Source organism: Pleurodeles waltl, chromosome 2_1 (assembly GCF_031143425.1).
Source record: "Pleurodeles waltl isolate 20211129_DDA chromosome 2_1, aPleWal1.hap1.20221129, whole genome shotgun sequence".
Classification (NCBI taxonomy): Eukaryota; Metazoa; Chordata; class Amphibia; order Caudata; family Salamandridae; genus Pleurodeles; species Pleurodeles waltl.
Window position 1 is genome coordinate 710,164,691 of NC_090438.1, and position 951,415 is coordinate 711,116,105.

The window sequence follows — 951,415 nt, forward strand, 5'->3', positions numbered from 1 at the left end:
CTAAAGGGCCCCAAACTGATTCCCAGGGTAAGGATTCCCAAACCCCCAGTGAAAAGAAGCCATGGTTCTCCAAGGGGAAGCCAGTGGCAGGTGGTCCTCCACGTAAGTGCTATGCATGTGACCAGGTGGGTCATGTAAGGGGGGACCCCAAATGCCCCAAAAGTACACCGGCACCCACTAGTGCACCGTCCCAGGGTTTGGTCAGTGTAGCGCTTGGGGAGGAGTTGGTTTCAGGTGGGTGGGAACCAGCTGAGATGGCCCTTGTCTCACTAGGGGACAGTGAGATGGTCCAGAGAACCCTAGTGCCTGAGAACACGAAGAAGTACAGGCAGTGGGTGACCATCAATGGACAGAGGGTGGAGGCTCTGAGAGACACAGGAGCCAGTGTGACTACAGTGAGGAGTAAGCTGGTGTCTGAAGAGCAGATTGATCCCCGGGTACTTCACCGAGTAGTTTCAGTAGACAACTCAGAGTGCCTTGAAGGTAGCTGTGAGTCCAACCATGCCTGTTGATTGTTTGCTAGGCAATGACCTGGAGGATTCCCCTTGGAAAGAGGTGGAACACAGGTCTCACTTGGAGATGTTGGGTCTGCCTGGGTGGGTATGCGTATCCACCCGGTCAATGGCAGCCCGTAAGGGTAATCAAGAGCCCCTGGAGCCTGAAACAGTGGCCCACGGGACCGCCAAAAAGGGGAAGGGCAGGGGGTGCAGGAAAACGGCCCCTGAAGTTCCCACGGTCTGGGAGGAGGCAGAGCCTGAGGGTGACGCCCCAGAGCCTACAGGGGAACAAGTGGCTGAACTGGGAGAGGTCCCTGGGGTGTCGCAGTGGCAGCAGGAAGGGGGGCCCACCAGGAAAGCATTCTGTGCAGTAAAGAAGACATGCTCTACTTTGGAGGGTTTGCGGCAGCAGGCTGCAGACCAGGCGGCTGGCAAGGAGCCAGGATCACACCTGATCTATTGGGAGGGTGGCCTCCTGTATAGCGAGCCTAAGGTTCCTGAGCCTGGGTCAGCCCATGTGCTGGTGGTACCCCAGTGCTTCAGGGCCTTCCTACTGGGGTTGGCTCATGATTTGCCTTGAGCTGGACATTTGGGGCAGGACAAGACCTTTGAGAGGCTTGTCACCCACTTTTACTGGCCCCTAATGCGCAGGCACTCAGATGCACATTGCAGGTCTTGTCAAACTTGTCAGGCAAGTGGCAAGAGTGGGAGGAAATGTAAGGCTCCCTTCGAGCCTTTGCCTGCTGTCAGTACTCCCTTTGAGAGGGTAGCATTGACATTGTGGGGCCTCTGGATCCCAAGACAGCCATGGGCAACTGGTTTATGCTGGTCTTGGTCGACCATGCCACCCGGTACCCAGATGCCATTCCTTTGAGTTCAATCACTTCCCCTGTGGTGGGTTGTGCTTTGATGGGGGGTTTTACCCACATGGGGTTCCCCAAGGAAGTGGTATCCTTAAAGGAAAACGAGCTGCACTTAAAAAAATAAACGAAACCTTTAGTTTCGGTATTTTTTCAGGGCAGGGAGTGGTCCTGTGGACCACTCCCTGCCCTGAAAAAATGTTTCTGGGTCCAGTCACAAACTGGAAGGGGTCCCATGGGGACCCCTTCCAATTTGCGAGTGGGTTACCATCCACTTGAAGTGGATGGTAACTGCAACACCATTTGCGACCGCATATGCGGTCGCAAATGGTGTTGCATACCACTAGGAATCGCAAATAGGAAGGGAACACCCCTTCCTATTTGCGATTCTGAAATGCATTTTGCGAGTCGGTCCGACTCGCAGAATGCATTTCTGCATAGGAAAATGTGATTTGCAACTCGCAAACGGCAGTTTTTGCCGTTTGCGAGTTGCAATTCCTTTCCTACATCTGGCCCTTTGTTTTTAATAAAATTCTCTCTCTATCCATCTATCAGCTGGCTTCACTGAATGATTGCAACCTGAGCTTTTACAAGGAGCATATTGGCACACAAAGTAGTTTTGTTCAGTGCCAGGAACTACTATAGCAATGTGTGCTTTTTGAGACCCAAAAATATTTTTGCTTTTTGCCAATGTTTGCTACAATAGTGTGGGCTCAGCAACCACCACAACAACAACATTTTTCAATCGCCATGTGAAAACAAGACAAACATTGACAAAAATAAAAGACTGACCACCAATGTCGGACCAATTGGCTTTGCCAAAGCTTGTTTATTTTCATGTTTTCCATAATCTTGTTGAAACTGGTTACAATGAATTTACGTTAAGAATATTTTTGGAACTACTAGCATACATCAACTCCTTGTACTAAATGATGAATCAAAGGAATGGTACCTAAAATGTCTCTAGTAGTTTAGCAAAACGTTTTTTTCCGAGTTGCATTTTTTATGATCATTTTATTTTGAATGCAAAATAAAGTTTGTGCAAATATTTGCTTCTAATCAGAGAGCATTCTGGGAGCATAACACATTGCCTCATATTGTTAAACTTTACAAATGTGTGTACGTTTTTTTTTTTTATTGGAACCACTGCCAGGAGTGCAATCCGAGTTTACAACATTTATTTAGAGCGCTCACCCTAACAATAAAGACTTTGTATTAATGAACCATAAATACAAGTTCAAATAGAATTAGCATATGGATACAAATATTAACCTAACTGCAGACAATTCCCCTTCCCTGCTCTATAATGGGGTACTATAAACTGGCAGGCAAATGATTTTTACTGCCGGGGATTAGGGCCACCTGTCTCAGTGAAAAAATACGCCTGGAAACTTGTTGTCTTTGACTCCTTACAATATGTCCTTGCCATCAAGCTATAGGAAATCCACACCCCTGAAGGGTGGAGTCAAATGTATGTGTTTCCAGTATTGTGTATTAGTGCAGCCATCTATGCTTTCACATATCCCATCTTCAATGTTCTCAGTCACCCAATCATCCATCAACACATACAAATCATTTTTTAATTTCAACCATAGATATGTTTTTTTTTTTAAGTGGCTTCATTTCAGCTTTCTCTCTCCTAGAAAGTCCTCCAAATGTAATGAAAGTAATGTGTGGAAATTATTTCCTTATTTTTCCCTGATTCTACCTCTTCCACAAGGGTGCATTTTTTATGAACCTCGGCAGCTATGATTATTTAAGCTAAAAATGGACTAATTTTGACTGCCTCCTGCCTGAAATTGCCTGTGCTTCAATTGAAGTCAATGGGGGAAATAGTCTCTCGATTTTCTTTTTTTTTAATCTCCCACTTTGCTCTTCAAAGTGTTTTTCAAATCTGGACCTACTAGCACTAAAAATACACAATTCTCTTTCCCACTGCAACAACCAGGATTCAGTTCTGTGGCTGTCTGATTACATACAGACACACATCGGCAACGATAGCATTCACTAATAGAGGTTGCAAAACGTAAAACGGTGCATTTCCCACTTCTTAGTTTAACTTTCAGTTATTTTTCATTGAAGGCGTTATTTGCCATGGTTACCTGAGGGTGAAAGACTAACACAATAGTGACAGAATATTTTGTACTTTGGCTGTGTCACCACTCTCAATGACCCGCCCATGCTGCATTCCGGTCACAGTTTCCATATTTTTAATGCGCTTTACCACTGGATCAAGTATATCATTGGCACGATTATAAGGCGCGGTACTGATTTATGGTTGGTTTATCTGCATTCTATTCTGTTTCCGCAATGCTGTTGTACCAAATGGATATGCTGTCAGCATTAAGGGCCAGATGTAGCAAACCATTTTACCCATTCTGTGTCTATGGGAAAATGTGTTCGTACATATGGCCCTAAGTGTCTTACAACCTTCGGTTGCCTCTGTGTGTTGGAGCGACCATCGTCTCCGTGCGTTGGCGCGGCCATCTTAGAAAGTGACGGGTTGTGCTTAAGAAATATAGCGGATACAATGTATAATTATTTTCTGGGGAATTTATAAAACAATGTAAGAATTTGTCTAAAAAAAAGTAAACACCAAAAATCAGAATATATACCAATAATGTCAATAAACTCGACTAATATTGTTATGATCTTGAAATACATAATTTGAAGGACTTTTATTAACAAACCGTCTTCTTTTTTCGTCGACGTGCTGGTAGGGCGACGTTTCGGCGCCTGCAGAACTTCTTTAACTTAATCTGGGATCGGGGCGTGGGAATTTGATTGACGTGCTGCTGAACCAATTGAGAGAGCCGCACCATTCAGAAAAAAACGAGGGGCGAAGTCCTGAATGACATGCGATTGCGATCGTTACATCCGGGAATATAAATCCTCGCATAACCGCATGCTGAATATCTATGGTACTGCTATATTTATATATATATATATATTTTTTTTATAGTCGTGTGCAGAGCAAAATGCAATTCAGCAGCGGGCCTCAGCATACATGTCCATACATCTGATTCATATCGGAGGCTCCAAGCTGTTTACGTCTCATGCTGCTTTAATTTAGCTCTCGCTAACCTAAATTGCCCCTACTTCAGGTGCGGTCAACACTAAAATCAAATTCCCCCACTTAAAAAAAAAAACAAATCTCACTCTCCTGTTTGCAAATGTTATCGTGTACGTCTCAGTGTTGTTTTGGGTAACTTCAGCTAATTTGCATTTTGGGGGTGCCTACATTAGGAGTGTGGGTTCCACAGACACGTTAAAAGTTTTAAATGTTCCATTTTAATCAAGGCAAACCACATTTCCTGCGTCATCATTGCTTTGTCAGGATTTATTTTAGCAAGTCCACAGGACTGAAGCTCATTTTCTCCAGAAAAGAACATTAGCTGCTCTTAACGGCAGCACGGCAAACAAGTCACGCTGATTGTAGTGAACAATCATTGACAAAGCCAATAGGTCTTCCCTATGCAACAGCTATTGGCTTTGTCAATGTGTTTAAGACCTGGTGAACACCCGCGTGGCTGCTGTTCTGCATGGATAAAAGTTAGCAGTGTAGAGGACCAGGTTAGGGTAGAGTGTTGTAGAGTGGAGTGGCAGAGAGTTTTGTGTAATGGAGTGGCATAGTGTGGAGTCACATAGAGAGGCATACACTAGATTGGTATAGAATAGAGTGCACTGGTGTAGTGTTTTGCAGAGTATAGTGGCGTAGAGTGCAGTGGCACAGTGCAACGGCATTGAATTCTGCAACGTTCAGTGCAGCGTTGTAGAATGCAGTGACGTAGATGAGAGTGGTGCATAGTAGAGCGCAGTGGTGTGGAAGGCAGAGGCGCAGACTGCAGTGCTGCAGAGTAGAGTGGCGCAGAGTACAGTGGCATACAGTGGTACAGAGTTGAGTGGCATGCAGTGCAATGGTTTAGAGTGCAGTGGTGTAGAGTGGAGTAGCGTAGAGTGCAGTCGTGCAGAGTAGAGTGGCATAGAGTTCAGTGCCAGGGAGTGCAGTGTTGCAGAGTAGAGTGTCAGAGTGTAGTGGTGTAGAACAGAGTAGAGTGATGTAGAGAGCAGTGGCACAGAGTACAGTGATGTAGAGTGCAGTGACAGAGTGCAGTTGTGTAGAGTGCACTGGCATAGAGTGCAGTGGTTAACAGAGTGGCCTAGAGTGCATTGGCATAGACTGGAGTGGCACAGAGTGGAGTAGAGTGGCATAGAGTATTTCAGAGTAGAGTGAAGTGGCATAGAGAGCAACGGTGCAGAATTGAGTGCTGTTGCGACGAGTGACATGGAGTGTAATGGCGTGGACTGAAGGGGTGTAGACTGCAGTGGAATAGACTACAGTGGTGCAGAGTAGATTATAGTGGCATACAGTGGATTGGCGTAGAGTGCAGGGGAATGGAGTTGAGTGTGAAACAGTAAAATGCACTGGTGTAGAGTGCATTACCATAGAGTGCAGTGTTGCAGAGTGGTGTAGAGTGTAGTTGTGCAGAGTCGATTGGTGTGGCCTAAACTGGAGTGGTGTAGAGTAGAGTGGCAAAGAGTGCCCTGGCATAGAGTAGAGTGGTACAGGGTACAGTAGAGAGGCATATCATGAAGTGGTTTAGAGTGCAGTGGCGTACAGGGGAGTAGTGTAGAGTGCAGTGACGTGGAGTGGTGCAGAGTAGAGTGCAGTGGTGCAGAGTAAAGTGGATTGGGAGCAGAGTGGAGTATTCATGGTGTGGTAGCACACTGCCATTAAAGACTACACATTTTCAACTGAAATTAGCTTTATATTTGCATAGACATACCGTTTCACTAATAAAACTATACTGTGCATAGACGAAAATGAGTGGAAATTACATCTCCTCGTTTTATAATTTGTCTCATCATAATAAAGTATTTGTTTCCAACACAATTCAGAAATAACAAAAAATGGGCTGCGTTTGTGTTTCTAATTTTGATCTATCCTGAAATACTTACACAGTTCATTTAAATGTTATTGTCTGCTAGAAAACAAACTTCCTACCCCTTTCCAGCAGGATTGTCACGTAAATCCTCTCACTTTGAAGTCAGAGAAAGAAAAGTAAATTGGCACCCTCAGAAAATATTGTCTGACATTTGACCTTGGTCTTTGAATGCACCTCAATTGTGATGAGATAAGAACTCGATTTACAGGCCTGTTTGCAGTAAGGTAAGACTCAGAAGGATATTGTAATTAAGGTTTCGGCTGGGGAAGGTAGAAACTCAAGCAGGACTGCCTAAAACAACGTTACTCAAAGTACGGCCCGCGGGCCGCCAGCGGCCCCACGGACCTAGCTTGGCGGCCCGCGAGACGCACAACAAACGCCATATGATAATGGCCGCAGTATATAAACATAGAAGAGGGCCGCGGGAGCATGCGCAACAGTGGCTTCCTTGCGCATGCTCCCGCGGCCCTCCTCTATGTTTACGTACGGCGGCCATTGTTTATGGCGTTACCCTGACGATCCTGGAAGCCAAAGCCCCATAAAAGTCAGCGCTTGCAGCTAACTTTTACCGGGCTTTGTCGTCTGCTTCCTGTCACCGGCTCCACGTCTGCTGCCCGCCTGCCTGCCTGCTGTTCTACATTTGTGGCGTCTTTACAGTGCTTTGAGTCAGGTAAGGCTCTTTGGTTATTTATTTATTTGTTTTTAATGTAGTGTGTGTTACTGGGGTAGGCGTGAGAGCAGATTGCGCTGTGTGTGTGCGCTGTGTGTGTGTGTTACTGGGGTAGGGGTGAGAGCAGATGGCGCTGTGTGTGTGCGCTGTGTGTGTGTTACTGGGGTAGGGGTGAGAGCAGATGGCGCTGTGTGCAGATGGCGCTGTGTGCAGATGGCGCTGTGTGTGTTACTGGGGTGGGGTGAGAGCAGATGGCGCTGTGTGCAGATGGCGCAGTGTGTGTTACTGGGGTAGGGGTGAGAGCAGATGGCGCTGTGTGCAGATGGCGCTGTGTGTGTTACTGGGGTAGGGGTGAGAGCAGATGGCGCTGTGTGCAGATGGCGCAGTGTGTGCTACTGGGGTAGGGGTGAGAGCAGATGGCGCTGTGTGCAGATGGTGCTGTGTGTGTTACTGGGGGCGGGGTGGTTGTTCCCCCTCTAAGCCCCGCCCCCCGCTGTCACTTCAGTGCGGCCCTCGGCCGCAAACCATACTGCAATTTTGGCCCCCAAGAAAAAGTTTGTGAGTACCCATGGCCTAAAACAAATAAAGCCAGAAAATGGAAAGTAAGAAAATGTGAGTTACAAACCACAAAGCCAATGGCAAGCAACAGGCAGAATGCATCTCTAGGTCAACTTACTGAATGTCCACAAGATGTCGTTAGCAAACCAGACAGCTGCTCTGTCTGTTAGGCTGCATCCTAAAAACTGACCAAGGTAATGATAAAACTTTATTTTCAACAAGTTACTACAACTAATCTCAAAGTGTGACTTACTTTTCAACATGATATGGAAAACTTAGCATTCATGTCAAAAGATAGATATTTAATTGTTCCTTTTTGCCTTACTGGGCTGTGTCACATACTTAACTGTCAGTGCCGCTTAGCAATACTGGCAGATTCACACCTCAATATCCTCCTGTATCCACAGGTTTACAATGTTGTGCCAGGTGGCAATGAGATGGAACATAGTCTGTTTAGTGCCCAGTGGCTGCATCAGGGTTTGGCTGCAGAAGTCTGACATGCAATGGAATCCCTCAAAAGGGCCCTGCAACAAGAACAGCTGCAGGCCGTTGCTGACATCCAGCGTCCTTTCCAAAGCGCCTGCACCATCCTCAGGACAGAGAGGTTTGTGCCACATTCTACCTGTCAGGTGTGCATGTGTGTATGGTGGGTGTGGAGTGAGGTAATACTGTGCATAAGTAGGATTAGATACATCCACATTTTTTACAGGGATTATTCTATAAATCCTTTTTTATCATTTTTATTTACTATCAGTTTTCTATCACCTTTAAAAAAAAGATATGTGTATATGTTTATTAGGTTTTACATAAGGTCACTGATATACACATTGCAGTAGCACTCCTGAAATCCTATTACAGCATGACTATGCAGTAGCAGTCCTGAAATCCTATTACACCATGTCTATAGAGGGGTACATATACACATCAACCTTCAGAACAGAATATCCCCACTTAACAACTCGGTACCGATACAATAGTACAGGGAGGCACCCCTTCCCCCATCTGTCTAGGTGTCAGTACATTAGTGTCCAATGTGCATTGCTGATGAGATATAGAATAGACCTGCAAACATTAACAGTAACAAAACAATTCAAACAATTGGGTCTAGGTTCATCATCATTGGTCCATTTCCGCATGCACGTGTCCTGGAGGCCAGATCATAAAGCCATTGCCCCATCCATCATCAGGTAGGCAGTATCAAGTGCAAAATATCAGGGATAGATCATGCCAAGCTCCCGCCCCCTGCAACTCACTGGGGCCTCACATCTCAACCTGGAGATCCTGATTGTGTTGAAGGTAGTATGATGGGCTCTAGACTACAGCGTTGCTGCCCTCCTCCTCTGACCTGGAGACACTGGCTTAGGATCTGGTACCGTTACAGCACTCCGGACTCTCAAAGACATCTAGAACCTCTGACCAAAGGGATACTATGGGTTGCCTCCTCACCCCCCTGGATTTCTTTTTCTGGAGTGCTAATTCTTCTGCCCTAGCCCATTCCTTAACGGCAGCCTTCCACCTAGATACCGAGGGCCCCCTGCCGACTCGCTTGTCATGGCAAGCTGCCTGTTTGCTAGGATGAGGGCAAATCAATAAACCTGTTGCCACTTTCTTTGATTTCGGCCTGGGAAAGGACCCCAGCAGACACATTTCCAGTGTATAAGGCATGGTATGCTGGAGCATTCCATTTAACCACAGTTCCCCAGAACTCCTGGACAGGCACATAGGACCAAGTCATATGGCAGAAATCTGCTTCATCATTTGCACAATGAGGGCAACGCTTGGCCTCCACCCCCTGTAGATTGCTTTGAGTTTCTTGGGTGTCAGATACATTTGATGAAGGTAATTGAATAAATTTAAGATACGTATTTCGTGAGAACTTCTGCGGGTAGGCTAACATTTTCGCCCATTCTTGATCAGGTATGTCCCTGCACAAGGCCCCTTCCCACTTCGATTGCAGTGCCACTAGGCGTTTCTTAGTCATCCTGTGAGGGGCCAATTAAAAGTACTTCTCTAGATTCCGCCTTGCACCCAAGAACAGTAACAGTTGGAGAATGGCATGTGACTCTGGTCCCCCCCCCCCCCCCCTCTTTATCCCAAAGACCCATTAAAGTCCGAACAAGCATCCCATACTAAAGGAACTGTCCCGGGCGTAGGCCATGGAAGTCTGTCAGGGCTGGATCATACACTGGACAATGCTGAATACAGTGAACCTTTCGCCCCCAGCACCTAAGGGCCATGGACTGTAGCAGGCCATCCTCGTTGCCACGGGACACTCGTCACAGAAGCCACACCAGAAACGCACCCTGATTAGGTGCAGTACCCAGCTTTTCCAGCTCCCCCAGATTCGTACTGCCCAGCCACCTAGTGATCAACTGCAGTTGGGCTGCCGGGAAATAGGCCTCAAAGTCCGGCATTCCCAGACCCCCATCCAGGAGATGCTACTTGAGGGTCTCCACGGCCACCCGCTGGCGACCCCTGTTCCATATAAGCTCCTGAAGCAGTGAGTCCAGCTGTCTGAACCACAGTGAGGGGATCCACACAAGGATATTGATGAAGAAATAAAGCAGCCAGTGTACCATGATCATTTTAGAGAGCTCTATTCACGCCATGAGAGAGAGCTGCAGCATCTGCCAGAAGGTCATCGACTCTGCAAAGAAAGCAGGGCCGGGTCCAAGTTACCCTCCCTCACTTTCTCCAGTTCATGCTAGATTTGGATCCCCAAGCAGCTTAAGGGGCTAGGGGTCTGCCAGATCCCTAGTACCATAGTATTAGGCCTATCCCGCCTGACCGCAGAGGGAAAACACGGACTTGGAGAGGTTCACCCGCAGCCCGAGACCATACCAAATTTCCAGTGCAACTGGATCATGAAGGGAACATCCATCTCCATACTGGACACTTATAATAACAAATCGTCCACTTATAAAGAAATTAGGTGTTCAGTCCTGTCCAGCACCACGCCTCTACCCTGACCTCAGTCCCTACACAGCTCTGTCAGCGACTCAATGACTAGTGCAAAGATAGCTTTTGTGTACCTGGATGAACCTCAGATAAAATGGATATTGTGCGCCCGTCTGCACCTGGCAGAAGGGCTAGTGTACAGCAGCTATACCCATTGCATCCAGACAACAACCAGTCCCATAGTGAGCATGACCCTCCCCAGAAACTACCAACCGACCATTTCAAACACCTTATCCGGGTTGATCGATACTATCCCCGCCTGTCCCTCTCCCTGCAACGATTGAGAATGCAGGAGCAAATACAAATGACACAGATTCAGGGAGGTGTCGTGCTGGGGGATAAATCCACACTGGTCCGGATGCACTAATTCCTGCATGTGCGGGAGTAATCGCACTGCCAGAATTTTGCTTAGGATCTTGAAGTCTATGTACAGCATGGCTGGATCGTCAGTATGCCGTAACAGGTGCCCATTCAGAAGCAGGACCACAATCTTGTCCCCAGTGGAAGCAAGAAGTACCTGTTTTTCCAAGGCTGCAGCATAGATGTCAGTCAACCTCAGAACCAGTAGCCAGGCAAAGGGAGAGTAAAATTCCACTGGCAGGCCATCCGGCCCAGGGGATTTCCCTTGTGCCATGTCCTGTATGGCACTTTTTATGTTTTGCCGTGGAAAAGGACCCCCCCCCGACCCCCAACATCTCTGCTGTTTCTGTGCCCAGTCTGTGTACATGCATGGGCTCTAGAGAGGACACTGTGGTCTCACCAGAGCCCTTAACTATTCTATCCTGTAGAGTTGTATAATGATCCCGGGAAGTGGCATTTATAGCTGCTTGCGATACACCCCGCCCAGCTCCTGCAATTGGTTTATCAAAGATCCCCAGCCACACCAACAGGCACCCTGCACTGCCCTCACTTTTGTGCATCAAGGCTATATATTCTCAGTAATTATGACAGCACAGTTTCTCCAAAAGGACAATGTATTGCTCTTTGGTCTCTGCCAATCTCGCCCCACCCCGTCATCCAGGCCCAGTCAGTGTCCAAGTGACAAATGTCACCCTCCAATTTAGTCAGGTCTCGCTCCAGGTCCCTCCTGATCCCCACTGACACCGCCAAGCAGTATCCCCATACTACTACCTTGAAAGCCTCCCACTCCATAAGGCAGTCTGACACCGAGCCCTGACTGTGCTCAAAATAATGCAAATTTCTCTCCCGGAGGCCATCCCAGAAAGCGGGGTCTTCCAATGCACTGGGGCACACAGGCCACAATAGAGCCTCTGGGCAATCCTCTACCAGATGGAGGCGGATCCACAGTGGGCTATGATCAGAGATGTGCGACCGAGGTATTCGGTATGCTTAACAAATTGACACAGTCTCCCCGAGCAAAGAAATTTATCAAGACTGACCTGCACTGTGTGTGGGCTGGAGTAATAGCAATATTCCCTCTACAATCCAAGTTGTGTCCTCCAGGCATCTTCTAGCCTCCAGCTCCCCACCTAATACCGGAGTCTCCTCACCACCCTGTGTGTAGAGGCTCCCAGCAAAGGTAGTAGAACGATCCAGGTCAGTATCACCATGCAGTTGAAGTCTTTCCCAAGGAACAAATCCCCATCAGCATTCATACTCAGTCGTGCAGACACAATAGACAGGAAAGCCAGCTGGTCCTAGTTTGGAGCATACATGGACGCCGTAGTCAGTGGTGTACCATCTAGCCTTTCTTCTACTAACACATATTTCCCTTCCTTATCAGTTCTGACCTGTACAGACTCCCTGCCCCCCTAGCAAAGGCTGAGTATTCTGTGGCATACACCTGTCCCCTCCAGCATCATTGAAGTTGTTGCACCTCGACCTTAGTGAAGTGCCTTTCCTGAAGAAGAGCAATGTGAACCACTCTGCGCTTTAAGAATTGATGGACCTTGTGGCACTTTGTAGCAGATCTCATACCCCTGATCTTCCACATCAACAGTCAGAATCTTTCAAGTATTGCCATCACACCCATAGTTCCCATCTCGCTTCAGGACAGGCTTCCCAAGGTCCCCCTCTCACCATGCAACATATCTCAATCCAAAAGGAGATCCAGAGCCTAGAGCCAACAAACAGACAAACAGATCCCACCTTCTTGCCCCCAGAGCAGACCAGCAACAGCCAGTTGCCCATACATAGACATGGTGAATCTCAAGTCTACTAAACTACCGCTATCCATGCAGAAGTGGATAAGGGTATGGAGTGTAAAAGACACACAATCAAAGTATGGAGGCACCCAGCCCCAGCCTCATCCCACCTCAGTCAGCTCCCTTCAATCGCCACAGCAGCAGGGGCAATTCAAGCAGTACACAGACGACCTCAGATACACGTCTCATCCATGAAAATCTGCAAAAGTCATTCCTGACCAGCAATCAACAGGCCACTACAGCAAGTCCAGCACGACATAGCAGGCCAATACATGACTGTCCCCCTTCAACAACCAAGCAATGTGAGCTACCTCTCACAGGCCACCCCTGTATACCTCCCAGTGGTGGCCAGCAATGGAGAGCACTGTTCACTGCAAATCACCCCAGTGGAACCAGCTCAACTACTATGGTCCATAATATCAAACCAGGTCGTCTGCCATTTGCAGCATCACACAGGAAAGGCCCACTTGTGGGACACCCCCGCGCCGCACGGCCACCAGCTGCTGTGTGTGCCCCCTCGCCTTGCCCCTGCCTCGCTGCCTGCCTCGCTGCCGGCTGACGCCGCTGGCGTCGGTTTTGCTTGTTTTGTCTAGCATTTGTGCTTGTTTGAACTGCATTTTCCTCCCGTGTTAGCAGCTTTTGCCTGACTTTTGTGCCTGTATTTTTTTCTAATCAGTTTCTTCATTTTCCTCCCGTGTTACCAGCGTTTGTCTGACTTTTGTGCCTGTATTTTTTCTAGTCAGTTTCAGCCCTTTGCGTTCTCCTGCCTGTCTGCCCACCTCCCTCCCCGCTCCCCGCTTCCCGCCACCACCGCTGACCACGCCCCTTTTTCCTTTCTGTTCCCTCCCCGCTCCCGCCTCCCAGCTGCCCCGCCCACCCGCGCACTTGGCCTTATATGGCGACCGTGCAACGCAGGTGAGTGTGACCCACTTGTGGGACACCCCCGCGCCGCACGGCCACCAGCTGCTGTGTGTGCCCCCTCGCCTTCCCCCTGCCTCGCTGCCTGCCTCGCTGCCGGCTGACGCCGCTGGCGTCGGTTTTGCTTGTTTTGTCTAGCATTTGTGCTTGTTTGAACTGCATTTTCCTCCCGTGTTAGCAGCTTTTGCCTGACTTTTGTGCCTGTATTTTTTTCTAATCAGTTTCTTCATTTTCCTCCCGTGTTACCAGCGTTTGTCTGACTTTTGTGCCTGTATTTTTTCTAGTCAGTTTCAGCCCTTTGCGTTCTCCTGCCTGTCTGCCCACCTCCCTCCCCGCTCCCCGCTTCCCGCCACCACCGCTGACCACGCCCCTTTTTCCTTTCTGTTCCCTCCCCGCTCCCGCCTCCCAGCTGCCCCGCCCACCCGCGCACTTCGCCTTATATGGCGACCGTGCGAACGCGCAGCGGTCACGCGCAGCGGGCGCGCCGATGGTGCGCCGAAGGCGCGCCAAAGGTAAGCCCGTCTGCGCCCGTCCGCGACCGGATCGCGTCCAGCGCCAGGACCCCTGGCCAAAGAAGATCCAGACCGACCCGCCTGACGTACTCCGCCGCCACCCTCATCGCTCTCAACACCGGCCGACTCCCAGACTGCCACCAAGCCACACCACGACGCACCCACGGACCCTTCAGCTGCCACGCCTGCAAGTTCTCCCGCACCCAGACCAGACGCACACCAGCACCCGCCAAGTCGAACACCAGCAGCACCCACCTCAAGTGCATCCTGCTCAACACCCGCTCCGTCCACAGACACGCCATCGAACTCTGGAACCTCCTAGACGCCACCGCCCCGGACGTTGCCTTCCTCACGGAGACCTGGATGAACGCCTCTTCAGCTCCCGACATCGCCATCGCTATCCCAGAGGGCTACAAGATCGTCCGGAGGGACCGAAACGCCAACCAGATGGGAGGAGGCATCGCCATCATCCACAGAAACACCATCCGGATCACGACCAGCACCGACATCACCCTGACCAGCGCCGAACACCTGCACTTCCAGATCCACACCAACCCGAACACCACCCTCAGAGGCACCCTGATCTACCGACCCCCTGGTCCACGCACGCAATTCAGCGAGGACATCGCCGACTTCGTCAGCCCGCATGCCCTCCCCTCCGCTGACTACATCCTCTTGGGAGACCTCAACTACCATCTGGAGAACAACAACGACCACAACACCAGCACCCTGCTCGACAACCTCGCCAACCTGGGACTCAAGCAACTGGTGTCCACCCCCACCCACCTCGCCGGACACACACTCAACGCCGTCTTCTCATCCAGCACAGACATCCTCTTCAGCCACGCCACAGAGCTTCAATGGACGGACCACAGCTGCGTCCACTTCACCTTCAAGAGAACGACGACCCACCAACATCAGCAACAAGCCGCCCACAGAAGCTGGAACAAGATCACAGCAGACCAGCTCGCCACCTCCCTGAGCCAGCACCCTCCTGCCAGCTCAGCGAACCCCAGCCAGGCCGCCGACAACCTCACGAAGTGGATCAGCAACTGCGCGGACGAGCTCGCCCCGCTGAGGACCCCGCCTAGCAGACCCGGCAGCAAGAAGGCCCCATGGTTCACCGACGAACTCAAGTGCTCCAAGAAGAACCTCCGAGCCCTCGAGAAAGTCTGGAAAAGGGAACCAACACCGGACAACAGGACCTCCTACAAACTTGCCACCCGGAAACACCACCAGCTGATCCGCGCCGCCAAGAAAACAGCATTCAAGGACCGGTTGGACAACAACGCACACAACAGCAAGGAACTCTTCAACATCGTGAATGAGCTCTCCAACCCCAGCGCAGGAAACAACGAAATCACCCCATCACAAGACCTCTGCAACTCCCTCGCTTCATACTTCCACAACAAGATCGCGGACATACACAACAGCTTCAACAACCAACCAACGCACACCATGACCGAACAACCACCCCCCACCACCACCCTCCACGCCTGGACCCCGATCAGCACCGAAGACACCATCCGCACGATGAACTCCATCCACTCCGGATCACCGACCGACCCCTGCCCTCACCACGTCTTCAACAAGGCCGACGCTGTCATCGCACCCCACCTGCGAGACATCATCAACACATCCTTCGACACCACCATCTTCCCCGAGAGCTGGAAACACGCCGAACTCAGCGCTCTACTCAAGAAACCAACAGCGGACCCCACCGACCTCAAGAATCACCGCCCCATCTCGCTTCTCCCGTTTCCAGCCAAAGTCATCGAGAAGACCGTCAACAAGCAGATGGCCGCCTTCCTCGAGACGAACGGATCCCTCGACCCCTCACAGTCCGGCTTCCGAGCCAACCACAGCACCGAGACCGCCCTCATCGCCGCCACCGATGACATCCGAGCCCTGATGGACAATGGAGAAGCAGCGGCCCTCATCCTCCTAGACCTCTCCGCGGCATTCGACACGGTCTGCCACCGCACCCTAGTACGGCGCCTCAGCAACATCGGAATCAAGGACAAGGCGCTGGAATGGATCATCTCCTTCCTCGACGGAAGAACACAGAGAGTCCGCCTACCACCGTACAAGTCAGAGGCCTCCGAAGTCATCTGCGGCGTCCCACAAGGATCATCTCTGAGCCCCACCCTCTTCAACGTCTACATGAGCCCCCTCGCGGCCATCGTACGCAAACACAACCTCAGCATAATCTCCTACGCCGACGACACCCAGCTGATCCTCTCCCTGACCAACGACCCCGCCGCCGCCAGAGCCAACCTGCACGAAGGGATGAAAGAGGTAGCCGAGTGGATGACGACCAGCCGCCTGAAACTGAACTCGGACAAGACGGAGGTTCTCATCCTGGGCTCTTCACCCTCCGCCTGGGACGACTCCTGGTGGCCTCCCGCCCTGGGCACCGCACCCAAACCGACAGACCATGCACGCAACCTGGGCTTCATCCTGGACTCCTCCCTCTCCATGACCAGGCAGGTCAACAACGTCTCCTCGGCGTGCTTCAACATCCTACGCACACTTCGGAAGATCTTCTGGTGGATCCCCACCGAGACCAGGAGGACCGTCACCCAGGCCCTCGTCACCAGCCGACTGGACTACGGTAACGCCCTCTACGCCGGTACCACCGCCAAGCTCCAGAAGAGACTCCAGCGGATCCAGAACGCCTCAGCCAGACTCATCCTCGACATCCCACGATCCAGCCACATCTCCGGACATCTGAGAGACCTGCACTGGCTCCCCGTCAACAAGAGAATCACCTTCCGCCTCCTCACCCACGCACACAAAGCCCTACACGACCAAGGCCCGAGCTACCTCAACAGCCGAGTCAACTTCTACGCTCCCACGCGCCACCTCCGATCAGCCAACCACGCCCTCGCCGCCGTCCCCCGCATCCGAAGAGCGACTACAGGAGGAAGGTCCTTCTCCTACCTGGCCGCCAAGAACTGGAACTCCCTCCCGACCGACCTGCGCCTGACCCAAGACCACCTCTCCTTCAGGAAGAAGCTGAAGACCTGGCTATTCGAGCAGTAGCGGCACCCCCCCCCAGCGCCTTGAGACCCTACGGGTATGTAGCGCGCTTTATAAGTGTCATTGATTGATTGATTGATTGTTTGTAGTGGAAGTAAAATCCGCGGCAGACCCCTCCGATCGGCCATCAGACCAGGTATTGTCTGCAAATTCTGCGGGGCCCCCTCCATTGAGACCAGTTGCAGCCAACAAAGATGCTGCCCTATTCTCAGCTGCCTGTTCCTTTGTTGACTTCCTGACTTGTGCAGCCTTCATGGGATCTCAGCGCCTTTTCTGCTCTCACTGGCATAGCTTGGGCCTGCGCCTTGCTGTCTTTTCACTCATGCCATCCACCTGGTACCTCTCAAACCATTCACATGCATCGGAAGGAGTCAGGAAGATGTGCAGCAGACCTCCAAAAAGCACCCGCAACTTTGCCAGGAATAAAAGGGAATGTCGCAGCCCTGCTTTGTGGAGTCCCCTCTTTACTTCTGTAAAGGAGTCCCTCTTGGCCTGCACAGCTCCAGTGAAGTCAGGGAACATGGTCACTGCAGCGGTCTTAGTAGAAAAGGGACCCTTCGTACATGTCACCTGAAGTAAAGTGTCACAGTCCCTGTAATGTAGAAATTTGATCACCACTGGTTGCGGTGGTCAACGTGGGGCCGGAGGCTTTGCTGGGACCCTGTGTAACCTTTCAAGTGCAAAAAAGGAGGAAAGTTGTGAATACCCCACAATGGTCTTCATCTACTGCTCTAGGTATGTGACCATGTCATTACCCTCTGCTTCCTCAGGCATACCCACAATCGGGACATTATTGCACCGGTTGCACCCTTCCACATCCTTGGCCTTGTGCTCCAAGATGCACACACACTTAGAGCATACATTTGTTGCTGCGAGGTGCATTTCACCAATCGAAGTTCCCCTATAATCACATCATTGGTTTTAACCTTATCGGCCGGTTTGTGATGGCCTGCCTTAAGAAAGCCCAGTTCTGTGGCCACCACTGCAATCTAATGCTGCAGTGTTTCTTTGGAGTCCTCAATAGCGGCCAGTATTTTATCCAGTGTGAGCTGCAGTGTAGGGGTTGGAAGTTCTAAACCAGGTCCCCAGGGTGAACTCTACTGGGTTGTCCCCTGTCTTTCAGCAGATGGGCCTCCATCCTTTTCCCTGGTACTGCCCATCGTCCTGGCACCACTGGGCCACCCACTGGGCCCCTAGTTGGCAGCTCGCTCAACAGCGACTGTTCTTCCACCCCCAAGGCAAGGGGTCAACACCCCTATCCAAAGAATCAGTCCAGTTGAGTGCCCAGCCACCCGCCTCCAGTCCCAAGTCACCTCCTTCCTAGATGTCGACCCACTCCCTGAGCAACCTCTGATCAGGGCAGGAATGAGATTCCACCACCTAGACAGCACTCCTGGGCCCCCCTCATTGATCATCCATACAATGCCAGTCCACCGGTCACAGTTATTCTCCAGGGCCATCCAGGACAGTATAGTGCCAGTGGATTAAATCAATGTCCCTTCATTCGGGCATCCCTCCCTGTCACTCACCAAAGGGGTGCTCTCAAGCTGTCTCCTCCAAGACACTGCCTCTGTTCAGGCATCTCCTCCAGGTGGCATCCGTCTCACCCCTAGGTCCTGGCCTCCTCATGTGGGAGGGGGACATCACCTCCTCACAAGGCAGTTGCCTCAGTACCCCACCCCCCCATGTGATCTCCAGCCATGCAGGGGGTGGGGTTCTGCCGACGCTACCGAGCTCCGTGGATTCCCAGAGTTTGGCTTGGCCCTAGGCCGTGGTATGCAGCATCTTATAAGGCACATGCGATGTCATGTGCCCCTTCCGTTTTGCACTTAAACTCAGCAACAGGTGCCAAGAGAAACAACCCTGGCTCCCCCGTGTGATTCAGGGTCACGGGAAGCTGGCAGCCATCAAACGAGGCCCAATGGTCCAGGAGGTGCTACTGAGGTCCCAGGCCAAGCCGCCCAGCACGACTGGGCGTGGCTTCACTGGGAATAGCGTACAACTCAGAGCTCTGTCCATAGCAAGGCCTGCCACAGGCCAGCGGCAGCCGCTATGGCACAGCCAGTGCCCGTAGCACACTCCTGTGATCCCCCTGGGATCAGGATCACATTTTAGGCAGCTTCCAGGAGGCTGGAATCCAATATATGACAAAAGGCCACAGCCTCATGCTTCCGCCATCTTCATCAGCCAAGCCACGCCCCCCCATTACCAATCACTTTTAATGGAAGGTGCATTTCAGTGATTCCCGATTCAGTGGTTGACTGTCCTGATGCCAACAAGGTGAGAGTTGTGTTTTTATTTACAATTTTTTATAGCACAGTCCAGGCCTTATGGGGGTTGGAGCACCATACAAAGATTTTGTATATTACTAATTTAGATTTCAGACCCAGAAAACATTTTAGGACAGAGTAACATGATAAACCATGATCAACACCTAGAGCGTGATAGCCACACCTTTATAAACCGTGAGCACAACACCATTGTGTATGAAAGTAACAACTACACTGCCATGTAAGATGGAACAGAATTAAAAATGGAACAGTGAACAAATCTTGAAATAATAAACGAAGAGTTTTTGTGCAGGCTGGAGAGTGAGAAGACAATGAATACAATGTAATGACAGACATATAGGCGGTCATTCTGACCGCCAGGGTCAACGACCGCGGGAGCACCGCCAACAGGCTGGCGGTGCTTCCAAGGGCATTCTGACCGCGGCGGTATGGGCGCGGTCAGAAACGGAAAACCGGCGGTCTCCCGCCGGTTTTCCGCTGCCCTGAGGAATCCTCCATGGCGGCGCAGCTTGCTGCGCCGCCATGGGGATTCCGACCCCCTCACCGCCATCCTGTTCCTGGCGGTTTTGACTGCCAGGAACAGGATGGCGGTGAGGGGTGTCGTGGGGCCCCTGGGGGCCCCTGCAGTGCCCATGCCAGTGGCATGGGCACTGCAGGGGCCCCCGTAAGAGGGCCCTAAAAGATTTTCAGTGTCTGCCATGCAGACACTGAAAATCGCGACGGGTGCTACTGCACCCGTCGCACCCTTCCCACTCCGCCGGCTCCATTCGAAGCCGGCTTCCTCGTGGGAAGGGGTTTCCCGCTGGGCTGGCGGGCGGCCTTCTGGCGGTTGCCCGCCAGCCCAGCGGGAAACACAGAATAACCGCGGCGGTCTTCTGACCGTGTAGCGGTATTCTGTTGGGGGAACTTTGGCGGGCGGCCTCCGCCACCCGCCAAAGTTAGAATCACCCCCATAATCTGTGGTGCAGTGGGTGGATGCCGTTCAGCCCTTTCTCACATCAAAGATGTTCACATTTTTGCCTTTCCCAAATATAGTTCTCTTACCTTTGAGTTCAGCCTTAAGTATGTTTATAGTAGGAGTTTTCCTAATAGAGTGCAGCAATGAGATCCAGAGTTTTGTAGCAGCTCTGGAGAAAGATTGCTTTAGAGTACTTTGTTTCAGAGTTTTTGTGGTTTCCAGACTTAGGGCCAGATGTATCAAGGGATGTTACCCATTCTTTGCCTATGGGAAAAAGCTTTAGTACATATGGCCCCTAGTCTTCTATTGCTTTTAGATCTATGAGCGCCCTCTGAGAGTAGAGTAAAAATTAAAATTCTTGTTAAAGCCACTTTAAAATAGGACGTTGAGCACATTGTAAATGACCAATATATGAATGTAAAGGAAGTTTAAGCATTCACACACAAAACACAGAACATGGATCAAAACAGGTAAGTTATATATAACTATTTGCTTTAATATTCATCCATGCAGATGGTGAGACATGAGCCCTCCAGAAAGATCTTTCACATTATAATAATAGGCTTATCATTTATTGTAATTACTGTTGCTGCCATGTATGCGGGTATATATAACTAGATGTTAAATTGAAATGCATTTGTAATGCTTGCTAACCAGCACACGACTCATCTGTTGCAGTTTGGTACATGTTACACCCCACTAGAGGAACTGATAAAGGTTGTCTGAGACATCCATCTGGTATTTCACCACAGGAACTAAAGTTTCAAGTCATGCACTTCCACAGAGATGGTACCAAAAATAGGAAACATTCGTAGTTAAAGGAGGGTCCATCACTGACTGTGCTTAAACCTGTTAACACATACTATGAAAAATCTGAATGCACTTGGTGAGGGCTATTGTAAGCTCGACACTCATTGTGTGACACAAATGTTGAAATTGTTGCCCACTTTGATATTCAGTGGTTCAAATATGAATAGTGTTTGTCACAGGACTGTATATTTGAGTACTCTCAAGGGTTTAAATTTACTTTTTGTAAATCAGTTATGAAACTGAGTATGCTGGTGATATGGCCTGACTACTCATGTAAAGTTCAGCTGCTGTGTACTTAACTCACCTTTGGCATAAATCATACTAGTATGTAGTGCTGTGCAGTGTGTTTGTGTGATATGCACATTCTGGGTATATCTGTGCCTGTGAATAGTACAATGCATGGAAAATGTAGTATTTTGCAGTGCATGTGGATTACATGCATGTGCCGGGTGCATGTGTGCCTGTAAATTGTACAATACATGGAAGATGCAGTGCATGTGTTTTATATGCATGCCCTGGGTGTATGTGTGCCTGGAAATGGAATCGTACATGGATGATTCTGAGTTGTATTTTGGGAGACCCTGGGCTGACTGGAGAAGCATGAGAAGTTAGAGGAATTCTGCCAGACAAATTTGTGGATTGCTGCTTTCGTGTGATTTGGGTGGGACACACATGGGAGGAAGGAGAGCCAGGCTCTCCTGCACTTCTAAGGGTGCTCTTTGATTCAGAGAGAGGTCACTGGAAAGGGGACTGGGCACATCTCGGGAAGGAGATGGGACTGATAGGAGAATCATAAAGACTAGGACTGGGGGCCTTGGGAAAACATTTTGATGCACATGTCACTGTGGCTGACATCCAGGTGTGACGCTTTGGTCACTTCCAAGGCCTGTGATGTGGGGTTATCAGATTTGGAGTTGCTGCTGCTGTGACAGACTGCTTTCTGGAAGAAGGGCAGGGCATAGTAGAGGGCACTTTAAAAAGAAGCGGAGCCCTAATATAAACTTCAAAGACTCTGACCCTAAATCACATTTGGTGCCTGGAAATTGTCTATACGAAGGGGAGCTCGAGGCCTCCAAAGTTGTCAACTGTGTCCAACAGCTAGTCGGGCTGTGCCAGGAGAAGCTCTGCAAGACTTCTGCCTGTGACCAGGGCTGAACGCTAGGACCTACTAGTTTCCCAGCTGGGTGAGAGGACATCACTCAGACATATGCAAGACCACTTGCCCCTAGAATGTGAAGCACCAATGTCTGCCTACTTGCCAAGACTTGTGAGCCGTTTGAGGAAGAGGAGAGCTGGAGAGGGTGAGGTCTAGTGGGGAATCTTATAGAGTGGATCCCTGTAGCGAGGTGGGAGGAGACAACTGCTGCACCGATCGAGCCGCTGCCTTTGTGCAGAATTAAGTCTGCCACCTCAGTATGCCAGAAACCTGAGCTTGGACCTCTGCTGCACTGATTGATTCAATGCCTAGGTGCCGGCCAACAACCCTTTATGTCAAAGGTGGTCACTGTGAGTAATGCTGTGCCGATTGGGCAGTCACCCTGTGTGCAGTATGAGTCACCATCCCCGTATGTCAGAGGGGGCTACTGTGAAACCCTTCGAGACAATGTGTGGTGACCCTTTATGCCAGGTGGGGTCACTGGCTAAAACATGAGGAGTGTGATGTTGTCAAGACTGTCATTGAGAGTAAGATGGTGCATTCGTATCCAGTGCTGGCCGAGTCCGACTGAGTATCTGCACCAGGAGCATTGAATTCCCCCCTCCGGTGGGGCAGATCCAAAGTGACCTATCAGCAACAGGGTAGCATCAAGGATAGCTGGCTGCTGTTCCTGCAGGACCGTGTCGGAGGAACTTGCAGACACCTGACCGCTTACCCTACAGGTTCGCATATTCGATACTCACCAGAGACAGCTTATGCAGCCTCCATGCCCACGATGGGGGCGCACTTGGAGGCTCCGGTTATGCAGGTCCTGCTGCAGGTAAGACTGACTGATAGTTTGGAAGGTCCGGGGAATTTGCCTGCCGTACAGCGCTTTAGCGCTGGAACACTACACACTAATTGGAGTCAAAGTGGGACTCATGAGACTCGGACTCCTAATAGAACTTAACCTGAATGTCGCTGATAGTGAATGGAAAATAACCACTACCATTAGTGAGAAGAGAGTGGGACTCAGGAACCCTTCTATTGAAACACTAGAGCCCTGACCGCAGGGACTGTGTGTATTGTTTGTGAACACCATATTTTAATTTGCATTGGTATATAAATAGTCCTTTTTCATAAAAGCAAATATTTGACATGATAGTCATTGATTGTTGAGATTGAACACGTTTAGTTGTGAGCCTCTGTTCACTCCCTCTGTATCTACCTACTCTTTCCCCCTTGAGAAGCCCTGCTCTGCTTAACCCGCACTACCAATGCGAGTAAAGTGCAGAGGGAGTACTTGGCCCAGTTGCTCTGGACCCATAGTAGGCTCAGCATCATCAGGAGTGAAATACCTCAACCCCTACTGTTGGGCCCACTAACTCTTGTTTACCCTGTGGCCTTCTGAACAGAGTTCTGATTACCAGTTATTTACAAATGGGTTTCCATTTTAACTAGTTTTTACAGTGAGATACTTATTAAACTTTACGAACTTACCATCTTTAACAAAACTTTTAGACCTTTTCACTGCCTGCAATACCATGGATCACTCCAATAGTTGGGAGAGGGCCAGAACTTATTTTTCAATATCAGACTTTGACCCAGAGTAAAAGTTGGCAGAGCAGACGAGGGAAAAAGAAGGCTGAAGAGATCAGGAAACTTTGAGAAGGGGAGAAAGCTGAAATGAAAAAATAAATGTGCGCAGGCGTATAGGAGAGACACAAAATCTTTGGGCCCCTTCACTTTTTTAAATAAAATCTGAATTGCAATAACTGGAAACTGCTGAATTATCACTAACAATGTTCCAAACATGTTTGCGTTCATTTCTCTCCTGCTGACAAAGTAAAAAAAATAGGTTTCATATTTAATGCTAAACTAATACTTAATAATAATATTAATGTTGTTAGTTATTGTTTTACCATATCCAAACACGTAAACCACTACTCCACCTGTTTTTAGACAATAATCAAGCATTGGTTGTGCATTTAATAGCCAACACTTGCTTCGATTATTGCAATGCCCAGTGTGCTGGACTCCTGGATGATATATTGGGAAGATTACAAAGTACCCAGAATGCCACGACCTGGGACGTATTTGCCATTTGCAAAATAGATCATATCTCAAGGCTCCGCAGGCCTCTCTTTTGCTGCTGGATACTGAGTGTATCAAATTTAAGATTGTTTGGTTGACCTAAGCTTGCCTACGTCACCTTGCTTATCCCTGCTCCAAAGTTCCTGTCTACTTTTCCCCTTGGAACTTAATGTAGCCAGGCCTTCATCTCTTCATTGTTCTGTGCCTCAGCCTAAACTCCAATGACAGCTGTTTGTTCTTGGTTACTAAGGCCACAGGTTCCTCACTTTAGATAAATAGTCTGCAAACTTAAAGCTGCCCACGTGTTTTAAAAAAACACACTGGAGCCTTTCAGAAACACACACATATTTTCCTTAAAGTTTTTCTATATAAAAATGGCATCTATGAACATATTTAACAAGTCAAACACTGAAGCCGTGGTCAGTTATCCCTTTAAAAATACAGTGAGGCATGATCGCCATCATTCTACTGAGATCTGCATCTCCCTAAAAGTGTAGAAATATCCACTGTATGATCTTTTAGCAGAAATGGGTGTTGAACATTTGCGGGTTAATTGGAACACCTTGCCCTCACATTATGACACCTACTTCTAGCCAAGACATGAGTCCTGAAACATGGCCAGTACCATGCCCATGGTCTCTTGGAAATGGTGGAATGCTCCCATGATGTTGGAGAGTGCCTCCCTGGAGAGAGGGTTCCCTGGGCCTGTCCTCCCCCTGTCGCACAGCACTCCTCCCAGCTTCCCTGTTATCCTGTGCCTCTGTCCCCTGAACCGTGTGCCCACTGCCACTGACCCCAGGTCTCTGATTTTCTTGGGTTGGTTGGTTTGCTTGGGTTCCCTGTAGTGGTGGACACACTGCTGATTGACGTGTCCTGGGGATAGAAGGATGGGCCCGCTGGGTGGGTGCTGTGCTGGTGTTTCCTGAGGGGGGAGGGTCTGTGGTGGCTTGTGACAGTGGCAGGGTAACGACTGTCCAGAAGTCCCTGATGGGCCGGGCTGGTCATCTTGATCCAGGCATGCAGAGCTGCTGTCATCACTGTGGGCCTCTTCTGTGGGGGGACTGGATATGTCTGGCACCTCCTGTCCGGTGATGTTGGTATGGGTCCTATTGGGGTGTAAATGCATAGTTTTAGTATCTGTGTGTGCCATCTTGTGCTTTGGGTGAGGTACCCTCTACTCCTGTGCTTCCATCATTGTGTTTGCCCTTGTGTGATTAGTGTTTTGGGGTCTGTGTGGGTATCTGTACTGGACATGCTTTGCCAATGGGTGTCCATGCTTTGGTGTGGCATGCAGGGCTTGGTATTGGGATGTGTGGGTTGTGATAGTGGGGCATATGTGAGGTGTTGGAATGATGGGGGTGAGGGAGTGAGGGGGTGGGTGGGTTATGTGTGGCGTGCAGGTAGGGTGTGGGGGATATAGTAGTAAGGATTTGACTTACCAGAGTCCAGTCCTCCTGCTACTCCTGCGAAGCCCTCAGGATGCAGTATTGCCAAGACTTGCTCCTCCTATGTTGTTAGTTGTGGGGGAGGAGGTGGAGGTCCACCACCAGTCCTCTGTACAGCAATCTGGTGTCTTGATACCACGGAACACACCTTCCCCTGTAGGTCATTCCACCTCTTCCTGATGTCATCCCGTGTTCTTGGATGCTGTCCCACTGCGTTGACCCTGTCGACGATTCTCCGCCATAGCTCCGTCTTCCTTGCAATGGAGGTGTGCTGCATCTGTGATCCGAAAAGCTGTGGCTGTACCCGAATGATTTCCTCCACCATGACCCTGAGCTCCTCCTCTGAAAACCTGAGGTGTTTTGAGGTGCCATGATGTGGTGTGGGTGATGTGTGAGGTGCTGTCTGTTGTGATGTGTGGGGGGATGTGTTGGTGTGTGTTGTTTGAGGTGCGTGGATGTTGTATGAGTGATGGTGCTGTGTGTCTGTGGATGCTGGTGTTGTGTTTGCTAATCTCTCTCTCTGGGCTTCTTCCAAAAAAGTAGTTGTAAGGGTTTGTGGGTAATGTGGGTGTGTTTTTTATAGTGTTGTGGGTGTGTGGGTATGGTGTGTGTATGTGTATCAGGTGTGTGTATTTTGAATTATCCAATGTGGTTGTGTTTTGTAAATGTGTGTATATTTTGAGCGCGGCGGTGTGTACCGCCATAGATTACCGCGGTTGAAAGACCGCCACGTTGATTCGTGGGTTGTGATAGTGTGGGCGTATTCTTGTTGGCGTGACAGTGTAGGCTTTGGTATCACCAGTTTATCACTGACCTTTGGTGTGGCGGACTTGTGTGGGTGGCTATATTGTGGCGGATTCTGAGATGTGGGTCGTAATACCTGTAGCGGAATTCCACCGCTGCAACGGTATGTTGGCAAACTTCAGCATGGCAGAAAGCAGGATTTACCACCAGGGTTGTAATGAGGGCCTATATATTAAAAAGAGTTTCAGGCTGTCTCATCCTATTGCTTAGTACATGAGTAATAACCACAGAGGATATAATTAGAAAAGCACACATGCATGTCACCAACAGTGAGAATAATATAAAAATGTCTAATGTGTCTGGAATGCTCCTGGAGGCCAACACCCTTAAGACTATTTCTATACGCTACGCTATGAGAAGATGAAGTAGCTAATTTGGCTCTAGAGTTTCTTTGGATTCAGCGCACTGCATATGTTCACAGTGGAGAAGTTGTGGTTATACGATTTTGTCTGGTAGAGTGTTCCCTCAGTAGGAAAGTGCACATCAGCTCACCTCAGCTCCTTTTCTCTTTGTATTAGTTCCCAGCATTAGAATGGTTACTATGGTAGTATAGCGGTCTACCAGGACTTTTTGTGATAACCTGAGGGAAAAGACGTCTCTGATTCTTTGGCCAGTTCATGGGTTTTTTATAGGGCTGATCCAATGACTTTCATCCTTCATTGGGGGACTTTCCACTTAGTCCAAGACATGAACCCTTGTGATGAAAATACCTCATCTTAGGCTACATGTTTATTTTACACATTCACTGTCAGACCTTGAAATGTAGATATCAGGAAACTTGTAGCAGACTTGTGTCCTCTTAGATGTTAGCAAAGTCATTGTTTGGAAAAATTCTCACTTTCACAAGTTCTGTGAGAGATAATAATAGGCCGCATATGGGCCAAAGACAGGTAGTCTAACTTAACATGCTTAAAATGGAGTCTGGCTTTGAGATCTTTAGGACATTCCTGGCTTTTACTTCTGAGTATGATATATTTAACTCACATATGAATTACTTCATAGGGTAGGGATTCTGTTTTGTATGAATAACCTGAGTAAAATACATGCTCTCAGAATGGAAACATAAAATTAAATTTTTAAACTCAATTCATTATTTAATAAAATCAGTATAAACTGATTGTATGTAAAATAGCCTTGATATATTTTGTAAAATGGCATAAAAAGATGCAATAGTCTTTGTACCAATACCTCTTTTAAGCTTTGCATGTTCCAATTCATGAACTAAAACTATTTATCAGATAAAAGACATTATCATCGCTTGACATTTTATTAGGAAGAGATGCACTTTGATAATTAAATAGACTAAGGCCCTCATTCTGACCTTGGCGGGCGGCGGAGGCCGCCCGCCAAAGTCCCGCCGTCAGGTTACCGTTCCGCGGTCGAAAGACCGCGGCGGTAATTCTGACTTTCCCGCTGGGCTGGCGGGCGGTCACCTTCAGGCCGCCCGCCAGCCCAGCGGGAAAGAGGCTTCCACGATGAAGCCGGCTCGGAATCGAGCCGGCGGAGTGGAAGCTGTGCGACGGGTGCAGTTGCACCCGTCGCGTATTTCACTGTCTGCGCAGCAGACAGTGAAATACATTTAGGGGCCCTCTTACGGGGGCCCCTGCAATGCCCATGCCAGTGGCATGGGCACTGCAGGGGCCCCCAGGGGCCCCGCGACCCCCCCTACCGCCATCCGGTTCCCGGCGGTCGGACCGCCGGGATCTGGATGGCGGTAGGGGGGGTCGGAATCCCCTCGGCGGCGCAGCAAGCTGCGCCGCCTTGGAGGATTCAATGGGGCGGCGGTACACTGGCGGGAGACCGCCAGTGTTGCCGGTCCGACCGCGGCTTTACCGCCGCGGTCGGAATCCCCATTGGAGCACCGCCGGCCTGTCGTTGGTGCTCCCGCGGTCCTCCCCCCTGGCGGTCTTTGACCGCCAGGGTCAGAATGACCGCCTAAGTATTAAATTGAATACAGCTTAGGAAAAATGGCAATGAAGAAGGAATTATAGTCCAGTGATAGCTCTTCTTCTTCATGACACAGTCTTTGTAGTAATGCAGGATTCTGTGCAAGTTTTTTGTTAAATCTTGGGACAATTGCTCCTCCTCGTCAGTTGAGGATACTTCCAGGATAGCTGGATGATAGGCAGCAAATGAGTGATCGATAAGAATGATTGATAGCGCTGGCATGTTACTGGCTTCTTGTAAGGTGGGAGGACCAGAGAACTGTAGCAGATGTTGTGGTTTCAAAGCACTCAGAGAAGGTGAAACGGCTTTGATTGATGGCTGATATGACTTCAGTAGTGTGAGCTAATTTTCGGGCAGCTGTTCTAAGAAGCTGGTCCATCATAGCAAGCATTTTGCAGCATGAGCAGTTACGCTGCTAGACACTGCTTCTGGTGTGACTGCAGCGGCTACAGGAGCAGTTCCACATCTAGGAAAGCCACTGACAGCTGTTTCAGATGAGGCTCCTACTGTATATGATCTCTGTCGAACAGCTCATACACTGAATGGCAGGTTTCAGTTGTAGAGCATCTTTTTTGCAAAAAGACAAAATCCAGCTCTCATTAAATTCCGAAAGCCCAGATAATGTGCTGCAGTTTTTCTGCCCTTTTGATCAGCTGAATATGTGTACTCCATGTGTTGCTATCCCTGTTGGATCAGGAGGAAGATGTCAACATGACAGCTGATAAGTAGAAGGATGGTGAGGAATCTTCCATAAGGACTTGAGAACAATTAGTGGAAACACAATGTAATTAGTCCAAATACAGCCTTAAATCTAGTCACCAGACCAGATCCGATGTCCTTAAAAAAGTGCACAATACTAGTTGAACTGGATGCATTAAAATTGTCTATACAATATGTTTGTAATTGCCACCATAGTTCAGAAGCAGCTATGGCTGTCTGAAAATATTAGGTCTCTGCCACAGACATCATCTGGAGTTCTATTTATAGCAAAACCGCTAAAAGTTTCTAATTTTGTCAAAGCACGTCTTTCATGTCAATTCTAGGCCAAGGGACATGCTTGATTGCATTTGATGTGGTGGATTCAGGTTTCCTTCATAATACTGTATTGTTCTATAAACCGTAATCACATAAAGTTTGCCAGGTGCCTACGTGCAGAAGCTGATGTTGGCTATCATGAAATAAGAACCATTATTTAAAAGTCAGTGTCGTGTAGGGATGGATGAAATGTGAGTTACTGATAATACTCAATTCAATCCAGGCATCAAAGCGTTAACACATTTCATGCAAAGAAATTCGTTTGCACAGTAGTGAATGACCTAGAGAATTTCTGCAGCTTGAAACATTGATACACATAGGGTAGTCTTCATTTAAATACATGTAGGAGAAAGGAAATGTCCTTGAATGAAACAGATGTGAACTGTGTATTTCCTCGTACTAGCCCAATAATGTATATTTCTGGCAATCATGAAAATTAAAAGTTGTAATTGGAAAGGGAGCAACTTTGCATATCAGCCTTACTGCTGGTGACTTTTCACTAGCAGAAAATGGGGTCCTCTCCATTTGCTTGATGCTTTTTAAAGTGTAGGTAAATTTCTTCTCAGCTATCGTTTTGTTTCTGTTGCACTGTAGGACTAAAAAATGTCTGTTTCATTTAAAAGTTCCCTGGACACATAACGTGAACTAAGAGTTTATAAAGCCCACTGTAGTTGTATTATACCTCCTAATTGATCGTGACCCAACAGTAAAATATCGAAGACACCTTTAAACAGATGTAGTGCTGAAGACCTGATACTATTAATTGAATACACTCTTTAGGAGAGTTTGCGCATGCCATTGTTGCCAATCCTAAAAACTGCTTCATGTTTTCGTTATTTGCCAAGTTCTTTTTGAAGCTTCTCTCTCAGTATTTGTTCCATTGAGTATAAATGGCAAATATTCCTGTCGCTATAAATTGTTTTGCTCTAGCGTGGCATGGACCCACTTGGAAATCTGAAAAATCCATATTTCTTTTAATGATGGGGAAATGCTCCTTCATAGCTGAAGATTGAAATGTGCTAACCAACCTTGGCTCAGCTTACCCACACAATATGTGGTCATGACTACAGGTATATACATCTGTTAAACTGGGGATTAGGGTGATTAGCATGTATTGTATCCAATGCAATGAATGTATTTGAATCATAGGACCATGAAGATAAACCTTCAGGAGGGAATTGTGAGGGATTACAGCCCATTCTGGATCACAGCATTTAGTTCAGAGTCGGAAATGTTTAGCTTGTTATCTGTAATTAGTTCTTCAGGAGTTGTGAAAATTAGAAAGCTGAGGGATGGAACCTAGAAAAAGGGAAAATTTTTAAAGAAATGTGGGTGACTATTACGAGGTGGAGCTTCACTGCTCACACTCTGTGTAATTCTATATTTCTCTGGGATAACTAGTGTGATGTGTATAATAGTGTGCATAATGTTGAAATCAATACAGTTCTTTGTAATTCATTGCATTCAAATAAGGATCTTTATAAATTAACAAGTAGTAGATCAGGCACCATATGTTTTACAGCCTCAGTGTCCCAGGCATCTGAAATAGAACCAGGAATAATTACATTATTCATTGAAACTTTCAAAACATGGCAGTTGCAGTGTCTCAATAAGTCCCATAACCTGATAGGGAACACTTTATCAAACTATGCCCATGAGCACAGGATAAGCTATAATATTGTGATGCATTGTAGCCAAGGATTACAGAGTGGGTGTGCTGTATGTGGAATTCGCCATCAATAACTAGACCCTGAACTGCTGTGCAGGCTGCTGAGTACTTTTATTTACTTTTTATTGTAGGTGGTGCAGAGTCATCTGTATAGAATGCCTCTGGTATGACTCTATGAGTAAGGCTTTTAGAGTCGGAGTGGTATTCTGTTCATATTGGAGGAAAGCTTGTATTCGAAAAGTCAGATCATAGTGAAACATTACATCAACTGCACTTAACGAAGAGGCCCACTGCACCTATCTTGGGTGTACAGTGCGAGTGTTAAGAATGCGTGCCTTAGTGGCCGCTGCTTGTGAGTAACCACAATTATTAGTTTTCCCTGTGCCTGGGTGATATATGCCCATCAATTTATTTATCCAAGTTGTAAACCCTACCATCAATCTGTATGAAATCATCAGTTGTACTCGCCACCAGGAACCTCTGGAGAGTTTGATGCACTATTGTTACTACTGCTGTGCTGTCTAGAAGCGCTCCTGCCCAAGTCCCGTTCTGCAGAAGTATCAGTAGCTGGTATGCAGTGTTTCTTAGAAAGTCCTCCAACTTTCTTCTTTTTAAATTGAGTTTTAGAGTCAGAACCTTTTTTATTCCTTTCTTACACTGCCTTAGTCTTTCGACCTGTTTCTCCTTTTTGCTTACTGTCTTCTTTTCCTTAGTACTCTGCCCAACCCCACTCTCTCTGATCTTTTACTGTCAGCGTCCTGAAAAAAACAGAAAGAGCGGCTATCAGAATACTGATACCATTCTGGCTTTTTAACTTTGTAGAGTTCCCTCAAATTATTACCACCCCAGCTGGATTCTCGAATTACTGGAGATTCAGCCCATCTTTTCTCTCTCCCCTCTATCTACCTTCCGGTACAGGTTTTTCCTTAATGGATTCCTAAATTTTGCTTTTTTGGTTTTGAATGTATTTAATGGCTCATGTACCCAAGGTATCACATCCCGCAGAGGTATAAACTTCTGACATTGTTCTTGGTAATTCCAGTTCGCAATCTTGAACTGGCACTGCTGCAAGACTGACAAATAGCTAGAGCTGACAACTCTCTCTTAATGTTGTTTAGGATGATAGAGGAAACTGTAGAGAAGTTTCCCATTCGCTTCATACCGCTACAAGTCCAGAGCTGGTGCAGTCCTGTGCTCATTTTGTATTAGTTTTAATACTTCACGGAGAACTGCTGTTGAGGATATGCCATGTGTATTAATATAAATTCATGCAGATACACTTCCCCAGATGTAGCACTACTCTTTCTTTGGTTGGAACCATTCAAAGGGGAATGCACATAAGATTCTATGCTGTTCTTTGGGTGTTGTGTGAGGGTAAGCCCCTTCCAACTGGTTGGTCCTGGAGCCACCTAGAAGTGAATTTCATCACTTTTTATTGGCAGCTTTCCCATGATACCGTTTATTATCTGTGGACTGACTGCTTGTATAGCAACCTGCCTCTGTACTAATGGTCTAGCTAAAACTGTTCTAGTGTTTATGGCTGGTAGCTCATAATGAAGGAATTTTCCATTTATTGAGACTCTGTAATTTAAGATTCTTGCAACCTTTTGTCTGTCCCTGATAGCTGCTTCAGAAAGGCTGACCACAGCCAGGTGCAGAGATCTCAACCTCCATTCTCTCCTTGTTTTGAATACTCCTGCTTGGAGCCAGCACCATTGCTATGTGCAGTGAGAGCCATCTCCTTGCACAAAGGCTGTATCTGAGTAGCAGCCAGAAAATGATACGTAAAAGAGCACCAACCTAAACCTGTTTTGAGGCTTTAGATAGTGGATCTGTACATTATCTGTTTTGACTGTTGAGTTTTGAACCCTTGTCCCCCAAACTACCTCACTGAGAAGGCATTCACTGACTTCCCTCACTATTCTGAGAATCAAGTGCAAAAGGGGTGCAATAGGCCCAGCTTAGATAGTCATAGTAGGGAGACCCAAAAAACCAGTGGCAAATTACCTCAGCCACTATTTGGGGCCCTATTAGCCCATGTCTGGCCTGTGCCCCCTGAACTGGGTCTGACCCGCCTTGCCGGCTGCAACGGATCACCAGTTGGCCAACCTTCAAACCATGTCATTGAACTTCAAGAAACTCAAAATGAAGTTATCTCAATGATGTGGTTGAGGAGAAGAGCTCATGTTCCACAAACAAGAAGGTCATTCCACTAACCTCCTGTGAGAAATGGGGTTGTTGTTTGAGGGGGTGAAACCCTACTCAAGCAACAGCCACAATCCTTGTCAGGGTGAAACACAAAAGTCACTAAATTAACCAATGCTTGACCCTCTAGTAAGTTGGCACAAAAGTAGTCAGGCTTACTTTAGAGGCAATGTGTAAAGTATTAATGCATCACTCAAACAGCAATAAAGTGCAAACCCCACACAAGAGAAATTCACACCAATTTAGAAAATTAGAGTAAAATTTAACAAATTATTTGGCACCAAACTTATAAAAATCAAATCAGTAGAACCAGAGCTATGCAATTTCAAATTTTTAAGGTAAATATAGTGCCTAAAAGCACACAGCACCACTTGTGTTTATCTTGTCATACTAGACCAGGGGAAGGTCATAGGTTCAGGCTGACCATGATAGAGTTGGGGAGGATACAGGTACCAAGCTAGTCCTGCTGACAAAGTTTACCATTGAAGAGGGTTTTAAATTACAATTCCTCAGACACCAAACATGACTTTACATAATAGTTCAAATGTATTTTACGATAGCAGGGACGATTTTCCTTCATACAAGGTCATACACTGATCATTTGGAACTCCTTTCCCACAGAACTGAATGTACATGGGTGTGAAATTTAATGAAATATCTACTTGTCCATGAGACAGGTTGCTCCATAAATCTACTTGTCCTGTAACAAAATCCACCTGTCCCGTTGGTGCCATGTAGTTTGGCGACGCATTATGGTAACAATCTCATTATACAGGGGCTCCTATAATAGCCTCTCTGATTATACAAGTGCTTGTACTGTAGTACGGTTGGAATACTAACAAATCCCTTATTATGTCACCTTTCCAGAGATGTACATAATGGTGCTGGTGATTGCAGTAAGCAATAGTTCTAGGGTTGGAATGCCCTTTTGAGTCTGGGCAAACCTACAAACTTGCAAGTTTTAGAGGTTTGCACCAGCTCTTCTCAAATTTTTTCCCATCTTGAGAAAGCTTAGAAATGTATTAGTGACAGTTGGGAAAGAAGTGATTGGAGAGAAAGTGAACTTGTAAATGCTCCACAGGTTTTCACGTGAGCAAATCTACACATACGTATTTGCTCAAGTGAAAATGCGGTTCACAAATATTTTCTAGGAGTAAGAGTACCTTTTCCTGGCCTACTTCTGTAAATTCTGGGTTATTCAAGAACGTCATAAATCTGTCCTAATGTACCATGGGTGAATTTGTTTGTGACTTCCTTTAGGAATTGGGCCCCTAATTAGGTCTGGCGTTAACCAAGACCATTTGTTTTTATTAAAATTCTTTGTCTTTATTGGCTATATGTCTATTGGCTGGCTTCACTATGAGTGACAGTATTGTGCTCTTTCACAAGGAGCATATCGGCGCACAAAGTAGTTTTGTTCAGTCCCAGGAAATACTGTGGCAATGTGTGCTTTTTGCGACCAAAAATATTTTACATTACCATAGACCGATATAGGCAGAACAGCTGACGCCACTATGCTCTCAGATTTTAGACATTAGTGTTTTTGGTAGAAATCATTAGGTCTTCAGGATCCTACCAGAATGGTGGGATTGTTCATTTTCTACTCTTTAATTGTAACAATGGTCACTGTATTAAGTTTCATCTGCCTAATCTTTGGTGCTCACGCTTTTTATAATCAAATGCAATCACTTCAATAAATAAATTGAGACCTATTTTGCATTTCTTCGTTTGCCTTGACATGTGTGGGAGTTTGTGTAGCTGAGAGAAAAGGTATGATCGCTTCACCACGACTTTCTTGAGGAGTCTGATTATCATGTGCTGGGCTGCCACAAATCACCCTTACTTTCTCGGTTTTGGTGAGGTGCTGCTATCTAGCCGAAGACGTCAGGCTGACAACTTACAGATGGTGTGGGACTGACTCAGTCACCCACACTCTGTGATGCTGATGCTCTAAACTGTGCAGTCCTATCCCCAAGGTACGAGTCCTACGACAGCTTCTCCGATCGCATGTGCCTCAAAATTGCCCGTACAACTCCTGCCACCGACAGGACACCCTTTAACCATCTACTCAGTGAGGTTGAAGTTACTTGTGTGAATGGCTTCTGTAAAGCTATTAATAGTTGGTAATAGTTACCATAGTTGGTAATATGTCTTCATATTGCTGAAGACCTAGTACCACACATAACCTTGGATGTGCAAGGAAGATAGGAAACTTCATATAAGTTTAAGCAGTGTTAGTGTGCTTCGTGATATCAAACCGAAACCAACCGGAAGAAAATGACATTGCAGACCTATTCAATACCCTGATGTCTTAATCCCACTTAAACCACACCAAACACAATAAAGTTACCAATTCAGAAGACAATAATTTAAATGATAACAGTTCTCATCATCCTTTGTCTGGAATAATTGCAACATTAAATTAGGCTTTAGGCCTCTGTGCACTTTACCATTGCTAACCAGTAGTAAAGTACTTGTACTCACTTCCTAAAACATGTACAAATTGACTTACACCTGATTAGCATTTTAATTTTATTAGTAAAGTGGAATACCATATACCCAGGGCTGGTAAATTAATGCTACTAGTTGGCATGCCGCACAATTTGTGCCACTCACTTAATTAGCCCTTTAAAACATCTCAGGCTTGTCATTGTAACCTGTGTGCACTTTTAAACTGCCAGTACTATCTGGCAAAATCAACACCTCAGTAGGCCTAAAAGTCCTGGTTTAATGCATATGTCACCTATAAGTTAGGCCCTAACTGGCCCATAGGACAAGGTGCATTGTATTTAAAAAGTTTGACATCTACTTTTAAGCATTAAATGTCTTGTTTGTGAAAAACTCACACATTTGATTTTCACTACCATGAGGCATATCTCTCCCATAGGATAACTCTGGGTTGCCTTATTACATTTAATAAGTGATAACTTTTGTTTGGAGCAGGTAAAGATGTCATGTTTGGGGGGTCTAAGGAAGTGTAATTTAAAACTCTCTTTAACACTTTGAAAGCTGGGCCTTTTCACCCCAAGTGCTGAGACATTTTATGGCTATTTGGGGAAGTTTGCACTTAGGGCTCCATAACATTTTTTCCACATAAGGTATCCACACCAAATTTGCGTCCATTTTTCCAAAATGCAGGGTATTTCTAAAAGCACCCAGAGTTTGTGGATTCCCTTCGAGGGGACCAATAAAATAGGCAAAATATTCATTTTTATGAGAAAAATAGGGAAAAAGTGTTCCAGATAAAAGTGTGTGTTTTTTCCCTGAAAATGGCATCCACAAACGGTTTCTTTGACTAAGGTCACCATCTTCCCAGATTTCTGGAATATTCAAAGCTGAATCAAAAAAAACTAATTTTGTAACCACAGTTTTCTCATTTTTCTAAGAGGTAGCCTATTTTCCCTACTTTTGGGAGCTCTCAACCCCTCTTCCACTTTGTGGTGGAAACCAGTGTGAAACCCATGGGTGATCAGAAAAGATATAGATTTCTGAAAAGTAGATACAATTTGAAATTCAGCAAGAGGGCATATGTGTAGACGTCCCCTAAGGTTTTCCCAAAGAAATAAAGAGGTGATGAAAAGGATTAAAAAACAGGCATTTGTGACAACATTTTCATCTGTCAGTTTCTTTTCATGATGGCTGATTCACAAAAGCAATATACTTTTTCACCCGCTAAACCCTTCTCCAAGAACCCAAAGCATGCCTAATTTGAGCCAGTGGTTTCTGGTGCTGAACACCAGCATTTAATTGTTAATGTCTGCCACATGTTGATGCTATTTGTCTAATTTAGAGACCAGAGCAACAACAGTAGTTTATTAATTCAGTACACTAATGCCGGTCTCCCAAGCCATTCTTATGGCTTTGGGGGCCTGGAATACTATTAAAATGTCACACCTGTAGGTGTATGATAGTAGTTGTATTGGTATTAACATTGCCAGCACTGGTAGAAGCAATGGGTGGTGCATGCTGTAGTGATATCCTTACAAGGGCCTGGCACTTATTTATTTACAAATCCAGCACTGACCCAAGGTACCCAGAGCCAACAACCGAGCTGCACAGTACATTGTTTTTTCATTCAGTAGTGAATATAGACCAATTCTTACAATGATTTAGGCAGATTCGGTAACAAGGAAACATTTGTATTTCTGAAATGAAGATATAGAGTTTAGGAGCAGTAGTTATTTCTACATCTCTGAGTTTGTGGGTACCCATACTAGCGCATGATTTGGAGGGTATTTTTCAAAATGTGATCTCTCCTGTATCCTGGCTTACAAATGCAGCGAAATCCAATTGGTAATAACAACTGTCCTTCTATTCTATACTCCCACAAGTCTTCCAATAAAAATGGTACCTCACTTGTGTGGGTAGGCCTAGTGGCTGAGACACGAAACAGCCCAGAACCCAACAGGAGGGCATCACATTTTTCCACTAAAAACTGACCCTTTTTTTCCCAATGTGGGTAACTCTAGATTTTGGACCATAGCTCAACCGACAGCTAGGGAAATATAGCCAACCTGTACTTTTTTGAAAACTAGACACCTAGGGACATTCAGGATTTTTACCCAGAATCCCTTGCAAACCTCAAACTTTGACTTAAAAACAACATTTCCTCATATTTCCTCTGAATCTGCGGGAAATCACAAACTTCCTTTCACCTGGTATTCCCTCAAGTCTCCTGATGAAAATGGTATCTCACCTGTCTGGGTAGACCTAGTGCCCCCTACAGGAAAAGGCCCAAAAGGCAACATGGACGCATCGCATTTTTCCACTGAAAACTGACCCCTTTTTCCAATGTGATTAGGTCTGGGTTTTGGACCCTAGCTCAGCCAGCACCTAGGAAAAACTAGACAACCTGTACATTTTTTAAAACTAGACACCTAGGAATATCCAGGGTGGGCTTACTTGTGTGGCCCGCACCACATTGTTTTACCCAGAATCCCTTGCAAACCTCAAACTTTGACTAAAAAGACACATTTTGATTACATTTCTGCAATAGAAAGTTCTGGAATATGCAGGGAGCCACAAACTTCATTCCACCCAACATTTCTTCCAGTCTTCAGAGAAAATTGCTACCCCACTTGTGTGGGTCAGCCAAGTGCCCACGAAAGAGCAGGGTTCAAAACCGTTTGTGGAGACATCAAAATGATCTGTCACAAAACGGTCTGGCTTTGAAATGAGGGTACCTACGTTTTTGGTCCCCGGCTCAGCAGACATCTAAGGAAACCTACAAACCCAGACATTTCTGAAAATCAGGCACCAGGGGAGTCAAGGAAGTTGTGGCTTGTGTATATCCCCCAACGCTTTCTTAACCATAATGCCCTGCACATATTAAATTTAGCCAAAAAGTCACAGTTCCAAACATTTCTGTGTGGGAAAACTGTGGAATCACCAGGTCGGCACAAATTTCCTACCATTCAGTGTTCCCTCAGGTCTCCAGATAAAAATGCTAACTTACTTGTGTGGGTGGAACGACTTCCCGCAACAGGGAACGGCCCAAAACCTACTGTGGCGACAATGATAACTATGGTAGGTGTACTAATTAGTTCTGGGTCGGCAACCAAGTGGGGAAACCTATCAAATCCAGACATTTCTGAAAAGTAGACATCAAGGGCAGTCCAGGGAGGTGTCACCTGTGTGGATCCCCCAAAGTTTTCTTACCGAGAATACCCTGTAAATGTGAAATATTGAAAAAACACTATCTTGCATTTCTGTGACAAAAGCTACAAGAATGTGCAGGGATCCCCAATCTTCCTATCATCGAGCGTTCCTGAAAAAATGCTACCTCACTTGTGTGCCTGGGCCAAGTGCCTGCGACAGTAATGACACAAGGGTCAATTGTAATTCTTGCATGGGGTTACCCAAACCGTGCGAGTAGACCAGTACAACTGCAAAGTTGGTTTTTGCACTAACCCCTTTTTGAGCATAAGGCCCAAAAATATCTTCAACTCCTCCCGTGAAGTGGACGTCCATTGGTGTGCCCTACTACGAGGCCTTAAGGTATCCCCATGATCTGTTAGGAATTGTTCGGCCCACAAATTTGTTTGCTGCTCAATTTTCTCAAAAAAGTCAATATCCCCAAAAATATGTACATATCAGTTGGCAAAAAGTTGGCCATATCGACTTTACATCCAGCGTGGCCAGTGAAAGGCGGAATTTGGGGCTGAAATAAATTTGGGGGCTGCCAAGAGAGCACGTCATCTGTGCTTGCAGCTGCATGTGTGTGTTCTCTGGGATGGTCGAACCTGCTACTCTTGTCCCACTGCACAGACTGTGCTTGTGGAGGGACAGCACGACTGTCATCATTGTGTCCCTCATAATCATTGGAAGATGACTTGTCGGATGAGTTACAGTTTCCTTAGGTCACAAGTTATAGTTACTTGAAATAACTCAAACTATAACACATTAATTTCTGTGGTTTTGTACATTTAAAATGTGAGCCTAACTATAACGTCCCTTTAACCTTTGTTTTTTTCAGTGAATTTCTATGTTTTTTTACCGGAATGTAATTTTTATTACTGTACTTTAATCCAGTGGTTCCTAACCTGTGGTCCATGGACCTCTAGGGGTCAACGATACTTCCTTAGTGGGCCCGAGACTGCTTAGAAAATGAACTAATATTAACAGATTCATAAAGTGTATATAAATAAAGTGTCTACATGTACAATTGAAAATTTTAAAACGTACTGTAAATGTCAAGGAATTCGAAAGTGGAGGCTAAAAATTAAATTAGTATCCTCAGATTGATTTGTGGGAGCAGTGCATGTGCATCAAAAAGAATATAGTATGTGTGATGTGTGGCTTCAATAGAATTTAGAACAGCTCCAACCTTCCTATTAATTTTTATTTTTTATTTTATTTGCAAATTAAATAAAATGTGTTTTCATTTGTATATGTGCTTGATGGAATACTTTTTTTTGGTATTTTCTGTGTATTGTTTTGCAGTTCAGATCATCAGCAATGTTTAAGCCTGGCTCCCCAGGTCCAGTAAGGACTCAGTGGGGGTTCCCTGGCTTCCAATAATGAGTTATAATAAAGTGGTGGTCCACAGAAGTCAAACGGTTGGGAACCACTGCGTTAATCCAACCCAGTGCCACAAATGGCCTTTGGCCATGCATGCCGGAGGTGGGCTGCAGGGCATGCGGCCAACACCCGCGCTATGTACAGCCTTTGGCCATGCATGGCGGGGGTTGGCCTGAGGCCAGGACTTTTGTTCAGGCCCTGCGGCCAACCACCTATAACAACCGTACCCTGCACCATGCACGCCCTTTGGCCATGCACGATGAGGTATGGCTGCCGGGCCTTGCCTGTGGCCTGGCCCTGCGACCAACCCCTATAATAACCCAACCCCATGCTACACACGGCCTTCTCTGTGGCAACAAATTAAAAATAGTTGGGGGGGCCATGTGGACCACCCAGGGCGCGAGGGACCACCATCTTTTGGGGGGAGCTACGTGGCACCCCCATGGGCCCTGGGGACCGCCACCTCCCTGGGTCTATGCAATAAAAAAATGGGGGGGCCACAAAGACCCTCCTGGGCCCTGGAGACCACCACCTCTCTGGGTCTACAAAATAGTAAAAACAGGAGGGGGGAGGCCATGCAGATCCCCCTGGTCCCCAGGACTATGACCTCTCGAGGGACAACATTAAATAATTATATGGGGATGGATGGGCGCATGGACCCCCCTGGGCCCCGGGGACCACCACCTTCCCAACACTACATTATAAAATTTGTTAGGGGGTCACAAGGACCCCCAGCACCCCCCACCCCCGGGGACTACCACCTTCCTGAGGCAATACATTAAAAATACTTAAGGGGGTCACGCAGACTCCCCTGAGCCCCAGAGACTACCACATCCCCAGAGCCATTTTTTTTTTTTATAACAGGAGGGGCCACGTGGCCGCCCCTCCCTAGGCCAATTTCAGCCCCAGGCACCACTTCTCATGGGGCCCAGTCACATCCTTGTGGGTGCCCTGGCCCCATCCAGGGCACCCACTACTCCTTGATGGGAATCGTGGGGGAGCCTGAAGGCCTCTGCGGTCCCAGCCAGCTCCCCACCTCGTGAGGGAGCTGGCATTGCTCCCGTATGCAGGGACCTGCTGAAAATGCAACTCCCTGCGTGCAAGATCAATCTTTTCTTCTCTTTCCCTGCCCGCATAACAGTGGACAGGGAAAGAGATGAAAACATCGCTCCTAGCAATGGGGAGAAGTTTTAATCTCCTGCTTGCTGGGAGCAGAGTTATGTTTGCTTTTGCTTGGTTGGAGCTGAATGCTCCTGTCAAGCAAAAGCAAACGGCTACCTACCAAGGATTGGCCCTTTGGGAGGTAGCAGGAGGCGGCCCTGGGGTAAGAGGGGTAGGGGTAGTGGTGGAAGTCCCCACGGCCATATATGGCTCTTTTGATTGGCACGGGCCATCCCTTGGGAGGTGTGGTCTCTGGGGCTGGGGGGTGGTCTGTGTGGCCTGGCCAACAATATATAGTATTTACCCCTGGGAGGTGGTGGTCTCCAGGGCCCAGAGGGTCCTCGTGGCCCCCTCATTTCATTTTTGATAATAGCATTGGGTTGTTGGTGGTCCCCGGGGCTTCTAAAAGCCCTAGGAGGGGGCCCCCATGGGCAATCCTCTATATTTTGAGGCCTAGCCTAAATATATAGATTTTTTTTAGGGGAGGAGGGATGCGCAGACCCCTCCCCAGCCAATCTCGGCCTTCGGCACCCCATCCCCTGGGGCTGGGCCATGTGATCTGGGTGCCCTTCAGAGCTTGAAGGCCCCCACGGTCCCAGCTGGCTCCCCGTCTCCCGCCTCTGTGAGAGCAATTGTTTCCTCTGTCTCCCTGCCTGCATCACCGCGGGTAGGGAGACAGAGGAAACCTCTGCTCGCAGCGAGGGAGAGCTGATTGACAGCTCTCCTTCGCTGCGAGCAGAGTGTTTGCTGTGACTTGGTGACAGCTGTCAAAGCTGCCGCCAAGCCACAGCAAACAGCGATGTCCCAGCAGTGGGCACCCCAGGACATGGCAGGAGCCGGTCGTGGGTGGTGGCGGTCCCCAGGGACCTCAGTGGCTCCTCCAAGGGTGCCGTGTGGTCCCTCTCCAACATCATTAGCCCCAGGGAGGTGGTGGTCCCCGGGACTGCACGGGGGACCAAGCGCCCCCACTGCATACAATTACATGAATGCCCCTGGGAGGTTGTGGTCCCTGGGCCATGGGGCAGGCAACACAGCTCCTCCGCATAAAATTACAGCAATGCCCTCGGGAGGTGGTGGTCCCTAGGGCAGTACAAAGCCCAAGAGGGGGCCCCGTGCGCCACCCCTCCTTATTTATCAGATGGCTGCGGACTTGACCCACCTGGAGGGGTTTAAAAAAACAAGTGCTGGAGCCTGTGCTTGTTTGTTTGTTTTTGCCACATTTTAAAAGGTGTTTTTTTTTGCCCGGGTAGGGTCCCCGCCACCAGAGCTAATATTTCTCAGTGTCTCTACCCTGGCCCCTTTCTTTTTTTTTTTTTTTAGGGACTTGGATGAAGCCAAGTCTCAAGATGGCTGCCAACACTTCCTGGTTGAAATGGTGGCAGCCAATCAGAGATGTACTTTTCCATGCACAAGCTCGCCATTATCCACAAATTCATCACAGCCAGAGTTATAAAAATTTGAATTTCTTTACATTTCTCAAAAACTACTGAACGGATTTACACCAAATAAATAAAAGCTTAATCTGCATACCGAAAGCTAGCTTTCTGTTAAATTTGATGTAGTTCCGCCCAGGGGTTCAAGCTGTAGGTATGTCTCAAAGTCCTATGGTAATAAATATGGGAGACGCAACTTTTTTGACCTCCCCCCCCCTTTTTTTCTCGGCCCCTGCATGACGGATCACCACGAAACGTTTTGTGTGTAACAAGAATCAACGGGGTACTTTTTGGGGGGAAACATCATGAAGATTCATCAAATGGTGCCAAAGATATAGGCCAGAAAAACACTTTTTCTATGGAAACATGGTCCTAACTATAACAACCTAGTCACTACTACCACAAGGTAAAATAAATAAGATATATAGATATGTGTGTGTGTGTGTGAAGAGAAAGTCTTTCTCTCACTCTCTATACATGTATACAGATCATGTTTTTTATTATCGATGTGTGATTCCCCTGGGGGGCAATCGCGGCCCTTAGAGAAACTACACATGTAAAATTAGTCCTCACATGAGGTTGGCCTTTGAGCAGCTGTCAATTTTGCAGCTTTATTTATCTTCCATGGGGGTTAGAAAGAAAAAAAGAATCCTTCAGTACACTGGAGCATTCTTTAAAGCCCTCCATGGTGACGGATAATGACTGTCAGACACACAAGGGAGGGTGTGTGTGTGTTGGCCACTCATAAGGTTAATGGTAAAGTTTAATTGTAAGTTACAATTCGAAAAATTAAATGTTTTGAAAGCTCGCATTTTCTTGTCCTACCCATTTGGTGTCTGCAGCCTCTCTCTTGGGTCACATGACTAGGTGTAGGTGGCAATTGGTCTTTGTGTATTCCTCCCAGACAGTCGCACAATAGAGGGATTGCGAGTTGACAGGATGGGAGAATTGCACAGCCCCACTTTAACTTCTAAGAAGCTGCCGCAGCCCACATGCATATACATTCACACTAGCTTTTTGGGTCCTCAGATATCCTGGGACCAGGACAGGGTGGATGGAAATACAACACCATTTATCAGAGGAAAACTGTAGAAGCTCCTTCCACTTCAAAGTTGACACCAGGAATAAATTAGGACCCTCAGACCAACACTTCTGTTGACTTGTGGACCTGCAGAGGAATCTCAGAGGACTGCCCTGCCGCCAGTGGTCTGCTGTGTACTGCAGAGGACTGCCTTGCTGCACCAAGAAGACTGGCCTGCTGCCCCATGAGAACTGCCTTGCTGCCTGAAGCCTGCCCTGTGCCGTCAGAAGTCTGCCCTGCTGTTTGAGATCTGCTTTTCTACTTGAAGCCCAGGCTTCCAGAGTGACTCCAAGGGCTAGTTGGCTAGCCTCCTGATCAGAGAATGAGGACCAGAAAAGGCTCCAACCATCTCAAACCCACATCACGATCCAGCCTGAGTGAGTCCCAACCTTACAAGTGGTGCCAAAAACGCCAATATAGCCCACATCCAACATTTTGGACTCAAGACATTTTTTGACGAAAAGTGCTCTGAGAATAAAGTGGAGACCGGGACATACCTGCTTGCTGATTCTCCCAAGGTGCCAGTCAGCCTGACTTCACAGTAACTCCTGCTACTTTCTTCTCAGCAGCTGCAGATCCTGTTTAACGGCTCCTTTCAGAAATGGTATCCAGCCTTGTGGAGTCCTCATTGGCTACAGCCTGCAGCTTCTTACTGCTGGAGATTTTCAACTTGTAAAAAGAGACTATGGGCCGGATTTAGAATTTGGTTTGATGATCTCCATGGGCTATAATGGGATCGTGATACGGCGGACGGGATATCCATCACATTTGTGACAGAGTAACCCATCCACCAAACTCTAAATCAGGCCCGGAGTCTGGACGTTGACATTTTCACCACGCTGTCCAGCAGCTCCCTGAGGATGACACCTCATCCTTGGACACTGCCAGATGCCATGCCCTTCCCTGCCGAACTTAACCTTCTCAGACCATTTTCTACCAAAATTCTTTTAAGTCCAAAGTTAAACAGAAACGTTCTGTTAGTATCATTTTATTTTTATCAGGAGCCAGGTTGTGGGAGGCGGGGCTGGAGGAGGAGTGGTATGTGTACCATAAGTGTACATGTCTACTTGGCCGGCTGTGTTGCACTGGCCAAACACACATGCGCACTTAGCATTTCTCCACCTGCTGTATTGCACAGCCAGGAGGAGAAAATACACAGGGTCCCACTCCCTGTGTGAGCGCTGATCGAGGCCTCTCACCCAATCATGATGCTGCTGTCATGCTGGTGAGGGAGTGTAGGAGCCTGTGTGCTTTCCAGAGGACGAGGCTGCTAGGAACGAGGACGGAGGCGACAAAGCCATCTCCTGATGAACCAGGTAAGTGTTTTTTTAAATATTTTTATTCAGTTTTAACTCCAACCCCATTCAGTGGCAGCTGCCACAAGAGCAGAAATGCACCTTCCTCTGAGTCTCCAAGGAGCCTCAAAAACTCCAATCTGTTTGAGGGAAGCAGGTCTGACTTTTCAACATTAGTTATGAATATCAGACTTTGTATCAAGTACACTGCCTCCTGCATCTCATTCACCAACAAGCTTTCTGTTGACCCAGCAATATCATATCATCTAGATATATCACCATTCTCACCTCCTGAGATGTGAGGGCCGCAGCCACTGATTTTAACAGTGTGGTGAACCACTAAAGAGCAGAAGGTAGCTCAAAAGGCAGGGCCCTGAACCTGTAACTCTGATCTTGCCAATAAAACTGAAGAAACCTTCAGTGCTCCTGACATATCTGCACTGTCAGATTTGTTTTTCAAACAAAACTTTATTGAAGTTTTTAGACAAAGGGAATACTATGCATACATTCTATCTCTGGCCGTACTATTTGTTGTAAGTGCCTGAAGTCATTTGCAGTACATTTTTTTATAAACAAAACAGTTGGAGCATTGAAGAACATAAGGAACACAAGCAAGCGATATGAGGGTTTACAAAGGCCTTTTAAAGAAATATCATAAAGAAAAGACACAATTAAATACAATATAGACACCCTAACCCAAATTTGTCATCTGCTGTGTGTGTCATCGAAGGATAATAGTGAGAAGGACACTTGGGGAAAAATGAGAGTAAAATTAAGTAGACAGGGTCGACTTGAGGCATAATACAACTACGAGAATAAAGGACCTGTTACAATATACAATAACATCTATGCTGATGGTCAGGTGACGTTAACAATTCAGTGGGAATGGATCCTTCGTTTCCTTAATAATTCATCCATTTGTCACTTGAAAGTTTCTAATAAGTCATCCCGGATTAAGGCTATAGGCTGTTTCCGGAGACAACATTCCTCCCTCCGAAAGGCACAACCTTTGGCGTTCCCAAGTATCAGACCTCATCTTGCCAGCTGAATATAAGGAGGGGGCGAGAGGATTTCCAGCGTCTAGTAATCTGTTGTTTGTTGACTAGAAGTGACAGGTCCATGAAGCGCATCATGGTTTTGGAGTTTTTCATACGTGGATATTAGTCCAGAAGACAGTGTTCTTCTGTTTTCCAGTGAGAAATCCCAGTAAGCGCAGCCAGAGCGGCATGAACATCAGCCCAATAGCATGTGTAGTAAGTCCACACGGCTCGTCTGGCATCTGAGGCAGTTGGGAGAAGCTGCAGGGAATAATTTAGCTTTAGTGGCATCAGATAGGCCCTCTGCAGAAGTGAGAAATGAATACATTTAAATTGTGAGTTGCGGGAAATCATACTGTGGAATTCAATGAGAAAGCACCATTCTTTATCATGTAGTGCACAACCCAAGTAATTCTCCCAGCAGGCATCAGCACTATCAGATGAGCATTTGTAGATCTAAATGGTCATCCAATCCCTCAGAAGTATGGTGTCCTGAAAACTGATGATGATTTCCATTTTTAAAAGCCTGTGCTGTACAAAGTAATTGATCTTTTAGATTTTCATTCAGCCTGAAAATGTTTTTTTTTTTTTTAACAAGAGAAATATTGCTCACTAAACCTTCTGGATGTCTGCAGCGCCTCTCTGTTGCCCCTTTTACCAGCAAATCCTGAACGTCTATGGACATTAGCTCCACATTCTCCTACGAGAACTTGATTGGAGCTGAAAGTTTGAACTGGACTGTTGCAGCTTTGAAATCTATTCTGAACCCCATAATGTACCCATGGATCGCATGAGATTGATTACTATCCCATCCTTGAGAGGACTATGCCAACCTGCCCCTTACTCTTGCTGAGAGGAAAGGAAGGACTCTTGGGCTCCCCCCTTCCCTTGCTTGTGCTCCATAGAATCTGAAACATTCACCTCGTCTCCTCTGAGGGAAGAACATTGGTTTTGTGAATCTGTACTGACAGTTGAATTAGTAGTAGAACCTAAAGAAGCCTGCACGGTCAGCCAGTGGGCCCCTGGAACTGCTAGCCCTAAGGGAAACCCACCCAAACACTCTCCTCAGTGAGAAGTAGGCCTTTCCACTGTTATAAGTGCCTGAACATATCTGCCAATTTCCCTAAGGAATTTGTCCCCGAACAGGGATCCCCCTTAGTATTCCAGCCAACTTCTGAGCCTGCTAGCTCTCCCAATTAAAGGCCTGTTTTAATAATAATCCTTTCCATCTCATAGGACAACCCCAAATTTGCATAGCCCTGAAATGAAATTGCGCTTTGGGCTCATTGGGTGATCACCTCTGGATCCAATAGTTCATCTAAATTCTTAACCTGTTCTGTGAAGCACAACATTTTATTTAAAGGCCCAAGTGTGTCCAAGAGTTTTCCTGGTTGTAAGTGCAGGCCTTATCAACTCCCCTCCTGGAATCCTTGCCCCACTCGCTCAGAAAGGTTGCAATCTTGGTATCAAGAACAGGGTTCACGACCGCATGAAATGGAAAGTATAGGGTACTCTGCTCTCATGCTGGCCCTGGTTGCCCTATCCACAGGACTACTGTTTCTTGTTTTGACATCATCATCCAGAAACAGAGGCAGTAGCCACTCTGCTGAATACGGGTGCAGATGCAACCTAGGGTTACACATAGGTTGCCCTCAGCATCAGAGACATCTTAAGGATTTTGGGTGCCCTGGGCCAAACGTATTTTCGGGGCCCATGTTGGGAACAGCTTTGAATTTATTTTCTAGTTTCAACTCTTTCACTGCTTCATTGACCAGGTCCAGGATACTGCACAAGCAGTCTGGCCCAAATTCTAAATGTGTTGACATCTAATATTCAAGGATAGTGTCGTAGGTTGGACTCTTGCTCTGAGCAAGACTGCTGGTTTAAAGATAACAGTACTTTTGTTTGTAGGCGACTGAGTCTTTCCTACAACAAGTCGCAACTGTTGTCCCAACCTTACCGGCTCACTAGCAGCACCTCGCCAGAAACACAATAGTAAAAGGTGATTTGTGGCAGTCGCTTACTCATGGACTCAAAGTAAGATATCTCAGGGTTGTCGTGGTTAAATGGAAATTACCCTTTTCTCACAGATATATTATGTCTCATACAAACAAAGGCAATAACACAGATGCAGTGAAGTTATAATAGTTTTTATTTAACATAACTGCAATTTGCTATAAGTTGCATGAACTGCAATGATTAGGATAATGAATATACCAAGCAACAGTATTGTGAAGAAGAGAGTCATGGTTATGAAGACCGCCACCATTTTGCAATATATGAAAGAAATATATATATATGCATGTCTAAGATGGAATATTCCCCAATACCCTAATGGGAATAGGCCTAACCTCCTACCTAAAGGAGAACTGGGTTTGCTAAACCTAATCTGCCAAAGCTGTGTCCATGAGAGGAGCCCCCAACCCTTGTTCCCTTGTAATGAGGTCTCTATCTCAGACTCCGTACGGACACGAAGACTGGGTCAGCGTAAAGATGACTGCAGCATCGGTATCAGCGATAGTGGCGATGCCCTCTGGTCGCAATCCCTCTGATTATCTGTCTAAAAGTGTGATGTATTTATACAGATCTACAAGGTCCCCTGACTTACGTGTATTCCAAAACAATAGATAACAGGCATGCTTGAGACGGCAATTAATATCAACAATCCCTCGAAAGTATAGAGAGGGAAAATCCCTAAGTGTGAACACCTACTGTTTGTTTGTCTTTCGCGCTTGATCTTGACACCTTGGCGCAGTGACACTGATAATAAAACTCATAACAAGTGGCTTAACTATAAACAAGGCAGCCATCTTAGAGGAAATAAATAATTAAATGAGCTAAGACATAGCAAGCTAAGTAGGCAAAATGTCACTAGGTGACGGGGGCACAAGTTTACAAGCCTACGGCTAAGCTAACCCCTGTTATCCCATTAAAACAAACTAGGATTCACTACACCCTCCCCATTGAGGTATGATGAAGGTACAGGAACCCAAAACGCTAAAAAGCTGCTTCTGAACTAAAAAAGCCAAAGGAAAAAAACAAGCTAATAAAAGAAGCTAATAATAAAAATCGTGGGTGTGAAAACACGGTAAAACAAGGCTGTCTAAAAAACACTTACAGAGATGTTAATATCAACTATGACAAGTACAGCAAACGTCTATTATAATTGCACAATTTGGAATCGGGAATGGTAAGCAAATTCATCAAATTATGTGTTACACGCAGGATATTGAAGAATGTGATCGAAGTCACCAGTCAAGGACCTCAAAAATGAGTCAACATCGTCCGAAGTGAAGTCTAGTGCTGGGCGGACAAACGGATCCACAGAGCAGAAGTGAGCCATATTCACCGGTGCATCGATACTTGCTGCAGTGTCCTCATCCATGTTAGATCTTATAACGGAAGGCTCATAGGTGGCCTCGCGGAGCAACCTCAGTCTCAAGGGGCATGACCGTGTATGAACCCTCATCAGGGACATCAGCAGTTCGTGGTCGACAGGAGATGTCGGTGCAACAGCAAGACAGACCATAGGCAGATGCTCAAAGAGACACCATATGCAGCGGAAGACCGGTTGTACACACCAGAGAAGTAGCCGGAATGACAACGACCAGTCAAGCTCCAGTTCCACCAGCAAAGGTGTACCGAAGATACGAACCATGCGCTCACGGCACAGTGGAGTTGGCGGGAGCGGCTCCATTGCTCTGCGTTGCTGGAAAGAAACAACCACCGCGAATCAGAAGAAATAGCAGTAGTAGTCCGCCAATCAAAGCCAAAATAATTGGAAAGACACCAAACACACTTGAAAAGAGAGAATGGATGGCTGATGGGATGACTCCAAAGACGGTCTGGAAGATGGACACGAAACCAGACTCGACAGCCTTAAAGAAATGAACAATCCCAGTGGTGCTTGAGGCATTGAATATTCTGGATACCAGCTCTCCAAAGTGTTTGGGGAAATCGGTATTTAAAAGGGATTGTATCTCGGCTGATGATCTCGCAATCTGGAGAGCATACGTCTCTTTTGCAGATGTCAAGGCGACCTGTTTCTGAAACAATAGCGCCTTTAGTCTACTCAACTTGTCATTGTTCACATTAATAGTATCTATGTGGGGCCACATTTCAGATACTTTTATCTCTTGTGTGGGGGGAAACAAAACATGTCCACAACACGTAACGACCTTCGTGACTGAGATTGCGTAGGCAATTCCAGGTCGCAAGCCGAAACAGCTTTCATCGTTCAGTACCACATAACTGCCATTGGAAAGTACATGAAACACTGGACAAATCAAGGGGATGGGAGTACCCTTCAGAAAACAGGCCACATTTGCGACCCCCGCATTGCAAAGACCGTGAAGAGACACCTGTTTGCATATCATAGAATGACGAACAGCAGTCTCACATTCACTTCCGCTAAGAAAGACCTCCTGTTCACCATTCAGACATCTGTAGTCAAAGGGCAACTCCCACTCTTCCTTAATAAAGCTATCTCCTAGCTGCTCATATCGTCCCACCGCAAGATGTTTCAGGCAGCTCGAGAAACGAAAGGTCGAAATCAGTAAATTAATAATGCCGTGCAAGAGCCAAATAGTTGAAGGACTCTCTGCTACCGTGAAGGGCAACTTATCTGATTTCTCTACTTGAAGCAGGGTGAAACAAGCCTCCCTTTTAGCCATTGTCTCTTGTTCCCTGGAAAAATTAAAAGCAGTGAATAGTTCACTCCCGTTAATGTACCTCCATGGAATGTGGCCACTTTTCAGTGTCTGCAATGTCCAACCCAGCTGCATGATGGAATGTAGCTGTGTTTGCCCATGATATAACCGGGACAAGTCTGTCTGAGTGATATCAATAGCAGACAACACTATATTTGATAGTGAATAAATCCTGTTGGACAGCGTGTTCATGCCATTGTCCACAACAGCTAATATTTTTTCCAAATTTTCCCTATCTAGTTGCCTTAAACGTGCAGCAGCCTCAATCTGAGAAAGTTTCCAAATTTCATTTTACATAGCATATAAAAAACGTTTCGAGCGCTGTTTCCTAGGACCTAACAGGAAATCCTGTAAGTCTATACTGTCAGAAAGAGTGTTCAGGTGTTTTTTAACCGCTGTCAACGTGTTTTTCTGCACCCATTGCTGGCACAGCTTACCCACACTGTATGTTGTAATTATACCTGTATGTTGGCCTGATAGAAAGCGAGAATCAGGCCTGTGATTGGAAAAACCCCCTGAAGAGTTCAAGAAACGCTTTTGAAACTCATCAGTGTTGGTGGGCCATACCAACCTCCCGCCGGGACGGGAAAGTGAAGAATTATAGGCTCCAGCCTTAACCATTGCATCTAGCCTGTCTTCTGAGACATTAAGAAAGTGTTGCCAATCTCAAAATTTTGTCGGGGTAGGGATACTGGGCGTGTTCAGGTCTTTCATTTTTGCTAACCCCAGACAGGATGTCTGCTCCATAGTGTCATTTAAGAAAATCCTTTGCACAGGAATCAGGCATGCTCGAAACAAAGCCTTCCTACCCTGTATCTGCCAATCTTGTGTCCCCCATACACTTTTCAAATCAATAGTATCTTTCCAATATTCGTAACCCTCAAGCGAGAGCCGGGAAACAAAGGGATCTGAATAAATCAGTTTCGTATCTGTTAGCAAAAGTTTTCTAATTTGTGCCGGAGGTATTTTAAAATAATCTCTGCTTTCTTTGTATCATGCCCGGAAAAGTATGTAAATTTATCGATGTAATACTTTGTACTCCCCACCTGTGGTGTTGAACAGTGTTCCCACTGTGTGTAATTCAAGAGAGGCCTATATCTAGTTGCACGGTGTAGGTAGTGAGGCCTCCAGTTGTTATAGCAGAACATTTCCCCATAATTCACTGTATAATGGTATACATCATCACTTCCAAAAGTGGAATAGTCCTTCATTTCAGCTAGCATGGAATCAACTGTTTGGACATCCCAATCATCAGAGACAACATTAGGTGTAATAACATCAGACATTGAAATTTTGAACACGTATGGTATTTGAATAACCTCTGTCTGCCCATATATATAGAATGGAACTTTGTCCCACACAATCCCATCAGTAATTGGTATAGCTGTAATATTCACAGGGGACAAATCTCGTCGGACCTTATGGGAAGAATGATGTGGTGTAAAAATTTCATCAACAGGCTCCACAGAGGAGCGATCAGGAATATAGTGACCATTAATCAGTAAAAAGAAAACAGTCACAAAATCAATCCATAAAAATAATGCAATAAATGTCAAACACAACCATAGATAGTTCCATGGGTAGATCAAATAGTTCTTTTTAAGCCATCGATACAGCTTATTACTTTTTGAAAGTTTGTCAGACACTGTTGAGGAGGAATCCGAAGAAAAATCATCAATGTCAATGAAATAGCCAGAGGAAGTCTCCGCAAACACAGGACCGGCTGAATTCTGATCCACCGCTCGTGGAGGTTCCTGATAAACAACATCATTAGTCGTGGAAGTGTTCGTGTAAAACACAGCCAAATCTTGAAGCAAGGTAGTCACCGAAGATGTGACTGGCACCAACAAAAGTTCATTCTCCACCCTCCCCATGGTCGAGGAAGTGTCTGGAACAGCATTTGACATAGTTGCATAGTCAGTAGCAGTGATGTTCATCCTACTATGTAGATGGATGTCCTGTTGGGTAGTGAGAAGGGATCGGGAACCACCCAAGGGACCTCCTGGTCTACTGTGGAGAATCGGCCACATGGTGTAATTTGATGTCATCAATGGAGATGAATCTATTCGATTTAGAACCAGACAATGGTGGTAGGATGACAGTCCTGGTGCCTTTTATTCCCAAAACTGGTACAGGTGCTCTGTATGATGAACCAAACTCCTTTTTCACAGCGATCTTCTCATGAACCAGATCCCCAACGTTAGTAATCCAGCCAGTCGAAGTTTTTGCCAATTCCCTTATTCCTAAAGTGGTAGCACTTGCAGATGATTTATCATCACGAAATTGTTGAAGCTCCTGTATAACAGTGATACGTTCTTTTATGTCAAATGGTGTTTCTGCTGCCACCATACCAGGGGCATCAAGATCGGGGACATACATAGGTATCCCAAAGAGAACCTCATATGGAGACTTTCCCCCCAAGGACCGTCTTGGCAGATTATTCAGTGCTCTCTGGACCCCATATAGGTGATGCAACCAACTGCGGCCTGAACCTAATACTTGAGCTGTTAAGGACTGCTTTAGATCACTATTCCGCCTCTCCACGACCAAATTTCCCTCAGGATGGTATGGTGAGGAGTAATGGAGTTCAACACCCATCGACCCCATGGTATCCCTAAATGCCTTAGAGGCAAATGCAGGGCCCTGGTCCAAATGGAATGCTGCAACGGCATATGTACCGATAAAGATCAGCAAATCTTTTATAACAGTCCGAGCGTCAGCGGACCGCTGTGGCCATACCCACAGGAATCTAGAACAAGAATCCACAACCACTAAAATGTATTTGTATGCACCATCAGGCTGTAAGGGACCACAATGGTCTAGGTACACACACTGGAGTGGCTTGTCCGACACTAAGAGGTATGTCTGCGGTGGGCGTTTGATATTAGAGCCCTTAATCTGCTGACAAATGACACAACAAACGACATACTGTTTAGTCCGTCTGCATAGACCAGGCCACCAGTATCGTTGCTGTAGAATTGTTATCGTGGCCTGTATACCAGCATGTGCAGAAGCGACACCCTCATGTGCGGCTGTAATCAGCTCTAATCTCTGGTCTTCATTGGGGATCACTCGATCGCCAACCCCAGGAATTGTTGTATAAGCAACATTCTGTGCACTGATATGGTAAGTATAGTTTGTAGGGTATCCTTTCAGAAGGGTCTTGCCTGCAGCCGAAGCTTTAACGGCAATCAGTATTTCATTATCCAACCTCGTCCGAGAACGAGTCACTGCAGCCACAGAAGCCGTAGCTACTGATGCTTTGGCCGCTTCATCAGCCAATGTATTGCCGGCAACGTGTATTCCAACACGTTGGTGTCCTAATGTATGAACTACATGGACACATGGTAGCTTATCCTTAAGATCAGCCACCCTTCCCCACAACATTTTGTGTTTAATGGTGTTCCCTTTAGAATCCCTAAACCCGTTCAGTTTCCAATGATTGAGATATTCATTGTATGACTGGACACAGTAATATGAATCACAGACTATCAAAGTCTGGCTTCCTGCCTCAGTATGTTTGAGCGCTAGAAGAAGAGCCTTAAGCTCGGCCAACTGGGCTGTGCAGTCCCCTAAGGTCTGCGTGTAGGTATTGTGAGGATGGAAAACTCTGTCTTCCATTACCCCGCTCACGGCTGCGCAAGCTGCCGAGTATTGATGTTTAGTACCTACAGCCGGCTGTGCCGATCCGTCAGTATAAATGATAGTATTATAACTGTCTAGTGGCAAGATATTTAGAGGAGCGGGGTACTCCTGTTCATACTGGAGAAATTCTTGTGTCTGAAGTCTTGGGTCAAATACATAATCAACATCAGTGGCGGTCAGAGACGTTGCCCATTGAATCCAGCGTGGATGTAATGCCTTAGAGTTCGGAACGCTCGCTTTAGTGACAGCCTCTAAGGCCGGCACCGGGGAGACAACAATAATGCGTTTCCCTTGGGCCAGTGGCCTCTCCTTTATGACGGCCATCTGAACTGCTGTCAGAATCTTTTCTGTAGGTGCAAACCGTTTTTCAGCATTTGAGTATAAGTGTGATTTATATGCTATCGACACTGTGTCACCCTCATTAAAGGTGACATAAGTAAACCCAAGGGCACCAGCTATTATTCTGATGACCAAATTTGTTTTATTGTCACGTGTGTGTAAGTGTTTAGCTTCTAGCATGTCCTGTTGCATGTCCCTAAGAATGTGCGTGTGTTCAATTGTCCATCTTCTGCTAGAAAAATTGGGCTGAATTAAGTCATAAAGTGGCTTGATTCGTTCTGCATAATCTGGAATGTATGTTCTGCCAAAATTAAAGAAACCCAGTATTGACTGTAATTTCTTAAGTGTGTTCGGAGGCTGTAATGGAGCACACTTTTCTAGGAAGTGCGCGGCCAGGCTCTTCCCCTCGTTTGATAGCTCATATCCCAGGAACAATACACTAAGAAAGGCTATCTTGCTTTTCTTAAAATTAAATTTATAACCGAGGCCTGCAAATCCCAAAATGATCCGATCGACCCTCGCAAGATGAATGTCGAGGGCGTCATCAGTGAGATAGATATCATTTACATAGGACAAATGCATCAGAATCAAGCTTGTGCAAAATTGATGTCACACGGGCTGAAAACAGTCCTGGGCTATTTTTATAGCCTTGAGGTAAATGACAAAAGCGTTTCTGAGAGCCAAATAAAAATGCACTTAGGTCCCTACTTTCATGTGCTAAATTCTGGCAGAAAAACCCATTAGATATATCCAATGTAGTTTTATATTTTTTACGCACTATATTGTTTATCAGTGCTGTGCTGTGTGAATTTTGTATAGCATATGTGCGTGTATGACTAGTTAAGTGTCTATAATCAACCATTATTCTATATGAATGATCTGGCTTTGCAACAGGGAATAGTGGATTATTCATTGCCGATGTACAGGGCTCAATCACTCCCTGGTACTCAAGTTGTGACAGTATTTCCGTCACCGGAGCTTTCGCCTCATGTTTAACAGGGTATTGTGGCTGTGGTTGGGGTGTAGACCTAACGGGAATAACATGACAAGGAGAGTCCTTGTCCCAACCTACATGATTACAGTATAGCGCGGGTGCCTGCGCTAAAGCCCATTCAGCAGCATAGGCTTTTTTGTCTGCTTCTGGAACAAGATCGGAGAAAGAAGACAAAATGACATCTTCCCCATGGGGGAGCTTGCGGACGAGTTCAGGTGGCCAGTCTCTCTCGGCCAACAGGATATCACTAGTAAGTTCATCCCAAAATATTACACTAATAATCCGTTCCACGTCTCCCTCTATCTGAATTGTTAAATCATAAACCGATCGGGTGGGAGAACGCAGCCATCCGCTGTCTCAACTGCGATGTAATCGCTAGTTGCTGTCGCATCCAGATGATCTTTCAGACTCTGGCGACATATCGTGACCTCTGCAGCGCTGTCCAACAGAGTCACGGCCCACTTCTCGTTCCTCAACAGTGTTCTCAATACTACTGGCATTTTTAACTGTCAGTGCTGCCACCTTCTTCTTTTTAAACTGCAGCTTTTGCTGAGGAGTCTTTTCTTCTTTTTTAATGGCAGACTGTGGTGAGTCTTTTTTTTCTTTCACGTATTCCGGACGTCGATCTTGACGGCCCCCTCTCTCGCTACATTTATCCGGTGCGTCCTGAAAGGAACGAGAGGCACGTGAATCCGTATATCTGTCTGGAGTTCTAAAGTTCCCCCTATTTCTGAGATTATACCTCCTTTCAGAGTACTCCGGATGTGGAGAATCAGCTCTCTTATTTCTTCTTTCTTTGAAATCTTTTTGTTTGTCCCAGCGCTATTTAGAGCCCTCTTGTGCCTGCTTTGCACCCTCCTTATGGGCGGTACTTGGTAATTCCAATTTTTTAGGTTTGGCTCCCAAACTATCCCGTCCTATACTAGTATAGGTATCGGAATTTTTTTTCGGTAGCTGTCTCTCTTGTTTCACATTTGGAGTTTCCCGGAGACGCTGGCGTATTGCCAGTTCCACCGCTTCCCCTTTAATATTACTCAGTATTATCGAGGAAACGGCGTCAAAGTTACGCATCAATTTCATCCCCAGATCCAGGGCCAGTGCAGCCCCATGTTCATTTTGTATTTGTTTTAACACCTCCGGTAAATTGGCAAGTGTCGGGGTACCATGTGTGGTAGTATAAACGGCAGCGAAGACTGTACCCCATGTGGTGCAGTCATCCACCGAGGGAACCATCCCAAACGGCAAGCACATAGGGAGCAGTCTAAGTTTTTCCTGTGGTCCCGTATGGGGAAACACAGCTTCCAGCTGATTAGTTTTCTGGGCAATCCAGAACGGTATTTTTTCCCGTTCCGTGGGCACTTTACCCATAATAGTATGCACTGTTTGTGGATTAATCCCAGTAGCCAATTGATATCCACCAGCTACTGGCGGTGAGGACGCGCTGGTGTAGTGTTCAATGTTCGCATTACGAACTGAACCAATCGTCTATATAATGCCACTAATTCATTATATAATACTCGTAAATCTGCAATTGGCATATTCTGTATGCCTGGGTGAGGTGTATATGTGGCAAACATAGGCCACGTAGGGCCCTCATTACTTAAAGGACCTAGCCTCACTCTTCGTAGTACATGTGGTAGGGCGCCTTCAAACCAGTTCTGATGCTCTTGACATGTGAACGATATTTTATGATACTGGTATGCTTCGTACCGTACAGACACGTTTGCAATTTCATATGTGTGAAATGTGTGCGTTCTCTGGTCTGCCTCAGGAAAGGTGACCCAACAGTAAAATGTTTCTGTCTGATATGATTCAGTTGCCTCTATTACCAGCGTAACATCCCCGCCCTCTTCTGTAAGGCCATGCGCTTATAAATGTTGTGTAAGTGCATGTCTAGCATTTGCAGGAATGTCTATGGTATTAGCCATAGTTGTTAAGAGAAACGGAACACCAAAAATAGGGGAAGTTTTTCCTTTTTATGAGTTCGAGCTCGAACAACCTACAGCTTAATTAGGTGTTACCTGTTCAGCTGAGGAGGATTCTCCCAAAAACCACGGACGTCTCTGTATAATGGTACTTAGGGTACCTGTTGTCTGTGAGACAGTGATAATCAGGGTATCCGTAAATTAGTGCTTAAACACCACCGTTGGTGGCGCCATGTCGTAGTTTGGACTCTTGCTCTGAGCAAGACTGCTGGTTTAAAGATAACAGTACTTTTGTTTGTAGGCGACTGAGTCTTTCCTACAACAAGTCGCAACTGTTGTCCCAACCTTACCGGCTCACTAGCAGCACCTCACCAGAAACACAATAGTAAAAGGTGATTTGTGGTAGTCACTTACGCATGGACTCAAAGTAAGATATCTCAGGGTTGTCGTGGTTAAACGGAAATTACCCTTTTCTCACAGATATATTATGTCTCATACATACAAAGGCAATAACACAGATGCAGTGAAGTTATAATAGTTTTCATTTAACATAACTGCAATTTGCTATAAGTTGCATGAACTGCAATGATTAGGATAATGAATATACCAAGCAACAGTATTGTGAAGAAGAGAGTCATGGTTATGAAGACCCCCACCATTTTGAAATATATGAAAGAAATATATATATATGTATGTCTAAGATGGAATATTCCCCAAAACCCTAATGAGAATAGGCCTAACCTCCTACCTAAAGGAGAGCTGGGTTTGCTAAACCTAATATGCCAAAGCCGTGTCCATGAGAGGAGCCCCCAACCCTCGTTACCTTGGAATGAGGTCTCTATCTCAGACTCCGTAGGGACACGAAGACTGGGTCAGCGTCAAGATGACTGCAGCATCTGTATCAGCGATGGTGGCGATGCCCTCTGGTCGGAATCCCTCTGATTATCTGTCTAAAAGTGTGATGTATTTATACAGATCTACAAGGTCCCCTGACGTAGGTGTATTCCAAAACAATAGATAACAGGCATGCTTGGGACGGCAATTAATATCAACAGTCCCTCGAAAGTATAGAGAGGGAAAATCCCTAAGTGTGAACACCTACTGTTTTTTTGTCTTTCGCGCTTGATCTTGACGCCTTGGCGCAGTGACACTGATAATAAAACTCATAACAAGTGGCTTAACTATAAACAAGGCAGCCATCTTAGAGGAAATAAATAATTAAATGAGCTAAGACAGAGGAAGCTAAGTAGGTTAAAAGTCACTAGGTGACGGGGGCACGAGTTTACAAGCCTACGGCTAAGCTAACTACTGTTATCCTGTTAAAACAAACTAGGATTCACTACAATAGTAACATATGTTTTCGATATTGTAACAAAGCAGCAGCTCACTAATATTACTGCAAATAAACTCTGACACCCTTCCATTTCTAATATCTTAGATCCTGTTTTGATCTAGAAGTTACTTTTTTAATGGATGGTGCATGAAACATATACACGATATTTCTCCTCAAAATGTCTGTAAAAGACTCTCATATATCACCCACATTAAATATAAACTAAAGGAAAACGGTATTTAAAACAATCTCTTTAAGAATTATTCAGGGTCATCAGGGCAGGACCCAGCAGATCAGAGCTGGCTCTATAAGGGGGCCTTGGGCAAGAGCCTACTTTGCCCATGCCCTAAAACGTCTCTGCTCAGCATCTAGAATCACAGTTTAAGGCTTCTCAACCTTCAACATTTGAACCATATTAGCATTATCATCTTCATCATAATAACCACTATTGTTATATAAATCATCCCAAACATATCCTCAATATCACAGAATTGTCTTTTATGTTGACCACCAACCTTATTTGAATCCATATCATACCAAATGGTATTCAATCCAAAATATCCATGCGGAATTGAACCACCACCCTGTTTATCATACTCCTGGCCATCATCCAGCGCTGCTATACGCTTATCTTTTATTACATTTTCACCCCATAGGGTGTCAAGGACCTTGTTATAGTAGTTGCAACTGAGTTTCCTACAACTGGGATTACTTTTTTTTTTTTTAAGGAAATTATAGTGCTTTTTTATGGAGTTTGACACAGATGTATCCAGAAACTCACAGAGATTTTTCTTAAAAATCTCTTCCTCTGCTTCACGAACATTCACAGTATTGTCATTGCTATCTTCATTACTCATGGCTGTTACTCCAGTCAGGGAATTGAACCATCGGAATATTGGTGTCTTAAACTATATACTTCTTTGTGGTTTTATGTCCTCTAAGAAGGAAGTGCTCCTCCAAACAGTATTGCTCATCTCCACAAGTCACTTCTTCTGAATCAATAAATCAAACAAATATTTGTTATCTACTATAAAATATTGAACAATTTTTAATTAAAAATAAACTTAGGCAGCTTCTTGTCTCAAACCCCTGAGGGTAATCCCATACCCTAGCAGCTAGCCTGTACACTTTCTCCACCTACTTGAATGTACAGACAATGAAGCTTCTTCAGTGAAATGCAACTGACAGTATACCAGGAGTACAACATTCATTTTAGGGCATCCTCATTCCTCACTCCTCATCCCTACTTCTCATCCATCATCCCTACTTCTCATCCATCATCAGTGCTTCTCTTCCATCATCCCTACTTCTCATCCATCATACCTATTTCTCATCCATCATACATCATCCCTACTTCTCATCTATCATCCCTACTTCTCATCCATCGTACATCATCCCTACTTCTCATACCTGCTTCTCATCCCTACTATTCATCCATCATCCCTACTTCTCATCCATCATACATCATCCTTACTTCACATCTATCATTCCTACTTCTCATCCCTATTTCTCATAGATCATCCCTACTTCTCATCCATCATACATCATCCCTACTTCTCATCCTTCATCCTTACTTCTCATCCCTCATCCATACTTCTTTTCCATCATCCCTACTTCTCTCCATCATTCATACTTCTCATGCCTCAGCCATCATCCCTACGCCTCATCCATCATCCCTACTCCTCATTCCTCATCCCTCAGTCATACTAACACATTTTCCGTTTTGTGACACACACCTTCACATTGATTGGTTAGCAACAGCCAATCAGAGTTATGAAAGAGGCCTGCATTCTATTTCACTGAAAAACAGCTTTCTCATTGCATGTGCTGGGTGAAGAGAGAGGAGGGGACATGCAACTGTGTGTTTGATTCCAGTGAATTCAAGGCTGTTTTTGTGTTTACACAGGCATCTGCAGAAAGCTCTGCTAGTTTGGGAAATACAAGGACCCCACAGCTTGGGCCATAAATCAGCTCTTGGAGAAATGGTTATACAGTTCATCTACAGTTCAACCGACAATCTGTGTAAACAGAAAAACACTTTGTTAAATAAAATCTTTCTTCATTATAAATCACTAAGCCTCAGCAGATGCAGCAGAACTCCACTGCAAAAACCTATCTCCACAGCAAGAAACAAAGGAAGTTGATTGTGGGGACTGCCCTATTTGTAGAGTGATGTGCTATGTTTAGGTGAGTAGGATTGTGGCTATTGTAGTTGCGTTTAAGTGTTATAAATAAAACAGTAAGAAAAGACAGTTCATAATATGAGCCTCCCATCTGTAATGAAACTAGAAAGACAATAACGAGAGCCTATGAAAGAAAACAAAAAAAAATACTGATATAGTTTGAGTGCAAAACTAACAGTTCTTTTTATATCATTGAGGAAAAGTAAAGAAGAGGAGGCACAAAATAGGGGGTTCACTGCCGCACACTGTATCAACAACTAATTTTAGAAAAAAAAAGAAAAAAGTTATTTGAGGAAACAGTATATACATTTTATCGTTAATTGAAAATACAATGCACATCATCAACAATTCACTATTCGTGAAACATTATTCACCGGTCATTAGTTTTGACCAAGACTTTTTTAGTAGAATTTCTTTTATTTAATAGACCTGAATGTCTTGTAGAAAATATACCCAAAATGGCCTATGGAAATTTCTTTTTTTTCTGATGTACAGATGGAAGGAGCAGAAGGAACTGAAGAAGGTATTTCATTCCACTTTTTGATGGTATTTAAAGCAAAATATTAGCTACAAATCATAAGACTGTGGGTTGGAGGAATACAAGAAATACATGGTGAAGAAAGAATAGAAACACGTTGCACCCCTACATTTGATAGTTAGTCCTCCTGCTGGTTTGAAAATATTGTAAGTCACTGCAAATTCTTTGCCTCCCTCACAAGTCAGAGTACAGCCACCTACTCCCCTCACTGCTCCTTTCTCACTTTTCACGACCCCTAAGCAGATCTGTTCAACCATCTACCTGATGACTACACAAGCATAATTAGTTGGAGACTTTAATACCTGGTCTGATAAACCCACCTCTCTCCATCAAAAGTCATCCCCCAAGGCCACTCATCATTTGGTTTCTGACAACTCATATTCCCTGATCTTCTCTTACGACAGGCGTTCTTCCCCTTTGAATCCCTTCTGTATCACTTGATCTGACAGCTTTTCCCTCATCTTAAGTCCATGTTTACATCAAACGTGCACCTGTCTTGTCCTAAAAAGTCCTTTCTCAGACCTTGATTTCCCTTCTAAGACCATAGTCTTACAAAAATGCCACTTGCCTTGCCATCTCATAAGTTCAAGCATCACTAAAAGGTTGTACATAATGGCTGCACTTACATCATGCAAACCCCCAAGGAAATTTATGCCAAAATGTTCACCCACTACTGCTCAAATGCACGTTTTTTTCTTATTTCTTAAGAGTTTTATTTATTTGCATATGTATTTATTGAGATCCAAATACTATTAGATAAGGTGTGCTCCGCTTAGTAACAAGTTGGCACACAAAGGCATTCACAGATTGTGTTGCAATAGTGGATGTAGGTTGAGAAATTGCATTATAGAAATACAAGCTGACCTTTAAAGACGCCATAAACAAGACACTACATGATATTTACATACAATACCAACTTGCACTTTTTTACGTCAGCGCCCGGGGCAGATGCAGTGTGTTTAGACATCTATAAGATGTATGTAGAATTTGATAGAGTAATCACTAGGTGGTGCTTTAAAATTCAACAAAATTAGCTTTTAAGGCCCAGATACATTAAGATAAGGTAGGTTCTTATCTTATTGGTTGAAAGAGCATTCTAGAATAGTGGTCTGAGTAATTCGAAAAGTCTGAAATGCATTGGAAAACAGTGGTTGTAATGGGAGTGGTGAAGACAAATTATTGTGCTTGCTGGTGTAAAATTAAACTCATGCTCTTCTGACAGAATGAGTAGGAGCACAAATATTTGAGTGGTTATAGAGGAAAAGGCAGGAAAGGTATTTTGTCAGCTTCGGGTTGAATAAATGGATGATTGAATGAATTCATGAATTTATTATTCGTAAAGCGCATGCTGTCACTCCCTTGGGAGTATCCTGATGCTATTACGGAAAAAGGATTGAAGAGGCTGCAAATGGATGGATAAGAATGTTGGGAAAAAAGTGTGTGTTGCATTGGCGTACAATTATAAGAACATCACATAAGAACTATCTCAAAGGGTGGTGGTATAAAGGTCAAGCAGGTGAGGCCGAAGAACTGAAGCCTGAGAAACAGCAAGTGCTAGAGTTATCAGCAATGAGGGTGAAGAGCACCAGGGACATTAGGGTTACTAGCATGCTAGGGTGGTCCACAGTGTAGAAGTCTGCAGAAAGATACAGTAAAAACCGGGAAAAATGAACATGATGAGCAGAGGTGAGAGAGTTTGAAATGTGCGAAGTTACTAGAAAGAGAGTTGCAATGAGAGGAGTGGTATGATGAGAGAAAAAAATAACTTGGGAATCATGGTGGTGCAAGGGTGATAAGAAGGGATCTGCTGTCATTTTTTCAGGATGGGCGATACAACCTCAGAACTAAAGCATTTTGGGTTGAAGCTAAAGTGTAGAGAGTTTTGGAAGCAGTTGGAAGCAGTTGAAGAGGCATGGCAGACCACTAGATTAGACAAACATGATTTGATCAGTGAGGGCAGGGGGTGAAATTGTAAGAGTGCCACAGTTTAGCAGATCTGAGTATAGAGATCCTATCTGTGGTTGAGATGGAGAAGGTGCGAGTCAAGTTTGGCTGAACAGTATGTGAGAGGAGTGTTGTGTAAGTGATTGATGGTGGGGCAGTCAGGAGTAACCTTAACATGTTCCCAAGGATGGCTATTTTTAAAGAGTAAAAATAGTGAAATCACATGTGATGAAGTTAGATATAGTGAAGGGAATTTATTGTATGTGATAGTTTTGGATTATGAAAATTAAGAGTGGATTTTTAATAGAAATATGTTGACTGTTTGACTGAGGACTTAGTTAGACAAGAGTGCAAATGGCCACTTCGAAAGTTTTGAAGTTTAGTGGGCTGCATGTTGCCCTTCGTATGCCCAGAAGCAAGTGCATTTGTTGATTTGAGTGCTTGGACGGACAGTGTGCTCAAAGTGGGCTTCATGTGTTATTACTCCTATAGGGTAGTGGGCGCTGAGAGCTGGTGAAATTATATTGTTTTATGCATTGAAGGATATAGTAGTTAAATAGGTTATCATGTGATTGTGTTTTGATGGCCAAAGGGAGGTTGAAGTATTGTTGATTATGAGGATTGTGGAATGGTTGAGCGAGAAATGGTTGGTGTTGGAGGAGAATTTGCCAAGGATGATGAAATTAACTTAAATTTGAATGTTTTTTATTGCTGGTGCTTGGAGAGAGGGGGTATTTTAGAGTAAGACATTGATTAGGAGTTAGTTGAAAATAGTGAGCTGCTGTGATGTTTCAGATGTAAGGTGAAATTACAGAGGACTTAAGAAAGGTCGATTTTTCAGAAGGATCTTGGAGAGAGCCCAGGTCTTCAAAGAAGATAAGAGTAGTGGCAAGTGGGCAGTTAAAAACCCCATGTTATGAAGTTTGAAAGGGGCAGTTTGTGTAACAGCAATATATTCTAATAAATATAGGGAACAGTCAATGACTGGTAATGGTGTTAAAGAAAGCTTTATTTAGTTGCATTCCAGTGCCACTTCCACTGCAACAGAGATTGAAGGTAGGTGAGTGGGTGAAGTTGGTCTAGTATGAGGCGTGAAGTTGGTGTGTGGAGAGCATGTAGGCGGGCCATGTATTGTGAGTCAGTTGAGGCCTTAGGATGGCAATGAAATTGTGTTGGGAGTTGGAGAGTTATGTTAATTGACAATGAATTCGGATTAGTTGCATGCAGATCTTGAATTTCTCTAGATGTAAAGCCCTCCTAGGAAAAATTCCTCTGATGCTGTCTAGGTATCTTGGAAAGCAGGCCTCAAGATTAACTTTTTGTCTTTTGGAGAGAGGTGTAAAGTGGTTGATTCATTCCCCTATGATTACATATCTGTCATTTGTGTATGGTTTCTCTCAAATGTTTCCTGTATTCCTTTGTCACATACCTGTCGACTGTTTTTGGGTAGGTAAGAGAAAAAAGGGCTGGTGTTCCCAAGGTTATTTCTCAAGGAGAAATTGAAATGGAGATTATTTGTGCTACTATTTCTTACCTTCCAAGAGAAATTCCATAGTTACATTTAACAAAGTATTCAATGTAACAAAGGAGCAAAGAGATTTTAGTGGCACATATCAATGCATGGTCACTAGGTGAGTCTGCCTCACTGGAACAAACACTCTGCTCCCCTCTATTTCTGAAAACAAAAACCCTCCACCTGCCTACAGGTTGATAAATGGAGCACAAGCCATTCTGTATTTTGTCTTGGTAGACACCACTCACTCTATGAGATGGGGATATTTTTTTTAATTTGGCTGTATTCATTTTCTTTATTTCTTATTTATTTTATAAGTACAGCTTAGTGTACAGCATTAGCTGTTTTGGAATTTGTATGTCTTTTGGCTTGCTGCTCCTGTGGGAGTGGACTCGAAGACATTGGCAGATTAGGATGGGGCTTACAGTAGTGACTATTTTCGACTTTAGAGCATCTGAAGATGGTCCCTGTCATTGCCCTTAGCATCCTGTGAGGCAAACTCAGTGTGGGAGATGGTTAGCTTCTGTGACAGGTTGAAGATGGTACTACTTGTAAGAGTTGCAGTAGTGTGGAGGTGGGAAAGGCCCTCACTCCCTTGGCATGCCAAATGGCAACTGGAGCACTTCCTAGAGGGCAGAGAGATGGCTTCCCTGCAGATCAAGTAAGTTGTGGGATATTTTCTACTGTTCCATTGTCACACTTAAATAAAAATAGAAGATATTGGCATTTAAGGAAACCTAGACAATAATAAATGGAAAGTATTGGAGGGTAGGCTCTCTTTTATTAGTAAAGTTGGTTCTTGCAACCAGTGCGGAGTTTCATTCTCCAGCCAACACAATTTCACAAAGAGGAGGACATTATTCAAGGTTCTTGTTTGGAGAAATGCTGATGTTTATCAGGATCGAATATAAGAGAACATTTGAGCGCATGCATGTGTGGATGCTTCTTTAGAGGAAGAAGGGCATAGATCTGTTCCTCTCAGTCTGCAGCAGTCACTCTGGACTCTGGTGAAGCGGGTAAAACAGAGCTGCAGCATTTGGTTCTTAAGGCAGTTGCAAAGGCTTCTGCAGCTGATAAGACCAGAAAGAAGATTACAAAAGAAATGAAGGGAAGATTCTTCTTCTTGATAGGTATTGTAATCAAATTTCTTATTAATAATAAAGAAATGACACAATTCTAGTAATAATTGAGTATTTATATAAACGAAATAAAACAGAATACAATGCGACCAGGAGTACAGCACAGTTCTGCAACTGAAGCCACACACAACTCAGCTCTTACACACAGTGATTTTTATACCTTCAGTGGGCGCTTAAAACCCACCTCCTTCACAACACTTACAATTAACAAAAGCAATCATTCTTTAAGCGTTATCTGACTGCTTGTTACAAAAATACAGTTCTACCAGATTTACTACATACATAGTATCTAACATACACAATGTCCTTCGATCCTGCTCTGTGACCTCTACCAATATGTTTCCCCTACACGTCTACAAGACTCCAAATGTTTTACGGCCTGTCACCTCCCTTCTGCCAGCCTTGAAACACAAACATCTAACGCCGTGTCCCTTTCAAGTCTGTCATGATTTACTCTTCTCCTTGTTTGCTATCAGAAAGTAGCTCAAACTCTCCCTTGTGTGTGTGCGTCCTTCTAAGTTATCTGTGGTGTGCTAGGCTGAATCGTACCTGCTTTACCCTGCACCTGGCCTCTCTCCTCATTCTCCTTTCAGTCCATGCGTTCCTTATTGACCATTATGTTCAAACTGAGGCCTGTACTTTTCACGTATTATAGACTTCTGCACGTTTTTTTTCGAAGTCGTGTGTTGACCAGAGTAGGCCCTCTGTAGTTTTCTTAAGGCCTATTACAATATTACCAATAGAAGCAGGCACTTCTAGTGGTAGAAAATGTTTTCAGAGAGGAAGTGGGTCGAATCCTGGCTCATCTTTGTCAAAACCTGAATTTTCCTCATGCAAAACCAGAATTGGATTCAGTCAGTGCCTTGTTCCCAAATAGTGATACTTGCTAAAGACCGAATAGTCTTCTACATGACAATATCAAGGCACCAATACTGCTTCCAACTTAGATCTGGGGAGCTCCTCTGTTCAGACGGAGAAGCGTTGTTCCCCCGCCAGCAGCAGCAGCTGCAGAATCTTTACAAGAAAACTATAATAAACTAAGTTTATTATCGTTTTTCTTGCAAAGGGGCCGGGCCACTGGGGTAACAAGCAGTGAGGGGGAGTGCTATGCACTCCTCCTCAGTGTGCATGTATGTTCGGCCATCGTCTCGGGCCGGCCAAACACACATGCCCAATAGGCTCTCTCCAGCCCAGCAACACAGTTGCTGGGCTGGAGAGAGCATGCACAGGCTCCCAGTCAGCCAATCCTAATGCTGCTCTGAGCAGCATCAGGATTGGCCACTGGGCAGGCTGGGATGCCAGTGCCTGCAACAGAGGAGCAGATGCAGTGTTGCAGCGCTGGCGATCGAGGTGTTTATTTTTTTTATTAGTTACATTTTTATCCCACACGCCACCCCGCTCCTTCTGCTCTCCGCAATCTGCCATGGCCTTCCTCCCTCACCCGTTTAGAAAGTCAAGAATTTAAAAGTGATTATTGATGCTAGTTTCTCATTTCAGACATCAGATTAATAAACACACTTCTGCTTGCTTTTTTCTCCTATGGACTTTGAGAAAATTCCTACCTTTCATTCCCTATGATCTGCAGAAATCAGTGGTGATTGCAATGGTTTTGTCCAGGCTTGAATACTGTAATGCCATTCATCAGGGCATTCAGTAGAGTTTTTAAATAAACTTCAGCCTTTGCAGAGTGCAGCAACTTGTCTCCTCAAAAAAATACCCAAATAACAATCAGTCTTGCAGGCCTTAGTAGAGCTCCATTGGCTCCTTGTCAAGTAACAAATTGCCTTCAAGTCTCTGTATAGCACATAAATCCCTTCTTGGGATAGACCCATTATACTTGAGGAAAACATGTTCCTGGTACACTTTAAGGAGAACTATGCGCAATGGCGAAGGAGCGTCGTCCCACTGGCTAAGAGCCAGCAGCAGAATAAAAAAATGATATTTGAATATCAGTTTATTTTTCTGCTGTTGGCCCAGCTAGCAGGTGCATGGACGGATGGGGCTGGGCCACGGGAGGTGGGATGAGGACTTGTGTGCACTAGGTGTGCATGTGTGTTTGGACAGCCTAAGACGGCCCTCCAAACACACCTGCGCACTTATGTTTCTCCAGCCCGTCTGAGTACACAACCGGACTGGAGAAAGTGCACAGTCATCAAGGTTGTGTCTGAGGTGCAGCTACGTTTAGCATGTAAGCAGCACAAGGATTGCTGTGGAGCTTCTTCTGGTCTCCCAGCGAATGCTGGGACTCCAGAACAGGAAAGGAGAACGAACGAGACGGCAGGAGAGGACGGCGGCTGCAACAAAGCTTTTTTTATTAATTTTTTATTGATTCTCATTGCCTCCCTCGCCCCTCCCCTTGATATATGCAGCAGCCGCAGCTGCTTTTAAAGACCCCTTTTTGTGGGTGAAACGTTTTGGAGACCTACTAGAGCAGTGGCTCCCAACCTTTGGTCCAGGGACACGTGGGGGTCCACGAATGCTCCTCAGGGCATCCGCGACTGCTTAGAAAATTAAATATTATTCGCAAATCAAGTCCCCCAGCTTTCAGTAATGACTCAGTGGGGGGTCCCCATATTCCTATTATGATTCGGTGGGGTGCCCGTGTTCCAGTAATCATAAAGTGGGGGTCCACAGAGGTCAAAAGGTGGGGAACCACTGTTCTAGAGCAAATGGTGACAAAGGGTTTTAAAGTTAGGACACATGGCCTTCTCTACAAGGGTACTGGTGCCTGGGAGGCCGTTAAGTAGGGCATTACTATCATAAATTTAGGACATGCAAGGTATTGTTTCTTCCACAGTTTCTGCTCTCCACTCCCCTAATGGCTATTCTCTCTCATCTGATTTACTAAAAACTAACTGAGAGCTCAGCCCTACAAACAAAAAAAACGAACTAACATAACATACTTTGGCAAGTTAGTATGTCTGTCTTAAAGCACCAGCGCCTGTAAACACGGGCATTTACAAATGCTGTTTACATGTTTTTCATGAACAAATGCTGTTAATCACATTAAAACCTGTCCTACTGACTTTGAAAAATGCTTGGATTAAAGTATCAACAAATATTGTTTTGTATAGAATGCATATACGAATACAGAATTAAATGTAACGAACAATGTGATGATTGAATGCACTTTTCAGATGTAAACTGTACCCTCGTGCATTTCTGTGGCATCGCTCACTAGAAAAAGTAGTGATAAACTAAATAGCAAATATCATGAGATGAGGCATAATGCTTCTCAGGGTGGCGAGAGAGATCATTCTATATGTATTGGTAACAGTACGTATTTATGCAGCTGTGCTGTGGAGCCAGACCTAAAAAAATGAAAGTGTTTACATAAAAAAGTGTTGGACACAGAATGGCCCCGAATAGAAAGTATGTTAGTGCCTTTGGGGTCAAACAACGCAAATCTAAAAGTGAAGGTGTTTATGTATTGCACACAGAATGGACCTGAACAAAAAGCGTGTTAGTTAGTACTTTTGGGATAAAATAAGGCAGACCTGAAAATGAAGGTGTTGCCCAAAGAGTGGGCCTGAATAGAAAGTATGTTAGTGCATGTGGGGTAAACAAAGCAAAGAAATTGCAGTAAAATGCACCCACCCTTTCCAACTTCTGTAAAGTGCTTTAGGCTAGGCCTTTCATATCCTAAAGCTGGTACTAGTTTTATGAGACTAAATTCCGTGATTATTGAATGTGCACATTTTCTGGCCGTTCGTTAGAACAAATAGTCGTCGTCTTAGAAAGAAAATATACGGATTTAGGACAACTTACTTTCCTACATCTTTGGTTTCTACCCGCCATGTACACATAAGGGTCTGGAAAGGCCTCTGAGCCAGTAGGGAAGAGGCCATTTTCACCGACAATATAGTGTACACTCCCTTGCAATTTCCAACCTAGTATTGTGCCTCTGCACAAAGGCAGATAAAGATATCCTCCTATAAATTGAGGATTGGATAATATATAAGAGGTAACCTCACTTCACTTTTAACTGACAGGTGATAATAGCTCCCTTTCTCCAAGCTCCCCTCTGGCAGATGTTTCATATTTTGGTTTCAAAGCTTGAAATGATGAAGTGATTCAGAAATGTGTGTTTTGAAGCAGTATCTTCTTTACAGGTCCTTTAATTACAGCATTGGTTAATGGTGTAAAAAAAACAATTGAGATGGATGTGAAATGCCTCAACCGCCTAACATTTTTCATAACATTTTTCATATCAAGTCACAAGCAGTGCATGTTTAGGTCTGGCCTAGAGAGAACTTTAGAAATCTCCAGATTCATGTTTCATGAAACATTCATAAATAAAAATACACAAGTATATACATACATTAATGAGCTTTGAATCAGTGATCTTGATTCATTTGTCTGTACAGATGTCATTCACATTTTGCTTCTGCCCACCAATACACAAGGCATGGAACTGTGGTTCATCCCACTTTAGCCACTGGTTTGGCCCACTGTGAGTGATGACATTTTTCCTGTGCATGTGTACATATCCCCATGCGAAGTAATTGCTTTTGGATGAGGTCCGATAGCTGCCAACACATTGCCATCAGCTCACTTCCGAGACCTTGCACTCTCATTTGACCCCCACACCAGCCATCAGTGGGGTAACAAAGGTCCCTGCAGTCCCCGCAGGGAAGGTGGGGGGCCAAGCTCCCAGGGGTCCCCACAGCAAAGTACACTGTGCATGGGCGACAGGCCCCTGACTTGGGTCCAGGAAGAGGGGGCCCTTACAGGTACTTTGCAGGGAGGCCCTCAAATGTCGTTACACCACAGCCAGCCATGAGCATTGGAGGGGCTGTTCTGAAGCAAAATCGGCTCAGAATAACTTTTTCGTCTGCTGCTGCATAGCCTACTATTAGAAATGGGGTTTTTGGTTGGCAGTCAGGTTACCCTCTGTCCAAGCAAGAACCCTCACTCTAGTCAGGGTAAGTCACACACAATCCAAATTATCCTGTGCCCACCCTCTGGTAGCTTGGCACGAGCAGTCAGGCTTAACTTAGAAGACAATGTGTAAAGCATTTGTGCAATAAATCATACAATAACACAATATAGCACCACAAAAATACACCACACAGTGTATTTATCTGGGTATTTGCAGGTCAAAACGATCAAAGATGCAACATGAATTTGTAAAGATATCAATGAAAAGTGATATGAAGTGTCCTAGGTCTTTAAAAAGTAAATAAAGTCTCTTTCAAGCCCAAAGTACCTGGTTTGGAGTGGAAAAACTCCTCAGAGGGCCGTAGAAGAGGAGATGCGTGGAAAAATGGTGTGTGCATCGGTTACGCCCCTTCACACACGGACTTGTGCCGTTATTTTTCACGCGGGGAGACGTGCGTCGTTCTACGGAAGGAAAAATGGTGTGTGCGTCGGTTTCGCCCCTTCACACACGGACTTGCGTCGTTATTTCTCACTCAACGAAGACGTGCGTGTTTTTCCGGTACGCGGACCGTCTCCTTCTGCGGATCGTGCGATTACCAGATGTCCCAGGGTCTGTGCGTGGATTCCTCGGCTTGTTATCCGGCTGCGCGTCATTCCGGGGGGCTGTGCGTGGAATTTTCTTCCTCACGCAGGCGTTGCGTCGATTTCCTCTCTGGAAGGCGGCGGTGTTGTCCATGCAAGGCCATGCGTCGAAGTTACGGTCGCACCGCAGGCGTCGCGTCGAGCGCCGTCTTTTCGGATCGGCGTGCAGTGAATTTCTCACTGCGGAACAAGCTGTGCGTCTAATTTTTCGGCACACACGGCGTCCAGTTGAAAGAAAGAAGTCTTTTTGGTCCTGAGACTTCAGGAAACAGGAGGCAAGCTCTATCCAAGCCCTTGGAGAGCACTTTTACAGCCAGACAAGAGTTCAGCAAGGCAGCAGGCCAACAGCAAGGCAGCAGTCCTTTGTAGAAAGCAGACAGGTGAGTCCTTTGAGCAGCCAGGCAATTCTTCTTGGCAGGATGTAGGTTCTGGTTCAGGTTTCTTCTCCAGCAAGTGTCTGATGAGGTAGGGCAGAGGCCCTGTTTTATACTAAATTGTGCCTTTGAAGTGGGAGTGACTTCAAAGAGTGGCTAAGAAGTGCACCAGGTCCCCTTTCAGTTCAATCCTGTCTGCCAGGGTCCCAGTAGGGGCTGTGGCAGTCCTTTGTGTGAGGGCAGGCCCTCCACCCTCCCAGCCCAGGAAGAACCATTCAAAATGCAGATGTATGCAAGTGAGGCTGAGTACCCTGTGTTTGGGGTGTGTCTGAGTGAATGGACAAGGAGCTGTCAACTAAACCTAGCCAGACGTGGATTGTAAGGCACAGAAAGATTTAAGTGCAAAGAAATGCTCACTTTCTAAAAATGACTTCACCAGTCAGCAGGATTTTGTATTACCATTCTGGCCATACTAAATATGACCTTCCTGCTCCTTTCAGATCAGCAGCTGCCACTTCAACAATGTATGAGGGCAGCCCCAATGTTAGCCTATGAAGGGAGCAGGCCTCACAGTAGTGTAAAAACTAATTTAGGAGTTTTACACTACCAGGACATGTAAACTACACAGGTACATGTCCTGCCTTTTACCCACACAGCACCCTGCTCTAGGGGTTACCTAGGGCACACATTAGGGGTGACTTATATGTAGAAAAAGGGGAGTTTTAGGCTTGGCAACTACTTTTAAATGCCAAGTCGAAGTGGCAGTGAAACTGCACACACAGGCCTTGCAGTGGCAGGCCTGAGACAAGGGGAAGTGGCTACTTAAGTGGGTGGCACAACCAGTGCTGCAGGCCCACTAGTAGCATTTAATCTACAGGCCCTAGGCACATATATTGCACTCTACTAGGGTCTTACAAGTAAATCGAATAGCCAATCATGGATAAACCAATCAACAGTACAATTTACACAGAGAGCATATGCACTTTAGCACTGGTTAGCAGTGGTAAAGTGCCCAGAGTTCAAAAGCCAACAACAACAGGTCAGAAAAAATAGGAGGAAGGAGGCAAAAAGTTTGGGGATGACCCTGTCAAAAAGCCAGGTCCAACACCTACCAACGTAAATTCATATTCCAGAAAAAAAGCCACGACCTCGACCATAGTATCAATGAACTCCGTTCTGTCTACAAAACAATCTTAGTGGATCCCTGGAGATCCTTTACAGCAAGCAGTTCCTGCAGGGTAGCTGTTTGATTATGGGGTGCCTGACCACCCATTTTGTCGAGTGGACAAAACCCATGAAGCTCACCCTGAATATTACTAGAATTTTGAAAACTTTTTAGAATTTTGAAAATATTAGTGATGTCACCTTAAATTATGTTTGTTTGGAATTATTTTCTATTTCTCAACTGATTTCTTTGGCTGTGCTTTTACACATAACATCTCATGTAGTGTTTTCAAGGATTTCCTCGTTTTTCTGGCCTCCCTCCCCCCCCCCCCCCCCCGCCCCCAACATAAGTCAAAGCACCTTAATTTTGTCCATCTGGCCAGTTTTTCCAAAATGACAACATAGTTTGCCTTCTCTGTAGTGGTTCCCAGTTTCGGTTATGTTGGAGCCTTGAGCATCTTAAAAAGTCTCCTAGATGGTTTTCTTCAGTATTTTAGTTGTACTCTCATTTTGCCAATGCTGTATGTACTGTTATTTCCCAGTCCCCTGTAACATACATGAGGAGTCAAAAAGAATGACCAGAAAGAACTTACTGAGGTCATTTCAGGATTAGGAATAAGGAATTTGAGAAACATATAGTAAAAACGTCCCGGCGATAATGTGTTTAGGGGGGCCTAGTGATATTTTAAAAACTCAGTAGAAGTTCAAAAGGTCTAACTTGTGTGACAGCCTCGGGTTGACTTGTGATACAAACTGGAAATCATTGTTGAATTACACAGTTGGGCAATAGATAAGTTTGTGGACATTAAATGCATGGGTGACAGACCAGAACTTTTCATTTGAGTTTTAGGGAATGTAAGTTGGTGGACATTTTTGTGACAGTGGTTACTAGTCAGAATGGGACTGGGTTATGTGTCTTCTAAGTGGTATGTAGATGCACATAAATGTCACATTAGAAAATAAATAAAAACAGCAGCAGTAGGAGGCAGATGTAGGAAACATCTATATTGCACAATAAAAACATTTATGTTGGTGACCAGGGTACATTGCAAGTCCTTGTGGTTCTGTGGATTCCATAATAGGTGAGTTGGATTCAGTAGCAGCTCACGGCAAGCAGGAGTGGGCTGGCGTGAGGGGGGCATTAAAATATATATATATATTTTTTAAACACCTTTACGCTCCTCGGTCTCCGTCGCTGCAGGCACAGGCTTCCAGCCTGCCCTGAGGCCAAGGATTGGCTGAGAGCGCCCAGCCCGGGCGCTCCGAGGCAGACTGGGAGCCTGTGCAGGCTCTCTCCAGCCTGGCAACTGTGTTGCTGGGCTGGAGACAGCCTACTGCACATGTGTTTTTGGCTAGCCAAACAAACATGCGCTCTGACTGCTTGTTACCCCCGTGGCCCTGCCCCTTTAAAATAATTTTCTTTCAAATGTTTTGCAGCTGCCGCTGCTGGTGCGGAGTAGGGGGGGCAGGAGGACGCTCCTCCGCCTTAATGGAAGAGCCGCCCCTGGTGAGATAGTGTAGGAGGTTCACAACCGTCTTTGCAATTGCACAAACACAACAAGCACTAAAATGCATATGGTGATCTTTTGGTGTGTTCAGAAAACCTGAAATTACTTGAATGTTTTAGCAGGTTAGTAAGGCCTCCTGTTCTTGCTATTTGTACATCTGTCTCCTATGTGTATCATGGATTTTTCTACAGGTTTTCCAGGGTTTTGCGGCAAATCATCTAGTGAATAAAGGGACAAGGGTGTGGGTAAGGCCTTTCTAACATTGCTTTGAGGAATTTATTAAACATTGTAGTGTGGACAGTACTCAGTGGCAGAAAAAGCCCAGTTGAGTCTCCTTGTACTGCACTGATCAATCCAATAGGTAAAATGTTCATTATAATTTGCCAATGCCAAGTTCTCTTACTTGCAATAATTTGATGAATAGATTATTTTTACATCCTCTTTGATTTTTGCATAAAACTATTGGACAGACAAATTTGAAGACTCCAACTGCAGAAAAGCATACAAATTAAATGTTAGTAAATAGCTTTCATTCAGCACTAGAATCCAGTTTGAGTTCAGTAGCTCAACAACAGAAAACTGATTTAGATGTTGCTGTAGCACCCCAGAGTTGGTGGATGTCCTGCCTACCATAATAAGAGTGCATTGAAGTCAGTGGCACCCTATATCCGAGGAAGGGGACACCCTCCAGTATTCTACAGATGTCCTGCCCTGCCATACTCTAAATAAGACTCTTATATTTTTGGCTTCAGCTGTCTTAGAGCCGTGTCTGAAAGTACTTTTTTCTTCAAGCTGTCTAGCTTTAATGAGAACATCACCTTCCTCAGATATTTCATCCTAGCTCTCCAAAGGCTGACACTAACCTTTTCTAGGTAATAAACTCTCAATGTATCAATAGAAAGGGTACGTATAACAATTCATCCATTTGCCACTGTGTTCCTGAGCGTGCTTAAAAAACAATCCAATGTCAAATAAATTGTTAAAATTATGTGGATTTTCAATGGGTTAGGTTCTGGAACTCCCTTTGAAGGGCAGGTGTTTTTTCATCCAAATAGACAAGTTTATATTTTAACAAAGAGTCTTTGCTTAGATTTCCCAGTTTTAGCAGGTTACAGTTGGGTGGGTGGGTGAGGAAATGCATCTGTAAGTAGATTTAGGCAATTTATAAGTTGATGAGACGTTAAGGAAAGGTAATGTAGCTGAGTCTAAGCTATGACTGATGGAATGTTTGCCTTCCCAGTGCTGGTCCTTGCACTGCAGGGGTGGGCGTATTTAGAAATTGATGCCATAGACCAGGAAGACAGACAGGTTGCCAGCCATAGGTTATGGAAAGCCTTTCCCGATACATCTGACTCCTAATGGTGTAAATCTTCAGAAAACCTCTCTTTCAGCTCTGATACCATTAGCCTTAATCTTGTATTTTCTTGTTAAACACAGAATTTGTAGGTTACCTTCAGCTTTAATCTTGTATTTGCTTGTTAAATACAGAATTGGTAGGCTGTGGCATGTTGATAACTGGGTTATATAGACTTAGGCTCTCATTCTGAGTGTCCTGAAAATCCCATTTCTACCATTTATGCTCAATTCAATTAACAAAAATAAAGCTGGTCTGCATATAGCATTCCCCCTATCATTGTTTCTAGATTCTCCACTTTGTACGGGAAAACTGTGACAAATATGAGTTTCTGCAGCTTGTTACAACACTCACCATTTGTTCAATGTTCAAATTCCAAGCTCTGAAACTAGGCATCATTCAGCAGTTTGAGTTAGTGTATATTACACCGCGCTGTGTTGGTGAATATTTCTGTATGTGAAATTGTGGGCCTCTTTAAATGGCATCCAAGACTCTTGATTCTTAGGACAAACACACAAACAAATTTCATGTCTATATATATCGTTCCTTTGTTTTCTCTTCAACCCCTGTCAGATCTCAGATCATGCAGCAGTCCATCAAATATGCAGACAATGTGGAGTCTGTACTTGGTAATCCTTTATGAATAAAGACAAGTTAGGGGGAGAGAAGCTATTAAACTCTGCATATCCCTATCCCTTAACTCGTTCATGATATGTCTGTGTGGACTTCCATGCAGGCTGTTTCATCTGGTCCCTCTAAACCCAGACGCTCTGAGGACGTAAGTGAGACTGGTTCACTCCTTGCTCATCCCCGCGGCTTGTGGTGATATTCATTCTGCTTGAAGTCACTTACTCTTACACCAGAATACTTTCACATAAATCTGGAACAAAATTAGAAAGAGGGAAACAGAGTGGGTAGGCGAAGATGGGAGAATGATAAATCATTCAGAGTAAATCATTTCAGTTCCTTTACTAGCTCGCATGTGTGCCATTTGCACTGAATACTTTCTCTCGGTTTATGTTGTTATTAATTGTATTTAAGTGTGAAATCTTCTAAAACATGTGGCCCAAAAGGGTCGTCCAGCTCATAGTTAGTTGGATATCAGAAGTGGTGTCCATCTACTTGATATCAGCTGGTACGCCCATCCTTCTGAATGGCACGGCACCTGAAGTATGAAGGACTCTATATCTGTATCTTTGGTCAAGATCAGTGGAACCATGGTGACTCTTGACACTACAGTTTATTGTCATTGTTTAGCCCAGAAAATAGTACTTGTTTGGATTATATAAAGCCAGTTTAGGAAATTTGTTATTGTAATTATATAAAGCCAGTTTAGGAAATTTGTTATTGTAATTGAATATTTGTGGTAGATCAGACCAGGCTCAAGTTAGATATTTCAAACACATCAAATATGTATACTACTACTAATTTGGGCAGGAAGTCACTATCATAAAGATTCCTTCCTTTTGTGGCTCATTTGTAGATTTCAAATCTGCTTTTTCCATGGTAGATAAGCAAACACAATCTAATAAAATGACAGCACAAATTATTGCTATTTGTTTCAGTTCTTTGTTTTTTTTCTCACAGTACATTACGTGCATCACATTCGAAGATGTACTTGACAACAGTGTGTTCAAACCCAATATATAAAATGGTACAACAGGAACAAAGGCTCTTCCATCAGAGAGAGGAGATTGTAGTAGTTATCTAATACAACGGGGAAAAGGGGATAACAGAGAAAAGAAGTAAGAAAGAGACAGAAAGAAACCCCTACCCACCACAGGAGCAATCTCTGCCATTGTTGTGACTGATGTTCCTACAACATGAACAGATCCCAAGCAAGATTATGCCCCAGTGTAGGTACAGAGCGATAGGTGCTCTGTCCTGCATCCTGCTTTTCCTATGGTCACCCACGCCACTGCGGGTGCATCAGTGTGCTGCACATCTCATGAGACCTAGTCTGCTATTATTCCTCAATGTTGCTCTGTAACCCATATAGAAGTGGGTGTGCTAACACTGAGAGCAGTCCTCAAGTAAAGTAAGGCAAATATGTGTTGCAGTTTGTGGGGTTATGGTCATCGGGGCATTATCCAGGTTGTGATGCTCTTGCACATGGCCACAAGGCCCAACTGGTTGTAAATGATTGCAAGTGTGAAAATTAGCCCCCAGACCTCCTAAAATTTCTGCATTTGGTCATTGAATTTGTATATGATTTTTTATGAGCATGCATATTGGACAGCCACATATGACCAGAGAGCGGTGTAAGGGGTTTCCAGTGGTTTAATATCTCCTCTTTTGGCCCTGGCAAAGCTGTGGAGAGCCATTGTTTCGTGTGACGAGGCATATCTGACAAGGGCTGATGTATTATGCTCCTGGTTAGTTGGTCAACCTGCTGCACCAAATCCTGTGGAATTCTCCTGGGCAGCATGCCAAAGATGAAGGTAAATCTCGCATTAGCATATTGTAATAATCTGCACTCTGCCCCAAAGTGACATATGAAGTTTAGACCAGTTTTCAGATTCTGTTTTTACGATATCAATGAGGGGGAGCAGGTTTTCTTTTACTACATTTGTTAGGCTATTCAGGTATACGCTAAGGTATTTTAGACGGGTAAGATGTCATGTGAACTGTGAGGCCACTAGCAACACTTTTGTAGTTGTTGGTGTCATTGACATAGCCACACACTTTGATCAATTTATTTTATATCCTGAAAAGTTGGAGAATGACAGTCACAATCATTAGGGTTGGTGGATAGGGCCACCAGGATGTCATCCTCATCATAGAATGATTTCTGTTCTCCATCGCTGTCTGTATCCCGCAGATGGGTAATGTACTTCGGATGGTGGTTGCCAGCAGTACTAGTGCTATCAAAAATACAGAGGGGAGAGCGGGCAACCCAGTTTTGTTTCTCTTCTAATATCAAAAAAGTGTGAGAAGCCCACGTATGTCACTGAAGCTGTGGGAGAGCTGTAGAGCTAGCAGACTTAGTCAATAAATGAGCTCCCAGAACTAATGTCGCAGATCACTCTAAACAAATACAACCACTTCACATGGTTGGACGCCTTGTATAAAAGCATTCTCAAATGCTTCGCCGAAGAGCAACCAGTCACATACCCCACCTGTGAAGGATGAATGAAAAGGGGGATGTAAATCTTGAGGCTCCTGTCCAAGATCTCCATATCCGTATTTATAGGGATATCAGTCAATAGTTGACACAGCTGAGGAGATCCCTGCCTAGTTTGGGTATCAGAGAAATACAGGCCCTATTTAATTTTGGTAGGGTAGTGTTATTGGTCGAGATTTCTCATACCAGTTTGCCTAGCAACGGTGTTGCCATTCTTGATGGGAGTGGTTCAAATAATATATTCTAATTCTTCGCTATCTACAATAGCCATATAAAAGCGTGAGGCCTACTACCACAATCTGTGTCACTAGCAGATCACACAGGAATGTTTTTGGTGGCAGTAAATAACTTCACCAATATTTGGATTTGCCCCTCTTGCAGTGTTATATTTCCATTCAGTCAACTCCCCTTCCTAGTGATTTATGATATTTCTATTACACGCCCCAAAAAGCACGGAGATTTTGCCTTTGTGGTTTGTGATGGGAAACCATTCACCACATCTTATTTTACCCTTTTGATTACGGCAATTTGACGTTTTCAACCCCTGTTGTCATTAAGTGATATTCATTACGTTCTGAGAAATACGAATATACAATGTATCATGAATGTAGCATGTGCAAAGATCAGAACTGTCCTTTCCAGGTATGGCCTAGAGGCGACAGCTTAAGTTGTTTTCCCTGCCTCATGTAAACGTACAAACGTATAGGCATACATACAGGTGTTTTCATTCAGCCTTCTTCATCTATTGGTCTCTTCAAGTGTCATTCACATTTTGCTTCCACCTACCGTAGCACACAGCACGGGGCAGTGGATCATCCCACTTTATTCTTTGCCTGCCTAGTATTGTGTTTGATGTTGGCACTTTTTCCCGATCACATGTCCATTGCCATCAGAAAAAGAGTGCACGTCTATGTCTGGCTAATATGCACCACCGCTTTTTGGCAAATATTTTGCATGGTCTTAAAATTGCATGCTTGTCAAAGTCAGACCTATTGGCTATGCCAATGCTTGTTAAAAGAATATCCTTATTAGATGTGGATCATGTAAATATGTATTATGTTTTCCTGCTTTTTATGTATGTCTGTTTAAAATGCTTACTTACTGATGTATGTTATCTCATCTTTCGTAGATGTACAGATTCTTCGATTTCCAATAAGCAGAATCAAACTACAATTAGAATAAAAAAATACATTTCCTTTTTGTATTGGGCAGATAAGATGAACGTTATTACTGAAAGGCATGGAACCATCATGACAATTGGGATCAACAGGCCTGAAGTCCGAAATGCAGTGAACGCTCAGACAGCATCCGAGCTGTTGCAGGCATTTCAATCCTTTGAAAAGGACACTTCACTCACTGCAGCAGTACTTCATGGAATAGGTAAGGCATATGTCGGAAGTAGCCAAGTCCTACAATTAATTGCATTTATATCGTCTTATTCCTTTTTAGATGTGTGTCTAAGAAACAGATCTTACTTCTGTGATGCATTAGAAAGATTACTAAAATCACTGTAGCGACAACTAATAATGGACAGACCTTATTTTATAGAGACATCTAGCTACGTATTTCTTACCTTAGAATATTCCTCATATCTCAGACTGGATGCGGAAAAGTACCCTTGAATGTCAGTAGGTGGCATCAAACAGCTCTGCATCGGTGTCCTAGGCAATGATTGGCCAAGATGTGACGTGTGCAGTGCCTAAACTGCCAACACGCCAACGCTCTGACATGAGCTTGGATGCAGAAGAGCTACCTTGATCATCTTTTGATCAATTTGTCCACATTTTTTTCACCTTTTTTTCGGAATTCTGTTTCCAGTGTGCTAGAGATGTCCCCTAAACATCCTAAGGGTTTTAAACACTGTGGAGCTTGTCACAGCCAAATGTCTGTGACAGTCTCCCACCTGGTTTTCCTGTGGTGCCTGGATTCAGGCGATGAAGCCATGAACTGTCCCGACGGCCACACCATGAATTCCAAAGTGATTTGAGTGCCAGAGAGCAAGCTCCTGGTGGTCCTGGTGGTCTGACTTCGGAAGACTCCACTCTGTTCCAGGTCCTGGTCCCGTGGAAAGACCTGGCCCGCTCTAGGAGTCGTTCTTGGCTCCAGGAGTATCAGTTTTCCTCACCTAGCAACCCACCTCTGAGAACCCGTGGTACAAGCTTCTATGCCCAGAGTGAATCCCAGACTATTCTTTCCACTCTACCTGACAGGGAATCAAAGATAATGGGCATCTTCAATAAGATAATTTTTTTCTCCTGCCTTCCTTGCACTGTGGTGAGAGAACACTGCATTTCTCTTGGGTGATATAGCCACACTATATGGCATATGTCATATACTTGGCCGTGCAAGTACTGCCTGTGATCTCAGTGGAAGCTGAACCGTCCTGAACCAGGCTATCGCCAAAGGCAGGAACACAGCAGAGTTTGCCATTAAATGCGGGCTGAGCACAACAGACTTACTAGGAAGGGCCTCATCATTGCTTCATCTGTGGCACACAGCCACCATGCCTTGCTGAGTTCATCTGACTTTTTAGGGGATGGATATGCCCTTCGATGGTATTCGCCTTTTCGGCGACAAGGTTGACTCAGTACTTGAGCACTTCAATGACAGTAGGGTCACCACCCAATCATTGAGGCTTGCCATGGCCCCACACCAGCTTCACTCTTCTTTTCACTCCTTCTGTGGCTATGGTAGGGGCTTCCTGCTGCATCCTTTCCAACATAACCACTAAAGCCAAAAAGTCTTCTTATGCTGTGGACACAACTCCCACAATTCACGTGTGTACCAAGGCACAACCCACCACCAACTTGGCAGCCGCAGCCTCAAAACCCCTTTAGAATGCTCTCACAACAACACAGGCTCCATGTTGGAGGCAGGATTAGGCATCACCTGCCCTACGGGGCAAGCAAGTACTTCAGACCAGTGGATGTTCGAAATTGTCTGGTGGAGTTATGCCCTTCCACTCCTGGAGACCCCGCCACCAATGCCACCGTCCTCCGATCGGCTATTGGAGAACCACCTCATTTGTTGTGCCAGGAAGTTCAGGCTCTTTTCACCAAAGGTGCTATCAGGATGGAGTCAGCATGAGAAGTGCGTTGTAGTTGCTATTCCCGCTACTTTCTGGTGCCAAAGAAGGATGGAGACTCCACCTTATCTGGGATCTGCACCCTCTCAACGCCTGTCAACGCCTTTCTGAAGAAAGCGATAAAGAGAAATTCAAGATGTTAATGTTTGCGCAGGTCATGTCTGAGTTAGACCCTGGAGATGGTATTGTTGGACCTGCAGTATGCCTATTTTCACATCCCCATCCTAAAGGCCCATCAACGTTACTTATGGTTCCTGGTTAACTATGAGTATTTCAGTTCGTTGTGCTGCCCTTTGGTTTCTCCAGTACCCCTCGGGTGTTCACAAAGGTGATGGCAGTACTTGCAGCATATCTGCAGAGATCAGTGATCCTAGTCTTCTCCTACTTCGGCAACTGGCTGATGATGGTGGGCTCACGCGAGTCAGTCATCTCCCATCTCCAGACTATGGCGAGCCTCCTGACTTTGCAGGGGATGTCTCAACAAACCAGAGTCACACATGACTTCTTCTCAGATTCTCTCTTTCATCTGAGCCACTCTAAACAAAGTGCAATTCCTTAAATATCGCCTGGAGCAGAGCGTTCAGGGAATTTGGGCTATGATCACGATGCTCTAACCTCCATGGTGGATTTCGTTGAGACTGACTTGGGACTACTGGTCTGTCTGATGGCCTCCCACATCCTGCTGGTGAAGTATGCATGATGTCAAATGAGAACTCTGCAGTGGTATCTGAAGACACAGTGAGCGGAGCATCAGGGGAATTTTCCAACCTGGTGCAAATTTCGACAGAGGCGGCTTAAAGATCTGCAATTGAGGTTAGAGAACAACTATGGGGTCAACAGCAAATCTCTCTCCCTTCAGCACCTAGAGCTGACAGTGGTGACAAATGCATTATTGCTGGTCTGGAGCGGCTATCTGGTAGAGGTCGAGATCGAAGACCTCTACTCTTTGGCAAAGACTCGGCTCCACATCAGTCTTCCGGAGCGGAGGGTGATTCACTTGGCAGTTGACATTGAAAGCTTTCCTGCCATCCTTGAAAGGGAAGCTGGTACAGGTGTTAACAGACAATACCACTTCCATGTCGTACTACAACAAGCATGGCTGAATATCGTCGTGGATCCTGTGCCAGGAGGCTCTATGCCTCTGAACATGGCTGGAATATCAGGAGGGTTTTGCTGGTTGTACAGCACAAGGTGGGATCTTTAAACTTAAAATGTAGAAACATCTAGGGCTATGCCCAAATAACCCCAATACAATTGGGGGAAGAGTATTGGTTCCCAACCTTTTGACTCCTAAGGACCCCCGCTGAACCACTACTGGACGCCGGTGACCCCCAAGCAATTTGTACAATTTAAATTTCAAACATTAAAACAGTAATTTGCAAAAAATACACAAACAATTACGCACCAAACAAATACTTGAATTAGAAAAGCTATAATTATTTTATATTGAAAAAATATGGAAACAGCAAAAAAATGTAATGGGAAGGTTGGCGTTGCATTTCAATGACTAACTTTTCAGTGTTTAGTTTTATTTAGGAAAGCTGAATCCTCCAGTCAGATTCTACATTTCTCAAGCAATTCCTTTTTATATTTTTTAGGTATATAAGATCTGAGAAAGCTTTATAACATTCATATTTGCTTGGGAAAGGAAGTAAAACAACAAGGGCTCTCATCTCTCCATAGCCTTTCTGTCACATGTAATTCATTTGTTTTTTAGCACCTCTGAAACCACTGTAGGTTGTCGGAGCACTTTACAGGGGACTACAAGGTGTAGGATTCACATGTCATCCACACTGGTAGGCATTTTCTAAGAGTGCTTGGTCTGGAGGAGCACAAATGCAGGATTCAGAACATAACAATGTAGGAAAGTACCATCTTGCCTGGCATGTTACCCCCATTTTTCACTGTATATATGTTGTTTTAGTTGTATGTGTCACTGGGACCCTGCCAGCCAGGGCCCCAGTGCTCATAAGTGTGCCTGAATGTGTTACCTGTGTTATGACTAACGGTCTCACTGAGGCTCTGCTAACCAGAACCTCAGTGGTTATGCTCTCTCATTTCTTTCAAATTGTCACTAACAGGCTAGTGACCAATTTTACCAATTTATATTGGCTTACTGGAACACCCTTATAATTCCCTAGTATATGGTACTGAGGTACCCAGGGTATTGGGGTTCCAGGAGATCCCTATGGGCTGCAGCATTTCTTTAGCCACCCATAGGGAGCTCTCACAATTCTTACACAGGCCTGCCACTGCAGCCTGAGTGAAATAACGTCCACGTTATTTCACAGGCATTTTAAACTGCACTTAAGTAACTTATAAGTCACCTATATGTCTACCCTTTACCTGGTAAAGGTTAGGTGCAAAGTTACTTAGTGTGTGGGCACCCTGGCACTAGCCAAGGTGCCCCCACATTGTTCAGGGCCAATTCCCCGGACTTTGTGAGTGCGGGGACACCATTACACGTGTGCACTACATATAGGTCACTACCTATATGTAGCTTCACAATGGTAACTCTGAATATGGCCATGTAACATGTCTATGATCATGGAATTGCCCCCTCTCTGCCATCCTGGCATAGTTGGCACAATCCCATGATCCCACAGGTCTGTAGCTCAGACCTGGGTACTGCCAAACTGCCTTTCCCGGGGTTTCACTGCAGCTGCTGCTGCTGCCAACCCCTCAGACAGGTTTCTGCCCTCCTGGGGTCCAGCCAGGCTTGGCCCAGGATGGCAGAACAAAGGACTTCCTCTGAGAGAGGGTGTTACACCCTCTCCCTTTGGAAAATGGTGTGAAGGCAGGGGAGGAGTAGCCTCCCCCAGCCTCTGGAAATGCTTTCATGGGCACACATGGTGCCCATTTCTGCATAAGCCAGTCTACACCGGTTCAGGGACCCCTCAGCCCTGCTCTGGCGCGAAACTGGACAAAGGAAAGGGGAGTGACCACTCCCCTGACCTGCACCTCCCCTGGGAGGTGCCCAGAGCTCCTCCAGTGTGCTCCAGACCTCTGCCATCTTGGAAACAGAGGTGCTGCGGCACACTGGACTGCTCTGAGTGGCCAGTGCCAGCAGGTGACGTCAGAGACTCCTTCTGATAGGCTCCTTCAGGTGTTGCTAGCCTATCCTCTCTCCTAAGTAGCCAAACCCTCTTTTCTGGCTATTTAGGGTCTCTGTCTTTTGGGATTCCTTAGATAACGAATGCAAGAGCTCATCCGAGTTCCTCTGCATCTCTCTCTTCACCTTCTGCCAAGGAATCGACTGCTGACCGCGCTGGAAGCCTGCAAAACTGCAACAAAGTAGCAAAGACAACTACTGCAACTCTGTAACGCTGATCCAGCCGCCTTCTCGACTGCTTTCCTGGTGGTGCATGCTGTGGGGGTAGTCTGCCTCCTCTCTGCACTAGAAGCTCCGAAGAAATCTCCCGTGGGTCGACGGAATCGTCCCCCTGCAACCGCAGGCACCAAAGAACTGCATCACCGGTACCCTGGGTCTCCTCTCAGCACGACGAGCGAGGTCCCTTGAATCCAGCAACTCTGTCCAAGTGACTCCCACAGTCCAGTGACTCTTCAGTCCAAGTTTGGTGGAGGTAAGTCCTTGCCTCCCCACGCCAGACTGCATTACTGGGAACCGCGACTTTTGCAGCTACTCCCGCCTCCGTGCACTTCCGGCGGAAATCCTTTGTGCACAGTCCAGCCTGGGTCCACGGCACTCTAACCTGCATTGCACGACCTCCTAAGTTGTCCTCCGGCGACGTGGGACTCCTTTGTGCGACTTCGGGTGAGCACCGTTTCACTCCACTTCGTAGTGCCTGTTCCGGCACTTCTGCGGGTGCTGCCTGCTTCTGAGAGGGCTCCTTGTCTTGCTAGACGCCCCCTCTGTCCCCAGACGCAATTGGCGACATCCTGGTCCCTCCTGGGCCACAGCAGCATCCAAAAACCCTAACCGCATGATTTGCAGCTAGCAAGGCTTGTTGGCGGTCTTTCTTCAGGAAAACACTTCTGCACGACTCTCCACGGCGTGGGGGATCCATCCTCCAAAGGGGAAGTCTCTAGCCCTTGTCGTTCCTGCAGAACCTTCAGCTTCTACTGTCCAGTAGCAGCTTCTTTGCACCCACAGCTGGCATTTCCTGGGCATCTGCCCATCTCCGACTTGCTTGTGACTTTTGGACTTGGTCCCCTTGTTCCACAGGTACCATCGACTGGAAATCCATCGTTGTTGCATTGCTGGTTTGTGTCTTTCCTGCAGAATTCCCCTATCACGACTTCTATGTCGTTTGGGGAACTTTAGTGCACTTTGCACTCACTTTTCAGGGTCTTGGGGTGGGCTATTTTTCTAACCCTTACTATTTTCTAATAGTCCCAGCGACCCTCTACAAGGTCACATAGGTTTGGAGTCCATTCGTGGTTCGCATTCCACTTTTGGAGTATATGGTTTGTGTTGCCCCTATCCCTATGTGTCCCCATTGCATCCTATTGTAACTATACATTGTTTGCACTGTTTTCTAATACTATTACTGCATATTTTGGTATTGTGTACATATATCTTGTGTATATTTGCTATCCTCATACTGAGGGTACTCACTGAGATACTTTTGGCATATTGTCATAAAAATAAAGTACCTTTATTTTTAGTATATCTGTGTATTGTGTTTTCTTATGATATTGTGCATATGACACTAGTGGTACTGTAGGAGCTTCACTCGTCTCCTAGTTCAGCCTGAGCTGCTCTGCTAAGCTACCATTATCTATCAGCCTAAGCTGCTAGACACCCTATACACTAATAAGGGATAACTGGGCCAGGTGCAAGGTGTAAGTACCCCTTGGTACTCACTACAAGCCAGTCCAGCCTCCTACAAACACACAGTAGTTAGCATTTACTTTAATAATAAGAATGTATTTCTAAGCAAGCACACCTTTTTTTAGCAGCATAAGGAAAATGAAAGACTGGAAAAAAAGCATAACTTTCTAATTTGTGCCATGCAGTTTGCATGCAGCTCTTTGGCAGTTCATAGCTCACTGTGCTAGATTAAGTTTGTAAATTATGAACTGCACAGTAACAAAAGAAACTCTGTAACAAAAGCAGTAACCCACTGTGCTATGCACATAAGATACTGTTCTTTCAGTGATATATGTTCTTTGCAGCAGGCAGTTTAACCATGTGCGCTAGCACTGATAAGTCAAAACTGCTGCTAGACAAAACTCCCATCTCTTCCCAGCAGGTGCATTAATCACCAATTATCGTGATGCTTTTATTTTTGTTGGAAAGCTGCTGGATGTACAAGGAACTTTGCAGTGCTTTTAAAACTACTGCACAAAAGAAGTAATACATGTAAAAACACACACATCTTTCTGTCACAAGCCCAGCTAGAGAAGTGCCTTCCTGCCAGCCCTGGTCTGCGGACCCCTGGGAATGTGTCATGGATCACTGGAGAGCTGCGTACCACAAGTTAGGAACCACTGGCATAGAGAAAATTCTCTATTTCAAAACATATGTACCAGGGAAAGATAATAGGAGGTCCTTTGCGGGTGATACTTCAGCTGTTCAGTCCTCAGTCAGGACCTTTTGGTCTAAGCCAGTTCACAGGCCTACTTCCGGGGAGGTATTGCTTTGGCGTCTATTCTAAGGTAAGTAATTTGTGGCTAGAAGTCTCTATCAGATGAACAAGTTTCTTACCTTTGGTGATGCCTTACCTGGTAGGGACTCTATCTAGCTGCATATTCCTTACAATCCTCCATACTCCCCGTTCTGTGAACTGGACTTTTCTGACATAGAATATGCACACTGGTCAGTCAGCCTTCTGACATTTCTCTGTGCTTCTAGCGCTGAAATAGTCACATGTAAGAAACTGATATCAGCTTGCTTGGGTGGTGCCTAAATAGGGAGTGCACACATCAAATCTGGTGAGGACACCTATGACGCTGACGCTTAGCTGTGTGACGTCAGCTACCGGCACACAGGGCTATTGCTCATGATTTTCCAGATCCAGTCTGATGCTTGGGGAATATTTTAAAGTAAGGAATATGCAACTTGGTAGAGGCTCTACCAGATAAGGCGCTACTGAAGGTAAATAACTTTTTCATTTATATAGCACTTCATGATTTAGATTTTTCCCTAATATTGCAACAATATGTCCCAGTTTGATGGTACTTAATATATTGACCTTGCAATAAAGAACCCTAAGTTGGCCATGCTATGATTTAAACCTATGACATGCAGCTCACAACCAATGCTAACTGAGCTGTCATACATATTGTTGATGTAACTGGCTCCCTGTTCCCAGCAAATAGCACAATTGCCATTCACCTCATTAGAACGAAGAGACTTATGTCCCTACTGCATTCTCCTAGTTGGGATCCTCGTCATAAAAAAATATATATACTCTATGGAAACTTTAATGATAAACTAATTTTATAGACACTAAACACATTTTAAAATCAAGATATATTGACTGTCATTATAATAAAGACTGACCTTCGGGCCATGCTAAGCCCATCTATGAGTGGACTCTTAGGGTGAGTGACCTTAGGGTAGGTCGCTCCCCCGCCTCCGCAGCGCCACCAGTGCTTGCCTGCCTCAGTGTTTCCTATTTCTGCCTGTGTGCCCCCGTGACTGCCGCTTCCACTTCTCTCCTTGTTTCCCGAGTGCGTGGCCCCAGAGTGCCCGGTTCCCCTCTTTTATTTATTACCCCCGAGTGCCTGCCTCAGAGACTGCCTGGTTGAATGTAATTCCACCTTTTTTCTGTATCCCCGAGTGCGTGGCCCCCCCCCCCCCCCTGTGCGCCCGGTGCCCCTGCTCGTTGTGCTTGTTTTTCTCCGCCTTTTTTCGTCCTTTTTCCGCCGTTCTCGTCTTCTGCATCGCTCTTCCCCTGTTTTCTCGCCACCCTCCCAAAGCCGTTTTTCCCTCGTTTTTTCCCGCCGCCCGCCTCCCGCTTTTCCCGCCGTTTCTGCGCTCCTCAAGCGCAATCCCATTGGCTCACCTACCCTCCCGCCTCCCAGCTGACCCCTCCTCCCCGGCTACCCCATATATGGCGGCTGCTGCGGCAAGCCCGTCTGCGCCCGTCCGCGCCTGGACCGCGCCCAGCGCCCGAACCCCTGGTCCCCGCAACCCCCACCCCATCCGCCACCCCCGCCTGACCTACGACACCACCACCCTCACCGCCCTCAATCCCGGCCGCACGCCGGGCTGCTACCGCGCTACCCCGAAGCGGACCCACGGATCCTTCACCTGCCGCAACTGCCGCTTTACCTGCCTACGAACACACATCGCACCGACAAGAACGACTCCCCCGGAAACAACCTCGACTGCATCCTGATCAACACCCGATCCGTCCACAGGCATGTCATCGAACTATGGAACCTCATCGACTCAACAACACCGGACATCGCCTTCCTCACCGAGACCTGGATGAACCCCTCCTCGACACCCGACATCGCCATAGCCATCCCCGACGGCTACAAAATCATCCGGAAAGACCGCACCAACCGCACCGGAGGAGGCATCGCCATCGCACACAAAAGCTCCATCCGCATCTCGACCCACGTCGACGACTCACTCCCCGACGCCGAACACCTCCACTTCGCGATCCACAGCGACCCCAAGACCACCCTCAGAGGCACCCTCATGTACAGACCACCAGGACCACGCACTAAGTTCAGCGAAGACATCGCAGACTTCGTCAGCCCACACGCACTCCCGTCCACCGACTACATCCTCCTAGGGGACCTCAACTTCCACCTGGAGAACCACACCGACAACAACACCACCGCCTTACTGGACAACCTCGCCAACCTGGGACTGAAACAGCCAGTCAACACCCCCACCCACCACGCCGGACACACGCTCGACCCCATCTTCTCCTCCAGCAAACACATCTCTTTCAGCCACACCACCGAACTCGCCTGGTCGGACCACAGCTGTGTCCACTTCAGCTTCAAGAAGACCACCGTGCACCACCACACCCAGCAACCACCAAGAAGACAGTGGAATCGAATCACCACGGAACAACTCACATCAACCCTCTCTCAGAACCAACCCACCAGCACCACAGACCCCAACGAAGCCGCCAACAACCTCACGAGCTGGATCTCCGACTGCGCCAACCTCCTGGCCCCCCTGAAGACCCAAGCAAACACCAACAACCACAAGAAAAACTCCTGGTTCACCTCCGACCTCAAGGACTCCAAAAAAGAATGCCGCACCCTCGAAAAGACTTGGCGCCTCAACCAGACCGAGGAGAACATGTCTGCTCTCAAGAACGGCACCCGCCAACACCACCAACGCCTCCGCGCCGCACGAAAATCAGCCTTCCAGAACAGACTAGACAACAACGCTCACAACAGCAAGGAACTATCTGGCATCGTCAAAGAACTCTCCAACCCCGACGCAGAAAACAACTCCATCCCTCCCTCACAGGACCTCTGCGACTCCCTCGCAGCCTTCTTCCACCACAAGATCACCGACATCTACAACAGCTTCACCACAACCAACACGAACCCACCACTGGAACCCGCCACCGACAACACCACCATCCTCACCTGGAACCCAACCACCACCGAGGAAACCACCCGCATTATGAACTCCATCCACTCAGGATCACCATCCGACCCCTGCCCGCACCACATCTTCAACAAAGCCGACAACATCATCGCACCCCACCTCCGAGACATCATCAACGCGTCTTTCACCACCGCCACCTTCCCGGAGAACTGGAAACACGCCGAACTCAACGCCCTCCTAAAGAAACCAACAGCAGACCCCACCGAACTCAAAAACTTCCGGCCCATCTCGCTCCTACCGTTCCCCGCCAAAGTGATTGAGAAAATCGTCAACGCTCAACTCACCACCGCCCTGGAAACCAACGACTCACTCGACCCCTCACAGTTCGGCTTCAGAGCTAACCACAGCACCAAGACCGCCCTCATCGCAGCCACGGACGACATCAGATCCCTGACCGACAAAGGAGAAACCGTGGCCCTCATACTCCTGGACCTCTCTGCAGCCTTCGACACGGTATGCCACCGTACCCTGATACGTCGCCTCAGCAACGCCGGCATCAGAGGCAAGGCCCTGGAATGGATCATCTCCTTCCTCTCCGGAAGAACTGAGAGAGTCCGCCTCCCCCCCTTCAGATCCACAGCCACAGAGATCATCTGCGGAGTCCCCAAAGGATCCTCCCTCAGCCCCACCCTCTTCAACATCTACATGACCCCCCTGGCGAACATCGCACGAAAACACGGACTCGACCTCATATCCTACGCCGACGACACCCAGCTCATCTTATCCCTCACCAACAACCCCACCTCAGCAAGAACCAGACTACACGAAGGCATGAAGGAAGTAGCGAACTGGATGACAGACAGCCGGCTTAAACTGAACACAGAAAAGACGGAGGTCCTCATCCCTTGCCCTACACCCACCGCCTGGGACGACTCCTGGTGGCCTCCCGCCCTGGGTAGTACTCCCCAACCCACCAACCACGCACGCAACCTCGGCTTCATCCTGGACTCATCCCTCTCCATGACCAGACAGGTCAACTCGGTGACCTCGGCATGTTCAACACCCTCCGCATGCTCCGCAAGATCTTCTGCTGGATCCCCACCGACACCAGGAAGACCGTCACCCACGCCCTCGTCACCAGTCGCTTGGACTATGGGAACACTCTGTACGCCGGCATCACCATCAAGCTGCAGAGGAAACTGCAACGAATCCAGAACGCTGCCGCACGACTCATCCTGAACATACCCCGCCACCACCACATCTCCGGACACCTGAAGAAACTTCACTGGCTCCCAGTCAACAAGAGGATCACCTTCAGACTCCTCACCCACGCACACAAAGCCCTGCACAACCTCGGACCAAAACTCATCAACCACCGCGTCTCATTCTACACTCCTCTGCGCACCCTACGCTCGACCGGACAAGCCCTGGCAGCCGTACCCCGCATCCGCAAAGCCACCGCCGGAGGAAGATCCTTCTCTTTTCTGGCAGCGAAGACCTGGAACTCCCTTCCCAGCCACCTTCGCACCATACAGGACCACCTCCCCTTCAGAAGGCAGCTCAAGACCTGGCTCTACGAGCACTGACCCCCCCCCCCCCCCCCCCCAGCGCCTTGAGACCCTTACGGGTGAGTAGCGCGCTTTATAAATGTATCTGATTGATTGATTGATTGATTGACTCTAAATTCCGTTGATGTCACTAACAGTTCTTATATCATCGGTGTTATGTAACTCATGGTGTTTCAACTGAATTTTTTATTTTCACACATTCTAAGGGATCCTTGAGGGTCCACAGGACTTTCCCAATCCAGAGTTACCTATACCTCTGGGCTACTCAGTGCTTAATTTGTAAATAAAAACGTGCCGGTGCCCAAAGCCCTCCCTTTAAACACGTGGTTGCTGCAATAAAATGTGGAAACACGGAATACTGAGGTGGCGTAATCCTTAAGTCCCATCGGGCCTCTTAAATCCATATAAAGCTACTCCCTGCCCCTTCAGCTCACTCTTGCAGCCTTCTGCTTTTTCCCTTTGTGACGCTTTTTCGTTTTCCCTTCCTCCATCTTTCCCATATGTGTCTTTTGCTCGCAGTAAATGATTGAGGCAGAAGAATAAGCCTCGGCCCTCAAAAATAAGTGCCGGTGCTCAGCACCGGAAACAACAAGCACAAATTAAGCACTGGGGCTACTTGTAAAGAGGGCCTAATTCACTTGCATTGCATGAATCGGCTGCTTTCAAGGTGTGAACCCAAACCTAAAAGTTATTTTCAAGAGAGAATTGCCTATACCCTCTCACATCTGATAAAACTGGTAAATCCTGGTGTGTATTCATCAATGTTATGGGACAGTTATAATTTTAACCACCATTTAACAGAAATTTTCCTAAAACAGTCTTTTTACATGTACACCGACTGCACTTGTAAATTAGCACTGATGCCTTAATTAACTTTAAATGTGCCATTTGCTATTACATTTTACAGAGATTCCTTGACTAACAAACAGCAAAACCCCTCCTTTAAATCCCATTCAGGTTGACCATTTTAAATGAGTGTGTGCTCTAAAGTGCATCTATTGTCACAATGTTTCCCAAAGATTACTTGATGATTGAACCCTTATACCAACTTGCCAAAATGTCAGGAATACTACTTTCTAATATTGATTACTGTTTCAGCATACTTTCAATTTGGGTATTTGTCACACGTTATGTGGCAAGAACCCCACAAACCTCCCTTTAACACATGCATTCCTTTGCTAGAAACCTACAACCCCCTTCAATAATCAGTTTTACTCCTGTCTAGTTTGACCAGTATTACTTTCCCAGAACATTTCAAATACGCCATTAGCACAGCATTTGCAATAATGTAATTTGGAGTGAACCCCAAAGTCGACAGATTTTGTGGAAATGCCTCAAGTTTGACCCAAGGATTTCTTTAAAAAAATCCCTGCCTCTGAAACACCCTTTAAATTCTATCCACTGTTGTCTAGTTTTGCTCTACCATTGAACTAAAAAAAAAATTGCATTTAGGGCCAGATGTAGCAAAAGCCTCTTTGCTATTCAGAAATGCATATTGCGAGTCGGGACCGACTCACAATATGCATTTCAGAATCGCAAATAGGAAGGGGTGTTCCCTTCCTATTTGCGATTCGGAGTGGAATGCAATTCCATTTGCGACCGCATATGCGGTCGCAAATGGAGTCGCAGTTACCATCCACTTGAAGTGGATGGTAACCCACTCGCAAATTGGAAGGGGTCCCCATGGTGTAGGAGGCTGGACTGGCTTGTAGTGAGTACCAAGGGGTACTTGCACCAGGCCCAGTTATCCCTTATTAGTGTATAGGGTGTCTAGCAGCTTAGGCTGATAGATAATGGTAGCTTAGCAGAGCAGCTTAGGCTGAACTAGGAGACGTGTGAAGCTACTACAGTACCACTTAGTGTCATATGCACAATATCATAAGAAAACACGATACACAGTTATACTAAAAATAAAGGTACTTTATTTTTATGACAATATGCCAAAGTATCTTAGAGTGTACCCTCAGTGAGAGGATAGGAAATATACACAAGATATATATACACAATAGCAAAAATATGCAGTATAGTCTTAGAAAACAGTGCAAACAATGTATAGTTACAATAGGATGCAATGGGGAAACATAGGGATAGGGGCAACACAAACCATATACTCCAAAAGTGGAATGCGAACCACGAATGGACCCCAAACCTATGTGACCTTGTAGAGGGTCGCTGGGACTATTAGAAAATAGTGAGAGTTAGAAAAATAACCCTCCCCAAGACCCTGAAAAGTGAGTGCAAAGTGCACTAAAGTTCCCCTAAGGACAAAGAAGTCGTGTTAGAGGAATAATGCAGGAAAGACACAAACCAACAATGCAACAACTGTGGAGTTCCAATCTAGGGTACCTGTGGAACAAGGGGACCAAGTCCAAAAGTCACAAGCAAGTCGGAGATGGGCAGATGCCCAGGAAATGCCAGCTGCGGGTGCAAAGAAGCTTCTACTGGACAGAAGAAGCTGAGGTTTCTGCAGGAACGAAAAGAGCTAGAGACTTCCCCTTTGGTGGACCGATCCCTCTCGCCGTGGAGAGTCGTGCAGAAGTGTTTTCCCGCCGAAAGAACGCCAACAAGCCTTGCTAGCTGCAAATCGTGCGGTTAGCGTTTTTGAACGCTGCTGTGGCCCTGGAGGGACCAGGAGGTCGCAAATTGTACCAGGAGAGAGAGGGGACGTCGAGCAAGACAAGGAGCCCTCTCAGCAGCAGGTAGCACCCGGAGAAGTGCCAGAAACAGGCACTACGAGGATGCGTGAAACGGTGCTCACCCGAAGTCGCACAAAGAAGTCCCACGTCGCCGGAGAACAACTTAGGAGGTCGTGCAATGCAGGTTAGAGTGCCGTGGACCCAGGCTGGACTGTGCACAAAGGATTTCCGCCGGAAGTGCACGGAGGCCGGAGTAGCTGCAAAAGTCGCGGTTCCCAGCAATGCAGTCTAGCGAGGTGAGGCAAGGACTTACCTCCACCAAACTTGGACTGAAGAGTCACTGGACTGTGGGGGCCACTTGGACAGAGTTGCTGGATTCGAGGGACCTCGCTCGTCGTGCTGAGAGGAGACCCAAGGGACCGGTAATGCAGCTTTTTGGTGCCTGCGGTTGCAGGGGGAAGATTCCGTCGACCCACGGGAGATTTCTTCGGAGCTTCTAGTGCAGAGAGGAGGCAGACTACCCCCACAGCATGCACAAACAGGAAAACAGTCGAGAAGGCGGCAGGATCAGCGTTACAGAGTTGCAGTAGTCGTCTTAGCTACTTTGTTGCAGTTTTGCAGGCTTCCAGCGCGGTCAGCAGTCGATTCCTTATCAGAAGGTGAAGAGAGAGATGCAGAGGAACTCGGCTGAGCTCTTGCATTCGTTATCTAAAGTTTCCCCAGAGACAGAGACCCTAAATAGCCAGAAAAGAGGGTTTGGCTACCTAGGAGAGAGGATAGGCTAGCAACACCTGAAGGAGCCTATCAGAAGGAGTCTCTGATGTCACCTGGTGGCACTGGCCACTCAGAGCAGTCCAGTGTGCCAGCAGCACCTCTGTTTCCAAGATGGCAGAGGTCTGGAGCACACTGGAGGAGCTCTGGACACCTCCCAGGGGAGGTGCAGGTCAGGGGAGTGGTCACTCCCCTTTCCTTTGTCCAGTTTCGCGCCAGAGCAGGGCTAAGGGGTCCCCTGAACCGGTGTAGACTGGCTTATGCAGAATTGGGCACATCTGTGCCCAACAAAGCATTTCCAGAGGCTGGGGGAGGCTACTCCTCCCCTGCCTTCACACCATTTTCCAAAGGGAGAGGGTGTCACACCCTCTCTCAGAGGAAGTTCTTTGTTCTGCCATCCTGGGCCAGGCCTGGCTGGACCCAAGGAGGGCAGATGCCTGTCTGAGGGGTTGGCAGCAGCAGCAGCTGCAGTGAAACCCCAGGAAGGGCAGTTTGGCAGTACCAGGGTCTGTGCTACAGACCACTGGGATCATGGGATTGTGCCAACTATGCCAGGATGGCATAGAGGGGGCAATTCCATGATCATAGACATGTTACATGGCCATATTCGGAGTTACCATTGTGAAGCTACATATAGGTAGTGACCTATATGTAGTGCACGCGTGTAATGGTGTCCCCGCACTCACAAAGTTCAGGGAATTGGCTCTGAACAATGTGGGGGCACCTTGGCTAGTGCCAGGGTGCCCTCACACTAAGTAACTTTGCACCTAACCTTTACCAGGTAAAGGTTAGACATATAGGTGACTTATAAGTTACTTAAGTGCAGTGTAAAATGGCTGTGAAATAACGTGGACGTTATTTCACTCAGGCTGCAGTGGCAGGCCTGTGTAAGAATTGTCAGAGCTCCCTATGGGTGGCAAAAGAAATGCTGCAGCCCATAGGGATCTCCTGGAACCCCAATACCCTGGGTACCTCAGTACCATATACTAGGGAATTATAAGGGTGTTCCAGTAAGCCAATGTAAATTGGTAAAATTGGTCACTAGCCTGTTAGTGACAATTTGGAAAGAAATGAGAAAGCATAACCACTGAGGTTCTGGTTAGCAGAGCCTCAGTGAGACAGTTAGGCACCACACAGGGAACACACACATATAGGCCACAAACTTATGAGCACTGGGGTCCTGACTAGCAGGGTCCCAGTGACACATAACAAACATACTGAAAACATAGGGTCTTCACTATGAGCACTGGGCCCTGGCTAGCAGGATCCCAGTGAGACAGTGAAAACACCCTGGCATACACTCACAAACAGGCCAAAAGTGGGGGTAACAAGGCTAGAAAGAGGCTACTTTCTCACACATGGGACCCCTTCCACTTTGTGAATGGACCCACAAATATTTTTTCAGGGCAGGGAGTGGTCCAAGGGACCACTCCCTGCCCTGAAAAAATACCGAAACTAAAGGTTTCGTTTTTTTTTTTAAGTGCAGCTCGTTTTCCTTTAAGGAAAACGGGCTACACTTAAAAAAAAAAAAAAAACTGCTTTATTTAAAGCAGTCACGAACATGGAGGTCTGCTGACGACAGCAGGCCTCCATGTTTGCGAGTGCCTAGACTCGCTATGGGGCCGCAATTAGCGACCCACCTCATGAATATTAATGAGGTGGGTCATTGCGACCCCATAGCTAGTCGCAGTCGGTGTCTGAGACACCATACTGCATACCAATTTGCGAGTTGCAAATTGCGAGTCGCAGGGACTCGCAATTTGCAAGTCGCTAATTGGCGTTTTGCTACATCTGGCCCTTAGTTCCTTTGTTGGGAAACCACATACCCCAAACTGTGTCATAAAACATAAGATACATTTACAGACATCGGTTCTGATATACGAAATTCCTATTTTCAAAAAGTGGTCACCAATTGCGTTTTGACTATTTACGAATGGAAAGGAATTTTGCAAACTGACCTATGTACAAATAGGTTTGTTCACAAAATTGCGACTTGTAGTGGATCATAATCCGACTATCCTCATGAATATTACTGAGGTGTAGGTTGCAAAGGGGAGCTCAGTACAATTATATGCATTTATAGGGATGATGGCATGCTGGGATAATGATTGTGATTGTGTCCTTATAGAAAATGAGCCTGCACGTAAGGAAAAAGTATACTTTTTTTTCTTTAAAGTTTGTTGAATACTTTACAGAATGTTGTAATGAGATTCCAAAAGCAAGGTGGAAAAAGGTTTTGTTTATTCTTAGTAAAGTTCCCAGCAACGGAGAGGCTGGTTGACAGGAGCAAGCATAGAAAAGCAACTGACTCGTAAATCAAACAATGCATTCCAAATAGAATACAAAGGAATGATCTCGTGCACAGACGCACGCACGAGGAAATAAAACAAAAGGAAATGAAACAAACGTGGATAAATATAACATTCCTATGAACTGTTTAAAACATGCCTACTTTACAAACTACTACATATCTCCTCTCTTCAATATTATAATAAAAATAATTAATAAATAAATAACTTAGCACAAAACAAAATCAGCATATTTTTTGGGTGGTACAGATACTCTTTTAGGAAGATCTACACTATCATTGTTGACTCTTTCATGGACATAATCTTTGACTTGTACATTATACTGCTGATTGACATTTGACACAATAGGCACAAAAGTGGAATCAATAATCTCAAAGTCCTCATTGCAATCAATAGGAGTCTCCTCATTACCCACAATACCAGGTGTCAACTGAGATCTTTCTGTGTTACTGTCACGTTCAAAATCTGAAAGAGAAAAGTATTGCGATTTATCCATACAAATGTTCTTCATCACCCCTGAGGACAAATCCATATATGAATTAGGATCATGTTTTTCAGTACTATTAGTGACTTTAGCAACTCTGCTTAGACTCCACCATGAATCATTATTCAACTTGACTGAGGTTTTTCCCACACATACAACCTTGAATGCTTTTGAAAACTTTGACTCACCCTTTCTCACTCGATAAGGAAGTTTGATCCTGACAAAATCCCCAATTTTCACCTTAGTATTATCAATATTATTTTTGTCTAATTCTCCCTTATTTTTCTTCTCAACTTTTCTTTTAGCCTCAAAATACATTTTTCTAAGGTCAATAATGGGTAATTCTTTTCTCAACCAAGAAGGGGATAAAGTGGTGCGTGGAACACGCCCTTTGAGCATGGAAAATGGTGAAAACCCAGTTGTCAAATTGGGGGACGAATGATATGCCCAAATCTTTTCTTCAACAAATTCTTTGACATTAAACCTATTGATTATGGCCGATTGTACAGCCTCCACAATAACCCTATTAAATCTTTCCACAAGGCCATTCATATTTGGAGCATAAAGCGAAGTTTTTAAATGCAAAATATTATTGACTTTCATGAATTCCTGAAACTTAAAGGATGTGAACTGTTTACCATTGTCGGTGACAATGCTAGATGGTAACCCCTCCTTAAAAAAACATTCTTTTAAAAATCTTATAACACTGTCAGTGGTGGGTTGGACAATCCATTTGACCTCTGCCCATTTAGAAAAGTAATCAATAAGTACAATGATATACATCTTGCACCTAGCTAGATTATCATATGGTCCCAAAATATCCAATGCTACTTTGTTCCATGGTCTTGATGGAAACTCAGATTTAACAGGTACACATTTACTGGTGACAAGAGTCTTATCAGAATTAGAGCAAATGACACATTGTTTGACAAATCCTGAAATTTGCCTATCCATATAAGGCCACCAAAACATTTCTCTTATTTTATTTTTAGTTAAGGTTTCCCCTAAGTGTCCTGCGTGAGCTAACTTAATAATATTGGGGTGAAGCGCCTTAGGGGGAATCACACAATCATCTTTAAAGATTAAATCCCCTGATACTGAAATTGAATTTCTGACCTTCCAACATATCTGCATAGATGGGGACAACACCCTTTCACGAGGCCATTCTGTGTTACAACATTTTTGAATGTTTTGTAATTCTTCATCCTCACTACAACTCTTACACCAGGCATCCTTGGAAAACACATCCTTACATAGGGGTAAAATATCATCTATAGTAGCAACCACACATTCTTCTAATGTCTCAGGAAACAATTTAACAGAATTGTCAGGTAATCTGGATAGACAGTCAGCCACACAATTGAGAATTCCTTGAATATGTACTGCTCTGAAATTATACTCATATATTTTTGATAAAATCCTGACTAGACGAGAAGATGCTCTACCAGTACCGTTACTGTTTAGCAATGCTAATAAGGGTTTGTGATCTGTTTTAATGGTAAATTCTCTGCCCCACAAATAAGTTTTAAAATGTTCCACTGCCCATGTGCATGCTAAAGCTTCTCTCTCAATAGTTGAATACTTAGATTCAGAAACTGAAAGAGGTCTTGAAGCGAAAGCCACAGTATTTTCTGTGACATGATTTTTCTGAGTAAGTATTGCCCCTAACCCTTCAGAGCTGGCATCAACGTAAACAGCACAACATAAATTTTGATTGAACTGAGACAATGGTGCCGCCTCAATAATGCTTTTTTTAAGTTTATCATACGCCTCCTGATGTTCACTCAACCATGTAAATTTTACTCCTTTCTTAAGTAAATTTCTTAAAGGTAACGCTATTTGGGAAAAATGAAACACAAACCTAGAGTAAAATTCACACAAGCCCAGGTAAGATCTTAATTGATCTTTATCAGAGGGTATGCCCATCTCTTTTATAGCTTGTAACAAACAAGCTTTAGGAGCTATACCCTTCGAAGATATGGTGTGTCCTAAATACTCTACCTCCTGGGTTAAAAATTTACATTTTTCCATTTGTAGTGTCATCCCTTTTTCTTGTAAAACTGACAGTACTTTTGACAATCTCATATTATGAGAATCAATGGTATCAGCAAAAATTAGGATGTCGTCTTGAAAAGCCATAACTCCATCCATGTTTGTAAATAGCCTATGCATAAGCTTTTGGAATACGGATGCAGCAGATGCCAACCCAAACGGCATGCGGGTATATCTAAAAGCCCCTTCTGGAGTTATAAATGTAGTTAAATGTCTGCATTCCTCATCAAGAGTAATCTGATGATATGCTGATTTGAGATCAAGAGATGTAAAGAATTTTGCTCCACCCAAAAGTGCAAAAAGTTCTTGAATCTTTGGTAGAGGATGGCAATCAACAATAATTTGTTTATTTAATGATCTCAAATCTGCACATAATCTCAAAGACCCACTCTTTTTTTTAACTAAAACTATGGGAGAAACCCATTCAGAGGAGTCTACTGGTTCAATGACACCATCCTTAAGTAATTGATCAAGCAAAATACTAAGTTCTTTCCTGACACTAAGTGGAACATCTCTCAACTTGTGTCTGACTGGTAATGCTCCCACTTTCAGTTTAATGTTATGTGTGAATCCTTTAACAGTACCCAATTCTTTTCTAAAGACATTTTTGTACTCTGAAATAATCACTTCAATACCTTGCTGTATGGTCATGCAATACACCGGAACATCAGCAGATGGATCCAAAACCATTCCAAGATTACCTTGATGTCTCCATCCCAAAACATGCTGTCCTTTGTCAACTACATAAATTTTACCTAAAATATTGTGATCATGACAAGAAATAGAAGCTACAAAGTAACCTAAAATATTAATTATTGTCTGACTGTAACCATAAGCCTTAATGTCATTGCTCTCCAACTTCCGTCCAGACCAGTTTTTGTTGAAAAATGCCTCAGATATGATAGAAAAAGGTGATCCAGAATCCACTAGCATTATAGTTGAGAATCCATCAATGATAACTTCGCACTTTGGAGGACGATATATCTGGTTGTCAATATCAGTGTTAAAAATATTATGTTGCTTAGACTTATCTTCTGTAATCATCAAGACTACGCTTTCAACATCTTGGATACAATGTTCAGTCTCTAATTGTTTTCCAACAATCGAATTGACATTCCTTTGAGATCTGCAAACTGTCGAAAAATGTCCCGTTTTACCACATTTGAAACACTCTTTAAATAAGGCAGGACAGGTTGATTTGTTGGTATGCAAATTTGATCCACATCGCATACATTTTAATTTGTTTAGATTATTTTTGTTGTACCCTTTGCTGTACTTATTTTTGTTGACATTGCGTATGGCAGCTACTTCAAGATGATTATCTTTGTCATCATTTAATGTCTTACACGATCGTATTGACCTTTAAATACCTTTAACAACTTCTATTACTTCTTTGAGTGATGGATTTTTGTGTCTCAGAAGTTGTTCTTGAATTTTTTTGTTATAACAGTGCATAATAACTTGATCCCGAATATATTGATCAGTAATGACACCAAAATCACAAGTTGAAGCCAAAATGCGAAGAGCAGCCACATATCCTTCAACAGGTTCTGTGGAAAATTGGTGCCGTGAATAAAAGTTAAAACGTTCTGTAACTACATTTGGTTCAACTGTGAAATGTAATTGTAATCTGTCCAAAGCTTCAGAAAAAACATCATAATCATTTATATCAGTTCCTTCAGGTGGTTTATGTGGAGGTAAATGATCAAATATTTCCTGAGCTTCTGTGCCAATAACGTTTAATAGAAGCCCTTTTTTTCTAGTCGCAGAAAACGAATTTCCATCAATGGCAATCATAAAATTATTAAATAAACCATGCCATTTGCTCCACTTCATGAGTACATCCCCTGGATTTTGTTGTAGTGGCGGAGGTGGATTACAACACTGTTGCATTGTTAAATACAAATAAATGTATATAACTATATATATATATATATATATATATTTAAATAATCAAATCAGAAACAAAACGAAAAAAATAGGAGCTGGTACTCAGTTTTTGACAGATTAATAATGAAATTAGGTTGCTGGCATATGTTGAGCAAAACAAAACTCAAGTCAGGTTATGTGTGACTAATTTGAAGAATACAATGAAAAGAAAACAAAATGGGGTCACATAAGTTAAGTTCCAGCTGAAGACTGGCTGTTAAATAGGTGCTGCCAGGGCTCCGAATTTGAAATGTAAACAGTAGCTTAGAAGGAAAGCTATAAGCGGAGAACAGCCTTAATTGCTGACCCAGGCTGAGCAAGTCAATAAATCAGGGAGATAGCTGAAGATAACAAACATCCATTTCCTACCGACTGACGAAGAGAAGCCAAAGTCCCGTAGTTGTAGTGAAAAAATGATTTCAATCAACTCGTAATTTTTCTCCGATGTGACTGGCACTGCTGGGAACGCTCGTCGCCAAAATGTTGTAATGAGATTCCAAAAGCAAGGTGGAAAAAGGTTTTGTTTATTCTTAGTAAAGTTCCCAGCAACGGAGAGGCTGGTTGACAGGAGCAAGCATAGAGAAGCAACTGACTCGTAAATCAAACAATGCATTCCAAATAGAATACAAAGGAATGATCTCGTGCACAGACGCACGCACGAGGAAATAAAACAAAAGGAAATGAAACAAACGTGGATAAATATAACATTCCTATGAACTGTTTAAAACATGCCTACTTTACAAACTACTACACAGTCCCTCCTGGACCACTCCCAAACAATTATGTTTTACATCATTAAAGGGGAGGGGGCCCCCAGCTTACCCTTTCTCCTTTGTGGATTTATTCCTGACCCAACTCGGGAGTCAGTAACTTTCCTGCTCCAGAATCCTGTCTCTCCAGCCTCCCATTGATGACATCATAGGTTCTTGAACACTGGCCGAACTGCAGAATCTTCTGCACAACTGCATTCACACAGAATTTGTTATGTGTAATAGCACGCAAAGAAACCCTGAGATGCGAACCTTCTGTTTGAAAAACAATACAACGCTTCAGTTAAGGTTGTTCTTTCATATAATACCACTAGAAAAACCTAAGGATGCAAAAATTGGTCCCATTGTGACAGTTACTGCCTTACAATCATTACCTTCTTAAGGTTTGCATGTAGTCAGCATACACAATTTGGCTAGCATCTTCTAACCAGCAGAAGCCTCACCTTTTGAATATTACCCCAGGCATCAGAATGGATCAGTAACATCTCAAGCAGTGGCCCTGCACACCCACAGGTAGCACCATGCAGCTCTTTTCCGATTTTGCTCCGCTCTGGAAGTAATGTTCACGTCCCTATGTAGGTGCAACCCATGCCTGCTGTCATTGGTTCCTTTCTTCCTATGGCAACAGACGGGGATTCAAAGTAACCCTCTTCTCTTCAAGACTGTGATGTTAGATTTTTCCAATATTTTTCTACATTGTGCAAAGAAAATTTCACCACCCAAATCTGCAGAGTTTAACCTTGTGGGGAATGTCTGTAACTGACTGACACACGGTTTGCCTGTGATGACTGTGGTCGGACCCTAACTCCAAGGCCTGTATTGAAAGCAACTTAGTGCACCTTCTCTGTGATTAGGAAGCAAAGGTGTTTGTCATGAAACAGCAAAAGACTCCACGCAATGACTGGTCGAGGTCCCAGGGGACATTACATGACAGATTGTAATGAGGTTCAAATCTTCGGATAAGTCAAACAAAATGCACAAGAAGTTCAACTGGGACTCAACACATTCCTGCCACTCTTGATCTCCCGAGAAGGTCACAAGGGCATCAGCCTGTCTCCCGAACTCGCTCCCGAAGCCTTTTCCCTTCAGGGATAATTCCAATGACTGACCCGCAGCGACCCGAATTTTCAGGGCTGTCAGCGACACCGCCGCAAATCAATGAATTCCATTAACCCTTGCTGCAGCTGTTTGGCACTGTACCCACTCCCTTTGGTGCATCTTTGGGTCCCAAGTTGCTGAGAGGCCTCTTAATTGGGCTTCTACTGGCGAGTCCAGCTTCTTTGCTAGTTGGGCCCTCTAGTTTTGTTCTGGGTTTCGGAAAGGCTTTGGTACCTACTCACTCTCCAGCACCACAGCCGACACCACAACACGATCCACCTATGCCAGTGCCATTGACACAGGACGATGACGGCCAATCCATACTGCTGTTGAACAACAAGACGGCACCACCCCAATCAACTGAGGCCACAGGCTGCCCTGAAGGAGTCGCAGTTTACTAGCCACCCCTTTGATTCTGATACAACCCCATGGGGAAGCTCATGTCCTACACAAATTGTTTGGCATCGATTCGGTAATGGTGTCTATGATGCTGGGGATACGTTTGCCAAGCCCTATCTTCAGGCCAATTGGTATGAAAACCTCCAGAATGCCAGTGATCTGGATACTTCCCTAGACAATAGATTAGTTTCACCTGAGGGCCCTGTCACAGAGGAAAGTCCCTCTTCTGCAGCAGTTCTGCAGATGTTGTCAGAGGATATTGATCCTCAAGTCCCTACTCAGTAAGTCGTAATGGAGGAGCCTCAGCCTTTACAAACAAGTTTACTTGCTTTCAACAAGGGACTTAGAGATACGCTTTTGGAGACCTTGGCTAAACCCTCTTCATCCCCCTCTGTTAATCGGCAGGTTTCTAGGCACCATCACCATGCTCCGGATACACAGGCTTCCCCACCCTGCCCCACTTCCTGAGAGTTTTTGTGGTACAGACTTCGGCCAGCAAGGTCGAATTTGTTCCCTTCTACACAACAAGCACTCCAGTTGGCATATGTGGGCTCTGCAGTGGGATCTGAAGACCCAGTGGTCACAGCACAAGGGCTGATCTCTCTGTAAGTCAGGTCCAGATTTCAGGGAAGCCAGCACAAGATCTGCAGTGGTGGCTGCTGGATTGCAATGGAATCACTGGCAGACCCCTTTCCAAATCCCATCCAAAGCTAAAAGTGGTAACCGGTGCATCCTCGAATCTGAGGTCTCCGATGGAGCTCAACTTCACATCAGTCTTCTGGAGCTTCAAGCCATCGCTTGGCTTTGAAAGATTTCCTGTATTCCATCAAGGGTACTGATCGTAGTAGTCACAAGAATTACTAGATCTTCAGTTGAATTCGCATCATTTTCACCTGCCAGAAAAAGATTCAGTTCTTTGCCATTCATACAGGAACTTTATCAGTTTAGGGAGTTGATCTTTGTAGTGTGTTTGACCCAGACCTAAAAGCAAGCTGATGTTTTCATACGTGAAAACGCTACTAGGATGTTTCACACATATCATACACCAATAAAATGATACTTGTAAACTCCAACATCATAGCATCACAGCTCCACGTTTGACAAAAAGATGGACATTTGTTTACATTATTTTCCCAACCTCTTTTCTTCCCTACTCTCAGCCCTCACTCAAGCTGATGTATCTCTGTAGTAAGTTCTGACTTCTTCATAAAGGATTTATAACATGTCCGTTCTTGCATCTAGCATGATCCCTCTGTACTGGCGCCACCTAGACTATATTTAGTACTGTTTCCGTGGGGCAGCCCAGGCCACATAAAAAGGGATTTCTAGGTTCATGCAGAGGTCCACCCCCCTTCTCCAGCCCTCTAACGATGAATGGTTTGCCCTTTTCCATTCTATAGCTATTTCCCATTTTGGCACCAGCAGCCCTAACCATGGCAGTGCAGCTCGGCATCTGTTACAGCCAGGGTCAACAGTCATGTGGTGGTAGTACCAACTTTGGGTCCCTGGGGAGTCTCCATCCCAGGTCTCTCCCCATGAATGCAAGCACTCCTTCCCAGAAGGGCCCTAGTCCCTTACAAACCAACACTGTACAACCCATCACTGCTCCCCCTCCCATAGTCCTACATCTCGGACAGTTCAGTGTCTCTAACGTTCCAAAATTCCACCGCTTTTCTTGTGTATAGTACACTCTATGTAAGTATTTCCATTGGATGAGCCTCAACTGAAAGCCAATAAAGGCCTCTTAGTGGGTGGAGGGACCTCTTTCCAATCGTCATATGTCAGCAGTCCCAGATCCTTGACCCATGCTTCCTTTAAATGGTCAAATGTGTCTACTGAATAGTATACAAATGAGCTGAATTGTTTACTGGTGAGTGGTATATGTTTGATATCTTGTGTCTGTCCAGGACCTTAGACTCCATTTGGCTAAAATTGGGCAGCTCACTCAGATCCTTTAATCATGGTGTAAGTGTATGTCGGAGCTGCAAGTATCTATAGAAATGGATGCAGTGTAAGACAACATCCTTTTGTAAATTTGTAAAGGAATTCAGTGCCCCCCAGACATGACATCACCCAGCCTAGAGATACCTATGATGTTCCATGGTTTGAAGCCCTGCAGTGCTGTTACCTGTGTCAGTACCATCCCGGACCCCAGGGGGGTCTCTTTGGTCAGCCGTCCCTGCCAACCCTTGGTCTTGTTAGCAGTTCTCTAGACCTAGAACACCACTTTTGTGGCCAGGAGTGGAGACTTCAGGGAAGGGGGGGTCCCATATAGGAGGTGTAAAAGAGTTGTATCTTTCAGTGCCCACTGTTGGGATGCGAATGCTGGATCACCTGAAGTATCAAACTACCATCTGTTAATGGTAGTTAACTGAGAAGCACTGCAATATGACTGGAAATCCGGCGCTGCAATGCCACCCCACATAGGTCAATTTGAAGCAATTGGATAGAACAACTCGTGGAGGTCGATGGTCTCACAGGAATCTCAGCAGCGTTGAGTCCAGTCATTTAAAGAGGGCATGTGGCAGGGGAAAGGTATAGTTTTGTAACTGATATAGAAGGCAGGGTAAGACCGCAGTCTTATAAACTATGATGTACCCGTGATGGACAGTGGGGCTGTGGACCAAAATCCAAGGTCACAAGTGAAGCGCTCTAACTGAGGCTGTATATACCTGTCCCATTCCCTCTGCTGCTTGTCCATCACAGAGGCACCTTGGTATTTAAATCCATCTGTAAAGACCTGTAGGTCAGCAGACCTCTCCAGAACTGTGTCAGAGCAGTGTATGGAACATATTGAGGATATACCCAGTGCCCACTCCAGCCTCAGGATAAAAGCATCAGCCCTCATCCATGCTGCCAAGGGTTTGCAATGGCAAATATTAGGGGTGAAGGGGACAACCCTGCCTCGTGCCAATACGTTTTGGTAGAGAGTGTTGCCCATTTACTTGTTTGCCACAATTTAAGTATACAGTATGCGAACACTCCTGAGGAATTTTGGGCCGAAATGTAATTGTATAAGAAGAGAAATAAATAATTCCAGTTAACCGAATCGAAGGACTTGTGAAAGTCCACTAGCAAGAGTGCCTAGGTCCCAGGCAGCATTTCAGCAAGCCAGCGCATTCTGAATGTGGGTATATTGTGCCTAATGGCGTATTGGGGAATGAAGCAGGATTGATCTGAGTGTGTCAGTGAATGTAATACCCTCAGCAGGCATATGGCTAGTGTTTGGCCCATATTTTCGCCTCACTATTTAGAAGCACGATGGAACGATTGCAACCAGGCTTGGGAAGAACCACAATCTCTGCCACTCTAAACTCTGGAGGGAACTGTCCTATTTTCCGGGCCTTGGCCAAGTCCACAGATAATGAGTCTAAAAGCTGGGTCTTGTATGCTTTAAATAATTCCACCTTACTGGTCTGCAACTGTCCCAGGGCTCCTGTCAGCTTTTCTTCCATCACATTCTCCTCAAACAGCTGTCTGTTCTCCTGCATCAGGGGTCAGCTTGGGAGATCTGTCAGACTCCTCAAGCATGGATACATCTGCAACATCCATCGGAGAGGTTAGATTGGCAATGTAGTGTTAGAGTTGAAATTGAATGTAATAAATTATTTAGAGTTTTTCTGATTTGCTACTGGACCCCAGGCAGTGAACCTTGGCGGTGTAGCATGAGACAGGTAGAGGCTGCAAACAAAACATTTATCAATTTTCAATATGCATTAAGGACATTTCTTTTGAGAATCAGTGATGATAGTTTGAAGTAGGTTAAGTATTTTATTATCAGTTTTCTTAGTTTCTCATCATTGTTGACAATTCAGAAATCATATATCAAATATAACAGACCAATGCATGAAGCATGTTCCATGCAAATGAATTCCCTAGTGTGATCTAAGGATGGTTTTAAGACAAAGAAAATTAGCTAGAAGAACCCACAAAGAGTTCATAAGTCAAAGATTTGAAAGCATTTAGTAACTAAATAAAGTCTTGGAATAGAAACTAAGTGTCAAAAATAAAGCAGCTCAAAGTGAGCCTGAGTAGTATCTCAGAGAACATCCGCGTGAAATCAGAGTATCAGAATAGGGGAAGGGATCACTGCTGAATGAGCCCAAGCCTCTAAAGCTTCTCTGCTAGAGCCTGTCCAAAAGCCTACTCTTAAAGAACCTCACACTAATCTAGGATCATGCATTTTATAATCCAAGCAATTTTGAAACTTGTATCTAGTTTCTTTGTCTCCACCACTCGTTCGGCCAATCAAATGCGATGTCTTCATGGGAACAGGGCAGCTCCCATTGACTAATCTCTTTAACAAAACAACTAAGAAATGTTTTTATTCATTTTGTTCTAGTATTGCAAGTTAATCTACTGGATACCGGTTCTTGGCCATTCCAGGCATAAGAGAGAAAAAGTTAATGGAAAGCATATTTCAAAACTACATTTACTCTCCCATACACTCTTTTCTATCCATTCTATTCACAAGGAAAAGGATTTTGTGATATTGCTAAGATGAACTTATGAACATGTGAAGGTTAGGAGAATTATGGCCCTCGTTATGACATTGGGGGTAAATCCTGCTTACCGCCACGCTGACGGCTGCAAATATACCGCTGCGGTGGCAGATATCCGTTCACCATATTATGACACACACACACACCATTCCGACAGAATACTGCCGCATAGACAAATCCGCCAGACCAAAGGTCAGTGATAAAGTGGCAGAACCAACACCCATACCATTACGTCAACAGAACAACACCCACCACATTATGACCCACAAGTCACCACAGCTGACATTCAACGCCGGTAAACCATTGGCGGTACATACCACCGCGCTCAGAAAGGACTCCCACATACAGAACAGCACCACATTGGCCAATACCAAAAACACACATCTGACACTCATACACACACCACACCCACACCACTATAAAACACACACCCACATTACCCACAACCCCTTATGAACACAAATTGCTACCAGGAGCCCAAGAAGAAGAGCACAGAGACAACTAGACAACTAGACACACACACCACTTACACCCATACACCCCTTGCGCACTCCACATAACACACCCCACCAACATTACCCAACACACCCTCACCAACACACATCACACAACACCCATGGTACCACAAAGGCACCCCCGTTTCACTGAGGAGGAGATAAGGGTCATGGTGGAGGAAATAGTTATAGTAGAGCCACAGCTCTTTGGAGCACAGGTACAGCAGATTTCCATTGCAAGAAAGATTGAGCTATGGGGGAGAATCGTGGACAGGGTCTACGCCGTGGGACAGCACCCAAGAACAAGGAACGACATCAGGAAGAGGTGGAACGACCTACGGGGGGAAAGTACGTTCCATAGCAGCAAGACACCAGCTCAGCATACAGATGACTGGTGGTGGAACACCACCTCCTCCCCCACAGCTCACAGCATGGGAGGAGCAAGTACTGGCATTACTTCATCCTGAGGGACTCACTGGAATTGCTGGAGGACTGGACACTGGTGAGTCAACATTTATTACTTATCCCCCCGCAATACCTGTATGCCATTTCACACTCACTCCCATCACTCCACTCCAAACCACACACTGCACCTACACATCTGACTAACCCCAATGCCAAGCCCTGCATGCCATACCAATGCATGGACACCCCTCCCAGCTCTGCATGGACACCCATCGCACAGCATAGGGAAACTAACATACCCACAATACATCACCATACACAAGCAAAGTCTGGCAGGGCAACACCAACGATAGAGGGGAAGCCAGGGATGTACAATATGTCATACACTTGAAGCATAGTACATCACTTACATCCCCACAGGTACCCCATACAATGTCAGTGGAGAGGAGGTGCCACCACTATCCAGTCCCCCAACAGAAGAGGCCCCCAGTGATGATAGTACCTCTGCACTTCTGGATGTGGAGGACCTACCTGGCCGATCAGGGACCACTGGACAGCCGGTCACCCAAGCACAATCACAGACCACCACAGAGCCTCCCCATCAGGATCCAACACCACAGCACCCACCCAGCGTATCCACACCTCTGTCTCCAGGATACATCAATCAGCAGTGTTCCCACCTGTACAGGGAGCCCAGGCCACACCTCGCCCCCAAGACAATCAGGGACCTCTGGTCAGAGGCAGTGGGCACACCGCTCAGGGAACAGGGGCAAAGGCCAACAGGGAGACTGGGAGGACTGCTGTGCGCCAGGGGGAGGACAGGACCAGGGAATCGACTCTCCAGAAGGCACTCCTCGAGATCCTGGGAGCCTACCAACATTCCCAGGGCATGATGGACCAGATCCTTGACAACGTGCAGGATAACAGGCGGCTGCAGGAGGGACAGTATCAGGGGATCAGGGGGGACTTGAAGGCCATTAACAACACCCTGATCTCCATAGCAGGGGTGCTGGCAGACATGGGCAACATCATGAGGGAGGCAGCAGTACACCAGCGGGCCCATACCACTAGCCAGTCAACTAAACAGCCCTCCACTTCCGCTGCCGCTAGTGGGCAGGAGGCCCCGCCACAGGACCCACAGGCCACTAGCATCCCTCCACCTGCAGAAGGTGAACCACCCCGCAATGTTCCCTGTAAACCAGACAGAAGTCAGAGACACTTGCCAAGACCACCGCCAGGAAATTAGACTCTCCTGATTGTCCCCCTGTTGTCCCACTCAGTTGCCTTGTCCACCTTGAACTGCCATTGCTCCCCTTCCTATGTCCCATTGGACACTGCACTTGTGCTACAAACAGACTGGAACAATACCCTGGACTTTCCTCCACCATCACTCCATTCCATTGCACTTTCCCGTCAATTTCTTAGCACTACAATAAACACCCTTGGACAAAACTCGACCACTAGTATTTCATGTATTGAAACTTTGTATTGATACAAACAGCTACATCCATTGCAAATGAACTGTACATATTGAGAGCATAGAAATGATGACCTGTAGCTGGCTGTAATGATCACATCAGGACATTGTTGTGATATCACCAACATCTGTAAAATGATTATCCATAGGTGACAGTAAGAAGAGGTAAAAAGTGGATAATGCCATCATGCCACAGCCACACAGAATACACCAATAGTCATAGAAATGCAAAGTTGCACTGTCTCACCTGTGTGTCATTGGAAGTACTGACAGATAACTGATGTTCTGTTGTCCACATCCTCATCCTCTGCCTCCTCATCCTCACTGTCCTTAGTATCCACTGCAGCCACAGGGGCATTTCCAGTCTCCTCCTCCTGCAGAAAAGGTACATGGCGTCCGAGGGCCAGGTTGTGCAACATGCAGCATACCACTACTATCTGGCAGACCTTTCCGGGTGAGTAGCACAGGGACCCACCTGTCAGATGGAGGCACCTGAACCTGGCCTTCAGGAGGCGGAAGGTCCTCTCAATTATCCTTCTTGTTCACCCATGTGCCTCATTATAACGTTCATCAGCCCTTGTCCTGGCATTCCTCACAGGAGTCAGCAGCCACGACAGGTTTGGGTAGCCAGAGTCACCTTCAAATAGTGAGGGACAACATTTACCACACACTATCCTATGAGGTTAACATCAGAAGCATCCACTAACATGCACCGGGTGGGGACCAAGGCTCACCTATTAGCCACACCCTGTGCCTCTGTAGTTGGGCCATCACTTTTGGGATGCTGCTATTCCTCAAGACAAAGGCATCATGCACCGACCCAGGATATTTAGAATTGATGTGGGAGATGTACTTGTCCGCCAGGCACACCATCTGCACGTTCATGGAATGGAAACTCTTATGATTCCTGTACACCTGTTCATTCTGGCAGGGGGGGGCAAACGCAATTTGTGTCCCGTCAATCACCCCAATAATATTGGGGATATGTCCCATTGCATAGAATCCAGCCTTCACAATGGACAGATCTTCCACTTGGGGGAAAGCAATGTAGCTGCACATGTGTTTTATCAGGGCAGACAAGACTCTTGCCAGCACGATTGAGAACATTGGCTGTGACATTCCTGCTGCCAAGCCCACTGTCACTTGGAAAGAACCAGTTGCCACGAAATGGAGAACTGATAGCAATTGTACAAAAAGGGGTATTCCAGTCAGATGACGGATAGATGAGATCAGGCCTGGCTCCAATTGGGCACACAGCTCTGTGATTGTGGCCCTGTCCAGTATATAGGTGAGTATAATGTGCCTGTCCTCCAGTGTAGCCAGGGGTCTGTAAACAGGGGTATGTCTCCATCTCCTATTCATCCACAGCGGTAGGTGTCTAAGGGACACAAGAGTGAGTAGTCTGTCACAATTTGAACAACGAAACCACAACAGCAGTCCACATCGTGCACTTATGTTTTGGGACAGTGTAAATTTTGAAGTATGTGCCTATTTATCCTGTGACGGAGAAATTCTCTATAGGCCTGTTCACACCCCCTGAAATGGCAACCGCCTGTCCTGTGTGGAGGTACAGGTGGAAGTGAGGTAATTCTGCCGATGTTGGGCGTCGTGGTGGTAGGCGGTCATGCACTGCCGTGCAATTCCTCATTGGATAATATTGGGCAATATGGAGTACAGTGGCCAATGGGGATGTACGCCGGTGGTGACAGTTTACACCGCGTCTGACGTGACCGCCATTTTCTATCTGATTCCTCACTTGTTTCCTGACCTTGAACAGAAGAAGACCAACACTGCATGTGCTGCTGTGACCTGTATCTGGAAACTACCATGGCCCATGTGACCGGGGAAAGGGCCCCAGCCTTCAATTCAGAGGAATTGGAGCAACTGCTGTATGGGCCTCCAGACCAACAGGTGAGTACACTGTGGTCATGATGCATGTGGCATGGATGCATGGAGATGTGTGTGAAGGCATTGTGTGGTGGAGAATTATCTGTTGGCGGTGTACATGTTCTGAGCTGGGCTATGTATGTGCCAATGGTGATGGAAACGGGTATGGTTGGCCATGTGTGTGACAGGCTGAACTGTTACTGTAATTGTGTTCACCTATCTTTATTGCCTCTGCAGGTCAGCGCCCATCAAAAGAAGGGATTTTGGCGTGCCATCACCAAGGACGTGCGGACCCTGTGGGTCTATGGCAGGCGGAGCACCCACTGTTGGAAACGGTGGAAGGACCTCAGACGCTGGGCATGGAAGACCGCGGACACCCAGCTGGGGATGGCCACACAACGAGGAAGGGGTGCCCGTTGGACCCTGACCCCCCTGATGGCCCACATACTGGCGGTGGCCTACTCTGAGCTGGATGGGCACTTGAGGGCATCATTGCAGCCACAAGGGGGTGAGTACAGTGCGTATCATTACATGTTTGGGCTGGTGGGGTAGTACCCAGGTGGTGGTTGTGTGTTAGTGGGTGCCCCTAAGGCCAGGCCAGACATTGCAGCGTGAGTCACCTCTAGGGTAATGGTTGCATGTCAAATACAGGTATCCTACCTTGTTAGTAATCACTTTCAGGCGGGGCATCGTGGGTCCCAGGTGTGCTGCAGTTGGCGGTGTGTGCTCCTCATCATGCCTTGGTGACTAGCCAGATCACTGGTAGTGCAATGCATATTGCTTAGGCTTGTTCCCTGTGTGTGAGGTTGCTGTGTACGCCAATGGTGGTGTTGATGCAGTAATTGACCCAGTGTTTCCTTTGTCTCTTTCTCCCCTTTTTTGTTCTGTCATCCTGTCCTTGTGTGCATTAGCATCATCTGGCGGAGGAGCAGGGGCACCGGCGACAGAGGGAGCTGCATCCCACAGGACCCTGGAGGCAGAGTCCACCGAAAGGAACACTACGGCGGAGACAGGAGGAGACGACTCAGATACCTCCTCCGATGGGAGTCTCCTGGTGGTGGCGGACACCTCTGTGACCACCCCAGCTGCAGGTACAGCTGCCACCCCCGTAACAGCACCTCCCTCCCAGTGGCCCCTCAGCGAGTTGCCCGTGCCTGCTCACCCAGGAGGGTGGGCATCACCTTCACCCCAGGCACCTCATACCCTTCCCCAGTGAGCCTTGCTGCCCTGAATGAGGAGGCTATTGACATCCTGAGATCTATATCTGTAGGGCAGTCAACCATTGTGAATGCTATCCAGGGGCTGGCATCCCAGTTGCAGCAATTCAATGCATTCTTGGAGGGCATTCACAGTGGATTGGCGGCCCAACAGAGATCGATTCAGGCTCTGGCCTCCTCTCTGGTGGCAGCCATTGTTCCTGTTTCTACCGTCCCCCCCTCCAACTACCACTTCCCAGTCTCACTCCCCTCAACCCCATCCCATCCCAGGCACACATACAGACGAGCATGCACACAAGGCAACACACAAGAGTGGCACAGGCAAACACAAGCACCACACTTCTTCCCACAGGCACTCACACAAACACCATACAGTTGCAGACATGACAACATCCACTGCCTCCACTATCTCCCCCTCCACCACCTCCCTCCCAGTCACGTCCACACTCACACCTGCATGTACTACATCAACATCCACCACCAGCATCACCACACCAAGCAGCACACACACCTCACTAGCAGACAACTCCACAACATCCATGCACGCGTCCCCTGTGTCCTCTCCCACCGTGTCTGTCCCCCTCTCCTACAGAACACAAACACAAGCATTCACACACCCAACAGCCACCCACCTCACATCAGCATACTGCACATGCACCCAAGTCCAGCAGACATACACCTCCAACAACCACTCCCTCATCCCCCTTTCCCATTACTCCTCCTTCCTCCCGCCCCACCGTCCCTAAAAAGCTTTTCCTTTCCCAATTTGACCTCTTCCCTACCCCTCCCCGCATCCTGCACGTACGGGCAGGGTACCAAGGACACAGCCCAGCACCTCAGCCAAACAGTCCATGGGGACAGTGGTAGCACCACCTACTTGTGGTGGTAAGGATACCAGACCTCCATCACAGAAGGGGAAGGAGCTAGCACCACCAGGGAAGAGTGTGAAGGAGCCTGCACCACCAGGGAAGAGTGTGAAGGGGCCTGCACCACCTGTGAAGAAGGGGAAGGGGCCTGCACCACCTGTGAAGAAGGGGAAGGGGCCTGCACCACCTGCAAAGAAGGGGAAGGAGCCTACACAACCAGGCAGAGAGGGGAAGAGCCCATACACCCCTGCCAGGAAGGGTAAGAGATCCACACCCCATGTACAGGAGGAGATGAGGCATTCTACACCAGCGAAAGCTGTCAGGCTGACACGGCCACCACCACCAGCTGTCATGGGGCCCCCACTGCCAGCTGTGGAAGTGCAGTCATAGGTGAGTACAGAGGCTGCCCTGGAGGCTTCTCCAACCACTACATTGCAGCCATCGGACAGTGCAGAGGCTGTCCAGAAGGCTTCTCCAAACACCACCACAGTGCAGCCGTCACCACCAGCGGACGCCATGTAGGCCTCCCTCCAGGGGCTGCTGTGCAGGCTGCCTCCTCCAGGACCAGTGGGCAAGTCACCCACTTCAGAGACTGTGGCCTTGCACTCCCCAGGACAAAGCAATGGGCATGTTGCCCCCTCCAGAACCAGTGGGCAAGTCACCCACTTCAGAAACTGTGGCCTTGCACTCCCCACGACAAAGCAATGGGCATGGAGCCCCCTCCAGAACCAGTGGGCAAGTCACCCACTTCAGAGACTGTGGCCTTGCACTCCGAGGACGAAGCAATGGGCATAGTGCCCCCTCCAGAACCAATGGGGATGTTCCCGTATTCGGCTGAGGTGCCCCCCCCCCCCAGGTGCCTTCCCACTTGTAAAATGATGCTCCTGCAGTGTTCTCTCCGTATGTGTCAGGGTACAGCTTGGGCTTTGGACTGTGCCCTGTAGCCTTGTGTGCCCTCATGACTTTGGACTGGGCGTTAGCCCTTTATCGACATTTGTATATATTTGGTTTGTGTGGTGGGTTTTGCTATGCTAATACATTGTTGTTACTCCAGCATTGTCGTCCGTGTTTTATTATGCCGTGTGTTGTGTGCCATTGGTTTACGTGTGCAGCTGGTTTTATTATGGTGTGTGTGTCTCTGGTGTGTGTTGTGCGTGTGTGTTTCACTGTCGTTTTCCTCCCACCCTCCCTTGTGAGCTAGGCAGCTGTACTCACCGTCGTTGTCTTTGTCGGTGTTGGTGTTCCAGGTGGAGCATGACATAGAAGATCATCAGGAAGACTTGCAGTTCAGGTTCCATGGCGGCGTGATTCTTCCCTGTGTGTCCAATGGTGAGTCCTTTCACTTGTGAGCTCTGTTCCTGCCTGGTTTTTGTTGGCGTTGGTACCGCCCCAGAAAAGGTGGTGGTTTCATGTGTCATGTTATGGTGGGTGTTACTTTGTCTCCCGCATGGCTGTTTTTGACTACCGCCATGGTGACTGTTTCCGCTGTGGCGGTTGGTGTGGTACATTGGAGTTATCACCGCCATGGTCATAATTTGGCAGAACTTATCGATAGGCTGTTGGCGGTATTAACGCCACTTCATCACTCACCGCCAGGGTCATAATGAGGGCCTGTATAGTTTATACCATGTTTCATTGTTGTAGCTACACAATACATTTTAACAGTTATTCATAATGCATTTTAACTTAGGTCAGTAATGGCAAATCATGTAAAATATGTGCTTGATGGTGCATTTTTTAACTAAAGACTGCAACTATTGCTACTTCGTGCTTTCAGCTGGTAGGGTGCACAGAAACGGAGAAAATAAATGCATTTCATTCTTGTTTTCAGGCCTACATATTACTTCTACACATTATATTTGGCATATAATTTTAGTTAATTAGAAAATGCTCTTTCAGTGGGATGCATAGCATTTGGCTCTGAGACTGTCCCCTGTTTCGGGCCTTCAAAGTCACTTATGTATGAAAGGAAGACCAGTCTTTGTGACCGGGCCCTGCATCCCCTGAGTGAGTCAGATCTTTCAGTGATGCAAATCTCAAATCCAAGGTTCACCCCAGGTCCTGTGCCTCTGTTGACCAAGATGAAGCAACAGCTCCGCTGCCAGGCCTTGTGTGGTGCTATTCCATTCACGGTTCCCCCTCCACCCCACCCCCACTATTTACGCTGATCACATAATCCTCCCAGACGATCTCCAGCACATCCCTTATGTGTACCCCCTTCTGCATCCTCCCGCCATCACTGGCCTTTCCGATGTCACTGAACAGAAAAACAGTGAGGTGGAACAAGAGCAGAGGAGTCAAAAGCCTGGCTCTGGCAGACTGCCGCTCAGCTCCCGTGCCAGTCTTGCCCTGCACCAGGCTTGGCCACTTATTCCACAAAGTACTGTGGGTGACGCCAAGAGATGTTGCTGGAAGGGCACTCCAGGGTTGAGAAAACCCCACCATCGCAGCCTCTGCTCCCACGAAGCCCTTGCCAGAGTCTGCAAGGGTCCTGGGTTCAGGGATGTGCAGCCTTGAGTCCGAGCGAGGCAGCACCACTCAGACAGCAGGCAGTCTCAAGCCCCGCAATAGTTCAGCTTAGTCATCCTGCCCCCAGTGTGCCAGGCCGTCATTATCTCCAGTCATCTCCAACATTAGCAGGGCTAAGCTATACCGTCCATCCTCTCTCTCCTCGGCCATGCTGCAGAGTAGCCCACAGGAGAGAGGCCACACTAGTACCCTCCTCCTCCGCAGTGTCCAGGCCTCACTTCCCTCAAGGTCATTTCCATGGCTGCCCTAGCCACAGCCACTTCCAGATTTTTGTCACGCGGTTGCAGTGGTGTCACGGGTCACCCATCATGTATTTTGCAGGTTGGGAGTTCCCCTGGGCTGGAGTAGTGTAGACTTATGGCAGGGTGGTGACAGAGCTCCGTACAGAACCGCCGCCATGCTTGGCTTCATAGCCACGCCCCTAACTAGGATGTTTCTTGACCTGAAGTGTCAATCATACTGTTTCATAGCAATGATTTTCCTCTTTGGATTTTCAAATTTTATGTTTCAATATTCTTTTTCGGTCTGACCTATAGACAGCCTAATCCTTCTTGATCATGTGTGCATATCTGCTTTTAAAGACAAGCACTGCAGTGCCAGGGCTTGTGGGCCAATACTTTACATTGACATTGCTTTTTAGGTCGAGCTTCATAGACCTGTTGTGTATACTTTAGTTTATACTTCATTGTGGGCTTACAGACCACCTATTGCTTTTTGTTTCAGTGCCCTTTAAAAATCCTTGCTTGCTAGTGGTCAATCCTTCCTTTTTGTCCCTCCTATTTGTCTTTCATTTCCTTCACGGAGCAGGAGCCAAATACTATGGGGGTGAGCGGGAACCGCCAGAAGACCGTACCGCGGTCAAAAGACCGCGGCGGTCATTCTGGGTTTCCCACTGGGCTGGCGGGCGACCGCCGAAAGTCCGCTCGCCAGCCCAGCGTGAAACACCCTTCCCACGAGGACGCCGGCTCAGAATGGAGCCGGCGGAGTGGGAAGGTGCGACGGGTGCAGTTGCACCCGTCGCGAATTTCAGTGTCTGCAAAGCAGACACTGAAATTCTTTGTGGGGCCCTCTTACGGGGGCCCCTGCAGTGCCCATGCCATTGGCATGGGCACTGCAGGGGCCCCCAGGGGCCCCACGGCACCCCACGGCACCCCATACCGCCATCCTGTTCCTGGCGGGCGAACCGCCAGGAACAGGATGGCGGTATGCGGTGTCAGAATCCCCATGGCGGCGCAGCAAGCTGCGCCGCCATGGCGGATTCCCATGGGCAGCGGAAAGTCGGCGGTACACCGCCGGCTTTCCGCTTCTGGCCGCGGCTATACCGCCGCGGTCAGAATGCCCGGCGGTGCACCGCCAGCCTGTTGGCGGTGCTACTGCCAACCTCCGCCCTGGCGGTATTTACCGCCAGGGTCAGAATGACCCCCTATATGTTTATGTTTTGGTTGTTTATCTGTTCCTTTGGGGAATTATTATTATTTTTTTTTTCATGCTTGTATGCTTGTGTTACACTGTGGCTGCGTGTTAAGCTTCAGGCCCATAGCTGCTTGCATTTCCTTCCACTTCCTCCCATGTCGCTGACATTCTTTTGTATTCATCCCGAAGGCAGCTCCCAGGCTCTGCTTGGAATGGAAAGCAATTAATTCTTGTGGCTTTAATTCTGCCCCCTTTATTTTCCTTCTTGGTGTCGGCCATAGTCAAAAAATAACCTGTTTTACTTTGATCAAAGCTCCTGCGACGGGTTGCTCTGCTGCTCGGTGAGTGCAAGTGCACTCTCTCATCCATGTTTGTATTAGAATGATCTCATGAGCTGCATAAAACATAAAACGCTGCTGCTTGGGGAAATCAAACAACACAGGTGTGGTTCAAGTGTCTCTTTCAAGCTTATTGCTGTTTATGTCTCCCAAAGTACCTAAGGCTTGCAACAAACGAGCATACAACAACATCTTCCTTGATAGGTCTAAAAATTAATCATAGCCTTACATGCACATCGACAATCTTTTTGCAAAGTGATTTTCCTGCACTGGGTGAGTCGGGGAACCACTGGAAGGCAGTGTTGTTATTTTGCTGCAGCCAGCTATGCGCTCAAATCCCCTGGGAGTACAGCAGAGAAAGCTAGGCTCCCTGAGCTGACTCTGCACACTGTCCAACCATCGAACATGTACATCAAAGTGCAGAAATCACTGCTTATCACTCACCAGCATCATTAGACGCCAGCCCATTTGAACCTGCTTTTGACGGTAGGCTAAACAGCTGCCTCATAAGTGATGAACTGCTTCCGTGAGTTAACTGGGACCGAAACATACCTTGCATGTCGCAATCTCTTTCATCCATAAATTTCTAATCAGATACAACCTTCACGCAGAGAAAGTAGAGGTCACTTGCCGGGCTCATGCTTTTAAGGTAGCTCATTTGAGCGTGTGGAGCTGCAAGATTTCAATAGCTTTATTTTTTTTTATGAATAATGAAGAAACTCAGGTCTTATAAAGGCAAAAAACAGAATAGAAGGGTGCTTCAGTGGCTTAATGAGCTCACCATTAAGAGAGCAAGAGGGTTTTTTTTCTGAATCACTCCGCTAGCATCATCTGCCACACCATGTCAGTTCTACCCATCTTTGTGTTCTTATGAGCTATAAAAGCCAAGCTGTGTGGAGGCATTGGAGGAGGAGTTGAAATCTGCAAGTCGCGCACCTCGGTGTGATACCCAGCATCCCCTGCTGGATACGTTTATGGAGCTTAATGCACAGCGGCATATGGCAAAGTATGCACTCACTGTGGAGAAGAGAGAGCTCTATTCAGGATTCCTCTGTGTCTTAAACATGCACAGCTGCTCTTAGCTGTATCTCTATGTTTATTATGAGAATCTTTCAGTGTATATTATGCATTTTTTATTCCTATGGCTGATGCTTGGCAACATCTACAGAGGCTGAACAATATTTAGACATGCTGCATAGGTTTATCATTATCATAGATTGACTTATATTATGCCCAAAAACACAGGATATCCATGCACTATATTGGTCGAAATAGTAATGTGTGCATAGTGTGTTTATGGGTGAGCGTGAAGCGCTCCGTCCCATTCTGTAATCTCTCTTTGGGCTTCAAACCACGCCCATGTCACGTCAGTCACTTACATTGGTTCGTGGGCTTGCCTTTTAAAATCCGCTTGCTTTCATTTGTGAAAGGCATGCATACATCATGCTTTTTCCAGTGTTTAGCCCACCTACACAGCACCGCTAAACTACTGAAAACATACGAGGCTCGATGTTTTCAGCATGGTGTCCGGACTACTTTATCTTTTTATTTTCCACGCAGCGCGATTGCGCTGCATTTTACATACTGCGATCGCGCTGCATTTTTTATCTTTACAACTCTAATAGCTCTAACTTGTTTTATCTAACAGTTGACATTCTCTCTATATATCACTGACCCTTTTCTCCGCTATCTCGCATAATGTCACTGCCTCTTTAGAACCCATTTGTTGAAGCGGAAAGAGGCGAGCGGTGACATTGGTAGAAAAAAAAAACACCACCATCTGTGCCCCTCAGGGGAGGTACAGCTCCCAGTGAATCACATGCTGCTGTCTCTGTCATGCCCCCCACTCGCTTGGTAATTAAATTCTAATGCAATTTGGAGGCAATGAAAGGGCCACTCCGACTTGTAAGCCACTCGCTGCTGACATGGTGCTGGGTGCACAAACTTAAACGCTCTCCCACTCTCTGTGTATACCTTCCTGTCACTCTCTGCGGGGGCTCCCAGTTCCAAGGTGTGTGTTTGAGTCGCGCTGCTATCCTGGGGACCTGGGAAGGTCACTGAAGTGGAGCATCGGATGGCATCCCCCAGTCACAGAGCAGTCATCCTCGTGCAGCTTGTGTGTCTAAAGCATTCAATGACAATTCTGGAGCCATAATGACAGGGCCACTGAAATTATGCGGCAACAGAGGGATAAAGAACTCAGCAGGGTTGACTACATTATGTTGCAGGAATAGGCAAATTATGCAGCATGGTGCATCACATCTTGTATCAGTATTATCTCGCTATTTTGTCCAAATAGCCAAAAGTTAATCAATCAATCAATCAATTTTGTTGAACGCGCTACTCATCCGGAAGGGTCTCAAGGCGCTAGGGGGCAAGAAGGGGTTGCTACTGCTTGAAGAGCCAGGTCTTGAGGCGCTTCCTGAAGATCAGGAGGTCCTGGGTCTTACGTAGGTTGGCGGGGAACGAGTTCTAGGTTTTGGTGGCGAGGTGGGAGAAGGATCTGTCGCCGGTTTTGGTACGGTGAATGCGAGGGACTGTTGCGAGGGCGAGGTTGGCGGAGCGGAGCTGGCGTGTCGGGTTGTGGAAGTTGAGTCGATCGTTGAGGTAAGCCGGTCCGACGTCGTGGAGAGCTTTGTGAGCGTGGATTAGGATTTTGAAGACGATCCTTTTGTTGAAGGGTAGCCAGTGGAGGTCCCTAAGGTGGGCAGAGATGTGTTTGTGGCGAGGGAGGTTGAGGATGAGACGTGCTGAGGCGTTCTGGATGCGCTGGAGTTTTTTCTGGAGCTTGGCCATTGTTCCCGCGTAGAGGGCATTGCCATAGTCCAGTCTGCTTCTAACGAGGGCGTGAGTAACCGTTCTTCTGGTTTCCACAGGAATCCACCTGAAGGTCTTGCGGAGCATTCGGAGGGTGTTGAAGCATGAGAACGAGATGGCATTGACTTGCTGGGTCATGGAGAGTGAAGAGTCTAGTATGAAGCCGAGCTTGCGTGCCTGGGTGGTGGGCGTTGGGGGCGACCCCAGGGTGGCCGGCCACCAGGAGTCATCCCATGCTGACTTGTTGGGGCCGAAGATGATGATCTCGGTCTTTTCTGAATTCAGCTTGAGGTGGCTTGCTGTCATCCAGTTGGCGATAGCGAGGAGTCCGGTGTGGAGGTTGTTCTTGGCATTGCGGGGTTCCTCGTGAGGGAGAGAATAAGATGAGTGTCGTCTGCGTAGGAGATGATGCGTGGGCCGTGGGATCGGACGATGTTGGCGAGTGGAGCCATGTAGTTATTGAAGAGGGTGGGGCTGAGTGAGGATCCCTGGGGGACTCCGCAGATGGTCTTGGTGGCCTTTGACCGGAACGGGGGAGGCGAACTCTCTGTTCTTTCAGAGAGGAAGGAGGAGAGCCAGTCCAGGGCTCTGTGGTGAATTCCAGCGTCAAAGAGGTGAAGGGTTTGGTGAAATACGGTGTCGAAGGCTGCGGAGAGGTCGAGTAGGATGAGGGCAACGGCGTTGACTAAAAGTTACACCTCATTACTACTAGTTTAACACCTGCATACAACAATCAGCAGCTGAAAGGTGTACAGTGCAAAAGGGTCTGTCACTGCACGGCGCCACGTGTGCCACTTCTTTTTAGTAAGTTTTTGACCTGTGTGAGCTTAAACTGATTTTTGTGGAAACATGCACATTATACAGCAGATGGTGGATTATGCTGCAAGTAAGGTTTGCATGAATAGGCAGCTTAAAGGTAGTTTTATCAATGTGTTTTTTTCAAGAGGTGTTTATTAGGGAAGGTTTTCCCAAAGAACTTGTGACTGACAATGGGACGTAATTGATGTCCAAGGGGATGTGCACATTTTTTAGGGTGAATCGTTTTAAGTTTATTAGAACTGCACTGTATCCTCCCCACAGAAATGGTCTTGTTGAGAGTCAACCTGTGTCATATCATCAAAGATCAGTTGCAACTGGAATTGGTAAATGGTTTGTAACGGGAAAAAGCAATAAAGTGCCACATATTAGTACAGGTATTGCTCCTTTTTAGGGGCGAGCGCAAAGCACTCCGTCCCATGTTGTAATCTCTCTTTGGACTTCAAACCACACTCATGTCGCGTCAGTCTCTTTCATTGGTTCATGGTCTTGCCTTTTAAAATCTACTTGCTTTCATTAGTGAAAGGTATGCATAAGTCATGCCTTTTCTGGTGTTTAGCCCGCCTCGAGCGCAGCAACCAAGTACTGAAAACATACGAGGCTCCACGTTTTCCATCTGGTTTCCGGACAACTTTTCCCCTTTTTTCGCAGCGCGATCTCACTGGGCAGAAGTCGAGCGCTTTGCATGATATCGATCCTGTTACATAGTTAGTTGCACTTTTGCCGGTTACTTAGATAATTGCACTTTTGTGGGTTACATGGATAATTGCACTTTTGCCAATAGGTTTCACTAAGAGTGAACTTTTATTTCCGTTTGTGTGTCTGCTTTGCACTGATAGCGACAGTCAGCTCGTTTATGTGAAACTTTTACTTTTCAGTTTATATGGCAAGAAAAGTCCAGTTAGTTATGTGAAACTGTTTTATTTTCATTTTCAATTTATTTGGCAAGAAACTTAGGAGTTTACAATGCTAATTGCTCTAGCTCAAGCAAACACGAGACCCATTGTATTGCAAATGGTTGTTATTTATTTCGTGTATTACACATGTAGACCATACCTCACGTTTTATGCAGTACGATTATTTATGGATGCAAGTGAAAATTAAAACTAGAAAAACTAGTTTTTCAACCCCTTTTGGTTTATCAGAATGTATAAAGTGATCTGTTTCCTACATTGCTAACCATTGCGAGTCTCAATGAGAAGGCGGCAGTATTAATATTCACAGTTGCTTTAGTTTAGCACCTCTGGTTGCAAAGCATGGAATTCTTACTGACTGACGCATAGGAAGGTGGTAGCCATTCGCAAGTGTACAAGGTCTCCATGGCTCTCATGTCGTTACTGCCATATTGTTTCCAGTATCGTGATTGCCAGCCTCCATGATTATAGTATTACGGTTACCAGTCCCTGTGATATAGTATTGCGATTGTCAGTCCCCATGCTTCTAGTATAGTGACTGCCTGCCTCTCTGTTTCTAGTATCGTGACTGCAGCCTCTGTTGTCAGCCCGACTTGTTTTTGTATTATTGTTTTTTTAATAGGCACAGGGGGAGCCGTGTCCTGTTATCCATCCCCAACAGCCCTTTCATTGACTAACAACTCGCCCTCCCGATCACCACCCCCACCCGCCTTCCTGTTCACCATCCCCACCCGCCTTCCTGTTCACTATCAGCACCCGCCCTCCCGTTCACCATCAGCACCCGCCCTCCCGTTCACCATCCCCACCCGATTTCCAAGGGCAATAGCTTACTCATAAGAAAAACCTATTGGCTTTGCCAATGCTCGTTTCTTTATATTTTTATCTTTTTTAGTTTTGAGTGTTTCAACTGTGCATTCAGGTTACAGTAATTGAGAGCAAATAGCACCTTTCATTTGCACCAATAAGAATAATATTTTCCTGTGATGTAGTCTAAAGCGAAAACAGGATTCGGTACTTGTTCTAAGTACACGTGCCTTCTGGGAAGCTCCCTTGCTATCCTATTCTAATGATATGTGTTCGTTAACTATTTACATTTAAAATAAATTATCACGAGCATATGACTGCTATCATTTCTTATTTATTTTTATTTTTTAAACATATACTGGCAATGAAAACTTTAAACATGTAACCATTGCACCAGCTTGTAAGGCCACAATTACTGGCTTTTCTCTATGTTCGTATTAATTAGATTTTAATCCTTCATTTGAGAAATCTGCTACTCTTCATTCGTCCGCATTCAATCGTTTTTAGGTCTCAACTATGGATAGCTGCATTTGTCTGTTGGCAAGATCTATTGTCTCTCAACATTACATATACTCAGAGCGGGCTTTGGATGGATTTATTTGTCTCATTTAGTGTTCCTGAATTAATTGTTCCCCCCCATTCTTATGTCCGGCCCAGAAGCATTTTTGGTTCAAGTTCTCTAAGCTGGTGCATCTGTTTCCTTGCTGTCTCCCTCTTTCCTTCTCAAGCCCTCTCTCTGTACTTCTCCCTGAATTCCTCTTTTTTAAAGCCTGGTGCCATTTTCCAGCCTGTTCCCCGTGTGTTTTATTTTATTTTATTTATTTTATTTTTTTTTTATTTCCGTTTTTCACGAAGGTCTGGAAGCTGCAAAGAGCTGCTGTGGTGCGCGTTCTTTCATAACGCCATCCCTTGTTCCCCAAAATTCCCCATACCTTAATGAAATTCTTACATTTCTATATTTAATTTCTTTTACCGAGGCACAGCAGCTGAAAGTGCTTTTGGGCGGTCACTTGCTTTGTATGCGCTATGCATTTTTTTAATATTCATTTTTTAATATTAATAATACAAAGCCATTTTCTTGCAAGCCTTTCTATGCTATATTTCTTTTTGTTTGTGTAGCTGCAAAGTTAATAATAAATTCCTGAACAAAAAAAATAAATAAAGAAGCCTCAAGCCACAAATACATTAGCCAAATTATAGCCTCTTCCAACCCTTTTCACTATTTTGCAGCTCCATCCCAGCAGGTTCTTGTGCCCAGGTTATAGCTTACTTTATCATCAAAATCATTTACTCCTCCTTAGAAGAAGAGAAGGCACATTTCCCACTACACAATAATCTGGTCCCACTCTTACTGAAAAAGCCATATTAGATCGCTTAGACTTTCAGATCTGATTCTAAAATTCTTATCTTAAGAAAAATCAGAGAAAAAATAGGCTCGCTACAACTTCTGTCCCACATTTCAAATAGCAACCACGTGATCTATTTCCTGTCCCATTTACACCCCATATCCTTGAGAAACACTGTAAATCTTAGACAACACTGTACGAATATTGACTAACGGTTACAACTGCCTCTTCGTAATTCCTGATTTATCATCAACATTTCGTAGAATTGATTTTGAAACTCAACTCACTATACTTTTCTCTGGTCTGAGGCTTGATGGTCTAGTCCTGAAATGGTTTTCATCCTTCATCACATCATTAACACAAGTTGTAAACCTAGAAATCTCAAACTTGCCATACATCCAGCTGATTTTGGACAGTGGTGCAGTTCCTGGTTTCTCGTATTTAGATGGTGGCAGTGAGATGCTCACAGGTCTCTCCAAACATTCAGTCACTCCTATCCAGACCATTCTCCATACAGCAGCACAACTTAACAAAGGTACAGGGAAATTGCAGAATGCCACCTCCACCCTGAGAGCCCACCACTGACTACCCAGTGAATTCAGAGTTAGTTTCAAAGTAGGACGATGCCAGTATTAGATGTTATTAGATGTGACTGAATCATGTCACAGCTGTTTTCACACAAGCTAGGCAACGTGGGCTTTGTAAATCAGATTTGTAACCCTTACTGCATCTTGTATTCCACTATACAGCCATGAATGGGTGCCTCATTTCTTGTTTCACCTTTTATTCCAAAAACAGTAATGTAACAAACTTTGGGTGGCACAACTAACAAACATATAATACAAGTGAATGAATAAACATATAGATTTTTTTTTTGCATGAATCTTTTTATTTTGTTTGTATTTCAGACATGAAAACAAGTAAAATTTTCTTAAATTAACTACAGTGTGAAAAGTCGGAAGTAAAACTCCTGGTACAGCGTATCTATTTTGAATGCGTTAAGTAACGGACTACTTTACTTCAATTTGCAATTATAATTCACATCCAGTGCCGAAGAAGTAGTTTGCCAGGTCTAGGAACCATTGCATACCTCTGGTTCCAGAGTGTACAACTTGCTGAGGCAGATAATACCCCAGAGTATCGTCTTGATGGGCAGTTGTTTCACACAGCATTATATGGAAATTAAGATCCAGTACTAAAAGTGTGTACAACAGTGTAACACAAAGACAGGAACCATAATTGGTGTCTGTACCCAATGTCCCCCAGGCCCTCACCCCGTGGTTCCACCCGGTCTGCCCATCCAGGTCTCATGAAGCACAGCCGGCAGGGCCCCGTCCAACTCATTCCGCTGTGACCCCCCCCTCTCTAATGAGGGGAGGGGTAAGCAGTATGGGCACGCTGACAGGGGCGTGGCAGCCATTCACTTCACATAAGCAGCTTAACTGGCCACAGCCAGCGCAACTGCCACATCCGCAGCTCCCATACCTGGCTCGTACCCCGGCGCGCACAGCCCAGAAAGCATCTCATCCCAACCGGCAACTAGGGGGTATTTACGCAGTCCCACGTTGTCTTCCCTCCGCAGCGCTACTCCCTCTGTTTCCGCCCATACCCCAAACAACTTTTTCAAGACCTCTATCGATGGGGGTTCTGTAGATTTCTGCCTCCTGGTAATGAGGCGTTTGGCCGTCAGAAGGCCCAGATCCAGGAATCTCTTGGAGGCTTTGTGCTTTTTAGCTCTGGAAAAAGGGCCCAGAATACAGGCCTCCCATGTCGACAACAGTAGGCAAGCCATACACTCAGATAACTGTGCTGACACATCTCGCCAGTAGGTGTTCAACGAGGGACAGGACCATAACATGTGGAGTAAGTCAGCCCCCACCAAAGTACAGCAGGGGCAAGCTACGTCCACGCAGTGGAAGTATTGATTGATTTTAGCTGGGGTGGGATAGGCCCTGTGGAAGATATAGAACTGAATAAGGCAAAATCGAGCATTGTATGGAATGTTAGTGTGACTTTTCAATGCAGCATTCCATTCCCTATCTGTACAGGGCCTGGCTAGGTTGCCCTCCCAGTTGACCTGCAATGCGGCGCAGGCATGAACTGTGTGTGTCCGGAGTGTGTTGGTAAGCCATCGTATGAAGTGTCTGCCCTGCCCCATAACCTGCATATATTGTACCAGTAGATGCATTGGTGGTTCAACACAAATGTCCCCCCGTGCCAGAATAGTGTTGCTATCAGGGAGTTATGCAACAAAAACTGCCCTGGCGACAGGCCTGTCTCTTCAGCCAGTGTAGCAAATGGGATTAGCGTGCCCTTGCTGTATAGATCTCCCAGCATATGCAGCTCAGCTGCATGCCAAGGCTCCAACTCAGTCCTGGTCGTGAGCCGCACACCCTGTGGCATATCCAACAGTGCCAGTGCTGGCACGTAAGGAGTGACCGTACACGTGAGGCGTAAGCACCTGTGATAACAGTGGTGCGCCCTGCCCACTAGGAGCGATTCCGGTACCCTGACCCATGCAATGGGGTGAAATAGATGTGGGTACCTCAGGTATTGTCCAGGGCTGTGTCACTGCAGCTGTGTCGAACAATTAAAGTACAGCTTCGTCAGCGCCACTCCACAACGGCCTTTGTTCCATATGAATTCACTAATTCCAGACTCCAGCTCCCTGAAGAATTTAGCCGGAACATGTTAGGGTTAATTGGAGAAATAATATTGCAATCAAGGCAGAACCACCATCTTCAGGAGACCTACTCTTCCCATTACTGAGAGCAATAATACTTGCCAGAAGTTCATTTGAGCATAGATGTTACTGCTCGTTTGAGGTTTCCATTGTGCAGGTCCTCCTCTCTATGAAATATGTTAATGCCCAGATATCGGAACGTCCTGGAACGTCCTTGAAGCTGCCAGGGAATGAGTACCCCGGAGATGTGAAGACCCGTATCTGACATATCGAGGCTGAAGGGGAACGGCTTCGCCCAATTAACCCGCAACCCCGACAGTGTGGCAAATAGTTGTAGTATGTCCGCAACTTCATTGGAAACATTGGCAGTATTCTTAAAGCACAGGAGAAGGTTGTCTGAATAAAGGGACACAGTATGTCAACCATCACGCCGCAGGGTTCTCCAGGCCTCCCCTTTTCAGCGGAACTCCACTGCCAAGGGTTCCATTGCTAGCGAGAACAGTAGCAGGGAAAGGGGGCAACACCGCCGGGTTCCTCTGCCCACCCCGATTAGTTCAGAAATAGCCGTGCCAGTCCTAACACTAATCTGTGGTTGGGTACATAACAGTTTCACCAACCGCAAGAAGCCGGGCCTAGGCCAAATCGCAGCAGCACTTCAACAAGTAAGGCCATTCTAAGGAGCCAAAGGCCTTTTCCAGGTCTAATACTAGACAGCCCACCCCAGGCCAGCCCTGCATTGAGTACATCATGACCTGGAATAAGCGTCTGATATTCAAGGAAGTGTTGCGTGCCGGCACAAAGCCGTTCTGATCGGGGTGAATCAACTGATATACCAGGGGTGCCAGCCGCTGTGCCAGGATTTTAGCCAGTATTTTATCATCTGTCTTAAGCATCTGCCGGACTTTTGCCAGATTTGGGAGGAGAGATCAGTAGCGCTTCCGGTTGTGACGCAGTCAGAGATGCCTCCTTTAAGGTCTCTTCATATAGCTGCAGCAGATGAAATGCGATCACAGAGGAGAAAGTTTTATAGAACTCCGACGGGAAACCGTCAGGGCCTGGTGTTTTGCCAGTGGCTAAAGCGCGTATACTATCCTGTATCTCCGGTAGTGTCAGTGGCTCATCTAGCTCCACCTGCTGCTCCTCTGTCAAATGGGGCAGAGGGACTAAGAAAAATAATTCTTCATAATCTGCCGGTCTCGCTGTTGTTGTTGATTAATACAGGGCAGTATAGTGGTGTGTAAACTCAGCGTGTATCTAACCTTGGGTGTAGAGCATATCGCCCGTTGCCGAACGCAGCTCCAATATTGGGGTGCAGTCCTGTTCCTGGCGGATCAGCCAAGCCAACAGCCTGCCCGACCTGTCGACCACGACGTGTTTGCGAGCCAAGTGGGCTGTGTAGTTGAGACATGGCAACCTCTCCACCAGAGACGTGCATTGTGCTCGACTGGACGCCAGCCTGCAAGCTCCTAGAGGGTGTTGAATACCGCTCAGTTTATGCTGTAACAAGGATCTCTCCACCCAAATTAAGTCGCTTTCATTGTATTTGTGCATGCTTCATTGTGTACCCGGACAGTGCCCTCTTACAAAGACCTTGAACGCCTCCCACTCAATAAGCCCAGACGATGCAGTGCCACCATTGTGTTCCAAATATTTGGAGATATCTGTGCTCAGTGATGCCTTAAAGGGTGCATCTTCCAACAACTCAGGGTGCAGCTGCCACGGTGGGATGACAGGTGAGGATGTGTCCCTTCCCAGCTGCAAGAACTGGGGGTTATGGTGAGAGTGGGTGCGGCCCAGGTAATCAGTCTGCTACACCGCTGAGCTCAGGTTTGTTGTACATAGTATTCAATCAAGCCACACATGCAGCTGATGTGGATCTGGAAAAAACTAATAGACTCTGGTCACAGGTTTGTGCTGGCACCATAGGTCCAACAACTGCCAGTGCTGGAGCCATTCCCGCAGCGAGTGTGCAGCTGCCACCGTGGGTGCAGCAGATAATGGTGGGAAGGAACTGTCTAGGTCAGGGTCCAGGACACTATTAAAATCCCCCCACCACAAGCGACAGAAGCCCGCTCCAACAAGAAAGGATGCCAGATAGCCTATGAAGAAAGGAGGCCTGGTCCATGTTAGGCGCATAAATGGACCCCAACAACAGTGTCTTTTCTCCCATTCTTCAGCCACAAAAGGGGCACTCGGCTGGATCCAGTCAAGAGCCCCCCTAGCATAGGGAGAGAAATTGGTTGCAAACAACTGCCCACGCCAGCGCTGCTGCAGTCTGGTGGTCTCCGACCACGCTATGTGTGGCTCCTGCAGAAACGCTATTCGGATGGAATGTCTCTAAAGGCATGAGTAGGTGGAATATCGGCGTGCTGGTGTTTGTATGCCCCACCCATTCCATGTGAGGATGTTAGTGGGGTTCATAGGCTGTCATCGGGGTAATAGTCTTTTAGAGCGCCTCTCCTGAGGACACATGACTCTACATCACCTCTAAACGGGTTGCTATGGAGAGGGGAACAGCAGGAACCTGGACTCATCAAAAACAAACACATGTAGCTTAAAAACAACGATTGCCACAAAAGTAATACAGTAGAATACTATCAGAGCAGAGGAACAACCAGTATCTGCCCAAACCGTCTAACTTGCTTGTCCGATGTAACTTGTGTGAGAAAGGAGGTACCCACGAACAGTGGAGGATGGTGTTCTCTTCCAAATAAGCCCAAGGGTGAATGCCCCTGATGTGTCTTATACGTAGGCAGCAACTAGGTACGCAGCATGATGCATTTCGCAGCTGCCCAACAGACCACACACAGAATCAATGCCTGCAGCACGGCCAGAAGGGTGGGGGTCGACACAGTGTGATGACTTAAATTGAAAGCAAGCCAATCAGTCCATGCAGACGCATCGCAAGTGCCCGGGGCAGCCTGGCCTCATGGCCATCTATTACAGCAGTGTCATGCGTCAAAGGTGAATTGAGAATTTACCATGCAACAACCCTATAGGTTCAGATTATATCATCCGCTGTCTGTGGTGTCACAGCAGGGAGAGCCAGGTCCCCAGTGTCTGAGAGCCCTCCAACTATGGAGCCATCCCAGCCGTCAGAATCATTTAGTACTTCTTCCGTACCTGAATTAGCTAGTGGTTCTCTGATAGCCGCAGCGGTCTGCAGTGCACGGCGTTGCTCCTGTATGATCTGCTCCAGGTCAGGAGCGTGTCCTAGTCTAGCAGGGGGTGTGTTGCGACATCTGCGATTCCTGCATCAATGGTGCCTCAAGTCCCATGTTTCCATCCGCTGTCATCTCCCGTTGGCTGACCTGTCCCATCGACTCCAACCACTCCCATGCAACCTCCAGGGTGTCAGAGAAGCGTACCTTTCCATGGGCCACAACTCATAACCTAGCGGGGAAAAGGAGGGAATACGTCAAGTTAAGAGTACGCAGCTTGTGCTTCACGGATAGGAAGGAGCCCCTCTGCTTCTGCACAGCAATAGTGTAGTCCGGAAACATTATAACTTGTCCACCTGTAATGCCAGGAGCAATCACACCGCACATAAAATGGCGTCTCTCTCTGCAAAATGTAGCAATCCGAACAGGAAGGGGTGTGGGCCCGAACCCGGCGGCCGGGCCCTCGTCAGGACCCTGTAGGCACATTCAACAGAGAAGAATGGTGTAAGTGCCCCCTCCGGGACCGCCTGCATTGAGGTCTCCAATTGACCAGTCTTGGGAGCAGGGTTGTTCAATTTTACCTCTAGCGAGCGAGTCTTGTCCACTAGCTTGCTGTGGTCCGCATGGAGCAGTGTGAGGTCACTAGTCAGCTTGTCAATCTTGCTCTCCAGCAAGGTTCGTGTTTGGTCCAGGGATGTGCCAATGCATTCCACCGCTGCCAGCACTGCATCCAGTTTATGGCTGTCTGAGGTCAAGGCCTCAGTTCTCAGCGCCGGCGGCTTGCTTTCTTCCCCCGGAGCGGAGACAGCCCATTTCATCATCTACAGGGTCCTGGCAGCCCATCCTCATGAACCAAGCGTTCCTCGCCGCAGAGCAGTAGTTTCCAGGGCACAGTGTTGCAAGGGCCAGGAACCTGAGGAGGACCCACTTGCTTGTGTGGGTAGAGACTAGGTAAGCGCAGCAGCAAGAGCAGCCCTCCGTCAGCGGTAACGGCCACAAGCCAGTGTGTCAGGCCTCCTCGCTGCCCACCTATGCAGTCGCCAGCCCTGTTTCCACTGCGGTCTCCACCTGGAGGGGCCTCTCTGCGTTTACACACAGCTCAGCTCCTGCAGTACAGTTGCCTGCCTGTTCATTACATGAGGCCCTGGAGCATTGGCGTCCCCCAAGCCCAGGGCTCCCCGTCCGTATATGAGCCAACAGGGGTGAAGGTGGGATGAGGGCCCAACACATGGAGTCTAGCCTGGTACCAGACCCAGCATCGGGTGAGCCGCTGGAGCCCTCCTCTACATATGGGCCCTGGGGGAGAGGCACTGGACTGGTCCAACAGCTGGGGGAGGCTCCGTAGCCCCGGCTAGGCCTCTAGTTGCAGGCCTCCTCCAGGCCGCCTGCCAGATGTTGTTGTCTCCCTTGTGGGCCCAGTCACCATTGTTTGTCTCTCCGCCACCCGCCTCTGTGCTCCAGAGGGGGCCAGCCAATGCCAAACTGCCAGCGCACAGGTCGCCTGAATCAGGTCCTACTTTCCTCTGGCCTAGTCGCGTAGGCCTCTGCGACACCAGCGACACTCCTGGCATTGCCTTCCATCTCCTGCTCCCATCGGCCGATGCCCTCAGATCCACAAAAGCTCTGCCTGTCTGTCCGCCGTGTTGCTGCGACATGTATCATGCCTAATGGCAGATAAATGAGCCTCACTAATCTGCGTCTGCCATCTTGGCTGGTCAAGCCACAGTCCTTGAATAAACATATTGATATCTTCATTTTTTTCAATAAAATCATTTTCCTGTAGAGGAACAAGGTTTAATAGAATATCTAGGGCGGTGGTTCTTAACCTTCTGACTTTTGTGTACCCCCACTGAATCATGACCGGAATCCGGGCCAACCCCCCAAGTCCTTATTGGAAGCTGTGGGCACCCGGCCTGAGCAATTTCTATGATTTCATCTTCAAAACAATATACAAAAATAAGTATACACTAAAAAAATGCTCAAAAATTTACAAATATTTTTCACATTTTCAGTTTTGCTTCTTTATATATACGTTTGTCATTTTAATATATTTAAATTTGTAACTCAGTCACAGAGCTCCTGAGCAGGTCTCAGGGGTCCTCAAACCACAGGTTAGGAACCACTGATCTAACACACAAATATCAACCTACAGAAATGTTGACAGTAAAATATAGACTGCCACTATAATCTCAAAGTATAGATTTACTATTCCTAACCCCACATCTATGTACCTTGAACATATATATGTCAAGATGCAGAGAGCAGATGGATGGAAAACTATCAACATTAACCTCTTTCATAGTGTGTTGCAGAAATGAGTATATGAAGCGAAATTTGCACTTTACATGAAGAATTAATGGTGTATCCCACCTGGCTGGCTTCTTAGTGCATTGTGTCAAAGGCATCCTTTATATCTAAAAAGACTATAAAGGAAGCTCTCTTCCTGCACAGATGTTGATTAATTTCAGTGGCATGTAATTGACGTGGAACGAATAGACGTTGTGGTTCTAATGCTGTACATACATTAAATATGCTGCATATGATTCTCAAAGAAATATTGTTATTCTCCTAACTGGTCTGTGTTTCCTGCTCATTTTGTTCTTTTTATTTGTCTTCATAGGGGGTAATTTCTGTGCCGGCTATGATCTGAAAGAGGTTGCTCAAAACCAAACTTCTTTAAGTATTGGACAAGATGTCACCAAGAATCCTTCCCCCATGGTAAATCTTTGGCAATGTAATTCTGCAAGTTGAATACAATAGAAAAATGCAATAGAATCTTTTTCCAACCTAGCATGTCCCAGTCTGTTTCCTCTGAGAAAGTGGCACTCATAAACAATCTTTGAGATCCTGTCCCCATCATAGTGTTTAGAAGTACAATAGCGAATTTCTCATTGACGTGTGATGCCAGTATGTATTTCTGTGAAACCTGGATAAGGTTAGATGTTCTCAAAGGTAATTTCTGGAACTTTCTCACTACACAAATCAATTAGGAAGGATGGCTTGCAAACATTAAAAGCACCACACACCCTCACTTTTAGCCAGATACCCGCCCCTCAAGTGCTGCCAGTTTTTGGTTGGGTGTAAAAAGAGTGCCAGGTCCAGTTTAATTGGTCATTTACTGTGGATTGTCAAGACGCTGTCTAACTCAGGGACCTTTTCTAAATAGGCTATGGGTGTGCAAAATGGTTAAGGGGGTAGTGCTTCAGATAACTTTGTTGGGTAAGGTTTATTGTATCCTCTTAACGCCATGCTTTTTGTGTCACTCATGTATCCTTGCACACATCCTACTGCTTTCTATCTTATCCTCTTAAGTGAAGTTTAAGTAGTTTGATTATTGTTTATCTCATGATCTGCAGCTGAATCCTCGTCTGCATCTAAGAGTTTTAGGAACTTGGTGCCCTTCTCAGGATAGTCCAAGAGATGCCCGTGATACCTTTGAAATTATAGGTTGCTTTATAACTATTGGTATTTTGCTCTTGGTCCTGGTCACCTGAGATACAATATAGTTCATGGCCTCAGCCCCTTCTGATTCACAACGGAAGTTGTGTCCCTTCAGGAGCCTGTAAATGTTTAAATGTAATTATTTGTATATCCTTCACTGTCATTGGCAACTTTCTTTGTGATGTTCATGAGAATTACTTTACTAATATTTTTTAATACTATCATTAAAAATAAGTAAAATGATATATATGAAAAAGAAGTTCTATACAGAAACGTAGAGCTCTTGAATGAGAACAGTTTATGAAAGTGACAGAAGGTATCATTTCCAATATTAATAAGATGGACACCATCTCTGCAAAATTAGTCTGGATTGTTTTATTTTATCCTGCCATGTTAAGTACTGCCAAGTTGGTAATCTCCAAAATGTGCAGGCATGCACACCTCTCACCCTCCACTCCCTCAACCCAGGCCCCCGCCCCGCCCGCACCCAATCCAGCCCCATGCACAGACATGGCCCCTTCACCTGCCACACCTGTCACTTCTCCTGCTCCACATCCCTCACACCCCACACCAACCCCAGCAACCCAGCCAAACAAAAAATCCCCAGAGCAACAGACACCCGCACTGCCCCAACACCCACCAACCAGCCCCACCACATAACACCTCACAACCAAAACACACCTGCAACAACACCATCGTACAACACAACAACAATACCCACCACAACCACCTCAACTGCCTGCTCCTCAACACCCGCTCCCTACACAAACATGCCATAGAACTTTGGGACCTCATCACAACACACTCACGCCTTAACAAGCCAGAAGGCGGCATCGCCATCCTGCACAAAGACACCATTAAAGTCACCACAAACTCCCAAGACACCATCGACAGGGCAGAACACATGCACTTCATAATCCACATTAACAACTCCACCCTCAGAGGCACACTAATCTGCAGACCCCCAGGACCACGCCCCGCCTTCTGTGACACCATCGCCGACACCATCAGCACGCACGCCCTCCCCTCCACAGACTACATCCTCCTCTGTGATTTCAACTTTCACTTGGAGTACCTTCGAGACCACAACTCCTCCTCCCTCATAGACAACCTCACCAACCTCGGACTCAAACAACTGGTCACAGCACCCACCCACTTAGCAGGACACACGCTTGACGCAATTTTCACCTCAAACCAACACACAACCTACACCCACACCACTGAACTCCATTGGTCTGACCACCACTGCGTCCATTTCTCCTTCACCAAACGCCCCCACACACCACCACCAACACACCACGCCCTACCGCATGTGGGACAAGATCCCCACAGAACACCCGAACCCCCAACTGGTTCATAACCTCCCTCCCACACCGACGACCCCAACACTGCAGCCCACAACCTCTCTAAATGGATCACTGCCTGCGCAGACACACTAGCCCCCCTCAGAAACACATCGCCACCCGCAACATCAAGAACGGCCCTTGGTTCACCACCGAACTCAAGACTCCAAGCGCAAATGCCACCAAGCGGAGAAAGCCTGGCGACAAGAACCCTCTACAACCAACTTCTCCACCCTCAAAGCCTCCATTCGCACCCACCACCAACTCATAAACACCACCAAAAGAGCACGCTACGAGAATCGCCTTGACAACAACTCCCATAACAGCAAAGAACTCTTCACCATCATTAAAGAGCTATCCAAACCCAAAGCCAGCAACATAGACCCCACAAACACACACAGCCCCTCTGTGATGCCCTCTCCAACCACTTCCACCACAAAATCTTGGACATTTACAACAGCTTCATACCACACACACCCTCCACACACACCCCTCACCCACCCAACTCAGACCCCACTCACGACCCCCCCACCATACTTACCACTCGGCCCCAACCACACATGAAGAAACCGAAAAAAACATGAATTCCATCCACTCTGGATCCCCCTCTGACCCCTGCCCTCATCGCATCTACAACAAAGCCAGTCCAACCATCGCCCCCCTACTCCGCAACACAATCAACTCCTCATTCGACACCCCCACCTTCCCAGACCCCTGGAAACATGCAGAAATCACCGCTCTCCTAAAAAAGCCCAAAGCCGCCTAACTACCGCCCCATCTCCCTCCTCCCTTTCCCCGCCAAGGTTGCCGAGAAACTTGTCAACGCCCGCCTATCCCACTTTCTTGAGGAAAACAACACCCTAGACCCCTCCCAATCCGGGTTCTGCAAGAACCACAGCACGGAAACCGCCCTCATCGCATGTACTGACGACATCAGAACCAGAGTGGACAAGGGCGAGACCGTCGCACTCATCCTCCTAGACCTCTCAGCGGCCTTTGACATTGTCTGCCACCACACACTATGCACACGCCTCCACAACACAGGAATTCGACACAAAGCCTTAGACTGGCTCACCTCCTTCCTCACCGACCGGACCCAAAAAGTCTGCCTCTCACCCTTCCCCTCCACTGCCACCAAAATCATCTGCGGAGTCCCCCAAGGGTCCTCCCTCAGCCCCACCCTCTTCAACATTTACATGATCCCCCTCGCCAACATCCTCTGACCACACGGAATCACCATCCTCTCCTACGCAGATGACAACCAACTCATCTTCTCCCTCACTCGCAACCCCACCACCGCCAAAACCAACCTCCACGCTGCACTCCTTCACACCGCCACCTGGATGACAACTAACCACCTCAAGCTTAACTCCAACAAAACCAAAATCATCATATTCAGCCCCAACAAATCCATATGGGACGACTCCTGGTGGCTCACCACCCTAGGCCCCGCACCCACCCCCACAAACCACACATGCAACCTCGGCATCATCCTGGACCCCTCCCTCTCCATGACCCAGCAAATCAATGCAGTCACCTCCTCCTGTTTCCACACACTCCGTACACTGAAAAAAACCTTCAAATGGATTCCCACAGAGACCAGGAAGACAGTCACCCATGCACTCATCAGCAGCAGGCTAGACTACGGTAACGCCCTCTATGCCAGCACCACACTCAAACTCAAACGCAAACTCCAGAGAATCCAGAACACAGCTGTACGCCTCATCCTGGACGTCCCAAGCCACGAACATATCTCACCACACCTCAAATCCCTTCACTGGCTCCCCATAGACAAGAGAATCACTTTCAAGATCCTTATCCACGCACACAAATCCCACCACAACACTGGTCCAACCTACCTCATCGAAAGAGTGAACTTCCACACTCCCACCCGCAACCTCCGATCTACCGACCTCGCACTAGCCACAGTCCCCTGCATCCAACGCACCACCACAGGAGGCAGGTCCTTCTGCTACCTCACCGCCAAAACCTGGAACTCCCCCCCCACCAACCTCCGCAAAACCAAAGACCTCCTGCTCTTCAGAAAAAACCTCAAGACATGGTTGTTCGAACAGTGACCCTCCTTCCCCCTTTAACCTACCCCCCCAAGCGCCTTGAGACCCTCACGGGTGAGTAGCGCGCTCTATATATTTTTTTTGATTGATTGATTGACCTTGTGTTGGTCAGGTTCCATCTTTGAGTCAGTCATTAGTGAAGTACCTCTTTTGATGGTGGGCAGTGCATGAACAAAATGTGTTTTGGGATACATGACTTTTGAGAAGGCAAGATATTCCTTCATTAGAAAGCAGAGTTGTGACTAAGTATTATATACCCAAGATTATTAACTCCAATTTAAATTAAGATGGTGCAAAATGGACATATTTTATAAGGTTGGGAGCACTGCACTCCATATCATAGCATAAAATCCACTTCATTTTACCTAAACTTCTGCACAACGTACATCCACTGCTAGGTTATGCTCAACAGCACACCTTTCTGCCCCTTGCAGAAAAATTGCCTCCCCTACTTTTAAACTATTTGGGTTCTCAAGAGGACCTTAGAAACATGATTGGTAAAGTAAAGAAATTAGTGCAGTATATATGAATACAGAAGAGTGAAAACTATTCAAAATAATGCAGTCTCACTGCTGTTTGTGAAGTGTCAGCTTGATGTTACCAAATAATGAAAATGTATTCTCTCTGCTTTGGCCACCACAGTAAATTTATCTGTTGTAGTGGTCACAATGAAGAGAAAAGGATTGTCAGCACCTCTAGCTCCTATATTCTACTGCCACTGTAGTACAGCTACCTGATTCTGAGGATGGTGGTATTAACAGTGAATCTGAAATAGTCACCCGAGTACTGTAAAGAGAGATTTTGAAAATGTCTCTTTTACTAACAGTTAACGCTCATATTTGAGACTGTGGTTGAAAATGCTTTCTCATGCATTGTCATCTTTAAGACCCGAGAAGAGTGAACTCCGTAGATGTTGCAGACCACAGATGAACTGATGTTCAAGTGATTTACAAAGCTTTTACCGAGTGTAGAAAACTCTCCACCTTAGTCAACTGTCTATGTAGTTGCACACGCAGAGTCTGCAAGGCAGATGGAAGACCTATCACCACCTAGTAGAAACAAACCCAGCCATCTACACAATTATGTTAACTTCTATCATCACTGCACAAATGTTGACAGACACTGCATGTAATATACTCCCAGCACGGGCTGGATACTGGTACCAGGTTAGCCCCACTGAAAAAGTTACTGTCTCAAAGTCCTGCACAGTCCAATGTGTGGTGGTGGAGATCTTGAAATGCCGGTAGGGGTCAACATAGTGGGAAGAGTTGGGTTTCTTAGAGCTTCGTGTGGGCAGTCAGCGGGAACGTGGCATGAATGAGCCCATTCACAGTCATGAAGAGCCCAAAACTCCATATCTTCCAGGAGGAGCTCAACTGATGTGAAACTGAGGGTCCTAGACCTGGGGACACCTTTTGGGTACCAAGAGCTCACTCCTGCTGAGGCCAGCAGGGCTTAGGCAGATCTACTTGAAGGTCCATTCAAGTCCAGTTGCAGCAGGACAGCTGGGCTGTTGGAGTGAGTCCTCTGGAGCTCTTTATGCACCAGTAGCTCAGAACATGAAGTTAGTCAGCTGACCCTTAGATTCGCTTCAGCCTGGGGTGAAGGGAGAAGATCCAGTCTTCCTCCTCAGACAGCAGGGCAGTCCTCCAGTAGGTCCAGTTGCCGGCAGCTCCAGTGTAGCAAGTCAGCTGGGCAGTCCCTCTGTAGTATTCACAGGTTCAGGGGTATAATGAAAAGTAGGCCAGAGGGTCCCAGAATTATCACTGGTGGCAGCTTTGAAGTGGAAGAAGAAACTGGTGTTTTCCCCCCACAGAAGTGTCTGGAATTTTCTACCTCCCTATCTTTGCCCCAGGATGCCTGGTGAGACAGTATGCTAGGGTGAAGTTCTTTATGGGTGAGCTGCGGCAGTTTCTATAAAGTGCAAGTGTGACGGGTGACACCTTCGCCCCTCTCATCAAGACAGGATAGCCTATTGTGCCAACATCCAGGCCCTCTATTGTGTGGCTTTCTCAGAAGTATATGCAAAGGCCAACTCCACTAGCCACAAACCCACAAACTGACTTCAGGCACCAAATCATTAGGACAAGAAAATGCTAACTTTCTTAAAGTGTAATTTTCCTGAAGTTTGACTTAAAATCCGACTTTACTGTTGAAGAGAATTAAAAATTACAATTCCTTGTGCACCAAACATGACATTTCTTCTTACTCCAAAACAAAAGTTATCACTTATTAAATATAAAAATGGTAACCCAATGTTATCCTATGTGACAGGCAGGGTTTTTTTACTACCAGGACGTGTAAAACTTAAAAATGCATGCCCAACTTCTTAAATACAATTCACCCTGCCATATGGACTGTTTAGGGCCTACCCTAGGGGTGACATATATATTAAAAGGAATTTATAGGCTTTTCACATGTTTTATTTTGCCAAGTCAACAGCATACAGGCTGCAGTGGCAGGACTGAGACATGTTTTAAGTGGCTATTTATGTGGGTGGCATAGTATGTGCTGTAGACCAACTAGTAGCATTTAATTTACCAGCCCTGGGTATATGATAGACCACTTTACTAGGGACTTGTAAGTACATTAATTATGCCAATCTAGTGCAAGCCAATTTTACCATGTTGTAAGTAGATTAGCACTGGTTAGCAGGGGTAAAGTGCACAGAATCCTAGCGCCAACAAAAACAAATTAAGCAGAACCAGAGGGGTGAAGGCAAAAATTGTGGAGGACTCCCATTCAAGAGTGTGATGTCTAAGAGTGAAAATTAAAAATTATGCAAACGATTAGAACCAAATTAAAACTCCATATGTTTCAACTTTGTATGCAATTTGTCAGGAGAGTTTCATTGTTGCCTATGCCAACTTGTATTTAGATTGTGTGGTGTGTGTTCAGTTGCATTAGGTGTTTGCAAATATCAATGGTGCAAAGTTTTTTGTTGTAAATTAAACTCCATATTTTTCAGTGCAGTATTTATTATTAGCCCACCATTGTGTAGTCTACGGGCATGCAGACTTATCGTGTGTTCGTGTTGTGTTGTTTCAGTAGGTGATCACGAACATTAAAAATGGGACAAAGTTATTTGTTGCATATAAAAACACCATGTATTTTTCACTTTGGTGCTGTCTGTGTTGGGGTACTCTTATTATTAACCTGATAAGACATGAGCTTTGTCAAAAGTGGCTTGTGAGTGCTTTGAGTGTCTGTTTCCTTTTGTGTTCGCAAACGTTGAAATTGGTGTACAAGTTTTTTACAGCAAACTAAAACTGCATATGTACTAAGGTATTCCTTGTGTTAAAGGGATTTGTGTTTATGCTCTACCAGAGTGTGGCCTTTGTACATGCCAACTTGGGTATATATCTTGTTTGTCTCATGTGTGCGTTAAACAGTTTGTTCGCAAATACTAGCAATTGTTCAGTGTTTTGTGCTAGATGAAACTCCATTTGTGTTCTACTGAAAAGTCATATTTCTCTGGGTACATGTTACTTGATTGTACTAATGCCTGTGTTTCACCCATGCCAACCTGTGCCAACCACTCAACATCTAAACCAATTTACATGTGTTTATAGTGCCCCCCTTAAATCTCATTTTAAAGGCAAGTAAAAACAGAGGTTTGGGATCTCCCTTATAACTTTTAAACCATTTCACCGATGTGCACCAAATTTGGCACGTGTGTTCCAGAGTTATTGAAATTTGGATTTCTGAAAAAATGAGTCAACTACAAAGGTGCCACTGTGCTTTTGTAGTGCAAATGAAACCAAAGTGGTACTTGGTCAAGCCCAGACAAACTGCCCATTTTATCATAATGGAATGTGTGTTGAGACCTAGCTTACATGTAGTGTCTGACTGCTTATCAGACACAGTTCAGTGTGGCTTATTGGGACAAGTCCTGAGCAAATCTGCAATTCAGGGAACTTAGTTGTGGATTTCCAAACTGACATTTGTCCTACACCTTATCAGACAAGCAGGATTAATCAGAGGCAGCTTTGAGAAGGCCATTACAAATACACAAACATTTATTATAGTTTTTGAACATTGAGTTTGTTTTTGAAATGTTTATATATGGTGCTTCAGATTTCATGAATCAAATTTTCCCTGAAACTTCTGCAGTTGAAAGAATCCACAGATTCATGCAACAAATATATTGAAATAGCCATTGTTTGCCACACATTTTTTAATTCATTCAGCTACTATGCCTAAAGCGTAGATAACCTTTCAGTCACTTAAAATGTACATTTACCACCATCACCTTGAACAGTAGATCTGGAGATTTGTATGTGGCCTTGTATTATAATTTGCTGATAAAGACGGCCATAGAAGGTAGGTGTTTTGGCTCACATACACTTAACACAATCTTTGTTGTGGCACTGTATGTGCTTAGATTGCTACACTTTTTCTACATGCTAATTTTGTTGATAATAAGTATAGAGAAGTTATGAACTTCAGAGTCAGCAAGTTTGCATTGTTTTGGGAAATCTTTCTTAGAATGTTACAACAAAATCCACAGTTATCAGTCCATAAATGAGTACTTTGCATTGTCAAGGTTTATGCTTTATACCTTGAAAGCTCAATGAATACAAGTTTTCCTGAGGTGAGTTAAGGTTACCTGCGGAGCCAACAAATGTTTGTATCAAAATCAAAGAAACTCCACAAAAATTATAATGTGCTGGGGTCCTAAATTTGCATTTCAACTCTTTAAAGGCTTTAAATGTCTTAGGAAACTTAATTTCCAAAAAACTGCTTATGGCTTCAAATAAGACCTTGCACATTCAGACCTCAAAAGAACTACTTGCCCACTTGCTAAGGTGAGTCAGATTTTGTCAATTTGAGCAATTTTTATGGCCCACTGACTCATTCTGACCAGAGCTTGAGATGGCAAAGAAAATGTGTTCTGTTAATTCAGAAAGTGAACAAGCAATAAAGAGCCCTTTAAATTTTGCTTTTAAACTTGTTACATCTGCTGTGCGCTGAAAAGCAGAGGTAGAATGTCAGTTTATGTCTTCTTACAAATTGCTGCCTATTTTACCTGGAGATTGGTGTCAATCTTTCTTCCCCTGTCTGCAAAATAAGAGCATTTTGTGAAGTAAACTATATGAAAATCATGCTGGGCACAGGGAGTGTGAAATGAAAGACTGTATGATGTCAGTTTTTTCTAACACATTTAAATTGCTTGTACATGAACAGTACAAACATTTCTAAATATTTCAGCCTTTAGGAAATCACATTTTTTGTGATCCTGAAGTGTGATAGAAATGAAGAGTTTAATATGATCAAAACAAATCAGAACACTTTATTTGGTGATGTACAAAAGATATATATTTGCTGAAACCTTATTTCCAAACATTATTGTTTGTATGTTATATAGTTTTATCTGTAAAGCAGTTTATCAGTGGGAACTTTTGTGGCCATTTCAATGGAAAATGTGGTTTCTGTAAATGAATGTGCTAACACAGCATGCTTTAATAATATGTTTATTACGCTTTACATTTTTTTAAAACATGAACTGAGAAACATTTCTGCTCCCACCAAGATGACATTGAGGTTGGTGTTCCCGAAGGCAAAGTCAGGGGTCGTGTGTGCCCTATATGTGGGCTAGATTCTTATTATACATACAACAAACGTTTAGTCTGTTAAATCAAACAAAAGAGTGTTTGTACAGTAGACATGCTGAACTTGCATATTTGAAGGTACTCTCATATGTAATAATAAAGAAAAATCCTGCTTGTGGAAATAAAAGATTTGCCAAGGATCACACAATTTAAGACGCATTTCTGTGTCAAGAGCATTTCAATTAGGTCAGGTTAGATTATGGAAGTCACTAGACCTGCAGGTCTGATACTATTTATGTAATTTTTTGAAGCCTTACATATCATCATTGATGGCACAAATGCCCAAATCTACTTTATAAAAGAGTTCTGGGAGGTCAGAATACAGTATATATTTTTTTTACTTATTTTGTTTATTTCTAGTATTTATATAGCGGAGGCATCACACTGGGCAACAAATCCTTTGCTGGTAACAATGAACAGTTACAAAATCTGAGAGGAGTTAGCATTGTATCAGTTTGGGCAGTGTAGTTTGAAGGCTGTTGTCTACAATTTAGCCTAGCGAGTTTGCACATGGGACCAGAGCTGGATAGACATCTAAAGGATGAAGAGCAGCCCTCCAGAGTTGAACAGCTGTTGAGATTTCAGTTGTCAGTGAAAGTTATTGCATCTAGTTAGCTAGATTACAGAAAGGTCAGACACTTGAAGGCATAGCTTGGTATTGCCAGCATATTGAGGAATGGAGATATTATTTTCTTGATTGTTTTGTGTTAGAAGCTCCATATATAAAATGAAAAGTGAGGTGGTAAGATTGATCGTTGTGGTATCCATGTTTCACTGAAAGTGACAGTTATTCAAAAGAAGCAAATTTCACCAATTGAGAACTTTTTGTTTTTATTGACACTTCATCAAGGGTTACAGATAATCATGCCATAGTTCAGCAAGGAATAGAGCATTAATTCATAACAGTATAAAATTGCATCAGTAGAAAAGCAGCCAAATAAACACATAGGCCCTCATTATGACATTGGCGGTAAATCCCACTTACTGCCATGCTGACTGCCGCCAACATACTGCTGCGGATATCCGTTCACCATATTATGACACACACACACACCAATCCGTCACTATACAGCCATAGACACAACTCCGCCACACCAAAGGTCAGTGATAAAGTGGCGTTATCAAAACCCACACCATTACACCAACAGAACTATGCCCACCACATTATGACCCACGAATCACCACGGCGGACATTCAATGGCGGTAAACCATTGACAGTACATACCGCCGCGCTCAAAATACACACACTCAAACAAAACACCACCACATTGGACAATTCAAACTACACACACCAGACGCCCATACACACACTACACCCACACCGATATAAAACACACACCAACATTACCCACAACCCTTTACCATACAAACTATTGGCACAAGTAAGACACCACAACCACAGACAAGACCAGAGCCACACACCACCATCACCTATACACCACCCACCCACATACCTCACAACACACACCCCAACACATCACCCTATACACCCTCACCCACACCACTCACACAACACCCATAGCACCACAACGACACCCCAGATTCTCTGAGGAGGAGCTAAGGGTCATGGTGGAGGAAATCATCCGGGTAGAGCCACAGCTATTTGGAGCACAGGTGCAGCAGATATCCATTGCTAGGAAGATGGTGTTATGGCGGAGGATCGTAGACAGGGTCAACGCCGTGGGACAGCACCCCAGAACAAGGGACACATCAGAAAGAGGTGGAACGACCTACAGGGGAAGGTGCGTTCCATTGCAGCAAGACACCAACTAGCTGTACAGAGAACTGGCAGGGACCTCTACCTCCTCCCCCTCAACTAACAACATGGGAGGAGCAAGTCTTGGCAATCATGCATCCTGAGGGCCTGGCAGGAGTAGCAGGAGGACTGGACTCTGGTAAGTCAACTCTTTACTGCTATCACCCCCCCTGCATGCCATCACATACCCCCACCCTCACACCCATCAATCCACTCCATCCCACACACCCCAGCATCACAACACACTCATCCCAATGCCAAGCCCTGCATGCACCACCAATGCATGGACACCACTCACAGCCCTGAATGGACATATCACTAAAGCATGCACACTGGAGAGAATCAGCTAGCCCACCATATACCAACTCACACAAGTTAAAGCTGCCAGGGCAAATATAACCAAAGAGGGCAACCCACCCATGCACAAAATGTCACACACAGGAACAACAACACTGCATTTACATCTCCACAGGTATCCCAGCCAATGTCACCGGAGAAGAGGTGCCAGCACTTGCCAGTCCCCTCACAGAAGAGGCCCACAGTGATGACAGCTCGCCTGGATCTGGATGACCAACCTGGCCCATCAGGGACCTCTGGACAGTAGGTTACCCAGGCGCAGTCACACACCACCACAGAGCCTTCCCCATCTGGAACACCACCACAGCACCCACCCAGCGTACCCATACCTCTGTCCCCAGGACACGTCAGTCTGCAGTGTGTCCACCACTGCAGGGACCCCAGGGCACACCTCGCCCCCAAGACAATCAGGGACCTGGGGTCAGTGGCAGTGGGCACACAGTTCAGGGGGCAGAGGCACAGGACAACAGGGAAGCTGGGAGGACTGCTGTGTGCCAGGGGGAGGACAGGCCCAGGGAACCGACTCTCCAGGAGGCACTCACTGAGATCCTGGGAGCATACCAACATTCCCAGGACACGGTGGGCCAGATCCTGGACAACATACAGGAGAACAGGTGGCTGCAGGAGGGACAGTACCAGGGGATCAGGGAGGACTTAAAGGTCATTAACACCACCCTGGTCTCCATTGCAGGGGTGCTGGCAGACATGGGCAACTTTATGAGGGAAGCAGTCTTACAACAGCGGGCCCTTGCCACTAGCCAAACAACTGAACAACCTTCCACCTCCGCTGCTGCTAGTGGACAGGAGGCCCCGCCACAGGACCAACAGGCCACCTGCAGCACTCCCCCTGCAGAAGGAGAACCACCCCGCAAATGTTTCCTGTGATCCAGGCAGAAGCCAGAGACTATTGCCAAGACCCCCGCCAGGAAATAAGACTCTCCTGATTCTCACCCTTGTGTCCCACTCTGTCACCCTGTCCACCTTGAACTGCCATTGCTCCCCTTCCTATGTCCCCTTGGACAATGCACCTGTGCTACAAATAGACTGGAACAATACCCTGGACTTTCCTCCATCATCACCCCAGCACATTGCACTTCCCCCTTTTCTTCTTAGCACTGCAATAAACACACTTTAAAAAAATACAAGTATGGAGTATGTCAAATGATTTGAGTATGTATTCGTTTAACAAGGTTCAAACATTGCAATTCAACTGTACAGTAATGTGCACATAGGATAGACCTGTAGTTGACTTCAGTGAACACACCAGGAGTGATAGTGGGGCACCGACATCTGCAAAAAGAGTTTCCAAAGGGTACAGTGAGTGGGCATAGAAGTTGGAAATAACAGCCTGCCAGTGACAAAGTTACACAAAAAAATGACAATGAAATGTGAAGTACCACTGTCTTACCTGTGTGTCATTGGAAACATTGTCGAATCACTGCAGTTCTGTTGTTCTCATCCTCTGCCTCCTCATCTTCACTGTCCACAGGGTCCACTGCTGCCACACAGCCATCTCCAGCCTCCTCCTCCTGCAGAAAAGGCACATGGCGTCTCAAGGCAAGGTTATGCGACTTGCAGTATGCCGCGATTATCTGACAGACCTTCTTAGGTGAGTAGCACATGGATCCACATGTTAGATGGAGGCACCGAAACCTAGCCTTCAGGAGGCCAAAGGTACGTTCAGTGATCCTTCTTGTTCGACCATGTGCCTCATTGTAACGTTCCTCTGCCCTTGTCCTGGGTTTCCCCACAGGGGTCAGTAGCCATGATAAGTTGGGGTAACCAGAGTCACCTGCAAATATCGAGGGACAACATTTAGCCACACACCATCCCTTATGACCCACACCATACCCATACACCAACATACACTGGGTGGGAACCAGGACTCACCTATTAGCCACACCTGTGCCTCTGTAGTTGGCCCATCACATTTGGGATGCTGCTATTCCTCAGGATAAAGACATCATGCACAGACCCAGGATACTTCGCATTGACGTGGAAGATGTACTGGTCCGCCAGGCACACCATCTGGACATTCATGGAATGAAAGCTCTTTTGAAGACCTGTTCATTTTGCCGGGGGAGGGTGGGACAAATGCAATATGTGTTCCATCAATCGCACCAATTATGTTGGGGATATGTCCCATTGCAAAGAAGTCAGCCTTCACTGTGGCAAAATCCTCCACCTCGGGAAAACAATGTAGCCGCACATGTGTTTAATCAGGGCAGACAACAATCTGGTCAGCACTATTGAGAATATTGGCTGTGACATTCCTGCTGCCAAGCCCACTGTCACTTGGAAAGAACTGGTTGCCAGGAAATGGAGCACTGATAGAACTTGCACAAGAGGGGGGATCCCAGTGGGGTGATGGATAGCCAATATCAGGTCAGGCTCCAGTTGGGCACACAGCTTCGTGATTGTGGCCCTGTCAAGTCTTTAGGTGAGGATAATGTGCCTGTCCTTCATTGTTGCCAAGTCTACCAGGGGTCTGTACATGGGGGTATGTCTCCATCTCCTATTTATCTGCAGCGGTTGCAATCTAGGGGGCAAAAGAGTGAGGAGCCGGTCATAAACTGTACATTGTAGCCGCAACAGTACAATGCATGATGTTTTGTTGAAATGTATATGTGGCATTTGCCTCGTATGCACAATTGTGAACTGTGACACAGTTATGATCCAGGGCCTACCCCCTTGCCCCCTGAAATGGCGTCCGCCTGTCCTGTGTGGATGGACAGGTGGAAGTGAGGTAATTCCGCTGACGTTGTGCGCAGTTGCAGGAGGCCGTTGGGAACCACCGTGCAACGCCTTATTGGATAATATTGGGCCCAATGGGGTACAGTGGCCAATGGTGATGTACGCCGGTGGTGACGGTATGCACCGCTGTGGACATCACCGCCATTTTCTATCTGTTCACTCACTTGCTACCTGACCTTCAGCAGGAGAGGACCTACACTGCATGTGCTGCTGTGACCTGTGTCTGGAACCTATCATAGCTCATGTGACTGGGGGAAGGGCCCCTGCCTTCACCTCGGGGGAGTTGGAGCGACTGGCGGATGGGGTCCTACCCTAGTACGGACTGCTGTATGGGCTTCCAGACCAACAGGTGAGTACACTGTGAGCATGATGCATGGGGCATGAATGCATGGAGTAGTGTTTATGAAGGCCTCGTGAAGGGGGGGTCGGTGGATGTCCCCTGGCCGACATGCATCTTGTGTGCTAGGCCATGTCTGTGCAAATGGGGATGGGAAGGGGTATGGTGGGCCATGAGTGTAACAGGCAGGCCGGTCTGACTAATACCTTCCCCTGTATGTATTTTCTCTGCAGGTCAGTGCCCATCAAAAGAAGGGTATATGGCGTGCCATCGCCAAGGACGTACGGACCCTGGAGGACCTGAGACGCTGGGCATGGAAGACCGTGGAGGCCCAGCTGGGGTTTCGCATCCCAGTGAGCAAGGGGTGCCTGTCGAACCCTGACCCCCCTGATGGCCCGCATGCTGGCGGTGACCTATCCGGAGCTGGATGGGTGCTTGAGGGCATCACAGCAGCCACAAGGGGGTAAGTACAGTTCCCATCATTACAACATACGCATGGTAGGGTGGTATCTGTGTGGGGGATGTGGGTGCTCCTAGGCCAGGCCTGACATAGCAAAGTAGGTCCCATGTTGAGCAGGGTTCTGATGTGATATTCCTCCTACCTAGCTAGTAGGCATCCACTACTGGGCAGGGCTGTGTGGGTCCCAGGTATGCTGCAGTTGTCGGTATCTGTCCCTCCCCATGCTCTGGTGACTAGCATTGTTACTGGTAGTGCACTGCATAGTGCGTAGGGCTGTTCACTGTGTGTGAGGGTACTGTGTACTCCAAGGGTGGTGTTGGTGCCACCATTGACCATGTGTTTCCTTTGTCTCTCCTCCCCCCCCCTTTTTATGTCATGTCATCCTGTCCTTATGTGCATTAGCATCATCTGGCGGAGGAGCAGAGGCACCGGAAGGAGCTGCATCCCACAGGACCCAGGAGACTTAGTCCACCGACAGTGAGGGCACCAGTGGGACGTAGGGCGAGGGGAGCACCATGGCGGAGACAGGAGGGGACAGCTCGGACACAGATACCTCCTCCGATGGAAGCTTCCTGGTGGTGGCGGACACCTCTGTGACCACCCCAGCTACAGGTCCAGCCACCACCCCGTATCAGCACCGCCCTCCCAGTAGCCCATCAGCAAGCTGCCTGTGTCCGCTCACCCAGGAGGGTGGGCATCTCCTTTGCCCCAGGCACCTCAGGCCCTGCCCCAGTGAGCCCTGCTGCCCTGAGTGAGGAGGCTATTGACCTCCTGAGATCCATCTCTGTTGGGCAGTCAACCATTGTGAATGCCATCCAGGGGCTGGCAGCCCAAATTCAACAAAACAAAGCATTTCTGGAGGGCATTCACACTGGCTTGGCGTCCCAACAGAGATCAACCCGGGCTCTGGCCTCCTCTCTGGTGGCAGCCATTGTCCCTTTTTCCACCCTCCCCCCTCCAACTTCCTCTGCCCAATTCCATTCCCCTCAACCCCAATCTATCCCAAGCACACAGGCAGACCAGCATGCACACAAGACAATGCACAAGAGTGGTTCAGGCAAATACAAGCACTACACTTCATCCCACAGGCACTCACACAAACACCATCCAGATGCAGACATATCAACATCCACTGCCTCCACTGTGTCCCCTCCTCCTCCACCTCCCTCCCAGTTGCATCTGCACTCACACCTGCATGCACCACATCCTCATCCACTACCACCATCACCAGCACACCCATCAGAACACACACCTCACTGGCAGACACCACCCCAACAGCCATGCACACTTCCCCTGTGTCCTCTCTCACTGTGTATGTGCCCCCCTCCCAAGGTACACAAACGCAAGCACTCAAACACCCAACACCCAACAGCCATCCACCTCACAACAGCACCTGCACCCAAACACAGCAGACCCACACCTCCCACAACCACTCCCTCTTCCTCCACTCCCAAACCCTCTCCCTCTTCCCGCCCCAATGTCCCTAAGAAGTTATTCCTCTCCACCATTGACCTCTTCCCTACCCCTACCTCCCGTCCTTCACCTCTGGCCAGGGTGGGTACAATCCAGGCAAGCACCTCAGCCACCCAGTCCACGGGCCTAGTAGTGTCCACAGCAGCACCTGGTGGTAAAGGATCCAGGGCACCAGGCAGCCTCATGGAAAGGGTGCCTGCCCCAAGTGCTGCGAGGAAGGGCAAGGATCCATCCCCAGCTGCTGTGAGGAAGGGCAAGGATCCATCCCCAGCTGCTGCGAGGAAGGGCAAGGAGGCATCCCCAGCTGCTGTGCTGCCAGGAAGGGCAAGGAGCCATCCACAGCTGCTGCCAGGAAGGGCAAGGAGCCATCCCCTGCTGCTGCCAGGAAGGGCAAGGAGCCATCCCCTGCTGCTGCCAGGAAGGGCAAGGGGCCTGCACCAGCTGCTGCCCTGAAGAGCAAGGAGCCATCCCCAGGTGCAGCCAGGAAGGTCAAGGAGCCTGCACCAGCAGGCAGGAAGGACAAGGGGCCTGGTGCAGGGACTCAGTCGGAGCCCCCGCCACCAACTAGGGTTGTGCAGCTGTCCGAGGCAGCAGGGGATGGGCTGGAGCTTCCCCGCAGCACCACCAGTGGGCAGCCATCCGAGGCTGCAGGGGATGGGCTAGAGTTTCCCCCCACCACCAGCAGCAGCACCGCCACCAGCAGTGGGCAGCCGTCCGAGGCTGCAGGAGATGGGCTGGAGCTTCCCCCCACCACCAGCACCAGCTGCAGTAGCACCGCCAACATGGTTGTGCAGCCGTCTGAGGCTGCAGGGGATGGGCTGGAGCTTCCCCCCATCACCAGCAGCAGCAGCATTGCCACCAGCAGTGGGCTGCCATCCGAGGGTGCCGGGAATGGGCTGGAGCTTCCCCCCACCACCACCCGCAGCAGCACCGCCACCAGCAGTGGGCAGCCGTCCGAGGCTGCAGGGGATGTGTTGGAGCTTCCCCCACCAACAGCAGCAGCACCTCCACCAGCAGTGGACAGCCGTCACCGCTGGCGGGCATTCTTTAAGTCCTGCCTCCATAGGCTGTTGTGCGGCCTGCCCCCTTCAAATCCTGTGGGTATAACACCCAGCTGAGAGACTGTGGCCTTGCACTCCCCAGGATCAGAAGCACAGGGCATGTTGGCCCCTCTAGGACCAGGGGTGTTCCATCTGCCGGCTGAGGTGCCCCCCGTTCCTCATCCCCCTGAGGTGCCTGCCTATTTTCGAACTGATGCCCCTGCAGTGTTCTCTCCGTGTTGTTGCAGGAGACAAGTGGGGCCTTGGACCTTGTCATGTGGCCCTGTGGCCCACGAACATTGGGGACTGGGCAGTGTCCCTTGATTTGTACATATGTATATACTTTTAGATTGGATGTACGTATTTTTGATGTATTTATATTATTACACTCCCTTTCATCTATTCGTGCTGTCCTTGCGTTTCCTGAGGGGTGTGGGATAAACATGTTTTATTACTGCATCTGCTTGTGTGTATGGTGTTGGGGGTGGGGGTGGGGTGGGGGTGTTGAGCGTGTGTGTGTTCACTCTCTTTTTCCTCCCCCCACCCCTGTGTGCTAGGCGGCTGTACTCACCATGGTCGTCTTCCCCATCGTGGGTGTTCGTGGTGGAGCAGGACGTAGAAGATCTTTGGAAAAATCTGCAGCTCGGGTTCCATGGCAGCGTGGTTGTTCCCTGTGTCTCAAAAGGTGAGTCGTTTCCCTTTTGTGCAGTGTTTCTGCCAGGCTTTTGATGTCATTGGTACCACCCCAGAAAAGGTGGTGGATTGGATTGTCATAATACGGTGGACGGAACATTGTCTTCTGCCTGGCAGTAGGCAGCTACCGCTGTGGTGGCTGTTGTATCCGCCCTGGTGGTCGGTGTGGTAAAGTGGCTGTCTAGCTGAGCTGTTTCCGCCATGGTCATAATTTGGTGGTATTTACCGCCAGCCTGTTGGCGGTATTACCGCCACTTTATCACCAACCGCCAGGTTAATGAGGGCCATAGTGTTGTACTACTGAACGCCTCCAGCTGAACTTCTTGTAATTGCTCATGTAATCAAGCTAGCATTGAGGCAGGTATATCAAATCTATGAGCATGCTATTGGGCTGCCATAGCATTTGGAGGCAATGCCAGTTCTATATTTAGTGAATTAATGAGTAGAACAAACAGATTAAGAATATCAACCATGTCTAGAACCAGAACAAGCCCTAATAGCTGCAACAGGAAGGTGTTAGTACCTCAAATTATGGCTTAGCTGGATAGAATGTGTTCTTTGGGTGGTTGACAGGTAAACTAATGGATTATAACAAGAGTCTGTTGCAACAGTTGTTCAGGAGGAGCCAATTAAGCATTGAAGTAAAAGGAGAGATATCCTTAGGGACCAACAAAGGAACTGGTTGGAGGTTAATGCATCTATTTCAAAGCGAGTACGGGAACCAATGAAGATCTTGATGAAAGTAAAAATTTATCATCGCATTTCCTCCAGTTCCCATTGTAGTGTTAAGTATCAAAAGCTAGGCTAGTGTATAGAATGCTGCAGAGAAGTTGAAATGAAACATTCAATATATGTCACTGTCATCTAGAATTTGAGTGCACCATTTATTATTTGAATTGTGGGAGTTCTTTACTAAATTTGGAGTGACAACCAGATAAAAGTCAGTTTAGGGAGTTGCAGTTCACAAAAAAATTGAGTTAGAAGTCGGAGTCACACAGTGCTTTATGGTATGGAAGACCAATCTTTTTCGGTATATAGCTTCTTCAAGTTTATTTTTTAATTAGTTTAACTTAGTAGTTAAGATTGAGTGATTTCATGGACTTTTTTCTTCTCCGGATCTTTTCTAGGTTCATTGTTATTTGTTTGATTTTGTTGCGATTTTTTGGGGGTACCAACGTACTAGGTTTTATCCTTGATGGTTTTAGCTTTAAGTTTGTTTGTCCAAGATTTTCATGGCTGACTTGTTATAGAAATTGGTGTGGTCATTTGTAGAAGCATGTAAGCTTAGAAAATGAGCTGTGCTCTAAGCTTTTAAAAAGAGATTCATAGTTATTCCTTTTAGAGGTTTTCCACAGGTTTTACTTGGTTTCCTTGGAGCTGTTCTTACAGTTCTTGTTTGCTGGATGGAATGGAGAATCACAAGGTGGTCTGACCAGTCGATGTCTAGAGAGTAATTTAAGGAGGTGATGTTTGGTTTAGATATAATCAAATTGAGTCTGTTGAACTTCTTATGAGTGGGCTAGGAGACAGCTTGTGTCAGGTCATGGTGAGAAAAAGTGTTGGCTATTTTTTTGTTAGAGGTTTTTATCACAGTCTTCCATGGGATGTTGAAATCTCCCTAAAACGAATAATGTGCTTCCAGCATTGTGATGAGTTCTTTAGATTGGTCAAGGAAGAAGCCATTTTGGCCGCAATATAGGTAAATTATGTGAAAACTAAGGGATGTGATGTGTTTTCGTTGCATTGAGTATTTGTTCAAAAGAAGAAAGGCTGGGGATTCTGTGCTGGAGCATTTCCCGCAGTTTGTTTGTGTTTGACTGCAATGTCTCCCCAATTTGTACTGTGTCTGAAAGATAAAATAGTCTTTAGGCAGTAGTGTGTAGAAGGAAGTTGGTGAAAGGGGGCAAAAAGGTCCAAGTGATGAATAGCAGGTCAAAACTGAGGGAAATTAATGAATCAACTGTTTTATATGCCTGAACTGACCAAGCATTGATAAAAGTGCATTTTAGATTTGTAAATTGCGGGTGTTTGTGTGTTTCAAATTGTCAGCCTTAATTTTGATGAAGTTTTCAAATTCTGCTTCTTGCTAGGCTTTCCTTTGAACAGGCTGGTTCCTGTATATTTGAGTATATGAATGGGCCAGAAAGGTAGCTTGCAATTATACATCTTTGTACATTCATGATCTCACAGTGATAGGAAACAAAATAGCTGTGGAGTACAGAATTATTTTGACTCAGTTGCAAGCAAGGTTTTTGTGAGGTTTAGATCTTGATGGTAACACCACCGTCGTGCTGCGGTGGTGGTCCCAAGTACTCTTTCAGGCTGACAAAGTTCTGTCACGCCAGATGGATCCCGCAGCCAACGTGGTGGACTCCAGTGCTGGCTTATAGCACTCCATTACCGTCAAGACAGCAGGATTGCACCAACCATATTTAGATAACACAGTTGTACTGGCGGTGTACCAGCGGTGGGCCAATGAAGGCGGGAGCCTGTCCCGGGACCCGTTCAGCATTGTACCATGGTTTTGGACATTGGATGGATGCTAACAGCCTGCACCTGGTGCCTGTTGGTTACTTGTGAACACCTGCAAACCACACTATACAACACACTACATTTCAGACCATGATCCTTTGCCATTTCACTGCAGCAGAGCATTTTGATGCAGAATTTGCCACACAGTTTTTCTCAGTTTTTGGCTTCTTTTTGTATTTTTATTTATCCTTTTCTTTGATTTCATAGTTTTTTCACAAATGTTTAGGGCACTAGAGAATTTCTTTTGAACAGTCAATATGGCAGGGAGAAGGAAACCTCATTTCACAGAGGGAGAATTGTCTGTTATGGTGGATCAAATTATTAGAGTTGAGCCACAATTGTTTGGAGCACAAGTACAAAATACAACCCTATTTCAGAAAAGGGAAATGTGGCCCAGAATAGTGAATAAAGTAAGTGCCATAGCCAACAATCTGTGCACAGAGTGGGAAGTTCGGAAGAGGTGTAACGACCTGCAGGGACAGTGTGCTCATTGGCCTCCGAGTATCAGCTGGAGGCTCAGAGGAATGATGGTGGTTCTGCTAGCCCCTTGCAACTCTTTACCTGGGAGGAGGAGGTGGTCTTGCAGATCCTACATTCTGAAGGCTTAACAGAAATCCCTGGTGGTGTGGAGACTGGTAAGTTATACTTTTGAATGTCTCACTAATCACAAATGCAGTTCTTAAGTTAGCTGTTCAATATGTTTCAAGACCCTCATCAAAACATTTGTATCTAAATTTGACTATCCAAAATATCTTGTCTCATCCAAATTACTAGCATCATGGTTGTATATTGCTTTTTAACAACACTCATTATGTTTTGTCCGATTGTGTGTTGTTCTCCATGGATCATTACTTGCATTTGACCAGCCCCTTGCTTTTTCTTAATGTATACTGTACTCAAACAACAGGTTCCAAACTCCATCTATTTCACTTGAAGATATAATACTTGTTGCATTTAACATAATTTCTGATTTTTTGGGTGGCTCCATTTGTGGTTGAAGACACATTTGAGGTATAATACAAACCTTTAATTTCATTATGTGTGTAATTCATATTAGGTCTAACGCCCAGGGTCAGTGGACCATTGTCTGCAACAGAAGACACTCCACTCCAGACCAGGATGAAGCCTTCAGTGAGGACTGCAGTCTGGAGGATGTGGACATCCCTGGTCCATCTGCTCTGTCTACGCAGACAGCTCCAGTATGTCACACTCAGCCCACACCAACACCTCCAATCCAGCTTCTACAAAACCTCAGCCTTAGGATACTTCCACTTCCTGTGCCCAGACACAACACAACACATATGTTTTGCTCTGCAGTCCTGGCCATGTTGACCAACCACCTCTAGTTGTGCCAGGACCCTGGGGGCCAGGCCACACTGCCTCAAGGGCACAGGCTAGTGGGGGTAGGGGTTGTGGGAAGGAATCTGTGGGTTAGCAAAGTGAGGCCACTGACATCACTGTTACCCAGACCACCGTCGACCGAGTCTTACAAGCGCTACAGCAGTCCCAATACATGATGGCGCAGGCCATAACAGAGATCTGGGAGAAGAAGCAAGTGCAGAGGGATCGCAATGTAGAGATGCAGAATCGCCACTCTAATTTGTGCGGCCTGATTAGGGTGCTGTATGACATTCATCACCACATGTGCAGGGTGTTTCCCATACCATTTACCCATGTCTGTGGTTCTTCACCATCAGGACCAAATATGCCTGCCACAGATAAGGAGGCCCTGCCACAATAGGACACTTCCCCAGCCACCTCCGTCCCTGCACTGCGGATCCAAACCCCACTCCCAGGAGGGAACAATCCTCCGGACCACCAGCAATGAATGGCAAGACCTTCACCACCACCTCCAAGAGATGCAGAACCTAAGTTCCTTCAGTGTGTGTCTACCATTCACTCTGTGGACTATTTCATGGGTACGTTTACCCTCGTACATTGTACGTTGGACTCCAAACAATTTTTGCTCTACAAAACTAGTTTCATTCACCATGATAGACTTTATTTTTTGTCTTGTTCTTTTTTATTCCGCTTCAAAAATATTGTACTCATTTTCCTTATAAAAATAAATGTACATAACACAAAGTAAAATACTGGTGTAGTTATTTACTGTGGCGTTTCCTTTTCCATGTCTACCTTCATAATTTTTAAACCTGTCAATCAATAGGATTCAAAAACACATGAGAGATAACAACTTGGCTATATGTTTCCCATTTTTTTTAAAAATGGTAGGAAATGAAACCCAGACATCTCAATGTTTGATGTCATACATTTGTAGGTAACAACTCTTAGACAAAATCATAGCTGGTTTTCACAAACCTTGCATAACCCAAAGAGTTTGTGCCATATAGAAGTTGACAATCCACGACCTTGACACCATGGACCAAAGGGAAAAATCCATACTTCCAAATTTAATAGGCAAACTATTATTGATTTATGACCTCAGCTGGAGCCAGACATCCTGCCTCACAATAGGAATCTTACATCAATAACATCAATAGTTTACATCATGGCAGTAACACAATTTGTGGCCACATGATCATTTCAGTACACAGTGGTAGTATCTGGTGGAATGTCACAACCACCTGTCAGTGGTGTGCTACAAAAAGATCTTTCAACTTTGATGAGACATATCAACAGCTTCATGCACTTAACACGAAATGAAGATTTTGCCATTGTGAAGGGAGAGGAGTATGCTATGTCTTGACTTATACCCGTGATTAGAGCAAGTTAAACAGCACAAATTGCCTTGGTGGCAACATTCAACAAAAACAGGTCTGATGCAATCCCAAGAACTTCCATTCAGTCACTGTGTAAGTTTTCTCTGTACAAGATCTGTACATCCAAAGTGTGTATCTGTCCCAGGATCAACACATGTTCCCTTTGTACTTTCTAGCAGCAACGTTTCCCTGCAAATGTCACAATGTTGAAATGTCCAAATAAAAATGATACGATAAAGGATTCTAAAACAGAATAACAAGGGAAAATTAAAGATTTTACTGAAGAAATTTAACTCCAATGATAGGACACAAGCAAAGATGATCAATGTCAATAAACACATTAGTCAACGAATGGAAATTTTGATCAACAAACATCCTTGCCCTGGATTTTCCTGAACTAACCATTACTACTTAATAACCATTGCAGACTGAGATGTTCACTATGTTAAAGGTATTTTTTACATTTGCTGTTTCAGTATGTAAAGGTGAACTTACACTGAGGTGAAGAAGTGGTCAATAACATCTCGACATTTATCAATTCCTTCCTCTCCTTCACTTTTATCTTCAAGTGCCATGTCAAGATCCTCACCCAGTGGCTCTTCATGGCCTTCATCCTCTGCGATAATTGGGATGTTTCATTGCAGGGTAATGTTGTGCAACATGCAGCAGACACCCATGATTCGACACACCTTATCAAGTTAGTAGAAGAGGGCTCCACTAGTCTAAATCTAAATCTGGCCTTCCGCAACACAAAAAGCCCACTCCACTGGTCTATGTGTTCCTCCAGGGGATTTGAAGCAGATTTCCACTGACATTGTCACAACCATGGTCAGTTAGGATACGCTTAGTCTCCTAAATAAAAGTAAAATATATATTGAGGAAAAAATATCTCAACCCATTGTACATTCTGAAACTATGAATAAAGCAAATGATCCTCATATCATATTGTACTTACCAACAAGCCAGGCCCTATCAGGTCTAAGTTATGACATTTGCAGGGGTATAGTGCTGTTCTGTAGTAAAAAAGAACATGTGTTGACCCAGGGAGATGGGCACACACACTTGAGATGTATAAATCAGGTAGGCAGACAACTTGCACATTGATGTAATTAAAGTTTTTCCAATTGCAGTAGACCTGTTTCCTGGCGTGTGGTGGCACCTAGGCAATACGCGTGCAGTCTGTTGCTCAAACCACATGTTCAATGCCACCCAAAGCATAACAATCTCTCTTCACATTTGCAAAATTATGTGGGAACTGCATGTAGCTGTTGATGTGTCTCAGCATTAAAGAAAAGACTTCTTGTAGCACACCACTGAAAGTTGGTTGTGACATACCTTCAGATACTGCCACAGTGTATTGGAAAGATCCCGTGGCCACAAAATGAAGTATTGCCATGAGTTTCACTAATGGTGTTATTGCTGTTGTATTCTATTGTGAGGCAGGAGATCAGCAGGAGATCAGGCTTCATCCGGTGACATAAATTAAGTATAGTTTGTCTATTTAATATGAATTTCTTTATGCTGTCCCTTTCCTCCATGGTGGCAGAGTCTGGAAACGGTCTGAAAACTTGATGCCATCGTCTCCTACCCATCCCTGGGTTCATAGACCTAAATGTAAGGAAAACAAACTATCATTTAAAATGGTCACACAATACTTTGATAATCAACACACATTTTATGTCTAGGTAAGATTACTAATCTTATTGTGTCATAATTTTTACAAAAATTTCAAACTTCAAATCACAATTTGTTACATCTGAATTTTTTTTTAAACAAATAATGTTCAAATAACGTATTTGAAATGTATTATTTGCACATTATTTTTTATTGCCCAAAAAAATCAACAGATGTATAACATCGCAGCACTATCAATGTTAAACATGGTAATGGTTCACTTTTTAATGTGTCATGTTTTGGCAACTGTGGTGCTGTACATATCTGCATTGGTATACAAACTAGCCACCATGTTGAATGCTGGTGATGCACAAACAATTTACAAATAAACAGCTTCACTTCTGATATGGTGGGTAGCTGACAATGATGTCAGGACATTGGCTGTCTGACAGCCGTCGGCAGAAGATGACCACTCAGTAGGTGTAACACTCCACAACAGACACAGTCATAGACTAACGTGTGTGATAGCTATGCATGAAAGCCACTGGCTGTGTCTGTCTTCATCATGGATCGCGTACACCATGTACTTGTATGCTGCATCTCAAACAAAGCTCACTTGCCTCCTAACACTCCAGCCAACAACACCTCCTTGACTTTTGCTGCTGTTACCGACCTCTGGGAGCTAGGATGCTGGTCAAAGCAGGTAACAAGACCCATACCTTCTCCATTGAGGAGTTGGAACTCCTCACCATGGGGATCCTATCTCTGTACAGCCAGCTGTGCAGGAACCCAGAGAAACAGGTACGTGTTTGAGTGGGAAATGTTTTACTAAGTAACATGTTCCTTCTTCCTAGACAGGCTAATTTGTCGCTTTTTGTGCACGAGTGAAGTGTTGTGATTGAATTGTAGTGACCTGAATAACTTAGCTGGGTACAGAATGTTGTTTGACAATAAAAGAAATGTCTGTGCATTGAAATGAAAAATCTCCTGAAAGAGTAACCTGAATTTCCAGTTCATGTTACTCACAATTCCAGATTTCATTAAACAAACTGCAGGTCACTTTCTTCCATAGGCCAGTAGACATTGTACAACTAATATCAGTAAAAACCTACAGCACCTGATGAATTGAATGAGCCTTTAAGTGCAAGAAGAAACTTCTAAGTTATAGAGTTGGCTGATGTTTTTCTTTCCAGCTAAGCTACAACCCATATTTTGAAAGAAGAGTATCAGCATGTTTTTTACAAGTCATGGTGCCACATATGGGGAAAGATATTGGCTGTGCTGCGAGTCTAAATGATACAGGCTCTCAATCGTCCATACAAGTGTGTCCCATTACTACAAACACACTACTTTTTCATGCATCACCAAAAACCATGCTCGCACCGACACATGGCAGCCCTTACATACTGTCCTTAGTCACTGTGTGTGGTTCAAATCGTAGTATCTGACTCTTATAAGATTAGGCATGATACCAATGCAGCTGTGTGTGTGGGGTTACGTGCAAATAATGTACAGGTTGTTTGGCCTTTGGTAGCTCAAAGTGATTTGGACTAATCAGGAGTGGGTTTCACTACAGGAAAGGTTCCAAAGTCCTGGCCTAGATGATGTTTGTGGTCTGGATTAGTAAAATGAGGAAATAGAAAGTGTTGAGGGTACTCAACAGGTCACTGCAAATAAGTATTTCTTAGGAACTTTTGAATTGTGATAAATAATCAGTACTGACTGTTTTAGTAATGGAAGTGAGAGATGCAGCTAAATTGTGTCACAGCACTACAAACAAACAAAATCACTCAGAACGCATTTTGTTTTCATTTTTTCTCAACCATACAGATCAATGCCCATCTGTAGGCCAGACCACACTCCTGAATGCCATACAGGGCTTAGTAGCGAGGTGCAACACATGTTGACTTACCTGAAAGGTATTCATAGTGCAACACCTGACCTACAGAGGTCATTCCAAGGTCTGGCCTCCTCACTGACAGCAGCTTCCCAACCTTCCCACCTTCGTGCCCCAACTCCAATCCCTACCCCATCCCAATTTCCTTTTCTCAGCCCTGTCCAACGCACACTCATTACTTTGCACGCACCCACTCAAACACACACAAGCAGTACACCCACACATAAACACAGACACAGCAAAAAGCACAGGCACACACACACACAGACACCACACCCACCACCATGACCACCACCAGCACACTTGCACACACACACACACACACACCCACATGCACCACCACCAGCACACCTTCAGACACCACTTCCACCACCACACCCACATGCACCAGTACATCGGCAAGCACCACACCCACAGGACACAAACGCCAACACTCACCCAGACAACCAGCAAAAAACACACACTCAAACATAGACCACTTACTTCAGACCCACAGGCAACTGCACCGTCAACAGACACACACACACACACATTACCCACTGTCACTCCCTCTACCTCCCAAACCCAACTCCCTGCCAACCGTCCTACTCGTTTTCCCTGTGAAGACCTTATATTTACCCTGTCCCTGACCTCTTCCATATCCCAAACCCCCCTCCCAAATGTAAATCCACTCCTCCCAAACATATTACCACTCCTCCCAAACATATTACCACTCCTCCCAAACTTCGACACACCCCTCCCAATTCCAAACTCACCCCTCCCTAATCCAACCCCACTCCTTTCAAACCTACCCCTCCAAAACCAAGCGGATCTCTCCCAAACCACCACCTCCCAAATAAGATCATTGATGTGCCTGCTCTATGCCCAATAGATGCCCCCTCCTGAGGAGGTTGTACTTGGCAGTGCAATTAGGAGGCAAGTTCAGGGCCTGAAGTCCAGTTCTCCAAATCTGGACATTTTGGACATTGCTAATTACAATTTTGAACTGAGAAGTATCTCATGATCTTATTAAATTTTATTTTACTTTGAACACCTTTGTCTTGGCATTAATTTCGTATTAGCGGTAACTGTTGATAATGTTAATGTGGGTGACCTGCACTCATTCTCATTTCTGGCAGTGACAGGCACAGGTATTCTTTTTGACATATTTATATTGTGCATACGTTGGTGTTGTACATTTGTGATAGACGTGTAAATTGTGGTGCAAACACTCATCATGTTAACAGACAGTTACACCAAAATGAAAAAAAAATATTTTTTGACTTGAGAATGCACGTCTTTATTTCAACATGATGTGTTGAAGATATACACATAAGCATTACAGAGAGAATATGACACATTAAAGTTACATAACATCTAATGTGTAACTGAAATTGCACAAACCAAGGGGCATGTGTCCTTCATACATCTTTGACACGTTTGAAGTTTAGAGGTAAAATTTGTTGTACATTCTGTGTAAACCCACTTGTATAATTGTGTAGTGCAAATACTACATTATATTGGCTTTATGTATTTACAGTGAAATATACTGTCTAGGTATATGATATGGTAGTTTGTGTGAAATGATTACACACACCTGTATGGACACATTCCTGTTTAGGGATTTTTGTGTAGGTGTCCATTGGCATGCAGGCAGTTGATACCAGATTGGTGGGTGTTAATGATATGTTGAGGTGTTTTACTTTAATTTGTTTAATTACCACACATATGCAGTGCACATCATTGTACAATTGCTTGCAAGCATTTTTAAACAAGCACATGTCCAATGCTAATGTACGTAGTCAATTCTGATAGTGACATATCCCTCCCAATCCACCAACTCAGATGTGTCGGTTTAGACACCACAGTTACATGGGCAAGAAGGCACATTGTGATTGGCTCGGCGGCAAAAGTGGCTGGACTCCCACTACCAGCCACTTTTGCCTACAGCGCTGTTGATGTGGGTGGAGATTCTTGGCGGTGACGGAGGTTCGTCGGCGGTCTCTCGTTTACGGGACTGTCAACATCTAATAACAGTGGGCGGTCTACCAAGTCGACGGACAGGAAATCTGACGGAAAATTGATGGCAGGACCGTTGCCGCCAAGATCTAAATCAAGCCCTCAGTCTTGAAATTTAGCAGTGTGGATAGATCATCAAGATAAGGAATTTACTTTTTCGCAATAAAATCCACTGAGAATATTGATCTCCAAGTGATGGTACCTCACTACAGTTATTCAGATTTGCCAGCAGATGCAGCCATACTGGGAAGAATTACTTGGAGCGCCAGATGAGAGATAGATTAATGACAAAGGGGAGAAACTTTCTGGTTGACTACCATCTTTAGAAAAAGCTTAGCTCAAATCAAAGAGTAAATATTACTTTAATGTGAACTATTTGGAGGGTGTTGAATTTTCTCCGTATTGCACTTTTTATAACATTGCATCTCTTGAGCTAGGTTTGTGTTTTTTCCTATAAGTGTGTGTTTGTACTTTGTAGGGTCCAGCCCGCATGCAGTTTTCCAAACCTGTGATTGCAGCAGTGAGTGGATATGCAGTAGCTGGAGGCCTTGAACTCAGCCTTCTCGCTGACCTGCGTGTTGCGGAGCAAAGTGCAATTTTTGGAGTATTTTGCAGGCGCTTTGGTATGTGCCCCTTTCATGCTTATTTATGCAAAGTTTCAACATCCATCGGCATTGTGTGCCAAGACGCATTGTATGTGAGCATGAACCACAGTAAAATGTCTTTAAAATTATGTACTGTATTTATGATTAAAAGGAAATGTGTGACCACAAGTTATTTCATGTCTGACAGGCAGTCTGGAAGATCCGTAGTGCTCAAGGAAAATTGTACTTTTGGTCATGTGAGTAGCGACACATGAGGGGAAACAAGACAGAAGCGATCTTTCTGATGATATTCCTTGGTGTTTTTGGAACAGTGTCCCAGCATATTCTCAACATAGACAATAGACATTAAGTTGGGGTGGTTCTGAGAGGAGTAAGTGCATATTCTAGTTTTAGGCTAAATTAGCAATTGACCTGTCTCAGAGATTTAGTCATTTGGGACTTTCATAAAAGTTGGTCCTTGATAGAGTGAAGAACCAATTTTTCCTCTAGGTCAATAGGAATTTAGAGTACATCTTGATATCATTTTAGGAAGTGCTCTGTGGATTATAGATTGTGGTACTGAGCAAACAGGACTGGAATAATAGTTCCTATTGCTGGTTTTGGAGGCCTAACAAAAAGAGCTGTTCTTCCATGTGTCTGAAAGAGCTTTACAAAACACAATACGTTCAAGTATAACACAGAAGATAACATGCCCAGAGGTACCATTTCTTTTGGTGTTCCAACCCCATTAGAGGTCATCATGCTATTCTGCCCCCCACACTGTGAAATAACATGTGGGACCCATTATCACCAGGTCCATTGTCAAAAGCAGTTCCTGATCCTACCCCATTTTTGATGATTGAGCATGTTCCTTAGGCACAAACGTGACTTCCCACACCATCCTGTTCTCACTAGTTTGTACTTTCCATATCAAAATGTACTTGTTAGAAAAACATATGATCAGAAACATTTCTGTGCTACATAACAATAGCAAAAAGTGGTCCCAATGCCATCTGAAATGAAATATAAAATAACCGATGAAATTCGCAAAACAAAAATTTAACAAATAGGCTATTTTCAGAGCCAAAGATAATTCCTTTAAAAAAAGACGTTACTGCGATAAAAATGTACACTAGTGAGCGTGAAAAAGGGCAAAATGATAAGGTCCACTAGCCCAAGCCCCAGTGCAGCTCAGACAGTAGTGTACTGATGTGAACATGGAGTTGCTGGAGACCTTCAGTGATTTCTGCACAGTGAATTAATCATAGCTCTTCAGAGTATTAGCATTTAAGAATGCTCTCTTCTAGGATGATCACAAGAGAGTTGGTGAGCTCCAGTCATTTTTAATTCATTGAAGAGGTGCATTGTTAGACAGTGAGTGTAGGACATAACTAAAAACTCAAACTCCCTGGCAAATATTCAATATGAAATGCATGCTCCTGCAGAAGGATTACTAAAGCACACACAGACATACTCAATATCAAGCATGTAAAACAAATTCAATAAATGTTCCTCTTCGGACATAAGTCAAAATCACTAAACAAATCACTAAACAAAACAAAATGATGGACGGAGTGTTGAAACTTTTGAAACACTCACCCCCAGTCACAGATCTGGGTTTAATCCATTGTTATTTTGCTCACCACGTCACCCCAGTTTAGACCCAGCCATATGCAAATCAGTCTTGAACCTGTTCCCCATGGGAACAGTCCAGCCCGAACTGCCAGGTCAGGTCTTCCCTGGACAGGTAACAAACATCTTGGGACCGGTTTCAGGGTATCACCCTTCATCAGCCAGGCTAGCTTGAATCCAGTGGCGCAGTAAGCAAGGGACCCACATCTGGGCATACTCTAGTCACTGAGGGCGCACAAGGTAACATCACTAAACAAAATAAAATGACGGATGGAGTGTTGAAATTTTTCAAACACTCACTCCCAGTCACAGATCTGGGTTTAGTCCATTGTTATTTTGCTCGCCACGCCACCCAGTTTGGACCCAGCTATATGCAAATCAGTCTCCCAAAATGATTGGGTAATCCCTTCATGAGTCTGCCCTGGGCTGTGGGGTCCTTATGCTCACAGTCCTAAGAAACTAAAGTCAGTTGTCAGGTATTGTCTAACATATAAGTTAATTTAAACAAGTACATTCTGAATATTAAACTCAATTGCAAGTGGTTGTCTCAAGTGATAAGACAATGCACTGGAAATAAGGGTAAGCATTGGCAAAGCCAATGTGGAGTTAAGAGCTTTGCCAATATCTTTGACTTCTATTGGCATAGGAAAGCATGCAGCTTCACACCCCAGCCCCTCCCTTCCGTCCTTTTCACCCATTCGGCTAACTTATCTCTAACCTAGTTACTGCGATGTGACAGTGCCATATCTATGTAAGAGATTGGAAGAGTGGGTGGACAACTTAACTTTTTGAGGTCTACATGCATAACAACATGTCGTGACCTCTTTGAGGCTTAGGTGCACGAAAAGATTAACATTTTGGGAAGCTCGTTTATTTTAGTTATAGAACGCATTGCTGGGAAACGCTGGTAAGAAGCTTAGAAAAACAAAAGTTACTATTTTACTCTGAAAAACTGATTGTTTGCAAGGTGATGACCACTAAAACAAATTGAAAAGGATAGGTTAGATAACTTTATTGATGGTCATAAAAAATAGATACAGAGTTTTGGAGATAAGGTGGGGTTCAAATGCTCAGAGGAGGCGACAGGTGCTGACACGAGAATTTTAAGAATGCTATACGGAGTTATTAAGACACCGAGGAAGGAAGGACAGAGGCAGACTGGCTCGAACTTCCAGTAATACATGCATGGTGATCGTACGTGGTCAGACCCTGCTTTAAGCCAGTTTTAGATAAAATGCGCTTTAATTAATAAAGAAATAAATAAATAGCAAAAATCAGGTTGAAAGCTAGAGGCCGTTTGTTACAACTCTTGCAGGTTTAGAGGTGGAATGGAGTTGGCCTACCGGGGATGCCCTTTTGTGAGTCATGAGAGGTGCACACAGCACTGTGGGAAAGGCAACGAAAAGCAGGGGATGGCAGTAAAACAGAACGTACCGAACAAATGGAAGGCAGAATAAAATGATGGCAAGATCAGTGGTGTAAACAGATTACAGTAGACTCATTAAGTGGTAAATAATTACCCTGAAATGGAAGAGACCTGAGGAGAATTTATGCTTTTCTAGGGAGCAAAAATTATTTTGAACTACAAAATACCAGGCATCTCCTTTTTAAAACCAAATTGACTATTGAAGATCGAATTCTCCACAGCAGGTGTTCATAATCCGGAATTATTTGACCTCTCTAAACACTGGTTTCCACCTATTTTTGTGTTCCCAGTGCTGCACACAACAGTAGTCTGTCTACAACCCAAACTGAGAATGGTAGTACAAATATTCCGCTTAAGTGTGATGAATGCATTTCAGTCATTCTCAACAACGTAAGATGCGTCAGCATTCTTAAAGCAGAAACCCCAATGGAAAGGAGCCTTCAAAAATAGAAGGAAAACGAGGAGATTAAAGTTTTCATTTTCAAGGGTCACATACCCACTAACCACACTAACCTTTTTAGGCTATTTTAGGATTTTCTTTTTTAGACCGCTTTGTTGACCGAAACGTCAAAAATCAGATCACACCCTGTATACCAGGCTGGCAGACCTGACACCACACCCCTCATACACAGTCCTTTTCTAGAGGAGCCCTCAATGTCTGTGGTTATAGCCAGCGTTGGTGTGTGGTTAAAAGTTTGTTGATAGCTCCCCAGAACTAAATATAACTTACAAACATAGCCCACTGTATTCATGATTTCGGCTACATGTTGTTTACAGTTGTGTGTGGTCTGTTTGAAATACGTGCCTAGAGGGCAAGCAGTATGTCTCTGTTATTGTGTATTTTAACAGCTGTGTAGGAGGCATCTTTCTTTAACTGTATACATTATATTAAACCACAGCACGTCACCCATCTCTAGGCCCGTCGTCCTCCATCAGCCTGCCTGCTCTGGGACTCACCGTTCATTTCATATGGAAAAAAGTGTCTTCTTGTATTTGGAAGGCCATTATTTTTTTAATCAAAAGATGGCTTAGCCACTCTTGCTAATTAAAATCACAGATGAGAGGTTGATGCAACACATATCTAAAGGCAGTTGTAAACATCTGGACCGTTTGTAAATCATTCAGTGGAGACCTAATGAAGATTGCAGCAGAACTGCCAGCTATTTTGCAGCAGAGATAAGTTATATACCCCCGCTCAGCCTTTCTATTGTTCCTTAGCCATTCTTGGCAAAAGACCTGGCCACGTGCCTTGGACTGAGTTCCAGTGTTCTGGGAAGATTTCATCACATCCTGTAGAACCCAAGGAACCTTAGCTTCTTTGTCATCCTGTCTACACAGGATGCTTTGGCCTGACACAATATATGCAACATGCAACCTAAAATACTTTAAGATATACACAGGACTAGTCTGTCACGCAGAAATCTGGATTTTGATTAATGATATGTATGTTCTTTAGGTTGACTCTTTAAAAAGACTATTAGTGACATTGTAATGCTTATCCTGCCGTACAGGTTCTCAGATCTTTAAATTATGATTTCTAATGTTCAGATATATAGCTGTAGTGTCAAGTTTTACGTCATCAGTTAAGAAGAAACCCTCCCCTTCTGCTCACCCGGGAGGCTGTGTACCTCTGGAAGTGGATTCCTGCTCAGGACACCACCTTTCAGTGAGATCACCTTGTGAGGCAAAGAATTCAGAGGCTCAAATGTAGATGAACTGGCATTGAAAATGAAGTATACTGCATAGGTAGATGGCTGACTGCCTTTTATGTCTGTAAGAATAACTCCTTTTTTAATTTTAAGTGCTGAAAACTGTTGTGGAAAGTAGTAGCTGAAAAACAATGTATTATTTCTTAGCCCACAAAGGAGAAACAATATGTCTCTGGTGCTGATATTAATACCAAACACAGACAAACCTTAAATGAGACTAAGATGTTTTAGAACAGACAAGCCTCCAATAAGTGTCTGCATTGGTGAGGTAATCAGCAAAATTATAGGAGACAAGATAGGTACAAATCTAATAACTTTATAGTCGTCAAAGTCAAATGAATAGTTGGGAACATCATAACACTACCCACTGGTTTATAATTGTTTTGTCAATTTATGTCTTAAACATAAGAAAACAGAAATGGATATGGGACAGGAATGATCTTAAGTCAACTTTAAAGAACACTGAGGAAGATGTTGATCCTTGTGGGACTTCACATTCTTCTCTGTTTTATGTTAGGGGAATTCGTCTAGTACTTACTACTATTTCTATGAGGTTGTATGTTGTTAGAAATCGGCACAGTAGTGTAGAATATTAAAATGGACCCTATGTATGCAGCTGTGTTTTTTCTATCCTGTAAATCAATCTTCAGGCGACTTGCCCTGGGCATGTCCTCAACCACTACAATATGTTCTTAAGCATATGCACTGTGACCTCAAAGTATAAATATTCATGGTTCTTCACATGCATTGGATAGCACTTGCCTTCGCGCCCTCGCCATGCACAGCTAATTACCCACCCCACATATTACAACACTCATAACATCTTATATGACATTATTGATATTTCACCTTCATGCCACGCATCTTCTTCCTTTTGTTTTCAAATGTTTTTCCTTTGGATTTCCGTTCCCCCCTGTACATTTAGATGCTCTACTTTTTGGGGTAATGCCGGAAGCCCAGTCTCCTCGCCTAGCCTGCTCTAATGTCTTGCTGGCGCAGGAGCTGGCATTTGTATTCTCTCTGCCTTTTCCACACCGGCAGGGTGCTGGAGGTGTGGTGGCCTCCTCCCAGCTCCCCCAGACACAGGGAGCAGGGGCAAGCACACTTCTCCGGGTGTTGGTGTGACCGCCCTCCCCCTTCCTTGCTTTGTCATGTGGAATGGGATCCCAGGCCCCAAACTGAAAGATGCTGGTCTTCGGGTTCCAGGACCCTTCCTTTGCATTCAGATCCTGAGAATGAGGTCCTGGGACACATTTCTTCAGGCACCAGGGCTATAGGGTCCCCTAGCCTTGCTGAACCCAGGGGAGAAGGTCTAACACACGCCCCTTTCCTCAATCATAACTTTTTGATGAAGCTTGCACTGGCCCACCCCAGGGTCATTTAGGAAACTTGTAGTGGAACCCCATGTGCTCCATTGTCAAGCTGGGAGTCAAAGGTCAAATCCTTTCTCTTTGAATACCTTGGGCCCGTTGAGACAATTTGGTTGATTCTGGGTTCATTTTGCACTTGGTGGTGAGCCATAGCCCCCTACAACCTTTTCAGCAGGCCCTCTGGTCTCTAAAGTGGCACACTCGCTAGGAAGCTGGTTTCATTGGATCCCTGTGCGAGCTTTTCTCCTTTGCTTGGTCTCTGCTGCTTCTCTCCTCCTGCTGGGGCAGAGAAGTCCAGATCTTCTGCCAGCTGGTCCTTAAGGGATGTAAGACAACCAGCCTCACTAGTCCTGGAGAGTCACACTGGTCCTGGGGCCAGCTGCAGGCAGAGTCCTTAGTCCCTAGGGATTCAGTGCACTTGTCCTTCAAGTTGTCCATAGTGTTGCTGCTGTACATGTCTAGTGTCCAACTCAGCGCTCTCTCCCTTGTGCAAGAGTTTTTAAGTGGGAATGGAACGTTCTAGATGCTGGCACCACTGGCCAATCCTAGCGTGCCCCTACCCTAACCATCCTGCACAGCATGCTGGGACAATCGAAGATGGTGGTATCAAGTGATGTTTGTGCATATCTCCTCTAGGGGCCTCAGCTCCACTGCTAGCTGACATCACTGCCAGGGTCTATCTGATCAAAACCTTAAAGGGGAGTATTTTCTCCAGATGTCTGGGCTTCCTCCTCTGTTCAGTGGCCCTGGGCGGTCCTAATCCTGATGCAGTGTGACAGCTAATTACCAGATGCAGATTCTCTTCCCCACCCCTTCCTCCTTAGGAGCTGACTCAAACAGTGTTTATTGCTTTTATGTTGGGAGGCATTTGTTCCCTCTGCTGGGGAGTAGAGTAATTAACTTGGCCGAGCAGTGTAAGAAAAGGCCTAAAGGCCTGGAATCTGGAGCTGTCCCAGAGAAACATGACAACTCTGGACGACCCTTGAGGTGTACATGTAGGTTCTTGGGACCTGCTTATTCAACTTTGGCGTACATGTTTCACCCCTGTGTGATACCTCAATGAACTTTGTAGTTCTAAAGGAAGCAAAACTGCAATTTAAGGCAGATTTCCCAATGTGCATGATACAGTGACACTACAGATAAACAAGTAAATCCTACTGGCCTTACCTATGAGTGCCCATGAATATTGTAAGGCTTTCTCCTGGTTAATATCTATCCCTGCAGGGTCCCATCTGCATCAAGCTACCTGTGCATAGTTATCAGGCTGCGCGCAGTGGTAGTCTCACCTGCGCAGCCTGCATGTGTGCACATGCCTATTCATGTGTAACCATCCAAGTGCATGTTACCCTATCTGAATAGTTGTGACCTTATCTTAAGAGGTGGACACTGGTGATAAACACTGGCAGTTCCATTACCATGTTATTACTGTGAGAAAGGCACACTTACTCAGACTCACCCATAAGAAAAAGTCCCAATACAAACACAGGTGATTAAAAACCAAGAAATCCAGCCAGATTACATGAACAGCACTATATACCATAGACTTATAAAACAGTGGTTTAATTAATTGTTTGAAAGCCCTATGATCCTAGCAATAATCTAAAGTACCCACTGTCCCTGTATGAACAATATCCCATGTTATGTTTCGTCTTTTCTGGTTTAATGTTCAGTTTAGTCTGAAAATGCACAGACCTCTAAGTGCTCAATTGATACCTGGCAAAGATATTTCCTTTTGGAAAGTGTAATCTCTCTCACATTTGATTGTATAAGGCATTGTAACCCCATTTATATTTCATCTGGCGGTGTGAACTCATCCATATACAGAGGGAATGAGTCCTAGAAGTTCTAGTCATGATGCTCTTTTTTTTCCTTGTTGTACTGATCTGCTAAAGGGTGGTGTATTTCCGTAATGGCACAGCCAAGCTTGAAATGACGACTGAATGACCGATGTTGAAGTGATCTTTCCACATTACTTAAACACAGACTAGGTGCTCAGTAAGAAAAGCATATGTTCATGCCACTACAGTGGAGGATTTGTGGTGCTGTGGGTCCTGTCCCTTGAAGGCACAGCTATTGTCTTGGCAAACGATACAAACTCCACTAACGGGGACAGTACCACATAGCTTACACCACCATTTACGAATGTCAGATTTCTCTAGCATTTATCACTGCACTGCATCTAAATAGTCATATCTAATTTATTTTTTAACTGAAACTTTGAAAATAAATGTAAAATTAAATTGAATTTTGGAAGCTGATAAAAGGGCGTATTTAGAGTTTGGTGGTGCGGGGACTCCCCTGTCCACTGTTTAGAGTCAGGCAGGCCATCATGTTTCGGTTGGCAAAATCTTCAGACCAATGGCTCCACAGAGTTCAGCCTGTCTGTCTAAGTACCTCAGGCAATCTGCCCTATTTGGAGCAGAAGGGCCTATGTACTTTTGTCCTGTCAGGACCAGTAGGAAAGCCCTGGTGGTCCCAAACAGAGAAAATACAAAATTACCACCCACACCAGGGGAGAAAGCTCAGGAAGTGTCAGAGCTGTTAATTTATTTTATTTTTCTAAAACACAAAACAAAGTCCCTGCTTTGGTGGTTTGTTTTGAAAAAACAAGTTTGCTGAGTTGCTACATGAAACATGTCAGCCACTTGGCAAACTTACCATGCCTTCAAAGGATACACTGTCATGGCAGCTCCTCTGAAAGCACAAAGATCTCTGCCAGACAGTCAGAGAATTCTAAAAATGGAGGTCTGTGGTTCCCATGGCAGTGGAGTACATGTATTTTCTGCCCTCGGGGAACTAAGTACAATCCATGAAACTGAATGTCTTCAAACATTTGAAGCAGTGGTCCTGTTCAGCATCTTCTGTAAAACTGCCTAATAAAAATTAACAATTTGTTCTTGAAACTGATGTATAAAAATAAATGTCATGTATATCTGAATAGAATATATAATTGGATCGTAAGTGTTGTTGGGAGTGATCTCTGACTTGTTCCATTGTATATGTATTGGATATATGAAAAAGTATGTTTAATTAGTTCTGATGGATGTTGAATTATCTTGTTGGAACATTGTAAACAACCCTAGTCTTTCAGTACATACAAATTAAGATCGGATTGCTGGTACGTAGCTATGAAAAAGATTCAAACAGAATACTTTTTTCATATAGTTCTTGTCAGATCAGTTTCTTACATCATGATCATGCTTCACGTTTATACAATATGCATGCATTTTGTGTATGATCTTCAATGAGGTCCAATTATCCTCATTGCATTCTCAGAAGAATGATATCCCAGAACCCATCAGACAATAATCATATCAATCAATCAGTACACATTTGCATAGCACACAGTATCACTCTGCTTGGTATCTGGGTACTGTGCCTAGTCGAAGAGCCAGGTCTTAAGCTTCTTCCTGAAGTCCGTCAGTGAAGGGATGTCCGGAGGCGGGGTGACAGGTTGTTCGAGGCTCTTGCAGCGATGTATGAGATGGCGTGGCCACCACAGCGACTAGGACGTATGAGGGGGGTGCGCGAGGGCGAGAGAGATGGAGCGGAGGTGCCTGGAGGGTTGGTGGAACTTAAGACGTTGGTTGATTTAAGAGGGTCTGAGATCGTGGAGGGCCTTGTATGCGAGGATGAGGCTCTAGAATTTACATCTCTTCTGGAAGGTGAGCCAGTGGAGGTTCCTCAGGTGAGGGATGATGTGAGTGCATCTAGATAGGTCCAGGACGAGTCGGGCTGCTGCGTTATGAATGGACTGCAGTCTTCTGAGTAGCTGGATGGAGATGCCAGCGTAGAGGGCATTGCTATAGTCGAGGCAGCTAGTGGCGAGGGCCTGAGTGACGGTCTTCCTGGTTTTGGTGGGGATCCATTTGAAGATTCTGTGGAGCATGCAGAGGGTGTGGAAGCAGGAGGAGGCAACAGTGTTGACCTGACGTTTCTTGGTCAGTTGACTGTCGAGGATGATCCCTAGGTTGAGGGCGTTATCTGTAGGGGTAGGGCTAGATCCTAGTTGGGTTGGCCACCAGCTGTTGTCCCAGGCGGAGGTGTTGCTCCCAAAGATCAGTATTTAAGTTTTGTCGGAGTTCAAGTTGAGCTAGTGGTCTCTCATCCAGTTGACTATGTCGGTCATGGCTTAATATCTAAAACTACTTTTAACTGACAAGTGTAGGTTATAGTTCCACCGAAAAAGGATCCGTCTACCTAACTTTGATTAGTTGGCCTCAGTTACCCGTGTGGGATTCCTCAAAGTAAATACCTCATAACAACATTGTCAAATCTGCTAATCATTTTATAACCACTTCGCCCTTCTCCCCCTGTCAAACCATGAAGAGTGAACTTCTGTGAAGACACCTAATTGTGCCATCACAGAAATTGTATTCGAACAAAATATGGATTTATAGCCCACTTTACTGGTTGTTTGAGCACCTGTAACGAGGTAGTGGGCCTTTAACATCTGGTATAGCACAAGGCAGGAAGGCTATTGGAACATTCCACCCACTGAGGGTAGAACATTCTAACTTAAAAAGGGAGAAAAAGAAAGACAAACATTGGAATTTTGGAGCAGAAGGCTTACACCAGCCATTATAAGCTCTGAGCTACTTCATTGTCTTCAATGGAGCTCTCAACATTCCATTGTTTATAAGTTAAATTGTCACTTGTGCATGAGGAAAGGACAGATTGGATTAGGCATTGTCGCTGACAGTAGCAAACATTGAAATTCTTCAGCTGTAGTGCTACCAGGCCTCTGCATATCTTACATCACGGCGTGAAACAGCATTCCAAATGACAAGTGCATTAATTGGCTGCAACTTAGCAGTAATGAATCCCTAATTTTACTGTGTCTCTAGGGGCATCAGGGGAACGTTAGGGATGGGGCAGCAGAGCATTATTGAGTAGTCCAGGAACTGGTTGGAGTCGCATGGACAAATGTTGGATGAACATAATGGTACATCTGAATTCATAAATGTCCTTACTAACTTCATACCCTGAAGGTTAACAAGTATTTTCTAGACCATATTTTGTCAATTAACTTCATTGCTTGAGTAAAATGTAATCTCTTCGGCATGCAGTTGATTTTGATAAGTCCCTTTAGGAAACAGTTTTGTGATGTGTTTGGTATAAAGTTGTAAGCGTTTGCTTGAAGTAAAGAAGTATATAAAGAAGTATAAAGTATCAATGTGTTTTTATATGGTTTGTATAAACCAATAGTGAACATAAATTAAATTATTAAAGATGGGGGGAAGAAAATAGTTTCTCGTGACAGGATTTACATTTCCATCACTAGCAGATGGTAAACCTTTAGACAGTTGGGCACAGTACATCTGCCAGGACATAAAATTAAAAAGAACCTTACCATCCTGCCAGAGACAACTTTTGAAAATGAGGGGGGCAATTGGTGAATTTTATGGCACAGTTCCCCAAATGAATTTCCAGAAAAGCTAAAAATCCAAAGGTGCTACAGGCAATTCAGATGGGGCATTTATGAAATATTCCAATGCTGCTGTGAGAGTGTGATGGTCCCCAGGGTTGTTCTTGAGTCTGTATTTTGAAAGAGCAGCTATTCGACAGATTTGCTGTAGACAATATGCATAGAGTTGTGTTATGATGCATCTTTGCATCATAAGTTCTAGAATAGAAGGCGGGCAGGGTTCTGCAACGGTCAGTTGACCTGGAGCCGGCCTGACGCCAGGTTGTGTCAATGAGGATTAAACGTGAGATGCATAGAAACCTTATGTTTGTTCGGTTTCACTTGCAACATTTTGGCGACGAGCTTGTTTGACCTCAGGAATAGACACAACCTGGGTCTTACAGCCGGTGAACGCTGATGGTTGCCTTCGCGTCGGCGCTGACGAGTGGTTGGCGGCTTGGTGGGCGCTGACTCACCTGTGGTTTGGCCGCACCCTGCGCAGCTGATTTTCATCGAGGCGGTGACCCGGGTGAGCCATAGAAGAGTAGGGGCGGCGCTCCCCTTCCATCGGAGAAATTCAAAACTGCTGAACACGCGCATGCGCGTGAAATGGTCTGACGGCCATTTTCATTTCACGACTAGACCGCTCATTATAGGAGAGCGGCGGCCATCGTAGACGAGTGGCGGCCATCTTAAGTTCATTGGAAGAGAAAGAGTGGACTGCTCACCTTAGGGGAGCCGCAGCAGACATCTTACATTTTTTTTTTGTTGTTGTTTTTTTTCGGAAAGGAAAAGATTACACTGCTCATCTCAAGGGAGCGGCGGCCATCTTATATGTAGTTTTTTCACTTTGTTACATCGGAACAGCCATACTTGTAATTTTGTTTGTTTTAAAAAAAAAAAAGAACTAAAACTAGTTTGCTCACCGACAAGTGACTATTTCTGTATTTCAGAGTATTTGGCTGTCATATTGGTGTGAGGGAAAAGGAAAAAAAAAAAGGAAAGTAAACAACATTTATCTTCGCCTTTTCCTAGATAAAATCTGTGTTTCGCTTTAAGTGTAATATTTGTCATGGCTTCCTTGGGTAATATTATTACACCACATTTTTTCCTATCACAAGCAGGTCAACCTGACATCTGTTGGGAAGATTGGATCGAAATCTTAGAAAACTGTATCATAGCACTTGATGGTCAGAATTTTTCTCCAGCCAGGAAAAAAGCAGTTTTATTGAGTGCTCTTGGCAATGAGGGTCAAAGAGTTTTTAAGTATCTGCCAGTAGCATTGGGTCCTAATGGTCAACCTATGGATGATGTCTACAAAGAAGCTATAAAAAGGTTGAAGAACCGATTTGCGAAAGAGGTAAATTTGGTTATGGCCAGGTACAAATTTTACACTCAACCTCAGGCTGAACATGAGTCCATTGATGAGTTTGTGGCTAGACTCATGGAACTTTCCATTAAGTGCCGCTTCGGTAATATGACGGAAGAATTGATTCGAGACCAGTTGATCGTGCAGTGCAAGGAAAAGAAAATACAAGAAAGATTATGGGCAGCAAAGGATCCATCACTCATGGAAGCTATTGGAATGGCTAAAGTAATTGAGGAGTCGCAGAGGTGCATGAAGGAAATGAACAAAAGAGACAAGGCAACTGATGTATCTGTGATCAATCCAGGCCAACAGGACTATGTTGAAAATGAATTATGTGCAATTAGGAGGAAAGAGAAGAAAGAGTATGGCCTATCAGCATCCAGGAATAAAGTGGAACAAAGTTTTCCCGGGGCCAGGAGTAAGAAGGACTGCGCCCGTTGTGGTAGCATCTTCCATGATACAGACTCAATTTTTTTTTTCGCTTAGAACAAAATTTGCAGGAGGTGTGGGCGGAAGGGCCATTATGCAAGAGTGTGTAGAGAATCTTGTAAAGTGAACAAAAGTGGGAATTCTGGTGTGGGGGTGGTTGAAAATACGTCGGAAAGCTTGTGTACTGACAGGGTCCTCGTAGTAAATGAGGGTCATAAATTTAAATGTGCAGTTATATCTCAAGGAAAGGGGAGGATGTCTAGACCTACAGCTATATTCAAAGTATGTGAGAAGGATGTTGAACACATGATTGATTCAGGGTCTATGTACACCATCATACCTGAACGGGTTTTCAAAGTGCATTGGCAGGGTGTTAATCTGATACCCAAAGACATAAATCTGGGGGGGTATCAGGGAGAATCCATTGACATCTTGGGGTACATGGAAGGCAATATACGGTATGGCTCAAGTTGTACCACGGGTAAGGTTTACGTGTCAATGGAAGGACCACCGATTTTAGGGTGGATGCACCAGTTTGATTTAAATATCATGTTACATCCCAGAACCCCTAATCAGGTGTTGGTCGTGGATGAACTCACCTTGGAGAGGGTGTTGACAGGAGCAGAAAATGTATTTTGCAAAAAATTGGGATGTCTCAAAGGTTATGTTCACAAAGTAAAAGTGAAATCCAATGCTATCCCTAGTCAACATAAATTGAGAAGAGTGCCACTGTCTGTTCGTGACGGGTTAAAAAAATTGTTAGGAGAGATGTTAGAGGATGGTGTGATTGAGCCTGTGGAAGCGTCGGAGTGGGTTTCGCCAGTGGTGATTACCAAGAAATCTGATGGTCGTCTGAGGTTCTGTGTAGACTTACGCTCAGTGAACCAGAATATTGTGGTTGATGTCTTTCCTCTTCCTAACATAAATGAATTACTTACCTTTGTGAAGGACAAGAAATACTTCTCAAAGCTTGACTTGAGTAGTGCTTATCACCAAATTAGGTTGCATGAGAGCTCCAAGTCACTCATAACATTTGTCACCCCGGAAGGAACTTTTCAATTCAATCGGTTACCATTTGGATTAGCATCGGCTGCTAGTGTTTTTCAGAGGGCAATGACTAAGATTTTAGAAGGAGTAAATGATGTAATTTACTTCCAAGACGACATTCTGGTCATGGGGAAGACTAAGGGTGAACATAACACCACTTTACATTTAGTGTTAAAGAAATTGGAGGAGTTTGGTCTCACGCTAAATCAGGACAAGTGTGTTCTTTTGGCCGAACAAGTTGAATATTTGGGCTATACCATTGCTATGGGGTCGATTAAGCCTAAACGCTCTTTGTTGGATGCCATAAGCAAAGCACCAGTTCCGAAAGATAGAGATCAACTAAGGTCGTTCTTGGGGCTGGTGGAGTACTATGCCAAGTTTGTGGAGAAATTTGCAGAGAAGACAGAAGGTTTAAAAAAAATCTTACGCAAGGGAAATAAGTTTGAGTGGGAGGAAGAACAGCAACTTTGTTTTGACAACATCAAGAGTGAGATATGCTAAGCAGGCATATTGACAGTGTTTGACAGGAGTCTAAAATCTGCACTCACTGTAGATGCCAGTGCGTCTGGTTTGGGAGTGGTTCTTTCACAATTTCATGGAAAGGATGAGAGGACCGTGGCGTTTGCCTCTCGTACTTTGACATCGGCTGAGAAAAATTATTCGGTCGTAGAGCGAGAAGCTTTGGCGGCAGCCTGGGGTGCTGAGTATTTTCGTGTATGTCTGTGGGGTTTGCCGTTTGTTTTACGGACTGATCATAAGCCACTAATAAGGATCTTAGCTCCAGGTGGTGCAGGAAAAGGCTCAGCCAGGCTAGCTAGACTAGCGGCAAGGCTTCAGGAGTATACCTACACAGTTGAGTTTTTACAAGGCTGGAAGAATGTTCAGGCAGATTGTTTGTCTAGATTACCTTTGGATTGGGAGGAGGTTGATGGAGCTGGTGTGAGAGATGCAGACATGGAAGGCGAGGTCGCCTTTGTACAAGATGTTGTGGATAGTGGCACAGGTTCTTTTTCGGTGTTGCAGTGGAGAGAGGAAATGGAAGAAGATCCAGTCATGAGGGACGTTCTTAAAATGATTAGGTGTGGAGAGGTGAGAGAGAGCACTCTTGCCCCAGCTGTAAGACCCTATTTGAAGGTTCTGGAAGAACTCTTTGTCTGCGGTGATGGGGTGATTATGAAGGGAGACTGTTTTGTTCCTCCTGTGGGGTTGAGGTTCTGAATTTTTCAGCTGGCACATGAGGGTCATCTTGGACAAGGATTGACCATCAGAAGGGTGAGAGCAAACTTTTGGTGGCCAGGCTTGGATAATCAAATCAAGGAATGGGTGCGAAGTTGTAGCTTGTGTAGAGAAAGTGAAAAGAGATTGGTTCTTGAGAAGTGTGAGGGTGGACATCTAGGAGATCCTGGGAAGCCTTGGCACACGATCTGTTTGAATTTTATTGGACCGCTGAGAGAGTTGTCTCTAGACATGAGATTTGCAGTGGTGATAGTGGATGTTCACTCAAAGTGGTTGGTAGTGGAATTTTTGAGGGATGTCACCACAAAGACCACCATTGGTGTCTTAGAAACAATTTTCAAAAAAGAAGGAGCCCCAGTAGTCCTTATTACAGATAATGGCACACAACTCACTTCACATGAGATGGTAAGATTTTTGAGGGCGTGGGGTGTTAGACATTCGTGTACATCTTTATACAATCCAAGGGGAAATGGAGTGGCTGAGAGGGCTGTTAGACTTCTCAAGGGAACTATAAAGTTGGCCTTGGCAAACCGGGGCGATGTCAGAGAAACCATCTCGGACATGGTATGGGCGTTTTGCACCACACCACATGGTGTTACTGAAAGGGTTCCTTTTGTGGATATAAGGGGGCGATGGCCAGGCACCAAACTAGTGCCAGCCTGGTTGAAAGGGGTGTTGTATGATGATATGGGTGCCAATGATCTAGACAAGTCTCCCAAGAGGGGTGCGAGGCAAGCTAGATTACGGGTGGAAGTAGGAGATTGGGTCAATGTGAAGTCTGGAAGGATACAGGGAGGTTTGACCAAGTTCAGGGGTCCTTTCCGTGTTCAGCGCGTTGGTACATACAGGGAGTGCAGAATTATTAGGCAAATGAGTATTTTGACCACATCATCCTCTTTATGCATGTTGTCTTACTCCAAGCTGTATAGGCTCGAAAGCCTACTACCAATTAAGCATATTAGGTGATGTGCATCTCTGTAATGAGAAGGGGTGTGGTCTAATGACATCAACACCCTATATCAGGTGTGCATAATTATTAGGCAACTTCCTTTCCTTTGGCAAAATGGGTCAAAAGAAGGACTTGACAGGCTCAGAAAAGTCAAAAATAGTGAGATATCTTGCAGAGGGATGCAGCACTCTTAAAATTGCAAAGCTTCTGAAGCGTGATCATCGAACAATCAAGCGTTTCATTCAAAATAGTCAACAGGGTCGCAAGAAGCGTGTGGAAAAACCAAGGCGCAAAATAACTGCCCATGAACTGAGAAAAGTCAAGCGTGCAGCTGCCACGATGCCACTTGCCACCAGTTTGGCCATATTTCAAAACTGCAACATCACTGGAGTGCCCAAAAGCACAAGGTGTGCAATACTCAGAGACATGGCCAAGGTAAGAAAGGCTGAAAGACGACCACCACTGAACAAGACACACAAGCTGAAACGTCAAGACTGGGCCAAGAAATATCTCAAGACTGATTTTTCTAAGGTTTTATGGACTGATGAAATGAGAGTGAGTCTTGATGGGCCAGATGGATGGGCCCGTGGCTGGATTGGTAAAGGGCAGAGAGCTCCAGTCCGACTCAGACGCCAGCAAGGTGGAGGTGGAGTACTGGTTTGGGCTGGTATCATCAAAGATGAGCTTGTGGGGCCTTTTCGGGTTGAGGATGGAGTCAAGCTCAACTCCCAGTCCTACTGCCAGTTCCTGGAAGACACCTTCTTCAAGCAGTGGTACAGGAAGAAGTCTGCATCCTTCAAGAAAAACATGATTTTCATGCAGGACAATGCTCCATCACACGCGTCCAGGTACTCCACAGCGTGGCTGGCAAGAAAGGGTATAAAAGAAGGAAATCTAATGACATGGCCTCCTTGTTCACCTGATCTGAACCCCATTGAGAACCTGTGGTCCATCATCAAATGTGAGATTTACAAGGAGGGAAAACAGTACACCTCTCTGAACAGTGTCTGGGAGGCTGTGGTTGCTGCTGCACGCAATGTTGATGGTGAACAGATCAAAACACTGACAGAATCCATGGATGGCAGGCTTTTGAGTGTCCTTGCAAAGAAAGGTGGCTATATTGGTCACTGATTTGTTTTTGTTTTGTTTTTGAATGTCAGAAATGTATATTTGTGAATGTTGAGATGTTATATTGGTTTCACTGGTAATAATAAATAATTGAAATGGGTATATATTTTTTGTTTTTGTTAAGTTGCCTAATAATTATGCACAGTAATAGTCACCTGCACACACAGATATCCCCCTAACATAGCTAAAACTAAAAACAAACTAAAAACTACTTCCAAAAATATTCAGCTTTGATATTAATGAGTTTTTTGGGTTCATTGAGAACATGGTTGTTGTTCAATAATAAAATTAATCCTCAAAAATACAACTTGCCTAATAATTCTGCACTCCCTGTATTTTGTGATTTTGGAGAATGGTGAGAGGTGGAATTTTCGGAATGCGGCCCTATATCAAAAGAGTGGGATGTTTAAGGGGAATAGTGGTGAAGGTTGCTCAGGAATGATGTTCATGGGTGGTGATGATGAGGTTGTTAGTGAAAGGGGTGGTATATCACTGGATGGTTGTGTAGGACGACAGCATGGGGATGTTGGGAGTGAGAGTGGAGATGATCCTGTTTCCGGAGATGTTGGGAATGAGCAGAGTGTTGAGCATGGTGTTGATCCTTTCCTTGGGAAGAGAATCAGGAGACCACCTTCTTACTTGAAGGATTTCGTTAGATAAGAGATAAATTGAGAATGTTTTGTTATTGTAATAATTTGAAATTGCATTTCAAGTGATAAATTGAGTATGATTTTATTATTGTTAACATTTATTATGAAATCTCTTGCTTTCATTTTCTCATTTCTTGTATGTTGATTAATGTGTTTTGTTTTCCTTATTTGTAATTCATTTATGTACGAGAGAGGATGTGTTATGATGCATCTTTACATCATAAGTTCTAGAATGGAAGGCGGGCAGGGTTCTGCAACGGTCAGTTGACCTGGAGCCGGCCTGACGCCAGGTTGTGTCGATGAGGATTAAACGTGAGATGCATAGAAACCTTATGTCTGTTACGTTTCACTCGCAACAAGTGGGCTTTGGGTCCACACCTTTAAGCTATTGGCTTTCTTCTTCCAGCCTCTTTCTGCCAGTGCTTCAGATTTTGTCAAAACACGCCTTGACCCAACCCAGTACAGTATTAATGTATTAATAAATGCTGTTTGGGTGTACCCTTCTGCCTCCACTCGACTACTTGCATTGAACTGCATTGGGACTACTTTACCACTGTAGCCCTCTCTGTCGCCACATGCTGACTTCTTCTCGTGTGTGTCGTAGTAATCTGGTAACCCCACATGCGTTAGCACTTTTAACCCAGATATATTGGCATTGCTGACGCTTGTCTTTGTTTTTGGGGGAGGGGTGGTTCAATCTCAGGGAAACTGAAAAACATGATCCAATCTTCATCTTACAGCACAATGTGTCAAAGACATGTTCAAAAGCTATATTTTTTACAGGCAGTTCATGTTTCAGATTCTGGAAATCACCTTCCTTCAATACAGCTGCAGCTGGGAATATACAGCCCCACCACAGAGCGAGACCTGATACCAGGAATATACAGGCCCCAACACTAGAGAGGCATACAGACCCACAGAACATGCAATTTCACAGTTTCTATGCACTGAGTACTGCTTGAAGGGCCTAGATACTCCCGTGTTAGTTGCATTCATAGCACATAGCATGTAGAGGAGTATTACTGAAGGAATTACATTTATGTCCCAACTAACCTCTTCTTAGGACCCAGAAGATGAGAGCTCATTGTGTAACTGGCTGCCTTAAGCCTTGACTGCTTTTTTAACCTTGGGTATCCACTTCCACCTTCCATAAAATGGAGCCACTCTTCAGGCCTAGTCAGGCACTGGCACAATAAAGTATAAATTGGCCTTCAAAAGTAAATGCAGTAGGTGCAGGAGACTGCCCACCTCGTATCAATTGCCACTGTAGATGCTACATCAGTCCCAGCAACGCCTCATTAGACAACATTGACAGACTTTTGCTAGCTGTTAGGCCTGTACCTCAAGAATGATGTGATGGTCCTCAGACAGTAGAACAGCAGCTAGCCTAGTAAAGTCAGTTCCGCTGGGGAACACACTTACAGAACAGCTTGGCTCCTATCATCAACACAGGAAGTCTTTACTGACTTAATCCCAACCTTTCCTAATTGTCATGGGTGGGTCGGGTGAGTGAGGCATGCAGGCCCCACCCCACCCCACCTTATGACCGGCTTCCCTAAGTGATTGAAGAGCATTCTTGGTAACCAAAGGGCTTGTGCCGACAGCGTTCTGAGGCTATTGTTAACTACGACACTGCTGTTACATCACAGGGAGCCTTCACAGAGTGTCTCTCCATTGAAACTGACCAGGGTTGTAAAATACTAAGTCCCATAAAAGCAGCGATGGATTGCGCATGCACAATAGAATGAGCAATGTACAGTGTCTCTCAGAGTACTTGCATGACCCTCATTTATGTAAGACTCACATGGGCTAACAGTCTGGCATACTGCCTGGCTACCAACAAAACAACTTGGTACCAATAAATGTATTAGAAAAAGGCAAAGAATTGGGTGGCCAGGGTCCCAGTACTCCTAATGACCAGCCACCTCAGAATACTTCACAGCCAAACAGCCTGAAGGTGTTTAGAAGAATGAACCAATGAATCCATGACCTTTGAATATCCAGGATAGAGACAGAACTGGTAGCTTAGTATAGGAAAAATATTTGTTCAAAAGATGCTTTAAAGTGTTATATTCACCAAAAAACAGATTTAAAATTATTGTTTTCTTAACACAATCTAATCTGATAATTTGAAGTACCCTAATTATCTATTGTACAAATTGAAATTGTAAAATGATTTAATTTCACAAATATACAGATTTGCAGTTGTTGGTCTAGGAAGATTGAGTGATTTGCTCAGAAGCTGATGACACACAGCTCATACTCTCTCTCTCAGAAAAGATCCCCAACACAAGAAACAAGCTCACTGCCTGCACATGACCAAAGTCGCTAACTGGATGAAAGCCAATTGTCTCTAACGCAGTACCGACAAGACAGAAGTAGTGATCTTCGACAAGAACACCTCACCATGAGAATCTAACCGGTGGCCTGCCGAACTCAAACCAACACCCAGAAACCACTCCAGGAACCTCAGAATAATTATCAACCGCAAACTGGACATCATTGCAAATGTCAGCCCCATCACTGCATTCTGCTTTCTCACTCTGAAGATGGTTAGGAAGATCTTGAAATGGATCCCAAGCAACACTACAAAAACTGTCTCTGACACCGTAGTCACAGCAAGTTGGACTATGGGAACACCCTGTGTGCCGGGATCACCAAGCAACTAACTAGACTACAACCATCCAGAACTCGGCAGCCAGACTCATCCTCAACATTCCACTCAAAAGCCACATCACACCACCTCAGGGAACTCCACTGGCTCCTGTGACACTAACACTCAGTTCAAACTCCTCACACAAACATTCAATGCACTACACAACTCAGGCCCCACTTATCTGAGCAGTCTTGTCTCCTTCAACCAATCACCCAGACACCTCTGCTCTGCAGGACTCCTACTAGCACACATCCCAGACATGCACAGAACTAGATCAGGAGGACAGGTGTTTGCTTACATCGCTCCTAGAGTGTGGACCAGCCTCCCATTCCACATCAGAGGAGCCTCCTCCCTTCTTAAATTCCCCCGGAAGCTGAAGATGTGACTTTTCAATTAACCAACCTCCCATATGCAGAGCTTATCACACACTCCTGCTCAGCAACACGATACCCTCAGGGGTGATGGTGCGCTTTGCAAATACACATAGCATTACATAACAATCACATGGTGCTTGTAAGTTGCAGCCCGGAAATATAAATTTCCTCCTCAGACTTAAGCAAGTCTATGATGTTTTTTAGACTCTGACATAATCACATCTTCGTCCTGAACAAAGCATTATTGCTAAAGGTCTCATGCAAAATATCAAAAATCATACCTCTTGTAAAAATCTATTATTTTATAGAAATCGTTCTGTATAGTCTCTAATAAGGAGTCTATTTTAGACTGCCCCCTCTATATATTTACCATCTCTTATCCATTCTAATGTTTTTTTTATTTTCCTTCTGTATGTAAACTACAGAGTAAAATGTATGTTGTGGAAAAAGAAAGAAGACTCACCTAATGTGTTTTTTTCATTTTGAGGTGTTCCTTTAATTGATGGTGGAACTGTAAGACTGCCCCAGCTTATTGGACTCTCAAGAGCACTAGATCTCATATTAACGGGACGCTCTGTTGGTGCACAAGAAGCCCTGGAGTTTGGACTAGCTAATCGTGTTGTGCCAGATGGTCAAGGTTAGTATTTGAAAAAAATATCTAATTTCAAGCCTAACTCAAACCAGTATCCATCCAATTTAACTTCTACACCTAGGACCATTTAAATGTTATACGTATTTTTCCATGTATTGTATTCTTTGTCTTTTTATTTATTTACCTAATTGCACTTGTCCCAATCCCAGGGCTGTACAGAACCCTTTACATTTATATATGAAGCCATTTATATCAGGAGACGCCTTAACAGGTATAGGTGAGATAAAAAATATATATGGTGATGATGTTGCAGCAATATGAGGAGGGATGGGAAACAGCATTTACAACGCGGCCCGAACCACGTGCTGCCGTTACAGCTAGGGCATTACAATAAATGCGTCTTTACCACGCATTCCTTTACCACACAAATCGTTACAATGTCGTGCCTTAGGGAAAGCGGTGTTGGACTTTAAAGTCCAACTCTTTCCCTACTTTTGCGCCGACTGGAGTTGGAATAGTAAATTATACCACTCCAAAGTCTGATTTCCCTAAGGCCTGATATTGTACCGATATGCATGGTAAAGAGGAATTTATTATAAACACTATGGAGCAACAGCATTTGTGGTATAGGTATGCGTTGTTCCGACATACTACCTGAAGGGAGAAGTATAACTATGTGTAGAATTAAGTAGATCATGCAGGCAAGAAATGAGGTTGATTGAGAATGGTAGTGGATATACATCCTGGCGGGGGGAGATAACCTCTTCTATACAATTACTTTGTCATCTGACACTCTCCTCTTACCAGCTTGTGGCCTCTTACAAACTTGTAGCCACTAGCACTACGTTTTGATGGGCTCCAAAATTGTTTTTTATTAGGAAAAAAAGGCAAAATGTTTCCAAGCTCCACAGAAACATTTTACCCCAGCAATTATCAAATGCAAAAGGCACCGACCATCCCAGCCCTAGCAAAACTATGAAATCGGAAAAACACAAAATTTTCAGTTCTTGTTTTAACACAGCTGTTGGAACAAAGTCAAAACCATCTGGATGGGAAACGTGTGAGTTAGTAGGCAGATAAAACGAACCCCTAAGCAGCTAGTCTCCTGCTCCGTCTCCTCAAACCATGAATGTAGGACATATATATAGAGAAGTTAATGGTGCATGTGGATCACTAAACTTACATCATATGCCAATTTCTCTACCTCATTTAATTGTGTTAGTCACCAATTCTGTCTTTATGCTTTTTCGATGATAATGAGGTTGGTACTAGTACAAAGTAAAAACAATATCGATCACAGATAGGGACCACTCAGACCGCCTAGTTTTCCACTTTTTTACCTGCTGTAGCCTCATAAACTCTACTTATGGCTTAATTTAGGGTTTAGAGGAGTGGGGAGGATTGTCATAAATCTTTTTGTCCTCTCACCTCGTCAAACCTCTGGTGCCCTTCCACATATAGAGGTGGGAGACCCACTGGGTTATAGTTATTGGCGCCTCAACTCGCTCTGCCGATGGTAATATCTGACCTAGACGTCCGACACAGGACCACTGGGTCATAGTGAACATCATTGATTTTCAGGGCATGGTAGAAAAAAGCAGGGAAAATACTGATTTTCTTCAGTGCGTAGGGAGATGAATTTTCTTTGCTTGGTGCCATATTTTTTTGTTTAAATAAAACAAACTAATGCTGTTGGAATTTGTTGTCACTAAAAACACAGGGCCTGATTTGGATTTTTGCAGACGGAAATATCCTGTCACAAACGCTGTATTACGATCCCATTAACTCCTATGGAGATCATAATGCGATGGACAGGAAATCCATCACTTTTGTGACGGAGTATACTCTCTGCCAAGATCTAAATCAGGCCCACAATCTTTAATGAAGACACGATTGTCCTCTCTGTAATTGGTCAGAGCTGTTTGAGTTTGCAATCTTTTGCCTTAGGACACTCCAAGGAGTAGCTGTGGGCTATAAAGACATCTTAATTTATTCAGGTACTTTAAATAAGGTGTTCACTTGGCAAACCTGCAGTGCCACCTGTGCATCTCCTTTCATCATTCGGAGATCTCCATCAAGCAGATGGGCCTCCAACCTCCGACCCTGATGGACCATTCCTCAAGGACTAAATCAACCCTTAGTCTCCACCTCTGATTTTGTTCACCACTAGCAGCAAAACAGTGTTCCTTAAAGGGCGGGGCTGTATGGATAAAGTTATGGGGTATTAGTTTGAGGGACCCAGAGTTGGAACTCTTCTCCTTTTACTGCTAAAATCCATACTGTGTTCCATTTAATAAAATACGATCTTGCTTACACACAGACATGAAACACCGATAGGTCTATTAGTCTATACCAATGGTAGATGTCAACTATACGCATTTTGGTAAATTAGCATAACATAACACCTCAGAATTAAATGTGTCACTTTATTCTGCCAGTACCATTTGTGTTTTCAACCACGCCCCTAAAAGACCATGGTTGGATATCTTCTCTTTTGACACTGTCTGGCTACTGCTAATTTCTTTCTGATGAGAAATTGCCTCTCATTACCATTCGACATTCAAATTATTATCATGCAAGTTTTTAAAATTGTTCAATAATGAAAAGGCAACAGACCATAAAAGGTACAACATGAGTGGGGTTCTTGAAAGGGAACTGCTGCTTTGATGCCCCATTGGCACCTGAATGATTTGACTTAAAATATATATTTTAAAAATAAGAAATGTAACAGCCTAAAATGTTATGCCTTCACCGAGTCAGCAATGCATATGTTAATCCGCGCAAGTTTTTTCGTCTTTTGTCTTGTTTTCAGATCTTAGTTTTGAAACACTATTAAAACGTATTTAGCTTAGCAATTTCACTGTTCACATCGCTTATAGTCCACTCAGAATTTATGAAATGTGAATCAGTTCAGATTAGGTAATACGAACTACGTGCTCAAATCCTCTATATGAAGTAATTTGAATTAAAGTGCTATGTAAAGAAAAATGTTGATATGACATAACTGAATTACTCTCTCCACCTGGGGGCACAACGGTATTGTGCACCTGCTTTTGGCGCCCCAGGAGAACTTTATAGAAGGGTCTGCAGATGCTTGTGCAGTACCTTCTGTAAAACAGATTGCATTGGTGCAGTGCTTAATTTGTAAATAAAAAGGTGCCGGTGCCCAAAGCCCTCCTCTTAAACGCGCTGCTTGCTGCAATTAAATGTGTGAACACGGAATCCTGAGTCAGCGTAATCCTGAAGCCAACTCGGGGCTCTTTAATCCGTATAAAGCCACTCCCTGCCCTTCAGCTCACTCTTGCAGCTTTCTACTTTCTCCCTTTGTGACGCTTTTTCGTTTTTCCCATCCACCCTCTTTCCCATGTGTGTCTTTGCTCGCAGCAAATGCTTGAGGCAAAAGAATAAGCCCCGGCCCTAAAAAATAAGTGCCGGTGCTCAGCACCGGAAACAACAAGCACAAATTAAGCACTGCATTGGTGCGATCTCAAGGAGGCGTTCCCTTATTTGCATGAGGCGTGGGCAAATGTACAGGAGGGAGCACTCTGCCTCTGCACCCGTTTGGTATTATAGACCCTAGCAAAGAGTAAAGGGGCTGTCAGGGGCTTAACCAAGAGGCGGCGCACAGTCACTACAGAGCCCTTTGAAAAGGGAGGAAGAGGGCTGCATAGATCTTTCAGATGTCCCCTACACGCACGTGCCAGTCACCCACTGCACTTACAAACAAAGCGATCTGTGTCCTTCTCTGAAGTGTAGGCCGGTTGCTGCCTGCACAGTGAAAGGTGGGCTTGCTGCTTTACAGCTGCCTTGAGGGCAGTGCATTCACCGTAGTAGGGCCCTCACCTGGTCTCCGGGTCTCCACACAGTAACAAGCTAAAGGGGCACCATAGTGCAGACTTTTGCAGTGCACCCTACACTTAATACAGGCTCTGGTGTACATGTGTGAGTGATGTTTTCAATTATCAGTAGTATTAAGAGACACAACAAAAAAGCTTCTCCTTAATCCCAGTGATACCATTCGCTCATTCATGCTGCATGCTGCATGCTGCTGTGGCTAGATTTTCATCACCGTAAAGATTGAGAGCTGCAGACAAAAGGTTAATGCACCAACAGTTCTAAATACTACATCCTGGGCTTTGGCCGAGCTAATGTTAATCGTCGAGGGTGTTAAATTACCCCCAAAGCAACCATTGAAATACTATGCAGTAGAATGAAAGGATGCTATCTACAGACAACCTTGATGATGATATCTTCCCCAGGACACTTACCTGCCCCACCCAATTCGCAACCATATCACTCACTCCATGTTTTACCGAAGTGTGTCCTGACATTTTCTTACATAACAAACAAAAAAAATGGCATTGTGAATGCAGACTTGCCACACCTGCAAATGTTAACTCTGATCTTGTGTGGTAGGAGGAGGAGAGGCTTTGATGGGGCAATGCCCTGAACATTGGGTGGGGCTCTTGAGCACTGGTAGCACTTTTGCACACTCCCTAAAGGTATTCCCACCCCTTCCAAAAGCACACACAAAGGCGTTGGAGGCGTGCCATTGTGAGATTGGAAATCCGGCATAAATTGAGTGAAATGAGACTCTCCACCTTCATGATGGTAACCTACCTTGTGTAAGGTTTTTCATTTCAGCCTACCGTTCACTGTGCAATATTGTCTCTTTTTCAAGTGGCTGCTTGAAGTGTGCCGACACTGTGTGACACAAGATGGCATATGCAAGTTGGGAGGTGTAGAAATGCCTCTTTTTCGGGGTGCTCAATGAAGTGCAGGATTTTGACAGCCATGACGTATAATCCTGGATGAGGTGGTGGAGAATTGGGTACTGCTGAAATGATCCCTTACGCCTCTGAAAAATGTTATGCACAGTAGGTGTTGTTTGCTATGTAGAAATGGTTTAAGGTGCACCTCCTTACGGTCCCCAGGGTTCAGTACCTCGATATATCGACATCGTATGATCCTTCACATTGTCTGAATGTTGAAACACCTTGACCTACCTGGGAGGAAGCAACATCTTCTATTTGGACTTCTCACTGTCAATATATACCTCAAGCCTTTGTAGTCATTAATCCAGCGGTGCATTTTGATTGTGCCTTGAACCTCAAATGATTAATTTTGTTTGCAACAATATCTTGCTTGACCTCTTTTACCATCCGGATTTCTAATAGGATATTAACATGCACCAGATGTAAAGGTTTATTTTCGTCTACAAAGTCAAACTTCTTCTAATCCAACACTGTCTATCTCCACATTTTTCCACGCTCTGATCTCTTTCTGTGCAAAACATGTTAGTGACATGTCACTGAAGTTCAACACTGTTTGTGTTATAAACCAGAAGCTCAGTGTGTTCATTTTAATGATGATGTGTTTATGTTAGCCATGGATTTGAAAGCTCTTCTGAGTCGCTCTTTGACGTTTGTAAACAACATATAAACCACAAAAACATTCACTATCTAAATACAGCGTACTGACATAATAATAGAGATTTTTGTGCAATTGGTATGTGGGGCCAAAACCGGTATATCCCAACACTAGACTCTATTTTTGTGGAACATCAGTGATTGAAACACTTCTCCATTGTATATGGTGTGTGTCTATAATCCTGTCTGATGATCAAGCTTTATCCCTTAATAAAATGGAAACTTGCCCTAATCAAGGCCGAACTAGCTATTCCAGGCACCGGGCATTCCCCAGGGAGGCTGGAAGGGTGGTGGGACGGTTTTGTTACTGGGGGGCCATTTTTGTAGCAGTGCAGACGTTTTGAACACACCTGCTGCAGAGCTCCTTCTATATCCAGAAGTGTTCAGGTAACAATAGAAGTGTCAAGATAGCTCTGGTGATTAATGGTCCTACTGGAGAGAGATCTGAGTTTGCCTAGTGGCAGTTTTGCCTTATCTAATTTAGGACAGAGGGCTAATATGCCAGCTGCAAAGGACTTGTACCATGCGTATCACAGAGCTGTATTTGATGTGCAAAGCTCTGTGTTTACTGGTTTTGTCACACAGACCCTTTTGTTACTGTGCATTTCATAAATTACAATCATGATCTAGCACAGTGAGCTACAAAGTGTCATCAAAGATCGGCATGAACACTGCATAGTACAGGTTAGAAAGTTATGTTTTTTCCTCCATTCTTGTTTTTTCTCCAGTCTTTCATTATAATAATGTACCTAACAATAGCTTGTCTGGTTAGAAATAACTTCTTATTAGAAAAGCTAACTCTAAACACTGTGTTATGTTCTGAATCCTGCATGTGTGCTTTTCATGGCCAAGTATTCTTAATAAAATGCCTACCAATATGGGTGACATGGATCCTACACCTCGTAGTCCCCTTTGTCTTATGCAACATTTAAACTACACTGATTTACACATGTATGATTCATTGTGTGTGTGTGAGATATAAAGTGCTCTGACACCCTACATTGGTATGAGAGGCAAATGAAATACATGTGAGAGAGGGGCCGTGGAGAGATGAAGGGCACTATTAGAAGGTGATGGTGAGGGAATCATTGAAGAACCCCATACAAATTGCCATATCCTGGTGCATTGTAAGGTCATCACTTACTGTACTTTAAAAAGGAATACAATTTAATATATAATGGAAAATGTGTTGCAGAATATGCCATTTTTTGCCCAAATTTTATTGTGGGGAGAACCCCCAGCCCTCTCTGTAGTGTTCAGGCTTGCTTGCTGCACTCACTATGCACCATACGGGGGCTGGTCTGACTAAATATGCCAGGTCTGCTTTGGGTTCCCAGTCCTGTTCTGACCCTAATGAACTTGTATCCTCTTTTTTGTCTGGATATTGTTGGCACAATTGTTACACAAGAATCCAATAAAGTTCTCTTCTAGTTTATATCCAGCTTAATTGTATAAGAAATTTCTTTTGGTCTTTGCCCAGTATGCATAGTAATTTTGAATGAAATTTTGGCAGTCAGTGGCATCCGACCTACTTGAAATGTGCAATCATATGACCAGTTATGATTGTGGACGAATATGATCATGGAATATAGACCTGTACGATACAGCTTGACTGAATGAAACCAAAGATGTATTACCAGTACTGTAATGAACCTGACATACCAAATGGCTGCTGTTGGCTAAGCAAAGCATGCGTTATATCTTCTATGAATTGGTCGGATTCTGCTGTCATTCATAAAGCCAGTCACGCTCCAACTGTGATTTTGAAAAATAGATATAATTAATTTTATGTAACAAGTCCACCTTCAAAATTCTTATAACAATATGAAAAAATGTCCGTGTAGAGTGCATGAAATGCTTCTTTTTGCATTATACTGCATTGTAAGTCACTTACGTTTACTGTTTGCAATCCTAATGTTTGTCCGCACCTAAATCGTAGCAGTAGAGGCGCAAAAGAATTGATGAATGACAGTGTACCTGGTAACCGTTAAAGAGAGGTAGTAGTGCCTTGAAGTTCAAAGATTGGCATACTTGCTCCAGGAAGGAATGCACACCTCGTGGTTGCTGGACCACCACAGTGGAAGCTGTAGGGGCTCATATGAACTGCAGCTGCCTGCAGCCTTTGAGTGTGACTCCGCACTCAGTTCAGCGACAGCGTCAGACAGTACGAAGCAGAAGGCTTTATTTTACCAGCTCTGCAAAGATAAGCCTGGTGAACAGAGTTCCTGTTTGAGAGAGGTGGGTGTTTTTCTACTGTCAGTTTTGACTCTCACCATAAAGTAGTGCAGAGGGTCAATATGCCTGCTGCATAGAACGTCCACCAGCATATTACAGAACTGCTTTTTATGTGGATAGCTAAGTGCGCTTCTGTTTTTGTCACAGAGATCCCTTTGTTACTTGTGGTTCAGCCGCACCTGGCGCTGAGGTTGGGGGTGGAGCGTGCCGATTATTTAGAATTAATAGCTTTAAAAGCACTTGACACAGAGTTCGATTTTCTCGTTGCTCAAATGGGTGTAATTTAGATTTATCTGTTTCCATGGACTTCATTGCATGATTTTAGTTGTTGAAAAGTGTCACTCATAGTCATTGTAATGTCACTCAAAATTACACTGACATTAGGAAAATGTAACACATAGCAATTTGAAACCTTGACAGCTATGGAGATGACAGGTGCCATAGCAAGATTCCCTTGCTCACAGAACAGTTGTCATGGTAACATGGTAAGGACATGAGGCCCGTCTCCATTAGCCTACGCCTGGATAAAGAAACTGGTGCTTTGCAACAAAATGGCTGAAATGTTTGCCAGTTTGATGCCTGTAGTAGCTCGTCCTAGAGTGGAATGGAGACCCATCAGAAATTACTTATCACAAATAGGTGAAAACGGTGAAAACATTCAGTAGCATCTACAGAGAAAAGTGCCTAGTACAACTTTTTGGGGCGAGTGCATGAGGCTATGAGGGATCATGGAAGTATTTTGTATACTAGAGCTAATCTCGTAATTGTAGAGATGCAATTAACGTGTCAGGTGGACACTTGCAGTTAAAGGTGGTGAATTAAAAAACAAAAGAACACAGAAATTCACAAGTTACAGTTTACTGAAGTTACTATAACTGGCCCCCTGCCATGCACTACTAATCTCACATAATACATCACTTATGACATATTAAAGGGGCATGGTCATGCTGGTGACCAAGATGGCCATACAGCGGTGAAGCTTCAGCGTTCTGGGTCATGCAAAGCTTGGAGTAGTGCTTGAAACCATCTAATAAAGGCATCAGAGTGCATCCGACAATCCCCCTGATGATTCTGGCTACATACGGTGCCGACTAATAATGGTGATGTCACCCGACAGGGCTCGCCCCTCCTAAACAAAAGGCGACGAGGCCCGCTTCAGAGGCCCCATGGTGACAGGGTCTGTGGGTGAGCCTGAGGTGCAAGGCCACCCGGCCTCACCGAGTCGCTCAGACCAGCGCAGCAACTTCCTATGTAACCGTGCTGAATTCAAACCCTGATTGGGGCGATTCTGCTGGCAACCTGCGATATTGCAGCCACCCAGTCAATCAATCAATCAATCAATCAAACAACATGTGTATATTGCAGCATGGTCATCCCTAGTGTTATCTTGGCGCTCAGGCTGCAGTGTCTGTATTGAAAAGCTATGTCCTGAGTTCTCTGGCTGAAAGACAGGTCTTGAGTTCTTTCCTGAAGTCAGTCATGGAGAGGGTGCTGCTCAGAGGAAGAGGGGTAGGCTGTTCCAGACTTGGCGACGCTGTATGAGAAGGAGCAGTTGCCACTGCGGCTGTGATGGATGCGGGAGTGTGTGCTAGTGCGAGTGAGGCAGAGTGCAGGTATCTTGAGAGCAGGTGAAAATTCAATCGATGGTTGATGTAGAATGGTCCTTGATCGTGGAAGGCTTTGTATGCGAGTGTGAAGAGCTTGAATTGGCATTTCTTTTGGATGGGAAGCCAGTGGAGATCTCTGAGATGGGGGTGACATGGGTCCTTTTCGGGAGGTCCAGGATGAGTCTGGCCGTGTTGTTCTGGATGGTCTAGAGTCTTTGAGGAGCTGGGTGGGGATTCCAGCATATAGGCAGAATTGTCGTAGTCAAGGCGGCTGATGGTGAGGGCCTGGGTGATGATCTTCCTGGTGTTGATTGGGATCCATCTAAAGATTTTGAGGAGCATGCAGAGGATGTCGAAGAAGATGCTGGAGACTGCGTTGACTTGTTGTTTCATTGTCAGCTTCCTGACTAAGATGATACCCAGGTTGCATGCATGGTCTGTCTGTCATTCATTCGGCTATGTTGCTCACAACATTTCAGATGTTGGCTTTGGCAATGGCAGGGTCCTCTGTGAGCGAGAGGATTAGTTGCATGTTGTTTGCATAGGAGGTTAAATTGAGTCTTTGGGATCTGACAGTGTCTGCGAAGGGGGTCATGTATATGGTAAATAGGATGGGGCTGCTTCGGGTACGCCGCAGATGATGTCCTTGGGTACGGAGGTGAAGGGTGGCAGTCGAATGCTTTGAGTGTATTTTGTCGGAAAGGAAATGATCCGTTTGAGGGCTTTTTTCTGTATACCGATGTTGTGGAGTCTGGTGGGAGATGGCTTCAAAATCGACGGAGAGGTCGAGGAGGATCAGGGACAGGGTTTCTCCTCAGTTGATAGTTCTGATGTCAGTTACACCAGTCAGTGTGGTCTCTGTGCTGTGGCTGTTTCGAAATCCTGATTGTGAGGCATTGAGTAGGTGGTTCTGTTCCAAGTATCAAGTGAGCTGTTGTTTATTGGCTTTCTCAACATCTTTGGCAGGGTAGGGGAGCAGGGCGGTAGTTGAGGTCTTCTTTAGGAGTGGGTCTGACCTCTGCATGTTTCCAGTTGGTAGTGATGGTTGCTGTGGAGATGGAGGTGTTAAGGAAGCTAGTAAGTCCTGTGCTGTATGGGTTGGGACTGAGGTTGAAGAGGTGGTGTGGGCAGGGGTCGTGGGTGCCCCAGAGTTGATGAATTACATGATGGCTGTGGTGTTCTGTGTGGTTAGCAGAGACCAAGCGGTGATTGATGGGTTGGTTTTTGCAGGTTGATCGAGGTTGAGAGTCTACGGTTGGAGGTGAAGTTGTTCTTGATGTTGGCAATCTTGCTGTAGAAGTAGTCTGAGAGGGTGTCACAAAGTTCTTGGCAGGGGTGTATGGTATATTCTGTGGCTGTCAGGTTGGAGAACTCCTTGACTATCCTGAAGAGTTCTTTTGTGTGGTTGTCCACTGTATTGATGCAGGTTGTGATGGCTGCTCTCTTGGCTTCCATGATGAGGTGGTGGTAGTTGCTGAGGGCTGCTTTGTGTGCGGCTGCATCGGAGGGGTCTTTTGTGACTCGCCATCACTTCTCGAATCAATAGCAATTGTGCTTGGTAGTTTTGAGCTCTGAGATGTACCAGCTGGCTTGTTTGGTGGTGTGGTTGGCTTTTGCTGATTTCAGCGGGGCAACTCTGTTGGCGCAATTGGTGATCCAGGTGGAGAAGTTCCGGGCGGCCTGGTCAGGGTCTGCTGAAATTTTGAATTGCGTGTCATTGAGGGCCTACGTCCATTGGGTCTTGGTTGACCCTGCCCCAGCTGTGATGGGTGGCTCTGTGCTGCTTGTTGGTACTATGCTGGGTGTTGGAGGTGGTGAAGTGTACCATGGCGTGGTCAGTCTAGGTAAATTCTGTGATGTGAGTGAATTTGATTCTGCCGCTGGAGGTAAAAATCACATGAAGATTTGTGTGTGAGTTTGTGTGCGAGTTTGGTGATCAGCTGAGTGAGGCAGATGTTGTTCAGAATCTGCAGGAGGACGGTGGAGTTGGTGTTGTTCGGATCATCAATGTGGAAGTTGAGATCACTGAGTAGGATGTAAAGATGGGAGTCGATGGCCTGGGGAGCGATGAGGCTGGAGATTGCCTCACAGAAGGCTGGGTAGGGTCCAGGGGAGTCTGTAGTCAAGAGTGCCCCTCGTTATGGTTTTGTCATTGTCCTGGAGTCAGAAGTTGAGGTGGTCCATGTGGAGCATTGGGTCGTCGTTGATCATGGTGCACCTGATGGTTTCTTAGTTTGGCGATGCCCCCTCTATATTTGTTGGTTTAGTCCCGGAGAATCATCTTGTATCCATCAGGGGTGACGGAGGCTGTGTCCGGTTTCAGGTGGGGTTGAGCCATTTTTGGGTGATAAAGGCCACTTCAGGGAAAAGGGTGGAGATGGTGTCTCAGATTTTGGTTGTATGTTTGCAGAGGGACTGTGCATTGAGCAGGATGCATTGGAGCAGTTTCTGGTAGTTTGTGGTTTCTTTGGCGGGAGCGGGGCAGCGTCCGGTGTCAGGACGGTGGCCCAATGTAGCAAAAAAGTGGCAGGTAAAGGTTCCATTGGTTGAGTTTGGAGAGGATGCAAAGCATCTGATGTTGCGGTGTCCGAGTTCCAGGGCCAGGAATTCCTTGGAGGTGTAGCGTCCAATGGTGTGTGGACCAGGGGTCATGGCGTTTGCTGCAGTCCAAGCGTGGATGGGTGCAGACGGGCTTGCCTTTGGCATGCCAGCGGTGTGGCCATGCAGTAGCATCCATAAAATAGTCCTGGGAGGAGGGTAGGGCCAGCTGGAAGGTGGGGTAGGAGGGTGGGAACGACAAGGCGGGAGGAAGCTGCATCGGGGAGACGTGGGGTTAGGGAGCGAGTGGTTGCTAAGGCAACCCTAAACAGTGGCAGCTATGCAGGGAAGCATGAGGTTTATAGGGCAACCTAGACACAAGTGGCAAGCAAGTATAAGCATGAGCAGCACTGTAATCCCGAGCCGCAGTAGAGAACAGCAGCAGTAGAGCGATGTGGCAGGGCGAGCAGTGGCCTAGCCTGAGGGTCAGTGAGTCCTCATAGAGGCCACGCAGCAGGGTCCATAAAATAGTCATGGGAGTTGGGCGGGGCCGGCAGGCATGAGGGCGGGGAAGGAGTGGCAAGGCTGTAGGAATTGATGCGGAGAGACGCCCGGTCGGGAAGCAAGTGGCTGCTAAGGCAACCCTAAACAATGGCTGCTATGTGGCGACGTGCAAGGTTGCTAGATCAACCCAGACACAAGTAGCAAGCAAGTTGAAGCACGAGCAGCGCTGGAATCCTGAGCTGCAGTGGAGAGCGGCTGCAGGTGAGCGATGCAGCAGCGGAAGCCAATCCCTGGTTAGAGGGTCAAGGACTGCTCCAACCACACCAGCACGGTCTAGACAGGCCCTTCACAGACACCTAGACCATGCACTGCAGCTGCCTGCAATTGCCTGTGACACACACTGCTTGTGAAGCCATCCGCAGGAAGTCGCTTCTCCCTGCATGTCTCCGCCTGCACGTTATGTATGGCTATCTTTTGTCTTGAGACTTATGCCGTCTCTAAGGTTCTGATGGGGCAGTGAGGTATCCCTGGCATGACCGCCTGCGCTGCTGAATGCCTTCCCTATGCCAGCCCTGAACTGTTGCTGACACCAGGCCCTTGAAGTCCCTTTGCCAGCTCCAGGGTGTGAGAGCGTGATGCCTGCAACCTCCTGCACCTCTGCTAAGCTTTGGTCCCCTTCTGGCTCCACTCTGGGCCTACCTCCCTCACTCACCACTGGCACTTACCACTAGAACACTGCTCCGCCACTGCCCCCTTCTACAGCCACTGTGCATTGGCCGCCACTGGTCTTCTTAACTCTTGCCATTGGTATCCTCAGTCCTCGTTTTGGGAGAGCATCCCCCCCTTGTAGGCCCTCCCCCCGCTGCAGATATGGGATCACTAGTCTCATCACCCTCCTTTTGTGGCCACTCAGTCATCACACTGAAACTGCTATCCTACCTGATCTATGTTATCTGGAAAACATTCTGTGACTACAGACTCCCAGCCAGCATCGTCTACCTGTTAACCCTGCCCTGCTCCTAGACTGGCACTGCAAGCACATAACGCACCTAGTACTTCCTCTGTCCACTGGCGCCGACTCCGCTACCAGTCCCCTCCAGATCTTTCCGTCATGCACTGACCCCACTTAAGGACCCCAACACCTTTGGTACGCAGGGACCCCAGGCAACACAAGTTGCCCTTTGAGAAACCCAAAATCACAAACACACAAGAGCACATCCCGGCCATGGAGGGGTCTGCGACTGGAGGCCCCACTATCAAGCACTTGAACTCCGAGCGGGTTTCCACGTAATAGATGCCAGATTTGACACCCTGACAGGCCGCCTGAAGCGACTGGGAGAGCGCCTGGATAGACCGACAGCACAGCTGGACTGTGCTGAAGAAAGCATCCCCAGCTTCAAAGATGGGGCCCTGACCACTCCTAAGAGATTTGAAACATTGGAATCCCGACTCCGAACAGTGGCCATCAAAAACAAGGACCTCGAGGCTCGCAGACACTTCAACAATCTCCACCTATTGGGTTTAGCAGAATCCACAACACTGGCCACTTAGGCCTCTTTGTTGAATGCTTGCTTACTGCCTTTTTGGCCGACAGTCCTTCACCTCAACATTTGTTGTGGAAAGACCACATAGCTCCACAGGCCAATGTCCAGCCCTCAGCACAACACCTTAACCGTTAATAGCAAAGCCATTAAACTGCTGCGCTCGAGACACCACTCTGAGACTGGTGTGGGAACAGGAGCCACTTCAATATCAATGAACTGGCATCCCAATCTTTCCAGACTTTAGAAAGGCAGTGCAAGAGGCATGCCACAAATTTGTTGATGCCAAAACATCTCTACGTAAGCTTGATCTGCATTTTGAAATGCTCTACCCCGCCCGCATGCAGGTGGAAGTCAACAGCAAAACACACTTTGTTAACAACCCATGGATACACTCACCTTCTGTAAGCAGTATGCCAAGGACCACCCACCCTCCAGACACAGTACTCCTGAGCGTCGCTCCCCGCACCCCCTCGAGATGACATTCAATGACTCATCTCCATTGAACTGAGCGTCGCTCCCCGCACCCCCTCGAGATTACATTCAATGACTCATCTCCATTGAACTAAACTCCCCTGCTTGGCCTATTTGTACTGATACTTTACTTTAACATTCTGCCAGGCCTGGGCACTTTACAGCTTCTATTGTACTCCTGCTCCATGCTTGTTTGGATTGCGCCCCTCTGGTAAAGTTATCCATACCCTTCTCCAGTTCATTATACTACTATGCTAGACAGGGCCAGCTCACTGCAGCGTTGCTCCCCGTCCCAGGCTTATGCCACGTTGTTTGGTATTTGGGGTTATGCGTTTTTATTTTGAAATTCTTAGTGCGATTCACCAGACTAGTTTTTGCTTGGTGTGAGAGGGGGTTGAGGGTAGGTCAAGGATTGATTGTTGATTAGTTGCTTTGTTCCTCAGATGTAGACGACACTATTTGAATACACCACAGTTACATACAATGACTACACACATATAATAGTGTAGAATTGCAGTCGTATTGTTAGATATGGAGTCCATGTTGGGCTCACTGGCTCTATGATACTCAATGATAAAGTGACGCCTGTTGTGGAACAATTCATAGCCCTCATGAACCATGTTAATTGGTCTTCACTTCGCTGGCTCGGAACGCAGTTATGATACAAGGCTCGCTACATAGACAGCACGATGTTGTACTGATGCATGCTATCTTGAGCAAAATATTGAGACATTTGCCTTCCAGTGCACATGTTTTTGTGAACTGAAAGTCTCCTGATCAGTATGAGGCACGTGTAGCCCGTTATTTTGTAACCACTGTGACTCTTTTAGTTTGTCTGACCTTATGTACCAATATTATGAAACCGTAACTGGAATCATGGTTGTAATGTTCAAGAATTTGACCAGGTGGCGAGTATTGGTTGGACCAGACATGAATTGCCTGGTTACACCTTTGTGGTTTGAGAGAATAAAAGACTGTATGTAAGTTATGCAATTTGGACTGTAGAACTTGGCTTTTTCAGTCAGAGTCTCCATGTCAATTTAAAATAAATGTTCTTTTTTACTTTCCTTGCGTAGCTCCTGTCCTTGATTTTTATAAAATTTTGAAGCTTGTACAACAGTGACAACTGATACAGAGAAGTCTGCAGTAAGTGTTTATCTCCTTTCATGGAATATATGAGGTTTAAACACCCCCCATAAGGGAAAGCAGGTGCTCCAATATCTGGCCCTCCATTGCATACAGACTGCATTTTTACAGGAAACACACCTCCCTCCTGGGTCCACTCACACATTTGCGATCTCCTGGGGCCCGCACCAATTTTTTTTCACGCTACAGCACATACTCCAGAGGAGTCTACACATTAAAACACAGAAATCTCCCTATTTCACCCCACAGCTAACGTCCACGATGAGAATGGCAGGTAAGTCTTGGTGACAGGAACATTAGCAGGGTTGAGAATTCTTCTTGTTAATGTATGCACTTCCAACACCAACAATCCTCACTTTTTCCAGTCACTCCTCTCCCTGATAGGCCACGTAGATGCTGATCACATTATAAGGGGCAGAGACTTTAACATACACCTTGATCCACGACAACTTCACCAACACCTAAAACCTGCTCATTGCGTTTCGTCCACAAACTGTGTGAAACTACACCCTTCATGATTCCTGGCAGTTACTACATTCAGCTGCCTCTACATACACGTTTTATTCCTCTCCTCATGACACATGGACCTGTATTGACTACTGGCTCATTTCCTCCCTCCTCACTCCTTGACTTGTGACTGTCTCACATCTTGCACGGGCACTCTCAGATCACTCCCCGGTCCAGATGATGCTGCACATTCCGTTTGTGGGGTCCTGGAACGACATTGATGCTTCCCAAAAATGGCATTACTTGATGATGTGTTCCAATCTGAGCTTCATTCCACGGATGTTGAATACTTTGACCATAATGTCGGATCGGTTGTAACGCAAGCTACTCTCTGGGAGGCCTTCAAGGTATCTGCATCTCCAAGCATACGGGAGTACTCCGGGATATTCGCCGGAGTCTTAGCCGCCTTGAAGTGGAACTGATAGACTTGGATAAGGCAGATGCCCAGCGTCAACACGAACTGCAATTACACTGGCGCACAACACTGTTGATGGAGTTTTGAGATCTCGCTGACCGAGAGGTTAACTTCTTGGGGAAATACACCAGAGCCCACAGCCATGGAGAGGGCGAGCGACCTGGCAGTACTCTGGCCAGGTTGCTCTGCCCACTTCGAGGCACGTCATACACCTCTGAACTGCACCGAGGAGATGGTACATGGGTAACTAGTAATACTGAAATCCTAACCACACTACTTAGCTATTACACACAACTTTATCCCCCGCATATGGCAGGTGCCACCACAAGGTTAGCCTCGTATATTGATGAAATTGCTATAGTCTGGATTACAAACTCCCAACAACGGTTCCTCATTAACTGATTTCCTACAACAAGATTATACAAGTGATTGACTTGCTCAAGGGTTCCAGAGCCCCTGGCTTGGACAGACTCACTGGGGTTTTTTAAACAGATAAATGCCCCTCACTTACTCGCTATGTATATGGAATCACTCTGGGTGTGGATGCCCCCATTGACATTGTGTGAAGCAGTCATCACTTTACTCCATAAGCCTGGTAAAGATCCGCAGCAGTGCAGCTCAGGGAGGCTCTTATCGCTCCTTAATTTTGATAAAAAATAAAATAATAAAATCCTCACCAAGTGCCATACGCTTCTGCAGGATCAAATCATCCAGTCAGATTTTGTTCCACATTGCTTCACCTCCCTGAACCTATGCGCAGTTTTCTCCATACTCAATAGAATATCTCCAAAGGTCCATGTTGCAGTGGCACTACAGGACGCTGAAAAGGCCTTTGACTCTTTAAAATGGACTTTCTTGCAGGCCACATTAGCTAAGCTGGGTGTCCCTCGTCGTTTTACTTCCCTAGTCACACCTTTATACTCGCAGCCCACGGCTCCGATTCGAGCCAATGCTTCACTCACCTCCTCTGTTGTTGTCACCAGGGGGAGTCGACTGGGTTGTCTGCTTTTCCCGCTGCTCTTCATATTAGCTATGGACCCCTTGGTGTGGCACCTCCAGGAAAAACATTTACATCACGGTCTCCAGTTCACTCCAGGCCCCCTACTACTCTTGCTCTAAGCAGAGGGTATTTTGCTCTTTGTACGCAAGCCCGGCTGTTAATCTTTCACCTATCCCCCAAGAAGTGGTTCACTTTCGCAGCCTATCCAACCTTCATGTTAACTGGACTAAATCCGAACTCTTCCCCCTCACTGATGCAACTACCACTATGAGTTGTTAATTTCCGCTAACCTGGTGCGATGGTCCGGTTAACTATCTAGGCATTTTCATACACCGCAGTGAGCAGGTTGTCTGACTGACTTATGGCCCCACCATAGAAAAACTCACCACCCAGGTGGAATGGTGGCATCGCCACCCACTCTCGATGGCCAGCCAAATTGTGATCATAAAGATGGTAATCCTCCTCTGGTTTTTATACCTCTTCTTGAACATACCTCTCCCCCTAACTAACCCATTCTTCGCTTCTGTATGGAGTATTCCACTCCGCTTGATCTGGGCGGGTTGCCGACCTCACATTAGCTAATACACCCTAGTGCACCCTTATGAATGAGCTGGTTTGGTGTACCTTTCCCTTTTATTATTTGGCTGCACCATGTCAATTCACCCGGCACTGGTATCACCCCGATGCATGCCTCCCATACTCAAAACCTGACAGGACTTTGCTGCACTTGGATCCGTGAATGCGTTGCTTTCTGTAGGACTCCCATAGGACCCAGTGGACATACAACCACTTTCTACTACCTGTTGTGCCTGGAGAAAGCTTCTCCAGCTGCTAGGGGGAGAACTCCTATACCCTCCGGTGCTACCACTAGCAAACAATAACTGGCTCCCTTAGACACTAGAAAAGGTAGTCCAGCACACAATATGATATACATACTTTCGGCGACCTCTTCCCAGGCGGTCACATGTTTTCTCCAACCGAAGACACCTGTTTCACTACTGCTACATACATGGATCACTTTGTCCTCTGGCCCTTTGGCTGTACCCTTCAAGCAGTGGTGCCATCCTACCCATTGGTCCCCATGAGTTCACCCCCTTAACGCTTATGATTGCTGACAGTGATGGGAGGAGGGGATGTTTCCAGACTGTACAGTGCCTGCATTGCTTTTCTGCCCCTGCACAATAGGAAACTCAGCTCCACCTCAGAGACAGAGCTGGAATGACCCTTAACTAACAGAATCTGGTACGTCTGTTGTGCCCAAACACACCTCATCTCGCCTAACCACAAGGAAAAACTCATTCACTACAAATTCCTTTATATCACCCCCAAAATTGTAGCTTGCCTAGACCCCACTATGTCCTCTAGCTGTCCCAAATGTCATGCAGATGGGGCGGATTTCATACATATGACGTGGACATGTAACATCATTGCCAACTTCTGCTGCAACATCTATTCGTGACTAGCCCTGATGATTGACATGCAGATAGTCCCTGACCTACTGATTGCACTGCTGGGATATGTCCCGGACATCCCAAAAAGTGTCCACAGATTCACTGGTCTTGCGTTACTCCTGGCTAAGCACAAGATCGGCCTACACTGTGGAAGTAAACAAAACACGGCCTGGCTGAAAAGTCTGGTACACAACTAACGAAATGTATGCTTTCCTCAAAAACAATGTTAAGTCAAGAGGTTGACAGATATGCATTAGCCACTGATAAAACACCTTCTACAGGCCCTCTGTAGATAGCTAAAAATACACTACACACATTCCTGAGATTCGCACAATGGCATACACCATTAGAGTCATGCTTGACTCCCCAGGATGGTAAACCACCTGTAAGTGGATCACCCCTACATTCTATATTCTTCAACATTCTGCAATTCCTCAACATCTACAGCAAAAATCTGTAAATAAAAATCCACACCTTATAAAAGTCCTTGTTATATAGAAGTTGTCCATAGGCACTATATTACAACTATTTAACATGGACATGTGTCCAGGCATCCACAGGTGGGTAATCTGTTGTCAACTGAAGCGTTGGCTTTTCTCACAGATTGTTTGCAGCAGGCTTAGTCTCTAAGCCAGAACCTACTTTGAAACAAACCTCTGTAACCTAGATCATGCAGGATCTGGATTTAATCTAGTTTAACATGGAGTGGTACTTGTGCCAAAACCTTTACTGGTTTGTAAATGGTGCACCATATAACTTTTGACATGCACAACCACGCTCGTCCCTAGAGCGCATATTGTTTTTATTCTGTGCACCCATATGTTTACATACAGTAATTCAATGCTGTATATGACTATGATGTTTTCAGTGATGCCATCAATTACGTCATTTAAAATGTCACAAGTGAAGTAACATGTAAGGTTACAAGCAATGCTTGACAGCATTGCAAATTCTAGTCAGCTCAGTAAACTATAGCAGGTAAATTTGATTGGTTTCTGTTAGAAATAGGTTTCTAGTTGGCTAGGTTATGCACCTAAGCCAGGCAGGACCCACCCACTCTAGTCAGGACAAGGGAGTCACATGTGCAAGGTAACCCCTGCTCACCCCCTTGGTAGCTTGGCACGCGCAGTCAGGCCTATCCCAGAAGCAATGTGTAAAGCGTTTGCACAACACACATGACACACTATCCTCACCACAAAGGAAACAAAACACCAAGTTATATAAAAATAAACTGTATTGTACACAACATTAGTAGACCAAACACAACATGTCAGTAATACCCTGTTATCCAAGCAGTTGTCAGAACGTTACACAATACTGTTACTCTGCAGAAACCAGCAGTAGTCACACATAACACATAGGTTGCTTATTATTCTGCAACATAAGCAATAGTCAGAAAAACATTACTACAGAAATGCACTTCTCATAAAAATATCATAAATGCCCATACCAGGAACATTAGAAAACATATGGCAAGTCATAAAAACATATTAGCATAGAATTCCCATAAAAGGAACATTAGCAAATACATGGCACATTATAGTAAAAACAGGTTAGCTTAACAGTCTCAGCAAGCCCTTAAAAGGAACACCAGAAAATACAGGCAACGCCTGAGCATCAGCCATATCCCTGTAAATGGCACCAAAAGTACCTGTTATTATGATGAAAAGGCACCTATAGTGCCCTGAAGTAACTGGGGCCCCTGGCGCTCCTCTGCACTACACGGGGGCTGTTCTGGCGATGGGGGAGGGGGCGGCATGCACCCCCTCAGATTTTTTATAGGGGCCCCTCTTGGGACCAGCGCTCCAAAAACCGGGCACCTGTAATGCCTTTGCGTCCCCCCTTCTGCACCCCTGGGCCACGACCAGCTCTCCCAGGGGGAGCAGAGCCCAAACAGGGAAAGGGGGGGCAAAGCGGTGCGAGGGGCCTCCAATGAGGCTTTCTCCCGCTCGCGACCTCCGGCCGATCCTCAGGACACAAGAAAGTAAATGAGGGCCTGATGGGGCGGGAAGCCTCTGTCGAAGGCTTCCTCCCTGTCTGACGTCACACACTCTCTTGGGACCGCGGTGGGGCGGGGGAGCCTCCGATGAGGCCTCTTCCCCACCCGCCCAGCCAACACTGGCTCACCTGCACCCGATCTGGTGCGCGAGTCAGCTGCTGCCCGCCCGGGCCGCAATGGTGATTTTGCCAGAGTTGGTGCCTGATGGTGCCGCGGGGGCGCTCCTCAGAGCGTGCTTCGTCCCGGGGCAACCCTAGCAGGGCGCTCGCTCCAGGTGTCGTTCTTTCATGCCCCGGGGGCACAAAACGCAGCGCGCCATCAACACGCTCAGCAATTTGAAGACGACCAGGTGGGGACGGTGAATCCTTCGCAGCAATCCACTTTCCAGGTGCCACTAAATATAAAAACATGCTTTCCAGGTGCTTCGGCAGCTTAAAATAAAGAGCGCTCCTCATGTGCTCTGGTCATGGGCAAAAGGCGCTCTCAAGGCGCTACAGGCTAGGGACCCAAAGCGCTCCCCAGGCGCTATATGCATTCAAAAGGGGACGCTCCTTCTGTGCTGCAGCAGCTGATTGCAGGGGTGAGGGGCCACAGCACCCAGCCCCTGGGGGACACAGAAAAATGAAGCATAAGGTGGCAGGGCCCAGCAGCAGACCCGCACAAGATGGATGCAGGCAGTTGGCAGGTCCTCCTAGTGACCCAGTCAGAACAGCAGCAGCAGTCCAAGGCGGTTCCTGTTGGGTCCCTCCATCAGCATTCTGTGTCTAGTTACAAGTAAGTTCAGAGGGTCTCCAAAATGTTCCTAAATTGTGGGGAAAAATCCCCTGTACTTATACTCAGTTTAGCAATGGTTTAACAGAGGAGGGGAGGGAAGATTCCAACCAATTACAACTGGTTCTGTGAGTGCCCCATGCCATCTCCAGCACAGGCTTCAAACATCAGTTAGGGGTAAACAACCCTTTTGTGTGAGGCCAGGGCACAACCTTTACAGATGCATGTGTGCCCGCCTCCCCCTTCTCTCAGCCCAGGAAGACCATTCAAAATGCAAGTGCACCTCTGTGACACCTCCACCCTCCCTATGTATAGGCTGTCTCAAAAGTATGCACAAAACCCTACTGTCACTCTGCCCAGACCTGGATTGGTGTCAAGCTGCAAAACACCAGAGTCATAAGTAGAAAAATGCTCACTTTCTAGAAGTGGCATTTCTGTAATGTTAAAACAAAATCCACATACACCAATAAACAGCATTTCTCACTACCATTACAACCATACCAAACATGCCTACGCTACCCCTCATAAATCAGACAATAACCCCTATACATAAGGAAGGGCATTTCCAATGCAATCCTATGAGAAGGCAGCACTCACAGCAGTGAGAAGCCAAATAGGCTGTCGCTACCATGACAGGCCACACTACTAGGCACATTTTCTGCCTTCTACATACATAGCACCCTGCCCATAGGGCTAGCTAGGGCCTCTCTTCGGGTGACTTAAATGTAATAAAATGGGAGTTTTAGGCCTGCGAAACAAATTTAGATGCCAGCTCCCTGTGACACAAAACAGTACATGCAGGCCCTGCGCTAGCAGGCCTGAGACAGGTTTGAAAGGCTATTTCAGTGGGTGGCTCAAGCAGTGCTGCAGGCCCACTAGTAGCATTTAATTTACAGGCCCAGGGTATAGAGATACCACTGTACAAGGGACTTACAGGTAAAAAAAATGTGCCATTTAGGTAAAAGCCAATCATACCAACTTTAGTAGGGAGAGCACCTGCACTTTAGCACTGATCAGCAGTGGTAAAGTGCTCAGAGTCCTAGAGTCAAAAGAAAGAAGTCAGAAAAAACAGGAAGAAGGAGGCAAAAAGTGTGGGCATGAACCCGCAAAAAGGGCCAGGTCCAACAGTTTTTAAACACTGTTTTTTGTCTCTTTTCAACAACTGACTATAAGATTATTTTAGTATGTGTTTGTGTGGGGGTAAAGGGGTGTGTGTATGTGTGTGTGTGTATATCCCACACCCAAGCTGTGAGGACTGGATCGGTCCTCATAGCGTGGGTAAACACTGTCGGGCTCAGACAGACACTGTCCTTATGAGGACCAGTGTATAATGAGGACCCGTCCCTGTAGTGTGTTTAGGTAGTTTCAAGCGAGTGTATCCAAAAACTAAATTGTAGTTATATTTGCTTTGGTCCCCCTTATAACCTTCTCTACTATCAAAGTGTGTGTGGAATTAGAATAGTAAATACACAATTCATTATGGTCAATGACTGGACCTCAAAATTAGAGAGATATTATCTCTTGGCCACTGAAATGTAAATCCCATAGAATATAATGGAATACCTGCGATTCCCATAACGATTCCCAAAAGGAAATATGGGATCCCATAGGATTTATATTTAGATGGATGGGAAATCCCTCACAGTTGTGATGGAGTAACTCGTCCACCAAGATCTAAATCCAACACGAAGTAAGGGGTTTCACTCAGAGACTCGAAGCCACTTCCAAATCTGTCCCAGAGGAATTTTCATGCTGGGATGAGTCTGGATCCTGGGCAGAATGATCCTCATCACAAGAAGGCATTAGTAGAGTGCAGACCTTTTCCTGATCTATACCATGTGTGATGGATTGTTATGTGCAGAGGTGAAAGGAATTTAGATTGATTGTCCTGATTAAACAGTCATTCAAAGTAGGCTTCTGTGATCAGAAGTGTTCAAACCTGCACAACACCCTAATACAAAGACTCTAGGAAGCCGGCATAGCGGGGACTGCTCTCGACTGGATCACATTCTTCCTTCAAAACAGAACAAATGACATCCATACTCCCCCTTTCTCATCCACACCCTACTTCCCAAAAGCAGGGGTCGCTCAAGGTTCAATCATCTCATAGATGCTTTTAAACATCTACATGACGTCATTATCGGCAATGATCCATGAATTTCAACTCACATGCTACAACTATGCAGATGACACACAAATACTCCTTAAACTGGAATCCCCCACAGACATTGCAAACTCACAAATCTTCAATTGCCTCAGAGCCGTTGATGACAAAGAGCCATTGCAAACTTAATGCTTCCAAAACAGAAATACTGACATGTGGCAATTGAAAAAACATTATGACCCACTTTGCGCCTGGCCTGACGATCTGGGACCATCTCCTACAGTGGACAAAGTAGCAAGATCAAGCTTCATCACCATGAAAACTCTGTGACAGATCTTCCCCCACCTTGGATTTCCCCACAAAATGCAGACTACCATCTCTCTTGCACTATCTAAACTGAATTGAACCAGTGGTCTCTTCCATGGATCATCTCTATCTACTATGAAAAAAATACAACATATTCAGAACACGGCTGCCAGACTACTCCTAGCTGTAAAGCCACAAATCTCATCTCCCATGCTTTTAGGGCCCTACATTGGTTGCCGGAAGATCCACCTTCAAGCTGCTTTGTATCATCCACAAAGCAATACATGGAACAGGAGCGCCTTTCATCAGGAATAAAATCACCAAATACATTCAGCAAAGAAAAGTTCGCTTAGGATTGGCACCCGTCTCAAAACACCACCATACAAGAAAAAGACAATGGGTCGTACATTTTTCTCTGTTCAAGTGGTCAAACTATGGAATTCATTACCCCCAAATATAAGATCCACGGATAACTATCTTATCTTCAGAACACTACTCAGGAGTTGGCTTTTCCCTACATAACCACCATGCTCAATGGACTGCATAACCCTGTATTTGTAAACATTTACAATTTCATGATATGTATATATCTAAATTCGTATATTTCTTTGTACAAATATGTATAATAACTATTATCTTCTTAAAATATATACATATTATTTACGCCTGTTTAAATAAACATATGTTTTACTTATGGTTAAATGTATATATGTATCTATGTGTAGATGTATGTATGAGTGTGTATATATATATATATATATGTATATATATATATATATATATATATTAGGTGTATGTATATATATGTGTGTATTATTCTACGCTTAACATGTTCATAGGTCATTACATAATTTCTCTATAAGTTGTTTGATTGGATGCTTAAGAGTCTCTGTTTTTATTTTATCTATCACAATAGGTAAATCTTATCTTAATTATTTATCTACAGGCATTTCACTATTGAAATATTGAGGAAAGATAAAATAATGTTCTGAAAGTACACAAATAAATTAACTTCAAATACTGCAACTCTTAAAAGTCTGTGTTTCTACGATACAACTTGAACTGAAAAGTCTTTATTTTGATTTAAAAAAATTATCATGAAAGTACAAAAATCACAAGAATAACATTCACATAATACAATAAAATCACAGCCTTAAAAATCAATAAGCATCATAAAAAAGGAACACCTCAAAAGAAAAATGTAGATAAATCATTCAGTATACTGGTTTACAAGCCAAAATTAGTTATAATAAAAACCCATAATTCATTGTTTTGTTCCAATAAGGTGTGCTCTTTAAAAAACAGCAAACCACTATTGCAACAATATGTTCATTCAGCATTTTTAGGTAGAGTAAATCTGGACAACATTGATAGAAACCCTTGGCTTTATGGACAGGCAGCAAGAACCTCCTTCTGGGGGGATCATAGTAATTGCAAACCAGAACCAGGTGTTCTAAGGTCCAAAGCGAAACACTATCACAAGTACAAACCTTAATCGAGGACAGCTCTATTTGCCCGGGAGGAAAGCAAAGATTAAACTGGACAGAGCCTAACCTAAGCCTGGTGCAAAGTGATATCTCCCACTGGTTTCTGACGAAAGAGAGATAGGGTTCCAGGCCTGGACCAGTTTTCAGTTTTTAAAAGCAATAAAGCCCTCATATCTTGACTACCCAATGCCAGGTTCTCTCTACTATCTCTCACTTGCTGAAGAAATAACTCCTTCACAAGCTTTCTGTCTCACCGTTTCAGCGACCCCAATTAAAATAATTTAGGGCGCCCAAGAGACAAAGTAGTAGATCTGATGTAATTTAATAACTTTAATAAATTTTATAACTGTGCTCACACCTAAGACAATGCTCGATTATCTCCCTGTTGAACTCCCCACTCCACAACGCAATCCACAGCAACAAACGGGCAACTGTACCTCTCAAGTGAGCAACTTTAGCAACATCTGCAAAATCCAAACCCAATTCGTCATGCATGAAAAGACTAGAACTGGCAAGGCCCACCCCCAGTAATTTTCTGCTGTAGCAATTTTCTTCATGTTGAATTGCCTTACAGTTACAATACCCCCAGATTGCTGTGCCATATAATAGGACTGGTAGGCCATTCATATTTGTATATCCGTATCAGCGGCAGAATGGGTTCGCTACCAACCATTCGAGCAAATCTAAAAAGGGACCCACACGATTAATCAAAACGCACACATCAATTTGCTCGACATGGGGTCCAACTACACTGCTGGTCAATTGTGATCCCTAAATAAGAAAAGGAGGTCACCCTTGTCTCTGCCTGCCCCTTGATTGTAATAAGCTTGAGCTTTGAAGTCCGCTTCACACAAACCATAAAATGTGTTTTTAAAATGGTTACATCCAATTCTAGATCCCCTATGAAATGTACAAACAGATCCACCAAAGCTTTAAGCCCATTCTGCGTAAGTGAGAGTAACACCGCATCATCAGCAATATGTAAAGAGGGCACCAGGGTGGTCTTGACCCTCAAGATGTCTTTGCCGTGAGCGCCCAGTTAAGAATTCAGGCTATTCATTTATAATACAAGACAAAAATTGTTGCCAAGACATACCCCTTCCTAACTCCCCTTGACAGGTTAAATGAGACAGAGCACTCCCCCGCAGAGCCAAACCTTATTGATTCATCTACACCCGTATGCAGAGCCCGAAGGAAAGTAACCAAAGGTTGAAATAACCCAAGACCCTCAAGAATGGTCCAACGTTTTAAACTGTTGACCCTGTTGAATGCACAGCTCAAGTCCATGAAGGCAAGGTAGGCAGCTCCCTTCTTTGCCACCACATATATGCCCACCAGCAGGTTTAGATTGAAACATTGTTCCATTGTCCCCTTACCCCTTTAAATCCATATTGGGCCGGGCAAAGGATATTATTCGCTTGGATCCACTCTTCATTGCGGAGCAGAATGATATGCCCCACAATCTTGACCATAGAGTCAGGTAAGAAAATTGGGTGGTAACAGCCTTGATCTTGCCTACACCCCTTTTCAGAAACTGTAATTATAACAGCAGACTTCCAAGATTTGGGATTGCTGGTTTGTGCAGCAGCATTCAGCACATTTGTCAATAATGGCGCCCACAGACTACCATTATCCTTATACAAGTCTGTAGGGACACCGTCTGGGCCAGGGGCCGTATTTGATGGGCTACCCAATATGGCCTGCCGTACCGCCTCCATATCAAAGTGTAATCCCATGGGGAAAGGAACTGTGTCTTCCCCCTCAGTCGATTGTGCCGCATTATCCAAGGAGTATACCCTCTCAAAGTGAGCAACCCATTTTTGGGCGGGAACATTAGACCCTTCATCCTCAGGGGAGACTAAATATGCAGGTTTACCATTTTCTATTTTTCAAAAGCCTCTCATATGCCCCAGCTTGCACGTGCCTAGTGGCTGATCCCACCTTTCTTCATTAAGACATCGCTTTCTATTTGTGATTGCTTCTTTATAGGTAGCCCTAGCTGATCTAATAAGCTGCTGGTCTCTTGGCTTAACCTTAAGGGCTTCATGCAGTTGCTTGCTAGCCACTCTGCAGTTTTTATCAAACCACCCCACCTTAAGAACACCTTAAGGTCCAGATGAATCTAGCATAATTGATCTATTATTCAATGTCTCGAAATCTGCCAAGATGGTAGCCAGTGAAGCCTCGTATGATAATAGAGAATTTAGGAACAAATTCATGTAAGTCCTCACAAAGATTACCAATAAAATAGTAATCAAAATTCTGCACCCACTAACCCTTCTGCCCTGGTCCCTTAGGGCCAACCCAACCACTCCTGGGGCCACAGTCGGAGGGCCGGTAACTGGGATTACCATCCTAACATCAAGGGCATTGTGGTCGCTCTGAAGTGAATCGTGGACTTGTCCACTAATAAAGAAATCTCCAAATCTCTTGGAAGTGAAAATGTAATCAATGATAGCCCCCTTTCCCCAGGACTGCCCACCAGTTCCATCAAATTATATAGGCCAGCCTGTCCCAGTTCTTTGATCAGCTGCCTTTTCTGAGGTCAGGCAGTTCAACACTCAAAGCCCCATCTCCCAGCACAAAATAATCTAAAGTGGTGGTAGATGTTCCCAATATAGCATTAAAATCCCCCTCAACGAAGACATTAAAGTAGCCCAACTTGGAAACGGCCCTTTTTTCCAAAATTGATAATGCTTGAAATAGGGTCTCAATCTGACATACTGCATCACACACTGAGTTATAAAAATTCACTAAAAAAATTAAAATCTGAAGAAAAAACAACCAACAAAACATGAATCCCCCTGTGTCCAAGAGGGACCCGTACAACTCGTAGCTGTGCGAAAGATGGCCAAGCCTCCCTAGCTCTATTGCCTAGAGAAGGGGTTGCTGGGACAACATAAGTCTCATATTCCTCAGCTCCTGCACCCACCTTTCCTGGAGTAATATGTCGTCAAACTGAGAAATAAATGTCATCCATTGAGGTTCAAGGATCTTATCCCTAAGGCCTGCACAGTTCCAGGAAAGAAAACTTAGGGCCAGATGTACCCGATTGGGCTGTTTGCGACCACATAAATGTATTTTGGTATGTATGAATTCCAATTTGCGATTCGGTAACTTATTAACGATCGCAAATTGGAATTGCGACTCCATACCGATTTGGAATTAGAAAGAGGTGTGTCAAGGGCGTCCCTTGCTAATAATGGATCACAGCGGTATGCAGGAATGTTTTGTGACCAAAATGCAGTTGCAAAACATTTGCATTTTACCACCTACGTCAAGTAGGTGGTAACCCATTTGCAAACGGGAAAGGGGCCCCTTGGTGCAAGGGATGAAGGGCGGGACTCCTGGCCACAACGAAGTCTGGGCCCTGTAGTCAGGCTGCCTCCGAGTCCTTTTCTCAAGCATCCCACGCAGCAGGAGCCCCGCTGGGAATAAAACTTCTGGATTCTTCCTTCCTCATACCTCAATTATTCTATTCAATCCAACTAACAGACTCACATCTTCCGCTAAAATTAATTCATATCTCCCTATAATAATACTGTACTGATATTCCCCTATACTATCCACCACTAATTCTTTTGGTTTCCTGTGTGTGTGCTACTCGCCGAAAAGCACTTTGACGCCTCGCCAGGGATAGTAAGCGCTATATAAATACAATTACAACAATTTGATGTGTTAGAATTTTGCTGTGCAATTCATTGCGTGATGGGCTAGTATAAGTGTTTTCTGCTAACCTTGGAAACATTTTTTTTTAAATAATACCTGAAATATATTTTATAGTAAGCACATTTTTTGCATTTTAATAAAAAACATACTGCTAATGTCTTCAGTTTAAAGTCAGCTTCCTCTATCATGCTCATCGTACCATTCAGATCACACTAACACTGACTGGCATGCACCAATTATCTTAAAGCCTAGGCCTGACATAAAGTTTGGTGAACAGATACTCTGTCACAAATGTGATAGATATTCCTGTCCTCCTCATTATAAATGCATTAGGATATCACAGCTGCCATGTTTGTGATGGAATATCCGTCCGCCAAAGTCTACATCAGCTCCCTAGTTTAATATATTTAATGCAAATTTATTTCAGGGTGGGCCTTCAAATACACAAATTAAAAGCATAATTAATCTACAAATGCCAACATTATATTTAAAAATGTATTCTGCTCTTATAGTCTACAGTGCAAATGAACAGAGAAAATTGTCTGTATAATTGACATCTTAACCTGCTCACTACATGTAATATACTTATGTTCTTACTTACTTATGCTTGTTACCCCCCTGGGGTATGGGCCAGCAACAAGGGCTCTCCAGCAACCTCTGACCTGAGCTTTTCGTTCAATCTGACTCCAGTGTAACCCATCTCTGTAGACAGCTCAAGGCCTCGGCAACAGGTGGTTCTAGGCCTTCCTCTTTTCCTTTTCTCTTGAGGGCTTCAGGTCAGGGCCTGCCTGGTGATGTCTGAGGCTGGCTTGCGGAGGGCGTGACCTATCCCGCTCCAGCATCTTTTCATGATTTCTTCATGAGCAGGGAGTTGGAAAGTCTTCTGCCATAAGTCGTCGTTCCTGATGATGTTTGGCCAGTGGATGTGGAGGATTTTCCTCAGGCAGGTGTTGATGAAGGTCTGGACTTTGTTGGTGGTGGTCATTGTTGTTTTCCAAGTTTCCGATTTTAGGTTGGTGATAAAAAGCCTGATCTTGGTTTGCAGCGTTAGGTCCTTGGTGCTCCAGATCTTCTTTAAGTGAATGAAGGCAGCCCTTGCTTTGCCAATTCTTTCCTTCACGTTGGTGTCTGAGCCGCCCTGCTTGTCCGTGACTCTGCTCAAGTGGGTGAAGGCCTCAACCTCTTGAGTGCATCATCTGCAAGAGTGACTTCAGTTGTACCGGCCGTGTTAGCTTTCAGGATCTTGGTTTTCCCCCTGTGAATGTTGAGGATAACTTGTGCTGCTGTGGTCGACACCTTGTTGGTTTCTCTTGCATCTGCAGATGGGTATGAGAGAGTAAGGCCAGGTTGTCTGCAAAGTCCAGGTCATCGAACTGCATCTAAGGAGTCCACTGGATCCCATTTATTCTTATTTCTGTGGATTTCAACATAATCCAGTCTATTGCCCTTCAGGAAGGGAAAAAGTGAAAACATACAACCCTCACAGACTCTGTTCCTCACTTGAAAGGTGTCTATGAGTTGTCCGCCATGCACAGTCTTGCAGGTCATTCCCTTTTAAACATTGCTGACGATTCTTATGATTTTATCTGACACACCATAGTGGCGGAGGAGTTTCAAAAGGGTCATTCTGTCCACACTGTCAAATGTCTTCTCATAGTCAACTAAGTTGACATCAGGGGAGGGGGTTCCAGTCCATCGAATGCTCAAAGACGGTGCAGAGTGTTGCAGTCTGTTCTGTTCAGGATCTATCTTTGCAGAAGCCAGCTTGCTAATCTCACAACTGAGCATCAACTTGTTCCTCCATTGTGTCCAGGCTCACTCTGTTGAACACGTTGCCTGGGGTGGATAGTAGACTTATCCCTTAGTAGTATGTGCAGTTATTCAGGTCACATTCCTTGGGGATCTTGATGAGATATCTCTCCTTTCAGTCTGATGGCACCTTTTTCTCTTCCCAGATCCTTCCAAATATGGGGTAGATCATGTCAATTGATGTTTCAGTGTCTGCCTTCAGTGCCCCATATGAATGTTGTCAGGTTCTGCTGTCCATTTCTCAGATGTTTGATGGCTTGCCTTTTTTCTTCCTTGGTTTGTCTGCTGAAGTCAATTGCCAAGTCCTTGTCAGCTGGCTTGATGTCTGGTGGAGGCTGCAGCTCAGGCTAGTTCTTTAAAGTGCTGCATCCATCTTCGTTGTTTGCTTTTGTTACCTATGATTGTCTTCCCAGCTTTGTCTTTAACAGGTCTTTCTGGGTTGCTGTATCTGCCAGAGAGTTTCCTTGTGATGGTGTAGCGTTCTTTCAAGTGTTGATGGCTTGCTACTTTCTGGGCTTCTGTGACAAGATCATTGATGAATCTTCACTTGTCTGCTCTTAAGCTTCTCTGTGCTTCCTTGTTTGTTTTGGTATATTTGCCTTGAGCTTTTTGCTTTTTCTGCTCGTGTTCGCTGGTGTTGACTGCACCTTTCTTTTCCTTTCTCTCTTGGATTTTGTGTAGAGTCTCCATGGAGATCGATTCTTTATGCTCGAGGTTCTTAGGGCCCAGTACCTCCTAGCAGGTTTATGTCACTGATTCTTCCCTCTTTGAAAGGAATTCATATTGATTGTTCTGATTAAACAGACATTCAAAGTAAGCTTCTGTGATCGGGAGACTGTAAATCTGCACAAAAACAGTTTGGAGTGTTATCATTTTTGTGTTCGGTTCACTTTGTGATGGACTAATATAAGTGTTTTCTGCTAACCTTGGAAACATTTTTGAAAATAATACCTTAAATATATTTTATACTAAGACGTTTTTTGCACTTTAGTACAAAATATACTGCCAATGTCTGCAATTTAAAGTCAACTTCTTGTGTCATGCTCAACGTACCATTCAGTGCCCACTAACTCTGATTGACATGCACCAATTATCTTAAAACATAGGCCTGATGTAGAATTTGATGAACTATCATCAAATTGACAGCTATTCTTGTCCTTCTTATTGTAAATATATTAGGATATAATAGCTGTCATGTTTGTGATGCAGTAGCCGTCTGCCAAACTATACATCAGACCCCTACTTTAATGTATTTAATACAAATTTAATTCAGGGTACACAACTTCAAAGCATAATTAATCAACAAATATCAACACTGTATTTAACAAATTATTCTACACTTGTGGTCTCACGTGCAAATAAACAGAATAAATTGGCTGTCTAACTGAAATCTTAGCCTCCTCACTACATATTATTATACTCATGTGGACACATTTTATATTCATACTACAAACAGCTAATGTGTGCGCCATATACTTTCCACTTACTTAACTACTTTGTCCTGTCCCATCAACACACACTGGTAAATGGGTTAACTTGGTACAACGCTTTATTGATTCTGCATTTGAAGCAAGATAGTACAGCACCTCAGACAACATGTGCGTTATATTCTTTAATATTTGCCTCATGTATTGCTTCCATAACTCTTTAGACCCGCACTGTATAATAAATAAGATATTTTCGGGTCTAAAAAACAAAGTTGGTAGCTCTTTTATCTGCTAGAGCTATTTTGTCATGTCCTGTCAATGCTCAGATGTTAAGTTGATTGAAAAATAAATCTTCACAAAAATTGTTCTAATAGGGTGAAGTCCAGCCAGCAAATAGCATTGTGTTGTAATTTAATTCTGTACTCATGCACTACCAATTTTTAGCTTCCTTGATTTATGTATATTCTTCCTAGAGCTGGTATACCTCTAATATTAGCAGCTAATTCTGCCACTTTAAATTTATTAAGCAAAGGGTTATTTTGCTGAACATGCAAGTCATGGGAAGTTAATGACTGAACTGTGTGAGCAGTATTGTTATAAATTTTGGTTAGAAAACTCCAACCAAATTAGGTTGGTTGCTGTATTTGTTTTGCTAAGAAGAATTAAGATGAAGTACTGGGTATTTTCTTGGGATGCTACTTTGGATATGGATTGTTTACTTAGCTCTGTAGCAAGCATGCACTGCAGCATACCAGCACTCAAGCTGAAGAATATGGTCAATATTTTACATTTCACTTCAATTGATCATTCACAAGAATTGCTATAAACCTGTTGATCAGTGGTTCCCAACTTGTGGTCTGGTGACCCATAGGGGGGACGAGAAGCCTCCTTAGGGGGTCCGCGACTGCTTAGAAAATTAAATAATATTATCAGATTAATAAAGTGTTTATAAATAACGTGGCTTAATGTACAATTGAAAATGTTAAAATTTACTGTAAATGTCAAGGAATTTGAAATTGGAGGCTAAAAACTAAACTAGTATCCTCAAATGGATGTACTGGGGCAGTGCATGTTCATCAAACAGCATGTAATAAGGATGATGTGTGGCTTCAATTGAATGTAGAAAAGCTCCAACCTTCCTATTAATATATATATATATTTATTATATTTGTTTGCAAATTAAATAAAATGTATTCTCATTTGTGAATGTTTGATGAATGCTTGTTTCTTTATCTTTGTGTATAGTTTTGCAGTTCAAATCGTTGACAATGTTTAGGCCGGGGCCCCTGGCTTCCAATAATGACTTATAGGGGAGTCCCCAGATTCCAATAATCATTCATTGGGGGTCCCCGGATAACAGCAATGATAAAGTGGGGGTCCATAGAAGACAAATGGTTTCGAACAACTGCTGTAGAGGATAGATGACAGAAATGTGCTGTTACTTCTTCTCCACAACAGGCTTCAAGTACACTTATGTGTATCCCTTTAAACTTTTATAAACCTGCACAACCCTGAAGTAATTTAGTTGCAGATTCGTTTGACTGTAAGAGCTCTGCATAAAAGATGTCAGCTAATCAAATTGCAGTCATGTCTCCATCAAACTCAAGCAAACCAGTGTGACTGGTCGATTGCAGTGGTCTTCAAACGTTTTGAACGCCGTACCCCTCATGTAGAAAAATGTAATATGCCCCCCCTCAGAATTAAAACATATTATTTCATCATTATTGTACACAATTAGCAGCTCTAAACATATTTAACAATTGAAACACAACAGTTATGTTTAGCTGTCCCTTTTAAAAATGCAATCAAATACAAGAAGGTCGTCCTCAAGAGTAGAAGTTTCTAGAGCTTGATTCTTTATCATGAATTTGAAGAAGGGCTTTGAGGATTATCTGGAACCCCAACCCCCTTGACACCTAGTCCCATCCAGGACATGACAGGAGTGACAAAGGTCTAGGTTATTGTTAACATGGACAGACAAGGTTACCATCCAGCTACGTAACACTCACCTTCAATGACATTAATCCGACTTTTGTGTCAAAATTTCAGCTGATGGACAAAGTGTTTTTACAGTCTCAAACCCTCAGAAGCAGTAAATCTGAGGGTTTGCGGCCACTAAAAACTTTTTGAAATATACTAAACCCATTTATCAATTTGCTAATTGGGCTTAGGAAATATTATGGAATTACTATTCCATATTTGGCCAGCCATGGCGGTGCTGAGTTCGGCACCGCCGTGCTGATCACAACTTTGCTTTCCGCCAGCCTTTGCGTGGCGGGGTCCATTCCATGGAAAGGCTGGTGGAAAAGCAGCATTGGGGTTCATGAGGGGCCCCTGCACTGCCAACAACAATGTCGGGGTCAGTGCAGGGGCCCATCTGTCAGCACCCTCGCAATGTGCACAATCTGCTATGGCAGACAATGTGCATTCAGAGGGTGCTGTGTGCAAAGGCATTGGCCTCAGCTCCCTGAGAGAGCCGAGGCCAATGGTGCTGCACAAATTTAACTGGGCTGACTAGTGAAAACGTCATTATATAACGGTTTCTGCTGGTCAGCACGGTGGAAACATAGTATGATGGTGGTGAGACCGCCTCCGTGACAGCCGCAGTTTCGGGGCTATGGTGGTTTAACCTCCCAAATCATAATAAGGCCATAGAGTAAACTAGTTTTTGTCAAAATATATTCAGGCTTCCTAGGCCATATTTACATCTGGGCCAATTGGATCGCAAACTTTGGTGTACACAAAATCTGCATTCTGAGTTTCCCTGTAATGATTCTATACTTGAAAACTTGAGCAAGGAAAAGAAAGGCAGCTCGAAAACAAGCAAAACATGAGCAACTGCGATGGCTCATGTTTTGGTTCATTCCCTGTAGGAAAACTTAGAACAGCATGTTAATTGAGGCCCCTCTAAATGAGGTAAAATGTTGTATTCCACGAGCAATTATATCCGGCATTGCACTTATTAGACAGCCATACTGGCAAAGAGCTATCCCAGAAACCTGCATGCCACTTAAACTGGTGTATGTTTGCGTTGGACAAGTGCACCTCTCACATTGACAATTCTAACTTGGCATTTGGACTAAGAAAATATAAAGCCGAATTGTACAAGTAATTATTTTTTAGGAATATTTATATTGTGTATATGTGGTTTAGATTTCAGGGACTGGCGGACATGCAATTCTCTCACAGAACAGCAGTCGTTTTGCTTTTATGGCATTTGTGTTAAATTATCATTAAATTTACCACCTCAACATATTTTTTCAAGAATTCAGAAATCTAATTTAGACGTTTTTCCCGAAATCTATAAATTTTATATGGCATTACTGTGCTATTTTTATTCGGTTGCATTTTTGGTATGTAAAGTCTGCCTCCTTAAATAAACTATTCTGAAATGGAAACCTGTTTGCTTAGGATACTTTGTTAATTTTTTCCAGAAGCAGTAGAGACGTGTTGACAGTTTATGTATACCCCTAACATAACATTTGCAATTATTCCTCCAAGTAAGCATGAGTCGGTCTCTTAATGGCTGTTTTCCAATTTGACCTAAACACTATTAAGGGGTTGAACTCTTCCGACCTTGCGCCTTGATGTTTTTGTCAAGTTAATGTTTATCGTCTTTCTCTTCCCATCCTTTTTCCCCATTGTCCCAGATCCTCGCTCTGTCATCTTCTGAATATTTTTTTATCCCCGGCCACCAGTGGCCATGTCACTGTTGTTTTCTTTTATTTCAAGATGGCCGTTGCATTGTAACGTGATTGGCTTTACTAATGCCACACCAACTATGTAAACAAGCATTTGCAATGCAATGGGTCTCGCGTTTCCTCGATTTAGCGTCGTAAACTCCTAACCGGACTTTTCTTGCTACATAAACTGAAAATGAAAAGGAAAACCTTTCACATAAGCGAGCCGAGGAATCATTTAATTAAAGGTTAAATAAAGGTAAAGGGAGTAATTAAGGTGTCCTGCATCTTACATCTTACAGCACGTGTACAAATATGACAAAGTTTATTTAAATGTAAAAGTGTACTACATTAACATGCAGAACTGTTTCACCGTACTACGTCAGATTATATCAGTGAATAGAGAAGTTTTTTTTTTTATAAAGTGGTAGTTTTCAAATGTGAATTTAGAAACAATCATGCTTCCCCCTCACCCTGACAAAAATGCAATAATGAACTAAGAGGAAAGCCAGTTGTTATGCGCACCCTTTGGGTGGCCTGGGTAGCTATTATACATAAATGGCATTATAGTTTATTAAATCAAGGACAGGTGGTTATGTATCGCACATCCTGTAGTTGTATTTTTCGAGGATCTCCTATGCGATAATGAAGTAAAAGAATGGAATGTGAAATAAATCAATTGCCGAGGATCACAATTTGGTCAAGTGGCGAAACTGGGAGTGTTCCTGGATTTTATGGTTTCACATAGTGTGATTCAGTCACTAGATGTACATGCTACACTTCCCCTACATGCATCTTGCATATAGTAAGCATTCTAAACTATGTAACTAAATATGGATCCCAGCTGCTTGCTGTGTTTCAGGCACCATGCAAGTAATGAACATTACAGTAGATTTCTCGCAGTAGCGAGACATAGTTACATACGCAAAAAGAACAGTTGATGGACGGAATGTAGACCAAATCAAACATTCACCCCCAGTCACAGATCTGGGTTTAATCCATCAGTTTTTTTGCTCATCATGCCGTTTCAGTTTGGACCCAGCCATATGCAAATCAGTCTTGACCCTGTTCCCCAGGGGAACAGTCCAGCCGAACTGCCAGGCGAAGTCCTCCCTGGACCAGAAACAAGCATTCTGGGATCGGTTTCGGGGCATCACCCCTCTTCAGCCAGGCTAGCTTGAATTTGGTGGCATAGTGAGCACGGGACCCACGTCTGGGCATACCCTTGTTGACATGTGCAGCCAACAAGAAGTGACTCCAAGACCGGTGGTAAAGGAAAAGGGAATTAAAACATTGCAGCCTAGAAGATGGATCCTTGTATTGTGCTAGGGAATCCACTTCAAGGGTGCCAAATGACTTATGACATCTTGAGTTGCTACCCATGAATAATTTCAAATGTTCACAGTCTTATGTTACTTTGTTATCGATTTCATGTTCAGTACCAATTTTATCAGTTAGGCGTTTCCTCCATTCACCTTTATGTAGCGAGAACAAAGTTGGAGTTGTTCAAACTACATTTGAATCGAACCTTCATTAGAATTTGAATTAAGTGTTTCCTCTTATCTTCTCCTTTGTAAAAGTGCAACGCTCACTCTGATGGTCCAGTGACACACATTATGGGGACAACAGACCACTCAGAGGTAGCCTATAGGTGCCCTGTTGACCGACAGAATCTCAGGCATGCAGGAGTAGGCTGTTGGGAAAGCAGACCACTTATAGTTCGGGGCATCTTGTTTTTTTTAGTTTGCTGAGACAGGATATTGAAAAGCATATTCCTGAGTGAAAGCTTCATAGTGACCGTGTCTCCCCGGCCTGAGTAGCTGCCATATGTAACGTATCCCACTTCCTGTGAGCAGGTTTCCATCACAGAAAAAAATGCACAGCATTATCCAGCACAATCTGATAGAGACATCTAGATGCAGATCCTTATCTTAGAATTTCCCCAGAGGTCAGCCTGGGTCCAGAGATTTTTCTCGAACAGCGCCCCTGCGGCATTAGGTGGCGTCGATCAGCTCTATGCCTGTCGTCGCATTGGCAAGGCTGTATATGATATTCCTGGTCGTATATAAGTGCCACCCTGGCTCTGATATCAGTTCTTTTCTTTCCGAGGCAGCCAGCACTGATCCGAAGAAAGACCTACTCCTCAGTCATTTTTTGACTGATCTTTTCGACTTTTTGGTGAAGTCTTTTGAGTTGTTTAACTCCATGTGCGTTGTCGCCCCTCTCCAAGTCCTCGGGACGATCGTGTAAGTCAAGGCATATGAAGAAGTCAAAGAAGATGAAACATTCTTTGACTTCAACTCGTCTTTTGGCTGATGAGGGAGCATCGTCGCTCTAGGCCCCCACCTGCATTGCCTGTGTTTGGGCAGACTCTGTGCCTCCCTCAGGGAGCCGGAGCGACCTCTGCCCAACATAAAGAATTCTATAAGGCAGTGTGCCTCATTTTTGGGCAGTCCAACACCACTGGCGTGCCTTTGGGCCCCTCAGAGTCAGAAGGGGCCCCTTTGCATTTTGTGTCAGTGGCTTCGAGGGGCACCCAGGGATCCATGCTTGGATCTGGAATGGTGTCGGCCGTACCACCTCGACCTTCCCTATTGCTGCCCGCCCCCGAGGCGGCATTGTCTCCATCCTTAATGCCGACTCCGACACAAAGCCTGATGGATGTTGTGATATGCTGACTTCGACAGAGGCCTTGCCCTTATTTCAGATCCTGAGCCTTATTCCGATGGGCTAGGTTACGGCTAGTAATAGTAAGGGTTGCCGGACCCTCTGGAATACCAGCACCAAGAATCTGGGGACTGGCGGACGGACTTGAGTGAAGCCAGTGGTCTGGATACCTCCCCGGACACTGGCATGCTTTCTCCCCCCAACACGGCTATGAAGGAGGGAGCATCATACTCTCTGGTTTTGAGAAGAGCAGGTGAGGACCTGGACTTTGATTTGCCTTTGGTGGCAGTCAGGACTAAACTCTTGACAGAGGTGCTTCAACCTGGAGCTTCATCCGCCAAACCCCTGCTCCTCTTCAATGAAGCCCTTACGTATGTCCTGGAGATACCTGGTCCAAACGCAGCACCAGGGCTCCTGTGAACAGAGCAATTGCCTTCGATCATCACCCTGCTCCAGGGGACCCAAGTTTTATTACCTACCACCCCACCCCTGAGAGCTTAATCATCCAGTATTCCAAATAGGCAATCCAAGATGCTGATCACACTTGGGAAGAAGATGTTTTCTTTCAGCAGCCTGTGAACAATGCATGCCTTTTTGATGAGTTATTCCTATACTCTGTGGGATACGGTTGCCCAAGTGCTGCCACAGATCCCGGAGGAGGCTTGGCCTGTACTTTTCCGAGGAGACACTGATGGGAGAGACTCAGCAAAGTTCACGATCCAATGTGGACTGGGCACGACCAACTCACTGGGCAGAGTAGTTGGATCTACAGTGTACCTAAGGCGCGATTCCTGGTTGAGGACGTCTGGCTTTTCGGAGACTGTCCCTTTCATGGCTACGGAAAGGGTGCTCAGCCACTTCCATTCCTGTCCAGCCACCATGCTGCACTTGCTGCCTAGCCTGTGCATGGCCGGGGACGTGGGATCCACTGCCCTCGTGGATCTGGGAGCCAGCGGTCCAGCCAGTCCACAGTCCCCAACCGGAGACCAAGATATTCAGGCTATGATACTGATGTTTCAGTCTCTATCCTGGAATCCAGTGAGAATGACTCTGAGGCTGCTGGACCTCATAGCCTCCTACATCCTGCTAGTGACACATCCCAGATGGCAAATGCGGGCTCTGCAGTGGCACCTGAAATTCCAGTGGGCGCAGCATCAGGGGGATCTCTCTGACATGGTCCAGATCTCGGAGGGAACGCTACGAGATCTGCAGTGGTGATTAAGAGGCAGGTTCCTCTCTCTTCCCTAATCAGATCTGACAGAAGTGGTGGATGCATTTCTTCTGGGCTGGATGGCCATCTGTGAGAGGCAGAGATCAGAGGCACCTGGTCTCCGGCGATGTCCAGACCCCACATCAGCCTGTTGGAGCTCTGTGTGATCAGGCTTGCATTGAAAGGATTTATTCTCTCTCTCAAGGGAAAGGTAGTGCAGGTGTTCACGGACAGCACCACTGCCATGTGGTACTGCAACAAGCAGGAACGGGTGGGGTCCTGGACCCATTGTCAGGAGGCTCTGCACCTCTCGATGTGGCTGGAACATAAGGCCACCTGGTGGTTCAATATCTGACGGGCTTTCTGAATGCCAGAGCTGACAAACTCAGCCAACAATGCTTAGTCGATCATGAACGGCGTCTCCATCCGGAGGTGGCATAAGGTCTCTTTCAGCAGTGGAGAGAGCCTTGGTTGTATCTGTTCACCTCTGCAGGAAAAACACTCAATGTAAGCAGTATTGTGCGTTGGAGTTTCCAAGACGGCAATCGCTCTGCAATGCTTTTTGTCTCGAGTGGGACTCAGGTCTCCTGAACGCCTTTCCACCCATACCATTTCTGTCCAGAGTTCTTAAGAAGATCAAAAATGACGGGACCCAAGTAATCCTTGTGGCTCCGGACTGTGCACAAAGAGTCTGGTATCCCGAGCTACTGAGCATGTCCATAGATCCTATGATCTGACTGCACCTTCGGGAGGATCTTCTGTTGCAGGGGAGGGTCCTCCACCCGAACCTGTCCAGTCTCCGCCTTCTTGCGTGGTGATTGAGTGGTGGCAGTTGCCAGCTTTTGACCTTCCGATTGAAGTCTGTAACGTAATCTTGGCAGCCAGGCGTCCCTCTACCAAGCCCGTATACGCCTGTTAGAAGAAATTTGTGGTATGGTATACAAACAAGTCTGTTGACCCATTTTCTGACCCTTTCTCTGAGGTCCTATTCTGGCCCAGCAGGTCTCTGCTATGGCCACTCTCAAAGGTTATCTCTGCCATTTCTGCTTTTTTGCCGTTGCATGATCAACTTTCCTTGTTTAAGTTTCCTTACGTAAATAGGTTCATTAAAGGGCTTCCTCATATGTTTCCTCCAGCTCCATTCATTATACTCCAATTTAAATTTAGTTTTGACATTTCTTATGTGTGCTCCTCTTGGGCCTCTCCACAGCTATCCTCCCAGGCTTTTCACTTTGAAAACAGCCTTCTTTGTGGCCATTACATCTGTACGCAGGGTGAATAAGCTGTAGGCATTGTCATCTAAGTCACCCTACCTTTCCTTCTATCCTGACAAAGTGGTGCTTCGCACCAGGACCTCATTTTTGCCAAAAGTGGTTACGCCCTTTCATGTAGGGCAATCCATCATCTTGCCTACTTTTTATGCACCCCCACATCCTTCTAAGGAAGAGCAGAGACTCCACCATTTAGACCCAAAACAGTGTTTGCATTCTACATTGATTGCACCAAAGAATTCTGGGTGAATGATCAACTGTGTTGGTTATGTGGGTCTGAAGAAAGGTCGGGCAGTGCAGAAGAGAGCCATCTCCATACTGGTTGTACTCTGCATTAAAATGTGCTACGCACTGGCTAAGAAGCAACACCCCAAGGGTTTGCATGCTCATTCTACCAGAGCTAAAGTTGCGACCACTGTGTTAGCATGCAGAGTTCCAGTCTCTGATATCTGTCAAGTGGCAACGTGGGCATCCCTGCACACGTTTACTAAACGCTACTGCCTGGACAGTGAGATCTGTAAGGACGGGCACTTTGCCTGTTCATTCCTGCAGAACATTCTAGTGTAATCTTGGTTTGACGACCCACCTCAGGAGGATGGTATTGCTTGGGTATCTGTTCTAAGGTAAGGAATCTGCAAGGATCTGCAACTAGATCTCTCTGTTAGATGGACAAGTTACTTACTCTGGGTAACGCCTTATCAATATCTAGTTACAGATGCGTTACACACTCACCCATCCTCCCCGCTCTGCAAACTGATGTCTAGGGACATGGATTCCCTTTCAGAGACCTAGTTTTGATGCACCACTAGTCTGTGTTCTTCATGGCTCTGCGCTTCTGGCTTAGAAAGTCGTGAAAAGAAAGTGATGTCAGTGCACCGTGGTGGCACCTATATAGGACTCACAACATCATATCCAGCCGGACGACACCGATGATGGATTCGGAGCTGATCAGCCCCATATAACTGCGTGCAGGGGTACTGCTCGAGAAAAAACTCTAGATCCAGACTGACGCCTGGGGAAATTCTAAGGTAAGCAATCTGCATATAGATATTGTCTCTACCAGATAAGGTGTTACTGAAGGTAGGTTACTTGTCCTTCAAGAAACCAAATCAAAGAAACAAAAAAGTCTAGGATCACATTATGTTTCAGAAAAAACAAAGATTCCCAATCGTAGACTGTCTAATGAACATCCCCACTTTCGACCACTTATTTGTCCCTGTCTCTATGAATCCTGAGGCTTCTTTGCTTCTTTCCTTACATGTGGTGCTTGTGCATCCACACTTTTTGTCCACTTGCATTATAGTTTAAATGCTTCTGATTCCCTTTGGTTCCCTGAGTCTTAATTGTTCTATTATTTCTCACTTTGTACCTTAAGCTATCACCTTTCTTCATTGTTGTTTTTTTATGTATTTTTTTTTTCTGTCCGATTCCTCGAACCGTAAATTCCCCACCTTTTGAATACTCTCACAGGCATCAGACTAGGTCCAGAAACTTTCAAGCAGTGCCCCCTGCATGCCAACATTTGGAATCATTCAGGTTCATGGCAGCAATGTCCGCTCAAGAAGTGTTGTGCAGAGCTGCATATGAGACCACCCAAGCATGCTGATGTACGTTTCTTTCTTTCAAAGCCAACAGATGTGGATCAAGAGCTACCCCTTGTCTCTTGCGAGGCGAAATTCTACAAATACCTTCAAAAAGAACCTAACATTCCAGTGTGCTAGGATCAATGTCACTCCCTAAAACCACAGAGGTCAAACCTTGAAGGGATTGTTGCAAGCACGTCAGTTACAGACCCCAGCCAGATTTCTCTTTGTTGCGTGAGGTGGGACCACAACTCCAAGGACTGTAGCAACTGCACATGGATGAATGTGAAGCCCTTAGAAGACATCATAGTTTGGGCAATATGTACTAAATCATTTTCCCATAGACACAGAATCGGTAAAATCCTTTGGTACATCTGGCCCTTTGAGTGGTCGAAGTTGAAGGGATGGTCTTGTTCCAAAGTCATTCCCACAGAAGATCTTCACCGTAGTCACAGTTATAGAGTAAGTCCCAAAAGAAGCAATAGAAGGCCACAACAGTTTCAGCTCCTTCTCAAAACTCAAAATCCTGAGAAGGTGCAAGAGTGTAAATGTGCCTCTGGATCTTGAGCTCAATCTTCTTCGGAGCTGATTCCAACTCTTGTCTCAGGGAAATCTGAGTTTCTGGGGCCTTCTGCAGCACTGCATAAAATTCAGGAATTCTGTGAGACCATGCTGCACCTTTTTGGCATGTTGCTTGCTCCCATTGGTATGTCATTGGACCTGAACGAACCGCAAGGGCCTCCACCTGGAAGTCCACTTGCAGGCCTGCCCTCAGCCCCTTTTGAAACCTCTGGGAACGCTTTGTGTCCAACAACTCCTCCAATGCTGATGTCTGTCCTGATTCCGCAATCCACCCTGGATCTCAGACCATCAATGTCCACCCCAGATGACGAAGCACAACCTGAAGTGCTCACCAACTGGAGTGGCTCTGCTTCAACTATGATTAAGGCTGCAGCTTTATCTCTCTGGGCCTAAGGCTTCTGCAACCCATCAGACCTTGATACCTTGCCCTTACATCAGGGAAGGGCCCAGGTTGTTATTCACATTCTTTTCAACACTGCTCTGACACTGATAGATATGATGAAGGGGATTAGTTTGCTAAACCATTCATGGTGAGCAACTGGTATGATGTATTACAAGATGCCAAGGGTCTGGATACTTCCCCAGGCACTGGACTGGTCTCCCCACCTGGACCTGCTACAGAGGAATGTGCCTCCTTCACATTGGCGATTTGAAGGTCAGCTGAGGTCATGACCTCCGATTGCATACAATAGAGGTGAAAACGAATGTACTTATTGAAGTCCTCCAACCCAGACAAACCACTCGATGGCCCCTATTTACTTTTAATGAGGCCCTTATGGACACCCTACTAGGGACTTGTGCAAAGCCATGATCTGGACAGCCTGTAAATAGGTAGATAGTGAAGTGCCATTGCCCTGCTCCAAGATGATCTAGCTTTCTTAACACAGCACCCAGTCCCGAACATTTAGTGATGGAGTGTCCATGAGCAGAGACAACCGGAGCTCCTTTCCCACCACCTCACCAGAAAGGGAATCAAAGAGCTTCAAAACAATTGATAATCTCATGTTCTCTTCTGCCAGTCTGGCATTGAGGTCTGCCATTGCCACTGGGCCAATAAACTCACACTCTTTGGAACACTGTCACTCAGGTCAGATCTGCTCTCCCAGAGGACTTGTGTAATCCTGTTACTCATGCAATTCAAGATGCCTAAATACAGCGACATTTTCTGTTGGCAGCATACCATGGATTGTCGTAGTCAAGCAATACCACCTGTGAGGGCTTCTCCGGGAATGTCCAATCTTTCCTAATTGGCATGCACGTCGATGACTGTCACATATTCGGTGAAAAAGCAGACTCTGCTCTCAATCAATCAACATTTATAAAGCGTGGCTTATCACCCAGGGGATATGAAGGTGCCTAGCTGGGGGATGTGGGTCAGTCGAAGAGCCAGGTCTTGAGGTCCTTCCTGAACTGAGGCAGCGATGGGGACTGCCTGAGGGGTAGCGGCATTGTGTTCCAGGTCTGCATGGTGAGGAAGGAGACAGATCTTCCTCCAGCTGTACTCTTCTGGATCTTGGGGATGGTAGCGAGGGCCAGTTGCGCTGAGCGGAGCTGCCTGGAGGGGGTGTACAAGGAGAGGTATTGGTTGAGGTAGGCAGGTCTGACATGGTGGAGGGCTGCCAGGAATAAGGATGTGCGCGGTCCAGGTTCCGTCCGAAACTCCGCTGCGCGTATTTGCGGCGCTTCATGCATACCACTTGTCATCCCTTCCTGTTCTAAAAGTGGTCATCAGCATCGCCTGCCCTGTGGTAAAGCTCATGTAACTGCAGGGTTAGGACATTGGTGGACAAGATGCACTTATCAGTGCTATTCTATGAAGGGACTACAATTCCCAGGTTTTTAGAGGCAGCGGCCATCTTGGGGTGTGGCAGGCCTATAAAGCCCAGCCACACCCAAGCACCTTGCTCACTATTTTGAAGACTTTGATGCAGTCAGACCTCGTGGGGGTTCCTCTGAAGAAAAGCAGATTTCCTGCATGGCTGATTGACAGTAAATCGGAGTATCCTTGTTTCCATGGTGAATTCAGATATGAGTAGGTCGTACTTGCAGCGGTAAAGCCCAATCTTGAAGGGGGTTGTTACTTCCATGAGTAAAGCGCCCCTTAGCACAACGAACAAAGCGTTTTCAGTTCAAAGAGTAAAGCGGCCTTGGCGCGATGATCCAATCGCTTCGGATCACATGAGTAAAGCGCCCCTTAGCACAACGAGCAAAGCTCTTCAGGCCACACTTGTAAAGCACCCTGGGCACGGCAATCAAGGCGCTTCAGTCCACATGAGTAAAGCATCCTGGGCACGGTAATCAAAGCGCTTCAGTTCACATGAGTAAAGCGCCCTTGGCACGGCAATCAAAGCGCTTCAGTCCACATGAGTAAAGCGCCCTTGGCACAGCAATCAAAGCGCTTCAGTCCACATGAGTAAAGCGCCCTTGGCACAGCAATCAAAGCTCTTCTGGCCACATGAGTAAAGCGTGCCTTAGCATAACGAGCGTAGCGCTTCAGACAAAGCAAGTAAAAGCGCTCTCTGGGATATTGAACAATGCGCTTCATGTATAACAAGCAAGACGTTTCTACCCAACGAACAAAGCGCTTCAAGTTCAATGAGTAAACCTTTCAGGCCTAGGTAGTAAATGTGAAAACGTTTTGGAAATAAGCAAATTAAAGTTTCATTGTTTTTTGGGAAGCATACTATGTGAGATACATATTTAAGTCTTTGAGAATATGTGAGATACATCTTTAAGTCTTTGAGAATTTCTAGGCCGAGATCAAGCGTTTATGTTTATGAATGTATAGTGGTTACATGATTGATATTCAGAGTATGTCCATAGTCCAAGTTCTTGCCATCTATAGGTTCAGAGGATGCAGTTTGTTCTTGTTCCATGATTCAAAGAAGAGGCTACGCCAAATTCACAAAGGGTCTCAATCTGATATCACGGAGACGCCTTTGCCTTTATTCAAGAGTCTATTGGTGAGTTATACTGTTATGAATGAATATATGTGTTAGAAATGGGGTCTTTAGTTGACAGTCAGGTTACCCCCTGTTCAAGCAAGGACCCTCACTGTAGTCAGGGTAAAAGAGAATCACCGTCCGGTAATCCCTCGTTACCCCCTTGGTAGCTTGGCAGAGCAGTAGGCTTAACTTCAGAGTGCTAAGTGTAAAGTATTTGTACCTACACACACAGTAACTTAATGAAAACACTACAAAATGACACAAAACCAGTTTAGAAAAATAGGAAATATTTATCTAAGCAAAACAAGACCAAAATGACAGAAATCCGACATACACAAGTCAAGTTATGAATTTTTAAAGATCAAACTCAAAATTAGTGCTTAAAAACGCAAGCGGAAACCGCCAATTGGCCGCTCCGCGGAGGCCATTCAGACTTTTCCGCTGGGCCGGCGGGCGCCTGCCAAGGGAGCGCCCGCCGGCCCAGCGGGAAATGGCCGGCGGGCGCCTGCCAAGGGAGTGAAGTGACAGTGAAAATCATTCTGGGGCCCTGTTAGGGGGCCCCACGACACCCGTTCCTGCCATCCTGTTCCTGGTGGTAAAAACCGCCAGGAACAGGCTGGCGGGAAGGGGGTCGGAATCCCCAGCGCCGCCATGGAGGATTTGGCCAACCATGGGAAATCCGGCGGGAAACCGCCAGACCCGGTTTTCTGACCGCGGCTTTACCGCCGCGGTCAGAATTGGCCAGGAAGCACCGCCAGCCTGTTGGCGGTGCTTCCGTCATTTTAGCCCTGGCGGTCGCCGACCGCCAGGGTTAGAATGACCCCCAAAATGCTTCGATGAGGTGTTAACATGGCGTTGTGATGGAGTCGTTCCCAACAAGCCGACACCAGCCGCACCGGACACGGAGGCGCGTAGACCCCCAAGTACAGTACCTTTGGCGAAGAGTGAAAACAAGTCGATGCACGAAGTCGGGGATTGCGGCGTCTGTGCAAAACGTTGAATCCGAGCACTTCGAGCGGCGTCAGTCACGGTGTTGCAGACTTCAGCGGGGCTGCAGCGGAATCGGGCCTGCGAAGGTCTTCGCGTTCCAGCAAAGATCACAGAGTCGGTTGCAGGCGGCGTCACCGGATTCAGCAGCGGCGTTGATCCGAAGTCGTCCGAAGTCGATTTCCATGGATTTCCACCAGCTTTTCTTTCAAGGGCCCAGGGACTGGATAGGGCACCACTTGTCAGAGCAGGAGTCTCTCCAGAGACTCCAGGTGCTGGCAGAGCAAAGTCTTTGCTGTCCATGAGACTTCAAACAACAGGAGGCAAGGTCTAAATCAAGCCCTTGGAGATTTCTTCAAAAGATGGAAGGCACACAAAGTCCAGTCTTTGCCCTCTTACTCTGGCAGAAGCTGCAACTGCAGGATAGCTCCACAAAGCACAGTCACAGGCAGAGCAACACTTCTCCTCAGCTCTTCAGCTCTTCTCCAGGCAGAGGTTCCTCTTGATGTCCAGAAGTTATCTAAAGTCTGTGGTTTTGGGCCCTTCTTATACCCAATTCCTCCTTTGAAGTAGGCCTACTTCAAAGAAAAGTCTCTTTTGAATGTGAAATCCTGCTTTGCCCAGGGCAGGCCCCAGATACTCACAAGGGGGTCGAAGCCTGCATTGTGTGAGGACAGGCACGGCCCTTTCAGGTGTAAGTGACCACTCCTCCCCTCCCTCCTAGCACAGGTGGCTCATCAGGAAATGCAGACTACACCCCATCTCCCTTTGTGTCACTGTCTAGTGTGAGATGCAACCAGCCCAACTGTCAAACTGACCCAGACAGGGAATCCACAAACAGGCAGATTCACAGAAATGGTATAAGCAAGAAAATGCTCACTTTCTAAAAGTGGCATTTTCACACACACAATCTTAAAATCAACTTTACTGAAAGATGTATTTTTAAATTGTGAGCTCAGAGACCCCAAACTCCACATGTCCATCCGCTCCCAAAGGGAATCTACACTTTAATCAGATTTAAAGGTAGCCCCCATGTTAACCTATGAGAGGGACAGGCCTTGCAACAGTGAAAAACAAATTTAGCAAAATTTCACTGTCAGGACATATAAAACACATTACTATATGTCCGACCTTAGCGATACACTGCACCCTGCCCTTGGGGCTATCTAGGGCCTACCTTAGGGGTGTCTGGCTTGTACGAAAAGGGAAGGTTTAGGGCTGGCAAGTGGGTACACTTGCCAAGTCGAATTTACAGTTAAAACTGCACACACAGACACTGCAGTGGCAGGTCTGAGACATGATTATAGAGCTACTTATGTGGGTGGCACAACCAGTGCTGCAGGTCCACTAGTGGCATTTGATTTACAGGCCCTGGCACCTCTAGTGCACTTTACTAGGAACTTACTAGTAAACAAAATATGCCATTCATGGATAAGCCAATTACAAACAATTTTACACAGAGAGCATATGCACTTTAGCACTGGTTAGCAGTGGTAAGGTGCTCAGAGTTCAAAAACCAACAGCAACAGGTCAGATAAAATAGGAGGCAGGAGGCAAAAAGATTGGGGATGACCCTGCATAAGCAAAAAAGTCCAACAATATGCATATTTGTTCTAACCTTTTCTTTTCAGATCTCTCTCCCTGCAGTTCCCTACCTTAATTCCCTTCCCCCGCCTAGCTTCATCATAACTCTGTGCTATAATAGCTTTCTGAGTTGGTGACGCCGGGAGGTGGGCCTTTTGTTCAGCAGCGTGTAGATCCCGAGGAAGGGGCACTGTGACAGAATAGTGAGCCCACACGTTTATGCCTTCCTCTTGGTCTGTACATGAGCTGCGCAAAATGGCCACCTTAGACACCTTTATGTAAGCAGTCACTCAAATGCAAAGCGATTTGACAGACTCCAAAAATGGTACAGCTGATTTAGTTAATAAAGTAACCGAGTTACAGAGCAAGGTGGATGGTTCTGAATCTGAGTCTCGTCCTACGCTTTCCACACCTACTAACATAGCTGTGAATGTGCCGACACAGATTCCTCTAGCTGCACCAGAAAGGTTTTCAGGGGACCCCAATAAGGTTCAAATTTTTCTCACACAGGTGGAACTACATTTTACGTGTCATCCCAGTGCCTTTCCGGACGCACAATCTAGAATTGCATTCCTTATATCATATCTGAATGGTGATGCAGCCACTTGGGCAGTGCCATTAGTCCGATTAGACAGTCCCCTTTTGTATAATTGGCGTTGTTTTGTAGAAGAATTTGTAAAGGTATTTGGCAGGCGCGCAATAACTATGTCTGCAGACAAAGAGTTACTAGAATTACGCCAAGGAAACACAGACTTAATAACGTATTTGTCACACTTCAACCGGTTAGTAGCGGAAACCGCTTGCCAGAGGAAAAAAGGTCAGCAGTATTTTATCAAGGGCTAAAAGACCAACTGAAAGACGTATTGGCCCAAGTTGAACCGCAACCGGAAACTTGTACTGATCTAATTAATCTAACCCTGAGGATAGATCATAGACTCTCAGAGAGAAAAGGTGTAAGGAAAAAATGGGAAAAAAACAACTGGCGAATGGAAAGGTCCAGACACCTTCAGTTGTCCTCAGATCCTATTATAGAACCGATGGATATCGGAACTGTTCGCCCATCATTGACCAAAGAGGAGAAAGACATGCAACGAATAAATGGACAGTGTCAGTATTGTGGAAAAAAGGGTCATTTCATGAAAGAATGTCTCAAGAAACCCAAAGGTAAAATTTATCCAACATTTGGGACAAAGAAAAAGATAGCTATTGCTTTGGAAAATTCACAGGAAAACTAAAGTGCCCAAGAAAAAACGAAGGGGACCTCTTGGGCAAATTGACAATCCCTTCAGTGTGTTCTTGCACAAATTGTTATGTCAAACATTTTCAAATTTTAGTACAACTCACTGTACAGGGAAAAAAGACATAATGTACAAGTTCTAATTGATTCAGGGGGCAACAGGAAATTTTGTGGACCAACAAACTGCACTAGACTTGCATATACCCAGTGTCAAGAAAAAGGTTCCTGAAGTTGTTTATGCAGTTGATGGTAGTGAATTGACAGGAGGCCCCGTTACTAAACAAACCTCACAAATACAAATGATTTGCAAAGATGATGAGAATCAGAACCACTGTGAGATAATTTGCTTTGAAATAATCCAAGCACCCCAATATGGTTTTATCTTAGGAATGCTGTGGTTAATGTTACACGATCAATGCATAGACTGGTGCAACCAGGTTGTGCATTTTTCTTCTTCCTCTTGTGTAAAAAAAATGTCTTCAACCAAGACGAGACAAAGAAGGAAATTTTCAACACTCTATTGCTACCGCAGTCGAGAAAGACATTGATCTCCCACCACAGTATTCAGAATATACTGACGTTTTCTGTGAAAAGAAAGCGAGCTCCTTACCACCTCACAGGCCGTACGACTGTCAGATCGACCTTGTACCCAGCGCCAATATACCAAATTGTAGAATCTATGCATTATCAGAGAAAGAAAATCAAGTCCTACGAGAATACCTTGATCAATGCTTAGCCAATGAGCTAATTCAGCCGTCACGATCTCCAGCGGCTTCTCCGCTGTTTTTCGTACCCAAAGCTAATGGCGAATTGAGACCTTGTATTGACTTTAGAGCAATAAACAAGATCACTGTTAAAAATAAATATCCACTACCTCTCATACCAGTCTCGTTTGACTAGTTAAAATCCGCCGTTATTTACACCAAACTTGACTTACGAGGTGCTTATCACCTAGTTCGAATTCGAGAGGGAGATGAGTGGAAAACGGCTTTTAAGACTCGTTATGGTCTCTTTGAGTATCTAGTGATGCCGTTTGGTCTCTGGAATGCCCCAGCAGCTTTCCAAATATTTCCTAAACGATGTTCTGAGAGAATACCTAGACATCTTTGTCATCGTTTATATTAATGATATATTGATTTATTCAAACTCTGAAGAAATACATGAAGAACATGGAAAAAAGGAATTACAAACTTTACAAAACCATAATTTGTTTTGCAAATTAAGTAAATGCGAATTCCATACCAAAGAAGTTGAATTTTTGGGAGTCATTTTAACACCTGACGGCATGCAAATGACTGAAAGAAAAATTCAAGCCACACCAAAATCAGTACGTGACATCCAATGTTTTTTGGGTTTTGCACATTTTTATCCACGCTTCATCCATCACTTCTCCCAAAAGGTAACACCGGTTACTAAATTGCTAAGGAAAAAGGCCGTCTTCAACTGGTCCCAAGAGACAGAGGAAGCATTTCAAGACTTAAAAAAGGCCTTTACTTCAGCACCCATTCTAGCTCATCCCAATGTGGAGGAACCATTCATTGTGGAAGACGATGCATCCGATGTCGCTGTTGGGGCCATCTTATCCCAACATCACCGAGAAACTGGACAGTTGCACCCCATAGCATATGTGTCAAGAAAACTGAATGAAGCAGAACAGAATTACACCATAGTAGAAAAAGAATTATTAGCAATTTGCAATGCTTTCAAATAATGGAGACATTATCTCTTGGGAGCAAAACACACCATAACTGTATACTCTGACCATAGAAACTTACAATTTATGAGCTCTGCCAGACTACTAACTCCCAGGCAACTGAGATGGATGCTATTCTTTGCAGAATTTGATTTCATAGTGACTTTTAGACCAGGAGTAGATCATTGTAAGGCTGACGCATTGTCTAGACAAGATTCTTCGATCACACATACTGAACAAAAACCCATGCCTATTATTACGCCTTCAAAAGTGTTGTGTTTAATAGCAGCTGAGAAGTTCTTTGATATCATTCGTAATCATTTAGACATCACCAAGTGGCAAGAGTGGTTACAACAAGACACAAAAAGGTCCATTCAACAAGGCCTACCTCTACACGAATCTCGAGTATTCCTGCCTACTGAGGAGTTAAGAGAGACAGCTTTTCATTGGTTGCATAGTCATCCTCTGGCAGGTCATCCATGTCCTCAAAAAACACTAGAACTCATGAAAATGTATTTTTGGTGGCCTACATTTTTTCATGACTTAAAGCAAATGATACAATCATATGAAGTATGTGCAAGATGCAAAAGCGAACATAGCAAGCCTAAAGGACTATTGAAACCTCTACTCGTTCCCAATCATCCATGGGAACATATCTCTATGCATTGTATTACTGGTCTTTCTCAAGTAAAGCAATTTACAAGTATTTTAGTGCTGGTGGATAGTCTTACCAAATATGCTCATTCCATTGCATGTAAAGGTCTCCCAACCTCCAACACCTTAGCAACTATCATCTTAGAAAACATTGTTCGCCTTCATGGACTTCCAAGAGTTATCCTCTCTGATAGAGGAACACAATTTTCTGCACGTTTTTGTCAACAATGATGCAAGGCTTTACGAATTGATTCGACTTTATCCACTAGTTATCATCCACAAACAGATGGTCAAACAGAGAGACTAAACCAAACTCTAAAACAATACTTAAGATGTTATGCAACAAAGTCTCCTAAAACCTGGCTGGATCTCTTGTGGCTTGCAGAACTAGCTTATAACAACTTTCACCACTCTTCAATAAACTCAGCTCCTTTCTATGGTTCATATGGGCGTCATCCCCACATTTTGCCAGTTACGCTACCTGCTTCTACTCAAACCACTCCAGCAGTCATGGACATGTTAACACACATGAAAAAGGTACATTCCCAACTGCAAACAAATCTGCACCAAGCAAAGACAAAATATAAAATGCAATATGACAAGAAACACCAGCCTGGTCCTCAGTGTACAGACAAAGATAGAGTTTGGTTATCCACGAAAAACGTATTCAAAAATAAAAATATGTTTCATCCAAAATTCATAGGGCTCTATGAAGTTCTGCGACAAGTGAATCCAGTGACATATAAACTAAAATTGCCATCGTCCTTGAAAATTCATCCGGTGTTTCACACTTCACTTCTTAAACCTGCTTCGCCCTCAAGTGTCAGACAACCTGCTCCTCTATTAGTCCAAGATCAGTGGAAGTATGAGGTGCGATCTATCTAAGACTCCAAATATCATGGGTCTTCACTTTGGTACTTAGTGTCCTGGAAAGGATACGGACCGGTAAAATGACTCCTGGGAACCTGCAAGACATTTCCATGCACCACGTTTGGTGCAACGCTTTCATCTCCTCCACCCTGATAAGCCAGGCCCTGGACCGCACTTGGGATAGGAGTGTGATGTCAGGAATAAGGCTGTGCACGGTCCAGGTCCCGCCCGAAACTCTGCTGCACGTATTTGCGGGGCTTCATGCGCACCACTTGTCATCCCTTCCTGTTCTAAAAGTGGTCATGTAGCTGTAGGGTCAGGACATTGGTAGACAAGATGCACTTATCAGTGCTATTCTATGAAGGGACTAAAATTCCCAGGTTTTTAGAGGAAGCGGCCATCTTGGGGTGTGGCAGGCCTAAAAAGCCCAGCCACACCCAAGCACCTTGCTCACTATTTTGAAGACTTCGATGGAGTCAGACCTCTTGGGGGTTCCTCTGAAGAAAAGCAGATTTCCTGCCTTGTCGATTGACAGTAAATCGGAGTATCCTTGTTTTCATGGTGAATTCAGATACGAGTAGGTCGCACTCGTAGCAGTAAGGTCTTGATGCGCCCAATCATGAAGGGGGTTGTTACTTCCATGAGTAAAGCGCCCCTTAGCACAACGAGCAAAGCGCTTCAGGCCACACTTGTAAAGCACCCTTGGCACGGCAATCAAGGCGCTTCAGTCCACATGCGTGAAGTGCCCTTGGCACGGCAATCAAAGCGCTTCCGTTCACATGAGTAAGGCGCCCTTAGCACGGCAATCAAAGCGCTTCAGTTCACATGAGTAAAGCGACCTTGGCACGGCAATCAAAGTGCTTCAGTCCACATGAGTAAAGCGCCCTTGGCACGGCAATCAAAGCTGACATCACGGAGACACCTTTATTCAAGAGTCTAATGGCGAGTTATACTGTTATGAATGAATATATGCATATTTGTTCTATCCTTTTCTTTTCAGATCTCTCTCCCTGCAGTTCCCTACCCTAATTACCTTCCTCCCACCTGGCTTCATCATAAATCTGTGCTTTCTGAGTTGGTGACGCCGGAAGTGGGCCTTTTGTTTAGCAGCGTGCAGATCCTGAGGAAAGGGCACTGTGACAAGGGCCTTGTATGCTTAGTCAGGAGTTTGAAGGTGATGCATTTGTTGATGGTGAGCGAGTGTAGGTCTCTCAGGTGTGGCGGAGGATGTCCAGGATGAGTCCAGCCGCAGCGTTCTGTATTCTCTGGACTCTTGATTGGAGTTTTTTGTTGATTCCGGCATAGAGTACATTGCTGTAGTCGAGTTTACTGCTGACGAGTGACTGTTCTAGTTGTGTTGATGGGGATCTACTTGAAGATCTTCTAGAGCAGGCGAAGGGTGTGGAAGCGTGATGTGGAGACAACGTTGACTTAGCAGGCAATGGACAGCGATGAGTCGAGAATGATGCTGAAGGTTGCAAGTGTGGTCAGTCGTAGGTGGGGCAGTTCTGAGACTACTGGGCCACCAGGAGTCGTCCTAGGCGGAAGTGGAGGGGCCCAGGCTGAGGATTATCGTCTTGTCCGATGTGAGATTGAGGCAGCTGTCCTCATCCAGTTGGCAACTGTTTTCATTCCGTTGTAAAAGTTATTTTTGGCTGTTGATGGTTTGTCGGTGAGGAAAGAATGAGCTGTGTGTTGTTGGCATATGAGACGATTTTTAGCCTGTCGTGTCGGACAATCTCGGAGCTGAAGACCGCAGGCCCACAGTGCACCCTTTGACCTGTCTGCCCCAGCGCATCAATTCTGCAAGCATTTTCGCCCCCTCCGTGGCTTTGGTAGGAGCTTTCAATACCGCCAACAAATGCCCATGCAGCCAGCCCACCATACCAAACATTCTTTTTGTGGCCATGGCCTTTGCACCCACAGACAGCAGGGATAGCCAGGACAGGGAGGACCCCAGTTCTCAGGCCCTCCAGCTGCTGCAGCCACAAAACCTCTTGAATGAGTCTTTCCAGACATTCACAGCCAGCCTGTTGAGGCCAGGATCCAGCTTTTTCTCTCAGGGTAGTAAGGGATTACTTTGGACAAGTGGGTCCTGCATATTGTCAGGTGGGACTATGCCCTTCCATTTCTTTCCATTCTCTCGTACCTTCCACCACCATCGGGAGAGCTGACTGAGGACTATCGGTCCTTTTTACAGAAAGAAGTGCAGGTCCTTCTGGCCAAAGAGCAATAGATCAGAAGTGGGGTCCCACTAATTTCTGGTAGCAAAAAAGGATGAAGATTTTCATCCTCTTTTAGATCTTTTCTCTCTCAATGCCTTTCTGAGAAATGACAAATTCAAGATGCTCAAACATACCCAGGTCTGCCCTTGACTCTGGAGACTGGATGGCAGTGTTGGACCTGCAGGATGCTTACTTCCACATCATCATGACGTTCCTAAGGTTACCTATTTTCTGCTTGTCTCAACAATTGCAGATCTCTACTGAAATATGCCTTAGATATTTTTAACCTATTTTATGAAGGTAAATGGGGCTCAGAATTCCTCAGGGAAACTTGGCTGAAGGACTTCTCACTAGCAGGTTTTGCATTAGCTATCCTCCAGGGTTTCTAATTCAGCATATCGACCGAGTGGGTAAAAATGGTGGTGGTGTAGCAGTAGTGTATCAGTCTATTTATTGATGTTCAATCTCAAAACTGGCTTATATAGCAAATATTGAAGGATTGTCTTTTTCTATTACTCTTGCATCCTCTAATTCTCTGTCTGGGGCCCTAATGTATAGATAGACTGCTAGATTGCCCATATGATTCAATTTATCTGCTTGTGGACATGATAGGACAATTGTCATTTCTGTACTCTAATTTCATAGTATTGGGGGATTTTAATGTACATGTAAATGATCCAAATAGTAGCGTTGCCAAGCAGTTTGTGGCTGCTTTAGGTGGTTCAGTTTAAAACAATTAATGACTGAACCTACACATAAGGCAGTTCTCACTTAGAATATCACTTTTTGCAGCTCTTCCAATGTACATGTCAAACCTGCTCTTGAGCTAATTTGGTCTGACCATTTGCTGGTACCTTTTATGGTCACTATTCCTCTGATTTATAAGGTGGTAGGATGCAATTCAAAAGGTCTCAAGAGCATGGCGCAAAATCTCAGAACCTTTCTTAGACGAAGCCCTGAAATCCATCACAGTTAGTCTCTCAGGCTCTTTAGATACTGATGTTGAAATCTTTAATGGCTGGCTATCAGATGCATTTAATCCCCTTGTTCCAAAAAGAATATCCATGTCTAGAAAATCTAAGTCTTCTACTTGTGGTTCTTTAAAAAGAGGAAAAATATCAATGCAAACTTCTGAAAAGAAAATAGAGGAAATCATACAACAAAAAGGCCAGAATTGTTTATAAAAATGCTTTTAGAAAGTTTTGCAAATGTATTTGTAAGGCCTACAGGGATTACTTCTGCTCCACAATTGCCTCTGCATCTACTATGCCCCAGGTACCTTTCAAAACTGTTAGCTCATTTCTCTCATCTACTACCTTAGAGAATAATCTTTTTCCTGTGCCAAATGATGGGAAAATCTCTAGGATGTTTTTTGCAATAAAATCAGTACAGTCTTGGCTTATTTCCCAATTCAAAGCTAGATTGCCCATTCCGATTATTCTAATCTGCCTCCTGGCTCTCTTTTATCAGCCTTCAATTGCATATGTCTTGAGGACTCAGCTGCAGAACAATGTCCCCCCAACATTTTAAAGTTAGCTCCCACACTTGTTAATCCTAATTTGAATACTAGCATGAACACTTAATTGGAAGCTGCATTAGTTCCCAAGTGCTGAAACAGGCTATTTTGCTTCCATTATTAAAGAAACCAAATGCTGACCCTATTAATTTAAGTGATTTTGGAATATTTCACTCTTGCCAGCCCTGGTGAAAACACTGGAGAAACTTGTGAATAGACAATTTAACTATTACTTGGAATCTAATCACCTTTTACACAACTTGAAATCCAGATTCCAATCAGGTTTGAATACCAAATCCGTCTTGCTTGAGGTCACAGAGTTTATCAAGGATAATCTTGATCATAATTCCTTGGCAATAGTGGTCCTACTTGATCTATAGTCCGCATTTGACACTGTTTCCCAAGCAATCCTATTGGGAATTTAGAAGCTAGATCGCCATTTCTCCTCTGTGTGAGAAGCATTATTGCGACTGCAATTTTAGGGAGGTTGACGGTGCCGTTTTTTCTTAGCACTCTGGCTATTTCTAGCCCAGATGCAAGCGACGCGCAGCGAACGGTAACCAGTGGGGGGCACTGCTTGTATGCAATCGTTCTTAACCTGATTTTAAAGCACAGTGAACACTATCGAAGTTTTAATTCTTGTAGCCAGTTTATTTGCGGGGAAGCAAAGCTTTTAGGGGACGTTCTTGTGTATAAAATTGCCTATTTTGCACAGATAGCACTCACCTTGGTCTGTGTTCAGTGGCCAGGTGTGGGGGAATTTAGAAGCCAGATCGCCATTTCTCCTCTGTGTGAGAAGCACTATTGCAGCCGCCATTTTGGGGAGGTTGACGGTGCAGTTTCTCTTAGCACTCGGGCTATGTCTAGCCCAGATGCAAGCGACGCGAAGCAAGCGCGTGCATCGGGCGTGCCAAAGGCAAGCCCGTCTGTTCCCGTCCGTGCCAGAACGAGCCAGGATCCTAATCCTTCTACCCAAACATCAATGGAAACTGTGAGGATTAAGTATGACTCAAAAGATTTACACTCGTTAAGGACTGGCACTCATAACAGGTGCCCGAGTACGATAGACCCTAGGAGCTTGGAACATATTTGTCCATTCTGCCAGTGGTCTTCACAACTGACTCTGGATAAATCAAGCAACCAAGATACTAAGAATTGCTTAAATTTTTTACTTAATTGTCGCTCTTTAGTAGCACACAAGTTTGATATACATCTACTAGTAGAACAGACTAGACCTGCGCTGGTTTGCCTAACGGAAACCTGGCTACATGAAGGATCAGCCTTCGATGTAGCATTAGCTCTACCTAAAGAATACCAAATATACAGACTCGATAGAGTCGCAAATAGAGGTGGAGGTATTGCTTTAATTTACAGGGATGATCTAATAGTTAACTCTCTTCCCCTACAAATTACAGGATGTGAGAGTATGTATTTTACCATCTCCCTGAACCCTCAATTCACTTTATCAGGCGCCCTGGTTCACAGTTCCGTCAGGTTCTATGGAAAAGTTTCTGCCATCATTGGCAGAAAACATAGCAGAGCTGGTCTTCACGAAACCCAACTTCACGCTATTAGGGGACTTTAATATCCGTGCTGAGGATACAGATAGCGGGATAACCAAAACTCTGATCACAGATATGAAGGCCCTAGGGCTACTACAATTGATTCAGGGTCCTACTCACAACAAGGGCCATACAATTGATCTGGTCTTCTCTAATACTAAAAAATTAATACCTATTACACCATATCCCCTGGCATGGTCCGATCATTTCCTGATAAGATTGGAACTTACTATACCCAGACTTGAAAAAATAATGCATAATATGAGTTTACCTTCCAGGTGTTGGCATAAGCTTAAGCAGGATGCCTGGATCTACACCTTGGAAAGAAATCAACCAATCAGCCAAAATAATGCCATGGATTCTATAAAATCCTTTGACAATTGGATTGTGGGTAGTATAGAGGCCCTTCTACCTTTGTCCATCAGGAGAAGAGAATGTGGTAGACAGAAGTCTCCATGGTTTACGACACATCTGTCGCATCTCAAAAGAGAATGCAGGAGAAGGGAAAGGAGATGGCGGAAGTCACAGACTGAACCCTCTAAGCATGATTACAAAAAAGCAATTCGGATCTATCACACTGAAATTAAGACCGCCCAAATTAAATACTATACAGCAGAAATTGAACAGGCGGATAACTCACCCAAACAGATCTTTCATGTTCTCAATGAGATTACTCAGTCTCAAGAAAACAAGATGCTTTTAGAGGCATCTCAGGAACATGTTGACAAGCTTGCATAATTTTTTCAACAAAAAGTGCAAGATATTTATTTAACCTTCCTGGATGTTCTAAGCCAAGGACAGAAGGTCCCTAAACAAAAACCAGGGCCTACTATATGTATGTATGTATGTAGGTGGGATTTATAGATCGCATTCCGGCTCAGAATGAGCATCGAATCGCTAGTCAAAAGGTGAAGGAAGGCAGAGGTGCGATGCTAGGAGAGAAAAAATAGAAAAAGAAGTCAGGGTGAAAAAGACATAAATTAACGCGGGAAGAAATGAGTTTTGATCAATTTTCGAAAGCTCAAGTAATTAGATTCCTTTCTGATATGAATAGGGAGAGCATTCCAGTGTCTAGCAGCGGCCGCAGTGAAGGCTTTATCCCCCCACTTGACTTTCTGAGTATGTGGGGCCTGAATCCTAAAAGCTTCACAGGACCTTAAATTTCTCCTGGGGCTGTACCAACAGAGATTAGTGACCAAATGATGGGGGCCAGTACCATGTAGTGATTTGTGAGTCAAGCACAATATTTTAAAAGTCACCCGTTGAGCCACTCGGAGCCAATGTAGATATTTAATGCTACCAGTGGCCGAGACAGAGCGTGGGAGATTTAGGATGGATGTTGCGGCCATATTCTGGATCAGTTGGAGTTTTTTCATCGAGACACTGTCCAGATTAGATAAAAGGGCATTACAGTAATCAAGCCTGGACGTGATCAAAGCCAGAGTGACTGTAACTTTCCACTCTTGTTTCAGATAGGGGAAAATTTGCCTCAGCATTTTTAGTATCCATAAGCATGTTGCATCAGTCTGGTTAACTTGAGCTTTAAAAGATAAATGCTCATCGAGGTTGACCCCTAAGTTTCTGCTGGAGGTAGTGGGAGTAGGGAGAGCTCCACACTCAGCGGGCCACCAGCGTGCATTCCATCACTCTATCCCAGATCCAAAACAGATGATTTCGGTTTTAGCCCCATTTAATTTCAACCAGTTGTTGCCCATCCAGTTATTAATGGCTAACATGCAGTTATTGCAGCGATCAGCCGTCTCCTCCCAATTCTTGTCCACAGGTATAATAAGCTGAGTGTCATCAGCATAGGACGTTGGCAGAAATCCAAAAGATCGTATGAGGTTGGCCAGGGGAGACATATAAACATTAAACAGGGTAGGACTCAAAGAAGAGCCCTGAAGAACCCCGCACGGAAGAAGATAGGCGGCTGATTTAAAATCACCACAACTGACTGTCGTCCCTCTATCCATCAGAAATGATTCCAGCAGAGCTAATGCTTGGTCTCTAATGCCTGTCTAGAATAATCGAGTTAGTAAAATTTGGGGTGAGATGGTGTCAAAGGCTGCTGAGAGATCAAGTAAGATCAAAATGGCCCCTTTTCCACTGTCCACCATCTTGCTTATGATGTCCGAGGATGTGATCAGAGCAGACTCAGGGGGTCATTCCAATATTGGCGGGCGCCGCCCGCCAAGCGGAAACCGCCAATTGGCCGCTCCCCGGTCAAAAGACCGCAGAGGCCATTCAGACTTTCCCGCTGGGCCGGCGGGCGCCCGCCAAGGGAGCGCCCGCCGTCCCAGCGGGAAAGGCCCTGCAACACAGAAGCCGGCTCCGAATGGAGCCGGCGGTGTTGCTGGGGTGCGACGGGTGCAGTTGCACCCGTCGCGCTTTTCACTGTCTGCTAAGCAGACAGTGAAAATCATGCTGGGGCCCTGTTAGGGGGCCCCTGCACTGCCCATGCCAGTGGCATGGGCAGTGCAGGGGCCCCCAGGGGCCCCAGGACTCCCGTTCCCGCCATCCTGTTTCTGGCGGTGAAAACCGCCAGAAACAGGCTGGCGGGAAGGGGTTCGGAATCCCCATAGCGGCGCTGCTTGCAGCGCCGCCATGGAGGATTCCCCCAGCCGGGGCTAATCCGGCGGGAAACCGCCGGGGCTAATCCGGCGGGAAACCGCCGGACCCGGCTGGGCGACCGCGGCTTTACAGCCGCGGTCGGAATTCCACATGAAGCACCGCCAGCCTGTTGGCGGTGCTTCCGTGGACAGCCACCCTGGCGGTCTATGACCGCCAGGGTTGGAATGAGGCCCTCAGTGCTGTGAGATTTTCGGAAGCCATGTTGTGAGGGATCTTATACTCCCTCTGTTGTTAAGAAAGCCATTAGCTCCTTATTCACATGCTTTTCGCATATTTTAGCCAAAAAGGGAAGGAGGACGATCGGGCGCAAGTTACTAAGGTCTGAATGGTCACCATTAGCCTTCTTCTTCAATGGGATCACCATAGTCTCCTTCCAGGCAGTAGGATATATTCCGGACAATAGGACTTCTTGTAGAATGGAGGCTATTGCATGAGAAAAAAAGTCAGGAGCTAATTGCAAAATAGACAGGGGCATGGGTCTAAAGGAGAGCCTGACTTAGTTTCCACAATTAGCTTTTGAATATAATCTTGCAAGGGAATTGAAAAGTGGGGCAGAGTCAAATTGCTGGTGTTAATTACTGCATCGGAATAAGTAATCTGGTCATCGTCAAACAGGGCAGGTTGATTATTAGTATCTCGATAGGAGATAAAGTTGGAGTGGATATTTAAAATTTTGTTGCGGAAATAAGTGGCCGCCTTATTGCAGAAATCTTGAGAGTTTTCCAATTCATATAAAATGGGAGAGCCTTAACTACTTTAAAGAGCTCATGGGCGCATTTGCAGCTTCCTTAATTTTCGTAGAATAGAAATCAGATTTAGCTTTAACGCATGCAATTTTGTAGGTTTTAAGTGCCAACTTCACTTTATCGTTTTCTGCAAGGGAGAGATTGAGCTTCCAATATCGCTCCTGTTGACGGTATCTTCTCTGGAGAAGTTTGAGCTCCTTGGTGAACCAAGGTTGCCTCGGTTTATTGATTTTGTGATTTGTCAGCCGTTTGGGGGGGGCAAGTTGCTTCATAGCCCTTGCGATCCCTGAGTTGAAGCTCTCTAATAGTGACAAGGGCCTCTCGTTGGTCCTGTTCCATTCTTCTTCCAAGATAGGAATCAGTTCCGTTGTCTTGACCTTTTTCCATGATCTGACAGTTCTACTATTGGGGCCCGGGGGTTGGGATACGGGATCATGGGTGACCAGAATATTCAATAGGTTGTGGTCTGTCCAACTCTGCAGGATATTGATAAGCTCCAATTGAGCTTTTGAGCGGGCAAAAACCCCATCCAATAGGTGTCCCGCTATGTGAGGGGCAGTAGTAACATTGATGGTCCAATCGAAAGTCGACATAAGGTCCATGAATTCCTTAACAATGGGATTATTAGTTTTATCAAAATGAATGTTAAAGTCCCCCAATATAATTGCTTTGGGGGACATAACCAGAGGCTCAATCAGTTCAGTCCAGGTTTGAACAAAACTTGAACAAGAGCCAGGGGGGCGATAGATCAAAAGGCCATCCAAAAGTGTTACGTTATTTGCGAGGAATTTAAAATTCATGATTTCACATGATGTGGATAAAATATTCTTCCACGTACATGTGAGTGTGGAACTGCAGATGATCGCCAATCCACTGCCTCTTTTAGAGGATCTATCTGCCCTAAAATAAGAGTAGCCTAGGGGCGTGGCTTCCATGAAATCAGGCTCAGATTTGGGTTTACCCCAGGTTTCTGTTAGAAATAGACAGTCGAGGTTGAAGGTTTCAATCATCTCTCTAATTTCTATTTTATGTTTAGGAAGAGAGCGGGCATTAATTAGAGCAAAGTGGAAGTTGTCGCTAATAGCGCCCTTCGCATTCCTAGTCGATTTCACAGCAATGTGAGCACAATCAGGCTGAGCTCTAGCTTCCTGCAGGGTCAAAAGGGGGTGTAACTCCCAGCTACAAAGTCCAAATGAGCGTCAAGATGTACAATCAGGGGACATGCAATGGCCGCAGCCCTGTCTTCAAAAGTTCTTAAAAACAACAGGGATAGGGGGCCCACTTTAATGGGTTGGACAAAATTCCTGGCCCCTGGCCCCGTATGTACACGGACGGGCGCAGACAGGCTTGCCTTTGGCACGCCCGCTGCGCGGCAGCTTCAGCACAGGGATAAATGGCGCCGGGTCTCCTAGCAACACGGAGACTCCGGACGTCTAGCCCGCTAAAAGTTAAAACAGAAGTGAGGCTACAGAAAAACCCTCACTTCCGAAAAAAATGAAAAATGAAACAAAAACTTTTAAAAATTAAGAATCACAATAAAAATACAGTGGAAAATCCCTCACGTGTCCATCAACCCCCAGCAACTACAGAAATATATACAACTAGAAGCACAGCCTAAAAATTACATTAAAAATAGAGAATTTAAAAATGCTTGTAGCAGCGTGCTCACCTTCGTCAGCGCGGCTGCTTCAGCACAGGCATAAATGGCACCTGGTCTCCTTGCAATACGGAGACTCTGGACGTCTAGCCCGCTAAAAGTTAAAACGGAACTGAGGCTACAGAAAAACCCTCACTTCCAAAAAAAAAGAAAAACAAACACTTTTAAAAACTAAGAATCACAATAAAAATACAGTGGAAAATCCCTCACGTGTCCATCTACCCCCAGCAACTACAGAAATATAAAATATTAGAAGCACAGGCAAAAAATGATAGAGAATTTCAAAATGCTTGTAGCAGCGCGCTCACCTTTGTCGGTGCGGCAGCTTCAGCACAGGCATAAATGGCGCCGGGTCTCCTAGCAACACAGAGACTCCGGACGTCTAGCCCGCTAAAAGTTCAAACAGAAGTGAGGCTACAGAAAAGCCCTCACTTCCAAAAAAGAAAATGAACACTTTTAAAAATTAAGAATCACAATAAATATACAGTGGAAAATCCCTCATGTGTCCATCAACCCCCAGCAACTACAGAAATATAAAAAATTAGAAGCACAGCCTAAAAATTACATTAAAAATAGAGAATTTCAAAAGGCTTGTAGCAGCGCGCTCACCTTCGACATCTTTATCAGTCTCCCCCCCCCCCCGATATTAGAAGCTGATGTAAAAAAAACATCTGCAAGTTATCAAATCAGGATCACCTTTGGATCCTGCGCCTCCCCAGGTATTACTACTAGGTGAACCTGTAATAGGTCCTTACATTACAAAATCTGTTAATCTTTCATTGTCTGAGGGGACAGTGCCTAATCAATGGAAACATGCCATTGTCAAGCCTCTACTGAAGAAACCCAATCTCGACCCTGGACTTCTTAGTAACTACAGGCCTATCTCATTATTGCAGACTATATAAAAAATGGCGGAAAAACATGTCCAAATCCAATTGTCTCTGTTTCTGGAAGCCAATCACACTTTACATGCTACCCAGATGGGCTTTAGACCATTACATGGGACAGAGACCGCACTAATAGCGGTCACTGAAGAAGTGAAAAAGCGACTAGATGAGGGTAGAGAAACAGCTATTGTTCTTCTAGACCTCAGTGCTGCCTTTGATATGGTGGACCTGGATATATTAATGAACAGGACACAAGATACTGGTCTGTCGCGGTTGGCTTTTGAATGGGTCAACTCATTTGTAAAAGTTAGGTCCTTTCAGGTTTTAGATAGGTCCTATTTTTCAGAACATATTAACAGCAGATGTGGAGTTCTTCAGGGTTCCTCCTTGATCCCCACTCTGTTTAATATCTATATGTTACCGCTGGCAGAAATAATTCAGCCTTTTGGGCTGACTCTGGTGTCTTATGTAGATGATACCCAATTAATTATATCCTTCTCACAGGATTCTGGTTCCATAGAGACAGCATTTGGCCCATGTCTTCAAGCGGTGGCAGCATGGATGTCTGAAAGTAAACTCAAACTGAATGATAATAAAACAGAGCTGATGTTCTTTGGACAACAAACCAAGCCTATTATGAATCCGTCATTGGCTGATGGAACCGGTTTCCTACCCCCACCGAAAGATTTCATTAAAAGTCTGGGGGTTTGGCTTGTTCCACAATTGTCTATGGCCCATCAAGCAAATAAAGTAGCTGCGTCCTCCTTTGGACTTCTGAGGCTGTTGAGGAGGGTCTTTACCATCCTACCGCTGACAGCCAAAAGAATAATCGCACAGGCTTTAATAGGTACCCGTATTGACTATGGAAATGCATTGTCTATGGGCTCACCTGGCTACGTTATTAAAAGACTGCAGAGAGTCCAAAACGCTGCGGCACGCCTGGTATTGAATATCTCCAAGCAGGAATCCAACAAAGCTGGAATTGCATCATTACTTTGGCTCCCAGTGGATAAGAGATTCCGTTTAAAACACTATGTCAAATGCATAGAGCTCTGCATAAGCGAGGCCCGGAAATGCTGAGGTCATTAGCTTCTTTCTATATGCCAAGCAGATCACTTAGATCTGCATCAGCATACCTGGTAACTGTTCCCAAAGTAATGAAGGCCAGATGGGGAGGTAGTTCTCTGGCATGTAAAGGAGCAAAGCTATGGAACTCGTTACCGATTGGCATAAGAGCAATGAACCTTGAATTACCCTTTCGTAAGGCCTTAAAGACCTGGCTTTTTAGGATTTAATCTTCAATTAGTGTTCAGGCTGGATGTTTTTGTTTCAGGTTTTTGCAAGCGCTGCGAGGCCTCCGGGTAGTTCAAGCGCTATACAAGTCCAAATAACATAACATAACATGACATAACATATTAAATAGGTTCAGAAAAACAGGAATTAATGGGTGTACCTTGGCTTAAATCTTTTCTTAAAGACAGGATGCAGGTTGGTTTTCTTCTACCATAAGCATCTACCCTAAAACCTCTTGAACTTTGATCCCTACTCTTTTTAATGTACATCTGGAGCCATTGGCAAGCCTTGTTGCATCACGGGCTTGCACTTGATTTCATATGCTGACAATCCTCTACTTCTCCTGTCCTCTCACGAGAATGATGTGAAGGCCTTAAGTTTGTTTAAACAATGCCTTAAGTCTGTAGAAGAGTGGATGAACAGTAATTGTCTCAAGCTAAATTCTGACAAAACAGATTTCATTTCTTGGAACCAAATGTTCCCCCTGATACTTGTAATTAGTGACCATCTGAGCTTGGATCTCCTCCCACATTCACTTCAACAGCTAGAAATGTATTTGTCAAATTTGATACCAATCTTTCTTTGGGACCCCAAATTAAGGCAATTTCCTCCTTCTGTTATACAATCCTCAAATATCTAAAAAGGATTCTGCATATGGATCCAGAATAGACTCAAAAGATCATTGTTCACACTATTGTGACCTCTAAACTTGATTATGCGAACAGTCTGCATTTGGGCCTGCCAGCATATCTGATTCAACTCGTTCAGATTATTCAAAATGCAGCAGCTCGCTTAATTTAGAAAATTATTTTTCGAACATCTGTGACACCTTACTTGCAACAACCTCATTGGCTGCCTGTAACTAAATGCATTCAATTTAAGGATTTAACCTTTGCCTATGGAGCTTTGAGCAGAAATGACTCTTTTATTTAGGGAAGAGATTTAAACCTTACTGCAAGGTCAGAACTTTGAGATAGAATAAGACCAAACTACTTCAAGTTCCTTGGATCCATAAAGCTAGGCGAGGGGGAAGATCATTTGCCTACCTCACATCCAAACTTAAAAATTCTCTCCCGCTTTGTCTTTGTTTCACCCCTTCTGCAGCTATTTTTAAACAAGAAAATCTTTTAGTTTAAAATTTTTTTTGTACGTGTTGATTATCTTTTTTCTTTATACGGGAACTGATTTCTTACTTTACCGGACAGGATGCGTGCCTGCAAGCGCGGGGATGCTTCTTCGGAAGCAGCTGTTCTTGTATTGTATTGTAATCTGTTGTATTGTATCCCAGTCCTGCAGACCCACAAGCAATATGTTCTGTCCATGGTTTGACTAGAGCACTTTGTTTGCTCCACTTCCCTTTGGTTTCACCAGTACTCTGTGGATGTTCAGGAAAGTGATGTTGGTGGTTGCAGCATATCTTCCAAGCTCAGGGTTCTGGTTTTCCTCTAACTCGACGACTTGCTGTTGAAGGCAGACTCACCCTAGGCAGTCGTTACCCAACTCCAGACTACAACAAACCTCTTGAATCTTTTGCAGACACTACATTTCATGTGACCTATTGTGTTAGTGGTGCAGCTTCATGTTTTTACCCCAGAGTGGAGAATCAATGCCATTCAATCTATGATCCTGCTGTTTTAGCCTCCACCCTGGATCTCAGTGATGATGAAGCTGAGGCTAATGGGGCTTATGGGCTCCCATATCCTGCTGTTCAAGCATACCCGGTGGAATATGTGGGCTCTGTAGTGGGATATGAAGTCCCAAGAGGCAAAACATCAGGGGCACCACTCAGTGTATGCCCAGATTTTAAAGACCTACAATGGTGACTGCTGTTTCCAGTTGGGTCAGCAGCAGACCCCTCATCTTTCTTCACCCAGAGCTCACAGTGGTGACTAATGCATCGATTCTGGGTTGGGGTGACCATGTGGCAGAGGTCGAGATCAGAGCCATATGGTCTTTGAAAAGACACGGGCTCCATATCAGTCTCCTGGAGTTGCACGCCATTCGCTTGGCAATTGATCTCACTCGACCTTCCTCCCAAAATAGTGATGTCATTCTGGCAGTCTGGTGACCTCCCACAAAGTCAGTAGATGCCTGCGTTAGGACAAGTTTGTGGCTTGGTGCTGTGTTAGGCAGATTGATTCACTTCAAGCCAAATTATTTAAAGTGTTGCTTTTCTGTTGTATTTAGTCAAACAAGGACTAGCCTTGAGTACAGTTAAAGTTATTTGCTGGCTCGTCTGAATTTCCAGGTTGCTGAACCAGCCCTCTTTATTTCTATCACCTGTTTGAGTTTTTGAAAACGTTGCAGCATATCTTTCATTATGTCTAAGTGGGACCTAAACTTAATCTTCACATTCTTAATGTGTGTCCCCTTTGAGCTGCTGCACAGCTGCTTGTTGCAGCTCCTCACTCTAAAAACAGTTTAACCATCACCATATCATCGAAGCAATAGGTGAGTGAACTACAAGCCCTCTTTCTCAATCCACCATACATGACATTCATTCAAGGCAGCCTGGTGTTGCGCACCAGGGCCTCTTTCCTCCTGAAACTGGTTACTGCTTTTCATGTCGGGCAAAGTATTACCCTACCAGCTTTCCTATCTCCACCTCACCCCTCTAAGGAGATGAGACTATATCAGCTGGATACCAGAAGACGCTCTCCTTCTTTATTGATCATACCAGCGAACAGTGTGTGGACGATCAGCTCTTTGTGCGATTTGCTGGAGTAAAAAATGGCAAAGGAGTGCAAAAAGAATAATTTCTCATTGCATCATTCCCTGCATTAAAATGGGCAATGTACAGGGTAAGAAGCAAACTCTAGAAGGCCTGCTGTCTCATTCCACCAGAACTAAGGCTACTACCACTGCTTTAGGCACATGGCGTGCCTGTTCTGGACATTTGCCAGGGTCCTATGTGGGCGTTTTTCTATACGTTTGTGAACCAGTACTGTTAGGACAGTCAAGTCTGACGAGAAGGGCATTTTGTCTGCTCTGTCCTGCAGGAACCTTTGGCCTGAGAAGTTTACAGACCCATCACCTGGGAGGTACTGCTTTGGTATCTACTCATAAGGTGAAGAATCTGCAGTTAGAAATATCTATCAGAAGAACAAGTTGCTTACTTTCAGTGACGTTCTTCCTGGCAGATGCGCTATCTAACTACGTATCCCTCACATAGCCCTTTCTCCTCCCCATTCTGTGAACTGGACTTCTTTCCTTCTAAAAAGGTCCCTAGTTTAGAGACTTGCAGATTGGTGAACAATAGTTTGCTGTTGTAATGTTGTGGAGTAGAGGAGCAATCTCGGAGGCACAGTATCTTTTCAGGTGTGTTGGAATGGACTCATAGGCTTAGGAGGAGGGGCTTCTAGCATCTGTGGTATGGAGTAAAGATTGTGTGTTCAAGAGGTGAAAACATGAACTCTTGGGCAGTGTTTGATTTTAGGAGGAAGAAGAGAGGAGGCCAGTTCAGGGTTCTTTTTTTTAAGAATTTGATTAATCTTTAGGATTTTGTTCCATAAAAAATGATGATGTTTGACTCATTTTTATCTGTGTTGGGGACCCTGGGGTTTTGCATTGGTTCAGGTAGAGTTTAATGATTTGAAAGAGCTTTTGTAGTGTTGTTTGAAGCTTAATTAATCTGGTTTCTGAAGTAATTGGCTTTAGGTTAGGCTTGCAAGGAATCAGGGTTTCAAGTTTCTCCAAGGTTTCTTTTCCTGTTTTCTGATTAGTTTTTTTTCCTTATGTTTAGCTCTTTGAGATGTATTCACTGTCTGAACAAATCCTGCCTATATATCATGTTGGCTCCTAGAGACAGCAGAGCCACTGCTGGAAAAACCATGGATCGGGTGGCTCGTGTTCAAGCACTCTAGTGACACTGTAAAAAGCAAGTTCAGTTGAGCTGTCAGGGCTGTCTTACTGGAGAGCACTAATGAGAAGGAAAATATATTGCATAATTTAAAAGTCAAGAGGAATAAGAGACCGTCCCTGTGACATATTTCCAGTTTTACATTTGTGATATTCATATTACGTTGTCACCAAATGGACTTAAAGAGAAATATGTAACCTAGTGTGCTTAAGGTCAAAACGTGCCTGCAACTTTAATATTAGCATTTAGGAGAAATCTGTAAAGTAATGGATTGAAAATCCACAGGAAAAACAGCAGTGGTTCACCATTTTAGATTTATCCACTCCTTGTCATCAGGTGGCCTTACAGTTGATCAAAACAATTGGAATATTTTGTTATGCGTAATTTAGCATACTTATTACATCATCTAGTGTTTTCCAGATGTCATTTGATGTAAGATGTAAATGAATTTCAGGATAGATACATTTTCAAGATGAGATTGGTATTGTGAAGGTGAAGTGTCTAATGATTACATTTAAGAAATGTCAAATAAAAGTATGCATTTATTCCATTATTTTCTATTGTGTATGAGCTTATATAATGCATAGTTACTCTAAGGTATCACAGCCCTGTTAGTGCACCACAGAGTAGAAGGGGAAATTATAATGAGTCAGTCTGGAAGATCCACGTTTTTAATGCTTTCTGAAAGGCTAGTTCCTTCTCAAGAGACCGGAGAGAAAGAGGAAGACAGTTCCATAATAATTATATGAAAAAGACTGCCCTCTTTATTTCATTTTCCTTTTGATAGTGGTCTTTGCAAAAAAGACTTAACAAGGGGTGGGAAATCAATGGCCTTTTATCACGTAAAGGCCTAGGGACAATACACAATTACTTAAATGTGATCCTCTCTACTGTGGGGAGCCAGTGTAGACAGTTGTGGCTGGCGACTGGGCAAAGTGGTGGAGCGGTGTGAGCAAAATAAAAAATAAATATATATATATAAAAAAAAATTAAACTTACCTGGTCGCCACTGCATTGCCGCCGCACTCCAGGCACAGGCTTCCAGCCTGCCCTGTGCCAATCGTGACGCAGCTCAGAGCAGCTGTGATTGGCTGGAGCGCCCTGGCTGAGTGCTCCAATGCAGGCTGGAAGCCTAGGTCGGCTCTCTCCAACTTGACAACACAGTGCCTGGTTGGTGATAGCCCTTGTGCGCATGTGCACTCCCCTCACTGCTCATCACCCCTATGACCCTGCCCCTTTTAAAAATAAAACAATAATAAACACCGTTTATTATTGTTTTATTTCTAAAGGTTTGCAGCTCCTGCTGGTCAGTGGGGTTGGGGGGGGTGACGCTCCTCCTCCATTGCGGAGGAGCCGCCCTTGAGTGTAGATGATGTATGGCCTGGCGTGCTGATTGATGTCTTGGAATGTTACACAAAATCAGTGCCACAGAATTTTGGACTACTTCTTCAAACTGGCTTTGGGAGCCCCCAGATACAATGCATTTCGGTAGTCCAGGAATGACAAAATGGGCGCCTGAACCACCAGCCTCCCTGAGGTAGAGGGGAAAAGAGGCAGAATCTTATGTAACATCCTCAGAATCTCATAGCAGATGTCAGATAATTTTACGACCTGGGAGTCAAATGTTATAGATGTGTCCAGCAGCAGTCCAAGACTTTTTATGGCTGTTTTAGGATCCGGAGGAAGACCTGTACTTCTAGGCCAGCTGATGTAAAGTGTGGTATTCATGTTGTTCCTCAGGATTATCAGCTCAGTTTTATCTGTATTCAATTTAAAAAAAGGAGCTTTCCATTCATTTGGCAACCGATTCAAGGCAGGAGCCCATAGTGGGCTTGATTCTGAGTCAGTGAGAGTACCAGTTGTGTGTCATCTGCATATGAAATTATTGGGATCCCAAAGGGAAGAACAATATCAACCAGTGGTTAGACATATAGGTTAAATAAGGTAGGGATCAACGAGGACCCTTGGGGTACACCGCATTTGCTGAGAAAGTTATTGGATGTACACACATGCATTTAGAACACACATTAGTGATAGAATGGTCAGCACTGTCAAAATTTCTTAGGGGAAGCAAAACACTTCCCTCAACTTCTTTCTATACTCCTTACAATCAGGACAAACATAAATTCTTTGAGTAGGGCATTTTATTGCAGTGTATCAATTTACCTACAACAGACCAACACTGGTGCTATTTTGTTGAACTTCAACTTAAAGATGTGGCAGTAGATGGTTAGATACTAAAAGAATAGTCTTGCAAATTGCACAAATTATTGCAGGACATTTGCTGAGTGTTACGGCAGCATTTTTGTTTAAGCTTAATTCAGTACTATATCATGTTAACACAGCTGTGGGGGAAGGACATTGGCAGTGGTCTATGTAGGCAGACAGGGCTTGGTTGTCCTCAACTTTGGTCAAGGTGCAGGAGACCATGGAGGTGGACCATGCGTTCAAAGGCCAGGTTCTCTGTATGGTCTCAACAGATGAGGTTTTAACCTTACGTAAAACTAAGTCTATGGCAGAAATCATGAAAGTGGATTTACAGCTGTCCTGCTTCCGTAGAGCAAAATTTCACCCTGGAATCTACTCGATGGTGATACGGGATAGATGTGGTCTAATGGTCAGAGCTGCTGGCCTTGGAACAGAGGAATAGGGTTCAAGTTGCAGCAAATAAATTAATTTCCCCTCGCCTCACGTAACACACTGAATGCTCTTTGGCCACCTTTGCACTATATAAAACTTTTTTTTTAAATTGAAAGAAAGAATCAGTTGGAAGAGGGCCAGTCTTGTTATGTCTCCAGGTTTGTAGAAAGATCCTTAACCAGTTTTCACTGAACGAATGTTTAAGGTCCAAAAGATCTTGGCACTGATAACCATAGAGCTGTTTCCACAATCCGCATTTTACAAAGCTGGAGAAGTAGCCAGTAAAAAATACTCTTAGCTTAGATTTGATAACTTACAGAGCTACAGAAAGGTGAAATGTGATGGCAAGTACTGTATAAAAATTTATGATTAGCTGTTTTAAGTATTTTACTCCCATTCTTTCAGAGTAGGCAAATGGCTGGTTGTCTGCACACCACCTTACATTTATACCTCTTCAGCCCCTCCCTTAAAAAGAATTTCTTTACTAGAGTTACTGTGCCTCCGATGGCATCTGCCTTTTAGTCGAGGGACAAGTCCAGTGGTATAGAAAGAAAGGGTGCATATGTACGCATGTCGTGTTAAGTGATTTTTAAAGCATGCGTTCACAGTGAGTTGTGGCCTCTTGCCACCAAGTTCACTGGACAGGTTGTTGTGTGTTACGTGTTTCCTTCTCCTGCATGTGTGGAATGGTGTTTAGTAGAGTAAGTGTAGCAGAGAGAATGTGATGATGTGTATATATGTTGATGCTCGTATCTGCATGGGCATGTGCACTAAGGCTAGTATCACAGTATCTTCAAGATTGTCGAAGGATGGAGATCTGACAAAATCTGGTACAGCTCAGGCTGTAACAAGGGCCTAGTCAAAGTAAAGAACTTAATGGCTGATTTTCTAATATTTCATGCAACGAAGCAAGGCAAGCAACTGTGCTACTTTGCGTGAAAGGGAGAGAGCTGAACTGCACCTTATTTAAAAGGATATGGTGCTATTAAGCCCTCTCCCTGGGCTGACACACTTGTGGCTGACTAGCGCCAATACAGACACCCTTGTGTCATGGTGCAGTGGTGCCTATGTTGTTAGTAGGATTGTTTTTGTGCCGGAAGGATTTCCTTCCTGCACAAAAACATTCCTTAGAGTCTTATTCCTCATTGTATGTGTACTTTAGAATGGTGCCACTGGACAAAATTACACTAAATTTGGCAGAAAGGTAGCTCTTGGTCAAGAAAGGGCCCTTTTTGTTATTTGGTGTAAATCCATTCAGTAGTTTTTGAGAAATTAAAGGAAATCCAAATTTGTATATTGAGGGACGCGAAGGATTCACAACCCTTCCCAATCTTTGCTGAGATCTGATTGTCTGTCAATACTTCAACAAGGAAGTGTTGTAGCCATGTTGTGACTCAGCTTGAGCCGAGTCCCAGACAAATATGTAAATTAAAAAAAAGAAAAGGGTCCAGGGCACAGACACCCTGACCTCTGGTGATGAAGCCCCAGAGTGCTAAAAAGCATTTTTTTTAAATTTACTGCGGAAGTCGTGGTAGATCCGCGGATCTGCCATAAATAAAAAATAAAATAAAAAACCTAGTGCAGGCTCCCGCGCTTTATTTATTTTAAGCCCCAGAGTGGGCCAGGTCCCAGGGGCATTTTTATCATAATGCAGGTAGAGGGGGTGCCTGGCCCACAGGGCTTATCACTAATATGCGTGGACGTCCGTGTGTCCACCTCCCCTCTGCCCCAGGGACCAAGAGACCACCACCTCACCAGGGCTTTTATTTTATATGGTGCAGGGGGCTGTGCGGCCGCCCTGGAGCCCCGGAACCATCTACACCTCGGGCTGTATATAAATATTATGCAGGGGTGGCATGCCCACCCCGCAGCCCAGGGGCCACCACCTACCTGGGGCTATATACAACTAATATGCAGGGCGGCAAGCCCACCCGCAGCCCCAGGGACCACCACCTCCCGGGGCTACTCTTATGTTGGCAGTTCCTCAACCAAAATCTCAGGCCTACACCTTCATGTCTGGAAATTGTCTGGAGATTGAGCCGGGACACTTGACTGTATTGACTGCATTCCAGCTGCCTGATCATGTACTGGATGTGATCATACCTGCCCATTGTTCTTCAAACATGTTTGTTTTGAGAGTTGGCAAATGTTTGTTATCTAGTGCAGAGATCACCAAATTGATCCCTTGAAACTGCATCTGGCTGACATTGTCAAGTTCACACTGTCTTTGTCCCAGACGGGATGTCTCTACGGTCCAGTGAAGGGATCAGCTAGGATCCTTGTCTGCTTTCCTTTGCCTCATAGAGCAGCCATTGCGCCAAAAGTTCTCCATTATTTTAAGATTCTTCAAAAGGCCTGGCCAATATAGTTTCTTCCTTCTTTTCAATATGCTGTAGTGGGATTTTAACCTGGTTGTTATTTTTATGATGAGAGCTCTGCTTGAGATCCTTCACAGTTGTTCCTTAAGGCTTTTGAATATTAAGGCCCTCATTACAACCCTGGCGGTCAGTGATAAAGCGCCGGTAATACCGCCAAAAAGCCGGCAGTAAAAAAATTGAATTATGACCACGGCGGAAACCGCCAATACAGACAGCCACTTTAACACACTGACTGCCATAGCAGTAGCAACAAGCACTGCGGCGGGAACCGCCAACAGCCAGGCGGAAGACAAGGTTCGGCCCACTGTATTACAAGAGACCTATCCGCCACCTTTTCCGGGGCGGTACCAACGACAACAAAAGCATGGCGGAAGCAGATCTCAGAAGTCAAAGGACTCACCTTTGGACACTCAGGGAACAACCACACCGCCATGGAGCCCGAACTGCAGATCTTCCCCATGCTGGTCTACCTCCTCCTGCACCAGGAATACCAACGCCGGTGACGACGACCACGGTGAGTACTGCCGCCTAGCACACAGGGGAGGGGGGAGGAAAAAGAGAGTGACACACACACGCCACACGCAACACCCCGCCCCCAACACTATACACACAACCAGATGCAGTAATAAAACATATTGACCCCATAACCCTCAGGAATAATGCAAGGACTACAGGAATTGATGAAAGTGAGTGTAATAAGATAAAAATCCAGAAAAACGTCCTCAAAATTCAAAACAGTATTTACATATATACAAATGGAGGGACACTGCCCAGTCCATAATGTCCGTGGGCCACAGGGCCACATCACATAGGCCAAGGCTCCATCTTACTCCTGCATTAACACTGAGAGAACACTGCTGGGGCATCAGGTCGAAAACACACAGGCACCTCAGGGGGACAGGGAATGTGGGGGCACCTCAACTGGAAGATGGTACAACACCCCTTGTCCTTGAGGGGGCAACATGCCCTGTGCAATGTCCTGGGGAGTGCAAGGCCACAGTCTCTCAAGTGGCTGCTGGGAGTGATGGACTCCTGCTTCCCGCTGGTTAAGGTCAGCCTTCCTATGGATGACAGCCCTTTTTTCAAGTCACTGTTTGTAAAGTACTTTTTGTCATGCCCCAGTGGGACCGTAATCTAGTCCTAATTTGTTTAATTTGCTCTCCAAGTCATTTCAGAGCTGTCCCTTTTGGCTCTTTACTATCAAGACTGTTCCTCATAGCCATCACCTCAGCATGGCGTGTGCGTGAGCTTCAGGCTGTTTGTGTCACTCCACCATACACTTCATTCATCCCATATAAAGTGCTTCAATGGACACGGGCATCCCTCTTGCCAATATTTGTGATGCCGTTCCACTACGGTCAAACCATCACTCTTCCAGTGTTCCATGCTGTTCTCACTCATCTAAAGAGGAGGAGAGACTTCATTGCTTGGATGCCAAGAGAGCACCTAGCTCCTCCATAGATTCTACCTAATAAGACCAGATAGACAAGCAGATCTTAATGGGGGTCTCTGGAGCGAAAAGGGACAAAGCAGTGCAGAAGAGAATCATTCCTCTGGGCTTGCTGTGCACTAAGATCTGCTATGCATTAGTCAAAATGCAGCCTCCGGAAGAACTGCATGGCTCATTCTTCCAGTTCCAAAGCTGATACAACTACTTTGGCATGCAGAGTTCCTGTCCTAGACATGTGCCATGAGGGTGACCCGCTATACGTTCACAAAGCATTATTTTCTGGACAGTCAGATTTGCCTGGAGGGGCATTTTGCCCACTCGGTGCTTTTTGGTGTGAGTCCATTCAAAGACCCGCCTCAAAATAGGTATCGCTTTGGTATCTAATTAAAAGGTGAGGAGTTTTCAGCTAGAAGTCTCTTTCAGGAAAAAAAAGCTACTTACCTTCAGTAACGCTCTTTATGGAAGAGATTCTGTCAAGCCACAGATTCCTCACCAACCCTGCTGTCTTCCTCATTCTTTGATTGGACAGTCTAGGAATCTGCATGCTGTCTACCAATTTGCTTTTGGGAATCTGCCTCTGGGAGCGCAGACAGCCTTAAAAGTAACTGATGTCAGAGTGAGGAACTGGCCCCTATGTAGCCCTGCATGTCACTTCTGGTGCACAACGGCATTCAGTATGGGACCACAAGGTGCACGTACCGGCACACAGGAGTAGTGACGCATAGTTACCAGATCGAGTCTGGCGCCTGTGGAATATTCAAACAGTGAGGATTCTGTGGCTTGATAGAGAGCAGAAAGTGCATTACTGAAGATAAGTAACTTTACTTATATGTTAATTGATGTGAGGCCAATTCGCAAAGGAATGTAGTAGTATGTGTGATGGTGCTACAAGAGTACTACTTCACCTACAGTGGCGTCTACTTCTCAGTGGTGTGGTGGGGAGGGGGTATACAAAAAATAAAATAGAATTAAAAAAATCACTCACCTTTTACAGTGGGACAGACAGTTCCATCTCTCCTTCGTCCTCTTCTCTTCCCCAACTACCAGAAGCACACGGACTTCCAGACATCCCTCCAGTCATGATGCTGCTGTCACTAGCATGACAGCAGGGTCATGATTGGTCTGAGCGGTCTGCTTTGGCACTCATACAGGGAGTTGGACCTTGTGCACTTTCTCCTCCCAGCTGTTCAATACAGCCGGGTAGAGAAATGCTAACTGCGCATGACTGTTTGACCGGCCATTTACAGACTGCCAAATGGTCATGCACACTTGTGGTGCACTCACCACTACTCCTCCATCCCTCCTCCTCCAGCCGAGCCTCGCCCCGCCCTAACCTGGCTCCCCAAGGAAAAATAAAATGATAATGATGTTTTGTAATTATCATTATATTTTTCCTTTTTCTTCACTTCAAAAAGTAGTGGGGTGGCTCTCCTCTGCTTTAGAGGAGGAGCGGCCGCTGCTTTACTCATAAAGACCTTAATAACTAGACCTACAGGCTTTGTCAGTTCTTGCTCAAAAATTCCGTGAAGATGCTGGCACTTCCAGATTTATTTTTGATGCCATTTAAACATTTAGACACAAAGCTGTAGATTATCCTACATGTAAATTTGTTCTGAATTTGTGTTTAATCTTTCCGTGCGAAATACTTCTGCCCTGCACCTCCCTGGTTCCATATTCGTGTGAGGAAGGCAAGAAGCTTGTGGCTGTCCTTGGCGTGAGGCTTTTCATCTGTTGATTTTAACTTAGACCTTTTTTCTATGGAGTTTCCTTTCAATAACAAGGGGGCCACCTCTTAACTAACACATTTCTACAGTTAACCATTAGAAATTGAGAGAAAATTCTCCGCATTCTAAGCGTAAATCAGTTATGTGTAATCTAAATATTTCCTGTTGAAGGAAGTTTGTAAGTGGTAGATTATAACCTTAAGTCGTATGAACACGGAAGTATGCTTCAAAGTGCCACAATAACGTTTCAGCTTCTGTGCCTGCTGTGGTTGTTTGCAGTTTGACTGAGTAGTTAGTATAACTTTTCTTGAAGTTCAGTTGCAAATGCATGACTTTAGGCCCTGAAGTTATCAAGCAGACACAATGGTGACATGTTTTGCTTAATCATGTTTGTAGATTTCTTTGTGTCTAAAACTTGTATTTCGTATTATTGATTTGTTGGGGATTTTGTGTATTGACAGCATACCGGCATTTAGGGGGTTATTACAACTTTGGGGGATGTGTTTGTTGCACTTGGTGTGTCATTGGTTCTTACAGGTTAGAAGACATGCTAAGGCTCTCAATTATGCAAAGCAGGGCACAAACAAGGGCATTAAAACGTTTGGGGTTTTGCACCATTTTTTCCTGTATGAATTTATTCTAACATATATTTCGAAATCTGAGGTTGCAGTGGGTTAGAGGAGATAAGCTGATGCTTGTACCCCTTAGCTTGTAGGTGGTACATAGGATTTTTAACATATATTGCTGATCTACCGGGAACCAGTGGACAGTTTTTAAAACGAGCGTTATGTGTCCAGAATTTTTCAAGAATTTGGCAACTTAAGTTTTCACTCTTTCAAGTTTTAATTTTTCTTTTGTTACGGGTCCATGTAAATATTGCTGCAGTTGTCTAGTCAGAACAGTACTCATGATTTGCTGAATACTATGGGGGTAAAACGTACCCCAATATTTAGGACACCCTAATAATGACACCCAACATTTTACCTCATACAGTTCTCCCATAGAAAGAAATTGGAAAAAAGCACCTTCCCTTCGGTTTGGAAGAGTGGTTAATATATAATAATTGGGTCCACTCAATAATTGAGTTATAGATCAAAGGAAAGTTAGAAGTTTAATTACAAAAATCTCAGAAAAAAGTGGTGCGGATTAAATGCCATGAAGGCCTCAAAATTGCAGAGTTATACAGATTAGTTGAAATCAGAAATATTATAACTCCCAATGAGCAGCACAATCAGAATGAATCGAGCAGCATTCCTGAAAGTATAGAAAATCTCGTACAAATCTGGCTCACCCCAGAATCAAGAGGTTCTGAATTCTTCTTGCATTACAGATCAGTAAAACAACAGAATCACTATGCAATGAAGGAAAATATCAACTCTTAGGCAAACCAGAGTATGACATCTCACTACCTTAATGCATAAGCACTATCATATTTGAAGAAAAACACTCAGCATCTTCCATGCCACTGACATCCGCAGATGCTCGAACAGAATATCTACACAGCAAAACAACAGCTGAAGTACCTTGGAACTGCAACAGTTTAGGAAAACACAACGTTTATCGAAAGCTGAGGAAATAAACCATTACATCAGCTTGTATTCACTCTGCAGGGTTTGTGGGGTAAAAAGATGCGCAGGGGAACTTGATGGGAGTGGCAAGAGTCGGTGTGAATGACAGAAACCGCATCCATTGTATCCAAAATAATTGTTTGCTCATAAATACTGCATCAATACAATATGCTAATAAACACATCCCTATACTCCCCAATACATTTGTTTCAACTGTGAACATGTTAATTCAGCATTTATGTTTTGGGTATGACATAAGTGTTATTATTCATCAATATTTTATTGCACAGAATTATACATCTAGAAAACACTTCAACAATACTTCTGTCAACGTTTTTTTTAGTTGCATAATTTTGGGTAACAATTTATGTTGAGTATTAAGGATTTTGCGATTGATTTTGTACATAAGTGCTGAATTAATAAAATTGCAGTTTAACTTTGATATGCCCTATAGAAGTGTGTTTATAAATGTAATTTAGTTGTGCCACATTTTCACAAAGTCTCTATTTCAGCTCAAATTGATTCAGTTCTGATGTTGTTCATCTCACTCATGCCCCCCCCCATCTTGTCCTCCTGTGGATCATCTCTCCTCACAGCCTCCACAGAGCAATACACACTGTAATGTAACTGTTTATTTTTCTTCGAGTGCTGTACTGTAATGAACTTCTTAGCTTTCTTGATGTTCCAAGTACCCAAGGCACCTTCTGGTGTAGTTTCCGCTGCTGGGGCCTGTCCGAATTTACTGATGTATGGACTGTTGTCTATGATGTTTCATAATGTTGTGCAGATCTCCAGACAGCAACAGCATAGAAGCTGCTTATTGTTTACTTAGACGTGGATTAGTGTTATATACTTTAATTTGACTTGTCACATGTTTGATTTGCTTAAAATGGGTTATCTCTAATCATGTCATGTTGAAACTGTAGTCTTTTTTCAGTGTGTAAGTAAGACTTATGTACCTCAGGTTTGGGGTGAGCAAGGTGACTTTCCTTTTCTACCAGAGACTGTCCAATTTATTATGGATATTTTAGAAGATGTCCCTTTTCTAATGGGGATGATGTCTGGTTCTCTTATGATTTTGGTGTTCATTTGGGATGAGAATATTTCTGATTTCTGACTATGTACTTTGCAGCTAAGCCTTTATGGCATATAACATTTATTATGTACCGCTGTATTTTTAAGATTTTGTAATAAATCCCTTTAACTTTTCCCTGATCTAGAACTCAGTTATTGAGTGGTCCCAGTTACTTATTTGACTACTCTGCTAAACTATTGTTGAGTCAGAAATTGGAGAGGGTGCCCATTTGTCTTAGATCAACTTCAAAGTGGAACCACAAGGGGTAATTTTGGGGTGATCTAAATTTCAGGGTGTCTTGGAATTTGGGGTTCTGCTTCCATACTACTGACTATTTGATTGGTGAAAGGGTAAAGATTTACTGAACGTTCAAGTTGGAAGTTTTTGTTCTTGACAATATAGTTTATCTGAAGAGTGAAAGAAAGATCCAAGTCAAACAGAACCAGTGTATCCTCTGCTCTCAGATTTGAAAGCCATTTTAAAGATACAATGTTTGTGATCATGTTTCCCAGTTAATACGAACCCTCTAATGGGCTCCATAAAGCATGGGAGGTTGTGCTCCTTCACACAGAAGTAAATTCATGCTAAGGTCTTGGCTGTGTCAGTGACGCTTCAAAATCCAGTTTCTTGCCACATGCAGATCTGATTGTCACAGGCAACCATCTGAAATAGAGCTAGTATAGTGCCCTCACTTGTCTAATAGCCAGATCTGAACAGAATCCGCAACAAGAAGCCCATATGATTTTATCGCAAGATTCTCTGTTCTAAACAAAGTGTTGCCAATCTTGATCTGCTAATTCAAGTCAAAAGGTGTTGATAAGATCTTCTCCATTTCTGATCCTGCCGGTGTCATCTAGTTCTCGCAGCAGTAAGCGAAGAATGCATGGTCTGCTGTATAATAGGCTATGATATATTGAGTTTTCTGTGTATTGGGTGTTCTTTATCTTGTGATGCAAGAAGTTCCTTTGATGCCAGCTACATTTCCCTGCCCTGACAATTATAAATGTCAGTTGTTAAAGATGCTTGCGGTGGGCTTCCACAACATTTTTAGACTGTCTTGTAATCTCATCTCCACAAACGTGCTGAATAATGAGAGACTGGTGCCTCATGTTAGTCTACCATATGAGACTTGTTGGCATACGATGCCGTGTGTCATACAGCAGTATATGAACTATCAACCAATATTTATCTCTAGTTCCCTGCTTCAAACAACACGCAGTCTTAATACAATCAAAATACATCTTGTTTCCAAAGTCTCCTGTGATGTGATTATCCATGGTTTGGGTATTGCTCTTTATATCAGGGAAAGCCCTCTTATTTTGGTCACTTGTTGCAGAGTAGTAGTGCTCTTACTTCACCATAAATGATGTGTGAATCAGAAACTGCCATACATTCTGATTATTCATCATGAGTTAAGAGCATGTTGCAAAAGACAAGCAAAATGAAAAAAAAAAAAACTACGAGGAAATTTAGATTAATCTGGATTCTTAATATCTCTGTAAAACCCGGAGGGTGTATCAAACAGAGTATAGGAGGGTAGGAAGGAGAATGGAACAATAGTGAGTTACACCAGCGGAAGGAGAGTTGGGGTTTGGGATTCATTGCAAATCAGTTCAATTCTCCTTATCTGAAGTAAGGCGCTACCTTTTGTATCCACATACTGGCTCGCGCCCGGAGACTTGAACTCACTGTCATGTCTACCCTCTCCTAGCTCTTCAAAAACAAAAGTGTTTGACTTGGCAAGATAAAATACATCTTTGAGTCTAATGGCAATAAAATCTAAGGTTGTTTACAGACTATTCTGTAAACAAATGAGGAAGGCGTGTTGTAGATTTTTCTAAATGGTTACGTTCCCTGACTTATGCGTGCACTGAGCCAATGTCTTTGAGAAGTAAAACAGCATTATTTCTTTGAAAAGATATAGTTAGAGAATATTTGTCATCCTGAATCATTCTGTTACTTAAGGATGATAACGTTCCATGAAAGTGTAATGAAGTTTATTACCTAATCATAAATGTCTAAGGAATAGCATTATTTTTATTGTCTGAGGAATAGCATGTTTTATTTGCATGCATGCTGCGATATGCACAATTTCTGTAGAGAGTATTGTTTGGCTTCTTTAACACCGATGGATGATGTGAGGAGAAGTTGTGACAGTAGTTTTGTAATGAGGACCTAGAAGATTTTTGAGAGTGTATTTAGGGGAGATGGCTGCAATTAAGGATCCTGGTGGGAAGGCAGGCTTCCATTTTTCGGGTTAATAACAGCAAGTTTGTCTAGTTATTGTAATCTTTTTTTAAAGGGAGCTATTGTACTGGTATCAGCTCAGGAAGACTGCCTCAAGCCAGTGCTTAATCTGAGCTGGTGGTTGCTAGTGCCCTGCACCGGCACTTAGGGCCAGATGTAGGAAAGGATTTGCGCCTCGCAAATGGCGAAAAACGCCGTTTGCGAGGCGCAAAAGCCTCTCCGCGATGCAGAAATGCATTTTGCGAGTCGGATCCGACTCGCAAAATGCATTTCCGACTCGCAAATAGGAAGGGGTGTTCCCTTCCTATTTGCGACTCGCAATGCTATGCAATTTCAATGAAATCTCAGTTACCATCCACTTGAAGTGGATGGTAACCCAGTCGCAAACGGGAAGGGGATCCCTTTGTGAATGGAAACAAAAATATTTTTTCAGAGTAGGCAGGGACCACTGCCTGCTCTGAAAAAAAAAACGAAACTAAAGGTTTCGGTATTTTTTTCCAAGTGCAGCTCGTTTTCCTTTAAGGAAAACGGGCTGCAGATGGAAAAAAAACAACTGCTTTATTAAAAAGCAGTCACGGACATGGTGGTCTGCTGTCTCCAGCAGGCCACCATCCCCGTGAGTGCCCAGACTCGTAATGGGGTCTCAAACTGCGACCCACCTCATTAATATTAATGAGGTGGGTCTTTGCGACCCCATTGCGAGTTGCAGAAGGTGTCTGAGACGCACAGACTCGCAAATTGCAAGTCGCAATTTTGAACCTACCTACATCTGGCCCTTAATTCTCACCACCAGCACTTATGACAGTCCCCCACATTGTGGCGCTGTTTGTCTAATTTTGAGATGAGCAAAACAACAAAGCATTTAATAATACAATATATATTAAACATGTATAATAACTGCCACCCAGGCAATTCTTAGAGCTGTGGGTGGGCTGCAGTAGTCTGAACTCTCCCACTTATAGGAGTGTGATGATTAGTACTTGTGTTGGTACTCGCAGTGCCGGCAGGGGTTAATGGTGGTGGAAACTACAGGGGTCTCCTGGGAAGGGGCCTGGAACATACTTTCTGTATTATCAATGAACTTTTATGGATAACAAAGACAAGGGAGTCTTTAAAAGAAGAAATGCGCCTCAGCCCCAAGTCTTCCTGTATATGCGGGTTTGAAGCATGTTTCATTAAATCACAGCATTTGCGACAATACACGTCCTATTTACTTGCACAACCGTAAATTAGAGAACTAGAGTTGGATATCATGTTCAGGTGTTTATTCTGTGTCCCTATAAAACAAAAATAGTTTATTTCACCTAATTTCAGTATAGGAACGTAACCTGTTTCTCAGTCCAATCGATAATATTCGAATCGTTATCGTGCAGTATTTAGCAGGCTTGTTAATGCTGGAGCAAGGCATTTTTTATATTAGAGAGAAGAAGGCTTCACTCTAACAAATATTATCCAAAGCCTGGGTTTGTTAACACAAAAAAAATAAACAAAATAGTTTTTCTGGTGCTTGGCACTGTACTTATATTGTTACCCAGTATGTCTGCTTGATCTAATTTCGGCCAGTCACTTTGTTCTTGCATCGCCATCGAAATGGCCTAACCATCTACAATGACTCCCTCAATTTCGAATCCTGGAAAAAAGATACATTTTTAGGAAACAAAAAACAATAAATTAGTGTACAGATTCTAAAATGAGACGATTAAAAATTACCAGAAAATTATCTATTTATATTAAAAAATAAGAACAAAGTAATCACGTTAGTCTTTATTTGTATGAGTATTTTATGCGACTAAAGACGGAGAGTGTTAATGAGAAGGTGCTGATGAACTACCTGAAAAATTGGTTAACGTACTCAAATTGATTATTGTTGTTAAAAACAGTAATGTTTGATCTAGTGGGGTCGTTGTAGAAAAAGGAGGTTTGGATGGAGGGGGAACAGCTGAAGGTGTCCTATAGTAACTTGAGATGGAGAAGGCTGTAACTCGGGGCCAGGCGTACAAAGCTTTTTTGTGTTCTCAAATGGCCTGATTCGCCGAATCAGGCTGTTTGTGAACGCCCAAAGGCATTTTCGTATACACCAAGCAGGTTACCAAATCACAATTTGGGATTGTGAATCAGTATTTGGAAGGGGTGTGTTTAGGGCACCCCTTGCTAACACCGATTCACATTGATATTTATGAATGACATTCCCATTTTACCACCAACTTCAAATTGGTGGCAACCTATTCGCAAATGAGACGGGGTCCCCAAGGGACCCTTTCCCCTTTGAGAATGGTTGAAAAAATATTTTTTTAGAGCAGGCAATGGTCACTTTTCTTTTAAGATTCATCCCATTTTCTTTTAAGGAAAACGGGATGCATTTAAAAAAATAAAAAAGATTGCTTTATTCAAAAGCAATCACAGACATGGTGGTCTGCTGACAACAGCACACCACCATCCGTTGATTTTTGCAATTACCAATGAGCCGCAAACTGAGACGTACTTCAGTAGGTCTATTTGCAACCCACTAGGGATCTCAAAAAATGTGAAACACACATTAGTACATGAGTATTTGCGATTACCAAATAACATATCATACAGTTTGCTATTTAGTACTCGCAAACACTAATGTTAGTACATCTGGCCCTAGTTTTGGAGGTCTGTTATTCAACACAAAATAAGAATTTGGCTAATTTGGATAAATGTGATAATGAATGAATGGTTGTATGGATGTGTAAGTGACTGCATGGATGCTGAACTTGCAAATAAATTATGTCACAAATCTACAACAACAAAAAGTGAAAAGAGGTGGTTTACTCTACACTGAGCGCTTTAATAGTTATAACACAAATGTTATAAACGTTTTGATAATTTTGATTGGCATGTGTGAAGTGCGGGTAAATGTTATTGTAAGGAAGTAACTCTTTTCACACTAGGAAGAAACAGTTTCTTTGAAAAATGATTACTGACCCTAAAAAATACATTGGAACAAACCTCAGTTCCTTATTTGATGGTCAAGGTTCAGAATTCCCCTCACATTAATGATCAGGATCCCAGTTTCAGCCAAGATGATTATTTTCCCTTCAAAATTTCTCTGAGGGATAACAGCAGATATTTAGAAGATGGCATCCCTGATCCTCAAAACCACTAATAAGCAAGGGCAAACCTGCCAGCTCACATGGTGCCATCGTGTGTCACACAATTTTAGCTTCCTTCATACGCTCTCCCAGATTATTTTCCCTTAATCATTTCTTTGAGGTATAACAGCTGACATTTAGAGCATGGTCTCCCTGAACCTCAAAACTGCTAATAAGCAAGAGCAAACCTGCTAACTCACATGGTGCCACCTTGTGCCACACAATTATGGCGCCCCTCACACGGTCTCCCAGTGAGTAGTCAAAATCACACAGTGGCAGCAAAGATGAGCTGGGAACTACTACAAAGAATTGCTTTCCAGCCTATCTTTAGAGGCTGCGAGCAGCTGCCGCTGTCCATTAAGGATATCATTGATAGCCTCTGCGACCCTTTGGTTTTTTTCAAGGGAGGGAGTGGTGGGCTTAGTGGAAGGCAGAGTGCCTGTTAGCATTTGGCATGAGGCCCTGCCCCTTCCAAGGCCCCACTCCCTCCTCACATGGAGAAATTTGTTTACAAGTTGCTAGGTCTGAGGATGAGAGCAGTGCATTAAATGCGGAACTGTCAGGTACTGAGTACTTTTACTCTTTTATTTTGAGAATGAGAGTACCTGCAGGAGTGCAAAACTTTTAATTGGGAAGTACCAATACTTCTCAAAAGGAAATAGGCAATCTAGTATAGGGTACCTGCACTTCTATTTTTCCATTTCACACACTGGACAAGACAACATCAATCTGTACTTCTTCCATTATTTCAACAGTGTCTCATAATTGGTGTGTGGTGTATATAATGTCTGCAATTCAAGCTTCAAGAACAAACTCCAGAAAATTAGCAGCGTGGCAGATCATACAATTGTGTAAATTAGAACTTAGAACTAAGATGAATAGCTTCACAAATGGTGACAGCTCTTGACAACAAGCTGTTCATATCCCACGATAATGACCACAAATGTGATCATTAATGGTATGTTATTGAGCCTTGTTTATGTACTCAGTTGCAATTTGTTTTGTTTCATTGTATATGGCTTTGAACTTGATGTTTTTATGGCAGATTTTTTGTGATTTCTTAGGAAATTCTTTGTATATCAAACACCATACACAACAATATAATTATTAGATACAGAAATATGTTTTCTCCTGTTAAAGATAGGAATTGGACTGTGAAACATTTTTTCCTGCCCGCTATATATTTTTTTTTTTTTAGCAGTAGCTACTATTGTAGCATTAACAATTTCGAGGCGCTAACCCACTGTTAAATTGTTGTTTTTTTATTGATATTTGACCCAATCTCTAGATTATACCTCTCTCACCGCTGTCCATGTGTATACTGATACGACAAGCCAATTTAGCCCCCACATCCTCTCTCCACCGAGTTAGGGTATAGATATCTGTTCACGTTCATTGTTTATGTCCTGTTCTTTTTCCTCACTGAAATGATTGTAGCCATTAACTTGAAGGCCAGTTGCTCTAGTTGATGAATACCTCTTGCCCCTTAATAGAGGCACTACCTCACCACTTCACCTCCCTCTGCTGAGCTGACAGGAGAGATGGCAAAGATAATTCCCTGTAGACTTTTCAACCGAGGCCAGCTGGGAGGAATGGCCTTCTGAGATCCCACCCTCATCTATATAGTTAGATCCCATTTATTAAGACCATGGATAAGTCATTGGATGGGCTGGAGATCAGAACTAATTGTGGGATCCCATTTTCTTACAAACATACAGGGGGTCATTCTGACCCTGGCGGTAAAAACCGCCAGGGTCAACGACCGCGGGAGCACCGCCAACAGGCTGGCGGTGGGTCAGAAACGGAAAACCGGCGGTGTACCGCCGGTTTTCCGCTGCCCTGGGGAATCCTCCATGGCGGCGCAGCTTGCTGCGCCGCCATGGGGATTCCGACCCCATTACCGCCATCCTGTTCCTGGCGGTCGTGGCCGCCAGGAACAGGATGGCGGTAAGGGGTGTCGTGGGGCCCCTGGGGGCCCCTGCAGTGCCCATGTCAATGCCATGGGCACTGCAGGGGCCCCCGTAACAGGGCCCCACCATGATTTTCAGTGTCTGCCACGCAGACACTGAAAATCGCGACGGGTGCAACTGCACCCGTCGCACCCCTTCCACTCCGCCGGCTCCATTTGGAGCCGGCATCCTCATGGAAGGGTGTTTCCCGCTGGGCTGGCGGGCGGCCTTCTGGCGGTCGCCCGCCAGCCCAGCGGGAAACCCAGAATACCCGCGGCGGTCTTTTGACCGCGCAGCGGTATTCTGGCGGTCCCAGCCAAGCCGGCGGCTTCCGCCGCCGGCCGGGGTCAGAATGACCCCCACAGTTTTGTGGTGCATTAAAGTATTTTGGAAGTTCTGACTCCATTCTGCAACAGATCTGGACACGTATCAAGTCTAATATTACTGTGGTGCAAGAGAACAACTGTCCAAACAAGAACATTTGTGGTCAGCAGACTTCACTATGTTGTGCGACCAGCCATTTGTCCAGCTCACCAAATGCGAACACTTGCAGGAAGCGTGTGATATGGGTTATCTGGGGGTAGGGGAGGGGTTCATACTAAGACACAGACGTCCTCAGGGTGATAACCTATGCTACCCTGCAGTGTATGTCAAGAGAAGGGCCCCCTTGTAGACCTTAGACAGCCTATGGCAGTTATTGTTAAGGGTTGGACAGAACACTATCAGAAGGATCATTTTGCCCACCAGATGCTTACCTGCCGGCGAATATGAACATTGCTGTACTTTTTGAAAGGTCCTACTTCTGCCAATTGAGTTTTACTGTTCTGATGCCCAAGATGTAGCGCTATGGCCTATTTGTAGGCAGCAACATTGGCCCCATATCTTGCAGAGACCTAGCGCAGGATTGAAGCAATGTGACAAAACAGCGGAAACCTCATTGTTTTGCTGTATACTATTAATTACAGATTTCTCACCTTTAGAATATTATCAAGAACTGCGCTAGATCTGGAGGATTTCAGCAGTAATGCTCCTGTGCACTAGGTAAAGGAAACAGAACAGTGGTTAATGCCTAGTATTCACACATCTGTACAAGAAATAATAACTGATTAGTAAGTCCAAAATCCCTAGAGTTCTTGTCGGTGCTGAACCTGGTAGTAATACCCAACCACCAAGGGTATTCAGTGAACTGATCAAAAAGATTTTTGAACTGTGCTGGAAAGTATTTTGGAAAGAGGTACCAGGGCACTCCAGAAAGCAGTCCGAATAATATATTCCAAAGTGAGAAAAGAGTCCAAAGTTCAATCAAAGTTGTTTTCCAAAATGGTTAGGCTTTAATTCCTTGTGTTACTAAAAAATTCCACTAACAGTCGTGAGTGTACATATTCCACAAACAGCCAACACATGTTTTGCCCAAGGGACTTTTTCAAGGCTGCAAAATAGAATTCAAACATTGCATGTAGTGGTGCATAAAAGAACATAGTTATAAAGAGTTGTAGATACACTCAAAGAGAGAAAATAGGCAGTCTGTTGAAGACTATAAGAGAGAGAGTAATAGTGGGAAGAATAATGAAACTAGTAACCAGGGGCAGGTGGAAATATATCATAGGCGATTCCGTCAGAACAAGACAGAGTATCATATATAATGGAAAAAGGAGAGATTATAAAGAAGTGACCTGGATGTATAGATTGGAGAAATGATTAGGGACCCCGTAATTGGTGAGCAAGTAGACAATAAAGAGATGCTCAAGAAGGAGATTGCCTGTATTTACAACCGATCGAAGTAAGAGCACAAACTTTAATAAGAAAACCAAAACAATTGTGTGAGATTATATGAAAAGTTAGTGAGACCAAAAGTTGTGCATAAAGTGTATCAAAAGGAAATGTGAAGAACAACGACGTCTACTGTGATTTATTGAAATAGGAGGTATAACTACCGAAAACGTGCAAGTATAGGAATTCATATGGTAAATGCTGCGAAATCATGTGATCCACGGGTATCCTATAGTAGTCCTAAATAGGTGTTCAAATTTGCTGTAATGCAGTGACCGCAGGAAAGGTTGTATATGGAGTCATATATCTTGATTAAGTTATGCGGAGACAGGCCATGATAAGCCCATCAAACTAAAAGAATTAAAAGATTGAAAAAAATATATATATAAATATATAAATTGTTAGTTGGATATGACCAAGATAAAAAAAAACGAGTATCACGTACAGGAGAGGACGAACACTACGCGACCACCTCTGTCACAGCTTTCTACCACCTATAAACAACGACACGTGGTTACCTAAACCACCACATGGTTCATACAAATGTGGCCAGTGCAACATTTGTTGTTACATTAAGGACAAATTGTTCTGTTTCCAGTATAATACACACGTCACATACAAGATTGACCATTTCATCAACTGTAACACGAACTTTGTTGTATACTGCATTGTTTGCATTTGTGGTCTTATATATGTGGGAAGAATGATTAGGCCTATGAAAGAAAGAATACAAGAACACATCAGAGCCATTCGTTCATTCAACACCAACTACCCTTTTGCCACACACTACAACAATACTCACAGTCAAAGAGAAATCCTTGGCATCACAGTACATGGCATCAACACAATAAGCAGTCAATCTAGGGGTGACGACAGGACCGCGTCCCTTAGACGTCTTGAAAGTAGATGGATCATTTAACTTAGGGCCGTGGAAAAAGGCCTAAACATTCATAAGGACTTACATGTATTTTTATAAACCTTTAACCCAACATTTTCGCTTGTAAATCTGTATGTCTAAAAGTTTTTTTCACTTTAAAATTCTCAAATCATGTTCATTTATTTGTGCGCATATGTGCACCGTTTGTAATCTTACTGATGTCTGTGATTGTTGTTATTGTATTTTTACTTCAGCTCCTCTGGTCCTCTCCAGTTCCCTTTTTTACTTGCAAAAAATATGTTTACTATAAATTACAACCAGCTGATTACATTATGTTTACTTATCCATCTCTGCTTTTTCCCTTTTTTTCATATACATGTATCATTATCCTTTTCTTCTTATTTTCATTTTTTCCATAAATCTCATGCTTTATAACCCATTTTCCTCACATCTTCCTGCATATTATACCTCTATACCCTTACTAATAGCTCTTTCTGCTATATCAATTGACCATTCAAATATGGCCCCCGCTGTCCGATTTGGCACTTGGTAATCTTCCTCTCAGCTTGGTCCTTCTTTTATTTTGATTGGGAGTTACATATTAAGATGTCGGCTATCAATTACACAAACATACTTTGCCGAAACGCCAGAGCACGTCTCATCGTTACTATGATATGGGTAAGCCCCGTCTTTTTGATATTACCTCGTGTCCCTTTCCTCATGTCTACTTTTTAGCCTCCCAAAAAATTCTTTATATACACAATTTTCTTTTTCGTTTTCACGCACCCGACCTTATTGATTTTTCTGTTACCGGTTGTAGTCACAAGCCATCCCTTCGGCTTTCAAGTTTTAATGTCCGAGCGATGACTGCCGGCTTCGTTGTTCCAGGCAGTTTAGTTAAGCGTATGGCTTCTTTTCCCTCTTTTTACACGTCCTTCGTGTATCAGGGAATACAAAACTTTATCTCATTTACATCGTTTTGGTTGCCCGATATTAGAGTAAGACTTATGTATGTCCTCCTCCACCCTTAAACTGGCACGTTTTTTGGATTTCTTAGCTTTTCCTTGTGTCCTTATTTTATAACTACGGCTATCTGCATATATTATTAAGTTAAAATGTTCATAGCTCTAGTACTAAAGCAATTTCTATTGTCCTCGACCCCATAGTGTCACTATGACCCCGCTTTTCCTCAGTCCACTGCTCACTGTTATTTACAAATATTTTTTTCTAGCTTAGTCATATCCAACTAACAATTTATATATTTATATTATTTTTTTTTTCAATCTTTTAATTCTTTTAGTTTGATGGGCTTATCATGGCCTGTCTCCGCATAACTTGATCAAGATATATGACTTCAGATACCACCTTTCCTGGGGTCACTGCATTATAACAAATTTGAACACCTATTTAGGACTACTACAGGATACCCTTGGATCACCTGATTTCGCAGCATTTAACATATGAATTCCTATACTTGCACGTTTTCGGTACGTTATACCTCCTATTTCAATGAATCACAGTAGACGTTGTTGTTCTTCACATTTCCTTTTGATACACTTTATGCACAACTTTTGGTCTCACTAACTTCTCATATAATCTCACACAATTGGTTTGGTTTTCTTATTAAGGTTCGTGCTCTTACTTCGATCGGTTGTAAACACAGGCAATCTCCTTCTTGAGCACCTCTTTATTGTCTACTTGTTCACCAATTATGGGGTCCCTAATCATTTCTCCAATCTATACATCCAGGTCACTTCTTTATAATCTCTCCTTTTTCTATTATACATGATACTCTGTCTTGTTCTGACAGAATCGCCTATGATATATTTCCCCCTGCCCCTGGTTACCAGTTTCATTATTCTTCCCACTATTACTCTCTTTCTTATAGTCTTCAACAGACTGCCTATTTTCTCTCTTTGAGTGTATCTCCAACTCTTTATAACTATGTTCTTTTATGCACCACTACATGCAATGTTTGATTTCTATTTTGCAGCCTTGAAAAAGTCCCTTGGACGAAACACGTGTTGGCTGTTTGTGGAATATGTACACTCACGACTGTTTGTGGAATTTTTAGTAACACAAGGAATTAAAGCCTAACCATTTTGGAAAACAACTTTGATTGAACTTTGGACTCTTTTCTCACTTTGGAATATATTATTTGGACTGCTTTCTGGAGTGCCCTGGTACCTCTTTCCAAAATATGCTCCTGTGCACTGACTGGTGGAATCGTGGGATTTCACGCTAGATACCACCCTGGAAGTAATGGAGAAGAGCTGCATGAAAACGCCAAACCTCTGCATGCTGCTATTTCCTTGCCTTCAAGTGTGGATCTTGAATTCCTTTCCCCACTTCTCTGTTGTACCAATGAGTTCCATAACCTTTCAGGAAGTGTGCTAGGGAATTATATCCCCTCCAAAAGAAACAGTCTTCAAGTTGTGCCAAAACTCCAGGAAGCAGATTTCAGCCACGGATCCACACAAGGTGTATCTTTAGTGCCTGGGCGCTGTTTACTGGCTGTCATCCCAATGTGAACTGAACCTGGGAAAGGAAACTCTATGTGGCCAAAGTTGAGAAGAGGTTGCAGTCGAAGTACAAGATCTTAGTCCCAGTCGCAGGACTACCCTTGAACGATCTTCTTTCTACTCAAAGTATATGAGTAAGTCAAAGTCCAAGCACAAACATAGATACAGGAAATGGGACTAGACACTAGCCTGCCACTCTACCTTGATAGAGAAGATGAGAGGACATTAAGATAAATCTTACACTCCTTTAAAATTCCCAGTGTCAGGGCCAGTTCCTCAGCTGGTCCCAGCATGCCCGAGTTTCCTGGGCTGTTGATAACCCCAAAGGAGATAGCGGCTTTCATGAGGGCCATGTGCATATCTTTTAATGAGACCTCGGCTTCCTCAGATTCACCTTTTTGCCCCATGAAGCTTCAGATGCCTCCAGTCAGATTACTGTGGCAGGTCCTCCCCTATACCGTCTGTCATTTTGGAATCCATTACCAGGCACATAGCGACACCAGTACAGGCTTCCACACAGGGTTCAAATTCCATGCTGGTTCACCTTCACCGGCATCAGTGGAAGACCCAATGCTAAAGCTCATATTTGTCTCTGAATTAAAATCAGATATCAGTCGATGTCACCCTACGATTTCATGAAACCACAACCGGTTATTATGCAGCCTGACTCCAAACAAGTGGGCCTCTACTGCAAAGGCTCCATTCTTTTTGGGTTTGACCTTGATCCTGTTCTTGAATCACATAGGGTTCTCTAGGACACTGATGATGAGGAGGAGATGATCGTTTACCCCCACCTACTATACTGATGATACAATAGCCTTGGATTTTGAAAATGCTAGAAATGCTAGTATGCTAACTACTTCCCCTGAGATGGAGCATGACTCATCATTTGGGCAACCAAAAGGAGATTGTGCTTTGTTTCTGGTGGCAGTCCAGAGGGCAGATGAGGTGCTAGATCTGCATTTACCCTCTAATGAGATAAAAAATCATCAGACCATTGCTGCCATTTAATGATGCCATCACTAATGCCCTAATGGTGATATGGTCTAAGCCTTGTTCTTGTCTGTCTGCCAGTTGGTCAATAGACTGGTGACATAGGCCTTCGTTGAGTAATCCAGAATTCCTACTTAAGAAGCACCCTACACTAGAGAGCCTGATAGTGCAGGATCATCCCAGTTCCTGCACGCCAACTCCTTTAGATAGGGAATCCAGAAGAATGAACACTTTTGGCATGAGAATATTCCCATCCGCAAGTCCAACTTTTGGATCCATAATTGCGGTTTGTCTGCTTGTACACTCATGCTGTTTGGGACATGACCAGTAAGATCTTGCCAGCAGTCATGGAGTATCTTAGAGCTGTTCTGACTAAGGCATTTCATGATGGACAGAATGCAGTAAATTATGTCATTCGTGCAGGCCTGGATACTACAGATTGACTTGGTAGAGCTGTTAGCAGCATTGTGAATCAAAGGCATGCATGGATGAGGTCAACTAAATTTTCAGGCTATGTGCCAGAATGGCTAAATGATATGCCATTTGATTGGTTCATCCTCAATGAGGAAAAAGTGGACTCTGCATTAGAGAGAATCCCTACAGTTCCCTCTTTCTGTAGAATTGGGTGTTAAGGAACTGGATGGTTTTCCTTCTTAAGGGTGTGATGCCCTTTCAGGTTGGCCAGTCGATCACCTTACATACATACTTTGCTCTGCCTCCTCCCTAGAAACAGGAGGAGAGGCTTCATTGCCTTCAACCAAAGAGGGCTTTAGAGTTTTTACAATGACTGGACGAAGGTTCACTGGTTCAATCATTTGCTCTTTGTCAGGTTCTCAGATGTGAAGAAGAGCACAGTGTTGCAAAAGAGGACCCTGTCAAAATGGATAGTCCTCTGCATTAAGATCTTCAACACAATGGCCAAAAAGCAGCTTAAGGGGGCATGAGAATCCATTCCACTGAGGTCCTAACTGCTAGCACAGTAATTGCACGAAGTTTGCCTGTTCTAGACATCTTCCAAACTGTGACATAGGTACCAGTGCTTACGTTCACAAAGCACTGTCCCCTTGACAGCCAGGTCCAGTGAGAAGGTCACTTGGCTTACTCCTGCAGGGCATTAGGGTCTGAGTCCACTCCTCCAACTTTGGGAGGTCCATTTTTTGGCATCTGTTGGAAAGGTGAGTAATCTGCAATTAGAGGTATGCATCAGAAGAACAAGTAATTTACCTTTGTTAATGCTCTTTCTGATGGATACGATATCTAAATGCATATTCCTCACTGCCCTTCCATCTCCCCATTCTGTGCAGTGGTCTTTTTAACATCTAAAAAGATTCCATGTTTAACAGCAGTACAGTGTTGCCAAGAGTTGTTCTACAGTCCACACCTGGGGGTGAAGAAAGAAAAAAAAACAAGAAACTGACATCTGTGCGCATGGGTTCCCCTCGTCACTTCCAGGGCAGTATGGAACCGGTGCGGAGACGCATAACGCCACCTGTTGGTGCATAGGAACATTTGATGTTGAAATTCTCCAGATACCTGTCTGGCTCCAGACGATATTTGTTAGTGCGTCTGGTCCTTAATAAGTAAACTTACAAAGAGACGTGCATAGGTCGATGAACCTTTTAATTCGCATGAAGTATCCTAGCTAGGGAATGGTAGGTACTCTAATGATCAATACACAACTCAATAAACATTATTCATCATCAGCTATGAATCAAAGGAACACAGCACCCCATGGCCCACCAGTCATGAATAACCACAACTTGTTAAACGTTTTAGTGCTTTTATTTCCCTATTTGTTACAATACTAAGTCATAAGATTAATTAGTAAAATTCAATAGGAAGATCAAAGGTAACAAGTTTTCCCTATTCATAGAGTTCAGCAAAACAGTCCGTCAATCAAATTGTCTCTAAGTCAGTTGTCACAGAAGGGAAACCTCATCTAGTCCAGATTAGCATAGCATGTGTGACTTTATGCAAAACAATTTAGAACAAGAATTTTGAAAAACCATCTAGCTAAGAAAACGAATTAGACAGGGCAGTTGGTACCTAGAAAAGGCATAAAGTTATATTCAGTCACATTATCATATCTACCTATCCTCGGTATGGATCAGCAACAGAGTCAGTCTTCGTCTTCAGGTCATCAGTCGGTCCGCATCACATCAGACTCACGAAAGTATGAGCCCAATGATTGAATCGCGAGTTGCCTTAGCAATATCTAACATCTGGCATCTGACATCTCTCTCCATCTGTCTGTCTCCTCCTCTGTCAGGTTGTTATATTGAAGTTACCCAGACTATCCCCCAATTTCCAATTGGTCAATTACTCTCCAGTTATGACTCTACCCAATAGTTATTTTATTCCAAATCTATGAATTCTAATATTGCACAGTTCTCATGTTGTTGATTGGTCCACTTTACGATGTCCGGCTCGTCAGGTATCGAAAATGTTGCATCATCTTCTCCAGTCAGTGCCTTCATTGTTCAAGTCCTGGGAAAGTACACTCAGTGCGCTTTACACTCTAAATGGCTACAATTCTAGTTTTATCATCTCCTGTCCATTATTTCACATAGAGGTTTCAGCTAAGCAAATTTTATTAAACAATGAACAGTTCAGGGTTAGTTCAGCTTGTCAGCATTTTCCATTAAATGCGAAGAAATGCAGATTCTGCATGAGGCATGACAAAACTAGGCCAAGACATTAACTAAGTTAAGGTCTACCATCATTGCAAACATAGGTTATATCTCTCAATATGACACATTACTACATTATTTTATAAGTTTTTCTATATTTCATGTATGCTAGTCATTTTATTAGTACATTCATGAATCTTGGTGGACAATCTCCGAGGTCACAATTTCAAACGTGCACATTCATTTTCTATGTTAACCATTTTCAAATAGATTTATTATTTGATCATATAAACACTCATTAATAATTTTTATTTAAATCATTTTGCGTTAACATATTCTAAAGGTGAGAAATCTGCTGATAGAGCATCCACAGAAAGAGCATCAACATAGGTAAGTAACTTGTTCAACTCATCTACTTTCATCAGATAGCTGGGCCACTCCATACAGAATTACATATTTGATTGGTTGGCATAGTTAAATATTCTATATACATTTGCTTGTGTGTTTAATATTATCCAGTTTTTCAAACATACCATAGCATTGTGGAAAGCCGGCACATATGCTACTTCGTTCTGGGAAAAAACCTGTAAAGATATCGTATTATTACAAGAAATACCTGATAAAACTGGAAGAGCAGTCCATTAAAGTGCACATAAAGAATCTACTGGAATTGTTAACATGACTCTATTTTTATGGGCATTCCTATCGTCTGAGCTCTCACTTTAGTAATCAATAATATTACTATTTAAACACTGTGAATAGCAGTAGCCTCAGCCATTTTAGTGTCAGTACCTGATTATGCTCTTGTATTATCTTTCGTTTCAGCCCTAAAGTGTGCCATTGAATTGGCAGAAGAAATATCTGCGTTTCCTCAGGCATGCATGCGCGCGGATCGGGCTTCAGCCTACCACAGCACATTCGACGCCACCTCCTTCTATGAGGCAATGCAGTTTGAAACGGATAATTCAATGCATGCACTTGTGGAATCAGTCCAGGGAGCCCGGAGGTTCCACTCAGGCGAAGGGAGAGGAGGGGCAAAGTTATAAGATAAACAGTGTTAAAGTGCGTCCATTTTACTGTGGCATGGAGTTATGTTGTATAATGTGGTATGATCTGGGTATTAATAAATGGTGACTAATATTGCACATCTATTAAGGCAATGAATTGAAAGAGTGCTTCCTTATAGTTCTACCTTTATCTTGATACACATTCTGGAGATTTCCTTCAGAACTGCAGTGCTTGGATCTCAAACCCATGCTGCAGGGACTCAGTTCAGTGTACATGCTGAGTTAGAGAAGCCCAATGGACCACAGTCATAAAACTATCCCACCAAGCTATTATTTGTGCTTGCAGTGTTTTCAGGTTACTTATCAGCAGTCCTGTTAAACATGTTCAGGGACACAGTGGTAGGCAAAACAATGTGTTAGTCTTGCAGACAACACACTCAAACATTGTACTAAGATACTGGGACGTCTAGTTCTAAAGGTGTATTTTAAAAGTCTTGATCTTGTGCAAATGAAATGAATGGAACCAACACAGAAAGCTAATACGATTGCAGTTAAAATTGTTATTATTAATGATAAAAATAAAAACATTTCAAGTGTGTATGCAAGTTAGATAACATCCTATACTCTACTGCTAATTCTAAATTGTGCACTAATTTAGTAGGCTAAAACATTAGGTAGCATCCCAGCCTGTCCAGCATTTGGAATCAATCGCACAACATACCTTTTGAAACAGCAAGTCTGCCTGTTTGTTTTCAGAGTTCTGCCACAGAAAGACTGGCATGTGCTTCATTCAAGGACAGAAGTCCCAGCATGGCTGCTCCCAGCTCCTGCAGATGAGTCTCCTGATTTATCTCCCCGATTGAGAGCGGATTCTGGATTTGGAGTCAGAAAATCGACATGGCTTCTGACTGTAATCTCTAGTGTGAAAACCTCTCATAATCAATGGTCGTAAACCGGGCTTTTTATTGCGATTTGACCACTCATTTGCTGTAATATTGTCAAAACAAATCAGAGTTTGAGACATTCCTATCTCTTTAGTCTAAACTATCACAGCCTAGCATATGTAAGCGTGACTCCACATCTATACATTTAAGAACACAGCCATAGTAGCCTTGAGCACTCATGATGACGTGCTTAAGCATGTGCTTAATCAGGTGAGATGCCCACCTACAATGAAGAGTTCCATTGTGAAAATAAAAATAGAAACAAGAAATGTCTGCCCTCACTGGAAGCATGCATGTTTATCAGCAGTTTGCATGGATGAGGAACCTCATACTTTGTAATACAGAAACTATTTTAGTGTTTACAACAGTCTCTTTTATGTAGTTGCTACAGAGGTTTATATGCATGCTAGTGGCAGGCATTGGTGACTAATCATTGTACAGAGACTGAATTGGCAGAAGCTAACGTTGACCCATATGTGTTGGACGAAGAATTTGCTTTCATACGTCCCATTGTACAGGCTACTGCACTTTTATCATCTGCTGTTCTCTTGGATTAGCTATCAGTTTTAACCTAACATTCCATAACTTCAGTTGCACATGTGACATTTTACTAGTAACTTGGCTTTCCTTCTCTTTTGTCAGTATCCCCATGTTCCATTTTTAATCACATTTCTTTAAATTTGCCTTATATAGTGGAGACATATTTATATGTGTAGATAACATTTCCATTCAAGGACAAATGTGGTTCTGTACTAGTAAAAAAAAAACTTTAGTTAGCATCACTTTGCAGGACCAAATATATTCCTTTGTCTTGGATATCGCTACATCTACATTCTAACACAGCTATACTCTTTAGTTGATGTGTTCTAAGCCATTGTGCATTTTACCTTAACAAATCATCTGTTTTGCATCAAAATCAGCTGCTCCAGCCATCTCCCCCCCTTCCCCACCTGCTGTTTATCTACAATGTTTAAAAGCCTGTTCTGGTTGGGATTCCATACAGTTCAAGAGTCCTCGCCCCATTTTCCTCTTCATTGTGGGTTCTCTCTTCTTTCACCATCAACTTCAAGCAGTCTCTATTGCTGCATCATCAGTGCCATACAGCTCGCTATGTCTGTCCTGAGTGAGATATCAGCTATCCATGCCATCATGCTGGGGGAATTTGTAAGGATTGGTAGATAAAGAGAGACCTCTATTGGTTCAAGACTCTATCTGTTGGAGTCTCCATAGTGGTAGGCCCACTTCCCGAATACTGATTTTTTGTGCACATAGCTTTCCAGTAGCTCTTGGAAAGGCAAGGATTGATCTCTAAACATAACAACCATCAGGCCCATTCAGCTTCACCACTCATAACTTGCAGTGATGGAAACCATGTCTAGAACTGAAATCCTTACCGTAATGTTTTTTTGTTATTCAGGATGGGTTGAAGGTAGTTAGAGCGTGGGATCTTATTTTCTGAAGGAAATGTTCAGCCAAAGAATGTTCTGACCAAATGACGGATTCATTCCTCAGGTTTTCTCATTGCATCCATGTATTGCTGTGCCATTTCCTTTTCCGGCCTTCTTAGTATTGATATTAGTCTTATTTAGTATGCGGTGGACAGGAGTTCAAATTTACTAAAGCATTTCCAAATAAGGGTTATGGCCTTTGATGTAACTGATGTGAGGGCCAGAGCCGTCCCTGAAGAGATGAAAGCACTTGAACGTGTACTGCTGTTGTGGCTAGTGTTAACTGCTGTGTCAGCCATGTGTTAATGGTGGTGACACTTCCACTCACACTGCTGAATGTGGAGGCAAAAGAAGGGAATGTAATCTTTTCTGTCTCACACACCACATTTTCATCCGAAATTGTTTCAAGTACTTTCCACCTGCTTCCTCTGAATGGTGCAGACTGCTAGATCTGTTACCTGGTGGTGATAGAGCTGTACTCCTAGAGGCCAATATTTCCTTGTAAATACAGGGGTTTGACTCAAAGTGATCAAGAAGGTGCTTGGTCGGAGCCCAAGCTTCACAATGATTTCTCTGAATTGTCTTCCAATCCGGTCATGTAGCAGGTGAACCAATGGTAACATTCTCCATTCTCACTTCCATTTAGCATATCCATAAGGTGAGGGACTCTTGAAGAGCCTCCTCATTAGACCAAGGGTATCAGTGATGGACTATGTTGTGAATCAGGTAGTCTTAAAGATTTTATTTTGTCCAACTGTTGAGCATATGCAGATCCAGATTCCACAAAGGTTCAACCTCTTGTACAAAGGCATGCATGAAAAGACTGCTAGTTATTTTCAGCATCTTTAACTGCTTATAAGAGAATGTCAGTATCCAGTAATATCTGAAGCTAATAAACAGTCATTTGGCAAACTTGTGTTTACTTTTGAGTACAGTCTCCATTCAGAAATTCCAGCAATATACAGATCAGGGAATGCAAAGAATTCTTGCCATTTACCAGCACATGTACAATATTTCTTCCATTGTTGGATGCGAGAAAAACCACCAGTCGTTTCCCCTGGGGCAAGCCATTCAATATATTTTGCTGTTTAATTTCACCAGGATGTTTCAAGTCATGTATGATTATCCATGCTAATCATAACAATGGTGTTATGGTGACATTATGCCTGTCTTGGAACTAGCCCAGTGTGCAAGGATGCTAAACAGGAAGCCTTCATACATCTCCACTTGTCCATTTTCAGGCAAATAGTTTGTGCAGCTGAATCCACCTATGCATTTTTAACTACTCATAATGTTCTGTATAGGCTGTGCACAGCCACAGTGGAACAGTATTTGGAACTTAATACTTGTAATTTGATCAAATTGCCCACAAGGATTCAAGGAATCTTTTTACTTCCATCAATGAATACAGAAGGCAAGTTAGGTGTCAGGATTGTGGCAAGGTTCCTAAAGCAAAAATGGTCTATAGATCACTTTTAGTAGTACTTAGTGTACTTGATTGAAAGACATCATTGAATTCCTTAAAAACATAGTATCTTTAGATGTGATTATGACCAAACTGGTACAAGATGATGACCATGAGGGCAGGTTTGCTATATTTACACAATTGTGTTTTTACAGACAGGCAATAAATTGATAGGTGTCCTATTATCTGACAAATAAAATGGTGTGTAGATTCTGCACCATTCTCAGCTTCACTTTTTTTTGTAAAGAAGAATCAGCAGCCATCCCACTTTTCAGCCTTTCTTGTTAGTCGCATTAATGGGCTGGTTGGAGTAAGCCACATGGCAATCAAGAGTTATTGTGTAGGAAAAGTGCTCCTTTTTTACATGGTCCCCCTCACTTTTTGCCTGGTACATGATGCAATTGCAGTTTTGGATGAAAGTGCACTGGGTTCCCGCTGTCCAGGTCCCAGTGCCAGATCTCTTTCCCTAAAACTGTACAACTGCTCCCTAATTGGCAATACATTTGGTACCCCTGTAAGTCCCTAGTAAATCTCATCCCAGGTACCTAGGAAGTGGATACCAAATAGGGTCCAGCATGTTTTGTGCACCCTCAGGGACCCCTCACCCTACCCATGTAGACTACCATTGCAGGCTGCGTGTCTCGGTGCAACTAAAAGTGAAAACACAACATGGCATACAGCTTGTGTGCCATGTCCCCTACCACTGCTTGCAATATATGTAAGTCACCACTATATCAGGACTTACAGCCCTAAGGCAGGCAGCATTATATTATGTGTGGACTTATCTGCAAGAGCAGATATGCCCCGGCTATGTCTTTGTCGATTCTTAGACACAGTGAGTGAACAGGGAAGTCATTGTCAGTGCATGTGCCGGACTCTGGTCAATACGAGTTCCCCAGCTACATGATGGCTTCACTAAACCTGGGGATGTTTGGCATCAAAAGTATTGTATTAATAAATCCTCACTGATGGCAGTTATGGATTTCGTAATACATGCACCCTGAGGGCAACTTAGAAGTGCCCTCTGAAAACCCTACCTGCTACCAGTGTGCTGACTGACTAGTTTTAGCCACCCTGCCACCAACAGACATGTTTCTGACCCCCATGGGTGATGGCCTTTGCTCTCGTGTGGTCAGGAACAAAGCCTGCTCTGGGAGAGGTGTTTACACCCCCACACCCTCCATCAACAAGATGACCTCCAAATCTACATTCCAAGGCAGTGGGCTTCAAAACAGCCCGCCACCCTTGGTAATCAGATCTGGCTTACCTCAAAAGGAAGATGCCGACATGTTGCCCATTTGGCCCATTTGGCACCTGGACAGGCAGGAAAATTAGTAGTCAGAGAAGCGTGACTACTCTCAGGCTAGTTCCACTCCTAAGGTAGGCTACCTGATGTGGACTCAAAATTTAGAAACCTGCCCCCTTGGAGATGGCAGAACTAGGAACTTTACCTGATGTAGACACACATTTAGAAATATGCCATCTTGGAAATGGCAGAACTAGGAACTCTGGGACAGGGCTATTTCCACTTCCCACAGGAAGTGGTCATATAGGGGGCATAGTGACCCCAGGGGTAGGTAGCTCATTGGCTACTACCCTACACTCCCTAAACACCCCTAAATTCAGTATTTAGGGTAGTCCCTGGCACCAGGAAATAATATTTCTGCTGACCTATGAAGAAGAAGGTCACTCAAGAGCCGTAAAAGCAAAGCCTGAGGAAGAAGCAACTGACTTGGCACCAGTCCTTCCAGCCTGTCTGCTGTTCCCACCAAATTGTACCAAAGTCATCTTGTCCTGCAAGCTGTTGCCTGGGAGGATTTCCTGTCTTACACAAAGACCCAGGAACTCCCGTGGAGCAGCAGAGCTGCTTCCCTACATTCTGCAGGCACCCGCAAGAGACCAGAGAGGACTCTGGACCTCCAAAGCCAGGCACCAGAAAGCACCAATGCATCTGTGCCATCTACCACGAGCTGAAGTGGGCCAAGGGTGCCAGCATGGTCCCTGGCCTTCCAGAGACAAAGCCCACCTTGGACTTGTCCACTGTGCACTCACCAAGGCCGTCTGCAGCCTCTGTTTACAGGCCCCTTGACCACAAGTGCTCCTGGTGATAACAATTTGATGCCTCAAGACACATCGGTACCCGTTGCCCCTGGCCCCTGGCCCCTGAAGAATAGGACATAAGGTGTTCCCACGTCCCCGAGCATCGTGAGAGCTGAGCCCACTTGCTGCTTCAGCCCGATTAGCCTCCGAGTCCAAACCTGCATCTTCTTTTTAACTGGACCAATCCCCGTTGACTATCATTGGGCACCCAATGCTGCAAAGCATCTCTGCACCCGGCTGCCCACGTGCCGCCTGAGGTGACCTGTTGGTGCTATCTTGGACCTCATTAACAATAGTTGACTTACTTCCACAAAGTCATAGTCCATCAGCACTTTTAGCAGGATCCACAAGTCTGCCCATCACCTGGCAGGGGAGCTAGCAGACAGTCACTCCAGCCCTGGGGCTCAGTTTATAAATCAGGGACGTTGCTGTGGGCCTCCTTTCTTGATCAAACATATTCTTGCACATTAATCAGGGATCTATACCCACGGTTTATCCCTGTTAGTCTGACGCAAATGTGAATTTCAGAGCCCCTCTTGTTTTGATCACATGTTTAACATATGTGGGGAGATTTGTCTGTTTTTCAGGAGCCTGGTTCACTTCATTGAGCCTTCCTTCAATTTAAAACAAGCATTGAAAAAGCGAGAGGTCTCTCCTATGCAAGGACGTTTGACTTTGTCAATGTGTTTTAACCATGTTGTAAAGCTGTGAGTTATGACTGAAAGTAAAGAAAAAATACTCTATGAGGCAGTCAGGACGGGCTGCATCATAGTTCTTTGTTTCTTTATTCTCAGCCATGCTGCACAGAAGCCATGTAGGTGTTCAAGATAGCTAACCAACGCATTGACAAAGGCAATAGTTCTTGTGTAGGTGAGAACCATTGGCTTTGCCACTGTTGTTCTGGCATGCACTCACCGGCTAGGGCTGCAACAGGAAACCACTCCGCAAATTATTCTGATACCAGACCAGAGACGAGGCAAACATTATACTGTTTAGTTTACCAGCTCCGTCAGGAATCTGCTGGCAGTTTCTTAACCAGGAAAAGTAACTATAGAGCTTCTAATCACAAAAAGCCAAACAATTTGTAGAATACAACAGATGAGCTCTCAATGTGCATTTTTTCAGTGTTCATATTGCAATGCGCATGCTCTTCTTGGGATATGGGCTTCCTGACAGTGACAAAATCAGTGGTAGTGAGCACTGCTTGTTTCATTGTGTATAGAACCCTGCAAGCGTAGGCTTGAAAGTATGCTATTCTTTGGTAATATTAATATTTGATATTTAGATTTGAAATTAATATTTGGTATCCTGGATGCTGGACGCCTAGGACTGAGAACTGTTGTCTGGTAAAGCAGAAACACTTGTTGTTGAACTGTGGCTCATTTGTTTTTATTTATTTATTGAAAAAAGGTGATCTTAGGTCATTCAGGCTCTTTGTAAGGTTATTATAGCAGAAAGCTTATGTTCTGCTACAGCAGCTGGCCGTCTTGCACCTTTCTTATTACTTTTCCCTAGCACTCTTCGTTGCGAACAAAGATTTCCTAGTCCAGAGCACTGCCACCAGGAAGAGTTGTTTGTCCCATGGATTAGGTCGAGCACTTCTTCAATGCTAGTGCTTTGTGCTCCTTCCAGACCACATTTTACTTCCTTCTCGACGAATTATGTATACTTTCCCCTGCTCTGAAATCTACCTGTCTTGGTCCATGGTCAACGTGGATTATATACAGAATGAGAAAATATCCAACTTATTATGGCTAACCCTCAGAGGGTAGAGGCTTAGTACGTCATTCTACCCAAATTCCCACTAGCACAGAAATTCCTAGGGGCAAGTATAACACAAGTAGTGTGTCTCCAACTCTGTTTGCACCTCCACTCCCCCACTCACCTACCTAGAGGCTCACTGGCTTGCAGGGAAACAAAATAATATGTGACCACTAAAACACTTCCAAAGTCTCCTGTCTTTAACTCATATCCAGAAATTATTGACACAAGTGCTTTTAGGCCTAATGCACATGCACTACTATAGATGTATACACGCACACTTACACACCCTTACTTTCCCTTCCAGATCTCGGCTTGCATGAATGTTGTCCAAGGGCATCTCAGTTCCTCTTTTCACATCTTCAAAATCAGAAAAAAATAGTACCTGTTGCAATAGTTCATTCACACCACTCTCCCTTCCAGATAATATCAACTGTAGAAAATTCACCAATCAAATATATTGGGGTACTCATTCCTGGAGAGTTTTTACTCCCTCTGTTTCAGTGATCAACTTCAGAACGTGAAACAGCAATTGGAATCAAGTCGTACTTTGCTCCATTCCCCATTTTTCCCACCACACATTTTTTTTAAATGAAAGTGATACAAGGTTGGCTGGGTCTAAATCATGCAAATGTATGATGCTTCAGAATCTATCCTGCCTCCTCCCCAGCCTTAAATTACTAACTGCAAGCAAATGGCCCACAAATTTCAAATAAATAAGGGGTGGACACAGTCTGTTACAGAGCCAATATTTGGACTTGCTGTCACCAAGCCCTGAAAATTACATAAATTGTGAAAAACATCCCCCACCCTCCCAAACCCTCAATCATAGCCCATTCTTAAAGTTATTAACTGTAACAAAATACCTACATCTTAAATGAAAGTAATTGGGTATTCACACTCTTCCACAACATATCCGCCCTGGTTTCCTATCAACTACTGCAGAAATTGACCAACCAATGAAAAAATGTATATTGGGTGCCGCCTATCATATTATATACACTTTCATGCCTTTTCTCATAGTCGTAGAGAAAAAAAGAAGAATTATGTGAGGCTAAGATCAACACTCTCTCAGCTGTCACCCACCCACAACATGGTACACAATATAACTTCCACACCCTAGCAGACCTGCGTGTACATGCAGAAACTCCAGGGCCTGTCTGACGCTCAGCTTTATTTAGGTCTGGCTGACACTACTTTTCCCATACCTGATGAGATCAAAAAGAGCTTTCAAGACTATTACAGAGAAGGATTGTGGTTCCTCCCAGATATAGGTTCAGCTATATATAACTGTTGATTTGGCCAAAGCTACGTGCTTTCACAGAAAGAGTGTCAAGCTACTTGAGCAAGGGCACTTTATCAAGTCAAGCTATTGTGTTACGACAGGTGCTTGACCTAGAACTCTATGGGTCACACACACGCCACTGTTCTTCTCTGGCAGCAGGAAGGAGGGCAGTCACAAGGAATGTGTTTTTGCACTGCAGTCCCAGTCCCTCCCCCTTCTCTTTCCATCATCAACTGAAGAGCTTCTTTAACCTGTCACTCCTTGAGAGAATGGTGTTTTCCTTTTTAATTTAAAGATTTATGGTATATAGAGACATGCATTTATAGGTTTTTTAAGCTGGGTCCGTGCATCAAGGTAAGTACACTGGGTGTACCTTTATATAGCTTTTTACATCTGAAGTGACTTTACTGCGCATGTAAGTTTGCTATTATTATTATATATAGATGTTTATTTCAGTTCCAAAAAGTGAATATATTTTTAATTTATAATACGTTTTTTAAATTTCGATGCTACAGTGATATTTAATGTACTTGAAATGTAATATTGTATGTATTTATTTAATGTAGTGTAATTTTAAATTACACTTCCCGAACCCTAAAAACCTCTTACCACCACTTAAAGCTAATATTCTTCAAACCCTAAAGCCCCTTCCTACTGTTTAACACTACCCATCCTGAACCCTAAAAAACACTAATACCCCTTAGCTCTACACTTCCCTGCACCTTTAACATTTTTTACTACCCCTTAATACTACCCTGTTCTCAACCCTAAAAACTCCTTGCAACACGTTAATGCTACCCTTCTGTAAACCCCAAAATCCCTTACTACACTTTAATCCGTCAATCGTCTTCCTCTTTAACGCTACCCCCCCTTGAAGCCTAAAAGCGCTTTATACCTTTTACAGCTACCCATCCATGAACCCTAAAAACAATTTATTCCCCTTTAACACTACACTTCTCTGAACCCAAAATCAATTGCTACTTCTTAATGATAGACTTCCTTAAACTCTAAAAAACCCTTACTCTATCCCTTTACGTTACCCATTCCTGAACCATAAAAACCTCTTACAACCCCTTAATGCTACCCTTTCCTGAACCCTAAAAACTTCTTGCTATCCCTTAAAGCTATTCTTCCCTGCACCTTGAATTCTTCTCTACCCAGACCACTAAAAATTCCCTGTTATCTGTTAGTGCTACCCGTCCATGAACCCTAAAAAAACCCTTATTACCTGTTAATGATGCTTTTCAAACCTCTGTCAGCAATCTATCATTCCACCTTCCAGGATGTGCTTCCATAAGAATTCATGAGGACCTAATCTAAATCTGATGTATGCTAACAGCATTTGTGAATGCCTGTGTTTACTGTTTTTTTTGCTACCTAACCTATTGGCGTTGACAATACTTATCTCTGGTTGATAGCTACAGAAAAAGAATCAAACACCAATTGCAATTCCTAGATATAGTTTCTTGTTCATTTTATCAATGCAGTGTGGCCTCTAGAAACATAACATATTGACCCACTTGTTGCCAACGATTTTACTGCATAGTAGACATTTGCGTCCAAGTCTACCAATGGAAATGATAAAATTTCAGCAAGCAAACAAGCAATAATTATAATAGCACGTTAATGTCTCCCACTATATGATGGAAGATCAGAGGCCATATGATGATGTTCTCCGCTCGCACAATGGTGAAGAACTGATTTTTGTTGAAATAGAACAAGCTATGCTGAGCACAGCTAAGAAGGTCTACCACTGCTCCGTATTTACAAGCTCATGTTCTAAGTAGGAGTTCTACCATGTTAGTACATGTGCTGCTATCAACGGGTTTCTAGATTGACGGTCGCCAAGCTATGTTCTGCACATGAATGAAGGCACAGATCATGTTCATGATACTCCACTGAAGTGCTTGTAGAGTTCTTGTAGTTGATAGAAATGTGTGGGTCTTGTGCTCACTGTGCCACTAGAACCAAGCTGCACCCCACTGAAGTGACCCAAATTAAGCAAAAAATAGTCACTGGTTTCTTGTGTTCTACTGCAGAGAGAACCTGGCTTGGCAGTTTGGGCTGGGCTGTTTGTATTCAGAGCAGGGTGAAGACTGATTTTAATACGGCTGTGTCTAATTTAAGGTGGCGTGGGGGGCAAAATAATTATGGACTGGGACGCTGCCCGAGTAATTACTAGTGGCTGAGTTTAATGCAAGCATTCGAGTCACTTTTTTGTATTCCTTGCTAGAAATGCTGGCATTTAAGAACCCATCTAATCATTACAGAACTGTGATGCTGTTGAGAAGACAAGATGATGTTACAGCAAGCACAGTCCTACTCATTGTGGCCAATCACCACCTTAGGGTCCCTCGGCATACCAAGATGTTATCATATTGGTGACCTGAGAAGCAGGAAACCATATCTGGTTATTGCAATAGCAGTCCAAATTAACGATGCAATAGGGAGCAGCAATTAAGATATTTGTGAGTCCTAGAAGCTGAATAAGCATAGCATTATTTTATAAATAAAGAAACAAAAGGTCTACACTTCGCATCATTACCACAAATAGTTTTGTAGGCACAGATGTTACCCTGTTGTGCATGTTTCTTGATGGAGGAGACCTAAAGCATTGAGTTGCACTTGTATCAGTTGTCCTAACTTTAAATGAAGTAGAAAAAATCGAATATCATCTATTCTGCTTGAGATCAATACCATTTCCTTTCATTGACAATATAAAGGCAGTTTCCCTGAAGTACTCTTCAATAGTTCCTATGGCATTCGCATCAATGGAATAGACAATGAGCTGGAAGCAAGAAAAACATTTCTTATAGGAGTGAACATAAGAAACGAGGAGTTGGGCAGAATGAAGAGAGTGGGAGAAAATTCCGGTGCTAAAGGGTTACAAGATAAAAAGGATGAGAGTGAGACTGAACAGAAGGAGGGCAGGGAGAACCTAGATAAAGCTGTGACGTGTAAATCAGGTCCAATGTATCGGTCTAGATTGAAGAGTGAAGTAAGGTTTGTGGGAGTGAGTTGATTGATACAGTTAAAGGTAAAGCAGCGTCCAAAAGAAGGATTAAAGGTGAACTACTAAAGGGAAGCATGAGAAGGATAAACATGTACAGGAGGGAAAAGGCAAAGGAGACAAATAGACTGAAAATAGACTTGAGCGGGTCTGGCGAGTAAGGGGAAAGTCTGACAAAAAGGGAACAACAATCTACCTGAGAAAGGATCAGAGTAGGGATTAAAATCTTCATTTGATAAAAGATAACAGGAAAGTTTACTGATGTGGAGATACCACCAACAGAGCAATTGTAAATGTTTACATTTGAAAGCTTATGCCTGCACATGAATGTACATTTGCAGTACAAAGGTATTGACAAAAAATCCGAAACAAACGTACATCTACTTCCAACACATTTATCTGTGCACGTCCTTTGATGGCCACGTGTGCATAAATTCATGAACAGACGTGTTGAGTCTTCGAAATGCACATTTGTAGGAGGATATCTGCTCTGCTGAAGTCCATGGCCCTCATTACAACCCTGGCAGTCGGTGTTAAAGCGGCGGTAATACCGCCAACAGGCCGGCGGTAGCAAAAATGGAATCATGACCACAGCGGAAACTGCCAACACATACAGCCACTTTAACACTCTGACTGCCACGGCGATAGCAACAAACATCACGGCAGTCACTGCCAACAGCCAGGCTGAAGACAATGTACCGCCCACCCCATTACAACCCGCCCATCCGCCAGCTTTTCTGTGGCGGTACCAATGCCATCAAAAGCATGGCGGAAACAGTACTTTGAAGGGAAACCACTCACCTCTCGACGCTCAAGGAAGAACCAGGACACCATGAAGCCCAAACTACAGGTGTTACCCATGCTGGTGTATCTTCTCATCTACTAGGAGTACCAACGCTGGCAACAACGACCACGGTGAGTACTGCATCTAGTACACAGGGGAGGAAAAAGAGAGTGACACACACACGCAACACACAACACCCCCACCCTCACCCCCAACACCATACACACAAACAGTTGCAACAACATTGCACATACACCCCGTAACGCTCAGGAATAACCCAAGGACAAAAGGAATAGAGTCAAATTAGTGTAATATTAGAAATTTCGAGAAAAACGTTCATAAATAAACAGTATGTACAATATATAGACTATATACAGAATGAGGGACAATGTCCACACAAAAATAGCCTGTGGCCCACTGGGCTATAACACATAGACCAAACCCACGCTTGACTCCTGCCTCAAAATGGAGAGAACACTGCAGGGGCATCAGGTCAAAAACACACAGGCACCTCAAGGGGACGGGGAAGGGGGGGCACCTCAGCCGGATGATGGTATTACGCCACTGCTCCGGGAGGGGGCTATATGCCCACTGTTTGTTCCTGGGGAGTGCAAAGCCAGAGTCTCTCAAGTCTCTCAAGTGGGTGGATTGCCCACTGTTTGTTCCTGGGGAGTGCAAAGCCACAGTCTCTCAAGTGGGTGGTTTGCCCACTGCATGGTCCTGGGGAGTGCAAAGCTACAGTCTCTCAAGTGGGTGGCATGTTTCACTGGTTCTGGAGGGGGCTTGGTTCCCAGTGTGCTTCATCCTGCCAAGGATAGGGTAAGTGGATGCCTTACTCCACTGGTTCTGGGGAGGGCTTGGTGCCCAGTGTGATTCATCCTGCCAAGGATAGGGTGAGTGGATGCCTTTCTCCACTGGTTCTGGAGGGGGCTTGGTGCCCGTTGATGCAGCACATGGGGGGGTGCCAGGTCACAGTCCTTCACCTGGGTGTCAGAGCCATGAGATTTGCAGTGGCCAGGATGCATGATAGTCCATGGAGGGAGGGCTACAGTCCATCCGCCGGCAGCTATGGCTGCACAGTGTTGGTAGTGCTGGTGGTGGTGCTGCCAGTGGTGGGGGGAGGCTCCAGCCCTTCTGCAGCCTTGGACGGCTGCCCACTGGGACTGCTGCTGGCAGTGGTGCTACTGTAAGGGGTGCAGGCGGCGGTGCTTGCTGCGGTGCTGGCCCCAGTGCAGGTGCCAGTGCTGCCAGTGGTGGGGGGAGGCTGTTGGGTGGGATTGTGCTTGCGTTTGTGTACTTTGGGAAGAGGGGTCACAGACACAGTGGGAGAGGACATAGGGGATGTGTGCATGGATGTGGGGGTGGTGACTGCCAGTGAGGGGTGTGTAGTGATGGGAGTGCTGGTGATGGAGGTACTGGATGAGGATGTAGTGCATGCAGGTGTGAGTGGAGACGCAACTGGGAGGGAGGTGGACGACGAGGAGGCGGAGGACACAGTGAAGGCAGTGTATGTTGGTGTGTCTGCATGGGGATGGTGCTTGTGTGAGTGCCTGTGAGATGAAGTGTGGTGCTTGTGCTTGCCTGAGCCACTTCTGTGTGTTGATTTGAGTGAATGCTGGTCTGAAGGTGTGCTTGGGATAGGTTGGGGTTGAGGGGATTGGGACTGGGCAGAGGAAGTTGGAGGGGGAGGCTGGATACAGGGACAATGGCTGCCATCAGTGCAGAGGCCAGAGCCTGAAATGCTCTCTGTTGGGCCACCACACCAGAGTGAATGCCCTCCAGGTATGCATTTGTTTGTTGCAAATGCCTCTCAATGGCATTCAGAATGGTTGACTGCCCAACAGTGAGGGATCTCAGGAGGTAAATAGCCTCCTCATTGGAGGTAGCAGGGCTGACTGGGGCAGGGCCTGAGGTGCCTGGGGTGAAGGAGATGCCCACCCTCCAGGGTGAACGGGCACGGGAAACACGCTGAGGGGCTGCTGGGAGGGTGGTGCCGGCTGTACCTGTTGTTGGGGTGGGCACAGAGATGTCCACCACCGCCAGGGAGCTTCCATCAGAGGAGTCGCTGTCTGTAGTGCCCACTCCTGTCTCCGTTGTGGTGCTCCCCTCGCCCTCCGTCCCACTGGTGCCATCACCCTTGGTAGATTCGGCCTCCAGGCCCATGTGGGATGCAGCTCCCTCCATCGCCAGTGCCTCTGCTAATGCACACAAGGACAGGGTGACAAAACAAAAAGGGGGGAAGAGACAGAAGATACACTTGGTCAATGCCAGCAACAACACTACCGTTGGCGTACACAAAACACAGGGAGCAGCCCTATGCAGTAGGCCATGCACTACCAGTTACAAAGATAGTCACCAGCCCATGGGGTACCTAGCATAACGCCATCAGCTGCACACCTAAAACAAACAGGGCTCTGACCAATAGGAGATGCCCACTAACACCATTGGGTTTGGAGTGCTTCAGAGCCTGCCCAAAAAGGGACCTACCCTGCCATGTTCGCCCTGGCCTAGTGGCACCCAAAGTCCGCATCCCCACCCAGGTAAAACCTTAACGCGCGCAAAGTCATGATTCTGAAATTGTACTCACCCCCTTGTGGCTGCTGTGATGCCCTGAAGCGCCCATCCAACTCGGGATAGGGTACCGCCAGGATGCGGAACATCAGGGGGGTCAGGGTACGATGGGCACCCCTTCCTCATTGGGAGGCCAGCCCCAGCTGGGCGCCCACTGTCTTCCTTGCCCAGCGGCGCAGGTCCTCCCACCGTCTGCAGCAGTGGGTGCTCTGCCTGTCAAAGACCCAAAGGGTCCACCCCTCCTTGACGATGGCACGCCAAATACCCTTTTTCTGATGGGCGCTGATCTGCAGGAAAAAGTCAGCATAAAAGGGATTAGTTATGCAGTCCGGACTGTGATACTCATGGCCCACCATATCCCTCCCATCTCCTTACGCGCATACATTGACCACCATACATGCAGCACTCATGCCAGGACACTTCAGCCCCCCATACATGTGGCTTACACACACAGGAATCCATACATTCATGGCCCACTCATCATGCTCACAGTGTACTCACCTGTTTGTCTGGAGGACCATAGAGTAAAGTGTACTGGGGTAGGACCACATCTACCAGTCTCTTCAACTCCTCCAAAGTGAAGGCAGGGTCCCTTTCCCCAGACACATGAGCCATTGTCGCTTCCAGACACAGGTCACAGCAGCACTTGCAGTGTAGGTCCTCTCCTGTTGAAGGTCAGGTATCAGGTGAGTGAACAGATAGAAAATGGCAGTCACGTCTGCAGCGATGCGTACCGTCACCGCTGGCGTACATCGCCCTTGGCTCCTGGAACCCATAGGGCCTAATGTTAACCAATGCGAAGTTGCGCGGCTGTCGTCGACCATTGACCGCAACGGCGCACAATGCCAGCAGAATTACCTAATTTCCACTTGTCCTCGCTTACAGGTCAGGCAGCTGCCATTTCAGGGGGGCACAGGCCATGGCACCTAACTGCGTCACAGCAGACATTGGCACATCAACTGACTCTTGGATTCACATGCTGGTTCTGTAAATGAAGATAAGCATCGTTATTACAATAGATGTGTGAATATGATCCTCTACTCACCGTTTTCCTCCCTAGACTTCAACCGCTGAGGATGAATATGAGATGGAGACATCCTCCAGTGTACAGACCCCTGGTGGACCTGGCGACAATGGAGGACAGACAAATTATCCTAACCTACAGACTTGATCCGGCCACAATCCAAGAACTGTGTGCCCAATTGGAGCCAGACCTGATTTCAGCTATCCGCGACCCCACAGGTATCCCCCTCTGGTGATTGTCCTGTCAGTGCTCCATTTCCTGGCAAGTGGTTCCTTCCAAACAACAGTGGCCATGGCATCAGGGATGTCTCACCAATGTTCTCCAAAGTGTTGACCAGAGTGTTGTCTGCCCTGCTGAAACACATGCACAGCTACATCTTATTCCCCCAGGTGGAGGATTTGGCTACAGTGAAGGCTGACTTTTATACCCTGGGACATATCCCCAACATCATTGGTGCCATTGATGGTACCCATGTAGCATTTGTCCCCCCCCCCCCCCCCCCCGGAGATATGAACAAGTATTCAGGAATAGAAAAAGCTATCACTTTCTGAATGTGCAGATGGTGTGTTTGGCAGACCAGTACATCTCCCATGTGAATGCCAAGTATCCTGGCTCTGTGCATGACGCCTTTATCTTGAGGAATAGCAGCATCCCATATGTGATGGCTTCAACTACAGAGGCACCGGATGTGGCTAATAGGTGAGCCCAAGGTCCCCACCCAGTATATATTGGTGTATAGGTATGGGGTTGTCTCTAACGGTGAGTGTGTGGCTAACAGGTATCCCTCGATACTTGCAGGTGAGTCTGGTTACCCCAACCTCTCATGGCTACTGACCCCAGTAAGGAATGCCAGGACAAGGGCAGAGGAACGATACAATGAGGCACATGGACGAACAAGGTGGATAATTGAAAGAACCTTTGGCCTCCTGAAGGCCAGGTTCAGGTGCCTCCATCTGACAAGTGTGCCTTTTCTGCAGAAGGATGAGCCTGGAGATGGTCTTGTGGCAGCGGTGGAGCCTGTGGACAGTGAGGAAGAGGAGGCAGAGGATGAAGATGTGGACAACAGACATTCTCTCAAACAGCAGCAGCAGTGACACACAGGTAAGACACAGTAACTTCACTTTACATTGCAGTTGTGTGTTGGACATTGGACATGGCTGCATGATTTCCCTATGTCTATGGCCACTTACTGTACCCTTTGGCATCTCTGTTTTCAGATCTCTGTGCCCCACTCTGGCTCCTGGTGTGGTTACTGCTGCCCACTACAGGTCATACCAATGTATATATAACTGTATATATGAATTGCAATGTTTACAGATTGTTGAATCATTTCAATTAATTGACAGACTCCAGACTTGTATTTGTTCCAAGGGTCTTTGTTTAAGTGCTAAGAGGTTGAGGGGGATGTGCAATGGGCTTGAGTGATGGTGGAGGAATTTCCAGTTAGAGTCCAATCTCTTTGTATCACAGGTGCATTGTCCAAGGGGGCATAGGAATTGGAGTATTGACAGTTCAAGGTGGTCAGGGTGACATAGTGGGACACAAGTGTGACAATCAGGAGAGTCTTATTTCTTGGCGGGGTCTTGGCAATGTTCTCTGTCTTCTGTCTGGATCGCAGGGACCGTTTGCAGGGTGGTTCTCCTTCTGCAGGGGATGGGGTGCTGGTGGCCTGTTGGTCCTGTGGCAGGACCTCCTGTCCACTACCGCCGGCGGACGTGGAGGGCTGTTTATCATTCAGGCTAGTGTCAGGGGCCCGTTAGTGTGCCACTGCCTCCCTCATGGTGTTGGCCATGTCAGCCAGCACCCCTGGAATGGTGACCAGGATGGTGTGGATGTGTTTGAGGTCCTCCCTGATCCCCAGGTTCTATCCCTCCTGCAGCCGCTGGGTCTCCTGCAACTTGGCCAGTATCTGGCCCAAGGTCTCCTGGGAATGTTGGTATGCTCCCAGGATCTCTGCAAGTGCCTCGTGGAGAGTGGGTTCCCTGGGCCTGTCTTCCCCTTGTCGCACAGCAGTCCTCCCAGCTTCCCTGTTGTCCTGTGCCTCCGTCCCCCGAACCGTGTGCCCACTGACACTGACCCCAGGTCCCTGATTGTCTTGGGTCTGTGGGGTTGCCTGGGGTCCCCGTAGTGGTGGACACACTGCTGATTGACGTGTCCTGGGGACAGTGGTATGGGCTCACTGGGTGGGTGCTGTGCTGGTGTTTCCTGAGGGGGGCGGGTCTGTGGTGCTATGGGACTGTGCCTGGGTACCTGACTGTCCAGGGGTCCCTGATGGGCCAGGTTGGTCATCGTGATCCAGGCGTGCAGAGCTGCTGTCATCACTGTGGGCCTCTTCTGTGGGGGGGAACTGGATGTCGGTGGCACCTCCTCTATAGTGACGTTGAGTGGGGGTCCTGTGGGGATGTAAATGCAGTGTTATTGTATCTGCGTGTGCCATCTTGTGCATGGGTGTGTTTCCCTGTATGGTTGTGATGACCCTGCCAGCTTTGCCTTGTGTGCATGGTGACTTTGTGGGCTAGGTGATTCTCTCTAATGGGCATGCTTTAGTGATGGCTGTCCATGCAGGTCTGTGATGGGTGTCCATGCATAGGTGTTGCATGCAGGGCTTTATATTGGGATGGGTGGGTTGCAATGGTGGGGTATATTTGGGGGATGGTGGAGTGATGGGGGTGAGGGTAGGGGTAGTACTTTGTAATGGCATGCAGGTAGGGTGGGGTGTGTTGTAGTAAAGATTTGACTTACCAGAGTCCTGCGAGGTCCTCAGGATGCATTATTGTCAAGACTTGCTCCTCCCATGTTGTTAGTTGTGGGGGAGGAGGTGGGGGTCCACCGCCAGTCCTCTGTACTGCTACCTGGTGTCTTGCAACCACAGAACGCACCTTCCCCCGTACGACATTCCACCTCTTCCTGATTTCATCCCTTGTTCTGCACCTGTGATCCGAATAGCTATGGCTCTACCCAGATGATTTCCTCCACCATGACCCTTAGCTCCTCCTTTGTAAACCTGGGGGTCTTTGGGGTGCCATGGATGTGGTGTGAGTGTTATGTGTGAGGATGTGTGGGGTGATGTGTTGTGGTGTGTGCTGTGAGGTGTGTGGATGGTGTATGGGTGATGGTGTTCTGTGACTCAGATTGTGTGGGTGCTCCTAGCTTGTCTCTCTCTCTGTTAGCTATCTTTTTTTTCGTTGAAAGGATTGTGGGTAATGTGGGTGTGTATTTTAGAGTTGTGTGGGTGGGTGGGTGTGGTGGGTGTATGTATATCAGCTGTGTATAGTTTGAATTGTCCAATGTGGTGGAGTTTTGTAAGTGTGTGTGTATTATGAGTGTGGCGGTGTGTACCGCCAATGGTTTACCGTTGTTGAAAGACCGCTGCAATGATTCATGGGTCCTGATACTGTGGGCGTATTCCTGTTGGCGTAACGGTGTGGGTTTTGGTACCTCCAGTTTATCACTGACATCTGGTCTGGCGGACTTGTGTGGGTGTTTGTATAATGCCAGATTTCTCTGTGTGGGTCATAATACCCGTAGCAGTATACTGCCGCAGTCATGGTATGCTGGCGGCAGTCAGCACGGTGGTAGGTGCCATTTATTGCCAATGTTGTAATGAGGGCCTATGTGCCTAAAGATCCCCAGTCAGAAAACCAGTTCTACAAGGATCCTTACGCATGTGTAGTGTGTAACAGTGTTTTAAACTTCTTTTGGAAGACCACGCAGGAAACTCCAGCACAGAGTGTCCCACAGAGTGTCCCATTATAAAACTCTCCAGAATCCCATTAGAACCTCGCCCGCATGGTGCCAGTCTTCCAGGTGTAGGTCCAATCACCAGTTAGTGGTTGTCTTGAAGCCATCTCTTGCTGCAGTCTCCCCTCTACTGGATTAGAAGACGCCAGGGGAGAGTTAAGAAGTTAAGAAGTTAACGAAGAGAAGAAGAAGCATGTGAAGGCGAAAGGTTTACTGATGCCTGTGGTAACCGCATTACTTAAGTGGAGATCGGAGACATGCTTACACCTTACCTCTTGGAAAAGCACATAAAGTGTTTCATCCACCCTGAAATGTGGCATGATCTCCACAATCCAAAGGCCCACGAGCTGCAGCATTGAAGGAACCCAGTCTCCTTGACCACTTTTTGTTATGTCTCCTTTGCTGCCAAGCCACCCACCACCCTTGTCACCAAATAATTTTCAATGTCCTACTTTCCTTTATCCTCATCTCCCCACTGCCGCTAGGACTTCCTTACTTCCATGCACCCCCTGCCTGTTCATCTTCTAACAATTTTGTCCTTGTTGCCATGAATCCTTAACTTTTGCCCCATGCCTTCTTGCCACCATGTCTTCTGTGTTACTATGTATGCCTCTCTTCACTTTGTTCCGCTGCCCACTTGTCTGCGCTCCTTCTGTGGTGCCATCTCTCCTGACCTCTTGTCTGCTACCTCCTTTGTTACCTGGTCTTCCTTGTTGTTGTATACTTGGGCGTTACCCTATTGAAATAAAACATATTTCTTGGGCGATGCTAAATCCACAATCTTCTCCCAAGCAGCACGTGTGTAGGTGCTCTCTTACCCTTGTGCCTCAACTACCAGTGGAAGTGGGGAGAGGTGTCACATGACAGTGCTGGGAAGTTATGTACAGGTGTCTCATGCTTTTCCCAGATACCTGCATTAGAGATCCGAGGACAAGAAGTGCGTGGGAGAGGAAGCACCTGAGGAGAATATCAAGGATGATGAGGCCCAACTGCCACTTTCCCACACCCAGACAGACACCGTAGATATCTTCTCTCTCCGTCATTTGATCTGGTTCTGTTCACACTTTTGCTGACACCGTTGTCGCAGCCGGCCTCCTGATCCCACTGGGGGAAGCCTGTGGCCTATTTAATGGCTCCAACTTCTTGTTTTTGCCTTCGACCTTAGCTGCTGCTTCAAGTGCATCTCCTCCCATTATCAGTCCACCAGGTTGTCCATTCACACTTCTGCACCATCGCACAGAGCACACGTTTACTTGTCGTAAAGAACCGTGGTTGACCGTGGACTCACTCAGTGAAGCTCTCAAAATACAAGTTGCAAAGTAGTAAGTAGTTTGGTCATTTGGTTCCTGCATATATTTTGAATGTCTTAGGGAATGAGTCCACAGTGTTGCTTACAGGCCCATGGATACTTAGCATGGGCAAGGGCAGACTTGGAGCATGGGTACAAGACTTGGTGCAGGAGGAGGCGCTGATGGAGTTGGAGGTCTCGCTGCAGTGGAGCTGGGAGTCAGTGGTGGAACTCTTGGGTACAGCAGCTGTCAATCTACAGCAGGGCACAGAGGTTGCCTGGTCCCTCATGACAGATCAGCATGATCACAACATAGAAATGCTTGTTGATATGAGAAACAGCACCAAGACATGATGCCACTTTTTGGCAATCTTATGGTGTGCAGATAAAAAAGAGAGGCAAAAAGAAACACCGCTTGTCTTATGTGCCTACTCCAACAGAATAACGACAGTGCACCTTCACCCCCTTCTCGAAGCCCCCCTCCCCTGCCACCCTCGTAACAACATTCCCCAGCCAATCTCATCATTCTCAGTGCTCTGGATGAAAACCAGTTGTCCCATCTCATGCAGTACAGCAGCTCATCACTCCATAGCTCCCGTCCTACATATTACCGACCCAACCAGGCGATGCTCAAACAATTAGGACCAGATTTACCCTTGCGACCCTTAGCTTCACATTTGCGGCATTTTTTGTTGCTGCTAAAGTGATGGTATTGTGGACTACCATAGCGCAATGTTTACAAGGTGATGCAAACTAGGTTTGTGCCACCTTGTAAACCCTTTGCGCCACATCATTCATAATATATGCATGATGTATGCAAAGAGGGCGTTCCCTTATTAGAGGATCGATACAAATGGCGCAATGAAATCTATAAGATTCCATTGCAGCATTTCTAGCGTACTTTTTAATGCCTGCTTGAAGCAGGCGTTAAAATGCGGCTCCAATTGATTTTAATGGGCCTCTTAACACTGTACTAGATTAGCGTAATTTTTTTGGTATGTTAATCCAGTATAGCGTTACAATAGGGTAAAAAAAACTGATGCTATTGCCCCTAACATGCGCCATGGTGCGCTGTATTGTAAGTACAGCGCTACCATGGTGGGCTTTGGGGACTCAAGGGGGGCTGCAAGAAAAGTGACGCATCACTAGTGAAGCGCTGTTTTTTTGTAAATATGGCCCTTAGTACATAAACATTTTGATAATGATTTACTCACAACGCTAGTCTTGTCCAAAGACAAGAATAAACTAAAACCCTCCATGGAGACCATGATAAAAAAAAATCAAGGAAAATCATGTTACTTGAATGCTGCTGAGTTTTCTTCCACTGAAGCACCATAATGTGTATTTCCTACCAGGTCCACCAACTTTTGGCCTGTATAATTCCTCTTGTCCCAGTTAGATTTTGGACTGGAATTCACAAGATAATGTCTGGGACCACCACTTCTTCAAACTGAGCCGTTCTCGCTTCACTAGCTCTACCACTAGAGAGTAGTACTTGGACGTCAGTTAATTTTGCATTAGTTTGTCAATTACATATTATTTGAGGGTGAGTGCAAAGTGCTCCATCCCCTGATGTAATCTCTGTTTGGGCTTCTAACCACGCCCATGTCACGTCAGTCCCTTACATTGGTTTGTGGGCTTGCCTTTTAAAATGCGCGTGCTTTCATTAGTGAAAGGCATGCGTACGTCATGCCTTTTCTGGTGTTTAACTCTCTTCGAGCACACCGACCAACTACTGGCATGTTTTCCTATGGTTTCTGGACTACTTTTTCTCTTTATTTCGCACCGCGATTGGGCTGTGTTTTACAGAGCTCAATCGCACTCGCTTTTTTTTCTTCATTTAATGTGGTAAGAAAAGTTGGTTAGGAGTTTACAACACTAATAACTCTAAGTCGACAAAATGAGAGACCGGTTGCATTACAAATACTTGTTTTATCTGCTGCAATATATTGAAATGTTAAATATTATGCTCTGAATTTATGTCTGTTTCTCTGTTCATTTCATACTGAATTGACATAATTGAAGAATTGGACTCCAGCAGACATAAGTATTTAGTGATTCCTGGCTACCCGAACTCTGTGTTGTGGATTACAGAAACCCCAGCGATCTTTGTAATAAAAGCCTTCAGTGAGCCGGGTTTAATGGAAACGGTAATTGTGTAAAAATCATCAAGTTTTACCATTAGTCTTTTAAATCCTTAATCGGCCGAAACCTGTCCGGGGTTCCGTGTGTTACAATTTGGAGCAGACCTGGGCTGGCAGTTCGGGACAGGCTGTTCAAATAGAAGCAGGACCAAGGTTAATTTGCATATGGCTGATCTTTGTCTGGAGTGGGATTGTGGGCAAAAAATGATGGTCTGGAATGCGACCTAAGTGATCTCCAGTGTTGGGATTACTTCACATACTTTGTTGTTTGTCATGCCGCATGCCCTAAATGCACTGGATATGCCGAAACTTTGATTCCTTGCTAGGGGTGGGCCTAATTTGACCTAATTTGTTATAGTGTAATTATGTGGAATTACAACACAATATACAAGACTACCTAGAATTACACAAGGAGTGTAACCACATATTTAGCTCTGTTTTCCTAGCACAAAATGCAACCTTGCCTTCAAAATGGACCTGAGGATGCATTTTGTGTGAAACAAATAGTACTAAATGCAACAACACATCAACAGCAGCAGCCAGCAACCACTCCCACTGGTTAAATCATTGTTCCTGTGCTCATGCTATAGACTTTTTGTGCTAAGTTGCTCATAATTATACAATAGTAATCTCATAATTTTTGGCAAGTTTGTGTCAAAAGAGAAGTGCATAATTACCGATATTACTCCAATTACTCGGATCTAAGGAAAATTTCGCCCATGCATCTTCCGTACTCACTGTGCCATAGGACTCAAACTATGCCTATCAATGCCTAAGTAGGTCTAATCAGCCTGGCGTTTCTTGCTTACCTGCCTGGAATGGACCTGGCCTGGCAGTTTAGGCTAGACTGTTCCTATTACAGCAGGACCAAACATGATTTGAATATGACTAGTATCTGCCTAGATTGGCATATCGAGTGAAAAAATGGATGGTCTGGAAGGCAAGCCAAGTGATCACCAGTTGCTGAAATTAATTCAAACATTCCTTCCATCTCTTGTTTGTTGCAGTAGAAGCCCTTAGTGCAATGGGTATGCCGAGAAGTGGCCAACATGCTCATTGTGCCACTGAACTCACGCTATATGATACTGACAAAGCCTAAGTAGGCCAAAACTGGTCTGGAGTGGCTTATATTCTTGTCTAGTGGGGACATGGCCTGGCAATTTGGGCTTGACTGTTCCTACTCTAGCACAACCATATTGATATGCAAATAGCTTATCTATGCATAGAGTGGCATAGTGAGTAGAAACAATGGTCTTGAATGCATCCCCAAGTGTATCGCCAGTGGCTGAGATTAATTCAAGGGTAAAATCTATCACTTTGTTGATTGCTACAATAGACGCACTAAGTGTGATTCGTGTCCCAAGATATTTTCCTTACTCATTGTGCCACAGGACACAAGCTTTAACCTCTCAAGCAGTGTAAGTAAGCGAAAACCAATCTGGGTGCTTGGTTTCCATCTGCAGGAGACCTGGTAGGTGAAAAACACACAAAAGGTAATGGAAGGAATGCTTGCAATTTGTCCAACCACTAAAGTCGCTCGGGGTAGCATCCCGACCCACTGTTCTTTTGCTTACAGTGCCACCTCAGTTTAGACCAACCCAAATGAAAGTCAGCTTTGACCCTGCTCCTCAAGGGCACCGTCCAGCCCAAACTTCCTGCCAGGTCCTCAATGAACCAGAACACAATCAACCTAGTACCTGTTTTGCCCTGATAAGGGCTCATCAGCCCATCACCTTTTGTGTGTTTGAAGTACCAGCCTAAGTTTGTTTATTTGTTTATTTACAATTTTATATAGCGTGGACATTGCTCAAAGGCATCAGAGTGCTTTACAACACACAGAGTGCTGAGTTACATCAGGTTACATTATTAATCATTGAATTTGGATGTTTAAGTAAATTTAAGTATGCACGAATTACCACAGGAGACAGTAACACAAATAGTGTAGAGGACATGAACAGTTAAGTGAAGTAGGTCAGGACAAACTGGAGTCTGGTCGAGGGTGAATTAACAAAGATGTCTATCAAGTAGGAGGAGGTTGAGGTCCCTTTGGAGGTTGCTAGGCAGGTGGTTAGATGGAGTAATGGAGGCAGAGTTTTCCAGATTCTAGTGGTGCTGCCATAGAAGGGCTGATTCATGTATTATTCTCACCTGAAGGTGGGGGGGAGGTCCATGAGAAGGGATGAGAAGGGATTGGGCATTTCTTGAACCCCTATTTGCTCTGTCTGTTCCTTGCTCACTCTGTCACTGGAACCAAGCTATGCATGGCTGATAATTCTTTGTCATTTTAAAACAGCACAGCTTGATACAACCTAACTATCCCCCATGGTCCCATTCTAGTCACCAGCTCCTGCAATGTGGAGCTGGTTTCAAAGTTTTTGCCAGGGACAATTTTAGTTCCTAGTCTGGTCCTGTGCAGAACACATTCTTAGTGATACCAGAGTTTCTCAGTAGCCAGGTACAAGAGGGAGGCGCACACAGTTGGAGGTATTGGATATAACAGCCTAGTGACATATTGAGATCACCCTGCACAGCTAAATCAGTCCCTGGTTTAAGTAATCGATCATGCAAGCCCTAACCTGGGCAGGCTATGTTTTTTTAAACTGAACTGCACGTTCAGTTGGCAAGGATTTAATGTGTGTCTATTGTGTTAAGTGTACATCTGAACTAAATGTTGGCATGGAGGCTCCTTGCTCTATGAAACCATAAACATGTCCTCAAAGACCTTTCTTATTGCCAATGCTTTGCAATACTTACCTGAAACATAACATTCCCAACATAAGCAACAGCGAAATAAACTTCAACATGTGCACCGATGACATTCAGATCTATGTCAAGATACCTAAGGGTCTGGGAAATGTGCTACTGCAGAGCAAATGGTTGGTTCCTAGCCACCATGCTCCTCCATTGACGTGACATGACTTCTCCCCACTGCTCAGCCAGGAGCTGGGTTACCGAGAGTAGTCCGGTTTCACTGGGCACTCTGCACACCATCCAGGCCCCTCTACCAGAGTTAAGGGCCATGTGCCACCATCTTGTCAACCAGCGGAAGGAGTATTTCCTTCTTACAATGGGGCAAGAAGCTCCTGTATAATCACAGAGATAGCCCTCCAGAGCGCTGCTCCTGCTTATTTGATCATAGACTGATGTTCTCCCACACATGTGCAGATGGCCCCAAAATGGGCTTAGACTCAACATAGCAAAAATATATACTATGAGCTCAATTCACAAAGCTATTTCTGTACCGAAATTCAACTTAGGTGCAAAAATAACTTTGTTGTGAGGTCAAAATACTAATACTGACTCACAGAATCAAGATTTACAGAATTTTCCCTCACAAATGGCATTTGCAAGTACAGAATTTTCATCTGCGTGGTGGATGTTTCACAGTTATGATTATGCTAGCACGCCTGGTCCTTAGTAAGTAAAGTTACAAGGGGATGCAAATAGGTCAATTAACCTTTTTATTCGCATGGAGTATCCTAGCTATGTAATAATCGATGACCGTCAATAATCAATAAGCAATAACATTAATAATCAGTGAATAGCGTCAACATTTCATGAATAACCACAACTCAATTCTTCTGTTTTATTTCCCTATTTGTTACAATACTAAGTCATAAGGTTAAATGAAACTTTATTCAGTTCACTCAAGATTAATTCATTAATGACCACCAATAACATAATCTAATCAATACTTGAGAAAACATGCGTTCTAATGCCACAACATAAGCCAATAAAGAAGAATGCGTTAACATGAATAGCAGAGTTCAGCAAATCAGTCCATCAATCATTTGTCACCGTATATGTCAACGTCTCAGAATAGAAATCCTACCTAACCCAAATTAGAATTGGCATGTGGGACTTCATGCAAAAACAGTTTGGAACATGAATTTTGGAAAACACCTAGCTAGAAGAAAAACTATAGAACAGTGCAGTTGGTACCTAGAAAGAAAAGGCACACAAGTAAATCAGTCACATTGTCATAGCTACCTATCCATGGTATGGATCAGCAACAAGGTCAGTCTTCTTCTTCAGGTTACCAATCGATCAGCAACGCATCAGGCTGTCAAGAGCATTAGCCCAGTAACAGAATCTCAAAAAGGTCTCTCCCCGATCGTCTGCCTCTAATATCTCCCTATCAGTTCTGAAGTTTTTTCTCTTTGTCATGACATTATATTAAAGTTACCCAGCCTATCCCCAAAACCTAATTGGTCAATTAGTCACCATATGTAACGCTAGCCAATGACTTTTATTTTACAAATCTATGAATTCTAAAAATTGCGCCATTCTCAGGGTGTTGATTGGTTCACTGTACGATGTCCTCATCAACCGGCTCATCGGGTACAGAAAATGTTGCATCTTCTTCTCCAGACAGTGTCTCTATTGTTCGAGTCCTGGGAAAGTACAACTCGTCTGCTTTACACCGGGTTTGATACAAATTTGATTCCCTCATCTCCTGTCTGTCGGTTCTTTGTAGAATATTCTAGCTAAGCAAATTTTATTAAGACAAGTGATTCAGGGTCAGTTCAACTCATCAGCTTCTCTACATTGCACGATTATTCAACTTCTGCATGAGGCAAGGCAAAAACTAGACTGCAACTTCGGCTAAGTTAACTTTACAATATAAAGCAAAACATATGTTATATAACTCATTATGACATATTACTACATTATTATTACACATTTTCAATATTTCACACTTTTTTTTATCATTTTAGTATAACTCATGTAAGTTGGTAGCCACTCTTCGTGGGCACATTTTCAAACATACACATTATTTTTCTACATTAATTTTCTCTACATATTATTTTTATTATTCAAAACGCATAAAAACTCATTAATAATTTTAATTAACATATCTGCTTCAACAGTCCCTCATCTGATGACTAAATATGTCATCACACTACTTTTATCATTATTTCACAATTCTATCTCTTCTGTATTTTTTATTCTTCTCAAATCTTCCCTATAAATTCTTTCCCGGTTTCGTTCTTCCCTCCTCTAATTATTTTTAGACCTTTTCAATTTAATCTTCTGACACAATTTGCTTAAACCCCATAATCCTAATATGCAAGCAATCACACTTAATATTCCCTGTATGATTTTTTAAAAATACACCATTCCAAATGTTACTAAGCCAATTTCCCACTGAAGCAAATCCTTTTCCCACCTTTTCCCAAACACCCGGTTCCTTCAATTCTTTCAAATCCTTACTCGAGTTAGTCAGGTTAGTAATTAGTCAGTTACTATTGTTAGGGATATACGAACAGCAATGCCTAGAGTTAATCATTTTACAGACTCCGCCATCCTTTGCTAGAGGGATGTCTAAAGCAAGGCGATTCTGAAGCGTCATAGCTCTATCCGCAGCTAATTCTGTATCTATCAGGAGTATTGCCCCTGAAAAGTTTGTCAGCATGTTATCCACAATAGTAGACAACTTTCGTATCTTGATCGAATTTAGGATGACTCCCAGTCAAGGAATCACTGCACCAAAAATATCTCCCACAACTGCAGAAGAGATTTCCCTCTTCTGTCACTTATGATGTAATTCATTCAATTTCGGAAACTTCTTTAAGTCATCTATCTGATAAATCTTTGGGAAAACTATCCCCAAATAACACATCCCATACCATCTTCTTGGAAGACGGTAATAAGCATTAAGTCCACAAATATAATAGATACCAGGAATCACAGGGTCCTGACCATTCAACATAAAAGTCCACTTTCTCTGAAACAGAAACACATGCCTACATTCACTCGTTCCCACAAATAAAGTGTCAGTGCGTGATTTTGGCCTACATATACAATACTTCCCTACGTGTAATACATCTAGTGCTAATTTCCCTTGCGTTTTAATTGCAGTGTAAGCATAATCATTCTTATACGTCCTTTTCTCTAAGCCTTTTTCTAATTTTTCTTTTAATGCCTTTCTCCCGTCATCAGTATGCCCTATGATGCTCTTTTCTAAAGATGTAAGCAAGCATGTAAGATTATTTCTATGCGCATATGCGGTTCCAAATGTTAGTGTAGGCTCAAAGAATCCTCTAGCTAATACTATATCATGATCCTTAGCTACTCTACTCAGATATCTAATAATAGGAACAAATGAAAACACTACATCGTAATTAGAGTAAAAATACTGTATTTACTCTTGATTAGAGAATTTTTTCAGAGGCAAACAACAGTTTTTTTCCGTAAGTCAGCGGTAAGCTATGGTACGTAACTCCTTACTCTACTGAAGAAGAATTTGTTTACACACAAGACAATTCCTTGCATCCATCATTTCAACATATTCACTCAACAAGCAATAGAAAACGTTAGAAGAAATCTCTCTTTGAGCATTAGTATATTCATGCAAATACTTCTCATCTGACTTAAACCTCTCTAAAGCTGTTAGTGTAGTAATATCAGGAGCAGAAGCATGATTGGCTCCTTTCACATCAAGAACAGACATTCCCACAATCACCACCATAAACAAAATCCCACACATAATTGCCAATCTTTACTCATATATTTACAACGCCTAGCATTCCTAACTTCATTATTTAACTCAGCCATGATCTGTAAAGAATCAGAAAGCAGAAGTAACTCATATATAAAGTGCAGTAAAAATCCTGTGGCGGGACCTCCTGTCCACTACCGCCGGCGGACATGGTGGGCTGTTTAGCATTCAGGCTAGTGTCAGGGACCTGTTGGTGTGCCACTGCCTCCCTCGTGGTGTTGGCCATGTCTGCCCGCACCCCTGCAATGGTGACCATGGTGGTGTTAATGGACTGCAAGTCCTCCCTGATCCCCAGGTACTGTTCCTCCTGCAGCCGCTGGGTCTTCTGAAACTTGGCCAGTACCGTGCCCATGGTCTCCTGGTAATGGTGGTATGCTTCCATGATGTCAGAGAGTGCCTCGTGGAGAGTGGGTTCCCTGGACCCATCCTCCCCCTGTCTGTCGCACAGCAGTCCTACCAGATTCCCTATTGTCCTGTGCCTCTGTCCCCTGAACTGTGTGCCTACTGCCACTGACCCCAGGTCCCTGATTGTCTTGGGTTAGTGGGTTTGCCTGGGGTCCCTGTAGTGGTGGATGCACTGCTGATTGACATGCCCTGGGGACAGGGGCATGGGCCTGCTGGGTGGGTGATGTGGTGGTGTTTCCTGAGGGGGGAGGTTCTGTGGTGGTTTGTGACTGTGGCAGGGGAACTAAGGCCCGTATTTATACTTTTTTAGCGCCGCATTTGCGCCGCTTTTTGACGCAAAAACGGCGCAAACTTACAAAATACAATTGTATTTTGCAAGTTTGCGCCGCTTTTGCGTCAAAAAGTGACGCAAATGCGGCGCTAAAAAAGTATAAATACGGGCCTAACTGTCCAGAGGTCCCTGATGGGCTGGGCTGGTCATCTTGATCCAGGCGTGCAGAGCTGCTGTCGTCACTGTGGGCCTCTTCTGTGGGGGGACTGGATATGGCTGCCACCTCCTGTCCGGTGACATTGGGTAGGGGTCCTGTTGGTGTGTAAATGCATAGTTATTGTATCTGTGTGTGCCATCTTGTGCAATGGGTGAGTTTCCCTCTACTCCTATGCCTGCAGTATTGCCTTGGCCCTTGTGTGAGTGGTGATTTTGTGGCCTGGGTGAGTCTCTCTACTGGACATGCTTTGGTGATGAGTGTCCATGCAGGTCTGCAATGGGTGTCCATGCATTGGGGTTACATGCAGGGCTCGGTATTGGGAGGGGTGAGTTGTGATAGTGGTGTATCTGTGAGGTGTTGGGGTGATGGGTGTGAGGGTAGGGGTAGGAGTTTGTGATAGTATGCAGGTACGGTGGGGGGGATATAGTAGTAAATATTTGCCTTACCAGAGTCCAGTCCTCCAGCTACTCCTGCGAGGCCCTCAGGATGCATGATCGCCAAGACTTGCTCCTCCCATCTTGTTAATTGTGGGGGAGGAGGTGGGGTTCCACCGCCAGTCCTCTGTACAGCAATCTGGTGTCTTGATACCACAGAACACACCTTCCACCTTCCACCACGGAACACACCTTCCACGTTCTACCTCTTCCTGATGTCATCCCGTGTTCTTGGGTGCTGTCCGACTGCGTTGATCCTGTCAACAATTCTCCGCCATAGCTCCATCTTCCTTGCAATGGAGGTCTGCTGCACCTGTGATCCGAATAGCTGTGGCTTTGCCCGGATGATTTCCTCCACCATAACTCTGAGCTCCTCCTCAGAAAACCTGGGGTGTCTTTGAGGTGCCATAATGTGTTCTGGGTGATGTGTGAGGTGATGTTTGTTGTGCTGTGTGAAGTGTTGTGTTGGGATGTGTTCTTTGAGGTGCGTGGATGTTGTATGAGTGATGGTGTTGTGTGCCTGTGGATGCTGGTGTTGTGTTTGCTATTCTCTCTCTCTCTGCTTCTTCCAAATATTTCGTTGTAAGGGGTTGTGGGTAATGTGTGTGTGTTTTATAGTGGTGTGGGTGTGTGGGTGTGGTGTGTGTGTGTATGTGTATCAGGTGTGTGTATTTTGAATTGTCCAATGTGGTTGTGTTTTGTAAATGTGTGTGTATTTTGAGCGCTGTGGTGTGTACCGCCAATGGATTACCACAGTTGAAAGACCGCTGCGTTGATTCGTGGGGTGTGATACTGTGGACTTACTCCTGTTGGCGTGACGGTGTAGGTTTTGCTATCACCAGTTTATCACTGACCTTTGGTGTGGCGGACTTATGTGGGTGTCTGTATTGTGGCGGATTATGAGATGTGGGTCGTAATACCTGTAGCGGATTTCCTCCACGGTATCTTGACGCCCGTCAGCACGGCGGTAAGCGCTATTTACTGCCAGGGTTGTAATGAGGGCCTTAATCATCTGACCTATTTCAGGTCTCAATCCTTCCATGAAACTGAACACAAAGTGCAAGATGTCTTTCAGCTCAATCGCTTCCTTACCACTGTACTCCTTGAACACCTTCAACAATCTCTCATTGTATGTATGTATCGACTCCTTTACTTCCTGCACTGTCCTGTCAATTCTATGCCAATCAATATTTTTAGGTGAGATTCTCTTCTTCAGGAATTCAATCATCTTATAATAATGTTTCATCACTTCAGGTGATGGTGCACCTGTAACTCTGTTGCTTTCTGGTTCACTCGTCTGCCAGTCCACTGCTCTCTTGCACTCAACCCACAAATCAGCTGGCATTACTATCTCCAACAGAATATTCAAGTCTTCCCACAGACATTTCAAAAGCTTCAGAAATGTATCTGTCTGTTGGTACCACTCAACGGATTTCTCTCTCAGATTTGGTTAATCATTTGTGAATGTCAGAATATCACTCCTGTGCCAAGGAACGAGCACAGATTGCCCTCCTGGAACTTTCCTCATTAGTAAACTGGATCTTTTTCTTTCTGAACGCTTTCAGACCCTTCTTGTGAATCTTGTTTCTGTTTATCCTTCTTCTTTGCCCATCTGCCTTCCCACTTCTCTAATGCTCCCCAAATCTGAGCACACTGCAATAATTCTTTGAGCGGCGCTTTCATCCCTGCTGGCCTCATGTGCTTAAAATCCTTTGCCTCCAAATGTAACCTGTAGCTTCGTTTCAAGTGCTTTGTTTTCTCAATTTCTATGTCATGTTTATCTGCCAAGTCTGCCAACTTCTGATGTATCTTGCCCACTTCTCTCGTAATTCTCGGACACAAATATCTCAGCTCTTCTTCTGTATAGGATTCTAACCTATTCACTCCCATTGACCCTTCAACTAGTTTGGTTATTTCGGTAGCCAGCCTTACACGATCAATCTGCTGTTCACCCTTGGATGTATTTTGAGGGGAATTCAGACTATCTAACCACTCATTCAACTGCTGTGCTGATAATCCCTGTAATGAAATATTACTTGCGTTTGGCAATGGCACCTGTTACATCACTGCACCTGGAGTTTGCGGTGTCAAAAGCTTCAAGCTCTGTCTTGCACTCTGGCCATTTACGGCATCTGGAAGCGCAACAAGTGGGCTAAGGTCCATTAATGGCCTGAATCCATCAAAGGTCTGACCCACAGATGAAACCACCTGCACATGTTCTCTCACCCCCCTCCTCACGCGGCTTTGTGACATTTCACCCTGTTCTCCTGCAATTTACTTATTCTGTACAAACAATGGTACCGCTGGACCAACAGTAATCGGCAGGGATATCGCATTGGGTGCAGCTCTGACACCCGCATGTTGTGGAAGGGCTACTCCCATATTTTGATTCATCACTGGTGTCACCTCTGACTGTGTCCCTGTCATTGGTGTGAACTTCGGCAAACCCTGTGGCTGTGCCTGAGGCAACAACATTGGAATCGGCTCAGTCTGTATTAGCATCAGCCTAAGAATCACTTGCTCCGTAGGAACCACTAGGTTTGAGGTTGTCTTGAGAATTGGTACCCCTAGATAAATTCTCTGTCCTGGTGGTGGGTGCATCTGCTCTTGGACTACCGAAGTAGTCACTGCATTAGGAGTACTCTGTACTGCCCCTTGTAACTGTCCATTACCTGGTTGTACTGGCCCCACTGTCCCCGACACTTGAGCTGGGGCAGTTGGAGCAGAACTAGTACTTGGTCCCCCTTCATGTATCGCATATGGTGGAGGTCGGTCCCTCAACACCTGAGTAATAAGGTCCTCAACATCTGAATCTTCTTCTTCTATATGTTTTTTTCTTCTTCTTACCCCCTGACGAACTCTTATCACTCTTGCTATTATCCTCTTTCTCTTCTGACTCATCTTCCTCTGTGATAGCAGGAAACAACTTAACACCTTGCAATGTCACCATTCTCCACTTCTTCTGTTCCCAATCCCATCTTGCCTCTGCTAAAGACTTCTTTACCTTCCTTATTCTCCTCTTGAATTTCATTTCTTGCTGCTGTCTTGCTATGATCTCCCAAACGGCTAATGCCTCAAACTGTGCTGGTCTCTGAAGTGGCTTTGTCTCATATAATGTCATTCGCAATTGATCCAAAATTCTCAAGTTAAACGTTCCATGCTCTGGAAATGCTAAAGCTCCTTGTTTCTCTGTCAATTTGCCCCACTGCTTTAACCAAAGACATTGCGTGACACCTCGCTCCTCCATCACAATAAATGCCAGAGAATTTTCTGATGGGGCTGGCTCCCCCACAGTTGCCTTAATGTATTATCACCCTTCATGGCACTCCTAAACGCTTTGAAAAACGTAATCTTTCTCTTTTGTTTTTATTCGATTCAATAAGGAAATGACTTTTACTTCCAGGATTCCCTTCACCCGCTTTCTCAACCAATTGCCTCTTATGGACGGCTGCCATTCCGCTCGTGACTCTTCTCACTAGCCAACCTGTCCCAGCGCGGCTCACTCTGATGTCACACTCAGGGCTGACAAAGTCTTGCGGCTTGTCCTCCTAATCTTCAACTCACATGAAACTAATGCAAAATTATTGTGAGCACTAACCAAAAAAACAATAACTAAAAACAAATTAGCTGGTTTACTACAGGAAGGTACACAATTGCTTTAGAGACCTTACGGATTTTCACTGATGGCCCTTTCGCTCATGCAGCTATCCCTCTTTCTCAGTCTCCCACATTCGCAAGCAAAATTCGACCCACAAATTTCACTCTGAACTGATCAATGGGTCTGTCCTGGTGCACATAGGACTCGGCAAATCTCAGTTGAAAATGTTCTCTTACTTACTTAACTCATACACCCCGACTTGTTGACCACCCCCGATCAACCTACTAAATCAGACAGATTACAACATAAACCCAAGTGTCTCCTACACTTGTCAATATACTCCAGAGTCTTAGACCACGCGGGGTCCGTACATCACCAACAACCACGTGGACAATTTTTTAGCACAATGCGTCCCACACATATGAAGTTTGACGACTTCCTTACTCTCATACTGCGGAGTACGCACACTCCTTCTAAACCTCAACTGGAGTACGCAGACCCCCTATTTCCCTCACAAACGTCACAATTCACCTGCGATTTGCATAAGCCTTTCCAAGCGCAACCTACCACTTTCACACTATCACTAGAACGCCGAGAACATACCCAACTTTACTAGCGGGATCCAGGATCTGGGAAAGTCATTTATGGGCTAAAGGGGGCATCTTCTTTGCTACAATTACCATTTCAGAAAACAAAAAATTCAAACCTCATAAAATGAATAACTAACCCTAATTTAAACTAACACCATAACCACCGGTCACCACATAACTAGTTCTCCAAGGAAACTAACCATCAAGCTGCTACCAAAAACTGCTAGCTTGCCTGGTCCTTTTTTATGTAAACTTACAAAGAGACGCGTGTAGGTCGATGAACCTTTTGATTCGCGTGGAGTATCCTAGCTATGTAATAATCGATGACCATCAATAAGCAAAAACGTTAATCATCAGTAAATAGCGTCAACATTTCATGAATAACTACAACTCAATTCCTACGTTTATCAATTTTTATTTCCCTATTTGTTACAATACTAAGTCATAAGGATAAATCAAACTTTATTCAATTCACTCAAGATTATTTCATTAATGACCACCAATAACATATTCTAATCAATACTTGAGAAAACATGTGTTCTAATGCCACAACATAAGCTAATAAAGAAGAATGTGTTAACATGAATAGCAGAGTTCAGCAAACCAGTCCATCAATCATTTGTCACCGTATATGTCAATGTCTCAGAATAGGAACCCTACCTCACACAGATTAGAACTGGCATGTGGGACTTCATGCAAAAACAGTTTGGAACGTGAATTTAGAAAAACATCTATCTAGGAGAAAAACTATAAAACAGCGCAGTTGGTACCTAGAAAGAAAAGGCACACAAGTTAATGTCCCATTGCCATAGCTACCTTTCCACAGTATGGATCAGCAACCAAGTCAGTCTTCTTCAGGTCATCAATCGATCAGCAACCCAGATGCAGATGCACACTTGCCTCACAATTCCACATACTAAAAGTTCCGCCTGGTGGAAATTCTACACGTAAATAATTAATAAATAAAAAGAAGTCCTGGTAAACCTGCAACTGCGATAATTTTCCATGATTACGCCTGGAATTGTTTTACAATCTTGTCGAAGTTAGAGATGTATTCCTAGAGCTTTCTTATTACAATGTGCCTGGTGTGTTTTTCATCTCTTATTTTTGTGAATGCCATGATATTTGTGGCTCCTGGTCCTTAAACCGTTTGGCCTGCGACCATGGGGTCACCTTTAACCTTTAACTGTCATTTATCCCACACATGAATAATGTGTACATCCCTTACTTGCTCCAATGTACTACCCTCCTTGCCTTTGTGAAATACTCAGCTGCCACCGCATCCAATTATCCAGGTCGAAGCACATCACATGAAATTCTGCAAAGGAGTATACAGTTGTCACCCAGCACAAAAATAAGAGCAAACTCCACTGGAAGACATTTGTGGTAAGTACTCTGTATGTAATTAGAAATCTCGAGTAGATGTTTTGCTCGAGTTATTGCTACTCAACAGTGATAACTGGAGGTTATGGTTAGTTCTGATTGAAAATGATATTCCCCTAACATAGGTTTGTTGTTGCCTGTCCCATATTCTAGATTACATCCCAGGATTTGTTTAAATAGGTTTCAATAGTCAGTTTTACTTCATTTTTTCCTCCTTCACATTATTCTATGCGCTCCATTAATAAATATCGTAGTTACTCCACTGCGACTGCTGTTACTTCTGTTTATGTGCTCCAGTAAATAACTCAAGATTGATACCAAGCTCATCCATAGGTTAAAAGTCTCTGCTTTCATTCTACCAACACTGATGTCACTCTCCTGGCTGCTTTTAATATGGCATTTTGTATTCGGCTCTTAGGCACCGTTTCTGATTAAATGGGGGAATGGTGAGGTATTTATTGCACCTGATAAACACTGTTAGCCCAGAGTGAGCTATTTACACAAAGGTAAATACCTCCTATTCCACCGTTTCCACATATAAATGAGGGGTAGCATGAAGAAACGGTATTTAATGCATCAAATTCTGCATCTTTAACCTTTATTCTGGGTCATTTCCCCTTGAGAATTTTCCTTAGGTTTGACCTGCCAAAATCTGTCGGTGGAAAAAGATGGTATGATGAATATCATAGAACTCTGCGTTGTGATAGATGAAAACTCCTGATTGCACATGGATCAGCATTCAACCCACAGCTTGCATACAGGGCTTATTGTCTTTTTATATAAAACTGTAAGGTGGGACAGCAGAGTACCTATACAAGCTTTTCTGTGGGCCGGACTGCGGAACCAAAGGAAGCCCTAGGAAAAATGCTCAAACCAGTCCAGCTCTCTTTGTCTCCTCTCCAGCGCTCGCTTTCCATCCATCCATTCTCCCTCCTTCCCCTTCTCTCTCTGATTACATTCTCTCTAACCGCTCTCTCCCTCCCTCTTGAACCCCGCCGGTGCTTGTGGAATTAACCTCCGGGAGCAAGAGAACGTGAGAGAGGCACCAAAAGCGGCCTTGGGCTTTCAAGACCGGCCTCCCAGGGCTCCGACCCATGGCGTAAATGCTGGTTTAACAAAAGGCCTGTCTAGCCGTGACTGTTCTCTTTACCACCCAACCAGATGCCCCAGGTAGGCTCCCTAGAACCACCTTTCTTCGGTACCTACTAGATAGAAATGTTCCTTCACTCGTGTTTTCAAGCCTCCGCCGTGAGGCTGCTTTTTGCAAGTACCATGACCACTGCTTCGTCCAAACATTTGCACTAGACCCTGTCTCCGATCTTGGTCCCCTCTATTTTTGGCTTCCCTGCCCTATGAACTCTCTGAAACTCCTGGGTACTAGTGCAGTATACAAACACAATAATACAATAAAACAAATGTCTGGAAGTTCATGGTCTTCCTGGCCAATTAGGAATCGAATATCCCCGTTAAAAAAAGTAATATTTCAGAATACAAGATGACTCTCATCTTAAAATATGATGTTTGGCAGATAAAAGCTTCTATCTTTGCAAGTGAGAATTGTGTTTCTTAAAGGCTACTTAATCTTGAAACTCATTTTAAAGTTAGCACGGCTAGAAATATCTTGCAGCTAAAAGTTCAAAATTCAAAATGACTACACTCACTCATAAGCCACCATTGATTTAAGGAGGCTGGGTCCTGCAGTAATTAAAAACTAACTCAAAGGGGTGATATCAGGCCCTATATTCATGCCCTCAACTCTGCAGGCAAAATCATTGATCAATTGGTGTTTATGACTGCAAGTTTCTCACAGTGGCTGTCACTAAGCAATAAACGTGTTTAGAGTGCATGCACATCTAATCTTTAACCTTTCTGCGGGGGGCACAGATCAATGTTCACATATATGTAAATTTTAATTATGCAAAAGTGTGTAAAGGAGGCACACAGCTGTTGAAATACGGACACCAGCATAGGAAAAGAAAAGCCATTTGTAACAGGTCTGGAGTGGGTTGTGTTTGTTGGGTGGTGAAGTAGAGGAGATGCAAGGACGTACTTGGTAGGAGAGAATTAAGACAGTGCTGAAGAAGAAAACATTGATGTGGGACATATGCAGATGAAGGATTTCAGAAGGATGAAGGGAGGAAAAGGGTGTGTTTAATAGCAAAAGAATGTAGAGCAGGCTTCTCAAGGAGTAGCTCGTGAGGTACTAGTAGGCATGTCCAGCTACCCCTAAGTAGCTCTTCTGTGTGCAGCACAGCCTGCTAAATTAAAAACATTTGCTTGGCTGAAATATATGTAAATACAAATGTGTATTTGAAATGAAATGTGTGTAATTTTAGAACTCGTAATTTCTCAAACATATTTAAAGCTAATATTTGAGTGATTACTCCTACAGTGTTGGAGATAATTACTAACATTGCAGCTATGCTGTCATGTGTTACTCATGCAGAGAAATTTCAGATGGACAAAGCTCTTGGTGGTGGCAACCCTGCAATGAGTGATCACTGCTGGTAATCTTGCATGGGTGACCCCTAATGTAATCTTGCCTGAGGTGGTTACTATGACAACACTTACTACACGAGTTTCTCAGAATGATTACCACTGAGCATAAGTAGCTCTTATTACTGAAAAGGTCTGGAAACCCCTGATGTGGAGGTAAGTGGTGCGAAGGGGAGAACGGGAGTGATTGATACAATGTGAACACCATTAACTCTTGCACTCATTTTATTAATGTTTGATTTCTAGTCCCATATTTTCGGAATTCCAAACAATTTCAATTCTTATTATTCACAACTAAATCGTTACTCGTTTATTTGATGCTAGAAACAAGCATTGCCGAAGGCAATAGGGCCAATGTATTTAGGCATAGGTCTTTCGTTGAATGATTTGTCCGGATTCATTAACACAAAATTCAGAGAGGCCCCCAAAAGCTGATTTGGTGACACACCGTAATGCACAGCATGTCGATTTGCGTGTTTAAAGCTTAGCCCTTCCGACATGCCTCTCTGGAAGGGTTCCTAGTTATGCTTCTTTGGCCATGCCCCTTTTTAGAATTCCTCACATCTTCTTCAACCCACTTAATTCACTGATAAAGCACACGTATATCACGGAAGGTCGTTCAGCAGGAAAAATAGGTGTGATTCCTCTAATAGGCAGTAGATGGCAGTCAAGAGCTTAGCTAGATTATGCCCCTCTACTACCCAGTGTGAGGGAAAAGAAGCGGGCCAGTGAATGTGGTGGAAAGAGAGGGCGCATACGTCGCTAAAGCCTTCACTTTCCACTAGCTAAAGTTCTATGACCCTAAAAGAAAGAGGAGCTTGCTGTGGGATGTTTTTTTTTCTTAGTGGAGTTGGAAGCGCACGTATTTATTTTGCCTTTTTTAGGGCTGACATTTCTCTGCAGGCTTCACACCGCTCCTGGTTGGGGAGCGCAGACTTTGAAGCGCGCGACTGTGCGGGGAATCCTTTACCTGCAGAGGTGCGCGGGGTCCCGGTATATAATCATCGTGTATCTCACTTCCAGGCTAAGAAGCGGGCAGAGTTCGGATTGGACGAGTGGTGAACTGAGCAGAGCCCTTCAAGATACCCAGCATGAGGAAGCCACAAGCTGTGACCCACTCATGAAAGTGTGTGGGAGCTCCTTGGGGGGAATTCCTTCACTTACAGCAGTAGTATATATCAAGGGAGAGTCGTCCCTCTTCCTTTATCCCACTCCCTCCCCTTGGGGCTGTAAGGGTGGAAAGATGACTTGCGCCCAAAAAAGGAGAAAGGGTGTAAACCCCCTATCTTCCTGATGTCTTTGAGTTAGGAGAAAGTAGAAGGAAAAAAGTAATTCAATAACTCCAAAAATAGTTCATTGGCTCCCGGAAATAAGCGCTTTTCTTCCAGTTTCCTCATAATCTAGCCGTGCTGCGTGTTGATTTCCTCGGGGAGCATGGTTAGCACTGGTCTTCGCTGGTGGGGGCTTTTCTGGTGTTCCTGCTCCTTGGTGCTGTCCTCTCGGGCCGGGGCTGGATTCGGAGCAGTTGTGAACAGCAGCAGCAGCACCAGAAGCGGCTCTAACAAGGAGGGCCAGACCGGTGGCTTCGTGTACCGGCGCCTGAAGAGCCACGAGAAACGGGAGATGCAGCGGGAGATCCTGTCTGTCCTGGGGCTGCCGCACAGGCCCAGGCCGCAAGGCGCACAGCAGCACCCTGCCAGGGGCGAACAGAAGCAGGCGCCAAGGCTCAACTCTGCGCCGCTCTTTATGCTGGACCTCTACCACACCCTGGAGCAGGGCGAGCCGGCGGGCAACCAGGGGGTTCACGCACCCAGAGGCAAGCCCCTGCTCAGCGGCAGCCATCTCAGCAGTGCTCAGGATAGCGCCTACCTCAGCGACGCCGACATGGTGATGAGCTTTGTCAACCTGGGTGAGTCGCTCAAAAGTATTCAAAAGTATTCTATATATATATATATATATATATATATATATATATATATAAAGTAACTAGTTACTGAACACACTCGTATATGTGAAACAGGTGAAATGATTACCGAACTTGTTGATTCTCATATTATCGACCTCTGAAGGATGTAGGACTGAATGACTTTACCGATTCCAAAGCGAGCCCTTCGTATTATTCACAGGCCATCTAATATGAAGCAGTTAGTATCAGCCTTCTTCGCTGTTGTACCTGAGGTACGGAAACAGTGTGGCAGTGTGTTTTCCCGAGAGGTTTTGTCGTCCGCGGGCTCCTCTGGCTCTAAGAGAACGGTACCGTATAGTCCATACCAGCGGCCCCTTTCTCACTGAGTTGGGGGGGGCAAAGGGGGGGAGGCAAGTGATGCGGGGGGTTGTTGGGTCACTTAGCAAGGGTGCCAAAGACCCAAGTTTGATTCAGAAGTTGTGAAGGGCGCACCCAACGCCCCTGTGGGTGTTTGTGATGGGAGGTGTTGGGTGTCCGGGAAGGGGGCTGGTGGGGACAACGCGTTTGCGGGAATTAATTGTCTTGAACACAACCTCTCTATAATCGTATTTACTCCTGAACTGCGCTGCTGCACCACAGAGGTCCTCGATATTTTATTGGAAGATTGTGGCATGTGTAAATTCACCTGCTCGCCGCCCACTCGCATGACACTGCACCATTAATACGTAATCTGTTAAATATTGCCCGAGAAATAAAGCATACATAGTGAGGCTTGTGGTTTTTTTCTGCACATAACTTTGGCTCAAATATGGTAACTGGTCGTTTTTTATTATAACGAATCGCTATGTAAGGCAAAGTGAGTCGCACCCCCTATAAATAGACTTTGAAATGTCGCGTGGTCTTGTGACGAGCTCAGTCCAAAACAATAAGGAGCTGTCAAAGAAAAGGTGTGTTTGTTTTCAACAAATCTTATTGGTTGTGTGTCACCTTAGTTTCATGGTATTTCCAAGGGGTGGAATTTCCAGTTAACCATTTGCAGATGGTTGCCACTGGATCCAGTTGCATTTCGCAACTTCTTCGCAATGGGCTTTGTATAGCTAGCAGAAAAACACGAAGGGGCGGTCTACAAGCTGAAGTAAAACATGAAATAACACCAATAAACGTAAATTCACTCCAATGAATGAAGGCGCAAATGCAATTAACTGTAATTTTCCACGTGACAGTTCAGTAGATGTCCAGACATCCCGCACAGGAGCACAAAGATTCACCGGTAACATTGTCCAGCTTCTCAGCTAGAATTTCCACCTGGGCTTTTGCACATCACCGAAGGACATGAGTAACGATCCCCTCCCGTGTAGTGCTATTCGTAGAAGTAAAACATCCCATGCTTCCCAGCTATGCAGGTGACGGTAGCGTCGGCGGAAGGTGCGTGCGATATTTCCTCCGTTCGCAGCTCGTGCGCACCTGGGCCGAGAGTTGCTCCTCTGGATGTCTGCGCAACAGTGCGGAGGAGGCTGGGCAGCCCCAGCGCGTTGCGCCTGCGCAGATTATCCTCGCACGGGCGTCCCTGGAGACCTCTTCTGGGCGACCTGTTTCTGTAAGAAGGTAGACGACAAGGAAAGTCCTACTGTGCGCACCGTTCAGTCAGCTAGGGCACCTTCTAGCCTTTTCAGCGTTCAACTTGCCGGTCTCCTTCAAATCGCAGTTGGGTATTGGCTCAGTCTCCATTTTGGGTTCTTGTGAATTCTATAGGCGTACTGTTCTGCGTAAGGATATAAGTCCGGTGTCCCTGGCTCTGCCTTTCCTATATCTGGGCTTGGGAGTACCATAACAAAACAGTAAACAGCGGACTCGTCGTTTACATGTGTTTCCACGACTTGCCCTTTAGGTCTAAGCGTGGGGCGCCACTCCTCCACCGCTGGAATTTTTGGGAACCGACTTCCTTGAGTGAACTTGGAACCATACCGCCTCTCAAGTGGCAGGTGGACGTGTTTAGGTAAAACGGACATTCACGCCTCCATCCTTTGAGATATACGCACACCTGTTCATGAGTGGCTGAGATGGGCTGCGTTTGTCCAAGAAGCAAAATGTTCTTCCCTGCCATTCCGTGTACGTCCTTCACCGTGCTGAATGAAGCCTTCATCAGGTGACCCCCACACCCCTCCAAGGCTCTGGAGTAAACCACTTTCCTTCAGCCGAATCAGCCAAAGTGGCTCACTGTCCAGACCTGCACGTAACACAACGTATGGGGCCTGCCTCATGTTATAATAGCGAAAGGGAGTGAGGAAACGAAACACAGCACATCAAGGACACAGGATAGACGGAGTGAGAGTGTTGAAGGAGTACGCGAGCGAGAGAACAGCGATAAAAACAACGTGACAGGCGAGAGAGAGAAGAAAAAAAGGAAAACAGGAAGAAAAGCTGAAATAAAGTGTCAGAAATGAAGATGGAGCATTAGAAAAGAGGAATGTAAGCTATTGGGAGGAAGCCTAAGTGAGAGTAAGATATGAAGGAAAAAGACAATCAGAGACAGATGAAGCAAAAACAATCTGAGAGTCGGAGAAACCCAGAGATAATAAGCCAAGTAAACAATGAAAGACGGACAGAGGAGAAAGAGATAGGGAGAAATAGACAGCCGAGACAAGAAGAAAGACAACATGAAACAGGGGGAGAACCGAGAGAGTCACAAAATAAAGCGCGGAGAGTGAGAGAGTGCTGAGGAGCGAGCAGGGGCGCAAGTAGATCCGAACTAGGAGCTAGTGGCGGGAATATCATGTCACACAATGTGCGTGAACTCATCCTCAGAGCCAGAATGAGAGCACACATGCCAGTATGTCTGGGTTTAACCTCTTAGCTGCTGGGCCTCCCCCCCGTGCTGAGCCCTTTTTTGGCTATTTGGGGTAGTTCGCGCTTAGGCCTTCATAACTTTTTGTCCACATAAGCTATCCACGTCAAATTTGCGTCCTTTTTTTCCAACATCCTAGGGATTCTAAAGGTACCCAGAGTCTCTGGGTCCCCCAGGAGGAGACCAAGAAATTAGACAAAATACACCTAAAATTTAGTTTTTTTCAAAAAAATTGGAAAAAAGGGCTGCAGAAGAAGGCTTGTGGCAACAAAGGGTTTGCAGTGCTAAAATCACAATCTTCCCAGCTTGTAGGAACAGGCAGAGTTGAATCAGAAAACCACATTTTTCAACACAATTTTGGCATTTTACTGGGACATACTTCATTTTTACTTTTTTGGTGCTTTCATCCTCCTTCCAGTTAGTGACAGGAATGGGTGTGAAAACAACACTGAATCCCGGAAAGCTAAGTGTTTCCGAAAAGTAGACAACATTCTGAATTCAGCAAGGGGACTACAAGGGTTTCCTACAGAAAATAACAGCTGAAAAAAAATATTGAAATTGAGCTGAAAAAAACAGCCATTGTTCTTAGCGTTTTACTCTGTAACTTTTTCCTGCAATGTCAGATTTTTTAAAGCAATATACCATTATGTGTGCTGGACTCTTCTGGTTGCAGGGATATACTGTATAGGGCTTGTAGGTTCATGAAGATCCCTAGGTCCCAAGAGCCAATAAATGAGCTGCACCTTGCAATGGGTTTTCATTCTATACCGGGTATACAGCAATTCATTTGCTGAAATATAAAGAGTGAAAAATAGGTATCAAGAAAACCTTTGTTTTCCAAAATGGGCATAAGATAAGGTATTGATCAGCAGTGTTTATTTGCCCATCTCTGAATTCCGGGGTGCCCATACTAGCATGTGAATTACAGGCCATTTCTCAAATAGACGTCTTTTTTACACACTGTCTTACATTTGGAAGGAAAAAATGTAGAGAAAGACAAGGGGCAATAACACTTGTTGTGCTATTCTGTGTTCCCCCAAGTCTCCCGATAAAAATGGTATCTCACTTCTGTGGGTAGGCCTAATGCTCGCGACAGGAAAGGCAATATGGACACATTACAGTTTTACATTGAAATCTGATGTGTTTTTTGCAAAGTGCCTAGCTGTGGATTTTGGCCTCTAGTTCAGCCGGCACCTAGGGAAACCTACCAAACCTGCAAATGTTTTAAAACTAGACACCTAAGGGAATCCAGGATGGGCTGATTTGTGGGGCTCTGATCAGGTCCTGTTACCCAGAATCCTTTGCAAACCTCAAAATGTGACCAAAAAACACTTTTTCCTCACATTTCGGTGACAGAAAGTTCTGGAATCTGAGAGAAGCCACAAATTTCCTTCCACCCAGTGTTCCCCCAAGTCTCCCGATAAAAATTATACCTCACTTGTGGGGGTAGGCCTAGTGCCCGCGACAGGAAATGCCCCAAAACACAACGTGGACATATCACATTTTCACAAAGAAAACATAGCTGTTTTTTGCAAAGTGCCTACCTGTGGATTTTGGCCTCTAGCTCAGCTGGCACTTAGGGAAACCTAGCAAACCTGCACAGTTTTGAAAACTAGACACTTAGGGGATTCCAAGATGGGGTGACTTGTGGGGCTCTGATCAGGTTCTATTACCCAAAATCCTTTGCTAACCTCAATATCTGGAAAAAAAAAACACTTTTTCCACACATTTCGGTGATAGAAAGTTCTGGAATCTGAGTGGAGCCACAAATGTCCTTCCACCCAGCATTCCCCCAAGTCTCCCGATAAAAATGGTACCTCACTTGTGTGGGTAGGCCTAGTGCCCGCGACAGGAATAGATCACACAACAGTCAATGTTGGTACTTACATGAGGCAACTGTTGACCCTGGGGTGATCCATTCCTTACGCAGGCACTAGATATAGGCTCTCAAGTTGGGTAGTGTTTTTATCAGGACAGGTGAGGAATCACTGGGTGGTAGGAATTTTGTGGATCGCAGCATATTCCTGTGGTTTGTGTGACAGAAATGCAAGAAAAATAGAGTTTTTATTCAACATTTCAGCTTTGCAGGGTATTCTGGGTAAGAAAACTTTGGGGAATCCACACAAGTCACACCTCTGTGGACTCCCCCGGATGTCTAGTTTCCAGAAATATTTGGGTTTAGTATGTTTCCCTATATAGCCGCCGAACCCAGGACCAAAAACACAGGTGCCTGCCTTACAAAACCAGTTTGTTTTGTGATAGATAATTTTGATGTCTCCACAATACAATTTGGGCAGTGGAATTCGGGGCTGAACTAAATTGGGGAGCACCCAAAAGAGCACCCTCTCTGTGCTTGCCCCCGCATTAATCTGCTCTCTGGGTTGGGCTAACCCATTATTGCCCCGTTGCACAGACTGTGCTTGCGAAGGGACAACAGGACTGCCCTCATCACCTCCCTCACAATTTACTGGAAGGAGTTATCCAATGGGACTCCTCCAACTGAAAAATCACTCCCAGAGTCTGAGCCATTGTCCTATCCCTCAGATTCTGTCTCAGTATCTGCTGTCTCAGTCTCTGATCCTATGTCAGAGCTGTCCTCTATAACCAGAGTGACGTCAGCAGCAGTCATCCATCAAGATGCCATCTCTGCTATTGGGTAAACTTTTGCTCTAAAACACTAGCCTACATAGACAGTCACAAAATTGCTGGTGTGTGTGTGATATGTGCAACAGTAGAGGCCACCTTACCTGCGCTTCTTCCCTCAATCAGCACGTTCTTTCAAGACACTCAAACACTTTGTCACATACCATTCATGACAGTCTTTAGCACCTCCTGCGCCCAGTCCAGCAATCATTATTGGTGCTCCCACTCCCATGTCCTCCTCCTCAGATTCCCTCATTACCACCCAGCAAACGTGCTCTTCATCTCTCCATAGCCACCCCGCACATACATTTCATTTGTATTATAGCGCTGGTAGTGGTTGACTTTACTAATGTACTCAGCTATTTACATAAAATACAGATTTGCTCTTTGCAGTAGTCATATAAACCTTCTGCTCTTCTTTATGGCACTAAAACTGCCACTAGACAAAAGTCTAATCCTTTTGTAGCAGAAACATAATCACAAGACTTACTTGACATCTTTATTGCTGCCTAAAAGCTACAGTTGAAATGCGTCAGTTGAAGTATGTGCACTGCTTTGAAGACGCATGCTGCAACTGAAAGACAAATGATGGCAAATATATATATATATATATATATATATATATATATATATACTGTACATGGCAGTTCTTGCCATTATGTATGAAAATTAGGGGTGGGTGGTGAGCTCTGCCCCGCTGGCGGAGTTAGGAGTTTTTGGCTCTCTGCCCTCCGCTTAGAGCGCGGAGTTTGGCCCAAAACTCCGCTAGTTCGGCAGCAAAGCGGAGCTCACCGGCATGCACACTGCGCTTGTGCTGTGTGGGCTGCACTTTACACTTGGCCCAAAATGAAGACAACCTTTGCATTATGACAGGCAAGGAGACCCCTAGCTAAGGCTTTGCTTTCTGCCGGTCTGTGGCATGGAGCTGCTGCAAGCTGCTGCTGAGGGGCTGCACCGGTGCCAGCTCTGGATCCAGGCCTCCCTCCTTTCACTGTTCTCAGCAGCTCGGGAGCAGGGGAACAAAGGGAGGCAGAGAGCCATGCCGCTGGCAACACGGACCCTGGACCCAGACAGCATTTAGGTCAGACATCCTTTGTTTCACTTTCTCTTCTATATGTGCGCACGGGGGCTGCCACAGGGCATGGACAGGATTTGCATATGAGGTGGGGTCTGTGCTTGGAAAAAAGGAAACTTGCAGTCAGCACTCCACTTGAAAACAACCTGTCTCCCCAGAATCCCTGGGAAAGGAAGTGGTGTTATGGGGTATGGTGCTGAGGCCAGCAGGGATAGCTGGAGACCGGGGGAGCATCAGCTGCTAAGTGGTAGTCTGGCAGTCCTCACCAGATAGAGATGTGTGTGGCCTGAGAGAGTGCCCTAAAGCCCAGTGGCAAGCAAGGCTAGGCACTTTATGAAAATACCAGGCTGCAGGTGCTGAGCTGGTTTGCTGCTGCTAGTGCTGGGCTCTAAAGAAAGGGCAATCCGAGGCTGTGTGTAAGTGCAGAGGAAGTGAGTGCAAAGCTGATGCAAGACAAGGGGTGTGCTTGGCCCTCCGTAGCAAGTTTGTGAAGGAGGGCAGTTGGTGAAGGGAAGAGTGCAGGGGTGGTGCAGAGCAGCAGGCTCCAGGCCACTGGGCTGTGTCAGCACAACAGGCCTGAAATGGCAACTTTCACTGCCTATGGCATACCACCCTGGCCTGAATTCGTCTGATCTCGGAAGTGCTAAGCAGGGTCGGGCCTGCTACTACTAACCAGGCCCGACCCTACTTAGCGCTTCCGAGATCGGGTGCATTCAGGTCGGGGTGGTAGGGCAGGCGGCATTCCACTACACATGGAACTCCGCAGAATTTCACATAGTTTTAAGCTAACTCTGCCGAATTCCACGGAATAGAACTCCGTGAGCTCTGCCCACCCTTAGTGAAAATTCAAACTTTCATCAGAATCCAGGGAGTGGGCAATAGCCCGTGTGAAAACGGGACCCCTATAAGGTCAGCTGAATTCTAGATTTGGCTCTAATTATTACCCGATGGAGGAGTAGTAGAGAAGTGGTCTGCAGGCGGCTGCAGTTTCGGCGCTACAGAAGCTATATTTTGGCTGCCAATAGGTGCTTCATTAACAACGCCCAGGGGTGATTTAGGAGATGGTCTAGCACCAGGGGGCCAAGATATGGCCAGGTTACGCAGGTCCATCTTCCAAAGGGTGCCAGGGGTATCCAATTTTGTGTTGCTCTGAAATGATTTAGGGTTTGACTTACTGGTTGACCCAAGGGGGCTCCCATGGTATGAAGGAGTGGCTGTGTTCACCTTTTCAAGTACTAAGTAGGAGTCATAGTGGAAATCTCAGGGTACCAAATAACATTTTCTTGGGGGTGGTGCTTGAAGGGCCAGCCTGGTGGGTAATCATGATTTTGAGAATTCCAGGGAGAGCATTTTATATCTAGCCTTGTATTGAAAGGGATGATCAATATACATGATATCAAGAGCAGTGTGTCAGTATCAATAAATGCTTTCTTTGCTTTCTATGTGTCTTTATGAAAACAACTATGGCCTGAGAATGTTTAATTTTCAAAAACAGGTTTCGTGCCCCCAGGCTCCTTCATTACTTTAATGGGGAATGGGGCTAGTTTAGTGTATTTACCCAGATATCATTCCCAGTCAACCTCTGAGAGTCCTTCGCTAGTGTTAATGTGAACTGTTGTCTCTGGCATCAAGCCTGAGCTTCAAAATCACCTCTTCAGACAGACATTTGAACAATGGGAGGTATTTGTACTGTGTCTCATCAGTAAGTGCATTAATGCATATGATTAAAGTTGCCAGATTGAAGTTGGCATAGGGTAGTAGAAAGCAATGTTGGTGGGCACCAGCTGCTGCAGCAGAAAGCTTTGGTGGGTGCAGTGCGAGGTGCTTTGCATGCACAGTGCCATGCAGATGCACTTGTCTGTCTATTACATGTTCAGCTAACAAATACCTGGGGTAAGAGGCACACAACAAGGCAGACATCTCTTTTCAAGTGCAAATGCTGCCTTGTATCATTACAGTGTTAATGGGCAAGCATTGTCTCAGTGAGGAATGCTAAAACACCTTGCCATGCACAGTGACAGCCCCCACTGAGGGGTCTGTGAGCTAGCATTTTATTGCAACTATAATTCTATTTACTAGCCCTGACAAAGCATTACTGGTGACCTCCATCCCTCCTTTGAAGGCACTTTCCAGCAGGAGGGAAAGCTGAACGTCTCTTTTAAAATAATAAAATCTTTTCTCTGATGCTGGCTTTCCAAGCAGTGCCCTGTCTGAGAAAAGCACACACAAAACTGCAGCCCTGGCTAAAGCACACGCCAGGGGCGGGACTGAAGCCCCTTTAGCCCAATGGGTGCTGCGCGTCTGGGAGTGAGTGATTTGAGTTGGTGAGTGTGAAGAGAATGTGGATATAGAAACCACATTTGATCTTTGAGGGATCCTCTCCGAGTACATACGATGCAGACATCGACAGAGATTGTGGTTGGGTTACTGCGTTTCAGAGACAGCATGTGACCCGACACCTGCATGTCTCTGTCTCTCTGCTTCAGTTCAGTGTGTCAGCAGCAGCAGTCAGATCCTCTGTGGAGATCACATACCTTTGGTCATGAGCTAAATTTCAATAAACTACAAAAGGAAGAGTAAAATAGTTCAGTGGGTGAATGTGCCTGCTCAAGTAATCTGGATACATTCTGGGTACAAAATGTAATACAAATCTGCGATGGTGCAGTAAGATTGCCATTAGCCTGGGAACTCGGGCCAGGCTCACCGTTGTGATATTAACGTGGGAACATGATGTTAGGGTAATGCATTTTTGGCTCATCTGGCAGTATAAGGTGCAAAGAGTGGTGTGCAAAATTCACATAATTTTTTTATAGTGCAATTAACAACATTTCGGCCGAATTTAGTGAAATTATTTATAATCTTGAGAAATGCAAATCTGTAATTTCATGCTACATATTTTTTTTTAACTTTATTGTTTTTTTTCAACAAAATACAGCACATCATGACTTGGTAATCATTGGCGAGATACCTTGTGAACAAATACTTACTTCCAGGTGTTCTGTTAGCATGACAGTGCCCAGGGTGAAATCCAGTATATCATAATGGTACACATATTTGCAAGCGGAACCTTCATGACATGAGCCAATGCAGGCAGGATGGTGGCCAGCCCCTTCACGGTTCTCACAATACGTTTGCACATCTGGGCAGCCACAACAGTATTCAGGGTAGCCATGCACTAACCAACATCCAATGAATCTTATAGTCTAAAGGAAGTTATCGCTAATCTTGTGATACTGCATGTGTCCCAGCTTTGCCCTCTCCCGTAGCTGCCGTTACATCACCATGGAGTCTGGAAAGGAACATCTGGTATGGTCCCCAAATATTCTTCGGGTGGTTACAGATCGGGGCATGTAATCACAGTACAATTCAGATTGAGTGTTATAGAATACCATATCCGAATACCTCTCCTGCAGTGTTAGAAGCGGGCCCTTTGCCCAGCCCGTCGCAATCCTGCGCTTCACTAGTAACAAAGCTAAGGCTTCAAGGCATCTGTAGGTCTTAGGTACTTTTCTATCATCACCCAGCAGCGCCAATAAAGGGAATGACATAAAGGTCATTCCTGTGATCTCTCAAAGTGTCCTGAAAACCTCAGTCCAGTGGTGTTGAGGTTGCAAGAGGTGTGGGATCCTTAGCGCCCAGCTGGATCTTCAGTGCAGGGCACAGGGCGGCCGGGTGCAGAGTGAAACGGTGAGCCAGGAGCTGTGAGCAAATGTGCCCTTGGAAGCAGAAGTTAGGTCTCTTTGAGGGTCACTTGCAGGTCAGCAGAGGCACTCTGGTGGGAGGTCTAGGTGGTTCCCGAAGTCCCTCAACTGGGGCTTCCACCTAGTCCTTTTTCAGTCCAGAATGGGCTGTCCTTCTGGGTGTCTGATGTGAGGTGACCAGTACCTAACGCTGTTGCACAGTCTGGCCACTGGAGAGTGCAGTGCCACCAAAACTTAGCACACTGGCAGAGTTTGTTCTCATGGTCCAAAGGACAAAGTTTGGTCTGGTTGTGGCTTCCAGTTCCTTACTCAGCAGCCGGTCAGTCAAGTGGCCTTCACTGAGTCTTTGGCTCCTTGATGGCATGGAGTGATGCCTTCACTCTGGAGGGAGATCTTTGGCGATTTGTGAAGAGGGGAGGTCCCCTGTGGGTTTGTAGAGTCTATCCAACATCCAAGCAACCCCTCAGCAGTGATTGTCATGTCCTCAGTGCAGCAGACAGGGATTGACACCATTTCTTGGTGCAACAAGACGTCAGTTCTTGAGCCTGGGTCTTCTTTGTTGCTGGTCTTCTTTTGTCCTTGGAACCTGGTTTCTTGGTCTAGGGATGCCTACTAAATACTGTACTTAGTGGGCGTTTTAGGGGGTACCTAGTATTGACCAATGGGTCATATACCTTAGGGTCCCTACCCCCACTAAGTGACCACTTCCTGTGGGCAGAGGTCACTTCCCTACACCTCATTAGCTATTTTCATTCCATGCAAGATGGAGGAAATTGCAAGCAGGGGCTGACCACTTCTGTCCTTTTTGTGTGTTCCCGCTGTTGCTCCCTCCAAAAGTGGGGGTTTGCAATGGGAGAGGCCATCTGCTGGGGGTCGAGTTTCAAGGGTGGTAAGCCCTTTGAAGCTTTTAAGCAGGGCTGTGAACATTCCTGGGGAGGTGGGGTAGCACCTCTGCCCAGGAAGGGCCTTGTTGTCTGGTCCCAGAGAGCATTGGATCTCTCCCCAGGGATCTAGAATCCTGTCTGGTGGTGGCAAGTTGGTTTGAACTTGCCAGCAACCATGCCAGGGTAGTTGGCATTTGCAGGAGGCACATCTAAGGTGGCCCCTGGGTACATTTTGTAATAAATCCAATACTGGTACCTGTTTAGATTTATAATTCTGAGTTCTTTGATACCAAACAACCCAGGGATCAGATTAGCCATCATGTAGCTGTGAAACTCTTACAGAACAGTGTCCAGAAGGTGTATTAAAATGGCTGCCCAGTTCATTTACTATGTCAGAGGTTTGGCAAGGACACGGTAGGGGCATATTGCTCACGCATCTCTGCCCACACATTCAATATATTGCACCCTGCCTTAGGGCTGGAAGGCCTACCAGAGGGGTGACCTACCTATAGTTCATGCAGTGTGTAGTGGACATGGCACACAGGCTGTGTGCGAAGTTGAGTTGGTCTTTTAGGATGCATCAGAACACTCAGCCTGCAATGGCAGTGCTAGGTGCTTCTGGATGTATGGCCCTTGAGGGTGGCACTATATGTGCTGCTCTCCTCAGGGGCCTACCCTTAGTATCCCTTATCCTGGGTACCAAAGTACCATTTACTAGGGACTTATAGTGGCAGCTAAAGGTCTTGCCAGTTGTATGAATACCTTTGCATTTATTGGGTAAAGAACACTAGCACTGGGGACATGGTTGGCAGGATCCCAGTGCACTCCCGTCCAAGTTGCATTCAGAAACCAGGCAAAAATGGGGGGGGGAGACTACAACAAGCTGCCAGTTTCCCACATCGAGCACCTGCACTAGCTGTACAAACATGCCACCCACCCCCACACATTGCAATATAGAGAACATAAACTCCACCAGAGTTATCTTGGCACTTTTATTGTCAAACCCTTTTTCGGCATCAAGAAAAACAGAGGTGGCTTGCACATTTGGATTGATGAGCAATAACACCCCAGAAAGGGCCTCAAGATCGTATATCAAAGACCGACCAGGTATTAGCCCTGACTGTTCTGGGCCTACTGCATTCAGGAGCAGGGGCACCAGGCGATTTGCAAAAACCAGCAGAGGATATAACGAGGAAGAGTTTGCTGGTCTGCCCAGTTTTAAGAGCATGAAACACAAGGCCTTACGCTTTGTAGGAGACATGTAGCCATCCTTTACCATCTCTTCAAACACGGTAACCAAGTGGGGGACCAGTTTATCCTGGTAGGCCTTATAAACGGCCACTGTCAACCCATTCGTACCAGGGGCCTTCCCACCCAGCATGTCCTTCAGTGCCAACACTATCTCAGTCGAGCGAAGTGGTCCCATACAGCACTCTCTATGCAGCATTGTTAGCCACATCATGGTAATTTGAGCATGATAGTCTTCTGTGACCTGTTCATCCTGTGGGATGCACAAGGCATATAGGTCCTCATAATAATGATGAAAGTGGTCTAGCACATGATCCACCTCATGAAGAGGTGTGCCCTGCTCGTCATTAATGGACAGCAGCGTGCGTCCAGTCGCACACCATCACCATACACCCTGGCCATTGCTTGCTCAGATGTATAACTTCACTCTGAGCCACATAATTATACTCCTTCAATTTGCCCATGATGTCACCCAACAAACTCTGCTCAGCTGATGCCCGAGGTGCACATTATAGATCCATGGGTTCCTTCTTCAATTGCGACAGATGGCCTCAAATCGAGTGGAGGACACCCACATGTTTGGATTTGGTAATTCGGTGAATATAAGCCTTAAAGACTTCCCAGATAGTAGTGAACTTTCCAATAGAACCTATGTTGGTAGTAATATAGTCATCAGTCACCTGTGCGAGTTCCTCATGAAGTATAGCATCTAGTAGGGAGTATTCTGAAAACCACCAGGCAAAGGCAGTCCAGTTCAAGAACCAGAAGCACTGGGGAGTGATCTGAATATGTACGCGACAGAGGTTCACATCTCCGTACACAAAGCACTAGGCCCTGTGCCAGAAGACAGTAATCTATGCAGGTGTGTATGTCATGCACCGTGGAGTAATGAGTAAAACCCTTGCCCATGGGAAACCTGTGTTGCCAGACATCTACTAGTCCACATTGGTCAGTGATATCCTTAAGTACACGGGCCACAGCCGAGGGTGCCGAGGCGGGCCCCAGGAGTGATCTCTATCTGGGCACAATACATAATTGAAATTGAAATTGAAATTAGCACCCCAGATCCGGGTTATATCCCCACACTGAGTGATTTGAAGGTGCAATGTGCGATAAAACTATGTGTCATCATAATTATGGCCATATACCCCCACAAACAAGGTGCCAAATCGATCTTTGTAGCAGTGCACAATAACAAAGTGACCATCAGGGTCAATTGATACTTCCACCAACTTGATACAAGAGTTACGCCGGACCCAAATTAGAACGCCAGAGGCGTGTGCAGTAAAGCCTGCTGCAACGCGTTCCTTTAAGACGCCTTTGTGTAAGTAGCCCACTACCTGGGACAAGGTGCATCTCCTGGAGTAACTCAACATCAATGCCATATCTCTGTAAGTACAGCACATTTTACACCCTTTCCTGCCATCATTCAGCCCCCCAACATTCCACTTAAGAAATTTCAACAGCTGCGGGCACTGTGCACCCACCCACCTGGCATTCGCAGCGTCAGACATCACTATGCAGCTCAAATTGTACTGACCATGCGCAATGCCGAACTCTCAGCACAGTCAACAGTTACCAATGCAAGATTACCAGTTGTATAAAACCCACCCCTCCCCCACCCCCACTTTGTCTCCCAACAAACTACACAGCAACACTTTACCCACCCCAGTCCCACCCTGAACCCAAAGAACAGTACCCAAAGGAAAACTGTGTGGTGCACACATGGGGACAGATGATGCCCTCCTGAGCTTCCCTGCCATTCAAACTTGCAGGGGGTCGCAAAGGTAAGACAGTGTGTGCTAAAGCAACAAAGATCAACCTTCAGTTGAACACCACAATTTACTATCACTCCTCCACCTCCTCATGGCATAACAGGCAGTCAAGCTCATGTACAATATCAACCATGCATCAGGGTACAGAACCTAGCCATAGCTAGACACAACCATTCTGTCACAAGGGAATGCAGGGTAACACAGCAGCAGCCTTTCTCTGAGTCCATCTCTGTGAGCTACCTGCGTTCCAATCAAAGCAACCGCCTCCAGCCGTGACACATGATGAACCATCAAAACAGTATGAAGACAACACAGCAGAGAGATAAATACAGCAGTACAACAGAGTGAGTCAATAAAGGCACTAGTCATGCTCCTCTAAACTGCTGGGAGTCCCCAGTCCACTTGTGTCAGGGTTTGGTGATCGGCGTTGACCGGCAGACACCGAACACTGCCTGAGGAACTGCTTCAGCATCTTACAGCATACAGGCGACTATCTGAGGACATAATAGCATATACACAGTGTCTATTGAGAAGCCCATAGTACAGAGGGCTTACAAACACCCTCTGTTACTAATCATTGATATTTGCATCATTTTGATCAATCTGACAAAGAACAGTGTGCCTTAGGGAACCACTACATGCAAGTAAAATACATTTCTCCGGATGTGCACTGCTTGTATGTGACTGAAAATGCCCAAAGCCGGCCTGTATCCACCACTGCCATCGAAGGAATCAAAAAGTGTAGATTCCAAAAACCTATGCATTTAATCATCTATGTGTTTTAGATTCAGTCCGTTCAATCATAGGTATCACAAGTGGTGAGCTCGAAATAAAATAGGAAACTGTTTGAAAATGAATGGAAATTTCACATTTTCTATGACATTCAGTAATATTTTTCGGTTTCACAGGCTTAGAATAGACGTTTCAGACAATCATACATTTCTTGGGAATAATCATCTAGCTTTTTTGAGTCAGGGAAAATTGTAATATCTAAAGCTAGGAGTTATTATAGTCATCAGAGATGTAAGACTCTACTGTGAATCTGGCTCTATAAAGCTGTAGCTGTATAGAGTGCCCTATGTATACCTCAAAGATGGGACATTGGTTACAGTTTGCAACATCCGTCACACTATTTAAGCTCTGATGATGGACTGCTTCTCCTTCTCTAGAGAAAGTAATTCAAATTGCATATTAATCAGGGCCCAGTTTGGTAGGGTAAGCTGATTGGAGGTGTAAGGTATTCAGTGGAAGAGCTCACACTGCACAGTTTCTAAGGTTATACTGACTGATAGATTGAAAGTGGCATATACCTCAAACATAGTAATTGAAGTCTATGTACAGATGTTCACACAAAGGATACTTACAAGCAGAATATTTAATTTAAACTGTTAGGAAATATACATAATAAGAATTTTTTTTGCTGTTTCAGTGGTCTCTTTAATGATGTCAATGATGTTTCGAAACGTGAAGTCACAAGTGATGTCATTCCTGATGTCATCTTTGTATATCAGGCTAGATTCTGAAACGTACATGTACATTTCGGTGCTAACTATGTTTATTTATGAGTGCAGATCCACCTTCCCAATTCCATAAACGGATTTTTGCACTAATAAATGGATCTGCACACAAACTGAAAATTACGTCAGTATGGTGGAATTTTTGTGTGAGCAGATCTTCTCACTGGGTCGAAATTTGTAAGGTTCCAGTTCGGGACACTTGCAAAAAGTAATGGATACCTGAATACTCACGTGTTCGTGAGTATTCATAATCTTTGCACGCAGTTTCCCAGTATGAAAATGTTATCAGGTCTACTTTTGTTAAGTGCAGGAGAAAATCCAGTAGAGCGTGGCTTTGGGGAGGGACCTCCTAAAAATTGGTAAATTTCTCACAAGGCAAAATATTTTCTTTTGGAAAAAAACAAAATAAAAAGTTTAAAGTGGCAAATCTGCTTCTGCGTAATATATCCTTGGTCAGAAATGTACACCTCTAAATTTCCATATATAAAAACATTTAGGCATGTGACAACTCCTGTGGATCTGTGACAGTCCAAGTTTCCTAGTGGCGCTTCTGGAATTATTTGAGAATCCCCCAAAAATCAGGGATTTAAACATGAGCATACCCATGATTGATTTTTATTTTAGACTTTGTGAATCAAGGCCACAGAGAATAAATGTTGCTGCAATGGCATACTTTGGGCTCACTATAAACATCAATTGTAGCTGGAAGTCTGCAATACCCATTTCAACATATAGATATCTTCACCTTGGATTAATATAGAAACAAAGCTGCGTATTAACTGTAAGCCTACAAATGTAGAAACAACAAATTGCTTGCAATTTAATTTATGTAATCGATGATATCAGTGCTGATGTGATATGTGATGTAACCAGTGATTTCTTCAATTTTGTCATCTGTGACATCATGAGTGGGGTCAATATCATTATATTGGGGGCAGTTATGATTATAAAACTTAAACTAAGTGGTGAATTTCGGTATTTTTAAAGCTTTGCTTCCTAGCCAGAATGTGCTTTCAACTGAAGTCTTTTAATTGTTTTTGTACCTTTTCTTCTAATACGTGGAAGACTGCAATCTGAATTTAAAAAACTGTCTCTAAGGTCCTTATCACTGTATCAAAGTCAAGTTGTGAAGCCTTTAGTTACCTGTGATATGAAAATTATGTAGCTGCTGAAATTAACAACTTAGTACAGTTATGTTGTGATGTTATAATGCCTTGGTCTAGTAGCCAAGGTGAAGCACATGTCAAGGAGCCTCATCGCAGCTGCAGTTTAAGCACTTCTTTCTTGTGATCTATTATTCTAAAACGAACAGCGATCAGCATAAATGAAAGATTTATGGGAAATGTTTATTTTTTGCAAACTATAATTCTTTACAGGAAAGAAAGAATCTCTCTGCATTTTACTAATCTTTCGGAGCTACAGTATTTTTCTAATTACCTTTGTGTTAGCATGAATCTAATGTGATTTTGGAACAAATTATTAACTCCTTTGTGGTGTGTTTACTTTAGCAGTATAGGTTACTTTTGTTATTCCTCGTGTCTGTAACCACAGTACATCTTACATAGGAAGGAGCAAGACACTAAGAGCCTCATTACGAGGCTGGTAGTGTTAAGACCGCCAGCCTCGCGGTGTCGGTCAGGACCGCTGCTGCCATGGCGTTCCGACCGCCACATTAAGACCCTGGCGTTAAGACGTCCAGCACTGCCAGTATTCTTGATTCCAATGGCCTGGTGGTGGCAGAGATCGCAATCAGCCAGGGCAGTGCTGCATGCAGTGCCGCCCTGCTGATTACGATCTTGTTCTCTGCCAGCCTTTTCATGGAGGTTTGGCTGCCATGAAAAGGCTAGCAGAGAACAGGTGCAGAGGGCCACAGAGGGCCCCCTGCACTGTCCATGCTCCTAGTTCATTGTCTGCTGTTGTCTTTCTTCATGCTGCTGTTACATTTTTGCTGAGCACTGTGTTAGTGCTGAGACCAAACCAGTGCTTAATCGTATCCTGGAAAAGAAGGAGAACTCCTCACAATGATAGTGTAGTTAAGCGTCCGCGCCGCATGATGCACTTGCATCTCCATTCTTGCAGTCACCTGCATGGGGCCCTAGGCAATAAGTGGGGTGATGGGACTGGAATTCAGAACTGGGCAATGGAGGTAAAACTTGGGTTTCATCTTAGTGTGCCAAATGGATGTCAAGGTTTTCAGGAGTGGGGCGTGCGCAAGACTTATAAGCTTTATCTTTCAAAATGAAGTAAAATCTTTTGCTGTGATGTCAGTTCCTGTTCAACTCATATATAAGGAGGCAATAATTAGAGGAAAAGGCTTTGCAATGTGGCGCTTTGCACTAAAACCTAAGTATTAATCTTCGTATTCAATCAAGAGTTACAAGATGGACAAGGAGGATTTTTTACACTTATTAGTTTTTCCTTTTACCTGGGACTGTCGTAAGGAGACACGTAAAACCCTTCACATGTGCTTTTCGGTGCATCATGGCTACTGAAAGGAATTACCTTTCCCTCAGACAAACAGAGGGGGACTCATCAGACCTTGAGGGCATCCAGACTTTGTCAGCAGCTGGGCAAGGCAGATTGTTGTGCTTATGACTGTCCTCCAGGGCTCTTTCCCCTTTATTTGAGATTGTGCCTTCGATCTTCAGGTATTACTAAGGCCGTTTCTCTCTCAATACTGCTGTATCTCTACCTTGCGGGCAGTACTGGAAATAGGCAGCTCTTGGGTGATAATTGAAATATTGGAGTATTTCCAGTGGTGTATGTGAATTTTTTCTTTCATCTTATTTTTCCATTTATGGAATTTGGTTCCTTAAAGCATTTGAGTTGGGCTTTGCAACATTTTCTACCAGATCTATCTAAACGAACAAAGTCACAAACTTCTGTCAGACTGAGGAAAAGGGGAAACCTTTTCCTGGTGTACATGCATAGGTGCCCATGTCTATTGGATAATCCAAAACAAGAATGCTTTTTAGATTTAAAAAGTATACGTTCAGTTAAAAGACAAGCTATTTCATTTGAGACCACTAACTTAAAACGCGTGGTTTTGATGTCATGTTCTACTGCAGGCACATACTTGAGACAAAATGGTTAAAGTGAAGGTAAAGAGAGATCCAGTCTCAACAGTTATTATGTTACCTGAATTACAGAGTGGCAGGAGTGCCACATGCTATACTGAAACTCCCAGTAGAGGTAGGACAGCATGGACTGCCAGATGTTTGGTCCTAATACTGGCATCTCAATTAGTCTGCAGAGGTATGATACTCATGGCTGGGACATGATACTCACTTTCATCAGCATCCACCGGACTTTCAACAGTGATCTTCCAGTACAAGAAAACATAATTCACCATCAGTAATAATATGGAAACAAACTGTGCAGGATTGTGTGCAAGAGGTTTGGAATATACATTTTACAGAGAGATGGTGGTATGGGAAAATCCGAGCTTCCAAGTATTTTTGAATAGACTGATGTTTGAAAATTTGTAGCGCATTTACTTCAGCTTGGATACATTTTGGGCAGGGGCATATATTTCATGCTTTATATCCAGACACCTTGGCTGATGGCAAGTATTACCTGTGAACTGTAAAGAAATGATCCTTCTAACATAGGCCAGCTTTAATAGTACTATAAAGTAGGTTCTTGGATACTTGCCAGATATTCTCATTAACTTCTCCCACGTCTTGGATGAATGTACCATATATATCTGTGTCGCATTACAAAGTATTTACAATTTAGCTGTTTCCTTTGGATACCTAGTAGGCAAAACAGTTAATTCCTCGCAATCATGTTAATCTACTTTGCTTTCCTCCAATGAACAAACCTCTATCGATGCTAATAGTTGAACATATGTAAATGTTGATAGTTTATTGCCTACTTGACTTTTCAGATCTTACCACGTGATCAAGGAACACAGTATCATTAATTCTCTTCAAGTTGTTATTCCTGCCTTCCTAACAGATATACTTAGGAGTCTTTCAAGCATTCTGGTCTACCTAGTAAATCCCAAATTATTTAATGGTTACTGATATAAGGAATGCTTATTCATAAGGCTCTCATTCCCAAACACCAACTCCGCCTATTTGTCTGCCCCAGTACAAACAAAGAAGGGATTGAGGGTGCACTGTGCTTTCTTCCTGGATAGGGAGTTGCCTGAAATTGTACTGACTCACTCATGAAGCCCCAGGTTATTGCATCCTGTTATAAGGAAGGCAGGTTGACTACCAGTAGGCAGGTAGGGATGTCAATCAGGAGTCATTTATCCACAGATCCGTGCCTCTCATGAGGAGGAGAAGGCAAGGTGCACCGGACCGACAGGGTGCATGTGCCTGAGAAGTGAGGAATTACCCTTGTTTGGCTGCGTGTGTGTGTGAGCATATATATGTGTGTTGTATGTGAGTATCTATGCACACAGGTACACATGTGTCTTTGGAATCTGAGCATGAAAATCAGAGTATAAATTAGTATCTAGACAACTGAAAAGTGAATGGCAATAATGGGCCTACCATGTCATTGCTGGCAGATGAATAACAATGGCACTTCATGCAGAAAATGGACACACCGGGGAATGCAGGACTATGGATAGGAGGGAGACACATCATGCCACTGGTTGGCTAAAGGGAAAAAGAAGTATGTCATAACTTTGAACTACCGAAGGGAAGCGGGAATATAATGGTATTGGCAAGTGTGAGTGTTTTTTAGTTTGTTTTTTATTAGCATTTTGATTCTGGGCCCTGTGAGACTGCCATTCAGTCTCACAATGCATCTGCTTTGTCCCTAAAATATGAAATAACATTGACTATATCCAATTAGCCTATTTAACGTTTACGTAAGGCTACCGTAACTTGGCACAGGAAGTGGCACAGAAGTTAAATGTCACGTGGGCTGCGTGTTACATTTAAAACATCCATATTTCTTTCTGGAAAAACATAGCATCAATTCCACCATTGTGTCCTGATTGGCTACTTTCTTAAGCACTGCAGGAACACACGTCAGGATAGTGCTTTGGCATGTAGACTAGTGGTAAATCTGGAATGTGGTATGTATTTAGAAATGAGTACCTCCAATAACCAACTAGAAAGTGCTCTTTCCACTATATAGATTATTTAGCGTTTTCCTAAGGAGAAACCTTGTGATTAAAGTTAATTTTATACAGTTCATGCCAGAAAACAGCTGGACAATGCATTCAGAGTTTGTTTCTAATATTTATCACTAATCTATTGCGACGATGAATGTAAATATTTAATGGGAAACCCCAAAACAACCGAATAAGGCGCTAACACAATCAGGCCTGCAAATCACTTAGAGGTACAGCTCATTGCTTAAAGTGCTTTTCCTTTATTTCTAGTCTTGCTTTGGATTATGGACCCAATAGTTGTGTACCATATAGTAATTCCTAATACATATTTTGTTCTTTTGGTAGCTCCCCAAAAGAATGTAACACTGCTAGTCCCAAAGGAGTTCAGATTCAAATTTCTCACAAAACAGTGTGAGAACCTGTTCAGTAAGAGTCTCTCTGCAAGGCATCCGTTCCACCGGTGCACCGTCACCTTTGCCCTTAGGAAGCCACAATGGAAAGTCCAAAAACAGCTAAATTGCATGTGCACAACATCAGGCCAGCAAATCACTTAAAGATGCAACACATGACTTAAATAGCCCTGTCTTTACTTTTACTGTTGCTCTAAATTATGGACTCTATAGATCTGTATCTTGATTTTCATTTTTCCCCATTTTGTTATATCCAGTATTTTGTCTCCGTAGCCCATATCAGTGCATTGTGGTCATTGTAGTACAGCATATAGATTGAGTGTTATTCCTTTTATATAGTTTACTCTTTTTGGAGTACCTCATAGAAATGTAATAAAGCTGACCTGAAAGCAGTTCAAGTTGAATTGTTTCACACAATAGCATGAGTACCCGGTCAATAGCAGCGTCTCTGAAAGGGGCCATATTTCCCAAGTGTGCCGCCACATTTTCCCCATAGAAAGTCACAATGGAAAACCAAAATCAACAAAATGGGGCTTACACACAGCCAACCTATCAAATCAGTTACAGTTGCAATTCATAGCTTAAATAAACATTTATTTATGGCCTTGCTTTGGATTGGGTACCAAAAATTGAACTGAAAGATTAAAAAATGCTGAATATAAGGAAGTTGGGAAAGTTAAACCGTATGAGACACAACTCCATGGTCCGTATTCAAGCACCTATGAAGTTTGGAGGAGCGCATTGCCTTACCTACCCCTATACAGCTAAGTGTGGGTCGCAGAACATGACATAATATCAGTGAACTTTAAGAAAATGCCATGTTAATATAAGGAAACAAATTAGTTAATGTGTAAGAAATGGAAATCTAGTGTGGGTGTTCTAAGCCAATGCCATGGTGCACTCCTGGATTTCTTTGCCCGTACAATGCTTGTTTTTTGGGTGCAATTCAACTTTGAACCCGTGCCATTTATTTTCAAAATGATATGCAATAGATTAAATGTACATTATCAAATTGATAAATAGTACAATTTCACTTTAGACACAGTTCGCCATTGATGTTAAATCATTTTGCATTACTTTACCCCAGGAGAAAGCCCTTGAGGTGATGGAGAAGTATTGTAGTATTTGTTCGAATCACCACTTCTCCAGCAAAATGACAAATATAGTTCCTCATCATGACTTCGGTGGTCTTTTCTAAAGACCGCCGAAGCCGTCGGCGCTGAAATACTGCCAGTGCTGGCAGTCTTAGGACTGCCCTAATACCACTGATCTTTGACTTCTGCCATAAATCGGGTGGAATTCGGAGAGCAATCGAACTGGCTGTCGGTGGTGCAGAAGCGATACCGCCACTGGTACCGCCACGCCAAAAGGAGACCGCACACCGTATTAAAATGTGTAATACTGTGTGGATGTGTCCAGATGGTGAGGCACTGCCGGGGGTGGAAGCACCAGGACCTGTCCCCTCAAGGACGATCTCCTCGACGGATGAGGTAAGTGGATCGCCGGACACGGGAGGGGTGTGTGTGTGTGTGTGAGTGTTTGAGTGTGTGTGTGAATGCGGGGTGTGTGTTTGTGTTTGTAAATGGGGGAGGGGGTGAGTGAGTGTTTCTGGATGGGGTAAGGAGGGTGTGAGTGTTTGTGGATGGGGAGGGGGTGAGTGAGTGTTTGTGGATGGGGTGGGGGAGTTGTGAGTGTTTGTGGATAGGGAGGGGGTGAGTGAGTGTTTGTGGATGGGGTGAGTGCATGAGTGCGAGTACATGAGTGTGAGCGATTGAGTGCATGAGTGCGACTGAGCGGATGGAAGAGGTGAGTGCGTGTATGCATGTGTATGTAAGTGGACGGGGAGGGGATGTGTGTTTATGTGAGTGAACCGGGGAGGGGGTGCATGTTTGCGGGAGTGAACGGGGAGAGAGGGTGCGTGTGTATGCAGTGCAGGGGAGAGAGGGGCGTGAATGTATGTATGTGCTGGTGAGGAGGAAGGTGTGAATGTATGTATGCGCTGGGAAGGGGTGTGTGAATGTATGTATGCGCTGGGGGAGAGGGGAGAGAGGAGGGGGAGTGAATGCGTGCATGTATGCAGTGTTTGTCAGTGTGAATGGATGTGTATGTCACATTTGCGTAGGTGAGTGTTTGTGTGGTGAAGTGTGTGTGTTCATGTGTGCGGGTATGTGTATGTGTGTGGGAGTGTATCCTGGCGACAGGAATGCTTATTCCTGTCACCAGGGTGCAAGACCACCTGATTTTTTTGGCAGTGCGACCACCAGAAAAATGCTGGTGATTTCCCACCTCGTGATACCACTAGCAGCTTCACGCCATCCACCATGCTGGAGGTGCTCACCGCCAGCCCGGTGAAATGCTGTATTGTGGTGGGAAGGGTGGAGGCTTGGCAGTTTGGCTTCTGCCAAACCACCAAACTCCTAATTTGGTGGTATTCACCGCCGACCCATCGGCGGTGACACCACCACAGCCACCCTGGCGGACTTCAGACCACCAGGGTCGTAATGAGGGCCATAGGTTTGGCTTACCACAGCTATCACTTGCAACAAATTCAGTAGGACAAATACACAACTGTATTTCAAGAAAGTATAACGTTTCTTAAACTGCTCTGCTATAGTACCTTAGCTCTACTTTTTGGTCCAAAACAAATCAGCATCTCTCTAGTGGTCATATACCACCCATATACTTCAGAAGAAGATTACATCATTTTAGCTACTCAATTGATCTGCAACATGACCTGAGTACCATTAGTGTCTGTAAATCACATAAAAAGCTGAGCTTTGAAAAAGTTCATATTAGACGAAACGTGTGTCAGCTGCCTGATGTTACATTCAGTCTTACAATCGAAATCTTCCCAAATATTTGAGCGACAATAAAATCATAAGAACATCTAAAATATTCCTATTACAACAATTTATATTCATATATATGAACTGTTTTGATGTGCGTTCCGGTATCATTTGATGTTTGTACTCTGAATTAAATTTACCTTGTTATTTAACCATGACTACCAAAAACACTTCATGGGATTTTTGAATGGCTCCATAATCTGAATCCCAATCTGGCATTTGCCATTCCCAAGGATGAAAAACAAATCAATTGCCTTGACCTTCATTTACAGCAATAAAATGACATACTTATCACACCCTTCTGCAATAAAACTAAAGATACAAATATGCTGCTGGACTAGAAGGCTGATAACCCACACAACCAACATGATCATTTACCACATAGACAGTGTATAGGACTCAAATGAGAATGAAGTATCACTAAGTATCACTAAAGTATGAGCTGTAAATATAATCTGTACATATGTTTCTCAAATTCTAATCATTCCCAGTAAATACTCACATTTAGTCCTCTATTGCTAGTTTTTTGTTTTTCTCATATACCATCTTGCTATCTTCTGAAAATACATGTGGCCTGATTATGTGTCTGGCGGTCTGAAGACTGCCAGACTCGCAGTGGAGGTGGGACCGCCGCCGCTGTGGCGGCCTGACCACCATATTACAAAATTGATGGTCGGTGCCGCCAAAAGACTGCCATCCCCACCATTATCTCTGATCCCAGTGGTATGATGGTAGTCGTGGTTGTATTCAGCCATGGTGGCAATTACAACCATGTTCTCCTCCAGCCTTTTCATGGCATGAAAAGGAGGCAGAGAACAAGCACAGGGGGCCCCCTTCCCCTGCACTGTCAGATTGCGCACTCTCTGCTGTGCAGAGAGTGCACATTCCAAGAGTGCTACTGGGGCCCCTGTGCGACGGCATTGTACTCGGTTCCATGTGGAGACGAGTACAATGTCGCTGCTTGTTTTCCACTAGGCTGGCTGTCGGAAACCCTGGTTTCCACCTGTCAGCCCAGTGGACAACTTGTAATGGGGTCTGGCGGTCAGGTTTCTCAACCGGCAAACTCATAATCAGGCCCATAGACTCAGATTTTGGGCAAATAAACCTCTGTTGTTGCTGGATAGTAAATACCTTTTTTGTCCTAAATGAAAGAGTTTGCATTTTTAGTATGTGAATTTAATCCCAAAATATTAGTCTTTAACTTTCACCAATCACCACTGCCACACTTAGAAACATTCTACCTAGCATGCCGATGTATGTATGTATCACCATAAAATTACTGGAATAACCACTATACAACAGAGATGACATATGCTCTTCTATTGTGTCAGGTTGTGTTGTGTTATGGAGCAGTATAGTATTGTGCAGTGTTACATTGATTTGTAGTATATCTCTGTGCTACCATTTGTATGGTCCTGTAATTTCAAAGATTCTATCATAGACCGGAATCTGTTTTAAATTGTTTGAGTCGGACCATCAGTAGTGTGATGGTTTAATTTGTATGTTCTGTTGTATATGTTTTGCAATTGTTCATTCTGGATGGTGTGTGTGTTGCAGGAGGTGGTCTTCATTAATATGTGCAAAAGTCAGAAGATGGTATGAGCATTGCTTCGCTTGAATTATGCCTCTGAGGTAATTCAACCCAGAGAATTCTTATAGAGTTGACAGTACTACTTTAAACCAGACTAACTGTGGGTTGTTGAGTAGGTGTTGGTTAGTGTGTTGTGGATTATCATGGGGTGGTGTATTGTTTTTTTTAAGAGGACAGTGCAGCTGGGCCATCTTGAAGTCCAGCTGTGTGGCGAAATGGAATAGTGTTGGAGACGTATAGGTGGTTCTGTCTCTGATGATCCTGTGGAAATTGCAGCTGTTTATTTATTACAATGGTTAGAACTCTGGCGACATTGATTTGGCCAACTATATGATATATCTAAACTGTGTTGAAAGTTTGCTTAGTGTATTGTCTAATTTGCCTAACATAAACCCCACCTGAGCATGGCACATACAAGACAAGGAAAACCAGCATGCAGGACAAAGTAGTTTTCTGATGCTTCATCCCCACAAATGCCCTTCTCTCTTCTCTCTTCCCTTCCCTGGGAAAGAGCTATGGTCGGGTTTGCCACTCTCCTACTTCTAAACTGTTCAAGTTGCTCAGCTCAAATTTCTCAGCCGTGTAAGAGTCATCATTTGCATGGGCCAGATCATTTTCTCTCATAGGACTGTTGGCCAATCTGCCAGGAAGAAGTACAATAGGCATCAGATGTTCCAAATGCCACCCGTACGAGATGAATGCCCATCAGAAACCAAGGGTGGTAGCTATATGGCACCACTGTGCCAGTGCCAACACAATGCCTGGATGAACATTGTTATGCCAATACAGACACCAAGTACAGTCACCTTTTTTGCACAACCACCGTTATGGAGGAATAACCATCACAGTGTCTGGAAAGGCAACCATTATGTTAATGATCTTCCCATTATGATGGGGCCACCATAATGCTTGGAGGGTCATCATTTTATAAGAACAAAAGTCTCCCTTGGCTGGCCTGCATTTGCTGCTGATGGACAGGAAAATGCTAAAACAAATTCCTGTAATAGTCCAAAGTCTCCATTAGCAAACAAAAATGGTACACTGTGGCATAATATATAAATAATTCTACCACTAGAAAGTATAAAAATGTGCATGAGATCAGTTTTAATTAAAAAGGATCCAGAAAAGCAGAAGTAGTGATTTATGCTCAAACATGCTCATATGGGTGATTTGTGTACCACGGACTCTGCAGAGTTGTTTATGGCTGTACTGTACTTCTTGGGTAAGGATAAAAAAAGTGACAAAGATTTTTGATAAAACAAATGACCATACAGTGCAAGGTTAAAAGCAATGTTAAATGACTGTATACATACTACAAGGCAAGAGGGAAACCAGTATGCACAATGTTGTAAAGAAACATATTGGGACTAGATCATCTTGTGTAAATTCTGAAAATTATGACAGTGTTTTGACCCATATCAAACGGGAGTGTCATCATCAGGACGCACACATAGAAAATAATGAAGTAATTGTGATCAAAATAAAATCAAATAAAAAAAACGAATGGATGGCTGAAAAAGCAACTTACAATCCAAAGTACCTGGGACCATGTAGGAAGCTGGTTCTCTATATGGTGCACTAAAAGAAGTACACCATGCAGAGAGTCCAGTGGAACCCCAATTGGTTTGCAGAGGCAAAAGTAGATAGCACTAACACTCTATTTTGTGGTAGTGTGAGTGAGCAGTTAGGTTTATCAGAGGGCAGTGCTAAGCATTTGTTGTATTCACAGAGGCAATAAATGACACACACACTCAAAGAATAAATCGAAGACCAATTTAGAAAAATAACACTTCTTTTTATATATACTTTAAACCCAAGAACTTTGTTATAAGGTAAGTACATTTTGAAGCATAAGTTCCTTTCACTTGCAAAAATCAACACAGTACAATATAAGCGTTCTTCAATGTTAACATATGGAAGGAAAACACATTTAGTATAGAAGCACTTTACAACAATTCACGGGACCGTTTTTTTAGACCTATGGTGAGTACTGGGCAAGGGTCAGGACCACTCCAACAGGTCACTCCCGGCAGCATTGGGGTGGACGGGTGCAGAAGTGTAGTAGAGCGTCAAGTGCCCAATGTATTTTAATTGGGGTTAGTTCCTGTGTGTTTAGGCTGTAGGCTATGGCTGAGGGCCAGTCGGGGACAACCCAAAAGGTAAGTTGCAAACATGGGGTGCTCAGGGACATAGGTGCACCTTTAGTCCTCTTCACCAGGGCCCAGCGGCGACAGATGCAGGGGCATCATTTGGCGTTGAGTTTCCTTGTCCAGGAGCACTCGCAGTTAGGGGGTCCTGTGGTCTGAGGATGCAGGCATAGTCGTGGAGTCCAGGAGGGGTGAAACCACAGTGGATTCGAGCTCAGGAGAGACTTATTTTTGATGGCAAGCAGTCCTCCTAGGTTTCTGGAGGTTCCACTGTAGGCTGAGCTGTCTTTTGGTGCAGAGTTTGTCAAGGAGAGCAGGCAGGTCGGCGGAGTTGGTAGCAGGTCAGCTGCTTCTTTCTCTCCTCTTCTGTGGGAGTGTCTCTTCTTTGTCCTTTTCTTCTTAGGTCATCAAGATCTGAGTTCTGAGGTTCAGGGGTGCCACCTAAATACTAAATTTAGGGGTATTACAGGGAGTGCCAGGTGGCTGCTAATTGGTTGCCTACCTTTAGGGTGACTACACTATTTTTATGACCACTTCTGTTGGGAAGTGGGCATAACCCAGACCCTAGTGGCTTAATTTCTTACAAACCAAGATGGAGGAATTTAAAAAGTGGTGTCCACTTCAGCTCGTCCACCTTAGGGGTGGGTCTAGCATGAAGTGGGCCACCTCCTAATCTGATAAATTTTCCTGCCTATCTTGCTGCCAAAAGTGGGGTCAGGACAGGGGTGTTGGTAATCCCTGCCATCTGGAGACACCTGGGTCACATTACAAATGTGGTTAGGCCTTTGAAGCTTCCCGCCCTGGAATGTCCATCCTGCCTGGAGGAGGTGTCAACACCCCTGCCCAGTGCAGGCTTTTGTCTTTGGACCCCAAGAGCGCTGTCTCTTACCTTAGGGGGGCAGAAATGTGGCTATGGTGGCTGAACTGGTCAGGGCCAGTCAGTTAACACACTAGTAGCTGGTAGGTTTTCAGAGGGAACCTGGCTTCCCTGGTCACTTACTATGTCTGAGAATTGACAAAGACATAGCAGGGGCATATCTGCTCATACATATATGCCCTCACTTGTAATATAATGCACCCTGCCAAGGACTGTAAGGCCTGCTAAAGGGGTGACTTACATATATTACATGCAGTGTTAGGGGACATGGCACACAGGCTGTCGTGTTTTCAATTTTGGGAGCACCCTGCAACACAGCCTCCAATGGCAGTCTGCATAAAGTTGGTGCTGGGTTCCCTCAGGGTGGTACAATTTGTGCTGCAGCTCTAAGAAGCCCTCTTCAGTGCCCATGCCCGAGGTACCAGGGGTACCATTTCAAGGGACTTACAGGGGGCTGAAGGGCCTTGTCACGTGGAGATCAAGTGACCCGGTGCCTAGTTTTATGGAAGGAACACTGGCACTGGGGACCTGGTTAGCAGGAAAGCGAGGCGAAAATTGGGTAAAACTGCAACCAGAACCCACCTCCCTACAGACCATAAATGAAAGAATCCTATGAGTTGAAAAAACCTGGCCAGCATTCCTGAATAATCAAAACTGAAAAAAGCAGTGAGTAATAGAATGAATTCCAAAAATGAAAGATGCAAAGTGATTGCTCCATGCATAACAATTAACCCACATGAAAAGGCATGCACAGTAAGCAATAGGTCTCGCTCCTTACCGCCATCACCAGACCTTCTGGATGCCAGTGCTTTTTTGCCAATACTGTTCACATCACAAAACAAGCATTGGCAAAGCCAATAGGTATTGCCCATACAAGAGCTATTGACTTAGGCAATCTGTTTTGCCATGTTGCACACCAGTGTGGCTGCTGTGCAGCATGACTAAAAATTCATGCCATGTAGTGTCAGAGTGGAGTGGGGAGAGTAAAGCGTCATAGAGTGGATTTGTTGGAGTGTCGTAGAGTGGAGTAAAGGAAGTAGAGGGGAGTAGAGTTCAGTGGCAGAGAGTGTCACAGAGTGGAGTGGGGTGGAATAGGGCAAAGTGGGTTGAAGTGGGGTAGAATAGGGTGGAGTGGGTTGGAGTGCATTGAGGTAGTGGGATGAAGTGGATTGGCATACATTGGGGAGGATCGGACTGGGGTAGAGTGGGGTGGATTGAGTGCAGTGGGACGGATTGGTGTGGGGTGGATTTGAGTGCGGTGGATTAGATTGGATTCGGGTGGGTGGTTTAGATTGGACTAGAGTGGGGTGGGTTGAATTTGCTGGATTGGGGTGGGGTGGATTGAATTTGAATATGGTGGATTGGATTACAGTGGGGTGGATTGGATTGGAGTGGGGTGGGCTGGATGGACTGGAGTGGGGGGGACTGAACCGGGTAGGGGTGCGGTATATTGGATTGGGAAAGTGTGGGGTGGACTGGAGTAAAGTAACGTGGGTTGGAGTGAGTGTGGTGGATTGGATTGGGGTGGATTTAATTAGAATGTGGTGGATTGAAATGAGGTGGATTGGATTGGGGTGTGGTGGGCTGAAGTGGGATGGTTTGGACTACAGTGGGGTGGACTGAACTGGGATTGGGTGGATTGGGGTGGGTTTGTTTAGTGGTGTGGATTGGCAAAGGGTCGATTGGAGCAGGGTGGATTTGAGTGGGCTAGACTGGATGAATTGGGTTCGACTGCAGTGGCCTGAACTGAGATGGATGTGGTGGATTGGATTGGGGTAGAGTGGGGTGGATTGGAGTAAAGTGGGGTGATTTGCAGTGGGTGGATTGAAGTGGGGTAGGTTGGATTGGGGTAGGGTGTTATGGGATGAATTGGATTGGAGTGAGATGGACTGGAGTAGGGTGGACTAGGTTGGGGTTGATCAAATTGGAGTGGATCAGATTAGGGTGGATCGGATTGGGTTGGATTGGATTAAATGGGGTGGATTGGATTGAGTGGGGTGGATTAGGGTGGTGTGAGGTGGGTTAGGGTGGGGTGGATTAGATTGAATGTGGTGGATTGGATTGAGTGTGGCAGATTGGATTGGGGTGGAGTGGATAGGGTGGTGTGGAGTGGAATGGGGTAGGGTAGATTGGATTGGGGTGGGGTGGGGTGGATTGGAGTGGGGCAGGTGAATTGAAGTGGAATGGGGTGGAGTGGAGTGGATTGGATTGGACTGAAGTGGGTTGGATTGGAGTGGAATGGATACGATTGGAGTGGGTTAGATTGTAATTGGTGCTTTGGATTGGTGTGGGGTGGATTTATTGGAGAGGGTGGGCTCAGTAGAATAAGGCAGTTTGAAGTAGGGTGAATTGGACTGGAGTGTGGTGGATTAATGTGGCCTGGAGTGTGGTGGATTAAAGTGGTGTGGGTTGTTTGGAGTAGAGTGGGTTGGACTGGAGTGAGGTGAGATGGATTGGAGTTGGGTGTGTTGGATTGGAGTAGGGTGAGGTGTATTGGATTGGAGTGGGGTTGGGTAGATTGGAGTGGGCTGGATTGGGGTGGATTTGGATTGGTGCGGGGTGGACTGGATTGTAGTGGAGTGGATTGTAGTGGGGTGAATTAGGATTGAGTGGGGTGGGTTGGATTGTGATGGGGTGAATTGAAGTGGGGTAAATTGTTTTGGATAAAACTGGGGCAGATGGAATTAGGGCAGAATGTTTTGGATTAAAGTGGGGCAGATTGGAATGGGGCAGTTGGAGTGGGATGGATTGTTTTGGATTGGAGTGGGGCAGATTATATTAGGGTGGATTGGAGTGGGGTGAATTGGTTTCCATTGTTGGGGATTTGATTGTGTTGGCGTGTGGTGGATTGGATGGGAGTGGTGTATTGGATGGGAGTGAGGTGAATTGGGGTTGTTTGGATTGGGGTAAAGTGGATTGGATTGGAGTGGGGTGTATTGTTTTGGACTGGAGTGGGGCTGATTGGAGCGGGACAGATTGTTTTGGATAGGAGTGGGGCAGGCTGGACTGGGGTGGATTGGAGAGGTGTGGATTGTTTTGGATTGGGGCATATTCGAGTGGGACTGATTGTTGTGGGAGTGGGGTGGGTTGTGGTGGGGTGGATTGTGAGGCATATTGTTTTGAACTGGAGTGGGGCAGATTGGAGTGGGACAGATTGTTTTGGATAGGAGTGGGGCAGGCTGGAGTGGTGTGGATAGGAGTGGTGTGGATTGTTTTGGATAGGAGTGGGGCAGATTTGAATGGGACTGATTGTTTTTGTAGTGAGGCAGATTGGAGTGGGGCAAACTGTTTTGGATTAAAGTGGGGCAGATTGGAGTGAGGCGGATCGGAGTGGGGCAGATTGTTTTGAATTGGAGTGAGGCAGATTGTTTTGGATTGTAGTGGGGCAGATTGTTTTGGATTGGAGTGCAGCAGATTGCAGCGGGCAGATTGTTTTGGATTGGGAAGCTTGGAGTGAAGCAGATTGTTTTTGATTGGAGTGGACCAGATTGATTTGGATTGGAGTGGAGCAAATTGGAGTGGGGTAGATGGGAGTGGGGCATATTGTTTTGGACTGGAGTAGGGCAGATTGTTTTGGATTGGAGTGGGCAGATTGTTTTGGAGTGGTGTAGATTGTTTTGGATTGGAGTGGAGTGAACCGGAGTGGGACAGATTAGATTGGGGTGGGATGGGAGGATGGGAGTGGGGTGGGTTGTGGTGGGATGGATTGGTGTGGGGTGAAGTGAGGTTGATTGTAGTGGGGAGGATGAGAATAGGATGGATTGGGGTGCACTGAACAATTATTTGATAAAGCATCTTTTCAGAAATTACACATAATAAAGAAATATTTAGAACAAGTTAATCGTTATCTTTTGAGAACAGCACCCATGATAAAAAACAAAAGAAAACATGAGTGCACAGTGAGAAAAGACGACTAGGTAAAAAAAAAGGAAGTTAGCTATAAAAAATAATACTTTGCAATTTTGTTTGTCCTGCTGAGCACGTTTTTTGGCAGACACACGCTTTCTGTTTTCAGGGCATTAAAAGTTTTAAAAATGGACAAAATATTACCTCAATCACATGGGGGGTAGCGGACGGACACTAATTAAGTTGAATCAATCACTTCTAGGTCTGTGCTCCACACAGAGGTGGAGAAATGATGCCAAGCCCGCAATGACAAATTGCAAGGCTGTAAAGCAGAGTGCCACACAAGCCAACAAATGGTAAGCGACAGGGGGGCTCCAAGCCCTTTACTATACACAACAGAATCTTGCAAGCGAGATGTGTGCTTTAGTGCATGCACTCATAGACTCGACCCTAAAAAGAAGACAACATTGTTTTTTTTGTTTTCTGATGCAGAACAGCATCTCAAAAACAATTAGCCACATCATGATGACATAGATGAGCACGTGCAGCAACCGTGCTCATCTATGTGTCATTATGATATGTTTTCCCTTTTTTCACTTTTAATTTACCATTTCAGGATGGTGGTCATTGGACGCCCCAAAAAGGAGAAAAAAATAACTTTTTTTTAAAAAGAAAAACGCAGCTGTGAGGGGCCATAAAGCGATAGAGGAGGGGGATGAAATGAAAGAACACTGGACAAGTAGTGGTAGGGAAAGCAACTTGTGAGCTGGTGGGATGAGGGAGTGGGGGATAACATAAACGTTCCTTGGGAGTGATTGAGAAGGAAAGCAGAAGATAAAGGACAGAGCAAGAAATGTGTTGCAGTCTCACAGAGAGCTGAAATAAAAAGAAGAAATTGTAAGGTTAGGAAGGAATCTACTACTTGCCACTCTTGACAACCTTGTTACTAAATGTGATCACGCACACAATACTTTCTGTTAACTTTTTGTTTTAGGATCAAAGGTTTTTCCATGTCTGCTTCTTGGAATATTTCATTAGTTTCCTAGGGTATCCACTCGCCTGAGGTTTTTGAAAGAGAATTGTTGCCTCAATACTTGCAGTACGTTTTGATGTGATGGAACTGACAAGTGGCAGCCTGTCCCTAAGAACCCTCGGGTAGTTGCTGTCGTATTAAAATAGAGTATAGCATTCTGCCAGTTTTCTCTGTATTCTGGTGCTTAACGACCTCCCAAGGGTTGTATTTACGATCCAAAAAATCGACAGAGCTTCTACTGTAAGTGTGAGTGAAAATTCAGTAACGGTATAATATAAGCAGCCTATCAAATAAATCATAAGGACCTGATTTAGAGCTTGGCAGATAAGATACACCTTCACAAACATCGATGAATATCTCATTCGCCGTATTAGAAATGCAATATATCCCAAGGCACTTGTAGTAAGTGGGGGACACATTTGTGACAGAGTATCCTATCTGCCAAACTCTAAATCAGGCTGTACTTGTGCTAAAATCACATCCTATAAGAATGTGATCTATATTCCCTATTGGAGGGTTTAGGGAAGGAAAGGGTTGTTTACACTAGAGATGAATTAGCCTCGAGGCTATTGACATACAATATAGCAAGATTCGGAGCAAAGCAGGCTCTCAGTTAAATGCCTTGGACCTGAAGGTAACCATCCCCGTCAAATGCATAGCAATTCTTGTTTAAGATAGTGCATACTAGTGTAGTAATTAAAATAGGGGAGCTTCTCATATTTTTTCAATCTGAGATTCCTTCCTGCTGGATGTTGGTGTATAGGAAGTGGTTATCCAAACACAACGATGGGTCAGTTTCCTGATTGAATGAGACCTCTTCCGTTTAATCCATGACAATGACCGATACAGTAATGCTAAGGAGCTCGTAACTCTGCCACAGCTGTGACTATGGCAGTTATGGCAACAGTATGTCAGAGGTGGACACCATAGTTCCAAAGAGGGTCTTAATGTTTCAGGAATGCCCGCAATAAAATAGTTCCACAATTATGCCAGAGGTCACAATATGCCAAGGAAGGCCAAAATATTGGAGAGCCAGGGGCAGCCACTGTGTCATCAATAAGATTGAAAACTAGCACCACATGCTGTAGATGCCCTCCACAAACAGATATAAAATCTCACCAGTACAGGCAGGCATGCACCCATATACACATATGCACTCATCCAGGCACAAAAAACAAGAACATACACAGACACACACACACACAAAATGCTTTGCTTCAACTCTTCCCACTTAAACACACAACAGTAGCTACTGTTCTCATCATTACAGCCCTTCTCAGAGGCTTGGGAACACTGCAGTGCATCCAGAGCTGGCTTTAGGACTGTGGCGGCCTGTGTGACAGTTTATTGTGGTGCTCTCCCACACCATGACCTCCTCCTCGGTTTCACTCACTGCCACCCAGCAAATGTGTCCCTCATCTCTCCATCGCTACCCTTTCACATACATTCATGTGTTTTAAATCACTTTTAAAGGCTGGCTTTACTAATCCAGTCAGCTAGCCACATTAAATATAGGGGCATATTCCAGAGCCCCTAGCGCCATTCTAATGCCACATTAGCGTAATTTTTTTACACTAATGTGGCGTTAGAAGGCCAAAAATGCTGTGTCATATTTACAAAGTGGAGCAATGCATTAATTTCTGCACCAGGCATAATGTATGCAAAGGTGGCATTCCCCGTTAGGGAGAGCCAAAAGTTTTTCCGGAACTTTTAACACCTGCTCAGAGCAGGCATTAAAAGGAGGCGTCTGTTGGTTACAGTGGACCTCTGGGTGCTTTGCAGGATTAGCATCCACATTTTTTACGCTAATCCTGCAACGCGCCGGACTAGCGTAAAAGATTCTGACACTAGTCTCCTAATTAATGCCATGTTGTGCCGTATTTTAATTACAGCTCACACATGGTGTTGTTAGGGGAGCGCTAAGGGGCACAAGAAGAGTGGTGCATCACTCTGTGCAGACCCACTTTTTTCAAATATGCCCCATAGAGCATATTTAAGATCCCCTAGTGCCATTCTAACTCCACATTAGTGTACTTTTTTTAAGCTAATGTGACGTAAGAAGGCCAAAAATGCTGCACATATTTACAAAGTGGTGCAATGCAGGCATTGCGCCACTTTGTAATCCTTTGCGCTACATTATGCCTGCACCAGGCATAATGGATGCAAAGGGGGCACCCTCTCGCTATGGGGGCCAAAAAATAATGGCGCAAAGAAATCTGACAGATTTCTTTGCGTTATTTTTTTGCAGCACTTTTAACGCCTGCTCAGAGCAGACCTTAAACAGAGGCTTCCATTGGTTACGGTGGGCCTCTGGGTGCTTTGCAGGATTAGCCTCATATTTTTGTTACGCTAATCCTGCAAAGCCCCGGACTAGCACAAAAAATTCTGACGCTAGTCCCCTAACCACTGCCATGGTGCACCGTATTTTAAATATGACACACACATAGTGGTGTTAGGGGGGTGCTAAGGGGTGTAAGAAAAGTGGATCTGCAGCGCCACTTTTCTTAAATATGCCCCATAGTTCTGTTTTTGCAGCAGTCATATTAACCCTCTATGCCACTTAATGCTGAGTCAAAGCTGCCACTAGGTAAAACTCCCATGTCTCTCTCTCTCTCTCGCAGGAATATTAATCACAAGAGGTATCTTGACATTTTAATTGTTTCTTTAAGGCTAAATGTGCAAGGAACTTTTCAGCAGGTGCTTTTAAATCGCAAGTTTCAGAAGTTATTACTTAACACAGCGCTCCCCCTGAGGTCAGCGCCCGGTGTGGTCGCACCACTCGCACCGCCCAAAAGCCGTCCCTGAGTAAATCATTAGGTCCCGGTAAGAGTTGGAGAGACCGTGTCGAGGGGTAAGGTTTCTCATTACCTCAACAGAGAGCTGCACCTTACATCTTTCTACCTCTTCTGCTCAACGGAGGTCTGAGCACCAGCACCAATGCTGATGGACTGAAATCAAGGACCAGCTGTGGGCTGCTAGGAGTGAGAGGAGATGATGGCCTGGGCAATGGACAGTCTCAGACAGCAATAGCTGGCACATGTTTATTGTCTCATCAAGGCACCTACCACCTCCATGAATTATTTTATCTTCTGTAAGGCTCAGCTAATCTGAGAAGAAAACAGAATCTAGAGGTTAGACTTGGCTTCTTCCAGCACTGGGAGAGACTTTTCCTTCCCATAAGCACTGGCAAAACATCAGGGTTTGACAGATTGTCTCTACCTCCACACCTGCTCTCTCTCTCTCGCTCCATCCTCTTTCCGCTGTCCTTTTCTCTCGCCACACACACACGTGCATCATCATATGTGCAGCCTATATGAGTTTGGGGCAGAACTGAAGGCACTTTAACCTCACATGCACAATGTGTGTGTCCACTTCTGCTGCACCCCTAGGGCCAGATGTATAGTTTTTCACGCAAAACTGTGTTAGTGCAGTTTTGCGTGAAAAAGTATAGCGCTATTCCGAGACGGCGGCCGGGCACCATATTTATGGAATGGCGCTAGCCGGCCCTAATGCCCTGTTAGCGTCCTTGGAAAGGATGCTAACATGTTGGGGGAGGTATATGGGAAACTGGGGCTTGTGTGCCGAATTATGGCACTACACTGTTTAGAGGCAGAAAAATACCTCTAAGCAGTGTAGCGCCATTTTCTGGTGCACAACCCCCATGGACATGGCTCCTGTCTTAGTAAAGACAGAAGCAATGTTCACCACCCCAATGGCCTTGCCTAAGGGACGAATGTCACCGGGGCATGGCCATGGGGACCCAAGTCAGGGCTGCTGAGCGGGGGAAAAAAAATACTTACCGGGGCTTACCTGGTATGGGTCCCCCATCCTGTGGTGTCCCTCTGTTGTGGGTGGGGGTGTCCCTGGGGCCAGGGAATGGCACCTCTGGCGATTTCCATGATCTCTGACCATGGAAATATGCCTACAGGTCCCCCTACGCCTGCCCACACCCAGGCGTTAAATAATGGCGCTAATCAAGCTTAGCACCATTATTTAAGGCCTCCATGCCCCCATGCTGGATTTTAGCACAGGGGCATAAATATGGCGCAAAGGCCATATCGTTCTTTTCTGGACAGGAACGCCTACCTTGCATCTCAATGACGCAAGGTAGGTTTTCACGTACAGAAAACGACATTAACTCCATAACTTTGGCGCAAGATGTGTCTAGCGCCAGAGTTAGGTTTGCGCTGATTTAGCTTAAAAAAAGATAATAATTCAGTGCAAACCGAGTACAAATATGGGCCTTGATGTGACGCTCCGCAGTTGGGGGGGTGTAAGGGCAGCCTCTCAAACTCCTCCTCTTCGCCTGCAGAGGATCAAACACCCACAATATGAAGCAGGTGCCCCTCTTAATGGGTCTAGCTTGCCGTCAGGTGAAAATTGCTGCACTCGTAGTTCGCTGCAACACTGCAAACAAGCATAAATAGAAACATACACACAATGCACCCAAAAACCTCTATAAGATAACCACGTATCTCGGTCCTTCGAGGATGTTTGCATAAAGATGGACCAGACGAGAAATCGCTTCCTAGTGGGCGTTGGTTTATCTCATATCCTCTATATCACGCGTGCCCACCATACTCCAGAGTAATATCAGATATTCATGATAACTAAAGACTGCAGATAATTCGTATTTACATTCAGGGTATGTCACTGTATTCATAAAATGTTTTCTACTCTTGCATACGTTTTCGGGGAACTCCTAGTGTTTCATATATTTCAACTGAGGCATGGGGATAAGGAGTGCTTTAACCAAGATCAGATCTTTAGATCAAGTATGGTTGTCAAGATTAGAGCAAAGATTTCTTGGATACAAAGTCAGGAATTGAGACCTCATATAAAATATCCTGTTGAATGATATCTCTTTGTGGCTTGGACAGCTGCAACACGATACAGAGACCTAGAAAATGTGCCTTATCCTCTAACACACTTGCCTCACTGAGCCCATGCAATGCCACATCACGTGATGCCCAGTATGTATGGACCATGAATCAACCCACTTTAAAAGCGCCTCTCCTGTGTAGGCCTCAACAGACAGCTTCATTGCGCCGCAGTGTGCCGTTAGGGATTGTTTATTGTAAGTTTAATTGGCTTTTATTGGGAGCCCAGCTCCCTGGTGTGCGTCAGATTATCCTGCCAGGCTGCCAGCATTGTTCTCGAGCTCCCAGTAACCAGAGCTGATAAGCATCTTCCGTACACAGGCCTCAAGGTTGTGTGCTTTGCGGTTCCCCTGACTCTGGCTTCGGGAGTGTCGGCCCTTGGTGATTAATGTCAGGATGCTAGAGTCAGACTGCTGGAAAAGGCCAACCCATAGAGTGATTTAAATGTTTGCGGACAAGGTAGGGGGCATTAGGAATATGGAAAAGGGAAGGAAGTCAGATAATAAAAGTATCTCGCTGTGAAAACAAGAATTTCCTTTTCCATGGCACTGACGGTTCATTTGGAGGATACGCTAAATTATGGAAGCACTCCCCCGTTTATTAAGGCTTTCGGTTTTCCTACCGTCCCCTACTTTAAAAACATACAAATGTCCAGTGGAAACTCTAACAAAGAGTCTAATAAAGTACAATTAATGCTACATTTAAAGGTACTGTTAAGGTAACCGATGGTTTATCGCTTCTACAACCAACCATGTTCAGTTAAGCACCTCTCTCTCCATCAGTAACCGACCCAACAATAAACTGCAGCATGTGCACATTAAGGCCCATATTTATACTTTTTGACGCTAAACTGCGCTAACGCAGTTTAGCGTCAAAAAGTTTTGCGCCGGCTAACGCCATTCTGAAGCGCCATGCGGGCGCCGTATTTATTGAATGGCGTTAGCCGGCGCAAGCAGACCGGCGCTGCCTGGTGTGCGCGAGAAAAACCACGTACACCAGGCAGCGCCGGCGTAGGGGGAAAATGGCGCATGGGCGTCTTAAAATGGGGCAAGTCAGGTTACGTCGAAAAAATCGTCGTAACCCGACTTGCGCCATTTATTTTCGACGCCCATCCCCCATCAACATGACTCCTATCATTGTAAAGATAGGAGTCATGCCCCCTTGCCCAATGGCCATGCCCAGGGGACTTCTGTCCCCTGGGCATGGTCATTGGGCATAGTGGCATGTAGGGGGGCACAAATCAGGCCCCCCTATGCCAAAAAAAATTATAAAAAAAAAATAAAAAAATACTTACCTGAATGTCCCTGGGGTGGGTCCCTCCAGCCTTGGGTGTCCTCCTGGGGTGGGCAAGGGTGGCAGGGGGGGTCCCTGGGGGCAGGGGAGGGCACTCTGGGCTCATTTTGAGCCCACTTGTCCCTTAACGCCATGCCTGACCCAGGCGTTAAAAAGCGGCGCAAATGCGCCGTTTTTAGCCACGCCCACTCCCGGGCGTCTCTTTTGCCCGGGAGTATAAATACCACGTAAAGGCCTGGGAGTCATTTTTTAGACGGGAACGCCTCCCTTGCATATCATTAACGCAAGGAAGGGGTTCACGCTAAAAAATGACGCACATTCCGGGAACTTTGGCGCTATTCGCCTCTAACGCCATAGTATAAATATGGCGTTAGTTGGCGTTAGTTTAGCGTCGAATTTGCGTCGAAAAAAACAACGCAAATTCGGCGCAAACGGAGTATAAATACGGCCCTAAGGCCCATATTTATACTTTTTGACGCAAAACTGCGCTAATGCAGTTTTGAGTCAAAAAAATTAGCGCCGGCTAACGCCATTCTGAAGCGCCATGCGGGCGCCGTATTTATTGAATGACGTTATCCGGCGTTAGCCGCCGGCGCCGTCTGGTGTGCGTTAAAAAAAAACGACGTACACCAGACAGCGCCGGCGTAGGGGGATATGGGGCTTGGGCGTCAAGAAATGGGGCAAGTCAGGTTGAGGCAATTTTTTTGCCTCAACCCGATTTGCGCCATTTTTTTTCACTCCCAACCCCCATAGAAATGACTCCTGTCTTAGCAAAGACAGGTGTCATGCCCCCTTGCCCAATGGCCATGCCCAGGGGACTTCTGTCCCCTGGGTATGGTCATTGGGCATAGGTGCATGTAGGGGGGCACAAGTCAGGCCCCCCTATGCCACAAATTTTGTTTTTTTTTTAAACTTACCTGAACTTACCTTAATGTCCCTGGGATGGGTCCCTCCAGCCTTGGGTGTCCTCCTGGGGTGGGCAAGGGTGACAGGGGGTGTCCCTGGGGGCATGGGAGGGCACCTCTGGGCTCCTTCAGAGCCCACAGGTCCCTTAACGCCTGCCTTTTGCAGGCACTAAAAAACGGCGCAAAAGCGGCCGTACGTCATTTTTTTTGACCCTCCCACTCCCGGGCGTGAATTTTGCCCGGGAGTATAAATCCGACGCACATGCCTCGGAGTCGATTTTTTAGATGGGAACGCCTACCTTGTGTCCACGCTAAAAAATGACGCTAACTTCGTGGACTTTGGCGCTAGACGCGTCTAACGCCAAAGTATAAATATGGAGTTAGTTTTGCGTCGAAATTGCGTAAAAAAAACCAACGCAATTCCAGCGCAAACGGAGTATAAATATGCCCCTAAGCTTTTTAGCATCATCACTCTCATGTCACTGTCTTCAAAGATGCCACACTCCAATTTAACTTAATTTCGCATATTTGATTTTTCTCACTCCTCAACCAGTGTTGTGGATTCTATATTAACTCCAAGCTATTCTATACAGATTATCCCCCGTTTTACTAAACGTGACAGTGTGTGAAAATGTGTAGTGCTGCTTTGTGTGAACAGTAAAGAATCATGCAAAGTCATTGTAACAAATCCACCTTTTTATTGTGGTCACTCCAGATTTTTCACCTTTTACTGCACCCTATATTTTTGTTGAGCTTAGAACTTTGTGCACTTTACCCCTGCCAACCAGGAGTAAAGTGCCTGGACTCCCTCTTTTAATAAGACCGTTTGGCATGCTTCTAACTAACACGCATTTTTCTTACCTATTAGTCCCCAGTACACAGTACAAAATGCATCCATAGTCAGTTAAATGCTACTAGTGGATTGCAGCACCTATTATGTCATCTACTATTGCGGCAGTGCAAACAAGGCTTCAGACCTACCGCTGCAGCCTGACTGTAACAGTGCAAAACTTGCACTGCATCCTGTCCAAATAAACCCCGTTGACAGGTGAAAATCTTCCCTTTAAATAAAAATGTCTCCTCTACATAAATTGTGCAGCCTCCAAATCAGGGTCCGTGGTATTTAAAAGCAGGACATGTAGACATTTCATATTAACATGCCCTTACAGTGACCAACCCCTAAAAGCTATTTTCTCTGTCAAACGATTGGTTGGCCCATGCAGAAACATGGGAAATGACATTGTATATTAATACTGTATCTCAGGAATTGAACCAGCTAGAAAAACAGTTAAACAACGTTATTATAGTTATTACAAAACTATTTAAATGGTGAATTTAGGTTTTTAATCAATATTAAGGAAATGTAACATTCAGAAACTTACATTTCATTGCCTGAAGTTCCTGGCAGCTAATTTGCATTGGCTCTCTAATTTCTTCTATCCAGTAACTGGCCTTAAATAGGTGTGATTAGGTGTGAAATGCCTCATACCAACAAACAATAGTATGACCTGAATGGGCAGAAATGACTCTTCTGAACTCCACAGAATATGCAGGGTTGGGACTGTAGGCTACCTGTTTTGCCACTCTGGTATCAACTCATCCTTAAGTGTCAAATCCTACTTGACTGGTCTGCTGGGTTCACAAATAATACTTGGGAAATACTTGAAAGGGGAGGGAACAGGATGCCAAGAAAAATGCTAGTGGGTCCACTGTCTGGTTCCTGAAGGACAATGCTTTTGTCCTACCAGACCTCTGTCTCTTAGTTTACATGTAACACCTGGGGCATACTTGAAAGCGGACCGAGGAGGATGCCTAGACAGATCTTGTAGCTCCACTGTCTGGTTGCTGAAGGACTCTGTGTCTGTCCTGTCAGACCTCTGTCTCTTTGTTGTGTGTAGTGACTGCCTCAAACTATATTTTAGTGTTAGATGTGGGCGGACACTAGGAATACCATAGTACACTCCCCAGACACACACTCAGGCCCTCAGAGCCCAAGTTTAGTGTGACCAAAGACTTTTGCCATATTGAAAATGGCCAATGTGTGTAGGATTGACCCCGGGAACTCATATCCCATTGGTTATGGCATGCCTATGAGTCATTCTCACACAATAACCAGTGCAAGGCATAGATGTGGCACTGCCAGGCACCTATGGAAAACCAGAAGAGGACTACACCTGCTGTCTATGACCTAAGAGGAGCTCTAAAGGACTGTATCTTCTTCCTCTTGTAGCAAAGGCAAGAGGCAGAATCAAAAGGTCATTTAGCTGGCCTCCTGTGTGACTACTTGGAGACAACAAGATATAAGGGGATTTTTCGTGAAAGTACCCAGCTGACTAGTGGCAACTGGACCTAGTCTGTCACTGCTGTTGGCCTCCACCTGACACTGTGTGTCTGTAAGTGCCTCTACTGAGGTCCTGGGGCCCTTTAGAGGTGTCCTCCTGTGGTGAATCGGGACGTAAAGGACTAAGGACGTGATTTATATCCTGGAGGAGGGACATACTCTCTCACAAAGATGACAGATATCCTGTCCACCATATTACCATCCCATTATATCCTATGGAGATCATAATATGGTGGACAAGATATCCATCACAGTTGTGATGGAGCATTCCATTCACCGAGATGTAAATCAGACCCTAAGTCAGAAGGTAAAATCTTTGACCAGGATGAATCTGGTTGGGGCGTCTAACCCGCACTCCATCTTGGTCACCCTTAAATAGCACATATCAACTCAGTCTACTGTTATCAAAGAAAGCTTTTTTTGGAACAATTTCCGCTTAAAATATTATTAATTCATATCTCCGTTTACTCTTGGATTTCTGTCATTATGGTGTCATTTTTTTAACTAATTAAAGTTTACTCTATTTTTCAAATTCAGTTTGCAATGTTTTTATTATTTGGCATTGTGATTGTATTACTGTTTTGGTTTTCACATAAATACTTTACATCCTAAATTAACCCTGTTGCACTGTGCTATAACCTCCAGGGGGTTGAGCTCAGGTTAATTTAGTGCCTATGAGTGTTCATCCTGACAAAGGTGATGATTATTCTTTGAGAAAGGTAGTAATCCACCACAAATTATAGTTCCATTTCAGCACTGATGAAGTCATTGGCTGCATTTGTGCAACAAATTTTGGCTGTTTTAGCTGGACAGTAAGCATTGTGCCACAGCACAAATGTGAGACAGCAGACACTTGCACAACATGAGTGCTTGAGGTACACCTTCCAATACAAGTGCAGGTTGATCACATATTTCTTCATGGAGAAAAATAAGAATATCCAGTCTACCCTGATTCCGTCTTCCCAACATTAAATAGATTTTTCTATTACTCTTCCAAAGCAAGAAATTATGTCTGCATTTTCCCCTTTGAACGACAAGGAAATTGGTTGTAGGTAGCTGAAGTTAAACCTTATTTACCTGGAAACTTAGGCCTTGATTCATACTTTTTTTGCGCCTCCGCCTTTGTTGATGCAAAAGTGGTGCAGACTTAAAAAAATACAATTGTATTTTGTAAGCTTGCACCGCTTTTACGGCAAAAAATGACAGTAATGCGACGCAAAAAAACAGTAGAAATCAGGGCCTTAATTTCAGCTCCCCTGCATAAGGAATATCTCATGCTAAAAGTGAGCGGGGCCAAAGCTATTATCAACTCCCCTTTTGTGAAGGATGGGTCCTGTATATTTTAGAAAAGGCATGAGCAACCCCCATTTGAAGAAGCTCACTTTGAATCCTTAGGAACTGCCTTACTAAAGACCTCTCTCGCAATTGCATTTCCTAAGGATGTTATTGAAGAAAGAGGTTTATCAACAACTTTGAAGCTTTGTGACCAAAACTGACTTTTACATTTCTCCCAGATCGGCTTCTGTGGAGGTTATAGCACTGAACTCACTATTGTTTCAGTGCTTGATAACGTAGGAAATGCTGCAGATGACGGTATCCTCACTACATTGATCCTGGTGGACCTAACAGCAGCCTTCGATAGGATCAGTCATATTGTTTTTCTCATCAGACTCCCCAAAATTGGCATCATTGCATGGGCTTCACTGGTTTGCAATTTTTCTGTCTCAGAGATTTTTCAGGGTGGCACGGTCCCCCTTCAAGTCCTTGGAAAGCTTTTGCCTGAGCAGGGTGCCTCAAAGAGTCATGTTGTCCCACTGCATTTTAATATTTGTTATTCCCTTGTTCAACTCAATTGGGATATTTGAATTTAACTTCTTTTTAGATACAGATAATACCCACCAAAATGACTCCTTGACTGGTGCAGATACATTGAACTATTGCCTCTTCAAAATGTAACACCAGCTATCTGGATTTTCCTTCCTTTGTGATTAATAAATTACAGCAGATTCATAACAAAACGGCTAGGATAGCATGTGGTGTCAACAGCTGGAATCTTATCTCCCCTGTTTTAGCCTCTTTTCATTGGCTGTAATTTATTGCTCTGACAAATTACCACTTCCACATTGTTGGACTTTTTTGCTTATGCAGGGTCATCCCTAATCCTTTTGCCTCCTGCCTCCTATTTATTTCTGACCTGTTGCTGTTGGCTTTTGAACTCTGAGCACTTTACCACTGCTAACCAGTGCTAAAGTGCATATGCTCTCTGTGTAAATTGTATGTAATTGGTTTATCCATGATTGGCATATTTGATTTACTAGTAAGTCCCAAGTAAAGTGCACTAGAGGTGCCAGGGCTTGTAAATCAAATGCTACTATTGGGCCGGCAGCACTGGTTGTGCCACCCACATAAGTAGCTCTGTAATCATGTCTCAGACCTGCTGCTGCAGTGTCTGTGTGTGCAGTTTTAACTGTAAATTCGACTTGTACCCACTTGCCAGGCCTAAACCTTCCCTTTTCTTACATGTCAGACACCCCTAAGGTAGGCCATAGGTAGCCCCAAGTGCAGGGTGCAGTGTATGGTTAAGGTAGGACACATAGTAAAGTGGTTTATATGTCCTGACAGTGAAATATTGTTAAATTCGTTTTTCGCTGTTGCAAGGCCTGTCCCTCTCATAGGTTAACATGAGGGCTACCTTTAAATCTGATTAAAGTGTAGATTCCTTTTGGGAGTGGATGGACATGTGGAGTTTGGGGTCTCTGAGCTCTCAATCTAAAAATACATCTTTTAGTAAAGTTGATTTTGAGATTGTGTGTTTGAAAATGCCACTTTTAGAAAAAAGCATTTTCTTGCTTATACCATTTCTGTGACTCTGCCTGTTTTTGGATTCCCTGTCTGGGTCAGTTTGACAGTTGGGCTGGTTGTACCTCACTCTAGACAGTGACACAAAGGGAGCTGGGGTGTAGCCTGCATATCCTGATGAGCCATCTGTGCTAAGAGGGAGGGGAGGAGTGGTCACTCACACCTGAAAGGGCTGTGCCTGCCCTCACACAATGCAGTCTCCAAGCCCCTGGTGAGTGTCTGGGGCCTGGCCTGGGCAAGGCAGGGTTTCACATTCAAAAGAGACTTTACTTTGAAGTAGGCCTACTTCAAAGGAGAAATTGGGTATAAGAAGGGCACCCAAAACCACAGACTTTAGAAACACTTCTGGAACGAAGAGGAACCTCTGCCTGGAGAAGAGCTGAATAGCTGAGGAAGAAGAGCTGCCCTGCCTGTGACCGTGCTTTGTGGAGCTGTCCTGCAGTTGCTGCTTCTGCCAGAGTAAGAGGGCAAAGACTGGACTTTGTGTGCCTTCCATCTTGTGAAGAAATCTCCAAGGGCTTGATCTAGAGCTTGCCTCCTGTTGTTTGAAGTCTCAGGGACAGCAAAGACTTCTCTCTGCCAGTACCTGGAGTCTCTGGAGAGAGACTCCTACTCTGCCCTTTGGTGCCCATCCAGTTCCTGGGACCCTGAAAGGAGAAGCTGGCAGCCTAAAGACAAGGAAATCGACACACAGAGCGCCGTGCGGGGAAAAGATTGACGCGACTCCGATCTGCGGCTGAATAAACGACGCGCCGCCGGCTCCGTAGCTGAGAAAATGACGCTCGTAGGAAACGCGACCGAAGAATCGATGCACGGAGCAGGAGAAACGACACGCAGCTTCGCTGACGGAGGCTGGGAGATCACACCCTGTGCTGCGGGGATTTCGGATCATCATGTGGCTGGATTTCCGACTCATGTACCGCCGTGTGGAGTTATTTGTGACGCACACCCGCCCGTGCGGGGTTATTTTTAATGCACACCAGGTACATTTTCACGCTAGCAGCGCTAGTGTCTGTTTAAAACTACCTAAAGACTCTTTTTGCATTTTGATTGATAACTTGACTTGCGTATTGTGGATTTTTGTCGTTTGGTCTTGTTTTGTTTAGATAAATATTTCCTATTTTTCTAAACTGGTGTTGTGTCATTTTGTAGTGTTTTCATGAAGTTACTGTGTGTGTTGGTACAAATACTTTACACCTAACACTCTGAAGCTAAGCCTACTGCTCTGCCAAGCTACCAAGGGGGTAAGCAGGGGTTAGCTGAGGGTGATTCTCTTTTACCCTGACTAGAGTGAGGGTCCTTGCTTGAACAGGGGGTAACCTGACTGTCAACCAAAGACCCCATTTCTAACACACATTGTTTTAGGTGGTATTTTCTTTCATGCACAGTAAGATTCGTAAACCTGGATCTTCTTGTGACTTCAAAATCCTGCCTAAAATCTCTGGACAACAGTGCATTTTCTATTGCAGCCTTTGTACCATCTCTCTGATTCAGATTTAGTAAAATTCAGAAAGTTGCAAAAAACTTGGTTAAACGTGGGCAATTCCCCAGGTTTAGCAGCCTTCTGTAGCTTTGCTGTATTTGTGCGTATTCAGGAATCTTTACTTTCCACAAATGATACCCTAGAAGTGGTGATAGGGTACTCTACAAAAACTAAATACTGATTTCTATGTGATGACAACTGTCCCAGGGAAAGCTGTGCAACTGTGGAAGTTTCCAGAAGTTAAACATGTTAAGCATGGGAATATGCAATAGTGCACCTGCTCATTGTTTGCACCTGGTTTCATTTGGTCTTATTTGGCACTAGGATTTTATGCAAAGCCAGGCCATGTTACTTGAGCAGGCCTTGCTTAGTGTGGTATTCCAGAGGTGCCTGTTCTGGTCCCTCCCCATCATGATGCATTTGTATTAATTGTAAACCTGTTCCAAGATGTGAGATACTGAAGTGGAATGCTCAATTCAAACGCACAAGATAGGCTCAGTTGGGCCCTCTTCTGCACCTCTTGGAGCCGCCCCCATTTGAAGTTGGCAGAGTAGAAAGTCATCAAAAGAAAAAATCAGGAAGCACACATTTCAAACTACGTTCAAGGATTCTGGAACAATCTCCCACTAGAATTTAAGATCCATGTTATGTCATTGATATACCAACCTAATCTAGTTTATGAGATTACAGTTCAAAACTCTCATCCATGAAGAATTACCCCATCTTCCAATTGTATGCTATTGTTCGATTTGGATTTATTCCTAATCCCGATTATTGTATCACGACAATATCACCTGCAGTGTAAACTTGACAACTTTATATATGCCCATTGCAGTGCACAGATTCATAATCCCTTTGAGGCTGAATGAAATTAAAAAAACATACAAGTACATTCAATCTTCATGAACTTGATGGGGAATCCCCTAAAGGCGAGCAATCATTCTAGTCTGTTATCCCTGAAATTGTTTATCTCCCTGAAACCCCCAAAGAAATGCATTACAATCAAATAAAACCTTATTGAATTGAAAATAAGGCAACAGCCCACAGCATTCCTAACAAGCCCCAGAGCTTTGTAAAGTTGTTGAGAAAAGTGTATTAGAAAGTCAATGGTCTTTTAAATGGTCTCTCTGCAACCACTTTTCCAAATTTGAGCTGCCACTTAGCAGAAAAAACATCTAATTTCTCAAACCTCTGCATCCTGGCAGAGCTGACGTCCCGGAGGCATACGGACAAAAATATGAGAGGAAGAAATATAAAAATGTAAAATAATTTAACAGAAGACCTAACATACCGTTGTGAACATGTCAGACTGAATCAGAAGAGGAGTGATGCGTAATTGATTGAACATGTGTGAGACGTCTAGACATCAGAGTGTGGGCATTAGAGCAGGCCCACCTGAAGGAGCTAAAGATATAACTTCGGACATCAAGCAGCACGCACACTAGAAGAACAAGCATTTGCAATGCAATCGGTCTCGCATTAGCTTACGTTAGAGCTATTGGGGTTGTAAATTAATAACTGGACTTTTCTTGCCACATAAATTGGTCAACCCTGCCTCATAATTTTGTGTTCTCCAGACACATATTTACAGTGGCCCTGCATATAACTAAAGCACTTCAATTTACCTTCTTTAAATGGCAGTGCACTTTTGAAAGAACGGTGCATTAAACCGGTTAAGATACAGCACTACTTAGTTGCCAATTTAAGCCTCAGAAAATCATGCAAGGCACGAACAAGTGGTTTTTCGTTTACATTTCACTACTTATTTACACGAACATGCACTGGTTGTCCTGCTAGCTCCCAGAAAGCCCAACTTGGAGTTTGAAAGTGAAGGTTGCCCTCAGTCTATTTTATGTTACAATGAAAAACTATTGTTGTCATAAACTGAGGGTGTTTAAAGCATCCAGACAGAGCATCCAGCAGTGAACAGAACATTCATTCCTTTGATACAACCCCCCAACATCGGATTTCTCACAGGCTAACACGGGCTTGATATCACTTGCTAAATGCGTGCTGCCAACTAGCCCCTTACGCATCATGAGGGGCTCGCATCCTGGTACATGGGAGGGCTCAAGAAGAAGCAGCAGAGAAAGGGTTAACAATTCCACGGAATCAAAAGCCAGCGAGCTCCAATATAAACAGAACCATTCTCCAACCGCCAGACCTCATACCACCACAGTGCACGTTATGCAAAGCAACTGGTCACTTTTTTTCTTAAACTCAGTCTTCCACTTCAAACCAAGAGAACTCCTTTCTAGATGCTCAAAGTAGGCAGACGATCAAGTGGTTTACATGGGACTACAAGGTGCACCCGAGGTGAAACCCACACGTCTTGGCTACGGCCTTAAACGAGTACACGCCTTTAATTTTCAAAATGCGTACACTACTTAAAGTGGTGGGACGAGTGATGTGCATCGAAAGAGCATGAAACAATGAAAAAAACACCAAGGACAAGCCGATTCAAAGCGCCATGGCTGCCATGAGCATCAGCGCGAGGGAGAGATATGAAAGAAACGAAAGTTTAAAGGCAGGGAGGCCCCAGAAGCTGGGCACTGAAATCAGAGCAGCCATTCTGTAAGGGTGAAGAAACCTGACAGCACTGCCCCCTTCTGGCAGCACGGCTTACTACTAGCTCCTTTGTGAATGTCACCGTGTCCGTAGAGGCACCAACGGGCAGCAGTGGTGCGCACTACAGTGGAGCATGCTTATCCTCACAAAAGTGGTATATGCTCTATACTTCACCATGCATGTCCCATGTAGAATACGTCTTTTAAAAACTGAGAATGCTCAAAATGAGGTCCATTGCTTGTGTAGGCAACCTACATATGAAAGGTAAAAACATTAACAGGCGATGCACAGAAAAAGGCGTAAGGACAGCAAACTGTTGAAATATATTTTATAACAGGGAAAGTTTTCCAAATAGAAATATTACATTTTGGAGCAAACACTCAACAATCCCTGGTGAGAGCACCCTGCACGCTCCAGCCCCACCTCCTAGAGTGCATAACAGGCACACAATACAGGAGTGACTTCTGTGTCGCCTCAAGTGTCATGGTTCATGTGCAATTTTAGCGGTCCTGCTTTTTCAGTCACTAGCTTCGAGCATACCTGGACAAGTATGCACATACTTCTTGTAGCAGAAAAGGTGAAACTACAAGTCCTAGCATGCTTGGCTGAAGATCAGGATTGCTCTAAAGGAAATTAAAGACGACGGCTAAGTTTCAGCCAATGTTTTTTTTTCACTTGCAAACAAGCTCGGAAAGAGACTTGGCAATTTATTTGCTGTGCTTCTGTGCTTTTCAGATCCCTCAAAGGTTGCCATGAGCACATCTCAGAAAAGTTATGTTAGGATGGACTGATTTATACCAAATTAACAGCCTCCCCTTGTGTAATATGGTTTGTGACCATCATCAGTAGTAGCAGTGTAGCATAGAATCCACCCCTCCTCCTCAAGTTGGGGATTAAGAGTTCAAAAGATTTAGGCAGCAATGTGTCTTTGAGTGTCAAGGCCCTGTGCCACTATATCTGCTACCCTAAGGGTAGGTATTTACCAAATGGGAGCTGCAGCACCTCGACGTGGGTTACTTTCAAATAGCTGTGATTTTTAGCCAACATTATTAAGCCGGCTGGTACTTATATCTTTATGAAATCCAGAAAGGGAACAACCTGCCTCACACTCCAGCATGCAGTCAGCCCCAATGTATCATGGTAAATGCAGTCAAAGTTCGTTTTTTATCAATAAAGTAAACTGTAGTTTTTCACCTTAGTAGGTGCAGCAAGTGCTTTAAATCTCCGGATGCATGTTTCTGGGTTCAGCCCTTCATCAGCAGAGAGCAGCTTCTCAAGCTCTCACAGCACCCAAATGCTGTTTCTCGACTGGTCCAATGAGACAAAGTGGGTTATCAGTTTGCCGTAGTCTTTCAGCCATGTGCATGCTGGGATTTGTAGGCCAATTCCTTTGATGGCTATGTAAAACAACACCCACCCACCCCCGTGGGAGTGCTGTTGACTGAAAACACTGACGTAATCAACATCATGATACGAAGCCAGTGGCATTGCTATAAAAAATATTTGTAAAAAGCAAAGCTGACAAGTAGACCCACAAAATGTGTGATACTTTCAGGTAGTCTTGGGCTTACCTAAAATAACTTTGCATGATGGGATTTTAAGCCCAATTACATAAAGATATGAATGAAACTGCTGGTCCTAGAATTGCACTTCTTCAAGGTAAAAAGCAGTGGCTTGAATAAAGTATCACACGGCAAGGGACCACAATATAGACTGGTCTAGCTAGTACCCGATAGGAAGTCCATGCTCCGACCACAAAAAAGGAGCTTAGGGTGCACTGAAAGGAACCTTTTTCTTCTGTGTACCAGAGGACCTGCACCGAAAGAGACCCTGCTCCCATGCATTCTGAGATTGGCTGACCATCTATTCATATGCGTAGTGCACTTAGCGGCCGGTCAAATGGTGTCCCAATGATTCTGCCACCTTCTTTCTGAGCCATCATTCATCAAACCGTTGCACAAACACACATGTTGGCACACATTCAGGGTTCCTCCATCCTCCCCGAAATGAAAGCTTCACTCGGGTTACGAAAAGAAATAGCGAAGCTTCAGAGGTGTGTGGGGAAACACAGCTGCACGGCAAGCCCCAAATGACAGCTGAAACAGTGGGGCTGGAGGGTTTTTCTGCTGTTGGAGATTAGAGACACATTTTGAGATCACATGACCACTCTGACGAATCCACTACCTTGTTATATCTGAGAGCGTCATTAGCATATTTGTAATGAATAGTACAGACCGGCAAAGGAACTCTAGGAAGTGGGCAAATATCTTCATTGCCTTGTCAATGGAGCACACTCCAGCAAGGGGGGGAGGATGATATGCCATACTCGGTGTATAATATCCCAAGGGTGCTTCAAAGTAACCAGTGTAATTTTCATGCAGATACGTTGCTGTTTGTTGTGATAGATACAATGTTTCTAACTCTACCTTCGAGGTTTGCTCCATATTTGGATTCCATCCTCCAGCTGATTTTTATATAATGTTGACAGCTGAAATGATGGAATCTTTCCACTATCTGGGTAATATCATATCCACACCACTCTCTAGTCACAAAGAAGGGACGAGAGTGCTCCCCCCGGTGTCGCAGTGTGGTGACACCTCCACAGAACGCAGTCTCCCTGAAAGGTGATACGTACAATAGCTGCCCTGGATTTACTGTGGGAAATGAATAGATCAGAAGGCGGTGAATGTGTGTAGGATGCACCAATTAAACATTCAGGAACATGAAAAGATCAGTACCTGTGCATAGCTTATATTATGCAGAAATGCGGTCTCTTAATTTCCTCTATTGAGAAACGGCTGTAAGCCATGGTAAACTGCACACACCTGTCTCTAAAATAGAAACTTTATTTGCGGGTGACAAGAAGAAGTAGGGAGCTCCATTTCTTCCCACTGAGGAATCTACATGCAGGCCGATACTCACCTCTATTTAACAGAATTCTTCAAAAAATCTAGACACTTCACAATTAATTTGGGTTACTTTATTGTTTTGATTAAAACATCTAGCCCAACAGTACAGCATTTACACCAATTTACATCAATGAACAAGCGATCCTTCCTTGCTGTCTGCACCGGATCGCAGGTAGGCACACTCCAAGGAAGGGTGGGAGCCAGGCAGCTGTAAGAGGTTGCAGAGAGCCCACAAAGTCCAGATATGTGCAACATAACAGCCTGATTTACAGCCTTGTTTACAGCTAAGCTAAACTCAAAGCTAGAAAGCTCTGCAAATGAAAAGGACAGCTTCCCCGGACACAAGCAGGAAACAAAGTAAAAAAGACAAGATAAACAGGACAAAGTGTAATTTTACAGTAGTTGGTCCCTGCTCCCACACAGAAGAAGGAGGGACAAAGAGGCATGACGGACCACTATCAAGTAGGGATTTTTATTGACACTTAAACTGATGAAGGATGCTCAACCTAAAAATGACATGATACAATATGAAACACCGTATAACATAAAATAACACAATTTTATTTTATTATGCTATGTTCTATGATTTTATTATTTTATACTGTGTTATTTTAGTAGCATTTTTATATAAAACATTCTGACATTGGAGTGACCTAAGAACTCTTTCCAAAGTGTGGGTGTTTCTTCAGCACTGTCCTAAGGTTTCCATCTCAGACTGGCATCTGACTAAGGTTGTGTCGATATGTTGCTAGATGTTTTTCTGCTCATTGTCTCGGGTACCTGGTTGTTTCTTCTTTGTATAAGTGTCAGTGTTATAGGCTGGTTGTTAGTGAGCTGATACCAAAGGGATTGCCAATTGCTTACTCATCTGATAGGTCGGTAGACAAGCCCATTTCACCGTTCATGGTGATGTGTGCCGTTACATAGTGGCAAGTCATGGTACCATTGTAACCATATATATTAAAATCTTTCTGTGTCGGACATATGTTAGGGGGTTCTTTGTGAAGTCTTCCGTTGGACAAAAAAAAATGCAGAGCACCATTGTGCAAATTGCTGTGTATAAGGCAGGATCGTTTGCGAAAAAAGATGGAATTTTACAAAGGACCCTGTGAAGTGGCAATTAGACACCACAGCTTCTTCTACTTAAGGGTCTGTGAAATCCATGTAATTTGCTTTTGCATAGTTACTGGCAAATTACACAACATTTCAGAAAAATTATGCTTAATTATGCGAAATGCAAATATGTCATATAGAACTATGGGCCAGATGTAGCATGCATTTTTACGATCGCAAACGGCCCGATTGGGTCTTTTGCAACCACAAAAATGCATTTTGGTATGTATGAATCCCAATTTGCGATTCAGTAACTTGTTACTGTATCGCAAATTGGAATTGTGACTACATACCGATTCAGTATTAGGAAGGGGCGTGTCAAGGGCGTCCTTTCCAATACCTAATCGAAAGGTATGTAGGAATGTTGTGTGACTGAAATGCTTAATTCCATGTCATCTAGTAGACTTTCTGCCCCCCCGGGGTGCGGATCGGGTGTAATTGCCCCATCTGCCCACTGGTGGAACAACTTTGGCCCCATTTATTTGGGGTGGGGGGTATGGCCATACCCCCACACTCTTATTTTGAAAAAAAATCTTCCCTGGTCTCTGGTGGACTTTCTGCCCCCCTTGGGGGCAGATGGGCCTTCCAAAAATAGGCCGATCTGCCCCAAGGGGGCAGATATGGCCAACAGTTAATGTGCCCCCACGGGGAGTGACCCTTGTCCAAGCAAAACACACACATACACACACACCAATCCCTGGTGTCTAGTGATTTCTGCCCCCCTTGGGGGCAGATTGGCCTAACAAAAATAGGCTGAAATGGCCTAAATACAATTTGCCCCCCCAGGAGAGCGACCCTTGCCTAGGGGTTCGCTCCCCATACATAAAAACATAAAGTAAATACAAATATATATATATATATCCCTGGTGTCTAGAGGTTTCTGCCCCCCCCTGGAGGCAGATCGGCCTAATTATATTAGGCCGATCTGCCTCCAAGGGGGGGCAGACAAAGGCCTAAAAATATTTTGCCCACCCGGGGAGCGGCCCTTGTCCAAGGGGGCGCTCCCCTTATGCGTAAGAATAACAAAAAAAAAACTCCCTGGTGTCTAGTGGTTTCTGCCTCCCTGGGGGCAGATCTGCCTAATTATATTAGGCCGATCTGCCCCCGGGGGGGCAGAAATGGCCCAAAAACAATTTGCCCCCCCCCCCAGGGATTGACCCTTGCTGAAGGGGTCGCTCCCTACACTTAAAAGAGAAAAAAAACAACAACAAAAAATGATCCCTTGTGTCTAGGGGTTTTCTGTCCCCCCGGGGGCAGATCCATCTAATTATATTAGGCCGATATGCCCCCAGGGGGGGTAGAAATGGCCTAAAAACCATTTGCCCCCCAGGGGAGCGGCCCTTATCCAAGGGGCCACTCCCCTTATACGTAAGTATAAGATAAAAAAAAATTCCCTGGTGTCTAGTGGTTTTCTAATTATAGTAGGCGGATCTGCCCCCGGGGGGGCAGAAATGGCCTAGAAACAATTTGGCCCCCTAGGGAGCGACCCTTGCTGAAGGGGTCGCTCCCTAAACATAAAAGAAAAAAATATATAAAAAAAAAGAAAGAAAGATCCCTGGTGTCTTGGGGTTTTCTGCCCCCCGGGGGGGGGCAGAAATGGCCTAAAAATCATTTGCCCCCCTGGGCAGCGTCCCTTGCCCAAGGGGTGGCTCCCCTTATGTCCATTAAAAAAAAAAAATCCCTGGTGTCTAGTGGGCATTTCTGCTGCCCGATCGCATCGTGATCGGGCACCAGAAATACTTACATAGACATGAAAGGAAAGGAAAGCCTTTCCTTTCCTTTCATGTCTCTGCTGGCCCCCTCCTCCTGAGCGGAAGAGAAATGCTGAGCATTTATCTTCCGCAATCGCGCTGGAAGCATGCTTCCAGCGCGATGGGAGGTGAGGTCAGCACGCTTTCGCCTGCTGACATCATCAGACGTCACTGGGGGGCTCGGGGAGGTCGGGGTGGAAGGGGAAGCGGCCCTCGGGGGAGCGCTAGCGCTTCTCCCGAGGGCCGGTAAATTGACGTATTGGTTACGTCCATGGCGCCTCACAGGCGCAGCCATGGACTTAACCATTACGTCCATGGCTCTCAAGGGGTTAATGAAGTAGGTCGATTTGCAAGCCATTGGGAATTGCTAAATGAAACTCCTGGAGTTTCATACATTCAAATAGCGATTACCTAATTGCGATTCACAGGAAATTGCAATTAGGTAATCGCTATCCAGATAATTGGTACATGTGGCCCTATATTTTAGTGTGGAATGATTCCCCCAGTCAATTTTGAACACAATAATATATTTTGCAGTAAAAAAAAAACAAGAAAGACAAATGTGGTGTGAGAAACAGCTGCTCGCATTCTGGTTGTTCGTGTTACTTGCAAATGGTGCACATTTTTTTGTGGCATAATTTTGTCATGTTTGCATGAAGAGCATAAAGTGAAGTTTCAAAAATTATGCACATTTTATGAGCATAATTTACATTCTTCCCAGACCCACTTCTATACAAAGCAATAGAACATAAATGAAAGACATTGTGCAACATCACTACCAAGCTACTTCTTATTGGTAAGTTCCGAAGGCATGATTTTAAAATGAATCCTCAGGGGTGGCTAATTGGAACAGGAATAGCCATCCTCATATTCACCACTCTGGTTGACTCATTCACTGTGAAGGAAATTACTGATCCAAGTTTTGCTTCCACACCATTTGAATAGGTGTGTTAGTTTGTTTTGCACGCATTGTACACATATTTGTATCTGGGTGACCTAGGGCGAGAGAGTAATAAACAAGTGAACTTTGGAAAAGGTCATAAATTAATTTAGAAGAGTTAAAACAGAGATTAATTTGATGCTAAAGGTGAGCCTTAAAAAGTTTACTGAATTTAGGACCAGATTTAAGAGAAAATGACAAACACTGTTTCAGGACATACGGCAGCACACATATGCCAAGGCCTGAACAACAAGAAAATATACATGTCAAGTCATTAATGCCATTGTGCATTGAATCTGTGTGTAAATGTATGTACCCACCATATAACCCAGATAGAGCATTGTCTCTGACCACCTGATCTCACAGTTATTGAATATGTGCAGTAATGGATGTAAAGACCAAGCATGTGCCTTTCAGGGAAACGCTTCAAAGTAATAAAAATAAATAAGTACACTGTATCCATATAATTTGCTCCATTTTAAAATTAGACATATTATTATTTACGTTTTCTGCCGTTTATGCACCCTATTTCATTAGTGGTCGACATAGAGGACTTGTCTGTATTCCAGAAGTGGATTCATTCTTTCACCCTCCACCAATGACTAAATATTTGAAATAGTTCCTCCTAGCACAACCTTTTTCGTTACAGTTATTACTCATTGGCCAGTCTATTTGTGACGAGCCAGTGATTTAACTGTATCTTCATCCAGACCGAGCAAAGCATGATTTGCCAGGTGAAAGATGCATGACTAATTCATTATAGCCAGAAGAGTGGTCGTGCTGGTCCAGGGCTTGCCATGGACATACAAGAACTGCTTCTTACTCTTGCCCCTTCTTTGAGTCCACCAATCAAGCCCAGCTGAACATTAATGGTAAGACCTTTAGTATTCTCTCTATACCGAGTTTAGCTTAGCTTTCCAGGTGAGATCTGCTGTCCTGTACCTATCCCAGCTTCCAAACCTTGGGCATAGGCTATGTTTTCTTGCCTCTTTGTCCTGTTTTAGGTCGAGCATAGCAGCACACAAGCTCTGCTTTTCTGACTTGTAGTAATCTATCAGTGGGCTTTTAAAATGTCCACCTCATGGCCATTACTTTCATTCGTTCCTAGGCTTGCTTTTCAAAAATCCCTTGATGTCACTGGTAAATTCTTTACGTTTGTCCCGTCCTGGGGCGGTTTTGTCCCCTTGCAGACTGCCCCTGTTACATGGATTATTGAATGATTGCCAATATACTTTAGTGGGGGAACTACATTTTTCTCTTGTCTCGCCCCTTCGAGCTGCATGGCGGCCATGGCATATATTCATACAGCTGGAACTAGATCTGAGGTATTGGAGCACTTTGCATGATTACCAGTTACGTCACATTGTCCACCAAGTCAGAGTCATTTTAATTTTGCTTTTGTCTCTCCCCTTTCGCGCTCCATGGCAGCCATTGCTTTTTGAGGCCGTTTCTTAAGTAAAAAAACTGAGAAATTCTCAATGTAGCCCTCCCAGCACAACGGGATAGTCGATACTACAATATTCACAGTCCTCTGGGAAACTTGCCCCACAATGCTTTGCGGGGCAAACAGACAGAAAGTCAACTAGCTCTGGAACACTGAACCAACATCATTTTCAAGCATGGCGGCCACTTTGGGAGCCTGCGCGCCTTTCTTTTTTGTGTACACGCCCTCATGTTACATTTCGATAATGATCAGCACGGCGGCGATTCACGCCCGCTGCGCTTCATCTTTAAGTATGGTGGCAGCTTCAGGAGGTTGCGCGCCTCTTATTGTTTTCATTGGGTCTTCTAGCTCAAGACAACAAACGTACACACTTTTATTGGAGGAGTAAAAACAGTTCATTTGCAGGTATAGTTTTGCCTGAAATGACATAAGATTGTTTTCTTCCACTGATGTGGGCGCAGAGGGGTAGGTAGAGGCTTTACTCAGAAACAGAGCACACTTTACCACTTTCAAACATTTTACTTGACTATATATTCCAGCATGAACGCAAGTTTCATTTTTTTTTTTCTTAGTTTGAGATGACGTGGTGATTCTGCTTTGGTCGCTCATTAAATCTTTTATCTGGTTCCATTACCTTGTCGCTCTTCTTTATTATAGGTCCTTTCACTAAGGGGGGGGATCTGATCAATAAGACCCCTTCAGCTGCACCTACATGCCCACACATAAATACAAGCATGTGTTCTTCACACACATGCAGGCAGTCCTCATGCATCAAGACCGGACACTATACCAAAAAATGCCACAAAAAAGTGTTTGATGTACACATGCTAGTATGTATGTGTTTGCAGCTCAGCTAAAATGAACTTGCATTCGATGGACATATGTTTGTAAAAATGTTGCCACTGCCGTTAAGTGATGGGTTTTAATGCAGTCAATACTGCGTTTAAAACTCATTGGCACTAAAATATATTACTTACATCATCCAACCCACTTGCAGCCCACCTGATCCAAAGCTGTAGCTGTTGTCAAATAATATCAAATAATATACACCTCTTGCCCTCTGTGTTGCTCTGCCTCACACTGTGCTTCATTGCTCCCCGTGTTGCTTTATCTCATTGTGTTCTTTTCTGCCCCTCCAATATTGTTTCCATCACCCCTGTTTCTTCACCCCTGCCTGCAACCCTGTTTTGCTTCACCGATCGCATCCCACGTTTTGCTTCCTCTACCCAATGTATTTTTCTTTTTTAGTTACCGATCCAACTTGCATCGGTAATGTTATTGCAAATATATTAATTGGAAATTATTAATGAATATGTATGTACATTTGAAATATATGGACAATGATTAACGTAGAAAAAGAATGTGCACATTTGAAATTGTGCCCTCGGAGAGTGGTCACCAAGATTCACAAATAATTTCGAAAGAGCAACTAATATATGTGAAATGCAAAAAATGTATTAAAATAATGTAGTAGTATATCATATTGAGAAATATAACTTATGTTTTGTATTATATTGTAGAGCTTAACTTAGCCAGGGTCGTGGCCTAGTTTTGCCAGGTCTCGTGCAGAAGCTGAATATTAACGTGCAGTGTAAGACACTGATGGGCTTAACTAACCGTGAACTGCTCATTGTTTTATAAAAACTGCTTAGCTGAAAACCTTTGCATGAACATACGGACAAGAGGTAATGGAATAAAAATTGTAGGGAAAACTGTGTAAAGCATTTGGAGTGTACTTTCCCAGGACTCAAACAATAGAGACAATGACTTGAGAAGAAAATGCAACATTTTCGATACCTAACGAGCCGGATGATGAGGACACCGTAAAGTGAATCAATCAACTACACGGGAACTGTGTAATGTTAGAATTCATAGATTTGAAACAGAAAGGTTATTGGTTAAAGGAAAATCGTGTGATCAATTGACCAGTTAGGAATTGGGGGATAATCTGGGTGACTCAATATAACAACGTGACAGAGGGAAAAGACTTCAGACCTTATTCCAAAATTGATGCGATGTTGGGGAGAAGCGATTTGAGATTCTGTCATTGGGCTCATGCTCTTGAGAGCCTGATGTGATGCTGATCGATTGATGACCTGAAGACAAAAACTGACTTTGTTGCTGAGCTATACAGTGGATAGCTAGCTATGACAATGTGACTGAATGTCTTTTGTGCCTTTTCTTTCCAGGTACCAACTGCGCTCTCTAATAGTTTTCTCTTAGCTAGATGTGTTTCCAAATTCATGTTGTAAGCTGTTTTCTCATGACGTCCCACATGCTAATGCTAATCTGAGTTAGATGAGGTTTTCTACCCTATGACATTGACAACCACAGAGACAAATGATTGACGAACTGATTTGCTGAACTCTGCTACTTATGCTGATTTATGCATCTTTGATTAATTTGTTGTCTTATGCTAATGCTTTGGAATGTATCCTGATAGAAATCCGGATTAGATTATGTTTTTGGCATCTTATAATGAAATAACATTAAATTGATTCAAAATAAAGTTTGAACTAATGAATTAGTATTGTAACCAATAGGGAATAAACCTACTAAACGTATATTGAGTTGTGGTTATTCATGGCTGAAAGGTCATGGTATGATGTTATTAACTGCTGATTAATGATTAGCTTAATAGTTATTGATTTTGTGTATTTATTATTGAGAAACATTGGTCACACCGTAGCTAGGATACTCCATGCGAATCAAAAGGTTCATCAACCTGTGCGCGTCCCCTTGTAAGTTTAATTATTAAGGACCAGGCGCGCTAACAGTAACTAAAGATAAAAAATGCATCTGTGCTTTTTTGTTATATTTGCAGTATCTAAACAAAAATAGCTACCTTTGCTAATATGCTTGGTTTATCAGAGTGCAGGCACAGACTCACTGTTCACACACATGATCATCGTGTTTGATAAATTCTAACTACAACTGCTCATGATCAAGGTGTTTGCAATGGGATAAAATATAAATTAGAGTTGTTAGCTCTTCTGCTCATACATTTATTTCATTCGATTCACCACTAGCTTCTTTTAATTACATTGATATGTATATAACTGGTGCGTTTAAAGCAAATAAATTGTATTCTAATCTTACTTTAAGGGGCTTGGGTCAGGCTCATGTAACCATTAGCTTGTTTTGTGCTGGAACCGCCATCTATTGGCGTGAAACATCGTCAGTCACCCTCACGTAGGACAGTCTTGCCATTTTCAAGTGGCTGTTAGGGTGTGTTCTTCTGCCTCCATTATAATGCATGAGGGACTGTTCAAGAGTCTGTAATCAGCCCTATAACACTGAGAGGTGAGCACTGATAAAAGCATCTGTATAGTGCATTGCCTTAATTTTTGTATAATCCATTTTTAGATGAGTTAGCCTGAGGTCATGCCTCAGCACATAAACAAGTAGTACTCAAAAATAACATGCCGTACAAAATGCCAAGCATACAAGCTTTGCCAGTGGTGTTCATTTTGTTTTTGCAACCAAATTCTGAGTGGATAAGGGTCATGACTGCCCTAATTCTGGAGCTGTTGGGTCCTTTATAAATTAGATGCTGGTGAACTATTATGAAAAGGCTTTGTGGCTTTGGATTGTGGTAAGCATTAAGATACAATGAACATTGGTGATAGGTGTTCTATGCGTCCGGTTTGCAAAGTGATTCTTTCAGCTGTGTTGCAGACTGTCTGAAGGTTGGCTGTCTTCCCATGGCCTGTACCTGACTCGTTTGTCTGGGGTGGGCTGACAAAGCACTGCTGCTTTTGTTCTTTTATTACTGGGGGGCAATATGACAGCAGTGCTGCAAAATAAGCCCCCAGTAACAAAACCAACCCCCACCCTTACAGCCTACTGGGAAAACACCCGCTGCCCATTATGGCCAATCTGGCCCTGCCCAGGAGACATGTAAGGGCTTATTTAATTGCCCCTAGTGCTACCTTAGCGCTGTCATAGTGTCATTGTTTTGACGCTAAGGTGGCACTAAAGTGGCTTTTTCCACACACCATATTTACAAAGTGGCACCATGCATGCATTGCGCCACTTTGTAAACCTATGTGCCACATTATACCTGCGCCAGGCATAATGTATGGAAGGGGGGTGTTCCGGTGCTACGAGGCCCGCAAAAATGGCGCAGTAAAATTTAACACATTTCACTGCGTCATTTTTGACATTATTTTTAATGCCTGCTCAGAACAGGCGTTAAAATGACGCAGTCATAGAAACCTATGAGCCTGCTTGCACTTTGCTACACTATCGTCAGCATTTTTGATGCTAGTGTAGCAAGGTGTCAAAATAGCATCAAACATTTTGATGCCATTGTGCTAACGACTACCAAGGTTGCGCCATATTATAAATACGGCGCAACAATGGTGTCATTATGTGCCAAAAGGCGGAGTGCAGAAATAGTGGTGCATCAGCTCTCATGCGCCACTTTTTCCTGAATATTGACCATAGTATTTTAACCAAGCCAAAGCTGGCGAGCCATTATCAGTGGCCAGAGAAGGGAGGGAAGGAGCTGGTCAAAGTCTGTAATCGAAAAGAAGGAACTGAGGTTTATGAGCTTGCTGATAAGTAACGGAGAGATTACTTACTCAGCCTCTTCCTTTTTCCAGTCGATGCTGTATGATTAGAGCAAAGCAAATCACAGAATTGGCATGCCATCCTATAGAAGAAACTCCGCTTTCCAAATAAAATCGACAAAGATGGTGCTTTTCCCTTGTAAAAAACATATTGTGGTAAACAGCAACTAATTCAAAGAAACCACAGAAAGTATTTTTGCACCAAAGTCCATCGACTCTCCACTCTTGCATCATGGTTAATTTTAAACCACAAAAGTGGTTCCTACTGTCCATGTGGCTGTCCTAAAGATGGCCATCAAGGATGTCTTAAGATTTGGCCCAGAGGACTGACATGAGCCTAGTAGAAGTTCTCTGGAGTTCTGCACACAAGGGATGCCCTGACACGTAAGCAACCAAAATGACTGGCCAAAGCCAGTTACTCAAAATGGGTATTGAAGGTTTTTTTTCTCACTTGGATGGACCAGTTTAACAAAGAGGCAAATAAAAAATATCGGAAGTCCATCACTTTTCGAAATCAGCTGTTTCTCACTAGAAAAAGGTGTTCGAAGAGCTCAATTACAAAAGGATTACCCTGGCCTTCACCTCTAGTTGGCCTCTGATATGGCTGTAGCCGATAGCAGTTTGCCACCACCTAGGCTTTTCTCAGTTCTCCCCACAATTGCATTTTCGGTGACTCTAACTTCCTGTAGGAGGTCCATTTTTGCAGGATCTTCACCCATACTGGTAAATTCTAGCTTAGAAGAGAAAATGTGGGGAGAGAGGCCTCCTATCATTTCTGTATGGGCCACTCTTTCATCAACGGAGGCCACTCATAGTGATGTTACTTCTACAGAATTTCACGGAATGGATAAGACTTGAGGAGTTGATATACTCCTTTCATAGAAAACAGGGCTGAGCACCAGATCCACTGATTCACAAGCCTGTATTGCAGAACAAGAATGTTTCTGCACATTTGTTGCGTTGTATTTTGTTGTGGTGGTAATGTGTTCTGTTTTTGTGCTGCATTGTGGCATTCTAGTGTTGTTTTCTTCGACTGCAAGTGTGTTGCATTCTGTTTTGATTGGTTTGTTGCCCCTTGTTATGTCTTATTTCTGTGGTTATGTTGGTTTGTGCATATTTTTATGTTGTGTTCGGTTGCGTTGTGTTATGTTCTGACATTGTTATGCTATTGTGAGGAAATGGGGTGTATCATATGCTGTGGTTGTGCAATACACTACCATCTTTCAAGGCTTTATTTATCAAACTTTAGCTCCACTATGAGTAGATGGGCTTTGACCAATCAGGCTTCAACAAAGGAACACATCCAAAGCATTTGATCAGTACCAAAACAATTGAAGAAAGAATTTTTACACCCAAGATATCTGACACCAATCTATAAAAACAGCTAATATGTTTATGAATCAATCGAGACCAAAATAAAAAATGATCCACCAGAGATATAGATTTTACACGGAACAATAAATCAAGACTTTTAACTTAACCTCGAACAAGCATTGGCAAACCCAACAAAATGGACACAGAAACTTTTTCAAGGACAATTTTGTCAGAGTGGAATGAGGTTATTTAGAGTAACTTTGGGTGAACAACTCTGGCAGGGAGCCAGTCGAGGGGACCAGCAAGGCCTGAAGAAACAGTTACCTCAACAAGAAAAGCAGTATTCAGTCCAGTTCTAGTGTCAGTGGTCATTTGCCCTCCAAAGGCTGCTACCGCTTTTAAGCTTGCCTTGTGGGCCAGCACCCCATCTGGCTTCCTGACAGGATGCGGTAACACCTCCACCAGCACCAGGCCTCTAATGTACATGCCCTGGGAGCCACTGACACATCTCCCTAGGTGGGTAGAATGCTATTCCATGGTCAGCCTCAGCAAATGGCCACTGGAAGATTGGGCAACTGGGTGGCAACTTTCTAAAAGATACATGTGACAAGTTTCATTATTTTATTAGCGACTTGGGCATCAAGTAAAGCTTAATGTAACAAGCATTGAAGTACTAACTTTGGCAGTCCCATTCAAATGTTAGCACAGCTGAGTTGTCAGCATGTAAGTTTGTACTCGCCAATGGGGCTACAAGTCTCCTAGTAAAAACAACAGCATTCTACCTTAAGACTCTATAGGCCTACTGTAGGGGGATACTTATATAAATGAAGAAGGGAATTTGGGCTTTTTATTGATTAAAATGGCAAACTTGAGTTAGCAGTTTTAAACTGCACTACCATTCTGCAGTGGCAGACTGTGAGTCACCTTTTTACCTTGGCCTCCTCAGGGTAGCATAAAGGCACTCTAACTTACATGCCCTTGGTACTCCTGATACCATATACTAGGGGGTTACAATAAAAGTTAGCTTATATCAATGTCAAGGGGGTATAAACAAACATAGATTTTATGTCATGTCAAGTCATGTCACGTCATGTTATGTTAAGTTATTAAATTGAGCCTACAAGACAGTGCATGTGCTGTCTTTTTTGAGGTGTTTTGTTGCTTACCCTAAACACAGAGGGGATTGCAGCCTGCTCATTGCTTACCATTGATTGGATTTCCTTAGCACCCTCATTTGCCTGCTTCTTACTCTTATCCCAGATTGTAAATCTTGTGTTTCACATGGAGTATGTTTGATTGCCGTCTGTGGTCGATTTCCGATAACTTTCTTAACTTTCTTAATGTATAAGCACTCACAGAGACTGCATGTGTTTTTGAGCTGTCTCCCTTGTGTACTGGTCTCCCTCTTGATCTTCTGCCTATCCCTGTATGCTTCTCCTTGCCGTTCTCCCTGTTGTGCTTGCCTGTGTGCTTCTCCATGTTACATCCATCCCTATCTTGCTTCAGATGCTCTCCTGCCCTCCCTCGTGTTGCTTCTGCATTTCTCGTCCTCCCTTTACTCATTCTGTGTCCCCCTGCCCTCCCTGTGTCACTTTTGTGTTCCCCATCATCGCCCGTGTTTCTTTGAACCTCCAGTTGCTTGTCCACTTGTTGTTTCAGCTCCCCAGCCTGCCTCCCTTCCCAATTTGTTTTTTTAAATGCTTTTACGTGATTTGTTTGGTTTTTAGTTATTGATCCAGCTTGGATCAGTAACTTAAAAAAATAATAATCTGCGTCATTGATAGATGTGTCCTTGTGTGGTGCTTTTGCTTACAAAATGATGCAGGCAGCCGCATATTACTGTTTTTTTCTGTTAGTTTAGTCTTACTACACAGCAGCTGGGATGCTGTGCAGCGTGGATAAAAACCATTGTCAAAGTCAATAGGTTACAAAAGTGAGACCTATCGGTTGTGCCAATTTTGTTTACTTTAGAGATACAAACAAGTGCTGCTACATTTTCAGTCAAAAGTAGCACATCTTTAACGTTGTCCTGACAAGCAACCATTTTCCACAGCGTAAGGTGGGAAAATAGATGTGCCCAGCTCTTCAACTATTTAAAACACTAGGCTGTCCAAAACTGTGGCAGACTGTTTAAATTAGCACTGGTAGAGCCCATTTTATATGACACAGCCCAGAATCTTTGTGAATTTCTAGTACTAGAGACTTCTCTCTGGAATGATATTCCAATTAAGTTTTAGCAACAGAGAACTCCTGCTTTTCAAGAAAAATAATATGGGCCTAATTATGAGTTGTAGAGTTGCCCTGGGGATTACGAGCCCCCTTTCCGCCAGCCTTTGCATGGCGGTAGCCCGGCCATTTAAAGGCTGGCGGAAAGGGGGTGCTGGGTGCCCCATGGAGGCCCCTGCACTGCCCATGCACTTGGCATTGACATTGAAGGGGCCCCCAAGGACAGCCCTGTTGCTCTTTCCACTGCCTGAATTACAGGCAGTGGAAAGTGTGATGGGTGTTGTTGCTGTTGCAAACACTGTTTCCGCCCTCCGGCCCTGCGGTGAACTCTTTATAGGGCGGGCGGTGTTCAGACCGCAATGGCTGTCTACCGACGGTTTGGGCTTGGTGGGCGGCCTGCGCCACCCACCAAACTCAGAATGAGGGCCTATATCTGTATCTGAGTTCTTCCTCTCCACTATCAATGTATGCTGATCTCTGCAAAGAAGTTAGAACCGAGAAGCCATGGAAACAGTGACCGCGAGGGTCGCGGTCGGACCGCCGGCAAAGCGGCTCGATTACGAACCACTGTAAATGTTAAGGCCCTGCGGTGAACTCTTTATAGGGTGGGCGGTGTTCGGATGCAATGGCGGTCTACTGTTGGTTTGCCCCCGCCAAACTCAGAATGGGGCCTATGTGCTCTCTAATGTCTAAATAAAATAGGAGGAGTGTTCTGGTACTGATGATCTCTGTAGGCCTGCTGCAGTTCCTGACCAACATGTCCATGTCTCCTTTCTTTAGGTGATCGAGAGTGATGAAATGATCGCTTAAACAGAGCATAGATGTAAAGGCGGGAGAACGTGTGGCTGAAATTAACAGATAGTCGGAAAATGCACTTTAAAAGAGTTTAATCAGATGTTATGTCAGTGTGAGCTTGTAGACTGTAAGTCTGGCATAGACACTGGAAATGTGGCTATTTTGAGGCTGGAGGGACACTTAATAGGAAGTCATGCGAACCAGGAACAAGTATTTGACTAAAAGGCTCTACAATTCGGACATTGTTTCCTTGTGCCTGGGACGGCCTGATGAAGTTCACATTTCAAGCCAGGCGTTTGCTGACTCGGCCATGCCGTCCTGTCGCATGGCGCTGACCTTTATCCATTCGATGTTGGTTGCCAGAGCTCCTTTGACCGCGCCCTTATAGGTCAGTGGACTTTCCGTTCCTTCCACTCTGTTTCTAGTGCTGGCTGACCTCGTGCGTCTATTAGCGCATTTCCTGCTTTTCATTTCGTAACTGAAGTCAAATTCCATTTAGTCGTATCTTCCGTGACACGACTAAAATGCATACTCTGGTAAAATATAAAATTAAAAACAACAACAATTGAATTTATTTTTAAAGTCGTAAATAAAAACGTACATCCCTAACTTTTTATTCTTACCTCGGTTCTGTGCAGTATATGATAATTTGCAAGGCCGTATAACTGCGAAGTCAATGTACAATAATACATCTCTCTTTCTAATCTCAAATCAGCATATCATCATTTGACGCACCCCGAGGGGGGGAGAGGGTTGTAAAAAAATGAAAGTTTAAGATCCCTTCCCTGTACAAAGCTTGAAGTAGATGCTGATGAAGTAGCAATGGAAACAGGGAGCTAGAATGAGAGAGAAAAAGAGTGGCAGAGAGACAGAGCAGAGGATCTGTGTATGATGCGAAACAGACATTAAAGTGGGAGAGGGACCGAGAGACCTTGTGGTGATGGATGATAAGGCAGAGTTTTTGGACGTGATACTAGAAGTGTCTTCACCTTGGATGTAAAATTTGGCAATAGACATGATGAGGTTAGCAAGCATTGGCAAACTGTGGAGAGGTGATTAGGGGAGGAACCACTTACAGCTTCGAAGACAGTAATCAGTACCTTGTTGAGAGCTCTGCAGTCAGGGTCAGACCGGGGCAGAAAATAGGGCCAGGTACCATATTAAAAGTGGCCTCCACTAGCAAATCCGATAGCTAAAAAAGTGTCCTACATTTGCAAATCGGGCAGATTACTACCTGTGAAGACACAATGAATAAGTGTTTAGCATGGTATGGGAGGCCGTATGCATATGTGCTTGCTACAGGCAATGTTTGCGGCAATATAAGAGAAATCAACACTAAACACTGGCCCAAAAGACCATATTATGGCCACGAATCAGCCAAGAAACAGCTATTACACTGATGTGTCAGACTAGCCCGCTGACACTGCTGGAATGCTCCATAGTGTCCCCTGACCCTGCCTCTGCTGGTGCTGGTGACAGTAGTTGGAGGTAGGAGTGTGTTTCGGAAGATTGTGAACATTCTTTCTGTCAGATTTGAGGGGCATATTTATCAACAAATCACACAGCGTAGCAAGTCAATTTGCTGAGCTGCTCTGTGTTATAGGGAATGGGCAGCAATGAGCCATACTTAACACATTGCGGAACATAGCTGTAATATCCCAGCTCTGGCGCACAATGTGCTGCCTAGCTTCAGTGCAGCCACCCTTGCACCATGGTGAAAGGGTGCCTGCGTTGTAAGCAAGGCACACCTTCCTGCGTAAAATCAATTTCCTGAGGGATATTCCTCTTTCTATGTGTGCTGCAAGACTCAGCACACATAGAAAGAGGAAGTAACAAGGAGAAATAAAGATAGTTCTCCTCGTTATGCGTTACCTGGGAAGGCGTAGGTTTTTGACACATTCCCAGGTCTACCAGTGATGGTAGATCTGGGGATGCGGCAAAATCTATGGATGCATCCATGGGAAAACCCATGCTCAACCCATGGAATGGATTCCCAAGGCAGAGTAATGTAACACAGCTATCTGCGCTGCAGTGCGTTAGACTAGATTTATCAAGCCAGGCAAGGCCATGCAAGGTAGCATTGCAGTCTTCATACACCTGCCTTAAGAGTTGCATCTCTCTTTCACCATGTTGCATGGTGCAAGAGCAACACAACTGCCCTGCGTACCTTGTCCATTGGGGTAAAAGCACTCAAGGGGAGACCCCCAAAAAGACTGTTGCAGTAGCCAAGATTGGTAAGGATAAGTAAGGATATCAGTGAACCTAGGACATCCCTGAAACTCTCCATGCCTCAAAGGGCACTCTGTGTGTATCTCAATCCTCTTTGCCTACACATCTGTATCTGTAAAATGGTGCAGGTCCTCAGGTAAAAATATTTCCTCACCAGCATGTGGCCACGACCCCACAAACGAGGGAATGTCACATTCTCATTGCAAGGTATCAGAAGGTGCGTGCATGCAATGCGCACTACAGAAGACTCCCCGTAAGCATCTGTGGTCTCTTCAGTAGGACTCAAATAACTTAGGAGACTGTAATGTAAGTGTCTGGTAAGTTCTCAAGGTACTTTCATAATACAGCATTGGTTACTGTTTCTAATAGTTTATTACTGTTAGTGAAGATGAGGTCAAATTGAACTTTAAGAAGTCATTTAGTTGGATGTGTAAAATCCAATTCTGTGGATGAGTAGATGGTAAAACTACGTTAAAGAACCACATATTGATAATGTGTACTAACTCATCACACTTGTACCAGAAATGTATTGCACATGTATTTCTCTGAGGAGATCCATGAAAATGTGAGAAAAATGCACCAGACCCATGTTTACTTATTTAAATCTGAGTTGCTCTTTGTGCCCTGAGTCTTTTAGAGGAACTTTCAGAAAAAGTGTCAGGACTAAGTGCCTGGATCACCTAGAGGCTACCATGAGGCTGAGATCCTTGAAGGCATAGAAGCCAGCATCAAGGATGTAACAGGATTCCATCGGGCTTTAAATCTTCCACATAATGTCCCCACCAGTGTTGTCTGATGAAAGGAGAGCATCCTGCATGGAGGGCTTTTAAAGTCGAACAATTATACAATGGTCATAATCGATGTGTCGCCATTAATCAGACACTTTGGACCATACTTAGAGTTAGGTGGACTGGCTACCCAATCAAAATATGGTGGATGTCAGACCCCCTGTATTAGGAGTGCCAAAGGCTGTATTGCACACTAGACATCAGCCACATTGTCCAATCACACCCGAAAAACTCTAAATAAGCCCGTTTGTGTAATTTATGGCATTCAATTGTTATTTTCACCATAGATGCATGGACAGACTCATTTCTCTTCACACATTACTGCCAAAAATGCCATAGCATATTGAGTACGAATCTGACCACGTTTCGAAAAGAGATGGTGCAAATGGGTTATTTTAAAAATGCACAAGTAAGCGCTAAGATGTCTTAAACACGGAAAAAACAAAAGTTCCATAGTTTAAAGTGCATTTGATGTTTTTATGCTGCATTTTTTTCAACAGTTTTTTTTTTTTGCGTAGATGATCTTTTAAATATAAGCAACATGCAGACAAGTGCTAAAAATGAGTTTTTTAAATACGTTGCCCTCCTATCCAAATCAAGACTTCTGGAGTTTCATAGAGATGTTAAAGGGTACAAGGATGAAGGCAGGTGCAGAGGTAGGAAATAAGCATCCAGTTATGGTGTCAGTTGGGGGCCAGACTGAGATGTTTGGGAGCAGGCGGCCAGTCAGATCTGAGGAGTGGGAGCAAAGATCATGGGAGGGGAACAGGCAGGGTATTAAGGATAGGGGCCCGGAGCAGTGACCAGGGCAAAGCATGGAGAGGAGTAGAGATGGGGTGAGGAAGATCAAGGAGGAAGACATCAAGCTGTGTGGAATGTCTAGTAGGAGAGGGTAGGTAATGAGGCTAAACATGGCTGATAGAGTTATGTTAGAGAGGCTGGAACCTAGTAGAAAGAGTGCCGAAGGTCTTTAACAGTAACACATGATATAACTTTTGATCAGGAAATTCAAGCAAGAATGCCTTGAACAAATCTAATTTTGGTACATTCACTGAAAGCTGTTTCTTAAATCATACTTTATTAGTTTCCAATTTTGTTTTATAGGATTGTAAATCTTACACTAGGTCCAATGAATATAATACACAATAGGCTTGTTTTACTAAAATCAATGGTTTTATTAAGTGCTTGCTATTCCTAAGAAGCCTTGTGATGCTACTTTGAGCTCCTTTTGTACTGCTGTCATTTTACCAATTTTTAATATTTATCATTTATGAGTAACAGCACATTTATCTTTTGCCTTGTTATATGGAAAGGGTCCTATTTGGATTTTGGCGACGTGGTACTCCATCAAAAACATTGTAGATCCCTGCTCACCACATCACAAGTGCATTATAATAAATGGCCCTATAAGTACAGCAGTTGGGATTTCTACCGTGTTTCGATGGAGTACACTAGGGCACATATTTATACTTTTTTAGCACTGCATTTGTGCCATTTTTTAACGCAAAAGCGGCACAAACTTACAAAATAAGTTTGCGCCGCTTTTGCATCAAAAAATGGCGCAAATGCGGCGCTAAAAAAGTATAAATATGGGCCTAGGTTCAATACATTCAAAATAAGGCCTTACATTTATGACCGGTTATCAAGCCCTTTTTATCAACCTTACTCACATTCGAATTGTCAATAAGTATAGCAGAAAAATCATACAAGGGTCCATCACTGTATTAAAAACCATTCACAGAGAAAATGGCCTCCATTATTTTCCTTGTAGACATGGCAATACTATCTCCCGAGTTCACCTGCTTCTTTCCTGTGGCTTAATGTCAAAGTGCTGACTTTGTGACCTGTGCTCCTGTGGTTTGTCCCTGCTGCATCCATTTCCTGCAGTTCCAGCGGTTAATCTACAGTTTCATTTTAGTGGGTTTGGTCGGTCCTGTGCGTTATTGTGATTTTTTTTCCATTTCCCCTTGCTACATCACCTGTTTTAAATTACTAGTTACAGGCATCCATACTGGTAATTGAAAATTTTAAAGCATTGGTGGAGAAGAATTTTTAATACGATTAAGGACAAGGAGGCAAAGATTATGCATTCTCCTCTTTGCTTTATTTACCAGCAGTCATGTCAATAAAACAACTTGACAACCATTGAGATGAGTAGGAAAGAAGACAAATCCCAGCAATCCGAATAAGCACATGTTGCAAGGTCGAATGTCTCATAACCAATTAACATTCATGTCAGTCTGTAAACAGATTGATCATCATTTACTCAGCCTCTTCTTCCACGAGGAAATTCCTGGTTGGAAAGTGAAAGACCTCGTTCTATTCCTGCTTGTGATCTGAAACTGAGATAAAAAAACAAAACTCTAAACATTTGTATTACATATTGTGAAGGAACAAACTACTTACCAAATCGAATAAATCATGCATGAACAACATTATTATTAAATCAATAGAGTACAATAAATATCAATATATGCAAAAACACTGAGTAGAATGATTTTCGCCTACTTGACCTTAATAATATTGAGAATTGCTGTTTCCAAATGCTATACATTTTTTAATTCTATGTCAGAACCACAGGCTTCAGATTATGCAAGTTTAAAGTTTATCAACCACCAAAGAAAAAGGATCACTTACTTGCTTATGATAAAGTTATTTATAGATGGAATCTGAAGACTAATCTGCCATGTGGATAATTTCCCCCAATCAAGCTCCCACTGCGAAAGACTTGGAAGCCATGGCTTCTCAGACCGAGTCAACTCCAAAAATGGATCTGTCTTTCCCTTCTGAAAGAAGGCATTTATCCCAGCAAGCTAAAGTAGAACAAGACACGGGGACGTGAGGCTGTTAAAAAGAAATTAATAATGGACCTCACAGGGTGATTCGAAGAAAGGGAGTAACCTTTTCATATTCTCATAAACATTGCACAATACAAAGTGTCCTGTCTATTGGAAGGGCCAGAAATACCACCTGCTTGGCGGCTGATTTGGCTTGCTTGGTAATCAAGAAAGCAACACTTTCAAGGGTAAAAGACCTATCTACAAGGTCAAGAGCTCTGATATGAGAGACTCCTTTGCAAGAGACAAGACACAATAAAGTGATAATTTTGCAGGAAGTTGTTTCCTGGAAAGAAGGAAATTGTCAGGCCATGAACACAGAAAATGACTAACTACTGAGGCATCCCATAGAGAAGAATACTTAGATTGGGGCACAAACAACAAAATATACCTCTCTGAGGAGTTTAGAAACCAGTGGCTGCTCCCCCACAGGTTTGTTGGCAACAGGGAGATAGCCAGCTAAAATTGGAAACCTGTAAGAATTTATAGTAGGATAAGATAGACCATGGGTTCTCACAAACTTTTTGCTGGGGGCCAAAATTACAGTCTGGTTTATGGCCGAGGGCCAAACCGATGGGCTTGTGGGGTGGAGGGAGTGGAGGGTGAAGGGGTAGGGCTACTGGTGAAAAAAAACATTACTATACAATGCTGTATTTCGAAGCCATATGTAAGTACAAAGCTAGATATTTTGTCAATACATTTTTATTATCAGCCTCCCGCATACACACACACGCGCCTAACACAAACACACATACAGACACACTATACACACACAGACACATACCCAACAGAACCACAAATGCATACGCGGATGCACACACACAAATACATTATTCACACACAAAGGCAAGCATGCAAACATTCTGTGCATTACACATTCAACTCAATACTGGCTCGGCTCCTTTGATGTATGCCGCCACTAAAGGTTTGTGCTCTAATCAAATGTACATTTTGAGTGCAGTCTGCTGGGCTTACCGCCGAAAGAGCCAAACATAATTTCCATTAAAGTTTTGCTGAGCTGTAAACACTTTCCCACCTCACTCTGTGTTTGCGCAAATGAACACAGCATCCCCCTAATATTATTCTGCCCTGATAACTCAATCATTGTTTAGGAGCCATGACCAGGAGCCGCAGGAGCGGAGGGGCGCTTTACATATAATAATGAGCAGAGGCAGGGAAGGCCCTGCTGATTGCTACCGGTTTCATGGGACTTCAGGTGGAAAATACCATACATAAATATCGTAGGAAAGATGCAGTGCTGGAGAATCCCACAGAAACAGAAGCAGTGGTATACATACCTCTTTCCACTCCACATACACAAAGGCACACATATAAGCGCATCAGGGGCATGCACACTCAAACATAATCACACACACAGAAGTCACGCTTATTGCCATGCAACCTGATGCATGAAACTGGCAGTTTAACCCGTTAGCACGTCAGCAGATGCTGTGGACTTCAACCACCATTACTACCGTTACGCTTCAGTTTCTAAGAATGCAAATAAATAAAAATTAGGCAGACTAGAATTACGATCAGTGCTTAATTTGTGCTTGTTGTTTCTGGTGCAGAGCACCAGCACTTATTTTTGAGGGACAGCGCTTATTTTTCTGCCTCAAGCATTTATTGCGAGCAAAAGACACATATGGGAAAGAAGGAAGAAGAGAAAAACTAAAAAGCGTCACACGAGAGAAAGCAGAAAGCTGCAAAAGTGAGCTGAAGGGGGCAGGGAGTGGCTTTATATGGATTGAAGAGGCCCGAGATGGCTTTAGGATTACCCTGCCTCAGTATTCCGTGTTCGCACATTTAATTGCAGCAACCGCATGTTTAAGAGGAGGGATTTGGGCACCAGCACTTTTTTATTTACAAATTAAACACTGATTAAGATACACCCCCGACCCCACCCCTGAACTCCTGGCCACCATCGAACCCCTGACCACCCATATGGGAGCAGATCATGGGGACGTACCTTTAAATCAGGGAGAGTGAAGAGACATTGATGCAGGCGGCGAAGGTAGCAGGAAGATTCCAAAAGACTGTTTAAAAGTCAACTGACTTTTAAAGGGTCTTTGCGTCCTGCTACCGCAAGCATATGACATCTCCCTGGCTCCGGCTCCAGGCCAGGAAACACAGAAGAGGGCCTCTGGAATGGGAGGCATGTGAAGCAAAGCTGCTATCGCGCATGCTCCAGCGCCCTCTTTTGTGTTTACCAGCGGAACGTAGTTGTAGACTCATAGAGTCTACGTTTAGGAAAAAAGGTCTGCGGGCTGCCATTGAAGGTCTGGCGGTCCGCGGGCTGTACAATGAGTACCACTGAGATAGACCATTTGTGGCCAATGGGCCAGACAATTTATGAAGTGAATCATATCCACTGCCACCAGATTCAAACTCCATTCAGAACACCAGGTAGACCAACGTTGCCATGCTGCTCGGCATCTTTTATGAGTGGAATCTGCCCATGCCCTGTCAATGAGGCAAGAACCTGTTCCGAAAGTACCAACACTTGCCAGCATCTCTGGAAAGTCTCCATGCTACTAGCCTAAATTGCCCTATCGTTACCAAGGGGTGTTGGCAACAAAAAGGGTCCAGAAGGACAGTTGTAGAGCACAGAAACAATAGAGGGCAATCGCAAGAGAGTTCCAGTATGTAGGAAAGTACCATCTTGCCTGGCATGTTACCCCCATTTTCACTGTATGTATGTTTGTTTTTGCCCTTGTGTCACTGGGATCCTGCTAGGCAGGACCCCAGTGCTCATAGTGTATGCCCTGTATGTGTTCCCAGTGTGGTGCCTAACTGTATCACTGAGGCTATGCTAACCAGAACCTCAGTGTTTATGCTGTCCCTGGTTTCTAAAGTTGTCACTGCAGGCTAGTGACTAATTTTACCAATTCTCATTGGCACACTGGTACACCCATATAATTCCCTTGTATATGGTACTTAGGTACCCAGGGTATTGGGGTTCCAGGAGATCCCTATGGGCTGCAGCATTTCTTTTGCCACCCATAGGGAGCTCAAACAATTCTTACACAGGACTGCCCCTGCAGCCTGAGTGAAATAACGTCCATGTTATTTCACAGCCATTTTTCACTGCACATAAGTAACTTATAAGTCACCTATATGTCTAACCCTCACTTGGTGAGGGTTAGGTGCCAAGTTACTTAGTGTGTGGGCACCCTGGCACTAGCCAAGGTGCCCCCACATCATTCAGGACAAATTCCCTGGACTTTGTGAGTGCGTGGACACCATTACACGCGTGCACTGCACATAGGTCACTACCTATGTGTAGCGTCGCAATGGTAACTCCGAACATCGCCATGTAACTTGTCTAAGATCATGGAATTGTCACCCCAATACCATTCTGGTATTGGGGCAACAATTCCATGATCCCCCGGGTCTCTAGCACAGAACCCAGGCACTGCCAAACTGCCTTTCTGGGGTTTCTACTGCAGCTGCTGCTGCCAACCCCCCAGACAGAATTCTGCCCTCCTGGGGTCTGGGCAGCCCAGTCCCAGGAAGGCAGAACAAAGGATTTCCTCTGAGAGAGGGTGTTACACTCTCTCCCTTTGGAAATAGGTGTGAAGGGCTGGGGAGGAGTAGCCTCCCCCAGCCTCTGGAAATGCTTTGATGGGCACAGATGGTGCCCATCTCTGCATAAGCCAGTCTACACCGGTTCAGGGATCCCCCAGCCCTGCTCTGGCACGAAACTGGACAAAGGAAAGGGGAGTGACCACTCCCCTGACCAGTACCTTCCTTCAGATGCAAATGAACCATGTAATTGCCCTCTCCTAGTAGATCATGTAACAGATTAATGCCTTCCATTTTGAAATGGTGGTAAAGAATCAAAGAATTGAATTTTTTGTGGTTTAATACCAGATGGAAGCCACTGCCTTTTTTGCTCAGAAAACCAGATGGATGAAGATTGCTTGAAGCTATGACTTGTTTTTCTATGATAAAAGAAATCTAGTCTATGAAACATTCTTGTGAGAGTGAAAATGAAGTTGACGGGCATAACCATCTGAACTGGTATGGCATAGAATTCCCGCTGAAATCCTTGGACTGTCTGAAGAACCCATCCAATGTAAGTTATGGAACTCCAGGTGTGTAGAACGAAATGGATCCTGCCCCTAACTCTGCATGGGGAAAATTGATAAGACTCACCTCGGAAAGAGGAGTTGGCAGGTGGTCCACAGGAGTTTCCACATTGGAATCATCCTCTTGAGCCTTTAGAGTGGGAAGGATAGAGGGAAGTTCACCTTTGAGTATTGTTCTAGCCAGAGAATCTTTGTTTGTTTTATATTCTAAAGGGCCCTTGGTATTGCAGGTGGCTGTTGGAGTGTCTTTAATGAAATTAAGACTTTCCTTCATAAATTACAAGGAAAATCTACATTTTATGTCAAAACCGGAGGCTCCTATTATGCTAGTTTAAAGCATATCAACTACTAATGAAACTGCTGTTTGAATAGGTTTACAATAAAACGTTCTGAAAACATTGTCATTGGACCAGTCAGCTGACCTCAGAATGTCCTCGAGGGAAGAGCCTATAGAGAAGGCTTTAGATGCCATGGCATCTGTGGAGGAATGGGCTCCAAAAATGGAAGTGTCAATTCCCACTAGTGACATTACCCATTTGACCCAATGAGCAAGAATAGGAGAGGAAACTGGTTTGTGGGGTTTGCGGAAAGAAATGAGTAGTTGGTGATTGGAGGATATTCTGAGGTTCAGCGTACACTTTTCATGCAAAGTTTAGGTTGAGTAGGAAAGAAAGGGTAAAACACAGTGTGAAGATTAGTTTTAGTACGTTTGTGGATATGAAATAACACTCCTGTAGCAGTAAACTGGCAAGAGTAAACATCTAAAGACGCGTTTAATAGAAATAAGACATAAGAGCATAGTTAACTTTGCTGAAAGCTTTTTTAAGGAAAAGTCTGCGTTGTCAGGCCATGAAATACAAAAAGTTGAGCACTATGGATACATCCCATAAATGAGAATATTTGGAAGCAGGGGGTTTGGAAAGTTTACCTCCCTTCAGGAGACCGCAGACTAAAGGGTGTTCGCCAATGGGTTTGCCATTTATATAGTGATGGTGCATAGAAATAGCTGGTCTATAGAGTTTGACCATTCTGTAGGACTTGCCAGAACTGCCTTCTGAGGCCAAGAAGTTAATGATTAGGTTGATATTTGTTGAAAAGGGATTGATACATTTTCCCACACACCAGCTTGTCCATAAAGACCAAGCTGATCTGTAGGCTTTTCTCGTTCCCGGAGCCCAGGTGTTGTTAATTAATTCTGAAGCTTCTGTCGAAATAAGAGGGGTTTGTTGGGGAAGCCTGAGACCTTCCAAGCTGAAAGAGTTAGGGAATTAGATAGAATTAGGTTGTGAGGGGAGCCTGTTGGATCGAGGAGAAGAGAAGGGAAAGAACGGAGGAGAACCGGAAAATCTGTTGAAAGCTCTATGAGAGGAGGAAACCAAACCTGAGACTGCCAAAACGGTGTCACCAAAATCAGGGTTGCTTTTTGGCATCTGACCTGGGCTAACATCCTGTTGATTAGGATGAAGGGGGGAAAGGTGTAGTTGATTGCCTGGGACCAATCCTGTAGTAATGTGTCTGTTGCAGTGGCCAAAGGATCTGGACGCCAGCTGAAGAAATGTGGTAATTGTGAATTGAGGTGAGAGGCAAAGAGGTCTGTATGAAACGGACCCCATTTGTTGGAGAGAAGGTGGAAAATGGAAGGATGGAGTTTCCAATCGCTGGAGTCTTTGAGATGACGGGAGTGCCAGTCTGCTACAGAGTTTTGGGAACCTGGATGGTACTCAGCTTGAAGCGAAAAATTGTGGGATAGACAGAATTCCCATAGTTTTTTTTCTAGCTGAGCCAGAGGTTTTGACCTGGTGCTTCCTAGATGATTTATGTAACGAACTGCAGAAATGTTGTCCATACAGGGAAGAATGGAGCATTGCACTTTGTGTTTTGCTAGGCTTTTGATTGCAAAGGGGCTTGCAAGCATTTCTAAACAATTTATGTGCAATTTGGACTCCTCTGGTGACCATGTACTTCCAGTCGATATTTGACCACAATGTGCGCCCCAATCTGTTAGGCTTGCATCTGATTCTAATACAAGATCGGGCGCTGAATGGAAGATGGTCCTGCCATTCCCGGCGTTTAAATGGTGTATCCACCATTGGATTTCTAAGCTAGAGTCTGTGTCTAATTTTATTAGATCGGAGAAAGCTAAGCCTTTGCGGAGATGGAGGATTTTGAGACATTGGAGAGCTTGGTAGTGAAGAGGACTGGGAAATATGGCTTGGATAGAGGAGGAAAAAGGACCTATTATCCTTGATAATAGTTTGAGAGAGATTTGATCTTTGAGAAGAACGTGGTGAAGTTCTTTTTTGATGGAAATTACTTTTGAAGGAGGGAGATGGAGGGTAGCAGAGGAGTAATCTATTAGGAAACCTAAGAATTCTATTTGTTGTGAGTGAATCAGTAGAGATTTTTCTGAGTTTATGAGGAAACCTAGGTTGGAAAGGAGAGAACAGGTGAGTTGAAGATGAGAATGAAGAGTTTGAGCGTTTTGATTCATGAGTAAGCTGTCGTCCAGATAGATTATCAATCTGATACCCAGAGACCTGAGATAAGTGACGATTGGTTTCATGGTTTTTGTAAAACACCAAGGGGCTGATAAAAGGCCGAAAGGTAGAGAAAAAAATTGATAGGTTTTGGATTGCCACTGGAATTGAAGAAATTTCCTGTGAGAAGGATGAATAGGGATGGCTAGGTAGGCATCTTGTAAGTCTAATCTCACGAGCCAATCGTGTTGCAGCAAGATATCTCTGAGATGGATTATAGTTTCCATTTTGAAGTGACGATATATGACAAATTGATTGAAAGATTTTAGGTTGATTACAGGTCTTAACTTTTTGTTTTTCTTCTGGACAAGGAATAGGTGAGCTTATGAACCCTGTGGAATTGGGTAGAGTGAGTTAGATAGCTTTTTTGTGTAAGAGAACTTGAATTTCTGAAGAAATAAGATTGGACTTTTCCTTTGAGAATCTTGGAGGGGGAGGAAAAGCATCTTGAAATGGAGGGGAGTAGAATTCTATGGAATAACCCTGAACAGTGTTCAGCACCCAAGGTTCTGTTGTGATAAAACGCCATTTTAGAAGGAAGAATCGTAGGCGCCCTCCTATGGGAAGGCCAAAATATTGGCTTACCTTGGGGATTGTTGGTCCTGGCGTAGCGTTGTCCGCGTCTGCGGAAACCTCAGGACCTCTGAGGGTAGAACTGGGGTTTGAAATCCTTGGAGTTATAGGAGGAATTGAAGGAAGAATTGTAGGAGCCTCGTGAAACCTGGTTACGATAGGGACGGCCGGTAAAGTGGCTCCTGCCTCTACCGGCCCGTGCAAAAACCCGTTGGTTAAACACTTTCTTTAAATTTTGTTGCACTTTGTCAATGGATGAAAAGGTGGAAACGTAGCGGCTAAGATCCTTGATGAAAGAATCGCTGAAAAGTTGCCCTTCTGTTAATATTGCAGGATCAAGGGTAGCCAGATTTGCAAGCTTGGGGTCTAATTTCAAAAGTAAGCCTTTCTTTCTTTCATGGATGATGGCAGATTTTGCATTGCCCAGGAGACAGAAAGCCCTTGGAACCCAAAGAGAAATGTCTGTAGGGTTTACTTCAGAATTGTCTAGTCTGGCTGATTCCGCCAGGTCGAATATTCGGGCGAGAGGTCTAACCACATCTAGTAACTTGTCTTGGCAATTTGTCCAAGCTTTATCTACCCCTTTTCAGGGATCTCTGCCAAATTTGGAAAAGAAAGTAGTCAAAGATTGATTAATAGAAGGAGTTGTAGTGATGTGAGAAGGTAAAGAAGGTCTGGGGCATTCAGACTTTAGCTTTGCACAAGTTTGCTTGTCAAGGGGAAGACAGAGACGTGAAGAAATGTAATCGCCAACATGGGAAGCAGGAAGCCATTCTGTAGAATTGGGATGGTGGATGAGCGTAGGACCAAACATGGGTATACCATCAGAATCCAGAATGGAATGAGTGTCAGAACTGGATCATTTTATTTTCATTGAGGGGGAGAGGAGGAAGTTGTGTCCGAGGCGTCGGAATGGATTAATTAATCTATGTCATCGTCAGAGTCCAACATCTTAGATATGATTATCTTTTTGGGCGCATTATCAATATTTTTTGCTTTGTGTTTACATTTAGAATGTGAAACTGCAATCTTTGTATTAGTAGAGGTGTTCCTCTCCTTTCTAGGAGGCCTTGAAGGAGGTACATCCTCAATCTGTGGTGAGGAAGACTCACCTAACAATTGTGCGCCGTTGGAAGGTTTCTTTTTTGGTGTAGCAGACATTTTATGTTTTCTGCTTTCCCCCGCAGAATGGGCCAATAAAGTATTGGACATAATATGTCTGACGGAATTTTCAATGTTTTTAGACATTTTTTTCATGGAAGTTTGTACAGCTTGTTGCACTGAAGACTGAATAAAATCAGGCTGAGAGCTTCCCCCTCATCAGAATTAACAGTTGTTGGAGGAGAACTATCATTCTCCATTGAAACAATATAACTTTGGTAAAGGTTTTGAGAAAAACCAGCAGTTAAATGGTTAACCCAGCCAAAATGAAATGTGGGTGGGGAAGAAGAAAGTTAATCACTCCCCTGAGGCGTGAGCAGTGTGTCCGGAGTATGTTGAAGGCCGAATAGACGTGTCCCTTTGAGGAGGAATGGGTGTGACCCAAGGTGTGTCATTGGAGACGAGCGACAGAAACGGAGTTGACGGCAGAAACCAGTAAGCGGCTTCAGAAACGCATCTGACGCGTACCGAAGATGAAAGGCAATGAAAAGAGAAAGACGGGCCTGAGGAAGACAGTGAGCGTGATGGTTTATACCGTTGGAACGCGTGCGAGGGCTGTCTGGTGAGGAAAGGAAGGGGGGAAGGGGGTAAGAGGTTTGAGTAGCGTAATGCCTAGGGCGAAGATAACGCACAAAGTGCGACATACATTAAGGAACGCAGAATGCTTCTATAATAATATAAACAATGACAGTATAAACGATAAACAAATATTGAAACAGAGATATAAAAGAGTACTTATCTTGACTGCGAGCAGCAAGAAAAAAGGACTGCTTGCAGTCAAGGGTGTACTCTATACCACTAGCTGGTATCCTATTGGTGCTTACTGTTTGTACGTTGTTTCTTCCCATTGGCTAGCTTGTTGCTAAGCCCATTGGGATTTGTAGTTTCTTGACTGCTGCTATTTTAATAAAGCAAGGTAAGAATGCATAATAGGAGCCTCTGGTCTTGACATAAAGGGGCATATTTATACTCCGTTTGCGCCGAATTAGCGTCGTTTTTTTCGACGCAAATTCGGCGCAAAACTAACGCCATATTTATACTTTGGCGTTAGACGCGTCTAGCGCCAAAGTAGGAGTAAAGAGCGTCATTTTTTTGCGTGAACGCCTTCCTTGCGTTAATGAGATGCAAGGTAGGCGTTCCCGTCCCAAAAAATGTCTGCGACGCAAATGCGTCGTATTTATACTCCCGGGCAAAAATCACGCACGGGAGTGGTCGGGTCAAAAAACCCCGCTTTTGCGCCTCTTTTTAACGCCTGGGTCAGGGCAGGCGTTAAGGGACCTGTGGGCTCAAAATGAGCCCACAGCTGCCCTCCCATGCCCCCAGGGACCCCCCCTGCCACCCTTGCCCACCCCAGGAGGACACCCAAGGATGGAGGGACCCACCCCAGGGACATTCAGGTAAGTTCAGGTAAGTATACATTTTTTTTTTTTATATCTTTTTTTTGGCATAGGGGGGCCTGATTTGTGCCCCGCCATTCAATAAATACGGCGCCCGCATGGCGCTTCAGAATGGCGTTAGCCGGCGCAAAATGTTTTTACGCTAAACTGCGTTAGCGCAGTTTAGCGTCAAAAAATATAAATACGGGCCAAAATTGTTTTAGCCCTTGGTGAACATCTCACTATAACCAGGTCGCCTCCATCTCAAGGGCTGGTGCAAAGGAGAGATGTGAGCGTGGCAAGGAGGAGCCTCATGCGCACGCTCACAACGAGCTAATGGAGGTGGTAGGAAAAAAAGCAGAAAAACAAGGGGCTGTTTCAGAAGCCGTTTTCTTCTCTGGGATGGATGGAGGAAATGGGCACAGACCAACATGCACTAAACACCGTTTGCGACCGCCACCAAGTCAGGAAGCTCTAAAATGTTGGCAGTGTGAGTGGGAAGTGATTCACGAGCCGGGGTCAAATACCTTAGGAAGCGTGACTGCTGACAGTCTGCGTAGCAAAAAAACATGAGCGAAGTAGAAGCAATGCAGCACAAAGGTGTATCATCACTATAATAGCATACACAATGAAAAATACTTCAGACATGAGTTAAAAAAAACTGTAAAATGGATAATATACTTAACATGGTTGCGGAGCAGCAAAGAAGAGACAGAGTTATGATGTTCAACTTGTTTATAGACTGACGTGTGTGATTAGTTATGGGACATTCCGCCTTGCTGCATGTGCTTATTCAGATTGCTGGGATTTGTAGTTTTTCCTACATATCTCTATGGTTGCCAAGATTTTTATTGACATGGCTGCTATTAAATAAAGAGAATGTATAATCTGAAGCCTCTGGTTCTAACATAGAATCTCTATGTTGCCTGCAGCAATCTGAATACCCTGTATGTGCAACATCCTTGACTGAGCTACTGGATTACTGGATCTGGGTCACTAGAAACGCTGTCTCAGATTTAGGGGTCACTCAGATTTTTAGGCCCTGGTACCATTTGCTGAGGTTATACTGTGTTAGGGGTTGACCATAACCCTGGTGCAAATTATGCAACAATAATGTTTGCCTAGCCTAGGTTGGTGAGGTCAAAACTCGGAATCCCCCATGCACTAGTAGAGGATTATTTCCCATTCTGGGATGCACAAACAGGAATCTAGTGCAAATGGCACACCGCAAACTCAGAACACAGTGCAATCAGTATTTATTTGATTTAGAATTTACTCTCATGGGGCAGTGTTGACCACAATTTGGGGCCCTTGGAGTTCGTACAGAGACTAGCACAGGATGTCTGGCATTTGTTTTATAGTGCACATGCAGCTCTATATCAACAAGAACTAGAGTAAACAACATGATATCCACAGAAGCAGCAACAGAGAACAAAAACATACCCTCTTCACATGCTTACCACATTCTATTTGCTCCACAGTTGGATTCTTCCATCCATAGATTAGATAAAGAGCACACGTTTTGCTTACCTCTATATATGAGATGCCAGTCACTGTGGGGAAGAACATCTCTTTATTAAGGTCATTTTTTGAAGTGGAAACCAAAAGCTGTCCTGGACAAAATGTTCAAACCAGTCCAGCTCCCCTCCTTCTCTTTCGCTATCTTTCTACTTCAAGTCATCCACGCTGTCTCTCTCCATCTCTCTTCTTGCTCTCCGATCTCTTCTCTCTCTCTCTTCTTGCTCTCTGATCTCTCCTTTCTCTCTGATATCTTCTCTCTTCTCTCTCTCTCTCTCTCTCCCTCTCTGTCTCTCTTTCTCAGCAAGCATCTGAATGAACATCATCCTTTGCAGAGACACCAACCTCCCTTTAGCATGGTTACTTTGCATCTGCTAATTCTGCCTCTGAAGCTGGTTGGTTGTTGCAAACTGTTATAAATTGGGTCTCTATTTGGCAGAGGTACACACCTTTGTCCAAGTAGAGACCACAATCCTAGTCAGGGTAAGTCACAACACATCCCAAGTTATCCTGTGCTCACCCTCAGGTAGCTTGGCACAGAGCAAGTAGGCTTGATTTAAAAGGAAATGTGTGAAATGTTTGTGTAATAACTCATGCAGTAACACAGTGAAAACACCACAGAAACACACCACACATTTAATGTTTAATAAAATAGATGACATTTATCTGAATAAAATAAGGTCAAAATGCTAAATATCCAATGTACACAAGCAAAGTTGTGACTTTAATGATTAAATCCCACTAAAGCACTGACAAACTCAATAGCTCCAACTGGGGCTATAACTGCGTCCTTAACGGAGTTGTTCCCAAAAACCTGACGCCACAGGCGCCGGTCATGTAGTCGAATGGAACCCCAGGCACAGTACCTTTGTAAACAAAGAACCAAAAATGTCACACGGAGTCTTGGAGGTAAAGCATATCTGGAACAGGGGTGGCGTCAGAACCTTAAGGTGTCCGGTGAGGCGTCGGTTCTGTACTGTAAGGCAGGGGAGGCAAGGTGTCGGTTCCATCCGGTTGTAGCGGGAGCTGGTGCGACATCGGTGGCAAGGCATTGGTTCCTTGTGATCTGGTGGGGTCGATGAATCCAGTCCGTCAAGACATGAGGAGTCGCCTTCGCAGTGTTGCGATCACACTGCATAACGTCAGAGGCATCGCAGCAACATCGGACGTGCGTTGCAGGCCATGGTCATTGCGTGCAGCAAGGTCCACAGGGCAGGAGCAGCTGCAGCATCGGTGCTGGATTTGCTGAAGTCGTTCCTGGTGTTGCTGGGGTTGAGCAAATAGCTAAACGCTAGCTAGCTACTAGAGAGCACTTCTGGGTAAGGCAGCTGGCAGCAGGGCAACAGCAGGACAGAAGTTCTTCTCAGCAAAGCAGTCCAGATTATTCCTTTGGGCAGCCAGGCAGCTCCTCTGACAGAGTTCAGGTGTAGATTCCGAAGTGTTTGATTTGGTGGGGTCAGAGACTCAGTTTATATAACCAAAAATGCATTTAAAGTGGAGGAAACTTCAAAGAGTGGCTTTGAAGTGCCCAAGTTTCCCTTTCAGCCCAGCTCGGTCTGCTATCAGTCCTTTGTGCGAGGGCAGGCCACTGGCCTTTGAAATGTGAGAGAGCCCCTCCACCCTTCCTGTCCAGGAAGACCCATTCAGTATATAGATGAATGCAGATGAGACTGAGGCCCATATTTATACTTTTTTAGCACCGCATTTGCGTCATTTTTTAATGCAAAAACGGCGCAAACTTGCAAAATACAATTGTATTTTGGAAGTTTGCGCCGTTTTTGCGTCAAAAAGCGGCGCAAATGCGGAGCTAAAAAAGTATAAATATGGGCCTGAGTGTCCTGTGCTTATGGCTGTTTGGGTGGAATATACAAGGGGAGCTATCAACCAGCACAGACCAGACGTGGATTGAGACAGGACTGTAAGGCACAGATGGCAGTAAGTGCAGAGAAAAGAACACTTTGTAAAAGTGGCATTTTTAATATAGTAATATCACCAGTCAGCAGGAGCTTCTATTGCCTTTCTGGCAATACTAAATTTGAGAGGGCTCCTCCTTCCAGTTCAGAATTTACCACTTAAAAGTATATGAGGGCAGGTCTAATGGTAGTCTTTAGACGAGCAGGCCTCACAGTAGTGGAAAACGAATTTGGTGAGTTTTTCACTACCAATACAAGTAAAACACATAGGTACATGTCTCACATAGCACCCTGCCCAGGTCGAAGTGGCAGTGACACTGCACATACATGCCTTGCAATGGCAGGCTTGAGACATGGTTAAGAGGCTACTTATGTGGGTGGCACAATCAATGCTGCAGGCCCACTAGTAGCATTTAATTTACAGGCCCTGGGCACCTCAAGTGCAAATTACTAGGGACTTACAGGTAAATTAAATATGTCAATTGGGTAGTAACTGGTCAGCAGTGGTAAAGTGCGTGCAGTCCTAAAACCAGCAAAACAGGGTCAGATAAATGGAGGGAGGCAGACAAAAAGTTGGGGGATGACCATCCTACGGCTGTCAGGTCTAACACAAACATTGTATCCTGGCTCACCTTCAATGTCCCTTTTATGATCCTAAATCAAACCTGCCTGCTGCAGTGAAATCCTATGGGGCATATTTATACTTTTTGGTGAAAAACTGCACTAACAAAGTTTTGCATCAAAATGTTTTGCACCGGCTTGCACCATTCGTGAGCGCCAGCCAGGCACCATATTTATGGAATGGTACCCTCAAAGGGTAGGCTAGCGTTAAAAAAATGACGTTATCCGGGTGAGGGTGGCAGTATGGAGAAGGGGGTTTTGCACCAAAAAATGACGTTAGGCAGTTTAGAGTAAAAAAAAATGGCTCTAACCAGCCTAGCCTCATTTTCTGATGCAAAACCATCCATACCACATGACTCCTGTCTTAGGAAAGACAGGAGTCATGCCCACCACTCCAATGGCCATAATAGGGGACAAATGTCCGCTAGGCATGGCCGTTGCACTCAGTGCCATGTAGGGGGGACCATTTCAGAGCCCCCAATGGCACTTGAAAAAAATTACTTACCTGCACTTACCTGCACTTACCTATACTTACCTGGGATGGGGTCCTCCATCCTCCGCTGTCCCTCTGGTGTGGGTAGGGGTGTCCCTGGGGCCTGGGAGGGCACCTGTGGGCTTATTCCATGGTGTTCCACCATGGAACTAGGCCCACAGGTCCCCTAACAACTGCCCTGACACAGGTGTTAAATAATGGTGCACAGCAAGCTTTGCACCATTATGTGACCCCTTCTCCTCCCCCTTGTGCGTGATTTTAGTACGGGGATAAATATGGCACTAAGGCCATAGAGTCATTTTTTGCACATGAACGCCTACCTTGCATGTCATTGATGCAAGGTGGGTTTCTACATCCCACAAATGACTTGAACTCCATAACTTTGGAGCTAGACAGGTCTAGCGCCAAAGTATAAATATGGAGTTAGTTTTGCACTGAATTTGTGTAAAAAAGTGACACAAATTTGGCGCACAACAAGTATAAATATGTCCCTATGTGTCACTGAAACTGGCAAAGCCTGTCAATGGGGAGGAGATACTTCTTGAACTGAACTCTTGGCGCACATTCCTTGTCATTCTGTATCTTGGGTTTGCACAGTGCCTGTCATGCTTTTCCAGTTGGTGATTCCCTGCAATGTGCTACTGACTTTCCTATCTACTTTCTTGTACTGATGATACAATGTATTATCTAGAAAATATGAGGCCTACACACTCTTTTTTATCGCTACAGCTTTATCTTCTCGTTTCCAGTCAGTAAATCATGCTTCCTTATCTCTTTTCAACTCATCAGATTGACAATGCAACAATCTATCAACGTTTCCCCCAACCAGGCATTCAGTGGTCATATTTTAGTAGTACTATAAAGAGCAAATGTACTAAATTTAAACACAATATGGCATAGCAACCCAATTTTGTGTGCTGAGTTTCTCAAGGGAAAAGCAGAGAACGAAGCCATAGCTGCTAAGAGTGGCGTACCGCCAATTATATCGACCTCCCGAGAATGAAACTAATAGTTTGTAGCCTGGACTTGATGAAAGTGAAACGGGATCTTGCCAAACACTGGGGAGCCCCTGATGCACCTAGAATATCCTAATAGGAAGCTGGCATGGACCTTTGCATGGCGTGGAGAAAGTAGGTTATAAGAGCAGAGGTTGTCCCCGGTATTGGGTAGCTGGATTAATTATTATGGTTTAGATATGCAATATAATGTTAAATGTTAAAGATGTGTCTCTAACACAAGATCACTAATACAAAGGGTTCAACTCATGTGATGATCGACCCAATGTAATGCTTTTACCTTCTTCTCTGTCTGATGTACTGCAGTGTGGCGACTTGCCCGATGTAATGATGGACTTCTGTCCAATGTTTTTTAGTATGTTGGGCACGGATTTGTGCCCCTGTAGTAATATCGTGGAAAGGCAAATAAAAATATTTTTAAAAAATGACGTACTGATGTTGTCAACAGCTGCACTGGCACTGTAATTAGTCTGCCTTGTTCGATTTAAAGTCTTGCACCATAATGCAGCGGTGAGTGTGCTCCAACTACCATTAGATTTGTACTGGAAGCTATCCCCCTCCAGTACAAAGTACCAGCCCTAGACAAACTCAGAAGCATTCCACGCATTGGATGTGCCCTGTGCACTTGAGCACACATGCAATTCATGGATATTTTGAGAAATGAAACTATTTCCCCTTGTTAACTCCTGTTTTAAGGAAACATTAGTGTTTGATGAAAATCTCACTCTGGCTATTTCAGTAGACTTGGCATTGCATAAAAACCTATGGGCATTTGCACTCATCCACCCAAATAATGCTACAGTAATGATACCTTGATGCATTGAGAACCACATCAGCACTAAACTCTTTTTGTATTGAGAAAGGGCAACTTTTTAGTACAAAATACTGTTGTGCTAGAAAGTAAATACCAATGCGTCAGATTGCGATGAGACACAGGGCCGTATTTATACTTTTTGGCGCACAACTGCGCCAACGCAGTTGTGCGTCAAAATATTTAACGCCGGCTAACGCCATTCCAAAGCGCCCGCCCACTCCCGGGTGTCATTTTTGCCCGGGAGTATAAATACGGCGCACATGCCTCGGAGTCATTTTTTAGAAGGGAACGCATACCTTGCATATCATCAACGCAAGGAAGGTGTCCACGCTAAAAAATGACGCAAACTCCAAGATCTTTGGCGCTAGACGGGTCTAACGCCAAAGTATAAATATGGAGTTAGTTTTGCGTCGGATTTGCGTAAAAAAAAACGACGCAAATCCGGCGCAAACAGAGTATAAATATGCCCCACAGTCTTAGAAAATTTGAGCCCCAGTGTATTCTGATGGTATCTGAGGAGGAGAATAGTGCAGGGGACAAGGATACATATTTTGTGTGATTTTGTGCAGTGCATATATCGTTCAACAAGTCCATTAATCTCATGCCACAAAGAAACGATTTTCCTTTTTCCAAATCCCAAGTACAAATTGCGAAAATTCCTTTCGTTTGAATGGGATTTTCTGACTTCATAACAGCAGGTATCTTCACAGCTGAAACATGCCCCCTGTTTCGCTGGTGACCCTCGCCTGCAAAAGAGGAAAACAAATTAGGTAGCAGAAAGCAAGAGTACTTCCCCATTGAAATGTTATGTAGATGTTACTTTTATTTTATTTATTTAGATCTGTTTTTCAAAGGTTCTTGGTGGTGATGTAGGCCAAACTACATTGTGTCATACCAACACAGTCTTGGCTTGAGTCACTACATTTTGTCAATTGGAAAGCACCTGTCAAATGCTTAATTTGCATCCTCATATTAACACCTTAGCCAGACAAGCACAGTTTTAAATCAGACTCTTTTTTTGGAATAAAATACATGGTCCAAGCAGAACACTTTAAATCAGTGTTTCTATTTGCTGTCCTGTGTAGGCTGATTATGGCAATTCCTTACTTGTTAGCATCCATAAAATCCACCATGCCACTCTATTAGCAGCTCTGCTGCTGCTAGACAAGTTTCAGGAACCAGCTGGTTCTAACACATTACCCCAGTCCTGATCATTCTTAAATGGCTCATGCTGGAGCCAAGACATTTTTAGGTCTGGGGAAATTTCTGTTACACAATTGTTATCTTGTGCAATTTCACAAATTTTGCAAGACTCTTGTTTGGTGACATTGTTACAGAACTAAGCATTGCAAAGCTTCTGATGTGGAACCTTCTGGGAGGGCTAAGGGGAAAGTTCTGAGCTGTGGAATTCGGAAGTTGATAGCGCCTGGTATGCTTACCTTTCAACTCACATTTCTTCAAAATCTTGCATCTGGCCTTGAAGTCCATTTTTTCCATGTTGGTATGTATAATCATTCAGGGAGAGGAGTCTTGACACCCCTCCAGAGCATTTAAGGGAGCAGAGTTGAATCACTCAGTAATAGAAAAAGAGGCCCTAGCTGTCATTTGAGCTTTGAATACATTAAGGACTTTCCTCAGGGGTAGTAATTTAACAATCAAAATTGATCACAAGCCCTTGTGTGAGATCTTTGGCAAAAAGAGTTGGACTCTGTCTCATCTAAAATAAGAATATGGGTTGCGGATCTCCAGCAATCAACTTTTCGGATTTGCTGTATTACATGAGTACAAAACAAACCTGCTGATTGCTTGTTGAGACTAGTTCACTCAGACTTTGGAGGCGATACTGATGTGGAATATGAAGAAAACTTGATGGAAACATTTTGTGTGGTTACTCAGGGTGTAGTTTTGGAAGAAAAGTGGATGAGTGCACTTGCCATTGATCCTCAGTTGGATGAGGTGATGAGTTCTACTGTTTCAAGCTGGCTAAATAAACAGAGATGATGGGTAGAAAGTTTAAAATCGGTTTGGTGTGTGAGAGAGGAGTTATCCGTGCTGAGTAGATTACTGTAAACAAGTTCAAAATTGGTGGTTCCTAGAGGTTTAAGAAACAAGTTGATGAAGTTGGCACACAAAGGACATCTAGGAGTTGTTAAGACGAAAGACAGATTTGAAATGGATTACTGGTGTCTTGATATACATCATGAGATGGAGCAAAATATTTCAGAGTGCAATAAATGAGGAGGTATTGATGAAGTTTTGAAAACCTGTACCCCACCTATGTGTGTGCGTGAGTCACCAGATTGCCCATTGCAAGAAATGGCAATGGATTTACTTAGGCCTTTGTTGGATGAATAGATTCTCTATATTTGTTTACACTTTTTGAATTACACTCACAGTGGCCGGAATTCTGGTGGCTCTGAGTTATCTCAGTTTCAAGCGTATAATTTGTGTCTAGGAAGGTATCTTTCCATAAGAGGTGTTGGGGGACAACAACGTGCAATTCAGTTCTAAAGAGTTCTCAGGGAAGTGTGAGTGACAACTCGGGCCAAGTAGTTCAAAAAGAATAGTTGATGATGCAACCTATTCAGAAGTTGTGGTGGATGTATTGTGACAAAACCAGCTTATTCGAAGGATACGTGGTGAACTAAGTTTCTGGTACCATGCTCTTATTTCTTTGTCTCCTCCATCCATATACATTTTTATGCAAAGTCATGTAAGATCTTTGTTAAGACATTTTGTTGAACATTTTCCTTCTCAGGAGAGAACTGTAAAATTATTCCTGTTATTTTGTTTTTATCTTCATCTCATTTCTTTGGAGTACCTCCCATCTTCCGTCTGATGTTGAAGTCCATTGTTTCTAAGCTAGTGTTCTTCGACTTTCTGGTAGAGCAATGTTGACACTGCCTGGGCTCACAGCTTGTTACATGAAATTCCAGAAATGATGCCATTACAGTATGTGGCATAATAACACCACTTTGACAGCAAAAATCTAGTGAAGGAGCATGGGAAAAATGTGAATGGCCAGATTGTGAGCAGCAGTTATTCATGACACTTGTTTTTTTCTGTATTTTTCAGTGTAATGCGTCCTTACAATCATTGTTTTGCTCTAAAATTTAGCGTTGGCATTTCAAATAAAGATGCATAATTTTTGCTGAATTATGCAAAAGGAAATTACTCAAATTATGCACACCCCTAGACTTTATTGAACTGACCTTTATAATTCATCAAATACTTCACACTGTGACCACAAAATACCTACCCAAAATTGTCTGTCTCCGGATGTGCTCTCTCCTGCTGTAGTACTGATACCCTGTCTTGAAACTCCTGTTATCAGAAATTCAGCACTTTATGGCAATTATTTTCCATGAGTGAACTCCATTCCCTGCTCTATGAGGACAGATGCCTCCTGTGAGACTTTGAATTTTTTTTTAACCTAATTGCCTACACTTTAAACACCATTTGAGTGTGTTACTTGCCATTAGTTGTCTTGGTACTGGCTGCTGGATCTGCATTAGAACATGTAATGTCCGCTGATTAGTACATTATGTATATAACCTATTGCTGTTTTGTTATTATGTTATCATGTTTGGATCTGTGTGAGCAGATATCCTAATCCTGCTTGCCAAACGATTAATCTGACCTACATTGTATCAATTTCAGTGTTTCATATGCACTCCTTGATGGTTTATAGTAATAGACATAAATCCTAGGAAAAACGAGTTAAAGACACAGTGAACAACCAGAGAATGCAGCTTTGTGACAAATAAAATGATGGGTTCTTCCTTTTCTTGCAATGCACTGTTGAACATCTGTCTTTTACTATTACAGTTTTTGGCTCAAATTATACACTCATTCATTCCTCGGGAGTCATTTGTTTCAAAATATGCCTTCTTTCAAAATAAACACATCTAAAAATAACACTTTTCAGTTGTTGGTTCTAAAAATAAATACTTTGAAAAAGCAACACTTTACAAAGTGTTTATTCACAAAATGTACTAAAGTAAGGACACTGTGAAAGTAGTTAAAGATTTATGGTTACGGTCATCAAGTTTAAGATATGGGTACAGGAGTTAAGAGTATACAACTGGAGGTATAGGGTTAAGTGTTTGAGGAATGGATTAATGGTTAGGAATTATGAATTAAGATAGTAGAGGTTTAAGAGTTAGGAGTTAGGGGTATATGGCTAAACGTATAGGGTTAATAGTATGGCTTGGGGTTAAGGTATAGGTTTAAAAGTACTGGTTTTAGGGATATGGGGTTGAGGGCTAAGGGTTTAGGCAATGGGTTTAAATGTTTGCGGTATACAGATTGGGCATATGTAGGGTTAAGGTTACAGTGTATAGTTCAAGGGGTCGCAGAAAAGGTTTTAGGAGTTGGGGTTAAGGGAATAGGTTTACGAGTTTGGGATATAAAAGTAAAAGTTTGGTATGCAGGAGCAAGGGTTTGGCAGTATAGTGTTTAGGGGTTGAGTCTTTGGTTGAGGTTTAATGGTTTGGAGTGTTTGGTTTGTGATTAGGGGTATAGATTTAAAGGTGCATGGGCTAAGGGCTTTGAGTTAAGGATTGAAGTTAAGGGCTGCAGGGCTAAGTAGAGAGGGTCAAGAGTTTGGGCCATATGGTTAAAGGTTTGATGTATAGGATTTATGTAATGGGTATGTGTTAAAGGTGAAGGGTATCATTTTAAAGGTTGTCGTTACCACTGCACTCTAAGCCACTCGACTCTGTTCTGCACTCTACACCACTGCACTCTATGCCACTCAACTCTACTCTGCACCACTGCCCTCTGCATCACTCAAATCTATGCCACTCCTCTATGCACAACTTTATGCCACTTTACTCCTCACCAGTGCAGTCTTCGCCACTGCACTCTATGCCACTCTACTCTATTCTACTCTACTCTGCTACACTCTACTCTGCAGCACTCTACTCTGTGCCACTCCACTCTGCACCACTCCACTCTGGGCCACTGCACTCTGCACTGCTGCACACTGCATCACTGCACTGTACTATGCACCACTCTAATATACACCACTGCATTCTATGATGATGCATTGTACGCCGCTGAGTTCAATGCCACTGCACTCAAAGTCAATGCACTCTATGGCACTATACTTTGCTGCACTGTATGCCAATGCACTCTTCACCAGTCCACCCTACTCTATGCCTCTCCAGTGTATGCCATTCTACGCAACTCCTCACTATGCCACTCAAATACAAGATACTCTATGCCACTTCACGATACTCTGCTCCACTCTTCACCATTCCAGTCTATGACACTTCACCAACTCTCCTCTATGCCACTAACTTTTAGCCATACTGCACAGCAGCCTTGCTAGAGTACAACATGGTGAAAACACCTTGTCAAAGCCAATAGCTCTTGCACACGCAAGACCTGTTGGCTTTGCCAATACTTGTTTTCATATTGTCACTGAGGAGCAAATTTTCAGAGCCAACTAACAACATGGACCCAAACTCCACTTGTCAGACAGCAAAAAATGAAGGTGCCTTTAGATAATGTCGCTTTATCAACAGCAGAATTCTTACTCGGTCTGTCTTTGCAATATTTTGGCATTTGTAAGTGTCCATTAATGGGTGCAGAAACTCTGCTTACTTTACTTTCATTGCAAATATCTTCTAGTCTTGTGTGACATTGCCTCGTAACAACAACATAACTGACATTCCATGAATTTGTGATGAATCAAGGAAGAATTGTCCTAATGGATATCAGTCTGTGCAGACATTATTCCATTTTGACCACCAAGCATAGACTAATGTCCAAAGTTCAGTTCAGGAGAGATGCTGCAGCTTCCACGTCCATCACACAAACGCAATAGAGGTTGGGGAAACAGATTCTAATGCAAGATACACACCTAGAAAGTTCTAAATATTAGCAACGTATTGATGTATAGTCACAAATCAAGTCCCATATCAAGATAGCTACAATAAGAAACACAGATGAGCTTTTGTTGTGGGTTCATAAACCAGAACCAAGTCGGAGGTGGGTGCAGTCTAATCACAGTTCTGTTACAAAACCTCCACATTTGTCCTTCAAGCAGGGTCATCACAGTTGAATTTCAGTCCACTTTCAGCAGAATTAGTATGAAACGTAAAAACGTAAGATGTTTGATTGGTTTTATGAGTATTTGAATGACACTCGTGATTACAGACACACTTCTTGGGAATTTACAAGTTTTGCTAGCGTTTGAGGGTTGTGTGGCAAATCTGGACACCCACCATCAGTCAACCCAGTACCAGAGATGAGAGAGTGCCTCTGTACTGCTACTACCCGGGAGAACTCTAATTGCAGAAGTAGATTAACTTGCGGCATAATGTAAGATTAGGTGATGCAACATTAAAGACCTTCTACCATCTCAGGTTCTTGTGTGCTAAAATTCAGCACAGAGAGTAAATGCTTTGAAGAGCAAAGGCGAAACCCATTGGAATGGGCTTTGTAAAGCCACCCATGGTTGATGTTTTGAGGGACCCTCGGTGAGTGGCAAATGAGCAACCACATTTTTGCCTGTGTACAACTAGATGTAGCATATGCTCCGAGGAGGCTGCCCAGGAGCGGGACAGGTCAGCTTTATACAACAAACCATGGTAAATGCTCTGAGAAGCTCACCCATAAGCAGAAAAGAGCAAACCGTAGAAAACAGTGAGAACAGAAATGGGCAGCCCATAGGAATGGCCCTTATTTGTCTAGCAAATGAAGGCAACCTGAAGAGTCCAGACGGAAAAGGCAGAAGAGCAACATCACTGGAATGGTCACTACAACATACAACCTATGCCTCATAGATACGGGAGATATGATCTCCAAGACAGAAAATGTACCCTTCAACCCCCAAGTATATATCTTAGTAACATTAGATATTAAGGCGCTGTATACGAATATCCCTCAAAAAGGAGCGCTGGATGCAGTTGAAGTCCTTTTTTGAAAGGACACCTTGTAATCGCCCTAATGGCTTTATTTTGTAATGTTTGAACATCATGCTGTTTAACAACTTCTTTGAGTTTAATGGGGATACATACCAACAAATTAAGTGGACCAGAATGCAGGCGTCTTGAGTCCCCCTATGTAGCAAATATCTATATGGGTGAAAATGAATGGAAATTTATATACAATTAAGCAGCACCATTCTTTGAAAATGTGAAAATTGGTCGCGCTCCATAGACAACATATTTTATGTATGGTCAGGGGAATAATATTATCTCCAAGAATTCATCTTACGGCTCAACTTCAGTAATAATAACTTAACATTTACCGCTAAATATAACACGGAAAAAGTTGAAACTTTGGACATCTGGATTATGGGAGCAAGTGGTTGCCTGCAGGTAAATCTTTACAGAAAACTCACGGCAAGAAATACCATACGCCAACATGCACATTTCCATCCTAACTGTCGGACTCAATCCTCTTAGGGATCAGGGGGAATTGTTCAGTGAATTCATTTACGGAATTTATTTACAAGACATGCATAAGAACTAAAATAGAGATTACTCGTTAGGGGTTCCCTAGATATCCTATTAGATATGCTTTTAAAAGAGCAACGCATTGCATTCAAGATGCTGTTTTCAATGAGAAGACTAAAACCAATAACAAAAGGTTAGTATATATCACTAATCATTCCAAGGCAAATTCACAAAATAAAATGATGGACGGAGTGTTGAAACTTTTCATATACTCACCCCAAGTCACAGATCTGGGTTTAGTCCATTGTTATTATGCTTGCCACGTAACCCCAGTTCGGACCCAGCCATATGCAAATCAGTCTTCAACATTTCACCCATCGTTTTATTTTGTGATGTAACCTTGTGCGCCCTAAGTGGCTAGATTGTGCCCAGACGTGAGTCCTTTGCTTGCTGCGCCACTGGATTCAAGCTAGCCTGGCTGATGAAGGGTAATACCCTGAAACCAGTCACAGGATGCTTGAATCCTATCCAGGGAGGACCTGGCTTGGCAGTTCAGGCTGGACTGCTCCCATTGGGAGCATGGTCAAGACTGATTTGCATATGGATAGGTCCGAACTGGGGTGACGTGGCGAGCAAAATAACGATGAATTAAACCTGGATCTGTGACTGGGGATGAGTGTTTGAAAAATGTCAACACTCCGTTCATCATTTTATTTTTTATTGATGTTGTCACTAATCATTCCAACATAAACCATAATGTGAAACAGATCTTCAGACAAAATTGGAGGATACTTAACACTAACAAGGAGGACACCAAAATAGAAAAACCTATCTTTGCATTTAGGTGCAATGCGAACCTCAAAGATAAATTGGTGCACACAAGATTAAAATAGAACATGAGATACCGGCAAGGGAACATCACAGGTGCTGAACTGATAAAGGGAAACCATTCCTGTGGCACCTGCCATGCATGTAATAGCGACATAACAACTGAACATTAGGAATATGTGGGGCGGACTGGCCCTCTTAAGGACATGATCAATTGCAGCAGAAGTTGCAATGTTGTATATCTGATTACGTGCACATGCAACTTAGGTTACATTGGCGAAACCGGAAGAGAGTTTAGGATTAGGTACGGAGAGCACAAATCAGCCATAAGAACGAAGAAACTTCAGGCACCTCTGGTATTCCATTGTCTGGAATATAAGCACAGATAGATATATCTATGTACAATTGGATTTAATTAATGTACAAATATTCAGGACAAAATAAGAAGTGATGATTTGCTGTTTTATAGAAATACATATATTGTTTTGAAATCGTGCAAAAGTAAAAAATAAATAAATGCGTATTAATAAATTGAGCAAACAAAAAAACAAATAGCTAAGTTGTTGGGTTTGGTTCTGGATCTAGCATTTGTGGCAAATACATAAGAAATACAGGTTGTGTGGGATATCTCATTACTCATGTGGTGGTTAGTTCCCCCCGATTCCAGGCCTCAAATCAATTACTAGGGGATTTCCTTTCTTTCTACATGATGGTTACTACAACCAGTCATGGTATGCTACAAACCAATCAGGTTATAGTTTCTAGTATCTACCTGCAACAGAGAGGCATCCCATAAGAGGAGTAGTTTCAAATGTCACAGTCTAATGTACAAGAAGTCCTCTGAGGGTGACACATAACCTATGAAACGGCCCCATTATAGCATCAACAACTTCCACTTATGAACAGCCCACTACCGCCTCTGCTCTCCCTATCAACATCTCCCAACCACACCAATAACACAATGGATAGATAAGGGTCTGGAATGAGTCCCCTTCTTAACGAGGAAAACTCGCCTACAAATGTTTTGGAAAATGTAATAAAAAAACCATTTTACTGAATGTCTCTTAAATCACTCTATTTAATAGAATGTGCTGGCCAACCTGGGACATGTAGGATGTAGATTGGAATCCTCATTCAATTCTTTTCAAAATGAAACTCTGTCTCAAATGCTGAATCAAAAGATTTCTCTTTCACACCATGTTCCCAGAAATTGGAAGGCACGATGGCCATATTAGGGAATATGCGAAACAGGAGAGGGTAAAAATTAACTTGATCATATTGAGGGGAAAGTTTTACATTTTATTGAAACTGTTTCGGTCATTTGTACCTTTTGTGACAGACAAATGTATGTTAATATGAAAAAGTAAGACATATCAATAAAAATAACTAGGAAAATCAGGACTTTGCCAAGAAGGCAGGAACAACTAGTAGTTTGCAAAAAAGGAAATGGCAAGATAAAAAAACGAAACAGATAAATAAAGCAATGAAAGCAAAATTTCAGAGCCACAATCATGCACTTGATGGCCTGTTCTGCTAAAGCTGGGGACTAAGCAGATGAGGGCTCAAAGCTCAGCAAAATGCATACATATCGATGTGATCATGGCCTGTTAAACTCATCAAATGGTTCTCCATTCACTGCTTATGTGCTGTCAGTGTCCTTGCTAGGGAGTATTCCTGCACCAAATTCCACTTCAGGAGCAGCAATAATTTTCCAAAACCTAGGTGTGCAACACTCAAAGGCCAGATTTACAACAAACTGGTGCAGAGCAGTGCTGCTGCTAAATCAGCAGCACTGCACCAGTTTTGAAACTCAGGGATGCACCGTATTTACAAGAATACGGCGCACCCCTGCGTTTCCTTCTGCAACAATGCTAAATTTATCTGCCAGCGCCAACACAGGCAACCTTGCACCATAGTGCAAGGGTGTCTGAGTTGAGGGCATTGATTGTTCATGTGCAGAAAGGTGTCCCTGCCTGCACATAAACAATATACCATGGCGATTTGGCACTTCTATGTGTGCTGTATAATGCAGCACACATAGAAGTACCAAATGTTGTTTTTGAATGACTGTTTATGTGCGGGAAGTGATGCTCCCGTGACGCTATGGGGCTCGTAATTATGCCCCTAGGTGCCATAATAAAGTAAGTGGCCCAGGGGCTTAATGGGCAATTGCTCCCACCTCTTGCACCTTCAGGATCACTTTGGTATTTTAGAAGGGGTTGTAAATGCTTCAGCAGCACATTCTATAATATGGATGACAATGGTGCTCATTTTGTGCCGCACAATCAAATGTGGCATTTCCTCATTTGCATAGGGGTGTGCTCCATACAAATGAGGAAAACACTTTGCTTTTGCACAGTTGCCATATTACAGACATGGGAGCAGAGGCAAAAGAATGTTGGTATGCACACTGACTGTGCTCTACATAGACGTGGTGCACATTGTGCATTCTCTGAGGACGCTCTTTGAAAGCAGGGATCAGGATCCCAGAGTCCTCCCCAGGTACTCCCCTCCAGAAAGGTGCAGTCACTCTCTGCACTTGTCTTTAGAGGGGTCTTTGTTCCTCTTTCAAAAGCAGGTCGGGATGCTGTCTGCACAGTGAAGACAAACTTGCAGCTTCAAACAGCTGGTCTACCTTCCACTAAAGTGCTGCTCGCAAAGCAGGTATGAGTTTGGGGCTGCACGTGGGACCGCACATTTACTGTAACAGGGTGCACTGTCTTGGTGTGCACCCTGGTGCACCCAATTAAGGGGCATATTTATACTCCGTTTGCGCCGAATTTGCGCCGTTTTTTTCTACGCAAATTCGACGCAAAACGAACTCCATATTTATACTTTGGCGTTAGACGCGTCTAGCGCCAAAGTTCATGGAGTTAGCGTCATTTTTTTGCGTGAACACCTTCCTTTCGTTAATGATATGCAAGGTAGGCGTTCCCGTCTTAAAAAATGACTCCGATGCATATGCGTCGTATTTATACTCCCGGGCAAAAATGACGCCCGGGAGTGGGCGGGTCTAAAAAACCCGCATTAGCGCCGGATTTTAGCGCCTGGGTCAGGGCAGGCGTTAAGGGACCTGTGGGCTCAGAATGAGCCCAGAGGTGCCCTCCCCTGCCCCCAGGGACACCCCCTGCCACCCTTGCCCACCCCAGGAGGACACCCAAGGATGGAGGGACCCACCCCAGGGACATTTAGGTAAGTCCAGGTAAGTTAAAAAAAAATTGTGGCATAGGGGGGCCTGATTTATGCCCCCCTACATGCCACTATGCCCAATGACCATGCCCAGGGGACAGAAGTCCCCTGGGCATGGCCATTGGGCAAGGGGGCATGACTCCTGTCTTTGCTAAGACAGGAGTCATTTCAATGGGGGATGGGCGTCGTAAAAAAATGGCGCAAATCGGGTTGTGGCGATTATTTTGCCTCAGCCTGACTTGCACCATTTGTGGACGCCCATACGCCATTTTCCCCCTACGCCGGCGCTGCCTGGTGTACGTAGTTTTTTTTTAACGCACACCAGACAGCGCCGGCGGCTAACGCCGGCTAACGTCATTGAATAAATACGGCGCCCGCATGGCGCTTCAGAATGGCGTTAGCCGGCGCTAATTGTTTTGACGCAAAACTGCGTTAGCGCAGTTTGGCGTCAAAAAGTATAAATATGGCCCTAAAGGTGAGCCATGGCGCAGATCATTGCAGTGAAATCTATTTGTAATACGGGCCCAGGGATTCAAAGATGAAAAGCATAAAAAAGGGGCAAGAACTGTGATGGAGCCAAAACACTTGAGCGCAACAATCCACACTGCAGTCACACCTGCAGCTGACATGCGTGATTTTGATTGGTCGCCTCTGTCATAACACATTCTGCAAGTGCCTACAAATGTTATTTTGAATCAGTAACTGTAAGGGGGAGAGTGTGAAGGAATTTAAGGTGTAGGGGGGTCTGGCTGTGTTGGAGTTGTTATACTAGTGAGAGCTCGGCGTGTAAGTGTTAAAGGTAAAGTGGGTGAAACAAGAGCAGTTTACTATAAGCATGGACACTCAGAAAATGTACAGAAGGGCCAACAACATGTCAGATTCTCAGGATGAAATTTGAACGTTCTAATGTTTCCCCATTTTGACTCAGTGTATTTTGTTTTATCTCAATTACATATCCTACAAATGTGCCATTGGAGTGGCTGCACATTGGACAGCTCTCTTGTAATTAGTGAAAAAGAAGGCTATTTGGAGATATTGAAAGAAAACTAACAAGAGGAACCTAGAAAGACTGGATGAGATATGTGTTCAGAGTGGTCTTAAAAGGGGGCAGAGTCTGTAAAAGTGGTTAAAAACTAGGGTGTGGAATTTAAAGAAAGTCACATTTTTTACTGAGACACACAACTGGTGATGATAAGACGAGGTGGGAGTGTATCCGGAGAGAGAAAATAGGATTCACACAGCAACGCTGATAGCTTGTCCAAAGGACTATGGAACTATAGTGGAAGGCTGTGCAGGAGGTTGTTAGAGTAATATGATTTATGAATATTTATATTTTATATTGCAAAAGCATCCCAAGCTCCTCTGATTTTTTATGATATAATGATTTTAAACCACTTGTGCACAGAAACCTTTATCTGGTATGGGACGAGTTATAAATCCTAGCCACCAACATTAAAGAATGCAGCTCATTCGCCAAAAATGTTCAGGACGGCCTCACACACCACCTGGTGTCATGCTTCATCATCACCCATCTCAGACTCGCCAAAGCATACTCTAATGGCAGGCAGGCCCTCACCGTTTGACTGAAGGGAATCATCTAGGGAAATAAAGGGAAAGAGGGGGATTGTCCAACTAAAAATCCATAGCCCCTACCTAAAGTGCAATCCAACTTTATCCAATGACGGAGGAAGGATAATTAAAAACAAGGGCCCATATTTATACTTTTTGACGCAAAACTTCACCAACGCAGTTTTGCGTCAAAAAAATTAGCGCCGGCTAACGCCATTCTGAAGCGCCATGCGGGCGCCGTATTTATTCAATGACGTTAGCCGGCGTTAGCCGCCGGCGCTGTCTGGTGTGCGTTAAAAAAAACGACGTACACCAGGCAGCGCCGGCGTAGGGGGAAAATGGCGTATGGGCGTCCACAAATGGTGCAAGTCAGGCTGAGGCAAAAAAATCGCCACAACCCGATTTGCGCCATTTTTTAAGTCACCCATCCCCCATTGAAATGACTCCTGTCTTAGCAAAGACAGGAGTTATGCCCCCTTGCCCAATGGCCATGCCCAGGGGACTTCTGTCCCCTGGGCATGGTCATTGGGCATAGTGGCATGTAAGGGGACAGAAATCAGGCCCCCCTATGCCACAATTTTTTTTAAAAAAAAATACTTACCTGGACTTACCTTAATGTCCCTGGGGTGGGTCTCTCCATCCTTGGGTGTCCTCTTGGGGTGGGCAAGGGTGGCAGGGGGTGTCCCTGGGGGCAGGGGAGGGCACCTCTGGGCTCATTCTGAGCCCACAGGTCCCTTAACGCCTGCCCTGACCCAGGCGCTAAAATCTGGCGCTAATGCAGGTTTTTTAGACCCGCCCACTCCCGGGCGTCATTTTTGCCCGGGAGTATAAATACGACGCATATGCATCGGAGTCATTTTTTAAGACGGGAACGCCTACCTTGCTTATCATTAACGCAAGGAAGGTGTTCACGCAAAAAAATGACGCTAACTCCATGAACTTTGGCGCTAGACGCTTCTAACGCCAAAGTATAAATATGGAGTTAGTTTTGCGTCGAATTTGCGTCGAATAAAACGACGCAAATTCGGCGCAAACGGAGTATAAATATGCCCCAAGGAGCGGGGTGAAGGAAATGCAATTATGGCATCCTTGATCCCCTTAGGTTGACATGTTTCAGCACTTCAATGGCCCCCTGTGGGATCCATGGCTTTCACCAGGATCAAACAAACCCTATGTGACCCTATATTGTTTCCCTATTCACAACACATGCACATCAATAGTGCACATCCAATCGATACCAGATCTCTAATCTCTGGCCATTCCTTAGGCAAATTCTCCTTTTTAGAAAATGATCCTGTAAGAAAAAAACATAAACATACATTTATATGTCAAAATGTAACACAGGACAGGCAAGAATCAAATGATAAGATGCAACATATAAGACAGAACAAACGCAAATGCAACTCTTAGTTGCCAAGATCAATGTGATATGTGAGCAAATGAGGTGGTCACATTGGACTTCCTCCTGTGTAGTAAGCGTATTTGCATGATCGTGGTCACTGCACACAACAAATGTGCTCATGCCTGCGCGAACCCAAAACTACAGTATCGTGCCAAAAAACGTGAATAGTAAAATGCTCTTGCCCCATCGCACACACACTGCTAGCTCTCACCCTAACTCAGGGGCATTAAGGCCTCATGGAGGAGAGGAGCAGGGGAGCCTTGTAGTCACACCCTTTTGGGAAAAACACCCACAAGAGAGGAGCGCATTAGTCTAACATATCTCCCAGTGGTTCCCAAACACCCGTCATCAAAGGCACTTACGTTGTCAAATGTCACCAAGGATCGTGCACCTATTCGATTTCCTTACTCCTTCTGATGGTACTGAAACCATTGGTAGCCCAGGATATATGACTAAAAATGGCCGGGGGGGCGTGTGACACCAGAGACGGTACGACATGCTGTAACCCAAAGAAAATGTAGTCACCGCGTAACCTATCCTTGTTGGAAATTACAATGCTAATATCCTCTCCATGGTTCACTGAATGGCTCGTCTTTAGAAGGGACCTGCCCACAAAGTTGTTGCAGCCCTGCCAAAGAAAGAGGAAAAGGAACAGTTCACCTAAAGAGCGGCCAACGGTCTCAAAGTGTGCCCAGTATTAGGAGGTAGTGTGGTGCACATAGCCACAGTGGCTCATGGGAAATGGAGTCCGGGAGAATCTGCGATCCCTTCCCAACTCCTGTGAAGATAAACAGTAGCCGCAAGATTACATTGCACTTGTCTGCTTGGCTCCAGGGGAAATTGAATCGTAAGAGCCTGCAATAGTTACTCGCTTAATCTTAATTAATATAAACATTAAGGGGAAAATACATTCATAAAAACAATTGATAATAAACAACACTAGAAAAACTGAAGAACCTCAAAAGAGTCATATTAATTATTCTAACTCCAACTTAAGCAAAAGTAGGAAAAGTGTTGGACTTTGGAGGGCTTAGCTTTATCAGTCTCTCTCCAACCTAAAAAACAGTACTGAATGTTGTGACGTTGGAGAGGTTACATTTATTATTCTCACTCCAATCTAAACAACAGTAGGGAAAGTGGTGGACTTTGTAGAGGTTAGATTTACTATTTCCACTTCAGGCCAAACAACAGTGGAGACAATGTCAGACTTTGGAGGGATTAGATTTGCCATTTCCACTCCAATCCAAGCAACAGTAGCGGAAGTGTTGGACTCTGGAGGGGTTACATTTAGTATTCCCACTCCAGCAAAAGCCAAATCGGGGGAAGTCTTGGACTTTGAAGGGGTTAGATTAACTATTCTCACTTCAAACTAAACAAAAGTAGGAAAAGTGATGAACTTTGGTGGGTCCTTGTTGACTATTCCCACTCAAATGCAAGTGAAAGCAGGGAAAGTGTTGGACTTTGGAAGGGTTACAAATACCATTTCAATTTCTAATCTTTAAAAAAAACATTTATATACCCATCAATCTCAAAATATAAAAAAATATATAATACAATATGTATACACTAAAAATAAAGTACATTAAATGGAATAAAAATAATAATACAAAATAATGTGACAAATATAACACAAAATAAATACAGTTAAAATAAACAGACTCCTCTCCCTATTCCCCAAAAATTAACACACAATGAAAGAAAATTAAAATGAATATTTAGTATAAAACTAATTTTAAAAGGTTTATTATTAAAACACTTATCATTAAATTAACATCTGATTTAAATACAACAAATAAGTGACATAGCAAATAATTTACTTAATTAACAAGTGATCTTTTATCAATCAAAAAAACTCGTAGAAATAAAAACCAATAAGTAATATTTTCAATAATTTCCCATCCTAATCCCCTACAAGATCAACAACTCACTACTAAACTACAATTAGTAAACTGTAGAAAAATAAATTGTATATAAATATCAGACAAAAGCAGTTAAAAAGAAATAAAAAACAATAAATAATATTTCAATAATTTCCCATCCTAATCCCCTACAAGACCACCAGCCCACTACTAAATTACAAATTATTTAATAAATTGTAAAAAAAATAATTTTACATAAACGTCAGCAAATGCAGTTAAATAACTAAAATAACAATTAACCAATTAAATAATTATTCTAATTAATTATTAGATAAATATCTAATTAATCTAAAACATTAATTTACAATGAGAAACAATCATTTAAAATGTAAGTACCTTCTCATCTTATTCCTGTACAAACCCAACAACCCGGTGCTACATTATAAATGACTAATTAAACGTAAACAAATCGGATTAAAACTTACAAACTATACTAAGTAAATGCATTTATAATAATAATACTGATGCCTAAAAATAATATAATTCATATATACTGAATTTATAAAGAACAATATTTAAAACAACTATATTAAAGAAAACAATAATGTATACAATTATATTTTAAAACACTTTATTATATACATAAAAATATTGTTGCACCACAATATTCTTGAAATTATATTTTCATCATTCACCAAGCAAAGAGTATCAAGAGATAGAGGGAAAACAATTAGAAAGGCAGTAGGTAACATAGTTGTTAATATTCTGATTAAATTTATGAATTATCAATTGAGTACTGTCATTTTGAATGTAATTGTCTTTTTAATTGTTTTTTTTTAAAAATAATTGGGGGTTATGAGGTTTGAGAGATATGTGATGTGTTGTTTATCTATATGTTTTTATGGTTGAAAATTTTCTAACTGAATAAAGTGATTTGATTTGATTTGACTTATGGTGGGAATGGTAGCCAACACTATAGGGCAATCAAATGCATCAGCTGCACAGCTCTCAAGACGGACAAAGATAGAGCAGAAATCTTATGTTGGTCAGAAGTGATGAAATTCACTCCCTGGCTCAGGGAATACTGAGATTTAGAGGATTGAAAGATTAATTTATACTTTCTGTGTTCCTCTGTCTTGTCTCACACAGTTTTTTATCACAAGGTATTGGGTTGGAATGACCTGGGAAGAAGGTTGGCCTAGTACTGTAGAATCTTACCTTAGGGTGGGTCACTGGGTAAACGTTGGAGATGAGACGTGGCCAAGATTGGTTGAGGAGTGGCCCTTTACCACTTTAATTTGGAGGGCAGTGCTTTTTCTAGGTGGGTAGCTGGGCAGCAATCTTAGCTAAATTCACACAAGTACCATTGAAAAGTAGTTCCCCTGAGAGGAAACCAGTTTTTATGACCAGCAGTGTTTTAATGCATGATTTCTTTGGTGTTATGCAGACAATAGTGTTCACAGGCTTTTAAACTATTTGGTTAGTATTGTTAATGCTGGCTCTGGCCTCCGCGTGCGATATCAATCATCAATCAATTAGGATGATAAAGCTAATCACCCGATAGGGTATCCAGGGGCTTGCATGTCCCGGAGGCTTATTCGAACAGCCAGGTCTTGAAGGCCATTCAGAATTCAGGATGTGTGCTGATGGTCCGGGGTGCGTGGGGAGGCTGTTCCAGGTTTTCTTCAATGTGAGAGAAAGAGCGTCCTCCACTTCTGCTTTGGTAGATGCAGGGAGTATGGGCAAGTGAAAGGGAAGCAGAGTGCAGTCTTCTCAAGGGTTCGTGGAAGTTCAGGTGGTGTTTAATGTACGCAGGTCCTTTGTTGTGTAGAGCCTTCTGTGCATGGGTCAGCAGCTTGAATTGCCATTTCTTCTGTATGGGGAGCCAGTAAAGTTGCCTGAGGTGGGGTGTGATGTGGGTTCATCGGGGAAGGCCAAAGATGAGTCTGGCTGCGGCGTTCTGTATGATATGAAGTCTCTGTAGGAAGGGTTCATTGATTCCTATATAGAGGGTGTTGCTGTAGTCCAGTCAGGTGGTAATAAAGGCCTGTGTCATGATGCATTTCGTGTGTAGGGGCAGCCACCGGAAAAACGTACCTAGTATGCGGAAAGTGAGGAAGCAGACGGAGGAGACAGTTGATCTGTGATTTCATGGTTAGCTTGTTATCAATGATGATTCTGAGGTTTCGGGTGTGGTTGGAGGGAGTGGGTGCAGATCCTAGGTCTAGTACCCACCAGGAGTCATTCCTTGTGTTGCTGCTGTTGCCAAAGATCAGTACTTCTATCGTGTCTGTGTTCAACTACAGGCAGTTGTTCTTCGTCCAGTCAGCCACGATTGTTATGCTTCTGTGGATGTTGGTTCTGGTGGTGGAGGCATTGTCGGTGAGTGAGAGGATGAGTTGGGTGTCATCTGCGTAGGAAATTATGTTGAGACTGTGGGATTTGATGAGGTTGGCCAGCAGGGTCACATAGGCATTGTAGAGAGTGGGGCTGAGGGATGAGCCCTGGGGGACATTGATGGTGATCTCCTTGGGTTCAGAGGTGAAAGGTGGGAGGTGGATCCTCTGAGTTCTTCTGGTGAGGAAGGAGGTGATGCATCTGAGGTGTCCCCTTGGATGCCGATGTGGTAGAATCTTTGGGTCAGCATGTGGTGGAATATGGTGTTGAAGACTTCTGAGAGGTCAAGGAGGATCAAAGCTGCTGTTTCTCCTTAGTTGAAAAAGGTTCAGATATTATTGATGGCTGCAATCAGGGCAGATTTGTTGCTGTAGTTCTGTGGAAGCCGGATTGGGAGGCATTGAGTAGCTGGTTCTGCTCCAGGTACGTCATGCATTGCTTGTTGATGATCTTTTCCAGTACTTTCCCTGGGAATGGGAGCAGGGAGAGTAGCCAGTAGTTTTTAGGTTAGTTGAGGTCAGCAGAGGGTTTTTTGAGTAGTGGTCTGCTTTCAGCATGTTTCCACGCAACAGGAAATGTTGCAGTGTTGATAGAGGTGTTGAGCATGGTGGTGAGTTCCAGGCCAATCCTTTGGTTTCTTAGGTTGAGGATGTGGTGCGGTCATGGGTCTGTTGGAGCTCCCGCGTGGATGGATTTCATGGTGTAGGTGATGTCCTGAGTGGAGAGGTTGTTCCAGGTTGGCAGTGTGTGGTTTGCGTTGGTTACGGTAATGGAGTATCTGTCGAGGAAGTCTGTAGGTGTGGGGTTGGGGCTCAAAGTTTTTGTATATGGTTGGGGTCTTGTTGTGGAAGAAGTGGGCGAGGTTGTTGTACAGTTCTGTGAGGTTGTGATATTTTCGCTGACAGCTGGCTTGGAGAATTCCTTAAAAATGTTGAAAAGTTCCTTGGTGTTGTTGCCGCTGGTTTTGATGTGTGTGGCAAGGGCTGTCTCCTTTGTTGTCCTCAGCAGGCAGTGGTAGAGGCTGAGGGAAGTCTAAAAGGCTGCTCTGTCAGAAGTATCCTTGCTGGCACGCCATCTCCTCTCCAGCTGTCTGCTGACTTGTTTTTCTGTTCTGTTTACTTGGGCATGCCAGATAGCCTTTTTGGAAGACTTTCTCTGTCTGGATGCTGCTCCTAATGGGGACGATGTTGTTGGCGCAATTGGTGATCCAAGCTTTGAAGTTTTTCACTCCCTGTTTGAGGTTGGTGGCAGTAGAGGGGTTGGATGTGTTGGGGGCATCCGCCAAGCTTGTTTCTGAGATTTTGTTTCACATCCAGTGCGGGTGCTGGTCATCTTGGGGGTGGGGATGCTGACGTGGACAATGGAGTGATTGGTCAATGTGAGTTCTGTGACATGGCTGTATTTGACTTGGTTGCTGGAGGTGAAAATGGGGTCGAGAGTGTGTCCTGCGGTGTGAGTAGGGTTGGGGATGATCTAGGTCAATCCGAGGCTGCTCATACTGTCAAAGAGATTTGCAGAGTTGTTGTCGTTGGGAACATCGATGTGGAACTTTAGGTCACTGAGGAAGATGTAGTCTTTGGAGTGTAAGGCTAGGGGCGCAATGAAGTCTGTGATGGTGTCGCAGAAGCTGGAGCGCAGGCCTTGGGGGTCAGTTTGCGAGGGTGCCTCTGATGGTTGTTTTGTCATCTATGTGAAGCTTGAAGTTGAGATGTCCCATGGGGGTGGTAGTGTTGTTGATGGTGGTGGTGCACTCTATGGTCTCCTTGTGAATGATGGCTGTTCCTCCTCCTGGCTTGTTGATGCGTTCCTTGTGAGTGATTTTATATCTGTCAGGCATCACTGTGGCAGTGTCTGGGATGGATGTGGGTTTGATACAGGTCTTAGTGAGAAAGACGTTGTCTGATGCGAGGATGGCGATGAGGTCCCATAATTCGGTGGAAAGCTTGAGTAGTGAGCGTGTGTTTAGAAAGTAATCAATCAATCAATCACTGCATTTGTAAAGCGCGCTACATAACCGCGAGGGTCTCAAGGTGCTGGATCGGGGGAGGTGCTACTGGTCGAAGAGCCAGGTCTTGAGGAGTCTTCTGAAGGCCAGCAGGTCCTGGGTCTGTCGCAGGATGGTGGGGAGAGTGTTCCAGGTCTTGGCGGCGAGGTAGGAGAAGGATCTGCCGCCGCCGGTGATTTTTCAGATGCAGGGGACTGTGGCGGGGGCGAGGTTGGCTGAGCGGAGGCTTCGGGTGGGGGTGTTGAAGCTGAGTCTGTTGTTGAGGTAGGTGGGTCCAGTGTTGTGCAGTGCTTTGTGTGCGTGGATCAGGAGCTTGAAGGTGATCCTTTTGTTGACGGGGAGCCAGTGCAGGCCTCTCAGGTGGAGTGTGATGTGGCTGCGGCAGGGGACATCGAGGATGAGTCGGGCCGAGGCGTTCTGGATGCGTTGGAGTCGTCTCAGGAGCTTGTTTGTAGTTCCTGAGTAGAGGGCGTTCCCGTAGTCAAGTCTGTTGGTGATGAGGGCCTAGGTAACGGTTTTTCTCGTGTCGAGGGGGATCCATTTGAAGATCCTGCGGAACATACGGAGGGTGTTGAAGCAGGACGCGGAGACGGCGTTGACTTGCCTGGTCATGGAGAGAGTGGAGTCGAGGATGACCCCCAGGTTGCGTGCGTTGTCCGTGGGTTCCGGGGCTGTGCCTAGTGACGTGGGCCACCAAGAGTCGTCCCAGGCTGATGGGGTGGGTCCGAGAATGAGGACCTCCGTCTTGTTTGAGTTCAGCTTCAGTCTGCTGTCCTTCATCCAGTCGGCTACGGCCTTCATTCCTCGGTGGAGTTTAGCTTAGGCGGTGTGGGGATCTTCGGTGAGGGATATGATCAGCTGGGTGTCGTCGGCGTAGGAGATGATGCTGAGGTTGTGTCGTCATGCGACGTGGGCGATGGGGGCCATGTAGATATTGAACAGTGTCGGGCTGAGGGAGGATCCCTGTGGGACGCCGCAGATGATCTCGGTGGTTTTGGAGCGGAAGGGTGGGAGGCGGACGCTCTGGGTTCTGCCGGAGAGGAAGGATGTGGTCCAGGCCAGGGCCTTCTCTTGGATACCGGCGTCATGGAGGCGTGCTGATAGGGTGCATGGCAGACCGTGTCAAAGGCTGCTGATAGGTCCAGGAGGATGAGGGCGGCTGTTTCTCCTTTGTCCATCAGGGTCCGGAAGTCATCAGTGGCGGCGATGAGGGCGGTCTCGGTGCTGTGGTTACTGCGAAAACCGGATTGGGAAGGGTCCAGGATGTGGTTGACTTCGAGGTAGCGGGTCAGCTGTTTGTTGACAATCTTCTCGGTCACTTCTGCCGGGAAAGGGAGCAGGGAGATGGGCCGGAATTTCTTGAGGTCCTTGGGGTCCGCCTTGGGCTTCTTCAGAAGGGCGTTGATCTCGGCGTGCTTACAGCTTTCTGGGAAGGTTGCTGTCTCGAAGGAACAGTTGATTGTTTTCCGGAGGTGGGGCGCGATGGCTGCGCTGGCTTTTTTGAAGACGTGGTGAGGGGAGGGGTCCGATGGGGATCTGGAGTGGATGGAGTTTATGGTTTTGATGGTATCTTCGTCGCTGACGCTGGACCAGATGGTCAGGCGACCGGTGCGAGTGGTAGTCGCAGGGGTGGTGGACTCGGTGGTGGGTGCGGGGGGGTCGGGGTTGAAGCTGTCGTGGATGTCGGTGATCTTGCGGTGGAAGAAGGTGGCTAGGGAGTCGCACAGGTCTTGAGATGGCAGGATGTCGTTGGTGATGGAGCTGGGATTGGAGAGTTCTTTCACGATGCTGAAGAGCTCTTTGGTGTTGTGTGCTTTGTTGTCTAGGCGGTCCTTGAAGGCGGTCTTCTTGGCGGTCCTGATGAGTTGGTGGTGTCTGCGGGTGGTGCTCTTGAGGGCTGTGTGGTTGTCTGGTGTTCAGTCGTGAAGCCATTTCTTCTCCAGCTTCCGACAGGTGTGCTTTGAGATCCGGAGGTCCTCGGTGAACCAGGCGGCTTTCTTGTTGGTGTGGTTGGTTGTAGAGGTCTTGAGAGGGGCGAGGGTGTTGGCGCAGTCGTTGATCCACTGTGTGAGGTTGGTCGCGGCGGTGTCTGGGTCGGTGGGGTCGGTGGGTGGTCTCAGGGCGAGGGCGGTAGTCAGTTGGTCCTCGGTGACCTTGCCCCAGCAGCGGCGTGGTAGCTGTTGGGTGCGGTGGTGTGTGGTGGGTTTTCTGAAGGTGAAGTGGACGCATCTGTGGTCTGTCCAGTGTGGTTCGGTGGTGTGGTTGAAGGAGACGTGGGGGCTTGCGGAGAAGATGGGGTCGAGCGAGTGTCTAGCGGCGTGAGTGGGTGTCGTTATGAGCTGTTTGAGTCCGAGGTTGTCGAGGTTGTCGATCAGGGCGGTGGAGTTGGAGTCGTTGTTGTTCTCGAGGTGGAAGTTCAGGTCCCCAAGGAGGATGTAGTCTGTGGAAGCGAGGGCGTGGGTGCTGATGAGGTTGGCAATGGTGCCATTGAACTGTGGGAGGGGTCCGAGAGGTCTGTAGATGAGAGTTCCTCTGAGGGTGGTGTTGGGGTCGGTGTGGATCTGGAAGTGCATGTGCTCGGCGGTGGTGAGCGTGTCATCAGTGTTTGTTGAGATTTTGATGGAGTCTTTGTGGATGATGGCGATTCCTCCTCCCACTCCGTTGATGCGGTCTCTGCGGGAGATCTTGTAGCCCTGTGGGATGGCTATGGCGATGTCTGGTGCTGAGGTGGCGTTCAGCCTGGTCTCCGTCATGAAGGCGATGTCGGGGGTGGTGGAGTCTAGGAGGTCCCAAAGTTTGATGGTGTGCTTGCGAGCGGAGCGGGTGTTGAGGAGGATGTAGCGGAGGTGGTTGGGTTCTCTGGCTGGTGGTGTGGAGGGTTGGATGCTGGTGAATCTGCAATTCCGGCAGGTGAAAGGCCCCTGGGTGCGTTTCGGGGTGGCCCGGTAGCAGGGGTGGTCTCGTCTGGTGTTGAGTGCGTGGAGGGTGCTTGCGTCGTAGTGCAGTCTGGTGTTGCGGGGGGTGCGGGTTCCAGGGGTTCTGGTGCTGGGTGTGGTCCAGGCGCGGACAGGCGCAGACGGGCTTGGCTTAGGCGCGTCTTTGGCGCGATAGCGGCGCGCCCGCTGCGCGGCCGCTTTGCGGCCTCCATATGAGGGCAGAGGGAGGGAGGAGCAGCTGGGAGGTGGGAGGTGGGAGGTGGGAGCGGGGCGGCCAAAATGAGTGAAGGGGGCGGGGCAGCAGGGGCTCAGCGGCGAGGGAAAAACCTGGGGAAAAAACGGCGGGAAAAGACGGCGGGAGAGGGACAACAGAGCACAGGGGTACAGAAAGCAAAACACAGGGGCACAGAATGAAAAAACAAAGTGGCACAGAAGCCAAGCGCAGGGGTATAGAAAAAAGGGAGCGAGTAGTCAGGCGGCAAATGCGGCAACGGAGGTTCAACCCACAGGGGGCTGCGTGGCAGACGGGGGGAGCAACCTGCCTGGTGACAGGGTCAAAGGTCGCTCTCTACAACCGCTTTGCGGCCTCCATATGAGGGCAGAGGGAGGGAGGAGCAGCTGGGAGGTGGGAGCGGGCGGCCAATGGGAGTGAAGGGGGCGGGGAGAAAGGACTCAGCGGCGAGGGAAAAACCTGGGGAAAAACCCTGGGGAAAAACGGCGGGAAAAGACGGCGGGAGAGAGACAACAGAGCACAGGGGTACAGAAAGCAAAACACAGGGGCACAGAATGAAAAAACGAAGTGGCACAGAAGCCAAGCGCAGGGGTACAGAAAAAAGGGAGCGAGTAGTCAGGCGGCAAAAGCGGCAACAGAGGTTCAACCCACAGGGGGCTGCGTGGCAGATGGGGGGAGCGACCTGCCTGGTGACAGGGTCAAAAGTAGTATACAAGTTGCTGTTTTTGTTCAGGTGGTGTGTATGGTGTGGTCTGGGTGAGGCTGGTCAGTGGGCTGGTGTGTGTGCTGTGGCAGGTGAAGTGGCAGTGGGTGCAGGTGAAAGGCCCTAATGTGGGTCAGTGCGGTGGCAGTGTTTGTTGCGGCATCCGGATCCGGAGTGGACGGTGTAGAGCGCAGTGATGGTGTATCTTCGGGGGAGGTTGGGCCAGGGGTCATGGCACTGGGTGCAGTCAGGCCCGGACAGGGCCATAGAGGCTTGCCCTTGGCATGCCTTCAGCGGGCCAGAGGTACCCCCTCTATACGCATCCACTACGCGCATCCACTGCACGGCCACGCTGCAGCCTGCATTAGATAAGTAGTGGGGAGGGTGGGGCTTCTGTTGACAGGAAGGACGCTGAGTGTGAAAACCAGTTGGGAAAACCCTTGCAGAAAAACCCAGGCAGCTGCGGTGTCAATGGATCAGTCTGTAACAAGCAAGAACTACAAGCCACAGGCAAGTGGCATGCTAGGTGTCCATGTTCCTTTTCTAGGTGATACATCTAGCTGTCATTCATATTTTTGCACACACAGTAATAAATCTCATGCAAGGGTTTGACATTGGTATAGAACAGCATGCGTCTTTCTGTAAGCACATGAAACCCCAAAAGTTGAACGTTGGTAGGCATTCACAAAATGAAATCAAACTATTTCCCATTCTAGAAAATAATAGATACTTACTCCAGTAACTCCACTTCTAAGAAAGGGAATTGATTACCCCGAGGTTTGGTAGGGGTGTAAGAGAAGAGCGTTCTCCAAAGGGAAAAATGTTTTCCACGCAGAGAAAAAAAAATTGTAAAAAAATTTGCATTTGCATAGCGGGCTCCATTCCCTCTGGCCCTTTTCATATGCTATGTGCAGTTATGCTCAGGGAAGGTGGGACACTGGGAAATCTATCACATGGCATTCAAAGTAGTGTGCCCGGTACCTGAGCTTCACGCAGCTTTCAAGGTATACCAGTGGAAATGCTTATGAATTCTACAAAAAAATAGCCAATCTGCACCCGTTTGTAGGTGTAAATCTATGGGTGTAGATGTATTATTTTTTTGTGAATTGGCTCCAATGAGGGAAGTAGTTGTGGACCTATTGTAAGTAATTGAAATCTTTACAAAAGAGGGGCTAGCGCATCCTGAGAGTGGAGACAAACAAATTATATTTGTGAATATTACAAGTTAATGAACAAACAGCATGTGGTGTACGTTATTAGTCGAGGGGTTTACAGTGGAGCCTAGAGACCTGAGTTCCAGGTCCGGCCCAGCCATTTGACCGAATTGTGTGATCCTGGGCAAGTCAGTTGAATTTCTGGTGCTTCAGTTTATCTGCAAAATTGGGAGTGCTTATGAACGAACTGCCTAATGAGACTGACTATCCGAATAGACTGCGTGTGCCAAGAGCACAATTACAAAGCACGCGTTCAGGATGTCAAAACTTTAAGTCAATTGGTGGTGAGGTGTCACTCCCATGCAAAAGTTATTGGTTCGTGGACTTTAAACTTTACAAATATTTATTTATCTGACATGTTGCAGCAGCAAGAGCGGGCTAGACTTTGCAGAAGTCCACATGACCCCCAGTTTTATCCGCTGTGCCAAACATCAAATTTTCAGTTGGAGCATCGCATCCGCCTTTGGCCACTTTGGTGTTAAATGAAGTATTTTGTTTCTGGATCCCAGAAAATCTGACATCTGGCATGTTTACAAATCTGGTAACTTTATGAACTACTGTTATTCCACCACCTCACAGCTGTTCCTCAAAATGAGCGGACATATTCTGTACTTGGAAGAGACCCGAACCAGCAAGTTTCTCGTAGAGTTTATTTAAGAGCATTATGAGTAACAGAAAAAAAGTCCCATTAGAGCCTCTTTGCAAACCCTCAGCTTGCTGTCTGGAATAGCGACCGGCAACTGCGGGCTCTCGTCGGGTGGCGGACTTATTTCAGAATCAAGTTTTGCTTCCTTCCGACAACTCTCTCTACTTCATTGTCTTAACAAGCGCCCTAGCACAGTAAGACGTTTCACGACATTAATAACACATTTCGAGGTTTTATTTGGGTCATTTTGAGACTTATTTCAGAATCAAGTTTTGCTTCCTTCCGACAACTCTCTCTACTTCATTGTCTTAACAAGCGCCCTAGCACAGTAAGACGTTTCACGACATTAATAACACATTTCGAGGTTTTATTTGGGTCATTTTGAGAACCGTACTTGTATTTTGACAGCAGTGTTTGTTGATATCATTTGTCGGCCAATAATACATGACCGTCCCTTCTTAACTCAAAGAACACTAGACGGTTGTTTTTGTGGTTTAAGGTTATATCAGTGTTTTTTTCTTCACGACATGGCCTGTCATATGTAAACCATGGACCACCTATTGTTACATAGGGTTACAGCTAGGAGCACACCAGGAAAAATCTCGTAGTCTTTATTAGACCTGAGGGAGGATTTGGAAGCAGGTGCTAGCTTTAAATGCGCCGCTTTGTGGGAAAAAGGGTAAATCGTCTAATCTGCCAATGGCAGATTTACCACAGCTACCGCCAGTTCTTAGGTTTATACTTGCCACCCACCTCTAAGCAGTGCTTAATTTGTAAAAGAGTAAGTGCCAGGGCCCTTCTCAGAAGGCCACTGCACCACCCATTGCCGCTGCCATTTTTGGCAATGACAGTACCAACGTAGCTACTGTGAGAGAACGGGGCTGATTGCAGAGGCCTCCTAACTTTTTGCCCCCATTTTCCACTTTTTGCTGGTGTTTTCCTGGCTCTGATGGTGCCCTGGGTACTGCTAACCAGTCCCAGGGCCTGTGCTCTGTGTAAAATCAGTATGCAAATTAGGCAAATTATAATTGGCTAAATTAACCTACCTATAAATCCCTAGTATTTGGTAGGGCATGTAGGTTTAGGGACCCCAGCATAGGTAGTGCACCCATAGGTGCACTACTGAGGTGCCCAGTGTCATTTTAAAGGCAGGCCTGCCTTGCTGGCTGCTTTTAAATTAAAGTTCTATGCAAATTCGACTTTGGAATTAAAAGTAGTTCCAAAGTCTTAAACTACCTTATTTGTACATATAAGTCACCCCTAAGGTGTGCCCTATGTGCCCCTAGGACTGGGTGCCATGTAACTATAAGCAGGGACCTTAAAAAATAGTTTTATAAGCCCTGGTGAGGTAAAAACAGCTAAATTCGTTGTTCACCCATTGTAGTGAATGGCCTTCATAGGCTAGAATGGGGAGACTTTATTTTAATTTTAAAAGTCCCCTTAAGTGACAGATACAAAGGTTTGGTATCAAATTAATTGTTATAATAAATCCCACAACTTCCAGTTGTGGGATTTAATATAACTTGTTCAGGTAAAGAGTTTTGAACTTTACCTGAAAAGTTGCCAATTTCAGCCCTGCATTGTTTTTGCTGATGTGCTCTGATTAGCCAGCCTCTGGCAGCCTGGCCAGGCTGCCTTGATGAGGTGTGAAGTGGGCTGGCTTCACACAAAGAGATGTGCTTTTGGGAGGGGATCTCCCCTCAGCAGATGGTGAGGCAGGAAGGGGGAGGGCTGCCAAACTGGTCTTCAAAGGCAGAGAAGGACATTTGGAGCAACCAAGCAACACCCCCACATCCTGCAACCCCAGACAACTAGGTGCCCCCTTGATTAGATTAGGAGAGGGCAGGAGAGGGATGTATTTATGATTTTTAGCCACACCAGTGGGTGAGCTCAGCCAGATGTAACCTCCAAAAATCACTTTCAGCCATGATGGATTTTTGAGGAATGTTGCCTCCTGGGATTGATTTTTGCCACACTTTCCAGGAAGTGGTCATCACAGGGGGAAGGACCCTGCACCTCATTGGAGAACCAGGACTCCCCTGTTTCTCACCCAGGAGCAAGGATAAAACTGGCAGACTTGCACCCACACCTCAGTTCCCTACCAGGAAGAACTACAGAAGAAATAAGACTGCCCTGCTGGACCCCTGGCCTGCACCTGGACCCTGCACTCTGAAAGTCTGCACCAGCTGTACACTTGGGCTTCACCACAAGAAGGATTTTGTCTGACTTCAACTGGTTCAAGGAGGGACTCCCTGTTTGCTACAGGTGAAAGACTGCTAACCAGAGTCCCCTGCACCAACTCTTGAGGAAACCAACCAGCTGACCAGTGGCCAAAAAGGAGTTTGCGCCAGGTGCATTCTGTGAGTTGTAGTCCACACCCCCCAAGGAGCATCTCAGAGCTTCAGGACCTTGGGGTGAGCTGTGGACCCAAAAATAACCTTAAAGGAACATCTGGGAGAAGATCCAGAAGTTTGGAGAACTTTTGGAAAAAAGCTCCATAGAGGGACCGACCCGCCACGGCAACTCTAGCCGGCTTGCCTCAACCGCGTCCCGGCCTGATTTGCAGGTTCGTCCCAGTGAAGAAAATCTCAAAAAAAGAGACTAAGGGCCAGATGTACCAAAGGATTTTACCCATTCTGTGTCTATGGGAAAAAGCTTTTGTGCATATGGCCCTAAGTCCGAACGTAGGAAGTTGACCGGGACCTCCCAGCCAGCGTATCCGAGGAGGGCTCCAAGGACGTCGTTTCAAGATCCAGGTTTGCCCTGGTTGAAGGATTTTCACCTCGAAAAAACGACTAAGTCAGAAGGTAAAAATCTCCACCGAGGGCTCCCACGCCGCGTATCCGAAGAAGAGTTCCAGGAGGTCGGATTGGACTGGCAGGTTTGTCTCGCTGAAGAAAATCTTCAGAAAAACGACTAAGTCCTAAGGTAAACTTTTGACCGAGGCCTCACGTGGCCTGTAGCCGAGCCAGGCTCCATCGCTGTCGGCCTTAAACTTTGACTTTGCCCCGGTCGAGGTGTGACCAGATGACCAGATTGGCGCTTTTTGTTTCTAGGCGTTAGAAAACAATAATTCTTTAAAAAGTTATATCTCTGGTTCCTCTTATCCGATTTTATTCGTTTTTGTGTCATTTTAAAGATTAAAATATGATCTATTGTTATAAAATGGTTTGGGATTCTTAAACTGTTGCCTGTGTTTTGATTAATTGCTGTTTTGTGATATTTGAATGCTTTACACTCCTAAGTTAAGCCTTGTCGCTCGTTGCCAAGCTACCAAGGGTTGAGTTGGTTTTAATTTACTGAGACCTAACTGGACCTAAGTGGAGGTTAGTGGCCTATAGCTAAGTGTATATACCTATCTGCCCTTACCAATAACCCATTTTCCAACAGGTACTAACAATCGTACTCCTACAAGTGTGACAATTTATACTATTCTACGCCATCCACAGCTATAATAATGTCGTTGGTGGCAGAAATTATTCATGTTTTTTAAATGTATATTGAATTACTAAACACTATTGTTGTGTTAATCTCAAAATTAGACAGACAGCACCACCATGTGGTGGACTTTCTAGCACCAATGTTGAAAATTAAGTGCTGGTGCCAAGTACCGGAAAACACCAGCTAAAATTAAGCACTGTATAATAAGTGCCATTCAAGTGAATGCAGAAACCAGGAGGCAAGTTATATATTTGGCACAAACTTCTGGAGATATTTTAATAATGCACAGAAGTATTCAATGCCAAGCAATGTTGAAAAACAATTAACTTATGACAAACTACAGGCAAATACGCAGTGGTAAAAGAAATAGGCGGACTTATTTAATTCTGTATATGGCATTTTCTATATTTCTATTGCTGCATAATTTGCAAACAACACATTGCATCACTTCAGTCAGCCACTATGTTTAATTCTTTCTTGATTGTCCCAGAGGCCCCCCGTGGATCCAATATATATAAATATTCTTTAAGTTGCGATCTCCCGGGACTCGCTCAGGACTCTTGCAGGACTCTGCAGTATTGTGACTATTTAATAAAGAAGAAACACCTGCTGGTGTTATCTTTAACATAATTTATTAAATATGGGAAGGGGGCGTGAGTGGTGGCTTCCTCCCCGAGCCAAGCTCAGCACCAAAGACACCATCCTCTTGGACCAAATATAAATATAAAGGGAGAGGGGCAAGAAAGTGCCCTCCTCAAGTGATTTATGGGCCCGGGACCTCATCTCCCAGGGCCAAAGATAATTATAAAGGGAGGGGGGGCACACAGCATTTTCTTGGCAGAAAAATGTTAAAAGAAAGACTTAGAGATATGTTTGTTTAATTATTATTTTTAAAGCAATATGTCTGTTTATTTTAACATTTTTCACTCACAAAATATAATAATACAAAATATGTAAAAAGAAAGAGTCACAGACATGTTTTTGTAATACAGCTGTATTAAACATTTTTATAATAATCAATATTAATACATATTGCATTGTGTGAATTATTGAAATATAGATTTGATAAAAAATATTGGTGAATTTTGAAGAGAGATGATTGATTTGCTTTATATATATTGATATGCTCACCTCTTAATAAAACCAATAGGCTCAGTGTTTATATTTTGATTTTGCAGAATCCGTGCATGGCATAGGGTAGGCTGCTCTCATGCCAGGCCCTGTGGCCAACCATATGTCATGCACAGGGGATAGACAAAGGCCATGCACAGTGGGGGTTGGCTGCCTGCGGGGTGCTGGATACAGATCTTGGCTAGATGTCAGGCCCTGCAGCCAACACTCCATCGCACATGGCCAAAGGTCATGTACGGTGCAGGGTTGACCTCATGTGTGGTAATAAAATATTACTTTACATTAAAAAAATCTAGGCAGTCACTAAAAACCAAAGGTTAAAGTGATGTTATAGTTATGTGAAAAATTCAAATGACAATGCAACATTTACACTAAAAAACCAACACTGAAATTCACCAGTTATATTTATCTATTCTAACTACAACTCGTTACTGGTTTCAGTATGTGTTGTATTTAAAGATATTATATGCTTGTGTGTTGTTACCTATGGTACACTTAGGCCCTCAATACAAGTCTTGTGACTGCCACAGTCGCAGTGGCGGGCTGAACCACTTAACAACCCTGGCTGTCCAACTGTCAACTCCAGCAGGATCTTCGATCCCGGCGGTCTGCCGGTGGGGGAGATCCTAATCCGCCAGGGCAGTGCTGCCCCGCGGATTATGACCTTGTTCTCCGCCAGCCTTTTCATGGTGGTAACACCGCCATGAAAAGACTGGCGGAGAACAGATGCAAGGGACTACAGGGTGGCCCATGCACTGCCCATGCACTTGGCATAGGCAGTGCAGGGGCCCTCCTGCCCAGCACCGTCGAAATGTTCACTGTCTGGTTTGCAAACAGTGAACATTGTGATGGTGATGGTGCACCCTGATGGCTACAGCATTGCGCCAACTCGATTACAAGCCGTAAACAATGCTGTAGCCTGTTTCCCGCTAGGCCGGCAGGTGGAAACTGAGGTTTCCGCCTACAGGCCTAGCGGGAAAATTTTAATTACTACGGCGGGGAGGTCACAGTGTAAGCGGCGGCCACCCTGTCAGGAGTTTGGTGGACGAAGTTTTCCGTCTGCCAAACTCTTAATGAGGCCCTATGTGTGTGTTCATAACCATTCCATTTGGTATGTGTGTTATGGTTTGCATAGATGTTGTGTGCTTTATGAATTAAGGTTATAAAGATAATTTGTTAATTTCGGTGAGCTTTTTCGGTTTTAATTACTGAATACAACTTCACATTAAGGGTGTATTTTTTACAATCTATCTATCTATCTATCTATCTATCTATCTATCTATCTATCTATCTATCTATCTATCTATCTATCTATCTATCTATCTATCTATCTATCTACCTATCTATCTATCAATGCAACAATGGGACAGAGGGCCTTACTTAGATTTTGGCAGATGGGTTACTCTATCACAATGGAGACGGATAGCCCCTATGACGAAACATAAATCCCATTGTATCCTATGGGATTTATATTTCAGCGAACAGGCTAATTGTCACCATTGTGACGGAGTGACCTGTCTTGCGAAATCTAAGTCAGGCCCAGAGTCTTAGGGTTCAGCTCAAGGATGTAGAGGTGTTAAGTGTGTCTTTGAAGCAGGGCCACCCCAAAGTTAAAATATCCATAACAGCGGCAAATACCCAGGGCATGATTAAGACTGATGCAGAAACTCTGCACTGGTATTCCTAAACTTGGAAGCACAGACAGTTTGCATATTTGTACTTCCTTGTTGGGGGATTATTGGGAGATTAGGAGATTCCATGTGACCAATTGAGAATAATAAGCAGGATCTGTTTTATTTCTGCATGACGTTCAGTATTTGTGGCCAATTTGTCCCCTTGGTTGAGGCGCTTTTCTGCCATCTTAACGTACTCCTGCTGCTTAGAAGTGTATAGCAGTTCTACATTGTGCAACACACGCATGGCCACGGAACCATTTATTTTGAGTGTGAGTGAATAGCGATTTTCCTTTCTTTTATGTTTTCTGGAATTTAGTTTAGTTTTGTAGAACACAGTCATGTTAAAGAGAACGAGAGAGAGAGAAAGAAAGAGAGAAGGTCGTTGGCTTGTTACTGTACTTGCAACATTTTCACATGAAAGGAACAAGGAAGAAACTGCTCATCCAGATAATAGTCTGTTTACTGAAGCTGTTTAGACAGTTTATGTAAGGAATAAACACATGCGCCTGCCAGCATGTCACTTTCTGTTCTGAAAGACTAAACGGTTCTTACTTCCTGCTGCTTCTGCCTCTGTTTCCGGTTTGTCACTCTGCTGAAGCATATATCGTTTTTTCTATATAAGGATCCCAAATACGGTCAAAGATGTATAAATAATGATACTTTTCCAAAATAAATTCTGGAAAGCACTTTTTTTATTTTATAAGGAACACATGTGAGCTGTGTATGTAACATTATTTAAGCTCTTGTAAAGTGCACTACTTGTGTTTCAAGATTGAATTCCTTCAAAGTGCTGAATGATCTCTGGCAATATCTATTATTATTTAGACTCAATATTACAAATGGCTCTCACAGAAAGCATTGTGCTGTCTGCCCTACTAAGCCTAAGAAGCCCAGAAAACATTTGGGTGCTGATTCACAAAGTCATGTATTATTTAAAGGGCTGCTTATGCAGCAATATTTTACATAATCTTAAATATCTTTGTGAATTAGCGCAAAATATCTAAAATGCGAATAACATTGAAACAGTCAGGGAATATCCATATGCAGTTATTACAAATAGAAATACCTGTGTCCTCTTTGCACTTTCAAAATAGGAAGTTGGATGTTTCAGGACATTTCACAAAGGCATGTAAAGACTACTCCTCTATTACTACCACCTGTACTCCTAACCGCCCCCTGTAGTTGTGATAGGTTGTGGAGGTTTCAAAGGTCAGAAAGACATGGCTGCTTCAAGGTCGCGGCCTGTAGCAAATGGCCGAAGATTGCTATTGTTGTAGGATCCTGGAATTGTGGCAAGTATTGACAGGGCACCGGAACAGTGTCTTGTGGCGCTCCTCAAACAACGGGCAATAGGTGATCACACAAGTAAGCAGGTAGGTTGGAAGGTTGGCTGACTGTGTTAAGAGGTGAGGGGTTTTGCTGTGTTGGTGCTAATCACCCGAAGTGGTTAAGCTATGAACAGACAATATCAATATTTGCACTTCGCCTTAATTTTTAATGTGCAAAAAACTGCTCACTGTAATAAATGGCAGCCTAATAACACATCTGTGTATTATGTCATGGTGCAAATTAGCACATCTGAGCAGTTTAGTTGATGTCGCCCCAGTTCATGATGATTGCACTGCTGAGACTGAAAAGCCATTCAAGCCAGAATAAACTCATGTTTAATCAGATGATTGTATCTGGTTTGTTACCTACAACCATTTTTGAATCAATCATTTAGTTGTATCCTTAATTATGGCAAATTTATTAACAATGGAGGGGGTGTTCATCCAATGTCTTTAAGCATTGTGGACAACAGTATATTAGCAATCACCCCTAAGAAGAACCTGTTGAGGATCGTAAGAGTTTTAATCCTTGAAAAATATTAGAATGAAAATGTACTGAATGGGACTAAAGTAATTCTATGCCGTTGGCCAGGCAGTGGTAATAGTTTATACAGCAATTTCGTTTCACTAATTGTACCGGCGGTTCAGTAGATGACTGCAGAAGTGGAAAAAAGGTATATGTATATGATTTAACTTTTGCATAAACATATCAAGGCCCATATGAGAAACAAAGAGCTGACTCCCTCAACCTTTCGAGATAAACGATATGAGAGGGGTGATCCCTGTCCGAACTCATATTTTAGTTAGCATGCAGTTCCCCGTGATTTCTCTTTTTTTCTGTGGGCGTGGCTCTTGTTATAAGTCCTGGAGAAACTACTGATCCTTAGACTAAATGGAAGCTAAAGGACAAAAGGCTTACATTCGCAAACTGTTAAAAAGAACATCAATAACATTTCTGTAGATTACCGTAAATTAAAGCCATGACGATCTTCATCATTTGCATTTTGGGCACTTTCTGAAGGACTCAATAAACGTATTTGAATTTAAGCAAGATAACATTTTTCAATGGTAAGTAAACGTAATTTGTCTAAAATGACATAAGACCAAAATTGCTGTATAGGATAACATTTGTGCCAAGTAAGAGAGGTCTTATACTACATTTCAGAAAAACCTGAAACCGAATACATATATGTGAAGTAATGTCGCACCAAGTGGCGGAGGTCCATCAAAGAATATGGAGTGAACCTCAATCAGTTGCATTGTTGCCGAACAAAGGCTGAAATACTTTCTAATTGAAGTAGACATATAACTAGTCTCTGTGTCACAAATATCATTCAGAAACAGTTACTTCACCATTCATCTCACTACTGTTGCATGCCATCTGTGGAAAGAAGTCCACATTAAAAGTGTCATAACATACAGGTGCTCATTACCAGTTAATACATTGCACATAAAAACTACATGGGACTCGTGAGATGGTTGAACCTAAAAGATGGAATTTGTTTAATTGGAGTTATACTACTAGGAAGGCACACATTCAGTCACCCCCAAAGTATGATTGTTTTAATATCAAACAATAACAACTTAAACTGAAATATAGACCAGAAACGGTCCTGTTAGTGAGATAGTTCAGCCTTATCTATTACATTTCTTTAAGCTAGTTGGAATCAGGTGGTAATGGTATTGGCCTTTCCAAAAGTACAAACTATACTGAAGGTAGGCAAATGATTTGTGTTATAGGCCCTCATTACAACCTTGGCGGTCGGTGATAAAGCAGCGGTAAGACCGCCAACAGGCCGGCAGAAAACAAAATGGAATCACAACCGTGGCAGAAACCGCCAACATAGACAGCCACTTTAACACTCCGACCGCCACGGCGGTACAAACAAACACCGCGGCGGTAACCGCCAACAGACAGGCGGAAGACAATGTACCGCCCACATTATTACAACAGTCCAATCCGCCACCTTTTCCGGGGCGGATTTACCGTGAACAAAAACATGGCGGAAACAGGAATTGGAAGGGAAAACGATCACCTCTACACAACCCACAAGGAACCAGGACGCCATGGAACCTGAGCTCCAGATTCTACCAGCCTTCATCTTCCTGCTCCTCTACCAGGAACAACAAAGACGGCAGCGAAGACCACGGTGAGTACTGCACCTACGACACATGGGAGGGGGGAGGGAAAAAATAGTGACACACACTCAACACGCAACATCCCCACCCTCACCCACAACAACACACACACCAATACATGTTGATACATTACATAGACAACCCCCAACCCCCTGGAAGAATGCAAGGACAAAAGGAAATGAGTTGAACAATTGTAATATATTCAAAGACAGTAATCAAAAATATATACATATATAAAGATATTTACAGTATAAACAGATATATTCACCAAGAATACAAGTCCAAGGTATTCCACCTTCATAGTCCGTGGACCACTGTGCCAAAAATGCATGGGCGAGGCCCAGACAAGATACCCGAACAAGACGTAGAGAACACTGCTGGGGCATCAGATAGAAATAAAACAGGCACCTCAGGGGGAAGGGAAGGGGGGGCACCTCAGCCGGATGAGTGCACAACGCCAGATCCACAAGGGGGCTCCATGCCCACTGCTGTATCCTGGGGAGTGCAAAGCCACAGTCTGTAAAGTCTCTACAGTGGGTGGTTTGCCCACTGCTGCATCCTGGGGAGTGCAAAGCCACAGTCTCTCAAGTCTCTACAGTGGGTGGTTTGCCCACTGCTGCATCCTGGGGAGTGCAAAGCCACAGTCTCTCAAGTGGATAACAGTCTCCACTAGTTCTGGAGGGGGCTTGGTGCCCAGAGTGCTTCATCCTGCCAAGGACTGAGGAAGTGGATGTATCTCTCCACTGGTTCTGGAGGGGGCTTTGTGCCCAGAGTGCTTCATCCTGCCAAGGACTGAGGTAGTGGATGTCATTCTCCACTGGTTCTGGAGGGGGCTTGGTGCCCAGAGTGCTTTATCCTGCTCGTGGTGGCCTCAGTAGCGTCGGAATCTTTGACGCTCACTAGCCTGCGGTGCTGGTTGCGGCGGTGTCCTTGGCAGCGGTGCTGGTGGCGGTGGTGTCCTGTTCTGCGGTGCTGGTGGCGGAGGTGTCCTTGGCAGCGGTGCTGGTTGCGGCGGTGTCCTTGGCAGCGGTGCTGGAGGCGGCGGTGTCCTGTTCTGCGGTGCTGGTGGTGGCGGTGTCCTTGGCAGCGGTGCTGGTTGCGGCGGTGTCCTTGCCAGCGGTGCTGGTGGCGGCGGTGTCCTGTTCTGCGGTGCAGGTGGCGGCGGTGTCCTTGGCAGCAGTGCTAGTGGCGGTGGTGTCCTTGGCAGCGGTGCTGGTGGCGGCGCTGTCCTTGGCAGCGGTGCTGGTGGCGGTCTTGTCCGCCGTGCAGGTTTTCCCAGACTTGCCAGTTTTACTGTACCCCTTCCCCACCTTGGATGGTGACGCAGTTGGATCCACACTCCCACCTGTACCCCTGGGAGTGGCTTTGGTTGAAGACTTTTTTCCTCTCTCCCGCCGGGCAGTGGCCAACTTTTTGTGCTTTTGAGGTGGGGGACTGTCCGTGCTCTGGCTCCTTGCCACACTGGCTGCCCTGCTGCCTGGCGCACTCCAGAAGCCGGTTACTACTGGCACCACTGTTTCCGCAGATGTTGTGGCTGAGGTGCTGAGTTGGGACCTGGAGAGGCGGGCCCTAGGAGACTGAAGGGGTGGGGGAGGTGAGGGGAAGAGGTTAAGGTTGGACAGGAAAAGTTTTTGGACACACTGGGACGGGTAGATGGAGGGGGTTTGGGAGTGGAGGAAGAGGTAGTGGTTGTAGGAGGTGTACGTTTGGTGACTTTGGGTGAAGGTGCATGGGCTGGAGGCTGTAGTGAGGTGGATGGCTGTTGGGTGGGTGTTGCAGCGTTTGTGTACCTTGGTAGGTGGTCTCACAGACACACTGGGAGAGGACACAGGGGATGTGTGAATGGTATTGGGGGTGGTGACTGCACGTGAGCGGGGTGTGGTAGTGGGTGTGCTGGTGATGGAGGTAGTGGCTGAGGATGTAGTGCATGCAGGTGTGAGTGGAGACGAGACAGGGAGGGAGGAGAGAGACGAGGAGGAGGGGGACACAGTGGAGGCAGTGGCTGTTGGCATGTCTGCATGGGTATGATGCTTGCGTGAGTGCCTGTGGGATGTGTGGTGCTTATGTTTGCCTGAGCTTCCCTTGTGTGTTGACGTGTGTGCATGCTGTCTGATGGTGTGCTTGGGATGGGCTGAGGTACAGGGGTTTGGGTCTGGGGGGAGGAAGTTGGAGGGAGGAGGCTAGAGACAGGGACAATTGCTGCCATCAGTGCTGAGGCCAGAGTCTGAAAAGCTCGCTGATGGGCTGCCTGACCAGAATGAATGCCCTCCAGGTATGCATTGGTCTTTTGCAACTACCTCTCTACACCCTGGATGGCATTCAAAATGGTAGGCTGCCCAACAGTGAGGGACCTGAGGAGGTCAATGGCCTCCTCACTGAGGGCAGCAGGGGTGACAGGGGCAGGGGCTGAGGTGCCTGGGGCGAAGGAGATGCCCACCCTCCTGGGTGAGCGGGCACGGGGCAAACGCTGAGGGGCTGCTGGGAGGGCGGCGCTGGTAGGGGGGTGGCGGCTGTACCTGTAGATGCAGGGGGCACAGAGGGGCCCGCTACCGCAAGGGAGCTCCCATCAGAGGAGGAGTCCGTGTCACTAGTCTCAGCTCCTGTCCCTGCCGTGGAGCTCCCCTCGCCCTCCGTCCCACTGGTGGCTTCTGACTCCGTTGTCTTGCCCTCCAAGGCCATGTGGGATGCAGCTCCCTCATGCTCCGGTGCCACTGCTCCTCTGCCTGATGATGCTAATGCACACAAGCACAGGGAGACCACAAAAAGGGGGGGGGAACAGAAGAAAGACATGTTGAGTGCATGCAGTACCGCTACCGTTGGCGGACACTACAGACACAGAAGCCCCCTGCACTACGCCGTGCACTTGGAGTTCCCTAATCAATCCCAGGGACATGGGTGGCAAGGCTATGCCCGATTGCTGCACACATGGATGTCACAGGAGCCTGACTAGGTGTATTTGGCTCTGTACACAGGTGGGGTGGGGTGCCACAGGACCTGCCTTAAGAAGGGACCCTGCCTACTAAAGTCGCCCTGGCCTAGGGGAACCCACAGCCCACCTCCCCCGCCCAGACACCTCCACTGCACGGTGAATCAGCTCAATGAGAGTGTACTCACCCCCTTGTGCCTGCTGTGATGCCCTCAAGCGCCCATCCAACTCCGGGTATGCCACCGCCAGGATCTGGAACATCAGGGGGGTCATGGTGCGACGGGCACCCATACCCGTTGGGAGGCCATCCCCAGCTGGGCCTCCACCGTATTCTTGCTCCAGCGGCGAATGTCCTCCCATCTTTTACGGCAGTGGGTGCTCCATCTGTGGTGGACCCCCAGGGTCCGGACTTCCTTGGCGATGGCACGCCAAATATCCTTCTTCTGGTGGGTGCTGACCTACAGGAATCGTACAGGGGAAAAGGAGAAGATATAAGCGTCCGCACCATCACAGTCATTGGCCCGCATCCCTACCCTTGCCATGTCGCACATGCACTCACCGTTGTTTCAAGCACACCTCATTCTCCCGCCCCCTATCTTTCATCCACACCACTCCAAACAGCCATTGCCCATACAGCAGGCTCACAGTTTACTCACCTGTTTTTCTGGAGGACCATAGAGTAGCGTGTACTGGGGGAGGACCCCATCCACTAGTTTCTCCAACTCCTCCGTGCTGAAGGCTGGGGCCCTTTCCCCAGACACACGAGCCATTGTCTCTTCCAGACTGAGGTCACAGCAGCACTTGCAGTGTAGGTCCTCTCCTGTCGAAGATCAGGTATCAAGTGATTGAACAGAGAGAAAATGGCAGTCACATCCGCGGTGGTGCGTACCGTCACCGCTGGCGTACATCGTCATTGGCTCCTGGGACCCATAGGGCCCAATGTTAACCAATGCAGGTTTGCGCTGCGGTCTTCGACCACCTACCACGACGGAGTATAAAGCCAGCGCAGTTACCTCATATCCCCTTGTCCCACATTACAGGTCAGGCAGCCGGCCTTTTAGGGGGCCACATGACATAAATTTTTGACTGCGTCACACATATGTAGGCCTTGCTTCTACACTAATACAGCCATATGTTGATTTTATAACATTTTCCTATAAAGTTATGTTTACGTACCTCAGTGTTAGTTGACTCTCTGCTTGCTGTTCTCCTCCATAGAGCACGTCCGCTGGGGCAGGTACGGAGATGGCGGCATCCTCCGGTGTCCAGACCACATAGGCTGGGACATCCCTGATGCTATGGCCAATGTTGTTTGAAAATACCCACTGGCCAGGAAATGGAGTACTGACAGCACCTGCACTAGAGGGGGGATTCCTGTGGGATGGCGGATAGCTGACATCAGGTCTGGCTCCAACTGGGCACACAGTTCCTGGATTGTGGCACGATCAAGTCTGTAGGTGATGATCACATGTCGCTCCTCCATTGTCGACAGGTCCACCAAGAGCTACATCGTTTTCCCTCAGGTGGAGGATTTGCCTACAGTGAAAGGTGACTTCTATGCCCTGGGACATATCCCCAACATCATAGGTGCCATTGATGGGACACATGTGGCCTTGATCCTCCCCCCGCAGGAGTGAACAGGTGTACAGAAACCAGAAGAGTTACCATTCGATGAATGTGCAGATGGTGTGTTTGGCCGACCAGTACATCTCCAATGTGAATGCCAAATTTCCTGGCTCTGTGCATGACTCTTACATTCTGAGGAATAACAGCATCCCTTATGTGATGGGGCAAATCCAGAGGCACTGTGTGTGGCTATTAGGTGAGGACATGGACCCAATGCAGTGTGACTAGGTGTCTGGGTCTGGGGATGTCCTAAGAGTTAGTGTGTGTCTAACAGTTGTCCCTCGACATTTGCAGGTGACTCTGGTTACCCCAACCTGTCATGGTTACTGACCCCAGTGAGGAATCCCTGGACAATGGCAGAGGAACGCTACAATGAGGCCCATGGACGAACTAGGAGGATTATAGAGAGGACCTTCGGCCTCCTGAAGGCCAGGTTCAGGTGCCTCCATATGACAGGTGGTTCCCTATTCTACTCACCAAAGAAGGTGTGCCAGATCATCGTGACCTGTTGTATGCTTCACAACTTGGCTTTGCGACGAGAGGTGCCTTTTCTGCAGGAGGATGGTCCAGATGGAGGTGTTGTGGCAGCTGTGGAGCCTGTGGTCAGTGAAGACGAGGAAGCAGAAGAAGAGGACATACACAACAGGAACACGGTGATCCAGCAATACTTTTAGTGAGACACAGGTAAGATGACAACACTGCCCGCTACATCTGTTTAATTCTTCTACCTCTCATCTGTATGTCATTTTCGCCCAAAGTATAGAGCCTGAGTTCTCACTTTCCCTTTCGATTTCGCAGATGTGGGTCCCACGGTGTGACATCTGCTTTGTTTCCTCATGGACTAGAGCTGTGTGACATAGGTATGTTGACAATACAATGGATATATCATTTCTACTCAGTTATTGCAAATACACATCTTAGAAAGCACAGACTGACTCCAGATAGTTTTGTGATTTAAGGGTGTTTATTTAAGTGCAAAATAGTGGAGGGGCTTGTAAAATGGTCAGGGGTGATGGTGGAGGTATGTCCATGGCAAAGTCCAGTCTATTAGTCTCACAGGTGCATTGTCCATAGGAAGTGGAGCTGGGGCAGTTTAAGGGTGGACAGGGTGACAAAGTGGGACAGAAGGATGACAATCAGGGTGGTCTCATTTTTTTTGAGGGGTCTTGGCATTGTTCTCTGTCTTTGCCCTGGATCTCAGGGACCGTTTGCGGGGTGGTTCTCCATCTGCAGGGGGTGGGGTGCTGGTGTCGTGGTCCTGTGGCGGTGCCTCCTGTCCACTAGCGCCGGTGGAGGTGGTGGGCAGTTCATCGTCCAGGCTAATGTCAGGGGCCCCTTGTTGTGCCACAGTGTCCCTCCTAGTGTTGACGAGTTCCTTCAGCACCCCTACAATGGTGCCCAGGGTGGAATTGATGGATTTGAGTTCCTCCCTGAACCCCAAATACTGTTCCTCCTGCAGCCGCTGGGTCTCCTGAAACTTGGCCAGTACCGTTGCCATCGTCTCCTGGGAATGGTGGTATGCTCCCACGATGTTGGAGAGGGCCTTGTGGAGAGTGGGTTCCCTGGGCCTGTCCTCCCCCTGTCGCACAGCAGCCCTCCCAGTTCCCCTGTTTCCCTGGGCCTCTGTCCCCTGAACTGTGTGCCCACTATCACTGCCCCCAGGTCCCTGGTGTTGTTGGGTTGGTGGGTTAGCCTGGGTTCCCTGTAGTGGTGGACACACTGCTGCTTGACGTGTCCTGGGGACAGAGGTATGGGCCTGCTAGGTGGGTGCTGTGCTGGTGTTTCCAGAGGGGGGAAGCTCTGTGGTGTCAAGAAATATATGATACACTGTTCCAACCAGAAAGAACGGAAACTAATGGCGGGGGTCCTAAATTCTAGGAGCAAGAAACCTCACACATCCATAGGATGTCATGCTTCATCATCGGAACTGCTCCTCGTCAGACCGGCACTGCAATGTCTGACGGGCACCACCCCTGATGGGGGGGCTCTTTGCCGGAGATCTTTTTCAATGATGGTGCCGTGACCCCAAAGGTGAATAAGTGACAGAGGAGATTGAAAGAAATTGTGGTTAAAATTGGCTCTCAAAACCGCCACTGGGTCAATAATTTTATTAGACCAGATGGACGGTCAGGACCAAGGTTAAAAAGTATAGTCATGAGAGTGAACCAGAGATAATGATCAATCACTCTATAGTAAAAGTAGCAAAGGGAGGAATTGGGGATTTTCCAAAGCCAACCCTATCATGGGTCAACATGTTTCGCATCCTGGTGGTCCATACGGATCCAGTGATGCTTCATCAGGACCTAGATGACTATGTGTATCTCCTAATTATATGGGCCACATGTGTTTCCTTAGTCAAGTGTACAGATTACTAAAAACCAGAGAGTATCTTGGAGAAGTAACAGTCACTTACATAAATACGGAACCAATAATTCCTAACTGTCGCCCGTCCTAAATTAGAGAACAAGCTTCCTAGGAACACATAGACCAATGGTCCAGCGCAAATAAAGTTTGGTAGAGCTGCTGAAGCCAGGCTAGAACCTACCCTGGCCCGTGGTTCCTGAAAGGTTCTGTGGTGGCCTGTGCCAGTTTGTGGGGAACCGACTGTCCCGAAGTCCCAGATGGGCCGGGCTGGTCATCTAGATCCAGTTAGACAGAGCTGCTGTCATCACTGTGGGCCTCTTCTGTGGTTGGAGTGGACATGTCTAGAACCTCCTCTCCGGTGACGTAGGGTAGGGGTCCTGCAGGAGTGTAAATGCATGATTATTGCATCTGTGTGTGCCATGGTGTGCAATGGGTGGGTATCCCTGTACCCCAGTGCTTGCATTCTTGTGTGGGACCTTGTGTGATAATGGTTTAGGGGGGTGTATGGGTATGTGCAGTGGACATGCTTTGGTGATGGGTGTCCATGCTTTGGTGTTACATGGGGGCTTGGGTTTGGGATGTGTGGTTTGTGATAGTGAGACATATGTGAGGAGTTGGAGTGATGGGGGTGAGGGCGAGGGTGGGGGTGTGTGATAGCATGCAGGTAGGGTGGGGGATGAAGTAGTGAAAGATTTGCCTTACCAGAGTCCATTCCTCCAGCTACTCCTGCGAGGCCCTCAGGATGCAGTATAGCCAAGATTTGCTCCTCCCATGTTGTTAGTTCTGGGGGAGTAGGTGGGGGTCCGCCGCTAGTCCTCTGAACCGCAATCTGGTGTCTTGAGACCACGGAACGCACCTTCCCCCATAGGTCATTCCACCTCTTCCTGATGTCATCCCTAGTTCTTGGGTGCTGTCCCACTGCATTGACACTGTCCACTATTCTTCGCCATAACTCCATCTTCCTAGCTATGGTGGTGTGCTGCACCTGTGATCCGAATAGCTGTGGCTCTACCCGGATGATTTCCTCCACCATGACCCTGAGCTCCTCCTCAGAGAACCTGGGGTGTCTTTGCGGTGGTGTGGGTGATGTGTGGGGTGGTGTGTGTTGTGATGTGTGGGGTGATATTTAGTGGTGTGTTGTGTGAGGTGCTTGGATGTAGTGTGAGTGATGGTGTTGAGTGCTAGTGGATGCTATTGTTCTTTCTAGTGGTGTCTCCCTCTGGCCTTCTGTCGCAATTCTGGTCGTAAGGGTTTGTGGGTGATGTGGGTGTGTGTTTTATATTGTATTGAGTGTGTGGGAGTGGTGTGTGTATGTGTATCAGGTGTGTGTATTTGGAATTGTCCAATGTGGATGTGTTTTGGAAATGTGTGTGTATTTTGAGTGTGGCGGTGTGTACCGCCAATTGAATACTGCGGTTGAAAATCGGCTGCCTGGATTCGTGGGTCGTGATGGTGTGGGCGTATTGCTGTTGGCGTGGCGGTGTCGGTTTTGTTATCGCCAGTTTATCACTGACCTTTGGTGTGGCGGACTTGTGTGGGTGTCTGGATTTTGGCGGATTCCGAGCTGTGGGTCATAATGGCAGTGGCGGTATACCGCTGCCGCGGCGGGATGTATGCGGTCTTCTGCACGGCGGTAAGCAGATTTTACCGCTAATGTTGTAATGACCCCATAGAGTCTTACGCTTTGCAAACTATACATACAATTCACATATTTCAGATTACATACTATTGGGTTCAGTACTAAATTATGACTGTGACAAAAGGTTCACCACTTATGATATGAATTCATAGTGAATTTTCGATTCCCAACTTCATCAGTTTTTTAGGTGCGAAAAGTATCTCTAGGTTCCAAGAGAAAAAGAAATATCACAAAGAAGTGAGAATTCATATTTTGAGGTTGGAAACTTTTCTTAAATGCTACGGTTATGGAATATTTTGATGTTGCTTATACCCAACAAGTATACTTGTTTTGTGATTTTTGGGTCTGAGTGCTTCAGGTACACTAGCTATCAACACGTTTATACTATTTGTTTTACTGCCCAATAATGATCAGTTTGTACTGCAATATCGCAACAGGTTAATACATTTTGATCTTCAAAATGACGTTCTGATATTAGGTCTGCACATCTATACATATTTAACATTAAAATAATGTTAGGATTAGTACAAACATATGTGTTTTGGTACCTCCTCAATCTATTTATAGATTTTAAAGGTATTTGCAGCAGGGTATCCGGGTGTGCAATACACTACCCACAATACATCTTTCCCATGTCTTCTGTTTACCTTAAGATATGGGGAACTGAGGAGCATATTAATTAGGGTGTTAACATCGCTTTTGCACCATGCTACATGCAACATGGACACGCGCAATGCAAACCCCAAATGAGATTTATAAAACCACGTAAGGCCACTTTGCTTGGCCCTGAGTGGCTTCATATGTGTGGAGTAAAACAACGCAGCACAAATTGCTACATTGCCTTACTCTGCCCTCAGAAGGCATTCTACTGGCATTGTGGTGGTGTTCCCATGCAACTCCCATGGATTTTGACGCATTCCCAGATTTACCAGAATTGGTAAACCTGGAAATGCACCAAAATGCTGCACGTTCCCAGCGGAGGCGTAACAAGGAGTAATATCTTTATTTCTCCTTGTTACTGTCTACATTCTGCAGCACACATAGATAGAGAAATATGCACTAGGGGATTGTTTTTATGCAGGAAGAGACCCCTTCCTGCACAAAAACAATCCTGCATGCAATGCAGGCACTCTTGCACCGTGGTGGCCCACATTGGGACTAGGCAGCCAAAGGGGCTCTAACACAGGAGAAAATAAAGAAGTGAGCTGTATTGACTTAAATACAGTTCATTCCTGTCCTTTACCTGCCACGCAGTGCAGCACAGCAAGGTGAAGTGCTGCGCTGCACTGCGTGTCTTGTTCATAAATATGCCCCTGAGTGTGCATGGCAGAAGTGCCCACTCAGTACTATTACAAAGGTGACACCTTTGGTGTATTTTGGAAGTATTACATTAGCAGATTTCAAGACAAATGGGCAGGTATCAATTGATGCAGACTCTGGTTGAATATCAAGAAAGCAGAACACACATGTACTTTGCTCGATCTTGATCCGCGGGGACACTCCTGACCAAAATCATGGAATTCGGCTTCACCAGGTTCCAATGTGTTTCTCCACATGGTGATGGCTGGTGGAAAGATAGCTATAAAGCCAGTGGTGAAAATGTTACACTATGTAATATTATAAGAGATTGAAAAGGCTTAGGAGGTAATGCCCTTATCCTCCACTCGGCACTGCAAGTGTTTGCAGTAACATAACCGTTCAATTATGATACGCCTTTATCCCTTCGACTGCCAGGTGATGCTCAAGACAATAGTAAGTTTGAACTGCTATGGTTGCAGCACCCCCTCAGAATTCTCTCAGCGATCACATAGACCTCCAGGAGCTATAGGAGATACTAAGGAAGCAATGATGGTGTACAACAGCCTGGTTTTAGCATTAGTTGCCTTCTTAGAAACACTAAGCTAGTAAACATACTGGTTATCTCGTGATTATGATTGGTAGGCCTCTCTAATGGTATGGTTTATCGCTTTGTTTCAACTCAAATAATTCAAAGGAAAGGGTAGAGGGACACAACAAATCTCTTGAGGTGTCACTCCAATTGCAATTGAATGGCAATGCATAAAGGCTGCTCCATCCCAGCATTTTTAAGTCTTGTCCCAAAGAATCAACAAATTCATCTTCTAGCTGTTAGATGTTGCTCTTCTATCAGTTGCACTTTGCATGATCCATGCAGGAAGAAACATCTGCGTCTTGTTACATTCCCATCACTATGATTCAGTGAAAAGATGCATCCACGACAAGGATCTGTGTTTGACCTCATAGTAACATATTTGCATCCCGGCATGTCCACTCAGCATTTCATTCTTCCAAGGCCAAAATGCTGTGTAACAATAAAAATCTGTTATTTTAGAGTTGAAATGCTCTTCATGTGCATTTTACAAATACACGTTATGTAAAATATTTCTGTTCTTTACCTTCATGGATGTCATTTATCGCTGACCCGTTCCTCCGCAGTTGGCATATCATCGACTTACTGCTGAAACATGTAAAAATGACACATGGATTTGGTATATGACGACTCTATTTGATTATACTACAGAATATTGAACATAGGAATATCGTTGTGTCAGAATATCACAGACAGAAAGAATATCGAGGGACAAAATATTGAAATATTGAAAGGTAAGTGTATATAGAGGAAGAATATATTTGAAATTCTTAATTCCACATATATGCACCTTAAAGATATATATATATATATATGACAGGTGAGTCAGATCATAAGCGCTTTCTGTTGACTTCTAGTGTTACCTTGAGTTCAGATGTGCAAATCCTAACAGGATTGACTGGCTCTTCATTCTTCCTAGGCAGATACATTAGGCAACAACAAAATGGGCAACTGCAAGAAATGCTATCCATGGTACTATGAAGAGGATAAACTGTGGTTAAAAACAGCATAAAATAAATTATGTTGACTGATTATATTCTGTTCTGAATCAACTTTGCTGTTTGTATGACTTACAATGTTTATGAGGCAGTAACACTTTGGACTTCACAGTTTAAGCTTCAATTTAGTCTTAAAGAGGATGAAACAAACGTTATTCTTAGCCCCTGGGTACTGGTGCTTAATTTGTGCCGGTGATCTCCAGTGCTGAGCACGAGCACTTATTGTTAAGCACCAGCACCTATTTATGGTTAACACAATATAATCTGTTCTTCTGCCGAATTTATAAGTGCAGTGTTTATTTAAAACTGGCCAATCTAGCCTGTATGTAATGCTGGTAGTGGCCTTCTGCAGCGGTGGTAAGACTGCTGTGGTGCCAGTTGGTGCAGACTCCTATGAAGTGCCTCTGCCCTGGCACTTACCTATTGCTTTTTTTGTTGTTGTACAAATTAAGCACTGCTGAGGATGTCCCCGATGCAGCCAATCGGGTGGCTACCAACTGTATAGAAAGCATAATAAATATATGCCGGTTCCCCCTCACCGCTCCCCCACTCTTGTCCTTTTATATTGTGTACAGAGGTTTCAGATTTTAGTGTCAACAATCAGCCACGTATCAGAAACACCACATTTCCATTTTTAAACTGCAAAAATCCCAGAGCTGTGCTGATGTTTTACCGGCTCTTTGACTGAGCTAATCAGCGATGACACATTTTACTACTCCTGAAATCTCGACACGAAATGCCTGTTTATTTTTTTAGGTACGGAATCCCTTTTGGAATAAAAAAAATCAGTAACTGCTGTTTGATCTGGTCCATTTACACCTAAAGTCTGGAGCTGCTCAGAAGACCCCGCATTAGCTGCGACGGTGGAACACCAATTTGTTGATAATTGTGTTATTTCTGTGGGAGAGATCCAAAGCAGTGTCGGCGCAGGGGGGATTTGATGACGGAAAATATTTATGCAGTCAGGGCTAGACCGGAGTTGCCAGGTGGTCTCTGACTGAAATGACTTAAAAGATGGTGGGCGGGGTCTGGAGGGAAGCTGGGCTGCTGCCCGCGAGCTGCCAGAGCGAGAACTGAGCAGCAGGTCCTGACGGAGAAGGAAACATAGAAAGTTCATATTTGTGGTTTTCTTTACACTTCGACATTGTTTCTGTTTAAATTGAGAGAAATATACTCCCGATGGGATTATAGTTTAAACAAAATTTGGCTTTTCATTGGGCAGCCAGTGTAAAATAACCTCTTCAGACACATTCTTCTGTAAATGTACCGTTTGATTGACTGTGCATGTCCGAAGTGGTCCAAACGCAGGCAGAATGAAAACTGTCCGATTTAAAGCTATGTGGAAACGGGAGAAACAGCAGGTATTGGACATATCATCATGGTCGTGTCGGCCTGCAAGCCAGTCTTTGATAATCATGCCAAATGCACACTAATGGCTTGGACCAGGTGTTGTTCCTTTACGGACTGATTGGACCCGTTGCTAGTGCATATGGAATCACTTTCAATAATCAGAACTGCGACATTCTCAGTACGAATGACAGACACAGGTCAAACTTTCAAAGATGTATATAATGATCAATAGGCAGAATTACAGAAAATATGTCATCAATACGTTTTTTTAGCAAAGCATATAGGGGCATATTTATACTCCGTTTGCGCCGAATTTGCGTCGTTTTTTTCGACGCAAATTCGATGCAAAACTAACTCCATATTTATACTTTGGCGTTAGACGCGTCTAGCGCCAAAGTTCATGGAGTTAGCGTCATTTTTTTGCATGAACACCTTCCTTGCGTTAATGATATGCAAGGTAGGCGTTCCCGTCTTAAAAAATGACTGCGATGCATATGCGTTGTATTTATACTCCCGGGCAAAAATGACGCCCGGGAGTGGGCGGGACTAAAAAACCCGCATTTGCGCCGGATTTTAGCGCCTGGGTCAGGGCAGGCGTTAAGGGACCTGTGGGCTCAGAATAAGCCCAGAGGTGCCCTCCCCTGCCCCCATGGACACCCCCTGCCACCCTTGCCCACCCCAGGAGGACACCCAAGGATGGAGGGACCCACCCCAGGGACATTAAGGTAAGTCCAGGTAAGTATTATATTTTTTTTTTGTGGCATAGGGGGGCCTGATTTGTGCCTCCCTACATGCCACTATGCCCAATGACCATGCGCAGGGGACAGAAGTCCCCTGGGCATGGCCATTGGGCAAGGGGGCATGACTCCTGTCTTTGCTAAGACAGGAGTCATTTCAATGGGGGATGGGCGTCGTAAAAAAATGGCGCAAATCGGGTTGTGGCGATTTTTTTGCCTAAGCCTGACTTGCACCATTTCTGGACGCCCATACGCCATTTTCCCCCTACGCCGGCGCTGCCTGGTGTACGTCGTTTTTTTTAACGCACACCAGACAGTGCCGGCGGCTAACGCCGGCTAACGTCATTCAATAAATACGGCGCCCGCATGGCGCTTCAGAATGGCGTTAGCCGGCGCTAATTTTTTTGACGCAAAACTGCGTTGGCGCAGTTTTGCGTCAAAAAGTATAAATATGGGCCATAGATCTTATAGATCTTGAGTACAAAGAACTCAGTAAGGTTCTGTGAAAAATCCAGCATAGCTCCGTCTCAAAAGAGTGGGGGAGTGGGGGTTCCAGGGCACAGAGGAAAGCGATTCCTTTTATAGGACTTTCGACAATGGTTTTCATACATTCCTTAGCTGCACCAATGAGATGCAAGCAAGAAGAAACATTTACTACAGTATACATTCTAGCATTCTCCCATAGTACTATTACATTGGATTTTGTCCTCACAGCTTATTCAAGCATTATGGTTAATACATCATGCAAACAATAGCCTGGGATAGTTGGGATGTCCTTGGTTGGGTACAGTGTGGGGAGACGTCTCTGGGAATGTTCACGATTTATCAGTGTAGACACATACCTGTTTAAAAGAAAACAGTAGCACCATTTGTCAAGTGGTGTGTTACGAAGTCACTTCAAGATGGAAAACGGTGTAAACATTGGCTATGTTAGAGGAAGCTCAATTTCTAATGCATTTAAAGCAAACGAAAGGGGAAACAGCACTCACAACCCCACCTCTGATGATTTCTAAATCATCATTCTACATCTTTAAAACAGCGTTCATCAATTTTGGATTATTTTCCTTTGTTTCTCCCAAGTCCTACAAGGTGTCATGGCAACGCCTCTTCAACCTTTGTGGCTCTTCAACCTTCATGTCAAGTCTCTTTCTTTTTCTTCCTGATGTTGCTGACAAATTCTTATACCTACAGTCCATACCATGACTTGATGAAATTATCTTGCACAAGTTTAAGAAAATAAGCACACACAAAATGCCAATTAGCCTAACCAAGAGGGGCGTTAAAAGGAATTTCAGTATGGTACACTACCAAGCTACTCACCCATCATGGCAAAACCTCTCCCAATAGATCCATATATGGAGCCTATTCCTTCCCAGACACTCTCTTTCAATATGGTCAGTTCATGCGTAATATTTGTAATGTTAGTAACATAGCTATCAAGCTGCCTATCTATTTGCGGTAGATAAGCACAGCATTCCAGAGCGAGAATGACTTTGCAAACTCCGCCTTCCTTTGTGAGGATAAAATCCAACACAAGACGATTTTGCATAATGACAGCTCTCATCGAAAGCAATTCCTTAATTATACCTGTTAAGGCACCTGCTGTGTTAGTAGCAAGCCGTTCTACTAAACTGGATAGCTGTTTAATCTTAACATCGTTTAATGCAACTCCTATTGACGGTATAAGTGCTCCAAAAGTATCACGGATGATCTACTTAAAGCTGTGTATGCTTTGAATTATGAAGTGATCAAGGGGCAAATCTACCTTGTTAGTATAATAGATTCTGGGCAAAACTAAAGCTGTGTAAAACTCCCTACTCCATTGTGTGGTAACTGGAAATAAGCTGATTTACCACACACACAATGAATTCCCTTAATATTTACCTCTATTGGAGAAAAGGTCCTGCCTTTGACTAAGTAGTTGTGCTTGCATTTGCTTCACTCCAAATTCCCAAGGGACTCTTTTCCTCCTTGTTTTCTTGTCATTCATAAGGATCCCTTCTTAGCAGTATCAATGCTCAATCTCAGGTGTGGTTCCTTTAAAAGCTCCTCACCCTTTGTAATATTGTGTTATGCGCTCGTTTTCTTTTCTCCTTTCTAATAATCTATTCTTATCCTCTTATTTAATTAATCTATAATACCCGCTCAGTTGTACTAATCCTACAGGACATCATGCAGATATTGGTTAGTAGCGCTCATGATCGTTACAGGGGGCAAAGAATTTCATCATATACTCACGGTGAGCCCTTGCTTTGAAAGCCTTGTAAGAACAGTAAAGATGTTTAGTAGCCCACAGATACATATTGACACCAGCCACAATTGGTACGTCTTCTGGGGAAACATCACTAACAATGCGGTCAATGCAACGCTATGCATTGCCCACCTCGCCATTACCACGCATGCCTTTACCATGCATATGCGTGGTAACGGAAGAGACAACAGTCCGGGTGGAACAGGAAAAAGCAGCGACTAGAGGACAGAGAGGTGAGTGGGGCCGGGTTTGAGGGAGAGGGGTGTTGGGGTAGTTTTTAGGACAGGGTCAAGGGGTTGGGGTAGTTTTAGGACAGAGTGAGGAAGGTTTTAGGATTCAGGGTGGGGGCTGTGGTAGTTTTTAGGACAGGGTAAGTTTTAGGGTTTAGGGCAGGGTTGTTTTTAGGACAGGGTGAGGTAGGTGTTAGGACAGGGCAGGCTTGCTTTTTAGGGTTTACGGTGGGGGCGGTAGTTTTTAGGGCCTGGCAGGGTAGGTTTTAGGGTTTAGGGTGGGGTGGGGGAGTCAGGGTAGTTTTTAGGACACAGCGGAAGAAGTTTAAGGACAGGGTAGGTTTTAGGGTTTAGGGCGGGATGGGGTTTGAGGTAGTTTTAAGGACAGGGTGGATTAGGTTTTAGGACAGGGCAGAGTAGCTAGTAGCGTTTAGGGAAAAGGCGGCAGGGGTCGGGGTCGTTTTTAGGACTGGGCGGGGTAGGTTTTAGGGTTCAAGGTGTGGGCAGCAGGTCAGGGTAGTTTTTAGGACGGGGCAGGTAGTTTTTAGGACAGAGCAGGGTAGCTTTTAACATTTAGGGTTGCAGCAGGTGGGCAGGGTAGTTTGTAGGACAGGGCATAGTAGGTTTTAGGGCGTTGGTCGGGATAGTTTTTAGGACAGGGTGGGGTAGTTTTTAGAACAGGGTAGGTTTTAGGGTTTAGGGTGAGGTGCGGGTCGGGTTAGTTTTTAGGACAGGGAGGGGTACGTTTTAGGACAGGGCAGGGTAGCTTTAAGGGTTTAGAGTGAGGGAAGGGTAGTTTTTAGGACAGGGCAGGGTAGGGTTTAGGGCAGGGTAGGGAGACGGGGTAGGTTTTAGGACAGGGCAGGGTAGCTTTTAGCGTTTAGGGTGGGGCAGGGGTCAGGGTAGTTTTTAGGACAGGGTGGGGTAGGTTTTAGGACAGGGCAGGGTAGCTTTCAGTGTTTAGGGGGTGGGGGTTAGGGTAGTTTTTAGGACAGGGCAAGGTATGTTTTAGGGTTTAGAGCAGGGGGTCAGGGTCGTTTTTAGGACAGGGTGGGGTAGGTTTTAGGACAGGGCAGGATAGCTTTTAGGATTCTGGGCAGGGGGTTGGGGTAGTTTTTAGGGCGGGATAGGTTTTAGGACAGTGCAGGGTAGCTTTTAGAGTTTAGGGTGGGGTCGGGTCGTTTTTACTACAGGACAGGATAGGTTTTAGGGTTTCGATCAGGGGGGTCGGGTAGTTTTTAGGACAGGGTAGGGTAGGTTTTAGGATAGGGCAGGGTAGCTTTTGGGGTTTAGGGCAGGGGTCAGGGTAGTTTTGAGGACAGGGCAGGTTCTAGGTTTCAGGGCGGGGATCTGGTGGATTTTAGGACAGGGTATGTTTTAGGGTTTAGGGCGAGGGGGTGAGTTTCAGGACAGGGTGGGATAAGTTTTAGCACAGGGCAGTGTAATTCTGTAGCGTTTAGGGTGGGGGTTTGGGGTACTTTTTAGGACAGGGCAGAGTAGGTTTTTAGGGTTTAGGGTGGGGTGGGTGGTTGGGGTAGTTTTTAGGATGGGGCAGGGTAGCTTTTAGGGTTTAGGGTGGGGTCAGGGTAGTTTTTAGGACACAGCGGGGTAGATTTTAGGGCAGGGTAGCTTTTAGGGTTTAGGCCCAGGCCTGGGGTCGTTTTTAGGACTGGGTAGGGTTTAGGTTTCAGGGCGGGGTCAGTGTAGTTTTTAGGACAGGGCACTGTAGGTTTTAGGACAGGGTGGGCTAGTTTTTAGGAATGGGTAGGTTTCAGGGATTAGGGTGGGGTGGAGGGTCGGGGTCATTTTTAGGACAGGGTGGGGTTGTTTTTAGGACATGGTAGGTTTTAGGGTTTAGGGTGGGGTGGGGGGTTAGGGTAGTTTTTAAGACAGGGCAGGGTCGGTTTTAGGACAGGGCAGGGTGTGGAGGTTAGGGCTCAGGGAAGGGGCAGTTTTAAGGGCTTGGTGGGTGGAGTATGGTGTCAGGTGTAGGGGGTATGGCGGGGGAGAATTTACCACGCATGTTCCTTTACCAAACATGCTTTTACAACAAAATTTGTTGTAAAGACGTGTAGTAAAGGCATGCGTTGTAAAGACGCGGTTGTTGTAAAGACCGCATTGTAAAGGCATGTGTGATATATGCATGCGTTGTTCCATCTGTCTTCTGAAGGTTTGCCATAATCAGAATAATACAGCTTAATTGAGTTCTGCTGTTAGAAACAATTTAGGAAAACAAAGCAAGAAAAGGAATACGACGAAGGTAAATGAAAATATGCTACCTCCGCAGCTTCAGAGGCTGTAAGGTAGGAACATGCTTAACAGTTTTCTACTTGCAAAACCTTCACATACTCTGCTAGCATCTAAAAGTAAACATTATACCTATAAACATGTTCATGCTGTGTAATGTGCAAGACTTTTCTTTTGTCTTCTGGGTTAGTGACAACAAGTTTAATTGTACTGTTTACTGGACTATGAGGGATATTGCCACCAAGAAGGTAGACGTCATTAAAACATAAATATCAACAGCCAAAACTACAACCAAATTTTCCAGCATTGCTATGCCATATTGGCTTAAATCAGATCAAGAAAATATCATAATTTCAGAATGATGTGATTAGTCATCTAATTTCTACCCTACCATCACTATCCTGTCTCAAAATCTACAGGGATTTTTATTCCGCCTCATCCAGAGGCCTAAGGCATTAATGTCCTCTGATCGTTACCCTGACTCCCTAATCATCCCTTTCAGTGTTAGTCAAGGAATAGAGCAAATGGCTTATGTGGAGCTGCCCGTTGGTCAAGAAATCATCAGACTCAAGGTTGTTTTCAGTAAGGTATGTCCAGTCCAGGCCAGAATACTTTAGATTGCCCTTTCTCTTTGGTTTGCTCTGTTTTGGGACAATCAAGTCAATGTTCTCGTCCTCAATGTCAGGTTGATAGACAGACTCTGGTTCTTATACTTTGCTTACTTCCCTAATTATCTCTGGTCTTTTCCATATTGCCAATATTCTCTTCTGGTTGGCTGTGGTTTTTGGCCAGCCTTCTTCAGTCGTAACACGACCCTAAGTGGTGCTTTAGATTTCTGGCTCTGGTGAAGCTGATTCAGTCTCAGAGGTAAAACTTCCTTGGACCTCACTACCCTCTGGCTACTGCAGTCTTGGCTTTTGCAGGTTGGTTTCAGCTTTCCATGAATTTCCACTGTCTCGATTAATTCATACTCGGCATCACAGTGTTTGCTGAGATGACAACACCTTCACCTGGTTCTCATTCCTGTGGTTGCTCTCCTGGTGGACACTGTGACTCCGCAGATTCGTCTTATCTTCAGAAGCCTCAGCAACTTCAAATCTCCCGTGACTCATAGAATTTGTGGATGTTGACTTTGCTTCTTCCTCTTATTGTCTTACCCATTTGGTATGGGAAGCATGTACCCAGTTCGGCAGACCAGCACACTTGACGGCAGCGTTGATGACTAGGATCACCTGATAGGGGCCTCTCCAGCGCTCCTCCAGACAGGACTTGTGAACATATTTCTTAATGCAAACCCAATCTCCAGGGTTCAAGTAGAGCCCTGGAGATTCTCAGACAGCTGGAGTAGTGGCATTAACTTGATGGGAGATGGAACAATCCACATCAGCCAATCCCTTGCAGTACTCGAGAACCAGGTCATTGATGATATTCACAAGAGCAGAGGCAAGAACAGAGGGAATTTGTATGGCTCTTTCCATCAACAACTTATGAGGAGACAATTCTGTTTGCTTACAAGGAGTTCTTCAATTGCTCATCAATACCAAAGGAAGCTCATCAAGCTATTTAAGTGAGGTGAAGGCACAGACCATGGCCTGTTTTGCTTTGATCGTCCATTTCAATCACTATACAATGCCTTATGCCTCAGGTCTATAACTACAATGGAACCTCTGGGCAATACCTAGTGCTGTACAGAGCAACCTCATTATTTCGTTTTTGAAGTGGGTTCCTTGTTCTGATTCAAGATGAGCTACCTCTGGTGGGCTATTCCTTGACCCATCATGAGAATTAACATACATTAAAAAGGATATACCTTAATTGGTTACATTGGGTCATCGCCACAAAATCTATCTAGATACGGTTGAAGAGATCTTCAGAGTTTCCAACATGGCTCATAGTCACCACAATCTTTTTGCCCACATTTTGCTTCTGGCAAGTAGTACAACGCTGACAAAGACTTTTGGCTATTGACCAGGAATAAGGAGGACACCATCCCGTCTCTTCCCAAATGCATGCACATCCGTTATGTCCCACATAGCCGGCAAAATGGAATCAGCAAGAACTGGCTTCCCATCACTGGATACCCAAAAGTCACTGGTGTCTCTTAAACATCCCATTCTCTCATTCTCTTCCTCCGTACTTCTGAGGCAGTGGGTTGCAATTCTCTCACTTTATTGAAACTGTGTACAGTAATTAGCAGCATGTTTGAATCCGTCACTCCCTGGGACATAATTCATCCATGTGAAAGGTGCTAGATTCACCAGGCAATACCAGGCAATTTCATCTGCATAACAATTCCCTCTGATGACAGTCATTGCCGCTCTTGTGTGCAGCACATTTCACTACTGAAATTTATTTTGGCAACTACAAAGCTTCCAGTAAATTGGAGAAATACAATCCATTTCCAATATAGGAAACTGGGGTGGGCATGAAACCTTGCTGTAACAACAACTGCCAGGAATCATGCTGAAATCCAAACCATAATGGCTGTCAGTATAAATAGTAACTTGTGAGCCTTCTGATTTACTACAGGCTCTGGTAAAGGCAATAATTTCAACTATTTATGCATACATTACAGGGCACAGGTAGAATGCCTCCACAACTCCACTCAGGGGCATATTTATACCCCATTTGTGCTGAATTTGCAACATTTTGTTACGCAAATTTGGTGCAAATCTAACTCCATATTTATATTTTGAAGTTAGACCCGTCTAATGTAAAAATATTGGAGTCTGCACCATTTTTTAGAAGTGTGAACTTACCCTGCGTCAATGAGATGCAAGGTAGGTTTTCCCATCTAAAAATTGGTGCTATCCCATAACCCCATATTTATCCCCCGTGCTGAAATGACACACGGGTTGGAGGAGGGGCTAAATAATGGTGCAAAGCTTGCTTTGCACCACTATTTAACGCCTGGGTCAGACCAGGTTTTAAGGGACCTGTGGACCCATTTCCATGGTTAAACACCATGGAATGGGTCCACAGGTGCCCTCCTCAAGCCCCAGAACACCCCCACCCAACCTGAGGGATATTGGAGGATGGGAGACCCCATCCCAGGTATGTAGGGTAAGTATAGGTAAGTATTTTTATTTTATTAAAATGCCATCAGGGGCCCAACTTGGGGCCCCCTGCATGGCACAGAGTGTAATGGCCATGTCCATGTGGCACTGGTCCCCTGTGCCGGCCATTCGGGTGGTGGGCATGACTTCTGTCTTTTCTAAGACAGGAGTCATGTGGTATGGATGGTTTTGCATCAGAAAATGACGCTAGGCTGGTTAGAGTCATCTGTTTTTTTACTCTAACCAGCCTAACTTCATTATTTGGTGCAAAAACCCCTTCTCACATACCGCCAACCCCACCCGGCTAAAGTAATTTGTTTTGACGCTAGCCCACCCTTTGCACCGGCTTGCGCCATTCCATAAATATGGCGCCCGGCTGGTGCTCAGGAATGACGCAATCCGGTGCAAAATTATTTTGTGCAAAGTGAGTTAGTGCAGCTTTGCACCAAAAATTATAAATATGCCCGTTAGTGTGCAGACAGCATAAGGAGCTGTTAGAATGCCACGTTGGTCCCGTACACAAGACCCATCGGCAAAAAGGCTATGGTTAGATTTAAGAAGGGGTACCTCCATTATGTTGAAGCTTGGTTTGTGCACAAAAACACTAACACACTAATGGTAAAAATCACTCTCATCATCTCCCTCTGTGGTTGGCAAAAGCAAAGCTGGGTTTTGGTGTGTTACATCTCTTGATGGAGACATTTTTGTCTGCCAGTATGATTCTCTCATAGAGTAGGTGGATGTTTGTCAAATGCTGTGTGAGGGTACGGGTCATGAGAATTTCAATTGAGTAAGAGACCATTACAATTAGGGGGTAGCCCATAACTCTCCTTTCAGGTTGCTGAATGCTAAGACTCCCTTCTTCAACTGCTTTGAGACAAGGCTGCTGTTACAGGATTAAAAGTCACTGAAAAGTTTGCTACAGGACGTTTAGTCTCCCCCTTTATCTGTGTTAGTACGGACAGTGCACACCCATATCTTTCATGGCAAAAGAGCACAAACTCCTTAGTATAATCTGGCATCCAAGAACGGGTGCGCTGTAAAGTAATTTTTTTAGCTCCTGAAAGGCTTTTATTCTTTTGGCAGCCCTTGGTACCGGGTCATTGATCTCCCTGTGCTTAGCCGCAGAAAAGGCTTTGCCACAAAGGAAAAGTTTGGGATCCATTTTCGACAATAGCCAACCATGCCCAAGAACATTTGGACTTCTGTCTGTGTGGTTAGGAACTTCATTTTAAAGATTGTTTCAATGTGTGAATGGGACACTTGCCTCACTCCCTTTTCTATCTTATGTCCCAAGTACATTACTTATTTTTGGCAATACTGTAAATTCTCATGGGAAATCTTATGCTCATTCTCAGCCAGGTGGTTAAGCAGAGCAATCGTGTCTTGCCTGGAGGCTTCCTTGGTCATTGAAGCAATACAAAGATCTTTGATGTACTGGATTAGGATCAAGCTGCATAGTATCCGAAAAGATTATAGATTCTTTTTAAGTATCTGATTGAAATAGGATGGAATTTCTTTATACCCTCGTGGAGCACAACACCTCACAAGAGTCTTCTCTTGGAACTGGAATGCAAAGAGAAGCTATCTCTCTTTGTGTAGGGGAACTGAGAAGGCCTGACAGAGGACAATGAACCTAAACCACTCAGCCTCTGAGGCAATTTGGAACATAATTACTGCAAGGTTCGGTACAACAGGATAGCATGAAACAACAATTTGGGTAATTTTTCGGAGATCCTGGACGATCCTCCATTTATTATTTGCCTTTTATAAGGACATGATTGTGGACAATACCCTGCTCTTTCATCCTCTCAATGACAGGAGATATTCCTGCAATGGCCTCTGGGGTCATATTGTAAGGACGGGTTTTAGGGAAAACAGATTTGGGTCAAAGTGTGATCTTTCAGCAGTTGGGACCCTTAATTAATCCAATTTCTCTTCCAGTGAAGTGCCAAACATCTTCCCTGTCTTTCTAAAAAATCTCTAAAATCGTTTGGTAGATCATCCTTAGTACTAACTGTATACATTCTGATGACAGATTCTGGCATTTGTAGTATTTGTTTTCTGCATCGGCTGCTAGGGTCTCACTCCCAACTATATCCTGCGTACAATAACACACTACTAACTGGTATTGTTTCTTGATTTTTCCCCTTTTTACTGGGATAGGGGCTGTAATGTGATTGGTACACTACTTCTTGGTGATGCTACAGCTTGGACTTCTTTACCCAAAGAGGTAGGTTAGTGACCTCAACTGTTCTAACAGATGAGTGAGTAGCTCCTATGTCTATCAGGAAAGATACATGGGGGCAGACTTAAGAAAAGTGGCACTGCATCCAGTACAGTGCCACTTTTCTTGCACCCCTTAGCGCCCCCTAACACCACCATGTGTGCACCATATTTAAAATATGGCACACCATGTGTAGGGTAGGGGGCAATAGCATCAACATTTTGATGCTATTGATGTATTCTTATGGGATAGCACCAAAATTTTGGAGCTAAGCCTGAACAGTACATAGGGCCCAATTGTAACCAATGGTGTGGCCCCTTTTAACGCCTGTTCTGAGCAGGTGTTAAAAGTAGCCGCATAAAATGACCCATCCACTGTGCCATTTTTGTGCTCCCCCTAACAGGGGAACACCCCCTTTGCATACATTATGCATGGTGCATGCATAATGTGGAACAAAGGGTTACAAAGTGGCACAATTCATGCATTTCATCAGTTTGTAACTATGGCACCGCAATCTTTGAAGCCTAATGCCACATTAGAGTAAAAAAATGACGCTAATATGGCACTAGTGCTTCTTAAATCTGGGCCACGATGTCTGTTAACCTCTCCATCCACATACAGTCCACTCAGGTCAACTTCTGGGACAGCGCCTAGTACACACTCCTCCTCCCCCCTCAGGCACCATCATTGGTCCTAATCAAAGTCCGTAGAGCTCCCGAACATTATGGGAGCTGAACCATTCTGAAGCACAAAAAGGTTTTGGGGAACTCCTTGACTCAGCTGGAAGTGGGGATTTCCTCCCTGCATCTACATGGGGTTAGGGGAACTCTGTGGCATTTTTCAGATTGACATAGATGGTCTAGGTATCGGTGAAAGCTCTCCCTACCCTGCAAGATTTGCAGCTTGGGCATTAATCCTAACTCAATCTGGGTTATAATGACACTTCCGCTTCCAATGCCCGACCTTGTTGCCTTGCTGCAAAAATGGCAAGGGGTGACCTTCTTTAGGGCCCTTATGCTGGTATGCATTACCTCAACCCCTTCCACCTCTCGGGACATTTCCTCCATACGACATGGAGACTACTTGCATGCTCACCCTAATACTGGGGTCTATTTCGGGTCCATGTGAGGTTGCATTAAATCCCTTCATTGCTCCATTGTGTGCCTCTTGAATCTATTCAATAATTGACTTCTCTTTTAACCCCTTTTACTTATCCTCTAGCATATCACTTGAATATTTTGTGTACTGCTGTATCTTATCAAGTGGTTTCCTTTGCTAAAAAAGGACACCTTGGATGATCTGGTTGATGGTTTTAGGTCGTAGTCCCTGTACAAGAGAGGCAATCAATCCTCCCATATTGTCTCCAAGCGTCACTCCGCTGTGCTCCATGTACACCCGCATTTACCTCTCTAAATATGCATGCACAGACTCCTTAAGCTCTTGAGAGGGTCTGAAAATGTTAGGCCAAGTCATTTCCCTTTGGAGAACCTTAGTCTTTAAATGTTTTTGAAGTGATTGTATTTAGTTTTGACTATGGGTGAGGGTGCATTAGTTCCTACTCCCCTAGGGGGCTCCTGTGTTGGCCATTCAAGTGCCCTCTTACATTCTGCCCACACGTCATTTGGGACTGCCAACTCAAACAAAAAAAACATCCAAATGTTCCCACAAGACCTTTGAAATGGTCTCAATCTGATACATCTGTGTGTACCACCAGGATTTTCATCTCACTTAGGAAGAGAATTCAGAAAGCGGGACCACGGGACAAGTATGTATGCTCCCTCCTGAACTTTCCCTAAAGGGTATTCCCTTACTGCCGCTCCTGTGACCTCCCTTTTGTCTTCCTTGGCAATGACTTCCTTTTTTCATAATAACTTTTTCTTTCTTGGACCAAAACTCTCTAAATTTCTTGATCTCATTCCAATCCCTAATATTCTCAATCAACTCTCTTACATATCTGTGCAGCACCCGGATGACACAATGCTCAAATGTAGTCAGAGCTTCCTGAACCACTTCTCACTAAAGTTCTTCATTTGTCTGCTTCAACTAGGTAGAAATCTCTATAACAAGAAGAATACTACCTACTTCCACACAACAGTCGACCTTCAACCTGCGGAGGTCACCGTACTCAGCGCGCTCACTCCTGTGCACCAAGGAATGAACCATCACCAAGTTCCATTGATACACCTGCACAAAGAAAGGTTACGTTCCTATCTAGGTGTGACTGATAGTGCCTCACAATATACCTCACCTTAGTAGACAAGTCCAACAGTTTAGTTCTTTAACTTCAACTTCATTCTCTTCAACTTTATAAATAAATGAGTAAATTCAGGATTAGTAAAGTGCAGCAAATCTCCCTTAAATGTGCTCCACCTCTGCACATCAGTTTCTTTGGTTCTCTCAGCAATCGTCCTGAGATCTATTCTCAACAACTTAACTTTGATCAAGATAGTAACTGTTTTGGCTTCAAATATTGTGCCTCTACAGTCATGAGGATGAAAGGCTATGCTCCCCCATCATGTGTATGCTGTCTCTTTGGGGTGTTCTCTGGTACTACAGCTTTATCAGCAACAGGTGCCTCAGTTCCTCAGTTGCCTCAGTCCAAGCCCAGATACCTTGATTCTTCCTATCTTGCTTGTCCGGTAGTGCCCAACAACTGTATTTTTCTGTGTTTCCTCAGAATGTTGTTGTTTTATTGTATGACCCTGTACTCTCTGCAGTATGATGCCACATGAGCAAAGAAAGCATGACTTTAGTATCAAGCGCTTCACCAACGCTTTTTTCTGCTGTCTATTCAAAAACATTTAACTTCTATTCAGTATTTCTCTTGACACCACAATTAATCATACAACTCCTATCCAATATTAGCCCATTCCTGCTGCCTGTTAGGTTCTAGAATTAGTGTGATTCATCTCTGCCCTTTAATTTCATCTCATTCTATATAGTCTGTGCTGTGCTTCTTACTATGCATTCCTGGCAGTCTGCCTTGTTGGTCCTCCCCTGTTCCCTTTAGCAGCCAGCCACCCGCATCAACAGCTTTTCCACCCCTAGCGTAAGCACTAAACATATTATTTGAATCTTAGGACAATGGCATAGGAGGATTTACAGAGACCAATGTGGAAAGCGAGCCACAGAGCCAGGGCCTTATCCTTCAATAGCTTTTTAGGTCTGACATTAGTCACCACCTTTTGATTTTATTAAAATTATATATAAGCCCATGAATGGGCTTTCAGCCACCTCTGTTAATCCACTGGTCTCTTATTATGTCATTCACATTTTGCTTCCGCCCACTATAGCATACATTATGGGACAATGGGTCAACCTACGTCACCTACTGGCTAACTTCACTTTGAGTGACTACATTTTGCCCTTTCACAAGGAGCACACCTGCACCCAAGGTAGTTTCCTTCAGTGCCAGTGTTTTTGTTTTTACTTTGTTATTACTTTAGTGTTGCCTTTGTGATAGCTGGATACATTTTACTAGATGAGAGCACAGGGCACATTCCAGCTTTATCAGTTCCTGTCTCCTGCCAATGCCTTTTTCAATCTGACTGATGCTTCTTTAGACCATACCAGTAGCTTACTTAAATTCTGAATATAAGCTCATGAGAGTGCTCTAAATTTACAACCCTAGCTGCTTGTCTGTCATTCCTCCTTTCTTTCCTTCTTTCCATCCTTTATTTTGTCTTTCCTTGTTGACATAACAAAACAAGGCAAGAATTGCCAAAAGGCTGGCTGAGGACGCCAGAAATATTGGCTTTGATGATGCTTGTTTTTGTGCTGTTGTTGTCTCATTGGGTTGCATCTCTGAGACCTGAGGTACCCCTTTTGTTGACAATGCCCCAGCAAGCTGTCCAGCCTGAGCAGGCTCCTTTAATCAACCATACTCAAACCCAGGCCCCAGAGCTTTTCTTTGCCTGATCTCTGAGTGTGACCTCCAGTTGTCAAGCCTCCTGACAGAGCCTGCCCCTGCCCAGCCCCGTGTTAGCTGCACTGCAAGGACAGGACCTCTCCTGCCCCACCCTTTTGGATGGACTAGCCTGCCACAGCAACTTCCCAAGCCACTGCGCTTTTGGATAGTAGGTGTATTGTGGCTCCTCAGCTGCGCTGCTTACACGCTACTGAAATGTCACCCAAGCCGGTTGACACATTGGGCCTGATTACGACTTTGGCGGAGGGGATTACTCTGTCCTAAATGTGACGGATATCCCACCCGCCGAATTACGATTCCATTATATCCTGTGGAACTCGTAATACGACGGGCGGGATATCCGTCACATTTGGGATGGAGTAATCCCCTCCGTCAAAGTTGTAATCAGGCCCATTGTCTCTTCCTCTGTGGATCCAGCTCAGTCCCAAGAGTGTCTCAGGGCTTCTTCAGTGCTCACACTAGAGTGATGCTTTCTTCACACAGTGGGCCCATCTAAACCGCTCTTCAGCAGTCCCACAAGGCATCTGACTCCCTCTTTCTCCGATATACCACCCTCAGGTGCACTGGGAGCTGGTTTTCCTGTTCATTCAGATCCACTAGCTGGTAGCTGTGCTGCTGCTATAGTTATTGAGCGTTGTTGTGGAGATTGTAGCCAGGATTATGTACTATTCTGCAGGGGGTGGCAGTGCAGTGCTCTAGTACGGCTATAAAAATGCTATTTTACTTTTCAGAATATTGTCCACCCTTCCTCTGGTAGCCCTAACAGGGTTAACCCTTTGTCATCCTAATACCTTTAACCATTTCACCCACCTAGTGCCCCTAACCAGCCCATAGTTTAACTGTCCATCCCCGTTTGTGGAATCGTCCATTTACGTGGCATCCATCACTCAATCTCACAGACTAATTTACGCCTCTGATTTCTAATCGAATAAAATAAAGATGTTGCTGGTTCCTCTGTTTTGGAGTAAAGAAAACTAAGTCTGACTAGGAAAGAAGCAGGCTATTTGTAGTAGAGGCGAACCTTATTGGAAGCAAATATAAACTGTTTGAGGCTTATAATTAGCGGCAGAACTTCGGCTTGGACTTGGATGCTAATTGTTGTGAAGTCACTTTAACCTGGAACCTTGAATTTGTTTTCGTTGATGGACTTTCTTGGAACCCAGAAGCATTTTCCGACTTTCCAGTAAAAGGGCTATAATTCATCTTGTGAGCAACAGCCGGGATCATCAGAAACAATTTCTGAGCGAAAGCTAAAAACTGTGACGCGTTTCTTTAACTTTTTGCCACCTTAGAGCCTGAATTACCAAGATTCAAAAACAAAAATAATAATAATAATTCACATAGTCAGCCAACAAAAGCACTGACGGCTTCATCTGGGGGAAAAACAGACTCATCCTCACACGTCTCTCAAACGTTCTACACGTAAAAAATGAAAAATATTTGAAGAAAACACGTATTTTAAGCTTTGATTCAAAATATGACCTCAAGTTAAATCGAGTAATTTATTTCAGTTTCACAAATATTAATAACCTAATTAGTGCAGTGAAAAGTATTAGATAACCTTGAGGACAGCTTTGGACGGAATCCGAAAGAAATGTGTCAACTCAGACAGAAAAAAAAGTCTATAAATTCCTGTCATTTTGCTGAGTAACATTACTTGAAAGGCCTCCTGCTTGGTGTAGGCCAGCTTGCGAAGCAGGGCGCACGGTAGCTCTGCCTGGCTTCTTGTTTTCTTTCTGTGCTGGAGGTAATGACTCACCTTGCTGTTACCAACATGTTTGGTGAAGTCATCCGTGAGTCATATATCTGCATCATATACAACCTGTCTGGCGGACAATCCAAACATTATGCCCACCGGCAGCAGGCCTTTAATGAAGATCCTTAAACCAAGTTTTCCAGCGGTTTGCTCCAGGAGAGCGTAATTGGCTGCGGCACAGGCATGGGTCTACTGCCTTTTCTGTGCTTGAAGTCAACGCTGTACTGGACATTCAAGAAAAGTGTAACGTACAATTTTGAGCATTTTGAATTTAACCACAGAAAAAGACCAAAGATGGGGTGGTTGTCTATTCTTAGGGCCTGATTTCCATTTTTTAACCAACATTCAAATAATTGAAAAAGTGCATTTTGCATATGTGCAAATTCACCAACTTTTTTGCTCACAAAATATGATGCACTAGTGTAAATTGCACTGCTCACATTCAACAGGGTCCTCTGCAAAATGTCCACCTGGGTTGGGCCAAAGCGTGTGGTATTTGAAGGCCTGGGCGAATCGCTAATTGAAGGAGCAATGCATGCAGATGCTCAGACACTCCCCTTTCTCGGTGCAGGGCATTCTGGAGGAGAGAACGATGCTGGTAACATGACTTTATTGCAGTTCCGCCCTTCATCATCGCCTATGGAAGTCATGAGCACCATTGTACAAGATTTCATTCCCATTCCTAGTATTGGCATAGGAATGTAGACCTTTTAATTTCCACGAACACACTTTGCAGACCAATGGATGCAAATGTGCTACATGACGCATATGGGTGGATGGACAGAGTGCCTGCTGATATCCAGGTGGTTCATGGGAGCTTGCAGTGTATATTTTATGGAGGGCAGTCCATGAAATTGTTGTTTTCAATTGGAACCTGTGTGCAATGGAATTTTTCATTCACAGTTGTGATTTGCAAACTGTGACTTGAAAATGAGACTCATAAATGAGAACGTTCACTTTCCAAGCTTGCACTTTTTTACGTGATTTCTGCTCTCTACTGACTGAGTTTGACTCACATTTGGATGCAGTTTACATGTCTTGAAAGTATTGAAGCTTTTGGACTAGACCCCACCAAATCTTGACTTCATTGGTAACTTGCCTTTAAAGTTATTATTAAAGCATGCCAGCTGCATAACATGTCACAGTCAGGCACAAGGACACGCCCCCCTATGATCTTTTAGAATGTTTTAGAAACTCGTGTTTGATCATGAAAGCTCTGGCTTGGATCATGCAACTGACACTCATTACAAGTGGCCTTTTAAATATGAGATCCGTGTCTACTCCCCGGATTTGTGGTGTTTTACCCAGAGTCTTCAGCTGCTGATGGGGGAATACCGAGCACATTACTAGGGTACTGGGGTGCTCGTAATGAGGTATATCACTGTTCTTTTTTGTTGGAGCAATTAACGCAGACAAAATACTGGTCGTTACTTGATAACAATATACCTTAAGATGCCTACCTTGTCGAAATTTGAGTCATCAATATTTTTGCCTCAATATTATTGTACCAGACTATTAAAGTCTCAGTATTTCTGTATCATACTGTCTTCCTGCACCATACAGTCACAAGCTTCCAGGTCCTCTTCTATTTTCTCTTTTGTGTTTTTAAATGACCAATTTTAATTCAAAATCAGACGGACCCTTGGAACAATACTAGTAGGAGGGAGCAACAAAGGTTTCTGTCCTGGCAGGGGAAAGGACTGATTTGTGGCACAATGTGATTGGACAGGTTTTCAGAAATGTTTATCGTGAACCTTTTGAACCTTAGTTCTTGCCTTTACGTGTTTAGGTGTTAGTGTTATTTTTCCCTATTTCTGACTTGCAGACATTCCTGCGCCATTGCATTGTGTGCCAGGCCGGTGAGTAATTGTTGGAAAGTGGGTTATTGGTAGTGGTAAGTATGACCCTACCTTTTCCAATAAGGCCACTTACCAAATATAGGTTCAGTAAAGGGCTCAGTAAATTAGCCCCTTGCTCAACCCTTGGTAGCTGTAACCGAGCAGGCAGGCCTAACTTAGGAGCCAAGAGGGTGGAGTATGATTGATGGGCTGCCCGTAGAGCATAAGAGCGATGGACAGGACTCCTTAACAGATGCTTCCACTAGTTGAGCTCTGACCCTGGTTAGGCCACTCGGGCAATGCGTATGTGAGCTAAGGGTGAATGGTCGTGAGTTTTCGAGGGATGGGGTCCTCCCGCCCCTCCCTTTTGGTTTCTGTGTCCCCATGAGATGTTCATCCCCTCTCTCACCTAAGGTGTAGTACCTGCTCGTCCGCAGGCTGGAAGCCTGCTGCCCCCCCCAGTGCGCCTTCCCCTGTATGTGCCCGATGGTTTGGATGATTGGATGATAACCGTTGCTCTCTGTTCAGGTTTGTCTCTGATAAATAAAGCTTAAGGTATTAATGTTCAATAGTTAAAGATTTAGGCCCATATTTATACTTTTTGACGCTAAACTGCGCTAACGCAGTTTAGCGTCAAAAAATTTTGCGCCGTCTAACGCCATTCTGAAGCGCCATGCGGGCGCCGTATTTATGGAATGGCGTTAGACGGCGCAATCAGACCGGCGCTGCCTGGTGTGCGTGGAAAAAAAACACGTAGACCAGGCAGCTCCGGCGTTGTGAAAAAATGACGTTAGGGCGTCTTAAAATGGCGCAAGTCAGGTTGACGCTAAAAAATCGTCTTAACCCGATTTGCGCCATTTTTTCGACGCCCAGACGCCATTTCATGACTCCTGTCTTAGTAAAGACAGGAGTCATGCCCCCTTGCCCAATGGCCATGCCCAGGGGACTTGTGTCCCCTGGGCATGGTCATTGGGCATAGTGGCATGTAGGGGGGCACAAATAAGGCCCCCCTATGCCACAAAAAAAATAAAAATATAAAAAAAATTATACTTACCTGAACTTACCTGTACTTCACTGGGATGGGTCCCTCCATCCTTGGGTGTCCTCCTGGGGTGGGCAGGGGTGGCAGGGGGGGTCCCTGGGGGCAGGGGAGGGCACCTGTGGGCTCATTCTGAGCCCACAGGTCCCTTAACGCCTACCCTGACCCAGGCGTTAAATTCAGGCGCAAATGCGGGTTTTTTTGACCCGCCACCTCCCGGGCGTGATTTTTGCCCGGGAGTATAAATACGACGCATTTGCGTCGCCGTCATTTTTTTAGACGGGAACGCCTTCCTTGCATCTCATTAACGCAAGGAAGGCGTTCACGCTAAAAAATGACGCTCTTTCTTCATACTTTGGCGCTAGACGCGTCTAACGCCAAAGTATAAATATGGCGTTAGTTTTGCGCCGAATTTGCGTCGAAAAAAACGACGCTAATTCGGCGCAAACGGAGTATAAATACGGGCCTTAATGTATTATGCACTGCAGTTGTCGTAGATAATGCCGCTCGTCTATATGATTTCCGAGTACTAAAAGTCTTGAGAAAGCCTATCATATTGCCATCATTGTGTTGACTCTTCATATACACTATGTTGTAGCATTATATGGATAGATGGTAACTAGGACATTAAAATGGATTGAACACTGGGCCTGTACAGCTGGACTGAAATGTAGTGCTAAAGAAATGCGGTTACAGTACAGTGCAATTTTGTATACATTCTTTTATATTGTATAAATAAAAAAATAAAAATAAAAATTAGGAGCCAAGAGTGTAAAGCATTCAAAAACACCAATACGGTAAAAAAGTGAGACACAACACACAATAAAAATCCTACATCAATTCAAAAATAGGTTATATTTTTATGAGTAAAAAGACACTAAAACGGCAAAAATCCAATGTAGGGAACCAAACATATGAATTTTAAAAGAATAAACACTTTTGAGTGCTTAGAAACGCAAAGCGCCAACTTCACCAAAATTCTCCAAACTTCTTCAAACTTCAGGAGGTGTTTTCTGAAGTCCCCCTTGTGGGTACAAAGGGTCCAAAACACAAATTCAAGGAATCTCCTGGATGGCCCTTGGAACCGGAGATCTGAATTTTTAAAGAATAAACACTTTCAGGTTCTTAGAAACACAAAGCGCTAACTTCACCAAAATTCTCCAAACTTCTTCAAACTTCAGGAGGTGTTTTCTGAAGTCCCCCTTGCGGATACAAAGGACCCAAAACACAAACCCAAGGGTCTGGAATCTCCTGGATGGTCCTTGGAAAGTTGAAGCAGGTGAAGCTCTGTTAGCCTGAAGCTGCAGGGAGCCCACTCCTGAGTCCTTCATGAAGCAAGGCACCGTCCCCAGGGCTGTAGTATCAGATTGTGCAGCGGGCGCAGTACACTCAGAAGTGCAGGCCAAGGGTGCAGATACAGATTCCAGCAGGGCAGTCCTTCTTCCTCTTGTAGTTTTAGGCAGCAGATCTGAGAGGCCTTGCTCTTCTCACATATTTATTCCTAGCTCCTGGGCATCAGGAAGGGGGCACCCTTGGCCAATAGAATGCAGAGTGACACCCAGGTACATGACCACTTCCTCCAAAGAGTGGCATATTCCTGAAGCAGAAAGCACCATTCTTCCAAGATTCATAATGGCTGAAATTTCAGCAGAGCAGTAAGAGCTGACTAAACTAACCCCCGGGTGGCTTATTTCCATAGCTTTCATCCTTTTAACATCTGCAAATTCCTTCCTTAAGCCTGATATCTGGCTGAGGGGTCCAGAAGGTGGGGGTTAGGTGATCTGGCATTCCCATCTGTCCTGCTCTCCTTTGAGGCTGTATGTTTTATCACCACTCCCTCTGCTATGGCATTCCTGTGTAGCTCCAGAGTTGCCCTTCACCAGATAGGCTCTCCCCTGGACAGCCACTTTTCACTTAATCAAGCAGCTGTGCTAATCCAGTTAGCACCGACCAATCAGAGGGGACCTTCAGAAGGCTGGACTTTGGATTACAGAAAGAAGAGCCTTATAACTTCTTTTCTGTACACGGTGTGATAAATGTATCATTGTCAAATTGCTGGATTTATCTAAACAAATCTTTAAGTACTTGAATGACTTTTCCACGCTTTGCCTTACTATACTTACCATAAAATACAATATTGTAATGATAACCTATGGAGCCCAGTATCTAGAATGGGTGAAAATGAAATGATCAATTTTTCCCTCATCAGGGTTTATAAAACATCGTTTACAAGGCCCCCTGCTTATAGTTACATGACCCCCACCCTTGGGACACTTAGGGGAGACCCCGGGGGCACCTAGTATGTGAAAATAAGGTAGATCATCACACTTAAACTGCCCATAGCACCATAGGCGAATTGGGACACCATTTCTGTTTCAATGCAGTCTGCAGAGTCATGCTGCATTTAAAAACAGGCATTTGCAATGCAATGGGTCTCACATTTGCTCGAGTTAGAGCTATTAGTGCTATAAATCCGAACTGGACTTTTCTTGCCACATAAATTGAAAATGAAAAGTCAAACATTTGACATAAGCAAGTCAATTCAAAGCACCACGGCCGCCATGAGTGTGAGCACAGAGAGACACAAAAGGAAAAAGAAGTTTGCCCTCAGTCAAACGTATCGGCGGATGTGCAATTATCCATATAACAGGATCGATGGCCAAGTCGGTAACAAAGCTGCCCCAAAGAGGGACAAGCGTAGAGCATTTACCAATGATAACAAAGGATTTTTGAAAGGCAGGCCCATGAACGAGTGATAGTGATGGGTGTGTAGTGGGTGTGGTTAAAAGCCCACAGACAGAGTACAACACGTCAGAGCGCTTGCACGCTCGACCTAATAACAGAAAACCTCCAGCAGTGTCCGCATGCAAAGGGCAGCAATTCTGCTGGGCCTCTAATTCCATGCCCGATTATGTACTAGGGTCCTATAGGTACTTGGCACCCCCTAGCCATATTATTTACTAGGGACTTATAGTGGCTGTCATGCAAAAGTATGATTTTAACTTTTAAAGACAGGCTGCAAGGCAGGTCTGTATTTAAAAGGACAGAAAGCACACAACACAACAGTGCACACATGCAAGCGCAGAAATTCTGCTGGGCATCTAATCCCCATGCCCTGTTATATACTAGGGGTTTATAGGCAGTTTGTACCCCCTTGCCCTCCTACTATATACCAGGGACTTACAGGTTCTGTCAGGCCAATTGGAAGGGTACCCCAATACCTAGTGTACTCTACTACCTGTGTCTGTTTTAACTTAGCACTGACCTGGGTCCTGCTAACAGAACCCAGGGCACAGTCAGAGTCAGTTACCATTAGCACCAGTCAGCAACAAAAAAAATAGAAGTGAACAGTGCAAAAAGATGACTTTGCAACAGTAATTAACACTGCAACAGATGCATCTGAGTAATTTTTCATTGCTATACATAGCCATATTCCATTTATCTCTTAGGGACCTATTCCTGATGGATTATCTTAGGCGTTCTTGACACCTTGTTGACACTTAAGGGATACTATTGTGCATTCCTGGAACAGTTGGATTCTCTGGGCCATATTGCCCTTGAGCGGTTATGCATGCGCTCCCATATCTGGAATTACGTATTGATGAACCTAATATTTTTAATTCATTGCCCCTATCTACATTGCAATATTTATCTGGGTTTTCTATCACTTATGCAGATTCTCAAGCCCTATATTTAAGACGTGATTACAATGTGTCATACACACTTCATGAATAATGTATCTTACCCGTCCTAAGGTACTGCTGATTTTGCCTGAGCACTGTACTTTTAAGGCCACTCTCACCTTGAATGCCCCTAGATGCATTTGTGATGCTGATGTTTTGGTTATGCACTGCAGTGTTTTTTGGCTAATCACTGGTGATGGCTATTTTGGTGTGTATACATATTATACATAGCAGCACTGACATTCTGTAGATGGCTTTCCTCTCATACCACTCTCACATTGGAACGGCTTTTGGTACCTTCTATATTTTGGCCCATATTTATACTTTTTGACGCAAAACTGCACTAACGCAGTTTTGCGTCAAAAAAATTAGCGCCGGCTAACGCCATTCTGAAGCACCATGCGGGCGCCGTATTTATTGAATGACGTTAGCCGGCATCGTCTGGTGTGCGTTAAAAAAAACGACGTACACCAGGCAGCGCCGGCGTAGGGGGATATGGGGCTTGGGCGTCAAGAAATGGGGCAAGTCAGGTTGAGGCAATTTTTTCGCCTCAACCCGATTTGCGCCATTTTTTTTCACTCCCAACCCCCATAGAAATGACTCCTGTCTTAGCAAAGACAGGAGTCATGCTCCCTTGCCCAATGGCCATGCCCAGGGGACTTCTGTCCCCTGGGCATGGTGATTGGGCATAGTGGCATGTAGGGGGGCACAAATCAGGCCCCCCTATGCCACAAAAAAAAAAAAAAAAAAAAACTTACCTGAACTTACCTTAATGTCCCTGGGATGGGTCCCTCCAGCCTTGGGTGTCCTCCTGGGGTGGGCAAGGGTGACAGGGAGGGTCCCTGGGGGCATGGGAGGGCACCTCTGGGCTCCTTCAGAGCCCACAGGTCCCTTAACGCCTGCCTTTTGCAGGCGCTAAAAAACGGCGCAAAAGCGGCCGTACGTCATTTTTTTTTACCCGCCCACTCCCGGGCGTGAATTTTGCCCGGGAGTATAAATCCGACGCACATGCCTCGGAGTCGATTTTTTAGACGGGAACGCCTACCTTGCATATAATTAACGCAAAGTAGGTGTCCACGCCAAAAAATGACGCTAACTCCATGGACTTTGGCGCTAGACGCGTCTAACGCCAAAGTATAAATATGTAGTTAGTCTTGCGTCGAAATTGCGTTAAAAAAATGACGCAATTCCGGCGCAAACGGAGTATAAATATGCCCCTTTATGTTTTCCTTTGACCTTTTAACGGCAACTGGAGATTATTTATGCTTTTCTTTTTCTAATGAGTCTTTTTTCCCTTCTCTCATCTCTGTCTTTTCAGCACATTCTCAGACTTTTTATTTCAACAGTGCTAATGATGGTCCCATGCATATTGTGTTTAGGGGACCGAAATGTCGACAAACAATCGAACCTTAACACATTTGCTTATTTATGATTGGTTCTGCCTTTCAGTTAAGGTACATCACTGACTTGACAGAAAAATAATGCATTTCTTTGTGTCTGCTCCTATTGCCTGAGATAAATAATACATGTATAATTGTCCTCACAATACTTGCATATCTTTGTATGTGAAGAGGTGTTTTACTGATTTGATACAAAAATACTACATTCCGTTATTGCCTGTGATAAATAATTGTGTGACTAAAATATGCTTTTTTGCAGAGACTGGTTTGTGTCTCCTACTTGTGTATAGACATAACTAGGTACTAGTGGAATAATTCGATTCCAAGGCTATGTCAATAGTTATAAATTGTTGAGTGCTACCCATTTACTATAATTCCTTGACTTCATGTTGCTATACTCATAATAAACAATGTTTTGAAATTTTTTCCTCATAGATTTCATGGTATGTCTGTGTGTATCAAATATTGTATTTAGCTTGATAAGGGACCTTTGTCTTTGATAACATATCTATACCCCAGGCCCCTTTTAAGAACTGGGTTCCCCTTGTTGTTGTACTCTTTACGTGTTTAAGTGTCACACAAACAACAGTACTAGATGTACAGGACATATGTTTTAGATTTCTTCTTTGTCATTGGAGTAACTTGTAGCAGATGTGATAGTGAAGTGTCTGCCTGATCGTTTCACAAATTCTGATGTGAATCCATTGATTCCCGTACCGTCTAGGTAGATGATTCTCAGATCACAGAATAGAAGGAAGGAGCACACCTTTCCATGAAATGAAACATTTTATAGGGACCGTAAAGCTCCTACATTCATAGAAAATCACGGCATAACCTTCTGGGAGTATTAGTGAGCTTGTAAAGGGAGAGAAGTATCTAGTCTGAATGGGCTAAACGTGCAACACTCTTGGGGAAATATACAGGTAGATTCTCTGAGCAGTGGACTCACAATACTTCTGTCAGAGAGGGGGCTTGGATCCTTCCACCTAATTTAATTTGGTACCCCTCAAAGGCGACACATCCATGGCATTACACTGCCCGATCTAGATGAGTGAATTTATTTATTTATTTGCTTATTTACTGATGTGTATATATATTTTGCAGTTTTGTTTAGCATGGACCAGACCCAAGGGGTGGCAACTTTTTACAAAAAAATAGTTTCATGCATAACCATTTTGCTTCGATTCAGTGTATTTCACAGAGGACTAGTATCAGGTCACAGTTCATGTTAATGCCGGTTCAGTTTCATTGTGGTAGTTGATTGATAGATTCACAGGAAGATCTGCAGGCAGTTTTCTGAGCCTCCATCAAGGCAGCAGGCAGAAGTGACCACAACTAGTATGGCTACCCTGGGCATCGGAAGATTTCTTGCAAGACTGCTTCGTAATATGGTGTTGCTTTCTGCTGTCTAATCTTTTAGTTGGGATTGACAGAAAAAGACGACCACTAGAGAACAACCATTATGTAAAGAATTAGCCAATGCTTTTGAATTACTTGGTTCTCAAGGTATGCTAAGCAGTCGGTCTACATCTTGATATAAACAATTCAACGGGGTAGACCCGACTTAGAATCAACTTACGTAAAAGCTTTCATTACTAAACCACTTACAGCTACTTCAGAGAACATTTCCAGCTTTTGCAGCCTCTTTGCCATTACAGAGGGGGATCATCACTATGCAAATCATGTGAATTCAGCCCCAAACAGACCTCTGCAGCCTAAACCGCTAGACCAGAGCGACCTTTCTGGGGCCTGCTGAAGGCATTTCCGGAAGTGCAGAGAAAAACATACAGCATAGATGTCATCAAAGCAACAAAATTAATAACCCGAATACCATACATTTAGAATATAGAGCCATTATTGATCAGCTGCACTGCAAGCTTTTTCCTTTGTGATTTCTATCCAGAAATGCCCAATAGACATGCATTACATTTGAGACAGCAGCTGAAACTTGGTGGTGTACAGGTTTTCAGGATTTTCAATATTTACATATGTGTTTATCTTCTCCTCCCAACACCTGGCACCATTCTCAGGCCTTTATGAGTACATTAAAGAGTATTGCAGGAGTAGTCATTTATGTGCTCTTATGTGCATTTTTAAATCGGCCACAAAACGTCCAACTCCAGAGGCGGTTTCTTTGTATGGGCGTGGGAGCTCCGCCCCTGTAGCTGATTCCTTGTTAACTATTTTTTACTAATTAAATGCACCCTACCTGCTGCTGTAATTGTTGATCCTTCAGAAAGCTTCTGACCCTTGTGCTGCGTGAGGGTCAGGCAGTCACAGCACTGACAGGCACTTACTGCGCATGTGCCATGTCACAGAGTTTTCAGGGCTTGTGTGATTTCGGCCCTTGCATCTGTGGCCTGCCCGAGCGTAGGGTCACTCCTCCCCTGTAATGTGCACTACCCTCGCTGACTGACTAGGCTTGGGCGCTTCAGACTGCAGCCTGTGATTTCCAAAACAGAGCGTCAGTCAGCGAGGGTTCATCACAGAGTGGGGTGGGTCAGCCAGCCTCCCTCATCCCACCCCACTCTGTGATGAGTTGGGAACAGCAGGCCAGGATTGGAGGCAGAAGGGTTGCGACATGCAGGCAACATCGAGGAGCACTTTGGATGGGAAGAGAAAGACGTTTGTGTGAATTTCAGACACACAGGTAGCCCAGGAGTTTTATTGTTCAAGCTCTGCCCTTTTCCCTCCAACGCATTTGTCTCTGCTCGTTTGTTCCACATGAGCTCTATTGGAGAAAAAGGTTTGCAGTCATCCTCAGGATCGGATTGGGTCCAGCATGGCCAGGTAATTGTTAGCTAGGGCGAGGGTGACCTGTTTCTGCATTTCTGCTTTGATAGAGTCATGTTTTCAAAGCACCAGCAGCCCAACATGGATTAATGAATTGCTTCAGTGTGCTGGCCTATAACATTTTTCAAGTGCACCCTGCAACTTAGCATGTGTGTGCCTTGAAAAGTGCATTGCTTTTCTCTTTGCTACTCATGTGTAAGAGTAGTGAGCTGATGAGCAGAGCTTGCATTTTTTTAAAGACAGTATTTGTGTTCTCTTTTACCGCATGTTCCCAACAATTCACTTTCTAATCTAACATGCTATCTTTGTGTAAGTCTTCATCCCAAACATGGAGAACTGTAAATACCAGGCTTACCTGAAGGACCTTTATTCTTTTCAAACATGCTGTGTCAGTTGCCTTCCAAACACCTTTAGGCCTTGGTTTGTAATGAATATGCAGTTAAATCATTTCACACGTTTTTCAGTCCCCACAAAAGTTTATTTTAAATAGTCGCAGTTTTGCCTCTTAGGTATTTTACTTAGAGACCTTGTTGCTCTCATCTGCATGTTTTGATGCAGTAAATAGTTCAAAGAAAATATTGACTACTTTGTTGATTGAAAACAATATACAGATTGTGTAAGATGTGCAATATGGTCTTATACTGCAGAAATATAACTATAAGATATAGGATCAAAACAAAAGAAACACACTTTTAACCACCTACCTTACAAGATGTAGCAAGCTACCCATGTAGGCAAGCGCTTTAATGCTCCAAATAGGTAGTAAGCACTATACAAATATTGCAATACATTACAATCAGTGTGTAAAGGGAAATGAAGTAAGGTTGGCAACAGCAAGAGAGGAAGAGTGATGTAGATTAAGCAGGACAAGAAGAATGAAAGGAGGGATAATCTGAAATGTAGAAAAATTAGAAATTGATTCACATCAGGAAGGGAGACACACAAAATGAGAATAGATAGATAAATGCTCTGAATAATATAAGCATTTCAGAAATTGTAATGGAATAGTATTAGCTAGCATGGTGTGGCAGGGCATGGAGTAAGGAACACAGTAATGGATGGAAAGAAGGGCACATAATGGCATAGAGGGTACAAATGTGGGGATTTGTGTTTCTGAATGCCATCCACAAAACTATTGTGCTACAAGAACAATATAGATAGGATATCAACTGCAAAAATATACCTCAAGTAGGTATATATAGCTGCATATAGATTTACTATCCTTAATTTGAAATCTGTACACTTTGAGACACCCACCCTGAAGTCCCATAGTGACAGTTGCTCTCATTCACTACACTTGCTTGTATAGTCTAATTCAGAATTTAGGCTTGCTCCCCACCACTTTCAAAATTCACCAGACACCACTGTCCAACTCCCTATTAGGAAAGTGCAAACAGGACACGGTCCGTTTTGTTGGGAGTAAACGTCTCTGAATATTCACTGACAATTCCCATTTTTTCACCTATTTTATATTTTTTGAGCTAATTCACAAAGCCTTGTAAGCATGCACAAAATAATACTGCAGAAGGCTTGCAAGTAGGTAAAAGAGAAATACAGGAGTTTCTCTATTACATACTCTTACATGCCTTTGTGAATAGGCTTCTAGGTTCTAATGCATACTCGTCATCATGAAAGACAAGTGATGGCACCACTTGCAATTACTGGTTCTTTGGACAGAAAAAAACAGTTATGAATGTATTGCTGCGTTTTCCTAACAAATGTTGAACCTGACCCAGTGGGTGCAGCTGAAAAGAAGAACTGCAAAAGGTGAGATAGTGGGTTTTATGTAAGGGGTTGGATGAGCTGTGCCTATGGATACCTGTATGAATTTGAGTTATCTGGCTAACTTGAGTAACAATGCATTACCTGCTGCTGTTTTCTAGGCCAAGACATTTTCGTTTAATTTTATTGCAAAAGCAAGGTTATATTGTGCAATAAAAGTAACTGTATTAATGACCTATGGTAACACATGTGAACCTAGGCACTGAAGCCCACATTATATCCTTGATGTATCTCACACACTGTGCATTAATGTGTGCAGACATATCTAGCTCTCACCAGTGGTTCACCCCAAGCCACTGAATGAACCTTATTATTGGGTCTGGCATAATTCAAGACCTTTTGATTTTACTAATATTAGATGTATAGGATACTTACTTAAAGAGGCCTTTAGCCAGCCCTTTTCAAACATTCATCTGCTATTGGTCATTTGCAGTTTAATTCCACCTACTACAACATACAGCGAGCGTGGGCCAGAGGGTCCTCTCACTTCAGGTATTGGCTAACATTATTGTGAGTGACAACACTCTGTCCTTTTACAAGGAGCACATTCATACACACAGTAGATTCCTTCAATGCCAGGGACTGCTAAGGCAATGTGCGCTTTCAGAGACCAAAAATATTTTTTATTTTAACCACAGTTTTTTTTTAAGATTGACAAGCTGAGCAGCCTCCCAACGATTATGTTCTACAAAGCAAGCATTGATAAAACTGAGAGGCTCGTAGCCAATGCCGAACCTATTGGCTTTGTTAAAGCTGTTTTGTTATACATATTTCTGTGACACATGTTACATTTTAACTGCATATTGGACATGCTTTCCTAGGAAGGACTCTGTACCCTCAAGTTAATTGCTGGAGCTGTGTAAGTTAAACAAAGGCCTAGGTTTATCAAGCATTTGCAAGGTGATGCAAGGACAACGCAAAGGCTTCATTAATATTTAGATAGTCACGCAAGGGGCAATTTGCACTGTCTTGTGTGGCTTTGTAAAGAAATGTCCTGCAATGCTGTGGCTTGCCCTATGTTAGGTCACATTTCAAGCTGCAAATCATTCCATGGGCACTCATGCATCCAGCCATGGATGTTGGCACATGCCCAGATTTCTTAAAGATAGCAAACCTGGGAATGCTTCAAAATGCTACACCTTTCCCAGTGAGGCATAACAATGTGAAATATCTTTATTCCTCCATATTGTCTCCACTTTCTTTCCATGTTTCTTTCCATTTGTGCTGAATTCTGCACACACAGAGAGAGAAAAAGCATCTAAGAATTGTTTTGTGCAGAAAGGTGTCTTTTTCTGCACAAAAACATTTCTGCCTGCAATGCAGGCATCCTTGCACTATGGTGCTTGCGTTGCAGTGCACCAGTGCAAAGAGACAGCAGAGATTATCTATATCTTTGTAAATATGTAGAATTTCTGCTCTCTCCCTTTCATGCAATGAAGGGCATCAACATTGCTTACTGTCCTTGCAAGAAAGATTAGTAAATATGCCTGAAGTGTCTTCAGAAACTAGTTGCCAGATTTACTAAGTCGTTTTCAGAAGAACCCAAAGGCTTGTCAGAATAGTCCTAAACTTTCAGTCAGGATTAGTCAATTTCACAAGGGAAAGGAAACCTTCAAAGGACATTGTGTTTCTTGTTGGATGTCTGTGCTGATGTCCCCAACACCAGTTGCTTTTAAGAACCAATGGTACCCTAGCACCTGCCCCCTTTCCTTATCCATTATAGAGCTTTGCTATACAACTCGCCTACCAGAACCCTACCTCTAGCTCAGACTACCTGTGATTCAGGGAGGAAATTAGTGCAGAACTCAGCAGGCTTCTCTGGTGGGTTGCTGGGCCCCCACTTTGTAAGGGAAACAATCAGACAGCGTAGCCTCTGCTGTGGAAGCTGAAGCACACAGGGAATACATACACACTCTCTTAGCCTTCGCAAGATGAGGAAAGATACATCACTGGGCTACATGACATTATCTTGAGCCAGTAAGGCAAACAATCTGAATTGGTAAAAACTTTTATCCATCTAATGCCTGCCTAAAACATGATTCTATAAGTGATTTACCTGGCCCTTTGTACCATAATACAGCCCATAATACAGCCCTTTGCTGTGCCTGTCTAGATGTATCTGGTGAAATCCTGAGAAGTCCTAGAGAATACAAACACCAATGGCACTTGCTGTGCTAATGGAGAAGTGTGGCACAATGGTTAGCGCGGCAGACCCTGATGCAGAGATCTGGCCTGGGACCAGGGTTCAATTCCTGTGTCGGTGGGTCTTGGGCTCATTTCCCTTGGACCTGATCATTCTTGCCTCGGTACCTAATCTAAATAATGGGTCCCATTCTGTAACTCTGGGCAATAGCTTGCTTAATCTCCACAACAGGCTTGGATGCCTGGCTTCACCCTGGTGGTTACCCAGGAGTGGGTGCCTCACAGGGAAAAGCCAGGAGGGGTTCCACAGCGATATGCGTACAGCGCCTTGAGACCCTAACGGGTGAGTAGTGCGTTATACAAGTGTGAAGTTTACGTTTACTTTTCTGTGTGCCCTGGGCTTGCCTGGGGCTAGATGCAGCTTCATAGTGCTGTCAGGTAATGGCCCAGGGTACCCATTATATACACTGGACCCTGGGACCGTATAGGATGCTGATGGGAGGTGGTGCAGAGATCCATTAGCCATCCGAACCCTCCCGGTGTCTGCTCTGTCCAGTGAGGTCCAGGATATAAAATGTGACACACACCCATCAACCTGCTGTGGTGAAAGCAGGCACACTGGCTGCTCTGTTATTGAATCGGGCAGTGTGTTGTGGGTTCATTTTGCACCTTGCTTCGATAAACATATATTAGCTTAGCTTAGGCCTTCGGCCTGTGCCCTTGTACCTACATATGTGCTCTAATTTCATTGTATTCATTTTAGTTAGCCTGTTTTTCAGCGGGGATATTTCATTTTTCCTAATCAGCTGTGATTCTGCGAAAGTACTGTTATTATTCCTGTGCACAACATTTCACCATTTACCTCTGTCCAAGGCAAACAAGAACAGTACATGATAATCCAGTTAGTATTGTTGTCACAAGAGTATGTAAACAGTCCGACACTTAACCACATGCCCACATCAGGGGAAACATCCAAAACAACGCTTCCACAACAACGCAGACATTTCCCTCACAAGCGGAACAATGCTTGCCCGAACAACGACTGCGTTTTTCTCTGGCTTAATCACCCATGTGCAAACTATGCATATGCATGGTTAAGGCAGAGAAAAAGGCAGAGAGCAGTCAAGTGGATCGGGAGAGGACAGAGTGAGGTAAGTGGGGCTGAGGAAGGAATGCGGGGTAGTTTTTAGGGGAGGTGGGTGAATTAAGGGCGGTCAGGGTAGCTTTTTTTAGGGGCGGGATGCAGGGTTGGGGAAGTTTAATTTTTAGGGCTTAGGGAGGGTGGGGGTTGGGGTAGTTTATTTTTAGGGGTGGGGTAGTTTATTTTTTAAGGGCAGGGAAGGTTTAAGGAAGGGCAGGAGGAGAGGAGGAAGGATCGTGAGAGGATGTGGTGAGGCAAGTGGGACTGGGGCACAGTTTGCGGAGGTAGTTTTTTTAGGGGTAGGGTGGATTTAGTGCTTAGAGTGGGTGGGGCGATCGGGGCAGTTTATTTTTTAGGGGCGTGGTGAGGGAGTCGGGGACGTTTATTTTTTAGAGCTTAGGGTGAGTGGGGAGCCAGGGTAGTTTATTTTATTGGGGAAGGGGTTGGGGTGGGGTAGTTTATTTTTTAGGAGTAGGGAAGGTTTAAGGGCGGGAGGAGGGAGGAAAGGAGAGGAGGAAAGATCGCTAGAGGAAGTGGTGAGGTAAGTGGGGCTGAGGCAGGGTTTGGGGAGGTAGTTTTTAGGGGTGGGGTGGATTTAGTGCTTAAGGTGAATGAGGGGTCGGGGTAGTTTAATTTTTAGGGGCGGGGTGGGGTAGTTTTGGACGTTTCTTTTTCAGAGCTTAGGGTGGGTGGGGAGTCAGGGTAGTTTATTTTTTGGGGCGGGGTTCGGGGTGGGGTAGTTTATTTTGTAGGGGTAGGGAAGTTTTAAGGAAGGGTAGAAGGAGGGAGGAAAGGAGAGGAGGAAGGACCGGGAGAGCACATGGTGAGGTAAGTGGGTCTGGGGCAGAGTTGGGGCATCGTTTTTCACGGCTGGGTTAGATTTAGGGCTTAGGATGGGTGGGGGTTGGGGTAGTTTATTTGTTGGGGCAGGGTGAGGGGGTCTGGGTAGTTTATTTTTTAGGGCTTACGGTGGGTGGAGGGTCGGAGTAGTTTACTTTTTAGGGGTGGGGAAGGTTTTAGGGCTCAGAGAGGGTGGAGGTGTCTGTGTAGTTTATTTTTTAGGGGTGGGGTAGGGAGTGTTGGGGTAGTTTGTTTATAGCTTAGGGTGGGTGGCGGGGTTGGGGTAGTTTAGTTATTAAGGATGGGGAAATGTTTTAGAGCTCAGGGCGGGTGGGGGCATCAGGGTAGCTTAGTTTTTAGGGGCCTGGGCAGGGGTTTGGGGTAGTTTTTTTAATGGCTCAGGGTGGGTTCGGGGGTTGGGTTAGTTTAGTTATTAGGGGTGGGGAAAGGTTTTAAGGTTCAGGGCGGGTGGGGGGTCACGAGGATGCAAGCATGTGTGATTTAGTGCCTTGCCTCCGGTAACGGTAAGTGTTATAATGCTAATCTTGTGTTATTTGTTTTGTACTGAAACCCCTTGTCATGCTACCCTCTCTCATGTGGCACCCCAGGCCCTGGGTGAAGATTGCTGGCTCCTTTAGAAGTGGAGCTGCTGTATTTGTTCATCGTGGAACAGTTCCAAAACACAAGCTACCTTGAAAAATGGATTCAAATATCTGAGTCAAGCTCAAGGGGAGAAATACATCCTTACAGTAAAGGCAGTTATCTGCTGTATGGCATTAAAACTGGCCCTATCTTCATGCCCTTAACATTAATGCCACAAACATGGATTGATATGCGAACAATGAATGTTAAAATGTGTGTGATATGTGTCAGCCATTTAGTTCCTCTTATTTCACGTTTTACTTAATGTTGCATTCCCCAAGAGAGTTAGCTGGTTCGTCATGCTCTGTTTCTGTACATCGTGTTACTCTTGCATAGTGCATACTTTGACTTGTGCCCGGTGTTTATGAGGGGCTTTGTTTGAGAGCGCTGGTGCTGAGGCTGAAGGCAAAGCAAAGTGCCTGACAGTGGGTTAGTCTCTCTGCAAAGCACACAGAACAATGGTCATGTATTCCAGTTGCAAATGAAATTCAGTGTAAATGTGTGTGAAGGGGTGCGTAGAGGTCAACATATTTAGAAGACAAAAGCAAAATGAAATAAAGTGCTTAAATGTGAATGAGTGTAGTGTGTGTTTGGTAAAATGAGGAAGATGTGAGGGAGTGCATGCAGGGGAGAGGGAAAAGAGGGTGCTGAAGAGGAAAAAGAGGCGGTTGGAAATGTGCAGCTGGATGAGATGTGAAGAGAAAAAGGGCATACATATCTAACGTAAACCACACATAACTGAAGGCCATACTCCTTCTATAGGCCTCAATAATATTTAATTCACAGTTTCACAATTTCAGAATTCAAACATTTCCAATGTTAATTATTTATAACTAATCGTTGTTGTTACTCATTTGTCTTAAACAGCTAACAACCATTGACAAAGCCAATAGTGCTAACAGGTTTAAGGTGTATGTCAGTTGTTGTATTATATTTCTGGATGCAATAACATTTCAGAGAGAAACCAAAAGACTGGCCGGGTGAGACACGATGGGAATCACAGAAATGTATTTTACATGTTCCCTTTTAGAGAGCCCCCACTTTTTTCATCCCACTTAAAGATCTGTCTACACATATTTCTGTTTGATTGATTGCAGCCAGCAGCTGTGGGTGCTTCCTGATGCCTGGTTAGAGCATTTTCTTGCAAAGTTGATGCTGCATGCAGTGCAAGACACCGGGCAAGCACACACTTTAAAGGGCCTGAAGTTGTCGCGCTGTACAATTTGGACATTAAAGTAACTGTTAAACGTATTGATGAAATACGATAGGAGGCAGTTTTTAATGTGTTTAGTCTTTCAAGACTATACATTTCACTGCTTTATCAACTTTGCTTTCTCACTAAATTCATTTGCTTTCAAATGCACCATTTGTCAATCTTTTTTCAATTTTTTCTTGGAAGGAGGACTCACCTTGGACCACATGTTTGTTCATTAAGCTTGCTCGCTTCACTCGCTATATAAAAGCCATACCCAACATTTACGCCCCACCAAATTCAAATGTCACCAGCCGCCACTGCTGCTGATCTCAGCCCTGTCCCTACAACCAGCCAAAGAGACGACGGGCAGACCCCTATTTTCAGGTAATGGGGGTGGGTGCTCCGCTCATGGACTAAGTACAGAGAGATTGGGCTATCACCCGTATGCTCTTGCTTAGGAGTTAGGGGCTATATAAAATTCCCATGTACGTTATTCCAATATGCTTGGGTTGCTTATTTTCTTCTCACTGGTCATAACAATCCTATTCCTGCTATGTCTCATTGCCCTAATAATTGAAGCGCATATATTTTATCGTAGTCTTTACAATAAATGTATTGAAAACCACTGTGCATCATTTCATTGGCCTAGGTGTGTGTATGAGACCTTTTTCTAACAAGAGAAAGCTATGAGATTTGTTCACCATGACTTTTCTGAGTTTCAATTAGTGTCATGCATAAGGCTGCCACAAATCATCTTTGCTTTCTATGTTTGAGTGAGGTGCTGCTAGCTAGCAGATTGACTCAGTCACTCACAAATGGTGGTGCTGCTGCCCCAAATCCAGCAGTCTCCTTCCAGTAACAAGAGTCCTACAACAAGTGGTTCTGTACGTGACCCAGTTTCACACTTGAAATGCGAAACTGGCCTGTAAAGGGGGACTTGCCACTGCCATAAACAAAAGGTGGGACCCTTAAATTTGTTATCTATGAAATATAGCAGTTAATAAATAAATGTTCTAGAAGCATACTTCTCCCTAAAGCCAGCCCAGCATTCTCATCCCTGACATTCTTACTTTTCTGTTACTTCCGCTATATTTTATAACCACAAACGAGCTACAATTTGTATAGTCTAGGAAATTTATCTCACGCCATGATATTGTTGCAATTCATGAATTGCTGTTTCAAGGGACAGACTAGACAGAAATATGACAGAGACATTGTAAGGCATGGGCAAAGTGGGCACTGGCCAAGGGCCCCAAACCTGCATGGGCTGTGATAGAGCTAACTCTGTTCTGCAGAGAGTCTTCCCCTGATGACCTTGAGTAATTCTTCAACAAATTGTTTTAAATATCGTTTCTCCTGTAATTTATTTTTATTGTGATTTGTGGTAGTCTAATATCGGATACTTTGCAAAGAAATATTGTGCTGATGTGTCATGCAACATCCATAAAAGGTTTCTTTTAGAGCAAAATAGAACCTCACATTGGAGAAATGGGAAGGGATCATATATATTATTTGCAATAATATTAATAAGCTGCTGCTGAGTTACAATATCGAAAACGCACGGCACTATGCCTGAAAATTAAATGTAAACACATTTAGAATTTGGACCAATGTGCCTATATAGTCAGTGACCTGTAGACAAAGAGGGCATAAAAGAGCTGAACCTGGATCATGAATTCAAAGTTGTTCGGAACAGAGGCCCCTAAAATATGTTAAGCCCAGGGTCACCAAAATCCTTTATGATGCCCTGTTTTGCACAATGTCCTGTTTTGCCCTGTTTTGCACAATGTTTACTTGCGTCTCACTTTTTGAAAAATGCGTTTTGAAGTTTCTTCCCACGTTTTACATCTCTTATGTGACTGTGGAATGGCAGTCATTTTGTTCGCCTCTTTTATTGTTGACATCAAGGCCCGTATTTATACTTTTTTTAGCGCCGCATGTGCGCCGCTTTTTGACGCAAAACGGCGCAAACCTACAAAATACAATGGCATTTTGCAAGTTTGCGCTGTTTTTGCGTCAAAAAACAACGCAAATGCGGCGCAAAAAAAGTATAAATACGGGCCCAAATATCGCACCCACAAACAGGCGAATTTACGTTGAGACAACAACAATGCACATATAACAACTTTATACTTTTCATAGCCAAGCAAACCTTTTCTAAAAGGTCCCCTTAAGGCACTACCGGGCATATTATTTGTTCTGTCTCGCCTGCTGCCCCCTTTCAAGGTTCTTCAGTCTGGAACAAGGTTTATATATTTGAGGAGACCGCTGGCACATCCAGTAAATATAAAGCATCATTGGGTTCATTCATTTGTACAAATATTACTGGTATACTGGCACTGTGAGCGATCAGGTGGGTCAGAATAATGTTGTTTATGTCTGTGGTGAAAACATCAAGTGCATGCACAGTAATTACTCAGCATCAAGGTTTACCCAATGCAAACATGTCATTCTTCTTGACACATGTCCGTTAGTTGCAGCCAGTAAAAAATGACTCTGGCCTTGGTTGGCGGGAATGTCTATTTCTGCTAGTCATGCCTTCTTGGCAAGTATTTAGTGGCAAGAATGTAAAAGGACAGCACGGGCCACAAGCTTCATTGCTAAGAGCAATTGGTGTGCCAGAAAACAGAGCTGGACGCGGCCCAGTCATTCTGTTGTTTATTTAAAACCCTGTAAACAAATCCAGCTGCTGAGTTTGGGGTCATTGCTCCCAGTGGTAAAACCAGTGATGCTTTGCTGCTGGTGTCTGTTCAGGGCAGTAACCTGGTGTGCAAATTTGAAATGTACCACAGGATTGTAATGCTGCAGGGAAGAACGAGCTTGATTAGAACACAAAATAAGCATTAGCAAAACCAAACACTCCAGCATTTTTGTCGGTGGAAATTCGTCGTTGCTTAGCGAGCTTGTGTGAGTTTGGACAGCCGCATGGGTAAGTATGAGAGTAGAATGCAAATATGAACAGCATACCACAATTATAATGTTACACAAGAGAACATGGTTGTTGGTGATGACCATTGTTGTGCATGTGTCAGCATTTTTTTTGCAGTTTTATATAGTGCGAACTCCACCAGAAGGTTCTTGAGCGCTTTACATGAGCACCAGTTACATAACACAAGAACACATTCATTTTTTTTTGGTAGGCACAGGGATGATAAATGATTTGTCAAGAACCGCAGGATGTTGAGCCAGTGCCGAGACTCAAACCTGGTTCCCCAGCTTCTAAGTCGCCAGCTGTGGTCTTTACGTCGCACCTTCTCCTGCGGCCTGTAAATTAAATGCTATCATTGTGCCACCCACTAAAGTAGCACTTTAAACATGTGTCCAGTCCTGCCATTGCAATCTAGGTGTATAGTTTCAAACTGCCATTTTGACCCGGGAACACAAACTTTTTGCCAGGGTTAGACCGACCTTTTGATACTTATAAGACCACCCCTAAAGTAGGCCCTAAATTCTCACAGGAAAAGATGCATGGTATTTAAAAAGTAGGACAGTATATTTAGGGGCATATTTATGAATGTTTTGAGTCACCCCTGAGCCATGAAGGGTGACACAAAATGTTGGATTTATCAAGCCACACAAAGCACTCTTGTGTGGCCCCGCATGGCTTGATAAATCCAGAGTAACCTAATGCAGTACAAATTGCACATTGCGTTACTCTGTCCCAGGGATGAGTGTTCCCACGCGTCCACCCATGGATATTGGCGCATTCCCAGATTTATCAAAACTGGCAAGCCTGGGAATGTATCAAAATGCTATGCCTCCCCAGACGAGGCGTGGCAAGGAGAAATATCTTTATTTCTCCTAGTTTGTTCCTCTGTCTATGTGTGCTGCATTCTGCAGCACACATAGAAAGAGGAAAAAACTAAAGAGGATTGTTTTTGTGAAGAAAATTGTCCCTTCCTGCACAAAAACAATACTGTCTGCAACGCAGGCACCCTTGGACTTTGGCTCAAAGATGCCTAAATTTGCTGTAGGCAGCCAAAACGGTGCCAGCACAAGGAAAAGACAGAAATGCATTGCATTATGTTAAATGCAGCACATTCCTGCCCTTTCAAGCAGAACAGTGCAGCAAGGTGGTTTCATGACCTGAACTGCATGAAAGCTACATAAATATGCCTCTTAATATTTTATATTTCCTGGCAGTAAAAAACCTTCAAAGTCATTTTTTATTGTGGCAAAGGTGGTCCTCACATAGGTAACAGTGGTTTACACTATCATCTTTAATAAGTGGTAAATTCAGTTTGGGAGTAGCTTGAAAGATAGTTCTAACACTCAATTTAATTGTAATTTATAATCCCACCTAATAGTCAAGTTGGATTTTATATTGACACTTTTAGAAAGTTGTTATTTCTCTGCCTGAGGATCACTGATATAATATCGGAATCAATTATATTGTGTAACAGAAATATATTGTGTCAAAAATATCAACCCTTATAATAGTACGTATAAAAGTATCAAACAAGCTATCGTTTCCCATTAATATTGTTAAAAAACATACAAAATATTGTTTCCTTATACATAAATAGTTTATAGTAATCTTAAATAGTTTATTATGTACCATAAATATAATGTTAACTGAATAAATCTCACTAAAATGTAATACTGTAGATAAGTATGTACATATTTAAACACACATATATACATGTATGTTTATATATATGTACATACATTTATATATATACATATATATGAAGTAACACAATTATTAAAAATATATATTTTACATTATATTATTTTTTTGTTAACATAAATTTGTTACTGTAAAAAGTAAATTGTATCTATCTATCTATCTATCTATTTATCTATCTATCTATCTAGCTGTATTACATGAAACAGAAAAAAATATTAACAATTCAATTCCATAACACTAAATAAATTAACAAACAAATAAAATTATTTAAAAAGAAAAAGCAGAAACATGTTTACAAACATATTATGAACATTTAAAGACAAAGGGGCCCATTATGAGTTTGGCGGACGGAAAACTCCATCTGTCAAACTCCAGACAGGGTGGCCACCACCTAAGCTGCGACCTCCCCCCCCGGAGTTATTATGGGCTTCCTGCTATGTCGGCAAGTGGAAACCTAAGTTTCTACCTCCTGGCCTAGCAGGAAACAGGCTACAGCATTGTCTCCAGCTCCTTATCTAGCTGGCAGCAAGGCTGTCACTAGCAGGGTGCACCAGCACACTCGCAATGTTCACTGTCTGCAAAGCAGAGAGTAAACATTGTGATGGTGCTTGCCTACGGGGACCCCTGCACTTCCCATGCAAAATGCATGGGCAGTGCAGGGGCCCCCCTGTGGCCCCTGCACCTGTTCTCTACCAGCCTTTTCATGCCAGTGCTACTGCTATGAAACCGCTGGTGGAGAACGTGGTCGTAATCCCCAGGGCAGCAGTGCTTGCAGCGCTTCCCTGGGGATTAGGATCACTGCCACCTCCAGACCGCCGGGATCCAAGATCTTGCCAGAGCTGGCAGTTCCCTGGTAGTCCGACTGCCAGGGTTGTAATGTGGTGGTCCAGACCACCACTGCGAGTGTGACAATCTATAGACCCCCAACACTTGTAATGAGGCCCAAAGTCTGGGAATAATAGATATTCTATTCACACTTCAGTTTATGCAACAGTAGCAAACTTGTAGGCCTTCGGAGGGGTTAAATATATTATTACTACTCCGAACAGTGCAACAGTAGGTAAAGTGTAGGGCTTTGGAGGGTTTAGGTTCACTATTCCCACTCCAAACTGTGCAACAGTAGAGAAAGCATTTGACTTTGGTGGAGAAAAATTTACTATTCCCTCTCCAGTATGTGCAACAGTAGGGAAACCGTTAGATTTCAAAGGGATAAGATTTACTATTCCCACTGCAGTTTGTGCAACAGTATGGAAAGCGTTGGACTTCGGAAGTGTTGTAAAATCCCCTTTTTGGATGGTCACCCCCCACTTTTCGCTGCTGGATGCTGTTGCTTTTGACCAGAAAGTGTACTGAGGCTTGCTAACCAGACCCCAGTACCAGTGCTCATCCCCTTAAATTGTACTGAGATTTTGCAAACCCAATTGACAAAGACTTTACCACTTCTAGTAAGTGGTACCTAAAGAACCCAGGGCACGGATGGCACAGGGGTCACCAGGGCTGCAGTACTGATTGTGCCACCCTATGTGACCCAAGTAAAAGAAAGGCCTGCAGGGCTGCAATGTCAGCCTGCATGAGCAGCTTGTCTGCTTGAGTTTGACTGTCTACACCAAGTGCAGGCAGAGTCCCTCCACTGCCCATAGCACCGGTCAGTCACCCAGAAGGCAGGCCTCCTATAGCCAAGGAGGCAGAATGCACTGTGTTAGCAGTGTGGACATATATACACAAGCACATGTGACCCTGTGGTAGCATTTAAAATGTAATGCTATCACAAGTGATTGGCGGTCCATAGTATAACATGGGCTGACATCAGGGCAGTCCCCAGATGTCCAGCTCCATGATGACCCTGCCATTTTCCCTGTGTTTGGTATCAAACACTGTGCTTTTTAAGCCTGAGCACAATTCGCGTGCCCAGGATTAGCTAGCATGTACCTAGGTGGTGTCATTAGAGGATGACCGCCAAGATACCAGCTTTCCCCAGCCATTTGCTGCCAGGACAAGAGTCTGCCCTCCTGCCCTCCTGCTGGTCTTGCTAACACTTCCCTCAGGTTGGAGAGAAAGGACCTGCGCTGGAAGGAGGTTACACCTCCTCCTTACCAGGAAGGCTAGTGTTTACAGTAATCAAGGCGCTGAGCCTCAAAGGCTTCACTGTCTTTGATGTGTTATCTCTTGTCCCCCACTTGAGGACAAAGATTTTCGCACCCTGATCAAGCTGGCAGGTGGCATAATTAGTTATTCAGGTGGCATACACCCCCCAAAGACTAGCCACACCTTTAGGGTGGTATAGGGGGTCGGTGCAGCTGAAGAAGGGTTCTGCCATGATATCAACCCTTAGGAATAGTGCATTCTGGGTAGGAAAGTAACGTACTCCCACAGGAACTCATCACTTCAGGGGTGGGCGTGCTGCAGGGACCATTAGCCCATTGGCCACTACCAACCACAAACAGGATTTAAGGGGCTCCCCTGGCACCAGAACCTCAGTTCTGACTTTGAATCCAAGAAGAGGCACAAAGAAGATGCTGTCACTGACAACAGGACTTCAGACTTCACCACAGCACAAAGAGAGGACACTTAAGTGCCCTGAGGAGACCATATACTGGAACTGTGTGATCAACATGAGCCCATGGTGAAAACTCATTACTCCCAGCAATAGAGACTCCAGTGGATGCCAAAAACCAAAGCATGCTCGCCTGACTGTAGGTACCAGTCACCTGCAACCTGCAGAAGAATTATCGTACTGTGTCCCCAGAAGTGCAATCCATCTGGCCCCTCTTCAGTGAGCCCGAAGAAAGTCAGTGACCTGCACCCCAGGAGTAGTAGTGTGGGTGTCACCAAGTTTTGAGCTGCTACCCCCTTCTGGATGACCGCCAGCTGACAAAGTAACCGTGGATTACTTTTACCGCTGCCAAGGCTTGTCTGTCGTCACTCCGGTCCCCGACAGCTTCTCGGACATCACTGACTCAAGAGCAGTTCTCCAGCATAGTGACTGACGTCGGCAATGAACCCACTCCTGAGAATCTGCATCCTGAAGGAGGCAACTTCGAGAGGAGCAGCAAAGCATCTTTGGTACGACCAGTCCCTGTGATTGACAGCTGTAAGACCACATCTGCTCCCAGAGTCGCCAGATGTGGTGGCGAAGTTCCAGCTGTGGAATGCAGGTCCTGGGATCCCAAAGAACTCTTCTTCCGTAGGGTAGAGTGTGAGCCAACCCTGAAGTGTGCTTTTGTCAAGTGCTGCAATTTGACTGGATCCCATCAGCACCAAGGACAGCCAGAGCACCTGTGCACCCGGGCTCTGTGGGCAAGGTAACTAGAAACTGACTGTTGAGAGTTGGTCTAGGGACACGCAAGGCCTTATCTCCAAGTTGGTTCCCCAGAGCTCACCCTCCAAGTGACCGATTGCATGCTGTGATTTTCCTGATTGACTTCCATGGGAGTTGTTTGACCACTAAAAATACTCTATTTTCAATGCTTTAAAAATTCACAACTACGGTTGTCTGTTAGATAAAAAGTTCATCTTGGTGTCTAAATTAAGATAAAAATCTGCTATATCTTTCTAAATTGGTGTTGGATTTCTTTCGAGTCGTGTCATTTACTTATCATCCATGGGGTGTTGTGAAATGCTTTACACATATTGCTCTAAGTAGTCTGACTTCTCTTTGCCACTCTACCACGACTGAGCTAAGGTTTACTGGCGTGAACCCAAGGTCCACTTCTGGAAAACATGCTAGTATTACATGGTAAGACCCCCCAGTCATACAACATAATCCTTCCACTTTGCTACAGGAAGGATAACATTTAATATTCCCCCTCCAGTCTGAGCAACATTAGGTAAACTACTACACTTCAGACACATTACATATTTGAATAACCCTAATATTTAGTAACAGAAAAAAACTCTAAATATAAACAGTATTACTAGACATGAAATATATTAACATTTAAAAAATACACTATTTACAAAATTAATAGATAATGTAATAATTAATTTTCAGTTAAAAATAATGATTATTTAATTATTACTTAATTAACTTTCCACCCTATACCATTAGAAACCTAGCAACCCACACCTAAAATATAATGAAAATAAATGAGTATAACACAATTTACATGATTGCTAATCAAATAAAAAATTAAATAACAATTAATGTTTAATTGTTAATTATTACTTAATTAACTTTCCACCCTAAACTCCCACAAACCCAGCAGCCCACACCTAAAACATAACTGAAATATATACCTATTACAAAGTGTATATAATTATTAATCAATTAAATAGTTAATTATACAAACGTAGCAACTTGCCCCTAAAATATAAGTATGGTAACTCAATATTATATGATATACATAATGAATATCAATCATATGCTTACTTAAACACTATTCATTCATTAATAATTAGTTATTACTTAGTTAACTTCCCACCTAATCCCCCTACAAACATAACAAGCTGCTACAACACTATAAATGATTATAAACAATTATATTACAAATTCGGAACCGCTTAAAATTACAAACTATATTTAAAAAAAAAAAAAGAATTACACAAACAATGCTATTACATAAAACTAGTAGTAAAGTAAATCACACTAAATTATTTTAAAAAACAATATTTTTATAATTATTAAACGATATTTACCACAACAACAATAACAATGATATTACTTACCTGAAAAAAACAATATTCTTGACAACAATATTTCTGCATCACAATTTATTTGTTTCACAATCATTTTTTCTGATTTTTCTGTCTCCCAAAAAACTTGAGATTTTGTCAAACTACTGAGGGGGAATCTCCCTTTGACGGGATGGCCTGCTTGCTGTGCCCAGAGATTTGTCTTTTATTCTGTTTTCACTTTTAGACTGTTTGAATGCCGCATAAATACTTTGTACATTGCCTCATGTTGGTGCCATGCTACCGGAGGGTTAAGTACAGGTTTATTTAGTGAATTTAGTTGTTCAGCCAACAGGGATTGTGATTATTATTTGAGTTGACTTCAGTGGCATAACGAAACTGCAAAGTACGTGGAGGGGATCCCTCCGGACTTATTCAGGAGCAATCAGGCCTGGTTATGGTGCTGAGGGGGGCCCCCGGACCTTGGGGGGCACCCCACAATGTGGTGTCTGCAGGGGGCCTTTGTTACAAAAATAGGTGGCTTAACACTCCCCTCAACTAATACTTCAATTACTTACATTGGTTGATTAGTAAAAATCATTAGGGGAGGCCTCCTCTATTACAGCCAATTCAGAGCTTTATTTAATGCTATCAAAATGCCAGAGGAGATCCCACTGGTGTTAGTAACACTGCCTGTACTCTTAAGAATAGAAAAACATAAATATAATTACTGGGCTGGTATAAATTCTTTCAAAGGGTTGTTTTTCAAACTTTCTTGATTTTCACTTCACAGCTATTGGTGTAGTACTGCACTCCTGAAAATATAGGGCCTGATTAGGAGTTGGGCGGTTGAACTGCCACAACTCCAGTACGGCGGTGGTGAGGAAACTGTCAAGCCAGTGGCCTCACCATTGCCCTATTATGATGTTTCCACTGGGCTGACTGGTGAAAAAGTCGTATTACGACGTTTCTGCCAATCAGCCCTGTGGAAACAGGGAGCTGATGCCGTCGCACACAGCACCTTCGGAATGCACACTGTCTGCAATAGCAGGCAGTGCACATTCCAAGGGTGTTGGCAGGGGTCCCCCTGCCCTGCCCTGCCCTGCCCGTGACATGGTCGCGGGCAGTGAAGGGCCCACCTGTGGCCCCCAATGCTACCTTTCCACCAGCCTTTTCATGGCGGGGACCCCACCATGAAAAGGCTGGAAGAAAGCAAAGTTGTGATCAGCATGACTGGCTGCTCATGACTTTGACCAGTGCCAACATATCGGGATCCCTGATCCCGGCAGAGGCGGGACCGCCAGGATCGTGATCCCGTGGTCAGACCACCAGGTTTGTGGCGGTCAAACCGCCACCGCGAGTTTGACAGTCCGTGGACCACCAAACCCATAATTAGGCCCCTAGTTAGGAATGAGGGTGGAGTATACAGTGTCTAAAATGCTATGATTGGTCCCTGTCTGTAGGTGTACAATGATCAACAACTATGGACTAGAATAGGATTCACAGTAAGTAGCTATAGAGGGCATTTTTGAATGTGAGAATATTCAACATTTTATTTGGTGTGGAGTTAAATTGGGGTGTAGTTTGTAATTCTCTTCTCCCTTCCTTTCCTTTTTCTTGCTCGGGGTCAAAGTCTGATGACTTAAAATAAGTACTGGTTCCCAAAAAAAAGTCTGCACCTGCAACCACCGACTCAAATTAAGCATTGCCTGTCACCCCTTCTGACCAACCACATTAATGGAATATTCAGATGTTCACTTAAAGTTGAAGTTACATTTCAGCACAGCTGATGGCAGACATATTTTCTTGGTGGAAAAAGAATCGTAGTTATCATTAAGTGGTGCATAGTGCTTCGAATTTGGCACTTTTTCATTCTCACACCCAGTAATCAGACATTAAGAGAAGAACACTTTTCCTTAATATCAAATGAAGCTGAGTTGCTGAATTTTCTTCTATCTGCAATATATGTCTGCATTTAAGGGGTGTACAAGGTAAATGTCACTACCATAATCTAGGTGGGCAGAGATGAAGGCATTCACAGCCATAAATTGAATAATTAGCTTGTGTAAAGATTTTCTGATTGCATTGAATTGGGAACTACCTGAGTTAAATGCACCATTTTGCAATGCCAGAGTTAACTAGGTATCAAACCACATGCTCAAGGTTCTGACCACTTGGACTGACGAAGGACAGTTTCCAATTGACTTAGAGCTTGATTTAGAGTTCAGCAGATGGGTTACTCCATCACAAACTTTATGGTTTTCCTGTTCACTGTATTACAAGTGCCATAGCAGAAAATGCACTTACAGTGAATGGGATATCCGGCACATTTATGATGGAGTATCCCATCCTCTGAACTCTAAATCAGGCCCTTATTCCTGAAACTACAGATCCAGAGATTAGTTTGATGCAAAAACATAAAAGACTTTTATCTTTCAGTTGGAGGATTCTCTTCCGGTGGTGAATCCTCCAGCCGAACTACCTCTTTCATATTATCCCTGGTGCTGATGTAATTCGACCAGTGGATTCTGCACTGATGGAGGAGTCTACCAGACGGAAATGTCCCACTTCTCCCATAGAAAACAAAATCCATAACCGTCCAGCTCTAAATCAGGCCCCTAAACTTTTGGTTGTTACAAGACATCCGGAGGACCCCAGCTGTGTTTCCATGACTGTAGGCTTTACCAGACATTCCTCCAAAGTAAGAAAGACTTTGTGATTGTCTGCATTCATGAAAAAAAATATAAACCATTCACATTAACAGGAGAGGCAAGTGGTTGAATATTATCATTTAAATAAAAGAGGTGGAAATAAAAATCCATCCCCTCATATGTCCAACGTGTTGTTTATATTCACTCCAGGATGACATATTCGGACTGGACTTTCAAGCATCAACAAATACAGGCCCATATTTATACTTTTTGACGCAAAACTGCGCTAATGCAGTTTTGCGTCAAAAAAATTAGCGCCGGCTAACGCCATTCTGAAGCCCCATGCGGGCGCTGTATTTAATCAATGACGTTAGCCGGCGTTAGCCGCCGGCGCTGTCTGGTGTGCGTGGAAAAAAACGACGTACACCAGGCAGCGCCGGCGTAGGGGGATATGGGGCTTGGGCGTCAAAAAATGAGGCAAGTCAGGTTGAGGCAAATTTTTCGCCTCAACCCGATTTGCGTCATTTTTTTTCACTCCCAACCCCCATAGAAATTACTCCTGTCTTAGCAAAGACAGGAGTCATGTCCCCTTGCCCAATGGCCATGCCCAGGGGACTTATGTCCCCTGGGCATGGTCATTGGGCATAGTGGCATGTAGGGGGGCACAAATCAGGGCCCCTATGCCACAAAAAAAATATTTAAAAAATGACTTACCTGAACTTACCTAAATGTCCCTGGGATGGGTCCCTCCAGCCTTGGGTGTCCTCCTGGGGTGGGCAAGGGTGACAGGGGGTGTCCCTGGGGGCATGGGAGGGCACCTCTGGGCTCCTTCAGAGCCCACAGGTCCCTTAACGCCTGCCTTTTGCAGGCGCTAAAAAACGGCACAAAAGCGGCCGTACGTCATTTTTTTTGACCCGCCCACTCCCGGGCGTGAATTTGACCCGGGAGTGTAAATACGACGCACATGCCTCGGAGTAAATTTTTTCGACGGGAACGCCTACCTTGCATGTCATTAACGCAAAGTAGGTGTCCACGCTAAAAAATGACGCAAACTCCATGGACTTTGGCGCTAGACGCGTCTAACACCAAAGTATAAATATGGAGTTAGTTTTGCGTCGGAATTGCGTCAAAAAAAACGACGCAATTCCGGCGCAAACAGAGTATAAATATGCCCCACAATGTTATTGTGACCTGAAGGAATGATACTGCACTTTTCCCGGTTAAACTTTATTTTCCCATGCTTGTTTCAAAAGGATATTCAAATCCCTCGATGTTATTAGCTTGTTCTGCTTTATGTTTCTATCCACTACGTGCCCTCATTTTGAGTATGGCAGTAATTGCAAAATTACCACCCATTTGCACAGTATTTGCAGGAGCACGGCCAGGAACAGAGCAAACAATAATTCCTCATACAGAAATTCCCCATGTGAAAAATGTCCTCATTGTAAATCATTCTAAACAAATAAAAAAAAAGAAAAAAATATCCTTAAAGGATAATACCACCTATAGAGGCAGTAAGCACTTGCAAGTTTCAAAATAAGGCACAATTTCCAAACATGTTGTTCTCCACCCATTGCACTGTTCGCCACGCATTGTACATCGACCACCAGTAGTTTAACCACTGTGACTTAGACTAGAACTGTGTAGACTGACCATTATTTTAGCATAGTTCTTTTGCTTCAATTGGCTAAAACTGGTGTTAGGGTAGTAAATTAGCGAGGTCAAAGTAAAGGTTAACGGAGGAAAAACTATGATTAAGTCACAAAAGTTGAACTTGTGATAGCTAAAATCTTGCCCCAGTCATTACTCATAAGGTGCATCCAACATCCTCAAGGCAGGAAACCCCAGGAAAATACTGAGAATGAAAGGCCCACCCACCCAGTATTGGGTACCATAAAGAGGCTGGCATTCTTGTTATCCTCCTGACATACCAAATCCAGACAAAAGGCATATTGTCAAGAGATGGATGTGTTGTAATGATGTATGTATGTATTTCATATTTATAAAGCGCATTCCGGCCAAAGCATTGAAGCGCTAGGAACAAAAGTGAGAGAGCCACCAAGGACAAAGCAGATGGAAGAATAGCCTGGGCACGTCTACTGTGGAAAGAGCCAAGTTTTTAGCTTCTTTCTAAAAGCTAAGAAATCCTGTTCTTTCCTCCAAACACTCTGATTGCTGCCTACTGTGGTCTCAGATTAGGGATGGAAAGAGCTAGATTAAATCCATCACTTTGAAGTTGACGAATAACAGCCATTTCTGCACACTCTAGGAGAGAGGGGCCAAGAACTTTTTGCCATTTCTGAAAGGCTTTCCGATGAGGTGAACATGATTTGATGGCGGAAAATTGTGAGAATTCTGAATGGCTTTGGATAAGTGAAGTGGGACATCCTTGTTCGGCACTCCCTCTTTTCGATTTCCATACCAAAAGGGACAGCCTTCTGAAATTAGAAACATCAAGCGACCAGGGAAGAAGGTAATGTAGTTCGTCTCAAAGGTGTATATTGATCCATCGATCTTGCGAGAGGAATTCATGACCTTCGAGACCGGAATGAACCCCCCTTGACTACATACTTCTCTTGCACCTCAACCCTGGTCAATAACTTGGAAATTAACAGGAAATGAAGGCAGGCATACAATATCTTCTGAAGCCATATTCCCCATATTACTAGTAATGTAATAAGTCGTGCACCCATCATAGGATATTTGGTGCAGAAAAGCGGAACTCGAACATTCAAGGTGCAAACAGCTCTATGAACGGTGTTCCCAACTTCCTGCAAATCTCCTCAAAAGACTCTTTTGTTTCCTAGCATATTAGCTCAAAACACTTTTCTCGCAGGTTCCACAGAAGGGGACTTGTGGATGGCATTCTGATAGGTTATCCAGCTGAAGCCAATGAAGAGGACTGAGTGAGCTGCTTTCATTTGAAGGATGCATAAGGCTTTCTTTTGTTAAACAGATGGTACATTTTTTCTTCAAGCTCATTTCTGAACAGATGTCTAGTCTTGAAGCACATAAGAAGAACAGTCAATGTTTGTGCTGCATCTCTGTGCCTATCCTTCAAGAAAAGCTTCCTTCTGTCTGCAGAAGGCAAGATGATCAAACGCTATCCAAAGAAATGTCAGAAAGATACACAGAGTGCCTTCCTATCCTTTATAACACGTCAGAGCACCCATTTCCTCCTTCCACTGCCTTGAACAGTTTCCTGAATTAAGTTATCAAGGCTCCATATTTCAATGCTCTCAATGCCAAGTGAAAGCCAGAGTAAAGCTTTTTTTTAACACCAAATCTACCTTTTTGTCTGTGGCATCTTTTATGATTGCATTGTCTGACATTGCAGTCCTCCTAACCAGGCTGCCTACCATAGAATCCACATGAATCACATTTGACTAAATTTCGGAGAGGGGGGTAGATGCGTTCCATAGATCTAGAAATATTTATTATACCAGGAACCTTCCAGGGTCCGAGGTTAGCATCTAAGATATTGGTATCAATGAGCAATCCTTACTGCAGGGAAAGCTGGAGTTGGCGTAGCAGATTATCTGTAGAACTTTGTAGGCAATCCTATATTCTGCTTGATATGGTTTAAAAACCTGGGAGGACGTCCTTTCCAATATATTTCCTCTCTGTTCTCTGATACTTCTACATCAACATTTCACAGTTCTGACACATCGGAATCTGCCATAAGAATTCCTCTGACCAGAGTCACGACTGGGTTTCCCCTTGAAGACAGCAACTGTTTGTTTCCACGACAATGTGTGTTTATATCTCTGCACCGGAGTCTAAAAGATGGCCCCACCCCCTTGCTTTTGGTAGCCCTGATCCATCTATCCTTTCTTTTGTCAGACTTTGCACTTCAACAACAAGATCGATCTAAATAGCTAATTAGTCACACTGGTCCCTGATTTACAAATCAGGTGTAAAATATAACATTTAAGTTATGCCTTGGCATAGCTGTAATTTAGGTATTTGGCTGATGCAATAATTTCTCATTTATACATAGATAAAGTGTGCTTTGTTAATATAAACTTGCTTTTGTGTCCTTATTACTTCATACTGTATGCACTGCATACAGAATACGTACAGTAGACTGTGGAATTGCATCTCAGTTTTAGTGCCTTCCTCTCGTTAAAGGAATTTGAACATGTTTGTGAACACCTACAAAATTAATTGTGGAGGTTCACGTCATTTGTCTTGGATTGCTCTGAGCTGACCCTGGACCCCCTACTGGGAATGCAGACGTGTCTGAACTTCGTCCAAATACAGGTTGTGTACGTGCGAGTGTGTTCATTACACACCCATACATCGCCTGCTTGTTACAACTTATTTCAGGTGTGAACCTGCTGTGAATCAAGGACCTGAGTATTTTCACTGTCTTGAGCTAACATAGCACATGCCTCCACCTGCTTGGTCTCGCGTATCGCAGAACCACCACCTCTTTTGCCCGCTTGGTGTGCGTCCGTGCCCTCCAGAACACTGTTTCATTCATCGCCTTCCCTATTCACCGTGTCCCTGATACAGCCACTGTAGGCCGCTGCCTCACCGTTCTATCAGAAATGGCCACAAGATGGCAGCAGATTGGAACAAATGGTCTAAAAATTCAGGGGAAAAGAGAGTGCCCGCAGTGCAAAATATCACGTTGTCCTTGCACTGGAGGGCCCATATTTATACTTTTTGACGCAAACTGCGCTAACGCAGTTTAGCGTAAAAAAATTTAGCGCCGTCTAACGCCATTCTGAAGCGCCATGCGGGCGCCGTATTTATGGAATGGCGTTAGCCGGCGCAAGCAGACCGGCGCTGCCTGGTGTGCGTGGAAAAAAACCACGTAGACCAGGCAGCGCCGGCGTTGGGCAAAAATGACGTTAGGGCGTCTTAAAATGGGGCAAGTCAGGTTGAGGCAAAAAAATCGCCTCAGCCCGATTTGCGCCATTTTTTTACGACGCCCAGACGCCATTTCATGACTCCTGTCTTAGTAAAGACAGGAGTCATGCCCCCTTGCCCAATGGCCATGCCCAGGGGACTTGTGTCCCCTGGGCATGGTCATTGGGCATAGTGGCATGTAGGGGGGCACAAATAAGGCCCCCCTATGCCACCCAAAAAAAAATTAAAAATATAAAAAATGATACTTACCTGAACTTACCTGAATGTCCCTGGGGTGGGTCCCTCCATCCTTGGGTGTCCTCCTGGGGTGGGCAGGGGTGGCAGGGGGGGTCCCTGGGGGCAGGGGAGGGCACCTGTGGGCTCATTTTGAGCCCACAGGCCCCTTAACGCCTACCCTGACCCAGGCGTTAAATAGTGGCGCAAATGCGGGGTTTTTTGACCCGCCAACTCCCGGGCGTGATTTTTGCCCGGGAGTATAAATACGACGCATTTGCGTCGCCGTCATTTTTTTAGACGGGAACGCCTTCCTTGCATCTCATTAACGCAAGGGAGGCGTTCACGCAAAAAAATGACGCTATTTGCCAATACTTTGGCGCTAGACGCGTCTAACGCCAAAGTATAAATATGGCGTTAGTTTTGCGCCGAATTTGCGTCGAAAAAAACGACGCAAATTCGGCGCAAACGAAGTATAAATACGGGCCGAGATGCATATCAATTAAAAATACAACCTGCGCATACGATTGAATGATTGTTGTATTATGGAACTCTTTGTCATGAATGGCCTCCTAAACCATTGTCCAATTTGCTCTCGTTGATTTTCTATGGTATTTTTCTGCTGAGTCTCCCTCGTTCCTCGCAGTTATGCCCTCTGCGATCTTTTTCGTGCTCGACAAAACTGGATATCAACAAACAGATAGAGTTCGTACTTTTATGTACAAACAACAGGGGAAACACACAAGAAACCAGTCATAAAGACTTAAAAAAATACCAGGGGCCATATTTATACTTTTTGACGCAAAACTGCGCAAACGCAGTTTTGCGCCAAAAAAATTAGCGCCGGCTAACGCCATTCTGAAGCGCCATGCGGGCGCCGTATTTATTGAATGGCGTTAGCCGACCGGCGCTGCCAGGTGTGCGTAAAAAAAACCGACGTACACCAGGCAGCGCCGGCGTAGGGAAAAATGGCGTTTGGGCTTCCCAAAATGGGGCAAGTCAGGCTGAGGCAAAAAAATCGTCTTAACCCGATTTGCGCCATTTTTTTGGGGCGCCCAGACGCCATTAACATGACTCCTGTCTTAGCAAAGACAGGAGTCATGCCCCCTTGCCCAATGGCCATGCCCAGGGGACTTATGTCCCCTGGGCATGGTCATTGGGCATAGTGGCATGTAGGGGGGCACAAATCAGGCCCCCCTATGCCACAAAAAAAATTAAAAAAAATACTTACCACAACTTACCTTTTCTTCCCTGGGATGGGTCCCTCCATCCTTGGGTGTCCTCCTGGGGTGGGCAAGGGTGGCAGGGGGTGTCCCTGGGGGCAGGGGAGGGCACCTCTGGGCTCATTCTGAGCCCACAGGTCCCTTAACGCCTGCCCTGACCCAGGCGTTAAAAAGAGGCGCAAATGCGGGGTTTTTTGCCCCGCCCACTCCCGGGCGTGATTTTTGCCCAGGAGTATAAATACCACGCACATGCTTGGGAGTCATTTATTAAGACGGGAATGCCTACCTTGCATCTCATTAACGCAAGAAAGGTGTTCACGCCAAAAAATGACGCTTACTCCATGAACTTTGGCGCTAGACGCGTCTAACGCCAAAGTATAAATATGGAGTTAGTTTTGCGTCGAATTTGCGTCGAAAAAAACGACGCAAATTCGGCGCAAACGGAGTATAAATATGCCCCCAGGAGACTCAAGGCTGCAGGACTCATCTATATAGTTGTCTTAAGTAGCTCGTGACGCTGCTGGGAAAGGGAAGCGTGGGACTGGAGTGAGGAGAGTGGAACAAGTGCATGCAGATAGAATATAGCACATCATGTGAAAAACAACAAAGCAGATGTCTGCTTGGGGAAAAGGGAAGAGGTGCATTCGGGTAGGAATGTGGAAGCAGAGTAGTGTGTGTGAGACACTCGGGTGCCACTACCCAACCAAATGAAAGGTGATTACTCTTCTGTAGGCGCCCCCCACCACCAGATTTTCTGTTTTTGAGGTGATTTCTGTTTCTTGTGTGAATGTATTGGGTCAGGAGTGGAGAGGGATGGCGAGAGATTGGCCAATTGCATGGTAGAGAGGAAAGTGTCTAGTGTGGAAATTCTTACAATGCAGCAGTTTTCCCACTTGCTAGCCTACCAGGGCCAGCCAGCCAACAACTAGTTGTCCTACTGTGCAGCCAAATTCCTAGGGCAGTTCTCCTCTTTTATATTCTACCCTTTGTCTTTAAACAACTTTTACTTATTCCCTTCATTCCATCAAAGTGCTGTCAAGCCTTGCCAGACTCTTGATCTGGAGGAGGAGATGCATAAGGTCCCTGATCCAGGTGTATTGCTCACACTCCCACTGCACTTCTTCACACAAACTTGCATTAGGTTGCAGGCTCTGACCGGTTACATCCTTGGGCAAAGGAGGTGAAATGCATGCTGGTTGTAGTGGTGTGTGGCAGCTGGTTGGTCTGCTTCGCTTCTCCTCCATGATGTCTTTAGTGAAGCCAGGTAGGACCTGTGGCCCAGCTTCATTCATCCTGACCCCCTACCCATTTGGGCTCCACCACCACTATTGTTCAATGCTGGCCCCACAGGGTGATGACACAGAAAAAACATGCATTGCACCATGCCACAGAAAATATGTCAAAGTACCTTTCACTCCAAAGCAGTAATTGTTTGAAGCAATATGTAATTCTACATACGTGCATAAAATGTTTAAATATGACATCAAGGGGCATATTTATACTCCGTTTGCGCCGAATTTGCGTCGTTTTTTTCGACGCAAATTCGACGCAAAACTAACTCCATATTTATACTTTGGCGTTAGACGCGTCTAGCGCCAAAGTTCATGGAGTTAGCGTCATTTTTTTGCGTGAACACCTTCTTTGCGTTAATGATATGCAAGGTAGGCGTTCCCGTCTAAAAAAATGACTCCGATGCTATTGCGTCGGATTTATACTACCGGGCAAAAATGACGCCCGGGAGTGGGCGGGACTAAAAAACCCGCATTTGCGCCGGATTTTAGCGCCTGGGTCAGGGCAGGCGTTAAGGGACCTGTGGGCTCAGATGAGCCCAGAGGTGCCCTCCCAAGCCCCCAGGGACACCCCCTGCCACCTTTGCCCACCCCAGGAGGACACCCAAGGCTGGAGGGACCCATCCCAGGGAAGAAAAGGTAAGTTGTGGTAAGTTTAAAAAAAAAAAAAAAATTGTGGCATAGGGGGGCCTGATTTGTGCCCCCCTTCATGCCACTATGCCCAATGACCATGCCCAGGGGACAGAAGTCCCCTGGGCATGGCCATTGGGCAAGGGGGCATGACTCCTGTCTTTGCTAAGACAGGGGTCATGTCAATGGCGTCTGGGCGCCCCAAAAAAATTGCGCAAATCGGGTTAAGACGATTTTTTTGCCTCAGCCTGACTTGTCCCATTTTTGGATGCCCAAACGCCATTTTTCCCTACGCCGGCGCTGCCTGGTGTACGTGGTTTTTTTTCACGCACACCAGGCAGTGCCGGTCGACTAACGCCGGCTAACGCCATTCAATAAATACAGCGCCCGCATGGCGCTGCAGAATGGCGTTAGCCGGCGCTAATTTTTTTGGCGCAAAACTGCGTTAGCGCAGTTTTGCGTCAAAAAGTATAAATATGGCCCCAAATGTATGTGTGTTTAAATCTGTGTAGCAGTGCTTAATTGACGCCTGAGTTTGCCAGTGGTCGGCATTGGCACATCATTCTCAACATTTGCACTTATGATAGTTCACCACATGGTGAGAGTGTGTGTCTGTTTTTGAAATGAACACATCAACACAGTGTATAACAAATATACATTAAAAATGAATAATACCAGCCCACCCAGACCATTCTTGCAGCTTTGGGTGGCATGGAGTAGTCTAAATTGTACAGTTGTAGTAGTGTGATGTTTTGTAGTTATGCTGGTACTGGAATTTAGCAGCATTAGCAGTGGCAGTGACTGGCACAAGCTGCAGTAGCCTCTTGAGAAATACCTTGCGCCCCAGCGCCTACTTCTTTTTTTTTTTTTTTACAAATTAGGCACTGTTGGGTAGATAAATACACACAAGAAGGCATGTGAACAACCTTCCTAAGTACTCATTGCAGAGGACCTCCACAATTTTATTGGTGGCCCATCGTAGACATGTGGCCCCCACCTAAAAACACTTTTGGAGATTCCCCTGCTCCCTCAGCAAATGTTCCACCCAAACTCGCACATCTTCGTCAATTTGGGTCTGTCAATGAAGAATAAAGAGTCTGCAACGGCCCTGACAATGCAGCTTATTTCCGTCCCCCTCAGCTCATCTAACCAAAGAAAGCGCCATAAAAAGTTAGTGACTGGGCTTCAAAGCGTGTCAATAGAACGCTCTAAACACAGGGGTGTGGTTACATTTCTTAAAGCAGGACTAAGAACATTGAAGCCTATACTTAGTTGTAGCCCCTTGTGAAGGGACGCTTGATCCAAAGCATGAATGAAACTGACAGAAGTGTTAGAATGATGACATACCATGTTACACGGCACATGACGTACGAAAATGAAAGGTGGCAAAAGTATGCACCTGGGAGAGACCACCAGCCTTAAACATAAGTTCCTGTTTATTGTTCAGCTGTATTTTGCTAAACCATTTAAATACACTGACTACTGCCTTTAAACCTAAGAGTGTGGCGTCATCTCAGACTTCATGTGTAGAAGAGATGAGGCAGATTGTGGAGTATCATAGAGAAATAATCAAGGAACCAGGAGCTGTTTGCATTTCTGTATGACTGGGTGCAGTATTGTTTTCTCATTGGCTGGTGTCATGCATGAGAGTGTGAGTAGAACATCTGAGTAGCTAGTAAGTCAGCTGAGTTGAGAGCTTGTCTCTGGAGAGAGAAGAGTGGCTCTATTGGGCCTCCACCTTGCTGTGCCTTGCAAGGGTGACAAGGACCTGAGATCGCACTTGAAGGGAGGGTGATTTTAATAGGTCAGAACCCCTAAAATAACAGGAAAAAACATATCACAGAGGAGCCAAGAGCTGAGTGGCCAGGGACTAGGGCGTGTTAAACTACAAACTTGCAGATATTCTGAGGCTGTTCCAGTCACGGAGCTCCACTTAACCAGGTGCCAAGGTACACAAAATGGGAAGGTGTTGCCAGATCCAGACCCACTGTTCCTTGTTGGGCAGTAGATGTGCGATACACAGTGTCACGACTAAGGGCTTCCAAGCCCTTGGGCCTGTTAATAGGCAAAGGGGAAGCCCACAGAAGAGGCGTTCTTTCCCACAGACACTGTCCCACGGACACTTCCACACACCTTTGCACTTCCCTGCATGTGATAATTCGCAAAGTCTGAGATGTAAGTGGAGCTGAGAGGGACATTTTGGAAAATATTCCCTCCATCTGTTCGCATGAGGAGTTACCGCTTATCGATGACTGAATAGAGTAGGTGTCATACGCTTCTAGGACAGACTGCTGTGGCTGTCTCTCTTCTCTTGCATTTCACCCTGCAATGACAGGGGATGTAAATGAAGATCTAACTGTGGCATCCCACATCTTGTGATTGTATTTCACTGGGTAGATGCATGCTGGTGTTTTTTCCTGGGCCTAACCTGTGTATAGGGCACTTGAGTTTACTTTACCCTGGCGATGCCCTGTCTCCATTGCGTGTTATCAAATGGAACAGACAGCCTACTCACTCCCATACAAGCAGTAACACTCAGAGCCACACAGAAAGCAGTGCCACCCAAGGAAAATGCTTTAGATCGTCATTCCAGAGACCTTGTAGTTCCTGATTTGTCAGGAAACATAAGTGGGAATACCGCTTTCTCACTGTTTAAAGGATACTTTGCCAGCACAGAGCTAAATAGCTGGTGAAATTTCAAGATGCGACACATCTTGAAAAAGGGAATTACAGCGGGATTTGGGTGTGGTAAATCCATTGTAATGCCACATTTCTGTTGAGGTTGTTCAGAGGCAAAGTCGGAATACCACAGTCTTCCTGCCACAGTATTCCCACATCTGGAATAAGCAAGTTAAGAGAACGAACTAGGGAAAGGGTGGCAGGTAGCCATGGGAGAAAATGCTTGTTAATTGAGCAAAGGAGTATGCAACAATGTGTTTAACAACAGAACTATAATGTCTGGGGACATTGTCATCTGTATTACGTCACCGGTACGTCATTGGGTCTTGTGGCGTCACTGAGGTTCGGGGTGGAACGTGTAGTGTTGTGTGCAAAAGGTGGGTGGGTGAGGACCTGATGTGTAGTAGGAGAATCCTCCCTATTTCCAGCTGTTTGCAGTGGCCTGAAGCAAAATGATGGGGCGTCCCTGCAGAATGTGATGAAGGGCCCCTGAGTCTCCCATAAATCACAAATATTCATTGACTATGGGCTGGCTGGGAGCCCAATAAAGAGCTGAGGGCCCCTCTGATGGGTTGGGTGGAGGGGGCGAAGGGGCTACTTTATGCCCCTGGCTGTTTAGTTAATAAAATAAACTATAACATTACTTTGGCGTTGGAGCTGTCATCACAGTTTGCCACAAAAGCAACATGTGTATAAAGTATTTGGACACAGCCGTCAGTGCATGCTTACATTTTGAAAAAGTCTTATAAAATAATATTGAATAGCTGCAGCGTGACAATTTTTAAAGAAAATAGCTTCTGGATTCACTTTGTTAAATGCAATGGAATGCCAGTGCTTCAGGTGATGCTGACTGATCGGATCAATTCATGTTAAAATAATAAGCCTGTAATCTCGGGAGATATGTTGGCTAGAGAAGATTACACTGGGCTTTTGACTAATTCCTGACAAGCCTTGTCATCACTGAGCCGGTGCTGCCAAACACAGTGCACTGTGCTGCATATGTGAAGGCCATATTGGGACTGCAGACCTTTAATCCTCTGTGATAAAATCAGAATCTTTAAAAAAAAAGGCCTGCAAAACTAACTCCAGTAAGTAGGCTGCCAGGAAAAAGTAGGTGAAATATATTGTTTTGTTATAGGACATGGTGATGTTTTTCATTTAAACTGTTGCACCTAAAGCGTCTGTAGAGTGTGAGGATCCCTTGTCAAAAGCGTTCGAAAATCTACACTTGGAAGCTTAGACCTATGTTTGATAGTGGATGTTAATATTTCTAGGATTCACAAAGGTTTTTCAAGCATACTTCTGGAAAGTTGGAACAATCACAGCTTTCCGGGAGAAGTCCTGGATGTTTTGTGAATTCCTATTTACCTTCATGCAAAACCATTTCTGCGTGTGTACGTTGCATAATGCACCATTGTGAGTGCAGCTGTTCGGTAGTGCACTTGCTGATTTCTGTTTTTTTCTCCATGGGGAAAATATTTTTTTCAGTGGCGAAACAGTTTTTCCTACACCCCTGCCAACTTAAACAGTGTGTCCTGCCCATTCCCTCCACGAAACAGGTAGGATCCTTGAACTTGACAGGAGTACATCTTTAACCATTTCCAGGGTGGGAAATGGCTTAGAATAATTTGTGAATACCCACAAACCAGAGAAGTTTCAGGAATTGCACAAATGTTCATGGTAAGCTTTTACACCTACTTCCTGCTTCAAGGAGCGGATTAATTTCTAATTAATATTACACCATATTGGGGTAATCTTAGGCGTGAGCAAATTGATTTAAGAGTACAAATACATCATTTACCAAGCGTGCACAGAGAGTCTAACCTTTTGCTTGGATGGTTCAGGTATAGGTGATGAACTTCCTGCCATACGCACATTTAAAAACAAAAAGTTGTCCATAGTTCTGTTTCTAAATTAGGGTTTTTGAAAGTACAAACATCGGCCCACATTGCAGAAACCTGCAGGGAAATCATTCGCCTTCTTTCGTGTCCTCGTCTGGTCTGTTTTATCTCCTGTGTTTTTTATAGGTATGTCACTGTACTTTGAATGTATATTTATAGTTAGGAAAAATAAGGTCAGAAATACTCATTAATAGAAACGTTTCACGTTTGGACACCCAATTAAAAAAATCTTCAGGAGCAGCCATACTAGCTTGTGTTGTTATTGCTATTCACAGAGGCAAACCACATTGTTCACAATTACATTTTTGTTGTTCTCTTAGTGTGCACCATTGCACCGGTATGAACAAGTTGTTATAAAAAAGCCATTCTAAAGGCCTTTTGTGTGTTTGAAGTGGCCATGTAAGCAGAGGTGGCCAGTAATTTGAGCAGAGGCTAGGTGGGCCACACACGCACCCATACACAATCACAGCGAGGTTCCAGGAGGGTTCTGATTAGGACTACCACCTTTTCTCATTGGCTGACCTTTTCACCATAGCTCAGTGTTAGACCTGTCAGCCCTTGACATGGTTTCCCCTGTTTTTTGGCTTGTGGCCTCCTGATTTTGCTGGCTTTAGGATTCTGGACACTTTACCACTTCAGACCATTGCTGAAATGCAAGTGCTCTCTGTATAAATGGTATTGGTGATTGATTTATCCATGATTGCCATATTTGATTTACCAGCATGTCTCTGGTATAGTGCACCAAGTGTGTCCAGGGCATGTAAACCAAATACTACTAGTGGGCCTGCAGTACTGATTGTGCCACCCACATGTGTAGCCCTGCCAACATGTCACAGGCTTGCCCTTTCAGTGTCTGTGTGTGCAGTTTTAAACTGCCGTTTAGACATAGCAAGTACAACCACTTGCCAGGTCTACACCTTCCCTTTTACTATATGTAAGCCACCCCGAAGGTAGGCCCCAGGCAGCATCATGGGCAGGGTGCAGTGTATGTAAAAGGCAGGACGTGTACTGGTGTGTTTTGCATGTCCTGATAGTGAAATACTACTAAATTTGGGTTTCACTATTGCAAGGACTATCTCTCCAACAGGGTAATATGGGGATTGCCTTGCAATATCTTTTAAGTGTAATTTCCCAATAGGATTAGATAGAGGTGTTAAGTTTTATGTCTCTGAATTTACAATTAAAATATATATATATTGGTGAAGTTCGTTTTGAAATTGTAAGTTTGAAAAGGACACTTTTAGAAAGTGAGCATTTTCTTGCTTAACCATTCTGTGCCTCTGCCTGGCTGTGGAATACACATCTCGGTCAGGATGACAGTTGGGCTGTTTGTGAATTTGCTCTAGACAGTCACACAAAGGGAGCTAAGGTGTGCCCTGGATATCCTGATAGGTCTTCCTGAGCTAGAGTGGTGGGAGGAGCTGACACTTGCACCTGAATAGGACTGTGCCTGTCCTTACACAAAGCAGTCTCCAACCCTCTGGAGTGTGTCCGGTACCAAGGCAGGAAGGCACTACAAAGACTTTTCTTGAAATCTGCCTACTTCAAAGGCAGAAATTGGTACAAGTACTGGACCTCTGACCCCACAAAGTTAGAATCCTTTTGGACTTAGGACATTCTGCCAGGAAGAATAGCTGTATGCTGTATGAGGGACTGCCACTATGCCTGTTGCTTTGCTGTGCTGGCCTGCCGCTTGCTGCTTCTGTCCTGGGAGTGAAAGGACTGGACTTTGCTTCATACATCCTGCTTCCAAAGGTTCTCCAAGGGCTTGGACTGAGCTTGCCTCCTGTTAAGGAGTCTCAGGGACATCAAAGACTTAATCTGCTAGCACCTGTTCTGTCTTGCTGAGAGTCTTTTCTTGCCAAGTGGTGCCAAATCCAGTTCCTGGGCCCCTGGGACTGAGTTCTGGTGTAACCAAGAAGAAGCAAGCACATTGTTTCAAGAGCTCTGCGGAACCGCCGCCGCTGTCCGACTCCACGCTGCCACCTGCACCGTAGCTGTGGTACCCACTGAGTGCAATGACCAACACCAAAGGCCAAATGCCACCACAGCACCTTCAAAGTCCCACCACAGCGTGAGTCCTGAATGCCATGTCACCGACATCCATGACACACGACTCCAGTTCAGCACCTGTGGCTCCGTAGTGTGATCACGACACTGCGAAGTCGACGCCTTGTGTCTTGGCCTGCTGGACAAATTGACCCTGCTTTGTCGTAAGGAACCAATGTCTCACCTCCCCACCACCTGTAAGGAACTGATGCTTCACCTCCCCTGCCTAGTGGTAAAGAACCAACACCTCACCTCCCTGGCAGCAGTAAGGAACCAACGCCATACCTACTCCAGCAACCCTTCAATTCCCTGACTCCATGCAACATCTTTGTTTCCTCATTTTTAAAGGTACTGTACCAGGGGTCCGTGCGACCCCGTGACCAGCCAGCACTCCTCACGAGTGGTGTTGGACTGTTGGGAGCGACACCTTCAAGACCGGAATAGCAGAGCTGTCTACACGTACAGAACAGCTTTAGGTGGATCCAAGTAATGGGATAGCAGAAACAGAGGTCACTTTTTGGCAGAAATAAGGTACATATAAGGGTTTGATAGGTCAGAGTAGACTTTCTTCAGTAGAACTGTATGATCCCAGTGATTAGCCCAGTGCCGGGATGCAGGAGTCTGTGCTCGAAGAGAAGGGTCAAGCTTCAGGCATTTTGGCAAAGCTGCTTGTAGGTCCCAATGTTGGACCAGCAAGGGTGGGATGCTGCATGTTAAGATTAAGGTGCAACGTGCAGAACTGTTTGCCAGTGAAGTATGTAAATAGTTAGGACACTGGCTGCAGATGGATCAGGATGGACATGGACTGGAAGAGTGTTGGTTGTGGGTCGGGGTGGTTGTGGGGAGCCTCCACCAGGAAATTAGCTGCAGAGGGTGCAGGCTATGATTAATGTGCATTGGTGTGCTGTGTCTATAGTCCACTGTGTTGGAAAAGTTTGGAAATAAAATAGAGGAACCAGAGAATAATATCACCTAGAAAAATATGAAATAGCATCATTATAAAAAAAAACAGGTAGTGACCAGGCAGCTTTCTTATATGTTGTGTGAATTTTTATGAAAATTAACTGAGGTTCCTTCCTTTGTTAATCAGCAGACAGAATATTTGCCAGTTACACCATTCTACGAGGATCATTTTCAGTGATGGAACTTGGTTTTAGCTAACAGTACTCCTAAAGTGAAACTCTATTGGGTTCTAGGATCAATAGCGTTTTCTGTGTGAAAAGCTAGGGCTGGCTGAAGATGGCCTGCATGACACGGAAACAGTTACTGATACGTGGCACTGTAGCAGAGTAATCTCCAGCTATTGTCTGTTGTTATGCTAGAGCCTATAAAGGTGCAAAATATTTTGAACACTTTTCATGACAGGTGCATGTAATAGTGCCAGGCCCTCAATGCGGCGATGTAGGAGACAGGCAAAGGCAAAAAAAAACAAGCATTTGCCATGCAATGGGTCTCATGTTTTCTCGAGTTAGAGCTATTAGTGTTGTTAATTCCTAACTGGACTTTTCTTGCCACATAAATTGAAAATTAAAAGTAAAACAGTTGACAGAAGCAAGTCAATTCAAAGCGCCTCGCCCGCCATGAGAGTTATTGGCTCCCTGAGTGAATGTCTAGATAGGATCGTGGCTGGGATGAAAGGCAAACCGAAACCCGAGGTGGGACCATCACATCCTGTAATAGGAGGAGGCGTGACGTAGTGTGATGGCCAACAAAAATGTTCACTTAGTGAAATCGCCAGGGAGGTAACTCAGAAAACAAAGAAGGGACATTTCACAAAATGCACCAGTAAAATTGAAGCATCTAAGCCAAGCACAACAAAGAATGAATAGCAAGAGTGGGCATGCTTAATAGCCCACAGAGAGATTACAACAGGCCAGAGCGCTTGCGCGCTCGACCCTAAAAAGGGACGGTCGGCGAGAGTGCACTACTTATAGTTAAGATAAGCATGACCACAAGTGCCATAATACATTCTGTTGGGGATGGCTCAAGTTTCTCACGTGTAATAGGGCCTTTGGCAGCCCATGGAGAGGCAGAAAAGGGCTGATCAGAGGTGCAGTTGTATGAGAGCAAGATGAGGCACATGCGAAAAGTACAGAGTCCATTACAACATTTGTGGCAAAGAGGAAGGCAGAAGATGGGGGCTGAAGTAACACCCTACAACAATTAACATACCCTGCCCCGTACTTGTGCAAAACAAATTAATGGGACTCATGCAGCTCTCGATTCCGAGTCTTTAAATTTTCACACGTTCCTAATAATTATAGCAAGAGGAAAATATGCTTAAAAGTGATTAGGTTTTACTGTGTATTCTTGCACCTGATAAAACTCAACATCGACCTGGGTGGTACCTCCTCTTGGGGATACCACATCGCACTCACCGGAATGAGGGTTGTGGTGTACCCTTTGGAGCAGTAAACAGGTGCACTGCACATATATTTTAGGGAAATGTGCATTGCTTATGCAGTACCCTCTCTGTTCATGGATCAAGTGCACTAAAAACAGCCTACAGACCTGCAAATAGACCGTTATTTTTTACTTTTATTTACATAATCCTACAGTTACCATACCATACCGTACTTCATTGCAGATGAACAAGTAAGTGTGTTTCAAACAAAAGGCATCTTAGGACAGGGTCTCAAAAAGCGGTGAGAGGTGTGGATTCTTATAACCCACAATTAAACCTACAAGGCGCTTTGAAGGCAGACTGCATCGGCTGTAAGTAAGGCTACCATTTGGAAGTGCTGCTTGTCCTAAGGTTGCTGAAAGTGCAGTTAATGGGGTTTTGAAAGTAGCGACAGGAATCAAGATCGCTTGTTTGACTGTAAACGTTGGCTTCGTGCTCTTTGCTACAGTATCTCTCGCCAGACGCTTCACTGCAGCGCCTGGGGAGCCGACACAGCCTCGGCTTCCTTGGATAAACGTTCATCAATCCTTGTAATTTCCTCTTTTCGAATAATTCACTGACACGACGCAATTTCTGTCTCCCAGAAGAGCATATCCACACGCATATCCATCACAGGCTGTATTGTTTGGCTGTGGGAGTCTGATGACAGCTCAAGGGGTTAAAATATTTTAATTTTGCGTGAACAGCGGGATATTCAAATACCTTGTACTAACTCCAGCACCGCCCGTTGTGAGTATGCAGTGCCCCGCGGTGTCCTCAAAGTTTAAATCGCTGGAGGGGCTTAAACTGGATTATGGCCGCGCGAATGCGAGGCACAAAAAAACCTTTCATGTGTTCTGCTAATATAAAATAGTTTATTGTATGTGTACTGTCCATCAAAATATCATTAGTGATATTGTTACACTTATTACTGGTATGATTCCTGTTGTTAATATTATACATTTATAACAATTATACATTAATTGTTTGCCAACTATGCTTTAACGTTGTAAATAATAAGGATAACATAATAATACAAAAAAAAAAATTAATTACAACAATGCAACTACTGCTGTTACTGCTACTACTGATAATCATCAAAATGCAATTTCAGACATGTAGTACAGTTCGCCCGTCATCTCGAGGGAAATAAGACGCTGTTCAAGGGAAAAGCATTAAACGTTTGGAGGAAAGATACATTTTAGAATGCTAATTAAAAAAAAAAAAAACAGAAGGCGGGACAATATTCAAAGAATACAGAGGGGAAAAAAAAAATGGAACAAAAACAACAATGAAAAGGGTATTAATTAGTGCCTTTAATGGGCCGGTACTCCCCGGTACTGAGTACCAGCACTTTTTTATTTTGCGAGGGAGAGTACCGGCACTTCCCAAGAAAAACGTGATACTTTTCATTGGAGAGTACCGGCACTTCTCGGAAACAAGGAGGTACTCTGGTAGAGAGAACCTGCACTTCTATTTTTCCATTTCAAGCACCGGTATTAATTAATAATGCCAGCTTAATTAGATGCCATAAATACAAGTCGGGTAAAATGTATCTTTAAAACCTTCTAGAAAGCGAAAGGGTAAAAAAAAAAAAATACCTCCACATTTCCACTGGGTACATCTACATACAATGTCTGGCACTCATTCACTACAGGTTGGGGGACATTACGTATAGTTGATGCAAGTCTACTAGCAATCTACGCTTAGTCATTTTGAGTTTGGCAGAACAGTAAATGTACCATAAAATGGCAGATGTACAGTTCTGCAAAATGTATGGTTCTCCCCACACCATTTAGAAGTTGGGTAACTGCTAGGTTTCTTAAGTCAGCTCAGCTGGTAGAAACCCTAGACCCGGCCGCCATCTACCACAAAAAAGCTGGGCCATATTGGCAACTGTCATACCCTACCTAGAGCGGAGCATCACTTGTTTTCCCTACCCAGAACGCCAAATTGCACAGAAATCTCCACCCACAAGGGCAATACTCCCTGCATGTGGAGGCCATTATTATTTTGTTCTGAAAGAACAAACACCAATTTTAGGACTTTGGGGCAGATTTATGAGTGATTTTTGAGTGCAGCGCCACTTTCCCTGGACCCCTTAGCACCCCACTACTGCCACCATGTGTGCGCCGTATTTAAAATACGGTGCCCCATGACGCAGGGTAGTGGGCAATAGTGACATTTTTTATGATGCTATTGATGTACTCTGCTGAGTAGCGCCAAAATATTAGAGCGACTCTTGCAGAGTACATAGGGGCCCATTCTAAAGAATGGACGTTCCCTTTTAACGCCTGCTCTTGAGCAGGCATTAAAAGTGCCGTAATAAATGGCGCAAAGAAATCTCATAGATTTCCTTGCATCATTTTACCGGCTCCCCTAACGGGGGAACGCCCCCTTTGCATACATTATGCCTGTCGCAGGCATAATGTAGGGCAAAGTGTTACAGAGTGGCGCAATGCAGTTCAAGGCTCACATCAAATCTGGTGTTCACTCCTACCTAAAATGTTGGTGCACAAGGATAATGAGCAATCCTTGCTGGTGTGCAGTCCTCTGAGAAATCAGACAAGCCAAATGGGGCAGGAAAGTCCTCTGGTGGCAGCAGGGCAGCCCTCTGAAAAACAGTTCAGGCATCAAGTAGCAGGGAAGTCCTCTGAGAAACAAGGCGGGCCTCAACCAGCTGGGCAGTCGTCTGAATTCCTCAACAGTCCTTTTGTAGTTTTATGCAGGTCCAGGAGTGTACTAAAGAGTGGGTCTGATGGTCTACTTTTTATACCTGGTGCTAGCTCTGAAGTGGAAGAAACTTCTGGAATTCCCCCCACAGATGGGTCGGAATATCCTTCCTTCCTGCCCAGGTCCCAAGAGTCTGGGGTGACAAAAGACTGGTGCCAGGCTCTTTGTGAGTGTGCTTAGGTAGCTCCTTTGAAATGTAAGCAGGACACGTAACAGCTCCACCCCTTCCACTCTGGCAGGATGCCCCTCTCTGAGCAACATCCAGGTCCTATTGTTCACTGTCTGGGTCCAATACGTATTCCTGATTGGGGGCGCAATTAACAGGCCCAAGCAGCTGGAAACTCCTACTAGACCTCAGAAAGTTTAGGACAGAAAAATGCTAACTTTATAAAGTCTAACTTTACTATTAAAGAGGTTTCTATATTACAATTTATTTGAGTGCAAACTTGATATTCCTACCTGTCTCCAATCAAACATTATCACTTATTAAATTTAAGAAGAAAACCATGTTATCCTTTGGGAGAAGTAGGCCTTTCAGTAGTGGAAAATGAATTTAAGAGTTTGAGACATGTAAAGCTTAATTACATGTCTGACTTTTTAATTACACTGCACCCTTCTTTGTGGCTGTAGGCTGTTTTGGGCCTACTTTAGGGGTGATTTATATGTATTAAACAGGAAGGTTTAGGCCTGGCAAAAGATTATTTTGCCAGGTCGAAATGGCAATATAAAAATTTGAACACAATGGCAAGCCTGAGACATATTTTAAAAGGCTACCTAACTGGAAGGCACAATACGTGCAACCCGTCCACCAGTAGCATTTAATTTACTGGCACTGAGTACAAGTTGTACCACTTTACTAGAGACGTTTAAGTAACTTATATGTGCCTATTGGGTGTAAGCCAATTCTGCAATGTTTAAAGGAGAAAGGAGAAAGCACAAGCACATTAGCACTGGTTAGCAGTGGTAAAGTGCACATAGTCCTGAAAACCAACAAATACGGGTTCAGAAAACAGGAGGGGTGAAGGCAAAAAGTTTGGGGATGACCGTACAGAACGGGTCAAGTCCAACAGTAATTATTTGCCTTACAGTCTGAGAAATCTCTTCATAGCAGCATAATATCTAACTAAATTCCAGCACTCTTGCAGCTTACTTTTGAATTGACTCAAGTTCAGTCTTTCCATTAAGGGACTCACTTCAGGGAGAAGGTTGCTCCTGCTCAGCACCAGATAGCTTAGTGTTTCAATGCACCTATTGCAAAACACACAAGATAGCCTGCAGGTCAAGGTGAATATGAGAAATCGGGGTGTTGTCTGATTCGGGTGTGAGCCCTTGTCAAGCAGCAGTCACAGTCCTTTGCAGGGCGAACCACAAAAAGTCACTAAATTAATCTTTGCTTAACCCTGGGTACTTGGCACAAAAAGCAGTCAGGCTTAACTTAGAGGCAATGTGTAAAGTATTTTTGCAGCACACAAACAGTAATAAAGTGAAACCACAACATAAGAAAAATCTCACACCAATTTATAAAAATAGAGTACATTTTAATAGATTATTTGACAACAAAAATCAAATCAGTAGACCCAGAGTTATGGATTTTTAAAATGTAATGTTCAAAACAGTGCCTAAATGATAAAAGCGCCAGCCACAAGCATCTAGACACCTTTAGCACCACAACCAAGGATCCATGAGTGTATGGAGACCTCTTGGGGGTTTATGACTCACTCAGGCTGGGTCCAGGTGTGTGTTCATAATGGTGAGAGCCTAATATGTCCTGTGGCTATGAACAGGAGGCCAGCAAACTAGCCCTTGATGTCAGTCTGGTAGTGTTGGGTGCCCTTGTAGATGCATGGCCCCACAGCAGGGCTGGCCTCTGAGAATTCAAGTCAGGCACCAGGCAGAAAAGCAGTCCTTCCAGGTACAGCAGCAGTCTGGCAGAGCACACAGCAGGGCACAGCAGCAGGCAAACCTCTGAGAGTCCTTCTGTAGGTCCAGAAGTGAACTGAAGAGTGGGTCTGAGAGTCTTATTTTTTTACCCTGGTGCCCTGCTACTATAAGGTGGGAGACGCTTCCAGAAAGGTTCTTTGAAGTTTTGGGAGTTTCTTGCCTCTCTGGCCCTGGCTCCCAGCTGGCTGCACTAACAATTCATGATCATTAAGGGGCATATTTATACTCTGTTTCCACCAGATTTGTGTCATTTGTTTTTTACACAAATCCAGCCCAAACTTAACTCCATATTTATATTTTGGCGCTAGAAAGGTCTAAGGCTAAAATATTGGAGTCAAAGTATTTTTTTGCCTGCGGAAAACTACCTTGCGTCAATGAGATGCAAGGTAGGCGTTCCCGGGCAAAAAATGACTCTAAGGCCCTAGTGCCTTATTTATCCTCCCTTGCAAAATTCATGCACGAGAGAGGAGGGCCTTAAATAATGGCGCTAAGCCTGCTTAGCACCATTATTTAACACTTAGGTATGGGCAGGTGTTAGGGGACTTGTGGGACTTTTCCCATGGTCTGAGGCCATGGACACAGCTCACATGTCCCCTTCCCTGTCCCCAGGCACACCTCCACCCACCAGCACCCACACCTGGAGGACACCTAAGGATGGGGGGACCCATCCCAGGTAAGTCCAGGTAAGTATTTAAAAATGTTTTTCAAAGTGCCATGGGGGGGCCTAACTTGCCCCCCCACATGGCACTGTGGCCAATGGCCATACCCAGGGGACAGAAGTCATAACTATGACGCCCGGCCGGCGTCTTGGTATGGAGCTAGCCAGAGGTAAACTTTTTGACGCTGAACTGTGTTAACGCAGTTCAGCGTCAAAAACTATAAAATAGGGCCTAAGTCTATTGTGAGGAGAAAGGACATATCCTGTTAAGGTGCAAGTTGGGCTGTGCTTAGCTCTGGCCCCCCATCAAGCCTGTTAATGGGCCATTCAGGGTCAGCTAATCCCACTGTTGGATGACTGTCTGGAGGGAATTCACAAAGTCCTAACTGTCAGTTACACCGAGTTATGTGACCTAAGACAAGCTGCAGGCATGACAAATTTTACTTTACTGTTGAAGAGGGTTTATCATTACAAGTTCAGAGGTATCAAATATGACAAATCTACTTCATCTCTTTTAGGAATTACAACTTATTAAATGTCATAAGGAATCCCCAATGTTATACTATTAGGGCGGTAGGCCTCACAGCACTGAAAAACAAATTTGGGATTTTTTCACTACTAGGACACGTAAAACGTAGAAGTACATGTCTTACCTTTTAATTACACAGCACCCTGTCCTATGGGCTACCAAGGGCCTACCTTAGCGGTAAATTATATGTAATAAAAAAGGAGTTTAAGGCTTGGCAAGGGGTTTTAAATGCCAAGCCGACAAGGCAGTGGAACAGTGCATTCAGGCTGCAAGAGCAGACCTGGAACATGTTTTAAGGTGCCACTTAAGTGGGTGGCACAATAAGTACTAGAGGCCTACTGGTAGCAATTAATTTGCAGGCCCTGGGTATATGTTAACACTTTACAGGGGACTTCCAAGTAAATTAAATATGCCAATCAGGTATATGGCAATCAAACCATGGTTAGGAAGTGAGCACAAGCTCTGTAGTACTGGTGAGCAATGGTGAAGTGCACACGATCCTAATACCAAAGGAAGCAAAAATCCAGCAAAAATTAGGAGGGGGAAGGCAAACATTTTGGGGGTGACCCTGTAGAGAGGGCCATTTCCAGTTGTGTGCATTCCACGTGGCCAACTTCGTCTTTCAGTCTACCAAAGGAGAAAAATCCATTATCACTAAACTAGTTAAAAATAACATTGTTGTATGCAGCACCGAGAAGTGCCATGGATGCTCGAAGCACAATATAATTTATATGCACCTTTCATACTTCACCTGAGACCAAAGCCTTTTGAAAGATGTCTGCAACTGTTGCTCTTCTTAAGTAACACCTGTTTTTCTCATGTTTAAAGAGACTACTTCTGACTTTAATCAGAGGTTTCTCTATCTCAGTTAAGAATGTACAGAGCTGCCATCTTCCCAAGCATCTTTTACGCAAAACGTCAATACACCTTGATTCCATATGAGCAGTGATGCTACATGGTGGTGGCTTGGGAAATGAAGAAGTCTCAGCAGTCAGGGTTAAAACCATATATTGGGATAATATCTAAGAGCACAAAATGCCTGGGCCAGTGGAATCATGATTGCTCACGCAGGCAAAGTATGGATTGGGTTTTCCATCTCACCACTTTCTAAGTTCACTAGCTGCCACTAGCAGCAAAGGCCTTCTGACAACTACAGTTGAGCAGAAAGGACATCCATCATTAGTTCTGACGTTAGCCACAACTTTTACAAAAATTGTAAGTATGAGATAATTACTTATGGAGGCTTTCAGCCAGCCCTCTTTATCGTTTGCCATTAACCTTTTTCTTCCTCCCACTACATAATACAGTATGTCAGCAAAGGGTCAGCCGACTTTAGCCATTGGCTGACTTTTCTCTGAGTGGCAACATTCTTCACTTTCAGACGGAGCACATCAACACACAAAGTAGTTTCCTTAAGTTCCAAGGACTACCATGTAATGTGTGCTTTCTGAGAGCAAAAAGTATTTTTGCTCTTAGCCGATTTGTTTTATTTTAGGTAGACAAGGACTGGAGGCTACCCCAACAAGTAAGTCTGCAAAAAGCATGACAAAACCCCAAAAGCTTTTAGTGGCAAATGCCAGACACATCAGCTTTGCCAGTAGTTTATTTTCTTTTTACAAGTGTCAGAAAGTGCCTGCCTCTAAATGACGACCCGTCTTGTTTACCGTGACTCTTCCACTTCCAATATTTTTGCAGTTGTTTTTTTACTTACGTGATTAATTAATCCTGCGTTGCACCACAGTTATATTTGGTGTCTTGTACTCAAAGAAATCTCCATCTTGTTTCTAAAGATTTTACACAGAGTTTGAGGTTAAGTTTTTCTCTGTCCAAATAAGAATAAGAACCCCATTTTCATTCACTGAAAAAAAATCTGAAAAAACTCCTGAAAGCAAAGTGCTAATATTATTTGGAGGCTATGGAGACAGTATATAATGTGAAAAATGTAACAATACTCAGAATTTGATGGCTTCCTTGTGCCAAGTAAAAGCCTGCTGAAAGGCTAAATTAAGGATAGCTGTGCAGCTGCAGCACGAGGAGTGGGTGGGTGGATGGAGCTTTCCACTCAAGCTGTTTTTCCGTACCAATTTCCATTTTCAGTTGTTAACTCGTTATCATTCACTCTCATCGCCACTGAGAGAGATCTATTAAAAATAATGATTGTTGGCACTGGCTTATCAATAGCGGGCACTGCTCACAGACAAGTACATCCCCAGAACCCCAACAAAGAAATCTGATAATATTGCAGTACACAACTACCAGAGCATCTCCTTGGATTGGCCCTATCGACTTTCCTTCCTTCACCATAGTGTTCTCATTCCAGATATACGTGACCCTCTTCAAGGAAAATATTTGGGGGTTTGATGGCAGACCATGGAAAGATGTCACAGCAGAAAGAATAGCCTCACAGAAACAAACACAATGAAACGCACACAAAATAATTAGACACAAATAGCTGGACGTTTATGCAGGCCTGCTAGCTACCAAATGACTCCCTATAGGCAGGGTCTCTCATATTATGGGGTAAGAAGGGGACAAAAGTATGAGCAGGGTTGACTAAATAATGTGGCAAGAAATGACAAATTATGTGGCCTAACGAGTCACATTTTGTGATAGCATTACCTATCATTTTGTCGTTTTTATACATAACATTTCCTTATGTAGCCGGGTTGACTAAATTATGTGGCAAGGAATGGCAAATTATGTGAATAACGAGGCTCATTTTGTGATTGCATTACTTATTATTTTGTTGTTTTTACACGTATCAATATTTTCTGGGCAATGGTTTCATCGTATTAGTACTAGTTTAACAACCAATTACAGCAATAAGGTACTGAAAGATGACCAATCAACTTTTGCGAAGGGCCTTCCACTACACAGGAATGCGTGTCACCATCTTTTTAGTTACTTTTGATTCATTTGAACTAGAACCAATAAATCATTTCAGTTAAACTATGCAGACTATGTAGTAGATGATGGATTACATGGCAAATACAAGACATCTACAATCATCAGAAAGAAGGTGGTGCCTAGCTTACAAACAGGAAGATCTTGATTTATTTAAGGCTTCCCGAAAAAGATATTATAGACAGATAAAAGAAGCAAAAAGAGCTGCTACACCTTAAAAACCAAAGAGGCTAGCTTTGCCTCTGAAACTATTTTTCAGGTTGCAAAAACATCCTTGCAATCAAAAGCATTAGCTAGAGATATTCCTTCCTCCCAGACTCTTTGCAATTGGATTTCAGATTTTTTTAGGATAAGCATCTCCGCCGTTCAACAAGGCTTCAGTCCTGCTGTTAGGAGTGACTTATCAAATACTTCACCTATAAAGGTTAGCAATACCGCCCTAAAGGAAGTGCTAACCCAATTTGATAAGATCTTTCTAACTCATTCTTCAAAGATGATTCTACCTTGTAAGTCAGGATCCACACTTTATACTTCTCCTCCAGCAATCTTGCATGGAGCCATCGAAGTGGTAAATACCATCATTAACCACATAATAAATATTTCCTTAAACAAAGCGACAGTCCCAGACGAGTGGAAATTTGTGATTGTTAAACCTTTACAAAAGAAATCTTTAGTAGACCTCACCACTCTGTCCAATCTATAGCCCATTTCTCTCTTCCTATGTTTAGCAAAACTCTGGAATAAATTGTCAATCAACAACTTATGTTTTTCCTTGAAAACTCTAACATGCTTCACTTTCAGGAATATGGTTTTACGCCAGTGCATTCAACTGAATGAGCACTTCTTGAGGTCTCAGAAGCTATCAAAATGACTTTGGAATAAGGAAACAATGCAGTGTTGATATTATTGGAATTATCCACTGCATTTGACTCTATCTCACAAGCCATCTTACTGCATTGGATTTGAGAGGCTGGAATCTCTGACAATGCCTTAAACTGGTTAAAATCTTTTTTGACAAACAGAAGGCAACCAGTATCCCTCGGACAATTCTTTTCTGTAGAAAACAAGGTTAGGATGGGTGCAAGGAAGGTTCTCTAAGCCCAGCCCTGTTTAACATCTATATGGCCCCACTTACGTCTTTAATTGCCTCTTATGGAGTTGACACTATGTCCTATGCCGATGATCCTATTTCTGGATAAGAATTTATTAAAATCAGAAATTAACATGTGGAACTGCCTAGCTGGTATTTTTCAATGGATGCAAGGTAATCGTGTTAAATGTAATTTTGAAAAAACTGAAATACTTCTGTTCGGAAAGCTCAATTGTTTTTCTCTCACACAGTGGTGGCCAAGTGCTGGTCCTCCTCTTCCTGCCATTGTAAACGTTGCAAAAAATGTAGGGGTCAAATTTGACACTGATCTTTTCTTCTTGCCACAAGCATTGGATGTTAAAAAATAAACCTTGAGAAATTAGCGAGCAGAAAAACTGTGGCGTTTGCTCTTATCTCCTCAAGGCTACATATATTACTGTAACAGCCTATATGCGGCAGCACTAAACATCTTATCCATAAACTGCAAGTGGCACAGAATGCATCAACTAGACTAGTTTGACAACTCCCCAGTAGCAGCTCTACTTCAGGCGCTCTTCACACCTTGCACTGTCTCACAATGGATGAAAGGTTTCTGTTCAAATTACTTCTGATCGTTTATAGAGCATAAAAAAAATGGACCTAAATATTTTAGTGGGCGGTTTCTTCACTATATACCAAGCAAGGCCCATCCTTTAGGGAGGAGGGGCCACGCCCCCGACCTTTTGCCCGTCATGAAGAGTGCCGTCAGGCTAAACAAAGGTCAGCCTGACAAACACTCTTCATGTTCAGGTCAGGCAGCCAGGAGAGACATGAGCAATTTGCGCAGACTCCTGGCTGCCTGAGCTGAACTTTGCTGGGCTGAAGAGGTCACAGCTCCTGTGGGCGTGACCTCCTCGGCTCAGCAAAGGTGCTTTGAGGCCCTGCCCCGGGTGACAAGGGAAGCGTCACCCATTGACTTAGACCTGGGCGCTTCAGGCTTAAGCCCTGAAGCGCCCAGGGTGAGTGTCTATCAGTGACACCTCGTCACAGAGTGGGGTGGGATCAGCAGTCTCACTGACCCCTTCCCACTCTGTGACAAAGTTGGGACTGCTGCCTTCCCTCATTGGCTGACCTAAGGTCAGCCAGCTTAGGTCAGCCAGTGAGGGAAGGCAGCAGTGCCAATCCCTCCTGGGACCTCCGAGGCTGAAGGTAAGTGTGTGTGTGATCTTTTTAAATGAAGGTTTGGTGCGTGCAAGTATGTTTGAATGTTGATGAGTGTTGTTAATGGATGTGCATGCGTGCATGTGTGTGAAAGAATGAGTGTAAGTGTGCTTCCCTTCCGCCCCCTCCCTCCTAAAACTGCCGGCCGCCACTGCTATATACACCAGCAAATTCTAAGGTCATCCTCTGAGGATTTTTTGAGCCCTCTCCCTTTACGTCTAAAATCTCGAGGCTGAAAGTCCTTTGTAGCTCTAGGATCAAAAGCCTTGAACCTCTTTCCTCTTAACTTGCGTTTCAGTGAAACCGAAGCCAATTTTTATAAAGGAATTAAAAACTTAGGGCCAGATGTAGGTACGTGACAAATTGCGACTTGCAATTTGCGAGTCAGAGCGACTCACAAATTGCAACTCGCAATTCGCGATGCAGAAAGGTGTCTCAGACACCTTCTGCGACTCGCTATGGGGTCGCAAAGACCCACCTCATAAATATTTATGAGGTGGGTCGCAGTTTGCGACCCCATAGCGAGTCTAGGCACTCACGGGGATGGTGGCCTGCTGGAGACAGCAGACCACCATGTCCGTGACTGCTTTTCAATAAAGCTTTTTTTTTTTTCTCTTTGCAGCCCGTTTTCCTTAAAGGAAAACGAGCTGCAAATAGAAAAAATACCGAAACCTTTTAGTTTTGTTTTTTTTCAGAGCAGGCAGTGGTCCATAGGACTACTGCCTGCTCTGAAAAAATATTTTTGTGAGCATTCACAAAGGGGAAGGGGTCCCATAGGGACCCCTTCCCATTTGCGAATGAGTTACCATCCACTTCAAGAGGATGGTAACTGCGAGTTGATTTGCGACCACTTTTGCGGTCACAAATCAACTCTACATTGCGGTGCAACTCGCAAATAGGAAGGGAACACCCCTTCCTATTTGCGAGTCTGAAACACATTTTGCGAGTCGGTACCGACTCGCAAAATGTGTTTCTGCATCGCGTAAGGGCTTTTGCGCCTCGCAAACGGCGTTTTTCGCCGTTTGCGAGGCGCAAAAGCCTTCCTACATCTGGCCCCTAGTTATTTCATGCCTCAGACTCTTTGTGCCATTTGCTAATCTAAGGACACTGGTATAATTTCTGGATCTGTAGTAGTTTCTTAGCATAGCGCCAGGATGCTCTCTGGAGTGGCAGCTGCGCTTTATAAAACCTATCATTCATTCATAATTATGTGGAAAATGCCACAGTCGAAGAATTGCATCATTCCATTGCCCCTGCATAAAACTCTGTCCTTGCCTCTTAAGGTGACACATCCTTGAGTTTTCAGCAAATATTGAAAAAATAAGAGTATCATTGCCTGTTCTCAAGGAAGGAGGTTCAGTAATGTAACTTTGGCTGTCCCTGTTCTTGTGATATAATGGCAATGCTGCAAACTGGGAAAATGATGAGGCCAGAGTTCATTTAAAAAAAACGTAGAGCTACAGCAAGTTATACACCATTAGCAGCATCGGGAACTAATGACATCTGTTGGTTTTTAACGGTAAACTGTCGGCTAATAACTAGCTCTTGACGCACTTGGCCAGAGTCCAGAATCCTGCAATTGGCCAGAAACAATTAGCGTTCCTCATTACAAGACTGGAAGTGACATCGATAAACCTCTGACCCCGATGAAGTAACAGGAAGTTATGTCACATAAACTCTATAAGCAATTACGTTGTGGGATGCAACTTCATGAAAGATGAAACAGAAAAAGTGATGTCAACGGAAAGTTTTAAAAATGTGCAGCATTAATAACAGAGCGTCAGACTGTCAAAGCACCCGACCTAGATTTCAGCCCAGGATCCCACTGCATCTTCCTCACATTAAAGAAAAGTTTTTGTGATGTGCTGGATAAATTTATGAATCTGTGTAAAGCTTTTCACATCAGCACTAATTCGTCCCATTTCGATTCTCCTTTATTAGCAATCTTTGCTCTTAGAGCTCATCATTGTACTTATACTTTCCCGAGTCTTCCCTCATCTTCTTTTCCACAATATCTTTCACCTAACTCAGGCCCTCCCTGACCATTCACTCTTCTCCAGCAAGTCTTTTCTCACCTTTTCTTCTCCCCTTTATACTTCTTTTCCCGGCCTTCCTTTCTTCTACATTAAAGTGCTTCGACACCGTATACTTGAGGTTTTAAGCACTGTATGAAAAATAAGTTGTTTTATCATTCTGATCCACTCGAATGTTTTTCTTCCTGCTCGCATCAGGTCATCCTCTGCAGTCCATCCATCTCAACACAAACTCACTTCCACCATGACTCGTTAGCCATACTCATTTTTCTCTCTCCCCTCATGTGACCTCTTTGTTTTTTTCTCCTCTGCTGTTCTCTTTCCTTCACCTCTCAATCTGCCTTCTTATGTTTTTTTCCGCTCATCTCTTCTCTCTCCTTCCCATCTAGTCAGGCCTGTTATTTTTCGTCCCTTCGGCTCTTCTCCTTCCTTTTCCTCCTTTCAACCCTTTCTTGTGTTTTCATCAACACAGCTCTTCGCCCCTCGTCCTCTTCAAAGGTCCACTTTTGCTTCATGTTGAATTTTTCTCTCCCATCTACAAGTCTTCCTCACTTCCTTTTCCTCCCCTCAGCACTCCAACTTCAATTTCTTCTGTCTGTCCTTCTCTCACCTTTCTCTCACCACCGCTCTGCTCCCTTGCTCTTTAGAAACAAAGACTCAGCAATGGCCTCTGTTGCTCTCCACTCAACATTTCAAGAAGCTCACATCCGGGCTCCCTGCACAATGTGTTTACCTGGGTGCGGTTGACTATGATGAATCTCATGGCTGCGGTGATACAGTGCTGCAGATATTCCTGTAATTGTAACGGGGTGCAGAACAGAGTTTTGAGAAAACATTACACTTCTTGTATTTGCACCATTGAGAAAGTCTGTAAACAGCGTACATATGCCCTCCTCATTATGCAATAAATATCACACCTGATAAAATCCGACATTGGAGTTTTTGGAATTGACAGGGAGTGATAATGATCACCTATTACATGTTTTGGGGACACTGATATGCTAGTTTAGTGCTTCCTGCCAGGTCAATCTGCATTCTCTAGTTATTACCAGGCATTATTCCCATGGCAAATTTTGGCAAGGTAGACCTACCGAACTTTACTGGGGGGAAATTTTAGGGGTGCAGAATTTAATGGGCTACTGTTAATGTAGTGGCATAACATTAGCCCCCGCAGCCCCTGCAGTGCGGGGGAGGAGGGATGGCGAGCTCCAGGAGGCCTCCTCAGCACATTAAACTGGCATCAGGCCCCTGGTCTGAGAGCTCCTGACTGGGTGGAGGCGGCCTCCAGGTACTTTGCAGGGAGCCACCTCAAGTTTCATTACGCCTCTGTGTTAATGAAGGACTTATACAATTAACAAGCTGATTGTAAAACCAAAAATAAATTCTGTAGAATTGAAAGTTTAAGTGGTGGACAACAGCTGCTGTAGTTGTATCTACTACCCGTAGCAGTTGACTGAAAAGCACTGCCCAAATCGATGAGTGTCTCAGCTTTCCTTTGGTATGTGAGAATTGTGGTTTTGGAGAGGGGAGTTTCTATAGGAGCATTAGTATGGCCAATGTGAACACTTAAGTCACGCATACATTTGTCTTTTTGTGAATACTTCCAAACATCCCCAACCTCGTTTCCCAGTCCAACAATACATATTATATGCTAAAAAGTTCAAGTTAACGTGTAATTAGGAAGGGAAGGCGTTTTCATGTTGTGTATGGGAATATATTTCTTCCAATTGAAAAATATTTTGCAGCGGGAGAAATATGTAGAAAATATGGAAACGGAGATTTCTTCGAGCCGTAATTTTTGCAGGTTGCCCTCAGCACACAAACTACAGAAGTGCAAATATCGGGAGGAAGAGCATGTCTAGAAATTTTTATTTTTCCTGTCTTTCAGAGTGCACTTCTCGGAATTTTCAAGCATATCAAAAACCGGTAAATGTACATACATTTTAGGCGTCAGCCTATGACTTAATGCTTTCCTCACCGACAGTAGTGAGAGATTCTGCACCGTTGTGATGAAGAGATCCTGTGGAAATACTTTCTAAGAAAATCTTTCCAAACATGGATTCCATAACTTTTGATTTGTTGATTAGTGGAAAAAGCGAAGGGGCATATTTATGAGCCCCTTGCACCATCATTGTGTCACTTTTTGTAATGCAACAGTGGTGCAGACCTTGAACTCATATCTTTGAGACCACGCAAAGCCACTTTGCGTGGCTTTGAATGGCCTCATAGATATAGAGTAAAGCAGAGCAGTTCAAATTGCTGCACTGCCTTACTCTGTGCAAGGGAGGTCTTCCATGGGCGTTGCAGAGGGTGTTCTGATGCAAGACCCATGGATTTTAGTGCATCTCCAGATTTACAAGAGCTTGTAAACCAGGGTATGCACCAGAACATTATGCCTCCCCACGGGAGGCGTAATGAGGAAAAATATCTTTATTTATCCTTGTTTTTTCCTCTTTATATCTGTGTGGCATCCTGCAGCAAACATAGAAAGAGGACAATGCCTCCCAGGATTGCTTTTGTGCCAGAAGGAGCCCCTTCTTTCACAAAAACAATCCTGCCTACAACACAGACATCTCTGCACCATGGTGCAAGGGTGCCTGCATTGGTGCTAGGCAGCCAAAATGGTGCCAATGCAGTGGGAAAGGACAGGAATGCACCGTATTTTATAGATACAGTGCGTTTCTGCAATTTCCCTTTGGCACAGGAAGGATATTTGATGCTCTGCCCTGTGTCAAAAGCCCATAAATATGGGTCTAAGTGACTAATCTTTGAAGGTGGCATTTTAATTATAGATGCTGAAATAATATGTTCAAAACATAGACCTCAAGGATTTGTTTATATTTAATCACATAGAAATTCAACAGTTGGGTACTGCGATGGAAAGATAAAAACTATTCCCCTCCCAAAAGTACATTACTTTTTTTTAATATAAAGAGTGCTTAATTTGAGACAGTGGTTGTCAGTGAGACCTACTGGCAATCAATTATGGGGGCCAACATTTATTTTTGTGAATCCGACATTTACTGAGAGCAAGAGAGGGGAAAAAAAGTGGAAAAACGGGGAAGAGAAAGATGGGAAAACCGGCATAAAAGGGGAATTGGAGAAAGTAGGTACCTGCAGGAGCGAGATAAAGGGGCAGGTGGTGTCCGGTAGATGATTACAGAGGCATGAGGTGTAGGCATGAAGTGGGATCAAAACTACGAAGCCTTGGTATTGGTCGCACCAACATTTAATTGCACTGGCCGAAAATGGGCCCTGAATATAAATAGCCGGCAGAGCAGCAGGGCACCTGACTTTTAGTGCATCAACTGAAGAGAAACCAGTAATGTAAAATAACCTGCTCTTATCATTGGAGAAAAACATTCTTATAATTCATAAAAATGCTGTTTGGAAGCTATCAGAACTCGTTCCTCTAGTGCCCAAACCCTGTAGGTTAGAACTAACGTTGGTATGGGGAGGCAGCATAGGTGCTGATAAAAAAGGGCCAAGGGCTATAGAAGGGGCACCACACATTCTTTGTCCTTACCACGTGACCAATGACATGGAAGGAACTGACATCACATGACCTTTGAATTTGTGGCTTTATAGGAGGTGACATCACTGAAGGTAAGAGTCCTACACTGAAGGAACATGCTGCATGCAACAATAGGGACTGTGGCATTTAAGTACTCTCTGCCTTGGCTGGGTTCTCTGTGATGCTGTGCTTTTCTTATAAGTTGGTCGGCTCTGCATGTTTTTTTCTTTTTCTTTCGTTTAATGTGAGTGAAGGAAAGCTCCCTTTCTTAGACCTACTAGCCCTTTAGCCCTAATAGAAAATTATTGAGAAGCTGGATGAAGGACAAAGAATTGGAGTTCCAACTCTAAGATGATTGACAGCCTGCTGCAGAGGAGTATCTAGGTGAGAAAATGTGGTGAGCTAAAAAAGTAACAATCACTGACAAAGTCAATAGTTCTTGACTTTTTTGATCTACTGGCCTTTGCCAAAAGCATTGGCAACAACAGCAGCAGCAGGGAAAACAAGCATTTGCAATGCATTGGATCTCCTGTTTGCTCAAGTTAGAGCTATTAGCATTATAAACTCCTAACCAGACTTTTCTTGACACATAAACTGAAAATGAAAAGTAAAACAGTTTTACCTAAGAGAACCGACGGCTGCTATGAGCGCAAAGCAGACACACAAAAGGAAACAGAAGTTTGCTTGCAGTGAAACATATCGGAAGAAGTGCACTTATCCATGTTACCGGCAAAAGTGCAATTATCCATGTAACCAGCAAAATTGCAATTATCCATGTAACAGGGTCGATGTCATGCAAAGCGATCAACTACTGTCCAGCGAGATCGCACTGCCTATGAAATAAAGAGAAAAAGTAGTCCAGAAACCATACAGAAACATGGAGCCTCGTATATTTTCAGGGGTTGGCTGGTGCGCACAAGGCGGGCTAAAGACCGGGAAAGGCATGACGTATACATGCCTTTCACTAATAAAATCAAGCGAATTTTAAAAGGCAAACCCACGAACCATCCAAAATGATGGGCATGGTTACAAGCTCATAGAGCGATTACAACAGGGACAGAGCACTTTGCGCTCGACCCTAAAAAGGAAAAGAGGGCAGTGACACTGATGCTGGCCATCACATCCTTCTCTAGGCACGCATGCAAGAGAAAGTATGCTCGTGCATGAGTCACCACAGAAGGACATACCTCGACAATGATGTGGACACCATGGTTTTGGCTGTTTATTTACAAATCGAAGATGACAGATGACATCTGGATTAACAAACAAAAAATGTTGTCTGATTTGTGCAAAACTACTTTTTGTAATGTAGACTTGTTCAGTAGCAGTGGGCAGCCGATAGGCCCTCCAAATATATATATAAAAAACTACGAGCGGTTTATGGGAGCAGTGGAGAAGTGGATAGATGGAACAGGTAAGGAGCAAGCAACTGAGGGCCTGATTTATACTTTTTTAGCACCCCATTTGTGTAATTGTTTTGAAGCAAAAGTGGCTCAAACGTAAACAATATAATTGAATTTTGTAAGTCTGCGCCGCTTTTGCGTAAAAATATGATGCAAATGCGGTGCTAAAATAGTATAAATCAGGCCCTGAGTGTGGCCAGGGGAGAGTGAGCAGGAGGAGCTTGAAGCTGGGTCCGAGGGAGGCCCAACAAAGAACTGAAATAAAAAAAGAAGTCACAGAGGGAGGTGGGGAAGTAATGAATGAGCTTTGGGAGAGGGATGAGGGAGTGACACAGAGTAGGAGGTATTTATACCCGCACATGAAGATGAGAGTTAGAAAACATGTGCACTCCCAAGGTGTGCTAAAAGGAAAAGAAAAATAGGTACCTAAGTGGAAGTGCAGGAGGTAAAGAAGCTATGTGACAGGGCACGGACAAATACAAGAAGAGGAAGGCAAGGGACGGAATAGGAAGCAAGCAAACAAGAGTGACAATAAGGCTAATGTGTGGTAATCAGTGGGTGGGTTCCTCGCCCATTGTAAGCTTTTGGTGTGGTTCACAAAAGGCTTTCGCCTACAGACAGCTACAAGCATGTAAAAAATAAAAAGATGTCAGTGCCATGTGTATCAATTTTTCCTGGTGCTGGTTTTGGAAACTCTGAGACAAAGATCAGAGGGCAGGTTTAAGGGTATTAAGGGGTAGGCTAGGAGTAACAATGTATTGTCTGGCAACCCCTAAACAATGTCCACTGGTTTGGTTGAAGTTAGTTTCCCATGTTCCCAAGAAAAGTAAGAGAATGAGAGAGATGGTGGAGTACCTGTCTGCAAAGACCAAATTGAGACAAAGCACAAACAAGCAGTGGCAAGGCCAATAGGTTCAGCTTTTGTCAGGGAAGTGGTTAGTAATAGTTGGGCAACTTTGTGTGAGTTGCCGTCATCTGTACTTGAAAGAAAATCCATTGATAAACCACAATTTTGGGGATCAACAGTGTGAAACAATATTATGAAATCTGAAAGTATGGCTCCTTTGCTGAACAGACTGTATAAACAGAATCAAGCTGTGTCCTCTTTTTTATTTTATTTGTAATTTGAAGAGGAGGAATACAATATTCATTAATCAAATTACATTATTAATCTATAATCATAGGCTAATTAATTCAGTAATTCCCCAACAGAATCTACAACATAGTTTACAGTAAGCTGTGTCTTCAAAGAAGTACTGAACTTGTACATCATACCCAGCAAAATATTGCATGCTAGATACTTGAGAAACAGTGACAGCATTTTTGTGCATCTGTAAGAAAGCCTATATGCATCAATAATTTGTCAACAAAAAGCTGTAAATGCAATAACATATTATCAACACAGTAAAGTCAAACAAATTATCACACATGGTTGTTTAGCAACAGCATTGTCTCTGTGACTGGCTAAGGCATGCAAAAGGCAAGCACTTCCTAAACAAAAAGTACATTATTCATCAATTAAGATATTGGTTCCGCAGCAAAGAAAATGCAACAAAGAACAGTTATTGGGTCTTAATTACAAACTACATGTCACATCTGCAGTCAAACAAAAGACGTACTTGATGCCCTATCACCAAAACCAAATGGGAACACAAATGTGACTATATAACCTTCCTTGAAATGCTATGGCCTTCAGGGACAGCTCATCGAACCAATGACAAACCATGAAAAATACATGAAAGTCAAAGGATGAATATGGATTAGCTAAAGCTCATACTTAATCTGCACCACTTTTTCAACTTTTTCGAAGAATTGGTAACACAAGGTCCTCCAGACACATTTAATGTGCCACACTTTACTCTCTTTGGTCCTATGCAAAACAACCTGAAGGAAGAAGTTGAAACATTACTCCTAAGGAGATAAGCATTTTTTGGGATAAAATGTAAGAATTCAAATAAAATTCCAGTACTCCTACTGGAAATCCATAAAAGTTAAATATTCTCATGAGCGCACCTATGAGTAAACATTTACTCATGCACAAACGTAAAATGGGAAATGACCTGCACATATTTGGTGTGTATCCACAAAATTGCAAGCTTGTGAATTTTCACCAACAATGCTGGTAGACTCACACAGCCCTCTTGAAGCAAGTGCATATAAAAATTCCACCATACTGCTCTATTTTCGTGTGAGCAATACTCATTTACGAATGAAAAATCCACCTTTACTGGTTCTATGAATTAGGAATTCAATTTTGTCATCATAAATTCAGTCATTCGCATACCTAATTTGGATTTAACAGTGGCAATAGCTGTGTGGATTGATCCCTTAATTTGTATTTTAGCAAACCCATTACCTTTCTAGGTAGCCTTCCCCTCAAACCACTTAGGGCCTGATTTATGAAAAGTTAGTGCATCCTTTATGTCATTTTTGACGCAAAAGCGGCGCAAACCTAAAAAATATAATTAGATTTTGTACGTTAGCGCTGCTTTTGTATTAAAAAATGACATAAAGGGGGCGCTAACTTTTCATAAATCAGGCCCTTAGACTTAGATCAAACTCAAACGTTTGTCTTAAAAGTTATTTCCAATACAAAACTATCCCATTAGCTCCTCCATTTTCCTTATATACTTCAAACAGGCTGCTAAAAGAGGTGATAATGTTGCCAGTCAGGCTTCTTTGTTTAGGCTGCCACTTTAAGGGGTTCAAAGAGACCTGTGAATCGAAGATGGTGGCATTTCTAAAGATGTTCCAGCTATCTCATTGAATGCGATGCTGAGCTTAGATTTAAAAAATTGCTGTCTGTGGATCTTTAATCAGCAAGGACAATTTTTAAATATTTCTACTCTACTCTACATACTCAGTATAAACTTTGCACATGATTCACAAATGTAAATATATACGTGTATGTGTAAATGTCAAACTAATTTGATTAACTTCATATTATATATATGGTGTTATTTTAATTCCCGGTCTCTGTTGCTTTCCATGGGGCTCTGTTGCAGTATCAGTAGTCCATGTTTAGTTTGTGAATTACTCTTAAGTCTGGGCATAAGAACATTTAGATCTATTATAACTTTAGAAGTGTACTTTCTGAATTCCAATGATGTTACTCTTTTGTAGGTGTGTGTGTTGTTTTAGCATGTCTCTTCCTAACCCCTTCTTAAATTTTCCATAGTTCCACCCATTTTTGATTATTTATTCCCATGTCCCCACAACTCTGCCAGGTACCTCCTACAAAGTAGTATACTTTAGTGTGTGGAGATCTCTGCCCCCATGACTAAGGAAAAGCAGGGGGGAGGTCTCTGGCTATAGGTTTATAAATGCATTTTGTTGTACTTAACTGACTGTCTGTAGTTCTTTACATACTTCAAAATGCAGTTTGCTAGTCGGCCAACTGTTTTTGGTGAATTTCTCAAACCACTGAATAGAATTTAATGTATCCATAACTGACATATCGCATAGTTTTTTTTTCTTTTTGACTTCACAGGAAATCCAGTGGACAGTCATATGTGAAATGCATTTGGCACCACTTTACAACTTTCTTGAAGACAGCAAGAGAGAGAAATAGAGAGAGGGAAGGGTGAAAATGAGAGAAAGGGACAGGCAGCATCTGTGTCATAAGATAAAATGAGCACTGTTTATCATACATCTAGCACGTATTTGTAAAGTGCAAACCAAAATATTTCAGCAGGATTGAAGAAAAGGATGCTTTAAAGTACAAAGGCCCAGATTTCTACTTTTTGACGCAAACCTGCGTTAGCGCAGGTTTGTGTCAAAAAGTTTACCGCCGGTTAGCGCCATTCCTGGATGCCAGCAAGGTGTCACATTTAAGGAATGAAGCTAGCCGGCGGTAAGGCCTGAATAGCATCAAAATAAATGATGCTAACTGGGTGGGGGAGGCATAGGGGAAACAGGAGGTTGGGTGTCAAAGAATCGCACTAGTCAGGTTAGAGTCAGAAAAATGACGGTAACCAGACTAGCATCATTTTTTGGTGCACAACCCCCATGGGCATGACTCCTGTCTTAGTAAAGACAGGAGTCATGAACCCCTGCCCAATGGCCATGCCTAGGGGACTTATGTCCCCTGGGTATGGCCATTGGGCACAGTGCCATGTAGGGGGGGCCCAAGTTAAGCCCCCCTATGGCACTTTAAAAATAAAATTAAAAAAACTTCCCTTGATTTACCTGGGATGGGTCCCCCCATCCTTAGGTGTCCTCCAGGTGTGGGTGAGGGTGGGTGGTGATGTCCCTGGGTGCAGGGAAGGACACCTGTGCGCTGTTTCCATGTCCTCTGACCATGGAAATGGCCCACAAGTCCTCTAACGCCTGCCCTGACCCAGGCGTTAAATAATGGCGCTAAACAGGCTTTTAAGGCCCTCCTCCTCCCGTGCATGATCACGCCCGGTAGGATAAATAAGGTGCAAAGGTCTTAGAGTAATTTTTTTCCTGGGAATGCCTACCTTGCATCTCATTGACGCAAGGGCCGCAGGCAAAAAATGACGTTACTCCAATATGTTGACGATAGACGTGTCTAGCGTCAAAATATAAATATGGAGTTAAGTTTGAGCCTGATTTGCATCAAAAAAATTATGCATATCCGGCGCACACAGAGTATAAATATGCCCCAAAGAGTGGAGATTTGACCTTTCTATTTATTTAGCAAGCCAAAAATGCACGTCAGATTCTTTCAAATGTTTAGCACACAGTAAACAGATTTTGTACTTTTTTTTTAAATGGTTTGGCATATGTTCAGAATAGGAAGCTGTTTTTTACGTACTTTTGAAATTTACCCACGCATGGCGGTTATGACTACCGCACTTGGCGATGGGTCAAAGATACGCTTTGATTTCAATTCCTCTCTTGTTAGAGAATGTGCCTTTTGAGGTTGTCAAAAGTTCTCGGTAGGGTCGGTGAACGGCATATCGCTTCATACTGGTTATTCAGGTCCTTCGTACAACAGCTGTTTTTTCTTTCTTAGGTCTGTGCTTCCTTACTTATCAGCTCCCCGGAGGATTTCCTGGTCATAGGCTTGGAAGTGTTTCCTCAGCGAAACTTTCACATACCACACAGTAACAGGGCCAGAAAGAACACCTGCTCCTTAGCGGTTTAGCAGGTTGTGTTTTTTCATAGCAAGCCCGGGCCCTTTTTATTCTGTTTTGTACCTAATTTATTCATGCTCTTCAGATGGGATCAGGCTTAGAGCTGACATCCCTATGTGGAATGCTTGAAGGTATTTCATAATTTAAACTTAACTTTCCCTAAGCTGTCTACATCCTGCATGGCCAAATACTCCTTACCCCCAGGTCAGTCTTCCCTCTCACAGTACTTACACATGAGGCTGTTCCTGCTTTCAGAGAGAGCCTGCTATCCATACTTACTTTTATGTTTCATTATTTTGTACACAGGCACTTTCAAACGGCCACGTCTCCTTCCCTGACTTTCGGCTTGTTCCCCTAGTGGGTGGAACCACTAAGGAACTCTCTAGTTTTAAAGGTAAGAGGAGTCACTTGTGGCCTAATGGTTAGTGACTTAGATGCCCAATCTAAAGATTAATGGTTCGCGTCCTGGTGTGTCAATGGATTGCAAAGAGTTTCAACGTTCAATAAATATAGTGAGATTATTTCTTCTTGCCTTGATTTGCCGTAGGAGGTGGCGTTTACCATGTCTCGGGTCAGCGCGGTCCCCTTCCCATGCCATAGCTGGGGTGAGAGGAGGGGTGGTGACACATGCTGATTCTGTACCATGTGTGAAGCCGAATGCATGGCTTCTCCACTCATTTGAGGTGTCCTATTGGGTACGCGCGAGGGAGCTGGCATGGCACAATGTCTTTTATGCATAGATTCTCATCTCACGAAATGAGATTCGGTTCCTGGGACACACATAAAAACTGGAAGTTGTTGCCATAGTACTACTAGGACGGGGAAAGATGAGAGTATCAGCAAAGATTCCTACCATTGTTAGAACAGATTTATTAAAAAAGAATAATATTCATTTTCATGTGTTTAGGTTAGCATACATAGGCCCCAGAACTAATTTACAGGCCTTTGATTTAGTTGCACTGACAGTTGAGGAAATGTGGCTATTCAAAAAGTTGTCCCAGTTTGTGGTTTTCCTTTTCATAAAATGTCAAAGTAAGCTCGATTCCATTGGCTGTGCTGAAAAGCAAAGCAATTCTTTAATGGCTTTGGAGGAAGCATCATTCTAACTGTAGCTACATCTGTAAGAACTTTAAGAATATATTTCCTGTTCCTGTGGATGTTTGTGAACAGGCCATTGTACTGAATATGCGCAAAGCTGTGGTGTCATTTTTTGGTTTGTAGGTGAAAAGAAATGTTTGAGTATTGGTGACGCATGTGTTTTAACAAGAAATATTAATGGAAATGATTACATATTATGTGGCGAAACTGCATAGAAAATGTGTTTAACGTAGATGAAATAATGCACGCATCTGAAACGTGCCCACGGGGAGTGGTCACCACTATATACGAAGACTAATGAAAATGATTATTAATGTTAAAATGTTATGCAATATGGGTTTAATTTTGTACTAGTATGTCATAGCTAAGGTTTCTTGTTTAGAGTTTGCTTTATATTAATGTAGGCCTAACTTTAGTGAGGGCTGTGGCCTAACTGCCTGGTCTCATTTTTGAATTGTATTTCTAACTGATTTACTGCTGTTTTCCTGAAGGACGCAAAGTTGAACTTTTCCAGAAGCTATGTGTGTGTATCTGTAGTAGAATTCTTTCTCATGAGAACCAGCTTGCGTGAAGACGATGTTCTTGCTAACTGCAACAGTGTAGTTTGCAACAAGTACAAGGTTGATTATACTAGGAGAAAACAATGGAGACTCTGACGTGAGTGTAGCAAATTATCACCTGACATTCAAACCGTTGGAAACATGAATAAAATGGACCTATCCGTGACATGGGAACTGCAAATTGTCGAAGTTTCTGGAAGGATAAACGTGAACTAATTGGATGAAGATAACGATGCACCAAATTTGATCCAATAGGGAATTGAGGGATAGTTGGACAGTTTCAACTTAATGACTGTGCACAAGGAGAAATTAGCCATTAGCCCGTAGCCGTTAGCCTTTGCTATTGCCCTTGTTCATCTTTCGAAGCATTCTACTCTTTGAGACTTTTCTGTTTGTTCTGAGAACTTTAGAAACCATCCTCCATCCCGTTCTTGCCTGATGCAAACTTCTCCTCTACTGAGGGAAGGGATCATTCCTTAGCTATACTATCTTATGCGTCTTGAAAGAGACTCTTGCTTATCTAAATGCTAAAGACTTGTCCCGTCCAAACTCTGCTGATAGTGAATCGACTGATGTCCTGAGGACGAAGACTGACAATGTTTGCTGATCTGTTGGATTGGCAACTATCCAATGCAATTTGTGATTATCTGTTTGCTTTTCCTTTCTAGGTAACAACTGCTAATTTTGATAGAGGCCTTAGTTCAGATGTTTTCTAAATTTGTGTTACTAAATTGTTTTGTATGAAGCCCAACATGCCAATGCTAATTCGTGGTTAGTCGAGGTGTCACGGAGATCTTACGCAAATAGACAAATGACTGAGTTCTTGCTTTTGTTGATCCATGTACTAATGAAACTCTGCTAAGCTGACTTATATTAATGGCGCGCATTATAATCTGGACGTACGTATTTCATGTATTGATTGTGTGGTGTTTATTGCTAATGAGATCAACCTACTAGATATTAGTCTGTTAACTATAGAGAAATAAATGTTCTAACTTCAATTAAACTGGTGTGGTTATTTATGACTGAAAGGTCATGGTGTGTTCACATTGATTGTTTATTGATTATTGATTGGTTATTGTTAAATGTCTATTGACCTATTGGTTGACGGTGTTGAAGGGGGCATTTCGTACTGGGAAGTCTCCAAACGCGGTCCAAAGGTTCATTGACCTGATTGCGTCTCCTTGTAAATTTACTTATTAAGGTTCTGACGCGCCATCAGTATTCATTTTAGGTGGGTTCCTAGAGTGAATCTGTTTTATCAAATGCAGTTTCTGTCAATGTATCTTTATGAGTGCAGCCCTTGGTACCACATCACACCATGCAAAGGACATGATTCTATACCCAGGTGAAGCTATAAAATTAGTGATTTTTGGCACTTGTGTCAGTTTTTTCCTTGCTTTCATGAAACTTCATATCAGTCTTCTTGATGCTATAATACTTAAATACTTTACAGATCTTCTGTTGCATTCATATCAAGTAGGCTGAAGTTTGCCACTCAGTTCTGCACTTTTACTATTTTTGATTGCCAGAGCTTTTTCTTTAATCTTACTGAGCAGTCTCTTTGACAGTTTGCTCTATGATTTCATACTTGGAGTATTTTTGAGGTTGACATGTATAATTTGATCATATGTATGTATTAGGTAGCTGCATTTCTTTGTACAAAAATATATACTACTTATGGTTTAAAAAAGTACATAGATATTCTTATAGGTCTGTTTAACAAATGTATAAACTACTAATGGTATATATATATATATTTATTGTATGTATAACGTATATAAATCACTGCATAGTTTACATATTAAGGGCCTTATTTATACTTTTTGGTGCAAAACTGCACTAAGGCAGTTTTGCCCCAAAAAGTTTTGCACCGGCTTGCACCATTTTTTAGCACCAGCTGGGCACCATATTTATGGAATTGCAAAGGGTAGGCTAGCTTTAAAAAAAATGACATTAGGCAGTTTTGAGTAAAAGTAAATGATTCTGACCAGATTAGCATCATTTTTTGACGCTAAGGGGCATATTTATACTCTGTTTGCACTGAATTAGCGTCATTTTTTTTTAACTCTAATTCAGTGCAAAACGAACTCCATATTTATACTTTGGTGCTAGACCCGTCTAGCACCAAATTTATGGAGTTAAAGTCATTTTTTGGAAGTGGAAACCTACCTTGCCTTAATGAGATGCAAGGTAGGCGTTCCCGTGCAAAAAAATGACTCTATGGCCTTAACACCATATTTATACTCTAATGTAAAAATGGTGCAAGGGATGGAGGAGGGGTCAAAAAATGGGGCAAAGCTTGCTTTGCCCCATTTGTTAAGACCTGGGTCAGGGCAGGTGTTAGGGGACCTGTGGCCCTATTTCCATGGTGGAACACCATAGAATAAGCCCAGAGGTGCCCTCCCTAGGCCCTAGGGGCACCCCCACCCACACTAGAGGGACTGCGAGGATGGGGGACCCCATCCCAGGTAAGTACAGGTAAGTGCATTTTATTTTTTAAAGTGCCATAGGGGGCCCTGAAATGGGCCCCCATACATGGCACCGGGTGCAATGGCCATGCCCAGGGGACCCCTGTCCTCTGTGCTGGCCAGTGGGGTGGTGGGCATGACTCCTGCCTTTTCTAAGGCAGGAGTCATGTGGCATGGTAGGTTTAGCACCATAAAATGACGCTAATCTGGTTAGAGTCATTTTTTTTTACTCTAACCTGCCTAAAGCCATTTTTTGGTGCTAAACCCTCTTATTCTATACTGCCAGCCCCACCCGAATAAAGTCATTTTTTTAAACTCTAGCCTACCCTTTGCACCGGCTTGCACCATTCCATAAATATGGTGCCCGGCTGGTGCACAGAAATGGTGCAAGCCGGTGCTAAACTTTTTGGTGCAAAACTGAGTTAGTACAGTTTTGCAGCAAAAAGTATAAATAAGGGCCGATTATTTGTAAGTTTGCGCCACTTTTGTGTCATAAAATGACGTTAATGCGGTGCAAAAAAAGTTTAAATCAGGGCCTTGGTGCTAGATGGGTCTAGCACCAAAGTATAAATATGGAGTTAGTTTTGCACCGAATTAGAGTAAAAAAAAAATGACACTAATTCGGTGCAAACAGAGTATAAATATGCCGCAGAGTATAAATATGCCCCTAAATATGGCGTTAAGGCCATAGAGTCATTTATTGCACGGGAACGCCTACCTTGCATCTCATTAAGGCAAAGTAGGTCTCCACTTTCAAAAAATGACTTTAACTCCATAAAGTTAGTGCTAGAGGGGTCTAGCACCAAAGTATAAATATGGAGTTAGTTTTGCACCGAATTAGAGTAAAATAAAATGACACTAATTCGGTGCAAACAGAGTATAAATATGCCCCTAAGTTATTTGATTATATGCTTATGTGGTTTTGCTTTATTTTATCTATCACAATGTGTGGTCTTATATAAGTTATTTGATTAAATGTTTATGGGTCTCTGTTTTTATTTTAGTTTATCTATCACAATGTTTAATATATAATCATAACAATTGTATCTATAAGTGCTCCACTATTAAAACAATGGGGGAAAATTACATAAAAATAAATAGATAAATATACAAGAACAAGCAAAAAAGATTAATAAACTCCAAAAAAATACAAATACTCAAATAAATTAACTTTATGTACAGCAATACTTGAAAGTCTGGGCTTTTAACTACTTATCCATTCATGCACATACAACTTTCTATCTCTTTATTATTTTCCATGTACATGTATACCTTTTTATGTAGCTATGTATATAGATATTTATTACTTCACTCCTACTGTAGAGATAAAAAAGCCTACAAATCTCTCCAATGCACTACTCTATATCTCAACCTATACCTCTCTCAATATATACTCTACTTCCACTTTGGCGCATCCAAAACATCATTGTGCTACTATTAACCCCCTAATATCCCTTTCAATACTTTTCTCTCCTCTACCCCTCCTTTGACTCATCCCATACCTCCTTTTACTACTATGATCTCCCAGAATAACACTTTCTATACTCTTCCCTCATCAATCCCTCCTTTGACTATTCCTAAACCTCCTTTTACTACTATTATCTCCCTAATAGCCATTTCTAGACTTTTCCTTCCTCTATACCTCCTTTGACTCATCCCAATTCTCCTTTTACTACTATGATCTTCCAACTAACACTTTCTAGACTCTTCTCTCCTCTATCCCTCCTATATCCTATTAAGTCCAACAGACTCACATGTACACTGCTTGCATTAACAACCTATATTTCCTATATTAATCCACCACTAATCCATTTTGTGTCCTGGAGTAGCATGCTACTTGCAAAAAAGTTCTTCAAATCCTTGTCAGGAGTAAGAAGCTCTATATAAATACAATTATCGCTACTATAATTGCCTGACCAAATAACCTTTTCGCTTTCTGGAATGATTCTTAAGTTTTAATTAAACCTTGACAGTTTCGGACTCTGAATTTTGTCCTGTGTGTGCTTTCCATGGTGGATTTTCCATTATTTCCCAGGGGCTTCATTCTTTGGGAGTCACATGACCTCATCCATCCAATCGACCCTTTCATTAGTTAAAAGCACCAACACCATGAAGGCTGATGATGAAGAGATTGCTATTATCTAGAGCAGACCTTCAATCCATAATTAAGGAGGCTGCAGATGCAGCTTTAGCAGAGACTCCCTCCGAAATTCAGAAAACACCTCAGTAAGATGGGGATGAACATGTTAAGGGCACAAAAGGGAAATATGAGCAAGGCCCACAACCTCAAGAACTATTGGAGCACATAAAGGAAATGCTCGGGTTTCAGCCTGAAGATCAGGTCCAAAATGATTTATTTTCTCAGTATAATGCTTCTCCCCCGATGGCCTTCCAATATATGATGATATTGAAAATATGATTTCAAAGAATAGAAGGACATTGATAGCTTTGTTTTTAAGAGATATCCTTTTGAGGGTTAAGAAGAAAAATTCCCTTAGATGCCAAAAGTGAATACAATTCTGGCTAGCATGGCCTCTGCATCTTAAATCGTGGAAGTATTGCTGCCAGATCAATAGTTAAAAAGACAAAAAGGTCACGGAAGAGAGAGAATGCAGCATTGAATTTTGCTCTCCATTTGGCAACTTACACAGTTTATGCTATTCAAATGCTGCTTAAGGATTTTCAGGCACTGTTTGATTGCCTTCAGGAAGGAGTGGATTCTACTCATGTTTTGACAAATATGGAACTGTTATCAGTTACTTCCAGATTTATCCTTTGATTTCCTATGGTCATCAACAACATCAGCAGGTGTTGCGGTAGCGGTGAGACATCTTTTGTAGCTGAAGATGTGGAAATTGTATCCAGCACAAAGATTGCTAGTGCATCGCCCACATTTTTTAGTGGATAACTTAGTTTCTCCTCATTGAGGCAATCAAGTCAAAAAGTTGGCAATAGAGAAGAAAATTCTCCAGCCTTTTAGACTCTACAATCCTAGGAAGACTTTTCTGCAAAAATGCCCATTCCAAGCGCTACAGGATAGTAGACATCCCTTTCAAAGCCAGGGTCATGGTATGGGAGCTACAGGCAGTGGCCTAGCGAAACTTGAGGCCCCCCCCCCCCTATAAAGTATATGAATGGGGTCTCTCCTCCCCGGCTCACCACCTATCACTTTTTCTGAGGAGGCCCCCTTGAGCTCCTGGGCTCCCTGCACCGCAAGAGGTGCAGGGGGCTTATATTACACCTCTGGCTACAGGGGCAGGGATATTCCAACCCCAACGCTTACAGCAGTTGCAACCAGTAAAGTAATGACAATCGCTGAGATATGGTGGCAGAAGAATAAAAGACTTTTTGAACCACTGGCTAAAGCTAATTATGGACAAGTAGGTTCTCTCCATTATGAAAGAAGACAAGCTGGACATTCAAGCTTTCTTACAGAAAGGAGCAATAATGCTGGTTCTGGAGTTTCAATGATTTCAAGACTTCTATTCAAATCTATTTTTAGTTAAAAAAAGTTGGATCCCAAGAACATGAATATGTCAAAAATATTTTCTTCTCATATTTCGTCTTTCTTTGTGTGCTGCATTTCGCAGCATACGTATAAGCTGTAAAATGTCTCTAAAGATTGTTTTTGTGCAGGATGGTGTCCCTTCCTGCACAAAATAATCCTGCCCTAGGCACCTATACACTACAGTACAAGGGTGCCTGCGCTGGTGCTAGGCTGCCTGGAGTGCAGCAGCACAAAAAGAGAGCAGAAATGCACCATATTTTTGCAAATACGAAGCATTTCTCCTCTCTCTATTTCGTGCAACGCAGCATCTTTGCTTACTGCCCTGCTTTGCGCTTGGTAAATGTGCTCCTGTAGCTAAACACACATGCCTACTTGTAGAGATAGCCAGTGGCTGTGTACTAAGATGGTGCGCACTTCCAAAAAACAACTCTTCTTTGCTGGTATTAAAATCCAAAAAAATACGTATTATTGACAGTTAGACATATATAATATACGGAGTGCCAGAGTGGCTCCACACCCAGCCACAAGGTGTGTAGATTGTGATCCCGAAGGCCCAGAATGAGTGAATTAAGTTGAAAGAACCATGGCACATCCAAGCATTCCAAATGTAAGTCCTTTATTCTTCTTGGGTATTCAATAAAAACAGCAAACGTTGTACCAATCCATGTATATACAGCCGACACGTGTTTCGTCGTGAAAACAACTTTTTCAAGGCTGTTTTCATTGAATACCCAAGAAGAATAAAGGGCTTACATTTGGAATGCTTGGATGTGCCATGGTTCTTTCAACTTAATACACATGCCTACTTGCAATAGCTGATGGCAAGAACAGTGCGTTACATTCAAATCGTCCCATCACTCTGCCTTTGACGTAGTGTTAACTTTTATGGTTAAGTATTCCTCTAATGCTGCCCAGATGATCTTGCAGCTGTGGCTAATTGATGTTTAGGCTCAACATTTACAATCGCTTATATTTAATCGGCATATACGGTGCTGGTGCTATCTATTTAAGAATGAATGGTGCACTGATGATGGTAAGGTTTGAATGAAAAACAGCAGAATTCACCTGTGCTGTCAATGAGATAGATCAGAGCGCTAAGGGGCATATTTATACTCTGTTTGCACCGAATTAGTGTCATTTTTTTTTACTCTAATTCGGTGCAAAACTAACTCCATATTTATACTTTGGTGCTAGACCCCTCTAGCACCAAATTTATGGAGTTAAAGTCATTTTTTGAAAGTGGAGACCTACTTTGCCTTAATGAGATGCAAGGTAGGCGTTCCCGTGGAAAAAATGACTCTATGGCCTTAACGCCATATTTAGGGGCATATTTATACTCTGCGGCATATTTATACTCTGTTTGCACCGAATTAGTGTCATTTTTTTTTAACTCTAATTCGGTGCAAAACTAACTCCATATTTATACTTTGGTGCTAGACCCATCTAGCACCAAGGCCCTGATTTAAACTTTTTTTGCACCGCATTAACGTCATTTTATGACACAAAAGTGGCGCAAACTTACAAAATATTGGCCCTTATTTATACTTTTTGCTGCAAAACTCCACTAACTCAGTTTTGCACCAAAACGTTTAGCACCGGCTTGCACCATTTCTGTGCACCAGCCGGGCACCATATTTATGGAATGGTGCAAGCCGGTGCAAAGGGTAGGCTAGAGTTTTAAAAAATGACTTTAGTCGGATGGGGCTGGCAGTATGGAAGAAGAGGGTTTAGCACCAAAAAATGGCTCTAACCAGATTAGCGTCATTTTATCGTGCTAAATCTACCATGCCACATGACTCCTGCCTTAGAAAAGGCAGGAGTCATGCCCACCACCCCAGTGGCCAGCACAGAGAACAGGGTTCCCCTGGGCATGGCCATTGCACCCGGTGCCATGTATGGGGGCCCATTTCAGGGCCCCCTATGGCACTTTCAAAAATAAAATGCACTTACCTGTACTTACCTGTGATGGGGTCCCCCATCCTCGCAGTCCCTCTAGTGTGGGTGGGGGTGCCCCTTGGGCCTAGGGAGGGCACCTCTGGGCTTATTCCATGGTGTTCCGCCATGGAAATAGGGCCCCAGGTCCCCTAACACCTGCCCTGACCCAGGTCTTAAAAAATGGGGCAAAGCAAGCTTTGCCCCATTTTTTTACCCCTCCTCCCTCCCTTGCACCATTTTTACATGGGAGTATAAATATGGTGTTAAGGCCATAGAGTCATTTTTTTGCATGGGAACGCCTACCTTGCATCTCATTAAGGCAAGGTAGGTTTCTACTCCAAAAAAATGACTTTAACTCCATAAATTTGGTGCTAGACGGGTCTAGCACCAAAGTATAAATATGGAGTTAGTTTTGCACTGAATTAGAGTAAAAAAAAAATGACGCTAATTCAGTGCAAACAGAGTATAAATATGCCCCTTAGCGTCAAAAAATGATGTTAATCTGGTCAGAATTATTTATTTTGACTCAAAACTGCCTAACGTCATTTTTTTTTAAGCTAGCCTACCCTTTGCACCGGCTTGCACCATTCCATAAATATGGGGCCGTATTTATACTCCGTTTGCGCCGAATTTGCGTCATTTTTTTCGACGCAAATTCGACGCTAAACTAACGCCAACTAACGCCATATTTATACTATGGCGTTAGAGGCGTATAGCGCCAAAGTTCCCGGAATGTGCGTCATTTTTTAGCGTGAACCCCTTCCTTGCGTTAATGATATGCAAGGGAGGCGTTCCCGTCTAAAAAATGACTCCCAGGCCTTTACGTGGTATTTATACTCCCGGGCAAAAGAGACGCCCGGGAGTGGGCGTGGCTAAAAACGGCGCTTATGCGCCGCTTTTTAACGCCTGGGTCAGGCATGGCGTTAAGGGACAAGTGGGCTCAAAATGAGCCCAGAGTGCCCTCCCCTGCCCCCAGGGACCCCCCCTGCCACCCTTGCCCACCCCAGGAGGACACCCAAGGCTGGAGGGACCCACCCCAGGGACATTCAGGTAAGTTCAGGTAAGTATTTTATTATTTTTTTTAAATTATTTTTTTTGGCATAGGGGGGCCTGATTTGTGCCCCCCTACATGCCACTATGCCCAATGACCATGCCCAGGGGACAGAAGTCCCCTGGGCATGGCCATTGGGCAAGGGGGCATGACTCCTATCTTTACAATGATAGGAGTCATGTTGATGGGGGATGGGCGTCGAAAATAAATGGCGCAAGTCGGGTTACGATGATTTTTTCGACGTAACCTGACTTGCCCCATTTTAAGACGCCCATGGGCCATTTTCCCCCTACGCCGGCGCTGCCTGGTGTACGTGGTTTTTCTCGCGCACACCAGGCAGCGCCGGTCTGCTTGCGCCGGCTAACGCCATTCAATAAATACGGCGCCCGCATGGCGCTTCAGAATGGCGTTAGCCGGCGCAAAACTTTTTGACGCTAAACTGCGTTAGCGCAGTTTAGCGTCAAAAAGTATAAATATGGGCCATGGTGCCCAGCTGGTGCTAAAAAATGGTGCAAGCCGGTGCAAAACTTTTTGGGGCAAAACTGCCTTAGTGCAGTTTTGCACCAAAAAGTATAAATAAGGCCCTAAGGCCCATATTTATACTTTTTGACGCTAAACTGCGCTAACGCAGTTTAGCGTCAAAAAGTTTTGCGCCGGCTAACGCCATTCTGAAGCGCCATGCGGGCGCCGTATTTATTGAATGGCGTTAGCCGGCGCAAGCAGACCGGCGCTGCCTGGTGTGCGCGAGAAAAACCACGTACACCAGGCAGCGCCGGCGTAGGGGGAAAATGGCGCATGGGCGTCTTAAAATGGGGCAAGTCAGGTTACGTCGAAAAAATCATCGTAACCCGACTTGCGCCATTTATTTTCGACGCCCATCCCCCATCAACATGACTCCTATCATTGTAAAGATAGGAGTCATGCCCCCTTGCCCAATGGCCATGCCCAGGGGACTTCTGTCCCCTGGGCATGGTCATTGGGCATAGTGGCATGTAGGGGGGCACAAATCAGGCACCCCTATGCCAAAAAAAATTATAAAAAAAAAAAAAAAAAATACTTACCTGAACTTACCTGAATGTCCCTGGGGTGGGTCCCTCCAGCCTTGGGTGTCCTCCTGGGGTGGGCAAGGGTGGCAGGGGGGGTCCCTGGGGGCAGGGGAGGGCACTCTGGGCTCATTTTGAGCCCACTTGTCCCTTAACGCCATGCCTGACCCAGGCGTTAAAAAGCGGCGCATAAGCGCCGTTTTTAGCCACGCCCACTCCCGGGCGTCTCTTTTGCCCGGGAGTATAAATACCACGTAAAGGCCTGGGAGTCATTTTTTAGACGGGAACGCCTCCCTTGCATATCATTAACGCAAGGAAGGGGTTCACGCTAAAAAATGACGCACATTCCGGGAACTTTGGCGCTATACGCCTCTAACGCCATAGTATAAATATGGCGTTAGTTGGCGTTAGTTTAGCGTCGAATTTGCGTCGAAAAAAACAACGCAAATTCGGCGCAAACGGAGTATAAATACGGCCCTAAGGCCCATATTTATACTTTTTGACGCTAAACTGCGCTAACGCAGTTTAGCGTCAAAAAGTTTTGCGCCGGCTAACGCCATTCTGAAGCGCCATGCGGGCGCCGTATTTATTGAATGGCGTTAGCCGGCGCAAGCAGACCGGCGCTGCCTGGTGTGCGCGAGAAAAACCACGTACACCAGGCAGCGCCGGCGTAGGGGGAAAATGGCGCATGGGCGTCTTAAAATGGGGCAAGTCAGGTTACGTCGAAAAAATCATCGTAACCCGACTTGCGCCATTTATTTTCGACGCCCATCCCCCATCAACATGACTCCTATCATTGTAAAGATAGGAGTCATGCCCCCTTGCCCAATGGCCATGCCCAGGGGACTTCTGTCCCCTGGGCATGGTCATTGGGCATAGTGGCATGTAGGGGGGCACAAATCAGGCCCCCCTATGCCAAAAAAAATAATTAAAAAAAAATAAAAAATACTTACCTGAACTTACCTGAATGTCCCTGGGGTGGGTCCCTCCAGCCTTGGGTGTCCTCCTGGGGTGGGCAAGGGTGGCAGGGGGGGTCCCTGGGGGCAGGGGAGGGCACTCTGGGCTCATTTTGAGCCCACTTGTCCCTTAACGCCATGCCTGACCCAGGCGTTAAAAAGCGGCGCAAATGCGCCGTTTTTAGCCACGCCCACTCCCGGGCGTCTCTTTTGCCCGGGAGTATAAATACCACGTAAAGGCCTGGGAGTCATTTTTTAGACGGGAACGCCTCCCTTGCATATCATTAACGCAAGGAAGGGGTTCACGCTAAAAAATGACGCACATTCCGGGAACTTTGGCGCTATACGCCTCTAACGCCATAGTATAAATATGGCGTTAGTTGGCGTTAGTTTAGCGTCGAATTTGCGTCGAAAAAAACGACGCAAATTCGGCGCAAACGAAGTATAAATACGGCCCTAAATACTTTGGCCCATATTTATACTTTTTGACGCTAAACTGCGCTAACGCAGTTTAGCGTCAAAAAGTTTTGCGCCGGCTAACGCCATTCTGAAGCGCCATGCGGGCGCCGTATTTATTGAATGGCGTTAGCCGGCGCAAGCAGACCGGCGCTGCCTGGTGTGCGCGAGAAAAACCACGGGCCGTATTTATACTCCGTTTGCGCCGAATTTGCGTCGTTTTTTTCGACGCAAATTCGACGCTAAACTAACGCCAACTAACGCCATATTTATACTATGGCGTTAGAGGCGTCTAGCGCCAAAGTTCCCGGAATGTGCGTCATTTTTTAGCGTGAACCCCTTCCTTGCGTTAATGATATGCAAGGGAGGCGTTCCCGTCTAAAAAATGACTCCCAGGCCTTTACGTGGTATTTATACTCCCGGGCAAAAGAGACGCCCGGGAGTGGGCGTGGCTAAAAACGGCGCATTTGCGCCGCTTTTTAACGCCTGGGTCAGGCATGGCGTTAAGGGACAAGTGGGCTCAAAATGAGCCCAGAGTGCCCTCCCCTGCCCCCAGGGACCCCCCCTGCCACCCTTGCCCACCCCAGGAGGACAGCCAAGGACGGAGGGACCCACCCCAGGGACATTCAGGTAAGTTCAGGTAAGTATTTTTTTTTTATTTTTTGTGGCATAGGGGGGCCTGATTTGTGCCCCCCTACATGCCACTATGCCCAATGACCATGCCCAGGGGACAGAAGTCCCCTGGGCATGGCCATTGGGCAAGGGGGCATGACTCCTATCTTTACAATGATAGGAGTCATGTTGATGGGGGATGGGCGTCGAAAATAAATGGCGCAAGTCGGGTTACGATGATTTTTTCGACGTAACCTGACTTGCCCCATTTTAAGACGCCCATGCGCCATTTTCCCCCTACGCCGGCGCTGCCTGGTGTACGTGGTTTTTCTCGCGCACACCAGGCAGCGCCGGTCTGCTTGCGCCGGCTAACGCCATTCAATAAATACGGCGCCCGCATGGCGCTTCAGAATGGCGTTAGCCGGCGCAAAACTTTTTGACGCTAAACTGCGTTAGCGCAGTTTAGCGTCAAAAAGTATAAATATGGGCCATGGTGCCCAGCTGGTGCTAAAAAATGGTGCAAGCCGGTGCAAAACTTTTTGGGGCAAAACTGCCTTAGTGCAGTTTTGCACCAAAAAGTATAAATAAGGCCCTAAGGCCCATATTTATACTTTTTGAGGCTAAACTGCGCTAACGCAGTTTAGCGTCAAAAAGTTTTGCGCCGGCTAACGCCATTCTGAAGCGCCATGCGGGCGCCGTAATTATTGAATGGCGTTAGCCGGCGCAAGCAGACCGGCGCTGCCTGGTGTGCGCGAGAAAAACCACGTACACCAGGCAGCGCCGGCGTAGGGGGAAAATGGCGCATGGGCGTCTTAAAATGGGGCAAGTCAGGTTACGTCGAAAAAATCATCGTAACCCGACTTGCGCCATTTATTTTCGACGCCCATCCCCCATCAACATGACTCCTATCATTGTAAAGATAGGAGTCATGCCCCCTTGCCCAATGGCCATGCCCAGGGGACTTCTGTCCCCTGGGCATGGTCATTGGGCATAGTGGCATGTAGGGGGGCACAAATCAGGCCCCCCTATGCCAAAAAAAATTATTAAAAAAATAAAATAAAATACTTACCTGAACTTACCTGAATGTCCCTGGGGTGGGTCCCTCCAGCCTTGGGTGTCCTCCTGGGGTGGGCAAGGGTGGCAGGGGGGGTCCCTGGGGGCAGGGGAGGGCACTCTGGGCTCATTTTGAGCCCACTTGTCCCTTAACGCCATGCCTGACCCAGGCGTTAAAAAGCGGCGCATAAGCGCCGTTTTTAGCCACGCCCACTCCTGGGCGTCTCTTTTGCCCGGGAGTATAAATACCACGTAAAGGCCTGGGAGTCATTTTTTAGACGGGAACGCCTCCCTTGCATATCATTAACGCAAGGAAGGGGTTCACGCTAAAAAATGACGCACATTCCGGGAACTTTGGCGCTATACGCCTCTAACGCCATAGTATAAATATGGCGTTAGTTGGCGTTAGTTTAGCGTCGAATTTGCGTCGAAAAAAACGACGCAAATTCGGCGCAAACGGAGTATAAATACGGCCCTAAGGCCCATATTTATACTTTTTGACGCTAAACTGCGCTAACGCAGTTTAGCGTCAAAAAGTTTTGCGCCGGCTAACGCCATTCTGAAGCGCCATGCGGGCGCCGTATTTATTGAATGACGTTAGCCGGCGCAAGCAGACCGGCGCTGCCTGGTGTGCGCGAGAAAAACCACGTACACCAGGCAGCGCCGGCGTAGGGGGAAAATGGCGCATGGGCGTCTTAAAATGGGGCAAGTCAGGTTACGTCGAAAAAATCATCGTAACCCGACTTGCGCCATTTATTTTCGACGCCCATCCCCCATCAACATGACTCCTATCATTGTAAAGATAGGAGTCATGCCCCCTTGCCCAATGGCCATGCCCAGGGGACTTCTGTCCCCTGGGCATGGTCATTGGGCATAGTGGCATGTAGGGGGGCACAAATCAGGCCCCCCTATGCCAAAAAAAATTATTAAAAAAAAAAAAAAAATACTTACCTGAACTTACCTGAATGTCCCTGGGGTGGGTCCCTCCAGCCTTGGGTGTCCTCCTGGGGTGGGCAAGGGTGGCAGGGGGGGTCCCTGGGGGCAGGGGAGGGCACTCTGGGCTCATTTTGAGCCCACTTGTCCCTTAACGCCATGCCTGACCCAGGCGTTAAAAAGCGGCGCAAATGCGCCGTTTTTAGCCACGCCCACTCCCGGGCGTCTCTTTTGCCCGGGAGTATAAATACCACGTAAAGGCCTGGGAGTCATTTTTTAGACGGGAACGCCTCCCTTGCATATCATTAACGCAAGGAAGGGGTTCACGCTAAAAAATGACGCACATTCCGGGAACTTTGGCGCTATACGCCTCTAACGCCATAGTATAAATATGGCGTTAGTTGGCGTTAGTTTAGCGTCGAATTTGCGTCGAAAAAAACGACGCAAATTCGGCGCAAACGGAGTATAAATACGGCCCTAAATACTTTGGCCCACATTTATACTTTTTGACGCTAAACTGCGCTAACGCAGTTTAGCGTCAAAAAGTTTTGCGCCGGCTAACGCCATTCTGAAGCGCCATGCGGGTGCCGTATTTATTGAATGGCGTTAGCCGGCGCAAGCAGACCGGCGCTGCCTGGTGTGCGCGAGAAAAACCACGTACACCAGGCAGCGCCGGCGTAGGGGGAAAATGGCGCATGGGCGTCTTAAAATGGGGCAAGTCAGGTTACGTCGAAAAAATCATCGTAACCCGACTTGCGCCATTTATTTTCGACGCCCATCCCCCATCAACATGACTCCTATCATTGTAAAGATAGGAGTCATGCCCCCTTGCCCAATGGCCATGCCCAGGGGACTTCTGTCCCCTGGGCATGGTCATTGGGCATAGTGGCATGTAGGGGGGCACAAGTCACGCCCCCCTATGCCACAAAAAATAAAAAATAAATACTTACCTGAACTTACCTGAATGTCCCTGGGGTGGGTCCCTCCGTCCTTGGCTGTCCTCCTGGGGTGGGCAAGGGTGGCAGGGGGGGTTCCTGGGGGCAGGGGAGGGCACTCTGGGCTCATTTTGAGCCCACTTGTCCCTTAACGCCATGCCTGACCCAGGCGTTAAAAAGCGGCGCAAATGCGCCGTTTTTAGCCACGCCCACTCCCGGGCGTCTCTTTTGCCCGGGAGTATAAATACCACGTAAAGGCCTGGGAGTCATTTTTTAGACGGGAACGCCTCCCTTGCATATCATTAACGCAAGGAAGGGGTTCACGCTAAAAAATGACGCACATTCCGGGAACTTTGGCGCTAGACGCCTCTAACGCCATAGTATAAATATGGCGTTAGTTGGCGTTAGTTTAGCGTCGAATTTGCGTCGAAAAAAACGACGCAAATTCGGCGCAAACGGAGTATAAATACGGCCCTTTGGCCCATATTTATACTTTTTGACGCTAAACTGCGCTAACGCAGTTTAGCGTCAAAAAGTTTTGCGCCGGCTAACGCCATTCTGAAGCGCCATGCGGGCGCCGTATTTATTGAATGACGTTAGCCGGCGCAAGCAGACCGGCGCTGCCTGGTGTGCGCGAGAAAAACCACGTACACCAGGCAGCGCCGGCGTAGGGGGAAAATGGCGCATGGGCGTCTTAAAATGGGGCAAGTCAGGTTACGTCGAAAAAATCATCGTAACCCGACTTGCGCCATTTATTTTCGACGCCCATCCCCCATCAACATGACTCCTATCATTGTAAAGATAGGAGTCATGCCCCCTTGCCCAATGGCCATGCCCAGGGGACTTCTGTCCCCTGGGCATGGTCATTGGGCATAGTGGCATGTAGGGGGGCACAAATCAGGCCCCCCTATGCCAAAAAAAATTATTAAAAAAATAAATAAAATACTTACCTGAACTTACCTGAATGTCCCTGGGGTGGGTCCCTCCAGCCTTGGGTGTCCTCCTGGGGTGGGCAAGGGTGGCAGGGGGGGTCCCTGGGGGCAGGGGAGGGCACTCTGGGCTCATTTTGAGCCCACTTGTCCCTTAACGCCATGCCTGACCCAGGCGTTAAAAAGCGGCGCAAATGCGCCGTTTTTAGCCACGCCCACTCCCGGGCGTCTCTTTTGCCCGGGAGTATAAATACCACGTAAAGGCCTGAGAGTCATTTTTTAGACGGGAACGCCTCCCTTGCATATCATTAACGCAAGGAAGGGGTTCACGCTAAAAAATGACGCACATTCCGGGAACTTTGGCGCTATACGCCTCTAACACCATAGTATAAATATGGCGTTAGTTGGCGTTAGTTTAGCGTCGAATTTGCGTCGAAAAAAACGACGCAAATTCGGCGCAAACGGAGTATAAATACGGCCCTAAATACTTTGGCCCACATTTATACTTTTTGACGCTAAACTGCGCTAACGCAGTTTAGCGTCAAAAAGTTTTGCGCCGGCTAACGCCATTCTGAAGCGCCATGCGGGTGCCGTATTTATTGAATGGCGTTAGCCGGCGCAAGCAGACCGGCGCTGCCTGGTGTGCGCGAGAAAAACCACGTACACCAGGCAGCGCCGGCGTAGGGGGAAAATGGCGCATGGGCGTCTTAAAATGGGGCAAGTCAGGTTACGTCGAAAAAATCATCGTAACCCGACTTGCGCCATTTATTTTCGACGCCCATCCCCCATCAACATGACTCCTATCATTGTAAAGATAGGAGTCATGCCCCCTTGCCCAATGGCCATGCCCAGGGGACTTCTGTCCCCTGGGCATGGTCATTGGGCATAGTGGCATGTAGGGGGGCACAAGTCACGCCCCCCTATGCCACAAAAAATAAAAAAAAATACTTACCTGAACTTACCTGAATGTCCCTGGGGTGGGTCCCTCCGTCCTTGGCTGTCCTCCTGGGGTGGGCAAGGGTGGCAGGGGGGGTCCCTGGGGGCAGGGGAGGGCACTCTGGGCTCATTTTGAGCCCACTTGTCCCTTAACGCCATGCCTGACCCAGGCGTTAAAAAGCGGCGCAAATGCGCCGTTTTTAGCCACGCCCACTCCCGGGCGTCTCTTTTGCCCGGGAGTATAAATACCACGTAAAGGCCTGGGAGTCATTTTTTAGACGGGAACGCCTCCCTTGCATATCATTAACGCAAGGAAGGGGTTCACGCTAAAAAATGACGCACATTCCGGGAACTTTGGCGCTAGACGCCTCTAACGCCATAGTATAAATATGGCGTTAGTTGGCGTTAGTTTAGCGTCGAATTTGCGTCGAAAAAAACGACGCAAATTCGGCGCAAACGGAGTATAAATACGGCCCTTTGGCCCATATTTATACTTTTTGACGCTAAACTGCGCTAACGCAGTTTAGCGTCAAAAAGTTTTGCGCCGGCTAACGCCATTCTGAAGCGCCATGCGGGCGCCGTATTTATTGAATGGCGTTAGCCGGCGCAAGCAGACCGGCGCTGCCTGGTGTGCGCGAGAAAAACCACGTACACCAGGCAGCGCCGGCGTAGGGGGAAAATGGCGCATGGGCGTCTTAAAATGGGGCAAGTCAGGTTACGTCGAAAATATCGTCGTAACCCGACTTGCGCCATTTTTTTTCGACGCCCATCCCCCATCAACATGACTCCTATCATTGTAAAGATAGGAGTCATGCCCCCTTGCCCAATGGTCATTGGGCATAGTGGCATGTAGGGGGGCACAAATCAGGCCCCCCTATGCCACAAAAAATAAAAAAAAAAATACTTACCTGAACTTACCTGAATGTCCCTGGGGTGGGTCCCTCCAGCCTTGGGTGTCCTCCTGGGGTGGGCAAGGGTGGCAGGGGGGGTCCCTGGGGGCAGGGGAGGGCACTCTGGGCTCATTTTGAGCCCACTTGTCCCTTAACGCCATGCCTGACCCAGGCGTTAAAAAGCGGCGCATAAGCGCCGTTTTTAGCCACGCCCACTCCCGGGCGTCTCTTTTGCCCGGGAGTATAAATACCACGTAAAGGCCTGGGAGTCATTTTTTAGACGGGAACGCCTCCCTTGCATATCATTAACGCAAGGAAGGGGTTCACGCTAAAAAATGACGCACATTCCGGGAACTTTGGCGCTATACGCCTCTAACGCCATAGTATAAATATGGCGTTAGTTGGCGTTAGTTTAGCGTCGAATTTGCGTCGAAAAAAACGACGCAAATTCGGCGCAAACGGAGTATAAATACGGCCCTTTATATTGGTGTTCTAGTCTTTATCATTCACTAGGTCGATTTATAGCAGGACTGACTCTGTCCTTCAGCCATCTAAGGATAACAATGGCTGTTGTATATGAGTCAGGAGACATCCCTCTTAGCATTGCACGCTCTGTAAATAGTGAATATTATTAGTGAAGTGAAGCCTAGAATTTGCCTAAGTGAACACTATAACTTGGTGCATCAAAATTGGAGAAAGAAAGTTAAATGGGCTTAGCTCTTTATGATGGTCAAGGGGGTCACTGCAGACATGCGATGATAACTGTAGTTTATACATTAAGGGGCATATTTATACTCTGTTTGCACCAAATTAGTGTCATTTTTTTTTACTCTAATTCGGTGCAAAACTAACTCCATATTTATACTTTGGTGCTTGACCCCTCTAGCACCAAATTTATGGAGTTAAAGTCATTTTTTGAAAGTGGAGTCCTACTTTGCCTTAATGAGATGCAAGGTAGGCGTTCCCGTGCAAAAAATGACTCTATGGCCTTAACACCATATTTAGGGGCATATTTATACTCTGCGGCGTATTTATACTCTGTTTGCACCGAATTAGTGTCATTTTTTTTACTCTAATTCGGTGCAAAACTAACTCCATATTTATACTTTGGTGCTAGACCCATCTAGCACCAAGGCCCTGATTTAAACTTTTTTTGCACCGCATTAACGTCATTTTATGACACAAAAGTGGCGCAAACTTACAAAATATTGGCCCTTATTTACACTTTTTGCTGCAAAACTGCACTAACTCAGTTTTGCACCAAAAAGTTGAGCACCGGCTTGCACCATTTCTGTGCACCAGCCGGGCACCATATTTATGGAATGGTGCAAGCCGGTGCAAAGGGTAGGCTAGAGTTTAAAAAAATGACTTTAGTCGGGTGGGGCTGGCAGTATAGAAGAAGAGGGTTTAGCACCAAAAAATGGCTTTAGGCAGGTTAGAGTAAAAATAAATGACTCTAACCAGATTAGCGTCATTTTATGGTGCTAAACCTACCATGCCACATGACTCCTGCCTTAGGAAAGGCAGGAGTCATGCCCACCACCCCAGTGGCCAGCACAGAGGACAGGGGTCCCCTGGGCATGGCCATTGCACCCGGTGCCATATATGGGGGCCCATTTCAGGGCCCCCTATGGCACTTTCAAAAATAAAATGCACTTACCTGTACTTACCTGGGATGGGGTCCCCCATCCTCGCAGTCCCTCTAGTGTGGGTGGGGGTGCCCCTAGGGCCTAGGGAGGGCACCTCTGGGCTTATTCCATGGTGTTCCACCATGGAAATAGGGCCACAGGTCCCCTAAGACCTGCCCTGACCCAGGTCTTAAAAAATGGGGCAAAGCAAGCTTTGCCCCATTTTTTGACCCTTCCTCCCTCCTTTGCACCATTTTTACATGGGAGTATAAATATGGTGTTAAGGCCATAGAGTCATTTTTTTGCACGGGAACGCCTACCTTGCATCTCATTAAGGCAAGGTAGGTTTCCACTTCCAAAAAATGACTTTAACTCCATAAATTTGGTGCTAGACGGGTCTAGCACCAAAGTATAAATATGGAGTTAGTTTTGCACTGAATTAGAGTAAAAAAAAAATGACGCTAATTCATTGCAAACAGAGTATAAATACGCCCCTTAGCGTCAAAAAATGATGCTAATCTGGTCAGAATCATTTATTTTGACTCAAAACTGCCTAACGTAATTTTTTTTTTAAGCTAGCCTACCCTTTGCACCGGCTTGCACCATTCCATAAATATGGTGCCCAGCTGGTGCTAAAAAATGGTGCAAGCCGGTGCAAAACTTTTTGGGGCAAAACTGCCTTAGTGCAGTTTTGCACCAAAAAGTATAAATAAGGCCCTAAATTTTGTGGTACAGACACAGTGATTATTGCACAGTGTAAAGAGCTAGTACAGCGTGCACAGTGCCTGGTGTGACCTCGCTCTAAAGACATACCAAAAGATGTACAGAAACGCGCTCCCCTATCCCAACACACCAAAAATGTGAGTATGAGCGGTACTCGGGTCAGAAAGGACAAGTTACAACCCATTATGTTAAAAAATAAGAGTATTAATTTTGAATGCAGCTATCTGTACATCTCATGCTCCCAGTCTTTATGGAGGATTTTTTTGTTAATTAATTGAAGTGAAACACTTCAATTAATTTAAGTGAAACATGACTACTAATCCGAATGGCATTTTTCCAGTTAACCCACTGCCAAACAAGCTTTTCACAGGCCCTTTCCTCTGTCAGTGGTGTATCGAAAGTTGAAGGCCCGCCTCCCCACAAGGTGCATGGAGGATCCCCCCCCCCCGTCTGGACTCAGTCAGGAGCTCTCAGGTCAGGGTAATGTGCTGAGGGGAGGCCCTGGGACTCAGGGACTCCCACACACCGCAGGGCCTGTGGGGGCTTATGTTACACCATTGCTCTGCTTTCACGGGCCCTGCGAGGCCGTGCATCGGCTGTGCATCTCTAGATCATGAGCTAAGTGCTACCTGCCAAATCAGAAGCCAGGATACGACTGGGGGGCTGACTCGTCTTCACTCTGGCTGCATCCTGGCTTATGAATGGGCATGGGCAGGCTGACCCAAAACACGTCACCACCAAAGCAGAATGCTATCCTTTGACATGCTACAATGCACTGGGCATGCACAGCAAGTCTAGTGACTTACCAATGTGAGACGGGAGCTGAAATGAAAAGCGCCTCTTCCGTGCGGAGTCCAACTGGACTCCTGCTGTCTCCTGCTGTATACATTGACATATGCACTTTCAGCTGTCTGATGTGCATGCCTTGGAAGTACACAGATGAAACGAGAAAACTGTTGATTCATTTGCTTACACTACTGCCGGGCAAACCTCAGTGGGCAATTTCATCTTCTGTTGCTGCTGGTGGGGTGCCGCTCTAGCGCCCCCTGTGCACGAGCCACCACTGCAGAATACATTCATTTCAGCATCATCCGTGAGAACTTACTTCTACAATAGGATCAAATTCGGTGAGATTTTTTGTAAAAGGCCAGTGTCATTTTTCTGCAACAACTGCAGTATAAACCTGGACAAGAATGCACCCAAAGCTGCTGGTATAACATGTGAACTCTTTGGGATCTATTCACACAGAGTCTCAAAACTCAGGTTTTGCTTATGCAGGGTCATCCCCAATCTTTTTGCCTCCTGCTGCCCATTTGTTCTGACCTGTTGCTGTTGGCTTTTGAACTCTGGGCACTTTACCACTGCTAACCAGTGCTAAAGTGCATATGCTCTCTGTGTAAATTGTATGTAATTGGTTTTATCCATGATTGGCATATTTGATTTACTAGTAAGTCCCTAGTAAAGTGCACTAGAGGTGCCAGGGCCTGTAAATCAAATGCTACTAATGGGCCTGCAGCACTGGTTGTGCCACCCACATAAGTAGCTCTGTAATCATGTCTCAGACCTGCCACTGCAGTGTCCATGTGTGCAGTTTTAACTGTAAATTTGACTTGGCGAGTGTACCCACTTGCCAGGCCTAAACCTTCCCTTTTCTTACATGTAAGACACCCCTAAGGTAGGCCCTAGGTAGCCCCAAGGGCAGGGTGCAGTGTATGGTTAAGGTAGGACATATAGTAATGTGTTTTATATGTCCTGACAGTGAAATATTGCTAAATTCGTTTTTCACTGTTGCAAGGCCTGTCCCTCTCATAGGTTAACATGGGGGCTACCTTTAAATCTGATTAAAGTGTAGATTCCCTTTGGGAGCAGATGGACATGTGGAGTTTGGGGTCTCTGAGCTCACAATTTAAAAATACATCTTTTAGTAAAGTTGATTTTAAGATTGTGTGTTTGAAAATGCCACTTTTAGAAAGTGAGCATTTTCTTGCTTATACCATTTCTGTGACTCTGCGTATTTGTGGATTCACTGTTTGGGTCAGTTTGACAGTTGGGCTGGTTGCACCTCACACTAGACCTAGACAGTGACACAAAGGGAGCTGGGGTGTAGCCTTTATATCCTGATGAGCCATCTGTGCTAGGAGGGAGGGGAGGAGTGGTCACTCACACCTGAAAGGGCTGTGCCTGCCCTCACACAATGCAGTCTCCAACCCCCTGGTGAGTGTCTGGGGCCTGGCCTGGGCAAGGCAGGATTTCACATTCCAAAGAGACTTTACTTTGAAGTAGGCCTACTTCAAAGGAGAAATTGGGTATAAAAAGGGCACCCAAAACCACAGACTTTAGAAACACTTCTGGAACCAAGAGGAACCTCTGCCTGGAGAAGAGCTGAATAGCTGAGGAAGAAGAGCTGCCCTGCCTGTGACTGTGCTTTGTGGAGCTGTCCTGCAGTTGCTTCTTCTGCCAGAGTAAGAGGGCAAAGACTGGACTTTGTGTGCCTTCCATCTTGAGAAGAAATCTCCAAGGGCTTGATCTAGAGCTTGCCTCCTGTTGTTTGAAGTCTCAGGGACAGCAAAGACTTCTCTCTGCCAGCACCTGGAGTCTCTGGAAAGACTCCTACTCTGCCCTGTGGTGCCCATCCAGTTCCTGGGACCCTGAAAGGAGAAGCTGGCAGCCTAAAGACAAGAACATTCACACACAGACCGCCGTGCGGGGAAAAGATTGACGAGAATCCAATCTGCGGCTGAAAAAACAACGCGCTGCCGACTCCGCAGCTGAGAAACGACGCTCACAGGAAACGTGACTGAAGAAGCGACGCATGGAGCAGGAGAAACAACGCGCAGCATCGCTGACGGAGGCTGGGAGATCACAACCTGCGCTGCAGGATTTTCGGATCATCGTGCAGCTGAATTTTCGCCTCACATACCGCCGTGCAGAGTTATTTGTGACGCACACCCGCCCGTGCGGGGTTATTTTTGACGCGCACCAGGTACATTTTCACTCTAGCAGCACTAGTGTGTGTTTAAAACTACTTAAAGACTCTTTTTGCATTTTTATTGATAACTTGACTTGTGTATGTTGGATCTTTGTCGTTTTGGCCTTGTTTTGTTTAGATAAATATTTCCTATTTTTCTAAACTGGGGTTGTGTCATTTTGTAGTGTTTTCATTAATTTACTGTGTGTGTTGGTACAAATACTTTACACCTAGCACTCTGAAGTTAAGCCTACTGCTCTGCCAAGCTACCAAGGGGGTAAGCAGGGGTTAGTTGAGGGTGATTCTCTTTTACCCTGACTAGAGTGAGGGTCCTTGCTTGAACAGGGGGTAACCTGACTGTCAACCAAAGACCCCATTTCTAACATTGGTGGCAGCGGTGGGATTTGGACTTGTATTTGTACTTGACATACAGTGATTAAGTGTACACTACTGTTTGAGTTCAGACCACTACGTGACCACATACTACTTGTTTGGTGATCTTTTTCTTTTTCTCTTAAGGACTCCTTTTTGTTCTACTTCCATGATTTTGCTGATCCCTTGACTGATTCTTTATACTTCATTGGGAACTTATTTTCTGCCTTTGGAACTTTTCACTTGTGACCATCATGTCTCAATCTGGAGATGCAACAGCTAAAGCTGTGTTTGAAATGGAGAAACTGAAGGAGTACTCAGTTGCTCAATTGAAACGGTTCCTTAAAGATCTTGACTGTCCCACTGAGAGCTTCACTAGGGTGGGGGAGCTGCAAAAGGCTTGTAGGGCCTTGGTGACAGTCAAGAAGGCTGGAGGGCACACAGAGGAGGAGAATGTGGGTGGGGAAGTGCAGAGGATACACACTGGTGTAGTGGAGGTACCTGTTACGCCTGGGCGGAGGGTCCCCAGGACGGGTAGCATGGTGTCACCCAAGTGTCTGACTTCTGAAAAGTTACTGGATAGACAGGCAGAGAGGGCTCGCCGGTTGAAGTTCATGGAGTTGAGGATGCAAAGGGAGAAGGAATTGGAAGAGAGGAGGAGGGACTTAGAGATAAAAAGAATGATTTATGCTTACAAACTTAAATTGAAAGAGCTGGAAGTCATGAGGGCTGAGTCCAGCTGGAATGGTGGCAGCAACAATTTTATACCCAGTGCTGCTGAAGAAGTGCACATGCCCAGAGATGTGGTGCCCTACTTGAAGGAGGGAGTTAACACATGCCAGGAGGTTCAGGGGTTTGAGGTAGCTCCAGTGATGCACAGGTTCCCTGAGGTGGATTGGGGAACTGGCATGGGGAGTCATATTACTACTGGTGGTAGGGACACTCTACTGGCTCTAGGTGAGAGTGACAGGGAGAGGGGTTCCCCCCAGTGGAAGTCCTGGTTATGGAGTGTGAAGACATCCCAGAAGAGTGTGGGTTGAGTGTCAGGGACAGTCAGGTACTGTCTCACCAGTCTCAGGAGGGTGATGTGGGGGTGCTTTTTCAAAGCAGAGTCACTGGATGGTTGGATGAAGTGTACTTTGGTTAAGTCATGTGAGGGGCTGAGTGATGTAATTGCTGTAGAGCATATGTCTAGTCCTTATTTTCCAGAGCTACGCCAACACCAGGTGGAGTGTGAGTTCTCTGACCCCAAGGAGCTTACAATGGAGGCAGACTTCTGGGTGAGTACCAGAGAGTCTGAAGAGGCATTTGGGGGTCCTCCTGAGAGGAGTGGCCTAGGTATTTCCCAACCAGGTGAGGTAGGGAAGGATTGCAGTGTCCCAGGTAGGTCCCATTGTAGTGGGATGGGTGAGGGACCCCATGTCCAGTCTCAGAGGAAAGGGAATGGGGATGGGTTTAGGCCCAAGGTGCCCGAGATCCGGTCCCAGGTCCTGGAGGGTTCCATGAGGGAACACCAGGAGGGGAGCCTAGCCTGTAACATAGGGCTATCTGTTGAGGGAGACCCCACAGTGTCAGGAGAACCTGGGGGGGCGGCTGTAGCCAGTGTCCCACCAGTTCTGGTGTCTGGCACTACCACTGTTAGTGAGGGGGTACAGACGTCCAGACAGAGGGTTGAGAGGGGGTTACGGACCCTAGTGGAGAACCTGGAGGGTCAGGGGTCAGCTCTGAGAGGAGAGCCCCCCCAGGAATGACCTTGGTGAGGCCATTTCTGGGTTGGGGGGGAATCCAGACTCTGCCAGATGGGCAGGGATCAGGAGACCTGCGCCAGCCAGAATCTTGTGTGGCCCTTGGGGATGGTGTGTCCCTTGAGGGGGGTAAGTGTGCCCCCCTAGAAGCCCTGGTGTGCCAGGCAATGGTTCAGCCACAGGGTGGTGACTCTGGGTTGAATGATCAGGTTCAGGGGGTAAACTCTGACCTGATGGGGGGTAAGTGTGCTCCCAAGGAAGTCCTGGTGCGGCAGGCAGTGGTTCAACTGCAAGGTGGTGACTCTGGGTTGGATGACCAGGTTCAGAGGGTAAACTCTGACCTGGTGGGGGGTAGGTATGCCCCCCAGGAAGTCCTGGGTTGCCAGGCAGTGGTCTAGTCTGTGGGTACAGACCCTGGGCTGGAGGATGAGGTGCAGGGGGCAATCCCTGACCTGAAGGGGTGGGCGGTTTGCCCAATCACCCCCCCGGTGTGATTTCAAGGGGTACTCTCCCTGAGGGAGGGGTGCAGAACCCTGAGGGTAAGGGAAGGGGAGAGAGAGACTCATCCCTGACACCAGTGCAATCTAAGGGTACAGACCCTGGATTGGAAGGCTAGGTTCAGGGTGTCTCCCCTGACCTGTATGAAGGAGCCACAGCTAACAGTGCCCCTCCCATGTTGTCTTCTGGGGGGGGGGGCATTCCTAGTTGGGGGGTGCAGGACCCTAGAAGGGAGGGCAGGGAGAGTGAAGCCTCACCCCTGGCCCTAGTCCAACCTGAAGGTACAGACCCCAGGTTGGAGGACCAGTTGCAGGTTCACATCCCTGCACTGGTGGAAGAATTGTGGAGGACTGCTTCTACAAGCACCCTGACAATTTTGGACTCTGGGGGTGCTGCTCCGGCAGCGAGGGTACAGAACCCCAGAGGGGAGGACCAGGGTGAGGTTGGCCCTGGTGGAAGGGAGAGTGGTCAAAAGGTGTCGGGCACCTGGGGCTACCGCCCCACACTCTCCACAGTCACAGTGGTTGGAGAGGCCTGAGGTCAGGCTCTCATCCCTGACAGTTGTCAGGCGTCACTGTGGCTTGCTGTCCTGGAGGACAGAGTTGCCCCTGGGGGGGGGGGCGAGAGTCACACCCCAGGGGTGGAGTGGGCAACACCACTGTGTTGGCCCTGGTGGTGCTATCTGCCCAATGGGATACATCTGTGAGCAAAGTAAAGTTAGGTGCTGCACAGATGGTATCTGCAGATGTGGAGAAGGGTTCCCCATGGGTTAGCTTAGTGGGCCCTGAGAGTATGGACAGAGGGATCCGACTGGAGTCAGGAAGGCGTAGAACTGGAACATGCCCCTGCTGTTGTGGGCCTGGGTCCTTGTTCTGTCGCCCCAATCAGGGAAGTACATCAAGGTATTGATTGTTCTCCCCTGGCTTTAGGCTGGTAGGGGGTTGTGTTGGACTTTTTTGCTTATGCAGGTTCATCCCCAATCTTTTTGCCTCCTGCCTCCTATTTTTTCTGACCCGTTGCTGTTGGCTTTTGAACTCTGAGCACTTTACCACTTCTAACCAGTGCTAAAGTGCATATGCTTTCTGTGTAAATTGTATGTAATTGGTTTTATCCATAATTGGCATATTTGATTTACTAGTAAGTCCCTAGTAAAGTGCTCTAGAGGTGCCAAGGCCTGTAAATCAAATGCTACTAGTGGGCCTGCAGCACTGGTTGTGCCACCCACATAAGTAGCTCTGTAATCATGTCTCAGATCTGCCACTGCAGTGTCCGTGTGTGCAGTTTTAACTGTAAATTCGACTTGGCGAGTGTACCCACTTGCCAGGCCTAAACCTTCCCTTTTCTTACATGTAAGACACCCCTAAGGTAGGCCCTAGGTAGCCCCAAGGGCAGGGTGCAGTGTATGGTTAAGGTAGGACATATAGTAATGTGTTTTATAAGTCCTGACAGTGAAATATTGCTACATTCGTTTTTCACTGTTGCAAGGCCTGTCCCTCTCATGGGTTAATATGGGGGCTACCTTTAAATCTGATTAAAGTGTAGATTCCCTTTGGGAGCGGATGGACATGTGGAGTTTGGGGTCTCTGAGCTCACAATTTAAAAATACATCTTTTAGTAAAGTTGATTTTAAGATTGTGTGTTTGAAAATGCCACTTTTAGAAAGTGAGCATTTTCTTGCTTATACCATTTCTGTGACTCTGCCTGTTTGTGGATTCCCTGTCTGGGTCAGTTTGACAGTTGGGCTGGTTGCACCTCACACTAGACAGTGACACAAAGGGAGCTGGGGTGTAGCCTGCATATCCCGATGAGCCATCTGTGCTAGGAGGGAGGGGAGGAGTGGTCACTCACACCTGAAAGGGCTGTGCCTGCCCTCACACAATGCAGTCTCCAACCCCCTGGTGAGTGTCTGGGGCCTGGCCTGGGCAAGGCAGGATTTCACATTCCAAGGAGACTTTACTTTGAAGTAAAACTCAAACTGGATGGAGAGATCTAGCCCTAAAATAATTTCTTCCACTCGTTCAAGGAAAAGCAATATTAATTCTTACCAACATCCAGGTAGCTTCAGGGTGGAACAGAATCAGAAAGTCTAGCAAAGGTCACTCAAGCCTTAGGTTTATGGACAGAAAGTGATTTATTATTATGAACAGCAATTTATATTGCAGGGTCTCAGAGTCTCATTGCAGACATATAAGTCCCAATTTTCCTTCATGTATTACTCTCCTCCTCAGAATATAACAAACAAGCTTGGACATCCTTGGATGAATTTCTCAATTTCCAGTGAGAATGAACGTCTTCCTTTGTTGCATGAGGAGTCACTGTCCCCAAGTACAGAAAGTGGATGCACTGTCTTTTGAATGACCAAAAGGACTTCTGTATGCCTTCCCCCATTGTTCTCATGCCAAAGGTGCTTAGTCTATACTGAAGGGGAAAGGTCAGGTCCCTAACAGTGCCGTTCTGACCAAGGAGGCAATAGTTCTCCCTACTGAATCTGTCTTCCATTACATCTGTCTCTGCCTCCCAGCCCATTACTATGGACACAACTGTATCAGCCGACATTGTGAGGAGTACATCTAAAAGCATGGAAATTGAGAGGTTAGTTTTAAGAATAGTTCAGGATTCAATCCGATGTAGAAGTTCAATTTATTAGGATACAGAAAACAACCCCGTACACGTCCTCTCTGTGTCACCTACTCAACTGATTCCCCAGATGAAGTCCTCCACACTCTCGAACACAGCTAGAACTCAGAAGCTAACCACATCATTGCTAGGATACAACAGTTAGCACTTGAACAAGTAGACTGTTCAAAGGGGGTTCATTTGCAGAAGTCGTCATCAGACCCCCCAAAAACCATTTTGTAGACTATGGTCCACCGTTATTAGATGGTGTCAAGAACAGGATGTATTCCTTAATTTGTGTAGTCCATTTAAGATACTGGATTTATCTAAGGGATTTTTTTTAAAAAATTCTACCCTTAAAGAAAAATAGGCTGCCATCAAAGCCGTTTGGGAAACAGTATATCATATTTCTTATATATATGAAGTAGCAAGAAGACTCTTGATAAATTCTTCGCAATAAAGACTGATAACACTCAAAAGTGTAAACATTTAGGACTTACTACTACTTCTAAGGGGCCTTGTAAGTAATCTTTTTTTAACCATTACAGTCAGTTAACGTCAGTATTTTTTCCTATTTGATTTCTAGTTTGCCTTTCTTCTCGCACTAACATCTTCTAGTTGCTTGAGAGAAATAGGTGCATTAGTCATAGATGCTCCTTATCTAAAAATGCTATAGGACAAGGTGATATTAAAAATTCACTCAGAATTCATTCTGAAAATTAACTCTGAGACATGATCTTGTTCTGCCACCATGAAGAGCATTTGCCACCTGTATTCTGGAGAATTCCCCTTTCATCTGCCTCTTCTTGTACTGCCACTTTTTCTTGACGTCCTCCATGGTATGTGCCAACAACGCATTGGCAAAGTCTGACAACTTACACCATATCCATTTTCCGCCCTACCGAGAATACATGGAGGCAGACTATCTAATTCCTTGAAATGACCAACTACAAAGGTAACTACAAGGTTTGTCTCCTCCTCAGTGAAGGTCTTCTTCATTTTGAGTGGACTGGCTGGATTTTGGAATCTATAAGGGTTTTGTGGTGGTTTTAGTAAGGCAGTCCAGCCAGAAGCAGTCAGAGCCTAGGGTGTGGTGCATATATTTATATGATTAAAGGATTAATGTATGTCAGATATGAGACAGTTGGGTAGTCTACATGTTTTTTCCTTACTTCCTTCCATTTGGCAACAGAGTTCTCTGTCACTTGGGTAGGGACCTCCACCAACAGGTAAATTATGTGTCGTATAAACCCAAGCACAAATTTACTGAAAGTAACTTTATGACCACAATGTATGTCTTAGGAAGCATCTCTCACTCATGTGAAAGGGTGGAGACTCATTAATACATCTACTAGATGTAGATTCAGGGGCATAGCTTGACCTAGTAGTTGGGTCAGGGGGCCCTAAGCTGGGTCTGTGGAGTCTGTGTCAGGTCTCCTCATCACCTTTCTTATCTCAGGGTCTCTCCGATCAGGAGGGCGCCTGCATTTTGCTGCATTGCACTGCCTTACCTTATGAAGGGCTTATAGCCGCCCTGTATCCACAGCCTCACAGCTGTCCTGCTGTACTCACGGTTATTTCCATGAGTACATTTCTCTAATTTTATTCTTCACACATTGGTGCTCTTGCTTAGGTCATTTTTGGGTCCTTTTGGCCCCTAGCTAATGCGGCTGTCCTTTCATGATTGAATGCATTCATTTTCCTAGCCCTATTTGAACAGGCAACCATCCTCCAGGCTATTATTTGTCCCGATGAGACCCAGGTATCCCTGAATGGGTCGAAATGCCGCTGACAGTTAAAAGATGTTGAATTACTCATCTCATACAAGAACTTGCCCTATGTGCACAATTGAATTGTTATCAACTGTGGCTGCTATTATTTTGTACCAAAACACCAACTATTGTCACAATAATAGAAAACTCTTCGTTTTGGTGTGTTTTCACGTGGGGCGCATTCTTTCATGGTTTTGCTTGGTTACCAAAGGAAAAAAAGTTTCTTGCTTTTTGATATACATGAATAAAATAACCTGCTTAATGTATATGACAAGTTTGGCAGTGGTTGCATCGTGGATAATGGTCACGCCTGAAAGAATTTACACTGTCTCAATGAAGATTTTTTTTTTAGTAGATTGATTTGAAGAGGGGTTTGCTGCTTTATTATATGTACGTGATAGATGGGTTTTGTATGAGCAGTTGTTCCATGTCAAAAGGTTTCCCCATCATTCACCTAGAATAAAAGACAAAAGAGTGACCATTGATGTTAAATAGGAGGAGGAGAGGGGAGAGAGAGAGAGAGAGACAGAGAGAGACAGAGAAAGAGAGAGAGATATCTCATGGCTGGGTTTCCAAATGTTAAACCAGATAACCTATAGTCAATACAACTTCTATGCTAGTCGAAACTGTGCAATCCTAGGCACGTATTTCATTTCACAGGGCTTCCTTTTTCCTTATTATCACATAGGAAAGCAAGTACCTGAGTCTAGAATGTGCTCTGCACAAACACCTCTTATGTTTTCTTAATAAACTATAATGTTGCTCCATCTAGCATAAAAATCAAGGCCACCTTTAGGGTGTACATTACTGCTGACTTGCATTTTAATTCACTAATGACATTGTAATTCAGAGGGGCCTAAGGTGAGCCATCAATGTTATTAAATTCATGTTTAAAAACTATCACTTTTAATAAATGTCTATCTGTCTATGCAGTGATATAATCCGATGCACTGAGGTGAAATGCTTTAGCATGTTAAAGAAATACACTTTTTTTTAGTTTTAAAGAGATTGTATTATATTTTTACATTTTGTTTTTTGCAAAATATATACATGGCAAACGCTTTCGTGACTTGGCTCATTTATGGACTCCTAGAGCCAAGCCAGCCCCTTGGCTCGGCTCTCCCTATTATTAAGTTGCTGGCATGCCATCCTCTATTTCTGACTTAGATGTAGTACATGAGGCTGTCAGTCACTTGATAATATGCTTTGTAAAATGTGAATATTGAAAACATAGAGCCCTATATTCGTCAATTTGACATCTCTTCCATCAAGGCGGCTTGTAGTGGAGACAAATACGAGTGAGTGCAATGAAAACTCATTTAAAATAAGTGATCCCAGAGATCAACGCACCTGTGTTGCACATAACTGTAATAATGACTTCATAGGGACAATTTCTAGGCCCAGTTGGAACGGGCAGGGAAATATCTTTAGGGGGTGTTCAGGGTGTGGTATTCCCCAAATACATTCTTGGCTTTGTAGTTGGATCTGGGGGTCTTGAGTCAGGTCTGCTATGCCATTGTCGATTTTTCTTGTTGTTTTTTGCTAAGAGCTTTTAACTTTTAAGGAGAGATTTACTAAAAAAAGAATAAATATGCACCCACAAAAGTACTCCTTGAATTTGAACAAATGTACTACTTTTGGGAAATCACAATCATTGGCAGTAGTATACTTGGAAAGCTGCATTGGTCTCAGGTTTCCAGGCATATTACTGGCAATCAAAATTGGAAAAGGTGATGGGGTGAATGCTTGCAAATAGGCTAGGCTAGGCGAACCGGTGGCAGTCACTCGGGGAAGCATTCCATCCCATTGTTTTTCCACTCAATGTGCCACTCTAGACAGAGGCCCACCAAATTCAGATGAGTACTGACCTTGTTCCTCATGGAAAAAAGTCCATCCTGAACCTTGGTCATTTCTCACACCTCTAACCTGCAGCCCGCTGCTTTTTTAGGTGGGAAATTTGAGATTCACACCCGACCCTCACTGACTAAACTTTTTCTCTTTGTATGTTCCTCCCCAGAATTGGTGAATTCTATCAAAGTGGAGAGCTCATCTAAGCCTAGGTGGTAATCTATGGGCCCAAATTCACAAACTGCATTTTGTAACTACATTAGTACCACTTACTTACTCGAAAATGTAATTCTCAAACCTACAAGTGTATATCTCCATCTCTCCATTTTTATTCTCTAGGAGATCTTCACATATGTAAGGTTACTACTTAGTAGAGAATGTGGTAGGGACCAAGACAGTGACTGGAAAAAGGGGAATATTTACTACTAAATGGGAGGGGGTTATGATGAAGTAAGGAGAGGTGTTGTAGGAGGCTGGACTGGCTTGTAGTGAGTACCAAGGGGTACTTGCACCTTGCACCAGGCCCAGTTATCCCTTATTAGTGTATAGGGTGTCTAGCAGCTTAGGCTGATAGATAATGGTAGCTTAGCAGAGCAGCTTAGGCTGAACTAGGAGACGTGTGAAGCTACTACAGTACCACTTAGTGTCATATGCACAATATCATAAGAAAACACAATACACAGTTATACTAAAAATAAAGGTACTTTATTTTTATGACAATATGCCAAAGTATCTTAGAGTGTACCCTCAGTGAGAGGATAGGAAATATACACAAGATATATATACACAATAGCAAAAATATGCAGTATAGTCTTAGAAAACAGTGCAAACAATGTATAGTTACAATAGGTTGCAATGGGGAAACATAGGGATAGGGGCAACACAAACCATATACTCCAAAAGTGGAATGCGAACCACGAATGGACCCCAAACCTATGTGACCTTGTAGAGGGTCGCTGGGACTATTAGAAAATAGTGAGAGTTAGAAAAATAACCCTCCCCAAGACCCTGAAAAGTGAGTGCAAAGTGCACTAAAGTTCACCTAAGGACAAAGAAGTCGTGTTAGAGGAATAATGCAGGAAAGACACAAACCAGCAATGCAACAACTGTGGATTTCCAATCTAGGATACCTGTGGAACAAGGGGACCAAGTCCAAAAGTCACAAGCAAGTCGGAGATGGGCAGATGCCCAGGAAATGCCAGCTGCGGGTGCAAAGAAGCTTCGACTGGACAGAAGAAGCTGAGGTTTCTGCAGGAACGAAAAGGGCTAGAGACTTCCCCTTTGGTGGACGGATCCCTCTCGCCTTGGAGAGTCGTGCAGAAGTGTTTTCCCGCCGGAAGGACGCCAACAAGCCTTACTAGTCGCAAATCGTGTGTTTGGCGTTTTTGGACGCTGCTGGGGCCCAGGAGGGACCAGGAGGTCGCAAATTGGACCTGAAGAGAGAGGGGACGTCGAGCAAGACAAAGAGCCCTCACTGAAGCAGGTAGCACCCGGAGAAGTGCCAGAAACAGGCACTACGAGGATGCGTGAAACGGTGCTCGCCGAAGTTGCACAAAGGAGTCCCACGTAACCGGAGACCAACTTAGAAAGTCGTGCAATGCAGGTTAGAGTGCCGTGGACCCAGGCTTGGCTGTGCACAAAGGATTTCCGCCGGAAGTGCACAGGGGCCGGAGTAGCTGCAAAGTCGCGGTTCCCAGCAATGCAGCCCAGCGAGGTGAGGCAAGGACTTACCTCCACCAAACTTGGGCTGAAGAGTCACTGGACTGGGGGGGTCACTTGGACAGAGTCGCTGGATTCGAGGGACCTCGCTCGTCGTGCTGAGAGGAGACCCAAGGGACCGGTAATGCAGCTTTTTGGTGCCTGCGGTTGCAGGGGGAAGATTCCGTCGACCCACGGGAGATTTCTTCGGAGCTTCTGGTGCAGAGAGGAGGCAGGCTACCCCCACAGCATGCACAAGCAGGAAAACAGTCGAGAAGGTGGCAGGATCAGCGTTACAGAGTTGCAGTAGTCGTCTTTGCTACTATGTTGCAGGTTTGCAGGATTCCAGCGCGGTCAGCAGTCGTTTCCTTATCAGAAGGTGAAGAGAGAGATGCAGAGGAACTCGGATGAGCTCTTGCATTCGTTATCTAAAGTTTCCCCAGAGACAGAGACCCTAAATAGCCAGAAAAGAGGGTTTGGCTACTTAGGAGAGAGGATAGGCTACTAACACCTGAAGGAGCCTATCAGCAGGAGTCTCTGACGTCACCTGGTGGCACTGGCCACTCAGAGCAGTCCAGCATGCCAGCAGCACCTCTGTTTCCAAGATGGCAGAGGTCTGGAGCACACTGGAGGAGCTCTGGACACCTCCCAGGGGAGGTGCAGGTCAGGGGAGTGGTCACTCCCCTTTCCTTTGTCCAGTTTCGCGCCAGAGCAGGGGCTAAGGGGTCCCTGAACCGGTGTAGACTGGCTTATGCAGAATTGGGCACATCTGTGCCCAACAAAGCATTTCCAGAGGCTGGGGGAGGCTACTCCTCCCCTGCCTTCACACCATTTTCCAAAGGGAGAGGGTGTCACACCCTCTCTCAGAGGAAGTTCTTTGTTCTGCCATCCTGGGCCAGGCCTGGCTGGACCCCAGGAGGGCAGCTGCCTGTCTGAGGGGTTGGCAGCAGCAGCAGCTGCAGTGAAACCCCAGGAAGGGCAGTTCGGCAGTACCAGGGTCTGTGCTACAGACCACTGGGATCATGGGATTGTGCCAACTATGCCAGGATGGCATAGAGGGGGCAATTCCATGATCATAGACATGTTACATGGCCATATTCGGAGTTACCATTGTGAAGCTACATATAGGTAGTGACCTATATGTAGTGCACGCGTGTAATGGTGTCCCCGCACTCACAAAGTTCAGGGAATTGGCTCTGAACAATGTGGGGGCACCTTGGCTAGTGCCCGGGTGCCCTCACACTAAGTAACTTTGCACCTAACCTTTACCAGGTAAAGGTTAGACATATAGGTGACTTATAAGTTACTTAAGTGCAGTGTAAAATGGCTGTGAAATAACGTGGACGTTATTTCACTCAGGCTGCAGTGGCAGGCCTGTGTAAGAATTGTCAGAGCTCCCTATGGGTGGCAAAAGAAATGCTGCAGCCCATAGGGATCTCCTGGAACCCCAATACCCTGGGTACCTCAGTACCATATACTAGGGAATTATAAGGGTGTTCCAGTAAGCCAATGTAAATTGGTAAAATTGGTCACTAGCCTGTTAGTGACAATTTGAAAGTAATGAGAGAGCATAACCACTGAGGTTCTGGTTAGCAGAGCCTCAGTGAGACAGTTAGGCACCACACAGGGAACATACACATGCACACCTATGAGCACTGGGGCCCTGTGTGACAGGGTCCCAGTGACACATACATATAGGCCACAAACCTATGAGCACTGGGGTCCTGACCAGCAGGATCCCAGTGACACATAACAACCATACTGAAAACATAGTGTTTTCACTATGAGCACTGAGGCCTGGTTATCAGGATCCCAGTGAGACAGTGAAAACAGTGACAAACACCCTGACATACACTCACAAACAGGCCAAAAGTGGGGGTAACAAGGCTAGAAAGAGGCTACCTTCTCACAGGTGTATCAAGGGCTAGGCAGGTTTTAAGGAGGGACCTGCACCAACCCACAAAAGAGTAAACCTATTGCTTTTCGCAGACAGCACTTCTAAAGGTACTGTGGCAAAAACAAAACTGTAATAAAACCCGGCTCAGAGCTGGAGTAAACTTAGCACCACGCATGGCAAACCACTAAAACTGCAACACCCGCCATAGAAATATGTAGAAACTTAAGATGAAACTCCATAGAAAATATTATTACATTAAATTCATTTATACCAGTTACTATCTAATGTAAAAATTATTTTAACATTGTTTTTTATTAGAGTAGAACTAAATTACTTTTAATCAATTATATAAATCACTTTTGATAATTATTTAATGCATATTAAAACTATATATTTTTTACTTCAGGTTGGATTTTTTAAAATTTGTTCTTCAGACCAATAATTTGAATTTCATTTAACATATTCAAAATAATTAAATTTTAAATTAAAATTAAGGTACTGATGCTGCAGCATTTTTATTTTGTTCTACATTTAAAAGAAATATATAAAATTTAATTACCTTAATGTTTACCATAAAAGTATTTTACCATGTTTAATAAACTTTTTCCCTTTGCCCCAGGCCACCATCTGCTGGCACTTCTTCCTGTAGAGGCCTAGTGGTGTAGCAAGGTTGACATGGGTCTTGGTGCATGCAAGGAACAAGTGCCGTCCATCCACGGATTGGATTGGAAAAGACAGCCAGAGTGCGGGTGCAGTGGCCCCCTAACACACACGGCCCCGGTGTCACTGCACCTGCTACACTACAGATAGTTGCGCCAGTGGAGAACCTTCGAATGCATTGCTACCCATTAAGGATTTCCTGGACTGCATTCAAAGCTTTTTTCCTGCAGGGAGAGAAATCAGCCTTAGGCCCAGCGCGGTGCAGTCTCAGTCTGTCCTTTCCTTGCCCCACTTGTTAACCCTGGCTAGGGCCCCCTTCAAGCAGGTCTGGCAGTTGAATTGTAGTTCGTTTTAATTTTGAAATGCATACAATTCGTGTCCTTGGGGGAACCTGTGTGGCTGTTTTAGCATAATAAATGCTTGCATTTCAAACGTAAAATAGCAGGTAATAAATATTACCTTGATGTCATCGTGCACCGTGCTAGGGGCCCTTTGGGCACTCTTTGGCCCCCATATTAGCTCCGCCACTGCCTTTGGAACCTATATGCCAAGACCCAAATAATTTCATAAAAAGCACCAGATAGGTCACCTCAGTCTCGTGCAGTTTCCCTACTTCAGTATCCAGAGGGAGGTTTATTGATTGACAGTTAAAATGAAATACGCCATTTGGGAAATTTAACATATAATAGATCGAAGGACCAGAGCCTTCGAATCCATCTATAATTTGTAGCTAAATAACATAGGAACTAATTAATGGATGTCAAAAGTACAATACATAAATCATTTGCAATTACCTGTGCACGTTTTTTGGGACCTTTAACTCGTCGGAAACAGGTGAATCACAATGTAAGTGAATTAACTTTGCACTATTTATGAATCCATATACCTACACATATGTTTCAGTCCATATGCACGTGTAATGTATGGAGTGCATACCGGCGGCAGCCTCTGCAAATCTCATGGGAGGGTTGGGCGGGGGGACGGGGTCAGGGAAAATAAAATAATAATATATATATATATATATATATATATATATATATATATATATATATATATATATATATATATATATATATATGCATTTTTAAAACATGCTTGGGCTGCTGCTGACACCGCCGGCCACCTCACTCCTCTCCCAATGGTATTGGTGTCCCAGCTGTCCCTAGGACACCAGTAGAGGCTCCACACGCAATCCTGTCACTGCTCTCATGCTATGACTAAGATGAGAGCAGCATCAGGATTAGGCTGAGCAGCAACACAGCCGGGTTGGAGAAACCTAAGTGTGTATGTCAGTTTGAGTGTATCAGGTGACTTGAACCCAGTAAGTACTCCTTCGTTTCTGCACACAAATTGCACCTGGTGAAAGTAGATGGAATTTGCTAAATGAAACAGGCCAAGGAATTGGAAAATAAATGTAGAAATGCTCCTGGTAATTTAAGGATTTGCATGATATTCCCTATTCTGAATCTGAAAGATCATAATTGCCCAGACTAGTGATGGGAATATTGTCCAGAAAAGGTCATATCTGGACCCAGTACTCGCATGCCCCCTGTACCAGACAACTCACAGTCAACCCTGCTGAGCCCTGATGAGCGTACTCCTACTTTTGCGCACCTGCCTCATGTATCACACTCTTCTGTGCATTTGCGGTCCCTTGTGAATCAGGAGTACTTTACACATACTTACAGTACCACATTTTCCAGGTGTAGACATACATATTTCCTGGAAAAGGCTTTGTGTATTGGCACTGGTAGATTACTCCTCTGTGTGGACTCCTAAATCTACATCGAGATGTAACTCTCCGCTCTAAAATAGTGACTAGAAAAAAGCTGCAGATTTACACATAGGTCTAGGAGTAGATCTAGACATGAAAACTTACTTTTGTGAATCAAGACCTGAATTTCTAAACCTTTTACTCCATTGTCATAGATTCAAAGTACCTATGGGCATATTATCTTAAATATAGAAACTCTATTCAAAATAAAGAGGGACGGATTATAGGCAATGGACTGCCCAAATCCTTTTCCCATCTCACTTCACACGTTTCCTTAAATAATTTTTTCTAAGAATTCACTGCCAGTTGCAATCTTAGTGCTCGTTATCTCTATCCCCACCCATTTCTATTAAGACATGGTGGGGCAGGTTTAGTGCAGCGACACTTTTTTTGCACCCCTTAGCTACCACCTAACGCCACCACGTGTGCGCCGTATTCAAAATATGGCTTACCATGGCAGTAGTCAGGGGTACTAGCATCAGAATTTTTGATGCCAGTCTGGTGCTTTGCAGGATTAACTTTAAAAATGTTGTTGCTAATCCTACAAAACACCCAGAGGCCCATTGAAACCAATGGAAGCCTCCTTTTAATGCCTGCTCTGAGCAGGCATTAAAAGTGCTGAAAAAAATGGTGCAAGGAACTCTCTTAGATTTCCTTGCGCCATTTTTTTGCCCCCCTGCCAAGGGGGGGAACGCCCCCTTGCATACATTATGCCTGGTGCAGGCATAATGTAGCGCTAAGTATTACAAAGTGGTGCTATGCATACATTGCGTGACTTTGTAAATATGGTGCCGCGTTTTTGCCCTTCTAACACCACATTAGCGTAAACAAAATGACACTAATGTGGCGTTTGAATGGCACAAGGGCTCCACAAATCTGGCTCTTAATTCCATTGTTGTGCAAAATAGCTGACCAAAACCTAGGACATTTTCTACTGCACATTCTTCACATTTTTGTTTACTTTTCTGTCCATATCAGACACATTGTACACAGATTTACACTGTTCAATGAGCGGTTGAGTTCCAACATGGAAGTCATTCAGGAGTCTCAGCTGCAACTCCCAACTTGCCCTCTGCAACCCATAGCACTACCTTTGCAGACCCCTGGCCTCAGAGGTGGAACAATTAGTGCAAAAACACAGCGGTGGCTCACATTACCAGCATCAGCTCCATCTTCCTTTTCTGCTAATTTTATATTGCTATAATAGCGGTTAATAATGTATCATTCACTATTAGTGTAATAAAGATGTGGAGCAGCAGGATCTGAAATGGAACCTACACTGGCATCTTATGTAAATTAAAATACGTTTTAGTATATGTCATGTGAGTGCATGTGTATGAGAGAGAATTTGGGTGACAGTGTGATAGCATGTATGTTAGTATGTGGGATAGTGTGCATGTGTGAAGTGAGTGAGGAAAAGTGAACAAGAGAGTAAAAATGAGTGAGTCAGCGTGAGAGTGAGTGCGTGTATTATGACGTCAGGCGGGTTAAGGTCATGTGACATCACTTCATGTGACATCATTAAGGTCAAAGGGTTCATGATGTACTTCCGCTACACCTGGGATTTTGGTGAAATTGACTCTTATGGGTTCCAGTAGGGTGACCACCCGTCCGTAAATTTCACGGACTGTCCGTAATTTCGCCCTGCTGTCCGTTGTCCGTGATGAAAGCTTTAACGGACGGCATTTGTCCGTAATTTTAGCCTTTCACCTAAAGGGCAACGGAGGCAGGGCGAAATTACGGGCAGAGGAGTTTCCCCAGCTGGGTTGGAAGGCAGGGGGTCTCCTGTGCTCTGAGGGAGGGAGGGGCAGACAGATAAGAAAAGGCCTTCTTGCCAGGGGGTCTCCTTCCCTAAAGACATGCAAATGTGGGCAACTGGTAAATCTGCAAATACAAAGGGGCTTGAAAACCTGCATTGACTTTACTAAAAGGAGTCACTTGAAGTTTTCTGGTGGCAAAGATATTTCTTTCAGAGAGGTATTGTAATGGTGTTCCAAGTTGAGCTGTGGAGTGTGTGGTTTTAATGTAGTGTTATAATTTTTTTTAGCACTAGGTATAAACTGTATATTTTTCAAATCTGTATTTGAGAAGCACTTTTTTTTTTTAACCAAAATGTATTTGCGCATTTTGTAGCAGCCTTTTATTATGATGTCATTGTATTTTTTACAGTTCTTTCAGGTACTTCGGTACCTCAAAGTACTAACAAACATTGGCAAAGCCAATAGGTCTCATCTACGAAAGAGTTATTGGCTTTGCTAATGTGTTTTAGCCATTAGCCATGTTATACACCAGAGTAGCTGCAGTTCAGCATGGCTTAAAGCTAGTGGCATAGTGGTGTGGAGTGGAGTAGAGTAGCATAGGAGCAGTGGCGTAGAGCCCAGTGGTGCAAAGTACAGTGCTGTGGGGTACAGTGCAGTTGTTTAGAGTGCTTTAGCGTAGAGTGCAGTGGTTTAGAGTGCAGTGGCATGGAGTGGCATGGGACAGAGTAGAGTGGCATAGAGTGCAGTGGAGTAGAGTGGCATACAATAGAGTGGCAGAGAGAGCAGTAGTGTAGAGTGGTGCAGTGGCATAGATTGCAGAGTAGACTCACGTTGCAGGGAGTGCAGTGGTGTAGTGTAGAGTGGTGCAAAGTAGGGCAAAGTGCTGTAGAGTGGAGTGATGCAGAGTAGAGTGGCATAGAGTGCAGTGGCTTTGAATGCAGTAGTACATAGTACATTGGTGTATAGTACGGTGGTGGAGAGTGCAACACTGCAGAGTAGAGTGTCAGTGCAGTGATGCTGTGTGGAGTAGAGTGGCACAGAGCAGTGGCGTAGAGTACAGTGGTACAGAGTAGAGGGTAGTGGCGTACAGTGCAGTTGTTTAGAGTGCATTGGCGCAGAGTGCAGTGGCATGGGGTAGAGTTACATAGAGTGCAGTGGACTAGAGTGGCATACAATAGAGTAGCAGAGAGTGCAGTAATGCAGAGTGGTGCAGTGTCATAGAGTTCAGAGTAGACTCATGTGGCATAGAGTGTAGTGGTGTAGAGTGGTGTATTGTAGAGTGGTGTAGAGTAGAGTATAGTGCCTAGAGTGCAGTGGCATAGAGTAGAGTGGTGTAGAGTGCAGAATTGCAGAGTAGAGTGTCAGTGCAGTGGTGTAGAGTGGTACAGAGAACAGTGGCATAGAGTACAGTGGTGCAGAGTAAAGGGCAGTGCAGTTGTTTAGAGTGCACTGGTGTAGAGTGCAGTTGCATAGAGTGGCATTGGGCAGAGTAGAGTGCCATAGAATGCAGTGGAATAGAGTATATTGGTGCAAAATGCAGTAGTACAGAGCAGAATGGTGTAGAGTATAGTGGCGGCCAGAGCAGTGTTGCAGAGTGTCAGCTTGCAGTGGTGTAGAGTGCATTGAACTAGAGTGCAGTGGTCAGAGTTGTATAGAGTACAGTGGCGTAGAATAGATTGTTTCAGAGTAGAGTGCAGTTGCATAGAGTGGAGAGGTGCAGGGTAGAGTGCAGTGGCATAGAATGCAGTGGCACAGAGTGCAGTGGCATACAGTAGATTATTTACCAATAGAGTGAGGTGGCTTAGAGTGGAGAAGTGCAGGTTAGAGTGGAGGTGCATAAAGTGGCATAGAGTGTGATGGCATAGAGTAAAGTAGTGTAGAGTGCCGTGGCATAGAGTGCAGAGGTGCAGAGTAGATTAGAATGATGTACAGTGTATTGATGTAGAGTGCAGGGGCATAGAGTTGAGTGTTACAGAGGAAAGTGCATTAGCATAGAGTGTATTAGCTTAGAGTGCAGTGGCGTACAGTGTAGCGTTGCAGAGTGGCAGAGAGTGGAGTTGTGCGGATTAGATTGGTGTTGCCAAGACTGGAGTGGTATGGCGTGCAGACGAGCAGAGCGCAGTGGTGTAGAGAGGCGTAAAGTGCAGTGGCTTAGAGTAGAGTAGTACAGAATAGAGTAGAGAGGCATAGTGTGAAGTAGCATAGAGAGCAGTGGCATAATGTGGAGTGGTTCCGAATGGAGATGAGTGCAGTGGCATGGAGTGGCGTAAAGTGGAGTGATACAGAGTAGGGTGCAGTGGTGTGGAGTGGTGCAGAGCAGAGTGGAGTGGAGCATGCATGGTGTGGTAACACACTGCCATTACAGACAACACATTTTTGATTGAAATGACCATTACATTTGCACAGATATACAGGCCCGTATTTATACTCCGTTTGCGTCGAATTAGCGTCGTTTTTTTCGACGCAAATTCGGCGCAAAACTAACGCCATATTTATACTTTGGCGTTAGACGCGTCTAGCGCCAAAGTATGAAGAAAGAGCGTCATTTTTTAGCGTGAACGCCTTCCTTGCGTTAATGAGATGCAAGGAAGGCGTTCCCGTCTAAAAAAATAACGGCGACGCAAATGCGCCGTATTTATACTCCCGGGCAAAAATCACGCCCGGGAGGTGGCGGGTCAAAAAAACCCGCATTTGCGCCTGAATTTAACGCCTGGGTCAGGGTAGGCGTTAAGGGACCTGTGGGCTCAGAATGAGCCCACAGGTGCCCTCCCCTGCCCCCAGGGACCCCCCCTGCCACCCCTGCCCACCCCAGGAGGACACCCAAGGATGGAGGGACCCATCCCAGTGAAGTACAGGTAAGTTCAGGTAAGTATAATTTTTTTTATATTTTTATTTTTTTGGTGGCATAGGGGTGCCTTATTTGTGCCCCCCTACATGCCACTATGCCCAATGACCATGCCCAGGGGACACAAGTCCCCTGGGCATGGCCATTGGGCAAGGGGGCATGACTCCTGTCTTTACTAAGACAGGAGTCATGAAATGGCGTCTGGGCGTCGAAAAAATGGCACAAATCGGGTTAAGACGATTTTTTAGCGTCAACCTGACTTGCGCCATTTTAAGACGCCCTAACGTCATTTTTTCCCAACGCCGGAGCTGCCTGGTCTACGTGGTTTTTTTCCACGCACACCAGGCAGCGCCGGTCTGATTGCGCCGTCTAACGCCATTCCATAAATACGGCGCCCGCATGGCGCTTCAGAATGGCGTTAGACGGCGCAAAATTTTTTGACGCTAAACTGCGTTAGCGCAGTTTAGCGTCAAAAAGTATAAATATGGGCCACAGTTTTTCAAATCAAACTATATTGTGCACAGACGATCATGTGTGGAAATTGCATCACCTAATGCAATGATTTGTTTTAATCATGTAAAGGTATTTGTTTCCAGTACAGTTCAGAATTAACAAAAATGTGCTTGATTTGTACTTCTAATTCTGATATATTCTGAAGTCTATTTAAATGTTGTCATGTGATAGAAAAAACTCTTTCCTAACCCCAGTATCCAGCAAGATTGGCGCATAAATCCTCTCACTTTGAAGTCAGAGAAAGGAAAGTAAACACTAAGTTCCCACCGAAGACAGAGCCTGACATTTGACTTTGTTCTTTGAATGCACAGCAAATATGGTAAGATAAGAACAAGATTTACAGGCCTGTTTACAGAAAGGGAGCACTCGGCAGGATACTGTAAACAAGGTTTTGGCAAGGGAAGGGACGAAGACCTGGAGTGGTTTCCATGTTGCAGGATAGGTCTGTACACCCATTCCATCAGTTTGCCACCATTTCCTATGGTACAGAGCTTCTGTCACACCTCTTGTAGGGTTAGTGCTAGGTAGCAGACATGAAATAGGGCATTTAATGATTATTTAAGGTGGTTGTAAGTAAGGAGTTGACCGGGGTGAAGATGGTAGTCTGCCACAAGGGTTTGGAAATTTAGTAGCTCACTGTTCAGAAACAAAGTCCCCAATTTTAAGACACCTGCAACATGCCACTGATGGAGTTTCTCTGAGCACAGCCATCCTGTGCGAGTGGGAAGGCTTAGCAAAGGTAGTGCAGGAGCATAGGGTTTCTTCGTGTCAGTGAGTTTACAGGTTCTGGCAAGGCAAGAGAAAGCCATGCATGATAACCCCGGATGGTGATCCATGGAATGGTCAGTAGGAAACGATGAGCAGTGCATTAAGCCTTCCTTAAAAGTCTTTACTGGTAAACCCCATCTCATGCAGGGAGGTGGGCAGAAAGCCAGTGAGCCACCCATTGGACATCTGCAGCTAAATAAAAGCATTCTAAGTCCAGAAGATCTAATCCACCCGCAGTCACAGTTAGCTTTAGAGTGGAAAGAGCTCCTGATGGCGCCGCAGCGACCAAATCAGATGTGTGGCCTGTCTGAAGAAGGAATGAAGGACGAGCAGGGGAAGGTTTGCAAAATAATACTATCATTGGGGTAGCACACCATCTTCGCTAGTGCCACATGGCCTCTACAGAAAGCAGAAGAGAAGACCAAAAAGCAAACTGGGCTTGGAGGGACCATTCGCTCTGCCGAGATTTTCATCCTGGAAATCAGTGTAAGAATGGTAGATATTAATCACTAGGTATCAAAAGGTAACTGGTTCCCAGTTCAATCTGAGATCTAATTGTGTATGAAGGTGAAAACAGTGCCACATGTTAAAGAAACACTAATTAAATTTTAAAAATTTGAAATTTTGTTTGTACAATTTACATCCCAAATATTTTGAAGATTCTATGTGTACTTGACACTTAGGGATAACCCAGATCTCTAGTTTGGCTTTTGCTCAATTTCAAAACCATATAAAGACATGGACTAAGCGGGCAATTGCCTTGCACAACCTTGCAAGGGGTCTGGCCCCTGCTCACCCTTCACAAGCACTAACAGCGGACCATTGCACCAGAACAGTTTGCCAAGGTGGATGGGTGTTGATTGTTCAACCACTTGACAGTGCCCATTCTGTTTCGCTCCTGTGTGCAGACAACTCCCCAGGTACCCAATACCTTCAAATAGTTTTGGTGGACCCATCTTGTCTGATTTTAGGAATCGCCCCACCTTGTTCTTCTCTTCTTTATTTATCCAGTTGTTAGCAACAACCCTTTGAATTACTTGCTCTGGTCCCCCCTTCTGATCTCGATTTCATCCTACTCTTTTATTATCTTTGATTGGTAGTCCGGGTTCCCATTTCTAAGATAAATGTAGAGTCCCAAACATACACTCTAGTGCAGTGAGACTACAGACAAGTTATGGGTACATCACATCCTGTCATTAGGTGTGAGACTGTCACCCACACCATCTGCCCTGCCTCTTTAAAAAAAATTAGGTTGAAAGTCCATGGGCGGTTGGGGTAAGCAATATGTTTTCGTTCAATTTGTTTAAACTAGCATAAGGTTAATTACCTTAATGTTTCCCAAACTGTTTGCCAGGGGTTTTGAAATGTTCAGAAACATAATCAAAATGTTGCTGTTACTTTCTCTTCAGGAAAGATCGGGTAGATTTCGGTAGGGGTGATGGCCTTGCTGTGAAGGGCATTAATTTACTACTGAACAAGGACGTAATGTGACACCTGAATGTAGTACACCAGGAGGCACTCACAAAAGGTCCACAGTGAATAGTGCTATGTTAAAAAAGAGTAAATAAATGCACTTACAACATAGTGAGGCATGGCCTCTCTTGCATGTGTCTGTAAAACTGATGTTTGTTCTTGAATTTTTGTCCTGAATTTTGACTCTTTGTCCTGAATTTTTTACAGTCCTGTCCAGAATTTGCCTCAGTGCCAGGTGGTCACCCTAGGTTCCAGTGGTTTGCTCTTGGTGTAAAGGAGAGAAGAAACGAAAATAAATCAGACATCAGTAATGGCAATTTAATTTTCCTGACGTGCGGCGAATTTTTCTTGCACTTTCCAGGTTCTCAGAAGATTATCCGTGCTCAGCAGGAGCAGAAGGGTAGCCCAAAAGAATCAGGAAAAGAATGCACAGCACGAATGTTGTTTTTCTATGCGGTCTGGTGCAGGCGGAAAAAGACGAGATGTGGTTTTAAAAAATGACATTTAGACAACCACAGTCACCAACCAAGGACAGCGTGGAAAACATTTAACAGACGAGACACAGCGGACGGCTGACCACAGTCCTCCCACTACCAGGCAGGAATTTTAAGTGTCTGTAACGGAGGTTTGGACATAGGTTTCTCGTGTAAATCTGCCAGGACGAGGCATTAGTACTGAGGCAGAGTGAGTATTGTGACTATGTGTGTGCCCTGGCTGGGGGCTAGACGCGCAAGTGTGGCCACCTCGTTGTTAATGGTGGACGGACATTCTTGAGGAATGTGCAGAATGAGATTAAGGGTGTTGCTTACCCATGCAGCCTAAAATCTTGGACAGTCTCTGAGAAACGTACGGCCTGTTCTGCTGCACATTACTCCAGGATAAGCACTAAATGCTAGAGTTCAATAAAGATGCCTGCTGGCACCTGCTATATCGCGGTCTATTTCAGATCTTGTCTAATAAGCGGTGGTATGCACACCTCATAACATTACTGACCCCTGTAATTAGGGCGCCCGGGTTCATGATATCTATTTTTTTAGACATTTCCGTCTGTGTTACGCACATTTATTACTGGCTTTTTTATCCGTATTATTGAACCTAATATATTACTATAATTATGTAATCAATGAAGGCACCCGTAAAATGGGATGCCTCGGGTTTCAGTTCTATAAGAAACCACAAAGCCACATATAATACATCACCCCTATGCAATACACTCACGACTTTGACATTTTAGTACTCCTTCACCTGTTTAAAGTTTGATTAATAACACGTGTTTTTAATTCGCCTGTTGGTAAGGTTGCGCTGTACTGGCCTAGCAGTCATTATTGACAGCATTAAAGATTGTTTGGTATTTACCTAATTTAAATTTCAAATTCCAAAGTTAAAAATAAATACAAAGAAATAAATTGTTTTATGTTTGTATGTATCTGTAAAAAACGGTAAAAATTGAAAACTGGAGCCTTACCCATAATGCAACATGCAACTTCCGTCCCCACATTCCTGCACAGATCGGCTGGAAGTCACTACTTCTGTGGTAATAATTCACACCTGGAAGGTAGAAGTAACACATATGGACCACAAAACACACAAGGACAACAGATACACACTGGAGTGAATGGTATAAAAGACCTCCAAAGCAGACAGCACAAATTAACCAGGGATCTGAACTCAAAGATTCAGATTGAAGTTTACAGCTGCAAAACCTAATCCCCGCCACATTACCCATTTGTTTGGGCCAACACATCCTATTACCTGTAACGTCCGTTTAGTCCAGAAAGGCCCTGGGAAGTTAGGTACTGGGCTAATGAAAAAAACATCAATCATTTTCTGAAAACCGGTTTGTTAGAGGCTCTTAAACAACTAATAAACTGCACATTAAGACTAGTCAAAAGCTAACCCTCGTTTCAGATGAGCTTTTACCAGTGTGACTTTATGGCTATGTAGTAATTGCAAGTCCACGACCTGCATACTGTACCCTATTACTTGGCTCCTCCTAATCAATAGCCCTCAAAAGTGAGTCCCTGATCCCTTTACTAACCAGTGCTTAATTTGTGCTTCATGCTGAGCACCGGCACTTATTTTTGCGGGACAGGGCTTATTCTTATTCTTCTGCCTCGAGCATTTGCTGGGAGCAAAAGACACATATAGGAAAGGAAAAACGAAAAAGTGCCACAAAAGGAGAAAGTAGAAAGCTGCTAGAGTGAGCTGAAGGGCAGGGGGTGTTTATTATGGATTGAAGAGGCCCGAGGTGGCTTCAGGATTACGCTGTCTCAGTATTCCTTGTTCCCGCATTTAGGCCCGTATTTATACTCCGTTTGCGCCGAATTAGCGTCGTTTTTTTCGACGCAAATTCGGCGCAAAACTAACGCCAACTAACGCCATATTTATACTATGGCGTTAGAGGCGTATAGCGCCAAAGTTCCCGGAATGTGCGTCATTTTTTTGCGTGAACCCCTTCCTTGCGTTAATGATATGCAAGGGAGGCGTTCCCGTCTAAAAAATGACTCCCAGGCCTTTACGTGGTATTTATACTCCCGGGCAAAAGAGACGCCCGGGAGTGGGCGTGGCTAAAAACGGCGCATTTGCGCCGCTTTTTAACGCCTGGGTCAGGCATGGCGTTAAGGGACAAGTGGGCTCAAAATGAGCCCAGAGTGCCCTCCCCTGCCCCCAGGGACCCCCCCTGCCACCCTTGCCCACCCCAGGAGGACACCCAAGGCTGGAGGGACCCACCCCAGGGACATTCAGGTAAGTTCAGGTAAGTATTATTTTTTTTTTTTTTAATAATTTTTTTTGGCATAGGGGGGCCTGATTTGTGCCCCCCTACATGCCACTATGCCCAATGACCATGCCCAGGGGACAGAAGTCCCCTGGGCATGGCCATTGGGCAAGGGGGCATGACTCCTATCTTTACAATGATAGGAGTCATGTTGATGGGGGATGGGCGTCGTTAAAAAATGGCGCAAGTCGGGTTAAGACGATTTTTTTGCCTCAACCTGACTTGCCCCATTTTAAGACGCCCTAACGTCATTTTTGCCCAACGCCGGCGCTGCCTGGTCTACGTGGTTTTTTTCCACGCACACCAGGCAGCGCCGGTCTGCTTGCGCCGGCTAACGCCATTCCATAAATACGGCGCCCGCATGGCGCTTCAGAATGGCGTTAGACGGCGCAAAATTTTTTGACGCTAAACTGCGTTAGCGCAGTTTAGCGTCAAAAAGTATAAATATGGGCCTTAATTGCAGCAGCCGCGTGTTCCAGAGGAGGGCTTTGGGCACCGGCACGTCTTTATTCACAAATTAAGCACTGTTACTAACACTGTATTACTAGACGTGGGTACGTGGACTGTCGTGGCCCAATCATGCACGGAAGAGCCAGGGAAAATTGCCCCGACTTTTAACCACCTCATGAACGTCTCTGAGAAAGTGAGAGGACAAGCTACCATACCTCTATTCCTCACGATTAGTTGCAGATTCTCCCCCTGATCATTTTATTTAATGTGTCAAACTGTGCATTCTAGAATACAATTTCCAACTATTTTCACCAAAAGCTATATGATTACCAGCCCTATTGGCACTTCTCACTAAACCAGAGATGCACAATACAGCTCGTTTAACTAACCCACGCACCCGAGTAGCACAATGTGCTGCTGCCCCCTGCAACTCAGATGTTAGAAGCTGTTATGCTAAGTCACTTTTCATGAGCTATTTGAATCTCTGATAGTGGCCAACAATCCTGTAAAAGTTTGCCCACCGAATGTTAAGAGTTTATGCCACTCAATCTGATACACACACATTTTGAGAGCATTCAAAGACAGAAGAGTGAGCTATCACCCTCCTACAAGTGACATATCCCATTGGAATTACTTTAGTTATTGAACTGACAGCCAAGGTGAAGTGTAGGAAGTGCTCTGAATTTTATGTCCTCAGTTGTAGGCGCACTTGCTATTCACGCTTCCAAACTGGCATCAGCCTTTGCACATAGCCTGGGTGATACATACTCAAGTCTTTCAAACATCTGATGTAATTCATTGGTAATAATAAAAGCGAAGTTGACTCAGGATTTTCTAGAAGGTCAGCGTGATGCCTCCTTATGTAAACCAGAAAGAGCAAGGATCTCTGGGAACTAGGAGAATTATTGGGCTCACATAGAGGAGCGAGGGCAATAGGGTAACATGAGACAGGTTGATTCGCCCCTGCGCTGTCGAGGCAGCTACCTACCTTTCACTTTGTCTTTCATCCCTGAATGTGCAGGTTGTTAGCCTGGCTAGGGTCTGACCCATGCCTCAACTATGGTTCACCTCATTGGTGCTTATCTGCCTTTATTACCCTTAAGGAGCATACGATGGTCTTGAGACAGACCCGGCTCAAAATGTTGGCTTCCTTTGGCCTACTAGGAAGTTTACATTTTTCATGAAAAGGCTTAATTGTAATATATTTTTCTCCATTCTTAGTTTTAACATTCATGCAGCAGGCTAATCCTCATTCATCAAAGGCCACTTAACCAGTTGAGGCCCCATTCACAAAGGGTCTTACCACACATAAAGTTACAAGTGCGAAATCTCTGCTCTCGGGAAGGAATCGCCACACTGGTGGCAGAATCTCTGTACTGAGCACTGCAGTACAGAGATGACTGCTAGGCTGTTGATCATCTCTAAATTTTGCACCCAGTAGTCCTTCAGGGTGGTGAAGGTAACGTCCTAGACTGTACTACATCTGCCAAATCTTAAATCAGACCATAACTCTCCACCGCATCCAGCGATCATGCACTAAATGCAATAAGGACCATGCACACATCATTGTTGGAGAGAAGCACAGTATGATGTCAAAGATCACCCTGATCAATGTATTAGATACTACCGTGGTAACCAGATGTTTCCATTTTTGTCTTCTGTTGATGGATTCATAAAGACTGATTTTATATGAGAAATGTATACATATTTGAACTGTGAGTGTTTTAGGATCATACTTAGTTCTACTTTTGAGTTAAGAGTCTCGACAACTTGTAAAGTGATGCACTGGGACTATTATGTAATCAATCTCATTAAAGGTTTCCTTAGCAGAAGTTTCCAAAGATCGTCAACCATTAGCCATCAAACATTATAGGAATTCCACTAAATCTAGCCACTGCATCATTGAAATGTAAGAAGCGACCTCATTTGTATTTAGCTGGTGCTAAGTATCTAATGTATTTATTAATGTGGAATTCCTGTTTGCTTGCAGCCAAAATGGTGCTCCATAAATAATGGCTGGAGTGTCCTCAGATCAACCGACTTCTGAGATCTAGAACCCAGTCCCTCCAAATTAATTAGCCAGCCTCAGGACAGAACAGGCATATCATATAGAAAGTAAAAATGAGACATACAATCACCCTAAACATAGTGTCCGTATCCATGTGGAAACTAACATACTGTGACAGCAATGTGCCATACAGTGCAATTCATGTCTATATCAGTATCAACTAACCAGAAGGATGTCTGTGCAGTAAGAAACATCAGTAAAATGTGTCAGAGCATGAACAGTACTCTCACACTTCAACATGACTAGGTCAAACATAGCAATACAAAGGGTACAAAAAACGCATTTGTCGTGTAGGACTCCCTTACAGTGCAAACTAAAGTAGTGTAACTCTAGTACCCTGCTCTGTCACATAGAATGCACTTACACCGTAAAAATGAATATTGGTGTTTGGTCGTTGCAATATTGTCCATCTTGATGCCTGCCTTTTACATATTCTACAAATCTGATCACCACAATATTTATATGCCCCTAATCATGATCTCTGTGATTTAACAGTACTTCACATAGTGACATGTTCCCCTTCTGCCTAGGTGTGCTACAACTACGGTAATGTGATGCAACCACTAATTATTGCCCTGGCACAGGACCCATCAGGCCATGCAGAAATGATGATACTGTTATTTTGTTTCTGGAATAAACTAATGAAGCACCAACAGAGGAAACCACTTAAAGTAGAGATTATGCGAGCATAACCCAAAGTACTGCCTCATCGGCAAAGCAAAGACCAAATGCACCACCCTTAAAGTCAAGGCTGTAATGTTGGCCCTTGACAAAGAAGATCAGATGCTTCAGTTCGCTGATAGGATCGTTGTTTGCCAGACCCATACATCAATATTCCCTGGGCCAACAGCTGTCATGCAGATCATTCACACATCCAGATGATCTTGAAGCCCTTAGGCAACAGGGGTCAAGTTAAGGACATGGGTAGCTACCACACAGAAATAGAATGACAGCTTGATGGGCCTCATGGTGGCCCTTCTGGACATTCCACCTCTCAGTAGAATCCAGAAGACACTTGGAGAGAAGTTTTCAGGCTAGACTAGTCTGTCAAGGATTCCGTTAGTGAATTACACTGTGATATAATAAAGCTTCTTGTCTGAAAGATCAGTTCACTCAGAAGGGCAACAAAAATGATGAGACAAAAGTAATGCATCTGTACCCCAATGGCCAATCTTAGGGGGCTGTTGCCTCATCTCTGCAGTTGAAAGCTGATGTGTTAAAAGTCACACCCTCGCCAACATCCCCATCAATATTCATGGAAGGAAAGAGACAATGGGGCATATTTATACTCCGTTTGCGCCGGATTTGCGTTGTTTTTTTTTTTATGCAAATTCTACGCAAAACTAACTCCATATTTATACTCTGGCGTTAGACGCGTCTAGCGCCAAAGTCCATGGAGTTTGCGTCACTTTTTAGCGTGGACACCTACTTTGCGTTAATGATATGCAAGGTAGGCGTTCCCGTCTAAAAAATTGACTCCGAGGCATGTGCACCGTATTTACACTCCCGGGCAAAAATCACGCCCAGGAGTGGGCGGGTCAAAAAAAATGACGTCCAGCCGCTTTTGCGTCGTTTTTTAGCGCCTGGTCAGGGCAGGCGTTAAGGGACCTGTGGGCTCGGAAGGAGCCCAGAGGTGCCCTCCCATGCCCCCAGGGCCCCCCCCTGTCACCCTTGCCCACCCCAGGAGGACGCCTAAGGATGGAGGGACCCATCCCAGGGAACATAAGGTAAGTTCAGGTAAGTCATTTTTTTTTTTTTTTTTGTGGCATAGGGGGGCCTGATTTGTGCCCCCCTACATGCCACTATGCCCAATGACCATGCCCAGGGGACAGAAGTCCCCTGGGCATGGCCATTGGGCAAGGGGGCATGACTCCTGTCTTTGCTAAGACAGGAGTCATTTCAATGGGGGTTGGGAGTCGAAAAAAATGGCGCAAATCGGGTTGAGGCGATAATTTTGCCTCAGCCTGACTGGCCCCATTTTTTGGTGCCCAAGCTCCATATTCCCCTACGCCGGCGCTGCCTGGTGTACGTCATTTCTTTTCACACACACCAGGCAGCGCCGCCGGCTAACGTCGGCTAACGTCATTGTATAAATACGGCGCCCGCATGGCGCTTAAAAATGGCGTTAGCCGGCGTTAACTTTTTCGACGCACAACTGCGTTGGCGCGGTTGTGCGTCGAAAAGTATAAATATGGCCCAATGTCCTTTAAAAGCTTCATCATCAACCATAGAGAGTCAAGCTATAAAAGAGGAACAAGCAGCTTCATGTCACAAGGTGCAGCAAAAATAAGAAACACAAACCGGCAATTGAATGAACAGTGGTCACATGCCTAATAATCTGACTCATCTTTCATTTAATTTATCATTATTTTATTTCTCATGCCTGTGGATATGGTGGTCTGGTAGCATCTGGAAATGTTGTAGTCCAGTGGTACATGTAGTGAAATGTCTCCTTTGTTCGTTCACCCTACACGCAAAGAGCATCTAAACAATTTCCTGCCTCTTCATCTGTCCTTATTGTCAGTTCCTCTGAATCTCTGTGAGTGTTATGATATGCGTTGGTGTTTTCCTTTTGCCCATTTCCCTTTGTCTAATGCTGTGTGGCTTTTCCTCAAGAGGCATTGCAACTCACGCAACTAGGTTGAGTATGACAAAACACTTTTCAATTATGTCACTTGCCCTCCTATGTACTGGGGTGCAGGCTCCCTCTAATTGAGTCTTTATATTTCCAAAGGAAGTCGTATGCCATTATCTTTGGTTTTCTGTGAGGAAAGTAGTTTATTATTTGGTGTGGTTGAGGGAGCTCACCATGTGATACACTCAAAATACCATCTTGGGTTAAGTCAAGTGTTTGTAAAACCAATCGGTGAACCCTGAGTAGATGTAGTTTTGAGCAAATTGGTTAACACTAAAATGAACAAAATGACCAGACTGTTCTAGGGATATAGATTGTTAAGTAACATCGAAACCAGCGGTGCCCTTTGATGAAGGTTAGTGTCCTCCTTGGGTGACCAAATTGCACTCCGACAACTTCTCCGGGTCCAGCAGACTCTGATGCATCATTTGCACATCAGGACTGGGTCTTCCAGGTTGCACATTGGTGGTCACTTGCGATCAAGTGATTGTGGCTATTGACTTGCCATGGTGCGCTTCTTCAGCTTTTGTGGCCCTGGTACTGTAACAGGAAGTCAGCCAATTGACTCTTGGAGCTCACCTCTTCTTCCTGGGACTCAGAAGTGACTTTTCCTTACTCCAGGCACCACAGGCTCAGTCCTCTCTTTGCTAGCTCCGGGATCAGCAGGTGCAGTCCAGTGTTGGGTGGAGCCTCTCTTGCCAGGTCCAGGCAACAGCAGGGCAGTCCTTCTTTGGTCCTCTCTGTAGTCCAGATATGATCTGAGGTCTGGGTGCCAAGACTGCCACTTTTATGCCCAGAAAGTGCCCTTGGGGATGTTATGGCTACTAGCCATTGAGCTACCAGGTATCCTCCTGCCTGATGACAACTCCCTGTGATGTCTCAGAATGCGATATTCTGCCTACTTCCAAGATGGCAGAATCCCTCTCTCAGTGAATTGAGCTGGGTAGCCCACCCTAGAGTGGTGCCTACCTGAGGGTTAGACGTTCACTGGAAAACTGGATTGGCCACCATCTTCCCCTCTCTGTCCCGAAGCCAACCTGTCTCCCAGGACAAAAGATCCGCCCCTCTCGCGTGTTACCACTATTTGCCCTTCAAAGACTGCTTCCCTTTTGAAGCTTGTCTCTTCTGCCTGCACCCTGCATGGCCTCCAGCCAGGGAGAGGTAGCACCACTTTCAACGAAAGGCCTCTATTGTGTCATTTCCTGGGAGTCGTTCTCACCTCTCTCCAGGAGGGCAGAAGGCTGTATTACACCTGCATCTGTGTATAACCACTGGAAACCTTGGGCAGCAGAGTGGCAACGTTCTAAAATTTTATTTTAAGCAAAAGTTACATTGAATTTGACTTGGGCATCAAGTTTGGATTACTTGGATACTTTGAATTACCAACTTTAGTAGTAACATTCAGACATTAGCGCAGCTCATGTCAGCATGCAACCCTGTACTCAATAATGGAGATACTAGTCTTTTGACAGTAAAACTGTCAATTTATGGTTTTTAATGTTAGAGCGTATAATCTATTAAAAATGAAGGTTTGGGCTTTGACATTAATGGCAAAGTTCAGGTCACAGTTGAAATTTGTTATACCAGTCTGCAGATGCAGGCTGGGACAAGTGTTTTACTTTTGTCACATTCAAGGTGGCACAGTGAGAGCTGCAGCTATGAGTGACAGCTTAACATACAGGTCATGGTTACCCCTGGTACCATATACTAGGAATAATTAAGTTAACTTATGCCACTCGGGTATAAGCCAGTACAATGTACACTGTTAAAAGGTCACAGCACTGGCACTGAGGTCTAGTTACCAGGCCTCAGCACACTCACAAAGTTGAAAAACCAGCAGCAGCCATCCGAAACTTTGAGGGTGATCAATCAAAAAGAGACATTTCCTTAGATCATGTATGGTGGAGAATTGAGCGTAGAGTACACATGCTCCATGTGACCTCTCTCATACTCATGGACGTTCATGACTAGTAGACTTTGCCTGTCCACATCACTTTCAATGCACTGATTGGTGGTAAACTATATGTATATACTTGAGACTAGTACACCATGGTTACGTCACTACAACATTGCTGAATCAATATCTGGCATCACAGATTGCTTGTAGTGTGTGTGTTTGCAGCTTATACATGTATGTGCTATGTCAGTATGTGTGACAATATGATATACATTCTCTTAATGACACCCAGGACGTGTGGGGAACTGGCCATGGTACAGAAGCCATTCTTCACTTCTTGGTGAATGGGCCCTGGTTTGAGGAATATGAAGAAACACTGACTAAATAATTCCTTCAGTCAGTGAAGGTGGTGCACTGGGATATTACTTAAAATTCTGTTGACATACACAGTAATTTAAAACACATAAATATTTGGAAACAGTGCACATTGTACATTTCACTTTTGGTTCGGGCCCCTGTACCTATAAACAACCAGCATAGAGATCTCATCCCTGTTAAACCAAAGGTTTCACAGCTCTATTCCACCAGGAGCAGGAGGGTACCCATACGCCTGTATACTGTCCAAGGCAACAAAAAGGGCAGTGATTAATTTGAGCCAGTGGTTGCAGGTAGTGACCAGCATTATTTTTCCTCATCACACTGACCTAGAGGAAGTGAGAGAAACACACAAAAGTGGAAAGAAGGAGCAAGCGAAAGATGGAAAAACAGTAACAAACAAAGAAATCAAGGTTAAAAAAGAATATGATAGAGTCAAATAAATAGGCAGGGGGTGTCTGGTGGTGGATGAAATAGTCATGAGGTGGAATTAAGACTACACCGCCTTGCTATCCAGCACACCCAACAATTGATAAGTGCTGGTCTCAGGCTTCTGATCAAAGGTTTGAGCACTAGTACTTGTTCTTTTATAAATTAAGCACTGAAAAGGGAACATATTCTGACGTATGTTTTTCTCCGACTGGTATTAAAATAAATAGTGATATGTGGCTGCAGCTCTCCTGATCAGTTCTTTAATGAGACAGGAACTTGTGACCTGCCCAACATCTGGCCTCCGAGCTCCATCTGCATGTTGGGTTAGCAAGAAAATGTCAGTGATTTGGCAGAAAATGTAATAGTCTCTGTTGGAAATAGTTGAGGTGTTCCACCAGCTAAACTACTTAAACCACCTATTTGGACTTAAAAAATCTGTCTTGCAAATTTGTGAATTATTTTTTAGTTATGTCCTTTAGCTATATTTTACCAGATGAAATTTCATCCCAATGCTATGCAGCAAAAAAGCTGCTGACGTTCATTTCAAAAAGGTTTCTTGTTCCAATGGAGCAAGTGGAACTGTCAATTTTAAACAGAAGCTGCACAGTTTAATTTACATCATTCCAAACAGACTGCAGTACAGGGATGGATATCTTATTTCCAGCAGATGGATAAAATCTTTCCAAGATTATTTCTAACTATGTATTCCCCGCTGAAATACTTCTGGCCGGAACTATAAAAATGTGACCATTTGACGATCCCTCACAGTTCCAAGCTAGAGCTTGGTGCTCTGCTGGAGAACTGCAAGCCAATACGCTTTTGTGAAAAGCTTTCGCTATGAGCAGATTGGCCTCTGCTTCTAATAAATTCCATCGTGAATGGGTCCTAACAGCATCATATGTACAGGTCTCTTTTTTTCTACTATTAATTTCTTAATAATTTTTTAGAGTTTATGTCACATGTGACAATATGAACATGACACCAGGAATGCATCCTACATGACAGGTGTACCACACCGTACACAATCACATTACTGACTGCAGCACACACAAGATTATCGACATACAATAATTTTGTGGACATAATATCGAAGATCAAAATATTGAAAGGTAAGTGTATATTAGGAAGTATAGAGTTACTATTCCTAAATCCACATCTGCTTACCTTGAAGATATACATGTAGATGTTATATACCTAATGCCACTTATGAACCATACGTGGCATTAGGTATATAAAATCTATACTTACTTACATTTTTATATTTTGGACTTGATATTTTACCCTTGATAATTTCATTCCCTGATATTTAGGTTGCATACCTAAACGAAGAGAATAGTTCTTTTGGGGAATCATGACTTCTTTTTCTATGACTAAGTTAGTACACACCAGGCCGTGAGAAATTTGCATGCAAGCTGCATATTTGTGGCTTCATTACTCAATAATTTAATCAGCAATTTTTAGCTTCACTTTTTACAAAAAAAGACTACTCATTCTCTTCAAGATAAATGAGTTAAAAAGCAGGTGTTCCTGAACATACCTCAACCTATCCAACCCATTGACATATACAACACAGAAGTAAACATCCATGCGGACACATACATTGTTTTATACAAATACAATGTAAAGTTTTATTGTGGAAGACATTTTAGTTTCAGCTTTATGAAGCAGTAGTAAAAGGGATATGACTTTCTCTCCAGGAGGCCTCCCATACACAGACCTGACTTTACCTACACGAAGCCTCACACACCAGCCTAACCTTCTTTATGTAGCAAGTGTGTCCCCTGGCGCCCGTCTTGTTGACTGTGCAAAAGCCATAATATGAAATCCATTTTTTTTAAATGCCATTAGTATGATGATAGTAATATGGTAACACTCCCATAAAGCACTAAAAATTAGAGCACATTTCTACGTTGACCAGCTGGCCTCCCTTTGGCCTTGAAAACTTTGATAACATCTTTCTACAGCCCGGTGGCCTCCTCTGCAATCTCATTAAATGGGATTACTAAAGAGTTTAATGTGATTTACTCTTGTAGCACGTCTGGTATACTGCTGAATTTCAGGAGTAAACTAGAAGTAGTCTTGCCTTACTCTTCAAATAAATTCATAAATAAGCCATGAGTACTACTAGAGTGAAACACACCTACTCATAGCAAAATCTTTGTGAATCAGGGCCGACATGAATTGGGTTCCATGGGGTCTAATTTACAAAGATTTTGCAATAAGTGTGTGGCTTACCTTCGTGGGATTCCTGGTTTATTTGTGAATTTGAGTAAGCAAGGAGTACTACAAAGGTGACAAGAAAATCATTGTGGTTATTGCCCTATTAACGTGATTCGGATTTTTCTTTGAGTATCCGTGGTGTACTCCTAGAGTACAGGAGGCTTAATCCTGATTTTCAGCATCTGGAATTCATGGGCAAGGCAGGAGTGTTATAAAACCTACTTTAAAAACAACATAGGGCATTATTTTGCAAAGTTTTGGCGCAGGGCAACGTTGCAAATGTTTTTGCTGTTCTGCCTTGCGTCAAAACATAGGGGCAAGAATGTGCTGTATTTACAAGATATGGCGCATTCCTGTCCTTGTCCCATGCACTGGCTTACAAACTGCTGTCATGTGCCAATTCAGTCAACCTTGCACCATGGTGCAAGGATGCCTGCGTTGTGGGGATTATTGTTTTTGAGAAGGGAAGGACACCTTCCTGCACAAAAACAATCATGAAAGCCGTTTTCCTCCTATGTGTGCTGATGAATGCAGCACACATAGAAAGAGGGAAAAACGGGGAGAAATAATGTTATTTCTCCCTGCTGTGCCACCCTTACGCATTCCCAGGTTTACGAAACCTTATAAATCTGGGAATGCATCAGATTCCATGTGTGTTGCGTGGAAACACCCACAGCAGCACCCACAGAATGTCTCTTTCACGCAGAGTAATGCATGAAAGAGGAGCATATTTACAAGGCCATGAAAAGCCACGCAAGGTGGCTTTACGTACCTTGTAAATATGGACCTTTAGCCTGCGCTGCCAGTGCATCAAAGAAAAGTGATGCACCGGTGGTGCAGTCACTTGTAAATGAGGCCTTTAGTGAACTAGGCTCTGAATGGTCCAGTTCATATATAAAAGTGTAAAGGTAGAGGCAGAGTACTACAACTCCAGCTGCACATACCGCTATGGTTTTTGTGACGTTACAAAATTGTCAAAAAGTACAGAAATATAAAGCTGGAAAGCCACATCTGGAGCAGATTTTCAGATGCATTATTATTCTTGTCGTAATTTTTTAAAGGCTGTCCATTGCTCTTGTGTGGAATTTTATGGCATAAATTCTGCCCAGTGGTATGGTCAGCAGAGTGTGCAAAAGCCTCCCCTACAGCCCTAGAAAATCTTGGATTATCCATTCCCTTTCCCAGCAAAGAAGAGGGTCCACTCCAGTCCTGGTTTTAGTAATTTTCCAACCATTTCTTTAAATGTTTGTGAATGCTCACAAATGGGCACGTTTGTTGGAGTTCAGAAACTTACAAGACAAACCTCGTCTTGGAAGACCTACATCGCAATTGTATATCCATTTCAGCCTTACAGGAACACGTTTTTGATTTCTTGACAGGTCTAACTGAGATATTAACAGCTGTAAACTTACATTTAGTTAAAAATATCTTTTTGATTTGGGCCCTGTATGTTTGTTTATATACTGGTTATTAACGCAGGGGGCCTGCTTCGCAAACATTTTGCTGACAGTAAGTCTGGCTTATTCTTGGAGTACCTCTGACTTATTAATGAATTTGATGGGTAAGCTTGGTTTACTCTTGGCTGATGCCTTGAATTCACAAGAACCAAAAATACCTAAAGAGTAAGTGACAGTAAATTCCTTGAGAACTGAGCATGAAGATACGGGTGTTACCAAAATGCCATGAGGCAAATTCACAAAGATTTTGTTGTGACTTACTCTTTTACTACACCTGGATTACTACCAGATTCTAGAAACCCATTTCCTTTTAACACCTTTAACTTTCACATACTGTGTATGGCAAAATGTCTACCTAATGGAAATCAGACCTTTCCAAATAAGCACGCTGATTTCTGAACAGAAAATCTGACTTAGTGGAACTGTGTCTCTGGAAATCTCGTTTTGCAAGTCTGTAGTTGACACTTAAAGGTATAAAAGCTTTGGGCTCAATTCAAACAGATTTTGCTGTGTCTTACTCATATGGTACTTCTGGCTTACTCTTGGACTATAGCAGTCAACCAGGAATAAGCCAAGTACAACAAGAGTACCTCACGCCTTCTCGCAGCAAAAACTTTGTGAACCTGGGACAAATGTTTTAATTTTAACCTGCACATATATGGAATCCACATTTTCGACTTGCACTATATCGTCAAAGTAAGTATACGTGAAGTTAGAGTGGTAAATCTACTCTTCCTTGTGTGTGCTTACCATTATGATATAGTGAGAGTCAATATAGTTGAGTCGATATATGTGCATGTAGACATTTCTGCCAATATTTTGATATACTACTGCAAAGAAAGAAAGAGTTGCTTCAGTATAGATAGATGGGGGAATATGCATGAACATTTGCAAAAGAGCAACAAGAATACAGCCTGGAAAGCAGTGCGAGGAAATGACAACATGCAGAGGGTGTGATGAATGAGAAAGTTGGGCAGAACAACAAAGTAGGTATTGATATGCAAGTGAAAGACAAGTACATTCACACAGTGCAACAATCGAATTATGACTGTCTGAATTGAAAAGAGTAAGGGCCAGATGTATCAAAGGTTTTTACCCATTCTGTGTCTATGGGAAAATGTATTCGTACATATGGCCCTAAGTGCATACGTTGAATAAATTGCATACGTGTAAAAAGAGGCCCAGAGAGCCCCAAAGGAAAGGTAAAACATCTCATATAAAACTACAACTCATAAAAGAAGTGAAACTATAGAACATAACACAAGCACTGTAGCAGTGTTTATACAGGCATTAGGAATGCTGTCTCCAACACACACAATGACACAATGGAATCACCTTTCCATAATACAAAGTACATGAAACTCCTATTATATTAACTGACATGTATTCACTGGACTGCAAATATATGTAAATATAAACATGGTTAAAAATAAGTACAAAAACATTCAAACTCCGTACACCCAAAAAGTGAGGCCAAAGCAATAATCACTTTACGAATATCTAACCCCTCCCTTGCGCAAGCAGGCATGTCTCTTTTAGATCACAAGTTTGATGTATATCACTTGACAGAAGTGTCCTGACATGTCCTTGTACCTCCCAATTGGAAGTTGCTGACAGAAGTCATCAGTCCGGACGCCCAGGACAGTAGGCAATGTCAGGCAACTGGCTAATCGTGCCTGTCCTCTTGGTACCCCACAGTCATGTGTGTTTTTTGGACAACTGCTGTTGCCAGACACCAGCTGTGAAAACAAAATCCACTAAAATTCCATTCAAGCAGGAAAGTCATTCATATTTTAGGCAGAGATGTTCAAAATTTAAATTCCACCAGCAGAAATAGTCTAAATAGAAAAAGTGGAATCTTCAGAAATTGAGAGAGCAATTACGTAATTTTGTGCAGTTATGCCTCTGGTAAAATTATAAACAAAACTTTTTTATCTAGTCAATTCAGCAAAAAAAACGAAATAACGTGAATTTACACTTTTTTTCGCAGGCATATCAGAGAAAATTCGTTTGTAGATTATGCAAAAATCCCAGGCAAAAGTAAAGCAAAGTACTTGCAGTTCTGAAACATTACAATACATTTCATATATATTTAGAATTATTCCACCAAAGGAGTACAAAGTGAAATAAAGGAATATAAATTGAAATTCCTGACTCAGGGGCTCATTATGAGTTTGGCGGTCCCACCACGGGGCTCAAGAAGAGGTCACCACTGCCATAGCAGTGACATCGCCCCCCCCCCCCCCCCCCCCTCTCGAGCGTATTACAATATGCCTGCCCGGCTGATCAGATGGAAAATTTTTATATGCATTCCCACTGGGCTGACCGGTGGGAACATTGCTAGGATATTTGCCTTGGCTTCTAGCACTCCAGCACCCTCTGAGTCCGACCATCAACGTGAGTGTGGCAGTCCTCGTACCGCACCACACTCGTAATGAGGCCCTTAGTTACTTAGCATTAAAGTTATTTAATAATGAGCACTGATGTCATTGGAAAGCAGAATATGTGACTCGATACTAATAATAGTTTTAGCTATCTTTGGCCAAGCCGAAAGGCCAGGTCTTAGCAAGCTGGTGCAATGTTATTTTTTATTTTTTATTGCAATACCAAAAAATAGAAACAAAACAAAAAAAAAAAAAAAAAAACTAAATAAACATACTGCCACCAAAACGTTGCCTCCTTATGATTGAAATAAAAAATAAATAAAAAAAAACAATGTGGCCACTTTACTTGTGATGCTTTCTAAATAACATGCCTTGCACTTGTGCTAAGCATTTTGTTACTACTATTTGTAAAGACAACAATAAATCACCACTCAACATAGCACAAAAATCAATGGCAGCTGCAATGCTACAAATCTCACCACATACTTTATAACAGAAGCTTCAAAGGGAAGGTGGGAAATAAATCACCCAAAGTGCACGGACATTAAATGGCAGGTATTTAAAGTTAAAATAAAAAATAAGTACATATAGTGCATTTTGGACTGCTTTTGTTACTGAAGAGAAAGGAACAGTTGGAATATAAACAATGCATATTTGTTAGAAATGGGGCTTCTGGTTGGCTAGGGTATACACCTAAGCCAGGCAGAACCCACCCACTCTAGTCAGGGCAAGGGAGTTACACATCCAAGATAACCCCTGCTCACCCCCTTGGTAGTTTGGCACGAGCAGTCAGACCTATCCCAGAGGCAATGGGTAAAGAGTTGGAACAACACACACAACACACGTGACACACTATCCCCACCACAAAGGAAACACAACACCAAGTTGTATAAAAATAAACTGTATTGTACACAATGTAGTTATTAGACAAACACAACATGTCAGTAAATACCCTACTACTCAAGCAGTTGTCAGAACGTTACACAATAGTAACCCTATAGAACCAGCAGAAGTCACACATAACACAGAGGTTACTTATTATTCTGCCACATCAGCAGTAGTTAGGAATCTCATTACTAAGGAAATGTACTTGTCTCTTAAAGTATCATCAATGCCTATACCAAGAGCATTATAAAACATATCATAAGAATACATCAGCATAGAATGCCCATAAAAGGATCATCATCAAACGTATATGTAGCACAATATAAAATAAACAGGTTAACATATTAATGCACCATATTCATACCAGGAACATTATAAATTATATGTCCTTAGAAAAGTACCTGTTTTTCCACTGGGCAAAAACAGGGGCCTCGGATGATTTGGAGGGAGGGGGGTGTCATGCACCCCCTCCTGTTTTTATAAAGACCGCTCCTGGGGCCTGCAACCTCTGGGGGGCCCCCAGGCCACAACTGACCCTCTAGAGGGGGCCAAAGCCAGCAAAAACAATTGGGGCCCCTCGCAGGGGCCCGATAGGGGAGACCTTGTAGTGTGGGGGGGGGGCTTCCGGCGAGGCTTCCGCCCCGCCTGTGGTCCCAAAAGATAACTGGGGCCTCTGATGGGGCAGGGGGAGCCTCCGATGAGGCTTCCTTCCCCTCTGCCCGTCCACAACAGCAGCGAGGGGCGACTTAGCTCCCTGCACATAGGGCTAGCTCGGGCCTACCTTAAGGGTGACTTACATATAGTAAAAGGGGAGTTCTGGGCCTGGCAAGTAAATTTAGATGTCAGGTCCTTGTGGCAGAAAACTGCGCATAGGGCCTGAGACAGATTTGAAAGGCTACTTCAGTGGATGGCGCAAGCAGCACTGCAGGCCCACTAGTAGCATTTAATCTAAAGGCCCTGGGTATAGAAATGCCGCTGTACAAGGGACTTACAGGTAAATTAAATATGCCAATTAGGTATAAGCCAATCATACCAACTTTAGAAGGGAGAGCACCTGCACTTTAGCACTGATCAGCAGTGATAAAGTGCTCAGAGTCCTAGAGCTAACAGCGAGAGGTCAGAAAAAATAGTAGGAAGGAGGCAAAAAGCCAGGGGATGAACCTGCCACAAGGGCCAGGTCCAACAATATTTGTATAGGGACATAAAAAATGCTCATATGCTTTGGGTTGATCCACTGCCCCATGCTGTATGTTGTGGTGATCAGAAGCAAATGGTGAATAACAATAGGTGAAACTGGCTGACCAAAAGACTCTCTGCATGAGTATTGCTTATGATTTTTTTTAAACAATCATCTGGCGTGAAAGTTAAATCTTTCCCTAAGGCCAGATCAAAAAAAAGTTGAACAATCTTTTACTAGTTCTAAAGTATTTTTGGAGTTTTCCTTTTACAAGAAATAATTGTGAAAATTCCCCAGCAACATATCGCAAGTTGTTATCTTATTTTTTTGAATCAATATCCCACCTTTTTTCATATTTGAGAAAGTATACATAATTCCATTTTAAAGTTCTTATTTCAGAAATACCAACTTTCCTGAAGATGATAAGCTTCAGCCACTGCTTTCATCGCCGGGTTAAGCCTATTACTAGGGCCAGCTCATTTGGATGATGGAGTGAACAAGCTGGGCCCCGTCATTCAGTCTTTCTGGAAGGCCTTCTGTGAATTTTGGACCTATTAAACTACAACTAGAGTGAGAAGCTGGATAAAAGTGACAACAATACACACCAAGAAAGCACGTGCCAACTGCATCTTGATTTTGAAAAAGACAGGCCAATGTAAGAGGAGCTGAAATAATAAGAAAATAAGTAAATATTCAGGTTATTATTCACAAACACTTGCAGTATTCCTAGCTTGCCCCTGATGTCCAGGGATAAGCTAGAAATATGACAGCATCACTTCAGCCTAATTCCTGGAATTCACTAGTAAACCAGGAGTAGTACAAGGGTAAGTCACACCTACTCATAGCAAAATCTTTGTGATTCGCACCCATTACCTGCTTCACCGAATCATGAATTGCAATGTACATATATGAACATGAGGCTGGGCAGTGTGCTCTGGGAGGAAATGGGATGAATCCTCATCCCCTACAGCCTTTACTCATAGTGTCTGGTTCTCCTACCAGTCACCACAGCACTCTGCCCCCCAGTAATGCAAATGCTTTCCAGGATTTTAGACCAGCTGTTTGCGTGAGGAATAAAGGCTGATAATTTCCATCTCTATCCATGCATCATAAGGAATGAACAGGTTTATTAGGATTGGCTGTGACAAAGTATTTCACATGTGGATTTCAGTAAGAACCATTTGCCACTTTTATTTCATGGATGCAACAGCTTAGTGCTTAATACGTAAATATATAAGTGCCAGGGCTTTTGTCCATAGGACACTGCAGCTTGCACCACACATTGCCCTGCACAGGGCTGCCAATGTCAGTACCAACACAAATCCTAACCAACACAGTCCTGCAAGAGTGACAATTGAGTCTTTTGCAGGCCCAAAAAGCTGTAAGATTTGCTTTTGTGGCAGGTATTAGTCATTTTCAAGTTATATTGAATCACTAAACAACTGTGATTGTGTGAATCCCTAAATTAGACCGAAGGTGCCACCTTATGGCAGACTGTCCTAAGTGCTGGTGCCAAGCACTAAACCACCAGCTCAATTTAAGCACAGTAAAAGTTAATTTCCTCAGTTCCAGGTGGATATATCTGTCTTGGAAACGCCTTTCACCTAACAGTTCGCTAACATTACTTACTGATCTTCTAGGATTGCAATTAAATTGGCATGCCTTTGGACTATGATTTTTCCAACAGGCGCTGTTTTGAATGGTGCTCTCCACGGAAAGTCATGCCTCTGTCAAGCAAATTTCTATCTTTAAAACTCTGAAGCATCTGCGAGCTTGTACATTTACGAAGGGTACTTGTAAACTGGTTTCTCTTTAAACTAGTGCATATGGCTAGGCAGATCTACAAATTTGACAGAAATCCTCAATCTGCCAGTATTTATTAAATTCCATAACCACTTTTGCTTGGAAATTAGTACAATTCTGTGCCACCTATCTGTGTATTTACAGCAAAGAGTGACAGCAAAGATCCCTCCTAATGGCATTCTAGACTAAAGCTAGTGAGCACATTCGGCCCGATTTAGCCTTAAACTTTTAATTTTTTTAAACACCTTCTGTTTTCCTTTAAAAAAACGGATTGCATTTCAAGAAAAAACATAGTTTTTTTAAAGCAATCACAGGATGGTCTGCTGACCTCAGCATGGCACCCTCCCTGTAATAGCGGTGATTCCTAGTGAGTTACAATTTTATGACCTACCTCAATAATATTCATGATGTAGGTCGAATTGTGACCCCTCGGAATTCATAATTTGCGAACCGACACATAGTACACCACCACACTGGACGCAAAAATACTGGTCGCAAACTGCAGTGTTTTGCTACCAGAGCTTCACAAATCTCCCTCTTTGTCTCACGTTCGTTCACTTTTTTATGTAATTTGAGACTACTGTTTTTCTGCTTCTCTGCACATTTTCGCATGAAGCATAGCGGCGAAATAACAAATGACCCAGTGTAAAGCAAGGTTAAACTATTTGCTTACAAATCTGACTTATAACTTGAATCAACCACAAACTGTCTCATAGTATCTTGCTTATCTCCCTGCACTGGAAATGTATCATACAGTTGGAGAAGGGTACGTATGAACATACTTTCAACTCTATATTTGTTTTCTTTGTCTGCATGATCAACACAAATTGGAGGTGAATTGACCATTAAATGAAACCCCAAGAACCCAGAAGTACATATCTACCACCATCTTTGAGAAATTCTCCCAGAGGGGATTCGCTTCTACAGAATTGATCCATAAATCTCATCTCAACCCAGCGTAGTAGACACTGGTATCTCATCTAGCAAAAAATGTACATACCACCAAAATGGTGGTGATCACTTAAATCTCATCTAATATGTTGACCAATAACAGACCTTGTCATGGAAAAGCGATCTATGAACGGTGACACCACCTAGAATATTTCAAATAGACGTTAATGTTCGCATAACCGAGAACGGGCCAGTAATAGCATTTAAAGGCTGTCGTTTGAGCGGATGTCGACATGGAAGCATACACATCAAACTGTGTGCTCACCTAATTAGGAGAGAGAAGCGTGCAAGCATAAGTGCTACATACAATATAGTCCTAAGTCAGCATCAACAGCTTGTTACTGGACATATAAAAGATGGTTGTACAAACAAGGTGGCAGAATCATTTTGTCATGAGTGCCCCGGGAACTAGTCATATCTATACAAAAGACCTGTTTGAGCAAGAATTTCAATTGTAAGTGGTGTAATGTTTATACACCCGGTATTTACTACATGCAATAAAGTTGATGCCTCTGTTACATTTCAGCAGCTCAAACCTCTAGGAATTTAACAGGTGAAAAATGCTCGGTTAATTCTGGTTAACGCATATGTTGATGTAGTTGGGACCAAAATCTACTGTTATCAAGTTTGATAATTATCACACCAGCCACTATGGGCACTCAAAAGAAACCCTAACATGTCCATTATTTAAGAGTTCTGTGAGAATACCATTTTGATCAGAGGGTTCCTAGATAAAACACATGAAGCCCTCAGTGACATCCTCTCTTGCCTGCTCAAATGCCTCTGTTCTTGTAAAGCTTTTAATTGCAAAGAATAATACAGTGCTTTCCCTGCTGAGCAAACACGACATCGCACATTTCTGGCAAAGTATTACAAATTATTTGTTACTAAAACTCCATCCATACCAGCCCAAAATAAGAAAAGCTTACCCTGGAAAGTGATTTGTGCACAGAAAGGGATCAAACAAGTTATACAAACATCATCAATGCTCAAAGTACTAAAGCAGTGTTTCCCAACCAGTGGTCCGGGGACCCCTGGGGGTCCGCGAAGCCTCCTCAGGGGGTCCGCGACTGCTCAGAAAATAAACAAAAATTTACAGATTAGGTCCCTAACTTTCAGTAATGGCCTAGTAAGGGGTCCCCGGATTCCAATAATGATTCAGTGGGGGTCCCCGGGTTCCAGTAATGATAAAGTGGGGGTCCACAGATGTGAAAAGGTTGGGAACCACTGTACTAAAGTAAAAACCTGAGGCCTTGTTTACAAAGACTTGGCGTAGGGCAGCATCGCAAGTGCTGCGCTGCCCTACGCCAAATTGAAAGGCCACGAATGCCCCTTATTTAGGAGATACAGTGTATTTCTGTCCTTTCAGACAGTGCCGGCATACAATTTGCTGTTTAGTGCCGACATGCACCCTTGCACTATGGTGCATGGGTGTCTCCATGGTTGGCAGGATTTTTCCTCGCACTCATGGAAAGAGGAGAAAACGGGGAGAAATTGAAACATTTCTCCTTGTTACACCTGCTCTGGGGAGGCAAAAGATTTTGGTGCTGCCCCAGATTTACGTGATTTGGTAAATCTGAAGCAGCGTCAAAATCCATGGGTGTGGGAACACCCACCACAACGCCCCCATAAATAGCATCCTTGATGCAGAGTAAGGCAATGCAGTGGCTAGATGGCTTTGCATCGCCTCATAGACATGATTAAGGGACCTGTGTCAGCAGAGCATCTAAATAAGTGACACTCCAGCAGCACAAGCCTCTTGTAAAAAAAAAACCTTGGAGGCTTAGAATGACATTGCATAGATGACTTAACAAAATAGGGCTGAATGACCTAATCAAAGGTACTTATGGAGCTCCAACAACAACGTCTCATAGTATGTACATAAAACACACAGAGCATCCTGACCTCAGCTCAATATCCTGTGTTCTGGGGAAATCACTTAACCCCCACATCCCACCACCCCATGCCTTAAAACAACTGTATGGATACTGTGCTACCCATGTCAAGCCAGAAAAAGTCAGAGGAACTCACTATTTGAAATAATGTTTTACAGACTTTAAATTAGTAAAATAACATCGAAGCCAACATAGAGTAAGCAAACAACAACTTTGTCCAGACCAGAAAAAAGCTCCTGATTTTAGTAAATCCAAATCTCTCAAAAGCTAGGCGTGACATGCCATGTATGTGACTTTTAACACAAGGCCGAATGATCGGAACATAGGTGCCGGAGTAATCTGGAGCACAGTGTTTAGCGGACGCCGCAGTGAGCAGAAAGTAAGACGCCATAGAGGGCCCGTATAAGTTGGCCATAAGTAAGGCAGTGGTACTGAATGAACGCTGCATATCTGCTTCATTGTTTTATCACCGAAATATTCTGGAGGGGTTAACAGTGTGGTTGGGCACTACTCTTAGGGGCATATTTATACTTTTTGGTGCAAAACTGTGTTAACACAGTTTTGATGCAAAAAGTTTAACACCGGCTTACGGCATTCCAAAGTGCCAGCCGGGTTCGAAATTTATGGAATGCCTCAAGCCGGTGCTAAGCTTGGGCTATCGTAAAAAAAGAAGCTAGCCGGGTGGGGGTGGAGGTAGAGGAGATGGAGGTGGAGTGTCAGGTTGGTTAGAGATGAAAAAAATGGCACTAACCAGCCTAGTGTAATTTCCTGACGTACAACCATCCATAACACATGACTCCTGTCTTATAGTAGACAGGAGTCATGCCCACCACCCCAATGGCCATCACAGGGGACCAGTGTCCCCTGGGAATGGCCATTGCACCCAGCGCCATGCAGGGGGCCCCATGTCAAAGCCCCAATAACACTTAAAAAGATTTCTGCAAATACCTACCAATACTTACCCTACCTACCTGGGATGGTGTCTTCCATCCTATGGTGGCCATTTGGTGTGGGTGGGGGTGTTCCCGAGACTTGGAGTGGGCGCCTGTGGGCCCATTCCATGGCAGTTAGCCATGGAATGTGTCCACAGGTAGCCTAATGCCTGGTCTGACCCAGGTGTTAAATAATGGCGCTAAGCAAACTTAGCACCAATATTTGGGCCCACCTCCCACCCGTGCACGGGGATAAATATGGTGCTATGGGGATAGTGTCATTTATTGGATGGGAATGCCTACCTTGCATCTCATTGATGCAAGGTGGTTTCACGCATCCAAAAAATGGTGCTAACTCCAATATTTTGATACTAGACGTGTCTAGCGTGAAAATATGAAGTTAAGTTTGCACCACATTTGCGTACAAAAGAAATTATGCAAATGCGACGTAAAAGTATGCATATGCCCTTTATTGCGCATTTTTCTCCAAGCACTGATCACACTCTAACCATACTCTCCTGAGGGAGCTGTTTTTGGAGGGCAAAGGTCAGGCGATTTCAAGGCCTAAGTAAGTGCTCCCCTAATTGCTCTAAGGGCCCGCCCCTCCTCCATACGCTTCCATACACTATTATTTCTCTATAATTAAAGGCTAATACTATTAAAGACTTTGGAGTGCTGGATAATCATTTTGAATGACTGAGCTGTGTGTGGAGGGGCTGTAGTTAGCTCTCTAGAAGTTAACCTGGCTGGCCAGCGGAAGCAGCCCAGCTAGGATTGGGCGCGGCTTGCTGGCTAGCTAGAGAGCCCAGTTATTGTGAATCTGCCTGAACACTGACTGCTATATTATTGAGGGCCATCCAGCTGGGCCTCGTGAATATTACATTCTAATTCAGCCCTGCAGTGATCTTGCATGTCCCAGTGTCGCACCCTACATCTTTGCGCTTGAACTCGGCCAGGAGGCACTAGAAGGCACCAGCGTGACAGCTCGGAGGCTTCGCTCTGGCAGATTAATTCTTACAAGGGCTTGCAAAAAATCCAAATCAAAACCACTTAGAAATAAGGGGCTTAGCCTGACCCAGGTGAAAAGTTTGAATACCATCTTCTCCTTTTTTCAAAAAAGATAAGCAAGACACTCCTACTATGATGGCTAACGGAGTGGCTCCTGATTCTCCTAGGGCTGCTGAAATAGATATAAATCATGTCTCACTTGTTGGAAAATCACCATAAATTGTAGAAATGGAGAACAGTGCCTCTTCCAGCCCTAAGGCTTTAAGGAACCCTATTAGGGAGGATCTTACCTTACCTGATATTGATGTCAACATGGTTGTTAATTTAAGGAGTTCTTCAGCCTGTGGTTTACCTAAGTCCTCACTGAGCACTACACAGGCCTCTGGTTTAAGGCTCTTTAGTAGCACTCCCACGCATGAATCTTCTTTGGTACTCCGTACATCTGTAACGCCCGAATTTAAAATACCTGGAAACTTGTCTTGTGAACTTCCCAGCCAATATGTTTTAATATCTGAGTCTTTTAAGTGCATGGAAAGAATGTTGCCTTTTGTCCTAGCTTTATTAGAACAGTTGGTGAATAGTTCTGGCCATATACAAGCTATTCTATTGGTAATATTGAAAGTGTTGATGGGCTCAAAGGATGCAGGGCTGGGCCCAAGAGAAAACTTTTTAACTTGCACACAATAGGCCTGCAGAAAGCTGAGCCTTTCAGACACTGGTCCACGTCCTGTGGCCTCTGACAGCATTTTGTCTGTAAATGTTCCCCAATGATCTTCATCTCTTGAGCAGGGAACTCAAACTGGTAAGCCTCAAGTATTATCTAAAGCACCCCATATTAAGAACTCGGTCAGTCCAGAAAGTCCTGTTTATTCATTAAAAACCCTTTTTGTCATAGACCTTCCCAGCCCTACTGACATTGGTAGTCTGGCTGAAGCCCTGGGTTCGGGTTATGGAACCATTTCCCATTTTTAGATTACGGACTGGTCTACAACTAAACCATCAGTGTCTTCCACTCCTATAACTTGTAAGGGAAATGTAAAAAAATGGTCCTCCAAGAAGAATAAATAGAGCACATCAAAGAAAAATCCGAGGAAAATTTGGTTTCAGAAAGTGGAGACTCTGGACCTCTGACCCCAAAAGTGACCGATGGTTGGATACCGACGCAAAAATAAAGTGAGCTACAATCACCTTGTGATGAGCAAACTGCTGAAGGTTTGGTAACTTTGACATTGAACCCTAGAGCCAGTCTTTTTGTTGCTATGACCAACTCTTGTGTCCAATGGACTTCAAATTTGCTGTCAGCAGAGTGGGAATTTTCTTCCATGTGTGGCCGTTCCCACTCTTGCTTTTGTGGACACTTTATGGTTAGAATTTGTTGCACTATTTGACTCTAATCTAACTATGAACCACTCTTTTTGATGGACTTATTTTGTGGATATTGAAAGTCTAACGTTGATACAAAATAAAGATATTTCTCTTGTATGTATAGCACATGCACCCAGAGTGTTTAATTACAAAATTGTTGCTAATGTAATTTTGCAAAATTGTGATCAGCTGCAATGTAGAGCCATTGATGTAATTCCAGTTTGGATGAAATGCCTATAGCTTGTAGACATCTTCTTTATTTAAATCCAGCACTTTCTTATGATTGGCCGATGCCTCTGTGAATTTTCTTCTAGCAACTTGAAACATTTAAAAATCTCTATTTTGAACAGAGGGAAATTAGTGTAATACTCTGGGTTAGATGCATCCACCTCTTCCTCCCCCTTAGTAGAGGACGAGCGAGTGAAGTAGAATTGTTTAGCTGGAGCATTAAACAGTAACCTGGCACTGGGCATGTTTTAAAACTTGGGCACTAGTAATAAAGTCAGAGTGGTTTCCTGGAATGCAGCAGGAACAGATAATTCTCCAGAAAAACTAGACTTTTTAAATAGTTGAAATGCTGATTTAATCTGCATCCAAGAATCTGGTGTACCTCTGACTTGTGTGCGGGCTTTATTGTCTTATGCTGCAATGCCTCGCCTTTTAAGAAAGGCCTTACAAAAGGGGGGATTACTATTCTTTTGAGCAACAAGTTGAAATGGGAATACAAAAATTTCATAGAACCCTCTAATCTTTTCCGGGCCCTAAAGGTTGTGTTCTTTGTAGAGGGTGGCAGAAGAGTTCCTTTGCTAGTAGTGAATGTATATATTCCCTCAGATAAATGTTATAACAAAATACTTGCTGATGTATTTAATTATATATCATTGAGTGGGAAGAATGAAGGGGAATGTGAAGTTTTGCTAGAGGGTGACATAAATTGTAAAATGTCTAATCACACTATCAATTTATTTTGTGATGCAGAGCAATAAAGAGAAAAGAAAACCACTTACCTCAACTACGGAGATGGGTTTGTCTCCTCCGTCCTCTTCCCGGAAGCACACTGGCTTCCAGATTCCGCTCCAATTACGAAGCTGCATGACAGCGGTGCCGTGATTGGTGTGAGCGCCCTGCTCTGCCCTAACATAATAAAAAAACAGATTGAAGCAGGGGTGTTTATTGGCACCCATATTTTTTTCATTGTATATTCATGATCTTCCTTACACCTTATCGAAGAGCTATGGTTTTGCACCTAGTATTGGAGGGCACCCTTTCATTTGTTTAATGTTTGCAGACCAAATTGTAGTTTTTTTATCTGACCCCCAAAGGCCTTAATAATCATTTGGCAGCCCTTAAATGTTATGCTGGTCAGCATTACTTGAAGGTCAATACCACGAAATACCAAGTATTATGTTTTTGGGGGGAAAAAATATGCAAAAAGATAAACTTTTGTGGTATTTGGTTTCTCAGAAGTTATAGCAAGTTAAATCATCGCTTTCTGGGGAAAGTTTTGTCTAGTTCCCTCAGTGATTTTGAGCACATATCTAATAATGCGGGTAAGGCTCTCTCCAAGCTAATGAGTTTGGAGTATTCTACAAGGCTGTAGATAGGTGATATTTCTCTCACCTGTGTGCAGTTTACCAAGTTAAGATCCCTGCTACACTGTTAATGGTGTGGAACTAACAGATGTAGCTGATTAGGGCTTTTTGGATAAAACCGAAGGGCAAGTTCTAAGGTGCTTGATTTCTTGTAACACCTTAGCATCTACTGCTGCTCTAAGGTTAGAGTTTGGGATCAAGAGCTCATTTGTACAAGGCTTAGTAGGGGTGATTCAATGGGCTTACTGCTTATTTCAAAGTGATTCTTTTTCACTAAGGCACCTTACATACAAAGAGGTTTTCCTACGTTAAGAGAGAATTATCGTTTTTTTTTTAATTTTAAGTATGCTTTAGAACATCTGAATTTAGATTTAAACACAATTCTTACTTTATCATCAACCTAGTTGAAAAATTGCCTAAAGCATGTTTCTTTACACAAAAGCCACCAATTGGACTTCAACTCTTGTAGTCAAAAGAGGAGATTTGGGGCCTGATTACAACTTTGTAGGAGGGTGTTAATCCGTCCCAAATGTGATGGATATACCACCCACCGTATTACGAGTTCCATAGGATATAGTGGACTCGTAACACGGCGGGTGGTATATCTGTCACATTTGGGACGGATTAACACCCTCCTCCAAAGTTGTAATCAGGCCCTTGATGTCCTGATTAATTCTGCCACTATAAAAAGAATGCAACCCTATTTAGCGTTCTATTTGTCTGTCCATCTCTGCTTTTGAAGTGGATGAAATCACTCTTCTGGAAATTTAAAGCACAAAGGTCAGGAGAGGCTCTCTTATTGCTATATAACACCCCAAATGAAATGGTTGGATTTCAGATTTTTAACTTATTTAGAGCATTTTTAAATGTATATTGACCATTTTAGTGAATATTTGAAGTTTTAATAGTGTTGCACTTTGTAATAATTCTTACATTTTATTGTATCTTGTCTTGTCTGTTATTGATTTTCCTCATTGTGATGTCTTGTTTTTCATCTGTTTTTGATGTGGACCTCCTAGGAGTTCCAAATCATGAAATTAATAAATTAATCATTACATTAGTTAAGGAACATAGGTGCTGACTGACATTTGTGTCAAGCTGTTCATGCCACACACCGAAGGTAGAAAGTATAATAACAGTGGCCAAATATTTATATTCATACAGATGTAGTTATGACTTCAAGAAGTAGGCCAAACTTGTTCTTTTGGTGTTAAAATAATGTTTTTGTCTTTTTTGCTACAGTTGAGTATGACAAGGAATTTTCACCTCTGCATCGGCATCACAAAGAATTCAAGTTCAACCTGTCCCAGATTCCAGAGGGCGAGGCGGTAACAGCAGCCGAGTTTCGAATTTACAAGGACTGCATATCAGGGAACTTTGAAAACCAAACATTCACTATCACCATCTACCAAGTTTTAAAGGAGAACCATTTCAGGTAGCGCTTTGAAATTCTTATTTTGGTCACTTGCTAAGCAGTTTCACAATGTTAGGACTGTGGAAAATTCTTTGATAGTGAAAATTGTGAAGACTTTCTTATATCAACAGTGTGCTCAGGTGGTAACAGCACAGGAGTTGGCCCAGCGTTTTTGAACCATTTAGTGGTGGTGGCCCGTTATTTTAGGAGAGAGGGGGCGAACAGGACACACACGCACACATGCACACTCTCAGTCATTCATTCACACCCTCGCGCACGTGCACACATCCATTCACAACACTGATTACCAACTATTCAAACATACGTATGCACCAGACATTCATTTAAAAAACACACACACACTTACCAGCAGCTCAGCCTCGGAGGTCCCGGGACGGTTGGGACTGCTGCCCTCCCTCACTGGCCGACCTAAGGTCAGCCAAGCCAATGAGGGATGGCAGCAGTCCAAACCTCAGCAGTCCCTGGACAGTTGGGACTGCTGCCTTACCTCATTGGCTGACCTCAGGTCAGCCAGGGAGGGAAGTCAGCAGTCCCAACCTTATCGCAGAGTGGGATGGGGTCAGTGAGACTGCTGACCCAAGCCCACACTGTGACGAAGTGTCAGTGATTCACACTCTTCCTTTGTCACTTCAAGGCTTAAAACTGAAGCACCCAGGTTAGAGTCAATGAGTGACACTACCCCTCATCACTGAGGGGGAGGGCCTCGAGGACATTTGCTGAGCTGAACAGGTCACACCCAATGGACCTGTGACCGCCTCAGCCCAGCAAAGTTCAGCTCAGGCAGCCAGGAGCCTGCGTAAATAGCATATGACAAGCTTCTGGCTGCCTGTTCTGAAAATGAAGAGTGTCGATCAGGCTGACCTTTGCTCAGCCAGACACTCTTCTTGAGGGGAAAAAGATAAGGGGCATGTCCCCTCAGTCCCAAAGGACTGACTGCAGCTGTCATCTAGGCATGTATGTTACAAGTGCCAAAACCAGGAGACCTTAGTTCGTTTCCGAATTTCAGCTAATTGTTTCATCCTAGAAAAATCACTTTCTCTCACTTTTCCGACTTTCTCTCACCTATAGGCAATTCTTTTTGCAGTGTGCACTAAAACCTTTAATTCATTCATTAATTCAATTTTGGATTGAAAAAATGGGACCTAATGCTTCAACTTGATATCATCAGAAAAAATGCAAGATTTCAAAGTTTTGATTTGAGATTCATAGCAGTCATAGTGTGTAGTGTGTGGGGCTCAATAAATCATATTAGATTTATTGGGTATGGGGTTTGCACATTAATAATAGTTGATTTCATTTTGATTTTAACTTCATTTTCTTATTTGGTTAATTTACTTTTTCTTTTGTTCTAGTTTTTCTGTTTGTTAGCTACAGGGGCACCCAGTTGTCATATGTTCAGAGCAGGCAGTTTTCATTGTTAGCTCTGTAACATTATATATTCAATTTAGGGATATAAAAGAAAAGATTGCAATGCACAGAGGTAAATTAAAGTTGCATTTGGCAAATTTACTAAGATTTGATGCAAAACAATGCAGCAACCAAAATTGCTGTGCAACATTGATCAAAGGGAGAGGGCAGAACAGTACCATATATACTAAGCTCTGGTGCTGTTTCTCTCTCCCCCTTCACTGTTGCACTTTGGTCTGGCTTGCACCACCACTCACACCCTGATAGTGCACCATAGTGGGAATATGTGCACATGATGTCTAGCATATGTTTTGTCCTGGAAGGGTTCTCCAAAAATACACGTGCCTTGAGGAGGCGTAATGTTTTGATGCAACCTTGTGTCTGCCAATGTTGGTAGATATGGCTTTGCGTCAAAAGCTATGAGTGGTTGTTTGAGAACATCTTTGTACCACCCGTGGAACTCCACCTTGACTCAAAGTATTGCAAAGTAATGTAAAATAGTGTAAAGCGCTAATTTGAGTTACTTTAGAACTGCTTTCTAGTGTGAAATTAGATCCCAAATCTACACTTTGTGCCTGTTTACATCCGTTTTGTGGTTCAACCCAAGCACAAGGGCCATTATTTATACTTTTTGACGCTAAACTGCGCTAACGCAGTTTAGCGTCAAAAAATTTAGCGCCGTCTAACGCCATTCTGAAGCGCCATGCGGGCGCCGTATTTATGGAATGGCGTTAGCCGGCGCTAGCAGACCGGCGCTGCCTGGTGTGCGTGGAAAAAAACCACGTAGACCAGGCAGCGCCGGCGTAGGGGGAAAATGGCGTTAGGGCGTCTTAAAATGGGGCAAGTCAGGTTGAGGCAAAAAAATCGCCTCAACCCGATTTGCGCCATTATTTTCGCGCCCAGACGCCATTTAAATGACTCCTGTCTTAGTAAAGACAGGAGTCATGCCCCCTTGCCCAATGGCCATGCCCAGGGGACTTATGTCCCCTGGGCATGGTCATTGGGCATAGTGGCATGTAGGGGGGCACAAATAAGGCCCCCCTATGCCACCCAAAAAAAAATAAAAAATATAAAAAATTATACTTACCTGAACTTACCTGAATGTCCCTGGGGTGGGTCCCTCCATCCTTGGGTGTCCTCCTGGGGTGGGCAGGGGTGGCAGGGGGGGTCCCTGGGGGCAGGGGAGGGCACCTGTGGGCTCATTTTGAGCCCACAGGCCCCTTAACGCCTACCCTGACCCAGGCGTTAAATAGTGGCGCAAATGCGGGGTTTTTTGACCCGCCACCTCCCGGGCGTGACTTTTGCCCGGGAGTATAAATACGACGCATTTGCGTCGCCGTCATTTTTTTAGACGGGAACGCCTTCCTTGCATCTCATTAACGCAAGGAAGGTGTTCACGCAAAAAAATGACGCTATTTGCCCATACTTTGGCGCTAGACGCGTCTAACGCCAAAGTATAAATATGGCGTTAGTTTTGCGCCGAATTTGCGTCGAAAAAAACGACGCTAATTCGGCGCAAACGGAGTATAAATACGGGCCAAAGTGTTAGTAAATCGAGAACGAAGTGTAAAGCATCTAAAACCTTTACAAAAATATGCAGGAAAAGGGTGGACATTTATATCTGTAGGCTTATGTCTAGGAGGGTAAAGGGGTGTAGCAGAGCATTTGAAGTTGAACTATTTTGGGGGTTTGTTCACAGGAAACCATTTTGGTGGTGAGTCCGTGCTGTTCACTCTCACTTCCCCAGCCCTTTCTCTCCTATATCTACAATGAAAAACATTCACTTCTGTCCTTGACAGAGTGACTACCTGGAAAGCTTTATTGACTACCGATTAACTTACTGTTTGAGGATTTTCACTAACTTCTGTTGGTGGATTTACCCAGAAAGAGTCAGAAATCCCCACCTGGGAACACGTTTTCCCACAATAAAAGCAATCGTAATTGGGATTTTCCCTGATAAATGAAGCTATTTGCATATTCAAGTTGTATTTGAGTGAGTAAGTAGATTTATGAATAGGTCCCTCTCAGAGCAAGAATCACATTAGTGCTCAAACATATGGATTGTTTTTGATATTTAATTCAAATAAAAGCAGAATGTCATAATAAACAACTGGGCAAAATAGACTAGATGAGTGGTAAACTTTTCAAGCAGAGTCTCCCATATCAGCTGCTTTAATTCAAATGTCAAGCGAACTACAGCTTGGTCAAACCCAAGCCACAGAAATCCGCTACTGGAAACATACCACCCCACGTGGTACACAAACTGCTATTGGAACTTTTGGTCTCCGGTCTCCAGCCATTAATGAGTAGGTGGAACTCTGAAGGACCTTAATGAGACCAGCACAAGCTAAATGGTCCAATGAGAAATTAAACATGGTACCTCAATTTCGTTTCTTTGCATTTTTGAAAACCTAATTGGACATTGGAAAATGCAGATAAGTGAATATGTTGGCTATGTAAATTTGCGCATACAACTTAAAACAAGAAATCTCTGTGTACGATACTTTCTCACGTGGAGAAGCACCTTCCACTACTTCCCCAGAAAAGATGCACGTGTGAGGGGATGTTGCTCCATATTTGTGCCAACCTTTTTATTTAGGAGTACATTTGAGTGTACAAATAGAGCATTACAGACACTGAACATGCCGGTGCAAAGCTACAAATGTATGACTTTTTGGGGTCACATCTGCAGACGGATTTTTTTTCTGTCCAGAAGTTTTGCCAGGCATGTGCCCTAAGTCTGTAGTTCAGGAATATCCATTAATTCCTTTCACAAAAAATACATTTGGAAGCAAGTCCTTCAAGCAAGTCATACACCAACAAATGAAAGATCTCAAAACTTTGATTAGTACTTGCACCAACAACCAGGAAAAAGAGTTGCCTATAGTTCCACGAAGTGCTTCATTGGTGCCCACGCCTGCCGGTGGTGTCTCCTCATTTTTGGGGACCAGGAGTAATCTTTATTGATCAGCCTTTGACCTAGAGTAAGAGAGAGAAAGGAAAACAAGGAATAGGGGAGGCAAAACTGAAAGATAGTTGAACAGTTAGTAAAGGACAAAAGAGGGATAAACACAGCAAGAGCGAGACAGACAGGAAGTGTACGATGCTCGAAGAAATATTCATGAGATAGAATCAAGGGGCAACCCACATATTCAGCCCCGGTACCTCGCGGACTCCTAATGGCGAATGTGGGCCTCTCTACGCGTTTTTTTCTCCTCAAATTAAGCTCTGTGGCTATTTCACGTGTAGTTGAGAGTTATCGAGTCTACAAAGTTCTTTCCAGCAGAAACGGCAGTTTACACCGTGAAACCTTCCATCGCGTGTTTTCCGAAGCTCTTGAATAGGCCAGTGACAGCAGTAATGGCGGCCGCCGCATTAGAGCCACTACTGTAAAGAAAACACCGAACTCAAGTACACTCAGCGTCACTTGGATTTTCTTTGATGCTTGCTGCTGATGGGGTCGGCTCTCTGACAGCTCCTTTATACATCTGCAACTGATGCAAATTGTCCAGAGGAAGAAAGAGTGAGCCTGTTAACAATCATTTTTGTTCACGTTCCAAAAATTAACTTGTCGGAACATTTAGTTGGTCCCTTGCCCCTCATTTGAGATATGAACCCTGTTCAGAAGTTGTTTGAAATTCCATTTGCAGAAAACAGAAACTTGCGCCACACGTTTATAAACCCGCAGAAGTCAAGCTACACTGACAATTTCTTGCTTCAAGCTACTTTCGTGTGACAAGTCAATCATAACGAGAACACGCATTGCATTGTGGGGGATTTAAATGCTGTGTTATAATGTGCATGTATTGTAATGTATTGTAATCGTATTTATATAGCGCTTACTATCCCTGACGAGGCATCGAAGCGCTTGAATCTGTTGCGGATAGCTAGAATCTTCTGCGGCTGTTTCCCGTGCTCTAAGATTGGCGCGCATTACCGTTCTTTTAGAGAAGGAAAAGCTTCAAATACTTTTACATCTTCACGCATTGCGTCAAAAAAGGACCTTATTCTGAATTGCTTGTCATCTCTTATAGGCACAGTGCACCTCGTAAATGAGATGTAGCTAAATTTAACTCAGCGTTTCTAAGTACTTAGGCCCAGATTGACTAAGGGCTTGCATTGTCCTTGCGTCACGCAAGGCGACTAATGCCAGCCCTTATATCAAATTTACTAAGCCAGGCAAAGTCACCTTGCAAGGCTCTGCATGGCTTAGTAAATCTAGAGTAATGCAGTTGGTCTGCGTTGGGAAGGTGTTCCATGGGTGGAGTGTGGACATTCACCCACATCCACCATGAATTTTGGCGCATTCCTAGATATACTATAGCAAAACAGGGAATGATGATACCGCCAAAACTTTGGATTCTAAGGGGCATATTTATACTCTGTTTGCGCCGGAATAGCGTCGTTTTTTTTAACGCAATTCCGACGCAAAACTAACTCCATATTTATACTTTGGCGTTAGACGCGTCTAGCGCCAAAGTCCATGGAGTTTGCGTCATTTTTTAGCGTGGACACCTACTTTGCGTTAATGATATGCAAGGTAGGCGTTCCCGTCTAAAAAATTTACTCCACGGCATGTGCGCCGTATTTACACTCCCGGGCAAAACTCACGCCCGGGAGTGGGCGGGTAAAAAAAATGACGTCCAGCCGCTTTTGCGTAGTTTTTTAGTGCCTGGTCAGGGCAGGCGTTAAGGGACCTGTGGGCTCGGAAGGAGCCCAGAGGTGCCCTCCATGCCCCCAGGGACCCCCCCTGTCACCCTTGCCCACCCCAGGAGGACGCCTAAGGATGGAGGGACCCATCCCAGGGAACATGAGGTAAGTTCAGGTAAGTAATAATTTTTTTTTTTTTGTGGCATAGGGGGGCCTGATTTGTGCCCCCCTACATGCCACTATGCCCAATGACCATGCCCAGGGGACAGAAGTCCCCTGGGCATGGCCATTGGGCAAGGGGGCATGACTCCTGTCTTTGCTAAGACAGGAGTCATTTCAATGGGGGTTGGGAGTCGAAAAAAATGGCGCAAATCGGGTTGAGGCGAAAAATTTGCCTCAGCCTGACTTGCCCCATTTTTTGGCGCCCAAGCTCCATATTCCCCTACGCCGGCGCTGCCTGGTGTACGTCATTTTTTTTCACGCACACCAGGCAGCGCTGGCGGCTAACGCCGGCTAACGTCATTGAATAAATACGGCGCCCGCATGGCGCTTCAGAATGGCGTTAGCCGGCGCTAATTTTTTTGACGCAAAACTGCATTAGCGCAGTTTTGCGTCAAAAAGTATAAATATGGCACTAAATGGCTCTGTTTTCATCAATTTATTCTGGCATGAGTTTCCCCAGATACTCAGTGATTGAAAGATATAGTCTGATTGGTTGACACAACTGGTGGCACCTTTGGTAGAAAACCAGCCTACTCTGGATTAAAACCTGTATCGAATCCTACATTCATGTTCTTTACAAAAGTTGATCAGAGCATCTATGAAAATTAAATATGAGATTCTCAGAAGCAAAATAAAGAGCTTAATGAACAATATATTAAACAGGTCAATATATAAGTAACCTTGGCATCATCCTTGACTCAATGCTCACCATGACCAGACAGGTCAACTCCGTCACCTCCAACTGCTTCCACACCCTCCGACAGAAGATTTTCAGTTTGATACCAACGACTGCCGGAAAACCGTGACACACGCACTAATCACAAACAGATTTGACTATGGCAACGCCCGCTATGCCAGAACCTCCTAGAAGAACCTGAGCAAGCTGCAAAAAATTCAGAATGCCGCCGCCAGACTCGTCTTGAACATCCCCCGCCGAGAACACATCACAGAACACCCGAAAGACCTCCACTGGCTCACAGTCAAGAAGAGGATCAACTTCAAACTCCTCGTACACTCTTACAGAGTCCTCCACAACATCAGACCCAGCTACCTCAACCTCCGCTCATCCCGGCAGTCGCTCGCCAATGTACCCCGCATAAAGAAGTCCTCGGCTGGAGGAAGATCATTCACCTACCTGGCAGCAAAATGTTGGAACACCTTACCTCTTCACCTCAGATAGTCGCCATCGCTGCCTCAGTTCAGGAAGGACCTCAAGACCCAGCTCTTCAGCTGAAGTCTGAGGACACACCCCTCAGCACCTTGAGACTCCATGGGAGAGTAGTGAGCTCTAAAAATATTTGATTGATTGGATTAACCAGATGAACTCATTATTGAGCACACAGTGTGTAGTACAGCTGATGCAATGACTTAAGCAACAGTAGAAGAATGCATTACAAAAACAAAGTAATACAAACTGCTTAATGTAACAATTCTTCTTAACTACAAAACATTGCCCTGGGTATCAATCCATTATAGTGCTTTTAGCAGCATGCTTGCATATTTAGATCAGTCATATGCAAGCTATTCTTTAATGTATCCCAAAGTAGCTGTCCACCCAAACCGTTAGGGCATGCCCAGAAGCATCCCCTGATGCATTTATGCATTAATGGACCTCTTCCTTGCAGTGCAGCTTGATCTCTGAGATACACTGAGTACCAAGTACTCTGGGCAAAGGCCTGCAACCATAGGGAGCTCAGGGGGGCCGGAGCGGAAACCACACCGTGGCCCCGAGCAAGAAACGCGCCAAATACGGCGCGCAAAATTCAAAAGAAAGAAAGGGGAGCGGAAGTGCCCCCCAAAGACAAAGAACAAGCACCCCACCCCCAACCTTTCCGGCCATGTCGCAAATAGGACGTTTATGACGGAAACGGAAAGGGGGGGCAGGAAAGGGACAGACAACCCAATGGGGTGCGGGCATTATTTGAATTTCGCCCTAATGCCCTGAGGGCAGAAATGAGGATTAAAAGGGCTGCCCGGCTCAGTGGACGCACAAAGATTGCGAGAGACCGGGCAGCAGAAGAAAGGACGACACAGAAGAAGTTGACAGCAACCTGCAGCAGGCAGCCCGGAGCAAAAGTTTCATCGAGGAACAGCAGGACAACCGGACCAATTTCCAACCCGGAGCACGACCGAAGAGACAGCGACCAGGGAAACCCCAGCGAGCACAAAAAACGTGAGCCTAACAGCGGGGACACCCTCTGCCCCCCCACTAGCAAATGCAGCAGAGTATAGAGCAATTTTAACAACTTAAGACCCCCTCTGCCCCCCCCACTCGCAATCCAGTGCCCCGACTCTAAGGATCACTCACTGAGCAGGCGGGGCGAACTGGTGAGGAGACGCGGCAGGCACCGGCAGGCAGCGCGGGCGGGGCCCGGCGGGGAGCAGCAGATGTCACAGGGGATTCTGAGGCGGACCGCGCACCCCTCCGTTGCTGCGAATCGAATTCCCCCACTCCGACGCAGGAAAGGACGACGCGCCCGGAGTCAGGCGGGGTGGTGCCTCAGAGCGTGATCAAGCTTCTTGCGAAGGCGGGGCCGTTCGCAAGATAAAGGGAGGCGGAAACTTCCACATCGCTCCCATGGCGAGCCCCCGGCACTCAAGGGCGGGACAACTGGTGAATGGCTGAGCGCGCAGGAGTGAGGCGCGTCAGCTGCGGCATTCCAAAAAACGTGCAAACAAAAAATTACTTTAGGGAGGGGAGCACGCCCCCTCCGTGCTGGGCAAACAAAACAGGACTCCCCACGCCTTGGGATAAGCAGATCTTTTTCCCCAGGCACGTGAGCCAGGCACAAGGACAAAAAAACAAAAAAAAACAAAAAGGGAATAGGAGAACAGTGCAGCCTAGCACGAGGTGCCACCCGGCTAACTTCAGAAGAAGGCACAAAATCAGAGACAGCCCTGCAAAAGCAAATTGAACTGGGTCTCAACACATCAACCCACACGCTAGGCAAGCAACAGACCAGGAGGTCAAGCAACCAGGGACAGCCCACAGGGCGATGCGACCTGGCTGCAACCTCACCCACAGGGCAACCGGGGACAGCCCTTTGGGTGACAAGAATGTCTGTAATCAATGGCACTGCTATTATTTGTAAAATCGGGGGGGGGGTGCGCACGAGGCGAAAGGATCTGGGGACACCGAAAGCAGGGGCAACCCAGGCCCCAGCAGGTCAAAGGGGAGAGGGTCAAGGGCACCTAGAGCAGAAACAACGCGCGAGCGAAGCCCATCACCCGACAGTGGGGGGGAGGAGACAGCTCCTGCAAACTCTCCAGCAAGACCAACCCAGGTATGGGACGTAGGCCATGATAAAAATACACACAGGCGGCACAGCCCATCAACGTGCGGACAGGCCCCCAAGGCTTACAAAAGAGAGACCCTGGGGAGACCATACATGGTGGCAAGGGCGCCAGGGCTAGCAAGTCTGATCCCACTAGCAGTAAAAGAAAGGATATGGCGCAGGGAATTCATAGACATATTCACGCTGCTAGAAATCCAAGTGGAAGGCCTAGATCTGACCACAGTGGACAAAAAGGAAGAAGAGAGGAGAGAACGTAACATAGTCAGAAAAGAAAGGAATTTTGACAACTGGCTGGACGCATTTAGAATCATGGCCTGTATAATAGTTGAGAAATTCCCACATTGTGCAAAAGATTTGTGGCTCTACGAATCCAAAATTCACAAGGCTCAGAGGCAATTCACAGGAGATGCATGGCTAGACTTTGACAAAGGCTTTAGGTTAAAAATGCAGGCACACCCAGATATGGAATGGGACGAAGAGGACGTGGCAGGGTACATGCATAAAATGATGATAGCGAGAGAAGCAAAGAGCTGGGTAAACAAAGGCGAGCAGCCCTTTCGCGGGAGCTACCAAAAGGGCAAGCACAATAAGGCGAAGCCCTATCACAAGAGACAACAATACACACAGTGGAAGGGGCAACAGGCGAGCAGATCAACCACAGCAGTATGCTACAAATTCGAGAAGGACGAGTGTACATGGGGTTCAGCTTGCAAATTCAGACATGTGTGCGCGACATGCGGGGGAGGGCACCCCTCAGCAGAATGCAAAAGAGGGGGAGGGAGCAGCACCAAGAGGGAGAAAGATAAAAAGAAATAGGCACACCAGCACAGTTGCCTGGCTGGGGAGAATGGTGGATTTGGCAGCGTCCCCCATTAATACAGTCAGGCTGAGGCAACTGGCAAATGAATACGGCAACAAACAAGACGCTAAACTAATATGCGAAGGCTTTGAACAAGGTTTTAAAATACCGTCTATTATACAACCGCACAACATAACACCAAAGAACCTGCGCTCAGCAAGCGAGTACCCTGAAATAATAAAAGAAAAAATTAGAAAAGAGATAGAACTAGAGAGAGTAGAGGGTCCCCTAATGTACCCCATCCCTCCCGACCTCATAATCTCCCCCTTAGGAGTAGTTTCCAAAAAAGAGGCGGGCAAAGTTAGACTCATCAACCACCTGTCTTACCCAGAAGGCAAGTCAGTGAATGATGGCATAGACCCGGACCACTGCGCTGTAGGTTACGCATTAGTGGATGATGTGGTTGATTTATTGTGCACAAAAGGGCGGGGCGCGCTGATGGCGAAAGCAGACATCGAGGCAGCTTTTAGACTGCTGCCAGTGCACCCCGAGAGCTACCACTTACTGGGGTTCAGTTTTGAGGGGAAAACTTACTTTGACAAAGCAATGACCATGGGATGCTCGATTGCCTGCGCTTACTTTGAGAAATTCAGAACATTTCTGGAATGGGCATTGCACAAACAACACCAAAGGGGCGGTAAGCTGCACTACGTGGACGATTTCTTATTCATAGGCCAGCCCAGTGGGCCCGAATGCCAAGAGCTACTAGATTCCTTCCAATCCCTAGCAGCTTCATTGGGCGTCCCATTGGCAGGGGACAAAACCACAGGCCCAACCACCAAACTAGTTTTCCTAGGAATAGAGCTGGATTCCAAAGCAGGCACATCCAGCATGCCTTTAGACAAAGTTAAGAACCTCCAGAGAAACATCAAGAGGTTACTGGGCAAACAGAAGGCCACCCTCGGGGAACTACAAGAGCTAATAGGAAAACTCAACTTTGCTACAAGAGTAATCCCAGTGGGAAGGGTATTCGCCAGGCTGCTCACCCAGCTGACCAAGGGGTTAGAGAAAAAACACCACCACGTCAGGCTGACCCGAGGGGTAAAACAGGACCTGGGGACATGGCAGGCATTCCTAGCAAATTTTAATGGCACATTGATTTGGAGAGAAGGTTGGGTGTCTGCCAGACAGATTGAGTTGTACACCGATGCGGCAGGCAGCTTGGGTTTCGGGGCCCTTTTAAAGGACAAGTGGTGCGCCAAGAAGTGGCCCGAATCATGGGCAGCTCGCGGCCTCACAAGGAACATCACACTATTAGAATTATTCCCCATCGCAGTGTCCCTCACCATCTGGAGGGAACAACTGAGAAACATGAAACTCACCCTACGGTCTGACAACCAAGCAGTCGTGCACGCCATCAATAGAGGGGCATCCCAGTGTGCATTTGTTTTAACACTGCTGAGATACATGGTGTTTATGCAGCTTGAGAACAACCTAGACATAAGAGCGAGACACTTGCAGGGCGCAGTAAACACTAAAGCCGATGCCCTCTCTCGATTCCAGATGGGGAAATTCAGGAGCCTGGCCCCGGGAGCAGAGAAAGAGATGACACCATTCCCCACCAGCTTATGGGGCCTGGTGGAGGGGACCTAACTGCATTAATAGAACACGCCCTGGCACCCAAAACAACAAGGCGTTACGCATCATAGGCAAACAGAGTGCTAGCCGTGACAGGTTTACAGTCTTTTAAGGACCACGAGGAGTCCCAAAGAGCAGTCGAGCGTTTCATAAAATGGGCTTACACACAGAAGAAAACCAAGTCTTGGGCACAGGCACACTTGACAGCGGTAGCTCATTACAGCAAACTGACAACGGGCAGGGACCCTTCAAACTCCCACTACATAAAGACAGCGATGAAGGGGTGGCGCCGGTTGGAAGGCCCAACATGGGACCAACGGCGCCCGATCGAATTTAGTACCCTGAAGCAGCTGGTGAGAGCCCTCAGGAACATCTGCCACGACAACTTCAAACGCACCCTATTCAAGGCAGCATTCACATTGGCCTTTTTTGGGTCATTTAGGGTAAGCGAGCTGGTGGCCCCAGAAAAAAACGGGCATACGAATACATGCATACAGAGGCAAGACATACAGATAGGTCAAAGAAACATGCAAATCCTACTACGGAAATCAAAAACCGATCAACTGGGAAAAGGTAAAAAAAATAGAGCTGAAATGCCTAGATGACCACGAGCTTTGCCCAGTCTGCAGCACCCGGGAATTCCTACAGCTATGCCCAGAGGGGAAGGGGGCACTACTGAAGCACAAGAATGGAGACTGCCTGAGTATATTCCAGTTCAAAGCATTACTCAGGAGGGCACTGACCAGCGCGGGGCTGCCCGCTAACAAATTTGGCACCCACTCATTCAGGATAGGGGCGGCAACTACAGCAGCGTGCCACGGCATGCCAGAACCTGGCATAAAAGCAATTGGGAGATGGAGCTCCAACCCCTACAAAGGCTTCATCAGGGAACAGCACAAGGAAGAACGGTACTAGCTGCAACAACTAGACCTCAATTTCCCCTTACACACACATAGGTGAACACAGAACGGCATGGATAAGCGGGCATTCCTTTGTGCACAGAACACGGGCATGGTGGGAGTCGGGCGACCCCACGACCGCGCAATGCCCCCGTCGAACAAAGGTGAGATGGTTCGGCTTCCCGGGCATGAAATGGGAACATTTTCAGGACAGACTCAGGGAGCTCTTGGCCTCGCAACACCCGGAACCCGACGTACTGATCATCCACCTGGGGGAAAACGAATTGGCACAACGCGGCAGGAGGGAACTGATGGAAAGCATTCGGTCGAACCTCGGGTCGGCGGCCAGGCGGCTAGGAAAAGCGACTTTGATTTGGTCAGAAATCATTCCCAGAAAGAAATGGAGAGGGGCCATGTCGGCAGGCGCGCTGGATAGGTCACGGAAAAAACTGAATGTAGCTGCCAAGAAATTCTGCATGCAAAATGGCTGGGAGAGCATCAGACATGGGCTGGTCAACCTACAGAGGCCGGAATACTTTGCGAAGGACGGCGTACACCTGTCCCGCCAGGGGACAGAGGTCTTCTGGAATAACCTGTGGGCCGCCCTGCAGTTGGCCGGCTGCGAATAACTCAAAAGAAGTGGGGGAGCTGCCCTTGAGCGGTAGCCCAGAGGGCGGCGTGGCGGAAAGGAGAGATAAAAAAAACTACAAAGGCCACACCCAACGCAGCGGGGTGGCAGGGCTACTTACCTTGGGATGCCTCACGTCAGGGTAAGGCAGTCAGTGGATGTACTCGGAAAACACGGCACTCGCAGCCCGGGTCCGCCGGAGAGCTGGACACAAGGACTAAACAAGGTAGCGAGTTAAGCCTAAAGGGAAACGAGTACCCTCCTGCTTAAAAAAGGAATAACGGCTAAGGACCAAACGTGAGATTGATTGAAAGCAAAGGAATGAATGGCATGTAACAAGAATTTTATTGTCCAGTTTAAAGTTATCAAAGATGCAAAGCGATGTATGACACAAATGTGCCAATTTGAGCCACAAACCCTAGGTCGGCTAATCTCAGAAGAGATATAGTATTATGGCAAATTTATCGTTCATAACAACAACTTGACAGAATGATTTATGGCCCTCATAAAAGCAGGGCGAGCATGCTGTAAACTAACCCTTCAATAAACTGCGCCAAAGTTTTCCAAACACATATCCAACTGTGGTGTTATCATTGCGGGAATGGGCCGTCTGGAGGGGTTTATGTTAGGGCACATTTCTGTCCCATCTGGGGAGACTGGCAAAGACAGCAAAAAGCAAATGAATGAGCCAATGTTCTTTAGCCACTGAGAGCTCCTCCTGCTTGGTATTCCATTCCATTATTTTAGCATATGGTTAATTAAATAAACGAATCAACCTTACATTAGCTCTGACCCACTCAATGGGAATAGTTCAGCCTGAACTTTTTGGCTGCATCCCATGTGCAAAAGAACGTAAGTAAACCAAGATAAATTAAGCCTTTTCTGGGATTTTATATAATTCTATTGTAAGGACCTGAACATTTCATGGATCTTTCAAGGGAGCAATGCCCATTGCTGTTTCAGAAACAAAAAAATACCACAACCTGTCCTTTATGATGATTTTAGAAAAATCATAATCTTTGGTGTGTGACAGTATCTCACTTTTTTTGTTAACTAGCAAATTTTAAGATCGCGTAAATGCAACAGAGTTTATGAAATATAATATCACCTTTGATTACAAGTGATTAGTGAAAAATGTTTCATTTTTAAGGCAAATACAACTAATTTGTATGTGAAGGAAGTTATGAGAGGAAACTGGATACAATCAGAGGTCGACTGACAATGGAGTGTGAATGAATGCAAGCTGTTGGCTCATACCGTCCATAAATTATGCAGGACAGGGACCCTTTTTGTCTGACCAGTGAATAATTGAGCTCAAGGAGTGTTGATAGTTCATCCCAGTCAAGTGTTTTATCTTTGGACTATCTCTTTCAGACACCAAAAATCTTCAGTGGGGAAAGCCTGGAATCTGTAGCCTGGCAGGGCTACACAAGGTCACACACAAGCTTTTTTCGCCGTCCTTCAGTATTCCTTTACTATGGGCCTGGTAATGCGTTCGGCGGATGGTTTTCCCCCTCCGCCAAACTTCTGACAGTTAGGTTGCCGCCATAATGGCTATCTCCCCGCCAGGCCCATTACGAGTTTCCCGGTAAGTCGGTGGGCGTAACGCCGCCATAGCAGGAAACACCCTACATCATTGTCTCTGGCTCATAATCGAGCCAACGGCAATACTGTATGACAACAAAAGTGGGGTGTGGTTGTGAGAGAAAAAGCAAGGGCGCTCAAGGATTATGAAAGGCACAAAGTATACAAAAGGTGCCCTCACAGGGGACAACACCCAATCCCCCAATATGTTTACAAGCTAAACAATAGCAAAACAAAAACCTATGTGAGGCACTCAAACCTAACAAAATAGGATAGTAAAAATCATGAACATATGTATACTTCAATAAGACATTTCACAGTCCAAACGATCGATCAAAGATCAGTTTTTTATGCATTTTCCAGTCTTTATAATTTATTGATGAAGGTTTTCTGGTACTCAGTTGATTACATTCTTAAACAATCAGCCAATTCTCGAACACAATGCCAACACGTGTTTCGTTTCGGGAAAAATACCTCAACAACTTCTTCAGGGCTGAAATTTCACCAAACAGAGCACTTGAGTTGGGAAACAAAATGCTAGAATAACACAGTAAGAACTACCACCCAAACTACAAAGATGAGTGAAAAACAAAACAGAAGCAGAAAACCCAATAAGAAATCCCTGGATGCCCAAATTTGAAAACAACCACTGGAAAGTGAAAAGGACCAAAACCACAAGAGGGGTTAGGCCTTGGCGAACTTTGGGGAGAGTTTGGAAACCCCTCTTGCCTTGAAAGGATCTGAGAAATTCACCACCCTTCCAGGACACATAGTTCTCCATCCCATACCAAGAAGGCCTTTGTTGTGAGTACAAAGTGAATAAATATCGCAGTTTTAATTGACTTGGTGATGGTGCTTGGTTGTTGCAGAAGGGCCTTTATCAAGTCCATTGCACTGGAGGCCTTTAAAGCTGGGCAGCTGGCCACAATGCTTAAGGAGGTATGAGTTGCAGAGTGGGATAATTCGGCTTTACTCGTGGAGCATTCTGCAATTTTAAGGGCCATATGTACAAAACATTTCTGCAGTCGGAAATGGCATAATCGGGCCATTTTCACCAGCAAAAATTCTTTTAAATATGTACAAAACACATATTACAAATAACTGGTTACCGAATCACATTTTGTGTTTGCAATATAGTATTTGAAAGGGTTGTGTTTAGGGCATCCATTTCAAATACCAAATCTGATTGGGATGTGTGAATGTTTTGGGACTGATTTACAGTTATAAAACATTCATATTTTACCAACTCTTTGAAGGAGGCAAACAAATATTAAGAGCAGCAGTGGTCCCACAGACCACTGCCTACTCATAAAGAATGAAACTTCAAAGTTTATTTTTTTTCTTTTTAAATGCAACCCATTTTCACTTAAAGAAAACAAGCTGAATTTATAAACAAAAAAACAGATTGCTTTATTTAAAAGCAATCACAAACATGGTAGTCTACTGATCCCAGCGGGGCATCATTCCTCTAATGGCTGTGATTCCTAGAGTCGCAAATTGCAACCTTCCTTATTAATATTTATGAGGTAGATCTATTTGCGACCCACTAGGACTTGTAAACGAAACCTAAAAGTGTTTCATACATTTAAAATAGTGATTTCCTAATTGCGATTCGAAATCACAATTAGGAAATCGCTATTTCAAATCTTTGTACATGTAGCCCCAAGCCTTTTGATAACACTAAATAATATTCAGCCAGTATAACAACTAATGAAGCATATATGCATTTAAATAACAGCAATAACAATAGCATTACTGTATTTGTGGTTAGGTCAGCGTTTCCGTTGAAAAGGCATTTCTTTGTTTTCTTAATAACAGCATAACTTGTCGAATCTGCAAGAAACATTAACAAAAAGAACCCCCACTTTGGGTTATTCATAGCAATTTTTGTACAGATCAATCAAGTGATGTCCGTAACAAGGGGGGATCCCAAAAGTGGTATTTCCCATTTTACCTCTCATTAGATATGTTGCTCCTTCATGGATAAAAGAATGGTGAAACCAAATTACGACAAACTCAGCATGCAAGTAGAACTTTACTCAAGAAGTGTCTTTGGTGCTTGGTTTGGTGTAATTCTATTCAGTAGTGTTCTGGTTGGCTGTGAAGAGGTTACATTTTAGAGATATCTGGACCATTAGTTCCCTGTTTCAAAGCAAATCACCGAAACGGACCCCCAGCAATAAAATAAATATTAAAAGATGCTTCATATCATGGAATTTGGGAATCCCTTAAACCCACTAGCTCCCACAGAATCCCTAGGCTTAAAGAGTAGTGAATCATGAAATTAAATTAAAACAAATAATTCCACACTTTATAGCCATGGTCAGTAATGGCCACCGGAAGGGGTGTTGTGAAATTCTGCCATGGATGTGCTTACCTTTTACCTGAACAGAGTCTGTGAGATCTTCTCTGGATGTCCAATCTTGTTTGAGGAGAATGGTGTTCCGAGCTGTGCTGGTGTGCTGGTCACAGTGTGCAGTGATGAACTGGCGTCTCTTATGCCATGGCCGGCACAGAGGAAGATGCTCTCTGACATGCTTGTTTTCCTTTTGTTGTACCGTTAGTAGATTGCTGATTAAGCCTGGTTGATTTTCATGTGGCTTCCCTGTGAAAAATCTTCATTTAAATTGCTGATATTATGAAGTTTGGTTGCAGCTAATTTTGAATAGTTCTGTTTCAATCCGTATAATATTGTTTACTAAAATTCCTTGCCTGGGTTTTCTATTGGGAAATGTACATATTTCCAGAATTATTCCCATGGTAATCTATACCTAGTATGAAGGAATTCTGCTTCCTGTCTGCATCAATTTCTGTACCAGGTTACTTTAGTATTTGGCCTAGCTGAGGGAGGGAGAGCTGCAGACTGATGTGTCAGCATTTCTCTACCTAATGCTCACCACAGAAGACTTTTTTGTTTTTCTGGTACAGCCTGCTCATCGAGAATTTCTGATTGATCTGTCTATATCCTTAGAGGTTTTTGCTCCGTTCAGATTCTTTTCCCCTAAGGAGCTGAAGTTTTCTTCTGTCTGCTTCCAAAGACTATCTACAGTGATAACCCTGGAGTCAGAGGAGGCGTTTGGTAGTGGCAGGCATTATTTTCAAGTCAAGAAAGTTTCTTCCAAGACCTCAGGAAGACCAGTCTTCAACAGTATGTTGGCTTCTATGTGTGTACGGCACAGGGGCTGACAGTGGCAGGCCCTGTGCCCTATTTCCTCCGTACAGGGACTTTGGCCATGCAATATGGCGATGACTGCCTAAGGGAATTTGGGTGTTGGGGCCAGACCCTGCAGCTAACCACAGCGGTGCATCGCAAAGGCCATGCACAGAGGGGATAAGGCATATGGCCTACCCTGCTGCCATCCCCTATACCCAACTCACATGTGGCAACCTCCTTTGCACCTGATCAAAGGCCATGTCCAGCAGGCGTCGGCCACTCACGGCAGGGGTTAGCCATCTCTGGCAGGTGTGGTGTAAGGCTCTGCCACAGTCCATGGCTTAAAGCCATCCTACACAATTTATGGCTAAATGCTATGCTCAGCAGATTTGACAGCCCATGTAAGGGGTTGATGGCCTGTGTGAAGGGCCTAGCCACGGGTTTGACGCTGTTGCCAGTCCTCGCTAAGAGCAGCTGAAGGCCCATTGCAATAGCTCTGCATGCAGCTGGGGTTAGCATCCTGCAGCAGGTTAGGATACAGGGTAGGGTACAGTACTTTGCCATAGAGCAGGTCCTGTGGCTAACCCTGCTACACTTGTCCAAAGGTCAAGGACCCCCAAGGGCAGTATGCTTTATAAATGCAGGTTATATGTTAAATTACCTTTTTTTTAGATATAAGTAAAGAAAATATCTTCTGCAAGCTTACATCTAAGACCTTCACTTACAGCAGATGTGCAAACCTTTTGCATATATTTTACAGTCGAATTACCAAACTGTAAAATATGCCAATTTAAGTATAAAACATATTTCAGTTTTAAAGCAGCACATCTAGCAGGGAATCGATTAGTTGCACCTGGGGTAAAACAATCTGAAGTCTATGGTAATAATGGAGGAACTAAGGCAAACATAAAACTTTCCTATAATTGCATGTCCTACTAAAATAAGAGTGTGAGCATAGAACCAACATTTTATATAATCGTGTGAGTTAACCAAATAGTGTGTACAATAGTGTGTACAATAGTCAAATACTGCCATTGAGGAGTTCTGATAACATCGTAGGCCACAAGACTGGAGGACAAGTGGCTTTTAAATATTACCAGAACCCAGGGTGAAAACAGAGAACCATATTACACGTTATCCATTATGTATGTTTATATTACATGCTTGTTTTAGGATAGTTAGGTTGAAAAAACAGTTTTCATCAAAGTGTTGCTAGTTTTGGGCACTGATTGGAATTAGAATGTTTAGGTTTTGTTTACCTTTCTTAAATAAATTGTTAATATAAGATTGGGACAATGTGAGAGTCAGTGTTATTATGCCATTCTATCGCTGCAGCATTTATCTGAACAAATACAGCACAGTATATGGTACTTCAGAATGTTGTATCCTAATGTGAGCAGACTGGCCTGCTTTCCCTTTCTATACAGTGAAACGAGCAATTACATTTTGATACGATTGCCACCATCTTATAAGATCTTCAGTTGGATAAAAATGAAAGATCTAGTATGGATAAATGACCGCAGTACTTAAAACGTGTTTCTGCATTCACATAAAGATAGGTCTTCCATTGACAACATTTCCGATTTTCATCTTTTGCAGAGATTCGGACCTCTTCTTGTTGGATACACGAACAGTCTGGGCCTCCGAAGAAGGCTGGCTGGAGTTTGACATCACAGCCACCAGTAATCATTGGGTGATGAATCCTCTGCACAACCTGGGGCTTCAGCTGAGTGTGGAGACAAGTGGCGGTATGTCTGACCATGAATCCTTAAGATTTTGTTCCTTTCTGTAGGCGCCAATAAGCAATTTATTCAGAATTATCACAGAGATTCTCTACCATCCTCTACAGTTGTCCCGTAACAACTGTTAAAACAAAAAGAACAACAGTTGCTGCAGGGCACTTTCACCCCATTTACACACAGTAAGGGCCTCATTACGAGTCTGGTGGTCGGAACACCCGACCGCCAGACTCACGGTGTGGAGACTGCCCTGGTGCTGGAGGTCTCCCAACCAGACCCATTCCGAGTTTTCCACTGGGCTGACCGGCGGAAACCAAGGGAAACGTGCGGTAGCATTGGACTTGGCTCCACTTGGATCCGAGGCCAATGCCATCAAGCAGGGGGGGCGTCCAGCACCCTCGGAATGCGCACATTCTGCAAAGCAGGCAGTGTGCATCCTGAGGGCACTAGGCAGGGGGGCATGGCATTGCAGGGGACCCATGTAGCACCCAGCAGTGGCTTTCTGCCAGCCTTTTCATGGTGGTTAGACCACCATGAAAAGGCTGTCGGAAAGAGGTGATGTAATCAGCCAGGTGGCGCTGACCTATGCGCGCACCATGGCTGGTTACAATCCCGACTGCCGTCACCTCGTCAGGATCTTAAATTCTGGTGGAGATGGCGGTTCTGTTGGCTGGCCCTCCCACCAACCTTGTAATGTTGTGGTTGGATCGCCACAGCTGCGGTGGTCTAACAGCCACCTCAAGTCTGGCGGTGTTGTGACCTCCAAACTCGTAATCAGGCCCTAAGCCTTTCATCGACTTGCTCCTCTGGGTCATATTAATGTGATCAGATGAGTAAGCTACAGCCTATGGACCTGATTCACAGAGGTAAATTTATGCTTTTGAGTAAGTTCACTTTTATTTGGTATTCACTAACTATCTGTTTAATGTAGGTTAATGAATGCAGAGAGTCTGCATTCGGAGCACAGACCTCTGCACATAAAAAGGTATGACAGGTCTATCTTCTTTATGTATGGAGTTCTCCTCCCAGACTGCGGAGTCTCTCCAATTGTAAATGTACTATTAATTTATAGTTTATGAATACCAAAACAATATAAACAACCAAAAGGTTGCACTTACCTTTGTGAATCAGGCTCAATGTCCAGGGGTGAAGAAATTCACATTTGCTTAACTCAGTCTCAGTGAGTTTAAACACTGAGGAACACATTTACTATTATTTCACTCAATGTGGCGCAGCAAGGGAACCTTCTGTGCCACGGTATGTGAAAGGGAGAGAGCAGAAATGCTCTATATTTACAAAAATATGGAGCATTTCTGCTTTCGCCTTGTGCTTGTACACTGTGTACTGCCTTGCGCCAATGCAGGAACAGTGTCTAGGATATGGTCAGGATTGTTTTTGTGCAGGAAGGGGCACGCTTCTGAACAAAAACAATCCCTAGAGGCCTATATCTCTTTCTAAGTGTGCTGCAGAATGCAGCACACTTGGAAAGTTGAGGGAATGAGGAGAAACAAATATATTTGTCCTAGTTATGCCTCTGATGGGTAGGCACACCATTTTGGAGCAAACCCAGATTTAGAAGTCTTTGTAAATCTGGGTTTGCAACAAAATACATGGGTGGATGCATCGGAGCACCAATGCTTCACCCATGTAAAGCCTTCCTGAGGCAAATTAAACCAAGGTAGTGCTATGTGATGTGTTGCATTACTTTGTATTTACTAAGCTACTTTAAACCACGCATTGTGGTTTTGCTTTGCTTAGTAAATGACAAAAATTATTTTGTGTCAGTGCTGCGGCACAAAAAAAGATGCAACCCCGACACAATATCATAGTGTATGTGGGCCTGGATGTTCCGGTTTCAACCTCCAAGTATCTTCAAGTAATGTGGACAACATACAGTTCGACAAACCCAAAGGTTTTCTTCTGATTAAAAAAACATAACATAATGACTTAGACTATAAATATCCACTCTTTTTCCATAGAAAGATTGGTCCATATATTTGCAATTCATTATTTGAGGCTACAGATTACATTAAAACATTACTCACTCATAAAATAACATCCTAATTAGTAAAAATTAGTATAGCTCAGTCTTGATCCCCTATTCTTAGGTGTTCAAGCCAAGTAAGCGTAACCCCAAAATGCTTGAAGTTCTTTTGCAGAGACTGATTAGGCAAGCTGTGCTGGGTTCAGGAAAGAAATATACAGAAAGTGCTCAATCAGGCACTATTTGGAATATGTACTAAGGCCCATATTTATGAAAAATGGCTCACAACTGCGCTAACGCAGTTGTGCGTCATTTTTCTTAATGCAAGCTTACACTATTCTCCAACGCCATCCGTGCACCGTACTTATAAAATGAAGCACAATGGCGCAAAGGAATGGCTAGCATCTCAAAAAAAGATGCTAGCTGGTGAAGGATGGCATTAGGGGAAATGGTGCTAGTGTGTCAAAAATGACATTAGTCTGATTAGCGGCAAAATATCGGCCGCTAATTAGCCTAGCGTCTTTGTTTGATGCACAAGGAGCCAAATAATGACTCCTATCTAAAGTATAGAGAGGAGTCATTACCACTATACCAGTGCCCACCACAGGGGACTTGTGTCCCCTGGGAAAGCCCTACATTCCTAGTGCTAGACATGGGGCCCCATGTAAGTGACCCCCAATGGCACACCACACACATACACTTACCTGGGATGGGCTCCCTTCTCCTGTAGTGTTGCTGCGGTGAGAGTGATGGTGATGCTGGGGGTTGGGGTAGGCCCATTCCATGGTGTTTGACAATGGAAATGGGCCTACCTGCACATACACGCCTGGTCTGACCAGGCGTTAAATAATGGCGCTAAGTGGGCTTAGTGCCATTATTTAGGTCCTCCTCCCACTGGGGGGATAGTGTCACTTTTAGGAAGGGAACGCCTACCTTGCATCTCATTAACGCAAGGTGGGTTGGCGCTTAGTAAAAATGGTGCTAACTCCACAATTTTGACGCTAGATGGGTCTAGCTTCAAAATATAAATATGGAGTTAAGTTAGTGCTGCTTTGGCGTCAAAATAAATAGCACTAAGGTGACACTAACCTTCCATAAATATGGGCCTAAGAGTCCTATTGAGAATATGTGGAGTTGCAGATGTAGTCAGAATATACAATGCATAGAAGTGAGGCTGAATATCAAACCAAATCACCTTAGGTAAGCTTTTCTAGTCAAAGAATAGTGTACTTGAATGACCACCGCTGAATCAACAAAATGAACTGGGATACCCATCAGAGTAGACAAACAGGAGAACAGAGGGACAGAAAGACTGCATATGAGAGTATTTGCATATCTGTTGATCATTCTGCAAATTACTGGATTTTGGCATTCTGTGGGTTGATTAACCCAGCCGGATTGTCCGGCTGGACCTATTCAAATATAGGTTACTTCACTGTCAGGACGAGAAGCACAGTTGGAAGTTCACCGGTGCTTGAGACTTGCTCAGGCGAGTTTGCTCTTTGCTGAGAGGGGAGCTAGGTGTGAGACATGCTCAGACGATTTTGCTATTTACTTAGAGGGGAGCTAGCTGTGAAACATACTCAGACGAATTTGCTGTTTACTGTGGGGGAAGCTGGCTTTCAGGAGACTCCCATCCAACAATACTACCCAAGAATCTCATGACTTTTGGTAGCCTTCAAAAGATTACTTGTTTACAGTCTGTCATGAGAGATTGCATATACTCCCGTGGCTATGGCTGCAGCTAAATATACATGATTTGTGTTCTGGCGTAGGGGCTCGCAGGTTTGGCAGAGGACCAATGGCCCTGAGTTTCCATACATAACCACGTGGGCTAATTAAATACTTTCTACAGACAAATGCACTATAAGATCAAGATGAAGTTATTTGACATTTTATGCACCGTATACATTACAGAAAGCTTTCAAACTTACCACATTTACCTGCGTAGTCTCTTTTATTTGCATCTGTCCCACAACCTTGCAAAAACTGAATGCAGAAATGATCCTTGTTAAGCACTGTGAAATAACACCACGTTCATATGATGTCCCCTGGTTTGTGCAATGTGATATGATAGCAATACATTACCACGTAGCCATGACAGTTTGCAATAGTTTAATACAAAATACGCACAAATAGGAGTAAGTTACAAAAAGTTGCCGGGTGTGTGCCATATGAATACTGCACCAGGCACTGACACTATGACAGAAGCTGTACTGTCAGTATCTGCAATGCGCTTCTTTTCACCTAAGCTAAGAAAGGTCCAGTGAAGATGGGTGCATCTTTGTGTGGCCATCGTTGGCCACCTCCAGAACATTGTCGATCCTGTACTGAAATGCAAAGAGGCAGGTCAGCTGCCCTGCATTGTTTCCATTGCATACAATAACTCACTGAGATGCATTAGGTACTAGAGAGATCACTTTTATTTGGTAGTGGAGTTCACAGCAATTGTTAGGGCCATCTACAGCCATTACAAGTGTGCGCAAAAAGCTTGGGGTCGTGAGAACCATCTGTGATCTGCCCTCGATATCTGCAGAAAAGTCATAGTTGTAGGAAGCTGGCTCTGTATACACTATATCAAAATGAGATATAGGGCCTGATTACAACTTTGGAGGACGGTGTTAATCCGTCCCAAATGTGACGGATATACCACCTACCGTATTACGAGTCCATTATATCCTATGGAACTCGAAATACGGTGGGCAGGATATCCGTCACATTTGGGACAGATTAACACCCTCCTCCAAAGTTGTATTCAGGCCCATAGTGTGCACAGAGTTCTAGGTTTCCCCAGAGGCTTAACAGAGGCTAAAGTAGATAATACTAATGCTCTCTTTTGTAGTAGTGTGGTCGAGCAGTTAGGTTTATCAGAGGGTAGTACAACAGTGGTGGCCGGCAGCTTTAGGAGGGAGCGGAGCGGAAAGCACACACACACACACACACACACTCATTCTTTCACACACAGATACGCACGCACGCACGCACGCACATTCATTAACAACACTCATAACATTCAAACATGCATGCACGCAACAAACATTCATTTTAAAACATCACACACTCATTCTTTCAAACACGCACGCACGCACATCCATTAACACTCATAACATTCAAACATGCACGCACGCACCGAACATTCATTTCAAAAGATCACACACACGTATTCTTTCACACTCATGCACATCCATTAACAACACTCACAACATTCAAACATGCACGCACGCACCAAACATTTATTTTAAAACACCACACACAGACACACTTTTCTTCAGCCTCGAGGTCCCAGGAGGGTTGGCACTGGTGCCTTCCCTCATTGGCTGGGGAAGGCAGCAGTCCCAGCCTCGTCACAGAGTGGGATGGGATCACTGACACTGCTGACCCCACCCCACTCTGTGATGAAGTTTCACTGATTGACACTCGCCCTAGGCGCTTCAGGGCTTAAACCTGAAGCGCCCAGGTCGAAGTCAATGGGTGATGCTTTCCTCGTCACCCAGAGGAGGGCCTCGAGGCACCTTTTCTGAGCTGAGGAGGTCACGCCCATAGGAGCTGTTACCTCCTCAGCCCAGAAAAGTTCAGCTCAGGCAGCCAGGAGTCTGCGCAAATCGCACATGTCTCACTCCTGGCTGTCTGAGCTGAAAATGAAGAGGGTCTGTCAGGCTGACCTTTGTTCAGCCTGACAGACACTCTTCATGAGGGGCAAAAGGTGGTGGGGCATGGCCCCTCCGCCCTAAAGGATGGGCCGCGCCTGTAGTACAAAGCTTTTGTTGTACACACACAGGCAAGAAATAAGGCACACACTCAATGACTACTCCAGGCCAATTGTTTTCATATTGCAAAATATGTTTTGTTACTTTATTACTAGAACTAGAAGAACTTTGTTGCAGGTAAGTGCAGTTGTCAATAGATATCAAGTATATGTATCAAATCTACTTTGTTTGGTTTTAGCAGATAAAGCACTTTAGTAAGTAGCACTTTTCTATTTCAAAAGTTGACAGTTCAGTTTTCCATAGGAGCCCATAGAGTCCTAGGCGGCACAAGGAGGGGGAGTGTTAGCTCAGAAAACATGTAAGTACATGACTTATGATTCCAGTCCTCTGGATTTAGGATGTCCACAGGTCAAATTTTAGGCTGACCCCAAAAGTGCACCACCAGCAACACAGGGCCGGCTGGGTGCAGAGGTCAAAGTTGGGGTCAAGATTGCGATGGAATCCTACAAGGACAGGGGGTACTTGGAAAAGATTGGAAAAGATCTGCAGGTAAGTATCCACGCCTTCAGAGAGCAACCGGGGGATTTAGGTGAGCACTGGGGTGCCACAGGTAGGCACCAATCACACACCCTCAGCGCACAGGGGCGGCTGGGTGCAAGGTGCAAACACAAGGCTGGGCACCCAATGCTTTTCAATAGGGGATCCCTGGGGGGTCACAAAAGATGCTGCAGGCTGGGTCAAAGTGGTCGGTTCCCGAAAACCACAGGCTGGACAAGGAGGAGGGCCGCTTGCTGAACATCGCTGGACCGTTGGTCAGACTCCCCAAGGCACGGGGCTGCAGTTGCAGGGGTTCCTTTAGGTGTCAGGAATCTTTGTCGCATCTGGTCACGGTTGGGGGGAGGTCCTCTGGTTTCAGGCTGCAGGCATCGCTGTGTTGGCCAGGAGGTGTGACCCAGGGTGAACACAAGGTCAGAATCACTTGGGGACCTGCTATGGATCCGTGGGCCACCTGGACACGGGCGGTGTGTGTAGGGTGCAGAGTGGGCAGGACTCGCTGATCCGGGGCAGTTCCGGAGTCCTTTTTGGTGATTTCTTCTGGACAGGGCCACTGTCTTCGGGAGTCCTCGGTCCTCTACTGGGCAGGCAATCCCCTGGGGGTTTGTAGAGGTCACTGGCCCTGCAGGATGCGTCCCCTTCTTTGAGCAAGGGTCTTTAAAGCTGCAGACAGGCTGGTAGGGCTGGGGCCGAGTCAGATGTTGTCTGGAGTCTTCTCTGTTGGGGTCGGCTTAGCAGTCCTTCTTCTTTCTTCTCTCTTACTCTTCTTGAGGTCACCAGGAATCTGGTGAGCTAGGTTCAGGGGTGCCCTTAAATCCCAGATTAAGGGGTGCTACAGGGGTCAGAGAGCAGTAGCCAATGGCTACTATCCATGAGGGCGGCTACACCCTTCCTGTGCCCACTCCCTTTGGGGAGGGGGCACATTTCTTACCCTATTGGTCCCTGTCCTCCAAACCAAGATAAAGGATTCTGCAGGGAGGCGGTCACTTCATCTCTGGACACCTTAAGGGTGGTCCCAACTGAAGTGGTCACTCCTCCTTGTTTTTTCTTATTTTCCCACCAAAAGTGGGGCTTGGTCAGGGAGCTGGGAGGCCTGAGCCATTGAGGCTCACCGCCAAGTGTTATAGTTCCTGCAGGGGGGAGGTGTGAAGCAGCGCCACCCATAGCAGGCTTTGTTTCTGACCCCAGAGAGCTCAAAGGCTCTCACCCTATGGGGGTCAGAAATGTGCCTGTTAGTGGCAGGCTGCCACAGACTGGTCAGTCCTGCACTAAGGGGTTAGGTAAAATACAGGGGGCATCTCTAAGATGCACTCTGGGTGCATTTTACAATAAATCCAACACTGGCATCAGTGTGGGTTTATTGTGCTAGGATGTTTGATACCAAACTTCCTAGCCTTCAGTGAAGCCATCATGGAGCCGTGGAGTTCGTAATGACAAACTCCCAGCCCATGTACTCAATATGGCCACACTACACTTGCAGTGTCTAAGAAAGGACTTAGACACTGTAGGGGTGTATTGCTCATGCAGCTATGCCCTCATTTGTGGTATAGTACACCCTGTCTTAGGAAGGCCTGCTAGAGGGGTTACTTACCTATTCCACAGGCAGTGGTTTGTGGGCATGGCACCCTGAGAGGGATGCCATGTCGACTTTACCTTTTTCTCTCCACCAAAACACACACAATCTGTAATGGCAGTGTGCATGTGTTTGCTGAGGGTTCCCTTAGGGTGGCACAATACATGCTGCAGCCCTTAGGGACCCTCCCTGGTCACAGAGCACTTGGTACCACTGGTACCTTTTACAAGGGACTTAGCTGTGTGCCAGGACTGTGACAATTGTGGAAACAATGGTACAGTTTAGGGAAAGAACACTGGTGCTGGTGCCCGGTTAGCAGGCTCCGAGCACACACTCAGTCAAGTTTGCATCAATACCAAGCAAAAAATGGGGAGTACTGCAAACAGGGGGCCAGTTTCCTACAATAGTTTCCTGTAAAGCAACGGTTTAGTGCTGAGACTACACTTCTACAGTCAGTGCCAAACACCAGTATAGCCAGCAGAATATGCAGCAGGTGCCAAAGATTACCAGTCATGGAACTCACAAATACTTTTTACCAAAAACCAACGATTATAATAACTTTCTCAAAGCCTTATTCTGCCTCCATTGTGATGTCCTGTCTTCGGTGCTACAAAGACAACAATTTCAGACAGCACTTCAAAATTAACATGGCCTACTATAAATAATGGTGTACTATATCGCCTCTAATAATATTCTTCAATGGTCATATCCACGTTCATGTGCATCCATCAAGTCATATCAAAATTCATTATATTCTCGATATATTACACTGTAAGTTGCTAAATGCATATCTCTGCAGTTTGGGTCAAGCCAATGTCCTCCTCTCTTACGACAGAAAGAAAACTAATCAGTATGCTGTGACAGGGTCTACCAGATATCCTGCTATCATTCCATATCTTGTTTCTTATGCAGAAAGAGAAAGGTAAAGCAAATTAAACTTTGCTACCCATCATGTCAGGCAATATGCAGTGCTGGTATAATGGAAAAGGCACATTTGTTGTCTTTATGTGTCTGCTTTTTTCTTGCGCCACTTAGTGCCCCCGACACACCATGGCAGTAGTTAGGAGAACTAGCATAAAAAACAACTGATGCTAGTTTAGAGCTTTGCAGGATTAGCATACAAAATGTTGCCTCTAATCCTGCAAAGTTCATTGAGGCCCATTGACAAGGAGGGAGAAGAAATGCAGAATATCCGCCAAGCTATGACTGATTCATGCTTTTTCTGTGTGCTGGCAAACTGTGCAGCCCTAGCACCAATCCAGGACTCCTTCCGCCATGGTGCCAGGGTGCCTGCATTCTAGGCAGAATTGTTTTTCTGCAGGAAGTGATACCTTCCTGCACAAAACAATCCATAGAGGCATTGTCCTCTTTCTACATGTGTTTCTGAATACAGTGCATATGGAAAGAGGAAATAGTGAGGAGAAATAAAGATTTTTCTCCTCGTTACGCCTTTCTTGCTAAGCCGTACTTTTTTGATACAATCCAAGGTTTACTGACCTTAGTAAAGCTGGGATTGTGTCAAACTCCATTGATGAATGCACGGGAATGGCCATGCTCCACCCACGGAAAACCATCTTAACGCATAGTCACACAATGCAAGGATTTGCACTGCTTTGCATTACTGTGGATTTACTAAGCCATGCAGAGCTTCGCAAGGTGGCTTTGTTTGGCTTAGTAAATCCCATATAAGGGCTTGCGTTGTCTTGTGTCACCTTGCATGATGCAAAGGCAATTCAAGACCTTGGTAAATCTGGGCCTACATATCAAATTTTTTAACTACCTATGTGATACATTTTCTTCTGCTCTGCTCATCTTTCAAGGTCTCAACGCCTATTCTAAAGAGGCTGGCTTGATAGGAAGAGATGGACCACATGACAAACAGCCATTCATGGTTGCCTTCTTTAAAGTGAGCGAGATTCACCTGAGGACAACACGATCAGCAGCAAATAAGCGCAAGCAGCAGAATCGCAACCGTTCTACACAGTCACAAGATGTTACAAGGATCTCCAGCATAGCAGGTAATTTTACAGTCTTTATCCAACATGCAGATTTGTGACTGTGCTCTGTATCAACTTATTCACTAACTAGCTTTGGCTGAAATTGATCAAGGGTCTTGTAGGCACTGATGTTTGCTTATCTGTTTTGAAAAATTATCTAATTTACAAATAATACTTTTGACAAAAACCTTGCAGTTTAGACACACTTAAGGTGTCAGAGGATAGAGTAACTATGCTCTGGTTATCTGCTAGGATATTTTGCAGGCACTTGTTTATCATTTATCTGTAAGTTATTTCATTTCAACTTACTTTGGTGCATATTTACAAGCGGCTTGCGTCACTGGTGCATCGTTTTTATGATGTACCGGCTGCGCAGGCTGTAGGCCCATATCTACTAGGCCACGCAAAGCCACTTTGCATGGTTTTAATGACCTTGTAGATGTGGAGTAAGGTAACACCGCACAAGTCACTGCATTGCCTTACTTTGCATCAAAGAGGCATTGTATGGGCGTCGTAGTGGGTTTTACCACACAGCTCCCAAGGATTTTGATGGATTCACAGATTTACAAGGATTTGTAAACCTGGGAATGTGTCTAAAGCCTAAAGCTCCCCAGGGGAGGCGTATAAGGAGAAATAACTGTATTTTTCCTTGTTTGTTCCTCTTCCTATCTGTGCTGCATTCCTCAGCACATAGGAAGAGGAAAATGCCTCAATTGGTTGTTTTTGTGCAGGAAGGTGTTCATGCCTGCACAAAAATAATTATTCGTACAATGCAGACACCCTTGCACCGTGGTGCAAGGGTTCCTGCATTGGCGCATGGTAGTCAATTGTGTGCCAGTGCAGTGGATGAGGGCAGGAATGCACCGTATCTCATAGATACAGTGCATTCCTCCCCTTTTCTTTTGACACAGGGCATCACAACACAATGCCTTACAGCACTGCCCTGCACTAAAATATTGTAAATAAGCCCCTTTGTATTGACATTTGCTACTATTACTTTTAGGCTTTCTCCATCCAGTCTTTCACAAGCGTTTAGTGGAATTGAAACTGCAATTCTATGATTGCTACGGTCTCAAAAAATGTAAAATGGAATCACCTCCACTTTGCCAATTTTTTTCATGCAAGTCTTTCAGGAATCATGAAACAAATGTCTCTAACACCTCTTTTACAGAGTGAGGCAAAGGGCTTATGGCAAAGTGGACGTGAGTCTTCTACAGGTGCATAATGCTGTCACTTGTCTTCTCCTGTGGTATCCAGAAACACCAGAGGTCGTATTACACTTAATGCTACAGGGGTGCAACTGGAATGAATTTCTACAAATATGCCCCACAAACACTTTGGTATTACAGAAGGAGGCAGACGCTTGCACAGCCCCTTCTGTAATACAGATCACTCTTGTGCAACTGTAGTGGTGGCATGATCTCATAGCATTTGCACCCATGCTGTACTACAGATGCAGGCACAAAGGGAAATGATCTGTTATGGGATGCACTGACTGTGGGCAAAGTTGGTTTGATACAGTCAGCACACCACCCGAGGACAGGCATTGAAATATGAGAATGGGTGTTCTGTGGGCCCACTCACTTCACCCACCTGCAGGAGAATCCCTGTCCTCTTTTCAAAAGCAGATTAGGTTAGGCTAAGTCACTGCCTGCACACTGAAAGGCAGACTAGCAGCCTCAAACAACCAGTCTACCTTTCATGGAGGGTCCTGCCCCCAGTGCAGGTGCGTGTTTGCCTCCATTATTATAGGGTGCACTAACTGGGTCTGTACTTGGTCCATCTAGTGAAAGGTGTGCTGTGGCACAGAGCAGGGCAATGTGCCCTATCAGTAATTTGGGCCTAGGTCATGCACAAAAAATGGCACTTGTTTGTTTGATAGCGGTCATGAACTGAAAATAAGCTGGCCAATTTCCCCATGACACAAGGGTTAGTTGTAAAGTTGTTTTCTCCAACTGTATAGTCAAGAATAGTGCAATATGCTGTCTGACACCAGAATGCTAGAATTTTTCTTCTTGCTTCAGGAATGAGGAAAATCTTCAAGATCCATAGCTGATATATATATATATATATATATATATATATATATATATATATATATATATATATATGCAATGTTATAGTTAGGTGAGAGTTTAATGACAACGTAACTTTTTAAACATACAAAAACGATGAAATTCACCAGTTATAGTTGGCTCTGGTAATTGTAACTCATGCCCTTCGGTAACTATAACTCGTGCCCCAGAATATTTTCAGTTTTCTCATAAATAATTTCATTGCAAATGTTGCAGTGATATTATCAATGATGTCATAGAAGATGTCTTGAATGATACAATATGTGGGGTAATTAGCAGTGCATGGTGAAGGTATTGACCAACCTACCTGGAGGCAGCCAACCCCATGCCACCCACAAAGCACCACTTTGGGGCCATGGAGAAAGCCTCAGGGAGCCCTCAGCCCCAGCAGGCTCCATGCATGGTGCAGGAGTCGGCATTGCTCCCACCCGGAGGCAGCAGCTGTTTTTTTGCATGCTCACTCCAGACTAGAGCATTGCCTGTTTCCTTGCCCGTAGGAGTGTGGGCAAGGAAACAGAAGTCTGCTCCCACCCGGCGGGAGCATGTTTAAAGATCCCGCCTGCTGGGAGCAGACTGCCATTCCCTGTTGCATTGTTGAAGCAGAGAAGGCATGTTTGCCCCCGCCTTGCAGGAGATTTAAAAATCCTCTAACCAGGTGGGAGCAAACATATGATTCCCTTCCCACATGAGTTCAAACAGGGCAACTACTCTGTCCCGCAGATGGGCTCTTCCCGGGTGTGGACTCCTGGGACAGAGTACTTGAGCTGCCTATGGGGGATGGGCTCCCGGGGCTTTTTATTTTAAGGCTGCGTGGCCCCCCTTCCCTTGTTAGTTTACTTCAGCGCCAGTGGATGGACTCCCCAGGGGCTCACTAAGGAGAGAGGGATAAGGTGTCTTGCTCCCCTAAAATAAACATTCTGCACTGCCCCCATTGAGCCCTGGTCCACTCTGGAGCCCATACTTTTTTTTTTATTATTTGCAATGGATTTGGGAATACTCCATGAATTTGTGGCACAACTTTAAGAAATCGCTTTTTGGCCCCAGACCCCAACAGCAGACCTATGGGGGTCAGGATAGCACTACCCTGCCCCCTTTGTCTTTTCCATTGCTTTTGTTTTTTAAGACTCTGGGCTGGGTCCGAGTCCTATAATGGCTCTCGCCACACCCCTGTTGATGTGGTTGCAGCCTATCATAACTCAACAGGAGATATGTCAGCTCTGTGGATCCACAGTGGTGTGAAATATACAAAGCCTTTGAGCATTAATTGATTAAAAAAAACTGCTGAACGGATTTGCACCAGATCACAAAAAGCAATCTTTCAGTACCAGGATCTCGATTTCTGCCTAATTTGGTGTAAATCAGTTTAAAGGTTTGGGCAGTATCTGTGTTCCAAACTGAATGGGGAAAAATGATTTTGGGACCCCCCTTTTTTCTCATCCCTTGCTTGACAGATCCCCCCAAAACTTTCCACAAAGGAACTGAAAGATTTGTCAAATTGCACCAAAGATATAAGAAAGCCAAAAAATGCATTTCCTATGGAAACACAATCCTAACTATAACTACCCAGTGGCGAATAAACATATATGTATACGTATATATGTATATATTCATATAATTATTATATATATGGAAACATCAAGGGTAAACCTTAGTTAAGAGGGAGAGATGCGAGCACATGATACAAGATGGCTGCCTCCCTGATGATCCACCGTGCCTCTATCTGCACCATGAGTTTTTTTTATCCGGTTCATGGGCTAATTCTTTTATTTAAAATTCTTATTCCTTACCTCCATAGTCAGAGGAATTTCCTGACTTTTTATTGAGCTGGAAGGTCAAGTGAAGTGAGACTGGAGATTATACCGAGGCTCCTTGCTTGCTGAATCCAGAGTTCCTGTCTTGGAGCTTCTGCAAGAGAAGGTGTGACTTTGGTCTAGATCCTGGTACTGCTGGTTATAGCTACTGCACCAGTGAAATTCCATTGAAAATTCATTGATTTGGCTTATTTTACAAACGTTAACACTTTTTTTTATTTTCTATATATTTTCTTTTCCTTTTCATCATTATGGAAGTTAAATCTGTTTCCTTCAATGCAAATAAGCGTAAACAGGTAGTTTCCCCACCGCCTATCAAATCTAAACTAGTTGACTCTTCTGAACCTTCCCTTGTCACTATAGTAGAAGATTTATAAGCAGTCCAATCTAACACTCATAATATTGTCGCAGAGGTCAAAAATAGTTGCAGGAATGTGGCTGGTCTATCCATGAAACTTTCTGACAATGAAATTAAAATTTATGACAATAAAACTATGATTGACCAATTGATTCCACTCAAAGTGAAAATTCTTCCTATGAAAAAGCTTCAGTCGGACTTGGAAAATCGAAACTGATAACGCAACCTGCAGAATATGTATTTTGCATGAAGACATAGAGGGTAACGATTGTTGGCGATACCTAGAATCTCTACTGCCTAACCTTCTAAAGTTAAAATTCCAAGAGAAGTTTGAGATTGATAAAGCACACCACATTCCATCACATCATAAATCTGGCCAAACCACGACAATTTATACTCAAGGTTCTTCACCGCCATCACCTAGTAATGATCATGAAAGTAGCTAGAGAAATTCCTTTACAAATGTTTATCCATCAGGATTTTCCTAAAGAAACAGTTGCCATATGTTAGACCTGACATGCCTTAGGGTGGTCACCCCTAACTTTTTGCCTGCCTCCCTCCACTTTTTGGACACTGTTGTTGCTGGCTTTTAGACTCTGCACACTTTACCACTGCTAACCAGTGCTAAAGTGCATCTCTCTCCCTTTAAACATGTTAACTTTGGATCATACCCAATTGGGCTATTTAATGTACTTCTAAGTCCCTAGTAAGGTGCACTATATGTGCCAGGGCTTGTAGATTAAATGCTACTAGTGGGCCTGCAGCACTGGTTGTGCCACCCACTTAAGTAGACTCTTTACCTTGTCTCAGGCATGCCATTGCAAGGCTTGTGTGTGCAGTTTCACTGTCACTTCGACTTGGCATTTAAAAGTACCTGCCAAGCCTAAACCTCCCCTTTCTCTACATATAAGTCACCTCTAATGGGTGCCCTGGGTAACCCCTAGGGCAGGGTGCTGTGTGGGTGAAAGTGAGGACATGTACCTGTGTAGTTAACATGTCCTGGTAGTGTAAAACGCCTAAATTCGTTTTTACACTACTGTGAGGCCTGCTCCCTTCATAGGCTAACATTGGGGCTGCCCTCATACATTATTGAAGTGGTAGCTGCTGATCTGAAAGGAGTAGGAAGGTCATATTTAGTATGGCCAGAATGGTAATATAAAATCCTGCTGACTGGTGAAGTTGGATTTAATATTGCTATTCTTTGCACTTAAATCTTTCTGTGCCTTACAATCCACGTCTGGCTGGGCTTAGTTGACAACTCCTTGTGCATTCACTTAGACACACCCCAAACACATGGTACGCAGCCTCACTTGCATACATCAGCATTTTGAATGGGTCTTCCTGGGCTGGGAGGGTGGAGGGCCTGCCCTCACACAAAGGACTGCCACACCCCCTACTGGGACCCTGGCTGACAGGATTGAACTGAAAGGGGACCTGGTGCACTTCTAAGCCACTCTTTGAAGTCCCCCCCACTTCAAAGGCACATTTGGGTATAAAACAGGGCCTCTGCCCTACCACCTCAGACACTTGCTGGAGAAGAAACCTGAACCAGAACCTGCATCCTGCCAAGAAGAACTGCCTGGCTGCCCAAAGGACTCACCTGACTGCTTTCTACAAAGGACTGCTCCCTTGCTGTTGGCCTGCTGCCTTGCTGAACTCTTGCCTTGCTGCAGAAGTGCTCTCTAAGGGCTTGGATAGAGCTTGCCTCCTGTTCCCTGAAGTCTCAGGACAAAAAAGACTTCCATCTTTCAACTGGACTCCTTGTGCGCGAAAAATTTGACGCACAGCTTGCTCCGCGGTGAAAAATTCACTGCACGCCGATCCGGTAAGACGCCGCTCGACCCCGCAAGGAAAAGATCGACGCAACGCCTGAGGTGCGACCGGAACTTCGACTCACGGCCCGCCTGGACAACGCCGCCCAACTTCCAGAGAGGAAATCGACGCAGCACCTGCAGTGAGGAAGAAAATTCCACGCACAGCCCACCGGAACGACGCGCAGCCGGACAACAAGCCCAGGATTCCACGCACAGACCCTGGGGCGTCTGAAAACCCTGCGACCCACAGAGGAGACATGTCCGTGAGCTGGAAATTGACGCACGTCTTCCCCGCGTGAAAAATAACGACGCAAGTCCGTGTGTGAAGGGGCGAAACCGACGCACACACCATTTTTCCACGCATCTACTCCTCTGTGGCCCTTTGCAGAGATGTTTTTCACTCCAAACCAGGTACTTTGTGCTTGAAAGAGACTTTGTTTGCTTTTTAAAGACTTAAGACACTTCATATCACTTTTCAGTGATATCTCTACAATTTCTTATTGCATCTTTTATCGTTTTTGACCTGCAAATACCCAGATAAATATTATATATTTTTCTAAACACTGTGTGGTGTATTTTTGTGGTGCTATATTGTGTTATTGTATGATTTATTGCACAAATACTTTGCACATTGCCTTCTAAGTTAAGCCTGACTACTCAGTGCCAAGCTACCAAAGGGTGGGCACAGGATAATTTGGATTGTGTGTGACTTACCCTGACTAGAGTGAGGGTCCTTGCTTGGACAGGGGGTAACCTGACTGCCAACCAAAAACCCCATTTCTAACACCATACATAAAATATTTACTTTGTTAAGACCACGACTCAGAAATTCTCATTTCAAGTATGATCTTTTTGATTCCTCCACCATGCACATCTGGAGTTAATTGGGGTACAGTAGAGTGGTGAAGAATAAGGTGGCTTACAGCAGAGCAATGTAAGGTGAAGTGGTGTAGAGTGAAGTTGTGTAGAGTGGAGTGGGGTAGAGTAGAGTTGCACAGAGTGGAGTGGGGTGGAGTGGAGTGGTGTAGAGTTTAGTGTTGTACAGTGAAATGGCGTACAGTAGTGTGACGTACAGTGGAGTGTTGTATAGTACAGCTGTGCACAGTGCAGTGATGAAAAGTAGAGTTCAATGGTGTTGAGTGCAATTGAGAGACTTAGAGTGCAGTGTTGCAGAACAGAGGACAGAGTCGTGTGACAGAGTGCAGTGGCATACAGTAGAATGGTGTAGAGTAGAGTGGTGCACAGAGTGGAATGATGTAGAGTAGAGTGGCATACAGAGTGGATTGGCATACAGAGTGTTGTGGCTTACAGTGGAGTGGCATAGAGTGGTTTAGCATAGAGTGGAGCTGTGTAGAATGGAAGAGCGTAGAGTGGAGTGGCATAGAGATAAGTTGTATAGAGTGCAGGGGCGTAGAGTATATTGGAATAGGCATCGAGAAAACTGCTGAAGAGTGGGGTGGCATAGAGAGGAGTAGTGTAGAGTGGAGTGGCATAAAGTCAAGTGCTGTAGAGTGCAGTGGTGTAGAGTGTAATGACATACAGTAAAGTGTCATAGAGCATACTCGGGTAGAGTGGAATAGTGGACAGTGGCGTGTCATAGAGTGGAATAAATAGAGTTCAGTGGCGTAGAGTGGTGGTGTGCTATAGAGTGGACTAGAGTAGAGTGGCATGTTGTAAGTAGAGTGGAGAGTTGTGTCACTGACTGGTGTGTCATACAGTGTGTTACAGAGGAGGGGCATAGACTTGATTGATGTAGAGTGCAGTGGTGTAGAATGGAGTGGCATAGAGTTGAATATTGTAGAGTGGAGTGGCGTAGAGTGGAGCTGCATACAGCATAGTGGTGTGGAGTGGTGTGAAGTGAAACAGAGAAGAGTGGAGTGGTGTAGAGTAGAATAGCATAGAGTGGCGTAGAATGGTGTGGGATTGATAGGAGTGGCATAGGGTGAAACAGCATTGAGTGGAGTGTGCAGAGAGTGAAGCGGCACAGAGTGGAATGCCATAGAGTGGAGTGACGTAGAATGGAGTGGCACAGAGTGGAGTAAAGTGAAGTAGAGTCACATAGAGTGGAGTAGCATAAAGAGGAGTGGTAAACAGTGGAATAGCATAGAGTGGAGTGGAATAGAGTGGAGTGCTATCCAGTGGAGTGTTATAGTATGGAGTGGCATAGAGTAGAACTGTGTGCAGTGGAGTGGCATAGAGTGGAGTGCCATAGAATGGAATAGCTTAAAGTACAATTGCATAGAGTGGAGTGGCATAGAGTGGAGTGCCTGACAGTGGAGTGGCTGAGAATGGAGTGGCGAAGAGTTGAATAGTGCAGAATGGAATGTCGTAAGGTGGAGTGGCTTTGAGTGGAGTGGCATAAAGTGGAGTGACGTAGACTGGAATAGCATAAAGTGGAATGGCATTGAGTGGACTGGAGTAGAGTGGAGTAGCGTAGAGTGGAGTGTTGTACATGGAATGGCACAGAGTGGAGTTACATACAGCAGAGTGGCATACCATTGAGTGGAGTAGAGTGGAATAGCACAGTGCTGAGTGGCATAAAATGGAGTGGCACCAAGTGGAATAGCATAGAGTGGAGTGGTGTGGAGTGGAGTGACATAGAGTGGAGTGGTGTGGAGTGGCATAGGGTGGAGTGTTGTAGAATGGAATAGCATACAGTGCAGTGGTATAGAGTGGAGTGGCATAGAGTGGAATAACATAGGGTGGTGTGGCACAGAGAGGAATAGTGTAGAGTGGAGTCACATGGAGTGGAATGGCATAGAGTGGAGTGGCATATATTGGAATAGTGTACAGTGGAATAGTGTACATTGGAGATGCATAGAGTGGAGTGCAGTAGACTGGAACAGTATAGGGTGGAGTGGCATAGAGTGGAGTGAAATAGACTGGAATAGTGTAGACTGAAGTGGCATAGAGTGCAGTGGTGTAGAGAGGAGTGCCAGACACTGGATAGGCATAGAATTGAGCAGCGTAGAGTGGAGTGTGTAGAGTGAAATGGTATGTCATAGACTAGAGTGGAGTAGTGTGGCATGTGGTCTCTAAGGGTAGAGTAGAGTGGTGTGTCCTAAAGTGGAGTGGAGTCTTGTCTGATAGAGTGACATGTCGTACATTGTCTTACAGTGGAGTGACATACAATGGAGTGGCATATCGTAGAATGGCTTAAAGTGGAGTGGTGTAAAGTAGAGTGGCATATTGTAGAATAAAATGGTGTGGTGTAGAGAAGAATGGCATGTCAGAGTAGAGTTGAGTGGCGTAGAGTAGAGTGGAGTGAAGTGGCATGTCGTAGAGAGGAGTGTTGTGTCATGGAGTTTTGAGTCATTCAGGGGCATATTTATACTCAGTTTGCGCCGAATTTGCGTCGTTTTTTTCGACGCAAATTCGACGCAAAACTAACTCCATATTTATACTTTGGCGTTAGACGCGTCTAGCGCCAAAGTTCATGGAGTTAGCGTCATTTTTTGGCGTGAACACCTTCCTTGCGTTAATGAGATGCAAGGTAGGCGTTCCAGTCTTAAAAAATGACTCCGATGCATATGCGTCGGATTTATACTGCCGGGCAAAAATGACTCCCGGGAGTGGGCGGGGCAAAAAAACCCGCATTTGCGCCTCTTTTTAACGCCTGGGTCAGGGCAGGCGTTAAGGGACCTGTGGGCTCAGAATGAGCCCAGAGGTGCCCTCCCATGCCCCCAGGGACACCCCCTGCCACCCTTGCCCACCCCAGGAGGACACCCAAGGATGGAGGGACCCATCCCAGGGAAGAAAAGGTAAGTTGTGGTAAGTATTTTTTTAATATATTTTTTGTGGCATGGGGGGCCTGATTTGTGCCCCCCTACATGCCACTATACCCAATGACCATGCCCAGGGGACATAAGTCCCCTGGGCATGGCCATTGGGCAAGGGGGCATGACTCCTGTCTTTGCTAAGACAGGAGTCATTTCAATGGGGGTTGGGAGTGAAAAACAAATGGCGCAAATCGGGTTGAGGCGATTTTTTTGCCTCAGCCTGACTTGCACCATTTTTGGACGCCCATACTCCATTTTCCCCCTACGTCGGCGCTGCCTGGTGTACGTCGTTTTTTTTAATGCACACCAGACGGCGCCGGCGGCTAACGCCGGCTAACGCCGGCTAACGTCATTCAATAAATACGGCGCCCGCATGGCGCTTCAGAATGGCGTTAGACGGCGCTAATTTTTTTGACGCAAAACTGCGTTAGCGCAGTTTTGCGTCAAAAAGTATAAATACGGGCCTCAGTGTCTTAAAGTAGAGGAGTGTATAGTGGAGTGGCTTGTTGTAGAGTAGAATGTCAGAGTCATGTGTCGTGCAATGTCTTTTAGTGGAGGGGCATAGAGTGGAGTGGCATAGAATGGAGAAGTGCAGAGTGGAGTAGAAAATAGCCTTGACGTACATCTTATATTAAAACACACAAAAGCCCTCATTACGACCCTGGCGGTCAGATCGCCAGGGTCGCAGTGGTGGTCCGACCGCCACCAATGCGGCAATCTGACCACCACATTACAGCTGCCCTGGGGATTACGACCCCCCATCTCCGCCAGCGGTTTCATGGTGGTATCCCTGCCATGAACAGGCTGGTGGAGACGGGGTGTCCCTGTACTGCTCATGCACTTTGCATGGGCAGTGCAGGCCCCCACCCTGGACAGCCCCGTCGCAAAGTTCACTGTCTGCTTTGAAGACAGTGAACTTTGCGACGGGTGCTGGTGCACCCTAAGCACTACAGCACTGCCACCGGCTCAATTACGAGCTGGTGCCAATGCTGTAGACCGTTTCCCACTGGGTTTCTGCCCGCTGACCCAGCGAGTAACTCACAATGGGGCCGGCGGGGAGGCGGCCACACTGGCGGCAACCTACCCATCGAGACTTCGGCTAACGGGCTTTTCCGTCTGACGAAATCATAATGACCCCCAAAGTGTGTTCAGCACAATATTGCTGTCTTTTCATTTGTCATTAGCTAATTAGGTGGTGTTTGGTCATCACCATGTACAGCAGTACAAACACTTTTGCACAGGTCTTTGGTGCCCTAGAATGGATTGGGGACACCCAACATGTTTTTAAAGAATCTAAGGAAAAGCAGCAGAGTAGCTGCTCATTTTATTCAAGGCTGTGATTGGCTGCCTGTAACATGAGGAAGAATGTTGCAGGCAGCCATTACAGGACTCCTGGGCCCCTGTCCTGAGGTTAGTTAAAAACATAATGTAAGGGGGCACAGTAGGGATACCCTACACCCCTAGGCCCTGTGGGAGAGGGTTTCAGAAGGACCCCCCCCCCCCCCCCATTGAAGACATTTTTTTTTAAAGTCACGATCTGCCATGGCGTCACAACTAATTAAAAAAATTAAATGTCTGCACTTTAATGTTTATATTATTTATGGGAGGAGGGTGTATGTCCCTCTAAGCCATTAATGGGCCCCAGGAACCCCATCCCCCAAGGCCAAATTAATGAAAAAGGGGAGTGGGCACAGACCCCCGCCTGGTACCTTAAGAGCTCCACAGACCCCATCCCCAGGGCCCAAAAATATATTAATTAGTGGGGGGCACACAGCCCACCCTTCCAGAGCCTAAATCGACCCCAGGGACCACATTTGGGCTTGCATCTCCACCTTCCAGTAAAGCTGAAGTCTTTAGCCCCAGAGGATGGGGGCCCCAAGACCCATAGGGGCTTAGGTAGGGTGGCTGTTGCCCCCTCCCCTTTATTGAAAAAGAAGGTCCCAGGGATTGAGGTCTCCAGGGCCTATAGAGGCTCAGGGAGGAGGGGTATATGCTGTACTCCTCTAACATTAAGAATTTTCACCCTGGAGGATGTGGCTGTACGCACTTGGAAAACGGGAGGTACATGCACTCTTCCCAATAATTAAATAAAATGGTCTCAGGGGACGGGTTTCATGGGGCCCTAAAAAGCTGAGGAGAGGGGCATGCACCACCAAACTCATGCTGCACACAATAAAAGGCCATGCGCTGTGGTGGTTGGCTGCAGGTGGGAGGTTTGATCACAGGTACATGTCACGCATGGCAGAAGAATGTTTTTTTAAAGAACAAGAGGTATTACATAACATCATACTTTAACTGGGAATAATGCAATTTGCCTTTGAACCCCTGGAAAAAAGACTTTTTCTTGTAAATACCATCACAGTAAACAATATATTTGCAAATTTGAACCCAAATATATCTACTGTATGTGCTTGTTATAAGTACATTCATTGTTGATGTGCAGCCTCAGAAGGGATTTGTATACCGGTTCCACTGAAATTGCACTGCTTACAGTGTATACATTAACTTAGAAAAAACACAAGTTAGTTTACGAGCACTATATAGTTAAGCTCAAAGACATGTAGATTTTTCTACTGCTCTATGTTTCCTAATATGTGCTGCAGTCAGTGCAATTTCAGCCAAAGCAGGTTCCTGGACCTTTCTGAGCTTTTTCCCCATCATGAAGTTTGTTTACTTTATCAGCTGCTTTTTAGTATAGCAGCACGGTTTTTAGTCACCAAATGCCCCATAAATTAAAGAATGCATAAAAATTGCTTGGAGGGTTTCTCCTCCATAACCAGACAGAGCAGAAATAGCAAAGAACAGGGCAGTGTGACATCGAGCACCTCACAAAATATACAGGCGCAGCTCCCCCCGCTAGCAGCAGCAGCAGCTGCAAAACGTTTACCAGAAAATTATAATAAGCTACGTTTATTATCGTTTTTTGGTAAAAGGGGTGGGGACACAGACTGTGACGAGCACTGAGAGGGAGTGATTGACTGCGCATGTATGTTTTGCCAGCCGTCTTGAGCCGGCTAAACATATGTGCGCAGTAGGCTCTCTGCAGCCCGGCACTGTGTTGCCAGGATGGAGATAGCAGGCACAGGTTCCCAGTCTGCCTTGGAGTGCCCTGGTTGGGCGCTCCCAGCCAATTCTAATGCTGCTCTGAGCAGTGTCAGGATTGCCTGAAGGGCAGGCTGGGAGCCTGTGCCTGCAGCCAGTCTGCAGGAGAGGAGCAGCACAGTGGTGACAGTTGCGACGATACAGGTACGTTTTTTTTTAGTTATATTTAACCCCCCAACCCACGTGCGCACCACCCAGCTTCTATTTAGCACTGCAAGCCGCTCCTGGATATATATTGTAGGTCTACATTAGAAAATCTTCATTCAGTCAATCTTTGCCATTTGTTATTAGAATAGCTGGGGAGGAAGATGAGGTAAATGCCCACAGTACATTTTTATCTGCTGTGGTCAAATCTTAAAGAGGTACAAACGCTTCTCTATCCATGGACATCCTTGACAAGGGATGGGGCTGGCCTTCTGATAAGAGGAGTTTGAGTGTTAGGAAATGAGACAGGCAGAAAGGTAGGGGAAATAATGAAAAGTTACCAGAAAGTCACGAGTTTGAGGGAAGTTTATAAGGATGGCAGTTAAAAGTAGCACAAAAAAAGAGGAAATGACAGTAGAAATAAATGAGCGAAGGAATGAAATAAAATTAAAATTCTTTAAAAGCACAGGGAGAACACCATCCCTTTGATTATGTATGAAGACAAAAGAGCAAGTTCTAATCATCACTGATTGTTTTTACATTTTAAGAAAACATTGGAAAACACTGAAAACAAGTCCACCAGTGAAGGGAGGGGCAAACTCTATCTCTTGAACGCTAGAAAGCCTTGCACAAGACAGAAAACACAAAGTGATTCCTCCTGTCTAATTTGCAGTCTCACTTGTTAAAGAGGAGCTTAAAGAAAGTTGCCCAGTACTTGTGGACGTTTTTGTTTTAAAAGGCATCACAGTTGACACGTAAGAGTCACCCCCTGGGTGTAAGGCTGTCAGGACTAGATTCCTCAGGAACTGTATGCCTTCCGCTTGTGCCACTTTTCAACAGCACCAACTCTGTATTGCTAACGTAACTCAGAAGCACTTTTACAAAGAACTGGCACAGCGCAGCACTGTGTCAGTTCTGAAAAGTAGGGATGCGCCGTATTTACAAAAATACAGCACATCCCTCTGTTTACCCCTGCACTGGTGCTAAATTAGCTGCCTCCTGCCAACGCAGCCACCCTTGCGTCATGTTGCAAGGATTGCTACATTGCAGGAGAGAATGTTTTTGTGCAGGAAGCAACACCTTCCTCCAGGAAAACAATCTTCAATGGTGATTTGCTCTTTATGTGTGTGCTGCAGAACGCAGCACACATTGAGAAAAAAATTAAGAGAAATGAAATCATTTCTCCTCGTTGCACAATGCTAATGCCACCCATGGGGTAGCGATAGATTTTGGCGCTGCCACAGATTTACAATTTCTTCTAAATCTGGGTCAGTGTCAAAATGCAATAGGTGTTGCTGTGGAACGCCCACAGCAACACCCATTGCACGCTCTTTCCACATAAAGTGCTGTGTGTGAAGGGGCCATATTTACAAGGTGGTGAAGTGGCTTAACGCTGCCCTGTAAATACGGCACAGTGCACAGCGCCACCCTAGCATCCCAAAAAATGAAGCTCCAGTTGATCTAGGGGCTTTTAAAATGCCCCTTAGGATCCAAACGACGGAAAGTGGAATTGATGCTGTGAAGAAGTACACCTGTAATGAAAGAAAACAAAAACCAGGAAACAATTTGTTTCTTTTCTGAGCTTAAGAAACAATATAAATATCAAATTTCTCCCAAATATATGTGATACTCAAGGTGTGGTTTCTGTTGTCACTGTAATTCCTCTGCACACAACAACCTTATCTACTTGCAACACTGTGGACCAGATTTACTAAACTTTGACGTTACACAAAGCAGCAGGGAAAGTTGCCTTGCTACGCTGCTTCAAAAGGAGAGAGCAAAAAACGCCTCATACCTACTAAAATATGACACACTTATGCTCTCTTTTAGCACTGGTGCAACTCTGGCTGCCTAGCACCATCACAATGGTGCTTGCATTGTCGTCTTAGTTTATGTGCAGGAACCAATACCTTCCTGCACAAAAACTGTTTTTAGAGGCATATTCGTCTTTGTATGTGTGCCTCATTCTGTGGCACAAATGCAAAGAGGAAGTTAAGAGGAGAAATAAAGATTCGTTTTTTTACGATCCTCGGGTAGGCGCACCATTTTGACTCAATCATTGTTTACTAACTTTAGTAAATATGGGTTTACATCATAATACATTGGTGGATACACGGGAACGCTCCACACATGTAATGCCTCCCCGAGGAACTGTAACGCAAAGCAGCGAATGGCAAAGCCTCGCTTTACTTTTTGGATAAAAATCCATGGAAAGCCACATAAATCTTGATTTGTGTGGCTTGGTAAATCCGAACATGGATTTTGCATCAGGGCTGCTCCACAAAATTGGCAGTACCCAGACACAAACTCTTAGTAAGTATGAGCCTGAGAGTCTAACCTTCTAAAATATTTGGAAACTGCGTATCTATTGTGCCGAAATTGGCTTCTTCACAGATGAGGGAGCAATGTCTATGATGCCTTGATCTTTTTCTTTACATGCTTCCAAGGCTCAAGGAGCTAAGTGAGGTTCCATTTGTGAACATCTGGTTCTTCCACACCTTTCAATGAGTTAGAGGTAACCATACTTTTATCAGAGAAGGAGGAGCCCTGCCAGACTACAGTGGGGCTGTCACTCTGTCAAACTTTTAATGACGCACGCGTTCCCCATAGTCCTAAGTATCAGCTGTCTAACAAATTGGTACTGCAAGAAAAGAATACTTGGGGCCTGTGTGCCCATAGGCAAGAGGAGTCATCTCCCTCCACCTTACTGGTGGAAATAGTGCACAACTAATGCACAATCATTAGCCGGTCAAAAGCCCTACAAGCCCCTACCTCAGCACACAGGCTAAGGAGCTCTGGTCCCTTAGTGGTATCAGAAGGTCCTCTTCTCAGGAGAAGTTCCCTAAGTGGCCTTCCAACAAGATTCAGCCCTTGGATACTGTCCATTCCCTCAAGCAAGCAACCAGGGTAAGGTGCCTCCATCTAATGGTGGGAATGAATAATTGAAGAGCTCTCAAACTCAGCTGTGGATAGCTTCTGACACCCCCAACACTGACGATAGCCCTTTGCCCTAAGTCTGGCAGCTAGTTGAACTCCCTGAGGCACACTTGGCATTCAGGTTGTCTCTGGGTGAGGATTCCTCAAATGGGGACGTCCACTTCACAAATTCATTACATCCATCTGATGAGCTTCACCACAAGCCGGTACTTGGCCAGCTCCACTGGGCTAGACAAACACTTTGTATCACCCAAGCAGCTTCCTCTTTGGCTCGCCTTCTGGCATGAGTTCTGCAAGCTTTCAAGAACAGAAGCTATTGTGTCAGCCTCCATCTCAATTTCAGGCCCCTGTTGTATAGGCAAAAGGCACTTGTGGGGGCATTGAGTATCAGCTTAAATCTTCTTCAGCGCTTTGACACGCTTATGTTTCGGCTGGTTCTGGGGTCCCAGAGAATTTGCAAGGCCTCTCTACCAAGACCATTTCTTTGACCCTGGCGGAGTACCCTGAGGTGTCTCTACACGGAGAAATGTTGAGCAGCTATTTGTGCCACCCCTAACACTTTCGTAACACATTATAGATTGGAACTGAATAAGGATGATTTTAACCTTGCTACAGAACTGTTAAAAGATGCAATAAAGTAATTATAAACAATATGTTATGAGTCAAAATGTTTATCTGACATTATGGCCCTCATTACAACCCTGGTGGTTGGCGGAGAAGTGGCGGTCTTACCGCCAACAGGCTGGCGGTAAAAAAATTGGAATTATGACCATGGCGGTTACCGCCATGGTCATCCGCCACTTCTCCGAACCGACCGCCATGGGGAAGACGACCGCTGGACTGAAGACTTGGGTCTCCAGCCCGGCGGCCGTCACAAGACTGCCGGCGGTATCATGACCCGGCTGACTGCCATGGATTTCATGGGGTTGGGCACCGCCATGGAATCCATTCCCTGGCACTGATAGGGGTCTCCCCTCCCCGTCCCCACCCCGAGTCCTTCCCCGACACCCCTCTGCCCCCTGCCACCCCCCTCCGAAAGGTGGCAGGACCCCCTCCCCACCCCGACCCCCGACATCACTATACAGACACACACCCTACACGCATGCAGACACCACAAACACACATACCCGCACACACATGAACAAACATTCCAACAGACACACACAGTCATACACACACACCCACATTCAGACATACACGCACACATCCATACAGACATACATACAGGCAGACACGCACACATTTCCAAACACACTACACCCCCGCATGCATACACGCACTCACACACCCCTTCTTCATACTCACACCCCCATGAACGCACACAACACCCCCCCACCCGCTCCCCTAACGGCCGATCAACTTACCTGGTCCGTTGATCCTCTAGGAGGGGACGGGATCCATGGGGGCTGCTCCGCCGCCAGAACCCCGTCAACAAAACACCGCCACGCCGAATCACGTAACGTGATTCGGTGGGTGGTGTTCTGTTGATGGGGCGGTGGAGGTGGAGCAACCTCCACTTCCCCGCCGACCGCCAGTATGGCTGCTGGCGGCTCTCCGTCCGGAAAAGGACGGAGGGCTGCCAGCGGTCATAATTCGCCGAGCGGAAAACCGCCAGCACTGGTCCCTCGGCGGTCTTGTCTTGTGAAAAGACCGCCGAGGTTGAAATGACCCCCTATATGTGCAATGGGAAAAATGCGCAGGTTTCATGTGCGTTAAAACTGCATCTGCACTTTATTCGGGCCTCATTTATTATTCGTCTTGAAACTGAACAATCACCCCATGATAATAGCACGAGTGGTGGTGACACAATTACCCAGATTACCCAGTGGCATTCTTTATTGCACTGTAATTCAGAGAAATTTATACTGACTGCCTTATAGATTTTTAACACTTTAAAAACAAACAAAAAAATAGAAAGCATTAAAAAAAACTGTGACCACGTTTTGGCTAAAGACAGAAAATACAAATGAGGGAAACAACCCCAAGTGAAGCAAGATTCCGGACTCACTCCGATGGAACAAAGGATTCCACCAATATTTTTGTCCCCAAACAAGCATTCTGCGGATCAGTCACATATCGCTAGAGAATTGAGCCAGTATGCCTTTAATGTTGTTCGGGAGGTTACTGTTGTCGGAAATAAATATTGTTTATCTATTTGTGTGTCACGGGGAAATAAACGAGTCTTTCTGATAGAGTACTTCTGTCTGTGTGCAAGATATTGTTTCAGTAAGACATTCAGGGCCATATTTATACTCCGTTTGCGCCGAAATTGCGTCGTTTTTTTTGACGCAATTTCGACGCAAAACTAACGCCAACTAACGCCATATTTATACTATGGCGTTAGAGGCGAATAGCGCCAAAGTTCCCGGAATGTGCGTCATTTTTTAGCGTGAACCCCTTCCTTGCGTTAATGATATGCAAGGGAGGCGTTCCCGTCTAAAAAATGACTCCCAGGCCTTTACGTGGTATTTATACTCCCGGGCAAAAGAGACGCCCGGGAGTTGGCGTGGCAAAAAACGGCGCATTTGCGCCACTTTTTAACGCCTGCTCAGGGCAGGCGTTAAGGGGCCTGTGGGCTCAAAATGAGCCCACAGGTGCCCTCCCATGCCCCCAGGGACCCCCCCTGCCACCCTTGCCCACCCCAGGAGGACACCAAAGGATGGAGGGACCCACCCCAGGGACATTCAGGTAAGTTCAGGTAAGTATAATTTTTTATTTTTTATATTTTTTTTTGGTGGCATAGGGGGGCCTTATTTGTGCCCCCCTACATGCCACTATGCCCAATGACCATGCCCAGGGGACAGAAGTCCCCTGGGCATGGCCATTGGGCAAGGGGGCATGACTCCTATCTTTACAATGATAGGAGTCATGTTGATGGGGGATGGGCGTCGTTAAAAAATGGCGCAAGTCGGGTTAAGACGATTTTTTCGACGTAACCTGACTTGCCCCATTTTAAGACGCCCATGCGCCATTTTCTCCCTACGCCGGCGCTGTCTGGTCTACGTGGTTTTTTCCCACGCAAACCAGGCAGCGCCGGTCTGATTGCGCCGTCTAACGCCATTCCATAAATACGGCGCCCGCATGGCGCTTCAGAATGGCGTAGCCGGCGCAAAACTTTTTGACGCTAAACTGCGTTAGCGCAGTTTAGCGTCAAAAAGTATAAATATGGGCCTCATAGTTTACGCATGCCGACTTTTGTTGATAGACATATTTGGAACATGACAATAGGGACATTTTGTACACATTCTCAAGTGTATGATTCATGCCTTTTAACATTTTGTAAATTAATTTAGTGAATCTAGGGGCTAATGGATTCCAGAAGTGTCATGCTTTCTGAAATACTTGCTCACTGTAATAGTTGTATTTTAAAAAGGTCTAAATCTGTGCAAAATCCACCAGTTTACAACGATGCCCTTTCACTGTTTGGTACTCGATATTTGTTGTGCTCATGAACACGTATTTTGTTGCCAAGGAATCAGTGGCTAGCTTTCCTCGGTGTGAAAATGAACACACACAGCCATCCCTAATACGAGAAGGACCGGACTGGCCCGAATCATCAGTTGAGAAGACATTGAAGCATCTACGAAGAAAGGGGTATCTTGCAAGGAAGAGGAACCTGCCGAGCTCTGTCTATGCAGGAAATTGTTAACAACTCCCCTTTCCCTGTTCCACCAAAGAGACTTCAGAGCTGAACCTGCTCTTTTGTTCTTGAAGTCGCACCACACCAACTGCAATCATGAATTCCTTTGGGGTAGGTAAAAAGCATGCACACACTGCCACCTAGTGTCACGTAATAAATGTAAACCAATAACAACACGCATTATCTGTATAAATATTATTTTACTTGCTTGAAAGACAATGTCCACGTACAATATGTGCGACATTATGAGCATATTTCTGTTTATCCAATGCATACATGAAAATAACATATAAAGGAGAAATGGTTGGTCTCCGGCTTTTGAAAGGCAGACTACGATGGAGAATATTTAGGGGCATATTTAAGAGCACCTATCGCCTCTTTCCGTCACATTAGCGTAATTTTTTTACACTAATGTGGCCCGAGGACAAAATCGCCGCGCCAAATTTACAAAGTGGCACAATGCATGCATTTCGCCACTTTGTAACCCTTTGCTCTACATTATGCTCGTGCCAGGCATAATGTATGCAAAGGGGGTGTTCCCTCATTATAGGGGGGGGGAGGCGAAAAAATGTCACTAAGAAATCTAAGAGATTTCTTTGCATCATGTTTTCGCGCAAGAAAAGTGGCTCTGCACTGGGGGCAGCGCCACCCTTCTTAAATCAGGCCCTTATATTTCCTTCAATTAAAGGCTCCGCACTGTACCTAATTTTAGTGTCATTGGCTCTCCACCAAAGATTGATAACCTCTTTGTTTATAAAAGAGAGGAAAAATGGTAGGCAGCAGAGAGGAGATGAGTCAGAACACTGACACAAAAGGCCTGATTTACAAAGGGTTTTGCACATCTATTTTCTTCGTGTGCAGGAAATACAATTTTTGGGGGCAAAACTAAGTCTCAATTCACATACTCAGGACTGTTTGGATTTTAGCCTTTCAAATGAGATATTTTTGCACCTAAATTCCACCGGTACGGTAGAATTTCCATGTGAGAAAATGCTAGGTGTTTGTGCCTGGGCCCACCAGCAAACATTGGTGAATAGTCAAAAACTCACAAGTTTGTGAGTATTCACCAAACACTTGCAGGTATTTTCCTACCCTGAAATCGAAGGTGAAGCAACCCCAGTTATAGACAATCATTGACACATATTAACACGAAAAAACCCTAGCTATAATTTAGTCATAAGAGATTAGACAGTGGATTTCACACACTAGGTCGATGAACCGAACCGTATCTGCTTTAAAGAAAATGTCATTAGAAAACATAACATATATCATTTGATAATCAATTCAACTTCAATGATCACACCGGTTTATTAAGAAGCTAATGATTTATTTCCCTATATTAACAACTCTAAGGTCACAAAAATAATTCTCAAATACAAATGATACATGTAAAGAAACAACAATGGCTGATTCGAATGACGAAAATATCTAAGTTTAATCAATGCAAAAACACAAAAAATCTCAATAGTACACAAAACCATAGCAACATAATCTGAGCAAGAGAAACTGAATACATCTGATAATCAATAAGACAAAAAGACTGTCTATGACTCTTCATGAACATGATAATAATATCTCACTAACCACTAATTAGCATCAACATGTTGGCTTCATGTAAAGGTTTTAGTAACATAAATTTAGAAAATATCTAACTATGGTGATATCAAAAAAATAAGCAGCAGTAAATAAATAATTGCAGTTGGTACCTGAAAAACAAAAGACAAATAACAATTCACAGCTCATACATTTACCAAATCACTACGGTAATCAGCAACAATGCCTACTTCGTTAGGGGGACAGCAACATCAGGCACCAACATCAGGATAGGAACAGGTAGCATTAGGAATAAGAGTAGGGGTGATGGTTTAGAATTTAGACTATAAGATACGCTAAACCATCTATGCATAAGTTAGTATTGAACAGACATAAGCTAATAAAGTACCAGAATGTCAATAGACTATCTGGAAAAACATGAAGTGTCATGAGTTGTCAAAGTGGCAGATCATATAGTAAGTCTCAGGAATTCAAGAACCTGGAACATGGACAAAGAGCATCTGAACTCAAACTCATGATGACTAAACACTAAATTAACTTGTGAAATGAAAATGATTGGATAAATCATGAGGTGAGAAGGTGATTCCCCAAAAGTCAAAAATTAGCCCTAAACAGTAAACACCAAAGTTCACAGTGAATTTTGAGTTTCCCTGATTGCTTCCTATTCCCATGTTCCCTTATTCCCATGTTTCTCCTCTACATGTTCCCACTTTAATCACAGGTCTCCTCCCCCAACCCTCGTGGTGGCTTCTTTGGGATCCCCACCAGAGACGTAGCAACCACTGGTGCAGCAGTTGCACTGGCACCGGTGCCCAATGAACCCTCATAGTAGTTGTAGTTTACTACCCCAACAGCAGCCAAAGGGGTCAGTTTCCTTGCTTGCAGTAGGGCCCTCTGTATCCTTGCTATGCCACTGATTGCCACTGGCTTAGTTTCGTAATTTAGCCTCTTTGGCATCATTTGCACTGGAGAAATCCCAATGGGGCGTTTCTCAGTGTTTTGCAACACTCTTAATAATTCCTACTTTTGGTTCACAGTCCTGACATGCCTTGCATGTTATTTCTTTTAATCCTTGCAACCTCCTGCCAATGAAATATCACCCACAATTCTACTACCACCACTCTCAAGAACTGCACCTAGAATTTGCAATATAATATTTCTTCACCCTAGTTTAAGTCCTTATCTGATAAAATTGATTTACCTGTATCCGTTTTAATCCAATCATTTATATGTTAATAAACTTAATGAGATTTATCATTCCTCATTACAGGTTGTTTGTAAATAAGAAAATACAACACAGTACTTTCGGAAACAGGTCTTTGACCATCTTACAAATTTTTTGAAGTGCATGGCAAAAATATTCGCGTAACACAAGCATCTTTAAAATCCAGATTTTCCTTACTATAAATTCTTTCACATGTGTAAATTTAATCAAAATCTTGTTTCTAAACCACAGCTTCTAGCACTGATAAAAATGAATCATATTATAGATATTTCATTTTACTAGAGAGCCAGCAATAACGATTCTGGTTAGGATCTTACTTGTGGAGCTATAACTGATGATATACATATATACAATTATGTACTTTGAGCTAACTCATACTCCATTTTTTCCAATTACAAATTATTTATCTGATCCACTTTGAATTTATTAACCATATCTTGTGAAAGTGTTCCAAAAGAGTAAAATTGCAAATCGGGTTCCAAAAGTACATCTTCCCATTTAACCTTCTTTATGGCCCTAGCAGCCATCATTTTCTGATTATGGCACATCTTTTTACTTGCTTTGCGCTGAATCAGCATCATTTTTGTGATACTAACTCAGTGCAAACTTAACTCCATATTTATATTTTGACGCTAGACCCGTCTACCATCAACATATTGGAGTTAACGCCATCTTTTGGATGCATGAAACCTCCTTGTGTCAATGAGATGCAAGTTAGGCGTTCCCGTCCAAAAAATGACTCTAAGCCCCTAGCGCCATATTTATCCACCCGGGCAAAAATTACTCACGGGTGGGAGGCAGACCCAAAAAATGACATTAACTCCAATTTGCGTCACATTTTAACGCCTGGGTCAGACCAGGTGTTACATCGAGGTCCACACACCACTGCTTAAGGAAAACTCACAGAAGCAACATTACCAACCCACAGGACAAGATGGAAGTGCTTCTGCTCCAGCTTGCTAGACGACGCAGAGGACAGCAACAACAACAGCAACCCCCACTGCAGCAACCACTGCCACCACAACAGAGCCCACAAAGGCAACGCAGAAGGCAGGAGAGGATATTCTGAAACAGGACAACCCTCCTTGGCCTCAGGGAACAAAACATCATAAGGACATACAGACTCAACCGGCAAGCCAAACTAGAGCTGCTGCACCACACTGAGCCACAGATCACAGCCAACCTGCAGACCCCACATAATATACCCCCTGTGACAAAGGTGCTAGCTGTCCTGCACATGCTCATTTCAAACAACGGGTGCCTTGGTTTCTGGTTTGTCACAGCCATCATTCTCGGTGTTTCTGCCAAAGGTGTTAGATGCAATTATCTCTCTGACACCCCGCCACATTAGCTTCCCCAACACCCAGCAAATGCAGCAGGAGATAAAACAGGGGTTCTACTAATTTGATGGTTTCCCGCATGTGCTCGGTGCAATTGACTGTACCCATGTCCGACTTGTTCCACCTGCAGCAACAGAGCTTTATACCGGAATCGCAAACACACGCATTCCATAAATGTGAAGGCCATAGTGGACCACCGGGGACTGTTCACAAACATTTTGGCCAAGTATCCTGGGAGTGTCCGTGATGCCTACGAGCACTTCCAGGATGGCCAATATGGAAATGGCCTACTTGTGGGTAAGTTACCAAACCTAGCAATTTATACACAACACACCAACCCCCTAGGACACACAAGACATACACCACTCCTAAAACACATGGCCAGGGTAACACAGATGTGCAGGTAACTAAACATATGCACCATGCTGCAGTACAGCACAATCAGTGCACACCACAAACATATACACCCACATGTACGTAACACACCCACAACTTGAAAGGCACACCACGTGAAGGACAGGTGCAGATATGTACCGTTTGCAAATAGAAGATGTACACAAACTACTGCAAGTGCCCATAGGTGGCCTACTATGTACACGTCACACACATAGTACACCAAACAAAGAATAGCACAGGAATGTCAATTTCATACACCGTGATCATGTAACGTAAGTCACACATAGGCACAGATCCCTCAAATCATGCCATGTAAGTCTCTGCCAGAACAAACATCAAATGCCAGACAACTGGTGCCAATACCAACTACATCTCATCAACACATATCTGACTTACCTGTAGTGAGCATAGACATCTGTCTGAAACATTGGGTCACACACATAGTAATGCAACATTAACGGCCATCACATACCATGTGCCAGATTTGTGAGAAGTGGCACCACACCTACGGTAGTGCCACCTCACATGCACTACTTACTGACCCACAACACCATCATGTCTGTACTGTAAACAATAAATGGCCCACCATGGGGCAGAGTCACTGTTAGACAGTGCAGATCATGGATGCCATAGTGGGTCCCTGTAGGAGTATTTAGGACATCACTGACCTTACATGCACTGTGGTAAGGGACACATTTGCTAAGTAGCTGAGCTCCTTCCTATAGCCTGGATGTGCATGTGCATGTGTTGACAGTATAAATGCTGATTCATGTTTTGGAAGATAGGAGAGACACTGGTAGTAATGTTGATCATCCTGAAACAATGGGATACACACCCCTGGACACCTGATGGCTGGCACAAACATCAGCTTCTCTCAGGAACACTAAGGGACCTATGTAAGAGCCCCCAGTGCCATTGTCATGGCCTGCACTGTATGTACAAGTTTGCGGATGACCACTTTTTTGTGACTTGAAGCCACATTGTAAATCGTCCACCCTCCCATGCAGCACTTAGCGTGGAAGGGGTGTGTAATGTGTGTTGCTGCAGGTCTGTCACCACAAGATACATAGCATGACGATGCTGACTCAGATGTAGGTGTCACCTAAAACCTGAGGCAGTACCAACATCAAATACCACCCCAGGGGTGCCGTTTGCAGGTTGCAATAAGGAAATAGACTGTGATATGACCTCATATGAATGTGCCACCTGTGCATACTGCTGCACACACAGAAAGATCCAATTGTCTGTCAAACCAGTATATGTGTAGGAAGGTGTCCCTTCCTGCACAGATACATCCACCTCCACAGGGCAGATAGCCAAGCACCCTGGTGCAAGTATGGTAGTGTTAGTGCACGGCTGCAAATCAGGCGCCGGCGCAGGGGACAACAAACGGTTGCCTAGTAACATGTCACACATGGTGCATTCCTGCATAGTGAAAATGTTGCAGCACAGTGCTGCCAATGTTGGAGCTGTGTTGTGCATTCTCACTTACTCATTAAAATGGGCCTAAGTGTTATAATTCATCTGTAATGACACTTGTCAAAATGGCTGGGATGTCCAGGCTCTGTAGCGCTACCACGTTGTCGCCACATCTGACCCCATTGTGTTGTGAGGCTATGTCATGTCCCCCTCTAGTGATAGCACACTGATACAAAGGTGCACTACACATTACATGGTTCATACATACTGAGCATCAGTTAGGATTCCATATTATACGTACCAGGTCCTTGAGCCAATACCCAAGACTGTCATGTTCAACAACACAGTACTCATAAAACTTTGCACAAGGCCAGGAACTCACACCATACCACAAACATGTATGAGTCACAACCAACTCAAAATAACAACTGCCATGCTACATGACAAACCTGTTGCAAGCCTTAACAACAACTTACGTCTTTTATCTTTTGCAGTGGATCAGGGTTATGGCATACAGTCCTGGATGATGACCCCATTTGCAAACCCAAGTACAGGTGCAGAGTGTGCATACAATGAGGGACACCGCAAGACACGCAATATTGTGGAAAGGACATTTGCCATACTGAAAACAACATTCAGGTGCCTGGACCTCACAGGAGGCAGCCTCATATAAGCCCCACACATGTGTGCAAAATCATCCTGACGTGCTATCCTGCACAACATATGTGTGCGAATGAACGTTCCTATGTATGACCAGGTTGATGACTGCATGAGGCGGTAGATGGTAGTGATGATATGGAAGGGGAACAGCACAACACAGCTGCTGAGGTACGCCAGGGACAGCACATAGTTGAGAACTTTTAGTATTAAGAACCACTTAATTCACCTTGTGAATTTTGGAAATAAACACTTCACTTATACAACCAGTCCTGCTATGGTCTCCTCAATCTCCACTACATATACCATAGGAATGTGAGTCTAACCTCAGGGAGCATGCTACAAATCCGAATCTGACAAGCACTGTTGCGACATCATACGTGATGTGTAAGATTGTATGGCCACCATCACACACATCACTAACAGCCTCATCACTGGTATATGACAACTGAAGGACACATTCTATGGATCACAACATATTTTGTGCCTCCACGTTGCCAACTTGTTAATCAATAGGTTATCACACACAACTACATCATGTCCAAATAGGATGTATTCAAGGGGCCCACACATGAGGTAGTGGATGTCAAAAAATAGAAATGTATTTATGTTGGAACAGAACACTGTCACAACTCAGTGTGAGATTTGCAATGGCTGCATGGAACATGTGTGTCAAGGGGGGGGCATCATTGGTAACCATGGTCATCATGATTTGCCCAGGCATACAGTAACAACCAATGGAAGAAGTTGGGCTTTCGCAGTCTATCCATGGTAATCTGTCCTGCCACTGCCATGGGCCCAATCCTGACACAGGATTCACATGACCTCACACATTGCACAGACACGTCTGTGGAATGCACATCAGTATGAATGAGAACATATGCAGCTAGGGCTGCAGGTCCACCACACAAAACCAACAACCATTGGTAAATGCAATACGTTTAAACAAAGTTTTATGATCAAACATATTCTGAGTAGAATGAAGGCAGAGTGTGTCAGACACACTATGCACCAAAGATGTACACATGTCTGACAAACATGCAGGCTTCACACAAGTCTCCATAAACTCCAAATCGACATACTGAGACAGTTATCAGGTAATATTTCCTAGGTAGCATTGGTTCACCCATCATCAACAATGCCTGAGCTGTGTATGTAGCTTTAAATATTATGCTCTGTATGACAACATCAAACATCACATATGAAAACACGATACACAATCACAAATCAGAACTATTGCATTGTACTGAATGCCAAACATATGTGGATACACTGTTGTCACACATGCATATATATGCATGACGTGCAACAATTTGCATGCTGTTGACTCTGTAACACACACTGGTGGAACAGACCAATCACACACTTACCACATTGTTGCATGGACTATCACATGTGGCCATACCCAATATGCCACATTACAGCACAGCCCATGTCATACGTATGTTGAATAAGGGTGCACCTAAGGACAATGCAAAAAAACACGCAATCAGGAAATGAGTCAAACTATATGACTCAAATGTGTCTAAAACATCTGCAAACGCAAAGGAAACAACACATGGGCCCTTAGTGTGAATTCCACCTTTGCACTCCTCTAAATGCTTCCTTCAGTGAAATCGATGCATAACTGTCATGCGTCAATGTAAACGACGCACGTGCGTTGTGTGTCTAAAAAACCTATGCAAATCCCAAATGCGTCAAATAAATACACGCATAACTGAAAAACAGGACGCACAGGGACAGGAAGTGAGGTAATATGAAATTCTGTCTACAAGCATGGTACAGTGGGTGTAGTTTCACTTTCTCTTTACAATCTATGCCTTTGTGACTGTGGTTGTGTTTTGGAGCTGGTGGTTGAGTCTTGGTTGTGTATTGAAGTTTGTGGTGTCCCTCCTGTAGTGTCCTGTTATATTTTGTGTGCATTTTGTCCCAGTAGTTGTGGTTTTGTGTTGTTTTTGTCAATATTTGTACTGTGGGGTGTCTGTCCGGGGTAGTTACTCATTTGGGATAGTTGGGATAAGTTAGTGGAGTTAGGTTTCCGTTTTTGTTTTTTTTGTTCTTGGTCTTTGGGGTCAACTTTGACCATATTCAATATGTCTGGTAGGAAGAGGTTGACAATGATCTCAGACGATGAGCTAGGTGGATTTGTGTTGCTGGTATCCCACTACCTTCCAATGATGTTTGAGATGGGTGGTCGGGTCATCCAGGGATACCGGACCGATGCCAGGCGGCTGCTGTGGGGCAAAGTGCTCCACCACCTGAAGCGAGTGTATAGGACCGGCAGAAATGAGCACCAGCTAAAACATCGCTGGACACATCTGGTGGCCAAGGAGCACGATCTGCTCACTCAACGTGGGATTGAGATGTGCGGCCCTGTTGGTGAGTCTCCCATTGGCATACTGTTGACTGTTCACTGCTCTTGAATGACAGTAGCAGATGAGTTGGAGTGCTGCATGCAATGCTTGTGTACAGGTTGTATGCAACCAGAATGAAGTGTATCTGAACCTGTCTAGCCCTGGAGTTCACATGTCCAACAATGATACCAATGCAGGTCAGATGTCTGAGGAGTCCTGCACAACCATCATGAAGGCACACATTTCAGAGGCCATAGCGACACATGTGCCCCGGCATAGTGTCATGTATAAAATGCCAAGGCACCGCTAGCCTACCATATTTTCCCTAGATTGTGTCAACAAAGTGGCACAATACATGCATAGTGCAACTTTGTCAACATTTTACGCACATGACCTCTGCTCCAGCCATTATGTTAGCAAAGGGGGTTTACCCGCCTTAGAGGGCAATGACTATGGGGCATTTAATACCATTAGACAACTTTGCCACATTAGTCATGGATTAATCAACGCATGATCATAGCAGACTGAAAATTGAGCGGCATGTCTATCACAAAGCACCTCTGGGTGCCTTGCAGAACATGCTTGAGTACCTGAGTCATAAGTCTTGCAAAGCTCCAGGGTAGTGTCATGTTTTTTTCACACAACTCCCCCTTATACCATGTTGTTCCATCTTCTATAGATGGCCCACATATGGATGTTGCAGGGTGTAGCACTACATGAGTCTCTGGTGCAGTGTTAGTGTTCAGATGTGTCTCTAACTCACCTGAGTGTCTGTGTCATTGTGTGATTGTAGTGGTGTGTTTGCACTGTTTTCCACTAGAAGAACTAGCTCACTCATCTCAACTAGTTCACACTGAAATTAGTTTTCCACTCGGAGTAACTATGATTTGACACTAAGCATGGTTTACCATTCATGCTTATAGGTGGACCTGCACCCTACATGATTGGGGAAGTAGCACGATTTGAGGACACAGATGTATCCAGTAAGTGTGACAATGTGTGTCCTGTGAATTAATCCAGAGTTTGGTGTGAGTGAGTCATGTGTATTGAATACAATGCCAGATGTGATAAGCTGTCCAATGATAAGATTCTCAATTTAGGCTGGATGCTGACATTTGGCCCATTTAAAGGATCCCCATGCACCACCAGAGGGTCACATCTTGTGAGGCTCGTGGTGCACAATGGCAAGCATTGTGTACACAAGGTGGTGACAAGCCACATGTAGGGCCATATGTGACTAAGAATGACAGAGTGCAACGCTGTGAGAATATTGGCAGTGGCACACTCTTATCATTCTCACAACACAGGGATGCACCATATTGAACCCAATTTGGTGTATCCCTTTATTGTCATGAAAATGCAGGACTGGGCTGGCAATTTTCCCCCAGCATAGTGCTCCGTCTTTTGCACTCCATGTATGTTACACTTATGTGGAATGTATTTGGCTTGTAATGGGTGTGCAAGGAATAGTAGTGGCAGATCTGGTATTGCTGGCTGTCTACACCTGCACACATGAATGTAGATGTGATAGACTTATGGATACCAGCTTCCTAGTTGTCATCCCTCCTAACATATGATCCACTCCTTGACTCCATGTATGAGTGGGCAGGCCTTGGTGGATGACCAGGACAGTTGAGATGATGGATTGCTGGCCATCCCTCCTTAGGCTCAGGAGGAAATGTATACCAAAGTTGTAGGTAGATGTGATGCTCACAGTGTAGGTGACAGTCATATTGATCAAGCTTGAATGTGTACCTATCAGCTCTGACCCTCTTGGTTACCAACAGCATCCCATCCTCCCAATAACATTGCCAAGTTACTGGTGATGTATGGTTGGAAATAGACAAAGATGATGAGGAAGTTTGGGCCTGATCTATGTAAAGTTAGCGCTGCCTTTGCATTATTCTTTTTTACGCAAAAGCAGTGCACACTTCCAAATGTTTGGTTTATGTTCTCGGTTTGTGTCGCTTTAGTGCATGTGTATTTCGATTTAGCAGTGAAAGCTACTAATCTGCACAGACTCCACACAATGCTGACACTGATGGTTGCCTGTCTCCATTCTAACAGCTGCCAACATGACCAATGATGAGCTGTGTGCATTTCAAAAGAGGGCACTGAGGTACCACCAACTCCTGGCAGTGGAATCTGGGTTCCAAAAAGCGGATCTCTGCTAAATGGCAGAGAGGGCAACAGGGGAATGGCGGGCATTTCCAGAAGGGGTCCCCACACTGGCTAAGGAAGCACAGCAGACATCTAACTCCTCAGCAGTGCAGGGGGGCACATCTGGCACCACAACCACAACATCAGCTGTATCTACAACAATAACAGTGCAACAGCCCACACCACCTGCTGCCATAGACACACAATTCCTGCAAGATTTGCAGAGGGACATTTCCCTGGTCCTAAAATGTTTGGACAGTTTGGAGAAGGAGGTGGCCGCTAACACCAAGAAGCTAAAATTCATCAAGGAAAAACTAAAGAAGGCCAAACTTTGAGTCATCTTTGAATTGCCGCCTCCAAGTTCTGTCACCTCCTTCTGATTTTAATTTATGTTTTATTGTGGGTTTTAGGTGGTTGATGTTAGGTTAGTGTAGGTATGTAGTTTAGATAGGATAAGTGGATTTGTTTTGGAGGGTGGGTTATTTACTTATTACGTGTTAATTGGTGGGTGGGTGTCATGTTGAGGTTTCTATGTGTTTTCTATTTAATAATAAAAAATAAAAAAAATAAAAAAAAAAATATATATATATATATGTTTAGTTTAGTTAGTATATGTGTAGTATTAGTATATGTTGTCCTGCATGTGTCTTGTAACTTAAGGGAGGTGCGGGAGCAATGTTTAGAGTGTGGTGTTAGATGTTTAAATGTGTTAGTTACGTTTAGCATAGAGTTGTTAGCTTTAGTTTTTGGTTGAGTATAGTTAGAATAGGATACTATAGGATAGGGTAGGTTTTATTATAGTTTTTAGTTTAGTTAAATCTTAATAAACATTTTTGCGTACTCCTATACATTTTGTGTTATATGCTTGTGTCTCAGGGTCTTTTCCATGAGTGCACAGTGCAAATTGTGTGTTGGCCTGGAGATTCTATCCTGCCTCTGAATACCTCTCTTGACATGTGCATCACCTATTAACAACTGAGCTTTCACATTGTCAGCAACAAGATATCTAATTGTCCATGCATCTGCCATCCAGTGTACCCACCACTCAAGTTGACTCTGTTTACTTTGTATTGGACAGGTAGGTGTGGAACTTCAGTTGTCAGTGTTGGGGTCCTGTGTAGGAATGTTGGGATCTGTGGCACATCTGACAACAGCCTAAATTCAAACTCTAGCCTGCTAAACTGACCAGTGGCAATCTCTAATAAGGTTAGGTACCTCTATATCACACCAATGTGTTTTACTGGTACTCCTAGCTGACGATATTGCTCTAGAACTGTTTCACAGCCATTCCTGCCATATGTAGTGAGTGAAGCATACATGTTTTCTTCACTTGTGACATACTCAGTGAATTGCTTGTAGGGGATGAGACCAGAATTAAGATTTGTCATTTTGGGACCTTGTGTGTAGATATGTGCCCCCACAGTCCTGCAGTCTTGTACTGACACTCTATGACTAATGACATGGTTACACACATCACAATTACTTAGCGTAGTAGATGGATCACAATAACAAAGACATGCTGTTTGTGTAGGAGGTGTTTATTTAAGTTTCGTAGTGTGATATTTACAATGTCCAGGTCAGTGACCCCATTTATGAAATCCATACAATCGTGACACAACACAAGTCCAGGGTTGAGGGACATGTCATGGGACATGCTTGGGTGAAGTGTTGTTAAGTGCGGAGGAACAATAATTTCCAATTGGTAAGTGAGAGACAATGACAGTCCATAGCAGACAGGTCAACAGTGTGTGGGTGAAGAGTGCACATATCCAACTGTGCTAACTCAAGCATAGGACAAAGGAGAACACCGCCCATGTTACATAGGCTGGTGCTACCGGGTACTCTTCAGAGTGAAGGTGATCTGTTCCACATCTTCATCCTCCGACGTGTGTGGTGTCTCCTCTGCCCTTGATGGTGGTGGTGGTGAGGTTGAGGGGGCCACACACATCAGTGGTTGAAGATGTAGAATCCCAATTCGTGGCAGCTGCCATTTATGGAACAACATATATGGCATCACTGCAGCAAGGAATGCTGCTGATTCTTTAGAATAGCAGTAACATCCCGGTGGTAGGCAGGCATGTCTGCCCTGAAGGAAGCCAGTTCCCACTGCATGGAGTCCATCTTGTTCTCAAGCATGCTGCTGCCCGTTTGGGAGGGTAGTTGTTGTGGCCTCTTCCTCATGGCAGCAGCTATGTCCCTCAGACACTGCTGGACTCCATGCAGTGGGGAGTGTGTGCCTTGGTTGGCTGCCGTATGTTCATTGGCCATCACGAGGCACGTGCACATTCCCTCTAGGCTGGCTGCCACAGTCTCCATCCCTAACAGCACCTCCTTGGCCAGTTCCTGCTGGACTCCTACCACGGTCCTCTCAAATGTGGTCCCTGTGTCCTCAGAGCCCTGAGCTGTGTGGGTGCTGGCAGGTGGTACTATTGGGGTGTTGGGTGGGGCATATTGGATGGCTGCTACATTATTTGTCTTCCTTGCAACTGGAGGTGGTATCTGGAGGGATACCAGGACTTCTTGGAGGGTCTCTTGGCTGATGGTGGTCAGCTGGTCATCCCGGTCATCGGGGAACACCAAGACAGGTAGATCAGTAAGAGAGCCATCATCCTCTGCAATGAGATGGTGTCAAATCAATCTTTCAATGTTGTGGCAGTTGACATGTCGCATCACTGACTTGCTATTGGAGGTATGTTCCTGCTTTTCCACCAGTCTTTGCATGGCGGTGAAACCCCCATGCAAAGGTTGGTGGTGATGTGGTGTGGTGTGCCTCTGGGTGCCCATGCACCTGGCATGGGTAGTGCAGGGGGCACCATGCTCAGGCCCTTTGTGCTTTCCACTGCCTGATTTGCAGAGGTAAGAGCAAAATGTACGGTCACACCCAATGCAACACAAGACTGGCATTTGGTCCATCAACAATGTAGTGGTAACTGCCCCACAGAGCTACCATGAAGATACAGATTTCCACCCGCCATCCCAGCATGTTATTCATACTGCCAACCACAAAGAGTACACTGCACTAGCAGTCTTACCAACATCAGACTGGCCTATGCACCCTCCCCCACCCGTCAAAGTGATATTGTACACCATTATGTTCACAGACGTACAGCATGTGTTGTATTTGTGTGGTCCTTTCTATATTCCTATATGTCTCACATGGTTGTGCCAGAGTAGGTGTGGGGTCAGCCTGTATTTGTTGTGACCTACAGATTGCAGTCTGTAGTACATATTTGTTTTAGTGGCACAGTTCTGATCAGCGTCAAAATGTGTGGCTCCACACTACACCAGTTTAGTTACACTGGGTAGTGGCATGTTTCCTGTGATACAGGACCACCCTGCTATTTCCTCAGTGCCTGCCCAGATTAATTTTCACTGCACCCAGAGTGGCATCGTTACTGCATGATGGAGTTGTGGCTGCCTTATGGGGATGTGTTGTTTATGTGTGGGTTGTTGCTGCTTCCGGCACATGTCTGGGTACTGTTGGGAAAGGTTTCAATGTATTGTGTGCTGTAAGATGCAGCACACATGTGTTTTGGCAATGAGACAAGGCTGTTGCAAGGTGTTTCTGCAAGAAACACCACCATGGCGTAACCCTAGGAATGGTATTGACTAACTTCCTAGTCTCTGATGTCTTGGTTGTGTTGGTACGGTATGTTTGCCTAATTGCAAGTGATGTTGTGATGACACAACCATGGGCAGAGTTATTACACATGACTTCCATCCTATGTGCTGCATATGTACATGTAGGTTTTTATCCCTAGTGGTTAACATATGTCCAGGTTGTGTATGTGTTGTGGTACATGGCACTACTAAGGCATATGTACATATGTTGCTTACATTTGAATAGTGCAACTTGCTTTATGTGCAATGTGTCCCTCTGCGCTCCTCTGACATGCATTGTGTGCCCCTTCCTTCTTGCACTTGACAATTTTGCATTATTTTCCCCCATGCAACTTACCCTGCATTGGTGGTGTTGCCTGGTAGTCTGCGCTGAACTGTCCTACAATACCAGTAATCAGTCCCTCCAGGATGACTGCTGCAACCATCTCCTCCATCTCTTCCAGGTCCTCTTGTGGTGCTGACTTCCACCTCCAGTTTGCAGTTCTGCCTTCCTGTTCCTTGACATTTTCTCCTTTGTCCTTCTCTTGAAATCATGGCAGCATTTTTTGCACTCAGTTACAGTTCACCTCACCTCCGCCACACTGTTGATCTTGTCAACTATCTGCTGCCAGATTGCCTCTCCACTGCCAATTGGCAATTTGGAGGTGACGAATAGTTGTTGCTGGTACTCCATCACCTCTCTCACAAGAATTTCATGCTCCTCCACACTGAAACAACACTTGCGCTTTTTCTTCTCCCTCCCCTGGGACTTGTGTGTCCTCCTGGCTGTTTCCTGGCTGTTTGGGGTCACCCTGGGGTCTCTCCTGGCTTTCTGTGTCCATTTTGCCTCTCTTTTGCACAGTTTTCTGCATTAGTGGCTGAATTTGACACTAATGCAGTTAAAAATGGTGCATATCCGTTTTACGACATGTTTACGTGTCGTAAAACAGGTTAGAGTCATTTTTCCGGCGTTAACGTCATTTTGCCTTACGACAAGGCACAATGGTTAACATCAGAAATTTTGACTCTAACCAGTTTTTAGCGCCACCCATCGTCATAGTATAAATATGACACCTGGGTGGCATTAAATAATGGCACTATCCTTCGCTAAACTTTTTGGCGCAAAACTGCATTTGCCCAGTTTTGCGTCAAAAAGTATGAATATGGGCCTATGTTTTTTTAACCAAGAACAACGAAATTTTTAGCAGTTAACAATATCTGTTGATTAGGATGATTTCATCATTTGTAATTTCTTTTGTGGCACTTTTAACAAAAAGAAAAAAAGTTTGCCCAGTCTGCATGCCCATGCGAAAGCTATCACAGTGGTTGTCTCTGAAGTTCCAGGAATGTCTCAAGAAGAGATCAGAAGAATTATAATTTTGGGTCACATGCATAGAGCTATGCCCCTGGCTAACTCTTACAGTGCTGCAAATGTGATTTCCGTGTGTATTTATTTACTCTTGAAAGTTTTTTTGGGCTGCAGTCTATGCACAGGCAGGGGTGGGAGTGCTTTACAATGGTAACATCCATCCATTTTATAACTAAGCACATGAGTCCACTTTGAGATTATATTGCTGAGAATAGTAGATTAAATGGGGTGGTCATTTTGTAGCCTTTACGTGACCTGGACCTGTTTCTTAGGAAGATAAGGGCACTAAGCATGTGTAGTTATAATTGATCATGTATTGCACACGGGAATAAAAGGAAACATAATTTTCATAAAATCTAGCAGTGTCAATAATTCAGCTGTACCCAGGATAATAAATAAAAAACTAAGGCCCTCATTATTACCTTGACGGTCAGGTGACTGCCACACCGGCAATGGCGATAGTACCGTTGCCAGGCCAGCGGTAATGATCGCCAAATGATGACCATGCCGGTGATCCCTCTCATAGACAGCCAATGTACCATACCAACTGCCAGCGCGGTACAACCACTGAACACGGTAGTAGCCACCTATAGGCAGGCAGAAGACAAGGTTCTGTCCACCATATTATGACACAGCACACCACCAGAATTTCTGGGGCGGTAGCAACGCCACCAAAAGCATGGCAGAAACACATCATAAAAGGAGACACTCACCTCCAGGGACACAGAGGGGTCCGCGGCCGACATGGAACCTGAACTGCAAGTCTTTCCCATGCCGTACCACGCCATGCCATCCTGGAGCACCAATGCCAACAACGATGACAACTTTGAGTACAGCCGCCTAGCACACAAAGGAGGAAGGGAGGGAGAGGAGAGTGACACACACATGCACAATGCACACCATACACACACACGCCACAGCCAGAACCAGCTGCAGAGTAAATCAACTGTAACAGGACCCAGGAGCAAAGAAAGCTAGGACACATACTTCTGTTTCAACCACTGTAATCATGTTGGATGAAGAGCCCAAATCCCAAAAAATACAAATTTACATATTTACATGCAGGCCCAATGGCCAGTCCAAAGTCTGCAATGCCCACAGGGCAAAGTCCAAGCTCCAACTTGACTCCTGACAACATCGGGACTCCACTGTTCAGGGGCATCATGTTGGAAATGGGCAGACACCTCAAGGGGCGGGGATGGGCTGGGTGCGGGGGGCTTTTAATTGGGAGGGGGTTCATTACCCTCTAGTTCTGGAGGGGGCTCCTTGCCCTCTGGTTCTGGAGGGGACTCCTTGCCCACTGTTTCTCGAGGGGGCTCCTTTCCCTCTGGTTCTGGAGGGGGCTCCTTGGCCTCTGGTTCTGGAGGGGGCTTCTTGCCCACTGGTTCTAGAGGGGGCTCATTTGCCTTAGTTTTGGGAGAGGCCTTCTTGGCCTTAGTTTTGGGAGGGGCCTCCTTGGCGTTCGTTTTGGGAGGGGTCTCCTTGGCCTTCATTTTGGAAGTGGTCTCCATGGGCTTTGTTTTGGGAGGGATCTCCTTGGCCTTTGGTTTTGGAGGTGGCTCCATGGTTTTGGTTGTCTGTTTGGGAGGGGGTGGCACTTTGGCCCTCTGTTTTGGTGGCAGAGGAGTATCCTTGGGGTGGGGTGGCTGGCGTCGCACTCATGTGCCCCTTAGTGGCAGCTGGAGACTTTGGGGTTGGAACAGGGTCAGACTGGGTGCTTTAGGAACTGGGCTGGGGGTTGGGACCTTCCTCCTACGGGCAGGACGGCGGGGGAAGCGAGAAGTCAAGGTGGGAAAGGAAAAGCTTCTTAGGGCCAATGGGGCTGGTTGTGGGAGGAGGGATGGGAGTGGAGGTAGAGGGAGTGGTTGTAGGAGGAGGAGGTGTGCTGGACTTGAGTGTAGGTGCATGGACAGTGTGCATGTGTGAGGTGTATGGCTGTTGGCGGTCTGAGTGTGAGCGTTTGTGTGTCTTTTGAGGGGGAGCAGGAAAGGTGGGGGAGGTCAAACAGGGCGTGTGGATGGATGCTGTGGTGGTGTCTGCAAGTGAGGTGGGTTTGCTGCATGAGGTGGGGATGGTGGTGGTGGTGACTGCGCATGTGGTGTGTGAGGTGCGTGTCTGCGGGTCTGCTGTTGTGGTGACTGTGGGCAAGGCTGTGCAGGTGGCAGGATAAGGGACTGTTGATGCAGTGCATTCAGGTGTGACCGTGAGGGAGGAGGAGGAGGGGAGACAATGGAGGCAGTGGATAATGTTGTGTATGCATCTGTGTGTTGGCTGTGTGAGTGCTTGTGGACTGAAGTGTGGTGCCTGTGTTTTTCGGTATGAGTCTTGTGTGATGTTTTGTGTGCATGCTCATCAGAATGTGTGCATGGGATGGGCTAGGGGTGAGGAGACTGGGACAGGGAAGTTATAGTTAGATGGTGGACATCGCCTCCTCAATGAGGACAGCCGGCTGACTGGAGCAGGGCCTGAGGTGCCTGGGGTGAAGGAGATGCCCACCCTCCTGGGTGAGCGGGCACGGGCAACTTGGTGGGGGGGGCTACTGGGAGGGTAGTGCTGATACGGGGGTGGCGGTAGAACATGTTGCTGAGTTGGCCCCAAAGGGATCTGCCACCACCAGGGAGCTCCCATCGGAGGAGGAATCAGAGTCAGTGGTATCAGCCTGCTGTGGTGCTCCCCTCATCCCCTGTCCCACTGGTCCCCTTGGTGTCGGTGAACCCTGCCTCCTGGGTCCTGTGGGCTGCATCTCCCCCACTAACCGGTGCCCCTGCTCCTTCGCCAGATGATGCTAATGAGCAAACAGACAGGATGACTAAAGGAGAGAGCGGAGGGAGAAAGAAAGGGAGCACGGGTCAATCAAACAGCACAGATGGCATAAACATCACTGTCACACACTGAGACTAAGAATGGGCAGTATTTACCACACTGGCATACCATTGGCTAAGTATCACAGCAGGTAGGAGCCAAACACTGCCATCTGCACACCAACTGGGACCACCTAAGCCCTATCTGCCATGGAAAGCAAGCTACCTAGCTATAAAAAATGTGCATTTCACCCAATTATCGTAAGCTGGATGTTGGAAAATGGGTTATTGGTAAGGGCAGGTAAGTACCTACACTTAGCAATAGGCCACTAACCTCCACTTTGGTCCAGTTAGGTCTCAGTAAATTAAACCTAGCTCAACCCTTGGTAGCTTGGCAACGAGTGACAAGGCTTAACTTAGGAGACAAAGCGTAAAGCATTCAAATATCACAAAACAGTAATTAAATAAAACACAGGAAACAGTTTGAAAATCCAAAATCTATTTATAAAAATAGATTATACCGAAACAAATAAAATCGGATAAGGGGAACCGGAGATATGAATTTTTTAAAGAATTAATGCTTTCTAGCGCACAGAAGCAACTAGCGCTCAAAGGGTTAAAAAAGGTCAAAGTGGAAAGGAACACAGTCCAGAGTTTAGACCACTCACGAGGTAACACTGCCACACTTACTTTCAGAAGTGTTTGATTCAGGAAAGTGGTCCACAACACCAGCCAAGGGTTCAGAGGCTATGGGGTGCTTCTTGGGGTCTGGGACTACAACTCCCACAATGCACCTCTTCAACTTATGGAGTTGCTCCAAACGTCTCCAAACTTCTGGATCTTCTTCCAGAGGTCCTTTTTGTGTCCTTGAAGTGTCCACAACTTGATCCAAGGTTCCAGAAGCTCTGAGTTGCTCCTTGGGAGTTGGGACTACAATTCCCAGAATGCACCTGGTCAGAATCCTCAAATGGCCACTGGACGCTGATCAGCTGGGCTCTGCTTGCAGGACTTGATGCAGGGGACTCTGGGCAGCTCCTTTGTAGCTGTAGCAAACAGGGAGTCCCTTCTTGAAGCAGTAGAAGACAGGTAAAGTCCTTTTAGTGGTGAAGCCCAAGTGTGCAGCTGGTGCAATCCTCCAGAGTGCAGTGTCCAGGTGCAGGTCAGGGGTCCAGCAGGGCAGTCCTTCTTCTCCTGTATTTCTTCCTTGTTGGAATCTGATAGGGATCTGAGGTGTGGGTGCAGGTCTGCCAGTTTTATCCTTGCTCCTGGTTGAAAAACAGGGGGGCCCTGGTTCTCCAATCAGGGGCAGGGTGCTTCCGCCTGTGATGACCACTTCCTGGGAAGTATGACAAAAATCAATCCCAGGGAGCAACATTCCTAAAAAATCCATCATGGCTGAAAGTGATTTTTGGAGGTTACATCTGGCTGAGCCCACCCACTGATGTGGCTAAAAATCCTAAACACACCCCTCTCCTGCCCTCTCATAATCTAATCAAGGGGGCACCTAATTGTCTGGGTTTGCAGGATGTAAGGGTGTTGCTGGGTTGCTCCAAATGTCCTTCTCTGCCTTTAAAGACCAGTTTGGCAGCCCTCCCCCTTCCTGCTTCACCATCTGCTAAGGGGAGATCTCCTCCCCCAGGCACATCTCTTTGTGTGGAACCAGGTCATTTCACACCTCATCAAGGCAGCCTGGCCTTTTTATAAGGTCCTCGCTCATAGTTACATGGCACCCAGCCCTAGGGGCACATAGGGCACACCTTAGGGGTGACGTATATTAAAAAATAAGGTAGTTTAAGATGTTGGAACTACTTTTAATTCCAAAGTCGAATTTGCATGTAACTTTAATTTAAAAGCAGCCAGCCAGCCTACCTTTAAAATGACACTGGGCACCTCAGCAGTGCACCTATGGGGGCACTACCTATGCTGGGGTCCCTGAACCTACATGCCCTACCATATACTAGGGGCTTATAGGTAGGTTGACTTAGCCAATTATAATTAGCCTAATTTTCATACTGAGTTTACACAGAGCACAGGCCCCGGGACTGGTTAGCAGTACCCAGGGCACCATCAGAGTCTGGAAAACGCAGGCAAAAAGTGGAAAATGGGGGCAAAAAGTTAGGGGGCCTCTGCAATCAGACCTTTTCTCTCACCCTGGACAATGCAGCAATGTCTAAACTGGCATATTGGGGCATCCACTGACTAGTACCTTGCACCAAAATCCCATGCCAAGCAACAGAGATGGTTGTCAAACACACTGTACTCACCCTCTTGTGGCAGCTGTAATGCCCTCAAGCGCCCATCCAGCTCTGGGTAGGCCACCGCCAGTATGCAGGCCATCAGGGGGGTCAGGATCCGGCAGGCACCCCTCCCTCGTTGGGAGGCTGTTCCCAGCTTGGTCTCTGCGGTCTGCCGGGCCCAGAGTCTCAGGTTCTCCCAACATTTCCTCCAGTGGGTGCTCCGCTTGCTATAGACCCCCAGGGTCCGCACGTCCTTGGCGATGGCACGCCACAACCCCTTCTTCTGATGGGTGCTGACCTGCAGAGGAAACACAAACAGAGGGACACCATGAACCAGACAATCAAGCCTGTCACACATATGGCCTACAAACTGCATTTGCCCCTCATCAGGCACAGACATGACCCATACCTCTGCATTAACACTGCCACCAGCCATACCCCCCCAAATGACACACTGCCAGCACACACACACATCTACATGCAGCCATGTCACATGCAACGTACCCATGGTGTACTCACCTGTTGGTCTGGAGGCACATACAACTGCCCATACAGGGGTAGGACCCCATCCACAAGCCTCTCTAACTCCTCTGACATGAAGGCTGGGGCCCTTTCCCCTGTTGCACGGGCCAAGGCAGGTTCTAGACACAGGTCTCAGAAGCACACGCAGTGGAGATGTCATCCTGTGGAAAGTCAGGAATCAAGTGAAGTGGTAGAAAGAAAATGCCAGTCACGTCTGTGGCGGTGAATACCGTCACCGCCGGCGTTGATCATAATTGGTTCCCATACTCCATAGAGGGCAATGTTCGCCAATGAGTAATTGCACGGCGGTGCAGACCGCCTCCCGTCATGACGCGAACGCCGGCGGAGTGAGGTCACTTCCACCTGTCCCTGCATACGAGGATAGGCGGTTGCCATTTTCTACTGTTAGTACACATGTACAGATTTAAATGTGCGTCATTGTAGTCGAATGAACACACCTATACAATTCCAGTGTCCTACATACACGCATGCTCTGTGTACACTGCTGTAGTGTGTTCATAGTTCCTGTTGTCAATCCCCCCTTATTTTTGGTTCCCTTGGGTACCAACCACTGAGGAGGAATAGGAGGAGGAGGCAAGCACCCCTGTACAGACCTCTTGTGGACTTGGATACACTGTAGGACAGGCACATCATACTCACCTATCATCTGGACAGGGCCACAATCACAGAGCTGTGTACATAATTGGAGCCTGATCTGATACCTGCTATGTTGCACAACAGTAATACCCCCTCTTGTGCAGGTACTCTCAGTGCTCCATTTCCAGCCAACTGGCTCTTTCCAGGTGACAGGTGGCTTGGCTGCAGGAATGTCACAGCCAATGTTCTCTATTGTGCTTGCAAGGGTTTTGGCAGCCTTGCTCAAACACATGTGCAGCTACATTGCATTCCCCCAGGTAGATGAATTACCCACTGTGAAGGCTGGATTCTATGCAATGGGACATATACCACATGTTCTTGGAGCCATTGACTGAACCCATATTGCCTTAGTCCCCCACAGGGCCAATGAACAAGTGTACAGGAACAGGAAGAGTTTCCACTCACTCAAAGTCCAGATGGTGTGCCTTGCAGACCAGTACATCTCACATGTCACTGCCAAGTATCCAGAGTCGGTACATGATGCCTTTTTTCTGAGGAATAGCAGTGTCCCAATGCTGATGGCACAACTACAGAGGCATAGAGTGTGGCTTATAGGTTAGCCTGAGTCCCCATCCAATGTATGTCAGTGTATGCCTTCAGGAGTCATACCGCATGCCATTGTGCAGGGCTAATGTGTGTCCCTCACTTCTTGCAGGTGATTCCAGCTACCCAAACCTGTCATGGCTCCTGACCCCTGTTAGGAATCTGAGAACAGGGGCTGAGAATAGATACAACAATGCTCTTGGGTGTACCAGGAGGATTGTTGAAAGGACCTTCGGGGCCATATTTATACTTTTTGACGCAAAACTGCGCTAACGCAGTTTAGCGTCAAAAAATTTAGCGCCGTCTAACGCCATTCTGAAGCGCCATGCGGGCGCCGTATTTATGGAATGGCGTTAGCCGGCGCAAGCAGACCGGCGCTGCCTGGTGTGCGTGGAAAAAAACCACGTAGACCAGGCAGCGCCGGCGTTGGGCAAAAATGACGTTAGGGCGTCTTAAAATGGGGCAAGTCAGGTTGAGGCAAAAAAATCGTCTTAACCCGACTTGCGCCATTTTTTAACGACGCCCATCCCCCATCAACATGACTCCTATCATTGTAAAGATAGGAGTCATGCCCCCTTGCCCAATGGCCATGCCCAGGGGACTTATGTCCCCTGGGCATGGTCATTGGGCATAGTGGCATGTAGGGGGGCACAAATCAGGCCCCCCTATGCCAAAAAAAATTATTAAAAAAAAAAAAAAAAATACTTACCTGAACTTACCTGAATGTCCCTGGGGTGGGTCCCTCCGTCCTTGGGTGTCCTCCTGGGGTGGGCAAGGGTGGCAGGGGGGGTCCCTGGGGGCAGGGGAGGGCACTCTGGGCTCATTTTGAGCCCACTTGTCCCTTAACGCCATGCCTGACCCAGGCGTTAAAAAGCGGCGCAAATGCGCCGTTTTTGGCCACGCCCACTCCCGGGCGTCATTTTTGCCCGGGAGTATAAATACCACGTAAAGGCCTGGGAGTCATTTTTTAAGACGGGAACGCCTCCCTTGCATATCATTAACGCAAGGAAGGGGTTCACGCTAAAAAATGACGCCCACTCCGGGCACTTTGGCGCCCGAAGCGTCTAAAGCCATAGTATAAATATGGCGTTAGTTGGCGTTAGTTTAGCGTCGAATTTGCGTCGAAAAAAACGACGCAAATTCGGCGCAACCAGAGTATAAATACGGCCCTCGGTCTCCTGAAGGCCAGGTTCAGGTGCTTTTATCTGACAGATGGATCCCTATGCTACTCCCCTAAGAAGGTCTGCAGGATTGTTGCAGTGTGCTGTATGTTGCACAACTTGGCCCTCAGACGCCATGTGCCCTATCTGCAGGAGGAGGGGGGTGACAATGCAGCTGTGGCAGCAGTGTACAATGAGGACAGTGAGGAGGAGGATGTGGACATGCCACATATGATACAGCAGTACTTCCAATGACACTCAGGTAAGACTGTTGAACTAAACATGTCTCCATTTCAGTGTTGTGCTGTGTGGCTGTAACCCCACTCTATTGCACTTTGCATTGTATACCACTTTTTAATTAACACCCTTGTACACAACTTAAGTAATAGTGCTTTATCTGAAGATAATGTACAATGTATTGAACTGTAATGAACTGCATGGTCCTGTGCAAATGTACATTCTACAAATGTGTCTCAGCAGTCTGTACACATCACAACATTACACTATTGTAACCACAGCAAAATCTGCAATCAGAGAGGGCATAGGTGACAGTCAGGTGGGATGCAAAGGTAATGACTGGCATTATGATGGTTGGGAAAAGTCCAGTGTAGTGGGCCAGTCTGTTTGTTGCACAGGTCCAGTGTCCAAGGGCCCATTGGAAGGGGAGCAATGGCAGTTTTAAGTGGAAAAGGTGACACAGTGTGACACAAGGGGGTCATTCCGGAGGGGCTCATTTCCTGGCAGTGATCTTGGTCTTGGCAACTGTCTCTGGTGTCTGTCTGGTTTGCAGGGACCATTTGCATGTGGTTCACCTTCTGCAGGGGGAGGGGTGCTGGAGGGCTGTGGGTCCTTTGGCAGGGCCTCCTGTCCACTAGCTGCATCAGATTCGGAGGGCTGGTCAGTACCCTGGCTAGTGGAAGGGGCCCACTGGTGTGCTATGTAGTCCCTCATGATGTCGGCCATGCCACCCAGCACCCCTATAATGGAGACCTTGGTGGTATTCAGGGCCTGCAATTATTGCTTGATCTCCTGGTGGTGTTTCCCCTGCAGCCGCTGGTTCTCCTGCATGATGTTTAACACCTGACCCATCTTGTCCTGGGATTGTTAATAAGCCCCCAGGACATTAGTGAGTGCCTCCAGGGCAGTCGGTTCCCTGGGCCTCTCCTCCCCCTGGCACACATCTGTCCTCTGAGTGTCCCTGCCCCACTGTGCCTGTGTCCCCTGAATGGTGTGCCCACTCCCCCTGACCCCAGGACCCTCCTTGTCTTGCCTGTGAGGTGTGGACTGGGGTCCCTGTACAGGTGAGCACATTACCGATTGACATGTCCTGAGGACAGAGGTCTGGGGACGTTGGGTGGCTGCTGTGGTGTTGGGTTCTGAGGGGGGAGGCTCTGTAGTGGACTAGGTGTGGGATAGGGTAGTCGACTGACCAGTGGTCCCTGATGGGCCAGGGAGTTCATCCAGATCCAGAACTCCAGAGTTGCTGTCATCACTGGGGGCATCTTCTGGTGGAGGACTGGGTAGCCGTGGCACCTCCTTGCTGCTGAGGCTAACTGGGGCGCCTGTGGGGATATAAGTGGTGTATTATGCTACATGTCTGTGACATATTCTGCATCATTAGCTTCCCCTATGTTATTGCTGTTGCCCTGCCACCTTTGGTTGTGAATGGTGATGGATTGTGGGATTGTTAGTTCGCCATGCTGTGCATGCATTGGTGGTGGGTTTACATGCATGGCTGGAAGGGACGTGCATGGAGTAGGTATTGCATGCAGGGCTTGACATTGCATATTGATAATTGTAGTGGTGCACTGTGTGGGATGGAGTGGGGTGATGGGTGTCAGGGTGAGGGGTGGTGGTGGCATGCAGGTATGGGGGAGTGATAAGTGGTAAATGTTGACTCACCAGTGTCCAGTCCTCTGGCTACTCCAGTGAGTCTCTCAGGATGCAAGATTGCCAAGACTTGCTCCTCCCATGCTGTCAGCTGTGGGGGAAGAGATGGAGATCCACCGCCAGTCCTCCTGATGGCGAGCTGGTGACTTGCTGCAATGGAACGCACCTTGCCCCATAGGTCATTCCACCTCTTTCTTTTGTCATCCATTATGCATGGATGTAGTCCCACTGCATTCACCCTGTCCATGATCCTCTGCCATAGCTCCATCTCCCTGGCAATGGTATCTGCTGGACGTGTGCTTCAAACAACTGTTGGCTCTACCCTGACTATTTTCTCAATCATGAGCCGCAACTCCTCATCGGTGAAACAGGGGTGCCTTTGTGGGGGACATGAGTGTTGTGGTGTGTGTACATTGTGCAGAGGGTGATGTGTGATGTGGTGAGGTGTGTGGTGCGTGTCGGATTAATAGGTAATTGTGATATGTATATGCAGTTCTTTTTTGGATTAGTGTTGCAAAGTGTAGCCGTCTTCTCGTGTTAGCAAAGGATTGTGGGTGATGTGTGTGTGTGTTTTATAGTGCTTTTGGTGGGTGGGCGGGTGGGTGTATTTGTATCTGGTGTGGGTTTTTTGTTCTGGACAATGTTGTCTTGCTTTGTATTTGGGTGGCCATATCCGCCGTGGCGGTGTTCACCGCCAATGGTTTACCACCGTTGAATGTCTGCTGTGGTAATTCGTGTGTCATTATTTGGAGGGCGTAGTATTGGTGGCGTAATGGTATGGGTGGTAGTATCGACAGTTTATCACATTTAGTGGGTCTGGCGGATTTGTAGTTGTGGCTGTTTTCTGTCAGTTTTGTATGTATGTATCATAATCTGGTGTATGGATGTCTGCCTCCACGGCGGTATACCGGCGGCAGTCATAATGAGGGCCTAACTGCATATGCTGAACATGCATCAGCTGAGTAGGGTAGATAGGAATATAAAAACAGCATATTTGAATTAAATAAATATATACTTTCTGTATGTAGGGTACTAAATGTGAGATACAAATTGGATGTTAGCCATGGAAACAGTTTTACATTTAAGGAACTGCAATGTTGGCAATCAAATGCACGCAGAGTAATTGTTGGCCTCTTTTGGTGAACAGTGAAAACAGGCAGGTAGTGGGGAAGCATTATGAAATATAACTATTTGGCTGTATTTAGGCCCACTTAGCATAACCTCCGATTAGGCAGGGACCTGTTGAAGCGTAGGTCGGTTGTTTTTAACCTTTTGACTTCCGTGGAGCACCATTTGATTATTACTGGAATTAGGGCCCATCACTGAATCATTATTAGAACCCGGGACCCCCACTGAATCATTACTGGAAGCCAGAGACCCTAGCCTAATCAATTTTGATGATTTGAACCAATACACAAAAACAGAGCAACAATCATTCTTCAAACAAAAAAACACAAATAAAGAAATATTTTATTTAATTCACAAACAAATGAAAAAATACTAAAAAATAAAAAACAAATGTTTAAAGGGGATGTTGGAGCTTTTCTAAGTTCAGTTAAGGCCACCCATCATCCATACTGTACTCTGTTTGATGCACTTGCACTGCTCCCAGGAACCAATATGAGGATTCCAACTTAATGTTTAGCCTCCAATTTCGAATGTCTTCACATTTACAGAAAGTTTTACAATTTTCAGTTTTGTTTGTCTATTCATGTAGGAGGCTGGCCTGGCTTGTAGTGGGTACCAAGGGGTACTTACACTCTGTACCAGGTCCAGTTATCCCTTATTAGTGTAGAAGAGGTGTTTCTAGCAGCTTAGGCTGATAGAAGGTAGCTATAGCAGAGCAGCTTAGGCTGAACTAGGAGACATGCAAAGCTCCTACTGTACCACTGGTGTCATATGCACAATATCATAAGAAAACACCATACACAGATATACTAAAAATAAAGGTACTTTATTTTTATGACAATATGCCAAAAGTATCTCAGTGAGTACCCTCAGTATGAGGATGCCAAATATACACAAGATATATGTACACAACACCATAAATATGCAGTAATAGCAAAAGGAAGTAATGGAAGCAATGTAAAGTTACAGTAAATTGCAATAGGAGCACATAGGTATAGGGGCAACACAAACCATATACTCCAAAAGTGGAATACGAACCACGAATGGACCCCAAACCTATGTGAGTTTGTAGAGGGTCGCTGGGACTGTAAGAAAACAGTGAGGGTTAGAAAAGTAGCCCACCCCAAGACCCTGAAAAGTAGGTGTAAAGTGCACCCATATTCCCCAGAAAGCACAGAAGTCGTGATAGGGGAATTCTGCAAGGAAGACCAACACCAGCAATGCAACCAAAGTGGGTTTCCGGACGAGAGTACCTGTGGAACAAGGGGACCAAGTCCAAGAGTCGCGACAAAGTCGAGATTGGGCAGATGCCCAAGAAATGCCAGCTGAGGGTGCAAAGAAGCTGCCACCGGATGGTAGAAGCTGTGGATTCTGCAAGAACGAAGAGGGCTAGAAACTTCCCCTTTGGAGGATAGATGTCCCACGCCGTGAAGAAGCTTGCAGAGGTGTTCCCATGCAGAAAGACCGCCAACAAGCCTTGCTAGCTGCAAGGGTCGCGGTTAGGGTTTTTGGATGCTGCTGTGGCCCAGGAAGGATCAGGATGTCGCCACTTGAATGAGGAGACAGAGGGGGCGCCCAGCAAGTCAGGGAGCCCTCACAAGAGTGGGCATCACTCGCAGAAGTGCCGGAACAGGCACTACGAAGAGGAGTGAACCGGAGCTCACGCGAAGACACAAAAGGGGATCCCACGACGCCAGAGGACAACTCAGGAGGTTGTGCACTGCAGGTTAGAGTGTCGGCGACCCAGGCTTGGCTGTGCACGAAGGAAATCCTGGAAGAGTGCACAGGAGCCGGAGCAGCTGCAAATCACGCGGTACCCAGCAATGCAGTCTAGCGTGGGGAGGCAAGGACTTACCTCCACCAAACTTGGACTGAAGAGTCACTGGACTGTGGGAGTCACTTGGACAGAGTTGCTGAGTTCCAGGGACCACGCTTGTCGTGCTGAGAGGGGGCCCAGAGGACCGGTGATGCAGTCTTTTGTTGCCTGCGGTTGCAGGGGGAAGATTCACCCACAGGAGATTTCTTCAGAGCTCCTAGTGCAGAGAGGAGGCAGGCTATCCCCAGAGCATGCACAACCAGGAAACAGTCGAGAAGGCTGCAGGATCAGCGATACAAGGTTGCAGTAGTCGTCTTTGCTACTTTGTTGCGGTTTTGCAGGCGTCCTGAGCAGTCAGCGGTCGATCCTTTGGCAGAAGGTGAATTCGTTATCTAAAGAATTCCCCAAATCAGAGACCCTAAATAGCCAGAAAAGGAGGTTTGGCTACCTAGGAAGGAGGATAGGCTAGCAACACAGGTAAGAGCCTATCAGGAGGAGTCTCTGACGTCACCTGCTGGCACTGGCCACTCAGAGCAGTCCAGTGTGCCAGCAGCACCTCTGTTTCCAAGATGGCAGAGGTCTGGAGCACACTGGCGGAGCTCTGGGCACCTCCCCTGGGAGGTGCAGGTCAGGGGAGTGGTCACTCCCCTTTCCTTTGTCCAGTTTCGCGCCAGAGCAGGGCTGGGGATCCCTAAACCGGTGTAGACTGGCTTATGCAGAGATGGGCAGCATCTGAGCCCATCAAAGCATTTCCAGAGGCTGGGGGAGGCTACTCCTCCCCAGCCTTCACACCTATGTCCAAAGGGAGAGGGTGTCACACCCTCTCTCAGGGGAAATCCTTTGTTCTGCCTTCCTGGGCCAGGGCTGCCTGGACCCCAGGGGGGCAGAAACCTGTCTGAGGGGTTGGCAGCAGCAGCAGCTGCAGTGCAATCCTGCAAAGGCAGTTTGGCAGTACCCGGGTTCTGTGCTAGAGACCCGGGGGATCATGGAATTGTCTCCCCAATGCCAGAATGGCATTGGGGAGACAATTCCATGATCTTAGACATGTTACATGGCCATGATCGGACTTACCATTGTGACGCTATACATAGGTAGTGACCTATGTGTAGTGCACGCGTGTAATGGTGTCCCCACACTCACAAAGTCCGGGGAATTTGCCCTGAACGATGTGGGGGCACCTTGGCTAGTGCCAGGGTGCCCACACACTAAGTAACTTTGCACCCAACCTTCACCACGTGAAGGTTAGACATATAGGTGACTTATAAGTTACTTAAGTGTAGTGGTAAATGGCTGTGAAATAACGTGGACGTTATTTCACTCAGGCTGCACTGGCAGGCCTGTGTAAGAATTGTCAGATCTCCCTATGGGTGGCAAAAGAATTGCTGCAGCCCGTAAGGATCCCCTGGAACCCCAATACTCTGGGTACCTCAGTACCATATACTAGGGAATTATAAGGGTGTCCCAGTATGCCAATGCGAATTGGTGAAATTGGTCACTAGCCTGTTAGTGACAATTTGTAAAGAGAGAGCATAACCACTGAGGTTCTGGTTAGCAGAGCCTCAGTGAGACAGTTAGGCATCACACAGGGAACACATACATATAGGCCACAAACTTATGAGCACTGGGGTCCTGGCTAGCAGGGTCCCAGTGACACATAACAAACATACTGAAAACATAGAGTTTTCACTGTGAGCACTGGGCCCTGGCTAGCAGGCTCCCAGTGAGACAGTGAAAACACCCTGACATATACTCACAAACAGGCCAAAAGTGGGGGTAACAAGGCTAGAAAGAGGCTACTTTCTCACAATTCATATACACTTTATTAAGCTGTTAATATTATTTAACTTTCTAAGGACTTGCGGACCTCCTGAGTTGGCATCATGGACTCTCAGGGATCCGCTGAATACAGATTACAAAACACTGGTGTGGGCAATATGGTATAAGACTGTCACCCAATCTCAAGTTGCAAGAGAAGTTCAACCATATTGAACAAGACAGGTATTTATAATCAGGGTTAGAGGGACATTTGATACTTATTTAGACTGGGTACATCCCTCTAGGGACAAGCTTACTTTGTTTAGGATGAGTGTTCTTTAAAAGAGCTGTGAGACCAAACCTTGACTAAAATCAAGAAATATATTACTATTTATTCCAAACCAATTTAGCAAAAATAAGGAAAATTGCAATGAATTAAAATAACACCAAAACAAAACCACTCAGTTAAGGTAAAAAGTAAAACATGTCCAAAAAAAACAAGGTGTAAATTAAAAGTCAGTTTTAGCCTGTAAGACCTCGGTGATGGCATAGCGTGGATCTGGTAAAGCCTAGATGTTCACCCATTCAACAGTTTACTCTTCTAAATTAACCTCTTCTTTGTGTGTCAAAAACCTTTAATGCAGCTAGGCAGGACACTTTGGTGGACAAGAAATCACATGTTTTTTCTAAACAATGTGTTTCCAATGAAAGGGCTTGAAATCCTCAGAGTGATCGTCTTCCAACAGAATATTAAAAAATGACTACCGATTGTCTTACTAATAAACACTGAATTGCCCATTGAATGAATTGTCCTTCATGGTACTAAGGTATTTGTTATATAAATGAACTCATCCACAAGAAAGCCAAAACAACAGGCAGGGAAACAGATGGGAAAAAAGTGATTATAAATGATTGTTTGAGGTGAAATGCTCTTGGAAATGCAAGGATGGATGCGAGGACTGGAGTACATGATAACAAAGGTGGTGAGACTCACGTGACCAAGGAAAGTTGTAATGGAGTTGAGGCAGATTAGTTGGGTAATTGAGTAATGGACAATCCCATCTAAAATTGTTGATGTTTTGACCACTCCAGCACACGAACAATATACATTGGTTTGAGGTGTTGTGCCAGACTCCACGTTTTGTCCTGATGAGACCCTTATAAATTGCATGTAGAGTTGAAACGTCAACAATTTTAGAAGGGATTTTCTTTTACTCAATTAAATTGAAGACAGGAACCAGTAAATACGTCTGAGACTGTTTTGTGCCTATGGAACTTTGGAGAGCTCCCGCTTGCACATATGTGTCATTGTAAATGTTGCACACCACTGCACCTTTGAGCGCTGCACAGTCTGCACCTAATGTTTTTATATATGATAAACTATAATTATTTTGGAGAATAAATGGAGTAAAATGTTTTCTGTATCAAGAGAGAGGGTTATTTTGATTGAATAAGAAACGTCCTACTGAACCAATTTGTTTGTTCAGCCATTGTTATGTATATACAACCTCGAGATTAAAGACAATGGAAGTTGATTAAAGTTTAATGAATTAAATGAAACAAGAGTTTAAATGCAATCAAGAAAAAGGACAAAGCTTGAAAAAAATGACAAAGGATTAACTAGTAAGGAAGGTTAGAAAATAAACAAAGAATAACGACCATTTTTAGAAGAAGACAAAGCTATGTGTTCTTGCCGTGTGAAAACAAGTGCAAGTGAAGTTGACTTAAAAAAATCCACTTACAAGCAGCACAACAGCATAGTGTTTAGATGTCTGCAGAGTGCACATTCGAGTCGAATGACACTACCTTGAGACCACAAACGCATCATTATCCATGAATGTATGTATTTATAGGTTGAAGGCATCAAACCAAACATTATTACTGCGCACAGTAATACCATAATGTTTAACACAATTGTCATTCCGCTTTGCACAAGAGCCCTCATTGCCACTGGGCCTTTGAGAGTTGTGAGACTTTGAAAGGAGCCCTCCTCAACAGTAGTAGGAGGCGGTATCTGTGACCTGAACCACCTTTAGCACAAGACCACCATTTTAGGAAACTGATGAAATTTGTTTGAGAGATGGGAGGTACCATGCGCCAAGCTACATCTGAGCCAAGAGTACGCTGCTGCACGTGACAGCAATAGGGAAGCAATAGTGATTGACATGCTGGGGCAAATGAGCAAATATACAAAACGTAATCAGTCTTATTACAACAGAGTATGGCCCTCATTACGAGCCTGGCGGTCTGTGACCGCCAGGCTCGCGGTTGGCGGGAGCACCGCCGACAGCCTGGCGGTGCCCCTTAGGGCATTTTGATCGCGGCGCTTTGGCCGCGGTCAGTGCAGGAAAACCGGCGGTCTCCCGCCGGTTTTCCGCTGCCCGTCAGAATCCTCCAAGGCGGCCGCCCGCCTGCCCAGCGGGAAACTCAGAATGCCGGCCGCGGTCTTCAGACCGCGGTGCGGTATTCCTGCGGCGCAACTTTGGCGGGCGGCCTCCGCTGCCCGTCAAAGTTGTAATGAGGGCCTAAATGTGGGGCACGAAGACGCATCAATTTTGATTTGGTTTAAATGTGCAATTGAACAAATCAACTTCGCTATAACAGAAAGGGGTACCTAAGGGGACTTTAGTTGGCCTGAATTTCCGATTCGTTAATCTACCATTACTTACTCTACCTTCAGCTTTTTCCTGCTCGGAAACATTAATCGTGCACTGCTCTAAAATGCTTAAACCCTGCCTTTCAATCAGCCTTTTCTCCTTATCTGACTGAACATCACGTTCTATTTCTGCCTCTTATATCTAATCGTCATCCTATTTCCTTCGCCCACACACAGTTCTAATCTCACTTCAAACCATGAAAACTGCATTCATCACGGAGTTTGTGTGGTGTGTGGACTTTTAGGAGTTATCTCAGCGAAATAGCGTCATCGTCCACTTCTCGTAAATGATAAGAATTTTTAAAGGCAAAAACATTTTTATCTGCGGCATCAGGGAACACCGTGGATCACTCTTCATTTATTGAAGATGATTGAATGAGAAATAATAATAACATTTTTACTACAGCGAAGGTAAAACACTAAATCCCGTAACTGTTTTGTTCCAGCATCTGGACTGTACTTTTATAGCTGCGTAGCGTTTATGTTTGTTAGTTTTGAAGATTAGACTTAAAAACACTGGGTTTTATTTCATTTACTGCGGCTACAGCCGCAATCCCCCTTTATGTTGTAGCCTCTGCTATTTTGCAGCTGTCGTGATAACATGCATGATTCTAAGCCCCAGCAGTCTTAGTTTTTGCGTTCAGAACAATAGTTTAAAATTTGTCATCTTTGTTTACCTTACTCAATTTCTAACAGAGTAAGTGACATTTACTTATTAATTCAGTATTGGAAATATGGGACGTACCTCATGAAAGTTAATACTCACACATAGGACCTGATAGGGAAACGTGCAAGAGGTGTTATCTTGGCTTACGCCCAATGCACAATGCTATGCAGTTGAAAACTTACTATAAATGTATAAAAAGGCTGCTGTGTCTCAAGGAGTGGACACAAAAATGGTGTATGTCTCCTAACAAAGAGTGTTGAAATTTTGTAAGAAAGTAACATACATACAAAAATAAGTCACGCTGCAGGAACGGACACTGATAACAAATAGCCATTACTGCTAAAGTAGTCTTATAAACCAGGCAGCCTAAAAGTTACACCTCCCAGCCTTGAGGTAATTACACAGCGCAGAGAGGCTAACCACTGGACCTGCAATGGAATCACTCAATAATAAATTGATGTGTGACATAACACCACCACAACAAATGAAATACACACCATGTGAAATAAAGGGTAAAAATGACAACAGTGACACAGAGCCGTTGCCATCACAATACCAAATCACTCGAACAAGAGGGCCACCATACAAATACAGTTAAAGTTACTTAAAAATAAATAGATCAACACAATAAGTACAAATGTGACATTCTCAGGTAATCCCGATACCACACATGCCAAAGCCAAATGAAAATCGAAAATACAAATATTAAACCAACTCCCTTAATAACAATCCAAAGCACATACAAAGAAATGAAAACAAGCTGCAGAAAATGCAATAAAACATCCATAGACCCAATGGCTAATCTAAAGGGGGAGGAGCTCATTGAGAATATCTGTGCTACCAATCATGTGCAACAGAACTTCATCAGGCTACAGTCACAGCAGGTCCAGGAACGATTGGCGAGGGAGTGCTATGCCATTACCTAATTTCCCAAGGTGCTTGGTGCAATCAACTGCAACCATGTGGCACTTCGGCACACCCAAGCAGACAGTGCACATGTATTGTAATCAGTACCCCTGACACTCCCTCCGTTTGAAAGATGTAAGTGATGCAGTTATTCTCACATTTATACAGCCGATGCCCGTAATTTAGGGCAGAGGGGCCATGCCCCCCCCCCACCTTTTGCCCATCATGAAGGGTGCCTGTCAGGCTGAGCAAAGGTCAGCCTGACAGACACTCTTCCTGTTCAGATCAGGCAGCCAGGAGTGAGACATGCGCGATTTGCGCAGATTCCTGGCTGTCTGAGCTGTACTTTGCTGGGCTGAAGAGGTCACAGCTCCTATGGGCGTGACCTCCTCAGCTCAGCAAAGGTGCCTCGAGGCCCTTCTCCTCGGTGACAAGGGGAAGCGTCACACATTGACTTAGACCTGGGCGCTTTAGGTTTAAGCCCTAAAGCGCACAGGGCGAGTGTCAATCAGTGACACCTCGTCACCGAGTGGGGAGGGATCAGCAGCCTCTCTAACCCCATCCCACTCTGTGACGAAGTTGGGACTGCTGCCTTCCCTCATTGGCTGACCTAAGTTCAGCCAGTGAGGGAAGACAGCAGTCCCAACCCTGCTGGGACCTCCGAGGCTGAATGTAAGTGTGTGTGTGTGTGTGAAGGTGTGTGTTTTTTAAATGAATGTTTGGTGTATGTTTGCATGTTGATGAGTGTTGTGAATAGATGTGCATGCGTGTGTGAATGAATGAGTGTAGTGTGCTGCCGGCCCCCCACCCTCCTAAAATTACCGGCCGCCACTGCATTTATACCAGTTTTCCAAGTGCAACACATGGCAGATTCATCTTCAGTCAGTTGTTGATTTCATATACATTCTACACTGGTATTACAGACACAAAAGGCTGCTTGATGAATGCAGCAAACACACAAAATGTCCACGTCCACTTGGAGCATACATCCACAGTTACCACCACTTAACACACCACATTTCATAACATAACCCCTAATTCAAGTTAAAAATATATGTATAAAAATGAAAATAAATGTGAATAAAGGTGTCAGTGATATATTCTACATTTCACAGGTGATTCTGTGTATGTCCTCTCTCTGTCTCTTCTCCCCTTTAGACGCCCCACCACTGTGCCTGAGTTATAGCACACACACTGACCGTAGGCATCACATAGTACAAATGGCAACTGTTAGAAACGGGGTCTTTGGTTGGCAGTCAGGATACCCCCTGTACAAGCAAGGTCCCTCACTCTAGTCAGGGCAATGGAGAAACACACCTGGTTAACCCCCACTCACCCCCTGGGTAGCTTGGCATGAGCAGGAAGGCTTATCCCAGAAGCAATGTGTAAAGTACCAACACACACAGTAATACAGTGAAAACACTACAAAATGGACATCACACCAGTTTAGAAAAACAGGCAATATGAATTTAAATCAAACAAGACCAAAACAACAAAAATCCAACATACACAAGTTAAGACATGAATTTTCAAAAGAATAAGAGTCTTACTCTATAGAAACCAATAGAGATGATGATTTTGTACAAAGTACCTGGTTTGCGTAAAAAATAAAGCCGCACGGGCAAGAGTGTGTCGGAAAAAAACAGCGATGCGTCAATTCCTTCCTCGCAAGGGAGGCCGTGCATTGTTTCTTCTCTAGTCGGGTTGGCAATGCCTCGGTTTTCTGCCTCGCAAGAGAGCGATGCGTCGATTTCTGGACGTGGCACCTCAGATCCGCGCAGGGTCGGGATGACTGACGCCCAGGAAAGACGCATGGAAAATCCAGTCGCACAGTTCTAGAAAATTGCTATCAGCAGCTGCAAACGGGAGTTGTGTTTCGTTTCTTCAGCCGTGATGCGTCGATCTCCCAGTTGCAATGCAGGTGGAGCGTCGATTTTAGCTGCGAAGCCGGCAGTGCATCGTTTATCAGCCGCATTGCAGATGGTGCCTCGAAAATTTCCCCGCAAGACGTTCTGTGTGTGGATTTTCAGCCCTTGTTCTGCCAACTTTACCGTTCAAGGGCCCAGGGACTGGATAGTGCACCACTTGGCAGGGCTGGAGTCTCAGCAAAGAGTCCTGGTGCTGGCAGAGGAAGTCTTTGATGGCCCTGAGACTTCAAAACAGGAGGCAAACTCAGTCCAAGCCATTGGAGATTCTTCTCTAGCAGGAATGCATAACAAAGTCCAGTCTTTGTCCCCTTTCACAGGCAGAAGCAGCAACTGCAGGATAGCCCAACAAAGCACAGTCATAGGCAGGGGCAGCACTTCTTCTCAGCTCTCCAGCTCTTCTCCTTGGCAGAGGTTCCTCTTGAATCCAAAAGTGATCTTGAAGAAATCTAAAGTATGGGGGTTTTGTGTCTTCTACTTTTACCCTTTTCTGCCTTTGAAGTAGGAAAGTTTCATGTGTTAACAAGATACTGCCTTGCCCAGGCCAGGCCCCAGGCACACACCAGGGGGTTGGAAACTGCATTGTGGGAGGGCAGGCACAGCCCATTCAGGTGTAAGTGACCACTCCTCTCTCCACTCTAGCACAGATGGCTCATCAGGATATGCAGGCTACATCCTAGCACCCTTTGTCTCACTGTCTAGAGAGGATTCACAAACAGCCCAAATGTCAAACTGACCAAGACAGGGAATCAACAAACAGGCAGAGTCACAGAATGGGTAAAGCAAGAAAAAGCCCACTTTCTAAAAGTGGCATTTTCAAACTAATAATCTAAAAAACAACTTTACTAAAAGATGTATTTTTAAATTGTGAGTTCAGAGATACCAAACTCCAAAATTCCACCTGCTCCCAAAGGGAATCTGCACTTTACAGTTATTTAATGGCATCCCCCATGTTAACCTATGAGAGAGATAGGCCTTGCAACAGTGAAGACTGAATTTAGCAGTATTTCACTGTTTGGACAAGTAAACCACATCAGTACATGCCCCACCTTTAACATACACTACACCCTGCCCATGGAGCTACTTAGGGCCTAACTTAGGGGTTGACTTACATTTATAAAAATGGAAGGTTTGGGCCTGGCAAGTGGGTACACTTGCCAGGTCGAATTGGCAGGTTAAAACTGCACACACAGACACTGTAGTGGCAGATCTGAGGCATGTTTACAGGGCTACTAATGTGGATGTCACAACCAGTGCTGCAGGCCCACTAGTAGCATTTGATTTACAGGCCCTGGGCACCTCTAGTGCACTTTGATAGGGACTTACTAGTAAATCAAATATGCCAATCATGGAAGCCAATTACACATACATTTTACACAGGAGCACTTGGACTTTAGGACTGGTCAGCAGTGGTAAAGTGCCCAGGGTACCAAAAACATCAAACCAGAGTCAGACACACAGTCAAAACATGGAAAGCAGCGGTAAAAAAGACAGGAGAGACCATGCCAAGGATGCCAGGTCTAACAACAACCACGTTTTGTGCTTGTGATTTCTTAATCACACAAAGGATTCCCCTGAATTAGTGGACAAGAACATGCTAGTCTGTTGAGTGTTGCATAATACTACCTTGAAACATGTACTTTGACCACACGCTCAGTGCAGCTCCCTGAGTGACAACAATGTACATCTGGATGCTTGTCCCCATCTTGAGGCCTTGTATTTACCCTGACCCACATGTTTGAGTGCAATGCGACATTGGAAGAAAAGCACTGACTTAGTAATGAAATGAATGTGTATAGACGTACCACACTGAGATGTCATTATCTGTTGCACCTTGATAAACCCTGATGTAACAGCTGGCCCTGGCTGTAGCAATTAAACATGCATGGATGCAGAGCTATGTACAGATGTGTGAAACCTCTTTATCTTTGCGGAAAATTATGGCTAACACTAATGCATGTTCATCAAGTAGGGGTGATGTTCCAAACAAAGGGGGTTATTCTAACTTTGGAGGAGTGTTAATCCGTCCCAAAAATGACGGTAAAGTGACGGATATACCACCAGCCGTATTACGAGTTCCATAGGATATAATGGACTCGTAATACGGCTGGTGGTAAATCCGTCACTTTTCCGTCACTTTTGGGACGGATTAACACCTCCTCCAAAGTTAGAATAACCCCCAAAGTTTCTCTATGGATGTGATAGATGGTCTGAGGCTGCATGTGGAAATCCTACCTCACAGTCACCTGTCTGTCTAGGAATGACTGCTGTGTACCTTGCCCTGCTTTCTATCACCTAGTTCAGATCCTAAATAGGTTGGCATTACCCAGCATAAATAGTAATATTATATTAGCTATTCATACCCAGATGTGAACAATATATAAATGCAAAATAAGCCAATCCTGAATCACCCAGATTAACACTAGAACTTCTATGTCCATTCTGCTGGTCTATGAACCAAAGAGCTCTCCAAAATGGTGAGGAATAGGAGACAGAGGCCCTCATTCCAACATTGACGGGCGGCGGAGGCCGCCCGTCAATGTTGCGCGTCAGGAATACCGCTCCGCGGTCCAGAGACCGCAGAGGGTATTCCAAGTTTTCCCCTGGGCTGGCGGGCGGCCGCCGAAAGGCCGCCCGCCAGCCCAGGGGAAAACGACCTTCCCACCATGAAGCCGGCTCGTAATCGAGCCGGCGAAGTGGGAAGGTGCGACGGGTGCTGTTGCACCCGTCGCGTATTTCACTGTCTGCAAGGCAGACAGTGAAATACATTTTGGGGCCCCCAGGGGCCCCGCGACTCCCCCTTCCGCCATCTGGTTCCCGGCGGGAGAACCGCCAGGAACTGGATGGCGGGAGGGGGAGTCGGAATCCCCAAGCCGGCGCAGCAAGCTGCGCCGGCTTGGAGGATTCCTTGGGGGCAGCGGGAAACCGGCGGGAGACCGCCGGTTTCCCTTCTCTGACCGCGGCTAAGCCGCCGCGGTCAGAATGCCCCGCGGGGCACCGCCGGCCTGTCGGCGGTGCCACCGCGTCCCGCGGCCCTGGCGGAAGTAATCCGCCAGGGTCGTAATGACCACCAGAGTGCCCTAACTTCATCCATGAGGGAGTGAAAATCATGGGGGAGGTGCACTCCAAACCTTCCCCAGGGTAAATTGGTGGTCTGACACTCGACTGAGCTACAAGGGGTGTGGCTAAGATAGTGGCTGCATCTGAAGCTTTCTGACAATATCCTTATGTGATCCATGCCATCTCACCTGCCATGGTGCCAGCCTGCGAGGGAAGACCTGGAACCCCTGTTTCCATGCCACAGGGGCCCCTGAACGGACTCTGGGGGACTGTCCAGCACCCACCTTTGGAGATATAGCTGAGCGTGGTCTGCGGTGCTCTTGGGCCCCTTGGCTGTCTGTTCCCAGCCCAACCCACTTTTGTGAACTTGAGAGGTCAATGGAGTCTCACCTGGGGCACACCTCGCCTCACCTGGGACCCATTTTTCACCATAAATAACAGCTGCCCCTCCCCCAGCAATGGTGAACCTTACGGGGACCCGTCAGTAGTCTGTACCAGACCAGTGCACCTTCCCCATCCTAGTGTGCTTGAGCTCCGTCACTGCTCCTTGACACCTGCAGCACAGCTGTGATCATCTACTGTGGGGCCCGGTGGTTGCCGCCAGGCCATGGAGCCTACAACATTATCTCTTCCTGTGTGCAGCGGGAGCTGCAAACGTGAGTGTTTTGGTATGTGCGGCGCATGGAGTGACCAGGTCCACACATGCCTATATGGAGTGTGCTGCCTGAGGCATTGGGCCACGGCTGAACTGTCGTGGATGCTTGCATAAAGTAAGGTGAGAGACTGTGCACCCCCTACAATAATTTTGTGACTGCCAGTGGCCCCTGGGTGCCCCTTACTTTGCCTTTGCATGAAACCCTGATCCCTTAATTAGTGGTGCTTAACGCCAGCACTGTCAACATCTCCTTGTCGCCATCTACCTCATGCTGGATGCCCTTTGCAGAAATAGTTGGAGCCTGGAATGCAGACAAGTCAGCGCCACCATTCACATTCTCCCAAGCTGCACATTCAGATAAGGGCAGATCAGTGGCCTTGCATGCCCAGGGAGATACCCAATTTCATCCCTGGTGGACCCTTGTGATCCAGAAGCCTGAACTTGCCCTCAGACTGGGCCTTACCCAGCCAATGGGCCTATTAGTGGGCTGTGGTGGCCTATTCCCCTGCTCACTGCCTGATGCTGGGGTACATGTTGGTTGGCACGCCTGGAAGGGCATGCCTTCTCGATCCTCGGTCTCCACACAGCAGACCGGACAACTTCCCTGCTGATTCTACCTCGAGCAAAGACATTATTGACTTTGCCGCTTACACCACCAGCAATCTCGCTCTCTGGACTGGGCGGATTGGAACATGCTGCCTCAGAGGAGGCTCAGTGGCCTGGGCTGGGTGGACCCAAGGGCTAAAAAATTGAGTGACAACTGCCACCCCACTATTGGACCCCCTCAAATACCTAGAGTGGTGGCACTGCTTCTTTGCTGCTTATTCAACACTCCGGGAGCACAGGGGTGTCAGAGAGGCACACACCTATTGACACATGATGACTGCCTCCCACCTCTACTATAACATGATGGGTAAAACCAGGATAAACGGAACCCTCACATCCAAGTTTCTTGGGCCCACCCCCAGCCTCTACTGACCATGCCTTAGGAGCTCTGGACCATCTAGAAGCAGCCCTTGACAAGCAATCAATGGAGTTCGAGAAAGTTCTCCATGTCCTTCTGGATACTAAGACGTCACTGAAGGCAAAAATGTATACTGTTTCGCTGTATGTGAACTTGTTGAGAGCGGATCACCTCAAACTCATGGACCAAGTAGATAAAACAGAATCCCTATTGACCTCTCTGGGCCCCACTGTGAAGGAACTACAGGTCATGTTGATCACCATGCAAGAAGAAATTACCTCCTTACATCACCATGCGAATGATGCTGAGGGGCACTTGATGCACAACAACATTCATTTTCTGGGCTTTCAGGAGTGGGCTGTGCATTCCAGTGGCAAGCTTTTTTGAGAGGATCCACCATGCTGCTGTTCTCGGGAGAATGTGGGCCCCAAATCCCAGGCTGCCCGTCTCTGCCTGGAGCCCCACTTCACCCAATCATAGCTCGTTTTCCTAATTGTAATTATGGGGACTGAGACCTGCATTTGCAGCTTTTTTGCACAAATGGTCCCTGGTGCTTTGAGAACACAATCATTTCAGCATACCCAGACTTCACAGCCAAGGCGCAGCTTCTTTGAGCAGCCTACCTGAAGGTAAAACAGCACTTGAGGGAGCTGCACCGTCACTGTGCTTTAATGTTTCCCACAAACCTCTAAGGCATAGACGGTGAAACCTCCCATATCTTCTGATCAACTGAGGATGTATAAACCTGGCTCCACGCAAAAGTGCTTGCAGGCAAGGCGTCGTCTGACCATGCAGATGGGAACTGGGTGATCCCATGTCCCTAACACAGGAGACAAAGGTTGGCTCATATGAGGCCTACCCAAGATCAGGCAGCCAAGGAACAAGCCTGGACAGTTGAAGCGACCACCCAGCACAGCTTTAACCCTTTCCAAGCTCTGCGATCCGAGCCAGTTTTGGACTCTGGTTTGGACACTGGTGCCTCCGTGTACTCTGTCATGAGTGGCACACCTGACCCCATCTTTAAACCATGCTTAGCTACCGACATCATATGATCTTCACCTTGCAGGTGGCCTACCTTGCCCCCACAAGGGGGATGGTGTGCTTTAGCTCCCCCGGCAGCTTACGTGCTCCAACTGGTGTTGGCAGAATGGTGGCTGGGCCTTTGGAATGGTCCCGGACATGGACACCAGCTCTAGGTGCCGCCTCACACCCTACATGTGATCCAATGAGGACTTGTTTTCATCTCTTTCGTTATTGTTTTCATATTATTATTAGGGAGTTTTGGACAGGGACACATGCCCACTGTCCTAGGGAGGATGCAGCTGCTACGCTGCACTGCTGTTTAGTTACGTTCTTTGGTTAGCATGAAGTCTGCTTAATGGTCTACTACCTACATAGGTGCTCTCAGGGGGCATCCTCATAGGCACTGGATGGCCTCCCCGAAGTTAGGCCATCTCCAGTGCAGGACAGGGAGGGGTGTCACATCCTCCCTAGCACATATCACAAGCCACTCACAAGATGGGGACCTTGACTGACCTTCATACCCCACAATAGCACATCCTCAAGTGGAGCGTGCATGGCATGGCCACTTCTGCAAAACTTTATTGCATATAGGCATACCTTAAACGTCTCCATGCTCACATTGCCATGTTTCAAGAAACCAACCGTACATCAAAGGAGCTCTAAAAGGTCCACATAAAATGGAGAGGGCAAGTATATGTCGGCTTATGCCAGTGCAGTGCTCATATGGATCGACCTTGGGGTCCCATTTGCTCTTAACACACACAGAGTGGAAGTAGATAGAAGCTATGTGGTCATAGAGGGCCAGCTCGATGGTTATCCCCTCACACTGGTGGAAATATATGCCCCCAACACTAATCAGTCAGGCTTCCTTGATATGCTCACTCCTGCGCTCTTTCACAATCCCCTCTCCCAGGACTCTGGGGGACAATTTTACTTGTGTACCAGATGTTGCCCTGGACCACTCCTTCCTCCCTTGTGCGTTGCTACTTGTATTTGCACCACACAACACTTTCAAACATGGCAGTTTGTGCATCCGGCCCAGCAAGAGTTTTCCTTTTACTCCCTGTTCATGATTACACACCTGGATTGACCTATTTCTTAGTGCAGAAAAATTGAGCCCCTGATCACACATGCAGAGTACCTGGCATGCAAACACTTGGAACACTGCCCGCTAGCATTTACCCTCAGATGGATTAGACAGCACCGCACTATATCCACATGTCAGTTACAAGCCAAGGTAACTCTCCAATCCCCCATTTCATGAGGGTCTAGCGCAATACATTGCACAATACTTAGAACAAAACAAGGGCACTGCCTCATGCCGAGCCCTTGAATGGGACATCCACAAGCTAGTCACTTTGTGGCCATTGCTTCGAGGCTACTTGGGGGATACTATGCTGCTTTATGGGCAAACTAACAGCCATCATCGAGCAGGAGTTATGACCCCTGGAGGTGAGGGTGGCCAATCACACTCTGACAGCTGAGCAACTCCAGCAGCTGGGCAAGCAGCGAGCAGAAGTCGAGGATCTCCTGGATGAACATGATCACAAGTGCCGCACAGCCCCGGTACTTGCTGAGGGAGACGGATTAGGGAAGCTAATGGCATGGCTTGTGAAGGAGGATCAGACAAGTGCTCCAGTCGGCGCAGTCTGCTTGGACGATGATACAATAATCATCTCTCAGCCAGTCATCAATGCCATCTTTTGCAATAATTACCATAGATTGCACACAGATATGAACCAACCCCTTCCGGAGTATCTACACAGCTTCTTCTGCAACCTACCGCAGGTCAGGTTGAACCCTCTACAAAGGGCTGTACTGGATAAGCCTCTACAACTGGAAGAAACCTTCGCAGCTATTTCACAAATTGCCCACAGTAAGACCCGCACAACCACACAAACCACGCAACATCTGCTGGACATGTTTAAGAGGCCAGAGCGCTGAGTCGACTTATGGTTTCGCTTTGAGAGGCCCTGATCGTGGTTCGCCCTAAACTGGCAGGGACACACTTGATGTTCTCTCTGTTTTTACAATCTCTCTCTTCCCTGGAAAGTAGACCCTGCTAGCTTGGAAGTGTGGATTTAGCCTGTCTGTATACAAGCAGATTCTGAAAAGAGCAGTATCCCCCTCCTCCATTCCCACAGGGGCTTGAGCTTGGTGATTGGCTCTCACACTCCAAGGCAACCTGAGCCCTCCTCTAACACCTGCTATGGGGCTTAAAGTTTATGGAGGGAACCTCAAGACAGCCACCTCCATTTTGTGAGCCCGGCTTTTCCCTGTGCCCTAATACAGCCCAGTGATCTAGGAATCCTAGGAGACCTAGGTAAGGAGCCCCAGAGTTTTCTGGGAAATCGTTTTATTTGTTAAAAAGTGCTCTGTACTGCTACCCCTGCCTATTTACTGTAGGCTCCCTATGTTTTAGGCAGCTTGGCCTTTTTAAACTGCTGTTTTTTTAGCCGTGACTTTTTGAAATTTCCCTCCTAGTTTGTGGCCAAATACTGCATAAATTACACCCCACACGCTTCTTTTTAAGTACAAAGGCTACATGCACCTCAGTACCTAACCAGAGTGTGTTTAGGAGACTGCTTAATCTGTCTCTGTGGTTTAAATTGTATTTAGAAAGTGTCTGTATCACCTGTTTTATACCTTGAAAAAGCCAAATATCTGAGTGTGCAACAAGCAGTATTTCAGGTATTTTTACAATCTCTCTCTGGCCTGGAAAGTAGACTTTGCTAGCTTGGAAGTGTGGATTAAGCCTGCCTATATCCAAGGAGATTCTGAATAGAGCAGCAGCTCCATCCTATCTTCCCACAGTGGCTTGGGCTTCAGTTAACTTGGCCCTTTTATAAGTTTCTATTGGTTGTTGCATATGTTGTTGTGATTGGTTGTTGGGATTAGTATTTCTATTGGCTTAAGGATTAGGGTTGGTGTTGTACTTGGTACTAGGGTTGTGATTCCTATTGTTTCATAATTTTAGGGTTGGTGTTGTGATTGATACTAGGGTTGAGATTCCTATTGGTTCATGTTTTTAGGGTTGAAGTTGTGATTGGTACTAGGTTTGAGATTTCTATTGGTTCATGTTTTTAGGGTTGGTGTTGTGATTGGTTGTCAAGACTAGGGGTGTGATTGGTTATTAGGGCTAGGTCTCCCATTGGCTCTAGGTTTTAGGGTTACACATCTGATTGGTTAGGGTTAGTACTAGGTTTCTATTGGACAGTAGGGCTATTTAAGCCTAGGGCTCAGGGCGTCGAGGTTAAGGGCGGAGAGGACATGAGCATTTGTCTGTTTGGGCCTGGTCAGGCCTAGAGCCAGAAATGCTGCCCAATTTCCCATTTACCAGAACGGACCTTACTCCCTACACATCCATCAACATGCAAACACATTATCAGCAAAGGCATCCAACTCTTGCATCACAACCTCACCTCAAACTGATTGCAATGTCTCATCAATTAACAGAAAACCCCACATACCACACCTATGCCCATATCCACCACACCTACAACAGTAAAACACATTCATTCTCACAGCAAACACTACTCTATCCATTCCCACTAACACAACCTGCCATCTCCCACACAGCACAAAACCACATTATACATTACTTTCAGCCATCCAGATACACACTCCCTGTTCATACAAACCAACAGCACTATCCTCTATTTGCGCCAAACAGACAACCTTTTATGAAGACAATACCTAAACCCAGCATTCCAAAACACCATCTACAAACACCCTCCCCCTCTCTTCACCAATTACACACAACCATACAATCCTTACACTCCACTCCACCACACATATTAATTCTTCCAGTCATCACAACTAACACAAACACTCCTGACCCACATCCATCTCCTCTTACACACCTCATACACTCTTCTCCAAAACACATCAACACCCCTTGTAATATTCTAATACCACTCACCAGCACTAACACGCATACAAATCCTTCACAGAAAACCACTACATTTATATCTTGTAGGAAGTTGGCTCTGTATGTACTATTTCAAAGTAAGAAATAGCATGCACAGAGTCCAAGGGCTCCCCTTAGAGGTAAGATAGTGGCAAAAAGAGATAATTCTAATGCTCTATTTTGTGGTAGTGTGGTCGAGCAGTAGGCTTATCAGAGGGTAGTGTTAAGCATTTGTTGTACACACACAGGCAATAAATGAGGAACACACACTCAAAGACAATTCCAGGCCAATAGGTTTTTATATAGAAAAATATATTTTCTTAGTTTTTTTAAGAACCACAGGTTCAAGATTTACAAACAATACTTTAAATGAAAGGTATTTCACTCAGGTATCTTAGGAACTTCGAATCATCACAATAGCATGCACAGTTTTGGCAAAAAATGGCAAACACCTATTTTAAAATTGGACACAGTGCAAAAATCAACAGTTCCTGGGGGAGGTAAGTATTTGTTAGTTTCACAGGTAAGTAAAGCACTTACAAGGTTCAAAGTTGGGTCCAAGGTAGCCCACTGTTGTGGATTCAAGGCAACCCCAAAGTTACCACACCAGCAGCTCAGGGCCGGTCAGGTGCAGAGGTCAAAGTGGTGCCCAAAACACATAGGCTTCAATGGAAATAGGGGTGCCCCGGTTCCAGTCTGCCAGCAGGTAAGTACCCGATACTTCGGAGGGCAGACCAGGGGGGTTTTGTAGGGCACCGGGGGACACACAAGCAGGCACAGAAAGTACACCCTCAGTGGCACAGGGGCGGCCGGGTGCAGAGTGCAAACAGGCGTCAGGTTCGCAATAGGATTCAATGGGAGACCCAGGGGTCTCTTCAGTGATGCAGGCAGGCAAGGGGGGGCTCCTCGGGGTAGCCACCACCTGGGATAGGAAGAGGGCCGCCTGGGGGCCGCTCCTGCACTGGAGTTCGGATCCTTCAGGTCCTGGGGGCTGCGGGTTCAGTGTGTTTCCCAGGCGTTGGGTTCTTTGAAGCCGGCAGTCGCGGTCAGGGGGACCCTCTGGATTCCCTCTGCAGGCGTCGCTTTTGGGGCTCAGGGGGGTCAACTCTGGCTACTCACGGGCTCGCAGTCGCGGGGGAGTCCTCCCTGTAGTGTTGGTTTTCCGCAGGTCGAGCCGGGGGCGTCGGGTGCAGAGTGGAAAGTCTCACGCTTCCGGCGGGAAAAGGGGACTAGTCTTTTAAAGTTGCTTCTTTATTGCAAAGTTGCAGTTTCTTTGGAACAGGGCCGCTGTCCTCGGGAGTTCTTGGTCCTTTTAGATGCAGGGTAGCCCTCTGAGGCTTCAGAGGTCACTGGACCCTGGGGGACGCATCGCTGTTGCAGTTTTTCTTGAAGTGAGGAGACAGGCCGGTAGGGCTGGGGCCAAAGCAGTTGGTGTCTCTGTCTTCTCTGCAGGGCTTCAGGTCAGCAGTCCTTCTTCGTCTTCAGGTTGCAGGAATCTAGTTTCCTAGGTTCTGGGGAGCCCCTAAATACTGACTTTAGGGGTGTGTTTAGGTCTGGGAGGGCAGTAGCCATTGGCTACTGCCCTCAAGAGTAGCTACACCCTCTTTGTGCCTCCTCCCTGAGGGGAGGGGGGCACATCCCTATTCCTATTGGGGGAATCCTCCAAAATCAAGATGGAGGATTTCTAAAGGCAGGGATCACCTCAGCTCAGGACACCTTAGGGGCTGTCCTGACTGGTGGGTGACTCCTCCTTGTTTTTCTCATTATCTCCCCTGGACTTGCCGCCAAAAGTGGTGGCTGTGTCCAGGGGGCGGGCATCTCCACTAGCTGGAGTCCCCTGGGGCATCGTAACACGAAGCCTGAGCCTTTGAGGCTCACTGCTAGGTGTTACAGTTCCTGCAGGGGGTAGGTGTGAAGCACCTCCACCCATAGCAGGCTTTTGTTTCTGTCCTCAGAAAGCACAAAGGCCCTCATCACATGGGGTCAGAAACTTGTCTCTCAGCAGCAGGCTGGCACAGACCAGTCAGTCCTGCACTGAACAACTGGGTAAAATACAGGGGGCATCTCCAAGATGCCCTCTGTGTGCATTTTGTAATAAATCCAACACTGGCATCAGTGTGGGTTTATCATTCTGAGAAGTTTGATACCAAACTTCCCAGTATTCAGTGTAGCCATTATGGAGCTGTGGAGTTCGTTTTTGACAAACTCCCAGATCATATACTTAATATGGCCACAACTGTACTTACAATGTCTAAAATTAGACTTAGACACTGTAGGGGCATATTGCTCATGCAGCTATGCCCTCACCTGTGGTATAGTGCACCCTGCCTTAGGGCTGTAAGGCCTGCTAGAGGGGTGACTTACCTATGCCACAGGCAGTATTTTGTGTGCATGGCATCCTGGGGGGCGTGCCATGTCGACTTTGCCTTTTTCTCCCCACCAACACACACAATCTGCAATGGCATTGTGCATGTGTTAGGTGAGGGGTCCCTTAGGGTGGCACAACATATGCTGCAGCCCTTAGGAGCCTTCCCTGGTCACAGGGCCCTTGGTACCACTGGTACCTTTTACAAGGGACTTATCTGTGTGCCAGGGATGTGCCAATTGTGGAAACAATGGTACATTTTAGGTGAAAGAACACTGGTGCTGGGGCCTGGTTAGCAGTCAAGTCAGCATCAGTATCAGGCAAAAAGTGGGGGGGGTAACTGCAACAGGGAGCCATTTCCTTACACAAGCCCCCCCCCAGCCCACAGGCCAGGAGACTCAGCCAAAGCTGGGAGAATCTTCCTCGTCTGTCAGGCGAGGAAGAGAAGAGGAAATAGGCTGGTTTGTTGTGGGGCCTACTCTGCCTTACATCCTCCTGTTCAGGTCATTCCCTCTGGGGAACTGACCCACTTCCACAGTGATAGGACCTCGGGGGTGATTCTGACCGCGGCGGCCGGCAGTCGCCGCCCGCCAAGCGGTTCCCGCCGAAAGACCGCGGCGGTCATTCTGGCTTTCCCACTGGGCTGGCGGGCGACCGCCGAAAGTCCGCCCGCCAGCCCAGCGGGAAACACCCTTCCCACGAGGAAGCCGGCTCAGAATGGAGCCGGCGGAGTGGGAAGGTGCAAAGCAGACACTGAAATTCTTTGTGGGGCCCTCTTACAGGGGCCCCTGCAGTTCCCATGCCATTGGCATGGGCACTGCAGGGGCCCCCAGGGGCCCCACGACACCCCATACCGCCATCCTGTTCCTGGCGGCTGAACCACCAGGAACAGGATGGCGGTATGGGCTGTCAGAATCCCCATGGCGGCGCAGCAAGCTGCGCCGCCATGGCGGATTCCCATGGGCAGCGGAAAGTCGGCGGTACACCGCCGGCTTTCCGCTTCTGGCCGCGGCTGTACCGCCATGGTCAGAATGCCCGGCGGAGCACCGCCAGCCTGTTGGCGGTGCTACCGCCAACCTCCGCCATGGCGGTAATTACCGCCAGGGTCAGAATGACCCCCCTAGTCTGAATTGCCTCTTGTCTGTGCTTTTAATGTCTTCACCCAGTCTCTCTATTTTGGGATTAGAGGTATCCACCTCTGCTAATCTTATTTTAGCCAGGGTCACCCCTAGTTTACCCAAAGAAGTTACCCAGAGCTGGAGTAACCCCACCATGACCAACAGAGTCAGGGGGCCTAACTTGCTATTTGGCATGGGGTCAGACCACCATGCCAAGGATAGTGCAGCCATAAAGGCTAACACCCAGCAGAGGCCACTGACAGCTGTCAGTGCCCAGAACCACACCTTTAGCTCTTCACCTGCAAGGGAAGGAGCTACGTTACAGGCTTCTTTGGGTTCAGGGTGCCTGTCTGCTGTGTAAGAGTGGGGGGTTACTACATCTTGTAGTAAACACCCTTCTTCCACTCTTTCTTCTGTTAACTGAGGAGCCACCCACTCAGGTTTAACAGTTGCCTGACTAGCCAGGACTTCTTGTGGGTCAGGTTGGACTTTACCCGTGCCATTTTTGGAGTTCCCCCCTACTGGAGCAGAATCTCCTTGGCTTGCTGGAACCTTGGCTAAAGGTTGTCCACCTTTCCTACACTGTTTTCTTTTTCTTTTTTGGGCCTACTTGCAGTTACTGCAGGGGTAGCACCTCCAGAATCCTTGGGAGAGGACTGGCACCGGACAAGTTCCCCTCTTGGGCTCTGACTAACCTCTGGGTAGACATTTCCAAGGAGACAATCAAGGGGGAGGTCTGTACTGACCACCACCCTTCTCCAGCTAAAAGTCCCACCCACTTTTATGGGCACAAAAGCCACAGGCCTATCAGTAACCCTGTCTGGGCTAACTCTAACTCTGGCAGTCTCACCTGGGATGTACTGGTTTGAGAACACCAGCCTGTCATGCACAATAGTGTGACTGGCACAAGTGTCTCTCAGGGCAGTGGCTGGGATTCCATTCACCAGTAGGTGGTGGAAGTGTCTACTTCCCTCTGGAATCTCCAACTCACCTGTTGGGCCCTTTTTTCCAGTTGAAGGCTATAAAGTCCTCCTCCTCTGACGAGTCATCCCCAATGGCTACACTGGTCACCCCTGGGATTTTGCTAGGGGGTTTGTTTTTGGGACAAGAAGTGTCCTTGGCGTGGTGCCCTGTCTGTCTACAGTTTTGGCACCATGCCTTAGTGGCATCCCAGTTCTTACCCTGGTTCCCACCTTTGTTTTGGGTTGTGTCTTGGGGCCCACCCACCTGGTCTGGTTTTGGGGGGCCTACAGAGGACTCTTTCTCTTTATTTCTAGTGTCACCCACTTTCTCCTGGGGAGGCTTTGTAACCCTTTTCCTTTGGTCACCCCCAGTGGAAGTTTTGGTTACCCTAGTCTTGACCCAGTGGTCTGCCTTCTTTCCCAATTCTTGGGGAGAAATTGGACCTAGGTCTACCAGATACTGATGCAACTTTTCATTGAAGCAGTTACTTAAAATGTTTTCTTTCATAAACATATTATAAAGCCCAACATAGTCATGCACTTCATTTCCAGTTACCCAACCATCTAGTGTTTTCACTGAGTAGTCTACAAAATCAACCCAGGTCTGGCTCGAGGATTTTTGAGCCACACTGAACCTAATCCTGTACTCCTCAGTGGAGAATCCAAAGCCCTCAATTGGGGAAGCCTTCATGAGGTCATAGGATTCTGCATCTTTTCCAGAGAGTGTGAGGAGTCTATCCCTACACTTTCCAGTGAACATTTCCCAAAGGAGAGCATCCCAGTGAGATCTGTTCACTTTTCTGGTTGCACAAGCCCTCTCAAAAGTTGTGAACCATTTGGTGATGTTATCTATGGCTAGGAACTGTCTCTCTAAAGCCAATCTTTTGGCCATCCTGGCTAGCAGGAGGTCATCTTCATTGAGACTGCTCTCAATGCTTCTAGAGCTGTTGGACTCTCCTGTGAGAGAAGCAACATCTCTGACTATCACTTCTGGAGTCAGGGTTGGAGAAACCCTGTGTTCCCTATCTAGGACTGGAGGTGGGAGATCCTCCACATCACTAGTGTCCCCCTCCGTGAGGACATTATCAGAGGGGTTGTTTTTAGCAAACTCTGCCAAGAGCTCCTGGAGCTGTACTTTGGTAGGGTTTGAACCAGTTTTTATCTTTTTGATTTTGCAGAGAGACCTTAACTCTGACATCCTAAGATGCAGGTAAGGGGTGAGGTTGAGTTCCATCACTATCTCTTCTGCAGCAGACATTTTGGCCCTCATTACGACCCTGGCGGTTCCGCGAGACGAGGTGGCACCGCCGACAGGCCGGCGGTGCCCCGCAGGGCATTCTGACCGCGGCGGCTTAGCTGCGGTCAGAGAAGGGAAACCGGCGGTCTCCCGCCGGTTTCCCGCTGCCCCCAAGGAATCCTCCAAGCCGGCGCAGCTTGCTGCGCCGGCTTGGGGATTCCGACTCCCCCTCCCGCCATCCAGTTCCTGGCGGTTCTCCCGCCGGGAACCGGATGGCGGGAGGGGGAGTCGCGGGGCCCCTGGGGGCCCCTGCAGTGCCCATGCCAATGGCATGGGCACTGCAGGGGCCCCCGTAAGAGGGCCCGCTTGTATTTCACTGTCTGCATAGCAGACAGTGAAATACGCGACGGGTGCAGTAGCACCCGTCGCACCTTCCCACTCCGCCGGCTCGATTACGAGCCGGCTTCATGGTGGGAAGGTCGTTTTCCCCTGGGCTGGCGGGCGGCCTTTCGGCGGCCGCCCGCCAGCCCAGGGGAAAACTTGGAATGCCGGCCGCGGTCTTCAGACCGCGGTGCGGTATTCCTGCGGCGCAACTTTGGCGGGCGGCCTCCGCCGCCCGTCAAAGTTGTAATGAGGGCCTTTGTTTCTAAAAAGTTGGAATACTTTTTAAGAATCTAAATCTATCTCTAGACCTTAATTCAAACTTTTACAAAACTTTTAAACTCTAAAAGAAATGCTAACAGGGACTAACACAAGGCCCTAGCAGGACTTTAAAATTTTTTGAAAAATAGCTCAAATTTCAAAAATCTGTTTCTAATGACAATTTTTGGAATTTTAGTTGTGTGATCAGGTATTGGCTGAGTAGTCCAGCAAATGCAAAGTCTTGTACCCCACCACTGATCCACCAATGTAGGAAGTTGGCTCTGTATGTACTATTTCAAAGTAAGAAATAGCATGCACAGAGTCCAAGGGTTCCCCTTAAAGGTAAGATAGTGACAAAAAGAGATAATTCTAATGCTCTATTTTGTGGTAGTGTGGTCGAGCAGTAGGCTTATCAGAGGGTAGGGTTAAGCATTTGTTGTACACACACAGGCACTAAATGAGGAACACACACTCAAAGACAATTCCAGGCCAATAGGTTTTTATATAGAAAAATATATTTTCTTAGGTTATTTTAAGAACCACTGGTTCAAGATTTACAAACAATACTTTAAATGAAAGGTATTTCACTCAGGTATCTTAGGAACTTTGAATCATCACAATAGCATGTACAGTATTGGCAAAAAATGGCAATAAGCTATTTTAAAATTGGACACTGCAAAAATCAACAGTTCCTGGGGGAGGTAAGTATTTGTTAGTTTCACAGGTAAGTAAAGCACTTACAAGGTTCAAAGTTGGGTTCAAGGTAGCCCACTGTTGGGGGTTCAAGGCAACCCCAAAGTTACCACACCAGCAGCTCAGGGCCGGTCAGGTGCAGAGGTCAAAGCGGTGCCCAAAACACATAGGCTTCAATGGAAATAGGGGTGCCCCGGTTCCAGTCTGCCAGCAGGTAAGTACCTGCGACTTCGAAGGGCAGACCAGGGGGGTTTTGTAGGGCACCGGGGGGGGACACAAGCAGGCACAGAAAGTACACCCTCAGCGGCACAGGGGCGGCCGGGTGCAGAGTGCAAACAGGCGTCGGGTTCGCAATAGGATTCAATGGGAGACCCAGGGGTCTCTTCAGTGATGCAGGCAGGCAAGGGGGGGGGGGCTCCTCGGGGTAGCCACCACCTGGGATAGGAAGAGGGTGGCCTGGGGGTCACTTCTGCACTGGAGTTTGGATCCTTCAGGTCCTGGGGGCTGCGGGTGCAGTGTGTTTCCCAGGCATGGGGTTCTTTGAAGCCGGCAGTCGCGGTCAGGGGGAGCCTCTGGATTCCCTCTGCAGGCATTGCTGTGGGGGCTCAGGTGGGGTCAACTCTGGCTACTCACGGGCTCGCAGTCGCCAGGGAGTCCTCCCTGTAGTGTTGGTTTTCCGCAGGTCCAGCCCGGGGCGTCGCGTGCAGATTGGAAAGTCTCACGCTTCCGGCGGGAAACGTGTAGTCTTTTAAAGTTGCTTCTTTGTTGCAAAGTTGCAGTTTCTTTGGAACAGGGCCGCTGTCCTTGGTAGCTCTTGGTCCTTTTAGATGCAGGGTAGTCCTCTGAGGCTTCAGAGGTCGCTGGACCCTGGGGGACACGTCGCTGTTGCAGTTTTTCGTGAAGTGGGGAGACAGGCCGGTAGGGCTGGGGCCAAAGCAGTTGGTGTCTCCGTCTTCTCTGAAGGGCTTCAGGTCAGCAGTCCTTCTTCGTCTTCAGGTTGCAGGAATCTAGTTTCCTAGATTCTGGGGAGCCCCTAAATACTGAATTTAGGGGTGTGTTTAGGTCTGGGAGGGCAGTAGCCAATGGCTACTGTCCTTGAGGGTGGCTACACCCTCTTTGTGCCTCCTCCCTGAGAGGAGGGGGGCACATCCCTATTCCTATTGGGGGAATCCTCCAAAATCAAGATGGAGGATTTCTAAAGGCATGGGTCACCTCAGCTCAGGACACCTTAGGGGCTGTCCTGACTGGTGGGTGACTCCTTCTTGTTTTTCTCATTATCTCCCCTGGACTTGCCACCAAAAGTGGGGGCTGTGTCCAGGGGGCAGTCATCTCCACTAGCTGGAGTGCCCTGGGGCATCGTAACACGAAGCCTGAGCCTTTGAGGCTCACTGCTAGGTGTTACAGTTCCTGCAGGAGGGAGGTGTGAAGCACCTCCACCCAGAGTAGGCTTTTGTTTCTGTCCTCAGAGAGCACAAAGGCCCTCACCACATGGGGTCAGAAACTCGTCTCTCAGCCGCAGGCTGGCACAGACCAGTCAGTCCTGCAATGAACAATTGGGTAAAATACAGGGGGCATCTCTAAGATGCCCTCTGTGTGCATTTTTTAATAAATCCAACACTGGCATCAGTGTGGGTTTATTATTCTGAGAAGTTTGATACCAAACTTCCCAGTATTCAGTGTAGCCATTATGGAGCTGTGGAGTTCGTTTTTGACAAACTCCCAGATCATATACTTAATATGGCTACAACTGTACTTACAATGTCTAAGAATAGATTTAGACACTGTAGGGGCATATTGCTCATGCAGCTATGCCCTCACCTGTGGTATAGTGCACCCTGCCTTAGGGCTGTAAGGCCTGCTAGAGGGGTGACTTACCTATGCCACAGGCAGTATTTTGTGTGCATGGCATCCTGAGGGGGATGCCATGTCGACTTTGCCTTTTTCTCCCTCCAACACACACAATCTGCAATGGCAGTGTGCATGTGTTAGGTGAGGGGTCCCTTAGGGTGGCACAACATATGCTGCAGCCATTAGGGACCTTCCCTGGTCACAGGGCCCGTGGTACCACTGGTACCTTTTACAAGGGACTTATCTGTGTGCCAGGGGTGTGGCAATTGTGGAAACAATTGTACATTTTAGGTGAAAGAACACTGGTGCTGGGGCCTGGTTAGCAGGGTCCCGGCACACTTCTCAGTCAAGTCAGCATCAGTATCAGGCAAAAAGTGGGGGGTAACTGCAACAGGGAGCCATTTCCTTACATATCTTCTCTCACTATTCCACAAAAACAAAACAGACCACACACATCAGCACATCAGAATAACACAAACTTTCATAATACTTTCCATCACATCACCTCCCACCCTCATGACTACACAAAGAATACAAATCCTGACCCGCCTTTACCCTTAGATTCTCACACTCCATAAACATTTACCACAAGCACCCCAAAACAACAACATTCATTCGCCCACCTATCATCCATTGCACAATTTAGAACCCTACATTATGATCCACATGCTCCTCCACCACCCCATACCCATACTCCTTCCACACTAAACAGACACAAACAAAATAAACAACATGGCACTCTTAAGAATTTTGCATCCTCTTTTCTATTACATAATGAGGCTACACTACAAAACAAGTACACTCTTCATGTCTCTCTCAGCCACCAAGTCCACTACCAACACATACAGACCCAACAAAATGCCTCCTAAGCCTGCTGGAAGAGGAACACTATATTGAAAAACAGGACTATTGTAACCCTCCCACAGTTATCACAACTAGCAACACACCTGCTACAAGCTCAGAATATACTGCCCACCTGTAGGAATGTCCTCCTTTTTGCCCTGGTCACCCCCAAACGTTTTGGACAGGTACTGGTGGTTATTGACTCTTGGCTGTGCCCTGGGTAGTGCTTATCAGTCCCAGGGCCAGTGCTCTGGGTAAAGTGGATATGCAAATTAGGCTAATTATAATTGGCAAAATTAACCTACCTGTAAGTCCCTAGTATATGGTAGGGCATGGAGGTTTAGGGACCCCATCATAGGTAGTGTCCCCATAGGTGCACTGCAGAGGTGCCTAGTGTCATTTTAAAGGCAGGCCTGCCTTGCTGGCGCTTTTAAACTAAAGTTAGATGCAAATTCGACTTTGGAATTAAAAATAGTTCCAAAGTCTTAAACTACCTTATTTTTGCATATAAGGCACCCCTAAGATGTGCCCTATCTGCCCCTAGGGCTGGGTGCCATGTAACTATAAGCAGGGACCTTATAAAAATAGTTTTATAAGCCTGGTGAGGTAAAACAGTCAAATTCATTTTTCCCTCATTGTAGTGAATGGCCTCCATAGGCTAGAATGGGGAGACTTTATTTTAATTTTAAAAATCCCCTTAAGTAACAGATACTACAAGTTTGGTATCAAATTAATTGTTATAATAAATCCCACAACTTCCAGTTATGGTATTTAATGTAACTTGTTCAGGTAAAGAGTTTTAAACTTTACCTGAAAAGTTGCCAACTTCAGCACTGCAGTGTTATTGCTGCTTTTCTCTGACTGGCCAGCCTCTGGCAGCCTGGCCAGTCTGACTTGATGAGGTGTGAAGTGGCGTGGCTCATCACAAAGAGATATGCCTGGTGGAGGAGATCTCCCCTCAGCAGATGGGGAAGCAGGAAGTGGGAGGGCTGCCAAACTGTTCTTCAAAGGCAGGGAAGGACATTTGGAGCAACCCAGCAGCACCCTCACATCCTGCAAATCCAGACAATTAGGTGCCTCCTTGATTAGATTAGGAGGGAGCAGGAGAGGGGTGTGTTTAGGATTTGTAGCCACACCAGTGGGAGGGCTCAGCCAGATGTAACCTCCAAAAAATCACTTTCAGCCATGATGGATTTTTGAGGAATGTTGCTCCCTGGGATTGATTTTTGCCACACTTCCCAGGAAGTGGTCATCACAGGGGGAAGGACCCTGCCCCTGATTGGAGAACCAGGAACCCCCTGTTTTTCACCCAGGAGCAAGGATAAAACTGTCAGACCTGCACCCACACCTCAGATCCCTATCAGATTCCAACAAGGAAGAACTACAGAAGAAGAAGGACTGCCCTGCTGGACCCCTGGCCTGCATCTGGACACTGCACTCTGGAGGACTGCACCAGCTGCACACTTGAGCTTTACCACAAGAAGGACTTTGCCTGGCTTCAAATGGTTCAAGGAGGGACTCCCTGTTTGCTACAGGTGAAAACTTGCTAACCAGAGTCCCCTGCACCAACTCCTGAAGAAACCAACCAGCTGACCACTGTCCAGTGGCCAAAAAGGATTGTGTGCGAGGTGCATTCTGGGAGTTGTAGTCCACACCCAAAGGAGTATCTCAGAGCTTCCGAAACCTGGGGATGAACTGTGGACCTCAAAAGAACCTTAAAAGAACATCTGGAAGAAGATCCAGAAGTTTGAAGAAGTTTGGAGAACTTTTGGAAATAAAGCTCCATAGAGGGACCAACCTGCTGCGGCAACTCTAGCCGGCTTGCCTCAACCGTGACCCGGTCTGACTTGCAGGCTCATCCCGGTGAAGAAAATCTCCAAAAAAGTGACTAAGTCCGAACGTAGGAAGTTGACCGGGACCTCCCAGGAAGCGTATCCGAAGAGGGCTCCAAGAACGTCGAATCAAGATTCAGGTTTGCCCCAGTCGAAGGATTTTCACCTCGAAAAAACGACTAAGTCCGAAGGTAAAAAATTCCACCGAGGGCTCCTGCAATGCGCATTCGAGGAAGAGTTCCAGTAGGTCAGATTGGACTGGCAGGTTCGTCCCGCTGGAGAAAATCTCCAGGAATATGACTAAATCGTGAGGTAAACTTTTGACCGAAGCCTCTCGCGGGCTGTAGCCAAGCCGGACTCCATCGCTGTCGGCCTAAAACTTTGACTTTGCCGCGGTTGAGGTGCGACCAGATGACCAGATTGGCGCTTTTTGATTCTTTGCGCTAGAAAGCATTCATTCTTTAAAAATTAATATCTCCGGTTCCCCTTATCCGATTTTATTTGTTTTGGTGTCATTTTAAGGCTGAAAATATTTCCCATTTTTATAAATTGATTTTGGATGTGTTTTATTTAATAACTTTTTTGTGATATTTGAACGCCTTACGCTTTGTCTCCTAAATTAAGCCTTGTCGCTCATTGCCAAGCTACCAAGGGTTGAGCTAGGTTTAATTTACTGCAAACTAACTGGACCTAAGTGGAGGTTAGTGGCCTATTGCTAAGTGTAGGTACTTACCTGCCCTTACCAATAACCCATTTTCCAACACCACCCTTCTCCAAAATAAAACAACACCGCCACTAGCACTCATTTTCTAAACTGCCTGCTCATAAATGTATGTTCACTCTAAAAAAAAACAAGCACCACATCTATGACCTGATCACGGGCACACAATCTGACTTACTGTTTGTAACAGAATCATGGTTGGGAGATGACATGGCCCCAGTGTTGCATAAAGTCATTCCTCCGGGCTATGAAATCATCACACAAAACTGTATAGGCAAGAGAGGAGGTGGAATAGCTATTATATTCAAACAAGCAGTACATCTCAGTAAAACAGACAACATTTCCATACTAGTTTGTGAGGCCCTCCTCACCAGATGCAACCCCACACTAACTTCCTCCTGTAACTTTCTCCTCCTTTACAGACCTCCACCTAACAACTCAACATTCCCAGTCACTTTTCTGGATACAGTCTCAAACCTTATAACATTATACTCAAACCTATGCATTCTTGGGGGCCTAAACATTTAGTTTGACAAACCTGCTGTGCCCCATCCAAAAGCTATCACCACTGGCCTAGTCGCATTGAACCTACATCAGATTGTACACAATCCCACACAAGTTGCTGGTCACATCCTAGATGTCATTTTTGCAAAGCCTGAACTAGTTACCATTCATAGCATCATGCCAATCACATGGTCCGACCACCATTTGATAACTTTCCAACATAAAACACCACAATCAACACACCCCATAACAACTTACATGCATGCATCTATTGACCATGAAGAAAACTCAATTTTAAAGACTTAAAAACAAAACTAACAGCCAACACATATCTAGATACAGTTAATTCTGTTCCAAAACCTTATGTTGGCTACAGGAAGCTTTTGATATCCTAATACCACTCAGAAAAACTAAACACAACAAAAGAAAACCAACACCTTGGAGAAACACAGAACTTAAAAAGATAAAGCAACAAATCAGAAGGTTGCATCAGCCCTGACTCAAAACAAACAACATTCAAGACAAACTTCAGCTACACAAACTTAACAGAATATACAAATCATCAATCAAAAAAACTGAAAAAGGTACTACTCAGATAAAATTCTAAATGCTAAATCTGCAACCAAAGAATTTGATAAAATTCTCAATGAATTTCAAAAACCTAAATGCATGGAAGGAAGTCATCCCACTTCTCAAGATTTCACAAACAAACTGGCAACTCATTACACAACCAAGGCAGACACATTGGACTCCTATTTAAAACAGAAACCATCAGCACCAACCCCTTTCCTAAAATCCCCTCCAAGAATAAACCAACCCAGCCTCTGCACTGCTTCAGACAAATATAACAAGGTGAATTTATGGATTTGATCAAAGCAAGCAGGCCTTCCAGTTGCCCTTCTGACCCTTGTCCACCACGCATCTTTAAGAACATTCTTTTATCTACTTCTGCTGCCACACCTGTAAGAAGAATCACCAATAACTCTTTAACTACAGAAACTTTTCCTGAAGACCTGAAAAAGGCATACATACGTCCATTATTAAAGAAAACAAACGTAGACCTGCAACAACTACAGACCAATCACAAATGGACCTTTCCTGGGCAAACTGATAAAGAGAGCAGCATTTGCCCAGATGTAACACTTCATGGAAGACAATTCTATACTTTCAGACTACCAAACTGGATTCCACCCAGGAAGAGGCACTGAATTGGCACTCATAGCAATCTGGGATGATCTTAAAAACACAGTCGACCACAATGGAGTTGCTGCACTACTTCTCTTAGACCTCTCAGCTGCCTTTGATACTGTTAACCATGACACCATAATTGAAAGACTCCACAAAGCCAGCATAGAAGAAACTGCTCTCGACCAGATTACATCCTACCTTCAAAACAGAACTAATATTATCTATTCTCATGCAAACCTTACCTCACAAAAGCAGGGGTCCCCCAAGGATCAATCTCACCTATGCTTTTCACCATCTAAATTATGTCATTACCAGAATTGATCAATGATTTTCAACTCACATGCTACACCTATGCAGATGACACACAAATACTACATAAATTGGAATGGTCAAAGACATTAAAAAACTCACAATTGTTCATTTGCCTCAGAGCTGTTGATCAGTGGATGACTTGGAGCCATCTCAAACTGAATGCTTCCAAAACGGAAATACTCACATGTGGCAAATGGAAACATTATGACCCACTGTGCGCCTGGCCTGATGATTTCGGACCACCTCCTCAAGTATGCAAGGAAGTTAAAAACCTTGGAATTACCATGGACTCCAAGTTAAGAATGAATGCCCAAGTGGACAAATTATCAAGCTTCAACACCTTGAAAGCTCTGTGACGCATCTTCCCCCACCTCGGATTTCCACACAAGGTGCAGGCTACTATCTCTCTTGTACTATCCAATCTGGATTATGCCAATGGCCTCTACAATGGATCATCTCTATCTATTATGAAAAAACTACAACGTATTCAGAATTCAGCTGCCAGGCTACTATTACATGTAAAGCCACAAGCCCACATCTCCCTTGCTTTGAGAGCACTACACTGGTTACCTGTTGCCAGAAGATCCAACTTCAAGCTGCTTTGTCTCACCCGCAAAGCTATAAATGGAACAGGACCACTTTTCATTAGAAACAAAGTAACCAAATACATCCAACAAAGAAACCTCTGCTCAAGTTTGGCACTCCACCTTCGAACACCACCATACAAGAAAAAGACAATAGATGGTACATCCTTCTCTGTTCAAGCAGCCAAACTATGGAATTCATTACCCCCAAATATAAGATCCATGGATAACTATCTTGCCTTCAGAAGACTACTCAAGAGTTGGCTCTTTCCTTCATAACCACCATATTCGAACAGCAATGGACTGCATATGCATGTGTTGATAAATATTTATAATCTGATTATGCGTATATTCTAGATATGTATAGTTCTTTAAGAAATATGTATTGTTACTATTTCATAATACTAAATTATACACATACTCTTTAAGCTGGTTTAACAAGTGTATATTTACTCATGGTTAAATATATATATGTGTGTTTGTGTGTGTGTGCATGTATATATGTATATATGTGTGTGCATATACATATATCTGTATATAACATGTTCATAGGTCGGTGCATCGTTCTTAGATACGTTATCATATTAGATACTTATGAATCCCTGTTTTCATTTCTATATCACAATGCTCAAATGTTTTATTATCAAAAACATTTTGCTATTCAAAAATTGAGGAAACATAAATGAATGTTAGAAAAGTACACTTATTAATTAACTTCAAATATTCAAATCTTGAAAGTCTGTATTTATACAATGCTACTTTTCTTCTCATATTATTATACCCATTATTATATTCCTTGCACATATAGGGCCAGATGTAGCAAAGGGTTTTTCCCATTCTGTGTCAATGGGAAAATGTGTTCGTACATATGGCCCATATTCCCTTACTATGTATTTACATATCTAATTATTTATTACTCTACTCCTACAGTACTTGAGAAAAATCAAATAGAAATAAATAAAATAAAATCTATCAATAAATTCTAATTATAAATAATTAAAGAATAAAAACTTATTGCGGTTGTCCATGTCAACCAATAGAGATTCATACCAGGGCAAAGAACTTTCACCAGCATTCTTCATTTGCTACACCTCCTACATGACATCCCCACCAATGCCTTCGGGCAGGTGGCAGTGTTGTTGGTCATCGAAAAGGCATTCAACACCCTGATGTGGGACGTCTTCCTTCTTACCCTTGAATCTGTAGGGTTTGGCCCAGGTTTCTTAGGATGGATTTGCATATATTACAATAGCCCGTTGGCGTGGGTTAAGACCACAACTACCTCTCACCTCAGTGTGTCAAATGAATGTCTCGGTCCTGTCCCCTGAATATCCCCTGCGCAAACTGCCAGACACTGGAATCTACCATGTGGTGTGGGATTGCCAGACACTACAGCTGGTATGGCAAGCGGTTACTACCATGGTGTCTGAACTGACAGACAACATGCTGGACTCCTCACCCCGTCTTGTCTACTGGACATACACAACCATGCGAAAGGCAACAGACACCTCCACAAGTTTATTGATCTCACCTTTGTCCTATGTAAGAAACAAACAGCTATGGCATGGAAGGCACCTGGCCCTCCTGACCTCCATCACTGGCTGTCAACACTACTGACATGTACAGGGACAGCAGCCAACAGCCTTAGGCTCCTCCACATGCGGAGGACACATGAACAGGTAGAGACTGCTGGGAAACCTTCTTGCTCTACATGGAAGCCAAGAATGATGTGCACCCTCCATGAACCTCATCATCACACTACGTGCTCGGATTCACACACACAACCTTATTGGTGAACCTTTTACCTCGGGTGGTGTTGCAGAATCTTATCTCCTGCATACAGCACAACAATCAACACGCATGCCACAATCTGGCCGCTGTGCAACTCTGGTCTTGTTGCCCCCAAGCATGACACCATTCCCACATCAGTGCAACTCCCCCCAGGATGCAGACTGCCCACTCTGCCCACCGGTACGCCACCCTTGCAGGCCTGGTGATATGGTAGGACAGAAGAAAGGAAAAGGTTTGTCTGTAGGGATCAATCATAGTGTACCTTAGATTGGACTCAATTATAGAGGCATAACTCACTATTGGAGAATACAAATATGCTGGTAGCAACTTAATTTACATTTATTTAAATTTTAGTTAAGACACCATATTACATAATGAATATACAGTCAGACGTTGGATATGGTAGGACACCACCAAGACATGCACTGTAGTGGAAGTTGCCACGCAGAAGAAGTAGGAAGTGCACAAACACTAAAAGGACCTTTGGAGCTCACCCAGGCTCATGGCCCCTGACACATTGGGAGTTTCACACAGCCTTGCAGGAAGACCGCCTCTAGATTCATGCTACTAAAGTAGAGGCTTCTGTACACACTTGGAGCATGTCTATGCCAGCAACACTATGTACATGACTTCATGTCATACACAGATGTCTTGTGTGCACTTTGCCTCTGGACAATGCACCACAAATTACTAGTGAGTTTAGTTAAACATGCACCTTTATCATTGTATGCTGTGCACTCAATTCAACATGCATATGCACATATTTAATTTAAAGCAATGTACTTTTCACAAACTGATTTTGGCACCAAACTCAGTAAAGTATTGTCCAGTAGGTTTAACACCAGTGGCAATGTGTGACCAAGGAAAGTATACACTAATTCCAAACATTGTTGAAGTGACAGATGCATGCATGCTCTCTGTAGCACTAGGCTACAGAGAGACATGTCTTGCGGCAGCAACTACTACAATGCTACATATGTATGTGGCACAGTTGTCTCTTGTCATGGCTTCATGTCTGTCAGGTTATCATTCTTGTCATCATGTTAGGAGATGATGCCACTAAAACGCCTGGCCCTCATATGTGTCCCCCTGCCCCAGCCCTACCCTATTCCAACACAACCCTTTTGGAGACTATCTTTAATATGTGAAAGCAGATCCTGAAGGGGCAGCAGGAATTTATAAGGCATTTTGTTAACCCAACAAAGATGCTGGGGCAGCTTACTGGAGTAGTAGATAGGAGCTTGGCTGCCTTCCAGGAGTTGCAGGCTGCCCTACGCAGGGAATTAACCTTCCCCCATGATCATGAATCTTCCCCATTTCTACACTCATCCCCCCACCTCCTCAGCTGCTGTGTTTGGGAGCCCTCCCACACAACCACCGCCATCACCCACTGACCCAGTTCTTTGCCGCTTCTGGAGTTGTCTAGGCTGCTTCCCTTGTTCCCATGATTGCACCGAAAGATGTGTTGCCGTTCGTGGTGGATTCTGCAGCGGAAGGACAGGATGACCACAGAATCCTTCTCAAGCAGCCAGGAAAGCTCCATGTCTGCCTTGAGGTTATGACTTTGCTACAAGCTGGATTTGTTTATCCTTAATTTTTCAGTTGACCTTTTATTGTAAAATATTTTGGGGCATTTTATTACACAGGATTATTATTTTTCTGGACAATTTTGATTCACTGGTATAATTTCTTGAATTTTATTTTTTGCTTCCCTCATCAAATTCTACATTCTGGACAGTCCTTATTTTTTAAACAGTTACATTCTACCACAGACCTAGCCCTCGCCTCACTCCAAATCCCCTTTTATTTTTGCCCTTCACCTTCCAAACCCAGTTTTAATTTTTTTTATCGAAATATTTGGTTTACCAAACATTTTCTTGATCCTTTTGTTTGTAATGTTAAACATGCCTATTGATATGGCTACTTATGTTTTGAATGGATTTGTTGCATGATATGAACACTGGAGTTCCACTCTGCTGTGAGTGCAAGCCTAGGGAAGAATAAAGGGGTACCTACAGGGTGGTTGGGGTGTTAGGTGAGCCCTGCATAGCTGAGACAAACATCTGTGGCCTTATTCCATGTGCTGTGGACAAGCAACCCAAGATGAGTCCCAGACAAAGGTAGTAGTCACCAGCAGTGTGCCCAGGAAGCCTTTGTTGGTGGATGCTGATTTGGTGGTAGGTAGATGATCCTCAACTAACTGCATCAGATTCACAACCCTCTCATCCTTATCCATGGCATGAGTAGCTGAGTGGCCTGCAAGTGGTCCGCTCACAAAATAGTGAGTGTAGTGTCATTATCAAGCTCCTCTCTCTTAAACCTGCTGTGCATGATAGAGCCACACTTGTTAGTCAGTGAGCATGTATGGTGTAAAGATATCAAAACTGCAATAAATCATCACAAAAACACAGCAGTACAAAAAGCAGGACATATCGCCACCACAGCAAAATGCTACACAACAAACATACACAACCAACCTTGCCGCATATTGTCAGATATTACAAGGACATGAAACAGTGACAGTCAAAAATTATTCATGCTCTAGCACCCTGTGCTCACTTTAAATGCTTATTCGTTAAATTCATTACAAATCACGGTTTTCAGAACACAGAGGCAGGTTTTCATGGATTTTATTGCATGATTAGTTACCAGTCCTTAGGAGAAAGTGAAAGATACATTTAAATATACTTAGTGGCTCTTTGTTTTTGTTTTCTAAATTGCCACGCTGTCATGCAAAATTGTAGCCCTACTTTTATGTTTGTGGAAATTTTGCTTATTGTTTTCTAAAATCCAGTCACGTTAATTAATTTTTGTCCATCGCACTTCCACACAGATACCTCTAAAAGCAATAATTCAGGAGCTTGAGTGATTTCTCAGGCAAAGTGATTAGCTCACCTTAACCCCTTTGAGATTTTCTGTTCAATGACTATGGCCCTCATCACGACCCTGGCGGTTGGTGATAAAGCAGCAGTAATACCGCCAACAGGCCGGCGGTAATAAATATGAAATTATGACCACGGCGGAAACCGCTCAGACAGACAGCCACTTTAACACACCAACCGCCAGGGCGAAACCAACAGGCACTACGGCGGTAACCGCCTACAGCCAGGCGGAACATTGTTCCGCCCACTGTATTATCAGACACCAATCCGCCACCTATTCCGGGGCGATACCAACGACATCAAAAGCCTGCAGAAACAGATTTCAGAAGTCAAAGAACTCACCTGAGAAGACTCAGGGAAAAACCACACCGCCATTGAGCCCGAGTTGCATGTGTTCCCCATGATCTTCTACCTTCTGCTCCATCACGAACACCAACGCCGGCGAAAACGGCCACGGTGAGTACTGCCACCTAGCACACAGGGGAGAGGGGAGGAAAATGAGAGTGGCACACACATGCAACACCCCCACCCCCAACACCATACACATAACTAGATGCAGTAACATTACATATACACCCGTACCCCTCAGGAATAATGCAAGGATAAAAGGAATTGATTAAAGTGAGTGTAATAAGATAAAATAGTATAAATACGTGTATCAAAATTGATAAGTATATACATATTTACAAATGTAGGGACACTGCCCAGTCCTCAATATCCGTGGGCCACAGGGCCACATCACATAGTCCAAGGCCCCATCTTATTCCTGCAACAACACAGAGAGAACACTGCAGGGGCATCAGGTCGAAAATAGACAGGCACCTCAGGGGGGCGGGGAATGGAGAGGCACCTCAGCCGGAAGATGGTACAAGGCTACTGGTCGTGGAGGAGGCAACATGCCCATCACTCTGTCCCGGGGAGTGCAAGGCCACAGTCTCTCAAGTGGGTGATTTTCCCACTGCTTGGTCCTGGGGAGCGCAAGGCCACAGTCTTTCAAGTGGATGATTTGCCCACTGCTTGGTCCTGGGGAGTGCAAGGCCACAGTCTCTCAAGTGGGTGATTTGCCTACTGCTTGGTCCTGGGGAGTGCAAAGCCACAGTCTTTCAAGTGGGTGATTTGCCCACTGCTTGGTCCTGGGGAGTGCAAGGCCACAGTCTTTCAAGTGGGTGATTTGCCCACTGCTTGGTCCTGGGGAGTGCAAGGCCACAGTCTTTCAAGTGGGTGATTTGCCCACTGCTTGGTCCTGGGGAGTGCAAGGCCACAGTCTCTCAAGTGGGTGACTTCTTCCATTGGTTTTGGAGGGGGCACTGTGCCCAGTGAGCTTCATCCTGTGGAGGATGGGGTGAATGGATGGATTCTTCCACTAGTTCTGGAGGAGGCATTGTGCCCAGTGAGCTTCATCCTGTGGAGGATGGGGTGAGTGGATGGATTCATTCACTGGTTCTGGAGGGGGCATTGTGCCAAGTGAGCTTCATCCTGTGGAGGATGGGGTGAGTGGAAGGCTTCTCCACTGGTTCTGGAGGGGGCATTGTGCCCTGTGATGCAGATCTTGGGGAGTGCAAGGTCACAGTCTCTCACCTGGGTGTCAGACCCACAGGATTTGCTGGGGCCAGGCCGCACAACAGCCCATGGATGCAGGACTACACACTGTCCGCCAGCAGTGACGGCTGCTCAGTGGTGGCAGTTGTGGTGCTGCTGGTGCAGCTGGCAGTGGTAGGGAGAGGCTCCAGCCCATTGCATGCAGTCTCGGACGGCTGCCCAATGGGGCTGCTTCTGCTGGTGGTGGCGCTGATGGCTGTGCTGGCAGTGGTGGGGAGAGGCTCCAGCCTATCCCCTGCAGCCTCAGATGGCTGCCCACTGGGGCTGCTGCTGCTGGTGGTGGTACTGGTGGTGGAGCTGGCAGTGGTGGGGGGAGGCTCCAGCCCATTCCCTGCAGCCTCGGACGGCTGAACCACCATAGTTGGTGGTGGGAGTTCTGACTGAGTCCCAGCACCATGCCTCTTGTCCTTTCTGCCTGCTGGTGCAGGCCTCTTGCCCTTCCTTTCAACAGCGGGGATTGCTCCTTGCCCTTCCTTTTAGCACCTGGGGGTGTCTCCTTGCCCTTCCTTTTAGCAGCTGGGGGTGCCTCCTTGCCCTTCCTTTCAGCAGCTGGGGGTGCCTTCTTGCCCTTCCTTGCAGCAGCTGGGGGTGCCTCCTTGCCCTTCCTTGCAGCACTTGGTGAAGGCACCCTTTCAGTGTGGCTGCCTGGTGCCCGGGATCCTCTCCCACCTGGTGTAGCTGTGGACACTACTTTGCCCATAGACTGGGTGGCTGAGATGCTTACCTGGGTTTTGACTGCCCTGGCCTGATGTGAGGGATGGGGGAAACGGTAGGAAAGAGGTCAATGGTGGAGAGGAAAAGCTTCTTATGGATATTGGGGCGGGAAGAGGGAGATGGTTTGGAAGTGGAGGAAGAGGGAGTGGTGGTAGGAGGTGTCTGTCTGCTGTGTTTGGGTGCAGGTGCATGGGCTGGATGCTGTTGTGAGGTGGATAGCTGCTGGGTGTCCGAGTGCTTGCGTTTGTGTACTTTGGGAGGAGGGGGGCACAGACACAGTGGGAGAGGACACAGGGGACGTGTCCATGGAAGTGGGGGTGGTGACTGCCAATGAGGGGCGTGTGCTGTTAGCTGTGCTAGTGATGGGTGTAGTGGATTAGGATGTAGTGCATGCAGGTGTGAGTGGAGACGAAACTGGGAGGAGGTGGATGATGAGGAGGAGGGGGCCACAGTGGAGGCAGTGGATGTTGGTATGTCTGATTCTGGATGGTGTTTGTGTGAGCGCCTGTGGGATGAAGTGTCGTGATTGTGTTTGCCATGTCCACTCTTGTGTGTTTTCCTGGGTGCTTGCTCGTCTGACTGTGTGCTTGGGATAGGTTGGGGTTGAGGGGAATGGGATTGGGTAGAGGAAGTTGGAGGGGGAGGCTACAAACAGGGACAATGGCTGCCATCAGAGAGGAGGCCACAGCCTGGATTGATCTCCGTTGGGCTGCCATGCCAGTATGAATGCCCTCCAGGAATGCAATTGTCTGTTGCATTTGGGCTGCCAGCCCCTGGATGGCATTCGCAATGGTTGACTGTCCAACATAGATGGATCGCAGGAGGTCAATAGCCTCCTCACTCAGGACAGCAGGGCTAACTGGGGCAGGGTCTGAGGTGCCTGGGGCGAAGGAGATGCCCAACGTCCTGGGTGAGCGGGCATGGGAAACTCGCTGAGGGGCTGCTGGGAGGGCGGTGTTGGTATGGGGTGGCGGCTGTACCTGTAGCTGGGGTGGGCACAGAGGTGTCCACCACCACCAGGGAGCTTCCATTGGAGGAGGAATCTATGTCCGAACTGTCCCCTCCTTTCTCCGGCGTGGTGCTCCCCTCGCCCTCTGTCCCACTGGTGCCCTCACCGTTGGTGGATTTGGCATCCTGGTTCCTGTGGGATGCAGCTCCCTCTGTCGCCGGTGCCTCTGCTCCTCTACCAGATTACGCTAATGCACATAAGGACAGGGTGACAAAACAAAAAGGGGGAAGGGAGACACAAAGGAAACATTTGGTCAATGGGGCCAACAACACCACTGTTGGTGTACACGACACACTCACACACAGAGAACAGCCCTACGCACTAGGCAATGCACTACCAGTCACAATGCTAGTCACCAGGCCATGGATAGGGACACATAACGTCAATTGCAGCATACCTGAGACCCACAGACCCCTGCCAAGTAGTGGATGCCTACTAGCTTGTTTGGAGTACTTTCACATCAGAACCCTGCCCAACATGGGACCAACTCTGCAATACCAGGCCTGGCCTAGGGGCACCCATGGGGCCCCCACCCCCTCCCACCCGGATCCTAACCCACCAGGCGCAAGTTGTATATTGGGGCACTGTACTCACCCCATTGTGGATGCTGTGATGACCCCAAGCGCCCATCCAGCTCCAGATATGCCACCACCAGTATGCAGGCCATCGGGGGGGTCAGGGTTTGACCGGCACCCTTCCTCGTTGGGAAGCCATCCCCAGCTGGGCCTCCACGGTCTTCCATGCCCAGAGTCTCAGGTCCTCCACCTTTTCCGACATTGGGTGTTCCGCCTGTCGTAGACCCCCAGGTGGACACACTGCTGATTGACGGGGGACAGAGGTATGGGCCTGCTGGGTGGGTGCTGTGGTGGTGTTTCCTGAGGGAGGAGGCTCTGTGGTGGTGTGTGACTGTGCCTGGATAACCGACTGTCCGGAGATCCCTGATGGGCCAGGTTAGTCAACCAGATCCAGGCAAGCAGAGCTGCTGTCATCACTGTGGGCCTCTTCTGTGGAGGGACTGGATGTTGCTGGCACCTCTTCGCCGGTGACATTGGCATGGGTACCTGTGGGGATGTGAATGCAATGTTATTGTTTCGGCTTGTGACATATTGTGCATGGGTATGTTGCCCTCTATGGTTGTTGTTGCCCTGGCAGTTATGGCTTTGTGTGAGTTACTATTTGGTGGGCTAGGTGATTCTCTCCAGTGTGGATACAGTGGTGATAGGTGTCCTTGCAGGTCTGCGAGGGGTGTCCATGCATTGGTGTTGCATGCCAGGCTTGGTATTGGGATGAGTGGGTTGTGATGATGGGGTATGTAGGAGGTGGAGAAGTGATGGGAGTGAGGGCAAGGGTGGGGGTTTGTGATGGCATGCAGGTAGGGGGGTGATAGTAATAGAGATTTGACTTACCAGAGCCCAGTCCTCCTCCTACTCCGGCCAGGCCCTCAGGATGCATGATTGCCAAGACTTGCTTCTCCCATGTTGTTAGTTGTGGGGGAGGAGGTGGAGGTCCACCACCAGTCCTCTGTACAGCTTGTTGGTGTCTTGCTGCCACGGAACGCACCTTCCTCCATAGGTCGTTCCACCTCTTCCTAATGTCATCCCTTGTTCCGGGGTGCTGTCCCACAGCGTTGACCCTGTCCACGATTTTCCGCCATAGCTCCATCTTCCTAGCAATGGATGTCTGCTGCACCTGTGATCCAAATAGCTGTAGCTCTACCCAGATGATTTCCTCCACCATGACCCTTAGCGTCTCCTCTGAGAACCTGGGGTGTCGTTTTGGTGCCATGGATGTAGTTTGAGTGGTCTGGGTGAGGGTGTGTGGGGTGATGTGTTGGGGTGTGTGATATAAGGTGCGTGGATGGTGTATAGGTGATGATGTCATGTGGCTCTGGTTGTGTGGGTGCTCTTGCTGTATCTCTCTCTGGTGGCAATTATTTCTAGTTGCAAAGGGATGTGGGTAATGTGGGTGTGTGTTTTATAGTGGTGTGGGTGTTTGGGTGTGGTGTGTGTATGGGTGTCAGGTGTGTGTAGTTTGAATTGTACAATGTGGTGTAGTTTTGTTTGAGTGTGTGTATTTTGAGCGCAGGGGTATGTCCCGCCAATGGTTTACTGCCATTGTATTTCTGCTGCAGTGATTCGTGGGTCATAACATGATGGGCGTAGTTCTGTTGGCGTAACGGTGTGGGTTTTGCTACCACCAGTTTATCACTGAACTTTGGGCTGGTGGACTTGTGTGTGTGGCTGTATAGTGACGGATTGGTATGTGTGTCATAATCTGTTTGGTGGTTATCCGCCGCGGTGGCGTTATGTTGGTGGCAGTCAGCATGGCGGTAAGTGGGATTTACCGCCAATGTCATAATGAGGGCCTATATATCTTCTCTGAACTCTAATTTAAAATCTGCTGTATTATCTGAAAAGCAATTTCTTTCAGGCAGTGATCTCACTTTGTGATAAACATTCTCCAGCATGAGTCACGAAGTAAACAAGAAGCAAAAGTCTCTTCTCAACACCACAAATGTTAATGTTTGCAACTGGATTTATGGTCAAACATTGATTTATAAGGTGCCACATTACAATTTGGAAAGTATGCCCAAATCACATCCCTTTCAAATTGCGATTTGGTAAGCATTTGTGTACCTCTTTAATAGTCAGTACACTTTACTGACTCCTAAAATGTTTAGTACATAGACTGTTGGGAGAGGGAACAGAGAGTCGGTGGAGGGATGCACCAGCCTGTTAAGGTGACACAGGACTAACCAGGGATATTGGTGTGACACATAAACTCTAGATGCAACCACACCCGTTACTGCAAAGATAACAGCTCACTGGAAGAACATACATGGGAGAGAGCAGATGGATGCCGCAGCACGGTTTTGAGCCAGGCCGCCTGCCTCTGTCCATCACAGCAGAAACAGAATTCCCTATTTACCCTCCCCTGCCGGCTGATTGGTGAGGTCGGGACATGAGCAGGTGCTGGGCACGGGACAAGGCGGGAGAAGCCACAGCTGTGAAGATAAAGGAAGGGCCCAGTACGGGCGTGGCTCATCCAAGGCGCATAACCAGATGCAACAAACAAAGGGCACTGGGGCTGGATCAAAGCTCGCACCCTGGTGGGCACAGGAACTGCGCTGAAGGAAGAGGAGGCTTGAGCAAAGACTCACATGATGGCATATTGGCTGAAGTGGGAGTATTAACAGAGTCACAACGAAGTTCATCATCCTTGCTCCCTCACCACAATGGTAAGAGCTGGTAGGGTGTGACAACAAGGGGTGGAACTGGACCACCACCTGGGGAATATATAATAGACGATCTGCCGGTTCAAGTAAACACTCAGCTTACCGCCTCAGAAGGAACACATAATGGTGGAGAGTTATAAAGGGATGTAAAGAGATAACAGGGGGAAGCTCCCGTCTGTGAAATACAAAAATACTGGTGAAGAAAACCCTTGCCCTCTCCTCAACGCGAGGTGAGACTGGAGAGTGCCATCACCCTAAGGCTTATCACCAAGTCAGTACATGTGCCTAAGCGCAGTTGCACACCACCTCAATGTCCACATGGGAAAGGTCGCATGACACAGTGAGCAAGTCATAAATGCTAGATGTAGACATGTTCAATACTTCCACAACATCTGATGCTGATTGAGACCCCCGGGGAGCGGCAAATCAAGAGGCAGCCTGGACGCAAAGATTTGTAAGGAGTCACATGGGGGTTTAGGGACACATTTATACTACAACACAGTAGTGCAGTGGCGTCACCCAGGGCACAGTATGACACACAAAAAGGAACCCAAGACCTCTCGCCAGGAGAGGCTAGACAAATATGCCAGGGTGGTGACTACACCTGCAGTAGGACCCGCAGAGCCAAGTCCCCACCGGTCCCTGACAACACAGTGATCCTGCAGGCCATCCAGGCATTGCGTGAAGTACTGGAGGGGTAGATAGGCGAGGTCAGATCTGAAGTCTCCCTCCTCAGGCAAGATCTTAGAGACATGCCAGACAGAGTCTCCTCAGCTAAAACCAGAATATCTGAACTTGAAGACACAGTACAGACGCTCCATAAAGAGGCAACTGAATACCAGGCCATAAAAAAAGATATACTGTGGAGGCTTGAACACTCTGAAAACAGAGACAGAAGAAACAACCTGAGATTTGTTGGATTTCCAGAAGCATTAGAGGGCCAGAATATGCAAGTGTTCCTGTAAACATGACTATGACAAACACTCCAGCAGGGGAAATTCTCCACCTGTCTTATAATTGAGTGGGCACACTGTGCACTGTGCATAAACCACCCCCCGGGGCTCCCCCAAGACCAATGATTGCACGTTTCCTGAACTATCAGTATATAGATATGATACTTACGGAAGCGCAAAAACTGGGGGAGACCAGACATGAAAATTCCAAGATTCAAATCTTCGCAGACTACAGACGAGAGGTGCACCACCAGCGATGAACGTTCAACTCAGTCAAGGCAAAACTGTGTAACCATCAGATCCAATACATGCTTTTATTCCCAACCAAGCTGAAGGTAATCTTTCAAGGGAAAACACATTTTCTACAAACTCCAGAAGAAACACTGGAATGACTGGAGGAAAGGCCCCGGCGAAAGCGACCAACGATAGGGAAACAGAAGTCCATTCAACAACTATGAAGGATACACGACCCTCAGCCCAACAGAGACTTAAGCGGAGAGACGTGTCAGCACAGAAGAGAGGAGGGACACCTAAATGGTGATCTACGACTCGGACAGGGCAGAATACCTTTTCCTCTAACTCACAGGGGGAGAGGCACACAGCCTCCAAAAAACACAGAGGGAACCAAGCCAAGCAGACACCCAGGCGTACGGTATCCGAGGAAGATCCAGAGTCAGACTTGAACCAACTTCATCCGTTAGCAGAAGCCATCACTCTACTCAAAAAAGAACTGATAGATACCCTAGTATCTCTCACAGCGGAACAGATCATTAGAATCTGCACGCATGATTCCTCTCCCAGGGTAGCCATTCCAGTCACTAAATACTTATCGGAGGCTTGGTACATCCGTCGTAACTCCATTGCACCCAAAGGCCCCTGAGTTATTTTTATATTAGTGTTTAGAAGGATTTTAATCTGCTCTTTTTATCTTCTTTGCATTATTTTTAGCAGGAAATCTCCTTTAGGAATTTGTCGCTTTCTATATGATCACCTGAGATTGCATAAGCTTATAGAGTCCTTCCCTATAGCTTTTACTGTTGCTTTTTTTGATTGGTATTCTGATAATGTTTCTTTTAGTCAAATGGGAACTCTATCTTTGTCTTTTTGTCTCCTGGTTGTGCACACTGGTTCTCTAGACAAAAAGTCTTTATCTTCTTTTTTTTTTTTTTTTTTTTACTATATTTTTTCATGTTGTATTTATTGCATTTATATTTATGATCAAATGCTTTGTCCTGCTGTTTTTACTGTTATAATGTTCTGACGATTATTGGTTTTATATTGTCACTATGCTTTTACCACATTCTTTTATGTACGATTGTTATTATTACGTCAAATGGTCTAGACTTCTAGACCGAATTAATCAAATAAATAAGATCACTGAATCAACTGAGAAAATGTAACTCATTGGAACGGAAGCAACATTGGGGCACTGGACATGGTAACTCCCATTCCAGGTAGAAGCGGAATCAAGAATTGGAGTGACGCCACATAGACTAGAGAATAAGGGCAGCTGGCCATTTAGGTGTTTGGCCCTAACTATGCAGAGTTAAAGTTCAGCCCCTTTAGAGGGGAACTGGGGGTGGAGCTACAGACCTCCTGGTAGTTTCTATTGAGTAGTTACAGTTATTTTCTTTAGGGGAACCACTAGGATTAAGGGGTGTTAGTTTCAAGTAAGGGTTGGAAGTTGTCTGAACAACACCATGAGGAATGCACTCCAATTGACACAGGTTACAGGCACACAAACTATCCTTCCAAGACCAAATATAAACTCAAGAAGTAGATGGGGGGATTGGAACCACTGAGTGAACACCATTGCTCCATTTTGACCTGGAATGTCAACGGATTAGACAACAAGATAAAAGGGGGTCTAGTAGCCTCCTACATAAAAAGACACAAACCAGACGTGGTGCTAATATAGGAGATATCTGAAGGGGTCCCAATGTAAATTCCTAAACAGGGGAGCATATATACTACCGGCGCAAGCGGGATACACAAAGGCTCTAAGGGAGTCGCCATACTAGTATGGAAAAAAAAAACATTTACGCTCACAAAGTCATTGGTAGATCCATATGGCACATACATGGCTGTCAAAGGGGTGTGAGAAGGCATGGCATGACATTTGCAAGCATTTATGCCCTCCCGAAAATGCAACAACACACTCTAGAAAGAGTAGCAGGGATGTTAATAGACTCCTCCCACACTTGCATTTTTAGGGCAGTTCTAATGGTGTACTGAACTCAGATACTTAGATAAATCAGGCTCCCTACAGACATCTCTCAGGGAGACCCCAATGGCACGCTTTGTAAACACAATGGGCATAACAGACCTATGGCGCCGACAGCATCGTAACACCCGACAATGCTCTTATTTCCTGGGGACATACAGGGGCCCATATTTATACTTTTTGACGCTAAACTGCGCTAACGCAGTTTAGCGTCAAAAAGTTTTGCGCCGTCTAACGCCATTCTGAAGCGCCATGCGGGCGCCGTATTTATGGAATGGCGTTAGACGGCGCAATCAGACCGGCGCTGCCTGGTTTGCGTGGGAAAAAACCACGTAGACCAGACAGCGCCGGCGTAGGGGGAAAATGGCGCATGGGCGTCTTAAAATGGGGCAAGTCAGGTTACGTCGAAAAAATCGTCTTAACCCGACTTGCGCCATTTTTTAACGACGCCCATCCCCCATCAACATGACTCCTATCATTGGAAAGATAGGAGTCATGCCCCCTTGCCCAATGGCCATGCCCAGGGGACTTCTGTCCCCTGGGCATGGTCATTGGGCATAGTGGCATGTAGGGGGGCACAAATCAGGCCCCCCTATGCCACAAAATATTATTTAAAAAAAAAAAAAAAAAACTTACCTGAACTTACCTGAATGTCCCTGGGGTGGGTCCCTCCAGCCTTGGGTGTCCTCCTGGGGTGGGCAAGGGTGGCAGGGGGGGTCCCTGGGGGCATGGGAGGGCACCTGTGGGCTCATTTTGAGCCCACAGGCCCCTTAACGCCTGCCCTGAGCAGGCGTTAAAAAGTGGCGCAAATGCGCCGTTTTTTGCCACGCCAACTCCCGGGCGTCTCTTTTGCCCGGGAGTATAAATACCACGTAAAGGCCTGGGAGTCATTTTTTAGACGGGAACGCCTCCCTTGCATATCATTAACGCAAGGAAGGGGTTCACGCTAAAAAATGACGCACATTCCGGGAACTTTGGCGCTATTCGCCTCTAACGCCATAGTATAAATATGGCGTTAGTTGGCGTTAGTTTTGCGTCGAAATTGCGTCAAAAAAAACGACGCAATTTCGGCGCAAACGGAGTATAAATATGGCCCAGAGTGTTTTCAAGATTGGATTATATCTTTGCACCAGCAGGGGATGTGGAGAAAATAGAAGAAGTAGAATACCTACCAGAGGTTTATCTGACCACTCTCCTCTCTGGCTTAAGATGGGAACTAGAACCCAGGGGGAGTGGGCTGGATGGAGGTTAAATGCCTAGGGACTTAAAGATGGTGGAATTTCATGTGAACTCAGAACAGAAACTCAGTTATACATTAGTGAAAATAGAAATTCAGGCCCATATTTATACTTTTTTAGCGACGCATTTGCGCCGCTTTTTGACGCAAAAACGGCGCAAACTTGTAAAATCCAATTGTATTTTGCAAGTTTGCACCGTTTTTGCGTCAAAAAGCGGCGCAAATGCGGTGCTAAAAAAGTATAAATATGGGCCTCAGTGTCCTCAACAATCACATTCTGGGAAACCTTTTAGCCTGTCCTCAGGGATGGAGCACAAAATGGCATAGCTCATAAGAAGCGAAGAGAGGCACATGAAGTAGAATCCCTGGAACACCGATTACTGGACTTAGAGGGGCAGCCCGGTAGACTGGCATCATACATAAAATACCAGTCCTATGTCAGGAGTATCATTCACTGGCGCAGAACACCGCAAAATCCCAAGCACTGGCCACACAACACCGACTATACAAAATCAGCGATAAAGCCGGACGATTACTGGCATGGCTGAGAAAAAGAGAGATGGAGGCACGATGGGTACATAGCATGCAATACCAACATGGTGAAATTTAGAGTACAGTCCGGTCAATGGTGGGGGAATTCACAAGATACTATCAGGAATTTTATAAAAGGAGATAATTAGCAGACAAAACCCAGATAGAAGACTATTTGACCCCCACCCTGACACCAGAAGAATATAACTACCTCGAGGAAGGACTAAGCCTCGTAGAAATACGCAGTGCGATAGGTAAAATTAAACCGGATAAAACACCTGGTCCTAATAGGATCCCAATAGAATTCTTTAAAAAAAAATGCAAACCTCCTGAGTCTCCACCTGCTTAACATGTTTAGAGAAGCCAGGATAGAGGGGAGTATTCCCAAAGGCTGGCAAGTCTGGAAAGGACTGTAGTTCTTATCGTCCGATCTCCCTCCTCAACATCAAAACCAAAATACTAGCAACAATCCTCACAAAAAGGCTAATGGGAGTCATATCCCCGTGATTCATAAAGATCAATCGGGGTACATACCCAAGCGATCTACTAGATTGAATCTGCGTACGCTCCATAACTGGTTAGACGCCATAGGAGAGAGGAAGGAACCTCTTATGTTACTGTCATTGGATGCTGAGAAGGCATTTGATGCTGTCCACTGGCCCTTCATGAAAACGGTTTTGAGAATTTGGAATTTGGGCCCAAGTACTTAATGTGAATAACACTGTTATACCACTGCCCAATGGCAGCGGTCCAGGTCAATGGGGTAACATCGGATGACTTCATGATAGAGAGGTGGATGAGGCAGGGCTGCCCCCTCTCCCCATTATTGTTTGACCTATTGTTGGAGCCCCTGGCATGCATGATCCTCCAACACCCATTAATTTCGGGCTTCCGAGTGAGTGAGTGGGAGGGAGAAGATGAGAGAATCTCACTATATGCGGATGATATCCTGCTCTATGTTACCAGACCCCCATAACACCCTACCCAAACTGTTAAGAATATTTCAGCAATATGGTGCCCACTCAGGCTACATGATAAACTGGAATGAATCCAGCCTTTACTTGGGAGGAGGCAGCCTGCCCCACCTAGAACTCCCTGTGAACCTGAGAACAGCTACAGAAGGATTTAAATATCTGAGCATATATGTAACTCAAGAAAAGGAGCGTAACCTTGCTTGCAACATGAGAGAAGCCTTAAAAGCATTTCAAGATGATGTGGGGGGTGGAGGACTTTTCGGTTGACACTAATGGGTAGGGCAGCCATGTTCAACATGGTTGCCTTGCAAAAGTTTCTATACTTTTGCCAAAATACTTACAACCTGATCCCAGAATAAATCTTCATCAAAATTGATGGGGAACTCCGTAAATTACTTTGGAATGGGGGGCACCCTGGAACTGCACTACAGACACTTCAACGCAATCAGTGCAATGGTGGGTTATCTCTCCCTGACATCCGGCGTGCTAATGAGCAGCACACGTAATAGTGATAAATGATTGGGGACACGCGCCAGGAGATCATACTACCTGTTTATTAGAGAGGAGTCAATTCCAACATAAATCATATCTCCACTACCTCTACAAAGGGAAAGGGACACAGAAGCTCCTGTTAGCAACGCAACTCACAATAGCAGCCTGGAAAGATGTGGGGAAGTGTATGGGACGCCACGTGAAAATTACATGTGCAACTCCCATCTGGTTGGGAGCATACCGCAAAGAAATAGGGATAAAGGTGGGGATTTGCAGCCTGGGACAGAATAGGCATTTCTATAACAGGTGGCCTGCTATAGAATGGACAGCTCAAATCCTTTCCCTCCCTACAAAGGGAATATCACTTGACCAGCACACAGCACTACAAATACATGCAATTACAGCATGCATGAGAGGCGGAGAAAATAGATCTTAGAGACATCCAGGAATACGCCCCACTGGAAGGAGAGATCATAGAAAAAGCAATCTCCTGGACATATAAAACCATCAATAATAACATGCCCGACACACTTAACAAAATTGTGAGAGAGATGGGAGAGAGACCTGGGAGGTTTAAATGACACAGATTGGGAGGCAGCCCTGATGCACCCGCAGGAAGTGACCATCAAAACCAGGTTGAGGCTGATCCAATATAAAATCCCTCACAGAATTTACTATGACAGGTCACACCAAATAAAATCAGGAGGGCACCCTCCCCTCATTGCCCAAGGTGTGGTTCGGACACGGGTTAATTCCTGCACACACTCTGGTAATGTCTCCACATACAGCTATACTGGTAAAAAGGTTCTGAGTGAACTTGAGGCAGTACTGGAGGAAACAATCCCAGTAGATCCTAAATATATCTTGCTGGGGATACCGACTGACGTGGATATCCCAAGGTCTAAACTACTATTTGGAAACCTGGGTTTGTGGTGGCCAAAAGAGCTGTTTCTCGCTTGTTAGAGAATGGAAAAAAGGAATGGGCCTTGATGATGGCAGAAAAGGTGACATATAAGGCCAGAGGGTACCCGAGGACATTTAGTAAGATCTGGGGTCAATGGAGGAAATATTACCATCTTGAGGATGGGAGAAAGCTGGGGGCTCTCACTACCAATAACTTTCACTCCACATGAAGATAGCCAAAGTAATGCACAACCACCGGGGTCACCGAATTCCTGAACAAAGTTGCTTAATGTATTACTGTGTCATATTGAAAACTGATCGAACTGCATTCCACTTCGATGTAACTGTTTTGAGAATTAGCCCAACTGGGCATATAGCATGTTTCATTACAATATGAAAAACAACAAACATATTTATAAAAAATAGTTTAGTACATGTGGCTTTTAGTTCTCCAGTATTACAAAATGCATATTCTTGATGTGGCCAGGAAATCTCTGCACTGTGTTCCCTCAGCACACATTAAATTAGTGCTGTATTAGGCTCCCAGCTTAGTTGTGAAACGTGAACATGAAAGACCATGTGAAAACTGAGGAAGGAAGAGTAAAATGTTGTCTTGTTATTTAAATGCACTTTTTGTTTTTCTTCAACAGATTATAACAGCAGTGATCTTAAAACATCTTGTCGGAAGCATGAGCTTTACGTTAGTTTTCAAGATTTGGGATGGCAGGTGAGCAAAACTTACAATTCAATATGTGCTGCATGTATCATTTTGCTTACTATTATCCAGGTAGACTGTAGACAAAATAATAAAAATCCATCACAACTGAAGATTTTCCACCACCATTAGTGCATTTTAAAAATGTTTAATTCCAGTTTTCAGATTCTGGGAATGAGGAACAATTGGAATCTAGCAAAATCTCTTTTTTGTGCATCTACTTTTTTTTACTTTTTTACCTAAAAGATAAGGTGAGTTCTCATTTCAAGATCTATATTCTAAAGTTCACTATTGCTCCAGATGTAACTGGAGATGCTCTACAATAGGCTTTTTTACACATTGAGTTTTTTTTTATTTCATTCATCTTCATGACTGAGTGGACTTCCATTTAACCTTTGCAAACACTACTATGTTTCATAAGTTTAAGGTGGCATTCAGTATTGTGGAAAAATAGAAACCGTGACGTGTCAATACACTACTTGCCTTAATTACAAGCTAGGGTTTAAACTTTGAGAGGACAGGAGATTATGCAGGGATCAGAATTCCTGATAATGTGATAGAGGTCCTCGTTGGAGTGAAACAAACGTGTCACTGTTTCTAGGACCGAGCAGTGCAGGGGTTCCTCTCTGGCCCCCAGCCCTGTTTATCCACCACCCTGTCATGGAAAGGCTGGCAGAAACAGATGTCATGATCAGCACGGTGGCGCTGAGTTCATGGTCATTCTCCGAGTTGCACACCTTGCGATTCTGATACTAGTGGTTTCTACCTGAGGATTCTATCTGCCCCTGATGGCTTGAATACTGATCCGTACACCAACTGCGATAACGCATTTTTTCCTTACTACTGGACAGTTTTTATGACCACATCCACATTAGGTATGTTTTTTCTTGCTATCTCTGGCTTATCTTGCTCTAGTATCACTTTCTCACCTTCAAAAGGATATTTGGTCACATAAGAGTTTTTTCCTAACTACTCTCAACACGGATATCCTATCACATATAACTTTGTATGACTCTTCTCTCTTTTCTGTTTTTTCTAATGGGTGTACACTTTACCATAGACCCTTTTTGTCACGGCTCATTTTTTAAGACACTATCAATCCTCCCTTCCAGGTGGTTTGATTACCCACAGTGGTTTGTTTATGCTCTTAACCTTATCATCTAGTTAATGATCCCTGATTATCATCAGAATTGGTATTTCTTATCATTGCTTCTCTTTGCCCATCTAATCTACAGCCTTGAGAAAGTCAATGTGGCGAAACACGTGTCAGCTTTAAGCTGTATATTGGACCTATTTCACCTTGATAAGAATAAAACTTTATCATCACCAACTATGTGGCTTTGGACTTTCAGTTGTTTTCCACTTGGACGAACTATGCCGAACTACTTATCGTGTGCCCTGGTCTATATTGACATTCATTATTGCCGACTTTTTTAGTCAGCATCTTCAACACCCTTGGTGGTTTGGTGTTACACCAGGTTGGCACCCAATAATACAGGATTTTGTTTCCAGTACATTGTCTATTCACTTGATTGGATATGCGAGATTATGGCACTTGCCACCTGTTGTTTTGTGTATTGTCTGTAAATTATGCCTGCTCTGCACTCCTAGCTTTGTTTGAAACACTGCAATAATACATTCTTTGAATACTTTACTAGATATTGCTATTATCTGTACAGAATATGGATTCATTTGATGATAACAGGGATGCCATGTTAGAAGAGATTTTCCAAACCAGTACTTTTTCTTCCCGTACGACTGCACCAAACAAGAAACAGGAAGGTTTAAGAATGAAATTTATAAAATTGGAACACGTCAAAAAACAAGAACTCTGTAGATGGTGGGATTACACCATTCTACAAAAATACATTGACAATAAACAAATCCCTAGAGGCTTAAGAGTTGTCCTCTTCCCTTCCTTTGAGAACTTAAGTCGCAAACTTCTTAAAGAATGGGAACAGTTACTAATTACATCCTCCTTTGGAATGATGGACATCCTTACCAGGGATGCCCAAAATAAAAGAGACAAGATATTAGAAGACATTTTGTTACTAGAAAGAGAAATTAGAGACATCAATCTTCCAGAAGCAAAAGAAAAAACTTCAAAATACTGAAGGGAGTCATTCAAAAATATCAAGAATATATTAAAGATAAGAAATTACGTAAACTGAGAAGGGATGATAATGATTACAAAAACTGTAGAATTTTCACTTTTGCATCTAAATTCGACAACATTAAAATGGACAAAAGTGAGGGGCCTCAATATAAATCCATTGTTGATCTAACTTCTATTACCTCCACTAGTGACACAAAATTATCCAGTGCCTCCAGCCTTTCGAATGGAGATACTGGGGACTCTTCACGACAATCCATAGATACAGCTAGTCACAAATCGCCTTTTTTGTTAGAGCTGGAGAGATACCGAAAGGGCCAAAAACAACCTCAAACAAGAGAGGAAACACACACAAAACTATCAGGAGAGGCAAAAAGAAGCGTCAGAGGCCCAGTGAAAGAATGAGAGTGGGTGACTACCAGGTCGACTTCCCGTCCCCAGAAGTGATACTCAATAACTTGCCAGTTTCTGTTGATACAAATAATGAAATTTCCATTGTCAATTTATCCAATTTTGAACTAAATGAACAGCAAATAAAGGTCTTGAGCAAAGGACTAGGCTTTGTTCCAACATCATTGCCTGATTTTATGCAGTTACATGTTAATCTATACAAATTTGTACGCAAATGCAAGCTGTTTAAATTCTTCGAAGGCAAAACTACATTGACAGCTTCTAACATGTCCTTGCACACTGCACCTAGCGATTTGGCACTAAAAGACATAAAGAACATTCAAACTCTACTCTCAATAGAACACATCTCCAGCCCCTCTCCATCACTATTAGACATTCTGATAGACCTAGAGATTGATTCCAATTTAGGCATAGACAGTGGACTAAAAACATCATCCAAATTTACACCATGCTTACCGACTGACAACGTCGTGAATATCTTTTATAGATAAGTTACACAAGACCTGTATCGACTAGAAGATCTGCACTGTACAGGTCGCAAAAGCATAATGCATAACATCACCAGATTGGAGAGAGAGGCTTTAAATTCTCTAACTAAGGCACAAGACATAATTATTAAAGAAGCAGACAAAGGGGGCAATATAGTCATCATGAATAAGGCTGACTACATAAGGGAGTTAGACCGTCAACTCAATGATGTCTGTGCATATCAGAAATTGACACACAATCCTCTTAGGGAGGTCAATAACTGCATACATCAGAAACGTATTAATTGGAGAGACAGATGTCTCATCACGGACATGTAATACCGTTATATGTACAACCCGACACCAATTTCCCCTTGCATTTATGTACTTCCCAAAATACACAAAACAGGTGCATTTACACCAGATAGACCTATAATTTCAGGGATAGGATCCCCTACAGAGAAACTATCCAAATACATTGACATTTTTTTGTAACCATTTGTCAGTAACCTTCCTTCCTACATCAGGGACACCAAAGACCTACTGTGCACAATTAGTGATGTTGAGTGGACAGAGGGACACTATCTAGTAACTTTAGATGTCACATCACTATACACGAGTATCCCCAGACTGATGGGTATGGTCGCCATCCAACATTTTTTGGACACACGAGATGCCACATTTTTAGAACATTCCAACATGTTGATTGATCTCATTGAAACAGTTCTGGACAACAACATTTTTCTACACAATGGAACATGGTACCGTCAAATACAGGGAGTTACAATGGGGGCAAAATTTCCCCCCTCTTTTGCAAACTTGTACACAGTTTTTTTTTAAATTGATACACCTATGGAGACAATGCCCCCCAGAATTGTCACAACACATTCTATACTGGGGAGGTACATAGACAACATACTTCTTTTTTGGTCAGGAAACTCTGACCTACTGGGCCAATTTCTCCAACATCTCATCACCAATTCATTCAACATTAACTTTTCGGGGGAACACAGCACAACCCAAATAAACTTTCTTGATGTGACACTATACATTGAACAAAATAGTCTCTGCTCTAAACTCTATAGGAAACCTACAGCCTGCAACTCAATCTTGCATGCAATTAGTTCTCATCCTATTTCACAAGTTAATGCCATCCCATTTGGGTAAATCACCCGAATCAAATGAAACTGGAGTGAGGCCAATGTTTTCAAGAAGGAACTTGAATTAATGAATTTGCGTTTCACACAAAGAGGTTACGGACAGAATATTTTGAACAAAGCCAACAAGAAAATCAGTTATGTAAAAACACTGGATCTTTTGACTGCATCTAAAAGTAAGAAAACACATAGACAACTATCTCTAATCACTCCTTTCAATGCCTTAAGTCCACCGATCCACAAAATATTTCACAAACATTGCCACTTTATACTAACTGATAATTGCCTCAAAAAGGGTCTCACCATGAATACCAGTATTACCTACAGTAGAGGCCGTACCTTACATGATTCTCTATGTCACAGTTTTTTACCACCTGACACCACTAACACTTGGCTACCCAAACCACCTATGGGTTCGTATAAGTGTGGTCACTGTAACTTCTGTTGCTACATTAAGGATAAGTTGGTAAGTTTCAAATACAATACCAACACTTCATACAAAATTCACAATTTTATCAACTTTAATACTAGATTTGTTGTATATTGTTTAGTATGCACTTGCAATCGCATCTATATCGGCAGCACCATTAGATCACTAAAAGAAAGAATCCAGGAACATATTAGAGCCATTCGTACCAACAAAAGCAATTATCCTTTTGCTGTGCACTACAACACTAATCATGGCCAACGAGAAATCCTGGGAATCACTGCACATGGGATAGATGTAGCTACCGTCCCACCCCGAGGGGGCAACAGAACCCTGGCTCTCAGATGTCTGGAGAGCTCTTGGATTATCAAACTCAGAGCGGTTGAGGAGGGGCTCAATGTGGGAAAGGACCTACATGTTTTTTGTAACCATAAGATTTATCCCTGATTTTGAGTTTGGGCGCATGTTATCCATGATAGCCAAACCCCATAGTGCGCAATGCAACTTGGCCTTCAGACGTGTAGGGATTTTTTCACATGTTATTGTATCTATAATAATAGTTACAATTTATACATTTTAAGCCTACTTTTTAATGTTTACAAATTCACATTTAAATTGGTGCTCATTTTTTACCATTATTTCATCGTTATTGCTGTTGCTTATGGCCCTTGAATGTAGTTTCCCATACAGCCTCATCTGTTAAACATGTTATTAAGCCTGTACCAACTGTATCGATATAGGTCTCAGGAATTAATTGTTACACCAAAAAACTTGTGCCCTCAATGTTTAAATTGTGTTTGACCTATCAATGTATGCGCATGTATATTGTTAATTTGAACAACTTGCCATACTGCCAAATACTCTGAGTCCACTACAAAATGGCGCTCGCTTTCTTCTATTATCTGTTCATGCTCCTCACTTAGTCCCTTTTCTGTTTCTCTTACCACTGCAAGTTTTAAATCACCTCGCTTCACATCGCGTTATAGTTACGATGTGATCCCGACGCCTCAGAGCACGGCCAACAAAATAATAAGGTGAGCACGCTTCGTTTCTTATCTATCTTTTTTTATTATAGACTCACGGGCTCCTTGCCTTAGCCGCTCTAGGATATTCCTAGCAACTTATCCAATGCCTTTAAATCGCTATCCTCTTTTTACTATACTCGTTTGCTGAATTGGCACGCTGCAGACATACAGGACAGCTTTATTTATTTATTTTTCAGTAATTTAGGACACCACGTTAACCCCTTCTGTGCCCAGGACGTAATGGTTACGTCCTGAGGCACAGTGCTGCTGTGCCCAGGACGTAACCATTACGTCCTGTGCACAGAGCCCAGAGGGAGCGCTCTCGCTCCCTCTGTGGGGTTCCCCCCCACCCCCCCAAGTCAGGGATGGAAGGGGAAGCCCTTCCCCTCCCACCCCCGACCCCCCCCAACCCCCCCTGTGACATCAGCACGCGAGCGCGCGCTGATTAGTCACAGGGTCTCCCCCATCGCACTGGAAGCAGAGCTTCCAGCGCGATTGAAAAAGAAATGCTTTTGCATTTCTTTTTCAATCCCATGGGGGAGGCCCCGAGAGGCTTCAAAGGGAAGGAAATGTATTTCCTTCCCTTTGAAGTCTCTCACAGGTTTCAAAAGCCGGATTGCTTGCAATCCGGCTTTTGAAACCCCACTAGACACCAGGGATTTTTTTTTTTTCCCTTGAAATTGGCAAAAGGGTGCGACCCCTGGGGCAAGGGTCGCTCCCAGGGGGGCATTTTTTTAGGAAGGCCTTTTCTGCCCCCCCTGGGGGCAGATTGGCCTATTATTAGGCCGATCTGCCCCCAGGGGGGGCAGAAACCTCTAGGCACCAGGGACCTTTTTTTTTTTTTTTTTTTTTTTGTGATGATTTCTTTTTTTTTAGGTGGGGAGCGATCCCTTAGGCAAGGGTCGCTCCCCTACGGGGCAATATATATTTAGGCCATTTCTGCCCCCCTTGGGGGCAGATTGGCCTATTTTGATAAGGCCAATCTGCCCCCAAGGGGGGCAGAAACCATTAGACACCAGGGAGTTTGTTTTTGCGCGCGTATGTCACGCAACAAAGCGACCCCTTTGGCAAGGGTCGCTCCCAGGGGGGGCAATTTTTTGGGAAGGCCTTTTCTGCCCCCCTGGGGACAGATCGGCCTATTATTAGGCCGATCTGCCCCCAGGGTGGCAGAAACCTCTAGGCACCAGGGATCTTTTTTTTTTTTTTTTCTTTTTGTTATGTTTTCTTTTTTTTTAGGTGGGGAGCGACCCCTTAGGCAAGGGTCGCTCCCCTAGGGGGCAAATTATATTTAGGCCATTTCTGCCCCCCTTGGGGGCAGATTGGCCTATTTTGATGAGGCCAATCTGCCCCCAAGGGGGGCAGAAACCATTAGACACCAGGGAGTTTTTTTTTTTTGCGTGAATTTCACGCAAGGGGAGCGACCCCTTAGGCAAGGGTCGCTCCCTGGGGAGGGGGTGGGGGGGGATTATTTTAGGCCATTTCTGCCCAACTGGGGGGGGTAGATCAGCCTATTTTGATTCGGCTGATCTGCCCCCAAGGGGGGCAGAAACCACTAGGCACCAGGGATTTTTTTGTTTTTCTGTTTTACAGATGGGGAGCGACCCCCTTGGACAAGGGTCGCTCCCCTGGAGGGGCAAAATGTATTTAGGCCATTTCTGCCCGCTTTGGGGGCAGATCGGCCGATTTTAGGTCAATCTGCCCCCAAGGGGGGCAGAAACCACTAGGCACCAGGGATCTTTTTTTTGCGCTGTCACACAAGGGGAGCGACCTTGTAGTCAAGGGTCGCTCCCCGGGGGGGGGTAGGGGGGGGCAAAATTATTTTAGGCCATCTCTGCCCCCCCTGGGGGCAGATCGGCCTATTGGTATTAGGCCGGTCTACCCCCAGGGGGGGCAGAAACCTCTAGGCGCCAGGGCAATTTTTTTTTGTGTGTTTTTTTTATTGGTTTGGTGTTTTTTTTAGAGAAGGGGAGCGACCCATCAGGCAAGGGTCGCTCCCCTGTGGGGCAAATTGTGTTTAGCCCATTTCTGCCCCCCTTGGGGGCAGATTGGTCGATTTTAGGTCAATCTGCCCCAAGGGGGCAGAAACCACTAGGCACCGGGGATTTGTTTTTTGGCGCCAATGTCACGCAGGGGGAGCGACCCCGTAGGCAATGGTCGCTCCGGGGGGGGGGGGGTTCAGGGGGCAAATTTATTTTAGGCCGTTTCTGCCCCCCCTGGGGAGGCAGAAACCTCTTGTTGCCAGGGCAAAAAAAAAATGTGTGTTTTTTTTTTTTTTTTTTTTTGTTTTTTTTTAGAGATGGGGAGCGACCCATCAGGCAAGGGTCGCTCCCCTGGGGGGCAAATTGTGTTTAGACCATTTCTGCCCCCCTTGGGGGCAGATTGGTCGATTTTAGGTCAATCTGCCCCAAGGGGGCAGAAACCACTAGGCACCGGGGATTTGTTTTTTGGCGCCAATGTCACGCAGGGGGAGCGACCCCGTAGGCAAGGGTCGCTCCGGGGGGGGGGGGATGGGTGTTCGGGGGGCAAATTTATTTTAGGCCATTTCTGCCCCCCCTGGGGGCAGAAACCTCTTGTTGCCAGGGCAAATTTTTTTTTTTTTTTTTTTTTTGCTTTTTTTTTAGAGATGGGGAGCGACCCATCAGGCAAGGGTCGCTCCCCTGGGGGGCAAATTGTGTTTAGACCATTTCTGCCCCCCTTGGGGGCAGATTGGTAGATTTTAGGTCAATCTGCCCCAAGGTGGCTGAAACCACTAGGCACCGGGGATTTGTTTTTTGGCGCCAATGTCACGCAGGGGGAGCGACCCCGTAGGCAAGGGTCGCTCCGGGGGGGGGGGGGGTGTTCGGGGGGGCAAATTTATTTTAGGCCATTTCTGCCCCCAGGGGGGGCAGAAACCTCTTGTTGCCAGGGCAAATTTTTTTTCTGTGTTTTTTTTTTGTTTGTTTGGTTTTTTTTAGAGATGGGGAGCGACCCATCAGGCAAGGGTCGCTCCCCTGGGGGGCAAATTGTGTTTAGACCATTTCTGCCCCCCTTGGGGGCAGATTGGTAGATTTTAGGTCAATCTGCCCCAAGGGGGCAGAAACCACTAGGCACCGGGGATTTGTTTTTTGGCGCCAATGTCACGCAGGGGGAGCGACCCCGTAGGCAAGGGTCCCTCCGGGGGGGGGGGGGGGGGAGTGGGTGTTCGGGGGGCAAATTTATTTTAGGCCATTTCTGCCCCCCCTGGGGGCAGATCGGCCTATTATTAGGCCGATCTGCCCCCAGGGGGGGCAGAAACCTCTTGTTGCGAGAGCAAATTTTTTTTTTGTGTTTTTTTTTTTGTTTGTTTGGTTTTTTTTAGAGATGGGGAGCGACCCATCAGGCAAGGGTTGCTCCCCTGGGGGGCAAATTGTGTTTAGACCATTTCTGCACCCCCTGGGGGCAGATTGGTAGATTTTAGGTAAATCTGCCCCAAGGGGGCAGAAACCACTAGGCACCGGGGATTTGTTTTTTGGCGCCAATGTCACGCAGGGGGAGCGACCCCGTAGGCAAGGGTCCCTCCGGGGGGGGGGGAGTGGGTGTTCGGGGGGCAAATTTATTTTAGGCCATTTCTGCCCCCCCTGGGGGCAGATCGGCCTATTATTAGGCCGATCTGCCCCCAGGGGGGGCAGAAACCTCTTGTTGCCAGGGCAAATTTTTTTTTTGTGTTTTTTTTTTTGGTTGGTTGGTTTTTTTTAGAGAAGGGGAACGACCCATCAGGCAAGGGTTGCTCCCCTGGGGGGCAAATTGTGTTTAGACCATTTCTGCGCCCCTTGGGGGCAGATTGGTAGATTTTAGGTCAATCTGCCCCAAGGGGGCAGAAACCACTAGGCACCGGGGATTTGTTTTTTGGCGCCAATGTCACGCAGGGGTAGCGACCCCGTAGGCAAGGGTCGCACCTGGGCAGGGGGGGTTTGGGGGGGTGGGGGGTCAAATTTATTTTAGGACATTTCCCCCCCCCCCGGGGCCGGCTGAGCTAGAGGCCAAAATCCACAGGTAGGCACTTTGCAAAAAACACCTCTGTTTTCTGTGAAAAAATATGTTGTGTTTTGGGCCATTTCCTTTTGTGGGCGCTAGGCCTACCCACACAAGTGAGGTACCATTTTTATGGAGAGACTTAGGGGAATGCTGGGTGGAAGGAAATTTGTAGCTCCTCTCAGATTCCAGAACTTTCTGCCACAAAAATGTGAGGGACATGTGTTTTTTTAGCCAAATTTTGAGGTTTCAAAGGATTCTGGGTAACAGAACCTGGTCCGAGCCCCGCAAGTCACCCCTCCTTGGATTCCCCTAGGTCTCTAGTTTTCAGAAATGCACAGGTTTGGTAGGTTTCCCCAGGTGCCGGCTGAGCTAGAGGCCAAAATCCACACGTAGGCACTGTTTTCTGTGAAAAAATGTGATGTGTCCACGTTGTGTTTAGGGCCATTTCCTGTCGCGAGCGCTAGGCCTACCCACACAAGTGAGGTATCATTTTTATCGGGAGACGTGGGGGAACGCTGGGTGGAAGGAAATTTGTGGCTCCTCTCAGATTGTAGAACTTTCTGCCACAGAAATGTGAGGAACATGTGTTTTTTTAGCCAAATTTTGAGGTTTGCAAAGGATTCTGGGTAACAGAACCTGGTCCGAGCCACACAAGTCACCCCATCTTGGATTCCCCTAGGTCTCTAGTTTTCAGAAATGCACAGGTTTGGTAGGTTTCCCTAGGTGGCGGCTGAGCTACAGGCCAAAATCTACAGGTAGGCACTTTGCTAAAAACAGGTCTGTTTTCTGTGATGTGTCCACGTTGCGCTTTGGGGTGTTTCCTGTTGCGGACGCTAGGCCTACCCACACAAGTGAGGTATCATTTTTATCGGGAGACGTGGGGGAACGCTGGGTGGAAGGAAATTTGTAGCTCCTCTCAGATTCCAGAACTTTCTGCCACAAAAATGTGAGGGACATGTGTGTTTTTAGCCAAATTTTGAGGTTTGCAAAGGATTCTGGGTAACAGAACCTGGTCCGAGCCCCGTAAGTCACCCCTCCTTGGATTCCCCTAGGTCTCTAGTTTTCAGAAATGCACAGGTTTGGTAGGTTTCCCTAGGTGCCGGCTGAGCTAGAGGCCAAAATCTACAGGTAGGCACTTCGCAAAAAACACCTCTGTTTTTTTTCCAAAATTTAGGATGTGTCCACGTTGCGCTTTGGGGTGTTTCCTGTCGCCGGCGCTAGGCCTACCCACGCAAGTGAGGTGTCATTTTTATCGGGAGACTTGGGGGAACGCTAGGTGGAAGGAAATTTGTAGCTCCTCTCAGATTCCAGAACTTTCTGCCACAGAAATGTGAGGGACATGTGTGTTTTTAGCCAAATTTTGAGGTTTGCAAAGGATTCTGGGTAACAGAACCTGGTCCGAGCCCCGTAAGTCACCCCTCCTTGGATTCCCCTAGGTCTCTAGTTTTCAGAAATGCACAGGTTTGGTAGGTTTCCCTAGGTGCCGGCTGAGCTAGAGGCCAAAATCTACAGGTAGGCACTTCGCAAAAAACACCTCTGTTTTTTTCCAAAATTTAGGATGTGTCCACGTTGCGCTTTGGGGTGTTTCCTGTCGCCGGCGCTAGGCCTACCCACGCAAGTGAGGTATCATTTTTATCGGGAGACTTGGGGGAACGCTGGGTGGAAGGAAATTTGTAGCTCCTCTCAGATTCCAGAACTTTCTGCCACAGAAATGTGAGGGACATGTGTTTTTTTTAGCCAAATTTTGAGGTTTGCAAAGGATTCTGGGTAACAGAACCTGGTCCGAGCCCCGCAAGTCACCCCTCCTTGGATTCCCCTAGGTCTCTAGTTTTCAGAAATGCACAGGTTTGGTAGGTTTCCCTAGGTGCCGGCTGAGCTAGAGGCCAAAATCTACAGGTAGGCACTTCGCAAAAAACACCTCTGTTTTTTTCCAAAATTTAGGATGTGTCCACGTTGCGCTTTGGGGTGTTTCCTGTCGCCGGCGCTAGGCCTACCCACGCAAGTGAGGTGTCATTTTTATCGGGAGACTTGGGGGAACACTGGGTGGAAGGAAATTTGTAGCTCCTCTCAGATTCCAGAACTTTCTGCCACAGAAATGTGAGGGACATGTGTTTTTTTAGCCAAATTTTGAGGTTTGCAAAGGATTCTGGGTAACAGAACCTGGTCCGAGCCCCGCAAGTCACCCCTCCTTGGATTCCCCTAGGTCTCTAGTTTTCAGAAATGCACAGGTTTGGTAGGTTTCCCTAGGTGCCGGCTGAGCTAGAGGCCAAAATCTACAGGTAGGCACTTCGCAAAAAACACCTCTGTTTTTTTCCAAAATTTAGGATGTGTCCACGTTGCGCTTTGGGGTGTTTCCTGTCGCCGGCGCTAGGCCTACCCACGCAAGTGAGGTATCATTTTTATCGGGAGACTTGGGGGAACGCTGGGTGGAAGGAAATTTGTAGCTCCTCTCAGATTCCAGAACTTTCTGCCACAGAAATGTGAGGGACATGTGTTTTTTTAGCCAAATTTTGAGGTTTGCAAAGGATTCTGGGTAACAGAACCTGGTCCGAGCCCCGCAAGTCACCCCTCCTTGGATTCCCCTAGGTCTCTAGTTTTCAGAAATGCACAGGTTTGGTAGGTTTCCCTAGGTGCCGGCTGAGCTAGAGGCCAAAATCTACAGGTAGGCACTTCGCAAAAAACACCTCTGTTTTTTTCCAAAATTTAGGATGTGTACACGTTGCGCTTTGGGGTGTTTCCTGTCGCCGGCGCTAGGCCTACCCACGCAAGTGAGGTGTCATTTTTATCGGGAGACTTGGGGGAACGCTGGGTGGAAAGAAATTTGTAGCTCCTCTCAGATTCCAGAACTTTCTGCCACAGAAATGTGAGGGACATGTGTTTTTTTAGCCAAATTTTGAGGTTTGCAAAGGATTCTGGGTAACAGAACCTGGTCCGAGCCCCGCAAGTCACCCCTCCTTGGATTCCCCTAGGTCTCTAGTTTTCAGAAATGCACAGGTTTGGTAGGTTTCCCCAGGTGCCGGCTGAGCTAGAGGCCAAAATCCACACGTAGGCACTGTTTTCTATGAAAAAATGTGATGTGTCCACGTTGTGTTTTGGGCCATTTCCTGTCGCGAGCGCTAGGCCTACCCACACAAGTGAGGTATCATTTTTATCGGGAGACGTTGGGGAACGCTGGGTGGAAGGAAATTTGTGGCTCCTCTCAGATTGTAGAACTTTCTGCCACAGAAATGTGAGGAACATGTGTTTTTTTAGCCAAATTTTGAGGTTTGCAAAGGATTCTGGGTAACAGAACCTGGTCCGAGCCACACAAGTCACCCCATCTTGGATTCCCCTAGGTCTCTAGTTTTCAGAAATGCACAGGTTTGGTAGGTTTCCCTAGGTGGCGGCTGAGCTACAGGCCAAAATCTACAGGTAGGCACTTTGCTAAAAACAGGTCTGTTTTCTGTGATGTGTCCACGTTGCGCTTTGGGGTGGTTCCTGTTGCGGGCGCTAGGCCTACCCACACAAGTGAGGTATCATTTTTATCGGGAGACGTGGGGGAACGCTGGGTGAAAGGAAATTTGTAGCTCCTCTCAGATTCCAGAACATTCTGCCACAAAAATGTGAGGGACATGTGTTTTTTTAGCCAAATTTTGAGGTTTGCAAAGGATTCTGGGTAACAGAACCTGGTCCGAGCCCCGCAAGTCACCCCTCCTTGGATTCCCCTAGGTCTCTAGTTTTCAGAAATGCATAGGTTCGGTACGTTTCCCTAGGTGCCGGCTAAGCTAGAGGCCAAAATCTACAGGTAGGCACTTCGCAAAAAACACCTCTGTTTTTTTCCAAAATTTAGGATGTGTCCACGTTGCGCTTTGGGGTGTCTCCTGTCGCCGGCGCTAGGCCTACCCACGCAAGTGAGGTATCATTTTTATCGGGAGACTTGGGGGAACGCTGGGTGGAAGGAAATTTGTAGCTCCTCTCAGATTCCAGAACTTTCTGCCACAGAAATGTGAGGGACATGTGTTTTTTTAGCCAATTTTGAGGTTTGCAAAGGATTCTGGGTAACAGAACCTGGTCCGAGCCCCGCAAGTCACCCCTCCTTGGATTCCCCTAGGTCTCTAGTTTTCAGAAATGCACAGGTTTGGTAGGTTTCCCTAGGTGCCGGCTGAGCTAGAGGCCAAAATCTACAGGTAGGCACTTCGCAAAAAACACCTCTGTTTTTTTCCAAAATTTAGGATGTGTCCACGTTGCGCTTTGGGGTGTTTCCTGTCGCCGGCGCTAGGCCTACCCACGCAAGTGAGGTGTCATTTTTATCGGGAGACTTGGGGGAACGCTGGGTGGAAGGAAATTTGTAGCTCCTCTCAGATTCCAGAACTTTCTGCCACAGAAATGTGAGGGACATGTGTTTTTTTAGCCAAATTTTGAGGTTTGCAAAGGATTCTGGGTAACAGAACCTGGTCCGAGCCCCGCAAGTCACCCCTCCTTGGATTCCCCTAGGTCTCTAGTTTTCAGAAATGCACAGGTTTGGTAGGTTTCCCTAGGTGCCGGCTGAGCTAGAGGCCAAAATCTACAGGTAGGCACTTCGCAAAAAACACCTCTGTTTTTTTCCAAAATTTAGGATGTGTCCACGTTGCGCTTTGGGGTGTTTCCTGTCTCCTGCGCTAGGCCTACCCACAAAAGTGAGGTATCATTTTTATCGGGAGACTTGGGGGAACGCTGGGTGGAAGGAAATTTGTAGCTCCTCTCAGATTCCAGAACTTTCTGCCACAGAAATGTGAGGGACATGTGTTTTTTTAGCCAAATTTTGAGGTTTGCAAAGGATTCTGGGTAACAGAACCTGGTCCGAGCCCCGCAAGTCACCCCTCCTTGGATTCCCCTAGGTCTCTAGTTTTCAGAAATGCACAGGTTTGGTAGGTTTCCCTAGGTGCCGGCTGAGCTCGAGGCCAAAATCTACAGGTAGGCACTTCGCAAAAAACACCTCTGTTTTTTCCCAAAATTTAGGATGTGTCCACGTTGCTCTTTGGGGTGTTTCCTGTCGCCGGCGCTAGGCCTACCCACACAAGTGAGGTATCATTTATATCGGGAGACTTGGGGGAACGCTGGGTGGAAGGAAATTTGTAGCTCCTCTCAGATTCCAGAACTTTCTGCCACAGAAATGTGAGGGACATGTGTTTTTTTAGCCAAATTTTGAGGTTTGCAAAGGATTCTGGGTAACAGAACCTGGTCCGAGCCCCGCAAGTCACCCCTCCTTGGATTCCCCTAGGTCTCTAGTTTTCAGAAATGCACAGGTTTGGTAGGTTTCCCTAGGTGCCGGCTGAGCTCGAGGCCAAAATCTACAGGTAGGCACTTCGCAAAAAACACCTCTGTTTTTTCCCAAAATTTAGGATGTGTCCACGTTGCTCTTTGGGGTGTTTCCTGTCGCCGGCGCTAGGCCTACCCACACAAGTGAGGTATCATTTATATCGGGAGACTTGGGGGAACGCTGGGTGGAAGGAAATTTGTAGCTCCTCTCAGATTCCAGAACTTTCTGCCACAAAAATGTGAGGGACATGTGTTTTTTTAGCCAAATTTTGAGGTTTGCAAAGGATTCTGGGTAACAGAACCTGGTCCGAGCCCCGCAAGTCACCCCTCCTTGGATTCCCCTAGGTCTCTAGTTTTCAGAAATGCATAGGTTCGGTACGTTTCCCTAGGTGCCGGCTAAGCTAGAGGCCAAAATCTACAGGTAGGCACTTCGCAAAAAACACCTCTGTTTTTTTCCAAAATTTAGGATGTGTCCACGTTGCGCTTTGGGGTGTCTCCTGTCGCCGGCGCTAGGCCTACCCACGCAAGTGAGGTATCATTTTTATCGGGAGACTTGGGGGAACGCTGGGTGGAAGGAAATTTGTAGCTCCTCTCAGATTCCAGAACTTTCTGCCACAGAAATGTGAGGGACATGTGTTTTTTTAGCCAAATTTTGAGGTTTGCAAAGGATTCTGGGTAACAGAACCTGGTCCGAGCCCCGCAAGTCACCCCTCCTTGGATTCCCCTAGGTCTCTAGTTTTCAGAAATGCACAGGTTTGGTAGGTTTCCCTAGGTGCCGGCTGAGCTAGAGGCCAAAATCTACAGGTAGGCACTTCGCAAAAAACACCTCTGTTTTTTTCCAAAATTTAGGATGTGTCCACGTTGCGCTTTGGGGTGTCTCCTGTCGCCGGCGCTAGGCCTACCCACGCAAGTGAGGTATCATTTTTATCGGGAGACTTGGGGGAACGCTGGGTGGAAGGAAATTTGTAGCTCCTCTCAGATTCCAGAACTTTCTGCCACAGAAATGTGAGGGACATGTGTTTTTTTAGCCAAATTTTGAGGTTTGCAAAGGATTCTGGGTAACAGAACCTGGTCCGAGCCCCGCAAGTCACCCCTCCTTGGATTCCCCTAGGTCTCTAGTTTTCAGAAATGCACAGGTTTGGTAGGTTTCCCTAGGTGCCGGCTGAGCTAGAGGCCAAAATCTACAGGTAGGCACTTCGCAAAAAACACCTCTGTTTTTTTCCAAAATTTAGGATGTGTCCACGTTGCGCTTTGGGGTGTTTCCTGTCTCCTGCGCTAGGCCTACCCACAAAAGTGAGGTATCATTTTTATCGGGAGACTTGGGGGAACGCTGGGTGGAAGGAAATTTGTAGCTCCTCTCAGATTCCAGAACTTTCTGCCACAGAAATGTGAGGGACATGTGTTTTTTTAGCCAAATTTTGAGGTTTGCAAAGGATTCTGGGTAACAGAACCTGGTCCGAGCCCCGCAAGTCACCCCTCCTTGGATTCCCCTAGGTCTCTAGTTTTCAGAAATGCACAGGTTTGGTAGGTTTCCCTAGGTGCCGGCTGAGCTCGAGGCCAAAATCTACAGGTAGGCACTTCGCAAAAAACACCTCTGTTTTTTCCCAAAATTTAGGATGTGTCCACGTTGCTCTTTGGGGTGTTTCCTGTCGCCGGCGCTAGGCCTACCCACACAAGTGAGGTATCATTTATATCGGGAGACTTGGGGGAACGCTGGGTGGAAGGAAATTTGTAGCTCCTCTCAGATTCCAGAACTTTCTGCCACAGAAATGTGAGGGACATGTGTTTTTTTAGCCAAATTTTGAGGTTTGCAAAGGATTCTGGGTAACAGAACCTGGTCCGAGCCCCGCAAGTCACCCCTCCTTGGATTCCCCTAGGTCTCTAGTTTTCAGAAATGCACAGGTGTGGTAGGTTTCCCTAGGTGCCGGCTGAGCTAGAGGCCAAAATCTACAGGTAGGCACTTCGCAAAAAACACCTCTGTTTTTTTCCAAAATTTAGGATGTGTCCACGTTGCGCTTTGGGGTGTTTCCTGTCTCCGGTGCTAGGCCTACCCACGCAAGTGAGGTATCATTTTTATCGGGAGACTTGGGGGAACGCTGGGTGGAAGGAAATTTGTAGCTCCTCTCAGATTCCAGAACTTTCTGCCACAAAAATGTTAGGGACATGTGTTTTTTTAGCCAAATTTTGAGGTTTGCAAAGGATTCTGGGTAATAGAACCTGGTCCGAGCCCCGCAAGTCACCCCTCCTTGGATTCCCCTAGGTCTCTAGTTTTCAGAAATGCACAGGTTTGGTAGGTTTCCCTAGGTGCCGGCTGAGCTAGAGGCCAAAATCTACAGGTAGGCACTTAGCAAAAAACACCTCTGTTTTTTTCCAAAATTTAGGATGTGTCCACGTTGCGCTTTGGGGTGTTTCCTGTCGCCGGCGCTAGGCCTACCCACGCAAGTGAGGTATCATTTTTATCGGGAGACTTGGGGGAACGCTGGGTGGAAGGAAATTTGTAGCTCCTCTCAGATTCCAGAACTTTCTGCCACAGAAATGTGAGGGACATGTGTTTTTTTAGCCAAATTTTGAGGTTTGCAAAGGATTCTGGGTAACAGAACCTGGTCCGAGCCCCGCAAGTCACCCCTCCTTGGATTCCCCTAGGTCTCTAGTTTTCAGAAATGCACAGGTTTGGTAGGTTTCCCTAGGTGCCGGCTGAGCTAGAGGCCAAAATCTACAGGTAGGCACTTCGCAAAAAACACCTCTGTTTTTTTCCAAAATTTAGGATGTGTCCACGTTGCGATTTGGGGTGTTTCCTATCTCCGGCGCTAGGCCTACCCACGCAAGTGAGGTATCATTTTTATCGGGAGACTTGGGGGAACGCTGGGTGGAAGGAAATTTGTAGCTCCTCTCAGATTCCAGAACTTTCTGCCACAAAAATGTTAGGGACATGTGTTTTTTTAGCCAAATTTTGAGGTTTGCAAAGGATTCTGGGTAATAGAACCTGGTCCGAGCCCCGCAAGTCACCCCTCCTTGGATTCCCCTAGGTCTCTAGTTTTCAGAAATGCACAGGTTTGGTAGGTTTCCCTAGGTGCCGGCTGAGCTAGAGGCCAAAATCTACAGGTAGGCACTTAGCAAAAAACACCTCTGTTTTTTTCCAAAATTTAGGATATGTCCACGTTGCGCTTTGGGGTGTTTCCTGTCGCCGGCGCTAGGCCTACCCACGCAAGTGAGGTATCATTTTTATCGGGAGACTTGGGGGAACGCTGGGTGGAAGGAAATTTGTAGCTCCTCTCAGATTCCAGAACTTTCTGCCACAGAAATGTGAGGAACATGTGTTTTTTTAGCCAAATTTTGAGGTTTGCAAAGGATTCTGGGTAACAGAACCTGGTCCGAGCCCCGCAAGTCACCCCTCCTTGGATTCCCCTAGGTCTCTAGTTTTCAGAAATGCACAGGTTTGGTAGGTTTCCCTAGGTGCCGGCTAAGCTAGAGGCCAAAATCTACAGGTAGGCACTTCGCATAAAACACCTCTGTTTTTTTCCAAAATTTAGGATGTGTCCACGTTGTGCTTTGGGGTGTTTCCTGTCGCTGGCGCTAGGCCTACCCACGCAAGTGAGGTATCATTTTTATCGGGAGACTTGGGGGAACGCTGGGTGGAAGGAAATTTGTAGCTCCTCTCAGATTCGAGAACTTTCTGCCACAGAAATGTGAGGGACATGTGTTTTTTTAGCCAAATTTTGAGGTTTGCAAAGGATTCTGGGTAACAGAACCTGGTCCGAGCACCGCAAGTCACCCCTCCTTGGATTCCCCTAGGTCTCTAGTTTTCAGAAATGCACAGGTTTGGTAGGTTTCCCTAGGTGCCGGCTGAGCTAGAGGCCAAAATCTACAGGTAGGCACTTCGCAAAAAACACCTCTGTTTTTTTCCAAAATTTAGGATGTGTCCACGTTGCGCTTTGGGGTGTTTCCTGTCGCCGGCGCTAGGCCTACCCACGCAAGTGAGGTGTCATTTTTATCGGGAGACTTGGGGGAACGCTGGGTGGAAGGAAATTTGTAGCTCCTCTCAGATTCCAGAACTTTCTGCCACAGAAATGTGAGGGACATGTGTTTTTTTAGCCAAATTTTGAGGTTTGCAAAGGATTCTGGGTAACAGAACCTGGTCCGAGCCCCGCAAGTCACCCCTCCTTGGATTCCCCTAGGTCTCTAGTTTTCAGAAATGCACAGGTTTGGTAGGTTTCCCTAGGTGCCGGCTGAGCTAGAGGCCAAAATCTACAGGTAGGCACTTCGCCAAAAACACCTCTGTTTTTTTCCAAAATTTAGGATGTGTCCACGTTGCGCTTTGGGGTGTTTCCTATCTCCGGCGCTAGGCCTACCCACGCAAGTGAGGTATCATTTTTATCGGGAGACTTGGGGGAACGCTGGGTGGAAGGAAATTTGTAGCTCCTCTCAGATTCGAGAACTTTCTGCCACAGAAATGTGAGGGACATGTGTTTTTTTAGCCAAATTTTGAGGTTTGCAAAGGATTCTGGGTAACAGAACCTGGTCCGAGCACCGCAAGTCACCCCTCCTTGGATTCCCCTAGGTCTCTAGTTTTCAGAAATGCACAGGTTTGCTAGGTTTCCCTAGGTGCCGGCTGAGCTAGAGGCCAAAATCTACAGGTAGGCACTTCGCAAAAAACACCTCTGTTTTTTTCCAAAATTTAGGATGTGTCCACGTTGCGCTTTGGGGTGTTTCCTGTCGCCGGCGCTAGGCCTACCCACGCAAGTGAGGTGTCATTTTTATCGGGAGACTTGGGGGAACGCTGGGTGGAAGGAAATTTGTAGCTCCTCTCAGATTCCAGAACTTTCTGCCACAGAAATGTGAGGGACATGTGTTTTTTTAGCCAAATTTTGAGGTTTGCAAAGGATTCTGGGTAACAGAACCTGGTCCGAGCCCCGCAAGTCACCCCTCCTTAGATTCCCCTAGGTCTCTAGTTTTCAGAAATGCACAGGTTTGGTAGGTTTCCCTAGGTGCCGGCTGAGCTAGAGGCCAAAATCTACAGGTAGGCACTTCGCAAAAAACACCTCTGTTTTTTTCCAAAATTTAGGATGTGTCCACGTTGCGCTTTGGGGTGTTTCCTGTCGCCGGCGCTAGGCCTACCCACACAAGTGAGGTATCATTTTTATCGGGAGACTTGGGGGAACGCTGGGTGGAAGGAAATTTGTAGCTCCTCTCAGATTCCAGAACTTTCTGCCACAGAAATGTGAGGGACATGTGTTTTTTTAGCCAAATTTTGAGGTTTGCAAAGGATTCTGGGTAACAGAACCTGGTCCGAGCCCCGCAAGTCACCCCTCCTTGGATTCCCCTAGGTCTCTAGTTTTCAGAAATGCACAGGTTTGGTAGGTTTCCCTAAGTGCCGGCTGAGCTAGAGGCCAAAATCTACAGGTAGGCACTTCGCAAAAAACACCTCTGTTTTTTTCCAAAATTTAGGATGTGTCCACGTTGCGCTTTGGGGTGTTTCCTGTCTCCGGCGCTAGGCCTACCCACGCAAGTGAGGTATCATTTTTATCGGGAGACTTGGGGGAACGCTGGGTGGAAGGAAATTTGTAGCTCCTCTCAGATTCGAGAACTTTCTGCCACAGAAATGTGAGGGACATGTGTTTTTTTAGCCAAATTTTGAGGTTTGCAAAGGATTCTGGGTAACAGAACCTGGTCCGAGCACCGCAAGTCACCCCTCCTTGGATTCCCCTAGGTCTCTAGTTTTCAGAAATGCACAGGTTTGGTAGGTTTCCCTAGGTGCCGGCTGAGCTAGAGGCCAAAATCTACAGGTAGGCACTTCGCAAAAAACACCTCTGTTTTTTTCCAAAATTTAGGATGTGTCCACTTTGCGCTTTGGGGTGTTTCCTGTCGCCGGCGCTAGGCCTACCCACGCAAGTGAGGTGTCATTTTTATCGGGAGACTTGGGGGAACGCTGGGTGGAAGGAAATTTGTAGCTCCTCTCAGATTCCAGAACTTTCTGCCACAGAAATGTGAGGGACATGTGTTTTTTTAGCCAAATTTTGAGGTTTGCAAAGGATTCTGGGTAACAGAACCTGGTCCGAGCCCCGCAAGTCACCCCTCCTTAGATTCCCCTAGGTCTCTAGTTTTCAGAAATGCACAGGTTTGGTAGGTTTCCCTAGGTGCCGGCTGAGCTAGAGGCCAAAATCTACAGGTAGGCACTTCGCAAAAAACACCTCTGTTTTTTTCCAAAATTTAGGATGTGTCCACGTTGCGCTTTGGGGTGTTTCCTGTCGCCGGCGCTAGGCCTACCCACACAAGTGAGGTATCATTTTTATCGGGAGACTTGGGGGAACGCTGGGTGGAAGGAAATTTGTAGCTCCTCTCAGATTCCAGAACTTTCTGCCACAGAAATGTGAGGGACATGTGTTTTTTTAGCCAAATTTTGAGGTTTGCAAAGGATTCTGGGTAACAGAACCTGGTCCGAGCCCCGCAAGTCACCCCTCCTTGGATTCCCCTAGGTCTCTAGTTTTCAGAAATGCACAGGTTTGGTAGGTTTCCCTAGGTGCCGGCTGAGCTAGAGGCCAAAATCTACAGGTAGGCACTTCGCAAAAAACACCTCTGTTTTTTTCCAAAATTTAGGATGTGTCCACTTTGCGCTTTGGGGTGTTTCCTGTCGCCGGCGCTAGGCCTACCCACGCAAGTGAGGTGTCATTTTTATCGGGAGACTTGGGGGAACGCTGGGTGGAAGGAAATTTGTAGCTCCTCTCAGATTCCAGAACTTTCTGCCACAGAAATGTGAGGGACATGTGTTTTTTTAGCCAAATTTTGAGGTTTGCAAAGGATTCTGGGTAACAGAACCTGGTCCGAGCCCCGCAAGTCACCCCTCCTTGGATTCCCCTAGGTCTCTAGTTTTCAGAAATGCACAGGTTTGGTAGGTTTCCCTAGGTGCCGGCTGAGCTAGAGGCCAAAATCTACAGGTAGGCACTTCGCAAAAAACACCTCTGTTTTTTTCCAAAATTTAGGATGTGTCCACGTTGCGCTTTGGGGTGTTTCCTGTCTCCGGCGCTAGGCCTACCCACGCAAGTGAGGTATCATTTTTATCGGGAGACTTGGGGGAACGCTGGGTGGAAGGAAATTTGTAGCTCCTCTCAGATTCGAGAACTTTCTGCCACAGAAATGTGAGGGACATGTGTTTTTTTAGCCAAATTTTGAGGTTTGCAAAGGATTCTGGGTAACAGAACCTGGTCCGAGCACCGCAAGTCAACCCTCCTTGGATTCCCCTAGGTCTCTAGTTTTCAGAAATGCACAGGTTTGGTAGGTTTCCCTAGGTGCCGGCTGAGCTAGAGGCCAAAATCTACAGGTAGGCACTTTGCAAAAAACACCTCTGTTTTTTTCCAAAATTTAGGATGTGTCCACGTTGCGCTTTGGGGTGTTTCCTGTCGCCGGCGCTAGGCCTACCCACGCAAGTGAGGTGTCATTTTTATCGGGAGACTTGGGGGAACGCTGGGTGGAAGGAAATTTGTAGCTCCTCTCAGATTCCAGAACTTTCTGCCACAGAAATGTGAGGGACATGTGTTTTTTTAGCCAAATTTTGAGGTTTGCAAAGGATTCTGGGTAACAGAACCTGGTCCGAGCCCCGCAAGTCACCCCTCCTTAGATTCCCCTAGGTCTCTAGTTTTCAGAAATGCACAGGTTTGGTAGGTTTCCCTAGGTGCCGGCTGAGCTAGAGGCCAAAATCTACAGGTAGGCACTTCGCAAAAAACACCTCTGTTTTTTTCCAAAATTTAGGATGTGTCCACGTTGCGCTTTGGGGTGTTTCCTGTCGCCGGCGCTAGGCCTACCCACGCAAGTGAGGTATCATTTTTATCGGGAGACTTGGGGGAACGCTGGGTGGAAGGAAATTTGTAGCTCCTCTCAGATTCCAGAACTTTCTGCCACAGAAATGTGAGGGACATGTGTTTTTTTAGCCAAATTTTGAGGTTTCCAAAGGATTCTGGGTAACAGAACCTGGTCCGAGCCCCGCAAGTCACCCCTCCTTGGATTCCCCTAGGTCTCTAGTTTTCAGAAATGCACAGGTTTGGTAGGTTTCCCTAGGTGCCGGCTGAGCTAGAGGCCAAAATCTACAGGTAGGCACTTCGCAAAAAACACCTCTGTTTTTTTCCAAAATTTAGGATGTGTCCACGTTGCGCTTTGGGGTGTTTCCTGTTGCGGGCGCTAGGCCTACCCACACAAGTGAGGTGTCATTTTTATCGGGAGACGTGGGGGAACGCTGGGTGGAAGGAAATTTGTAGCTCCTCTCAGATTCCAGAACTTTCTGCCACAGAAATGTGAGGGACATGTGTTTTTTTAGCCAAATTTTGAGGTTTGCAAAGGATTCTGGGTAACAGAACCTGGTCCGAGCCCCGCAAGTCACCCCTCCTTAGATTCCCCTAGGTCTCTAGTTTTCAGAAATGCACAGGTTTGGTAGGTGTCCCTAGGTGCCGGCTGAGCTAGAGGCCAAAATCTACAGGTAGGCACTTCGCAAAAAACACCTCTGTTTTTTTCCAAAATTTAGGATGTGTCCACGTTGCGCTTTGGGGTGTTTCCTGTCGCCGGCGCTAGGCCTACCCACGCAAGTGAGGTATCATTTTTATCGGGAGACTTGGGGGAACGCTAGGTGGAAGGAAATTTGTAGCTCCTCTCAGATTCCAGAACTTTCTGCCACAGAAATGTGAGGGACATGTGTTTTTTTAGCCAAATTTTGAGGTTTGCAAAGGATTCTGGGTAACAGAACCTGGTCCGAGCACCGCAAGTCACCCCTCCTTGGATTCCCCTAGGTCTCTAGTTTTCAGAAATGCACAGGTTTGCTAGGTTTCCCTAGGTGCCGGCTGAGCTAGAGGCCAAAATCTACAGGTAGGCACTTCGCAAAAAACACCTCTGTTTTTTTCCAAAATTTAGGATGTGTCCACGTTGCGCTTTGGGGTGTTTCCTGTCGCCGGCGCTAGGCCTACCCACGCAAGTGAGGTGTCATTTTTATCGGGAGACTTGGGGGAACGCTGGGTGGAAGGAAATTTGTAGCTCCTCTCAGATTCCAGAACTTTCTGCCACAGAAATGTGAGGGACATGTGTTTTTTTAGCCAAATTTTGAGGTTTGCAAAGGATTCTGGGTAACAGAACCTGGTCCGAGCCACACAAGTCACCCCATCTTGGATTCCCCTAGGTCTCTAGTTTTCAGAAATGCACAGGTTTGGTAGGTTTCCCTAGGTGGCGGCTGAGCTACAGGCCAAAATCTACAGGTAGGCACTTTGCTAAAAACAGGTCTGTTTTCTGTGATGTGTCCACGTTGCGCTTTGGGGTGGTTCCTGTTGCGGGCGCTAGGCCTACCCACACAAGTGAGGTATCATTTTTATCGGGAGATGTGGGGGAACGCTGGGAGGAAGGAAATTTGTAGCTCCTCTCAGATTCCAGAACATTGTGCCACAAAAATGTGAGGGACATGTGTTTTTTTAGCCAAATTTTGAGGTTTGCAAAGGATTCTGGGTAACAGAACCTGGTCCGAGCCCCGCAAGTCACCCCTCCTTGGATTCCCCTACGTCTCTAGTTTTCAGAAATGCACAGGTTCGGTAGGTTTCCCTAGGTGCCGGCTGAGCTAGAGGCCAAAATCTACAGGTAGGCACTTCGCAAAAAACACCTCTGTTTTTTTCCAAAATTTAGGATGTGTCCACGTTGCGCTTTGGGGTGTTTCCTGTCGCCGGCGCTAGGCCTACCCACGCAAGTGAGGTATCATTTTTATCGGGAGACTTGGGGGAACGCTGGGTGGAAGGAAATTTGTAGCTCCTCTCAGATTCCAGAACTTTCTGCCACAGAAATGTGAGGGACATGTGTTTTTTTAGCCAAATTTTGAGGTTTGCAAAGGATTCTGGGTAACAGAACCTGGTCCGAGCCCCGCAAGTCACCCCTCCTTGGATTCCCCTAGGTCTCTAGTTTTCAGAAATGCACAGGTTTGGTAGGTTTCCCTAGGTGCCGGCTGAGCTAGAGGCCAAAATCTACAGGTAGGCACTTCGCAAAAAACACCTCTGTTTTTTTCCAAAATTTAGGATGTGTCCACGTTGCGCTTTGGGGTGTTTCCTGTCGCCGGCGCTAGGCCTACCCACGCAAGTGAGGTGTCATTTTTATCGGGAGACTTGGGGGAACGCTAGGTGGAAGGAAATTTGTAGCTCCTCTCAGATTCCAGAACTTTCTGCCACAGAAATGTGAGGGACATGTGTTTTTTTAGCCAAATTTTGAGGTTTGCAAAGGATTCTGGGTAACAGAACCTGGTCCGAGCCCCACAAGTCACCCCTCCTTGGATTCCCCTAGGTCTCTAGTTTTCAGAAATGCACAGGTTTGGTAGGTTTCCCTAGGTGCCGGCTGAGCTCGAGGCCAAAATCTACAGGTAGGCACTTCGCAAAAAACACCTCTGTTTTTTCCCAAAATTTAGGATGTGTCCACGTTGCTCTTTGGGGTGTTTCCTGTCGCCGGCGCTAGGCCTACCCACACAAGTGAGGTATCATTTATATCGGGAGACTTGGGGGAACGCTGGGTGGAAGGAAATTTGTAGCTCCTCTCAGATTCCAGAACTTTCTGCCACAGAAATGTGAGGGACATGTGTTTTTTTAGCCAAATTTTGAGGTTTGCAAAGGATTCTGGGTAACAGAACCTGGTCCGAGCCCCGCAAGTCACCCCTCCTTGGATTCCCCTAGGTCTCTAGTTTTCAGAAATGCACAGGTGTGGTAGGTTTCCCTAGGTGCCGGCTGAGCTAGAGGCCAAAATCTACAGGTAGGCACTTCGCAAAAAACACCTCTGTTTTTTTCCAAAATTTAGGATGTGTCCACGTTGCGCTTTGGGGTGTTTCCTGTCTCCGGTGCTAGGCCTACCCACGCAAGTGAGGTACCATTTTTATCGGGAGACTTGGGGGAACGCTGGGTGGAAGGAAATTTGTAGCTCCTCTCAGATTCCAGAACTTTCTGCCACAAAAATGTTAGGGACATGTGTTTTTTTAGCCAAATTTTGAGGTTTGCAAAGGATTCGGGGTAATAGAACCTGGTCCGAGCCCCGCAAGTCACCCCTCCTTGGATTCCCCTAGGTCTCTAGTTTTCAGAAATGCACAGGTTTGGTAGGTTTCCCTAGGTGCCGGCTGAGCTAGAGGCCAAAATCTACAGGTAGGCACTTCGCAAAAAACACCTCTGTTTTTTCCCAAAATTTAGGATGTGTCCACGTTGCTCTTTGGGGTGTTTCCTGTCGCCGGCGCTAGGCCTACCCACACAAGTGAGGTATCATTTATATCGGGAGACTTGGGGGAACGCTGGGTGGAAGGAAATTTGTAGCTCCTCTCAGATTCCAGAACTTTCTGCCACAGAAATGTGAGGGACATGTGTTTTTTTAGCCAAATTTTGAGGTTTGCAAAGGATTCTGGGTAACAGAACCTGGTCCGAGCCCCGCAAGTCACCCCTCCTTGGATTCCCCTAGGTCTCTAGTTTTCAGAAATGCACAGGTGTGGTAGGTTTCCCTAGGTGCCGGCTGAGCTAGAGGCCAAAATCTACAGGTAGGCACTTCGCAAAAAACACCTCTGTTTTTTTCCAAAATTTAGGATGTGTCCACGTTGCGCTTTGGGGTGTTTCCTGTCTCCGGTGCTAGGCCTACCCACGCAAGTGAGGTACCATTTTTATCGGGAGACTTGGGGGAACGCTGGGTGGAAGGAAATTTGTAGCTCCTCTCAGATTCCAGAACTTTCTGCCACAAAAATGTTAGGGACATGTGTTTTTTTAGCCAAATTTTGAGGTTTGCAAAGGATTCTGGGTAATAGAACCTGGTCCGAGCCCCGCAAGTCACCCCTCCTTGGATTCCCCTAGGTCTCTAGTTTTCAGAAATGCACAGGTTTGGTAGGTTTCCCTAGGTGCCGGCTGAGCTAGAGGCCAAAATCTACAGGTAGGCACTTAGCAAAAAACACCTCTGTTTTTTTCCAAAATTTAGGATGTGTCCACGTTGCGCTTTGGGGTGTTTCCTGTCGCCGGCGCTAGGCCTACCCACGCAAGTGAGGTATCATTTTTATCGGGAGACTTGGGGGAACGCTGGGTGGAAGGAAATTTGTAGCTCCTCTCAGATTCCAGAACTTTCTGCCACAGAAATGTGAGGGACATGTGTTTTTTTAGCCAAATTTTGAGGTTTGCAAAGGATTCTGGGTAACAGAACCTGGTCCGAGCCCCGCAAGTCACCCCTCCTTGGATTCCCCTAGGTCTCTAGTTTTCAGAAATGCACAGGTTTGGTAGGTTTCCCTAGGTGCCGGCTGAGCTAGAGGCCAAAATCTACAGGTAGGCACTTCGCAAAAAACACCTCTGTTTTTTTCCAAAATTTAGGATGTGTCCACGTTGTGCTTTGGGGTGTTTCCTGTCGCTGGCGCTAGGCCTACCCACGCAAGTGAGGTATCATTTTTATCGGGAGACTTGGGGGAACGCTGGGTGGAAGGAAATTTGTAGCTCCTCTCAGATTCGAGAACTTTCTGCCACAGAAATGTGAGGGACATGTGTTTTTTTAGCCAAATTTTGAGGTTTGCAAAGGATTCTGGGTAACAGAACCTGGTCCGAGCACCGCAAGTCACCCCTCCTTGGATTCCCCTAGGTCTCTAGTTTTCAGAAATGCACAGGTTTGGTAGGTTTCCCTAGGTGCCGGCTGAGCTAGAGGCCAAAATCTACAGGTAGGCACTTCGCAAAAAACACCTCTGTTTTTTTCCAAAATTTAGGATGTGTCCACGTTGCGCTTTGGGGTGTTTCCTGTCGCCGGCGCTAGGCCTACCCACGCAAGTGAGGTGTCATTTTTATCGGGAGACTTGGGGGAACGCTGGGTGGAAGGAAATTTGTAGCTCCTCTCAGATTCCAGAACTTTCTGCCACAGAAATGTGAGGGACATGTGTTTTTTTAGCCAAATTTTGAGGTTTGCAAAGGATTCTGGGTAACAGAACCTGGTCCGAGCCCCGCAAGTCACCCCTCCTTAGATTCCCCTAGGTCTCTAGTTTTCAGAAATGCACAGGTTTGGCAGGTTTCCCTAGGTGCCGGCTGAGCTAGAGGCCAAAATCTACAGGTAGGCACTTCGCAAAAAACACCTCTGTTTTTTTCCAAAATTTAGGATGTGTCCACGTTGCGCTTTGGGGTGTTTCCTGTCGCCGGCGCTAGGCCTACCCACACAAGTGAGGTATCATTTTTATCGGGAGACGTGGGGGAACGCTGGGTGGAAGGAAATTTGTAGCTCCTCTCAGATTCCAGAACTTTCTGCCACAGAAATGTGAGGGACATGTGTTTTTTTAGCCAAATTTTGAGGTTTGCAAAGGATTCTGGGTAACAGAACCTGGTCCGAGCCCCGCAAGTCACCCCTCCTTGGATTCCCCTAGGTCTCTAGTTTTCAGAAATGCACAGGTTTGGTAGGTTTCCCTAGGTGCCGGCTGAGCTAGAGGCCAAAATCTACAGGTAGGCACTTCGCAAAAAACACCTCTGTTTTTTTCCAAAATTTAGGATGTGTCCACGTTGCGCTTTGGGGTGTTTCCTGTCTCCGGCGCTAGGCCTACCCACGCAAGTGAGGTATCATTTTTATCGGGAGACTTGGGGGAACGCTGGGTGGAAGGAAATTTGTAGCTCCTCTCAGATTCGAGAACTTTCTGCCACAGAAATGTGAGGGACATGTGTTTTTTTAGCCAAATTTTGAGGTTTGCAAAGGATTCTGGGTAACAGAACCTGGTCCGAGCCCCGCAAGTCACCCCTCCTTAGATTCCCCTAGGTCTCTAGTTTTCAGAAATGCACAGGTTTGGTAGGTTTCCCTAGGTGCCGGCTGAGCTAGAGGCCAAAATCTACAGGTAGGCACTTCGCAAAAAACACCTCTGTTTTTTTCCAAAATTTAGGATGTGTCCACGTTGCGCTTTGGGGTGTTTCCTGTCGCCGGCGCTAGGCCTACCCACACAAGTGAGGTATCATTTTTATCGGGAGACTTGGGGGAACGCTGGGTGGAAGGAAATTTGTAGCTCCTCTCAGATTCCAGAACTTTCTGCCACAGAAATGTGAGGGACATGTGTTTTTTTAGCCAAATTTTGAGGTTTGCAAAGGATTCTGGGTAACAGAACCTGGTCCGAGCCCCGCAAGTCACCCCTCCTTGGATTCCCCTAGGTCTCTAGTTTTCAGAAATGCACAGGTTTGGTAGGTTTCCCTAGGTGCCGGCTGAGCTAGAGGCCAAAATCTACAGGTAGGCACTTCGCAAAAAACACCTCTGTTTTTTTCCAAAATTTAGGATGTGTCCACGTTGCGCTTTGGGGTGTTTCCTGTCTCCGGCGCTAGGCCTACCCACGCAAGTGAGGTATCATTTTTATCGGGAGACTTGGGGGAACGCTGGGTGGAAGGAAATTTGTAGCTCCTCTCAGATTCGAGAACTTTCTGCCACAGAAATGTGAGGGACATGTGTTTTTTTAGCCAAATTTTGAGGTTTGCAAAGGATTCTGGGTAACAGAACCTGGTCCGAGCACCGCAAGTCACCCCTCCTTGGATTCCCCTAGGTCTCTAGTTTTCAGAAATGCACAGGTTTGGTAGGTTTCCCTAGGTGCCGGCTGAGCTAGAGGCCAAAATCTACAGGTAGGCACTTCGCAAAAAACACCTCTGTTTTTTTCCAAAATTTAGGATGTGTCCACGTTGCGCTTTGGGGTGTTTCCTGTCGCCGGCGCTAGGCCTACCCACGCAAGTGAGGTGTCATTTTTATCGGGAGACTTGGGGGAACGCTGGGTGGAAGGAAATTTGTAGCTCCTCTCAGATTCCAGAACTTTCTGCCACAGAAATGTGAGGGACATGTGTTTTTTTAGCCAAATTTTGAGGTTTGCAAAGGATTCTGGGTAACAGAACCTGGTCCGAGCCCCGCAAGTCACCCCTCCTTGGATTCCCCTAGGTCTCTAGTTTTCAGAAATGCACAGGTTTGGTAGGTTTCCCTAGGTGCCGGCTGAGCTAGAGGCCAAAATCTACAGGTAGGCACTTCGCAAAAAACACCTCTGTTTTTTTCCAAAATTTAGGATGTGTCCACGTTGCGCTTTGGGGTGTTTCCTGTCTCCGGCGCTAGGCCTACCCACGCAAGTGAGGTATCATTTTTATCGGGAGACTTGGGGGAACGCTGGGTGGAAGGAAATTTGTAGCTCCTCTCAGATTCGAGAACTTTCTGCCACAGAAATGTGAGGGACATGTGTTTTTTTAGCCAAATTTTGAGGTTTGCAAAGGATTCTGGGTAACAGAACCTGGTCCGAGCACCGCAAGTCACCCCTCCTTGGATTCCCCTAGGTCTCTAGTTTTCAGAAATGCACAGGTTTGGTAGGTTTCCCTAGGTGCCGGCTGAGCTAGAGGCCAAAATCTACAGGTAGGCACTTCGCAAAAAACACCTCTGTTTTTTTCCAAAATTTAGGATGTGTCCACGTTGCGCTTTGGGGTGTTTCCTGTCGCCGGCGCTAGGCCTACCCACGCAAGTGAGGTGTCATTTTTATCGGGAGACTTGGGGGAACGCTGGGTGGAAGGAAATTTGTAGCTCCTCTCAGATTCCAGAACTTTCTGCCACAGAAATGTGAGGGACATGTGTTTTTTTAGCCAAATTTTGAGGTTTGCAAAGGATTCTGGGTAACAGAACCTGGTCCGAGCCCCGCAAGTCACCCCTCCTTAGATTCCCCTAGGTCTCTAGTTTTCAGAAATGCACAGGTTTGGTAGGTTTCCCTAGGTGCCGGCTGAGCTAGAGGCCAAAATCTACAGGTAGGCACTTCGCAAAAAACACCTCTGGTTTTTTCCAAAATTTAGGATGTGTCCACGTTGCGCTTTGGGGTGTTTCCTGTCGCCGGCGCTAGGCCTACCCACGCAAGTGAGGTATCATTTTTATCGGGAGACTTGGGGGAACGCTGGGTGGAAGGAAATTTGTAGCTCCTCTCAGATTCCAGAACTTTCTGCCACAGAAATGTGAGGGACATGTGTTTTTTTAGCCAAATTTTGAGGTTTCCAAAGGATTCTGGGTAACAGAACCTGGTCCGAGCCCCGCAAGTCACCCCTCCTTGGATTCCCCTAGGTCTCTAGTTTTCAGAAATGCACAGGTTTGGTAGGTTTCCCTAGGTGCCGGCTGAGCTAGAGGCCAAAATCTACAGGTAGGCACTTCGCAAAAAACACCTCTGTTTTTTTCCAAAATTTAGGATGTGTCCACGTTGCGCTTTGGGGTGTTTCCTGTTGCGGGCGCTAGGCCTACCCACACAAGTGAGGTATCATTTTTATCGGGAGACGTGGGGGAACGCTGGGTGGAAGGAAATTTGTAGCTCCTCTCAGATTCCAGAACTTTCTGCCACAAAAATGTGAGGGACATGTGTTTTTTTAGCCAAATTTTGAGGTTTGCAAAGGATTCTTGGTAACAGAACCTGGTCCTAGCCCCGCAAGTCACCCCTCCTTGGATTCCCCTAGGTCTCTAGTTTTCAGAAAGGCACAGGTTTGGTAGGTTTCCCTAGGTGCCGGCTGAGCTAGAGGCCAAAATCTACAGGTAGGCACTTTGCAAAAAACACCTCTGTTTTTTTCCAAAATTTAGGATGTGTCCACGTTGCGCTTTGGGGTGTTTCCTGTCGCCGGCGCTAGGCCTACCCACGCAAGTGAGGTATAATTTTTATCGGGAGACTTGGGGGAACGCTGGGTGGAAGGAAATTTGTAGCTCCTCTCAGATTCCAGAACTTTCTGCCACAGAAATGTGAGGGACATGTGTTTTTTTAGCCAAATTTTGAGGTTTGCAAAGGATTCTGGGTAACAGAACCTGGTCCGAGCACCGCAAGTCACCCCTCCTTGGATTCCCCTAGGTCTCTAGTTTTCAGAAATGCACAGGTTTGGTAGGTTTCCCTAGGTGCCGGCTGAGCTAGTGGCCAAAATCTACAGGTAGGCACTTCGCAAAAAACACCTCTGTTTTTTTCCAAAATTTAGGATGTGTCCACGTTGCGCTTTGGGGTGTTTCCTGTCGCCGGCGCTAGGCCTACCCACGCAAGTGAGGTGTCATTTTTATCGGGAGACTTGGGGGAACGCTGGGTGGAAGGAAATTTGTAGCTCCTCTCAGATTCCAGAACTTTCTGCCACAGAAATGTGAGGGACATGTGTTTTTTTAGCCAAATTTTGAGGTTTGCAATGGATTCTGGGTAACAGAACCTGGTCCGAGCCACACAAGTCACCCCATCTTGGATTCCCCTAGGTCTCTAGTTTTCAGAAATGCACAGGTTTGGTAGGTTTCCCTAGGTGGCGGCTGAGCTATAGGCCAAAATCTACAGGTAGGCACTTTGCTAAAAACAGGTCTGTTTTCTGTGATGTGTCCACGTTGCGCTTTGGGGTGGTTCCTGTTGCGGGCGCTAGGCCTACCCACACAAGTGAGGTATCATTTTTATTGGGAGACGTGGGGGAACGCTGGGAGGAAGGAAATTTGTAGCTCCTCTCAGATTCCAGAACATTGTGCCACAAAAATGTGAGGGACATGTGTTTTTTTAGCCAAATTTTGAGGTTTGCAAAGGATTCTGGGTAACAGAACCTGGTCCGAGCCCCGCAAGTCACCCCTCCTTGGATTCCCCTAGGTCTCTAGTTTTCAGAAATGCACAGGTTCGGTAGGTTTCCCTAGGTGCCGGCTGAGCTAGAGGCCAAAATCTACAGGTAGGCACTTCGCAAAAAACACCTCTGTTTTTTTCCAAAATTTAGGATGTGTCCACGTTGCGCTTTGGGGTGTTTCCTGTCGCCGGCGCTAGGCCTACCCACGCAAGTGAGGTATCATTTTTATCGGGAGACTTGGGGGAACGCTGGGTGGAAGGAAATTTGTAGCTCCTCTCAGATTCCAGAACTTTCTGCCACAGAATTGTGAGGGACATGTGTTTTTTTAGCCAAATTTTGAGGTTTCCAAAGGATTCTGGGTAACAGAACCTGGTCCGAGCCCCGCAAGTCACCCCTCCTTGGATTCCCCTAGGTCTCTAGTTTTCAGAAATGCACAGGTTTGGTAGGTTTCCCTAGGTGCCGGCTGAGCTAGAGGCCAAAATCTACAGGTAGGCACTTCGCAAAAAACACCTCTGTTTTTTTCCAAAATTTAGGATGTGTCCACGTTGCGCTTTGGGGTGTTTCCTGTTGCGGGCGCTAGGCCTACCCACACAAGTGAGGTATCATTTTTATCGGGAGACGTGGGGGAACGCTGGGTGGAAGGAAATTTGTAGCTCCTCTCAGATTCCAGAACTTTCTGCCACAGAAATGTGAGGGACATGTGTTTTTTTAGCCAAATTTTGAGGTTTCCAAAGGATTCTGGGTAACAGAACCTGGTCCGAGCCCCGCAAGTCACCCCTCCTTGGATTCCCCTAGGTCTCTAGTTTTCAGAAATGCACAGGTTTGGTAGGTTTCCCTAGGTGCCGGCTGAGCTAGAGGCCAAAATCTACAGGTAGGCACTTCGCAAAAAACACCTCTGTTTTTTTCCAAAATTTAGGATGTGTCCACGTTGCGCTTTGGGGTGTTTCCTGTTGCGGGCGCTAGGCCTACCCACACAAGTGAGGTATCATTTTTATCGGGAGACGTGGGGGAACGCTGGGTGGAAGGAAATTTGTAGCTCCTCTCAGATTCCAGAACTTTCTGCCACAAAAATGTGAGGGACATGTGTTTTTTTAGCCAAATTTTGAGGTTTGCAAAGGATTCTGGGTAACAGAACCTGGTCCGAGCCCCGCAAGTCACCCCTCCTTGGATTCCCCTAGGTCTCTAGTTTTCAGAAAGGCACAGGTTTGGTAGGTTTCCCTAGGTGCCGGCTGAGCTAGAGGCCAAAATCTACAGGTAGGCACTTCGCAAAAAACACCTTTGTTTTTTTCCAAAATTTAGGATGTGTCCACGTTGCGCTTTGGGGTGTTTCCTGTCGCCGGCGCTAGGCCTACCCACGCAAGTGAGGTGTCATTTTTATCGGGAGACTTGGGGGAACGCTGGGTGGAAGGAAATTTGTAGCTCCTCTCAGATTCCAGAACTTTCTGCCACAGAAATGTGAGGGACATGTGTTTTTTTAGCCAAATTTTGAGGTTTGCAAAGGATTCTGGGTAACAGAACCTGGTCCGAGCCCCGCAAGTCACCCCTCCTTGGATTCCCCTAGGTCTCTAGTTTTCAGAAATGCACAGGTTTGGTAGGTTTCCCTAGGTGCCGGCTGAGCTAGAGGCCAAAATCTACAGGTAGGCACTTCGCAAAAAACACCTCTGTTTTTTTCCAAAATTTAGGATGTGTCCACGTTGCGCTTTGGGGTGTTTCCTGTCTCCGGCGCTAGGCCTACCCACGCAAGTGAGGTATCATTTTTATCGGGAGACTTGGGGGAACGCTGGGTGGAAGGAAATTTGTAGCTCCTCTCAGATTCGAGAACTTTCTGCCACAGAAATGTGAGGGACATGTGTTTTTTTAGCCAAATTTTGAGGTTTGCAAAGGATTCTGGGTAACAGAACCTGGTCCGAGCACCGCAAGTCACCCCTCCTTGGATTCCCCTAGGTCTCTAGTTTTCAGAAATGCACAGGTTTGGTAGGTTTCCCTAGGTGCCGGCTGAGCTAGAGGCCAAAATCTACAGGTAGGCACTTCGCAAAAAACACCTCTGTTTTTTTCCAAAATTTAGGATGTGTCCACGTTGCGCTTTGGGGTGTTTCCTGTCGCCGGCGCTAGGCCTACCCACGCAAGTGAGGTGTCATTTTTATCGGGAGACTTGGGGGAACGCTGGGTGGAAGGAAATTTGTAGCTCCTCTCAGATTCCAGAACTTTCTGCCACAGAAATGTGAGGGACATGTGTTTTTTTAGCCAAATTTTGAGGTTTGCAAAGGATTCTGGGTAACAGAACCTGGTCCGAGCCCCGCAAGTCACCCCTCCTTAGATTCCCCTAGGTCTCTAGTTTTCAGAAATGCACAGGTTTGGTAGGTTTCCCTAGGTGCCGGCTGAGCTAGAGGCCAAAATCTACAGGTAGGCACTTCGCAAAAAACACCTCTGGTTTTTTCCAAAATTTAGGATGTGTCCACGTTGCGCTTTGGGGTGTTTCCTGTCGCCGGCGCTAGGCCTACCCACGCAAGTGAGGTATCATTTTTATCGGGAGACTTGGGGGAACGCTGGGTGGAAGGAAATTTGTAGCTCCTCTCAGATTCCAGAACTTTCTGCCACAGAAATGTGAGGGACATGTGTTTTTTTAGCCAAATTTTGAGGTTTCCAAAGGATTCTGGGTAACAGAACCTGGTCCGAGCCCCGCAAGTCACCCCTCCTTGGATTCCCCTAGGTCTCTAGTTTTCAGAAATGCACAGGTTTGGTAGGTTTCCCTAGGTGCCGGCTGAGCTAGAGGCCAAAATCTACAGGTAGGCACTTCGCAAAAAACACCTCTGTTTTTTTCCAAAATTTAGGATGTGTCCACGTTGCGCTTTGGGGTGTTTCCTGTTGCGGGCGCTAGGCCTACCCACACAAGTGAGGTATCATTTTTATCGGGAGACGTGGGGGAACGCTGGGTGGAAGGAAATTTGTAGCTCCTCTCAGATTCCAGAACTTTCTGCCACAAAAATGTGAGGGACATGTGTTTTTTTAGCCAAATTTTGAGGTTTGCAAAGGATTCTTGGTAACAGAACCTGGTCCTAGCCCCGCAAGTCACCCCTCCTTGGATTCCCCTAGGTCTCTAGTTTTCAGAAAGGCACAGGTTTGGTAGGTTTCCCTAGGTGCCGGCTGAGCTAGAGGCCAAAATCTACAGGTAGGCACTTTGCAAAAAACACCTCTGTTTTTTTCCAAAATTTAGGATGTGTCCACGTTGCGCTTTGGGGTGTTTCCTGTCGCCGGCGCTAGGCCTACCCACGCAAGTGAGGTATAATTTTTATCGGGAGACTTGGGGGAACGCTGGGTGGAAGGAAATTTGTAGCTCCTCTCAGATTCCAGAACTTTCTGCCACAGAAATGTGAGGGACATGTGTTTTTTTAGCCAAATTTTGAGGTTTGCAAAGGATTCTGGGTAACAGAACCTGGTCCGAGCACCGCAAGTCACCCCTCCTTGGATTCCCCTAGGTCTCTAGTTTTCAGAAATGCACAGGTTTGGTAGGTTTCCCTAGGTGCCGGCTGAGCTAGAGGCCAAAATCTACAGGTAGGCACTTCGCAAAAAACACCTCTGTTTTTTTCCAAAATTTAGGATGTGTCCACGTTGCGCTTTGGGGTGTTTCCTGTCGCCGGCGCTAGGCCTACCCACGCAAGTGAGGTGTCATTTTTATCGGGAGACTTGGGGGAACGCTGGGTGGAAGGAAATTTGTAGCTCCTCTCAGATTCCAGAACTTTCTGCCACAGAAATGTGAGGGACATGTGTTTTTTTAGCCAAATTTTGAGGTTTGCAATGGATTCTGGGTAACAGAACCTGGTCCGAGCCACACAAGTCACCCCATCTTGGATTCCCCTAGGTCTCTAGTTTTCAGAAATGCACAGGTTTGGTAGGTTTCCCTAGGTGGCGGCTGAGCTATAGGCCAAAATCTACAGGTAGGCACTTTGCTAAAAACAGGTCTGTTTTCTGTGATGTGTCCACGTTGCGCTTTGGGGTGGTTCCTGTTGCGGGCGCTAGGCCTACCCACACAAGTGAGGTATCATTTTTATCGGGAGACGTGGGGGAACGCTGGGAGGAAGGAAATTTGTAGCTCCTCTCAGATTCCAGAACATTGTGCCACAAAAATGTGAGGGACATGTGTTTTTTTAGCCAAATTTTGAGGTTTGCAAAGGATTCTGGGTAACAGAACCTGGTCCGAGCCCCGCAAGTCACCCCTCCTTGGATTCCCCTAGGTCTCTAGTTTTCAGAAATGCACAGGTTCGGTAGGTTTCCCTAGGTGCCGGCTGAGCTAGAGGCCAAAATCTACAGGTAGGCACTTCGCAAAAAACACCTCTGTTTTTTTCCAAAATTTAGGATGTGTCCACGTTGCGCTTTGGGGTGTTTCCTGTCGCCGGCGCTAGGCCTACCCACGCAAGTGAGGTATCATTTTTATCGGGAGACTTGGGGGAACGCTGGGTGGAAGGAAATTTGTAGCTCCTCTCAGATTCCAGAACTTTCTGCCACAGAATTGTGAGGGACATGTGTTTTTTTAGCCAAATTTTGAGGTTTCCAAAGGATTCTGGGTAACAGAACCTGGTCCGAGCCCCGCAAGTCACCCCTCCTTGGATTCCCCTAGGTCTCTAGTTTTCAGAAATGCACAGGTTTGGTAGGTTTCCCTAGGTGCCGGCTGAGCTAGAGGCCAAAATCTACAGGTAGGCACTTCGCAAAAAACACCTCTGTTTTTTTCCAAAATTTAGGATGTGTCCACGTTGCGCTTTGGGGTGTTTCCTGTTGCGGGCGCTAGGCCTACCCACACAAGTGAGGTATCATTTTTATCGGGAGACGTGGGGGAACGCTGGGTGGAAGGAAATTTGTAGCTCCTCTCAGATTCCAGAACTTTCTGCCACAGAAATGTGAGGGACATGTGTTTTTTTAGCCAAATTTTGAGGTTTCCAAAGGATTCTGGGTAACAGAACCTGGTCCGAGCCCCGCAAGTCACCCCTCCTTGGATTCCCCTAGGTCTCTAGTTTTCAGAAATGCACAGGTTTGGTAGGTTTCCCTAGGTGCCGGCTGAGCTAGAGGCCAAAATCTACAGGTAGGCACTTCGCAAAAAACACCTCTGTTTTTTTCCAAAATTTAGGATGTGTCCACGTTGCGCTTTGGGGTGTTTCCTGTTGCGGGCGCTAGGCCTACCCACACAAGTGAGGTATCATTTTTAACGGGAGACGTGGGGGAACGCTGGGTGGAAGGAAATTTGTAGCTCCTCTCAGATTCCAGAACTTTCTGCCACAAAAATGTGAGGGACATGTGTTTTTTTAGCCAAATTTTGAGGTTTGCAAAGGATTCTGGGTAACAGAACCTGGTCCGAGCCCCGCAAGTCACCCCTCCTTGGATTCCCCTAGGTCTCTAGTTTTCAGAAAGGCACAGGTTTGGTAGGTTTCCCTAGGTGCCGGCTGAGCTAGAGGCCAAAATCTACAGGTAGGCACTTCGCAAAAAACACCTTTGTTTTTTTCCAAAATTTAGGATGTGTCCACGTTGCGCTTTGGGGTGTTTCCTGTCGCCGGCGCTAGGCCTACCCACGCAAGTGAGGTGTCATTTTTATCGGGAGACTTGGGGGAACGCTGGGTGGAAGGAAATTTGTAGCTCCTCTCAGATTCCAGAACTTTCTGCCACAGAAATGTGAGGGACATGTGTTTTTTTAGCCAAATTTTGAGGTTTGCAAAGGATTCTGGGTAACAGAACCTGGTCCGAGCCCCGCAAGTCACCCCTCCTTGGATTCCCCTAGGTCTCTAGTTTTCAGAAATGCACAGGTTTGGTAGGTTTCCCTAGGTGCCGGCTGAGCTAGAGGCCAAAATCTACAGGTAGGCACTTCGCAAAAAACACCTCTGTTTTTTTCCAAAATTTAGGATGTGTCCACGTTGCGCTTTGGGGTGTTTCCTGTCGCCGGCGCTAGGCCTACCCACGCAAGTGAGGTGTCATTTTTATCGGGAGACTTGGGGGAACGCTGGGTGGAAGGAAATTTGTAGCTCCTCTCAGATTCCAGAACTTTCTGCCACAGAAATGTGAGGGACATGTGTTTTTTTAGCCAAATTTTGAGGTTTGCAAAGGATTCTGGGTAACAGAACCTGGTCCGAGCCACACAAGTCACCCCATCTTGGATTCCCCTAGGTCTCTAGTTTTCAGAAATGCACAGGTTTGGTAGGTTTCCCTAGGTGGCGGCTGAGCTACAGGCCAAAATCTACAGGTAGGCACTTTGCTAAAAACAGGTCTGTTTTCTGTGATGTGTCCACGTTGCGCTTTGGGGTGGTTCCTGTTGCGGGCGCTAGGCCTACCCACACAAGTGAGGTATCATTTTTATCGGGAGACGTGGGGGAACGCTGGGAGGAAGGAAATTTGTAGCTCCTCTCAGATTCCAGAACATTGTGCCACAAAAATGTGAGGGACATGTGTTTTTTTAGCCAAATTTTGAGGTTTGCAAAGGATTCTGGGTAACAGAACCTGGTCCGAGCCCCGCAAGTCACCCCTCCTTGGATTCCCCTAGGTCTCTAGTTTTCAGAAATGCACAGGTTCGGTAGGTTTCCCTAGGTGCCGGCTGAGCTAGAGGCCAAAATCTACAGGTAGGCACTTCGCAAAAAACACCTCTGTTTTTTTCCAAAATTTAGGATGTGTCCACGTTGCGCTTTGGGGTGTTTCCTGTCGCCGGCGCTAGGCCTACCCACGCAAGTGAGGTATCATTTTTATCGGGAGACTTGGGGGAACGCTGGGTGGAAGGAAATTTGTAGCTCCTCTCAGATTCCAGAACTTTCTGCCACAGAAATGTGAGGGACATGTGTTTTTTTAGCCAAATTTTGAGGTTTCCAAAGGATTCTGGGTAACAGAACCTGGTCCGAGCCCCGCAAGTCACCCCTCCTTGGATTCCCCTAGGTCTCTAGTTTTCAGAAATGCACAGGTTTGGTAGGTTTCCCTAGGTGCCGGCTGAGCTAGAGGCCAAAATCTACAGGTAGACACTTCGCAAAAAACACCTCTGTTTTTTTCCAAAATTTAGGATGTGTCCACGTTGCGCTTTGGGGTGTTTCCTGTCGCCGGCGCTAGGCCTACCCACGCAAGTGAGGTGTCATTTTTATCGGGAGACTTGGGGGAACGCTAGGTGGAAGGAAATTTGTAGCTCCTCTCAGATTCCAGAACTTTCTGCCACAGAAATGTGAGGGACATGTGTTTTTTTAGCCAAATTTTGAGGTTTGCAAAGGATTCTGGGTAACAGAACCTGGTCCGAGCCCCACAAGTCACCCCTCCTTGGATTCCCCTAGGTCTCTAGTTTTCAGAAATGCACAGGTTTGGTAGGTTTCCCTAGGTGCCGGCTGAGCTAGAGGCCAAAATCTACAGGTAGGCACTTCGCAAAAAACACCTCTGTTTTTTTCCAAAATTTAGGATGTGTCCACGTTGCGCTTTGGGGTGTTTCCTGTTGCGGGCGCTAGGCCTACCCACACAAGTGAAGTATCATTTTTATCGGGAGACGTGGGGGAACGCTGGGTGGAAGGAAATTTGTAGCTCCTCTCAGATTCCAGAACTTTCTGCCACAAAAATGTGAGGGACATGTGTTTTTTTAGCCAAATTTTGAGGTTTGCAAAGGATTCTGGGTAACAGAACCTGGTCCGAGCCCCGCAAGTCACCCCTCCTTGGATTCCCCTAGGTCTCTAGTTTTCAGAAAGGCACAGGTTTGGTAGGTTTCCCTAGGTGCCGGCTGAGCTAGAGGCCAAAATCTACAGGTAGGCACTTCGCAAAAAACACCTTTGTTTTTTTCCAAAATTTAGGATGTGTCCACGTTGCGCTTTGGGGTGTTTCCTGTCGCCGGCGCTAGGCCTACCCACGCAAGTGAGGTATCATTTTTATCGGGAGACTTGGGGGAACGCTGGGTGGAAGGAAATTTGTAGCTCCTCTCAGATTCCAGAACTTTCTGCCACAGAAATGTGAGGGACATGTGTTTTTTTAGCCAAATTTTGAGGTTTGCAAAGGATTCTGGGTAACAGAACCTGGTCCGAGCCCCGCAAGTCACCCCTCCTTGGATTCCCCTAGGTCTCTAGTTTTCAGAAATGCACAGGTTTGGTAGGTTTCCCTAGGTGCCGGCTGAGCTAGAGGCCAAAATCTACAGGTAGGCACTTCGCAAAAAACACCTCTGTTTTTTTCCAAAATTTAGGATGTGTCCACGTTGCGCTTTGGGGTGTTTCCTGTCGCCGGCGCTAGGCCTACCCACGCAAGTGAGGTGTCATTTTTATCGGGAGACTTGGGGGAACGCTGGGTGGAAGGAAATTTGTAGCTCCTCTCAGATTCCAGAACTTTCTGCCACAGAAATGTGAGGGACATGTGTTTTTTTAGCCAAATTTTGAGGTTTGCAAAGGATTCTGGGTAACAGAACCTGGTCCGAGCCCCGCAAGTCACCCCTCCTTGGATTCCCCTAGGTCTCTAGTTTTCAGAAATGCACAGGTTTGGTAGGTTTCCCCATGTGCCGGCTGAGCTAGAGGCCAAAATCCACACGTAGGCACTGTTTTCTATGAAAAAATGTGATGTGTCCACGTTGTGTTTTGGGCCATTTCCTGTCGCGAGCGCTAGGCCTACCCACACAAGTGAGGTATCATTTTTATCGGGAGACGTGGGGGAACGCTGGGTGGAAGGAAATTTGTGGCTCCTCTCAGATTGTAGAACTTTCTGCCACAGAAATGTGAAGAACATGTGTTTTTTTAGCCAAATTTTGAGGTTTGCAAAGGATTCTGGGTAACAGAACCTGGTCCGAGCCACACAAGTCACCCCATCTTGGATTCCCCTAGGTCTCTAGTTTTCAGAAATGCACAGGTTTGGTAGGTTTCCCTAGGTGGCGGCTGAGCTACAGGCCAAAATCTACAGGTAGGCACTTTGCTAAAAACAGGTCTGTTTTCTGTGATGTGTCCACGTTGCGCTTTGGGGTGGTTCCTGTTGCGGGCGCTAGGCCTACCCACACAAGTGAGGTATCATTTTTATCGGGAGACGTGGGGGAACGCTGGGTGAAAGGAAATTTGTAGCTCCTCTCAGATTCCAGAACATTCTGCCACAAAAATGTGAGGGACATGTGTTTTTTTAGCCAAATTTTGAGGTTTGCAAAGGATTCTGGGTAACAGAACCTGGTCCGAGCCCCGCAAGTCACCCCTCCTTGGATTCCCCTAGGTCTCTAGTTTTCAGAAATGCACAGGTTCGGTACGTTTCCCTAGGTGCCGGCTGAGCTAGAGGCCAAAATCTACAGGTAGGCACTTCGCAAAAAACACCTCTGTTTTTTTCCAAAATTTAGGATGTGTCCACGTTGCGCTTTGGGGTGTCTCCTGTCGCCGGCGCTAGGCCTACCCACGCAAGTGAGGTATCATTTTTATCGGGAGACTTGGGGGAACGCTGGGTGGAAGGAAATTTGTAGCTCCTCTCAGATTCCAGAACTTTCTGCCACAGAAATGTGAGGGACATGTGTTTTTTTAGCCAAATTTTGAGGTTTGCAAAGGATTCTGGGTAACAGAACCTGGTCCGAGCCCCGCAAGTCACCCCTCCTTGGATTCCCCTAGGTCTCTAGTTTTCAGAAATGCACAGGTTTGGTAGGTTTCCCTAGGTGCCGGCTGAGCTAGAGGCCAAAATCTACAGGTAGGCACTTCGCAAAAAACACCTCTGTTTTTTTCCAAAATTTAGGATGTGTCCACGTTGCGCTTTGGGGTGTTTCCTGTCGCCGGCGCTAGGCCTACCCACGCAAGTGAGGTGTCATTTTTATCGGGAGACTTGGGGGAACGCTGGGTGGAAGGAAATTTGTAGCTCCTCTCAGATTCCAGAACTTTCTGCCACAGAAATGTGAGGGACATGTGTTTTTTTAGCCAAATTTTGAGGTTTGCAAAGGATTCTGGGTAACAGAACCTGGTCCGAGCCCCGCAAGTCACCCCTCCTTGGATTCCCCTAGGTCTCTAGTTTTCAGAAATGCACAGGTTTGGTAGGTTTCCCTAGGTGCCGGCTGAGCTAGAGGCCAAAATCTACAGGTAGGCACTTCGCAAAAAACACCTCTGTTTTTTTCCAAAATTTAGGATGTGTCCACGTTGCGCTTTGGGGTGTTTCCTGTTGCGGGCGCTAGGCCTACCCACACAAGTGAGGTATCATTTTTATCGGGAGACGTGGGGGAACGCTGGGTGGAAGGAAATTTGTAGCTCCTCTCAGATTCCAGAACTTTCTGCCACAAAAATGTGAGGGACATGTGTTTTTTTAGCCAAATTTTGAGGTTTGCAAAGGATTCTGGGTAACAGAACCTGGTCCGAGCCCCGCAAGTCACCCCTCCTTGGATTCCCCTAGGTCTCTAGTTTTCAGAAATGCACAGGTTTGGTAGGTTTCCCCATGTGCCGGCTGAGCTAGAGGCCAAAATCCACACGTAGGCACTGTTTTCTATGAAAAAATGTGATGTGTCCACGTTGTGTTTTGGGCCATTTCCTGTCGCGAGCGCTAGGCCTACCCACACAAGTGAGGTATCATTTTTATCGGGAGACGTGGGGGAACGCTGGGTGGAAGGAAATTTGTGGCTCCTCTCAGATTGTAGAACTTTCTGCCACAGAAATGTGAAGAACATGTGTTTTTTTAGCCAAATTTTGAGGTTTGCAAAGGATTCTGGGTAACAGAACCTGGTCCGAGCCACACAAGTCACCCCATCTTGGATTCCCCTAGGTCTCTAGTTTTCAGAAATGCACAGGTTTGGTAGGTTTCCCTAGGTGGCGGCTGAGCTACAGGCCAAAATCTACAGGTAGGCACTTTGCTAAAAACAGGTCTGTTTTCTGTGATGTGTCCACGTTGCGCTTTGGGGTGGTTCCTGTTGCGGGCGCTAGGCCTACCCACACAAGTGAGGTATCATTTTTATCGGGAGACGTGGGGGAACGCTGGGTGAAAGGAAATTTGTAGCTCCTCTCAGATTCCAGAACATTCTGCCACAAAAATGTGAGGGACATGTGTTTTTTTAGCCAAATTTTGAGGTTTGCAAAGGATTCTGGGTAACAGAACCTGGTCCGAGCCCCGCAAGTCACCCCTCCTTGGATTCCCCTAGGTCTCTAGTTTTCAGAAATGCACAGGTTCGGTACGTTTCCCTAGGTGCCGGCTGAGCTAGAGGCCAAAATCTACAGGTAGGCACTTCGCAAAAAACACCTCTGTTTTTTTCCAAAATTTAGGATGTGTCCACGTTGCGCTTTGGGGTGTCTCCTGTCGCCGGCGCTAGGCCTACCCACGCAAGTGAGGTATCATTTTTATCGGGAGACTTGGGGGAACGCTGGGTGGAAGGAAATTTGTAGCTCCTCTCAGATTCCAGAACTTTCTGCCACAGAAATGTGAGGGACATGTGTTTTTTTAGCCAAATTTTGAGGTTTGCAAAGGATTCTGGGTAACAGAACCTGGTCCGAGCCCCGCAAGTCACCCCTCCTTGGATTCCCCTAGGTCTCTAGTTTTCAGAAATGCACAGGTTTGGTAGGTTTCCCTAGGTGCCGGCTGAGCTAGAGGCCAAAATCTACAGGTAGGCACTTCGCAAAAAACACCTCTGTTTTTTTCCAAAATTTAGGATGTGTCCACGTTGCGCTTTGGGGTGTTTCCTGTCGCCGGCGCTAGGCCTACCCACGCAAGTGAGGTGTCATTTTTATCGGGAGACTTGGGGGAACGCTGGGTGGAAGGAAATTTGTAGCTCCTCTCAGATTCCAGAACTTTCTGCCACAGAAATGTGAGGGACATGTGTTTTTTTAGCCAAATTTTGAGGTTTGCAAAGGATTCTGGGTAACAGAACCTGGTCCGAGCCCCGCAAGTCACCCCTCCTTGGATTCCCCTAGGTCTCTAGTTTTCAGAAATGCACAGGTTTGGTAGGTTTCCCTAGGTGCCGGCTGAGCTAGAGGCCAAAATCTACAGGTAGGCACTTCGCAAAAAACACCTCTGTTTTTTTCCAAAATTTAGGATGTGTCCACGTTGCGCTTTGGGGTGTTTCCTGTTGCGGGCGCTAGGCCTACCCACACAAGTGAGGTATCATTTTTATCGGGAGACGTGGGGGAACGCTGGGTGGAAGGAAATTTGTAGCTCCTCTCAGATTCCAGAACTTTCTGCCACAAAAATGTGAGGGACATGTGTTTTTTTAGCCAAATTTTGAGGTTTGCAAAGGATTCTGGGTAACAGAACCTGGTCCGAGCCACACAAGTCACCCCATCTTGGATTCCCCTAGGTCTCTAGTTTTCAGAAATGCACAGGTTTGGTAGGTTTCCCTAGGTGGCGGCTGAGCTACAGGCCAAAATCTACAGGTAGGCACTTTGCTAAAAACAGGTCTGTTTTCTGTGATGTGTCCACGTTGCGCTTTGGGGTGGTTCCTGTCGCCGGCGCTAGGCCTACCCACGCAAGTGAGGTGTCATTTTTATCGGGAGACTTGGGGGAACGCTAGGTGGAAGGAAATTTGTAGCTCCTCTCAGATTCCAGAACTTTCTGCCACAGAAATGTGAGGGACATGTGTTTTTTTAGCCAAATTTTGAGGTTTGCAAAGGATTCTGGGTAACAGAACCTGGTCCGAGCCCCGCAAGTCACCCCTCCTTGGATTCCCCTAGGTCTCTAGTTTTCAGAAATGCACAGGTTTGGTAGGTTTCCCTAGGTGCCGGCTGAGCTAGAGGCCAAAATCTACAGGTAGGCACTTCGCAAAAAACACCTCTGTTTTTTTCCAAAATTTAGGATGTGTCCACGTTGCGCTTTGGGGTGTTTCCTGTTGCGGGCGCTAGGCCTACCCACACAAGTGAAGTATCATTTTTATCGGGAGACGTGGGGGAACGCTGGGTGGAAGGAAATTTGTAGCTCCTCTCAGATTCCAGAACTTTCTGCCACAAAAATGTGAGGGACATGTGTTTTTTTAGCCAAATTTTGAGGTTTGCAAAGGATTCTGGGTAACAGAACCTGGTCCGAGCCCCGCAAGTCACCCCTCCTTGGATTCCCCTAGGTCTCTAGTTTTCAGAAAGGCACAGGTTTGGTAGGTTTCCCTAGGTGCCGGCTGAGCTAGAGGCCAAAATCTACAGGTAGGCACTTCGCAAAAAACACCTTTGTTTTTTTCCAAAATTTAGGATGTGTCCACGTTGCGCTTTGGGGTGTTTCCTGTCGCCGGCGCTAGGCCTACCCACGCAAGTGAGGTATCATTTTTATCGGGAGACTTGGGGGAACGCTGGGTGGAAGGAAATTTGTAGCTCCTCTCAGATTCCAGAACTTTCTGCCACAGAAATGTGAGGGACATGTGTTTTTTTAGCCAAATTTTGAGGTTTGCAAAGGATTCTGGGTAACAGAACCTGGTCCGAGCCCCGCAAGTCACCCCTCCTTGGATTCCCCTAGGTCTCTAGTTTTCAGAAATGCACAGGTTTGGTAGGTTTCCCTAGGTGCCGGCTGAGCTAGAGGCCAAAATCTACAGGTAGGCACTTCGCAAAAAACACCTCTGTTTTTTTCCAAAATTTAGGATGTGTCCACGTTGCGCTTTGGGGTGTTTCCTGTCGCCGGCGCTAGGCCTACCCACGCAAGTGAGGTGTCATTTTTATCGGGAGACTTGGGGGAACGCTGGGTGGAAGGAAATTTGTAGCTCCTCTCAGATTCCAGAACTTTCTGCCACAGAAATGTGAGGGACATGTGTTTTTTTAGCCAAATTTTGAGGTTTGCAAAGGATTCTGGGTAACAGAACCTGGTCCGAGCCCCGCAAGTCACCCCTCCTTGGATTCCCCTAGGTCTCTAGTTTTCAGAAATGCACAGGTTTGGTAGGTTTCCCCATGTGCCGGCTGAGCTAGAGGCCAAAATCCACACGTAGGCACTGTTTTCTATGAAAAAATGTGATGTGTCCACGTTGTGTTTTGGGCCATTTCCTGTCGCGAGCGCTAGGCCTACCCACACAAGTGAGGTATCATTTTTATCGGGAGACGTGGGGGAACGCTGGGTGGAAGGAAATTTGTGGCTCCTCTCAGATTGTAGAACTTTCTGCCACAGAAATGTGAAGAACATGTGTTTTTTTAGCCAAATTTTGAGGTTTGCAAAGGATTCTGGGTAACAGAACCTGGTCCGAGCCACACAAGTCACCCCATCTTGGATTCCCCTAGGTCTCTAGTTTTCAGAAATGCACAGGTTTGGTAGGTTTCCCTAGGTGGCGGCTGAGCTACAGGCCAAAATCTACAGGTAGGCACTTTGCTAAAAACAGGTCTGTTTTCTGTGATGTGTCCACGTTGCGCTTTGGGGTGGTTCCTGTTGCGGGCGCTAGGCCTACCCACACAAGTGAGGTATCATTTTTATCGGGAGACGTGGGGGAACGCTGGGTGAAAGGAAATTTGTAGCTCCTCTCAGATTCCAGAACATTCTGCCACAAAAATGTGAGGGACATGTGTTTTTTTAGCCAAATTTTGAGGTTTGCAAAGGATTCTGGGTAACAGAACCTGGTCCGAGCCCCGCAAGTCACCCCTCCTTGGATTCCCCTAGGTCTCTAGTTTTCAGAAATGCACAGGTTCGGTACGTTTCCCTAGGTGCCGGCTGAGCTAGAGGCCAAAATCTACAGGTAGGCACTTCGCAAAAAACACCTCTGTTTTTTTCCAAAATTTAGGATGTGTCCACGTTGCGCTTTGGGGTGTCTCCTGTCGCCGGCGCTAGGCCTACCCACGCAAGTGAGGTATCATTTTTATCGGGAGACTTGGGGGAACGCTGGGTGGAAGGAAATTTGTAGCTCCTCTCAGATTCCAGAACTTTCTGCCACAGAAATGTGAGGGACATGTGTTTTTTTAGCCAAATTTTGAGGTTTGCAAAGGATTCTGGGTAACAGAACCTGGTCCGAGCCCCGCAAGTCACCCCTCCTTGGATTCCCCTAGGTCTCTAGTTTTCAGAAATGCACAGGTTTGGTAGGTTTCCCTAGGTGCCGGCTGAGCTAGAGGCCAAAATCTACAGGTAGGCACTTCGCAAAAAACACCTCTGTTTTTTTCCAAAATTTAGGATGTGTCCACGTTGCGCTTTGGGGTGTTTCCTGTCGCCGGCGCTAGGCCTACCCACGCAAGTGAGGTGTCATTTTTATCGGGAGACTTGGGGGAACGCTGGGTGGAAGGAAATTTGTAGCTCCTCTCAGATTCCAGAACTTTCTGCCACAGAAATGTGAGGGACATGTGTTTTTTTAGCCAAATTTTGAGGTTTGCAAAGGATTCTGGGTAACAGAACCTGGTCCGAGCCCCGCAAGTCACCCCTCCTTGGATTCCCCTAGGTCTCTAGTTTTCAGAAATGCACAGGTTTGGTAGGTTTCCCTAGGTGCCGGCTGAGCTAGAGGCCAAAATCTACAGGTAGGCACTTCGCAAAAAACACCTCTGTTTTTTTCCAAAATTTAGGATGTGTCCACGTTGCGCTTTGGGGTGTTTCCTGTTGCGGGCGCTAGGCCTACCCACACAAGTGAGGTATCATTTTTATCGGGAGACGTGGGGGAACGCTGGGTGGAAGGAAATTTGTAGCTCCTCTCAGATTCCAGAACTTTCTGCCACAAAAATGTGAGGGACATGTGTTTTTTTAGCCAAATTTTGAGGTTTGCAAAGGATTCTGGGTAACAGAACCTGGTCCGAGCCCCGCAAGTCACCCCTCCTTGGATTCCCCTAGGTCTCTAGTTTTCAGAAATGCACAGGTTTGGTAGGTTTCCCCATGTGCCGGCTGAGCTAGAGGCCAAAATCCACACGTAGGCACTGTTTTCTATGAAAAAATGTGATGTGTCCACGTTGTGTTTTGGGCCATTTCCTGTCGCGAGCGCTAGGCCTACCCACACAAGTGAGGTATCATTTTTATCGGGAGACGTGGGGGAACGCTGGGTGGAAGGAAATTTGTGGCTCCTCTCAGATTGTAGAACTTTCTGCCACAGAAATGTGAAGAACATGTGTTTTTTTAGCCAAATTTTGAGGTTTGCAAAGGATTCTGGGTAACAGAACCTGGTCCGAGCCACACAAGTCACCCCATCTTGGATTCCCCTAGGTCTCTAGTTTTCAGAAATGCACAGGTTTGGTAGGTTTCCCTAGGTGGCGGCTGAGCTACAGGCCAAAATCTACAGGTAGGCACTTTGCTAAAAACAGGTCTGTTTTCTGTGATGTGTCCACGTTGCGCTTTGGGGTGGTTCCTGTTGCGGGCGCTAGGCCTACCCACACAAGTGAGGTATCATTTTTATCGGGAGACGTGGGGGAACGCTGGGTGAAAGGAAATTTGTAGCTCCTCTCAGATTCCAGAACATTCTGCCACAAAAATGTGAGGGACATGTGTTTTTTTAGCCAAATTTTGAGGTTTGCAAAGGATTCTGGGTAACAGAACCTGGTCCGAGCCCCGCAAGTCACCCCTCCTTGGATTCCCCTAGGTCTCTAGTTTTCAGAAATGCACAGGTTCGGTACGTTTCCCTAGGTGCCGGCTGAGCTAGAGGCCAAAATCTACAGGTAGGCACTTCGCAAAAAACACCTCTGTTTTTTTCCAAAATTTAGGATGTGTCCACGTTGCGCTTTGGGGTGTCTCCTGTCGCCGGCGCTAGGCCTACCCACGCAAGTGAGGTATCATTTTTATCGGGAGACTTGGGGGAACGCTGGGTGGAAGGAAATTTGTAGCTCCTCTCAGATTCCAGAACTTTCTGCCACAGAAATGTGAGGGACATGTGTTTTTTTAGCCAAATTTTGAGGTTTGCAAAGGATTCTGGGTAACAGAACCTGGTCCGAGCCCCGCAAGTCACCCCTCCTTGGATTCCCCTAGGTCTCTAGTTTTCAGAAATGCACAGGTTTGGTAGGTTTCCCTAGGTGCCGGCTGAGCTAGAGGCCAAAATCTACAGGTAGGCACTTCGCAAAAAACACCTCTGTTTTTTTCCAAAATTTAGGATGTGTCCACGTTGCGCTTTGGGGTGTTTCCTGTCGCCGGCGCTAGGCCTACCCACGCAAGTGAGGTGTCATTTTTATCGGGAGACTTGGGGGAACGCTGGGTGGAAGGAAATTTGTAGCTCCTCTCAGATTCCAGAACTTTCTGCCACAGAAATGTGAGGGACATGTGTTTTTTTAGCCAAATTTTGAGGTTTGCAAAGGATTCTGGGTAACAGAACCTGGTCCGAGCCCCGCAAGTCACCCCTCCTTGGATTCCCCTAGGTCTCTAGTTTTCAGAAATGCACAGGTTTGGTAGGTTTCCCTAGGTGCCGGCTGAGCTAGAGGCCAAAATCTACAGGTAGGCACTTCGCAAAAAACACCTCTGTTTTTTTCCAAAATTTAGGATGTGTCCACGTTGCGCTTTGGGGTGTTTCCTGTTGCGGGCGCTAGGCCTACCCACACAAGTGAGGTATCATTTTTATCGGGAGACGTGGGGGAACGCTGGGTGGAAGGAAATTTGTAGCTCCTCTCAGATTCCAGAACTTTCTGCCACAAAAATGTGAGGGACATGTGTTTTTTTAGCCAAATTTTGAGGTTTGCAAAGGATTCTGGGTAACAGAACCTGGTCCGAGCCACACAAGTCACCCCATCTTGGATTCCCCTAGGTCTCTAGTTTTCAGAAATGCACAGGTTTGGTAGGTTTCCCTAGGTGGCGGCTGAGCTACAGGCCAAAATCTACAGGTAGGCACTTTGCTAAAAACAGGTCTGTTTTCTGTGATGTGTCCACGTTGCGCTTTGGGGTGGTTCCTGTCGCCGGCGCTAGGCCTACCCACGCAAGTGAGGTGTCATTTTTATCGGGAGACTTGGGGGAACGCTAGGTGGAAGGAAATTTGTAGCTCCTCTCAGATTCCAGAACTTTCTGCCACAGAAATGTGAGGGACATGTGTTTTTTTAGCCAAATTTTGAGGTTTGCAAAGGATTCTGGGTAACAGAACCTGGTCCGAGCCCCACAAGTCACCCCTCCTTGGATTCCCCTAGGTCTCTAGTTTTCAGAAATGCACAGGTTTGGTAGGTTTCCCTAGGTGCCGGCTGAGCTAGAGGCCAAAATCTACAGGTAGGCACTTCGCAAAAAACACCTCTGTTTTTTTCCAAAATTTAGGATGTGTCCACGTTGCGCTTTGGGGTGTTTCCTGTTGCGGGCGCTAGGCCTACCCACACAAGTGAAGTATCATTTTTATCGGGAGACGTGGGGGAACGCTGGGTGGAAGGAAATTTGTAGCTCCTCTCAGATTCCAGAACTTTCTGCCACAAAAATGTGAGGGACATGTGTTTTTTTAGCCAAATTTTGAGGTTTGCAAAGGATTCTGGGTAACAGAACCTGGTCCGAGCCCCGCAAGTCACCCCTCCTTGGATTCCCCTAGGTCTCTAGTTTTCAGAAAGGCACAGGTTTGGTAGGTTTCCCTAGGTGCCGGCTGAGCTAGAGGCCAAAATCTACAGGTAGGCACTTCGCAAAAAACACCTTTGTTTTTTTCCAAAATTTAGGATGTGTCCACGTTGCGCTTTGGGGTGTTTCCTGTCGCCGGCGCTAGGCCTACCCACGCAAGTGAGGTATCATTTTTATCGGGAGACTTGGGGGAACGCTGGGTGGAAGGAAATTTGTAGCTCCTCTCAGATTCCAGAACTTTCTGCCACAGAAATGTGAGGGACATGTGTTTTTTTAGCCAAATTTTGAGGTTTGCAAAGGATTCTGGGTAACAGAACCTGGTCCGAGCCCCGCAAGTCACCCCTCCTTGGATTCCCCTAGGTCTCTAGTTTTCAGAAATGCACAGGTTTGGTAGGTTTCCCTAGGTGCCGGCTGAGCTAGAGGCCAAAATCTACAGGTAGGCACTTCGCAAAAAACACCTCTGTTTTTTTCCAAAATTTAGGATGTGTCCACGTTGCGCTTTGGGGTGTTTCCTGTCGCCGGCGCTAGGCCTACCCACGCAAGTGAGGTGTCATTTTTATCGGGAGACTTGGGGGAACGCTGGGTGGAAGGAAATTTGTAGCTCCTCTCAGATTCCAGAACTTTCTGCCACAGAAATGTGAGGGACATGTGTTTTTTTAGCCAAATTTTGAGGTTTGCAAAGGATTCTGGGTAACAGAACCTGGTCCGAGCCCCGCAAGTCACCCCTCCTTGGATTCCCCTAGGTCTCTAGTTTTCAGAAATGCACAGGTTTGGTAGGTTTCCCCATGTGCCGGCTGAGCTAGAGGCCAAAATCCACACGTAGGCACTGTTTTCTATGAAAAAATGTGATGTGTCCACGTTGTGTTTTGGGCCATTTCCTGTCGCGAGCGCTAGGCCTACCCACACAAGTGAGGTATCATTTTTATCGGGAGACGTGGGGGAACGCTGGGTGGAAGGAAATTTGTGGCTCCTCTCAGATTGTAGAACTTTCTGCCACAGAAATGTGAAGAACATGTGTTTTTTTAGCCAAATTTTGAGGTTTGCAAAGGATTCTGGGTAACAGAACCTGGTCCGAGCCACACAAGTCACCCCATCTTGGATTCCCCTAGGTCTCTAGTTTTCAGAAATGCACAGGTTTGGTAGGTTTCCCTAGGTGGCGGCTGAGCTACAGGCCAAAATCTACAGGTAGGCACTTTGCTAAAAACAGGTCTGTTTTCTGTGATGTGTCCACGTTGCGCTTTGGGGTGGTTCCTGTTGCGGGCGCTAGGCCTACCCACACAAGTGAGGTATCATTTTTATCGGGAGACGTGGGGGAACGCTGGGTGAAAGGAAATTTGTAGCTCCTCTCAGATTCCAGAACATTCTGCCACAAAAATGTGAGGGACATGTGTTTTTTTAGCCAAATTTTGAGGTTTGCAAAGGATTCTGGGTAACAGAACCTGGTCCGAGCCCCGCAAGTCACCCCTCCTTGGATTCCCCTAGGTCTCTAGTTTTCAGAAATGCACAGGTTCGGTACGTTTCCCTAGGTGCCGGCTGAGCTAGAGGCCAAAATCTACAGGTAGGCACTTCGCAAAAAACACCTCTGTTTTTTTCCAAAATTTAGGATGTGTCCACGTTGCGCTTTGGGGTGTCTCCTGTCGCCGGCGCTAGGCCTACCCACGCAAGTGAGGTATCATTTTTATCGGGAGACTTGGGGGAACGCTGGGTGGAAGGAAATTTGTAGCTCCTCTCAGATTCCAGAACTTTCTGCCACAGAAATGTGAGGGACATGTGTTTTTTTAGCCAAATTTTGAGGTTTGCAAAGGATTCTGGGTAACAGAACCTGGTCCGAGCCCCGCAAGTCACCCCTCCTTGGATTCCCCTAGGTCTCTAGTTTTCAGAAATGCACAGGTTTGGTAGGTTTCCCTAGGTGCCGGCTGAGCTAGAGGCCAAAATCTACAGGTAGGCACTTCGCAAAAAACACCTCTGTTTTTTTCCAAAATTTAGGATGTGTCCACGTTGCGCTTTGGGGTGTTTCCTGTCGCCGGCGCTAGGCCTACCCACGCAAGTGAGGTGTCATTTTTATCGGGAGACTTGGGGGAACGCTGGGTGGAAGGAAATTTGTAGCTCCTCTCAGATTCCAGAACTTTCTGCCACAGAAATGTGAGGGACATGTGTTTTTTTAGCCAAATTTTGAGGTTTGCAAAGGATTCTGGGTAACAGAACCTGGTCCGAGCCCCGCAAGTCACCCCTCCTTGGATTCCCCTAGGTCTCTAGTTTTCAGAAATGCACAGGTTTGGTAGGTTTCCCTAGGTGCCGGCTGAGCTAGAGGCCAAAATCTACAGGTAGGCACTTCGCAAAAAACACCTCTGTTTTTTTCCAAAATTTAGGATGTGTCCACGTTGCGCTTTGGGGTGTTTCCTGTTGCGGGCGCTAGGCCTACCCACACAAGTGAGGTATCATTTTTATCGGGAGACGTGGGGGAACGCTGGGTGGAAGGAAATTTGTAGCTCCTCTCAGATTCCAGAACTTTCTGCCACAAAAATGTGAGGGACATGTGTTTTTTTAGCCAAATTTTGAGGTTTGCAAAGGATTCTGGGTAACAGAACCTGGTCCGAGCCCCGCAAGTCACCCCTCCTTGGATTCCCCTAGGTCTCTAGTTTTCAGAAATGCACAGGTTTGGTAGGTTTCCCCATGTGCCGGCTGAGCTAGAGGCCAAAATCCACACGTAGGCACTGTTTTCTATGAAAAAATGTGATGTGTCCACGTTGTGTTTTGGGCCATTTCCTGTCGCGAGCGCTAGGCCTACCCACACAAGTGAGGTATCATTTTTATCGGGAGACGTGGGGGAACGCTGGGTGGAAGGAAATTTGTGGCTCCTCTCAGATTGTAGAACTTTCTGCCACAGAAATGTGAAGAACATGTGTTTTTTTAGCCAAATTTTGAGGTTTGCAAAGGATTCTGGGTAACAGAACCTGGTCCGAGCCACACAAGTCACCCCATCTTGGATTCCCCTAGGTCTCTAGTTTTCAGAAATGCACAGGTTTGGTAGGTTTCCCTAGGTGGCGGCTGAGCTACAGGCCAAAATCTACAGGTAGGCACTTTGCTAAAAACAGGTCTGTTTTCTGTGATGTGTCCACGTTGCGCTTTGGGGTGGTTCCTGTTGCGGGCGCTAGGCCTACCCACACAAGTGAGGTATCATTTTTATCGGGAGACGTGGGGGAACGCTGGGTGAAAGGAAATTTGTAGCTCCTCTCAGATTCCAGAACATTCTGCCACAAAAATGTGAGGGACATGTGTTTTTTTAGCCAAATTTTGAGGTTTGCAAAGGATTCTGGGTAACAGAACCTGGTCCGAGCCCCGCAAGTCACCCCTCCTTGGATTCCCCTAGGTCTCTAGTTTTCAGAAATGCACAGGTTCGGTACGTTTCCCTAGGTGCCGGCTGAGCTAGAGGCCAAAATCTACAGGTAGGCACTTCGCAAAAAACACCTCTGTTTTTTTCCAAAATTTAGGATGTGTCCACGTTGCGCTTTGGGGTGTCTCCTGTCGCCGGCGCTAGGCCTACCCACGCAAGTGAGGTATCATTTTTATCGGGAGACTTGGGGGAACGCTGGGTGGAAGGAAATTTGTAGCTCCTCTCAGATTCCAGAACTTTCTGCCACAGAAATGTGAGGGACATGTGTTTTTTTAGCCAAATTTTGAGGTTTGCAAAGGATTCTGGGTAACAGAACCTGGTCCGAGCCCCGCAAGTCACCCCTCCTTGGATTCCCCTAGGTCTCTAGTTTTCAGAAATGCACAGGTTTGGTAGGTTTCCCTAGGTGCCGGCTGAGCTAGAGGCCAAAATCTACAGGTAGGCACTTCGCAAAAAACACCTCTGTTTTTTTCCAAAATTTAGGATGTGTCCACGTTGCGCTTTGGGGTGTTTCCTGTCGCCGGCGCTAGGCCTACCCACGCAAGTGAGGTGTCATTTTTATCGGGAGACTTGGGGGAACGCTGGGTGGAAGGAAATTTGTAGCTCCTCTCAGATTCCAGAACTTTCTGCCACAGAAATGTGAGGGACATGTGTTTTTTTAGCCAAATTTTGAGGTTTGCAAAGGATTCTGGGTAACAGAACCTGGTCCGAGCCCCGCAAGTCACCCCTCCTTGGATTCCCCTAGGTCTCTAGTTTTCAGAAATGCACAGGTTTGGTAGGTTTCCCTAGGTGCCGGCTGAGCTAGAGGCCAAAATCTACAGGTAGGCACTTCGCAAAAAACACCTCTGTTTTTTTCCAAAATTTAGGATGTGTCCACGTTGCGCTTTGGGGTGTTTCCTGTTGCGGGCGCTAGGCCTACCCACACAAGTGAGGTATCATTTTTATCGGGAGACGTGGGGGAACGCTGGGTGGAAGGAAATTTGTAGCTCCTCTCAGATTCCAGAACTTTCTGCCACAAAAATGTGAGGGACATGTGTTTTTTTAGCCAAATTTTGAGGTTTGCAAAGGATTCTGGGTAACAGAACCTGGTCCGAGCCCCGCAAGTCACCCCTCCTTGGATTCCCCTAGGTCTCTAGTTTTCAGAAATGCACAGGTTTGGTAGGTTTCCCTAGGTGCCGGCTGAGCTAGAGGCCAAAATCTACAGGTAGGCACTTCGCAAAAAACACCTCTGTTTTTTTCCAAAATTTAGGATGTGTCCACGTTGCGCTTTGGGGTGTTTCCTGTCGCCGGCGCTAGGCCTACCCACGCAAGTGAGGTATCATTTTTATCGGGAGACTTGGGGGAACGCTGGGTGAAAGGAAATTTGTAGCTCCTCTCAGATTCCAGAACTTTCTGCCACAGAAATGTGAGGGACATGTGTTTTTTTAGCCAAATTTTGAGGTTTGCAAAGGATTCTGGGTAACAGAACCTGGTCCGAGCCCCGCAAGTCACCCCTCCTTGGATTCCCCTAGGTCTCTAGTTTTCAGAAATGCACAGGTTTTGTAGGTTTCCCTAGGTGCCGGCTGAGCTAGAGGCCAAAATCTACAGGTAGGCACTTTGCAAAAAACACCTATGTTTTTTTCCAAAATTTAGGATGTGTCCACGTTGCGCTTTGGGGTGTTTCCTGTCGCCTGCGCTAGGCCTACCCACGCAAGTGAGGTGTCATTTTTATCCGGAGACTTGTGGGAACGCTGGGTGGAAGGAAATTTGTAGCTCCTCTCAGATTCCAGAACTTTCTGCCACAAAAATGTGAGGGACATGTGTTTTTTTAGCCAAATTTTGAGGTTTGCAAAGGATTCTGGGTAACAGAACCTGGTCCGAGCCCCGCAAGTCACCCCTCCTGGGATTCCCCTAGGTCTCTAGTTTTCAGAAATGCACAGGTTTGGTAGGTTTCCCTAGGTGCCGGCTGAGCTAGAGGCCAAAATCTACAGGTAGGCACTTCGCAAAAAACACCTCTGTTTTTTTCCAAAATTTAGGATGTGTCCACGTTGCGCTTTGGGGTGTTTCCTGTCGCCGGCGCTAGGCCTACCCACGCAAGTGAGGTATCATTTTTATCGGGAGACTTGGGGGAACGCTGGGTGGAAGGAAATTTGTAGCTCCTCTCAGATTCCAGAACTTTCTGCCACAGAAATGTGAGGGACATGTGTTTTTTTAGCCAAATTTTGAGGTTTGCAAAGGATTCTGGGTAACAGAACCTGGTCCGAGCACCGCAAGTCACCCCTCCTTCGATTCCCCTAGGTCTCTAGTTTTCAGAAATGCACAGGTTTGGTAGGTTTCCCTAGGTGCCGGCTGAGCTAGAGGCCAAAATCTACAGGTAGGCACTTCGCAAAAAACACCTCTGTTTTTTTCCAAAATTTAGGATGTGTCCACGTTGCGCTTTGGGGTGTTTCCTGTCTCCGGCGCTAGGCCTACCCACAAAAGTGAGGTATCATTTTTATCGGGAGACTTGGGGGAACGCTGGGTGGAAGGAAATTTGTAGCTCCTCTCAGATTCCAGAACTTTCTGCCACAGAAATGTGAGGGACATGTGTTTTTTTAGCCAAATTTTGAGGTTTGCAAAGGATTCTGGGTAACAGAACCTGGTCCGAGCCCCGCAAGTCACCCCTCCTTGGATTCCCCTAGGTCTCTAGTTTTCAGAAATGCACAGGTTTGGTAGGTTTCCCTAGGTGCCGGCTGAGCTAGAGGCCAAAATCTACAGGTAGGCACTTCGCAAAAAACACCTCTGTTTTTTTCCAAAATTTAGGATGTGTCCACGTTGCGCTTTGGGGTGTTTCCTGTTGCGGGCGCTAGGCCTACCCACACAAGTGAGGTATCATTTTTATCGGGAGACGTGGGGGAACGCTGGGTGGAAGGAAATTTGTAGCTCCTCTCAGATTCCAGAACTTTCTGCCACAAAAATGTGAGGGACATGTGTTTTTTTAGCCAAATTTTGAGGTTTGCAAAGGATTCTGGGTAACAGAACCTGGTCCGAGCCCCGCAAGTCACCCCTCCTTGGATTCCCCTAGGTCTCTAGTTTTCAGAAATGCACAGGTTTGGTAGGTTTCCCTAGGTGCCGGCTGAGCTAGAGGCCAAAATCTACAGGTAGGCACTTCGCAAAAAACACCTCTGTTTTTTTCCAAAATTTAGGATGTGTCCACGTTGCGCTTTGGGGTGTTTCCTGTCGCCGGCGCTAGGCCTACCCACGCAAGTGAGGTATCATTTTTATCGGGAGACTTGGGGGAACGCTGGGTGAAAGGAAATTTGTAGTTCCTCTCAGATTCCAGAACTTTCTGCCACAGAAATGTGATGGACATGTGTTTTTTTAGCCAAATTTTGAGGTTTGCAAAGGATTCTGGGTAACAGAACCTGGTCCGAGCCCCGCAAGTCACCCCTCCTTGGATTCCCCTAGGTCTCTAGTTTTCAGAAATGCACAGGTTTGGTAGGTTTCCCTAGGTGCCGGCTGAGCTAGAGGCCAAAATCTACAGGTAGGCACTTCGCAAAAAACACCTCTGTTTTTTTCCAAAATTTAGGATGTGTCCACGTTGCGCTTTGGGGTGTTTCCTGTCGCCGGCGCTAGGCCTACCCACGCAAGTGAGGTGTCATTTTTATCGGGAGACTTGGGGGAACGCTGGGTGGAAGGAAATTTGTAGCTCCTCTCAGATTCCAGAACTTTCTGCCACAGAAATGTGAGGGACATGTGTTTTTTTAGCCAAATTTTGAGGTTTGCAAAGGATTCTGGGTAACAGAACCTGGTCCGAGCCCCGCAAGTCACCCCTCCTTGGATTCCCCTAGGTCTCTAGTTTTCAGAAATGCACAGGTTTGGTAGGTTTCCCTAGGTGCCGGCTGAGCTAGAGGCCAAAATCTACAGGTAGGCACTTCGCAAAAAACACCTCTGTTTTTTTCCAAAATTTAGGATGTGTCCACGTTGCGCTTTGGGGTGTTTCCTGTTGCGGGCGCTAGGCCTACCCACACAAGTGAGGTATCATTTTTATCGGGAGACGTGGGGGAACGCTGGGTGGAAGGAAATTTGTAGCTCCTCTCAGATTCCAGAACTTTCTGCCACAAAAATGTGAGGGACATGTGTTTTTTTAGCCAAATTTTGAGGTTTGCAAAGGATTCTGGGTAACAGAACCTGGTCCGAGCCCCGCAAGTCACCCCTCCTTGGATTCCCCTAGGTCTCTAGTTTTCAGAAATGCACAGGTTTGGTAGGTTTCCCTAGGTGCCGGCTGAGCTAGAGGCCAAAATCTACAGGTAGGCACTTCGCAAAAAACACCTCTGTTTTTTTCCAAAATTTAGGATGTGTCCACGTTGCGCTTTGGGGTGTTTCCTGTCGCCGGCGCTAGGCCTACCCACGCAAGTGAGGTATCATTTTTATCGGGAGACTTGGGGGAACGCTGGGTGAAAGGAAATTTGTAGCTCCTCTCAGATTCCAGAACTTTCTGCCACAGAAATGTGAGGGACATGTGTTTTTTTAGCCAAATTTTGAGGTTTGCAAAGGATTCTGGGTAACAGAACCTGGTCCGAGCCCCGCAAGTCACCCCTCCTTGGATTCCCCTAGGTCTCTAGTTTTCAGAAATGCACAGGTTTTGTAGGTTTCCCTAGGTGCCGGCTGAGCTAGAGGCCAAAATCTACAGGTAGGCACTTTGCAAAAAACACCTATGTTTTTTTCCAAAATTTAGGATGTGTCCACGTTGCGCTTTGGGGTGTTTCCTGTCGCCTGCGCTAGGCCTACCCACGCAAGTGAGGTGTCATTTTTATCCGGAGACTTGTGGGAACGCTGGGTGGAAGGAAATTTGTAGCTCCTCTCAGATTCCAGAACTTTCTGCCACAAAAATGTGAGGGACATGTGTTTTTTTAGCCAAATTTTGAGGTTTGCAAAGGATTCTGGGTAACAGAACCTGGTCCGAGCCCCGCAAGTCACCCCTCCTGGGATTCCCCTAGGTCTCTAGTTTTCAGAAATGCACAGGTTTGGTAGGTTTCCCTAGGTGCCGGCTGAGCTAGAGGCCAAAATCTACAGGTAGGCACTTCGCAAAAAACACCTCTGTTTTTTTCCAAAATTTAGGATGTGTCCACGTTGCGCTTTGGGGTGTTTCCTGTCGCCGGCGCTAGGCCTACCCACGCAAGTGAGGTATCATTTTTATCGGGAGACTTGGGGGAACGCTGGGTGGAAGGAAATTTGTAGCTCCTCTCAGATTCCAGAACTTTCTGCCACAGAAATGTGAGGGACATGTGTTTTTTTAGCCAAATTTTGAGGTTTGCAAAGGATTCTGGGTAACAGAACCTGGTCCGAGCACCGCAAGTCACCCCTCCTTCGATTCCCCTAGGTCTCTAGTTTTCAGAAATGCACAGGTTTGGTAGGTTTCCCTAGGTGCCGGCTGAGCTAGAGGCCAAAATCTACAGGTAGGCACTTCGCAAAAAACACCTCTGTTTTTTTCCAAAATTTAGGATGTGTCCACGTTGCGCTTTGGGGTGTTTCCTGTCTCCGGCGCTAGGCCTACCCACAAAAGTGAGGTATCATTTTTATCGGGAGACTTGGGGGAACGCTGGGTGGAAGGAAATTTGTAGCTCCTCTCAGATTCCAGAACTTTCTGCCACAGAAATGTGAGGGACATGTGTTTTTTTAGCCAAATTTTGAGGTTTGCAAAGGATTCTGGGTAACAGAACCTGGTCCGAGCCCCGCAAGTCACCCCTCCTTGGATTCCCCTAGGTCTCTAGTTTTCAGAAATGCACAGGTTTGGTAGGTTTCCCTAGGTGCCGGCTGAGCTAGAGGCCAAAATCTACAGGTAGGCACTTCGCAAAAAACACCTCTGTTTTTTTCCAAAATTTAGGATGTGTCCACGTTGCGCTTTGGGGTGTTTCCTGTTGCGGGCGCTAGGCCTACCCACACAAGTGAGGTATCATTTTTATCGGGAGACGTGGGGGAACGCTGGGTGGAAGGAAATTTGTAGCTCCTCTCAGATTCCAGAACTTTCTGCCACAAAAATGTGAGGGACATGTGTTTTTTTAGCCAAATTTTGAGGTTTGCAAAGGATTCTGGGTAACAGAACCTGGTCCGAGCCCCGCAAGTCACCCCTCCTTGGATTCCCCTAGGTCTCTAGTTTTCAGAAATGCACAGGTTTGGTAGGTTTCCCTAGGTGCCGGCTGAGCTAGAGGCCAAAATCTACAGGTAGGCACTTCGCAAAAAACACCTCTGTTTTTTTCCAAAATTTAGGATGTGTCCACGTTGCGCTTTGGGGTGTTTCCTGTCGCCGGCGCTAGGCCTACCCACGCAAGTGAGGTATCATTTTTATCGGGAGACTTGGGGGAACGCTGGGTGAAAGGAAATTTGTAGTTCCTCTCAGATTCCAGAACTTTCTGCCACAGAAATGTGATGGACATGTGTTTTTTTAGCCAAATTTTGAGGTTTGCAAAGGATTCTGGGTAACAGAACCTGGTCCGAGCCCCGCAAGTCACCCCTCCTTGGATTCCCCTAGGTCTCTAGTTTTCAGAAATGCACAGGTTTTGTAGGTTTCCCTAGGTGCCGGCTGAGCTAGAGGCCAAAATCTACAGGTAGGCACTTCGCAAAAAACACCTCTGTTTTTTTCCAAAATTTAGGATGTGTCCACGTTGCGCTTTGGGGTGTTTCCTGTCGCCTGCGCTAGGCCTACCCACGCAAGTGAGGTGTCATTTTTATCCGGAAACTTGTGGGAACGCTGGGTGGAAGGAAATTTGTAGCTCCTCTCAGATTCCAGAACTTTCTGCCACAAAAATGTGAGGGACATGTGTTTTTTTAGCCAAATTTTGAGGTTTGCAAAGGATTCTGGGTAACAGAACCTGGTCCGAGCCCCGCAAGTCACCCCTCCTGGGATTCCCCTAGGTCTCTAGTTTTCAGAAATGCACAGGTTTGGTAGGTTTCCCTAGGTGCCGGCTGAGCTAGAGGCCAAAATCTACAGGTAGGCACTTCGCAAAAAACACCTCTGTTTTTTTCCAAAATTTAGGATGTGTCCACGTTGCGCTTTGGGGTGTTTCCTGTCGCCGGCGCTAGGCCTACCCACGCAAGAGGTATCATTTTTATCGGGAGACTTGGGGGAACGCTGGGTGGAAGGAAATTTGTAGCTCCTCTCAGATTCCAGAACTTTCTGCCACAGAAATGTGAGGGACATGTGTTTTTTTAGCCAAATTTTGAGGTTTGCAAAGGATTCTGGGTAACAGAACCTGGTCCGAGCACCGCAAGTCACCCCTCCTTGGATTCCCCTAGGTCTCTAGTTTTCAGAAATGCACAGGTTTGGTAGGTTTCCCTAGGTGCCGGCTGAGCTAGAGGCCAAAATCTACAGGTAGGCACTTCGCAAAAAACACCTCTGTTTTTTTCCAAAATTTAGGATGTGTCCACGTTGCGCTTTGGGGTGTTTCCTGTCTCCGGCGCTAGGCCTACCCACAAAAGTGAGGTATCATTTTTATCGGGAGACTTGGGGGAACGCTGGGTGGAAGGAAATTTGTAGCTCCTCTCAGATTCCAGAACTTTCTGCCACAGAAATGTGAGGGACATGTGTTTTTTTAGCCAAATTTTGAGGTTTGCAAAGGATTCTGGGTAACAGAACCTAGTCCGAGCCCCGCAAGTCACCCCTCCTTGGATTCCCCTAGGTCTCTAGTTTTCAGAAATGCATAGGTTTGGTAGGTTTCCCTAGGTGCCGGCTGAGCTCGAGGCCAAAATCTACAGGTAGGCACTTCGCAAAAAACACCTCTGTTTTTTCCAAAAATTTAGGATGTGTCCACGTTGCTCTTTGGGGTGTTTCCTGTCGCCGGCGCTAGGCCTACCCACACAAGTGAGGTATCATTTTCATCGGGAGACTTGGGGGAACGCTGGGTGGAAGGAAATTTGTAGCTCCTCTCAGATTCCAGAACTTTCTGCCACAGAAATGTGAGGGACATGTGTTTTTTTAGCCAAATTTTGAGGTTTGCAAAGGATTCTGGGTAACAGAACCTGGTCCGAGCCCCGCAAGTCACCCCTCCTTGGATTCCCCTAGGTCTCTAGTTTTCAGAAATGCACAGGTTTGGTAGGTTTCCCTAGGTGCCGGCTGAGCTAGAGGCCAAAATCTACAGGTAGGCACTTCGCAAAAAACACCTCTGTTTTTTTCCAAAATTTAGGATGTGTCCACGTTGCGCTTTGGGGTGTTTCCTGTCTCCGGCGCTAGGCCTACCCACGCAAGTGAGGTATCATTTTTATCGGGAGACTTGGGGGAACGCTGGGTGGAAGGAAATTTGTAGCTCCTCTCAGATTCCAGAACTTTCTGCCACAAAAATGTTAAGGACATGTGTTTTTTTAGCCAAATTTTGAGGTTTGCAAAGGATTCTGGGTAATAGAACCTGGTCCGAGCCCCGCAAGTCACCCCTCCTTGGATTCCCCTAGGTCTCTAGTTTTCAGAAATGCACAGGTTTGGTAGGTTTCCCTAGGTGCCGGCTGAGCTAGAGGCCAAAATCTACAGGTAGGCACTTCGCAAAAAACACCTCTGTTTTTTTCCAAAATTTAGGATGTGTCCACGTTGCGCTTTGGGGTGTTTCCTGTCGCCGGCGCTAGGCCTACCCACGCAAGTGAGGTATCATTTTTATCGGGAGACTTGGGGGAACGCTGGGTGAAAGGAAATTTGTAGCTCCTCTCAGATTCCAGAACTTTCTGCCACAGAAATGTGAGGGACATGTGTTTTTTTAGCCAAATTTTGAGGTTTGCAAAGGATTCTGGGTAACAGAACCTGGTCCGAGCCCCGCAAGTCACCCCTCCTTGGATTCCCCTAGGTCTCTAGTTTTCAGAAATGCACAGGTTTTGTAGGTTTCCCTAGGTGCCGGCTGAGCTAGAGGCCAAAATCTACAGGTAGGCACTTTGCAAAAAACACCTATGTTTTTTTCCAAAATTTAGGATGTGTCCACGTTGCGCTTTGGGGTGTTTCCTGTCGCCTGCGCTAGGCCTACCCACGCAAGTGAGGTGTCATTTTTATCCGGAGACTTGTGGGAACGCTGGGTGGAAGGAAATTTGTAGCTCCTCTCAGATTCCAGAACTTTCTGCCACAAAAATGTGAGGGACATGTGTTTTTTTAGCCAAATTTTGAGGTTTGCAAAGGATTCTGGGTAACAGAACCTGGTCCGAGCCCCGCAAGTCACCCCTCCTGGGATTCCCCTAGGTCTCTAGTTTTCAGAAATGCACAGGTTTGGTAGGTTTCCCTAGGTGCCGGCTGAGCTAGAGGCCAAAATCTACAGGTAGGCACTTCGCAAAAAACACCTCTGTTTTTTTCCAAAATTTAGGATGTGTCCACGTTGCGCTTTGGGGTGTTTCCTGTCGCCGGCGCTAGGCCTACCCACGCAAGTGAGGTATCATTTTTATCGGGAGACTTGGGGGAACGCTGGGTGGAAGGAAATTTGTAGCTCCTCTCAGATTCCAGAACTTTCTGCCACAGAAATGTGAGGGACATGTGTTTTTTTAGCCAAATTTTGAGGTTTGCAAAGGATTCTGGGTAACAGAACCTGGTCCGAGCACCGCAAGTCACCCCTCCTTCGATTCCCCTAGGTCTCTAGTTTTCAGAAATGCACAGGTTTGGTAGGTTTCCCTAGGTGCCGGCTGAGCTAGAGGCCAAAATCTACAGGTAGGCACTTCGCAAAAAACACCTCTGTTTTTTTCCAAAATTTAGGATGTGTCCACGTTGCGCTTTGGGGTGTTTCCTGTCTCCGGCGCTAGGCCTACCCACAAAAGTGAGGTATCATTTTTATCGGGAGACTTGGGGGAACGCTGGGTGGAAGGAAATTTGTAGCTCCTCTCAGATTCCAGAACTTTCTGCCACAGAAATGTGAGGGACATGTGTTTTTTTAGCCAAATTTTGAGGTTTGCAAAGGATTCTGGGTAACAGAACCTGGTCCGAGCCCCGCAAGTCACCCCTCCTTGGATTCCCCTAGGTCTCTAGTTTTCAGAAATGCACAGGTTTGGTAGGTTTCCCTAGGTGCCGGCTGAGCTAGAGGCCAAAATCTACAGGTAGGCACTTCGCAAAAAACACCTCTGTTTTTTTCCAAAATTTAGGATGTGTCCACGTTGCGCTTTGGGGTGTTTCCTGTTGCGGGCGCTAGGCCTACCCACACAAGTGAGGTATCATTTTTATCGGGAGACGTGGGGGAACGCTGGGTGGAAGGAAATTTGTAGCTCCTCTCAGATTCCAGAACTTTCTGCCACAAAAATGTGAGGGACATGTGTTTTTTTAGCCAAATTTTGAGGTTTGCAAAGGATTCTGGGTAACAGAACCTGGTCCGAGCCCCGCAAGTCACCCCTCCTTGGATTCCCCTAGGTCTCTAGTTTTCAGAAATGCACAGGTTTGGTAGGTTTCCCTAGGTGCCGGCTGAGCTAGAGGCCAAAATCTACAGGTAGGCACTTCGCAAAAAACACCTCTGTTTTTTTCCAAAATTTAGGATGTGTCCACGTTGCGCTTTGGGGTGTTTCCTGTCGCCGGCGCTAGGCCTACCCACGCAAGTGAGGTATCATTTTTATCGGGAGACTTGGGGGAACGCTGGGTGAAAGGAAATTTGTAGCTCCTCTCAGATTCCAGAACTTTCTGCCACAGAAATGTGATGGACATGTGTTTTTTTAGCCAAATTTTGAGGTTTGCAAAGGATTCTGGGTAACAGAACCTGGTCCGAGCCCCGCAAGTCACCCCTCCTTGGATTCCCCTAGGTCTCTAGTTTTCAGAAATGCACAGGTTTTGTAGGTTTCCCTAGGTGCCGGCTGAGCTAGAGGCCAAAATCTACAGGTAGGCACTTCGCAAAAAACACCTCTGTTTTTTTCCAAAATTTAGGATGTGTCCACGTTGCGCTTTGGGGTGTTTCCTGTCGCCTGCGCTAGGCCTACCCACGCAAGTGAGGTGTCATTTTTATCCGGAGACTTGTGGGAACGCTGGGTGGAAGGAAATTTGTAGCTCCTCTCAGATTCCAGAACTTTCTGCCACAAAAATGTGAGGGACATGTGTTTTTTTAGCCAAATTTTGAGGTTTGCAAAGGATTCTGGGTAACAGAACCTGGTCCGAGCCCCGCAAGTCACCCCTCCTGGGATTCCCCTAGGTCTCTAGTTTTCAGAAATGCACAGGTTTGGTAGGTTTCCCTAGGTGCCGGCTGAGCTAGAGGCCAAAATCTACAGGTAGGCACTTCGCAAAAAACACCTCTGTTTTTTTCCAAAATTTAGGATGTGTCCACGTTGCGCTTTGGGGTGTTTCCTGTCGCCGGCGCTAGGCCTACCCACGCAAGAGGTATCATTTTTATCGGGAGACTTGGGGGAACGCTGGGTGGAAGGAAATTTGTAGCTCCTCTCAGATTCCAGAACTTTCTGCCACAGAAATGTGAGGGACATGTGTTTTTTTAGCCAAATTTTGAGGTTTGCAAAGGATTCTGGGTAACAGAACCTGGTCCGAGCACCGCAAGTCACCCCTCCTTGGATTCCCCTAGGTCTCTAGTTTTCAGAAATGCACAGGTTTGGTAGGTTTCCCTAGGTGCCGGCTGAGCTAGAGGCCAAAATCTACAGGTAGGCACTTCGCAAAAAACACCTCTGTTTTTTTCCAAAATTTAGGATGTGTCCACGTTGCGCTTTGGGGTGTTTCCTGTCTCCGGCGCTAGGCCTACCCACAAAAGTGAGGTATCATTTTTATCGGGAGACTTGGGGGAACGCTGGGTGGAAGGAAATTTGTAGCTCCTCTCAGATTCCAGAACTTTCTGCCACAGAAATGTGAGGGACATGTGTTTTTTTAGCCAAATTTTGAGGTTTGCAAAGGATTCTGGGTAACAGAACCTAGTCCGAGCCCCGCAAGTCACCCCTCCTTGGATTCCCCTAGGTCTCTAGTTTTCAGAAATGCATAGGTTTGGTAGGTTTCCCTAGGTGCCGGCTGAGCTCGAGGCCAAAATCTACAGGTAGGCACTTCGCAAAAAACACCTCTGTTTTTTCCAAAAATTTAGGATGTGTCCACGTTGCTCTTTGGGGTGTTTCCTGTCGCCGGCGCTAGGCCTACCCACACAAGTGAGGTATCATTTTCATCGGGAGACTTGGGGGAACGCTGGGTGGAAGGAAATTTGTAGCTCCTCTCAGATTCCAGAACTTTCTGCCACAGAAATGTGAGGGACATGTGTTTTTTTAGCCAAATTTTGAGGTTTGCAAAGGATTCTGGGTAACAGAACCTGGTCCGAGCCCCGCAAGTCACCCCTCCTTGGATTCCCCTAGGTCTCTAGTTTTCAGAAATGCACAGGTTTGGTAGGTTTCCCTAGGTGCCGGCTGAGCTAGAGGCCAAAATCTACAGGTAGGCACTTCGCAAAAAACACCTCTGTTTTTTTCCAAAATTTAGGATGTGTCCACGTTGCGCTTTGGGGTGTTTCCTGTCTCCGGCGCTAGGCCTACCCACGCAAGTGAGGTATCATTTTTATCGGGAGACTTGGGGGAACGCTGGGTGGAAGGAAATTTGTAGCTCCTCTCAGATTCCAGAACTTTCTGCCACAAAAATGTTAAGGACATGTGTTTTTTTAGCCAAATTTTGAGGTTTGCAAAGGATTCTGGGTAATAGAACCTGGTCCGAGCCCCGCAAGTCACCCCTCCTTGGATTCCCCTAGGTCTCTAGTTTTCAGAAATGCACAGGTTTGGTAGGTTTCCCTAGGTGCCGGCTGAGCTAGAGGCCAAAATCTACAGGTAGGCACTTCGCAAAAAACACCTCTGTTTTTTTCCAAAATTTAGGATGTGTCCACGTTGCGCTTTGGGGTGTTTCCTGTCGCCGGCGCTAGGCCTACCCACGCAAGTGAGGTATCATTTTTATCGGGAGACTTGGGGGAACGCTGGGTGGAAGGAAATTTGTAGCTCCTCTCAGATTCCAGAACTTTCTGCCACAGAAATGTGAGGGACATGTGTTTTTTTAGCCAAATTTTGAGGTTTGCAAAGGATTCTGGGTAACAGAACCTGGTCCGAGCCCCGCAAGTCACCCCTCCTGGGATTCCCCTAGGTCTCTAGTTTTCAGAAATGCACAGGTTTGGTAGGTTTCCCTAGGTGCCGGCTGAGCTAGAGGCCAAAATCTACAGGTAGGCACTTCGCAAAAAACACCTCTGTTTTTTTCCAAAATTTAGGATGTGTCCACGTTGCGCTTTGGGGTGTTTCCTGTCGCCGGCGCTAGGCCTACCCACGCAAGTGAGGTATCATTTTTATCGGGAGACTTGGGGGAACGCTGGGTGGAAGGAAATTTGTAGCTCCTCTCAGATTCCAGAACTTTCTGCCACAGAAATGTGAGGGACATGTGTTTTTTTAGCCAAATTTTGAGGTTTGCAAAGGATTCTGGGTAACAGAACCTGGTCCGAGCACCGCAAGTCACCCCTCCTTCGATTCCCCTAGGTCTCTAGTTTTCAGAAATGCACAGGTTTGGTAGGTTTCCCTAGGTGCCGGCTGAGCTAGAGGCCAAAATCTACAGGTAGGCACTTCGCAAAAAACACCTCTGTTTTTTTCCAAAATTTAGGATGTGTCCACGTTGCGCTTTGGGGTGTTTCCTGTCTCCGGCGCTAGGCCTACCCACAAAAGTGAGGTATCATTTTTATCGGGAGACTTGGGGGAACGCTGGGTGGAAGGAAATTTGTAGCTCCTCTCAGATTCCAGAACTTTCTGCCACAGAAATGTGAGGGACATGTGTTTTTTTAGCCAAATTTTGAGGTTTGCAAAGGATTCTGGGTAACAGAACCTGGTCCGAGCCCCGCAAGTCACCCCTCCTTGGATTCCCCTAGGTCTCTAGTTTTCAGAAATGCACAGGTTTGGTAGGTTTCCCTAGGTGCCGGCTGAGCTAGAGGCCAAAATCTACAGGTAGGCACTTCGCAAAAAACACCTCTGTTTTTTTCCAAAATTTAGGATGTGTCCACGTTGCGCTTTGGGGTGTTTCCTGTTGCGGGCGCTAGGCCTACCCACACAAGTGAGGTATCATTTTTATCGGGAGACGTGGGGGAACGCTGGGTGGAAGGAAATTTGTAGCTCCTCTCAGATTCCAGAACTTTCTGCCACAAAAATGTGAGGGACATGTGTTTTTTTAGCCAAATTTTGAGGTTTGCAAAGGATTCTGGGTAACAGAACCTGGTCCGAGCCCCGCAAGTCACCCCTCCTTGGATTCCCCTAGGTCTCTAGTTTTCAGAAATGCACAGGTTTGGTAGGTTTCCCTAGGTGCCGGCTGAGCTAGAGGCCAAAATCTACAGGTAGGCACTTCGCAAAAAACACCTCTGTTTTTTTCCAAAATTTAGGATGTGTCCACGTTGCGCTTTGGGGTGTTTCCTGTCGCCGGCGCTAGGCCTACCCACGCAAGTGAGGTATCATTTTTATCGGGAGACTTGGGGGAACGCTGGGTGAAAGGAAATTTGTAGCTCCTCTCAGATTCCAGAACTTTCTGCCACAGAAATGTGATGGACATGTGTTTTTTTAGCCAAATTTTGAGGTTTGCAAAGGATTCTGGGTAACAGAACCTGGTCCGAGCCCCGCAAGTCACCCCTCCTTGGATTCCCCTAGGTCTCTAGTTTTCAGAAATGCACAGGTTTTGTAGGTTTCCCTAGGTGCCGGCTGAGCTAGAGGCCAAAATCTACAGGTAGGCACTTCGCAAAAAACACCTCTGTTTTTTTCCAAAATTTAGGATGTGTCCACGTTGCGCTTTGGGGTGTTTCCTGTCGCCTGCGCTAGGCCTACCCACGCAAGTGAGGTGTCATTTTTATCCGGAGACTTGTGGGAACGCTGGGTGGAAGGAAATTTGTAGCTCCTCTCAGATTCCAGAACTTTCTGCCACAAAAATGTGAGGGACATGTGTTTTTTTAGCCAAATTTTGAGGTTTGCAAAGGATTCTGGGTAACAGAACCTGGTCCGAGCCCCGCAAGTCACCCCTCCTGGGATTCCCCTAGGTCTCTAGTTTTCAGAAATGCACAGGTTTGGTAGGTTTCCCTAGGTGCCGGCTGAGCTAGAGGCCAAAATCTACAGGTAGGCACTTCGCAAAAAACACCTCTGTTTTTTTCCAAAATTTAGGATGTGTCCACGTTGCGCTTTGGGGTGTTTCCTGTCGCCGGCGCTAGGCCTACCCACGCAAGAGGTATCATTTTTATCGGGAGACTTGGGGGAACGCTGGGTGGAAGGAAATTTGTAGCTCCTCTCAGATTCCAGAACTTTCTGCCACAGAAATGTGAGGGACATGTGTTTTTTTAGCCAAATTTTGAGGTTTGCAAAGGATTCTGGGTAACAGAACCTGGTCCGAGCACCGCAAGTCACCCCTCCTTGGATTCCCCTAGGTCTCTAGTTTTCAGAAATGCACAGGTTTGGTAGGTTTCCCTAGGTGCCGGCTGAGCTAGAGGCCAAAATCTACAGGTAGGCACTTCGCAAAAAACACCTCTGTTTTTTTCCAAAATTTAGGATGTGTCCACGTTGCGCTTTGGGGTGTTTCCTGTCTCCGGCGCTAGGCCTACCCACAAAAGTGAGGTATCATTTTTATCGGGAGACTTGGGGGAACGCTGGGTGGAAGGAAATTTGTAGCTCCTCTCAGATTCCAGAACTTTCTGCCACAGAAATGTGAGGGACATGTGTTTTTTTAGCCAAATTTTGAGGTTTGCAAAGGATTCTGGGTAACAGAACCTAGTCCGAGCCCCGCAAGTCACCCCTCCTTGGATTCCCCTAGGTCTCTAGTTTTCAGAAATGCATAGGTTTGGTAGGTTTCCCTAGGTGCCGGCTGAGCTCGAGGCCAAAATCTACAGGTAGGCACTTCGCAAAAAACACCTCTGTTTTTTCCAAAAATTTAGGATGTGTCCACGTTGCTCTTTGGGGTGTTTCCTGTCGCCGGCGCTAGGCCTACCCACACAAGTGAGGTATCATTTTCATCGGGAGACTTGGGGGAACGCTGGGTGGAAGGAAATTTGTAGCTCCTCTCAGATTCCAGAACTTTCTGCCACAGAAATGTGAGGGACATGTGTTTTTTTAGCCAAATTTTGAGGTTTGCAAAGGATTCTGGGTAACAGAACCTGGTCCGAGCCCCGCAAGTCACCCCTCCTTGGATTCCCCTAGGTCTCTAGTTTTCAGAAATGCACAGGTTTGGTAGGTTTCCCTAGGTGCCGGCTGAGCTAGAGGCCAAAATCTACAGGTAGGCACTTCGCAAAAAACACCTCTGTTTTTTTCCAAAATTTAGGATGTGTCCACGTTGCGCTTTGGGGTGTTTCCTGTCTCCGGCGCTAGGCCTACCCACGCAAGTGAGGTATCATTTTTATCGGGAGACTTGGGGGAACGCTGGGTGGAAGGAAATTTGTAGCTCCTCTCAGATTCCAGAACTTTCTGCCACAAAAATGTTAAGGACATGTGTTTTTTTAGCCAAATTTTGAGGTTTGCAAAGGATTCTGGGTAATAGAACCTGGTCCGAGCCCCGCAAGTCACCCCTCCTTGGATTCCCCTAGGTCTCTAGTTTTCAGAAATGCACAGGTTTGGTAGGTTTCCCTAGGTGCCGGCTGAGCTAGAGGCCAAAATCTACAGGTAGGCACTTCGCAAAAAACACCTCTGTTTTTTTCCAAAATTTAGGATGTGTCCACGTTGCGCTTTGGGGTGTTTCCTGTCGCCGGCGCTAGGCCTACCCACGCAAGTGAGGTATCATTTTTATCGGGAGACTTGGGGGAACGCTGGGTGAAAGGAAATTTGTAGCTCCTCTCAGATTCCAGAACTTTCTGCCACAGAAATGTGAGGGACATGTGTTTTTTTAGCCAAATTTTGAGGTTTGCAAAGGATTCTGGGTAACAGAACCTGGTCCGAGCCCCGCAAGTCACCCCTCCTTGGATTCCCCTAGGTCTCTAGTTTTCAGAAATGCACAGGTTTTGTAGGTTTCCCTAGGTGCCGGCTGAGCTAGAGGCCAAAATCTACAGGTAGGCACTTTGCAAAAAACACCTATGTTTTTTTCCAAAATTTAGGATGTGTCCACGTTGCGCTTTGGGGTGTTTCCTGTCGCCTGCGCTAGGCCTACCCACGCAAGTGAGGTGTCATTTTTATCCGGAGACTTGTGGGAACGCTGGGTGGAAGGAAATTTGTAGCTCCTCTCAGATTCCAGAACTTTCTGCCACAAAAATGTGAGGGACATGTGTTTTTTTAGCCAAATTTTGAGGTTTGCAAAGGATTCTGGGTAACAGAACCTGGTCCGAGCCCCGCAAGTCACCCCTCCTGGGATTCCCCTAGGTCTCTAGTTTTCAGAAATGCACAGGTTTGGTAGGTTTCCCTAGGTGCCGGCTGAGCTAGAGGCCAAAATCTACAGGTAGGCACTTCGCAAAAAACACCTCTGTTTTTTTCCAAAATTTAGGATGTGTCCACGTTGCGCTTTGGGGTGTTTCCTGTCGCCGGCGCTAGGCCTACCCACGCAAGTGAGGTATCATTTTTATCGGGAGACTTGGGGGAACGCTGGGTGGAAGGAAATTTGTAGCTCCTCTCAGATTCCAGAACTTTCTGCCACAGAAATGTGAGGGACATGTGTTTTTTTAGCCAAATTTTGAGGTTTGCAAAGGATTCTGGGTAACAGAACCTGGTCCGAGCACCGCAAGTCACCCCTCCTTCGATTCCCCTAGGTCTCTAGTTTTCAGAAATGCACAGGTTTGGTAGGTTTCCCTAGGTGCCGGCTGAGCTAGAGGCCAAAATCTACAGGTAGGCACTTCGCAAAAAACACCTCTGTTTTTTTCCAAAATTTAGGATGTGTCCACGTTGCGCTTTGGGGTGTTTCCTGTCTCCGGCGCTAGGCCTACCCACAAAAGTGAGGTATCATTTTTATCGGGAGACTTGGGGGAACGCTGGGTGGAAGGAAATTTGTAGCTCCTCTCAGATTCCAGAACTTTCTGCCACAGAAATGTGAGGGACATGTGTTTTTTTAGCCAAATTTTGAGGTTTGCAAAGGATTCTGGGTAACAGAACCTGGTCCGAGCCCCGCAAGTCACCCCTCCTTGGATTCCCCTAGGTCTCTAGTTTTCAGAAATGCACAGGTTTGGTAGGTTTCCCTAGGTGCCGGCTGAGCTAGAGGCCAAAATCTACAGGTAGGCACTTCGCAAAAAACACCTCTGTTTTTTTCCAAAATTTAGGATGTGTCCACGTTGCGCTTTGGGGTGTTTCCTGTTGCGGGCGCTAGGCCTACCCACACAAGTGAGGTATCATTTTTATCGGGAGACGTGGGGGAACGCTGGGTGGAAGGAAATTTGTAGCTCCTCTCAGATTCCAGAACTTTCTGCCACAAAAATGTGAGGGACATGTGTTTTTTTAGCCAAATTTTGAGGTTTGCAAAGGATTCTGGGTAACAGAACCTGGTCCGAGCCCCGCAAGTCACCCCTCCTTGGATTCCCCTAGGTCTCTAGTTTTCAGAAATGCACAGGTTTGGTAGGTTTCCCTAGGTGCCGGCTGAGCTAGAGGCCAAAATCTACAGGTAGGCACTTCGCAAAAAACACCTCTGTTTTTTTCCAAAATTTAGGATGTGTCCACGTTGCGCTTTGGGGTGTTTCCTGTCGCCGGCGCTAGGCCTACCCACGCAAGTGAGGTATCATTTTTATCGGGAGACTTGGGGGAACGCTGGGTGAAAGGAAATTTGTAGCTCCTCTCAGATTCCAGAACTTTCTGCCACAGAAATGTGATGGACATGTGTTTTTTTAGCCAAATTTTGAGGTTTGCAAAGGATTCTGGGTAACAGAACCTGGTCCGAGCCCCGCAAGTCACCCCTCCTTGGATTCCCCTAGGTCTCTAGTTTTCAGAAATGCACAGGTTTTGTAGGTTTCCCTAGGTGCCGGCTGAGCTAGAGGCCAAAATCTACAGGTAGGCACTTCGCAAAAAACACCTCTGTTTTTTTCCAAAATTTAGGATGTGTCCACGTTGCGCTTTGGGGTGTTTCCTGTCGCCTGCGCTAGGCCTACCCACGCAAGTGAGGTGTCATTTTTATCCGGAGACTTGTGGGAACGCTGGGTGGAAGGAAATTTGTAGCTCCTCTCAGATTCCAGAACTTTCTGCCACAAAAATGTGAGGGACATGTGTTTTTTTAGCCAAATTTTGAGGTTTGCAAAGGATTCTGGGTAACAGAACCTGGTCCGAGCCCCGCAAGTCACCCCTCCTGGGATTCCCCTAGGTCTCTAGTTTTCAGAAATGCACAGGTTTGGTAGGTTTCCCTAGGTGCCGGCTGAGCTAGAGGCCAAAATCTACAGGTAGGCACTTCGCAAAAAACACCTCTGTTTTTTTCCAAAATTTAGGATGTGTCCACGTTGCGCTTTGGGGTGTTTCCTGTCGCCGGCGCTAGGCCTACCCACGCAAGTGAGGTATCATTTTTATCGGGAGACTTGGGGGAACGCTGGGTGGAAGGAAATTTGTAGCTCCTCTCAGATTCCAGAACTTTCTGCCACAGAAATGTGAGGGACATGTGTTTTTTTAGCCAAATTTTGAGGTTTGCAAAGGATTCTGGGTAACAGAACCTGGTCCGAGCACCGCAAGTCACCCCTCCTTGGATTCCCCTAGGTCTCTAGTTTTCAGAAATGCACAGGTTTGGTAGGTTTCCCTAGGTGCCGGCTGAGCTAGAGGCCAAAATCTACAGGTAGGCACTTCGCAAAAAACACCTCTGTTTTTTTCCAAAATTTAGGATGTGTCCACGTTGCGCTTTGGGGTGTTTCCTGTCTCCGGCGCTAGGCCTACCCACAAAAGTGAGGTATCATTTTTATCGGGAGACTTGGGGGAACGCTGGGTGGAAGGAAATTTGTAGCTCCTCTCAGATTCCAGAACTTTCTGCCACAGAAATGTGAGGGACATGTGTTTTTTTAGCCAAATTTTGAGGTTTGCAAAGGATTCTGGGTAACAGAACCTGGTCCGAGCCCCGCAAGTCACCCCTCCTTGGATTCCCCTAGGTCTCTAGTTTTCAGAAATGCATAGGTTTGGTAGGTTTCCCTAGGTGCCGGCTGAGCTCGAGGCCAAAATCTACAGGTAGGCACTTCGCAAAAAACACCTCTGTTTTTTCCAAAAATTTAGGATGTGTCCACGTTGCTCTTTGGGGTGTTTCCTGTCGCCGGCGCTAGGCCTACCCACACAAGTGAGGTATCATTTTCATCGGGAGACTTGGGGGAACGCTGGGTGGAAGGAAATTTGTAGCTCCTCTCAGATTCCAGAACTTTCTGCCACAGAAATGTGAGGGACATGTGTTTTTTTAGCCAAATTTTGAGGTTTGCAAAGGATTCTGGGTAACAGAACCTGGTCCGAGCCCCGCAAGTCACCCCTCCTTGGATTCCCCTAGGTCTCTAGTTTTCAGAAATGCACAGGTTTGGTAGGTTTCCCTAGGTGCCGGCTGAGCTAGAGGCCAAAATCTACAGGTAGGCACTTCGCAAAAAACACCTCTGTTTTTTTCCAAAATTTAGGATGTGTCCACGTTGCGCTTTGGGGTGTTTCCTGTCTCCGGCGCTAGGCCTACCCACGCAAGTGAGGTATCATTTTTATCGGGAGACTTGGGGGAACGCTGGGTGGAAGGAAATTTGTAGCTCCTCTCAGATTCCAGAACTTTCTGCCACAGAAATGTGAGGGACATGTGTTTTTTTAGCCAAATTTTGAGGTTTCCAAAGGATTCTGGGTAACAGAACCTGGTCCGAGCCCCGCAAGTCACCCCTCCTTGGATTCCCCTAGGTCTCTAGTTTTCAGAAATGCACAGGTTTGGTAGGTTTCCCTAGGTGCCGGCTGAGCTAGAGGCCAAAATCTACAGGTAGGCACTTCGCAAAAAACACCTCTGTTTTTTTCCAAAATTTAGGATGTGTCCACGTTGCGCTTTGGGGTGTTTCCTGTCGCCGGCGCTAGGCCTACCCACGCAAGTGAGGTGTCATTTTTATCGGGAGACTTGGGGGAACGCTAGGTGGAAGGAAATTTGTAGCTCCTCTCAGATTCCAGAACTTTCTGCCACAGAAATGTGAGGGACATGTGTTTTTTTAGCCAAATTTTGAGGTTTGCAAAGGATTCTGGGTAACAGAACCTGGTCCGAGCCCCACAAGTCACCCCTCCTTGGATTCCCCTAGGTCTCTAGTTTTCAGAAATGCACAGGTTTGGTAGGTTTCCCTAGGTGCCGGCTGAGCTAGAGGCCAAAATCTACAGGTAGGCACTTCGCAAAAAACACCTCTGTTTTTTTCCAAAATTTAGGATGTGTCCACGTTGCGCTTTGGGGTGTTTCCTGTTGCGGGCGCTAGGCCTACCCACACAAGTGAAGTATCATTTTTATCGGGAGACGTGGGGGAACGCTGGGTGGAAGGAAATTTGTAGCTCCTCTCAGATTCCAGAACTTTCTGCCACAAAAATGTGAGGGACATGTGTTTTTTTAGCCAAATTTTGAGGTTTGCAAAGGATTCTGGGTAACAGAACCTGGTCCGAGCCCCGCAAGTCACCCCTCCTTGGATTCCCCTAGGTCTCTAGTTTTCAGAAAGGCACAGGTTTGGTAGGTTTCCCTAGGTGCCGGCTGAGCTAGAGGCCAAAATCTACAGGTAGGCACTTCGCAAAAAACACCTTTGTTTTTTTCCAAAATTTAGGATGTGTCCACGTTGCGCTTTGGGGTGTTTCCTGTCGCCGGCGCTAGGCCTACCCACGCAAGTGAGGTATCATTTTTATCGGGAGACTTGGGGGAACGCTGGGTGGAAGGAAATTTGTAGCTCCTCTCAGATTCCAGAACTTTCTGCCACAGAAATGTGAGGGACATGTGTTTTTTTAGCCAAATTTTGAGGTTTGCAAAGGATTCTGGGTAACAGAACCTGGTCCGAGCCCCGCAAGTCACCCCTCCTTGGATTCCCCTAGGTCTCTAGTTTTCAGAAATGCACAGGTTTGGTAGGTTTCCCTAGGTGCCGGCTGAGCTAGAGGCCAAAATCTACAGGTAGGCACTTCGCAAAAAACACCTCTGTTTTTTTCCAAAATTTAGGATGTGTCCACGTTGCGCTTTGGGGTGTTTCCTGTCGCCGGCGCTAGGCCTACCCACGCAAGTGAGGTGTCATTTTTATCGGGAGACTTGGGGGAACGCTGGGTGGAAGGAAATTTGTAGCTCCTCTCAGATTCCAGAACTTTCTGCCACAGAAATGTGAGGGACATGTGTTTTTTTAGCCAAATTTTGAGGTTTGCAAAGGATTCTGGGTAACAGAACCTGGTCCGAGCCCCGCAAGTCACCCCTCCTTGGATTCCCCTAGGTCTCTAGTTTTCAGAAATGCACAGGTTTGGTAGGTTTCCCCATGTGCCGGCTGAGCTAGAGGCCAAAATCCACACGTAGGCACTGTTTTCTATGAAAAAATGTGATGTGTCCACGTTGTGTTTTGGGCCATTTCCTGTCGCGAGCGCTAGGCCTACCCACACAAGTGAGGTATCATTTTTATCGGGAGACGTGGGGGAACGCTGGGTGGAAGGAAATTTGTGGCTCCTCTCAGATTGTAGAACTTTCTGCCACAGAAATGTGAGGAACATGTGTTTTTTTAGCCAAATTTTGAGGTTTGCAAAGGATTCTGGGTAACAGAACCTGGTCCGAGCCACACAAGTCACCCCATCTTGGATTCCCCTAGGTCTCTAGTTTTCAGAAATGCACAGGTTTGGTAGGTTTCCTTAGGTGGCGGCTGAGCTACAGGCCAAAATCTACAGGTAGGCACTTTGCTAAAAACAGGTCTGTTTTCTGTGATGTGTCCACGTTGCGCTTTGGGGTGGTTCCTGTTGCGGGCGCTAGGCCTACCCACACAAGTGAGGTATCATTTTTATCGGGAGACGTGGGGGAACGCTGGGTGAAAGGAAATTTGTAGCTCCTCTCAGATTCCAGAACATTCTGCCACAAAAATGTGAGGGACATGTGTTTTTTTAGCCAAATTTTGAGGTTTGCAAAGGATTCTGGGTAACAGAACCTGGTCCGAGCCCCGCAAGTCACCCCTCCTTGGATTCCCCTAGGTCTCTAGTTTTCAGAAATGCACAGGTTCGGTACGTTTCCCTAGGTGCCGGCTGAGCTAGAGGCCAAAATCTACAGGTAGGCACTTCGCAAAAAACACCTCTGTTTTTTTCCAAAATTTAGGATGTGTCCACGTTGCGCTTTGGGGTGTCTCCTGTCGCCGGCGCTAGGCCTACCCATGCAAGTGAGGTATCATTTTTATCGGGAGACTTGGGGGAACGCTGGGTGGAAGGAAATTTGTAGCTCCTCTCAGATTCCAGAACTTTCTGCCACAGAAATGTGAGGGACATGTGTTTTTTTAGCCAAATTTTGAGGTTTGCAAAGGATTCTGGGTAACAGAACCTGGTCCGAGCCCCGCAAGTCACCCCTCCTTGGATTCCCCTAGGTCTCTAGTTTTCAGAAATGCACAGGTTTGGTAGGTTTCCCTAGGTGCCGGCTGAGCTAGAGGCCAAAATCTACAGGTAGGCACTTCGCAAAAAACACCTCTGTTTTTTTCCAAAATTTAGGATGTGTCCACGTTGCGCTTTGGGGTGTTTCCTGTCGCCGGCGCTAGGCCTACCCACGCAAGTGAGGTGTCATTTTTATCGGGAGACTTGGGGGAACGCTGGGTGGAAGGAAATTTGTAGCTCCTCTCAGATTCCAGAACTTTCTGCCACAGAAATGTGAGGGACATGTGTTTTTTTAGCCAAATTTTGAGGTTTGCAAAGGATTCTGGGTAACAGAACCTGGTCCGAGCCCCGCAAGTCACCCCTCCTTGGATTCCCCTAGGTCTCTAGTTTTCAGAAATGCACAGGTTTGGTAGGTTTCCCTAGGTGCCGGCTGAGCTAGAGGCCAAAATCTACAGGTAGGCACTTCGCAAAAAACACCTCTGTTTTTTTCCAAAATTTAGGATGTGTCCACGTTGCGCTTTGGGGTGTTTCCTGTCGCCGGCGCTAGGCCTACCCACGCAAGTGAGGTATCATTTTTATCGGGAGACTTGGGGGAACGCTGGGTGGAAGGAAATTTGTAGCTCCTCTCAGATTCCAGAACTTTCTGCCACAGAAATGTGAGGGACATGTGTTTTTTTAGCCAAATTTTGAGGTTTGCAAAGGATTCTGGGTAACAGAACCTGGTCCGAGCCCCGCAAGTCACCCCTCCTTGGATTCCCCTAGGTCTCTAGTTTTCAGAAATGCACAGGTTTGGTAGGTTTCCCTAGGTGCCGGCTGAGCTCGAGGCCAAAATCTACAGGTAGGCACTTCGCAAAAAACACCTCTGTTTTTTCCCAAAATTTAGGATGTGTCCACGTTGCGCTTTGGGGTGTTTCCTGTCGCCGGCGCTAGGCCTACCCACACAAGTGAGGTATCATTTATATCGGGAGACTTGGGGGAACGCTGGGTGGAAGGAAATTTGTAGCTCCTCTCAGATTCCAGAACTTTCTGCCACAGAAATGTGAGGGACATGTGTTTTTTTAGCCAAATTTTGAGGTTTGCAAAGGATTCTGGGTAACAGAACCTGGTCCGAGCCCCGCAAGTCACCCCTCCTGGGATTCCCCTAGGTCTCTAGTTTTCAGAAATGCACAGGTTTGGTAGGTTTCCCTAGGTGCCGGCTGAGCTAGAGGCCAAAATCTACAGGTAGGCACTTCGCAAAAAACACCTCTGTTTTTTTCCAAAATTTAGGATGTGTCCACGTTGCGCTTTGGGGTGTTTCCTGTCGCCGGCGCTAGGCCTACCCACGCAAGTGAGGTATCATTTTTATCGGGAGACTTGGGGGAACGCTGGGTGGAAGGAAATTTGTAGCTCCTCTCAGATTCCAGAACTTTCTGCCACAGAAATGTGAGGGACATGTGTTTTTTTAGCCAAATTTTGAGGTTTGCAAAGGATTCTGGGTAACAGAACCTGGTCCGAGCACCGCAAGTCACCCCTCCTTGGATTCCCCTAGGTCTCTAGTTTTCAGAAATGCACAGGTTTGGTAGGTTTCCCTAGGTGCCGGCTGAGCTAGAGGCCAAAATCTACAGGTAGGCACTTCGCAAAAAACACCTCTGTTTTTTTCCAAAATTTAGGATGTGTCCACGTTGCGCTTTGGGGTGTTTCCTGTCTCCGGCGCTAGGCCTACCCACAAAAGTGAGGTATCATTTTTATCGGGAGACTTGGGGGAACGCTGGGTGGAAGGAAATTTGTAGCTCCTCTCAGATTCCAGAACTTTCTGCCACAGAAATGTGAGGGACATGTGTTTTTTTAGCCAAATTTTGAGGTTTGCAAAGGATTCTGGGTAACAGAACCTGGTCCGAGCCCCGCAAGTCACCCCTCCTTGGATTCCCCTAGGTCTCTAGTTTTCAGAAATGCACAGGTTTGGTAGGTTTCCCTAGGTGCCGGCTGAGCTCGAGGCCAAAATCTACAGGTAGGCACTTCGCAAAAAACACCTCTGTTTTTTCCAAAAATTTATGATGTGTCCACGTTGCTCTTTGGGGTGTTTCCTGTCGCCGGCGCTAGGCCTACCCACACAAGTGAGGTATCATTTTTATCGGGAGACTTGGGGGAACGCTGGGTGGAAGGAAATTTGTAGCTCCTCTCAGATTCCAGAACTTTCTGCCACAGAAATGTGAGGGACATGTGTTTTTTTAGCCAAATTTTGAGGTTTGCAAAGGATTCTGGGTAACAGAACCTGGTCCGAGCCCCGCAAGTCACCCCTCCTTGGATTCCCCTAGGTCTCTAGTTTTCAGAAATGCACAGGTTTGGTAGGTTTCCCTAGGTGCCGGCTGAGCTAGAGGCCAAAATCTACAGGTAGGCACTTCGCAAAAAACACCTCTGTTTTTTTCCAAAATTTAGGATGTGTCCACGTTGCGCTTTGGGGTGTTTCCTGTCTCCGGCGCTAGGCCTACCCACGCAAGTGAGGTATCATTTTTATCGGGAGACTTGGGGGAACGCTGGGTGGAAGGAAATTTGTAGCTCCTCTCAGATTCCAGAACTTTCTGCCACAAAAATGTTAGGGACATGTGTTTTTTTAGCCAAATTTTGAGGTTTGCAAAGGATTCTGGGTAATAGAACCTGGTCCGAGCCCCGCTAGTCACCCCTCCTTGGATTCCCCTAGGTCTCTAGTTTTCAGAAATGCACAGGTTTGGTAGGTTTCCCTAGGTGCCGGCTGAGCTAGAGGCCAAAATCTACAGGTAGGCACTTCGCAAAAAACACCTCTGTTTTTTTCCAAAATTTAGGATGTGTCCACGTTGCGCTTTGGGGTGTTTCCTGTCGCCGGCGCTAGGCCTACCCACACAAGTGAGGTATCATTTTTATCGGGAGACTTGGGGGAACGCTGGGTGGAAGGAAATTTGTAGCTCCTCTCAGATTCGAGAACTTTCTGCCACAGAAATGTGAAGGACATGTGATTTTTTAGCCAAATTTTGAGGTTTGCAAAGGATTCTGGGTAACAGAACCTGGTCCGAGCACCGCAAGTCACCCCTCCTTGGATTCCCCTAGGTCTCTAGTTTTCAGAAATGCACAGGTTTGGTAGGTTTCCCTAGGTGCCGGCTGAGCTAGAGGCCAAAATCTACAGGTAGGCACTTCGCAAAAAACACCTCTGTTTTTTTCCAAAATTTAGGATGTGTCCACGTTGCGCTTTGGGGTGTTTCCTGTCGCCGGCGCTAGGCCTACCCACGCAAGTGAGGTGTCATTTTTATCGGGAGACTTGGGGGAACGCTGGGTGGAAGGAAATTTGTAGCTCCTCTCAGATTCCAGAACTTTCTGCCACAGAAATGTGAGGGACATGTGTTTTTTTAGCCAAATTTTGAGGTTTGCAAAGGATTCTGGGTAACAGAACCTGGTCCGAGCCCCGCAAGTCACCCCTCCTTAGATTCCCCTAGGTCTCTAGTTTTCAGAAATGCACAGGTTTGGTAGGTTTCCCTAGGTGCCGGCTGAGCTAGAGGCCAAAATCTACAGGTAGGCACTTCGCAAAAAACACCTCTGTTTTTTTCCAAAATTTAGGATGTGTCCACGTTGCGCTTTGGGGTGTTTCCTGTCGCCGGCGCTAGGCCTACCCACACAAGTGAGGTATCATTTTTATCGGGAGACTTGGGGGAACGCTGGGTGGAAGGAAATTTGTAGCTCCTCTCAGATTCCAGAACTTTCTGCCACAAAAATGTGAGGGACATGTGTTTTTTTAGCCAAATTTTGAGGTTTGCAAAGGATTCTGGGTAATAGAACCTGGTCCGAGCTCCGCAAGTCACCCCTCCTTGGATTCCCCTAGGTCTCTAGTTTTCAGAAATACACAGGTTTGGTAGGTTTCCCTAGGTGCCGGCTGAGCTAGAGGCCAAAATCTACAGGTAGGCACTTCGCAAAAAACACCTCTGTTTTTTTCCAAAATTTAGGATGTGTCCACGTTGCGCTTTGGGGTGTTTCCTGTCGCCGGCGCTAGGCCTACCCACGCAAGTGAGGTATCATTTTTATCGGGAGACTTGGGGGAACGCTGGGTGGAAGGAAATTTGTAGCTCCTCTCAGATTCGAGAACTTTCTGCCACAGAAATGTGAGGGACATGTGTTTTTTTAGCCAAATTTTGAGGTTTGCAAAGGATTCTGGGTAACAGAACCTGGTCCGAGCCCCGCAAGTCACCCCTCCTTGGATTCCCCTAGGTCTCTAGTTTTCAGAAATGCACAGGTTTGGTAGGTTTCCCTAGGTGCCGGCTGAGCTAGAGGCCAAAATCTACAGGTAGGCACTTCGCAAAAAACACCTCTGTTTTTTTCCAAAATTTAGGATGTGTCCACGTTGCGCTTTGGGGTGTTTCCTGTCTCCGGCGCTAGGCCTACCCACGCAAGTGAGGTATCATTTTTATCGGGAGACTTGGGGGAACGCTGGGTGGAAGGAAATTTGTAGCTCCTCTCAGATTCGATAACTTTCTGCCACAGAAATGTGAGGGACATGTGTTTTTTTAGCCAAATTTTGAGGTTTGCAAAGGATTCTGGGTAACAGAACCTGGTCCGAGCCCCGCAAGTCACCCCTCCTTGGATTCCCCTAGGTCTCTAGTTTTCAGAAATGCACAGGTTTGGTAGGTTTCCCTAGGTGCCGGCTGAGCTAGAGGCCAAAATCTACAGGTAGGCACTTCGCAAAAAACACCTCTGTTTTTTTCCAAAATTTAGGATGTGTCCACGTTGCGCTTTGGGGTGTTTCCTGTCGCCGGCGCTAGGCCTACCCACGCAAGTGAGGTGTCATTTTTATCGGGAGACTTGGGGGAACGCTGGGTGGAAGGAAATTTGTAGCTCCTCTCAGATTCCAGAACTTTCTGCCACAGAAATGTGAGGGACATGTGTTTTTTTAGCCAAATTTTGAGGTTTGCAAAGGATTCTGGGTAACAGAACCTGGTCCGAGCCCCGCAAGTCACCCCTCCTTGGATTCCCCTCGGTCTCTAGTTTTCAGAAATGCACAGGTTTGGTAGGTTTCCCTAGGTGCCGGCTGAGCTAGAGGCCAAAATCTACAGGTAGGCACTTCGCAAAAAACACCTCTGTTTTTTTCCAAAATTTAGGATGTGTCCACGTTGCGCTTTGGGGTGTTTCCTGTTGCGGGCGCTAGGCCTACCCACACAAGTGAGGTATCATTTTTATCGGGAGACGTGGGGGAACGCTGGGTGGAAGGAAATTTGTAGCTCCTCTCAGATTCCAGAACTTTCTGCCACAAAAATGTGAGGGACATGTGTTTTTTTAGCCAAATTTTGAGGTTTGCAAAGGATTCTGGGTAACAGAACCTGGTCCGAGCCCCGCAAGTCACCCCTCCTTGGATTCCCCTAGGTCTCTAGTTTTCAGAAATGCACAGGTTTGGTAGGTTTCCCTAGGTGCCGGCTGAGCTAGAGGCCAAAATCTACAGGTAGGCACTTCGCAAAAAACACCTCTGTTTTTTTCCAAAATTTAGGATGTGTCCACGTTGCGCTTTGGGGTGTTTCCTGTCGCCGGCGCTAGGCCTACCCACGCAAGTGAGGTATCATTTTTATCGGGAGACTTGGGGGAACGCTGGGTGAAAGGAAATTTGTAGCTCCTCTCAGATTCCAGAACTTTCTGCCACAGAAATGTGAGGGACATGTGTTTTTTTAGCCAAATTTTGAGGTTTGCAAAGGATTCTGGGTAACAGAACCTGGTCCGAGCCCCGCAAGTCACCCCTCCTTGGATTCCCCTAGGTCTCTAGTTTTCAGAAATGCACAGGTTTTGTAGGTTTCCCTAGGTGCCGGCTGAGCTAGAGGCCAAAATCTACAGGTAGGCACTTCGCAAAAAACACCTCTGTTTTTTTCCAAAATTTAGGATGTGTCCACGTTGCGCTTTGGGGTGTTTCCTGTCGCCTGCGCTAGGCCTACCCACGCAAGTGAGGTGTCATTTTTATCCGGAGACTTGTGGGAACGCTGGGTGGAAGGAAATTTGTAGCTCCTCTCAGATTCCAGAACTTTCTGCCACAGAAATGTGAGGGACATGTGTTTTTTTAGCCAAATTTTGAGGTTTGCAAAGGATTCTGGGTAACAGAACCTGGTCCGAGCACTGCAAGTCACCCCTCCTTGGATTCCCCTAGGTCTCTAGTTTTCAGAAATGCACAGGTTTGGTAGGTTTCCCTAGGTGCCGGCTGAGCTAGAGGCCAAAATCTACAGGTAGGCACTTCGCAAAAAACACCTCTGTTTTTTTCCAAAATTTAGGATGTGTCCACGTTGCGCTTTGGGGTGTTTCCTGTCTCCGGCGCTAGGCCTACCCACAAAAGTGAGGTATCATTTTTATCGGGAGACTTGGGGGAACGCTGGGTGGAAGGAAATTTGTAGCTCCTCTCAGATTCCAGAACTTTCTGCCACAGAAATGTGAGGGACATGTGTTTTTTTAGCCAAATTTTGAGGTTTGCAAAGGATTCTGGGTAACAGAACCTGGTCCGAGCCCCGCAAGTCACCCCTCCTTGGATTCCCCTAGGTCTCTAGTTTTCAGAAATGCACAGGTTTGGTAGGTTTCCCTAGGTGCCGGCTGAGCTCGAGGCCAAAATCTACAGGTAGGCACTTCGCAAAAAACACCTCTGTTTTTTCCCAAAATTTAGGATGTGTCCACGTTGCTCTTTGGGGTGTTTCCTGTCGCCGGCGCTAGGCCTACCCACACAAGTGAGGTATCATTTTTATCGGGAGACTTGGGGGAACGCTGGGTGGAAGGAAATTTGTAGCTCCTCTCAGATTCCAGAACTTTCTGCCACAGAAATGTGAGGGACATGTGTTTTTTTAGCCAAATTTTGAGGTTTGCAAAGGATTCTGGGTAACAGAACCTGGTCCGAGCCCCGCAAGTCACCCCTCCTTGGATTCCCCTAGGTCTCTAGTTTTCAGAAATGCACAGGTTTGGTAGGTTTCCCTAGGTGCCGGCTGAGCTAGAGGCCAAAATCTACAGGTAGGCACTTCGCAAAAAACACCTCTGTTTTTTTCCAAAATTTAGGATGTGTCCACGTTGCGCTTTGGGGTGTTTCCTGTCTCCGGCGCTAGGCCTACCCACGCAAGTGAGGTATCATTTTTATCGGGAGACTTGGGGGAACGCTGGGTGGAAGGAAATTTGTAGCTCCTCTCAGATTCCAGAACTTTCTGCCACAAAAATTTTAGGGACATGTGTTTTTTTAGCCAAATTTTGAGGTTTGCAAAGGATTCTGGGTAATAGAACCTGGTCCGAGCCCCGCAAGTCACCCCTCCTTGGATTCCCCTAGGTCTCTAGTTTTCAGAAATGCACAGGTTTGGTAGGTTTCCCTAGGTGCCGGCTGAGCTAGAGGCCAAAATCTACAGGTAGGCACTTCGCAAAAAACACCTCTGTTTTTTTCCAAAATTTAGGATGTGTCCACGTTGCGCTTTGGGGTGTTTCCTGTCGCCGGCGCTAGGCCTACCCACGCAAGTGAGGTATCATTTTTATCGGGAGACTTGGGGGAACGCTGGGTGGAAGGAAATTTGTAGCTCCTCTCAGATTCGAGAACTTTCTGCCACAGAAATGTGAGGGACATGTGATTTTTTAGCCAAATTTTGAGGTTTGCAAAGGATTCTGGGTAACAGAACCTGGTCCGAGCACCGCAAGTCACCCCTCCTTGGATTCCCCTAGGTCTCTAGTTTTCAGAAATGCACAGGTTTGGTAGGTTTCCCTAGGTGCCGGCTGAGCTAGAGGCCAAAATCTACAGGTAGGCACTTCGCAAAAAACACCTCTGTTTTTTTCCAAAATTTAGGATGTGTCCACGTTGCGCTTTGGGGTGTTTCCTGTCGCCGGCGCTAGGCCTACCCACGCAAGTGAGGTGTCATTTTTATCGGGAGACTTGGGGGAACGCTGGGTGGAAGGAAATTTGTAGCTCCTCTCAGATTCCAGAACTTTCTGCCACAGAAATGTGAGGGACATGTGTTTTTTTAGCCAAATTTTGAGGTTTGCAAAGGATTCTGGGTAACAGAACCTGGTCCGAGCCCCGCAAGTCACCCCTCCTTAGATTCCCCTAGGTCTCTAGTTTTCAGAAATGCACAGGTTTGGTAGGTTTCCCTAGGTGCCGGCTGAGCTAGAGGCCAAAATCTACAGGTAGGCACTTCGCAAAAAACACCTCTGTTTTTTTCCAAAATTTAGGATGTGTCCACGTTGCGCTTTGGGGTGTTTCCTGTCGCCGGCGCTAGGCCTACCCACACAAGTGAGGTATCATTTTTATCGGGAGACTTGGGGGAACGCTGGGTGGAAGGAAATTTGTAGCTCCTCTCAGATTCCAGAACTTTCTGCCACAAAAATATGAGGGACATGTGTTTTTTTAGCCAAATTTTGAGGTTTGCAAAGGATTCTGGGTAATAGAACCTGGTCCGAGCCCCGCAAGTCACCCCTCCTTGGATTCCCCTAGGTCTCTAGTTTTCAGAAATACACAGGTTTGGTAGGTTTCCCTAGGTGCCGGCTGAGCTAGAGGCCAAAATCTACAGGTAGGCACTTCGCAAAAAACACCTCTGTTTTTTTCCAAAATTTAGGATGTGTCCACGTTGCGCTTTGGGGTGTTTCCTGTCGCCGGCGCTAGGCCTACCCACGCAAGTGAGGTATCATTTTTATCGGGAGACTTGGGGGAACGCTGGGTGGAAGGAAATTTGTAGCTCCTCTCAGATTCGAGAACTTTCTGCCACAGAAATGTGAGGGACATGTGTTTTTTTAGCCAAATTTTGAGGTTTGCAAAGGATTCTGGGTAACAGAACCTGGTCCGAGCCCCGCAAGTCACCCCTCCTTGGATTCCCCTAGGTCTCTAGTTTTCAGAAATGCACAGGTTTGGTAGGTTTCCCTAGGTGCCGGCTGAGCTAGAGGCCAAAATCTACAGGTAGGCACTTCGCAAAAAACACCTCTGTTTTTTCCAAAATTTAGGATGTGTCCACGTTGCGCTTTGGGGTGTTTCCTGTCTCCGGCGCTAGGCCTACCGACGCAAGTGAGGTATCATTTTTATCGGGAGACTTGGGGGAACGCTGGGTGGAAGGAAATTTGTAGCTCCTCTCAGATTCCAGAACTTTCTGCCACAAAAATGTTAGGGACATGTGTTTTTTTAGCCAAATTTTGAGGTTTGCAAAGGATTCTGGGTAATAGAACCTGGTCCGAGCCCTGCAAGTCACCCCTCCTTGGATTCCCCTAGGTCTCTAGTTTTCAGAAATGCACAGGTTTGGTAGGTTTCCCTAGGTGCCGGCTGAGCTAGAGGCCAAAATCTACAGGTAGGCACTTCGCAAAAAACACCTCTGTTTTTTTCCAAAATTTAGGATGTGTCCACGTTGCGCTTTGGGGTGTTTCCTGTCGCCGGCGCTAGGCCTACCCACGCAAGTGAGGTATCATTTTTATCGGGAGACTTGGGGGAACGCTGGGTGGAAGGAAATTTGTAGCTCCTCTCAGATTCGAGAACTTTCTGCCACAGAAATGTGAGGGACATGTGATTTTTTAGCCAAATTTTGAGGTTTGCAAAGGATTCTGGGTAACAGAACCTGGTCCGAGCACCGCAAGTCACCCCTCCTTGGATTCCCCTAGGTCTCTAGTTTTCAGAAATGCACAGGTTTGGTAGGTTTCCCTAGGTGCCGGCTGAGCTAGAGGCCAAAATCTACAGGTAGGCACTTCGCAAAAAACACCTCTGTTTTTTTCCAAAATTTAGGATGTGTCCACGTTGCGCTTTGGGGTGTTTCCTGTCGCCGGCGCTAGGCCTACCCACGCAAGTGAGGTGTCATTTTTATCGGGAGACTTGGGGGAACGCTGGGTGGAAGGAAATTTGTAGCTCCTCTCAGATTCCAGAACTTTCTGCCACAGAAATGTGAGGGACATGTGTTTTTTTAGCCAAATTTTGAGGTTTGCAAAGGATTCTGGGTAACAGAACCTGGTCCGAGCCCCGCAAGTCACCCCTCCTTAGATTCCCCTAGGTCTCTAGTTTTCAGAAATGCACAGGTTTGGTAGGTTTCCCTAGGTGCCGGCTGAGCTAGAGGCCAAAATCTACAGGTAGGCACTTCGCAAAAAACACCTCTGTTTTTTTCCAAAATTTAGGATGTGTCCACGTTGCGCTTTGGGGTGTTTCCTGTCGCCGGCGCTAGGCCTACCCACACAAGTGAGGTATCATTTTTATCGGGAGACTTGGGGGAACGCTGGGTGGAAGGAAATTTGTAGCTCCTCTCAGATTCCAGAACTTTCTGCCACAAAAATGTGAGGGACATGTGTTTTTTTAGCCAAATTTTGAGGTTTGCAAAGGATTCTGGGTAATAGAACCTGGTCCGAGCCCCGCAAGTCACCCCTCCTTGGATTCCCCTAGGTCTCTAGTTTTCAGAAATACACAGGTTTGGTAGGTTTCCCTAGGTGCCGGCTGAGCTAGAGGCCAAAATCTACAGGTAGGCACTTCGCAAAAAACACCTCTGTTTTTTTCCAAAATTTAGGATGTGTCCACGTTGCGCTTTGGGGTGTTTCCTGTCGCCGGCGCTAGGCCTACCCACGCAAGTGAGGTATCATTTTTATCGGGAGACTTGGGGGAACGCTGGGTGGAAGGAAATTTGTAGCTCCTCTCAGATTCGAGAACTTTCTGCCACAGAAATGTGAGGGACATGTGTTCTATTAGCCAAATTTTGAGGTTTGCAAAGGATTCTGGGTAACAGAACCTGGTCCGAGCCCCGCAAGTCACCCCTCCTTGGATTCCCCTAGGTCTCTAGTTTTCAGAAATGCACAGGTTTGGTAGGTTTCCCTAGGTGCCGGCTGAGCTAGAGGCCAAAATCTACAGGTAGGCACTTCGCAAAAAACACCTCTGTTTTTTTCCAAAATTTAGGATGTGTCCACGTTGCGCTTTGGGGTGTTTCCTGTCGCCGGCGCTAGGCCTACCCACACAAGTGAGGTATCATTTTTATCGGGAGACTTGGGGGAACGCTGGGTGGAAGGAAATTTGTAGCTCCTCTCAGATTCCAGAACTTTCTGCCACAAAAATGTGAGGGACATGTGTTTTTTTAGCCAAATTTTGAGGTTTGCAAAGGATTCTGGGTAATAGAACATGGTCCGAGCCCCGCAAGTCACCCCTCCTTGGATTCCCCTAGGTCTCTAGTTTTCAGAAATACACAGGTTTGGTGGGTTTCCCTAGGTGCCGGCTGAGCTAGAGGCCAAAATCTACAGGTAGGCACTTCGCAAAAAACACCTCTGTTCTTTTCCAAAATTTAGGATGTGTCCACGTTGCGCTTTGGGGTGTTTCCTGTCGCCGGCGCTAGGCCTACCCACGCAAGTGAGGTATCATTTTTATCGGGAGACTTGGGGGAACGCTGGGTGGAAGGAAATTTGTAGCTCCTCTCAGATTCGAGAACTTTCTGCCACAGAAATGTGAGGGACATGTGTTTTTTTAGCCAAATTTTGAGGTTTGCAAAGGATTCTGGGTAACAGAACCTGGTCCGAGCCCCGCAAGTCACCCCTCCTTGGATTCCCCTAGGTCTCTAGTTTTCAGAAATGCACAGGTTTGGTAGGTTTCCCTAGGTGCCGGCTGAGCTAGAGGCCAAAATCTACAGGTAGGCACTTCGCAAAAAACACCTCTGTTTTTTTCCAAAATTTAGGATGTGTCCACGTTGCGCTTTGGGGTGTTTCCTGTCTCCGGCGCTAGGCCTACCCACGCAAGTGAGGTATCATTTTTATCGGGAGACTTGGGGGAACGCTGGGTGGAAGGAAATTTGTAGCTCCTCTCAGATTCGAGAACTTTCTGCCACAGAAATGTGAGGGACATGTGTTTTTTTAGCCAAATTTTGAGGTTTGCAAAGGATTCTGGGTAACAGAACCTGGTCCGAGCCCCGCAAGTCACCCCTCCTTGGATTCCCCTAGGTCTCTAGTTTTCAGAAATGCACAGGTTTGGTAGGTTTCCCTAGGTGCCGGCTGAGCTAGAGGCCAAAATCTACAGGTAGGCACTTCGCAAAAAACACCTCTGTTTTTTTCCAAAATTTAGGATGTGTCCACGTTGCGCTTTGGGGTGTTTCCTGTCGCCGGCGCTAGGCCTACCCACGCAAGTGAGGTGTCATTTTTATCGGGAGACTTGGGGGAACGCTGGGTGGAAGGAAATTTGTAGCTCCTCTCAGATTCCAGAACTTTCTGCCACAGAAATGTGAGGGACATGTGTTTTTTTAGCCAAATTTTGAGGTTTGCAAAGGATTCTGGGTAACAGAACCTGGTCCGAGCCCCGCAAGTCACCCCTCCTTGGATTCCCCTAGGTCTCTAGTTTTCAGAAATGCACAGGTTTGGTAGGTTTCCCTAGGTGCCGGCTGAGCTAGAGGCCAAAATCTACAGGTAGGCACTTCGCAAAAAACACCTCTGTTTTTTTCCAAAATTTAGGATGTGTCCACGTTGCGCTTTGGGGTGTTTCCTGTTGCGGGCGCTAGGCCTACCCACACAAGTGAGGTATCATTTTTATCGGGAGACGTGGGGGAACGCTGGGTGGAAGGAAATTTGTAGCTCCTCTCAGATTCCAGAACTTTCTGCCACAAAAATGTGAGGGACATGTGTTTTTTTAGCCAAATTTTGAGGTTTGCAAAGGATTCTGGGTAACAGAACCTGGTCCGAGCCCCGCAAGTCACCCCTCCTTGGATTCCCCTAGGTCTCTAGTTTTCAGAAATGCACAGGTTTGGTAGGTTTCCCTAGGTGCCGGCTGAGCTAGAGGCCAAAATCTACAGGTAGGCACTTCGCAAAAAACACCTCTGTTTTTTTCCAAAATTTAGGATGTGTCCACGTTGCGCTTTGGGGTGTTTCCTGTCGCCGGCGCTAGGCCTACCCACGCAAGTGAGGTATCATTTTTATCGGGAGACTTGGGGGAACGCTGGGTGGAAGGAAATTTGTAGCTCCTCTCAGATTCGAGAACTTTCTGCCACAGAAATGTGAGGGACATGTGTTTTTTTAGCCAAATTTTGAGGTTTGCAAAGGATTCTGGGTAACAGAACCTGGTCCGAGCCCCGCAAGTCACCCCTCCTTGGATTCCCCTAGGTCTCTAGTTTTCAGAAATGCACAGGTTTGGTAGGTTTCCCTAGGTGCCGGCTGAGCTAGAGGCCAAAATCTACAGGTAGGCACTTCGCAAAAAACACCTCTGTTTTTTTCCAAAATTTAGGATGTGTCCACGTTGCGCTTTGGGGTGTTTCCTGTCGCCGGCGCTAGGCCTACCCACGCAAGTGAGGTGTCATTTTTATCGGGAGACTTGGGGGAACGCTGGGTGGAAGGAAATTTGTAGCTCCTCTCAGATTCCAGAACTTTCTGCCACAGAAATGTGAGGGACATGTGTTTTTTTAGCCAAATTTTGAGGTTTGCAAAGGATTCTGGGTAACAGAACCTGGTCCGAGCCCCGCAAGTCACCCCTCCTTGGATTCCCCTAGGTCTCTAGTTTTCAGAAATGCACAGGTTTGGTAGGTTTCCCTAGGTGCCGGCTGAGCTAGAGGCCAAAATCTACAGGTAGGCACTTCGCAAAAAACACCTCTGTTTTTTTCCAAAATTTAGGATGTGTCCACGTTGCGCTTTGGGGTGTTTCCTGTTGCGGGCGCTAGGCCTACCCACACAAGTGAGGTATCATTTTTATCGGGAGACGTGGGGGAACGCTGGGTGGAAGGAAATTTGTAGCTCCTCTCAGATTCCAGAACTTTCTGCCACAAAAATGTGAGTGACATGTGTTTTTTTAGCCAAATTTTGAGGTTTGCAAAGGATTCTGGGTAACAGAACCTGGTCCGAGCCCCGCAAGTCACCCCTCCTTGGATTCCCCTAGGTCTCTAGTTTTCAGAAATGCACAGGTTTGGTAGGTTTCCCTAGGTGCCGGCTGAGCTAGAGGCCAAAATCTACAGGTAGGCACTTCGCAAAAAACACCTCTGTTTTTTTCCAAAATTTAGGATGTGTCCACGTTGCGCTTTGGGGTGTTTCCTGTCGCCGGCGCTAGGCCTACCCACGCAAGTGAGGTATCATTTTTATCGGGAGACTTGGGGGAACGCTGGGTGAAAGGAAATTTGTAGCTCCTCTCAGATTCCAGAACTTTCTGCCACAGAAATGTGAGGGACATGTGTTTTTTTAGCCAAATTTTGAGGTTTGCAAAGGATTCTGGGTAACAGAACCTGGTCCGAGCCCCGCAAGTCACCCCTCCTTGGATTCCCCTAGGTCTCTAGTTTTCAGAAATGCACAGGTTTTGTAGGTTTCCCTAGGTGCCGGCTGAGCTAGAGGCCAAAATCTACAGGTAGGCACTTCGCAAAAAACACCTCTGTTTTTTTCCAAAATTTAGGATGTGTCCACGTTGCGCTTTGGGGTGTTTCCTGTCGCCTGCGCTAGGCCTACCCACGCAAGTGAGGTGTCATTTTTATCCGGAGACTTGTGGGAACGGTGGGTGGAAGGAAATTTGTAGCTCCTCTCAGATTCCAGAACTTTCTGCCACAAAAATGTGAGGGACATGTGTTTTTTTAGCCAAATTTTGAGGTTTGCAAAGGATTCTGGGTAACAGAACCTGGTCCGAGCCCCGCAAGTCACCCCTCCTTGGATTCCCCTAGGTCTCTAGTTTTCAGAAATGCACAGGTTTGGTAGGTTTCCCTAGGTGCCGGCTGAGCTAGAGGCCAAAATCTACAGGTAGGCACTTCGCAAAAAACACCTCTGTTTTTTTCCAAAATTTAGGATGTGTCCACGTTGCGCTTTGGGGTGTTTCCTGTCGCCGGCGCTAGGCCTACCCACGCAAGTGAGGTATCATTTTTTTTGGGAGACCTGGGGGAACGCTGGGTGGAAGGAAATTTGTAGCTCCTCTCAGATTCCAGAACTTTCTGCCACAGAAATGTGAGGGACATGTGTTTTTTTAGCCAAATTTTGAGGTTTGCAAAGGATTCTGGGTAACAGAACCTGGTCCGAGCACCGCAAGTCACCCCTCCTTTGATTCCCCTAGGTCTCTAGTTTTCAGAAATGCACAGGTTTGGTAGGTTTCCCTAGGTGCCGGCTGAGCTAGAGGCCAAAATCTACAGGTAGGCACTTCGCAAAAAACACCTCTGTTTTTTTCCAAAATTTAGGATGTGTCCACGTTGCGCTTTGGGGTGTTTCCTGTCTCCGGCGCTAGGCCTACCCACAAAAGTGAGGTATCATTTTTATCGGGAGACTTGGGGGAACGCTGGGTGGAAGGAAATTTGTAGCTCCTCTCAGATTCCAGAACTTTCTGCCACAGAAATGTCAGGGACATGTGTTTTTTTAGCCAAATTTTGAGGTTTGCAAAGGATTCTGGGTAACAGAACCTGGTCCGAGCCCCGCAAGTCACCCCTCCTTGGATTCCCCTAGGTCTCTAGTTTTCAGAAATGCACAGGTTTGGTAGGTTTCCCTAGGTGCCAGCTGAGCTCGAGGCCAAAATCTACAGGTAGGCACTTCGCAAAAAACACCTCTGTTTTTTCCCAAAATTTAGGATGTGTCCACGTTGCTCTTTGGGGTGTTTCCTGTCGCCGGCGCTAGGCCTACCCACACAAGTGAGGTATCATTTTTATCGGGAGACTTGGGGGAACGCTGGGTGGAAGGAAATTTGTAGCTCCTCTCAGATTCCAGAACTTTCTGCCACAGAAATGTGAGGGACATGTGTTTTTTTAGCCAAATTTTGAGGTTTGCAAAGGATTCTGGGTAACAGAACCTGGTCCGAGCCCCGCAAGTCACCCCTCCTTGGATTCCCCTAGGTCTCTAGTTTTCAGAAATGCACAGGTTTGGTAGGTTTCCCTAGGTGCCGGCTGAGCTAGAGGCCAAAATCTACAGGTAGGCACTTCGCAAAAAACACCTCTGTTTTTTTCCAAAATTTAGGATGTGTCCACGTTGCGCTTTGGGGTGTTTCCTGTCTCCGGCGCTAGGCCTACCCACGCAAGTGAGGTATCATTTTTATCGGGAGACTTGGGGGAACGCTGGGTGGAAGGAAATTTGTAGCTCCTCTCAGATTCCAGAACTTTCTGCCACAGAAATGTGAGGGACATGTGTTTTTTTAGCCAAATTTTGAGGTTTGCAAAGGATTCTGGGTAACAGAACCTGGTCCGAGCCCCGCAAGTCACCCCTCCTTGGATTCCCCTAGGTCTCTAGTTTTCAGAAATGCACAGGTTTGGTAGGTTTCCCTAGGTGCCGGCTGAGCTAGAGGCCAAAATCTACAGGTAGGTACTTCGCAAAAAACACCTCTGTTTTTTTCCAAAATTTAGGATGTGTCCACGTTGCGCTTTGGGGTGTTTCCTGTCTCCTGCGCTAGGCCTACCCACAAAAGTGAGGTATCATTTTTATCGGGAGACTTGGGGGAACGCTGGGTGGAAGGAAATTTGTAGCTCCTCTCAGATTCCAGAACTTTCTGCCACAGAAATGTGAGGGACATGTGTTTTTTTAGCCAAATTTTGAGGTTTGCAAAGGATTCTGGGTAACAGAACCTGGTCCGAGCCCCGCAAGTCACCCCTCCTTGGATTCCCCTAGGTCTCTAGTTTTCAGAAATGCACAGGTTTGGTAGGTTTCCCTAGGTGCCGGCTGAGCTCGAGGCCAAAATCTACAGGTAGGCACTTCGCAAAAAACACCTCTGTTTTTTCCCAAAATTTAGGATGTGTCCACGTTGCTCTTTGGGGTGTTTCCTGTCGCCGGCGCTAGGCCTACCCACACAAGTGAGGTATCATTTATATCGGGAGACTTGGGGGAACGCTGGGTGGAAGGAAATTTGTAGCTCCTCTCAGATTCCAGAACTTTCTGCCACAGAAATGTGAGGGACATTTGTTTTTTTAGCCAAATTTTGAGGTTTGCAAAGGATTCTGGGTAACAGAACCTGGTCCGAGCCCCGCAAGTCACCCCTCCTTGGATTCCCCTAGGTCTCTAGTTTTCAGAAATGCACAGGTTTGGTAGGTTTCCCTAGGTGCCGGCTGAGCTAGAGGCCAAAATCTACAGGTAGGCACTTCGCAAAAAACACCTCTGTTTTTTTCCAAAATTTAGGATGTGTCCACGTTGCGCTTTGGGGTGTTTCCTGTCTCCGGCGCTAGGCCTACCCACGCAAGTGAGGTATCATTTTTATCGGGAGACTTGGGGGAACGCTGGGTGGAAGGAAATTTGTAGCTCCTCTCAGATTCCAGAACTTTCTGCCACAAAAATGTTAGGGACATGTGTTTTTTTAGCCAAATTTTGAGGTTTGCAAAGGATTCTGGGTAATAGAACCTGGTCCGAGCCCCGCAAGTCACCCCTCCTTGGATTCCCCTAGGTCTCTAGTTTTCAGAAATGCACAGGTTTGGTAGGTTTCCCTAGGTGCCGGCTGAGCTAGAGGCCAAAATCTACAGGTAGGCACTTAGCAAAAAACACCTCTGTTTTTTTCCAAAATTTAGGATGTGTCCACGTTGCGCTTTGGGGTGTTTCCTGTCGCCGGCGCTAGGCCTACCCACGCAAGTGAGGTATCATTTTTATCGGGAGACTTGGGGGAACGCTGGGTGGAAGGAAATTTGTAGCTCCTCTCAGATTCCAGAACTTTCTGCCACAGAAATGTGAGGGACATGTGTTTTTTTAGCCAAATTTTGAGGTTTGCAAAGGATTCTGGGTAACAGAACCTGGTCCGAGCCCCGCAAGTCACCCCTCCTTGGATTCCCCTAGGTCTCTAGTTTTCAGAAATGCACAGGTTTGGTAGGTTTCCCTAGGTGCCGGCTGAGCTAGAGGCCAAAATCTACAGGTAGGCACTTCGCAAAAAACACCTCTGTTTTTTTCCAAAATTTAGGATGTGTCCATGTTGCGCTTTGGGGTGTTTCCTATCTCCGGCGCTAGGCCTACCCACGCAAGTGAGGTATCATTTTTATCGGGAGACTTGGGGGAACGCTGGGTGGAAGGAAATTTGTAGCTCCTCTCAGATTCCAGAACTTTCTGCCACAAAAATGTTAGGGACATGTGTTTTTTTAGCCAAATTTTGAGGTTTGCAAAGGATTCTGGGTAATAGAACCTGGTCCGAGCCCCGCAAGTCACCCCTCCTTGGATTCCCCTAGGTCTCTAGTTTTCAGAAATGCACAGGTTTGGTAGGTTTCCCTAGGTGCCGGCTGAGCTAGAGGCCAAAATCTACAGGTAGGCACTTAGCAAAAAACACCTCTGTTTTTTTCCAAAATTTAGGATGTGTCCACGTTGCGCTTTGGGGTGTTTCCTGTCGCCGGCGCTAGGCCTACCCACGCAAGTGAGGTATCATTTTTATCGGGAGACTTGGGGGAACGCTGGGTGGAAGGAAATTTGTAGCTCCTCTCAGATTCGAGAACTTTCTGCCACAGAAATGTGAGGGACATGTGTTTTTTTAGCCAAATTTTGAGGTTTGCAAAGGATTCTGGGTAACAGAACCTGGTCCGAGCACCGCAAGTCACCCCTCCTTGGATTCCCCTAGGTCTCTAGTTTTCAGAAATGCACAGGTTTGGTAGGTTTCCCTAGGTGCCGGCTGAGCTAGAGGCCAAAATCTACAGGTAGGCACTTCGCAAAAAACACCTCTGTTTTTTTCCAAAATTTAGGATGTGTCCACGTTGCGCTTTGGGGGGTTTCCTGTCGCCGGCGCTAGGCCTACCCACGCAAGTGAGGTGTCATTTTTATCGGGAGACTTGGGGGAACGCTGGGTGGAAGGAAATTTGTAGCTCCTCTCAGATTCCAGAACTTTCTGCCACAGAAATGTGAGGGACATGTGTTTTTTTAGCCAAATTTTGAGGTTTGCAAAGGATTCTGGGTAACAGAACCTGGTCCGAGCCCCGCAAGTCACCCCTCCTTAGATTCCCCTAGGTCTCTAGTTTTCAGAAATGCACAGGTTTGGTAGGTTTCCCTAGGTGCCGGCTGAGCTAGAGGCCAAAATCTACAGGTAGGCACTTCGCAAAAAACACCTCTGTTTTTTTCCAAAATTTAGGATGTGTCCACGTTGCGCTTTGGGGTGTTTCCTGTCGCCGGCGCTAGGCCTACCCACACAAGTGAGGTATCATTTTTATCGGGAGACTTGGGGGAACGCTGGGTGGAAGGAAATTTGTAGCTCCTCTCAGATTCCAGAACTTTCTGCCACAGAAATGTGAGGGACGTGTTTTTTTAGCCAAATTTTGAGGTTTGCAAAGGATTCTGGGTAACAGAACCTGGTCCGAGCCCCGCAAGTCACCCCTCCTTGGATTCCCCTAGGTCTCTAGTTTTCAGAAATGCACAGGTTTGGTAGGTTTCCCTAGGTGCCGGCTGAGCTAGAGGCCAAAATCTACAGGTAGGCACTTCGCAAAAAACACCTCTGTTTTTTTCCAAAATTTAGGATGTGTCCACGTTGCGCTTTGGGGTGTTTCCTGTCTCCGGCGCTAGGCCTACCCACGCAAGTGAGGTATCATTTTTATCGGGAGACTTGGGGGAACGCTGGGTGGAAGGAAATTTGTAGCTCCTCTCAGATTCGAGAACTTTCTGCCACAGAAATGTGAGGGACATGTGGTTTTTTAGCCAAATTTTGAGGTTTGCAAAGGATTCTGGGTAACAGAACCTGGTCCGAGCACCGCAAGTCACCCCTCCTTGGATTCCCCTAGGTCTCTAGTTTTCAGAAATGCACAGGTTTATAGGTTTCCCTAGGTGCCGGCTGAGCTAGAGGCCAAAATCTACAGGTAGGCACTTCGCAAAAAACACCTCTGTTTTTTTCCAAAATTTAGGATGTGTCCACGTTGCGCTTTGGGGTGTTTCCTGTCGCCGGCGCTAGGCCTACCCACGCAAGTGAGGTGTCATTTTTATCGGGAGACTTGGGGGAACGCTGGGTGGAAGGAAATTTGTAGCTCCTCTCAGATTCCAGAACTTTCTGCCACAGAAATGTGAGGGACATGTGTTTTTTTAGCCAAATTTTGAGGTTTGCAAAGGATTCTGGGTAACAGAACCTGGTCCGAGCCCCGCAAGTCACCCCTCCTTAGATTCCCCTAGGTCTCTAGTTTTCAGAAATGCACAGGTTTGGTAGGTTTCCCTAGGTGCCGGCTGAGCTAGAGGCCAAAATCTACAGGTAGGCACTTCGCAAAAAACACCTCTGTTTTTTTCCAAAATTTAGGATGTGTCCACGTTGCGCTTTGGGGTGTTTCCTGTCGCCGGCGCTAGGCCTACCCACACAAGTGAGGTATCATTTTTATCGGGAGACTTGGGGGAACGCTGGGTGGAAGGAAATTTGTAGCTCCTCTCAGATTCCAGAACTTTCTGCCACAGAAATGTGAGGGACATGTGTTTTTTTAGCCAAATTTTGAGGTTTGCAAAGGATTCTGGGTAACAGAACCTGGTCCGAGCCCCGCAAGTCACCCCTCCTTGGATTCCCCTAGGTCTCTAGTTTTCAGAAATGCACAGGTTTGGTAGGTTTCCCTAGGTGCCGGCTGAGCTAGAGGCCAAAATCTACAGGTAGGCACTTCGCAAAAAACACCTCTGTTTTTTTCCAAAATTTAGGATGTGTCCACGTTGCGCTTTGGGGTGTTTCCTGTCTCCGGCGCTAGGCCTACCCACGCAAGTGAGGTATCATTTTTATCGGGAGACTTGGGGGAACGCTGGGTGGAAGGAAATTTGTAGCTCCTCTCAGATTCGAGAACTTTCTGCCACAGAAATGTGAGGGACATGTGTTTTTTTAGCCAAATTTTGAGGTTTGCAAAGGATTCTGGGTAACAGAACCTGGTCCGAGCACCGCAAGTCACCCCTCCTTGGATTCCCCTAGGTCTCTAGTTTTCAGAAATGCACAGGTTTGGTAGGTTTCCCTAGGTGCCGGCTGAGCTAGAGGCCAAAATCTACAGGTAGGCACTTCGCAAAAAACACCTCTGTTTTTTTCCAAAATTTAGGATGTGTCCACGTTGCGCTTTGGGGTGTTTCCTGTCGCCGGCGCTAGGCCTACCCACGCAAGTGAGGTGTCATTTTTATCGGGAGACTTGGGGGAACGCTGGGTGGAAGGAAATTTGTAGCTCCTCTCAGATTCCAGAACTTTCTGCCACAGAAATGTGAGGGACATGTGTTTTTTTAGCCAAATTTTGAGGTTTGCAAAGGATTCTGGGTAACAGAACCTGGTCCGAGCCCCGCAAGTCACCCCTCCTTAGATTCCCCTAGGTCTCTAGTTTTCAGAAATGCACAGGTTTGGTAGGTTTCCCTAGGTGCCGGCTGAGCTAGAGGCCAAAATCTACAGGTAGGCACTTCGCAAAAAACACCTCTGTTTTTTTCCAAAATTTAGGATGTGTCCACGTTGCGCTTTGGGGTGTTTCCTGTCGCCGGCGCTAGGCCTACCCACACAAGTGAGGTATCATTTTTATCGGGAGACTTGGGGGAACGCTGGGTGGAAGGAAATTTGTAGCTCCTCTCAGATTCCAGAACTTTCTGCCACAGAAATGTGAGGGACATGTGTTTTTTTAGCCAAATTTTGAGGTTTGCAAAGGATTCTGGGTAACAGAACCTGGTCCGAGCCCCGCAAGTCACCCCTCCTTGGATTCCCCTAGGTCTCTAGTTTTCAGAAATGCACAGGTTTGGTAGGTTTCCCTAGGTGCCGGCTGAGCTAGAGGCCAAAATCTACAGGTAGGCACTTCGCAAAAAACACCTCTGTTTTTTTCCAAAATTTAGGATGTGTCCACGTTGCGCTTTGGGGTGTTTCCTGTCTCCGGCGCTAGGCCTACCCACGCAAGTGAGGTATCATTTTTATCGGGAGACTTGGGGGAACGCTGGGTGGAAGGAAATTTGTAGCTCCTCTCAGATTCGAGAACTTTCTGCCACAGAAATGTGAGGGACATGTGTTTTTTTAGCCAAATTTTGAGGTTTGCAAAGGATTCTGGGTAACAGAACCTGGTCCGAGCACCGCAAGTCACCCCTCCTTGGATTCCCCTAGGTCTCTAGTTTTCAGAAATGCACAGGTTTGGTAGGTTTCCCTAGGGGCCGGCTGAGCTAGAGGCCAAAATCTACAGGTAGGCACTTCGCAAAAAACACCTCTGTTTTTTTCCAAAATTTAGGATGTGTCCACGTTGCGCTTTGGGGTGTTTCCTGTCGCCGGCGCTAGGCCTACCCACGCAAGTGAGGTGTCATTTTTATCGGGAGACTTGGGGGAACGCTGGGTGGAAGGAAATTTGTAGCTCCTCTCAGATTCCAGAACTTTCTGCCACAGAAATGTGAGGGACATGTGTTTTTTTAGCCAAATTTTGAGGTTTGCAAAGGATTCTGGGTAACAGAACCTGGTCCGAGCCCCGCAAGTCACCCCTCCTTAGATTCCCCTAGGTCTCTAGTTTTCAGAAATGCACAGGTTTGGTAGGTTTCCCTAGGTGCCGGCTGAGCTAGAGGCCAAAATCTACAGGTAGGCACTTCGCAAAAAACACCTCTGTTTTTTTCCAAAATTTAGGATGTGTCCACGTTGCGCTTTGGGGTGTTTCCTGTCGCCGGCGCTAGGCCTACCCACACAAGTGAGGTATCATTTTTATCGGGAGACTTGGGGGAACGCTGGGTGGAAGGAAATTTGTAGCTCCTCTCAGATTCCAGAACTTTCTGCCACAGAAATGTGAGGGACATGTGTTTTTTTAGCCAAATTTTGAGGTTTGCAAAGGATTCTGGGTAACAGAACCTGGTCCGAGCCCCGCAAGTCACCCCTCCTTGGATTCCCCTAGGTCTCTAGTTTTCAGAAATGCACAGGTTTGGTAGGTTTCCCTAGGTGCCGGCTGAGCTAGAGGCCAAAATCTACAGGTAGGCACTTCACAAAAAACACCTCTGTTTTTTTCCAAAATTTAGGATGTGTCCACGTTGCGCTTTGGGGTGTTTCCTGTCTCCAGCGCTAGGCCTACCCACGCAAGTGAGGTATCATTTTTATCGGGAGACTTGGGGGAACGCTGGGTGGAAGGAAATTTGTAGCTCCTCTCAGATTCGAGAACTTTCTGCCACAGAAATGTGAGGGACATGTGTTTTTTTAGCCAAATTTTGAGGTTTGCAAAGGATTCTGGGTAACAGAACCTGGTCCGAGCCCCGCAAGTCACCCCTCCTTGGATTCCCCTAGGTCTCTAGTTTTCAGAAATGCACAGGTTTGGTAGGTTTCCCTAGGTGCCGGCTGAGCTAGAGGCCAAAATCTACAGGTAGGCACTTCGCAAAAAACACCTCTGTTTTTTTCCAAAATTTAGGATGTGTCCACGTTGCGCTTTGGGGTGTTTCCTGTCGCCGGCGCTAGGCCTACCCACGCAAGTGAGGTGTCATTTTTATCGGGAGACTTGGGGGAACGCTGGGTGGAAGGAAATTTGTAGCTCCTCTCAGATTCCAGAACTTTCTGCCACAGAAATGTGAGGGACATGTGTTTTTTTAGCCAAATTTTGAGGTTTGCAAAGGATTCTGGGTAACAGAACCTGGTCCGGGCCCCGCAAGTCACCCCTCCTTGGATTCCCCTAGGTCTCTAGTTTTCAGAAATGCACAGGTTTGGTAGGTTTCCCTAGGTGCCGGCTGAGCTAGAGGCCAAAATCTACAGGTAGGCACTTCGCAAAAAACACCTCTGTTTTTTTTTTCAAAATTTAGGATGTGTCCACGTTGCGCTTTGGGGTGTTTCCTGTTGCGGGCGCTAGGCCTACCCACACAAGTGAGGTATCATTTTTATCGGGAGACGTGGGGGAACGCTGGGTGGAAGGAAATTTGTAGCTCCTCTCAGATTCCAGAACTTTCTGCCACAAAAATGTGAGGGACATGTGTTTTTTTAGCCAAATTTTGAGGTTTGCAAAGGATTCTGGGTAACAGAACCTGGTCCGAGCCCCGCAAGTCACCCCTCCTTGGATTCCCCTAGGTCTCTAGTTTTCAGAAATGCACAGGTTTGGTAGGTTTCCCTAGGTGCCGGCTGAGCTAGAGGCCAAAATCTACAGGTAGGCACTTCGCAAAAAACACCTCTGTTTTTTTCCAAAATTTAGGATGTGTCCACGTTGCGCTTTGGGGTGTTTCCTGTCGCCGGCGCTAGGCCTACCCACGCAAGTGAGGTATCATTTTTATCGGGAGACTTGGGGGAACGCTGGGTGAAAGGAAATTTGTAGCTCCTCTCAGATTCCAGAACTTTCTGCCACAGAAATGTGAGGGACATGTGTTTTTTTAGCCAAATTTTGAGGTTTGCAAAGGATTCTGGGTAACAGAACCTGGTCCGAGCCCCGCAAGTCACCCCTCCTTGGATTCCCCTAGGTCTCTAGTTTTCAGCAATGCACAGGTTTGGTAGGTTTCCCTAGGTGCCGGCTGAGCTAGAGGCCAAAATCTACAGGTAGGCACTTCGCAAAAAACACCTCTGTTTTTTCCCAAAATTTAGGATGTGTCCACGTTGCGCTTTGGGGTGTTTCCTGTCGCCGGCGCTAGGCCTACCCACGCAAGTGAGGTATCATTTTTATCGGGAGACTTGGGGGAACGCTGGGTGGAAGGAAATTTGTAGCTCCTCTCAGATTCCAGAACTTTCTGCCACAGAAATGTGAGGGACATGTGTCTTTTTAGCCAAATTTTGAGGTTTGCAAAGGATTCTGGGTAACAGAACCTGGTCCGAGCCCCGCAAGTCACCCCTCCTTGGATTCCCCTAGGTCTCTAGTTTTCAGAAATGCACAGGTTTGGTAGGTTTCCCTAGGTGCCGGCTGAGCTAGAGGCCAAAATCTACAGGTAGGCACTTCGCAAAAAACACCTCTGTTTTTTTCCAAAATTTAGGATGTGTCCACGTTGCGCTTTGGGGTGTTTCCTGTCGCCGGCGCTAGGCCTACCCACGCAAGTGAGGTATCATTTTTATCGGGAGACTTGGGGGAACGCTGGGTGGAAGGAAATTTGTAGCTCCTCTCAGATTCCAGAACTTTCTGCCACAGAAATGTGAGGGACATGTGTTTTTTTAGCCAAATTTTGAGGTTTGCAAAGGATTCTGGGTAACAGAACCTGGTCCGAGCCCCGCAAGTCACCCCTCCTTGGATTCCCCTAGGTCTCTAGTTTTCAGAAATGCACAGGTTTGGTAGGTTTCCCTAGGTGCCGGCTGAGCTAGAGGCCAAAATCTACAGGTAGGCACTTCGCAAAAAACACCTCTGTTTTTTCCCAAAATTTAGGATGTGTCCACGTTGCTCTTTGGGGTGTTTCCTGTCGCCGGCGCTAGGCCTACCCACGCAAGTGAGGTGTCATTTTTATCGGGAGACTTGGGGGAACGCTGGGTGGAAGGAAATTTGTAGCTCCTCTCAGATTCCAGAACTTTCTGCCACAGAAATGTGAGGGACATGTGTTTTTTTAGCCACATTTTGAGATTTGCAAAGGATTCTGGGTAACAGAACCTGGTCCGAGCCCCGCAAGTCACCCCTCCTTAGATTCCCCTAGGTCTCTAGTTTTCAGAAATGCACAGGTTTGGTAGGTTTCCCTAGGTGCCGGCTGAGCTAGAGGCCAAAATCTACAGGTAGGCACTTCGCAAAAAACACCTCTGTTTTTTTCCAAAATTTAGGATGTGTCCAAGTTGCGCTTTGGGGTGTTTCCTGTCGCCGGCGCTAGGCCTACCCACACAAGTGAGGTATCATTTTTATCGGGAGACTTGGGGGAACGCTGGGTGGAAGGAAATTTGTAGCTCCTCTCAGATTCCAGAACTTTCTGCCACAGAAATGTGAGGGACATGTGTTTTTTTAGCCAAATTTTGAGGTTTGCAAAGGATTCTGGGTAACAGAACCTGGTCCGAGCCCCGCAAGTCACCCCTCCTTGGATTCCCCTAGGTCTCTAGTTTTCAGAAATGCACAGGTTTGGTAGGTTTCCCTAGGTGCCGGCTGAGCTAGAGGCCAAAATCTACAGGTAGGCACTTCGCAAAAAACACCTCTGTTTTTTTCCAAAATTTAGGATGTGTCCACGTTGCGCTTTGGGGTGTTTCCTGTCTCCGGCGCTAGGCCTACCCACGCAAGTGAGGTATCATTTTTATCGGGAGACTTGGGGAAACGCTGGGTAGAAGGAAATTTGTAGCTCCTCTCAGATTCGAGAACTTTCTGCCACAGAAATGTGAGGGACATGTGTTTTTTTAGCCAAATTTTGAGGTTTGCAAAGGATTCTGGGTAACAGAACCTGGTCCGAGCCCCGCAAGTCACCCCTCCTTGGATTCCCCTAGGTCTCTAGTTTTCAGAAATGCACAGGTTTGGTAGGTTTCCCTAGGTGCCGGCTGAGCTAGAGGCCAAAATCTACAGGTAGGCACTTCGCAAAAAACACCTCTGTTTTTTTCCAAAATTTAGGATGTGTCCACGTTGCGCTTTGGGGTGTTTCCTGTCGCCGGCGCTAGGCCTACCCACGCAAGTGAGGTGTCATTTTTATCGGGAGACTTGGGGGAACGCTGGGTGGAAGGAAATTTGTAGCTCCTCTCAGATTCCAGAACTTTCTGCCACAGAAATGTGAGGGACATGTGTTTTTTTAGCCAAATTTTGAGGTTTGCAAAGGATTCTGGGTAACAGAACCTGGTCCGAGCCCCGCAAGTCACCCCTCCTTGGATTCCCCTAGGTCTCTAGTTTTCAGAAATGCACAGGTTTGGTAGGTTTCCCTAGGTGCCGGCTGAGCTAGAGGCCAAAATCTACAGGTAGGCACTTCGCAAAAAACACCTCTGTTTTTTTCCAAAATTTAGGATGTGTCCACGTTGCGCTTTGGGGTGTTTCCTGTTGCGGGCGCTAGGCCTACCCACACAAGTGAGGTATCATTTTTATCGGGAGACGTGGGGGAACGCTGGGTGGAAGGAAATTTGTAGCTCCTCTCAGATTCCAGAACTTTCTGCCACAAAAATGTGAGGGACATGTGTTTTTTTAGCCAAATTTTGAGGTTTGCAAAGGATTCTGGGTAACAGAACCTGGTCCGAGCCCCGCAAGTCACCCCTCCTTGGATTCCCCTAAGTCTCTAGTTTTCAGAAATGCACAGGTTTGGTAGGTTTCCCTAGGTGCCGGCTGAGCTAGAGGCCAAAATCTACAGGTAGGCACTTCGCAAAAAACACCTCTGTTTTTTTCCAAAATTTAGGATGTGTCCACGTTGCGCTTTGGGGTGTTTCCTGTCGCCGGCGCTAGGCCTACCCACGCAAGTGAGGTATCATTTTTATCGGGAGACTTGGGGGAACGCTGGGTGAAAGGAAATTTGTAGCTCCTCTCAGATTCCAGAACTTTCTGCCACAGAAATGTGAGGGACATGTGTTTTTTTAGCCAAATTTTGAGGTTTGCAAAGGATTCTGGGTAACAGAATCTGGTCCGAGCCCCGCAAGTCACCCCTCCTTGGATTCCCCTAGATCTCTAGTTTTCAGAAATGCACAGGTTTGGTAGGTTTCCCTAGGTGCCGGCTGAGCTAGAGGCCAAAATCTACAGGTAGGCACTTCGCAAAAAACACCTCTGTTTTTTTCCAAAATTTAGGATGTGTCCACGTTGCGCTTTGGGGTGTTTCCTGTCGCCGGCGCTAGGCCTACCCACGCAAGTGAGGTGTCATTTTTATCGGGAGACTTGGGGGAACGCTGGGTGGAAGGAAATTTGTAGCTCCTCTCAGATTCCAGAACTTTCTGCCACAGAAATGTGAGGGACATGTGTTTTTTTAGCCAAATTTTGAGGTTTGCAAAGGATTCTGGGTAACAGAACCTGGTCCGAGCCCCGCAAGTCACCCCTCCTTGGATTCCCCTAGGTCTCTAGTTTTCAGAAATGCACAGGTTTGGTAGGTTTCCCTAGGTGCCGGCTGAGCTAGAGGCCAAAATCTACAGGTAGGCACTTCGCAAAAAACACCTCTGTTTTTTTCCAAAATTTAGGATGTGTCCACGTTGCGCTTTGGGGTGTTTCCTGTCGCCGGCGCTAGGCCTACCCACACAAGTGAGGTATCATTTTTATCGGGAGACTTGGGGGAACGCTGGGTGGAAGGAAATTTGTAGCTCCTCTCAGATTCCAGAACTTTCTGCCACAGAAATGTGAGGGACATGTGTTTTTTTAGCCAAATTTTGAGGTTTGCAAAGGATTCTGGGTAACAGAACCTGGTCCGAGCCCCACAAGTCACCCCTCCTTGGATTCCCCTAGGTCTCTAGTTTTCAGAAATGCACAGGTTTGGTAGGTTTCCCTAGGTGCCGGCTGAGCTAGAGGCCAAAATCTACAGGTAGGCACTTCGCAAAAAACACCTCTGTTTTTTCCAAAATTTAGGATGTGTCCACGTTGCGCTTTGGGGTGTTTCCTGTCTCCGGCGCTAGGCCTACCCACGCAAGTGAGGTATCATTTTTATCGGGAGACTTGGGGGAACACTGGGTGGAAGGAAATTTGTAGCTCCTCTCAGATTCCAGAACTTTCTGCCACAGAAATGTGAGGGACATGTGTTTTTTTAGCCAAATTTTGAGGTTTGCAAAGGATTCTGGGTAACAGAACCTGGTCCGAGCCCCGCAAGTCACCCCTCCTTGGATTCCCCTAGGTCTCTAGTTTTCAGAAATGCACAGGTTTGGTAGGTTTCCCTAGGTGCCGGCTGAGCTAGAGGCCAAAATCTACAGGTAGGCACTTCGCAAAAAACACCTCTGTTTTTTTCCAAAATTTAGGATGTGTCCACGTTGCGCTTTGGGGTGTTTCCTGTCGCCTGCGCTAGGCCTACCCACGCAAGTGAGGTGTCATTTTTATCCGGAGACTTGGGGGAACGCTGGGTGGAAGGAAATTTGTAGCTTCTCTCAGATTCCAGAACTTTCTGCCACAAAAATGTGAGGGACATGTGTTTTTTTAGCCAAATTTTGAGGTTTGCAAAGGATTCTGGGTAACAGAACCTGGTCCGAGCCCCGCAAGTCACCCCTCCTTGGATTCCCCTAGGTCTCTAGTTTTCAGAAATGCACAGGTTTGGTAGGTTTCCCTAGGTGCCGGCTGAGCTAGAGGCCAAAATCTACAGGTAGGCACTTCGCAAAAAACACCTCTGTTTTTTTCCAAAATTTAGGATGTGTCCACGTTGCGCTTTGGGGTGTTTCCTGTCGCCGGCGCTAGGCCTACCCACGCAAGTGAGGTATCATTTTTATCGGGAGACTTGGGGGAACGCTGGGTGGAAGGAAATTTGTAGCTCCTCTCAGATTCCAGAACTTTCTGCCACAGAAATGTGAGGGACATGTGTTTTTTTAGCCAAATTTTGAGGTTTGCAAAGGATTCTAGGTAACAGAACCTGGTCCGAGCCCCGCAAGTCACCCCTCCTTGGATTCCCCTAGGTCTCTAGTTTTCAGAAATACACAGGTTTGGTAGGTTTCCCTAGGTGCCGGCTGAGCTAGAGGCCAAAATCTACAGGTAGGCACTTCGCAAAAAACACCTCTGTTTTTTTCCAAAATTTAGGATGTGTCCACGTTGCGCTTTGGGGTGTTTCCTGTCTCCGGCGCTAGGCCTACCCACGCAAGTGAGGTATCATTTTTATCGGGAGACTTGGGGGAACGCTGGGTGGAAGGAAATTTGTAGCTCCTCTCAGATTCCAGAACTTTCTGCCACAAAAATGTGAGGGACATGTGTTTTTTTAGCCAAATTTTGAGGTTTGCAAAGGATTCTGGGTAACAGAACCTGGTCCGAGCCCCGCAAGTCACCCCTCCTTGGATTCCCCTAAGTCTCTAGTTTTCAGAAATGCACAGGTTTGGTAGGTTTCCCTAGGTGCCGGCTGAGCTAGAGGCCAAAATCTACAAGTAGGCACTTCGCAAAAAACACCTCTGTTTTTTTCCAAAATTTAGGATGTGTCCACGTTGCGCTTTGGGGTGTTTCCTGTCGCCGGCGCTAGGCCTACCCACGCAAGTGAGGTATCATTTTTATCGGGAGACTTGGGGGAACGCTGGGTGAAAGGAAATTTGTAGCTCCTCTCAGATTCCAGAACTTTCTGCCACAGAAATGTGAGGGACATGTGTTTTTTTAGCCAAATTTTGAGGTTTGCAAAGGATTCTGGGTAACAGAACCTGGTCCGAGCCCCGCAAGTTACCCCTCCTTGGATTCCCCTAGGTCTCTAGTTTTCAGAAATACACAGGTTTGGTAGGTTTCCCTAGGTGCCGGCTGAGCTAGAGGCCAAAATCTACAGGTAGGCACTTCGCAAAAAACACCTCTGTTTTTTTCCAAAATTTAGGATGTGTCCACGTTGCGCTTTGGGGTGTTTCCTGTCGCCGGCGCTAGGCCTACCCACGCAAGTGAGGTGTCATTTTTATCGGGAGACTTGGGGGAACGCTGGGTGGAAGGAAATTTGTAGCTCCTCTCAGATTCCAGAACTTTCTGCCACAGAAATGTGAGGGACATGTGTTTTTTTAGCCAAATTTTGAGGTTTGCAAAGGATTCTGGGTAACAGAACCTGGTCCGAGCCCCGCAAGTCACCCCTCCTTGGATTCCCCTAGGTCTCTAGTTTTCAGAAATGCACAGGTTTGGTAGGTTTCCCTAGGTGCCGGCTGAGCTAGAGGCCAAAATCTACAGGTAGGCACTTCGCAAAAAACACCTCTGTTTTTTTCCAAAATTTAGGATGTGTCCACGTTGCGCTTTGGGGTGTTTCCTGTCGCCGGCGCTAGGCCTACCCACACAAGTGAGGTATCATTTTTATCGGGAGACTTGGGGGAACGCTGGGTGGAAGGAAATTTGTAGCTCCTCTCAGATTCCAGAACTTTCTGCCACAGAAATGTGAGGGACATGTGTTTTTTTAGCCACATTTTGAGGTTTGCAAAGGATTCTGGGTAACAGAACCTGGTCCGAGCCCCACAAGTCACCCCTCCTTGGATTCCCCTAGGTCTCTAGTTTTCAGAAATGCACAGGTTTGGTAGGTTTCCCTAGGTGCCGGCTGAGCTAGAGGCCAAAATCTACAGGTAGGCACTTCGCAAAAAACACCTCTGTTTTTTCCAAAATTTAGGATGTGTCCACGTTGCGCTTTGGGGTGTTTCCTGTCTCCGGCGCTAGGCCTACCCACGCAAGTGAGGTATCATTTTTATCGGGAGACTTGGGGGAACGCTGGGTGGAAGGAAATTTGTAGCTCCTCTCAGATTCCAGAACTTTCTGCCACAGAAATGTGAGGGACATGTGTTTTTTTAGCCAAATTTTGAGGTTTGCAAAGGATTCTGGGTAACAGAACCTGGTCCGAGCCCCGCAAGTCACCCCTCCTTGGATTCCCCTAGGTCTCTAGTTTTCAGAAATGCACAGGTTTGGTAGGTTTCCCTAGGTGCCGGCTGAGCTAGAGGCCAAAATCTACAGGTAGGCACTTCGCAAAAAACACCTCTGTTTTTTTCCAAAATTTAGGATGTGTCCACGTTGCGCTTTGGGGTGTTTCCTGTCGCCTGCGCTAGGCCTACCCACGCAAGTGAGGTGTCATTTTTATCCGGAGACTTGGGGGAACGCTGGGTGGAAGGAAATTTGTAGCTTCTCTCAGATTCCAGAACTTTCTGCCACAAAAATGTGAGGGACATGTGTTTTTTTAGCCAAATTTTGAGGTTTGCAAAGGATTCTGGGTAACAGAACCTGGTCCGAGCCCCGCAAGTCACCCCTCCTTGGATTCCCCTAGGTCTCTAGTTTTCAGAAATGCACAGGTTTGGTAGGTTTCCCTAGGTGCCGGCTGAGCTAGAGGCCAAAATCTACAGGTAGGCACTTCGCAAAAAACACCTCTGTTTTTTTCCAAAATTTAGGATGTGTCCACGTTGCGCTTTGGGGTGTTTCCTGTCGCCGGCGCTAGGCCTACCCACGCAAGTGAGGTATCATTTTTATCGGGAGACTTGGGGGAACGCTGGGTGGAAGGAAATTTGTAGCTCCTCTCAGATTCCAGAACTTTCTGCCACAGAAATGTGAGGGACATGTGTTTTTTTAGCCAAATTTTGAGGTTTGCAAAGGATTCTGGGTAACAGAACCTGGTCCGAGCCCCGCAAGTCACCCCTCCTTGGATTCCCCTAGGTCTCTAGTTTTCAGAAATGCACAGGTTTGGTAGGTTTCCCTAGGTGCCGGCTGAGCTAGAGGCCAAAATCTACAGGTAGGCACTTCGCAAAAAACACCTCTGTTTTTTTCCAAAATTTAGGATGTGTCCACGTTGCGCTTTGGGGTGTTTCCTGTCTCCGGCGCTAGGCCTACCCACAAAAGTGAGGTATCATTTTTATCGGGAGACTTGGGGGAACGCTGGGTGGAAGGAAATTTGTAGCTCCTCTCAGATTCCAGAACTTTCTGCCACAGAAATGTGAGGGACATGTGTTTTTTTAGCCAAATTTTGAGGTTTGCAAAGGATTCTGGGTAACAGAACCTGGTCCGAGCCCCGCAAGTCACCCCTCCTTGGATTCCCCTAGGTCTCTAGTTTTCAGAAATGCACAGGTTTGGTAGGTTTCCCTAGGTGCCGGCTGAGCTCGAGGCCAAAATCTACAGGTAGGCACTTCGCAAAAAACACCTCTGTTTTTTCCCAAAATTTAGGATGTGTCCACGTTGCTCTTTGGGGTGTTTCCTGTCGCCGGCGCTAGGCCTACCCACACAAGTGAGGTATCATTTTTATCGGGAGACTTGGGGGAACGCTGGGTGGAAGGAAATTTGTAGCTCCTCTCAGATTCCAGAACTTTCTGCCACAGAAATGTGAGGGACATGTGTTTTTTTAGCCAAATTTTGAGGTTTGCAAAGGATTCTGGGTAACAGAACATGGTCCGAGCCCCGCAAGTCACCCCTCCTTGGATTCCCCTAGGTCTCTAGTTTTCAGAAATGCACAGGTTTGGTAGGTTTCCCTAGGTGCCGGCTGAGCTAGAGGCCAAAATCTACAGGTAGGCACTTCGCAAAAAACACCTCTGTTTTTTATCAAAATTTAGGATGTGTCCACGTTGCGCTTTGGGGTGTTTCCTGTCTCCGGCGCTAGGCCTACCCACGCAAGTGAGGTATCATTTTTATCGGGAGACTTGGGGGAACGCTGGGTGGAAGGAAATTTGTAGCTCCTCTCAGATTCCAGAACTTTCTGCCACAAAAATGTTAGGGACATGTGTTTTTTTAGCCAAATTTTAAGGTTTGCAAAGGATTCTGGGTAATAGAACCTGGTCCGAGCCCCGCAAGTCACCCCTCCTTGGATTCCCCTAGGTCTCTAGTTTTCAGAAATGCACAGGTTTGGTAGGTTTCCCTAGGTGCCGGCTGAGCTAGAGGCCAAAATCTACAGGTAGGCACTTCGCAAAAAACACCTCTGTTTTTTTCCAAAATTTAGGATGTGTCCACGTTGCGCTTTGGGGTGTTTCCTGTCGCCGGCGCTAGGCCTACCCACGCAAGTGAGGTATCATTTTTATCGGGAGACTTGGGGGAATGCTGGGTGGAAGGAAATTTGTAGCTCCTCTCAGATTCGAGAACTTTCTGCCACAGAAATGTGAGGGACATGTGATTTTTTAGCCAAATTTTGAGGTTTGCAAAGGATTCTGGGTAACAGAACCTGGTCCGAGCACCGCAAGTCACCCCTCCTTGGATTCCCCTAGGTCTCTAGTTTTCAGAAATGCACAGGTTTGGTAGGTTTCCCTAGGTGCCGGCTGAGCTAGAGGCCAAAATCTACAGGTAGGCACTTCGCAAAAAACACCTCTGTTTTTTTCCAAAATTTAGGATGTGTCCACGTTGCGCTTTAGGGTGTTTCCTGTTGCCGGCGCTAGGCCTACCCACGCAAGTGAGGTGTCATTTTTATCGGGAGACTTGGGGGAACGCTGGGTGGAAGGAAATTTGTAGCTCCTCTCAGATTCCAGAACTTTCTGCCACAGAAATGTGAGGGACATGTGTTTTTTTAGCCAAATTTTGAGGTTTGCAAAGGATTCTGGGTAACAGAACCTGGTCCGAGCCCCGCAAGTCACCCCTCCTTAGATTCCCCTAGGTCTCTAGTTTTCAGAAAGGCACAGGTTTGGTAGGTTTCCCTAGGTGCCGGCTGAGCTAGAGGCCAAAATCTACAGGTAGGCACTTCGCAAAAAACACCTCTGTTTTTTTCCAAAATTTAGGATGTGTCCACGTTGCGCTTTGGGGTGTTTCCTGTCGCCGGCGCTAGGCCTACCCACACAAGTGAGGTATCATTTTTATCGGGAGACTTGGGGGAACGCTGGGTGGAAGGAAATTTGTAGCTCCTCTCAGATTCCAGAACTTTCTGCCACAGAAATGTGAGGGACATGTGTTTTTTTAGCCAAATTTTGAGGTTTGCAAAGGATTCTGGGTAACAGAACCTGGTCCGAGCCCCGCAAGTCACCCCTCCTTGGATTCCCCTAGGTCTCTAGTTTTCAGAAATACACAGGTTTGGTAGGTTTCCCTAGGTGCCGGCTGAGCTAGAGGCCAAAATCTACAGGTAGGCACTTCGCAAAAAACACCTCTGTTTTTTTTCCAAAATTTAGGATGTGTCCACGTTGCGCTTTGGGGTGTTTCCTGTCGCCGGCGCTAGGCCTACCCACGCAAGTGATGTATCATTTTTATCGGGAGACTTGGGGGAACGCTGGGTGGAAGGAAATTTGTAGCTCCTCTCAGATTCCAGAACTTTCTGCCACAGAAATGTGAGGGACATGTGTTTTTTTAGCCAAATTTTGAGGTTTGCAAAGGATTCTGGGTAACAGAACCTGGTCCGAGCCCCGCAAGTCACCCCTCCTTAGATTCCCCTAGGTCTCTAGTTTTCAGAAATGCACAGGTTTGGTAGGTTTCCCTAGGTGCCGGCTGAGCTAGAGGCCAAAATCTACAGGTAGGCACTTCGCAAAAAACACCTCTGTTTTTTTCCAAAATTTAGGATGTGTCCACGTTGCGCTTTGGGGTGTTTCCTGTCGCCGGCGCTAGGCCTACCCACACAAGTGAGGTATCATTTTTATCGGGAGACTTGGGGGAACGCTGGGTGGAAGGAAATTTGTAGCTCCTCTCAGATTCCAGAACTTTCTGCCACAGAAATGTGAGGGACATGTGTTTTTTTAGCCAAATTTTGAGGTTTGCAAAGGATTCTGGGTAACAGAACCTGGTCCGAGCCCCGCAAGTCACCCCTCCTTGGATTCCCCTAGGTCTCTAGTTTTCAGAAATACACAGGTTTGGTAGGTTTCCCTAGGTGCCGGCTGAGCTAGAGGCCAAATCTACAGGTAGGCACTTCGCAAAAAACACCTCTGTTTTTTTCCAAAATTTAGGATGTGTCCACGTTGCGCTTTGGGGTGTTTCCTGTCGCCGGCGCTAGGCCTACCCACGCAAGTGATGTATCATTTTTATCGGGAGACTTGGGGGAACGCTGGGTGGAAGGAAATTTGTAGCTCCTCTCAGATTCCAGAACTTTCTGCCACAGAAATGTGAGGGACATGTGTTTTTTTAGCCAAATTTTGAGGTTTGCAAAGGATTCTGGGTAACAGAACCTGGTCCGAGCCCCGCAAGTCACCCCTCCTTGGATTCCCCTAGGTCTCTAGTTTTCAGAAATGCACAGGTTTGGTAGGTTTCCCTAGGTGCCGGCTGAGCTAGAGGCCAAAATCTACAGGTAGGCACTTCGCAAAAAACACCTCTGTTTTTTTCCAAAATTTAGGATGTGTCCACGTTGCGCTTTGGGGTGTTTCCTGTTGCGGGCGCTAGGCCTACCCACACAAGTGAGGTATCATTTTTATCGGGAGACGTGGGGGAACGCTGGGTGGAAGGAAATTTGTAGCTCCTCTCAGATTCCAGAACTTTCTGCCACAGAAATGTGAGGAACATGTGTTTTTTTAGCCAAATTTTGAGGTTTGCAAAGGATTCTGGGTAACAGAACCTGGTCCGAGCCCCGCAAGTCACCCCTCCTTGGATTCCCCTAGGTCTCTAGTTTTCAGAAATGCACAGGTTTGGTAGGTTTCCCTAGGTGCCGGCTGAGCTAGAGGCCAAAATCTACAGGTAGGCACTTCGCAAAAAACACCTCTGTTTTTTTCCAAAATTTAGGATGTGTCCACGTTGCGCTTTGGGGTGTTTCCTGTCTCCGGCGCTAGGCCTACCCACGCAAGTGAGGTATCATTTTTATCGGGAGACTTGGGGGAACGCTGGGTGGAAGGAAATTTGTAGCTCCTCTCAGATTCCAGAACTTTCTGCCACAAAAATGTGAGGGACATGTGTTTTTTTAGCCAAATTTTGAGGTTTGCAAAGGATTCTGGGTAATAGAACCTGGTCCGAGCCCCGCAAGTCACCCCTCCTTGGATTCCCCTAGGTCTCTAGTTTTCAGAAATGCACAGGTTTGGTAGGTTTCCCTAGGTGCCGGCTGAGCTAGAGGCCAAAATCTACAGGTAGGCACTTCGCAAAAAACACCTCTGTTTTTTTCCAAAATTTAGGATGTGTCCACGTTGCGCTTTGGGGTGTTTCCTGTCGCCGGCGCTAGGCCTACCCACGCAAGTGAGGTATCATTTTTATCGGGAGACTTGGGGGAACGCTGGGTGGAAGGAAATTTGTAGCTCCTCTCAGATTCCAGAACTTTCTGCCACAGAAATGTGAGGGACATGTGTTTTTTTAGCCAAATTTTGAGGTTTGCAAAGGATTCTGGGTAACAGAACCTGGTCCGAGCCCCGCAAGTCACCCCTCCTTGGATTCCCCTAGGTCTCTAGTTTTCAGAAATGCACAGGTTTGGTAGGTTTCCCTAGGTGCCGGCTGAGCTAGAGGCCAAAATCTACAGGTAGGCACTTCGCAAAAAACACCTCTGTTTTTTTCCAAAATTTAGGATGTGTCCACGTTGCGCTTTGGGGTGTTTCCTGTCGCCGGCGCTAGGCCTACCCACGCAAGTGAGGTATCATTTTTATCGGGAGACTTGGGGGAACGCTGGGTGGAAGGAAATTTGTAGCTCCTCTCAGATTCCAGAACTTTCTGCCACAGAAATGTGAGGAACATGTGTTTTTTTAGCCAAATTTTGAGGTTTGCAAAGGATTCTGGGTAACAGAACCTGGTCCGAGCCCCGCAAGTCACCCCTCCTTGGATTCCCCTAGGTCTCTAGTTTTCAGAAATGCACAGGTTTGGTAGGTTTCCCTAGGTGCCGGCTGAGCTAGAGGCCAAAATCTACAGGTAGGCACTTCGCAAAAAACACCTCTGTTTTTTTCCAAAATTTAGGATGTGTCCACGTTGTGCTTTGGGGTGTTTCCTGTCGCCGGCGCTAGGCCTACCCACGCAAGTGAGGTATAATTTTTATCGGGAGACTTGGGGGAACGCTGGGTGGAAGGAAATTTGTAGCTCCTCTCAGATTCGAGAACTTTCTGCCACAGAAATGTGAGGGACATGTGTTTTTTTAGCCAAATTTTGAGGTTTGCAAAGGATTCTGGGTAACAGAACCTGGTCCGAGCACCGCAAGTCACCCCTCCTTGGATTCCCCTAGGTCTCTAGTTTTCAGAAATGCACAGGTTTGGTAGGTTTCCCTAGGTGCCGGCTGAGCTAGAGGCCAAAATCTACAGGTAGGCACTTCGCAAAAAACACCTCTGTTTTTTTCCAAAATTTAGGATGTGTCCACGTTGCGCTTTGGGGTGTTTCCTGTCGCCGGCGCTAGGCCTACCCACGCAAGTGAGGTGTCATTTTTATCGGGAGACTTGGGGGAACGCTGGGTGGAAGGAAATTTGTAGCTCCTCTCAGATTCCAGAACTTTCTGCCACAGAAATGTGAGGGACATGTGTTTTTTTAGCCAAATTTTGAGGTTTGCAAAGGATTCTGGGTAACAGAACCTGGTCCGAGCCCCGCAAGTCACCCCTCCTTAGATTCCCCTAGGTCTCTAGTTTTCAGAAATGCACAGGTTTGGTAGGTTTCCCTAGGTGCCGGCTGAGCTAGAGGCCAAAATCTACAGGTAGGCACTTCGCAAAAAACACCTCTGTTTTTTTCCAAAATTTAGGATGTGTCCACGTTGCGCTTTGGGGTGTTTCCTGTCTCCGGCGCTAGGCCTACCCACGCAAGTGAGGTATCATTTTTATCGGGAGACTTGGGGGAACGCTGGGTGGAAGGAAATTTGTAGCTCCTCTCAGATTCAAGAACTTTCTGCCACAGAAATGTGAGGGACATGTGTTTTTTTAGCCAGATTTTGAGGTTTGCAAAGGATTCTGGGTAACAGAACCTGGTCCGAGCACCGCAAGTCACCCCTCCTTGGATTCCCCTATGTCTCTAGTTTTCAGAAATGCACAGGTTTGGTAAGTTTCCCTAGGTGCCGGCTGAGCTAGAGGCCAAAATCTACAGATAGGCACTTCGCAAAAAACACCTCTGTTTTTTTCCAAAATTTAGGATGTGTCCACGTTGCGCTTTGGGGTATTTCCTGTCGCCGGCGCTAGGCCTACCCACGCAAGTGAGGTGTCATTTTTATCGGGAGACTTGGGGGAACGCTGGGTGGAAGGAAATTTGTAGCTCCTCTCAGATTCCAGAACTTTCTGCCACAGAAATGTGAGGGACATGTGTTTTTTTAGCCAAATTTTGAGGTTTGCAAAGGATTCTGGGTAACAGAACCTGGTCCGAGCCCCGCAAGTCACCCCTCCTTAGATTCCCCTAGGTCTCTAGTTTTCAGAAATGCACAGGTTTGGTAGGTTTCCCTAGGTGCCGGCTGAGCTAGAGGCCAAAATCTACAGGTAGGCACTTCGCAAAAAACACCTCTGTTTTTTTCCAAAATTTAGGATGTGTCCACGTTGCGCTTTGGGGTGTTTCCTGTCGCCGGCGCTAGGCCTACCCACACAAGTGAGGTATCATTTTTATCGGGAGACTTGGGGGAACGCTGGGTGGAAGGAAATTTGTAGCTCCTCTCAGATTCCAGAACTTTCTGCCACAGAAATGTGAGGGACATGTGTTTTTTTAGCCAAATTTTGAGGTTTGCAAAGGATTCTGGGTAACAGAACCTGGTCCGAGCCCCGCAAGTCACCCCTCCTTGGATTCCCCTAGCTCTCTAGTTTTCAGAAATGCACAGGTTTGGTAGGTTTCCCTAGGTGCCGGCTGAGCTAGAGGCCAAAATCTACAGGTAGGCACTTCGCAAAAAACACCTCTGTTTTTTTCCAAAATTTAGGATGTGTCCACGTTGCGCTTTGGGGTGTTTCCTGTCTCCGGCGCTAGGCCTACCCACGCAAGTGAGGTATCATTTTTATCGGGAGACTTGGGGGAACGCTATGTGGAAGGAAATTTGTAGCTCCTCTCAGATTCCAGAACTTTCTGCCACAAAAATGTGAGGGACATGTGTTTTTTTAGCCAAATTTTGAGGTTTGCAAAGGATTCTGGGTAATAGAACCTGGTCCGAGCCCCGCAAGTCACCCCTCCTTGGATTCCCCTAGGTCTCTAGTTTTCAGAAATGCACAGGTTTGGTAGGTTTCCCTAGGTGCCGGCTGAGCTAGAGGCCAAAATCTACAGGTAGGCACTTCGCAAAAAACACCTCTGTTTTTTTCCAAAATTTAGGATGTGTCCACGTTGCGCTTTGGGGTGTTTCCTGTCGCCGGCGCTAGGCCTACCCACGCAAGTGAGGTATCATTTTTATCGGGAGACTTGGGGGAACGCTGGGTGGAAGGAAATTTGTAGCTCCTCTCAGATTCCAGAACTTTCTGCCACAGAAATGTGAGGGACATGTGTTTTTTTAGCCAAATTTTGAGGTTTGCAAAGGATTCTGGGTAACAGAACCTGGTCCGAGCCCCGCAAGTCACCCCTCCTTGGATTCCCCTAGGTCTCTAGTTTTCAGACATGCACAGGTTTGGTAGGTTTCCCTAGGTGCCGGCTGAGCTAGAGGCCAAAATCTACAGGTAGGCACTTCGCAAAAAACACCTCTGTTTTTTTCCAAAATTTAGGATGTGTCCACGTTGCGCTTTGGGGTGTTTCCTGTCGCCAGCGCTAGGCCTACCCACGCAAGTGAGATGTCATTTTTATCGGGAGACTTGGGGGAACGCTGGGTGGAAGGAAATTTGTAGCTCCTCTCAGATTCCAGAACTTTCTGCCACAGAAATGTGAGGGACATGTGTTTTTTTAGCCAAATTTTGAGGTTTGCAAAGGATTCTGGGTAACAGAACCTGGTCCGAGCCCCGCAAGTCACCCCTCCTTAGATTCCCCTAGGTCTCTAGTTTTCAGAAATGCACAGGTTTGGTAGGTTTCCCTAGGTGCCGGCTGAGCTAGAGGCCAAAATCTACAGGTAGGCACTTCGCAAAAAACACCTCTGTTTTTTTCCAAAATTTAGGATGTGTCCACGTTGCGCTTTGGGGTGTTTCCTGTCGCCGGCGCTAGGCCTACCCACGCAAGTGAGGTATCATTTTTATCGGGAGACTTGGGGGAACGCTGGGCGGAAGGAAATTTGTAGCTCCTCTCAGATTCCAGAACTTTCTGCCACAAAAATGTGAGGGACATGTGTTTTTTTAGCCAAATTTTGAGGTTTGCAAAGGATTCTGGGTAACAGAACCTGGTCCGAGCCCCGCAAGTCACCCCTCCTTGGATTCCCCTAGGTCTCTAGTTTTCAGAAATGCACAGGTTTGGTAGGTTTCCCTAGGTGCCGGCTGAGCTAGAGGCCAAAATCTACAGGTAGGCACTTCGCAAAAAACACCTCTGTTTTTTTCCAAAATTTAGGATGTGTCCACGTTGCGCTTTGGGGTGTTTCCTGTCGCCGGCGCTAGGCCTACCCACGCAAGTGAGGTATCATTTTTATCGGGAGACTTGGGGGAACGCTGGGTGGAAGGAAATTTGTAGCTCCTCTCAGATTCCAGAACTTTCTGCCACAGAAATGTGAGGAACAAGTGTTTTTTTAGCCAAATTTTGAGGTTTGCAAAGGATTCTGGGTAACAGAACCTGGTCCGAGCCCCGCAAGTCACCCCTCCTTGGATTCCCCTAGGTCTCTAGTTTTCAGAAATGCACAGGTTTGGTAGGTTTCCATAGGTGCCGGCTGAGCTAGAGGCCAAAATCTACAGGTAGGCACTTCGCAAAAAACACCTCTGTTTTCTTCCAAAAATGTGGATGTGTCCACGTTGCGCTTTGGGGCGTTTTCTGTCACGGTCGCTAGGCCTACCCACACAAGTGAGGTATCTTTTTTATCGGGAGACTTGGGGGAACATAGATTAGCAAAACAAGTGTTATTGCCCCTTGTCTTTCTCTACATTTTTTCCTTCCAAATATAGGAGAGTGTGTAAAAAAGACATCTATTTGAGAAATGCCCTGTAATTCACATGCTAGTTTGGTCACCCCGGAATTCAGATATGTGCAAATAACCACTGCTCCTCAACACCTTATCTTGTGCCCTTTTTGGAAATACAAAGGTTTTCTTGATAGCAATTTTTTACTCTTTATATTTCAGCAAATGAATTGCTTTATACCCGGTATAGATTGAAAACGCACGTCAGGGTGCAGCTCATTTATTGGCTCTGGGTTCCTTGGGTTCTTGATGAACCTACAAGCCCTATATATCCCCGCAACCAGAGGAGTCCAGCAGACGTAACGGTATATTGCTTTCGATAATCTGACATTGCAGGGAAAAGTTACAGAGTAAAACGTAGAGAAACATTTATGTTTTTTTCACCTGAATTTCAATATTTTTCTTTTTCAGTTGTTATTTTCTGTAGGAAACCCTTGTAGGATCTACACAAATGACCCCTTGCTGAATTCAGAATTTTGTCTACTTTTCAGAAATGTTTAGGTTTCTGGGATCCAGCATTGGTTTCATGCCCATTTCTGTCACTGACTGGAAGGAGGCTGAAAGCACAAAAAACTGCAAAAATGGGGTATGCCCCAGTAAAATGCCAAAATTGTGTTGAAAAATTAGGTTTTCTGATTCAAGTCTGCCTGTTCCTGAAAGCTGGGAAGCTGCTGAGTTTAGCACCGCAAACCCTTTGTTGATGCCATTTTCAGGGGAAAAACCACAAGCCTTTTTCTGCAGCCACTTTTTCCAATTTTTTTGAAAAAAACGAAATTTTCACTGTATTTTGGCCAATTTCTTGGCCTCCTTCAAGGGAACCCACAAAGTCTGGGTACCTCTAGAATCCCTAGGATGTTGGAAAAAAAGGACGCAAATTTGGCTTGGTTAGCTTATGTGGACAAAAAGTTATGAGGGCCTAAGCGCGAACTGACCCAAATAGGCAAAAAAAGGCCCGGCACAGGAGGGGGAAAAGGCCTGGCAGCGAAGGGGTTAACTGTATAGTTCTGTTTTGCTCGTTTTACGGGCTCACCAAACACCCATTCAATTGAAACAAATGATTTCTTTTACATTACAGTTTTCTCTATACGGAACAACAGATTTTCCTCATGTTTTTTCTTTTTACCTCATGCCGCGTTTTAATACATATGGCATTTTTGTCAATATTCCCTTACACTGCTGTGTTATCATTGTTTTTGCCCAGGTATGGGCAGCACACAGCATTACTTGTAATAAATGAAATAATTATTTTTCAAAATAGTATTTTTCTCATTTACGAAACTATAGACTCCCGACTTGGTTTTTTGTACTGTACTCTATTGCATACCTTCCCCAACCTTATCAATGCTCTATAATGGGACTACAGCATTGTATGAACCTAGACATACAATATGATAGACTTACTTTGTCAGCATTTCTTATCTTTTTTATTCTAAATTTTCTACATTTTAGACTTACCATGGTTATTCTCCGTGTTGCACACCTTGCGATTCTGATACTAGCGGTTTCTACATGAGCATTCTATCTGCCCCTGATGGCTTAAATACTGATCCATACACCAACTGCGATAATGCATTTTTTCCTTATTACTGGACAGTTTTTATGACCACATATCCACATTTGGTATGTTTTTTCTTGCTATCTCTGGCTTATCTTGCTCTAGGATCACTTTCTCAACTTCAAAAGGATAGTTGGTCACATAAGAGTTTTTTCCTAAGTACTCACAACACGGATATCCTATCACATATAACTTCGCATGACTCTTCTGTCTTTTCTGTTTCTTCTAATGGGTGTTAGCTTTACCATAGACTCTTTTTGTCACGGCTCATTTTTTAAGACACTATCAATCCTCCCTTCCAGGTGGTTTGATCACCCACAGTGGTTTGTTTATACTCTTAACCTTATCATCTATTTAATGATCCCTGATTATTATCAGAATTATTTTTTCTTACCATTGCTTCTCTTTGCCCATCTAATCTACGGCCTTGAGAAAGTCAATGTGACGAACACGTGTGGCTGTAAGCTGTATATTGGACCTATTCCACCTTGATAAGAATAAAACTTTATCATCACCAACTACAGTTGTTTTCCACTTGGACGAACTATGCCAAACTACTTATGGTGTGCCTTGGTCTATATTGACATTCATTATTGCCTACTTTTTTAGTCAGCATCTTCAGCACCCTTGGTGGTTGGGTGTTACACCAGGTTGGCACCCAATAATACAGGATTTTGTTTCCAGTACATTGCCTATACACTTGTTTGGATGTGCGAGCTTATGGCACTTGCCACCTGTTGTTTTATGTATTGTATGAATTATGGTATTTGTTCAACCCTAATTTGGCTCTCGGGAACTGGCTGCTAGCATCCATCATACTATTACCAGACCATTTTGCCTAGCACAGGTGTTGAGTGATGTGTTGGAATACAATGCACCTCTCATGGATTTGGGGCCTAATTTTAGAGGATGGTGTTAATGGAGAACCCTCCAAAAAATGGCAGTTATTTCATCTGCACTGCTGGCACCTCAGTCGCCCAATTTAGATGTCTTTACATGGTGGCAGAGATGCATGTGGTTCTGCTACTGGGTCAGGCAAGTGTATTTCTAAGTCTGTCAAAGATATTAGAGGCTCAGCCACTCGATCTACACCAGCAGCCCATCACTATGTTCAAAAGTCTTAAAACCATGAAAGACCACTATGGAAAGAATATCATACTTTCACTAAAATGTATCTTACGCATCCCTAAAATGCTAAAAAAAAAAACAAAAGCCACCATTACATTAGAGAGGTAGGATATGTGGAGACTGACAATGTTGTACCCATCATTTTCAGACACTTGTCCAGTGACCATACAGTGGTGTAACAAAGCCCCCCACAGCCCCTGCGGTGAAGGGGGCCCTGAGCTCAAGGGGGCCCCCTCAGGCTAGTACCCTGGCCTGAGAGCTCCTAAATCAGTTCAGAGGGGGGCCCCTCCGTGTACTTTGCAGGGGGCCCCCCTCAAGTTTTGTTACACCACTGTGACCACATCAATTGATGTAAACTACAAAATATAACTCATCATTATTCGAATTTCTGATGGAAGTTTTAACCCCAGAGTGGTTCCTCTTAAGACAGAGAAGTATTTGCCATGCTGGCAAAAACTCTGAACTGGCAGAATTTCTATAGACACATAACCTATGCTCTAATTCAGCATATTGGTCCGTTAATGTTGAATAGGGTGAGTTGCACTCCATTCACCCATGGGTAGCTAGGACAGAACAGGAGCTTTGGTTGTTACGGGCGATGAGGAAATGTGTCTCTCAGATCATCAGATTAATGTAGTTGGAAGACTTCAGTCATTGTCTAGCAAAATGTCAGTGAATGTTTTAGGTTATGGCGATCTTAAGAGAGAGCTGGGTGTCACCTACACTTTTAAGGATACAGACCACACCTCACCTGTTTTTTTAAGGAAGGAAGAACTAAGGATTAGGGCCCATATTTATACTTTTTGACGCTAAACTGCGCTAACGCAGTTTAGCGTCAAAAAGTTTTGCGCCGTCTAACGCCATTCTGAAGCGCCATGCGGGCGCCGTATTTATGGAATGGCGTTAGACGGCGCAATCAGACCGGCGCTGCCTGGTTTGCGTGGGAAAAAACCACGTAGACCAGACAGCGCCGGCGTAGGGGGAAAATGGCGCATGGGCGTCTTAAAATGGGGCAAGTCAGGTTACGTCGAAAAAATCGTCTTAACCCGACTTGCGCCATTTTTTAACGACGCCCATCCCCCATCAACATGACTCCTATCATTGTAAAGATAGGAGTCATGCCCCCTTGCCCAATGGCCATGCCCAGGGGACTTCTGTCCCCTGGGCATGGTCATTGGGCATAGTGGCATGTAGGGGGGCACAAATAAGGCCCCCCTATGCCACCAAAAAAAATATAAAAAATAAAAAATTATACTTACCTGAACTTACCTGAATGTCCCTGGGGTGGGTCCCTCCATCCTTGGGGGTCCTCCTGGGGTGGGCAAGGGTGGCAGGGGGGGTCCCTGGGGGCATGGGAGGGCACCTGTGGGCTCATTTTGAGCCCACAGGCCCCTTAACGCCTGCCCTGAGCAGGCGTTAAAAAGTGGCGCAAATGCGCCGTTTTTTGCCACGCCAACTCCCGGGCGTCTCTTTTGCCCGGGAGTATAAATACCACGTAAAGGCCTGGGAGTCATTTTTTAGACGGGAACGCCTCCCTTGCATATCATTAACGCAAGGAAGGGGTTCACGCTAAAAAATGACGCACATTCCGGGAACTTTGGCGCTATTCGCCTCTAACGCCATAGTATAAATATGGCGTTAGTTGGCGTTAGTTTTGCGTCGAAATTGCGTCAAAAAAAACGACGCAATTTCGGCGCAAACGGAGTATAAATATGGCCCTAGATGTATCATTATTCTGGTTGAAAAAATAAGTCAAAATGTGCAACTAGTATTTTTGTCACCAGCACAAAAGTCCCAATAGCTTGGTTCGAAAAACTCCATATAGGCATGGGTCACAGTTCAACCCACCTATTTCATAGGGTAGATTGAAAAGTTCGGCTCACTCTGATTGGTGGCAATCACAGGCAAGTATGGTGTAATTCAAGGGTCAGCAGATCACAATATCTGTGATTTCTTTTGAATAAAGATATTTTTAAATCAGCCTGATTTCATACAAGAAAGCGGGGTTACTTATAAAAAAAAGTTTTATTAAAAAAAAAAAATTCTGTAAGCATTACGGTGACTGAACCACTGCCTACTATCTCTGAAACCTTTTCCACAGTTCACAATGGGCACAAAAGGGACCCCTTCACTTTTGAAAATGTTTTTCTATCTTAACTTGGGAGTCAGTATCCTTTCAATTGTTTGCATCTGAAATTCTAGTCACAAGCCATTAATAAATAGGATTTCAATTTGCAGTTTGGAAGGCATGTCTACAGCATACCCCTTCCAAACTGCGATTCATTATCCATCTGGAAAGCCTTTTGGGAGTCTGTAAAGGTTTACAGTGGTAGTACCACTTTACTAGGTACTTACAGGTAAATCAAATGTGCCAGTTGGGTGTAAGGTGATTTCACAATGTTTAAAGGAGGGAGCACAAGCACTTTAGCCCTGGTTAGCAGTGGTAAAGTGTGCAAATTCCTAAATGCCAATGAAAATGTGTTTAGAAAATATGAGGATGAATGTAAAAAGTTTGGGGATGATTGTGCAGCGAAGGTGGAGCCCAACACTAGTTCATAAATATTTATGTAGATTCTATGAAGATGGGAACAATATGGGCTACATACCAAAGGCAAACTACTAATGGGCATCATTGAAGGTTTTTGTGTAAGACGGGTTCTCTGTGATAAGGTGGGAGCCATTATGTAATATACAAATTGTGTATGAAGGGTTGACGGTTCTGTGGAGTCATCCAAAATGAAATAAGCTGACACATTGACATTAAATAATATTCAATTAATTGATGGCTCCCCTCTGTTCAATCTTCCTTTGCACTCCAGTTAAGTCTGTGCTATACAAGTACCATTAAATGCATACATACATACATACATACATACTGAAGCATCTGTCATATCTCTATTCAGGTGCATCAGCCATTCCAGCTTCCAGGATGGCGATCTTTGTCTCATCCTTGTGTCCCAATAGACAAATGTGGTACTGCTTTTTCTTTTCATAGCTGCGTCACCACTCTCTCAATGTGTGATTGAACTGCCTGCTTGAATTTTCCCCTGATGTCTTCACTCACAGAGCCAATCACATAAGCAAGCTCTACCTATGCCTCGGTGTGGAATTTCTTCCCATCACTAGCAACAGGTACCTCTGTTGACTCGCTATCTCGTGAGATCAGCACTAATGTAGTGTCTAACTGTGGCAGTCTGTTGCTCCACTGACACTGATAACTCTACTGATTCAGCATACCACTGTCAGTTGTAACTGTGATTCTGCCCTGTTGCCTTCATAGTCAGTCTCCATTTGTCGCGGCCATCTTAAATGCAGTAGAAGTTATGTGGCAAGAGAGGCATAGAGTGATAGACAACCGTTGTATCTGCTTGTTCTCTGTCATGGAGAAAGTTTAGGCAAAGGCACAGATTTTTCACTTGTTCAAGAACCCACATGAGGCAAAGTTGCACAAACAACATTGTAGTTCAACTTTCACTTGCAAAATATAGTTTGTGCCGGAAAGTTGAGGAAACGCCAAATAGGTTTGCTTCACTTAGCTGACAACAAATGAAAACTGGGAATAACAAGGCAGGAACAGAGTAAACACCTCTGAGATTTCACACAAAGCCAAATCTACACCAGTAGTGCAACCTGTCCTTGCATGAAATTCTAGTGCCAAAACAAACCAGGCACAAACAATAGGCACGCGGAATACTGCGCGATATTCCCTTATTTAATTTGGTTGAAATTACACATTTTACCGGGTTTACTCGTGATTTCAAACCAACGCGTAGAAATCTGCCTGGACAGAGTACCTACCCTGATGCAAATGGCGCGCCAGACCGTTCTGTCCCAGCTTTGCTCATGGCCTCAGTTTGAATCGAAGACAACATTTTTGCAAGAAGGCAGCTGAATACATAATTGTTATACATCTTCGAGTTTAACCATATGTAATATTGTGGCCCATATTTATACTTTTTGACGCTAAACTGCGCTAACGCAGTTTAGCGTCAAAAAGTTTTGCGCCGTCTAACGCCATTCTGAAGCGCCAAGCGGGCGCCGTATTTATGGAATGGCGTTAGACGGCGCAATCAGACCGGCGCTGCCTGGTTTGCGTGGGAAAAAACCACGTAGACCAGACAGCGCCGGCGTAGGGGGAAAATGGCGCATGGGCGTCTTAAAATGGGGCAAGTCAGGTTACGTCGAAAAAATCGTCTTAACCCGACTTGCGCCATTTTTTAACGACGCCCATCCCCCATCAACATGACTCCTATCATTGTAAAGATAGGAGTCATGCCCCCTTGCCCAATGGCCATGCCCAGGGGACTTCTGTCCCCTGGGCATGGTCATTGGGCATAGTGGCATGTAGGGGGGCACAAATAAGGCCCCCCTATGCCACCAAAATAAAATATAAAAAATAAAAAATTATACTTACCTGAACTTACCTGAATGTCCCTGGGGTGGGTCCCTCCATCCTTGGGGGTCCTCCTGGGGTGGGCAAGGGTGGCAGGGGGGGTCCCTGGGGGCATGGGAGGGCACCTGTGGGCTCATTTTGAGCCCACAGGCCCCTTAACGCCTGCCCTGAGCAGGCGTTAAAAAGTGGCGCAAATGCGCCGTTTTTAGCCACGCCAACTCCCGGGCGTCTCTTTTGCCCGGGAGTATAAATACCACGTAAAGGCCTGGGAGTCATTTTTTAGACGGGAACGCCTCCCTTGCATATCATTAACGCAAGGAAGGGGTTCACGCTAAAAAATGACGCACATTCCGGGAACTTTGGCGCTATTCGCCTCTAACGCCATAGTATAAATATGGCGTTAGTTGGCGTTAGTTTTGCGTCGAAATTGCGTCAAAAAAAACGACGCAATTTCGGCGCAAACGGAGTATAAATATGGCCCTGTATGTCATAACTTACGTGAACATTGTCCATGTTATGAACTTTTTCAGTGCTTACTAACAGTTCCATGGTTTACCTATCTCTAATCGTGTACCCTACTTTTGAAAACAAAGATTCTAAACAATTTGCTGAGTTAGTGTTCTGGTAGTCTGTGATGTCCTAATGCCAAGTTTATATTTTCTCCTTTGTAAATCGCGTAGGACTGGATAATTGCACCAAAAGGATATGCCGCCAATTACTGTGATGGCGAATGTTCTTTCCCGCTCAATGCCCACATGAATGCTACGAACCACGCCATAGTACAAACTCTGGTGAGTGCAATATGTCTAGTTTCATTGCTTTGTGAGTATTTTTACGATCGCATATTGAATTAATCGAAAATAACCTACGAATAATAAGAATGACGGGTTGTGTGTTTTTGTCATTGCCTCAATTTACGAATATATGTGCTATTTGTACACCGTACAAATAGCTTAAAAGGTTGCTGCGTGCTGTACAGGGTCAGTTTATTGTGGGTTGCAGCCATAGACTCGGCGCAGTTGATTCAGACGGGAGACTCACGTTTTTAAGTCAAAATGATTTGAATTCAGGTTTTTCTTCTTTAAATTTTCCCTCACTTGAAACAGGTCAATGAGGAAAATAAATTCCTTCAATTATATGTTTTTTAAAATAACCCTCTTTCCTGTTTCCATGTGTTGGCATGCAGGGTTGGACTGGACAATAGGGCATTCAGGCAGTGCCCAATGGGCTGGCCTGTCAGGTCAATGTGTGGACTGTTGAGTTGGCTGCTGTTTGGGGGTCTATTTTATGAACTGTTTTTTTTTTACTGTTAAAGTCCCTGATATTAACAAGTATTGGCTGCAGCAAGTTCAGATTCATGCAGTCTTCCAGACCGCAAAACACTCATACAGCCTGTGTTTACAAGTTCAAAACTGCCCAAATTTGCAGGCATGGGCCACTTTACTAATGGGTGCCACTTTTATTTTGGTACAGGCCTATTTGCTATCTAGTCTGCCCCTGTTCGCTACAGCACCTTTTAGCTCATTTAGGGGCATATTTATACTCTGTTAGCACCGGATTTACCGTCGTTTTTTTTTTTAACGCAAATCCGACGCAAAGCTAACTCCATATTTATACTTTGGCGTTAGACCCGTCTAGCGCCAAAGATCTTGGAGTTGGCGTCATTTTTTAGCGTGGACACCTACCTTGCGTTAATGATATGCAAGGTAGGCGTTCCCTTCTAAAAAATGACTCTAAGGCATGTGCGCCTTATTTAAACTCCTGTGCAAAAATGACGCACGGGAGTGGGCGGGCCTGAAAAAATGACGTCCAGCCGTTTTTGCGTCATTTTTTAACGCCTGGTCAGGGCAGGCGTTAAGGGACCTGTGGGCTCGGAAGGAGCCCAGAGGTGCCCTTCCATGCCCCCAGGGACACCCCCTGCCACCCTTGCCCACCCCAGGAGGACGCCCAAGGATGGAGGGACCCATCCCAGGGAACTTGAGGTAAGTTCAGGTAAGTATTATTATTATTTTTTTTTTGTGGCATAGGTGGGCCTGATTTGTGCCCCCCTACATGCCACTATGCCCAATGACCATGCCCAGGGGACATAAGTCCCCTGGGCATGGCCATTGGGCAAGAGGGCATGACTCCTGTCTGTGCTAAGACAGGAGTCATTTCAATGGGGGTTGGGAGTAAAAAAAAATGGCGCAAATCGGGTTGAGGCGAATATTTTGCCTCAGACCTGACTTGCCCCATTTTTTGACGCCCAAGCTCCATTGTCCCCTACGCCGGCGCTGCCTGGTGTGGGTCATTTTTTTTGACGCACACCAGTCAGCTGCGCCGGCTAACGTCATTCAATAAATAAGGCGCCCGCATGGCGCTTTGGAATGGCGTTAGCCGGCGTTAAAAAGTATAAATATGGCCCTTAGATTCCAGTTCTGAATGTAGAGAATACTGCGATGGGGTAAATGTCATTACATTCCAGAGGTTTATTACTACCCATGGATTTAGAGTCAGCTATTTGATCAAATGTGCCATACTGTAAGTGCAGCTACAGCACCGTCTCTATTACAAGATCCACCGCTTTCTTTTTGCCTTCTGTTACAACCATCCTCTGTGGTGGTAATTTCCAAGAAGTGTTGGGGTATTGCCGAAGCAGTCATTATTGATGGAAATGGTTGAAATGTAGGTTGGCCAGATATATGGAGTTTTTTTTATTTTTTCCGTGTTATTGTAAATGCTGACAGCTTTCACAGTAAGTGTTGACACCATCCTTGTTTTTAAAGACATTGACCCTCCAAACTTCTTAAAATTATACTTAGACACACTGTATGATGTTTGTTCGAAACAATATAATGATTGCAATGGCACCCAGTAGTTTAGTTTTCGGCAGACTAAATGACGCCAGGAACGGTTGTTTAAAAAGTATTTATAAAAAAACTAAGAAAACTAAATATTTTTTAAAATCATCATTTACTAAATGAGCAGCTCAAAAATGGCAACAACTGTAATAAAACCTTATTAGTTGACAGTACATGCATTTTAACAAAGCAATTTGTGCATGCTAGCTGTTGGAAATGGCCTCTCTGTAGGGTCACCTCCAAACTTTCTGCCTTCCTCCTCTTTTTCTGACCTCATTTTTGCTGGCTCATACACTGTCTCCCTTAAAACATGGTAACATTGCTTCATACCCAATTGGCATATTTGATCTACTTGTAATTCCCTAATACAGTGCACTACATGTGCCCAGGGCCTTTAAATTGAATGCTATTTGTGGGCCTTCACCACTGGTTGTGCCACCAAAATAAGTAGCCCCTTAACCACGTTTCACGCCTGCCATTGCAAGGGCTGTGTGTGCAGTTTTACTGCCACTTCAACTTGGCATTTAAAAGTACTTGCCAAGCCTTAAACTCCCCTTTTCCTTCATATAAGTCACCCCTAAAGTAGGCCCTAGGTAACCCATAAGGTAGGGTTTTATGTAGGTAAAAGACAGGACATGTACATGTGTGTTTTATATGTCCTGGTAGTGTAAAACTCTTAAACTTGTTTTCCACTACTGTGAGGCCTGCCCTTTTCATAGGCTAACATTAGGGCTATACTCATACACTGTTCGAGTGTAGATTCTGATCAGAAAGGGGTAAATAAGTCATGTTTAGTATGGCCAGAATGGTGATAGAAAATCCTGCTTATTGGTGAGGCTGGATTATATATTGCTATTATAGAAATGCCACTTTTTGAAAATGAGCATTTCTCTGCACTTAAATTCCATCTGTGCCTTACAGCCTGTCTCCAAACCACGTTTAGGTTGGGCTGGTTGACAGCTCCCTTGTGCATTTCACCCAGACAACCACAAACACAGGAGATGCAGTCACACCTGCACTCATCTGCATACTGAATGGGTCTTCCTGGGCTGGAAGGCTGGAGGGACCTGACACTTACATTTCAAAGGCTTGTGGCGTGTTCTCACACAACGGACTGCCAAACCCCCTATTGGGAACCTAGCAGACAGACCTGTACCGAAAGGAGACCTTGTGCACTTCAAAACCACTCTTTGAAGTCTCCCCCACTTCAAAGGCACTTTTGGGTATATAAACTGGGCCCTTGACCCCACCAACTCAGACACTTCTTGGGACAGACCCCCAGAACCAGATCCTACAACCAGCCAAGAGGAGCTGCCTGGCTGCCCAAAGGACTCACCTGGGCTGCTTTGCTGTGAAGGAGTGCTGCCTTGCTGTTGCCCTGCTGACTTGTTGGCCTCTGGCTATGCTGAGAAGTGCTCTCCAAGGGCTTGGATTGAGCTTGCCTCCTGTTACGGAAGTCTCAGGGCCAAAAAGACTTCTCTTCAAGGAAACTTCTTGTGTGGTGAACATCGATGCACAGCCTGCCGGAATCGACGCACAGCCTGCCCAGATGTGAAAGATTCACTGCATCGCCGAACCGGGACGATGCAGCCTGGCTCTCTGAGGGGAGATCAATGCAGTGCCAGCATTGCGACCGATACTTCAATTCACAGTCCTACTGGATCAACATATTGCCGAGCCGGAACGACGCAGCCCAACTTCCCGCGTGAGGAATCGACGCAGCGCCTGCCTTGTGACAGAAACTAAGATGCATCGCCCACCGGATCGATGCAGCATCTGTGACTTTGTCCTGCATGTCCAGGATTTCCACACATCGTCCCTGGGCGTCAAAAGACCCCGCATCAAAGTGAGGATCCAAGCCTGTGTGCCGGAATTCGACACAGGGCCCTTGCCGCGTGGAAAAGAATTGACACATCGTTTGTGCGCGTCTGGAAATCCGACACACACCTTCCTTTTTCCATGCATCTCGTCTTCTGCGGTCTTTGCACGTGTAATTTTGATGCATACCAGGTACTTTGTGCAAACAAGACATTTGTTGATTTCTAAAGATTTAAGACTCTTCTTATCATTGCAAAAGTGATATTTCAATCATTGCAAAAGTGATATTTCAACTTGTGCTTATCAAATCTGGACTGTTTTAACTTACTTTACTCAGATAAATATCTTATATTTTTCTAAACCTGTGTGGTGTATTTTTGTGGTGTTTTCACTGTGTTATTGGACAAGGGTGTATACCTCTGCCAACTAGAGACCCCATTTCTAAAACTAGATCTTAGCTACATAAATTGTAAACACCAGCACTTACTCTTTTTTAAACAAAAAACACTTTTATTTAGGTATTACAGTGAGAAATACAGCCCAACACTGGCTCACACTAAAATGAGAGGTAGCTAGAAAAATGATCGGGCACTCATCACAGGCACATCAGGGCTCATTTCATCCCTTGTTAAATAACAGGTAATGGAATGAGGTTCAGTTGGAATTTAATAGCCTCCTATTCAGGTGTTTAAATTATGTCTGTTGAGAGAGTGGTGGTGTTGATCAAAGAGGGTGATAGTTTTGTCCATGCCAAATAGAAAGGAGAACACAAGTATTCTAGAATAGATGGTTATGGCCGGACTTCTGCATGGGAGTTAACATTTCCCAACGGAAGGTAAACGGTTTCAAAGGTTACAAATGTCCGAAACACTAATCATTAAGAAATGAGGAGATAGATGAATTATATTTGTTAATTTTAGAGAGTTCTGTTCTGTTGATCATAGAGAGTTTGGTGAAGATTTATCGAAAGGGGCGCAGTCATATGGGGATCCCAAAAGCAAATTTTACCATGTTAATTCCCATCAAGAAAAAATTGGTTTCAATGAGTGGAACACACTTTCGACAGATTTGCAGCAAACATGGATGAGTTGGAGTAGCCTTGTCCAATTTCCACTTCTTTATTGGTTGTCAGGAAAAAGTGCCACATGTTTTTTGAAAGAAGCAAAACACAAACTAAAACGTAGAGGTCATGTGAGGTAAAATAATTGTATAGGAATTTTAAACCATTGAAACTAAATCATAGTAAACTTCAAAGTAACTAGAAAATGGGTTTTCTGGTTTGCTATAAACTTTGGTCCTGATGAACTACACAAAATCTGGCATGTACAGTTTAATTTTGGTATGGCAACATGCATGCATATCCATCAAAGTGGAGGCAAAGTTAAAGAAGGCAAAGTAGAGGTCTACAATTTAACTCCTGTAGGTATATTGTTATCTGCTACAGAAAGAAGTACTGACAGAATTTCACCAAATTTGCCATAAACAAACAAAAAAACTTTATTCAGATTAGAATATTTTGTATTTTTTTATTAATCTTCTCAGCAGTGTTTGAGGTATTTGTGTCACAAAACGGTGTTTGGTGTATTTCCCAAGGTTAATTATTTGTACATCATAACTATTAATTCACAAATTATTTATGGATACAGATCCGAGGATGGCCAGAGGGTAACAGATCTGATGAAGTCCTGAGGGTAAAATTGTGAAATGCAAACTAATCTGATTGGATGATAGACCGTTTTTCCTTTCAGCTATTTTGTAATCCTTACTGGAAGTTTAGATCTAGGCAATCAAATAGTCTGAGCATGAAAAGAAATGTGATTGCTCTTGCCAGCACACAATGTGAGTGGTCGACAAACATTCACGGATCCTGTTAAAAATGTGGGTAATATTACGGGATTCATCTCTTGATCCCAGGGAGAATGTGTGTTCCTGAAGGACAGGTAGTGCTCTCAAAGAATGGCAAGTTTTGGAATCAGTGGCGCCACTTGAAGTATTCATGGATACTTCATCTGCCGTTTTCTTGACAGATTTGTAGATGCATCTGCAGACCCAATAGTGCAGCAAAATGAAGGAAAAAGAGTCATGTAAAGCCCATAAAGTCTGACTCTATTTTTAGGCCATGACACCATCTTAGGTAATGGGAGCCAGCATATTCCTACTTTTAAGCAGACATATTGTCATACCTGCCCCTGTCAAAGATGTCACCTGACCATATCTTTCTACAAACCATGAAAGTGTCAAGTCATTTGGTTAATGACCTAGATAAAACACCTCTAGGACAAGTGTCTACTTATCACCATGTCAAATAAGAACAAATTCAGACATATAGCCAAAATATTGTAGTCTGAATTGAAGTCCTTTGAATCTATATATTCTTAAGGAAATATCTGGGATGTACACCTTCATGAACATAGTCTCTGTCAGTCATTCCTAAACTTATGTCAGATATTCCAATCTCTGATAACATTTAGTACATAAGGGCTGTCACTTGACCACTTGTCAGGAGAAGTCCTTCGGCCAGATTATCACACAAGATTCTGTCAGACACGGTCTCACCGACTACTAGCACAATTCGAAGATGCCTCATCTTGCCAAATGCTGATAAGGCCGAGTCCTGCAGGAAGACTGCTAATGAAGAGCCTTTACCCTTCACAGGGAACACTCCCCTCATACCTCCACTCATAAGAACAGTTCTTCCTGTCAACAAGGTATGAAGTGTATTGCTTCTCCCTAAGAAACTCTAGATTGCACGTTGTACTACTCCTCATGCTCTCTAGTGTAGTGCATAGAAGTAGCTTTTAGGGTGTTAGGTTTTAGATGACATTTTAATCATGTTAGAAAGATCCATTTTATTCTCATTGTTCACAACGTGCCTTCTTGTAGTTTTTGTGGTATCCTGTGTAGTTATTTTAGATATACTGAGAAACAGGTTCTTCCTGTTACAATAAATGTTCTGAGTTAAATGTGTCTACTCGTCTTAGTGCAATGTGTGTGTGATATTGTGAATAATGTAATAGGTTTGTTTCTGTTACCGTGGCACCCCTAATCCTGGTGCAGGCATCGTTAGTAACCCAAAAGCAACAACTCTATTCCAACTATGTATTGGATGGAGTTCTGCAGGGCTACAATACCTAGTCTTTCACATTCAGTGCCGGTACATTGAACCAAGTTCACCTGTGTCACCCATGCATGGGAAAGCAAAACTTTAGAACTACACTAGAGTAGTAATTTAGGCAAGTGGAGGTACATGCGGAACAGTAAACACTACCTGACCCTAGTGAGAATGTAATAGGGAACAAGAAAATAAAGAATGTGCTCGCAGAAAAAAGATCATAGTACAGGATTCAGGTTTCCAAATGCTGCTCCATGGACCCTAAATATCTGTCACATAAAATAGTTCCTCAGCACCGTTTTGGAAATTATATGATCCTCTGTTTATAAGAAAAAATTAAAACATTGCCTACAGAGCAATTGTACTTTGCCAAAAGCTGTGCTCAATGTCAGTTCATTGGCTATGAGGGCTTGGAGGAAATCCTGGCTGGACCCTGGACCCAGGAGTCTGCTGCATATATATCCATTCACCACTCATTCAGTAGCTACAAAGGCGGTCATACAATGTAACTAAATGCCATACAGACACACCCCCGCTGCCAAATGCTGTGTACTGTCACACACTCACCTGATTCCGACCACAGAGATGATGCTGGACTTCTAATCCCGCCAAGGCAGAGAATGAAATCAAGTAACCACAACCTTAATTCACTAACTGCCACCTAGGGGAAGGGTGCTGGAAATAAATGAGAAAAAGATAGACTTGGGTCTCTGGGTCTGCTCTGCTGCCTTGTGACATTGCACAGGAGTGTCTGTACTCCCAGAACCTTTTAGTGTAGATGCGGATGCGGTGCACTAGAAACAATAAGAAGAGTTGTTTACTAACAGTTCTCAGGATATGGTTTTTAAACGGTTATTTACAACAACAGCACTTAGAGGCTTCATCACAAATAAGGCTTGAGAGGAGGTACAATTCAAAGGAATACCAGCGTTTTTTGGTACTTCGAAGAGTGTGAAACACAACAATATCCAATTCAACACTTGAAAGTGTAGATGGGGTGCTCAAAGTCTTTCTGTGTTCATAATACAAACAATTTTTCAAGGAATACAAACATGAACACTTCAGTGTTGAATCACATAAAGTTTAGAGTGCCCATGAGGTAAAGAGTCTGGAGTGATAGGACAGTCTAAACATAAAACCCCAAAAATGTCCGATTTTTAAAAACAGGTTTTACTCCTTGAAAGAACTCAGACAATTCTCAAAACAACTTAACTAAGGATTAGTGTGCACTAACCGGAGGATCAAGAACTTAGCCTCTAATTGATTCTTCAACTGGAATCCTAAGGAGGTATGAAGGCTGAGTAGCAAGAAGTCCATAAGGAGGTAGAATCGTAGCTCTTGACACAGACGCTGGAGACGTCAATGGAGTCAGGATAATGGGATCAACAAGAAAGCTTGGTAGATTAGAGCACCGGAGCTTACGGGCGACTAAGAAGGTGAGTCCAGGGAAGATGCTTGCACAGAGCTGGAACAAGACCAAGAGTTGACTTAGGTTCAGACGGGGTATTTATACCCAATGGGAAGACTGTTCCAGAAGGTTAAGTGTCTCTGATGGAAGTCTGGAAAGTTCCAAAGGAAATCTGGGAGAAAGTGCTTGTCTATCTAACAGTTGTGACCTTTGCTGATGGCAGGTGCAAGTGACGGTTGTAATCAATTAACCAAAAACAGTTGGAAACAAAGAGCATTAGCCGTTAGGTCAAAAGGTCACGCCAGTTGGTGCCAATAACCAAGACAGTGGAAAAATAAGCCTAAACATGCGGATGGAGCTAATTAACTAGGAAACACAAGATGCATTTACAAGTGTACAACCAGGGAAAGCAAAGTTACAGGAGGTTCAGGAGGATTAGAAGCTCTGGGATGGAAACAATAGTGTGCAGAAAGCTGTGAGGTGCCACAGGGGGAAAACAACATGAGCTGTGCACGCAAAACCCAAAGTAAAGAGGGCAGAAGAGCGGGTTGTGACATGTACAGTAGATTCTGTGGATACAAAGCTAGTCACAGGGCCTCTTTAGTCAAAGGCTATACACTGCTGTCAGTCCCCATTTTTCATGCCCCTACACGTGTTCAAAGTCCTTCTTTAGTATGTTTTGTGGACATGGGGACTGGTTTGAGGCCACTGCACATATCTAAAGTCCATGTTGAAAGGGGATAGTGGACACAAGGCATGGCAAAAGGCCACACACTCTGCCCAAAGTCCTCTTGTGCATTGCCAAAGGCCATGAGCTGCAGTTCTTTCCTTTGGCAAAGGGTATATCATAGCAAAACGTTAACAAAAAAATCACTGAAAAAACTTTTCAAAAGGAGAGTTATGGGCGCGTACTCAGAAGACAAGTTATGTTAATCGAAGTCATGGAGAGTTCCTTAAACACATTCAGTTGAAAAGACTATGATTACCAGCCTGTCAATCATAGCGAAAGCAATCTGTGGCATTTATAAATTATGAGTTATGACTATCTCTTTTTTCCTTCTGTCTCTCCATTCGCTTGTAGGCCTAGAAACAGCAAGTAGAATAGACTTTAGCTAGGGAGGGTATATGTAAATTGTATAAAGGGATGAACACTTAAGGTGTCCAATGAATTCATTTCATGATCCAGCATCACTGAACTGACCATCAAATTATTGGCAAAAACAATTCTGAACCTTCATATTGCAGATCAAAATGGTGAATGACAACAGTGCAATTCAGAAGTCAGTTATTCAGACATTTTAATAATATATAATGGAATGGGTTATCTTTTTACTGAAACATACCAACCCTCTTCTAATATTCAAGCAGACTGATTGGTATCAACCGCAGCAGCTTGCACCTTTTTTAAAGTGGTGGGGCGAGTGAAGTGTCCCACCACTTTGCAAAAAAAGTAAAAATAAAAAAAAAACACCCCCTCCCTCAAAAAGCCTAACGTAAACCACCCCTCCATCCTAAAGCCCAAATAACACTAACTATAACACAAACACCACACTTACATGCCCTACACACTTACATGCCCTACACACTTACATGCCCTACACACTTACATGCCCTACACACTTACATGCCCTACACACTTACATGCCCTACACACGTACATGCCCTACACACGTACATGCCCTACACACGTACATAACATTACACACGTACATAACATTACACACGTACATAACATTACACACGTACATAACATTACACACATACATTACACATTAAAAAAAGGCACACTTAATTTTTTAACAGGCTTTATGTCCTCATCCATGTGCTTCTGCTCTCAGATGCTGGAATAGCTCCCCTAACCAATCCAGGTGCTGCTCTCATGCTGTTAACCAGCATGGAAGAAGCACCTGGATTGGATGGAACATCCTGGCTGGTCGCTCCTTCAGGCCTTGAAGGCCTGTGTCTGGTCTCCATCCAGCTGTCTTAGACAGCTGGGGGGAGAGCTTCAAAGTGTGCATGTCACTTTGGCCAGCGCAAAGCAGCCGGCCAAAGTGACATGCGCACTTTGGAACAGCACTGCTCCAGTCTTCTGCTGACAGAAGCAGAGTGAGTCCTCTGTTGCCGGCAGCAGAGAACATAACCAGCATGTTTCTGGGCTGGTGCGTGCTGCAGGGGAAAAAATAAAATGACAATGAAATCTTTTCATTGCCATTATATTTTTTCCTGCGCAGCTCGCAGCCGACGGGAGGGGGGTGACACTCCCCCACCCTGGAGAAGAAACCGCCACTGAGTATTAACTCAAACAAAAACAACATTAATGCGAAGGAAAGGAAAAAAATAACAAAAATATAAATCTATGCAGTTGCTCTTAGAAGTATGTTAAAAACCACACCTGATTCAAAGCTAGAAGATCCTGTTTTTTGGAAGGTATCGGAAAACAAAATGAAATGCAATTGTCCAACAAGCACATTTATTTAGTTAAGTTGGTAGAGCACATGTGGTCAATTTGATTCCACAGACAGAGGGTCAGCAAGACACAGACGAGGGCTTGGAGACATGAAAAGTAGGACAGAAATACATGGCCAGGGTGTCGGGGAGAAATGGATACTGTGGAATGGCAAAATCTACATGAACTCTGGCAAAGATATACCCTCACAATGAGGCATTAGGACAGGTACAGGGGAACACAGAGTGATCACCCGGCATAACTCTTAGGACAGGGACACACAGGCACCATTATATGAAAGATTTTGACATCTTTCTTGGAAACCACTAGTACCTCCTTTGAAATAAACAATATTTCTCATCATCTCATTTGTACAGTATTTTTTTGAAATGTAATTTGATATTTTGTTAACTGTCATTTGTTTTTCCTGTACTGCCGTGAAACAGGTGCATCTCATGAACCCGGACTTCGTCCCAAAACCATGCTGTGCACCAACCAAGCTCAACGCCATCTCCGTCCTTTACTTTGATGACAACTCCAACGTCATTTTGAAAAAATATAGAAACATGGTGGTGAGAGCTTGTGGGTGCCACTGACATATCTCGGCCAAAACAATATACAGATTCCATTTCCATGGAAATACTTGCGATGCAATTCAACTCCCAACTTCTAAGGTGAAATGTCTCAGGAGGAAGGCACCTTTGGTACTGTTGAAGATCAATCAACATTTTTTAGCAGCTGCACTTAATCCGGAAGGCAACAGCAAAGGACATCATATGCATTTCAGTTTAAGGACATGGGCAGTAGTGGTTGTTTTGCAGTCATGGTGAAAACGCAGAGGATGATGACGATAGTGAAGAGTACTTTTATGGCTTAAATGCAACATGTCTGCCACAAAAGGGTTATTCTCAGTTGGCTTGGATCAAGCTAAAAGTGGACTACATAGCGTTTACCAAAACGTGAGGTTAAAGGGTTTTGATTTTAGCACTCTTGCTATCATAGTCACTACTTCTGCAAGTCGCATATGAACTACTCAAGTGATTGATGATAGAAAATAACTAAGATGTTCAAAAACTATTTAACTGTCAATTAATTGTGCCACAGTAAGTATATACTGGACTAGTGCCCGGCATTGGCACTCTAAGCTGTTTAAGCATATAATATTTGGTGGTATATGGTTCTTCCACTTGTTTTTTGATTTGCACATACAATCTGAGAGTCTCTCAAATATTTTTTGAAACAGCAGCAGGATCAAAAGCATGTCAGCTTATTAAGTATCATGTCAGTGGAAGTATAGATTACTAAAGTTCCTATATTTTATGTACTTTCCAATCGCACTAGATTGACAATGTCACTTCGTAAAATAAAGCTATTTGCACCAATAATAAAATATCTATTTTTTTATTTATTTTGTTTCAAAACCACAGCAAGGAGACATTAGTCTCCAAAGTGCACAGAATACAAATTTTAAAGTGGGAGCATTGATTTAAAAAGACAATTTATAAAAATAGAGAATTATAGAAATATAATTTTAACAGCTAATAATCCACTCAGTTGCAGGCATGATCCTTTATTGACCCAATAATCAAGTGCATCACCTAGATTGGGAGATCCTTCAGTTTAGACATTATTTTTTATCTAAAATATGTTTTATTCTAGCATTGTATAATAACAATAACAATTTCCACTATGAAATGCCATTCATTTACAATAGAATTATAAGAAAATATATCATAGGAAGAAATGTGGTTTATACATGCATTATTTACTTGAAATTGTAAGAATGAAAAGTAGGAAAGATTAAAAATCATAGAAAAAGAAAGAGATACAGACTCATATCATTAATTGTTGGAAAGTGAGATATTGGTAAGGGCAACTAGATACCTACACTGAGCAATAGGCCCCAACCCCAACCCACAGGTCCACTCAAGGTCTCAGTAAATCAATCCTGGCTCAACCCTTGGTAGCTTGGTCCATGGGCAGTTAGGCATAACTTAGGAGAAAGGTGTATGAAGCATTTAATACCAACAAAACATTTAATAAGTAATACACAACACACAATTAAAATACAACACCAATGTATAAAAATTAGAAGTATTTTTGGTTTATAAAATAACACCAAACAAAAATCCAATGTAGGGAACTGGAGATATGCAGGGATCTTAATTGTGGGGCAGTTCTGCCCTATTTATCCTTGTTTCTGGGATGGGAAGCACTAGGGGGTGCTCCTGTCAATTGGAGAGCAGGCCACCACCCTCTGGTGTGACCACTTCCTGTGAAGTGTGGCAAAAATCAATCCAAGAAAGCAACATTCTCTAAAAATCCAAGATGACAAAAATTCATCCTTGGAGGTTATATCTGGCTGAGTCCACCCACTGGTGTGGTGTCTCCCTTAACACACTTCTTCCAGCCCCGTTCCTAATCTAATCAGTGAGGCTCCCATCTGCCTGGGGAGCAGGAAATGGGAGAGGTCAAGGTTCTGTCTCAATTGGCTTTCTCTCCTTTGAAGAACAGTTTGGAGCCCATCTGGCTCTTCTATCTGGTGCAGCAGTTCTTCACCCACTAGATGCTTCCTTTGTCTCAGTCCAGGCCATTTCACACCTTATTAAGGAAGCGTGGCTCAGGCTGCCACAGGCTGACCAATCAGGAAAGGGCACTACAAGGCTGAATTTGGAAACTTTCAGAAAAGTTCTAAAACTTGTTCCCTGGGCCAGTTATAATAAATTAAACATTGGCAAGTTGTTTGATTTATTATAACATTTAATTTGGTACCGACCTTGCTATACTTAGCCCCTCTATGTCAGAAATAAGACTTTATTATTTTAAAATAAAGTCTCCCAATGTTAGCCTATGGAGCTCATTGACTACTATTGTGAAAAACAAATTTGCTGTTTTTCCCTCATCAGGGCTTATAAAGCACCCTTTATCAAGTCCCCGCTTATATTTACACTGCACTCAACCTGTGGGCACTTAGGGCAGACCTTAAGAGTGCAAACATAATGCAGTTTGAGACTTTGGAAGTACTTTTAATTCCAAAGTCGAACTTTGGGGAACTTGGGGTTAATTTTTACTTAAAACCAGCCAGCATGGAAGGCCTTCCTTTATAATGACACTGGACACCACAGCAGTGCACCTTTGGGTGCACTAAATATACTGGGGTCCCTAATCCTACATGCCCTACAACATACTAGGGACTTATAGGTAGGTTGCCAGAGCCTATTATAATTATGTCTAATTTGCATATTACCATTTTACACAGAACTTTGGCCGTGGGACTGGTTAGCAGTGCCCAGGGCACAGTTGGGGACAGTAACCATCAGCATCAGTCAAAGAGTTAGGGGTGACCAGGGCAAAAGGGATGACTTTTCCACAGTGAGGGTGAATTGTATTTAATACAATAAGAGAAATAGTAAAGTAAGAGATGAATCAAAAGATTACAAACTAAGACAGAGAAGATTAATTTAGAAAAGTAAAAAATTGTGACCAAAATATCTTTCCTAATTTTAGCAGCATTGGGAAAAGATTCTTGCCATGTGAAATCAGATATTTTAGGACAATTAATTTGGTCTTGGGGATAAACAATAAAAATTATACTCATAGTTCTAGAAATTGTTTTGCAAAGAAGAGAATATTCTTCAATATAAGATGATGGAAGAGAATAACTTTATTGATGATCTTCAAATGAAATTAAATTCAATTCATCAAAGATTTGACTAATCCAAGATTTTGCCTTATCTTACCATTTAGGCCAATAGAAAGATCAAGTCTTAATTTTCAATGTTAACTATACCAGATAATGGAAGAATAAAAGTTATCCATGGGGCTATTAGAGAGGAATAACAATTGCTGGGTTGTAATAGTAGAATATTTCAGGAGTTTACCTATCCCAAGCCAATTAGACCATATATAAAATGTATTTAAAACAGAATCCAGACAGTACACATTTATAAAGATGCTCCATGAAATCTGTGGAATACATCAAAACTATGTACTAAAGAACACGCAAGAAAGATAATGACATTGCCTTCAGACACACAATTGCTCTCATTTTCTAACTGTAGTGTAGGTCGGCATTGAGGACTGCAGTACCAATGTGCATGAGTTATACAAAATGGTGCATTGTCATATGAAAGAAGTTGCATGTGGATGCTGTTATTTCATCATGCTCAAGTGAAAAAAGGCCTTTTAGCTCAATGCTTAGAGTTTGACTGACATGCAGTTGTCAACTAGAGCTCCGTGCATGTGATCTGTACTTCAGGCAAACCCTCTAATGCAAATGTAATCACAAGAATAACCATCCAGTGGTAAACTGCACACACCTGTGTAATTTCACACACATTACAAGTTACATGTAGGACTGGCTCAAAATATGCTACCTGGCCCTTGTTTGGACAAAATTTATTTTGAAGCTGGGATTAACACTGCAGCCATGTCATTCTTCTTTGGTAGACGTGGCTTTGTTTGAAAACCTATGGGGTTTTCCAATGTTCCTGTCCAGTTACTCCCATTAGCATCAATAACGGAAGGATTGAGAAAGGGTTAGTATTTCACAACACAAAGCAATTCCGGCACTGCGCTAAAATCAACTTTACATGGAAAATAGCTTGTCAATCAGCTCTGCAATTTACACCATGGGGTTCCTCTTCGGATCATGTGAATGCTCATGCAAAAGTTTAGTAAATATAGGCCACGATATCCTGCATACTTATTCAGTTTGTTTTCCCATTTCGCATAATTTTTTTTAAACACATCCCAAGCACCAGAATCTTCCTGAACACACCAATCATTTCACTTAAAGTTTCTAGTCTGCTCCTTTTATCATAGCAGTAGATACATGTAATTTCCTATACATATACACATTGCAGCTAACCATACATACATTTGTACTGCAGTATAATATACCCACAATCTCATTACGATAGACAGGTTAGTGTGTTAGCGAGCACTGCATACCTGTCAGTCACAACTATCGGCACCCGGGAACGTCCGATATTGTACAACGATCAATACACACTCCAGACAGTCCATGATCTACTATTGCACTTCTCACATTATAAAATGCACACATAGTATAGCTTGGGGGAATATGTATTGCACTTCACACATCATGCACAATCATTTATTCACACAGTACATAGTACAGTTTCCTCACAAGAAGCACATAGAATATGTGAGAGTAAATTAAATGCAGTTTTATATTTGAATTATAAGGTCTAAAGCATCAGGTAAGAGACAAACTAGCGCAGCAAACTAAATCCAAAGTGTCTGTAATTCTTTGTAGATGTCTGTTTTTGTAAATAGTATTTACTAACACAGAAATGACAAACTATTTTCTTTTAAGGCATATGCGTGCATTTCACTGGAATTTGGAGACAGGCCCCAGAGCCCCCTTGCGCTGTTCAAGGTGGGTTCTCGGTCTGTAGCACGTGCAGATGCTGGTGAGAGATTTTCACACTGAAAGACAGGTAGTAACCTCTAGAGAAACCTGTGTCTGCAGTAGACCAGATCTAGTGCTCAATGGTCTGAGGCACTTACGCCCATTGCTTCTAAAAGGACAACATCCTCCCTCCAACGGTCATGGAGAGGTACTTGTAGGAAATCATGCCTTCAGGGTTTCATTGTCTATGACATTGTTCCTGTTATTTGGATTTGCATTTCACTGCACCATTTGTTCAGTCATTTTTAAAGCCTGCTCAGAGGTGTTAAAATGACGCACCCATTTTAAACTATGGGCCTCCCTGTGCTTTGCTGTACTATCTACAAAAGTTTGACGCTAGTGCAGCAAAGCGACACAATAACATAAAAAATGTTGACTCTATTGTCGTAACGCCATGGTGTGCCATATTGTAAATACAGTGCAACCATGGTGTCATTAGGTGGGACAGGGCCAACACAACAAAAGCGCCAAATCCAGACCTATGTGCTACTTTCTTGTAAATATGCCCCTTAGTGCCATAACACTGCTACCCGGGTAATGTGGCGGAGACCTCTCTAATCAAAATCCATTAATCCAGATATCATTACCACTGAATCCTCCTCACCTCCCAATAGAACGGTGTGTGATTGTTTCTTGTTATAGCGTAACTTGCAAGAAATGTGTGGAGAGATGAGAGAGCTTAATAATGGCAGGTAATAAACATTAGACCCAATCTTGCATACATTGTGAACTTATGAACAGGACTATCTCAGGAGGGATGGTAGTGAGGAACTTGCAATAAGATTTAGTATATATCAGAAATCTTGCTAAAGATAGCTAACTTTTTTCAGGCGGATACCTCTTCACGCTCATTCCTAGCCTTTTGAATGAACCAAGAGCAATACTTCCTCCTGCATCCATGTCCCTCTCCCTGAAGTGTGGGACTGAGTAGAACAGATTAACATAGGAAATCACGCTACACAGGCCTGGCAAAACTGCCATCAGTGCACAACAGAGCTGTCAGAGGGTACTGTTTTGGAAAGGTATGCAACAAAGATTAAATGGCTGCTTGGTAATTATCAGCCACTGGAACACCTATAGCAAGTGCAGTAGAAACTGTCATGGCCCTAATGGAGTGTGTACAAATGCCAGCTGAAGGCTATTGTCTGGTCATACCATAGCAGATTTTACTGGCAATAGTAACCCAACATGAGATAGCATGCCTGGTCATAACTTTGCCTTCCCTAGATCCAGCAAACCCTGCAAAGACATGCAAATCCACCCTATGTCATCTTGTATGGTTAATATAGTAGGATACAACGGGCCAGATGTACAAAGCCCTTTTGCATTTCTTAACGGTCTGAATCGCTCTTTACAGGTAGTTAAGAAATGCAAAGTGGCCTCTTCTGATGTACAAAGGCTTTTAGGAAATCGCAATAGGGAATACCTATTTGCAATTTCTATTCTAATGTACAAAGCATTTCCTAAACGTGCTATGGGCATTTAGGAAATTAATTACCATCGACTTGAAGTCGATGGTAACCATGTGCAATTTTAAAAAAAAATCACCCCAAAATGTTTTTGTTTTTTTTAAATTGCAATAGAGCACATACATTCCAGCCAGGCATATGTGTGCTCTACATGTGCACCCCTATTTTTGGGGTGCACCAAGGGGGGCCTTTTGCCCATTGCCGTCTTTGGTTTTGCATTTCCCAAATAGTGATTTCATAATAAGAAATCGCTATTTGGGAAATGCAAAACTGGCCCATTGAAACAAATGGGATTCCTTATTTGCGATTTCCTAATAGCGATTCCTACTTTGTAGGAATCGCTATTAGGAAATCAGTATCTCTGTAGATAGCGTTTTGCATTTATTAAACAGCGTTTTCGGTGAAGTCGCTATTTAGGAAATGCAAAATTGCGTTTTACTACATCTGGCCCTACATGCCTACAGTACAGTCTGTGTAACCTTTGAGAAAATAAGCATCTAAAAGTTACAGACTATCCCATGGGAAATGCAGTCACAACTATTGGTAAAAAAGGATGGACAAGTATGGAGAACTAGCTTTTCTGGGTAGAGTACAAAATGGCAGTGAGCGCCAACAGGGACCGTAACTTGACAACCTCACATGTTGAAATAATCATTACCAGAAATACACACAACTGAACAACTGCACATTGAATTCAAACAGTGATGCCATCTGAAAGGCTAAGATTTAAATCAATATCTCACAGCAGAATTTGATCAGGAAGATGCAAACAAGAAATACATACAAAAGGACTACGAAGCATCCTTCTATAGCAGAGATTTCCAATTCAAGGAAAAGCATAAAGAGTAAAATGTCAGAAAAGGAAACTTCAAAGGGGTTTCAGCCTTAAGGTCTGTACCAAGAGGTGAACTTAATCCAGCAGCCCACAGAGGCCTTGTAGCAGGTTTTTGGGCTATAGCCTTCAGCAGCAAGCAGGAGGCCTCTAACTGACACTGGCCAACTTTCAAACCTATAGGAGAAGCGTCTCAGCATTTGGGTGGATGACCCGTCCCATTCTGCTATTAAAGAAGATCTATTCAGGGTGACAGAGAAGAGGAAGAGTGGACGGACTTCCAAATTCCAACAGATCAGCATACCAAATCCCCCTCTCCTAATCCAGGGTAATGAGAATCAGTTGAGCTCAAACCTGTTACACTTTCTACAGGATATTTGAAAGGAGGGAAAATCAGCAGGAACGGATAGAGCAGACCAAGGACATGCTGAACCTTAAGTGTATCTCAAGGAACCGTTTGTTGGAAGGTGAAGGGAGGAGTGTAAAGCTCATTTCTTGGTTCAGCACTGTGGCAAAGAGGTTGAGGTAAGGTGTCCCAGTAGGTGCCCCAATAGGGAGAGCATGATTGTCATTACTAGGCTTAACTCTCATTTATGACTGTTAAAGGACAGGTAGCTTAAGGGATCTACCTTCAAGTTCAATGTGTCTACCAAGTGGGCTGTCCATATTGCAGAGCCCTTTCCATAAACATAAGGCCTATCAGGACAGAGTCAGAAGACCCACACCGCCTTTCCAGTTGATATAATGTACAGTGTTGTTTAAACCTGTTTGCACAGTACTTCCCATGAGAGAGGAATGGAACATTGTCAGAACAAGGTGGACTGCTTTCAACTCTAGGACATTAAAGAACATGTATTATTTCAATTGAGACCAAAGGCCTTGCACATTTATCTTCCCAGGCTAATGAGGAGGTGCCTATAAGAACAGTGGCCTCCAACTGTGAAGGGCTGTGAGGCATCCAAAACTAAAGGTCTGAGAGGAAAGACCACAAAACCTCCTTGTGAGTAGAGATTCCCAATGTTGGGCCAATGGTTTACTCGGGCACCACTTAAAGAATCTCAGTTGCCTCCAGATGTGAGGCAGGACCTACAAAAAATGATTAGATTCAACCCTAAACACCAGAATCATATTCCAAATATCAGAGATCCTCTGAGGTAGAGGAAAAGTTATCATACAGGTTATGTCCAGGATCACTCTGAGGAAGTTCAACCTTTGAGCAAGTATGGGGTGGAACGTTTGATAATAGATGGATAAGTCTATGCAGTGAAGAAGAGTCATGGCATGCTGATGATGGTCCGTGATCAATACAAATGACCCTACGTTCACCAGCCCGTCATACACATACATTGAACAAGAATCTCCTGAAGAAAAAATGTCAAATTAGTTGTTGTTCTAACTTAGATTGTTCATTCAGGATCCAGTCAAGCCTACTCAATTGATGAGTATCATTTATGTAAAAAAAAATCTTTTGAGATTACAGAAAAAAAAGATAGGATATTGTCTGGTGCTACTGTATGGAAAATCAATAGATTTAATAATACGAAAACATGTATATATTCATTCTATACAAGATGAGGAAGTACAAACAAGTAAATGAAAGGCCACATATATACAAAAATCCACCAGAATATACAGAATTGTCTGATATATTTGAATTCACAAAAGGTTCTATGTGGTGACCATACAAGTTCAGTCTAACAACCAACATTTTCAGAGTAAATAGTTCTACTTTATATGGGCTGATGTGTGTAAATTGTCAGTGTTTTGGTCTCTAAGCGGTAAGCATCTATGAATCCATCTTCAGGACTATATTTTTTTTGAAGGGCCTTCTAGTGAATAGGGAATTCCTTGTAGATAATACCTACAAGTCCAATGTGACATACTTTAAATCTATATCTAATTTTGTAGTATTGAATCTGCATAGAGACACTGCAGAAGTTCCAGTCTCTAAATGGTAAACATCCATGAGACCACTATCAGGACCAGACTCATTTAGAAGGACCATTGAAAGAAAATTGAACAACCCTTTATTCAATATTTCTCAACATCAGTGCATAGAAAAACATGCCCAAGGTGTGTGTGTGTCACTGCAACCACACCATGCAACCCACATCATAAAAAGTGAATCGAGTGAAGTGTCTAGTGTCACAAACGTTCATGCACCTCTGAATGCTTTTCAAAGGAGAGTTATGTATTATGGGTGGTAAGCAAACATCTGACCAACTACAAGTGTACCTACATGTGTACATTTACTTACATGCATATTGTGCTTGCATTCTATACATGGCTACCGTTTTATATTGCATTAAGGTATCCTCAGAAAATCCCACAGTTGTAAATTGTGTGTTATATGACAAACCCTTACATCTAGTGAACAAGTAGACAATATCTGCAAGTTGAATGTGGAGTAATTTGAATCTGAAGTATGAAAAATATATGTAAACCAATACTTCCACAGGTAAATGCATTGGTTTGGGATTTGCAAGAAGTAAAGCAATACCTAATTTTGTAGTGTAGAATTTGCATAGAGATACTCTAAGTAATATAGAAATTAAATGTGTGGGCAGTCCCCAATGTCAGGAATGATTCATGTCAACGAACATACCTACAAATAGGAATAAAAAATAATAATATACAGATTACAACACCTGACAATGTAAAAATGAGAATATAGGAGTAGCAAGAAGTATAAACTCACCCGACAGTGGCGGCATCAAAGTGTGCAATTGTGGCAGTCGAAAGGAAGTGCATGCAATCTACGTTCGGAGTTTAACAGCGAATACACAGAAGTGAATCATGGAAAGTGGAAGCAAATCAAATGTACAAATGAAGTACAGACATCTTGTAACAGTGTTAAAAGGCCTTTGAAATACCTGCAAAAGAACATCATAAAGATATATAGGTAAACTGTTTCTAGAAACCTAATCACAGGCGAAAATACCTTTTGACAGAGCAAAAAATGTAATATATTCCAAGGAATACATCCTTGAGGAGTAGAACAATGAAGGAACGCGAAAAAACTGGTGTGGCCATATTGGAGTGGTGCCATCTTCCCAAATTAAAAAAAACACGTACTGGAAGGAGTTGCCATATATAAGCCACAAGCATTGTCACAATAGTTCTAAAGTGTATCAAAAGATAATTATAGTACAGAAAGAGAAACCCACTCTGAGGCATAAGTCCATAAGTGTATGTGTTCACCTGTCAAATACATTTGTTCTCTTAAAGTGTCAGAAGGTGATCAACGTCATGTTGCCATGTGGAAAAGTTGACCACATAAAGCATGCACCATTTCATTCTATTGACAGCCACTGCATGACTAGTAATGTTCAACAAGAGGTGCGTTTTCCGTGATAAATCCGGATCCTACTTTGATGTTGTAGTATTTTGAGCCAAATTTCCTCTGCTGTTTTCCAATGTAGTGAGAACCAGAAAAGCATTCTATACAGTACACTTCATGTTTAGTTGACCAATCAGACTTGTGTCTTAGTTCCCAGCCATTAAAAGTACACGATTTATTATTCCAAGATGTGTTGCAAGCAGTACAATTAAGACATATTTATTGATTAATCACCTGTTATAAACCACACAAAATGCTTATAGTTGGTGTTGTGGTTTCTTTGTAGTCTATAATCACTCCCTCAGGTTACGGCCCCTTTTGAATGTAAACAAAAATTTGCTGATTTGGTACCTTTCATTCTGTATTAGGTGCCAAGTTTTCAGGGTGATGCTTTAGATGTTATGAGATGCAGTCCTAAACAGTGACACATGAGATCCAATTTTATTTTTCCTTCTAAAAGGTTGTCACAATTGTAAAACCAAACTGTTTTAACGGACTATTTTGCTATTCTGTTGGGATACCCTTATGCAAATATTTTGTTAAAATTTTAGCTTCTCTGAAATAATCCTCTCTATTACTGCAGTTGCAACAGATTCTTAGAAATTGGCCAAATGGCAAGCTGTCCCATAAGTTGGGAGGATGGTAACTGTCATATTTTAACAGGGAGTTGCAAGCTGTAGGCTTTGTATACAGTCAAGTGTATAAACAACTAGATATTGAGGTTAAGAAAATTAATCTTAGAATTAGAAAAATCAGGGTAAATTTCAAATTTTTATGTTGAACCATGTTTGGAAATTCTCAAGGGCTGATGCAGGAATTCCCTAGATTGATAGGACATCGTCAATATAACGTAACCATTTCTGTATGTTCAGCATGTATAGTTTGGTAGTGTTCTAAATGAAATTGCCTTCAAAACCTGCTACAAATAATTTGGCTATCTCTGGAGCAAAGTTTCCTCCCATAGCAATACCCTTTAGGTGTTTTTATTAATGAAGTAATTCTGTCTTAATGCTATGCTACCACAATCTGTCGCTACCTGATGGGGTCTGATGCAAGTATTCATCGTTTTTCAATGATGGACAAACCTTTTCTTTGTTTAGTGTACAAGTTTTCAAAGTCCATGGTTACCAGTAAGCCAATACAATTGTTAAATAGACCTTCTATTTCATTGATAACAGTTAAGCTTTTTTAATGAAGGAAAGTGTGTAAAGAACATATTGTTGTATAAAAAAAGTCAACATACTCTGCTAAGGGTTTAGGGATTGAGTGACATCCAACCACAATCATCCAGCTAGGAGGCTTGCTGCTACTCTTATTCATATTTGGTATGCTGGGATGGAGAAGTCAGGTTTGTTAAGACATGCAAACTCTTTGGTACTTAACCATTCTTCGTCGAATCCAATGTTTGTGAAATCATGCATTGCTTTTCGTGTATCATTTGTGTAGTCTGTGCTTAATTTTCTATAGTACCCTGGATTGTGACTGTTTTAGAATTTCCTGATCATAATCTTTAATATTTTGTATCATTACCTGCCCTGATCTGCTGGCTTTACAGTATAACAATGTTTTTAAGTCTAGATAATATTTGTAATGCATCAAGTTCATCCCTTGACAAATTAAATTTGCGACCCTTGACCCAAGGGTAGGTCGCTCCCCCTGCCGCTGCAGCTCCTCCAGGTTCCTGAGTTCCTGAGACCCACCTCACAGTAAGTACCCCCCCCCCTCCCAGCCCCTCGCTCTGCCCCGCGCTACTCACCCTCTCTCCTGCTCCTGCTTCTTTTCTTCTTCTCTGTTCTTCTGTTCTTCCTCCTCGCTCCTCGTCTGTAATCTTCTTCTGTACTCTTCTTTCCCCCGTCTTCACTCTTCTTCTCTTCTTCCTCATCTTCTTCTGTGGTCTTCTGCCCTCTGTTCTTCGTTTTCTGTATCTTCTTCTGTGTTCTTCCGGTCTTCCTTTCTTCTCTCCTTCCGGTCTTCTGATCTTCCTTTCTTCTCTCCTTCCGGTCTTCTGTTCTTCTGTTCTTCTTGTCTTCTGTTCTTCTTGTCTTCTGTTCTTCTTGTCTTCTGTTCTTCTTGTCTTCTGCCTTCGGCTCTTCTGCCTCCTCCGTCCTCTTCTCCCCGCACCTGCCCTCCTGCTCCTGCCTCATCCCCCTCCCCCACTCGCATCCCCCTCTCTATCTCCCCTATCTAACCCGTTCACTATCTACCTCCCTCACTCCTCCTATCTACCTATCTCTCTATCTCTCTATCCCACTATCTAACTCCCTCACTCTCCACCTCCTCCTATCTTCCTATCTCTCTATTTCCCTATCTATCCATTTTCTCTATCTATTTCTCTATCTCTCCCCCCTCACTCCCTCTACTACCTATCTTCCTATCCTCTCACTCTACCTCTCACCCTCACCCACCTCTACAACCCCCCTCCCCTATCTTCTCAACCCTACTCCTATCTTTCTCCCTTATCTCCTAAACCTCCTAACACTCACCCCCCTCCACCCTTAAACCCCCCTGCCCTTCTCACTCTACCTGTCCCCCCCTCCCTCGCGCTTTCCCGCCACGACCTCTTGCACGCCCCGCCCCCCAGCTCCCATTCGCCCCCACCTGACCCCTCCTACCTCATATGGCGGCCGCTGCGCGACAGTGGTAGCGACCCTTGACCCAAGGGTAGGTCGCTCCCCCTGCCGCTGCAGCTCCTCCAGGTTCCTGAGTTCCTGAGACCCACCTCACAGTAAGTACCCCCCCCCTCCCAGCCCCTCGCTCTGCCCCGCGCTACTCACCCTCTCTCCTGCTCCTGCTTCTTTTCTTCTTCTCTGTTCTCCTGTTCTTCCTCCTAGCTCCTCGTCTGTAATCTTCTTCTGTACTCTTCTTTCCCCCGTCTTCACTCTTCTTCTCTTCTTCCTCATCTTCTTCTGTGGTCTTCTGCCCTCTGTTCTTCGTTTTCTGTATCTTCTTCTGTGTTCTTCCAGTCTTCCTTTCTTCTCTCCTTCCGGTCTTCTGATCTTCCTTTCTTCTCTCCTTCTGTTCTTCTGTTCTTCTGTTCTTCTTGTTTTCTTGTCTTCTGCCTTCGGCTCTTCTGCCTCCTCCGTCCTCTTCTCCCCGCGCCTGCCCTCCTGCTCCTGCCTCATCCCTCTCCCCCACTCGCATCCCCCTCTCTATCTCCCCTATCTAACCCGTTCACTATCTACCTCCCTCACTCCTCCTATCTACTTATCTACCTATCTCTCTATCTCTCTATCCCACTATCTAACTCCCTCACTCTCCACCTCCTCCTATCTTCCTATCTCTCTATCTATTTCCCTATCTATCGATTTCCCTATCTATCCATTTTCTCTATCTATTTCTCTATCTCTCCCCCCCCTCACCCCCTCTATTACCTATCTTCCTATCCTCTCACTCTACCTCTCACCCTCACCCACCTCTACAACCCCCCCTCCCCTATCTTCTCAACCCTACTCCTATCTTTCTCCCTTATCTCCTAAACCTCCTAACACTCACCCCCCTCCACCCTTAAACCCTCCTCCCCCAGCTCTTCTCACTCTACCTGTCCCCCCCTCCCTCACGCTTTCCCCCCGCGACCTCCTGCACGCCCCCGGCCCCCAGCTCCCATTCGCCCCCACCTGACCCCTCCCACCCTCCTACCTCATATGGCGGCCGCTGCGCGATTGCGCAGCGGGCGCGCCGCTGGCGCACCGGAGGCGCGCCGGAGGCAAGCCTGTCTGCGCCCGTCCACGCCTGTCCCGCGCCCAGCGCCACGACCCCTGGTCCCCAGCTCTCCCAAGCCCCGCTGACCCGCTATGACCCCACCACCCTCCACGCCCTCAACCCAGGACGCTCCAACACTTGCTTCCAAGCTCACCCCAAACGCACCCATGGACCCTTCGCCTGCAACTCCTGCAAACGCACCTTCCACCACGCAACAACCACGACCACAAGCCCACGCGCCATCAACCACCTCAAGTGCATCCTAGTCAACGCTCGCTCCGTCCACAAACACGCCGTTGAACTCTGGGACCTCCTGGACTCCATAGCACCGGACGTCGCCTTCATCACGGAGACCTGGATGAACGCCTCCTCGGCCCCTGACATCGCCACTGCCATCCCCGAAGGCTACAAGATCTCCAGAAAAGACCGCATCAACCAGGTAGGAGGAGGTATCGCCATCGTCTTCAAAGACTCCATCAGCGTCACCACCTCCACCGAAGACACCCCTCTCGCCGCTGAACACCTGCATTTTCAGATTCGCACCGATCCGAGGACCAGCCTCAGAGGATCCCTCATCTACCGTCCTCCCGGGCCACGCGCCCCTTTCAGCGACGCCATCGCCGACTTCATCTCCCCGCACGCCCTTGCCTCACCGGACTACATCCTCCTAGGTGACCTCAACTTCCATCTGGAACAAAACAACGACCCCAACACCACCACCCTGCTCGACAACCTCGCCAACCTCGGCCTCAAACAACTGGTGAACACCGCCACCCACATCGCCGGACACACGCTTGACCCCATCTTCTCCGCCAGCAAACACGTCTTCTTCAGCCACGCCTCCGCCCTACACTGGACCGACCACAGCTGCGTCCACTTCACATTCCGACGTGAGACCCGCCACCTCCGCACCCAACCCATCCCTCGTCGACAGTGGAGCAAGATCCCCGAAGAGCAACTCTTCTCCGCACTCGCCGCCAACCAACCCACCCTCACCACCGACCCCAACGATGCAGCCCTCAACCTCACAAACTGGATCTCCAACTGCGCAGACATCCTTGCTCCCCTCAAACGCACACATCGACAGACCAACACCAAAAAAACTCTGGTTCTCTGACACCCTCAAAGAATCAAAGAAAACTTGTCGCACCCTTGAGAAAGCCTGGAGCAAGGACCGCACCGCTGACAACATGACCGCCCTCAAGAACGCTACCCGCGAACACCACCACCTGATCCGCGCTGCCAAAAGGAACTTTTTCACCGACAGACTGGACAAAAACAGACACAACAGCAGAGAACTCTTCAGCATCGTCAAGGAGTTCTCCAACCCCAGTGCCAACGCCGCCACACCCTCACAGGATCTGTGCGAATCCCTCGCCACTTTCTTCCATCGCAAGATTAGCGACCTCCACAACAGCTTCGGACACCAGACCCAACCAAACACCACCGAACCGGCATCCACGGCCATCACCCTCAACAACTGGTCCCACATCAACACGGAAGAAACCAAATCCATCATGAACTCTATCCACTCCGGCGCCCCTTCGGACCCCTGCCCGCACTTCATCTTTAACAAAGCCGACGACATCATCGCCCCGCACCTCCAGACCGTCATCAACTCTTCTTTTTCTTCTGCTACCTTCCCCGAATGGTGGAAACACGCCGAAGTCAACGCCCTACTAAAGAAACCTACGGCTGACCCGAGCGACCTGAAAAACTTCCGCCCCATCTCTCTTCTGCCTTTCCCAGCCAAAGTAATAGGGAAGACCGTCAACAAACAGCTGACCACCTTCCTGGAAGACAACAACCTGCTCGACCCCTCACAAACCGGATTCCGAACCAACCACAGCACTGAAACCGCCCTCATCTCAGTCACTGACGACATCAGAACCCTGATGGACAACGGTGAAACTGTCGCCCTCATTCTGCTCGACCTCTCGGCTGCCTTTGACACCGTCTGTCACCGCACCCTAATCACCCGCCTCCGCTCCACCGGAATCCAAGGCCAGGCCCTGGACTGGATCGCCTCCTTCCTCTCAAACCGTTCCCAAAGAGTTTACCTCCCTCCGTTTCGCTCAGAACCCACCGAGATCATCTGCGGCGTACCCCAAGGCTCATCACTCAACCCGACACTCTTCAATGTCTACATGAGCCCCCTCGCCAACATCGTACGCAAGCATGACATCATCATCACCTCCTACGCCGACGACACCCAACTTATACTCTCCCTCTCCAAGGACCCCGCCAGCGCCAAGACCAACCTACAAGAGGGTATGAAGGACGTCGCAGATTGGATGAGGCTCAGCCGCCTAAAGCTGAACTCTGAAAAAACGGAAGTCCTCATCCTCGGCAACACCCCGTCCGCCTGGGACGACTCCTGGTGGCCCACGGCCCTCGGCACCGCACCGACCCCCACAGACCACGCCCGCAACCTCGGCTTCATCTTGGACCCTCTTCTCACCATGACCAAGCAAGTCAACGCCGTGTCCTCCGCCTGCTTCCTCACCCTCCGCATGCTCTGCAAGATCTTCCGCTGGATCCCCGCCGACACCAGAAAAAACGTGACCCACGCCCTCGTCATGAGCCGCCTGTACTACGGCAACACCCTCTACGCCGGGACCTCAGCCAAACTCCAAAATCGCCTGCAACGCATTCAAAACGCCTCGGCCCGCCTCATCCTCGACATACCCCGCAGCAGCCACATCTCCGCACACCTGAGACACCTGCATTGGCTCCCAGTCAGCAAAAGGATCACCTTCCGACTTCTCACCCACGCACACAAAGCCCTCCATGACAAGGGACCGGAATACCTCAACAGACGCCTCAGCTTCTACATCCCCACCCGCCTCCTCCGCTCCTCTGGCCTCGCACTCGCTGCTGTCCCTCGCATCCGCCGCTCCACGGCGGGTGGGAGATCTTTCTCCTTCCTGGCGGCCAAGACCTGGAACTCCCTCAGGACCACCCAGGACCACTCCGCTTTCCGGAGACTCCTAAAGACCTGGCTGTTCGAGCAGCGATAACCCCCCTTTTTCCCCTAGCGCCTTGAGACCCGCACGGGTGAGTAGCGCGCTTTATAAATGTTAATGATTTGATTTGAAATTTGACATATTTGGGGGAATTAAGAGAATTTCAAGTTCCGATAACACCATTTTCAAAAGTAATAACCTCTTTTGACATTGTAGAGGTTAGAGGAAAAACATAGAAAGACAGTGTAATCCAGTGACATCTAATAGGATACGATCCCAATTTTTAACCTCTCGGACTATTCACTTAGTCCACTACAGATTGAAGTCCAGAACAAAAGACTGTCTTTTATACCCAATGCACAAAACATGTTTTACTCCCCAAATTGAAATCTTTCATGTCTTTAGATCCATTTGACTGAAACACTTCATCTCCATTTTGGATGTCACTGGATTACACTATGCATCTACGTTTTGTCCTCCAATCTCTATAATGTCTAAAGTGATTATTACGTTTGAAAATACAAAGCTACATATTTGCAGTAATTATCTTTCTGGTGCAAACTCTATCTACCTGCAGATTCCTCACCTGTAGAACAACCCCAGGTGCAAGACTGGATCCAGAAAGCCTTAAAGGAAAGGTATCTCCTACAGAAAGCACTGGACTTAGCTGGTGCCGGTAGTGACATCGGGCAACATCACCGAAGCCATAAAGTGCCCATCCCAGCACACTGATTTTAGTTTCCTGCCATCTTTTGAAGCCTTTGAGGCGAGCTGGCAGATAGACATTGATGAAGAATTTACAGTGCCAGAAAAATTCAAGATGGGATCTTTTAAACTTTTCCTGTAGCATTATCCATAAAACAAGGAGGTGGGTAGGTTGCTGAGGAATCATCAGGTTGATAGAGTATCCACCAGAAAGATTGTTACAGCAAGTCAGTTACTTTTTCTTCTGATGGCTACTTTACCCTGTATAACAGATTTTACAGCAATACCATGCCCAGGAGGAGGGTTGATGGAAGATTAGACATGGAAATCCTGAAAGACAGACCTGGCAAAGACTCCATCCCTGCTCACCTCTGAATCCAGACAGTAGTGCAGATGATCCTCCATGAGACAGATTCCTCTTCTGTGCCACCTTACCACTTTTGGCACCACAGTAGCCAACAAAGAGCTAAACATCTGATGGGAGTTACTTGATATGGTCCAGGTAGTAATGAACTGCGCACCAAGGATCCAACAAAAACAAACACTCCTCATCTTCCGTAGGACGAGGACGTTAAAAAAGTTAGATGGTTAATGGATTGGTCAAGATGGAAAGGAATGACTTGTTTTGGAAGGAAAGCAGACGGGGTTCGCAACAGCACCTTATCTGGACAGAAGACAGTGAAAGGAGGGAGACAGCTGAGGGCATGCAACTCACGGACTCTTCTAGCAGAAGTGATAGCAACGAAAACACAGTTTTGAAGGTCAAGATATGAAAGATACAGCTGTGAACAAGCTCATTTGGAGTACCCATCAAAAAAGTCAGAACCAGTTTTAAGTCCCACTAAGGAACCATAAAGGGAGTTGAAGGTAAAAGGTTAGTCAGGCCCTTAAGAAAACATATGACAGCAATGGATTTGAACAGGGATGAGTGATCCAGCAAACTGAGGAAAGCAGACAATGTGGCTAACTAACCCTTGACAGTGCCAAATCCATATCCACCGTGAGCAAGAGAAAATGCAAATTGCAGTACTTGACAAAGTTTGGCCTACAAGGGATTCATACCATTGTACGCATACTATATGCAAAATGCAGCTGAAAGTTCCAGCATAACTAAATAACGTCCCCCCAGGCTCCCCTCAGTGGACACTGGATAGCACAGAACTTCTGGAACTGAACTTTTCCTTAGGAGGTGATTAAGTCCCCTGAGTAGTGCCTTACTGGGTAAAGACGCCCTGGACTACATCCCGCAGAAGATGCCACTTGTGACCAGCAAGGTGACTCAACCTCAGGTTGTCATCTCTGACATTCAGACCCAACTAGGTGACTGGTGGTGAGCCAAGTTCCTTGGTGGTGAGCCCAAGGCCACAGTCTCAATAGTCCCAGGAAAAGGAGGTGAAACACTACTCCCCTCTGCTTATTGATGTGCCTCATGGCATTCGTATTGTCAAGATCCGGACAGAGCGACCCATGATAAAGGGGAGGAGGGCATTGAGCTCCAGCCGAATTGCAGTTCCAGGCAGGTTGATGTGGTGAAAACAATCTCCTAGACATCTTTGGTTCTCCGTGCTGGAGGAAAGGCACAGAGAAGGATGGTGTCCAGGACCGACCCTATGAACTGGAGTCATTGGGAGGGCCACAGGTGAGATTCGGCTGGTTGATTGAAAGCCCAAGTCGAACAACAGGGATGCTATCAACTGCAGATACTGCAACACCATTTTTGGTGAGCTGGCTTTGAGAAGCCGGTCGTCTAGGCACAGACTGTCTGAGATGGACTGCAACCACAGACATCACCTTCATGAAGACTCGAGGTGCTGAGGTCAAATCAAACAAAGGGCATTACCACAAACTGGTAGTTGAGTAGGACCCACCACACGTCACAATCAATTCCAAAGCAACCACAGGATTGGGATGTGGAAGTATGAGCAACACCATCCTGTCTTCAAGTTCAAACAACAGTAGAACTTGAACTAGCATCAGCATCCTGAACTTTTCCTTTTTGAGGAAGAAACTCAAGCTCCTAGATCAAGAATTGGATGCAGACCACCATCCTTTTTGGGCACCAGAAAATAATGTGCATGGAAACCGTGGTCCTTTTCATTCTCTGGCACTAACTCCACCACTCCTTTGAGGAGGAGACCTGCAACCTCCTGTTGAAGAATGGCCAAATGTTTGGGAGATGGAGAGGAGAGTAGGGATGGGATGGGTGATGGAACCTGAAGGAAAGGAAGGTTGTAACTGTTTCTACAATTTGAAAGTCCCACTACTCTGAAGTATTAGTCTTCCATGCCATAAGGAAACATGACATCCTCCCTCCTCCAGGATGCCTGTGGCATTGGAGAAGTGGACTAAAACTTCTTTCCTTGGGAGCCAGGGGAAGAGAAAGAAGAGGAGGAGCAATGTAGGTTGGATCATTAAACTCTAGTGCTACTGCAGCCACTATATTGCCAGATGAGATGATTATGCTACTGCTGGCGTGCAGGTGCATACTGGCAGGGACAAAAAGGAGGATCCTTGCCCAGATCCATAAAGCAGTAAGAATACCTGAAATCGTATGAAGGAGGTGGAAACTGAAGACCCAAGGATCTGGTTGTAGCCCTGCAAGTCTTAAACCTATCCAGCTCTGAGTTTACTTTTTCCCCAAATCGGATGCCATCAAAGGAGAGATTATCCTGAACATCTGTTGAAAGATTAGTCCGGACATCTGATCAAAAATTAGACACCCTGAGCCAAACATGGTGTTAAACTGAAATAGATGTACCCATATTCCTATATCCAGTCCAGTTTTGATAATGTGCAAGGAGGCTTTCTGCCCATCTGCAATGATCACCTGGAAATACTCCTTCATATCAGGAGGCATGCGGAAGGATCATTTGGGACATATCCCACCAATCATGGTTGTAGTGAGCCAGAAGGCAGTTAGCATTGAGGGATTTGAAGGTGATAGTTCCTGTAGAGACTACCTTTTTGCCCCAGATCTCCAGATGACTTCCTGACAGAAAGAGCTATAGGGAAAGCACTGTCAGACTGGGTGCCCTATCACAAAACTTTGGTGAACAGGCTCTCAGGTGACAGGTGCATTCACAAGAAAGCAGTATCACCAGGGGCAGAATGATAACATCACAAGGATACTACCTCTGGCATTGGTGGTCCACTGTAAAAGTCCATAATTAGCACTGGTAATGAGAGTGCGCCACCTGAGACCACTTTGTTTGACAACATATTTAGCGGCTGCGCCCGTCATGTAGGAACTGTAAAAATATGCCTGGGTACTGCACTTTGAAGACAGCAACAGCCTGGAAGGGCATGGACTTCAAAAACACACCTGGTGTTTTCCTGCAGTAGGAGCTGTGCAGGGACATCCTCACAAGAGAGGGTGAGCATATATCCCTAGTGAATATGTCCTACATGCCAATATGACCCTAGGAATGTAAAGGTTTGTGGACCTTTTCTCATTCTTGTAGGAAAGTACCATCTTTCTTGGCATGTTACCCCCATTTTTACCTGTATGTCAGTATATTTTTGCCTGTCTCACTGGGATCCTGCTGGTCAGGACCCCAGTGTTCATAGTTCATGGCCTAATGTTTGTGTCTGTATAGTGCTTGCCTGTGTCACTGAGGCTCTGCTAATCAGAACCTCAGTGCTTATGCTCTCTCTGCTTTTAAATTTGTCACTATAGGCTAGTGACTTAATTTACCAATTTCAATTGGCACATTGGACCCCCCTTATAAGTCCCTAGTATATGGTACCTAGGTACCCAGGCCATTGGGGTTCCAGGAGATTCTTATGGGCTGCAGCATTTCTTTTGCTACCCATAAGGAGCTTAGACAAACCCTTTCACAGGACTGCCACTGCAGCCTGCGTGAAATAACGTCCATGTTATTTCACAGCCATTTTCACTGCACTTAAGTAACTTATAAGTCACCTATATGTCTAACCTTCACTTGCTGAAGGTTAGGTGCAAAGTTACTAAGTGTGAGGGCACCTTTGCACTAGCAAAGGTGCCCCCACATGGTTCATGGCCATTTCCCGGGACTTTGTGAGTGCAGGGACGCCATTACACGTGTGCACTACATATAGGTCAATACCTATATGTAGCTTCACAATGGTAACTCCAAATATGGCCATATAAGGTGTTTAAGATCATGGAATTGCCTCCCCCATCCCAAATATGGTATTGGGGAGTCAATTCCATGCATCCTGGGGGCTCCACTATGGACCCCCAGTACTGCCAAACCAGCTCTCTGAGGCTTGCACTGCAGCTACAGCTGCTGCCACCTCACAGACCGGGTTCTGCCCTCCTGGGGTCTGAGCAGCTCAGTCCCAGGAAGGCAGAACAAAGCATTTCCTTTGAGAGGAGGGTGTTACACCCTATCACTTTGGAAATAGGTGTTACAGGCTGGGGAGGGGTAGCCTCCCCCAGCCTCTGGAAATGCTTTGAAGGGCACAGATGGTGCCCTTCTTGCATAAGCCAGTCTACACCGGTTCGGGACCCCTTGTCCCCTGCTCTAGTGTGAACCTGGACAAAGGAAAGCGGAATGACCACTCCCCTGTCCATCACTACCGTAGGGGTGGTGCCCAGAGCTCCTCCAGTGTGTCCCAAACTTCAGCCATCCTGCTTTTCTAGGTGTGGGGGCACTCTGGAGGGCTCTGAGTGGCCAGTGCCAGCAGGTGACGTCAGAGACCCCTCCTGATAGGTCCTTACCTGATAAGGGAGCCAATCCCCCTCTCTGGGCTATTTAGGGTCTCTCCTGTGGGATCTCTGCAGATTCTACTTGCAAGTTTCCAGCAGGAATCCTCTGCAACTAAAACTTCATCCTCTGACCTCAGATCAACCGCAGCCTGTTCCAGGAACCGCTGTAACAGCAACAAAGTATCCACAAGGAATACTTTTCTGCTGCAGCTTCAGCTCCAGCCAGCAACTGCAACAGTTTCCATGGTGTGCATGCTCTGAGGACTCCCTGTCTTCACTCTGCACCAGAAGGACCGAAGAAATCTCCCATAGGGTGACAGTGTCACTCCCCTGCTCACGCAGGCACCTTCTAAGTCAACAACTGGTTCTCTTGGACTCCTCTCACAGCGACGAGCCTGCTCCTTAGAACACATAAGCTGGACCCCATCGACACAGACTGTACTGAGGTCCTTCTGTCGCAATGTGGAGGAGGTAAGACCTTGCCTTCCCCCAGAACAACAGTACCCCTGTGCATCACATTTTCTTCATCTCCTGAGGCCTCTGTGCACTATTTGCAAAATTCCTTCATGCACAGCCTGCCCAGGTCCCAGGCACTCTATCCTGCGACCCTCAACTCCCTGAGTTGATCTCCGGAGCATGGGACCTTTCTTTGTAGTGCTGCACCAACCACATTTTGCACCTCCTTTGTCCCCATGTCCTGGGACTCCTGTGAGTGCTATCTGGTGCTCTGAGGGCTCTCTGAAGTTCTGAGAGCCCCCTCTTCCTCCTCACACAGAGTTGAGGCCCCCAGGTCCCTCCTGGGTCCAGATAGCACCTAGTTGACGCAAAACGTGACTATGCCGGAACCAAGGCATGTTGGAGGAATCCAGCACCAAATGTCACCTGCATCCAACTTCACGATGTGGGACATCCTTTGCATCATGCAGGAACCCGCTGGCATCTTCCTAGGGTGCATTTCTGCAGTCTTCGCACAACCGGGGACTCTTCTTTGGCACCCTCTTCTGGGTTGGCAGGGGCTCCTGTCCTTCATGGAACTTTTTTCAACTTCTGGGCTTGGTCTCCTTCTTTTGCAGGTCTTCAGGTCCAGGAATCCACTGTTTGTTGTTTGCAGACTTGGTTGGTTCTTGCAATAATGCCAATCACGAGGGGTAGTGTGTCCTAAGGAAACTTGCAGTACTTTACTCCTACTTTTCTGGGCTCTGGGGTGGGGTAATTTACTTACCTTTACTGTATTCTTACTCTCCCAGCGATTCTGCACACACTACACTTGTCTAGGGGGGAATTCATGATTCACAATCCACTTTCTTAGTATATGGTTTGTGCTGCCCCTAGACCTATTTTCTCCCATTGCGTTCTATAGCCTTTCCTATTGTTTGCACTATCCTGTGTCTAATTACTTACCTTATTGTGGTGTCTAGTGTGTATATATTGTGTATAATACTTACCTCCAGAAGGAGTATTGCATCTAAGATATTTTTGGTACTGTCACCCAAATAAACAACCTTTATTTTTGGTAACACTAAGTATTGTCTTTACTTGTGTATAAGTACTGTGTAACTATAAGTGGTATTGCATGAGCTTTGCATGTCTCCTAGTTCAGCCTAAGCTGCTCTGCTATAGCTACCTCTATCAGCCTAAGCTGCTAGAACACCACTATATTTCACTAATAAGGGATAACTGGACCTGGTATGAGATGTAAATACCCAAGGTACCCACTACAAACCAGGCCAGCCTTCTACAATTCTCACTTGCTGTCTGGCAGTTGCAAGCTGCCCAATTATTGAGACTGGTGTTTGGAGGAATACATTTTTGTAACTGAGTGATGTTCCACAAGGAAGATTAATGGAGCATTGACTGTGTTTTTCTTGGAACAATGAGGCAGTTCACTTTGTACGGGAGAACAAAGATAGTACAGGGACCAGAATTCCTAGTGAGGGGATAAAAGGGAAAGTAATTAACATAGTAATTGTAATCAGACTTGAAACAGTGATCAAGGCCGGAATGGATGAAACGCGTTGGTGAAGATAATTACTTTGAGTAAATTTGTTTAAGGTCCACAAGTGTGCAGCATCTTTGTTGGATTAATTATGTTCAGAATATTGGTCGCATCCTAAACATTGGCACCGGTAGTGACAGCACGCCGCTTGAGACCACTTTCTTTGACAATATATATACACACATATTGTTAGAAATTTTGTCTCTGGTTGGCAGTCAGTTTGCACTCCAAGTCCAAGTAGGGACCCTCAATCTAGTTAGGGAAATTGAGATATACACTTAGATTACCTCGCTAACCCCCTTGGAAGTTTGGCACAAGCAGTCAGGCTTAACTCAAAGGCAATGTGTAAAGTATTTGTACCAGCACACAGTAATACAGTGAGAACACTACAAAATGGGTATCACATCAGTTTAGAATAATAGCCAATATTTATCTAAATCAAACAAGATCAAAATAACAAAAATCCAACTTACACAAGTGAAGTTATGAATCTTTAAATTAAAGAGCCTTACTCCATAGAAAACAATGGATGCATTGATGTTACACAAAGTACCTGGTTTGAGTCAAAAATAAAAATACACGGGCAAGCATGCATCGGAAAAGTCAGCGATGGGTCGATTCCTTACTCGCAAGTAAGGACATGCGTCGTTTCTTCTCCAGTAGGGTAGGCGATGCATCATTTTTCTCTCCCGCAAGAGAGCGATGTGTCGATTTACGGACAGGCACCTCAGGTCAGGGCAGGTTCAAGTCAATTTTGACGCCCATTGACAATGCATGCAAACTCCCACCACACGGTGATGAGTAACCGCGCAGTGTGGACCTTGCGTCGATTTCATCAGCCACAAGTGGGTGTTGTGTCTTTTCTCCCACCACAATGCAGGTGGTGCATCGATTTCTCAGCCGCGTTGCAGGTGGTGTATCTAATTTTCCCCACCCGGCTCCTGTGCTTGGATTTCCGCCTTGGTTCCATCAGCTTCACCTTTCAAGGGCCCAGGAACTGGAGTGGGCACCACTTGGCAGGATAAAAGTGTCAGCAGAGAGTCCAGGTGCTGGCAGAGGAAGTCTTTGATGAGACTTCAAAACAGGAAACAAGCTCAGTCCAAGCCCATGGAGACACTTCACAAGCAGGAATATACCACAAGGTCCAGCCTTAACTGCAGGGCAAACCAGTAAAGCACAGTCACAAGCAAAGGGGCAGTACTCCTCCTCCAGCTCGTCTCCTTGACAGAGGTTCCTCTTGAGTCCAGCAGTAATATACAAATCTGGGGGTTTGGGTCCACTACTTATAACCCTTTCTGCCTTTGAAGTTGGCAAACGTCAAAGTAAAGTCTCTGTTGTTCACAAGATCCTGCCTTACCCAGACCTGGCCCCAGACACACACCAGGGGTTTGGAGACTGCATTGTGTGAGGGCAGGCACAGACCTTTTCCGGTATAAGTGTCAACTCCTCCCTCCACTCTAGCCCAGATGGCCAATCAGGATATGCAGGCCATACCCAGCTCCCTTTGTGTCACTGTCTAGTGGAGATTCAAAAACAGCCCAAGTGTCAGTCTGACCCAGACATAGAATACACAAGCAGGCAGAGTCACAGAATGGTTTAAGCAAGAAAATGCCCACTTTCTAAAAGTGGCATTTTCAAACTGACAATTTAAAAAACAACTTTGCCAAAATATGTATTTTTAAATTGTGAGTTTAGAGACCCCAAACTCCAAATCTCTATCTGCTCCCAAAGGGAAGCTGGACTTAAAGGTTATTTAAAGGCATCCCCCATGTTAACCTATGAGAGAGATAGGCCTTGCAGCAGTTAAAACTGAATATGGAAGTATTTCACTGTTAGGACATGTTAAAGCACTCTGGTACATGTCCTACCTTTAACATACGCTGCACCCTGCCCATGGGGCTACTTGTGGCCTACCTTAGGGGTGACTTATATGTAGTAAAAGGGAAAGTTTGGGCCTGGCAAGTGGGTACAATTGCCAGGTCGAGTTAACAGTGCAAGACTGCACACACATACATTGCCATGGCAGGTCTGAGACATGTTTACAGGGCTACTCAGGTGGGTGGCACAATCAATGCTGCAGGCCAACTAGTAGCATTTGATTTACAGGCCCTGGGCATATCTAATGCACTTTACTAGGGACTTACTAGTAAATCAAATATGCCAGTCATGGAAAAGCCAATTACACTTACAATTTACACAGAGAGCACTTTCAATTTAGCACTGGTCAGCTGTGGTAAAGTGCCCAGAGTACCAAAACCAGCAAAAGCAAAGTCCAGCACACAGTCAAAACATGGGGAGCAGAGGCAAAAAAGACAGGGGAGACCATGCGAAAGATGCCAGGTATAATATATATATATATATATATATGTATATATATATATATATATATATATATATATTCATATTCATATATATGCAGACACACACACATATATGCATTAGGGGTGGGCAATGAGCTCTGCTCCACTCCGCTGGTGGAGCTAACAGAGTTTTTGGTGCTCTGCTTGGAGCACGGAGTTCGACCAAAAACTCCACTATCCCTGCCAGCGGAGCTTACAATGTGCGCACTGCCCCAGTTATGGGCCAAAGAGCGCAAGCGCAGAGAGTCTGCGCTTGTGCTCTGTGGCCCATAACAGGGCTGCAGTGCGCAGTCTCATCCCGATGTTTTTTAGCATGGCACTGCTGCCAATGCCAGCTCCAGATCCAGCCATCCAGGCCTCCCTCTGGCCCGGTAGCAGGGGGAGGCAGGGAGCAATGCCGCTGGCAAGTGGCAATGGGGACCCTGGAGTTGACCTGGACTCAGGTAAGACCCTTGTTTCCCTTTCTCTTCTGTGTGCACACAGCGAGGTAAGCCGGTGCACAAAAGGCCTGAAACAGCAGTTTTCTCTGAATCTGGGCCAGGGCCGTAGGCAGATAAAGCTGCCGTTTCAGGCCTTTTGTGCAGCGGTCTGCCTAGGTCTTTTGTGCAGCGGTCTGCCTAGGTCTTTTGTGCACCAGCATGCCCCGTGTGCAGTGCTTTTGCTGCCTACAGCCCTGTCCTGAATGCACCCGATCTCAGAAGCGTTAAGCAGGGTCAGGCCTGGTTGGCCCGACCTTGCTTAGCGCTTCCGAGATCAGGCCACTAAGGCAGGCGGCACTCCGCGCTCATGGAAATCTGCCTCCGCAGAATTCCATGGAGTTTTAAATCAACTCAACGCACTTCCGAGCAGTCGAACTCCGTGAGCTCCACCCACCCCTAATATACATACATATACACACACATACACACACACATATATATATATATATATATATATATATATATATATATATATATATATGTATATATATATATTTTTAAAACTATTAATCTGGCAAGGACCTACATAGGCCCTTGAGAATTTGCATTCATGGTTAATATACAAAATACTAATATGAAATGTACCCTTGATTTTTCTAATTCCAATATTTTCTTCACCTCAATATCTATGAGGAACCTGGCTGTCCATACACAAGACAGACAAAACCTACAGTGTGTATCACCCTGTTGTGACTTTCTGCATCCTCTCAATTTACATGACAACTTGTCATTCTGCTAATTTTTAAGAACCCTTCACAGTTGCAGTAAGAGAGAGGATTATTTCAAAGAAGCTAACAATTTAAAAAACATACTAATTGTCAGAGGATATTCCAACAGATTAGTAAAATAGTTCCTTAAAAGAGCTTTCTGTTACAATCTGGACTGCCTATTATAAGTCAAAAATAAAACAGAAAAAATCACATTTCAAATGTGTCATTACATTTGGGGCTGCATCCAAAAAACAAAAGATTAATCCTGAAAACTGACACCTAATGACCAATAGAATTAAATGTTCCAAATCAAGAAACCTCTTTTTGCAATCAAAAGGGATCATAATCTGAGGGATTGCCTTGTTAAAGACTGAAAGGAACTAACAAAACCAACTATCCTCACTATGTGGGGTTTACAACCATGATTGGCCATTACAAATGTGCACTTGCAACACAACTGGCATACTAAATCTTGCATTATTAATGGCAGGAGTTGAGAACAAAGGCACAAGTCTAATTGTGCAACTAAAAATGTAGTATATTGTATAGAATGCCCTTGTGGTTCTCACTACATAGAAAAAACAACACAGGAAGTTTGGCGCTGAATACTATAACAGGTGACAGAAGCACAGGCCTGCAAGCCAAAGGGCTAAGGTAACCTCCTGAGTCCTAAAAAAAGATAATATGGATTCGCTACAAAAGCATGCAGTGGTCATAAATGAAATGGTGGGTGCTTGAAGCCATCAAATGTTCCACATTGCGACATGATGAGGATCACCTTTTGACACTTTAAGAAAACAAATGGATTTGGCACACATACACTTAGGGGCATATATATACTCCGTTTGTGCCGAATTTGCGTCGTTTTTTTTCGACGCAAATTCGACGCAAAACTAACTCCATATTTATACTTTGGCGTTAGACGCGTCTAGCGCCAAAGTTCATGGAGTTAGCGTCATTTTTTTGCGTGAACACCTTCCTTGCGTTATTGATATGCAAGGTAGGCGTTCCCGTCTTAAAAAATGACTCCGATGCTATTGCGTCGGATTTATACTCCCGGGCAAAAATGACGCACGGGAGTGGGCGGGTCTAAAAAACCCGCATTTGCGCCGGATTTTAGCGCCTGGGTCAGGGCAGGCGTTAAGGGACCTGTGGGCTCAGAATGAGCCCAGAGGTGCCCTCCCCTGCCCCCAGGGACACCCCCTGCCACCCTTGCCCACCCCAGGAGGACACCCAAGGATGGAGGGACCCACCCCAGGGACATTAAGGTAAGTCCAGGTAAGTATTTTTTTTTTTTTTTGTGGCATAGGGGGGCCTGATTTGTGCCCCCCTACATGCCACTATGCCCAATGACCATGCCCAGGGGACAGAAGTCCCCTGGGCATGGCTATTGGGCAAGGGGGCATGACTCCTGTCTTTGCTAAGACAGGAGTCATTTCAATGGGGGATGGGCGTCGTAAAAAAATGGCGCAAATCAGGTTGTGGCGATTTTTTTGCCTCAGCCTGACTTGCACCATTTCTGGACGCCCATACGTCATTTTCCCCCTACGCCGGCGCTGCCTGGTGTACGTCGTTTTTTTTACGCACACCAGACAGCGCCGGCAGCTAACGCCGGCTAACGTCATTCAATAAATACGGTGCCCGCATGGCGCTTCAGAATGGCGTTAGCCGGCGCTAATTTTTTTGACGCAAAACTGCGTTGGCGCAGTTTTGCGTCAAAAAGTATAAATATGGGCCTAAATGCCTTAATGCCTCATTAGAGTTCTTTTCACTTGCTGTACTGTTATTATCTTTTGATACACTTTAGAACCGTTACAATAACTCTTGTGGTTTATATACGACTGCCCTAACTGGGCTATGGTCCTCTTATGTTAATTAGTGTTTTTTCCCCAAACTGGGTATTTACTACTATTTAATACATTTCACTTTTATCCTTCGAACACGTTTCATTTACTTTGGGAAGATGACACCACTCCAATATGGACTCACCAGTTCGCTTAATTAATTGTTGTACTCCTTAATAATGTATTGCCAGGAATCTATTCTATGTTTGCTCTGGTAAAAGATATTTGATTTGTGATTAGGTTTCTAGATTCACTTTACCTATATATTTTTACAATATAATTTTGGGGGTATTTCAAAGGGCTTTTAATTTGAGGTGTACAAGCTCTCAGCACCATTCAAAGGTCAGCACTTAAAACATTTGATTTGCTTCCTCTTTCCATGATTCACTTCTGTGTACATACTATTATAGGATGTTGTTTGCATAAACATCATTTTGACCGCTACTGTTGCAGATGGTGGACTTTGATGCCACTGCCATTGGGTGAATTTATACTCCTAGCTACTCCCGCTATGCTCATTTTCAGGGGTTGTAATCCGTACATCTCATTTGACTTGTAGGGGTTGTCTACATGACAGCCCCTGTTTACTAGATGTAAGGGTTCATTATATAAAATATAGTTTACGACTGTGGGATTTTTTCAAAAATGCCATAATGCAACATAAAGCAGTAGCTATGCATCGGATGCTAGCATAATACGCATGTTGGTAAATCTACACACGTATGTACACCTATAGTTAGTCAGAAGCTTGCTTAACACCCATAATACAATAACTCTCATGTGAGACGTTTTCGGAAGTGCATGGCCTTTTGTGCCACTGGACACTTCACTTGACTTACTTTTTACGATGGGAGTTGCATAGGGTGGTGGCAGTGAGACACACAGTTTCGGCATGGTTTTTCTATGCACTGATTTAAAAAAATATTGAATAAAGGGTTATTCAATTTTAAATTTTAAGTGTCCTTCTAAACAAATATAGTCCTAAAGATGGTTTCATGGATGTTTACCATTTAGAGATGGAAACATTTGCAGTATATCTCAATGCAAATTCAAAACTACAAAAACAGATTTACAGATTTGAAGTGCATTGCATTGGACTTCGAAGCAGGAAGTTGGGGAGGAAAATCTTTGTGAGAAAATTCAACAGCTCAAGAGCATGAATCGTTGGGGTTCAAATGGTTTCTCGCCAGCATGTTTTACATGTTTAGGGAGAGACGGTCTCACTGGAAGTCCCTATTCACTAAATGGTCCTTCGAAACAAATACAGTGCTGAAGATGGTCTCATGGGTGTTTCGCATTTAGAGATTAAAAGGTCGACAATTTACACAAATCAGCCCATATAAAGTCAAACCATTTGTATTGCAATCCTTTGTAATTTTAATCTTAAGATTTTGGTTGCTAGGCTGCGTTGTATGGCTCACTACATAGGCCCTTTGGTGAATCTAATATATCAGACACTTCAGTCTTATTTGGTGGAATTTTGTACATAAGTGGCTTTTCATTTACCCGTTGTACTTCCTCGTCTTGTATAGAATGAATATTTTAATGTTTTCCTGTTAATATTAAAACCATTGATTTCTCATCTAATAGCACAGAAAATTTACCTTTTTTCTATGCTCTCAAACAATTCTTTCTACATAAATGATGTTTATCAATTAAGTTTGTTTGATTAGATCCTGAACAACCAATCTAAAAAGTATAACAAAAACGAATTTAAAACATTTCCTTCAAGAGTTTCTCGTGGTTTATATTATTCACCCATCTCCTGAAGGAAGACTGGGTTACCCTATTTTGTTCACGTTGTCATACAAGTACAGCAATACATGGACTCCTGAGGGAAGTCACTATCACAGCTAGCATTTTGGTGAATACATGCAGCGGTAACAACTCTAAGTTAGCAGAACTGGAAGACAGTATGCGGCTGTTTTAGGGATTGCATTCAATCTTGTCCATTCACAGCCAGGAGGATATGACTCTGAGATGGCCTTCCATAGCCTCTTTGTGTAACAGGGCACGAAAGTCCACATCAAAGATCATGGCAGGCACCAGAGAACACTTCCTAGCAGATGGTAGGCAGTCCAACATAGAAAGGGTTGACTGTGGAAGAAAAAGGAGCATCTGGGTGCTGAAAGGTCAACCGAGGAAGAAAGCCCAATGGGGGAAGTGCCACTCAGAGCACTGAAAACTTGGCCCACACAAGAGTGAGGTCCAGGAAGCAGGCGGAGTACACAAGTTGCACTGACCATATTGCAATAAATATATAGAGCATTCATGAGAGTCTCAGAAAGACCTAGAGAACTTCATTGAGGATATTCCCACCTTGCCACTTGAGAGAGAGGATAGAGGCTCGCTAGATCACAATATAGAGGAGGAAAACCTTTTTGAGGCAATTCAACAACTCAAGAGTAGGATGAGCTGGGATTTGGATGGTTTCCCACCAGAATACTTGAAATGGTTAGGGGAGGACAATTATGGGCTTACTGCGAGACATTGAGCTTAAAAATTAGGGCTACCTTCCAGCAGACCTCAGAATGGTCACAGTAGTCCTTATTCACAAGCAAGGCAAGGAAGAGTGCACCTCACACAAATCTATTGCACTGCTTAGAACAGAAGTCAAGGTCTTGGCAAATCATCTAATACAGGCTTTTAATAATCTAATTGTCGTGGACCAGTCAGGCTTCATGCCCAAAAAGTCCACACATCACAAACTTGGAAGAATATTTGGGTGCCTAACTGTGGAAACGTCATCCTTTATGCCCTGGCCACCCCCCAACCTTTTGACTCATTATGGTGGTTACTTACTCTGACTGTCCCCTGGGCACTGCTAACCAGTCAATGGCCGTGCTCTGTGTAAAATGGTAATATGCAAATTAGGCATAAGTATAATTGATTCTGACAGTCTGCCCATAAGTTCCTAGTATATGGTAAGGCATGTAGGATTAGGGACCCCAGTATAGTTGGTTCACCCATAAGTGCACTGCTGTGGTGTCTAGTGTCATTATAAAGTCTGGCCTGCCTTGCTGGCTGCATCTATGTTAAACTTAACCCCAAATTCGACTTTGGAATTAAAAGTACTTCCAAAGTCTCAAACTACCTTATTTTTGCTAGGCACCCCTAAGGTTCACCCTAGGTGCCCTGGGGGTTGGGGGCAGTGTAAATATAAGCACGGACTTTATAAAAGATGTTTTATAAACCCTGGTCAGGGAAAAACAGGCAAATTTGTTTTCCCTATTGTAGTCAATGGGCTCTATAGGCTAACATTTGGAGACTTTATTTTAAAATAATAAAGTGTTATTTCTGACACAGTGGAGCTAAATATATCAGGTTTGGTACCAAATGAAATGTTATAATAAATCCAACAACTTGCCAATATTGACTGTAATATAACTAGCCCAGGGAAAGAGTTTTAGAACTCTTTCTGAAAGGTATCAAATTCAGCCCTGTAGTGCCCTTTCCTGATTGGTCAGCCTCTGGCAGCCTGAGCCAGGCTACCTTAATGAGGATGAAGTGGCCTAGGCTGAGACAAATGAAGCATCTGGTGGGTGGGGAACTGCTCCAGCAGATGGCAGAGCAGGTGGGGGAAGAGTAGCCAAACTGATCTTCAAAGGAGAGAAAGCCACTTGGGACAGAAGCTGGACCTCCCTCATTTCCCGCTCCCCTCAGACAGATGGGACCCCAATGATTAGATTAGGAAAGGGGCAGGAATGGGTGAGTTAAGTGATACCTAGCCACACCAGTGGGTGGACTCTGACAGATCTAACCTCCAAGGATTAATTTTCTCCATGTTGGATTTTTGGGGAATGATGCTTTCTGGTATTGATTTTTGCCACACTTCACTGGAAGTAGTCACCTCAGAGGGTGTCGCTCTGCACCCCATTGGACAGGAGGCCATTTGAGGATTCCAACCAGGTGAGTTCTGGGAACTGTAGCCCCAGCTTCCAAGAAGCAACTCAGAGCTACTGGAGCCTTGGACCAAGTTTGTGGACAATTCAAGGACCCAAAAATGACTTCTGAAAGAAGATCCAGAAGTTTGGAGTAACTTTGAAAAACACCTAGAGAAGCTCGGGAGCCCCAGACTTTCAGGATTTGCCCTGGGGCTCGCGGAAAGGCAATCCGACAACGTTGTATCAAAATTGGCTTGCTGAGGAGGACCGCACAACGTCGAGGACGAAAAGCTCCAAAAATGTTTCTAAATGTGAAGGTAAAACTTTGACCGAGGCCTTCCGCTCAGTGTATCTGAGCAGGGCTCCATTGGCCTCAATTTTGACTTTGCCTAGGTTGAGTGCAACTAGATGTCTCCAGTTGGTGTTTCTGGTTTTTAGGTGCTAGAAAGCATTGTTTTTCATTTTATCTTTAAAAATTCATATCTCAGGTTCCCTACATTGAATCTTTGTCATTTTGGTGTCATTGTGAAGATACAAATATTTGCTATTTATATAAATTGGCATGTGATTTTTATTGTGTGTTGTGTTTTAATTATATAAGGTTTTGTTGATATTAAATGCTTTACACACCTGTCTCCTAAGTTAAGCCTAAAGGCTTGTGGGCCAAACTACCAAGGGTTGAGCAAGGATTGATTTACTGAGACCTTGACTGGACCTGGTGGGGGCTTGTGGCCCATTGCTCAGTGTAGGTACCTACCTGACCTTACGAATAACCCACTTTCCAACACTAACAAGATGCATAAGAATGCAGTAGTCAGTTATTTTATTGTCCTGTGATGCCGAAATGACATTTGACTCAGTAGAGTGAGTGGCCCTACTTGTTTGTAGTTCTGCAAAAGATGGGGGATTGGCCCTGGGTTTCTCTCCTGGATATGCCTGCTAAATGCTAAATAGGTGGCCAGAGTACCGGTCAATGGTACACTGTCAGGATAAGTCAATCTAGGTAGAAGGACCATCCAGGGATTGTCCATTATCCCCCCAGCTGTTTTCTCAGGCTCTTAAGCACCTGGTTTTCTGGGTGAGAGGGGACATGCAGATCTGAGGTTTGAGATGGGACCCAGACTGGAAAGATACAATATCGCTGAACACAGATGACATGCTGCTGTCCTTGACGGACCCATGGCACTAGATTCTGAGAGTTTGAGATGTTGGAAGTGTTTGGAAAATGCTAAGCAATGCGAATTAATTGGCACAAATTAGCGACATTTCTGATCACTTCTTGGAACCCACCAATTGACTGGAAGTCCTTCTTAGTACAGATACAGACAGGATTCACACATTTAGGCATATAAGTGATCCTAGACTCAACTGAGTTTCTGAAATTGGATCTCTGGAGTATGTTTGAGGAGTACAAGAAGGATGTGGGGCACTGGTGGAGCCTCCCAGTTTCATTCCTAGGCAGAGCTGCCTTATACAAAATGGTGATGCTATCTAAATGTCTATATGCATTACAAGATGTAAGGTGCAAGGTCCCAGATGAATTTTTCCAGGTGGTAGACGCCTCAACACAAACACTTTTCTGGAACTGAGGACTCCCCTGAAATGCCCGAACAAGAGGTCAATACAAGGTAAAAGCAACACTTTCAAACCTACAACTCTACAATTGGGCGGTGTAGGAAGCTGGCTCTCTATATACTATATTAAAGTGAGATATAGTGTGCACAAAGTCTAGGGATTCCCCAGAGGCTTAACAGAGGCTAAAGTATGCTCTCTTTTGTGGTAGTGTGGTTGAGCAGTTAGGCTTATCAGAGGGTAGTGCGCAAAGCATTTGTTGTACACACACAGGTAATAAATGAAGCACACAATCAATGACTAACTCCAGGCCAATGGTTTTATAAAGCATAAATATATTTTGTTACTTTATTTCTAGAACTACAAGATTCAAGTTGCAGGTAAATACATTTGCAAATAAATATCCAACATATGTATCAATACCACTTTGTTTCCATTTAGCAAGTTATACAGTTTTCGAATAAATAGCAAATATCTGTTTTAAAAGTTGACAGTACATTTTTCAGAATCAGTTCTGGTAGAAGAAAAGTTAGCAGTTTTGAGTTAAGTACAAGACTTACAGTTCCACTCTCCGGGGGTTAGGAAGTCCACAGGTTGGGACTCAAGATAACCCCTAACACCCACCAACAGCAACACAGGCCAATTTACCATGAGCGCCTTTGGAGGCTGGGGGCACTCTGAATCAGGCCTGCTTGTAGCTAAGTACCCACGCCTTCGGAGGGCAGACCTGGGATTTTTTTAGAGGAACACTAGGGAGCCACAGGTCAGCACCAAACACACACCCTTGGCGTCACAGGGGCGGCTGGGTGCAAACACAGCATCTGGCTCCTAATGCTTTCCTACAGGGGTGCGCCAGGGGTCACAAAGATGCAGGAGGCTGGGTCCAGGGATGCGATTCTGGGGAACCACAGGCTGGACAAGAAGGAGGACAGCCTGCTGGACATTGCCACACTGAATGTCTGATTCCCCAAGGCCAGGGGACTGCAGGTGCAGGGGTACCTTTTGGCTTCTGGAATCTTTCGCCGGTTCTGTTGCAGACAGTGGAGGGGGGGAGTCCTCTGGATTCAGGCTGCAGGCGTCATCGGGTTGGACAGGAGGAGTTAACCCGGGGTGGGCACTTGCTCAGAATTGCCTTGGAACCATCTCTAGTCAGTTGGGCCACCTGGACACGGGCCGTGGGCATCGGGTGTGGAGTGGCCAGGACTCGTGGATCCGGGGCGGTTCTGGAATTCTTTGTTGACATTTTCTTCTGGACAGGGCTGATGTCCACATGAGTTCTTGGTCCTCTGGGGTGCAGGCAGTCCTCTTTAGGCTTTTAAGAAGTTGCTGGTCCTGCAAGATGCGTCACCTTGTTTTATCAGGGCTTTAGAAGCTGGAGACAGGCTGGTAGGGCTGGAGCCAAGGCAGCTTGCATCTTCAGTCTTCTCTGCTGTGGGTCAGCTTAGCAGTCCTTCTTTCTTCTTGTGAGGTCACCAGGAATCTGACGAGCTAGGTTCAGGGGGGGGCTTAAATCCTGGAATTAAGGGCCTTACAGGGGTCAGAGGGCAGTAGCCAATGACTACTGTCCCCGAAGGTGGATACTCCCTTCCTATGTCCACTCCCTTTGGAGAGGGGGACAAGGCCTTAACCCTATTGGTCCCGGTCCTTCAACCAAGAAGGAGGATTTTGCAAAGAGGGGGCCACCTCAGCTCTGGTCACCTTAGGACGGGCCCAGCTAAGGTGGTCACTCCTTCTTGTTTTCCCTAATATTCCAGCCGGGCTTGCCACCAAAAGTGGGTCTTTGTCCTGGGGCAGACATCTATACTAGCTGGAGTGCCCTGGGGCTGTGTAACAGGAGGCCTGAGCGTTGGAGGCTCATCACCAGGTGTTACAGTTCCTGTAGGAGGAAGGTGTGGAGCACGTCCATCCAGGACAGGCTTTGTTTCTGGCCACAGAGAGCACAAAGGCTCTCACCCCATGTGGTCAGTATAGGAGGCTGGACTGGCTTGTAGTGAGTACCAAGGGGTACTTACACCTTGCACCAGGCCCATGTATCCCTTATTAGTGTAGAGGGGTGTCTAGCAGCTTAGGCTGATAGAAAAGGTAGCTTAGCAGAGCAGCTTAGGCTGAACTAGGAGACGAGTGAAGCTCCTACAGTACCACGAGTGTCATATGCACAATATCATAAGAAAACACAATACACAGATATACTAAAAATAAAGGTACTTTATTTTTATGACAATATGCCAAAGTATCTCAGTGAGTGCCCTCAGTATGAGGATAGCAAATATACACAAGATATATGTACACAATACCAAAATATACAGTAATAGCAATAGAAAACAGTGCAAACAATGTATAGTCACAATAGAATGCAATGGGGGCACATAGGGATAGGGGCAACACAAACCATATACTCTAGAAGTGGAATGCGAACCACGAATGGGCCCCAAACCAATGTGACCTCGTAGAGGGTCGCTGGGACTGTAAGAAAACAGTGAGGGTTAGAAAAATAGCCCACCCCAAGACTGAAAAGTGGGTGCAAAGTGCACCTAAGTTCCCCAAAGAGCACAGAAGTCGTGATAGGGGAATTCTGCAAGGAAGACCAACACCAGCAATGCAACAACGATGGATTTCCAGACGAGAGTACCTGTGGAACAAGGGGACCAAGTCCAAAAGTCACGATCAAGTCGGGAGTGGGCAGATGCCCAGGAAATGCCAGCTGTGGGTGCAAAGAAGCTGCCACTGGATGGTAGAAGTTGAGGATTCTGCAAGAACGACAAGGGCTAGAAACTTCCCCTTTGGAGGACGGATGTCCCACGTCATGAAGAGTTGTGCAGAAGTGTTTTCCCACAGAAAGACTGCAAACAAGCCTTGCTAGCTGCAAGGGTTGCAGTTAAGGTTTTTGGATGCTGCTGTGGCCCAGGAGGGATCAGGATGTCGCCAATTGCGTGAGGAGACAGAGGGGGCGTCCAGCAAGACAAGGAGCCCACTCAGAAGCAAGCAGCACCCGGAGAAGTGCTGGAACAGGCACTACAAAGTGGAGTGAATCGGTGCTCACCCGAAGTTGCACAAGAGAGTCCCACGACGCCGGAGGACAACTCAGGAGGTTGTGCAATGCAGGTTAGAGTGCCGGGGACCCAGGCTTGGCTGTGCACAAAGGAAATCCTCGGAAAGTGCAAAGGAGCCGGAGTAGCTGCAAAACACGCGGTTCCCAGCAATGCAGTCTGGCGTGGGGAGGCAAGGACTTACCTCCACCAAACTTGGACTGAAGAGTCACTGGACTGTGGGAGTCACTTGGACAGAGTTGCTGGATTCAAGGGACCTCGCTCGTCGTGCTGAGAGGAGACCCAGGGTACCGGTGATGCAGTTCTTTGGTGCCTGCGGTTGCAGGGTGAAGATTCCATCGACCCACAGGAGATTTCGTCGGAGCTTCTAGTGCAGAGAGGAGGCAGACTACCCCCACAGCATGCACCACCAGGATAACAGTCGAGAAGGCGGCAGGATCAGCGTTACAAGGTCGCAGTAGTCGTCTTTATACTTTGTTGCAGTTTTGCAGGCTTCCAGAGCGGTCAGCAGTCGATTCCTTGGCAGAAGGTGAAGAGAGAGATGCAGAGGAACTCTGATGAGCTCTTGCATTCGTTATCTAAGGAATTCCCCAAAGCAGAGACCCTAAATAGCCAGAAAAGGAGGTTTGGCTACTTAGGAGAGAGGATAGGCTAGCAACACCTGAAGGAGCCTATCAGAAGGAGTCTCTGACGTCACCTGCTGGCACTGGCCACTCAGAGCAGTCCAGTGTGCCAGCAGCACCTCTGTTTCCAAGATGGCAGAGGTCTGGAGCACACTGGAGGAGCTCTGGGCACCTCCCAGGGGAGGTGCAGTTCAGGGGAGTGATCACTCCCCTTTTCTTTGTCCAGTTTCGCGCCAGAGCAGGGCTGAGGGATCCCTGAACCGGTGCAGACTGGCTTATGCAGAGATGGGCACCATCTGTGCCCAGCAAAGCATTTCCAGAGGCTGGGGGAGGCTACTCCTCCCCAGCCCTGACACCTTTTTCCAAAGGGAGAGGGTGTAACACCCTCTCTCTGAGGAAGTCCTTTGTTCTGCCTTCCTGGGCCAGGCCTGCCTGGACCCCGGGAAGGCAGAAACCTGTCTGAGGGGTTGGCAGCAGCAGCTGCAGTGAAACCCCGGGAAAGGCAGTTTGGCAGTACCCGGGTCTGTGCTAGAGACCCGTGGGATCATGGGATTGTGCCACCAATGCCAGGATGGCATTGGGGGGGCAATTCCATGATCATAGACATGTTACATGGCCATATTCGGAGTTACCATTGTGAAGCTATACATAGGTAGTGACCTATGTATAGTGCACGCGCGTAATGGTGTCCCCGCACTCACAAAGTCCGGGGAATTTGCCCTGAACAATGTGGGAGCACCTTGGCTAGTGCCAGGGTGCCCACACACTAAGTAACTTAGCACCCAACCTTTATCAGGTAAAGGTTAGACATATAGGTGACTTATAAGTTACTTAAGTGTAGTGGTAAATGGCTGTGAAATAACGTGGACGTTATTTCACTCAGGCTGCACTGGCAGGCCTGTGTAAGAATTGTCAGATCTCCCTATGGGTGGCACAAGAAATGCTGCAGCCCATAGGGATCTCCTGGAACCCCAATACCCTGGGTACCTCAGTACCATATACTAGGGAATTATAAGGGTGTTCCAGTATGCCAATGTGAATTGGTGAAATTGATCACTAACCTGTTAGTGACAATTTGGAAAGAAATGAGAGAGCATAACCACTGAGGTTCTGAATAGCAGAGCCTCAGTGAGACAGTTAGTCATAACACAGGTAACACATACAGGGCACACTTATGAGCACTGGGGCCCTGGCTGGCAGGGTCCCAGTGACACATACACTAAAACAACATATATACAGTGAAATATGGGGGTAACATGCCAGGCAAGATGGTACTTTCCTACAGTCAGAAACTCATCTGAGAGTGGCACGCTAGCACAGACTGGTCAGTCCTGCACTAGCAGTTTGGCTAACATACAGGTGGCATCTCTAAGATGCCCTCTGGGTGCATTTCTCAAATCCAACTCTGGCATCAGTGTGGGTTTATTGTGCTGAGATGTTTGATACCAAACTTCCCAGTATTCAGTGAAGCCATTATGGAGCTGTGGATTTCGTAATGACAGACTCCCAAGCCCATATACTCAATATGCCCACACTGCACTTACAATGTCTAAGAATTGACTTAGATACCGTAGGGGCATATTGCTCAGGCAGCTATGCCCTCACCTGTGGTATAGTACACCCTGCCTTAGGGCTGTAAGGCCTGCTAGAGAGGTGACTTACCTATGCCACAGGCAGTGGTTTGTGGGCATGGCACTGTGAGAGGGCTGCAATGTCAACTTTGCCTTTTTCTCCCCACCAGCACACATCAAGCTGCAATGGCAGTGTGCATGGGATTGGTGAGGAGTCCCCCAGGTTAGCATAATACATGCTGCAGCCATTGGGGACTTTCCCTGGCCACAGGGCCCTTGGTACCATGGGTACTTTTTACAAGAGACTTATCTGTGGTGCAGGGGTGCGCCAAATGTGGGAACAATGGTACAGTTTTTGGGAAAGAACACTGGTGCTAGGGCTTGGTTAGCAGGATCCCAGCATGCCCTCAGTCAAGTTGGCATCAATATCAGGCAAAACGTGGGGGGTAACCATGCCAACAAGGGCACTCTCCTACAGATGGTCAAACTCCTGATGGTGAATGACTGTGCCTTTGTCTCTGAGGAAGAACCAGAGGCAGATAGAAGGGTGATGAACCGGGAGGATATGTGTGCCATTTGAACAGTATGAGCCGCAAACCCAATTCATTGTCCCTGACAGACCAAGTAACATAAATGTGGACGAAAGAGAAACAGACTAGAATAGGGAGGAAAAGTGACCCTGGAGATCCCTGTGTGGGACTCTGATGCACTCTCACACATTAAAAACCTGGAGTGACAAACAATGGGAAATACACAGAATATCCAAACAGGGCAACATGTGGAGTATACCGGGGATGCTTAATTTTGAGGAACTGACGTGCCAGAATGACTTAAGGAACAACCAATAACTAATAAAGCATGCACTTTGGAGACATAGGGCCATACGTACCAAAGGATTTTACCCATGCTGTGTCTATGGGAAAATGCTTTAGTACATATGGCCCGTAGTAACTCATTCAGGGAGATGGCTGAGGAGATGCCACTTGAAAATTGCAACATACAGCCAAGCTCTTTTAGAGTCCCTGAAAGATACATTTGGAAATTCTAGGAGAAACCATGTCAATATCAATGGGTGGGCTTCAGGCTAGAGCAACTTAAAAAACTGCATCGGGAATACTTCACCAGGACCAGAATCTTATCCATGTGTAGATCATGATAAAGGCTCAGGAGGGTGTGGCCAACCCGGGACATAGCTCCACACAATATAGGAGTGCCCACCGGTATAATCACTATGAAAACAGGTGGACAGAACACTTTCACAGAGGATAGAAGAAGTACTAACCCTCAGTCAGTCAGTAGTAGTCTTGGAGATATGGAGGCACCCAACTACAAATGCTTTTGCAACATCAGCCTAATAGTAGCCAAACAAGATATTACTCTATGATGGCGAGCTCCAACAATACTGAGATAGGAGGACTGGGCTTCAAACATTGATTGGTGCAAGTGTGCACAAGATACAGTGTAAATATCCCACTGATACCCACAAAAAGCTGAGAAAGTCTGGGGTCAATGGAAGGAATCTAGACGGAGGCTGCAGAGGTTTGCGAGGGTGCCCTAGATAGGAGATTGGCCAGGGGTGGGGGACATAGATTCTGTACACATAAACCCTGTACTGCTATTAACACCGCTGCTCTTATGAGACAAGTAGTTACTGGATTGGAGTGTTTGTAATATGCTGGAAGGGTGCCATATCACATTCTTCAAGTTATACTCCATTTTGAATGGCGTTCAATTTAGGCAACAGATGCTTTATAAGAAGTCTGCGGAGTGAGGGGGGCGTAAAGAGGATTGGAGACCCACAGGTTGATGTTCTTGGATCAGAAGTTAAAATTAGATTTTAATACAGCACATCATGATCCTACACAGAGAGAACTCTCCTTTCTATTCCACTTGTTGATCCCTCTACAATTATGCTTTCAGGAGGTCTCATCATAATCCTCCAACATCAGCAGTTAGGATAACTCCCACATTACTTTTTAAAAGGTTATCATGGCCTCCTTTAGGGTAAGAACACAGAATGTTGATTTCCTCAATGAGAAAATTAAAAGGGAGCACTGATGCAATTGGCTAAACATTCATCTGCAGTATGGCTCCTGGAGAATAATCTCCTCAGGGCAAGGTAAGGTGTGCTTTCCTAAGGTGGTTTGGGTATGGCAGCATGAACAGTACATGCCAGGGACTTTAGGGGGGGAACAGCCATATTGATATGCAGATCATTGTCCTGGATGATTTTGCAGGTAACAGGACCCCAGGGCTTCAATTTTAGTGGTAGGTAAATTGGTTGAGAAGCATAATAATTTTGTCAGGGTATACATTTCCCCCACAGATAGCCAAAAAGCTCTCAATTACCTTAGACTGTTTCTTGCTGAGTTCCCTCACAGATTGACTGTCCTTGACCACATAGATGCCACACTTGCAGACTGTGCTTCCTCTATGGGTATTTGCGACACATGCCTTATATGAAACACCCATATGAGTGCAAACACTTATGTCACTACCGTGCAGAAGCTTTTGTCTATAATGGATTATTATTTTCCTACCTTTAGCTGATGCCATGTGGGTAACAAGTGTCCACATTCTTCCAATGGGTATATCCAGGCTCCTGTAGATCAGTAATGGCAGGGATGAAAAGCACACTATATGTCGACCTTTTACCTGGTGGATCATATGCATAAACTTTAGCTGATTCTTACATGCTAAGCTCATATCTAAGTTTTAGATAAATGAGTCAGGGATCTCACCGGGTACAATATGCGCAGCCAGAACCTCACTAGACAGCAAGAACATTTCTGAAGGATAAATAAGCTGAAAAATAAAAGACAATTGTTGATTTAGAAGCTAGAGTGCTCAAACTAGAGCAAACTATTTTGATTTGGTCTACATTTCTTCTATCAACTGTTCTTTTTACATTTGTCATCCCAAGTGGGAAGGGTATGCCCGGACGTGAGTCCCGTGCTCACAATGCCACCAGATTCAAGCTTGCCTGGCTGAAGAGGGGTGATACCCCGAAACAAGGATGCTCATTTCTGGTCCAGGGAAGACCTGGTATGGCCGTTTCGGGCTGGACTGTTCCCATGGGTAACAGGGTCAAGACTGATTAGCATATGACTGTTTCCAAACTGGAATGGAATGGTAAGCAAAAAAAACGATGTATTAAACCCAGATCTGTGACTGGGGTGAATGTTTGATTTGGTCTACATTCTGTCCATCAACAGTTCTTTTTGCAAACTAGAGCAACAGCATCTGTGCTCTGGGAGGGGAGGAACTGCAGCACCAACCGGTGCTAACAAGGCGATCTTGCAAAAGTACTATCTAGATGAGTCCAGACAAATGTGGATGGCCTCAAACTGACCAGTTTATATCTGTGGTTAACCAATAGACTTGTCCCACATGTCAATGTCTATAGAGTTATTCCTCAAATACATCTCCAGGATGGCCTAGCTGTTACTACTGTAATAGAAATTGTATCTGCCTTTTGCTGCCTTCTACCAGACATTAGAAACCATACCAGAACTGACAAACTGAGAATTAACCACATCTCTTATAGATTACTTCCCCCTGCTGGGCCTTAGACGTGCAAGACAGGGGAGTACCCTTTCTTGTGTACTGTAATCTGATGCTCATGTAAAGTATTTTAATGCCTTTGGCTGAGTTTGCACTCTATAAAACTATAAAATATAAAATAAAATTCACAGAGGAGCAGAGTAGGACGTTTCAGAGGCCAATGCAGAAATGCCAGACATCTGACCCAGATGGCTTCCTCTTGAATGTTATTAAAAGTTCAAATCATTATTGTCCCTGAACTTACTAAACATGCTTAGGGAAGCAATGCTATTAGGAACTTTACCATCCAGTCTCAACTTTCAACAATTGTTGTTGTTCTAAAAGTAGGACACCAACAGGATGTCTGTACATATTAACACCCTCTCTGATCACCATGGAAATCAAGATTTTCTCAAACATACTTGACAAGAGATTGGTCAGGGTCATCTCTCTGGTGTGCCCTGAACAGTGTGGCTTTGTGCCTAATCATCCATACTGTGCAAATCGACCTTGAACTGGCACTGAAGCTGCAGGGCCTAGGGCCCTCCTGCTAGTCAAGTTTGAAAAGTTGTGCAACACCATTGACTGGACCATCCTGTTTTGATGCTGACATGCACACAGTTTAGGCCATGTTTCTTGTCCTGAACAATATACTATATGCTAATCCCCAAGCTCAGGTCAAGGTAAACTGAATCTTATTGGCTCCCTTCTGATTATAGGGCACAATGCAGAGTACTCCCCTTTCTCCTTCTCTCTTCCCCCTCAGCTGCTTCCAGCTGCAGCCTGGATCCAATGTGATGCCCAATGGACCAGGAGGAGGGAGGGTTGGGTTGGGTTGGTAGATTACATAGCACCCTATGCAGATGATGTGCTACTCTTTATGGGTAGCTCCAAGATATCACACCTAGATTGATCCTGGTCTTAGTCAAGGGAGAGACTTGTCTGCAAATTCGGGCCCAAAGCTTTAAATATCTTGGCCTAGAGCCTAACTCAATCCCACAAGGACTAGATTGCATAAGGGTATGCACATGTAGCTCAATCTCCCAATAAACATATGGGAAGGGTGGCCCTATATAAATTGATGGTGTTGCCCAAGCTTCTATACATACCGCAAAATTTCCTTCTGGAAATTCCCCAGAATGATTCAATGATTTACGAGCAAGGGCATGGTCGTTTCTTTGGGTGCAACAACTCCACATATCACTTTTGACAAATGCATGCAATCTACATATGACAGGGACCTGGAGAAAATGGACATGTGCTTGGATATTAGGCTTTGCAGATCTTTGTATTAAATGACTGATTCTACTGAGGAAGTGGAGACCCTGCGTTCAAACAGAAATTTGGCAAGATTTAGGTAAAGACAAACTCATAGGCATACAGTAAGGCAGTAAGAATAGCCCATTCCACAAACCTTCCCAGATGAAGGCTCTTCAGTGTCGGTAGAGTACACCAACGGATTCACTGGCATGGTAAACCATCCTAGGAACCATCCTTACGGTGGGGACTTGGCTAAAGCATAGTGCCCAATTATCTGGTTATGGAAGATGGTACTTAGTTAGAATTTCCATACTGGGAGATGTGAGGCAGGGCTCAGAAACGTAGCCATTCTTGATACTGCAGACATAATTTGGCCTACACAAAATGCATTTTTATACGTAATTATAACTGCGACATGCCTTTATGGTTCACCAGGCGGATTTAATCAACCCCTCAGAATATAACCCACTAAAATGACCAGTTCCAATGGGTAAAAGTGGTGTCCAAGGGAGATACATATCCCTCATAATAAACACACCAGACCTGATTATTGATTTGAAGGGGAGATGGAAAGTTTCGGAGATTCCCCTAGGTGAAAGTGATTCAAGAAATGTCAAGAAGGCACTTGAGAAACTTATTTCTGCCAGACAGCACCTCATACAAAGTAAATACTTACGTACCACCTACTTTAGTACCCCCTCCAGGTTTAGGCATGCTGGTATGATCCCATCACCAGTGTTTTTGCCGTGGGTTGGAAATGTAGATTTTCTTTTTTATACATGTGAGGTACATTCACATGGATAGTCTCCATCGTATTGAAAGTGCTGGCTAGATCAATCAACTGATTTGCATATATTGCACTCCTAGAGATCCTGGAGGACCTCAGAGGAAACCATAGAGGACATACTTTAATGAACATTGGCACAGAGAAGCTAAGAGGGCCATTGCCAAGCACTGAAACCTGCACCTGTACCTCTTTTATCAGAGTGGTTAAGGGCTAAGGACAGATGTGCAAAAATGGAGGAACCTATAAATTAAAGGCAGTGATTGTCCCCACAAATATCAGAAGATCTGGGGACCCTGGTGGTTATCATTTAGGTATTCAAAATGATTAGGGTGACAAAGTGTCACTGCAAGTGCTTAAGCCCATTTTCTGTTTGGTGAATGCTATCTTTCTAATGTGCTATGTACCATTATGGTTACTACCTTTAAAATATATATATATATATATATATATATATATATATATATATATATATATATATATATATATATATATATATATATATATATATATATGTATGTGTGTGTATATATATATATATATATATATATATGTATATATATATATATATATAGTCACTTACCTAGTGTACATCTGTTCGTGGCATGTAGGGGCATATTTATACTCTGTTTGCGCCGGAATTGCATTGTTTTTTTTGACGCAATTTTGACGCAAAACTAACTCCATATTTATACTTTGGCGTTAGACGCGTCTAGCGCCAAAGTCCATGGAGTTTGCGTCATTTTTTTGCGTGGACACCTACTTTGCGTTAATGATATGCAAGGTAGGCGTTCCCGTCTAAAAAAGTGACTCCGAGGCATGTGCGCCGTATTTACACTCCCGGGCAAAATTCACGCCCGGGAGTGGGCGGGTCAAAAAAAATGACGTACGGCCGCTTTTGCGCCATTTTTTAGCGCCTGGAAAAGGCAGGCGTTAAGGGACCTGTGGGCTCTGGAGGAGCCCAGAGGTTCCCTCCCATGCCCCCAGGGACACCCCCTGTCACCCTTGCCCACCCCAGGAGGACACCCAAGGCTGGAGGGACCCATCCCAGGGACATTAAGGTAAGTTCAGGTAAGTGTTTTTTTTTTTTTTTTTTTGTGGCATAGGGGGGCCTGATTTGTGCCCCCCTACATGCCACTATGCCCAATGACCATGCCCAGGGGACAGAAGTCCCCTGGGCATGGCCATTGGGCAAGGGGGCATGACTCCTGTCTTTGCTAAGACAGGAGTCATTTCTATGGGGGTTGGGAGTCGAAAAAAATGGCGCAAATCGGGTTGAGGCGAAAAATTTGCCTCAGCCTGACTTGCCCCATTTTTTGGCGCCCAAGCTCCATATCCCCCTATGCCGGCGCTGCCTGGTGTACGTCGTTTTTTTTCACGCACACCAGGCAGCGCCGGCGGCTAACGCCGGCTAACGTCATTGAATAAATACGGCGCCCGCATGGCGCTTCAGAATGGCGTTAGCCGGCGCTAATTTTTTTGACGCAAAACTACGTTAGCACAGTTTTGCATCAAAAAGTATAAATATGGCCCGTAGTGTTTCAGAGTCACATGCTTTGCATAGTCCGCCATCTAGTGTTGGGCTCGGAGTGTTACAAGTTGCTTTTCTTTGAAGAAGCTTTTTCAAGTCACAAGAGCGAGTGACTCCTCCTCTTGGTGATAGTGCGCTTGGGCATTGAGTCCTTTGTTATTGTTTTCCCGCAGGCGGGTGAAGTAAGGAGTAAAGAGTTGTACATGTACATATATATAGTAAGTAAAGAAGATGCCCATGCAATGTATATACATATTTACATAATACAGTATCACAACTGCTACAGGCTTCCAGGGAGGAGGGAGGGTGCATGTGAATCTGCAGCACTATATGCCACAAAGAGATGTACACTAGTGACATTTTCCATTCAATGGCATGTGTAGCTGCAGATACACATGGTTTGCATAGACTGAAAAGCAGTCCCCTCCTAAAATAAGTGGTGGCTAGCCTGTAGGAGTTGGAGTGGTTTGAAATAATGTTTTAAGCACTGCTTGACCAACATTTGCTTGTTGGCAAGATAACACATCCACACAGTAGTGTTTGGTAAACGTGTGTGGTGTGGACCATGTGGCTGCTTTGCATAGGTCTGCCATTGGTATATTTCCTAAGAATGCCATTGAAGCTCCTTTCTTTCTAGTAGAATGTGCTTTAGGAGTTACTAACAGTTGCCTTTTTAGCTTTAAGACAGCAAGTTTGAATACACTTTGCTATCCATCTGGCCAATCCTTGTTTGGAAATAGGATTACCTTTATGAGGCTGTTGAAAATACACAAACAGTTGTTTAAATTTTCTAAAATATTTTGTTCTGTCTATATAATACATGAGAGCTCCTTTGAGATCAAGAGTGTGGAGAGCTCTTTCAGCAACTGAATCTGGCTGTGGAAAGAAGACTGGCAATTCCAGATTTGTCCTAAGTAGTATTTTGTGTTTGTGAATTTGGAAGAAAGGTTCTTCTAAATTGAAAGCTTGAATTTCACTTACTCTCCTTAAGGAAGTAATTGCTACCAGGAAAGCAACTGTCCATGAGAGAAATTGAAGATCGCAAGAATGCATAGGTTCAAATGGTGGACCCATAAGCCTTGTTAGCACAATGGTAAGATTCCAGGCAGGAACTGGTGGAGCGCTAGGCGGAATAACACTTTAAGGCCTTCCATAAAAGCTTTATGACAGATATTCTAAACAGAGAAGTATGCTGTCTGTTTTGAAGGTAAGCTGATATTGATGTTAAATGAGTTTTAATAGATGAATATGCTAGATTTGCTTTTTGTAAGTGAAGCAAATAAACTAAATCCTGTACTGATCCTTTAAGTAGATCAATGTTTTTAGGTTGACAGTAGTATATGAAACATTTCCATTTAGCTGCATAGCACTGTCTGGTTGTTGGTTTGTGTGCTTCTTTTAGAATGTCCATACATTCTGATGGAAGTTGTAGATATCCAAATTCTATGACCTAAGGAGCCAAATGGCCACATTGAGCACACTGGGTTTGGGATGCCTGATTTGACCTTTGTTCTGAGTTAATAGGTCTGGTCTGTTTGGAAGCTTGCGATGTGGTACTACAGACAGATCCAACAGTGTTTTGTACCAGTGTTGACGTGCCCACGTGGGAGCTATGAGTATCATAGTGAGGAAGGTGTGAAGGATCTTGTTGACCAGAAATGGAATTAGTGGGAGAGGGGGAAAAAAGTAAGCAAATATCCCTGACCAATTGATCCATAGAGCATTGCCCTTGGATCAAGGGTGTGGGTACCTGGACGCGAAGTTTGGGCATTTTTCATTTTCGCTTGTTGCGAAGAGGTTTATGTTTGGTGTTCCCCACATGAGAAAGTACTGTTGAATTACTTGTGGGTGAATTTCACATTCGTGTATTTGTTGCTGTGTCCTGCTTAAGAGGTCCGCTAGTTGGTTGTGTATCCCTGGGATATACTTTTCTAATAGTTGAATGCAATTGTGAATCACCCATTTCCAAATTGTTTGTGCTAGAATGGACAATTGAGATGAATGTGTGCCCTGTTTCTGCAGATAATACATTGTTGTCATGTTGTCTTTCCTTATTAACGCTGTTTTGTGTGTGATTTGTGGTTGGAATCCTTCGATTGCTAAGAACACTGCCAGCAATTCCAAGTGATTTATGTGGTACGTCTGCTGGATTGAGTCCCATTCTCCCTGAATTGTAAGATTGTTGAGATGGGTTCCCCAACCTGCCATTAATGCATCTGTGGTGATTATGGTCTGAGGTACAGGGTCCTGAAATGGCCACCCCTTTGCTAAGTTGGTGTGATTCCACCATTGCAGAGAGTTGTAAGTCTGGCGGTCCAACAACACTAGATCTTGAAGTTGACCCTGTGCCCGAGACCGTTGTTGTGAGAGACACTGTTGGAGGGGGTCTCATGTTTAGATGTGCATTGGGCACTATTGCCATGCATGATGCCATCATTCACAATAGCTATATGATAAACCTTACTTTGCAAGTTTGATTGAATTGTAATTGAGATATGAGAGTGTGGAGCGCTTGAATTTGTTGTGGATTCAGGAAGGCTAATGTTGACTGAGTTTTCAGAATTGCTCCTAGATATGGTTGAATTTGTGCTGGCTGAAGGTGAGATTTCTGGTAATTGATTGTGAACCCTAGCCTGTGTAGGGTATCTATTGCTTATTGTGTGTTGTTGATAGGTTTGAATGGTACTGGCTTTTATGAGCCAGTCATCCAGGTAGGGAAAGACACAAATGTACTGTCTTCTGAGGTATGCTGCAACCACTGCTAAGCATTTTGTGAGTATCCTTAATGCAGTTGTTACTCCAAAGGGTAGTACTTTGAATTTATAGTGCCTGCCTGCTATCACAAAACTTAAGTGCTTGTGCTGTGCTGGATGGATGGATAGGAATGTGGAAGTAAGCATCTTTTAGCTCCAATGCAGTCACATAGTCTTGCTTTTGTAATAAGTGAATGACATCCTGTATAGTGACTATGTGAAATGTTCTGAGAGAATGTACTGATTGAGAGGTCTGAGATCAAGGATTGGTCTGAGAGTGCCATCCTTTTTTGGTATGAGGAAGTATAGAGAATATACTCCTGTCCCTTGTTGATTGATGGGAACTACCTCTATTGCACCTCTCAGTAGAAGAGATTCTACCTCTTGTTTTAATAGAACAATGTGTTCGGGAGAAAGCCTGTGTGAACAAGGGGAAATGTTTGGTGGAGTGGAGATACGTCCTAGGCAATAACCATTGTGGATAATTGACAGTACCCATTGATCTGATGTAATTTGTTGCCAATGATAGTGGAAATATTGCATTCTTCCTCCCACAGGAGATGTGTGCTGTGTGGGGATGCAGAGGAAATCACTGCTTCCCCCCTCACTATCCATGACCCACCAAGTCAACGCCATCCCCTCCTCCTGCTTCAACACCGTTCACATGCTCCGAAAGATCTACAAACCATGTCCAAACTCCAGAAGAGGCTGCAACGCATCCAGAACGCCTCCGCACGCCTCATCCTGGACATCCCCCGCCACTGCCACATCACAGACCACCTGAAAAACCTGCACTGGCTCCCAGTCAACAAGAGAATCACCTTAAAACTCCTCACCCATGCTCACAAAGCACTGCACAACACCGGACCATAATACCTTAACAAACAACTCTCCTTCTGCACCCTGACCCTGCATCTCCGCTCCACTGACCTCACTCTCGCAACCGTCCCATGCATCCGCAGAACTACAACCGGCGTTTTGGCGGTTTTCACACCTCACTGCCAAAACGTGGAACATTCTTCCCACCCACCTGCTGCAGACCAAAGACCTCCATACCTTTAGACCTGGCTGTTCAAGCAGTAGCAGCACCTCCCCCAACCCCCCACATTCTCCCCCACCCCTCCTCAGCACCTTGAGACCCTCACGGGTGAGTGGTGCACTTTAAAAATCCCTGATTGATTGATTGACTGCTTTGATGAGGTGGAGTCACCTCTTGTGGCAGCGGATTTGCCCCTAGTTCTGAAATTGTGTCCTCTATAGGAGCCCCTGAAAGATCCCCGGGAATATTGCTGTCTCTGTTTTTGTTGGGACGTAGAGGCCTCTGCTGTTTGGGGTTTAAAACCTCCTCTGAATTGAGGTTTATGAAAAGTGCACCGAAAAGGTGTTGTGTAAAGGGCACCCATGATCTTAGCTGTATCGGAGTCCTTTTTTAATTTCTCAATAGTGGTATCCACTTTAGGTCTAAATAGTTGTTGTTTATTAAATAGCTTATTAAGGACTGCTTGTTGTATTTCAGGTTTAAATCCTGAGGACCGCAACCAAGCATGCCTTCTGATCATGACACTAGTGTTAATTCCCCTAGCTGCGGCGTCAGCTGCGTTTAGTGCAGATCTATTCTGATTGTTGGCAATAGCTTGTCCTTCTGCCAGTACCTGCTGTGCTCCTTGTTGGTGTTCCGTATGAAGGTAATAAAGGAACTCCTGCATCTCGTCCCAACGTGCCCGAACATACCTGGCTAAAAGATCTTGGGAGTTGGCAATTCTCCACTGATTTGCAGCTTGAGTTGCCACTCTTGCCTACTGCAACGCATTTGCAGCTTTCTTTATCAGGGGAGGAGCATCCTCTGTGGACTGACTGTTTGCCCTTTTCCTAGCTGCACCGACGACGATGGAATCAGGTGGCAATTGTTGTGACATAAAAACTGGATCAGATGGTGCAGCTTTATATTTTTTATCCACCCTACCTATTGTTGGAAAATGGGTTTTTGGTAAGGGCAGGTAAGTACCTACACTTAGCAATAGGCCACTAACCTCCACTTAGGTCCAGTCAGGTCTCAGTAAATTAAACCTAGCTCAACCCTTGGTAGCTGGGCAATGAGCGACAAAGCTTAATTTAGGAGACAAAGCCTAAAGCATTCAAATATCACAAAACAGTAATCAACTAAAACACAGGAAACAGTTTAAAAATCCAAGATTATATTTTTATCTTTAAAATGACACCAAAACGAATAAAATCGGATAAGGGGAACCGGAGATATGAATTTTTAAAGAATTAATGCTTTCTAGCACATAGAAGCAACTAGCGCTCAAAGAGTTAATAAAAAAAAAGTCACACTGCAAAGGAACAAAGTCCAGAGTTCAGGCCACCCACGAGGTAACACTGTCACACTTGCTATCAGAAGTGTTAAATTCAGGAAAGTGGTCCACAGCACCAGCCAAGGGTTCAGAGGCTCTGGTGTGCCTCTTGGGGCCCGGGACTACAACTCCCACAATGCACCTCTTCAACCTATGGAGTTGCTCCAAACTTCTGGATCTTCTTCCAGAGGTCCTTTTTGTGTCCTTGAAGTGTCCACATCTTGATCCAAGGTTCCAGAAGCTCTGAGTTGCTCCTTGGGAGTTGGGACTACAATTCCCAGAATACACCTGGTCAGAATCCTCAAATGGCCACTGGACACTGGTAAGCTGGGCTCTGCTTGCAGGACTTGATGCAGGGGACTCTGGGCAGCTCCTTTGTACCTGTAGCAAACAGGGAGTCCCTCCCTGAACCAGTTGAAGCCAGGCAAAGTCCTTCTTGTGGTGAAGCCCAAGTGTGCAGCTGGTGCAGTCCTCCAGAGTGCAGTGTCCAGGTACAGGCCAGGTGTCCAGCAGGGCAGTGCTTCTTCTTCTGTATTTCTTCCTTGTTGGAATCTGGTAGGGATCTGAGCTGTGGGTGCAGGTCTGCCAGTTTTATCCTTGCTCTTGGGTGAAAAACAGGGGGGGTCCTGGTTCTCCAATCAGGGGCAGGGTCCTTCCCCCTGTGATGACCACTTCCTGGGAAGTGTGGCAAAAAGCAATCCCAGGGAGCAACATTCCTCAAAAATCCATCATGGTTGAAAGTGATTTTTGGAGGTTACATCTGGCTGAGCCCACCCACTGGTGTGGCTAAAAATCCTAAAAACACCCCTCTCCTGCCGTCTCCTAATCTAATCAAGGGGGCACCTAATTGTCTGTGTTTGCAGGATGTGAGGGTGTTGCTGGGTTGCTCCAAATGTCCTTCTCTGTCTTTGAAGACAGTTTGGCAGCCCTCCCCTTCCTGCTTCACCATCTGCTGAGGGGAGATCTCCTCCCCCAGGCACATCTCTTTGTGCTGAGCCAGGCCATTTCACACCTCATCAAGCAGCTGGCCAGGCTGCCAGAGGCTGGCCAATCAGAGCACAGCAGCAAAAACATTGCAGGCCTAAGTTGGCAACTTTTCAGGTAAAGTTTAAAACTCTTTAACTGAACAAGTGATATTAAATCCCACAACTGGAAGTTGTGGGATATATTATAACAATTAATTTGATACCAAACTTCTAGTATCTGTTACTTAAGGGGATTTTTAAAATTAAAATAAAGTCTCCCCATTCTAGCCTATGGAGGCCATTCACTACAATGAGGGAAAAACTAACTTGGCTGTTTTACCTCACCAGGGCCTATAAAACTATTTTTATAAGGTCTCTGCTTATAGTTACATGGCACCCAGCCCTAGGGGCACATAGGGCACACCTTAGGGGTGACTTATATGTAAAAATAAGGTAGTTTAAGACTTTGGAGCTACTTTTAATTCCAAAGTCGAATTTGCATGTAACTTTAATTTAAAAGCAGCCAACAAGGCAGACCTGCCTTTGAAATGACACTTGGCACCTCAGCAGTGCACCTATGGGGGCACTACCTATGCTGGGGTCCCTAAACCTCCATGCCCTACCATATACTAGGGACTTATAGGCAAGTTGACTTAGCCAATTATAATTAGCCTAATTTACATACTGATTTTAGACAGAGCACAGGCCCTGGGACTGGTTAGCAGTACCCAGGGCACCATAAGAGTCAGGAAAACACCAGCAAAAAGTGGGAAATGGGGCAAAAAGTTAGGGGCCCTCTGCAATCAGCCCTGTTCTCTCACACCTATTAATACCCTAGCCTTTGCTGGCTCTTTAAAAATGTCATCAGCATGTTTTAACATACCTGGTAACATTGGCAAACATTGATATTGCGAATGTGTAGAGGAAAGAGTGTTGAATAAGAAACCCTCATCTATGGGCTCAGAGTGCATCTGTACATTATGGTTTGTGGATGTTCTGGAAATGCCCTGATTATAAGCCTTGGTGTCTTCAGGTGGAGACGGCCTTGTGGGATACAGACCAGGGTCATTAGATGGAATTGGGTCAGAATCGTACATATCTCATGGGTCCATGTTATAAGTATTGTCACCCATATAATCCCCATGTGAGGAGACAGAAGATTGTGTGGAAAACTGTGTGGGTGAAGGTGGTGGAAGTGGAGAGTGAGGTGGTGGAGAAGAGGGAAGGAAAGGCGAATGCAGTAAAGAAGGCTGGTGCCCTGTCTTTGGCTTCTCCTTGTGCTTAAATATCTTCGCCGGTGAAGGGCCAGTTTTCAAACATTGTTTGAATGCTAGTTTCCTCTTTGTCATAGGCGGAGGAGAGGCAATAATCTTCCCTGTATCCTTTTAGATCTGTATTCTCCTTTGTTTATGGTCCATGACCTCAAGAATTGGTCTAGTGTCTGTTTCATCTGTTACCTGTTATGGAGATGGAACCTATTTGCTTCCTATCAGTGAATGCTCCGAAAGCTTAGGGATAGAATGCCTTAAGCGGGCCGAAAATGTGGTTTCTGCAGTAGATGAAAGTTATTTCGGCTCCGAAGAGGAGCTTGGACTATTCAGCTCTGAAGAGCGGTGTG

General features: G+C 45.4%; 2 protein-coding genes across 3 annotated transcripts; both read left to right on the forward strand.

Annotated features, from left to right (window-relative positions):
• Window positions 1-4,154: 4,154 nt before the first annotated feature.
• On the forward strand, window positions 4,155-285,636 carry LOC138267873 (enoyl-CoA hydratase EchA19-like). 2 transcript variants are annotated; one of them, XM_069217102.1, is made up of 7 exons: window positions 4,155-4,278; window positions 7,939-8,135; window positions 81,068-81,235; window positions 135,740-135,837; window positions 165,700-165,844; window positions 187,675-187,824; window positions 285,302-285,636. In XM_069217102.1, exons 2-7 carry the CDS (start codon window positions 7,946-7,948, stop codon window positions 285,520-285,522), a joined length of 972 nt encoding a protein of 323 aa, XP_069073203.1. In that variant the 5' UTR covers window positions 4,155-4,278; window positions 7,939-7,945; the 3' UTR covers window positions 285,523-285,636. The 2 variants fall into 2 exon arrangements, with proteins under 2 accessions (XP_069073203.1, XP_069073212.1); XM_069217111.1 differs by lacking the exon at window positions 7,939-8,135 and having other exon boundaries at window positions 4,175-4,278.
• A 40,016-nt stretch (window positions 285,637-325,652) lies between these two features.
• Window positions 325,653-896,773, forward strand: BMP6 (bone morphogenetic protein 6). The gene is made up of 7 exons (XM_069217123.1): window positions 325,653-326,853; window positions 628,262-628,454; window positions 648,331-648,479; window positions 658,110-658,307; window positions 758,339-758,415; window positions 884,440-884,550; window positions 895,830-896,773. Exons 1-7 carry the CDS (start codon window positions 326,379-326,381, stop codon window positions 895,977-895,979), a joined length of 1,353 nt encoding a protein of 450 aa, XP_069073224.1. The 5' UTR covers window positions 325,653-326,378; the 3' UTR covers window positions 895,980-896,773.
• The last annotated feature ends 54,642 nt before the right edge of the window (window positions 896,774-951,415 follow it).

Bases quoted from the DNA above. Each gene is read 5' to 3' on its own strand.
- LOC138267873 (XM_069217102.1), top strand. From the start codon at position 7,946: ATGTTGTGCCAGGTGGCAATGAGATGGAACATAGTCTGTTTAGTGCCC. The intron at 81,236-135,739 runs GTAAGGCATATG...TTGTCTTCATAG, and splicing joins AGCAGTACTTCATGGAATAG to GGGGTAATTTCTGTGCCGGC. The intron at 135,838-165,699 runs GTAAATCTTTGG...TGTACTTTGTAG, and splicing joins CCAAGAATCCTTCCCCCATG to GGTCCAGCCCGCATGCAGTT.
- BMP6 (XM_069217123.1), top strand. From the start codon at position 326,379: ATGGTTAGCACTGGTCTTCGCTGGTGGGGGCTTTTCTGGTGTTCCTGC. The intron at 326,854-628,261 runs GTGAGTCGCTCA...TTTTTGCTACAG, and splicing joins GATGAGCTTTGTCAACCTGG to TTGAGTATGACAAGGAATTT. The intron at 648,480-658,109 runs GTATGTCTGACC...TCATCTTTCAAG, and splicing joins GAGTGTGGAGACAAGTGGCG to GTCTCAACGCCTATTCTAAA.